Raw genomic sequence first — 1,153,433 nt, 5'->3', positions numbered from 1 at the left:
TCCTTTATATTTTTAGTGTTTCTTATAGGTAAAAATAAGAACTCAAGTCCTTAATTTTTATGTATTTTTCCAAATGACTTGTCAGAAAGGTCAAATATAACAAAATGAAATGATGCAAAGAGGATGCATGGAAGAATGAAAGGAGGCAGTGTGGGTATAATGGATAGAGAGCTGGCTTTAGAACCATGGTTCAAGTCCCACTTCTGACACATACTGGCAGTGCAACCTTGGGTAAATCACTTAACTTCTCTGCACTTCAGGCAATTCTCTAAGACTGTTATTGACTATTACAAGAATGTCTAAAATGAGAGTAAATGGACTCATTCTGGATATTTCTTCTGACATTCCCAAACTGAAAAAGCTCTTTAGCAAAAACATTCAGCTCTTCAAATGCTATTTTGAAGATGAGTGGCAAGCCAACAGTAGGAGTCATAACCCCTTATCATCCCAGATATCAGTCCATCTTATTATATCATCATTTATTTCAAAGTCATCCAGAAGGTAGCTTTCCTGAAGTTTGTGTACTTGAATCCTGCCCAGAACAATTATGAACTTGGCAAGCTCCACAAAATCAAGTGACCAGCAACCACAAAACAAGATAGAAAAGATGAACTACAGCTTGAGAAGCTATATCCTAAGATGATTTTAAACTTTACATTTATATTCTATTATTTATATTGTATTCACCTCTTCAGTGGGTTACGGGTACCTTAGTCTCTGTTTTGTCACAATGGCAACTTTAGTTATTTTAAAGGATTATGACTGTGAGGTTTTTTGGGGGGGGTTCTGTACCCCATAAACTGTTAAATCTTTTCTTCCCTACACAACACTGCAAAGAATGCAAATGGAACGGCTCATTTCAAATGAAGAGAAAAAGAATCACTATGCCACTGAAATCTTGTATAATTTTTTTCCACAAGGAAAAACCTCTTTTGACTATTATTGACCTATTTGAATTAATAACTAAAGATTATGGCACTACTCTATGCTGATATCCTTAGAAAAAAATTCAACAAGCCTCTCTGCCTCTGGAGCAGTGTGGTATAATGGATAGATAGCTGGCTTCAAGTCAAATCCAGCAGGACCGGATTCAAGTCCTTCTTCTGGGACTTAATGTCTGTATGACCCCAGGCAAGTCTCTTAATCTGTCAGTGTTCTATTCAACTCTTAAAGATTGTAAATTGCAGAGAAGGTGCTGACCTCCATTGGCAGAGGTTTCTTTATCTAGGAGTTCTCTATACCAGTGGAATTACAGATCTGGCACTTACCCCCTTTCTACCGTAGCCTTCTCCACAAATATCACTAGTAAACTTAACTTGCTAGGTAGGTTACCTTAAGTGCCTACAGCTTTTGGACCAAATGTATTATGTTCGCTGTGGGAGACACTCTCTATAATGTCTGTTTCTTGGTAGTAATTCACTATTCACACGGTTTGTCACCATCTTTTTCATAAAACTGTCTTCTGAATTATTTGTGATGAATGTGGAAGTTTTCTATCCTTGTTAATAAAAGAATAGCCTTCCTAGGAAATTAAAGTATGAAGCATCTGGAAGAAATTAAGTGTGCACTGGAAAACAATTTTTTAAAATAAATTTTAAGAATTAAAAGAAACTTTTTACAAAAAGAGTTTTTGTAAAGCATAATATTTTATCAGAGCAAAGTTTAAACAAGCAGGTTACTGTTTGTTTTTTACTTCCCTATCCTGTTTCCTCTGTTCTTCTTAGAAGTAGAATTCTGCAAATCAGTTCCTGATGTCAAATACGGTCTCAGACACTTGACACTTACTAGCTGTGTAACCCTGGGCAAGTCACTTAACCCCGATTGTCTCACCAAGAAAGCAAAAAAAAAAAAAGAAGAAGAAGAAGAAGAAAAAGAAATTAAATTATTTGCGCAGGGTTATACAACCAGGATATGTCAGAGATGGGATGTGGACCCAAGTTGTCCTAGGTTCTTTAGTAAGCCACGGCCACCTCTTCTTGACGTTATCATTTCCAATAGCAATAAATAGCTGATCTTCCTGATCAAAAGTGTCAAACTCATGGCCTGCTCCCTAGTGCTGCTGAACCAGATTAAAATCTGTTTGGGAAATCTTTAAATGAATACAAATTCAATAGAACCCAGATAACCTTAATATGTAGTTTCCAACATGTGGCCTACAGAGTGTGACACCGCTATTCTAGAGCTCTAATTTGAACTACTCCAGTATCTGTACCAAGAAACCCCCATATGGGGTCACAAAGAGTCAGACAATACACACACACACACACACACACACACACACACACACAGACACACACACGTAATATACCAATATATAATATAGCCTCTACTTGAAGATATTCAAGGATAGGGAAACTACCTCTTCTTGTGGAAGCCCATTCTGTTTTTGTATAGTTATAATTGCTAGGAAGTTTTTTCTTATGTTGACCTAAACTTGCATCTTTGCAACTCCCACCCATTGTTTGTAGATTTGCTTTCAGGAAGAAACAGAGTAAGTCTAAATCATCCTCCACATTGACAAACCTTTGGAAAGTTGAAGGGCTCTATCATATCCTATCATTGCCCCCCCCCAACCCTGAGTGTCCTTTTTTTCCAAACTAAATAAGTCCAGTTTCTTTAACTGATTCTCATACACCAATATCACTTGGGTTGGTTTGTCCTAGTAACGTGATTGTTTGTATTAAGGACATTTATTTTTAAATAAGATCATTTCAGAATAAATTATTTTAATTTAGTGGACATACATTTAGTGGAATAAGAAATATAACCATAAATGTGTTCATAAGAAGTTTAACCTTTTATCAAAGGTGTTTGGCTCCAGATAGACCACTGAACAAAAGTCATTTTTATTTTTTTCATCCTGTAATAATTTCAACGTGAAATAATTTTATTTGAGTAAAGTACATCGATAAGAAGTATTTGCCCTCTCTCTTACTAACATGTTTTTCAGAAGTAAATTGAAACCCTAAATATTAAATAAGGAATAATAATAGTGAGTTTGGCATATTAAGTAAGCAAATAGAACAGTTGTTTTGTTTAGTCACACACAACATCTTAATGCCTTTTCATCATTATTTCCCAGTAAGAAAAGGAAAAAGTGAATGCAAATTTTCCATTATGAAATTGCCTATTTTATTATTAAAAGTGGAAAATGTACAGGACTGTTCTTATGTTTTTTGTTGCAAATGAATAACCTCATAATTGGGAGATTTTCAAGGTTCCAAATTGCCCTTTCTCATACTAAAAATTTGTCCAGAGTTATAAATGTAAAGCTTTAAAAAGTGTCAAGGGAGACATTGTACTAAGAAAAGTTGCAGACTTGTTTTGGGGATTTTTTGGTATAGGGGGTTTTTTTTGGGGGGGGAAGGGCGCTATAAATCCAATATTATTTGAAACAAAAAGTATTAGATTCCCCAGGAAAACAAACATAATTTCTGTGTAATTATGTAGTGTTTACTAAGTCTTACATGGTCTATAATTCTAGCAGCAATGGCTAAATGCTAATCCTTTTTCAGACCTGCTAGTTATGCCCTGTAATAGAATGAGGCCATCTGCTTTCTAGCAGAAAGAGTGCTCACACTGGAGTCAGAGGACCACTGAGGTCCCTTCCAACTCGAGATCTGTGAACGTATCAACCAAAACTTATTCTCATTTATTAGGATCAGCTATAAAATAGCGAAGGCAGTAATCAAGTAATTATCAAATTATTTATCAGATGATAAATCATGGAATTCTGTAAGATTCCCTTTCCTCCCTCAAATTATAGAAAAAATTTCCCCCCAGTAATCCCATAAATCTGACCACATTCTTTTAACAGGTAGATGATGGCTTTGCCAACAAATAGATTTATGATAGCTTATATGCCTTGAATTGGAAAAGGCCTTAGAAAACTCACTAGAAAGAGAAAATTACAAGTTTACATGTAATGGCTCACCCTTCCACCTTTTGAGACCTTTTCTCCTTTGAAAACATCAGGAAAATTGGTTATACAGTGGTTTAAAGAATCTGAAGACTGAAAATAACAAATAGAGTTTGGTTTGAATGAAGATTTAGTAGTTCAAATATACATCTAAAATTTATCCAATTCTGTTTTTTTATTTGATGTCTTAGAATTGTCCCATTTAGGTCAGACCTAAGAATAAGCTTTCCTTATATGAGCTGATACTTTTTTTCTTAAAGTCATATTGGATTTACTACAAATAAGCCCCCCCCCCAAATGAACCTGCCTTGTTAAGAGAGCAGAAATAAGAATGATAAATAAAAATACTAAATAAATTAAATAGTTGGATTATATCTTACTTTTTTCAAATCAACCTTACTAAAACAAAGGCAAAACAAAGAGGTCTTTGACATCTTTTTTTTTATGATTTGGGCCAATTCAGAATCCCATAATTTCAGATTTGAAAGAGATTTCAGAGGCCCTTCACTGCAACCTGCATATCTACAATAACTCTGACAAGTGATCATCCTTCCTTTTCTTGAAGAACTCTCTTGAGGAAAAATGTATTTCCTTCTGAAATGCTTAATCCCAGTTTTAGATAGCTTTAATTATTAGAAAGTTTATCCTGATATCAAGTCTAAATCTGCCTCTATGCCCCATCCCATCCATTGCTTCCAGTTCTACCATCTGGGGGTCAAACACAGCAAGTGAAATCTCCCATTCTAAGACTTCTCGCTCAACAAAATTATCTAAAGCTTAAGAATAAAGAAGAGAAAAGAATTCAGGCAGTAAAAATAATAATATTCATAGCTAATATTTATACAGTACTTTACAGTTTGCAACGACTTTTACAAATGTCATTTGACCCTTACAATAACCATGGGAGGTATGTGCTGTTATTATTGTCATTTTACAGATGAGGAAACTGAGTAATATAGAGGTTTAAATGATTTGCCCAGGCTCATACAATAGCAAGTATCTGAAGCTGGATTTGAACTCAGCTCTTTCTTCCCAATTCCAGGTACAGCACTATCCACTACAGAAGAAATTTGCATTATGACCATTCATTAAACATGTTTGCCTCCCTTTAGGTGATTTAATCCAGGATCACAGTTTTCTTGGGTTGTGTTGTTTCGACTATAAACAGACATACCTTCATCATTTGCAATTATGTACTACTGATAAGTAGCAAAATATTTTTTGTCTATACCACTTAGGAAAACTGATAAAGTCCCACCTTCTCACATGGCCTGGTGAAGTTCCTCTCTAATTAAATATAGTCTATTTCTTCTTTTGAAACATGGGGTCATTTGTTAGGGCGGAAATAATGATGCTCTCATCTGCTTTTCTTACCCCAGGATCATCTGTTGTACCTAAATAGTCATACCTTAACTCTTTTTATGCCAATAAACAGAAAAAAATGAAGAAGAAGAACAGGAAGCAAAAATGGAACTGAAACGCAGACTCAGCAGAAAGGTGATGGACATGTCACAGTACATGCCTTTATGTCTTTGTGTGTTTACATCATGTCCCTCTGCACCACTTCACTCCCTTCTTTCTTATAGTAACATATGTCACTAAATGGATTCTATTTAAAAGTTCCCAATATTTATTTAGATGACATGCTAAGATCACTCTGTATGTTATATGAGTGTCCACACATACACACACATACACATACACATACACACACCCCTATGTATCCACAAAATAAAGGATTTTCAGTTATGTTTGTATTTAGTTACTTGGTATGCCTATGTAGGAAAATTTTTAAAATGGGCTCTAAAAATAAATTTGCTTTTTTCCATAGAACCAAAGTAGAATTTTAAGTAAATATTTGGGTTCTTGGAATTGTGGGTATATCGTGTGGTATATTACCATTGATAGAAGATGTGAGTGAATCATGGTATGGTGAATAGAGCACTAGATTTGGAGTCAGAAAAGCCTGGGTTCAAATCCTGCCTTCTTAGACATGTGGTGGCTGTGTAATCTGGACAAGTCACTTAACCACTTTGTGCCTCAGTAAAATGAGGGGTTGGACTTGATGGCCTCTAAGTTCCCAATTGATGGTCCTCTGATTGTTTCTACTGGATGATCTAGCTCAGGGGTGGGGAACCTGTGGCTTCAAGGCCACATGAGACCTTCTAAGTCCTCAAGTGCAGCCTTTTGACTGAGTCCAAGTTTTACAGAACAAATCTGTTTATTGAGGGGATTTGTTCTGTGAAGTTTGGATTCAAAGGCCGCACTTGAGGATCTAGAGAGCCATGTGTGGCCTCAAAGCCATAGGTTCCCCACCCCTGCTGTAGGTTCTAAGAGCGGCCTTTTGACTGAATCCAAACAACCCCTGATCTAGCTAATCTATTTTCCCTGGTTAAGAGTATTCCCAAAATAGCAAAAAAAAAAAAAATTAATCTCCTGTAGCTCAGGCGATTGTTATTTCTAATGCAGTAGTGCTCAGACTTCTTGATCTCAAGACCTCTTTATACTATAAAAAAATGATTAAGGACCCCTCAAAGTGCTTTTGTTTATGTGGGCTATATCTATCAATAGACTAGTTAGAAAGTTTGATCTCCATGTTAGAAGTTAAAATATCTTTGTTTTGTTATAAAAATAGTTTTTACCTCATAGACCTCCTAAAAGGAGGATCCCACCCCCAAGGGGTCACCGGACCACACCTTGAGAACCACTGCACTAATTTATAGAAATAGAAATCTGGTTAAAAGCAATTTCTCTATGAGCAGGAAAACAGAAATCTTTGTAAAATAACACATGAGTATTTTGTATGTATACTTTTAATATTTATATATTGCATTATAAATAAATTACTATTGTCATTAAAAACAATAACAGGAACCTATAGCATTTATATCACACCTTGAAGTTTACGTTGCACTTCACAGCTATTGTCCTATTTGATCTTCACGATAACCCTGTGAGGTAGGTAGTATTAATATCCCCATTTTACAGATGGGGAAACTGGGACCAACCGACTTGCCTGCAGTAGGATTGGAATCTAAGTATTCCCAATTCTAAACCCCTCGCTAAACAATTTATATTATAGTTGTGATAGCTATCTTCTGTAACTTTCTTTCATTGAGTGGGGCCCAAGGAACTTTCTCTTTCTTCATTAATTTTTCAGAGAAATCAATAAGCTTTTATTTATCACTGCAGGTCAAGTGACTCTGGAACAACATTTGGCCTCTGATCTCAGTAACTCGTGAAAAAGCAGTGTGAAAAAGGATGGGTAAAACGTTTCCTTCTGATGGAAACAATGCTGCAACTGCCTTTGAGATCATTTCATCGTTAAAAACCATATATTTAGCAAACACCTTCTCAATGCGCTAGAATTCAAAGAAAAAACAAGTTGAAATAGGGTTAGCACCTTGTATGAAAAAGGACTCTGCTAACTACCAGAGGCTCTAGAGATGCTCTTTAGGGACACTTTGGTGACTGATCCCTTTCTTTTGTCACTAGCTGGGCAGATAAGATGATGAGGAATAGATTATTGATGGGTTATTGATTATAAATATCATACCCATATTTGGTATGGTCACAGAGCCCTGCTGAAGGGCATGCATCACTACCTTCTGCCACAGAATGGATCTGATCCCTTAATTTTGCAGATGACTTAACCATGACTTAGCTAGGGAGGTTAAATCACTTACCTAAGGTTACATGGATAGTGCACTTAGTAACAGAAATCTGGTCTCCTAGCAGTGGTTTGTGCTTATACCGCAATACCTTCTTAGAGCAACATCAGTTCACCATAATAGAATCATAGAGTCAGAACTCAGAGGTCACCTAGTTCAGTGGTGTCAAGCTCCAATAGAAATGGAGGCTACTGAACGGTACCTAAGATCCCCATAGGGATATATTAACTTACAATAGAACCATTTTAATCTGCTTTGTTAAACATTTCCCAATTATGTTTTAATTTGGTTCTGCCATGCTCACAGGCCATATGTTTGACATCTCTGATCTAGTCCAATGCCCATAATTTTACAGATCAGGAGACCAAGTCCCAGGGAGGTTAAGTGATTTCCCTAAGGTCACATGAATAGAAAGTAAGAGAGATAGGATTTGACGTAATTTGGGCTTTCTTTTCACTACACCACACATCAAGAAGAATGTACTGCAGTAATCTTAGACTATTAGACACATCTTAGACACAGCCACTCTCTGACAAAGACATCAAGAAAATGAAGTGGCAGCAATATGCCTGGCTTTCCTGTATGAAATTAGTATTATGACTTTCAATTTAGAAGCACTCTTAGAATATATTAGAATATATTACCTTCATAGTAAAGTCCCTTCAAGACTTGAGCAAGCCAAGTTTCTCCCAATCTGTCGATGTCATTTCTATATTTCCCTCAAGCTTGGCAAGGTCTAGGGAAAATTAGCAATTTTTCTCATACTAGATACAGTATAATTCACATAATTTAAATTGTGCTACGATCATTTTGTTGAACCAGTGTCTCAAAGGAAAAGGCTGGTTGAGTAACTGTGTTCATAAAGGTCTGAGACTCCCTGTTCTTGTCTCTTAAACAAATCTGTAGCTTTTCTTTCCTCCTTTCTTGTGCCATTCTCCTAACTCTAATGCCACCTAATCAGCCCAAAGTTGCCAGTGTCCAGCTAACTGGCGGAGTAAGCATAGGTTATAGGTGAAGCCAGGGTGACCTTATCCTATAAAAAGTTTTGCACTGGGTAGTCACCTTGCTGGATATTTCTTTTTCCCAGGTTTGTGTGTATATTATGGATTTATAAAAAAGTTAACAATTTTACAGGTAGAGTAGAATCCGTCCATTTGGAACTGATGATATAGACAAAGAATTATAAAATGTTAATCCCAAAAGGGATCCTAGAGGTCATCTGTTTTAACCCCATTATTTTACAAATGAGGAAACTGAGGCTCAAAGGTTAAAAGATTTGCTCAGAGTCACATATCTAGTGTTTTCAGGCTCCCCACCTAGTACTCCTTCTGTTGTACCATACTTTTGGATCCTTATTTCCAAAATATTAGATGTCTTTAAAAATATTCATGTTTTGGGGGAAGCTAGGTGGTACAGTGGATAGAGCACTGACCCTGAAGTCAGGAGTACATGAGTTCAAATCCAGTCTCAGCCCAAACACTTGACACTTACTAGCTGTGTGACCCTGGGCAAGTCACTTAACCCCAGTTGCCTAAAAAATAAAAAAAAATAATTTTAAAAAATTCTTGTTTTCATTCCAATAGTTTAGTCCCCAAACTAACCTTCTTATTTCTGATCATTGTTATGTGTATTTTGTGTATTACTAATGACACTGAAGACAGCCTTCACAGAGCATAATAATTTAGAAAAAAATCATAATATATAGATAGTAAGGTTTTTGTAACCTGTCTTACAATGATGATTTTTATAGACTCAAAAACTAGGTCATGCTGCTTTCTGGTTCTTGTTAGAGAATCCCAAGGCACTGCCTTTTTTTTTTTCTTTCTTGATACCTGAAAGTGACCTTGTTTAACAATAACTCTGAAGTGCTCTCTGTAGACAACATTGTTGCCCTGTGGCCGTACATCGTGGGCTGAGCTTTCCTTATTCCTTCCTCTTTTATAGCTCAGTTTGAGACCAACAGTGGCAGAACTGCAAGCAAGAAGGATTCTTCGGTTTAATGAGTATGTCGAGGTCACTGATTCTCCTGACTATGACCGCCGAGCAGACAAGCCCTGGGCCAGACTAACACCTGCAGATAAGGCAAGAGTCACAGTAGATTTATCTCTGAATCTATTTTTCCTCTGAAAATATTAAACTATCCCTCCATATCCTCTTTAAATCTTTCCAAAAAAAGCTAAATGTCATCTGTTGTCCTGCCAATCAGTCTCATAAACATTTATGGTAGTTCTCCTCTTAATTCTGTACCAGCAGTTGCCAATACTATGGTGTCCACGGGATAAGGAGTGGACTTGAGAATTCACTGATCCAGGGAATTCTTCCATGAGCAAATTCTCTTTATCAGTGCAGGCATCCACCTTCCCTATGATCTAGGTCTTCCTGTATTCAAAGTTGGCTCTCTGTCCACTAGGTCAATCTGTTTCTCATACCATGCCCAAAATTTTGATAAAAATTTCTGTAGTATTATGGCTTTATCATCAAAATTTCCTATGAGTTGCATTCATCCAGTGTCTTAAATTAATCCATGACTGTAAAATTGATTTTTGGGGGGAGTCAGTATGTTTTGGCTTACTACAATTTCTGAAAGTAAATATTTTGCAAACAAAAATAGCTGAAGGCATTGGAACAGTATGAATAAGTGGGTTTTTCCCATATGTGCATAATCTTTAAACCTAGACATTCATCAATATGATATGGTCTCTTGGCCAATAGATCAACTTTGTAAGCTAAAGAGTCTACTGAATCACCTACAAAGGACCTCTAGATGTGTCTAAAGAAGTACAACTTTCCTTTATTATTTAACCTACCTTCATTTAAAGCTAAATGGCAAAGATTTGTACTAGAATTACCAACACATCATCCTATCCATACTACTGGGAAATAAAAATAAATTTGTCAACAGGAAAACCTGCTGATTAAATATTTTAGAACATATGCCACACATACAGGATTCATTGAGTAGCACCACTGATGCCAATTAATTACTGTGGCACTACACCAAAAGTGCTTCTTTTTGGCCATTTGTTTTCAGGGCCTCAATTTTTAGCATTTAAAGACATCTAAGACCAGTAAAGGACTTCAAATGATCCATGGGTTCCCTGGTATCACTGTTCCCTCTGTTGGTATGCATAGTAAAGCCTTCATCCCTTCTCATCTTGTCAGTGCTGTTCCATGAATCCTTCTCTGAGGTGCAGCTTCTTTCTTTAGTTCTTTATTTTGAGGGTGCTATGATCATAAGATAGATTTAGAACTTGAATGGAATTCAACTTCTGCTTTCTACAGGTGATGCAACTGATGCCTAGGTGAAGTGACTTCCCCAAGTAATGTAGGTAGCAAGCTGGAAAGCCAGTTTATCTCTTGACCCATCCATCAGTTATCCCACATGGTTACTATGTGACTGACCTTTCTTCTTTTATAGTGATGCAAGTTATTCTTGATATTGCTGTCCAGTGTTCCAGTGTAATCCAACCCGGAACGCAGTGGAGCCTGGGACTTCAAGCCAGAAGACCAGGATAAAATTCCTATTTCTGCTCCTTGCTACCTATGTAACGTGGTCATAGTATCTTACTTAGCTGAGTCTCATTTTCATCTGGAAAATGAAGAGATTGGGCAAACCCAAAGACATATCAGATTCAGTCTAAAAAAAAAGAAAGAAAGAAGAGATGCTAAGACTAAAAACATCAGAAGATACACTAAAGTGGTATCTATGAGTTGTGCCAGAAACAATACAGTAAATTCCTAATGGCAGAGTAGTTGGTTGATACAATCAGGAAATTTCAAGTCACATCAGTAAGCTTTTTTTAAGCATCTACTATGTCCTAGACACTGTGCTTAGAGCTAGATACACAAATAAAAGCAAAAAAAAATCCTTGCTCTCAAGAAGCTTACAATCTAATTGTAGAGACAACATGCAAAGAGCTATGTATAAACAAGATATAGACAGGGTAAGTTTGAGATCATCTCATAGGGAAGGCAAGAGGATTAATGTTGACTGGCAAAGACTTATTTCAAGAAAAAGGACTTTAACAGAGACTAGAAGGAAGCCAGGAGGTAGAGATGCTGAGGGAGACCATCCAGGTCTGGGGCGAACATCCAATGTTTGGAGTCTGGAGATAAGAGTGCAAGAAATAGCAAATAAGCCAGTGTCACTAGATCACAAGAGTATGTAGAGTGGAGGAAAGTGTAAGAAAACTGGAAAGGTCAGAAGGGACCAGGTTATGAAGGGTTTAAAAGCCAAACAGAGGGGTTTTGGGTTGTTTGTTTGCTTGTTTTGGTTCGGGTTTTGATCCTGGAGGCAATAGCAAGCTATTGGAATTGAATGAATGAAGCAGTGGGGAGGTGACATGGTGAGACTTGAGCTTTAAGGTCAGCTTGACAGATGAGTGGAAGAAGGACTCGAGCAGGGAGACAGTTAAGGCAGGAAAGCCAACCAGCAGACTTGTGTAGTCCAGTAGTAAGGTGATAAGGGCCTATACTAAGGTGGTGGCAGTGTCCAAGGAGAGAAGGGGGCATATGAGAGAGACATTATGAAAGTACAAACAGTAGGATTTGGCAACTGGCTGGATATGAGGGGTGAGAGAAATTGAGAAGTCAGGGATGACATCTTGGTTATGACCCAAGGTGAGTGGGAGGATAGTGGAAAAAGGAAGTTAGGAAGAGGGGAGAGTTTGAAAGGATAAGTAAAGAGTTGAGTTATGAACATGTTGAGTTTAAGATGACTACAAGACATCTAGTTCAAGATGTCCAGTAGGCATTTGGGAATGTGAGAATAGAATCAGGAGAAAAATTAGAACTAGTCAAATGGATGTGGGGATCTTCAGTAAAGAGATGATAATTGAATCCATGGGAGCTAATGAGATCACCAAGTGAAACAAAAGAGAGGGAGAAGAGGGCACAAGTCAGAGCATTGGTGGCTGCCCACAACTAATAAACTAAGCGTGGGTGAAGACCCATAGAAGTATCTAAGATGCAGCAGTCAAGACAGGTAGGCAGAGAGCTAGGAGTGAGTAGTGTCTCAAAAAATGTAGAGAGAAGAGACTATTAAGGGTACAAGAAATACGAAAATTAAGAAGAGGGAAGAGTTAGGGAAAAACTAATGAGCTCTGTTTTAGATACGTTGAACTTGAGATGCTAAGGGCCACCAAGATGGAGATTTTAAAGCAAACAGTGGGATGTGGGACCTGGAGCACAGAGGGCCAGGTATGGAGATTTGGGAGTTATCTGATGATCAATAGTGTCAAAGGGAGAAGAGGCATCAAGAAGGGTGAAGACTGAGAAAAGGCCATTAAATTGGGCAGTTAAGAGATCATTGATAACTTGGGGGAAACCAGTTTCAGTGGAATGATGAGGCCAGAAGCAATGAAGGAAGCATTGATTATACACCTATGTGCTAGGCTAGGTACTAAGGGCATTATAAACATATCACTTAATCCTTACAGCAACCCTGTGAGGTAAGTGTTATTATTACCCCCATTTTACAGTTAAGGAAACTGAGGCAACCAATAGTTAAGCAGCTTTCCAGCATTACACAGTTAATAAGAGTCTGAGGTCTGATTTGAATTCAGCTCTTCCTGACTACTGGCCCAGCACTCTATCCACTGGGCCACCTAGCTACCTCTAAGCTAGACCACAGAGAGTTAATACTGAACAAAGAAGTAATTAAGGCATCAATCACAGATGATCTTTCCAAGGAGGTTAGCCACAACATGATAGAGAGGTATAGGATGGTAGCTAGCAGGGTTGGATGGATCAAATGAGGGTTCTTTTGAAGATGGGGAATACATAAGTGTGGTTGTAGACATTAGGGAAGCACCCAGTAGATGGGTAAAAATTGAAGATTAGTGAAAGAGAAGGGATGCAATCCACTGGAGAAAATGAGATGGCATGATGTGTGTGTAGGTAGAGGGGTTTGCATTGGCAAGGCTGCCTCTTCAGGTGAGACAGGTAAAGGAGAAGTGAGGCAAGTATCTGAGCTATGTAAGATGAGGAAGAGGGATATATGCAAAATAAATACAAATATACAATACAAAATAAGGGAAGGACAGTTAAGAGAATCAGGAAAGGCCTGTTGAAGGAACTGGAATATGAAGAGAACCTTGAAGGGAGCTGTGGGGTTCCAGAGGAGAGGTGAGGAGAGAGAGCATTCCAAGCATGGGGAATAAATGCCTGTGCAAAATCACAGAGGTGACTGACGCTGTGTCCTGGGTGAATAGCACCAAAAGGACCAGTTTGGCTGGAGTGTAGAGTGCGTGGCAGGGAGTAATAGGTAACCATCCTGAAAAGCTGCTATGCAGCCAGATAGTAAAGGCGTTTGGATGCACAGTCAAAAACCCTCAGCCAGTAAATGCTCTCAACAGCAATAGGAAAATTAGGAAGAGGGAAGATTTGGGGCGAAACTAATGAGTTCTGCTTTAGACACATTGAATTTGAGATGCTAAGGGATGCCAAGATGGAAATTTTAAAGCAAGCAGTTGCAGATGTGGGACCTCGAGTACAGAGGGCCAGATATGTAGATTTGGGAGTTATCTGGGTGAAAAAAAGGAGCATCTGGACAATCTAATAATCCATATGATATTCTTCCTGTGTTTGGATTTCCTCCATAACACTGGCCAAAACTTGCAAGAAACATGTGTTTCTTCATTTTTATACCATGCTTTATATTGATACTTAGATCACTGAATAAACTTGTCTGTCATATCTTGCCCTTCCAGGCTTAGTTTTTGCTTCACCATGGAAAGTTTTTTGGTTACAAAAGACCGAAAAGTATATATGGTGTGTTGCACAAGACTGTCTGCAAAAGCCTGCCTATTTTCTTTTTTGCATGTTCATTAGTGATACCCTTGTATACATGGATTACAGCATTCTCACAAAGATTTTATAGAGATAAGGAAGTACACGAATGAATAGCTCATTGGTTCCTGTTGTCTTCTCTGTTGCATTTTGTACTAATACTGCCAATATTTTTTTCATTGTTGGAATCTTTACCTCTTGAGACACTTTGAAATTTGATCTGTGAATACCCTTAAAATTGTGTCACTTCCATCATGTTCTTCTAGTACATATGTTTGATCAGATTCAGCTGCTATGGTTACCATTTCCATTTCCTTACATAGCACATTAGGTACTTAAGGTTGTGGAATCCCATGGTGGTCATTCCAGTAACATCAGTGAACAAAATTGTTGGCTACAGAAATTCTTGCAGATGTGTTCCATTTCATGTCTATTTGTTGTCTGCCTCTCAGTTTCATCTATAAATATTTTTCAGATGACCTGGCTTAGCTGTTTCAAACCTAGCCTTCTCTCGGCTTGTTTTCCATTCCACTGCTTTGTACTTTCTGAAGTGTTTTATCCTGTAACCTTCCATTTTCCATAGTGTTTTGAAAATAAATTTGGATTCTACCCTTGCACTGTCCTTATTTGACACCTCCCTCCTTGGCAAGGAGATCAAGGGTTTATTGGCTAAGTCCATTTCTGAGTTCTTTGAACCCAAACATCAGTTTTATGTCAGTGAGTCTTCTCTAAGAAATGGTAATCATGAAATCTAATGCCTTTATTTTTATCCATTTCCCATTTTTAGCAGTCAACTGCTTTTTTAAATAGGCCAGTTGAGGGTTGCTGTGATTATATATAGCATCTTTGACCTTCATCCTCTCTTCTAATTTTGTATTTTTGGACCTTTGACCTTTGTAATAACCAATAAATGATGCACGAAGTCAGATGTTGCTGGAAGGGAGGGTTCCAGAGGGCCAGGTTGCTCCCTAACAATTAGCTAGCATTTATAGAGTGCATTTCAGTTTGCAAGCCTCTTTTATTTATCTCATTTGATCCTCATAGCAATATTCCTATGAAGTAGATGCTCTTATTATCCCCATATAATAAATGAGGAAACTGAGTCAGACAGAAGTAAAGTGATTTACCCAGGGTAATAGTGTCTGACAAAGGACTGGAACTCAGGTCTTCCTGATTCTATATGCAATACTTAACTAATATGCCACCTAGCTGATTTTTAAGATATATTGAATGGGCCATTAAGGCCAGTCCTCTCCTTTACAGTATTTGTGGGCTCACAGGCAGGCCCGCACGTGTGCACGTACACACACACCCTCCTTCCTCCTTCCCTCTCCCCCACACACATACCCTACCACCAGTGAGCACCCAATTATAAAGCTCTGGATGAGCGTCTATTATCAACACGGCCAGGATGAGGGCAAATATGTCAGCAGAAGGGGACAAGCAATAAGCAGAAAACATGTGGCAATGGGAAGGGTATAGCTCTAGGCATGGGATATATTCCAGTCAGATCCAACATGGGGTGGAGGGCTGGGTTCCGTCAAACTATAAACCTATTATGGTTTTTTACACATTTTCTGGATGTAGTTAAGATCTACCCTTGCCACATTCCCACCTCCCCCTGTCTGTCCCCTACTCTTAGTGATATCACCTGGGGCATCATGAGCCCGTATAATTTCTCTCCTTGACACCTAGAAGTCCCACTAACCAGAAAAGTTCTACATTGTTATTCATTATTATTCAGAGACATTCCAACCCTGTGTTCTATGGCTCCTAATGCTTCTGAGTGTCCAACTTATGTTATTTGGTCTCCTTAGCCTTTATAGCTTACAAAGCAATTATGTAAGAATTGATCTTGTGTTTTCTCGATTTCCCTGGTAATATCCCCAAAGTTCTTTCTTCTATTCATGACTGTAAGGCAAAGGAGATGGAGGAAATAAGTATAAGCTACATAATATCATTTAGAACTAAAGATGTGGCTCTGCTACTGTGATTGCAGTTGAAGCCCCAGAGTGCCATGGGATGCTCCTAAATTCATTTGAAGTATGTCATTTTCCTTGTCGTTCTTGGCAGAAGCTTATTTACCTTTGCCAGGGCCTTGGGATTTAGTCAGTGACTACAAAAAAAAAGAAGAAGAAGAAGAAAGTTTTGAGAAAACCCAAACCAGCCTTTATGGTTGTCTCACTGGGAAAGAGGGGGGAAGGGAGATTGTTATCTTTTCTTTACCAGAAGAGACCAGAACGTCCATTCAAAAGCACCTCTATATTCTGCCACTGCACAGTGCAGTTGGAAACCCAAGTCTTAAGGAGCAATCAGAAACAGCTTGTGGGAGGCTGACACCTTCAGTTGGCAAGAGGGTAAATCATGAGCTTTACTCATGTTTTTAAAGGATAGTAGCACTCATTCAAAACATATTTTCAGGAGTCATCAGCCACTTGTGTACAGAAAACTCATATCACCTTTCTCCTCTGGTGGCAGTTGACTGCAGATGCATCCATGCAGAACCAGAACAACTCTGAAGGGCTCTCATGAATTCAGCTTTTTCTACTACAGTTATCCTTTCCACATCATGACTTTCCCCATTCAAGGTTTTGATATATCACAGATCAGCATAAGAAATTAAATGGGAATTTGGGAGGAGTTTTGCAGAAGCCACAGACAACAGGCAAAGGCCAGCAGACAACATGGAAAAAGTTCACAAACTCAGAAATGCATAAAATATATAGCATTATATAATATCAACCCAAATTTTACAATAAGGTAAACACCCCATAAAAGAAAAATTTCAGACTTCTTCTCTGGTACAAAGGGAGAGCCAAAAAATTTTACACAGATTTTCCAGATTGCTGGGGCTCCATGCCCCTAACCCCTGTGGTGAGGAAGGGATAACTGTACTTATTTCTTAGAAATGCTGTATAAGGGGCAGCTGGGTGGTGCAGTGGATAGAGTTGTGGCCTTGGAGTCTGAAGGACCTGAGTTCAAATCCAGCCTCAGACACTTGATACTTACTAGCTGTGTGACCCTGGGCAAGTCACTTAACCCCAATTGCCTCACCAAAAAAAAAAATTGGTTCACATCTTAAAAAAGGAAAAAAAAAAAGAAATGCTGTATAGTCAAAAGATAAGAAGAAACTGTTTAAGCCTTTGCCAGCTGGGGCTTCACTAGCTAGGATCATCTACTGACTGGAAGAATTTAACACTTTGCCCGTGACACACCCCTTTGAGAACCCACAAAAGGGAAAAGAATCCGTTGGATTGTATGGAGCTGACTCTAGGTCAGCTAGCTACAAGCCTGCTCTTCCATTAAGGACAATGAGTTTGGCCTGTTTCTGTATCATTGCTTCAGTTTGTATCCCTCTGCTTACACAGAGATATCCTTGAAACAGCTGGTAGTTTAATTTGTATTCTCTGAAAGAAAAGACGAAAATTAATAGCAATGCAAAGAAGCTTAGTTAGTTAGTTGTTTGGGTTTTTTTTTTGAGGAGGGGCAGGGTAGAAAGGAGGTGGTTCTGTTGTTTATTTTTTTGAAGTAGTCCTACGCTGATAACAAAAGAGAGAAATGACCACCATGAGACTATAATACTTCCTTAGCACTAAAGATTTTTATGAAGCTATTGCTAAAAGGATTGAGAGATATTGTACATGAAGGATTCGCTACCAGATAGGGAGTGGCAGGCTATGCGATTAAATGAGACATTGCCTGAATCGCCAAGATAATACGCTGAGCTGTGTCTAATAATGTGAATATTTTATTTAAAAGATCTCTTTCCATATCCCAATTACTTAAACGTATAACTTTATTATTCATGTAATTTATTTTCTCTTTGTTTAACATTCTTTTAATTACCTGGGGGACAAGTGGCATTTGACATTAGGTGAAGGCTGATGCAAGAAAATGACCCCCCCCCAAAAAAAAAAGAAAGAAGTAATAATTAAAAAAACTACGCATGGAGTGAAGTCTCATTCCTTAATTCAGTAAAAATGACATTTAAAATTTTTAAATTCATATGAAAATGTTTTTCAGTTAAATTTATCATCAACATTTATTTACCAAGAGCCTATTGGAAAGAAAATATGGCACTTGGCACTGAAGGTAATACAAGGTTTAGCCAAGATGCCTTCATAGGGCTGATGATATGTACACAAACAACTCTGTTTATGCTCTTGATATTTTGGACTTGTGATTTTTAACAATGCAAAAGTTCTTTCTGCCAAGGCAGATCACAACACTTCGGTACCTTGTCATCACTTGTGATTCCTGTCTCTTTCTTCCCTAAACTCTCCATGGATGATCTATATATGTACTATGCCACTGGCCTTCCTCAAGTTATTTTAATATCTCAGAATTGCTAATGTAGCATTCAGACTGTCCTTCTTGTCTCTCATTCTCACCACATAATGAACCTACCTCCTTTTCCATTAAATTTTTCTTCAATATTACCTGCCCAGGAAGGAGCGTATTGTGGTGGGAAGATCATTGGACTAGAAGTAAAAAGACCCAGGTTTCAATTCCAGCTTCTAACGTGATTTTCTTCAAGGGACATCTATAAAGGGATATTATGAGTGAGGGGCCAAATTGTACAGAAAGCAGAGTAAACCCCAGAAGTGAATGCTACTGGTATGCAGGGCAGCCAAGTTGCCCTTCTCATCACCGTTGCTAAGCTATGTGTTACTTTAAAGCTTGCCAGGGCTTGGTGAAACTGAGGCATTTGTAATAGGTGTTAGAGGGAGGCTTTGTACTTTAAAGATGGAGTGACCAGAGTACCGCTAGCCCAAATACCCACTCAACAGATGAATCTCAGACAAATGGTAATCCGCTCTCTGCTTGAACACTTGCAGTGATAAGGAATGTGCTGTGAGGGTCTATGCCTGCTCTGAATCAAGAGCCCATTGTTTTAATAATGTGGATAGTTAAACCAATGCATATTTTTTGTCTTTCATTAATAAGGCTTTGTAGTGTTTGGGGGCTTGATGCAACTGATATAGTTATGTGGTGAGGTTATTTAAACCAGTAGCTTTGAAACTTTTTTTGATCATGCATTCTTCAGAAAAAGAGTGAGTATATACCCTTAATATGGGTATATATATTTTTAAATTATATGTAAGTCCATATTGTCCTAATGATTACGCATATTATAAAACTTACCCCAAAATTAAATTTTAAAGGGATGAGATAAAGATGGAATATTAGTTTATCAAAGAGTCAGTTGAAAGCCATTGGAACTTACTGAGTAGGGGAATGATATGGTCAGCCTTCTACTTTTAAGAAAGTCATTTGTGACTGTGTGGAGAATGGTTTGGACAGGGGAGAGACCACAGGCATAGGGACCAGTGAGGATGCTCTTGAATGGTACAGACAAAAGAACCAGGTTGATGGCTATGTGAGTAGAGATAAAGAAACAGATGCAAGAGATATGGTGGTAGGAGAAATTATTAGACTTGGCGACTGATTAGCTATGAAGGAGAAAGAGAAATTGAAGATAACACAGAAGTTTTGAACCTGGATGACTGGAAGGATATCTTCAGCAACAATAGGGAAGCTCAGGAGAGGGGTGGATTTGGGGTAAGAGATAATATAAAGAGGACTAAAATGCAGATCACAATTCATCTTGCCTGATGATCCTGTGTGACTAAATGTGTCCCATCCAAATGAAAAAGTGGAGAAAAGTGGTCAGGGCACTTCCTAGGCATTGCCCCAAAGATCAGAGCCTCCCTCTCTGAGGAATACTTGTTGCTAAGAAGCTTAAAGATTTGATGCCTAGGTTGTAAGGAAGTTAGAAGCTTCCTTAAGAGAAGGAAGGAGTATTGGGGAATAAAGAAAGCTGCAATTGTCCTGGAAACAAGCCTAGAATTGGCTATCATATGGAATGGTGGAATGTCATCCATCCTCCCACCCTCTGGTTGATCACATACCCCTTGGGTTCTTGCCTTCACCTTCACTTTGGAGACCGCTGCTCTGAACTAACATGAATGATAAATGCATCCAGCATAGACAAAAGGTAGTCACTATAAAAGAATGAACTAGTATTTCTTATTTTTATTAGAACCTAACACATTTTATTGGTGTTTGTCTCTTTACAAAGAACAAATAGTAGTTGATTTGATGAAAGTAAGTTATAGGAATTCTAATATAAAAATTACTTACAAAGATGGTTTTGTAAAGATACTGAAAAGTTCATTGAAATGAATACTTTGTCTAATAGAATACAAACCATCAAACGCCTTGTCCTCTCATGCAACTCTTCTCCATCTCCTTTTGTAAACCCTTCAAAGAATGGTCACCCAACAGGTTGACTGAGATCTTGTTCTTACAACATGACCGGTCTATCTTCTTTTCCAGTCATGCATTTATTTGATGGCATCCTTTATGCCCTTTCTCTGGTATAATTCTTCATTGGTACTATGGTGCAGCCTACTAATAGTCACCATGTACTTCTCCATTGCTCTTTGATTGATTCTCAACTTTAATTTAATAACTACCAACGAAGAAAATTGTTTCAGAAAGAAGGTTGGAATCATTAGAAGTACTACGTAGTTTCCCAGAATCAGTCCAGTTTGTTCTTCTCTTCCTGTTCAATTCTGGGTCTAGTTCACCATCCATATGTAGTATCTTTCTAAGATATATATATATATACTTAAGAATGCAATCTATGGTTTGTCCAACTAACTGCATGGTGTAGTATGGAGGGGCTACTAGGTGGCACAGTAGATAGAGCTCTGGCCTTGGAGTCAGGAGGACCTGAGTTCAAATCCAACCTCAGACACTTGACACTAACTAGCTATGTAACCTTGGGCAAGTCATTTAACCCCAATCGCCTAATCAAAAAAAGAAAAAAAAAGTTCTACCATATTGTAGTATGGATAATAGGCATTTTTCAGTCACTTTTTTTTTCTATGTAGATAGATCCAAGTGGCAGAAATACTTTGAGAGATTGTAGGTCTCCTTTGGGACTCAGCAGTGTTACAGTATTTGATATATGCCATACAATATCATCCACAAAGAGAACTGTCTTCAGGATCTTACTATCAGTAGGAAGTCAGTCTTCCATTTGAATTCTTTACTATATCCTCCATGTATGCTTTGTCAAGGATACATCTCCCTCATTTATGTCTCAATTGATATTAATAATCAGAGAATCATTGAATAAAGTTTTCTTTGCTGTTTGAAAAATACTTATTATTCACATAACAGACTAAAATTCAGTTTCTTAATGTGTCTTTTTTATATTTTCTATTTTTAAGAACTTACATGAGAATATCATTTTCTGATCTTGACTAAATTGAACAGAAACTTTAGTACTTCCTGCATTATTATTTTTAGCTTGCCACCCACAATACCATCATGCCAATATTTTAATGTACAGTTAGAGTTATAAAAAAAAATCCTCTAGAATAAGTAGGGGGAAAGGTTGGGAGGGGAGATATTGGTGAAAATAGTATGGGTATTATGTTTCTTGTTAATTTCATCTGTATGTATGTCAAAAATAAAATCCTCTTTGCTTAGGAATTTAATAATAAGAGTGTATATCATATGTCTCTAGGCTAGGGAAAACTTTCCTTTGTAGGCCAAAGCTAGGAATCAATGTGACTGCAAGTTATTGTTAGAGATGCCACTTGAAAATCACTAGTATTTTGATGCCAATTCCTGATGCCTGCGTGTTCATCTAAGAACTAGTATGGTAAGCAACCAGTCATGTCAAGCTCATGTCATTGCATGTGAGGCTTGCTGGGCATTGTATCACCATTTGTGATTTTAGCTGGAGCGAAGAGTACCTACCTATTAGAAACCTACTTAATTGCATAGGACCAGGGGCTATCTGAAATGGAAAGCTCAAAATCTTTGTATTTTTTTTAACATTTCCCACTGTACTTCCCACAATTCATTTTTTAAAAATTTCCCTGATCTTGCTATCTGTCCATCTCCACTGTTTATTATCCATGACATCAGCAATAACTAACATTTGTTGTGACTCCACAGGATGGATTGCAATGTGCTGGAGTAGGAAGTGGGGGAGAAGTGGAAGGGGAGATGTTGAGAAGGGATGGATTTGGGGCAGCAGAGAAGGAATCAATAGATTGGGAGAAAAGGAAAATGAGGAAATGTTTGAAGGTGCAGACCCCCAGAGGAGATGGAAGGGGGTGGAATCTGGGTAGGCTTGGGAAGGATAGAATCAGTTCTTCCTCAGAGACTAGTTCCAAGGGAGGAGAGGACAAGTGAAGATATGGAGGGGTTTTGAGGTGTGGCATTCAAGAGATAATGATAATAATAATAGCTATCATTTATATAGCACTTTAATGTTTGCAATTTACTTTTGTCATGTCATTTAATCCTTTCGATAATCATGCAACATAAATGTTACAGATATTGTTATCCCTGTTTTACATATGAGGAAACTGACTGAGGTTCACTAACTTTCCCAACATCACATAGCTAATGGGAGTCTGAGATAGCATTTGAATCTTGGAATTACTGACACTGAGTTTGGCTTTCTAACCACAATACCATACTGCTTCTTGAGATGAGAGATCCCATAACCAGCAAATTTGCTCAGCAAAATAAGAGGCAACCTTATCTACTAGCAGAAGAAAAGTACAAATGGTAGTGGGAACTTAAGGAATAGGAAGGGTCTGAACTGCCACCATCGTGGCAATGTGTTAGGGAGTCATTCAAGGAAGAATAAAAGCATTGAGGAGCTGGTTGAAATAATGCGAATCTGTAATGGATCCAGGTGGCAAAAGTACTGACTTCTTATAGTAGTATTGAGCCACTCTTCATAAGGACCAAAGCACATGGATCAGAGAGGTGATCCAGAATTTACAATTAGCACAGCACGAATTGTGATAGGAGAAGAATGCAAGGGAATCAAGAATGGATCATGATACTTAATTGAACTAATTAAACAGAGGGGCAAGAATGAAAGTAGAAGAATGAGGCCAGAGTAGGGACACTAGGTTTATAAGGTGGGATGGAAGGATTAAAGTTGAAGTGAGGATGAAGAATAAGTATAGTAGTACAAGACAGTGGTAGAGATGCAAGGACGAATTATGATGAGAGAAGGGAATTCTAGAGCTCAAGGTCATGTAGGTGGTTCCATTTGAAGTGATGGTGAGAGCTAAGGTGTGATCATCTCTTTGTGTAGCTGAGATAGAGAGAAGGTCATGGGAGTAAAAGAGGTTGATTTATTTGGAGGCCTGGTCATTGGAGGGAATATTAACATGAATATTTACATCCCCAAGTTTGAGGGCAAGGGTTGGGGTTGAGGAAGAATTGTGAGTCTGTTACTGAATTCCTTGAAAAAGGAAGGAGAGTGGCTTGGAGATGGTCAGATGACAGTGAGCAACAAGGAGCAGCAATAAGAGATAATGTTGGATGGAATGGGAAAAAAATCACAAACGACTGCATCACAGGGAGGGTCTGGAAGTAACAGTGAAAAACAAGGAATGCCGTAAACTCCTGTTCCTAACCTTGTATGCTTGAAGGGATGAGAGAAAGAACAACTAGCACTGAAAGAAGGCAGCTACAGAAAATGTGGAGAAAGCCATATTTCCATGAGTGCAAGGAATATGAGAGTCTGCAAGGAAAAGATTTAGGATGAAAAATCCATTAACTGTACAGCAAGTGGGACTATCTTTCTATAGAGCCTGGAACACAGTAAGTGCTTACTCAATGCGTGTTGTTGAATTTTACCTACCTCTGTTTTAGTAATACCTGCTTGCTAAGCCTTCCCTTGCATCATATCACACCTGCTTTTTTATTCCATCACATCAGGTGAGATAAATCATTTGGAGTAACTGTGCATTTAAGTTGTATAGATGAGGGAAAAGTTCATTTGCACACTCTCCTCTCCTCCCCTCCCCTCCACTTACTGAGGGTGTTCTGCCCGAAGGAAGGTAAATTTTGATGGCCAAAGGCTACCTGTCAACTTGGGGTTTACTGCTTAGATTCCTTGCTTAAACCCAGTTCACTCTGGATCTCATGGATCAGACAATACTAGGTCCCTGCCCAAGCACCGCTTAATAGTTATATTTTGGGCCCTCCTGGCTGAGTGAATGTAAATAGGAACTGTTTCTCTTCTGGCCAGTAACCCTAAGGGTCTTCCCTTCCTAATTTGATTTTTTTTTTAATTAAAGGGGCCATCCCTTGACTCACTTCCTAAAGAAGCCTACTCATTGAATGGGCTTTGCCTCACTCAAAGTGAGAACCTGAAAAGACCTTAGCTTAAAAGGGTCAGGGTCTCCCACTGTATCCTGGGCCATCTCCAGTCATCCTGGTGAATATCTGGCTACTGGACCCAAATGGCTCTGGAGGAGAAAGAGAGGCTGGTTACTTTGCACAGGTCTCCCTCCCTCAGATCGAAGTCAATTGCGAGTCATGTCATTATCTCCCTAATGTCATGGTCTTCTTTGAGGACAAACCACATAACCTTTGGAGGATACTATGAAGAATGAATTCTCACTCAGAAATGGTCCTTCCTAATTTCTCATAATTAAGTTTCAGTGGAAGTTAAGCTTCTTCATTTTCAGGATAACATTATGCAACAGTGAGCATAATTTTTTTTTTTAAGACTTGTTAGGCTATGTTGTACTGAACCAAATATAGGTTTCCTACTGTAGGGATATACTTTGTCATGTTAAATTTTTTAAAGTTAGCTTCTCTCAAAGAATGTTTTGGAAGGCCTGTCAGTAAGCTGGGCTTCTTCTGCCTACGATATCATGTTCTGTATTTCAAAACATGACCAGAACCATTCCCTACTAAAATTGGATACTGTCATTTGCAACATTAATCTTCTCCCACTGACTGTATGTGCCCATTGAAATGCAAATATTTGTACTGAGGTTCTTTAAAAAATAAAAGAGCTATTATTCATTGCAATGGATTAATTTTTTTTCCTAAAGGCATAATGAGAAAAAAATCTGATTTGGACAATAGCAACAATTCAAAATGCTATTTATTGGCGGGAAATTCGATTTAAAAAAACATTTCTGTTTCGAGTATCTGCTTTATAAGAAATGACTTTATGATATACCATAAAGGAAGTAAAATGATGAATTTTACCTGGTTAGTAAGATCTGAGCATGGTGAAAGCCTAACTTAATTTAGGCAGCTGTGGCAAATATTGAAGGTATTAGTTTAGATTTTCTAAGGTGAAAATAAGTTCTGAGACAATCTTCATTACTGGAATGCTTGTTGGGTTTCTGAAGCTTTTTAGACTGAGATACAGCTTATCCACCTCACTACAGGTCAGAGAATGATTATACTAGCATAGCTACTTTTATTTCAGTTGGTAAGCTATTTGATTTAGAAAATCTTCAGCTTCGATTATTATCCTTCAGTAAAGGTTATTCGTTTGCTACTTATACCTTATGCATATACACACATGCTCTTTAAAAAATAAGTCATTCAGTAAATCTTTATTAAAGTGTCTATGATGTTTTAGGCACTGTACTAGAAACAGTGATAAAGAGACAAAGTAAAATAGGTGTATACAAAACAGATACCAGATGATTGGGGCAGGAGGCTTAAGAGCTGGAAAGATTGGGGAAGGCTTTTTATAGATGCTTGAGATAAATCTAGAAAGAAACTAGAGAGTCTTAAGAGGTAGATGTGAGGAGGCATAAGAGCCTAGGCTAGGGTATGTTGTGGAGATAAGATTTGGTAAGTGATTGGCAATGTGGGGTAAGTGAGAGTGAGGAGTTGAGGGTAACTCATGTTGCAGGCCTGGGTGACTAGGATGGCATTGCCCTTAAGAGTAATAGGGCTGTTTGAGTGTTTTATTTCTTCTTCTGTTAATCTGGATAATTTATATTTTTTTAGATATTCATCCCTTTCATTTAGAGTTACAAATATTATATTGTCATGTAGAAATATAAGCAGTTTAACCTTATTGAACCTCTCGTGTTTTATCTTTCTTATTTCTTGATTACCCTTTTATGTTTTCCCTCAGTCTTGCATTTGGAGATAAAAATTTTTATTCAGCTCTGGTCTTTTAATTAGAAATGCTTGAAAATCCTCCATTTTGTTAAGTATCCATTTTTTCCCTTGAAGAATTATATTAAGCTTTGCTGGATAGGTGATTCTTCATCGTAATCCTAATTCCTTTGTCTTCTAGAATGTCATATTCTCAGGTCCTCCAGTTTTTTAATGTGGAAGCTGCCAGATCCCTGGGTAATCCTGACTGTAGCACCATGATATTTGAATTGTTTCTTTTTGGCTGCTTATAGTACTTTCTCCTTGATCTGTGAGCTCTGGAATATGGCTATGATGTTCCTGGGAGTTTTCATTTTGGGATCTCTTTCAGGTGGTGATTAGTGAATTCTTTCAATTTTTATTTTGCCCTTTTGTTCTAGTATATCAGGACAGTTTTCCTTGATAATTTCTTGAAAGATGTTGTCCAGGCCTTTAAAAAAAAAAGTAACAGCTTTCAGGTAATTTATTACTTCTTTTTTTTTTTTTGGTGAGGCAATCAGGGTTAAGTGACTTGCCCAGGGTCACATAGCTAGTAAGTGTCAAGCATCTAAGGTTGGATTTGAACTCAGGTCCTCCTGACTCCGAGGCTGGAGATCTATCCACTGCGCCACATAGCTGCCCCATAAGTCATTACTTCTTCAATGATCTCTTCTAGATCTACTTTCCAAGTCAGTTGTTTTTCTAATGAGAAATTTCACATTTTCTTCAGTTTTTTAATTTTTTTAATTTTGTTTTATTGTATTTTGATGTCTCATAGAGTCATTAGATTCCACTTGCCCAATTCTAAGTTTTAAGGAATTATTTTCTTCAGTGAATTTTTGTACTTCCTTTTCCATTTCACCAAATCTATTTTTTTAGGGAGTTATTTTCTTTGGTGAATTTTTGTATATTTTTTTCCATGCTGTTGACTCTTTTTCATGATTCTCTTGCATTACTCTCATTTCTTTTCCCAATTTTTCTTCTACTTCTCTAATTTGCTTTTCAAAATCCTCTCAAAACTCTTCCAGGAGTTCTTTTGGGGCCTGAGACCAAATTATATTTTGCTTTGATGCTTCACATGTAGCCATTTTAACATTACTGTCCTCTTTTAAGTTTGTGCCTTGATGTTCCGTGTCACCATAGTAACTTTCTGTAATCAAGTTCTTTCTTTTTTTGTTGTTTCTTTCTTTTTTTTTTTTTGCTCATTTTTTTCTGCCTATTTTGTGCCATGGTATTTTTATGTGAATGTTGGGCTCTAGTTCTGCAATGTCCCAAGCTTCTTGTGCTGGTGCTCAGGGTTTTGCTGCTGGCTTTCACTAGACTTCAGAGTCTAACTTCTGGTTTGCATTGGAAACAGGGCCTTTCTGCTGGCTGGCATGGGGGAGGGATCTTATTGCTGGTCTGCCCCAGGGGTAGGACCTCACTATTGGTCAGCAATGGAAGTGGGTTCTCACTGGTGGATTGCCCCTGGCTCAGAACCTAACTGCAGACCCCCTATGAAGCTGACCATTGCTGCTGAGACCTAGTTCTCCTACCACCTCAGTGAGATAGACTTGCTGTACTGGCAAGCTGCTTCCCTGCTCCTAGACCGGTTCTGAGTCAGTTTTCAAGTTGTTTAGAGGGGAATTTTGGGAGGTTACAAGGAGTTCCTTCCTCACTCTCTTATCTTGTCACACCAGAAGTCCAATTGAAGGATTTTTAAGGAAGTGGGAGACTTGGCCCTGTTTGTAGGCCACTGGGATAGGATAGGATGTAGATAGAAAGAGGTTGAAGATTATAGTTAAGATGAGAGATGATTGTGATCTTTTCTGCTGGAAAGTTTGGGGTATATGCAATAAAGTGAGGGGTTGGCCTTGGTGAAAAGAAGGAGCCACCTCACCAAAGACCAGAGTAAAGGAGAAGAGCACTGAGGAACTGCATGATTTAAAGAGGAGAAGAAAGGAGCACATAACAAAAGGCCTCTATTTTCCCAGTAAAAAAAAAAATTCCAATAAAAATTGCAAGATAGGTAACTTCTAGTTGAGTGTATGAGTGAAAGAGAACCTCTCTTTTTCTTGTTTGTTTATCAGGTTGTCCTATTGCCTGGTTTTCCAAATCCCATCTCATATACCCATTTATTTTTGCAATGAGTCCCAGGGAAAATTGGGGCTCTGCTACAGACTTGTGTTTCACTTCCTATTGCCTTGGCAGCGGTAGGTGAAGAAAATTGTAGATTGAATGGCAACCATATACTCACCCAATAAGATTAAACCTAGTGAAAGTTAGAATTACTGTTTCTTCCATTTTCTTTACAAGAGAAATAGGCAGCAGGATAGAGGGGTTTTCTCAACTCAGACTCAGACTCTGGGCTCAGGGTTAGCAGGACACTCCAAGTCTCTGCCATCAGAGGCCTCAAGAGCAATAATAAGAGAGCTGCTTGAGATAAGGGGCTCTCATTTGCCTTTCTTTGTATCCCCAGTACTTAACACAATGTCTGGCACACAATAGATGCTTAATAAATGTTTATTGACTGACTAACAACCTGGACCCTGCTTTCTTCCTCAGATGGTTAAACAGCAAACACCTTCAATGCAGCAGAGGGTGATTGAGTACTTCCTATGTGTAATGTACTATGCAAGTTGCTCCAGGAAATGCAGAAACCATCTAGTCCCTCCCTTCATGGAGGGACTAATCTAGTGTCACAATTTAAATACTGTTTCAATCATTTTTGTTTCTTCTGTTCCAGTTCTCATATTTTGGTTTTGCTGATATCATTTTTCTGTTTTTCTCCCAAGTATAACCAGTTTTAATTCCCTTGTTTCATATTCACATAGAGGTTTCAATCCCATTACCTTTACCTTTCTCAATCCTATCTCTCCTGCCAAAGTTACCTACAAGGACAGATTAGTTCTCCACAGTTGGGTTTCTGAGTTATATGAAAGTAATTAAGCCTATTTCATTTGGTTCCTTAACACAGTTTCCAAGGTCTTTCTTCATTCTATAATCTTCTAGGAAATTCTTTCTCTCTAAATAATTAGAAGCAGCATTTCTTTCTTTGTTGTAAATTCCCTTACCCTGCAAAAAATTTCACTAGTAACCATCTACAGGAAATATATGCACTCAGATTAAATATATAGCCCAAATAAAATTTTATTTATCTGTTTTCTCTTTCTAGGCAGCAATAAGGAAAGAGTTAAATGAATTTAAAAGCACAGAAATGGAAGTCCATGAAGAGAGTCGACAGTTTACAAGGTGGGTTGATCAAACACTTTTTATCTTCAAGCCAGCTATTAAAAGTTTTGAAACCCTTTTTGCTTTTTCCCCAAACTCCAAGTTGAAGTCCCAGAAGTATTATTATTTTAGTAATCATTATAAATGAATTAATATGGCAGTTTGGGAGAGAAACCTGGATAAGTTTTATTTTAAAATGTCTTGTTTTTAAGAACATTAAAATGACTGCAATACATGTATAGTAATACTAAGATGTCTTCTTTTAGAAGAAACATGAATTATTTTAAAATAACATGATTTTGTTCCTTTTCCTCAGCTACTCATCTTAACTTTTTTTTTCTTTTAGTATCATTTCATGGGCTCTAGCCAGGGATCATGGCACAGAGGATTATCGGATCAGATTTGAAGTCAGGAAGACCTGTTCAAATCCTACGTTAGACACTTACTAGCTCTATGATCCTAGGGAGACCACTTAACCTTTCTGAGCCTCACTTTATTCATCTGTATAGTGGAGATAATAAAATAATCTACCTCATAAAGTGTCTGTGAGGATCAAATGAGCACAATTATGTATGTAATTAATTATGTAATTATACAAGATGCTTTGAAAACTTTGAAGTGCTATGTAAATATGAACTGCTATTATTATCATTGATATCACTTACTCATTTGTTATCCTGGTTCAGCTATAACCTGTTACCCAGGAAAGAAACTCTTCCTTACGAATACTTTGAAAACTTTGGGGATTATGGAAGCAAGCCATTGGCTTCTGGCATAGTTCAGCCATAATGAGACTTCAATTTTAGTGGCTCCTCAAAGAATTATTATAATCCTGCTCTTTTTCTTTTGGGCATCCAATACTATATAATTCAAATTTATAGCATTATAAACACACACATACATTCTGAAGATAGACACTCAACCTGTGATTTCACTGATATAGGGAACTCTGGGATAAGGAAATTCCTTGTACCATCACAAGTTGGCACCTTCTCTGCAATTTAACAGTCTTAGAGAGTTGCATAGAGTACTAGCAGGTTAAGTGATTTGTCCAGAGTCATATAGCCATTGTGGATCAGAGTAGGGCTTGAACCCAGGTCTTCCTGACTTGAAGGCCCACTTGTTATCCGTTACATCATGCCGCATTTACAAAATACATATATGCTTAGTTTTATCTAGCAGATTTATTCCTTAAAATTTGCATGTGTAGATTAAATTTGTGAATTAAATTATCCAAAATGAGTTATAGCTTGCTATTTCAAGAAATTCTCCCTCGAACATTGCTTTTGCAAACAACAATTGTTTGTAATGCGAACAATATCAAAATGTATCCATTTGTAGGTAGATTCAGATTTTCCTATAATATGATTCCGTATTCATAGATTATTCAACCTGGAAAGGGACCTTAAGTATTATCTAGTGTAGCCTCATTTTATACGGAAGAACCTGGGACCTGAAGAAGTTAAGTGACTTGCTAATGCAGTTAGTTAGGAGCCCTTAGACTGGAGCACTGATTCGTGCATTGGTGAGTCCCTATGTATGTGGCTGTACTTGAAGCCATTGTAAAGGTTCCATGTTCAATGTGAAACAAAGCTATAATTCAAGTCATTCTGTTATTTCTAGTAATAAACCCAAGGGAACAAGTTTCAGAACAACCATTTTATAGCAAGTTCTGCTTCACAGCTAATATTCTAATACATAACTTTTTATATTATTATGTCCCCTGTTAGTTTCCCTGCTAGAAACCAAGTACTAGCTGGTTTTTCCATCTCCCATGCACTTAAGCTCTCCTTCATGAGTTGTCTTCCCTAGTTAGAATGTGAGCTTCTTCAGATCAGGGACCATCTGATTTTCCATTTATATCTCTATATATCTCTAGCTCTTAGCATGGTACTTGGCACATAGTAAGTGCTTAATAAATATTTTTCCATCCCATCTATCTATAGACAGATGTGCCATGGAAAAAAATAGGGCTTCTTTCTACTATTCGTAATCTCTGAAAAATTGTGAAGAATGAGAGAGCCTTCCCAGGATTGGAGATGGGCAAATACTATTTTAATTTTCAGAAAATGGAAGATGAATTCTTTTTCAATTAAAGAATGATTATCTTGACTGTGATTCCTCAATAAAAGTGTGGAAGTTATTAATTATTAAAGGAAATTATTTGTGAGCACTGAGAAATGAAAGTACTAATTATGTTAGAGACAGGATGGTTTTGTTAAAAACAACTCATTCTAGATCAATTTTATTCATGTTTTTGAAAGGGTTACTGTACTAATAGATAAAGAAATGACATAGATTTAGCCTTCCTACGTTTCAGCAAAGCAGCTGCCAATTTTTGGTGCTTTCATTGTGGACAAGATGGAGAGATTTAAACTAGATGACAGTACAGTTAAGTGGTTTCAGAATTGTTTGAATGGACTTTTGTAAGTTTGAAAGAGCAGTCATTAATGAGTTTATGTCAGTTGGGAGGCAGTCTGTAGTGGAATACCTTAGGGATCAGCTATTAGTCCTGTGTAGATTAGTATTTTTATTAATGACTTGGATGGACAGATATATGGCATTCATGTCAGATTTGCAACCGAGATAGTTAACATGTTAAGAAGTCAATACCCAAAAATATACTGACCAGTTAGAATGATAGGCTAAATCTAAGAAGAAATATAACGGGAATAAATATAAGATTTGGTCAAAATAAAACATTTTACATATATTATGTCATCTGATCATCACAACAATGCTCTGAGATAGTTATAATTATCCCCATTTTGTATATGGGGGAACTGAGGCTCAGAATGGTTAAGTGATTTGTTAACGTAACCCAATTAGGCTTGGCAAGAACCAATGACTGAAATAACAGAATAGTGGTCAAGTGAAGTTGAAGAAAGGTTGTGAGAGATTAATTAGAGATGACAGAGTTCATAACTGCTGGCTTCAATTTTTTCCATAAAGTGTAGCCGGTGAGGTCATCTAGAAGAGGCCAGGAGTGATACTGGGGGCTTAAAGTAAATGAAGGTTTGGAATATCTGTTGTTTTTATCCATTGTGAACAAAATAGATAATATTAGATTTGGAGGAAGAGAAACTCAGTTTTGGCTATGAGAAAATTATTTACAATGTGATTTTAGGAATCTAATATTAAAGGTTAGCATTTAAAGTTTTTTAAAAAGAATTAGCTGCATAAGCATTTCATAAAGAGGTGTAGCAAGATAATAACAGTTCATATGAACAAGATCTCAGATTATATCAAAGTATAAGTTCAGTGTGAATCAGTAGCATGACCAATTAAGCTACCTCAGTCTTAGGCAACCATAAGAAAGATGGGTTGAGAGAGAGAGATAGAGAAAGAGAGAACAGCTGTAGTTAGTGATGGTTAAACCATTTCTGGAATATTGACTTCTGGATTCCACATTTTAGGAAGGACAATAATAACAAACATAATGATGAGGGAGCTGGAGACCATGTTCTACAAAGTTCAGTGAAAACAACTAGAGATGTTTAGAGTCAGGATGTAAAGAGAAGATGGAAGAAGACCAAGGGAGAATGTGATAGCTGTCTTCAAATATTCTGAAGAGCAGTCATATAGAAGAGGGATTAGGTTTGTTCTACTTGCCTCAAAAGAGCAGAACTAAGAGCAATAGGTCAAAGTTATGGCATAGGTTTGGCATAAGGGAAAATTGCCCAAAGCTTTGAGCTGTCCAAAAATGGAATAAGATGGGAAAGTGATTTCCATTCATTAGATGTCTTTTAGTAGAAGCCAGATAACCTCTTCTAAGGAATGTTATAGTAGGGATTTCTGTGCAAGTACATTCTAATTCTGAGAAACTTTGGGTTTGAACTCTGGTTCTGTCACTCATGCCCTGTGGGTGTTTAGACAATTCAGTAACTTCACCTCAGTTTCCCCATTTATAATATCGATGATGTTGAAGCAGGATCTCTAATCTTCAATAACTTAAAACTGCTCTAAGACTTTTAGAATACCCTATATATAGAAATGTGTATATTTTCAGTATGCTATCTTATTTTTCACTGTAGGACATGTGTTAGGCCCTAATTTGAACCCATTTAGTACCAATTCCTGTTCCCTCCCCTCATTCTTCCCTTCCTCCTCCCCATTTAAGGCAGGATGTGTCAAAAGTGAAATCTGGTCATTGTATTCATATGTATTCTATCATATTTGGCGTTTCTTGTATGCATGTTATAAAAAGTAAAGTATAATTTTAATAAACAACTAAATAAACATGCATACTCAATGATAAGTTTTCATTTTAATTAAGACCAATACAATAAACATTAAGCACCTACTCTAGAGATACAAAAAACAATCTCTACCATTAAGGAGCTTATTGTTCATTTAGCGGCTATAACATGCTGAGTGTTAAGTAAATACAAAGTAATTTGGGGAGTTCAAGGGTGCTAAAGACTGGAGGAATCAGGGAAAGCTACACAAGGGATTGTGAGAGGCAGAGATGAGGAGGAAGCGTGTTCCAATCATGGATCACAGTTTGTGCAAATACACAGAAAAAGGAGACAGCATGTCAGTGAGTGTATCCATCAAGATTTCAGCACTGAGGGGGCAACTAAGTGGTGCAGTGGACAGAGCACTGGCCTTGAGGTCAGGAGGCCCTGAGTTCAAATCCAGCTTCAGACACATAATACTTCCTAGTTGTATGACCCTGGGCAAGTCACTTAACCCCAATTGCCTATAAAAAAAATTTTCAGCACTGAGAATGTGTTTGGGGGGGGTATGCGTGTGTTAGAGAGAGACAGGATAGGATAGGGTAGGGTAGGATAGGATGGAGTAGGAGCAGGGATACAAGTGGAGGTGTTAGCCTTGGTCAGGTGAGAGATGGAAAAGGAGATGAAGGCATTCAGTACTACTGGTTTCAATTTTCACCATAATGTAGGCAATGAGGCAATTTCAAAAAAGACAAGAAGACAAAGTGGTATTGGGAGATAAAAGAATGAAGGTTTGGAATATCTGCTCTTTTCATATACTGTGAAAAAATATATTTAGAGGAAGAGGAACAGAATTTTATCTATGAGAAAATGTTTTGCAGTCTGTTAAAAAATATCTAGGATAGAAAGCAAATTTGTAAAGATTCTTCCAAATATTTTTCACAGTAACCAAGTCTCATAAAATTTATTTCCAGATTAGAGGAAATTAAAATAGTCATCCCTAATAAAGCTATTCCTAAAAAAAAAAAAAGTTGTCAGGGAAAGAAATAATCACATTTAAAAGAAGAAATTTAGTTTTCTGATGTATGCCCTGAATGAGAATGAAAGGTCACTTTTTGAAACTAGAAAGGGAATAATGTACCAAGACATACATTTTGAGAATTTGAGAATACTTTGGCTAAAGACATTAGACCCTGTTGCTTGGCCTGGCCCTTTAGCTTTTCAGAGATTATGAATGGTAGAAAGAAGCCCTATTTTTCCATAGCACATCTGTCTATAGATAGATGGGATGGAAAAGGGCCCTATAGTCTAGAGAAACAGTATAGCTCTGTATCTTTCTTTGTCAGGATGACAGCACTACTTTACCCCAAGTATTCCCATTTAAAGTTATCTACTTGTAAATTCAATGCTCTTGGTTATGTGATAGTTGCTCTGACTTACTGACACTTGTGTGCACTTTAAGAAGTTTGCTCTTTGGGATAGTGTTTTGAAAATAATAATTCAACACCTTTTTTTTCTAGCATTTTAAACTAACTCCTTCTTTATATATAGCTCTTGATCCAATTCAGCAACCTTCCACCAAGATATGTATCAGTTGTCATTAAAGGCTCCATTTCCTAATTTATTATTTATGTAAGTTGAGAATTTCCATACAGTAGTTTGTTTTTTTTAATCAAGTTCTGGTAGCTGATAATATTGATGTTGTATTTTCTCCTTGAAGATAACAATTCTGAATCACTCTTTGGGTTGTGCCCTTTAAATTGTATTTCTGGTAGTGATAAAACACTTATAGTCGATATTCTGTTACCGATTTCTCTAAGTGACTAGTGGCATGCATTTGCAAGAGAGCTAGCTGGTATTAAGAATGCATTTATGGTCAGGAGATGGAATGTTAGGAGCATCCCATGAGAGAATCAGACCTGTCACTTAAGTTTTCATTAGAGCTATGCTGAAACTCATGGATTCTCAGACCATACATCTCAACACTTTTGTGCATGTAATTTCAACATTTTAGTTTGGGGTTTTCTTTTTTTTTTTTTAACCCTATAGTGACTATCCATCACAATTCCAGAAGAACAGAAATCACTTTGAAGAGTCATCAAGATCAAGAATGAAATTGTTTAGGCAAACATAATCCACTTCATTCCAAAACTTTAGAATATTCTCAAACATATAGAGGCAAACTATAAAAGATTAAATTTTAATTAAAAATTAAACTATATAGCAAAGTATAGTCAGACAACCACAGACTTTGTGTCTGGAAGGAAACTCTAGACTGTCTGGTGTAACCCCTAGCTTTCATGAAGGTATAAGGTACTCTCCTCCTGAGATATACAGATAAAATGAATTATTCTGTAATTCCTCAAAATGTATATGAAAATATGACAAGGAATTTTCTAGGGGGACCCACAAGGAACTGTTAATTTACCTAAAGAACAAGGAATTGTGAAAATTGAGAAAGCTATTATAGTGGTCTGTTGGCATGTGCTTCTTACCTGAGATGGTCACTAATTAAGTGTGCCATAAATGCAAGGAATGTGTACATGAATATTAGAGTATTAACTTTTTAGGCCCCTTGAATAGAGATGTTGTTATTCAGTCATGTCTGACTCTTCGTTACCATGTGGCCCATACTGTCTATGGGTTTTTTGTTTATTTGTTTGTTTTAGCAAAGATACTGGAGTGGTTTGCCATTTCCTTCTCCAGTGGAGTAAGGCAAAAAGAGGTTCAGTGATTTGCTCAGGGTCACTCTGCTACTAAGTGTGTGAGGCCAAATTTGAATTCAGGTCTTCCTGACTCCAGGAGCAACCATGGGGCCACCTAGCTACCTCCTCTGAATAGACGTAGTGATAACAGCTCACAGTTAAATAACACTTTAAGGTTTGCAAAGCACTTTATATTTCATTTGACCCTCACGATAAAAATGGAAGTTTAACATAGTCAATAGAGTAGCCTTGGAGCCCAAAAGACCCCAGCTCAACTCTCACACCTGATACATACTGGCTATGTCGCTTAGCCTCTCAGTGCTCTAGGCAGCTCTTTCAGACTACAGGTCACAGAGGAAATGCAATCCTTCACTGATAGTTGGAGTTGCCTCACTTGGGAGTTCCTTAAACTAATGAAATCACAGGTCTAGTTCCTATCCCTAGCCTTACAATACTGGGAAGTAGGTTGCTATTGTTATCCCCATTTTATAGATGAGGAAACTGAGGCTTATCAGATTTAAGTGATTTTCTGCTTACGGTCACACAGCAAATGTTTAGAGCAGTGCTCTATCTACCATACCATGTTCCTTCAAATAATAACAGCATACATAGATATATATAGCACTTTAAAGTTTTCAAAGCACTTTATATATCCTCATTTGTTCCTTGTAACAACTTTGTGAGGTAGATGTTTTTAATCCCCATTTTGCATATGAAGGAACTGAGGGATCAGAAAGATTATAACTTCTCTTTGGTCACATAAACTATTCAGTGACAGAGGCAGGATTTGAGCCCAGGTCTTCATAATTCCACACCCAGCATTCTATTCACTATCCTATGCTTACTTCTATCTTAAAACTAAGTTCTATGGTATCAAAGACTGGAATTAAAAACAACAACAACAACAACAACATGGGAAACACTGCTCTAATCACTTGCATAATGGCACAGATCTGTATGCTGAATTATTAAATGTTTACTATTAGAAATAGTCTCCTAAGCAGGAGGGCTCACAGCTTCTCAGGTTAGAATACACTATAATGAGCTAACCAGAAATATGAAATATGCATAGAACATGTGAGCTTACTCACAAGTACATATTATAACCAGAATGATTCTCTATAAACTTTCAACCAAGTGGAAATGAATTGGTCAGTATTTAGTTGAAACATAAGTAAAGGAAATGTGGAGAAAATAAACAAGACTATGATCTTGTGAATAATTTTAGATGGTCACTTGGAATGACTGCAGAAAATTGACAGTAATATCTATATTGCCATATAGAGGCAGCATAGCATAGTAGCTAAAGAACTAGCCTAAAATCCAGGAAGGCCTAATGTTCCAGTCCCATCTCTGATGCAGACTGGGTCTGTGACCCTGGGCAAAGTCACTTAAGCTGTCCATTCTCTAAGAAACTCTCAAAGACAATAAAGTGCAAAGAAGGTACAGATCTACATTGGTAGAGTGTGTTTACTCACCTGGGAATTCCCTGCAACAAAGAAATCATAGGCCCAGTCCCTATTCCTATGGTACATATTATAGATGATTCATCTATAGGAACTATAGTATTAGCCAAATTCCATAAAGATATAATAAATTTGTTCTTGCTTAAAAGTATATGATGGGAAGGATTTTTATTTTTATTATTATTACTTGAAATTTTAAGGAGCAGGGAAATTCTATAAAGAAAATTTCTGAAGACTTTCTTAGTAAATCTATTTATATCCCCATAAACTTGAAACCTAAAACCAAAATCGTTATTCTATCTGATAGGTATGCTTCTTAAAAGGAAAAATTGAATATTCATATTTTATAAATAACAATCATTAAGGAGCTAAACATAAGTAATTTGAGTTTTTAAATTATTTTTTTAACTTTCTTTTTTAAATTTTGAATTCTAAATTCTCTCTCTTCCCCAAGTCCCTCCCCAACCCATTGAGAAGGCAAGCAATATGACATCCATTATACAGCTGAAATCACACAAAACATTTCCACATTAGGCATGTTACCAAAAAAAAAAAGCATGAAAAATAAAGTAAAAAAATTTTATATGCTTTAATCTACACTCAGAGTTCATCAGATCTTTCTCTGAAGAAGGATAGCATTTTTCATCATGAGTCCTTTGGAACTATTGTGGATCAGAGTAGCTAAGTCTTTCATATCTGATCATCATTACAATATTGCTATTACTGTGTACAGTGTTCTGGTTCTGCTCACTTCAATTTGCATCAGTTCATATGATTCTTAGGTTCTTCTGAAACCATCCCCCTTCATCATTTCTTATAGCACAACAGTAACTTGCTTTAGTAGCACTTAAAATTATAGGACTTTAGACTATAACTAGAAGATAAGGGGTCTAACTGAATGAGCCTCTCAATCTCTTTTATTATTTAAATAACAAAAGAAAACTATCCCTAAAATATGTCCTACCTTTTTTTTAAAATTTACGTGCCTTTGCTTATATCATTCGCTCTCCCTGACATATCTCTGAACTTTGTCTCCTATGTACTTGCCATTTTCTTTTTTGTTTGTTTGTTTTTTGCTAGGCAATGGGGTTAAGTGACTTGCCCAGGGTCACCCAGCTAGTATCAAATGTCTAAGGCTAGATTTGAACTCAGGTCCTCCTGACTCCAGAGCTGGTGCTTTATCCACTGCACCATCTAGCTGCCCCTGTACTTGCCATTTCCATATTCTTATATTAGACATATCTTATCTTATATCTACCTAATTTTATATCTAGATTGTAACCTCCTGGGGGTAAAATTCCTTTTTTTGCATGTAGAATGGTCTCATTCATACAAAGCACTTAGTAAATGTTTGTTGAACCAACAGGCAAAAACCCCAACATGTAGAACATTTGACAGGTTAAGGTACTTGGTCTCTCACAGATACAAAATTGTAGCTCTGGGGCTGCAATCCTCAAATGAAACAATGCCTTTTCTTTTGATTGCCGGAAGCTTTGATCCTAGGAAACAGGTAACTGGTAATTTGATGGGATGTCTAAAATGACAGAATACAAAAGATGGTTATTTTCTAGACACCCAGTACTAAATCTCAAGTTGCAGGATTTCGTAGAAGCGGGAGCTAACGTATTTTTAAATTTTAGGTGTATCTCCTTAGTGTTTAATAATTATACCATGCTTTCCTACAAGGAATTGATGCTCCTGAATAACCAACAGGATATAAAACATGCTGCCTCTGTTGCCTTACCACCTACTCGTTCCTCTTTTCCTTAAAGTCTGGCTTCTGGCCTTAACATTCCACCAAACTTCCTGAAGGACCTCTTAGATTACAAATCCAATGGACTTTTTCCTCAGTCTTTCTCTTCCTTGACCTGTTTTCAATATTTAATACTACTAATTGATACTTTGTCCTCCTGGATGCTTTCTCTCCTCTTGCATTCTGTGACATCACTTTCTTCTGGAATCTACATGTTCAGCCCAAATTTCCTTTGCTGAGCACAGATGTTTTCTCCCTTTGCCTGCCTGATACGTTTCACCTAGTTCTGCAGCCACCCAGACTCATCCTCCACAGACAGACCCCAAAACTTCACCCTTTCCTAATTGACTCCTTGTTTCTCTTAAGAACATCACAGTCCTCTCCATCACCCAGACTTGGGTCCTTTGAGTCATTTTTTTTTTCACTCTTCCTCATCACATTCTAAGTCCTATTAATTCTTCTTCCAGAATCTCTCCTCTATTCATCCTCTCCACATAGGCTACTATAACTCAAATCCAGGCCCTCATCATGCCCTACCCAAACAATAATAATTGTAAAAGCCTCTTCACTTGTCTCCCCCATTCCAGTCTTCCTCTATCACCTATCCTTCATATACATTTCAAAATAATTCTCCTAAATGCATAACTCCAATTACCTCATTCTCTTTACTCATAAATCCTCAGCATTGCCTAGGATAAAATATAAACTTTTTATCATGACAGTTTAAGGTTTTATACAATCTAGCTCCAGTCTACGTATCTAGTCTTATTTCAGACCACTGCCTACAATACTTTAGGTCCTGGCCACTCTGGACTACGAGCTATTCCTCGATCTTATCTTGCCTTCTATTGCCTCTATGTGTTTGAGCATGCCATCCCCATCCCTTGCTATTGAATCCTTTTTCTTCAAGGCTAGTTCAGGTACCACTTCCAAGGAGTCTTTCCTGATCCTGCAAGCTCAGAAGGGATTTTTCTGCTCAAATTATACTAGAGAAAATTTTGCCTGCATCCCTCCTTTGACCTAAAATGATCACTTTCTACCTTATATTAAACTCATTCATGCACATGATTTATCCTCATGTGTAGACTCCTTGAGGGCAAGGATTGTATCATTGTTATCTTTGTATTCCCAATAACTTGTGCTCAAGGTAGGAACTTATTTTATTAAAGTTAGTTGAAAATCGAATTGAGTTAATTTTCTATTGGTGATTGGTTTATGCTAAAGCAGTCGTTTTCTTACCTGGTCATCCTTGTGCCAGGTCAACACATTTAACAGCTAGCAGGGGGTATGTTTGATATAATCTGGTCAGTGGAACCAAGCTTTTCTTTGGTCAAAGTAAATTGACTTATGGGATTGAAACCTATCACCTTGAACTAATTAGCATAGTCCTCTAACCAAATGAACTAATAACCTGAGGATACCCCAAAATGCATTTTGGTAATGATGAATTGGGGTATATTAGTTTTAATAAAATAACAAAAAATTCATTTAGTTTTCTAACAATATTATTAGCCTTTATTACAAATATTTTAAAGGTTTATGAGATTTGTCCGTTCAACATTTTAGTGTGAATTATGCACATGTGTGACATAACTATAAATTAGAACTTACACTAATATTATAGCTTAAAGTTCACAAAGTACTTTCCTCACAACAACTCAGTAGGTGGTGCATCAATTATCATTTTACAGATGAGGAAACTGAAGCTCCAAGAAATTAAGCAATTTGCTCAAGGTCACAGAGCTAATGAGTGTCAGGACTGGGATTCAAATCAGATCGTCTAACTGCAAGTCCGTTGCTTTCTACACTATACATACTGCCTTGTGGTCTCTGTCCCTCAGTGAGCTTACAGTTTAGTTAGAGAAATAAGACAGGTACCTACATAAGTATAATACATGGAAGAATCTAATAAATATAAGAAAAGGTGAAGATAATGTGGGAGTTTTCAAAAGGGAGGCATCATTCCTATAGCAGGGAAGGCTTCACTGTAAACATTTCATCTGAATGGGCCTTGAAGGATGGGTTCAATTTTGACCAGTTAGGATGAAGAAAACAGGGCCTTTCAATTTGAAGGAATATAGGATCATAGGTTTAGAATTGGATGGGACAATAGACATCCTCTAGTTCACCCCTTTTGTTTTACAGATAAGGAAACCCAGTCCCATAGAGGTTAAACATCTTGCCTGGGGTCACAGAGGTAGTAAAATGCCAGTCAGGATTTCAATACACGTTCTCTGAATCTAAATCTAGCATACCTTTCACCATACCACACTGCCTCTCATAAGTAAAAGAGCAGAAAGGGGAAGTATGGGGCACCGTTTGTAAAACCAGAAGTTGGAATCATAGGTCATTAGAGATAGAATATACCCTAGAGATATTTGTATGCATGGAAGGGAACTAAAGCCAAAAAGGTAGAATGATTTGCCCCAGCTAATTAGCAGTAAGATCTCTTGATTCGCAATGTGATGATCTTCAGCTGAACGTGGATCCCTGGGGCATTCCACTGGAGGAGACCTTCTTCCAAGTCGACATTGAGCCATTAATAACTACTCTTTTCCTGGGGTATTCAACCACTTCTGAGTGCATCCACTTGCACTATCACCTAGTGCACATAGTTCCTTTTCCACCCCTACAAGAATAACATAAGAAATTTTGTGGGAAGCTTTATTAAAATCTAGGCAATCTGGGTCTATAGCATTTCCCTAATCCAGCAGTTTTTAGTAACCTTGTCAAAAAAAGAAATGAGGCTAATCTGGAATAATCTTTATGAGTCCAGCTTGCTCTTTATGATCACCTCTTTTTTCCCTAGATGTCCATTGACCATCTCTTTAATGGTCCATTCTGGAATTTTTCTAGAAAGCAAAGTGAAATTCAAAGACCTCTAGAATTTTAAATGCCATTATCTTTTTTTTTTTTTACAATTGGGACATTTGCCCCTCTCCAGTTCTAAAATTCTCTCTCATTCACCCTAACATTTCATGACTTCCAGGTTTGTTTGTTTTTTTAAATCTTTACTATCCCCTTACTTATCTTACATATATTGTTAGAAAAATTCCTTTTAGTAATTTTTGTTTAGACCCCACTAGCTCCAAGATCATTTTCCATGACAGAAAAAAGCAAGACAAAAATTGAGACAGTTCTGCCTTCTCTCCATGGTCAGTATTATCACATCGACCAGAGCAGTAGTCCCACCCTTATATCTCAATATAGCTTTTTCAAAAAACACCCCTCAGGCTTTTTTAAACTTCAGTCATTATAAGTTATAGCATTTTAACTCCGTTCTTACAGGATTGTGTCATACTTTTATATTCATCTTCTGTTACTAATATATTTCCATCTTTTGTATATATAATTTAAGAATCTAATTTGGTTGGTGAGTTTCCTGTGCATCCACATTAGTGCCTTTAAACAACTCGCCTTTTTTCCTCTTTATTGGAATTTTTTTTGTCTTTTGAAATTGATTTTTGCGAGCTTTGCCTGGGTTAATTTCACCAGTACAATATTTATCCATGCCATCTACCTATTCTTCTTATGAGTCCATGGAAGTCTGTTCTCTCATTCTTATGAGCATGGTGAGAATAAATTGAAGCTGTCAAAGGAGAAGCCAAAGAAAAAAAGGGCTGTGGAGTCTTGGAAGAAGTCCCCACATTTAGAGGGGACTGGCTGAGGAGAAAGAAAAATATCAAGGCAAAGATAAATCTGTGAAGGTGCAATGTCAAATAGACCAAGAAGGGAGAGAGTGTCTATAAGAACAGGTTTCCAATATGTAAAATGCTTCAGAGATATTTGGTGATCAAGAACGATTGTCAAAAATGCAAGATTGTAAGAGAGAAAATAAGTAGATAAGGAAGTAGAGGTAATGAGTGTAGTCTTAGTTTTCCAGATGTTTGACAGTAAAAGGAACATTAGTTTCAGAGGTGGTGAGGGTGAGAGTTACAGGGTCAAGGAAAGGTAGTTTTTTGTTTTGTTTTTGTTTAGTATAGGGAAGAATCCTTAGAATATTTATGGGCAAAGGGATATTAGATAAATAATAGATAATAGAGCAGGATCCAGGAGGGGGCCTGAAGAGATGGTATCAGAGGCATAGGTGGAGGGATTAGCCTCCTTAAGGAGGAGGGCCACCTTTTCCTCTGAGATAGACAAAAAGTATGAAAGATAGAAGGATGGGTGAAGAGAAGGGTGTGAAAGATAGTAATTAAAGGATCTCAAAAAAAAAGTTATGGTCTTGTTTATCTCCAATATAAGCCTATTAATGGAACTCTACTATAGTTTAATGACAAGGTTTCTAAAATCCTTTTCTAAAAAAACTGAATTTCTATATTTCATTCAGTTCAACGATCCAGAGTTAGAACTTTTAAAATTAATATATGTTGGGAACTCAGACTTTATATTTATTGTTCCAGGTTTCATCGCCCCTAATGAAATGCAAGACTATTATGCATCAATCATTTGATAACCTTTGGGGAAAGCACTGTTTCCTGAAGACTTGAGATTGCACTGGAATTTGAATGTGTGTGTGTTGCAACTTAACCTGTGATAAAGTGGCCCTTGGTTTTATTGGAGAGCTCTGATACAGGGCAAAGGAAAAAGAGAAAGACACAGTGATGCTTTTTGTTCAGCAAGTGTTGATGGTAAGAGTTACTCTGCTTCAGCCATGAACAGCTCACATGGCTAAACAGATTTTTATTCATTAGAATTTTGACCAAGGAAGATGAGCAGAAGACAATCATGGGCTTCCTTTTTTCAGGAATACAGAGGTTTATGGTAATCAAGGAAAATATGGAGTGGGATTATGAGGCACTGGGAATCGAGGTGGAAAAGGAAAAAAAAATAAGTACTTCAACTTAGTAACAGAAATCAGACAAACTAAAGATAAAATGTATTTTTTTGATATAGGAATTTGTTGGGTAAGAATGATCATCCAAGAAGGATTTACAAGTATGACTACCTAATGATTCAGATCTGTACCAGGAAGACTATTCACACTTCATCATTACTTTAGTAAAAAAACAGTAGTTTTCATTTATTTGGTGCCAGTGAACCCAGTTGCCAGGAATGAGTCTGAGTGTTTTCATACATATTTTTCATAAATGCAAGAGGCTTGCACAGAGTCTAACAAGCATGCTTAAAAAAATAATGTTGCATGCTCAAGTAGCAAAACTAAACATGCTTTACATATTTTTATACTCTTACTCAATATACCTTCCATGATGTTAGAATTACAGGAGTGGGAGTAAAGTAGGAAATAATGTGATTCTATAGGACTGCAGCAAGTTTAGAAACAGATTGTATGACCTTTCTCTCAAGCTATTATCTCACAAGTGAAAGTACCCTAAATATGAAGAAAAATAATTGACAATCATGATACCATTTTAATTTTGAACCCAAAGTCAAAACTCAAGTGCATTACAGATGTCCTGCCTGTAATTAGTTTCAAACAGAAATTGTCAGGATTACAGTTTTTATTTATTTATTTTTATTAGTTTAAATGCTGCATTTTTTGGGATCTTTGAAATGCTGCTACAAAGAAAAATGTGTGGATTAATAAGTACTCAGCAAGAGACTTTAAAACTTCACATAAAATCTGTTACATTGTGTATAAAATACCTAGTCTCATTTAATAATTTGTAAAAATGTATCTCTGGGTATAGTATTAACTATTGAAGCAAAATGATCAGTAAGACTGGAGATTGGAGAAAAAATCTGATTTTCTTATGTTGGTCAAAGATAAGGTCAGTATTGTTTACACTAAGGTATTCTCTATTGTCTTACTTGCCAACACTTCCCATTGAGTGTGCGCATTATGTGACTTCTCTGCTCCCAAATACCTGTAACCATAAAGAGAGGTTTTAATTCTTTTGTTTAAAATCACTTTTAAATGTGTGTAAATACCGTAGTATGTTTAATAGTAACATGTATGCCCCTTTTATTTTTTTCTAATACATAAAACATATTGATGTAAGGCAAGGTCTGGGTGGGTTTTTTCTTCCTTCAGATCTTAAGCTAGATTTTCCTGAACGTCCTTGGTTCATAATATTGAAGATTATAATTTTACATTTCAGAAGCAAGCATGAAATCTGGTAGCTAAATTTAGATCCTACTATTTATTGATATTTCCAAGAACAGCTAACTAGAGTTTGGAGGTGATTTTTATAAAATATATTTAAGCATCAGCTAGCTCTCTTTATTTTAAGCTATACAGTCATTTGTTCACATTCTGTACAAAGCCTGCACAATCTGCAGCCAGCAGGCCACTTGCGGCACGACAAGGGATTTTGGGCGGCCTACCAAAAAAATGTAGAGGAAAACATCCTTTACATTTTTTGCAGGCCACCCAAAATCTTTTGGCATGGGACCCCGGGCCACAGGTTGTGCAGGCCTGGCTATTTCAGCTGACTGAAGAACTCAGGTTTGGTCAGAACTCCATAAAACATTCAGAACCTCTTAGTGCTATAGCAGGAACAACCAGTACTATTTTGTAGCCAATAAAAGTGAGCATCCCTGTTTCATCCCTTGATGTAATGAATTAATAACAAAATCAATCTAGATTCTGAAGTGCTATCATTTTATAAGTATTAAAAGACATGTTGCATTGAGGAAATGATGAAAATATGGTCCTTCTGCACATGCAAATGCTTTTGACTTCGTTTTGTCAATTTCTGTAGCAATTTCTTAACAGCCATAGAAATTAATTCTGGACTAAGATGTGGCAACATGATTTTCTTTCATATCATGTTTTTTCAACTTAAAAAATACCAAAGAATATATTGTTTAATATTTTTATATTTAAACTTTGCAACCTTTAAAAAAAATTATGATTACAATAATCAAGCCCCTATATAAATAATGAAAGACAGATGTTTATATCAACTTTTCACACAGGTCATAGAATGTTCACTGTTTGGCTGATTTAAAAAAAAAAAAAAGAAATCTTGTTAGTAAATATGGTGTGCTATCTAGTTTTTTTTCTGTTCTATACTGAAATGCACACAGATTAGGAAAAAAGCTAGTCATCTGAGTAAATTATATACTGTATATCACTATGGGCTTGGATTTATAAACTGCATATAATGTTTAATTGTAGTGACTATTGTGGAGGAAAGCCTAAAGGATTAAAAAGTTCACTAAGATAGGTCTTAATGTAGTACTAGAGTTTCTTCATGTTAAAAGTCAAAAAAGGAACCAGTTACAAGAGCCTGTGTGATCATCTAAAATCCTTAGAATATAGCTTTTCTATTTCAAATTGCTGTATGACTCTTGGATTTCCAGGAGATTTCTTTAGGATGACACAGTCTAAATAATTACTGAATGGACCTGGGGGCCAGGGCTGGGATGACAGGAGAGAATTGGCCATTTCTTTTAAATTGTATAAAAGCTAAACAAGGTATACAATTATCCTTTTTAGGTTAGTGCTCAGCCAAACCTGAATTTTTAACAAGCTTGATCAGCAATTGGAAAAAAAAACCCTTAAATTACATCAAATGGACCCAGTTTTAACCAACTAAAATTTTGAGGTTTTATCACTTAACATAAAACAGCCATTCTAGAACTGTTAGTTGTAGATGTTCAGTTGAACTATATGACAGCATAACCAATCTGATTCTTTCTGAAAAGTTCACAGATCAGTGTCACTTAATGTGTGATAATTTTCTTTAGTCAGAAATCCAAGATGATCACATCAGGAATACTGTTGTCCTTTTATTTCTTATATTTATATATGAACTAAATCTGGTCCTAACTTACAAAATTCTATGAAATGGCTGAAGATATAATTTGGATTTATTAGTTGTTTATTTACTTTCATGTGAAAGTAGAAACATTATTTATATGAAATATAAAATTCCCAATTAACTAGCAGAAATATTTTGGTTACTCAGATAATTCAAGTGAAAAACATTATAAAGTATCTAACTCTTTAACTATCAGGATTAAGTTTTTACTTTCACTGTCTCTTTCTTTGTTTGAATGAATGAATGAATGAAAAGCATTTAAGTACTTACCATGTGCCAAGCACAGTGCTAAGCATGCTAATAACACCCACTATAATAGGGAAAACACATAATCTCAGTATCAGTTTCAATTTGACTACAGATGAGTATATTGTAAGAAAATATCAGAAGCACTGAATATACAATAAGAATCACTAAATATTGTAAATAAGAGATTAAACTCCCTAAAGAGTTAAGGCTCATAAACTTCTAGTTAATTCTGTCCTGCATCAGCACTTTTTGTAATAGTGGCTTATAATTAAGATTATAATGAAGAGCATTAACACTGCATTTTCTAATGTATTGTCACAGTATCATATAAAGTGTTAATAGCCATTTTACTTGTCTTTTATGAAGTTAGCTTCATACATCTGCCAGAAATTAACATTATCCTATGCAGGATAGAAAAATAACATTGTTTCCCAGCTATAGAGACACATCTACACTTATTAAAACTGTGGTTCTCTTCCCACTTTTTTCATTCTTGAAAACCAATTCAAAAGCATGTGAAGTTATTATTCTTTAATTGATGGTAGCAAATTTTGCACAGTTCCAAATCTTGCGCCTAAGCAACATAATGGTTGTATCACACCCTGTGCAAAATGTATAGGTCTTTTCTGCTTTTATACAGCATGGTCTCAAATTCCCCAAATTTACATTCTGGGCATGATTATTACCACAATCAAAAAGTCATTAAATGGAGAGTCCTAATCCTACTGATTAAACTGCCTATTTTAGAAAATGAATTAATTCTTTTAGAACATTAGGGCACCCATTGGGTGCTAAGGAATAACTTATGTTGCAATGAATTTTCTAAGTTGTATCCTGGTGTCTGTTTCAAGACAAGGCATTCCACTATGACAATTCCTGATGAGAAGCTAAAAGATTTTATTTTAGTGTGGTATTTCCTCCTGCAAACCAACTCTTTTATTATTTTTTAAAATCATTTGGGGAGTAGGGTGAGAAATAATTTCAATTTACATGGGATTTAATGGATGGTAAGTCTCATTTTACTTGTTGTCTCTTCTGTAGGGTCAAAATTCTAGTCTGCCTATACATTATGATTTGAAGGAGTAGGAGACAGGCATCCTTTCTCCAAATAAACTAGCCACTGTCATTCCTTCCAGTCTTGTAGTGTCCCTTCTTTTAAGTCCTGAAGGGTTTCCATTCTTAAAGAGTTCTCTATCACCCCTTCCTTGCCAAGTAGAAATATCTCTGGTGAGAGACTATGTAAATGTAGCGTTGGGGAGTATTCTGTATTAAGAAAAACATTATCAGCTAACTCTTTAGTGTAGATCACTGGGCACTGAGGGGAAGGCCCTAAGAAATTATCAAAAGGTAGGCAGTAAGCTGAGTTTTAGTGCCAAACACTAACTTCAGCTACTTCAAACTTGGGTCTGAATTGGTCAGACTGCCTGTCAGTTTTGCTGGGGTTGTTGATTTAACAAAAACAAAAAGGGGATTGAGGTGGGGGGAAAGAGGATAGCATTCCACTTCTAGAGACAGAAATTGTGATCTATCTACTTATGTCATATTTGACCAAGCACACTCCAACCCATGAGCTCAAAACCTACCAATGAAGCTACTGGACAGGCCTTTGACCATTGTAAGAAAAGCCACATGGTTCAGTTTTCCTAATAAGATTTGTAAATATTGTATTGCATAGGAATTATGGATTAATCATGCACTGAACATACATTGTTAATTTATCTTAGGTGACAGATATACGTAAAAATTATGCCAAGTTTTACATAGGTAAGACAACCAATACTGAAACATGTCCATTCTATTTGCTGCTAATTTTTGTAGTAGCGATTTAATATTAACAGTGTTTCAAAACTGTGTTGAGAAACTTTAGTTTCATCAAAGAAAGAGATGAATTAGTAATGTAGCCATCCTTTATTTTTTGTCAAAATAAAAATGTTTTTTGTCCTGTTTGGACAGAGAGCTAGTTGGATTAAAGAGTGACTGTTGTGAACTTTTAGATGGTGCTTAAGAATTCTTATCTTTCCAAACAGAAAGTGGTGTTTTTGTTTGTTTTTTGGAGAAGAAAATAAAAGGAGTATGTAAGACAAAGTGCCACTCCATCCTCAGGTCATTTTTTATGGTATGTTTAAAGCCAATATTTGTGCCACTTGCCAGTTTTTTGGATTTTTTTTTTCCTGCAATACATGGTTGTTATGGTTAACAGTATATTTAAGATTATATCATTATTGCATTGCTTTAAGAAGCTTCACAACTAGAAGTGGCCCATGATGGGTTAGTTAGCATTAAGGAAATCTAATTCACCCAAGGTAAAATACATACAGGTCAACTAAAATCAAGGCACTAATTTTTGTTATAATTTTCCTTTTTCAGTATTTTATTCCATAACAGGATTCCCCATGCCTCCAAATTATTCTGCATGAATTTCACCAGGCTTAGTACTTGGTAAAGCCTAGAACTTGTCAGTTATTTATTTGCTTTTTCAGAATATATCAGATATAAAAGAAATGTTAAAAAAAAAAAAGAAATGTACACGTTTTTTATTATTGTAAACTTTGGCTACAGTGACAAGAATGGCGAGCTGTGATCAATATCCAATGGATCGATGCTAGATTTCCAGTGAGTGATCTGATGTTGTATATTACACAGGAGTGATACCTGTGAATGTAAATAACTGGTGAAAATGACAGGTTTTTTTTGGTTCTTGATATGTACTGTACTATAATATGTGTGTGAATATAGATATACACACACATACACACATGTATACGTATTCCACTGTTGTAATCTGGAAAAAAAGAATATGTATTATCTTTTTATACAGTACCTGTGTTTGTGTTTATTATTTAAAAAGCAAAAATGTTTATCTAGTTGTATAATATTTGAGGATATTTCGCTGTGCACAATTCCAAGTGCCTTAGAACACTGTGTAGCTTTCTTAATCGTGTATATATATATGTGTGTGTGTGTGTGTGTGTGTGTGTATATGTATATATATATATATATATATATGTATATGTATATGTATATGCATATACGTGTAAAAATGAGAAATTTTACCTCAATAAAACAGTTGGGAAAATCCCCACTGAGTTTCCACAGCGTTTAAGTTACCTGAGGTAAAAGCTCAGAAGGCTTATACTTATATTTTAAGGTAACACAGGAATGTTCCTTAAAAGACTTGGTTTATCATCTCCACCTAACTTTTTGAAAAATATGAGTACACATCTTTTGTAATGATTTTATTCTTAAAAATTATTGTCCAATGAATGACTATTAATGCTAATCAAGTAAAATTTTAAAATACTTTTAATTTAATAAGGTATTTAAATATTGATTTTAAATTCTTAGTTGCACTAGCCATTGTGCAAACATACATAAAAGCTCCCGTTCTCCAGAATTTGTAAGATACTGAAGCAAAAATAACAGTACAACCTCACCTTTATTGACTTTAAATAAAGTTTTACTTTGATATTTATTATAAATCATTAGTATGTATAGGAGGATGATTCTGGGTTTGTTTTGTCCAGTACAGGATTTGTTCTCAGTATATATCTCCAAAGGGCAATGTTTTTCAACAGTTGTTGATCAATGGCAACAGAAAATCACACCTTATATAAACAGTGACTTTGGCCCTTCGGCTTTTAGATGTTGCCTCTGCACTGGCTTCTTCCCAGCCAAAAATGTTTTTCTTTTTAGAAAAGTTTTTAGAAGGTTATATTTTCATAGTTGTTGGTAACGGATTGTTTTTGACAAACTGTATAATAGGATACAGCAAAATAAAAAAGTTTGTCCTCAACAATGATAGCTATTTTGTTAGCAAGAATTAGTGATTTATTTGCGATGAGCAAACACGTAATTTTTGAAAACTTTGTACCAAACCTAATCATTAAACATGTTTACCCAGTTCAGTAACCTAACTCTAGGATACAAGCTCATTGCCTTTCCATTTATCATTTTTTGATTTAAAGGTTGCTTTGGATATTGAGATTTAACTCCACCTCGAGTGACAGCCATTGCAGGTGACCACATGAAATGAGCTTCTCATTTTATATAATTTTTCATTTGCCTTAATGATAAATGACCAATTGTAATACAACAGTATTTTGCTGGATGCAGTTTCATATATGATAAAAGGATGCTCCTATAACAAATTCACCATAGTAATGGAGCAAATGGTTTAAAGATTTTTCTGCACAAACCAATTCCGTTTCAAGTTCCAAATAATAGCTAGCATTTAATATCTTCAAACACAATTATCTCTAAAGAGTGGTCATTGATAATGAAAGAATTCATTAATTAGAAAGCATTCATTAAGTTCTTACTCTGTGTAAAACACTGTGCTAAGCTCTGATATAAAGAGAAAAAAACAAGATAGGCCCTGTCCTCAAGTAGATCATAGTGCAGCTAATAGTAAAAGTTTGAAGATTCATTTTGTTACCTTTTAAATCAGTACCCCCTTTTTACAGACCCAGGAGGAGGAGTTATAGGTTAATTTCTATAATAATAAGAATGGGTCTATCTCCATTCAGAGAGACTGCTTTGGTTAGGGCAAGAAGGACTCAAGACTTATCAAGAGTACTGTGGTGAAGAAAGCACTGAGCCAGAAGGCAGGAAGGCTTCAAATCTTGCCGTAGATATTATCTGTTATCCTGGGCAAGTCATTCAACTTCTCTGCTTCAGTACTCATCTATAAGAGGGAGGAGGGCTGACTCAATGGGCTTAGAGGTCCCTTCCAGTTCTAAATCTATGATCCTATAATCCACATAAGAGTATTTCAAATGATACAAACTTCTGGTATTTAATAGATTTCAAACTCATCAAAGTTTCCATCTCTCCCTTCCAATCTATCTTGCACACTATTATATTGAGAAATTAATTTTACTAAAAAGTTTTGGTCATATCACTCCCCCAATCAAAAACTTTTACTGAGTTCCCACTCGCTACTGAATAAGGTTGCCATTTCTTAGTCTGGCATTCAAGGTGATACTCAACCTGTCCTTCAGTTTTATCTCCCTCTACTAGTAATCTCAACCTATACTCCACACCAACCAAACTGGGCTTACTCTCTATCCTCTGAACTCCTACAGCACTTTGTGACTCTTTTGGTACTTATAATAAATGCTGACTGACAGCATGATATAATGGAAAGAGAACTGGACTTGGAATCAGAAGAGCTAGTTCTGAATCCTGGTTCTATCATTTACTGACTAGAGCAAATCACTTCACTCTCTTGATAAAGCGGGATTAATCCTTGGCCTATCTATGAGAAAAAAACATTTATACTGTGCATTGTAAATGCTGAGTGTGATATATGAATATATGCTATTTTTGTTATTATATTTTTTTGTATATAGGTGTCATACACCTTCTACCATAATGTCCTGGACAGCAGGAACTAAATTTTAATCATTTCTGTATCTGCTATATCTAACACGATATTTTACACATATTGTTTTAAATACACATATCCAATAAATACTTACTGAATGACAGTGACTAAGTCCACAACAACAGAGCACCTGCTGTGTATAAGACCCTTGCTAGGCACTTGGGTAGAAGACTATAAAAAGAGCAGAAGAAATAGCCCCTGCCCTTGTGGAGTTTAATGTCTATTTGAATGTGAAAGTATATTTGCTTTCTTACTAACTTCCAAACCATCCTTTCCAACCATTCATATATACGATTGCCTTATTCCTATCCACAACCCCAATCTATTAGAGATACTGCCTTAGCTAAGGGATTTGGGGTGGGGGGAATGGAGGCAAGCTACCTTTTAGCACTGCTTTCATTAGCAGAAGAAAGGGAAAAGCAATGTGCCTGGCACACAGTAGATAGTTAATAAATGCTTATTGATTGGTTGAAACTATATATTTTAAAAAAGGTACAGATTAGATGAGCTAGCCCTCAAAGAGAATTTAAAGCAATACCTGTGTTCTCCCTCCACCCCTAACTAAAAAAGAAATGTAGAGACCTCTCTTATATGATGGCAGAAGAACAGGTGTTTTATAATTACAATAGATACAATCATGGTAAAAATTATTTAAGTAATACAATTTCCAAGTGCATTCACCAAATGAAAGTTGTATCCTATCAGAGATGTGCCTCTGGACAGGAAAACAGCCCAAGTGATGGAATAAGAGCATGTATTTATCAAAGGTCAGAAGTATTAGATAGGCTAGACAAAAGTTAAATTTACATGCAGTTCCTTAGATGCCAGGATCAGCAAAGGAGGTAAGGAATCAGTGACTACCAAAAGTAGGCAAGTATCAAAGGTCAAGGAAGGCAAGTGATCAGAAAGAGGCATCCATGCAAGCTGATGCTTCAACTGCAATCAAATCCCATTCATTAGTATAGATCTGATACATAGTTGTTTTCAGCCAAAAACTGTTTATATATTCCTGCCTTACATACAATGGCCTGGCTGAAACACACAGTTGGGGCTAAGCCTGCAGGTAAAATGGAAAGTGGCTCCATATACATGGGAGAAGGGAAAATAGTCACTGTTGAAGGTCAAAACACACAGCACTATAGTTATTTAATATGGGTTATGCAAGATTTTTCCAGTGTCTAACCAACTATCAGGTAGTGAATTAGGTACCTTCAGAAATCTAGACTACGAGGTCATGCATTACTTAGCTGTCTGAACTAAACGATTCCTCTTTTAGACAAAACTGATACTAATTCAGTCAGTCAAAGGAATTTATAAACACTAACTATGTGTCAGGCACTGTGCCTAATACTATGGATATAAAGAAAGGCAAAAATAGTCCCTTCAAAAAGTTTCCACTCTAATGTAAATAACTAGGTATATACAGAATAGAATGAAAATGATCTTAGAGGATAAGGCATTAGCATTTGCGGGGGAGAGGGGAATGGGAAAGACTTGTTGCAGAAGGTGGGATCTGAATTGTCTTAAAAATAAATCAGAAAAACTAAGAGCCAGAAGTGAGGGGCCAGAACATTTTAGGCATGGCAAATAGCCAGTGCAAATGCATGGAGACGGAACACAGAATTTCCTGTTGGATGATCTGCAAGCAGGCCAATGTTTCTGGATTGTAGAGTGCATGGAAGGGAAAAAACCAAAAAGACTAAAGGTAGGAAGGGGGCAGGTTATGAAGAATTTTAAATTCCAAACAAAAGACTTTAGATTTTATCCTGTAGATGAATGGACGCCACTGGGGTTTACTGAGTATGTATTGAGGGGTGTAGGGGTGGGGTGTAACAAAAATGCAGCTAAGATTGTGGGCTCAATATTCCTGTGGGCCAGCTAATTTCCCATAGGAAAAAAACTGCTATTCACAAAAGAAATTGCACAAGAGAATGTTGGCAATTCAAGACAAACCCATAACTCCATAACTAATCTAAAATAACTTAAAATGTGGCTTGCTAATGGCAGGTAAGTACTGTTATACTGATATATAAAATGAGCATCTTTTCTGTACTGTGTCAATGTACTCTTACTAGCCAAATGCTGTATGAATGTATGTACAAGTACTGATCTCTTCAGGAGCTCACCATATAAAGAAACAATACTCACACCTCACATAATGTTCATAAACCTTCAACCTATAAACTTACTCCAAAATTTATTAAAACTTCTTTTCTAGGAACTTGCTTTCAGATTCTGAGGAAAGCAAATCTCTCAGAAAACACTGGACACAATTTCCTGGGTCCATGCTTTTGCACAGAACATCCCATGTGCGCATAATGTACTTTCTCCTCACTTCTATCTCTTAGAGTCCCTGGCTCCCTGCTTAGCTCAAAAACTGCCCCCAGCATGAGGGCTTTCCTAAGGCAGGCGCCTCCCCCCCAAAAAAACCTTGTATTTGTTTTGTATATATTTATGTGTCCTTGATGTCTCACCTATTTTAACGTAAGTTCCTTGAAGACTGGGATTTGTTCATTTTTGCCTTTGTATTCTCAGTGCCTGGAAAATAACAGGTGCTTCAAAAATGTTTCGTTGACTGCTTAACTGACTGATGATTACTATATGTAACACATATAGTAATAGAAAAGATGTTATCAACAGCACTATTCCATTTAAAAAATTTGAAGGCTTCCACTCTAAAACTGAACTTCACAAAATTAAAATTTATTCTTGCATGAATTTAGTCCAAATTATCTGATTCCCATGATAACAAAGAATGATTTTTAAAAATTTTCTAAACATTGTAAAATATTTAAAACTATCAGGTGATTAAACAGAAAGAAGATAAAAATTCTGGGAAAAAAATTTTATCTGAGAGAAAAAAATTAACCAATAAAGCAAGAAGTATCTTACTGTAAGTTCATTTTCTATTCCATGTAATATAGGGTTATTAGGTTCCTGTGAGCCTATGGTCACATTATTTTCATAGACCAATCAGTATATAATCTTGTTTTATATGTATTTCTGTTTGAAGACACCTTATTTATTATTTATCTCTTTAGAAATAATTGTATACAGTATTTTCTTTCTAATAAAACAATGTCAATTACAGCATTTTTGTGTAGTGTACTTTACTGTGATTGTACTATTTTAACTGTCATACACATATACACAGTACATATATATGATACTCAGTAAAATTTACAGACAGTGCTGTGAACAATATTGTATACTGTGCAATACAGTAATGCAAATAAAGTCCTGGAAAAAATATTAAGCATTTAAAGTTTTATAAAAATATTAACTAAAATCTTGATTTTGATGGAGCTACAAGATGTGTGATGGGGCAGTGCATTGAACAGTTAAGTCTCTCCACCACAGCTTACCTCAGGAAAACCAAATGAAGAGGTTGGTAGAACTCATTCTGCAAAAGAGGAGGGCATTGACAAGGGAAGCTCGTCAACATCTGGCAGTTCTACCTCAGGAGTTTGGCTCTTACAACTTGTTGACGGCTTTGGCAATTTTCCCTCCTGAACTGGCGTAACAAATTGCATCAGCTTTTGTCTGCTTGGCTTTTCACCTCCTTTTAAGCATCTTGGGGTAAGAGGCGAACACAGTGGAGTTTAGGTGCTTAAATTTCAAGCTGTGTCCAAGCAGAGTCCCATTCTTAATACTGAAATGTTTTACTGATACAGAATTCTATTCTGATATTTTGGCCTCTGAGAGGGCCACAATTCTGAAGCTTAGGTTGACCTTCATCACCTTCCTCATCATTGCTGACTCTAATACCTTCATTGGTAGGTTCTACTGCCTTTTCTGCCAAAATTTGCTCCACATCTTCCTTCGTGTCATCAAAGCCTTCTTCACTTATTTGCCATGCAATATGCATACTGTTCTTTATATATTCTGCAACACCTTCTAGACCTACAAACTTTCACACAGTCTGGCTAAATACTTTTCCAACAGTTATTGATGGTAGCCTGCTTGATGCTGTCTCAGGCTACACCAATATAATCAATAATGTTGCTTGCAGTGACTGACTTCCAGTAATCTATCATGGTAGTTTCCTTGTTTTTGTCAAAAGCCTTACAAGCCTTGCTATAAAACTCCCTTGTGTAGTGCGCCTTGAAAGCTTTTATTATACCCTAATTGAGGGGTTGGATGAGAGATGTAGGGTTTAGAGGCATAAAAATCTTCTATGTTTGGGGGGGCATAAAAAGAACTTATATGTTTGGATGGGCATTTTTTGAGTTCTTCACAGCAATGGACTGGGGCATTATCCAAAATTAACAAAGCCTTGAAGGCAAGGTTTTTGCTCTGGAGATAGCATTCAACTTCTGCGATGAAGCAGTTGTGAAACCAATCCCAGAATATTTCGGGAGTCATCCATACTTTTTTGTTCCACCTCCAATGGACTAGCATATGGCTTATGTTTTTCCCTTTAACTGCTCATGGATTTTGGACTCCATACACCATTAGCGGTTTACTCTTAAAAGTCATCCTTGGCATTGGTGCACAACAGCAAGTTTCTACAATCTTTGATTTACAGCCAGGGGCTTTGGAGACCGATTGTGTTATATAGGTTCATTTGCCAACATCCTTGTAAAACAACCCATTCTCTTCAGCATTGAGAACCTGTCCTTCCACATAACCCTTTTCCTGTGTAACACTTAGCACATATTTTAAAAAATTCTTCCACAGCCCTTCTGATCTGCAGAACTTGTAAGCTGAACAGTTTTCACACAGTATTGCCTTTTGAAATGTGTGAGCCAGGCAGCACTGGCAGAGAAGGGTTTAACATTTTCCTGACCCTGGGTAACATGACTATAAATTTCTTTGGCTTTCTTCCCCACAACAGTGCTATCCTCTATGCCTTTTTATTGGCCACCTCACGAATCCATAAATTTAGCCACTTTTCCATAGCTTCATCACACACTATAGATGTTAACTTTCTGGAGCAGCCTCCCATACAGACCAGCAAATTGCCTCTTCCTTTTTCTGGATGCACCCTATCATTGATTCATTAATATTGAACTCACAGCCAACACCACTTCAACTCATGCCTGAATTAAGCTTATCTAACACATGTATTTTCTCCATGAGGCACATCACAACCTTCTTGCTTAAACAGCACTTCAACATTATGCTTGGAAGCCACTTTAAATAGTGAAATCATCAACGAAAGGCACAAGAATGTGAAAAAATGCAGCACTAAATAAACACAAAAGGGATGTTTGTTTACAGTATGAGAGCTGAAACAAGAAGGCAGAGAAATATCACTTTGTTTTGACCTCAGCCGGGATGCAGAGGTGACTCAATTTTTTTGCTACTCTGCACATGTCTGGGAATGACTGCAAAAGCACAGCAAGTATTAATTTGGGGCTTACAAATAAATTTTAGCAAGTAGGCAAATTTACATAGAATCCACAAGTAACAAGGATTGACTGTACCTGGTATTTACTTGAGCATATTTTAAAAACCTTAAGAATGGGCTGTACATTCATACCTTTCTTTGAAAGAGGTGAGATCATGATTTCAATTTTCAGCTACGTATACCAAAGATTTTGAATACATTTACCAGCTCAAATATCCTAGGAAATAAATTTACAGGGGTTTTGTAAGGAAACACAAAGTGCCTCAAACACAACTCGAAACTATTACAGCATTGAGGATATATGGTATTCCCCCTAAATAAACTGCTGCAGAATGGGGGAATGGGATAAACATTCCAGGTGTGCTGAAACCAGCTTGAACCTGAAAGCCAATTGTTAAATTTTCAGTGTAAACATTTAGCTCTTAGGAATCTAGGAAATCCAACTAATACTACAGATAAAAACTTGATTTACTGTTTTGTGGATTGTCCAAATTCAAAAAAGTGATGAGGAAAATAATAATATTGATTAAACTTAAAAGTGTGCCTAGTATACTTCTTTTCCTCTCAGAAAGACAGCTGTTTAACATTTGCCAGCATATTTTTGGATAAAATCAACCAAATTTGCAATAATGGGATCAGTCTTGGAGCTGGAAGGGGCCTCAAAGGTCATCTGGTTCAAAGGCGTCAATCACACTGACCCCCACAACACTACCAAATAATATTTAACAAAAACTACTTATGTTAAATGATGGTATTAACTACTACAAGAAACCCCATAACACTACAAAATAAGGTTAAATGCTGTTTAGTAATTGGATCAGATTTGGAGCTGGAAGGAGACTCAGTGGTCATCCAGTTCAGGAGCCTCAAACACAACCCCTCCCCAAAAACTACCAGATTAATATGTAATTGGAAAATGTATTTCATTAATTTAATACAAGGAATGACAGATAATATTAATGTGGTTTTCTAAGTCAATAGGCAGCTCACGGGGACCTTCCTGTTATAGTTTCTGAGATTGACTCCAAGATCTAGCTCTACCTAAATGGAGCCCGTACCATGTGAGGGCTGGCTGAAGGAGCAGGGGATGTTTAAAATGAAGATTCAGGGGGCAGCTAGTGGCGCAGTGGACAGACCACCAGCCCTGAAGTCAGGAGGACCTGAGTTCAAATACCGTCTCGGACCAGAGACTTGACACTAGCTGTGTGACCGTGGGCAAGTCATTTGACCCTAATTGCCAAAAAAAAAAAATAATAGTAATAAATAAAATGAAGATTCAGGAGATCCATGAGAGCTGTTCTGAAGTATCTGAAGGGCTGTTATGCGCAAGAGGGATTAGATTTGATCCGTTTGGCCCCAGAAGACGGAACCACGTGCAGTTGATGGAAATCACACAGGTTTCATCTCGACAAAACAAGAAAACACTATTACAGCCGTCCGCAAGGATAAGTCAGGATCAGGAGGTAATGGGTTCCTCCGTAAGCAAAGGCAGGATGGCCACTTGTAGGGGATGTTATGGAGAGATTCTCCACTTACGGTTTTTGCCTTCTTAGAGAGCGGATTAAAAACGCCTGAGAGCTGGTGAGGGATGGGAGATTAAGGCTAAATCCGTTCTCCGCGGAGGCCTGTAGAGGGAGCTGGAGAGAAAACAAGCTTTTTTTTTCTTTTGAAAACCACGCTCCTTCCCAGCTCAGCGGCCTCTACCGTCTCCCAGGCAACGACGCCTCCGACGTCCCGGGACGCCCCGCCCCAGGTTACAAACTGCATTTAGCCTCTTGGCCTCCAAAGGCACCTGGGCCACTGTCACCCCTCCTTCTGAAGAGGGTGGATGAGGTGCCGCTTGCCCTCTCTCCTGCACCCCTCCACATCTCCCCACAAAGCCATTCACCGAGAATCTACTCGGGGCAAAGAGAGAAAACCGCCCTTGTCAGCCCCTTCCCGAGCCCCGCGCGCAGCTTCCGGGAGGCGGGGCGGGTGACATTTCGTAAAAGGTCGCGAGGAGAGAGGAGGGCCTCGCGCCTGGCTCTCTCTTCAGGGATTGGTTTATCCTCTTCGCCGTGCGTGGTGACGTATTTGGAGCGAGCACCCAGAATAGACCCGGGGGGTTCCGGAGTTTCCCTTCCGCAAGTGACCTGGTAGGGCCCCATGGCCGCAGCGTGACGCGGGTACCGGCGCGCGAGCGAGTGAGCTAGGACGACCCAGCGTGGATTGCGCCAAGTAGAGCAAGGAGTACCGGGGAGCGTGTGGCGGCGGCCGACCCCCGCGGGCGTGATCCTGTCCTGGCCGCAGCATGGTGAGCAAGGCCGCCCTCCCTACCCGCAACAGGACTGACGAGGGTCTCCGAGGGCGGGGGTGGGGGAGGTATATGTCAGGGGATTGCCCCGCTGCTGGGCCGTAGTGGGCGTTGGTGCAAGTTTCCTTCTGACTTCTGTGGGGCAGTTCCCGGGGTTTGGGGGAGGCCGCTGGCCGGTGCTGGCACGTGCTTCTGGGGGCTCTGCTCCAGTGACATATCAGCAAACAACCCCCTGTCCAGCCCTAACTTTGTGCAACTAACTAGATCCTCTTCCTCCCTCTTCCTTCTGTAGTACATTAGAGTTTGTAAGTCCACATAGTTTACGCCTAGTAACCTAGCTGCCAGATTATTATTTCTAAAGCACAGGTCTAACTAATTCTCCTGCTCAAAAGGTTTCATGGGCTTCTTCTTCCCTCTAGGATAAAATACAAACTACTGTGCACTTAAAGCTCTTTAAAATCTGGTGCCAACTTTTTTTTCCTTAAATCTCCAGCTTTCTTGCTGCTCTTACATCCCAAGCAAATTAGCCCACTTGCACAACCTCGCCCCCCCAGCACCTCCTCTTTCGATATCTTTGCAAAGGCCAGGCATGCTCCTCCTTATCATCACCTCTTGAGATCCCTACGTCCTATCAAAGCCCGAGCTCTGAAGACCTACAGGGTCTTTTATGTAATCTTTCTTCATCTTAGTGCCTTTCTCTGAGACTATTTCCATGTATTTTGCTTGTGCATAATTGTACATAGTTGTTTGCATGTTGTCTTTAGACTGGGAGTTCCTTGAGAGCAAGGACTGTGTTTTTCTTTTTGGGTTTGTTTGGTATTTTTGCCTGCCTTTGTATTTCCAGTGCTTAGCACAATCCTGACACATAGTAAGGGGAGGGAAAGGAACAGCCATTTATTAAATGCCTACTTTTTGCCAGACGCTGTACGGAGTGCTTTACAAATATTCTGTCTTTTGAGCCTCACAACAACCCTGGGAGGTAGATGCTATTATTATCCTCATTTTACAGGTGAGGAAACTGAGGCAGCAAGCGGTTAAGTGACTTACCCACAGTCCTGTAGCTGTTATGTGTCTGAGGTTATATTTAAGCTCAGTTCTTCCTAACTCCAAGCAGGCATCTTTCCACTGTGCCACCTAGTTACTCGCACTCACTCAGTACGTGCCAAAGGAAGATTTCAAACTGAGGTTTCCAGTTCCCATATCCGGCGGGATGGGATGCCCAACACTCCCCCCTTCCCCCCCAGTACATCACACTACTTGTCAGTCTGTTAAATAATTCCGTTTAACATTTAGGTGTCTGTGATGTCTGCACTTTGCTTAAGTACAGTTCTTGTAATCTGATGAGAGAAAATGACATATATGAAAATAATGATGGAAAAGAAGATGGAAGAAATTTAGGCAAAGTATTATGAGAAATTTGAGTTGAAGAGTGTATTAACCTTGGGAAAGTGACGGGAAACCGCTGGGGAAGCTTCATGGATTGGTCGGGAATGTTGTATAGGGAATTTCTGTTTGGGTATAGTTTGGACTAGATAGCTCAGGGGTTGGCAAACTATGGTCTCATCACCTATTTTTTATGCAGCCCTCAAACTAAGAATGGTTTTTTACATTTTTTTTAAAAAGTAGTTTTCTGGCCCCTAGGCTGCATGATTAGGTTTCTTCCAAGTTTTGAAATTCTCTGAAGAGGCTGCACTTAAGTTAAGGCCTCACCAGAAATAGGTGAGATGGGAGCAGGGATGAGAATCCCTTCTGGTGATGAGAGATTCTATGAGGAAATGTTTGGGGATGGGAGAGAGCAAAATGAGAACAGGGCTTGGGAACTGACTTTTGGAACCTATAGTTATTCTAGTCTGTGAAGGGAATTTGTGTGAGGTAAGGCTGAAAAAAACTCAGTTGGAATTCAGTTAATCAGAGGCAGTGGGAAGCTATTGAAGTTTCTTAAGTAAAAAAGTAATATAATCTGAGGAGTGTGTTGGGAATATTACTTGGGCAGTGGTGTGAAGAGTGTTTAAAAAGACATTAGAGGCAGGACCACTGACTACCTGGGTGCCTGTTCTTTTAGTTTAGGCTGCAACAGTAATAGCCAACATAGCACTTTAAGGTTTATAGAACTCTATACAGTTATATCATTTGATCCTCACAGAAACCCTACGATGTAGGGGCTCTTATTATCCACCTTTTAGAGAAAGGTTCAATGACTTGTCCAGGGTCACACTGTGGTATCTCTAGAAGGATTCAAATTCTAGTCCTCCTTGCTCCTCCAGCACTCAGTCTACTCTTGTCTACTATAACACCTAGTTTGCCTGTAAAGAGTTTTGCAAACTTTATTTGCTGTTTATGATAGCTATTATTATAATAATATGTTACTTATTAAAGCTTAATTGAACTAAGACTTTGGGAACACCTTGTATTGTGGAAGTAAAATCAACAGAACATTGCAGTTTCTTGGAGGGGGAGAGGTACATGAGGGATAGGATTCGAAAATAACTGAAGTTTTGACCTGAAGAATTGTCTTGCTGTCAACAGAAATGGAAAATTTTAAATAAAATTTAAGTTTTGAAAGGAAAAAGATGAGTTTAATTTGGGACTTGTTGAAGTTGAAGTGTTGGCAGAATAAGGATTAGTAGGTGATAGGACTGGGATGAGTATGAGAGAAATAGTCACAGGATGAATCAGTATGTTGTGTCACTGTTCTAAATCACCTGTTCCAATGTTTCCTTTTTGAAGCCTCATAAAAAGAAGAAGCCCTTTATAGACAAAAAGAAAGCTGTATCTTTCCACCTAGTACACCGAAGCCAGAGGGATCCCTTAGCAGCAGATGATACTGCGCCACAGAGAGTTCTATTGCCTACACAGACAGTAAGTATACTGCATTTTTCTGTAATACTAGAGTGGTCTGTTGTTGAGATTTTTATGTTTTTTCTGGCATATCAGAATAATAATGACTAACATTTATATAGCACCATGAAATTTACAAAGTACTTTGCATACATTCATTCACTTGGTCTTGATTACGATCTTGTAGGTACTACAGATATTATTATCCATATTTTACTAATGAGGAAACTGAGGCTCAAAGAGGTTGAGTGATTTGCCCTGAGTCTCAAAGCTAGTAAATGTCATATGTGGAGTTTTCCTGACTCTGAAGTCAAACAGTCTGTTTATTATACCTTGTTTCTTCCATTAATGCTTTATTTATTTATTTGTTTGTTTGTTTGTTTTTGGCTAGGCAATGGGGTTAAATGATGTGTGTGGGTCTAGATTTGAACTCAGGGCCTCCTGACTCCAGGGCTGGTGCTCTATCCACTGTGCCACCTAGCTGCCCCCTCATTAATGTATTATTTATGTCTGATGTATAGGATTTTTTTCTTAAAGCATAACTAACCCTTAGTAGTAAAGGTGTCCTTTTCCGTATGGTGGAAATTTTGTTTTGATTTTGAGAGGCTAGCTGTCTTAAATAAACTTTGATTAAGATTGATAAACATCTCCTGGCCTGCAGGTGTGATGTTGCCTAGTATTATTCTTGTTAGTTCATTTAATTTTGGGTGATATTTAATTGGGATAGGCTCACAAGGTCTGTTCCTGCTTGACCTAATAGGTCCTCCTGTTTCATGGCCATAGATCACGTTTTTTAACTGCAGTCACCAGTCTCACAAAAACTTTTGTTGATGGGACTTTTAAAAATACATACAATTTCAATGCATAGGTGGTTACAGAGTTTAATTTTTAAAATATAGACCATATAGAAAGGGATGTTGATTGGACATGAGCCTTTGCAGCCATACGTGCATATAAATAATATATCCTGGGATTTTGTTGATATGTAAAAGTCCGTTTTTTGTATATCTGTTTTTGTATTTGCTGAGAAATGTTTTATAATTAAATACTACAAACTTTTCTACCACCTTTACTTGATAAAATGAAATTTGAATTTTCTTCATCTCTTAGTGCAAGTTATACATAAGTTGAGTAACTGGGTTTTTTTATTTCTAAAGAAATTACAGAGTCTTTTCTTCACAATTGCATGAGGTAGGTAATAAAGTGTCTTTGTTGTGCAGATAAAGAAAGTGAAGTTCAGAGGGGTCAAATAACTTGTCCAAGGTCATATAACTAATTAACTTTGAAGCCATCATACAAAACCAAGCCTTCTGAACTTAAAAAAAAAAAACAGTTTCCCCTGCTGTATCCTTCCTAAGCCAGCAGTGCGACTTTGGGTCCTTGTTACTCCTCTTGATATCCTTAATATTTCATGTCAGTGCAAGCTGTTATCACCCAGGTTAAGTGTGATGACTTATGAGAGCTTCATCCTCTTGTTCTTTTGGTTCTGCCATTTAATGATTGCTGCTATTCCCTCCAAGTTCGGGGAGGATCATGTGAGCTTGTTGGGGGTAAACAGGTTTATCTCAGGTATACAGACTAATGATTTGAAGGGCCTACTGCTATTGAAACTGAAAGCTGTGCTTATAGTCAATTTCTTGTGCCATCTTTTGAAAGGGTCCTTACTAGACTACAATATATATGACTGATTCCTCTTTGTTTATATCACAGAGAGAAGATGAGGAGAGGAGAGCTGAACAGAGGAAGTATGGAGTCTTCTTTGATGATGACTATGACTACCTGCAGCACCTGAAGGAACCATCTGGGCCCTCTGAGCTGATTCCCTCGTGCTCTCAGAGTGACGTACAAGAACAAACATTATGGATTCCAGTAAGAATATACTTCGTGATTTCTCTTGGTTTGAGGAAATATCAATTGATTTAAAAAAACAAACAGTCCTGTTGTTTTGAGGTTGGATCTTTTTTTATTTTATTTTTTTAATTGCTTTATTTTTATATCATGTTCATTAATGTAGTTTTACAGTTTCAAAACTTTTTGGGGAAAACAAAGACTTGACCTCTTACAGCAAGCAGCAGCTGAATGGTAGTAGTGACCAGATAGCAAAGTGGAAAAGAAACTCTTGATTGGAGAGAGAATATTATGGAAAAGACAAGGTATAGGCGTAACGTGGGACGTGGCAAGTGTGTCCCAAAGCAAGCCTAACAAAAGTATTTATCCAACCATGAAAGGACTTAATGGACTCTACATGTAAAGTGCAGGCATGGAGCCTAAGAGGGACTAAGACTTACAGGGCTTGCCTATAAAAGATTTGGAACACACTGGGTATCCATTTAGTTACTCAATGTAATTATTGATAATAATGGCTACTTGTATTTGTATAGCACTTTACAGTTTACAAAGGATTTTCATATCTGTCATCTTGTTTGATTCTATGATTTCTAATCTGAAATGCCACCATAAATCAGAAGGGAGGATCTGATAACAAATGTACTTAAATTTTCTAAAGTGTTGCAGGGTCTCAAACTACATACTCAGGCAAAAGATAACTTACAAAAATTAATTTTACTGCATTCCCTGTGACTGTCTTCTAATGTTGAACTTTAACCTCATACTTAGAAAAAAAATTTTTTAGTATAAACATTAACTGAAAGGGCATATTGAAATAATTGGAAGTAAATAGTCCTTTCCGTGCCCTGGGAAGTAGTTTATAGTGTAATGTTTGGGATTTGTTTGGTTTTTTTCTCAGAGACACTGGTTGTAAAGTTGTATGGCCACCTCTTGACATAATTATTTGGTTTGAGTTTCTGAATAGAGAATGTATATATTAGAAGTCTAAACAGTAAACATAGTAATATGGCAGATTACTGCTGGTATTTACTCACTCTCCATGTGATCATCTTAGAAGACATAAATAGCTTGACTACTGCAGCATTGCAGAACCTCTCAAAACACTGCAGCTAAAAGCCAACAAATCTTTCATTAGTACCTAGCACCATGCAAAGTGTGATGAAAAACTTGAGGAGTATAAGACACTCTCTACACCCTTTCAAGGAATCATAGCACTTTTAAACTGGAAAGGATTCTAGAGACCACCCAATCTAATTTTATGTTTATCTAGTTGGAAGATAATGTATGAAAGAATATTGAAAGAATACACATAGAGGCTATTAGGTCCTTTCCATGGTTGCATAAATGCTTTTGTTAGGCTTGCTTTGGGACATACTTGCCATGTCCCAACTTTATGCCTATACCTTGCCTTTCCCACAATATTCTCTCTCCAATCAAGAGTTTGTTTTCTATTTTGCAATCTGGTCGCTACTGCTCAATACAAACAACCAGGGAGTTATTGCATTTTCTTGAGCTGGAGAGCGTTATAATCAAATAAAATTGTGCTTAAGGGAGGGGACTAACTGGAATCAAGAAGACCCCTTTGAAAACTGTTGGCAGTAATACATGGCATGAGATGATGGATGGTCAGTGGCTTTAAAAATATAGTGGCAGTAGATATATGAAAGAATTTAAAAGAAGACTAGATGAGACTTAGTGACTAGATTTAGTTTGGTTAAGGGAGGGGGGAATCAGGCAAGATTGGTTGGGAGAGTGATCATCTGATCCATTGTTAAAAGACAGAAACGTTGGGAAGGCGCTGAAGTTTGGGAGAAAAGATGATGAGTCTAGTTTGGGGCAGTTTGAGGTATCAGTGAAACATTCAAGTAGAGCTATGGAAGTAAACTTCAAGTGACATACTGTGCAATGTAGATCAGAGTGGATATATACCTAAGTAAAATACTGGGTTTTTTTCCCCCCAAGACCCGTGGAATTAAGTTGCCGTCATCAGTATTTGCATCAGAGTTTGAAGAAGATGTAGGACTGTTAAATAAAGCAGCTCCTGTATCAGGTATGTTTACTATAAATTTGTGGTTTATAAATTGATAAATAACATCATATGTTACAGAAAGAAAAACTGATAGTGCCAAAACAGAATTTTCTCTGCTCTACATAAGATCAGTAATACTCTTAAGAATGTTCTAAAAGAATATTTTCCTGAAAATTCAAGTTAGACTTTATGTTATTATTTTGTACTTTTGTTTGTACATTTTTAGTCCTAAGACATTGATTTTTCAAATGAAAATCCTATTTTGGAAGGAGAAAAGAAAGTTATATTTTTATGGATTATTATGAAACCATCTCTATTTAAATCTAATTCTTTAAAAGAATACTACATAGGTCACATTTGAATGCTGCTGGTGCCTTTTTTTTTTTTTTTGGCTAGGCAGTGGGGTTAAGTGACTTGCCCAGGGTCACACAGCTAGTAAGTGTTCTGTGTCTAACATCAGATTTGAACTCAGGTCTTCCTGAGTCCATGGCTGGTGCTCTATTCACTGTGCCACCTAGCTGCCCCTGGTGCATTCTTGATACTACAAATTTGTTGTCATTCAAAATGTTCTTACAAGTGTTCATTATATTATTCACAAATCCATATTACCTTTTAATTAGCATTCATTGGAAAAAATGACAGCATTATTTTTATATATATTGTTCAGTTTTACTATTCCCATGTGATGGTATGAAATAAAGAAAGTGTTATGAAGACAAATCACTTGTGAAGTAGCCCTATTAATTTCTGTCCTCTCCCTCTAAATACTTGAATTGGTGACTTATCTTTGCATCATAAAATGAATAGCAGAATGGTTCATGTCGAAGTTTATTATGATAAACCCCAGGGTTAGGATTTTTTTTCGCTTTGGAATTCCATTCTGCTAGACAAGCAGTATAATACAGTGTATAGAACCTTGGAGTCAAAAAGAACTGGGCTTAAGTTTTACATCTTACACATACTGGCTGTGTGGTGCATGCAAGTCAGTTTACCTCCCAACATTCTAGGCAGCTCTCTAAGATTATAAGTTGCAGAAGTGTTACCAGTTTATGTGAGTGGGTGGAATTTCCATATTTGGAGGTCCCTGTACCAATGAAATTACAGTCCAGCCCATTAAAATTTTGTTAAACAAAATATTGATTGAAAGAATGGGTCATTTTTTTATATAAGGATTTCCTTAGCCATTGTGACCTGTAAGTGTTTTGTTTTTCCCTAAGGGAAAAACATAGCTCGTCAGGGAAAAGTTAGGAAGCCACATAATTTGGAGTAAAATTGGAGCTGGAAACTATAGGCTACCTTTGTACTTTTTCTTGCTTGAGTATTGTGTTGCTTCTAATTTAAATGAAGTTAAAGCTTAATTTTCCTTTTGGAATTTTAAAGCTATGAACTTATTGTGTGTTTTATAAACAAATACTAATCATTCTAGATTGTCACTTGGCAGTTGTTTTATCTATGGCTCTTTAGAAAGGACTGATTCAATCTATTGTCTTGGGAATTACCTTTCAGAATTTTTCTATGCATCTCTGTTTTTTAGGTCCTCGATTGGATTTTGACCCTGACATTGTTGCAGCTCTGGATGATGATTTTGACTTTGATAATCCAGATAATCTGCTTGAAGATGATTTCATTTTACAGGCCAGTGAGCCAGCTGGAGAAGATGAACAGATTGACATGGAGTATGTGTGTTTATTGACAGGATCATATGTATTGTTTCCCTTAGTGCAGTGGCTGTCATCGAATTTTAGAGGTAGCTTAGAATCATAGAAGATTAGAATTGTAAAGGATTGTAGTGGTCATCTAGTTTAACTCTCCCTCTTTGTAGTTGAAGAAATGGGGTCCCAGAGAGTAAATTATGCTGTTAGTCTAGCATTTAGTTTTCCTAATTCCTAGATCCAGGTGCTCTTTCTACCATGCTACTTTGGATAGCATCCTTCAATTTCTCCCCTCCAAGCACTGTCCAGAAATATGCTTCTTTATAAAGATTTCAGCTACATATGGCTGATGGTATGTCTTTATATAGTTTTAGAAGATATGAAATTGAAGGTGACAGTGATGGGAAATATGTGGATGATATGGAAAATGGCAGTGATGAAGACGATTATGACTCTGAAGGTCTTTTATCAGATGAAGAGTTAGGAGAAACTCAAAGGCACTTGTTTTTGGAAGAAGAAACTAAGAGTCGCTTCACAGATTATTCTATGACTTCCTCTGTCATGAGGAGAAATGAACAATTGACCTTGCTAGATGAAAGGTTTGAGAAGGTAAGAGTATAAATAAGCAAAATTTTGATAATTTGCTGTTCTCTATCAAATGGCACAAGTGCTTACCCTCAGGATTTGGTCCTGGTGTTCAAGAGCTAGAAATGGTTTTTACTTGAAATGATAGGAGAGTCTAACAATATTTGCAAATTATGGATTTCTTTAAATTCCTTTTTGACTTAGTATTTGGCATCCCTTTTCACCCTATTTCCCTCTCCCTAACTGAAGGGCATAGCTGTATTTCATTGCCCTAGTAAATGAGAACCGTTTTTCATCTGGTTTGTGACAGAGCGAAATTCTTAGTAATATGGCACAGATCCCATTTGTTATTTCACAGTGTTTTAGTGTTGAATACATTATTAATGACCCATGAGTATTTAGTAGTGGCAGTAATTAATAAGGAAATATTTTCAAATTATTCAGGAGAATAAAGAAAATTACTGTAACAATGATTAAAAATTTCAGCACAAAAAATTCTGTTAAGTAGAATGCTGTTTCATGATATATTTTGTTCTTTTTTTCCATTTTCAGTTCTTTGAGCAGTTTGATGATGATGAGATTGGAGCATTGGATAATGCAGAATTGGAAGGTTTTATTCATGCAGATAGCAACCGGTTACAAGAGGTTCTGAATGACTACTACAAAGAGAAAGCAAAGAAGTATGTCTTAATTTTTCCTTCTGCTTTTATGAAACTTGCTCAGAAAGTTAATTGGTTAATAGGACAGAAATAAATTTGTTGCTTTTGAAACATTTGCCTTTGTGGCATTTTTGACTTTAGAGAAACCATAGTGAATAACTTGTTTATATTAGTTGGGCACAGTATAATCAGCCTGAGTAAAGTGCCAGCTCCGCTTAATTCAGGTTAGAGATTGGTACCCTCTATTCTCTTCTCTGGCATCCTGTTTTCCAAAACCCAGATAATTTTTTTGACTGGAAACTTCAAGATAATTAGTCAAGAAATTATTCTGAATTCTGTTTATATAGACTCACTTCTCTTTTATTCCTTTCTGAAAAGCCATGTGTTCTTAGATATAAAAAGGCCTCAGACTGTAGACCTCTAACCTGCTTCCTCCCAAAATTGACCTCTCAGGTAGCTGACAAGACAGGCATTAATGTCAGGCTGAGTGACACTCGGGCTGTTCTAGAGTGGCCATCAATTCAAAGCGCAGAATTATTCTGTTACCACCTACTTGCTTTGTTGACCTTATGGTGGGTAACAACAATTTTATGTGAATTGATAAAGATACCACAGACTGGTGAGAAGAGTCTCAAAGAGGATAAAGTCCAGAATGAGCAAAGTCTTGTGAAAAATACTAAAAGACAATAGATATTACATAAAAGACAAAGAAAATTAAAGGGAAGCAGATTTCAGCTTTGCATAAAGGCCTTCCAACAAGTGAATGTGTCCCAAAATGGATTATGTTGTTTCAGGAATTTTCTATTAAGGGTTTAAGCATGCACTGGAATCAAAGGTGGGTAACCTTGTAGCCTTAAGGCCACATGTGGCCTTCTAGGTCCTGAAGTGCAGCCCTTGGAGTGAATCCAGACTTCATAGAATAAATCCCTGAATAAAAGGATTTGTTCTGTAAAATTCAGATTTAGTCAAAAGGACTTTTCTAAGCCTCAGTTTTCTCATCTTTAAATTGGCATAATAATGCCTACCTCACAGGATTGTTGTGATGATCAAACGAGATAACATGTGAAGTGCTTCGCAAACCCTGAAGCACTTTCTCAATAGTAGCTAGCTATTGTGGAGGTGACTCCCGGTTCCTGAAGGACTGTGCCAGTAGACTAAGCTGTGGCAAACTGGAAATGCTCCAAAATGGTGACCATTTCTCAGGGACCACTCGAGGCATATTTAGGGAAGGTCATCACCAAAGTGGTCTTGGGGTGCTGGATTTTTCAGCAATAGAAACTGGTAAAGACTTTCTGTTAAGATACAATAGGACTGTAATCTCTATGAATGAAAGGAGTTACCACACTGACAGAGTCACAGCTGTAGGATAGTTAAGTGTGCTGCTTCACAAAGCATTTTAGTTTTAACAACCTTGTAAAGTAGGTAATGCAAGTATTATCCCCATTTTCCAGATGAGGAAAGAGTCAGGTTTAAGTTTGACTTTCCCAAGAACTTCAGAGCTAAGGATTGAAATCTGACTCTTAGTCCAGTGTTATTTCTACTTTACTCCCTCTGCCCTGCCTTCCTCCCACTATGTAAACAAAATACCCAGCAGGGAGAAGGAGACATAGGAAAGCCTGAATGGAAGTGACTGGCATGGAATCCTCACAGACATTGTGAATGCTTATTTACATAACTGATACCTCTGTTTGTTTTAGAAATTGCATTTCCATAAACATGTTGCGGTAGTTTTTTTTCCTTCATTCTGACTTTTTAAAAAATTCAACCAAAAGCTGTATCAAATTGGATACTCTTGAACCGCTTGAAGATGAGAGCTTACTTATTAATGAAAAGGATGAGGATGAAGAAGAAGAAATTGTTACTGTAGTTATTGAAGAGCCCAAAGAGAAATGGGATTGTGAATCTATTTGTAGTAAGTATTTTTGTTGTTAATGTCAGTAATGTTATGATGTATTCACTATGTTATGTTTTCGTTACTTGGGTTGTTAAGATTTCATATTATGTAAAATGTTTAAAAGAACTCTTCGATATTATCTTTTGAGTACTGAAGAAATGGGGGTAGCAGCTTTTCTCATTTTTCATCTCAGTCCTTGATTTTTCTTAAGCAGAATGAAACAATGGTAGTTATAGTCTCCATCACCTATCATGTTAGGCTCTAGGTGAATGTAGTAAGAACCGCCTCCTTTAATTGAAAGTGTTTATTCATGGGTTATTATTACTGGTTTTTCTCTTTTTAGGTACATATTCAAATTTATACAACCATCCTCAGCTTATCAAGTGCCCACCAAAGGTAGGTATGCCCTGTGCCATTTTAAATTGCCAAAAAGGTATGCTTGGAAATAAGTCCATTTCTTGGGTAAAGAACAAGACACCATTAAGGAAAGCATAATGGTGCCATCAGCAAAGGGGACATGCATTTACAACACAGAGGTGGGCAAATGAAGAAAGAATGTTGTTAACCAATTCTCCAGCGAGATTTTTATTTCTTTCCCAGCCCAAACACATGCAGCTCTCCTCTAAAACAGGGATACCTCTGAACGTCTTGCCACAGAAAGGACCTACCGCAAAACAAATCGAACGACGGCAGATGATTAATGATAGTGATCTTCCTAGAGTATCAGTCCAGCCACGCTGTAAAAATGAAACCAAAGAAGACAGAAAAGCGAGAAAACAAGCTATAAAAGAAGAGCGTAAGGTAGGTAAAACACTTTTCCATATAGTTATGAAGAGAAAAGCTGTGGAAGAGAAGAGAATGAAAACTGAAGGGTCTTTGTATAAGTCTTTGTAATAATGTCAGTCACTGTAATCATATCCTTCTGCAGGAACGCAGAGTGGAGAAGAAAGCAAACAGATTAGCCTTCAAATTGGAGAAAAGAAGACAAGAAAGAGAGCTGCTCAACTTAAAGCAGAATGTTGCGGGTCTGAAGCTCTGATAATGGAACATTGAGACTGGCCTTTTATGGACTCGGCTGAGTATTCCTTTTTGGACTGAAATGTGGGAAAAGACAAATGACTCTCCTGCCAGTTACAGAAGGATGTACAAGGAAAAGAGGGTGTTTGGATTGTTTCATACCAGCACTTTTTTGAATGAACATTTTTTTGCAAATATTAAGTCAGATTGCTTTGATGTGCAGATTTTTATTTCCCATACAGCAAATAACTTCATGAGTATGTAGTATTTATAGGTATCTTTTCTAATAACATTTGATTAAATAAACTAAATTAAATGGCATTCTCAGTGATTTCTGGAGATCTCTGTACATTTGGCTGCATTCTTGACAGTATTTCCCTACACTGACAATTGGATTGATATGGTTGATATAGTGGGTTGATAAAGAAAAGTGACCTGATATAGTTTAGCTTTGCACTAATGTTCAGTGAACTTTTTCCTATGAGTCCCATCTGTAGGGAGACACAATTTATAACCAATTTAATAGCAGTTTGCTTTGATTTTAGATAGAAAACTTGATCTTTGGGCTCGTTTTTTTTTATGATTTAAGCTGAATGAAATTGAGCTAGTCAATATTAGATAAAAATACAGAAGTAGACTTTTGGAGCGCCTTTCTTGTTGGAGTTTTCTGGGTTTTGTTGTTCTCCCTTTAAATCCCATCACATTTTGTAAGATTCATGGGATTGTAGTCATAATTGTCAATTATTTGGTAGCCAGTGACTATTGGCTCACTTGGCTGCAAAACACTCGGTAATGATAATTTCTTCATGTGTCCATAATCAACATGTTAGCTATAACTGTTGTGTAAATCTGTGTTTAGCAAATCAATGGGAGTGATGAACGGAATGCTTGGGAAGGAACCATTTCCATCAGGTGAATAGCATTTGATGTCTAAAACTTTAACATTATGTTGCATAGCTAACTACTTCTACCCATGAGATTCTCATTTTGTTTTCCAAAGGAGGCATCGTAGAATAGTGGAAAGAATTTTGTATTTGGAGTCAAACCATAGTTCAAATCACAGCTTTGTTACTACTTGTATGACCATAGTCAAATCACTTTCACTTCTCTAGGCCTCAGTTTCCTCATCTGTAAAAGAAGGGGGTTAGACTAGATGATCTAAGGACCCTTCTAGCTCTAACAGTGATCTATTTAATGGAAATCTTTTATCCTTTTTCTCCACAGTTCTGATAGTTATTTAATTTGAACTGTGTATCAACACTATGATTAACTCATGCAGTCATTAGAATTCATTCAAGTGTTTGTGGAGAAAGCTACCAACATATTAGGTGCTATATAAACACCAAGGACATATATATGGGAGAAACTCAATAAAAGTTTGTTGAATAAATCTTAAGAGTCAAAGTAGGAAACCCATGTTTAAAACCCAATGTGAATGGAAGAAGGACTCAGAGAAATCATCTGATCTGATAGGGATTTTAAAGGTGAGGAAATGAAGGCTTAGGAAAGTGAAGTACTTGTCTCCAATTATGTAGCCAGGGGGCAGCAGAACTAAAATCTATCTCTTGATTTCTCAGCTAAGTTGTCTTTCCACTGGTAAAAGCCTCCTTAAAGGAGAGGTGTGTTAACTAAAAGAGCTGCCTAGTCAATTGAAAATAATTTTTCAAACCAGAAAAGGGCTTGTGGATATTTATTCTGGTTCCAGGTAAATTTATCTTGTGGGCTTCTAATTTCATCATATGTGAATTAAATAGTGTAAGAATATTAATAATAGAAATTTATGACCAGAGATCACAAATTTTAGCAAAGAGTACTTGTTTAACTTAAGCCAGATGTTTCTGCCTCCAGAACCTCATGCCCCAGAGAAGAGCAAGATAGTCTGATTTTGGTTCTGCAGAGCTACACAAAATTCTTCTGTGACATTTTGAAAAATAGAACTAATCTGTACTATGATTAAGGTGGTCTATAGACATGAATAAGTATTAGTATGTACTATGTTTAAGTCACTATGTTAGCATTGGAAATATAAAAAGTAAAAGGAAAGATAGGTCTCTACCATCAAGGGACTTGGCATCTCCTTTGGAATGATAGATGGATGGATGGATATGTATATATAGATATATACATACACATAGGTATATGTGTTATTTAAAGATATATATACTTGTGTCATTTGATAAATATATACACACATATACCCATTAAAAAGATAGCATATTCTGTAGTGTATTATTAATCAGGCACCAAGTGAGTGATATACCAAATGCCTGGGGAGCACAAATAAAGTGTTCTCAGATCTAATGTGCTGCAGAAGTTGGAGTTCAGTAGGGAAGATGAGCCTTGAGCTGGGTGGGTCTTGAAAGAAGGATAGAATCATCTTAGCAGACAGGCATTTCAGGTAAAAGGAATGGAAAACTGGAAAGAGGGAATGTTTGTGGCATATCTAAGTGATGGTGAATAGGACAAGTTAATGATCATTTCAGCAGCTTTTGTAATTTAGACAGCTAGGTGGCAAAGCGGATAGAGTGCCGGTCCAGGAATCAGGAACGCTCATCTTTGTGAGTTCAAATCTACCCTCAGATACTAGCTGTGTGACCCTGGGCAAGTAACTTAACCTTTGCCTCAGTTTCCTTACCTGTCAAATGAGCTGGAGAAGGAAATGACAAATCTCTTAGTATCTGCCAAGAAAACCCCAAATGGGGTTGCAAGAGTCTGACATGACTGAATGACAGTTTTTAACTTAATGTAATTTTTTTTCCAGACTTATTAATGCCTTTACTATTTTAGAAGTTAAATCCTTGGTGATAAGCAGCTGCTTATGACCTTTTTCGTTTGTCCTCTGTGGTGTACTATAGCTACACATCCACCATTGTGATGTCATTAGATAACTCCCTTCTTAAGTGAAAGACCTGATGAGGAAGGACCACTTCTTTATTGAAATGTTAAAATTCAGTCCTTTACATTGTTACTATGCTCGCAGTGTGTCTGATGAAACTTTCTGGCCTGATTGGCTGTTCCAATCAAATTCAGGTCAGTAATAGGTAAAAGAGAAAAACCTTTTAATGGTTAATGACCCTTGTGACCCTAAAGCTACTAGAGTTCCCTCCAGAGTAGGGAACAATTGACCCTGCTGGACTTTTTATCTTGAATTTGCTTGGCTTGTCCGCAATTGGATGAGAAAAACATCGTTCTTGCTTTGCCTCGTCCTCATAGGGATGATCTGTGTATAGCTCATACAACTGCCTCCAGAGACATGGGGATTTTTAGTAAGAAACTAGTTAGCTCTACTCCTAGTCTCAACCAGCCTTAGCCATCCTCCCCTGGTAATATGGGGCCAAATTACATACAGCTCTAGATCCTTTGGTTGCTGCAGTTCTGGCTCTAGATGTTTGCAGAGAGAGGGGGAAGACCCCTAAAGAGTTCGTTAAAATCTATCTTTAGAACCCCACTGTGTCTTACATATAATATATTTTAATATTTCAAGTCAAAATATTTGCTGAATGAATTAAAATTGAGTAAAGAATTTTCTCTTTTCAAAGGGCTTTTTCATATTTTTTTAGGTTATAATGCTTTCCATGTATCACTTTTGGTCTGTGATGTTATTGATATGGGAACACCCTCTAACAGTGCAAATCAAAATCCATCTATGCATTTTATATTCACAGTCTCTTAAGTTGATGCCTTCCCACAAATCCTATTAAGGGATGGAGTCTACCCTAAATGGATGTACTAAGGGTTTTCCTCTAGATCTCCTGACATGGTATCTTTTACTCCTGCCTTAGCCCACTTCCTTTTCTGGTCTAATATCTCTTTAACCTTATATTTTATCCCACTTTGTGTACTTCATTGGTTATATGCCACAACCTATTTATACTGATCACGTATCTCTCCATTGACCTGTAACTTTAGTTCTGTGAAGATTTGGGGTTCTGTAATTCACAGCTTTTTAACATCGCTAGGAGCATATTGGTGATTAAAGTAGGGTAAACTTTTATTTTAGGTATTCACTTACCATTTTAAAAAGCATTGCACAATTTCCCAACTGCAATCCAGCCTGTGTTCAAGTTGATATAGTGAATATAAGCATTGCATTTGAAGAAAGGAAGATGTGGATTCAAGGTCTGCCTCTGACTAGTCCCGGTATACCTGCTCTCTTCCTTTCCATTTAAGCAGAAACTTGGAAGTACTGTAGTAAACACTGTGGAAAACCCCAATTTTGAATCCTTGGATTCATTTTTGCCTCGTCTCATTCATCACCTATTTTTAATAAGTCGCTTAGTTCTGTTGATTTAATAATAATAATGCCCTTGTATCCCATTTCTGCTGGAACCATCTTAGTCCATTGTACTCAATCACCATCTCATACTTAGATTACTGCAACTCATGGCCTAACTGGTTTTCCTGACGATTTGTTGCGTTTCTAATCCATTCTGCAACCTAGTTTTCCATTTTCACCATGGCTCAAAAAGCTACAATAGCTCTATATGTCACCAAATCTAAGTTCTTCCTCCTGGCTTTCAAAGTCTTTGTCCCAATCTATTTGTTCAACCAAATTTCAGACTACTAACATGAGCTCTCTTTGCCAATCAGATCATATATGTGCCATAGTCCGTCCTACCTTTATGCCTTTGTACGGTTTCTCTGGATCTGGGGAGCACTGTCCTCTCTTTCAACTCTCCAGTCTCCCTCCCCTCCTTCAAGGCTAGCTCTAGTCACACTTCATGAAGCCTTCCCTCACTACTCCAGGCCTCAGTTTCCCTTTTCCCTGAACATTTCTAACTCTTGTTTGCCATTTATGTAGCACATTTGACTCTTTTCAGAGCTGGAAAGTGACTCTAATCATTCAGGTCATCATCCCCCTTATTTTACAGAGAAAACCAAGGCCCAAAGAGGTTAAATAAATAACTTGCAGCTGAGTGGCTCAGTATATAGAGTGCTGGGCCTGGAGTCAGGAAGACCTGAGTTCAAATCTGGCCTTAGACACTGGGTGACCCTAGGCAAGTCACTTTCCCTCTATTTGCCTTGCTCACTGGAGAAGGAAATGGCATATCTCTGCCAAGAAAACTCCACAGACAGTAATGTCCATGCAGTGATGAAGAGTCAGACACAACTGAACAGCAACGAAGTCATACAGGTATTCAGCAGCAGAGCCAGGCAGGAATCAAACCCATAAGTATTCAATGATTCTGAATCCAGTTTACTGTACCACACTGCAAAACGTTAACTTGCCAGTTTTTGAATTTTATGCTTTGCCTTTAATTTTGTGTGTATCCCCAAAGGTATTATTAGGCACTTAATTTTAAAATACCCTAAAAATGGAAAAGCAAATAATTATGCCAAGGCTGCCTGGGGGCTGTGGAATTTGCTTGCTCAGTGAGGTGAGAAGTTCACGATAGAAAAGAAAAACACAGGTGGATCTACAAAGGACTCTTCTGCAAGTGGGTGGTGGGATGGGAATAATATTAAGCACTCGTGGGCTGTTCTGTACATCAGTTTCTTTGTGGGCATGAAATTCCGTGTAACATTTTTGTGTTTTTTGAATTTGATACAGATGGCAATCTGAAGTTATATCGTTGTGATGTCTGTGGGAGAAGCTTTGCACCAGATGTTCTGGTAAAATTAAGACATTTTGTGGATGCGTTTCATTGAAATCAAATGAACTGTAATATCATTGTGGAGGAGGCAAAAAGATTAAATGCAGATGTGGAAAGGAAAGAAGTAGGATGGGAGAAGTATAGTCTGCCGCTGAAACGAAGGTGCCCTGATACAAATTGGTGTGACTTCTTTTAAAACAGCAGCTGAATCCTGTAAAATGTCTCTTGGGAGTTGTCATTTAAAAAAAAAATACCAGATGGAGGTGTTTTTTGAAAAAGTCCTAGATAAAAACACTGGCCAGTCCCTGGCAGTTCTTTTTGCTTTTCCAGCAAGAATTTGTGAATTTAGGTTTCAAAGCCAGCATACTACATAACAAAACGGACTGAGGACTCAACGTAGGGGTCATGAGACCTGGATTGTAGTCCCAACTTTATCATTAACTCTGGCTAGGCCAAAGTCAGAGAGGCAGAATATGAAAAATGCCTCTGAATTTGGAATCATAGAATGTAGGCTTAAGTCCAGTTCTGCCCTTACAACCTGTTTGATTTTGGGCAAATCACTTAAATTTCATGATCCTCAGTTTCCCCATCTAATGTATTTAATTGTATCTAATGAGGAAGTTGGCCAAGATGATCTGTAAGCCCCAATCCATGTGTAAAAGCTGTTTTTGGTTTTCCCATCCGTGAGTTTAAGTAAAAATCCCTATCCCTTCCTATCTCCAAGGGATATTATATAGTGTTTATACTAAATGATATACAGAAGAACTTGTCATTAGAGCCCATCATTAAGATGTAATGACTATAACTCAAGTTATATCTTTTGAAATGTAGTAACCACACTGTATAAAGAGTTTGATTTTAGTTATTTGGTCTAGTAGAGTAATACATAGGTCTAGTACCTTACCTGCATTCTAATGGGGCCCTGCTGATGATAAATAAACCCAAGATGGTGACATCTTTTTTAAGTTAGAAAGTTTCCCATGAAGGAAACTGGCTAGACTTAAGAGTTTGTTGTCCAAACATAATTGAAGCTTGGAACACAGGCTACAAAGGGAGTTGTGAGCTTAAGGTGCAAAGTATGAGGGCTGCTAGGTGGCACAGTGGATGAAGCTCCAGGCCTGGAGTTAGGAAGACCTGAGTTCAGTTCTGACCTCAGGCACTAGCTGTGTGACCCTGGGCAAGTCACTTAAACAAGACATTAAGTACGTCTCTCTTTTCCAGAGTAGTTAACCTAAAGTTGGGGGTTCTTAGAGAAAGTGGAGGCACTTGAACCCCTTAGATGTACTACAATATCTAACTTCTAGGGTACAAGTATCTTTTCTTTTAAATATACCAGGAAGTGTACCAGGAAGACTTGAACTTGACACGTTGGAAACTGTGATGAAGAGAAAGTTGTTGGATTTTAGGTGCAGCTGGATTGGAAGTCAGGAAGAGACCTGAGTTTTAATCCTACCTCAGATACTTGATAGCTGTGTAAACCCTGAGCAAGTCACTTAATTTCTCAGAGCCTTAGTTTCCTCATCTGTAAAAATAGGGTTATCAGGAGCATCTGTAATTCTCAGGGTTGTTGTGAGATTCAGATGAGATAGTGTTGTAAAGCATTTTGAAAATCTAAAGTGTTACATAAATGTGAGCTGTAATTATCATCTTCATCATCATCATCATCATCATCATCATCATCATTCCTGAAATCCAGTTCCTAGCCTTAATACAGCTGACTTTGGAGTCATTGATTAAATGACTTCCCAGCTTTGTTTTCATTTCTCCATTTTCCATTTTCTTCTTGGCTAGATGCATGAGCTAACCCAGCCAAGTGGTCAGTGATTTCTATTGGCTCTGTACGGCAGTACTGAGCTCTGATGATGGGTTATCCCTGACCACTTAGGTCATGTAAGTCCATTTGTGTCAACTTCTATTTTCATCTGTGATTTTTTTTTTTTTGGCCAGGGCACAATATTTCAACGTTGGGATAGAAACAAAGAGAAAAGTATATTAGAATAAACCTATAGAGATGTAATAACAAGAACTTATAAAAGCAATATAAATTTAAACTAAGATGAAATTTGTTTAATCGGGAGATGTGTAACGTCTTATAGCGAAGGTTTAAGGAGAGCAACTATCCAAGTGTAGAATGGGAAAGGTGGGTCTTTTTCAATATCACTGTACAATGGAGCTAGGAACTGGACCTGTGATTTCATTGGTTTAGAAAACTCCTTGGTAAGGAAACTCTCTCAGCCTATGGAGGGAGGTACCTTTTCTTCAACTTACAGTCTTAGAGAGTTGCCTAGAGCATAGAGAAGTTCAGTGACAGTCACTTGCTCAGGGTTCAACCATTGTGTATGAGAGGTAAAACTTCAAGATTGACTTTTTTTCTACTACACCACAATGGCAATATGTTACTGCCAAATAAGTATAATCTTGACCTGCAGTATAGAAGGATAATTTCTAAATCATAAAGTTTTCCCTGATACTCTCCGGTCCCACCATTACTGCCAAGCAGAAATTGCTCCTTCGAACTTTGGTTATGCCTTTATATTGGCACAGAGCTTTACACATAGTAAACACTTAATAATGCTTATTAATTTATCATATTCTATTTTGTATTTAATTATTTACATGGTTTATCTTACTCTACTCAATTGTAAGCTCTTTGAGAGATGCGACTATCTCTTATTTATTTGCTTATTTATTTTTCTCTTATTTATTTTTAATTTCTTTTCGTACCTGCCAGCAGTGCTCTGCACATAAGAGGCATTTAATAAATAATTTCTGATTGTATTGAATTGAGGAAAGTAGTAGTTCCATTGTACTTTGCCCAGTCAGATTACTTCTGGAATACTGTGTTGATTGCCAAGTGCCTTGACAAAATTGGGCTTTTCCAGAGGACAGTAACCACAATATATAGTGAGGTGATATGAAACTCCATCTTCTAAAGGAACTGAGTCAGTTTAGCTTGGAGAAGAAAAAATCTTGGAGGTAGGCAGGCTATGATCATTCTTTATATATTTGAAGAGCTTTCATTTGGAAATAGGTGTAGATTTTCTGTGTGTTACTCCAGAAAATAGAACTCTAGAATGAATGGATAGGAGTTAAGAGAAGGCAGATTAAAGCCCTATATGAGGAAGATCTTAATAATTAGAATCGTACAGCAATGGGATGGGCTGCCCATCACTAGAGTGTTCAGGGAGGTGATGGATGCATTCATTACTGCTCAGGGGTGTTGTTGACGGGGATTACTGCTTTTGGTAGGAGTTTGAATGACATAATCTCTAAGGTTCTTTCCAACTGGATTATGTTTCTGCTATTCTAGAACAGTTTGTTGTGTGTTACACTTTTGTTGGAAATTTATACATACCATGTTCTAATAAGAATATTGGATGGAATAGGCCAGTATCCAAATGACTGGGTTATGTATATAAAACCAAGGTTAATACTAGAACTTGAGAGTGTGAATAGGCATGAAGTATTGGGCTATGCAGGTAAGCTCCATGTAATGCAGTGAAAACAATCTTAGGCCTTAACATTTACAACATTGTGATCATTTTTTCTTTTTTCTATCTCCTAGGAAAGGCACGGGCCAATATGCGAAAGACTTTTCAACAAAAAACGTAAGCCTTTCAATTCCTTGAAGCAAAGATTACAGGGCACTGATATTCTCACGGTCAGAAGGTCTCCCCCAGCCAAGGTACCATTTAGTCTTCCCTGTTGTTTTCCAGTGACTGTCTTAGATGGGTTCTATACAGCATTCAGTTAAGATGACCATGAAAGGGCACACAAGTGAACTTAGGGTGGTTCTTCCTTAACTTAATGACATCAAGAGGCATGAATTCCCTTTCCAGATTTTCAATTGGATGTGGAGCCTGTTTAAGTTTAGTGTTGGGAATAGTTGTTCCTGGTAAGTGATGATATGCTTATGACACATTCGAAGGATGCTATCTAAAATAATGTTATAACATTTTCATTATTCTTTTGCAGATGGCATGAATAATGCCCTACCTACCCAAGGGATACTCCCAGTAGTTTAAAGGAAAATCACAAAACAGTGAACTGAATCTTTGGGTATACAGCCAAAGCCTTGCTATAAACTCATGTGTATTGCATTTACTCTAGATAAATAAAATCCAGGACAACTCTCTCAGTTATTCAAGTTGAAAACAAAAAAACAAAACTGTTTCTCCAGTTTCACATGGATTTTTGTATCCTCAAGTGGGTTATTTTATTTTAATCCTATTGTTATTTAGGGAAGTGTAGTCTACTTTGATGCTTATGGTCTTTTATAGATGCCACCCGTGAAGAAATCTAATTGGAGACAACAACATGAAGACTTTATTAACGCAATTCGATCAGCCAAGCAGTGTACCTTAGCCATTAAGGAAGGCCGTCCTCTTCCTCCTCCACCCCCTCCAACCATCAACCCAGGTTGGGGCCTTTTATGTTTCCAGTTGATCTTTGACATTTTAATTAAAGCTCCATTTTCATCTTGGCCTAATACTTAATCCATTCCAACAACCTATCCAAATTAAAATCAACAAAGAGTACTCTTTACTTTAAAAATTACATTCCAATGTCAGGCAGTGTGGGATAATAGATAAAGAGTAGGACTTGAAGTTGAGGCAATCTGGGTTCAGGTCTTACCTCTGACTCTTTTTGGCTGTGTGAATGAGCAATTCAACTAACCTCTTATCCCTCTCCTCCCTGACTTCACAACTCTCTGAGAGTTACAGAACAGATGTTTTGTCACTGGGGAGCTTCCTACACCAAGGTCCTAGACCTCAAATATTTGAAATATTATCCATTTCTTGTTTTTAACCACTTGAATATTATTTTTTTTCTATTTCAAATTCACAGTTGCAAAGTGAAAAGGCATTTCCCTCTTAAATGCTTAGAAATATTATTTCAGCTCCTTACTCTAGATAAATAAACTATGTGAAAGTAATGTCTTTCATAATGACAGTCATCTTTAATATCCATCACTTTCCTTCATGTCCTTGTTCACTCTTGAAATATTCATCCAATTGCATGCCCTCTGTAAACTTTCTAGAGATCAACAACAAGAAAAACTACCTGAGAAATATAGAATAAGGTCCCCTGAGTTGTAGGAGATGGAAAAATTAAGAACTCTCCTTGGAAGTTACATGCTTGCTAAATCCACTGATTTTTGCTGTTTTTATTTCCTTGAAGTCATCTTAATTCACTGGGCTGGATTTCCTCTGAGAAATTGTACAGTTTTTTAACTATCCCATTTCTCCCTGAGACAAAGTCCTATCTCAGAGATGTATGTAAAAGAAAAATAACTTGATTTACTTTTGAAGATTTGTATAAAATTCTGTCATCTAGGCCCAGGGCAATCCAAGAAGACTTATTTAAGTGCATGGAACTTGAGCTGGACTTGATAAGTCTTTCTTCTCTGGGTTAGGTGAGGGAGATATTGATAACAGCCCACAGTTCACAGTTTAAGTTTTGACGCTGAGCAAGACTGGTTAAAAATCAAGATGTTACTGTCAAGCCTCATATGACTGGAGTCCATCTCTAACTCCAGCTAATAGCCAGTGCCCTTGGATGGCTCAGGTTTGATCTGCTTATTACTAAACCATTCCATTAAAGTCTCATCTTGAACTTGTCAATGAAACCTGGTATTCTCTTTTCCCAAGAACTCAAGGCCCATCTCCTCCAGCCACTACTTGTTGGTCACATTGGTTTGGGGCACCTCAATATAGGAGCTTTTATAGATCCAGGTTAGGGCTCATTTCATTGATATGAGCAGGATCCAATTCACCTCTAGAAAAATAAGCAGCATGTGGTTTGGGTTATTTGGTTTTTAATCTTTCTGCTAATTGTTTTCCAGATATTGAACTATCCTTGCGTTCCTAGTATACATACAACCTGGCGATAGTGAATAACTTCTTGCATATATTTCTGTAGTCTTTTTGCAAGGTTTTTATTTAAATTTTTGGCATTAATATTTACTAGTTATGTTAGTCTATAGTTCTCATTCTTTGTTTAATTATTCTGTGATTTGGGTTGTTAGGCTACATTTATCTCAAAAAAGGTGCATTTAGTAAAGTGTTTTCTTAATTTTTGAGAATAACTTGAATAGCATTGGCATTAAATGCTCTTTAAACACTGGATGGAATTCAGAATGCTTCATGGTAAAGTTTTCATTGTTTCTTCATTACAAATAATATTAGCTATTGGTTTTATATAAATGCTTTTGTTTTGAACATCTTAAGGAAAGATCCTTTCCTTTGTATGCTTTTTTAGATTTTTTAAAATAAATAAGTTATATATTTTGTCAAAAGCCTTTTTTGCATCTACTAAGAGATTGGGTTTTTTAAGGATTTTATGTTTCAACATTAATTTTTTTTAATTTTGCATTCCAAATTCTCTTCCTCCTTCCAGACCCTGCCCCACCCATTGAAAAGGCAAGCAATACAGGGCAGCTAGATGACACAGTGGATAGAGCACTGGCCCTGGAGTCAGGAGGACCTGAGTTCAAATCCGGCCTTAGACGCTTAATCCTTACTAGCTGTGTGACCCTGGGCAAGTCATTTAACCCCATTGCCTATCCAAAAAAACAGAAAGAAAGGAAAAAAGAAAGAAAGAAAAGGCAAGCAATATAACTTATTGTTAATATTATTAATTATGTTAATAGATTTCCTAATGTTGAGCCATCCTGAAATTCCTGCTATGAATTATATTTAGTTATATTGAATATTTTTTACACATAGCTATCTCATATTGACTAACACCTTTTTTTGATATAAATATTAAGTGATTTTGGTTGGTTGTTCTATTTCACTAATTTATCCTTCCCTAATTTGAGTATCAATAACCCATCTATGTAATAGGAGCTGTTCGGTAGAGTACGTTTTTATTTTGTGAACAACTTATGTAGATAATGGTTGTTCTTTAGATGTTTAATAGAATTCACTTACAAATTGGTCTGGTCCAAGAATTTTTTTCTTTCTGAGATTGGGTTGTTTCAATTCTTTACTTCTTTTCTTAATCTAGTTATTTTATGTTTGTAGATATTCATTTCATCTATTTTCACTTTTGATGGATTTGGGGCTACAAATTATGGCATAATTTATATAACATATATTGTTTATATGTTATATACATACATATAATTATGTATAGGAAGCTACTATATTTTATCTCCTTTCCTATAAATTTTCCCTAAAGGTTTTTATATTTGTAATTTGGTTTTCCTTTCTCTCTTTCTGGATTAAATTAGCTAAAGGCTTGTTGGTTTTTAAAAAATTGGCTCTTTGTTTATTTTTCAGTTTCTCTTTGTTTTCTATTTTATCTTTTGATTTTCAAAATTTTATAAATACCTTTACTGTTAAAATCTCTGCTTTTCAAAATGTATTCTGTATGTGCTTTTCTTGAGCTAATTAATTTATTAGTTTTCTAGTTTTTAAAAAATCACATGCTTACTATAATATAAATTTTTAACATAAATTTCCAAAAATTATAAATTTTTTCTAAAGATGGCTTTGAGCTTCATCCTATTTCAGCATGCCATATCATTCTTATTAATAAGCTTACTGTAACTATTTGTTGTTTCTATGATTTTTTGATCATTTAAGATTTTGTTATTTAGTCTTCATCTTTTGTACATATTTTCCTTATCAGTCATAATAATTTTATTGTGTTATGGTCTGTAACAAATGTGTTCAATACTTCTGCCTTTCTAAATGTATTTATTAATTCTTTATACCTTTGTACTCAATCATTTCTGTAAAGATTCTGTCTGATAACTTTAAAAACGAAGTATACTTTTAGATACCATTCAATAATTTCTGTAGGTCTAAAGATCTAATTTTTCTAAAACCCCTTTAGATATATAATTTGTTTCTCTTTCTGTTAGATTTGTCAGTGTCTGAAAGAGATGTCAAAGTTACCTCTAAGTATTGCCTTATTGTGTCTTTTTGCATTTCAGTTAGCTTATATTGCTGTGCCATTTCAATTCAATATTCAATTCAGTAAACATTTATGGAGTGCCTACTATGTGTCAAATAAAACTGTGCTAAGCTCTAGGGATACCCAGAGCCCCTGCCCTCAAGGAACTTACAGTCTAATGAGGAAGACAACACGCCAAAGGAATTTTGAAAAGGGAGGGGCACCAAGGGATACATGGCAGTAGAGCATGATGGTCCTGTGGAGCCCAAATCCAGCAGACCTGCTGAGGGAAAGTGGAGAGTTATACACTTGATGCATGTGTTCAATACAGATACTGTTTACCCTATGGCACATTGATTGCTATCCAGCATTATCTTGAGCCTCTCATCCTTTCAGCGCTCCATATCCCCAGTTGTTAATTCTGATTATTGCATGAACAGAATGATGCTTCTGGCCCCTCCCTGTATAAGCCTTTCCTTTTCCCTTGTATTACAAGGCTTTTTAACTTTGCCATGAGAGCATCTTGGTCTTAGCTAACTCCTGTGCTGGGGGTACAGTGCATCAATGCCCTGTTGCCCTTTTTCTACAATACTGTGGCTACCAATATACCTATTTGAACTTCTCCACAATATTTTTCCTTACACTTGCTGCTTTGCCACAAATCCTCTTTCTGGTTCTAATACTGAGGTTTATTCTTCTACAGTGATTTGAAAGGCAAAATCCTAACTACAATTCTGATACCCCAAGGAAGAAGCATGAAAGAAGGCTTTGTTTTGCTGGTCTTGTACAAGACAGTCAATCTTTCAACTCAGTGCATTTTCAGTTGCTGCCTCCCCCTTGCTAGAATGCTTTCCTTCTCTATCTCTGTCTCCTGATTTTCCTGGATTCTTTCAAGTGGCCACTAAAATACCACCTTCGATAAGAAATCTCTTCTGATCCTCTTTAATGCTAATGCCTTTCCTACGTTGAATATCTCTTATTTATATTTTTTATTTGTATATATAGTTGATTGCATGTTATCTTCCCCATTAGATCAAACTTCTTGAAATCAGAGACCTTTTTTTTTTTTTTTGCTTTTCTTTGTATTCTTTGTATTTCCCACCCTTAGCACAGAGCCTGGCACATAGTGAACAGTTAATAAGTGCTTCTTGACTTGATTTAAATTCATAATCCTTTAAGCATAATGTAATTTCCCTGTTTGTCTCTCTTAAAAGTAACTTTTTTTTACAATTAGGCCTTATTTAAAATCATGATTGCAATTCTTGCTTTACTTTTAGCTGAAGCATATTACATTTTATTCCCACCCCACAGCTTAACTTTGTGTTTTTATGTTTTAAGTTTATTTCTTGTATGCAAGAAATTGTTGAGTTTTGTTTTCTAATCCATTCTGCTACTATTTCATTTTATTAAGTGAGTTCAGACCATTAATATTCATGGTTATAATTGTTGTTTGTTTTTTTCCTATATCAAATTTCCCTAAATTTCCTCTTAAAAAATCAGTACTGAAGGCCTGATGTTTATTTTGCTTAAAACTATCCAGTCAAGGGGCAGCTATGTGGCACAGTGGGTAGAGAACCGGCCCTAAAGTCTGGAGGACCTGAGTTCAAATCCAGCCTCAGACCAAACACTTGACACTTAATAGCTGTGTGACCCTGGGCAAGTCACTTAACCCCAGTTGCCTAACCAAAAAAAAAAAACTATCCAGTCATAATCTCCTTCATTCCCAGGCATGCCTCCTTTCCTGCCCAGACCCAGATCTCCTGATTTTACTTTAACTGATATAATTTTTTTTAGTACTTCCTTTGCCCAGTCCAAATAAAAGTGTGGTTCTCCCTTCTTTGTTTTAATTTTTATTTTTTACCATATGACACAACAATTCCAAGAAATGCTAATTCACTTATTTCTCCTCTTTTCTCTGACCTTCTTTTATAAGACTTTTGTGTGTATATGTATATATGCATATATACATATTATGCATATATACATATACATACATATATACATATACTATATTTCAGGCTGAAATATATTCCTCTTACATATTGCATAAAATATTTTGAATCAAAGATGCAATGTGAATATCATATGACATTAATTACAAATTATTTTGTTTTATCTGTAGCAGCCTGAACCATTGCTCTATATTTAGGCAATGGTCCTAACTCTTCCTTACTTCTCTAACTTCTTTGTTACCTCAATGCTGTCCTGCCATCATACTCTAATAATCATTGCAAGAAGCAAATTTTAGAGATAAGAAACTTCAAAATCAGATTTGCAAAACATCAAAATGGCAGCTCACCCAGAAAAACAGTGGAGAGCCGTGCAGAGGGTACAAATAAGTTTAAGCATATTACCAATGATGCATTGTACTCAGGAAGCCATGTAAAAAGATAATCATCAAAAAGATCTTTGCCCAGAAAAAGAAGTGGGCTGGGCCTCTGGCAACACTGATTGAGAATCCACCTCTGAGCTATCCTTGCAGATTTCTTCTACCTCACTTCCCTACATGCACTCTGTGTCCAGCCAAACTTGACTTCTTGCTTTTCCTCTCATGTCAAACTACAATCTCCTGTCTCTGTGTCTAACTGACCGAATGGCCTTCCTCCACCCTGCCCCAGGAATGCCTGCCACTTCTCATCTTTGCCTTTTAGAATCCCTAGTTTCCTTCAGTGCTCAGAGCAAGCACCATCTTCTATGTGAAGCTGACCACTGGCCCCCCAGCTACTAGTGTTACTCCACCCAAAAGAATCACCTTATAATTATTTATATATGTGTGTGTGTATAATGTGCATATGTATACTTGTGTGTGTAGTTTCCATTTTGAAATGTATAGATTATCCCTAAATAGAATGTAAGCTTCTTGAGGAAAGGGTCTGCTTCATTTCTATCATTTGTATCTGCAGTACTTAATAGGTACTTTATTAATTGAAAATAGATAGTGACAGCGAAAGCACTGCAATGGTACCCTCATAATTCTGAGAGCTAGGAAAATGCCCCAAGCATGTTGGGTAGAATCCCTTGTAGAGGATCACAAAATGTAGAATGAGAAGGAAGGAATAGGTTGTAACCTATACCACTGGTGAGTATACTCACACTGACAAGATCACACATAGTCATAATAGTTACTGTTTCTATAACACCTACTCTATGGCAGGCACTGTGCTAAGCACTTTACTAATATTATCTCATTTTATCCTCAACCACTCTGGGAAGTAAGTGCTCCATTAATATATTGAATACTTCGGTGCTGTGTGGCTGTGATGTTGTTGATTATGGACATTCCTGCCAAAATCATGGAATATCAGAGTGGGAAGGGATCTCAGAGACTATCTAGTCCAGAGGTGGGCAGCCTGTGTCCTCAAGGCCGCATGTGGCCTTCTAGGTCCTTGGGGGCGGCCTTTTGACTAAGTCTAAGTTTTACAGAACAAATCCTTTTTATTTGGGGGCTTTGTTCTGTGAAGTTAGACTAGATTCTGACCAAGCTCTTCCTCTGTCACATTTCCAACACGTGTTCATGCAGGTTCTATTTAAAAACCTCCAGTACTAGGGAAACTGATACCTCCCAAAGCAGTTTCTTCCTACTTTGGGTAGTGCATATTGTTAGAAATGTATTTATTTTTTTACACTGAATCCTAGTCTGCCTCTTCAACTTTCCCATTCTACTCCCTTTCATATGCCCTGCATTCCAGTTGGACTATCTCACCTAAGGCCTAGCATTGCCTGTGTCCGTACCTTAGATTGTGAAATTCCCTGGCCAGGGATAAACTCCAGTTGCCTGCACATAAAAATATTACCTCTCCTCAAACTTCTCATGTTTTTCCTAGACCTCCTTTGCCAGTCTCTGACTTTTCCTTGCATCATAGTTATCTTTTTCCATGTCTTTCCCCTACTTCTTCCTCCTCTCCCCCCCTACCCCACACTTTGCCCCTAGTTAAATTAATCTCTTAGAGAACAGGGAATGCATTGTATCTGTCCCTGTATCATCAGCATCCAGTGTAGTATCTTACATATGGGCAAGGTACTTTAGACCCTTAATAAATGCTTGTTGAATTTAATTTTTGAATTCCTGCCTTATAGGTCTCTGTGTACTTGGGAGTTTTGTTTCTCCTATACCCCCTTTATCTTTGTGCCAATTCCTCTCGAGTAGGCTATGTCCAACCAAAGTTTAGAACCTTATTCTTTCAGGCAAGGTCTTCTGGATTAGAATTCATACTCCTGTTTGTGCTGCTCAGAATAATCTGGTCTTCCCATGTGTTTGGGGTTGTTGATTCAATTGATAGCATTTCTTTGTCATGTTCAGATTATATTCAGTGTCCTGACTGCATGAGAAGGTTTAATGAAACTGCAGCAGCAAGACATATTAATTTCTGCAAGGATCAGGCCTCTCGCCGAGTTTTTAATCCAGCCGAGACAGCAGCCAAAATAGCATCCAGGGCTCAGGTAAATATACTTATCCATGGGTTGTCTGATTTATGTCGTTGAATGTCAGGGAAGCTTGGGCAGAGGGGAGAATCTTTTGATGCAATTCAGAATCAGCAAATATAGAGTCCCTAGCTAGATACTGAGAAACCTAAATTCCTTCTGCTCAGGAGTCTCACTGGAGCTGCTCAGTATCATCACAGTGATTAGAGCACAGGACCTGGAGTCAGTCAGTGATAAACATTTATTAAGCACCCACTTCATTAAGCAGGCACTGTGCTAAGCACTGGGGATACAAAGAAAGTCACAAGACAGCTCCTGCCCTTAAGGAGCACACAGTCTGATGGAAGAGACACCCTACAAACAACTATGTACAAACAAGCTGGATACAGGATAAACTGGAGATCGGCAGGCACTAATGGGGGAACGGGAAAGGCTTCCCGTAAAGAGGACTTGACAGAAGCCAGGGAATCCAGAAGGCCGAGAAGGGGAGAGAGAATTCAAGTCACCAGGCACAGCCAGTGAAAGTGGCTGGAGTCAAGAGATGAAGTGTCTTGTATGAGGAGAGGCGGGGAGGCCAGTGTCACTGGATGGCAGAGCTTGTGTGTGTTCAGGGGAGGTAGAAGGTGGAAGAAGACTGGAAAGGTGGGGCAGGGGACAGGTTAGGGAAGGCTTTGAACACCAAACAGTTTCTTATTTGATTCTGGAGGTGATAGAGAGCCACTGAAGTTTGACTAGGGGGTGACGTGATCGTGCCTGCATATTGAGAAGATCACTTCGGCAGCTGACTGAAGGATGCATTGGAGGGGGAAGACACTTGTTGCAGGGAGACTGAAGAGCAGGCTTTCACAACAGTCTAGGCTTAAGGTCATGAGGGTCTTTACAAGGGTGATGGCAGTGTCAGGAGAGAGGAAGCTTAAACAACACACGTTACAAAGGTTAAAATCTACTGAGAGAGAGTGTGGATGTGAGCCTGGGTGGCTAGGAGAGTGTGGTGAGCTAGGCAGTAAAAGGGAAGTTATAAGGAAGGAAGCATTTGTGGGGAAAGACAAATGATTTCAGTTTTTAAAATGATGAATTTAAGATTTCTTTGGGACATCCAGTTTGAGATGTCCAACAGGCAGTTGGAGATGTAAGACTGGAGTTCAGCAAAGAGGTTAGGGTTAGATAAATAGATCTGGGAATTATTTGCATAGAGATGATAATTGAATCTGTGGGAGCTGATGAGATGACCAAGAGAAATAGTATAAAGGGAGAAAAGAAGAAGGCCCAACACCCATGGTGAGTGGATATGGCCTGGATCCAGCAAAGAAGATTGAGGGAGTGACCAAATAGGTAGAAAGAGAACCAGGAAAGGGTAGTGTCCCAACAGCCTAAGGAGGAGAGAGCATCCAGGAGAAGAAGATAATGAGTAGTGTCAAGAGATAGAGATCAGGAGGGATTAGGATTAAGAAAAGGCTGCTAGAATTGGTAATTTAGAAGGGGTTGCTAAGTCTGGAGAGAACCCTTTCAATGATGAATGATGAAGTCAGAAACCAGACCACAGAGAATTAAGAACAGAAGTGAAGACATGTATTGTAGACATCCTTCTCAAGGAGTTTAGCTTAAAAAAAAAAGGAGAGACATGAGATGATAGCTAATGGGGATGGATGAGTCAAGTGAGGGTTTTTGAAGATGAAGGAGACATGGGCGTGTTTGTAAGGCAGAAGGGAAGCAGCCAGTAGCTAGTGAGAGACTGAAAATTCATGAACCTGAAAGTGGTGCATTTGTGGGTGAGGGCAAGATCAAGGGTATGACCCTCTTTGTGTGTGACTGAGGTGAGATGGAGGGGAGAGCAGATATGTGAAAAAAAAAAGTAAGTTGGGGAACTGTGAAGGTAGGGTGTTTGAGGGAATATCAGTACGTATGTTAAGTTCCCTAGTATGAGGGCAGAAGTTGAGGGAGTCTGTGAGTCAGGCCCTGAACTCATAGAGGAAAGAAGGGGAATGTTCAGAAGGCAGTAGACATTAGTTGCCATAATTTTGATTTGGTAAATATGAACTGAATCTCAAAGGAGGGGAGGTGACTCAGTGACAGTGGTAGAGGGAACTCTGGAAGTGGCAATGGGCAATTCCAGGGAGTATTCCAATATCCCTACCTCTACCAGTGGATAAGTAGTGAAAAAAGTTCAGTCAGTGATGAAAAGGGAGGCCAGGGAAACTGTGTCTCGTCAGGAGGTTGCCAAGTCTCAGTGAAAGCCAGAGGATGGAAGGAGTAGGAAAGGAAAAGATTTAAGATGAAAAGATTTAAGACACTTGACACTTATCATCTGTGTGATCCTGGGCAAGTAACTTAACCCTGATTGCCTTGCAAAAAAAAAAAATGAAAGCAAATTATTACCTATGGAGCAGGCGTTCCAGAGAGCACATTGGAAGGGGGTGGGTAACTTTAGAGTGGGACGTTGTGGGAGATGAGTCAAGGGGAATGGGAATAGGTGATCAGGCAATGGGGGGATGGAGAATGCAGTTTGAATGGTGATAGCCAGGGGTTCAGAATCACTGGAATGACCAAGGTAGCACTGTTAATTATTGAGAAATGAGTTCAGGTAGGTTTTGATAGATCACAGGGGTTTGGCCTCATGATGGAGTTCTCCTAAGGTAAGGGGACAGTTAAGGTAAGAGGACTGGTTGTCCGGTATATATTTTGGGTGCCTTGTGCATTTGCCAAGAACCTACTGGAGAGATTATCCTTTGGGATCTGTCTCAGATGAGATCCACTGGAGAAAAATGGGTACTTTTTTCTCCCATTATTTAAAAACTATAATTAGTTTTCTGACTACATTTCAATCAGACCAGTTGCTTTAAGATAACTTTTGCATGGAGGAATGGCTAAACATTGACATCTGTTGTATTATGGGAGGTGTTATGACCAATGTCAATGTAGATCTAGACTGCTAGCCCTTTTGGGGAATGAGTCAGACTAGATTGCCTGAAGTCTTTACAGATTATGGGTGTGTAGGATAAGGTTTGTTTTATGGCCTAGAAACTCAGAGTAATGAATTCAAGTGCTTAATCTCTTTTGAGGGGGGCCTACAGATTTTAAAGACTTTTCTGAATTTGCTTGATTTTTTTTAAAGCTGTTCAGCTTATCCTTTCATGGAGTGAGTTAGGACTTCCATTTGAAATATCCTTTGTATTGCAAAGATCCATTGGAAAAATGTTGGGAATCCTAAATGCTGCAAGGATTCATTGGCGAAATCTACGGGTGGCCTGTGCACTAAAAGAGATTTATTAGAAGAATTTTCACACAGGACAGTTTGGTTTCTCACTAGAAGGTGAGAATGTAAGTTCTAGTCAACCCCAGCTCTGCAATACCTCTCTGGAGAGCCATACATGCTCTAGGAGTTTATTTGGAACCAGGATTTCTATGTGAGAAGAAAAATGTTTTTTCCTTTCTCTTCTTTTATTGTTGTTGTTGTTTTCCCTTTTTATTTCTTTTTTTGTCTTTGGGTTGGGACAGGCCTTTACACACACCTAGATGGGGTATGATAATTGTTACAAAGTGTTATTTGTTTATTTTAATTTGTACAGTGATGTTTTGGGGAGAGGTAATAATCTCAAAGACCTGCTAGCCATAGTAGGTCTAGACCTCAGTGAACACTGCTAATTATCAAGTTATCTAAGAATTATGCCCCATGACCTCTGCTGGGACTCATTCGTAGCAGGTATTAGGAAGGCACTTAAAAGGACCCTGCTGAGCCTCCCCAAATCATTAGAGAACTATGCAGAATGAGGGAGAGATTGAAGGCCAGAATTGGAATATGGATAAATGGTTCATAGAACCCCAGATAATTTTTAGAGGATGACAAATATTAAAGGAGAAGTTTAAAGGAAATGACTCGATCTTTAATCAAATTAAGGAAATTTTCTATAACTCAGCAACAAAGTTTGAAAAAATTTCTCATTCAACCTGATGGAATTATAGAAGACACACAAGGGACACAAGTAATAATCTCTAGGGCTGAAGGATATGCCATGCCCCCTGGTGGCCTTTAAAAATTGACAATCAGCCTTGTGGAAAGAGAATGGAGAAGAGAACCTGGAATGGAGAATGGTTCAGCTGTGGAGATTTCACCTCTCACCTTTTTCCTTGCACCAAGGGGCTAGGGAGTTCTCTCTCCTTCCCTTCCCATGTCCAATTAGCAATGGTTTCTCTAGCAGGGCACGCAGCAAAGTCTGGCTGCAAAATTGAGAGAACAAAGACCCTGGGGCCAGGACTTTGCTCCTCAGGAGATGGTGACCCTCAGAGCCAAGACTCCAGGGGAGCAGAACTGGGGAGGTTCCTGCTGATTCCAGAGTGAGGGGTCCATCTCTTTCCATAAAGAAGCATAGGCCAGGATTTCAGCAGCACCAAAAGCTAGAGGGCAGTGGTAACTACACCCAAGCATCCAGTGGAGACTGAGAAGACGTCAGAGGTCCTGTAGCTTCAGAGACATGTCTTGCCTCTTCTAACATATACCTTGGTTGTGCCTCTCTACTTCTGAACTCTGGTACTGATACTATATATCTATATATCTATATATCTATATATCTATATCTATATCTATATATCTATATATCTATATCTATATCTATATATCTATATCTATATCTATATCTATCTATCTATCTATCTATCTATCTATCTATCTATCTATCTATCTATCTATATATATATGTAGGAAAGTATACCCCAGGTTTGTAGGGAAAATGTTTTGTGGCTATTCTTCTTTCTGTGCCATTTCAGTAAATGCCATTGCTTTGAGCTAACCGTGTCCTCCTCTAGGATCACTGGAGACCAGATAAACACACCAGTGGGGGCTCACAAGCTGTAGTTTTAGAAATGCAGGCCCACAAATACCTTGACTCCTAGAGGAGTGATCCCCTGGATGACCCAATCTATAAGTGTTCTTAGGGCCAAGAGTGGCGAGGGTGGGCTGGCTATATATGTATATGTTTGTCTTACTCAGTCATAATTACTAGCTGTATCCCAAAAGAGGTCAAATGAAGCTTTGGGTTTAGGTACATTTCAATTATTTAAGGACTGAACTCTTCTTTGTGCAGGGTTAACTCCTCTGCAGGGAATGTTATTTGACTTTGTATTGTACTTCATTTATCAAAAGACACAGCCAGTTTAATTAGAGGGTTCTGTGTCCCCCTTGTGACTGGCATCGTGTCTTTCTGTTTTCTGGATTTCTCTATTTCCAGTAAACCAGGGAATCTGAGTCACAGCATTTGTTTCCCATCTACAAAAGTTACTGATTACATCCTTGCTTCCTGAAGTAAAAAGCTCCTTTTCAAATGGAAAAGGAAAAAAAAATTACACCAGTTTAAAGGACTCTTAACACTGCATTAAGACAAATGAGCTTTTACTTTAAAAAATGAATTTTAAAATATACCTGCCTTAGCCTGAAGAGAGATCACCACGGGCTCCCAAAGCTCTTTCTTTCTTTGGCCAATATAGCTCTCTCCTGGTAGTTATCGGCTGTAGTCTGCAAATGAGAACTCTCACTTGTGGTTGCAGGTGACTTATCTGCTTTGGTTTCCATGGAAATCAAGGCTGGAGACAGTCACAAGGTAAAAAGGAGTCCTTATTTTAAATCAGTTGTGCTCGGGTTTTTTCAGTCTTTAAAAAAAAAAAAAGCTACAGCTGCCTGTCCCCCAGACAACAGATCATCTGCAGCCCTTTTTAGGGGGTAGAATTGGGACATCATATTTATTTACATCACTTACAAATTCCATTTTCCTTTTTTCTTTTTTTAATGTATAAACAAAGTCACCTGGATTTCAAGCAATGAAAAATAAAAGGAACTGCCATTATTGTCTTTAGATTTGTAGGTTACTGTTTTAATCCTTTTCTCAGATGTAACTTACCATCTCCCCCACTACTCACTGGGGCATGATCTCCTCCAAAACTCTGACTTATATTTGGATGTTTGAAAAGGGAACTGGAAATAGGTCATCTGTGGCCATAAAAGAGAGCTGTCTCTTTTTTTCTCCTTCCTATGTCCTCCAGTAGGAGAGGAACAAGTAATACCCTCTGATAAGCTCCTGGGGAACGTAGAGTGGGAACTCCTTGATTGTGGGGAATTTGGTGTTTGTCTCCCCAAGTGAGGCCTTATGGCATAGTGGATAGGGAGAGCTGGCCTTGGAGTTGTAAAGAACTGAGTTCAAATGTTGCTTCTGACACATTCTGCTTGTATGTGACCCTGGGCAAGTCCCTTAACCTCTTGGTGCTGTAGCCTACAATCTAACACCATATGGTAAAGAGAAGGTGGCGACTTGAGCTTTCTTACTTGGGAGTTCCCTAAACCAGGGAAATTATAGGTCTGATCACTATTCCCAAAGGCTAGAACAATTTCTAAACAGAGTGAGCACTTAAATGCTTGTTAAATTGAAGTCTAAAGGACCCACATGTACAAAAATATTTATAGCAATTCTTTCTGTGGTGGCAAAGAGTTGGAAATTGAGAGGGTGCCCATCAATTAGGGAATGGCTGAACAAGTTGTGGTATATGAATATAATGGAATACTATTGTGCTATAAGAAATGATGAGCAGGCAGACTTCAGAAAAACCTGGAAAGACTTGTATGGTCTGATGCTGAATGAAGTGAGCAGAACCAGGAGAACATCGTACACAGTGATAGCAACGTTGTGTGATGACTAATTTTGATAGACTTAGCCCTTCTTAGCAATGCAAGGATCTAGGACACCTCCAAAAGTCTCATGATTGAAAATGCTATCCACATCCAGGGAAGGAACTATGGAGTTTGAATGCAGATTGAAGAATACTATTTGCTCTTTTTTTTCTTCTGTTTTGTTTCTTCTTTCTTGTAGTTCCTCCTATTGGTTCTAATTCTTCTTTGCAACATGACTTATATGAAAATACGTTTAATAGGAATGTATATATAGAGCCTATATCAGATTGTATGCTGTCTTGGGGAAAGAGAGAGGGAAGGGGAGAAAATTTAAAACTCAAGTTTATGGAAGTCATTGTTGAAAACTAAAAATAAATTAATTAAAAAAACAAATTGAAGTCTAGAAGATTATCCCAAGTGCCATCCTCTCTCTCATGTAGCCTTTGTCCAGGAGCTTATAAAACATTACCAAGTACTGTGTGGACAATCCATTCTCTTCTTCTCTGTAGAACAAAGCTCAAATGATTCCCAAAAAAGAACCAACTGTAACAAGCGCTGTGGGAACATTGCTTCAGAACAGGGCAACAGAACCCTCAAGTGACCGCTCTACCAAAGCAGGTGAGGAAAAGCAGGTGGGGGAGGTGGGGAATGACAGCTGGATAGATGATTAATGTCAAAGGGAACCCTAAAGGTTTGATGATAGCAACTAAAGCTATAAGCATATCAAATGATACTCCTAGACACAGAGGCATATGGGCTAGATGTTATCTACCATATATTGTCCAGTTCAATATAAGCAAAGATATACTTCATCCTAACTGGTGGATAGGATGAACCATGGAGGCAAAGGTACTACTATGCTTTCATGGCTAAAGAGTAGATCCATTGATCAGGAACTAGATTTCTTGGAATATCACCATCATTTTAATTAAAGTGATCTTGCCAAAAATCTGAGACCCACAATATGAGGTATGGCCTGTTTAAAAAAAAAAGCATTTTAATTTTTTAAAACTATCTTAATGACTTAAATGAAGAAAGGTCACTAATTTTTTGCCATGGTTCTGTAAACCAAATAACTCCACTTTCTTCCTGGTTCATTATAACTCACTGTATGGTTCTTTTCACTTTTCATGATTTTCTCTTAAACAACAGTGATGGGCATTATTTAGAAAAGAACATTTCTTCCAAGTGTGTTGTTTTTAATGTACTTTTTCCAAAAGGTTGTTTTAGTTAAAATGACCTTGCTCTCCCTATCAGATAAATAAATGTCTGATTTATACAGAATTGGCTGCTTTGTGAAAGCAAAACCAATTCCCTTCTTCTCTCTCCCAAGAAAAGATTTCTGGTTTTTCTTCTGAAATGGATGGAGTTAAAAGGTTTCTTGCCTAGAGGCAATCTGCAGGCCTTTATCAGTATTAGGTGGTCATTAGCATTTTATCCTTATGGTCCATTCAGATATGGTAGGAGCTAACACCTGAAGTTGTTGCTTTCTTTCTCTAACGCTGTTAAGATTACTAAGTGATATAGGACCGAATACAGACAGAAAAATGGGAGAATAATACTGTTGTAGGAAGAGACTTGATGTTAACAGAAAAATACTAGATTTCTCTCTTAGAAGTGAACACATCCCCTCTTAAAAGTGAAAAACTTACGAGTTGGTTGATTTGCCTCCAAGAAGGAAGAATCTTCCTTCATCTCTACTGGGTTTAATAGGTACATTAGACTGTAAAGTGCTGCCAGGGAGGCAACATGATATAGTATAAAAATATTTGGAGTCAGAGGATGAGGGTTCAAATTCTGACTCAGCTACTTGACATTTGTGGGCTTCAGTTTGCTCCTTTGTAAAATGAGGGCGTTGAACTGGATGGGTCTCTAAGCTTGCCCCCTTTCCCCCAGCCTAGAAATCTTCAAGAAGTATACCAGTTAGGGGGACAAAATAGACAACCGTGTAATAGATAGGTAAACTTTTAAATGACTCACGTCAATAATTAAGCAATTTATTATGCACCTACTAGTTGGCAGACCCTGGTGATTCAAATTATGCTAACGATAGCTATCATTTACATAGTACTTTAAGGTTTGCCAAGGGCTTTAACCTAGAGAAGCTCATTTGAGCCTCACAATATCCCTGTGGAGAAGATGCTATTATTGTCCTCATTTTACAGAAGAGGAAACTAAGTAGGAGGGAAATTTAGTGACTTGTCTGGGTTCATGTAGCTAACCAATTGTCTGAGGCAAGATTTTAACTGAAGATTCTTCTCGACTCCAAGTCCAGCATCATTCACTGCATCTCCTAAGGTGCCCTTATAAATACAAAAGTGGGACAGTGCCTGGCCTCAAAGAGCTCATACAGCATACAATAGCTTGACTGCCAATGGCATAGTTTTTGCCCATTCTACTTTAATATAAGTGAGAGGAAGATTTTAACAATTCTAAATAATGTTTTCCATTTAAATACTTAAAGTATGAATAGCTTTGCCACAGTAATCTTGTTAAAATCACGTCTTTGTGAGTTGTATATGTCCCGCCTTAGGCTTACGATGCTTAATAAACTTGCCTTTGATTTTGGAGGGTGGCTTCACTCACCTACATATAAAAAATAAATTCACCAAGGTAAATATGTCAAAAAGTTGGATTTTACTCTGAGGCAGTCTGGGGATAAAGGGACTCTTAGGAAAGCAGCTAGCTAAATGCTGTAGAATGGCTGATCCTGAGAGATGCATCTTCCTGAAATAGGTTTGTGCATGTACCAAAAAGAGGTGTTTTAGTCTCAACAGTTTTTGTTCATGTCGGCATTAAAATCTATGAGTAATTTGAGGCTCCCTCATGTTTTTTTGTACTTTGAAAGCTCTGGAGAAAAAAAAATAAGACTGGACAACTTAGTGTCACTCTCATTCCAAGTGAGTCCTACTATGGACTTTTAATCAGACTGATAGGTAACTAAAGTACTGGCTCTCCCCTTATGTCCCTTCTGATTTCAGTATATTGAGTAAAAACGGCCTCCTCTGGAGCCTACACAAAACTAGCTGAATAGCTCTTTTCATTTAACATGTTTTGGGTTCTTACCATTTGCCAGACACTGTCTTAGGATATGGAAGATAGATATAAGAATGAACAAGACATAATCTCTGTCCTCAAAAAACTTACTGATATAGTAACAGACACATAAGCATGCTACAAGGCAGACTATGATGTGATAAGAGACACAAACTAGTGTTATGAGAATTCTGAAGAGGCGAGGAGATAATAATAATTGCAACAATAATAATAACTAGCATTTATGTAGTACCTACTGTGTGCCAGATGTTGTGCTAAGTACTTTATTCATTTGTTCCTCACCACAATCCTAGGTGGGAGGGGCTATGATCATTCCCATTTTACAGTTGAAGAAACTGAGAGTTAAATGACTTGTCCATGGTCACCCAGCCAGTAAGTGTCTGAGGCAGGACTGGAACTGAGGATTCCCTGATTCCAGGCCCAGCGCTCTGTTCACTCTATCATCAGCTGCTTGAGGAAGAAAAACCTCATAGAGAGAGTGGCACTTGAGTTACCTGTATAAAGAGGGGTAGAGAGAGATGATGGAAGTGTATAAACAGAGGGCTTGTAGCAAAAAAAAAAAAGTCAGTCAACAAGCATTTTTATTAAATGCTTCCTGTGTGCCAAGCACTGTCCTAAATGCTTTGTGAGGCTTTGAGAGTGATGAATGATCTATTTCAACTGGAGCGCAGAAGATACATTTGGGAAATAAGATCAGATCAGTAGTTGGGAACCAGATTGTAGAAGGCCTAGAATTTCAGACTGAGGAGCTTTTACTTTTACTTGGTAAAATGCCCCCATGTTTGTTCCTTAGGATTGACACAAACAAAAATTAGTACAGATTTTCCTTAACCTTTTTTTTTCTGTATTATGTGCAATTGTGTGTATGAGAAATACACACACAAATGACTGCTGTAAAAAAAGGTATCAAACTATTATTGTTTTTTTGTTTTTCTTCTGGCTAGGTAATGGGGTTAAGTGACTTGCCCAGGGTCATACAGCTAGTTAAGTGTTATGTGTCTGAGTTCAGATTTGAACTCAGGTCCTCCTGAATCCAGGGACAGTGCTCTATCCACTGCACCACCTAGCTGCCCCCAAACTATTATTCTTAAAGGTGTTATATTAGTCTCCTAAAGCAGAGTTATTAGCTACAAACATTTTGTTTGTTCTAGTGTACCAAGGTTGAAGAATTATTTCTAATATTTTGCTAGATGTCCATCTGCAGCTTGTCCTAGCACGCGCTGTGGCTAAGCAGTTACTGAGCTGACATCATCAAGACAGTATCAGTGGTTTTACATACTGGGAAGACACAAATGGACAGCTTTTCTTCCAATCTCATATTCAGAGGTCATGTGGAAGTTGTGAAAATTCAATTCTGAAAAATATAGACACACATAATACCCCCAAAAGTTGCTAACTGTATTACTACTGTTGTATTTTTATTGATCAGTGTTCCTGACCTTGTCTTTGGAGACAGTACACCTAATTGTCCCTCAGATATACCCTCCTCATCGACTAATCTCCCAATGGTAGGGACATACATCTTTATATTCTCCTTGGGGCCTAGCACAGAAGCTGGTACACAGTAGATGATGAATACCTGATTTAATGAATTAAAGAGCAATGATATAGACTTGCCTATAGGATTCTTTTGCTAAGGGGAAAGCCTTCATCCCAGAACAGGAAAAAACTAAGACACTAGAGCATTTTCCCCACTGTTTTACCCTTTGAAAGTTATTGTGCAAAAGGCACATTTATGCCTTTAAAGGTCACACATCTTTGGACATACAATTAGTGCTACAGAATGCTTTCTTTGATTAGTCTATCAGATGAAAAAATGTTTAGAATGCTAAAGATTAGGTATATCTCTTTCAAAACATACCTACAAATATATGAAAAACATAGAGCAATAGGTAATGGATTTGAGGGATCATAGCCAGGTTTCCTGTTCCCAAATTAATCCCACTCTGGCCTTCCCGGCCCCCAAAACTCTATTACTCTCTCGATTAAAGTAGTTTAAAGGTCTTCTGTAAAATGCTGTAGTCTTGGGAGAGGTTACATCACGTGATAAAATTATTAGATCCTTTTCAACATGTGATTTCACTGAGAAAGGGGGTAAAAATAGGGGATACAATTAAGTACTGACAAAAGAAAGCGGGAAGAGAGATCCAGAGATCCTTGGATGATTTGCCCATGTTAGGAGGGACCTAGGTACATGGTGTAGAAAGCTAATATGAGACGTAAATAAAGAAAAACATTTTGCCCACTTCATGACTTTTCCGGGGGCACGCAAAGTGGTAGGTGCAGCCCGGGGAAGGTCTACCTTATAAGTGAATTACTGTAGAAAAGACAGAATAAAACTTTCAATCTTGTAGGGAATTCACATGTCAATCAGTGTCCTTTCCGTTTCTTTCTTGTTAATGTTTTATTTACATAAGGATGATTGTTCTGTGTATGTTTTAAAAGGATCACCCTCAGAGGCAAGAACTGGATTAAAAGTCAAGAAGTCAATGATCTCCAAAAAAAATTAAGTCCTTTCATCAAGGTAAGAAATTAATTATGTCTGACCAAACTCTTGCAGATCATCTTGTGTTAAGGGTAATAATGTAATGTTGTTTATGACATTGTTTTGAAAATAACAACTCTAGATTTGATGAACCACAACAGGAAAAACCCAAGAAATTTGTATAAACCCTGGGCAGTGGTAACATCTTACACAAAAAGCTCATGTCATCTGTGTTGTGTTTCGTTTTGTTTGGTGGGAATACAGGAAAAATCTACATTATGTAATTTTAAGTTTTTAAAATCATGCTTAAATAGACTGTATTAATTTATTATTTATATGTTTTAATGATCAAAACAAGAATGTTATAATCGTTTACCATTCATCATGAGATCTCCATACTCCCCCCTCCCTGACCCCATCATAGAATATCAGAGTTGGAAGGAACCACCTTACCTCACTTATCTAATCCTGCCTGAAAAAGTATACTTTCTGCAGTAAGAGGGGCATGAGTCCACAGGGCAAATTCCATCTCCAGTAATTGCCCATTTCCTTCTGTTCCTGTGGTGCTTTCCAATGGACAAAGTTTGTTTTTTTTAAAATTACTTCCTATAATAAACTTCTGTTTTAGAGATTGCAAAGCATATATATATATCTACATTATCTCGAGGACAGAAAAATATTACTATCCCTATTTTATAGATGAAGATTTGAAGTCAGCTAGGTTAAATAAATGACTTGCCCATAGTCATACAATTTGGAAGTGAAGGAAGTGTGATACCAAGCCAGGTCTTCCTCACTCCAAGTATTATCTATTATGTCACGCTAGATACACTGTAAGACATATTGCTGATAAAATAAAAGCTTAAAAATAAAATGTCACTTTTCCTAATTTCAGACTGACCTGTACAAAAGATCACTGGCCCCTCAGCATCCTCCGTGGCTGCTTTCATTTTAAGCAAGTTATTACTTTAATTAAGGCCAAAGAACTACAGATTTCCATTTGCATTCCTATTATTCAATTTGGAATACCACTCAAAATGTGCATGTTTAGTTGTAATGATTAAAACAATGACTTCAAATTTTCTTTTTGTTCAATCTTGTAATTTTTCAAAATAAAATCAATGATGCATCAAACTAGTATCACTCCTTTTTAAAAAGTTTATACTATGTAATATTTTAAGGGGCATCAAATTGGATTTAATAACATTAGAAACCCAACTTAGAAAGTTCCAGTAACAGCCTGAATTTTTTTGATCAAGGCAAGAATTTGGAGGCAGCTAGACCCCTTTAACCATTATTAATTTACTGGAAGTTTCTGGACAAATCCAAAGTCCTGGATTATTTTCTTTGCCATTGACTTGCCATGCAGCTCCCCAACCCTTTATTCATTTGGAAAAGTGCTTGTCATTTATTCTTTATATCTGGTGATCTTGAGGATCAAAGAATTAAGTTCTTTTAAAGCATTAATTATACTTTTAAACCTAAGGTTTATGTTTCCTCCCATAATCTTGATAACATTTGCTTCCTCTTCCCTCACAGTGACCTCCTGAGTTCAGGCCCTCATTACCTCTTGCCTAGATTATAGCAATGGCCTTGTAACTGGTCTCCCTCATTCATGTCTTTTCCCATTCCAGATAAATCTACACATTGTGGTAAAAATAATTTTCATTAATTATAGATCTGGCCGGGTGATTTCCCAGCTTAATCAATGGCTTCCTATAGTATCTAAGATGAAGCAAAACTTAGTCAGCTTTTAAAAGCCTTACATAACCTGGCCAGACTTCGTAGCCTTATTGAGCATTCCCACCCACCCCCCTCCCACCTGCACTTTAGGATCCACCTTCTCTCTGATGCTTATTCATGACAGTCCATCACCCATCTCGGTATTATTGCACCGGTGGTCTCACATGCCAGGGATGCACTCCTTTCCTTACCTCCACCTCAAAATCTCTTCCTTTAAGCTCAGCCACCATCTTCTTAATGAACTTTCTCATCCTACCTCACCCCCTTGTATTTGGTTATTTTGTATATATTTTGATATGTACTTGTCTTTCCCATTTGGATTTAAGCTCTTGCAAATAGGGATTGTTTCATTCTTTGTAACTTGTATCCCCAGTGCCTACCACAGTTCCTGGTACATAGTAAACACTTCATAATTAATTCTTGTTGATGGAAAAATCAAACCATTTTGTTCCATCCATCCTAAATGATTCCACCTTCCAAGCCATAGTATTGAACAACTTCTTACTTTAAAGTAAAACAAACCTACTTTGTTTTGTGTAGATATCATAGGTACTAGCAGCATTAATTACATTTTGAAAAACCTTCCGGACTACTTTTGGGTAAAACCATTTGCCCCTTTCATAGATCATGTAAGTTAAATGGGTGATATTTTTAAGTGAACCAACAGAAGAATATTGAGCTAAGCCCAATAAAAAATAGCTATCCACTGTTCTTAAAAAGGAGGAAGTTGCTAATGAGAAAAAGAGTTGCATAAACTTAAACCACAGAAAATTTTATTTGTATGTGTGTGTATATGTATATATATAGTTTGTGTGTGTGTATATATATTATATATATATATATATATACACACACACACACACACACACTCACACACATATAGTATATATGTTCCTTTTAAAAACCTATTTTACCCCACCACCTTTAAAAAGTAGTTTTAAAAACCCCAACAAATGTGTAGCTGAAATATTCTTGGGTTTGCTGTGTTAACTGAGGGCATGCTTTCCATCTGATGATTCCTCGACCAGATCATACTTCTAACTCTGGCTTCCTGTTTTTCAAATGCATGTTTTCAGCCACAAGGGGGAGAAAGGCTCCCTATGATAACTCTGGTCATGGCAACCCACGCAACAAAAAATACAAGTCCATTTTTTTTAACTCAATGCATAGCCCAATGCATGTTTGATAGATCAATCTTATTATGCATACAGAGAATAATGTTATTACTATTACTGTAAACTGATAGTTCTAAAATGTTTTTGGTCAGCATATCATCTTCAGTACAAGCTAATAAATATACCAAGCACTGACTTTATAAAGGGACTTTCTGGGCAAAAGATTTTATGAACTCTTTGGTCCTCTTAATATGGTAAATAATAATGCTAAATCATGCCAGAATAATGGGAAATGGCACTTTTCAATAACATTCCAATTATGGATATCTGTAAATTACTAATTCATGCCAGAAACAAAATTTTAGACAATATTATAAATAGTATTTTAAAACTAATCTACACCTGTAAATCTCTTGTGGACTATGACACATTTTAAGACTACTGTGTCTTCAGAGAAGTAAATATATATGGCAAGAGAGAGAATGAATGAATATCAAATAGAAGGAATTATACTTTATAGTAAATGAGTAGTACTATATAATTTTAGAGCTGAAAAGACCTTAGAAATTATTTTATCCAACCCTGTCATTTTTCAGATGAAGAAAGTGAAACTTTGAACTCTATTTTCCTAACAGAAATAAATTTTTTTCCTAATTTAGTCGCATAGCAAGACCTTCACTCCTAAGATGGGGATCCTTTGCTACACCTCTATTTTTAAAGTATGTTTATGTACTTTTGATCTATCTAAAATTAAAGTGTAAAAATAACCATTTCAAAAACAAGAAGAACCTACTAAATTCAAATTAAACATAAACTCAATAATATATTCTCCTTCATATTAAATAACTTAATTCTTTTTTGGCAAAAGTAAAATTACTCTTTTATTTCTCTTATTTGGACATAAAGTTCAAAGAATGGGATTTTTAAAGGCCAAATTAGATTAGTAATTCATATTCAGAAAATATAAGTGTAAACGGAGGGATGAGTAAAGACCAGAACGTGACTTCAAATAAATGTATATTTTTTAAGAATTGAAAAATATTGCATTTATTATGTGTTGAAAAACAGCATTTAGAATCCTAAGTACAGTAATATTTAAAGCTCAACTTACCAAATAAAGATGTTGAACAAGGGGTTTTCTTTGAGACAAAGTAATCTCATATTCCTACTGAAATAATAATAATAATTCTTAAAATCAGCAAATGTCTTTCTTGACTGACCTGTGCATTACTTGCACACATCAGAAGTTCTAACCAAGAATCAATCCACAGGGACTTTTCCTGCTGAATTTGTCTAAATAATCATTTAGGTCTTTAAGAGAAACTAGGGGAGTCAACAAAACATCCTTGCCATTCTGTTGAAGATGGAAACTAAATAATTTTTTTTTAAACAAAGAACTTTCTATAAGAAGCTGTTTTGTTGGGTTTTTTTGTAAGACTTTCATTTTGCTATGGCAGTAGTAACTAAACTATTTCCAACCCTGAAGACAGAAAAATCCCTGAACTGCTGAAGCAGACTGAAGTCCACAGCCTAGTTAAATTTAATCCCCAAAAAGGTGTTTTATTTTTATTAAAAGAAAGAAAAAGAAACATTACATCTTCTGAACTTGAAGAAATCAGAAGCTTCCAAGGTTCATTTACTAGGTAGGGCCCTTGTTCATGTAGAGGTCCACCTAGAGGCCATATAAAAGTGGTCATTGTTTCCATATCATTTTTACTATAATGCATGGCTTGAAGTTAATCTCCCCTTGGCCCATACCTATATAGCAGCCCTTATTTTGTATGCCTGTCATGGCAGTATTTGCAGTTCCACTATAGAATACTCACTCACTATAAAATTTGGTACAAAGCATGAACACTCATGGCAGATTGGCACGATACATGCAATTGGTTGGTTTTGTGTGTCTTTTTCAGAATTTTATGACAAGAAGCCAGTTACCCTCATGCAGACAATCTCATTTTCCTAATCTTGCATTATAGCTGGCCTTTAAAACACGTGGCTTCACTGCTTGAAAAATTTTCTAGGACAGAAAAGTAACTCTTTTAAAACTGAAGTTATCTGAATGCATGGTGAAAATGAGGCAGGATGGCAGAGCTGGGGCTGGCGGGGAAAGTGTGAGGAATGTGAGGAAGATGTAACTGATTAAGAGTCACACTGCCCATGGCTAGCGGCGGTTCTTGTTGCTGCTGCCCAAGACAGCTTAGTCTATGGGGCAGCGATTCCCTGTGTCCCAGTGTCACAGTGCTGTTCCCATGGACATTTTGGGTGAGAGAGGGAGGCAGCTGCCAAAACCCCAGGACGTGGGAAATATCAAAAGAGGCAGGCGATGATGATGCCCTGTTCACAGCATCAGCAGGCATCGCTATTTCCTTGTTAACATTTAATCTGTCCACAACCCCCTTAGCCAGATCAAGGTCTGGGCTGATTCTGGGTGCTGAGTGAGGCTCTTGCAAAGACAGTTCCTCAAGGAGGTTCATATTGCAGAATCCCTTTGAACCTGTTTTGAGGGGCAGGTTTTTGGGGTGGGTGAGTGGTGAGTATGAGGTAGAGCTTGGGTCATATTCAGGGTGCTGAAGATTACAAGAAGGTGAGCCTGGAGATGCTGAAGGCTGGATGGCTGCTAGAGAATCTGGAAGTGGTTGTGAGTGCTGTAGGCTTTGTTCATAGGGACCGGGTGGGTTGTCTTGTACATCTCCCTGCAAGCTACTCCCAAACCCATTCTGTACACAGACACCTAAAGGAAAAGGTGATAATGCAGCAGCTCCTTCTTTGAGCTGAAATGGAGGAGAATGCGGATTAAGTGAGCCCAGCAGGTCTCCATTTTGCAGCTGGTCTTTCATCAGCTCCTGTGAATGCGTTTTCTTGGTATGTCGAGTAAGATGGTCTTTTCGCCCAAATCGCTGGGCACAGAACTGACACAAGAAGTCTTTGCAGCCTGTGTGGACCACCAGGTGGCGCCGAACATCCTTCCGAGTGTAGAAGCATCTCTCACAATGGTCGCACTGATGCTTCTTCTCCTTGGCTCCATTAGGGGGCTTTCCCCCAGTGTGGGCTTTGAGATGATCCAGTAATACCTCAGTGCTCCCCAGCTCTAGGGCACAAACCCGGCATGTGAGGTCTCCACTGCTGGCTGCATGTAGGGCCAAGTGCCGCTTATAGCCAAGCTTGGTATTATACTTCTTTCCACACTCATCACACCCAAAGGCCATTTTGTTGGGATCATGAGTCTGGAGATGATTCTTTAGGTGGTCCTTCCGGTGGAATGTCTTCTCACAGTGAACACACTGATGGGATTTCTGTGGTGAATGGGTGGCCATGTGTCTAGGATGAAAAAATAAATAAATTGACAACTGAGAATTTCAGAAGCTTTTGAGCTGATGAAGGTGCTACTGCTTCAAGAGAAAACCATGCAATCTCTGAAGGCAGAGCAAATATAATTTCATGTGTATAAGGTACATATTGAATATAGAGGTGTATATAAATAGTGAGTTTTACATTGGTCCGAGCTCGGTAATTATATACAAGTAAATGAAAGATGTCATCATAAAGAGGTCTCCAAATCTCATTTATTTGTGTGTTCTATAGGCAGGCGTGGGCTAGAGGTGTGAAATGCTAACTTGGACATTCCTCGTTTATCAATGTAGCCCAACTTGATCTCTACAGAGCACCACTAATCTAAAGATACCTAAGTGTTTTCTGCATAACAGCATCCTACTTGGGTGGTAATTCCATTATTCCTTCTTAATACAAAGATGCAGAGAAGAGATCTTAGTGATTTTTTTTCTGTCTTCCTCGGAATCTTAAACAAGAAAGAAAGAAAGAAAGAAAGAAAGAAAGAAAGAAAGAAAGAAAGAAAGAAAGAAAGAAAGAAAGAAAGAAAGAAAGAAAGAAAGAAGAAAGAAAGAAGAAAGAAAGAAAGAAAGAAAGAAAGAAAGAAAGAAAGAAAGAAAGAAAGAAAGAAAGAAAGAAAGAAAGAAAAATCTACTCTGTTAAGGTTTCCAGTTTTACTTTGAGCCTTAAGAATCCACCAACGAGATTTTTAGCCTTTTACTTTAATAATAATCTCCTATTCTTTCCCTGTCCAAAATATTCCTCTATGGCCTCTACACTCCAGTGTATCAGTCTCCTCCTATTAAAATAAATTTAAATTTCTTGTGGGCAAGGATTGCCTAGTTTGCTTGGGAACATTTGTATAAACAGATGAAGACTGACACAGAATTATTTTAAAAGAAATAAAACTTCCATTCCATCCTGATCCTGATCCTGCAGGATCCACTGATAGTAGCTGGGGGTGGGGTGGTGAGGCCAAAATGAAAGTCTGTGTTAAAGTTTGTTTCCTCAGGGAGTACACTGAAAATGATCAGGGAAGGACTTCTGGCAAGATGACAGAGAGGTTATGTATAAACTCAGCTCTCCTCTCTACTTGAAAACAAATTAAAATGCAACAAATAAATTAAAAGAACAACACCTAAAAGAAGGGAGGAAATGCTTACAGAGAAAGCCCCACGGGGGGGAAAAAGCTAGAAGAAAAACTAAAGAAATACGTAAGCAACTGGATCCCAGAAAATAAAATGGAATGACCACAGGAATCTGGAAAGCAGTTAGCAGGTCTAATTAAAAACAAAGACAAGAGATAACGCTAGTAGTAAACCTGGAATTCTTAATGAAACACTTAAACTTGGAAGAATGAAAGATATCCAAAATCAAAAGCAATTCTTGAAAAACAGAACTTGAAGAATCCAATGCTTTTTGGCCTCACCAAAAAACATGATAAACAAAGGAAATTCCATCCCATTATAGGAAAAAAAATAATAGAAAATTGCTTGGAAGCATTACAACCAAAGGGAAAAGTGTAGTTTGAAAGAATCCACAGGTTACAACTTTGTTGGATTGGAATTTGAGGTTTTATTCAAATAGATATGTGACTGCCACACTCTGGATCTCCAAAATCAAAGCAAATATTACAATCATCCAGGAAGAGACAGATCATACAGAAACTTCAGTCAGAATCACCTAGGACTACTCACCATTAATGAAAAATGAAAGAAAAGGTTCGGATGTAATGTATCAATAAATAGTGAGAAATGGTCAGCACCAAAAAATAACAATGTACAAAGCTGAACACAATTTTAAAAGGAAAAAAAAAGAATATCAGAATTGATGGCTTGGCAAACCTTCTTCTGAGAAAATATCAGAGTTGGACAGTATTTGAAATGCAAATACTGGGAACAAATTTAAGAAAGGTAAGCAAATATGGATGTCTCCAAAGGACTAGCTGATCATCCCAGTGCTCACATTTTGAAAAGGGAAAAACAAAAATAAAACAATTAGTGATCCCTGGGATTTTTTACTTTGTGTGAGGGTCACTGAAAAAACAAAGAGAAACAAGCTTTGGGTTTGGTATTCAAAAAGGACATTAGAAAAGAATCAAAAAGGAGACAGAAAGCGGGGAGAGGAAAGAGGAAGGAAGGTAGGAAGGAAAAAAAGAAGAAAATTTTAGGGGGTGGGGGAAAACCATAGGTGAAAATGATTCAAATACAGAGAAGAGGATGTAAGAAAGCCTCTCATGAACCAAGAAAAAAAAAATTACAGTAATATGGGCTGAATCAGGACAGGGATAGGAAGGAAGGCTATCTGAGCTGGGGGGTGGAGAGGCATTAGAGAAGGGACTGACTCAAAGAAAACAATTACTATGGAGAACCAATTTTTAAGACAGAAGGTACAAGAATCCATTTCTTGAGGAGGGGGAAGGGCAAAGACAGGACCAGGATATATCAAAACAAAACAATCAGTACCTAGGATGGATTTCTTCCCCCCTACCACACTACCCCCTTCAAAAAAGGAAAAAACGCACAATATTTGATTAAAAAAACAACTTAATAATTATAGCCTGAATATGAATGAGATGAGCTTTTCCATAAAAAGAACAAAGGTGACAGAATGGATTTGAAAACAAAACTCTACCAAAATACATATCCACACACATATATATTTATGAAAAATATTAAAACATAATGGTATAATACTGTTAAAATGAAGGGTTATAGTATATTTTGTCTCAGATGAATGCAAAAAAGCAGGTGCAGACAAAATCTCAAACAAGGCAAAATGTAAAAAAATGCAATCAACAGGCAAAAAACAGGGAAATTACATTGCTTTAAGGCAACACAGATGATAAAACAAAAACAAGTCCTACAACACCATGTTTTTAAAAATCATGGGGCACTGTCTTTAAGATAGTGGCGAAAGAGGTTTGAAGGTAGTCAGGTTCCTCATATGCCTATCAAAAACAGCAAAAAGAACAATTCGATATGTGAGGTCAATATGAGGGAAAGTACGGTATGCCGCCAAAAAGGCTATTTTGATCTTAAACTTCTTTTAGGGAGGTATAGTATCCAGCAGATGGAAGCAACAGTCCCACCGTACTGTCTTCTGGTCAGATCACACCTTCAGTAGAGTTCAGTGCTGGTCCATATATTTAAAAGAACGTCGACAGACTGAATATTTTATGTAGGAAAGTGACCAGGATGGCAAAGGGCATCAAAATCGTGCCTTGTGAGGATCCTGAGGTAGTGGATGTGTTTAGTCCAGAAAAGAGAAGATTCAGGGCTGACTTCAAGTATCTGAAGGACTGTCATATGGAAAAAGGATTCGATTTGTTACACTAGGCTCACGAGAAGAAAAGGAGCACTGGGTAGAAACTGCAAAGAGGCGAATTTAGGCTTAATACACAATTCCTAACAGTTAATTCCCCTTCACTGGAGATCTTCATGCAAAGGCTAGATCACCACTTTTCAGCTACGTGGTAGAGAGGATTCCTTGTTTGTGGATGGAGTTTGGATTAGATGGCCTCTGAGGTCTCTTCTAACTCTGTGATTCTGTGAAAAACAGCTTAAAGAAAGACCCCAAGAAAATTAAAATCAACCAAAATTAAAATTCTGCAGTGAGTGCTGACAATAAATTTTTTAAAATTTTTTGGTGAGGCAATTGGGGTTAAGTGACTTGCCCAAAGTCACACAGCTAGTGAGTGTTATGGGTCTGAGGCCAAACTTGAACTCAGGTTCTCCTGACTCCAGGGCCAGTGCTCTATTCACCGCACTACCTAGCTGTCTCCTGACAATTTAAAAAAAAATATTTTAGCACAATGGAGCCAGCTAACGCATCAGAAACAACAGAGATAGGGAAGGAAATGATGCAAAGTTTCCCAAAAGACGTTCCAAAATGACTAAAAGACACAGTCAAGAAATTAAACAAGAATTAAAGCTAGTAAGAAAATTACAACAGCAATTAAGAGTCTCAAAAAAGTTGTAATGCATGAGGAACTCTAACATGGGCACCTTACCCTCCCACCCCCAGGCACGCTACTCCAGGCTCAATGACCAATATGGAAAATATAATAGAAAATTGAAAGATCAGATTAAAAAATTTTAGAAGGTGAATGTAAGACCAAAATGAATTAAAGACCGAACAGGTACACATACTACTAGCTGTAATAGCTAATATGTATGTGCTTACTATGTGCTAAGTACTTTACAATTATTATCTCATTTGGTCCTCAGAATAATACCGGGAAGTAGGTGCTGTTATCATACCCATTTTTATAGATGAGGAAATAGAGGCAAACAGAGGTTAAGTGATTTGCTCAAGGACACACAGCTAGCAAGAGTTTAAGGCTGAATTTGAATTCAGGTCTTCTTTCCTGGCCCATTGCCCTATCCACTGCATCACCTAGTTGTACTCATATTGCCAGTGAGCAACACACTTGTTTATTCATTCTCCCTTTGAATCAGGTTTTAACATTGCCCTGACATTTCATTTCACAAAGTCGTCATAACCTCTTTAGTCTATCTAGTCAAGGGCTAGCAGCTAAAGATTAGGATTTTGGTCAGGGCTCAGGAATTATGGCACAGCCAGTGTTTCCTGTTCTTTTCTTTCTTCAGATGAATCTCACTGTAGGTCGGTCACCAAATACTGCCAAAGAGCCACGGTCTTGGTTTGGACCAAAGAGTTTTCCTGTTCTGCTTTGATCAGGGACAGTGGTACCAATTCAATGACAGAATTGTGGGCACAGGTGTAGAGGCAAGAACTCTTTTTTCCTGGTACAGAACACGTCAGCAAAGCCCTGGTACTGAAGCGGGAGGCAGCTCAAAAGTGTCCACTGGTGATAAGGCATAGTAGCTGTTTGTATGGTATCCTGGCAGTTTCCAGTAAAATACTGGGACATAGAACAGATCTGCCAGGTGTTCTATTTTATGAGCAGACCATGAATATATCCCCATATCCTGAAGATCACTAGAAAAAGAGTGAAGATGGTATGGCCTACAATCAAGGTTTCCCGGTGGCTGCTAACTGGTCTAGTGTCATGAGACAACTGACTAGATTAAAACAAGTATCTATCAAGTCTTAAACATCATGGAAGAAGCTTTGGGGAACTATTCCCTCCCAATGAGAGTCCCGTGACATTTCAGTACTTCAAAATACACTAGAACTTTGTGTCAGAGGATTCAGTGATCAGAAAATTCTGGCCTTTCTTTCCATGCTGGATGGGAGGAAGATCTAAGAGTTGGAAGCAGGCAGAAAGTTCACTTAAATCTACCTCCAGTTCTATACAGAAATCCTCTATAACATATAGGTAGGATCGCTGACTGAGACATCCTGCCTTTTAAAGATTTCTTGTCCCCAACTCTATGGCTGCTGGTAGGGTATCTCATCTGATAATGGCTGTATTGCTCACAGTATAGAAATAGAAATAGTCATAAAACGTATTTATAAAGGGAACCCAGCTGGAGTTTTTCAAGCTTTGTGGAATATGTTCACACTTCTGCCCCTGCTGCTCTCCTCTATCTACGTGACCACTATTTCTGTCTCCTTTGATGAAATCTCATCCAGATGATGCTCTCTTTCATTAGATGTCCCTCAGAGTTCTGTCCTGGGCACACTTCTCTTCTCCCTCTACATTAGTTCAGTTGGTGATCTCATCAGCTCCCCAGGATTTAATTACCCCCTTTATGCTGATCATTCTCGTATACCTATCCTGTCTCAATCTCTGCAGACTTCTAACCACACATCTGCAATGGCCATTCAGAAATCTCAAACTGGCTGTCTAATAGACACATGAAACTCCAACATGTCCAAAACTGAACTTATCATAGTAAGTGCTTTGTTCTTCAATAGTTTCAAGCGTGTCTTCTTGACCTTGTGAATCTCTGTCCAAGGTTTTCTTGGCAGAGATACTGAAACAGTTTGCCATTTCCTTCTCCAGTGGCAAAGACAGCTTAAGTGATTTGTCCAAGGTCACACAGCTCAGACGTTTCTGAGGCTGGATTTGAACTCAGGCCTTCCTGACTCCAAGCCTAGCACTCTATCCACTGTACTACCTACAGCTGCCCCAAGTGCATGCTGAATAAACGTTTATTGATCAATTGCTGTGTGAGGGTTAACAGAGATGAAGTCACTTCCACCTTAACGCATCTTGAAGAGCATCATGAAGTCCCTCTCTGAACTGGCCCATCAGGGCTGCTTCATTTCACTGAAGACTGTGTCTCAGGCTTCTGAAAGATCCTGAGTAATCCATGAACAGGTAAGCCTCTTCTCTCAAAGAGCAGCTTGCCAAGCATGCCAATTTCCAATTTCAGGTGACAGTAGGTCTTCAAATGCTGGCTGCAGTTCAACAATAAGCCACATGACCATCCCTATGTTTTTAGGTAGGAACTGTGTTATGAAGGTGTCATGAAATCCAAGAGGTACAAGGGCAGAATGCTAAGTTTCCCACAACCAGTGAGAAAGCCTCAGCAGCAGAGCTTCCTATAAAGCACAGTTTGGGCTCAGAAGCTTCCTAGCTTATTGGTGCATCTTGAAGAGATTCAGTGATCTGGGTGTGCTCAAAGGAGTCTGCCCACAAAGCTGAATGGTCTCTTTCCTGAAAACTACCAACTATCCGTGTAAAATGGTGCTCTCCAGCTGCACTCTCTCTAGCTAGCTTTTACTCATTCCTTCCCTACTGCCTGTACCTAAGTACTCTTCATCCTTCAAAAATCCTCTCTTGACTCTACCATACCCATAACCTAATGTTTTATAGCTCTCCTGCCTTTAATCATACTTCTGGGAAAAGCTGTGTATACTTTATTGCCCTTCCTTTCTCTGCCTTCATTCTCACCTCAACCCTTTGCAATCCAACCTCCAAATTCATCACTCAAATGAAATTGCTCTCTCCAAAGTTATCTCTGTTCTTTGCCAAATCTGATGGTCTTTTCTCAATCTTTACCTTTTTTTACTTCTCTACAGCATTTAACACTATTGCCCACCCTTTCTTTAATATTCTCTCCTCTCTGGATTTTCATTACAGTCCTCAGTTTGTCCTATTTCACCTGTCTGAGCACTCCAGTGTCCTTTGACGGGTCATAATCCATGTTACACATCGTAACTATGGGTACTCGTAAGGATCTGTCCTGGGCCCTCTACTCTTTTGCCTAAAAGACTATTTTACAGAGAACTAACACAAAGCAAGTGCTCACATGGTGGTCAGAAGAGATACAAAGACACTCTCCAGGTCTCTGTTAATGGGAGACAGTGGCACATGACTGCCCAGCATGGCATGCCCTCAACAAAGAAGGTGCTGTGCTCTATGAGAAAAGCAGAATTGAAGCTGCTCAAAAGAAACATGAGATGTGCAAATTTAGAGAATCAACTCCAAATGTTCACATGGACTATTTGTACCCGACCTGTGGTAGAGCATTCCAAGCTCGTATTGATCTGATCAGCCACAGTCAGACACACTGTAACTTGACCCTTAACACAGTGATGTCATTTTGGTTCTCTATGAGAACAAAGGACAACCACCAACTCTTTTCACTCTACATTCATAGAAACCATAAGTTTAATTATCACTTTCATTCTGATGAGTCTCAGATCTATATACTCAGCTCCAGTCTCTCTCGAGCCACAGCCATGCATCACAAATTAGTTCTTGGACATTTTGTTATTCTATAGGCACCTCACTCAACATGTCCAAAACAGAACTTATTAGCTTTCTCCCCCCAACCCTTTCCTCTTCCCAACTTCTCTATTACTGCCTAGGTCATCATCATTCTCTCAATCACCAGGTTCCAACATCAGTGACATCCTCAACTCTTTCTTGCACTTGTTCTTTATAAATTTACATTCACTTTTGATTTTTTTTTGGTGGTCCTTTCCATTTAAATGGTTGTAGTCATTGTGTATATTCTTTTCTTGGCTCTGCTTACTTCATTCTGCGTCAGTTCTCACGCTTCTCTGTATTCATCATACCATAATTTCTTATAGCACAGTAATGTTCTATTACATTCATGTGCCCTGACCTCTTTTTAAAATGTTTTATTGGTATTGTTTTTAACATTGCTAGCACTTCCCAATGATTTCCTCTTCCCATCCCAAGAGAATTCTCTCATAGCAAAAATGTATTGTTAAGCAAGACAAATCACCATATCAGCCAAGTCTGAAAATGCATGCCTAATTCTAAACCTTCCAGATCTTCACTACTATAAAAAGTGTAGTTCTTGTTCCCTCTCTCTCTCTCTCTCTCTCTCTCTGCCTTTAACCTTCTTTGGGCATGTACCTGTTATCAAGGGGTCAAAAGGCATGAAGAAAGTTGAGACCTGACTGTCATTCATTTTATTTATGAGAAAAATATTTTTGGAAGAATATACAAGTACTACTTAAAACATACTGAAGGTACAGCTTAATATATTTTCTTTCTCCATTTCCTTTAGTATAGTAAAATCTCCAGTACTTTCCCTATTCTAAAGACTCATTATAATCTTTTAACATATTTCTCTCTTCCTTATTCTTGCTACCACCACATCCTCTCTAGCATATTAACAAGTCCCAAGGCCAGGCACTTTTTTCTTAATGAAAAATATGATTGGTAAAGTGATCCAGAGCATCTTAATCCAGCGTTTACAACCTCACAGCTGGATCACTCTACCAATTTACTTATTTGCTCCTATATTTGCCATTCCAATCTATCTTGCACCCAACAGTTAAGAACCCCTTTTTTCAAGAATCATTTTTTACTTTATCATGTCACACACCTTGAAATGCTTCTGTGGATCCCAATGAGCTCTTTCATCAAGTTAAAATTCTTAACCATGGGCTTCAGGATTTTCTACCAACTATCTCAAATTCTCCTCTTCCCCTCACCACAAGTTGCTACAAACTCTTCAGGTTCTGGTCTGTTTGCATCTCTTGCTACATTTCAGACTGTATTCTCTTCTCTAGTTAGGCAAGTCTATTTATCGTTTCTCCTCTTACCTTTAAACCATCAAACACAGCTTATGTTACAGTGAAGACAAGGAAGGAGGTAGGATGACATTCCATCCTTTTGAAAGCCTGTAACCATACTGTCGCTGTTTTACAGAACATTTTCCCCTCACAATTTCTTTTGTTTTTCCCCTAACCTCTTTAGCACAGGATTTAGGGCATGGGACACTAAAGGAATTTGGGTAGTTGTGAGAGGAGACAGCAATTCTTGCTTAAACTATCCAGGTTCCTGTTTTTTTCCTTTCTCTACTTCAAGTACTAAATCGAACATGTCATTTCCCTTGGCCAGAACAGGCTTCCCACTCTTCTCCACCAAACCACATCCCTCTCCTCTTTCTAAATTCTGCTTAAGAAACCTCCTTCCATTAAGTCTTACTAGCATTCCGGTAACCTTACATCTCTACTCTCTTTCTCAAACATCCATCATTTGTGTATATCTTTAGAATTGCAGATGTCTACGTCTTTCTGTCACATAATTTATCCAAAATTTTATTTTCCATATTTGCATCTCATCTATGGCCAATACTGCTTTCAAGTAATATTAATATTTTAATTAAGTTCTCTGATACGACAATTTACCATTCTATTTACCCTAACCTTTTCTGGATAAGTAGGAGGCTTTTAAAACCTATACAGCACAGATGCTACAGGGTGCTGAGTAGACAGTTTAAGGTATTCTCAATAAGTAAGGGGTTAAATTAGAAGCATCTATATTGCAATATAAGTAAAAATACATTTTAATATAAAGTATTTATAGGTTACTGCCATTTTAAAACAATCTTATGTTCTCCAGTATAGACATAGGGAACCAAGAAAACATTTCATGAACAGTAAAGGATTATGAATGTAGCCCTGTTTTTCAGTCTCAAGAATTCCCAGAATGTAGACAAACTCTGGGAGGCTGTGGGTATAGGGGATGAGAATTGGTTTGTGAAGAGTTCTGGTAAGAAGAAGGTGGAAGATGAAAAGGAAAGGTGCAAAATGTGAAAGGGGCAGACACATTCTGCAACTTGAGGGACATGTAGGGGTAGCACTGCTATCCACAATTTATTTCCAACCCAGTGCTTGCCACCCAAAAGGCTCTAACAATCACTACTTGGGGAGGCATGGTGTGGACACTGTGCTATGAATTCAATCCAGTTTGAGTGAGATAGGCCCCTCAGACATGTTCTCCCTCTGCCACCATGGGGGAAGGCACTGATTAAAGGCCCCCTCAGCTAGGTGACACAGTAGTAGCACACTGGACCTACAGTCAGACCTCATTTCAAATCCTGCCTCAGATACTTATTAGCTGTGTGACCCTGGGCAAGTTACTTAATCTGTTCACCTCAGTTTCCCCAACTTTAAAATGGAGATTATAATAGCACTTACTTCCTAGGGTGTATGGTGAGGATCAAATGAGATGTTTATAAAGCACTTAGCACAGCGTCCGATGCGTGGCAGGGACTTAATAAATGTGTGTTCCCCTCCCTTCCCCAGCATCTAGGCAAGAAGCCTCTTTCCGCTCTCTGTAGTAAGAAATTCACTATCTGCTATATACATTTTCTGTCTGTGCTGATCAGTTTCTCCACCACCACCCCACACACACACACCTGCTCCTCCTTTTCTGTTCTAAATTGTTCTCCCTATTAACATAAAACTAATTTAGCATGCAAACCTAGGGTACATGACAATTTGGGGAGCATGCAGGAGGGAGAGAGCTAGAGGGGGACTGGAGCATTATAGAACTCTGTTCAAAGAGGAAGCCAGAATCAGGTGGAGGCACAGTAATCCAACCATGAATTTTCACAGACACCTCTCCCCCCAAAAAAGCAACTTACCAACCCATATTGCTGGCCATGACCAGTTTCTAAAGAGACCCAAAGTTAGCAGCAGGAGAAATAAAGACTAGAGAAAGAGACTTTAACCTGAATCTGAATTATTCTTAAACAATGTGTGGTGAGGAGTGGGGAGAGGTATGAATGGGGAGAGAAAGCAGAGACAGGTATTTTAGCAATCACTCTAGCCAAGGGCAAAAAGGGGATAGAGGAGAGGGATTACACTATATGGGCTTTCCTGGGTTCTCTATCCTTGGCACTAAACCCAGGGCTACATATATCATTATTATATCTTGCTTTCTGTCTTCACCATTAGATTTCAATATTATTGAGAAGACAAAATAGAATATTCTATTCTCTTTGTAGCTTTTCTATCCTGCTGGATCATTGATCACAGATTCTCAGAGTTGGGAGGGACCTTCACAGGCTTCAAATCCTGATCAGTATCTGAACATTAATTCTTGCCACAACATTCCCAGTCACTGGATATTTCCAGTGATGGGGAACTCGTATCTCTCTCCTAAGATAGCTAACTTACTTGTGGGCAGTTTTAAATGTTAATTAACTTTCCTTTATATCTGCCTCTCAGAAACTTCTACTTACCAGTCTTACTTTTATATCTGGCACAGTGGATAGAGTGCTGGGCTTAGAGTCAGGAAGACCTGTGTTCAAATCCAATTTCCAACCGTTATTATTTGTGTGGCCCTAGGCCTCTGCTAGCCTAAGTTTCCTCAACTGCAAAATGGGGATAATAATAGCATCTACCTCTCAGGATTGTTGTGAGGATCAAATGAGATAATATTTGTAAAGTACTTAACAGAGTGCCTGGCACATAGTAAGCCCTACATAAATGCTAGTTATTGTTGTTATTATTATTATTATTATTATTATTATTATTATTATCATCATTATTATTTTGGCCAAGCAGAATCAGTGTAATGCTTTTTTGACATGACAATCCTTGAGATACTTGAAGACAGCTACTATGTCCTCTACACCAAGACTTTCCTGCCCCAGGCTACACATCAAAAGGTCCTTCACCTAATCCCCATATAGCATGGTCACCAGTACTCCCATCACCCTAGCTTCCCTCTCCTGACATGCTGTGGTTTGTTTAAAAAAAAAAAAAAGAACTGATCCAGATCTGTGATTTTATTTGTAGGGGAAGCTCCCAGTTAGGAAAATCCCTTTACTAATAGTGATCAGTAACCGTTCTGCAACTTTTAATCTGTGAGAATCATTTGGGGAACTGAGAGGTTAGACTGGTCACACAGATGTATCAGACTCAGGATTTGAATCTAGGTCTTTTTGATTGTGAAGTAGTAGCTCTGTATGCACTACACCACACTGTACTCCTTCTAAAATGTTATGCTTAGAACTGATACAATGCTCCAAATGTTACCTGACCATGGCAAAATGCACACTACTGCCTTCCTATACTGACTCTGGGATTAGAAGACCTAGGTTCAAATCGCACCTCTAACATTTACAGCCTCAGTAACCTTGGGCAAGTCACTTAAGCTACCTTATACTTAAGCCACCTAAGGATTCAAGTTCCTTCATCTGTAAAACGGAGACAATAACAGGTTGTTGTGAAGATTAAATGAGAGAAGATACCTTTTTTCTTGCAGAACTTAAAATTCTATCTTCATGTTAATTATTATTAGCTTCAGAATCCAGATTATCCAAATTCATCTGTTGCAAATTCTGAATTAAATTAAGCATATCTTGATCATTTCAGGAACAATAACAAATGCCCTGAGAGATAATACTGTGCTGCTGTGAAAATTGTGGGCATCATAGGTGTTTCATATCTGTGCATTACAATGCTATGTAATATGAACATATTGGCTATGTCATTCATTATAGCATTCGCAGATTATCATATTCATCCAATTAATCAACATTTATTAAGTGCCTACTGTGTGCCAAAATGAGCAGCTAGGTGGCACAGTGGATAGAGCACCGGGACTAGAGTCAGGAAGATTCATCTTCCTGAATTCAACTCTGGCATGAGACACTTACTGGCTGTGTGATCCTGGGCAAGTCACTTAACTGTGTCTGCCCCAGCTTCCTCATCTATTAAATGAACTGGAGACTACTCCAGTATCTTTGCCAAGAAAACCCCCAATGGGGTCATGAAGAGTCAGATATGACTGAAAACAACTGAACACCAAAATGTGTGCCAGGTATTGTGCTAAGTGCTGGTGATACAAAGAAAAGACTTGTCTCAAGACTCTTACTCTTGAGAGCAAGAAGCTGCAAGAAGAACTGAAGAGGTGGGAGAGGGTCAAGTTATGAAGTGCTTTGACTATCAAACAGAGGATTTCCTAGTTGATCCTGGAGGTGACAAGGAGCCACTAGAATTAACTGAATGGAAGTAGGGGTAGAGATAAAATGGGTCTGACCTATGCTTAAGGAAGACTGATTTGACAGCTGGGTGGAAGTAATGGAACGGGGAGATCATTGAGGCAGTGAGACCAACCAAAAAGCTACAGCAACAGTTCAAGTTATGAGATGGTGATGACAGCCTATACCAGGTGGGTGGCAGTAGCACAGTCGAGAAGGTGGCATATATGAGAGATATTACAAAGATATTGGGTAGGAAGAGGATGAGACAGAGTGAGGAGTCATACATGGCATCCTAGGTGGTTAACCTGGATGACTGGGAGGATGGTGGTGACACAGACAGTAACAGGGAAATTCAGAAGCATGGAGGGACTGGGAGAAAGATAACGAGTTCAGTTTTGGACATGTTAAGATGTACCTTTAGCTACCATTAGTTTTATTGTGTATTATTTCTTTTCTCCCCAGTGACTTAAAGGCAGAAATCATGTGATACACTTTTGTGTTACCCATAGTCCTAAGCTTGTAGGAATACTCAATAAATACTTGCTAATTGGTTTATAGGGATGTGTGCCGCTTAGAAATTACTTTGTATTGATTTTATTCATTTTCTATGTACATGCTTTCTCCTTGAATAGAATATAAGCTCCTTGAGGGAAGGGACTATTTCATCTTTGTCTTTGTACCCACAGCATCTAGCACCTGGTATATAATAAACCCTTGCTGAATTGAACTGGAAAGCAGCACTTTCTGTAACAGAAAAAAACAGAAATGAAGTAGGACTCAACAACTGGATAATGGCTGAAGAAACTATAATATGTGAATATAATAGAATTTTATTGCACCATAAGAAATAACAAATATAAAGAATTCCAGAACCAAGAAAAGAGCTCAATGTCCTGCATGATTTTGCATGTATAATTGATATACTGCTTGCCTTCTCAATGGGTGGGGGAGAGAGTGGAAGGAGAAAGAGAATTTGGAACTCAAAAAAATGGTTTTTTTTTTAAAAAGAATGTTAAAAATAAATAACTTTTTAAGAAGACACCAGAATTCAGAATAAGTGCAATGGCCAATCTTGGTTCCAAAGTCCAATGACATAATACATTTCCTTATGTAAAGACATGAGGAACTCCATGTGTGGAATGTGGCATACACTGTCAGATGTGGACACTGTGTCAGATGATTTTGCATTACTGTTTTCCTTTGCTATAAAGAAGAGTTCTGTTGGGGAAGGGAGAAGATACTAAAAAGTGATAGTAGCTAAAAAAACCAAAAAGGCAGCAATGAAATAAATTTGAAAATTTATTATGAAGAGTAATGTCCCTCCATAAAGTTTATCTTCTAAGGTAACATGACATCACACACACATGAAATATGTGAATCAATCACCAGTGGAGTTGCTACAAACTGAAGAACCCACCAAAGCAAGCACTGCATACAAAATGCAGCAAGCTTCTCTTCTAACATGGCAGGAAAGGAAGATGAAAGCATGTCCTCACTGCCTTTTGGGACTGTCTTTTCCAAAAAGTCAGTCTCTTCTTCTGCATACTGACATATGCCAGTACATCAGAGATGCTATTGCCAATAACACTCTTAGAGGCTCTCCATCTTGACTGAACCCCCTCCCCTTGACATGTGGGGTCCTCAAAAGAAATCTCCTATGGATAATTTCGATTACATTAAATTTAAAAAGTTTTGCACAAACAAAAACAATGCAACCAAAATTAGGAGAAAAGCAGAAAGCTGGGAAACAATTTTTACAGCCAATATTTTTGATAAAAGCCTCATTTCTAAAATATATAGAGAACACTGAAATTTATAAGAATGCAAGTCATTTCTCAATTGGTAAATAGTCAAAGGATATGAACAGGCAGTTTTCAGATAAATTAAAGCTATAGTCATATGAAAAAAAATGTTCTAAATCACTACTGATTAGAGAAATACAAATTAAAACAACTCTGAGGTACCACCTCATGCCTATCAGATTGGCTGATAAGAAAGAAAAGGAAAATGACAAATGTTGGAGGAGATATGGGAAAATTGGAACACTAATGCATCGTTGGTGAAGTTGTAAACATCCAACCATTCTGGAGAGCAATTTGGAACTATGCCTAAAGGGCTATAAAACTGTGTATACCCTTTGACCCAGCAATACCATTTCTAGGTCTGCATCCCAAAAAGATCATAAAAAAAAAGGGAAAGGACCCACATGTACAAAAATATTTATAGCAGCTCTTTTCGTGGTGGCAAAGAACTGGAAATTAAGGAGATGCCCATCAACTGGGAAATGGCTGAACAAGTTGTGGTATATGAATGTAATGGAATACTATTGTTCTATAAGAGATGATGAGCAGATGGATTTCAGAAAAACCTGGAAAGACTTACATGAACTGATACTGAGTGAAGTAAGCAGAACCAGAAGAATATTGTATACAGTAACAGCAAAACTGGGTGATGATCAACTATGACAGACTTAGCTCTTCTCAGCAATAAGACAATAAGATCCAAGACAATTCCAAAAGACTTGTGATGGAAAATGCTAACCACATCTAGAGAAAGAACTATAGAGTCTGAATACAGATTGAAGCAAACTATTTTCATTTTTTTTGTTTTTTCTTTCTTGTGGTTTTTCCCTTTTGTTCTGATTCTTCTTTCACAACATGGCTAACATGGAAATACATTTAATATGATTGTACATGTCTAACCTACATCAGATTGCTTGCTGTCTTGTGGGGGGGAGGGGCGGGAAGGGAGGGAAGGAAGGAGAAAAATCTGGAAATCAGAATCTTACAAAAAAAGAATGCTGAAAACTATCTTTACATGTAACTGGGAAAAAGTACTATTAAGTGCAAAAAAAAAAAGAGCTCCTACACCAATGTCATTCACTTAAGGTTAGTTCAGCATTGCTGCCCCTGACCCCCTGACCCCCCAACCCCCAGTGATTTCTTACCTGATGAGCTTATATTTGGAAATGAATCCTTTTGCACAGCCTTGTTGCAAACACTTGTAAGGACGTTCCCCTGTGTGGGAGTAAGTGTGGATAGTGAATTTTTCCAGGGTAAGGAGTATCTTCCCACATAATTGGCAAGGATAAGTTGCCATGGACTTTGCTTCTCACCCCTTCGTCTTCAGTCTGGCTGCTGGGTTGTTGTCCCATTTAGGCACAAGTGGAAGGTATACACACTAACTAAACCGCAGAAGCTATACAAGCTTGAGGCCAAAAGAGATGGCACCAAGGTTCTAGGCAAATAATTTTTGCCTAGTTTTGTACCTCTATGATTCTTTTGCTTTGCTTTTTTAGTCTTCCAAGTCCCAGCTTCTTAGGCAATCTCTAGCTGGTAGCTGATAGTCTGTGTTTACTGAGGCACAGGTGAGATTCCCATGGTGCAAAATTGCTAAACTCATCACTACAGCTGGAGCATTTCCAAGTATCACCAGATTTTATCTGTAGAGAGAAGAGAAACAGTTCCTTTGCATTAGCTACTTCAAAAATATTTTTTTCTCCATCAGCTTATGATCAAATACCTAGAAAGAGAAGTGAAACCTCTAAGGGATGTAAAAATACTTTCCTATTTCCATTGAAGGATCATGCCATGGTCTGACTCTCACCAGAGAAGTCACAAGCATACTCACCAGGGTAAAGAGGGTGGCTAAGACAAAAAGCTCAGACTCCTTTTTAAAAACTACAGCTTTTCCTATAAATATGACCCTGTACACAAAGAACTCTGCTTTCGGTTCAGCATTCAGCTCAGCTGACTGGATTAAAGAGAGAAAACAGGCAAAAACACCACTACCACCATCCAGTGTACATGTGTATTTTTCTCATTCATAAGCAAAATCAGCCTTGCTTATTCAAAATTGGGATGTCCCTCTCCTTACATCGGGATTGCTATATAAACTGTTTAGCACACCTGTTTAAACTTCCAGGAGACATTGGGATAAGAGTACATTTGTATTCACCTCAACTTATTTGGTTACATGATTACTGGGCAGTAAGACTGGTGAGAGCAATATTTTAGCTGACTATAACTATTCTTTGTGTATTGGGTTGCAATGAATTGGTGTGAAGATGAGTTATTAATAGAATAGAAACAAAGGGCTTAGATATTAGCCAAGGCTGATTATAGGCTTGTAGGTATTCTCATAATGACAATTTACAATTGTATCATTGGAATTTATATAGGAGCATTAGAGTTAGCAAAGTACATATGTGATTCCATTTGAGCCTCATAACAATCTCTGAACTAGATTCTATAGGTATTATTACCTTGTTTTACAGATGAGAAAACAGGTCGGGAGATGTTAGGTGACACTTATGGTCACTCAAATAGGAAATGTCAATAGTGGAATTTGAACCTAAGTTTTCCTTACCCCTATCCACGAATGGCAGTCTCTCCCAACTCTAGTCCACTAGGCATACAACCACCAGATTAATCTTCTTGAAGCCCAGGTTTAGTTTAGGGCCTGGCTCACAGTCTTTCCTTCTTCCTCAATTCCTGTCTTTCATACTAGGGGCCTTCAACATACAAATTGATACTCCCTTAAACTGCCCTTACAGTTCCTCAATTTACTCATTTCACGTGACTTGCTCCTTACTCAACCTCAGCCATACCCAAAGATGGCCATGATCTTACCATCTTCTGCAAATACATTTCCTCCAGGATCATGAACTCTGAAATTCCTTTATCTGAGCACAATCTGTCTTTCTATCCTCTCCCTGTCCCTCACAATACCAAACCATGCTTTTTTATTCAGACATTTCTAACTGCCTTTCAGGTATCTCAAACTGGATGTCCAGTACTCATCTTAAATTCAACATGTCCAAAACCAAACTCATTACCTCTCCCCCTAAACCCTCCTCTCCACTACCTTCCCTATAACTATAGAGGACATCACCATCCTCCTAGTCCCTCAGGCTCTTTACCTCGGAGTCATCCTCAACTCCTCACTATCTCTTTCCCCTCATATCCAATCTGTTGCTATGGCCTGTCAATTCTACCTATGCAGCATCTCTCAAATATGCCTCCTCTACTCTGACACCATCACCACTCTCTTGCAGGCCCTCATCATCTCACACCTGAACGCTAGTTAGTGTGAGTAAAAGGAATTATTACTAGAATTCATTTCAAAAGGTAAAGTGGTGATCTAGAAAAAAAAAACTCTCAGCTTGCATCAGCAAGAAAAACAGTCCTTATTCAAAGAGAAGTAGTGTAAATGTCTGAAGGAGTTGGTGCTGCTAAGTAGCAAGCTTAGCTATATAGAATCCTTGCGCAATTGGTTGTTCTGGGCATCTAACAGCCAGAAGTTAACCCTTTCAAATGCCAAAACTTTTACATTTTAACATATGCTGAACCTTTTCTTGATGGCTTGAGATTGTCATCATTAGCATTAATCATTGTGATGCACACCTCAGTCATAACTGAAGATAAAATATTTTAGATCACAGATGCCCTCCTACCCCACAACTCTCCCCACCCTGACTGCTAACACCCTGGAGCACAAACAGTGTGGTATAGGGTTCTTAATCTTTTCTGTGCCATGAACACTTCCAGCAAACTGGTGAAAGCCTACAGAACCTTTCTTGGAATAATATTTTTAAATGAATAAGATGAATAACATAACATAGGATAACAAAGAAAACCCAATACACTGAAATACAGTTATCAAAATATAAAAAAAAAAGTTCATGCATCTCAAGTTAAGAATGACCTGGTATAGAGAGGAATGAGCATTGATTAGTCTAGTAATCAACAGATCTACATTTTGGTCTTAGCCCTGATATTCACTTGGTACTTCACAATGTCTTCCAAACATAGTTTCCTCATATGTAAATCTGAGATAATAATAACACCTACCTCACAATTAAATAATGTATTTAAAGCATTTTGTGAGCCTTAAAGTACTATATCGATGTAAGCTTTTATTATTGATAATAATTTCTTTATTAGCAAAATGGACAGGATATTTGCACTAGCAATCTCATGGGTTTGCTATGAGGAAATTGCACTGTTAACCAAAGGTGGTTTCATTGGTTAAAAGTGTTACACAAATGTAAATTGCTGTTATTACTTCGCTGGTATATCTTCAGTGTGACACGTAACACCTTCAAGGATTCTTTTGGGAAGCACAGTTACAGTATTTGTACATTTCCTGCCCTGCTTCATAACCTTTGTCCCCATAGATTGCAAAACTGCTCTGTCTTTTCACTCTTCATGAATGTCCCTATTGTCTGCTGCCAGAATGTTTACTTCTCACTGCTTTCTTCTTTCTTCCCTGCACTGTTCTTGCTTAGCTCTTCTGTCTCCTCTCGCTTCTTCATGGTTCGCAGCTTTCCCCTAAATGCTGGCCTTTAAGACAACATTGCTGGTACATCATAGTTCCTTTCCTTCTCCATAGCATGATGGCTATAATCTCTGGATCATCTGCTTTTCTCCAGCTTTTGTTGCTCAAGGACAACAGCCCTTCAAATCCAGCCTCAGACACTTACTAGCTGTGTGACTCTGGGCAAGTCACTTAACCATATTTGTTTCCATTTCCTCATCTGTAAAATGAGCTAGAGAAGGAAATGGCAAACCATTCCAGTATCTCTGCCAACAAAACCCCAAATGGGGTCACAAAGAGTTAGGCAATAACTGAAAAACAACTAAAAATTATTTATGCCAATGCATTAGCATATATAACCATGAAGACGATACAAATGTGCTTACATTTTTAAAAATATAGAAATGTATTATGGTAGTGAAGGAAGTCCCAGTCACATATCATATCCTAAAAGGCATAAAAAAGACAAAGTGTATGCTGATGATAGTGTCTGATGGTACAAACTGAGCGTTGTATGTTCTACATACAATAGAGTCACACAACGCAATTTTATGTATCACCCGCCTCCAAAACACACATTCACTTCTACATCATCATCTTTCTGGAAGAAAAAAGAAATATTATGGCAATCCATATTGCTGGTCTGCATCTCTTGGGACCTTGCTTGATACTTGCAAGAGCCTGGTCAAGATTGGGAAGGATACTAGGACAAGTGAGGAGACAATTAAGAATAATTATTTGATTATCAGTAATAAGGTGTCCTCAATCATATGGTGCTCCCCTAGAGGGTTTCTCTCTTATGTCTTCCTCTTATCCTGCACAGAACAGAGTAGAAACAAATAGACAGAAAGGGGCAGTCATGTAATTTTGTGACTTATGTACTTCCTAAGAAGTTAGAGACAGGTTTTCTGTTTCTTTTTTCCTCTATTCCACAAATCTCTTCTCTTCTTAATTTTTCCATTTCTCCCAGTGAGTCTGTCCTCCCCAAACTGCTTATATGAGACTGAGGTAGGCTCAGTCTAATCAGATTGTTGTAACTAGAGATAATAATGATATAAATAATAATGGCTGACATTTAGAGAGCACTTTAAGGTTTACAAAGTACTTGATAAGCATTCTCACCTTTGATCCTTATAATAATGCCATGAGGTAGGTACTTTAAGTATTATCCTCATTTATACATGAGAAAACAGGTTAAGAGCCTACCAATCAAATCAATGGAGCTTAAAGAACTACTGAACTCCAGAAAACACAATCACTCCTATCTATACCCAGAGATATGGGTGAGGGGAGTAAATGCCCTTCAGCTTTGAAAAATAGTCCCCGAGCTAGAGATGGGGAAAGATAACACTTAGCCCATTCATTGACTACTGGCCGTCCTAACTCTGAGGACAAAGTCTAGCAGCAGAGTAGACAATCAGACATAGGGAGGAGGAACTAAAGAAATGGCATAGCCTAATTCCCTAAAAGTATGCTTAGGTGGACTGAAAATATCACATGTAAATTTTGTAACTTTCCCCCTTGATTTGTTCCAGTGACACCACCCCTCCACCCTACCAAACTCTCTGCAGTGCCTAGTGATAATATTTCAATACTTCCAGAATCTATAATTCTGCTGACACAAATCACAACCCACCTATAATTGAAGAGGTTGTCTTCAAAAGTTGATGTAGCCAAAAAAATAATAAGCTGTATCACCAGAAATAGCATTAAAACCTTAAAAATCCCAAAAGAAAGGCACTGGGCTGTTTTCAAGAAGCCAGGAAGAGCAGGTGGTGGAGAGCCCAGGCAAGCCAAATAGGAGAAGTACTGTCAGTTAGCGACCAGTAGGGGACATCAGTGAGCTAAATTCTGGTGCTTGGGAGGGGAGAAAGAATAGCATCATGGGGACTGGTGGCCCATCATGTCTCAGGTGGGAACTGTGTCTTCTCTAAGCTCTATTTAAAGAGTGTGCTCCCAATATAGCATATTTTCTATAGTATCATGTATTTGATAGTATCACGTTCTATGTTTATTAATCATAATTTCCATGGTTTGGGTTTAAAACCTTTGGAATCAGGTGGGGAAGAGAGTTCCTTTGTCCTTAATACAGCACACTCTAACCTGCCTGAACTCTTCACACAAAAGAACATGTTTCCTTTCTAGTCTAATGACCAGTCTCGTATTAGCACCACTTCTAGCAATGAAATTCACTGTCAATTGTAATCAGCTGAATTGCATGTGTTCCTATTGTGCATGTATCCCCACCTGAAAAATGACGAAAGGTCACGACAGAATGCTGGCAGATGAATAATTCTGGTGCTGTGGGTCTGTTCTGTGAAATGACACACCACACATGCTTGTCTCTAACGAAGCAATATGTTAACACTTGTCACTCTGGCAGATAGCATGTTTTCCCTAAAATATCAACACATAGTTTTCAAACCCCTTGTTACTAAAAATAATGGGCAAGTGATGGAGGTCTGCCAGTAGACCACACAAGATGATTGTCATCTGCCTTATTTTGATCACACCAGATTCCTCTGGGGGACAAGAGGGAGGCGAATAGAGATAAGGAGATTATGGCAAGAACAAAACAAGTACCTGGAGCTGACTTTTATTTTTAAAGACAAGATCCAGGGATCTGAGTCAAGGCTGAGAAGGGGGAGGAGACAATGACCAGGTCATTTTTTTCCATAGCTACCAGTGGTGTAACTACAGTAGGTGGTTAGGGAGAGATACATCAGAGCAGAACTGCAGTTCTAGATTCTTTTAAGACCTCTTAGAATGCAAATCATCTACGATTAGGAGGAAGGTAGAAAATTGGAAAAGAATTTTTACAACCAGTCTCTCTGATAAGGGCCTCATTTCTAAATTATATAGAGAATTAAGTCAAATTGATAAGAATACAAGCCATTCCCCAATTGATAAACGGTCAAAGGATATGAACAGGCAATTCTCAGATGAAGAAATTAAAGCCATCTATGGTGATATTGATTAGAGAAATGCAAATCAAAACAACTCTGAGTTACCACATCACACCTATCAGATTGGCCAACATGACAAAACAAGAAAATGATCAATGTTGGAGAAGATGTGGGAAAATTGGAACACTAATGCATTGTTGGTGGAGTTGTGAAATGATTCAACCATTTTGGAGAACAATTTGGAACTATGCCCAAAGGGCTATAAAAACGTGCATACCCTTTCACCCAGCAATAGCACTTCTAGGGCTATATCCCAAAGAGATCATACAAATGGGAAAAGGACCCACATGTACAAAAATATAAATAGCAGCTCTTTCTGTGGTGGCAAAGAATTGGAAATTGAGAGGATGCCCGTCAACTGGGGAACAGCTGAGCAAGTTGTGGTACATGAATGTAATGGAATACTACTGTGCTATAAGAAATGATGAACAGGCTGACTTCAGAAAAACCTGGAAAGACTTATATGGTCTGATGCTGAGTGAAGTGACCAGAACCAAGAGAACTTTGTACACAATAACAGCCACGTTGTGCGATGACTAATATTGATAAACTTAACCCTTCCCAGCAATACAAGGATCTAAAACATCTCCAGATGCCTCATGATGGAAAATGCTATCCACATCCAAAGAAAGAATTATGGAAGTTGAACTGCTATTTTTTTTCTCTTCTATTGAGTTTTGTTTCCTCTTTCTGATGGTTCCTCCTATTGGTTTTAATTTTTTACTTACAACATCACTAATGTGCAAATAAGTTTAATAGGAATGTAAATGTATAGCCTATATCAGATTGTGTGCCGTCTTGGGGAGGGTGGTGGGGAAGAAGAGGGAGAAAAATTTTAAACTCAAAAGCATATGAAAGTGATTATTGATAAATCAAAATAAAATAATAAAAAATATATATTTAAAAAAAGAATGCAAATCATCTACTGGTGGTCGAGTGGCTTAATGGGACTGAATTAATTATAATTTCTTTTTCCACTATTACTAGTGACAGAGTGGGAGAGCTTTACTAAGAGGACACATTTCTACTTTTAGTTACCTATCAGAGCACTCTAAACCTCACTTTGGTCTCTTGAGCAATCATTTTAGGAGTGATGTTCCTGAAGCATATATCTAAATATATCATTCCACTCAATAAACTCCAGTAGCTCCCTATCACCTCTAGGGGTCATGAGACCTGAGTTCAAATGTCGCCTCAGACGTTTACTAGCTGTGTCACCTTGACAAGTCACTTAATCTCTAAATGCTTCATCTGCAAAATGGGGATAATAGTGGCTACCTTCCAAAGTTATTGTGAGGTTAAGATGAAATAATATTTTTAAGTGGGTTTTTGTTTTTTGGTGAGGTAATTGGGGTTAAGTGACTTGCCCAGAGTCACACAGCTAGCAAGTATTACATGTTTGAGGCCGGATTTGAAATTAGGTCCTCCTGATTCCAGGGCCAGTGCTCTGTCCACTACGCCACCTAGCTGTCCCTATTAGTGTTTTATAAACCTTATTTACAAAATAACGTTTTATTTTGTAAAACCTATCATTACCTAGGATCCAATATAAACTCTTCTTTATTGGCACATAAGGCGCTTCCTAACATGGCCACAATCCATCTTTCTCACCTTATTACACATTACTCCCCTTCATTCACTCTACTGTCTTCATTTCTCACATTCTCACCCCTTTTCTCCTACCTCCATACCTCTGCACATCCTACTCCACAAGACTGGAATAAGCTACTTCCTCACTTTTTCATCTTAGAACTGTAGCATCCTTCAAGACTCCAGCTCATGAGTTACCTCCTGCATAAAGCCCTTCTTGATCCCCCAACTACTAGCGTCTTCCTTCCACCACAAATTAACTTGTACTTGTTTTGTATATAATTATATATGTACACTTGTCTCCTTGGTTAGACTGTAGGCTCCTTGAGGGCGGGAACTACTTTACCTTTGTCTTTGTATACCAATTGCCTATCAACATGCCTGATACAGAGTAAGTGCTTAAATGCTTTTTGACTGAAAGAATGCTTAGAAGCTAGTTATACACACATGACTTATTAGTTATTGTCTGACCTTTGATTTTTTTTTCCCCTTGCTGGGAATTTTTAAAGGTTCTTAAAGGCCACAGTATGTAATCCTATCTATCATTCTTTTGCCCACAACATTTGTGGCAAATAATCTGCTTGGGAAATTAGGAAAGAATCCTTTGAAATTTGTTCCCAAGATAATATTGGAGAGAACATTTCTCCGGATTTGATTCACTTCAATAAACACAGAATTCACTGTGCCTTGAAAAATAAAATAGAGGCCTCCCATAAAAAGCCTGCCATTTGAGGGGCACTTTAGGGAGATTAAAGATGGCCAAAAGTAAATCTAAGACAGAAAATGATACAAAGGAGAGACATGGATAAAGTACTATAAGAAATCTAAGAACAAAGATTTCCCTTTCAGTCAGATTACATATATGATGAACCTTGGAGAAAAGAATGATTTTAACAGGTAGAGTTATGAAGAGGCCATACATAAATTCAAGGAAGAGTAGGATGAGACTGGGCAACATCTTGGATGGGGATTTGTGTTCACAGAGCATATGAAAGGAAGTAAAATGAAATATGATTCAAAAATTATGTTGTAGCCACTGTAAAGGATTTCAAACACATGGCTGGGGAATTTATATTTAATTCTATAGGCAATAGGGAGCAATTGATGGTTTCTGAGCAAGGGAACAACAGAGTCAGATCCATGTGACAGGAAGATTATTTTGGATAAGAAGTTAGAGAGTAGAGAGACAGGAGACAGAATCTATTTAGCAAGTTATTATAACTATCCAGACAAAAGTAATGAGGATCTGAACTGCACTGGTAGAAGTGTGAATGTTAAGGATTAGATGGATACAGGAGTTACTATGGAGGTAAAATCAACAGGATTCATCAACTAGAGGGATATAGGACTGATAGGGATAATAAAAGATTCAAGAAATGTTTCAAGGTATCCATTAATATATGCATTTACTAAGTGCCTACTATGTGCCAGGCACAGTACTAAGTACGGGGGACACAAAAAGAAGCAAAATATAAGAATGATAAGAAAAGATTCTTCTGCAGAAGGAACCTTTATTTAAGTCCTACTCTGTCTCCCCACTTGGTTTGCTTTGGGTCACATAAGGCCCAGTGAATGATGAGAAATCTCTGGAAGATTCCACCAAGTTAGAAAGGTTTCAAGCATGAGACTCTCAGTGGTCTATCTGTCATCTGAGGACCCATCTAGCTCAGTTCTGAAAGGCTCGTCCATCACCAGTCAGGTGGCCAGCAGGTGATAAGAGGATTATGTTTTTCAGCAATAGTATCAAATGAAGGAAAGACACTGATAAGCTACAGAGCATGCAGAGGAGGGGCAACCAGAATGATTACCGAATCCATGCCATAAGAAGATTAGAACTGGGGATGTTTAACCTGGAGAATATTCAGGTAGGACGTAAAGAGGTCTTCAAGTGTTTGAAGGGCTGTCATGTGGAAGAAGAATTAGCCTTTTTAGAGGAAGGAACTGGAGGCAATAGGTAGACGTGGCAAAGGGCAGACTTTAACTTGATATAAGGAAAATAGTCTTAACAATTAGAGTTTTCCAAAGGTAGAATAGGATGTGTGAGAAGGTAGTGACATCCCCAACATCCCTCATCTTATCAGGTACACTGACATGATATGACAACTTACCAGGCACACTGCTATAAGGATTTCTTTTCAACTTTAGAGTGGATTAGATGGCTGCTGAGAGCCTCTCCAACTTTAAAATTCTGTGATTCTGTGAAAACTGACTTAAAATTTTAAGATCATCTAGAGGGGCTGTGGTTTTCATTGGTGGAAAGAGGAAGTGAGGAGCTAAAAAGGAACTGTCAGGGAAAGGGATAGGACACTGACAATGAGTTTATAAGTTTTTCCTACTTTATGGTTTTGTCTTGGCTGTTTGAAAAGGAAAGTGAAATATCACTATGCGGCTCCATTATGTCTGTCAACCCAAAACAAGGCATTGACTAGCCACGCTTATTGCCCTAGCTTGTTTTGCTGTTAGTCTTGGGAATAGTTTGTCAACACAGGGATCCAACAGTCTTGTTTTCTCAGTGAAAAAATAATCCAAGTAATTCAGAGGACTGAAAAGCAAAACTGAAGCCATAAAGCATGATAAAATATAATCTATGACTATTCAGAGAGGAAAACAATAAGCAGACAGTCAAGATCCATTGCTTCAACATAGCATGAATTAGGAAATTTGTACAACAGATTGACATTTAGGTGAACTCTGTGATCATGAATTGTGTTCAACAGTTAATTAAGTGCAGTCTTTTTCTGTACGTGTGCTTACTTAAAATTTGAATATGTTTAATGGTTTTCTGGTTGTTTATGTGGTAAAAAGCCAAAAAACACAGATGATGAGGGTGGGAGGGAGAATGGGGGAGAAGAGGAGTCAGGGTGAAGGAGAAGGTGGAGAGGAGAAAAATAATGCTATTCATATAGGTCTTGGAAAAAATAAATCAAAAAGATTACTATGGCACACATTTTATTTTTGTTTTGTCACATGCTCTTGCCTCACCATCACATGGAAACATATTTCTACATTCTCTCCTAAGGAACTATTAGTGTGAGGCAGGACGGGTGGAGGATATAGAGCTGGTCTCAGAGGCAGACAGACTCGGGGTCCATGTGCCCTTTGCACAGACAGACTGGGTAACCCTAAGGAAGTCACTTCATCTTTAGTGATACAAGAAACTTATTAAGACTCTTAAGTTGCAGAACAAGTGGCTGATCTGCATTGGTCAAGTGAGTTTTCTCATTAGAAATTCCTTACTCCCATTAACTCCTAAGTCCAAACAAGAATATAAAAGAAACTCTAAGCATTAAGGATGAAGTTTGTTGATTTCTGGAAAGCACCTGATACAATGGTGATTTAAAGTTAGTAGTAAAATAATTAGTAGGGGCAGCTAGTTGGCAGTGGACAGACCACTGGCCCTGGAGTCAGGAGGACTTGAGTTCAAATGTGACCTCAGATACTTCACACTAGCTGTGTGACCCCTAGGCAAGTCACTTAACCCCAACAGCCTCAGCAAAAACAACAACAACAACAACAACAAAAAACAATTGGTACAGATCAGAAGTTATTTCTTGAGTGGGGGAAAGTCAACAGAGTTAAATTTATAAAAGCAGAAGTCCATCAATGGGGAAGTGACTAAACAAATCACATGGCATACCAATATAATGGACTATTATTGTGTTGTAAGAAAAAACATATGGTAAACATATGTATGAAGTATGGAGAGACTTACATGAACTGATTCAAACTGAAGTAAGCAGAGACAAAAAGTAATGTATACAGTGAATACAACAATGTACGGGGAAAGAGTAATAATGACAAAATAATCAAAAAATGAAGATTTCAAAATTACAAAGAATAAGCATGGCCTTAAAGAAGAACTATGAGAAGAAACTTTCCCTGAATCCTCGGAAAGGGTGTGAGGCCCCTCAGTCACAGCATATATTTTCAGAATTTTTTTTCATCAACTTATTAATGATTTGCTGATTTTTCCTCTTCTTCCTCTTTTTCTTTTAAAAAATTTGTTATGCAGGATGGCTCTTTGGAAGGGAAAAGGGATGAACACAGAGAAAAATTCAGGTAAAATAAGCAAAAAAAAATTAATAAAATCATTTCTTAAAAAAATCAATCCTCATCACCAGGAAAGACTTCCTGAACAAAGAACCGGAATAATGATTTCAGTGACATCAGTACTTATGTAATGATAATCATTCTATAGAGCCACTTCTTGGTGGCCATCCCATAACTTTTAAAGAATGACATACTAATAAATATTAGTACATTTCTCCAGTTTTCTAGGATTTACTCACTCTGTTGGTTCCCAATTTTCATTTCCATCCAGAAAGGAAGTGAGGTAGGTAAGATGAGACAGGCACAAGTAGTAAACTTGTATCTAGTTCAGCTCTGAGGTGGTCTGTAAAGTACGTATTTTCTGATAAGGCTTTAGCTGCAGTCCTCACTCTTTAAGAATAAAACATTAAATTACAAACATGGTGATTTAGTGCAGTATCACATTTCACCCCCCAAAGTAGCTAGCTTTACTAAAACAACAACATGTATTTAGTAAGTACCTACTAAGTACAAGGCACAATCTTTTTGTAATTACATATAGTGTATTCTTCTTCTATCCATAATAGGAAGAAATCATAGAATTGTGAAGCTTAGAGGAACATGTAATAGCATTAATTTTACAGACAGAACACTTCTGGCTAGTGAAGTATTTAGCCATTATCCTTGCTCAAATCAAGGTATACACTTGCTCACTACCAATAACGATGGTTTCTATGTACTAATTTAAACAAAAATTGTTAGTGTAATGCCTTGATCAAAAAAGTCAATGGTGCCATCTTTGAATATGATCATCAGTGATGTGGGAAGCTGCCCACAGAGTGCCAAGCCTGGAAGCAGGAAGATTCATCTTCACGAGTTCAAATTTGGCCCCAGACACTCACTAGATGTGTGACCCTGGGCAAGTCACTTAATCCTGTTTGCCTCAGCTTCCTCATCCGTAAAAAGAGACAGAGAAGGAAATGGCAAACCATTCCAGTAACTTTGCCAAGAAAACCCCTAATGGGGTAATGAAGAATTGGACATGACCGAAAAACAACTGAACAGCAACAAAATGATGTATACATGTTATATCAATGTAAAAATAAAGATGCTCAATCCACAAGTCTTGAAATTTAGCACCCAGTCATGATCACAGAAATGCAGGTATGTAGAAGTACACAAATAACAGTGGTAGCAGTAATAATAATAATAATAATAATGATAATGAGCATTTATATAGTGCTTACTATGTGCCAGACATTGTGTTAAGTGCTTTACAAATATTACCTTATTTTTATCCTCACAACAACCTTGGGAGGTAGATGCTATATTATTATCCCCATTTTATGGTTGAAGAAACCAAGGCAAGCAGAGGTTTAAGTGATTTGCCTAAAGTCATGAAGCTAGTAGGTATCTGAAGCTGGACTTGAACTCAGGTCTTCCTGATTCCAGGACCAGAGCTCTATTCACTATTCTACTTAGCTGCCTACTAGATAGACAGACAGACAGATAGATATCAGTCTGGATATGTGTGTGTGTATACACACTCATGTATATATTTTATATAAAAACACCATATTTATTCATATGCAGACAATCTTGAACTTGCAAAAGATATGGATGTGGGGGAAGGAAGTGGTAGAACAGATGGGACAGCAGCAGTCCATAATCTGCAGGTCATTTATAATTCTGATATTTGTAAATCTGGAACTTTCTATATATACATCCTTTGGTATTTCTCTTTCCCAAATATTGAAAAATCAAATGAAATATTTTTCCTCTCTAATGATCCCCTTACTTATTTCCAGATTTGTAAAAAAAGTAATTGATTATATTGGTAGAGACTTCTTTTACATGCTTTGTTTTTTGCCAGAAAGACTGAGTTGCCACTGGCTAGGCTAAGCACTATCCCACCACAGAGAGAGAGAGAGAGAGAGAGAGAGAGAGAGAGAGAGAGAGAGAGAGAGACACACACACACACACACACCCCCTAACTCCCTAATCTCACTACTCCACCTACCTCCTTATCTTTAGCTCCTTCTTACCTCCCCTGGGCTAGAAGTACAGGACAACCCGTACCCTCAATTTCCTTGTAACCCTGTGAGAAGTTTCAGGGATTCTCAAGCAATGATCTGGTGCTGTAGCAATTGTCTGGTCCTTCTGTCCTTGAACCAAAGACAAGTGACTCCTAAATCTAAAATTTGAAGAGAAAGAAAATCTTCATTATATGCTTCATTTATTCATTCAAATGCTTATTAAGCATCTACTTATGTGCTGATCACTGAATAGAATAAGCAAACAGAATAAGAAATGTGTATGACTGCTAATGTGAGCTGTGGTGAACAGGTCCCCAGAGGAAAAGGAGTGACTAGGTGTGAAAGCAGGAGAACCAAGGCGACAGACACAAGTGGCACGCAAAAAAAAAAATTGTGACAACCAAAGCAGGTTACTGAATTGAGCAAGACAGTAAAAAAAGGTAAGTCTAAATAGAAGACACCTGGGTCAAAACCATAAAGAAGCTGGACAAGAGTTTTACAAAGTTATTTCAGTCACTGTTGAAACAAGTTGTAGAATGACAGGTTGTGTCAGACTGTGGCTTCCTCTTAATGGAGCTCAAGGACATGGTAGCCACATACAACAACAGCCTCTTAAAAGAGTCACAGCATAGATACCAGAGATTCTGTTTTTTCTATGCCCAACGATAATAACTGACAATTACCCTAAAAATTTAGAAGACAACTGGGTGTGATACCTTTCATAGCTATTGTTAGGGTATGAAGTCTTAATCAAGCAAAGGACAGAAGTGATTATGAAAGAGAAAATGGGTAATTTCTATGACATTAAATCGAAAAGCTTATGCACAAGCAAAATTAATGCAACTAGGACAAAAAGGAAAGAGGTAGCAAAAAAAGTTTGTATCAAATATCTGATTAGGGTCTGATATCCCATATATAAAGGTGACTAAGTAAATTATGTGAGACTAAAAACCAATCACTAAAATATAAATGGTCAAGGGATATCAAGTTCTCAAGAGAACGGCAAAATATTAAAGAATGCTCCAAATCAGTAATAACAAGAAAAATGCACATCAAAACAACTCTGAGGTTTCATGAACACCCAACAAATTGGCAAAGGTGACAAAAGACTGGAAATCACTGTTGGCAGGGTTGTAGAATGACAGGTACCCGAATACTCTTGTTGGTTAAACTGTGAATCGGTTTAAACATTTTGGAAAGCACTTAGATTAATTCTAAGAAAGTGACTAAAACGTTCATACCCTTTAACCAGAGATTCTACTGCTGGAAATATATCCTAAGGAGGTTAGCAATTTTTTAAATGCCTTAAACAATAAAATACTTATAACAGCACTTTTTGTAGCAGCAATGAAATAGAAACAAAGTAAATTCCCATTTATTGCAAGGTAACTAAAGAAGTCGTGGTACTTAAATATAATGAAATATTATTGTCTGGAATCCAGAAAAGCTTGAGGTGACTATTATGAACTTGTGTAAAAAGAAGCAAGCAGAACCAGAAAAACAATATACAGAATGATTACAACACTGTAAATAGGAAGAATAACAACCACAAACTGTATGCTAAAAAATAATAATGACCAAGCTTGGAAAGAATAAAGAGATATGAAAAGGGATCTCCCTGAACTCCTTTGTAGATCTGGGAAACTATGAGTGTGGAAGACTGCATATAATACGTACTTTTTGAAAGTGTTGGTTAGTTTTACTGAAACTTTTTTGGGGGGTTCCTTTTTAGTCTTTGTTTTAAGGGATGATAGCTTTCTGGAAGGGATACATTGGGAAATGTAGGTGATATAAAAACAAAAAAAATCAAAACAAATTTATTCTAAAATAATGGCAGATATTTACACAGAACTTTACCTTTTATAAAGCCCTTTAAACAAACATTATTTTACTTGATCCATTCAACAATGCTGTAAGGTATAAACATTATCTTCATTTCACAGAAGGAGAGGTTAAGTGACATCATAGAGATAAGTGGCAAAGCCAGAACTCAAGCCAGTTGTTCTGAACATCAAATGGATAAGCTTTCCACAACCTCACGCTGCCCTTCCAAGAAAGCTCTTACTAAATTAGACATAAGACAGTCATAGAGAAAAGGCTTTTTTGTCACTGCTCATTTCCCTGATCAAATGAGCCTTCTTAGATTGTAGTGTTGGTATTTATAAAATTAATTTAGTTGACTTTTCCCCTGTTCTAAAAACAAACTTCAATCTAGAGTAATTAACTTAATCCTACATTATTAAATCTTTGGTGTATCTAATGCTTTCCAGGAACAGATTTTTCGTTTCAGTATTCAAACTGGTTTTCTACTCAACTATTTCCCCCACCAATTTGCTCTTTCATGCTTATAAAGTATCACATAAGGGGGAATGGAAATATATTTGCATATGATGAGTCTAGAGTGTTCCTGTATCTGATAAAATACAAATAATTTGTGAAACATGTATTTCCCAATTGGATACAGTTCACATACACTATAAGAATAAAAAAGCCAATTACAGAACTGAAGCAAAGTGATTTAGTAGCTATATCATATTTCTCCTTCCACTACCCCTCAAAAGCTAACTTCAGCAACAAACAGACATTTATTAAGCAACAATATCTTGCAAGTCTAAAATAATGAGATGTTGACTCATGGTTAGCTCCTAGGTATAAAAACAGAGTTCTATAAGGAATAGAACTGCCTCCAGAAGATCACAGAGGTAAAGCTGGAAGGAATCTAAAAAGTCATCTATAGTCCAAACTTCTCATTTTAAAAATAAAATGCCCAGTAAAGCAAAGTGTTTGCCCAAGGTCACAAGGGTGGTAAATGAGAAAGCCAGGATTGGAATCAAGGTTCTCCGATTAGTTGTTGTTCAATTGTTTTTCAGTCATGTCTGACTCTTCGTGACCCCATTTAGAGTTTTCATGACAAGGATACTGGAGTGGTTTGCCACTTCCTTCTCCAGCTAATTTTACAGATGAGGAAACTGAGGCACAGTTAAGTGACTTACCCAGAGTCACATAGCTAGTTAGAGTCTGCAGCCAGTTTTGAAATCAGGTCTTTCTGACTCTAGACCAATGCTCTATCCACTGTGCCACCTACCTGCCCTTTCTAACTCTAAATCCAGCGTATTTCCTACAGCCCTATCTTGCTTCTTGTATCCCAAAATGTGAAAGAAATGTCACTTGAGGAAGTGTTCAATAAAAGCATGAATATTAGAACTTGATTACAATTAATTTTGAAACTGTTTACTATGCAGTTCTAATTGGTTCACTGTACTTCACCAAAGGGAAGTTAGAATTTGAAAGTTCTATTTAAGTACAGAAGTAAAGTACGACCCAAAGTTAATCAACTTTCACTTTTCCTATACCTTCCTAACTGCAGTGAACCCAGGAGTGTGCTGGGGGATCGTTAAATTTTCAGTGTGACCATTTACACCTCAGAAAGAGGCAATCACTTTTATAAACCACTGTTTTGTCATTTTTCTAGATCAAAGAAAGTGTTCATGAGGATTAAACTTAAAAGTGTGTTTTGTCTACTTTTTTTTTTCTGGAAAGGCCCATTGTTAAACATTGATTAGCATACCTGTATCTGAGTGAAAATACATAAGGTTAAGAAAAGTAAGGAAAGTTTATGAATGAACATGGGGGGGGGGAGATGCCATGAGATGGATAAATATGGGATTTAAAGACTGATTTCTAAAATGTTGGCTAAGTTGATTTAAATCTGCTGGAGATTATAATCAGTGTCATGAGCAATTGCTGGAAAGACTTGTCCATTTGGGGAATTGAGACAAACAACGGCTGTTATTGGGGAGGATGTACCCAGAGCTGCTGACCTTATCACTGAAGGCTAAACTTCTTTAATTCATTAAAATCATAAATTCCTGAATAAATTTTTAAACAACCCTCAGATATTTTGCTCTGGCTCCTTTTAAGAATGTACTTCTAGAGTGGACATTGATCGCTTTTTCATGTGATACTCTGAGTAGGTAAAATATGGAAAAACTTCAACTTAGCCAGCAGCAGCCCAGACTACTGTGTGAACAGGGCTATGGTGGTGGGAATCAAAAAGTCTGGCTTCCTCACAGGAAATGTGTGAGGGTAAAAGCTGATATGGAGAAGAGAAAGGCGTACTTATCAAGTGGATCATATAAAACTTAGCAGTAACATGCGATCTCTGTGGTAAAGAAATTTGAAATAACCCAGAAAACTATTTGAAATATCTGGGAAGGGCAATCAAGACATGGGTGGATCTTTAAAAATTACTTTGATGTTAAAAATAATAACAACTCAACATAAACAGCTAGTTCTTAGAGTGTCACAAACGTAAAAATGTTGTAGAGTCATTTCAGTCATGACTGACTCTTTGTGACCCCGTCTGGGGTTTTCTTGGCAAAGGTACTGGAGTGGTTTGCCATTTATTTCTCCAGCTCATTTTACAGATGAGAAAACTGAGGCAAACAGGATTAAGTGAACTGCCCAGGATCACACAGCTAGTAACTATCTGTGGCTAGATTTAAACTTAGGTCTTCTGACTCCAGGCCTGGCACTCTATCCACCTAAAAATGACATCCTGAAACTTCAGAAAAGAGTAACTTTGAAGGCAAAAAGCTGTGGCCAGAATCTGATTTACTTCATGGTCAAAACAACAGGAGAGAAGGTGAATTGGCAACTTTATAGGACAAAATACATACTAATACATTAATAATAATAAAGTCACAACCTCTCTACACTCAGTTTCTTCATCCATAAAACGAGGATGATAATAACAGCATCTAATTCATACAGCTGTGGTGAGGATCACATGAGATGATCATATGTAAAGTACTTCGCAAATGTTGAAACACTGTTATGCATATTGGCATATACACACATTTAAACATACCTTTATGACAAACTCAAGTGTTCATATTTCAAAAGAAGTACACCATGATTACTTAATTGGAGGTTGGAATTCTTAGAATCAAAAAGAAATAGTTCCCACTGATAAGGCCTCTGATGATTTTTTTAAAGTATATATTCTTGGCATAAGATTACAGGATCATAGACTTTGACCCAAGAGTACTCTCAGAAACTGTCTGGTCCAATGCCTTAATTTTACAGATGAGGAAACTGAGGACCAGAAAAGTTAACTATCTTCCCCAAGGTCAGGATTTTAAATGAGATTACCTTACTCCATATTCAGTGTTCACTGTGCCAGTAAGTTCTATGTATCCACATGTAATTACCACATATCACAATGCAGTAGAAAGATCACCGTGCTGGGAAGTCAAAAGATCTGGATCTCAGTCTTGTCTTTTAAATTTGCTAGTTTGCTATAGGCAAATCACTTAAGCTCTCAGCTTAAACAAATCAATGTAACATGGGAATATCAATATACCTGCACTGCCTACCTAACAGGGCTATTGTGAAGGGAATACTTTGTAAATTTCAGAAACGAGAGAGAGAGAGAGAGAGAGTGTGTGTGTGTGTGTGTATAAAATAGACTATTACTGCTACTGAAATAAAAGCTTTTTCTAAAGCAAAACTTCATCTCCCTGACATACAATTCTGCCTGTCTCTAAGATATCGTGCATATTGTCAGGATTTGTTTTCCCAAGCAAAACTAATGCATGCAGGCAGGGAATATTTCCCTCATCTCTCCATGTCGATTTCAATTGTTTCAAACTCCACAAAGCACATTCCATACTGTGAAGTACTAACTTTAATTCAGAATACGATGTTTCTTTTGCACTGAAGCTCCCACATGATTTTTTTATTTGCTCTAAAATGATAAACATTTCTCCATATTTGATTAAGAGAAATAAATCAAATAACAGGAGGTGTAGGACACTATCTCTCATCTACTCTTATGATTTATCAAAGATAGGAGGAAAAGGGTAGGAAGGAAATAGAAAAAGGAAAACTTAAAATGAAGGAGAATCCTCCCAGATGGAGCACCTCTCCTCTTTCCTCTTATACCTTTCATCCCATTCACTGTATTAAGTAAATCCCCCTTTGTTTGTTCAACAAACCATTACAATTATAACCAGTTTAATGAGGAAGAACTTGAACTCTATATAGCTGTCCTTGCTATCCATGTGTGTGGTCCATTCCACAGCCTATTTACCGGACTGTTTTCAGTTGACTATTCCATCCTTATCTTAGGACCTCACAATTTGTCTTAAGAATAAGCTACTCCTTTTCTTACTGCTGTTATGTGTGCTGCTACTTCCCAGTCCACATTTATATTGGAAGTTGTGCCCCACTGCATGCTTGAGGGGTTTTTTATGCCCACTCTTGATTGTGATTTCTCTCCAATGCAGCTCCTTTACATAGAAGCTGCTTGGGCTTCCTGACACCAGCCTTCCTTTCTACATACCCTGCCAGCAGCATTCCAGTTCTGAAGGACACTTTGCATCCAACACATGAAACCTAAAGGGTAATGAAAGGGTTAGTCAAGAATAAGGGAAAACATTTAGGGGAGATATTTAACCTCTCTTCAAATACATTTAGTACTATACTGTGAAGGAAGAATTCTGTTAAGTTCCAAAGACCAGAACTAGGATATTTAGGTTCAAGTTCACAGGATTCTCCATCTGACTGCATTTTTTTTTCTGCACATGGCACCACTATTCACTTATTCTCCCATTGTCTCATGTTTGTATCTTTGATTCTTTCCTTTCCTTTATCTCTCATGTGCAATGAGTTACCAAGTCCCAACTCTTCTATATCCATAACATTTCTAATGTCTTCTTTTTACTTCTCGATTCACCCATGTTCAAATTAAATAATATATGTACAGCACTTGATAAAACCTATGTGCAGTATGAACAGTAATAGTAGTAATAATGATATCATCATCATCATCATCATCATCTCAAATCTTCATTATCACTAGCCTGGACTAATGTTAACATACTCCACGTAGGACTTCCTGCTTCCACTTTCTCCTTTCCCCTATTCATTTTTTATATCACTGTAAGAACACCCTTTTTTTTTTTTAAAGGAAACGGGTTAAGTGACTTGCCCAGGGTCACACAGCTAGTAAGTGTCAAATGTTTAGTCTGAAGCCGAATTTGAACTCAGGTCTTCTGACTACAGGGTTGATGCTCTATCCACTGAGCCACCTACCTGCCCCTTAGAATACCCTTTCTTATAATAACAAGATTCATTTGGAAGAACAAAAGGTCCAGAATATCAAAGGAACTAATGAAAAGAAATGCAGGGGAAGGTGGCCTAGCAACTCCAGATCTTAAATTGTATTATGGAGCAGCAATCATCAAAACTGCTTGGTACTGGCTAAGAAACAGAGTGGTGGATCAGTGGAATAGGTTAAATATGCAAGATACAGTAGTCAATGACTATAGCAATCTATTATTTGATAAACCCAAAGACCCCAGCTTCTGGGATAAGAACCCACTCTTTGAAAAAAACTGCTGGGAAAACTGGAAAACAGTATGGCAGAAACTAGGCACAGACTCAAATCTCACAGCATATACCAAAATAAAGTCAAAATGGGTTCATGACTTAGATATAAAGGCTGATACTATAAGCAAACTAGGAGAACAAAGAATAATTTACCAATCAGATCTATGGAGAATTCATGACCAAACAGAAGATAGAGAACATTATGAAAAGCAAAATGGATAATTCTGATTATATTAAATTGAAAAGTTTTTGCACAAACAAAGCCAATGCAACTAAGATTAGAAGGAAGGTAGAAAATTGAGAAAGAATTTTTACAACCAGTATCTCAGATAAGGGCCTTATTTCTAAAATACATAGAGAATTAAGACAAATTTATAAGAATGCAAGCCATTCTCCAATTGATAAATGGTCAAAGGATATGAACAGACAGCTCTCAGATGAAGAAATTAAAGCCATCTATAGTCATATGAAAAAATGCTCTAAATCATTATTGATTAGAAAAGTGCAAATCAAAACAACTCTGAGGTACCATATCATACCTAACAGACTGGCCAACATGACAAAACAGGAAAATGATAAATGTTGGAGAAGCTGTGGGAAAATTGGAACACTAATGCATTGTTGGTAGAATTGTGAAATGATCCAACCATTGTGGAGAACAATTTGGAACTATGCCCAAAGAGCTATAAAAATGTGCATAGCTTTTGATCCAGCAATAGCTATCACATGTACAAAAATATTCATAGCAGCTCTTTTTGTGGTGGCAAAGAATTGGAAATTGAAAGGATGCCCATGAATTGGGGAATGTCTGAGCAAGTTGTGATATATGAATGTAATGGAATACTATTGTCCTATAAGAAATGATGAACAGGTTGACTTCAGAAAAACCTGGAAAGACTTGTATGGTCTGATGCTGAGTGAAGTGACCAGAACCAAGAGAACATTGCACAATAACAGCCATGTTGTGCGATGAGTAATATTGATAAACTTAGCCCTTCTCAACATTACAAGGATCTAAGATATCTCCAAAAGCCTCGTGATGGAAAACGCTACCCCCATCCAAAGAAGGAACTATGGAAGCTGAATCACTCTCATTTTTTTCCTCTTCTATTGAGTTTTGTTTTCTCTTTCTGATGGTTCCTCCTATTGGTTTTAATTTTTACTTACAACTTCACTAATGTGAAAATATGTTTAATAGGAATGTAAATGTATAGCCTATAACAGATTGTGTGCCGTCTTGGGGAGAGTGGTAAGGAGGAAGGGGGAGAAAAATTTTGAACTCAAAAGCATATGGAAATGATTGTTGATAAATCAAAAAAATTAATAAATTTTTTTAAAATACACTTTCTTATACACTGATCTAGTCATGTCGTTCTTACACTCAAAAATACTCAATGGCTCCCCACTACTTCCTATAAAAAAAGTTCAAACTCCTTTTCTTGGCATTCAAGCTCCTCTACAGCTTGACACCAACTTGTATACAATCTTACCTTTCCAGCTTCATCTTATATTACTTATTTCCACATCCATGCTTCTACCAAACTGAAGAGCTAAGAATGCCAGAATCTCAGAGGTGGAATACACCTCAAAGGTCATCACAAACCTGGCAGAGAATTCCTTTCACATAAACATTCTCATTAAGTAAGCAGGAATCACTTCCCACTAAAACTGCCCATGACATTTTGAGATAGCTCTGCCCTCCCAAGCCTCCATGCCTTTACTCAATTGTTTCTTGTGGATGAAATGTCCTCCATCTCCCAGGTTTTCCTGTTGAACCCTGTTACTCATTCCTTTAAAGCCCAGTTCAAATATTGTCGTCCGTCGTCCCCCCGCCATGAAAGCTTTCTCTCATTCTCCTAATTGGTAACTAAGGTCTCCTTGGACCTCATCATGGCACTTTATTACCTGAGAGGTGATCCTAAATAAATTTCTTCCTTTCTACATCCCATTTTCCTCATCTTCAAAATAAGAGAATTTGAATAGGATCATAGATAAAGAACAAGAAAGGACTGAAGAGACCAGTTAGTCCAATCCCCTTATTTTGCAGATAAGGAAAGTGAAGTACAGGGTCACATCAGGTAGTACAGGTGCTAAGTATGAGAAGGAGGACTAGAAACCAGATCCTCTAATTCTAGCTCTAACACTCTTTCCACTGCACCACATCACCTCCCTAGATGACACCTGAGGTCCCTTCCAACATGTTACCATATTTCTACTAAACTGTAAGTTCACTGCAGAGAGGAGAGATCCCATATTATCTAAGCTTTGCATCTCTTCCAGCACCTAAAATATACTGCTTTGCACACAACAGGCACTGAATAAATGTTTATTTGACTTGCTGATGACCATGGGCAGGAAGCACAGAATCATAGGATTTAGAAATGGAATCTTACAGGTCATCTAGTTCAATCACCTCATTTTACAGATGAAGAAATGGGAAGTAACTTTTCAGGTTTCATGGCACTAGCCACTTAGTTTTTGTGAAGATGCCTTGTAAACTGTGAAGCAATATACAAACCTCACCTCATGCTTTACTAAGAAAATAAAGACATTTACATGAGATCCCTCTGTGTTATCCTACTCTACATTTCAAAACCCCTTGACATTCCCCTCCTCTGCTCTAGCCAACAGAGGGATGGAGGAGCTGGGAGCCTTCTCTTTCCTTGCCCTTGCCTTCCCATAAGAAACCGGAAGGCGAGATCAACACTACCTGTTGCCACTGAGGTGAACCACTGACCTTTCTCCCTCCTTAATCCACCCTCATTGGCCCATAGCCCAGTTCCCACCAGGCATCTCAAGCTCAACATGTCCAAGACAGCACTTATTATCTTTCCCAAACCAATCGCTCTTCTACACTTCTCCTTTTCTGTCAAGGGTGCAACAGTCCTTCCCAAAGTCACTCAGATTGATAAGCCTGGAGTCATCCTCAACTCTTCACTATCCCTCACTAACAAATCCAATCAGTTATGAGATCTGTTCACTACTTCCCTCACATCCATCCCCTTTCTTCCATTCATACAATCATCCTCACCTAAGGACTTATTGCCTAATGGTGTCCCTTCTTCAAGTCTCCCCTCTCTAATACAATGTACACTGCCACCATAGATTTTGCAAAGCGGAGCTCTGTCTACATCATTTCTCTTCTCAAAATTTTCAAATGGCTCCTTCTATCTTCTAGGACAAAACACCAACCCCTTCATTACTTAAAGTCCTTCATGGCTTTGCTTCAATGTCTTTTTCCAGACTTAATACACCATCACTCCTGTTCCATGCACTCTACAGTCCAGCCAAATTGTCTAACTTGCTGTTGCCTATACACAACATTCCTTCTCCTGTACTGTGCATTTGCACAGGCTGTCCCCTGTGCCTGGAATACAATGCATCTTTATTTCCATCTCATCAAATTCCTACTTTCTTTCAAAACTCTAGGGCCATCACATAGACTTTTTGTTACTCAAGGCCTTCCCTTTTGACATTATTTTTAAAATATCTTACACTCATTTATATATAATATATGATATGTAATATATTATATATAACATACATAATATATTACATATTATATATAATATATTATTTCCCCAGATAGGATTTAAACTCTTTGAGGATTGGTACTATTTTATTTTGGCCTTGTATCACCAGTACCTAGAATAGTATTTACTATATAAGGACTAGGATCAGGACTAGAGCCAGGGGTGGTGAACCTGCAGCCTGGAGGACACATATGGCCTGACAGATCTTTGGGTGCAGCCTTTTGACTGAGTCCAAGTTTTACAGAACAAATCCTTTTATTAAGGGGGATTTGTTCTGTGAAGTCTGGATTCAGTCAAAAGGCCACACTCAAGGACCTAGAAGGCCATATGTGGCCTTGAGGCCACAAGTTCCCCACCCCTGTATTAGACCAATCAGTTAATCAATACTTTAATAAGCTCTTGCTATGTGCCAGGCACTGTACTGTTCAGCATAAGATTCAATATTCAATAGAATGGAGAACTCCTGAGTGAGGAAACTCCCCCTTATCAATGCAGCTCAGCACCTTCTCTGAGAGCACTGAGAGGCTTAAGTGACTTGCCAAAGTGTCACACAGCCAGTATGGGTTAGAGAGGGGAAGCTTGCTCTCTACTATGCCACAGTAGCCTCTCCTGGTATGTAACAGGCGCTTAACAAATGCTTGCTGATTGTCTGGCAAACAATAAAGAACAGTAAAGTGCCCTGGTATTTGCTAAAGCTGGATTTTTTTTTTGGTCTTTTTGAAAAATGTATCTTTGACATTTTTCCATTATTTTGGTAGTCCCTTCACTCCCTGCTTAAGAGTCTGCAAAGAAATCACGCAACCAGGGTCTTCTTTACAGTACTCTTTTCTTGTAAAAGTTGGGGCAGCACTTATACTGTTTCAACTTAAAATGGTTCTCAATATTTAGTAAAGCCTTTTGCATTTTGTTTGACGGTATAATAATAGCAATTCACATTTAAAAGGGCTGTCAAGTCTACAAAGGGCTTTACTTATAACAACTCTGTATTGAAAAGTCACTTTACTTGTGTTATGTGTGAGATCTATATGCAAATCCAGTTGGACAGGCTAGAAAACTAAATTTGCTTTTAGCAAGTTCAAAGAGGCCACTGTTGAATTTTTAATGAAAGTTTAAATTTCATAGCAATATTCAGAAGAAATTAATATTTTTAATTCAATAGAATTCTGTATCCACAAGTGCAAACCAATGCAATAAAACAACCTAAAACAAATTAAAAAGAGAAAGACTAGGTTTAGTCAATAGCCAAAACATTATGGTCATTTAAACATTTAAAAACTTGAGATAGTGTTAAGATTTATGAAAACTAAGATTTCAAAAGATTTAAATTTCAAAACTTTATTACTCTGTATTATAAAAATTGGTTTTAATACTTGACTCCTTTTCTCAAAAGGAATTGCAGAGAATTTTCTTATTTTAGGAGAAGTCTTCTGAAAGTAATCTGCTAACAAATATGTTCCTTTAGAAGTTTAAAAAAGGCAAACATTCTAAAACAGAAACTAATTTATCACTTATATGATTATCTAATTCTACTCTATTTTAATTTCTTGACTTGACAGTAAAGTCTATATTCCCCTTTTTTCAAAACAGAAAAACACTTTCAATCTGAATTAAAAAGCATTAGATAATTCAGGCAAAAAAAACCCCTCACAATTTGGGGGTGTGCATTATCCAGATAAATGCCTCATTTCTTCAACTGACTTTACATGACACAGTGTTCAATAAAGCACCATTTTAAAGGTCTATCTTTCCTCTCAAACCACTCTCAGCATTTGCTGCAATGGTTTAATTGGGTGGTCCCAAAAGGTTGTGTTTTGTAGAGCTTTACATTAATAAAATGTCATGAAAAGACAACAAGAGTAAAATTATCCTGGACAATTCTTTTTGTTTTGTTTTGTCCCTATTAGCCATCGACGGGCTTTGTTCTCGACAGTCACCCATGAACAATAACCAATTTGTGTATCCAGAGACATGGAGGAGGTTCATTTTCTGCTTCACAAGGAAAGGATACATATAACGTGCAATATGCAAAAGAGGGAGAGGAGTAGCTTAGCTTTATTGTCAAAAGATTCAAATTATCACAAAAAAAGAAAGGGATTCTTTTCTGAACCCAACAATAAATACCCCCTTGGCCATGGAGGGTTCACACAGGAGCTTATTCTTAAGCTGATCAATGTAAGCAGCATGGCAGAAATAAAAAGAACCTGGCACCTTGGAGATAAAGTAGTTCAGACTTTCCCACCTGCCATTTCATTACCAAAGAAATGCAGCCATAGATAATAACAGAAAAAAGCCAAGTGGCTAAGAAAGTAACCTAAAAATATTAATTGCTCATTAAAGAAAAGATCACTTGCAGTGATTTAAGAGCAGTAATTTAATAAGCAAGGGAAAAGTAAAATTTAGCAAAAATAACATATTTACGTTTAACATTATCCTCTTCACAGACCAAAGGATAAGAATTTTACTTTTTATGTTATGATAGTAGATTACAAAAATGTTTCTATTAATAAAATATTTCAAATTATTAAAAAGAGGCAATAAAGACCATATTTTCTACTTTAAATGAAGTTCACCATTCTCCAGAATAGGTATTTAACAGAAAATATACATGTATATTCAGTGCTCTCTGATCCACTTCTTCCTGGGAGTAAATTTTTATACCTTCTGCATCTTTACAGCCATTTGTTTCTAGGAATCCCAACTCATCTTTTCCTCAACCTTTGAGGACCTCAGTTTCCTCATCTGTAGAATAAGATATGTAAAGTCTCTTCTATCTCTAATGTTCTAATTTTCAAAGTTCCTTTAACAATGTCAGGGTCATTTTGCTATTTAGAAGCTGACCCACTTGGTGACTCTGAAATAACTGGGACATTTCTCTTTGTTTTTTTTTAATGTCTTATTCACATCTAGTTACTTCTAATTTTAGTTAAACAAATTTCCCAAGTCAAATTATTTTTATTGTTTCAAACATGCCTGATGGCTGGTAAAAGAATTCACAAAGAAAAGATATTATATGGAATTTGTTTTTGAAAAGCCTCTCAAACAAGCACTCTATTTTTAAGAGCATCCGTTGCAAGAGGAAATGAACCCACCTTCCTTCTCTGATTAAGAAGAGATAATGGAATCTTAAATCAGTGTGGTATCTCAGAGCAAGCAAAGAACATCTATGATGTTCTAAGTCTGACATCTTGAGATTCACCCCCAAAACAAAAGTATACTTTCAAACCACAATGCAGAATTGCTTCTCAGCTCTAAGAGGATTTTCTTAATGACATGACCCTAAATTAACTTACTGAAAACTGTAAATACTGCACCAAAACTCTTCCAAAATTACATAATACACTCCAGGTGAGGCATATTGCAAAGGAAAGACCATGAAGACTTAATGACAACAGATAAGGAGGATTTAAAAAACTCAAAAATTTCTAGGTAGAGTGACTGGATGCCTCTTTGTTTAGGTGAAGAAGTGATATCTAAATGGAATGTGTAGCAGACAGTTGCAAAAATGGGACAAGAACTGAGGTGAAAAGGACTGGAGAGATTTAGGAGTCGTCATAATAGAAATGATAGCTGAAACCAGAAGAATGGACGCTCTCTCTACAGGAAAGTCTACAGACCGAGAAAGGAATGGAGTTAAGGACTGAGCTTTTGGGAAGTTGGAGAGACAATATTAGAAGGGAGTAAGAAGGAAAAAAAAGTCAACCAAAGGAAAAGAAGTAGTTAAGAACAAAGTCACAGGACTGTACAGGAAAAAATTTTGAAAAGGAAGGTCTGGATGATCCAAAATACTGTATGGAACAGAAAGAAGAGATAGAGAATTAGGAGAAAAAAATGTATCATATTTGGTAATAAGGAAGATAATATAGGCTTTGAGGGTCAAGTTTCAGGGGAGTGGTTGGACTTCAGAACCTAGACTATAAGGAATTAAGAATGGAGTAAGCAGTGAAGAAATGAAGACTACATGTTCAGAAAGTTTGACTGGGAAAAGAAAGAAGAGACATACATCAATAATAAGCAGTAGCAAAACCAAAAAAGTTATGGCAAAGACTTCAAAGATCTTATGTCACAACTTCTTTAGAAGAGAAAAAAAGTAGAGTTTACATGCATAACTATAGCAGATAGAATGCTGAACCTGAAGTCAGGAAGATCTGAATTCAAATCCAGCCTCTGACACTTCCTAGCTATATGATCTTGTGCAAGTCACTTAACTTCGTCTACTTCAATTTCTTCATTTGTAAAATATGGATAGTAATATCACCTACCTCCCAGGGTTGTTATGAGAATAAAATATATGTAAAGCTCTTGCAAACCTTAAAGTGTTATATAAATGCTAGCTATCATTATTATTCCTCAATTAGTTCAAAATAAATCTAATAATTCAGTTCCTAAAGATATCAAGTTTGCATAAAAATAGCTTCAGAACAACTAGTATGATGCATATGTTAGTAAGTTTTATCCAAAGATATTAAATTGACCTGCAAGTACTATCGTCAACTTCTTTCAGGAAGATTAAGGTTACTAATTCATCTACTAAGGATATAACTTAAAGGACATAACTCAAAAACATGGTCCCTTTCCCCATAACTCAGAGATAAACCATTATTATTACTTAATGAATGTTATTTACTAAGCACTCTCATACATGCTTCTAAGTGTTTTTTATATATTTATATATATATATATATGTGTACATATATATTTAAAACTTCCTACAGCAGCTTTTATTTCATGCTTAAACCACATATTCTTTCAAAATCTATGGCTTATATAGCAAAACTATAACACATATATGTTAAAAAAAAATAATTGCCCAAACTGGACACAGAGTTCCCTCTCCAAAAATAGTTTTAACTGAACACTTGGAAGTTCTTATAAAAAGAAGAGGAATTGATAAAGTAAACTCCAAATCATTGCTTCAAAAGCCTGTATGAAAAAGTAGGCACAACGAGGTTGAGTGTAGTGCCAATGAGAACCATTTAGAGGAAATACTGTGCAAAGTAACTGTGGCCAGAATATGGCTCCAATTTACGTACTGATCATTTATACTGGTTTTATGAGCTCCTTTTAACTCTGCTGCTCAAGCAAAAGGGGATAATTAACTCAGCAAATGCCACATAGCAGAGCAATTAAGTTATTTCTCAAATAAAGAACACTTTGTTATAGAAACTTGACATAAACATGTCATGTTATCTTCTGGTGTTTAGTTTTTTAAAGTGTTTGGGGGGGGGAAGTGTTTCAATAAACTGTTTCCTAATTTTAATGATAATGTGTTTCCTAGTCTTCCACCATTCTGAATTTTAATTCTTAATAGTTCTGGGAGGGGGAGGGAGGAGTAAGTGAAGAAAGGAAATTTTGGAGTATAATATTTTCCCTGGAAAAAGAGGCCCATTTTATTTCATTATTTTTGCCCCTTCCAGTAGTACCTAACTTACAAACAAGTTGTGTCCAATTGCTCACTTGTAAGAGGGGTTTGGGGTATAATGTATAAACAATGCCATGAGTGTCAGAAAGACCTGGGTTCTAATATCCATTCTGCTACCTTACTAGCTGTGCGCTCCTAAGTTATTCAACCTCCAAGCCTCTGTTTCTTCTCCTGCAGTGATAGTAACACTTTTTTAATGCCTTTTTTCAGGTCTGTAATGGACATCAAATTCAGTAAGATGAATTTGGAAAGCTGATAGAGTGAGTTGGTGTTCTAAGCTGCAGTTTAGAATTTGGAACACATTTCCCTCATACAATATGGCAATTTTCTAGGTCAGCCCATGAATACTTAATCCATGAATAGCTGAATTATCATGGAAGTATTAAGTTCTTGGTTCTAGAGATGGGGGTAAGGAGTAAAAAGAAAAGTGTTTCCCTTTCTTTTCCTGGGGGATAAAGTAAGCTTTAAGTTGGAAATAAAATTTGTCCTTTGTTCTTCCACCCCCAGAATGCCTTTCAACCCATGGGGACTGTTTGCTGTTCTTAGCCCCATACTGCATCAACTCTGCCTCCAAGCAGATCTGCCCAACTCTGGAAAGGGATGCATCCTCCAAACACTCCCATATACTTCCTCCCCCATCAAAATTCCCATCCATCTCAAAGCATATGTTTTCAGCTGAAGCTGAAAAGAAAAGCAATCTGATTTTAGTAATTCATAGGGCAGGTGGTCAGGAAGAGATTCCCTTCTAAAAGGTCAAGTGTGCTTCATTGCTTAGAACTTGGAATACATTTTCCTACAGAAACCATTTTCTACATGGTACCTTTCCCTCTCAGATTTCCTTCCAATTATTCTGTAAATATCTTCTATATTCCTTGTTTTTTACATGTTGTCTTCTGCATTAGAATGTTTACTATTTGAGAGAAGATACTGTGTATACCTTTCTTTATATTGGAGAAAATGAGAGAAAACCTTCTCACATCTCTGCATCTCATCTTTCCCAGTCTCTATTCCTCACCACCAGTACAAACATCAATGGGCAGAACTGGGGGTGAGAGTGTGGCAAGAAACAAACTTCCTACTGTTCCATTACAGCCTCTGACTTTCCTTCATCTGCTATCCTTTAGGGACTTCATGGGCTTTTGTGGACATATGTTGGCACTTCATTGTTAACCAGCTACTCAATCAACTAGCATTTATCAAATTCTTACTGTATGCTAGCGACTGTGCTAAGCAGCGGGAATACAAAGAAAAGTATTAACAATACCTGACCTCAATTGGTATATATTCTAATGGGGAAGACAACATGTAAATAACAAGGAATGGCTAAAAAAATTATGCTGTAAGGGAATATTACTGTGCCATGATAAATGACAAGAGATATGGTTTCAGAGAGACTTGACAAAACTAAGATGAACTGATACAGAGTGAAGTGAGAAGAACCAGAAGAATGATTTATACAATGACAACACCATAAAAACAACTTTGAAAGACCTCAAAACTCTGATTGATACAGTGATTAACCACCATTTTAGAGGACCAATGATGAAACATGCTATCCACCTCCTGACAGAGAGATGATAACAACAACAGCAGCAACATTAACTAGGGTTATTATGCACAGGCACTATGCTAAGTGCTTTACAAATATTATTTCATTTGATCCTTACAACAACCCTGGGAGGTAGGTGCTATGATTATCCCCATTTTACAGTTGAGGAAATTGAGTCATACAGAAACTAAGGGACTTGCCCAGGGTCACACAGCTACTAAGTGTCTGAGACTAGATTTGAACTCAGGCTCCCTAACTCCTGGGCACTAGGTGTTGAGGTAAATAGAGTGAATAGAGGTGAATACAGTGCCCTAAGTCAGGAAGACTCATCTTCCTAAGTTTAAATCTAGCCTCAGACATTTACTAGCTGTGTGACCCTGGGCAAGTCACTTGACCCTGTTTGCCTCAGTTTCCTCATCTATAAAATGAGCTAGAAAAGGAAACGGCAAATTACTCTAGTATCTTTGCCAAGGAAATCCCAAATTGGGGTCATGAAGATTTGGACACGACTGAAAAATTCCTGATCAACAACTCCCTAACTCCAGGCCCAGAGTTCTATCCACTGCACCACCTAGCTGCCTAATGACGAATACAATACATGGCTAACATAGGAATTGTTTGTCTATGAACATTTGTTACAAGATTTTTGTTTTTATTTTCCTAGTGCATGTGGGGAGATATTGGGGGGATGCGGGTACAAGGAGTGAGAGGAAATAAATGTTTCTGGTTATGACAGATAATGTAGCATAGTAAATAGTGTCTTGGACTTGCAGTTGAGAAGGTCTGAATTTGAGTCATTCCCAAATTGACAAATAGTCAAAGGATATGAACAGGCAGTTTTCAGAAGAAAAAATCAAAGCTATCTATAGTCATATGAAAAAATGCTCTAAGTCATTACTGATTACAGAAAAGCAAATTAAAACAACTCTGAGCTACCACCCCACACCTATCAGATTGGTTAATATGACAGAAAAAGGACATGACAAATGTTGGAGGCAATGTGGAAAAATTAAGACACTAATGCACTGTTGGTACAGTTGTGAAATGACCCAACCATTCTGGAGAACAATTTGGAACAATGCCCAAGGGGCTATAAAACCTTTGATCCAGCAATACCACTATTAGGTTTGTATCCCCAAAAGATTTTTTTAAAGGGAAAGGACCTATACGTACAAAAAAAATTTTACAGCAGTTCTTTTTGTGGTGGCAAAGAAATGGAAATAGAGGGCATGCCCATCAACTGCAGAATGGCCAAACAAGTTGTGGTATATGATTGTGATGAAATGCTATAAGAAATGACAAGCAGGAGGGTTTCAGAAAAAAACCTGCAAAGATTTATATGAACTGATACAAAGTGAAGTGAGCAGAACCAGAAGAACATTGTACACAGTAATAATACTGTATGTTGATCAACTGTGAATGACTCATTCTGGGCCATCAGCAGTCATTTTGACTTTTGTCTTCCCACTGGATTTCAATGACTCAGGAAGAAAGAATGAGGCTGACAACTTTGTGCAACTCTGCCTCATTTAAATCTAATTCACACTCAAGCCAAGACATCACTGGTGATGTTATTAGTCCTCTTCAAAAATGAAGGACAAACAATGGTAATATGAGATAATGTGCATGTTACTGCACGTGTTTTCTGAACACAGGTATTTTGGTAGGATAGGGTGTCATTTTAGGAAGGAGAATATAGACTCACCAATTTCTCTCTTTACTTTGCCCTAAGATAGTTTTGGACAGGCTGTGTAGAAGGTATTTAGAAAGATACAAATACAGAAATCACAGTGAATCCATGAAATTCAGATGATAGATCTCCTAAGAAAGGGAAAGGGTTCAATAAAGAGTCCAAGGAACTTTGCAAACAGGAAAGAATGTGTGGACTTCAGTCACATTCATAAGTTGCTCAAAGATGCACAGGACTGTATTTAGTTATGTGGTATGGCTGAAGAAGCACCAAGCTGGCTACCCTTATCTAAAATCTCTTCTACTTCTATGATAAGAGTAGCTGAAATTTTTCCACTGGAAATTTATTCCTTTTGATCTTTTAGATTTTCTTGTCAGGCACAACTTCCTATTAAAAGGCAAACCACCTGTATGTACCCTCATCAACTAATACATTAGTAAAGGTTTGTTTATTGGATGCTTTTCAGCCGTGAAAGAAGACAGCAATGTTATTTAAGAATTGGACCCAATCTCGAATCTCCAACTGCTTTTCAGATATCTCAAACTGAATGTCTAAAAGATAGCTTAAACTTAATATGTCCAAAATGGAATTCATTAACTTCTCCACTAAACACTCCCTTCCCCATCTACTATCTTCCTATTACTTTAGAGGGCAACACCATCCCCACAGTCTTCAGGCTCATAACCTAGGACTCATCCTGAACTCCTCACAGTCTCTCTCCCTTCAATCTGTTGCCAAAGCATATCAATTTCACCTCTGCAACATCTCTTGAATATGTCCTCTTCTCCCCCTGACACTGTCACCACTCTAGTGTGAGCCCGCATAACCTCACACCTTGATTACTACAAGAGCATGTCAGCATCGAGTCTCTCCCCACTCTGATCCATCCTCCATTCAGTCGCTAAAATGATTTTCCTAAAAGCACAGCTCCAAACTTGTTATCTCTCTACTCAATAAACTCCACTGACTTCCTATCATCACCAAAATGAAATACAAAATTCTGTTTGTCATTCAAAGCCCTTCATAACCTAGCTCCTCCTACCTTTTCAGTCTTAGACCTCACTCCCCACCACATGCTCTGCAATCCAGTAACACTGGCTACCTACCTAACCATTCCACAAACAATATCTCCATCTCTAGGCTCCAGGTACTTTCTGTGGCTGTCTCTCATGCCTGGAATGCTTTTCATCATCTTTGCCTACCGGCTTCCCTTTAAGACTCAACTAAGATTCCATCTTTTACAGAGAAGCCTTTCCCAACTGCTTTTAATTCTAGTGCCTCTTTCTCTCTTATTTATTTCCTACTTATCCTGTATATAGCTTCTTTGTACATATATGTTTGCTCAGTCTCCCCCATTAACTTGTGAGCTCCTTGAGGGCAGAGACTATCTTTTGCCTCTTTTTGTATCCTCAACCCTTAACGTAGGGCCTGGCACATGGTAAGTACTTAATAAATGTTTATTGACTATTGACTGATTAGTGATTTGGAGTATTTTTTTTAAATATGATAAGTGATAGTTTGGATTTCTTCCTCTGAAAAGTGCCTATTCATGTACTTTGGCTATTTATCAATTTGGGAATGGCACTCCATTTCCCTATTTTGCCCAAAGCTATAGCTATCCCTTGATGATTAGGAAGGTTTAAGAAAGAAACTGGAGAATAATAGTTGGCAATTGTAGATGTCCATTACTGACCTAAAGAAAATTTTAAAGATAAAGGGAAAAGAGGTATTGAACAACAGCTGAAAAGGAATGCAGTAAGCTATAGATCACTACTTTTGGTGGAGGGTGGTAGAGTTAAGGGAAGATTGGTAGGTTTCAAAGTGAAAATAATGGAGACAGAAGAAAGACATCAATCAATAACAGAAATTCAGTTCCTATCAGAGAATGCTTCATTATGATCAGTCCATACCTGAACAGGGGGTATCAGTGACATACTGGTTACTTATGTTGGAGGGGTTTTTATTATGCAGCAAAACGTCAATAATTTGGACACCACCTATAGCAAAGTTGCAATAATTCAAAGTACGGAATAAACTGAAATTTACCTTTGCCCCTGAGAGGAAGCATGATACAGTAGGAACAACAGAACTAGGTGCCAGAAGACATCATTAATTCTAGTTCCAACTATGCCACTAACTCACTTTGTAAATCACTTAACCTTTCCGGGCTTCATCTGCCTCGTTTGTAAAATGAGGAATATGAAATAGATGATTTCTAAGGTTTCTTCCATTTCCAAAAATCTATAATTCTATTAATTTTAAGGAAAAATATGAATACAAATAATATTTCGAGGAAATATTTAAACTCCCTGAACAGCCCTATACATGAACTGCTTGAACAGCAATATATAGAGGTTCTAATTATGAATAGTTCTCGTCCAATCATTAGCTCAGATCCAGAAGGAATTATAGCTAAGGCTCTCTCCTTGGTAACTAAAAAACTTGGTTATTATACTACTTGAAGGTAAAGTGTATTTTTAAAATAATATCCTATGACTCAGATTAACCTTCTACCCATTTAGTACAAACTGATACTTATTTTTAAATTTCTTACTGCCTAACTAATAACAATGACTGACATTCACACAGAGCTTTACATACATGATTTAATTTGATCTTAACAGCAACCCTACAAAGCAGATAACAGTTACTATTATCCCTATTTTATAGGTAAGAAGATGGAGGTTCAGAGACATTCATAATAGCTAATAATAACATAGTTAATATTCACATAGCACTTTAAGGTTTGCAAAACATCTCACCTACGTTATCTCATTGATCCTCCCAACTACCCTATAAGCAAAGTACTATTATTATCTCCATTTTACAAATGAGAAACTGAGGCTGAGAGGTTAAGTGGCTTACTCAGGATCTCATGCTTAATAAGTCCATGAAGCTGGATTTGAACTAAGATCTTCCTAACTCCAAGTACAGTACTCTAGACACTATTCCAACCTGCCTTTCTAAAACATCATGTGAGTTTTGCTATAATCAGTGAGAAATTCATAAGGAATTTATCTGGCATATCTTCAACTACAAAATTTTGCTATACAGATAAGTATTCAAAATTAGAAAATTGTTCTTTTACATATCTAACTTATTTTAAAATTATAAATATAACAGAATATAATACATCTTAATCTCTGCTAGTACCTCCAAAGCTGGAAAGGTTAGAGTCTAAATATATGAATGAAATGTGGGTGCCCCAAAGTTGGTTTTTGGTTTTGCAAAGGCTAAAAAACAGGAAATCATTCTTTTGTGGGTATTTCCCCACGTGTCATGATCTCCAAATAACTTCCTCACCTTTCTGTACGTTGCCACCAGAATCTGTAAACACAACAGGGAATACTTTATATCTTTAAATGAAGTCACTTCCTGTGGCTGGTATGCAGTGCTTTCTAATCAGGGTGGACAAAGACATACCTCACTCCTGAAAGTTGAGCCCATTTCAAACAATCCAACTGAAAAGAGCTATTTGATTTCCTACTTTCCCCTCCAGCCTTTTTGCCCCTCAGCCTCTCCCTGCTCTGGCATGAAGTCACATGAAATTAATTCCAGAATCTAGGAAGGATTTGGCAATCAAGTCATAAACCATAAGTGCTATACTTAATACTGTCTTATCTACAAACTAATTGCTATATATGTATGTGTATGTATATATGTGTGTATATGTGTGTATGTGTGTTAGTGGGGATATATGTGCGTTTATATATAATTTTACATAATTATATAATTTATAATCTATTTGTTACATATTTATATGTTATGTTATATAATATCTATTATTTTGTTGCTGTTGTTTACTCATGTCCAACTCTTCATGACCCCATTTTGGGTTTTCTTGGCAAAGATATTGGAGTTGTTTGCCATTTCTTTCTCTAGTTCATTTTACAGATAAGGAAACTGAGGCAAACAGGGTTAAGTGACTTGCCCAGTGTCCCACAGCTAGTAAGTGTCTCAGGAAGCTGATTTGAACTCAGGAAGATGAGTCTTCCTGATTCTAAGCCAGTGCCCTCTATTCACTGTGCCACCTAGCTGCCCATATTACATATAAATTATACATGTGTAAAGTATTATATAATTATATAAAGGTAATTTATATGATAATCATATATAAAATAATGTGTGCATGTTTTGTGCAATTTGATATAATCATAACTTATAATTTATTTGTATATTATAGGATATGATACATACTGTGAAAAGTATACATTTATAATATATAAGTATATAATTATATACAAATATAATTTTATAAATTATATACACATCACACATACAACACAACTCTACTTGTGATCAGAATCAAAGTAACTTTCTTCTTTCAGGTTCTGAACTCTCAAAAGATATCCAAAATAAAATACCTGATCTGGCTTATGTAACAGTCCAAACAAGTATTTTATAAATGAAGATAAAAAGCTCATTCCTCCAACACCAGAAGAAGTAATTGTACTGCTTATGTCTCAAGCTTTTATCCATAGTATAACTTGGAAAAAAACTAGAATGTTAAATGAATTTCTTTCAATATGCCCTTAATAGTAAGCTGTTAGGTGATGAAAAGAAGTTCAAATTTTAAATTACTGGTGTCTTGTTTCATATATATTCTCATATCAAGCTTTTCTTGCTCATCTTTCAGTTACTCTCTTACTGAAAATTTGCTAATGAAATTCAAATTTCCTTCAAAAAGGAAAGGTGGCCCAGAGTCTTGGAAGAGGAGTCAGAAGCCAAATCTTACTGTTCTGTAAAATCAGGGTTAATAATAACTATAATTTTCCTCTCTATCTCCATTTCTTCATTTATAAAGATCTATAAAGAGATTAGACTAAATGATCTCTAAAGTCCCTTTAGGCACTAACATTTTATGATTTTCCTTTTACTCAGATATTGTAAAGAATGATGCTTTGTGTCTTTTGAAGCAGAGGTCATAAAGCACAATAGTTCACATCTGGTTACACATATTGTTAAAATGGTTAAGTTTAACTTACTTAATATCAAATGCTAGCAACAAATCATGCAAAAGCAAAAGTCTGACCAAGTATGGTCTGAAAAACTGACGGAGCTGGCAAGTTTTCACATTCTATGCCATTTTCCCTCCCCTCGCAAATTATTTAATTTTTAATGTTTATTTGGTTTTTTTTTGAAATACTAGAATAGGGATAAGAAGGCCAGGCTAGAACACAGGAGCTATGCCAATCATTTTTTGGGGGGAGGGAAGGTGACAGTGTGGAAGAGATTTCCCATGGAGCCTAACACAATTTCAAGAGCCCAGCGCTCAATAAATACTTACTGAATTTAAGAACTAATAATTTTCCACAGAGCAAAGCTAAAGAAATAACAATAATGGAGTAGGAACAGTTTCACTGGTAGAATTCTGTTAAAGTATTGAAAAGTATTCCCTTCTGATTGCTATTTATGTATCAAAACAGATCTAGATAGCACAAAACTTTGATTTATGTGTAAATATAAATTTTATATTTATATATAAAATTCTGATTTTTTTTAGTTAGCATAGTAATTCGAAAATAACAATGTCTTTAGGTTATATACATAATGAAAATTGTTTTATATTTTAGTTTTCTCTATGTTAAAAACTGTGTAATTATAAAGCAACTTTTGCCTGTAGACTAGAAAGGAAAAGGGAGAATGAAGATGTAAGCATGGTATAATGGGGGAAAATGTTGATTTTGGAATCCAGGTATGTAGATCTGAATTTCAGTTCTGTGGCTTACTCATGCTTGAGGCCATGGGAAACAGTCTCTGGACCTCAGTTTCCTCATCTGTAAAATGAGGAAATTAAACTAGATAATCTCTGAGGACTCTAGCTTTTTGGTCCTATGAGCACTATGAGTTGAGCAGGTTAATCCATAGTAATCAGATGCTTACTATTTATGTAACCTAGAGAATGTCTCTCTAGAAGCCATAATGGGTTCTAATGGGATGTAATGGTTATCAGAAAGATCTGAACACACTATCAAAGGCATCGTTTCCCACTTGCTTTCCCTTGTGCCCCCTTATTTGGCCCTCCCAGAATCCAGTTGGGATAGCAAGGCTGGGGAAGACTTGGAGAGTGCAAAAGAAACAACGTTGGCTATCTTGCTTTCTTCTGGTCGTTGATGCCTAGGCAGCAAGAAAGCACATCCCTCCTTCCCCTTTCACCTTTGTGAGAACTGCTTGATGGGGCTATAGGGTTTGGATGAGATGGGAGCCAACTACTCATTCCTTCTGATAAGATAAAGGACCACCAGGCCTTACCAAATACCCTGCCACTATTCCTATAGTTCTTTAGGCTTTACCATTTACCCTGAACCTCTACCTTACAATCCCCTACCACTGACACCTGACCTACTTATATTACCTAAGGTCTGCTGGGCCTTCACATACACCCTATTACTATACCCTTGGGACTTCCAGGCACTTCCATCTATAGCTCAACCTTCTTTTATTTACTATCCCCTCCAATCAGAATATGAGTTCTTGGAGAACAGGGTCTATCTCTCTTTTTTCTATTTGTATCCCCTGGGTTTGGCATATAGTAATCACTCAATAATGCTTTTTCAATCATTCATTGATTCACTGGCCTCAGTTTCCTCATCTGTAAAATATGGGAGTTGGACTAAAAAGCCCCGAAAGTCCCTTCCAGATTTATGATCCTAATCACTCTGAGATTTAATGCAACTGCTAGATATCCTTTGTTTTAAGAGACTTCAACTTAAAATCTAGTTGTAATGTGATTTATAAAATAGGGCATTAATTTAGTGAACATTGCCTGATTCCCAGTTACAAAAGTTTCAGGTTCTCTCAAACCCCAGGTGTTATCTAGGCTTCCCACTAGTCTCATGTGACATACTTGGGACAAAGCTAAAAATATTAGTTGGAATACAGAGCTCCTAGCTGCCCAGGGAACCCTGAGGAAGAAAAATAGGAAAGTTAGGGGCAAGGACTAGCCATGGCATGAACAACCATGTTGGCCAATGAGGTCTACCAGACCCAAGAATGCAGATCACTTGAGATTTTTAGCAACCATCCGATAAATAAAATGTGATTAGTTAACACACAAAAACTAGGAGGACAGTAGAGTGAGGTTAGTCATTTTTTAGTTATATCATGTCCCAATTTGGGGTTTTCTTGGCAAAGATACTACAGTATCTTCTCCAGCTCATTTTACAGATGAGGAAACTGAGGCAACCAGGGTTAAGTGACTTGCCCAGAGTCATACAGCTAGTTAAGGGTCTGAGGCCAGAGTTGAACTCCGGCCTCAATTTCTTCATCTGTCTTCCTGACTCCAGGTCCAGCACTCTATCCTGTGCCACCTAGTTGCCCACAGTAAGGTATAACAATCTGAAACTTTTGGCTATGCGAACAAACTCTCATTCTGAAAAAGTACATTCTTTTTCATGAAATTACTAAAATCAAAGTTGAATGCCACCATCAGTGATAAAAATTTGGGTACAGAATTGAGGTGTGCCCTGACTTAGACCAACTATCCCCTACCATTCTCTCTGGAGTAATTTCGTCTGTACAACAACAGGCCAGGAATAGCATCAGGCGTAAAATGACTTTTGTACAAATTGACTTGATTCCTTTTGGGCAACTTTGGTATTACTGCTTTTTAAAATGCTCCATTTAAAAAAACCTATTATTATGCTTTCCTCCATTAAAAAAAAAAAACCGTTGTTATACCACTATCAATACAAACCTCATTCTGTCTCTACATAGAGAAAAACACATACACATATAAATGTATGTATGTATAAATGTTTATATATACATATGTGTGTATATACAAATATATATGTGTGTGTGTATATATATATATTTTGATCATGCAGTTCATTATTAAAAATAAACAAACCCAGGATTCCCTGAACTATTACATCCTGCTAAAGAAGCAGTAGGTTGTTCGTTTTTAATGGGAAAAAAAAAAGGCAAACCATTTTACTACAATATTGAAAAAATGCAATTATAGGAAGAGAAATACCAGGTGAATACATGATATTTATTTTTTTAAACTCAGATGTAAATCTTCCTTTACGTGGTTCTTGCTTCTCCTATTTATCTCACTATAACTAGCACTGTTATAGTATTAAGATGCCCCCAAATAAAAAAGACTTCCTCTTCTAAGCTTCCTAAGGTGCTTTTTCATTTGAGACTAAAGGTAGTAGCATGTGATAAAGTAGAAACAGCACTGATTCTGGGGATGGATGGATGGATGGATGGATGGACGGATGGATGGATAGATGGATGGAAGGATAATTGCTAGACAAATGACAGACGAACAGACAGATAAACAGACTATTTATTTATAACTTACTATGTACCAGACACTGTTTTAAGCAGTAGAGATACAAATACAAGCAAGTAAGGTAGTCCCTGTTTACATCTAATGCAAGAGACAACATAGAAAGGAGTGCTGGAAAGAGGAAGAAGGCACTCACAAAGGAACACAGTGAGATGGTAACAAGTTCCATAGAGGAATTGGCCCTGGCAAGATAGGGCAGAAAAGTCATATATTTGAGCCCAGGGAATCTGGAGAGGAGCCCAAGTTTTCAGCAGGGGGGAGACGGATAGTCAGAAAGTAGAGTCATGGGATGGAGTCAAGACCTAAATTCAAATCCCACTTCTGACACTATTTGTGTGATTTTTAGGTAAATCACTTAGCTTCCATGGGTCTCAGTTTCCTCAACTATAAAATGAATGATGAACTAGATGGCATCTGCAGTTCCTTCCACCTCTAGAGCTGTGGCCCTATGTAGTATGCCCATCTTACAGATACATTATTAAGCAATAACTGATTATTTTGGTTTTTTATGTGTTCCAACATAAAAGATGCAAATCTATGGGAAACATAATTCACTTTAAACCTACCACTTTATAGACAACTTTTCAGAAATGTCTACTTCACTCTTCACTAAAGTCCTAATCTGATGCTTCACTGTAGTATAGAGATGACAGCAGATTATTGGATAGGGCACTGAACTTGGAGTCCAGAAGTCCTGGGTTCAAATTCTGCCTCAGATAGCTGTGATCTTAGAAAAGTCACTTAACCTCTCTGTGCCTCAGTTTCCTCATTGTAAAGTAAGAAGGTGGACCTTAATGGCCTCTAAATTCCCTTCCAGCTCTAAATCTATGTTCCAACAATGGTGCACCTTATATTCTGGCAGGTCCCCTCAAACTGGAAAGGACTGGATCAAGGTGTCTTACCCTGGGGTCCATGAATTTACTTTTTTAAAAAGATATTTTGGTAACTATTTCAATATTGTTGGTTTCCTCTGTAATCTTATGTGGTTGTTGGGGTTTTTTGCATTTTAAAAAAAAAACATTATTTTGAGAAGAGGTTCATAAACTTCACCAGACTGCCAAAGGGGTCCATGACACAAAAAAAGTAAAGAATATCTGGACTGAAGTACCAACCCAAGAACTGGTTGTTTGCCTAGGACCAAACTAGCCAAGTGTGGCAAGGTTCATCACCACATATTTGACCACCATTTTGGCCACAGAAACTTATACAAGTATCTACTAAAGTATAGAGGAGGGGTTGTAACCTATTCAGTGAAAGAGTACCCACAATGATAAAAATCATGGCTTAGTTGAATTATCTTTCCTCTGTGGATCAGCACCTGTACTTGAACTAACTTTCTGATGGTTTATTGTTGGGTATTTTCCCCCAATTTAGTACCAGCTTAAAGATCAGGAACTAATTCTTTTGGCAGTGTTGTTTTCCTCAGGAAATAATTTTACATTTAAATGAAGTGAGGGCTTTTCTCTGCTTTTGACAATGACAGTCTAATTTAAAGCACAAGAATACTGATTAGCTTAGATGTTCACAGAGGGTAAAAGTGAAGCAAAAATGTGAAGTTTCAATATTTTCTCCATGTCAAATCTAAATTCAGGTGTGGTAAATGCAAAAAGTGAAGTAGAAGCAATTGGCCTTACACTCTGAACTAAAATAACTCTAAAAGGCAAAAGCACAATAATGGAAACTGTTCTCTTGATGAAGCAATACAATTACTACATATAAAGTGATGTAAAAATACTACAGTCTATTCTTGAAAAGATTTTGTTTTCCTAAGTATCTATCGGTGAAATAGCTTCACCAAACTTAGGTTGTACAAGGCCTGTATAGTCATGAACCCAATTTTTAATAATTATATAAAAATACATATACAGAATGTTGCAGAAGTCTCCATTCAATTTTAAGCTATTAGAGCTTAAAGATCAGGAACTAATTCTTCTGGCACTGTTGTTTTCCTCAAGAAATAATTTTACATTTAAGCTGTTAGGGCTTAAAACTCTACTAAGGCTTTGGGGATACCCCATATGGTCATAAATATGTAAATAAAAGATTCTTATATATGAATTATACATTCAATGTATTAAGAATGGCATGAGCATCATAAGATAAAGATAGGACTAAGCTTTAGAATAGGCTTGAAATTTCAATGTGAAGAAACCATTTGCTAATATGAATAACATTTTCTTAACACTACTCTTATTTCATTTAAATGTCATTTTTATTAGTTGTGTTGCTTTGGGTTTTTTTTTTTAATGGAGGTATTTTGGTTTCATTTCTGATCTTGGACGTCTCTGCTACATTTAGAAAAAATTGTGAGCCAATTTCCTTAAAAAAGAAAAAAAAAGACATGTTACATACCACATTCTCACATGTAACATAGTTATTACAAAAAATACCCTTGTTCGTTTTAAACTACTCACTTCTGTAATTCTAATGTAAGCATGAGAAACCACCGTTTTCTCTTTGGGGTGAATTTCCAAATACTTCTGTGTTAAATTGAAGTCTAATTTTCCCTGTCCCTTGTTTTCACAAGAAGGCCCATTCCACACCATGTGCTCCTTTTCAGCTGTCAATAAACAGAAGCAGTGAATTCCCCCATGGCTTTACAAAGCTAGTTAGGCATAGCCATTCATTCCTCCAGGAAAACAGGGCATTGATTTCAGAGAGTTCCCAGGGAGCAACTGCAACAAAGAGATCAAAGGCCCACCTCTCTTTCCTTCCATTGCTTTCATTAGGCCTGGCCCAGACGAACAGCGACAGGTTTCCTCAAGACAAGGAGAGGGCCTGGCAGACCACCTCATGGTTCAATTCAAATTCATCCGCTTCCTACATTCCAGTGACAGTCCAGAATGCTAACCATGACAAACCAGCACAATCACACGGCATAATATACTGCCCGCTAGTTCATCCAAGGTCACAGGGAGAAAACAAGCACCAAGGGAAGGCCTTTGCTACTGGGGCGTGCTGAGCTTCAATGGCTCTGTGACATTTCATAAATAAACTTCTACTTCTCACTTTCTCTTTCTTTCTTTCTTTCTTTCTTCTTCTTCTTCTTTTCTTTTTTTGCAAGTCGTTTCAACGCCAAAAGAGAAAAGGTCTCAACTTCACTATTTGCCATTTCATTAACGTCACCATACCAAAGCCACACAGGAAAACTTTATTTTTGCTTTTAGACTTCCATTGATTGTAAAAGTATTGATTGCTATACAACTGCACCCCTCATTAGCCCAACAACTGTGTTAAAGTTGTATAATTCAACCCAATAAGCCAGGTCTTTAGGACCAGTCTTTAGGATCTATAAAACTCACACTAAAGAAGGAAGGAGGAACCTCAACTTGTGGGTTTTGTTAAGGGTGCTCTCCAATTGCAGGGCATGGAATAAAGACTTTGAGGTCATGTTTACAAAACAGTAAGTGAAAGAGAAATCCACTTTGTGTAATCAGTTTATTAGCCAACTAGATGTACACTGAACAGATGAACCGAAGAACAGCAACATTTCTAGTTCAGCTGTTCTCCTATACATAGTGGGACCATCATACTATATGGACTAAAGTAATAAGATACACGAAATCTTTCATTTAAATGTTCAAATGTAGAAAAAAGTTAAGTTTAAAAATTCAAAACCAAAATATGCAAAACTGTACTAGATAGAGGCCTAGAAAATTCAATGCTTTAACATAGAATAACACTACTCAGCACCAGTAACACTAGCTTCCCACGCTGCCCATCCAATGTGCTTCAACCCTGACCTGAGGGGATCACCTCCAAAGACCTTCAGAGTCATCCATTCACTCATTGTTCGTTTGACTGCCAACAAAGATGCCATTTTGTATAGGGCCAGTGAACAGTCATCCAAGAGTAAAGACTTCCACTTATTTGCCCGTTGGGACATACATGAACTTATCAAATAGAAAACTATGGGAGAGGTAGTTTCAGTTAGTATGCAAAGCACAGAAGCTGAGATTAGGAACTTTAATTCTGTCTCAGACTTGCATTGCTTTTCGGCCTATAGAAAACATTTAACTTAACTGCTCCTTCTTACTCAGCAGGGACAAGAATACCCATCTTCTTCACCAGGGAATTGTGAAAATCAGGGTTCCTTATGCCTTGTGATCTACTCAAGAAAGATAACCTTGTGAATTGAATCAAATATCATTATGATACAGCAGAACTGTAATCAAATAATTTTAAATGTAATACAGGAACTTTCTACTTAAACAAGTGCTAAAGCAAATCCTCTTTCAAAACAAAGACTCTCTTTGTCAATTGAATACCCACTATTTGAGCTATTTCATGAATCCGGACTTTCATGTGTTGGGACTGCTTACAGGAAGGTGTACCTGTAGAAAAAAAGCTTAGCTAGCCAGGAGTCAAATCATGTCTCTTAAAACAAAGTAAAAATCTGGCTAACATGGCTGCCCTATAAACATAACTGTTTGTCCCATCCTTCCATATCTGTTTTTATAAAAAGTATTGAACCCTATTGTATATATACCATATTACATTACATAAGATCTTAGTAATATATGAAGTGAAACCAATCTATATATAAGAGACTAATCTGTCATGTTGGTACTAAATCCCCTTATGTGGGGCCAATCACTAAAGCCCTACTCTGGATCCTTAACGTTGGCACAACAGTGAACTTAGCTTCTCCGAAGACTATGTAAGCACAGCACAAGCTCTGGCACATTCTACCTTACTAGAAGAGGCTTCAAATATAGGCAGGACAACAGACTCCTGCTGTCTGAGAACCAGCCCAGATAAATACCATGTACATCGACCCCTAGGTGATAAATTCTTTGTCACAGCAATCCAACAAGCAGAGAAAAATACAGAATACCCATAGTCCTATGTGAATCCTTTTCACTTCTGCAATAAGAGTGGCAGAGAAGTAGAAAAGGAGGGGCAATAAATGCTAAGACTTAACACTGTTTTTAGACAATCTATAAACATTAACTTAACTGTTGGTACTCCAATGACCAACAAATTTACATACTCCTGAAATAACTAAATGGAAGAATGAGTCAGAGATTCTTCTCAGAGGAGAAAATAAAGATGTTAGCAGAGTTGGTTTCATTGCATACCCACAGGAAACATTTAACAAGATACTTGATTATCTTGTCAACATGATGAGCAAAAGTAAAAGAGACACCACAAAGATAATGTCAGCTTATGTAGCAACATGTGTTACAGAGGGTGAGAAGGCAGAGGAATTCTATCAAGTTCTTAATCAGATCCTCCAACGAAGCCAACAAATCATTTAATACTTTGCTATTTCAATGCAAAAGTGGGCAAAGTGGAGAATGGTATAAAAAAATTAAAAAGAGAATGTGGTTTAGGATTTAGAAATCAAGGAAAGCAATGGCTTAGTAACTGCAAAAATCTCACATCTATATATATCAAGACCTATCTCTTCAAGAAGAAGAGTCTAAAGGATCTGGACACAATAAGCATAAAAAAATCACATAAAAATGAAAATGACTAAAGATTACTAGCTAGAAAACAACTGGCTGCCAATGTGAAAATCATCTTTCAGAATGATCTGCAGTCGGACTATCAACTTATCACTGAAAAAAAAATAAAAATCAACTCCAACTTGAAGGATAAAGACAAAAGGAGTAAAGAATGACAAAAAGAAAGAGGAAAAGGCACTTCCATTACTATCATTCTTTCTTATGGAAATTTAAGTGATGTTTTAAAGAAACTGCCAAAATACAGCAGCTAAAATAGCCCAGAAACTATATCAGCCAGCAAGAGAGCTCTCTGCCAAGTAGAGACACATGACAGCCTAGGGTGACACATGTTTGGAACATAAACTCATTTGTAAAACCTTATGGAGGAGGGTGGAAGCTTATGAGCAGTATCACCTCGTAAAACAGTGAGAAACAGTAGGAAAACAAGTCTGCAGAAACCTTGGTGTGATGCCCAATTAAGCTAGCTCTCTCTTCCCAGGACCATTTAAAGAAGGTATACTTAAAAAGAAACTCAAGTTGGAGATGACACAATTTTGAAAAGATTTATGAGTATCCATTTTTAAGATACGTGAAACAATTGGGGGGGGGATCACATCATTATTACTGGAAAAAAAAAAGTGATCAAGATGACATCAGTAATCACGAGCCATAAATCTACTTTCTCATCTCTATGAAATCTTGAGAATAATTTAAACATTTTCACAGGTTCCCCTTAATAAAAATATAAGAGGGGAATCGGTAGGTTTTCGCAAACAATAGTTTACAATAGACCATATCTTCAACATCTCACAACTGAAGAAAGTCAGAGAATATAAGATATTATGTTTATTATTTAATTTTTTTTAAAAAGCATCTCATTTGATGGCACAAAATTCAGCCTACTGGTTCTCCTTCAAAAAATGTACTGCATATACTAAGATCAACATAAGTTTTTAATAGACTCAACAACAGAAAAAAATTCTGTTTATGGTCCTCTGTTTAACAATATCAAATAGAGGTATGCTCACCAAATATGTTTGTACTGTCATAAAACATTTCCAGTGCAGAGTCCAAATCAAAGAGAAATTCCTTATAGAGGGTAAGGTCTACCAGATACTTCTGTTGTTGCTGGCATTATGCTAATTTCATCAAGTTCTAACTTTAGCCTCTTAAAAGTGATCCACACTAACTCAAAACAGTTGAGCCTGACAACATACACAGAAAAGACTAAGTGGATCAAGAATACTTATTATCCAAAAAAAAATGCCTATTGTCTAGTCCAGATTATGAAATGCTACTGAATGGAAGGACAAATGAATTTGAACATCAATGCATATACCTTGAACAAAAAATACAGATGGACCACCAAGGGCTCAACCTGGAATTAAAGATAGTGACAAAAGCAGCCTAAAATTTGGGAAATTGAACAGTATTTTCAATGATCCCTGGGTTACAGACAACACAAAAACCTACCTTTTTTAACACATGATTTTCATCTAGTGATGCTAGATGTCTATGAATAGTGTAAAAAAAATAGTGGGAAATAAAAATTGTGAGTAACAGTGTGCAATGAAGCAATGTATGACAAACTTAAGTAAGCTATAGCATATGGCCAACAATGGATTGTATTAAAGAAATATTGTAAAGCAAATCATCCAGAAGATTTATGATAGGGGGAAAAAAGGTAGCGCAATCATGTAGCAAGAGTGAAGGATAATAGACTGACAGTTTGAGTGCTACACCAGTATCTATGTAATGGAAACCCTCCAGCATGTTGGGTAAATAGCCCTGTGAAAATTTATGGAACAAGAGTTTTATGTAAGGAAAAGGCCTAGATGGGTTGGGATCTTCATTGTTAGAGGGAATACTCACATTGATAAGATTATGAATTAGTGAAATAAAATATCCAAAATAAATCTACCTTATAACAAATCTTAATCTAAAGCAAAAAATGTTAGTATGAGATTCCAGTATATTATGAAAATCAGTGACACCCATGTCTTAAAGTAGCTTAAATATGAAGTTATTATTCAATTGTGGAAATAAAACCAGTTTTAAAACACTTAAAAGAGATAATACATACTTCTAATAAAACTAAATGAAATTAAATTTTAGGCCTGTGGGACTCTACTATCACTGGGCTGTGTGATCTTAGATAAAAATCCTCACCTTGAGAAGTAGTACAGTATAGCAGATAAAGGACTAGACCTGAAGTCATAAATTCAGAGTGTGAATCCCAACTCAAACATTAACTATGTGATCCTGGGCAAATCACTTAACCTCTTTAACTCTAAGTTTCTTTGTCTGTTTAATGAGGGAATTGGACTAGCTGACCTCAAAGGCCTCAATCAGCTTTAAAATTCCATCATCTCAAATCTCTATGATTTGAAGGAGACTTATTAAGTGAGTCAAGATACTGTGATGGAGAACACCAAAGCTGAGATAGGAAACTAAAATAGAAAATACTGGACACAGACCCCTCTCCTATGGGGAGGATGTCACCATATTATCCTCTTTGCTTCTGGCTATTAAGTTGCTTAATCTCAATAAGTCAGACAATAAGCCCTTATTGTTTATTACATGCTGGGCAATTTACTAAGTAATGGAGTACAAAAAAAGGGCAAAAACACAGTCCTTGCACTCAAAGAGCTCACATTTTAATAGGGTGAACAACACAAAACCAACTATATTGTAAATTTTATACACACACACACACACACACACACACACACACACACACATATGTTGTAAATGGGAAGTAATATCAGAGAGAAGGCACTAGCAAAAGGGAGGGAGTAAGGAGTAGAGGGACATCTGGGGGATGGACCAGGAAAGGCTACTTATAGGAGGTGAGGTTTGAGCTGAATCCTGAAGGAAGCCATGGCAGCCAGGAAGCAAAAGTGAGAGGAAAGCATTCCAGGGACAGGGGACAGCCAGTGAAATGGCATGGAGTCAGCAGATGATGTGTCATTAATAAGAACAATAAGACCAAGGTCACACAATCACAGAGTAATTCAGTGGCCACAAAAGTGTTCTTTCAAATTGTAGCTGATAAGAAGACATACTGGTATACAAAATTCCTATATTGGTGTACTAGTTATTACTAGTGAGAACCATAGCGTTCCCATTATTGATGTAATGGCATTCTGTAAGGGAATAGATGTAGCCATGGTTCCTGGGACTCGTGATCTGGAAATGAGAAAGTCACATTGCTATCTTATTAGGAAATACAAGCTGTCCAAATTGGAAGGGCCACTGGAAAAAAGCCTTCATGTTCTTGATATGGACATGCATTCTGAGAAGAGGACTACAGATTCTACTATAAGGAAAGTTAGCATAAAGAAAGCATTAAGCCAAAAAATTTCTGCAAAGAAATTTTCTGGCTCTACATGAGTGAGTAAATATATAAGGTGATTAAGAAAGTGATCAATATCATATACTGTGAATAATATGCCCTTGTTAAATGTTAGTTGATGAGGACGAAATTAACTGATTAAGAGTTTATGAATGCATGATTGTGACTAGGCAACGTCAGTATTCAAGTAACATGCTAAACTACTCAATCACAAGACCAAAGCTCTTATCATATTTTACTCTTCTAAAATTTTAATGATGTCCTTAGCTTATTTTTAAAAATCTTTTTGTTAGATTTGTCTAGGTCTGAAAAAGAGTACATTGAGGTTCCCAATGATTATATTTTTATTATCTATTTCTCGCTTCAAATTGATTCATTTTTCCTTAAAGTATTTAGATGCTACACCATTCAGTGCATTAAGTATTCACGTTAATTCACTGACAGGAACTGATATTAACAATAATGATTGATTTGTTACTTGATAGTAATTTATATTAATTCATGCTGAGGACTTCTGGGTCAAATGACCACTGAGATTGAGGACCAGATATTTTTTCCAATCATCACGACCTCTCTAATGTCTACAAAATTTTAATTATGTGCAAGAGATAAAGCAACTCCAGTTGTCTCCATAGTATAGGACACCAAGAACTAATAAGGTAAAATCTTAATGAACTAAAAGCAAAAAAGTTACTCCATAACTCTGAATATGCTTACTCAGCACCCCCACCCCACCACCTATTATACTCCATCAAGGCTGCACAAGCCAAATCAAAGGGCTTATAACAGAACTCAACACTTCTCATTCCTCCTGTTCGCAATGGTGTGGAAAACTAAAAGGCGAAAGCTTTTCTTGGTGGGGACTGTAGTATGGCAGCATTCTGTGCTACAACAGAGTTCAGCCAGAGAACTGAGAATAGATGGAACTAGGGCTGTAAGTGTGCAGCTATATGGCATTCTACTAAACCTGAAAGAGCCCAGAATCATGTTGGGGCCAGTTTCATCCCCTAGAAGTCACCTGTGGCAAATACTGACGTAATGAATATAAATTGCCCAATGTGGGAGGTGGTTTAATTTTTTTTTTTTTACGTAAACCACCATCAAAAGGGAAGGAGTCAAAAAGCGAACAATAGGGGAAAATAAAGGAGAAAAAATGTCTATTACCAAAGATCTTAGAAGAAAGAAAAATCAGTTAAAAATTGTGAGCATAAGTAGATAAGCTAACAGGAAAGCTATTAATAACAGAAGAAAATACAGCCTCTAGATCATGTAAAACAGTTCAGTCATCTATGAAGAAATATGGTAACACAAAGAAATGAACACTTGATGAGGCAGAAGAACATGAGGGCTCTCAGGAGAGAATGAAACATTAGCCAGATGTTACTGAGTGGTTTAGAAGAGAAATAAGAATTCTGAAAACAGAATTTATGGCCTGTACAGCAGAAAAAATTGGCAGAATAGTAAAATTTCAATACATGTTGGCAAGTGTCACCAAAGAAATATAAGAGGAAATAACTCATTTAGAATGCAAATACAGAATAGTAAATAACAGAACAGTAAATAACAATATGGAAGAAAAGAAGAAAAAAATCAATAACGTTAAAAGAAAATATGATATCCATATAAGAAACACATTAATCCCAAATATACAATGCATAAAGACAACTTAAGGTTTACAGGTATCCCAGAATAAGCCAAAAAATCTGAACAACACGGTACAAAAAATAATACAAGAAAACTACTCAGATCATCTGAATACAGATATAAAGTGCCATTGAAAGAATAATACACATTACCTTTAGAAAAGAAAAAAAAACCCTATGCTGAAAACTCTAAGGCATAGCAGTTTAATTTAACAACTCCCAGAACAAATGGTAAATTCTGGAAATGACTAGGAGAAAAACCTTCAAATATAAAGGGAAGCAAATTCAAATAACATAATACTATTTGACACCTTCCAGAAACAACAGAAGGGAATGAAATAATGTATTCATTCAAAAGAGCAAAGGTGACATACCCTGAAAATTTAAGCCTAACCATTAATGAAAAAAGACAGATGTTCAGTAAAAAGAGATATTCAAAGCATTTCAGGAAAGAAAACTACATTTGAACAAACCTTTGATTCTCAAACACCCCAGACAAAAGGAATAAAAAAAAAAGTTTAACAAATACAGCAACCAAGGCCATCAACCTAACAAGAGATACCACTAAGAGGATTCTTTCTAAAAGTACATAAAAAGAAAAGAATGAAAGCAGAAGACAAATAGAAAAAGGCCTGAAATTTTATGGACCAATCCTAACACCCCACCTAAGTAAATTAAGTAAATTAATGTTTTCATGGGACTAAACTACAAAAGGGGAAGATGCATGAAAGGGGAGAGAGGAGGAAGAAGATAAGAGAGTAATGTGTGATATACCCTAATTAAATCAAAGATTAATAATGAAGGGAAAAGATCTCCTGTTATTCCTTGAGAAGAAAAGAGCTCACAGGAGAATGAGCAAAAGTACAAAAGGAGGAAAGAAAGAGAGAAATCTTGCTTCAGTTGTGGGAGAGAGTACCCCTGAAAAATTGTCCTATGAGGGAAAAGAGACAATCTATAAAGGGAGATTGGAACTTTACAATGAATATAATTTGTGGGTATCTGCTTCTCAGATAGACCAGTCATCCTGACCCAGGAGAAGGGTAATCAGAACCCCTGGGTGAGTATGGGGAACTGACATCCAGAAAGGTGAGGGAGACTTGGACTCGGGGAAAAGACTGCATGGTAAATGGGTAAAAAAATGACCATGGGGAAGGCAAAGGTTAATAATGAACTACACAATGAGAGATACAGAAATTCGTACTATGGAATAATACCCTTTCTAAGCGCCTGAAAGAACTTGTCTTTCCAAGAGTAAGGCACAACAGAAAAAGGAAGCAACATTTGTTAAAACTGTAACATAAAAAGTATTTAGAAGAAGAAACCCAAAATAGATCCCTTAGAAGCTTTAATTCTATAAGGAATACAGAGACTAAAAAAATATAAAGGCCACGAATCCAAGCATAAAGTCTAGAACAGACAGAAAAGGCAGATAAATAATGAGAAAAATGAGACAAACCAGTCCTTTTTAGAAAAAGGCAGCAAAAATGAGACTTTTAAAACTGATAAAAGTTGAGGAGGAGGAGGATTTTATTTAACTACTTAGCTGAGAAGGGAGTAAAAATGAGAACTAAATAACTAGATAAAAAGAAGAAATAAAAAGGAAGTAACAAGCAAAACTCTAAAACTAGGGAAACTGATAACAAACCAGGGAGGGAGGAGCTTGATGACAGCAAATAGAGTCAATAGTAATAGGGCTGCCTTAATACATTAAGCTAAAATAACTGAAGAAGTAAAGTATGATGTGTATGGAGGGGGAGGGAAAAAATTCCTTTTCATAATTTTAAATATGAATGGATTAAACAATCCAATAAAATGAAAAACAGTGACAGATTACACAAGAAAACAAAACCTCTACAATCTGTTAACTACAAGAAACACACCTAAAAAAAAGACATACAAAGAATTAAAATAAGGGGCTAGAAAAGTTTACTACATATCAAATGAATGCAACAAAAGCAGAAGTTGCAATGACATTCTCAGATAAAGCAAAAACAACAAACCAATAATCAGTATTAAACATGTATGCCACAAAAGCCTTAGTATCCAAATTCATAAAGAAAAAAGTAAATGCATTACAAAACATTGATAGTAGTACAATACTGTCAAGAAACTTCAATATTCCTCTCTCAGTTCTGGATACTTTGTATTCATTTCACAGAAAAATAAACAAAAAGAAAATATAGAAAAGGACAAAGTGTTGAAGAAATTAGAGCTGAAAGACTTATGATATCTTCTAAATGGGACTGCTAAAGGACCAAGATAGAGATACATAAGAAATCCCCCAGCACCACACTGAATCTTTGTAAAAACTGATTAGTTATTAGAGCATTGGGATATTGGAGACAAATGTAAAAAAGGTTAAAATAATAAACACATCCTTACAGACTATAATGCAAAAAATACACAGTAATCAACTCCTAAAGTAAAAACAAGAGACACAGACCCAAATGAAGATTTAAAAATGAAATTCTAAATAGTGAGAGGGTCAAAGACAAAATCAGAGAAACACTTAATAATTATGTCCAAAAAAAGGTGATAATGATAAAACAACCTATCAAAATTTCTGGGATGAAGCAGCCCTCAGGGGAAAATTCCTCTGAATATATATTAACAAAATAAAAGAGAGAATTAATTAGCTGTATAGGCACTTAAAATAAGTCAACAATTAAATCTAAAATACATATAAAAGAGGAGATATTAAAATTAAAAATTAGAGGAAACAGATAAACTGGAAACAAAACATGGAAATGACAAAACTAAAAGCTAATTCTTTGAAAAAACTAATAAAATTGACAAACCTTTGGCCAATCTGTAATTAGTGACTGATTGGTGGTGCAGAAAATCTATCACCAAAATAGTAAATGAACAAGGTGACATCACAACAAAACCAGAAGAAATTAAAATAATTATTAGAACTCACCATACATAGCCATATGCTAACAAAACTGAGAACACAAAAGAAACAGAGAATACCTTTAAAACTATAAAATACTCAAACTAGAAGAAAATCAAAAAGAGATCTTAAATAATCCAATCTTATAAAAATGAAATAGAACTTGAATAAAGAAACTAAGAAAGAAAATAATTCCTGGTCCTGATGAATTCATGGGAAAATTTGATCAAATTATAAAATAACAATTAGTACCAGTACTGCACAAATTATTCTCAAAATCTGTGAAAGTACCCTGTTAGATTTCTCTTGTAAGATAAATACAGATCTACTCCCTAAGCCAGAGAAGTATAAATCACAGAAAGAGAATTACAAATCAATATCAGTTATGAGTATCAAAACTCAAAATTGTAACCTTAGAAAATTGTATGGAACACTGACAAGTTAAATCTCTTGCCCAAGATTGCACAACCAGTACATGTCAGAAGCAGTACTTGAACCCAGGTCTTCTGGCTTCAAAGGCTAGTTCTCCATCCACTATGCTGTGCTTCCTCATTTAATAAGATGAAGTATAAAAGGGATAAATATACAATCTTGCACTTGGATTTAATAAGACAACTTAACCAAAATAATGATAGTAATAACAATAGGAACAATAATAAGAATAATAACTTCTATGTTTGCAAGCACTTTACAAATAACTTATTTTATCCTCACAATAACCCTTGGAGGTAAGCGCTATTTTTATCTTCATTTTACAGATGAGGAAACTAAGGCAAGAAAAGATTAAGTGACTTGCCTAGGGTCACACAGCTAGTAAGTTGTCTGAGGCTAGATTTGAACTCTGATCTTGACTCCAGGTCCAGTGACCTATCCACTGTGCCTTCACAAGCACAATATAAAGAAGAAGTGACTAATTATCTAGGTTCATCTGAAAATGCTCTGGAGGTTTTAATACACAAAAGGCTAAGTATTAGTCAAATGTATACTATGATAGCCAAAAAACTTAACATGATCACAGCCTGCACTGAGAGGCACACCATCCAGTAAAAAAAGGAGGTGACAGAGAAATGTTATAACTATGTAAATATATATATATGTATATATATATATATATATATGTGTGTGTGTGTGTATGTGTGTATATCTATATTTATACCTATGTTTCTCCATATATAGATCTATAGGCATATACAGATCTAGACACATATATACTTTATATATATATATATATACACACACACACACACACATATATATACACACATACACACACACCACACCCCCAATAGATGTACACATATATATATATATATATATATATATATATATATATATATTTATAAATCTATAGATATCAACAGGTCTATAGATATATACAAATATTTCTATCCTATATACACATACATGTTCATAGATCTATAGAGACATGGAGATATAGACATAGAGTGATATATACACTCATATATAGCTAGGTATGTCCAAAATAGGATGACTAGAAAAGAGGATTGGAAGGAAGGAGATGCTATTTGTGTTCAATTATCTGAAAGGGTGTCATGTGAAAGAGGATTAGATTCATCTTACATGACCCCAAAAATTAAAACCAGAAGCAACAAGTAGAAGGCTCAGAGAAACAAATTAACATAAAGGAAAATTTCCTAACAATCAAAGATACCCAGAAATAGAACATGCTACCAAAGGCAGTAGTAGGCAACCCCTTGTTGGAAACCTTCAGACAGAGGTTAGATGATCAGCCTCTTCGTGGAGCAGATGACTGATGAAGGACAAGTTTAAAAAGAGGATCTTAAAAGTTAACTTCCAACTCTTGAAATTCTATGAGTGGTAGGGACCCAGAATCTGAAAGAGAATTCACAGGAGGAAAACCCTGAGGACATTAGTTGTCCACAAGCTCTATAAGCTAGACCATATGACATGACTCTAAAAGGCTAATTTGATTTTCAAGTAGACTAACCTAAGTACAGTGCCCAGATAAAGGAAGGCAACAGCACCAAATATTCAAACAGAGAATGGATAACCACTGGCAAGGATGCTGCAAAAGGGATTCCTGAACTTGATGACTTTTAAGGGCCCTTTTAAATTTTATGATTCTGATGGAAATTGAGAGGATGCCCCCTCAACTGGGGAATGACTGAGCAAGTTGTGGTATATGAATGTAATGGAATACTACTGTATTCCAGAAAAACCTGGAAAGACTTATATGGTCTGATGCTGAGTGAAGTGAGCAGATCCAAGAGAACTTTGTACACAATAACAGCCACGTTATACAATGACTAAGATTGTTAAACTGAACTCTTCTCAGCATTACGAGGATCTAAGACATCTGCAGAGGCCTTGGGATGGAAAATGCTGTCCACATCCAAAGAAAGAACTAAGGAAGTTGAATCGCTATCACTTATTTTTACCTTCTGTTGAGTTTTGTTTCATCTTTCTGATGGTTCCTCCTATTGGTTTTAATTTGGACTTACAACTTCACTGATGTGAAAATATGTTTAATGGGTATGTAAATGTAAAGTCTATATCAGATTGTGCGCTGTCTTGGGGAGGGTGGGGGGGAGGAAAAGGGAGAAAAATTTTCAACTCAAAAGCATATGGAAAAATAAATAAATAAATAAGTGAATAGATAAATAAAACTGAAAAAAAATTTATGATTCTGAGATTATAGTAATGTGAGATTTTTAAATAAGCACACTTATCTCCAACCTACTATACTTCAGATAAAGTATTTTGTTTTCAATATTACTTTAGGTATCTATTATTAGACAAATGACATTAAGAAAGAACACACTGAGTCCACCTACGAAATGGAGAAAATTTTAACCTTTTTTTCTTCCAGTAATGCATGTTCTAAATTTACTCCAGCAAGGAACTTTTCAACAAATGTTAAACTAAATAATACTTAAGATTGATAAAGAGATAAAAACCCCACAATGTTCAGCTATTTAAAACCTTTCAAGCTAAGCCTTTAGAAAGTCTATAGTGAGTCATACTAATTTATAAAGTTCTTATAAAACTGTAGTGTACTCAAGATTTGCAAAGCAACTTGACCACATATGGATGTAATAGCAACACTGTACATGCCACAAAAATACAAGTGTATTTTTTCAAGCTTTTCAAAACATTTAATTGGCCATTGGTCAATATTTCTTAATGAAATTTTCTATTCAAATGGATATTAAGTCTTTTAACTACTTCCAAAATGGAATCTGGAAAAATAAACTTTTACAGAAATATTTATTCTTTGCTATGATTTATTCTTCATTCTAATATGATGTATGATTTAGTTCTTATTTTTTAAAATCTGACACTGAATCTTTTCTACTTAAGTTTATCAAATAGCCAACATTTATTCAGTAGTATGGGGAGTTGAGGGTTAAGTTTTCTCAGGGTGAGTTATTCACTATCTCCATTTCTGACAGTTTAAACTGGGTTCTTGGAATTCAAGTAATGGATTAGTTGCTAAAGCTATAAAGTTTATATTTAAAGCACTGGATCAAGAAAAATTATTGCACAGGACCTGCAACACAATACAGCCAGCCCAATTCACCAAATGGAGATAATGGCAAAGCAGCTTTGTAAATAGCTACCAAAATCACACAGCTTACTGTCCCCAACAGAGGTAGAGTGGTAATCAGTATTCTTTTCATCTCACCTGACAAATCGTTTTCCTCCCCGGGAGAGTAGACCAGTGGCTATTTCCCAGGGTGTTAATGTCACTCATACCACATGCTACAAAGCTGTTTTGTGCCTGCCTGTAAAGTCCAACAGGATGTATGTGTGATTCAAACTTTCTGCTGCTAACACTTTCCCACTAATTGTAACTCTTACTGGAAATCACTGTATAGAAACAGATGTTCTTAGCTCAGAATGTGAAGCACATATAATTGCTCAAAAGAACTGTTTATTACCCAATAACACAAAAGAAAAATTAAAGTACAGAGCCTTTAAAAATTTGAGGAACTAGTCATACCAGACATTTTTGCACAATTGACTTGCTCCTGCTCCTCCAGCAAAACAAACAAACAAACACAAACATCTTAAGAGCAACAGGTGACTTCATGGTTCTAGCTACACCCTTCCAATAAATCCCTTACATCAGCTCTCCAAGAAGTGGTCTCTGGCCTCCACTTAAAGGTCTTCAGAAGATTATATTACCTCCAGAAGCAGCCTGCTGGATTTCTGAACAGCTTTGTTAGGAAGTTTTTCCTTTCACTGCCTGTGTTAATTTCCACCTTTTACTCTTAATTCCTCCTTCTGGGGGAAGCAGTAAAAGATCTAATCCCTCTCCTACTTCACAGCCCTTTAAATACAGCCCTTCAAATATCTGAACACAGCTTACACATCCTTGCTAGATCTTCTCTTTTCCAAACTAACAATCACTAGGTTTTGCATTTTTCTTTTCATCTGATCCTTGTCTGTCTTCTCTTTAGTCTTTCAGCATTCTAGCTGCCTTCTCCAGGACTCATTCTAACTTGTTTATAACTTTCCTAAAATGTGATGCTGGGAATACAATATGGTATTCTGAATATCTATCTCCTAACAAGGGCAGAGAACAGCAGAACTATTGCTTCACTATGGGTGGAATGGTCTCAATATTTTTAGCTCCCATGTCAAATTCATAACAAACTTGAAGCCCACTAAAACCTCCAGATATATTTCATTGCAACTATGGTCTACCATGTCTCCTCTATCCTTTACCTGTGAAGTACATTTGTTAAACGTAAGCTTAGAGCTTTACATTTATTCCTATCATATCAAACCTGACCTCAGAAACTTAATAACTGTGTGACTGGAAGAGTAAATTCTGTCTACCTCAGTTTCCTCAACTGTAAAATGGGATTTTACCTTGCAGTGCTTTTGTGAGGATGAAATGAGATATTCATAAAACACTTAGCACAGTACTTGGCACATACTAGGTGCTTAGTAAATGCTTGTTCCCTTCTCCCTTACATTTCATCTAGTCACATTAAATATATTTTCATGTTTTTGATACATTGGTCAGCTTTTTTTATCTTTTTCTCTTCTTCCTCTTGGCATCCAAAGCAGAATGGCTCTCTGGTAAGGGTGAAGGGAACAGATACTGGGAGAAATTCTTGTGATATAAAAAATAAAATATATCAGTCTTGATTTGACCCTTTATTTTAACTGTTGAGAACTTTGGGATCCAGAATCTGATTTCTTACATATTAGCTATCCCTTCCATCTTCATGGCATCTGCAAATATGAAAAGCATATCATTGATGCTTTCATCCAAATCAATGATAAAAATGCATAATGGCATAAGTAGGGCCAAGGACAGATCATTATAGAGATTATAGAGATGTTATCAGATTTTTATTGACTATACTTTGTACTAGGCTCAAAAAGAAGTAGAAAATCCACCTAATTGTACTGTCATCTATCCCATATCTCTCTATCTGACCCACAAGTAAGGCACAAAAGCTTTTGCCAAACGTTTTGCTGAAATCTAAATATGTCTAGTAGTATTCAACTGATCTACTAATCTAATAATCCTGTCAAAAAAAAAAAGAAAATGAAGTTAATCTGGCATGACTTGTTATCAATAACACTGTGCTTGCTTTTCAACATTTACTGATTTCCTTTCTTCTAAGCTCCCACAAATCATCCCTTTTAATGTGATCTAGAGTTTTTCAAGGAAATACAAGCTCACTCATTTGTAGTTTGTGTAATCCTCCCTCTTTCCTTTTTTAGAAAATTGAAGCATTTGCCCTTCTCAAGCCCCATTCATCCAGCACCACCCCCCTTCTAGGCCCAGAAATCACACCTAGCAGCTCTTTCAGAAATGTAGTTTGTCAGGTTTCGTAACTTGAACTCACTAAGGATTGTCAAGTCAAATTAAGCCAATAAGTATTTAGAGAGAGCAGATTCAGCTGAATGATGAGGTCAGAAGCCTGGATGCAGAGAGTTAAGAAAACAGTGAGAGGAGAGGAAGTGGAGACACTAATTGTAGACAGCTTTCACAAAAAAAATTTAATAACAAAAGGAAGGAGAGCAAAGGATGACAGCTGGAGGGAATAGACAGATCAAGCGAGAATTTTTTGAGATTGGGGACTGACTACATGAGCACATTTGAGGGCATCAGGGAAACAGCCAGCAGACAAGGGGATACTGAAGATATGTTTAGGAGATTAGAGATAGCAGATGAGGCAATCTGGTGGAGAAGACAGGATAAAATGGAATAAAGGATGTGTGTAGAAGCATTAACCTTGGCAAGAAAAGTCACTTTTTCATGTGAGATGGGGTAGAGGAGAAGACAGTGGGGGAAGACATCTGAGTGTTATGTTATATATTTCCAAATTATCTCATTTGTCTTCGTTTTTCAATCTCTACTATTCATTTTTGTCTTTTCTTTTCTAGTCTGAAGAGTATAGAATTAAAAGGGAGATCTTAGAAATCACTGTAGTACACCCCTCTCATTTTACTAAAACAGAGAGGAGAGGAGAGGAGAGGACAGGAAAAGGAGGGGAGGGGAGGGGAGGAGAAGACGGGGAGGGGAGGTGGAAAGGAAATGTAGAAGCTTTATTATCCCCATTTTACAGTTGAAGAAACTATGACAAACAGGGCTCGAGTGACTTACTGAAGGTCATACACCTAGTAAATGTCTTAGTCCTGATATGAATTAAGGTCTTCCTGATTCTAGGCCTAATACTCTATATACTGCACTACAGCTGCCCCAATTAAAGAGTTTTAAGGAAATGATCTCTAGAGTAACAGTTCTCAAACTTATTTCACACTCTTAAAAATGAATGAGAAGCCCAAAGACTTTTTATGTGGGCTATAGCTATCTGTATTTACCATATTAGAAACTGAAATGTCTTCATATTATTATGAAAATAATTTTAACCTCACAGACCTCCTGAAAGTCTTGGGGACCCCCAGGGGTCTACAGATCACACTCTAAGAATTACTATTCTAGTGTGTGCTAAGTTATTATTTTTCTGAGCCTTGCTAAACCTTGACTATGGAATTTTTTTCTACTGTTTGAGAAAACTGTACTTTCAAAATGGCTTGTGTTTAAAGAGATTTTCAAAGGCATAGGGTAACTCTGCTTGTCTTTGGCTCTCTCTAAGTGGAAATGTTTAGAATTAATTTAATCTAAATCACTTAAAACTGTTTGTGGCAGACTTGTGTCTAAAACAGCGTACAGTATTTTCTACATAGCTACTAAGTAATAAAGGAATGTGTGAATGCAAGTCTTCCCAACTCCAAGGCTAGTCTGTAACTCTTACAACACACTGGGTCTTTGTGTAAAAGAAATGATTGGGAAAGGAGTAGGCTCTTCATATATCAACAGTAAAAGTTACAAGACAGTTTGAGGGCTGCCTTGGTACTCAAAATCTGGAAAAGACCTACAGGAAGGCCTTCAGAGCACTGAAAAGCATCTCTATAGAAGAAATGGATAAGAGTTGCATAGGACAAAAGGTATGGACAGATTGTGATTGATACCAATAAGATCATAAGCCCATCCAAGTGGTTAAGTACATAAATCCATGCAGATAATGCAGATTTTTTATAATTTGTGTATTCTTCTTTACATGATCAGCTAGTTGAAAATCAGAAATACATAATTTCAGTTACTGATTTTTACTTTAGTTAGTACTGAACAGGAATGAAACCCGTGTATTTATCAACTTAAAAATCAAGTTTTTAAAATGAAAGAGGGATTTTCCCCTCTTATATGACCAGTCGTTTTTCATTGTTTCAATTTGCTCAGAACAGGACAGACTACTTCCTTCATGGAACCAAATCTCAAAGGTAAGAATTCATTTTCCAAATGTCCATCTAACAGGGTGAGAAAGCTGAGATTTCTGTGGGAACCAACTCACATGTGGATTCCACATTTTTTAACACTTCTCAAAATAAACAGATGATGACTGAATCAAACATTTCTAAAATTATGGTTCACCATTAAGATATACAACATTATTTCCATGACATACACATCAAACATATGTCCCTGAAATTCATTTCAAAATTCAAATAAAAAGCTTGATTCCCAGAAATGTATATGTATATGTATATGTATATGTATATGTATGTATATCTACACATACATACACGTATACACACACACATTTCTGGTTGTGTGTGTGTGTGTGTGTATAAATATATACACACATACATATATACATACATATATAACAATTTATTTTTTTTTTCCACTGAGAATCAGGTTGGAGAAAAAAACCACACTGATTATGTGATGAATCTACATGCCCTATAGGTTCAATGGAAAGAAAACTCAGTATGTATAACAGAATACAGAAAACAAAGAGAAAATTGTAACTGTTCTTCATAGACTACACCTCAATCCTGACCAGACTTCTTTCAATTCATGCTAGTGGTTATCAGGTACTGGCTCAGAGCCACTCCCAACCACTTATGGGAAAACAACTCAAATACAAGAAGACGAAAACTGCCCATCACAGATTAAAAAAAAAAGATTAAATTCTCTCAATAGCTAAAGAAGTGATATATAAATATAGGACAGACTTTAGCATGAAATAACAATTTAGCTGACATCTATTTCAACAAAAATTCTGGGGAAGGTTGTTATTGTTAAATGAATTTTTAAAAAATCCAAACCTGTGGTTTCATTAATGCCAGTAACTCCTAGTATGGAAACTCCATCCACCAATGCAGACCAGCAACTTATCTGTACTGTCTTAGAGAATTCACCTTGACATTGAGAGGCTAAGTGGAGTACCTAGAGTTGTACATCTAACAGGCATCAGAGGAAGGACTTTAACCTAGATCTTCTTGACTCCCATGCTAGCTCTCTCTACTTAAGCCATGCTGCCTCTCCTGGAGTTTTAGCAGAATCTCTTTGTTGTAAAGTTCCAAAGTATTCATGCATAGCTTTAGCCAAGGGAGAGCCAATATAGACTACAAGAAAGTAGAAATACTCCATTCTACCATTTCCCAAAGATGTCTGCCACAGGTCTTAAATGGTAGTGTGACTAAGATTTCTATAATATATCCAGAGTAAAGATGGAAAAATGTGAAAATACACTGTTGTTCTTAACAAAAATTGACCTGGATAGAAGAATTAGCAAAGTAAAGGTGGGAATTATTTTCTTTCAATACCCAATTCAACATATATTCTTCTGAGCTTGAAAGAGAAAACTGAGTCCTATATATCTTTTCTGAGTGGTTTTTCTACATTTAAATACATCTGAACACTTTGAAAATCTTATATTCTATAAAATTCTCAAAAATTACTATAAGAGATTTTATTTTTAAACATAAGACTCATTGTACTTCATTTCTTGTTTATTAAACCCATGACACTGCATATACGAATGCTTGAAGAAAGGAAAACACTGTATAACCAATGCTGGACTACCAGTTAATCTCCTGAATTTAACTAGAACAAAGCTAATGTAAAAATCCATTCATGGGAAATCAAGTGAAAGGAATTTTCTTGGACTATGTTCTCTTTCAGAGTACTGAACAAGCTTTTTTCAACCTTTAGGATTGTCATCTGAATATCCATTTTAGCCAAGAGGAAGCGAAAGAGATCATTTTATTTGACAACACAGAAGAAAATAACTGGTTCTCTCAGAGAATTGTTACACTTTGAGAAAATTCAGCGAGAAATACTGATAGAATTCGTAAAGCCAAAGAGGTTTTTTTTTGTTGTGTTTTTTTTTTTTATGAAAGACTTGGCCTCTACATTGTCTTCTTTCATTTTCTTACATGACTTACTACAAAGAAAGCAAATACCCTAGGCCAGCCAAATTTCTAATCACTACCACATGATGATTAGAATCACACTGGGGGCATACTGAACCAACAGCACAGGTTGAGGACAAAAAGAAATTGAGGTGTTTCTATGATAAGTATACACTAACAAGTACTTGCAATAAGTAATATTTTTTGATATTTTTTCTAGTTAATGAACAACAACTTAAGGGAGAAATTATCCTAAAATTTAAAAAATTAAAATAATGACCCTTTCTTTTTGTCATGTCACTTTATTAAACTAAATTAGTTTGAGAGCTTCAATAAATATAAGTTGACATTTTCAGTCTTCAACAAAAGAGTAAAAATTTGAATTATTACTTTCAGAATGGTTATACTTTACCCTAATCCTAGAATACATATGTTCATATCTACACAGTAATATCAAAGACAAATTATATTTTGCTATTCAAGTTTAAATTATTTACTGTGCATAATTCAGTGATCCATGATTTAGTCAATATGGGCATTATCTCCACTGACCTAGTGAATAACCCTGCTAAGACTCAGTACACAACTTTGAGAATTGCTGTGGCCAAAAAAGTTAATCACCTTTGCCAATCAGTTGATGAGCCTCTACTAACTTTGACAGACTGATCCCTAAATTATAAGCATATAACCCATAACTACACACGCATACTCAAAGCCTCTCCATCTTTGTTCCCAGCTCAATTCACTCTCTAGATTATTCTATCTCCCACCAGATGCCTTACCCATCTAGTGATAACTCTACCTTGAGGCTTGCTCACTGATTGCTGAATTCCTGCCCAGGAATGCTGTTTCTTGAGGCACCCCAGCCACCATGCTCATGTTACTACCCCCACCCCAACTCCCACTAGTTCAACTCATTCTCTGGACTACTCCATTTCCAACTAGATGCCTTGCCCTTGTTATGACATTCCCAACTCAACGTTATCTCCATCTGATTTCCAGCTCCCCCTTTATGATCAACCTAACCCTATTAGAATGTAAGCATCTTGAAAATAAGACCACCTTGTTTTCTTGTCCTTGTATCTCTAAAACTTAGCATAGTGCCTGGCACATAGCACTTTTTAAAAATGCTTGCTCTATCATCTATCATCTATTGATTGAACAATCTCTTCACCTTGATAGTAATTCCAGAGTTTCTGTCCCTTTGACATAACCTTCAAGAAACCATGGTCACTTCCACATAACATTCATATTTATTAAAATGTTACCAAAAGAATATTAGGAATCTTTTGCATGGGAGAAAAGACTCATCTCATTCACAGAACAAAATTACTTTTAAAGCCTATTATGCAAAACGTTCCTTTAATTAAGAAGGTGCTGTTCTTCTTATTAAAAAAGGAAGTGCCTTCCACCAAAGTCCTCACCTCAAGCCTCCTAGTGGTGTGGAAATAATCCCTGGGTTTGCAAAGGCTCTAACAGAAAAGCCAGCTCTGGCAGATCTTGTTATACTTTATAGAAGAGGTGTCAAAAATGCATGCAGCCCATAACATTCCTCAGTGTGGCAGGAAACAGATTAAAATGTAATGGGAAATATTTTTAAAAATAAAAACACATTAAAACATAGATAATGTTAATATGTGGTTTTCTAAGTCAGTGTGCAGCCCACAGGGATCCTTACATATGGTTTAATGGCCCCCATTTCTGTTTGAGTTTTACTCCACTGCTTTATAGACTGAATATGGGCCTGGTGATGGACTACTTTTCCGGCACTTGTAGATTATCTTTGTTAAGTTTGGAAAAACTCCTCTAAAATTCATCTGTACCATTCAGCATATATACTATCCTATTATGCCTTCTTACCTCAGATATAACAGAACTAGAAATTTGGGTGAAAAAAAAATTTCAAAACCCAAATCACAGTTACTCACATCTCTACATTCTATTCACTCATAAATCAGAATTTTCATAAGGCTGCTCAGAACATAGAAAAACTGTCGTGTCTTGTCTAGATAAAGATTTTTTATATTAAATTTTATTTTTTTAAATGACAAAAATCTACCTTTTCTTCCCCCACCCCCAATGAGAAGGAAAAACCAAAACCTCTATTATGAACATACGAAGTCAAGCAAAACAAATTTCTGCGTTAACCATGTACAACAATAAAACATTTCTCAAGTCGCAATCTGAATTCATCATCTCTCTATCAGGAAGAGGGTAACATGTTTCATTATGAGACATCTGGAACTGAAGTTGGTCACTGCACTGATCAGAGTACCTAAGAAAGTTGTTTGTTTTTACAATGTTGCTGCTAGTATATAAATTGTTCACCTGCAATTGTTCTGCTCACTTCACTCAACAACAATTCACAGAAGTCTTCCCAGGCTTTCCGAAATCATCCCCTTTATCACTTCCTAAAACACAATAATATTCCACCCCATCCACATACCATAATTTGTCCAGACATTCCCCAACTGATGCCATCCCCATAGCTTCCAATTATTTGCCACTATAAAACAGGCTACTATAAATATTTTTGTACAACCTTAGAGCTTGTTTGCTTTGGGAATAATCCCTTTCTTTAATCTATCATCCTTATTTCCCCTCTTTTCTGTTCTCCCCTTTCCCTACTGTTTCTCTATTTAATGAAATGTATTTTTGTACCGAACTATGCATTTACATTCTTTTGTCCCTTGACCAATTCAGGTGAGAGTAAAGTTCAAGTATCATCTGCTCCCACCATCTCTTCCTCCTTTTTTGTATAAACTTCTCCTTACCCACCCCAATTATGTGTGATAATTTTCCCCATCTCTCCTCTTTTTTCCCCTCCTAGAGTATTCTTCTTCCCTTCCCCTTCCATTCCTCTTTTAAGATCATCATAACAAACACTTTTGGGACTTCTGTCTAATTAGACTCCTTCTATGATCCCTGCCAATGACAGGATTTGCAGTGGACACAATGTCCCCATATTAGAATGTAAATTATTTATCCTTGTTTAATTCTTTCTCATCATTCATTTGTATTTTTTTTAATGTTTCTCTAACTCCTGTGCCTGAACTTCAAAGTTCCTACATAACTCTGGTCTTTTCATCAGGAATGCCTGGAAGTCCTCTATTTCATTAAAGGTCTATTTTCTTACCTGTAAGATAATAATACCCAGTTTTTGTTCTTTAAGTAATTCTTAGCTGTAACCCTATATTCTTTGCTTCCTAGAATTCCATATTCTAAGCTCTCAAGTACTTGATCACGGTGTATAATGTTGACTATGGCTCTTCAGGACTTGCATTCTCTCTTTCTAACTGCTAACAATACTTTTTTTTTCCTTTGACTTAGAAACTCTGGATTTTGGCTATAATGTTCCTGGTAGTGGTCATTCTGGGGTTTCCTTCAGGACGTGACTAGTGGATTCTATTTCCACTTTGCTCTTTGGTTCTAAGAGATTTGGGTAGTTTTCTTTCATGATTTCTTGAAATATGTCTGGACTAGGGGCAGCTTGGTGGCGCAGTGGATAGAGCACCGGCCCTGAAGTCAGGAGGACCTGAGTTCAAATTTGGCCTCACCAAACACTTGACACTTACTAGTTGTGTGACCCTGGGCAAGTCACTTAACCCCAATTGCCTAAAAATTAAAAAAAAAATAACTGAAATATGTCTGGACTCTTTTCTTTGCAGTCTTGTGACTTTGCTTTATTTCATCAATTCTAATTTTTAGAGAATTTACTGCTTGAGTAAGACTTTATAACTCTTATGCCAAGCTGTTAATTCCCTTTCCAAGGCTTTCTCTTGTTTCTTTTCCTACTTTTTCCTCTAACAGCCTCATTTAATTTATTTTAAAAATTCTTAATTTTATTTTCAAACTCTTGCTTCATGTTTTTCCAGGGATTCTAGCTGAATTTGTGCCCAAGTTGTATTTTTCTTTGAGCCTTTGCTTATAAATGTTTTGGAGTCATTCTTTTCTTCTAGTTTTGAGCATCCCTATCACCATAGTAATTTTTAATGGTGGGATCCTTTTCCTGTTTGCTCATCCTTCCAACCTATTTCCTGACTTCAGGCTAGGTCCTGTGTACTTCTGGAAGTAATATCTTGGCTGAACTTGGGTTTCCTCTTGCGGTACTTTTACTGCTGTCTTGGGGATACTGAGAACTGTGCTATGGGATCTCAGGGACAGATCAGGAACTGCAAGCTTTCAGAATTGTGGCCTGATTCAGGGCTAAATATGATCATCATCCTGTTCTGAGCCCTTTAAGTTCCTACCTGGGTTTAAGTCTTAAGCAACAAATCTGTGGATTCATCCTATTTGGACTCAGCCAACTTACTTCTGAAATGGCTCCTTGCTCAGTACACAGCCTAGGATTCACAACCACTCTTTATCCTGGAATGGTACCTGTAGGTGCAGACCTCTTCCTCAGTCTGCTCGAGAGATGTGACCTACAACTGGTTAGTCAGTTATGTACCAGTTGATACCTGTTCCTTTTCACAAGGTCAGACTGTTTGGATTTAGGACTTCTTACCCTAGTACACTGCTTCTCCCTGCTTTGGAATGTTCTGCATGGTTGTTCCTAGCTAGACCTTGTCCTCTATGTATATAGACCTCTCTGTATGTCTCCCTTTGCCAACCTGGACTAGGAAAAATAACTTATTGCAATTTTTTCCTGGATTTTTTCAATCAAGATTTGGTCTGGTGCGTTTTCCAGATCTGTGTAGAGGACATGTGTATACAGGCAGAGGTGGAGGTAGGGTACAGCTCAGTTCCACTTCTTCCTAGGTGAAGATTAAAGAACTGATAAACAATATTCACTCTGAGACTCACGATCTCTAAAAATAGGAAACAGAAGATTCTAATGAAAACTCAAGAAAATACAAAGGTAGATATTTCAAGTAGACAAAGGTGAAGGAGTATGCAGTTTGTACACACAGTTCATTGGAGTCTTCCTCAAAAAGGTTTCCAATGTGCTACAGCTACTAAAAATTAACTAACTGCTTCAATCCTTCTACTCATGCCTATGGTAGGCCAGTTAAGTATAAAGAAGGTACAGGGCTGGCATATTCTTTAGGCAATTATGCATAATATTCTGCAAACAATTATATATGAAAGTATAACAAGGGATCAGATAGGTAAGGACTCTAGGCAAAGCAGAGCAGCTTGGATGTGGTGGTGGGTATCCCTGGGTATATTCTTTCTTCTTTTATGAATTTATTTGCTGTCCTGATTGTCTTCTGGGGAGTTGTATTATCTGTCTCCTTGAGGCATCCTATATCAATTTATGTACTTGTGTTGTCTGATATCCAAGGGATAATAGGTAATAGGCATGCATATACACAAAATTATAAGACATAGTCTGAGAACACTCTCAGTCACAGGACTCATCATCATCAGAGGACTGGGGATCCCAATAATATATGCCCTATGAAAACTATCTGATTTCTTTTGTCATCTATTGGCTCAATTACCCCATCATTTTATTCCAAAGAACATGCTGTCAAGCTCTGATGATCTCTCACACAGGTACTCCCACAATGAAAATAAAACTTTGTTAAGGATCTAGCTGTCACTGACCTTATGTCAAAGTGGGTAGTACCAAACTCTTGGTTGTATTCTGTACCTAAAATTCCAGGCAAATGGCAATAGCCTAGCAAACTGGACTTCCTCAAGTTGTTGTTATTTAGTAATTTTCAGTCATGTCTGACTCTTCATGAACCCTTTTTGGGGATTTTCTTGGCAAAGATACTGGAGTGGTTTGCTATTTCCTTCTCCAGCTCATTTTATAGATAAGGAAACTGAGGTAAACAGGGTTAGGTGACTTGCCCAGGGTCATACAACTAGTAAGTGTATGAGGACAGATTTGAACTCAGGTCTTCCTCACTCCAGTTCCAACACTCTATCCACCGTGCCACTTAGCTGCCCGATGTCCTCCAGAGCATATACAATAAAAGGGAACAGAATAGCAGAGACACAAAGGGAAAATCACATGGGAACACAAATGCACAGATGCACAAAGAATATTACCCAGCAGCATTAAGCACCTACAAAAAATTTATACATAAGTCTTGTCACCTTTACTAGGCAAAGTCCTCTCAGAAAAAGCTGTTTTTTGCCATACATCAAGTAATCTATCTTCCTTATTATGGTAACACATAACATGTTCATTTTTAGCCTGTCATCTAATTTCCACAAATTACCTCATAGTATACACATAGTCTGCAATAACCTACCTCTTCTATTCAGTTCTTGAGATTTATCTCTACAATCAAGCAGGTCTGAAATCTCACAGCTTCTAGGAAATTTTCTCCCAACTTTTTGGAGTAGTATTAGTGATTTCTGGCAAAGTATTACTCCCGCTTTACTCACCTGCCTATTAAATTCATTTTCAATGGGCTTATTTAAAAAGTAAATGTATAAACTGTGTCTTTCTTCAATTTTCTCTCCTTTAAAAAACTTCAGAAAAATGATCAAATTTTTCTGTTTTCTGAAGCTATGAAAACATAGCAACAATATCACTGTCAGTGTCCTTATCTCTTTGCTTATAAAGTTTCTAGACACGGTAGTGGGGATACTGTATGTCTAACTAGATTTGAACAGGACCTAGCATAGAATCATAAACAAACAGTTATTCAACAAATGCTCTGAGAAGTGAAGATGATGAAAGAATGAACCCTTTTAATCCCAAATTAGATCTGCCTCAGCTGAGATCCTGGTTCCTAAGAGCCTGGGCCCTGCGCCCATGATAAGATGAGAGAGCTTAGTCTATGAATACTAGAAGGCAAGCACTCAGTTATCAGGTGTGAGAACAGACTCTCATGCATTCCCCCTCCTACAAAGACTGCCTCCATAGTGAACTATATCCAGAAGGCATAAAATTCTTGAGGAAAACTAACCATTCTGACTGTCAGAATAACACTCCTTAAAGAATTAATTGCTCTAACCATTCTACTTTTAGGAGAGGACTTTGAATCCCCCCATCTCTCTTCTTTCAATGTATAAAGTTAAAGATAAGTCAGAACAGGTTCTAAGCTTCATAGAACTTATAAAAATCTTATAGAAGTGATAAGACATATGTACAAATAGGATACTTTATAAAATTTTAATTTAATAAATATATGTATAAATATAATACTTTATAAAACAAAAATAACACTTTAGAATATAACTGAAGTGTACAAAGTGCTAAGAGATCATGGGGGAAAAGAGACAGAAAGAAGGAGAAAGGGAGGAAGAAAAGGAAGGAGAGAGACAGAAACAAAGAGGACTTTCATTTGAAGAGATCAGGGAAGGTTTCATGGAGGAGGTGGCATCTCAGCTGAACCCTGAAAGGTCAGTAGGTTGACAACAGGAAGAAATTAAGGGAAGAAAGAGGGCATTCCAGGTATAGGTATAGGGTTAACACAGCCAGAATAAAAGAGACATGCATAAGAACGGCATATATTCCAGTTTAGCTTGAGAGGAATCAGTATATGACAAAGCTAGAAAGGTAGGCTAGAATAAGAGAGACCTTTAAAACCAGTCTAAGGATTCTGGAGTTTATGGAACAGACAACAAGAAACCACTGAAGATTTCTGACCCAGGAAATGTCATGATCAGAAGATTAATTCGGATACCATGCACCAGACAGACTAGAAAGAAGGAAAGTCAAAGTAAGGAGACTGGTTAGGAGACCAGTTACAACAGTCTAGGCAAAAGGCAATGGGTACCTGAACTAGTATGGTAGTCATGGGCAAGGTAAAGAGAAGATGAATAGGAGAGCTCCTATGAGGAGTACGGTCCATTGGCCTTAGCTATAACATTGTGTGAAAGGACTGGGATTAGGAGAAACAGATCGGTAATATTAGAAAAAATGGGGGAAAAAACTAAACTCCAGCCAAAGTTTACTAGAGAAATGTTCGTGATAATCCAAATACTCAAAATACAGAATTCTTCAGATGATTATGTTTTGCCCCAAAGTAGTCCCACAGAACGTCAGGAGACCTACAAAATAGTTTCTATATACGTTACATTGGGATTTAGGAACTAAACAGATATATGACTATGCCATATTTTTACACTCTCTCCTCTTGAGGACCCTAGTACTCACTTGCCCTAAGCATTTTGTTCCCAGATGTTTAATAGCAATTTTCAAGCTAGCAGTTATAATCTCTTTGTACACTGCAAGGGAAAAGGTGTTATCACTAAAGTCTATAGCACTGACTTCACACACCACCAAAGCAGGAGCAGATTTCATAACACATCAGTCCTGTGTCACACAAATTATCAAAACTACCAGCGAGGGCTGAATCTACAGCAGTATAACTTCAAACTTTATTTTTCTTCCAAAAAGAAATTATAGTGAAATATATCCCTAAGAAACAGAAATTAATGAGGCCGTTTCTGCAGCAGAGTGAAAACTCAAAACAGATTATAGGCAACTCTCCCTTTTTTCCTGGAAACAAACCATTAAGTGATCAAACTTTCCCATAGGAACAAAGATAGCACTGGAGTTTTGTTCCTGATCGAGAACTCTGCTTCAAATAAGACTGCTGGTCTAGTACTAATAGACTGCCACTGTCTTCTATTGAAGGTCTAAAAGTTTTGGCTACATTTTATCAAATTAGAGCTAACGTTTTTCAGTCATTCCAACTATTAAAGCCTGTGTCACTGGAAATCTTAAAGCAGACGATAGACTTGTGAGGGATTCTCTAAAGGGGATTTCTATGTTGGATTGGACAAGATGACCAATATCCCGTTTATCTTTCAAATTCTATGTAACCATATAATCAATAAGACAGAAAAACAAAGATGTTAACTAGAAACTCTTTTGAGCATTTTCAATCATAAAAATGAAACTCCAAATCATAAAAAATAAGTATAAATGTAGTGTGTATATTGATTCCTCCACTAAAGTCCTATTCTGTCTCATCTTGATATAGAAGTGACTCTGATTTATCAAAGGGTATATTAACCTTTATATCCATTTTTTAATAAACATTTCATCTATTATTACAGTATAAGTGTTGAAAGGTCCTACTAAGCTGAAAAGATGTCACGTACAATCCAGGTAATACACTATGTCTACCGTCCAAGAACCAACCTAACTATGTGCTTCACTAAAGAGTCCAGCATGCAATGAATCCTTCAATCTCAGCACTCAAAACAGAGTTCACTAAGATGTAGGACTGTGATCTATGTAGTTGAGGAAGCACTCAAAATAATTAAAATTATGGATCCTTGAAGTATGTAGTGATTATATATAAGTTCCAATGCACTGTGCATACAGTATTTTTTTAAATGAACTCTACAGTATTATAAATTTCATAAAAAACTACTCTTAGTTTTGACAAATACCAAACATTTAATTAAACATAATTTTGGTTATTTCTTAGAATTAAAAGGGCTTGGGACCACTGGTCCCCCTTTTTTCACATAGCAGGGCTGTGGATGCTTGTGTTGAGCAAGGGCCCAGACAGCTCCATCTGACCCCTCCAGAAACTGAGGGGCAAGTGATGATCCAGAGCTAGGACTCTGCCAATTGTATTTTTAATGGAATCAAATCCATGTGGTTTATATATTTTTCCTTTAATCTTGGGCATTTTGTTTCTCTTTCTGAGAACATAACTTGAAAGCATTACAGAGCCAGTACTCATATAAAAATGTAAACCATAAATGCTATACAGTTTTTATATACATTAACAATGTACTTTTTCTGCCTTCTAGATAATTTATTTTGCAACACATTATCACACAGTTGTAAATAACTTATGTACATCACTTTCAGTTATGTGTAAAGAAATTAATTAATTTTTTTTTTAAAAAGGGCTCAGGAGGGTGGTGGAGAGATCATTTAAATAGTCCGGATGTGAGAGCACTTCACTCTTTCTCAGATATGGTACTGGTACTAATGGCATCTTTTGTCTCATTCTCACCACCCAATGGTAGCTCCTGGGTCTCCTCTGACTCAAACAAAGACACAATATCTTCACCTAAGAATTTTGCCACCTGGAGGATCTCCCAGATGATGCTTCTTCTGAAAATCAACTCAAGTAGAACAGGTTACTCAGGCATAGCATTAATTCCTATATAATTCTCCATTGCTGCAGTCTATTTATACCTACCATGTGCCCTCTATTACCCTTTGGATGACCTTCAACTTTGTTTTTAGACTGTAGTATTCCATGACTCACAGCCATACGGCATCACAGAATACTGATGTTAAAAAGATGGGCCTTTGTTTTAGAGAGAAAAGTGTGGTAATTAATAGCATTGCTCAATTTCCCAAATGCAATCCAACCCACTCTCCTATTTAACTTTCAGCTGAGGTCATCATCCACTCTTGGTGTTTATAGTCTGGGGTGTGTGTGTGTGTGTGTGTGTGTGTGTGTGTGTGTGTGTGTGTGGTGTGTGTGTGTGTGTGTGTTGTGTGTGTGTGTGTGTGTGTGTGTGTGTAAACACACATACATATATGTATACGCACATGCAACTACATGCGTACAATATACATACATACATATATATATATATACATATATATATATACATATATATATATACACATATATATATATATATATATATATATATATATGTATATATACATATACACACACATACACACAGCCATAAACATGTGTACCATGATAGACGAAGATAAAAATCTCATACACTTGGGTTCAAAAATCAAATTGACACTTACAAGATGGGGGGAAGGCATGGCTAGACAGTAGTTTATCTAGAAAAAAAAAACATGGGGATGGGGATGGGGTAAGTGAACAGCAAGCTTGATGAGTTAACAACGAAATTCAAAATACTCAAATGTGGCTGCTCCTTCCAGTGATTTAGGTGACAACTCTTAAACATCTGCCCATCCTGTGTAGCTCTTGCCCATGTCTTCCTCTAAGTCTTCCACAGAGAAGTCCACTGGTTATCCCTGCTTCTCACCATATAACCAGACCATCCACAGAACTATGTAGCACAGTGAATAGAATGCTGGGAGTCAAGAAGGCCTGAGTTCAAATCCACCCTTGGACACTTACTAGCTGTGGAATCTTAGACAAGTCAGTTAAGCTCTGCCTCAGTATCTTCATCTGTAAAGTAGGGATAACAAGAGCACATGCCTCTCAGGGTTATTTTAAGGATAAAATAAGAAATTTCTAAGCATTTTGCAAACCTTAAAGCACTATATAAGTGCGAGCTATCATCACCATTATTATTATTATTGGCAAACCTATCTTTGGTGACATACTTTATTTTGGTTCTTGTTCATAGTTTCTTATATGTTTTGTGTTGCAACCTGTTCACAAACACCATATAGCTCTCCACTGCCCTCTGGATGACATTAATTTTTAATTCTGCAGAGTTATGGCATTCCATAATTTGTAGCCATAGAACAATACAAATTTTTTTTAAAGATAGGACTTTGCTTCAAGGAGAAGTTTGGAGTAAACAAATTTCCAGACACAATCCAGTCTGTTCTCCTCTCATTTAAACTGGGCCCAATTTTTGTCCATTTGCAATGTCTTTAAATGGGCATACACAAACACACACATACATATAAATATGTGTTTGTGTATACTGATGAATGAGCTCAACAGGTTACCAATCTAAATGTATGCCATAATATAAACAAGAGATATTCTTCATCCGCTTGGTTTTTCTTACGTTTATGACTTCCTAGGTGATTTAAATCAAGGCTAAAACTCTTGTACAGTTATGGACCTTTTCCAAGAGACTCTGTAATATTCCAGGGCTTGATGAAGTTAGCACAACGTCATCCACAAACAGGAACATCTCAAGAACCACAATACCTGTAGTATATCCCTTTTTGACTTACCCTTTACATTAGATCTCCTCTGTGAAAGTGGTGAACATGTTTGGTTAGCAAGTATCTCCCTGTTTAATTTCTTGTCAGATATTAAAGATCAGAAGGTCAAATAAGTTTGTTTTGTTCTTGTATCTTTAAAGGAATCCTGAATATTTTAATGTATTCTTGAGACATACCTTGTTACAAGAGAGACTTTTAGGTGATGTTTTGCTCAACTAAATCAAACACTTAAAAAAACTACATCACTAATGTGAAAATATGTTTAATAGGAATGTAAATGTATAGCCTATATCAGATTGTGCGCTATCTTGGGGAGGGTGGTGGGGAGGAAAGGGAAGAAAAATTTTAAACTCAAAAGCATACGGAAGTGATTATTGATAAATCAAAATAAATTAATAAAATTTTTTTAAAACTAGCAATAATTACAATGTGAACTTACATTCTTTACATCTTTCAGTCAATCATATTATGATAAAGATGATTTCTTTTATACAATACTGCCTGTAAAAAAACCTGTCTCTTCCCCACTAATCTTCAACAAGAATGTATATATAGATTCTCTCTCTCCAAAAGGATATATATAGTATACATACATATCAGAAAGTTGTCATGTATGACAATAGTAATTGATATTCTCTCATTTACACTTTTTAAAATAATAAGGTTCAAATTTTCCCCATCCTTTTGGTGTCTACCCCTCCTTCAGATATCTTTTGAACTAAGTCCTCAACATCTTCATAATTGTGTCACCTCCAGTAAGAATCTCCTATATGTCTACTTGGTCTACTCTTGCTGCTTTTCCTTATTTTTGTTCCCTTTACTGTCTCGAGACTTGAAGGAAGCCAGGGAAGTCAAGAGGTGAAGACGAGAAGGAAGAGAGTTTCAGGCATGGGGAGCAGCTAGTGAAAATACTCAGATTTGGGAGGTGTAGTATCTTGTATAAGGAATAGCAGAGAGGCTAGTGGTGCTGAATCACAGAGTACGTGGAGAGGAAAATGCAGAAGATGAGAAAGGGAAGAAGGGGCTAGGTAAGGGAGAGCTCTAAAAGCAGAAGAGAGTATTTTTGTATTTGATCCTAGAGGCCATAGGGAACCACTGGAGTTTACTGACTATGGAGTAAAATGGTCATATCTGCACTTAAGGAAGATCACTCTGATAGTTAAATGGAGGATGAACTGCAGTAGAAAGACTTGAGACATGGAAATCAACCAAAAGATTATAGTCTAGGTGTGAGGTGATAAGGACCTGCACCAGGGTGGTGGCAATATTAGTAGAGAGGGGGCACATATGAGAAAAATTGTGAAGACAGAATCAATGGGACTTAGCAATAGATTGGATATGGGGATGGGGGGAAATGAAGAGTTCAAGGATGACACCTAATTTGTGAGCCTGCATTTCTGGGAAAATGGTGGTACCCTTGAAAGTAATAGGGAAGTAAGGGAGATAAGAGAGTTTAGAGGGAAAGATAATGAGCTCAGTTTTGGATATACTAAATTTAAGATGCCTACAGGGAATCCCATTCAAGAAGTCCAATCAGGGGCAGCTATATGGCGCAGTGCATAGAGTGCCGGCCCTGGAGTCAGGAGGCCTTGAGTTCAAATTCAGTCTCAGACCAGACACTTGACACGTACTAGCTGTGTGACCCTGGGCAAGTCACTTAACTCCAACTGCCTCGCCAAAAAAAAAAAAAGTCCAATAGAGTAGTTGTAGAAGTGAAACTGGCAGTCAGGAAAGAAACTAGGGATAAATAAATAGATCTGAGAATTATCTGCATAGAGATGATAACTGAATACATGGGAGCTTATGAGATCACCAAGAGAAACTGTACAGAGAGAGAAAAGAGAAGACCCTAGACAGAGTCTTCAGGTACAACCACAGTTATCAAGTACAACCTGAATTAAGATCCAGCAAAGGAATTTGAGAAGGAGCAGACAGGTAGGAGAAGAACCAAGAGAGCAGTGTTACTGACACCTAGAGAGAAGAATATCAAGGAGGAGAAGTTGCTCAACACGTTACAGAGAAGTCAAGAAGGATGAGGACTGTAAAAAGGTCAGAAGGCACTGGATATGTAACTAACATCAAGATTCTACTACAAAAGATAAAATTTGTTATATTTTGACAGAAAATGTCATTGGAATCATTTCAGAAACAATCGTATGCCTTTAGATCACTGTCTGGTCAAAGATCAAAATCAGTAACAAACAAAAATAAAGAAAAAAAAGTCTAAACATTGCAATTACAACAGCTACAACCCAATGCATTCAAACAAGTCATTGTCTCTGAAAAATCAGAAATGGATAAAAGTAAAGATATCAATTCTGATTATCACTGTTTATTAAAGTTTTACTGATATAAAACAGCTGCCACAAAGAGACCCAAAGAGCCAAAAAAAAAAATCACCTCAGTTGACAAATATATGATCAAAGGTATGACAGCCAATAGCCATATTGGTTTATGATGTAAATATAAAATTATTTGCAAAATATTCCAGATGAAGATAATAGGTAATCATGAGTACTAATTTTATGAATTATCAACTTTTTAAAAAAGCATAAAGCAATGGAGGGGAAAAAACAAGCCTAGACAAAGCTTGTGAAACCAACTAAAGCATATTATCCTGAAAACATTTAGAAGATAAAACTGGAAGACAATTAACTAGAGAGGAAACATGCACCAGTAGTGTTTTGTAGAGGTCTATCATCATCACTGATGGCAATGTACGTGGAACCACCATATCTCTGCTCAATAACTTAGTATGTGCTATATGAGGAAGTAAAAATGACACACAAGGAAATGAAATCAGGAAAAGTAGCTGTATTTGACTAAATACAAACAGTAGCAGTCTGTCCTGGGAGGTATCACAATTTTAAATGTGCTTAAGGATCCCTAAGACCCGTAAAATACCTAAAAGAGGGAAGTATTGCAAAAGAATGGAAAACACTATGGGTGTTTTTAACCCCCTCCCAAAAAAAAGTCAATGGGGCATACGCCAGAAATTACTGTCCTTCGTCCTACTTTCTTATTCTAATAAAAATCTTTGTAAAAATTATTTACACATACACTGAAGGTATCCTTGATGAGCCTGGTATAATAAAAGCAGCATTTGATTTTGAATCAAAGAACCCGGGCTAGAATCCTGGTTCTTGATATTTATTATCTATTTGACTTTGGCAAGTCTTTTAACCTTTCTGGTACCCAGCTACCTCATCTGTAAAGGCAGGAAACTAAGCTATATAACTGCCAGTGTGCTTTCTACCTCTAAGCTATGAACCTATGAAATACAAAAAGTCTAGCCTTCACAGATGATTTTATTTAGAAGACCATATCTTCACAATTACACAACTAACTAAACAGCATATAAAATACAAGCTCCTGTTGTTTGTTGCTTAATAATTACTAAAAGAAAGAATTATAAAAATCATTTGGCTCGGTAGAGCAAAATATATCCTGAAAACCTCTTTTCACACAAGTGTATCCCAGGCAAATATTAAGCTTACATAAAATTTCTTGATAGATGGAATCAGAGATAATTTTGTTCATGAATCATCTGGTTATTAATACAAGTGAGGCATAAAACAAGGGAGGCATATTCTCTCCAAAGATGGTTGCCAGCATAATGCAAGATGTCCTGGGTAAAGTCCAAACGGAAGCAAATTCCCCATAGATCGTGAGGTCTTTCAGATACTCTTGTTTGTAAATGATACTATGAATGCATCAAGCTCAAGCATACTACAATGCCTCCTCAATGAGCTCCACAGTCATTCAAGTAAAATTAATCAAGTGAATGAAAAATGCATATTGTTCAGATTACAATATTATATGGGCAGCCCAATGACTTCGTCTACCAGTACATATACCTTGGGCAGACTTGTACTGATTGTACTGTACTGGTGTAATGGCAGGGGTAAGGGGATTGATAAAATAAAACATTACCTAATTTAAAGTGACTAACAAGATACTCTAGCCCTTACACATTTATCAAACAACAATACCTCTACTAAATCAATCAACCAAAACCATTAATCTAATATAAACCCTGTCATGCCCTGTTGATCTTCTATAAAATAACAAGCCAGTTCAGAATTTACCATTATGCTATAAGTAAGAGGAGAAAGCAATTCTAGCCAAATCCCTATGAAGGAATCACTTGGGGGTGCGGGGTGGAGATGAGCCTTGGTCTTCTCACCCTTACCTTGATCACAGAATAACTCTGTGAATTATGGAGGATCAAAGATATAAACATCGTATCAATTCCCTAGCAGTATCCCAGGAAAAGCAGTGGCTGGTGATAGTTGTCTGCATCTTCTGACAAGGACTAAGCAGACTAGGAAATGCAGCTTTAGGACTCCAGAAAATATCCAGCACAAAAAAACTACACTACACCTACGGGGAACTTCATGAAAGCCCCATAAAAGGAAAAAAAGAATTTTGAGCAACCAAGAACTGTAACTAACACCTCTACCACATGTACTTTCTAAGCTTGATCCTATTTTCCCACAGACCCTGTACATACCTGTTACAGAATGAAGCTGGAGCCCCCAGGTTTGAGAATGTTTTGTACCAACTTACTATCTACTTGTTTCTAAAAGCTAAGTAAGTTTGACGGGCAAATTAATACTGATTGATAATCACTGAAGAAAGCGAAGAAAGCACACTGGTGGGGACTTGTAAGCTATTGCATTAGAATATACATCCCCTTTCTTCAACCCCTCAGGAATAGAATACTCTAGAACTCTGAGGAGAGAAGTACCAGCCACCATCTGGGAACTCCACCTGACAGCGTGAGTAGGGTTTGGAAGAGCAGCACCAGAATATCTGCTACACTGGTATCAGTGAAATTTTAAGACCTAGAAAAAGTCTTCTAGTGAAGCCTTCTAGGGAGAAATTATGAAAGGGCACGAACAAGGATTACAAAGTATGGATCAACTCTGACCTATCTTAGTAAGAAAAAACTGCTACCTACATAATGAGATTGTAGATCCACAGATAAATCAAAAAAGAAAAGAAAGCCTGAACTGAGGTGGCAGCAGCAGGAATAGAGAACAGGCAGATGGCCTGAACTATTTGTTTTTTCTAAGAGGTAAGTAAACGTTACTTGTTTTGAGGTAACATCCCCTTACTGGGATTTGTTCTGTAAAGTTTGGATTGAGTCAAAGGGCAGCACTTGAGGACCTACAGGGCCTCGAGGCTGCATGTTCCCCACCCCTGATTTAGTGGCTTCATTTGATAGTTTTTGCGGGGTTTTAAGGGCCTGGTGCAAATTATTTTAGAAGAACATTGAGAGTCTGGAAAGGCTCACTGTAATAAACTAAAAATAATGAAACTGATGAAAAAGGAAGAAGACAACTTCCATAAATTATTTTTGTTTCTGTTATCCCTGCAAAACTCAATGGAAAAGAATTAAGTACTAACTTGTATTTAACGTCATATTTAAAAGAAAATAAATAGAAAAGTATAACTCCAATTCCTGGGGTCTTTTTTTTAGTTCTTGAAGTAGGGATATGAGAGGAAATATAGGATCTTGAATGTACTCACTAAAAACCTAAGCAGTATTCGCTTCCAGCAAGTATTTTGGAAGTTGTCATAATTAAATTATAATCACTACACATCTGCAAAACTTTTCTCCTTAATTTGTACTAATTTACCATACTGTTTTCTTAATATAAACCTATTTTGTTCAGGATATTAGGGAAATTCAGTGTTTTCCTCTTTAAGAAAAAAATCTAAAACTTTTTTTAAGTCAGACAATGTGAACTATTCTGAGGTATCTAAATTATTTTTCTTAATCTGTAATTTGTTTTAAAGTATTGGTTTTGATAGGCTAAATTTAGAATAGCTTAGTTCAGCCATTCATATGACTTAATCCTGACAGAAAACTCAAAGCAAGTGAATGGCTACAAGAAGGTCTAGGATAACTTGCATAATCACTACAGCAAAAAAATGATGTAGAATTTTGGTAACAGAAGCAAAAAGTTTTACTACAGATGTTCTTTCTCCATGGTTTGTTTGATTTTTGAAAAGTGTTGACAAATATTAACTGTGCACCTGCTCAAGGTATGGCATTGCTTAAAATCATAGGCTGTACAAAGAGCAACAATCCCTGTTTCTCAATCAGCTTAGAATCTAATAGGGCAAAAAAATGTGCACATAAAAGACATAATGCAAGCTATTATGTCATAAGTGCTACAGACACAAATTATGTGCAGAGAAGAGAAGGATCATTTTTGGCTGGCGTAATGAATCAAGGCTCAAAAAGGAAATGGTTATTTGATGCATGTCTTAAAAGATGGATATGTTAAGGTTGAACTGTTTACATTCCTGTATGGAAAGATATTTGTAACTCATGAGACCTTTGTCAGTATTAAGGTAGTTGGAGGGAAAAAAAATTTTATGTATGTATATAAGTAGATAGATAGATAGAGGGTGCAGGGTGAGTTGAAGATGAAGGAGTGATATCGGGAGAATAAAATTAAGGGGTGAGAGAGGAATATACTGGGAGAAGGAGAAAGGGAGAGGTAGAATGGAGTAAATAAACTCACATAAAACAGACAAGAAAAGGCTTTTACAGTGGAAGAGAAACAGGGGAAGGTGAGAGGGAATGAGTGAATCTCATTCTCATAGGATTTGGCTTAAGGAGGGAATAACATACACATTCAATTGGGTATGGAAATCTATCTTACCTTACAGGAAAATAGGTGGGGAAGGGGACAAGAGAGTAGGGGGATGTTAGAGGGGAGGATAGATTTGGGGAGGGGGTAATAGAGGGGAGATCAGATTGGGGAGGGGGTAATCAGAAGCAAACACTTCTTTACAGGGACAGGGTCAAACGAGAGAATAGAATAAATGGGGGGTGGGACAGGATTAAGAGAAATATAGTTAGTTTTTCACAACATGACTACTATGGAAGTGCTTTGCATAACTACACATGTATAACCTGGATCGAGTTCCTTGCCTTTTCAACAAGGGTGGGTGGGGAGGGGAGGAAGGGAGAAAATTTGGAACCCAAAGTTTTAAAAACACATGTTAAAAAAAATTGTTTTCACATGCAACTGGGAAATACGAAATACAGGAAATGGGGTATAGAAATCTATCCTGCCCTACAGGAAAACAGAAGAGGAAGGGGATAAGAGAAGGGGGAAGAGATAGAAGAGAGGGCAGATTAGGGGAAGGGGCATTCAGAACGCATGCCATCTTGGGGTGGGGGGAGGGACGAGATGGGGAGAAAATTTGGAACTCAAAATCTTGTGGAAATGAATGTTGAATACTAAAAATAAATAATTTTTTAAAAGTAAGTGGATATATTGTATTTTTTATATTTGAAGACAGATGTAATGGCATTCTAAGAGAACATATCAGGCACAAAACTGAGTAAGCAGTGGGGTAAAATGGGCAGTAGAAGAACGTACAGTATTCCAAATTGGCTGGAACACAGATTTTTGCTGAGTAGTAGTGAGAAACAAAGCTGAAAAAGTAGGTTAGAGCCACAGTGGGGTAGACCTCAAATAACAAGCTAAGGGGGTTGAACTTTATTTGTAAGAAAAAAGAAGTCACCGGGGGTTTCTGAGCAGGGAAGTATCATAATCATTATCATAGTGGTGATTTATAACAATTAATAGGGTAATGGTCTAAAAGATGGAATAGCCTAAGACAGTTTAGAAGCAAGAAGTCAAAATTTTAGATATGAGAAGGCAAAAATGTGAACTCTTAGTGATGGGAATGGTAAACAAGCATTAAATAGGAAAAGGTATTTGAAATCCCCTTATTTATTTTAAATGAGAAACCAATTTATGCTTCCTGAATGACACAATTAAGGCTGCTTTCAACCACTGAAATAAGTTTCCAAATTGGTGTGGGAGGGACATCATGCATATCTTGCCACACTTAAAAGATAATATAATATTCATGATGAAATTATGGAGAAACTAAAATTCTATGGGCTTTTAAAAACCTATGGGCTGTGTGAACATGTTTTATCACCACTTACTTTGATCTTTCTTTTTGTTCATTTCCAAACGTGTCCTTTCTTCTGTCTCTTGCTCATTCAGCCTGCAATACTAAAAACTCTCCAAATAAAATTAAGTTTAAGGAGTTGAGAGTAGAACTGAATTTGTATGCCCTGTGCAACTTCCACTAATGTCCTCACTGATATCTCTTCTCAAGAAATAAACACATCCTTCTTTGTGTTCATTCTCTACCATAATAAGCCCTTGTGACTATTTATAACCTCATGAATCTAGAGAAGAGAGGCTAGCCATGAAGGTGCAAGGCACAAGAAGAGTATGTAAGAGAGAACGAAGAAAGGGTCAAAGATAAAAGTCAATAATACACTGATGTTTCAATTAAAATACAGAACAGCATTAAAGTTGTTACAGAGAAGTTGAGCAGAAAGCAATGTATATAATTAAATGGCTAAGAGGGAAAAAGAGTAATGAGAGCAACTATATACAGAAGAGTGATGGTATATGTAATATACTTCAAATATAACAAGTGTATCTTGCTTTAAATGATCTCTCTGTGAAAGTCGAGATCTATAAAGAGAAAAATTAGGACCTGATTTTTCAATATTGCAAAAAAAAATCTGTTAATTTCATCAGTGCAGGAAATCCCTACACCAATGCAGAACACAACACCCTTCCTACCCTCAGCAGATGATGAGAGACAAAGAGATTGACAGAGACAGAAGAAGAAGAAGAAGAAGAGGAGGAGGAGGGAGGGAAGGAAGGAGATGGATGGAGAAAGAGATATCAACTAGTGGCCAAGTCTGGTAGAGTATTTCTGAATTTAGTTAGGCTGCTCTTCAGATGACAGACACAATACAGTCTGTCACAGGCCTGTACTTCAAGCCTTTCAAGGTTGATAGGACCTGCCTGAGCTTATTATCTGCTGGCACAGACTTCAAGAACCTAGGGTTGACTCCATGCCATGAAAAGACATCAGGAAAGGACTTTAGTGTAAATAGGAAGTGATTATTCCCATTTGTAAAAAGTTAATCACTTTACAAAAGGTTTTACAATAAGGTTCTTTTAAATGGCACATAAGAATATGGTTTGATTCACACACCAAAAAAGTATCTGCACACAATTTTTCAGGAATACATTTGCTGCACAAAGGAGGTAAATATGCAAAGGGTTAGTCCCAAAAAAATGCTGATCAGCTGTTTTCTAGCTACATAGAAAACAGAACAGGAAGAAACAGGTGTTTATCAGGAGGAATTAAAGTAATAGTCACGAGAAACAGCTTTCTGATTATTGGAGCTATGAGATATTGAAATAAGATATTAATGAGAGCAATTAATTTCACTCTAGAGTGTGTGGGGAAGTATTATCTACTTAAGATACACTAGATGAGCTTTCACAGTATCTTCATCCCTTTGCTTCATAAATTATGAAATCATAAATTGAGAATCGGAAGTTCTATGCTTCATATAATTATAAAATCATAAATCTAGTACTAGAAAGGACCCCAGAGTTCAAGTAAACCAATCCTCTCATTTTATGGATTTTAAAAAAGGTTCATTTAAGGAAAGTAAAATATTTGCCCAAAGGCACAAAAAATAATAATGTCAGAGATTTGAACCTAGGACCTCAGACTACATAGCCAGTGCTTTTCCCACTGCACTATGCAAGCTTCCTAATGGGTGATAGATTGACAGGAATTTTAAATAGCAACACAAACGTGCAGACCACAATTGCAATGAATTGCAGTTTCCAGATACACTTAACCATGTCTACGTTTCAATTTTCCTACACTGAAAATGCTCACATTTCAAGTCTCAAATTTAAAGCTTCAGGGGCATCTAGGTGGCACAGTGGATAGATCACTGGCCCTGGAGTCAGGAGAACCTGAGTTCAAATCTGGTCTCAGACACTTGACAATTACTAGCTGTGCGACCCTGGGTAAGTGACTTAACCCCAACTGCCTTGCTAAAACAAAAACGAAATTGTTAAGCTTCAGCCAAAAAATAAAGTAGTTCTGGTAAGCTCTTAATTAATCTATTTCAACATATCTGAACTCAGATAATCCTGAATTTTTAAAGCTCAATTTGGTACTACAATTAGGTTTCAGCCACACCCATGAATTTTATATGTGTTATTGGGTTAAGATGGCCACAAATATCTACAACACTTTGGTCTTTCAGTAGGAAATTGTATTACTAGATTTTAAAATTTTAAGCTCTTTACTACAGACTTAAATTTGTAACATGAAATCAATAATTTTTAATTAATTAATTTAATTAATAATTTAATTAATCTTTAATTCTAGTAGAGGGGGGAAAGTTAAAATCTCAGACTTAGTTATTTGGGATTTTTTCTCAATATGATTGCAATTAATAGGGCCCCATCTATTCTCACAAGGAAAACTAAATATTTGTAAGTAATTTCAACAGTATCTCCTCTCAGGCACATCTCCTAATCTCACAATTAACATATGCTGCCAAAAAGCAGCAGTGTTTATTAAGCACGCATGTGTAGATGTTACTGAATGGAGAAAGTCACCACTTATAAGACCATACATAAAATTATCTAAGTGGGTTTAGATGTATGCATAACATTATAAAGGCCGGTTAAGAGTTACAACAATCTACTAAATAAGCACCTCAAATTCCTTTAAACAACCCAATTGTGCAACTATGAGCAAGTACCTTTACCTCTCTCAGCCTCAATTTCCCAATCTGTAAAATGGTTACAATAATATTTGTACTACCTAGTCCACAAGGTTGTTATAAGATATGAGTTTTACATGATGTAAAGCACTTTTTTTAAGTGATCTGGCATTATTATATTAATGAGGTGTCCAGATCCATCTGCATCAGATAGACAGATAGACAGACAGATAGAGAGAGAGAGAGACAGATAGATAGATAGATAGATAGATAGATAGACAGATAGATAGAAAGATAAACCTATATCTCCATTAGTCTCAGGAGAATGCGCTACCCCTAACTAGATACAACTCCCCAAATAATCCTCTTTTCACATACTCCTTGAAGCAGATGACATGTCATAAACACATACTTATACAAAACGCATTTATCACTATTAGTAGAAACTATGATGCTTGCAAATTATTATTGGAATATCTAATATTCTGGTGTGGTTTTTTTTAAGCCCAGAAGACCCAAAGTTTTTGAGATAGCATATGTGAATTAAATGGAGAAAAATCAAGGTCCTGGCAAAAATTCAAGTTCTTAGATCAGACTCCTCACTGAGGAAGGGAGTTTCCACATCTTACCTTGGAGTTCTTGTGTAAAGGTTCCATTTTGTTATCCTCCATTCTATGGCATGGCTGCCTCCTGGCTTAAAACACATAAGCCACAAATCACTGCAGGATGAACTCACAAATCCAGTTTCTCCCTGAAGTGTACAAGAATAAGAGTTTAAGATAGCAACCTGAACCTGGATTAAAATTTTTTGCTATCATTTTTTAGCATAAAATTAATTTCCTGGATTCCAAATCTTGTTAGTTTACATAGCTGAAATCTCTATATCTAATGATGATGAACTGTAGAACTATTTTGAATTTTAGATATATCATGCTCTCAGACATTAATTTGATTGCTCCTAAATGGATTACATTTCCTTCTTCCCCCAAATGTATTACTGTTCTCAGGACAGTTGAACCTGGTTAGTTATAGGAGATCCAAGCCAGCAGTAAAAGGAATGGATGAAGGCCAATATCTGACATAAGTACCACGGAGAGCTCCTGAACAGAATCTGCTACAAATGAGGTCTTTCTCTCCAGACAGACAATTCCAGTGTAGTAAGTAGTGTAATTAACAAGCCCCACAACCTTCCATGCAGATTCTTCTCCATTTAAAAAAAAAACAGGCCTCTTAAAATATATTTAGCTGCTTTGTTCTGTGCAAAGGAAAGAATACAAAGTCATAGTTTACGCCCTCATCCACCCAAGATCCCTCAATCATAGACTTTTATGAGTAATGCCATGTCTAGGTTTGGGGTCAACCTTGGATGGTCTCCTCCATTTCACTCTCCATTCCATGAAAGCCAATCAACAGAAAGGAAAAATAAAATAGGAAAATGGTAACTGGTTTGTAAAAAGGAGGACTCTCAAACACAGTATATCATGAATCTATGCTGAGTAATTTTGGGGGCTAGTCACCAGCTAGATATGCTTAGCCATGAGGATTCTATACAGGCTGAAGAAGGGGTCCACACAAGGAGGATACAGTGGAGAAAGAAACTGATCCCCAAACTTCCTTTTGCAATTGAATCTTACACACTTTATATCTCAACCAATTCTGTCTTGTTACTCTTCTATTACACCCTTAGCATTTCAGTCAGTTTATGAAGCTTCATTTCAGTAAACTAAAAGGTTTAGAAGTCCGTAGTGAACAAAAATTGGAACATCTAAGCTATGGAAAGTACCGGTCAAAATGGGGATATATGGAAATGGGAGTTAGCACAAAAGAGCATTAGGGTTTAGGCTCAATCTCCATGATAAGACTTGGAGGTGGATAAATCTAGAATTTCTGCTTTAGATCTCCATGCTATTACGTTTAAAGGAATATAAAATCTAAGGTGTACTCATTGATCTCTACTAATTTAATTAGTGGCAGTCATTCATCAAAAAAAAAAGATCATTTTTCTGTTAAAACTTTGAAACCAAAAAGGTTTATAAATGTCCTAATGGGGCAAAAGTACTTAAAAAACAAAGGAATAAGTGGCAAAAGCAGCAATGGCAGCAATCTAGTGTTCAGGAATGATTTCCAATGATAGTGTGAGCCTTGAGGTCATGGGGTGGGTGACAGGTACTAGAGATGTCAAAGTGTTCAAATCAAGGAAGCAGTTACAAGAGGAAAACAAATATGAACAAGGTTGACCAAGGCCAAGTGGTAAAAATTAAGCAAAGGAGGGACAGATGATTAGGATAAGGTTAGACTTTATGACCTTAGAGGTCAGAGAATGATAGAATTTCAGATTCAGAAAAGAGCCTCAGTGGTGACGTAGTCTTGAAAAAAGAATCCCTTCTACATCATGTCTGACAAGTCATCACCCAGCCTCTTCCTGAAACCTTACATGAGGCGGATTCCTCTACCACCTCTCAGCAGCCCTTTATTCTTTTACATAGTTGGAATGCCTAAAAAGTTTTTCTTTACATCAAGTTTAAATTTGTCATTTGCAACACTCACAAATTTTGCCCTGTGAGGCCAAGTAGAATAATTCTAATTCCTTTTGAACATAATTCTTCAGATATATGAAACCAACAATCATGTTTTCTGAAGTGTTCTCTTTTCCAAGTTAAACATCCCCTGGAGGTTATGTCCTTTCTAACTCTAAGTCTATGGATTATACAAAAACTGGAACTTGAGAAACCCGGGTTGAAACTAAAGGGAATACATAACACATAGCTGCTACAGCCAGTTCTGTATCTTAAAGTAGCCATAGTGAGGACTCCAAAAGTTCCTTAGAAATAACCATATTCTTAGGTGTTATTATTGCTTCAGGGCCAAATTTTTACCAAGAGAAACATTTCTAGTTTTATAATGAAGAACAATAATAGCTAACCCAATAGCACTTTAAGGTTTATAAAGCACCGTGTGTGTGTGTATACACACACACATATACATACACACACACACACACACACACACACACATATTTCATTTGTTCCTCACAACAATCTTCTGAGGTAAGTGCTATCATTAGTCTCTTTTTCCTAATAAGAAAACTGAACCTGACAGAAAGTTAGAATTTAGGATTAAGGTTAGACTTGGGGTGTCACACAGTGGCAGGTTTTAAACTCAGGGCTTCCTGACTCCAAGTCTAGCATTCTATCCACTATACCACCTAGCTGCCCCATTAACATAAAGTTAAGATATGTAATTTGCAAAAATATTCTTTAGTGACATAACTTTTCTATACATCCCCTAAAAAGATTTTCATTCTAATTTCTGGTAATATCAAAGTAATTGATTTGCAAGGTTAGTGGAGGACTGTTCCCTCATAACTGCCAAAAACTGAAATAAAATTGTAAAAATCAAGAAAAATGTAAATGATCATCAAATAAATCTAAATGATCATGTAATAAAAGCTATATTTTGTATAACCATGGAGATACCCTACTACCTATATCTTTACTGATTTCTGCAAGTGTATATATTTTTCTAAATCTCAGACTGACTCACAAACATTGCTTTTCCCACTGAGACAGTCATCTAACTAGTCAACTTTTTTAGTCATGCGTGATAGAATATGAGGGAGGGAAGCATTGACAAGAATGATGAAAAAAAGAGAAAGAAATCACTGTTCCTGCTCTTAGGATTAATGTGGGAAAGATGCCACCAGGAGCTTCCAAGATAGGCAGGGGCTGCTAGATATCATGATTCCCTGAAGTCCTGCAGAGTTCAGATTATGATGTCAAGAAACAGCTTCTAGACCATATATGGATAATCTACAATAAAGATCATCAACATGTAAACAACTGGAAGTTGATTATTCTTATAATGACAATTTGAAACTTCAAAGCCACTCACATTTTAAAGAAATTTTCATTATGTTTTAAAATAAAATTGTACTTAGAAATACAATTTACTTAAAATACAGTGATCCATCTCAGACACAAAACATTGCCTCATATTGAAAGTTTATAGATTCAGATGGTAAAGAAACCCAATTTAACAAGTAGCAGAAGGAAAGAGCTTGGAAAATCAATGCTAATCATGACCTTTCAAAAGAGATAGCTACTTACTTATTTCCTGTTTTAAATTCACATAGTCTGATAGCATCATTTGCCATTCAAAAAATTTTGAGAACAGCTTCTTGCACTAATTCTGGGTAATTCCAATACTATGATTCTGTGCAAAGTACTTTAAGATGAAGGCAAATGCTTTCTGACACATTCAAAGCGACATGATTTTTATCTATCATCTTTCAATTCTTTTTGTTTCAGTACTTGCTCATTAAGTTTCTATTTTTATTTGAAAGGTTGGGGGAGGGGAGATGTGGAGGGAATGAATTTTGGTTTTCTTTCTCTCTAAAGAAGAGCATTTTTAAATGGCCTTTATCTTCCTCTTTTACTTTGCTCATATTTTCCTGTACCCTCTCTTATCCCAACCATTTTTAACCTATTTCCTTTTCTCTTTTTCACTTTATTACTTTTTGTTCTGCTTTATTCTATATCCTTTCCTACCTATGCAAAAAAAAAAAACCATGTATATCATACTTCTCTTACAGCAGAGTGATAATTTTGGAAAGTGAGAACGATCAGGACAATATTTTTATCTTCCTGAGAACAGAAAAAAAAATTACACAACTTCTGATGGTGGCCCTTCAAACCTTAAGAACCAAATATATAGGATCAATATAAATCCAACCTCTGATTATTACAATTGATTTAATACACTAAAAATAACTTACAACCAGAATGCTCTTAAGTGCCATGACGATGAGGTAGGGGATTATGCAAAATTTGGTAGACTGCCTATGGCCTCACTAGGTTAACACATTTATAGGGACCCAAGAAGCACTAACTACTAGGCTGTCTGTTTTCTTCAGAATTCACAAAACTTTTATTTTACTGATGTAGTTACTACCTTCATCTATATATCAAAACCCCTAAGAAAATCTTCAGGAGTTGCTGTGACCCCAAACACTCCAAAAATCCCCTACTGGGTGGCTAATCTTCTAGTGATGAATCTCTATTCTAAGTTAGTGATGCTGATCCTTAGACAAGAATCTACTGCCAGATTAACAGCCAAAGCATTTACAGCTTAGTAAAATGTACAAGACTTAGCATTAAGGCAACCAATAGTGAAGGAGTTAGTATAATTTGGTCTGAAGGAGACTCACCATAGTTTAAAAAAAAACTATCTAATTCAACAAAATTACTAGGCTAGATGTAAAAAACAAAACAAAGCAAAAACAACAACACCACCTGAATATGTATACAATATTTTTAGGTGAATAAACCCCAATAAAATCTTTTTTTTTCCTCAGTGACACATATAAAACAAATATAAATTATCTAATGAGGGAAAGTCATGGAGAGAACAGTTCTTTCAAATATCCTTTTCTTGAACAAGTTTGAAGGATCATATTTCATGTGTTACTATAAAGGGGCTGGACACAGGCTAAGATATTAAAAAAAACCTGGGGTTAATTTTCTCTTAAAAAAAATCAAACAAGGAAAAATCTACGTGGAAATGTCAGTCAAACTTTTGTCTTTGGTCAAAAGAATCAAGGTGGCATAACAGAAACAAAGATTTTCCTCTAAAGCCTTCTAAGAATATTCAAACTAAGGCCTTACAAAAATTAAACATTTAAGGACTAAACACCAATTTAATAATTGCTTTTTCACATTCCTTTACAGTTGAATTTTGGGTTTTTTTTCTTCATTCTCCCTTACTTAGCAGTCTAGTAAGAGCATAGAAGTTTTCCTTTTTTAATATCAAAGGGTATATTCCCTTTTTCCCAACTCTATGCATTCCCCCTACTCCCGTCCTCCCATATCATACAATAATCTAAGGCTCTTCTATTAGGGGCAGGGATAGGGAAAGGAAAGTGATGGGGAAAGGCAGAGTAAAGAAAGTTGCCAGAAGTAATTTTTGCCAGATTAATTTCAGTGATATGCAATACAACAATTACCCCTTAAGAAACCAATAAAAGAAGGCTACATACTAGGAGTCAGGAGCCAATATGTACAAGATGGGTGACTTTAAACAAATCACCTCAACTCTCCAGACAACAATTGCCTTATATGTAAAAATAGAAATAGGCAGATGGCTGGACTAGATAATCACTTAAGAACCTTTCAGCTCTAAGGTTTGAACTTCTGTAACTACTGGACAAGATGCAAACTATGACAATTCCCAAAATTTCTGTTTTAACAAAGTAAAATAAAAAGTATGACAGACAACTTACCATTTTTTAATTTCTTCAAAGAATGTTACAATTGCTGCAGATTAAAGTTTAAATTTCAGAATGGCACGCCAAAGTCATATAATGTCAATACCATCAAAATTACAATTGAAAGGCAGATCCCAATATTCCGTAGCATTAGATCTGACAGAAACTATCTCTGGCCCTGGGCTGTGTTTACAGATGTTATACATTTATAGACAGGTTGAAGGATCTTTAGCCACTCAGAAATTTCACTAAATTCTCTCAGACGGCTTCAATCCAACTATACACTCATTTGAAATGGCACACACAGGTTACAATAAAAGTTAATTTTCCACACTAAAACAAAACAAAAATCCCTCCTACTTCTAGAAGTCAAAAAAGGCAAGCCACCACAAGTTATTAGAAGTTAAGATTCAACCATGCATAGTTCAAAGCTGCAATTGTTTTGGAAATACCAAGGTAATAATATAGTAGAAAGGAAAACTAACTGCCTTTTTTATTGGCTTTACAAACACTGTATGCATACGATCTTTACTAGTGAGACCTATTCTTTCAGTAGATTATAGGCTAAGATCACAAATCAGAAATGGAAAGAACCATGTACTTCCCTCATTTTTCAGATGAGGAAACTGAGAACATCATTATAAATGTATTTTGAAGAATAATAGGAAGAATTAAACCCTCATCCCCAACTGCCCACAGGCCATCTCCAACTGGAGTTTCAAAGTCACCTTAAACTGAACTTGTTTGAAACCGAATGCATAACCTTTTCTCCAAAACTGACTTCCTCCTAATTTCTCTGTTTTCACTGACTTAGTTTAGCAACCTCGGAGTCATTTTCAACATCTCACTCTCATTCACACACAATCCATCTTACAAGTTGCCAAGTCTTACTGATTCTATCTCCTTGACATAGGTAGTTTCCAATCCCTTTTTTCCATTCACACTACAACCATCCTACTTCAGGCCTAAATGCCTTTCACCAGAACTATTTCGGCAGCCTCGGACTGGTCTTCCTCAAGTCTCACTCCTCTCTAATCCATTGTTCACCCAGCTGCCAAATTGATATTCCTAAAACACAAGTATGGCCTACTTAAGAAGCCTTGAAGAATTCTCTATGGCCTCAAAGACAAAATACAAAATCCTCTGACATTTAAAGACCTTTACAATCACTCCAGTTTCTTTCCAGAATGACTGAATTTTATTTCTCCTTATACATTCTACCCTCCAGACCAAAGAAAAAAAAGGCACAAATAGGATGATCTATTGTAACCACTTCTACTTGACATCATTTTAAAAATATCAGCTATGACAATAATGCATGAAAAAAATGAATGACAAAAATTAGCAATAAATAGGTTAATATAATTAACCTGTTAATAACTATATCTAGAAAATACGACACACAAAAAAATAAGGTAACAAATTAGAAAGAGGGGATGGGTATAAGATAAGCCCCACAAATGACCAGCATTTTAATATATCCATAACAAAAACCAAGGAAAAAATGATAGATAAATACTATTTACAATAATAATAAAATGTATTCCATCTAAGATACAAATAAATAATATCTACAGAAAAACATATAGATAAATGGTCTAAAGACAGTAACAGGCAGTTCTCAAGGGAAGAAATCCTGATTAACTATAGCTATTCATATGTGCAACAATATTTATAGCCACTCTTTATAGGGTGGCAAAAACCTGGAAATTAAAGGGATTCTCATCAATTGGGAAATGGCTGAACAAACTGTGGTATAAGAAAATGATACAAAACTATTGTCCTGTAAAAAAATGAGGAAATAAATTATTTCAAAGAGACATGGAAAGAGACTAAACATTCACATGTTTACAAATAAAAAATACTGGAAGAAAATTACAGAGATTAAAAAGTTTTCTATAAAACAAAAGGAAAACATTTTATAAACAGCATATATAGTTAATAATATAAAAATTAAAACATGGCAACAATAAAGTCTCAGATGTCCTGTTCTGCTTATAAAAATGATAGAAGCGAACCCTATTAATAAATGCCACAAAAGAGAGATATTCCACAACATCACTTAAGAACGCCTTGTAGAAGGACATAGATAGGAAAGGAAGTAAATTATACCACATCGGAATTATATCAAGATGAAACAAGCTATAAGTAGCACGGAAAATGTCTTAGTTTTAAAAAAAAAACTTTTTAGTTTTATTTTTTTAAAAAAAGGTATTTAAAAAGAGGGTTAATCCTTAGGACAGCAATCAATAGGCCTGGATTTCCTGTCACATGAAACATGTCTCTTATTATTTCAACAGGGGCAGCTAGGTGGCACAATGGATAGGGCACCGGCCCTGAATTCAGGCGGACCTGAGTTCAAATGTGGCCTCAGAGACATAACACTTACTACCTGCGTGACCCTGGCCAGGTCACTTAATCCCATCGCCTAGACAGAAAAGCGAAAAACAAAAAGCAAAACAGGGGGTCCTTCCAACTAGATATAACAGAAGTTCATAATTTCATATGTAATCCCTATTTTTGCTGTCCTTTGTGTATTGAAATAGTCTTGTTTGTCAATGTTTATTAAGCTCATGATAACAAATCTGTTTAAAGAATGTCTTGTAGAGTTACAGGTTCATGAGCCAATAGCTTTTTTTTTTAGATTTTTTGTTTTTAAATTTTTAAGCAGTTAGGATTAAGTGACCTGCTCAGGGTCATACAGCTAGTAAATGTCAAGTGTTTGGTCTGAGGCCGAATTTGAACTCAGGTCCTCCTGAACCCAGGGCAGGTGCTCTATCTACTGCACCACCTAGCTGCCCCTGCCAACAGCTTTTAAAAGCTAGTATGTATTTAAGGTTTACAAAGTACCGTACGTGTATATCCTTAGATGTTATTATTATTCCCATCATATAGATGAAGAAACTAAGGCTAAGAAAAAGTAAATGACTTGCCCAGGACTACAAGGATAATAAGTGTCCTATCTTCCCCACAATCTTGCTTACTGTGAAAGCTAGCTACCTTCCAACTTTTAGAGCTTGAAAGGGATTTAGAAATTATCTAGTACCACCTCTTTATCATACAGATGAGGAAACTGAGGACCAAAGATGTGTTTTGCTCCAGGTTACACAAATAACCATCCAGAGTCAGAATCCAGCTATTTGCTCCAAACCTAGCTCTCCTTCTGCTATGCCTTCTTCCAACAGATATAACCTCGGCTTTTTGGTTATATGTACATGAATCCTGTTTTGCAACAAAATCCAATCTTTGTTGTTCCATTTGTCAGATACTCTAGAAATTTCTGAAGACCACAAAAAATATGAACTAATATGACAGCATGTAATAGAATTACTGCTATCAAAAGCCTTAAAAATACTTTTCAGCTCTAGGTTTCCAGATGGGTATGACTCACTTCAAAAGAAGTCAAATAGAAACTGAACATGTTAATATGCGCTTTACATTTGCCATGACTTTACCTAAAATACCATGACTGGCAAAATACTGAAGTTATTAGAAATCAAGAAAGGAATGGCAAGTACAGATTTTCTTAACCCTTCAAGAAGGAAGTTTGAGAGAGAAAAAAGGAAAGGAAAAAGTAGAGAGAAAAGAAGAAAGGAAAAAGGAAAGCCAGAGGAAAGGTAAGAGGAGCAAGCAGGAGGAACAGGCAGGAGTGACACCATATAGTTTGTCTGCACCTGCTCAGAAGTGGAGGAGTAGAATTAAAACTTCCAAAAGAACAGAAGCCCACTCCTTCTCCCTCCAGCCCACCTGAAGCACTGACTGTACTGTTCTGAAAAGAAGATATGCAGAAATTCTAAAAGCTAGTTGGTTGAATGGTTCATTTAAGCAAATACTCTCTTAATTAAATAGATGAAAGATTCTTTGAGGGTTCGTCTTGTGAAATGAGGTTATACGCTTAAAACATAATCCTTTCAACCTGCATAATACTGTTCTTTACCAGTGACCTCTTAGGTATATTTGCTTGGCTTAGTATTAATTTTTTTTTCTGCTCTCTAAAAATCTCAACACGTCCAGTTATGCTTTTGGTTTAAAAAAAAATAAAAGAAGCATTCAAAAATGGGTCAACCTTTAGGATAGCAATTAGTAGGCCTGTATTTCCTATCATATTAAGGATGTCTCCTTTTATCTCAAAGGGGGGAATTTTTAAAAAAAATAAACATATACCACACAACAAATACCTATGGGAGGAAACAAATTGGGGGAGATGATGAAATCACCCTTCAAAAAGCTCATTAACCAGGTGTTACAATTCAAAAACTTAGGAATGACTGTGCTAGGGCCTCTAAGAATTCAACTAAAGATCTTACTAAGTTTCCCATCTTGTCTACATATTATAGTTGTATCCTATTAACCAATGCCTGTTCCTTTTCTAAGTTAATCATTTATCTACCTGAGGCCTTCTATGCCAAAGGATGAGTGAAACAAACAGTTGATCCATAAACCATTAACCTCTCTTCTTTATAGTTTGTCTGGACCTAATTCTCTGGATGTCACTCTTTTAGAATTCAATCTGTAAAGTGTTGCAGGGAAAGAAAGACATGAGACAAAAATATGATGCAAAACTAAGGCTGTGACGTCTAAAAGATTTAGCTGCTCTTTAAAAGCATGAACTGCAAATAAGATAATAACAATTCATGGTGTTGTACAGATAGAGTATACTGAGAATCCTTAACTATCTTTGGAAGTTGAGTTGCATTTTATTTTACATGTTTAAAGATATTTTTTAAAAGAACATTCACTAGTATTCTGAGACCTGATTTTATGAAAGAGAAAGTAGATTTTTTTTTTCAGATATTTTGAAGTCAACAATTTTTTAAATAAAAATTTTCTTGGAGAGATTTGGCAACACATTTCCAAAAAGGTCTGTCATTTGATACATCGTGAAGATCTACCGGCAATCACAACAACTAAAAATACTACAGTATTTTCACAAGTGATGTTCAGATGATAGTATGCAATAGAGTCTAAAACTTCCTCTATGACTCCTGTCACCAACAAACCCTTCACATTAGGGGCAAGAGAAAAAAAAAAACACAAGACAACATGTGTAGTTTAAATTTAGGAATGATTCAATTAGCTATTGCAGCAGGCAAAAATCTTAATCAATGTTTTCATTGTTAATTTAAACTACACATGAAATAAAATTCTTAGCACAAATATCAAAATCATATTACATTCTCCCAGAATTCACTGTGCAAAGGATCCTCTTAACCAAACTTATTTATTTATATCTGACTTTCCATTCAGAAAGTGATTCTATACATGACAAATAATTATTTCATTATCTTGAAAAGGTTAAATTTCCCTCTAGTCTAATGTTAAAGTGTATCTTTTTTTTTTTTATCATATTGCATTACCCTTTAATATCCCAGAATTCTTAAGGGTTTTAGAGGAATTAGAAAAATCAGGTTCTAGTCCTAGCTCTGCTATGCTGTTCCCTTTTTTTTTTGGGGGGGGGGACAGGGAGGCAATTAGGGTTAAGTGACTTACCTAGGGTCACACAGGTAGTAATCGTCTGAAGCCACATTTGAACTCAGGTCCTCCTGACTCCAGAGCTGGTTGCTCTATGCGCTACACAACCTAGCTGCCCCTATGCTGTGTTATCTTAAGCAATTCCCAGCTCTACACACATTCAGTTTTCCTCCCTACAACATGAGAATAAAAATGCACAGTGAAGCAATCAACTACTTGACGAGGTTGTTTTAGCAAATAATCTGAAAGTGCTTGGAAAAGTATAAAGTATTATACAAATGGAACAATTAGTTATCTACAGAGTATAAAGTTCCTTTCCCAGCACTAAACAAGTTCTCCCTCTCCCCCCCAATTTCTACAAGTACTTTATCAGATTTCTCTTTTAACTGTGGTGATATGATTCTGTCTGCTTGGGAGAAGATCTCATGGGATAGGCACTGTTCTCAGTTTTATAGAGTATTTTGCCCTTTGTCAATTCTCCCGACTCTTTAAATGGTTCTTAAATCCTATGAGGAAATTCACAAAATTTACAGGTAGTATTATTACTATTACCATCTCTTCCTAAACATTTATGTCTATTCAATAAAACGTCATTAGTTCAGGTCATATGAGCAAAAAAAAAAGTTAGTATAACTATGACCTATGAAAATTTTTAAAATAAGCAAAATGCAATTCCTTTCAAATACTGGAGGGGCAGGATGGTACAGTAGAACGAGCAATGGCCTAAGAACTCGAACAGAGTTTTAGTTCCTGCTTGGCCCCTATGGAAGCCTCAGTTACCACATCTGTAGAATGAGTTAGCCTGTGATTTTTAAGGAATTTTCCAGCACCTTGATTACAGGGCTAATCCTGAACAAGATTAGCGAAGTGCAACCTAATAAAAGTTCTGCTTTAAAGAAGAATGATTTATATCACATCAAAGCACCTTACACATGGCAGAAGCCTTGACATTATAATTAAATGGTTATTTCTAACATGCTTTAAAATAGTTTCATTTCTTAATGAGGTAATCAATCCTTTGACATCTTATTTATACTACTAAGTATACACCTTCTTTAAAAAATAAATTTCTGCCCATCTCATTTGTCCAAATTATCCAGAATTCCATATTAGTAAGATTTTACTATAGTCATACACCAAAACTTCTGTTTAAGGTGCTATGTGATCCTCATACACTATTACTTATTAAATGTATGGACCAATCTGATGATACTTGGGCATTTAGAAATTTTAAGTATAGAAACTGAAATCTTAAGTCATTTTTAGATATTAAGCACAAACTTACATTGGCAATATATTTGAAGCCCAAGAGAAAAGTTATTGAGTGATTTAACATAAACAACTTGAAATAATGTATAAGAAACTGGATCTACGAATTTCTTGAACTTCTCACTGTGTGTACATATTATATATACACACACAGAATCATAGATTTTAGAGCTGGAAGGGACCTCTATGGGCATCTGATACATCTTCCATATAAGAAAACTTAAGCCTAGAACAGATGAATGACTTGTCCATAATCACACAAGTAGTAAGTAGCAAATTCAGGTCCTATTATTCTAAGGGCAGCTAAGTAGTACAGTGGATAAAGTACTGGGTCTGGAGTAAGCAAGACTCATCTTCCTGAGTTCAAATCTGGCTTCAGACACTTACTAGCTGTGTGATCCTGGGCAAATCATTTAATACTGTTTGTCTTGGTTTCCTCATCTGTAAAATGAACTGCAGAAAGAGATGGCAAACCATTCCAGTATCTTTGCCAAGAAAACCCCAAATGGGGTCACGAAGAGTTGGACACAATTGAACCACAACAAATTATTCCAAATTCAATGTTATTTCCACTATACCAGGACATAAGAACAATATTAGGTGAATATTGGTGAAAGTGGAAACTAGTAATTACTTTTTTAGGGAGCAATCTGGAAATGTATAAGAGTAATAAAATTGCTCACACACATTGACTCAATAATCTCTTTGCTAGAACTCTGTCCCAAAGATATTATAAAATGAATAACAATTATATACATTATATCTAACACAAAATACTAATATGAAAAGTGATTAGGGAATGCTAAACAGATATATTAATATAGTAAAATTTTGCATTCTTATAAAAAAGATGAATAAATGTTAAAAGGAAGTATGCAAAGATACATATGAAGTAATGCAGATCAAGAGAAACTGAACCAGAACACAATACATACTATCTATAACTCACTTTTTTTTAAAGCCAAATATAATGGTATTTCATAAGGCTTTATAAGGGAACCTTTTTAGTTGATATTTCTTATTTGATAAATTCAATTATATTAAATATATGTGTAACTCCTGTTTCATCTCTTCTACAAAGGCTTACAGAAACTGTTTCATTTTTTTTTAAGAGAAGAAAATTTAGGAATTACAGCTGTAACTGCCATGCTATGAGGTACTTTGCTCTAGGGAGTCAGGGAAAGTGTGCTTTTTAACATGGGTCTATGAGAGGTTTATGGAAAAGACAGAAAGAAGGCAGAAGAAATTCCTTTCTTCTTAGATTTACCTTAACTATTCTTTTATGAAGAAATTACATCATAAAGAGAATTTTACAAGTAGTAAGTCTGGGGGAAAAAACTTAAGAATAAGGGCTTGAGAGAAGCTAAAGAGATTTCTTTTTTCCTGTCAAAGCCGGAAATAAGCTAGAGAAGACAGAGAAAGAACACAGAGGGATCTTCTTTCTTTATCTTCAAAAAGATTTTGTTTTCCTGAATAAACTAAATAAAACAGGACTGTTCTCAAGAGTGAAGAAAAGTCATCTAAAGTTACAGTGAGGTGTTGAGGTGACTCTGGCTATGATTTTTCTCACAGCTAAATATTTGTATTTATACAATGTATCACTGTAAATATTTGTGTTTCTTATGATTGATTTTAGTATTAACTTGTATATTCAGTAACTATAATATCATATATTCATGACTACCGTTTAGAAAGTAATCTTCTCCAGTTGAGTAAATCAGTAATATCTGATGAAGCAATGACGCAATCAACAAGCACTTATTACTCCTTTACTATGTTCCAGGAATTGGGCAGAAGGGTGGGGGAGGGAAGAGAAAAGGGGCAGTACTAGAAAGGAAAAAACAGTTCCTGAAGGGAAGCAACATGTAAATAACAGGTATATACAATTTAAATAAAGAGTAGGTGAAAGTAATGTTAGAGGGGGAAGAATCTAGCAGCTGGGGGTCAGGGAACTGCAAAAAACCGGCAGGTTGGTGACACAGCGAATACAGCCATAGACCTGGAGTCACAAACACCTCCGTTTAAATCCTCCCTCAGACATTTACTAGCTGTGTAAACCTGGGCAAGTCACACAACCTCTGTATGCCTCAGTTTTCTCATCTGTAAAATGGGAATAAAATCATCTACCTCCCAGGATTATTGTAAGGACCAAATGAGTTAATATATTTGTAAAGCACTTTGCAAACTTTAAATCACTACAGAAACTCTGGCTATTGTCAAAGTTGTTATATTAGCTAAGTCTTGAAGGAAGCCAGGGATTCCAAGAAATAAGGGGATAGTATTACAGACATGGGGGGATAGACAGTGGGAAAACATGAAGATAGGGGATAAAGCATCATGTAAGGAGAACAGGAAATAGGCCAGTGTAACCGGTTCATGGAGTGCACAGAGCATAAAACTGGAAAGTAAGGAAGGGACCAAACTAAAAGAAGACTTTATATTTGATGCTCAAGGCAACAGGGAGCAACTAAACTTAACTGAGAGACAGTGAGGTGGCACAGTGGATAGAGTACCAGGCAATCTTCTGAGTTCAAATGTGGCCTCAGACATTTACTAGCTGTGTGACTGTGGCCAAGTCATTTAACCCTGTCTGTTTCAGTTTCCTCACCTATAAAATGAGCTGGAGAACGAAATGGCAAACCACTCCAGTACCTTTGCCAAGAAAACCCCAAATGGTGTCACTAACAGTCAGACATGACTGAAATGATTAAATGGCAACAACAAAAGTTAACTAAGGAGGTAACATGGCCATACCAGTTCTTTAGGAAAGTCACTTTGGGAGCTGAGAAGAGAGAATCTGTTGGTTTTGGAAGCCTTGACATAGAAAAACTAATTAGAAGGCAATTTTGAAAGCCCAGGCAAGAGGTGAAGAGGACCTGCACTAGGTTGATGGTTGTGGGACTAGAGCAAAGGGGAATTATATGTGATGTTGTAAAGGTAGAAACAACAAAATCTAATGACTGATTAGACGTGTGAGGTGAGAGTGAAGTCAAGGATGACGCTGAAATTTAGAGTCAGGGAAGATAGTGATACCCTCCGAAGTAACACAGAAGAGAGAAGGACTTGATGGGAAAGCCGAGTTTCATTTTGGACATGCTGAGCTGGAGACACCTAAGGGACAAACAATTCAAGACAGCCAACTGTCAGTGGGTGATTAGGGACTGGAGCTCAGGAGAGAAAACAGGGTTGGATATACAGGTCTGTGAATCATCTGCATAGAAATGACAACTGAACCCATAAGAACTAAGGAGATTACCAAGTGACAAGAGTATAGAAATAAAAAGAGAAAGGATAGGACAGAGTCTTGGGGGACACCCACAGTTAATGGCCATGAAACATATCAGATTCAGCAAAGGAGACTGAGAAGGAGGGGTCAGACAAGGAGCACCAAGCAGCACAGTGTCACAGAAACCAAGAGTAAAGAGTCGCTAAGAAGAGGTGATAAAGAGTGTGAAATGCTGCAGAAAGATCAAGAAAGATAAGAATTGAGAAAATGGCATTAGATTTGACATTTAAGAAATCACTAATAACTTTGGAGAGAGCACTTTCATTCGAACGAGGTCAGAAGCCATATGAAAGAGGGTTTAGGAACTGAGTGAGAAAAATGTGAGCAGTGAGTGTACATGGCTTTCTCAAGGAGTTTAGCCACTAAGTGGAGGAGAAATTTAGGATAGTAACTACCAGAGATAGTAGGAACAAGAGAGGAATTTTTTAAAGGATGGGAGAGAAATAGGTGTGTTTGCTGAAGGCAAAGAAAGAGCTAGTCGATAGGGAGAGAATGAAGATTAGAAAGAGGAAGTGATTGCAGGGGCAATCTATTGGGATGAAATGGATCAAATTTGCATGTAGAAGTGTTGACCTTGGCAAGAATAAGGGCCACTCAGTGTCAGGCCTCATTTCTAAAATATATAGAGAACTGAGCTGAATTTATAAGACTACAAGTCATTTCCCCAGTTGATAAATGGTCAAAGGATATGCATGGGTAGTTTTCAGAGGAAGAAATTAAAGCTGTCTATAGTCATATGATAAAATGCTCTAAATCGCTATTAGAAAAATGAAAATCAAAATGACTCTGAAGTACCACTTTATACCTATCAGATTGGCTAACGTGACAAAACAGGAAAATGATAAATGTTGGAGAAAACAGGGGAAAATTGGAACACTAAAGCATTGTTGGTGGAGTTGTGAACTGATGCAGCCATTCTAGAGAGCAATTTGGAACTATGCCCAAAGGGCTATAAAACTGTGCATACCCTTTGACCCAGCAACACCACTTCTAGGTCTGTATCCCAAAGAGATCATAAAAATGGGACAAGAACCCATATGTACAAAAAAATTTATAGCAGCTCTTTCTGTGGTGGCAAAGAATTGGAAATTGAGGGGATGCCTATCAATTGGGGAATGGCTGAACAAATTGTGATATATGAATGTAATGGAATACCATTGTGCTATAAGAAATGATGAGATGGAAGACTTCAGAAAAACCTGGAAAGACTTATATGAACTGATGCTGAGTGAAGTGAGCAGAACCAGGAGAACATTATACACAGTAACAGCCACACTGTGCAATGATTGACTTTTATAGACTTAGCTCTTCTCAGCAATGCAAGGATCTAAGACAATTTCAAAAGACTCATGATGGAAAATGCTACCAGAAAAAGAACCATGGAGTCTGAATGCAGATGGAAGCATACTATTTGCTTTCCTTTTCTTTTGTTGATTTGTTTTATTTCTTCTTTCTTGTGGTTCCTCTCATTAATTCTAATTCTTCTATATACCTCATGACTAATGTGAAAATATGCTTAATATGAATGTATAAGTAAAGCCTATATCAGATTATACACCGTCTTGGGGAGAGGGGAGGAAAGAGAGGAGGAAAAATTTTTAAATTCATAATCTTATGGAAGTGAATGTCGAAAATTAAAAATAAATAATTATTTTTAAAAAAGGACAGAAGCTTAAAATAAAAGAATATAGGCCACTTCCTCATCAGAGATTGGAGTGAAAAAGAAAATAATAAGGGAAATTTTGTGAAGTACAAGGCAAGGTCCTCTGCTAAGGGGGTGAGCTTGGAGGGTATCATAGAAGGCTTGAAGAGAGGCAATAAGGTTTGGAATTGGGCTGAAGACTTTGGATTTAGCTGAATAGGTGAGGTATGTTGAAATTTTATCAAAGGTATTATTAATTAATTGAGGAAGGTAAGTGGCACAATGAATGGAGTTCTGGGCCTGAAGTCAGGAAGACCTGAGTTCAAATCCAACCTGAGACACCTACTAGAGTTAGATGACTTTAGTTATTAACCTCTGCCTCTATTTCATCATCCATAAAACCAGAGATAATAATAGCATCTACCTCCCAGGGTTGTTGTGAGGATCAAATGAGATAATATTCATAAAGTGCTTAGCACACTGCCTGGCATATACTTGGTGCTACATAACTGCTTGCAGCTAGGTGGTACAGTAGATAGAGTGCTGGGCCTGAAATCAGTGAGACTCATCTTCCTGAGTTCAAATCTGGCTTCAGACACTTACTAGCTGTGTGACCCTGGCAAAGTCACAACCCTTTCTGCTTCAGTTTCCTCATCTGTAAAATGAGCTGGGAACGAAATGGCAAACCATTCCAGTATCTTTGTCAAGGAAACCCCAAACAGTGTCATGAAGGGTCAGACATGACTGAAACAACTGAACAACAACAACAATATAAATGCTAGCTACAATTATTATCATTATTAACTGATACCACTCTAGATCTTGGAATAATAAGATTAAAAATAGTAAAAAAAAAAGTTACGTAGTAGCTAAGGATGGACTTAGAAGTGAGTTTAGTGACCCATGAAACTCTATTACATTGTAGAGGTCATTCTCCTAACCTCGTTATTTCGTATAATCTTGCATGGCTGTGACTCATGGAACACTACAGTCTCTGAAGAATTAAAAACAAATATTACCCAGAGGGCAAAGGAGAAGCATGTGGTGAATGTGAGTAGGCTCTAATACATAACGAACAAGGAATTTCCCAGAAGAACTATAGTGTAAGATGTCATTAAGGAAATATAATATCACAAAACAAAATGGGCTGGTCATTGAGGGATAACTGACAAACACCCTAAAAACTCCACTGGTATCTTCACAATGGCAGAAGAAAATGAGGAAGGGTCCTAGCACATAGGCACATTAAGTGGACGTCCTGTGGCAAACTTGAGGAAAGAAGACGTAGACACAATAAACTAAAAGGGCAAGAATAGATGCACTGTGATTGGTACAATTAGAGAGACTATCCATCTATTAGTTCACAGACACACATAAGTATAATTTTTTTTAATTCTCTCTATATAATTAATACTTGAGGTTGTTAAGTTGGAGATTTGCTCCATTTGTTCAATTTTTGGTTAATGAGTATACAGACCAGAACTTTTGTGCTGGCCAGAACGCTATCGAGGACCAACAATTTTGTTGCCAGCAGGTACATGTAATAAAGGCAAGACTGTAGTACAAAGGTGAAGTCTTAGCTTGAGGAGCTTCATCCAGCCCTTTTGTTCTTGACTCTAGAATTATTTGCATGGCAGTCAGGAAGTACCATGAAAGTCAAGGGCAGCCTTGTAATTCCATCACCACACAACTCCAGTGGGGTTTTTATTGGCTAGAGAGTCCAAAATGGGTTTGAGGGATGTAGAATGACTGACAATTAGGATTTTGACAAAAATAAAAAGAAATTTTCTAATCCCAAATTAGAGTCAGCACCAGAGAAAAAAGCTTAATCTTTCCCTGGTAATCTGATGGCTTTTGCTTACTGCACCTGGCTGGGGGTATAGTAGTTCAGAGCCTCAGTTCATACACTAAAGGTCTTACCCTCCCTTGCCAGCAAATGGCTTACTAGACCCCATACCTCAGCAAATGGTAGCAGCGTTCAGTAAACTGCCCTTGAGGGGATGAATAGCAACCATATGTGTACTACAGCCACTGATAACAATAACTTGCAGGAGAATTTATCCTTTGTAGGAATGGAAAGGAGAGCAGATTTTTCTTTATCACTTAATTTGTTATGCTTCCTTATTAAATGTCTTTTGCTTTCAGCTAGTATGTTGCATGACCTTAAAATGATAAAGATATTGATATGGGCTCATGAATTATGGTTTTCAATGGGTATTGATTCACAAAGTATCTTGAACAAAGTTACTTTCTAAGGATCTTACTGTGTCATAGGCCCTGAGTGTCAAAGACATTTATTGTAAACACTGAGTTTATAATAAACATAATGAATTTAATTTTTTAAAAGATGGTCCTTGGCTCAAGGACCTCTTCTTATTAGGTAGAACACACATACACATGAATCAACTGATTATGTACAGCAGTGAATGATTAAATGTCAAAAATAAGTAGTATCTGTAATACACCAAAGTAGACAAACATAAATATTATCATCTTTATGTCCCATCTAAAATTGGTTCTGATTTGCCTAGATCATTTAAGTGTTTGAATAAAGTTTTATGGCCAGTAACAAATGATTCAGAGCATTGCCAAAGAAAATATTTCAAACAATTAAAAACATTTAATATATATTTACTGTCTCAAAAGTAACACTCTTTAACTCCAAAATTTAAAGACATTATTATGAATAATCATATCTTTCAGAGAATAATAGATTTAGAGCTAGAAGAGACCTAAGAAGTCATATAAACAACTCCTCTCCTCCTCTTACAGATGATAAAAACAGGCTCAGAAAAGTTAAGTGACTTGCCCATGGCTTCTAATTCCAAATCTAGTTTTCCTTCCATTGTACTTGCCTCCTTTCAGTCTACTAAAACTGTATATTCTATACTCCCTCAGCAAATCACAAACACATATAGTACAGGTTAGAATTCCCTCTTGCATGACATAATGAATTAATTTAAAATCAATTTAAGTTTACAAATTAAACAAAATTCCAAAAGAATCATCACTTAAAAATATTTGTGTTGCAAATGCATTTTACAAACACAGAACAATCTTAAGAAACTACAAAAATATACAACCTCCTTAACTATTATGATCCACATCTTCACTTATACTAGATTGATTTCATATTCCATCCCCACTTCACTCTACATTCCAGCAAACTAGTCTACCTGCTGTTCTCTGTGTATGATATTCTACCTCCTGACTCCAGATACATCACCATCACCACCACTCCTAACTAAAAATGACTTGTATTTTTTTTTATTTATTTAATGATGTATTATGTTGTTTCATCCCAGTAGACTATCAACTCCCTGCGGGCAGATGGTATTTTGTGTTAGTCTTTCTAGCCTCAACACCTTACAAGTAGTAGGCATTAAATAAATGCATGTTGAATTGAATTGAAAATGATACTATTATCACACCATTGTCACAGTGGTTTTATAAGATATATACATAAATGTTCTATCTAATCTATATCTGGAGGGAGGAGGGAAGGAGTTATTTCCATGACAAGAGATGTTAATATGTAATAGTATCCTCTACAGCACCTTCACAAGAATCTACTGAAAATGAAAAGGCTCAATCGATAGTCAAAGTCAAACAAACCCAAGGTCTTTACTCCCAAAATAATAAGTTCAGATGTCTTATCTTGATTTTATGGATGCTGCAAAAAATGCAGTTTCTGTAGGGTTCAAATATGATAATTTTTTTGGTATTTCTTTACATAATCTAAATGATTTACAAGTGGATTATGAATCATATAACGAATCTATCAATAGACTCTAGAATCTTTCTACCTAAGAATGAATCTGAAGCCCGTTATACAGATCTCTGGATCAAATTATTCAGAATGCCTAGAATTGTGTGAACCCTAGATTCCTTTCCCTATAACCTACAATTGAAAGTGCCTCCCCCAGAGCAAATTATATTAGGTATGTGGTCCTCTAGTCCTGGCCAACTTTTGTTGCCCAGAATCCTATAAGCATTTCCACGTTCATCAAACAAAGCCCTGAGACTCAGCGGCGGGGGGTGGGGGGGAATAACAGTATATAATCATTACTTCCAATGCTGGTATCACAAATACCATCCCAAGCATTATAAATCATAGGCAAATAGGAATTTCAAAAGTCCCAATTGTGCATTTATTATACTAAAAATAGTATGGGTTGTGGAAGTGAAGAAAAAATATTTGAATGCAACTCAAATGTGGATAAAGAAAAATCAGCATCTTACTCCTGTGTTTCATGGTAACCAAAGCACTGAATTTGGAGTCAGAAAAACCTGGGTTTGAATCCCACCTCACTTACCATGTGTGTGACCCTGTCTCAATCTCAGTTTCCTAATCTGTAAAATGGCGATAATAGCAAAACTTACCTCACAAGTGAAGATCAAGTGGCATAATGTATATAGAGCATTTTTCAAGCCTTAAAGTGTGATAAAAGTGTGAGGTATTATTAATATTAACAATCATTGCAGAATGATAATAAACCTGGACTTGCAATGCATATGCCAGCAGAACAGGAGCTGAAAGGCTTCAAGAATATACAAAGTAACAAAAAGTAGTTTTGAAAGAGCAAAATATCAGTTGGGCAGGGAGGTGTTTGGAAAGGCTTAGTGTAGAACCAAGGTTTCCAAACTTATTTGGCCTACCACCCCCTTTTCAAAAAAAAAATTACTCAGGAACCCCCTGGAAATCTACTTTCTTTAACCTGTTAACATCTTTTTAAAATTTGCATCATTTCAAAAAATATATAAATTTTTTAAATGATGCCTCTTAAATCTGATAATTTATTGTGAATTTGTGGGATTTTTCCTGCATCGAAATTTTGATGATATAATATTGCATCATGTAGTATAGTATTGTATTGTAAACAAGTCATTACACATATATTCCTGCCAATATATACTAGACTTCTCTACAACATGCAACACCCTCACCTACCAACACTTGCTTGTTAAGACCTGTCAGTGGTCTTGACCATTGATCAGTTACAACTTGCATTTTGTGTTTATTTGCAAAATATTGTTATCACTACAGCTCTAACTCTATCACACAACAGATGAAACATGTACAAATGGTTAAAATTTTTCTTATCTTCTCTTCTTTCCTTATGTTTCCACCATCCCTTTATTTTTATTCAACCCCCTCCCCTAACTGAACCCGAGGCTACTACTGCCTCCTCTGGATCATTTCAGAACCTGTACACTATAGAAGGTAGTAGCTGAACAATGCTTTGAAGGAAGCTGGGGAGCCCCTGAGGTAGAGGTAAAGGAGTAAATTCCAGAAATGGAGACCATCTGTGCAGAGGCACATGGGCAAAGATGGACTGTTGGGTTTGGAAGAGCATTATCAACTAAGGGAATAATGGAAGGTTTCATGAAAGAAGTGCCCTTTGAGTAGGGTTTTAAAAGATGAGTAATTCAATGTGTGTGTTGGGGGTGGGGGGAGGTGGAGAGAAAATGAAGTGAAGGCTGGAGAGAGAACATTCCAGACATAAGTAACAAACAGCATGAGAAAAATCATGGAGGCACAAACAGAAAGAACAAGGTATGTCCAAAAAGCAGAAAAAAGCCTAGTTTGATTAAAACACAATAATAATTATAGGTAAATAGTATGAGATAAAGCTGGAAAGGAAAGAGTTATCAGTCTATGGAGAGTCTTGAATGTCAAGCAAAGGAGCCTAAACCACACTTAGAGAACCTCTGAAGATGCCTGAGGAAATGAGTTACATAACCATATCTATGCAAAAAGAAGATTAGTCTAAAGGAAAGAAGAGAATGAAGGCTGGAAGATGTGTTAATAGGCCATCACAACTATCCAGTTAGCTAGTAACTGGGGCCTGTACCAGGGTAACGGCAGAGGGAATAGAATATCTCAGTATAGCCGTTCCCACTCTCATTTTATGTTCTATTTCTGCCTTGGCCCTCTGCATTGTCCCCCACCTCCACACCAACTCAACTTCTCTCTTTTTTGATGAAAAAACTACTGAAATTCAAAACTGTGCCACTTAAATATTCTACATCTGACAGGGCTCTGTCATTACTGTTCCCAGAACTAGAATTGTTTTATAAGGAGAACAGTAAGACCCACATGGTCTCACTGGCTTGATACACAGGCTAGAGGCACCATCTCCTCCACTCTTTCCCACATTCCCTATGTTGAAATTCACCCAAGGGAACCCTCCGGAGCCCTATGTCCAGAGATGCTCACAAAACTGCCAGACATCCACAACTGGACAAATAAACTACTGACATTGACTCATATTTTCTCATCTTCCATAGTCACATTAATCTCTTATATATGTGTGCGTGTGTGTATGATATTATATATTATACATAATATATATTCTCTCTATCTCATCACAGATTCATATCACTCTTCATTCCCCATGCAAGTATCCTATTCCCATTCTCTGTATATACTCAACGACTCTCTATGTTCTGTCATAACCACCCAGTAGCTTGCTTTCTAACCATGTCCATTCTACTGATTACCAATATTAGGAGAATTTCCTGGCTCCTCTTTCATAGCCCAGTAGCAGGGACCAAGAATAAATAACTACAAAAAGCTATGAGTCCTCTTAAATGACACCCACAAATACCTTCCACAGTTTATCACATATCCAATCAGTTGCCAGATCTAGTAGTTTCTACCCCTACAACATCTTTCATATCTGTCCTTCTAGTTTCACCCACATAGCTACCACCCTAGTCCAGATCTTCACCTCTCACCTGGACCATGACAAAAGCTTCCTAATCGATTTCCCATGTTCAAGTCTCTCTCCTCTACAGACAGTCCTTAACATAACTGCCAAACAATTGTATGTCATTTTCCTACTTAATAAACTCCAGTGGTTCCCTATTACCTCCAGGACCAAGTACAAATTCCTATGTATGACATTTAAAGCTCTTTACAGTAACCTGATCCAAAACTACTTTTCCATCCTTATTGTAAGTTACTTCCATCCAGGAAATGCAATCCACACACATTAGTTTTATTGTTGTTTGTCATACACCTAATCTCCCACCTCTGCACTGGCTGCCCACTATTGCTGGAATGCACTCCCTAGTCCCTTCAAGACTAAGTTCAAGTGCCACCTTCCACACAAGAATACATTTATATTCTCTCTCTCTCTCTCTCTCTCTCTCTCTCTCTCTCTCTCTCTCTCTCTCTCACACACACACACACACACGTATATACCCACATACATCTTCTCCTTTGGGAAGACTATAAACTCCCTAAGTCCTTAAAGGCTGGGACAATTTTCACTTCTACCTTCGTATCTTCAGCACCTCAAAGCATATCTGGCAATATTGTAGGCATTTAATAAATGCTTGTCAGTTGATCGATGGCAAAGAGGCTGCCATATCAATGTGGCCAATTAACTTCACTCTAAGTTTTATTTGGTTGAAAGAGTAATATGTGTGTGTGCATGCTTGATCATTATATGCTGTCTTGCATTATAGACCAAATCTTTTCTGTGTTAATATCTCTCCAACGTATAAGCTCTTTGAGGGCAGGTCCACGATAAATACTTTTTTCTTTTAATATTCCACAGTGGAATTTCACAATACAGGTAAGGAATGTATACTAATTAAAAACATGTTTGTTTGACCAACTGACTATGAAGTCAGAAAAAAACTGATTAATGGATATAGAAATAAGATAAAGTTTGATATTAAAATTGGAAGGAGGGTTATAAAAGTTATTCTAATGCCAAGGAAGATTTCTAGTAAGAAAAACCAGGTCAGTATCAGTCAAACAAAATTCTTCCCTACACATTTCTGTGTCCTTGTTCTACAATGAACAGAACCTTGGGTATACTTTATCCACTGCAGATTAGCAATCAACATTCTAATTAATACATGACCCACATCTATGGACTTTCAATCCATATTCAGGACCCTCAGGGACTGGAGAACACATAGAAAGGCATATAAGGACAAATATCAGAAACTGAGACACCAATGCTACCACCAGCACTAAACAGGTGGAAAGCAGAGAATATTTTTACATGGGAAATTATAACATCTCTGGACTTTGTTAGATGACTTAAATTTCTGTCCTCCCCCTTAAACATTTCACCATTCTTGCTTTCTAGTCTCTGTCTAGCTCAGGGATTGCTCTATAATGTCTAGATGGAAGTATTATTGAAGAAGCAAGCAAACAACTCATATTTGCCTAGTGGTGGCCAGAATAGAGGTATAGCAATTCAGACAGGCAATTACCACCCAACATTTAATATAGAATCAACTGATCAATCAATTTACATTACTACGTACCAGTCACTATGCAAAGCACTAGGGATACAAACTAAGACAAAAGACAGTCCCTGCCCTCAAGGAGGTTACAATCTAATGGTGGAAACAACAGGCAAATAAATATATACAAATATATACAAAGCAAACTATATACAGGATAAATAGGAAATAATTAACAGAGGGAAGGCAATGTCATTAAGATGGGTTGGAGGAGGTTTCTTGTAGATGGTAAGATTTTAGCCAGGGAGTTCAATAATCATTGGGAAAGAGTTCCAGGCTTATGAGATAGCCAGAGAAAATGCCAGGAGGTGAAAGATGGACCATCTTGTTCATGGAATAGCCCTGAGGCCAGCGTCACTAAATAGAATATCTGTTGGGAAGTAAAGTATAAGAAAGAGTGGAAAGGTAGGAGAGGACTAGATTATGAAGGGCTTTGATAGCAAACAAAGAATTTTATATTTGATCCTAGAGGCAACAGCAAGCCACTGTAGTGTACTGAGCAGGGGTTCATACGATCAGACCTACGCTTTAGGAAAATCACTTCAGTGATTTAAAATGAAGGGATGGATTGGAGTAGGGAGAGCCTTAAAACAGGCTATTTAAATAATCAAGGCATGCCGAGGTGATGAGAACCTGCACTAGAGTGGTGGCAGTGTCAGAGGAGAAAAGAGGGCATATTCAAGAGATGTTGCAAAGACAACAGCTTGGATATGGGGAGTGGGGTGAGATAGTGAGAAATCCAGGATGACTCCTAGTTTGAGAGCCGGCGGGACTATGAGAATGGTGTTGCCCTCTAAAGTAATAGGGAAAATATGGGGGAAGGGGATTTGGGGGGAAGATAATGAGTACCATCTTGAATATATTGAGCTTAAGAGATCTACTGTATATTCAGTTCAAGACGTCTGAAAGGCAGTTGCAGATGTGATACTGGAGGTCAGCAGAGAAAGTGGGGCAGGATAGGCAGATTTTAAAATCATCAGCATAAAGATGGTAATTAAATCCATGGGAGTTAATGAAATAATCAACTGAAGTTGTATAGAGGGAGAAGAGAAGATGGCCCAGGACAGAACCTATTATTAGAGGGTATGATCTAGCAAAGGAGTCAGAGAATGAACAATCATATAGGTAAGAGGAATACCAGGAGAGAGTAATGTCCTGAAAACCTAGAGAGAAGAGAGTATCAGGAGAAGAGAGTGATCAATATGTCAAAGACCACAGAGAGGTTAAAAAGAATAAAGACTGAGAAAAGACCATTAAATTTGGCAACTAAGAGAGCATTAGTAACTTTGGAGAGAGCAATTTCAGTGGAGTGATAAGGTCAGAAGCCAGACTGTAAGGAATTAAGAAGAGTGAGAGGAGAGAAAATTGAGGCACCTACTGTAGATAGATTCATCCAGGAGTTTAGCTACAAAGGGCCAAAAAGATATAGGACAATAGCAGGGATGAAAGAACCACGTGAGGGTTTTCTCAGAATACGGGAGAGAAGGACATGTTTGTAGCCTATAGGAATAAGCCAGTAGAAGGGGAAAAATTTAAAATAATATAAAGAGTAGGACTGACAGAGGCGACAATCTGTTGAATAGGGGGAGGAGAAGCCATGAGAGGTTTGAGGAGGGATGAAAAAGTTTGGAAGAGCTGCTTTGGAGAGGGAGATAGTGAATTGATAAGGGAAGTACAGTAGGATTGCCTAGCAGCAGTGAAGACCCAGTTGAGGTTACGTAACACAAATTTGTCATGGGCTCAGTCAGAATCGTTAGGTGATTTTCTCCAGCTTTGTTCAGCAACCAAGTATGTAGGAGTAAACTTGAGGCTTGGCTGGGTGAAAATTCAATATAATAAGGGGGCTAGGTATTCAAAAGCAGCAGACAGTGTAGAGTTGAACTGGTTCACCAGGATCAAGATAGGGAGAAGAGGAAAGAGTGGCTAGTGTAGGGGAGGAGACTTGGGACAGAATTGAGGGATTAAGGGATTGAAGGTCTCATGCAGTGTGGACAAAGAGCAGGGTTTTATAAAGGAAGGAAAAGGGAGAGGTGAAAAGCCAACAGAATATGGTTGGATAAGGGGATTTCAGAATTCTTTAACAAAGAGCTGGCACATTTGGGGGTGATAGCAAGATCAAGAGTATAACCACATTTGTTGTGGCTGAGGTGGGATAAAGATAGTTCATGGGAGGTCAGTAAGTTGAGGAATTGAATGCTTAGGGTTTTTGAGAAAGAATCAATGTGTCTGTTGAAATCCCTAAGTATGAAGGTAGGAGTTGAGGAGAGAAAAACTGTGAGCTTAGTATCAAATTCATTGAGGAAGGAAGGAGAGTGGTGGTGGAGGGAGGAGTATGTAAACAAGAGCTGCCAAGATTCTGACTGGGTAGTGGATATGAAGAGCATGAACCTTAAAGGAAGAGAGATTACAGGTGATGGAAGAAGGACCTGGAAGTGGCAAGGGGAGCAAGGAGTATTCCAACTCCCCTACCTCAACCAGTGAGCAGAGAAGAATGATTGAAGCTGTAGCTAATATTAGAAAGGGCGGCCAGGTAGGCTACGCTATCAGAGGAAGCCAGGTTTCAGTAAGAGTTAACAGATGGAAAGAGTGGGAGAGGAAAAGATTTAAGATGAAGCAAAGTTTGTTGCCTATGGAACAGGCATTTCAGAAGGCACAATGGAAAGGCTGGGTGGAAACTTTGGGATGTTGATGGGGGCGGTTGAAAGGGATGGGAATGAGGAATTGGGTAGTATGAGTAGGTGGAATATGGTTATAGGAGCTCAGAGTCACTGACTGAGAAGTGAAGGGTATGACGTGCTATGAGAATGTTCTTCTACCCTCAAAGTAGAAGATGGGAGACCTGAGGTTAAAGGGAAGGTTGCTCTTCTTTGCACTAGATTCTCCACATCCCAGTTGGGACATTGGGCAGGCAGTAAGAGGCAGAAGATGCTTGCGCTGATTCAGATGGAAGTGGTTGCTTTGGGGCATATGGAAGATGCCCTGTGTGGCCTCTATTAGCCTTTCCTCAGCAAACATGCTGCACTCAGCAAGCAATGTGGGCTCAAAGCAATACAGTATAATCTTAAGTTTTCTCACCTGAGGAGACTGGGTATGAGGTTGCAGTAGGAAGAATAATAGATTTGGAGATGGAAAGGATCTCAGAGATTATCTAGTCCAATGCCTTGATATTACATGTGAAGAAAGTGAGACTCATGGGGTTAAATGACTTCCCCAAGATCACATAAATAGTAGTAGTAGATATAGCCAAGTAGATACAAGACTAGTAGAAGAGGTGAACCTAAGTACACTGGATAATACAAGCACAACATTTTAACACTCTACTATGAACTCTGGTCAACAGCAGTAATACAAGGGCATCATGATCCAGTGGGAGAAGGACTAGCATCACTCCAAGGTACATGGCATCTATAGATCTAAGATCTCCAACTTTGATGCTTATTAGTTATATACCATTGGGTAGGTCAGCTAATAATGATAACAGCTAACATTTATACAGCACCTACTATGTACCAGCCACTGTGCCAATTGCTTTACAATTATCTCATTTGACCCTCACAACAACCCTGGGAGGAAGGTGCTATCATCATCCCCTTTTTACAGAGGAGGAAACTGAAGCAAACAGAGGTTAAATTTCTTGCCCAGGGTCACAGTCTGTCTAATCTTGTTTCCTCATCTGTAAATTGAAAATAACAATACTTGTCCTGCCTACCTCACAGGGTTGTGATGAGGTTTAAAATGTGAGATACCTGTGAAAATTCAACTATACAAATGTTTAAAAAGGTAAAAGTCCAAATTCTTTAGTCAAGGCACTTCACAAGATTCCAACCTACCTTTCTAGTCTTATATTACAATACTCCCTCTCTCATTTATTCTATACTGCAGCCAAGCTAAACTATTCATTCTCTTTTCCTGTAAAGGTCTATATATCTCCATTTCCTGCCTCCAAAACTTTGTTCACAGCATTTTCCATACATAGAATGAACTCTCCATCCTTTAAAGCTCAACTAAAATGCCAGTAGTGATCTTTTCCTCATCTAACCTCAAGATTCGGGGGGGGGGGTTGCAGGGAGCAAGGATAGATAAGGACAGAACTGTTACAACTCCATTCTTTGTGCTTTTCTTGTATATTTATATTATGATTTATATTCTAATTTATGTCTCTCTGTAGACATAATTCCCAGTTTCTTGAGGAGAGGGAATATCTATTTTCTTCTTTATATCTGGTGCTAATACAATATATCTGAACTACTCATTTAGCATTTATTTGAGTGAGATTCTAGTGTCAATTCTGAGCATTTTTTTCATCTTTAAGTTTTTTAACAAATTTATTTGACAGCCCCTAGCCCTTTGATAGTTCTGCATTTTTAATGGATAAGCTACCAGAAAATTCAGAAAGAAAAGACATAGTAATTACTCTTGTTAATAGGGTACCAAAGAAGTCATTTTGATTTCTAAACCATGAATGTTAGTGCTTGGCACATAGTAAATGCTTAATAAATAAACACTAAAGCTTTTGTCAAACTTTAAAAGCAACTGCTTTGACTATCAGTTGAATGATGGGTACTCAATGCTTTGACCTACATTTATATCTTCCTACTTAATTTTATAACAGATGTGTCAGGCAGTGGTGTTATCACTTAGATGTGTAAGCATATTACTTATAGTGATCCAAGGAGTCTTAAATTGAATAGGATATTGTGCTAGAAAAAGGGTTCAGTTTGGCTAAATGAAAATAATCTAGTAAATTAAGTACATAAAATAGTAACAGAAAAAGATATATACAATTGTATAATGCCGCTTCTCAAAATTTATCCTTTAACATAAAACATACAATGTGAAAAATTGGACTTTGCTTATTGTTTGGGTGATATGAATGTTCTAGATCATTTTCTATATCAGCACTGCTATTGATTCTTCTACCTACATCTTCCAACTAAACATTATAGATTTTATTAGTTCTATTCCTAACACCAATTACAATTTTTCTTTAAACAGAGCACCCATTTAAACTGTAAAGTATCTATGTACATATTCCACTTAATTCAATTTTATCTTGTACATGTGTTACATTTTCGTATCTATAATATTATTTTGCCTACAAAACACGATAGGACTATTGCACTGATGAAGAAAATTAGGCATGTCAAGGTTAAGTAAACTGTTCAAGGTCACAGTCTAGAACCCACTTCTCTTGAATCACAGACCAATTTCCTTCTACTGAATTATATTAATCCTAAAAATGAAATCCCTAATTATCCCCGAATCATCTGACTTACTTCTTATAGTCAAAATAATCAGACTCTCAAGCCTCCTGCCACAGCAAAACAGTGCATACAGCAATCTCTTAATAAATGTTTTTTCATTCATTTACTCAATAATTGTCATGATTTTGAAACATACTCACCTGGCTAGGACAATGTTTTACTTCACTATTGGCTATGTCTCATTTATCACAAATAAAAGCAAAGTAAGGAAGGAACTACAGATGTAAAAGCTAGAAAGACCTTAGATGTTATCTAAAGCAACCCTTAACTGTATAAATGAAGAAACTGAGGCCCGGAGAGATTAAAAATTATTTCCCCATACAAGCAATATTGGAAAGGCAGGGATTCAAACCCCGGTCCTTCGACTCCAAAACTATCACTAAGCTCATACCTACTCCCACTCACCCTCATCTACACAGACACTACTATTTATTTATTTCAGTTTTACATCCAGCTTACTTCCACAAAGTATTTAAGGCAGCTTAGCGACACTAATAGTTGCTGCCTAAAATGCACATCGTAATAAGGTGAAAGCAAAATCTGATTTAAAAGCTCCACATTAGGAAGCAGAACCGACGTGGAAACAAAGAGAGAGAAACATTTAACTACGACTTTTGTGTGGTCTGAATTCTTTTGGGACGACGGACCCGCCCTGGTCCTTTTCTATACGAATCAGTGGCGACTTTCCCAGAACTCTCCTATATCGCCTTTTCTAAACAATTACATCATAGGATTTAGAGCTAGAAGGGGTTTTAAAAGATTTATTCCCCTTCAATTTACAGATGAGAGAACTGAGATTAAATGACTTGCCCAAGGTCACCCAGGTAGTAATTGGTGATGACAAAAGTTGAATTCAGATCTTGACTCCAACTACAAAGCTCTTTACACTACATCATCTCCCTTACCAAAACGGAGACTACTGGAACTTTTTTTTTTCACATTTTTTCTCCTGTGTGAGCGCGCGTGTGCGTGTGCGTGTGCGCGCCCACAGATAGCATTACCTCCCAAGGAGCACAGATCCCCGAAGGCCCAGGTTCTTTTCACAAGTAACACATCACGGGTAGGAAAAGTTAGCAAAACATTTCTCCCCCATGTCTAGGGAGAAGGGAGGAGGAAAAAGGCTTTAGACCCGACCGAGCTGTTAAGTAGTAAGTACTTTAAGTCCTACTTCAGTCCTCCTCACTTCCCCCACCCCCCAAGGAGAGAAGAAACAGCCAGTATCGGAAACTCGAGAAAAAGAAAGCGACCCAGGAGTACAAAGGCTGACCTTCTCTCCTCAGCCCTGGAGCTCTGGACGCAACCCTACTCCCGCGGAACCTGCGAACTTCAGCTTCGGGGTGGCAAAACCCCAACCTTTTCCTTCCCCGGGCTGAGGCGTAAGCAATTTGCTAAACGGGTCAACGACTCGCTCAGCCCCAGGGAAAAGCCCAGCAGTAGCTTACACCTTCCAGCCCGCAAGCTGGGGCAACTACTGGAAGGGAGCTCTCTTCTGCTGCGGAGGAGAAAACAAAAACCAAAAGACAAAAACGTGTAGCTTGCAGTTTCGAGGTACCGGCTGCGCTGCCTCCTCGCCCCCCACTGCCCAACCAAGAGACGTTTTGCCCAAACCGTGAGCTACCTGGGCTTGAGCTTTCAGCGTCCCCCCGCCACTGGCCCCGCCGGAGAGGAAGCGAAGAAAGACACTTACCAGGCATGCACGCCCCCACCTGAGAGGGGCTTCTCGCTGCCGCAGCTCCTCGCGCAACCTCGCGCGCCGCCCGCCCCGGGGATGGGTGAGCAGCTCGCACCTCCCCCCGCCCGTCCGCCTTCCGGGCGGGGGAGGGGGGAGCGGCGGAGAGGGGGAAGCTGCGCCCGCACCTACTCAAGCGAAACAACCCAGCTGGGGCCGCCTCTCCCCAGCCCCACAGAACGTCCAGCTCGCCCGCCTGCCCCGCAGCATCCCCGGCCCCCCGGCACCCCCGCCGCGCCCTGCCCCACCCACGCCTGCCTATCTGCTTAGCTCTCCTTTCCCCGAGCCTCAACTTCTCTGCCCTTCGCCTGAGTTCTCCGAAATCCGGGGCCAAGTTTCTCCCACCTTGAAAAGTTCGCAGACGGGAGAGGGAAAGCCCTCCGACCAACTTCGGGCGCCCCCTGGCCCCCAGCTGTCTGAGGGCAGCTCCGCGGGGAAGCGCGACCTCTCCCGACTCTGCGACTCGCGACAGCGTCCTCCCCCTCCCCTCTCTGAGCCGCGCGGGCCAGCGAGGTTTGTCCGCTGCGCTCCTGTTCCAGCCAGGCACCGAAAAGGAGAAGAGGAGGAGGAACAGCAGCGGGCGGGGAAAGGGGTGGGTGGTGGGTGATGTAGATCCCCTCTCGACTACCGGCAGTGTGGTTGTGCAAATAAAACCACTTCTGGGGATTTCTGAGCTATTTATTTTCCTCTACACGTGAAACAAAGACTGTTTCTCCCCCACCAGTTTGAATGCGATAACTATATTCTGATGGATCTGGAGCCATCTAATTCTTTCTATGCGCCTTAGCCAAGTCCTGCCACACTCATTTCTTGTTACGATCAAAATCTTCGGTTGATAGGGACAGCAAACCTAAAAGTCCCTCTTTGTGACAATGAAAGAAACTTATATTTTTATAACACTTTCAGGTTTTCAAAATGCTTGATTCAGAATAGCTCTGTGAAGTAGGTACCACGTGTACCATAATCCCCATATAATAGAGGAGGAAATTGAAGCCCCGAGAAGTGACTTGCCCCAGGATCACGTGGCTATTTAAGTGTTACAACTAGAACCTAAATCTTTTGATCCCAAGACCAGTGCGCTTTTCACTCCACTACGGTCTTCTTCCTAGCTAAACTTTATACAGTTTAGTGCTTTAAGTTCATAAAGTACTTTACCTCAGTTATCTCATCTAATAATAATAATGATAGTAAAAGCCTACCTGTAAATAGCAAAGTTTGCAAGGCTCATATGCGTCCATTATCTCATTTGATTCTCAGAACACCTCCTGTAAGGCAAATTCTAGAATTACAATTATCCTCATAGTACGTATCTTTGTAAGATGCCCATGGGCTCTGGTAGGGGTGGGAAATGGACACAGGGATCTCGTGTTTAGACTTGGGGAGGCAAATTCATTATCTTTCTTTACTGATGGACGCCTTCATGGAGGAGGTACACATTTTGTAAAACTTGTGGAAGTGAGAGAGTGGTAACCTAGGTAAAGAGAGCTTTCAGGGAATACAATGAATCCTCAGAAGTGGGTTAGAGTGGATAATGGGACTAAAAAGACATTAAGAAATAGAATCTAATAGAAAAGGAAGGGACAATCTCTAGTACAGGAAACAAATGAAGTAAAGTGGTCCAATTTGGCTTCTGAAAAACTTTGAAGCAGAGATGAGGAAGCTCTTGAACCTGACTTGAAGTATAATGGAAAACCATAGTCTTGTTCTAAATTGGGAGTAGGAGCTATAACTAATCTTCATTTGTAAATTTAATGAGTGATATATTGTGAGGAAAGACAAATTTGGCAATTTAAAATAGAGATATAGTTTTCTTTAAACTCATCGAATTCTTGAAAAGTCATATGTGAATCAAATCTTATGCACTTAAAATATAAATGCATTGATAGCGCTCCTGGTTTAAATGCAAGTCCTTTTGTAATGGAAATAATCTTCCATATATTTTTAACTTTTTAAATTTCTGGGGTTTTTTAATTACTTTCTTTAAGTTAGCCAGATCTGTACTGTTACAGAATCAGAGACAGAGGGAAAGTCTCCTAGACCATGCTGTACCTGAACAGAAATTCCCCTCTCCCTTTCACATCTCTGCCAAGTGGTTATCCAGATTTCATTTGAAGACTTGTATGGAGAGGCAACTCATCCTGAGGTGACCCATTCCACTTCTGGATAGCTTGAGTATAATTTAAGAATCTTCCTTGCTTTACCTTTCACCCTTTCCTCCTAGTCCCACTGTCTGGGGCTATATAGGGCAACTCTAATCCCATTGATTAGAGTTATAAAATATTCTCTCCCCAGTTAGATGAGTGTGTGATTTCCCTTTCCTTTCTTTAGAAGTTTAAAGAAGCAGCCCTGAGTAATTTTAATAACTCCACCCAGACAACTCTAGGGGAATTGTGACTTTTTGGAAACAATGAAAAAGATGAAGTAGTGTTCTCAGAAGAGTGGAGCTGTGGGAGGTACTGATGTTCGTACTGATGGAGATACTGATACTGATGTAGAAAGTCACTGCTTGGGCACTAGAGGAGAAAAAAGTTACCCTGAGCTAAAAAGGAATTAAGATGAAAGATGTATTTATATGATACAAGGACAAGTGTATTTCTAACTCCTGGGACAATTCATGTGTGCTATCTGGGGCCACAGGAACCCCAATATAAGAGAAAGCTTCAGAATTTGTGTTTTATGGAGCTTCATTTTGGAGCTGTGATACAGAAGGCCAGGGGTTCAAGAGAAAGAAATTTCCTTAGGAAAAGGAATGCCTTCCATCTGCTGGGAGCCTGGAAGAACTGCAGGAGATGTGAATTGCTGGAAAACTAGCACTAAGCAGCCAGCCAGAGAAGTCATGAAGTGAAGCACTGATAAAGAGGAAGAACTCCCTTCCCTGTCATCTCCAACGGTACCCTACCCAAGGCAATAATGTAAGGAAGAGAATATAAAAGTTTCTGAGGAGGGTTGTCCACCAGTAGGCACTGTTTTCCCATGGATTCTCATGAGTTCTGTTGGTGCTTTGAGTCTTGTGAACCTATGGGCTTAAAAGTGAAGTTGGTGACTTACACTATAGATGCATGGAGGAGTGTCAGATACTATTGTAAGTAGCAACAATGAACCAAAGAAATGAGAAAAGCCCTAAAAGCCTCTGACACAAGGCTTGCATCCCTCTTCCATGTTAGTCTTTCAAATATTTAAAGACCATGATTATGCTTGTCACAAGTTTTTTCTTTAGACCTTCAATCACATTAGATTACCCAAAATTCAAATTCAGCTCAACACACATTTATTAAGAAGTAATGGAAAAAAGTGAAGTGACCAGAACCAGGAAAATGATTTCTACTGTAACATCAATATTGTAAAAGAGAAGGATGATTCTGAAAGACTTAAGAAATCAAATCAACCATAATTCCAGAAGATAGTGAAGAAGAAGGTTACATACCTCATGTTAGAAAGATGGTGGACTAATCTGCAGAATCAAAAACACTTTTTTTTTAACATGGCCAATATAGGCATTTGTTTCATTGATAATACTTATATGGTAAAAGAGTTTTATGGTTTTTTCTTTTCTTTCCTTTCTCCTTCTTTCCTTCTGCCCTGTCCCCATGCCCTTACCCATAGAGGGTAAGAGGGTAGAGGGGTAAGGCAAAAGGGAGGAAAAATACTTGATAATTGAAAAAAAAGAAAAATATGTATTTTTAAAAAAAGAAATGAGTGTAAGAGCATTGGTCTTTGGAGTCAGAAGACCTAGGTTTGAATCCTGATTTTATTCCTTATTTCTTTTATGACCCTGGGCAAATCATTTAACAATAATAACTGACATTTACACAGCACTATATATACATTATCTCATTTGATTCTAACAACAACCTTATAAGACAAGTGCTTCAGATATTAACTTTATTTTAAAGAAGAGGAAACTGAGACTGAAAGATATTAAGTGATTTCCCCTAGGAGTGCAGGATTTGAACCCAGGTCTTCCTGCCTTCAAGTAAATAGCTATAGCATCTATACTAATATGGATAATATATTTATGATACCTATTTCACAAGGTTACTGTGGGGAAAGCACTTTGTAAGCAGGGATGTACTGGAACCAGTTCTAACTGACTTTTAATAGCCTGTTAAATTTTCAGTGTGAGCAGTTACACCTCAGAAATAGCAGTTGCTTCAAATCAGAACTTATTGTTTTGTTGATCATCTACACTTAGAAAATGTTAATAATTCAAACTAAATTTAAAAGTATATGTACATACATTTTCTTCTCCACCCCCACCTCCCCAAAATAGATGTTAAACATTTACCATCACACCCCTTTTTACTCTATAAACATTGCTTGAGCTCAGCCAGAGGGCAGTAGAAAGCTCAGGGAATATCATCCCCTGGTGACTGAAGGCTAATTAATAATAATAATAATTAATAATAATAATAATAATGTAATTTGTATAGCATTCTAAAGTTTATGAAGTGTTTTTTATTCATTATCTTATTTGAGCCTCAGAACACCTCTGTTTGTAAGTTTAAAGGACTATTTATAAGTGAGTTATTATTTTGTGCAAGGCATGATGCTAAACACCCCAGGGGATTCAAAGACTATACAACATCCCTGCCCTGCCCACATGAAGTTTATAGTCTAGTGATTATTAACCATTTAAAAGTTTGTTTTATTTTTTGAGTCTTTTATGTAATATGTTTACTTCACTAAAATCCTGCCATTGACACCTTAAGGTGGAGGTGACTTTAATTTCTCAAAGGCTATGCCATTAGAAGGTAAGTTTTGGCAGACTCTAATAAGCTAGAAAATGTTCAGTACAAACTAGATGAAGATTAATGAGCAGAAGGTTAGCCACCAGTTGATAATTTTTTTTAACCATAGAAACTCATAAAACCAATTTATTAGGAGGTTTCAATCTTCATTAATAGAGCAAGCATTCCCTCAGATCAAATCACAAATTTTTTTAAATATTGAAAAAAATATTGTTATTGTTGTTGTTGTTGTTTTAGAAATGGCTACAGAAAAATATTTGAGTAATAATAAGTAGACACTTAAGCTTATGTCAATGCTGTGATTATACATCCCTCATTATAATTTTGTAGTACTTTGCTTAATTGCAAGCACATTGGGTTGAACAGAAAATAGGCTACCTTAATTGCTTAAATTTGACAGGCTGCAAATAGATACAGATTTATGGATTATTGTTTGGTGAGAATGGTTTTGTTTTGCCTGTTGGGGCCAGCTCATGTGGCTTTAAACTATATGCTAGTAAAATTTTTACAATTCCATGGATTTATCTATTGTGAGTCATTTAATTTTTTTATAAATTGATAAAAGTCATAGAAAGTTCAAACTGGAAGAACCTTAGAGAATATTTAGTACAACACAGCCCTTAAAAAAAAAAAACAGTAAATAACAATGAGACCCAGAGGGAACAAGTAACTTGTGCCTGTATTTCCTCAATGTCTTCATTTTCCCCTGGGGAGTTTATACTCAGATTCTGTTCCAGATCCCTGATGAAGTATTAATGCTGACGTCAAAATCACATCACATTCATTTTCCCAACAATAGACTGATGGGGAAAACACATCAGAAGAATCAAAGAAAACAGGTTAGAAAAAAATAAGAAAATAGTTGCAGAGGAAAAGCAGAAACTGGTTGACTGTTGCTGTTTATATCAAGAGACTTTAATACAATGTACTACATTATAAACATACTCTAAAGCCTGTTCAGTTAACAAGAAACAAGGTATCTCTCAACTCAAGAATTATCTTAGTCTTTAGAATCTAGGTATTGAAGTTTTACAGATCAGTACAAACAATTATTTACAAGAACTAGAAAAGTTTAAATATTATATAGACACATTATAATCAGTGGTATATCTCGGGAACCCAGAACCTGACACAAGATAGCCCAGTGGTACGTCTGAAGCTAATTGTTCAGGTTCCCTGGATAGTCACAGAGGAACAGTAGGAATCTTCAGATGCCAGCAACTACCGTGACACTAGACATTGGACTTTGGCCTCTTGTGTACCTTTGGCATGGTGAGGGCTATTATGTATTTCCCAGTCCTTATGAGGTGTCTTGACAGTTGTGAATCCATAGGGACAGAAGTGCTCTAAACTCAGCAATGAATATACACTCCAGTATGACTACTATGCACAAGAGGCTAGCATACTATATCTTTACTGTTTCCATTTACAATTGTACTTGTTACAGAAACTGATTATAGTTAAGTTTTTAAATGACTAAAGTTATTAGAGTCGCATGATGTGTTTTGAATATTTATAGCTCACTAGCAAAGTAATTAGACACTGACAAGAGATAAACATAGTATACCTTTCAAAAAGCAAAAATAGAATAAAATAGGAGGACAATAAAAATAGAGACACTGGAAATCCTAGACCAGAACTGTAAGTTATGGCAACTTTCAGCATACACATCAGAGCATCTCACAGTACATGCCTGCCCTATAAGTACCTTTCCTTTTTCTTAAATGACATCAAACTCTGCCTAGATTAGCACCATTATCTAATTCTTTGACAGGCAAGAACATATGAGTAGGTAGAGTAGCCAAGATTGAAGAGAGGATCCCTAAAACGGTATGGTGGATGGGTAAATAAGAAACCAAGATTAGAGTTGGAGATAAAAAAAATAGAGACTGGATCTGAGCTGTTGAAGAACAGAGCTGGAGGCTGAAGGAAATAATACTAATGGGGATAGTGAGGGGGAAACAAATTTCCTTCCTTGATTTTCTTCCATTCCCACTTCCTCTTTTCCTCTCCTCATCTGACAAATGAGGGCATTGTACTATATGATCTCTAAGGTCCTTTATACCTCATAATCCTGTATGACCCATTTTTTTTCCTTTCCTCATTCTCTCATATTTCCCTTTAGTACCATAAGCACTGGAGTGAGGTAAGAAGTGGAGCATTAAAAAGGTATTTTAATTGAAATATAGGATCATGAATTTGTATCCTCCTTTACAGATGAGGAAGCTGAGATCAGTAAATGTTAAGGTATTTGCTCAAGGTTGTAAAGGAAATATGTACTTGTGGTTTGAGGAGAAAGCAGGAAGGAGGAGAAAGAAATCCCTAGGGGGCAGGAGGGAGGGAAAGGGATTTCCTATATCAGACAACTGAGGATCCCCCTTTTTATGTAAGGTACATAAATTGGATTTCTGCTCATTATGTTTCTGCATATACACTGTTTCCTCTTCATTTAATACGTCTAAACTAATCCAGAGACTACTGTGAAGGAACAAACACACACAGAGAGAGCACCTGAAACACTGAAACACAGAGAGAGAGAGAGAGAGAGAGAGAGAGAGAGAGAGAGAGAGAGAGAGAGAGAGAGAGAGAGAGAGAGAGAGAGAGAGAGAGAGAGAGAGAGAGAGGAGAGAGAGAGAGAGAGAGAGAGAGAGAGAGAGAGAGAGAGAGAGAGAGAGAGAGAGAGAGAGGACCTCCCAGAAAAGACTAACTTGGCCCAGGTTCAAGGTACTCGATGGATCTATATCCACTCAAAACCATAGTTCATGAATCCAACCAACAAGTTTCCCTTTATTAGTTAGCCTGAGGACAAAATTAGTTCAAACCAAAGACATTTAATGAAATATCATAGGAACAAAAAAGAGCAATAAATCATTCCCTACCATAAATCTGAGGCATACTCTCCCCCCAAACATTATCATATGTAGGGAATATACGTGAAGAAGCATACATTAGAAGAGTATGTTTGGCTATGGGACCACTCCAACCCTTCAAAGCTACTTTTTTCTTCAATTGATGCAATCACATTGTACCTATCAAGCTTGTTCCTTGCTAACCTCTGCCAGATGAATATACCCAACTAGCAACTGGGTGCTACTCTGCTTAGATGCATCATCTGCTGAACATGTAATCTCTCCAGGCTGCCATCAGGCATAGTTTCATGGGGCAAGTGGTTGCCAAGCTTCACCCTACTTCCAGCTTCAATTGGAGTCCTTAGCTATAGTGCTTTCTTGTCATGGGAAGAGTAGGCTTTGCCAGGCCCTCTGCTATGGACTAACAAGAGGCTTCCTCAGAGGAAAACATCTTCCCAGATTTTTCCCCTCAAGTTGTGATCTAACTCGGCTAACAAATATTCATTTTTAGCAGACCTCTCCCCCATGAATCAAATGCTTTAGGACACATACCACAGCCACAAATGTCTTCAGGCTCAAGTCTATTTTTGAGCTCCACTTTCTCAGGGATTTAGCTTCTCCCCCTGACACCTCACAATGACTTAGGGGTAATATCCAATAGTTGTTTAAACTATACCTGGTCATCATCTATGTGAAAGTAACTCTCCCAAGGAACTGACAAGAGCTCCATGGTTCAGGATCCCCTAGTTTCTCAAATCTAAAACCTATACGAATAGATGAACAGACGGGTAGGGGTGGGAGGAGGAAGGTACGAGCAGAGGAAGTCACATTGACAAAACCAAATCTATCGAGTAAGGTCATTATCTTCCCCCTGCCTAGCCATATTCCTGATAATAATGATGATAATGACAATGATGATGATGACGATAATGATAATGATGGTGGTGTTGATGATGATAAATAGCTGGCATTTATATATAGTGCTTACTCTGTGCCAGGTACTATGCTAAGCATTTTACACTTATCTCATCTGGTCCTCACAACAACCCTACAAAATAGGTGCTATTATTATCCCCATTTTACAGATGAAGAAACAGAGTCAAACAGAGGTTTAAGTGACTTGCCCAGGGTCAAAAAACTAGTATCTAAGCCTGACTCAAGGCCCAGCACTCTATCCATTATATCACCTATCTTTCCATATATACATATATTACATGTCTGTGTGTATACATATACAGGTAAACAAAGCTTAAAGCCTTTTCAGGCTTTCAGCCCCATTACACATTATTTAATAATGTTGATGAACAATGATATTAATATTTAATAAAAGAGTTCTATAATTTTACAAAGGATTGATTTTTTTTTGTATTATAGAAAACTCATGAAAGGCAAACTTATGCCAAAGAAGCTATGGAGCTTAGGAGTGGGAGAAGAGCAAGGATCCTAACTGATCCTCAGGAAATAGCATCAAGTATCTCTCAGTGGTGCCAGACCCCACCCAAATATCAGTTGAAAGAACTCTCAGATGCCAGCAAGGAAGCAAGGAGCCCACACATCAAACACTCAATAGAGGATCTGTGGTTATAGTTGGAAAAAACCCCTGCACTGAGGGAGTCTTATATTCCTACTTCTCTTCCCCACCTCCCATTCTTGATGAATTAGCAAGAGCTTGGAATAAAGAAATGAAGCAGGAGGGTAAGTAAGCAAATGTGGGAGAATCTTGGGAAATTCAGGGTTATGAGGCGGGGCAGGCAAAAGGATGTTCATATGTTTGAGACTAATACAGATTGCTAAAATGTGTCAGGTTAAGATGATAACACAATCAAGCCTGAAGAAGCTGCCTCAAGTAAGGTACACTAAATTGTGCATACCTTTTCATCTACATTTCCATGGCAAATTTTTTCATTTCAGATCATCAAAGGATTAGTTAAGCAAAGATCAATTATTTTAAGAAACTTTTAAAGCTAGAAGTCTTTGTTCTTATTTAAAAAAAAAACAGCCCTGCTTATTTCAGAAAGTCTATGCTGAAAAGCCAATTTTCAAAAAGATCTTCACAGTTGTTTGAATTTATTTTTTTCTTCAGGTAATAGATTCATAGTGTTACTCCAACCTCACCCCAAAGGTAGGTACTTAAAAGATGGTTCTTGAATAGAATTGCATAGAATGTTAGAAATAAAGGCAGAGTAAGGGCAGCTAGGTGGCTCAGTGAATAAAGCTCTGGCCTTGGAGTAAGGAGGACCTGAGTTCAAATCCAGCCTCAGGTGACCCTGGGCAAGTCACTTAACCCCAATTGCCTCTCCAAAAAGCAAAAAAAAGAAAAGAAATAAAGGCAGAGTAGTTTAGGGGAAAAAACATAGAAGTTAGAGTCAGAGGACCTAGATTTGAATACTGATTCTGCTCTTCATAACCTGTGTGACCGTAGGTAGTACTTATCTCTTTTTTCAATTTTTTCAATTATTTATTTGTAACATTCATTTTTAAAAATTGAGTTTAGATTCTTTCCCTCCCACCCATTATGAATGCAAGAAATATGATGTCGCTTATACATGTGAAATCATGCAAAATGTTTCCCATATTAGCCATTTTGGGGAAAAAAAGGCAAGAAAAATAAAGTGAAAAAATTATGCTTCAATCTGCATTCACACTATCAGTTCTTTCTCTGGAGGTGAATGGCATTTTTCATCATAAGTCCTTCAGAATCATCTTGGACCATCATATTGATCAGAATAGCTAAGTTCTTCACAGTTGAGCATTGTACAATATTGCTGCTAATATGTACAGTGTTCTCCTGCTTCTACCACTTCACTTTGCATCAATTCATATAAGTGTTCCCAGGTTTTTCTGGAACCATTCTGCTCATCATTTCTTTTATCACAATAGTATTCTATCATAATAATATACCACAATTTGTTCCACCATTCCCCAATTGGTGGGCATCTCCTCTATTTCCAATTCTTTGCCACCACAAGAAGAGCTGCTATAAATATTTTTGTGCATATAAATCATTTTACTTTTCCTCTAATCATTTTGGGTATCTATTTGGGCCTTAGCTTTCTCATCTGTAAAACTGAGGCTTGTATTAAATGGTCTCTAAAGTCCCTTCCAGTTCTACTGACATCTATAATCAAAATGACATAGACAAGGACTATGTAATCAAACTTATTGTTTTATAAAGGAGCAAATTTCATCTGTAAACTAAACCAAGAGGGTTTAATCAATTTTACCTATAGTCATACAAAGCCAGATTTAGAACTGAATTCTCTTGAACGCAACTAGTATTCTTTCCACTACCTCTTCTATTTCCCATCTTAATTTACTTATCTACATCTTAATCCTTTTCTTTCTTATACTTCAGTGATTGAAATAATAAGATAAAACAAAACATCTTTCTTATATCCCAAATGATGTAATAATCATCATAGTCTGTCATCCACCCAAGAGGGCCATAATGGTTGCTTTCCCCAAATCATACTTGACTTAAATTTTTATTTACCTGGGCAGTATAGGATATACGATTTACATATTTTGTAGTTAGTTGCATAACGGGGACCTGGCCAATGAAGCTTCATCCCCAGAGCATGCAATGCATGCTTGCTGCCAACTCACCTAGAAGAATCTGGTGAGTCAGCTTCTGGAGAAGCATGATGATATGTAAGAAAAGAGCCCTGCTCACTGATTTGGAGCATGCAAAGACATTCTGTAACTAGTTCTGTTAAGATAATAACAGTGAAGAGATGAATTGTTGATTGTCTGCACAGATGGAACTAGGGTACATTCAACAAATACTAACCAGCCAAAGTGACTTCCTATTCTCTGTCCTTTTTTTTTCCCCCACTGGCTATGTGAGTACATGATCTTGATGTTATTTCTGTTTGTATTGTATTTATTCTTCCTGCTTTTAGCTGAAAGAGTATTGGAGGTGGCTACAATTTTATGATCTTTGAAAGGTCAAAACAGAAAGTGCCAAAGTCTTAAGAGCTAGAGCCCATGCCATGATTTATAGAAGGCTGAAAAAATGATGAGGCAGCAACTCAGATCCTGAAGAGCAACTGGCTTGACCCAGCCCAATGGAAGTAGAGACACAGACTTATCCATCCATCAACTATGCTGCCTTTGGAAGTGAACTTAGTGAGATGAACACTCTTTAGAAACTGTTTGCATTTGAGCCCACTTTTTTATTTTTACTAACCTCTAACTGAAATTTTGCATTTCCTTCGATCATGAATATTCTTTTAAAAAGCATTAATCTGAGTAGTCCATGACACACACACACAAAATTGAAGAACCTCTGCTCAAGGACCTTGAAGGGAAGATGTGTCTAGCTTAGAGAGAGTCAGAGTTTCATTACAGTAGTAAGATCCTTATCAGATATCAAGAAAGGGATAACCAATACACAATACACACGCTTCATTGATGTCTACATAATGTTTAAAAAAACCCAAAAGCTACATGAAGGCTCTCATCACATGAGGTGAGCCCCCATGATGAATTTATGGAAGTACTAAGATGAGAGATACACAGGATGAGAAGGGGTTGGGAAAGGCAGTGATCTGTACCATTGGAGGAAGTTCAAAGATCAATCAAAGATCAAAGAAGTAAAATTCTTGGTAATTCCTGAACTTTTGCATGTTAGTTTCCAGTAGTAAATAATTTTTAACAACAATATTTACAGAATTACTATTTAACATGTATTTCATTAAATTATATAATTCAACCAATGTTTCATGGGGACCCACTGTGGCAGTAAGTATTGTGCAGATACAAAGATCCATAAGATGAGATTCCTATACTCAAGGAGCTTACAGTCAACTAGGAGACAACAGGTACAAAAATAATGTTAATACATGATCGAAAGTGAAAAGTGTCAGAAGAGCAATGCACATAAAGTGCAATGGGCATTCAGAGGAGGGAGATTATTTCTAGCTTAAGGAGACCAAGTAAGGCTCCTTGGAGGAAGTAATACCTTAACACATTATACAGCACATAGTTGATTGATTGATTAGGAAATCTGATATAACTGCCACAGAAAGAAAAATTGCTAGGCAGAGATTTGTGGAGGTATAGGGAAGCTCTTCTACATTACTTGATTATAATCCTATGATTTAAAAATTATAATTTCAGATAACCTTTAAAAAGAGACTTCATATTTCTTCTAACAAGATCAAATTTGAACTTAAATCACTTTCAAATTTATGAACTCTAAGTTCTCTTTTATAACTGCAACTCACTGAGGATTGAAACAAAGCATGCAATCAATTCCAAGCACATTTTTTGGTATTATCTGTAACAAAATAAAACAAAACACCAAGACCAAAGAGGAGCCAGCAGTTCAGTCACCCTGGACCTGCAGAACCTCCTAGCAAGCTATTAGTGACTGAGTCCAGTAGCAGTCTACTGAAATTCAACCACACACAAGCCAACAGACCCAAATCTGGGTCAGTAATTTGTTGAGCTTAGACCAGGAGGGTAGTGAACAGACCTCTTCCTGGCTCACATCAATTTGGGAGCACTGAAAAGTTGCAGGCTTCCTGACCAAGCTGTGAAGACAGAAAAAGTGCATAAAAGGACAGAATCACAGGCCAGAGATCTGCCTCAAAAGTGAGCAGAGACCAATACTAATATAAAATCCAAATGCAAGAAATAAGATGGAAGAATGAGAAAAAAAAAGAATCTAACTGTAAAGACACAAACACAGAAAAAGAAAAATGACTTGAAAACATCTACAAGCAAAGAAGCAAAGCCTCAAGGAGAAAATAATGCAGAATGGACACAAGCCCAGCAAGAATTCCTAGACAAGTTAAAGAAAAAAAAGAGCAATAAAATTTTTAAAAATCCAAATAAGAGTGGTAGAGGAAAAAAAATGGGAAAAGAAATGAGAATTATGCAAGAAAGTTATGAAAAGAAAATTAACATTATATTTCAAGAAATTACAAAAGAAAACTGTCCAGATATTTTAGAACCAGAGGACAAAGTAGAAATTGAAAAAATCCACAGGTCACCTCTTGGAAGAAACTCAAAAATGAAAACTCCCAGGATTATTATATCTAAAATCCAGAGCTTCCAGGTCAAGGAGGAAGTACTGAAACTACTCAGAAAGAAAGATCCTATATTTTGAGATTTATCAGTCCCTCCTTGAAAGATACAGAGGACTTAGAATATGATATTCCAGATGGCAAAGGATCTAGTATTAGAACTAAGAATAACCAACCAGCAACCTAAAGGTTTGTAAAGTGCTTTACATACATAGTCTCACTCAATCCTCACAACAACCATAGGAGAACAAATCACCTAACTTTTAGTGCTACAGGCCATTCTGTCTGACTATAAGTTGCAGAGAAAGCATTGATCTCCATTGGTAGGTCATTAGGAGGTATATCTATCAAATCTCAGGTCCTGTAAAAAAAAATCCCACAATACTGTGATGTAGATGCTATTATTATTCCAGTTTTACAGAGTTGGAGAAACAGACAGAGAAATTAAGTAACTTGCCCAGGTCACACAACTAGTGTATACTCTGAGGTGAGATTCAAAACCACTTCTTTCTGACTCACAGTCTACCATGCTAGCCACTATTCCACAATACCCTTTAAGTTAAATAGTCTTTAAATTGGTTTTCTAGTAGTAGTTATCAGTTACATTGAGCCATCCAGATTTTCTCATCTGGTCAGTAGTGACCAGATGTTGTGACTGTGATAACACAAATTTTCAAAGAAGTTCTAAAGGTGTAGTTTTTAGGTACATCACAGACTTTTTCTCTGTACAAAGATAACTAGTTTTAATGTGGAATAATAGCCTTAGACTCACTTGCAACATACTTTAACCAACAAAACTATCTGGCCTTTGCATTCTTGTTCAAATGTTTGAGCATGAAGCATGTAGAGCAAGCATAAATCCATTTACTACATTAAAACATTCAGATTGTACTAATAAATATGAATAATCCTTAAATACTTTCACTGCTACTTTTCAGATTTAAATAATATAATTTACCTTTGGCAAATAATTTCTCATTTATTAATGCCTATTTTTATCAAACCAAGTTTGTCTGAAATATAAAATTATCAAGATCCTTGACCAAATCCCATTTCTGCCTTCCTCACCCATTTGCTAAATTGACATCTCTGCGACACCAACATCAGCAGTGAGAAAGTTAATTAGCACCACACATCTTAGTGTATCTTTTCCAAGAAAGTTCTAGGGCAGAGTAAAATGGGTTAACAATGTTTTGGCTTTCCTGTGTCTCTATCATTAGAAAAAAAAAAGCATTTTCTCTGAAGTCTAACACTAATTATCTGTTAAGTACCTTGCCTCAGAAGAACAAGAATCTGGAGGAGATAAATGAGAAGGGAGATAGACCCTGAACCCAGAGGGAATACTGAATACAAATAGAGAAGAGACTAACTTAACCTCAAGAAAATACATTTATTAACTTTACACAACTGGGACTCTAAATTATGGGTCAGTTTAAATTATCTGGGAAATTGTTTGGATTTTGTCAATCAGGGCTATAATGCTATTATGGTATCACTTACAAGGAGTATTAGCTAAAGTGTGTTCCTAGCAAAGTTCACTTTCTTTAACTCAGTGCTTGTTTTCTTCTGTTGGAGTTAATATTTAATGGGTACATACACTACTAAATAGGAGTTTTCCATTGCTGGTGGGACTGAATAAGGAGAAAGAGAGGGAGGAGCAGAATTGCTGCAGTGACCCCAATAGGAAGGCAGGATTAATAACCAGAGATTGACGATGAAAGATTGAAAATCATCTTTCAGAACAGGGGGTAGAAGGTGAAGACATTAAATGTATGTAACTGAAGATCTGTACGATTATGAGGGGTTTTTTTCCTTAAAAGTTTGGAAGCTGTTTCTTTTAATTTGTGGCACATCCTGGCCCTTGAGCATTGGTTTGGAAGTCACTTTTGACCTATAGTTTTTCTCAGATTGATTTATTCTTAGACCATAGCCTTGTTATCCTGCATCATTGCAGAAAAATGTCAGGAATCCACTCTAGTAAGGTTGGAAAACAGAGAATGTACCTTGGTTTGGATAAGATGTTCCACTCTAAAAAAAGGATGTAAGGGTTAGTGATTAGGAGTTCAATGGCTGGATAACACTAGGTCTGAAAAAGATCTGTGGAATATTATCACCACAATTATTTGAAATAGTTTTAGAAATGCTAGGTATAGCAATAAGACAAGAAAAATAAATTGAGGGATTAAGTAAAGAGTAAACAAAATTATCACTTTTTACAGATGATATGGTCTATGTAGATAACCCTAGAGATTCAACAGAAATTAATTGAAAAAATAACTTTTACACAGTAGCAGGATACAAAATAAACCCAAATAAATCATTAACTTTTTGAACATTACCAACAGAACCCATTAGGAATATATAAAAAGAGATATTCCATTTAAAAAAACTACAGCATGTAAACAATATTACCAAGACACAAAGGAACTATGTGTATACATGTATAAAATATTCTTTATAGAAATAAAGAAAAGCCTAAATAGTTGCAGAAATGTTGGTATCATGCTAATACAATTTTTAAAATGTCCATACTACTTATAATTTACTTATTTAGAACCATATTAATCAAACTACTAGAGGATTAGTGGTAATAGCTATCATTTATATGGCACTTCAATATTTACATAACACTTTACATATATTATCGGGGTACAGGGTGTGTTCAGGAAAGACTTGTACCTCTGGTGTGAGGTACAAGACCTTTTGGGGGCTGCTTTCCACTTTTGGTGTCCACATGATTCACCCAACTCTCACCTGTGGCTCCAAGAGGCTATGGCATGCACAATGGCCACACCCTGGTAAACTTTTGGCAGATGGGCTAAATAAGGTTGAGGGTAACCAAGAGGTCTCAAACCCTTTAGTGAGTTGGAGGGTTGTCTGCCGCAAGCATTCCCCTGGTGGAATGGGCAGACAAGAAAAATTTGTTTCAATGGCCATAAAGGCAGCTAAAGCAGGAACTGTGGAGCACTTAGACATTAGTTGGACATCAGATATGCCAAGATCATCCAGTGCATCCCGAGCCATCACCAGTCACCTTGACTTTGTTTTGCCATTGAATTTCAACAACTCTGGAAGAGAGAGTTAGGCCAATGACTTCATGCAACTCTGCCTCACTTAAATCCAATTTATGCATGAATCAAAAGACATTACCCATATCATTTTACCATTTTTACCTATCTCAAAGTCTTGTGGCTACAGGCAAGTGTTGAAACAGCAAGTGCGTATACATTGGGAGCTATAGTCACAACCCTGCACACAGGTGGCCAAAGTCAAAGGATCATCTTTTCACTGGACTGAAGCAGTAGTGGGATTCGGTAGCCCCTGGGATGTCTGAGCAACCTTTTTAAAGGACCACACTACTCATCTCTTGGTGTGAGGAAAGGGCAAGAAAGGATACCCTAAAAATTATCTGCTTCACCCAACCCTGGCCTGCTTACCACAGCAGCAGAGGATACCACCTTGTGGTCAAAACATACAAAAATATACAGACATTTTCGCAAAGATGATTCCACTCACCATCAGTACATGTAATGTGTGCATGCTTACGGACAGCACAAAATCTGGTAGACCTGAAAGATGAACAGCCCTTTGTGTGAGAGTACTTAGCAGGTATCATATCCAAATAACATCTCTGAGTGAAATATGGCTGGCAAGTGAAGGCAAGTTTACTGAAGTTAGAGCTGGATCCACGTTTTTCTGGAGTGGCCACAGTGAAGGGGAGCGCCATGAAACTGCCATAGGTTTTGCAAACAAAACTAATCTAGTCAACAAGCTTGTGTGCCTACCAAAAGGAGTGAATGACAGGCCCATTACAATGTGATTGCCACTTGCAGGAAAGCACCATGCCACCATCATCAGTGCATAAGCTCCCATCATGATGAACCCTGGATGAGGTCAAAGAAAAACTTTATGAAGACCTGGAAATTCTTATCATCAATGTGCCAAAAGAGGTCAACCTCATAATTCTGGGAGAAATGGAATAGGAAACAGCAATAGCAATGGTCACTTACTACTGACTTGGGCATCTCATGACCTCATTACCAATACTGCCTTCTCTTTACCTAAACACAAAAAACTTCTGGATGCACCATCGATGCAGACATCAGCATTTAATAGACTATGTCACTGTAAGGAGAAGAGATAGAATGTGAGAGTGACAATGAGAATGAAAATGGCATCAAGGTCAGCTACCACACTGATGATAAATTATTTAACTTGAAAAGGGTACAAGCCAAGACTGAAGTGGAAGGAGAGTTGGTGCATGTTTTTATTTGTTCAAAGATGATTGTGAACTCAATGCAGCCTCTGAGGCTGAGATGCAACAAAGTATGGATCAATTCTCTGCTCTTTGAGCTAATTTTGGCCTAATAATCAACACTGAGAAAACACAGGTTCTCCACCAGCCAGAAACATACTATCCATATGTGGAACCACTGGTTACAGAAAATGGAGAAATATTGAATGCTATGGATAAGTTCACTTACCTTGGCAGTATGCTTTCCAGGGAATTACACGTAGATGATGAGGTTGATGCACACATTGACAGAACTACTTCAGGGTTTGAGAGGGTCCAAAGGAAAGTGTGACAGAAGAGAGATATTAGACTGCCTACCAAACTGAAGGTCTACAGAGCTGCTGTGCTAACCTCATTGTTTTATGCCTGTGAAACATGGACAGCATAGCAGCACCAGGCCAGGAAACTGAATCTCTTCTATCTGAATTGTCTTAGCAAGGTTATAAAGATCACCTGGCTAGATTAGGTACTGGATCCCAAGGTCCTTTCTTGAGCAGAACTGCCAAGCATTCAAACTCTACTGTAGAAGGCACAACTCCTATAGGCTGGCCATGTTGTTCAAGGATACTAAGGTGCTTTCTTGAGCTGAACTGCCAAGCATTCAAACTCTACTGCAGAAAGCACAACTCCTATGGGCTGGCCAGGTTGTTCAAATATACATTTGCCTAAAAGATGATTTTACAGAGAACTCACACAAGGCAAGTGCTCACATGGGGTGAGAAGAAGAAATATAAGAACACCCTCAAGGTCTCTCTGAAGAACTTTGGAATGGACTGCATGACATAGGAGACACTGGCAAAGGACTCCCAACATGGCATGCCCACATCAAAGAAGGTGCAAAGCAGAACTGCAGTAACTCAAAATAAATGTGAGATGTGTAAATTTAGAGACATCTCCATTCCAAATGTTTATGTAGACTATTTGTGCCCAACCTGTAGTAGAGTTTTCCAAGCTCATATTGGTCTGGTCAGTCACAGCCTGACACACTGTACCTTGACTCCGATATAGTGACATCATTTTAGTCCTCTTCAAGAATGAAGAACAATCAACATATATTATCTCATTTGATGCTCACAACTCTGTGAGGTAGGTGCTATTATTATTCCCATTTTACATATGCAGAAATAGAGGCTGAGCAAAGTTGCATGCCTTGCCCAGACACTATTAAATATCTGAAGTAAGATTGGAACTCAAATCTTCTTGAATCTGACTAAAGAACTTTAACCACAGTGCTATTATCATCTGCTCTTAATTCTAAAGAGCTAGGAAAAAAAATTGTAACAAAATTGATCTGGAAGAACAAAATGTCAAAAATATCAAGAGAAATAATGAGAAAACTAGGAAGGAAGGGGGGGCCCTAGAAATTCCAGATATCATACCATACTACAAAGCTGTAATCATCAAAACAACTGGTATTGGAAATATAGTGGTGGATCAGATTAGGTACATAATACACAATAGTAAATGACCATAGTATCTAGTGTTTGACAAGCCCAAAGAGCCAAGCTTCTGAGAGAAGAACTCATTATTTAACAAAAATGGGAAAACTGGAAAACAATTTGGCAGAAGCTAGGTATAGACCATCTCATACCATATACCAATATAAGGTCAAAATGGGTACATGATTTAGACATAATGAGTGATACAATAAGCAAATTAGGAGAGCAAGGAATAGTTTACCTGTCAGATCTATGGATAAAGAGAAAAATTTATGACCAAACAAGGCTGGAGAGCATTACAAGATATAAAATGAATAATTTTGATTGTATTACATTTAAAAGGTTTTACACAAACTAAACCAATGCAACCAATATTAGAAGGAAAGCAGAAAACTGGGGGAAATTTTTACAGGAAGTGTCTCTGATAAAGGCTTCATTTCTTACATATATAGAGAACTGAGTAAAATTCATAAGAATACAAGTAATTCTCTAATTGATAAATGATCAAAGGATATGAACAGGCAGTTTTCGGATGAAGAAATTAAAGCTATCTATAGTTATGTGAAAAAATGTTCTAAATCACGATTTATTAGAGAAATTCAAATTAAAACGACTCTGAGGTACCACCTCACATAATATGTTAGATTGGCTAATATAACAGAAAAGGAAAGTATTAATGTTGCAGGGGATGTTGGAATATTGGGACACTAATGCATTGTTGATGGAGTTGTGAATTAATCCAACCATTCTGGAGAGCAATTGGGACTATGCCCCAAAGGTGACAAAACTATGCATATACCCTTTGACCTACCAATACCACTAGTAAATCTGTATCCCAAAGAAGTTTTTTAAAAGGATAAAAAGTCTATATGTACAAAAATATTTAAAGCAGCAATTCTTGTGGTGGCAAAGAATAGGAAATTGAGGGGATTCCATCAATTGGTGAATGGCTGAACAGGCTGAACAGTGCTATATGAATGAAATATTATTGTGCTATAAGAAATGATGAAAAGGATGGTTTCAGAAAAACCTGGAAAGATTTACACAAACTTATATACAGTGAAGTGAGCAGAACCAGGGGAATATTGTGCATGGTAACAGAAACCTTGTACAATGGTCAACTGTGAATTACTTAGCTATTCTCAGCAATACAATGATCCAAGACAATTTCAAAGTACTCTTGGAGAAAAATGCTATCCACATCCAGAGAAATAACTGATGGAGTCTGAATGCAGATGGAAGCATACTATTTTTCACTTTATTTTTGTGTAGTTTTTTTGTGTTTTCTTTCTCAACATAAATAATATGTAAATGTTTTACATGACTGCACACATATAGCCTATATCAATTGCTTATTATCTCAGGGAAGGGAGAGGGAAGAAAGAAACGGAAAGATTTTGGAACTCAAAATTTTTAAAAAATGAATGTTAATAGAAGTTTTATGTGCAATTGGAAAAAATAAAATATTAAAATTTTTACAAAACTATTTGGCATTCACTAAAGAAAAACAAACAGAAAAGTTGATCAATGCAATTGAGTCAGTATACAACATACAGAAGTAAAACAAACAAACAGTGATATAATGTTTGATAAACCCTAAGACCTGAAGATCTGGGGTGAACTCTCACCATTAGAACTGGGAATCAGTAGAAGAAATTAGGTTTTTGCAAACACTTCATACCATTATATTAAAATAAGTTCCAAATGGAAATATGACCTAGATATAAAAAGTTTACATCATACAAAAATTAGAAGAGCAAGGAAGAAATTACCTTTGGAGTCTATGGATAGGGAAATGTTCATGACCAAGCATTAGATAGAGAGGATCACAGGAAATAAAATGAGCAACTGACTATATAAAATTTTTTAAATTTTGCACAAATAAAACCAATGCAGTTTAAATGAGAAAGGAAGCAGTTAACTGGGAAAAAAAATCTTTGCAGCAAACTTCTATGATAAAGTTCTGGTATCCAAGTTATATAAGGAACCAATTCAAATGTCTAAGAAAAGAATCACTTCCCAATAGACCAATTCTCTCAAAGGAAGAAATTCAAGCTATCATCAGCCACAGGGGGGAAAATGCTGTAAATCACTAGTAATTAGAGAAATGCAAATTAAAACAACCCTGAGCTTCTACCTCATACCCATTAGATTGGCAAAGATGACAAAAGAGAAAAAAGATGATTGTTGGAGGTGCTGGGGGAAAACAGGCACACTAAGGCACTGGTGGCAGAGCTGTGAACTGGTCCATCCATTCTGGAAATCAATTTGGAAATATTCCCCAAAGGTGATTCAATTGCGCATATGCTTTGACCCAATAATACCATTAATAAGCCCATACCTCCAAAAAAGATCAAGGAAAAATGAAAAGGACTTATGTATACAAAAATATTTATAGCAACTCCTTTTTTTTTTTTTTAGAACAAAGAACTGGAAACAAGAGGGTGCTCATCCAATGGGGAATGACTAAACATGTTATGTATGTTAATGTAATTGAATATTATTGTGCCACAAGAAATGACAAAATGGACAGTTTCACAGAAATCTGGGAAGACTTGTATGAAATGTACAGAATGAAGAGAGCAGACTCTGGAGAATGAGGAAAAACAACTTGGAAAGACTTAAGAACCCCGATCAATGTTAATAACTAACAATTATTCTAAAGGACTAAAGATGCTACATATCTCCTTACGGAATAAGATACGTATTTTTGGACATGATTAATGTGAGAATTTGTTTTTCTTAACTATGTATATTTGTTATTGAGGTTTTTCTTTTTTTTTTTTCCAGTTGGGCAAGCGAGATTCGAGAGAGGAGGGTAGCTAGCCATAGGGTTTTCAAAAGAAAAGAAAAATAAAAGAAATATTTTTTCCACAGAAGAAAAAAAAAGAAGTCCATAAGGAGACATAAACAAGCAGAACAGTTTTAAAAGTAGCATGTTGAATTTGTTTAAAGAGAAAAGCAAGCTATATGGAATAGAGATTCATAGTTTTGCATAAAATCTTTTTCTGTTCTACTTTGCATATGGAGATGTTTGTTTACTTAGCATTTGTCAAGTTCAGAATAAAATCAATTGCAATTAATTTTTTAAAGAATATTGGCTGTAGAGTCAGACAACCTAGGTTCGAATGCCACCTCTGACACTACCTGTGTGACCTTGGGCAAGTTATTTACTCTCTGAGCCTCAATTTGCTCATTTGTAAAATGAGAGTACCGGGCTAGCTGGCCTCTGAGGTCCCTTCCAGCTCAAAATCAATGGACTTGACTTGTAATTTTATGGGTTTAGGCAGCTCAAGATAAATAATTTTCTCTAAATGGAGATTAATACCTTCTCTGAATAGTATACCTTTAGAGAGTTGCCTGGCACACCAAGAAGGCAATTGACTTGCCCAAGGTCATATAACCTGTATGCTTCATGAGTGGGATTTGAACCCAAATCTTCCTGACACCAGACCAGCTCTCTATCCCATGGTGCTATGACTCCATGAAAGCCTGTGCACATATCAGTTTCAGGAAGGCACTTGGGCTTGATGCATAAGGGCATATATGGTACAACTCATTGGAGCTGTACTACTATTCAGCTTCCCACTTATATGCCTTCTTTGCTACATTTAGGGTTTATTGCAAGTAGTCCAGGACAGCCTCTAGAATTCTTCCCTTATAGAATATGAGGTGAGTGGAAGGAAGAACTAGAGGTAGAAACCATAATTTGTATTTTAAAAGTGTTGCTTTTAGTGTAGCGGTTGAGTAAACTATTTCTTCGGTCTAAATGTAACTTTTTATTTTGAACTTAAACATCAAAACATGGCATTTCCATGTACACAGCAAGTAACTCAAAATTATATATGAAAGTATGGATTTCTATTTCATACCACTTGTTTTGACCATTTACCTATTGGGTAATGGCATTTGGTTTTTATTTATTTGTGTTAATTTCCTATTAATTTTTTTGCTCTTAATTTTTTATCAGAGGTATTTGTTGGGAAGACTCCCCCCCCCCCGCAACTTAATACTTTTTCTTCATTTTCTAACTACCAAATTTCTTCATATCAAAGAGTTTTAATTTTATATAATCAGAATTGTCTTTTTGTCTTTTGTGTCCAGCACTACACTTTGGTTAAGAATTCTCTCCTCTAAACATAGATCTGAAAGATGCCTCCTTCTATTTTCCTTTCATTTTGTTTTATGTTGCGACCTCACATTTACATCATATATCCATTCAGAAATGTATGCAAGAACTACATAATAGAGATTTGCAGTTTGATATACAATCTCCTCCTTTTGGTTCTACAACATATGAAAATGCTTATTTTATTTGGTGCTTGTTAAAGCTCAGAATAAAAAAAAATAATGCATAAGAGAAAAGGACCAGCCATGTTTCAAACTGAAGAATAACTGAAAAATAGCCTGTACATTCCACTGACATACTCACTACGTCAAGAGAAATCAGGGAAGGCTCCCAGCATATTAAGGGAACCTTCTGTGGTGAACTTATGGGAGTACATAGGCAAGAGTCACATAGGATAGACAGGCATAGATAGTTGATAATTATTTCACTTGCATGCTTTAATAAACCACATGAGTGGCACTTCAGCTCCAAGTCATAATTGCAACACATTAGTGGACCTGATCTAGAACAGTAGTATTATCATTTTTTTCATTATATTACTGCAGCCCAACCATAGGCAACAAATATCTCTCAGTTATTGGTCTTTATTTCTGAAAGGGGTATTTTGTATTTGTATTTTTATGTAGCCTTTGTCCCAAAGCCCATTAGTATGTGACTCCCTCCTTATCAGTGGAGATGAAAATCCTGCCCTATGTGAGGGGCAGGGCAGAGTTGGTGAGAGGCAAGAGAGCTCCAACCTTCACTAGTCCCATTTGGGACTCTCCAAGGAGAGAGTACCCTTTGAGTCCCACCTTAGGACTCTTCAGGACCAATCCTCTTTGAGGACTCTTCAAAAGGGCATCCCCCTTCAAGACTCTTCAGGGCCAGTCCCCTTTGGGACTGGTTAAGCTTCAAGTCTTCTTCAAGCTTCAGGTGCTTCTGGCTTCCAGCTTCAAGAGAGAAGAAGGAAGCAGCCAACTCCACTTCAGGTTACTGAAGGAAAAGACTGTAGGAAGAAATGAGAAGAGTCAAAAGTCTCCATCATGTCCTTATTTCCAGTTTGGTACACTAGAGACTTCAGGGAGTTTTTTGTTGGGTGAGATCCAAGACCTTCTTTCTTGGTTGAGCTGAGTTATCCTGCTCCCAATGGGAAAGCTCCTTCATTCTGTATTATCTGGTATCTATTCTCCTATGTATATCTTTTATGATTTCTGTTTTGCTTTGATTTGTATAAATGGGTCTTTTAGCTATTTGCCCTGTGTATTCATTGCGGAACTGGTATTAGGTGGGAAATGGGTCAAGCCTTAGACATAGAGCTTGGAGTCCCCTTTCTCCCCCAAATGACAAAGTGATCAGAAGTTATATGGAAACTAATCATATCTTCTAGGCAAAATTTATTTAAGGGGGAAGACTGATATACTTCTAGTTTGGTACCCTTCTCTCTAAGGAGAGCAGAATGGCCTCTAGCTTGAACTTCCTGCTTTACATTCTGGCAGGAATGAAAGTCTCCCTTGCAGAAGGGTGGGTAGAGGAGAGCTGGAGATGTCTATTCTGCCTTCCTTAGAATCACACACAAGGAAAACTCCCTTCCTTATATATCTTGTGTGTGTGTGTGTGTGTGTTTGTAGGTTAACATGCAAATATTTTTAAATATTTTGTAGTTTTTAAAAGACATTTTTCTTATTCTCCTCTGAGTTTTACTAATAAAACAAGTTCTATGATTTTATTTTGTATTTTGCTATTAATTGTTCAAATAATTTTTTAATTGAATCTTTGGGATTCTCTAAGTAAATAATCATACTCTCTGTGTAACCTTGCTTCACCATGAAAATGAGAGACTCTCAAGCATATGCCATCCCAGAGTCCACTAGTTAGTAACATTTAGGAATTAAGACTTCTGAGACTATTTTGAGAGGGTTTCTGAGAGATGAACACTGTAGACTTGGAGTTCAGTGTTTGAGTTGGAGAGCTCATCTTACATATTAAGGCAATGTGAACATGCCAGGATCAAGCACTGAGACAGGTTCCTGGACATGTTCTCCCCCACTCTTTTACAGAAATGTTGATAGGCCATTGATGCTATGGCCGCCAGTGAGGTTGTTATTTTACTAAGAGACTGACTCAAACTGAAATTGATGGTCAGTGAGGCATTGTTCTTATTTCCCTGCCTCTGTGTGTGTGTGTGGCAGGGTTGGGGGGGGAGGATAAATACTGGGAGCATAACTCCCACTGACTGCTCCACTCCTCTGAAATTTTGTATCTTCCTTATTCCCACAAGGGAGAAGGAGTTAAAAGCAGAAGCCAAATTCTGCTTTGGCAAGTATCCAGTGAATTTTACCTCCTCTTTTGCTCTCTGCCTATTCATTGCTATTGTTTCACTTCCTCTTTGTACATGAAAGAAAATTGATGACTATCAATTTTTGTTGCATTATCAATTCTAGCAACATGAGTATCGTTTTAGTGAAATCCTTCTAGATAGAAACATACTGCTTCGGCATGAGGTATATGGGGATAATGGAGAAGGTGGTCCTCTCCATAAGTCTCAAATACATTGAAGGGACATTGAGATAGTACTCTTAAAACAGTTCATATTTTAAGCAGCAAAATGTTTTAAGCAGAAACAGATATTAATAACCTAAGGTGAATTAAAACCCCTAGTTATAAGAGAGAGAACCACTGAGGCAAAAACTAACTAAAGGCACTAGAAGGGAAGATTTTTTTTTATTAATCACTTACATGTGGATTTCCTTTGATTCTTTTACCAATATTTATACGTGGTTATTACTAGCTTTGAATAGCCCTCCCCAACTCTTACCTGAAAGTGGAGTTTTACCTGAATAGGTCACCTTGACCTATGATAATATTTACCTGAGCCAGGTCTTATGGGCTAATCCCAAGGACAGTTCTGGTCAAATACATTAATTATATGTGGGAACTCTGTCCTCTGTGACCATTGGGACAATCCTATATAAAATGACATGAGAATGCCTTCTTATCTAATGTCTGCAAATTGAGAAAATTTTACCTCATGAGTGGAGATAGCCTAGAAGTGTGGAAGAAGCCTGGAAGGCAAGATAAGGCCAAGGTTGGCTTATCAGAGAACAAGGGTTTTGGTCATATGAGTGGTAGAAGGGAATAGAAAAGAGAGATGTTGTAGAGGAAGAATAAAAAAGATTTTGAGACTAGTTGGAGAGGGAGTGGTGGTGGTGAGGAAGAATAGAGTTAAGGATGACTTACCAGTTGTTCACCTGTATGACTGAAAGGATGGTAGTGCCTTCTACCATGACATTTATTTTGTAATTATATACATTCCTTCTATAAAAATCACCAAACAGATGCTTTCTTTTTTTGTTCTTGATAACACTTTCAGTGCATATTCCCAACAATGGAATTATTATGTCAAAGGGTATGATTATTTTTATAACTATTACATTACTATTATTGTAACTATTACATTACAAACAATAATATTACTGTTATGTTGCTCTCCAGAAATATTCTACCAGCTTACAATTCAAGCAGCAATGAATAAGTTTCTTCACAATTGTAGTTTGTTCTTCTTATCAACATCTCTTCTTCTGATTTATTTATGCTGGTGCATACTAACCATGCTGCTTCTTGCTTACAGTAGTGCCATGAGCCTAAACATAACGAAGGAACTCAAATGTTCAGAAATCTCATTTAGTAGTTAATCCTTTTGCTACCTAATCAAAAATATCTTATGACAGTGACCATAACCTATATAATAGCTCATATAAATAGCAAAATATTGCAAATCAGTCACAAATATTTATCTATAATATGCTTGATGTTAAGCTACGTGATGCCTCAAACACAGAAGAAAAGGATAATCCTTGTCTACTGAAAGCTTGTAGTCTCAAGTTAGAATAAATACAAATGGAATAGATATGTGATGAGCTCTGTAAACACATACATCTATCTGAACATATATATGATATATGCAATATATATGTGTGTATGTATTTAATTTACCCATGTAACTTTTAAACATTTTTAGAATGTTTTAGTCTGTGGTTTATATTTTGTTGGAAGGCAGGAAGGAAATAAAGATAAGAGTCTGTTGAAAGAGTAGGGTAGTGTGATAGGAGGGAAAGCTGGAGGACTAGATAATAACTAGGAAGAGTGGGAAGGAGATAAGGGAAGTGAGGAAAAGGAAGAGGTGACAACAGGAAGGAATTGGTGTAGGTCCAAATGACAAGTGAGAAAAACTGGCTGGAGTAGCTTTAGGAAGATAGATGGCTCTTAAATTTTGCTCTAGGGTCTAGCTGAGAATAAAAATGCCAATGATGATGACAATTTTTATAGTACTATATGCTGTTTCATCTTTCTCAATACTTTCAGTGATTATATCATTTGACTCCAATGGTCTTGTGAGGTAGGTAGAGAAAATCTTCATCTTACAGAGTTGTAAATGATAACACAGTAATTAAGAGATTGGTTCAAATTTTTCCAAATGAATCAATGATAGAGCTGGGACTAGAAACTAAGTACCACAACCCTAGTTCAGTGCTCTGAGACAGACAGAAGCTAGGCATGAAAAATGACACCATTGTTGTTTGCATGAGTATTCTATATAAAGCAGTGTATTTCTTCCTGGGGTTTCTGAGGTTATGTATCACCAAATAGACTTCCAAAGATCTAATGGTCATGGTGGTAAACTTTGGGGTATATGAATGGAGGTCCCCTACGCCTTCCATGTTTTGTGCTTTCTCTGGGGACTTGCTCCTTCACTGTCTTCAGCTTTCCAATATCAAGAGTCAGTTATTTTGTTTTGTTTCGTTTCTCTGGAATTCTAACGCATTGCATGTGGAGCCACAGGAATATGTTAGCAGGAATGCAATGAGGATAGAAAACTAATAAATAATATACCAAAATAAGCTCCAAATGGACAAGTAAGCTTCATTTAAAAATCCATGCCATTAAAAAAAAAGAAAAAAACTAGAGGAGGAGTTAGCTTTCAGATCTTTGGTTTGGTAGAAAATTCATAACTAAAGAAGGAAACAGAAGATATTCCAAAAGACAAAAGAGGCAATTTATAAAATTAAAAAACATTTTGCATAAACAAAATGAATGTAACTAGAATAAGATTTGTTTGTTGTTCTTGTGACTCTCTGTGACCCCATTTGGGGTTTTCTTGGCAGAGATACTGTAGTGGTTTGCCCTTTTCTTCTCCAGTTCATTTTACAGATGAGGAATTGAGGGTTAGTGATTTGCCCAGAGTCACACAGCTAGAAAGTATCTGAGACTAGATTTGAACACAGAAGATGAGCCTTCTTGACTCCAGGCCCAGCACTCAATCCACTGCGCCACCTAGCTGCCCAACTAGAATAATGGATGGCCTAATTAATCTTCACATTATTTCTGATAAGCATCTGATATGCAATATACATAGAGAATTTATACTTAAGCATAAAACCAAGAGCTATTCTCTAAGACAAATGGATGTAGGGAGACCAATTATGAAACTACTGAAGTTGTCCCAGGTGAGAGATTATGAAGGTTTTAACTAAGGTAATGGGCCATGTGAGTGGAGAGAAGGGAAACAGATGGGTGACTTCATTTATTCAAACATCTACTGGAGCTCTCTCTTGCCAAAAGAAGAGTAGCAAATAATTTTATTTGCCTCAGTTATAATTTCATTCTTCAAAAGGTAGAGAAATCTACAAGGGGAAATTCTATGCTGGATATGATTCTCACTAACAGGGAAGAAACTGGTTACTGAGGTGGAAGTAATGGCAATACTGGGAGTATGTGACGACTCTCTTCTAGAGTTTGTGATAGAGAGAAAATTCAAGCATAGCTTGATATGCACCCTCAATTTTGGGAAAGCAGATTTCAAAGAGTTCAGAAGAAATATAGGTAGGACTGAATGGAGTAAAAAACTTCAGAACAGGCAGAACAAGAAGAGAGTAATGCTCAAGGACAACATTTTGAAAACAAAAAGGGAACCAATAAATTCGAATGAGGAGGGCAATGGGATTTGTCTGAAGGCACTAATATGAATGCACAGGGAACTCACTAATCAACTCAGATTTAAAAGAAATGTACAGAAGATGGAAACATGACGGAGAACAAAGCAGAAGGAATTTGGCTTAACTAAATCAACTTAAGATGTTCTCAAATCCTTGAATATACTTCTTCTGCTTAACGGTTAAGTAAATCTTTTGTTAATGATTGAATGACCTACAAGACTCTCATTTAGTTCCAATATATAACATTAACCACTAGGGTAACATCTCATCTTATTCTTGTGGAGAAAATGAGATGTAGGTTAAAAAATAATACAATTAGATGGATTTAAAATTGATTGGACATACTCAAAGAACAGATATTCAATGTCACTATGGCAGGGGGTCTCCAGTGGAGTACCCAAGGGATCTTTGATTGGCCTTGTGCCGTTTAGCAATTTTATCAACGATGTGAATAAAGGCTTAAATGGCATGTACGCTCATTAGCTTTTCAGATGACATAAAGTTGGGATAACTAACACACTGAATGATAGGGTCATGACTCTAAAAACCTTGACAGTCTAGATCACAGGTGTCATACTCATGGTCCATGGGCCACATTTATGACTTTTTAAGTCAAGATGCTTCCTGTAGGGATCTGTTTCTATTTGAGTTAGATATCACTTGTCTATATCATTGGGCTAAAACTAATAAGATGAAATTCAGTAGGGATAAATGTAAAGTTTTATATGTGGATACAAAAAATCAACTTCACAAGTATGGGATGGGGGAGGTAAAGTTAGGTAGATGTTTTTCTGAAAAAGAGCTGGAGGTTTTAGTGGACTATAAGCTCAATATAAATTAGCAGTTTGATGAGGCAATAAGAAAGCTAATGAGATCTGGGGGTGGTTCATACCATCTCAAGAGATCCAGTTGTTAAAATTTCAGCAAGAGGATTTATACCTTGAAAAGTGGCAAATGCTATAACTCAGGGTTTGAGTTATTCTTTTGTTAATTGTCTAAGCTTAAGAAAGTGATAGAGAAAATATTAATAATGCAAATAAATTTTAAGGTGCATTATACACACATTTATTTTCTTGAGAGATAGTTTTTAAAACATTTACCACCAAATTTCTGCCTATAAGGTTCAATTGAAGGAGCTGGGATTGTTTAACACAGAGAAGAGAAAATTCAGGGAGAATATTAATGGTAGTTATCTTCAACTCTGTGAGGGGCTATCATATGTCATATTCTGCTTGGCTCCAGAGAGCAAAACCAGGAGCATTGGATAAAAGTTAGAGACAAATGAGGCTTGGTGTTAGGAAAAAAATCCTAACAATTCAAGCTCTTCAAAAGTGGAATGGAATGCCTCACAAGGCATTGAGTTCTTAATCTCTGAACAGCTTCAAGCATAGGCTGGTTTACTAGAAGGATAATGACACCCTTTACAGAAATACAGAAGTTAGGAAGATGAGTGGGTTTGGGAGAAAAGATAATGAGTTCTCTTTTGGACATGTTGAGTTTAAGTTGCTTAACTAAGTTCCACCAGCTCAAAAGGCCCAACAGCCAACTGGTGATTTGGGACTGGACCTTGAGTCAGAGACTAGGGATGGATATATAAATACATATACATATATATGTATATAGAAACACATACACACACACATACATCTCTGTTTCTAACCCTAACTCCATTTCTAACCCTAACTCTAACCCTTAGTAAGATTAGACAATGCAACTTTAATTGAATGATGAGATTAGAAACTAAATTGTAAAGTGAGTGAGAGGAAAGGAAAAAGCAAAGCAAAATTGGACAGTTTTTTCTTGGAGTTTATCTAGGAGAGATCTAGGATAATCTGGATAAAGTTTTTAGAAGAAATATAAATGATAAACAGCCATATTAAGAAAATGCTTAAATCTCCAATAACAATTGTAAATTGAAACAATTCTGAGGTTTCACTTTACATTCATCAAATCATCAAAGATATAAAAAGCCAGAACTAGCTAATGTTGGAGGGGCTATTGAAAGACAGACACACTAATACTAACATACTAACACTAATAACACGCTAATGTTGGTGGAGCTGTGAACTGCTCTAACTGTTCTAGAAAACAATTTGGAACTATGCTAGAAAAGCGACTAGATTATTCACCTTTGACCTCATGTTATTTATGGACTTACAGGAACTGGACCTGGGATTTAATTGACATAGAAATCTCTTGATGATTATCTACCAATGTAAGTGATCACCTTTTCTGCAGCTTAAGTCTTAGAAATTTGCTTAAAACCCTGGGAAGTTAAGTGACTCACCCACCAGTCATCTAACAAGTGTGTGTTAAAGACTGGACTTGAAGGCAACTGTCCTGATGCCAGCTCTTCCTCCACAAGCCAGACTGCTTCTCATCCTAGATATATAAATATGTGTGTGTGTATACATATCTATATCTACATAAGGTCCATATATATGTATATATGTGTGTGTGTGTGTGTGTGTGTATATATATATATATACATGTATGTATAAAAGATCTGACACATGCCAAAAACATTTCTAGCAGCACTTTATGTGTTGGCAAAAAAACAGAAACAAAGTGAGTACCTGTTCATGGGAAAGTGGCTGAATAAATTGTATTATATGGGAGTAATGGAATATTATTGTGCAATATGAAACAGTGAATAAAATTTAGTTAATTGGGAAGACTGATATGAACTGACTCAAGATGAAGTAAACAAGACCAAGAGAAACACACACACACACGTGTGTAAGTTCCTATATGTATAATCATGACAAATACATGAAAAATGTTAAATAATTTAACATGAGATATCAAAACTCTGATATGATCATGGTCAATATGTCATTTTTTTTGTTTGATGAAGATTCAATGCTTGTGGCACTGGTGGTGGGGAATTACTGGGAAACAAGTTTATAAAAAGCAACCATAAAATTTAACAGAAGAAATTAAGAGTTTTATACAAGTGTTGCATAAGAATGGTATAAAAATCCAGACAGTCATTTCTCCCAAGTTGGCAACAATCTATATTTAAAATGTTAATGGAGTATTTCTACTCTAGCGTCATTTGCTGACCTCCTGTTTGAAGAGAATAATGCTAACCTACACCAGTCAAAAAATTACTGACTCAAAGGATCTACTTATATTTTAATATTCATTTTCACATATTTGATATGAATTTTTAAAGGGCAACTTTTCCCCTCCCTTCAACTGTCTTTTAATCCAATATTAAAAGTAAATGTAAAACTGAAATGAAACATGCAGCATATTTCCTCCATTAGTTCCAATTCATCACTTTTATCCCAACTGCGCTTGAAGACCCTATGTCCAGGAACCTTCCTGACCCCCATAACATCCAGGAACTAGGTATTTTCAAATTCCTTGGCCCCAGAACCTTCCCTCTTCTTACAACCTTTGTGAAACTAAAGACAACTAAAGATAAAGGTGTGAACTTCCCAAGGCCTTGCTCAGCCACTCACCTTCCTTGATTTGCAATCTTTCCTCCTACCTCCAAAGTATATCTGCACCACTAATTTCGAATTAAGCATGTTATTTTGTATTACCTTTTTATGTATACATTTTCACTCTTAACTATGCCCCTTGAGGTCAGAGCCAACAGCTTTTACCTCTTTAAATTCCCTCTGGGTGCCATATATAGAACAGCAGAAATTTGCTGTCAATGATTTGTAAACAAATTCCCTTTAAGATAAAGCGGAAATGTGGGACTTGTGATCACTTCGCTGTTTATGTTCATTTGTGTCATCTAATTTGTCAAGATATACATCAGCTCTCTTGTAGACAGAAAGCCAACATTTCAAGGAAAGCAGATGACCAGAGGAAATGCCTCAGAAAGAGAAGAGGAGCAGCTGAAGAAATATGTGACAGAGAAAGGTGTTCTGTAGCAACCAATGACTTCATACTGTTGTTTGGACAACACTGGAGGCAGAATTCAATGCCAACAACAGTCACACTCCCAAGCTAGAAGATAAAATAAAGGAAATGGAAAGGTAAAACGTTGTAATGACACAGGACAACCTCCTTAAGAGGCCCTCCTGTCTTACTGGCCTCCAGAGGAAGCAGGACCATGTAGTGGTAAAAAGGCATGGGATTTAAAGTAATAAGACTTGGGTTCAAATTATGGTCTCAGTGTTCTCATATGTAAATGTGGGAGTGGGACTAGATGACCTCTAAGAAGCCTTTTCAAGTTTAAATCCCAGTAACTTCTGCTTTGGGGAAGTGCAAACCACTATGTGAGTCACCCATTTCCCATAGTCTCCCTCATTCCCACCAAACACACACTCTCTTACACCTTGGGTTTGCTCAGAAGATTTTAACTTTATGGGGAGGAAGTGAAAAACAAACACCAAAACCCAAACACAAGTTTCCAAGTTAATGTCCCTCTCCAGAGTCGCTGCCTGGGCATTCGCCGTCGCTGAGGACATCCCAAATTCACAGTCAGTGGGCCCTTCTTAAGGGAAGGACCGGCCCAGCAGAGGCACCGCGGCAGCAGTAGGATGACGCTGACCTTCCTCGGAGGTCAGAGACCGGCGCAGGCCGGGAAGGGCCCTAGGAGCGGGAAATCAGAGCGCACGTCTGCGTCGGGGGGCATGGCCGGAGGGCGCCGGGGACGGGCAGGCCCCGGGGCTCAGTTCTCCTCGGGCTTGTCGGCCGGGGGCCCGCAGGGCTGCAGCATCTTCTCCATCAGGTTGAAGCGCACGCGCGCCTTGCTCTCGTTCTCGGCGATGGCGAAGTAGTTGAGGAGGTCGAAGTGGCCCATGTAGGAGCAGTACGAGTCGCGGTGCTGGTTCACCAGCCATTCCCACTTGGTGGTGTCGGCGTGGCCCGTGCCGATGTATTTGGACTGCAGATGCTCCAGCTGGCTGTGGATGGTGTAGCGGTCCGTCATGGTGCCGAGGGCGCGCCCTGCGCTGCTCGCTAGTCCAGGCGGCGGCCGTCACACCTGTGGCGTTTCCCGGGTAGAGCTAGCTCCCGGAAGCCCGAAAGAGAGCGAAAGAGAAGTGGAAAGTACGCTAGAGAACCTCGGGCGTCGCAGGCGTTAGACGTCACAGATCTGATCGCTTTCCTAATTGGTCTTCCCGAAAACCGGATGCAGAAGCGGCGAGTTGTCTTTACTCATGGGAAATCTGCGGCATTAAAATCCTCTTCCAAACTACAAATCCCATCATGCTTGGTTGCGGGCGTGTAGCATTCTCTACTTCAATCATCCCTCCTCATTGCCCGTCTAAGGAGCGCAGCATGCTGGGACTTGTAGTCTGCGTAAGATCCGGGTTTAAAAAGCGGTGAATCTCAGCTGGCAAGATGTTTCTTGGGAGGGAGAAGGTTGGAGTTTAAACTTTGTACTTGTAGACCTGGGTAGGCGGTGGCTCAGTTACTGTGAGGTGAGCCCACAGTACCTGTACTTTTATTGAGTGACACCTCACATCTGACTCAGAGAAAGCAAAGGCGGGAACCTGAGCCATAAAATCCAATGTGAGACTCGAAAGGGACTTCGGACTTAAAGTCCGTAAACTTTTCTTTAAAAAATTCTGATAAGCTTTTAGAATGTAATGTTTCCTTCGTATTTTTATAGATTTTATATATATTTTACATATTTATTTATATATTTTAAAACATTTTTTGAAAGGGTCCATAGACGTTACCAGATCAACGGAGTGAATGACACAGAAAAAGTTAAGAAAATTTTTTTACAAAGCACTCAAGGTATCATTCAGCGTTTACTTGGAGAGCTTTGGTGAAGGAGAACCCTTTCCTGCCTTAGTTTTAAGGCGCTGTTAAGAACTTTTGATGATGTCATCAATACTTAGATTGTGGTAATTGGTAATTTACACCCAATATTCTTATTCTGGCCTCTGGAGCCCAGCAGAATAAAACTAATTCCTGTTTCTAGTAATGTCCTTTCTAAAAATCAGCATCTAATCAAGTACTGCTTAAATCTGATTTAGGCTAAATTTCTCTCCTTCCTTCAACCATCCCTCAGTGAATTTAAGGCTTTCACCACTCTTAATTTTTCCTCTGTATCAAAGGATTATAAATTAGTGCTGAAAGGGATTTTAGAGGTCCCCACTGCCTTATTTCACAAATGAAGAAACTGAGGCCCAGAGAGAGGTGTTAAATTTACACAGGTAGTAGGTAGCAAAGCCAAGATTCAAACCGAGGTCCTATAATTCTAAGATCAGCACTTTCTCTACTGCATTACAGTGGGACCTATACTCTCCAGCTTCTAGATGCTTATGATCACTCTTACAGTGAGAACATGCCTGCCCTTACAGATGTTCTAGTTTTTGTGTGACAGGGACAGAGGAGATAGCAATCATCTCACCTCCTTATTTCAGAAGTACACTGCCTGTCAATGCGGTGGAGCATTGTATATGTGTTTTTGGCTGCCATATCACAGTATTGATTCCTGTTGAACTTTCAGACAACTACATTCTCCAGCTTTTTCAGACAAGCTATTGGCTAGTCAGCTTGTCAGCATCTTCAGCTTGTCCTTGAGAAATCAAAATTTTTTAGGTTAAATGTAAGACTTTACATTTATCCCTATCAACTTAGTCCAGCTTGATACTCTGTCTTGATCTTCCTTTTCTAGTCCTGATTCTGCCATCCAGTGTATTAGTGTGTGTCTGAAAACCCACTCTTAGATGAGAACAAACCTGCCTTTTTTCCTTAGTTTCTTCCTCATTTGATTCTTCTATTGTCCTGGCACAAAAGTCAGACTTTTCTGGATCCCCTCCTGAGTGTGAGGAATCAGTACTCTTGATAGATGGACTGTGTTCCCACTTGCTGTTCCCTTCTTATATTTCAGTGAATTAACTAAATGCAAAAAAAAACCAAACCCAAGCCAACAAACTATTTATTACTTGCCTACTATGTACCAGGCACTTTGCTTGGTGCTGGGGATATACATGAAAAGTAAGATAATGTCTGCTCTCAAATTGCTTTAAGACAAGAGAGGAGCCAAGATGGCAGAGAGAAGCCAGGAAGCTGCCTGAGCTCTCTCCAGTTTCTCTCAGAAACAACTTTAAATCAAGCCTCTAAAAGAATTCTGGAGCAACAGAATCCACAAAAAAAGCAGAGTGAAACAATTTTCCAGGCCAAGATAACTTAGAAGGACTTCAAAAAATGTCTGTCTCACTCGGGTAAAAGGGAGTGGAGCCCAGCGTAGGCAGTGTCTAGAAAGCTCTTAGCCACAGCACAGATCAGCAACCAAAGCCCCACGGTGCTGACACAGCAGGCCAGCTATGACGCCCCGAGCCCCAAAGCAGCAGGCAAACTACCAGCCCCAGAACACAGGGCACAGCAGACATGAATTTTTGGGCCTCTCTAGTACAGTGGACAAGCTGCCAACCTCAGAGGTCCCGGCACAGAAAGCCAGGGCCCAGAACCCTGGCCCCCAATGTAAAAAGCTTGGAACAGTGCCCTCTATAACCCAGGAGCAGAGCTCAACTTTTAAAAATGAGCAAAAAAACAAAAAAGAGCCCTGACCATAGAAAACTACTATGGCGACAGGGAAGATCAAAACACAAACTCAGAAAAGGACAACAATGTCAAAATGCCTACATGCAAAACCTCAAAGGGGAATATTAATTGGTCTCAAGCCCAAGAAGTCCTCTTGGGGGAGCTTAAGAAGGATTTAAAAAATCAAGTAGGAGAGGTAGAAGAAAAATTGGGAAAAGAAGTAAGAGTGATGCAAGAGAATTGTGAAAAAAAAAGAGTCAATAGCTTGAAAAAGGAAGCACAAAAATTGACTGAAGAAAACAACTCCTTAAAAAATAGAACAGGCCAAATAGAAAAAACAAATCCACTGAAGAAAACAACTCCTTTAAAAGTAGAACTGGCTAAATGGAAAAAGAGGCACAAAAGCTAACTGAGGAAAATAATGCGTTAAAATTTAGAACTGGGCAAGTGGACGCTAATGACTTTATGACATCAAGAATTAGTTAAAATGAAAAGAATGAAAAAGTAGAAGAAAATGTAAAATACTTTGCTGGAAAAACAGCTGACCTGAGAAATAGATCCAGGAGAGATAATTTAAGAATTTCTGGACTACCTGAAAGCCATGATTAAAAAAAAAAAAAGCCTGGACAGCATCTTGAAGAAGTTACCAAGGCTGCTCTGATATCCTAAAACCAGAGGGTAAAATAGTCATTGAAAGAATCCAACAATTACCTCCTGAAAGAGATCTATAATGAAAACTTCAAGGAATATTATAGCAAATTCCAGAACTATCAGCTTAAGGAGAAAATCCTGCAAGCAGACAGAAAAATTCTGATGTCAAGGAGCCAAAGTCAGGATTACACAGGATTTAGTAGCTTCTCTATTAAAGGATTAGAGGGCTTGCAATATGATATTCTGGAAGGCAAAGGACCTTGAATTACAACCAAGAAACAACTACCCAGCAAAACTGAGCAAAATCTTTCAGGAGAAAAGATGGCCATTCAATGAAATTTGGGACTTTCAAACTTTTCTGATGAAAAGACCAGCGCTGAATAGAAAATTCCGTCTTCAAATATAAGACTCAAGCATAAAAAGGCAAATAGGAAAGAAAAAAACAAACATGGTATTCAATATGGTTAAACTGTTTACATCTCTACTAGGGCAGTTAGAAGGAGGATATTTAGAGGGCTGTGGGTATGAGTCGACTTTGATGTGATGATAAAAAAAAATTAAGGAGTTAAAAAAAAGAATTGTACTGGAAGAAGAGGAAAGTGGAAGGCAGAGTGGGGTAAATTATATCACATGAGTCATGAAAGAAGGGAGGGTGTGAGCATTGTTTGAACCATATGCTCATTGGATTTGTCTCAAAGAGGGAATAACACACATTAAGTTGGGTAAAGAAATCTATCTTACTGTATAGGGAAGTAGGAGGGGAAGGGGAAAAGAAAAGGGGAGGGCTGATAGAAGGGAGGGCAGATTGAGGGAGGCAGTGGTCAGATGCGAAACACTGGTGAAGAAGGACAGGGTAAAAGGAGAGAGAAAAATATAAATGGGGAAAATAGGGTGGAAGGAAATACATAGTAATCATAACTGTGAATGGGATAAACTCTCCCGTAAAACAGAAGTAGATAGCAAAGTGGATTAAAAACCAGAACCCTACAATATGTTGTTTACAAGAAACATTTGAAGCACACACACACACACACACACACAGAGTAAAGGTAAAAGGTTGGAGCAGAATATATTATGCTTCAGCTGAAGTAAAAAAAAAAAAGCAGGGGTGGCAATTTTGATCCCAGACAAAGCAAAAATCAATTTAATTAAAAGAGACAAGGAAGGAAAGTACATCTTGCTAAAAAGGTACCATAGACAATGAAATAATATCAATACTAAACATATGCACCAAGTGGTATGGCATCCACATTCTTAGAGGAGAAGTTAAGTGAGTTACAGGAAGAAATGGACAGCAAAATCTATACTAGTGGGGGAATTCAACCTCCCCCTATCAGGACTAGGTAAATCTAACCACAAAATAAACAAGAAAGAAGTTAAGGAGATAAATAGAATTTTAGAAAAGTTAGATATGATTGACCTCTAGAGAAAATGGGAATAGAAAGGAATATACCTTTTTCTCAGCAGTACAAGGAACCTACACAAAAACTGACCACATATTAGGATATAAAAATCTCACAGATTTTCTGCAGAAAGACGGAAATATTAAATGCATCTTTTTCAGATTGTGATGCAATAAAAATTACATATAACAAAGGGCCATGGAAGGATAGACTAAAAATATTTGGGAACTAAATCTAATCCTAAAGAATGAATGGGTCAAACAACAAATCATAGAAACAATAACTTCATCCAAGAGAATGACAATAATGAGACAACATACCAAAACTTATGGGATGCAGCAAAAGCAGTTCTTAGGGGAAGTTTTTTTTTAATCTCTAAATGCTTACATGAATAAAATAGAGAAAGAAAAGATCAATAAATTGGGCATGCAACTAAAAAAAGCTAGAAAGAGAACAAATTAAAGATCCCCAACTAAATACCAAATTCGAAATTCTGAAAATCAAAGGAGAGATTAATAAAATCAAAAGTAAGAAAATAATTGAATAAAAAAGGCTAAGAGCTGGTTTTATAAAAAAAACAATAAAATAGATAAACCTTTGGTTAATTTGATTTTTAAAAAGAAAGAAAACCAAATTATCAGTATCAAAAATAAAAAGGGTGAATTCACCACCAATGAAGAGGTAATTAAAGCAATAATTAGGAGCTATTTTGCCCAACAGTTATGCCAATAAATCTCACAATTTAAGTGAAATGGATGAATATTTACAAAAATGTAAATTGCCCAGATTAACAGAAGAGGAAATAAAATATTTAAATAACCCCATTTTAAAAAAGAAATTGAATAAGCCATCAATGAACTCCCAAAGAAAAAATCTCCAGGGCCACTTGGATTTGCAAGTGAATTCTATCAAACATTTAAAGAATAATTAATTCCAATACCATATTAACTATTTGGAAAAATAGGTGAAGAAGGAGTCCTACAAAATTCCTTTTATGACACAAATATGGTGCTGATACCTAAACCAGGAAGAGCCAAAACAGAGAAAAAAAATTGTAGACCAATTTCCCTAATGAATATTGATGCAAAAAAACCTAAATAAAATATTAGGAAAGAGATCACAGCAATCTATCACCAAGATAATACACTATGACCAGGAGGGATTTATACCAGGAATGCAGGGCTGGTTCAGTATTAGGAAAACTATTAGCATAATTGACCATATCAATAACAAAACCAACAGAAATTATATGATGATCTCAATAGATACAGAAAAAAACTTTTGACAAAATACAGCACCCATTCCTATTAAAAATACTAGAGAATATAGGAATAAATGGAACTTTCTTTAAATTGATAAGTAGTTTCTATCTAAAACCATCAGCAAGCATTGTCTGTAATGGGGATGTTAGAAGCCTTCCCAGTGAGATCAGGGATGAAACAAGGATGTCCATTATCACTACTATTATTCAGTATTGTACTAGAAATGTTAGCTTTAGCAGTAAGAGAAGAAAAAGAAATTGAAGGAATTAGAATAGGCAGTGAGGAAACAAATCTATCAATCTTTGCAGATGATATGATGGTATACATAGAGAATCATAGGGAATTAACCAAAAAGCTGATTGAAATAGCACAGTTGCAGGATATAAAATAAATCCACATAAATCATCAGCATTTCTACATTTTATCAACAAAGCTCAGCAGCAAGAGAGAGAAAGAGAAATTCTATTTAAAAAAACTATAGACAATATAGACTATTTGGAAGTCTACTTGCCAAGATAAACTCAAGAACTATATGAACACAATCACAAAACACTTTTTCACACAAATAAAGTCAGATCTAAACAATTGGAAAAATATAAATTGCTTATTGTTAGGCTGAGCTAACATAAAAATGATTACCTAAATTAATTTACTTATTCAGTGCCATGCCAATCAAACTATCAAAAATTATTTTATAGAACTAGAAAAAATAATAAAATTCATCTTGAAAAACAAAAGGTCAAGAATATCAAGGGAATTAATGAAAACAATGCAAAGGAAGGTGGCCTAGCCATACCAGATCTAAAACTATATTATAAAGGGGCAATCATCAAAACTATTTGGTGCTGGCTAAGAAATTGAGTGGTGGATCAGTAAAATAGATTAGGTATACAAGACACAGTAGTATATGACTATACAGACTTACTGTTTGATAAGCCCAAAGACTCCAACCTCAGGGATAAGAACTCACTATTTGACAAAAACTGCTGGGAAAACTGGAAGATAGTATGGCAGAAACTAGGCACAGACCTACATCTCGCACCATATACCAAGATAAGGTCAAAATGAGTACATGATTTAGACAAAAAGGGTGATACAATAAGCAAATTGGGAGAGCAAGGAATAGTTTACCTGTCAGATCTATGGAGAAGGGAAGAAGTTATGATCAGACAGGAGATAGAGAACATTATGAAATGCAAAATGGATAATTTTGATTAAATTAAAAAGGTTTTGCACAAACAAAAACAATGCAACCAAGATTAGAAGGAAAGCAGAAAGCTGGGAAACAATCTTTACAGCAGGTGTCTCTGATAAAAGCCTTATTTCTCAAACATATAGAGAACTGAGTCAAATTTACAAGAATACAAGTCATTCCCCAATTGATAAATGACCAAATGATATGAACAGTCACTTTTCAGATGAAAAAATTAAAGCTATCTAGAGTCATATGAAAAAAATGTTCTAACTCACTATTGATTAGAGGAATGCAAATTAAAACAACTCTGAGGTACCACATCACACCTATCAGATTGGCTAATATGACAGAAAAGGAAAATGGTAAATGCTAAGAGATGTGGGAAAATTGGGACACTAATGCATTGTTGGTAGAATTGTGAACTGATCTAACCATTCTGGAGAGCAACTGTGCCCAAAGGGCAATCAAACTGTGCATGACCTTTGATCTAGTAACACCACTACTAGGTCTGTATCCCAAAGAGATCATAAAAAAAGGGAAAAGGCCCTCCATGTACAAAAATATTTATAGCAGCTCTTTTTGTGGTGGCTAAGAATTGGAAATTGAGGGAATGCCTATCAGTTGGGAAGTGGCTGAACAAGCTGTGGTATTTGAATGTAATAGAATATTATTGTGCTATGAGAAATGATGAGCAGGCAGATTTCAGAAAAACCTGGAAAGACTTACATGAATTGATACTGAGGGAAGTAGCAGAACCAGGAGACCATTGTACATAGTAACAGGAACATTGTATGATGATTGACTATGATTGACTTAGCTCTTTTCAGCAATACAGTGGTCCAAGACAATTCAAAATAACTCATGAACAAAAATGCTATCCACATCCAGAGAATGTGAAGTCTGAATGCAGATTGAAACACTATTTTCACTTTTTTTTGGTGACTTTTCCCTTTTGTTCTGTTTCTTCTTTCACAATATGACTAATGTGGAAATATGTTTACATGATGGCACATGTATAGCCTTGCTGTTTTGGGGAGGGGAAATGGGAAGGAGGGATTGAGAAAAAATCTGGAACTCAAAATCTTATAAAAATTAATTGTTAAAAACTATCTTTACATGTAATTGGAAAAAATAGAATACTATTTACAAAAAGAAGAGTGCACTAAGACTTTGGGGAGACTATATACACACATGCATACATGCAGAATATCCATATATACACAGTATACATATATGTATATATAAATACATAGATGTGTGTGTACACATTTTACATACATTCCAAAGTCATAGAGAGAGAGAGCAATTGATTTTCTAACCCTTTCTGAGAGTAATAGTAATTTTGATTTAATTGCTGTTCCCTGAGCAAGAGGTGGGAAATGATTGAGAGGGGGCAGGGTAGAGTATGACAACAGGATATATGGCAACATGCCTGGGAAGAGTGGTTGTAAGCATGTTCTGGGGTTACTAAGTTTCTCAATATCATTCAGTGAGAAAGTGAAAAATCTACCTGTGTCCTGAGTGGTGAGTGTATTAAAGAAAGTGATAGTAAAAGTAGCAATAAAATCCAAGGAAGCAAACAAGGTTAGACTGGAACAAGTGATGAGAGGTATCATAGGCCAAAAGCATGTATAGATGCACTGGGTTAGTCTTGAAGAAGGGAGATAGATTACTTCTTAGAAATTGCTAGACAGAGAAAGAAAGGAAGCCCAATTGCTATAGAATCAGAAGAGGAGGATGAATGTTCAGATTCCAGAGGCATAAGGATTTTCTCCTTTGCCAAAATCCTGCTGGAGGTCAAGAATCTAGGAGGTGATTCTCTGTTTCCTTTCTTCTTCCTCATTTCTGAGAGGGTATATACTTGATTTGGGAGAAAGAAGGTGCAAAATATATTGGTTTCTTAAATTTGTTTACCTCTATGTTTACTTTGTCTCTTAATTTGGTAATCATGATAAACACTGATAAGCACATAATGTCAAGTAGAGATACTAACAATGAACACTACTTTAGGCAATAACATAGTGACAATCACATTACAGAGTGAATTTGGAATTCCATGGGACTCTCAGGTTTGGTCAAAAGAGAAAATCCCAAAAGGGAAAAAATACTAGACTAAAAATAAAAGAATTTCAATGAAGAAAAAATAAAGCAATCTTAAAATTTCAAAATGAAAATTTTAAAATAATTTTAATAAAATAAGAAGGATGAGAATTCTAGAGGGAAAACACATTAAATCTTTAACTTTTAAGAAGATAATTCCAGTAAAGGCAGAAAAAATGTTAATCAAAATTCATAAATTTAAACTTAAAAAGTATTTTTAAGTGAAATAAAGAAAGAATGTGAAGGGAAATATCTTTGAAACTCACAGAACTTAAAAAAAATTCCCATGAATGAGCCCCCATATGTTTGGTATAGGACCTCTTCACTCCAAAGGAACAGCTTCCTTATATGAGCATTAAGGGTAAAAGTAGATAGGTGGTCAGGAAGCTAATCAGAATGCAATCTCTGGATAAACCATTAGGTGATCTGAGGTTGAGTTACTAGTCCCAGGGCCTCTTCAGTCACACTCACATTCAAGAATTAAACATGATGGCAGTTCTCCATGGATCCCAACAGCAAACATCCTTCTGATGCCTTGTCTCAGGTTCTATCTTGCTTTACTTAATTTAGGGTGTAAAAGGATGAAGGTTATTGCAAAATACCTTAAAACTTCTAAATACACCTCATGCCTCTACCCCTATTAAGATCCTACCTCTTTCCTAACTTTACATGAAGCCCCCAAAATGACTACAGACTCATATTATGAATGAAAAAAAATAGAAATTACAACATTAAAACTCTTGAGTGGTTGAAAGCTACTGCCATGAAGGAGAGAAAATTCAACTTCTTCACAACCTAGTCTTTGGCTAGATATTCTCAAGCGCTCTCAGATGATTTTCTAAGGAAGCATTTTCAAGAATTTCACCTCCAAAGTCTATCAGGGAAAGGAAATTAATTGTTTTATCAGCATCTATTTCTGCTCCCAATACTAAAGTCATGTTACCAGAGGATGCAAACTGAACCTGTCTTGGTTTTCACCTATGGGGCTGGCACCATTCATTGTCCCACTTTAGTCTCTACTCAACACACAATCATGCAGTTATTTTGCTGCACTATGGCAGGTCTTTGGTGTACCCAATATACAGGGAGCTATGGCCTCACTAACAGCTCTGATGCTCCTGGACCTGACATCTGGATGTCCAGGAGTCACAGAAAGCAAAAAGAAATACAAAGCACTGTTACCTCTTTGTAAATTTCCACTAGAGTTTCATAACTGGCAAGGCAGCTCTGTCACTTAGCTATGTGAATTTGGGTAAGTCACCTACCATTTGCCTCAGTTTCCTTGTCTATAACAACAATGGGGTTGGACTAGATGGGCTCTAAGGTCCCTTCTAGTTCCAAGTTTATGATTTGGTCCTTTATGACATCAAGTCATTCCATCCCTACCCCTTATACACACACACACACACACACACACACACACACACACACACACACACTGTCCTTTAATGAAAATGAAGAAAAACATGGACAGACTTGCTAGAAATAATGAAAAACAAAATGAGCAGAACCAAGAGAATGTTGTATACAGTAATAGTAAGTGTTTTAAGAACAGCTTTGGGCAATTAATTCATTTTGACTATTATAAATAACTGAATTGGCTACAAGGACATATAAAGGAAGATGCATCTACATCCAGAGAAAGAACTGATAAATAGAAGTATATATAGAATGATTTTACACACAAACACACAATACACATATGTATATATGTATGTGTGCATGTGTATATACATATATATACATATATATATATGTATATATACATATATATATACATATATATATATATATATATATATATATATATATGTATATTTGTGTCTCGTAGTAGCCATGTCTAGGGCATGGGGAGGAGCGAAGGAAAAAAAGGGAAAAAAATTTACACAATAACTTTATTACATATTTAAAAGGAATAGCAAGCTGTACATAATAGATGTGTAGTTTCATATGCAATTTTTTTATTCTACTATGTTATGGAAACGCTTGTTTTATTTCATAAATTAAAAATAAAATGAATAAAAATTTTTAAAAGATAAGAAAATAAATGAGGAAATACTATTTTGCCACAACCAGGTGTTACATCTGAGCACCATACCAGTCTGATTTCCTTCTCTGTCTTGACAGTTGTGGGAATAATATTTCTATTTTTAGATATAATAATACTTCCTGGTATTATCTGTTCTTCCCTGAGTTGAGGAGAGTGCTTCTTAGTTCCAGAACATTTCTCAAAAATTTGGCCTCAGTACTTTAGTCAAAGACCCTGCATTAACACGTAGTCTCCAAAGGGAGAATTGTGGGATCAAGTAATAAGACAGAGGAGGTTGCTGATTTTGAATATATAGAAAGTGTAATGGCATATCTCCATTCACTACTCTTTCTCTCCTCTTCTCCTTTGACCCCCCTCATCATCCCCACCATCTTTTCATGGATCAGGCATTTGGGATTTTCTTTGCTTCCCACCTTCAGGTTGCTTAGGGATATAAATGGGTATAAGTTACTTGTTATATAATCAACCACACAGCTTTTTTGAAAATATATTGTTCACAATACAATTGGAAATAGAGTAGATGTCCATTGATTGAAGGATGGCTAAACAAATTGTGGTGAATTAATGTAATGGAATATTAGTAGGGCATAAGAAACAATGAATATAGAGGCAGCTAGGTGGCGCAGTGGATAGAGCACTGGCTCTGGAGTCAGGAGGACCTGAGTTCAAATGCGGCCTTAGACCAGACCTTTGATATGTACTAGCTATATGATCCTAGGCAAGTCACTTAACCCCAACTGCCTCACTTAAAAAAAAAAAGAAAAGAAAAAAGAAACAATGAATATGAATTCTTCAGAGAGCTCTGGGAAGACACATGAACTGATGCAGAGTAAAGGAGAAGCAGGAAAAGAATCTATACAGTAACTACAAAAATGGAAATAGAAATACTATGACAACAAAACTAAAACTGAACATTGCGTAATTTTAGAAAATCAAGCTTCGTATTGCATGATTTGAGAAAATGCGCCTTTAATCTTTTCTTGTGAAGGTAGAGGACTATGGATATAGACACTGTATATTTGTGTATGCTATTCAGTTGATGTATTGAATAGTTTTGTTAAATTGCTTTTTTTCTTTCTTTTTTCCATTCTTTATGGATTGGAGATGAGGAAGGGGCATTTTCAGAAAAGAAAATTATTAAAAAAAAAACAGGAGATGGTAATTATTTTTTTAAAAAAAGGGAAATATGTCTTACATTAAATTGAGTAGTATTACAGAATGCCTTAAGTGAATATGGAAATTAGAGTAAGATGAATGTGACTACAAGGATTTTGAGCATATTGGGCAGCTAGGTGACATAAATGAATGGAACTTTGGACTTAGAGTCAGGAAGATGAGTTCAAAGCCTGCCTTAGATAATTACTGGTTATGTAGCCATGGGAGAGTTACAGACTCTCAGTCTGTTTCCTCATCTGTAAAATGAGGGTAATTATAACACCTACCTTACAGGGTTATTGTGAGAATCAAATAAGAAATATTTACAAAGCATTTTGCAAACTATAAATGCTAGATGCTATTACTGCAAAAATATAATGAGTTAGGTTTGGTTTTTTTCCATTGGGGTAGCATTTCACTTGGATCTAATATGCAGGTTTGAAATTCAGTTTGTAAATCTTTAAGGAAAGACTACTCACAAACACCAAGATATCCAATAGTATACTTTGATTAGCAATTTGGCTTCAACTAAGGCACTACCTCAAAACACTGGGGATGAAATATCCAAAAAGCTTATAATGAACCCAGAAATAAGAGATGCTGTGGGACCATATGTACTTTCTATGGTCCCAGCAAGTCTTTCATAGTGAAGGCACATTCCATTTTCTCTAAAGAATTCAACTTCATAGTAACAGACCTTGTAATGAGAGTTTGCATTACAAACATGTTCAGAAGTTTTAATTGGATTAGCATAGCTTCTGTGAGTTATTAACCAAAAAGAACCCATGGGAAATAACTAGGACAATCTTTCATTGCTGAGCTAAAGCTCAGCTGAGCTCCCAGAACAGCCATAATTTTTAATATGGGCAGAGACTCCAAGGGGAAAAGAAAGGATAGAACTGATCTCCCTCCACCCCCAACTGGTATTTAATTAAATAGGTTGTTGCATTCAAAGTCTACTTGGAATAAAGCTTGACATTTACAGCTGATCTCACAAGAAAGGAGCAACTGCTTCACAGCTCGGTTCTACTTTTTAATTGGATTCCAGTAGATACAAAATTTCTCTAACTCCTATAGAAACTTAATCTGTCATATCATTTTTATACAACACATACAACATTAGCAAGGAATCTATTTTTTATTTATATCTTTCATTTTAACATTGACTTCATTTCTAAGTATATTCCCTTTCCCTCCCCTACCAGGGAAGTCATCCCTTGTAATAGAGAGCTAGCTACCCAGAAAAACTAACCAACACATGAACTGAGTCTCATAAGTACATTCAACATTTCACACCCATAGTTCCTCACCTCTATAAGGAAAGAAGAGAGGTTTCTTTTCTCATTTCTTCTTCAAAACTAAGCGTGGTCCTTGTAATTACACAATGTTCAGTTCTAGTTTTTGTTATTTCCATTTCCACTGTTGTGGTTGCTGTGTATAGTTTTCCTGTTGCTGCTTACTTCTTTCTGCACCAGTTCATATGTCTTCCTATACCTCTCTGAATTCTTCATGTTCATTGTTTCTTATGGTCCAATAATATTCTATTACATTCATCACCACAACTTGTTTAACCATCCCCCAGTGGAGGGACCCTGCTGTTTCTGGTTCTTCGCTACCACCAAAAAAATGCTGCTATTATTATTTTGGTCTATATGAGACTTTTCTGTCTTCACTTTCTTTGGTGCATATGTTCAGTAGTTTGATCTCTCAGTCATAGATTATGGGCATTTTAGTCATGGTTCATTGAGGGATGTAGCACAACTAACTAAATCTTGGAAGGACAGTGACTACAAGGAACATGGTTGCTGAAGGGCCTCCTGGGCCCGAATATTTCTAAATAAAAAGTTCTTAGTCCCTTTGTAAATGCCAACATGTTGTCAATGCTTTTTCATTCCATGTAATAATTAATATCTGTATGAAGTTTTGGGATAAAGCAGCAATACAACCTGGGTCATCTCAAGTCTACTTTTATAGAGAAAATGCTTTGCCTCTAATGTATCTCTTGATATGATGCCCTACTTTTAGATCTATACGTGGTATCCCAGTTGGACTAGATACCTGAAGTCTCAACTCTCAAATTATGTAATTCTGTGACTTGAAAGTGAATGAAAAAGTTATAGCCATTTTCATTCAATTCAACAAACATTTTTCAACACCTACCATGTGATGGATAAAGTACCAGTTACTCAGGATACAAAGATGTCACAATCCCTAGTCTCAAGGATTTTGTAATTTACTAAATACAACTTAAGATGTCGTACATGCACAGGAAGAATACAAAAGAGAGATGGGAGATTTGGGGACAGAAAGATTATGTTAATGTGACAGCAAGAGAAAAGTTTAATAGAGGAGCAGCTATGTGGCACAGTGTATAGAGCTCCAGCCTTGGAGTCAGGAGGACCTGAGTTCAAACTCATGTCTCAGACACTTGACACTTACTAGCTGTGTGACCCTGGGCAAGTCACTTAACCCCAATTGCCTCACGAATTTTAAAAAAAAAGTTTCAGAGAGGAATGGTACCTGGGTTAAGACTTGAAGAATTTCAACAGAGATATGAAGGGAGTCCATTTCAGGTATGGAGGTCACAGCAACATGTGTTAAGTGTACCCAGAGCACAAAGGTAGAAGAAGTCAAGGCATGACTAGGCAATAGCTATGAGGTGTTTGGTTAGTACAGACCTTATATAAAGTGAAGTAGAGGCAAGGTAGAAAATATAGATAGAAAACAGATTGTGCAGGTCCTTAAATGTCAAATTTTGTATTTTACCATATTGACAAAAGGTAGTTATTGATACTCTGACAAGAAGGTGGAATGTTCAGAACTGCACATTAGGAAGATGGTTTCATGTGAAGGTGGTACTGCTCAGGGCAAGAGACTAGGGGACAGAAACCAATTAGGAGGCTATTACAAAAGTCAAGTTAAGACATAATAAGGGCTTGAACCAAAGTGGTAGCATTGGGAAGTTAGGGATTTAGTGGCGAAATTGAGAAAGGTACAATTCATAAGACTTGGCTGTTCAGATATAAAAGTCGAGGAGAGGGAAGAACAAAATACGTCTTTAAATTATTGAGCTTGGGAAGCTATGAAGATGGAAATAGTGTGGTACAGTGGAGTGTGGTGACTGGGACTCAGAAAATACTTGGGTTTCAATCCTCCCTGACACTTCTGTGTGACTTTGGGCAGTAACATGAACATTAATAGAGCTTTTTGAAAATGATCCCATTTGAACTTTCCTTATCTGTAGAAAGGAGAGAATACCTGTACTATTTGCCTCAGAGGAGGCAGCATGGCATAGCGAGACTAGTTTAAAGTTGGAAAGACTTGAGTTCAAGTCCAATCTCTGTAACATTGGCAGTGTAACTTTGGGCAAGTACCTCTCAGTGATCCAGACAACTCTGTAACACTACAAATTGTCAGACATGTTTTCTGTGGGAATGATTGAGAGTAAAACTCTCCTTAAGTCAAGATGGGGGGGGGAGAAAATGAGCCCCATTATTGCACTACTATCCAAATATTATATATGTGCATGTGTGCATATATACACATTTGTCAGGATCTGTGAATTCATTTGTACAGAGAATTCCCAATGAATAAACTTTCTCTAACAATGCAGATCAGCAATGGGTCTGCAACTTGGAGTCTTAGAGTGGTACTCCAACCACTTGGGTAGAACTGCTACTCACATTGATAAAAATCACAGCCCCCGTTTAATTTGTTTCACAGGGTTGTTGTGAGGCTCAAAAGCACTTCATAAACCTTTAAGCCCTATATAAATTTCAGCTGCTATTATTAGGGAAGTTAGAAAGGGCAAATTTTAAAGAAGCATATTTTGTAACAAGTTCTGCTCAACACAAGGAGCTTCCTTTCCTTTTGTTACCATCTGAGAATGATGATCGAGGTTAGGAACAGAGAGGAAAAAAAGTCTCCCCTAGATACTTTTGGCTGAAGTAATTGTGACAGAAATGATGGGCAGTTATATAGCCAGAGTAAGGATTAACAGTTAGAGAGCCCATATGTTGCATCGGTAGACTCGTCTAGCAACTCTGAGGAAGTCACCCAGCATGGTGAGTGGATCCCATTTTGAGGATTGGCTAGTTTTTAATCTGAACTGTTGGAGGGAATACTCATTTCAATGGGATCACTCATCCAATGAGATACTGAAATAAAAATTTCAACACAAATAGGAATGAAAAAATTACTTGGCCACGAGTTGCTAGGTCTCCCACTATGTAGTCTAAGTGAGACAGACAACAAAGGTAATATTTTGTTGTTGTTGTTGTTTCAGTTGTGTCTGACTCGACAACACCCGATTCCGGGTTTTCTTGGCAAAGATACTGTAGTGTTTTGTCATTTCCTTCTCCAGTTCATTTTACAAATGAGGAACTGAGGCAAACAGGATTAAGTAACTTGCCCAGGGTCACACAACTTTTAACTGTCTGAGACCCAATTTGAATTCAAATCCTCCTGACTCCAGGGCCAGAGCTCTATCCACTGTACCACCTAGCAGCCAAAGGTCGTATATGTACATAATTTTTAATCTTGTGGCAATCCATTTTTCCATGATGTCAGGGATGGATTTTTAGAATGCATCCCAATAGAGTATTACTATTGGAAGATCATATTTCTTTCAGGTATTTGAGAGAATAAAGGGTGTGTAAGAACTTCTACTTATGCAAAATTAGCAAATCCTTTTATGATTCACCAATTTAAAGAAAAGCCCAAGACACTAAGAGATTATATAACTTGCTCTTGATCACATAGTCAGGATGTCAGGGGCAGAACTTAAATCCAAGTAGTCCCTGCTCCAAGGCCTTCCCTCTATCTTCCATGACTAGAAGCTTCTAAAAGCTATCTTATACTAACCAAAAAACCCACTGATCCAACTGAGTAATTTACATTTCAATTTCTATTCACTTTTCCAAGCTTAAATAAGATTCAGTTGTAAACATTTTTTGCTTGTTTTAATCCAATAAAGAATTTTTTTCCTGTAAAAGCAAAGCTATAACTGAATCCACTTAAAAGACACGCTCATTCTCATTCCTCCTTAGTTTCTTGTACAAAAAACCTTGAGTGCTGATTATGCTCTTTTGTGAGAGGTTGCTTTCTAATTTACTTGTATTCTGAAAATTCCACAATTGTTTTCCAATTTTTACTACCACCCCACCCCTTTTCTCCTTCTTGGGGCTTAAAATGCTAAAGACAGGCTATGAACCTGCCAGAGTCCAGTCCAAAACTCACTCCCCATGACTTGATCACTTTCTCCCGAGTTCCAACAAGATCACTGTCACTCATTTTAAAAAATTTATCTTTGCCTAACATATAAGGTAACCAGATTTTAAGCCCCTTTAGGTCAGGGCCCAAGAGTTTGGATCTACTAAGTACAGGTATTTAATGTTTGCTGAGATGATTTATAGCCAAACTCTTCCAGTGGGACCTCTGCTATTGCACTGCTATACATACTCATTTCTGTAGGTTACACCCATTAAAGAATCTTCTACTAATACAGATCATCAAGAGTCTTAAAGAGTAGCCTAAGCCACTAACAGAGTGGCCATAAGATATTAAATGACATTACTTGGGTTGAGTCCTGTCTCAGCTCATAATGGCTTTTTTGACGGCCACCATGAGCCGAAGCAGGATTCAAACCCTAGTTTTTCTTACCGAGGTTGGCTATTTACTATTCCATTCGCCTCCATTATCATCATCTAACATGTGCCAAGTTATATGCCAACTATCCTGTAAACACTGAGACAGAAAGCCAGCACCCCAAGGAGAGCAGCAAGTAAGATTCAGAGTAGGTTAAATAAAAAGTAGCAGGAAGACTTAAGGGTAATGAGATATAATTAGGAATTTAAAACTGCTGCTTGAAAGCGGCATAGGGCAGTAAAAAAAAGCAACGAATTGGAGTAAGATCTTGATTGAAATGGTGGTTCTACCTTGGCCATGTGACTTCTTCTCTAAGACTGAGTTTCTCAAACTAAAATGAGTCCGATGGATTAATGAGGAGTTCTTGACCGTTTCGGAGACAGGGACCACTTTGGCAGCCCAGGTGAAGTTTATGGACCCATTCTCAGTGTTTTCAAATGCACAAAATACATTAAGATGACAAAGGAAACCAATTATATTTAAATACAGATATCAAATTTACTTTAAACACAAAGTTCACAGACTCCAGGTTAAACAACACCAAACAACCTGGATTACGTGAGATCGAAAGTCTCTTCAAGCTCTAAATCCTTAAGTTTCCTAGGGGCTTTTTGGTCGTTAAAGGTCTCCTCCCCGCTTTTATCCATTACAGCTGTTCTGCCAAGGCACTGTACGATGGGTTAAACTTCAGTATGGGACTGGGGGGGAAGGGGGACGACACAAAACTCTTGTATGTCTTCTCAGTTCCTCCTCCCCCGCTCCAGAGCCGTTGCATCGGCACTGGTAGGGACCCACAGTCCCAGACCCTCGGCAAGAGTATGAGACTTCGGCTCCAATGGCCAGCCTGAGGTGCGGGGGCCATGAGTCTCTTCCCCTCGCGGGAAAAAACAGGCTCGAGTCCGGCGGGGCTCAGTGCTCGCGGTGCCCCCAGTTACCGACCACAGAACCGTTCATTCTCAGGAGGGAGGGCGGTGACTGCAGCCGAGGATGGGAGGGGGTCGGGCAGGCCCCGGGGCTCAGTTCTCCTCGGGCTTGTCGGCCGGGGGCCCGCAGGGCTGCAGCATCTTCTCCATCAGGTTGAAGCGCACGCGCGCCTTGCTCTCGTTCTCGGCGATGGCGAAGTAGTTGAGGAGGTCGAAGTGGCCCATGTAGGAGCAGTACGAGTCGCGGTGCTGGTTCACCAGCCATTCCCACTTGGTGGTGTCGGCGTGGCCCGTGCCGATGTATTTGGACTGCAGATGCTCCAGCTGGCTGTGGATGGTGTAGCGGTCCGTCATGGTGCCGAGGACGCGCCCTGTGCTGCTCGCTAGTCCAGGCGGCGGCCGTCACACCTGTAGCGTTTCCCGGGCAGAGCTCCGTTCCAAACACCAGAGAGAGCGTACCGAGATGCACGACGGGACTTCGGGGGTCGCACTCATTAGACGTCACGAGTAGGCAGCCTCCGCTTTTCCTTCCGGAAACCGGAAGCAGAAAAGGCTTCAGAGACTACGGTTCCCCCCGTACTTAGTGGGAGATGAGAAGCGGGGAGAGCAGGCGCATTGCATTCTGGGTTCCTTTACGGGATCTGGGCGGGAGCGCTGAATGCTGGGACTGTAGTCGACGTGAGATCCGGGTTTAAGGAGGGTCGCGTCTACGATGTCACAAGATTTGTTTCTTAATCCCGGATTGTAAAGTGCGTAAAGTGCGTTTTTTGTTTTTGTTTTGTTTTATGTGGGCTTTTGCACCTTTCGGTTAAAGTAAAAATTAGGGAACAAGAAACTTAAGGCTACTTACCCTGGACTGTTGTTTGGTGACACTTATGAGGTAGAGAAAGGAAAGAAAGGAAAAAGAAAAATTTGGAACCAGAAGTGCAGAATTGAAGGGACCTTGGAGGCTATTGGGACCATCTCCATTAAGACACATTTATTAAGCACCTACTGTGTGCTTGGCACTGTATTAAGGGCTGAATCTCCACCTTAGGGTACCCCCCTCTGTAACAATCCCCACAAATGGTCAGAACGAATGTGCTTGAATATCGCCAGTGAGGAAGAACCCCCGACCTGAGGAGGCAGCCCATTCATTCCACTCCAGGATAACTCTCATTTTCAGTCTCCTCTGCACCTCCCCTCCTGGCTTCTGAGAATGAATTCAACACACAAGGCAGCCCTTCCAGTACTCTCCAGTCCAAATGTTCACAGTTCTTCAACTGATCCTTGTGTATATATAGCATGAATTTAAGGCCATGGCTTCTCCATGAGCTTTCTAAAATGTGCTGGGAACGGAATTAGAATACTTGTGTTCTCATAGGGCAAAGGACAGTCCATCTTAAGCATCGTCTAGCTCACATCTTTTGCACAAGATTAGCGTGAGACACGTCAAATGCCTAGTTAAAATCCAGATAAATTGTATCTGCAGAATTTTCTAGGTCTGTGAGTTTATTAATCCTGTAAAAACATACTATGTAAGAGCTAGAAGGAATCTAAGAGATCTAGAACAGGGGACTCGAGGCCACATGTGGCCCTCTAGGTCCTCAAGTGCAGCCCTTTGACTGAATCCAAACTTCACAGAACAAATCCCGTTAATAAAAGGATTTGTTCTGTAAAACTTGGACTCAGTCAAAAGGCCACACCCAAGGACCTAGTGGCCTTCAGGGTGTAGGTTCCCTGCCCCTGATCTAAAATAACTCCCTCGTAGGTGTGGAAACAGGAGTCCAAAGATGTAAAGTAACCTGTCTAGGGTTGTATAGCTTACTAGTAGCAATGACAGAAATAGAAAATAAATCTGATACCCAGTGCAATTTTCACAGGACATGATAGAGCTGGAAGAAAGCTTATTGATTATCTGGTCATAGGATCATAGATTTTGAGTGAAAGGGACATAGAAAGGTCTTCCATTCTAACCCTCTCATTTTACAGAGAAGGAAAATGAGTCCCAGAGAGTTTAAACGATTTGTTTTAGGTCACACAGTAAGTAGTAGAGCATAGATCTGAACCCAGGTCCTTTGACTACAAATCCAGCACTCTTTATACTATACCACATTGCTACCCAACTCATTTGTTTCACAGAGGAAACAGGCTCAAAGTTGTAAATGTCATTGGCTGAGCTCATTTTGGGACCCAAACAAATTTGAAAAAAATAAATCATGAATGTAATATAATAATCAATTGTGTCTGACTCTTCGTGAACTCATTTGGGGTTTTCTTGACAAAGATACTAGAGTGGTTTGCCATTTCCTTCTGTAGCTCATTTTATAGATGAGGAAACTGAGGCAGGCAGAGTTAAATGATTTGCCCAGGGTCACACAACTAGTGTCTGAGGCCAGATTTGAACTCAAGTCTTCCTGATTCCAGGCCCAGTGCCGTATCCACTGTGTCACCTAGCTGCCCCATAATAATAGTTTACATTTGTGTGGCATTTTAAAGTTTATAAATTAAGTCCTTTACACACCAAACACACACGCACACAATACCTTGTGAAGTAAAATTTTCTCCATATTGCAGTTGAGGAAATTTGCCCAAAGTCATACAACTAGTGTCAAAGTATTCTATAAATAGGTTATTACTGTTATTAGCTAATCCAATCCATACCTCAAGCACGAATCCCCAAAACAGTCCTTACAAGTGACTATCCTTCTGGGAACCCACTGCCTATTAAGTCAGCCCATTATACTTTCGTACAGTTCTAATTGTTAGGAACTTTCCCCTTTTATTGATCTGAAATCTGCCTCTCACTAATTTCGCCCAAATGGTCCTGGGAATGTGTTCTGAGGCCAAGCAGCACAAATCTAATTCTTACACAACAACCCTTCTGATATTGGAGGACAGTTATCTTGTGCCTCCTGTCTTTTCCAGGCTAAAAATTCCCAGTTCCTTCAACTAATTCTAATATGGTATGGTTTTCTGACTACCCTACTTTGGATATGCTACAGCTTGTCAATGTGCTTCTAAAAATGTCTTCACTAGACTGGAACATAATACTTTAAATGTGGTTTGGCCAGAGCAAGATCTAGTGAGACTATCATTCTTTTCATTCTGGAAACTATGCATTTATTCTATTTATTAATTTATTATTTTAAAATTTATTATGATTTATGTAAAATAAATATATTTATTATAATTTATTATATTTATTCATATAGGCTAAGATGACATTATCCCCTTTGACTGCTATATAATACTATTGATTCATTTTGACCTTGGGTGTCAATAAAATTCCAAGATCTTTTTCAAATGAAATGTTGTCTAGTCACATTTTCCCTATTCTACACTTATGCAGTTGCCTCCAATATACGTTTTCTTTGTCTGGTTCAACCAGTCTTTTGAGGAGGGTAGGATCCAAATGAGGTGGTTTCATTGTCATTAATAGTGAAATAAGACCATTACAAAATTGCTGACTCATCGGCCCCATTTTAGATCTACTTGTTGTCCTCCTGTCAGTTTCCTCTATAAATATACTTAGGAATATGTGACTTAGATGGTACATCAATCTTTTACAAACTTGACCTCTGTTGCTTTTTATTATTTTATAAGAATGTTAGCCACCATGATGGAGAAGACCTAGCACAAATTCCAAGTTGAAAAAAGATTCTCTGTTGATAGTAAGGTCCTTCAGAGGCTCCTATTTATGGATCATATCTTTCTGGTTGTATTATACACATATTTACATATATGTATATAAATATATTGTTTTATATATATATATGTATGTATTATATGTGTGTATCCTAAATTTCTCCCAGAACAAAGATCCATCTTTTTATTACCAACATCCTTTCTTTGAACTTTTAAAATAAAGTTCATAGAACTGAATTCATAACTCTCCCCATCTTGCTTAGTTATTTACCTCTTGACCATCACAAACTCCACAATGTTCATGTCCTTGTAACTTCCACTTCACCCACCAGTTCCTCTTTTTTTTTTTCTTCCAGAATTGGGTCCAAAAAATATCTCACTTATCATCTCCTCTAAACTTCTGATAGATTAAATTATAAGAAGGATAAATCAAGAATTTATCAGATACTCTATTATTCAGATACTCTATTATTAACAGAGATAGATCTCTAGTAGATAGATCTCCAGAGAGTTTAAATTTCCCTTGCACCTCTATTCTGCTTCTATGAAGCTTTGTCATCTGCATTCAGGAACTCATGATTCATTTCTTCCTTCTGGTCAGGTAGTCTGTAGCATACTGACACTACATTATTACTTTAGTTTCTCCAACCTTCAATCCTTAACCAAAAGCTTTTCATCATATTTGCCTCTTCAAGTCCATGGACTTCTCCACAGGTATATGTTCTGTGTCACTTATCTAATCTATTCCTTTTGAAAATGGTACGTTGGCTTGGCCATATTCTAGTCATGAATAACATCTCACAAAGTTTCTGGTATACCCAATTTATATTGGGTATACCCAATGTATACCTCCTAACATTAGGATATCTAGTTCACTTTATTACTTATACTATGTCCATTTACATAAATATCTGAGATCACGAATATGATTACTGACAGTCTTCTCAGATTTTTGTTACCTGTGAATTACTGGGTATGCCCAGTGCTATTCTTTCTTTGTCATAACTATTACTCTGTATAACATTTGGCTTAGCAAATGTGGGAGGGTGAGCTTTCTTCTTCCAATTCCATTTTGAATGATAGAGTGTAAAAAAACAATCAAAGCTGTTGGCCACCCAAAGGGCATTAGCAAAAGGCTTGGTGGGCCTGAATATGCTACGGTATATTGATAACAAAAGAACTGTGCAGAAGTGGTGTAAAGGATGTCACTAGGGAGAGACATGAATAGAAAAGGAAGTGAACTGATTTTACAATGTGAATAAGCAATGACCGATGGCCGGTTTATGTGCTCCACCCCACTCTAGCTACTGCCAGATCTCCCTGAGTATATATTTTTTACTCTCCAACTGAATAAGGGTTCAGACAATGAAGATTTCCCTCTGTTATTATATGTGTCTACATACATAGATACATATACATTTTTTTTCAGGGAAAAACTCATCATTATAAGTGTTGCATAATATCCTAAAGGCAATCCAGACTCTTTTTCTCCTCCCATTCAATTTTGATTTTAGTTAATTGGGGGATAATAGGGACAGCATCTGCCCAAGATATGTGTACTAATAGATCAGCCTTTTATGTTGTACATCTAATTGTTTAACATAATCTGAACAATAAACAAGTCTTCATACACTTTGGATAGTTAGTATAGTCACTCTTTACAGTATAACTTCTTGGATAGTGGTAAACACCTTTGTTGACCATATATCTCTGTATTTCATGCTTCAGTTGATAATGATAACCAGAGGGTAATTATTAATTAGAAATTTTCCATTCAGACTTGTAATTTCAGTTGTATAGAAAACTCCTGGTGAGTAAACTCCCTCTTGACCAGTGAAGGTTGATACTTGTTCTGCAATTTTATATTCATAGAGTTGCCTTGGGAATTCTAAGTGACTTAAGTGACTTGCCTAGAGTTCCTTCACCAGTATATATCAGAGGCAGGTCTTGAATCCAGGTCTTCCTGACTCTGAAGCCAGCTCTTTGTGCACTATTCCATGCTGCCTCTCAATCAATTATTGACAATAATAATTATTATTAATCAGAGTTAAGTATGAAAAAGAAAAAAGTAATATGAAAATAGGTTCCAGTGGGTCAAAAGGATACAATCTATAATACAGTATACAAAGAAAACAGTTGATTTCAAATCATGATGCTGATATCTTTATTTTTTAAATATTTAGCAATCCAAAGCAAGTAGACCTAAAAAGAAAAGAAAAACAAACCACTGTAAACATTACTTTTATTGCAGCCTTGTCAAATCTTGATGAATTTAATCACTGATTATTTCCAAATGATGGCCAGTGTTTTATGCATTCAGAAACAAAATTTAATTATATAATTATTTCAATGATAGGTAATACAAATGGCAGAAATTAACAAAAAAAAAAGCTTTAGAGACAATGTTAAAGGGTAGGTATTATTAGAGGAAATTCTTAAGTTCCAGACCAATCTAAAAAACATTACTTTTATACCCATTTAGTGGATAGATGGGTATAAAAGAAATTTGTCACTAGGGGACGCTAAAACATTAACTACAAGAAACTCATTTGCTACATAATCCCTCTAAAAAACAATTTGTATAAACTTCATGTAAACCTCTATACTGTTGATAAAAGTAAAGCTACATGGCCATCTTTACATTAATTAAGAATATCTGAAATTATCAATTTTCTTTATCTAATATCTATCAAAAGTATATCTAAGTTCAGGTTAAATGAAGGAGGTGATATCAAACGATTAGCAAAAGAATGATCTGAGGTCCAGGACAGAATCTGTGCTGATAAGCTTTGGTAGTTTTCATTTTATGTGGTGATTCATTTTCCCATTTTCTCATTACCCCAGGCCTTTTTGAATAGGAACTCTGTGACAATCCTTCTTTGTGAAATGGTGAAATAGTTTCATATACAAATAGGAAAAGAATACATAGATCATCTTCCTAATGATGAGTGTAAATTCTAGGCCCCATGCAAAACATTCCCCTCATGGCTCACTGGTAGTGGAAACATTAAGGTCAGATATGCTGGTTTGTCACTCATTACGGGGCATCCAATTATAGAATGGCAGTAGTCTATTAAACAAAGGTGGTATCCTTTCCACGTGACTTATTTTGTGGTCTTACCTAGTTTAAATGGCTATTCACTGGCTGAAAATCACAGAATCAAAATATTTGATAATTGGAAAGAACTTCACTGGCCATCTAGTTCAACCTATATATTAAAGGAATTGCCACTATAACATATAACCCTACAAGTGAACATCCAGGGTCTGCTTAAAAACTTCCAGGTATAAGGAACCAGCAATGTGCTGATAAATGTTTAACAATTGGCTCCATAGGGGGAGAAAAAAGTACATATGCCACTCTTTTAAGTTTAATCTGCATTATCAACATTTTCTTCATCACTTTTTTAAGTTTAGAGAAACAACAAAACAATAATTTATAGTATTTGTTGATTTTGAACGTGTACATGCTCACTGAATATTTAACAGTAGTCTCTTGTAAGCCAATATGAGCTGGGCCCAGCTCATCCCTGGAAAAGGGAACCCACTGACTAAGTAGCCCATAATTAAGCAACATTTTTTTTAGTAATAAAAAGCAAAAAAAAAAAAACCAGACATTTGATGGTTAAGGGTTCCTAAAAGTATTTTCATTTAAATAAACCTATTCACTCCCAGCTCCAGGCAGCATTGACTACAAATGAACAATTGGCTAGAGATTGAAATGAAGGAGGGTCTAGATATAGAAAAGCCTAATGCATGCTCTTTTTTTTTTAATATAAACATTTCTCCAATAGCTTATTCATGCACTCTTTCTTTTATTTTGTAATATAAATAGAAAAAAATGACTGAGAGGAGTATTACGGTTTTTTAGCTGGTACTAAAAGCTAGCTTAATCATGTTATATATCCCAGAAGATGAACTTCCTGGTCATCTGAGTATAAAACAAATGCTCTCTGATGGTGGAACACAGTGGGCAACTCAGGCAAGGGTGTTTCACTCAGCTGAATCAACTCAGGAAATCTTCAGTGCATGTACTTGTTGAAAATCCTTCTCCGGTAGATAAATGAAAGTCCTTTTGTTAATAGCTGAATGACCTACAAGCATCTCATTTCATTCTAAAATTGAATATAAATTTCCAGGGGACAGGACTACTTCAGGCCCACACTAGAACATCAAGAAATAGCCAATAATTAAATTTATGGCATCAGATAAATATATACATATGTCCAAATTATAAGTAGCAAATGCCACGAGCTAGAGATTGTAATGGAAGGAGGCAGATTTGACCTCATTGGCATAATTGATACTCAGTAGGATGGTAACTATGAATATAGTATGGCTTCTGAAAGGGTATATATTATTCAAAAAGAACAGAATTAATCAAAGGAGACATGAAGTAGCAAGTAGCCTTATATTTTAACAAGATACATTCATAGGACAGAATATAGGGACCAGAAAGGAAGGGGGTAGGGGAAGGGAATTTTACTTACAAAGCACCTACTATGTGCCAGGCACTGTGCTCAGTGCTTTGCAGATATTGGCTCATTTGATACTGGCAGACATGATGGGGAGAGTTTGAGTAAGGATCAATGGAAGGAGAAAAAGAAGTGATATTGCTGTGGGAGTGTGCTACAAACCATCTGAATAAGAGGAAATTATCAAGAAGTTCAGGAATGCTATTAAAAACTTGGGCCAGAGGCGTGATACAGTTGTTGACAGAGGGACTTCGATTATCCATACATCTGGTGGAATGCTGTCTGCCAAAAGCAGAAAAGTGAACACATTCTTGCTTTGCCCTCATGATAATTTCATACTCAAAAGGTAAAGGAAATATCAAAAGGAACTGTTATGATCTATGTAATTCTGCCCAACAAAGAGAAACTGTCTGCTGAACTAAAAATGATGGGAAGCTTAGGAGGAAGCATGTAATAATACAATTAGTCATACAGAAAGAGAGGTAACCTTGGTATAGTCTGAAATGTACCCTAGAATTTGAAAAAGTAGATTTAGAAGAGTTCAAGGGAATATTGTGTATGATTTTGTTCAGTTATTTTAGTCATGTCTGACTCTTACTGACCCCATTTGGGGTTTTCTTGGCAAAGATACTGGAGTGGTTTGCCTTTTCCTTCTCCAGCTCATTTTACAGATGAGGAAACTGAGGCCAACAGGGTGAAGTGATTTACCCAGGGTCACAGAGCTAGTTAAGTATCTGAGGCTGGATCTGAAGTCTTCCTGACTTTAGGCCTGGCACTCTCTCCACTGCACCACCTAGCTGCCGCATTGCATATGTTACCCTGGACTAAAATTTAAAAAATGAAATTCTACAAGGGAAATTATCCAAGGAGGAATGGGGAAGCTCTTAAGAATGAAATTCTGAAGAGAAAATGGAAACAATTGGGAAGCACCTAAACTCTGAAGACATTATAGAGATCCATATACATCTTGAGGACCAAACAAGTTCCATAATCCAAAAGTATTTAAAACAATTCATTTTTTGTTTTTTAGGCAATTGGAATTAAGTGACTTGCCCACGGTCACACATCTAGTAAGTGTCAACTGTTTGGTCTGAGGCCAGATTTGAACCCAGGTCCTCCTGACTTCAGGGCCGGCACTCTAACCACTGTGCCACCTAGCTGCCCCCAACAATTCATATTTCTCAAAAAGACAAACCAGTTGTTTAATAGTAGAATCCCCTATAATATTGTCATAGCAGCATGGGGAAAGGGCAAAGGCAGGTGAAGCCCAAAGTGAAGCTCTTATCATAGAGGGGGAGTCTAAGCTAAAAGAAACCTACATACCTATTAATATGTCAGGGAATTTAGAGGGGTTTTTTGTTATGGGTTAACAATAGGAAAATTTGTATTCTCTTTCAAGAGAATGACTGAAGGGAAGAAAAACCTAATGACTGTAATAGTGAATGTAAATGGACTAAACTCTACAATAAAATGAAAAAATTAAAAAACTAGATTTTTTAAAAAGCTGACCCTTAACAGCATTCTATTTACAATAAACATTCAATCTAGAAATAATTAAGGAGATCTAAAATTAAAAAGTAGTCTAAAGTTTATCGCACTAGTACTAAATCACAAAAAGCTGAAATGATACTAATTTTATCAGAAAAAAAGTTGAATTCAAACCAGAAAACAATAAAAATAATTAATGGACTTTAAAAAAATCATTATAAGGGTTCTGTACAAAGCGAGACTGTTTCTATTTTAAATATATAGAATTATATATTAGTAGAATTATAAAGGAAATCCTCAGTTATGCAAGAAGATATAGTTAAAGAGAGGCAGCATGGTATGGTAGATAAGGCACTAGACGTGGGATTCAGGAAGACCTAGGTTCAAATCCCACTTCATATATTTACTAGTTTTGTGATCCTGGACAATTCTTACATGTAACCTCTCTGTGCCTCAATTTTCTCATCTCTAAAGTCATAGTGCTTTCTTGAAGGCCTCTGAGGTCCCTTTGAACTCTAAAATCTATGATCTAGAATGATAAATACAATAAAAAGGAAGATATAAAAACATTACATAACTTGAGTGTTAGTCAAATTAGATCTAATAAGTATATGAAGATAGTTTAATAAAAAAAAAAGAACATCAGTACTTGTTCAGCATTTGTGGGAAGTACAAAAAATTCATCATATGTTAGACCACAGAGAAGATAGATAAATATGAAAACAAAAATTTAATATGCCATATTTATGAATCATAATGAAGTCAAATTAGCAAATAAGACAATGAAACGTTTTAGGTCCACATGAAAACTAAAACAATGATTTTATTAAATAATGCCTGGGTCAAAGGGAAAATTATTTTTAAAATTTCATATCAAATATGTAAATGTATATACTACATATCAAATCTATGGAATGCTGCCAGAGCAATAATGAAGCAAAGTTGTAGCTTATAGCTAGGCTTATTTAAATTTCTATGCCCATAATTTTTTTTTTTTGGTGGAGGAAACAATTGGGGTTAAGTGACTGCCCAGGGTTACACAGCTAGTTAAGTGTCTGAGGCCAGATTGAACAGACTCCAGAGCCGGTGCTCTATCTACTACCCACAATTTTTTTGAGAGCAACTTTGAAGGAACAGTTTTTTTTCAGACTGATTTTTGTTTTTGTGATGGTGAATTCTGATGATATCTCCTATGTCTCCATTCCTTACCTATCCTTTTGCACTTTAATGAGTATTTTTGCCTCAGGTTAGCAAACGGAATAGTAGGAAACTTCTTTGTCTTTAAAATTTCAGGCATTACTTCTGTGGTCGTTTTTTGTCTCAGAAGAGGAGTTCATCTTCCTATTCTAGAAAATACATTTTGTTTGTGTTTTTTATCTTCTTTTTTCTTCATCAGAAGCAGATTCTCTTTATAGGTACAGATGATTGTGTTTATTTCTGGTTGTGTCCTGGTATTTTTTTTTAATGTCATTTTTATTTTTGTTTTATTGGGTTTTTTGGAGGAGTAATGGGCTTATCTAAACTGGCTTGGCTTTATCTTAACCTGATGCTAGAATGAAAATATTGTTAGGCAATTGCTAAATTTATTGATATGTATATTTCTTACAAGTCTGAATGCCACTGTATTTATAATTAATTGCCTGATATAGTTACAAGAAAAAGTAATTGACATTGTTTTCATGATTTGGCTGCATGTCCTTTGCCGTGTTATTATATTGTTTAAGTAAAGATATTAATCTAATAAACTATGATTGCTGCACTGTTGCATATTTATTCCTTGCATTAATATGGGCACATGTGAAACAATCTCCAGAAAAGATAGGAACAAAGGGAGTTGAGTTATACCATCTTACTTTTGCAGTTGGAAAATATAAGGTCTCTTAATATTAGGAATAGACCTAGGCCTTAAGAATGAGGTCATTTAAGGCAGGATAAAAGGATTTGAAAAATGTACACTTAAGGCCACTAGTGTTAGGTGAGGTGAGGCAGGAGAGATAGTCGTGCCTGAGAAATTTGACCATCAGAATTAAAATTCCTTGGAGTTTTATACTATCCCAACCTCTAAGGATAAAGAATGGCTTAAAGGGGTAATCTGATCAAAGGAGGCATTCTGATATAGAAACTGAATGTCATAAATAAATTCAGCAATTCCACTTCATCTGTGAGTAAGGCTAAGACTATACTATAGTCTTAGTATATATACTATATACATAGTATATATATACTAAGCATATACTTAGTGTATATACTAAGACTATAAGAGCCTAGTATTAATGGTAGATCAATACCATAAACCTCAAGCCTGACATTTTCTCTGTATAAGAACCATTTCCTCCAATAGAGCAATACTGGGAAATGTGGACTGGACAGACAAGAATAGGCCTGAAACATTGGAAGGTCCCTAAGTCAGATAAAGTGATGAGACTGACAGAGAGCCTAAGGAGATCACAGCTGCAGTAGTTAGTAGCTGCAGTAGCAGTGAATAACTTCACTGATGTATGGCCAGGTGACTGTCCTCAGGGATCACCTTCTCCCCCTAACCTTGCCCTGGTTTTCTGAAGCTGTATCTGAGAAGATTTTAGCTTCTGCACAACAGTGCTTCATTCTTTTTGCTAGTGTATCCATCATAAATATAGACAATTAATCAATAATAACAAAAGAAGATGGGTGTATTACTCTACTGATTACCAGTGGAAGTGTTCTTATGTCAGGTTTTCATGCCCTCCATTTACTTGATCCTCTACCTTGCCAAGCACAATACAAGTGTGGACTGCACCATTTCTCATCTGATTATCTCCAGGTCTGTGCATGCAGCTTAGCACTGGTGGTACTGTTGCCCTGCTGTACTTTTGGGAAGGCTTGGGGCCTGCTGAAAATGAGCCTTTTGTATTAGGAGTTCCTGTCTCATCTCAGACATTGTGGGCAGCAGTTTCTGTATCTACATAGTTATGATGACATCTGATAAACGAAGGTCATATATACCATGCCCTGGATCAATCTCCACAGGCCAATTTTACCTACATTCTCAGGATCCACAGTGCCTATCTCTATCAATATCTGCACACATTGCTCCAAAATGATGAGGAATTGAACATGGTTTTCTCCTTTGTCCCGTGCAGTATTAGAGAAAAAATGAGGATAGGCTTCTGATCTGCTCTATGGAAAAATGGACACTATGGCTCTCATATGCCTGGACCCTCCAATACTCACTGGAGTGTTAGCATGGTTCAGAACTAATTCTAGTCTTCAAAATTCTAGCAGGATATTTCAAGCAGCAAGGAGGTAAGAGTTCTGCTGAGAAACTCTGGAATTTAAGTGACTCTGAAGTTAGCCCCTGAGAATGGAAGGGGCCCCGTCAGGACTATTCAGCACAGCTACTTCTTGACCATGAGAGGATTGGTAGTATTTGGGTGGAGAGCAGATGGAGAGAACTGATGGACATTCCCCTTAGGGAAGGCTGAAAGAAAAAAAGAGAACATTCACCAGTTGTACAAGGACTTTTTGGCTCAGATATAAGCGTAGAAAGTCATGTGTCTAGAGAAGAAGACTGTGTTTTGTTACAGTGCAGGAGAACCGAATCAGAGGCAACTCCCTTCCTGCCCAAAACTGCTAAGAGACTCTGATGGTACAGACTAAACCCATAGGGCATGAACATACTGATAACCAACCTGCCACTGTTGCCATCTCAGATATAGATAAATAGGTCTATAAGGATACTGATAAGAGAACCAGACTCCTGAGACCAATCACAAGGCTGAATTAAGATGTGAGAGGTAAGCCTGAAAATATGGTTATACATGTATTGAGGCAGCAATACTAGAGATTGCCCACATGAAATTTGCCTTGTGCATAATTGCATTGTTTATTATCGTCCATGTAAATTTCATATTTGAGTATGCTTATTTCTTATTTTGCTGCTCAGTTCATTTAATGATGCTTTTCTTATGTTCCTGCTATATAGCAAGGTCTGTGTATTCATTGTTTTGTGTATAAACTAATGCTTATGGTCAAGCTGTATTTCACATGTGGGCCTGATGTTAGTGTTATTATTGCTACTAGCTACCTTTGCCTTATTAGTCAGCCATGCTTTGTTTATAATTGATTGATACGTACTATGGATATTCACATATGTTTGAAATGTACATGTGTTATGTCATGTATGTAGTTAGGTATGTTGTTACTTCAGTACCCTCCAAAGTGGTACTCTGTATAGAGCCGTGTCTATTGCATATACTATTAATGTTCATTTGTTTTATTTTGGTTTCAGTGGTACTATAGATTGGTTATCTGAGATGCCAGGAAAAATCACCTTTGTTGTTTTAAAGTATTGTTGATTGTGTTTATACTGTAAAGTTACAGGTTTCAAGCTTGCTTCAGGTAATTTTTGAAGAGACTTCAAAAAGTTTTGGTCTGGGGAAGGAATGTCATTAGCTGCTAAAGCCCATTTGTATTAGACTATCTTCAGTGATGGAGACTGGTCATCTAAGCTCTGTGCCTACTTACTATACTAGAAACTTCAGTGAATTTCCTCTTCAGTGAAATTTGGCACTCTCTCTTGGTTAAACTGAGATATCTTATTCCCAGTGAAGCAGCTCATTCACTCTAGATATTGTCTGCTATATTCTCATCTGTGTAGCTTTTCTGATTTCTGTTTACTAGTGGCTTGGATAAAAGGGTTTATTTTCTAATGGTTATGTGTAGTTTTTGTGTACCCAGCATGTGGCCTTGGATATATAGTTTGAGGCACAAGGGATAGCAATGAGAAGTGTAGCTTGAACCTAAAATTTTTTTTTCCTAGACTAACAGGAAAATAGATATAATCCTAACCCAGGCCCCTTTTTCTGATGAGAGGCCAGCCTCATGGCCCCAATTTCATGTTCCCCTCCAGGCAGGAATCAAACTCTCTTGTAGAAAGGTGAATGAAGGAGACTTTCCAGTCCCCAACACCCACTGAGAAAGAAAGAAAAACAAACCTCTTGTTACAAACATAGTCAAAAAAAATTCTTCCATTGGTCGTGTCAAAATATTTTTTTTTCAATCTACATTCTGAGTCTATAACCTCTCTGTCAGGAGGTGGTTAACATGGTTTATCACAAGTCCTCTGGAATCAAAGTTGGTCATTGTATTGATCAGAATTCTCAAGTCTTTCAAAGTTGTTTCTCTTTATAATAGTGTTGTTATTGTATAAATTGTTCTCCTGGATGTGCTTACTTCATTCTGCATCAATTCATCCAAGTCTTCCCAGGTTTCTCTAAAACTGTCTCCTTCATTATTTCTTAAAACACAACAGTATTTCATCATGTTTATATACCAAAATTTATTTAGCTATTCCCTAGTTGATTGACACTCCCTCAGTTTCATATTCTTTGTCATAGCAAAAGCTGCTATAAATATTTTTATGCATTTTAGTTGTTTTGCTTAGGAATAATTCCTTCCTTAATATACCCTCTTTCACTTAGCCTGAGGCCTACCCTTAAATTTAAACCCTTATTTCTCTTTTTCCTAATTTTGTGGCCCTAGCAAGACACAACTTCCCTGAGCTTAATTTTTCCTATCTGTGAGATGAGGATAATATACTTACATTACCTACTTCCCCATGTTGTTGTGAGAATTCAATGAGATAGTGTATAAACAGGGATTTGTGAGCCTTAAAATCTCTGTGAGTGTTATCCATTATTATTATAAATATCATCTACTACACCCAGACAACTTTCCAGAGAGAAATGTCCATGACATTCCTACCTGGCAGATAGAGTGCTGAACTTGGAAGCAGGAAGACCTGAGTTCAAATCCTGCCTCAAATGCTTTATTAATTATGTCCCTGAGTAGATCACTTAATTATTAGCTTCAGTTTCCTCCTCTGGAAAATATAGATAATAAAGCATCTACCTCACAGGGTTGCTGTGAGGATAAAATGAAATGCAGTCGAAGCAGTTCTTAGGGGAAAATCCACATTTCTAGATACTTTCATCAAGAAAAGAGTTTTGAATAATAGATCCATGAATTGGGTCTGCAAAAATAATAACAAAAAATCAGAAAATAAAAAATTTTAAATGCTAATTAAATACCAAAATAGGAATTTGAAAATGAGAGATTAACAAAATTGAAAGCAAAGGATAAAATAAGAAAACATGTAAAGTTCTTTGCAAATCTTAAAGCCCCTATATTATTATAGAATAACTTTATTATCATTATATAACTAGCTATTATTGTTTTACTGCATTATAAAATAGACATTTCAAAAGTTGTCATTTCATAATAGCCAATATCCTCAGGATCCCCCATTTGGAGAAATCTGGGAGATGGATATTCTCTGAATAGAGAAGAGATTAAAGAATTAATGTAGCCCTGAATAAGAGAAATGTCAGCTTGGCTCCAAGTTCACTCATGGGCCAGTGCCCATTAGGTCATCCTAACCTCCTAAGATGCTCAGAGTTCACCCAGAGTAACTTTCCTAGAGTTGGCCAGGATCTAACCATAAAACATTCTTTGAGCTGAATCAGTTATCTTAGAGCATCATTTAATAAACTATTGAACAGTAAACTCTCAAGGGTCCTAAACTTCATCCAGGTCCTTTTCTTTTACTAAGGAATTAGGCCCTTGCTAAAAATGAATGTGTTGAATTCATAGAATCTCTTAAAATTCAGTGACATTTGAACAAAGCAAAAAAAGGGGAGGGGAGGGGAAGAACATTTCACAGTGATCTACTAGGTACTTAATAAATGTTACTGGATGGAATTTGTTGAACTGAAATTATCAAGAAAGGTGGGGAGGTTTAATGCCTTGGTTCAGAATGAAATAGGAGAAGGGCCATCGGAATTAGTGGCCTTCAGTCCTTTGACCATTGCTCAGTGTTCTGACCAGCTCTGGTGGCTACCAGTCAAGGTTAGAACCAAGCCCTGGAGTCAGGTGGATCCCACTGGGACTCTGTGGAGAACTACCTGTTGGCAAAATGATTTGATTCATGTTCATTGAGAAGAGTGCATGAAAACAGGTCAGCTATTATGGAAAAACAACACTGAGTTGGGGACACTGATTTGATGCCATAGCCTAGATGACCATTGTTTTCCTCACAAATTAATATGTCTAAAATGCATGCATACATGAATGAATGAAAAACATTTACTAAGGATTTACTATGTGCCAAGCAGTATGTGACACAAAGGGGGAATGGAGACAGGGTCAGATCTAAAAGGACAACAACATAGAGATTGGTTAGAAGAGAGATATCAGAAGCTTAGTTTAACTCATGAAGGAAACAAAGACATATAAAGAAGGAAAATTTGAGGCATGAGGACATAGTGAATGCATCATAAAATAAAATTCATAGACTAGATTAGGAGGGAAGATAAATAATAAGGCCAAAATGCAGGCAAACTTCTTAGAAAGGAGTAGAGTAAAAGAAAATTACTAAAATTAAGAGGCCAAATGAGAGGGGGAGAGAGATTTTTAACTAATTGCATAACTGAATAGAGAAGAGAAAGAACAAAAGAGGGGGAGAAATAATGAATGACAGAGAAGATAAATAATTTAAGCACAATCAAAAACTTGGGAAAGAATAGACAAATAGGAGTGGAGGAGAGAGTCTATGGGAATAGATTAGCATTAAAGTAAAACTAATCATAGGGACAGAGTAGGAAGTTTAAAAAAAAGATTTTTAAGAGCAACATTAAGGAAGTAAATGAGGAAAACATAAGTCTAACAATCACAACTTCAAATATGAATGGATTAAATGATACTAAAATTAAAAAGAATGGCAAAATGGATAAGAAAACACAAACCAACAATTTCTTGTATATGAGAAATACATCTAAAAAGTAAAGACATGTGCAAAATGAAAATGAGAAACTTGAACAAAATTTACCAAGCATTAGCTAAGTCCAAAATAACCTGAAAACTTGCAACATATCAGGAAAAAAAATTCACATCATTGACAAAAATAACTAAGGAAGTTATATTTAAAGGACCCATAGATAACATACCAATATTAGTATTAAATACATATTCACCACATGGAATAGCATTGAGATTCAAAACATAGAAGCTAAATGAAAAACATATAGATAATAATACAATAATATCAAGAAACTTTACATTTCTTTTTGCAGACCTAGACAAATCTACCAAAAGGAAAATTAGAGAAGTGAATAGTGTATTGGAGAATTTAAAGCTAAAAGATTTCTGAGTTGGACATATATGTATTTTTTCAGCACAATTCTCTGTTGATAAAACTAGACAATGCACAAAGGCACAGAGAAATTATAAATAAATGTAAAATAAAGCATAAATACTAACCTCATACCTTATAGATCAAAATACAACAAAAATATCAATTAATGCTAGGAACATAAGCAAAAAGATACAGACCTACATAGGAATTTTATCATAACATCTGAATCTATTAGTGGGTAAAGGAACAAATTATAGAATCAATACTTATATGAAGAGAATAATAATGATGAGATAACATAGCAAAATTTCTGTGATACAGCTAAAGCAATCCTCATAGGAAAAAATATATATCCCTGAGAATATATATCAACAGAATAGAAAAATAAATAATAAACTAAACATTTTTTTAAATTAGAAAATGAACTCCAAATAAGCAAACAAAAAGAAATCTTTTTTAAAGAAACAGAGGAGAAATAGATAAATTGGGAGATGAATCACATCCCTTTCTACAGTAGCCAATCACGGGACTTGTCTTCTGTAAAACCATACCTACCCCTACTCTGCCTCTTCCATCTACTGTGCAGTCTTCCCCTTTCTAACCCTAGCCTTAGTCCCTCAAGGTGGTAGAACACAACCACACGTGAGCCTCTATAACAGCAGCTGCACAGGTACCAGTGAGAAAATACCCCCTTCCCCCACACACCAATCTGCCATCCTCTCCTCCCACCCCCCCCATCCTCCTCCAGATCATCTCATGGCCTCAGCCCACACCTCTTAGAGGAAAGGCTTTGCTTTGAGGAAGTGAGCACTGATTAAGAGCTCCACCTCCTTACTTTCATTATGGATGGGAGAGTGACTCACACAAGATGACTAAGCATGAATGGATTGCAACATGTCAGAAATTTCTTTATAATATTTTCCCCCAAAAAAAATATTTTTTTCCCTCCCAGACTCACCTGTCTTCCAAACTTCACCATTACTGTTGAGGGTACCACCATCCTTCTGGACATCCAGGTGTCAACCTTGGGATCATTTTGGATTCCTCATCCTCCCTTACCCCACATATCTAATAAGTTGCCAAATCCTATCTCTAACCCTACCTCTCTTTCATCTGTTCCCTTGTCTCTACTCACACAGCCACCCCGATGGTTCAAGCCCTCATTACCTCTCACTTGAACTATTGCAATCTGTCCGCCTGTATCAATCTGCCCCATCACTAAGATCCATCCTCTACACAGCTGTCAAAGTAATTTTCTTAAAGCTCAGGTTTGACCATCTCACTCCCCTACTCAATAAACTCTGGTTGATCTCTATTGGCTTTAGGATCTACTATTATTTCATATTTATTTCATTTTTTAAAAATTTCTGATTTTTTATGTTTTGAATTGCACATAATCATTAGTATAATATACTATACAGACTATGAATTCCTTGAGAGCAGACTATTTTTAGCCTTCCTTTCTATGCCCAGAGCTTAGCACAGTTCCTGACACAAGCACTTAACAAATGTTCATTGATTAATGTGAAATTTATAAATAATTATACCCATATTAGGGATGCCACTCAAAAATTTTTACTGATGATATGCACTAATAAAAAAATTTGGACAACACCAATCTAGTCCAACCTTTTCATTTTGAAGATAAGAAATTTAGTCTCCTGGAGGTTTAGTGGCCTACCCAAGGTCATAGAAAAGGTTTGAAAGCCAAATTCTCTAAGTCCAGTACTGTTTCCACTGTACTTTGCTGCTGCTTCCACCTCATGCTATCTAAACATGAAATTCTCAGAATTCCCTTTTCCTTTTTTGCCTCACAGTTGCATTTACTCTTGGCTTGCAAACATCGTTTCTTACCTACTTAGCTATCTTCCAGCATACATTTGTAGAGGCTTAGAGACAGACCTCTACAGCAAGGGTGAAGTGTTTGGAACCTGGCTGCAGGGCTTTCTGGGAGATGTAGTCTTAGTTCTACTTCAGTGTCCAGTACAGGTTTCCTCTACATATTTATCCATACAAAGGTTTCTTATTAAGAATGTTAACTGCCAGTGGGACAGTGTCTCTCACTGTGTTGGGATGTGGCATAAACTTAATAAATGCTCTGGATACTGATGATAACTGTTCTATGATTTTATTTGATATGTTAATGGAAAAGGATGACTGAGAGGATGCTGAGAAAATCATGGATCTAAAACAAAAAAAAATTTTTTTTGAATATTCAGTACTTTAAAAATCCATGAAAAATTCAAAGGAATTTTAGAGAGGCACAGTTTGGGGAAGACACATTTTGGTTTAATATAAAAATGGGACTACCATGATAATGTGTTTTAGTGTAACAAATGGTCTGAATAACTGATATCTGCTAAGACGGGAAGTTATTTCCAGCCAAAACCTTGGTATGGGGACACTTAAAAAGTTATTAAAACTGGTAGAACTGTGTATATCAGTCTGGCTCTTCTCCTTTTTCCTTTTGTATTATTATTATTATTATTATTATTATTGGTGAGGCAGTTGGGGTTAAGTGACTTGCCCAGAGTCACACAGCTAGTGAGTGTTATGTGTCTGAGGCCAGATTTGAACTCAGGTCCTCCTGACTCCAGCGCCGGTGCTCTATCTACTGTGCCACCGCGCTGCCCTTCATTATTCTTCAGTAGGGCTTCCAGATAGGTTTGACTTAATAGCCTGGACTAAAGAAAAAAAAATCTGTAACTGATTTTGGTTTAAATGACTTTTTTTTTTCTATTTTGAACTGTTCATAGAGTGAGACCATCATTGAAGCATGAAAGCACAGAAGAAGATAACATGACAACATTCTTAGCAAATGACTTAATCATAGAACTAGAAAAGACCTTAGATATCATCTAGTCCAGTCTTTTCATTTTACGGATGAAGAAACTGAGTCCCAGAGAAGTGAGATAACTTGCTCAAGGTAACTGAGCTAGTTAGTGGAAGAAGCAAGAATATAGCCCAGATATTCTGATTACTGGTCTAATAATACATATGTGAGATAATCTGAGGCTGAAACAAGGATTTAGCTATTGGATACTCAAAGCTAACGAGAGCTGGCCCTTCTTAAAATGTGTGTACATGCTTCCTTTTCAATATTGCTCCCCTTCCACACTCCACAGCTAAACATTGTCTTTCTCCTAGGTCTTTAGCCCAACTTGAGCAAGCTATTAAGTGAAGAGAATGGAGAGGAAATAAGCTTTTACATAGTATCTAGTATGTGTCAGGCACTGTGATAAGTGCTTAATAAATAATATGTAATTCAATCTAGGCTAAGTGACTGGCTCAGGGTTACACAGTAAGTGTCTGGATTTGAACTTAGGTCTTCCTGACTCCAGGCCCAGCACTTCATCTACTGTGCTACCTACCTACCTATTACCAAGCTCATAGTTATTGTCCTTCTATGATTGAGTACAGTAAAACTTAACTGTTCCATTTCTTATCCCTTTGGAGCCAGGCTCTCAATGCCTTCTGGGAGAACATGGACAAGACTTAGTCAGGATGTGAGTGTGAATGGGTTGCATTGTCACCACTGAAAGGAGTATCTTACATTGATGGAGAGATCCATTCACTCATTAATTTATGAAAGTCAATGTAAAGTCCTATACTTGGTTTAAAAAACAGTATTAATGTACTCATGGAAGAGGGCTAGGGAAGCTCCAACCTCTCTTACCTTCCAGATAGTATAAAGCATTTGGATAGGGGCTTTCTTGAGACGATTCCTTAGCAAAAGAGTGATTCATCATCTGAGCTTCAGGCCAGGTAGGAAAGGAGAGTGGTTGTACAGCAGGTCAGAGTGGGAGATCTTTGGAGTTAAGAGAGGTCCTTGCAGTGCCAAATCTCACTCTATAGGTAATGTCAACCAGACCAAACCAGTCTCTAACCTGAGGATGGCAGGAGCAGAACACAGCAGGCTAGAGACAGGAGAGTCAGGAATCAAACAGAAGTTTAATTTCATAGTGAGGGAAACGGTTCCCAAGCAAGGAGGGAAATCTAGACCCATGTGCCAGGGCCATGCCCCTAGTTGGGGGAGACCCGAAGCAGTATGAGGAGATCTCAATACTTACCCCAATAGTTGCATAGTGAGCTGTAGCCCTTGACAATGAGGGGTAACAGCAACAGTGTGACGAGTTTGATTCACAGCAGGGCTTCATGACCGGAACATGGGTACTTGTCCGAGCTTGTCTGAGCTCAGAGAACACCTGGTGTTGGTCCAAGCAGTACAAAAATTATGTGATTTTGCTAGAGGGTGAGATCACCCAGAGGGTAAGCTCAAAGGACTGTTGTTATGCCAAGCTCAGGGCACAGCCTGCTTGTTGGGCCTTAGCTCTGGAAAACAAGGTGTCTCCTAATGGCTTGACAGTAACTACCTTTTTGTCTTAGACTTATGATTTGTTTGTTTGTTTCTGGAAAATTAACTTCATTACAGTTAGTCTAGAAGAGAAAACTTTTCCCATTGTACACTGATTTAGACTTTTCAGTAAAAGATATCCACTCTATATGTTGGTTTATATTCCTCACCACATTCATCGCAGATCTCTCTAAATGGTGCTTTTCAGCAGGTTTGATAGGTATTGTTAACAGAAAATAGAGTCTTGCACAGACTTTGAATTATGTTGTCATTAAAAAGCGCACAAAGAGACTATCCAGTGACTCAGTAGGCAGGATATTACCACATGAAAGTGGTGAAGTGAGAAGAATGCTAGACCTTAACTTAGGTCTTTGTAACAGAGTTGCTGAAGTAAAAATTATTTTTCTCCAGATGTATTCTAGGCTGTGCACATACATATATGAAAAGTTGAATTCAAGGAATAACAACAATGATTTGAAATTATATAAGCCTTGATGATTACAAAGCACTTTAGACTCATGAAATATAGCTCATTTGAGCCTCAACAACAATCATGGGAAATATATAGTGTTAAGTATTATATCCCTGTTCAACAACGTAGGAAACTGACACTTAGAAAGGTTAAAAGTCTTGTCCACGACACGATCACAAGGCTAGTAAGTGGGAGAGCTGAAATCCAAACCCACATCTTATTTCAAGTTTTTGTATACTTTCCAGTAGAGCATGGTGCAAGAGTCTTCTTGGCTTGTAGAAAATGACTATTTGTAACAAAAAGGATTCTTTCATTTTCTAGAATGATTCATCAAGAAATCCTGTTGATTAGTCATAGGTCATAGGATTAATTAACTAGTCCAGTGATTGTCAAAGTGTGGTCCAACTCTGTCTTTTTGCTTGTATTTCTATCTGTAGTGCTCAGCAAAGTGCCTGGTACCTAGTAAGCCCTTAATAAATGCTTGTTGCCTGCCTATTTAAAAGAAAGCAAACAAAATGGTGAAAGGTCTTGAGTCCATGCCATAGAATGATTTGTTGAATGAAGTAAAGATATTTAGCCTGGAGAAGAGAAGACTCCAAAAATGTGATGACTGTCTTCAAGTATTTGAAGGTCTGTCATATGGAGGATCAATTAGATTTATTCTGTTTGATCTCAGAGGGCAGACCTAGAAGCAATTGGTAGAAGTTATAGGAGAAAATTTAGGCTTGATGTGAGGAAAAACTTCCTAAAAATTAGACCTTTTCTCCAAAAGTGAAACATTGGGAGGTAGTGCATTCCCTATTATTGGAGGTCTTCAAGGAAAGATTAGATAATGACTTGCCAGGTATATTGTAGTAGAGATTCTTTTTATTGTTTGGGTTGGAGTAAATGGCCATTGAAATCCCTGACTAATCTGAAATTCTCTGATTATGAGTCTATAAAGGGTCACTGTCATCCTATCTAGTACCACTTGGTTCTGCTGTTGGGGATCCTTTCTTCTTTCAGGTTTGGTGGCACTCAGCAAAAATGTCATCCAGGGCATGTGTTGGCACACTCTGACATTCAAGTAAATCATACTCTAGGTGACTTTTGTTCAATTCCAAATGGGTAGCCATTAATTTTAAGGGGGTAGAAGTGATAATCTGAAAAATGCCATTTACAAAAGACTGCTCTTCCTAAATACATCATAAATTCCCTGAAGAGCATTGCCTAAATTATGTGTTTGGTGTGTTTTTCCTCTCCTCCAAAAAGGCTTAGTACATTTCTTTATACTACAGAAAAATACAAATTCTGTTAGTAGCAGAACTCATGTTATCTCATCTTCTTCTCAAAACAGTATATGACAGCTCAGTTGCAGTGATATGATGCAGTATATCCCATATTATCAGTAGTGCTCCAGTACCTCTGATATAAGCAGGGTAGGTTCATAGTTTCACAAGATAGCCTTATGTGATCACCCAAAAAAGGGGAAGAACTACACTGCATAACTAGAAGTGGCACTGGATGGTGGGAGGGCTTTGCTAAGCAAGTGAGCAGGAATTGTCAATCCTCTTATTTGCTCCCATGCTTGTTTGTAAGGGCTAGATCTGTCTTTCCCAGCCTTGCCCTAGCCTCCTCCCCACTGTCATTGCTTTTTCTTCCAGCTTCTGCCTCTGGAAGAATGATTTTCCTTTCAAAATGGCTGAGGGAAGACAATAAGGAAAATGGCTGAGTCCCAGTGTACCATGGCCTCTTCCCATTGAAACTGCTGACTCATTTTGCCGAGAAATATCTAGTACTAGATTTCCTTTCTTTGCTCTGGGTATTTGTAAAATGGAATCAATAATTTTCTTATTTATAACTTGAAGACCCCCAAAATAGCCCAGATGAATATATGTTGCAATTTAAAAAAATTTTTTTTTCTGTCTTCCAGGCATTCTCCTTCTCTTTTCTTTGCTACATTTCAGTAATGAAACACAAGTCAGAAAACAGAGAGGTTAGCCTTATTTATCTTAGGGGGAAAAAAACCGTAAAAGAAAAATAAAGAAAACAAGTTCTTAAGAAATGGAGATGCGCAAACAAGCATAGCATGGTCTTAAATAGATGCATATGACTATATATGTGTATATATGTGTATGATTATAGATATATATGTATATGTATGTATATGTAAGTATGTATATTATGTCTATATATATTTGTGTGTGTAGGTATATATGTGTATATATATATATGTGTGTGTGTGTATATATGTATGTATATGTGTGTGTGTGTGTGTATATATGTATGTATATGTGTGTGTGTGTGTGTGTGTGTGTGTGTGTGTGTGTGTGTGTGTGTCTACACTTAACTATAGCCTGGGGTGGGGTGAGGAAGGGGGAAAAAAAGAACAAAGTAAAAAGTGCACAGCAGAGAACAAAATAAAACCCTACAGGGAAGTAAAGAAAAGATGGACATCTATGAACACAATGTAGAATATTTATTATATAGGCTTTCTTGAAATGGAAATTTATTGCTTCATATTCTGAATCTTCTCTTATGTTTGCTGTGCACATGGCAATTTTTTTTTCTTATTTTGTATTTAAGTTTGTTTCTTTTTCTTATTTTTTATTTAATTTAACAATTTTTTAAATTTACCCCCCCAAAAATGGAAATTTGGGAATCAAACACACTTTTCCCAAAAGAGAGGACAGCATGAGGAAATTACCTGTGTTGGTCTCAGTAATTCGTACAGTTTCAAAAAACCCAGAATATGCTTCATGTCTATGATCAATAGCTTAACCAGATAGTCTTTTTCCTGTATCAGCCAGTAGTGGTAGGTGTCCTGCCTCTCAATCCAGCCCACCTCATGTGCTGGAAGGTGTATTTCCCAGTCTACTTCTCTTCCTCTCATTTCTTCTCTTCCCTCTCCCCAGTGATGGGAAGGACTGGCTTGTTGTCAGATTTTGGCTTGGTCAGTCCAAGGTCAGAAGTAATTCCCTAAGTGTCAAAGAAAGGAACCGTGGGGGATTTCTGTCCTAATCAGCAGACCTCTGATTGAAGCATCCTCATTTCTTTGGCAGCCCCAAGGGACACTACACATAAAGTCCTGAAAAAGGAACACAGGAGATAGATAAAAACGGGAAGTAAATAAGACAAAATTGCAAAAGAATAGTTAAGAGTCCTATATTGCAGGCCCAGCTGTCTTTTTCTTCCATTTCTTACAAAGAAAATTATTAATGTCTTTTATTTTTACTACCATTATTTCTAAATATTTTTGCTCCTTGTTCCTCTGCCTGGAAAGCTATTCCTGGACGTAACAAAGAATAAAGAAAGAAGGATGAAGAATGTCACTTCAGTAAAACCAAAGAACATTTCAGCTGTGTCAGACAGTATAAATGCAATATTCCATACCTATCATGTCTGTAAAGATAGCAGGGAAGCTCATTTTCATATCTTTCACAGGTCCAAGTTTCTTGGTCTTTTATTCTTTTATTCTTTACATTTACATTGTTGTAATCATTAAATATGTTGTTTTCCTGCTTCCGCTTAATTTACTCTTCATTATTTCATATGTCTTCCCATGCTTCTTTGTCTTCATGTTCATTGTTTCTTATGTCTCAATAATGTTCCATTACCTTTATTTGGCACTCTTTGTTTAGCCATTCCCCAATCCACGAGCATCTACTTTGTCTCCAGTTCTTTGCAACCACCAAATATACTGCTTTGAACATTTTGGCTTATATGAGACCTTTCTTTTTGCCTTTGACTTCTTTGGAATTTATGCATAGTAGTGGAATATCTGAGTTGAAGGCCATTGACATTTTTGTCACCTTTTTTTAGCATAATAAAAAATTATTTTTCAGAATGATTGGACAACATCATAGCTCCACTAATGGCAGTGGGTCTTTTTGCAGCCCCTCCCACATTGACTATTTACATCAGCTGTTATTCTATTGGGCTTATTAAACTCAAAAGAGGGTTTGTTGTGTCTTCAAAATTCCATTATTCTCTGTTTTCTTTTTCTCAATGTAAAGTACAAAAGCTAATATAAAATATTGCTTCCTGCTGCTATTTCAAACACTTATGCAATTCAGCATTGAACACTATTCTATTTTCCCCCTAAAAAAAAAAGTAGCTATAAATCAAACCTTTTCTTTATTTTTCTTTTTAATCTCTCTACAAGTCTTGAGATAAAATTAAAAGTTAACTAGCAAATTTACTGGAAAGGGTTTGACCAAGAGTTATAACACTTCTGCTGAAAATTGAAAAACTGTTATTTCATTGTTAAAACCAAAAATAATTTCTGCATACATGCTTTACTGATCCAAATCCATATTAAGTATGGTGACATTAATATAAATGGCACAAAATAAATATAATTTATACTTTAGCTATGGGTATTAAAGACACCAAGAATGATATTGCTTCTTTTTCTCCTCCCCTTCCCCTCAGTAAACTACTAAGAATACATGGGAAAATGTTTTAATTCAAATAAAGAAGTAGATAACCATTGGATTTTAGAGAGGGAATCTACTGAAAATGGATCACATTAAGAGTCAAATTTGAGCCAGAGCAAAGGGTTAAATAACAATGAGCTAGCATTTTATAGCATTTTAAGTTTTACAAAGTGCTTTACAAATATTATCAAATTTATCCTAGAAGGTAGGTGCTATTTATTATCCCTATTTTACAGTTGAGGAACCTGAGGCAGACAGGTTAAGTGACTTGCCTAGGGTCACACAGCTAGGAAGTATGTGAGTCTAAATTTGAATTCAGATCTTCCTGACTGATGGTCCAGTCCTCTATCTCCTGCACCATATGGCAGCCTTAAAAAAAAATTGGTAGATTTGGACAGGGTAGACATGTAATTTGGATAATTCAGAAAACCATATCCATACTTTAAAACAAAGTACCTAGGAAATTTTATTGTTGTTTTTCTGTCTTGTCAGACTCTTTGTGACCCCATTTAGGGTTTTCTTGACAAAGATACTAGAGTGATTTACTATTTCCTTCTCCAGCTCATTTTGCAGATGAGGAAACTGAGGCTAACTTGCCTAGGGTCACATGCTCTATCCACTTCACCACCTAGCTGCCCCTAGGAAATTTTAGATTAATTTAATTACCAGAATTATTTGTTAACCCTTCTTTAGCCACCCAAATTCACTAAACAATTACCTAGCAAGTCAGGGGTGGGGAATACTTTTATCTGTCAAGATTCAGAGACGTTGGGAAATAACCTTCAATACAATTGTAAAGGAGAACTTTTCAAAATAGAGATAAGACTAATAATGGACTATTTTTCAAGCCTATTTCAGTCTCATTTTAGTAATGTTCTAATGTGATGGGCACTGATAGCACTAGTCACATCTACAGGCTTGATCAGTTGAGTTCCTTGGGTTACTTGGAGATTAAGGGGACTTGCCCAGGGTCACCCATTAGTAGCTCCTGGGGAGATGGTTACATCTCCCCAGGAGCTACTAATGGGTGCCTTGAGGAAGAGGTACAGTGTAATTACACACCCAACAAAAGAATTCCTGGGCTCCAAGTTCTAGAATCTAGCCTTATAGAGAGGGAAGGGGGAGCACATGGCCCTGTACCTGAAAGAGAAAAATAAGACAGAGCCATAACAGGGTAGCAAAAGATCTGGACTTTGGGGGCAGCTAGGTGGCACAGTGGATAGAGCACTGGCCCTGGATTCAGGAGGATCTGAGTTCAAATCTGGCCTCAGAAACATAACACTTACTAGCTGTGTGACCCTGGGCAAGTCACTTAACCCCATTGCCTAGGCAAAAAAAGAGAGAGAGATTGAGAGAGAGAGAGAGAGAGAGAGAGAGAGAGAGAGAGAGAGAGAGAGAGAGAGAGAGAGATCTGGACTTTGCTGTCTACTGTCACCATGAGTTATTTGAACAAGGAAGGTCACATGGGAAGTGACCAATAGCAAGCCCAGAGGCATTTCCCTCCAACTTCACAACAGTCACTTTGCCTGCCTATGAAGGCTTCCCAGTTTCTCTAATTAGCCATTTTATTGCATTACAGGCACCCTCTATGGATTCCCTACACCACAATAGTTGCCTTGCTGTTGTGCCAGGAACCTTCCTTTAACTTCCTTTTCCAGCTACACCCAGCTATCTGACACCCTGGGACAACTCCACCCCACCCTGGCCTAACTCCTACAGACAATGATAATCCACCTGAATTCAGTCCTCAGTGATGAACATAACTTCCACCCTGTCATTCCCTGCCTATCCCAATGATTCTGAGCCCCTGCTGCCCTTGTTCAAACACCTTTCTCCATCTACCACACGACCTACAGTAACTTACCCCTCTCTTTCACAGCCCATATTCAATCAGTTCTCAAATCCTGTTGTTTTTACCTTTGTAACATCTTTTCTATATTCATCACCTCATGTCTGGTCTATTGGAATAGCTTTTTGGTTGGTCTTCTTGCCTCAACTTTTCTCCTAGCTCAAATTGATGTTCCTAAAGTGAAAATCCGATTAGGTCAACCCCATTGGCTCCCTATTACTTCCAGCAACAAATATAAAATTATCTGTTTGGCTTTTAAAGCTCCTCACAACCTAACCTCTTCCTAGCTTTCCAGTCTTTTTATACTTTTGTCCCACCCATATACACTGTGATCCAGCAATATTGTCCCCTTGGAATTCTTCACACAAGACACTTCATCTCCTGACTTCAGGTATTTTTACTACCTGTGCCCCTTGCCTAGAATTCTCATGTCCATCTCCTGCCTTCCTTTAAGTCATCACCAAAGTCCAAAGGGGTGGCTAGGGAGAGCAGTGGATAGAGTTCCAGGCTTGGAGTCAGGAAGACTCATCTTTCTGAGTTCAAATCTGGCCTCAGACACTTACTAGCTGCATGACCCTGAGCAAATCACTTAACCGTGCCTCAATTCCTCATCTGTCAAATGAGCTGGAGAAGGAAACAGCAAACCACTCTAGTATCTTTGCCAAGAAAATCCCGAATGGGGTCAAAAAGAGCTGGGCATAACTGAAAAGACAATAAAAACAACAAAGCCCTAGCTCTGCAAGAAGCCTTTCCCAGTGCTCCTTAATCTTAGTGCCTTTGTTCTGAAATCATTTCCACTTAATCCTGTATATATCAAATAGTTATTTGCATGTTGTCCCCCCTGTTTTTGCCTTTCTTGCATCTTCAATACTGGTACATAGTAGGTGCTTAATAAATGCTTGTTGACTTCACTTCTGTAAGCCCTCAGGGTAGCATCATTAGGAAGGATATGCTTATATAGAAAGGGAAGAGAATTGTATTGATTGCTTGCTGTTTTTCTATTGGGTGAATTAAAAGCAGGTCTGTACTCCATATGCATCATTACCTTCAATATATAAGTAACAGGTTTTCTCCTTAAACATGAGCTGGGGATCCTTTCACCCACATCAATGGAGACCTAGTTGTGAGCTACAAAAACTATGTTCTGAGATTTTCCAGAGGAAAGTCTGGATGGGAGAAAAATGAACCAAAAAGTGAAAGGATTGGAGAAACACCCAAGACTGAAATGGGTCCCTGAAAGTCCAGAGCTTGAGATACTGGTCCATTGATTACACATAAATGATTCAGAAAAAAATATATATATTTGCTATGTTTGGATAAAGCTTACTCTGGAGTCAATGTGGCAACAGCTACATCCTCCAGCCATATAATCTCAAAGAGTAAAGGCAAATATCAACTTTTCTTTATGGACAGTACTATCAATATGGCTTTTTAACATGTCATTGAAATAAAACTGAAACAATCATAATGGTAAACAATCCATTGCTAGGTTTACAATCTTCCATGCAAAGTGATTCTTTCCATTAGTCTTAAAACTTATTCAACAAATATCCCCATTCTTGATATGTACCATTAATTTTTATTTTTCTTCAAATGGAATATTACCCTATAAATTATTTGCATGGATAAAAGTGACTTGATTTTCATTAAAAGTGATATATGGATATTTGTTATATTCTTATCATGCTACCCATAAATTAACTATAGGAAGCTCAATTCTCCATTCTTTATGAACTCTTCATAATAATAAGTTATGGGCAGGCAGTGAAATCTAATTTAAATATATTCTAAAGGTGAAAGTGTACATCACTTAGTATGCAACTTGAAAAATCAAGAGTCAAATGCAAAAAAAACCCAGAGTTGCATAACAAAATTAATATATTTTGATATTTTGGCATTTTTAATAATTCATGAGCTCATCCATGTGGGTACTGCTTTCTTCAATAGAGATCATAATCCATCTATACCTTCTTATCCCATATGACTCTTGTCAATATCTTTTATTTTTAAAAAATTATTGATGCTCTTTCATTTTTAAAAAATATCTTTGGTATTTCCCAATGACTGTGCCCTGATCCCAAAGTATCCCAACTTATAACAAATAAAAATAGTCAAGCAAAACAAATCAACACATTGGTCATGTCTGAAATGTGAGTCTTATTCCATACCTAATGTTCACCATACCTCTTTGCCAATAAGTGGAATGCTTATTTCATTTTCAAGTCCTCTGAAGTCAGGATTAGTTCATGCATTTCAGAATTCTGAAGTCTTTAAGTGTTGTGATCCTTTAAATTATTGTCAATGTGTAAAATTTTTCACGCGACCTTGCTTACTTCACCCTGCATAAGGGTAGACAAGTCTTCCCAGGTTTCTCTGAAGTCTTCATATTTGTTATTTATGTCACAATAACATCCCATTAAATTCATTTGCCACAATTTTTGTCAGCCACTCCTCAAATGACAGGATTGTATTCCTTTTAGAACTTCGATTTTTTAAAAATTTTAAATTAATTAATTTATTTTTAGTTTTCAACATTCACTTCCATAAGATTTTGAGTTTTAAATTTTCTCCTCCCTTCCCTCTCCCCTCCCCAAGATGGCATGCAATCTGATATAGGCTCTACATATACATTCTTATTAAATACATTATCATATTAGTCATGTTGTAAAGAAGAATTAGAATGGATGGGGGGAATCACGAGAAAGAAGAAACAAAACAAAAAAGAGAGAGTGAGAGAGAGTAAATAGTATGTTTCGATCTGCATTCAGGCTCCATAGTTCTTTCTTTGGATGTGGATAGCATTTTCCATCATGAATCTTTTGGAGTTGTCTTAGATTCTTGTATTGCTGGGAAGAGCTCAGTCTATCAAAGTCAGTCATCACACAACGTGGCTGTTACTACTGTGTACAATGTTCTCTTGGTTCTGTTCACTTCACTCAACATCAGTTCATATAAGTTCTTCCAGGTTTTTCTGAAGTCTGCCTGCTCATCATTTCTTATAGCACAACAGTATTCCATTACATTCATATACCACAACTTGTTCAGCCATTCCCCAATTGATGGGCATCCCCTCAATTTCCAATTCTTTGCCACCACAAAAAGAGCTGCTATAAATATTTTCGTACATGTGGGTCTTTCCCCATTTTTATGATCTCTTTGGGATACAGCCCTAGAAGCAGTATTGCTGGGTCAAAGAGTATGCACATTTTTATAGCCCTTAGGGCATAGAAGAACTTTGATTTATAGAAAGGGTACAGCTGGGTGGCGCACTGGATGGAATGCTGACCCTGGAGTCAGGGGGATCTGAGTTCAAATGTGACCTCAAACACAGTAGCTGTGTGACCCTGGGCTAGTTGTTTAATCCCATTTGCCTCAGTTCCTCATCTGTAAAATGAATTAGAGAAGGAAATGGCAAACCACTGCAGCGCTCTTGAAAAGAAAACCTCGAATGGGGTCACAAAGAGTCAGATATGACTGAAAAACAACTGAACACATTATAAAAAAAAAGGTTGTTATATTTTAGATATATGACACCTTTCCCTGAGCCTTTGACCTCCTTGTAGTAGTATCACTGGGTCAAAAAGCATTTACAATTTAGAGACCTTTTTTAGTATAATTCCATTTTTTTCTCCAGAAATGGCCGGATCAGGTTATAAGTCCATCAGTAGTTCATTAATGTATATGTCTTCTCATGGTCTCTTGGACATTTTGTCAATTTTTTTTTTTGCCATTTGTCATCTTTGCCAGTTTGAAGGATGTGAAGTGAAGTTTCAGCATTTCTTTAATATGCATTTCTCTTATGATAAGTGATTTTGAATTCTTTCACATAGTTGTTGATATGCATTTACTCTTATGAAAACTGTCTTTTTATATCCTTTGAGCACTTATTCATTGGGGGTGGTTTTTATTCTATATTTGTATCAATTCTCATCATAATTTATCAGAGAGATTTGCTGCAGAGACTTTCACCAACTAATTACTTCTCTTCAAATTCGAGTTGTATTGATTTTGTTTGTGCAAAAGGTATTCAATTGTATGTAATCAAAATTATCTATTTTACATTCTGTGATTCAGTGGCTTTCCATGAATTCTCCAGAGAGCATGTGGCCAATGAGCTATGTGTTTGCCTCTTGTTGTTTTCTCATATCTTGATTACTAATGTAGCATTCAAGTATTCTATCCTTCACTCTTGCTACAAGATTGCCCCACTTACTTTTCTAGTCATACATGTCTTTTATGATGCCTTTTCTGCCATTTAAGAATAAAAATGATAGGATAATTAATTTAGTGTTGGAAGGGACCTTAGAGATCATTTAGTCTAATTTCCTATTTTGTGTATGAAGAAATTGAGGCCCACAGAGGGAAAGTAATTTGCCCAAGGTTATATAGGGAGTGAGTGGCAGATGGGATTTGAACCCAAACCCTCTGAGTCCAGGTCAGTGCTCTTTCTGCTACACTACAGAGTTGTCTGGGCATAAAAACCGTACATCTTTACATTATTCTTTGAGTTAACCCTACCTGTAAATCTTCTGAAATAGTAATAGTCCAAGATTTGCATTATCATAACATAGAGATCAACCCTTGGAGTCAGAAGACCAGGATTCAAGTGCTGCCTCTGAAATATATGAGCTGTATAATCATGGGCAAATTGATTCTCTAAGACTAGGAGTTACAGATCAGTTGCCAAGCTGCATCAGTGTAGGGAGTGTCTAATTTGTGTAATTAGGTGACACAAGGGATAGAGTGTTGAACCTGGAAGACCTGAGTTCAAAGCCAGTTTCAGACATGTACTAGCTGTATGCCCCTGGACCAGTCACTTAAACTTTTATCTGTCTCGGTGCCCTTATCTATAAAATGAGGATAATGATGGTACCTACCTCCTAGGGATGTTGTGAGGATAAAATGTGGTGATATTTATAATGCACTTTACAAACTTTAAGGTGTTATATAAAAACTAGCTAGTAGTAGTAACCTATAAAATAATTTGTACTTTTTCCACTTTTCTGTTAAAAAGAAAACCAGGAAAACAATTTACACTATGCCTCCCACAATGTAAAGGAAATCAACATTATAAGAACATTTGCAGAAGATTGCAGAACTCCAATCAATTCAGTCACCAGTCATAACTTCAGCAGAGACGTGGTACATTGTCTATAGATACAAAATGAGACGTAAATGTTCAGATATGGCCTGTGTGTTGATTCATTTTGCTTTATGACTTTGTCACAAGGGAGAGAGGGGTCACCTAGTTTGGAAAGAGGGAAGTTGGAGGAGGTCATGATAGCATTCATGATAGCATTATTTTTTAAAATATCAATAAAGAAGAAAGAGAGAAGTCAGTCAACTTGGAATACTGCCTAAGTAGCTTGTCTCTGGAATTCCCCAGCCTCCTGAGTGATTAAGTAGTGATTAAGAATTCATGAAGCTGTAATGAAATTTAAAAGTAACTCTTCAAGTCATGAGGGATTCGAAAGTACTGAATGGACAACATGATTAAATATTGTTAAAATCATGCAAAATCAACTCTTAAACATGAGATTGAAGGAAACTCTTTAGCAGCTAGTCTTTTAACTTTTCCTTGCAAATGGTTAGAAAGTCAATTATGGAGTGGAATATTCTCAAATATTTTTAGAAGAAACTAATCTTTGATTCTTTGATCGTGTTTGTGTCTGCATGTGAGGGGATGGTTTGATCAGTGGGATGGAGCTAAGCCAAACCCTAGAATGCTACCAGCCTCTTATCTTTCCTGTCTTTAACCCATCCTGCACATATTTCGAATACTTCAAAAAAAGTCAGATTTCATAGACATGTGATCTCCCTTCACAAACACAAATCAAAATCCCTCCAGTGTTTAATATGAACGTGTATGTATAGCCTGTATCAGATTGCATGCCATCTTGGGGAAGGGGAGAAAATTTAGAACTCAAAATCTTATGGAAGTGAATGTTGAAAACTAAAGATAAATAAATTAATTTTTAAAAAAACCTCCAGCAATAGATTCACTTCAATGTAATTCAGCAAATATTTGTGCCTACTGTGTATAAGGAGAGCACTATGCTACGTGCAAGGGATACAAAGATATTTTTCCTAAAAACCAGTCCTTGTCTTGAGAATTACTGCATTGTAGTATAATTTCAGATCTGGTACTGCTAGACCCACTCTCTTCCCACTTTTTTTCATTATTTCCCTTGAGCTTCTGAACCTTTTTTGCCTCCAGATAAATGTCATTATTTTTTCTAATTCTATAAACTAATACTTTGGTAGTTTGAGTACTATAGCACTGAATAAGTAAATTAACTTAAGCAGGAGTCATTTTCATTATACTGGCTCCATCTACCCATGAACAATTCATGTTTCTTCAATTATTCAAGTTTGTCTTTATTTCTACAAACAGTGCTTTGTAGCTGTATTCATATAGATCTTATGTATATCTTGGCAGGTAGACTCCCAAATATTTTCTACATTCTGTAGTTACTTTAAATGGAACTTCTCTTTCTATCTTTTCCTGCTAGATTCCCTTCCTTCGAAGAAAGCATTCAATTGTATGATATTTTTGTGTTGGTGGGGCCAAAAAACGTATAACCCCCCCGTCAAGCTTCTGGCTGAGTTCCTATGTGCTTTCTTGGGCTAGTCCTCATACAAAAGAATAACTCAACATATTCTGCCAGAACTTGTACTTCATTAGCATAATGGGTATTAAAAAAATGCTTGTTGACTAATTGGTAGCCTTTAAGAACCCAAGATCATTTCTATAACACAATGCCTTTAGGGACAAAGCAATCTTTTTTTTTTTACCAAAATTTTTGTAATGTGAATTTTCTTTTTTGTTAAGGATTGACAAAAATAAATATTTCAATATATAAAGAACAACATAAGATAGTATTATATTTGAATTGATGAACTTCAGTCATGTAGTTTTAATAAATGTATCTTTGAGAAGGGAGTTATGTCGCTTGGAGGAGACTATGGAAGGATTCATGGAGGAGGTAATGTCTGAGCTGAGCTTTGGTGGGGAGAAAAACATAAGGAGTGCATGCAATCCCAGGTCAGTCTAGGTAAACACATGTAGGGTGGAAATGAAAACAAAATTGAGGAAGGGCAACAATTGAGTTTGACCGGAATGTAAAGTTGTAGTGTTTAAAAAGTTTGAAAGACATAGTTTCTGGGTAATCGAATCATTTTATTAATAAGGTTAGCATTTTTATTAATAAAAAGAGATCAGTGGCACTCTTGAATGCCAGAGACCCCTCATGGTGGTGGGCTCACAGTTTACATACCTTTGGAAGAATGGGGGTTCTTGAGGGTGGCAATCAACTCTGATTGGTTAACAATGAGAGAAATGAGTGCTACAGTGGGAGATGGGCTATATTACAATGAGGCTCTTGAGGTATATGACTTGGATCTCTCAAGTCTTGATCAAAGAGACTTATAAATTCCCATATCACCTGTCTGACAAAAGGGAGACTCCACATTTTCCTAGAGCTGTCTGAGAAAGTACAATGAGCAGGAATTCTCCTATTAGTCCAAACTTAGAATTTCTTTTACTGTCTGATTAGATCTTGGCCTGGCTAAGTCTTTGTATAAGATTTCCTACAGTGGTTGATTTCTGGATGAGGAAGTAGAAAAGAGGAAAAATCTTGGTCTCAATACAATAATTAATTATTAATAGAAGAGAGAAATTATCATTTCTCTCAAAGTGAATGAAGGCCAATAATGTGAAACAAACTTGGACAACTAAATTAGAGTCAGATCATGAAGGGCTTTAAATTCCAGGCTAAGAAATTTGTATTTTATCTTATAGATAATCGGAAGTGACAGAAAGTATCTGAGAAGGAGAATTTTGTGATTGGATCTATGCCTTAGAAACATTATTTTGTGTTTTCACATGCAACTGGGAAATAAGAAATACAGGAAATGGGGTACAGAAGTCTATCCTGCTCTACAGGAAAATAGAAGGGGAAGGGGATAAGAGAAGGGAGGGGGGAGAGATAGAAGAGAAGGCAGACCAGGGGAAGGGGTATTCAGAATGTATGCCATCTTGGGGTGGGGGGAGGGCGGAGAAATTTGGAACTCAAAAACTTGTGGAAGTGAATATTGAAAACTAAAAATAAATAAATTTAAAAAATAAAAAGAAACATTATTTTGGCATCTGTGTGAAGAAAAATGACAATGGGAAAAGAAAAAAAAAATCATTCTGGTTTCTTGGGCCTAGTCTTTCCTGCAGCCCTAGACTATCCCTGTTGTAGACTTCCTGATACCTCCCCACCTTTTAGGGGAAATTTCTTTGCTGGAAACCTTAATGTCCTATGTTTCCTGGAGGAGGGGAGGGGGTTGTGGCTTCCGTAGATGTGGGCAGAACTTCTTTTGTCCAGTCCTTGGCATCTGCCTTCCTGTGACATCAGAAATTTCAGCCTAAGTGCAACTCTGCCCTTCCCCCATAAAACCTATGGCCCTGGGCTTTACCACTGAGTATTCCATCCCACATATTCCTTCTCTGGCCCTAAAGTAAAGGTATAGGCTTGCTTTGTGTTTGGGCTGCCCTAGCATGTCAGGAGTGGGAAGGGAACAAGCATTTATTAAGCATCTACTATATGCCAACCACTGTGCTAAGTGATTTACAAATATTTCATTTGATCCTCACAATAGCTTTAAGAGGTAGGTGATACTATTATCCTCATTTTATAATTGAATAAACAGAGCAGCCAGAGTTAAGTGACTTACCTAGGGTCACACAGTTAGTAAGTGTCTGAGGCTGAATTTGAACTTAGGTTTTCCTGACTCGACCCTCGTGTGGAAAGGTAGGCTTCCCTAGTGTATTTGCTGCTCTAGTGCATAAAGGGGATGACTGCTGCCCTGCTGTTGTCCTCTATGCCTTAACTGTATTCACTCCTAACCTCTTCACCTCTTAAGAAGAATCGTTATGGTCCTTCAAAGTTCAGTTCAAATGCAATTTCAGGTATGGAGACTTTCCTGACCCACCAGGTCGTTAGCTCTCTCTCCCTTTTCAAATTATTTTAGGTTTAGAAACATAACCAGGCCCCAAAGCTCATTGCTATGGGACTCTTTCCTCATTGGTTGTAGATCAGTTCCCTGCAGGGAAAAAGAAGGGGGAAGGGCAGTTTGGAGTTGGTGAGAGCAAGAGAGTCCCAGATCTCATATACTCTAATAAAATATATGCTCTTTCAGAACAGGAATTATTTTGTTTTTGTCTTTGTATTCACAATGTCTGGTACTATACTTTGCACATAGTGGGCACATAATATCTTTTGAGTTGAGTTGAGGATATAACACACACACACATATACACATAAATTTAAAAGTCTTAAAACCCCATTAGAGAATAGTACATTATCAGCACTTTCAGTGGTGTGAAGAATGTGCCCTAATGGAGCTCAGGCAAAATCTAGAATACTTGGGCAAAGTTTTATGGAAAAGGCTTTACGGAGTTTATCCCTGGAGGATTGGCATTATATTACCTGGAAAGGCAAGGGGGAAAGTTGGGTAGGGAATGTTAGATAGGAGAAGCAACCTTGGAAATGTGCTTGGCACGTTCCAGGAACAATAAGATAATCAGACTGATCATGTGATCGTGTAAACATCTAAACACCCATGGCTCAGAACCAAAGCTCTGGTTTAACATACACTAAATTCAAACTTGGCAACTTCTTGATAAAATCTTTTTGGCTGATGCCTCTATTTAAAGTTTTGCCTGAGAAAAATAATGATTTGGCTCATTTTGCCCCAGCCAGGGTTTCTCTCTGAAACATCGGAATTTAGCTTATCTAAGTCTCTGCATAAAAGAAAAAAAAAAAACAAAAAACCTCCCATGCCTGTACTCAGGCTAACAAGAGGTCTAATATAGGACAGAATTTATTTAACCCAATAAAATATACAAAGGACTAGCAACTATATTCACAAATAGTCAAAACAATCCCACTTTTCCTCTTCAAAGAGACCTCTGCCTCCTAGGAACATATAAAATACATCAGACTTGTACTACAGTGGGTGGGACTCCCCTTAAAGAGCAAAGCATTTGAGGCAGAATCAACCCATTTTTCTCTGGAAATTCAATGTCTTTATAATTCACAGTACCAATGAGGGTCAAAGTTCAAATTTGTTACTCTACTCTATACCTTATGGCTGCCCTTGGTTTAGGAACTTGGCATGGTCTATAAACTCCTTTACTTGGTCCAGGAATCATTAAAAATCAATTTGTCAATCAATCATCATCAATAAATGATGAGGGACACTCAGGGAAAAGGCAGGTCTACACCCTATCAAGAAGACATCTGGGGCAGCTAGATGGTGCAGTGGATAGAGCACCGGCCCTGAAGTCAGGAGCACGTGAGTTTAAATGCAGCCTCAGACCAAACATTTGACACTAACTAGCTGTGTGACTTTGGGCAAGTCACTTTGCCCCAATTGCCAAAAAAATATATAAATAAATTTAAAAAGAAAAAGAAGACATCATTAGAATGAAATGAGATGTTCATAGACCATCTAATATTTAATAAAAGGAGATCAACTCAACAATAGCATGGAAAGAATATTTGCCAAGGATACAGCATTGATTTACTTAGGTGTAACTCCCTTGCTTTTACATTTATAGCGCTTGATCTGAAGCATGTGTCAAGTCTGAGGATCTCTGACTCTTCATGTGCTGTGCTTTTAACCTTAAGCTAATAGGAAACCATTAATGGTTCAAGCCTTAGGCCTTTAGACTAGCTAAGCCTCAAGAAAGCTTTTATTACTTGTCATTTAGGGTAAAACAAACCTAACCTATACTGAGGTAGGCAGATCTGTAGCGCAGTGCATTGAGTACTAGACTAGAATCAGGAGAATCTGAGTTCAAACCCAGCATCAGATACATAGTAGCAGCATGATCCTGAGCTTCAGTTTTGTCATCTGTAAAACCAGGATAACAATAGCGCCTACCTCCTGGGGTTGTTGTGACGATCAAATGGTAAATTTTTGTAAAGCACTTTGCAAACCTTAAAACACTCTATAAGTGCTGTCTACCTACCTACCTATTATTATTATTATTATTAATTAGATGTTGCTCTTACCACACATCATCAGTGAACAAAGGGCTATGTCAATGGGGAAACAAGGAGCCTGGGCAATGCTTGAACATGCTCACTGTATCAGTGTGGTCTTTGGAACTGATGCCAGTGGATAATATATACATGCATTCATTCATTCATACATGTTTGAGGAACATTGTGCTAAATGCTGAGGGGAAAACACATACACACAAAAAAGATAAATACTCTAGGTGCTTATATGAAGCCCTGGAAAATTTTGCTTTGCTTTCGCTATCTGAATTTCTCCATAGGCCCAGGATGATTCAGAGAGGACTAGACAGAACAAACATAAATGCCTTCCTACTAGAAATGAGATTGCCCCTTAATTCATGCTAACTCCTCGATGACAGACAGGATTAATGGGGCAGTGGTTATAAATGATAACCTCTTCTCAAGGTGATGTAATGGATGGAGTGTTAAACTTAGAGACAAGAAGACCAGAGTGTGAATCCTGCCTCAGACACCTACTAGCTACATGACCCTTGACAAGTCATTTAACTGCCCTCAGTCTCAGTATCCTCATTTGCAAAATGGGAATAATAATACCACCTACCTCACAGGGTTGGGAGGTTCAAATGAGATACATACGTAAAATGCTCCATAAATCTTAAAGTGCTATATAAACGCTAGCTATTGTCATTATCATCATTATTGTTAGGACTTCCAGGGACAAGAAGCAGCACTAAGGAAAACCAGGCACTGCTGATGAACTATGTACTGAGAAGACTTCATGCTCATCATTACCAGAGTCTGCTGAGAACTGTGAGTTACTGTGCTTCATGCCAACTGTGGAATTGGTGAGGTAGCGAACGTTGGCTCTCTTCACATTTCAGTATTTCTGAATTAAAAGTTCTCTTTCCCTCCCTCCCCATCTCCTTCTACACAAGGATATATCCCCATCTATGAATGATGACTATCTCCATAAAAAGATGTTATATATTTTCTTTTTTTTTTTCATTTTAAATCTCTGTACATAAGTTTTTAAATGCAGAAGACAGAGAACTGTGAGAATGAACTATTCCAAGGGGTGGAGGCCGGAGACAGATAATTGTAGTAACTTCCATTTAAAAATATATATATCATTCCAATTTTAAAAATTGATCACATAGACTTGGACTTGGGAAGGAAATTATTTAATGCTGCATTGCCAGAAAAGAAAGGACAAAATTTGTCCTCATCTTTGCTGTACTTTTATGTGTATATTTATTTCTATTTCTCTGACATACACACATACATCTTAGTCCTTTTTCTTTCATCTACTTTGGAAACTAGCGCATAACAAGTACTTAATAAATACTCGTTAACTGACTGAAAGAAAGTTTCAGTATCTTATTTTTATCAAGCATACACATTCCACTAGAATGTGAAGTTCTTGAGATCAGAACTGTTTTAGTTTACTGACTGTAATGAAATTCCTAAAGCTCAGGTATGACCATGTAATACCCCAATTCAATCAATTCCAGTGGTGCCCTATTACATTCAAGTTCAAATATAAAATCTTCTCTTTGGCTTTTTAAGCCTTTCATAACTTGACCCCTTTCTACCTTTTTATTCCTTGCACCTTACTCCCCTCCATGTACTCTGTAAAAATGCTTGTCCATTATCTACTCTGTCCTATATTACAGTTTTTAATATGAACTGTGAACTTTTCCAGGCTAGTTAGTAGAAGAGTAAAATCTGAGAACATTCTAGTTTATGAAGATATAGAGTTTATAGTAGGGAAAATATCAGTTTTATTTTAAAGGATGATTCTTTGCTTTTTTATTTTAAAAAAAAATTTTTTTAATCAAATAAATCCTTATTTTTTCCCTCTCACCTCTCCAATAAGGAAGAAAAACAAAACTCCTATTACAAACATGGATAGTCAAATAAAACAAATTCCCCTAATGACCATATAAAAAAAAAGTTTCAGTCTGCACTCTGAATCCAGAATGGAAGGAATTAAGCATTTATATGACACCTACGATGTGCCAAGCACTGAGCTAAGCACATTAGAAAAAAGCAATGAGCAGGGCCCAGAATTGAACAAAAGGAAGACTGAAAACTGGATCAAAATGATGCAATACTTTTAATAATAACCTAATTTTTAAGGGGCAGCTAGGTGGTGCAATGGACAGAGCTCTGGCCTTGGAGTCAGGAGGACTTGAATTCAAATCTAGTCTCAGATATATAACACTTACTAGCTGTGTGACCCTGGGCAAGTCACTTAACCCTGATTGCCTCACCAAAAAGGGGAAAAAAAAATAACCTAATTTTTAACACTAATGAAAAGCCAACAAAAGATATATAAGCTGATGAGTGCTTCTGGTTAACCCTTGCTTTAGTGAGCCATAAAAGCTAGTCTAATTGCCACCAGAATTTCATTAAGATTGTTGGTGGGTGAAAGCTGTGATACAAACCTATTGAAAATGGATGAAACAAAGTTGTTTCAATTCGTTTTGATGTAATGCTGACAAATAAGGTGTATATAATTCAGAAAGTTCAGAAAACAGTTAAACAAATGAAAATTGTTTGTCCAAAGTTCAAAAACAGGCTGTATTTGAATTACTTTTATCCCCATCAACCTGGGTGGGGCCAGGATGAAGGAAACTGGCAGTGGTCTTATCTTATTTGGCAAGAGTTCACAGAGTAATAGTAAATCCAGCTGTAATACAGATCATTGTTCTGGCAATAGTGGCTTAAGTCTCTCTGGGACCTCTACTCTAAGGTTTAAAATTTTAGGGTCCTTGCCTTTTCCTTTGTAATGTTTAAAAAGAAAAAAAAATCATTGCATTGTACTGAAAAAACTTTTTAAAAAAAGAATTTACTCTACCTTTGCAATGAAAAAAAACCTTATCCTACTAATTTACATACAAATTGTTTTTAGTATTTTAATGGCTTTAATATTTAAAGATATTAGATATTTAATTAATTAATATTAGTTAATTAATTGGATATTAATATTTAAAGATTTGGATTTGCTATGTCATACCAAAATACAAAAAAGAGTGGCAGCATGCTATAGCACATAAAGAGCTTGCCTCAAAGTTAGGAAGCTGGGTTCAAGATTCTATTCTGACTTATCTAGGCTATGTGACATTAATTAGGCAAATCACTTAACCTGATAAATTTGCTTTGTTTTTTGGATAGGCAATTGGGTAAAGTGACTTAGCCAGGGTCATACAAGTGTTAAGTGTCTGAGACCAGATTCAAACTCAGGTCTTCCTGAATCCAGGGCCAGCGCTCTATCCACTTCACCATATAGCTGCCCCTCCTAGTAATGTTTTAAGGTAATTCTCTAAGACTATTAGCTGAAAAGAAGGTGCTGGCCTGCACTAGTGGAGGGAGTTTCCTCTCTTGGGAGTATCAGTGAAACCACAGGTCCAATTCCTGTCCCTAAGATTTAAAATGACCAGAAGAGTCTTGTAGGAGACAAAGAAACGGCATGTTATCTGAACATCCATGTCATTTCCTGAAGTGCTCTTGAGAGCACTGCAGGGCATTCCTCCTAAAACTATATCATTAGCTCTCCATGGTCCATCATCCACCCCACCATACTTTGGTGAGTGGATCCAGGCCTACCACTTTATTTCCTCTAAAAAGGGTGTTTTAAAGTGTCAGAGAAAGACTCCTAGGCAGAAGGTGTATCTAGTAGTACGACTTTTGGATAATCTGGCACTGGAATCAAGTGTAACAGTCTATTTTCACCTCATTCATTTCAAGTGACTGCAATTAATTTGCACCAAAATAATTTTCCCTGTTTATTGACTCATCTTTCCTAAATCTCACTTCATTTTTCTTCAATGAACATTTTCATCAGTGTGACATTTCTCCAAGTTAGTGTGTGGTTTCACAATTGCTGCCTATTAACTGAATGGGACACAAACAGCAGGACCATCAGACTTAGATGGAGAAAAACAAGGATGTCAGGGAATCATTCCATCAAAATGATGGTCAAGGTTAGGTTTCATTTTTTTTTCTGGCCCACATAGAATGGCAGAGCTGAAAGGCATCTGAGAGAACATTCATTCCAATCCTCTTATATAGCAAATAAGGAAACTGAGGCTCAGACAGCTGAAGCACCTGATGAAGGTCACATAGTTGTAGAACCACCAGTAGGACACAGGTCTACATTCATCCATTCATCTTATTAAGTGCTTACTGTGAACTGTGCTCACAGTGCCAAGGGAATTGTGACATCTGTGCCCTCAATTTTCTAGCTCTTTTGTGTCCTTCTCAGGAACTAACATATCTACATTGGGGGGAGGTGACAGTGGCAGCAACAATGACAAGAAATAACCTGGTTCAGTGCATGCTTCTTCTCTAAGGACACTGTCTCCCTGCAAGTCTTCTGCCCTAGAAGCGTGCCTGTCTTGGGTTGTATACTGGTCCCTTTTAAGGGTCAAATACTCTAACACAAGGTTTTACTTAAGCTTTTCTCCATGGTAACTGTCACTTCCTGATGGACTTTCTGCCTGCCAGATGATTAAGCCACCCTTTCTTTCTCGTAGGGACAGTGGTTACTCTCGAATGGTTTTTGCTTATGTCACCATATCGACAAGACATATACCTCTACCCTGCAGCAAACCCCTTAGCACATACACAGAGACTGACCCTACTAGGCATGCCAGTTGAACTCTCAGCCATTGGGAACAGAAGCAAAAAATGGCACAGGAGTTCAAAAGAGGGCACTCCAAGTTTGGAAGGCTCTTTTTCATTTACCACCTTCAGATCAGATTTAATTTCTCCACTAGTAACATAGGCATATATACAGGATGTACTCAAGATCTCAAAAATTGACTTTGTATTTTAATTTAATTGCATTATGTACTCTTTTAGTTTTAACAATGAATTGTTGTATTATATAATGAGGACTATAATGTATAATTTAAGAGTTGTAGAAATGTAGGAAAAAGCCAAGTTGGCTTGCAGCGTAAGTCCCCACTACTGCATTGTCATTGTTTTCCTCTTCCCCTCTGACTGTTAGTCTAGAAAAATCATGAATAGGGGAGCAGAGGGGCAAACTTGCTGGGACTCTGTGGGAAGAATAGTAGAGGAACATTGATGGAAATGGATCCAGGAACAGAGAGCGGGGCAAGAGGAGTTTATAGGCAAAATGAGGTATTTAGCTAGGGATGGGGGCAGGAAGTCTGGTGTACCTCCAAACACACAGCTAGATCTCCAAAACACAGAGTTCATAGATGGCCAACATAATAGGTAGCTTCTGGACATAGTCCAGAAGGAGGCAGAAAGGGGTATCAGATGAAAGTGGGGAGCCAGGGGCCTAGGGCTATGGAGGATAGAGGAAGGGAGCAAGGAAGTCTCATGACTGCAGTCTTTACTTGTTCATATGAAAAAACTTCTTTGAAACACCCACATGAAAATCAGAAGGGGATAATGAATCATCAACATTTTGATTCACTCATGATTTTATACATTAAACAAGAATTGGGTTGAGTTAATCACAATGAGAGTATTAAAGAATTTAAGTCTTGGTGAATAAAATCTCTTTCTCTAGGTGAAGAAAACTTAATCTGTTTTGTTCAATTTGGGTTAGCTTATTAAAATGTTAAAGATAAAAATCATGACAGCTGATGTCTTTGAATATGCCTAGTTATCATTACAGCAAAAATTTGGTATTCTGAGTCTTATTTTTTTAAGTTGCTACAGGAGCCGACCTTATGCAGTGAAGGTGCCAAACTGTCAAGAAAGTGAGCAAAAGGTACTAAGAATCACATATTTTGTAGGTTGTTCATAAAACTTTATTTTGACTTGGTATTCTAAATGTGATGAGGAGCTGAATTATATTAATCTTGACATTCTATCTATAACCCAAACAGAAGAGAGATGAAAGTTGTTGTGAAATGGAGAATTGGCTTATAGGTGCTCCTTGGAGAGGCAAAGAAAAGAGTTGATGGGATAGAGTTTTATAATATGTTCAAAGGCAAAAAGAAACATGATTCCATGGGATATTTGGTCACTATGTACTGAAGTACTCATGATAAGTACTTGCAAAAAGACCACCATGAAAATATTTGCATCTTAAATACCAACGTTGATTGCTGAGGGTGAAGTGGTATAGAAACTCCAGAAGAACTTGGTACGGCCCTCCAAATTATACCACACACTCTGATACTTGGTGACTTCAGGTGGAAGAAGGTGAGTATGGGAGAAATATATGGGAAAACATGGTTCAGGAAGAAGAAAAGAGAAAGGTCAAAGGCTTATAGATTACACAGATGCTTTATGCCTCTCTCTCATTCATTTTTTCTTGATAATTAATTTGTTTTTAGTTTTCAACATTCACTTCCATAAGATTTTGAGTCTTAAATTTTCTTCCCCTCCCACTCTTTCCCCCCAGATGGCATGCAGTCTGACATAGGCTCTACCTATACATTCATATTAAGCATATTTTCCCATTAGTCATAATGTAAAGAACAATTAGAACTAATGGGAGGAACCACCAGAATGAAATGATAAAACAAAAGGGAAAGGAGAGCAAATAGTATGCTTCCATCTGCATTCAGACTCCTAGTTCTTTCTCTGGATATGGATAGTGATTTCCATCGTTGAGTCTTTTGGAGTTGTCTTAGATTCTTGCATTGCTGTGAAGACCAAGTCTATCAAACTCAGTCATTGCACAATGTAGGTGTTACTGTGTACTATGTTCTCTTGGTTCTGCTCATTTCACTCTGCATCAGTTCATGTAAGTCTTTCCAGGTTTTTTTTTTTTGAAGTCTGCCTGCTCATCATTTCTTATAGCACAATAGTATTCTATTACATTCATATACCACAACTTGCTCAGTTATTCCCCAATTGATGGGCATCCCCTCAATTTCCAATTATTTGCCACCACAAAAAGAGCTGCTACAAGTACTTTTGTACATGTACATGTGGGTCCTTTTCCCATTTTTATTATCTCTTTGGGATACAGACCTAGAAGTGGTATGGCTGGGTCAATCATACATTTTCTTTAAGAAAAGAATTTTTTTTTAAAAAAGAAAAGAATTAGTAGGTGTTGAAAATGGTGAACATATGTAACATCAAAAATAGATTATATTTTACCAATCATGAAAACTGGTGATGTGTAAATTTTCTCTGATTTGGCTATCTTTGTATCAACTCAAGAGAGATAAGATTGGAAATAGTAAAATAATAATAATAATAATAATAATAATAATAATAATAATAATAATAATGAGATAAAGATACAGCATAAAGTTAAAAAAATTCTTAACTTTTTAAACAAGGAACTGAAGACAAAAAATGGGAAATGGACAAGAGAAATGATATCAACATCACTATAATATTTTTATTGAAAGGCTAAACCAATGGAAATTAATTGCTACAAGGAGACCAAAAAAGCCCATAAACCACCTTAGACAGCAAATATTTAATTTACTGCCAGATGGAGACAACTGCCAAAGATAATACTGGGTTAGAATATATGTAAAAAAATCTTGATAAGAATGGTGGACAATTATGAACATTATCATTTCACAGAAAAGATAGAAATGGAAAGTATAACCAATTTAAAGAAACCTCAACAAAATATCCAGTTAAGTCAAGCTATCACAGGATCATTAAAGGATAAAAATGGAAGGAGGCTTACAAGCAGAAAATGAAAAAGATTTGCAAAAATCATTATGATTAATTGTTTTGTTTACTGGGGACCATGGAACCAACATACTTGTACCTTAACATCATAGTTGCAGATGTGCTTGTAGAAGAGATGGAAATGGACTAAAGAGAACAAACATAGGGGAGAGAGCTGTATTAACAAAATGTGTATCTAAGGAAATGCTTGAGTATGCACAATTGTGAGGGCATTGAGGGACTGCTATACAAGGTATCTGAAAGAGGGAAAGATACCAAAGGTGTGCGGAAAAAAATCTTGTACTAAAAAACAGTGACCAAGAGAACATAAATAACAACTGACCTATATTCCATCTCTCCTTTAATTTACACAAAATCTTTATGAGTCACTTATAGTATCCTTGATGAGGGTGTTAGCAGGGAATAAGCAGGTTTTTACAAGCTGTATTCAACAACAGATTACATTCTTACCATTTCACAATCAACTGAACAATGTAGAAAATATAAGATCAGATTGTTCTAATTATTATTATAATGCTAAAAAGTATTTAATATATGAGGATAAAAATAACCACTTAATTGGCTCCTTTACAACAAGGTCTCTCCCATCCATCAAAATCAGTTAAGATTCTTTGAAAGATATAACAGAAATATTATTGTCCAATAACCCTCAGTTAATTAACTTCAAATGAGACTTAAAACAGGGATGTGTATGCTCAACAAAGGTATTTATCACTATTATGGAAGATCACAGAGGTGATCAAGTCTGACCCCCACCTCCCCATTTTACATATGAGTAAACTGAGGCCCAGAAAAATAAATGACTTGCATAAGGTCATAGAACTATTAACCCAGGTCTTCCTGACTTTGTCAACCTCTTTTTTGAAGAGATCCAACATAGAATCCAGTTTGTAGATGGATTTCCTATGGATAGTCCTTCAGATATTCCTCTCTGTATATAATATTGTGCTGATTACACAAAGCTGTGGAACATTGTAGAACCTCCTTGAAGAGCATTATAATCCCTCAAAAGAGTTTGGCCATTTACACAGGAAAGGCCAAGTGGATGAAGCATATCTACAGCCTACATGTCAACATGCATTTATATGAACAACCTATAGAGCTCGTCCAACTCTGTGTGTGTGTGTGTGTGTGTGTGTGTGTGTGTGTGCGGGGGTGTGTGACAATGAGGGAAGCCCAGAGTCGAACTGAAAAATGAGCTAGATTTCCTTCAGGAAACTGCAATGCTCCTTTAATAGCCACAAGCTTCTCATGAAAGCATGCAGGTCCATACAGAAGGCAATGGGGAGATAGATATATGGCAGCTGTGAACAGACTGCAATACGTATTCTGTGAAGAACTCTGAAGAAGAGGAGTAAAAGATGTCATTGATAAATTGCGTGATAGGAAAAGGGATGAGTTGGTCACATGGTGAGAGTAAAGGATAATAGGCAGCTAGCCAGAGTGCTCCACTGGTATCTTTTAGATGTTAGAAGAAAGTAAATAAGATCTCCAGCATATTGGGTGGACCACCTATGTCAAACATATGGGAAGGCACCAGTAAGAGTCACATTGGAGGAGCAGGCTTGAATGTGTTGTTACCTGCATTGTAGAGAATTTACAAGTCAATGAGTCTGCAGATATATTTGGGGTATTTTAAAGTAAAGTTTAAATAATTTTTTTTAAAAGTCTTAGTTTCTTTAGTTTGATCAGGATTCAATAAATGCTCACCTTTTAAAGAAATGAAATTCCCTAGGTAAGCATTTTAATGATATGTGCTATGCCTACTTTGGACTACTACCAACACAACTGCATTTCCCAGAGGTCCAATCTGCTAATTATAATTGGTGCTTTTAGCTGATCTAGCGTAAGGTTATCAAGGACAAGTCCAGGTAATGATAGCCATCAGGGATCTATATTCATGATAAAGTTTTAACTAACTGTTCTTCATAACAAGAAAAAATAGGGATCTGATCATTCAGGTGAGAGGAAAATACATGTCTTCTGTCAGTCTTTTTTCCCCTAAATTCCTGCTGAGCCATAATATCTGGCCTGGCCAATGTATAGATTTTTCCTTATCTCAATCTGCCAAGCTCAATTTCAATTTTATTTTTATTGGCCAACAAGCTTTATCACAGACTAACAATTTAAGATTAAAAACAAATGTTTAGGAAAATAACAATGTACTGCTGACGGAGCTATGAATTTGTCTAGCCCTTCTATGTGAACCCCCCAAAATCACTAAACTGTGCATTTGACCCAAGTGATGTCATTGCCAGGCTCATATCCTAAAGTAATCAAAGAAAGATGACCCATTTTGTACAAAGATATTTAAGGCAATGCCCCACCCCCTGCTCTCCAATGGTAATAAACCCGTTTTTTTTCACCAGGCATTACCACCTCCCTCAGCCTCTTGCTGGACTGGTACAGAGTTAAGTCCCTATAACCCTGGCCTTCATTCCTCGCTCCTTAATAGGCAATTTAGAACATCTACTCATTTCACTGGTCTCAATTCTCTTCCATTTTAGACGACAGGAAGGTCTCCTATTGGTTCCACTTGACTCTTTGTCTAAAACTGCATATAATTTTGAGGCCTAAGGAGCTCTGAGACTTTGATCAGAGTAGGAAAGCCATTGCATAGTGATACGTCTGGAAGCCACCTAGAGTATGCTGCAATACAGGTCTTAAACCAAAACTATTTCCATTGGCATCTATTTTCCTCTTCCTCTTGTGAGTAGTAATAAAGTTCTGTTCATTGCTATACCTATGTGGCTCTACTGCTCTTCCTTTGAACTATCTTGCACTATAAATTACCGTACCATAAAAAATAATAAAAAGAACACTTTGAGGAATCCTGGGAAGACTTAAAATGAATTCATAAAGAGGGAAGGGAATAGAACCAGGAGAACAATTTACACAATAACAACACTGTAAACAAAACAATTTTTTGAAAGCCTTATGAACTCTCTTCAATGCAGTGGTCAACCACAGCTCCAGAAGTCTGATGTTGAACCAAATTACCTGCTTCCTGACTGAGAAGGGATAGACTCAAAGTAAAGAATGAGACATATATTCTTGGACATGGCCACTGTATGGATTTGTTTTGCTTGACGAAGTTTATTCAGTATCATGGCTTTATGTTTTTTTCTGTTCAATTGAAAGGAGAGAGGAGGGCAAAGGATAGTGTTTCAAAAAAGAGAGAGAAAGAAAGAAAAAATGAACAGAAAAGCACAGATGTTCAGGAGGAATAGCTTTAAAATAGAATAGCAGAATAGCTTTAAAAGTAACAGGTTGAATTTATATACTTTTTTAAAAAGCAAGATGCATATAATAGAAATTCACAGTTTCATGTACTTTATATATTATTTTTCTATTCTACTTGGTATATAGAAATGCTCCTGTATATATTATATACATACATATGTATGCACACATATATCCATATATAAAAAGAATAACGCTCCCCAACCCTACCACTACTCAAAACACCCTGAAAAGGAACATTGGAAGCAGGAAGAGAATGATTTGGACGATAAATGGGAATCTTCCCTTCCCCAGCCTCCACCTCATCATGCACACATGCATACACATATGTATATGCATACGTGTGTGTGCACGTGTGCATGTGTGTGTGTGTGTGTATACACATGCCACACAGTAGGAAGGAAAGTGAGGCATTGTGGTTTGGGGGGTTTTTTGTGTGCCTTATTGGCCCTATGACTTGCCCTTGAGCCTGCTTGCTGGCAGTGTCCTCTGTTCATAGCAATTTCCATTGGTCTGCCTTGATTGTTCTCTTCTGATTCTCAATAAACAGTTCCAGAGAGTAATCTGTCCCGATCCCCCTTCTAGGTCAGTATGTTTCTATTATAGTCAACCATAATAGCTTTCTGGCATCCTCTGACACCTTAGATGACATCCTGTAACTCTCTTTTTCTCGTAAGACCATTCTAGTTCGAAGTCAAGAAGCCAGTCAGTCTACAAGCAAATGTTTACTTAGCACTTACTATGTGCCAGGAAATTCTGGGTAAACTTTCCTCACAGTCCTGTGAGTCATTGCTGTGGCCAGAGCCAAAATGTATGCTATGCTCTCAATAAAAGCTTTTTGAATGAATGAATAAGCAGTCATAATTTAGGTCACAACTGAAGAAAAAATTTGGATTAAAGACACAATTAATGACTCACCACCAGATAAGAATAGTCAGGTTGGCATCTATATCCACCCAGATTAATTGATGGTAAAGAATGCCAGAAGATTGAGACATAGTGGGACAGGTGAAGCTGTTTGCCTTGAAAAATTCTCTCCCCAACTCTTGATATTATAGGGGAACTCTGAAAGAGAAGCAACTGGTGCAATCTCTGCTAGGGTAATTTAGGGAAACCAGGAAGTAGTCCAGTGACATGCATGTGGCAAACATGTTTAGAAGTCAGACTGCAGGGTGTGAGGGCCAAACCATGGGAGAATAGCCAGTGATAATAGGACCTGTTTCAAGTCTGCATTTCAGCATGAAAATGGAAAGTAATTGTGGGAGAATATGGAGGCTAGGAGCCTTATCTTAGATCTCCTTCCCCACTACGATAGTCATGGTGCATGAGGAATATGTATGCACCTATCTGTGCACAAGTACAGGACTTAGTGGCCCTGTAGCTAGTATCTCCCCAGAAGATGTTACAGACCTGCTCAAATTAATGTTCTAAGATCTAGATCTACTTGTGTACTCCGGGACTCTCTCCATAGAAACTATAGAGATTACAGAAGATGTTCGTTCAGAGAGAATACAAATTTGATTAATGGCCAATCACCATTACTCCCTAAAACTAATGTCTGCATGGAAGAATGCTAGAATTCGGAGTACATGTCCTTACCTAGCATTCATTCTCTCCATGCTCCTTCAACTCAAATTTCTCTCCTACATAGTCAATGCCCTTACTCTGGTAGACACTTCTGATTTACTCCTCCCAACTTTGTACTCAAACTGCTCTATGCACTGACTTAACAAAACCAGAGGTCAGTTTCTCTTACCATATCTCTAATACCACTAGTAAGAGTAAGTCATTATTCTCTTAAATAAAACTAGAACATAATCATCAAACATAGGCAGCGTTGTGCCTTCCTATATATTGTTCCCCCTTGAGATTTTATCTATATATACCAATCTAACCTTCAGGAACCATTGCTGGGCCCACAGAAGCTGAGATACTCTTCCTATTACCTGGTCTGTGTGCCCAGTCACTTGATCTGGACTGGGTTCAGTCCTGGGGAGCTTGGTCTCTAGTAGAAAAGGGTAGGTTTCCTGTTTTCATAAGCTTTAGCTCATAAGACCACTACTTTGATATACCAGCGGTAATTTTTGTTATTGGATCACATATAGGATTTCCTTGAAAAGAAGGGAGTGAAAAAGGTCTTCAATATATACACAAATCAGGTATGGTGCAAGTAATTTATTCCTACACACAAAAAGCATGCTAAATGCAGTACATTCATCAGTATACATTTGACAAAGCAAGCTTAAAATAGGATTCATTAACAACTCATGGCTACAATCTGCGAAAACAACTCATAATAAAAAAGATTGGTGACCATATGTCCCAGATTTGGGAAAACAGTTCTAATTTTAAGAAAAGACAGTATGCTTTTATTGAGCCTTTGCAAAAACCTCCTTTACCAGATTGGGTACTCTAAGTTTTGGTATGGAAAAAATTGTCATTAAACATATGGTATGCTATAAGAACATAGGATTCCGAGCTGAAGAGACCTTACCAATCAAACTAGTCCAGCTCCATCATTTTACAGTTAAGGAAATTGAGTGGCCAAGAAGTAAAGAAACTTCCACAAGGTAAGAGTAAGTGGTAGAGCCCAAAATTCAAACCTAGCTCAAACAATCTCAGAAATGGAAGGCACCTCAGAAGCAATCTAGTCCAACATGTGGCTGCATAAGAACCCCCTCTCTGACATTCCTGAATAGTGGCCACCCAAATTGTGCTTGAAGATCTCTAGGAAAGGGAGAAACTATCTCCCAAGGCACTCTATTTTGGGAAAGTTCTAATTTTTAGGAATTTCCAAACCCTACATCAAGCTTAAATCTGCCTTTCTGCAACTTGTACACACTGTTCCTAACTTCACACTGTTTTCTGACTCTAAATTCAAAGACTCTTTACTCTGTTTTCAAGAGGCATGGTGTAATAATAATATAGCAAAGAGCTATACAAATATAATTTTCTTTTATCCTCACAACTCTGAGAGGTAAGTGCTATTATTATCCCCATTTTGCCAGTAAGGAAACTAGGGCAGACAGGCTAATTGATTTGCCCAGAGTCACATAGCTAGTAAGTATCTGAGGCAGGACTCAGGTTTTCCTTATTGCAGGTGCATCACTCTATCAACTTTGCTACATATAATAGATAGTGTGATGAACTTGTCAGGACACACCTGGGTTTGAATTCTGCCTCTGACATTTAATGAGCCATGTGATCATGGACCAGTCACATCTCTGAACCTCAGTTTCCTAATCAGCAAAATGGGGGTAATAATTCTATACAACGTACTTCACTGGGCTGTTGTAAGGATCAAAAGAAACAACACACACACATTTAAAATCCATTTGCAAATTTAAAGTGCTAATCAGCTATTACTGCACTAACATAAGTAAGCCCTAAAGGTCGTTTAAGACCATATTTTGGAGAGTTATAAATACCACGTTCCCTCTATATTCAACTTCTTAGTTGCAATCAATTAGCAATAACAATAACTGACATTAATATGACACTTTAAGATTTGCAAAGCACTTTACATATGTCATCTAATTCTACTTATTATTACTCCTGCTATTGTTAATCACATAAGGCAAATGTGAATTTCTATTAGGAGATTTCTTTTGACTTTTTTTTTCTTTGTAGGAAATGGCATATAGTGGCAAACAAGATTTCCTTTATTTCACAACATGCCTTTTTCCTCATTACAAAATTATAGAAAATAAGGTTTAAAGTGAAGGAACCAGCAGGCACTGCCCATTTTCAACACTCAGAATATATGATGCAATATCATGTCAACACCTAAAAAAAATATTGTTAAGAATTCTTGGATCATTGGCAAGACAAGGCAGAGCAGAACAGCTGTCAAGTTCTCCCCACTATCCTTGACAGTATTTATCTGTGACAGGAGGCAGATGTTCTTATAGAAATACTTTGTCATTTGGATCAGTTGGGTCCCTGGGCACAGCACTGCCAAGTCTGCTTTTCCTACACAAACTCTTATAGTAAGATTGCCCTCTTTGAAACATTTACTTTGAAGCTATCCCCTTAGAGTCTAATGGAACTCATCTATACTTTATTTTCTTCAGGGGGCAGAGAAGGAATTTGGTACCTGAGGAAGAGAAATATTGCAAACAACCTTATGAAGACATAATCATCCCAATTGAGGAATGACATAAAAGAAAGGATTAAAAAGAGCTAGATTACCTGCAAGTGAAAGAAATGGAAGAGGAGGATGAAGAAGAGAAAGAGAAGGAAAGAATTTTACTTCTCCAAAGTAAGGATTTTGAGTGTGGGTGAAGATTTTATAAATATATACATATATGTGTATGACAACATGCATTTGCACATACATATATATATATATACATGTATACACACAAGTTGTCCCAAAAGTCTTAATGCAGTTTTAAGTCATTAAAGCTGAAACCTGAACTAAGACTATTGGGACAACCCATATATAACATGTACGTATATGTGTGTGTGAACCATGTGTTGTGACAACCTATGTACATATTTACATATTTATATGTGTATGTACACAGACAGAGAGAGAGAGAGAGAGAGAGAGAGAGAGAGAGAGAGAGAGAGAGAGAGGACTGAGGGAGGGAGAGGGAGAGGGAAAAGGAGAGGGAGAAAGAGAGGAAGAGGGAGAGAGAGAAAGAGACAGACTCTAAACAACTCTTGCAGGCTATAAGTTGCCAATCTGTATGGGTAGAGGGAGTTTCTTCATCTGAGAGTTCCCTGTATCAGAGATATCATAATTTCATTCTTCATATATATACGTCTGTGTCTAATACATGTGTAAGTTTATATGCTTACATATTTAATTAATTACAATGGTTCATCCAGAAAAGCAGAATAGAGGTTTAAGAATTGTCTATTTATGAAAATGATGCTGATCAAAAAAAAAATTAATCACTGAAGTTGTAATCTGTTTTCTAAAGCAAGTCTCTAAAGTTAAGTCCCAAAAAAACCAGAGTAGGTCAATTTCAGAAATAAAGCATAGGATTAGTGATGTACCTTCTGCTTAAGATGTACAGTTTCATTCTTTTATGAGTTCCTTTAAGACTGTGAAATGGTGCAAAGGGGTTTCCGAGAACAAAGCATTGAGTAACACCTGCGTATTATGCAAAAAACTCTAATGCAAAAGAAGTCAGCTTTCACAAGTTGCTTTTGAGCAGGCCAAAGAAGAGTTCAAGGCTAGATTTTTCTCTAAAGGACCTTTCTTGGCCAAATTTCTTTGAACCATCTTTGAGAGAATAAATCAGATGGTTCATGTTAAATTGCATGGCACACTCTATAGGTGTCTCCAAGTACAGTTTTCATTGAGATGCATTTGAAGTTAAGGTATTTTTTAAAAAAAATGTTTCCAGTATAGTGATAGAGAACATTTGACTATGGGATAATGAAACTTCTACCCCTTCACCTTCCCATTTAAGTAACTTTACTAAACTACCAGAAATATATGTTTTTCTGTATGATTTATTGGTTCTATTTCTTTCAAGTTTCTCTCAGGATTAGTTTTTATTCAATATACTTCAACAAACATTTACCAAAGGCCTACTATATGCAGAGCACTGTACTAGGTGCTAGAAAACACAGGCATGATGCATTACAGTTGCTACCCCCATGGAACCTATACCATTCCTAAGGACTCATCATCATTGTTGTTATATTATAACTGTTATTAATACTAACACTAATAACAAGTGACATTTGTACTCCAGTATTCCAGTGTGTCTGCAGTGTCAGCATGGGTATTCTCTCCAACAATGCTGATTCCAACCCATCCATCTTTTTGTCCTCATTTTCCCACATATTCACTGCAAGGGTTCCAATATAGCCTTTTAGAGCCTGCAAAGCACTTCACCTACATTACTTCTTCTGTGGCTCACAACAATCTTGTGAGGTAGGTCTACAGGTTTGATTATCCGCATTTTATGGGTGAAGGCTCTAAAAGAATAAATGATTTGTCCACATACTCAGTCACATAGAAAGCAAGAATGCTGGAGATGAAGTCTGGCACAGGTGTTTCTGACTCCAAGTCCAGCGCTCTATCGTATACCGTGCCACCTGGGGGCAATATTAGATTATTATACTTTTTTGCTTGATCATTGGTTTGAAAAGTACACTTGTTTCCTTCTCTTTCTCTTCTTCCTCCTCTTCCATTTCTTTCGGTTGCCAGTAATCTGTTCTGTTTTAATCATCTCCTTTATACTACTCTGAAAAAAGGAGTGATACTTCTTTATAGGATGGTCTGCAATATTTCTCTTTCTCAAGTAACCAGATAAAAGAAAATACCAGCATTACAACTTCTCTCCTTAATTCTTGAGAAGGAAAATGGATTTTGTCATTTTCTGTTCTCTGGTGGATTATTTTGTTACTAGGTTTTTACAAATGTGTTTTTCCTCATGAAAAGTCCTCAAAGGTCGGTAACAATTGTACTTGAAGTTCTTAAGCATAGACAAACAAAACAAAATATATCTTATATGAAAATGACATGTTTTTGTCTAGTAAAATAGAGCCAGCCACAGAGAACCAACAAGTGTTCTTAGAACTCACAGAATGTTAAAGCTTGAAAGAGGATAGACTTAGAGCTGAAAGGGACATTAGAGGCCATGGAGTTCAGTGCCCTCATTTTACAGCTGGAGAAACTGAGGCTGAGAGAGGTTAAGTAAGTTGCCCAAGCATCACAAAACTAGTACATCTCCGAGGCAAGATTTGCACTCAGGTCTTCCTACGTCCATGCCCAGCACTCTATCTATTGTGTCACTTAATTTTAAATCCTTAAGAGTTACAGGAATAATTGATACTCAATTTCTTCTTAAATTCTCTTTTTTAAATTCCTACACATAACAATTTTGATAGAGATAGTATGTAAAGAGATGAATTTATCTCTGACACCAACAATTTTTTTTCTGAATTGAAGCAAAAGTTGTAAAAAGCATGTTCAGTAGATAAAGTCTTGCAGAAACATGTATTTAATACCTGTAACTCTATACTAGGTTCTGGGAGTCAGTGCCAAATTAGCACAAGATAACAGGTATTACTTCTCCAGTGACAGTGTGGGGAGGACTATGGTTTCTGGTCTGTCCCTCCCCTTGTGGAGTGCCTGCTTCCATATTGGTCCCACCCTGTTGTTGGCCCAGTCTGCTTTCTACTATGGGATTTCACACCCCTTTCCTGGGGCTGCCTTCCAGAAGCTTCATGTCATATACTTGCTTCAGCACCAACTCTCTTAGGATTAGGGTACAGAGGGACAACCTCAAGGGCAAAGATAAGTCAAAGGGAATCAGCCAACTAGGGAATCATCAGAAGTCTACTATAAAGACGGAACAATAAACCCTTACACATCTGTGAAATGGGGACAATCATATTCGACACTTATCTTAGAGGACAATTGGGACTAAACTGTTTGCAAAGCAACGTCTTGTCTGATGCTTCATGACCCCATTTGGGGTTTTCTTGGTAAAAGTGGTTTTCAAAAAAAAAAGGAAAGCAGAAAAATGGGAGGAAATTATATCAAATTTCTCTGATAAAAGTCTCATTTCTTAATTATATCAGGAACTGAGTCAAATTCATGAAAAATAAGAGCCATTCCCCAACTGAAAAATGGTAATATTTCAAGGATATGACAAGGCAGTTTTCAGAAGAAGAAATTAAAACTGTCAATAATCACATGAAAAATGCTCTAAATCACTATTTTTATGTGATTTCATATGTATAATGTGTATCATATTGCTTGTCTTTTCAATGGATGGGTTAAGGAACAGGACACGGGGAGCGAATTTGGAATTCAGAATAAATGAATATCTAAATTTAAAAAAAAAAGAATAGAGTGGCTTGCCATTTCCTTCTCCAGCTCATTTATAGATGAGGAAATTGAGGCAAACAGGGTTGAGTGAATTGCCCAGGGTCACACAGCTAATAAGTGTCTGAGGCCAGTTTTGAACTCAGGAAATTGAGTCTTCCTAATTCCAGACCCACTGCTCTATTTTCTGTGCTACCTAGAGGCCTGTATTACACACCTAGTTAGGACATCAGATTTAGACTCAAGACACCTGGGTGCTGATCCTGGCGTTGACACTTTTAATGATACTAACCTCAAATTAATGATCCCATGAGATCACAGGCTGTCAGGTCCTCTGTTTTTTGTCTGAATTGTAAGCAGAAGCGACCTCACATATCTTGAGTGCTCAATAAGTATTTGTTCAATGAATTAAAATGGATGATCAAATAATTGTGCAGCCAAATAGTTACTTCTTACAATATTAGGAAAAAGTTGAAATCAAGGATGCCATCCATCTGTTACCAGGAGAGAATCTAAAGTTGATAGAGGAATAAGTCCCAACTGTTCATTGTGATAGACCACAGAATGGGCCTAGTGACTTCTTACTAGGTCTTTTGTACAAATCAGAAGAAAACATTCAATCAAAAAGGAGGGAGAATACTTTAGGCTTAGAGCATCCTCTCACTTTACTCCATTGTTTCCTTATTTTTCATTATTTTAACATGCTTAAAATCATGTTTGTTCTTAAAGCACTGGGGCTTGAGAACAGAAAAACATCAAAATTAGGGATGGAGACTAAACTTTCAATTTCATTGATACAGGGAACTCCCTATCCCTAGGCAGGATGACACCCTCTCCCTGCAAATTATAGTCTTAGAAAGTTGTCTAGAGCCCTGAGAAGGTTAAGTGATCTGTTCAAGGTCAAATAGCCAGAATTTATCAGTGATGTGAGAGAGTGTGACATAGTGGCTAGAGCACTTAAATTCAGGAAGACCTGGGTTTTAGTCCAACATCCAATAGGATAATAACAATAATAGCATAGCACTTCATGATTTGCAAAGCATTTTACACTTGTTATCTGGTTTGATCTTCCCAACAGTCCTGTGAAGTGAAGGCTACTATTATCCCTGTTTTACAGATGAGGAAACTGAGGCTGAGAAAAGTTAAGTGACTTGCTCAAGACCGCACAATTAGTAAGCATCTGAGACAGGATTCAAACGTAGGTCTTCCTGACTCCAAGTTTAACAGCTAGCTGCTTCCTTAGTATTACAATAATAATGGTTGGCATTCATATAGTTTTAAGATTTTCAATACATTTTACATACATCTTTTTGATCCTTGTAACAATCCTATGCCACCTATGTTAATGAATAGCAGGAAATGGTCATAAAACAATTTAGTGCTCTGTGATTTAATTGAGGACAGTTGTTCCTTCTACAAATTCTCCACAACTTTAACAGTTATTGTGGCCAAAGGATTCATCAACCTGTGAATAATCTGATTAAATCCCTACACAACTTAATTATGCTGGTCCTCAGACAACAGCTGTGAAGTCCTACTCTGATTCCTCATCAAAGTGAAAATGTGACTCTGGGCTCTTGAGATTGTTATCAGTGAAGTGTAAGCTCCAGAAGGTTTTACTCTACTGGAAAGGTTTCAGGTATGGGTCTAGCGGTGATGATACTTCAAGGATGGGCTCAGTGATGATTAGAAGGAATAGGAAATTAATAGCTCTAAGATGCCTAGTGTATATCGTTGTTTTTGTTGTTTCACTCCTGCCTGACTCTTTATGACACAATTTGTGGTTTTCTTGGCAAAAGTACTAGAGTGGTTTGCCATTTCCTTCTCTAGTTCATTTTACAGATGAGGAAACTGAGGCAAACAGGGTGAAGTGACTTGCCCAGGGTCACATAGTTAAGAAGTATCTGAGGCAAGATTTGAACTCAGGTCTTCCTAACTCCAGGCCTGATGCTCTGTAAGACCACCATAATTCATTGTGTCTAGATACAACATGGTGTTCTGAAGGAGAGCCCACCACAAAGTCAAGGAGACCTGGATTCAAGTCATGCATCTGACACATACTGGCTTGTATGTCCTTGGAAAAGTCACTTAACTTCTAAGTACTCTAGGCAACTCTGTGAGATTACAACCTGAAGACAATGTGGCTACCTGCACAGATAGAAGGAGTTTCCTCAAACAGGGAGTTCCCCCTAACACATGCAATCACAGGACCAGTCTATTCCATACCTTCTTGCCTCAAAATAGGCCTAAATTTAAACTGTCCCATTCACAAAGCTATCTTTCATCTTTAAAGCTCTCCAGGGAAAAGTATTCCACAGTCTATTTTAGCAACCAATTCCCATTGCTTACACAATAGACTACAGTTCAAGGCAGTATGTGATAACATTATAAGAATGGTGGAAAGTTATAGTGTCATTATAGCAAAGGGAAGGACAAAACTTATGGGAGAAAGAAAATGTAGAAGAGAGGAAGAAAGAGAAATGTACACCCGAGGGAAGAAGGCTGCTGAGTGATAGTAACACTCATTCCATCCTGCCCATATCCTTGTTACTGCCAGCTATGGAGCAGGTCACTCTTCTTCCTCAATATAGTTAGTAACTGTCTTCTCCACCTCAGTCCACACTCTTTTCAAAAACCTTGACCTCCCAGTTCTGCAACATCCCAAACTCTCAAGACTGCTTTCTTTAGGACACTTTAAACCATACACAGGAATGGGTGTGGTCATACCAAATACCTCCTTCCTTCTTCCACACCCTGACTCAACTGAATCTGCTCTAGACGGCAGAATTCCTAGCTCTGATGGGAGAGTAAAAAGTAGGAATTAGTCATAGGTAATAACAATAGTTTACATTTATATGGTGCTTTAATGTTTACAAAGCACTTTCCATTGATTTTATTTGCTCTTCCTAACAGCCCTTTAAGTTAGGTATTATTATCATTCCCATTTTCAGATTTGGAAGCTGCAGATTAGGGAGGCTGAGTCACTTAGCCAGGTCCACATAGCCAGTAAGTCTTCCTAATTTCAGGTCCAGCATTCTTTCTAGCAGCCTGGTGGTACTTTGTTAGCCTTCAGCACCTAACACACTGCTCCGTACACAGTAGGCACTTAATAAAAGTTTATTCCATGGACAAGCAAATGAGTGCTATTACTAAAAATCAATGGAATTGATGTCTCATTATGAATCAGTGAACATACATTTATTAAGCACCTACTATTTTGCCAGGCTCTGTGCTAAGTGCAAGAAATACAAAGAAAGGGCAAAAGACAGTCCTTGCTCTCCAAGAGTTCACAGTCTAATGCAGGAGACAAGAAGCAAATTATGTACCGACAAGTTACATACAAGATAAATAGAAATTAATCAACAGAGGGAAGGCACTGGAATTAAGGGGAAAGGCTTCCTGCAGAAGGTGGGATTTAACTGGGACTTGAAGGAAGCTAGGGAAGTCAGGAAGCAGAGATGAAGAAGGAGGTCATTTTAGCCATTGGGAGATAGCCAGCAAAAACGCCCAGAGCTAGATGGTGAAATGTCTTATGCTAGGAACACCAAGGATACCAGTGTCACTGGCTGGCAAAGTACATGGTGTGATGTAAGATGTAAGAAGACTGGAAAGGATGGGGGTGGGGGACAAGTTATAAAGACCTTTGAACGCCAAGCAGAAGATTTTGTCTTTGATCCTGGAAGTGAACGAAAGGCCCTAGAGTTGACTGAGTATGTTTGTTGATCAGTAAGTGTTTTTAAGACCTACATGAATATTATGAGATAAGTTAGTCATAAGCAAAACTCACAAACTTGCATCTAGCTCTGAAGAAGCCAGCAGACTCCTTACTTGCCCATGTCCCACTTCTCCAATCAGTTGCCAAGTCTTATGGCTTATACCTCCACATCTTTTGCATCTGTCCCCTTCTCTCCTCTCACATGACTACCCCCTAGTCATCATTTGCCTGGATTATTTTTGTAACAGCCTCCTAATTGGTCTTTCTGCCTCAAGACTCTCCCCTCTCTAATCCGTCCAGCTCCACACAGCTCCAAAATGATGTTCCTAAGCACAGATCTGACCGATCATATAAATCCTACTGTGGCTCCCTATTCTATGTAGGATCAAACTAAAACCCTTCAGCCTGGCTCTGACCTGCATTTCCAGGGTTATTATAAATTGCTCCCCTTCACACACTTCTTGGTCCAGCCAAATTGGCTGTGCTGTGCCTCACACAAGAAAGTCCACCTCTCATTTCTTTGCCTTTGCACAAGCTGTCCCCGTGCCTGGAATGGGCTCCCTTTTTACCTCCGCTTTTTGGAATTTTCCTTTAAAGCTTCCTCAAGGGCCGCCTTTTACATGAAGACTTTGTTGACAAAGACTTCATGTCTCCTCCCCTGAAATTACTTTGTATAGGGTATTGTCTATGTTTTCACATGTGTAACTGTTATTTCCCTTGATAGAATTTCAGTTTCCTAAGGGCTGAAAGGGTTTCGTTTTTGTCTTTTTAATCCTCAGAGCCTAGTACAGTGGCTGGCACATATTGTAGTAAGTGCTTAAGGCAGGGAGGAGGCACAGTATATGGAGCACTACACGAGTTCAAATCAGGCCTCAGACACATACTAGCTCTATGACCCTGGGACTTAACCTTTCTCTGCTTCAGTTTCCTCAGCTATAGAAAGGGGATAATAATAGCACTTACCTTCTCAGAGTTGTTGTGAGGTTCAAAGGATTATATTTGAAAAGCTTTTTTAGTACAGTGCCTGGCATATAGTAAGCACTTAATAAACGTTTGTTTCCTTCTTTAATTAAATGCTTGTTGATTGACTAATTGATTAATATCTCCAAAGATGAGAGAAGGAGAGCTTTACACAAAAAGGATATCCCATAAAAAGATTTAAGGGTGGCAGATTTTAAGTGAAGGATAAGTGGGATATTTCCAATCCAATCCAACAAACATTTATTAAGCACCAACTATGTGTCAGGCACTGTGCTAAGTTTGCTGGGAATATAATAAATAAACAGTCCCTGCCCTCAAGGAATTTACAATCTAATCAGATTTGCTTGATTAGAGTTGAGGATGTAGGAAGATGTGTATCTGCAAATAAGCAGTTAGGTAGGATAAAGTCCCATGAAGTTAGCCAGGAATTTTGTGTCCAGAGGGTCAAACGGAACCAATGTGAAATACTGAGAAGATAAATATTTTTAAATTAACTTTTTTAATTTTTAAAAGTTAAAAAGCATCTTTTTGTGTTAAAATTGATCAAATCATACAATATTAAGAGTTGAAAAGGGACCTTAGATATATAGGTATAGAGTCCCCATTTTGTAGATGAGGAAATTGGGCTCCAGAGAAATATATTGATCTTGTTTTATTTTGCTGATTGTCAGTAGCCTAGTGAGAGAATTGTTGTTCTCTCAATATATGGTGTGGGCCAAATATATTTTAGTGTGGATGGAAAAGAAGGGCTTAAACAAGCGATTTTATACCAAAATAAAATGCATTGCATTTAGTGGGGAAATAAAGTGATTTCACCTTTCTTTTGCTATTATACAACAATATAAATCATTTAGGCAGTTGGCTGTGTAATAGACAGAACATTTGGCTGTGTAATAGACAGAACATTGGACTTTTAGTCTGGGGAACCTGAGTTTGTATTCCTCTTAAGACACTTATTAGCTGTGTGACCTAGAGCAAGTCATTTAACTTGTCTCAGTTTCAGCTCCCTCATCTGTGAGATAATGAAGTATTTACCTCACAGGGTTGTTCTGAGGTGCAAATGAAATCATATGTAAGTCACTTTGCATTTCTTAAAATGCGATGTAAACATTATCTATTACTATTTTTAGCTATTAGAAATTGCCCATTGCTTCTGGAATGGATTTTAGACTCTTCTTGAGTCATTTTCTCTTGTCTTTATTTTACCTGGATATACCAGGACAAGGGAATGTCTGCTCTGTCGGTCTGTATGCTAAGCATATAGCTTAATAATCAAGCTCAGAGGTAGAGGAGGACTTAGGGATAGTTAGCCTTTCAGTTAGACTCTTATGTAGGGATGGACAAGGAGGGCAAACCACCTTGGATACAACATACATTAGGACAAAATGAGGAGCTTGTTTTGAATTAATTGAATGCTAATAGAGAAATTAAAAGTTCTAAAGAGCAAAAGGGTGCATATGAAAAGGCCACATTTTGCTAGAGGGTAGAGGTCTAAGTATATCTCTCCTCTCCTCACCTCCCTTCTGTTCTTCTCCTCCCTTTCTTCCTCTCCCTTCCCTAATAACAGTAATAGAGTTCAAATCCAGCCTCACTTACTAGCTTGGGGAAATCACTTAACCTCTCTTTGCCTAAGTTTCCTCAGTTGTAAAATGGGGATAATAACAGCACCTGCTTCCCAGGGTGGTTGTAAGAATCACATAAGCTAATAATTATAAAGCACTTAGCACAGTATTTGCAAATAATTACAATAATAACTATAAAGTGCTATATACATGGCAGCAATTATCATCACCATTATCATCATCACCACCACCACCACCATCACCACCACTATCATCATCATCATCATTGTTAAAGGTAAGTACACTGGTTGTGGCTTGAAAGCAAGATTTAGGAATAGGGAAGAACCCTTTAATCCTAGGGTAGTAACTACTCTATGGGGTACCCAACCCAGAGTATGAGTCTGAGTTGGAAGGTAGCTCATGGGGTACTACACTTAGAAGTAGCTAGCAATCAAATATGACTATGTATGTCAAAAATACATACACAGCTGACAAATATATAGGGCTTTAAGAGTTACATAGTATTTTAAATTCACTATCTCTATTATGAGATGTCAGGAAACTCCTACAGATATTACTAAATCAATTTTTATTAAGGAAGAACCTGAGGTCTAGAGTTGTTAAGTGATTTGCTTATAGTCATACAATTATTAGTCTCAGAGGAAAGTCTCTCTTGATCCCAGATCTATTTGTTTTCACTATACCCATATCTCTCATACCAACTATCAATCCCATTTCCTGCTGGATGTCTCTTCTCACCTACCTCCTCCTCCCCCCAATAACATTAGTTTTCATCTTTCCAGGTGTTTTCAATGGGGGAGGGGGGCGGAGAGGGAAAAAACTGTACGGCCCCTATCAACAGTAACAAGACATAGTGGAAAGTTCACTGTATTTGGACTCATGAGACCCGACTGGTTTCAGGTTCAGACTGTGCTATTTACTAGTTTGCCTCTAGGTAAATTGCTTAATTTCTCTAGATCCCACTTTTTTTTTATCTGTAAAATAAAGGATGTTGGACTAGATCAAAGGATCCTACAGATAGAGCTGGAAGATACTTTATAATCTCAAGCAGGGTTGCCGTGGGGACTCTTCGGGGCTCCAAGAGCCAATTGTTAAATTTTCATTGTGAGCGTTTACACTTCAGAAATCAGCAAACGCTAGATTTAAGAAAGTGATGGAAATGTTAATAATACGTGTTAAACTTAAAAGTGTGTCTTGCGAACGTTTCCCCCCAGACATCCAGTTGTTAAATATTTACCAGCCCACGTCTCTGCGCCTATGAAATTAACATGTCTTTTGGTGAAGTGACCAACATTGTAGAGGCTGGAGAAGTATAAAGACCAGATAATTTCGTGGGCCAGGAGATGCAGGGACAGCCGGGAGCAAGAAAGCACGCTTCTTAAAGGTTAGGCTGCTGTTCGGTATTCTTGAGTACATGGCTGGACAACTCACCTAAGACCCCAGCCAGGCTTAGCCTGGAGCAAACGTCAAACTCACGGTGCCTTCTGCAGGACCCTGCTAGGGGTTAGCTCTTTGCTGTCACCACCCATTCGGCGGCTACTCACACTTCTGCGGCTTTTTCAGCTGCCAGGAAATGAGCCGGACGCCCAACACTCACTCCGCGCCGCGGAGAGACCACGAGGCCTGGGAAACTCCACTGTGCCTTCACCAACCCCTAGTGGAGCTGGGGCGTGCTGGAAGGAAACCATCGCTCAGATACCCACAGAAACACGCCCCCTCCACGGCTCTCGTCACACTCGGTCCTCCTCCCGACCTGTCTAGTCTCCCATCCTCTCTCCTCTCACCTAGTTGGAGAGGACTCAGTGGGAATAGGGTCATTGTGGGGTCTTTCTCTTTTCCTCCTCTTCAACCGGGGGCTAAGCTGCTGATCGGGGGGGGGGCGGGAGGCGAGTGGGAACAAAAGAAAGAAAGAAAGAAAAAAGAAAGGAAGGAAGGAAGGGGAGGACAAACTAGCCCGGGATCGGCTCCTTGTCATTAGTGGGGCTGTAGAGACGCCACCTTTCTTCCCATTCTATCAAGCACGCTCCACCTAGTCCTCTCCAGCTGTGACCCGCAGGACAGGGTCGCCTGGGAAGCTGTGGCACCTCGCGTGGAGCCAGTCACCAGTCCGGCAGGGGGCCTAACGAGCCCAGCCGAGCCCAGAAGTGCCAAGGGTACCAAGAGCGCAGCCGGAGGAGCAATTTTTAGACAACAGGTTTCCCTGTCGTCCACTGCGTCCAACTTGGAGCGGCGCCTGAGAAGACAGAGCGAAAAGGGCACCGATTTCAGTTCTCGGTTAGTTTCTCTCCCCACTCCCATACTGCTATATCTCCCTGATAATACGTACCCCACAGGACAAGAGAGCGAAAGCTCTCGAAACAGGTGGGTTTCTGGAGAGAGGTGATCACTGGGAGTCACTTAGGAATCTGGGAGGAGGGAAGATGTCAGTCCATTGGATGACTTGGACTGCAAGAGAAAAAGCACTTTTAGCAACCCGATCTCTTTTCTTGTAAAATATAGTATTCTTCCGACTTGACTTTATTCTATGCAGAAGGAACCTTTTTGGGATTTCAGGATGCGTTAATTTCAACAGACTCTTCTCAGGTAACAGAGAAGGGAGCTTGTGCTGCTCTTGTCTTTATTAAAAAGCCATATAAAATGACTCAGTCTAGACTTAACTTCTTAATAGGCTATTCTAATAACATCCCACTTCTGTGCTTCATTAACAAAGTTATTTCAAATTTGCTTGAGCACATTGGGGAGACTAAGCTTTCTGAGAATTTATGTAAAGGTTCCATTCCATTGATTATTTCTTGAACTTCCTATCAGGCTATCTTTCCCATGACTTGCTCTGTCTCGACAGAGAGTGACAGTGGGACAGGAAGTTAACAGGAAACTGTTGTGGCCTTGAAGCAGCTCCTTCACAAGGCTTTTAGAGGAATGGGGGAGAGAAGTTTGTGGTGCCAGGGTTGAAAGAAATGCATACTTTCTGGAGTACCCACCCACACACACGCATACAGACATACACACTAACTCTTCCAAACTCTCCTGGAATAAGTAAATATCTGCTTTACTTCCTGTGATTCTTAAGCATTTGTGTAGTTGGTTTGCTGTTTCTCAGCCCTGGGAGGAGTTGTTACTTCACATTGGCTTCTTAAAATGAGTCACTGTGCTGTTTAATTATATAGGTTTATGCTAATGAACTTTTGAAAAATTAGACTTGCTTTGTATGTGTGTTTCGAAATAAGATACAGGTATGTTACCTGTTTTTTAAATGTGGGATGAGTCCTGTATAGAGAGTGACAATTCAGGCTTTCATTTGCTTTGGAAAGTGTCTGTTGGTACTTTCAGATTGAACTAAGATGCCTATTAAATAATTGTAAGCTCTGTCACACACATACCCAAAAGAAAATCCATATTTCATTATTTTATTTTCTTTTGGACAATGCTAATATATCCTTTCAGATGGGGCTAATCTTCAGGAAGTAGTTTGTAAAGTGTCTCTCTATTTGTTCCTCCACAGTACTGTGGGCCTTCACTACCACTGTACATAACTGGTACCTGAGCCAAGGGGCAATTTCAAGAGCAGGAACTTTGCATTGAAATCCTTAAATCCACAGCCTTTACATTTTAGCACCCCGAAACCCTCATTGCAGTTGAATAGTAAAATTCTGGAAGAAAACTACAGGCAGACACTTATCACCAAAAGTGGGAAAAGGAAAGAAAGAGTATTTCTGAAAGAAGGAAGCTGAAGTCAGTGGAGGAACTATGGTGATATGACTCAATTTACCACAGAACTGGCAGACGGAATGGTCTAGGTCAGAGGTGGGGAACTTGCAGCCTCAAGGCTACACCTGGCCCTCTAGGTCCTCAAGTGTGGCCCTTCGACTGAATCCAAACTTCATAAAACAAATCCCCTTCATAAAAGGATTTGTTCTGTAAAACGGGGACTCAGTCAAAAGGCCTCACCCAAGGACCTAGAAGGCCACATGTGGCCTTGAGGCCCCAGGTTCCCCACCCCTGGTCTAGGTCAATGCTCAGATATATAGAAAGGTGGTTAGGGTGGAAATATCTTTGACAACGGTAGTAAAGTCACACAGACTTTTCTTTTAAGGAAGCCTCATTTTCATGACAGCTAAGACTTTCAGCTGAAGAGTAAGGGCCTTTAAAGATTTATAATTATCCAGATTATATTATTCTTTATTTTAAAATCAATTCCCTAAGGAGACTAGGGAATAATACTTACTCCAAATTACATTGCTATTTTAAGAAAGTAATAATACATGAATTGCATAGTGGTTTTTATACCACACTATGCTGAGGTGGCTTCCTGAAAGTCAGGGATAGAACATACTTATCTTTGTATCTTCCTCAGTACCTAGTATAGAAATGTAAACATAATAGGAAATTTATGATTGTTAAATTTATGAATGAATGAATCCATTCATTCATTCATCTGGTCCTAACTTATTTTTAATGTATGTTCTAATTGGCTAACATTACAATTTGTTGTTGGAATAGAAAATACTAAAATGCTTAGAAGTACAAACATTCAAATTAATACTAAAGGATGATAGATTTCTCCACATTCTCCATTGCCTCCAGGATCAAACATAAAACCTTCTTTGGCTTTGAAAACCTTTCACAACCTATCTTTCCAGCCTCAACATATATTATTCTCCTTCCTGCCCTTTATGATCTTGCTGACCTGGCCTTCTCTCTGTTTCTCACACCTAACATTCTAACTCTTATTCCTCTGCCTTTGTGCCAGCCAGCCCTCATGCCTGGAATGTACTTCCTCCTCATCTCTACTTCATAGAATTCCTCGTGTCCTTCAAGAGGCTGCTTAATGATTATTTTATATGAGAAGCCTTTCTTGATTCCCCTTCCCCCAACAGCTAGTCCATTCTCTCCCAAACTGCCCTGTATTTAACTCTTCTTGTATTTATTCTGTGTATCCTGAGATATAGAAAGAAAGAAAGAAAGAAAGAAAGAAAGAAAGAAAGAAAGAAAGAAAGAAAGAAAGAAAGAAAGAAAGAAAGAAAGAAAGAAAGACATTTCTCTGATAGAATGTAAGCTCCTCAAGAGGTGGGACTATTTCATTTTTTTTTTTTGTATTTTTATCCCCATTATATAAGATTGTCCCTGTGGCATAGTAGGCATTTAATAAATGCTTACTGATTAATTGCATTAGCCAACACACTGTTGATTTGCTAGTTGTCTTGTTATATGTACTTGCTAACTGAATTTTCCATCATTATATGCTTTTAGCAGTTGCCAGTGGCAAGCATCCTGTCTTTCTTGATGATCTCAAAAAAAATCCTCCAACTTCACTTCCATTATGAATCAAACATAGTTTTATGTAGTCTTTGTTTTATATATATACTCAAACACATTCCATTATTCACTTTTCCCCTTCTCCTCCCCTTCCCTGCCAATGGCAAAATCATGGATGTACCTTCACAAAAACACTTTCTCTATAGCATATCTCCACCCTATGCAACTAATTCCCCTTTCCCCTTCCTGAACATATACATGCAGTTGGTACCCTCAGAATGTTGCTTCTGCTATACATCTATCCTGTGACTAAAATAGAGTATACAGCCTCCTAGTTGTTGAAGCATCATTTCATTCCTTTTGATTGGTGGTTGGAGTATATGGGGAAGGAGACAGAGAAAACTTTGACCTAGTTTTTATGTAATTAATCTTGGTTAAGTTATTTTGGTCAAATTGTTAGGCAACTCAGCTTCTTGATTTAAACTTGATCTTGATTTATTGGTAGACTTTTTCATCTGGGTTGGTTATCCTCAATCTTCCCAAGTTTTTGTGGAATGAAGTGATACTCTTCTTTCCTGGCCCATCTATGTAGGTTGCCATATAACCTACTATAGAAGTAACCCCTTAGATTTTATTACAAATCTTTTACCTTCTCTGTGTGGTAGTCATATACTTGGACTCCTATGTTTTGTTGCTAATCTGTTGTGTATAACTGTCAAGAGCCTTTGGGCAGGAAGCAGGAAGGCAGAGGAATTCAAAAAGATAAAATGATAGAACATAGAATCTCAGAGTTGGAACAGACTTGAAATATCATCTAATCCAGGGGTTCTTCAGTTTTTTGGTGTGTCATGGTCCCTTTTGGCAGTCTTGATGGAGCCTGCAGACCCCCTTCTCAGACTGTCTTCTTGTTTTGTCATTCAGTTATTTCAGTTGTGTCTGATTCTTCACGATCCCATTTGGAATTTTCTTGGCAAAGATACTGGAGTGGTTTGTCTTCCTTCTCCAGCTCATTTTACAGATGAGGAAACTGAGGCAAATAGGGTGAAGTGACTTGCCTAAGTTTGCCTAAGGCCACATTTGAATTCAGGTCTTCCTGACTCCAGGTCTAGCACTCTATCTACTGTGCCGCCTAGCTAATGTCTTTAAATACACAAAATATACCTAAGATTAAGGAAAGTAAATATGTGTGTGTGTGTGTGTGTGTGTGTGTGTATTCCCAGACAGTTCACAGACCCCTGAAATCTATCCCAGATTAAGAACCCTTGATCTTTCTAACCACTCTCTGATGTATGAGTCCTTTCTACATCATCTCCAATAAGTGACTGCCAAGTTGTTATACCATTTTTAGACCATGCTAGTTGTTAGAAAGCTCATCCTTACATTGAGCCAAAATCTGCCTCCCTACAACTTCTACCTGTTGGTCTCTTTTCACATGGCACCTTCTGAATATTTGAAACAGCTATATCATGTCTCCCCTCAGTCTTCTCTTTTCCAAGCCAAATAGCCCTACTTTCTTCTAATCATTTTTCATATGACATGGTTTTCTGTTCTCTTACCATCTTGATCTCCCTCCTCTAGATATATTTCAATTTGTTGACATCCATCATAAAATGTGGCAGCTGCAACTCACTTGTGCATCACTCTCCTGTTGCAAAAAATTCCAGTGGCTCCCTATTTTGTTAGGGACCTGTGTTTAGCATTTAAAGCCCTTCACAAGTTGGCTGTTGCTTACTTCTCCAGCTTCATTACACATTCTTCCCCTTCACAAAAGCACTCCACAATCCATTAGCTATTATAATTTCAGCTGTTAGTCTCTCTCCCAACTCAGTAATCACTTTTTTTTTTTTGCTTTCTCTATATTTTGTCAGGGAGTTGCCTAGAGTACCAAGAGGTTAAGTGATTTGCTCTATATATTTTATATTTGCTTATCTAATAATTAATAGCTATTGTTAGGTCCTTGAACTGGGGTGCTACACCATCTCCCTGTCCTCTCAAAAGCCTTTCTTAGTAGATCTTTACATGCAGTAACTAGGTTCAGTCTTGGAAAAGCCTGGCCTCTAGTGAGAGGGGCTAACCTCTTTTTCTCACACTTTTTGGCTTATAACACCTCCACACTGGCAACCCAGGAGAAAATTACTTAAAGTTTAGGTTTGGCTCCTGTTTAGAATCTCCCCAAAGTGAGGAGTAGAATATTCAATGTACACGGAAAACAGGTATGAGACAGGTATTTGTTTTCTTCCACAAAAGAAATATTTAATGTAAAATGCTTTCACCCACACAAATTGACAGAAAAGCTTAAACAGAAAAGCTTACTGTTAAACTCAGTTCAAAAGCTGTTGTATACTCTGGTGGAAAGTTGAGAAACATAAAAGAACACGAGGCAGTTTGCAGGCCTGCTGAATCAGCATTTTATATTTCCCTTCACCCTGAGCTATCCCCTTCAGAATATTGTGTCAAAGCAAGCCAGGGTTTGAGCTCTGTCCTCTGGTATGTGGTAGACAATCAATCTACATTTGTGGAATTGGATTGAATTGTCTAAATATGAAGAGGGAATGGTTATTGAGGCTGTTTCTAGTTTCAGACCTTCTATTTTTTTATATGGAAGAATTATGAAGGCTAGATTACCTAAGGGAAGGAAGTTTCTTATCCTGGTAATTATAAATCCTTCTAGGAAAAAAGAGAGGAAAGTCTTCTGTGGCCTGACATGACTGTGAGATGCTGACTTACTGCCTTCTATAGGGGTACAAAGGAGAGAAAGAGAAAGAAATAGAGAAGAGAGAAGAGGAAAGCCATAACTAGTGATTTCTGTGCCAAGAAAGGGGCTGCATGGGTTGGGGAGTGCCCTTCAAGCATTTGGAAATATAGTGGTGAGGGAATGCTGAAAGGAGGAAGTAATGCTGGGATAAAACCACCACCACTGCTGCCTTGGCAGTGCAACAGGAAGGAGAGGAAGTACTCTCTTTGTTAGGACCCTCTGAATTCATTGTACTGGGTCAAATCTCCATTGACCCTACCCTAGTTTTGACTGATAGAAGTGAATTATTTATATTTAATTCAACTTTAAGAAGTTGACGTAGGTAGCTTCATTTGTAAACAAGACCAGACATTCAGAAGTAGAAAGAATATATGCAATCTTCTTAGGTAGAATAGATGGTAAGTTTTTCTTAGAAAGGAATTGTAGTTTGGGGAAGGGCAGGGTTTGATGGACTTAGAATGCTATCACAGTTCAGAATCAAGAATTTCTCAATGAATAGTCATATGTAAATCATCTTGAAGCACAAGATAGTAGATAAGGTACTAAACTGGAAGTCAAATGAGATGATTTAAAATCCTAGCTCTGCTACTTACTAACTTTATTTCCTTGGGCACATAACTTTTCAAAGCCTCTTTTTTACTCATCTACAAAATGAGAGGTTTGAGTTAAATTATCTCTAAGGTTCTTCCAGCTCTAGACCCTATGATCTAGCCTTCTATCTGTAGCATTGATAATTTTGGGTTTTTTTAAGTTCTTAGGGGAAGGAGATTCATTCATCAATAAAATTAAGTCCCTGATATGTGTGGGAAAATGTATTTGCATTTCAGATGATACAGAGTTTAGACAAGATATGGTCCACACCCTCCAGGGAGATGATACAAATATAGCTAACTATAAGATATAATATTTCATGATTACTACATTACAGAAATATAAAGCAAAGTAGAGGTTTCAGGGCCATTCCATTATTAGATAGGCAATAGGAAAAGTTTCTATGTTTGAGATATGTATATATATATATATACATACATATATATATATACTTATATATACACACATATAAACACACACACACATATATATATTATATATATATATATTATATATATATGTATGTATAAGCATACATGTGTGTCCATCCAGACTCAAAAACTTACTAGCTGTGTGATGCTAGGCAAGTGACAACCTTTTTCTGTTTCAGTTTCCTCACCTATAAAATAAAGATAATAATAGCACCTACTTCCCAGGATTATTGTAAGGTTCAGATGAGATACAATTAGTAAAGCACTGTGTGAATCTGAAAGCATTCTACATATGCTAGCTACTGCTAGCTGTTATGATGCCACAATTTATTGAAATTTTCTGTTTTCAGAAGGAAGAATTAAGAATGATTACCATGCTTTATATATATAGGCTAATTAGTCTATAAAATTGTCCTTCAGCCTTCTTTTATGACTAGCTAACATATGAAAAGGAATATCTACATGCAGATATATGTATACATATACAGGCATATGCCTAAAAAGGAATGTATGTGTACCTATATACGTGTCCAAAAATTCCATTGAAATTTTCCTATTAATTCTCCAAGTTGGATTTTTATTTTCTTGATGATTTTTTTTTCAGAATCAATTTACATGATTCATTCAATGGACCCTTTACTACAATCACATTCTTTCTCTATGTTTACTGTTACTATGTATGTTATAATGCACAAATACTTTGAATATATAAAATGATATAACAAGAATATATATATCTGACAAGTATCCATATATACATTTGATATATGTATGCATATATATGATAAGTGTATTTACTTATTTACAAATCATGGAAAATCGTGGTTTATAAATGCTGAATATATTACCGTAAGAGTATGCTTATTTAGAGAGGCATCTAGGTGGCACTGGGCCTGGAGTCAGGAACAGCTGAGTTCAAATGTAGCCTCAGACACTTACTAGCTGTGTGACCCTGGGCAAGTCACTTTACTCTGCCTCAATTTTCTCATCTGTAAAATGAGCTGGAGAAGGAAATGGCAAACTGCTCCAGCATCGTTGTCTAGAAAAACCTAAATGGAATCACCAGGAGTTGGCTTATTTAGACATCTGATTAGTAGATACACACACACACACACACACACACACACACACACACACACACACACACACATACACAGATGTATATATGTTTATACACATTTATATAACTATATCATATATTTGTATAATGATATATGCATATACACATGTATATTTTAATCATAAGGGATCAACTTGCTTCCTTTTTTTCCATACTTTCGTAGATTAAAATTTTAAATGAGCTTATCACTCTTTCTTAGTTTTGTTTAGTAGTTAAATAAACAAAGCTGCTCAGGAATTAGGCTTCTGAATCAAGGCTGACCTTAGAGAAAATTTCCAATTAGGCAAAATCCTCCTACTACCCTTTGATTGTCAAAAGTCTCTTAGTGAAGTTATCATGCCCAGGCCTGCCCTCCCTGCTCAGTGTTCCAATCTCTAAATTTGTCTCTCCAGTTTCTCCTATTAAAAATTGTTTCTGTATAATTCCCTCAGAGTCTTGTTCTCTACTTTCTAAAGCGACAGCTAGTGATAAACTAATCCCTGATTAGGCTTGTGGCTAATTGTGTAAACTGTCTCAAGCATTTCCACTTTAACCTGGAGTTCCTGAAGACTGCAAATCCATTAATCCAAACACTGAATCAATAAGGATAGAATGTCGAGCTTGGTAGTAGACAAGTGTAGCAGTGGCTTTGGAGGTGGTGGCTGGGAAGGTTTGAGGGTGATATCTGTCAAATTATATACCGATTATATAGATGCCATTATTATGACTGCCAATTCTTGCCTACCTGCGAGAAGATAAATGGACAGTTAGGTTGATTAAGGTAAATCATCTCTTTTCACCTGAGCAATCTAGACTTTATCTAGGCTATTATAATTTTTGGAACTGCTCCTTCTCCTTCTTCACTGAATCCTTATTTTCCTAGCAGCTTAAAGTGAGAGTTCCTCAAGGTTCTATCCTTGGTTTTGTCTTCTTGGGCTATAATCTCTTCTTCAGCAATCTCATTCATTCCCGTTTCTTCAATTACAGACACAGACCTGACTAATGTCATTCCTATTAAAAAGTCTTCAGTGATTCCGAATATTTCCTAGGATAAAATACAAAATCCTTCACCTGGCATTTAAAGTCTTCCACAGTAGAGCTTCTGCCTACCTTTCAGTCTTATTTTCATTTTATCCACTTCACATATTTTCCATTATGGCCAAACAGTTCTGCTAGCTAGCTGTTCCCTGGACATATTGTTCCCCCTGCCAATTGTCTGCCTTGACCTGGGCTGACTCCATGCCTGGAATGTACTCTGTCCTCACCTCCACCTCTTGGAATCCCTAGCTTCCTTCAAAGCACAGTTTAACTGTTACCTCCTATGCAAGGCCTTTCCAGATCCATCCACAGTTCATAGAATTCTTTCTTTCTGTTGAAATTACTTTGTCTAACTTTGGTTTTGCTCTCCTGTGAATAGTTTGTATCCTCCTAGTAGAATGTAAGCACCTGTAGGGCAGGGGCTGGGGTGTGTGTGTCTTTTCTCTAGTGCCTAGCACTGGGCCCTGCATACAGTAGCTACTTAATAAATATATGTTTGAATGAGCTCTGTGGAAGACTCTGGCAATGTGAGCCTGGTCATGATAGATTGATTGCACTTGAGTCCATATTATCCCTGTCCCAGAAAACTGTTTGAGGTTTAGCATGAAATAGAAGCCTGATCACCAGAGGAGAAGTGGAAGAAACCAGTGGGTGCCTGTAGCAGGCAGCATCTACATTATTTTAAAATCTGAAAATTTTAATATCTTCTGCTTGTTTGATTATAAAGTTACCAAGTGAGGGGATTATCTCCACCCATGTCTTTTTCAAGACCAGTGGAATGTATTTTTTCAAATAGATTGCATGAGAAATGGCCGATTAGAGCCCCGATCTAGCCAGGTGAGAGCAGGTTCTAATATAAACACAGTGAATATATATATGTATAGATTAACCATAAGACTATCTTCAGTTCCATGCCATGAGACTGCTATAGAATTAAATTCATTTGGAATGTCTGTAATTCAACCCCATTTCAAGGGGTCCAAGATGGCCCTTAGGCAAGCTAGATGGTATAGAGGATAGAATGCTAGACCTGGAGTGAGGAAGACCTGAGTTCAAATCAGGCCTCAGACATTTATTAACTGTGTGACCCTGGGCATTTAACCCTGTTTACCTCAGTTTCCTCACCTGTAAAATGAGCTGGAGAAGGAAATGGCAAACCACTGCAGTTTCTTTGCCAAGAAAACCTCAAATGGGGTCATGAAGAGTTGGACATGACTGAAACAAACGAACAATAACAAACAACGATAAGATGGATCAAGCCTATACTAAATTCACCTTTAAGGATAGCATATTATATGGTATTGAAGTTTTTGCATGTATGTATATGCACCTATATAGTCAAGGAGAGGATAAGAAAAGAACTCTTTCAGCAAAGGACAGTAGAATAGCAATGGCATGGGAAAAGGAAAGAAGCCATTTTGTTTTGCTTTTAATGTATTGGTAGAGTTAATTTTGCTATATATTCAATTATTCAAAGCAGGAAGTACGAAGTATTGCTTTGCAAATATCTCCCAGGTCTGAAAAGCTTGTGTAAATGTACTTATTTTACTAATTGAAAAAAAAACAATCTGACAAAAGATTCAGAGCCACAGCATTGTTAGTTGGCATTTGAATTTAAATATAGGGAAGGGGAGCTGAAGGCATATTTGCCCAGATAGAAGTGGCAGCCTCAGTTTTCACCTATCCTTACACACACATTTTCAGTTTCCCCTTCACTGTTCTGTTTGTAGAAGTGAACTTCCTTCTACAAAATGTTTAAGTGTAGAAGCGGTTCTAATCTTAAGTAAGTCAGAGTGATTCATCGAGAGCCCTTACCTTTACCTTAGGTCAAAAAGCAAATATACCAAGTAAAAACCAGGTTTTTTTTTCATCAACGGAAGCATTTTAATTATTAAGAAGATTAAGTTGAGAGTGGAGTCAGTTAGACTACAATGTTATTTTAACAATGTTCAACACTTTTTAAGCATCTGCTATGAATATGGCCATGTGTTGAGTACTGGAGATCAAAAAAGACACACATAAGTTTAGAAATCCAGTTCGCCTATTAATCACTGTTCTATTCTTGTGCCAAGGAAATCTGTTGCCCTCGAGGGATGCAGGTGGACACCAGGGAGTCTGGCCTAGTATCTTTAAACCACCAAGCTATCTTTCAAGGATGTCTGGTTTGTTATCCAAAGAGGTCTGGCTTGCTATCACTGTTCTTGAAGATTACAGCTGGACTCAAACAATGACCATTTCTTAGTCACAGGAGGGAAGGAGGGGGTTGATGCTAGCCCTCATTCCCAATTTCCATCCAATCATATTTTCTTCCATCTATGATGCTAGCCTTCCTTTTGTGCTATTAACCCCATAACTGGATCTTAGCTTTGATGGGGAAGCTGGGATCCCATTTATTGGTAAATTCCAACTTTAGTATTAAATTGATCATTCTTGGGGGGAAAAAAAGACACACAAACCCTGCTGCTGGGGAGTTTATGGCAGCATGGGGTCCTAGGATGGATGGAGATGTACACAACTGTGATTAAGGGAGAATATGATAAGTGTGAATGTCCAGCAAAGTACTATGCAAAATCTGAAGAGGGAAAGATCATTTTTGCTAGAAGGGTCAGAAGGTGAGCATGTGATTATAGACAAAAACTAGCCATTTTCTTTGCAATGAACACAAATCACATGGCAAAAGATGCCCTACTGAGACAGTAGGCTGAGAAGGCTATGTGGAGTGGACGATGTAAGGTAAGTTAGTGGTGAGCTCGCTTGTGTGGCCTACCACAGACAGAGGCGAGGGAAGAGGAAATTCTTTTCTAGTTTCATATTTTAAATCATTATTCTTGCCAACTAGGGGCTAAGCTCTGTTGTTTCTAAGCTATGGCAAGTGCTGTCAACTTCGTCAGACTTTGGTCCTCTGGTACAGAGTGACAGGCCTGATCTAGCCCTACCCTCTCATTTGACAGATGAGAAAACTGAACTTTCTATATACCCAGACTCAAAACATGAACATTATGACTCTAAGAGACATTCATTTAAGAACAGTGAACCTGGGAGTCACAATAAACTAAACCATTGTGGAGATTTTGTTTGTTTTCCTATCACTGTGGTTTTAGATAGTATAATTGCCTCCAGTTCATTTTTGCCTGAGTCATTGTAGGGAGTAGCTAGGCTTTCTGGTGTAGAGACTTCTTCAAAATCCTGGGTAGTAGTTCTTAGCCCATAAGCAGAGAAATACCTGTCCCAATTGATTCAGGCTTTTTACGACACCAGAAGGGATTTATATATTCATGCATTCAACAAACATTTTTTGATTGGCTACCATATGTAAGACATTATTCTAGACACAAACGGGGTTTACATAGATCCTGATCCAGCTTAAAGCAATGGAATGATGTCTTCTTTGATGCTAGATGACTATTTGTTCTACTTGACTCAGGAGGGCAAAACTAGTAGCAATGGAAGGAAGTTAAAGAAACAGATATAGGCATCATATAAAAGAAAATTTCTTACCGTCAATCTAAAAGGGGAATGGGCAGCTTTTGGAGACAGTAGGTCATTCCCCACAGGAAGACCTGAAACCAAGGCTAGATATCTACTTGTTGGGCATGTTAAAGAAGGGATTTTTGTTCAGGTGAAAGTTGGGCTACATACTGTGTGAAGTCCCTTCAGCCTCTGAGGTTCTCTGTGATGATAGGGTGTGGAAGTAGGGACCATTATTCCATTCGTTGCCAGACAGAGTTATTTTAGTATTTGAGGAATGTATGGCAAGGGTGAAACTGGAATGTGATCTGCTGATATGCCTAGGCTTGGGCATATAAAGCTGACATAGCAAATGCCATCTCCTTCATGAAGCCTTCCTTCATCCTTCTAGTCATAAATTATCTCAGTCTTGAAACTCTTCCTGGGCTGCTCATCCACCTTTGGTGTCCACCTCTCACCCAATTCTCACTTGTGGCTCTAAGAAGCTATAGCATGCACAGTGGCCACACCCCAAAAAAACTGCCTTAGCAGACCTGCTAAACCAGGTGGAGAGTAACTGATAGGCCTCAAACCCGATGGTGAGTTGGGGGATGTCTACCCCAATTATGTGAAGACTTTCCCCCCAGTGGAATGGGAAAGGAGAATAATTCATTCCAATGCCCATGAAGGTGGCTGAAGTAGACACTATGGAGCACTTAGAGCTTGGTCAGACATCAAAGATGCCAAGATCATCCACTGCATCCCTGGGCCATTACCAGTTGTCTTGATTTTTGTCCTGCCACTGAATTTCAGTAACACTGGAAGAAAGAGGGAGGCTGACCACTGTACAGATCTGCCTCACATAAATCCAGTTCATGTGCAAGTTAAGACTTAACACTTGATGTCATTAGTCCTCTTCAAAAATGAAGGAAAAACAACAACATCTTATCATCCTTGAAACTTATAGAGCTTTGTTCTTCCAGTTGAGGATTTTAATTCTATTTGGCACTGGGCCTTGAACATAACAGATAGGGATTTCATTATTGTAATGGACTTCAGGATGAAGAAACTCTCTCTTACCAACGCAGGGTTAAACCTCTGCAACTTGTAGTCTTACATGAGTTATCTAGAGCACATGATTTGCCTGGGGTCATCCAGCCAATATGTCTCAGAGGTGAGACTTGAATTCAGGTCTTCCTAGATTTGAGGCTGCCTCAATATCCATTAAATCACTGCCTCTACACTTATATGCCTTGCACATAATAGACTTTTTAATAAAACTTGGTTGAATTCAGTGGAGATATAGATTCAGTTAAAGGTCCCTTCAGGTCCTTTCAATGCCTTTCAACTCTGGCATTCTGTGATTCTATCAACTATGTTTTTAAAAAGGACGTTAGGAAAATGTTTTAAAGGAAATCTTGGTTTCTGGTCTAGTTCTTTGGTTTCTTTCTTTTACCTAAATATAACAAATAATTTAACATCCAAATATTTTTTACAGAGCCCCCTTTCTCATAAATTTCTTGGTGAATTTATATTTTATGCACAAGGAATGTTATGATGAAATAATTCTGTTGACTTAATCTGGCCATCTCAGGCAGGGTGTTTTCTCATTTGGGCATTTGTCTTTGAAACTTCCTACTAATTGTGGTTTGAACCCTTACTGTTCATTAGGCTACTGTTCTACTTTTCATTTTCAAACCATTTCTTTTCAATTCAGTTGAGAAGTCCAGCTGAATATTAATTTAAATGTATATAATTACTCTGTATGTCTATCAAGAAATAAGGGTATAAGGGCAGCTAGGTGGCATAGTGGATAGAGTACTGCCCAGGAGTACCTGAGTTCAAATCCGGCCTCCGGCACATAATACTCACTGGCTGTGTGATTCTGGGGAAGTCACTTAACCCCAACTGCCTTGCTTGGAAAAAAAAAATATTTAAGGGTATATAAATATCAGAGTGACAAATTTTAAAAGAATTATTTTATTTTAGTGCAAAATATTTTTGGTAAATAATTTCTTAGACAATCATAGCTCTAGCAGTAGGCAAATCAAGGAAATTGTTATTTGAGGGTAAATGCTTTTCATGTTTAGTTAGTGTTTGTTTTTATGTTTTAGAGAAATACTCTCATATCAGTTTTTAAAGTTTGAAGGGACTTTAGAGGTATCCAAGCCAACAATCTCATCTGATAGATGAGGAAACAGAACTAGAGAGGTAAAGAACTCACTCTAGTTGGCATCACTAGTTAGTGACAGTGCTAAGCCTCAAGTCCAGGTCTCCCAAATCCTTCTTCAGTGCTTATCACTAAACCTAGCTGTTTCAAAAGATTTTATCTGCCTTGTGGTGATGTTAGGAGCATTAAAGTCACGTTTTCTCTCTATTTCAATCTTGCTGCCTGCTATGAAGCACATGGTAATAACAATAATATAAATAAACACATAACCAAACCATCAATTATTTATTAAGCATGCAGGGCACTGTGCTAGAGATACTAAGATAAAGCAGGCCCTGCCCTCAAGGCAGGTAACATTCTATCATAATCATACAGTCCCACTCCCCACCTTTTCCTGGTTATATTTGTATCAGATTTAATTTCTCAGATATAGCCAAACATTCATCCTGAAGGGATTCCAGGGAAGCTGGTGGTGCAATGTATAGAATACTGAACCTGGAATCAGGAAGACCTGAGTTCAGATCTGACCTCAGACTCTTACTACCTCAGTTTTCTTATCTGTAAAATGGTATTATGATAGTAGGATCTACCTCTCAGGTATATTATGAGGATCAAATGAGATAATAATTGTAAAGCATAGGGCCTGGAAGAATGGAAGAACTATATAATATTATACATTAATAAAATTGTAAAAATTGATATTAATAACATCGATTATCATTATATATGATATAATAAGCACTATATAAATGTTAGCCATTATTATTATTAAGAGAAATCTGCTTAAAGAGTACATTCATGAAATGAGTTTGCAAAAAAAATTTAAGTAACTCATTGAATATTAGATTCTGGAAACATCAGAAGTACGTCATTCCATGGGAAAGAATTTTTCATGTTTTCAAGTAGGTAAAACCATGTAATTATGTTATTGGTAACAACATTAAAAGAGATAGGTGCTTTACCATAATTGCTAATTACCTCTATCTCATTTATTAGGCATATCTTGCTTTGAGATTATCTTCTTTTTTGATTCAGATTCTTTTTATTATTTAGTTTCTCGTTAATTTTTCACTTTTTTTTTGCACCCATGTAAGCATTATCTTTTACCCTAAGCATGCGCCTTCATCCCCCATGACTACTTTGATTTACGGTGCCTCAATTACCTTGTCTCCCATATCAAAACCTTAAGGGTATCCTTAATTTTTCCTCTCTTATACCTCTCACAATGAATTAGTTATGAAATCTTATCAATTTTTTTCTGCAGCCTTCGTCATAGCCATCCCCTCCTCATCACCACGCCAATGAAGGCCCTCATTACCACTCACCTGAACCCCTAAAATGGCATTCTAAAAAGTCTTTTCCCCTTCACTCTCTTGCCCTTTAAATTGTCCCTCATACTATTGCCAGACTAATCTTCCTTCATAATTCTGGTTACATTATGCCTCTGCCCACAAATCTTCATTTATTCCCTGCTATCCCTGGCAATAACACTATTGACAATTGATACCTACAAGGTATGTAACATTCTATCATAATCATACAGTTCAATCTCCACCTTTTTCTGGTCTACATGAAAGGAAACTCCAAACCCAATAGGTCTATCTTGGCATAAGGACCAGGTATGTGGAATCTGCTAGAAAATGTTGAACCTCCAGACCAGGGGCAGCACTCGGCAGACAACCAGTACAGCTCCTGGGTAGGCTGGGGACAAGCACTAGGCCAGTAGTCAGACCCCAATCATGATTCACCTATCAGGAGAAGGCAGTTGCAGAGACTTCTGGAACACCTTCTATATGTCTGCTGAATAGAATTTAACTATAATATTCTCCCAAATATTATGTTCGTATTTTATCAAGGGCTCTCTGAGAGGAAGTGTAGTATAGGGCAAAGAGGACTGAATTTGGAGGCTGGGTTTGAATCTGAGTTCTGCCTTGTAAACTCTCTATGTGGTCTTGGGCAAGACATTTTACCCTCTTGGGGTTAGCTTCCTTGTTTATAAAATGAAAGGGTTGAACTGAAGGGTGGCTAAAGTATCTTTCAGCTCTAAATTCTGCAGCTAAATCAGAGTTTGCTAGGTGGTATGGTGGATAGAGCACTGGGCCAATAGACCTAGGTTCAAATTCAGCCTCAGATACTTACTTTGGGGACATTCCATATTAAGCATATGCTATGTACAAGATAATGGTCTAAGTACTTGGAAGATATAAAGACAAAAATGAAAAACTGACCTTTCCCCAAAGGACCTCACTTTCTACTGGGAAATGCAACATGTGAACTGATGAATAAATAAGAGATTATTTGAGCAGGGAGAGAGTAATAACAACTAGGAGGCTTAGGAAAGACTTCTTATAAGAGGTGACACCGACCTGAGCCTTAAAGGAAGCTAAGTATTTTAAGAGTTGGAGGTGAAGAGAGATCGTGTGAGGCTTTAAATACAAAACTGAAGGGATTGTATTTTATCCTGTAGACAATATGGAACTACTAAAGGTACTGGGGGGAGAAGAGAGAGGGCATGAAGTAAGTGATGTGGTCAACCCCAATGGCTGGTGTTGAGAAAACCATGAAGTGTCTGAGAAATGACTGGGATGTGAGCTTCCCCCATCCCCACCCTTAAATTCTGTTGCCCAGATGAGCATTCTCATACTTCCCCCATTTATTGTAGTTACTACTGAGAAATAGATAACAGTGGGGAAATTTCACAGATACCATTTTAGTTTCAGTTTTGTTTCTAAAAAAGTTAGCATTTTTTAAAGATCCTTTATGTATTTCAGATTTTAGTCATTTTTCTCTTTTAAAATCTGTATGTGTGCATATACATGCAAAACATTGTTAAACCCAAGAAGTACTTTAAACAAATAAGTTGATATTTAGTTTGTAAGCTTACTGTAACCTCCATCACAGGCTCTCATGCCAAAACCCAGGACCAAAGGATCAAAAGTTTAGAGCTGAAAGGAACCTTAGAGGTCATTGAGTCCAGTCCCCTTCTTTTTACAGATGAGGAAACTGAGGTCCAGGAAGGTTAACTTGCCCTGGTCACATAAGAGCAAGTATCTAAGGCAGCAGTTGAATATAGATCTTCTTGACTTCAAAATGAAAATCTATTACTTAAAATACTTTGGAGATCTTCTTAAAAGAAAGCTAAGTGAGGGGGCAGCCAGGTGGTGCAATGGATAGAGCACCGGCCCTGGAGTCAAGAAGACCTGAGTTCAAATTTGGCCTCAGACGCATAACACTTACTAGCTGTGTGACCCTGAGCAAGTCACTTAACTCCATTGCCTAGCAAAAAAGAAAAAAAAAGAAAGCTATGTGGTGTTGTTGTTCAGTTGTTTCTGAATCATCATGACCCCCTTTGGGATTTTCTTGGCAAAGATACTGGAGTAGTTTGCCATTTCCTTCTCCAGCTTATTTTACAGATGAGGAAACTAAGGCCAACAGGGTTAAGTGACTCTCCCAGGGTCACAAAGCAAATAAGTGTCTGAGGCCAGATTCAATTCAGGAAGATGAGTCTTCCTGACTCTAGGCCCAGTGCTCTATCCACTTCGCCACCCAGTTACCAAATAGTTTGAAAAATAACTCAATAGACAATTGAGAAATGCTTAATGACTAGCTTGTTGTCCAATATGATGATCCCAACTCTGCCATTCTCTAAATATGTGACGTTGTGACTCTCATTTCCCTGGACTTCTGTTTTCTTCTCTGTGAAATTAGAATTGGATATGATCTCCAAGGTTCCTTCCTGCTTTAAATCTAATAATTCTACAATTCTGTATAATAGATGGAATAGGCGGTTCAGAATCAAGGGATTTGAGTTCTACTCCTGGCCCTGAGTTTATGTAATTTTGGATAACATTTAACATATACAGATATGGATATAGATATATACACATTGTACATATATGTGTGTATGTATATGCATATATACATATGCCTCAGTTTCCTCTCCTATAAAATGAATGGACTTCTGAGGTCTCTTCCAGACATTGTACATATATGTGTGTATGTATATGCATATATACATATGCCTCAGTTTCCTCTCCTATAAAATGAATGGACTTCTGAGGTCTCTTCCAGCTCTAAAACTCTGATTGCCTAATTTCATGTTTGTATTAGCCATAATAAGCATTCCATAGCAAATAATGATACTACCAGTTTTGAAACTAACAAACCTTAGTCTCTAAATGAATTTTTGGTATTAGTTTCCTCTTAATTTGGGTATTAATTTATTAATTCAGGTATTAATTTCTAAAGTAGAAACAGATAAAATAGTCCTGAGTTCTTCACAGTAAGTTATTTAGCAACAAAGTACTTAGGGCTGCTATACATTATATCTGTGTGTGTGTGTGTGTGTGTGTGTGTGTGTACATGTATTTATCCATACGTGCTTCAAGGAAACACGAGAGTGAAAGTATCTCATTGAAAAATCACACATTGTGAAATCTGCATGAAGAAATAAGCTGTATTTTAAAAATCACTTCTTAAATTCCACATTTTCCAAATACTGGTCATACTTCCTGACATGTGATGCACCACAGGGCTGCTTACCACAGCCACGGATATTTAAAATACAATACGTGTTGCAATAACCTGTTTGGGGTGGCAGTAGTTTAAAATGCCCTTCAATGCTTTTATAAGAAATCTGAACCTAGTAGCAAAAGGAACCTCTGGTATTTGGAGTCATCCTAGGTCAGTGGTTCATAAATATTTTCAGTCCTCAGATCACTGAGGTGAGAGTCTTTCTTCCCCCCTCAACAGCCTTACTCCTACCCAACATGCCACTACAAAAACAATACTAAAATAACTTAGCAAAACAGATGGGAAGAATAGTATTTGATATTTCACGTGAAGCTAAATAGACCCCTAGAGCAATTACAAAGCATCCTCAATGAAACCCATAGTAATTGAAACAACAATGATCTTCACATCTACAACTGAAAAAAAAAAGTGAATTAAAAATACCTCTTGCCCCTACTGTGACACTCAACTGAATGCATGGCCTGAATGCATGTCAATGTGTGTATCATGGGCAAGCATTATAGATGAACTAGAAGATGGATCCAAAATTGAGTTGGAAGAGAAGATTTTTTTAAAAAATTACGTACCATAACATCATATTAATATAATTATGCATTGTATAATTATATTGTATTACAAATTAAATGTTACAGTATAGCATTTTTCAGCTCATAAAGTGCTGTTCTCCCAACAACCCTTCAAAATGGGTAGTACAAAATGACCAAGGTCTAATTTTGGACACATACTGGGTGTGTGACCATGGACAAGTTACTTAACCTCTCAGTGCCCCCAGGGAACTCTCTGAGACTATAAATTCTGGACTAGTTGCTTATCTGCGTTGGCAGAGGAAAATTCCTCTCTGAGAGTTCCCTACACCAATGATATCACAGACTCAGGCAAAAATATGTACAAGGAGTCCCCAAAAGTCTTAAGTGTGGCTTGAAGCTATTAAAACTAAAGACTTTGGGGACACGTCATATATGTGTGTATGTGTGTACAGTGTGTGTTGTATACACACATGCATATGTATACATGCACTGTATACATGTGCACATATATGTACATGTATATGTGTACTGTTATTGTATATACATTATATGCATATATATGATACAGATGGGGGCATACATATATGTATATATGACACATAGTTGGTTCAGAGGGTAGAGTGCTGGGCCTAGAGTCAGGAAGACTCATCTTCCTGAGTCAAATCCAGCGTCAGACACTAGCTATGTGACCCTGGGCAAGTCACTTAACCCTGTTTGCCTCAGTCTTCCTCATCTGTAAAAAGAGCTGGAGAAGGAAATGGCAAATCACTCCAGTATCTTTGCCAAGAAAACTCCAAATGAGGTCAGGAAGAGTCCCACACAACTGAAAAACAACTGAACTCCAAGAAGTGGCAGAACTGGGTTTCAAACACAGTTCTTCCAGTTCTAAAGCCAGAGCCTTCCCCCGACATACTGTGCTGCTTCCCATCTGAAAATGGATGTTCAATCACCCATGCTTGGGGAAGGATCAGGGAGCTGAGGTCAGAGGCCCAGGCTTGAGTTCGCCCACTTAAATGTGCCCCCTCCCCCCTTGCCAAACTGCCAAGGATGAGGGCAGGGCAGCCCTTCCCCTAACCCTTCACAGAATAGACTCACATAGTTTTGAGATAATCTACAGTGGATAAGAGAAGAGAAATACCAATAAATAACCCAGCTTTCCATCTATTATGCCTTGCAAGGGCAAATTATTATATGGAGGGAAGTGGGGAAACAGGAATAAGAGGGTCCAGACCTGTGATTTCATCAGTCTTAGGGAGTTGCTGGAGGCATTAAGAAGTTAAGTGCTTAGGGGCATCTAGGTGGCACAGTGGATAGAGCACTCACTGACCCTGGAGTTAGGAGGACCTGAGTTCGAATCTGGATTCAGACACTTATCTGTGTGACCCTGGGCAAGTCACTTAACTCTGATTTTCTCCCCCTCCTCCCCTGCCAAAAAAAAGCTAAAAGTGACTTACCTAGGGTAGCACACTAGTATTTGTCAGAGACAGGACTTGAACCTAGCTCTTCTCAACTTTAAGGTCTATCCCCAACTACTATGAAACTCGGTTACATACTTACAAGAATGAATAACATGTACTATATGCATTTTAATGTATTGTATACTTATATATTTTTTGGCTTCTTGAATCTTATTTCATCTTTTATGACAATCAAAACAGTTCTTTTGTACAATTTATATTTTCAACATTTTTTTAAGAATAAAATATAAGGTAGATGAGGCAGATAGGTGGTACAGTGGATACAGTACGGGGCCTGGAGTCATCTTCCTGAGTTCAAATCTGGCCTCAGACACTAGCTGTGTGACCCCGGGCAAGTTGCTTAACCTTGTTTGCCTCCGTGTCTTCATCAGTAAAATGAGCTGGAGAAGGCAATGGCAAATCACTCCAGGGTCTCTGCCAAGAAAACCCCAAATGGGGTCACAAAGAGTCAGACACAACTGAAAAAAGACTGAACAAAGCAAAAAGGCATAAACTAAATATCTTTTTTGTGTGTGCAAATTAAAAAATTTTATTCAAGTTTACTTATTCTGTGCAATTATTTTTCCAATGGTCTGTGCTTATGGCATATGTGAGCAAAGCAAGGCAAGATGACCCAGCCTTCTGTGAAATGATGTTTCTTATTAACTTGTATACCGCATTCACTATACTAAGTATTTGTTGTGAAATCACCTAATCCAATAATAGAGTTAGGAGAGATTTAAAGTTTATTTAGTCCCCTCGTTTTGGAAATAATAATATCATTATTATAATTTTATAGATAAACTGCAGTTCAAAGAAGTTTTTGCTTTAAAGGATAGTAATTTGGCAAGTAATAAATGTTATTTTAATGTACTTCGTAGAAATTGCACTTTAAAATGAATAGACCAACACAATAGAATTGTAATGGTCTCTAGAATTTTGTGCATATCAGTTTTTCCCTTTCTAAGTGTAAGAATATCAAGTTATTTTAAGTCCTGAGTAGAGTATTAATCACCTACATGTATTACTTTGCATTTATGACCTTGTCCTTAAAGGAGACGGGAAATCCGTCTCCTCTTCAAGAACCATTAGCAGAAGATTAATACATGCATTGTATTATACATATATTCATTCGACAGCATAACTGAACTGATATTAGTTGTGTGGCTAGGTTAAAATCACACAAAGAGATTCTGATGCCAAGCCAAATCATTGGACCTAATTTGAAAGTCAGTGTCTTTATGTGAGAAGTAGAAGTGGTGAATCTAGAGGCAAAAGACCTGGGTTCAAATTCCAGCTCTATGACTTAATATCTGTGTAACAACCTTGCGGGATATCTGTTTCCTCAACTGCAACATAAGGCAGTTAGGCTATATGATCGCTAAAGTTCCTTCCCAATTCTTTGTAGGCTTTGTCCTTGAGCATCTGTCTCTTTAAGGGAAAGGTACCAAAGTAATTAACTACATTCTAATTCTGTATACCATTGGTGTTGGATTTTTTTTTTAAGCACCCAAGGAAGTTTTATTTATGTTTGGGAATGTTCGGAATGCTGTGGTAGAGTCACTGAGTAGTTTGAGAAGCGAAACTTTTTTTCTCCCATGTATTTTATTTTTCAAACTTTGGCAGCCTAAATATCAGACACTTAGTATAAGTGTTTAGCTAGCAACTTGTTTTTCAAAACTGGCTCTGCTGGTTCTCAAAAGTTTTTTTTTTTTTAAATCAGAAAGAGACTTAGTCTCAAAGCAGCCAAATAGCTCAAGTGCTGACCTGACTTGTTGCAGAAGCAAAAGGACTTTCACTATCTCGTCTGAGTTACAAAACAGCTGTTGCTTTGCCTTTCCTGTGGGTGGTTGGGAGTGTGTAAAACATGTCCCCTTCTGAGCATCACAGAAAGTTATTCCCTCCCCTGTGCGGTGAGCACAGTCCTTAATAGGAAATAAAAGAAGGGCTACACTCAAATGTGTGGAATTGTCAGGAGTACCACAATAGTTTTTTCTGTGTGTATTTCATTTTTATTAGGGTATGCATTCATTTATTTTATTAAAATGGTCACCACTCAATAATTTACTCTAGGTCCTTTGCTACATATAATATTATATATAATTATAATTACATATAATTATACTTACATTATATTACACACTTATATTATTATATATTATATTATTATAATTATATATTATATAATTATATATTATAAAAATTATATGATACATATTATATTAGTGTTCTAATTATATAATTATTGTTATAATTCTATATTATATGATTATAAAATATATTATATACAATTATAATATATTACATATAATGAAGGACCTAGAGAAAGGACATAAATTATTGTGTATACACATGTATATACATATATGTGCACATGTATATGTATACATGCATGTATTAATTTTCCCTCCTCATCTCTACCTTCTGAAATCCCTGGCTTCCTTTAAGATTCAACTCAAAATAATTCCTGCATGAAGCCTTTATTGGTCCCTACCCACTTAAGCCCTCAATTCTAAGATTCTTTCTTTTATTTTGCATTTATTTCATATATATGCACACATATACATATATATGTATATATCTTTACATATTATCCCCCCCAAAGTATGTAAACTTCTTGAGGGCAAGGACTGTTTTTGTGTTTTTGCTTTTTTGTTCTAGCACTTAGCACAGTGAATATATGCAAACCCACATGGACACTTGTGTTCGTGTGTGTGTGTGTGTGTGTGTGTGTGTGCGTGCGTGTGTGTGTAAACAGAAGTGTATGTATAGAGAATCTAGGGCTGAGGGGTAGCAGTGTAAAGAAGGTGGGGTGCTATAATGATAACCATTACATTTCAGAAACTACTGGCCACATTAGTTTGGGAATGATATAACAAGTTCACAGTTTCTTATCTCTGTGCAGATGGCCCTAGAACCAAAGATCCAATGCTTACCTCTCTTCTGAGGTCCAGTCCCACATCTCGGACTCTTGACCATTGTAGAATGCATATCCCATCGACATCTCAAACTCAATACACTCAAAACAAAATTCATCTTTCCCTGAAAATCTTCCTCTCTTTCAGATGACCCTATTACTCGCCATCCTCCCCATCACCCAGGTTCACAGCCTTGCAGTTATCCTGGACTCCTCATATGTACTCACCCCATATATATCCAATTAGTTACCAGATCTTGTCATTTGTATTTTCACAACAGCTTTCATGTACATCCCCTTCTCTCTACTCAACCAACCACCATCTTAGTTCAAACTCTCATTACGTGACTCTCACTTAGACCATTGCAGGAACCTACTGATTGGCATGCCTGCCTCAAACCTCTCCTCCTTCCAATCTATTAGTTGCCAAAGTAATCACCATCCTCCTGGTCCCTCAGTTTGACAGCCTAGGTGTCAGTCTTAACTCATCACTATCTCTCACCCCTCCTCCCGTATCCGATCTGCTGCCAAGACCTGTTGATGTCATCTTTGCAACATCTCTTGAATAAATCTCTCTTCTGATAGGACCACTACTCTAGTACAAGCCCTCATCATCTCACACCTGGACTACTGCGATAGCCTGCTGTTAGATCTGCCTGCCTCAAGTCTTTCCCCACTCCAATCCATCTTCTATTCAGCCACCGAAGTGATTTCCCTAAAGCACAAATCTAACCAAGTCACTCTGCTGCTCTCACTCAATAAACTCCACTGGTTCCCTATTGCCTCCACAATCAAACGCAAAATCCTCTGCTTGGTGTTCAAGGCCCTTAATAACCTCATTCCCACTTACCTTGCAGTCTTTTTACACCTCATTCCCTATCACATATTATTCAATCCAAAGACACTGACTTCTTTGCTGTTCCACAAAAAGATACTTATCTCTCAGCTCAGGGCATTTTCTCTGGCTGTCCCTCATGCCTGGAATGCTCTCCCTCCTCATCTGCACTTCTAGCTTTCCTGGCTTCCTTCAGGTGTCAACTAAAATCCCACTTTCTACAGGAAGTCTTTCCTGATCCCCCTTTAAAGAGTGCTTTTCCTCTCTTATTTATTTCCTATTTATTCTATATATAGCGTATTTGTACACATTTACTCGTGGTCTCCCCTGTTAGATTGTGAGCGCCTTGAAGACAGGAACTATCTCTTGCCTCTTTTTGTATCCCCAGTGCACAGGACCAGGCACATAGTACACACTTAATAACTGTTTCTTAACTGACTGATACTCTGATTTTCCTAAAGCATAGTCCTGACCATATTAACCTACTGGTCACCAAACTTCAATGGTTCTCTTTACCCCTAAGATAAAACATGAAGTCTCCTGGTGTTTAAAACTCTCGCAATGGGTCCCTTCCTACCTTTCCAGTCTTCTCACACTTAACCCCCGTCTACGGACTGTCCAGTTCAGCCATGGTGGCCTGCTTGTTGTTCATGACACTTGATACACTAATCTCCTCTCTCTATGTGTTTTCACTGGCTGTCCCCCAGGCCTGGAATGCTCTCCTTTATCTCAGACTTTAGTAGGGAAACTTCTTGAGGTGATTTACTGTTTTGTATTTTTGCCTTTTTTGTCCCCACTACTTAGCCCAGTGCCTGGTACAGAACAGTTAAGTGTTTGACAAATATTTCTTGATGGATTGATCATATATCAAATATTATATATTTTGATATTTACATGTTACATTACTAATATATCAATTATTAACATATTTTTATATTAAATGTCAATGAAAAAAATTTAAACTCCCTGTTGCACATATACACAAAAATAAGATAATTGAAGATTCTTGAAGATAAAAGTTATTTAAAATATATCTTGCAAGTCTTAGTTGTTTTTTTCTTTCCTTTTCCATGAATTAGCACTCTGACTTTGGGCAGGTCATTGAGCATCAGTCCCCTCATCTGTAAAATGAGGAAGGTGAATTGGATAACCTCTAAAGTCCCTTCCAGCTCTGAAGCCGTGATCCTACGATCCATTTTTCTTCAGTGAAGTATTCCTTCATTGTATTTGTCGCTTTTTTCTGTTATTCATATCTTCACTCCCAGTTTCTGGATTGGGGCTTTGTGCCTGGATCACAAGTGATCTTTTTTATATTTGTACCCACAATGCACATAACAGATACTTAACAAATGCTTATTAGATTGAATTGAATCAAACTGGGTTTCGTCTAAAGTTCCTGTGAACTTTAAGATTCTATTCTGATTAATGGTCAAATGCCTGACAACTTCCATTCTCTAGGGCTTCTAACAAGATCTAAGTGACCAAGGTCTCTGAACTCTAAAATAACGGGCATGAAGAACTAGTCCCACAGCTATGCTTTTTGCTCCTTAGAGTTTATTGACACAGTTGAAACACAATAACAAACAAGCTTAATTTTCTTGTTTCCTAGCTCCTAGCTGGGCTGGGTAGAAATAGCCAACTAGAAGTGAAAGGAGATTTTCACACAAATTAAGTCCGATCTAAATAACTGGAAAAATATCAGTTGCTCATGGGTAAGCTAAGCTAATATAATAAAAATAATTCTAACTAAATTAATTTACTTATTCAGTGCCATACCAATCAAACTACCAAAAAAATATTTTATAGAGCTAGAAAAAACAATAACAAAATTCATCTGAAAGAACAAAAGGTCCAGAATATCAAGGGAACAAATGAAAAGAAATGCAAGGGGAAGGTGGCCTAACTGTACCAAATCTTAAAGTGTGTTATAAAGCAACAATCACCAAAACTACTTGGTACTAGCTAAGAAATAGAGTGGTGGATCAGTGGAATAGATTAAGTATGCAAGACATAACAGTCAATGACTATAGTAATCTACTGTTTGATAAATCCAAAGACTCCAGCTTTTGGGATAAGAACTCACTACTTAATGAAAACTGCTGGGAAAACTGGAAAATAGTATGGCAGAAACTGGGCATAGACCAACAGTTTACACCCTATATACCAAGATAAAAGTCAAAATGGGTACATGATTTAGATATAAAGACTGATACTGTAAGCACATCAGGAGAGCAAGGAATAGTTTACCTATCAGATCTATGGAGAAGGGAGGAATTTATGACCAAACAAGAGATAGAGAACATTATGAAGTGCAAAATGGATGACTTTGGTTACATTAAAAGCTGGGAAACAATTTTTACAGCCAGTGCCTCATTTCTAGAATATAGGAAGAACTGAGTTGAATTTATAATAATGCAAATCATTCCCCAGTTGATAAATTATCAAAAGATATGAATAGGCAGTTTTCAGAAGAAGAAATTAAAGCTCTATATAGTCATATGAAAAAATTCTCTAACTCACTATTGATTAGAGAAATGCAAATCAAAATGACTCTGAGGTACCACATCACATCTATCAGATTGGCTAACATGGCAAAACAAGAAAATGATAAATGTTGGAGAAGATGTGGGAAAATTGGAGCACTAGTACATTGTTGGTGGAGTTGTGAACTGATCCAGCCATTCTGGAGAGCAATTTTGAACTATGCCCAAAGGGCTACAAAATTGTGCATACCCTTTGACCCAGCAACACCACTTCTAAGACTGTATCCCAAAGAGATCATAAAAAAACTGGAAAAGGACCCACATGTACAAAAATATTTATAGTGGCTCTTCGTGTGGTGGAAAAGAATTGGAAATTGAGGGGATGCCCATCAATTGGGGAGTGTCTAAATAAGTTGTGGTATATGAATGTAATGGAATGCTATTATGCTATAAGAAATGATGAGCAGGCAGACTTCAAAAAAACCTGGAAGAACTTATATGAACTGATGCTGAGTGAAATGAGCAGAACCAGGAGAACATTGTACACAGTAACAGCCACATTGTGTGATGACTAACTTTGATAGACTTAGCTCTTCTCAGCAATGCAAGGATCTAAGACAACTCCAAAAGACTCATGATAGAAATGCTATCCACATCCAGAAAAAGAACCATGGAGTCTGAATGCAGATGGAAGCATACTATTTGTTCTCCTTATCTTTTGTTGTTTTGTTTTATTTCTTCTTTCTTGTGGTTCCTCTCATTAATCCTAATTTTAGCTTCTATACATCATGACTAATGTGAAAATATGCTTAATATGAATGTATAAGTAGAGCCTATATCAGATTACACGCCGTCTTGGGCAGAGGGGAGGAGAGAGAGGTGGAGAAAATTTAAAACTCAAAATCTTATGGAAGTGAATGTTGAAAATTAAAAATAAATAAATATTTTTTTAAAAAAAGAAGTGAAAGGGGAGAGCTATTAGAGGTAGGCACTACTACAACCTTCATATCATGAGATGAGGCAGACAAAGTTTGAAAGACACAGAACTGTATTATTGCATAGTACAGTGATGGACATAGCACAGTTCATGACAATGAAGCTGAGACATCCAGAAAATATTAAATTATTTTTAGTATATTCTGTTAGAGAAAGCAGGGAAGCCTTCAATATAGTTTAGAAAGATTCTATCAAAATAGTTCAAATTTTGAAAGGTAAGCTTTCAATTGAGAAACAGTATAGAATAGTGGAAAAGATCAGTAGACTTGCAATTAAGAGAGACCTGAGTTCAAATCCTGCCTGACGTGTGTGTAAGCTATGTAACTATGGCTTACTTAAATTGTGTGAGCCTCATTTTCCTTCCCTGTAAAATTGAGACAGTAATACCTACTTTGTAAGGGTCTTTAGTAACCTTAAAGAGTTTTTTAAAATATCAAGTGTTGCTACTATCACTATGAAAAAAATTAGCCAAAAATAATCCTCTAAGATACACTGAATAGCTATAACATTATTTAAATGTAATGGCCCACTGACTACAATAACATCAGTGACATAAGATTTCTTTAGAAAGTGCAGTTTCTTCTAACTCTTGTTATTTGTATAGAAATAGAAATCTTTTAGGACAGCTAGTGGATAGAGCTCTGGGCCTGGAGTCAGGAAGACTTGAGTTCAAATCCAGCCTTAGACACTTACTAGCTATATGACTCTGGGCTAACCACTTAACCCTGTTTGCCTCAGTTTCTTCATCTATAAAATGAGCTGGAGAAGGAAATGGCAAACTACTCCAGAATGTTTGCCAAGAAAACCCCAAATGGGGTCACGAAGAGTTGGACATAACTAGACAACAAAAAAGTCATTGGATGATTCTAGAAATTACAATGATTTCTCTTGATTAAAAACATCGCATATCTTGTATTAATTATAAACTTGAAAGAAAGGTCAATGAATGTTGCTTTTGGACTCAGTGATTCAATTGCCATCCTTCTTCAGTCCATAGAGATTTGGCTTCTTAAGATGTATGAATTATCCAATCAGAATGTTGCTTGACATACTTTGCTAGATCCAAATCAGATATAGATGCAGCAATACCTGTTTTTGGTTTGTGAAAGTTCAGTACGTTTCAGAAGTGGAAGAACCTGAAGAGATGTCCTGAGCCTTGGCCCTCTGCTCTTCTACCCCCTCAGAGATATTATTCGCTCTCCTGACTTCAACCCCACCCAGTCTCCCCACATACACATGCATATTCATACATACTTAATACCTGTGTGACTTTGGGCAAGTCATTTTTTTTAACTTCTGTCATCTTCTATTCCCTCATCTGTACAATGATCATGGTTTTAGGTGATGAACTGAATGTTAGATTTTCTCCCCTTGACTTGTTTTCAAGGTCAGCTGTTTTTGACAGTATTTGCCTTAAATTTTCTTCTGGTTTTCTTTTTCAATCCCTTTATCTTATTTTGACATTTCTTATCTTGTGGAATCATTACTTTCTATCTGGCCTACCCTAATTTTCAGGGAATCTGGTTCTCCTTGACATTCTTTCTTTGTTAGCTGTTATTCAATTTGTATCTTTGTATATCTTGTTTCATTTCTTCCATTTCTTGAGGCTAGGACACTTTTTTCTCTGTTGTTCTATTTGGGCTCATGGAGTTACTCTCTTCTAGGTTTACCTCTTTAGCTCCTCTTAATATATAGTGTTTCTTCATTGTATTGGTCACTTTCTTTTGTTATTCTATCTTCAGTCTCAGTTTCTGGATAGGGGCTTTTGTGCTTGGGTCAGACTCTCCTCACTCCAATACTTTTGGAAAGTGTAATCTTTTCTTGCTCCTGAACGTAGTGGCTGAGACTAGGCTCACCTCCTACAAAGAATTCTTGGGTTTTGGCTCATTCTCCTGGGACCTCAACTTGGGTTTTGGCCTTGGCCCCTTCTCTGCATAGTACCAAACTTGGAATTGGTTACTTTGAATGTGACAGGCCCCAACAAGATGTTGTTTGTGTTGGTAATGCCTTCCAGAGGTGCTCTGGTCCTTATTTCTGCTCTGGTGCTTGCATGGTCTGTCTGGGCATTAATTATAACCCTGTCTCCTACTGTGATTCAGTTGTGAGCTACCAGGATGCTAGGTTGGGCTGGGTTGCCTGGGAAAATGCTCGTCTGGCCCTGTCTCTTTGTTGGGCTCAGGTTTGGCTTCCTGGGCATTGTGCTGCTTGAGTGCTAATCTGGCCCTGTTTCCAGGCTCCTAGAATGCTACCTTCCTAGTGTGTCTAGCTTGCCTTCACATAGAGCCTCTACTGGATTCTGGCAGTCTTTATATGAATTTTTGGACTGGATAGAGGATTTTATAGTTTGTTCTCTTTGGTTTCCCCTATGTTCTTTCTAGTACATTTTTAGCACTTTCCTGAGCTGTTTGTGAGGACTCTTGGCTTCCTTAGGTCGTTACACTCCCCCCCCCCTTCCTTTAATCACCCTCCCAATTCTTTCATCTGTAAGATGAAGGGATTGGGCTAAACGGACTCGGAAGTTCTTTCTCACTCTGAATCTATGATCTTTCTATGCATAATTCCCAAATCTACACTCAGTTCTAAACTTCTTCCCTGAGCCCAAGTCCCACACTCTAACTTTATGCTGATTACTTCCACTTGGATGTGGGCCCCTATCCTACCCCAACACTCCAAACTAAACATATCTAAAACCCAACGTGTAATCATCTTTCCCCAGAAGATAGTTCACTTCCTAGACTTCCTGTCAAACTCAACATATCTAAACTTTAACATGTAATCATCTTTTCCTGGAAGACAACTCCCCCTTTAGACTTTTCTGTTTTTGAAAATGGTACCATCATTCCCCAAGTCATCCAGCTCAAAGTCTTGGAGTCAAGGACTTCCCATCTCCCCTTATATTTGGTTAGTCATGAAGGACCTGCAGATTCATCCTTCATAAGGTCACCCATATCCAGACTTCATTGGACCAAAAGCTACACTTGTAACTGAGCACTCTATTGCATTTAGAATGTGGTGGTTGGTTAGGTGCTTTCTACTAGTCAACTACTTGGACGTTTACTACTTAACACTATGGATATTTACTGTTTAAAATAAACTTGATGTGTGGCATCTTTTATTTCTGTCATTGGTCAAATAAGGGACTAGTTGTACAAAACTGGAAGCTTTAAATTTAAGGAATTTTGCAGGTAGCATATATAATGTTTTGTTGGGACATCTTTGATTGAAATGGGATGTTACAGTCCTATTTTATTTGATTTATTAAAATGATAGCTCCACAAAGGAACAAGGTTTAAGTCGCATCTCTGACTTACTGGCTTCCTGATTGATCTATTAGGGCTCCAACACTCTCTAAAACAATAAATTGCAGAGCAAATTCTAATCTACATTGATTGAGGGAGTGCTATCATTATTAATTCCCTATACCAATAAAATAACAGGTCCTATCCATTCTAGTACATGGAATGTTGACTTGCTTTAAAAATGTATAAAGGAAGAAAGGAAAGGATGGGAAGGAAGGAAGGAAGGAAGGAAGGAAGGAAGGAAGGAAGGAAGGAAGGAAGGAAGGAAGGAAGGAAGGAAGGAGGAAGGAAGGGAATATTTATTTGTTAAATAATTGTGTATTAAGAATACATGAAGAAATGACAAATATGAAGAATTCAAAGAACCTTGGGAAAACTAGTATGACCTGAAAGTAACCAGAACCAGGGGAACAATTTGCACAATCACTATAATAATGTAAAGGAAAACAACAACTAAAAAGTTCAGAACTCTAAATCAATGCAATGATTAGTCTTGCCTTCAGAGGACTGATATTAAAGCATGTCTCATTCCTCTCTCAGCAAAGACATAGCGTATTATAAGTCTGAAATGAGGCATACCATTTTCAGACATGGTCAGCATGATAAAGTGTTTTACTTGATAGTATTTATTTGTTACAAGGGAGGGTTCTATTAGAGAACAAGGAAGTCATTGGGAAGTAGCAGTAATGTAAAAAAAAAAGCACTAATCAAATATTTTAAAAGAACTAGAAGGACCAGAAGTCTAGTTTGTAGTTTATTAACTTTTTATACCAACTGATAGAGTCATACAAATTATTAATCAAAGGAAAAAAACCAGCTCTAAGCATTGCCCTTTGTAGCACTATGGTTAAGGAGGCAAATTTTGTATGGCATGTAAGCAACCAGAGTAAAATCAGGATAATAAAAGCACCTACCTTCCAAGATTATTGTCAGGATCAAAAGAGATAATTGTAAAGTGCTTAGCACAGGGCCTGGCACATAGTAAGTACTATATAAATGTTAATTGTTGCTATTAATGATAGTGATTATTAATATTAATTAATATTATTATGAATAGTATTCATTATTAAAAGCAGAACCAAAAGACAATGTAGATATAGATTATGACTAAGTAAATGAACCATACCCTGAGTAGCCCAATTTGGCCTGAGCAAGTGGAAGAAATAGGGTAAGGTCAGGACGTGGATAATTAGGGTCCCTGCCTTTTCCATAAATAAGTCAACTGGCCTTTTTTTTCAAATGGTCTTGACAAACACAAACATTTTAAAGATGTTTTGTATGATTCAAAAACACACAAAAAACAGAAAAAAAGATTACACGTGAAGGGGAATCTATTATGTGAGCATTTTAGAAAACATATATTAAATTTAACATCATAGCACGGGCACTGCTCTGCTTTTCTGAAGTCAACTATAATGTTCCAAGGATCTTCCTACTACTATAGATTGTAATCTGTCATCATCTTATTAGATAGTTTAATAAGTTGCTGTTATCTAAATGATTCACTAGCTGATGGCCAGCCCTCTGGAAAAGAGACTCTGAAACTAGTCTTGAGACAACAGATACATAGTCCAACATCGACCCATACTCAAAGCCTTTCCAATATGGTAGAACCTGCCAGACTTTGCACTGCTGGTACTGTCTTTGACAATCTAGGGCCCATCTCCGTACCATGACAAAGAACCAGAGGAACACTTTCATAGAGGATGTCAAGTAAATAATTGCTTAACTCTATCTTGCTATAATTTACCATGATCATCTTTGGTCACTAATAGGTAACCATAATGAATCTTTGTCTCCAGAGATTATTCAATGAGTGTTGTAAAACTGCAACTTAGTGCCAGAATTGAATGTTATCATAATATTTTTCCATGTGCTTTTGTAGAAATAACAATATGAAAAGATTTGGAAGGGAGGGAGAAGGAAAGTATTTCTATTAGTGAATACCTATTTATTTGAAAATCATTGGTTTAATTTATGAGACTAACAATCTGAATATTTGGGGTCTTAATTAGGGAGCAAGGAATCTCATAGAATCACAGATCATGGTGATACCAGGTACATTTGGGAAGAAGGTGATAGGATTAAGGAATTTACTGCAAGCAGTCACTGCATTAGGGTTCCCAGAAGCCTCCTTTTAAAGCAGATAGGCCTTTAAGTGGAATCCTGGCTGAACATCACTCTGTATCCTAATTCCAAATTGCCTTTTAGGCAAATTAGCAGAAGGAGCAGCGGCAGGGTTTTTGCTACTGTCTATACCTGCAGTGCTCTTCCTTATCTTTCTACTATTTAAAATTCTGTCTTCAAAATCTTGTTCAAGTGCTATGTCTTTCCTAGAAAATTGTACCCAATGCCTTGTTTTGAGGTTAAGGTGATCCTGGATCAGAGGTTCTTAACTTTTGTGTATATGTCATGGACCTCTTTGGTGATCTAGGGAAAACTATGGACTTCTCAGAATAATGTTTCTAAGTGTATAAAATGAAATTCCTAGGATTACAAAGGAAAACAATTATATTGAAATAGTTGTAAAAATGTTTTTAAAAAGTAAGTTCATGGACCCCAGTAAGAACCCCTCCCTAGATGCTCAAAGGCTATTTGGAGGATTGAACACAAACTATAGCAGATGCAACCAAATAGAAAGGCTTTGAAAGCAGAGGCCAAGGGGACATGTGATGTCTACTCCCTGCAGAATAGACTGTGATGAGAATTAACTATAGATCTGCAACAGGAAGTATTCAGTGAGCGAAGCAATGAAACAGGAAAGTGAAAAGGAGGAACTTTCTGCACCTTTTTGAATTAGTCCTAAAATAGCATCCCCCAAAAATCTTGTGAAAGAGTGCTGACCTATTTAAACTTGTTTACTGGAGGAGAAAAGAAGAGGTTGGTAGATTTGTGGTGATGGTGATGAGAAAAACATCTGCAATTCCATGCCATCCAGTCTTAAAATTTTGTTGTAATAATTCTTCTATATCAATAGTCAATGAGCTCTAAAACCATAATGGTTATTTAGTGAAACATCTGACTAGCCATTGTCTCAACAGTGGGGCGTGATACAATGTGATGGACAAAACACAAAATTTCTGACTTCATGGATCTATATGAGGATTTGATTCGTGAAGCAAAGTATAACCTTAAGGGAATTTTAGAATAAAGCCAATAACTAAGTGAGCAGCCAAATCTAATTCAACGAATACATTAAGTCCCTACTATGTACAAGGCACTTTGTGTACTATGAGAAGGTGATGCAAGATGAAAAAAAATATATATTCCCTACCATCAAGATTACTGGCTAGCATCTATTTCAGGCAAAGGGAGACAAAATGTATGTAACACTATGGTAGAAGAGGGGAGCATGTGCTGTGTCTGGTACAAATAGGAAGGAGAATTCCATAAAGTCATTCTAGATAAGGTAGGTTGGAGTTAGTTTGTGGAGAACTTTGAATGTGAGGCTAAAGAGTTTGTATTTTATATTCTAGGCATTGGGAGCCATTGAAAGTTTTGAATAGAGAATGATGAGCTCAGTCTTGCAAGTTAGAAAGATGTCATTAGCAGCAGTGTGAAGGAAGATTGGTGAGAGAGGAGACTAATAACATCTGCACTGCACCCCAAACGGGATCACGAAGAGCCAGAAATGACTGAAATGACTGAACAAAAAACCAATGCATTCTCTTTTCCTCAGGGAGCCTGCTGCAAATGTTCATAGGTTTATTAGCACAAGGGAGATTAGTTTTATTTAGCTGAGTGAAATTATTTCCTTTATGAATCAGCATAATTAATAAGTATGGAATTTCTGTCTTCTATGAAAGGGCTCATTGTTATAGTAGAAACCTGAACCAGAAAGTTTTTGCTAAATCACCTGTGAAGTCATTGACTGCCCTGATTCTACCAAATGTCTTTGTAGATACAGTTAACTGAAAATTTAACATCATGGACTTTTATAGCTAAAAAAAAAAACCAAGATTATATAATCCAATTCCCTCATATAAATACATATTGGTTTGCAAAAAAGAAAAACATTTTCTCTTAGATATCTTTTAAATGAGCCTAAGACCAAGCTGTGTGGGCAATTCAATGGGAGACCCCTAATGTTAGGGGGAAAGTGCTGGACTTTCAGGCACCAGGTCTCAGTTTGAATGACAGCCCTGTTACTAGTACCTGTGTTACTTTGGGCAAGTCACTTCACTTCTCCGGGACTCGGTTTCTTCACCTATAAAATGATAAGTTGGACTAGATGGACTATTTCCGTTCTACAGCTATGATCCTCAGAATCGAGTCATATTGAAAATATGACTCCTAATCATCACCCTGGTACATTTTGGGGCCTTGTCCTATTTGGAAATCTCCCCACATTCCCCAGGTTACCTGAGAGGTGAAGACACAAAAGCTATATTTATTTAGAAAGTTTATGTTCATTGAGAAGGCCTATGTGTAAAGCAGTAGATGACATCAAAGATACAAAAAGTGGAACAGGCTGCCTCAGAGGTAGTGAGGTCCCCATCATTAATAACAGTATTAACACGCACTTATAAACAAACTGAAACTGAATGCACATTTGTCAGGGATATTGTAGAAGCTATTCCTGTTCAGGTATGTTCAGAAGGGGAAGAGAAAGGAATAAGCATTTATTAAGTGACTGCTATTTTCCAGGCACTCTCCTAAGTGCTTTCCAGTTATTATCTAATTTGATCCTCCCAACTACCCTAGGAGGTAATTGCTACTATTATTCCCATTTTACAGATGAGGAAACTGAGGCAGATAGCAGGTAAGTGCCTTTCGTGGGGGAGGTCACAGAGTATCTGAGGCCAGATTTGAACTTAGGTCTTCCTGATTCCAGGACCAGTGCTTTATCCACCGCATCTCCTAGCTGCCTCAATTTGAACTGAACAAAATCTTAGGTTGGACTTTAAAATTATTATGAATCTATCAAAGAAGTAATTGATGGAAGCTTTGCCCTCAAGAGGCTTATAACTATTTAATAGCATCGTTAAAGTACTTGTGCTACATAGTTCGAATGACCTGTGGAGAGTGTTTCTTTAAGACTCTTAGGAAAGCATAGCAAGGCCCTGTGTCTTTGAGATTTTAAGAGAATGAAATCTCCTAAGAGTCGTATCTGTGCTACTAAACAAGTAGCTTGAGGATATGAGTATTTTACAAGATTTCTAATTAATTTGTATTGTTAAATTATTTTATTTGAATTACCAGTTGCAAATATAATAATCACTTTTCCTTTCTAGGTATTCCCATAAATGGTTTTAATCAGCAAATTAAAAAAACACACCACCACTGTCATGGGTCATTAACTATAGAATCCATTTGTGGCTTAGATTGAGGTTTTCTTGAGCTTTTTATTTCATTTTAACAATTTAGTGTTGGCAAAATTGAATAATGTTTTGAGTGTTGAAGATAAATGTAAGAAAAATATTTACACATCTTTATAGAAAGCATGAACACTATTTTGGAAGTGTTAAAAAAAAAGTCAGATGTGTTAAAATCTCATGACTTATGCTTTTGTCGTTCTTAAAGAAATTGTTTCCCAAAAGCCTCGGATTTTCTTCCTTTCTTTTTTCCCCCTTTTCTCTACTTCTCTACATCTTTAAATTCTCAGGGCCTCATGACATGACATGGGCTTATGTGTAAAGAAACTTGCATTTTAATCCTAGCTCTGCCACATCCTAGTTTTTTTATTTGGAACAAGTTAATTCACCTGTTTCTGAGCCTCAGTCACAAAAATCTGTGAAATCTGGGGTTGAACCAATTCAGAGATTCTTATGATTTCTGTGTCAATGGACCCCTTTTGGCAATCTGGTAAAATCTATGGGTCCCATCTTGGAATAATATATGTACGTTTTTAAATAATTAAAGTAATGTTAAATTTCAGTTAGAGGCAAATGAAAATAAAGATGGCATTTTTTCCCACCCAGGTTCACAGACCCCCTGAAATCTATTCTTGGAGGTTCATGGACTGCAGATTAAGTACCCTCAGGCTAGATTCTCTCTTCTAGGCCCTTGTAACTCTAACAACCCATACTTGATTCTTTTATGTGCTTCATATGAGACATGAAGAGAAAGATTCTCTAATAAAAGAGAAAAACAAATATTTTAAATTAGCAGTTCTGGAAGATTCAAGAGAAAAATTAACATATTTAAGTACTGTTAATAGAAGCAAAATTCATACTAATTCTGATTTTGAGGACCCCCAAATAATAGTATATTTTGTCATATATTAGTGAGCAAAAATTTATGAGAAAGGATAATTATTGGCTAAAGAGCTATCCAGGATCTTTAGGTGCAGTGTGGAATGGAGAAGAGGAAAACAATGAGAGAATAACTTTGAAAGGAGGGAGAAATAGCAAAAGTCATTAATTTTTGTCAATATATAAGGGCCTACTACATAGCATTGTGCTATCACAGCTTCCAAGTATTAAGGAACTGTATCACAAGTCCCTTTAAAAACTTTATGCTCTAGGGGCAGCTAGGTGGAGCAGTGGATGGAGCACCAGCCCTGAATTCAGAAGGACCTGAGTTCAAATGTGACCTCAGACACATAACACTTACTAGCTGTGTGACCCTGGGCGAATCACTTTAACCCCATTGCCTAGCCAAGAAAACAAACAAAAAAACTTTATGCTCTAGTCTAGGGGTTCTTAACCTGGAGTCCACAGGTCCCCAAGGAGGCCATGGAATGACTTTAGGGGGAATCCATGAACTTGAATCAGAAAAAAAAAACCATCTTTATTTCAATATAATTGGTTTCATTGGTAATCTTACATATTTCATTTTATGTATTTAAATACATTATTCTGAGAAGTGGTTCATAGGCTTCACCAGACCACCATAAGAGCCCATGACAGAATAAAAGGCTAGGAATTCTAGCTCTAGACAAAAGAGTGAGGCATGCAGTTATTGTCACCTAGGCTGCCTTCCGTTGTGGGCCCCTTGAAACTATCATTTGTTCTTGGCACACTTTGGGTTAACATCTACTCAAAGCCATGCCTGAAATGCAGAGTACTAAGATTAATGGAGAGGAGCAGGGAGAGATTCTAGCCAAGGAAAATGGTGTGAACAAATGAATTAGAGAATCTCAGAGTGGAATCTCAGAAGGACTTCAGGAGGCCATCTTGTTCAACCCACACCTGAACAGGGATTCCCTCTACCACATCACTGTCATGTGTTCTTTCCTCCTTTCCTTAAAGACCTTCTGTGGGAAGGAATCCATGATCAGTCAGATCACAACCATGGAAGTGTAGGAGTTCTGTTCGGGGTGGGTTGGAGGGATATGGAGCTCTTTTAAGAAGCTATAACAGAAAAAAAAAAAAAAACCTCGATGTGAAATGCTGACTGGTAGCAGTGGGAATGGAAAAGAAGAAATGAGGCGCAGCTAGGTGGCGCAGTGGATAGAGCACTGGCCCTGAGGTCAGGAGTACTTGAGTTCAAATCCGGCCTCAGACCAAACACTTGGCACACTTACTAGCTGTGTGACCCTGGGCAAGTCACTTAACCCCAATTGCCTAAAAAAAAAAAAAAAAGAAGAAATGGATACAGATGATGTTTCCAAGGAATAATCCAAAGATGTTAGTAACTGAAAATGAAGAATAAAGGAAAGTGAAGAGTTAGAGATGACTCTAAGGTTTGGAACCTGGATGATTGGGAGAATGATGGTACCACTGACAGAAACAGGGAAACAGAGAGCAGGACCCAGAGGGAATAAAATACAAGACTGGTGAGTTTTGATGAGATAGAAAAATTAGGGGATAAAAGAATGAGATTTATCTCAGTATCAGTGGGGCTCTATTGTACCTGTACTCCTGTGTGCCCTGTAGAGAGGCAATGACCTTACTTCTTAGTCTTCTATAACTTTCTAAAATGGTGCCCCATTAATCATAGAGCATGCCACAGGCTCCCATTCCCTAATTTTCCCACTCCTATCAGAACTTTTCAACCTTTTATTTCCCTAGTACTTTGTTCTATATGAGGAGGGAATGTCAAAGTGTTAATCAGATAAACTAATCCTTGTTAATGTGTCAGCTAGTTAATTATAATTGTGACTTAGGTCAATATATCAATGATTTTAGATTTTGTCCTCTGGATGGTAAACCTTTTATATAGAACAGCAATTCTCTGGGGAGCTGTGGGGCGGGGGTGGTGTCCCTAAGACCGTTTCAGATCATCTGCGAGGTTAAAGCTGTTTTCATAATAATCTAAGACATTTTAGTTTCTAATGTGGTCGAAACTGACATATGTAACCAGCAAAAGTTCTTTGGGGGAGAGGGAGAGAGAATCTTAATAATTTTTAAGAGTGTGAAGTAGCCTTAAGACCAAAAAGTTTAATGATGCCTTACCAGATGGTCTTTAAGAGTTGTAGCTGAAAAAATTCATCAACTTGCGGCCAACCTGGTGATGGACCTTTCCAAATTCAACCAGATTGGTCTTTGGGAAGCAGATATATAGCCTGTCTCCACTAGTACTTGAAGGCTCTTCAGTTTGGTGAGATCTGCTAGACCTTATGTCCTGTACTGGCCCAGCCTTCAAGAACATAGGGCCATTATCACAGCACAATGAGGTATCAGGGCATCAGAAGAGAACCACAGTGGAGGACCCCAGCCTTTACCTGTTTAAAACTATAGTTCAAGAGTAGTGCTAACAGTAAGCATTTCAGACCCAAAAAGCAGGACAATTTGGGTCTGACAGTTTTGGTATCAGAACTTTTCATTGCCCCTCCCCCTTGCCTCATAACAGAAAGGCAGTCTCCTATTATGTCTATGAGTAGGGCTATGGTTAAAAGCCAAAGCTACATTTGTGATCAATATAACTAGTGATGTTGAAAATCAGATTCACAGGGCAAGACATTTCAAGTCAATTTCTATAAATAGTGACCATGATGGTAGAAGGGTATGGGAGATATCTTTTCTTCTGTTCTGTTTCTCATTGAATAGAGCTATCCAGCACCTCATTAATGTTGGTAAGAAATAATTTAACTACAGCTGAGGCCTTTAAACTGTGAGATCAGCAGATTGAGGTCTCCCACCTGGAATAATTATCTGCAAAGTACTACCACTTCCTTCCCCAATTAACTGGAAGCCAGGGTCCAAATTACATAAGAGCAAGCATACACCTGAGGCTATGAAAATCCCTGCAGGAACCCTGTCGTCAGAATTTTAGCAAATGGCACCACTAGTCAAAGAAAAACTTTAGGAGCTTTCTATCTCGCTTGGGAACAAAAACAGATGTAGGGCACACTCTCTGGCCTTGTTAAGCAAGAATAACATTAGGATCACTGATGCAAAGAAATAGGAATCTACCAAGTAGGGGTCCCATTCCATCGAAGAATGTTATTAAATGGACCCTCTAGGAAGACGCTGCAAGTGACCTCTAAGATAACAGAGATTCGACCATTTTAAGGCAAGTTTAATTATTTATTACTTTAAATTCTCAGATCTGTAGAGACAACATCATAGGTTGTCACTTACTGGTGCTCAGCAAGAGTATTCTAGCGTTTTTACATTGTTCCTTTGTTGTTGTTTAGTCATTTTTCATTCCCATTTGACTCTTCATGACCCTTTTTGGAGTTTTTCTTGGCATAGACATAGACATAGAGTGGTGTGCCATTTTCTTCTCCAGCTCATTTTACAGATGAAGAAACTGAGGCAAACAAGACTAAATGACTTGCCCAGGGCCACACAATAAGTGTCTGAGGCTGGATTTGAACTCAGGATTTCCTATCTCCACCTAGTTGCCCACATTATTCCTTATACTGTATGCGGAAGTCAGGTTAGACATTCCCATATTATAGATATGCATGCTTTCCTACCTCTGTACTTTTGCTGGGTTTTTTTTAATATCTGAGACACTCCATTCCTCCTCTCCTACCCAACCCCTAACTTTGTTAATTAACATCCTATCCATTCTATCACTTTCACCATGAAGCTTGCCCTGATGTCACCCATTTTGAGGTTCTCACTCCTTATTTAAAAGCATTTTGCACTCCTCTTCTTCTGTTCAATGCAACAGCACTTAGAGATATAAAGATAACAAATGACTGTCCCTGTCCTCAAGGAGCTCACAATGTAGTGGAGAAATATGTTATCTGTAAAATGAGGCATTTGGACAAGGGGATCTCTATGGGTCCTTCTGGCACCAGATCTTAGGATTCTATGACTGACACAGAAGTGAGTGTGAATGTGAGGGGAGCAAAACAGACATGCAGTCAAAGTACCACAAGAAAATTTTAGGGGGCGTGGCTAGCACATTTTCAGCTAGTAGATGAAGGAAATTTTCATCGAGGAAGAAGAACATGAGTTAGATCTTAAAGGGAGAGAAGGATTTCAGTGAGCCAGTGAGGAGGCAGAGTTCGGTTTCAGGCGTGATACATGGTCTGAATGGTATGAATTCACAGACCATGTAGAGGGGAGGATAAAATGAGGTAATAATCATCACTTGGTTGAAATGTGGAGCATGTGATTTGTCACATTTTACTTTGCATTAAAGGATCACACATTTAGAGCTGGAAGACACATTAGAGACTGATTCCAAATTCCTTATTGTACAGTTGAGGAAATGAGGTCCAGAGAAGTTGTGACTTGTCTAAAATCACACAGGTAGTAAGTAGCAGAATTGAGATGCAGTACTCTGTCTCCAGGTCCAGTATGCCTTCCCCTTATACCTTCACTGCCTCCTCGTTTGTATGTGTGTATGTATGTATGTACATATGTATATTTAAAAAAAACTCTTTCTAGAATGTGCACTACTTGGAATGCAGGAAACATGCCTTATTCATTCTTTAATCACTCTCAGATCTAGTAACAGTTCCCTGCATATAGTTGGTACTTAATAAATGTTGGGTGATTGAAGGCTTGTGATTTGCTCAAGAGCTTCTTCGGGTCATCCTGCTTGTTCAAAAAGCCTGTACTCCTTTTCATTTTCTTGATTTGGGCAATTTGTTTTCATTTGTTATTATGGGAAAATGTGAAGAGAATAATTCAAGCAATTTCCCAGTGAAATCTGAACTTTTAAATTGTTGATTAAGTACTGCTTGTGTGTAAATGCAGCATTGAACTCATCGCACAGAGAAGCCTAGGCCACATCTGTCTTTGGGTGTTGTTGACAGCAATATTCATGTTTGCTTCAATATTCCACAAAACAAAACATCTCCAAAGCCAGCAGCTGTTGTCAGTATGCTGATTACCACCCCTAAGAGATAAAATGTTGGAGAATTGAGAGGGTCTTTTCTTCTAACAAATCATTAAGAACTCTGGACTCTCTGTCTCTCTCTGTGTCTTTTCTCTCCACCCCCCCCTACACACACACACACACACACACACACACACACACACACACACATTTTCTGCTTTAAAGTTTTCAAAGTTCTTTCACATGATATCATCTCATTTGTTTCCTCACAATAATTTTATGTAGGGCAAATATTATTATCCACGTTTGCAGAGGAGAAAACAAGTTTTCCAAGACAAATGGTAAGTAGTAAAACTAGGAATAGAACATTGGTAATTAATCATGATATTATTATATAGAATAATATTATGTGAGTGTGAATGTGAGGGGAGCAAAGGAGTGATGTAGTAAAAGTGCCATAAGAAAATTTTTTGCGGGGTGAGCTAGCACACTTTCAACTAGGAGATGAGGGAAATTATAGTATAATATATATTATCATTATTTTTATTATAGCTAGCATGTATATTGCACTTTAAGGTTTGCAAAGTGCTTTGTAAATGTTATTTAATTCTTACAATAGCCCTGAGATTTAGGTGTTATTAGCATCCCAATTTCACAGAGGAGGAATCTGAGGCTCAGAAAGGTTATGTGATTTGCCCAGGATCACATAGCTGTTAAGTGTGTGAGACAGGATTCAAACTCCAATTTCCCCGACTACCTTGTCCAGCACTCTGTCCACTATGCCACCTAACTGCTTGGAAACTGTCCTCCGGAGTCAGGACACCTATGTTCTTTTGCTGTCTCAAACACTAGCTGTGTGATCATGAATAAGTCATCTTTCCAAGCCTCACTTTCCTCATATTAAAAATGGGATTAATAATACAGGTGCTACTACCTCATCAGGTTGTTATGAAGAAAGTGTCTTGGAAACTTCCGAGCACTTTATGGGTATGAGTTAAAACAATAATATTTATTACAATATAATATATAATAATATATTACATTATTATGATGATACATCGTTACATCTCGTCAAGCATTTTACGATCACTGGCAGAACCCTTCAAAATATGAAAATGTTGCTGAACTCATCTCATTCTGCATTCCATTTGCAGGCAAGATGAAAGACCGGCTCCCAGAGTTGCTGGAATTATCCAGGCAGCATGACCAACAGTTTCCTGATGGAGAGGATGAAGTGGACTTGGCCCCGGAGAATATTATATTTGAGACAGACTACATCCTGGAATCTTTGTACAGAGACATCCGAGACATCCAGACAGAGAATCACCTGCTGACCGTGGACGTCAAGCGTCTGGGCAAGCAGAACGCCCGCTTCCTCACCTCCATGCGCCGCCTCAGCAGCATTAAGCGAGACACCAACTCCATTGCTAAGGACATCAAAACTCGGGGAGAAGCCATCCATAAGAAGCTCCAGGGCATGAAAACTTTCAGCGAGGTAGCAGAGCAGAAGCATGGTGCCAATTCCGCCATGGCCCGAATCTCCAAGGCCCAGTACAACGCGCTCACTCGGGCTTTCCAGGAGGCCATGCACGACTACAACCAAGCCGAGATGAACCAGAGGGAGAACTGCAAGATCCGTATTCAGCGGCAGCTGGAGATCATGGGCAAAGAGGTCTCCGGGGCTCAGATAGAAGAGATGTGCGAGCAAGGCAAGTGGGATGTTTTCTCCGAGAACCTCCTGGCCGACGTGAAAGGGGCCCGGTCCGCCCTGAACGAGATTGAGAGCCGGCACAAGGAGCTAGTGAAATTGGAGAGCCGGATCCGGGAGGTGCATGAACTTTTCCTCCAGATGGCTTTGCTTGTGGAAGAGCAGGGGGACACGCTGGATGTCATAGAGCTGAACGTGGAAAAGATCCAGAACTACATTGGGGAGGCAAAAGCTCATGTGAAGAAAGCGGTGGAGTACAAAAAGAAGAACCCTTGTCGGACACTGTGCTGCTGCTGCTGCCGGTGCCTCGAGTGAGACGGGTGTGACTGGAACCCCTGGACCCCCATCACCACCAACTGACTGTGACTAGAATATGCTGAATGAACACTTCGATGAAGACTTGTACAGTCTCGGAACAAAAATGAGTTAGACCTTCCTCAAGGGCCTCAGGAACGATTGCAGATCATTTTTGTATCTCTCAAAGGGAAGCAGCAGCAGCAGCAGCAGCAGCAGCAGCAGCAGCAGAAGAAGAAGAAGAAGAAAAGAAGAAGAAGAAGAAAAGCTGGACTAAGAAGTTGGGTTACACCTCCTCTCTAAAAGATAATTGATGCTGCCAAAGTTTTCATCAGTAAAAAACAAGATTTGCTATAGTACTAATTCTCATTAGCTCTGTGTATAGTGTATCAAAATGCTTTCACTCTTTTTATGGAAAATAGAGACAGGAACAATATTCTTATCCTTGGAAAGTTAGTGTTATAAGCATTTTTCTCAGCAGGGGGAAGTCCAATTATGGGTCCACCAAAATTATGAGGTTTCTTAGTCATTTGATCATGGTCAAATAGGCTGGTTCCAATAGAACCAGAAAAGTAAATTACTTCCTCACATAACTAGATGCTGGAATCCTCCTAGGACCTGGTCCTTAAGAATTTAATTTACTTGGAAACTGAGAGAAAATATAAAATTGCTTGTTTTTCTCCCTTGCTAAATTGGTTTTTTTTTGTTTTATTTTGTTTTTTTAAAGTCACAACCCAGACAACTTCTCAGCCTAATCTTTATTATTGTATTAAACATTCATAGTTCCTTGTTTCCATTCTGTTGGAAAATATTTTGGGGACAGTTTTCAAATATGTTTAAGCACTTGGATTACAGCACCCATGTTTTTAGATCTGTACATATTAACATCTGTATATATTAAAATAACACAAAGTTTACTTTTTAACTTGTCAATTTTATGCACACATGAATATCCTGGTACATGCAAGGGTAGAACATTAGTCTTCACTGTTGTTTGTAGATAAGTGCTAAGCCAACTGATTTTCCTTCAGATTTATGAATACCCCTGGTTAAAAATAAATACTAGGTAGATCCCAGTACTTTAAGAAAGCCTCTCATTCCCAAACCTCTTTTTTTTTTTAATCCCTCTTTTGTCCTGTAAAACCTACAAAAAAATTAATTTGGAAACTCTTTGTACTGATTCTGTTTGGCAAAAATAGGAGAAAGGGACCAGAAAGACATACAGAACAAAACACACCAGCACTAATTCAAGTATGTCTTAGGACAGATGACAAGCAATTAGCCACAGCTAATTCTTCCTTTTAGCCCCATGGTAGGCTGGAAAGAACCCTTGCCTGGAAGTAAGGACACTTGAGGGCTTAAATATTGCTCTACCACTTCAGTATCTGTGTTAACATCGGCCCAGTCACTTTACCTCCAGTATCCTTCATCTGTAAAATAATGGGTTCTATAATATTTGAAAATCATAGCTATAAAAGGCAAAATATTATCTATTTTAAGGAATTAATGAGGATAATAAAGACCTAACTGATCTCTTGAGTACTTGCCATCTGCCAGATTTTATTAATTTAACTTATTCTATTTCATATGGGCCATTCCTTCTCTCTCTCATGGAATTTAGAACTATCTGTGAAATGCAAACATTTAGGAACAGGGTATTTTAAAGTAGAACTATTTACTAACCTTTTGTCACAAGTCTTTTAAAGTACTAATTATAGTTTTCACTATGTTTTTGTGTCATATCCTTTTAAACCTCAACCCCATATAATTTTATCTATTATTATAAACTAAAATTTACTGAGTTAGATTCTGTGTCTTAAGAGGAAGCTGTCAGGGAAAGCTCATGTTGAAAATTGAAAGTATTTCATATGAGAATATCTTGTCTCTTCCCAGCCTTGAGATTAGTTGAAGTATAAAACTTTTACCAGTGACCAAAATCACCAGGTAATGGAAATTGTACTCCATTAACACTGATCCTTCCCACATTAACCATCTGCCTCCATAGTCATTACAGTTTCCCTGGTTTCAAATGCCAGATCTGCTACTTTCTGCTTGTGTGACACTGGGCAAGGCTCTTACCCTCTCTTAGGCCCCAGTTTCCTTATATGTAAAATAAGGGAGTAGGACTAGATGAGGTTCTTCTAGCTCTAAACCTAAGATCCCTTCTCAGTAACTGGACTACTACAAACTTAAGACTATAATTTGAGATAGTTATTAAATTTTCTCTTCTCTTTTTTTTGTACATATGTATTTTTATGAACAATTTGTATGAAAACCTATTGAAAAGTAAATTCTATTTATACCACTCCATATTCTATTCCAAACTTTGTTTATGTCACTACATGTAGTTTTATATAGTTGTAATTAGTGTTTGCAATTCTGCTTTCTTTACTTAACATTATTTTATCTCTTTCTGTATATTGAACATTGTTTATATACTTGTCATTTTAATAGCTACCTAATATTCCATAGTATTAATATACTATCATTTGCATGTCTGTTGTCTTAATATAAAATATATAGGTTGTTTTTGATTTTTTACTCTTACAAATAGAATTGCTATATACATCTTTGTGTAAATCATGTTTGTTTTCTTTAGGATTATTTCCTTTATTAAAGTAGTACTTTGATGTCTTCTGAAGCTATAATAGCATAGAATTAACTGTGTCAGGTTATAACAAATTGGAAAGAATTGGGGGATGGGCTAGGCAATGGATTGTATTTGATGTCCAGGGTAAGAGCCAAGACGTCCATAACTAGTAGACCACTGGCTGATCAATTTTGTTTGTCCAGGGTTCAGTATCTATAGGTGGAAAGAGTAGCTATATCAGATCCTTAAAGAGTTGAAGTATTTGTTGAATTACAAGGTCAAAGAATGTGAGGTATTCTGTGACTCTATCAAATAATGCCCTGTTGTTCTCTAGAAACATTGGGACAATTTACATGACACCAGGCTCTTTGAACCCATTTTGAGTCAAAGTGCTTTAATCTATTTCCTTTGTTGTTAATGAGTCTGTTCTTTCTTTAGTATGAAGATCCTCATTCACAAGTTAGAAAAAGAAATTCTTTATCATTTACAACGAGATATTTTGTACGGCACAAGAGTAGTTATTCCATCTAAAGAGTTTCAGCTAATGTCCATGCAGGGAAGAACTATTCATATGGTTCATTTAAGGTTATACTTACCCACTCTGTGGTACTTTTGTGACTCCGGGCAAGGAATTCAACCTCTTTGGATCTCAGTCTCCTTGTCTATAAAATGAAAAATGTAGACTAGAATCAAAAGTTCTTAATCTGGGGGCAGATAGTTATTTTAATAACTATTTCAATATGTGTTTCCTTTGTAATCCTATGTATTTTGTTTTATGGAGCTAAAAATATTGTTCTAAGAAGGGTGTCCATAGGCTTCAGCACACTGCCAAAGGGGTCCTTTACAGAAAAAAAGTTAAGAGTCCTTAACCTAAAAACTTATGAGTGTGGAGGCATGTGGGTGGGGCTATATCCATGGGTAAAGTGATCAGCACCAGAGTTGCTGTGGTTAACAGCAGGGGAAGCTTCTACATTGGGGAGTTCAGCCACTACCAGGAGAAAGGCCACAAGAAAAAGATGGAGCTTGGCTGTTTGATCAGATAATGCCTAGGGCCAAGGTGAAATAGGAGGTGCCTAATTAGCAGTATTATACTTTATGTTCTGATGAGGCTTCTTAAAAAAAGAAAACACCAACTAGCCTTTCAACCTAGGTGTATGCTGAGTTATAGAATGCTATTCTAATCATCCTGTTAATGCCCAATTTATTCTTTCTGTGACTTAGAATTCCTTTCTGTGAGTAGAAATAAACCACTTATCTCATATTTCCTAGCCACTCAAAAAAAAAAAGATGAAAAAGAAGAAGAAGAAGAAGGAGAACTAGACTAGATAATCTCTAACATTGGGTTCAGTTCTGAATGCAATGATCACATAATTGCCTAGGAAAAAGCTTTGGTCAGATTAACAGGTTTGTAGAAAAGGAAAATGCACTTGCACCTTACAAGTATGCCTGAATTTCACACATCTCAAATGGATAGACAGAAAAAAATTTGTGAATTAATAGTTTTAAATTAATATGACAATTACATTTAGAAAGTGTAAAACTTTTTTGCCCTGGGTTTCCAGTTTCTGCAGCTCAGGTAGCAGCTCCATTGTGGATCTTTTTCCCTGAGAGCCCAAAATTAACCCAAGAAAGATTATTAGCTATTAAATATTTTGGAAAGATAAAAGAGCAGACAACTCAACTGATGATCTTTAATAAAATGACAACAGTAAGTCTAGCAAGAATAGAGTGCAACTAATTTGTGTATAGGGAACTTTTTTTTTTGCCACGATAAGGCTGTTTGTTTGCTTTTATTATTGCATTTGTGGTTCTGTGTACAAGCTGATCTGGAAAAGCAGGACAGTATCCAACTCCAGAAGAAAAATTAAAGGTGAACAGGAATTATTTACTAAATTAAACTCAATAAATTCATATGTGGTTTACTCGAGCATTCCTCCTACTAGAGGTCGGGATCTGTGGAGAATTGGAGAAGGGAGGATTGAAATTGTAGCAACGAACAACAGACCTCAGTTAGCTGTAAATTAAATGAAAGGAGTGAATTGGCTTTCTCCACATTCTAGCTTATCCCCATAGGTCTTCTCTTCTCCCTGAACTTAAAAATGTACTATAGAACAAAATTGTTGATAAGCAGTTTTTTTTTCATTTTGATATAAGAGGAATCTCACTGCCAATAGCTGGCCACTAAGTAATGAAGTCATTGGCTATGGCAATGAAAAGAAAATATAGATATAGATATAGACACATGTATATGCATATATGAGTCAATATATCTATAGCTATAGCCACATATATACAATTCTCTATTTCTGTAAATTCGGATTATGCAAATTCTACTGCCCTATGAAAGGGCAGCAAGATCCTTGCCCCCCACACACACACACACTTAGGGCTTGGGGTAGAAGGGGTGGCAGAACCCTAGGCACTGAAAATCTTGGGCTGTGGGGAGCATAGAACCCCAGAGAGGGCAGGGCCATGTGGAACTCCCCAGGGGAGGAGAAGATCTGCAGAACGGGTCTACTTAAGGTGAGAACTATCTATATGTGTATATACACATACATATATGTGTATGTACACACATACTCAATGGCCTCCAATTCTGTGCATTCCCCATCTGCTTCTGCAGTGACAGTGGTAGAATGGCAGAGAGGTGCATAAGATGCTAAAAATCACAATTTTTAGAAACTTTTGAACATTTTACAAGTTTTAAGACAGTTTTAATCATTTATTTGACTGGTAACCCAGCTCACAAATGCAAGATACCTTCTGCAACAACCAATGAATTGACTACTGGAGGAAGTTGTTTCTCAATTGAAGGATGTCTTGCAGGCTCTCCTTAGATAAAGGAATTGTGATTCTGTAATTCTTTGTGAATTGTCAACATTGGTTTTATCATTCATCAAAAATGTATAAAAAAGAAATGGCATTTCATGCAACATTTGTCATTTAATGGAACATTACAGGACTTCATGATAATCATAAGCAAAAAAACCCAACACCTTGAAATTAGTTGTGGCTAATAAATGTTGGTTCATTCACTGCAGAAGATGAACAAAGAAATCAGTTCTACAAAAAAATTCAATAAGATTCTTCAAATAGTATCAAGGTATACTTTAATACTTGGTACACTTAGGAGAAAACAAAAATACACTGGAAAATAAGCCTCAGGAAAATAGGAAAACAAAAAAGTCTTATAGACTATACTATACTAGAATATATAAAAGTGTCACACTTATGCAGAGTATCCCAAAGGTTTTACTACAGCTTTAAGTGTTAATACATAATTTAATGTGCTAAAACTTTGAGGTCATCCTGTATATTGTGAATATTTTCTTCAGAAAATGAAAGATGCTGGACATTGAAAGCATTGAATAGTTTGATACTTCAATGGATCTTAAATCTCATCCATGTGGGTATTCCTCCTGTGCTCCTGCAATGTAGATTTCACCTTATCCATGCCTGGAAATCCTTTTCTAGTTTTGCCCATGTTGTCCCATAAACCTTCCATAAGGGACCCACCAAAATACTGAGGGGGTGTATTAGGGGGTGTCTTTTTCTACATCTCTTAATATCATATCAGTACTAGAGTTGTAAATGAGCTGTCCCTCTCAATGCATGGCCAGCCCATCTTTTTTCAAAGTCATACACCAATCTGATATCATCCTTTATGCTGCTTCCTACTATGTCTGCATTATGTTGTAGGTTACCCACATTTACCACGTGCCCCTCTTTTGCTGAATGACTTGCATCTTTAACTGGATTCAATTAAATTAGGCAAATATATAGTCTCCTGAGACTATGGTATTCCATGACTCGCAGACATACAATATCCACTGAAAGAATATTTGTATTAGGAAAGGAGGACTTTTGTTTTAGGGGTCGTTGAAAACACTGCACAATTCCTCACAATTTCCCACTAGTCTACTCTTGTTGAGCTTTGGACCCAGCTTATTGTCCATGTATGGCATCTGTCCCAGACAAATGTACTGATAGATCAGTTTTGGAAGAATTTGTCCATCCAATTGTAGATCATAGTTGGGACAACAGATATTCTTCATCCACATGGTTTTTCCCGTGGGGACAGTTAAGCTGAACTCTTTTGAATTATTGTGGATATTATTTGGGAGGCTGTACAATGAAAAAAATGACACCCTGAATAACATTACCAAAAAATGAAATGAATTATGTCTCAACAGACAGGAAATGACTAGTTATTGATGTGGTAGACTTTTCTGATTCAGCTGTCTGTGCAGAGTCAGATCATTGACTTGTTGGCTCAAAGAGATAAAAGTCAACACCAAAATTGGGGAAAAAAAGGGTAAAGGGTATGCAATTAAAGTAAGCTCAAATCTGATTTATTTGAATAAGATATTAACATAAGAAATTGGGAAATGAATCATGAGAGATATCACCATTTCCTATGGAAATTTAACAGAAATAATGCAACTGCCAAAACGAGAAGTCCAAAAGAGCCTAGGAACATCTTTAGGCAGCAAACACTTAAGTTTCTTGCTAAATGGTAAGACAGAGTAGCAAAGAGTAACACCGTGTAAATTATAAACTCATTTAGAGAGTATTACTGAGGAGTATGATGGGAGATTTATGAGTAACATTCCCTCATAAAACAGTGAGGCACTAGAAGGTGAAATTGTTTGGCTGTTTAGGAGGAATATAGTTGGGGGCAGTATTTGGGATATGTCTGTTTTATCAAAACAAAATGTATAAATGCATTTTTAATAGGAGCAATGGAAAGTAAAACAAATGTGCAGAAGTTTTGGCTTAAGACTCAGTTACACCAAATTAGTCAGAGAGCATTTAAAGATGAAACAGGAAGGAGGAAGCATGCAAAAAATAGAAAAGATCTGGCGACATGTAACATGAGATTCTTGTGTCCCCTCCTCCCCCCAGCCCAGGCTAAAGCCTAGGTGGCCTGTGTTTTCACCCCTCCCTCAAGGTTCTTTGCTACTGTCCTAAGAAAGTTGGGAAGAGTGTCTCTTGTTCCTGCCGGTGGCTCAAGCCCTCACTGATCTTTTCCCCCAATTTTAGGAGTCCAATCACCACAATCACCACAATTCTATTTAGCCACTTAACAGTCAAATTAACTTTTACAAAGGAATTTACTTCAAAGGTATAGGAAGAACAAACACAGCTGTGACATGCCACTCCTCCTTACCCAAAACTGTCTTTTTCTTATGTACTCTCAAATATTCAAATGAACCTATTATCTCATCAATGTGGTCATTCCCTCCAATGCTACAGATCACAGCTCATCTCTTCCAGCCTATTTTGTGCTACTTTTATCCATTTCCTCCCTGAAATTTGATAGCTGCCAAAGCCATTTTTAGAAAGTTTAGGTCTGTCCACGTCACCATTCTTACTCAGTAAACTACAGTGGCTCTCTCTTACCTCTAAGTTCAAATATAAAATGCTACATTTGCCATTTAAAGCTCTTTACTGCCTGGCCCTCCCTACCTTTCGAGTCTTCTCAGACTTTACTCCCCTTCTTCAAGTCTATAAGCTAGCCAAATGACCTGCTTGCTATTCTTCACCCATGACTCTCCTGCTCCCATCTGTAAGCTTTTCCATTGTCTATTTCCCATGCTTCAAATCTCTCCCATCTTTGGAATGCCTGGCTTCCTTTAAAGCTCAACTCAATTGTATGACAGAGATTCTCAATTTTACATATGGAATCCCACCCCTAAACAAGTTTGGTGTACCCTTCCGAAGACATTACATATGTGTGGGGGGATGTAAGGAAGAGAAGCAGAGGAGAGAAGGCAAGAGAGAAAAGTTAGGGACTTTGAATGGCAAATGGAAGGCCCCTGGGTATATGGAATGAAGCTGACACTCCAAAATGACAACAAATTCCTAGTACCTGCAACCCCAAAGACTGCTAAGAATGGATTCATAGCATGTGATCTTTCTCTCCCCAGTTGAGCTGCGATTTCATCTTACTCCAGGCTTCAGATTCTGAGTCTTGTGTGTTTTATCACCTAAACTAATCTATATCACTTCCCTGATTATAATTTTATTTCTTGCTTTGATCAATGTTTGCTCACTCTCTGTGATTGTCTTTTGTATCATAAGGACATGGTGGGAAGAAAAGTTAAGCATGTTAAGATTAAGTAAACTGTTAAACTCCTGGTCTGAGCATAACTGCTACCTACCCCAAATAACCAGAAAAAATACTTTTATTTTGAATCCCTCCAAAAAAAATTATACCCTAGAAATATCTGAAGTTCATTAGATAGATATAATTCTAGCCCCAAAGCCCTCTGATGGGGGGAAAAGGAGTGATTTCCCAACTATAGTCATTGTCTTACTCTTTACAGTGGTAGAACCACAAATCTACCCGAGGTGTAAGGATTCAGGATCTATAAATCTTGGTTAGACAGAACCAACCTATCACTGTTATACATATAATCCTCATTTTCTGTCCTATTTTGTATATGGAAATGTTTGTTCTCTATCTCTGTCTTTCTCTCTCTCTCTCTCTCTCTCTCTCTCTCTCTCTCTCTCTCTCTCTCTCTCTCTCTCCCCCCTTTGTCTTTCTTTCTCTGTGTCTCACTGTCTCTGCCTCTCTCTTCCTCCCCCTACCCAGAGTGAATCTTTTCTGATCCACCCAGATGTTAGTGCCATTCCCTTTAAGGTCTGTTTTTAATCTCGAGTATTCTGATTTATATATATCTTATCTCTCCCATAAGAAAGTAAGCTCCTTGAAGTCAGGAACTGACTAATTTCTTTGGTATTCCTAGAGCTGATCATAGACCTGGTATATAGTAAGTGCTTAATGCATGCTTGTTGATTGAGTGAAATGAGAATACTGTAGTAAATGAAATCACGTGGGAAAAAGTTGGACTTTAACTTTCTATCTTGACAATGTGCCTCTTATTTTGTTTTTCAGTCATTTTAGCTGTGTCCAACCCTTCATGACCCCATTTGGGGTTTTCTTGGCAGAGATACTGGAATGGTTTGTCATTTCCTCCTCCAGTTCATTTTACAGATGAGGAAAGTGAGGCAAATAGGGTTAAGTGACTTGCCCAGGGTCACACAGCTACTAAGTGTCTGAGGCCAGATTTGACCTCAGGTCTTCCTGACTCTAGACCTGGCACTCTATCCACTGCACCACCTAGCTGCCCCTTTCTTCTATGTTACATAATACTAACAGCTAATCTTTGTATAGCCCTTTAAGATGTGTAAAGTGCTTTATCTCACTTGATTCACAATCCTGTGAGGTCATTGCTATTATTATCCCCATTTTATAGATGGGAAAATCGAGTCCCATAGAGATTAAGTAAATTGTCCAGGGCCACATAATTAGTTGATTACTGAGGCAGGCTTTGAACAAATCTTGACTGCAAGTCCAAAACTCTATCCTTTGAACCACTTAGCTGCCCATACAAGGTTTCCTAGTCAAATGTTCTATCAATTTAAAAGATGATTGATGTTTTTAAAAGACCTCTTCCAAAAATAGAAAGTAGATTCCTATTTCTGTGAAATCCAAACCAAGAAAAGAAAAAAAGAAAATCTTTTTAATGTAAGGTCATCATATTATCCCATTCCATCTACTTTTAATCACCCAAGACTCTTTCCTTTAAGCATTCTATATCAATTCTCTTAGTGGAGAATGTGAAGTGTTCTCAGTGGTGTGCTCTAAATTCAAGAGATGTTCCATGTTAATTTTCTATCATAGCTATAATTCTTTATACTAAAAAGTATATATTTTATATCAGAGAATTCAAGAATTTATAAAAACTATGTTCCATCTGAAAAGTTTTTTAAAATTATATTTTAGTCACAAAGGAATTCTGAAAAAATTGTTTTCTCAGGTTTCATGCAATTATATCACTAGCAGAAAAACCTTAGAACCATTCCTGGGCACAGAAGCTAGGCAAAGGCCAGCTCCACCCTATATTCTCTCTGGTGGCCAAGTGCCTCCTCATTGGCTTATTGAAGCTTTATGGTGATTTGTTCAGCCCTGGTGAGGTCTGCTAAAGATGTGGAAGGAGTTTAAAGCAACTGACCCATACTATCCTAACTATCAGGGGAGCTTAAAGGACTTTCCACTGAAAGGGTGGCATTTGAGTTTGAAGGGAAAAAAACCCCATTAATATGAAGAGCCCTTTTGTGGCCCATCAGGCCTGTGGCTGTGCACTTGATGGAGCTGGAAATGTGTTGATTAATCCTCAGCATACTGTCCAGACAGTCTCATAAAGAGTGATAATAGTCTCTTTGGCGAAGAAGCCCAAGCAGCATAAGACAACCCCCAAAAGATGGCAATGAGACAAAACTGGGGACCACACCTGGAGGCTGGAGAGTTGCTTCAGTTTGGGCACACTTCTAAGATCATAACTTGCCAAGAAATCATTCCCTCTCCCATCAGCAGCAGGTGAATCTGTGAAAGACTCCAACCTTTCTCACCAGCTGCCATGTAGATAGGGCCAGAAACCCTGCCCTGAAGATTTAACCTTTTAACATGGATGCCCTGGGGCCCCACCGGTCTGATTAAGAAGCTCCTCCAGGGATCCACTGTTTCAGGCAGGCTCCAGCCATACTTTACTGGAATCCCTCTGCCATCTTTTTGCCAACTGCCTTTCCCCTATTCCCCAGCAGCAGTTTTCTAGCTCTGGAACCAAAATCAAATCAACATTGCGATTCCTTCTGGAAAGAATGTATTGATCTACTTTCCTATGACTCCACTCACCAATTCAATTCAATTCAATAAACATTTATTAAATGCCTACTATGTGCTAGTCACTGTGCTGAGTGCTGAGAAGACAAATAAGAAAAAGAAAGGCAACCTTTACTTTCAAGGAGCTCACAATCTGATGGAGAGGGGGACAGGGGGTGGAAGGACACCAGGAGAAAGGCCAACTCAGCAACTTTCCAAACCAAAATTTCCTTTCACCATTACCATTTCTATAAGCACTGTCTCCCCTTATTAGAATGTAAGCTTCTTAAAGGTAAAGACTATCATTGCTTCTCTTTTAGTATTCCAGTGCTTAGTGAAGCCATTGATGCAGAGTAAGAATGATTTTTCATTCATTCTTACACCATTTACTTGTTTATTCTGTCCTAATTAAAGTTTGCTCTCTGAGATAGAGAGGTGGATTTTTTCTGACTGAAATTTTTTTTAAACTCTCCTATTTGATTTATGGTTTCTGGTCCTAGATGATTGGAATTCAATCCATATTTTAAAAACTATGTGTAAGGGGCAGGGGATGTTAGTCCTCAGGGGCCTCAAAATCACTATTGCGAATATGAATTGAGATTAGTGGTCCCAGAGGAAATGCTCCTGTGATTTACCCCCCAAAATGCTACCATACCAAACTTAGAGCATTAAAGGATTCCAGAGTCATGTGTAGTAGACAGCTCTGTGCTCCAGGACTAGTCTATTCTCAAAGCTAAAAGAATAGTTAGTTCTTTGAAAGAACTGCATTTAGATAGGTCAGGCCACCCCTTCATGCAAATTTCATTCATACATTGTGTAATTTTTATTCAACCTAATTATAAAAGAGATCCAATTCAAATCTTATTATGGGGGGAGGAGGAGAAGTAACTTCACAATAGGCACATTCCTTTACCTATTGTGTTTTATTGAGTGTCTTATTTCCTGTGGTAACTGTCCCAAAACCTTATGCTTTCTCCCCAAATCCTCTCTGCTTTAAACACATAGAACACAGTTTGACCTACTACTTTAGTGATAAGATTGAAACCATCTGACATGAACTTCCCTCTCTCTACTCCTTCAAATTTCTCAACTTCATCACCTGCTCTCTCATCCTTTTTTACTGCCTCAGAGGAAGAAATGTCCCTACTCCTTGCTAAGGCTATTTCCTTTAACTGCCTATACTATTTCAATTACTTCCACTCTCTTCTTCACTCATACTCCAAGTCATCCTTCATAATATGACTAGAAATCATCTTCATACATAGATGTTACTCCTCAGATCAAAACCCTTTAATGGCTCCCTATGGTCAATCAAACAAATATATTACACCCTCTGTTACATTATAAGCTCCAAGGATCATGTCATATTAATTTTGTCTCTTACATACTGCTAAGCACAGCACTGCATATAGTAGCCAATTGACAAATGGTTATTAAATTGAATAGATTGTATGGAGAAGAGTAAACTATTATAAGGGTACCCTTGATGATAAAATGTCTCCCTACACTTCTCCCACCAGCATAACTAAACACAGAGAGGATATGTTTGGCAATTCCATGTTACTGGAACTTCTCTGAGTTGCCAGCAACGAATACTCCAGTGTTCCCTCAGGCAACTTCTATACAAGTATGACATGGGTCCCCACATGAAACCCTTTGTTTGTGGCTAGCATACTTCCTCAAGCCTGCAAGAAAGTAGCGTGTCACTTGTGTTAATTACCCAGCAAGAAAATTGATTATGAAGTTAGCTAAGTGTGATATTTTATCCACCAAGTGGTACCCTACTTGAGATACCAGCCCTGATTTCCCAGCAGCCAGAATGGTCAGGGAAGCAATATTTTGTGAAGTTGAATGAACAAATGAATGAAAGGCATTTATTAAGCTAAAGCAGCAGATATATAAAAAAAAAAAAACAGAGGGGCAGCTAGGTGGTGCAGCAGATAGAGTACTGGCCCTGGAGTCAGGAGGACATGAGTTCAAATCTGCCCTCAGACACTTGATACTTACTAGCTGTGTGACCCTGGGCAAGTCACTTAACCCCATTGCCCAACCAAAAAAAAAAGAAAAGAAAAACAGGGCAATCTCTCTTCTCAAGGAGCTCATATTATAAGGGGAGAGTTGGCATCTGAATTAGGCTTTAAAGGAAGAGAAATTTTTTTTTTGGTTAGGCAATGGAGTTAAGTGACTTGCCCAAGATCACACAGCTAGTAAGTATTATGTGTCTGAGGCCCCATTTGAACTCGGGTCCTCCTGAATCCAGGGCTGGTGCTCTATCCACCGAGACACCTAGATGCCCCAAAGAGAAACGTTTTAGCAGGTGAAGGTAAACAGGAAGACTATTCCAGGCATAGGGGAGAGCCTACACAAATACATAGAAGCAGGGTGAGATCAGCAAACAGGTAGCAATCCAGTCTAGCTGAAACATAGAAGGCATTATTTTGTCAGGTTTTGAAGGAATAGATTAGATAGGAACAGACAAGAGCAGAGAAACCAGTTAGGGGACTATTGCAATAGTCCAGGTGAAGTAGTAATAAAGACCCAACTAAGGTGATACTAGTAGGGGTGTAAAGAAGGAGATGGATGCCAGAGCAATTGTGCAGATAAAATCAACAGGACTTGGTAAGTGACTGGACAAGCAAGTCAAGAAACAAATCTGGGAAATGCACAGCAGGCAGGTACTAATAATGCCCCTTTCTAGCACCAAAAAATAACAGTTCTTCGCATTTCTGTAGTGATTGACAGTTTACAGAGAACTTTCCTATAAGTTCTAGTAATTAAAATAGGAAATGCCCTTAAAGGTAGGAGTATATACTTTTGTCTGTTTTTCTTTCATTAGTTTTCCAGTATCCTGTGGTTTACCCTGATCCAAACACACCCTTAAAAAAGCATCGATGAGGGGACATTCTTTCTCTTTGCAATCTCCAGCTTCATTTTGTAATCTTGTTTCTGGAATGAACCTGTCTAACAAGAAATGTTTCTAGGTAGAGCATTGTTACAACATGCACTTTGACAAAGGAGCTTGAAGTAGGCAGAAGTAAATAGCTTTACAGAACTGAGTACTTTTATTTTTTAAATGTTATCACTGATATTCAGTATATCCCATTGTTCGGTGTCTGCTCCTTTGGGTAATTATCAATAAGTTCAATGACTTTTCAGTAGTTTCTCATTTCCTTAAGGAAACCACAGTTTGACTAGGAAATGTTTCATCATAAGTCATTCCTACTCCTCGTATTGATAGAATTTAAAAGCTCTCATTTTCAAAATACATTAGAAACAGATAAACAAAACACCCTGTAGTTCAGGAATAATGTAAAAGGAAAGTGAATATTTTAAAAACTTTATTGATTCTTTTAAAATATTATTGATATTTCTCACTAACCCTCCATTAAATCTTCCCTTCAAACAAAGTACAGTTAGGCAAAGCAAACTAACACATTGATCAACTTTTATTATATGCCTCATTTTGTACCCTTAGTCCACCAAATCTCTACCACAAGCATGGAGATATGTTTCTGCACCAGTGCTCTGGAGTCGAGATTGGACATTGCACTGATATGAATTTATTATCTTTAAATCAAATATTCTTTTTTAAATTAATTTTTAAACAAAAATCCCCCCTCGTTTTTTCCATCTCCCTATAACTTCCACCCTTGAAATTTAAAAAATCCCCCAAAACAAAATCACCAAAACATATTCTCCCAATGATTACATCCAAAAAATATAGCCTCTGAATCTACCACTTTTCTATCAGGAGGTGGGTAGCATGTTTCATCATTAGTTTTCGTCATTCAACATTGTGGTTGACCACTATGTTGATCAGTATTCCTAAATATTTCAGTGTTGTTTGTCTTTACAATATAGTTGTTATATAAATTGTTCTACAGGTTCTACTTATTTCACTCCGCATCAGTTCATAAAAATCTTTCCAGGTTTCTCTGAAACCATTCCTTTCATTACTACAGAATAGTTCATCACATTCGTGTACTATAACTTGTTCAACCATTCCTCATCTGATGAGCATCCCCTCAATTTCTAATTCTTTCATACCACTAAAAAGAACTGTTATAAATATTTTTACTCATTTTTTCTTTCTTTGATCTCTTTGGGATATAATCCTAGTAATGGTATTGCTGGGTTAAAAGATATTCAGTTTAATAGCTTTTTAGGCAAAGTTCCAAATTGCTTTCCAGAATGGCTGGACCAATTCAAAGCTCCACCAACAGTACCTCATGTAACTGTTTCCCCAACAACCCCTCCAGGACTTGTCATTTTCCATTTTTGCTAACTTTGCCAGTCTGATGGGTGTGAGGTGGAAACTCAAGAGTTGCTTTAATTTTAATTTATCTAATGATTAGTAATTTAAATAATTTCTTTCATATGGTTATTGATAGCTTGGATTTCTTCCTCTGAAAATTGCCTGTTCTTATTCTTTGATCATTTATCAATTGGAGAATGGCTCTTATTCTTAAAAATTCGAATCAGCTAAATGTGTGTGTGTGTGTGTATATAGATATATATTCACATATATATGTGTGTGTATATATATACATATTATACATGTATACATGTATGTATACATATATATATATATATAAAATAAGTAAGAACTTCATCAGAGGAACTTGTTTCAGAGATTTTCCCACACACACACCATTTACCTGTTTCTCTGCTCATTTTAGTTACATTGGTTTTGTTTCTGCAAAAAACTTTTATTTTTACATAATCAAAATTGTCCATTTCCCCCTTCTCTATCTGTTATTTGGTCATGAATTTTTCCCCCATCTATTGATTTGACAGGTAATTTCTTGCTCCTCTAATTTATTTATGATGTCTCCTTTATGTCTAAGTCATGCATCCATTTGGAGTTAGTATATGGTGTGAAAGTTGGTCTTCACCTAATTTCTGCCAGACTGCTTTACAGTTTTCCCAACAGTTTTTGCCATAGTAAGTTCTTGCCCCAGTAGCTTGGATCTTTGGGTTTATCAAACACTAGGCTTTTGTGCTCATTTGCTTTTATATATTGCTTACCTAATCTGTTTCACATGTCAACCTCTCTATGTCTTAATCAGGACCAAATTGTTTAACGATTACTGTTTTGTAGTATACTTGCAGATCTGATACATACTGGTAGGCACCCTTCCTTTCCATGTTTTTTTTCATTATTTCCTTTGAGATTTGTTTTTACCTTTTTTTCTTCCAAGCAAACTTTGTTGTTATTTTTCTAGCTCTATAAAGCAATCCTTTGGTAGTTTGATGAATAAGTAAATTAATTTAGGTAGTATTGTCATTTTCATTATATTGGCTCAACCTACCCATGAGCAATTAATATTTTTCCAATTACTTCAGAGGCTTTTATTATGTGTAAAGAGTGTTTTGTTATCATCTTCATCTACTTCCTCAGTGTAACTTGGCAAATTAAACATTCATTTTTGGGGGGGGGTAGGCAATGGGGTTAAGTGACTTGCCCAGGGTCACACATCTAGTAAGTGTTATGTGTCTGAGGCTGGATTTGAACTCAGGTTCTCCTAAATTCACAGCTGGTGCTATATCCACTGCATTACCTAACTGCCCTCATTTTTGATTAAGCATATTTCATTTAATAATATTGAGCTGTTTTGTGATTATTCTCAGGGACTAAGGCCCTTTTTTTCTCTCTCTAAGCATAACACATATAAGTTGCTATATAATCTTTGATTCCAAAGTAAAATATTTGAAAAGTGAAAAAATTCCAGTTGGTCAGCCTATACAGTTACAGAAAAAGGATAGCCATCCTGAGCTATTATAACCCAACAAGTCATCAAAAATTCTAGGAGATATTCTAATTTTAGAAGGAAAAAAAATCATGGGAGCAGAGGATTTAGAGAAGGATCCGAGTTCAAATCCACCCTGATACATTCTGTTCTAGGCAAATCACATAACCCCTGTTGGCTTTAGTTTAAGTAGGAACCTTAGAGATCAACCTAGTCAAAGCTTTTCATTTCCTAGAGGAGGATGCAAAAATCCAGTGGGAAGTATCAAGGTCAAACAAGTAGTAAATAGCAGAGTTGGGATTCAAAACCAGTTTCTCTGACCCCAAATCCAGTAATTTGTAGCAAGATCAAGAGACCCCAACACTTGTTTTCAGTTGTAGGTCATGTAAATTTTTTCCTCCTTTGTCCAGATGCAGACTCTAGGAGGTATGGGGAAAGTGGGGAAAGTTTTGGTCTAGGAATCGGAAGACCTAAGTTCCTCTTTAAGCTTTGCTACCTACTTGCTATATGACTTTTAGAGATTTTAGTTGCCGGGGTGGAGGAGGAGAGGAGAGATTTAAAGAGCTTCTGATGCAATCCTTTCACTTTACAGAGGAGGCCCCACCCAAAGAGGTACAGTAAATTTCCCAAGGGCACATGGGTAATAAGTAGAAAAAGTAGATTTCAAACCCAGGTCTTCTGCTTACAAACCATGAGCTCTTTCCATCTCACTATGCTTCTCTAAGGTACCTTTTTGCTCTAAAATTCTGTGCCTCATATATGATTATTATAACTCTGCTATTCTCTCATAAAGTATTTTTTTGAACACTTGACTTTTGAAAATCATCTTTTTTAGGTCCTTTCTATCACTAAACCTATGTTAATCCTAAGGTAGTTATGTTCATTTTACAGGTGAGGAAACTAAAATGGGAAGCAAGGGAAGGGAGAAAATACTTATTAAATGCTTACTATGTGCCACATGCTTTACAAATATTATCTCATTTGATTCTTAAAACAATCCTGGGATGATAGGTGCCATTTTAATTCCTCATTTTATAGTTGGGGAAACTAAAGCAAACAGAGGTTACAGGATTTGCCCAGGCCAGAATGTGTCTGAGGGTGGATTTGAACTCAGATCCTTCTCTGACTCCAGACCCAGAGTTCTAGCCACTGTACCACCTAGTTGCCACAAAAGAGGCATATGCAGTATGAGAGGTTAAATAACCTTCCCATGTTCACACAACCACAGGATTTGAACCCAGATTCCAAAAATGGGGAGATAAATATATTCTCTATGCTGCTATTGTTATTGCTGTTGTTGTCGTTGTTGTTTGTGCATTCCAGGCCGCCTCCTATGCTGCAGAGTGGGGCAAAGACTCAGGCCCAGCTGGAACAGGTGCATGGAAAGGGGAAGCCCCAGTGAAAGTGGCCTTGGGTTCCCTGATGTTTGGAAGTTGCACCACAGGGAGAGAGATAAAGGATGAGAACTGAGCAATGTGCTGGCAGTGAGGAGATCTGCCGCTCAGTGACTTCCAAACTAGAGGGAAGCTCATTTCCAGGAGGAACTTTAGGCAGCAGTGTCATCTGAGCAGGGGCATCAAGAAGGGACTCTGGCATTCTGGTCTTGATTCTTGAATAAAGAACTGCAGAGTGAAATGGGAATCACAGGTGTGTGGGCAGAAAGTTACCATGTCATCTTAGAACAGAACTGTTAGAATCCAGCACGTCTCTTAGACTTTAGGGAAACGGATTTCAAAAATAGGGATGAATCCATGGCCAGAAACTCAAAAGGTGTGGGAGCTTTACCATTATGACATTTTAATGTCTCAATTTTGAGCGATCTTGAAGAGAAAGAAAAAAGAGAAGCATGTAAAAAGACCCTAGAACTTTAGAGAAACTTTTCCTGATCCCCAAAGCTGCTAATGCCTTCCCTCAAAATTATCTCATGATTATTTTGCATATACTTATGTGTGTACATACTATCTCTCCTGATAGAACATATACCCGGAACTTAGCACAGTGCTTGGCACATAGTAGCTGCTTAATAAATGCTTGTGGATGGGCAGATTGAATGACTGATTGCTCTAAACTAACCTGTACCTGAACAGAAATCCTACCTACAACTTCCCCAAGAAATACTTTTCATCATTGTTCAGTAGAAAAAGCACTGTATTTGGAAACAAAGAACTTGGGTTTGAATCCTGTCTCTGCATTTTCTATGTGGGTGACCTTGGGCAGGTTGCTTAACCTCTCTGGGTCACAGTTTTTTCATATGTGAAATAAGGAATTGAGTTCAAATCCAGCCTCGGATATTTATTAACTGTGTAACACTAAACAGCAACCTGCTTACCTCAGTTTCCTCATCTGTAAAATGGTCTGGAGAAGGAAATGGCAAACCACTCCAGTATCTTTGCCAAGAAAACCCCAAATGAGGTCACAAAGAGTTGGATATGACTGAAACAACTGAAGAACAACAAAATAGGGAGATTCAAATATATAGGCACTAAATCCCTTTCTCTAAATCTATGATCTTATGACCATACAGCCTTTTCCTTAAAACTTTGAGTAAAGACAAACACATTATCAACAAATATACTCCATTCTCCTTTTTGAAAACTCTAGTTGTTAATTTTTTCCTTACGTCAAGCCTAAATTTGCTGCTTTGCACTTTCCAGGCATTGCTCCTAGCCTGAGGCTTCTCATTTTAGAGATGGAAAACCAAGGACCAAAGAGATTAAGCGAATTTCCAAGTTCATATAGGTAACAGGACTAGAATTTTAGCTCAGTTTCTCCTAACTTTAGAACCAGTCCTCTTTTCATTACACTACAATATGAAATACATCTTTTCCCCTTAGTTAAAATAGTATGTGCTGGAATTATACAAGAGTTGCAAACATATACATATCCTTTGACTCATTACTGGGATTAAACCCTAAGAAAGTTATTAATAGGACAATAAAGATGCATCTATACAAAAATATCTCTAGCGGCACCATTTGTTATACTGAAAAAGAAAGCAAAACAAAGAAGTAAATAAGGTGTCCAATGACTGGGGAATGGCAGAATAAATTCTTGTATAGGATGTGATGAACCATTATTGTGCCATAAAATGATGATTATAAAGAATTCAAAGAAATGTGGGAAGATTTATATGAAGTAGCACAGTAAGAAAGCAGAACCAAAATATTATACATGCTGAGACTGCTATGTAAGGAACGACAAAGATAACGAACATTAATCCATGCTAAATAGACTAGAGAAGTTGAAAGAAAGGATCACAAAACAAGGCCAATGTGAGGCTAATGTGTTTTAAAAAATCAATATACATATTTTGGGAACTGGGATTAATAACCAGTAAACACTAGGTTTCTAGACACACATATAATCACTTTACTATCTCATTTATCTGTTTCATTTTTAAAATTTTTCTTCTTTTCTTTTCTTTTTCATTATATATTTCTTTAAGTGATTTAATCTAGTGAGTTTGATGAGTTTAAAGGAAGGTGAACTTTTGTTTGAGACCTTATATATCCATTGACATTTTATTGAGAAGACTGAGGCTATGTCCTTAAATTTCCACGGATTAGGGATGATTTGGGTGGCTCCCATCTCTATGAGTTGCAATTAGGATTAAAAAGGATCATTTGGGTATCCACCAGAAATAAAGACTACCAAAGCAGCAACAGCAAGGGTCTTTAACCGAGGCAAGGGAATCGTAATTTGGAACACCGAACATTCTTTTCACTGCATCAAGCTGCTTCTCTAATAGAGAAATAAGAAATAAATCCATTCTCTTGAGGATCCTACACTGAGAGAAGGGTGAAGGGGGAAAAGGGTGTAAGAGGTACACAGAAATAAATAATATAAAATAAATGTAAGTGGCTAAGAGGTGTGGATCTGGGATGTTCTGATGGAGTTATATTTGAGGTGTATTTTGAAGGATGAGTAGGTTTTAGGCCTGGGGAGATGTTAGAAAAGAGGAAAGGCATTCATTCTGTAAGTAGCAATAGGCACAGAATAAATGCAAACAAAGTGACATTTTACTCCTAATACAGAAAGCAGAAAATACATATTTTGGCTACATAGATATTCAGGGGGTGGGTGGCGTCAGTCAGTGTTAAACTAAGACAGAAAAGAGATTCACTTTCCCAATAAGTACCATCCTTACACCCTGATTTATCAGTAGCTAGAACAGAAAGGTAAGAATGCACAAAATTTTTACTCTTTAAATAGAATAGTTGTGTCCAATGAGCAAAATAATTTTCAATTATCTGTCTAATCCAGAATCGCACATAGAAAATTAAATTATCCAACCTATGAGTCCATGTGCACACATACACACACATACACACATACCCCCCAAAAAAACCCCCAAAAACCAAAAACCTTGCTATTGATGGAAAATACAACCTTTTCCAGTGGGAACTTTCCACTACCAACTTTCCACAATCCACTCACTTTTCAAGATTGCCCTTTAGAACTTTACTGCTTCAATAAGTAGATACAGCTCTGTATCCTAAATGTGCTTTTGAAAAGTACTGAGGTTTTTGAAATGATGAGGCTGCATCATTGAGAGGAAGTGAAGCCTCAGAGAACACAACACTTCATTGGTCTGGAGGAAAAGAATCTATGTGAACAAAAATACAGCAGCTCTTTTTGTAGTGGCAAGGACTTGGAAAATGATGGGGTGTCCTTGTTTTGTTGTTGTTGTTCATCCTTCATTCTCAAGGAGGACCCATGACATCAGGAGGGTGACGTGTTGACTTGTGACTGAACTGAATTTAAGTGCGGCAGAGCTGTGCAATGTCATCAGCCTCACTCTCCTTCAGAGTCATCGAAGTCCAGTGGTAAGACATAAGTCAAGACTGACAATGGCCCTGATAGGGTGTCTAGCAGTTGGGGGAATGGCTGAACAAGTTATGCATATGAATTTAGTAGAATACTATTATATTGTTAGAAATTATGAAGTGTATGATTTCAGGGAAATGTGGAAAGACTTGTATGAACTGATGAAAAATGAAGTGAGCAGAACTAGAACAATTTGTACAATAACAATAATAGTATAAAGACCTATTTGAAAATATTTGATAACATTTTGATAAGAAAATTTTATAAAGACCTAAACTTTGAAAGACTTATGAACTCTGATCAACATAATGACCATCAATTCCAGAGGGCTCATGATGAAACATGTAATCCATCTCCAGATAAAGGGGTGATAGGACTCAGAGTACAGATTGAGGCATTTTAAAAATTTCAATATTGTATTTCAAATAATTGACAATTATTACAACTGGCAATCATTTATCGTATTTTATTGATAATTATATTTCAGTAATGAATGAATGAAAGAATAAACGAATTAATGAGTGAATGAACGAAAAGCTAGTGTGAAAACCACAGTGCTTAGTCCTAGGGATACAAATAGAAAATAGGTTTCTGCTCTCTAGGAACTCACATTCTAATGGTTTGTGTAAGCAATATAATTTGTTTCCTTATCAATCCGATGTCTTTTAAGCATTTAAAAGACTCATTATGAGAAAGAAAGAAAAAAAAAGCTGAAGAGGCCCCGCTTTTGACCAAGTGAGAAAAGACCTTTGGCTGAAAAAGATTGGGAAAAGCCATTGGATGAAGTGACATGACGCCACGCAGGAAGTGTGCTTGGATTGGTTGAAGAGATCGGCTCCCGCCCCGCGGATTTTGTATAAAAAATATCGGGGACGTTCAGCGTTAGGAGTCTGAGGGGAGATGGTGGTTGCTCTTCAGGTGTCTTTTTTCACACAAAACACTTGTCCAAACAACACCCGAACGCTCCTATAATAAAGCCGGCGACCGTGGCGCGGTTCTGTTCCAAGCCTCGCTATCCCTAACGGCAGAGTGAGACAAGCCCCTCCTCGTTTCGCCGCCTCCCGTCTGGTTCAGGGCTCGGTCCCACGCTGTGCCGGGCTCGCGACGCGCTTTCCTAGGGGCCGGGGGTTGCGAGGAAGCGGGCGGGGGGAGGGGGGAGCCGGGAGCCACGTTGTTTGGTTGGTGTTTGTTTGTGGCGCCCGGCCGCACCGGGGTTCGAGGGGTTCTGAGTCGATCCCGAGAGCGGGGCGCGGAGCGTAGCCCCAACCCGAGCCGGAAACGCCGGGGCTGTTGTTGTCTCCACTTCGCCGCCGCCGCCTCCGTGACGCGGGGGAGCCAGGAAGGATCGGCGGCGGCGGCGAGAGAGAGGGAGGCCGGGAGAAAGAGGAAGTGACTGCGGAATAAATAAACAGGGTGGCATATGGCGGAGCCGCTCTAGTATTCGGGAGAGAAAGGGCTTGGCGATGGAGAAAACGGCGCACACAGAAAAGAAAGAACAAGTAGTCATGGCCGTCCGCCCTTCAAGCCTTGTAGGGCGGGCGGAGAGCAGCTCCATACCTGCACCAGGATGGCCGAGTGGTTAAGGCGTTGGACTTAAGATCCAATGGACATATGTCCGCGTGGGTTCGAACCCCACTCCTGGTACAAAGGTTTTTTTTGTCTTACAAATAATAATAAAAAAACCATCCCTACAAAACCCCAACGAAGATTGGAGGCAGGTCCCCGTCCCTCCGCGTGGGCTGGGGCGGGGAAACGGCTCCCGCGGACACCCGGCCCCGTTTTACCAGGGCCTGGCAGCCAGCCCTGTGCGAGGGCGGGGCAGGGAGAGAGACTCGTTAAGAGGCGCCCACACCCAAGTCTAGCTGAGCCGCCGCTCTGGTCTGCCGGCGCAGCGGGGTTCCAGCCCGGCGAGCCCCCGGGGCAGCGGCGGCGAAGGCCGCGGTTTGGGGCTCGGTGCCGAGGCAGAGGAGCCCCGGAGGCGAGCCGGGCTTCCGCAGCTGATGCGTTCGGCTTAGCGTCAGGGGCACATCCTTATGGTGGGGATCACCCTAAAGGGGCTCAGCTGCAAGGGTTCACGCAGCCTTACAACAGGCGACATAACCAGGTTGCATAAGGCTGAACATCACGATAGCGCATCGGCGAAATAACAGCATTCTCAGCCAATTCATGAGCCCTTATTTTCTTTAGACGTTGAGTGAGCACTTCGGCGGAGAAAAAAAAAAGTTGTCATTAGATGTTAAAGCACCTAGGATGTAGGATGTGCAAATAGGATTCAAGAGACCTCTGAAATTATCTACACGGGAGAGTGAGCTCCAAAGGAGTGAAGGGATGCAATCCAGATTTTTTTTTTTTTTGACTGCTAATGTAGGATTCCTTTTTACTAAACCCCAGGCATCCAACTTGGAGGGAAGGGGGAGCACTAAATAATAACTAATGATACTAACAACCGACATTTATAGAAGCACTTTATTTTTTATTTGAATTTAACAAACACCAAAGAAAATAAGCATTTCTATATACAACGTAGAGCAGATAGAATTTTACAGGAAACCAAAAATACTTTATTAGTACAGCTTGCTTTTCCTTTTGAGTATATAATAAATTCAATATGTTACTTTCAAATTTATTCTGGTCCTCTGTTTCCTTCTGAACTTCTTTTTAGAAATTTTAAAATGCTGAAGTGACCCACTTCTGTTTTTTAAATAATATTATTCGCCCCTCCTCTCCCCTAAACCCCACCTCTCCGAAAATGGGGAAGGAAGCAGGAAGAATGGAAAAACTCTTGTAAAAAAATGTGCATAGTCGAATAAGATATATCCACATATCGATCGTGTCTGAAAATGTATATCTCTGCACCTTGAGACCTCAATCACTTCTGTCAGGTGATAGGTAGCATATTTCATCAGTGGTCCTCTGGAGTCATTTAAAGATCAGATTTCTTAAGTTTTTCAAAGTTGTTTTTCTTTACAACATTGTTTTTATTGTAGAAATATTTACCTTGGTTCTGCTTACTATACTTTGCATCAGTTCACACAGGTCTTCAATAATTTCCTAACCATCTCCTCCATCCTTTCTTCGTATGCTTTAATTTGTTGAGCCATTCCTCAATTGTTGGGTTTGCTAACGCATAAATATTTTTCTCTCTTTCTTTGATCTCTTTGGGGTATTGCTCTAGCAATGATATTGTTGTAAAATCTATGCACAGACTTTGGGGCCCCTATTTCTATACAGTTCCCATCCCTTTTCAAACTACTTTCCAGAAAGGCTAGCTTAATTAATAGCTGCATTTCTGTGCCTGCCTTCCCATAGCCCCTCCAATAATTAATATTTTCCTTTTTTTTTCCATTTTGCCAATCTGATGGGCATGAGATAAAACTTAAGAGCTGCTTTAATTTGCATTTCTCTATTAGTGATTTGGAGCACTTGTTTTTATATGTCTGTCAGTAGCTTGAATATCTTTCTTTGAAAACTGCTTATTTGCATTTTTTTGACCATTTATGTATTAGGGAATGGCTCTTGTTCTTATATATTTGAATTAGCTTCTTATGTATCTTAGATATGAGTGCATTATCAGAGAAATCTTTGCTGTAAATGTTTCCCGCCTACTTAACTGCTTCTCTTCTCATTTCAACTGCATTGATTTTGTTTTGTTTAAAAAAAAACAACTTTCAATTTTATGTAATCAAAGATGTCCATTTTATTTCTTTGGTCTTGAATTTCCGTAATCTATAGTTTATGAAAGGCATTTTCTTTCCTGCTTTTCTAATTTTTTTATGCTATCCAGACATGTGCTAGAACCAGGTCATACTGTAGTATGAAAGCTGATGATTGTTAAATTTTCAGTGAGCATTTAAAACTTGGAAATCACCAAAGATTCAGATCAAGTTTTGATATTTTGTTTTGTTGATCATCTAGACTCACTCTAGATTTAGGAAAGTGATAGGGAAAGTGTTAAAAATTCATCCCTGTCCCTCTCCTACACCCCCAGACAGGTGGCTGTTACACATTTACCAGCACACTCTTGGATGTAACCTTCTATCACTTGGTGTCTGGTATGAGATGTTGGTTCTGAACCTAGTTTCTACCAGAATGGTTTTCAGTTTTCCCAGCAGTTTTTGTCAAATAGTAGTTGATGTCTTCATGAACACTCTGATAACACGTGTTTACCTATAAGTGTGCTGCATATCTGGTTTGTCCCACTGAGCTTATTTTTATTTTTTAACCAGTACTAAGTAGTTTTTATTATTATTGGGTTTTTTATGGTTTGAGATCTGGTGTCACTAGGCCCTCCTCCTCATCTTTTTAAAATTATTTCCCTTGAAATCCTTTATCTTTTACCTCAAGATTAATGTCATCATCATTTTTTTCTAGCTCTATAAAGTAATCTTTTGGGAGTTTGGTTGGTATTGAATAATTAAATTAATTTAGTTAATATTGTCATTTTAAAAATATTAGCATGGCCTAACAATGAACACTTGTATTTCTCCATTTATTTTGTTTGTCTTTATTTCTGGAAAGAGTATTTTGATTCTGCATATTTATGTAGTTCCTATGCATATGTTGGTAGGTAGACTCTCAAATATTTTATATATTCTGTAGTATTTTGAATGGAATTTCTCTATCTTTATCTCTTACCTCCTGGGTTTTGTTGGCAATATAGAGAAAAGCTAATGTTTTATGTAGGTAGATTTAATTTAAAAATTAAAAATTAGCAAAGTTAGCTACTTTGATAATGTTATTATTTTAATTGCTTTTAGTCAAATCTTTAGGATTATCTAAATAGGATATCATATTATCTGTACAAAGTTATAATTTGATTTTCCTTTTGCCTGTGTTTATTCCCTCAATTCCTTTTTCTTGTCTTATTGCTCATTTGCAATTCTAGTACTATTGCAAATAATAGTGATATTAATGGACATTCATATTTACCACTGCTCTTATTATAATTGTTTCCAGCATTTCTCTATTACACATAATGTTGGCCTGAGGTTTTAGATAGATACTATTTACCACATCAGCAAAGTTCCATTTATTACAATGCTTTGTGTGTGTGCATTAATAATAGAAATATAGCTATTGTATTTTATAAAAAGCTGCTGTAATATCCATTGTTATATGATTTTTGTTAATGTAGTTTATTTTACTAATAATGTTTATTAGTAAATGATGATGTTTTATTAATACTTACTAATAAATAGATCATAATTTATTGGTAATATTTATTAGATACTTGTTAATGTGGTTTTTTATTAAAATGCTCTTTTAAAAATATTTTTATGTTGAATCAACTTTATATTCCTGTTATAAATCCAAAATAGTCAGAAAGTATAGCCTTTTCAATATGTTTTTGCATCCTCTGTGCTAATATTTTATTTAATTTTTGCATCAGTATTCATTTGGGATTAATAGTCTATAAATTTCTTTCTCTGCTTTGTCTCTCTTTGATGAGTATCAAGATCATATTTTAATTAAAGGCGTTGTATATCCTATTTTCCTATTTTTGCAAACAGTTCATGTAATATTGAAATAATTGTTCTTTGACAGAATTCATTTGTAAAATTATCTAGTCCTAGGGCTTTTTTCTTTGGAAGTTTATTTATGACTTGTTCAATTAAATTTTTTTCTGAAATTTATTATTTAAATTCTCTATTTCTTATTCAATTTATCTGGACTGTATACAAATAATTATCCATTTCATATGAGCTATCCTTTTTGACATAATTAGGTAAAATCATTTCTAGCAATTTTCCATATTTCATCTTCAGTTGTAAATTCTTCTTTTTCAATTTTTATACTGACAAATTTGGATTTACTTTTTAAAAAATCAAATTAGCTACCTTTTAATTTAATTTATTGTTTTTTTAAGCTCCTGATTCATTTATCAATTTAAGTGTGTTTTCACTTTTAATTTGTTAATTTTTTCATTGATTTTTAAATTTTTGGTGTGGTGTTTATTTTGGGATATATGTGTCTCTTTTTTCTTTAGTTGCATGTTCAATTCATTAATCTGCTTTGTTGATGAAGGGGTTTAGTAATATAAAATTTTCCTTAAGTGCTGCATTGTCTGCATCCTCAAATTTTGGCATGTTTTCTCATTATTTTCCTTTTCTTTGCAAAACTGATCTATTTATTCTTTGACCCCCTAATTCTTCATAATTAAATTGTTCAGTCTCTAATTATTCTTTAATCCTTTCTTTAAGGGGTCCTTTATTTTATTGCATCATCATCAGTAAAAGATTTGTTTAATATTTTTGCTTTTATGTACTTGTTCGTGAGGCTTTTATATATTAATACACGCTCAATTTCTATAAAGGTTACATGCACAGCTGAGAAGTATGATCACACTCCTTTCTATTCCCATTCAATAATCACTAGAGAGCTATCATATCTAACTTTTCTAAAATCATATTTTAACTTAATTTCTTTATAAAAGTAGGATAAATACTCTGTTAGCTGTTCAAAATATTATTTTTTTTAGCAGTAGTGCAAAAGCAGTCCCAAAACACACTTTAATAAGCTTTGTTTGTATAGAAGTACAGGGGCAGGTACAGTGCTAGTCACTGGTCAATTTTAATCATGCTCATGAGACTGTCTGGCATTTAACAGGATGAAGTTATTCCCTAGAACTGTGAAATGTAGTCAGGGAACATATCAGTTTCAATTTGCAGCACTAACTGTGGCTCTCAGCTCTGATTTCTACAGTTTTCTCAAAGAGAATATAGTCCCAAAAAGCCAGATGGACCCCCAAATTGCCCAGAATTTGTCCACAGAGCCATAGCTTTCAGGGGGTTGGGCACTACTGACTTGGAGTATATTGAGTTCAAATCCAACCTTGGATACTAGCTGTGAGACTTTGAGCAAACCACCTAATCTTTCTGAACCTCAGTATTCTTATCTATAAAATGGGGATGACAAGCCCTGTAGTACTTACCCTGACATGGTTGTTATGAGCCTCAAATGAGATATTACTCTTTAAAGTCCTATATGAAAGGCACCCAGAAGCCTGCTGGCACTAAGGAGGGGTCTCAGCAGAGGTTCTGGACTGAGGTGAGCCCAGTCGTTCAGACAACAGTTCAGACAACCTTGCAATGCCCTATCTAGAAATCCTCTGTATGATCAAGCGTACCCTAGGCTAGAGACCCAGAACATCAGAGTGCTACAGTGAAGAAGCCCCAGGGAGTACTAAACTGGGAGGTGAGGATTGGGCTGGGGAATGGGGCAAGGAGGCTTAAATAAGCAAAGCTCCTCCTGAGACAGAAAGAAGGCAGTGATAAATAAGTAATCACTCATGAAGGTATCCAGAGAGACTTTGAAAAACAAAAGTTTAGCACAGTCAAAGAGGTTAGGCACTATTGACTTAGAGTATAGTTATTGGGTTCATATGGCACCTTGGATACCAGCTGTGAGACTTGGAGTAAGCCACTAACCTCTCAGCCTTAGTTTCCTTATGTATAGAATAGGGATAATAAGACTGTAGTACCTACTTCACAGAGGTGTTACGAGGCTCAAATAAGATAATGTTCTTTAAAGTCCTATATAAAATGCACTCAGAAGCCTGCCCCAGCCAGAGGTAAGACTTCTCTATACCAACAAAATCACAGTTCTGGCCCCAAATCCAAAATCTTATCCACTTAACACATTTTTATTTTGATTTCATTTTGGATTTTTGGAGTTCTTGTGCCCCTGTGTTTTTTCCCCTAATGGACTGTGATGTCCTTGAGAAAAAAGGAGGTATAAGTAAGGTGGTACTTTTCATGTAGTAGAGGATAAACAAATGTTTATTGAACTGAATAATTTCATGTCTGGAAGCATATTTAAAATATTGCCTGCTCTTGAGCAACCTAAAGGACTTGCTTTGCTTTTGCTTTCCCTCCCACTTTTCCTTATCCCCACCCAATAAAGTCTACTGAGGCAGATTCTAGCAGAATCTACAAAAAGGATCCAGTTGTGGAGGTGGGGGAAGGAAGGGAGGTTGAATTAGGTCACCTCTCCATTTTGCGCCTGACTTAACTGAATTGATTGACTTTATAGTTCAAATTCACTGGATTGTTGCTAGGTTTCCACTCTAGTCTGTGCTCAATAAATCTGGTCTCTAATGTCATCTCATATCATCAAAATCATCATCATCATCATTATCATTACCCAGTCATCCAACAAGCATTTATTAAGCCAGGGCACAGGAATACAAACTCAAAAATGAAATAATCACTACTTTCCAAGAACTCACATGGAGAAGGGGGAAGGAAGAGAGAAAGCACATTTACAGAGAAAGGTAAATAAAATGTGACACTAATATAGGCTACATGGGATACCTTGTGGGTATCATATGATAACTGAGATGCTACAGAAATAATAGCAACCAATATCTCTTGTGTGCTGCCTAATTTAAACATATATGATGTCACTTCACTAATTATCCTGCAAGGGACTGTAATGGTTTCTTTTTTTCTACCTAGTGGTGCTACACTCAAGTCAAGAGGTTTCTATATTCTCCAAATAGGAACAATCCTCTCTACTATGCATATGTGAACTCCCTGCTACCAGGCAGCTTCAAATGTTGTTCTGGTCTCAGTTCTCTAGTCATTGCTCCTAGTTTAGAACATAGCAGGCAGTCGTCTAAATCTATTGCTGGCACAGTCCTTTTAGATGTCCTCACTCTCAAGGATTAAAAAAAAAAAAGGCAAAAGGGACAGAGGCAACCTGCAAACACCCTGCTGTTCCAAATCTCACCACATCTCATCTTCCTCTTCCCTAGGCTTCATCCTGTCTTGAGCAAGCATTTGGTGTAGTCTTATGTTTTCCCAGTGACAGAAAGGAAAAGAGCAGAACAAACATCTGAAAAGCTTTATCATTCCTCTTTCTGTTTCCCAAACTGTCATCACCCTAGGCTTCGGGACAAATAATAATTTGAGGGAGATAATATGGTGTAGCATGAGCACCAGTTACCTAAAAATACACGAAGTAGACACATAGTAATTTCCATTGGGGTGGGTATTAGTAACTGAGGGGATAGATCTCCTATAGGAGGTGGCTTTTGAGCAGAGCTTTGGTAAAATCTAGGGATTTTTCTTTTATTTTTTTCAATTAAGAAAAATCTATTTTCTTTCCTCTTATCTTCCCTTTTGTCACCCAGTAAAACTTACTGAGGCAAATTCCATCAGAGTCTATATAAAGGATCCAGTTGTGGGGGTGGGAATGGGAGAGGAAAGAGGCTGAAAGAGTAGAGAGGGAGTTATTTTGGAAAAAATGCTAATTTACTTAAGTCAAAGAAACAATTTTTACAAATATAAACACGTAATCAGTAAAATTATGTTATTGTGGTAACTGTTTTTGTAACTTTGCAGGGTGGGGTTGAGTTAGTAATAATGTATTAACAACATTATTGTGACATTGATATGTTTCATTGTCTAGAGGACTAAAGAAACACTCTTCCACATACCTGTGAGGAGCACAGATTAGAGTCTGAGAGTTTTGAACTGCAGCCCTGGAAGAACATCGACGATCAATGAGATAACAGATCTATTAGAATATTGGAGTGGTACACAGCAGCTTTGCTTGGGGCAACCTTTTGTGGGGTCTATCTGTATTGAAATTTCTTAAAATAAGACATGCCTATACCATATGCTAAACCACTTCCCATTTTGACTATGTTAAACTTTTCTTTTTTGACTAGTCTCTCTGAGTACCTCCAAGTGTAAAGTACCAGCAGATCATTTCCTTTCAGGCTTTAACCTCACAGTTTTATTAAATATGTTCAGCAATATCCCAAAACTTACTAAGATATTTCAGAAAGGAGTGAGTTCCTAGAATTACGCCCAAGGTCCCAGGAATTCTTCCTTGCAATCCTAAAATGATTAATCTTCAAATCCCTTAATCTACTAAAATATTTTTAGTAGTTCCACAAACTTTTATTATCTGACTTTATTTCTGTAATTCCAATATAGCCAAAGCTGAAATGACAGGGGGGAAAAAGTGTCTTGCAGGGTTTTTTTCCCCCTCTTTTTCTCTTTTCTTCTAACCTAATCTCCCTCAGAAAGCCTAGAGAGGGAGTTAGTCCTGCTTACTAGGACAATTGCTTCAAGTATGAAAGTTCATTAATCTTTCACAATGCTCTAAACTCTTTGGCTACAGCCCTTAGAACTTTTTTCTAGCTGGCTGCATTTTAAATCTTTCAAGGTAGCAGAATCTACCTCACAACAAAAGCATAACACACACATTTGACATTTTACAAAGACACAACCACAGACGAAACAACAAGACAGATACAAACAGACAGAGATAGTTTTAACAAAGCATGCAGTTGCACTGCATACAGAGGCACACAGTTACCAAGGCATACAGTTTCAACTTTACAGAGGGATGCAGTTTAAAAAACAGGAGAGGCACAGCAGATACAATTTTGCAGAGGCATCCAGTAAAACAAACAAACAAAAAAACCCAGCTGAGGCATGCAGAGAGGCCAATTAGAGAGACGTGCAATTTAAGAAAGGATATCATAGCTGTGTGACCCTGGGCAAGTCACTTAACCCTAACTGCCTTAAAAAAAAAAAAAGAAAAAAGAAAGAAAGGATATCCTTACCAGAGTGATTCCAGATGAACCAGGTCACCAGAGGGGCCCTGGAGTTCTCCTCACGAAGAATGGTGAGCTCAATCAAGGCAGGAGTTCAGAGGATGAGAGCAGGACAAGTACAGAAAATTCCCCAGATGAGGAGGGGTCAGACTCCAGAGAAATAAATCTCTGGTGGTGTCTAGTCTGTTTCCATGGGCACCGGAGAGTCCAATAGCCTGGTTCTGTGTCCAATTCCATTTCTGACTCCAATTAATGTCACCCAGACTAAACTGGCCTCAGTGTGTAGGTGGCCAGAGCCAAACAGAGCAGGCTAGTGACAGGAAAGTCAGAAATCAAACAAGAGTTTCATTTCAAAGTCAGGGAAAGGGCTTGCAGGCAAGCACACATGTGCTAGGACCCCGCCCCTGGTGGTAGTGGAGAGGCAAGGCAGTATGGGGAGATCTCAATACTTAATACCGATGGCTACACAGTGAGCTGTAGCCTTGACAATGTGGGGTAACAGCAACAATGAGAGACAGGGCTTCGTGACCAGAACATGGGTACTTCTCCGAGCTTCACACCTAGTGCTCGTCAAAGCAGTACAATAATTATGTGGAATTTTGATGGAGGGTGAGATCATCCAGAGGGTGAGCACAAAGGATTATTGTTATGCCAAGCTCAGGGCACAGCTTGCTTGCTGGGCCTTAGCTCTGGAAAACAGGGTGTCTCCTAATATCTTGGCATTAGCTACAAGGACAGAGTAATACTTTGGAAGCCATAAAAATATAGGTAAACTATTATTGATTTTGCAAGTGTTTTGTTATTTCATTTTGCTTAGTGCTTTACAGTAAAACTGACTTCCTCAGAAAAGGTTGTTTTAGTAGGTACCAAAGGGTTGGCTCTCAGGCTAACTCATGATGCCACTGTAATTCAGTTTTAATATCTATAAAATAAGAAGCAGGTATAACTAGGAAGCTAATGATAGAATTCTAAATGTTTTTCATTTTCTTTTTTCCCCTTTTTTGGGGCATTTTTGATGTATTTATTTGTTTTTATAAGCATTTCTTTTCTCTCCCCTCCACTGCCACTCCCAATTAAACACTAAATAAAGAAAGAGGAAAAAAACTCTCATGAGACACATGCATAGTCCAGGAAAACTAATTCCCACATTGGCCATGTCCAAAAACTCATTTGTCTCTCTACATCACAAGAGGTGGGTGGCATGTTTCATCTTCAGTCCTCTGGACTCACGGTTTATCATTGCCTTGATTAGAGTTCTAAAAGTTTTTCAAAGTTGTTTTTCATTGTAATGTCATCATATAAATTGTTTTCCTAGTTTTGTTCACAATGTTGTTGTTCTTCAGTTGTGTTAGTCATGTCCAAATCTTCATGACCCCATTTGAGGTTTTCTTAGCAAAGATACTGAAGTGGTTTGCCATTTGCTTCTCCCGCTCATTTTATAGATGAGGAAACTGAAGCAAACAGGGTTACCTGGTTGACTTGCCCAGGGTCACACAGCTAGTAAGTATCTAAAGCTAGATTTGAACTCAAGTCTTCCTGACTCCAGGTCCAGAGCTCTATCCACTGTACTACCTACCTTCCTTTCCTCACATTAATCTGCACCAGTTCATAGTTGTCTTCCCAGTTTCCTCTGAAACTATCCATTTTCTTATAGCATGTCTTATAGTATAATAATATTCAATTACATACCACAATTTAGCTGTTCTCAAGCTTTTAGGCATTTCTTTGCTTCAAAAATTTCCTCCTTAGCTTCAAAATAGAAGTTTGGGGCTTTTTATTGAAAAAGCTTCTATAAGTATATAAACGTACAAATATACATACATTTATATACATACATGAGTATGCACATATATATCCTTTTCCTCTTTCTTTGACATCTTTGAGACATAAGCCTAGTAATGATATGTTAATAGTTCTGGATGAATTTGAATTTTAAAATGTAACACAGTAGACAGGTTATGCACAAGTATACTTAATATTACAATTTAATACACTCAAAAGAGCAGCATGTGCATCTTCTTCCACTCAAAAGTACTCCAGCAAGGCTTTTAGTACATGGGTAGTTCTAAAACAATGAAGGTCTATCCTAAAAAAGAATGTGATATAAGCTGTGTTACCTTCTGGTGGATGCTGCATATTGGGATGCTGCAGTAACACTGTACTATTTACAATCTTTTCAAAGTGCATCAAAAGAAGCTATTAACCTACAAGAAAATGAAATAAATTACTTGACCACCAGGTGGTGCCAGACACAAGCAACCATCCCAATAATCTTTTCAAGGTCTTTTTTTCATATGCACATGGAGAAGGAAATGGTAAACCACTCTAGCATCTTTGCCAAGAACCCCCCCCCCAAAAAAAAGGGGTCATGAAGAGTTGGCCACAACTGAAAAATGACTAAACAACAACAACACATGCATAAGGGAACCCCTTGGGTACAAATGCACAAATTTCCTGCTGTGGCCAAGTCACACAACTTTAAACCACCAAACAAGAAACCCTTTCTGACTGTGTTCTAAATTGTATCCTAGAGGTTGATATTAAATATGGATCAAAGAAATTAGAGCAATCTCTTTGGCTCCACCCCTACCACATATCTTGTACATTTCCTCAGTCAGTCTATAAACCCTCTATATCACACAATCAACTTTCTATAGCCAGTTTACTTGAGGAAGAACAAAAAAAGAAGTGGAAAAGGAATGTCAAACATCTTTATGTGAAGAAAAGTGGACCCATCCTCCTGCTCCTGTGGAAAGGGGAATGTTGTTTAATATTGGCATCCAAGGCTCAACTTTAGGTCCTGGACTGAAACAGTGAAAGCAAAGGAGAAACCATGGAATGTATCAAGGGGTGGATTGGTTGTCTAGCCTTCTCACTCTCAAATGATGTTTTCATAAACCATCTCAGCTTGCCACTAAGTTCAGACTCACTGCTGTGCACCCTGACACCTCAGCTAGATGCTCTGGTTTCCAGTTCTGTTTCAACCCTGTTTCCTTGGCTCCCCACGTGGCCTCTAGCAACAACCACAGTCAAAAGCCTCTTTCTGGTTGGCCGCTTCGAAGTCTGAGTTTTAAGGGAAACTCAGAAAAGCCAGGAACATATTTCTGCCCCTAAGCCCAAAGCAATGGATGAGAGGAAGTCTCTCTTAAGGGTAAAGGAAGAGTAAAAGAGGATCTCTAAAAAAGTGCCTGCCCATGGCTAGTTTTACTACTTCCCTAGTCTTATTGATCTCTCCCCCCTCATCAGGGGGGAGTAAACATGATGAGAAGGAGTAAACATGGTCTTCAAAACCTGAGTTAATATTACCTCCCTTTAAATTAAATTATCATTATCACTAGATGGAAAATAGGATAGGGACTTGACCTGTAATTTCATTAGTGTAGAGAATTCCCAGGTGAGAAAATTTCCTCTACTAATGGACCTATACACTTTCTTTGCAATTCAGAGAGTTACATAAAGCACTGAGAAATTTTCTTGAAAAAAGTAAACCCAGTCTGTTAGGCCTGACATAATGGGCTACATCTATTTATTAAAGGCAGTACTTAAAATATAAGATTTGCAGGGATCCTTTTGGATGAGGGAACAGTGATTTTCATATCATTATTTTAATAATAGCCTTGGAAAATACTAGTCAACATCATGCAGCAATAAGGTATCTGAGAACATTCTGGGGTGGGGGTAGCTCACTATCTGGCATAGGGACACTTAAGTCAAGAAACCCGGAAAATAAAGACTAAAACATCTATAAGCAAAGCCTCAAAGAAAGCACAGCTTGGGCACAAGTTTAACCAGAATTCCTAGAAGAAATGAAGCAATAGTGTTTTAAAAAAAAAATTTAAATTTTTTTTTTTTATAAATGAATTGAGAGGGGGCAGCTAAATGGCATAGTGGATAGAGCATCAGCTCTGGAGTCAGGAGGACCTGAGTTCAAATCCAGCCTCAGACACTTGACACTTACTAGTTATGTGACTGGGCAAGTCACTTAACCCCGTTGCCTAGCCAAAAAAAAAATGAACTAAGAGCATTAGATTAAAAAAACAACAACCTGGAAATAAATGAGAGCTATGAAAGAAAATTGGAAAGAGAATTAACAGTTTAGTACAAGAGATACAAAACCTTGCCCAAGCAACAAACTCCCTAAAAATTAAATTGAATTAAATAGAAAGTAATGATTCTGTGAGATAACAAAAAAATAGCAAAACAAAATCAAAAGACTAAAATAAATAGAAGGAAATGTAAGGTATCTCATAAGAAAAATATAGACCTAGAAAATGGATCAAGGAGACAAAATTTAACAATCATCAGACTATTCAAAAGTCATAACAAAAAAGTTAAGAGCTTAGATATCATGTTTCAAGGAATCATAAAATAAAATTGCCTAGAACTCTTAGAATCAGAGGACAAAGTGGAAATAGAAAGAATTTATCAGGCACCTCCTGAAACCCCAGAATGAAAACTCCCAGAAATCTTGCAGCCAAAATCTAGAACTTCTAGGTCAGAAAAAAATTGCTGCAAGCAGCCAGAAAGAAAGGATAAAGTACTGATGAGTCACAGGTCCTGACCCACTAAATAGGTCAGATTTAGTGGCCACCACAATAACAGAGGGAAGAGCTTGGAATACAATATTCCAGAAGGCAAAGGTATAGGTATAGAGCAAAGAATAACTTACCCAACAAAACTGAATGTAATTCTAGAGGGCAAAAGCAAGTGGACCTTTAATGAAGTAAAGAATTCCCAAGGATTTCTAATGAAAATAACAGCTAGAAACTTTGAAGTACAAACACAGGAATACATGCAAACATAGAACACAAAATAAAACAATAAAGCAAGCCAGCTTTATTGATGGAATTTCTTACAATATGAAAAACAATCAAGGAAGACAGTAGAAAAAGATCACATCTTCTGAAACTCTACGTGGAATTGGGTACACCCCAGAGGTAATGGGAGTACCCTCTTAAACCAGTAAGTTCTAATGGAATTATATAGGATTCTTATGTAGGCAGATCAGCAGAGTTTGGAGATAAATTGAAGGGTCTGGATTTGGAGACAGTACTAATCAATGTTGGAGGATAGAGAAGAAGGTGGAGAAGAAAACTCCTGGGGAATTTGATACTAGTTAATATTCAAACTTCCATAGTAAAGGAACTTTGGGCTGTCACTATTGGTCTTTCTCTGACAGGGTGACTCAGGCATTTTTGAGTTTTCTTGTGGCTTCTTTGTTTAGACAGTCAAAGGAATCCCTTACAATTTGTACAGAATTTGCATTCCTTACAAATGCCAAGATAGGATTGGGTAAGTGTGTAAGTGAAATAAGAAAACATTAAAGAATTTTCCAAATTGCCCAAATGTGTAATGTAATTAATTACCTTGCACTTCACTTTACCTATATTACAGTATCAGATAACTACAATGGTATGAGGAGGACATTATCCAGATAATGGGGGAAGGACCAAGGTTAAGATAGGGATAAACCTACTTTAGAACCAAAAGAAGAATTGCATAATGTGGTGGAAAATACACTGGATTTGGAATTATTGGACCTGGGTCCTGGGTTCATATCCCTCCTCTGTCACCTACTACCTATTTTTGAGTGAGTCATTTAACTTCTCTGAGGCCCTGTTTGTTGTTGTTGTTGAGTTATATCAGTCTGGTACAATTGTTTGTAACCCCATTTGAGGTTTTCCTGGCAGAGATACCAGATTGGCTTGCCATTTCTTTCTCTAGCTCATTTTACAAATAAGGAAACTGAGGTAAACAGAGTTAAGTGACGTGCCCAGAGTCACACAGCTAGTAAGTGAGTGAGGCCAGATTTTACCTCAGCTCTTCATGACTCCAGTTCTGGAACTCTTGCTGCCCCAGTTTCCTCATGTGTAAAAGAAGGATGGACTGGCTGCTCACTGAGAGCTGTTTCAGCTCTAAAAAGCTATGATCCTTTGAACATACACAATAATTACAATAATGGAGTTGAAAACAACACTGAAAGGCAAGTGGATGTGAAACAGTTTTGGTCCTGGATAAGAAAGGATAAAACACATATCTCTCCTCTCTCCACATATCTTACCTCAAGAGGTAAGAGACTATATGTTATCAGATATGGCTGTATTATTAGGGGTTTTTACTTAACTTTTTCTCTTTGTTACAAGGGAAGGTTCAATGTGATATAGTGGCATAGGTGGATACTGCTGTGACTTTAAAAAAATCTTTAAAAAGAAAAAAAAGTTAGAAAGTTAATTGCCTAGGCTCTCTAAGATCTAACTTAAGATAGCTCTATATCATTTGACTAAACTGACAAGACAGGGACTTTAAAACCAAAGCCAGAGGGCTTTAGTAAAGACGCAGGCCTAGGAACAAGAGTGGAGATGTGTTCAGACTTGTGTTCTTTGTCTCCAGCCTAACTTGGCACTTACACCTTGATTTCAGAACACATTTCAAACATCAATGAAATGTTGCTGGATGATATAACCTTCTGGTTGGGTTAAAAGTCATACTACTTTGGAAGCTAGTGACTTTATGAGAAATCAAGATGCTGTAAAACAAATCCAAAAGAATGAAAAAATGCAAAACAACGTGAAATATCTCATTGGAAAAACAGCTGACCTGGAAAATAGATCCAGGAGAGATAATTTTAAAATTATTGGACTATCTGAAAGCCATGATCAAAAAAAGAGCCTAGACATCATCTTTCAAGAAATTATCAAGGAAAACCGCCTTAATATTTTAGAACCAGAGGGCAAAATAGAAATTGAAACAATTCACCAATTCCTCATGAAGGAGATCCCCAAAGGAAAACTCCTAGGAATATTGTAGCCAAATTCCAGAGTTCCCAGGTCAAGGAGAAAATATTGCAAGCAGCCAGAAAGAAACAATTCAAATATTGTGGAAACACAATCAGGATAACACAAGATTTAACAGCTTCTACATTAAGGGACTGGAAGGCGTGGAATATAATATTCCAGAGGGCAAAGGAGATAGGATTACAACCCAGAATCACCTACCTAGCAAAACTGAGTATAATCCTTCAGGGGGTAAAATGGACATTCAGTGAAACAGAGAACTTTCAAGCATTCTTGATGAAAAGACCAGAGCTGAATAGAAAATTTGACTTTCAAATACAAGACTCAAGAGAAGCATGAAAAGGAACCATCCCTTGTCACAAAGATTAAAAAAGAAAGTGGAAAAAAGTTAAGCATAAAAAAAAAAGTCAGACAACTCCTGGAAGTTCATTAGTCTATATGTGGGAAAGCTTTCCATAAGAAAACCCTCTTCATTATAGCATAGATTCCATTATCCTTTAATGGATCTGGGATCTTATAATGCAGCCACTTCTTGCAAGTGGGCAGATTATTACCCATTCAATGTCCTCTCCTTCTGTATGGCCTCTTGTCCACATCCTTCTTTATGTCCTCCAAATCCAATGTGCTTGGAATCTTCTTCTAATTTTCTTAATATTGCGTGGATACCAATGGAGAACATGGGCAACCCAATTTAGAGGAGGAGGTCAATGAGACATGATTGAAAAGTCACAGGAAACCATCAGTGTTGAAGGGGCTGCAGAAAAATATACACACTAATAAACTGTTGGAAGAGCTATGAATTGTCCAATCGTTCTAGAAAGCAGTTTGAAATTATGCTAAAAAAAGTGACTAAAGTATCCAAACTTTTTGGCCCAGAGATCCCATTGCTAGGAGATATAAAGTAACATCCCTTCAAGACACTTTTCATATGAACAATTTAGTACTAAAAAGGGCAAAAAAAGTATTTTTGTGTAAAGAATACAAGGAACCTGAGTAGAGATGTGCTCAGACTTGTGCACTTTGTCTCCAGTTTAACTTAGCACTTCCTAAAATCAATTTATGGGGCACCTAGGTGGTGCAGTGGATAGAGCACTGGCCCTGGATTCAGGAGGACCTGAGTTTAAATCCAGCCTCAGGCACATAAGACATACACTATGTGACCCTGGGCAAGTCACTTAACCCCATTGCCTAGCCAAAAACAGAAAAATCAATTTATTAAGGATATAAGACACTGACATTGTCTTACATGAACATTGTGATACCAAAAAGGAGCAGGAAAAGAACTTTGACTCAGTATAACCTTCTAAGATACATGTACGAAGAAACTGTTTTCAGATGAGACTTCACTACTTTGGGACAGGAATGTAATTGTGACATAAATATAAAGACTTAAATCACCTTGCAAAATATGTAGGATCGTGCCTCATTTTTATGTGATCAGGTTGATATATTTTAAAGGGGTAGAAAAAGCCTTGTATTTATTAAAAACTGGAAAAATAGGGATTCAAAAAAGCATATTTGCAAGAACAAAAAATGTGATGGTAGACTGTATTAAGAACTTAAATACTATAGGTCATTATGGTTCTTTATGTCATTTGCATGTGGCTATTTTAAGACTTGAGAGGGTAAAACTGAAAAAAAATCATTTAAATATTTGGAGAGTGAGGTATGATTTTAAGATTATTGATTTCATAGGGGAAATTAGCCACTAACTGTGAGAAGGTTTTGATTTAAGCTGTTAAAAGAGACCGGAAAGTGAGGCTGAGGCAAGTAAACACTGAAGAAACAGCAAAGGGTCAGAAAGGCAGTTTTGTCTGAGATGTTTGAAGAGACCAGCAGTGGGAGCTGCTAGTTCCTTACTGGCTGAATAAAGACTGTATTTCTGGCTACTGCCCTTCAGTTCCATGTAAAACTTATGAGAGATGAAGCCTCTCAAAACTTCCTGTTGCTCTTTTCTGCCTCACTCTGGCTTGAGAGGGAAAAATAGAAAGGGAAAGGTAGTATTTGTATGTGCTTTACTGATAATGGAATTTAATTGGATGGCATAGAATCCTGGTTAGTAAAGCAAGCTAGTACATGAGAATCTATTTGAACTGTTTTCTTTGAGCCCTGCAATTCAGCATCCTAACTGGTCTAGTCTATAGAGTTCAGAAATAGTCAACTTACAGAGTTTTGTAGCTCTTGGTTTTGAAGGAACTGCTATTCAAATTAAGAGGTAATATTTTCTGAATGCTCTTTTAAGTGACTTTAAGATGAAAGAACTTGTAAATGCTTTGTCAGTTTGAGTATGGAAGAAAAGAGGATTTACCCAGCTGGAATGTGGTGAGGACCAGCAGACAAACAGTGTCATGAGGAAAACTATTCCTGAATGGACCATTGACATCAAAACCTGTAGTCTAGACTGAGTTGCACTGAGCAGAAGAGTTTCCCTCCTTTAAGTATTTCTGTGCCAGGTGTGTATAACTATCTGCTCACTCTTTCCCCACAGACACTGAATACATTGATAGGAGAGTGATGTAGAATGTATGTAAATTGAGGTGTTCATGTGCTGGTTTATCTATAAGAGTATCTATGATATGATCATTTCTTTTGCCTAATTGTTAAGTTACTTGTTACGTTTAATATATTGGGGGGAGGAGATACCCAACTTGAGGTGGAAAAATTAATGAGAGAAGGCCCAAAATAGTGCAGCCAGGTGAAAAATGGAGAGACGTATGAGCTGAATTCTCTCCTTAAATGGAGGTTTGGAGTTCATGGCCCCACTCTCCAATCAGAGAGACAGAGGTGGAGTACCAAGCCTGAGGAGATCTTACAGGATAAAGTACAAACAGCTCTGCTATAATGTGAGATACAAGTTTCTAAAAAGCACAGCACTAGGCAAAATTGCATAATAAAAACCACAAAGCTTTTGAAGAAGATGGGTTTAGGGGCATAACACTCAAAACTTTGTCAGCCACTCATTAAAAAAAAAAGGACATAAAAACCTAATTAAATGGTAGCATGGTTTTATGCATATTAATTGATTAAGAAATACATAAGTACTACAATAAAGAATGGACTCCTCTGCTATTCTGTACCCCAGGCTGCTATAAGCATATTAGGCAGTCCAGTGATGTAGGGGTGAAGCTGGGGACAATGCCAACCAGCCTCTGTCTTCTAATGGCTCCCACTGCACCAGAAGATAAACAATAAACAAGGTGCCTTACCTTTGACAAAGACCTAAAGTGTGCTTGTGGCATCAGAAGGGTTGCAGCTTGTGAGGTACTGTAAAAGGATGTAGTTTTCTGCATTCTCACTATTTCTTGAGGAAGAAATCTTGCAAAAGCAAACTCAAAATTTCTTTTATGCCCCAAAATTTCCCTAATAATCAATCAAGTTGGGCAAATTTATGTTTTCAAAACACAAGTTATAACAGACTATATAACCATGTGATAGTATTTCTTCTCAGAGTAATCTGCAGGTTGGAGTAAGCAAGCCAACCCAGAGAGTAAGTATGTATCCACATGCCTGTGTGAGAGGTATGAGGCCCTATGCCTCCATATACTCAACCATTACATAGGCATATATCCCAAGAAGGTCAATGACAAAAGAAAGGTCCCATATATACCAAAATACTATAGTAGCGCTTTTTTGTAGTAGTAGCAAATAACTTGCAACAAAGTAAATGTTTATAGAAATCAACCAAATTGTAGTATATGAAAACTGCAATAATACTATGCTATAAGGCATGATGAATATAAAGAATTCAGAGAAGCATGGGAACTAGAGGTATAGAACGAAATATCCATTTCCACAAATGGCCAATGTGTGAATTTATTTTGTATGACTATACTTATTTGTTACAGTAGATTTTTTGAGTGGGAGAAGAAAGAAAGGAGGAGGAATAGGGGATGGTGATACCAAAAAAAGGAAGAAAAGAACATTGATGAATCACTTTACAAATAACTAGGAGAGCAGAAGGAACTTCAGAAGGGGATACAGACATACGAGGCAATGTTGGAACTACCATGTTAATTTTTAATTATAAGAAAAAACAAGCCTTATGTAGTAAAGATACAAGATTTCCCATGCAATCCTCTTTTTCTTTTCTTTGTATGTGGAAGTGTTCTGTTTGGTGATGTTTATCAAGGTCACAATGGTTTTGTTTCTTTTTTGTTGTTTATTTCAGTCGAGTCCAACTCTTTGTGACTCCATTTAGGATTTTCTTTTTTTTTTAATGGAAAGATTTTTGTTAATTAATACATAACAAAGTAAGGAGAAATAATTGAAAGAATATACATGATTATAAGAATGTAAATGAAAATAGTATTAAAAGGTTTGTAATGTTATGAGGCTTAGTGAAATCAGCACCAGTCTATTTAAACAGCTCTGTCTTTTCTTCATTATCAGAATAATTTGAGCTCTGTGTCAAAGTTTTATTCTTGCCACTATCCCTCATGAGCTGACTTATACTTTTTTATTTTTATTTTCAAATTTATTTATTTTTAGTTTTCAACATTCACTTCCATAAGCTTTTGAGTTTTAAATTTTTCTCCCTCCCTCCCCATTTCCCTCCCCAAGACAGTATGCAATCTAATATAGGCTCTACATATACTTTCCTATTAGACATATTTTCACATTAGTCATGTTGTAAAGAAGTATTAGAACCAATAAGAGGAACCACAAGAAAGAAGAAACAAAACAAAACGGAAGAAAAAAAAAGAGCAAATAGTATGCTTCAATCTATATTCAGACTCCATAGTTCTTTCTCTGGATATGGATAGCATTTTCTTTTCTTTTTTTTAAAATTAATTTATTTTGATTTATCAACAATCACTTCCATAAGCTTTAGAGTTTTAAATTTTTCTCTCCCTCCCTTTTCTCTTCCCTCCCCAAGATGGCACATATGTGTGTGTGTGTGTGTGTGTGTGTATACATATATATATATATATATGTATATGTATAGGCTATACATATACATACCTATTAAACAGATTTTTACATTAGTGAGGTTGTAAGGAAGAGTTAGAACCAGTAGGAGGAACTACCAGAAAGAGGAAACAAAACAAAACAGAATTAAAAAATAGAAAATAATATGCTTTGATCTGCATTCAAACGCTGTAGTTCTTTCTTTGGATGTGGATAGCATTTTCCATCATGAGACTTTTGGAGATGTCTTAGATCCTTGCATTGCTGAGAAGAGCTAAGTCTATTAAAATTAGTCATTGAATAATGTGGCTGTTTCTGTGTACAATGTTCTCCTGGTTCTTCTCATTTCACTCAGCATCAGTTCATACAAGTCTTTCCAGGTTTTTCTGAAGTCCACTTGCTTATTTGGGGTTTTCTAAGCAAAGATACTAGCATGGTTTGTCATTTCCTTCTCCAGCTCATTTCACAGATGAGGATACTGAAGCAAACAGGGTTAAGTGACTTGCCCACGGTCACACAGCTAGTAAGAGTCTCAGGCCAGATTTGAACTCAGGAAGATGAATCTTCCTGATTCCAGGCCTGCTACTCTATTCACTGTACCGCTTAATTGCCCCTCAAGGTCATAGTAATAATTTTAAAAGAGGAGCATAGGAAGGCTTATACAAACTGATGCAAATTGGAGTAAGCAGAACTAAAAAAACAGCATATGATGATGGCAACAATGTAAACAGAATGAACCAAAAAAAAGATATTGAATGTTGTATAATTATAATGACATGTTGAGAAAATGCATCTCTCTCCTCTCCTTGGAGAAGTGGGACACAATGAATATGGAATATTGTGTACGCTTCAAACTAAAACTTATATGTTGTTTGATTGTGATGAACTGCTTTTTTCTTTTTCTTTGAAAATCTTTGTTACAAGAAATGGCTCTCTGGGCAGAGCTAGGGACAGAGTTATATTTGGAGATGGAGATGATATAAAAACAAAAGATATCCACAAAAATTAGACAAAGAAAAGAAATATGAAACAACAAAAAGGCCAGAGGGTTTTTATATTCAGAGATTACGTTAGTCTACTTTGTTCAGTAGGCTTCATAAAGAAGTGGTAGGAGTTATTTTGCTTTAAGGCTCATTTGTGGTTGACATACTATCATCACCAACTCCTTCCTAATGAAAATGTTGGGGTTTTTTTAATTCCTTGAGTAATCCTTAGGTTCAAAGATAAAATAGGGTTCCAAATTTTAAGTTTTCAAAATGCGTGGTAAGTAAATTTATTGTTTTCTCCTGAGTATTACACCCACTGGGTTAGTCACAAATAGCTATATTAAGGATGTTGTTCACATTTTTTCAATACTAGCAAGTCATTGGCCCCACCCAGTTCAACCTCAGTATTCAGTACAATTCAACTGCAAACTTTGATATTACATAAACATGTCAGAAGTTTTCCCAATAGCTTGAAAACCATGTAAAAATAAGATTGGACTGGAAATATTCAAACAGATCTGTGATCTCATCCTTCTGTAGGTCTCATCTAATGATGCAACTCACAACCCACCCATGTCTACCCATTCTATGGAACTTTTGTCTATATCTTCCCATTAGTTCAACGCAGGATGTCTATCCAGAGGACAGGAGGCTTTCCTCAATTTTTCTTGACATCTTAAGGATAGTAGTGGAGGACTTGAACTGTCCACCTGGCCTCCTCCTGGCCAAAGACCAGTCTTTCTTTTCTTCTTAATATATATTTAACATTTTGCGTGGGAATAAGCATTTACATGTCAGCTGCTATGTTCTATGTACTGTGCTAAGCACTTTTTTTTAAAGAAATATTATCTCATTTGATCCTCACAACAACCCTATAAGGCAGGTGCTAGTATTATGCCCATTTTACAATTGATAAGATTGAGGCAGAGATTAAGTGACTTGCTCAAGGTCACACAGCTAACAAGTATTTGAGGTAAAATTTGAACTGAGATCTTGCTGACACCAGGCACAGCATTCGATCCAGGTGAGATGCTAATTCAAGTCCTTTAATCCCAGAGCCCATGCTTTTTCCATGACCATACCACCACTTAAAAGGGCCCATGAACTCAAAATGAAATTTTAAGTGGTCTAATTAGATGAAAAATGTTCAATGATAATCAGTTAGTCAATTCCATTCATGCTAATTTTAGTTCCTCATAAGCTGGGCACTCAGTCACAAGGGAGATGGAAGTGCATAAATGTATTCATTCATTCATTCATTCATTAAATCAATATTTATTGAAGGCCCAGTATAAGCAAAGTGGTATAGTTAAATGCTGTTAGAGATACAGTCATTCGGTTAACAAGAATTTATTAAGTGCCTATTATGTGCCAGGCTCTATGTTTAGTGCTGGGGATACAAAGAAAGGCCAAAAAAACCACCACCAACAACAACAACAGAAAGAAAGGCAAAAAAATAGTCCCTGCTCTGAAGGAATTCATAGTCTAAGGTTTATTATAGATATTGCTGGTTCCCAACATTTTTTGTTCCCAAACCCCCTTTCAACAACAATAAAATATGTCATGAAACCTCAGGGTAGGAATATACGCACGTATACCTATATGTATATGTGTGCATGTATTGAATGTGTATATATGTATACATGTGTGTGATTCAATTCAACAAATAGGTTAAACACCTACTCCATGCCAGATACTGTACTGTGTGCTGGAGAGATGAGACAAAAAAATTCTGACATCATTCGTGGTCTCTAATGCCCTCATGGCACAAAAAAAGCAAAGTAAATGTAAAATCAATAACTCACATTTGCAAAGCTCTTTAATGTTTATGAAATAACATAACCCTATGAGTTAATAGCTAAAGTGATTTGGGGAGAAGCCTCCACAAATTGTAACTGGGCTCATTGTAATGAAGCATGACACTCAGGCACTCTCCTCACTTCTCCAGGTTCTCTCTTTCTTCTGAAAGCCACAGAGAGAAGTACCAAAGCCAAAAGCTGAGAAACCTCCACCTAGGAGCTTAATAAGTGAACAATTCTTACAAAATATGTGGCTTTTAAATGGAATTGAATTCTCTCTTTAAATTGTATGTGATGGTTCAGAGTTGGGAAGAGGAGAAGAAGAGATTCCATCTTCTCTCTCCCACACACAAAATTCAGAGAAAGAGCATTAAGAAAAGAACGGAGACTTCAACGACACAGACACTTCGTAAGGTTTGTCTCTAATAAGTAATGGGACCGAAGCAAAAATACTGTAACATGCTCTCTTTCTCAGGGCCAGGCCTGCTACACTCAGCATTCTCAAGTATTACGAGGTGTTGGTGGGTGTTTCTTTTCTTTGCCATAGGCTGTAGCTCCCAGTTTCTCCCACTGTTAGGTTTTACATAAGACCATTTCAAAGACATAGCCAGAACAAACATAAACTTTCCCCCCAGCGTTTTGGGGTATACAATACTCTCCTTTGTACTACCTCTCTTTCTGAGAGGGAGGAGATTAAATTTAGTTCAATTTCTCTATAGCATTTGTCCTACTAATTTCACATGCAAAGACCGAATCTCAGCTTCCACTGGGCCAGGATCGCAAAGGTCCATCCAAAAATTGCTTCTTACTCCTCAGAACACCAGTGCTAGACTGGATGTAACACTCAGCTTGGGCTTTGACTCTTGGATTCCTGTGGTTCATTTTCCTGTCCTTTAAATACTCCCCAGATATACTTTTGCTTCTTCACCAGACACCATGAGCAAAAAAGGCACTGAGATCGAGAAATGAATTAGACAAAGAGAGGGTAGCTGACAGTCCTGTTTAATGCCTCCCTTGCTAATCAAAGAGCCTCCTCCTCAACATATGGTTAGCCAAATGGAACCAGTTAGTGAATGTTTACCCACCCTCCAAAGCCTATCCCTTCAAAGCATTTCCCTTACACATCAACAATTCTCCCAAAACCAAGCTTCCCAAGTCCTTTTTAAGGAGAGACATTGTTCCAGGCATTTCAGAGCAATACAATACAATGAAAGCACCTTAGCTATTGGTATTTGATTTTGAGCTTATACACATAGAATCTCCTCTCTGAGCCCTGCACTGTCTCATCAACATGTGGAGGTGACTCTGGCAAATCAAAGTGTATATCTAGAGGTACAAGGTCCTGAATGTGGTAGACTTTTAATGAATATTGTTGAATTGAATCGAAATTGTAAATATTAAAATATAGCCATGTTTGGGGAGGGCAGGTGGAGGTGATTGCTTATATGAGTATATAACTACACAAAAGCCCAATGAGCTAGGAAGATTTTGACTATAGACCCACCAATGAACTATCTATCTGTAATTCAAGGACCGACTTAGCTAAGTTTTGTGAGACTCGTTATCAGAGGGTTGGTTACAAGATGTGGGTTTTTTGTTTGTTTGTTTGTTTTGTTATGGGAGGTTTCTGTTGCTGTTGTAGTTGTTCAGTTTTTTTGATCACGACAACTAATGAAGAAGATCATTTTCTAAGGCAAGAGTTCTTAATATTTTGTGTGTGTGTGTGTTGTGGACCTTTATGACAGTCAGGTGAAGCCTATGGACCCCTCAGAAAAATGTTTTTAAATGTACAAAATAAAATACATAGTATTACAAAGAATACCAGTTATATTAAAATACAATTATTGAAATATTTTTTTAAAAAACAAGCTGACGGACCTCAAGTTAAGAATCCCTGTTTAAGGCAAGGAAGCATTGTGGCCTACATAGGCAAAGGCCTATCTACATAGGCCTACATGTTCTATGTGGTCTACATAGGCAAAGGCATGTCCACACAGTGAGATGATTTATCCTAGAAGTCTTCAAGTATGTATACAGAAACAAAAAAACTTTTGAAAAAAAATATTTCTTCATACAGACTGGATAGACGGTGACTTTATACAGACAAATAATAGAAATTATTAGAGAACCCTCTGAGGTCACCGTCTCCTACTTCCCATCAAATGCAAGGATTCTCTCAACACCATTACAAACAGAAGACTACCCACCCTGTGCTTGAGCTCTTCAAATGATAGGGAGTTGTCCAATTTGCAAGGAAGCCTTTTCTATCTATGGGCAGCTTTGTTTAGTAGAATGTTCTCCCTTACATTGAGCCAAAGTCTGCCTTTCTATAACTTTGAACTCAGCCCTATCTCTACCCTCTGAAATTATACAGCACAAATCAAATATTTCTTCCATCTGATAATCTAATCAGATTTTGGAAGTCAGTGCTCATGTTCTAGTTCTGTCTTCTCTTCTCCAGTCTAACCATCTCCAACTTCTTCAACTGTTTCTTATATTAAATGGTTTCCAAGGCTTTCACCATTCTGGTTGCCTAGAAACCTTTCTTTTTTTCATATCTTTTTTTTAAAAAGACTGAATTAAATAGATACTCTAGATATGAGCCAATCAACACAGAATGTAGTGAGATAATTACCTCCCTTGTTCTGAAAAAAGTTCTATACTTTTCAAAATGTTTTCTAATACTATGCTAGGTGTGTTTTTTGGTTCTAATATGATATTTTTTGATGCAGTCTAAAATTACATTAGCTAGCACAAAAATTATTTTAATCATCCAGACTTCAATTATCCAGACATATGCTATAGCATTTGCCCTGCCAAAAGCAGAACAGCTAATAACTTCTTGATTTTCCTTAATGATTATTTCATCCTTCAAACAATGGAGGCAAACGGAAATTATATTATGTTTTATTTTCTCACTGAGAGGAATTGCTTACCAGGGTTGAAATGTTGGAAATCCTCTGCATGTCTTTTTTTTGGTAGGCAATTGGGGTTAAGTGACTTGCCCAGGGTCACACAGCTAGTAAGTGTCAAGCGTTTGGTCTGAGGTCATATTTGAACTCAGGTCCTCCTGACTTCAGGGCTGGTGCCCTATCCACTGCACCACCTAGCTGCCCTTGTATGTCTTTCAAAACCCTTCATAATGTGTCTCCTTCCTGCCTTTTCAGTCTTACACATTACTCCCCTGTGCTAATCTGGGATCCACTAACACTGACTTCCTTGCCTCTCCTCTCATAAAATGCTCCTACACCAAACATTTTCATTGGCTGTCCCCAATGCCTGGAACACTCTCCCTCCTCACCTTTGCCTCCTACTTTCCCTGACTACCTTAAAGTCCCAGCTAAAATTCTACCTTCTGTAAGAAGTTTTTCTAGTCCTCTTCAATCTTAGTGCCTTCTTTCTGAGACTACCACCAATTTATCCTGTATATATCTTTTTTGTATATAGTTTTTCTTGCATGTCATCTCCCCCATTAGACCGTGAGCTCCTTGAGATCAGGGAATGTCTTCTGCCTTTCTTGGTATTCCCAGTGCCTAGAACATTGTAGGTACTTAATAAATGATAGTCGACTGACTAGTGGAAAGTGACCACTCTATCCTAGAGTTTGTGATAGAAGAGGAGAGGAAATCTGTTCATACTCTGGCATACATATTATATGATATGATCCTTTGATCTCTATGCTCTTGTGTTTTTTTCCCATATATGGAGTGGTAAAATGTGGGGGTACAGAGGTGGAGGTCTAGGAGAATTGGAGAACTTGGAGAACTGACCAAGGGTAGGACAGGAAAAGCATTATCTGTGTTCATAACCTACTATACTTTAGAACCTATCATGTTACACCCTGTCCCGAGAGTTTAATTTACCAACCTACCAAATATTTATTCAGCACCTACCATGTACAAGGAGCTGTAGCAGAAGGTGGAGAAAAACAGTCTTTGGGAAGCTTATATTCTGCTAGAAGATATGACATGTATGTAGTTATGTGTATACAAGACCCAGAATAATGGGGACAAAGAAGAGATCCAGACAAAGCAATCCAGGGAAATTTGAGGAAGAAATAATAGTTCAGGGCCACATTTGAACTCTGATCTTCCTGGCTCCAGGCCTAGTTGCTCTATCTACTGCACTACGTAGTTGCCCAATAAGTAACTTAAGGAAGGTTAAGGTACTATTCAGAAAAGGCAAACATATACATGTGTATATATGCATAAAATGCAAATCTTTCTAAACTCTGTGTATTGGTTATCAAACACTACTTTTCTGGATAGGGCAGAATTTAGTGTTCAAAGTTCACGTTCTTGAACTATTATCATGCTGAAGGGAGTAAATAACAAAATGAGAGAGGAAAGATACTGAAACAAAAAAAAAAGCTCCAAGTTGTGTAACAAGAGAAAAAATCCTAACAGTTCCAACTATAGTGCTATTGAATAAGCAGCTAGAGAAAGTGGTGGGTGAGTGTTCTAGTTTGAACAAATTTTGCAATGAATTGGACAAAATAACAGAGACTCTGCTGCGGAGAATAGAGCAGTCGAATGCTGGCAGCAGCAGTGCAGAAAAAAATGACCTACAAGGGTTTGGCCCACTATGGTTGAATGGTTCTATGAATTTGCTGGAAGAGAGAGGGCTACTTCCTTGTGGACCACCAGGTGCTCATCATCCCAGCTGCCATGGAAAGAAATTCTGTGCTTGATACAGGGTGTATCCAAAAGCTTACGTGTTATGGACGTGGAGTTATTTCACTTTGTAAAGTGAAGAGATAGTTCTTATTGGGATGAGTAGTGGCACAATGGATAGAGTGTCAGCCCTGTGGTCAATAGGACCTGAGTTCAAATCCAGCCTAAGACACTTACTTAGCTGTATGACCCTGAATAAGTCACTTAGTCATGTTTGCCTCAGTTCCTCATCTGTAAAATGAGCTGGAGAAGGAAATCACAGACCACTCCAGCATCTTTGCCAAGAAAATCTCAAATGGGGTCAAGAGAGTCAGACAGAACACCACTAAAATGACTCAAGGACGACAAAACTTCTTATCTATGCATACTCTTTGACCCAGCAATAGCACTTCTAGGGCTATATCCCAAAGAGATCATACAAATGGGAAAAGGACCCACATGTACAAAAATATTCATAGCAGCTCTTTTTGTGGTGGCAAAGAATGGGCAATTGAGAAGACGTCCATCAATTGGGGAATGGCTGAACAAGTTGCGGTATATGAATGTAATGGAATGCTATTATGCTATAAGAAATAATGAACAGGCTGACTTCAGAAAAACCCGGAAAGATGTGTATGGTCTGATGCTAAGTGAAGTGAGCAGAACCAAGAGAATGTTGTACACAATAACAGCCACATTGTGTGATGAATAATATAGATAAACTTAACCCTTACCGGAAATACAAGGATCTAAGGCATCTCCAAAGGCCTCGTGATGGAAAATGTTATCCACATCCAAAGAAAGAACCATGGAATTTGAATGCAGATTGAAGCATACTATTTGCTTTTTTTTTTCTCTTCTGTTGAGTTTAATTTCCTCTTTCCGGTGGTTCCTCCTATTGGTTCTAATTCTTACTTACAATATCACTAATGTGAAAATATGTTTAATAGGAACGTATATGTATAGCCTATATCAGATTGTGTGCTGTCTTGGGGAGGGTGGTGGGGAGGAAGGGAGAGAAAAATTTTAAACTCAGAAGCATATGGAAGTGACTGTTGATAAATCAAGATGAATTAATAAAAAAATTTTTAAAAAAACTTCTCATCTACCAACATGTCATGTTAAAGGAATCTTTCAAAGTTTTTGTCATCCAAATAAATCTTTGGTCTTTTGTATTCTGACTTACTGTTACTGCCCAACTAAAACCTCACATAAACCTCACATTCAGAGGCTGTGACTCTTCTAATAAATGCTGCATATTTGATTTGACACCAGAAAGGGGGTTAAAAAACTTTATATGCTTTTTTTCCTTCTTAAACAGTATGCCAAGGGATGGAAATCCAAGCAGGAAAACAAAAATCCAACTGCTGGGCAAAATAAAATCCTTGAAAGCAGTTTTTGTATACTTTTAACCAGACTACTCTATGCTGATATCTCACCAACTGTTTAAATTCAACATGTCCTAAAGAGAATTTCTTATCTTTTCCTCAAAAAGGACCCCTTTTGTTCAGTGTTATTGCTACTCTTCCCACCTCTAAAGCTAAAAACCTTGGTTCTGTTTTCTTTTTCATGTGGTGAAATCAAAGGATCACAAATTTAGAGCCGGAAGGAACTTTAGAGGTCATCGAGTCCAAGCCCCTCATTTTACAGAGTAAGAAACTGAGGTCCAGAGAGTTAGCCTAACATCATACAGCTAGCAAGTCTGTAAGGCAGAATGTGAAGCTAGCTCTTTTTTACTTAAAACCCAGTGCTAAAGGTACTGAGCTAGATGACCTCTAAGGTTCCTGCAGCTCTAAATCTCTGATTTGGGTTCTAGGTCCTATGTCTAATTTGCCATCAAATCCTCCCATTTCTTCTTTTGAAAGATTTTCTCTTTGTTCCCCTTCCCACTGTGAGCACTGAGGGCTGGGACAAAGCAAGGTATAGAAATTGATCCCACTGTGTGTTGTTGTTCACTAGAGACTTTGAACTTTTGCTGTAACAACCCTGATTTAACTTGAGGCAGTGTCGTCTATTGCTGGGTATTCTGGATTTGGAACTTTGAAGACCTGGGTTCAAGTCCTACTTTTAACACTATTGGCTATGTGACCCTGGCCAAGTCACATAACTTCTCATTGCCCCTAGGCAACTTTCTAAAATAAGATGCAGAACAATTGCTGATCTATGTTAGTAGAGAGATATTCTTCCCTGGAAGTTCCCTCTACCAATGAAGTCACTGGTCCAGTCAATTCCCCTCTTTAAAAAAAAAAAAGAGTGCCACATAATGCACGGCTTAAGTGTTTCATACATACTAGTTTTGACTTGTTTAGATGGTAAGCTCTTTGAGGTTAAGGACAGTTTCTTAAACTTCCTTTGTATTACTCAGCGCTTAATGAAGTATTAGACACTTTAGTACTCTGCAAATATCAGGATGATTTTTATTGCAGCACATCTCATAATCAATTTAATTTTTCAAAGACATTCTCCTAAATTGTCTAGCCTTATTCATGCTTCTAAGTATGTAGATACTGCCATACATAGGAGACCTCTGCACGTCATTTTCTCTAAATTGAACAGGGCAAAGTTCTCCTTTTTCTGTAGGATCTGCTCCTAATCAATGTTTAGCTTATCAGTATGTCATTAGGAACACACTTGGGAGACAGAACAAAAAAATCATTTGAAGTGGTTAAGCCTGACTCTCTGACCAGGGTTTGAGGAATACTCACATTAAGGAATCAAGAAGAGGAACCTACGAAGGAGACCAAAAAAAGAAAAAAAGAAAGAAAAATTCAGTTAGGAAGGAGTTGTCCACATTATCCAGTGCTTCAGAGAGGTCAAGGAAGATGAAAACTGAGAAAAATTCCTTGGCTTTGGCAATTAGAAGACTATGGGTCTCCTTCAAAAGGGCAGTTTCTATGGAATAATGCATGTGGAAGCCAAACTGCAAGGGGTTAAGGGGAGTGGGTGTGGAGGAAGTGAAAGTACCTGGTGTAGGATCTACCTTAAAACTTGGTAGTAAAATGGAGGAGAAAGCACAATATTGTGAAGAATAGAATTTTATAAGTATAACGGGGGCCTGGTGCATGAAACTCCATGCCCAGATTATATAAGAATAAGAGGAAACTGAATATTTTTTGGAAGTGGATGGGGAGGAGCCACAAGGAAGAAAAAGAATGAAGTGAGATCCCTAAGGAAACTAGAAGAGATTGGATCAAGGGCATATAGGTGGGAATTTGCCTAAACTAGAAAGAATAGTTGAGTGCAAAAACTATTGTGTTGTACAATGAGCACAGGATTTGGGAACTGGAAGGCTGAGATCTAAGTTTTAGCTCTGATGTTTGGTTTCCACTTTTTGAGCCTCAGTTCTTTCATCTGTAAAATGGAAGAGTTAGGCAAGAGAACTCTATGGCCTGCTCAGTTCTAAATCATTATGATCCTAAGGTGAGGGGTGGGAGAAAAGCATCGCCTTTTGCTCTGAAACAAGAGGGAAGGAAAAGATAAGTGAAAACATGGAAAAGTTCTAAGAAGATACTTGTTCAGTTGTTTTTCAGTCATCCCTAACTCTTTATGACACCACTTGAGGTTTTCTTGGCAGAGATACTGGAGTGGTTTTGCATTTACTTCTCTAACTCATTTTATAGATGAGAAAACTGAGGCAAACAGAGTTAAGTGACTTGCTCAGGGTCACACAGCTAGTAAGTATCTGAGGCCAAATTTGAGCTCAGGAAGATGAGTTCTACCTGTCCTCTGAGAAGATAACAAAGGCACTAAAAGGAGCTAATGACAGGGGGCTTCATTCTTTTCCCTAAATTAGAAGACAAGACTCTTAACAATTCCATCAAAACAGTCAAACCCATTTGTGTGTAGAGATATCACCCATATTATAAGGAGTGGGATATAAAGCAGCTCTGAAGCAAATAGTTCAATTGAAATAAAGGCAGGTGTTGCTGAGTCTTATTTCTTGATACCTGTTGTATCTCCAGACTGGCCATGTGTCTCTTATGGATTTGTCTAATGGGGAGGATTAAAAAAAGACTAGTGATATTGCTACAGGCAGGTATACATAAAAAAAGCAGGTTTTGATTTAAAACACAGAAGCAAAAAATAACAAAAGAATCTAAAGTGAACAGCCCCTTCATTGTGAACTATTTTTTTTCCTTTATCTCAAGTTGATTTGCATGGCCATCAGGTGTTTGACATGTGCAGAGAGGTGATTTAACCACCCTTGTCTAGGGGCTTTGTAGTTTTGCTGGAAAGAATCTCCAAAATGGTTTGAAGAGATGCAGACTGATGATCAAGCATTTGACAGGAAGTAAAAAAAGGAATTTTCTAACTCCAAGTTACATAGTTTGCAGGGGCCAAAGATTTTGAGCCATAGTGGGAGAAGAATGAAAAAGCTGATCCACTAAATGTAGCTACCCTAGCCCCTCCACTGTGCCTTGGACCATGTAGACTAAAAGAGCTTAATCTTTCCTTGCAGGGGAGGAACTTATCAGGAACTCGACCCTAGCCGATATTTATAAAGCAGTTTAAAAATACAGCAGTTGGAGACCAGCAAATACTGCCAGTGTGGAGTGGACATGATGCCCATAGAAGGTCAGCAGAGAGTAGCTCAAAGACCTCACTGGAGGACTTTGGCAGCCCTACAACATTGAAGGTATGAGTTGTCTCTGCTATGCCTGTGCCAGTTGTGTCCCATGCATGTGCCCTCCCATGACACCCATGTTCCATGTATTTATGCCCTTTTCATCTGTGTTCATTGATCATGTGTATTTCTATATATTTCCCTCCACATATTCCCTAATAATGTTTTTTCTCTATACTCCTCTAATTGGTTGTATGATAATCTGCAGAAAAGTATATTCTTGGGAGTATAGGGGAATCTTTTCTAGTCTTTGATTTGTTATACTATTTAAGTGTCAGCTTTAAGTTAATATATACTTTCTGGTTAGCTTTGCAAAAGTAAACGCATCAATTGGGGCTCATAAGCTATGTTTTTGAGTGGATGCTGACCCCACAGAATGCATCAAAGATAGGACAGCTTTCAGGGATCCTACATCTCAGTGCACTCCTGGGTACTACAAAAAGTAACACCTTGAGTATTGATGAACCTTCTATCTTGGTACCTTTCATAGTTCCCAAATGGTTATGGGTCTCATTGCTTTCATCTTCAAAACTGATGTTATTTCTATTCCTCTGAATAGAAGTGAATTTGCCTGAAAAGGCTCCTAGGCTGCTTAATGTTCTCTTCATACTGAAGTGAAAAAGTCATTAATTTGTCCTGGGGGTTAACAGCTGTGCCTATCATTTGCCCATCCTTTTGCTATGGCAGCTATTCCCTATTGCATCATAACTTTGTAATATGTTTTTGCCAGCTAAGTCACCTCCCCACTGATGCACATCTTCAAATTTTCACTTTCTCTATCATTGTCTAATATGGTATGTTGCTTCTGTACATCTACGTAAGACTTTGTTACCCCTGATTTGTGTCTGTCCCTCTTGAGATATAATTTGAGATATAACAGATACAAGTGTTACTTAGGCATTTAATTGCTACGTATACCCCTCAAAGAGCAAAATAAAGATGAGTTGCAAAAAAGGCAGCTTTAATGCTGCTGTCAATAGTAACATGTGTATTACTTTAAGTCAGTCAGTCAATAAGTATTTATTAAGTACCAGCTATGTGCCAGGCAGAGTGCTAAGCACTGAGGAATACAAAGAAAGGCTTTTAAAAAATGTTTAAAGGGGGCAGCTAGGCGGTGCAGTGAATACAGCTCTGGCCTTGGAATCAGGAGGACCTGAGCTCAAATCCAGCCTCAGACACTTAACACGTATTAGCTGTGTGTGACCCTGGGCAAGTCACTTAACTCCAATCTCCTCACCAAAAAGCAAAAAAAAAAAGTTTGAATTCACAAAATACAAAAGCCCAGTAAGTAATATAGCAACTGGGAGCATCCCTCCTCCCTGACTGACCCTGACCCTGACCCTGAGTGGGTCCACCAGACAAAGCTATATCAAATTCAAGATGTCCTATGGGCCCATATCTACTTTAAAGCCACAGCCTCAATGTGTTTAATAGAAAGCCAAAGGACACAATTATTTCAAAGAAAAGGCATTTGAGAAAAATAGCAATAAAACATGTTTCTGTAAATCTGAGGCACACATAATCCAAAGCACCAATACCATTAATTAATTATCATTAATGGGAAAAGTGTACACATATAGGGCAAGTGTTTAATGTTTACACACACATGGAGGAACATACACATAGAGAATACGTGTGACCAGGGTACATGAATGGAGGGAAGATTCATGCCTTGAATACTGCAAGGTCACTAAAGTCTTCTGGTGAAGTCTTTGTACTGCTCTCGTTGGATATGCTACAACTCATCTCTGCCTGCTTGTAAAGTATAAGAGAAGGTTGTTCCACTAGACCTGGGAGATCCCCTTTTGTTAGGGGAGCCTGAGGTTAGGGAACCATAGTATAAGAGAAGGCTCCTGAAATTAAGCCCTGCAACTATGTTTCTAAGCTCAGACACAGAGAAGCCAAGAATCTGGAGATTTAGAACTGGTACCTTGGGAGCAAGGCAGAGTATCTTTACACAGAATGGGCGAAGTCTTGTCATATGCATTCACTATATAGGACAATATTGGTGGGACTGTCTTTGGGTGGAAAGGAAGTGAAAGGAAGGGCAACAAGCATTTATTAAATACCTACTATGTGTCAGGCACTAGTCTCCATCAGATATATTGTCTCTACCAGATACCGCTTCATTGGACATTTATTCTCTGCTGTATGCTTCCAGGAAAATCTTCAATGGCTACTTCTCTCTGCTTGTAGCTTCTGACATCAGCTAGAGTCTTTGGCTATAGTGATATCACTCCTTCATGAAAAAGTAGACTCTTTCATGCTCTTTTTAACTTGAAGCCCTAAGGTTTTCCATAACTCATTCAGATTAGTCCCCCTTACACTAGTCATTTGATTTGAGTCGGGGAGAAATATCTTCCGATATTTTTTTCCTTAAGAAAAGGTCTGTCAGTTTCTCAAATCCTTCATTAGAAGGAACTTTTCATCTCCAGCAAGAGATTCTTTGCCCCACATTCTTGAGAACACCCAAAGCTAAACACCTAGTGCCCTCTGACCCTTTTGTTGTTGTTGTCCAGGTGTGTCCGACTGTTCATGACCCAATCTGGGGCTTTCTTGGCAAAGACACTGGAGTGGTTTGTCATTTCCTTCTCCAGATCAGTTTACTGATGAGGAAACTGAGGCAAACAGGATTAAGTGATTTGCCCAGGGTCACACAGCTAGTAAGTGTCTCAGACCAGATTTGAACTAAGTCTTCTTGAATCCAGGCTGTATCTGCTGTACCAAGACTCCAATCTTTCTCTTAAATTTTCTTCCTGATCACTTGGCTTGGGGCTCTCAGTGAGAAACTTAAGCTTTGAGTGGGCACTCCACAGGCTTTCCTGTTAAGCCTACTCAAACTCTCTTACCTAAGCTGCTCTCTCAACAAACTACCAGGACCTTTGTGTCTGAACTTCACAGTTCCTTGGCTCCAAAATTCCTTTTGCCTCTAATGAGTGGTTATGAGTGAGAGTGGAAGAGGGCCAAGAGACAAACCCAAGCCCGGGGGTAAGGTGTTTATTTTCTTCTAGCCTAGCCACACTCCTGCCTTTGATTACATATATGTAGACAACAATGCCTAAAGCTTTTTGAGGCTTTCAGCTTCTTTGAAGTAGATCCTAGTAGTACCCTGATTTTATGACTTTGCACCCAGTCTCATTTAAACTACTGGGGTTCTCAACCTGGGGTCCATGAACATATTTTATTTAAGATATTTGATAAATGCATTTCAATATAATTGGTTTCCTTTTTAATCCTATGTATCTTATTTTCTCCATTAAAAAACATTTTTCTGAGAAGAGGTCCAGAGGCTTAACCAGACTGCCAAGGGGGTCCAGGACACACACAAAATGATTAAGACCCCCTGATTTAAGAAGTTTCTGCTAAAAATTGGTGGGAACATGAATCTTATCTCCAAAACAAATCCAGACCACATAAGGATCCACAAAACTAGTTGGACAGGCTCACTGATAGATGCTTCAGTGATACCAAACAATGCTTGCTAGATTCTACAACCTAAAGATTACCATCTTTACTCCATTTCTCTTGTCCTTGTTTCTGTAGTCAATAGTTGATGGAGGCCAGTTGAGGTAAATAGCAAGCAGATTTCAGTGAACCTTAAATTTCTAATGAATAGTTGTGGTTATAATTAGATTAAGTAGGACAAAATGTTTTCTGTTCTTTAGGGAGAGGCTGAGGGGTTGGGAGAAGAAGGGGACTCTGCATTCTAGTAGAGAGTCAACATGACTTAGTTGACGAAGGACTAGCTTTTGAGTTAGAAAGTTTGAGTCCTGGAAACTACCCTTACTGACTTTATGACCACAGGGCAAATTACTTAACCTCTTAGTGCCTCAGGCAGCTCACTAAAACTGTGTTCCCATGAGTTATTGATGTGTACATACACCAGGAGATCCCTGCAGCTCCCCAAGCTGATGAAATCACAGGTCTTGACCAAAATAAACTGAAGCAAAACCCCAAATCCGAAGCACTGCAGTGTTTTTTCAAAGATACTGATTTATTTTCATGTCCTTTTTCATAATCCTCTTCCTGATTCTCAAATGGTTAGCTCAAGGATTTGGACAGAAGCTCTTGATTTCTTGAGGTAAACAACACTTCAGAAGATCTGTGCACCTCATGTTGTAGCCTATACAAAAGGAAGAGTGTGAACGACCCCTAACACCATTTGTTCCCCGGTTTTTCCTCTTCAATAGCTCCTTAGATTACAGAGAACTTCTTATTCTCATTTCTGGTTTTAGTGCCTTGTATTATGGTTTGCTAAATATATTGCCGCCACTTTATTTACCTCAATTGGAGCCTTTGCCACCATCATGTAGCTTCTTCACAACCTGCTCCAAGCTGCACATTTCACAGATAATTCACTGTAATTATTTATACTCTTGAAAGGGAACAGGAGGTGCAGAAGCCAAATTAATGTGCACCTTCAGCCCATCCTGATTGACACTTTGGAGACCTATTGCTATGAACCCTTAGCTCCAGCTCTACAGTTTCAGACTCCTTAATAGCCTGACATAGTTAAGACTTATATTGGGTAAGCTTATGTTGGGTGATTTTCTTTTTCAAAAAGTATAAGCTACAACTATATGTTTTATAAGAATTTTTCAATTGATTGCAGGGCATTCATTGTAAGTTTAGCAATATTTTAAATTAAGAAATAGAATGGGCAGTAAGACCAAAAAAAATGAGAAGGAAAAGTAGGAAAAGGAGTGCAGAGTAAAATTGAGCAGTATAAATTTAGAGATCTAGATGTTCATTTGTAGTTTATTTGTGTCTCTGGGCACAGGCTTCCCAACTTGGCATTCCCAAACTACAGTTTAGGAGCCCTGGGGACAACTATTACCCTCAGATCCATACTCCTAAAATTCAAGCTTGTAAGCCTCCACTGGTGTGCTTGCCTTTAATAGATAGCCAGTAAATACAGTTAGGACTATTCAAAATTATTTGCTTAGATGACATATGATGATGTCATGATGATAAGAACAACATCTCTAAAACTCCCCCCCCAAAACCTGGAGTACATTTTCCCTCAAATACACAGTCTCAATGGGAAGCATGGGCATATTCATACAGTATAAGGGTAGTGAGAGAAACATGCGTGGGATACATGTGTCCAAGGCAACTCACACATCTGGCATCATAGGTCTTGATTTCCCTTTTTTCTTACAGTATCTTTACATAGTTCACCCTGGGGACAATGCCTGTGCTGGGCAAATTGTTTAGCTGGGTTCTTTGTGTCTACTTCTCTCTGTAGTCCAATTAATGAATGCTAGTTCTCCTCTCTGCTTCCAAGGGTCATACTCTTTGAAGTTAACAACTGTTGACTGGATCTATTTCCTGCTAGGTACAATGTGTTCTTATTAGACACATAGTTGTGTTTTAAGACTTAATAAGGGATTGGGAAGGATGAGAAAAATCCTCTTCCCTCCAAAGAAGGGAGGAGTGACTCCCTCTTTAAGCTGGATCTGTATTCCACAGGTGGCTCTCCTTTAGACTGTCAGGGGTCATAGTCTTTGAAGTTACTTCTTCCCCCCTAGAGAATATGTCTTACTTTTTTTTTGGTGAGGCAATCGGGGTTAAGTGACTTGCCCAGGGTCACACAGCTAATAAGTGTTATGTGTCTGAGGTCACATTTGAACTCAGGTCCTCCTGACTCCAAGGCCAGAGCTCCATCCACTGTGCCATCTAGCTGCCCCTAAATATATCTTACTTTTTAATGGCCAGCGGAAGTATGGGCTATCTTTGGCCAGCCAAGAGTTAACCGTTCTCTTATTCTATCAAAGAGAACTTCACATTTCATAAAAGTGTATAGACATACAGGCACATCTTTGCACTTTGTTCAACACATTAACACCTTGTTGGCTCTATTACCTGCCTCTTTGGTGATTTTATCAACCATGCCAGGTTAAAAGTCATTTGATCAAGATTGTCCTCACTAATTTATATGCCCTACATATTTTCTCCCAGAAGCTAAATTTATTTTATATCAAGTAATTGTTTATCTCTTTTACCCCAGAGCCCCCAGAATATGTTTTTATATTCTTCTCTCCAATGGAAAGGTAGAAAAAAATAAGTTCCTAAAAATCAGTTTACAAGGTAGAAGAAAAATTGCTCTCCAGTAATGGAGTCACTCATACAGATTGAGAACAGTCCCAGTGGGAATCTTGGATTGATTTAGCAAGGATATAAGGAGTGGCAAGCAAAGAATCAGAAAGGAAAACATACTTAATTCCATGGAGTAGGAAACAGCAATAACACCATTTCCTACCTTTCCCCAGACCCTTCTCCAAACATGCACCACTATTTCCAGATTTGGTTCATAAACTGTTCATTTTTCTGCTGTCAAAGTCTCTTGATTCACTGTCAATTGCTCACTGTCTGGGCCACAAACAAAAGCCTACTGACTGGCTTGCCCATGATTCATCAGAATCACATTAAGTGACATTTACATAGTACTTAAAAGTTTGCAAGGCTCTTTACAAACCATAGATCATTTGAAACTCACAACCAACTTGCTAGGTAGATACCATAGCTATTATTATCCCATTTTACAGATTTAAAAAACCCCTAAGGCTCAGAGAGATTAACTGCCTTGCCCACTTAATGGGCAGCTAGTGTCAGAGGCAGGATTTGGACATAGATTTTTTTAGCTTGTAGGGCAACAGTCCATACACTAGGCTACACTGCCTCTGAAATCAGAAAAGAAAGCTCTTCTTGAACACCTTTGTCACCCTTCAGAATAAACCTATGAAGTACCTAAATGTATCATCATCACCATCTTCATTATCATCATTATTGCTAGCGTTAATATAGGACTTTAAGGTTTGCAAAACACCATATGTGTGTGTATGTATGTGTATACGCACACACAATTTTATCCTTACAACAATCCATCTTACAGTTGAGGAAACTGAGCCAGATTGAAGTTAAGTGACATGTTAGTAAGTACCTGCAGCCATATTTCAACTTAGGTCTTCTTGATTCCTGGTCCAGCAATCTGTCCAGTCACTTAACATCATTATGGCAGACCCTTCAAAGAAAAAAAAAACAGAAACTCTTTAACTTTTCATGCATCATAGAAATGGATTATCTTATATGTGCCTTTTCCAGATAACTGAAACCAGAGCTAAACCAAGACATTTGTGTGCCCTATGCAAGGTTTGAAAATTAACTGTGCCTTTTGAGCCTTTCACTCTGACATTTTTCCATTTGTCTATCACTAATGCCATAGGGATTGAAATTTTCTGACATTAAAATATATGCATTAGTGAAAAGTAATACGAAAAAGTGTCACCTGTTATAAGCATACTCTCCATATTCTGTGCCCTGGGCAACTGTCTCGCTTGCCTAATGCCTATGCTTAATTAAATTCAACACTGAAGTTCAACAATTTTAGACAATCAAACTTTTTTTAAACAGATCATTTGTGTTGGAAGTTCTTCCAAAAAATGTATTATGTACTTCCCCATCTTTTAAAAAGGTACTTCCTTTGTTTTATTTTTATCATTTCAACTTTATTTCCATATATATTCTTCCCTCCTGTTTTACCCAGCAAGGGAGCCCTTATGACAGACTTTTTTGCCTTCTTACACAAAAGATACTTTGATAATTCAATGGACCTGTGCCCTCATGGATGTGGGTATTCCCTCCCAAACTGCAGAATACAACCCACCCAGGCCTTCTCATCCTGTGGGACTTTTGTCGATGTTCTCCATAAATCTCCTCTAGGAGTTAGTTCTACACAACGTCCTGAGAATCTCCCTCCAGATCTCTTGACATTTCATAGGCATCAAAAGAAGACAGGCTGTCCACCAATTACGCTTTATTCTTAGTGCATGATGAAAAGATGTACAATATCCTTTAAAAGCTTGTCCTTCACAATTATATTTAAGTGTTTTATTGATTCTCTTTTTTGTTCACGTTACTGTCTTTTTTTTTTTTTTAGTGAGGCAGTTGGGGTTAAGTGACTTGGCCAGAGTCACACAGCTAGGAAGTATTATGTGTCTGAGGCTGGATTTGAACTCAGGTCCTCCTGAATCCAGGGCTGGTGCTCAATCCACTGTGCCACCCAGCTGCCCCTCACATTACTGTCATCTTGCAGTGACTTACTCCTCATGGTAGAATAGCATTTTTCTAATGCAGCTTCCCTTACCCCAACACAACTTCTTTCCTCTATAACCAGATTGACCCCAGTTTCCCTGGGGGCATAAAAGGTCCCACCTGGTGTAATCTCAAACTCTCAGATTTGGCAGGTATCCAAGACCACACAAGTCGCTATAACCTGATGATTGACTAACAAAACACATTTCCAATTTGGGATGAGAAGGGCCACTTCCAGAGAAGCTAAGTGCCACTTTATCTTTATTACCCAGTTAGGACAAAATAATCTTCCTTTGTTAAATGTTCAGTGACTTGCAAGTCCTTCATTTTGTCCCAACACTGAGCCTGAACTAAGAAAGTGCTGGCTTTAGAGCCATGCCTGCAACAACCCTCAGTAAGAAATAATTATAGTCAAGCAAAACATATTGACCATGTCTCATATATATGGCATATAGAATATATGCCATATTCTATTCTTTCAAATCACCACCTCTTTGCTGGAGAGGTAAGAGGCATTCTTTGTAGTTCTTCACTGGTAATGTGCACCAAGTATTTCTCCATTGCCCTTTGGGTATACATGTTTAATTCTTGAGAGACTGTAGTATTCTATGATTCATAGCCCTTCAGTATCACTTTAAGAAAAGATAGGCTTTCATTTCAAGGACAAAACTGGAGCCATTAAAAGTACTGGATGATTTCCCAAAGACAACCCAGCCTATTCTGCTCTATTTTATACCAGCTTATTTTCCAGTTCCATATCTGGCAAAGCTATAAGTACTGATGGAGTAGTTCTGTGGGTTATCCATCTGACTCTATATAACATTCTAGACATTAGACATTCTCTATCCAACTAGTTTTCCTTGTGTTGCTAATTAGGCCAAATTGCTTTGATTGATTAGAGTCAATGTGGGACAGTGCAAAATGGGCTGGCTCTGGAATCAGAAGTCCTGAGTTCAAATCCCGCCTCTAATGCTTACCAGATAGATGACTTTGGATAAATCATTTACCCTCTCTGGACCTTGGTTTCTTCATAAATAAAATGAGGGAGGTAGAGTAGATGGCCTCTGAGGTCTCTTCTAAGTCTAGATCAATGGCTCTCAAAGTACAGAAAAGTAGAAATATTAAGTGCACATTTTTCTACTAAAATGCAATAAAAATTACATTCAGTAAAGGGCCTTTAAAGCATAGATTAAAATTAATATGAAACTAAATAACTTAATCCTGAAGAATAGGTAAGTCAAAGAACAAAACATAGAACCAAACAATTTCATTAAAAGATAATAACAATGAGACAACATACCAAAATTTGTGGGATGCAGCCAAAGCAGTAGTTAGGGGGAAATGTATATCTCTAAAGGCTTTCACCAATAAAAAGGAAAAAAAGTAGATCAATGAACTGGGTATGCAAATAAGAAAACCAACAAGATAAAAAAAAAACAATTAAAGACCAAAATAGAAATCCTGAAAATCAAAGGTACGATTAACAAAATTTAAAAATTTTTAAAAAATCATTAAATTAATAAATAAAACTTAGAGCTGGTTTTGCGGGAAAACAATGAAATAAACCATTAGATAATTTAATTTTTAAAAATTACTGATACAAAGTAGAAGAAAGGTGAATTCACGACCAATGAGGAAAAAGTAAAAGTAATTATTAGGAGCTATTTTGCCCAACTATATGCCCCCCCCAAAAAAACCCTCTGACAATCCAAGGTGAATATTTACAAGAACAAAAATTGCCCAGATTAACAGAACAGTAAATAAAATATTTAACTCAGTCTTAGAAATAGAACAAGCCATAAATGAACTCTCCCTCCCCCCTCAAAAAAAATCGAGGACCATATGGCTAGATAAGCAAAGTTGACCAAACATATAAAGAACAATTAATTCCAACATTATGTAAAGTGTTTCAAAAAATAAGTAAAGAAGGGATCAAAAAAAAAAGGGGGGGATCCTACCAAATACCTTCTATGACACAAATATGGTCTTGATATTTAAACAAAGGAGAGTCAAAAGAGAGAAGGAAAACTCCAGGCCAATTTTCCTAATGAATATTGATGTAAAAGTTTTAAATAAAATATTAGAAAGGAGACTACAGCAATATATCACAAAGATAATATAATGTGACCAAGCTGGATTTATTCTAGGAATATAGGACTGATTCAGTATTAGAAAACTATAAATAGAATTGGTCATATTAGTAATGAAAACAATAAAAATCACACGATTATTTCAATAAATGCCCAAAAAAGCTTTTGACGAAATACAGTACCCATTCCTGTTAAACACACACACACACACACACACACACACACACACACACACACACGAAAACAGAAATAAATGTAGCTTCCTTCAAAATGATAAGTAGCCTCTGTCTTAAACCAAGAGCAAGCATTATCTGTAATATGGATAAACTAGAAGCTTTTCTATCAAGATTGGAGTGAAGCAAGGATGTCCATTCTCACCTCTACTATTTAAGGTTGTATTAGAAATGCTAGCTATAACAATAAGACAAGACAAAGAAATTTGGGGCAGCTAAGTGATGCAGTGGATAGAGCAGTGGCCCTGAAGTCAGGAAGACCTGGGTTCTAATCTGGCCTCAGACACTTGACACTTACTAGCTATGTAACCCTGGGGCAAGTCACTTAACCCCGATTGCCTCACCAAAAAAAGAAAGTAAATGAAGGCAAAGAGGAAATGAAACTATAATTTTTTGCAGATAATATAATGGTTTACTTAAAGATCCCTAGTGAGTCAATTAAAAAGCTAATCAAAACAATTAACAACTTCAGCAAGTCTCGGGATGTAAAAGAAGTCTGCACAAATCACCAGCATTTTTGCTTATTACCAACAAAATTTAGCAGGAAGAGATAGAAAGAGAAATTACATTAAAATAACTATGGAAAGTCTAGCTGCCAAGACACACACCTAGCTGCCAAGACACACACACAAGAACCATATGAACACAATTACAAAATACTCTTCACACAAATAAAGTCACATCTAAGTATTAACTGCTCATGAGTAGGCCAAGCCGATATAATAAAAATGACAATGCTACCTAAGTTAATTTACTTATTCAATTTCATACCAATAAAACTTCTAAAAATTATTTTATAGAACTAGAAAAAAATGAAATTCATGAATATGAAGGGAATCAATTAAGAGAGAGAGAGAGAGAAGAAAGGGGACCTTGAATTACCAGATCTCAAACTATGCTACAAAGCTATAATCATCAAAACATTTTGGTACAGGGTAAGAAATAGAGGTTGTTTGGTGGAAGAGATTAGATATACAATATAGACATAGTAATGAGCTCAATAAATGTTGAGCATAGTGATTTGATGTCTGATAAGCCCAAAGGTCCTAGCAGTTGGGATGAGAACTCACTATTCAACAAAAACCATTGCAAAAATGGAAAGTGTTGTAACAGAAACTGTAGACCAATATCTCATACTGTATACTGGATAAGTTCAAAATGGATATTTGATCTGGGCATAAAGGGTGACATTATAAGCAAATTAGTGAAGCATGGAACAAATTACCTGTCCGATCTATGAAGAGGGGAAGAGTTCATCACCAAATAAGAGAGAAAGGGGTTCACAGGAGGTAAGACAGGCAATTTTGATTACATAAAATTTAAAACAAACAAAATTAATACAGCTAAAATTAGAAGAAAAGCAGGAAAAATGGGGGAAATCTTTGATATAGGTCTAATTTCTAAAATATATGTAGGGACCTGAAAAAGAGCCATTTCCCAAAATAAATGGTCAAAGGATATGAATACGCAGTTTTCAGAGAAAGCATCCAACCTATTAATAGCCGTATTTTTAAAATGCCCTAAATCACTAATAATTAGAGAAATGCAAATTAAAACAGCTCTGAGGTACTACCTCATATCCATCGGATTGGCTAAGACGACAAAAAGGGAAAATGACAGCTTCAGGGACTATGAGAAAACAGGAACACTAATTCATTGTTGAACCATTCTGGAAAACAGTTTGTAACTATGTCAGAAAAGCTATTAAACTGTACCTTTACCCCAGCAATTCTCCTACTAGGATTATATCCCAAATAAATAAAGGAGAAAAAGAAAGAACTTACATATACAAAAACATTTATAGCAGCTCTTTATGTAGTGGAAAAGAATTGGAAACTGAGGGGGTGCCCATCAATTAGGGAATGGCTGAACCAGTTATAGTATATTAATGTGATGGGATAATATTATGCTGTAAGAAGTAATGAAAGAGATGGTTTCTGAAAAAAATCTGAGAAGACTTGTATAAACTAATGCAAAACGAAGTGACCAGAACCAGGAAAACAATTTATACGATAACAATATTGTAAAGACAATTTTCAAAGGCTTAAAACTCTGAACAAAGCAATGATCAACTATAGTTTCAAAGGATTTCGGATGAAACATGCTACCCACCTCCAGATAGAGAGCTGATATATTCAGAGTACAAATTGAAGCATATTTTCTTCTTTTTATTTTATTTTTTTTGATATAGCTAATATGGAAGTTTCAAAACCAAAAATAAAATTGAATTTGGAAAGAAAAAACATATAAAGTACTTTGCAAGCCTTAAAGAACCATGCAAATACCCATCATCATGATCATGATCATGATCATTATCATCATCATCATCATTATCATAGCCTTTGTAACTTCTTAAAGCATCCTCCTACCAAATCCTACTCTTCTGGATGAGTCAAGTCCCTGAGGAAGGTACATCTTCTCTTAGTATGCTAGGGGTATCTATAAAAGGTTAGGGAAAGATTCTCCTCTAATGCTCTCAGCTCAAGCCCCTATCCTGTTGAGGGTAAATAAATATAAATCTCCAACGATTAATGTGCCAGTATCCTTTAATCAATTAGCCTTTACAAAGGGAAATTTATTGCAAAGAACATGTGCTTGCTATATCTTTGCAATAAATACCTTATACCACCTCAGTCCTTGGGCAGAGTGGGCTTAAACTTAATGCAGTTTTCTGCATAGCATTTGCTCCCACCAAGTTCATCTCTGAATTTGGCATAATGTCTGTAGCTCTCTCTTGGTTGCCTTTGATCCATGCTGGGTTAAACAGTCCTCAACTTCTGTCCTTACCATCAAATTTCCAGTAAATCCTGGCCTGCACTCCAGCTCCCAGAAGCTCATACAGTTGTGGGCATCCTTATCACTCCTTCACCTAAAACAGGAAAGAGCAAATAACAGAGTTTCATGTTCACAGGCTACATGTCTGGCCCAGGAAGGGGTACAGTCTGAGGCCTCTCCCCATCCAGAGGCTTAGAGTATGTCTATCTGTCTACCTGTCTGTCTGTATCTCTCTCTCTCTCTCTCTCCCCATCACCCCCAATGCAATCAGACAGAAATCAGCCCTGATTTGGTCAGTTAGTGCCACTTGAATGCATTAAACAGTTCTGCCTCAGTAATCAATTAGCAGTCAACAGACTTCACTGTGGTCTCCAAAGTGGTGTATGTGGGATGCGGGGGTGGGGAGGGAAGGCCTAGAGGGGTTTGTAAGCAACCAATTGAAAGGTGTGAAGATGGGTTTTGTTCTCCCCAATGAATGACAGCCAATTGTGGGATTTGTCTCAGATAAAAATGACTGGCCAAATCTCTGCCTAGAGTGCTCTTACGGTCCTATACAGAGGCTGGCTCTTTTCTTTGGGGATCAGAAGAATGCTCCCCCCTGACTAATCTGTCTAATTTATACTGGTTTGTTTGGAGGTGCTTGAGATGAGCATTTCTAGATATTTAGCCTAAACTTCATTCATTCAACAAAGTCCTACTACCAATTTTCTTCTCACGTTCCACTCTTACACTAGGTTCCTAGACTAGAATCATTAAATTGAATTGTGTGTTCTTCTGTTTGCACCATTAGAAGCTTTGAAGAAAAGACCACTCCCTGGAGAATTCTATGGAGCCATGTTAAGCATCTCTGTAACATGCATGGAATAGTGTACTGTATGTATAATCATGTGCTGAGTGGCTGGGTTACCATGTGGTAAAATGAATTCTCCTTCCTCCGTGTATGAAAACAAAGAGGGCTCTCTTGGTGGATTTAGGCTACCTCATTCTCCAACCATTAAACTGGAAAATCTGACTCAGTAAACAATAAACCCTGATGACGACTTCACCATAATCCCTCTCATCCACAGAGATTAATGAACTTCAGTTCTAAAATAAATCTATTCCTTCCATACTTGAAAAATAATCAGTACAACATGAAGCTTTTGTTCTTTTTTTGATTTTTTAAAAATTCATTTTGATTGTTCAACAATCATTTCCATAAGCTTTTGAGTTTTAAATTTTTCTCTGCCTCCCTCCCCAAGATGGGAAATTTTTGTTCTTGTAGAACAGTATCTTCCACAAGGACAGTCGTGCTAGTAAAAGCCTTGGTGGAATGCTATTTCATTTTTCTTCAAACACAGTGGCCCACAACATCTGATACCAGTTTATGGATTCCATTGATTCATTAAGTATTTTTGGTCTGTTCTTACCCTTCTCCTCCTCTTTCTTCTCCCTGAATGGGCAGATTGTTTCCTCTGATTTTTTTCTGTGTTTGTTCTGTGTGGTCTCCTTTCTAATTCCACTGATTTATTGCGGGTGGTGTAGGTCTTAAGTTCCTTTCTGGGGTGGAATATCATTTTTGGCTTCAGATTGGAATGTCCCAGAATAACTGATATTCAAAAGAGCCCTTGTCTGTTGTAATTTCAAATAATTCCCATGACTGAGACTGAAATCTATCTATAGGCACCAATTAGAGTAGAAATATTTATATCCTCCATTTCTGACTAAAGGACTTCCATTATTTCCAAGCTAATTGAGTCTAGTTCTCCTCTCAGGCCTGAAAGGAATAGGTCATCTTAAGAGTATATAAGTAATAATTCAAGAGTGGGGAAGATTTCACTCCCACGCATGGGCAATAATTATATATGTATGTATGTATATATATATATATATATGTATATATATATGTACATATAAAATGCCTAACACATAGCGAGCACTTAAATGCTTTTTAAAATCTACCTACCTCCTTATCTGTCTATCCATTTGTATATATGTATGTGTGTGTGTGCGTATATGTCTCTGTGTGTATATTTACAGATATAGATATATATGTATATCTATCTATCTATCTATCTATCTATCTACATGCTTGTTGGTAGCAAAGAACTGGAAATTGAGGGGATGCCCATCAACTGGAGAATTGTTAAACAAGTTGTAATGTATGATTATAATGGAATACTACTGTGCAGTAAGAAATGATGAACTGGTTGACTTTAGAAAAAGATGGGAAGACTTGCATGAAATAATATAGATTAAAAAGAGCAGAGCCAAGAGAACAATGAATGCAGTAATAGCAATATTGTTCAAAGAACAACTGTGAACAACCAAGTTATTCAGAGTATTATAAATACTCAAATAAACTACAGACAACTTATGAAGGAAGATACTATCTACCTCCAGAGAAAGAACTGATAAATAGAAGTATGCATAGTATGGTTTTACATGTATTTATGTATCTATGTCAAATGGTGGCCTTCTCTACTTCAGGGTGGGGAGAGGAGGTAGTTCAGAACTTAAAATGTAAGCAAATTTTTAAAAATTAAAATAAATAAATGCTTGTGTCACAATCTTCCTCCTAACAAAAAGGAAACAGGTATACAGACTTGTCTCCACTAAGATAATCTGGGAATTTTAGTTTCTGGCAGTCCCTACCCTCTCCAGGTGTCATCACCAGCTCTCCTTACAAGCACAAAGCTCAGAACAAGAACAGGTCTTTCTAGAAGTTAAAGGAAGGAAGAAAGGAAGAAAACAAGCGTATAAGTACCTACTATGTACCAGGCACTATGCCAAGCCGTTTATGAATATTATTTCATAGTATTGTTTCCCTTCCCTTCCTTTCCTCCCAAGATTTTCCCACCAATATTGACCTATATAGTGAATCCACATGATGAGACTTTGCCCACTCTTTATGTAAAGATACCCTGCCTTGCTCTTTCCTCTTTCTTTGTTACTTCTTGTTTGCTTGAAAATACAAATCAAGTTCTCCTTTCAATTTGTAGTTGTGATATTATTGTAATTATTTTATATGTACAGGTAGATTAAACTTTCAAGAGGTTTGGTCAACAGAGAATTTAACCACTGTGTCTCAGATAACTCCCTAAGTGTTATCTACTAAGAAATGAATAATTTGTGATTGGTGAAGGAAATTTCCATGCAGGAAGTTTCCCACTGAGGGAATGACAAATGATTCAACCAAGAATAGAATTGACAATTAAGGTACACTATCACCAGAGGGCAGTAAAATGTCTTGGTTGTGTGGTTTGTGCATCAGGCTTGAGCTATGGGGCAAGTTTGAGAGATCAAAATGTTTTTCTACTCATTCTGTTTAAGAATACTAAATGTGATCAACTTAAGGCAAGTTTTCTAAGAACACAACACCTATGCATAGATTGCCACTTTTCTCACTGACCTTGAACTAATGTATTCCCTACTCCTTTCCTCTGTCTAGTTTCAAAGAAACCCTTAGTTCCTTCTCCCAGTCGTACTTGTTTTGATTTGAAACTGCCGGCTTATACACAGCCCTCCAATTCAGTGGTTATGTCAGTTCCAAGAGGTCTCAGCTTCTCCTCTCAGTTTCTGAAGTAAGATCTACTAGGGCCAAAGACAAAGGGAGTCTCTCCTCTCCCTTCAGCTTCTATCTGCTTTCAAAGTATAGTCACACACACACACACACACACACACACACACACACACACACACACACTCTCTGCAACCCCCACCCCCAACTTCCGACTGGCCTTTCAAGGTTAGTTGCTTAGCAAGGAGTCCAGTCCAGGAGTGATGAAGGTAAAAGAGCTGGCCAATTTGGTTGGGAATAACAGAGTTTAGCTCCTCAAGAAAAATCCGTTAAATGTTGAGGGAAAAGGCAAGAAGCCTCAGCGGCACCAAAACTCTAAGCCCAGAGAATCACATCAATTTTGTACAGGGAGAACAATTTAAGCCACCCCTAGAGCATATTGCCTTTCTACTCTGGCCATCATCTTCACCTCTCCATATGAAATCTAGAATCTGGTCCTGAACTACCCTAGGCTTTGATAGGAAGACTTTCTTCTTATCTTGCTCAGGTCCAGGCCTTCACCTCACTTCTATCCATTTCCAGACCACACCTCTGTGAGTGTTTTCTCCTTCACTACTTCTCTTTCCAGCAGCAACCTTTTATGGGTTGCATTCACCTATTAGAAAATATTGGTAGGCAGAGATTGTCTTGCTTGTTTCTATTTGTATCTGCAGTACTTAGACATATAATAAGCACTTAAATGCTTTTTAAAATCAATCTACCTACCTACTTATATGGCTGTCTAACCATTCATCTATCTATCTGTCTATGTATCTATCTATCATCTATCATCTATCTATCCAGTTAACTAGCTGGTTAGAGGTTGACCAAAACTTACCTAAATACTATTGTTTCCTTACAGTTTAATTCTAACTTTTCCAGATTGTTTCTTGCCACAGACATCCTTAGGAACTACTCTCAAAGAGAGTGTTCACCATCTGACTTAGGAACGTGTGAACGAGTTTTTAAAACAGTTTTTAAGTGATTTCTTGACATCGCTAAAGAGATTTGCTCTCCAGATTCTTTAGGAAACATCTGGAAACTATGTTAACATGGGCCCTGCTGACCTATGGCTGGGTATTCACGCCAGCAGGGCAGATGAGTTGGAAACTTCTCCATTTTCACTCTAAACATCTCTTTGATATATCTCTAGGTCCAGCCAAGAATTCAGCAGAGTATGTGAGCACCTTCACTAACTTCTGAGGATGGCAGAGTCCAAATTCAGCCCTAATGTCAACAAAAGAACAAAGGACTGAGAAAAGACTTCCCTGCTGATTCAAAAAGAGAGAGGAGATAAGAAGCTTTTCAGAAAGATAAACACTGGGAGGCTATCCACTAGGGGAAAAGGAGATCTGATTAGGGAGACAGCTAGCTGTAGCTGGGTAGAGAGGTCTGGTCTGACCATTTGCTCCAAGACAATGATTCATTGTCTTATTTGAGAGCAATTTTATTTTACTGGTCAGAAAAGCAAATTTTATATATTTAGATCCACTTGATGCCCCTCCCCTTCCCACCTGGGTTTTGATAATATGTGCATGTATATGCACCTGAACCTTGCAAGACTCATTGAAGGAGAGTGAAAGGAATTTTCCCTTCCTGAAAGTTCCTGGCATATTACTGATGTTGACCTAGGAGATAGAGAGGCCTTGAGTATTCATAGACTCTGGCAGCCTCTCCTTCTCCTAAGTCTTGGCAGGACTCACAATCCAGATAAAAATCCTGTAACCCAAGGACTAGATTACTGGGGCTAGAACTGCATTCTTCCCAAGTGAAGGCTTTTTCTAATTTAATTTAGAATTATTTTTGGTGCTGACCTGTGATTTTATCAGCGTAGAGATTGTCCAGCATGAAAAGTCTTTCTTCAGACACAGGTAAGCAAGCTCATCTGCAGGTTATGGTCAATGATAAAAGAAAACTCCAAGAGACAGAGTTTCTGGATAATTAATAATCAATTTATTAATTAGGCTATCCAGCAATCAATAAATTGATGGTCAGTGGTTTCTCTTAGTAACCAAAGATGCCAAAGAAGACTCTGAAAGTCTTAAATGCCTTCTGAAAGGGAGCTCCCCTGACAAGTTGAGGACCTAATTGGGGACATCTAATGAGGAGATGGGCCAAAAGTCCAGTTCCTTCTACTAAGAACTTGGCTTGATCATGAGACTCAGCAGCTTCAAGGTATGTGGGCAAGGGAAGCCATTTCCATCGGACCTCTCTGGCTAGTTTTCTCCTTCTGAGTTGAGTTGTCCTAAATTCTAATGGAAAGGATCTAGGACAGAGGGTTCTTTCCCTAAGCAAGGGCTGGTCCAGAGTAGATTCTGTTTATACTTTAAACAGAAATTAGGTCTCTCAATTGGGGGCTAGATGCAAATCTTATCACTCAGCCATGCCCTTCAGAGATTGATTGACCTTTTTAGGAGCTAGGTTTTAAAAGAAATAAAAGGAAAAGAGTAGATCACAAATTAATAATTAGTTATTAGCATAATGGTATAATGTTAACTTATCTCTGGTCTTAGATAGATATGTGATCTAAACAAATGCATTAAATAAATAAGTGATTTGCCTGGGTTACTGTAGCTAGTATGTGTTAGGTGCAGGACTTGAACCCAGGTCTTCCTAACTAAGGCCAGCCCTCTGTCCTCTAGGCCATGCTACCTTTCATTTTTCACTGTATCTGACTTAATCAACCAGCTATTTCATTGTATAGACACAGATTAAATGATACAATACATTAAACTTATCATGCTTTGCCTTAGGGGAAAGAAAGAGATAACCAAAGAGAACCAGGCAGAATGGGGATGGTGGAAAAGGCAGGACTGGGCATTTGACTAGACAAGGGAAAGCTGATAGTTACTACTGAGTACAGAGCAAATAAAAAGTCCAGGAAACTGTGCAATAAAGTGTTAGGGATATAGTTAGAGATCTTAGGCAGGGGAACAGGTAACCTCTGCTAGACACTGGAAAACACAAGGTCAAACATTAGAGCAAGAATGTTTCCCTCCCTTGTGCCCAGTTTACCTGTATAAAGGTAATACTAATTAAAGTCATGACTATGAACTGCTCATCATTTATGCCTAGTTCCCATATAAGCCCTTTCACGAAAGATCTATGTTATTGTCTTTGACAGGCACTGATGTGACCCCAGGTTCTTGAAGGTTATGTGAACAAAGAACAAACTCTGGCAAGGGTTAAAGGCATTTGACTTGAGCCATAAGATGCATTGTTTCTGTGGTCCAAGACTAGCAGAGTTAAGCAATAGAGAGCATAGGTTCCCAAAGTGGGCAATACTGCCCCCTGGAAGACACTGGAACAATGGGTTGGGGGGGGCAGTAGAAGCCTTGCATGCAATTGGGGGGTGTTAAATAAAAATCAGTGGGAGTGAAAGCATAAAGAAAGAAGAGAAGAAAATTTTGAAAAACCGTTCATACGTTTCATCTGTTGCATAATAGAGTTAAAATCATAGTGATTATATTATTTTCCAAATATATACACAAAATGCAAGTTAAAACCAATCAGTGGTCAAGTCTGCCAACAGGTCTTAACAAGCAAGTGTTGGCAGGTAGGCATGTTGCACATTGTCGGGAAGTTCAGCATGCATCAGTAGGAATATGTGAGTATAATGACTTGTTTATAATATGATATTATACAGTTATGTGATATAATATTGCATCATCAAAATTTCAATGTAGGAAAAACCCCACAAATTAAAAATAAATTATTAAATTTGATGCATCATTTAAAAAATATATATTTTATATTTTTTTGAAATGACACAAATTTCAAAAAACCATTAAAGGGTTAGAGGAAGCAGATTTCCTGGGGGATACTGGGTAATTTTTTTAAAAGGGGGCAGTAGGCCAAATAAGTTTGGGAACCTCTGATGGAGAGGCTCAAAGTTGCTAGAAGGTTGGTATCACTTATGTAAGCACTCTAACCTTGCCAGTGCTTCCTGTGAATGCTTGCTTATCATCATGCTATGTAAATAGGTTTTGATCCAAGAGTATTTTGAAGTATGGGTGCAAAAAATGTTTTGAAAAAACTTATGTTCATCTTTGTAAAAATAACATATTAACTTTCAATATGATTGGTTATTATGTTCAAATGATATAACTTAGAAAATAGCATAAAGATCAAAGAGGTTGGCTGTCCCAAATGCAGCTTGGTATGCCTTGACCAATTCATCCTTGAGGTGCTATGAAATGTTCCATTCCACAAGCTGACAGAAACCTTCAGGTCTGACATCCAGACCCACTACTACTCCAGACCAACTTCCAAAATTACCTCTTCCATAGCAATCCTCTTCCTGTATTACTAGGGTCAGGTTGTAGGCTTGCTTTCCTGCAATAAATCTTTCCACTGAAACCTCTCTTCTTGCCAATAATTTACATTTTATGTCAGATTCACAAAAATAAAATATAGCACATTTGCTCAATGTCATGAGTTTTTTGGCAATGACTGCCCAAAATACAAAGAGAGTCTTCATTCTTCTATCTGTTCTGCTTCACAGGGATGACTGGTGGGGTAGCTGGGAAGGGGATGCTACAATTCACACAGTCTTAGGCCATCTACAAAGACTAATTTAATTTTTTATAATCTCAATACTATATGTAAACTTTGGTCAATTTACTGTATATAAACTTTTGGGGAAGCCTTCTGGTAAAAGATGGAATTTTATTTGGGACTGAAAGGAAGCCAGGGAAGTTAGTGGGTGGAGTGGAAGAGAGAGAGTTCCAGGCATAGGGGATAGCCAGAGAGAATGACCAGGGCTGAGAAATGGAGTGTCTTGTTCTCAGAAAGTAAGGTATAGGAAGACTGGAAAGGTAAGAGGGAGCTACATTATGAAGGACTTTAAATGCCATGCAGAACATTTTGTATTTGCTGTATTTCCTGAAGCAATGAGTAGTTACTGGAGTTTATTAAGTGGTTGAGGAGTAGTTCGGAAAAGAGGAGACATATGACCTAAGCTTTAGGAAAATCACTTTAGTTAATGAGCCAAAGATAGATTGGATTGGGGAGAAACTTGAAGCAGACCTACCAGCAAGCTATTATAATAGTCCAGATGTGGGATGATTAGGGTCTGCACTAGAGTGGTGGGAGTGTCAGAGGAGAGAAGGGGGCAAATTTGAGAGATGTTGCAAAGGTAAAATCAACAGGTCTTGGCAACAGCTTGGATATGAGGGTGAGTGAGAGACAGTGAGGAATCAGGATGATTCTTTGGTCGTGAGCCTAAGGGATTGGAGGATGGCGTTGCCCTCTACTAGGGAAGGTAGGAGGTGGCAAGATTTACGGGGAAAGATAATAATTACACTTATTAAATTGGCAATGATGACAAAAAAGCAGAAATTGTCAATATTCAAGGGAAAACAGGGACACCAGTGAACTGCTGGTGGAATTATGAATTGGTCCAACCCATCTGGAAAGTAATTTAAATTTATGCATGAAAAATCACCAACATATTCATCATATACTTTTGCCCAGGAATGCTACTGTTGGGCATATCATTCCCAAAAAAGTCAAGGTCTGAAAGAAAGGTTCAGAATGTAATCTGGGTTTCAAAACAGGAACATTTTTGTGTGCTGTTGCATGGATGTGAATCTACATTGGCAGAAAAAAAAATTGTTGGCTGTGTGCCTACGTGAAGATTAAAGTTGCCAGCCCTTAGCATTCCTTCTTTGAGAGAGACACCTGAGGTTCCAGACTCTACAGGAGAAGGAGAAAGAGAGGAAGAGAGAGAGAGAGAGAGAGAGAGAGAGAGAGAGAGAGAGAGAGAGAGAGAGAGAGAGAGAGAGAGAGAGAGTGACTCTGGGAAGTCAATCAGTCAATGTCAATAAGCAGTCATATGCAGGCATTATGCCAAGTGCTAAAGATAGCAAGAAAGGCAGTCCTTGCTCTCAAGGAGCTCAAAGAAGTTCTCAATATATTCCTGATTTCCAGCTTGCCTCCCTAGAGACTTTGGGGAATCTCCCCTTGAATGATACCAGGGCTTTATTCTGTTTTGATTACTCTATTTTCTGGTATATTCTAAACTATACAGCTTTTCCTATTTCCTTTAGCTGTCTGCTTGTATAAGTGATTTTACTTGCTCTTCATTATTTGTGATGGTCTTTTGTGTAACTAGCTTTTAATCAAGAAGGAGTTCAGCCTGTATGTGTAAGCTTGGGCTATCCCTTCTACTTTAAGTTTGAGTAACCAAAAGAAAAGCTGCTTGAACTTAAAAAACCCTTTTCCCTAGACCAGCAATATTTAGAGAGGCAAGTAGGTATAATTATAATCTAGTATAACCCTCTCCCAGAGGAGAACAGAGCAGCCAATCTCTTAGCCCTCTCTTCTCTTCCCCTCCAGGTAAAAAAAAAAAGGTGTACCCTTGACTTTTCAAGGGTATATGTAAGATTCCAGAGATATCTTTCAATGTCTCTTTGCAAATATTAAAGTGCTGTATAAGTGTGCGAGATATTATGGAAGGTTAGAGATTCCTCTATACATAAGAAGCCCAAAATAATTTCCTTCTCCATCTCTAAGGGTACATCCTTCCCACCTTTCAAAAATTTCCTTTTTGGGGACCAGCCCTGTCTGAATGAGACACTAGACAACATTTTCACAATGAAGCTGCCTGAGACAAGTACCACCCCTTCTCCCCAGTTGCACAGTTCTTAACACCCTCCCTTAAATTGCCAGTGCTTCCTGGAGCCCACCTCCCAAATGACTGTTTACCTAATGCATATATATATATATATATATATATATATATATAAAAATAATGCACATATATACACATATGTACATATACCTATATGTATACATACGTACATATGTATATATGCAGGTAAGATTTGAGAGGCAGAGCAGAATTTGAACTCAGGTCCTCTGACTTTACTATTGTCTCACACCATTATCAATCTACTCTCAATTATGTATCATTAGAGAAAAAGTAAAAGCTGTGTTATCTTGAACTTATCAGCTGCAATAAAACCTGGATCTTCCTCCTAACTGCTTCCATCAGCCCTTCCATCTGATAAACCAGACAATCAACTTAAAATAGCCCAATGAAAATATGAATTTAAGTTCATCTCCAATTACAAGGTGAGGAATAACAGAAATGGAAAAATAAAATCTTTATCCCAAATTTCACAAAACTGAAAAACAGAACATTTAGCAGTCCCTGAGATATTTTTAAATAAAGTTTAGCTTAAAGCTTAAAAATATAAAAGCACTTTTGAAAGATGTGCTGAAGACTTTTTAATTCATAACACATTTTTTGAATATGTGAAAGACTTTTGGGATTACAACACATTCTCCACTTTAACTAGTTTGTAAAATAAAAAGATACAAAATGAGTTCATTCAATCAATGTGCTGCTTAAATAAATAGCCATTTTTAAAAAATCATTTTTAAACTGATTTTTTTCCTCCACAACATAAAGGATAGAGAGCCAAGAACACTAGATTTCTAGTCTGGCACTGGCATACACTGGCTATGTAACCTTGGGCAAGCAATTTAATCTCCAGGGCTCCAAGCAACTCTCTACAATTATAAATTGCAGAGAAAGTGCCACCCTGCATTGGTAGATGAAGTTTCCCCCTTTTGGAGTTTCCTCTACTGGTAAAATCACAAGTGTAGCCTCTATCCCTACTGTGTTTTTTCTTCAAGTATTGATACCCAAGATGACAGATTTGGAGTAGTAGAAGTATACTACGTAACTATTCTTTTCTTCCTTCTCAGAGTTGTTATTCAATCTCCTCGGGCTGCTGTTTGTTTGTTTTTTGACTCCAAATAGAATTCTAAATTCTTTGTGGCAGAAATGTAGCAGAAGCAAGAGCCTCTTAAAAAAAATCAGCAAGAATACTGATTATAACCACAGAATATCTAGTAAGAACAGAACTTTTGGCATGCCCTCAGTAACCACTGAAGAGTCTGGAGAGCAAGTATACATAGGCTCCATGGCTAAACCACACTCTCCTGGGGATAGCAAACTGGAGACAACTGATAGTGAAGACATAAGAATGAACAGCTTGAATTACCCCTGGAGTTTAAAGAATTGGCCTCTGGGAATGCTGAGGGATTTGGGATCTATTAATGTGGTGACAGATCAAGTTAATACAGGTCAAAAAGCATCCATCTTTCTTTTGATTACCTTATCATTAGCTAGTCAAGAAGATAAAAGAAGAACACAAGGCTGCAATACACCATCATTGTGCCATTTAATAGAATAAGTCTTTGTATGCTCCAGTAGCAACAAGGAAAAGAGCCAAGTGTTTGCACTGGTTATAGGAGGATTAAGAGTGTTACAGTATAGAATGACTACTTACCCAAATTAGTTGAGTATATTGTGATGTCAAGCCAAATTTATTTTGGCTTTACCTTTTGTTCACATCTGTTCGCAAGTAGTGGCACCAAGAAATCTACTCTTAGCATGGCAGATCTCTGTCCTTACAGGTCTTCATATTTTAAAGCTATGCCTTTGGGGCTTTAAAATACCATACCTTCCTTTAAAGACTAACAAACCTTGTATTTGCTAGCCTCTTTCACAATCCATCCATTGTGCATCTGGGTTGACAAGTACAGCTTCTGTAATTGCAGTAAAAGATGTGTAAAGACAGGAACTAGAGATTCATTGTTACTCTAGAAAAATATCAGAACTAACTGTAGAATGACCGTTCTTCAGAGACATGGACTTTCTCAAAAGTAGATTTTTTTTTTTGGCAAGGCAATTGGGGTTAAGTGACTTGCCTAGGGTCACACAGCTAGTAAAATTGTCTAGTCTGAGACCAGATTTGAACTCAGGTCCTCCTGACTCCATGGCCAGAGCTCTATCCACTGTGCCACCTAGCTGCCCCCAAAAGTAGATTTCTGAAGTGAAACTGATGAACATTACTATAAAAGTTCAGTTAAAATGCAGAAAGAGAATAAGTGTTGGAGAACTGAAAAGTATAATGGAGAGTATTAGAAATGAAACATAAAGGGATGGGTTTAGATGTCTGTCAGTTCCTAGCTATGTGACCATGGGCAAGTCACTTAACTCAGTTTCTGCAGCTGTAAAATAATGAGAACTTGTAAAGTCCCCTTCTAACTAAAATTCCATTCTAAACTTGCAAATGGAAATAATTCTGTTCCCTACCACTATCCTTACCCCTTGGAGGATAAAGAAAATGTGCTGTATTCACACTAGAGGAGAGAGAGAGGCAACCCTGGATTTGAGAGTTCTTCTCTGGGCTCTGCTGTTTACTAGCTTTGGGATTCAGGAGAAGTCACCTTACTTCTCTTTCCTCACCTGTAAAATGAAAAGTTTGGACTGGCTGATCTCAAAGTCCCCTTCCAAATCTAAAATCCCATGATTCTACAGGAGGCTTGCCCCCTCTTGTCATGGTTGGGTGCAATGCTGTTCTATCAGAATGCTACCTGAATGGGGGCAGCTAGGTGGTGCAGTGGATAGGACACCAGCCCTAGAGTCAGGAGGACTTGAGTTCAAATGTGGCCTCAGACACATAACACTTACTAGCTGTGTGACCCTGGGCAAGTCACTTAACCCTATTGCCTAACCACCACCCCCCAAAAAAAATCTACTACAGAATGCTACCTGAATGCAAATTTTGTCCTCCAAAGAGACTTAGCTGAGGTGGAGAAGGAGTCAATTTCCTAAATCAGCAGCTGCCACACCAGTTTCTTGAGATGTTTTTAGACTGATGGGGAGAAACCAAAGCAAAGCAAAACAAAACTTGCCTACCAAATGCTACAGAAAATGAACTTAATCCAAGGAGAGAATTTGGGAAAGGAGCCAGATAGGTTTCTTCCACAGTTCCAGAGATGATGTGTTGATGTGTTTTCTTATGGGGTGAAATAGAAGCAATAGAATGTTAGAGCTGGAAAGGATGTTAGGAATTATAAATAATTTTTATATTATTATAAATAACTTTTCATTTGAAAGATGAGGAAACTGAGGCCCTGACATGAGGTCATACATCTAGTTAGTGGCAGAGCTGGAGGACTTAAACCCAGTTCTTTTCTTAGGAAAAAATTATTTTTACATGAATTTATAATCTGTCCCTCTCACTGCCTACCACCCAATTGAACAAAACAAAACCAAAAAAATGAAACTATTGTCATAAATATACTTAGTCCTTCAAAACATTGGCCACATTGGCCCAACAACATATGTCTCTCTCTGCATTTTAAGTTCCTTGCCTCTGACAGGAGGAAAGCATCTTGTTCCATCACCAGTCTTTTGGACTCATGGTTTATCACTGGGCTGATCAGAGTTCTAAAGTCTTTCAAAGGGGTTTTCTGTTATAATGTTGCCATTGTATAAATTGTTCTCCTAGCTCTGCTCATTTCACTCTGCATCAGTTCATAGAGTTCTTCCCAATTTCCCCTAAAGCTGTCTATTTTGTCATTTCTTCTAACACAATAATATTCCATTATATTCACATAACATAATTTATTTAGCAGTTCCTCAATAGGTAGACACCCCCTTAGTTTCCAGTTTTGGCTACCATGAAAAGAGGTGCTAAAAATATTTTTATACTCATACGTCCTTTTCCTCTTTTTTTGATCTTTCTGGATTATTTGCTTAGTTGTGGTATAGCTTGGTTACAGGGTATGCACAATTTAGTAAATTTGGGGGCATAGTTTCAAATTGCTTTACAGATTGGCTGGACCAATTTGCTGCTCACTCCTGGTGCACTAATGTGCCTATTTTCTTACAACGTCACTCCCAAATTTGTCATTTTACTCTTTGGCCATCTTTGAAAGTCTGATCCCAGTTTTTTTCTCTTTCCATCATAGGTCATAGAGTCATAGATTTAGAGCTGGAAAGGATATTGAAATTCTGCTCACATGCTCCTCTTCCTCTGAGACTGGAGCAATAGAGGAGAGAATGGTGATGATATTAAGGTGATTTGAAATTTGAAATTAGGGAGAAGGAACTCAAAATAGTGACCTCAATATCTTCTTGGCATCCTCTGCTAAGAGGGAGAGAAGAAGAGGTAGGTCTACACCTACCAAGAGAAATGCCAAGAGAAATGAAGGGAAGGTAAGTGACAGGAAGGGGTGGATAAGTTAGAGAAAGGGTGGGAAGGAGAGGGGAGAGGAAGAGAGAGTAAGGGTAGAGAAAGGGAGAGGAAGGAAGAAAAAAGAAAAGGAAGGAAAGGGAAATAAAAAAGGAGTGGAGAGGGGTAGAGAAAGGGAAAGGAAGGAGAAAGAAAAAGAAGAGAAAGGAGATGGAAAGGGAGGGGGAAAGAATGGGAGGAATGGGAAGGAAGGGTAGAAGGGAAGGTCTGGAATAAAATATGATAGAGGTCAAATAAGGAAAAGTAAAATAATTGCTGTGCAAAAGTGAGGGCCCAGGTGAAAATGGATTCCAAATTTGTAGTGGACACAGTCAGCAAAGCTTTGTAACTTCCTCTAGCACCATTCAGTAGCATGAGAGCAGAAGCAGAGAAGGTAAATGCTAATACAGGGTTGGGATTTGAAAAAAGATAAGTGGTGGTAGAACAATGGGGCAAGGGATTTAAGGGCAAGGGACAGTGTAAAGTTGAACTGATTAACTAAAAGGTCATGGTTTTAAAGGAAGGAACATGAGGCTAGGTCAGGGGTCTGAGAAAGCAGGGAGGGAAAGAGATTAGAGATTGTGTTAGAGATTGTGGTGAGGACTGAGGCACAGGAAGTGGGAGAAGGACAGGCAACATGGTCAGATAGAGGAATTTCAGAGTTATGGATTGTGGAAGTGGAAGGCTTGTGGGTGATGACAAGATCAAGGGTGTGGCCATTCCTGTGCCTATGGTGCAGGGAAGGTATGGAAGTGGATGTTGAAAAGGTCAATGAATTGCGAAGAGAATGTATGTGGACATCAATATGTAAACTGAAGTCCCAAAGTGTAAAAGCAAGGGTTGGATTGGAGAAGACTGTGAACTAACTACTCAAAGAGCTTGAGAAGAGAAGGAGAATGACTTGGGAGCCCATTGAGAAAAGCCACCTTGATTTTAATGGAACATATTTGGATGTGTCCAAGGAAATGAACCTCTTTGTTTTAGAGACAAACTTAATAGCTATGTGACCCTGGGCAGGTCACTCCAACTTTCTAGAAATCAGTCTCCTCTGTAAAATGAAGGGATTGGATTTAATGGCTTCTAAAGACCTATGATCTTCTCTGGTACTCCTGTTCTTCCTCCCTGTCTCTGCTGAAGAAACCATAATCCTTAGATCACTCCTCATCACAGTTATAGAATCATTCTTTTCTCTTCCCTTTCCTGTACCTCTGCTTCCCAAGTCATGTGAATTCTACTTCCAGATCATTTCTTGCATCCATTTCCTTCTCACAACTGCCAACAGTCTCATTCAGGAGCTTATCACCTCTCATCTGTTCCATTGCACTAATCTCCTAATTGGTCTCCCTGCTGCCAGTCTCTCCCTTTTTGAATTTATCCTCTGCAGTTTCTAAAACAATTTCCCTAAAGAACAAGTGTGACAATTCAGTTTCATATACAATTCTCTTTTCTATACTTTGCATGTTGGAACATCCATGTTGATTTTTGTTCAGTTTGCAATAAAAATGGGATTAAAAAAAAAGAAGAACCTGATTGACCGTATGAGTCCCCTGCTCAGAAATTCTAACATTCCCAAATTGCCCCAAAGTTAAAATAGACACTCTTCAACTTGACATTTGAGGCCTTCCACAGTCCAACTCCAAACCTCAGCCTCATTCCATATTATTCCCTTCACACACTATTTGCCAGCTAAAGTGGCTACCTGGAATCTTCCCATCTTCCAGCTCTGTGCTGTAATTCTAGGAAAGCGCTGCCTTCTCATGTTGGACTTTTAAAACCCATTAAGACTCATCTCAGGTGGGTTTTGCCCCAAGAAACCTTCCCCATCTGTAAGTACTCTCTTCTTCCTCTCGAATTACTATCTATTTACTTAACTGTGTACATATTGCATTCCCCTTCCCCCCTCTTTAAGACTGTCAATTTTGTCTCTGTATCCCTAAGGCCTAGAACAGTATCCTGAACATTACAGACCCTTAATAAATATGTGTTGAAATGAGACCCTTAGGATGTGACCTTAGTAGTGAAACCTCTGGATCAAAAGGTATGATTAGTTTTGTCACTCATTGTTAGATGGCTCTCCAAAAAAGTTTCTATAATTTTCAGTTCCTCCAAAAATGTAATAAAATATTTCCCTGTGGCCTCAGAAAACATCATTTTGTTGATTTTAATTATTTGCCTATCCTACATATGTAAAGAGAAATCTCAAAGTTATTTTGATTAATGTTTTTCTGATTGATAAATTTTCAATTAATTAACAGCACATGATTCTTGTTTCTAAACTTGTTCATGCGATTTATCCACTGGGTTTTGACTATTAAACTCAGAAATTTATAACCTGCTTTAGAGATATGTGATAAGAGATTTCATCATATATATTTACCATAAGGATTTTTTCCCGATTTATTTCTCTTCTTTCTGTTTTGATACATTACTTATTGTGCAAAAAAAAAAACCCTTAGTATTTTTATATAACCTAATCCACCTGTTTGTTGACAATAATTTAGTCCATGTGTTCAATGGATAAAATTTTCTTCTTTCCACAAGACAATCATTCTCCAGTTTTTAAAAATTAATTAATTAAATTGAAATTTATACAGTGTGAAATATACCCATAAATTCATTTATTTTTATTTTTTGGGGGTGAGGCAATCAAGCAGGGTTAAGTGACTTGCCCAGGGTCACACAGCTAGTAAGTGTCAAGTGTCTGAAGTCTGATTTGAACTCAGGTCCTCCTGACTCCAGGGCTGGTGCTCTGCAACACCTAGCTGCCCCCATAAATTCATTTCCCCCCATATTCTATGCAATTTTCCCAATAATTTTTTCTGAATGTTTCCTTTCCCTTGGTGTTGTACAATTTGAAACTACCAACACAAATTTCTGCTAGGTTTTATTTTGAAATCTTGTAAGTTGTCACCCTTTATTAATTTTTCTTAGTCCCCCATGACCATTGTTTTTATGCATTTGTTTTTCCTTATACATTTTATTATTTAGTTAATTATGAGATAACCCACTGGTATTTTGATTGATATCGCATTAAATCTAAAAATAAATTTGGGAAGTATTAACATTTTTGCTATATTACTTCTATGCAGTCATATCCAGGGAATAGCTTTCCAAATGTTCATTTCTTCCATTATTTCTAACAAAATTATTTTAAAGTTATCTTTATTTTTTTCTCTAGCTTTTTAAAAATTAATTTGCTTTGGTTAATCAACAATCAACAATCCATAAGCTCTTGAGTTTTAAATTTTTCTCCCCTTCCCTCCCCACCTCCCTCCCCAGGACGGCATAGGCTATACATATACATTCCTATTAAACATCTTTTCACATTAGTGATGTTGTAAGTAAGAATTAGAACCAATAGGAAGGACCACCAGAAAGATGAAACAAGACACAACAGAAGAAAAAAAATAGCAAATAGTATGCTTTGATCTGCATTCAAACTCCATAGTTCTTTCTTTGGATGTGGATAGCATTTTCCATCATGAGGTCTTTGGAGGTGTCTTAGATCCTCGTATTGCAGAAAAGTGCTAAGTCTATAAAAGTTAGTCATAGAGAAACATGGCTGTTACTGTGTACAACATTCTCCTGGTTCTGCTCTCTTCTCTCAGCATCAGACCATACAAGTCTTTCCAGGTTTTTCTGAAGTCTGCCTGCTCATCATTTCTCATAGCACAATAATACCCCATTACATTCATATACCACAACTTGTTCAGCCATTCCCCAGTTGATGGTCATCTTCTCAATTTCCCATTCTTTGCCACCACAAAAAGAGCTGTCATAAATATTTTTGTACATATGAGTCCTTTTCCCATTTGTATGATCTCTTTGGGATACAGCCCTAGAAGTGGTATAGCTGGGTCAAAGGGTATGCACATTTTTATAGCCCTTTGGGCATAGTTCCAAATTGCTCTCCAAATAAAGTTTTCTTTATATAATGTCTTTGTACATCATAGTAGGTGAATGTTCAAATATTTAATACATATTGTCATTTTAAACAGTACTTCTCTACTGAGTAGGCAACTATTTCTTATTGGGTGTCAAGCATCTTTGACACAGGCAGGCCTCATTGACACCAATCATGAGACCAGTCTGGCTGCCAGTCTCTGGCTGTGCTTGCCCTTTTGCAAGGGGCAAGAGTATGTAGGTCACCAGAAGTGACCAAAGCACAAAAACTCATTGGAATAGTCCAGGCTCAATTCCATTACATCTGCAAATAAATATATTTAAGCCTCTTCTCTGAGCTTTTTCCACGTCTTACTTCTATAGCATTTCTAAAATTATGTAATATAGAAATAATCACTTTAATCCTATTTTAGGGGAAAGACCTCTAGTTTTTCTCCATGGTTGCTTTTGGTTACTGCTAGTCAACAGGGTCTAATGTAGAGAAATTGCCAAGATTGCAGTTAACAGCTAGTTTCAAATTCTGCCTCCAGTGCTTATTAGCTATAGGACTCTGGAAAAGTCACTTAACTTCTGCCTCAAATAACTCAGCTGGGCTTCTATACTAACATGCATATTTTTATCATTGGAGGGAGCTCCCTGATAGCATATTAATTCCTATTGGGCAAACATTGGTTCATTTTTGTTTTTATACATCTGTCAATTGATCGATTAATCAATTAAGAAGCATTTAAGTACCCACTCTGTGTCAGGCACAGTACATAGAACTCAGGAAGATGAAACAATCCCTACCCACAACGAGCTTACATTCTAATGGGAGAGACAAGTACACATAAGGATATATACAACTTAAATTGAAAGTTAATAAGTAGCTACATGTTTATACACACATACATATTAAATACGGACAACTAGGTGGCTTAATGGATATAGTGCCAGGCCTGGAGCCAGGAAGACTCATCTTCCTGAATTAAAATCTGCCCTCAGACACTTACTAGTTGTGTGAGTCATTTAGCCCTGTTGGCCTCAGTTTCCTCGTCTGTCAACTGAGCTGGAGAAGGAAATGGCAAACCTCTCCAAAATCTTTGCCAAGAAAACCCCAAATGGCATCATGAAAAGTTAGACACAACTGAAACCACTAAACAACAACAAAACATTAAATAGTTAAATCCAAGGGAATTTAGAGGGAGAGTACTAGAAGGATCAGGAAAAGCTTCATGAAAAAAATAGTGCCTGAGATGCATTTTAAAGAAAGAGAGGTACAAGGACTGTATGAGGTCATGTAAGGAGAAAGTATATTCCAGGTATGGGGATCGTTGTTGTTGTTTTGTTATTTGTCTTTTGTTCTTGAAGAGGACCATTACATCAGGAAGGTGATCCCATGACATGTGAATGAATTGGATTTAAGTGAGGGAGGGCTGTGCAAAGTCGCCAACCTCACTTTCTCCTCCAGAGCCATCTGGGTCCAGTGGCCATCAGGATGATTGGAGATGGCCCCAGATGCAGTGAGGGACCTTGGCCTTTTCAAGCTTAGGTTTGTAACAGGTCTCAGACTGATTGAGCCAACTCCCATTCAGTGATTAAGGCTTAATAGGAAATGAGGCAGAGAATGACCTCTTTACCTCATTTAAAAAAAAAATCCAGTAAAAAGTACAAAGGCAATATAAAGGCACAGAGATAGGAGATGGTGCGTCATGAATGAGGAACTGAGAGCAGGGCCATTTGGCCGAAAAGGTGATTGGCACACAGAAGATTCACAAATCGCTCTGGATTGATCAATTGCCTACATATATGAAGTCATAGATTATTCTCTTAAGTTGAATCCGATTCAATAAACAAACAATACAGGGCAAGTACTGAGAAGCTGTTGACTTCCATGTGATCTGTTCAGAGTGTCCTGAAGGCTGTGGGATTTCAGTGAAGTATGATTGATAGGAGAAAGATACTTTGATGGAAAGTTTTATGACAAAAAACTCTTGCTCATATTCATACTGGCAAAGGGAAGTGGAGCATTGGGCTATTATCAAATAAATTCAATGAACATTGACAGTTGCTCCGGATAATTTAGGCCAAAGGAACAGGTTTTCATCAGTAGGTTTTTATGTGAATCAGCTCCATTTCATCTTCCTTGTAAAGATATGGCCTTAATGTCTAAGCCAACTGCATGTTTGCTAAGTTAACATCACAAGCCAAAACTTGGTTGTGGAGGAAATGTATTCTTTTCTTGAACTTGGGAATCCTTTGAGAGCAGAACCACATAAATCAGGAAATGGTGATGCTACCCACATTTTAGTAGCTCTTAACCAAATGGACTTCACTACCTACTGGAAAAATAGAGGGGCAAGCAAGGCTTTGCCTAAATTTTGCCTCACCTGCCAAAATTTAGAGAATGTCACTTTTTTTTGGCAATTGGAGTTAAATGACTTGCCTAGGGTCACACAGCTAGTAAGTGTTAAGTGTTTGGTCTGAGGCTGGATTTGACCTCAGGTCCTCCTGACTTCAGGGCTGGTACTCTATCCATGGCACCACCTAGCTACCCCAAGAATGTAACTTGTTAATAGGACTGATATCTACCTTCTTTTCCCTACCATGTGGATTAGGCATGCCCTTCTTCCTTCCCTCCTTTGACATGAAATTGCTTTGTTCAGTCATTTCAGTCACGTCCAACTCATTTGAAGTTTTCTTGGCAAAGATATTGGAGTTGTTTGCCTTTTTCATCTCCCATTCATTTACAGATGAGGAAATAGAGGCAAACAGGGTTAAGTGACTTAGCCAGGGTCACACAGCTAGTAAGTATCTAAGGCCAAATTTGAACTCAGATGAGTCTTCCTGACTTCAGTCTCAGTGCTTCATCCACGGCACCACCTAGCTACCCTTCAAAAGGAAACAAAGAGATCCCAGGCCCCTGTTTCCCTGACCCAGCTTCTTTCCTCCTATCCCTGCCCTGGCACAACCTGAGGTAAACTCAGTCTCCTCCTCTTTCTCTCCTACAACCTGATTGGCTGTCGCTAAAAGGAGATAAGGCTGCCCTGGGGCCTGATTAGCTCTGGCTTTCCTGACACAACTTCCTAGTGATCTAAAAACATAAAAAGTCCAACCACAGTAGAACTGGGGCCCCTCTGACTATAAATGGATTTCTAACGACCACTAGAATCACCATGTCTTTCACCATATCCTGCCCTCATGACCATAGTCATTTCCATATGGAGATGAAAGGAGCCTGCTCCAGAGAAAGTAAATGCCACTCTATTCTTGTTGCAAAGACTTTGCTGTGTTATGGTAAAGTAAACCTCCTTTTGCTAACTTTTCAGACTTTGAAAATGCCTCATTTCATCTCAACATTTCGAATGCACTAGAGCCACCACCAACATACTTCTTCTTCCAGTAGGTGGTAACATTTTTCAGCTATTCACATCAGTTGTTAAAAAGAACCAGAAAACAAAGGGCATTGTCCTTCTGTCTCCCAAATCTCTCGTCTAATATGGGCAGTAAATACTTCGTCCTGTTCCGTGACCAAGACATTCCATCTCTTGGCTTTGGCTCCAGGAAATTTTTTCTGGCTGTCTACTATGCCTAGAATGTTCTCTCTCCTCCACCCCCACTACTGACTTCCCTGACTTCCTTTTAAGTCCCAATTAAAATTATACCTTTTACTGGGAGCCTTCCCAAACCCCTCTTAATTCCAGTGCCTTCCCTCTTTAATTATTTCCTATTTATCCTGTATATAGCATACTCTGTATATGTTTCTTTACATGTTGTCTCCCCCATTAGATTGTGAGCTCCATGAAAGCAAGGACCGTCTTTTTGCCTATTTTTGTATTCCCAAAACTTAGCACAGTGCCTGGTACGTAGTAGGTGCTTAATAACAGTTTGTTGATTGATTAACTCTAAAGTCTTCCCCTACGAAGACTCTTAAGACTATTTCTTCAACCTCTCTGAACACAAATCTCACAGCAAAGGTTTTTGAGGGCTAAGCCTCACAAACTTAAGCTGCAATGTTGATTCACATTGACATTGGAGATAACTAGCTAAAAAGTAATTACATCCACATTCGTTTCTCAGTTAAAGCTTTGCCAATGAATGAGTCTGGAGAGGGAGGAGCCTCTAAGGTATGAAGACCACTATCTATCACAGTTCTTTGCCTTCTTTCCTAGTAAGTCCTCCACGAATCACAGTTTTCTGTGGGAAAAAAACTATTCTTTTCATTGACTCACCCCCCAGAATCCAAGGTAAGTGAGGGAAAACTTTCCAGAATAGCTTCAAAAGCTTCATTATCAAGCACTTACCCAAGATACCTGAGCTAGAGGGGAGTCACCATAGAAACCTGGAGAAGAGAGTCAAAGGAAGATGAATTACAAGGAAATGTTGCTGAGGGGAGATACACCTTGGGATACAAATTGAGGGACCCATCATCCTCCCAGCAGCTGCAGTCTGGGAACCACCCAAACCTATCCCTTATTTGCAGCAACTGTTCTGACTTCCTTTGCCCGGTCCTGGTCACTACTGATTCCGATTGTGCCTTTTTCCTTTGAATGGTCATCCATCACCCTCTGCAACTGGTCAACATTCACACGGTATCACAGGATTGAAGGAGATGTCTGTTATGTTTTCTCCCCCACATCCAGTGCTTTGAAGGGAGCAGTAAGAGAGTCATGGGTCTACAACTGCATTGCTGGATAGACTTAGATGTGATGGGGAGGATGGTACATGAAAGCCCCTCCCCTGGCATGAAAGCATTCACTCATGAGAGGCTCACTAAAAATACTTGTGGCTCAATGAAGGGGACCTGCACTCTGAGACCTTACATTCTCCTGGGGGAAGAGGTAGGACAATATTATAAAAGTTCAGAAAAAGAAGATCAAAATGCACTATGATGTTCACGGTTAAGTGTTTCCCCCTCTCCTTTCCTCCACTTCTTATCTTCTTCCTTTTGTCTGGCAAGGCAATTATTTCTTGGAAGAGGTTGCAAGAACTAAGATGTTGCAAGAACTCCCCACCAAAAAAGGAAAAAAAAAACCCTCCTTTAAACAGATCTGGAAAGTGCATTAGACCAATACCTGATTGTGATTTACAAGAAAAAAAAATCATAAGTCATTTTTTTCTAGCCTGAGATGGCATAGGAAAAGAAACAGAAAGGTCTGTAGCTACCAGGGACTAGGTTTGGCCAGGTGCCTTGAGGAGTACTCCAGCACAGGAAGAGACTGCGCACCAGGGCAAGAGGAGGTCACAGATCTGGCATATGGTAGCTTATAATTGTGCATAGTTCAGGAACAGGTGCCAACTGGCAGCTCTGTCACTTATTACCTACTTCTAGGCCACTGATGCAGGAAGGCTGAGCTGAGAAAGTGCCTGGAGGTGGAATTCCAAGGTAAGGAGAAGTTGCTGGCCCTAGGCTATGTATCCAGACACAAGTAAATTCAGAAGCAATCGGGCATTGGTGTGTCTCAGACCCCAGGAGTAGAGTGGGGTCTCAGTTCCAGCTTACAGCCCAGTGTGAAGCCTGCAGAGGAGTAACAAAGGTAGGAATCCCAGACCAAAGAGGAATCAGCAGTTCCATTCCCTTTGAACCAGCAGAGATTTCCAGTTGTCTGATAGTAGCTGAGTCCAGCAGCAGTCAACTTAAAATCCAAACAGATTGAGCCCACCTGCCTTTTGCCCACATCTAAATCCAGGTCAGGAGCTTACAGAACTCAGAGCAGGGGCCCTGGCTCAGATCACTTTGGAAGCATGGAAAGCTTTCAGGTCCCCCGTCTGTGCTGCCTTCAGATTCTGGAATAACACAACATTCAATACCAGAAGAAAAAAGCAACAGAACCAGTTCAGACATTCTCTCCAGAAATATTAAGAGTCTGACCCTAACATAAAATCTAAAGTTAGAAGGTAGGCTGGAAAAACAAGCAAATTAAAAAAAGAATCTCACCATAAAAGCTATTATGGTGACAAAGATCCTCAAGACAAACTCAGAGGAAGAGAATGACTCCAAAACACCTCCAAGCAGAGCTTCAAAATAAAGCACAACTTGAGCACAAATTCTATTAGATTTCCTAGAAGGTGCAAAGCCAAAGTTGTGTGTTTTTTTTTAACAGAGTTAAAATTGTCTTTTGCAGATGAAATGAGAGTATTGGAAGAAAAACTTAGAAAAGAAATGAGAGCTATGGAAGAAAGAGTTGGAAAGGAAACTAACAGCTTGGCACAAGAGATACAAAACATTGGTCAATAACAACTCATGAAAATTAGAATGGACCAAAAAGAAGCTAATGACTCTATGAGACAACCACAAATATTAAAACGAAGTCCAAAACTGAAAAAAATAAAATAAAATAGAATATAAAATATCGAATAGCAAAAACAACTGACCTGGAAAAGAGATCAAGGAAATCTTTCAATAGCTACTGACACTAGAATCTCACTCTCATATGAACTGCTCAAAAGATGGAAGAATTCACATATATATATATATATATATATATATATATATATATATATATATATATATGTATATATATATACACACACACACACATGCAGAGTTGGGCACAGAAATATATTTCAATAAGAGAGGGGAAAGGGAGGAACAGAAAATGAGAAATAAGAGGAAGTATAGATTAAGAGAGAATTTAGACCAGTTCTTGAGTATGATTTCCAGCAATCAGCAAAACAAGTTCTTTCAGTCATGTCTGATTCTTTTTCTTATTTTTTTAATTTAATTTTTAATTTATGGAATGAAACAAGCATTTTCACAACATAGTACAATAAAAAAGATGATTTCATATGAAACTACAAATCTACTATGCAAAATTTGCTATTTCTTTCACAACAAAGCTATCATGTAAATTTCTTTTTCTTCTACTTTTTTCCCCTTCCTTTCTCTTCCCCCTGCCCTAGAAATGGCTACCATTAGACACAAATAGGTATATACATAAAATTATTCTATACATACTTCCATTTATCAGTTCTTTCTCTGATGCAGATAGCATCTTTCTTCATATGTCCTTCATAGTTAATTTGGGTATTTGTGGTAGACAAAATAACTTATTCACTAAAAGTTGTTCTTAAAACAATATTGCTGTTATTGTATACAATATTCTCTTGGTTCTGTTCATTTCACTCTTCATTATTTCATGCAAGTCTTTCCCTGTTTTTCTAAAAATCCTATTATTGTTCAGTAAGAAATGATGAAGAGGATGATTTCAGAGAAATCTGAGATTTGAATGAATTGCTATAGAGCAAAATGCATAGAACAGAGAGAAGAATTTTTACGATGACAACAATATTATAAAGACAAATTACTGTAAAAGAACTTAGGAACTCTGTTCAGTGTAATGATCAACCATGTTTCCAGAGAAGTAATGATGTAATTTGTTACCTGACTCCTAATTGAGAGGTCAAGGACTCAGAGTGTAGACAGATTTTTTTTTTTGACGTGGCCAGTGAGGAAATTTGTTTTGCTTGAGTATACATGTTTATAACAGGAGTTTAGTTTTCCTTTCTTTTTCAATGAAGGAAGGGGGGAGGGGTAGAAGGCAGATTTTTGCTGATTGAAAAAAAAATTTAAGAAAGAAAAAATTTGCAAAACAATGGCCTCTATAGCAAACATTTGAAAAGTTTGCTGTTTAAAATGCTGTCAATCAGCTAGTGCTGCAGTGGATAGACTACTCCATGGGAAGATGAGAAGGCCTCAGTTCAAATCCTGCCTCAGACACTTTCTGTGACATCTTTAGGACCCTTCAGGCTTAGTTTCCTCAACTGTAAAAAGAGAGGATTGAACTTACTGGCTTACAAGAATCCTTTCAGCTCTGTGTCTGTATCCTATGATCATCCTGTGTGTGAGATACTAAGAAAGATATCTAATTCTTTTGTTGAGTTGATTAATTGCTACAAAAATAGTCTTAATGAAGTATCAAATCAAAATAAAGGACTGAATCCTAATTGACTAATTCATTTTATAACTATAAAGAGTTGGTCTTTTGATCAGAATACCAAAAAACTCTGATGTGGAAAACAAACTGTATTTCCCACATGAAAGTTTCACACAATTTTCACAATGAGTTTTAATAAAAGGCTACTACTGTTTTAATACTATTTTAATGTAAATGAAGATTTTTTAGGTTGTTTTTTTTAACTTCTGAGTAATTTGGGCCATTCTTCCCATAAGTCTTGTCAGTTTGTAGAAAAGTTTTTACTGTGTTAAGTCACAACCTTTCTGGTTCTTTGAACCAAAGGAACTCTAAAGTTTTTTGTAGCAATAAAATGTTATAATTAAATAATTTAGATTAAAAGCCATAATAAATTTAAAATGTTGCACTTGTTTTTCAAAGACATTTTCTTATCTTAAGGCAAACTTGTGAAGTGGGGGACTCCATTGTTCTTCCATCTTCCCTTTGGTCCCTCTCTCCCTTTTTGACATTTCTGTTACCCTCAATCCCCAGGTGTCTACACTCTCATGTTTCCCCTTAGCTACCCAAGATAAGCTCCACTACAGCTGTCATGCTTCTAACCTTTCCCTACCCTAATCAAAACATAAGTTATTCTATAGATTTCCTTAGAGCCCTGGTTTCCTCTGTTCTCTCTTCAAACATTGTCCATTCAGTAAGTGAATTCTCACCAAGGCTTTAATAACTGTTAATGACTTCATATGTTATCCTTTCCAGAGAGGATATTTGCATTTTAAGAGACTTTCTGGAAATGACACGAGGAAAAAGCTTGGTGGGAATTTCAGGCTCTGTGATAAGCTTGAGTGGGGTAGTGCAGCAAGGAGTAGGAGCAGCTTTTGAACTCATTCAGTAATCTAAAAAAAAGTTAGGCATACAGGAAGATTAAATGATTCTGTGAATTTTTGCTACGCAGAGTGTTGTAGAGATATACTAACTTTACTCCATACACTGGTCTTCCATCCATTTCAGGGCTAAGGAGACCCAAGATCCAGGCTATGGAAATCTGCTGGGGCAGCAACGGCCAGCTAGTTCTGGGCAGCTTCTGTGCTGCAAAAGATTTCTACAGGAAAGGAGAGGAACAGAGGGAAAGGCACAGGACATGTTTGGGCTTTGGCTTTGTCAACCCAAATTCCAAACGACAGAAATAACCACTCACTGCCATAGAAATAGGAATAGAGTAAATAGAACAGAATATCAAGGGTGGGGGAGTATGCAGGGTGCTGGTGTGGTACTCCACTAAACCTGAGGGACAAAGCCCACATCCAGATGGGCCAGTTTTGTCCCCCCAAAAGTCAGTTGGGGCAGAGACTAGTCTGATGAACCATGATTTGCCTAGCATGCGAGAGGCCTGAGATGCTTTGAGATCTAGACCCCAAGAAAACCACTTTCAGAGAGAAAGGAGTGAGAAAATGAGCAGTGGGGGAAAATAAGGGGAAAGAAGATTGAAATTAGGAAAGGTCTCAGGAAGAAGAACACTCAGAGACTTTGAGCATAAGCAGATAAATCAACAGGGAAAACATTAACAGAAAGAAATATGGCCTCCAGTTCTAGTAAATGAGTTCAGGCATCTATGAATAAATATTGCAAAACAAAGGCAAATTATCTAACCTAACACTTGATGAGACAGAGGACTCTGCGGAATTTGAGGAGAACATGGAACTACCACATAGCATTCCAGAGAAATGAGAATTGTGAGAGCAGAATTTATCACCCACACAGCAAAAATAATGGGTAGAATAGAAAAATTTGAATCTGCTATGGCAAGTCTCACCAAAGAAACAAGAGAGGACAATAGAATTGGGATGTATGGAAGTGAAGGACAATCTAGAAGTAAAGCAAAAAACAATAATATTTTTAAAAAATACTCTTTATTTAAACAAAATGTTCTGATCTCCAAAGCAGGATAGAGACAACATAAAGCTTACAGGTCTACCTAAAAACCTGAACTCCCATAATGCCAAAAATAATGCAAGAGAATTGCCTAGAACTTCTGAACAGAGAAAATGAAATACCAATGGAAATAATTCATAAATTGCCTGTAGGGAAGAAAAACAAAAACCAAGGCTGTAAACTCCGAGACATATAGTGGTCAAACAACAAATTTTATAAATGACCAGGAGAAAGACCTTAAAATGTAAAGACAAGGAAATTCTAGTAAGACTATTCTACAACCACCAGGAAACACAGAAGGGAATGTGATAAGGTGTTCCAAAGAGCAATGGAACTCAGGATGCAGCCCATGGTGACCTACCCTACAAATATGAGCTTAACCATAAAGGAAAAAAGATAATAATAGGTTCAATAATGAGGAGGCATTTGAAACATTCTTAGAAAGAAAACCAAACATGAAGAGAATATTTGCTTTTCAAATATCCCAAATAACAGAAATGTAGGCAGAATGAGCAAAAGCACCTATCAGGCACTGTATTAAATGTTGGGGATACAAAGAAAGGCAAAAGATAGTCCCTGCTCTTTAAGGAGCTCACAGTCTAATGGCAGAGACAATATGCGAACAACTATGTACAAACTACATACAAGATAAATTGGTGATAATCAATAGGGGGAAGGCACTATGTTATGAGAGATTTGGAAAAGCTTTTTGGAGCAGCTAGGTGGCACAGTGGATAGAGGACTAGTATTGAAGTCAAGAAGACCAGAGTTCACAATCCAGCCTCAGACTAGCTGCATGACCCTGGGCAAGTCACTGACTTCTGTTTGCCTGTTTCCTTATCTATAAAATGGGGATAATAATAGCACCTACTTTATAGTGTTATTGTAAGGATCAAATGAGATAATTGTAAGGCACTTAGCATAGCTACTGATATATAATAAGCACTATATATACATTAGTTTTTATTATTCTTGTAGAAAATGGCATTTTAGTTGAGACTTCAGGGAATCCAGGTAGGGTAGGAGGCAGAGACGATGAGGGAGTGTTGGGCCTGCACTTTGCTATGAAAGGAAGAAAAGGCTATAGAATTTAAGGTCTGGTGAACAAAAGCCCATCCTTTTAAATTTTTTAAAGTGCTAAGTAATATTTATTGTTTAAAAATTTTTTAAACATTTTTACATAAAGTTTTAAGTTCCAAATTCTATCCCTTCTTTCCCTCCCCCTTCCCTTAGACAGTAAGCAATCAGGTATAAGTTATACATGTGCAATTATGTACAACATTTCCATATTAGTCATTTTATACAAGAATACTCAAAAGAAAAAAAGAAAGTGAAAAATAGCATACTTCAGTCTGTATTCGGTCAATATCAAAATCAGTTCTTACTCTGGAGGTGGACAGTGTACTTTGGGATTGTGTTGAATCATTGTATTGCTGAGAATAGTAAGTCATTCACAGTTCTTCATCAAACAATATTGCTGTCACTGAGTACAACATTCTCCTGGTTCTGTCCACTTTACTATGCATCAGTTCATGTAAGTCTTTCCAGGTTTTTTTTAAACCATTCTGCTCAGCATTTCTTACAGCACAATAGTATCCCATTACATTCATATATCACAACTTGTTCAGCCATTCTCCAATTGATGGGCATTCCCTTCAATTTCCACTTCTTTGCCACTACAAAAAGAGCTGCTATAAATATTGGTGTACATACAGGTCCTTTTAAATTGAATATCTTTTGAAAATATAAACCCAGCCAATCGTAATGTGTCCAGTGCTGGCATTGCATCAAACCTGGCTTAGGTTAAAAGAATAATAATAACACTAGTGATTGAAATCAAGGAAAAGCAATCCTAACTTCAAGGTCTCTTCAATCCTGAAGATTCCTAACCTGCTGAGCCCGAGATGTGCTCTTCCCCCTTCCTCCCACTACCCTTTGTACTCACTGATTCTCTGCATCAGTGGGAGAATAGAAAGAAACCAAAAGGCCATGTTTCCACAAATAAGATAGTAAATACCAGAGAATTCCAGGGGGAAAAAAGCCAGTTTCTTTAAGAAGCTCTTATTTTTATCATTCTTCTGCCAATGGCTTCAGGTACTTGTAGACCCTGTAACAGCCTAGAGGTCCAGAGAAGAAAAGAGTCTCCAAAGATTAATCTAACCTCTCTTGTAATCTCTTACCTAATTAAAAGTTCTATCAAATCAATAAAGGATATTTACTTAGGTGGTGCAGTGAAAAGAGCACTCAGCTTGAAATTAAGACTCAACTTCATGAGTTCAAATTCGACCTCAGACACTTACTAGCTGTGTCACCCTGGGCAAGTCATTTAACCCAGTTTGCTTCAGTTTCTTCTGTAAAATGAACTGGAGAAGGAAATGGCAAACCACTCCAAAATCTCTGCCAAGAAAACCCCAAATGGGGTCATGAAGAGTCAGACTTGACTGAAAAACTGAACAACACCACCACCCCTCGGTATGAGGGGGTGCCTTTGGGGTGATCAGAGACATGAAAGAATCCATGAAACACTGCATTTGTACTTTAGCTAATCCCTCCAATTACTCAAGTTCACAGAATGTTAGATCCAGTAGGGAACTGAGAGATCAAATTTTATAGACAAGGGAACCAAGACCTAGAAGAGTGAAGTGACCTGGGTGGGTATCTCACAGACTAAGTCATAGAACCAGGGCTTGAATGTTGATCTTCTGACTGCAGGTCCTGGCCTCTTTCCTCTAGACCACACTCAGTTATTCAGGGTCTCTGCCCATGGGGCTCTGGTCTTCATGAGGAAAACAACAGCAGCAACAACATAATGAACAATAAGCTGGAGTGGCGGTTAGGCAAACTGCCTGTTTGCTGCTTTTTCTTTTGCCTACAGCTGGCTTTACCACTCGAGTGGTCTATGAATTACTAGGGACTGGAGATCTGTTTATTTTGTAGCTGACAGAAGAGAATGATGTTCTTTGTGAAATTTTTCCTTTAAGCCCCTCAAATTCCCTGCCATCACATCATCCTTTCTTTTTCCCCTGACCAGAGCCTGGAAGCCCAACTACCTCAATGAAGGAACAAACCACACCTGGTGAAGACACTTTATGGAGGTAAACCAAGGCACCCATGTTCCAAATAATATTTGCAACTCTGGGGTCCTGAATTTCCATTTGAATGAGACCAGCACCCCATTCATTATGCAGATCTTTCTTTGCTGATATATCTCATACCAATATGCTTTCCATTTTATTGCCTCCTGGTCTTGGTCATCTGGTTTCACCATCTTGGGTGATAAGCAGCATTCTCACTCCATCTCTACCTAAACCTTAAATCCTATTTTTCTCAGTCCTACCCTTTCCTAGGACTGATCCAATCCAGTTCACAATCTCCTAACCCGTTCTAGGTATCCTAAGGAACCTCCACTTAATACAAAGCAAACTCCTGACCGCCTTTATTTTATAGTTAATGGTTTATCAGTTCTTTTTTTACTTATATCATCAGAACTTCCCAGTAACTTGACTCAATCCAATAAAACTCTCCCCTGTAACAAATAAGTGTATTTAAGAAAAACAAACTGATGTATCATCTCTGTCTAACAACATGTGACTCATTCATCACTTATAGTCCAGTAGTCCAGCATAGGGAGGTATATTTCATGATTAGTCCTCTCTCTCCCTCCCTCTCTGTCTGTCTCTCTTTCTCCCTCTCTCTCCCTCTTTCTCCCTCTCTCTCCCTCTTTCTCCCTCTCTCTCCCCCTCTTTCTTTCTCTCCAAGTCAAAAACGTTACTTCAATTTAAACAGCATTTTTGCTCTTTCTGGAGGATAGCATATTGTGGTTATTACTCCTTCTCCCATGCATCCATAACTACTACAAGGCCAGGAAAAAGGGTTAACATATTTAGTTCCAAATAATGCTTCTAAAGCATTCTTCAGCTACTATCCCTCAATGACCTTTCCTCTTTTGAGAAGTGGTGAAATGAGTAAATTGAAGTTATAGTGTTTGAGGGAGTATCATTATGTAAGCTGAAGTTCTCTAGTAGGAGTTGAGGAGAAGAAAAAGACTGTGAGGCTTTGAATTTGTTGAGGAGAGAATATTCTGGAAGGTTGGTAAACAACTGCTATTAGAATTTTGAATGTTTGGTATATGTGGATTGATTGAATTTTAAAGATGGGATGCAAGGAGTATTCCAACTCCCTCATCTTTATCTGTGAGGGGGAGGAGGTACAAAATGAATGAAAATTCAGCCTTCAGTCACATAATCTTTGAGATTTGCTGCCAAGCATGGGTGCAAATGCCTGTGGAGTTTTTGGGGTTTTTTTTAACTCTACCTTTGGGAGGGCTGCTAAGTGGCATAGTGGATTGAGTTCTAGGCTTGAAGTCTGGAAGATCTGAGTTCAAATCCATCCTCAGACACTGTCTATGTGACCCTCGGCAAATAATTTAACCCTGTTGGCCTCAGTTTCCTCATCTGTAAAATGAGCTGGAGAAGGAAATGGCAAACCACTCCAATATCTTTGCCAAGAAAACCCCAAATGTGGTCACAAACAACTGAACAACCACCACTTTCTGACTTCAGCTTAAGTTCTTGGTTATTTCTTCCACATGCACATTTATTTCAAATCAGAGACTTTCAAAAATAGCTCTTTTATAAAAGGGACAGCCTCAGCGATGGACCAGCAAGTAGCTTTAGGTAAACACCCTTCCCTTTCAGAGTCCTCAGTCTTGTATACTCTTTCTAGAATTGCCTGTCAGGCCTCTTACATCTCAAGCAGGAAATTCTCAGTTCCTGGCATGGAGCTCTTTAGAACAGAGTGGAGACACTCTCAGCTAAGTATCTACTGTCCTCTGGCTCAACTCTATTTTTTTTTAGTGTTCCTTTAGCTCTAGGAAAACTGTCTATAAATTTCCCGATTTTAATCTCTGAAAGTTCTGGTGTTCCAAGTTCCCCAGTTTTTCACCTCTAAGACACTTTGTTCTACTATGTAGATGAGATGAAGAAAAGGGTGCAAAGGACACAGTTAAACCTAGGGGGGTCAGGTCCTAGACTTTTCTACCTGCCCAGCCACATTCCTGGCTTTTCTTATGTAGATATAGCCAGTAATGCCTGAAAAAGCTCATCCTTACATTTGCATTAAAAAGATTAGAAATGGAAGGAAGGACTAGGGGAGCAAGAGTAAAAGTCTCTAAAACTGTTAGGAAGCTATTGAAATAGTCTAGGTAAATGAGGACCCTTAAAAGGGTAAGAATAGGGAGGAGAGATCAAATTCCAGAGATGTGGAGATGGAATTGACAGAATCAGATATGAGGGGTAAGTACAGCAAACAGTCTCAGATAACACCTAGGTTATCAACTTGGAAGACTCCATTGATGCCTCCCTCAAGAAATATGAACATTTTAATCACTTTATAGCATTATTCCAAATTACTTTCCAAGATGATTGTATCAATTCGTAGCTTTACCTCTACAATGCATTAGAACAGCGTTCTCCAAACGTTTTTGATTATATACCCCATTAGTAATTTTTTTCCCCTCTTTGTGCATGCATTCTGGTGGGTAGAAAGAGTCAGGGATAGATTTTCCCTATGGTAAAATACTCCATCCCCAGATTTCAGCCTTTTTTACTGGCTGTTGTCCTTACCTTCCTCATCTCTGATCAAATGAGACAGTATTTGTAAGACATTAAGTACAGTACCTTGTATATTATTGTTCAGTTCTGTCTGACTCTCTGTGACTAGAGCCTTGCCGTTTCTTGGCAAAAATACTGATGTGGTTTGCCATTTCTTTCTCCAATGTGTCCCCATTTTACAGATGAGGAACTGAGGGAAATAGGGGTTAAGTGACTTGCCCAGGGTCATATAACTAGTAAGTGTCTGAAGCTGGATTTGAACTCAGATATTCCCGACTTCCCACCTGGTGTTCTATGCACTACACCACCAAACTGCCCCAGAGGGGCACATAGTAGGAGGTTTATAAATGCTTATGCCTTTCCCCTATGCCTCCTGCTTTCCCTGGCTTCTTTCAAGAGCCAGTAAACTTATATCTTCTATAAAAAGCCTTTGCTCATCCCCTTTAATGCGGTGCTTTTCCTTTATCGATTATCTCCAATTTATCCTGCGTGTACCTTGTTTGCACATAGTTGTTTGCATGTTGCCTCCTCTATTAGGAACTTTCTAAATGCTTACTGACGGGCCAACTGGTACCTGACCAGCTGGTATTGTGGCTGCTGGAAAAGGTTGTGTTATAATTGTCCTGTCACTGTGCCAAATGAGATTAAGAGTCATAAGGGTAAACTAGAAAGACTGTTGAGTACGAGTAAAGACCTAGCACAGATTTATATATGATGAATCTCAACTACATGAAATCAGTTGGGTTTCAGAACATTCATCATGGAAAGTTCTGGAGTGAAACTAAGGCACCTAGGTGGTGAAGTGGATAAATTACTGGGCTTGGAATCCTGAGTTCAATTCTAACTTCAGATACTCACTAGTTATGTGACCCTGGGCAAGTCACTTAATCCTGTTTGCCTCATTTTCCTTATCTGTAAAATAAACTGGAGGAAAGCACTTCACTATCTTTTGCCAAGAGAACCCCTAAAGGGGCTCCGGAAGAGTTGAAAGCGACTGAAAAACAACTGAACAATAACAAAATAGTGAGGGCTACTCAGGGATAGAAATTCAAAGGTCAGCAGCTTTGGAAGGCCATTGAGACAAGGGATTGAATCTCTGTCCCAGAAGTCTCCTCCCTCTCATTGCTAAACTTCTTGAATTAATTGGACTCTCCTTAATCCCTAGTAATCTGTCTTCTGCATCTCTATCTACACAACTTTCAAAGGTTGCTAATAATAATCTTCTAGACAGCAAATAAAATACAAAGGGTGCTAGCTGGTATAGTGGGTAGAGTAGAATCCCTAAGATCTGAGTTCAAATCCAGCTTCAGACACATAACAGTTGTATGTCTTTGAGTAAGTCACTTAACTTCTACTTGCCTCAGTGTCCTCGACTGTAAAATGAAGATAACAATATCTCCTATCTCACAGGGTTGTTGTGAGGATCAAATACGATAATATCTGTAAAGCATTTAGTATAATACTTGGCACATAGTAGGCATTATATAAATATTAGCTATTAGGATTACAAAGGCCTTTTTGACTTTCTTCTTGGCTTCTCTGCAGCTTTTGACACTTCCCTTCCTTTTTCCTTTCTTTTCTTTTGGCTTCAAGAGACATATCAAAAACAAACAAACAAACAAACAAACAAATAAATGAATAAGTTCGTAAATAAATAAATAAATTTTAAAAAATTAAAAAATTAAAAAAGAGACATATCATATCCCCAACTTGATAAGTACCCCTTCGTTCCTTCCTCTTTTTCTTTCCCATGCCCTAATCTATGAATTCCCCCATGGATCTGTCTTTATCCTATTTCTCTTTTCTCCCTACCCTTTTCTTGTCCATCTCAATGGATCATAGATATTGAACTAGAAGGGAACACAGAGGTCATCTAGTCCAACCTTCTCATTTTTCCAATGAGGAAGCTGAGGCTCAGGGAGATTAAATACCTTGGCTAGGGTTATATAGGTAGCAATACTTCAAGGCCAGATGTTACCACAGATCCTCTGACTCTATAACCATTGCTTTTCCCACTATAATGAACTGACTCACTTATTCACTGTAAAGAACTTCAGGTACCATGCTAATAATAATAATAATAATAAACAATAATAGCTAAAAATTTATATAACTCTTTTGATTGCTAAGCACTTTATGATTACTGCTTCATTTGAACCCTTTGGGAGGTATGTGCTATTATTATCTTCATTTTACAGATGAGGAAACTGAGGCAGGGAACGGTTAAGTGACTTGCCCAGGATCACACAGTCATTAAGTATTTGAAGCTGGATTTGAACTCAGGTCTTTTTAATTCTACTCTACCCACTGCATGGCCTAGCTGAGAAAGGTTAAATGACTTGCCCAGAATCACTTAGCTAGTAAGTGTCTGAGGCTGGATTGGAACTCAGGTCTGGTGCTTTGTCTGCTGTGCCACCTAGATCCATACCTCCAGTTCATACCTCTCTTCTGAGTTCCAGACCTACATACCTAATTACCTAATAGGATGCCTCCACCTTGATGTCACACTATTATTTCACAATATCCCAACAGAACCTGCTTCCTCTTCAGATTTCAGTCTGTCAGCAGGCAGGCATTAAGCACTAATTAAGCACTGACTGTGAGTGGGAGAAGGAAATGGAAAATCACTCCAGTATCTCTGCCAAGAAAACCCCAAAGGGCGTCAGGAAGAGTTGGCCATAACTGAAAGGACTAAATGATGACTACGACAATGACAATAACAACAACAATGTGCCAGGAAGCATGAATTCATCTGGTTTGCCATAGCCCTAGATTTCCTTTGACTCTTTTCCCTTCTTCTCATAGCCAGTCAGTTGCCATATTTCTTGTATCAGTCCCTTTCTTTCTACTCCCACTGTCATCACCATAATATAGACCCTCATTTCCACTCACCTAAAGTATTTCAAAAGTCTCCTGACAAGTCTTTCTGACTTTACTTCCCCTTCCAAATGCTTCCTTCATATGCTGCCAGAATAATCTTTCTCATGCACAGATCTGGTCTTAATTCTCCTCACATATCTTGAAAAGCTTCCTATTACCTACTAAGTTAAGATAAAATTCCTTACCCTCCCATTTAAGACCCCCTTTAATATAATACCACATTTCCTCTTCAGCTGGTTTAATTTTTTTCTTTTCACCCAGTTATATGAAAAGACAATTTTTAACATTCATTAAAAAAATTTAGGTTCCAAATTTTGTCTCTCACCTCCCCTCTCCCTGAGACAGTAAGCAATTTGATATACGTTATAGATGTTCAATCGTGCAACATATTATCATATTAGTCATGTTGTGAAAGAAGACACATACCCAAAGGGAAATACACACACACACACACACACACACACACACACACACACACAGTGAAAAATAATATGCTTTGATCTATGTTCAGACTCCATCAGTTCTTTCTCTGGAGGTGGATAGCATTTTTCATCATGATTCCTTTGGAATTGTCTTGGATTATTGTATTTCCAGGAACAGATATGTAATTCACAGTTGATCATTGTATAGTATTGCTATTACTGTGTATAATGTTCTTGGTTCTGCTCACTTCACTTTGCATCAGTTCATACAAGTCTTTCCAAGTTTTTCTGAAATCAGCCTGCTCATCATTTCTTATAACACAGTAACATTACATTACAATCATACATCACAATTTGTTCAGCCATTCCCCAACTGATAGGGGGTATCCCCTCAATTTCTTCAGCTATGTTTTATATCACACAATCAATTAACATTTATTAAGTGCCAACTTTGTGCCAGGCACTGTACTAAGAACTAGGGATAAAAAGGAGGAAAAAACTGTTCCTGCCCTCAATGACCCAACAATCTAATGGGGGAGACAACATGCAAATGCATATATACAAAGCAACCTATATACAAGATAAGTAGGAAAGGATGGAATTAAGAGGGGCTGTTGAAGGCTTCCTGTAGAAGGTGGGACTATATTTGGGACTTAAAAGGAAATCCATAGTGGGAGGAGAGGAGTGAGAGGTTCCAGGCAGGAGGGCAACCAGAGAGAATCCTTGGAATCAAGAGAAGATCTATCTGTTCATGGAACCACAAGGAATCACTAGATTGAGGAGTATGTATAGGAAAGTAAGGTATAAGAATATTGGAAAGGTAGAAGAGGGTTATGTTCTTAAGAGTTTTGAATGCAATAAAGCATTTGTATTTGACTCTGGAGGTAATAGAGAGCCACTGCAGATTATCAAGTGGAGGAGGGACATAATTAGACTTGTTCTTTAGGACAATCACTTTAGTGGCTGAACTCCCCGGGGCTCAATTCATGCTCCAGGCAAATGAGACTTCTCTCTGAATAGGTGGTACCACTCTCAGGTTTCTGTGCTTTTGCTCATATTTTCTATGTCTGAATTATCCTCCCTTTTCTTTTTTACCTTTTGAATTCTTCCCCATCTAACTCAAAATTTATATTCCCTGATCTCTGACATTTCTTTGTGACTGTACTGAACTAATAAATGTTGATTGACTGTGTTACTGATACATTGCATTTTATTTTGCATCTCTATAATGCAATTGGCATGTAATATAATAAATTATAACTATTAATATTGAGGTGTTATTCCCTACTAGATTGCAAGATCCACGAAAGGAGTCATTTCTTATCATTTGTATCTTCCTTAGTATCTAGTACAATTTTTTGCATCTTGTATATACTGAAATTTTTGTTACATTTTTACCTATATTCCTGCTTCTCTCTTAGGCTTTTTTTCTTTTTCATTTTTCAATTTTTATCTTCATTTAATATGAAAATATTTTTGGGAAAAAAGTATGATTTTTGGCCTATGACACCTACTTTAATAACTGTTAACATTCATATAGTGCTTATAATGTGTCAGGCACTGTGTTAAGTGTATCATATAATCTTCACACCAACTTTGTGGGGTAGGTGCTGTTATTATTTCCATTTTACAAATGGAGAAACTGAGGTAAAGAAAGGCCTTTTCCAGGATCAAACAGCTAGGAAGTGTCTGAAGCTGGATTTGAACTCAGGTCTTATTGATTTCAAGATAGCACTCTATTCTCCTAGCCACCTAGCTGCCCCTCAAAACATACAACTGGAAGTGGAAGGCTAAAAGATTCTATTTCAAATAAATTGTTAGCAGTGGACAAATAATAATGATAGCATTTATATACAGCTTTAAGATTTATAAAGCACTTTGCATTTATTATCTTATTTGATCCTCACAAGAACTCTGTGAGGTAGGTGCTATTATTATACAAATGAGGAAACAGATTGAGAGAGATTAAGTGACTTGGGGGTACAGCTCAGTGGCACAGAGGATAGAGCACAAGGAGTCAGGAAGACTTGAGTTCAAATTCTGCCTCAGATACTTGCTAGCTATGTAACCCTGGGCAAATCATTTAACCCTATTTGCCTCAGTTCTTTATCTGTAAAATGAGCTAAAGAAGGAAATGGCAAACCACTCCAGTATCTCTGCCAAGAAAATTCCAAATGAAGAATCTGACATGACTGAACAACAATAAAAAAAAATGACAAGAGTCACACAGCTAGTAAGTTCCTGGGTGAGATTTGAACTTGGGTCTTAAACCCAGCACTCTGTCCACTGTATTACTTAGCTATGTGTTCATTCAATATTGTCACTGTTTATTTTTTATACAGCTCTGTTAGAATCAGCTAGCAATTTAATTTGAAGTTTCTTTATTGGTCCTAACCCCACCCCCCAACCCCTTTACTCAGTTAAAAAAATCCTGTTCAACTGGTATATAGTTGAGTTTGGGTTTTTGAAATCTATGCCAAATGAAGTGGAAGCTCTGACAGGGTCTATCAGATTGGACAGACTTGGATAGTACTCTCCAGAGGGACTCTCACCCAGAGCTAGCTTTCATAAAACTGGAGAAGCTAGTGGAAGTGGGGGCTGGGTTGAACACAGTGGATGGAAAGCAAATTATGGTTTGTTGTTGTTCCAGCAGCTTATGAAGATTAAGGCATAAAGTAACGCAATCCTTATGGTCGTTTGGAGTCCCTTAACATGATCTTTTATAGTACTGAAATATTGCTCTTTTTTATTATGTAATTTTAAAGGTAAATTTCTTTTTTTTTTGGGCGATTGGGGTTAAGTGACTTGCCCAGGGTCACACAGCTAGTGGCAAGTGTTTGGTCTGAGGTCACATTTGAACTCAAGTTCTCTTGTATACAGGACCAGTGCTTTATCCACTGCGCCACCTAGCTGCCCCCTAAAAGTAAATTTCATTTGTACTTTATTGGTTTTTTTTTTTTACGATCATCAGAAACTCTCTCAATATTCATCTGAAATTAAGTGAGCCGTAGTGGTAATGAACACTATGTAAAAGGTTTCAAAGGAGCAACCTGAGAGTTAAATAAATCAATTCCAAAAAATAGGTCCATTCCAGCTCTGTCTCTAGGATCACATGAAATATACTTAGCATACACATTCTTTTACCTCTATTTTGACCAATAATAGCTAATAGTTAACATTCATGTAGCAATTTCTATGTGCCTTTTACAATTATTAGATCATTTGATCCTCACACTAACCCTGGGAGGTAGGTGCTGTTATAATCTCTATTTTACAGATGAGGATACTGAGGCAAACAGAGGTTAAGTGACATGTCCGGGATCACACAGCTAGTGAATGTCTGAGGCTGGATTTGAACTGAGATCTTCCTGACCCCAAGCCAGTGCTGTAATCTTTTCTTTTCTTTTTAAAGTACAAATATTCTTAGCACTTTGAGAACACTTAAGGGACAAAGTATTTACACCTGTGCAATTTTCAGCGCAGAAGCGGATTTCAGTTGTGATGTTAAGAACTATATGATAAATATGTTATCTTGGAATTACCTAGGGGAAAAAATCTTGTTGCAATCTTGGAGAAGTGAAGACTGGGGAGCAGAAACAGAAAGATTTCTTCCCTTAAAGAAAGGGGGAAAATCACTAGTAACTAGAGGCCAAATTGCTGGAGGGGCGGGTCTCATATTTTAAAATAATCTGAATAAATGAGATCCTGTTTCGAGGGTCCCTTCAACGCACACATACCCAGACCAAAGCACCAAAAGGTTAATTCCCCCGTGTGTGTGTGTGGGAGCTTCCTCCTAACATCAAGCCTGTGTTGGGGCAACCGAAGCACGTCGGTGAGCTCCGGGCAGTCCGGGAGGGCGCAGGGGAGGGGAGGGGAGCTCCCGGGTTCCAGCCTGGATGATTGACTGAGCGCGCGGTCAGGTGACTCAGTCGCGCCACGTTCCCGGCGCTGGAGCCCCAGCAGCCGCAGGCGGCGGGGACTGTGCGGAATCTTAAGCCGGGGACTTCGGAGGGACTGAGGCTGAGCTTTGGGAACAAAGTTCAGAGGCGGGCGGAGGAGCTAGAGCAAAGCGGAGGGCTGGCACTTGCGCTGAGCAGCGGACTGGGCACTGCTGCCCTTATTCGTTTCTCTTTCACGCTAACCGTCTGAGGTGGTTGCCCAGACCGCAGCCTCAGCTGCCCAGCGGGTGCAGAGGGACTTCTCGTCCTGCTGCCTCACCCCTTTTCAGTCCGCTCCAACAAAGGGGGAAACCTAGGGGAGAGGAGGAAAAGCAGGAGGAGCCGGGAAGAACTGGGGCGGCTTTTGTACACAAAGTTCTGGAGTCCGCCTTTCCTAGGAGGAAGGGGGCAGCTGCAGCCTCTGGAGAAGCTTCATTCCACTAAAAAGGAGGAGCAACTAACAAGCAATCGGTAGCCGATTGGGGGAATTGCAAGGAGAGGTTCCCTCCTCCAACCCCCCACCCCTTTTTTGGTCTTTTCTGCAGAAGGAAAACAATTTAGCATTTGGCAAACTTGGTGCGTGAGCGTCTGTTCCAGGTTTGCTATTGGATTTTTTAAAAAAATGTTTTTGGCGGAACTAGAGAGCAGGAAGATTGCATAAGTCCGGGGCGTTGTTTTCTTTTCTTTCTTTCTTTCTTTCTTTTTTTTTTTGTCTTAAGGCTTATTTATTTTGTTTCTCAATCTTAAAAAAAAAAGGAAGATAAAAAGGAAATAAATCCTGCATAAATCCAGCAAAAACTTGGAACTGAGCCGGAACCCGGTCGGGGAGAGAAGTGGGTCGGAGGGTCATGGGAGCAGGTAAGCAGTTGCATTATTGATGGCCCCGGGACAGTAATGTGACTACCACACCTGAGCTGGAAAAGGAGGGGGGGGGTTAGGTAGAAGGCTGGGCTCGTTGGCTGCCAGGCAGGACTTTTGCGCTCACTGGGTTACCCAGACAGGATCCCAAGTTTTGTGCACACAACTTGTGTCCAAGAAGTTGAGACCGCTTGAATCTTGCGGGGAGAGAGACAAGAGGTCGTCGGAGATGGGGGAAAAGGCGGCTAAGGGAGGGACCCTTAAAATGCCTCCTTGCTGATGGGACAGCTTCAGTGTTCTCTCCTCCCATCATCCTTTTTTTGCGCTTTCAGCCAGACAGATGTGAGTCAGCGCCCAAGGATCCTTAAGGTGCCTGCAAGCTGGATTAGTTTTCTGTTCTCTGGGCGGAGGGTGGGAGGATTTCGGGTCAGGGAAGAGACCACCAACAAGCTGCTGGGTCATTTTGACCTGCAGGTGCGTAGCGCGACCCCTGGGGCCTGTAAAGGCTGGGACTTAGGAGGACCGGTGAGAGAGAGGAAGGGAGGGAATTGTGGTTTGCCAAGCAAGAAGGAAAAGAAGAGGAGGAGGGCGTTTCAGCCCGGTGGCTTGCGAGAAAGCGTGCTGACTTCAGAGCTGTAACATCTAGAGGGTGGGGCGTTGGAGAGAGTATTATTTTGGCCCTGAGCCATTGGTAACTCCTTCATTAGGCGATTGGGACGGGGTTGGCCCTTTACGTGGGCGAGGAATTCCGGATTTGTGCGCTAGTGACGCTCTGATGTAAGTATCACCATCCAGAGGAACTTGTCGGGTAACTGACTATGTTATGGTTTCATTTGTGCGTGTGTGTGTGTTTCTGTGTGTATTTTTATTTATATGTGTGTATACAAACCGTCAGCGGCGTGTGTGTATTTGTATTTGTGTATACAAACCCCCAGCAGCGTGTGTGTGTGTGTGTGTGTGTGTGTGTGTGTGTGTGTACACAAAACCCTAGCAGGACATTTAGGGATACTTTCCCAGTGCTTGGCATATAATAGATGCTTATTAACGGATAGATTGGCATCTCTTTTTGCAGTCCTTTAGAAGTGACTGTTCCAGCTGTTTTCCAAACCTGAACTTTACATTAAACCCACTGCGCACAGGCTAATTCCTCTCCCTCCCCACCAAGTAACTTTACAGTCTTCTCTGTAGTAGAAGCTTTAGCTAAAAGGAATTCTTTTTTCCACCTTACAGGTGGCTATCGGAGGTGGAATCCTCGAGATTTTATTTATTTTGGCGAGTCTGCCCCTTATCTTCATTGGTGAATGGAGGGGAGGAAGGGGAGAAAGAGGATACTAACAAAATCACAAGGCTTCTAAAGACTTCCTTAAAAAATGGTACTGAGCTGCATTGGGTTCTAGAAGAAAATCGCTCGGAGTTGACGGGTCCCTGGAAGCCCCGGAATCCTCGGCATCTTCCTCGTGCCTTCCCAGGCAGTCGGACTGCCTGTAGGCACAGCTGCTTTGTAACTTACACTCGCTGGGAGGAAGTTCGCCTGGCCCCTCCTAGTTGGTTTCTGTTTGATGGGCGCGGAAAGCAATGGCACCAAAACATTGGGGACTTAGGCCAGGCTGAAGGTTAGTGCCGGAGCTTGGCAAAACCTGCCTGTGCCGAGGTTTCCGAGTACCGGGTAGCCTAGAGCTGAAGTTTAAGTGGAGCAGTCCTCCCTCCCCCTCTCCCCTTTCCCCCTCCCATTTAGGAGCGTTTTATGTGGCTGATGAGACAGTTTTAATTGTCCTGGAGTGTTTACATAAAAGTTATTGCCTGAGTTGTTAGAGCAATGATGACTGGTATAAACTTTCCCTAGAGGCTGCACTGTGTGCATGTAATTTTCTTGGTTACGAGTGGACATTTAGGAGTTTCCTAAGCTTTTTTAAAAATTGCCATTACTATTTGTAAGTATGATTTTCCCCACTTCACCCTTCCTCTTTCAGTATCTCTATTAATTTAAGGTAGTGGTCTTCATTGGGAATGAATTGACTTTTTCTCAGGGGCTAGGGTGTATTCTCATTTGTTTATACTAATTTATGTATTCCTAGGTAACTGCAGTTTATTCCTGGAGGAATTTTATATGAAATATTTCTTTCCCCACTCCCACCCTGTCATTTTTTTCTCTTCCCTTTCTTTTCTGTTAGTCCTAGATGCACAATGCATTGACACTAAATACAGAGAATTTAGAACTGTACTTTGGGGGCAGCATGACCTGGTGGTGGATTTGGAGGTGGAAAGACCTGTATTTAAATCCTCCTTTTGATTCTAGCTTTGTGACTATGGATGGCTAGACCATTTAACCTCTTAAGTTTCAGGTTACTATTTGTACAGTGAAAGGGTTGTATTAGATGACGTCAGGTTCCTTCCAGTTCTAAATAGCTCTGAATTTAGGGTCCCTGTGATCTGAGGTAATTTAATGCAGCCCTGTCATTTTATAATAAAGAGGCTTAGATGTTAGGTGACTTGACTAAGGTGAGGAAATTAAAAAGTATCAGAGTTAGTATTCTTACTGGAGAGCTCTGACTCCAAATCCAGTTTATGAAAGAAAGGGTGAAGTAAGGAGCCAGCTGAGTAGATTCATGATAGTGAAACCTTTGCTAGGCCAAATTTGAAGAACAAAAATGTCAGAATGAACCTAAAGATAATAATTTTGGTAATATGGACTTAACTCCTGCAAGGTTGAGGAGGTGGCCCTTTGCCATTATTCTCTCCAAGTACAGGCAGTATGGTAGGTATCTTGGAAATGTCAAGCTGGGCTTAGAGTCAGGAGACCTGCCTGGGTTCCAGGCTTTAACCCTTCTGAGCTCTGGGACCTTGGGGGAAAAAAACCGATCTCCCAGAGCCTCAGTTTTCTCATCTAGAAAAAAGGATTAATAATATTTGGTAATACTTAATTTTGCCCATCTTACAGTGTTGTTGTGAGGAAAGTGTTTTGGAAGCCTTAAAACCATATATTATATGTAGACAAGTATGCATTTGTTACACACACACACACACACACACACACACACACACGCAAAATCTGGAACATCTTGCTCAGTAGAGCTATTACACCAATCACTATTCTTTACCTTCCCTCTCAAAAAAAACCAAAAACAAACAGAAAAACCTCTCTTCTTTATCCACCACTCCCTTTATATGTTGTCCTTCCCACCCCCATTAGTATGTAAACTTCTTGAGGGCAGGGATTATTTTACTCATATTTATATTCCTGGTCGAGCCCTGTGCCTAGCTAGTGACTAGTCTTTAACAAATGGTTTTTTTCCCCCATTAGTTTTGTCTCTTACGATGCATAGTATTCCTTGTGAATAGTTTCATGAAGCCTATCATAGGTCTTCCTTTTGATGAGATAGACTCAAGAATTTCTATTAAGTAGAACTATATTGCACTGTTGAAAAAAAAAGGGGGGGAGATCTCTCCATGTAACAGAATCACACTTAAACATGCAGTAAACTTTTTGAGATCACTCTTTTGTAGAAAAAATTTTCTGATAAAAGAGTACAAAATGTTAACAGTAATGGTTGCCATATTGAAAATAAGTTACAAAGTTGAAACTCTAGGGAACTCTTACAGTAGGATCACTTTTGTCTCTGCTGTCTTCTGGACAGGTAGTAATGTAAAAAGCCAGTCTCCAAGTATTTTATATCTAAGGAATTTTTTAAACCACTTTTATAATTTCCCATCACTGGAGCTTGTAGTTCTCTTTTTAGACATCTTCACCTAGTGACATATGTCTAGTTAATCACAATATCACAAGATAATGGGAGATAAGCAAAGGGCTAAAATATCCAGTCTTTGCCCACCAGTGGTGAATAATCTTGATGTCTCATCTAAAGTCCAGCAAAAGCAAATTAGTAAATCACTTGTGAATTGACAATTATATTTTCAAACTAATGGTTGATTAATTTAACCAAAAGTTGGTGTCTTCTTTCAGGGTATTGTTGAGCCTAGAAAAAAACACTGATGCTCTTTGGGTGCTGGGATGGCATGCCCCAAGCCCATTGTAATACATTAGGGTAAGCTAGGCACTGCAGTTATTGACTGGTCGTAGATTTAAAGGCTAGTGGGTGAAAGATAAAACCGTGAATTCCGCAGACTCTAGAAATGCTTTTCTTTTTTTAAGTTTCCATTCAGTACACATCTTTATTTTTAATTAACTTATTTTGATTTGTCAACAATCACTTCCCCAAGCTTTTGAGTTTTCTTCCCCCTCCCTTTTCCCCTCTCTCCCTAAGGTGGTGTGCAGTCTGATATAGGCTATACATATACATAGAAATGCTTTTCTTATGAATACATTTGAGACAATTCATGACTTTCTTCTGGTGCTTAGCACAGCCTCTGGCATGTAGTAAGTGCTTGATAAAAATGCTTGTGGACTGAGTTCTGTTAACTGAACACTAATATGCTCCTAACATAAGGTTGTCTCTTGGAATGTGTTTATTTTATCTGTCTGTGTGAATGTTTTTGAGTACAAATAAAGACATTTTATCTAATTTGCTACTTTCCCTTTTGTTTTCAGATACTGATGCCAAATCAAGTGTGTAAAGAAAGGCACAATCCTTAAGAGTATTTGGCAGAATTTTTATACTGAGTTGAATCTCTGCAAAGATGGCCAAATATGGAGAGCAAGAGAACAGACCAAATGAGGGACAGAGTGAATTCACTGACATCATTAAGTCCAGATCAGGTAGGTGATGGACAACTGGGTTCCTTTCCCTTTTCCTTCTCTTCCAGTTCTCTTTTGCCAAGACAGTCGTGAATTAACATCTTTACAAGGGGAATTTAATTTTGGTGCTTGGTTTTGTTCTGCTCTGGTGAAGTGAATGAAATGATCTTTTCACATCTGTTTTCGGCAAATTTGTTATGTTATTGAAAGAGAGAGGATGTATTATATCTTCAAGTTTTCTATCCTAATTCCCCAGCCAAATTTAATTACCTTTCTCTATTTTGAACTGAATTGCTTAGTAAAACAGTTGCCTATGTTTGGTTGGTTTTCTTTTGTAACAATGTTTTGTGTTATACTCAGATATAAAGATGTTCAATTTGTAGGATGATGTCTCAATTGGAAAAAACTGTATACAGAATTTAGGTACTTGAAATGCCACATGCTGTGGTTATTCATCTTCAGTCCTCAGATTTGTTGCCAATTTTCCCCATCCTTTAGCCCAGGGGTTCTTATTCCAGATCTATGTATAGATTTCTGTGGATTAGAGAGTTTGGATGGGAAAAATGTTACACCTTTATTTTCATAATTTATAAAACAAATTATAAAGTTATAAATTATATGAAGTAAATATAAAAAAATTTCATATAAAATAAATTTCAGCTTAACCTCTAAATGAAATTTAGCATAATTTAGCAATTACGAATATAGGCAACCAACATCATCCTGAAAAAGGAGCCCAAAGGCTTCAGCGGACAACCACAAGGTACCAGGGGGAAACAAAAAGGTTAAGAACCTTGGTTCTAGGTCCACAGTTGCCATATTCCATTGCCTCTCTTACCCTAACTTTGAACCTTGCCTGTTTTATATCTTTCCTCAGCAGTGTGCAACTGTCAACTAGCTAATCTGATAAATTAATAATGATCAGTAATTTAAATGCAAGTATTTTGACTGGGACTTTCTGAAGACAGTATTTTCTTCTTTCTTTTCTAATCCATTTGCAGTTCTAATGATAGTAATTTCAGGTATTGGAAATCCTTATCAAAAGTTCCTGCTTGGCTTAAAATATTTCTTCCCTGCTTCCCTTCCCTCCATTCTTCCCCTGCCCTAACCCCCCGAGCATACTCTATGACGTATGTGTTAGTAAATTTAAAAGACAGATTTGGGGGAGGCAGTCAGGACTTTTGAAAACTCATATAGTCATTCAGGGCCTCATTCTGGCCTGTTAGTACTATACTAAATATTGAGAGTTCTTGAAAGGTATAAATATGTATTCCAGTTTCATTTTTTTAAAAAACAAACACTATATTCCTTACCTTCATGTGACTTGAGAAATTTTATTATGAGTTTGGAAATGAACAACTTGGTCCCAAGCCATATAGGGACCCTTTCCCCCCCTTTCAGACCTGTGATCACAGGTATAAGGGAACTCCTTTCCTAGAAGTTCCCTTTTCTGATAACTGACAATAAATTATTTAAGCTTTAAAGCTTGCACAGTATTTTATATACATTGGAACTTCATAACAGCCTTGTGATGTTAAGTAGTAAAGGTATTAGTATTCTAATTTTATGGAAGAAGAATCAGAGTTAGGAAGGTTTAGTGATTTGTCCAGGGTTATAATATGTATTAGAAAGAGAACTTGAGGCCTTTCTAAGCCAGCTTCCTCACCATTTCTTCCCCTATTACTCCGCAACATGCTTTATTTAAATATATTTACTTAAATACACAAATCTCTCCTGGGTTAGTGAAGATGTTTAGTAGGATATAGCCTTAAATAAATAGTACTTAGTATTTAATATCAATGTCATTTTACTGAATATAAGAATCTTTTGGAAAGGTAAAGCTTAATACTATAATACTCCTAAAATTAAGTGTGCCATGAATATATTTTAATTCCTTGAAATTCATGGTATGACTTTAAATGTTTGAATACCCCATATAAGTGTAGGGTGTTATCATTGTCTTTATCCTCAATGAATATCCAAGCGAAGCGTTAACACAGTGGAAAATCAAGTCAGAGAAAGTATGTACTCTCAACTTTCTGTGCTTTGGGAGACCGAAGAACCCTGTTCTTAATGGTTTTCTGACTCAGTTTCCATTGAGTTAAGAACTTTTGATATTTATAATATGTACTTGGCTATAAAAAATAATCATATAACTTTTGTAAGTATTATAAACAACACATCAGCATTGTATAACTTTCAGACTGATCTTTAATTTATCAATTAAAGGCCCCTAAATAGCTTAGAAACTTTAATACTAAAGTTATGGCTTTATTCTTGTTTCACTAGCACCCACTCCAGAGCACGTTGAAAATATAACCATTGTGCATCTGAGAGATGAATCACACTGCTGAGCAGCTGCCTAATGCCTGTGGTCTAGTACATGAAGTCAGTTAGGATAAATATAGGTCTGAATGGAGGCGAGAAAGGCAGGCTCTTCATATTTTCATTTAGAACCTCATTTTGTCTACTGCTAACTGATTCCTTGTTCTTTGGCTTTCACGATGGTAGAGTATAAAACAGGGATGTCATATTGCACCCAAAAAGTCTTTCCCCTAAAAGGGACCTAAGGGTAATGTTGAAAAATAAGATATGATTTTAAAGATTGCTCTTGGATATGGCGACCGTAGGAAATAATTTTAGATAGCATATGTTATTCTTATTCTAGTCAAGAATGCTTTTATTTTGGGAAAGAACTGTGTGCTTAGACTGGATAGTATCTTAATAAATTTGATTTTCTTTTGGTTTATAAGGAGATTCTTATGAGGAGATTTCTTTAATGTAAGTGACATCAGTTTTCATAGAGTAGGAGTTTGGTGTCTCTGGCTGACCCTGAGAGAATATGCCTGTTGTCCTTTGCTCTGAGGGAAAGGGGGAAAGGCCAAAGGAAATGTTTTCTCGGGGTGTGCAGGTGTTATTCTAACTCCTTTTCCTTCTCAACAAGTGAGAATGCCTTTTAGGTCTGTGTCTATATTGGGCAAATAGAGGATTTTATGTGTACATTTTGTTTTAAATTTATGAGATTGATTACTTTGCCCTAGTTTTTTTTTAATTATTAATTTGGCGCTGTGGTTGACTGGTACCATCATTTTAAGGAGAAAGATTAATTTGGTGTTAATTGTTCAGTAAAATGTGACACAAAGGTAGATATGTATGAATTAAATTCTTAAAATGGAAAGACCTGTGTTCTATAGGGAGGCAGGTGTGGTACGCTGGAAATAGTACTGGGCATGGAATCAGAATACCTGGGTACTGGTTTGAGAGCTGGCAGATAATAGCTGTGTTACCTTGGGCAAGTCACTTAATTTTGATGAGTTTGTAGAATGTGAATATAATAATACTTACACTCCCTATCTCGTTGGGTTATTGTCAGGGTCAAATGAGATAATGAATATAAAACAGTTTTTCGCCTTAAAGCTCTATAGAAATGTCCACCACCTTTCTTTTTTTGGGGGTGGGGTAGGGTCCAGTTCAGACCTGTTATTAAATCAGTGTAGGAAACTCTATTTCCATTGATAAAGTTAGGTAATATGTGTGAAATATATTGTCTTAGAGAATTACTTGGGGGCGCCAAGAGGTTCTGTGAGTCATCTGTGGTCACAGAGCTAGGAGTGTGTGTGTCAGAGGTAGGACTTGAATCCAGGTCTGTCTATTTCCAAGACTGATTTTCTCTCTTTTTTCTCTTTTGGGAAGGTACTTGGGGTTAAGCAACTTGCTCGGGGTCACAGTCACACAGCTAGTAAGTCTCTAAGTTTGGATTTGAACTCAGGTACTCTTGACTCCAGAATGGGTGGGTGCTGTATCCACTTTGCCACCTAGTGCCCCTTCCAAGATTGATTCTTCTCAGATAATTATTACTGCTCTACAATTAAATAAACATATTGTCTTTGTACAAAGCGCCTTATGTGCTAGGCCTCAGCAATACGAAGATGAGAAAGGATTCTGTCCTTGCTGTTAAGAAGTTTACAGTGTAATATGAGAGGAAGAAGGAGATAAAGCTATGCACATAAATAAGTATTATGTGAAATGGAATGTTACAATGAAGGAGAGATCTATACAAAGCAATGTAAAAATTTCAGGAGCAAGAGGTCACTTTAAGCTGTGTTTGGTGGCAAGGAATCAGAGAAACTTCATGCAACTGAACTGAGCTGAGTCTTGAGTCACTTTTTTATGATGCTGAAAATAAAACTGAATTTATGTATTTTTTAAAACGTGCATATGCGGAGATTACTAATTCTTCCAATAATTATATCACAATTTATATTCTTGTTGGTATAAATATGGAATCATAACATTTTAGATATGGAAGAGACTTAAGAAATAAAGCCTAGTCATTTAAGAGATTGAAGAAGCTGAGACTTCAGTTGCTTAAGGTCACACAGCTAGTTAGTAGCAAAGATGAGACTAGAACCTAGGTGCAACACTCTCTGCCCTCTGCCATGATAGTTACTTAAATTAGCCTGATTTTTCTTAGTCATTTTGTCTAAAATTTGCATTCATGTTATCCACATCTGGTTGCTCTGAGGAAAATATTTTTTCACCTTCTGCTAGGCCTGAAATTAGGGAATAAAAAAACCTCAGTTCAAATCCAACCTCAGATACTTTCAGTTAACCTACTTTGGTTTCCTTATCTGTAAAATGGGGGATGATAATAACAACACCTATCTCCTAAGTTAGTCATGAGGATAAAATTAGATAATATTTGTAGACCTCTTAGCACAGTTCCTAGCATATGTAGGTGCTGTGCCTAGCTATTATTATTAATTACCACTAAAAAATATTTAATAAGTGTTTACTCTGTGTCAGACACTGTGCTAAGTATTGAGTACACAAAGGCAAAAAAAGTTCCTGCCCTCAAGGATCTCACATTCTAACATGCAAATAACTATTCGTATGAGATCTAGACAGTGAAAACAGAGTTAATCTCAGGAAAGGCACTAGCAATGAGAGAAGAGAGGATCTCAAAAGGCCTCTTGCAAAAATTGGGAGATGAGCTTAGTCTTGAAGAAGGTTATGGTAAGGGGGATTGAAGAATAAAAAAAAGTTAAAATATTTAGGTGGGATTATACTTTCCCCTGCTCCTTTGAAGACCTCAGTGTCTTCTGGAGAGTTCTGGTAGAGGGCAGGTTCATTATTCATCCACACCTCCAACTCCAGGCCTAGTTGAACCATAGGAAAGAAAACTTGATTGGGTGTTGGAGGACTTGTTTTTGAATCCCGTCTCTTCCCCTTAGTTCCCATGTGTGCTCTTGGGCAAGTCACTTCAAATCTCTGGGCCTTAGTCTCTTCATCGGTAAAATGAATGAATCTGTCTAACTAGGTGGGGTTTTTTCTGGCTCTAGAACTGTGATTCTCTGTCCTTGGAGTGGTGAATCTCAGAGTCATCTCCATTCTTGACCAGCTATGGTGCTCAAAGATTCCTGATTAATTACGACACATTAGATTTTTTTCATGTAGTAGTTAAAAATGTCTGTGATATTTAGATGGATTTATAAAACCCTGGCACGCACACATCATATATACTTGCTGTAAATAGAGCTTCAATATGGAGGAATTAGATTCCCAAGAACATCCTCAGTTATACTTGGATCCATATTTTTTTTTTGTAATTCTCTTCCTTCATCTCCTTTAAGGGTATAAAAGGCTGATTTAGAACAGACTTGTGCTGGGGTCTGTGGGGTAAGGGAGGGTAGCATGAGGCAGAGAGGATTACGTTTTTGCCTTCCTCCACTTCTGGTCCTGATTGTATACAAGTTCACTTGTACTATGCTAGGTACATAGTAATAGGTGTTCAATAATTCCTTTTTAGATGAATGACTCTCAGATGATCTTCAAATTAGTAGTTTTCCAGTATGGAGGCAGCGTGGGCTAATCGATAGAGATCTTCCAGGGAGTTATGAAGACCTGGCACATAATTAGCTGTGTAATTCTGAGCAAATTGCTTAGCCTCTCAATGCCCCAGGAAATTTTCTAAGATTATTAATTGTAGAGCAGGTGCCAATCTCTATTGGCACTTTTATTGAGTTGCCACCCCAGAAGTTTCTTATACCAGTGAAGTCACAGGATCACCCTAAAATAAAAAAAAAAATCCAATGTGACAATGAAAATGTAAAGGGATGATAAGCCTGAATGGTAAGACTCCTTTGTTGTCCTCTTTACACTTATCCTTTTTATTCCCCTTAATTAGTTAGAGGGTACAATAGAGATTAATTAGACCAAGCTCTGACCCAGGGTAGCCTCACATCCCTTTTCTGTGTCCCTAATAGGTGCTTGAATCCTTGGTAGAGCGGTATAATGGAAAGACAATTAACTGTGGAGTCAGAAGACCTGAATTTGAAAGTTGGCTGTGTTGCTTATGACTTGTGTGACCTTTAGCAAATCATTTTTCCCTTTTTTGGGCTTTGGTCATTCATTTATTAAATGAAGGAGTGGAATTAATCAGGGCTTTTTAACCTGGCATCTCTCAACTGTATATATAAAATTTGTAACTATTTCAGTGTAATGGGTTTCCTGTGGATTTTGTTTTATGCATTTAAAAAACATTGTTCTGAAAAGGCATCCATAGGTTTCACCAGACTGCCAAAGGGGTCCATGACACAGAAAAGAGTTAAGAATTAGATGATCTCTAACATCTTTTTGGCTCTAAATCCTTTGATCTTTCCAGTGATGGGGAACTCAAGACTTCATGGGCTTAGAGGATCATAGATTTAGAGCTGGAAGGGACTTTGGAGGCCAATGAGTCTAACCCCTTCCTTTTACAGATGAGGAAACTGAGGCACAGAGAGGTTAAATGACTTGTCCAGGAAAATACAGTAAGTGTCTGAGGCAGAATTTGAACTTCCTCCTTCTGCTCCTAGTTCTCTCCACTGTACTCCCTAGCAGCAGCCTGTTACATTTTTTTTTGGCAATCTTTCTTTGTCTAGTGTCACCTGTGCTTCCTTACTCACCTATGGTTTGCCTGCTTTCCTCTTTCTATCACAGGGGTTATTGGATTTAGCAGAAAAAAGTCTGAGGTACTTGCTCTTAGAGGCAGCAGCTCTAAAAGACCACTTCTGAAATTATTTTACAAGGGAATGGAACTCTGTTCGAGAGATTTAACGTCTTGCTTGTATTCCCAGCTGTTCAAAGCTCCTTCCTTGCCCTTGGCTCTTATCTCTTCTCTGATAATTAGCCAAGAGACCTGACGTTTGCACAGGATGGAGAGTATTAGAATCTCTTCCGGAAATGGTCACCTTCTCCCCACCCCATCCCTATTCCCCCATTCCTTCCTGTGACCATCTTCACCGCTCCTCTTCTTTCTCTTGAACAGATAGATTTCAGATTTCATGCTTTGAAACTTGGCACCATGTAAACCCTGGTCCAGAACTTACATATAGTTCTCTCTGGAACTGAGAAATCAAAAGAATGATGGCATGGAAGAGAGGGTGTGTGTGTGTGTGTGTGTGTGTGTGTGTGTGTGTGTGTGTGTAAAAAGGAGAGAGAGGGAAAATAAAGTTAACCAGCTAATGTGGAAAATTATACTTGGTTCCATTTATAGCAAGACTCCTAAAAAAAGACATGCAGTGCTGTGCTTAGAATGAAGTACATCAACTTAACAAGATTTATACTGTTATGAAAATGATCAACAATGCTGTCAGTTTATCTTTCTCCTGTATTCTGTTTGGGAAAGGAAGACAGTGGCTATTTAAATTTTATTTTAGGTAGCTGCCTGTCTTCGCCCAGCTTCTCCACTCAAAGCAAATTCTATGAGGTGATTTTTTAAAAAGCGCTTGAGGGGCTATAAATTGTTCCAACTGCTTTAGTTAGTAGTCATGCATCTGTACTTCGGGGGCATAGTCCCTGAGTAGATTTGGCTTTTTCCACGTGCGAGATAGATTTGTTGTAATGGACAGCATGGAAATTTAGCTAGAGTAGAGAAAATCAGCAATTCTTGCCACCTGTATGAAAACAGTTCCAGTTTTATTTCTTCATTACCCTGAACAAATTCCATCACACACATGTTAGTGTGGTTCCATTGAGCTGCTACTATTCCAGAGCTTTCAGAGATCTGTTAAGAGATGTAAAATTTGAATAAAAATTGCTGAAAATTTATCAAGCAAAGGAATTCATTATTCAGAGAGAGGCTTGGGAAGTTACTTTTACTACATTTTATTTCAACATAGAAATTGAAACTGCTATTTGTAACTGTGAGGTTTTTCTTGCAAAGGAGGAAATATAGTGAAAACACATGAAATTGTAGAATCAGTACAAACCTTTATGTTTAAGAAATAATGTCTTGCTTAAACACAGTGCTTAAGACATAGGCTTTCGCAGATATTTGGTGAATAAAGGAATGAAACTAATTTGGACTCAAATTATTCTTCTGCTTCCCAGTGCCTCCAGAATGTAGGAATCATTGCTCCTTGGGGGAAAGTTAAAATTTCCATTTCCCCTGTGGTTCTCTCATCTTCTCACTTTTACTTTTGAATGACCAAATGTCTGAGACTTCAGCCCTCGGGGCTTCCCTATCAGAAGCCTATTTTGCTGGCTTAGTTAATAGTGTTAAGAGGGAGACTGTTGGTATGGAATTTTTGGCAGCCAAGATTAAGATCTGGTGCCATTCCATAGTGTTGGAGAACTCAGTTTTTTAAAAAGTCAGCTAAATCTCCTGAAGCAATTGCTGCTGTGTTGGATAAAACGAGTCTTGTAGTTGTCTGTGTTTAAATTACTTGAAAAATAATTGTTATGTGTTAATTTTAATGATAATTCTTGAATAGAGCTACCTAGTAGTAATGTTTTTCAAATAGGAACAGAAAGACCCATTGATTTCTTAATGATATTTTCTCATGAGATTAAAAAATAAAAGCAAGAAATGTGCCAGTAGATTTTGTCTTTTAGCATTAACACTTTCAATTTAATTTATCCATTAATTGTTAATGCCTTTTTTCTTTACAGCATAGTTATTGGGGGTGGGAGGTAGGAACAAACAAAACCATTTCCTTACTCCAGATGGAATCTTTATCTTGTGACAAAGAAAAACAATCTAGTAAGAACATTTGATACAGTGATATAAGTATTATGTACAACGACTTATGCAGTGCTCTGAACTATCTGTCCTCTGGAACCTTTATTGATGTTTATTGCTTTTCCTATAACTCAGAGTTGGAATTTCTTTTAGTGATCTCTTTATCTGTTTTGTAGTAGTCCAATTACACATGTTGTTCTTTTGCTCTGACTTATTTTGCTCTCCCAGGATTTCAAACAGATCTTTCCATGTTTTTTCAAATTGCTTGTATTTGTCATTTTGTACTGTATGCTAATTTTTTACGATATTCTCATGGTTGTTTGATTTTTTTTTCTTCCAACCATTCCTTAATTGTAGGGACCCATTATCTTTTCAGTTCTTAGCAACCACAAAGAGTCTTACTATGAATATTATGGTATGTATTCTTTCGTTTACTGTGAGATATGCATGATTATATGTGTGTGTGTGTGTGTGTGTGTGTGTACGTACAGACATACACACACAGTTGAGGCCACTGGGTATACACAGGTGGTTGTTTTTTTTTTTTTAACTTTTCTACTAAGAAAAGTGATTGGACCACTTAGTAGATCTGTCTTCCTCTAACCTCTCTCTGCTCTGTTTCTTGATCTTTTTTTTAATTGCCTTTGCTAATTTGCTCAACACAAGTTGACATGGCTGAGTTTTAATTTGCATTTATTTTACTATTAACCATTGGTGAGTCTTCTATAAGAAATGTTTTTATCTGATCATTTATAGTTTAATTTTTAAAAATTTCTTTTGTCCATTTATTTATTGAGAAGGAGCTCTTGGCATTATATTTTCAGTTTAATTTGATACCAATAGCTAGCATTTATGCCATGCTTTATGGTTTGCAGTTCACTTTATAGTCATTATCTCACTTGGATCTGCACAACTACCCTACATAGGTCCTGTTATTTTCTCCATTTTATGCATTAAGAAACTGAGGTGAATAGAGGTTAAATGGCTTGCCCCCAGGGTTACACAACTAGGAAGTGACTGAGGCAGGATTCAAACTCAGGTCTTTTTGACTTCCAAGTCCAGTGCTTTAAGGGCATAGTGTGTGCAAAACATTATGCTGTTTGCTGGGGATAATAGGACAAAGTCTTTGCCCTCTAGGAGCTTATTGTAAGACTGTGATGAAAGATTACTTTGTTTAATGTCCCATTTTGGTGGAAATTCCTTTTCATCTAGTGTCATAATTCAAAGCAGTTTGTTAATCACTTAAGCATTTATTATGCAGCTTGTTAGCTTTTTTCCTTTCTTCAAATGTATATTTTTGAGGGCATAATATGTGTGTGAGTGAAGAGATGGAGAAAGTAATGTTTGATGTTGGCATTGATAAATTCTCTTGCTTCACTGAACTGGTCATTAATTATAACATGAATGAATATATTACAACTTTACTATTTTCACCTTGAAACTGATTTCTTTAAGCTTACCATATGTAATGATAGCATTTATATACTATTTTAAAGTTTGTAAAGTGCTTCAACTATGTTAATTTATTTGAACCTCACAATAATCCAGTGAGGGTAGGTCCTATTATTTTCTCTTTTTTAAAGATCAAGAAACTGAGGCTGAGAGCTGTTAAATGATTTTTGAAGGGTCACATAGCTAGTAAGTATCTGAGGCTGAATTTGAACTCAGAGCACTCTACTACACCACCTCGATGCCTCTCGTATTTGTCTGTGTAGATAAGGAAGTCAGGTTTCAGGACATGGATGCTAAAGTGAAAATGTATGATTGCCACATGTAGTATCAAATACATTAATAACAAATCACAGAGTGGTTGAGAGAATCACACAAGTCCTTTGCCAAACCTTGACGTGCTAAAGAAATGGCAGCTATGATGATTAGGTTTTTTTCCCTGATTGATTATGATCATATCCCCCAAATCAATGATTTTTTTCCATCTTTGACTTTTCTGTATGTAATGTGTGAAAGTAGTTTTTTTGATCTCTCTCTCTCTCTCTCCTTATCTATATCTAATCTTTCTTTCTTTCTTTCTTTCTTTCTTTCGTTCTTTCTTTCTTTCTTTCTTTCTTTCTTTCTTTCTTCTTTCTTTCTTTCTTTCTTTCTTCCTTCCTTCCTTCCTTCCTTCCTTCCTTCCTTCCTTCCTTCCTTCCTTCCTTCCTTCCTTCCTTCCTTCCTTCCTTCCTTCCTTCCTTCCTTTCTGTCTTACAGATAATTGCTAAAATGGCAGCTTAAAGTCACAACTGTTTTTGTGTGACTGGAAAGAACCCACATGCATTCTTTTTCATTTTTTACTTTTCTCCCTTCATAAAGTCCAGGGAAGAGGCATCGAATCAACCTAGTTCAACCAGCACATTTACTAAGTGCCTAATTGTGAAGATCTCATTGTTTTATTGTACATCTAAATAGATGACTTCAATATAGTAGATGCTTATGTTTAATTTCACTACCATCTTTTTGAAATGAAATTATTTTGGTTTGATATAGTTCTTTTGAGATCTTGAATGAGACGGGAATCAGGGGAAGGGTTGGAAAAGGAGGGAAGTGACCTACCATTCCACAAAGAAAGAATAATGTTTTTCCTGTGGAAGCAGAACTAAGAGGTTAAATAACTAATGAAGGCAAGTCATCCATAGAGCTATAATTACAACTTAGAGGTCTTGCTGAGTTGTCTCTCCCATTAGTAAAACAAATATATTATCCTTTTGAGAATCCTTAGATCTTTTGGTAATGTTTTTGAGACCAAGTCTTTAAACTTTAGGAAGATAAAAGGAAAAGATCTTCTTTGCCCTTATCTACTTGAAAGCTGCCAAGATAGTTTATGATCCATAATTGTCTCTCCATATGGTATTGTGTGGAATTTGAGACAACCTCTCAGACTTTAGCAAAAGGTTCATCTTTCAATTCTGAGATTGGAGAATAAAGATTTGGCACATTAAGACTTAGTTGTTGCCAAATATTTATATTTTAACAAAGTATAAAAAGAGTAGTTTAAAGCTAAGGGGGTAATGGTTAAAACTGTAGTTAGCAATTGACAGTTGTAGTACTATGTACAAAATTAACATGAAAGCATTGAAGTAAAGCAGGAAGTAGCAGTAAAACAATGTCTGTTTTGTACTGAGGCTCTTTCCCTCATGTTATTTCTTCTGGATCTCAGAGCCTCCCTTCTCAGGAGCTCTGAAAGCTGGTAAAATTAAATTTATGCAATTATTTTTATCATCCTTTTTAATTGATTTATTATATATTAATGAAATAATTTACATATATTATTATTTTGTTTTATATTCACATATATATGCAGAATGGTGTATAAGGTATATCATTTATAGTTGACCAAATGTGGTATTTATGGCCGTAGCACTGTGAAATGATGGGCATCACACCCATGGACAGGACTATAACCCTTTCTTATCACATTGTTTCTATGAAGCCTCTAAATGTACAGGGTGTTCTCCAGACATGCATCCCAATGTAAGTTAGAATATTGAACATATTTAAATGAGAGACTGATCCCCTTGTCCCTTCAAGCCTATCCACTTCAGTCTAGTCCTGTGTAGCACTCTGTCTGCAAAACATCTTAATCCGGATGACAATGTAAGTTATACATGATGTTTGCTCAGAAATTATATACTAAACTTTCAGATTTGCTTAAATTAAACATTAAAGTAAGTCAGTCCCAACCTATTTGTCTAGTCTAGTCTAGTTCTCCTGTACATGTCTTCTGCTTTGGAACCAAACTGTACTTCTCCAGGCCCCTGTATCTATTTTTTGCTCTGTTACTTGTCATCTTTCAGTGCTTGTTTTAGAGAGATGACCATCTCCAAAAAGTCTTTTCTTTTCATCTTAGCTCAAGGAGTCATAGGATTTGAGGATTGAAAAAGACCTTGGAGTTTACTTTATTCAGCTTTTCATCCAATGTATGAATTTCTCCTGTATTATCACCAACAGACCCTTGAACACTTTCAGTGATGGAAAACTCACTACCTCACAAGGCAGCTCATTGCAGTTTTTTACACGGTTGTAATTGGTAAAACATTATCCTTCCTTACATTAAAGCAAAATCTGTCTCTCTAACCTTCAAACTTGACTCTTAGTTCTTTCCTGTTTGCTAGATACAGTAAGGCCAACTTCCGTTCCACATAGCCTTTCAAATATTTATATTTGAGTGATGTCATCTCTTCTAAATCTTATCTTCATTATAATGTTGTAGTTCAGTCGTTTTTTAGTTGTGTTCAACTCTCCGTGACCCCATTTGGGATTTTCTTGGCAGAGATACTGGAGTGGTTTGCCATTTCCTTTGCCAGCTTGTTTTACAGATGAGGAACTGAGGCAAAGAGAATCAAGTGACTTGTCCAGGGCCATGTAGCTAATAAGTATCTTAGGCCAGATTTGAACTCAGGAAGATGAGTTTTCCTGACTCCAGGCCTAGCATCCTATCCACTGGATCACCTAGCTGCCCTCACTATAATAGCTAGCATTTATAGAGCTTTAAGATTTGCAAAGCTCTTCGTGTATATTATTTCATTTAATTCTCACACAAATCCTGGGAGGTAGATGCTGTTATTATTCCAATTTTACAGATAAGGAAATTGAGGCATAAAAAAGGTTAAATTATTTGTCCAGAGTCTCCCAGATAGTTATGTGGCTGAGGCATCTTCAGGTCCTTCAGCCAGCCTTCCTGCACCCCTACTTTGCTGATCACCCTTTTCTGGATGTATTCTAGTTGGTCATTGCCTCTCTCAAAATGTCATTCACAAAATTGAACAGGAAGACTTCTGGGTTTTAAGTGGTCAGCACAAAGCACTGTGGGGATTTTATTTCCCTTGTATCGAATGCTGTATTTCTACTGTTGCCTTGGCTTTTTGGGAAGCTGTGTCGTGCTGTTGTTGATTCATACTGAACTTCAGTCAGCTAAAACTTTTTTTGTCTTTTTCACTTTGGCTGCTGTTAAATATAAATCACCTCATGCTTTCCAAAGACAAACCATTGGATTGTAGTACAGTCACTATTTTAAATTATCGTTATCTATTCCTACCATTAGCACAGACAGGCCTATTCTCATTTTTTCTTGATAGGTACATGTATCTCTGTTCAATTAGATTGCAAGTATTTCCTGTAGGGGACCATACCATACATGCAGTGGGAACTCAACAAATGTTTGTTTATATCAGCTTATGCTTTTTAGAGTGGTTTTAAACACCTCTCTCCAATTTGTAAAAATGCAGAATGCGCTTCATGGGGATGGTTTTCTCTTTGGAAGAGGGAGATGGTCTAGCCTAGGAATGGGGAACCTGTGGTCTCGAGGCCACATGTGGCCCTCTGGGTCCTCAAGTGCAAACAGATTTGTTCTGTGAAGTTTGGATTCAGACAAAGGGCTGCCACACTTGAGAACCTAGAGGGCCACATGTGGCCTTGAGGCCACAGGTTCTTCATTCCTGGTCTAGAGTGTAGACAGGTAAAGTAATGGTCATTGGTTCAGCACTGGCACTGAAATTTATTCTTGATTGATTTGCTAAAAAGGCGTACATGTTTAGGTTACTTTTACCACTTATCTAGTTTGACTGTTAATGTTTTGAGAGAATCATAAAATGTCAGAGGCAGATGGTGTTGAGGTTTAGGGGTGCTGGGACCCCAAAATCAAAACACATGGGTTCTGCTCAAGTGAATTCAACCCAAGCCTTCTTTTAGCCAAAAACAAGTTTTATTAGAACATCTGCCATATTGGCCAGACTCTTAAGGAGTCTAAGCATTTGTATCACTAATGCAAGTGGGCCAGATCTTAAGAATCTGACCTTATGGACGCCAGATGGACCTTTTATACAGAAAGACTGTGGGAGGGATCTAGGAGTGGCCAAGTAGTTTGGAGTGACTGGAGGAGGGAGTCTAAGGAGGATCTGGATAGGAGTGGTCAGTAAACTGGGGGGACTGGACCTTGTAAGCCAAGGGAGAATGAAGTCTAGATAGAATTAAGGGTGGGAAGTGGCCAGGGGCAATCAGGAGGTTACAGAACAGAATTGGGAGATTGGGTATAGCCACTATGGAAGGCCAGTTGAATGGATTACAGCCTCAGGCAAACACCAGAGATTTGGGAAAAGATTTTCTTTTTTGGGGTCCAGATGCCAAAGACGTGGTCTTTTCTTTTTAGGGATTCAGATCCCATCCCCATCAATAGGACCTTGGAAATCATTACCCTTCCATTTGATAGAACAGGAAACTGAGTCTTACAGCTAAAAGAACTTTTTCAGGGTCTTTGGCAGAAATGGTCCTTGAATCCCAGACTCCCAATTTCCAGGGCAGTGTTTTTTTTTTTCCTACTGTGGAAGCTGCCTGTTATTGTTATTTTTGCTTTGTTTTATTTAGGCGATTTAAAAATAGGTTTGATTTCAAAAGCACCTTTTTGCATAAAGGCGACTGGAAGTCAAGGTAATGTTTTAAGGAAATAAAAATGCATGAGTTAAAATGAAGAAAAACTAAAGTGTTGCAATGCTTAAAATACAAAACACACTTTGAAAAGTTAAAAGAGAAAGGTAATATGAATTGCAGAACTAAATGTGAAATTAAGCAGTTTGGACAGGCCAGCAAAATCTGTATTTGAACAGAGACTGGAAAAAAACATTGCAGAGTATACTCTAATTGAAATATAGAATTCTTAATGTGACATAGGGAAGATAATGTCAGCCTACATTACTTATTTCAGCTTCGTAGAGGTAAGCAGAATAAATGGAAATTAAAAGCAAATTAAGAACAGATGTTGAGCAACACTGCTCACTTGGGGAATAATTAAATAGTAGAAAGGCCAATCAGGTTTAGACAGTGAAGTTAGGATTCTCAGATATCATAAATATTCAGGCAACAGATGCTTTCTAAATGTGAAGTTCTCTTGTGTGGAGGAGAAAAAAAATAGAGTATTGTCTTTCTCTTTTTGTTTTCCATTAAAAATGCAATTTTACAAATTAACTCTTATCCTGGCAGTTAAGGGTGGATTCCTAGCCCTTAGTAAAAAATTTCCACTAGGCAGTTTTCCTTACTGTTTGTAAAGCGATTTCAGTCACTTGCCCCCTTTGCAATGTAAAGTTGAGTATTTATTTATACCCATATGTTTGCCCCTTTCAATTCAAGGAAAATTGGCTATAAACTTAGTTTTCTTTAAAACTTCATTCTGTCTTGTGATGTAAAGTTGTGGTTGGGAAATTTGGGACCTAAATGTTAAATCTTAATGTAACTGGTTGCTCTTTGTTCCTCTGACTGTCATATATATTTTTACAGTATATTATTAAATTGTCATAAAGTATTTCATATTACCTATATTACTTAGAATTGGATTTTCGGAGATTTTGATACATTTGAAGATTTTGACCAGTCATTTGAACAACGGCCAATCAGAGAAGTATTTATTAAGTGCATACCAGTGCAAGGCGCTATACTAGGTTTTGGCCATATAAAGACAAAAATGAGATAGTTTCTGTCTTCAAGGAGTTTATAGTCTACTAGGGGAATAAGGATCCATGCAGAACAAATATTTAGTGATTGCTTCGGGGAAGCAGGAGAGGTTTGTTGAAGGAGGTAGCATTTGAATTAAGCTTTGAAGGGTTCCAGGAAGTTCTGAGAGTTGGAAGGGAATAAAACAAACATTTATATAGCACCTACTATGTCCCAGGCACTGTAGTAGGCACTTTTTATAAATACTATCTCATTTGATCCTCCCAACAACCTGAGGATGTAGGTGCTATTGTTATCTTCGTTTTACAGTTGAGGAAAGTGAGGCAAATAGAGAGGTTAAATGCCTTCCTTGCAGTCACCCAGCCAGTAAGTGTCAGGCCTAATTCAAACTCAAGTCTTCCTTTTTCCAGGCCCCAAACTCTTGTCCACTCAGTCACGGGCTGTCTCTGTTGGAGACCCAGAAGGAGAGCGTTCCAGACTTAGGAGAATAAACTTTACAAGGGCATTGAGGTGGGGATGGAAGCCCAGGGACAACAAATAGTCTGTTTTGGCTGAAGGGCATGCAGCTTGGAAAGCCAGGTTAGCAGCAGATTGTGATGGCCTTTAAAACGAGTTGTATTTTATTCTGTGGACAGGGAGTCACTACTGATGCTTCCTGAACAGACATGTTTAGTGATGTGGTTAGACCTGCACTTTAGGAGTGTCAATTTGGCAGCTATTTGTGAAGGATGGATGGAGAGGAAGAGATTAGATGTATGTAGGGAGACAGTGAGGGTCTTGAACTAGTCTGATGACCACTGATAGTAGTTTGTAAAGTTACAGAAAGAAGTATGGTCATCATTTCTCATGAAATGGGTCAAGAAACAGCCTACACAGAATCAGTAATAAGGGCTGGAGACCTGATAGAGTGAGATGAGGGCTAAGGAGTGCATTTGTTTGTATTCAGAGCCACTGTTTGCACTAACGTTATTGGTTGGGTAGAATTTGTGAGTTTATTGCTCTAAATTTTTATCAGTGACAAGCTGGTGGGGCTTCTGAATTTCTTTTCTTTGTTCTCCTGTTCTTGTTAAATAAGTTTTTTTTAAAAAAAGTGTTTTTGTTGCCTTTTGTTTTTATGCTGTTCCCCTTCCCCTTCCGCCATCCCTAACCGTCCTTGAAAGGCAGAGACAGGATTTAAACACACTGAAAACATTCCTGCATCTCTCTATTGGGGGGAGGAACTCATCCTGAGGGGTTTTTTCTTATCTAGTCTCCCGACTGGAGGCTCCTTTGAGTGAGTCTGTCTGCCTGTTTTATTGTGTCTTTTACTTTTGGGTAGATGGTGTGTGGACTGTTGTGGTTCTGTTTAACTTCACTCTGTACCCCTTTATACATACATAGCTTGCTGTGTTTCTCTGAATTTCTAATAGTCGCTCTTGCTTGTAGCACAGTAATATTCCGTTATGTTCATATTTGGAAATAAACTTTTGCTGTGAAATAATTACACTTATGTTTTGGGTACATTTTGGTCCATGTCTGTGATTTCTTTGGGATACTACACTCAGGGGGAGGAAACTGCTGCCAAAGTAGATTAGCAGTTTGCAGTTTGTGAATTGCCTGGGGCACAGAGAGACTGGGAATTTTCATGAGTCACATAGCCAGTATGTATCAAAGGAGAGACTTGAACTTAGGTCTTCTGGCTCTGAGGATAGCTCTCTGTCAGTAATTATATTAGCTATCATTTATATAGCAGTATATGCCAGGCATTCTGCTAGACACTTTACAATTAGTATCTCATTTGATTTTCACAAACATACTTGGGTGGTCGGTGCTATCATTATCATCATTTTACAGATGAGGAAACTGAGACAAACAGTGGTTAAGTGACGTGACCAGATCGCACAGCTAGCTAGTAAGTGTCTGAAGATGTTTTTGAACTCAGGTCTTCCTAATTCCACTATGCTCTATATACTGTGCCATGATGATGGCTCTCTTTGGGTATTATGTATTAAAAGATATATTCTGGAAAAAAAATATAAAAAAGGCTTTATAAATGTCTTTATAAACCCATAGAATATTAGCATTGTGGAGGATTTAGTCCAGCCCCCTCATTTTTCTGAGGAGCTAATTGAGGGCCTTGGAGGATGTAACTTGTATTTCAAGGTCTCCCATGTAAACTAAGCCAGCAAGGACAAGGGCTTTCGCCCCTGTTTCCTAATGTTCCTTTTGGTTATAAAGTTGTGGTAAATACAGTGGGTAGGTAGTTTCCCTCTGATGAGAATGAAAATAAATGCTGGTATTACTGGTATTAACCAGCTTTAGGAGAGTCCCACAAAGTTTGAAGGGCAAAATTTCTTCTGATAATGTTTGACCTAGTTTTTGCATATGATGAATTTTTATTTGTTGATGAATCTTTCCATTTTGTTGCCAAAAGTAGAAAATAATCATACATAAATTACTCATTAACAGAGAAGCTTGTTCTGGTGTTTTGTTTTTTTTTTAAATGGAGCTTCTGCTTGATGCAGCCTAGGTGGAGTGAGTAGTATAAAAAGATTTTACTTTTCCTTGTATAAAGACTCTTGTTCTTAATTGAAAGTTTCTGATTTATTTGTCTTCTGAAGAGCTGGCCAATGAAAGTTTCTCATACCAGCTCATTTCTTGAAATTATATATTAATGATATTTTGGTGGAATGTGAGTTATCATTTTTTGTGCTTGTCTTGATCCTTTCTAGAAAAAGGATTACAAGGAGCGTGCCTATATTTATTTGATGAGAACACCAGTACTTTTATTTTTTTTCTTGAGGGAGAAAAATAGCTACAAGAGAGTTTAGTGATCTTAGGCCATCCGCTCATTGCACTGAGAGGTAGGGGAGCATAGTAGAGAAAGCTGGTCTCAAAGACCTGGTTTCAAGTTTTACCAATGACACATACTGACTGTGTGACCCTAGGCAAGTCATTTAACCTCTAGGCCATTGGTTTTTCAAAGTGTGGCCTGGTGGGGAACTCAGGGGTTTCTAAGACCCCTTCAGGGGGGTTCTTGAGGTCAAAGCTATTTTAATAATAATACTAAGATATTTAAATTTTTAATGTAGTAATGGATAAATATAACTCATAAAGAAAAGCTCTTTTGGGTGCTTTTTAAAGAGTGTAAATAGGTCCTGAGAACCCTACAATTTGAGAACTGCTGCTCTAGGCCTTACGACTCTGAGTTGCAAAGATAGTGGCTACCTGCATTGGTGAAGTTTCTTCTCTAGGGAGTTCCTTAGACCAATGAGGTCATATGTCTACACTTTTCCTCCATCTATTCACAGAAGAAGTAGCAGAATCAGGAGTCCTAGGTTAATAATGTCTCCCTGACAAAGTTTTGTTTAAGAAAATATGTCGGGGTAGAGATTAAGAATAGGGTCCCTAGATGTTCTCGTTCTGTATGTAATAGATATCAACTTCGAGAACATTGAACCCTAGGGAAGAGTAGAAAGACTTGTACTCCAGAGATCTACTCCTGGCTTTCCTTCTAACTAGCTATATGACTTCGGGAAATTTGGACCTAAATTTTCTAATTGTTAGACTGGGTTGACTAGATTAGTTGATCTCCGTAGTTCCTTAAACTTCAACATTCTGAGTCAAAGATTCATTAATGGCTGCTCATGCAAAGTGGTTATGGCGGCCTGCTTCCCCACACCCCACCCCCATTCTTTGCCCTCAGTCATAATTAACCCTGGGTAAGTAGATGTGGATCAATTATTATAGAGAAGACCAGGAAGCAGATCAAGCCTTGACAATGCATTGGCCATGAGTAAAAATGTCACTGAAAAAGCCCCTCACAGCGTTAATTCATTTTGTACTTGAGCTTCTGATTGCACAGGTACAAAGTAATTTGCTCTTAGCTGACTTCAGAGACCCCCAAAAGAGATGTAAATAAAATAAGTTGCTAGTGACCTTTAAGAAAAAATTTGTGTTAAAGTTAAATCACAGAATGAGGTAATAATTTAAAAAACTGGTTGGGTATGGAAGGTGTATGCTGCCTATGTAAGTAGTGTATATTCATACAGACTGTCTAAACAAATCCAGGCTGCTGGCAGAAAGCCTTGATAGTGTACCCATCCCTCTCCAAGGGAGACTGTGTGATCCTTGCCCTCAAGTGAGCTGGTCTGCCTGTGGCTGACTTCTCTGCTCCCCTCTTGAGAAAGAAGGGTACAGGACTAGAATTATATCCACTTGTCCCCCTGAATACTGCTGATCTAGGGATTTTTTTTTTTTTAGGTTCAAAAGCAACAAAGCCCCTGGTTTCTCTAGCACCTATTTGTTCAGGGGGAAGGATGTGTTGGAGGCTTTACTCCTTCCCATCAAATGTTGGTTATAACAAAAGAGCATCACATATAATGAATAATGAGTAAACATTTATTCAAGCAACTATTTTCAAACAGATCTTTCTCAAATTTTCAAATCTGAGAACTTCTACAAATTAGAAAGTACTAGAAAATATACAAGATCTGTTTAGATGGGAGGGAACTGAATTCTCAACCAAGAGAGAGACAAACTTGATCTCACTCTAGGGGAAATTCTCTGAATTCTCTAGGAAGGCAAGTTGGAAATTGTGGATATCTTGAGGCATTGGCTCTTCCTATATGTTTAATGCTTCCAGAGTTTCCCCCCCCATTCTCTTCTCCCTGAAGTTGTCTTGTAGAGAATCTAGAAGCTCCTATGCCCTCTTTTAAATTAGGAATAAAGAATGTTTCTCCTTCCCAAAGGTGTCATACCAATTTCAACTGTTGTGCTGAGAAAAGCGTCATAGACTCCACCATCTTTCTCTCTACTAATTAGGAGTCTCAGGCAAAATGCTGTAGGCTTGAAACCTGGGGTTACCAATATAACAGGATGAAGATCCTAGTAGAATATAAGCTTCTTGAGGCCAGGGACTGTTTTAAGTTTTGTCCTAGCACATAGGCCTTACTAAATGCTTGTTGGATTAGTATTTGACCAAAAGAAAAATAATACTAGGAATAAAAACAGAGTGTTTAAATTTGTTGTTGAACAAGGATACAGTTGAATATATCCAGATGCCTGATTTTTCAGTGTTTCTTCTCTGAAAAATCTTGTGATCCTTCCCTAAAACTATAATAAGACGAGTTGAATGGGGGTGAGTGGAGAAGATTTATGTGCCTGATATTTGCTAGGTAGGAGAAAATTTTCCTTTTGAAATATAGAATACTTAACCAGAAACTTTTAACAAAGAAGAGTTAGGGCTAGACTTTTCTAGAAAGGCAGTTAAATGCCATTTTCAGACAGTTCTTCATTTTAAACCTCAAGAATGGCAATAGGGTAGGTATCTGTCAGCACATCACATATTCCTAGAGATATACAAATGTAAGGGAAATTGAACTGATAGGTTTTCATTACTGTGATTTCCACACCTCCCCCCCCCCCATCTCTAGTTAGTAAGTGACTTCTGGCCCGAAATACCTTACCTATTTTGCCTGCCTTAGGTATCATTGACAGTGGATTTATGTTAAAAGAATTATGTGGTTGTACAATTTTGGAAGACCATTTATCAGCATGTTGTCATTAAAACAATCTAAATCAATGACACAAGAAGAGATATTGAGGATGGGGGGTGGGGAATTACATGATAGAGGAAGAATTTAGATTCCTCATTTTGTTTCAAAATTCCTGTCATAGGAGATGGCTATCACCAATCAATTCATTCTGTGAGCTTTTGATTCTTGTTAGTGGATTCAGTTGCCAGCCAGCCTCAATGTGGGGTTGTCGCTATTTTTTAAATATTTGAATACCACCCAAGTGTAATCTTCTTAGCCTTCCTTCTGCCATTTTTATGCCTGCTTAATTATACCTTTCTAGCAGCGTTTTTTTTTGAAGTAAAGCAATTCTGTTTTGTTTTGTTTTTTAACATGGTAGTTTTTGCAAAAAAACAAAATGGTTTTTCCACCCATGGAAACATAGATCAGAATAAATTTTCTACCTTCATAGTGCTTGAAAGTTTAGAACTATGTCACTTTTTGGTCATTCACCAAGTCATTTTTGAGGATATTTGTTATTTTAATGTTCAAGTGAACACAAAGCTTTGAAGGAGTCTCCAAAGAGTCTGTTTTATGCCTAGTTTATCCAGTGACAGTATTTAACTCATTATGCCCTCAATGCCATGTTGAGAAAAGAATATTGGACTAGAAGATAAGAAACCTGGGATACTGCCACTCCCCTACTGCAGGCTGTCATCAACTCACACCTGGACTATTGCAGTAACTTTATGGATGGCCTCTTGGTCTCAAGTATCTCCTTACTTCAGTGTGTCTTCTAGCTCAGCTGTCACAGAAATCTTGCTAAAGTGCAGGTCTGACCATGCCACCTTACCCCCAACTCCCCATTCAGTTAACTCCAGTGGTTCCCTATTACCTCCAAGATCAAATATAAAATGTATATGTGTAGATGTGCACATATATTGTATTACATATCTTGTTTGTGTGCAATTGTTTGCATATTATCTCCCCCATTAGATGGTGGGTTTCTTGAGGGTAGCGACTATTTTCACATTTCTTTGTATCTCCATAGCTAAGCACAGTGCCTATATATAGGGCTCTTAATAAATGCTTGTTGACTTAGTAATAGCTCTGCCACTGATTAGCTGTGTGACCTTGAACAAAACTACTTAATCTTTTTGGGTTTTCATTTCTTCATCTGCAAAATAGTAATAACATTAGTATCATTTAAAAAATATCACTGTCTTTTGCTTTTATGTTTCTGAGTTTCCTTGTAAGTTTGCAACATCCATCCATCCATCATTTTTATTTGTGTATGTATGTACATGTGTGTTTTTTTTGTTCTTTTCATTGACATTGTTGAAGTCAATTGTATATATTGTTTACTTTGCTTAACTTTGTATCAGTTCATGTAAGTCTTTTCATGCTTTTCTGCATATATCATATTTATCCTTTAAAAAAAAAACACAACAGCACAGTAATATTCCATTGGGTGGATAGGTGGTAGAGTAGATAGAGTGCTGGGCCTGATGTTAGGAAGACTCATTTTCCTGAATTCAAATCTGGCCTCATACACTAACTAGCTATGTGAACGTGGGCAAGTCACTTAACTCTGTTTACCTCAGTTTCCTCATCTGTAAAATGAACTGGAGAAGGAAATGGCAGAGCACTCCAGTATCTGCCAAGAAAACCCCAAATGGAGTCGGGAACAGTTGAACATGACTGAAAAAAAATGACTGATTTAATATTCCATTACAGTCATGGACCACAATTTCTTTAGCTATACCTCCAATCAGTGGACACCTATTTTGTGTCTAGTTCTTTACTACCGCAAAAAATGCTCCTATAAATATTTTGGTATATATGGCACGTCTCCTTTAATCAGTGTTCTCCTGAGAGTATGTGCTTAGCAGTGGAATCTTTGGCTTGAAGGGTATGGATAATTTAGACCCTTTATTCACATAATTCTAAATTCCTCTCCAGAATGGTTATATAAATTCATAGCTCTACTAGCCATGTATTAGTGTTCCTGTCTTTCCAAAACCCTCTGATACTATTTCTATCTTTTTTCATCCTTGTTAATTTTCTGGGTGTGAGGTGAGCACCTCAGGTTTTTTTTTTTGAGGGAGGTAATTATACATTTCTTCTAATATTTGTGATTTGGAAGATTCTTTCATCTGGCTGTTATTAGTTTGCAATTCTTTCAATTATTGTTCATATCCTTTAACTATTTATAATAGCCTAGCCTTTATATAGTATTTTAAGGTTTGTAAAGCACCTTACTTATTTTACCTCATTTGATCTTAATAACACTGTGAAGTAAGACAAATGAGTCCTGAAAGCAGTTAAATGACTTGCCCAGGGTCACACAGGTAGGTGATTGAGTTAGAATTTGAACTCAGTTTTTGCTAACTACAAGTCTGGCACTCCGTCCTCCTCTAAGCCACTTAGGTGTCAAAATGAAAGGTTTCTAGGAGGTGGTCTTTTAAAGAACCCCTCCCCCATCCCATTTAGAGATCTAAATTCTGAGTCTTCTATGACTGTTAGTTTCCTTAAAACATCAGTTCAAGTGTTGTCATCAACTTTAAGATGCCTTTTCTGATTCTCACCAGTTGTTGGAGCCCAGCCCATATTACTTTGTATTTGTATTGTATGTCTCCTGTATTTGCTTATCTGTGAACATACTGTATTTCCTTTTCCCAAATCTTTTTTTCTGTTTAGACAGTGGGGTTAAGTGACTTGCTTAGGTTCACACAAGTAGTAAGTGTCAAGTGTCTGAGGTCACATTTGAACTCAGGTCTTCCTGACTCCTGGACTAGTACTCTATCCACTGCGCCACCTAACTGCCGCATCCCCAGAGCTTCTTGATGGCAGGTATTGTCTCAGTTTTCCCAATCCTGTAGCATAGTGCCTTGTTCATAGTAGGTGTCTGATAAATGTTTATTAATTGAATGACAAACTGCTGGTTGAAATGTGTCTTTTGAGTCTTTAGTTGGTTACAGTAAAATTTTATAGCAAGAGAGAGCAAAAGAAACATCTGATTCCAAAATGACTACTTGAATTTGTTAATGGAGGGTACTGTAGTGAAACAAGGCAAAGAAGTTTTTATTTTTACAATAATTTAACTATGCCTGATCCTGTAATTATAGATTACTCTTGATATACCAGCAACATAACAACTTTAAAAAGTCCTTTCAGCTTAACATAATCACTCATGGCTCTGTTTCATGTTTACTGTTGATCCCTGTATTTAGGCATCAATGATGATTTAGTCAGTCAGTCAGTAAACATTTATTAAGCACCTACTACATGCCAGACGCTGGGCTAAGCCCTAAGGAAAGAAAGGCCCAAAACAGTTCCTGCCCTCTGAGAGCTTGCTGTCTAATCCAATTTACATAATATTCGTGTGAACTTAATAAAGATATTTACTTTATCCCCTGGAAAAAGCACTTATGAACTATGTGAAAAATTTAGAAACTTCACAGAAGGGAATAAATGTTGAACATAAATCATTAACATGTAAAACATTTTAAATTTGATTTCTATCTTTATATACAAATATACTGAGAATGTAACTTTCACTCAATTATAAATTTATAGTTTGATACAAGGTCTTTTTTAAAAAATAGAGGATAGATTTAGATATGGAAGAGATCTTAGAGATCCCCTAGTACAATGGACTCATTTTATAGATGATAAGAAAACTGAGACACAGGAGAAGAGGTAAAATGATTTGTTCAAGATTGGACAGGTAGAACTTGGAAGATCCAAAATTTGAACCCAGGTCTTCTCACTCCCAGTACAGTAATTTAGCTAGGTTTGATCCTGTAATTATTAACTCTTGATATACCAGCAGCGTAGCAACTTTGAAAAGTCCTTTTAACTTAATATAATTACTGATGTCTCTATTTCGTATTGTTGATGTCCTGTTTCTTTTATTTTTTTCTCCTTTTTTTGGTGAGGCAGTCGGGGTTAAGTGAGTTGCTCAGTCACACAGCTAGTAAGTGTCATGTATCATGGATTTGAACTCAGGTCCTCCTGACTCCGAGGCTGGAGCTTTATCCACTGTGCCACCTAGGTGCCCCTCATGTCTCTATTTCATGTTTACTGTTGATCACTGTGTCAGTCAGTAAGCATTTTCCAGTGTCCTACATAATCTTTTCCATTCTTTCCACTGTCCTATTCCCCTACCAACCTATGAAGGAGCTGCAAGAGTGACTCCCTCAGCTCTACTATCTTTCAGCAAAGGATGCCTAGACATGATGCTTGAAGTGAGGAAGTGAGTGGGTCTGGGACTTCTCTATGGTAATTAAATTTTGGCTGCTAGGTTGGTACTAAGGGAGTGGGGTTTTTCTTAGGTCATCTTCTATATCTATGGGGCTTTTTGAATTTGAAAGTGTGAGACATAGAGAAAAAACAGGGCAGAAACAGGTCAGATGTGATCTTGTCATTTTATTTGGAGGAGTGGGGATTAAAGGGGGTGTATATGTAATAATTAAATGGGAAAGAGATATAGTATCGCATTTATATGAATACCTTTCTTACCCCCAAGATGGTGACCCCATGCAGTGGATTGGGGCTATTTTCCTAAAAAGAAAAAGGAGGAATAAAAGGAAGGAAGGAAGAAAGGAAGAAAGAAAAGAGCATTTACTAATTGTTTACTGTGTGCCGAGTATGGTGCTAAGTCCTGGGAATACATATAGAAAGATCAATATGGTCCCCCCTCTAGAGGCGCTGACATTTTTTTTTAAAGTGAGGCAGTTGGGATTAAGTGACTTGTCCAGAATCACACAGTTAGGAAGTATTATGTGTCTGAGGCTGGATTTGAACTCAGGTCCTCCTGACTCCAGGGCCGGTGCTCTATCCACTGTGCCACCTAGCTGCCTCGAGTCACTTACATTCTATTGGTGGAAAAAAATGTGTAAAAAAAAAAAAGTCATGCTACCTAAAAGTCCCAAAGGTCAGCGGCAAGGTGGATAGCAAGCTCAGAGCAGTAATGATATGTCCTTGATCTCTAAATTGAAAATATTATTCACTTAGCATGGAAGTGAGTGCTGTTATTGAAGATTTGGCTTGTATTATGGACTGTTTGGTGGTTAACCCTCCCCACCCCCAACTCCCCAATATACATTGGAGGCCATCCTGGCTGAATGGAACCTTCACAAGCAATTTTCCCATAAAACAGAAGACTTTAAGAATGAAAGGTTGGGACACAGTGATGGTTCTTAGGCATGTCAGTAAGGACAACGTTTTTTGAATGGAAGATGCAGTACTTAGAAATATCTTCCATCTTTTTTAATCATTTCTATAAACATTGATTATTGAGATACAGAGATCAAATGGAACCTAGTCCCTAACCTCCAGGAGGTTATATAGTCCCTAAAAATTATATTAAACATATGTTTCCTTTAAGACCTTTGTCAGCTCTATACACAGCTGTGATGTTATAGCCTTTTCAGTGTTTAAAATAAGCTGAAGTTAAAACCTGGTTAGTCACAGAAACATTTTTATTTTTCCCAGTTAATTATTATACCTATGGGACTAATTGGGTGATTTTATTTTTATCAGCCAAGAGAGCTAATGAGGAACTTATTTACATATTCAGTTTTCATCTGCGTTTACATCTTCCTCTTTGTATAATTCAGGTAGAGTTGATCGTGTGCATATCATGCCAGAAACTAGGAATGCTTTTCTTGCCTTCATTATTTGCAAAGCAAAATAGCTGTGATTTAACCCTTAGATCCCAAAGTAGGAGGCAATACTCTTTATTGTTCCTAGCTATTTGCTACCCAGTTACCTATGAAGATAATACATTAGAAAAATCTAGACTGATGCCACAGAATATTTTGATTAAAGAACTAATTATCATATCATTAACAGAATGTTGTATTAGTCAAAGAATTTCAGGACTGGACTACTATATTCCATGACTTTTTTTAGGTTGTGCTTTTTATTCTGATTGTATTGCTGTGTTTCTTTAGGGAAAATTATTTCATTCTCAGATAGGAAAATTTGGAGAACCTCACCATCAATAGGAAATCCTTTCCTTTAGCTGAAGGATTCTCAACCTTTTTTTGTATCATAAGCCCTTTTAGTAGTCTCGTGAAGCTTCTGGTTGTCCTCTGAGAATAGTGCCTTTAAATGCATAAGATAAAATAGAATTATACAGGAAACTAGTGATATTTAAATATAGTCATCAAAATATTCAATGAAACAAGTTCACAGATCCCAGGTTAAGAACTCCTGCTTTAGATTTTAACAGTCCACTTTCCATGACTGTGGTGAACACTTTTGACAAATACAGAACACCATCTCTCTTGATGTCAATATTAAAAGGTCATTGAACAAAATAAACTTATGAAAAAAATTTATTAAGCATTTATTGTATGCCAAGCTCTGTGCTAAGCACTGGGGATACAAATGCTAGCAGGCTAGATGGTCCTTGCCCTCAAGGAGTTTCCTGGAGTCTAATGGGAGACCCCACATAAAGGGAAGCTGGAATAGGGGCTGTGTGATTTGGAAATGGCAAGGAAGTGATTTGGTGGTCTTGTTCAGGGCAAGATGAGTTGAAAGCTCCCCTGTCAGAGCCTGTATTCCCAGAGACAAAAGCCAGAATCCAGAGGGATGGGGAGGAAGAGGATGACCTGAATCTAGGCGACTTGGTTTGGAAATGGCTGGGAAGTGGATGTAGAGGTATGGTTAGATAAAGCCAAACCCCATCTGAGTTTTTAGGACAAATAGTTAGAGACCTTGTCTGAGAGAGCCTTTGAGCTGCATCTTGTTCTGCTTTATTTTACTTTATAGGCCATTGATTTAGAGCTGGAAGAGACCTTAGAGTCCATCTACTCTTAACATCATATGGGCAGTGAAGTGACTTCAAATCCAGTACTTTCTCCACTCTGTCAGGATGCCCCTATTGAGTTGAATACTTTGGTCAAATCTATAAATACAGTGGAAGTTTTTATTTTCTTTGTCTCTGTTAACTGTGACAACAAAGGGACAATTTTGACCATAGAAAGTATCTAGTAAAAGCTTGCCTGTTGTAACTCAGTGCCCTTGATGTACACATTGATGGTTTTCCAGAAAAGATTTTGTTAAGTTGAGAAAGCATCATGATGTCCACACAGAATAGCTAGCAACATTGGAGTCAGGAAAATCTGGGTTCAAATCTTTCCTCAGACCCATGTTGGCTTTGTGGTTCTGGGCAAGTCAGGTGACTCAAAGGCTAAAAAGTTATGGATGACTTGTAGATTTGCATGGGGGATGGTTTTCCTGTAGATGAAATCACAGGTCTAGACCAAGAGAGAAAGGACTTTTTAAATGAAGCTGATACTGCTCTGTGATCTTGTTATTTTCCTCCACAATATTTTGCGCACAAAGTTACACTTGGCCTAATTTGGAGTAACCTAATCATCAAAATGTTGAGTAATGAGATAGAAATCAGTCTAACCATCCACAGTGGAACAACTGTTTTATACAGGTGGGAGATTTTGAAATGACTTGTATATATACATGGTTATTTCTTGTCTGTTTAGGATATAGCTATTTAATTTTTCATTGTATTCATTTGCCTTTTGTGACATCCAGTACCGTCTCACTTTTTAAAGGTGTAAGCCTTTTGAGAGTTGACATGACTGGCTTCTTTCATTTCTTGAGCCCAAACATATTTTCCAACAACAATTTTTACTGTTTTCCAGTGTTCCCGTTTTCAAGTAGAAGTTGATGAGAGTCAAAGTATATGTTGACTTAAATTGGAATTGACTCATTACAAAGTATGTTGTCGTGCAAAAGAGATTAGTCTTCCATCCATCATGAAAAAGCAAAGTAGATGAAAAATGTATATAACCCAGATTATAATATGCAGCTGAATGAGTAGCTTGTCAAATCAGTCTGTTGATGTGTGCAACTTGGGCAATTGTGGCAGATGGATAATGAGCTGGGTACGGAATTTAGTAGTACTAGGAGGAGATAGGGGCCATATTGGATTTGGGAAAGTGCTCAGTGCTTTCAGTGAACACAAAGTGCTCACATTTACAAAAACCCATCTTTCCCCAAGGATGCTGTAGGGCTGCACATGATGGGTCACAATGATTTCAATTCGATTCATACATTTATTAATTGTCTTCTTTGGGCAAGGCACTATGCTAGTTACAAAGAACAAAGACAGACATGAACCAGTCCCTGTAACTCAAGGGAAATAGATGCACGGTGGGTATAAGGATGAGTCCTGGATTGCCTGCCAGAAATGGAGTAAAAGACATCATTGAGGTTACATGATTGCAAAAGGAGATGAGCTGGTCATGTATTGAGAAGTAGAGAACATCTGGATAACCTGAGTATAACACCGGTCCCCAAGAGGACAAGTGGATGCCCTTTAGTTTGTTCAAAAACTCTTCTGTGTGAGGTTTAGGGTACAGCAGCAGTAGCTTTAAGCCGAAAAGTATCACAGAGGGAAGAGATTGCCAATGTGTGTCCATCAAACCGGATTCCACAGGCAGTAGCTACAATGTAGGGAGAAGTGACTCCCAAGGATTCACAGGTAACAAAATCTAGGAAAGAAGGCAGCAAAACAGAACAAAACAAAAAAACCCCAACACTGACCTCATATTTTTACAAACAAGTTAAAATATGGATTACACACCAGAAAGGTGAAACTGATATCACTACTTACAGAGGCAAGTTTCTCCTCAGATATCACGTGAGTCTTGGTGGGAGCCACAAAGGAACTCAGCTATTTGAAAGGTATAACTTATTTAAGTGGTCACAACATATGTAAAAGTGCGTAAGTGTAGGGGTGGAAGTGAGAGGAGTACCATTGTATTATTAAGATAATTTTGAGGAAACCCAAGACCCAAAGGGGGAAGGAAAGCATGATGGAGAACATTTAGGTGAAGATAAATGCCGAAGGGAGAAACAGAGGTAATATTATCATCAGTTTACCACAGACAACTCATAGTTAGTTCAATATGGAAAACTAACCTTGTCTAATAAGGACCTGTCAGACTTTGAGAAACCAGGAAAGGGCAACTCCTAGTACAAGGGTGGGGTCCTTGGATGCAGCCTTTTGACTGAGTCCAAGTTTTACAGAACAAATCCTAGAGGGCCACATAGCCTTCATCTATATTTGGGTGGCAGGAACACACTGTACTCTTACCAGTTCTGCTCATCATATGTCAGGAAAAAGTTACCAATATCTTCAGTTTTTCTTTTGAAGAAATAAAGTATTTTGTTCACTACAGGTCTTTAAGTAAATACTGAACGACAGCTTCTTGGGGTTGTTGTAAAAGAGGTTTCTTCTTTAGGTGTAGGCTGGGCTAGGTGACCTCTGAGATTCCATAACCTGTTTAACATTACATTTGAGAACCTAGGGTCACCCCTAAATCACATTGAAACTTTGGATTATGGCCTTAGTGGTAGGAAGATGTGTATATTTGTATATGCACTTTCATTGGAAGTGGCCAGAATGCTGTACTGGTTTTGGAGAAGGGGGTGGGAGGAGAGACTAGAGATGGAAAGAGTAATATGGGAATTATCCACATAAAGATACATCTCTACACACAGTCTCTGTGTGGAAAAATACTTTCAGCATTGCAATAGGGAATGCCATTGTAATTGCTGAGGTGGTAGCACAATGAGGAATATTCATTTAATCTTTTCAAGTTGACACAATGAGGAATATTCATTTAATCTTTTCAAGTTGACGTTTTACTTAGTGTATCCCTTGTGATTCAGTGGCGACTTGCCTAGACTGAAGGGAGCCAGGGGTTTGGTACTAAGAACTGCATTCATTTTGAAGAATGTTTGAGAAATCTAAAAGAGCAGTACCTGTAGTAGTTGGGAGAATGCAATTACTGGCTTGAGTACTTTGATAACCAGTGTCATTTTGTAGGTTTTGGGGTGTTTGGTTTCTGCATTCCCTCTCTCTACATGTTCCTGGATTTCAGTTGCATCACAGGACACAGTAGGATACTGATCCTGAATCCTAGAGCTCAGAGATGAAGGAATCATGACAGTTTATGTTGAAGCTCAGCACCCAGGCTACTGTTCACATTGATTGAGGTTGATTTGACTCTAAATGTGGTGCAGAGAGGTTGTAACTTGTTTATGTTCACACAGATCAGAGAGTCTGGGAGTCTACCAGTAGTGGAGATAAATTGAATATATCTAACTTGTCTGGAGAAGCTATGTATCTTGCCTTAGGTCAGCTATAGCAAAAATTACAAGACTCTAACTTTGGTATGTTGAAGTCAAGTCTAGGGGATTTCTATTGCATGCTGCTTTACTTGAGACAATCAGGCTATAACTTAGCCTTTTTAGTGATCTGGGAACGCATCTTACCTCTGGTCTTTTTGGAGTTTCCATCCATTTTCAACTCTTTTATCTATGTTCTTAATTCAGAAGCAAATGGGCTAGCTAGTATTGGCTTTTACTTAGGTATGTGCGTGACAGCCTTCCTTACCTACCTTACCTGCAAAGTGGAGTTGGCTCACCAGTCCTCAATATTTAAAATATGAAATCACTCCATCAGTGACTGTAAATGCTGAATTGCTAGTGTGTCCTCAGATTTGTTTAGGAAAATGTAGTTCTGTTCAAAATGTAACCCTGGGGAATTAGAAATTCCTGGTTATGTGTATTTAGGACACCAAGGCCTTTGTCAGCATTTTCATTATTAACCAAGAGTAGATTAAATTTCAACATGATTTGTTAAATTTGTACTTCACATAATGTATGGTTACCAAGAGCCTCTTAATAATAAGCCTTGGTAGAGGTCAGGGTGTTTTATGGGAAGTTTCCTGATATACATTAACTTTTTGTTGTAGTTTTTTTTTGGTATACATTAACTTTTTTAAGCTGCATCCAGTTAGTTATTCCATAAGGGCTAGCAATGTATGAACTCATTTATTGTATAGTAAATTTAGAGCAAGAGGGAAATTGACTTGGGATTGAGCAAGTGCTCCCTAAAACCACTTGATAGTTGGGCAAGTTTCTTGACAAGTTCCCAAGTGAAACCAGCATTAGATGATACTCTGTATGATTACATTTCTTTTCATTGACCATTTGTGTAGTGGTTCTCAAACTTTTTTTTTTTTTTACAGGAAGCACATTGGCATCTCAGTAAACTTCATTGATATTCTTTTCAGTGTTATATCTAAATTACTATTTACATCATATCTCATAGCTAGCAATCCTGTTTCTGAACATTTCTTTAGGGCTTTATTCTCCTGTTTCTTTTTACAAATTAAAATGGGGATGGGAAGATGTGATTAGTTTCTTTTTTTCCTCTTCACAATTCAAGTCCTTATTTCTTGCCATCTTTTGAACTTCTCTCATCATTCCAGGCTTTATTTTTGGCATAGGTGCTGATACTTAGGTGAAACGCTTAAACTTATTATTTATTTATATATATTTTTTAGACTAGTGTTTTCCCTTTTTGTAATATGGAACTCAAAAATACTTAGTATCCATCCAGGTATAAAAATGAAAAAGTGGTTCTGCTAATAATTGTAATATCTCCCATTTAGTAATTTGCAGTTTACTAAGTTTCTTGACAATAGTCCCATGACTGGAGGTAGTGGAAATGTTATTATCCTCATTTTATAGATGAGGAGCCTGATCCTCTGGGAGGCAGCTAAGTGATTTTGCCCAGAGACGCAAAGACTAGTTAAAACCAGGTTTTGATTTTAGACTTCTGGTTCTAAATCTGATGCTTTCTCTATTATACCAGCTTGAAGTGTTCTGAATGTTTCATTATTATAGTTTCTACTTTGATAGTTCTTTTAAAATTTAATTCATTAATTCATTATTATATTTTATCCATCCATCCACATCCATTTATTTATTCACTTATTTATCTACCTCTTTAGGAAAGTTTTTCTCTGAATGTTCCTCCCACATTCTAAATCTTTTGATTTCTGAGTGGTTGGAAGGAAAGGAGGTATAAATTAGCCTAATTTTTTTCATCTTTTCTATGAAAAAGAATCTGCTTTTTGAAGTTCTAACAGAATGGTCCATTTATTCATGTGTAGTTGCACTTGGTTTCAATAATTTCTTACAATTTTGAAAATTATGCCATTTTCAATTTCTTTAAGCAGCTGCTTAATGCTACTTTGACTTCCATTTGGATGACTAAGATGTGCTGGTAGTTATTTTCGTGGGTGACCTTTTTTTGGAATGCCAAAGCTTTTCTAATTTCACCAAAGATCTTGACACTTTGCAATTTGCTGACTAAATGCATTTGAAAGTATTTATTTCCTAACAATTTCACTAGTCGCTTTTGATTTAGGTGTATTTTTAAAGAATAATTTGATTGACTATTCAGTTTTTTTTTCTGCCTTTCAGTTTTGCATGGTTACCTTTGTAAATGAGAGGTACCAATTGCAAAGGGTTTCATTTTTATAACATTTATTTGAGCCATTCTATTCATGTGTCTTCGTGTCTAGTTCCCAGGATGACTTAGTGAGGATTTGAAAATATATTCTAAGCTTGGGGCAGTAGATGGGGAGAAGAAAGGAACTGTTGTAATTCCTTCATGCTCCTTGCCATGACTTTCCTTCCTTTCCCTTCCACTTTCTTTCATTTCCTGGAGGATTACTTCCAGTTTTGTGACAGACACTAGTTATTTAGGACTCCATTGAGCTACTCTTGGAAACATGATCCTTATTCCTGAGTCCTGACCTTAACTCTAGCTGCTTATGGCTCCAGACCTGGCAGGTTTTTCTACCTGCCTATTTTGATCACCAGATCTAGCTCAGATCTCAAACTTTGGCTTTAGTCCTTTGTTAGTGGGCCAGGTACAGAGCCCTCCTGTAATTAGACTGTACTCATTATGGGCTGGTGGAAGGATATGCTTATGTGGCTAACCATAGGGTGTAGGAGAAAAAGGGGGGAAGGTATGCTGTTGCAGTGGGGAAAAAACAAAAATGAACGAAAAATAGATTTGGGGTCAGAGAAACTGGTTTTGAATTCCAATTCTTCCATCTCTGACAGGATAGAGTGCTATACTTTGAGTCTGGAAGATCTGGGTTCAAATCTTAACTCTCACACCATCTAGCTGAGGGATCATGGGCAAGCCATTTAACCTCTGAGCCTCAATTTTCCTTTCTGTAAAACAAGGTTAATAATACCTATAGTATTCACCTCATAAGGTTGTTGTGAGGCTTAACTTACACAAATGTATGTATATGTGTGTACATATATGTATGCCTGTATGGGCATGTGTGTATGCGTGTGACATGCATACACACACATATGCTGTCTGACAGTTTCTGTTGTGTCCTTGAATAATCTACATCAGTCACTAAGTCTGGGCCTTTTAAGGATGATGGACTTCTCAATTTTTGGTGGCAATGATCTTGTACAGATGTCAGAGTGTTTTGTAGAGTGTCTAGATGGAGTTAGGAAGACCTCCAGAGTGGTTAGACCAGTTCACAACTCCACCAACAATGCATCAGTGTACTTGTTTTTCTATACCCCCTCCAGCATTTGTCATTTTCCTTTTCTGTTATGTTAGTTAATCTGATGGGTATGAGGTGGTACCTCTGAGTTGTTTTAATTTGCATTTTCCCAATTATTAGTGAAGGGCAGCTAGGTGGTACAGTGGATAGAGTGCCAGGCCTGGAGTTCAAATCTGACCTCAGAGTCTTACTAGCTGGGTGACCCTGGGCAAGTCACTTAACCCTGTTACCTCAGTTTCCTCATCTGTAAAATGAGCTGGAGAAAGAAATGACAAACCACTCCAGTATCTTTACCAAGAAAACCCCAAATGGGGTCACAAAGAAGTTGGACATGACTGAAGTGACTGAACGACAGTTATTAGTGATTTGGAGCGTATTGTCATGTCACTATTGATAGCTTTGATTTCTTCTTCTCAGAATTGTCTGTTGATATCCTTTGACCATTTATCAGTTGGGGAATGGCTTATACTTGGTCTTTATAATTTTGTAACATTTGCTTTTGATTGTATGTGTGTGGGGTGTGTGTGTGTGTGTGTGTGTGTGGTGTGTGTGCGCGCACATGGTGGCTCTCTCCATTTACATTGTTGTAGTCATTGTACAGATTGTTTTCTTAGCTCTGCTTACTTTACTGCAACATTTTATGTAGATCTTTCAGTGCTTTTCTGTAGTCATCACATAAATCATCTCTTACAGCACAGTAATATTCCATTACATTCATGTTCTGCAATTTATTTAACCATTCCCCAATTCATGGGCATCTACTTTGTTTCCAGTTTTTTGCTATCACAAAAAGTGCTTCTGTGAATATTTTGGTGAATATGAGGACCTTCTTCTTCTTCTTTTAATCAACAACCTCCTTAGGGTATATGCCCAGTAGTAGAATCTCTGGGTCAAAGGATATCCCATGTGATTTTGATCTCCTGACTAGGTTAAAAAAATAATTATTGCTATAGTTATCTCATTTTTGATATTAAAAAATGAAATCCTTGTATTTAATCTTCCTAATTTTTCTCATCTGTAAAATTAGAAGGTTAGACAATATGACCTTAACATTCTTTCCAGCTTTGAATCTATGATCCTTTGAAACTTGGCAGGGAAGGCAGGAGAAGTATCCTTAGAGGGGTTGGCACTTTTTCAGAAGGAGGTGAACACATTTAAATGCCACCAAAAAGAAAATCATTCTCCCTCTCTCTGCTCCATACTTCAGTATATAAGTAAGCTAAGTAAGCTATTATTCAGACTAATGATGGAATAGCATAGACCTAATTTTAATACTTGAATAATTTAGGCACTGTTTCCTGATACAGAATTTCTGAAATTTTAAACGTATTTTCTAAGGATTGTGATCCAGACAGGCCTTTTCTTAGATTTGCTTCTTGAATTCTTTGCTCTGATGATAGATGCGTTAGTTAATGCTTCAGTGACTCTGATCTCATTGATGTGCATACTCTCTCTAATAGTGTAAATCTCAATTCACCTGTGCCTTCTTGTACTACGGGACTTATCTTTTTACTGATTATCTTTTATGATATTTTTTATGCTACTTGCATGCAGTTCATCTTTGATAATGAATGACAGCCTATTTACACTCACCATGCTTCTCCATTGCCCTGTGGATATCTTAAAATGTTGTTCCTGGTTTGCAGCCACATAGCACCACTGGAAAAATATTGATGTTAAAAAAAAGATAGATTTTAGTTTTAGAAAGAAGCTTGGGGTCCCTGGAAACATTCACAATTTTCCAGATGTAATTCAGGCTGCTTCCTTCCTTTTAAATTCTGAGCCCAGTTAATTCTCCTTCTAAATATCCATTCAAGATATCTATTAATGGATTAATTCTATGGGTTGTCCATCAATGTGTGTGTCATTGTTTGAATAGGACAGTCTTAGGGTGATAGATTCAGAATGAGAAGGAGGACCTTAAGGTTCATTCCTCTCATTTTATGGATGAGGAAACCGAGGTACAAAGAGGTTAAGTTACTTGTCCTAGGTCTAATTTACAGTAAGACACTAAGGTGAGATTTGAATATAGGTCTTCCTGACTACAAGGCCATTACATTGCTCTATCCACTACACCATATTGCCTCTCTTCATCCTCTTGGTTTTTCCTGTGTGGATTGCTAGGATGGACTCTCTTTAATGATGGTGAATTTTGTTTAGGAGGCTCTGCAGTATTTTCGTGTTTGATGCAGTGATTACCTTTTTGTGTGTAAACAGATGCATCTGGAGGACTTCTATATTTGTAGAGAAAAGCTCTTTAATTTGGGTTCTGCCCAGACATCCTCCATGGTCGTTATGCAGTTACCTCTGTTGCTGCATCTTGTATTATGTGATCTTAAAGTAGGCATAGGTGACACCTTATTAGAAGCTGCCTTTTCCTCTGGCAAATCAAATGCTTTTTTATAGCCCACATATAATAAGTTCAGGAGGTCCCAAAAAGTCTTAATGTAGTTTTAAGCTTCAATGGCCCTAACAATTTTTTGGATACTCTGTATTACAGGATTTTTTTCTTCTCTGTACCTCACAGTCAGCTGTATGACTATAAAGATATGGTCTGCTGTAGCATATTTTTTCCAAATAGCTTGCCTGTTCTCTTTTCATGTTTTCATCAAGAAAACTGCCAATGCCTCTTGTGTATAGATTATTTTTATAAAGTTCTTATAGAGAGATGAAAGTAATACTACCTCACTTAACTATCTCATGTGCTTTTCTGTTGGGCTCAAATGAGAAAATAAACCTAAAGTACCATGTGGATGTCAAAGTGCTAATATATATATGTGTGTGCATGTATACATATGTATATGTGCAGGTATAAGCACATATACACATATGTATACATGTACATATACACACATCAGTTATTCTGTGTTGGGATTAGTTGTTAATGGATATCTTTTTGATTGAATTTTATTGGTACTAGTAAAAAAAAGTCTGATCTTTTCTATCCACTTATTATCTTCCTCTCCAGAATCCTAAAGAAACCAATTCGTCAATGCCTTCCAAATTTTGTCCCCTTCCATATGGACTATTCTAGTATACTTTTTAAAAATTCTCTTTTTATCTTTGCTTTCCTTTAGTTCCATTTCTTCATCTCCTGGCTTCCCTGGCTTCCTACAAGTTTCGCTGTCTATGAGAAGCCTTTCTGATTCTCTCTTAAGCCTAGTCTTTTCCACAGTTGACTATCTCCACTTTATCCTGTCTGTATCTTATTTGTACATAATTGTTTGCATATTGTTTCCTCCATTAGAGTGTATGGTCCTTGAGAGCATGAACTCTCTTTTGCCTTTCCTTGTATTCTTTGTACCATGCCTGGCACATATTGGGCAATTAATAAATGCTTATTATCTGACTATGCAGCACATTGGGTGATAAGTCAAGAGTCCAAATAGAGGGTTCTACTGTCTTTGAGTTGATATTTGTAAAAATTGCTTAGCACAATGCCTAGCGTATATCAGGTGCTTATCTAAATGCTTATTTCCTTCCTTTCCCCTCACTGATGGAGAAAAGAGTTTGTTATAAACCTCTTGATATTTTCCTTTTTGGGGAAATATTCTCTTTTTGCCAATTAGATTTATTTATTATAGTTTTTTTTGCTTTTTTTAGTGAGACAGGTTAAGTGACTTGCCCAGGGTCACACATCTAGTAAGTGTTAAGTGTCTGTTTGGAACTCAGTTCCTCCTGACTCCAAGGCTGGAGCTCTATCTACTTCACTGCTCAAATTAGATTCTTAATTTCACTTAAGGTGATCTAGCTTAATTAGGTCTTGCTTTATTCAAACTTATTTTTCCTTTTACTGCTTCTTGTTTTTTTTTTTAATGAGGTGTTAGTGCTTATAATCTACTATCCTCTAATAAATTTTGCAAGTGTGTTTATATTGTAAACTGATATTACACTTGACTTTTATATCTCCTTTCGACAAAGAGATCAAATGTTTATTGACTGAAGCAGTTTCTAGGTTCTTCTGACATCTTTGTTGAAGTGATTGCCCTTTTGTATTTAGCTACTCAGGTCCTCACATAGCAGAAGCTTTCTGTTGCCAGGATTTTTCTCAAAGCCTTTCTGGCATAGTAGAATGTCTGGATATTGTGTTCCATTGGCATAGGCTTTGAGATCTTAGAGTTAGCTCTACACTGCAATGAAGTATTGGATTTGGAATTTGTGGAGAAATTTAACACCTGTTTTGTTTATATATTTTACCATCATTATGTTTTGTGAGACATTAAGTAAGCACTTGTAATGATAAAGGCATTGGGCTCGATTTTGGGGTGTTATGCTAGACACAGTGATGAAAAATGATTTAATTCCCCCATGTCAAGGAACCTACAGTTAGGGAGGATGGGCTATATACATAAAAAAAAACATAATATAAGCTAGATCATGTTAGGATCTAAGAAGAGATCTAAGCAAAGTGTGGTAAGAAAACTTGAGGAGGGCACTAGATGCATCAAAAACAGCTTCGTAAAGAAGAGGTCACCTGAAATATCTCTTGAAAGAAGAAGATTTCAATAGACCAGAGACGAGGAAGGATTTCATTCCATTCCTTCTGATAACCTCTGTCTGTATGCAGAGATGAAAAAGGGCAGGAAAAGATAGAGGGAACAGTTGCTAGTCTGGTTTTAGTTGAAACAAATTGTGTGAAGGTGAATATTGGGGCAGAGAAGGCTGAGGAAAGGTTGGTTTGAATTAGATTTTGAAGAGCTTTATACTGTATTCTAAATCATAGAGTATTTTAGCTCCTAGGCTTCAGGGAGCTACTGAAGTTTTCTGAGTGACTTAGACTTGAGTATTAAGATCATTTTGGCAGCTGTGTGAGGATAGATTGGAGAGTGAGAGTAGTTAGGGGGCCTAATACAATACCAGGAAAGATGGCTTGAATGAAGCTATCTGGCATCCCTGTGAAGAGGAAGGCATAGATATAAGGAGATTTCACAGCTGATTGGCTGTCTTAGTAAGAAGAAAGACCAGAGGATGATTCTGAGATTTTGAGGCTGATAATTTTTGTGGGAGAAAGGTGGGGAATTTAATGGTGCTTCTCTCATATAATCAACTTTGAATGTGAGTAACCTTATTTGACCCAACTCAGCGAAGATATGTTAAAATACTGTCAAACTTAGACTTCAAATAAGTGGTAGCTTGAGCTTGAATTAGCCCACTATTATCCTATATTAAAGGAGGCTTTCTTATATTATTAGCCTGTTTAATTTTTTAAAAAGACCTCATAAATGACAATGGCCTTAATATTTAACACTTGGTTTATATTTTGAGCTCTCAAATTTTGTGCTCTGTGGAACTTGTTTTGTGCAAGTTAGTCCCATTTTAAAGGACCCTCAAATTCTCTTACCTTACTAGAATTTTGTAATCAATATTGAATGTGGCTTGTGATAAGTAGGCTTTGTGGAATTTGAAACTAGTTTTGTCCTATGAAGATTTTTTTTTTGCTTTGATGCTGGTGGTTTTCTAAACAGGTTGTGGAATCTTTGCAGCTTTTTGCTGTTTGCAAGGAGGAACTCATTGAATGTTATTGACCAACTCAAAGATAATCTCTGGTCTCCGAATCATTGAGGCATACATAAAGTAGTTAAACTGTGACTGGCAAATGGTATTGCTATGTCTGGCCTCTATGGAAAAAAAAATGGCTTGATGTGTTTATTTAGGCGATAAGTAATTTATTCTCATCACAAAATTCACCTCATTGACTCATCACTCATAGATCTGCTTGTTAGTAGAGAGTAGGAATCACATGAACTTTGAGACTAAAATGCCGTTTATGCCTGGCAGCCTATTCAGGTTAAGTTGAAGGCATGTAGGGCTTGGCAATGAGTAGAGAAGATGACAAAGCTGTTTCTGTCACAGAAATGCTCAAGGAGTAATAAGAGAATGCCTTTAATTTTCTTGGAGAATGTCTGGTTTAAATAAAGAACAGTGGTAGCATTTTATGCAGCCTTATACTGACTTTCCTGGCAAATTAAAATATGGGGTTTAGCTTTAACAAATTCGTATGTTGTGCTGTTGAAAAGGAAAACCTCAGTGTTTGTTATTAGCAAAAATCAGTGATTACATTAATCTGAAATTGTGATAATATTTTATGTAAAATGTCAGAAATTGTCAGTTCCAGGAAGTAAGTGGCGGCTTAAAATCAGGAAACATTCTTAGCATCTTCCATGTCTTACTTAATTTTTGCTGTACTTGCCATTCTCTGTACATTTTTAGTGTAGCCAAAGCAGTTTTTTCTTTGTCCTTGAGTTATTACCACATGACCCTGAATGCTTCATTCTCCTATAAGAATTAATGAGGCACATATAAAGAATAAACACTTTTGAGTTACAGAATTATTAATACTTGACAGAGTAAGATTATTACTGGGCCATAATATTTATCTTTCTCTGAAAGAAAGGCAGGTAACTTAGTGTATAGAGAAGTAGCCTCGAAGCTAGGAAGATCTCAGTTAAAGTTCTTTTGCTGTCACATATTGGCTGTGTGACCATGGGTAAGTCACTTAGCTGTTCAGTGCTCTAAGCAATTGTATAAGTTGCAGAGAAGGTGCCAGTCTACATTAGTAGAGGAAGTTACCTCACCTGAGAAGTCCTATGCCAATGAAGTCAAAAGTCTGTTCCCTATCCCTTTCTCCAGAATGTTTTGAGACATTTATTAAGTTCCCACTTTTTATTTTCCACATTACTTCAGAACATTCAAGATCTAAAGTGTTAAATATAATGACACTGTTATAAGGATCTTGGGTTGGACCCGATGTTTTTTGCCTTTTCTCCTTCTCAGTCACTTAACCAATTGAGGCATAATGCAGTAGAAAGACTCCTGAACATGGAGTCACAGGTTTTGAGGTCAAATATGAGCTCTGCCACTCACTAAATTGTGTGACTTTGGAAAAGTCACTTCATCTCTAGGCCTTAGTTTCCTCATCTAAAATGAGGAGATTGGACTAGAAGATCCTTTCTAGAGCTACAATCCTATTAACTGGTTTTGTTTTCCTTAAAAATCTTTTGCTGTGAAATCTTATCTGAGTTATAAAAATGATTTTCTTTGTATAATTTTGGTATCCAATTGGCTAATGAAATTAGCTGTGTGTGCTTCTTAATTGAATAATTGGTGCAAAGTGTGCAATTTTGTGAATGTACTGGAAAATCTTACATTTGTGTATTAATATGAAAAGTCTCCACCCCACTGGGAAACCACAAACAGGCTCCCTGGGTTTTGTGGGGTGAACTGGCACACAACTGTGAGGTTCCTTGAGTTAGAAGAGAGAGGATTGAAAAAAGAAGCAAGGAGATGAGATGGCCCATTTGGGGCACTTTTGGGATGTTATTTGATTTTGTTCATTTGCACATTTACATCTTGCAAATATATATTACATTGATGAAATTATAGATTCTTAATATATTAAGGTAATGCAGAAATATTGGAATAAGAAACACTTTGATACATTTGTGATTCTTTTAATGTGGATACTGTCACAATGTCACAAGTCTCTGGTGTTACAGAAAGAAATTCATGTATGACTTCTTCTGGGAGATTCATAGCCATATCCTCCCATAACTCCTTCATAGGTGGTCCACCCATTGTGCCAAGGGCTTTCCTCCCTTCAAAACTCTAATACATTGCATGAGTACCAATGGGGCAGAAAGACTGTCCATTCCTCACCCTCACCAGATGACCAACTCAGTTCATTTTCTGGTCATATATTTCTTTAATAATATATTTCACTCCACTTTGGTGCCCAATTCTTCTTCATTAGTAACATGTGGCAGCCTGTTTATGCCTACCATGCATCTCTGCATTACCCTTGGATTAACCTACAACTTTAATTCTGAAGAATCTGTTGTATTCTATGATTTGCAGCCATGCAGTATCAGAAGAATATTAATTTGAAAAAGATAGGCTTTTGTTTCAGGAATAATAAGCTTGGGGTTAATGAAAGCACTGCAAAATTTTCCACATGCACTTCGGTCTGTTCTTTTTATACTGTTTCATCCTTGACCCACTTCATTATCTATTGGCAGTATCTGAGATACAAGTTTTAGAGATGTAAGGGACTTTAAAGGTAGTCTAGTCCAATCCTCTGTCTCTTTTTTTTTTAACAGATGAAGAAACAAGAAGATAAATAGTAAATGAATTGACTTCATGATACCTTGGATAAATGGAGTCAGGACTTGAACTCAGGTTTTCTGACCCCAAATCTCCTCTTTTTTTCCCACTGCACCATGCTCCTATCCTTATGATTGTCTAGGCAAGTGATAATCTTTTTTTTTTCTAGCTTGAGATTTTTTTATTTTGACTACAACTGTCATAATGGGAAAACTGCTATCAAACAAAAATATCATTTTTACATTTGAGAAATTGAAAAATATTATCAACAGACATTAATACAAGGAGAAAGCAAGCAATATTGTGTCAATTATACATGTGAAACCATATGAAACATATTTCCGTATTAGCAATATTTTTAAAATAGCAGGGAAAATAAAGTGGGATTGCACTTCAGTTTGCACTCAGAGTTCATCACTTCCCTCTTTGGAGGTGAATAGCATTTTTTCATCATGAGTACTTTGGAATTGTCTTGGATCATTATGTTGATCAGACTAGCCAAATCTATCACAGTTGCTCATCATTACAACACTGCTGTTACTGTGCACAATGATCTCCTGGTTCTTCTCACTTCATTTTGCATCAGTTCGTACACATCTTGCTGTGTTTTTCTGAAAGAACACCCCCTTTGTCATTTCTTGTGGCACAGTAGTATTCCATCACCATCATATGCCACAACTTTTCCAGCCATTCACCAACTGATGAGCATCCCCACAACTTCCAATTCTTTGCCACCACAAAAAGAGCTGCTATAAATATTTTCTGTACATATGGTTGCTTTCATTTTTTCTTTCATCTCTTTGGGATACAGACCTCTTAGTGGTATTGCTAGGTCAAAGAGTATGCAAGTTTTATAGCCCTTTGGGTGTAGTTGCAAATTGTTCTCCAGAAAGATTGGACCAGTTCACTACTCCACCAACAGTTCAATAGTGTGTCTGTTTCTCCCTCGTCATCTCTAGCATTCGTCATTTCTGATAGATGTGAGGTAGTACCTTAGAGTTAGTTGAACTTGCCTTTCTCTGATCAGTAGTGATTTAGAGCACTTTCTTATGTGACTATATAGATAGCTTTGACTTCTGAAAACTGTCCATTTTCAGATTATCCTTTGGCCATTCACCAATTGAGGAGTGGCTCTTATTTTTATAAATTTGACTCAGTTCTATGCTTATTTGAAAAATAAGGCCTTTATCAGAGAAACTTGCTGTAAAAATTTTTTATGATACTTCATTGTCTATGGGACCTTTTAGTAAAATGTACTTAGGTCTATTTTTGCTCTTTCTTTGTCTGAGATCATGATTGCTACCTCTGCCTTTTCTTTTTTTTTTAGTTTAGCAGAAGCTCAAGCCCTTTAACTGTGTTTATGTCTTTTTGTTTCAAGCATGTCTCTTGTAAACAGCATTTTGTTGGATTCTGGTTTCTAATTCATTTTGCTATCCACTCCAGTTTTGTGGGTGAGCTTATCCCATTCTCATTCAGTGTCACAGACTTCAACCTCTTATGTTTTCTTAGGTCAGAAAAAAATGTCTCACTGTGACCTTTTGTTGGCTCTGCAGCTCCGAAATTTGATTTGAGGCGTTATTTTAAAGTTGTTTGCAGGGGAATGTTCAACAAGAGATGTTGTTTTTCTTGTGAGAATAATTTGGAAGAACTCTTAAGTCATTATGGATTTAATTTAGGAGGCTCCTTATTATTCCAGGGCTTGATACAATTAGCACAATGTCATTCACAATCTAGAGCATTTGTAGAACCTCACTCATTATAAGAAATCTCTCTTCCATTTAGATTCATCATGCAGGAGAGGAGTAAACACTTCTGGTTTTGTGCTTCTTTGTTTTATGCCTTACTTGATTCTAATAATCAAAGGGTCATCAAAGAAAGTTATCTATGTCCTTGAATCATTCAAGTATAAAGTGGAAAACACTATTTCAGAGGAGAGACTTTAATAAAGGTTATATTTTGCTTCACTAAACCAAAAGCTCTTTTATATTCAACAAACAGTAAGGGTAGTTGGATCTTGTATTATTCTCTGAGCGCATCATTCAGTTGTGTGACTGTATATACTAGAGAATACCACTTTTGGAAAGCCTGCCAATTCCTTTTTCATATGTTACTCCAGAGTCCCCTTGATACTTATGTGGATTATTATCATAGGGGCTTTGTAAAGATAAAAAGTAATAGCATCTGAGTCAGTAGATATTGGTAATTTTTTAAAAAAGATATTGCTTTTTTTTTCCTGTAATAATAACATCTGATTATTTTGTATCCTTTCATTCAGATATCTTGAGAACCAATTCTTCAACACACTACAAACTACATGGTCTTGATCATAGATCTCTTTGCATATTTGAGAACAGCTGAACTAGACCTCTGTTGGTTTCTTTGGTGCCACTTCTACTTCCTCAAACCACATTGATAATTTAGAGTCCAAATACGGTGGCCCTACCACAGAGATAGTAATTTGTCATAGAAATGTTAAAAGATCTTTTCCATCTTTTTTGTTTGTTTGTTGCCCTGTTTCCAGTTTCATGTCCAAATATTCTCTAGATGATGTGGCTCAATACAGTTTTTTTTGTCAAGTTTTCTTAAACTTTTTTCCCCTCTACCGTATCTCATTGCTTTAAGAAGGGATACTTCTCATGATCTTCCTCTGTAAGATTCAATTCTACAAGCATTCATTAAGTGTAATTAAGTACTAAGTGTATAGGCAGTCTTCTAGGAGCTGGGGAGTCAAAGACAGAAGTGAAAGTTTCTGATCTCAAGCAGCTTATATTTTTAGTGGAGGAAGACAATGTGTACATTGATAAGTTGCCGTAAAATATATACAACATTTTATTTGAGGGGGACTAACAACTAGGTGAATTAGAGGGAAAAAAAGACCTCTTGGAAGAACTTGAATTTCAGCTGAGCCTTGAAGGAAGCTAGGAATTCCAAGAGGCAAGAGGTGTGGAAAGGGAGCGTTTTGGGCAGGGAGGGCAGCCTGTGCAAAGATAGGGAGGGAGGAGATGGAGTGTTTGGAGAGCAGCAGGTAAACCAGTTTGACTAGAACTTGGGAGTGTAAGATAGAGTCATATATAATATGGCTGTAAAGATTTTAGACCAAAGCCTTATGCCGCCTGGCCTTAATAGCAGAAGGACTTTTAAAAACAGGATTTTAAAAATGATTTTATATTTTGGAACCATATTACTACTACTAGTGCTGCTACATATATACACACATCTTGTATATGCATACGTACATATGTGTAGATATATATATGTATCTATGAATGTGTGTATGTGTATATGCATATATATTGAACCTCACCATAACCCTGTGAAGAAGGTGCTGTCATTTCCTACATTATAGAGGAAATCACTAGGACTGAGAGAGATTCAGTGACTTACCCAGGATCACTCAGTTTTGCAGGAAAGATTTGAACTCTTGGCTATCATATATGTTTTAGGGGAGGTTGAACACTTTTTTTTTCTGGCTGAGGTGATTTCAAGGTTCTTTTGTCCTCCTTGTTGTGACTATTGCTTTGCCTCAGTGAAACTTTCTTCAGAAATGATGCTGGGGTTGTGTTATTGAATGTTCTTTTCTTCTCATGGATAAATGGAATTATGTATAGATATGCTGACATTAAGTTTTTGTGGAAATAATTTTGCCCTGCGAAGAATAAAAGTTATTTGAAATTCTAGTCAAAGTAGTACTTTATGGAACTTTTATGGAAATTTTTTATTTGCTATTTCTGCACTATAGTCCAAAAATTACACATACATTTTTCTATAATCTAAGACTTTTTAGTTTGTAAATGGAAAGAGAATTCCCAAGTTCTAAAATGAAGTAATGTAATTTCATGCCAAATTCAGTTTCAATATTTGTTTTTTCAATAGTTTTCATTGAATTAACAGTGAATACTATAATCACTTGTATAACATTTTCCAAATAATAAAATCAGTTTGTAACAAGGTGTAAAATAACCAATTAATATTTGTTAAATTTGGTTAGTAATTTATAGATTTCTGATTTATATAATAAAGCGTTAAAGTAAGAGATTCACTTGTGATTTAAGTTTTACTAACCTTATTTACTTAGGAATAATCTTACAGATTGGATCAAATTTCTTCACTTAAATGAGTTTAAATCTTTGTTCCAAGATTGTAACTGGATGTGGTTTAGTGAAGTACTAATGTAATGAGAGAACTTTAATCTGATAGAACCATTTTAGTGAAAGTTAAGAAAATCAACAAACCAACTCAAACATCCTAAATCTAGGCCACGAAAGACGTCAAAATGTTTTCTGTGTCTTGATTTCATCAGGATTCTTTTTGGGGCTGCATTTCCTTTAATTTCCAATAGTATAGGTATTTTCTTTTTGGAAACCAGATTAAAAAGAAATTCCTGAGTGATTCTTTTGCCAGCTTTTCACTTTTTCAAGATTCTTGCATCTTTTCTTTCAAGTCATCCATTTCTTGCTGCTATTAAGGCTAGGCAGCAAAATAATGTCTCACTTTTGCTACCTTGAATAAGCTGCCTGACTTTGGAAGTCACCTCATTGTGCATGTGAATTGTAAATATACAAGCTATTTTAAGACAATTTTCTTCCCCCTCACATTATAAGCAAACATTTTCCATATTGCCAATGTTTATGTGAATGTTTTTTGTTAGATGTTTTGAAATGTGGATTATATTTAGCACATGAGTAATGAACCACAAATGCAAAGAACTAAGAATTCTCTGGGGGAACTGACTTAAGAATGAATAGGTGGTCAAACTGAATACTAAAATCTCTAGAGGTTGACCAAAAATCCTAAATATCCAGTGTATAAACCACCCATTTGCTGGGTACAAACTATTGATTGCTTGTTTTTATTTTATTTAAAAAACACACCCACACCCACACCCACGTACATACATGTATACATACATATGTATAATTTTTATACATACACACATATATTCATATAATTTTATATTGCCCTCACCACCCCTTTTCTAAAACTGGAAGTTTCAGAGAACGTGTGGGTTCAGAATTGGAAAAGAGAATCTGGGAAGACAAACCTAATGGGAACAGCTTAGGAAAGTCAGTTGTGTTGGCATTCTGCTCCCCCAACATCACCCTTTCCCCAGTGTTTTAATTTCACTCTGCCAACAGTGCCAGAAATAGTACCAATTAAAGGTTTATGTGGATTAACAATTGGCTTTCTAAAAATGTGAATATCATAGGTTTTTAGTAGGATCAATTAGTTCAACACTAATTACTGTCTTGTCCACACATAATTGAGTTTATCTTCATAGTGTTTTCTTTTCGAGAAGAAACAGTAGGCAGTTTTTAGCTTGGAACCCACTGAAGGTTGGGCAGGCTTGAGTGGGGTGTTGTATTTTATGTAAAAATCATCAAGAACTCCACATGTTCTGGGGAAGAAAGTCAGTTTGAGAAAAATCATCTTGAAGGGTGTATCCAAAGAAGGTGTCTAAGAACACTCAGAATTTCTGAGGGGGACTGGAGGGAATTAGTGAGCTGCTTGGTCAAAGTAAAACCAGGTGGTCCAGAGAAAAGGGAATTGCTAGTGAGGATGTTCTGGTCACACACACCTTTTTATCTTCTGCTTTATGAAGGAAGGGCAGCTGTCGTGTTCAGTGGCTTTGATGTAATGGAGCTTAGAATGATACAGAGGGTGTGTGTGTGGGTGTGTGTGTGTGTGTGTGTGTGTGTGTTTCTCTAGAGAGAGGCATGAGGAAATGCAGAAAGGGATATGGAAGGAAAAAATGTATGTATTCATTTCAAAATCCTGTATAATTTAAAAATAGAAGTAGAAACTGTACTAATAACCCTGTGCTGTTCCCCCTCCCCTGCCCCAGTGCCCTGAAGGGGAGAATGGTTTTAGGTTCAGCTTTATAGTTCCAGCATGTAATTCATGCTTTGTTTCCTAGAACTGAGTAGAACTTGACATTACTCCTCAGAAATTTTTAGCAAGTGAGATAAAGGAACCATGTGAGGCAGCGCAGTAAAGAGCTGGCCTCTGAGTTCATGGGGATGTGGATTCAGGTTTTGCCTCTGACACATGGCTGTATGTATGACCCTGGCAAGTCACTTGATTTTCAGTGTCCCAGGCAACTCTAAGACTATTGAATTCCAAAGCAGATCTCTTCTACATTGGTAGAAGGAATTTCCACATTGTTCTTTGTACACTGAAGTTACTGGTCACCAAAAAGAATCCTCCCAAACTTTAGAGTGTACTAGTCTAAGCTTATTGCTTTTTGGATAGGTGTGTCAGTTACTAGGTTGATTAGGAAAATGATATATAAATTGTATGCTTGAATCTTAGTAAAGAATTTGACAAAGTTTTTCATAACCCTATGGATAAAGCAGAAGAATGTGGGGAGGAATAATGGTACACTTAGGCAGATTTTTAATTGATTCATTGACCGAAGGAGTGTTAATTAGTGGAAAGATATCAACCTTGACAGAGTCTTTTAGTGGAGTGTTGTAAGGTTTTGTTCTGAGCCTTGTTTTGCTCAATATTTTTATCAACAAATCAGATATGAGTATCAATGGAATAATTATTAGATTCCAAATGGCAAGGAGCTGTGAGAGATAGCTTAATAAGTAGGATGACCAAATTAGGATCCAAAAAAGCATTTCGGGAAGTATTTAGTCTAACAATGATAGTAAGTAGGGATAAATGTAAATCCCTGTACTTAAAAATATCAGTTACAAATATAGCATAGAAGAACTGTGGTTGTACAGCATTTTATGCGAAAAAGAATTGGGAATTTAATGTGATATAAAGTGTGTATGTATCCATTGGTGAATTGTGTCTTTCAAGAAATAAAAAATAAAAACTGTTACTTGATCTTGGATTGGTTAAAAAAAAGGAGCTAATTCTGCAATGTATGATCAGTATACTTTGCTTTGGTTTAACTATAACTGTGGTATTTTGTTCAGTTTGGGGTACCATAGTTTTAGTGGGCTATAACTCAGTCTTAGCACCCACCTTAAGAGGGGTGTGCCCAGGATGGTGAGGGGACCTACAATCTTGTCATACACGGATCAGCTTAAGGAATTGGGGCTATCCAACCTGGAGAAGATGTATAAGGAATATGATAGCTATCTTTAAATACTTGTAAAATTGCCATATAGAAAAGGGATTAGATTTGGGTTATTTGGATCTAGAGGGCAGAAAGAACCAATTATGAGGAGACAGATTCTTATATCAGTACCAAGAACAACTTCTTAACATAGAGCTATCTAAAAATGACCTGAGCCATCTTTTGAGATAATTAATTTTCTCATTATAAGAAATATTCAAGCACAGGCTTGATAGTCATCTGTCCACAGTGTGGTAGCTGGGATCCATTCATTTGGCCAGGGCTTGAAATAACCTTTAGGCTTATGAGTCTGTTCATATAATTTTGGCTAGTACTGTTAGTTACTATAATTAAGTTATATTATGGCTTAACTAGCCTTTCGTCGACTAGCCTTGGAAATCTAAGCATGTATAACATTTATTTCTTTGTTCTGAATTCCGAATGACAAATTTAATAGCAAACATTTGTATGTGCTTTTTCTTATGGAGGCAGGTAGGTGACACACCAGGTAGAACACTGGGCCATTATGTAATCAGGAAGAACTGAGGTCAAATCCAGCCTCAGATAACCTCCTAGCTGTGTGACCCTAAGCAAGTCACTTAACTTCTGTCTCCCTGAGTTTCCTCAACTGTAAACGGGGACGATAATAATAGTATCTACCTCCCAGGATTGTTGTGAGGATCAAATGAGATAATATTTATAAATCACTTAGCACAGTGCCTGGCACATAGTGCTGTTGTTAAATCATCTCAGACCCTTTGTGACACCATTTGGTGTTTTCTTGGCAAAGATATTGGAGTAGTTTGCCATTTCCTTCTCCAGCTCATTTTACAGATGAAGAAGTGGAGGCAAACAGGGTTAAGTGACTTGCCCAAGGTCACACAGCTAATAAATGTCTGAGGCCAGATTAGAACTTGGGAAGATGAGTTTTCCTGACTCCAGGCCCAATACTAGATGCCTAATAAATGTTTCTTTTCTTTCATTCCATCTCTTCTCCCCCCTTTTAGAAGATGAATCTGATTAGTTTCTTAAGATGATATAGAAATACTTAGTACCATAGGATTAGAGTTGGTGGGAATTTAAGAAATTATCTAGACCAGCATCTTCACTTTACAGAAGAATAAATCTGTGTATATAGAAATCACTTGACTTACCCAAGTTCACCCAAGTAGTAAGTAGCAAAGTGTAGACTCAAGGACAGTTCTCCTCATTCCAAAATCTGGTGCTGTTCCTACTAAAACAGTTCTGGAGAGTGGCATTAGTAGTATCATTGAATTTCATAGAATTTCACATCTGGGATCTAGTTCAGCTCCTCAGTTTCCATGAGGAGGAAGCTGAAGCCCAGAGAGGCTCTGATTTACATTTCCAAAAGAGATGGCTCTGTTTACTTTTCTAGTACAGTATTCTTGCTCCTAGTATTCTGGAGGTCCTCTCATGGAATACAATGGATAGGTTCTAAAGTCTGCAGAAGGTAAAAATTACATTTAGTCAAAATTATTCTTGAAAATCTCTTAAGTCAGTCATGGAGTACAGAATTGCGTCTTTATTTTTCTTTTCTTTTCTTTTCTTTTTTTTGTGAGGCAGTTGGGGTTAAGTGACTTGCCCAGAGTCACACAGCCAGTGACTGTTATGTGTCTGAGGCTGGATTTGAACTCAGGTCCTCCTGACTCCAGGGCCTGTACTGTATCCACTGTACCACCTAGCTGCCCCCTATTTTTCATTTTTAAAACTGGTTTTTTTTTTTCTTAAAGAAAAATCTCCCATCTCATAGAGACAGACTTCTACAAAACTTGTTTTTGACTCATTGCCTCCTACTCACTTTTCAACTTCTTGTGATTTGGCTTCTGATACCACTGGAATGAAGCTTCTTTCTCTGAGATTTTTTAACATCTTATTGCTAAATCCAGTAGCCTTTTATTAGCCTTCATCTTTACTGACCTCTCTCTGCAACACCTGACCAAGGTGACTGTTCTCCTTTCCCCTCCTCTTTTCTAGATACTTTCTCTTCCCTGACTTTTTGGTAAAACTGCTCTTTTCCTGATTCCTTTACATGTTTAATGATCCTTTCTCACTCTCCTTTATAAGAAATATACATTTATGTCTTTCAAAGATCTCCTTCGCTAGATCTTCATTGTTTCCCTCTACAGATGGGACTACCTTATGTCTCCGTTTTAACCACTCTCTTCTTTCTCTCAGTCTCTTGGGCTCTCATCAGCTTCCATTGATTCAGCTATGATCTCTGGATAAATGTCTCTCAAACATACATATCTAGTCCTCATGTTTCTTTTGAGCTCCAGTTTTGCATCACCAACTTCCTTCTTAATATTTCTACTTAGATGTACCATGAGCATTTTAAACTCGACATACCTGAAACATCATTTACTAAGTTTCTCCTTAAACCCATCTTTCTTCCTGACTTCCCTATTTCTGTGGAGGGCACCATCATCCTTTCATTCTCCCAGGTTTGTGACCTTGGAGCCATGTTAACTTTTCCTTCTTCTTTTTCCCTCCCCATATCTCATCATTTTCTAAGTCTTACCACTTTTACCTCTAAAACATCTCCTGCATTCTATGTCCTCTCTACTTTCATGGGCTGATATCTAATTTAGGCTGTTATCACCTCTTGTCTTTATTACTGCAGTAATTGCATTCCTTGTAATCACTCTCTAGACCACACAGCTGCCATATTGATATTCCCAGGGCTCAAGTCTGACCAAATAATTCCCCTGTGCAAGATGCTTTAATAACTCCCTATTCTTTCTAAGATAAAGTACAAATTCCTTTGTTATGGCTTAAAGGCCTTTCCAATCTGGCTTCACCCAATCTGTTCAGATAGATGACTCATTGCTCCCTGTCATTCACTCTTGTGTTCTTGTCAAACTAGCTTCCTTGTTCTTTGTTCGTAATATTCCATCTCCCATATCCACACCTCTGCATGAGTTATTCCTTGCTTAGAATTCCCTTCTTCTGACCTCTACTTTTGGTAATTGCTTTCTTCTAAGTTCACCTCTATTGCCGCTTCCTGCAAGATACTTCTCCTGATTTCCCCCAGTTGTTAGTGCCTACATCCATTGGTATTTAGTTTGTATATGTTTGCATTTACTTTTCTGTGTCAGTGTTGTTTTCCCCAGTAGAATAAAATCTCTTGGTGGGCAGGGTTCACTTGTTTCTTGTTTTTATATCCCCTGAAGTTTTAGCAAAATGCCTGGTGTATGTAGTATGGGCTTAATACATCCTTGTCAAATTGAATTCTTTGTTTTTCCTCATTCCTTCCACCCTTACTAGTGGGCAGTGGATGAGTTGGATAAAATTGAGGTTAGCAGCTAACTAGTCTAGATATCCTCATTTATTATCAGGCCTTAAATAAAACTGAAGTTTGTTTTCGTACCCTTCTACCTCCTTTTCTAGGTCCCTTTGCCCTACCCCTGTTGCCTTCTGGGTTCCCAGTATTCCTCCACCCCACTCACCTGTCCTTTCTGTAAAAGCTTGTTTCTTGTGGTGTTACTCAGCCAAGATAGGTTTGGATTGTCTGATTAAAGTAATTCATACTAAGGTTTGAATGGCCAGGAGTTTTAACCCTTCCAGGGGCATTTAGATTTGAAAAGAATGAAAAGAATTATAGGCTCATAGAAGTGGACTAGATGAGGATTTGAGAGGCCATCTAACCTACCTTCTTCCTCCTCATAATCACAGATGAAGAAGCTGAGGCCTAGGAAGTTTAAGTGAAGTGACTTGCCCGAGGTCACATAGATAGTAAATTTCAGATTTGAATCTAAATCCAACTCTAGAGTCATTGTTCTTTCTAGAGGAGAACAGTAGGAGGCAGCTAGGTAGATAGTGAATAGAGTGTTAACTCTGGACTCAGGAAGACCTGAGTTCAAATATAGCTTCATATACTTACTAGCCAGGTAACCATGGTAAAATCACTTAACTTCTGTTTGCTTCAATTTCCTTATCTGTAAAATGTTGATAATAAGAGCACCTATCACCCAGATAGGTTCTTGTGAGGATCAAATGAGATAATATTTGTAAAGCACTCATTAATATAGTGCCTGGCATATATAGTAGATGCTTAATAAGTACTTTTTTTTTCTTCCTGTAAGACAAGAGAATCTGTAATTGATGGGATGGAGATAGAGACAGGGACTGAGCTTATCATTTCACTGGTGAAGAGGATTCTGGTGAGGAAACTCTCTCTACTAATGAGGTTGGTACTTTCTATGCAATTTATAGCCTTAGAGAATTGCCTAGAGAATGAATGGTTCAGTGACTCAGTGACTTTTGTCCAGGGTCAGACAGCCATTCTTTGTCGGAGGTACTTGAACCCATGTCTTGGCCAGGTCTGTATTTACAATGTCATATTGTCATGATGGAATGCTTGGGGAAAATATTTCCCCTACACTTTGTTGAGTGCAGGGTATATATACAGTGATTGGAATTAGCCTTAAAGCTGAATTCTGTTACTTGTATTAGTTCTCCTTCTTCCCAGCAAAGAGTCAGCTTTGGGGAGAGAAAAAAGGTTGTTAACACAGCAGCACTAGGAATATTGTGAATTGGGAGGCCTTCAGTAGTTGAACTGGTAAAATGGTGGTGACAGTAGCCTGGCAGGTTTTCTTGAGAGATTTGATGGAAAGAGGAGTGTTTTGGTCTCGGGTTAAAATAAATGAGAAAATAGAGATTTGTGACATATTTTAATTGTGACAGAGACATCTTGATACTTTCAGTTATTTAATTTAAATGATAATAGAACCCCTCCAGTAGAATCCTACTCTGATTCCTTATTGTGGCATTTCAGAGATTTTGTTTTTGCTAGCATAGCACAAGCTCTGGCAAGTTTTATGATTCCAACCTGGAAATGCTTTAAATATGTTGGAGTGGTAGACTCCTTGAAAAATAATTGATGCCTTTTTTTTTAAAGTAATGTAGTCATTTTCCAGTATACAACCCTTACCTCCAAAGAAAGAGGTAAGCAAAGATATGTGTTACAGTATGTATAACATAGTGTGCTCATAGTCTCCTATCTGTCTTCTGCAAAGAGGAAGGTTCATCTCATCTGACATATACTTTTGGGAGAGAATATGGGTTGTTAACACAGCTGCACCAGGAATATTGTTGTGAATGGGGAGGCCATCCTGTAGTTGAACTGGTAAAATGGTGGTTATAATACAGCCTGATAAGTTTTCTTGAGAGATTTGGTGGGGAGAGGAATGTTTTGGTGTGAGACTTAAATAAATGATCAATCTTGGCAAGATCGGTGATTATGTTAAATCTAAGTTCAGCTGTTTTACGGTGTTTATGTTTAAAGCGCCCCCCCCCCCCCCCTTTTTGGCTATTACTCTGGAAGACTATTGACTGTAGACCATTGACTATGGACACCTGTAGGAAGGTGTTTGCAATCTATGTACCAGCTGTAATCCCAGGTCCTCCTTAAAGAGTGTAGTATGAGAAAATCCATGCAAGATTTTACTACTCTTGGGGCAGCTAGGTGGCGCAGTGGATAGAGCACCGGCCCTGGATTCAGGAGGCCCTGAGTTCAAATGTGACCTCAGACATATAACACTTACTAGTTGTGTGACCCTGGGCAAGTCACTTAATCCCCATTGCCTAGCCCTCCCTCCCCCAAGAAAAGATTTCAGTACTTACTCCCTTTCTTAAAATGTGTGTAGAATTCTTTTGTATCTAGAAAATCTTGGTTTAATTCTCTCTAAAGTATCCTCTTTTTATATCACAGGATGAAAATACCAAAGCATTGTTTTTATTTCAGAATGAGTATTTAATGACACATTGTTAATAATTTAAAAGAAGGATGAGATAAATAGCCCCATATAATCTATATTCCCACATACATATTATCATGCTGGTTGAAGAAACAGAGATTTTCTTTACATTTAAAGACTTTTAGCATCATATAGATGTATAATATTTCAGTGTTTAATTTGAAGAGCCTGTATTGGGGGAAAAAGATGTCGAAAATTCATGAGTTTCAGCTCTTTTCTTGAGATTAAAAAAAAAATTAAAAGACCTGATTGCCTTCTTAATTTTAAATTAAAAAGAGCTGATGTAGAAAGTAGAATTTCAAAGCAAAACAAAAATTCCACATGTTCTTTTAGCATTTCGAACCTTTTACCCAGAATTTTCTTTGATTTGGTTGTTTACAAAACTAGATTTTAAAATAGGAAGTGAACATGTAGTAATGGTTAGGGGGGTTTGATTTGAAAGTCAAGTCAGGGAAATGTGGAAAGTTCAAGTTTTATCCCTGCCACAAATTTACTGTGACCCTAGGCAAATCACTGAACCTTCACTGGTCACAGGCTGAATGTTTAAGACTCTTGAGGTATGCCTTGATGGAGGGAGTGACTTCGAGGGAGTTACTTGACCACAAGTTAGTTACTTATACAGATGAAATCACAATTCCTGATCCTCTCCATTCCATATCCCAAAAAAAAGACAGGAGAGAGAGGAGAGGGAGAGAGGGAGAAAGATGTATTAGGGAATTTAGGAGGTAATTGTTTTTTCAGTATATAAGGAACTTGAATGTTACTAGTAGAATTACATCTCCCCACCCCCACCACACCTCTAGGCCAAGTAAGTACTTTGTCACTAGTCCAGTTTTTAAAGTGAGAGGTTTAGTGTCTGGCAGCCACTTTGACATGAGAGTACAGTGTGAGGCTGTGTACTGAGGAGAGAAAGAATGTAATCCTTCTGGTCAGGGAAGTTTTGGGGATAGACTCATCTATGCACTTTCCCCTTAGCACAGGAACCCAGTTTTCCACTCAGTTTATTTAGTAAAAGCACATTCTTCTAACCAAGAAGTCAGGAATCTGTTTTTGCAATTTCAGTTAAGACTGGCCAGTTTTAAATTCATTTGAAAAAGAAGTTGGTTAGTAGGGAAAAATGCAGTTCACATTAGAATTTCCTAAGAGGATATCTGTTTTTTAGAGGCTGTATTAAGAATCTCCTATGGGGATTGAGACATTGCTTGATATCTTGTGTTTTATACAATTGTGCCCAACCCTTCCTTCTTGGCTGTGAGCTAAAAGAAGTATGAATCAGGGGTCATAGTGCATGGATGAGATCTAGGTTGGAACTGCAGAGAAGCAGCTTGACTTCAGGAACGAAATTTAAGGAAAAAAACCCATTTTGCAATGGCGTGATAACCAGAGGACTACAAATGAGGTAGTGCAGTGACCAGAGCACTGGGTTTTGGAAGTCAGGAAGACCCGGCATTCAGATTCTGCTACAGACACTTCCTAATTTGATCACCTTGGACAAGTTGCTTAACCTCTCACAGTCTCAGTTTCTTCATCTGTGAAATGAGTGGGTTAAGCTGAATGGCCCCTTCCTGCTCTACATCTTAAGACCCTCATCCAACTCTTTTTAAACTGTTTCTTGGGAGTAAAAATTCTCATTAATATCATAGGTATGTTAAACAGATTAAATGTATGAAAATCAACTTTTCTGTGTGGAAGATCTTTCCAAAAGATTGTGTCTGTTTTTTGAAATTAAAGCTAGGGTGACAATCATCCTTGCCAGGAAGTCTAGACAGCTGACATTCATATAGCACTTGAAATATGCTCTCATTGAATCCTTACAGCAACTTCTGAGACAAAAACTGCAGGTATCCGTATCCCCATTTTGTTGTTCAGTCATGTCCAACTCTTTGCGATCCCATGGTACTGGAAAGGGGTTGCCATTTCCTTCTCCAACTCATTTAACAGATGAGAAAACTTAGGCAAACAGGGTGAAGTGATTTGTCTAGGGTCATACAGTAGTAAGTGTCTGAGGCTTAATTTAAACTCAGGTCTTCCTGACTCCAGGCCTAGCTCTCTATATCCATTGTGCTGCTTAGCTGTCCATTTTACAGATGAAACTGAGGATAACGTTCAGTGTTAGAAGGAGAAACTCTGGGTTTATACTGATTCCTGGTCTACTTTTTCTACATTGTAGCATGGGATCATAGAAGATAATATGTGGCAGAGATACGATTTGAACCCGGTCTTCTGATTTCAAATCTAGCAGTTTTTCCATTGTAGCACATTGCTTCCCTATCCTGCTATTTTGTATTTAGTAGGAAATTGAGCGATGACTTCATTTTTATAATGGTGATCTCACACTTCCAAGCTAGAAGCCTTAATGGGCTTTTTGTAATATCATGTAGTGTTTTTTTTCCTAATTTAAAAAAAAATTTTAGGCAGTTGGGGTTAAGTGACTTGCCCAGGGTCACATAGCTAGTGAGTGTCAAATATTTGCTCTGAGGCTAGATTTGAACTCAGGCCCTCCTGACTTCAGGGCCAGTGCTCTACCCACTGTGCCACCCGGCTGCCCCTGATACCATGTAGTTTTATTTGGATGACTTTTATATGATGATTTCAACTTGATTTTATAGTTAGTGAAGTTAATTCAAGTGTTTTCTCAGCATAATGTGGATTATAACTTTAATAATTAATTGTCAGAGATGGGTTCTGAGACTGTAGTGGTCATGCAAACCTGCAGGGACATGGAGAAGCTTCCCTTTTTAAAACAAGCAAAACCAAACCAAACCCAGAAAAACAACAAAACCTAGATTATGCTTTTGTGTTATTTTTTATCACCTCCTCATACTGCTTGAAACTTGAAAGAATTTTTAAAGAGCCATTTACATTCCAGTTAAGAATTTTTTCTGTGGCTTTAGGTTACTCCTTTCAAGTAGTTTTGGATTTACAGTCTAATACCTTCCAGGATTCTATAAAGTACAGAGATAGAACATATATCAGACTCTGAATGGCATTATCTCATATATTGAAAAGAAACTACTTACCAATGAACATAACTTCCCAGGGAATGTTTGTTCATTAATAAAAAGGAGGCAGTGGACTGAAGTCCTTTTTGTTCCACATGTCTAGAATTCTTTGAAATAAATGAAACCAATTATCAATATTAAATAAAAAAGAGACAATGTAGAGTGGTGGTATAATATATAAAGAGAGCTGGTCTCAAATCTAAGATATATGTTCAAGTCCTATCTCTGATACATACTGGGTTTATGACCCTGGGCAAGTTGGTTAACCCCTGAGTTCTCTAGGTAACTTTCTAGAGGTAACTCTTGTTAACCAAATTTTGCAGAAAACACATCTACTTCTATTGGGAGGGGGAGTTTCCTCACCAGGGTGTTCCTATTCTGATGAAATCATAGATCTAGTCCCTATCCAGTTCCTAAATTAAAAAAAAAAGATTAGTGTTAGAAGCAAATTATAAATAAATTTGTAAAAATAGTGATTTGACTGATTTCCATTTATCTAAACCCATTAGTTAATAATGATGTTTTGCTAGCCTTTACATGTAACTATTTGCTATGATTATGAACATTTTTAATATATTTTTTTAATTTTCAGAACTAAAGCCTCATTCATATAACTGATCACAGATATTGTAGCTCTGTTATCAACCAGCCTATTCACCTCTATCTTTACTTTTCTTGTAAGGGATTTTTTTTTAATTTTCCCTTTAAAGCTGGAGTTTACTTCCATTTCTTGGCAGACTGTTCTCTAGACGCAACAAAATGGCTTCATGTGATAAACTTCTCTGTGCACTTATTTTGCGCTTTGTGTAAATTAGTCACCACACAATTTATCACTTTAGACTATTACAATAAAATTAAATAAGCTGCCTTTATCATACAGCTATCATAATAAAATTACTTTTTATGAAAGACTCTAGAAATCAGAGTTGGGCAGTTTAAGTCAGTGATTATCAGACTCTTCCTTTCCCCCATCCTGTGCAGCACATCCCACTCCTTCCCAGCATAATGTTCTTTAGTGTGAGGTATTGTGGCACACGGAATGTGTAAGTTATCTACAAAGAAAGATTCCCTGGAGAAGGTGCTTGTGGACCCATTACTCAGTCCTTGGGATTTCTCCTTTTTCCTTCCCACACTCTTTTCTTTAATTCGCCAGGACTTTTAGTGGAAGATGTGACTTTGTGCCTTGGACAGCATTGCTGTGCTATTGTTACCTACCTGATGTCAAGACAGGAAGAGTGTAGCAAATAGCAGATAGGGGCAGGGTTTGGACAATGTGGATATCTTAGACTTTAGAGAGAAACCTGCTGTGATATGCCATGGCACACTCACAAGTGGAGCAAGTTAAATGCTGAATTTTTTTCTGAGCCTTATATTCTCCACAGTAAAACACACACACACACACATACACACACACACGCACATATGTGCGTGTGTGTGTGTGTGTAGATATATTTATATATATGTATATATAACCAAATATGAAGGAAGCAATAGAATGAGGAAACCCTTCTGCAGTCAGCACATGGGCCTTTTTCAACCATCAATGAATTTATGATGTAATAGAGACATATTTGCCTGTTTATATTTTCCATAATGCTTTAGCACTGAGAGTAACTGTATTAGAAGATGCTACCAAGATTTTACTTTTTCCCACAGGACTGAGGACCTGGATATAGTATGATTACATTAGGAGGCATAGATAGATTGTAGAATGAGAGATTTCTGGGAAGGGGAGAGTTATGGAGCAGCCAGCTTCATTCTGATTAGTGTGAGAAGTCACCTGAAGTGGCCAAATTATTTGAATTTGTACTGCATATTTCCATTGGGCTGAAATCAGTTGTTCTCTTTTACATGATACATGTAGCCACTGTAACATTTGCACTTGGAACCTAGCTGTATTCATGGCACCCCAAGTTTCAGGATGAGGGAGCATTCATCCATGAAGTCTGTTTTCTGGCTGTTGAGGATAAACTGAGGGATGTGAAAGATATATAGGACCCCCTGTTTTGACTAGTGGAACTTATTCCTCATGGACTTAAATTTAAATTTCCCCCATTATTTATTTGGGGAGGAGACTTGTATCCCATGAGTATCTGCAGAGAGTATTCTATTCCTTTGTTGATTGTCTTATTCCCAGTGAAATTTTTATTTGTAAACTATATGGTCTTGATAGAATTAATATTATCTTATTATATTAATAATTAATTATTGTGATTCATCTTTTTCACCATCATTTTCTGTAAAGGCCCAACTCTTGTTAAGTTAGTCAGTCTCTGAAGGGCTTGGTTGATTGATGAGATAGCTCCTGGCCCTCAAGGAACATTGGGACCCCACCCAACTAGGAGACCTGATTTCTGTTTAGATTATAAACAGAATTCAGTCTGGGTGAGCCCTTACCCTGGGGAAAGGAACTCCTTTCCTTGGTCTCCTCCATTAGAATTTAGGGTGACCTAGCTCTTGAACAAGAAGACCAGCCAGAGAGGTTTCTGGAGGCTGCCGAGTCTCGTGATCAAGCCAAGTTCTCAGCATGAGGAGCTGAAGACTTGTAGCCTGCCTCCTCAATAAATGTCCACCTATCAAAGCTGATTTTCACTTGTCAGAGGAAATTCTTTTTCAGAAGCTATTTAAGGCATCTTAGGGTCTCCTTTGGCATCTTTGGTTACTGAGAAAAACCACTCACCATCAAGCTTAATTAATAAATTGGTTATTATTTACCCAGATACTGTCCCTTGAGGTTTTCCTTCATCTCAGTCTGTAAGCTTGGTATCAGTGGAGTTGAGGTGATTTTAGAGGTTTCTAGTTGATTTTAAGATGAGGACTTGAGCTAATTGATAGACACTTATTTCCAAAATACCCTATATGAAATTGAATGATCAGCAAACTCCTGAAAGAAATGAAAAGTGGGTTATGCTGTGAAACTTACTTATCTAGTTTAGATTTTGTACCTTTGTTCTCCTGTAGAAGAAATTAAAGAAAAAAATGATATAATTTAGGCTCTTTTACAGAAGTTTTATTCTAGTGTGTCTTTGTGACATGGAGATGGCTATGGGTTCTTAAAGGTTTTTCTAGTGGAGTATTAGCTTTTACAAGTCTATCAAGGCTTCCATAGCAGGCTCCCTGGGACAGCTTAAATGTTTGCTCTCTTGAGTATTAGCCTAGGTTATTTTAGAGAGATGTATCACCCAATATTGGTTGTCAATAAATAATGCTTTGTTTTAATTTTTATTTTTATGGGAAGTAGGTAAAAAATTTAAAAGGTTGTTCCACAGTAGTCATTGTAGATACTATTCTCTTGGTTCTCTTTTTTATTCTGAATTCAATAAACAAAAGAACAGAAAAGAGATTGTATGTGAAACTGCACATCTCCATGAATGCCTTTTGCTTTTAAAAACAAGTGTTATCACTTTTTAAAAACATGCTGCTTTCAATGTTTTTTGTCTTGTCTTTGTTTTCATTTGAAATTCTTGCTCCTTTTTTCTGTGTGTACAGTTTAAAAAAATCTCTTAACCTTATTTTATTTTACCAATTTCCCACCAAATTTCCCCACTCCTCCAAAGAAAGAAAAACAAACACAATACGTGTCACAAATAAGCATAATCAATGAAAAAAATATACAGAGATGTCATGCCCAAAAATCTATGTCTCATTTTGCGTTTGAGGCCATCACCTCTCGGTCAGGAGAGTGGAGAGCATGGAAAGGACACGTTATCAAAAAAAATCAAGTGTGTCCATTATTTCAGTTATCTTAAGCTTTTTACTCCTATTTTGGGAGTGGAATATGGAAAAGAAGCTTTATGAATCCAGTGACATTTTGTTAAATGTTTTGGAAAACCATATGAAGCTGCTGCTGGTGAAGAGTGTAATAATACCAGCCAGCTCTTGCATCATTGTCTAATGATGTCTGGCTCCCTATTTCTTTGTGTGCTGAGGCTTAATGTTAATGACTTTATTTTGAGAGTCTTAATTTCATTTGAATGCTGCACCTGTTGTGGGCTGTTCTTGCTGTATGAATTCATAGCCCAAGTAACTCTCATTCACTTCCTTTTCCTCCCCCATACTTCTACTCTTTCCGGTATAGAGGATGAGCAGATTAATAACTCAAATGAAAGGGCAACTTCATTGAAGGTCATGATTTTAGAGGTTTGAGAGATCAAGCCAGTACTAGATCCCTTAACGTGCTGTTGCTGGGAAACTGGAGACTGAGTTCATTTAAGAGGCCAAGCCTTGAATTGGCAGTTTGATTCTATGTCTCTGCCAGAAGGGGGGGAGGGATGGGTGGGAGTCAACAGCTGTTGCTACCTGATATCTGAAACATTATTGCTATTGAGGAACATGCATTTCCTCTCTTTTGTATTTGGACATTGTGAGAGAAAGAGAGGGGGCAGAGGGAGGGAGAAAATGTTACATAATATAGTTTACTTTTAGAAAAATGGTCTTAATTTCTTGGGACTTCTTTTAGTCCAAGTAATTTAACATTACAACTTGGGATGGTGCATCTGACTTAGGGCTCTGCAAAACTGGTTTTGTGCCTCGATTTCTTGAATCAGGCAGGGTAGCAATAGGAAGGCAGTGTAGGACAGTGGCATGAACATTGAACTTGGACTCATGGGACCTGAATTTGAATCCTAGCTCTATTATTTTTACTGCCTGAATGACTTTGGGCAAGTCATTCAAACCTTAACCTCTGAGCCTCAGTTTCTTATCTGTAAAAATAGAGGGGTTGGACTTGATCATAAAACCACCTTCCAGCTCTAGAGGTCTTCAAACAAAAGTTAGATGAGCACTTGTTGACTGTGTTGTAAGGGGAGGTTGGGGAGGAAGTCTTGTTCAGATATAGTTTTGACGATAGAGCCTCCTAGGGTTGACTCTTTTAACTCTTTTACTTCTTGAGGTCCAGTTATTCTGAACTCAGGGAGAGGAAATCCTACTCAGAGAAGCACCAGCTGGTGACTGGTTTTTGGAAGAATTCCTTCTCGCTCAATGGAAGGAGAGGCTGTGTAAGCCCTCTGTATTTTAGGCTTTAGTAGTATTACTAATTTGTTTGTTATTAATCTTACCTTTTCTATGAATTTATGGTCTATGACTCTATTGATGCATTAAGAATTTTCAAGGTATTCTAATGAATAATACATAAAACAGCCAGTGTTGTGCAATGGAAGCAACACCAGGCTGGGTTGGGGAGGAGGAGGTCGGAAGAACTGTCATGCCTCCTTTGGCTTCTAATTGCTACCCTGTCAAATAAAGCCTGTAATAACTATTCTGCTCACTTACGGGGATATTCCAAGGATCAAATGAGATAATAAATGTGAAAGAACCGTAAGTAGTATAAAGGATTTTTCCAGTATCAGGCAGTATTAACTATTTTTTTAAAAAAGCTATTACTGTACTTCTTGTAGCTATTGTAATGTGGAGATCAGTTATGTACTTTGGAAGCTGGCTTAACAGTTTTCATCTGTCAGTACATTGTCTGCAGTGGTATATATTCAGGGGTATGTTAATAAATGTTCAGTAACCAGCTTTCTAGAAATACATACATACATACCTATGTACCTATATACCTACATACATATACACACATACACATACACACATATACACACATATACACACAGACACTTTTCACTTTTAAGTTTAATCTTCATTATTAATATTTTCTCTATCCTTTCTTAAGTCTAAACAATCAACAAAACAATAAAACAATCCCTAATTTGTAGTGTTTGCTAAATTCTGAGCTATAAATAACTGAAACTTCAGCAATTTGATAGCTGATACCTGGTTACAAGACCCTACTGTATTTTTGTGGCCTGAAAGAACCAGCTGAGCCCTGAGGGCTGCCCTTATAGAATTTTAGATTTAGATGGGGGTCTAGACGTTTAGTCCATTCACATAACTTGAAGCATGAGTCCCTTCTGTAATGTCCTTGACATGTGTGCCCTTCAGGCAAACTCATTTATCATCAGGAAGAAAACTCAGCACTTTGCATAGACTCAGAATGTTAGGGCTGGAAGATAGCTTAGGGAACATCTAGTCCAGTTTCTTCATTTTTGGGGTGAAGAAGTAAGATCCTGAAACTTGAGCTGACATGCCCATGGTGAGGGAATGAGCCGCAAAGCTAGGATTGGAAAACCACTCCTGATAGCTTTACTCCCAGTTTTATGTTCTTTTACCATGCTGCCTTATGACTCAGACTTGGTTTTTCTTTCCTTTTCCTTTTTCTTCCACATCTGGATCTTCTTAATGGCCTCTGAACCCAAGTTTCCAGAGCAGAAGCCTTACATTTCCTCTCATATTTCTGTGTCCTCCTAGGATATATTTCAAAAATGGATTGTTAACCCACCTCCTCCAGGCTCTCTCCAATCTTCTTCATATTTACATGGTAATCTGGATAATGTCAGTTGCAATTTATGTTTAAGTGGCACAAATGCATCTACTTTATACAGAACTTTACTCTTTAGCTATGTAGCATTAAGACCTATGTCAGTTTAATTATCCTAGGTTCTGGGAATAAAAAGGCAAAAAGAGTTTGCCTTCAAGGAATTGAATGAACATTTTACCTAGGAGTGTGTGTGTATGTATGTATGGGGATTTTCTGTGTACACAGGTTGTGTGCTTTTCTGATCCTTACTTTGCAATTGTATTTATTTTGTATGTATTTACATATGTGCATGCTGTTTCCTTTGGTAGAATATGTTACTTAAGTTGCTTCATCTTTGTCTTTGTATCCAGAGAGTCTAACATAATGCTTGGCAAATAGGAGACACTTGTTAAATACTTGATTGATTGATAGGGATTGAAGGTGGCAAAGGGGAGGTTAAGTAGAGTGGTGTAGAAATACTTGAGAAATGAAAGACAGTATCAACAGCATTTGGGATATGGGGGCAGGGAGTCAGAAGCTTTCTTAGAAGAGGTGGCATCTGGAGCCTAGGAAGTGTGCATTGGAGAGCTGAACATGGAATCACTTAATGAAGTCCCCTTGTTCTGTGTGCAGAGGGCCATCTGGTGATCCCACCAGGTAGGCTGCCCTTGCCTCTTGGACCATGATGGCAAATCTTGGAAGTTCAGGCTCATGCAAATTAGAGTCCTTTGTTGCTCCTTTTCTTCATGCTTATAGCATTGAATATGTGTGAATGTATTCTTAAATTAAATTAAGGTCTAAGGTGGAGTAGGAAAGAGACTGAATTTCTACAAATAGCTCCTATTGAGCCCCTGGAAGAAATTTACTGGCACATGGCAAATGTTTAACACACGCTTGTTGCCTGACCAAGTGAACTTTTCCATTTCTCCCCCATAAAGAGTCTTACTGGTAAGTTAGTAGTGATAGGGGGATCTGGCTCAAGGAGCATCCCAGCTGCTGTTGCAGATCTTCTCTTGTGAATTCCACTTAGATCAGATCCTAGATTCCTTGCCAGTAGTACTCCTTCCTGCCAATGACTGGCACCCATATGCAGCTAGCTTCTTTTGGCAGAGAGATGTCATTAATCAACATAGGCTTTGAGACATTGCTGCCATTTCTCGATTGATAAAAGAGACTCCTTGGAAGACTCTTGACTTTTTCTGCCTAGGGAAAGCCATGATGCACATGCCTGAATTTTTTGGGTTTTTTTTGGGGGGGTAAGGATGTTGGAGTATCATTTTTCTATTATTGTTTCTGGGAAACTAGAGATCAGAGCAAAAAGCAACTAAAAGCATTAACTTAGTCCTTGAAGTCCTATAATTAAGCTAGGAACTGGCACCTGCAAGTCTATTTGTACCAGAAGAGAGGAATATATGGCAGTATTAATTAAGGCATTGCCTTCATCTTCATTTGGATGGAAGGAATACTGCCTCATGCTCCTACCAGTTCTGTGTATCATAGGGGAAAATTTACCGTCTCCAGATTTTTGACAAATATTCTGTTGTCTACAGGTCTTTAGTAAAAATTTGGATAACTACTCATTGAGTATGACGTAGATGAGAGTCTCATCAAATAGAGGTTGAACTTGATGGCCACAGAGGTCCTTTTCCTCTTGAAAATTCTGTACTGCTGGCCTCAGGATGAGAAAATCCTGAGGGAAGAAATACCAGCTGATAGCTGGCGATCCTCCTTTCTCAGAAGGAGAGGCTCTGCAAGCACCTGTGTGTTTAGGTTTTTGTGGTGTAATTGTTTGCTATTAATCTTATTCCTTATGAAGCTTTCTCTATTTAACTGGAAGAAAGCTTGTAATTTATCCCTGGTGTGCAACTCCCAAGATTCCTTCTCTATTAATTCATCACACCCACTAGATACCCCTGACTTTCTGCACATGATTAAGTGCCTGTTCATTTAAATTATGAATTGGTTCATTTGTCTTTGCTTTTATTATTATTAAGTCTGTACTATTTGTGTTAGATTTTAAACTCCTGTGTAAGAAATCTGTAAGAAAGGTGATTAATACAATCACCATTCATAATTTCAGAAGACTGATGGTCAAATAAACATTCTGTCCATGACAGGAAGGTGATGGATTTAGGGTCATTTAGCAAAATACATGACTCTGAATATTTGTTAGAATGAATTTTTTTTTTGCCTTTTTTTCCCCAATGGTGAGAGTGCGTGAGGGAGAAAAAATAGATTAAAATTTTTTTTTTTAAATAAAGAGTTGGAGGAGGTGTGCTACAGTGATAGAATGTTGCATGTCCTTCCAGATGAGGTCATTTTATTATTAGCTTTTTTTTGTTATGAGAGACCTTTCACAGACTGGAGGGAGGTCTTAACTGTACATGTTTATAATGCAAAACCAAAATACATCAATAAAACTTTTTAAAAAGGCAAATAAAGGTCTATAGGTAGAAGGGTTGTAATGTTCAGCCCAGAATGTTGTGCCAACCTCATATTCCTTTCTTCCAAAGGCATTTAATAAACATAGCAACAACAATGTTGATCATTTTCTTCTGTATACTACAATGAGAACAATAAACTTGACCTCAGGTTTTATTTATATTTTGTGCACAGGACAAATAATCTCATGAGAAGTAGTTTAGTCAGTTAAATAACTCAAGGTTTTGTTTTTACTTTAAGGACTTTATTTTAGTTACTTTAACTTGAACCATAATATAATGACGGATCACTTTGTATGTTTGATTTTAAAAGTTTGTGAAGTGGTACAGGATGTTTTGTTGGCAACAGTTTAATGTGATCCAAAAACCAGGATAATAATTAAATCTAGAAGATATTGGTGGAATAAAAGAGTCCTGATATGGGTATCATTTGTTTGCTGTGAAGGATGTGTTCCTATAAAATTTACTGTCATGGAAATTTCTAAATGAATCTCATTTTTTGTATTCATTTTGTTATAGAATCAGAGAGCTATTGTTTGGGGGGAAATGTTGCCTTCCCAATATGGTAAGCTCTCATTTCAATAAATCTGTGAAAATAACCTAATTTCAAAATAAAATTATATATTTCTAATGAAACACAAATAGTGATACTAAACATTTTTGTATCAAAATGATGCTGAAATGCAAGAACTTGACAAATTGGAATCCTGAAGAGAAATGAGCATCTGCTTTGCGTCACAGAATTTTCATAGCTGGAAGGGACCTCAGATGTCACCTAACTAAAGCAATATTTGATTGGAAACACCCTGAATAAAATCTCTGACAAATGGTCATCTAACCTCTATTTGAGGACCTCTTGTGATGATGAACTAATTAGGTAACTGAGGTAGCACATTCCATTTTTAGATGACTTTAATTGTTTGGGAAGTTTTTCATTGTGTTGAGCCTAAGCTTGCCTTTATGCCCTTTGGGGCCATGTAGAACCAGTCTACTCTTTCCTCTGTAAAATAATGAATGACTTTAAGGCAGCTGTGATTTCCCCATCACCCCCAAGTTTTGTCTCCTCTAAGGTAAACATCTACAGTTCCTTTGATTGATCGTTACCATCCTGGTATAATGTATGTAAAATAATGTATTTGAATGTATGTAGCAGTATTTTTGAATCATCTTTTTTTCCTTAAAGAAGAATAACCTCTCTCACCATTTAGCAAAGTTTCCCATCTCCCAAATTTCAGATTGCCTTAACACTTGAAATTACCCCTCAGTGATTATTTCAATTTTATATTTGCATGTTGCTCATCACTTGAAACTGCTGACCTCTTTCTGGTATCTTTGCAGCAGTAACACCTGTGGAATTTGTCAGAGCATTCTATAGAAGGAAATAATGGCCCATAAAGGCATTGAAATTGTTCAGTTTTTGCTCAGAAATAGAAACTCATTTCATTGTCTTTTGGGATATGAAGCTGTTGAATGAGTGGCTGCTGTGATCTGAGAAAGAATTGCCCATCTGAGAAAGAAAGATTGTCCATGTGTTGACCATTCTGTTCCCAGCTTAATGGTTTGCTTGTTTAAGAGTAAACCAGGACAACTAGGTGGTGTGGTGGATAGAGCACTGGCCCTGGAGTCAGGAGGACCTGAGTTCAAATGCAACCTCAGACATGTGACACTTACTAGCTGTGTGACCCCGGGCAAGTGCCTTAACCCCAATCGCCTCACCAAAAAATAAAGCAAAAAAAAAAAAAAGAGTAAACCGCTGGTGGCTGGTGCCTTTACTGTTGTTGTTCACTCATTTCAGTCATGCCCTGATTCTTTGTAACCCCTTTTGGAGTGTTCTTGGCAAAGATGCTAGAGTATCTTTTGTCATCTCCTTCATCTCATTTTTGCAGATGAGGGAGCTGAGGCAGACAGGGTTAAGTGACTTGTCCAGGGTCACACAGCTAGTAAATGTCTGAGGCCACATTTGAATTCAGGAAGATGAGTCTTCCTGACTCCAGGCCTGGTGTCCTATCCACTGTGCCACTTAGCTGCCCCTCATACCCTCATTAAAGAGTATTTAACATGTTGGGCTATTAGGTGGACAAAATGCTGATCATTGTTGGACATTAGCAGCTTTCCAGTTATAAATGGGTGATTTCTTTCATCCTTCTCTCCTCCACCCCTTACAAAGTATTGGAAGACAAATTGTATGCTGTAGCTTGTAGGAATCTCTGAAGTTCAGTTTTCTGTGAATTGAATTTCTTTTAAGGGAGGAATACCTGTGCCTCTGGTGACCAGAGGGACTAAAGTTTTGGGCTGGTATGAAATTCCTTTCTTCCCCTCCTAACTTTAATATTGAAGACAGCTATACTTTTTGTTAAGTAGTAGGGAAAGTTTTCTAATCTATGAAAATGAAGTAATTTATTGAAAAGGATCCTTGTTTTATAAAATGAAAAAAGACTCACATTTGTTCACTTAGTATACTGAATCTTCAATCCTGCTAGTTTTGAAAGTCTAGGAAGAGCTTAGGTTTATGAAAGTACTTTTGAATTAAAAAAAAATCCATAGTGGGAACTTTTTTTTCCCTAACTGAATTCATAGATTTTTTTCTTTTTGGGAGACAGTCGGGGTTAAGTGACTTGCCATGGGTCACATAGCTATTAAGTGTTAAGTGTCTGAGGTAAAATTTGAACTCAGGTCCTCCTGACTCCAGGGCCAGTGCTTTGTCAAACACTGCACCACCTAGCTGCCCCTGAAGACATAGATTTTTTAAAATATTAATTTATTTTTAGTTTTCAACATTTACTTCCCTGAGATTTTGAGTTCCAAATTTTCTCTCCCTCCCCCTCCCCCTCCCCTCCCCTCCCCCTCCTGCCCCCACTCCCAAGATGGCATGCAGTCTGATATAGGCTCTACATATACATTCATATTAGATATTTTTTTTTTTTAGGCAATTGGGGTTAAGTGACTTGCCCAGGGTCACACAGCTAGTAAGTGTTAAGTGTTTGGTCTGAGGTCGGATTTTGAACTCAGGTCCTCCTGACTTCAGGGCCAGTGCTCTATCCACTGTGCCACCTAGCTGCCCTGACATATTTTCACATTAGTAATGTAAAGAATTAGAACCAATGGGAGGATCCATGAGAAAGAAGAAACAAGGAAAAAAGAGAGAGCAAATAGTATTCTTAGATCTGTATTCACACTCCATAGTTTTTTTCTTCTGGATGTGGATAGAATTTGAGTTGTCTTAGATCCTGAAGGCATAGATTTCTAAGGTGAGATTTCCTCACCAGTTTATTTTTCATGCGCTGAAAAATAATCTGATATGATTTTGGATTATCTTCTGACCATGTGTTTGTGGCTATAAGATTGACTTAACTTTTTTTTTTTAATGACCTATGTAAATGACTCAACTTCAACTTATTTATTCACAGAAGTGAATTTATTAGTGAATCCAAAGGCTGGTGTTTAAAACTTTTCAAGAAGCGCAATAAATCCTATATTTTATTGTGTTTAGTGCCCTTGATGTGTGTGTGTGTGTGTGTGTGTGTGTGTGTGTGTGTGTGTGTGTGTGTGTGTGTGTGTGTGTGCAGAGGGGCAGGGAGAGAAAGCAGTGGATTCTTCTCATGTTGCTTTGGTGTTGCTCTACATAGAGTCAGGTTTTGTGTTTACTACTTTGGATTGACAGATAAAGGTAAGAGTTGCAAGCTGTGTGTTTGTAGATGATGGAAAGATTGAAGAAAATGTGAACTTAATGGCCAGGGTCTGCTCTGTTGGGCTTAGCTTTATGCAAAAGCTACTGTGCATGGCACACACCAGCAGGAAGATTTGTTTCAGACAGTGATGCTTCATTCTTTCTTTTCTACGTCACCTCCTGTAATTTCAGATGGTTTGTTTTATAAGTCCCTCCCTCTTCCCCACTGGTTTTTTTTTTCTTTCCTGATAAGAGAACTAGGCAGGCAGCCAGTAGCTATTGAGCTATAATAGAGTCAGTGGTATGTACAAAATTTGATTACTGCTGTCAACACCAGATTGAATAAAAAAAAAAGCATGTCCCAGACAGATACTTGTAAAATAAATGGTCTGTTGAATTCAGGAATAGTAGGAATGAGGCCATCATATTCTCTAATGAATGAAGTGGTCTATGGATAGAGGGTGAGTATATGACAAGAAAGAGGAGTTTTAAAAAAATTATGGTGATATTAGGTTACCTTTCAGGAATCTGGCATCTTTTGATAACCAGTTCTCACTTGACATCTGCTTTCTGCACAAACATTAGTGAAGTGTTTGGACTTGTTTCTGAAAAAATTATTTCTTGTTTGCCCCTTAATGTTAAGCTGTGACTTTCATTCGTATTAAATTATACTTTTAAAATTGTTCACCTACCTTCTCTACACAGTGTCAATTTAGAGAAGACTTACTGGGCTATATAGATAACATTTAATGTTGGTGGAGGATGGTATTTACATTAATATGAATGATATTTTCAAAACTTCTTACAGTGGAAAATTCTAGTCACCATCTGTAAACTCAGTGGTCACTTCCATATTCTATTCTGTTGTGCCAAGAAATGTGACAACATTGGATTACACAGTTATTTCATAAAAATAGGCACTTGATTCTTTGAATTAAATATTACAAGTGATAGTGTCTAAACCATTATGGTGAAAGGAAATGATTTGAAAGAGTAAAAAGAAGCTTTCTTGGGGACCGTTTATGGTGAGGGAATCTCTCTGTGTGCTCTCATAGAATTTGATGCATAAGAAAACATCTTACACTTAACATATTTTATTCTTGTCATTTGTATCCTTGCCTTGTCTTTCCTACTAGATTATAAGTGCTTTGAAGGCATCTTGTAACCCCATGGAACTTTGAAGACAGGAGGAGCCCAATGAGCATTTGTTGAATTGAGTTGAAATGAATCTAGGATTCAAAGGAGGAGAGATTTTTCTTTTGAGTTAACAGTATTTGTGTATTTCCTTAAATGTTGTGCTTCCTATAGATTTTTTTGTTCTTTATTGAGTTTTACGATTCATATTTCATTTTGAAATGGTAATATGAGAAATGATAAAGAAGAGGCATTTTAAAAATCATTTTATAATTTCACAGTATCAGACAGAACTAAATGTAGAGATTTCGTGTGGAATCCTATAATTTCTGGGAAAGAGACAATTTTGGTGCCTTTGGACCTGTGTATTATACTTACTTGCATAATCATCTGTCTTCTGAGTTTTTAAATTCTGAAATTGAGGGAGGAATAAATGAGCATCTGGTTCCTGATCTAGATATGTCCTTGACAACTTTCATAATAAATCTTTTAGATTCTTACTCCCATTTAACAAAGAACAGTGACTCACTCAGAATTACATAGCAATCAGTGGTAAAGTTGATTGGACTCTACGCCACTTAATATTTCTTTCTTTAGCAAAAAGAGTGCTCTAATTAAGCCTGCTTATATTTGTCATATAGATGGGCAGGTAAAAAGAGGGAACTGATTTCAGATGATTGGAAAGCAGTATTTACATTTATCATTTAATGCTTTTTTTTTTAAAGGCAGTTGGGGTTAAGTGACTTGCCTAGGGTCACGCTGCTAGTAAGTGTCAAGTGTTTGGTCTGAGGCCGAGTTTGAACTCAGGTCCTCCTGACTTCAGGGCCAGTGCTGTATCCACTGCGCCACCTAGCTGCCACGATTTCTTTAAAACTTTTAAAAAGCATTTTTAGAACTGGACTGGACAAAGGATTAGGTAACTGCTGCAGGCCCACTTTCTTGATGGCACCTCCTCTTAAATTGTTAGGGGTATTGGGAGACTGATAGCCTTGGACCACCAGCCTAGGAGATACTCATAGGTAAAGGATAAAAGATAGATAAATGTGGGGTCAGATTAGCTTTCCCCTCCCCTTCTTCCAGGCAGTGGGAAGTAATTGGACATTCCTTTACTTTAAACCTTTATTTTTATTGACAAAGACGAAATCTATTATAAAACTTCAGGTGTTTAAGTTGTTCCAAAGTAGGGAAGTATTTCATTCCTTTCCTCCCATTGTATTTTCAATCCCACAATTTCCATTGGTTCTTTTGCTTACAAATATCTTCCTAATCCTATGAGGGACATCTCTAGTTGTCCTAATGTAGATCTTGCCAGTGGACCCTGATGGCTCTGGGGGAGAAAGTGAGGCTGATGGCTTTGTACCAGCCTCTCTTAAATCCAATTCACTTGCACATCATGGCATCACCTTACTGTTGTCGTGGTCCTCTTCAACAAAGGACAGCAGAAGGATAAATAAGAGTCTTAACAAGCAAATAGGGGAAGAAGAGAGCATTTGGGGCAGAGAGGATAGGTACAAGGACAAGCATGGAAAACATGGAAGCATATTTGGTGAACTGAGATTATGGAGGGAAATGTTTTATTCTGCTTTTATTCCCCAAGTTCATTTGTATGATAAAAGAAAAAAAGAGTATTTATAGAGAGTAAATACAAAGAGTAATCTAGCTACTTAAAACAGATACTTTCTGCTTACTACCAAATCTTAAGGCCTGTTATTATAAAAGCCATTTGATTTTTTCCCCTTAGTCTCTGTGCTTGTAAAATTAAAAATGGAATTAATTTTTGAAATGTAGTTAATTTATAAAAGATTTTCATGCTCACAGGATAACCCATTTTATGTGAGGAGCTGGGCATAGATTTACCCATTGATAATAATAAAGTATAAATATAAACAATAAAATAAATAATAATATAACAATAGCTAGCATTTATATAGCATTTTAATGTTTATAAAGTGCTTTACAAATATCTCATTTCTCAGCAACCAAAAAAATGTTTGATAGCCACTTAAAAAAAGGAAGTAAAGTTGTAAGTTGTAATTCTTCATTACCAATCTGTTAGCTACATTTTAGATACATGTAATTAGGTAGACAAATTAAAAAAAAATGGAGAACGAAAAAACCTGCCTGAAGAGATGGCTTTAACTGTGATGCGTAACTTCCTGTCTGGTTTGTGAGAAGGGTGGGTTAAGTCTAGTCGGATCCTCTCATGGGAAAAATAAATGTCACACATACAAAAAAAAACCAACCACCAAACCCTTAGCAAAACACAGGACATCCCAGTATGCAATTCGAATGCTGCTTTTGTTATCTGCTTCCTCTGCATCTTTTATGTTCTCTACTTAAACATATCTTAGGTGATGAGTGTGCAGGCAGCTATTGCATTTCGATGGAAAAAGTATAATTTTGCTTTGCTGAATGATTCTGCTACCCAGACTTGTGATCGTTCACCAGGTAAGTGCATGACTGCTGGCCAGTATGGTATTCTATCTACGTAATGCCAGTGATCATTGACTCCCAATCATGTGGCCATTTTTGTAAGCTTAGGAAGCCAATTTTGCATTTCATTACCTTCTAAAGCCACTTCAGGGCTTCATGTTACAGCTTCTGTTATAGGATAAACACCTCAAATGGTCATAGATCAAAGGCTGTAATACAGTTTTCTCTCAGAAAGGGTTCCTAACAGCCGTACAATAAGTCTAAAAAGTCTTCCTATCTTTCCATGTTGATTTACTGTATATAAACTATTTGCTTGCTTTCTCGGTGGGAATAACTTTTCTTATGTCAGAGGAATACAGTAGTGAGTGTTTTGATAATAGACTTTCCCACCCACCACATTTAAATTTCTACTTGATGGCTTAAAAAAAACATTTTCCTTTTCAATCATAGTTTAGTACTGACGAGGGAGAGTACTGGATTTTGGAAATGTGTGTAATGAATAATGCAGCTTTTTTTTTAAATCATTAAAAACTTGTTGAGTTCACTGACAGCCATCCTTTCATGTATGTATGGGTGCTCTTATATTTTTATGTTACCCAAACTTTTTATATCTTGGTGATTTGTAGTACAGTTAATTTATGGAAAAATTGAAAAATATATTTCATTTGCTTTCATGCATTCTAGTCCTTGTAATTAGCTTTGTAAAAGTTAAAATAGAAACTAAGTAGTATGTGTTCAAAACCAGTCATGTAGACTGATGATCTGGAAATGGTAACCTTAGAATTCATAGCAAGTTCTTACTTGTTATTTAGTTTACTGATTATGAAAAATTCTAGGCTTGTTAGGATTGTAGGATTTTCTTTAGAATTTTTTTTGCTAGCTTTTCTTCTTTTGCCTCTTTCTTGAGAATATCTCCAGTTTATCCTGTATATATCTCATTTGTGCATAGTTGTATGCATATAATCTCTACCATTAGATTGAGCTTCTTGAGGGCCCATTTTGTCTTTCTTTGCATCCCTAGAGGTTACCTCACTGCTTAGCACATAGTAGGTGCTTAATATTGTGAATTCTTGCTGATTTGACTTGGCTGGCTGCATGGATTGAAAGAATATAAGTATAGAGATTACATAAGTCTAAACTGAATGTGATTGTACCTTTGTAATTCTTAATACAATTGTACCTTTCTCAGCAAAGTTACTGTAGCTTCTTTTATTCCTCTAAGATCCCCCTGCCTCTCTTTTTCTTTCTCATAGTTTCTGATAGAGAATTAAAGTACTGTTCACAGTTAAGAACCCATGTACCAGGACATCATTCTCCGAACTGTGACCTGTCAGAGTTTTCTGTGTGATTTCTTTTGGTCTTCTCTCTTCCTACTCTCTTCCCATTCCTTCCTTGGGTTCTAATTGTCTCCCTGTTCTTTGTCGCTCCTAGTTTGAAGGGATCAATGTGGTTATTATGGTTGGTTTAATTAAGAAACACAGAGAGAAAAGTAATATATAAAAGCAACTTCTAAGTGTAGGAGTAGCAACACTTTAATGATCTGTCAGGATTTACAGATTCATCTCTCTGAACCTTACTTGATAAATAACTTTAGTGTAGCCTCAGCATCCTCATCTATAAAATGAAGAGTTTCCAGCTAATAAATTCAGATTTCCAAGCTGGTTCCTGCCACCATGTCCTTGACTCTGCTCTTTCTCGTGATTCTCAGCAGAGACATGGGATTGCTGCTGACAGTGTGCCTCTTCCTTTCTTCTTTTGCCTGAGGCTGTTGAGAGTGACCAAGTTCTTCTTTCCTTTAAAGGAAATGAAAAGTAGGTCTTTCTTAGAAAAAATTTTGGACCATACACCAGCTGTAAAAAGTTTGAAGAATACAAAGGGTGCTATTTTATTAAAAAGAAAAAGGCCAAGGAGAATGCAAATGCTTTTAGAGGTGACTTTGGTTAAACAGTACAGCAGGTCAAGCATATGATTTTTTTAAAAGCCAAATATTTACCTATATAAGCAGGATAAAACTTTATGTTTAGGGGAGAGGAGAAACTTATTACCTGTTGGAAATAAGAATGCCGTGAAGGAAGTTAGCTATATATTCAGTAAGCTTTGTCTGAATGTAGTTTCCTTTTCTCATTTCCTCTAAAGGAAGTGGCTCATTTATTTAGCATTGTCAATGTTTGAGGCTATTCACCAAGAGCTCCTTCTTTTCCCCTCCTTTCCTCACACCCATCTGAAATCATCCCTCTCTTCTCTGGAGAAGACCCTTCTCCATACTAAAGCCAAACCTTCTTTTCTCTTCTTCTTGCTTTTTTTTTTTTTGGGTGAGGCAGTTGGGGTTAAGTGACTTGCCCAGGGTCACACAGCTGGTAAGTATCAAGTCTCTGATCTGAGACTGAATTTGAACTCAGGTCCTTCTGACTTCAGGGCTGGTGCTCTATCTACTTGGCCACTTATCTGCCCCCAACCCTTCTTTTCTTCTCTGAGTATAGCACTCCATTATCATCTCTACTTTTCTGTCTAAGATAAAAATCATTTCTGGTGCCTTGCTTGCTGTAAACAAACATGTCTAAGACTTCCCTTATCCTCAAAAAATCCTCACTAGATCCCCCCATGATTGCCAGCTATTATCCTATATATCTTTTTTCCTCTTCTCATCTAAACTCCTTGTAAAAAAGCCATCTGTCTTAGGTGTCTCTGCTTCTCATCTCATACCCAATATGTACAAAGTAATTTTTAGAGGGAGGACTCAGGTATAATATGAAGGACTATATGTTCATAGTAGATCCAGGTTTTCAGAGAGGGCACGATGAAATAATAGGGGTGAATGGGACAGGGGAATACAGGCAGGATAATGTCTGACATAGATGAGTATGAAGAGGTGGGAAATAGTGGTGTTAGGGGTGGGCCTGAATCAGGCGGGCATTCTTAGGTCATTTAACAGTTAATTAAAAAAAAGTTTACTTAGCTATAGCATAAAAAGATATTTAATAAGAGTACTTTAATATTTAGCATGGGTATGCCTCTACATAATAATAACAGCAGCAGCAGTAATTAACATTTATAGTGCTAAGTGCTTTATAAATATTATCTCATTTGATTCTCACAACAACCATGAAAGGTAGATGTTATTCTTATCCCTATTTTGCAGTGAAGAAACTGAGGCAGATAGAGGTCAAGTGACTTGCCCAGGGTCACACAGCTAATAAGTATCTCAAGGCCAGATATGAACTCAGTTTTCTTGACTGCAGTCCCATCATTCTATCCACTGAATCACATAGCTGCCTGATACTAATTTAGTCAATAGTCAACAGTTAGTAAATGCTTATTAAATACCTCATATTTGCTAGGCACTGTGCTAAATATTGGTAGTACAAATATGAAAAGAACAGTTACTGCCCTCAAGTATCTTACTTACTGTCTAACTGGGGGAAGAGAATATGCAAAAGAAAGCTGAAAAGGGTAGGGAAGATAGCCAAACAGGGCTTGATGGAGAAGTCAGAGAAGCCTAAAATGAATGTAGCCATGGGAAATATCTTAGAGAACTAGGTCGAAGTTAATGATACCAGGGCAGTATGGGTCCTGCCTGATCTTTACAGAAAGTTTTTTCTGGAATCCTGAAGCAAAACTAGATTTTACGAAAGCCTTGTCCTTGATTACTACCCAGGGTCACTGTCAGGATGGGTCATTGGAATAAGATTTTTGTGTGTGTACTGTGGTTCTTACTGTCAAAATAGGAACCATTTTCCAGGGCCATTATTCTTCATTTCTGCTTTGATGTTAACTCCACACTCCTCTATTCTATTTAACATTTGTATGGTCAGTTTGTGTAATTAATTATACATAATGTATAAAATAATTTTTTTCTTCAAAAACTTTTCAAGCTTTATCTGATTAGAGTTCCACTTCCTTTCATTTTCTTAACATTTTGTCCATGTCTATTTACAATTGAATTGGCAGAGAAATAGCTTGGAAATAATTCTTATCCTTCTTCCTCCCATCGTATATGTTTGTGTGTGTGTGTGTGTGTGTGTGTGTGTGTGTGTGTGTGTGTGCATGCGCGTGTGCAATAATTATAAAGTAGCAAGTCTGGTTTAGAAAATTATAAATACCATACACGGTCCTTGATTTATACATACCTAACATTAAAAAAAACCACTAATTATAATGTATATGCCTTTTCTTTTTGTTGGGGACTTGAGATGTGGGCAGTCTTTCAGATTTGCAAAACAGCCCCCCTGCCCCATCATTTGAAAACTTTATTAGTATTTACTCTTTATTTTTGTGGGTTTATACAAAATTCTGTCATTATAGAATGTAAGGGAAAGTGAATGGGATTGAAATGAAAAGGAAAGGCAACCTCAAAGTTTAGTGAAGGTTTAGCTGCTGCTTCTTTAAGGATATGATGCTTATTGGTGCCTGAGAGGTTATTTCAGATGGGATGAGTGGAATTAAGGATAGAAAAAATTTAAAATTAAAAGAAGGATTAATTAAAAGAAGGATTTAATGAACTGGGAGTGTGGGATGGCAAGTTGGCTGGAGTTCAGGGGCTTGAAAGGAGTAAGATTGAAGAGTGGAGAGGTACTATCTTGATGGTTGATAAAAGCAGATAAAAATTACATTTAATAGTGCAGTGGTTCTCAAATCTTTTGATCTCAGACTTCCATTACACCTTAAAAATTACTGAGGACCCCCCAAAAGCTTTTGTTTATGTGCGCTATACATAACATTTTTTTACCGTATTACAAATTAAAGTGTTTTGGTACTATTATTATTAAAATAGTTTTTACTTTGCAGATACTCTGAAATGTTCTCAGAGATACCAAAAGGTTCCTGGACCACACTTTGAGAACCACTAGTATGGCAGCTAGGGCTTTAGACTTAGAGAACAGGAAGATCTGGATTCAAATGATGCCTGAGATACTTACTAGTTGTACGACCTTATTAACTCTGTAACTTGATTTCCTTGTCTGTTAAATTGGGGCGTTGGCCTTGATGACCTCTAAGGCCCTTGCAACTCTAAATCTCTGATCCTGTTATCCTATAAGGAATCAGAAATCAATTGTTACCCTGCTACTTAATTTCTCTCCAAAGAAATTAAAGTTGCAACTTAATATGTCTCCCTCTCTTACTTCCTTTTAACCTTCATTGGAAGTGCATAACAAGCTTTGACGTATTCAGTGCTGGATTAGGTTCATGCTTTCACTTGAATTCTCTGACCCTGTGGTAGGGCACCAGGTGCTTCCTATCCTCACCACTTTCAAGTACGGGATCTGGCTCAAGTACAGTTCAAGTGACGCTGCGTCCTTTTGGATTTGCTCTGAATGGAATCATCTTACAAAACTACCTAAGTGATTTGAATAGCTAACAATAATAATAGCTACTTGTTCATATGAGCAATTTAAGGTTTGCAGAAAGCCACTTTTCTCTCATTTTATCCTCACAAGAGGTGAGTACTATTTTTTCCTTCATTTTACAGTTGAGGAGTCTGAGGCAGAACAAAGGTCGAGTGACTTTTAAGAGTCACATAGTTAAGTGTCTGAGACTGGATTTGAACTTAGATCTTCCTGACTCCACACCCAGCACTCTATCCACTTGGCTGCCTAGCTGCTGGTAGAGTTCACTGCACGTTTTAACTTGATTACTGGAAGTTTTCTTGTAATGAAAGAGAAGATGAATCAGATCTCAGTGCTTTGTGATGTGCTAAAAGAACATGAACCTTCCCCCATCTCCCCCACCAGAAATCTGTATAAAACAAAGGGGCAGCTAGGTGGCACAGTGGATAGAACTCTGGGTCTGTAGTCAGGGAGACACATCTTCCTGAGTTCAAACCTGGCCTCAGATACTTACTAGCTCTGTGACCGGGTCAAGTCACTTAACCCTGTTGGCCTCAGTTTCCTTATCTGTAAAATGAGCTGGGGAAGGAAATGGCAGAGCACTCTAGTGCCTTTCCCAAGAAACCCCAAATGGGCTCATGAAGAGTCAGACATGACTGAACGACATAGAAGATGTTAGAAATGTGACTTGAGGTTTCTGCGTAAGTGAAGAATAATGGAGTAGTTATCCGGAGATCGCTGCAGACTTGATTTTTGTGGTGTACTTATCAAATTAAATTATTTAATTCTTATATAATCTTAGACACAGAACTATGAATTTTAGATAATCAGTATTTTAAAATATGGCTCTAACTAAATGTTGGGATTTATGTATAAATGTATTACTCCTCAGAGTTTTCAGTGGGTTAATTTTTGTCTTATCATGTAATTCTTATTTCTTTCTGGAGTTTGGGGAGACTATTTTGATGAATTCTTTTGAAATGGATCATAAATTGCATTTCAGTTTTGCTGTGTTGCAAGCTGAGACTCCTGGGACTGTGTTGAGATTTGGATTATTCAGAACTCCCGACAGTATTTTTTTTTAAGTCATTTACCTACAATTTGCCTAGAGATGGGAGCTCTTAGTGTTTTGGGGCAAAAGTCTGTGTCAGTGAAGAGTCAGGTCATTGCCTGAAACTGAGCAGGTGCTTTTTTGGAGGCAAGGAATATTGAGGGAAAGAAGGGAAAGCCAGAGGCAGAGGGCCGACTTATTCCCATGAGAGAGATGGAGGAAGCGATACTGGGGAACTGGAGCCAAAGAGTCAAACAGAGTCTGGGAACAGCTTTGATTATTTCAGGCAACATTTGTATACTGGGAGGTTGAGAGGGTGGCGCTGTTCTCTTGCAGGGCCCCTATGAAAGGTATTTGAGAGCGACTTCTAAGGATTTGGAATCAGAAGGCTGGGTTCAAATGTTGACTCTGCTACTGTGTATCTGTGTGAGATGGGGCAAACCCTTTCAGCCTCTGTTTTTGTATCTGTAAAAGGAGGGGGTGAACTAGGTGGATTTCTAAAGTTCCTACCCTTAGTACCAGTCATACAATCTGGTGATCCTTCTTTGTTTCTAGAACGTAGTAGTTATTAAGGCAGTTTAAAAAGAAGTAAGTACATTTTTGAGAGGCTGAGATAATTTCCTTTGGATGAAAACTCATTATGTTTATAAAAAACCTCATGGCAGCGGATTGGTTGTACAGTTGGTTAGTTTTAGCCTCAGACTTGGGTTTGTTGAACAGTGTGATTTTTCACATCAAATTATTAAGCCCATGATTCTGTGCAGAGCCCATTTAGTTTCGTTGCCAGTAACTGGCAGGAAGCATAGTGTTATTTAGGATAAAAAAATAGCTTGCTGTTGCTGGGAGTATATCTTTGCGGCAAGATGCCGACATGTTTGGCTGGCTTTGGAGTTCATTTTCATTGTTCACTTGTAGTCATCAAGTAAAGCAAGCAGAGGCAAAAGTTACATTAGCCTTTCATGTCCTTTGTTGTGTGGCATTTGTACTGTTTCTTTGGTTATGTTCATAGAAACCTCTCCCCATCCTGCTTTGTGTTAAAAGATTGGAATTCCCTTTGAACCCAAGTGATCTTAGATAAGTCATTTACCTTCCTTCCTCATCCATCCATCCATCCTGTCATCCATCTAGAGTACCAGATTTCCTCTGAGGTCCTGTAATCTTGTCATTTTATTTTTCTCTTTCCCCTTACCCCATGTCTTTCTATGTTGTTGAACCGGTATCTGGTGCCTAAATTGCTTTGGGGTTGTAAATTAGACATCTGTATGTACTTCCCATTCACTTATCTTTGGGCTTAGAGAAAGAAGGGATCCTAGTGGTCGTCTACTCCAACCCCTCCCCCCCTTATTTTAATGATGAGAAAACTGCTAAGTCTTAGAGAGGTGGAGTGACTTGCCTATGGTTACACAGCAAATAGCAGAGCAGGAATTTGAACCTAGGTCCTTTACCTCCATGTCTGGTCCTCTTTCGGCTATTCCATGCTGTTTCCATAGTGCGTACTAGCAAAATTCTTAGAATCTTGTTCCCTTTCAGCTATAAGCCCATGAAACTGTGATTTCATCAGAATAGAGAGTTCCTAGTATATACTCTCCCTGCCTTTTTCCTTTCCTCTCTCTCCATATCAGCTATTCGTAGTCTTAAAAAAGTGGCCACTAAGAGATTAAGTGACTTTCCTATGGTCACACAGCTGGTGAGTAAGGGTCAGAGTGGGAATTGAACCCCAGGCTTCTTGACTCTGAGCCTGGCACTCTACCCCCTACTCCTGTGTTGCCTCTTAATATTTTATTATGCCTAGCTTTTACTTGCAACATTTATTTCCATCTCTTCTAATTAAAACTTTTGATTTGCACAAATCGCACTACTATTTAAATTATGCAAATAAAAATTAAAATTTTGTTTAGAGGAACGAAAGGCGCTCCTATTTCTGTTTGTGGGGTGGAAAAGTAAAGAGAAAATCAGTAGCATTGCCTGGAGTATCTAAATTATATACAAAATATCTTAATTAAGTAGCTATTTTCCTGATTGGAAGCTCCAGTTGTGAAAAGTAAAGAGGATAGGTTTTTAACAGCATTAAGTATGAGAATAAAGGGGAACAATGTGAAAAGGGCCTATTTAAGTCTAGGGTTAGATCAAAAAGAGGATGGGAATCAATCAGGTTCCCATTCCAGTAACAGGGAAGTACTCATCATCAAGTGATTTGTTTTGAGGCCAGGACTAAATGCAGTTGATAACTCAGATTTAAGGGGTGGTGGTTGTTATTGTGTCTGACTCTTCATGACTCTGTTTACATTTTTCTTGGCAAAGATGCAAGATATTGGAATGGTTTCCCATTTCCTTCTTCAGCTCATTTTACAGATGACGAAACTGAGGCAAACAGGATTAAGTGACTGCCCAGGGTCACACAACTAGAAAGTATTTGAGGTTGGATTTGAACTCAGGAAGATGAGTCTTCTTGACTCAAGGCCTGACACTCGATCCACTTTAGCACCTTGCTGCCCTAATTTAAAGGATTGCTAATGCCAACTTGTAAAGAGGTCTTCAGTGGTGTATCCAGGGAACTATGTTAGGCCCTGTATGGTTTTAACATTTTCATCAGTGATTTGAATGAAAGCATGTCCATCAAATTTACATAATGATGAAAGTGTAGACACAGGCACTAAAAAAAGATGACATTCTTGGGCCTTTTACTGTAGGGGCAAACACCATTACTTTCTTGAATAGCTGGCAAAGACAGGACTTGAATGTCCTTGGTAATCATAGTAATTACCCTGAGTTGTCAAATAGAGGTTAGATTATCTTCAGTGGATTTGGAGTTGGCCTCATGGTAGGAAGACTTGAGTTAAAGTCCCATTTTTTTTTAAGGCAATTGAGGTTAAGTGACTTGCCCAAGTAAGTGTTTGGGTCTGAGGTCGGATTTGAACTCAGGTCCTCCTGACTCCAAGGCCAGACAGAGCTCTATTCACTGTGCCATTTATCTGCCCCTTAAAGTCCCATTTTTGCCCCATACTGTTTGTGTGACCTTAGGCAGTTCACTTAAGCTCTCAAGTGCCCAAGGCAACTTTTTATGAGAAAAGTGCTCCTCTGAATTAGAGTTCCTCACCCAAAATTCTCTTCACTGATGAAACTACAAGTCCTTTTTTTTTAAAAAAAATGCTATTTAAGAAGGCAAGGAAGGTGTGTAATATATTTTAGCAAGATTTCAATCAAAAATGTCTTATTCAAGTTTTGTTGTTTGAGGTAAACCACTTATTTGATAAGGTGTGACTTATGTGGACTTCACCATTTCTTAGTGATGCTGATATGTGTGTGCACGCACAGGTGCTCACATACATGTGATGTTGAATAACTCCCTAGTGAGAACAAATTTCATTTGCAGGATTTGCTGTTCATGAAACAGGAAGAGATTCTTTTCCCCCCGGGATGAGGGGAGCAGTGGGCAGATGGAGAGAATTAAGTACAAACCTATATAATGAGTTTCAAGATATAATTTTCTTTAAGAAATGAAAATGCTTAGAAAAAAATCTTGCGAACTCTTTGAGTATTAATAAACTAGATGTTTTTGTTTTAACATCTTATTGGTTTTATTTGTCAGTATCTTTGATCTTAATTTTACTGGTGAAGGGAGACCTAGTATTAATAATAATAACGGTATCACTGCTTTTAAATAAATTCATTTTAAAGCAGGATCTATGCATTTCTATTTTTTAAAGTACTATTTGATTTACAAAAAAAATTAAGTTTAGGAGACAGTCAGGAAGACAGCTATTATTAAAATGAAAATGCAATAATTTTACAGGTGTCCTAGGACAGGAAGAGAATATAGAAGTTATCTGAAGAAGTGAAGCTCATCTGCAGTGTGCCTAACAATGGATTGTCCTATCTTTACTTGCTCACCTATAGTTACAGGAAAATTGTTAATCTTCTAGTTCCGTTTTTGGACATCTCTCTCTAATTTTTAGGATATTTTCCCTCATATGGAGTTGAAACCCATTTCCCCATAATATTCATCCATGGGCTTAGTATTGTGCTTTAGGCCCAAGGAGAAGAAGACTTAATTCCTTTTCCAGGGATCAGAAATTCAAAGATTTGAAGACCAGCCAAATGACTTCATCTAAGTTCCTTGAGCACAGAAACTGTTCTATTGAAATATTTGTATTCATTTAAAAAAAGTTTTATTAATTACTTTTTTAAAACATCATAGACATTTCTAGATACACACACGCCTTCTCATCACTCCTTAGAAATATGAATCTACTCCTGTAACAAATAGAAACTGTTAAGCAAAAACAATTGATGCAGAGTCCTACCTCTGACATTGTATGCAACATTTCTATTGAGGTAAACAGTCTCCTCTTTCTTAGTCAGTAGAAAGGAGGGATGTCTCCTTGTATGATTGCTGTCACCAAGATTATTACAGTTATTCAGGTTTTGACTTTATTTTTTAAAAATTTTCCATTCAAAATTATTTTTTTAACATTCTTAAAAAAATTTTTTTGAGTTCCAAATTCTCTCCCTCCCTCTAGCCCTTTCCCCTCCCACTGAGATGGCAAGCAATATGGTACTAATAATACATGTGAAATCAAGACATTTCCGTGTTAGCCATGTTGTCCCCCCCCAAAAAAAAAACAAAACGAGAAAAATAAAATGAGAAAATTATACTTCAGTTTGCAATTAGTTCTTTCATTCTGGAGATGAATTATATTTTTCATCATGAGTCTTTAGGAATTATCTTGGATCATTGTATTGATCATAGCTAAGTTTTTCACAGTTGATCATCATTATAATACTGTTAGTGTGTATAATGATCTCCTGGTTATGCTCACTTCACTTTTCATCAGTTCATGTAGATTTTCCCAAGTTTTTCTGAAATCATCCTGCTTGCTCTCTCTCTCTCTCTCTCTCTCTCTCTCTCTCTCTCTCTCTCTCTCTCTCTCTCTCTCTCTCTCTCTTTCTCTTTCTCTTTCTTTCTTGTGAGGCAGTTGGGGTTAAGTGACTTGCTCCAGGTCATACAGCTACTAAGTCAAGCATCTAAGGCCAGATTTGAACTCAAGTCCTTCTGACTCCAAGGCCGGAGATCAATCCAGTATGCCACTGAGCTGCCCCCTGCTCATTCTTGCTTATAGAACAATAGTATTCCATCATAATCGTATACCACAACTTGTTCAGCTATTCCCCAATTGATGGGCATCTCTTCAATTTCCAATTCTTTGCTATTACAAAAAGAGCGGCTATAAATATTTTTGTACATACAGATCCTTTTCCTTTTTCTTTGATTTCTTTGGAATATAGACCTAATCATGCTATTGTTGTTTTTGCCATTATTTTAGAGTTATGAAAACATTTTTTGTAGCTAATTGAATAGACTTGGATCAGAATGGGGCTCTTGTCATGTATCACAGGTTTTAGAGCATGAAGGAACCATTGAGATGTGTAATCTAATTCCTTAATTTTATAGACGAAGAAAATGAAGCACTTAGATGTGAAGGGGCTTGACCATGGTCTCATAGCTAAGTAGGTTTCAAGACCTAATTTTGACTTCAAATCCAGTATACTCTATTTAACATGGGAAAGAATCCAGGGAGAACTGTTTGTATTAGGCATAAGAGTAGGAACAGGGAGCTCCCAGGTGAGGATGTTTCTTCTACCAATGAAAGTTATCATCTTCTTTGTGCCTTATAGTCTTAGAAATTTGCTGAGCACATTGAAAGGTTAAGTGATTTGCCCAGGGATTACACACCTAATTTTAGTCAGAAGGAAGACTTGAAAAACCTAGGGCTTCCTGGTTTCTAGCTGAGCTCTCTATCCATTACACCACACCATCTCAAATTTGCACCAACTGACTGTTTTTTTTTTTTTGGCTAGACAGTGGAGTTAAGTGGCTTGCCCAGGATCACACAGCTAGGAAATGTCAAGTATCTGAGGTTGGATTTGAACTCAGGTGCTTCTGACTTCAGGGCCAGAGCTGTATCCAGTGAACCACCTAGCTGCCCCATTACCAATATCTTTTTGCAATAATATTAGTTCATTATGGCCACATCCCATTATGACGGGCTCCCAACATCTTCCCCATCCTTCACACACCCTGCTTTCCCTTAGCTTAAGAGTTCTTGCCTTAGGAGTTTCCACTTCATCTAAGCTCCTTGGAGCAAACTGTCCTCATAATATGTGTTTATCAAAGCAGTTAATGACATTGGGTGGGTCATGGATGTATATTTTAAGCTAACAACCTAAAATTTTTCAGAGGGTGCACTTTTTTCTTCTTTGACCTCTTTTATTTTAAAAGATTTTTATTGATATCTTTTATCTTTATCTCACTTAGATTTACCCTTGTATTCCCCTTCCCCCTCCCAGAGAACTATATGGGAGTCCCTCTTCTTACTTCTACAAAGGAGTAGAAGGAGGTGTCCTCTTATATCTCTGCTTTGGGGCCAGGCTTGATCTGAGTGATTTTGCAGCATACATTTTCAGTTGCTTTATGGTTGTATTCTCCATTACATTGTTGTAGTTTTTATGTATATTGTTTTCTTGCCTCAGATTACTTAACTTTCCTCAGTTCTTTGTAGTCTTTACATGCTTTTCTCTATTCATGGTTTGTTATAGTATAGTATTGTTCCATAACATTCACGTACTGTTTGTTTAGCCTTTACCCAATTGATGGGCATCTACTTTGTTACTAGTTTTGTGTTGCCACAGAAAGTGCTGCTACAAATATCTGATCCTTTCTGTCAGTGACCTGTCAGTGGAATCCCATAGTCAAAGAATATGGACGTTTTGGCTACTTTATTTGCATGATTCCGACTTGGTTTCTAGAATAGCTTTAGTAATTCATAGCTTTAGCAGCAGTGTCTTAATGTGCCTGCCTTCTCACAGTCCCTCCAGCACTGACTATCCTTATCTTAGTTAAATTAATGACATTTTAGATAAAATTGTAGTAGGTGACAGTCCCTGAGATTCTAGAGGATCAGAGAGTAAACCAGAAGGGTTAATATTTTTTTAGAATCAAGTTTTCTTATTCTGAATTTAACGAACTGCAAAATGTTTCCACATCCAAAGTAAAACATAAAAAGAGGACTATATGTGAAAACATGAGTCTATTACACATAGCTTGCTTTTCTAAAAAAAATGTGTAAGTCCAACATGCTACTTATAAAGCTGTCCTGCTTGTCTGTATTTCTTTCTGAACTTGTTTTCTTCTGTGAATTTGAAAAGATGCTTCATTGATTCTCTTTTTTTTCTTTTCTTTTTATTGGGTACAACCTCATCACCAGCATCTTTCACCTCTCCAAATCTTGCCCTCCCCCTAACAAAACAGAAAAGTACAATTATTGTAACAGTAAGCATACTCAAGCAAAAGAAATCCACAGATTTGCCATTTCCAAAGACGTATGCCAATTCTGTACCAGGAGTCCATCCCCCTATCTGTCAGAAGATGGGTACCATACTACTTCATCAGTCCAATGGTCATTGCATTGTTCATAGTTAAGTCTTTCACAGTGGTTTAAGAAAAAAAATATATTAATAACTCACATTTATGTAGTGCTTTAAGGTTTGCAAAACACTTTATATAAACTGTTCCACCTCTAATACTTGTGTTAACTTAAAACAATCATTTAATCTACTGGGGGCCTCAGTTCTGTCATCTGTAAAATGAAAGAGTTGGAATCTGGGAGAAACACCATATATTGTTCACCTCATTAAACTGTATTCCTGAAAAAAAAATTTTTTTTCTATTTCAAAATAGTTTCATGCATTCTGAAGGTTTGGTTTTTAGAAGCTAGCAAATATCTAACATCTGATCATGGGAACTGAAAAACTTGGCCTCGTCTTTACTGTTTTGCTCAGGATAATAGAATAGAATGCAGTAGAATGTAAGCTCCCCAAAGAACACTTTTGTTTTTTTCCCTGCATCCCTAACACATAGCAAGAGCTTAATTAAAAAGTGCTTTTTGAATTGAATGAATATTATCAGTTTACTAGAGAACGTGGGCTTTCCAAGGATAAAAATGGAAAGAAATACTAGAGATTTACCAGTTTTATACAAGTCTCAGTGATTAATGGAAGTGCCATGGCAGAAAAGTGTGCATTTGACATAGACGCTAGGAAATCTCCACCATTCTCATTACTCATGAATTATTTTCTTCCAAACAACCAATAGCACCTGATAATGAAATGCATTTACTTTGGCATGTTAACTTTAGAAAGGTACATTTGCGTAAATGATTATAGCTTTCAGGCTAAATGGTACCTTAGAAGTCATTGAGTCTAATACCTTCATTTTAGATAGGAAGAAAACTGACACCCAGAGAGATCAAATGAATGCACAAGGTCACTTAAGTAGTAAATACCATTGCCAAGATTTGAACCTCAGTTATATGGTCATATAATTAGTACAGTAAAGGATTTTATATGTCATCTGGTCTAACCCTCTCCCCCCCGTTTTTTTTTCTATAACTGAGAAATCTGAGGTCCAGCCAGGTTAAGTCACATGGGTTGGCAGTAAGTGGTATAGTGGGACTCTGAATCTTCCATTCATTCTACTGAACCACATTCATTCTGTAAGTTTATTTAAAAAGTACCAGTTTTCCTTTGTTTTCTTAGAGAAAAAAAATTTCTTGTGTTAATCTTATTATGGCATTGATACTTCTGTCATCCAGCTCACTTGTGACATTCCCCTCTCCTCATTTTCTCCCTGCTTCTACTGTTTAAATTTAGGGTATTGCTTTCTTCATATCTTATTGCTTATATTTGGAGGATCACATGGTGATGGTAAACTCAGGGGTCTGGAAGTAATCCTGAGGTTATGAATACAAAGGCCCCCTTTTTTTTTTTTGCAATCACATTTCTGGAGCATTCAGTACTCTGATATTCCCTTAGTGTATTCTTTAGTTTGGGTAATATTTGTAAAATGAAAACAAGATTTATTTTGGAGGTACTCATGGAAGTTACTTGAAAGTCCATTAATGATGGAACCAGTATAGTACCTTTGGGGTTCCAAACCTAAACTCTATTTTGATAATGCGTAATAGATAGTATAGATCAATGAATAAAAGTAGATTAATTCACTTTTTACTCCTTGAGATCAGAATCAAAAGATTTTAATCAGTTGATTTAAATGCTTGAGAAATAAGGCAGCTATAATTAAGGAATACATTTGGGCTAATACATTCTAGTTATTAATTCTGTTAAACTTGCTGTTCAGTTGTTTTTCAGTTGTGTGTGACTCTTCATGATCCCATTTGGGGTTTTCTTGGCAGAGATACTGGACTGGTTCTCTATTTCCTTCTCTAGTTCATTTTATAGATGAGGAAACTGAGGCAAACAGGTTTTAAGTAACTTTTGCAGGGTCACACAGACAGTGTCTGAGGCTGGGTTAGAACTCAGGTATTTCTGACTTCACGCCTGCTTTAGTTACTGTGCCACCTAGCTGTCCTATATTAAAGTATCATATGGTCATTATTAGTTAAATTAAACTGTGATATAGTTTAGTCTACAGTATCTTTTCTATGTGATATTGTGGTGGAGAGGCAAACATGGCTTGAGCCCCTGTCCTATTACTAGTTATATGCCCTTTGGCATTTTGCTTAACCTTGAATAGCCACTCCCTAAAATGATTATAATTATAATTAGATCTACTCCTCTGAGGTTCTTGTTAGTACCAAATGAAATTATATATGTAAAAGAACATTGAAAATTGTAAAGCCCTATGTAAGTGTTAGATATTATCTTTAGTCTACTTAATTGCTTTGTATTTTAAAATTTTATTGGCAACTTTATTTTTCCATTTATTGTTTTGCTTGTTTTAAAATATTTTAGCTATTTTCCCACTCTTTAGTAATTCTTTTTGCTGTTCTTTTTGAGACGTGTAGAGGGCTTGGCTTTCCTTGATCTTTTTATACCTGGGGAGGCAGCATGGTATAGTATAGAGGTCTCAAACATGAGACTTGCAGGAATGCACCCAAACATGCTTGAACCAGATTAAAATGTAATTGAGAAATATTTAACAAAACAAAAGTGCACTAGGACATAGATAATATTTACATGATTTTTATAATTCAGTATGTGGCTACAAAAATACTCATATATGGTTTAGTGGCCCCATTTCTTTTTGAGTTTGACACCACTGATGTAGTAAGTAATCCTGGATTTGCAATTAGGAAATTTAGGTTTGTTGAATTCCATTTCTGTCACTTAGTAACTGTTTTATCTTGGACAAGTCTCCAAATATTAGACAATTATTTTGGAGTTTAGATAGGTCCAAATAGTTCCAAATGACTAAATAGTCACTTAGTACAGCCTCCATATTTTACATGCCCTTACTCCCAACCTGGAATTCATAGGTGGCAGGTGAGTCCTTAAGGGGTAACTACTACTCCAGGTTTGAAGTCCTTTATGGGTCTCTGTTCTTAAAACTGCAGCTGATAGCTTCTATTGGTGTATTTACTACCACTACAATTACTGTGACTACTATAATTACTACTACTGCTATTATGAGCATCTATCATTTGTTAGTTTAAGGTTCACAAAGCACTTTGCCTATATTCTTTTATGTAATCTGAATGGCCAGTTCCTCTATACAAAGGCATTTACTAAGATGGAATAGTAAGAACTCCAGTTATAAAACACTCTTTCACAGATATTCAGCACATTAGTGAGAGGACTACATCCATAGAGGACGCTGGTAGTGAGGCACAAATGTGAGTGACCAAGGCAACTTATTCATGCCTTGCACTGCAGAATCCCAAGGTCCTCTTTCTATGGGTTCCTCTTGTTCTTGTGATCCAGTACTGGAGAAGAATAGGATTATCATTATTCATAGCCCATATACTTGGAACTCAACTAAGGAGAGATGTTTTCTTTACTTCCCAGATTGGGTCTTGAAATGACTTTTCACACAGAAGCACTAACTACCTTGTGAGTTAAATGGTCTTTAACCATTGTCTCCATTTTTTCCCCCTGTGTTTTGTGTACACATGGAGCCAGGGTTTACTTCTTACTTAAGTTTCTGCTTATATTTTTTCTGGCAGCCAAGGGTCTACAGATTAAATTCTTTCAATGGGTCCTTTAATAGGCAGTCTTAGTGCATGAATTATGGTCACTCATTGTAGCACTTTGAATGAGGGGTATTTGGCTAAATTCTAGGCATTTTAAAATGAAGAGACTTGACTAGTTTCAACAGATCAACTCCTACATTTGGAAACAAAGGTCCCTCTAAGTGAATGATTTCTATGATCAACTAATATCTGTATAAGAAAGGAGGTAAACAAGCCTTAATGTACCCAAATAAGATGGACTGAAGGATATTCTTTACAATTTGGCAGGAGATGGTAGAAGATGCCTCAGTCCTCCAAATGTGTGTGTAGATTGGGATGGTGGGTTTGGCTGCTCAAAAGATAGTGACTCAGCTTTTCTTTTGTATGTGAAAGACCTCATCTTTGACTCATGTTAAGCATACCATCACTTTTCAGGAGCAGTTCAGTGGCACAGTGGATAGAGTACTGAGTCTGGTGTTAAGAAGCTAAATTCAAATTCTGCCTTAGACATTTACTAGCTGTGTATGTACTAACTGGGAATGCCACTTAACCTCTGTCTACCTCAGGTTTCTTAACTGTAAAATGGGGATAATAAGAACACCTACCTCACAGGGTTGTGAGAATCAAATGAGACAATATAAAGCTCTCAGCACAGAACTTGGTATATAGTTGGTGCTTAATAATACTTGTTGTCCAGGATGGTGATTAGTGTAGAAAGAAAGATGTTATCTGTTTCCCATCTCAGTGACTTTGTACTGGCTGTTCCCATCCTAGAATCCGTTCCTTCTTAACTTCCACCTCTTAAAATCCCTAATTTCTTTTAGTATTTAGCTCAAATACTTTCATTTTCATGAAGCATTTTCTGATTCTTCTAGTTCAAATGACATCTCTCCTGTTACTTTGTGTCTTTTGTATATAGCTAGATGTAGACATGTCGCCTCCCCCATAGAATATACGCGTCTTGAGCACAAGAACTGTTACACTTTGGTTTTTGTATAATCAGCGCCTAGCAAAATTCCTGGAATATAAGGAAGTTCTTAATAAATATTTGTGATTGATTTATTTTCTCTTTTCTTAAATCTGTGCTTTGAGATTGTAATGGGTTGAGGGGAATAGGGAGTTTTTTTTTTTCTTGATGAGAGACAGATTTTATCTATGATCCTGTGTGTCATGAGTCTGGATGGACACTTAGGTATAAAGATATAATTGCAGAGACAGAAGGAGTTTTATTAAATGGATGAAAGAAAAAAAAAGACAATTAAAACTACATAGTTTTGCAGGACAGTAAGCTATTAATATGGGCAGGGAGCTCTATTGCTAATTGCTTAGCCATTGCTAGGAAGGTGGCCTTGAACTGGACCTCTGGGAAACTCCCCTTCGCAGGTGGTCATGAGCTCATACTAAGAAGAAAGGTGCCAAAGTTTCTGGTGATCTGAATTTCTAATCTAACTCTTAATTCTCCTGAACTAGTCTGCAGCTGCTATGTAGTCAATGTACATTGAGGGACTTCAGTATGTCATGTACTCTGATGTCTTACATCTATGAGACGCTTCAGTAGGCAGTTGCCTGGGTCTGGAACAGGTAGTCTCTAATACAGCATAGAGAAGAAGTACAAACCACAGGCTCTGGCTCTGGCTAGTGGACTTCCAGCTTTTTTTTTTTGTTGTTTATAATTAATAAAAATGTATTCAATTATAATGAAATTAATTAGCACCATGTAATTAATGTTATGGCTTTGCGTCTTTCATCAGTTTTTACTTATGCCCTTTATGTAGGTAATTGCATATGTTTAATCTTTTGAATTCAGCAGGCAAATTTTTGGACATGGAATGACGGCAGAGATTCATCTCTTCAGACGTCCTTCTTTGCATTGCTCAGGAAACCATTTCATTTATTGCTTATTTAAATAAATTCTAATCTTGTAATCTGGACAGGACAATCTGTATAAAATGGGCTTAGCATATGACATTTGAACAGTAGTCAAGAGTTTTCAGCGGTGGCTGGCTGTCTATTGTTTTTAAAGTGTTTTTTTTTCTTTTAAAGTTGTATTTACTTCCATGGGCCAGTTAGCATATGCCTTCTGTGATAGTCCAACTTTCCTGAAAAATAATTATTTACTAGCAGGTTGGCTTCTATTAGATCTTATGACTCATTACAACTCCGGAATTACTTTTTATAGTGCTGCTTACACTCCACTCTGTAAGCAAACCTGACATATGAAAATCTAGACAGGAAAAAAAGGATAAGTTTAATGGGATATTTGTTCTTCCTGTGAAGGAATTCCTCACATGTTTTATATAAGTATCATGATCTTTGAATCCTTTAAAAATTATTATTTTAAGAGGGCCAGGAATTCATTTATTCAACAGATATTTATTGAATACTTATCTTGTCTGTGTCAAATTGTCATAGTGAACAGAAAGCTGGCTTTGGAGTCTGAAAGAACTGTGTTCAGGTTTTCCTCTGACACATACTTGGCTATGTGAACCTGAGTTGAGCAAGGCATTTAGCCTGTTACTTAGCCAGGAACTCTCTAACACTTTTAGTTACAGAACAGGTGTGAGTTGGAAAAGGAGTTTCTGTAGTGAGAATTTTTCTGTATCAGTGAAACAATAGGTCTGATTCAATTATTCTCTTTCCTCCCCAACAAAAAACAAAACCAATCCAAACTTGAGGGGAGAAGACATTTTCACATAGTATAATGCTAGGATAGTTGGTGCTATTAGCTAAAGTTAGAGTAAGCCAGATGGAGGAATAGGCTTTGGATAGAAGACATTGAGTTGAATTTCATGTGCTGGCAACATTTCCAGATGGAGATGTTCAGCAGTCAAGATGGATCTGTGATCTTATCATTGTGGATTTTCCTTTCTAGCTTGTTACACTGATTAGATCATTTTAAGCCTAGGGGTTGGGCTCTTTGCCTAAACATATTTATATCTATCTGTAATTAACCTCTGGCCTCTTTTTGATTGAGGCGAAAGTCAGGGTACTAGAAATGTTTGGGTAATAAAGCAATAGCCTATATTTATAGTGCCTGTATTTAGACATGTGGGGGGAGGAGAAGGTGGGGAAACAGTTTTCTCTCAGTCCTTGAGTAGGTGAGTACATTGGCAGTGTCAGTCCTGGGCTTATGCTTTGAGGTGCCTGTAGAGGTCATGTCCCTCCATACCACCTTTTCTGTTATCGCTCAGTCTTACCATGTCTTTCCTCTTTTGTTGGTTGTCCATGGGCTGCTGGTTCTTGGCTCAACTGTATCTAACACTGATCCATTCTGTCTGCTTCAGTCCTTCAGAATGCCTTTTTGGTTCTGTGATCCCATTGGTATTGAATCATATTTGGCATTCGGTGTACCTTTACCTATGAGGTAATTACCTCTGAGGTATCTCTAATCCTCCACAAAATAAATGGAAACATTATTGATATTTTAGACCAAGAAACCAGTGAACTGAAATGATGTAATCCTCTCCACGAAATAAATGGAAACGTTATTGACATTTCAGACCAAGAAACGAATGGATTGAAATGATTTATCCACAATGGGGAGAGAATTTACATTTTGTCTTTTACTATCTGGCAAATCATGGAAATATCTCACCTCTTATTGATAATTGAACTTTGGTTGCATGACTGATAAAGGTACTGTCTTTAAAGTTAATATACCTAACTATTCTTATTGGTTGTTATGCTTATTAACAGTGGAAAGAGTGTTGGAAGTATTATTTAACTCTTCAGGACATCTCCTGAATATATGCCATTCTTATCACTTGTTAGAGCCACCAGCGTCGGTTAGGGCCTCTTCAGGTCTCCTTTGGACTATGGCAGGTGTCTCCTTTTTGGTCTCCATACCTCGAACCTCTGCTCATGCCATTCCATCTCACCACCCCATAGGTGCCAAATTGATTTTCTCAAAATACAGGACTGAACATGTCTCCTCTCTACTCAACAAACTTCACTGACTCCTAATTGCCTTTAGCATCGAACGTAAATTCCTCTGTTTGGCATTCAGAGCTCTTGACAAAACTGGCCCTCTCCTACCTTTCCAGTCTTCTCATGTTTTACACCTCTCCCTCTTATTCTGTGCTCTCTCTAACCATGCTGGCCTAGATGTTGCTCTTCACATAGACATTCCACCTCCTGTCCCTCTGCCCTGATTGTCTTTTATGCTTGTGATTCTCTCCCTGCATGCCTGCTTCCTCCAAGACTCCTTTTCATGGAGCCTTTCTAGTTCCCTCTCTGCTAGCACTTCCCTTCCATTCCTCCTTCTCAAGCTACCTGGTATTCAGTTTGCATAAATTCTGTATATACAGCGAGGTGAGAGACAGGGTGGAATAGTGGATAGTGTTAAGGTAGAAAAGTAATCTACCAACGATGAATTTGGCTCAGAAATAAGTTCGGTTTCAGGGAAGAAGTCCACAGGAGACATTTCTCCCTTGACAAATAAGTTTCACGCAGGTTTTTTTTGTACATCCACACAGATGTGGAAAGTGTTACCAGTTTAGACCAGTTTGTAGCTTGTTGAAAGGGCTAGGGACTGGGTGTCTTCAAAGGAAGGGAACATCAAAGAAGGCACAGCTGCCCTTACCTGCTGGAACTACTCATATTCTTGTTGCCAGCCAGGCCTGCCGTAGTCAGGACAAAGAGCGTCTGTAAACAGGTGTAAGACAACACCTGCTGCCTCCTCAGAGTAAGCTTACTGCTCAGTTAAGAATGAGAGCTTTTTACATCTCTATCCGTGGAAAGACTCTGACTTGCTTTCTTCTGGGTTACAATATGAGCTTCTTGAGGGCAGAGGCTATATTTTTGCCTTTTGTTTTTTGTAATCACAGGTCTCTGCACAGTGCATGGCACATAATAAGCCATAAATATTTGTTGTTGGGCTTGCTGTTGAGGCCAGTAAGGCCTGGGTTCAAGTCTAGCACATAATAACCAAGTATTGTTGTTGTTGTTGTTGTTGTTGTTGTTGTTGTTGTTGTTGTTGGTTTTGCTGTTGAAGCCAGCAAGGAAGGGCTGGGTTCAAATCTTACTTTGGTCATATGCTAGCTGTGTGACCCTGGGCAAGTCACTTAACTTCTTACTGTTCCAGTCAGTTCTGTAAGACTGTAAATTGCAGGGATCCATGTTGCTGTTATTTCATCTGATAGTTTTACAAGGTATATATTTATCTGACTTTGTGAATTGTGAAATGACACACCCAGTACCTTTCTATATCCCCCCCCCCCACGCACACACACATATACATGTACATGCTGTTTTCCTATTAGAAGGTAAATTCATTGAGGATAAGGGACTGTGTGCCTTGTACATGGTAAGCCTTTAATAATTGTTTGTTGATTGATTGATTTTGGCTCAGAGGCTCTGGGTTCAAATTCTGGCTTTTGCTATTTACTAGCTATGTGTCATTTAACCAAATCATTTAGCTTTTTTGGTCCTCAGTTTCCTTATCTGTGAAATGACTAGGTGACTTCCAAGGTTCCTTCCAGCTCTCAATGTATTCTATAATCCTATGATCCTGTCCTATTTTAGGCTGTGCTCTATTGAGAGTATATACTTTGGACCTGTGTCCACATCCAGAACTACACAGTTTCTGTGGATGGGTTGGGACTGTTTTTTTCCTTTTCCTGTTGGCATGTCATTGTTTATTTGACTGTATTTTATGAGACCATTTCTGTGAAAACTAGAATCTCAGTGTTTTGCTTTCCAGAAGAAGTTACAACCAAGAATTTTAGAGCTGGAAGGAAACATTAGAAGTCATTTAGTTAAGTCTCTTCATTTTGACATAACAGGAAACTGAAGACTGTAGGAGCTACATAATTTGTTTCAAGGTAATACAACTAGCTGATGACACAATTGGGACTGGAATTTGGGTCTCTTACCTCTTGGTTTTCCATTTCAGCATTTCAACAGCTGCTGTATTTTATTACTTGACAATGTTAGTTCCTTTAGATTATATTGAGTGCAAATCCACATTCCCTTAGATGGTTAAATAGATATATGTAAGTCACTTGTTTCTGATGAATTATACAATAGTAACAATCCATGTTGTATTCATCCATAGCATGAATTCAAGTAACTTTTTAAAGTGTTGGAATAAGTCACCAATTATTAGAGAAATGCAATACAAAACAACTCTGAAGTTGTGTACCTTACATGTATCAGGTATGGCAAAAGAAAATGACTATGGGAAAAGGGGCTATGGGAAAACAGGCACAGTGGTAATCTGTTGGTAGAACAAAAAACTGGTAGAGCCGTTCTGGAAAGCAGTTTGGAAATAGACCCAGAAAATCCAACTGTATCAGTAGTAGGCATATATCCCAAAGAGATGAAAGAAAGAGGAAAAGGACCCCACATACCAGATATTTATAGCTGCTCTTTTCATACTGGCAAAGAACTGGAAATGAAGGGAATGCCCACCTATTGGGAAATAGCTGACAAAATATAGCATATGAATGTAATGGAATCCTATTTTGCCATAAGAAACATCAAAATGGACAGTTTTAGAGCTAACTGGAAAGGCCTGTAAAACAATTTAGAATAAAGTGAGCAGAAAAAGGAGAACAGTTTATATGACAGCAACATTATGAAGAACAATAACTATAAAATGCTGATCCGAGTCACTGCAATGATAAATCGTAAGTCCAGGGGACTGAGGAGGAAACACAATATCTACCTCCTCCAGACAAGTGATGAACTTAAAATTCAGAATGAGATATACATTTTTGGACATGACCAGTGTGCAAGTTTGTTTTTGCTGGACTATGATTATTTGTTATGATTTTTAAAAAATTGTTCAGTTGTAGTAGTGGTAGAGAGAATAGGAAAGATGATAAATAATTGTAAAAATAAATGATTTAAAAAATGTTTGGGGCTAGGTCAGGATGTATAGATCTCTTAATTTCTCCATTTATTTACTTGGAAACTTCAAGTTTCTGTTCTCTCTCTCATTGACCTTCATGCTAGTCATTAATCAGTTGCTTGATGAAGCAAGTGTGACCTCTTGAACTCTTAACTTATTTAGAGACTTAATAATGTTCAGAATAGAATGAAGTTACCCAACTGAATCACAGACTTAGCAAGTATTCTAGCTTCTTGTCTTTGGTCCTGCAAAATCAGCGACTCCTAACTACTTGTATATATTCAAAAATTTACTTATGATTATTTACTTAGAAATTTGATGTTTATAAAATATATGCTTAAAAAATACAGAAACTGGCACTTTGAAAATTCCATACAAATGTAATACATTATTTATTTTTATTTTTGGAAACATACAGTGGATAGTTTCTTGAAGTCCTACTCTGATGTTTCATTGTGGGGAGTTGGAAACCCTGGTTTCTGAAGGCCAATAGCTGAGGTGAGATTTGAACTCAACTCTTAAGAGTCCAGGTCCAGTGCTCTGTCTGTTGTACCAGCTGTTGTTGAGTCATTTCACTCATGTCTGACTCTTTATGACCCCATTTGGGATTTTCTTGGCAAAGATACCAGAGTGGTTTGATATTTCTTTCTCCATCTCATTTTACAGATGAGGAAACTGAGGCAAACAAGGTTAAGTGACTTGACCAAGGTCACACAGCTGGTGATTATCTGAGGCCACATTTGAACTCAGGAAGTGCCAGGTCTGGCACTCTAGCTAGTTGCCTTAAGCTCAGGCTAGCGATACCACCTTGGAGTACGTAGCTTTGAGCGTGGGCTCATACTGTCTTCATTTGAGGACCAGCCTAGCTAAATTGAGAGGAACTCAGCGCTGTGTCGTAAGGAGATAGATCTTTGAGTCACAGAAATTTTCAGAGAATTTATTAAGTCACAGAGGGGTATAATTATTACACAGTTATTGCACTGGAAGTCAGGGCCAGTGGGGACAGCACGAACAGCTGCCGGTTCTCCTGCAAGTCAGTCCGGCCCACTGGTTGACTCAGCTTTTCCTCTTTTGATTGGTCATGCTCAGACATGTCAGGAGGCAGCTATCTTGGGGAGCTAAGTCCTGAGTCAGTCCTTACCACCCCAGCTGGAGTAACATTTTCAACATTGTCACCTACTGTCTTTTTCTGTTTTTAGGAACTGTGCCCCCTGTCTGATTTAAAAGATGTTTTCCCATCTTTATCCAGGCAAATGTGCAATACCAAAATGTCTTCCAATACAGGTGGTGCCTTAAGCACCACTAAAAGGAGGTTTTATTCAATCTTGGCCAGTTTATTAAGTAAAAACAATTATATGATAAAAAGCAATAGCACATTGTCTTGTTCAGATGACCTTCTTAGAGATCTGTTTGGGGTACCAGCTTCTCTGTGAAAGAGCATAGGAGATTATATGCAGTGATGTCTAGAAACTTGATAGCACTTAGTCAACAAGAATTTGCTAGTTGAAATCTACAAATGAAACCAGGTGTCAGCTTGAAATCGGAAGTGGTCAAAAGGAGTCTATGCAAGAATTGCAGTAAGAGAAACCATAACCAAATTTGAATTCTAGAACAACTACCTCATCTAGAAGGCGAACACATATTGAAACAGAAGAAAATTCAGATGAGTTGCGTGGTGAAAGACACAGAAAATGGTATAAGTGAAATAGTATTTTCTTTACATTTGATGAAAGCTGTGCCCTATGTGTCATAAGTGAGATATGCTCTGAATGAAACAGTAGCAGTGACTCAATAGAAGTGGATTTTGATACTGGTGTATGAAGTGAAAATTCAGATGATTCCCTTTCAGACGAGTTCAGTGTTGAATTTGAAGTTGAGGCTGTTGATTCGGATATTATAGTCACAACAAAGAAGGACAAGAACTCACAAAGATGATGAGATACCAGGTAACTGGATATCAGGCAGAGGAGAGTGACACTAACTCATTTGATGAAGACCCTGAAATATCCTTAGCTGACCATTAGAAGTGTACTTCCTTTGATTAAAATGAACCCTCCACTTCTACCACATTGCCACAGATGCTGGGTTTTGTGAGAGATTTGGCTTCCTGAGGAGAAGAGTGGTGTCAGATAAAGGCAAAGTAGAAAGCCCCACACGAGGAGGAAGAGGGCTTTGACATTCCAGATGGGAAGCAAAATAAAATGAATGACCCTCAAGATTCACACGTTGAGGACAGTGATGAAAAAATAGTACAGACATTAGACTCCCAAGAAAGTGAGGATTATTTCCAGTCATTGACAACTAAAAGTATCATCTGTAGTAGTCAGAAAGATGCTGGAGAATTTGAGAGAGAAATTGAAGACAAATAAAAAAGTATAGAATCTATTCCTCTTCCTAGCACTGTAGATCCCTGTGTTATCTCTCTGAGCTGATGTATAAATGGTTGCATTGTCTGTGGAAGGACAGGACATCTTCTGACATGTTTTACATGTGCTAAGAAACTGAAAAAGAGAAATAACCTGTGTCTTGTCCAGTGTGCAGGTAGCCAATTCAAATGATTGTGTTAACTTATTTTCTCTAAATGTGATTTACTAAAAATGGAACCATGGAACTCTACATATGAAATGCTTAAGAATGTTCATATGTGGCTTGTGAAATATATTAAAATTTTTTTGTACTTTTTTCTGAGAAAATGAATATTTTAATCCATTTTAGTTATCTCTAATGCAGTTTGTTTTTTGGAAGGAATTTTTAAAATTCTCTTTCTTTGGGGAAAAAAGCATTTTGGTTACTATTCCATTTTTGCATTTTTTTAAAAATTAGTTTTCCTTTGTATTACTTATAAAGGCAGCAGGGTATAATGGATAGAATACTAGTCTGGAAAGATCTAGATACAGCTACCACATTGGGAACTGTAAACTTAATTGATCCTGGATAAATCATTCAACCTCTGTGTGCCTAAGTCAGTTCCTAAGACTTATCAGCCAGGTCAGATAGTTTGGAAGTGAGTCATAGACACTTATATTGGATATGTTGAAACTATATTACTGTTATTACTCCCATTTTACAGATGAGAAAACTGAGGTAGACAAAGGTTTAGGTGACTTGCCTGAGATCACATGGCTAGTAAGTGCCTGGGGTTGGTTGTTGAATTTAGGTCTTTACTGTGCCACCTATGTGCCTGCCTGGTGAGAGAATCTTCTGAGAGGTGAGAATTTTATAAACCAGAAAGATTACTTTGACTGGGTAGGAGAGAGGAAGACCTTATGAGGCTGTGGTTAGCACAAGTAAAACTTTTATGGTACCTGCGAAGCCAGGATTCCCAACAGACTGCTGCTGATTCTAAAGGAAGAAGCCCCTATGAATGGAAAGGCTTCTGTAGACTCTCATGTCAGCTGCTAAGTGGAGAGGTAAATGAATCCATGAGGACTCAGACCAGAGCTTTCCAGCTGTGATTCAAGGATGACTTTGTTGTAAACCCATCTTCTTCAGTATATGAGCCTGTAGAGCATTCAGCTAATTTGTGTATATAAGTGGGAATACTCCGTATTTACAGTTCAGTCTTGAGTCAATATTGTGCTGTTTGATTTATGTTTCTTAACTTGGTCTGTTAGAGGAGCTTTTATTCGATATTAAAGCTGAGCTCAGCTTCAGAGGTTCCTGGTATGTTCCAGGGTGGGGGTCAAATATGAACTTAAGATTATCCCAAATATCCCATGTTAACCCAAGTAATATATAATTCCAGAGGTGATGTGGCATATGTCTTGTATGTGGATTTCTTACGTAAAAAGATATTGTTTGCCTTGCATTTGCTTATATTAAAACAGTTTTTCTTTCCTTGAATATATAGTATGCATGATTTTTTTTTCTGGTGGGAGTAGAAGAGGGTATATAAATACTTGGGGTGATAGGGCCATGCCACACAGAAGCCCCTACTTAATAATTTAGTCTGAAACAGAATGCTTCAGTGACATCTGTTTCAGTTAATAAAATGTTTTAATTTAGTTAAATGGTTTAATGTAACATTCTCCAATATATATTGGCCTCAGAATACTTTTAGATTTGAAATCCATTGAGGGAACACATAAATAGTGGTCTAGGAGGTTGAAGGGCATTCTTTACTGCTGGAATGAAGGGAAGTGGAGCCTGAGGACATTTTGCAAAAAAGCAGAAGTACTAAATTTATTTTCATAGGAAAAAAATTGCCACAAGGACATTTTTTTTGATATACAGTTTTATATTTAACATGCGAGAGGAGAAAATATTGATAGTGTTTAAAATCACACGCAAAACGTCTGTTCGTATCACATAGACTACTTTGAGAAACACTCATTTAATCATATTCTATCAGTATGTCATTTGGTGGGATGCTGTTAAGGAAACAATTCCAACATGGCTTTCTATGTAGTTTGTGGAATATCACTGTCAACTTAAATTAAATCTGAAATATAACTGACTCAGGCTTTATAAAGAGAATGCTCAAAGTTCAGTTATGAAAGTGAGTCACAGTGCTTTAGTTCTAGCGGTTGAATTGACTGCAGGCTTTCATTGCGGGCTTTTAACATTTTGATGCTTGATAAAACTTAGTTTTCATGATGGGGGAGCTGTTATAAATTGGATATGTATTGTTCATTATTACTGATTTAATAACTTGGTTAGTGTCATCACCACTTTAGGGGAGAAATATTGTAGAGGTAGAAAAATTCATGCATTTGTAGACATTGTCTCCTTTAAACCTCACAACACAGTGAGGGAGATACCAGTGATGTTCCCATTTTACAGATTAGCACACTGAGACTAGATAAGTGAGCCACTTGCCAAGGTTCACAGTAACAAGGATCAGAGGAAGCATTCGAAACAGGACTTCCTGATTCCAAGTCTAGCACTAGCTTACTGCTTCCTTAGTGAAAGAAAATTCTTTACAGAAAATAATAAGTTGTCATTTCTTTCCTTGTGTTAATTCCATAATGTTATCTTTTTTTTATACTAATCTTTTGTTCTTCCTATATATAATTTAACTTCTCCTGCAGAGTGATTTTTAGAAAATCAAGATTCTTTCATCAGTAGGACATAGAAAAGAATAATCTTCAAATAAGCCAAACTTTTATTTAACTAACACAGAAAATTCATGGGAGGTTTCGGTACATATGCAGATGATTTATTATCTCCTTTCTTTCTCTGAATCAGCGTTAGTCAGTGATCGTCCTAAAGAGTTTGGAATTTTGGTCTCCCTGGGATGACAGATTCTTGGTTCTTTTGCGCTTTGGAAGATATTATCAGGTCTTCTGGAATGGAAAATTTATTATTATAGACTGTTGCTTCCAGGAAGGAATGATTTATTTGGTTAATTCTCTTATGTTGTTTTTCCTTGCCTTGTTAATTTATTTACTTTCTTCTTTGGCATAACGTGGCCTAGTGGAAAGAGTGTTGGAATCAGGGGAGACCCGAGTCTGGATCCTGTTTCTGATACTTATTGGATATTTAACTAGCCATGTGACCATAGGCGAGTAATTTATCTTCTCTGAGCCTCAATTTGCTCATATGCAAGATGGGAATAACAGATTTATTACCTGCATTCTAGTATTGTTTTGAGGATTAAATGAGGTAATATAGTTCGAACACTTTGTAAGTCTTAGATTGGCATATCAACATCCGCCATTAATGTTATTTAGGCCCTGGTTTTACAGTTTTTCTGTAAATGACTTAGGGAATAAAAGGCTTATATATATGATACTTTATTTTGTGGTATAAGTTAAAATTATCCTTTATTAATCAAAAATAAATAGATTTCTGGAGGATGTGGGTCTTCCTGTTTCCCAGACCCATGTGCAGTGCAGAGATTGTTTGGATAAGGTAACAATCATGCTTCCTTTGCTAGCCAAATACAAATTGTTCAAAGAAACAGAGGAAGGTAGTTCGTAATGTGAGGGGGGAAAAGAGGGGAGGACATCCCTCTTGTCTTGATCTTAAGTTTTCTCAGTGGTAAAATCAGAGGGTCCTTTCCAACCACAACTTTCAGGGACTTTGTGCATCTCCTTTAAGCCTTACTGAATCCAATTCATAACTTTTTGTTTTTATTCCAAATAGCATTCTCAGCACATAAGTGAGTGAAGTGAAACAAGGTATTTGTGGAGCTGTTTTTCACAGCACTACCATATTTCATCCCTCAGGTATCCTAGTTGTTGGATTCATAAAATATTTTCAACTCTACAGAATGATGTGGGGTCTGTCTTTCTACTTTATAAACACAAGAAGTAGAAGATTCTTCATTTTGCTATTATTTCTTCCATGTTGAAGCCTATACTTGATTCCCAGAGAAAGAAAACTGAAATTATTCCTGGAGTGGTGAGGATTTTGTTTTCTGGCTTCTAAGCAGCTTTAGCACGGGAGTGAGCATATTTGGATAAGCCAACGCCAGCCTCTGTCAGAAGCAGAGTGTGGCCAATGATTCTTTCTTGCTATTACAGCTATATCTACATTGACAGTTGCAGTGAGAAACTGCCCACCTGCTACTCTTCCTTGCCATTATGGGCCTAGACATTGTGAAAAATAATCCCTCAACAGCTCTGAAGTTAATGTACTACTTAATACTACCTGCAGCATTTTGAGGTGATAATTTTTCAAGCTGCCTGCCATGATTAGTAACTAGCAAGGTTTATAGGTAGGATAGATGTAGATGAGAAATGGGCAGCAGCTTAATCCTATCTATTTTCCTGTAAAGCAAAGATAATTCTTCTTTCCAGGATCTAGAGGCCAATGGGCCTGTTAGGATGAGCCAGGCTCTGTGAGAGTTTCCTTTATCAGGTCATCCCTTTAATTTCTTGTTTCGTAGCATGGGGATGAAATACTGACAAAACTTAGCATAGTATATGGACGGGAATGACATGAACTAATTGATTAGAAAAATCTATGTTGCTGATTGGGGATATCAGTAATGTTTAGGGAGTATCATTGACTTAGTTGTTTTGCTTTATTCCTCTTCTACCTTAGGAATTAAAAAACAAAGCCCTTGACCAAAAAGGGTGTAAATTATGAAACTGATAACAACACTGGATGAATATTATAGCAGGGTGGGGTGTTTGCATGCAAATACATGCAGAAATTCCAAAGTTGAATTTGTTGATTGTTAAATTTACTTTTTTTTGGGGGGGGGTGGAAGGTCTCAGTCTTCTTTATGTGATTTGGTGGAGGTAAATTAATCTTCCAGTTCCATCAGTTTGCAAGGTGATACAGTAGATAGTATGTTGGACTAGGAGTCAGGAAGACCTGAGTTGGAATCTTACCTCGGACACTTACTAGCTATATGATCCTGGGCAAAACATTTAATCTTTCTCAGGCTCAGTTGCTTCATCTGCAAAATAGGGATAGTAATATCCCCTACTTCCCAGGGTGGTTGTGAGGATCAAATGAAATAACACTTGCAGAAAGCTTTGCAAACTTTAAAGTGTTATATTAGTGCCAGCTATATATGTGTGTGTGTGTGTATGATATATAATAATACATATAATTTTTTAGTATCCACTGTTACTAAAAGGGGCAACTAGATATTGCAGTGGATAGAGCGCTGGGCCTGGAGTCAGGAAAATTCCTCTTCTTGAGTTCAAATCTATCCTCAGACACTTACTAGCTCTGTGATCCTGGACAAATCACTTAACCCTGTTTGCCTCAGTTTACTGTAAAATGAACTGGAGAAGGAAATGGCAAAACACTCCAGTATTTTGCCAAGAAAACTCCCAATGGGAGCATAAAGAGTCAGACAGCTGAAAATTGACTAAACAACAACAAAAGTATCCACTACCTTTTGGGGTGAAGTATCCTATGACCTTTTTGGTTGTAAGTGAAAAGTGTAATGCTAATCTTCATTTTGCATGTGGACAAATAACAATGATCCATTGTAGCACAAGAAAACTTCTAAAGGCTTCACTTCAAAAAATAACTGGTTAGTCTGGCTATTTTTCAAAACTATGTGGAATAATGGGAGAAAAGTCATTAAATTGCTTATGCTTTGTCCCAGAGACTTCACTGCTGGGCATACACCTTTAAGCAGAAGGATCCTTTGTATACTGAAATATTGGTAACAGCACTTGGGCTGTAACAAAAAACCACAAGCAAAGTGAGTATACACTAATTGTGTGGTACAGCTGAATAAATCCCCCCTTCCCACTTAATAGTATTTTATTTTTTTCAATTACACGTAAAGATAATTTTCAGCATTCGTGTTTATAAGATTTTGAGTTACAGAATTTTTTCTCCTTTCCCTTCCCCCTCCCCAAGATGGCAAGCCATCTGATATAGGCTATACATGTACAATCACATTAAACATACTTTCACATAATAGTCATGTTGTGAAAGAAGAATCAGAACAACAGGGAAAACCCACGAGAAAGAAAAAACAAAACAAAACAAGAGAATAGTATGTTTTGATCTGCATTCATACTCCATAGTTATTTCTCTGGATGTGGATAGCATTTTCTGTTATGAATGTTTTTGGAATCGTCTTAGATCATTGTAGTCCTGAAAAGAGTTGTCTGTCAAAGTTGGTTATTGCACAGTATTGCTGTTACTGTGTGCAATGTTCTTCTCACCTCATTCAGCATCAATTCACGTAAGTCCTTCCAGGTTTTTTTCTGAAATCCTCCTGCTCATCATTTCTTATAGCACAATAGTATCCCATTACATTCACATACTGCAGCTTGTTCAGCCATTCCCCAGGTGATGGGCATCCCCTCAATTTCTGATTCTTTGTCACCACAATAAGAGCTGTATAGCTGAACAATCTGTTATCTGAATGTAGTAGAATATTATGATGTTATAAAAAATGTTGCATTTGAGGAATTTAGAGAAACATGGGGAATCTTGTATGAACTGATGCAGAATGAATTAAGGAGAAACAGTAGTATAATATGTACAGTAACTACAACAATACAATTAAAAAGACCCCTAAAATGAAGGCTTCTTGAAAATGGTGTCCCAGTCTTGGCTCTGGAGGAGAAGTATGGAGAGGTATAAAAATGTATCTTCCTTTTTTTTTTTTTTGGGAGAGGTGAATGACTATGATTGTGAACTGTTGCATATACTATTAAACATGGCCTCTGTTGGAATGATCTTACTTAAACGGTTGTTTTCTTTGTGATAAGGTAAGGATCTTTGGATGAGTTGTTAGGCTCACTGGTTGGGGAGGCCTTCCTGGGAAAATCCATCCTGTGGCATACCCAGAAAAGAACCAGTAAAATATTTTAAAAAGTAGCTTTTCTTGCCTGAGGAAGCTTAATAAATATGACTTTAGGGTTATAAAACAATCAGGCGCTTGAAATGCTCTCTCCAAATATGGACTTGTTCTTCTGTAATGGAAATGACACATCATTTGTTTCCGCTGTCTAGGAGGTCAGTAGAATCAGTGCAGTAGCAGCCTTCACTTCTATTTTAGCACAATTCTAAAAATGAACATCAGCCTGTGCAGTCCGTTGAGTTTGGTGCTTGTCAATTCTACTGTGTTTGGACTTGTGATGCTTCCGTATAGTTGTGTACTAGTTCAGCCAAGTTGTTGCTAGCATTTTAGAAAGCAGTTGCAAATATGGTGTCTTTAGCTAGCATGGAGCCAAAAGCTTAGTATCATCGATAGGTTCAGAGCTCTAGAGCTGGAGAGGATCTCTGAAGCCATGTAGTTTGTAGATGAGGAAACTGGGGTCCAGGGAACCCCAGAGTAGTAAGTGTCAGGGTGAGGATTCTTTCTTTCCACTATCCCAGAAGGATAACTGTCATTCCTCATCAAAGCTTTCATGATTTTGGACCATCATTACTAAGTATTATACTATTTTTCACATATGCAACTTAATTTTATATAGATGATAATTAATATAGAATGTGGCAGCAATTTAAAAGTGGGGAGAGGGGAGGTAAATGGTGCACCGGGGAATAGATAATGGATTTGGAGTCAGAGGACCTGTGTTAGAATCTCAACCCATGATACTTTTTGAAGGGTCTCAGCTTCCTCATCTTTAAAATGGAGGGGGTGGGGAAAAGTATTAAATAACCTTTGAGGTTTCTTCAAAGTTAGTAAACATTTATTAAGCACCTACTTTGTGTCAGGCACTTGGGATGCAAAGAAAGGCTAGAAACAAAACAACAAAACAAACGGTTCCTACTCTCAAGGAGCTCACAGCCTAATGTGGGGAGACAATATGTGAACAACTATGTACAAATGGGACAGACAGACAGACAGACACACACACACACACACACACACACACACACACACACACACACGGTAAATTGGAGCTAATCAGCAGAGGGAAGGCACTAGCTTTAAGAGGAATCAGGAAGGGCTTTTCCTAGAAGGTAGGATTGAAGAAAGCCAGGAGACAGAGATGAAGAGAGACCATTCTAGGCACAGGGAATAATACCCAAGAGTTAGGAAATGGGGTGTCTTATCTTGTTAGAGGAAAAGCAAGGAATCCAGTGTCACTGAATGGTTGTAGGTTGTGAAGAAGACCAGAAAAATGGGGGAGAGGGGCAGGTTATGAATGATTTTAAATGCCAAATGGATGATTTTATATTTGATTCTAGAGGTAACAGGGAATGGGAGCATTGTCAACAGGCGAACACGACATCGCAAGACTTACGAAAACCAGTTTTATTACAAGAGAAATGAACATGCATGTGGAACCCAGAGGGTTCCCAGTCTTTACAAAAGTTTACATTTTTGTAATAACAGGAGAAAGGGAGGAGGGGATACCAGGAAGGAGCATGACAGGGGAGGGGAAATGGTGTAGGAAAGGTGGGGAAAAAAAGACAAGACCACTCCCCACAGGGAGGAGCAAAGTAATGGCAAAATTCTCTTGGGAATTGCTAGACTTTGAAGATAGGAGGGTCTGCTTATCTTCGAAAGACCCTAGCTCCGGAAGCATTATCCCAGCCTGCCGCAGACTGGCTGGCACCTGTCTTGCCGCCGAACGACACACAGGGAATCCAGCTTGGGGTGCAGTAGCAAATTATGTCAGTTCCAGAGGAGCTTTGTCCTTGACACATTCAGGGCCTCCTGCATGCTCAGGGTTCAGTGTTTCTGGAAAATATGACAACTCGAAAAACCCCCAAAAAACCAAGCTCAGAGGACCCCTTAACAATTGTTAACTCTGTGTGATAAGGTAAGATCTGTGCTTTAGTAAGGTCACTTTGGCAGCTGAGTAAAGGATGGACAGGAGTGGGACTTTTGACTTTTGAGGCAGGCTGTTGCAATAGTACAGCTGTAAAGTCATCTACATCTATGTAGGAGCAACTTCCCAGTTAGTGCTCTTCCCTATCTCATTCCCTGAAAGCCCCAGCTGTCTAGGGTTTTGGGGAGGCCAAAAGGGGGTGAGGACTAGGGAACAGGTGAGGATCATATGAGAGAAGTTGGTGGCAGTGTCTTGAGGGGTGATTGCCCACTTGGTTACAACCCGTTGTGATCATTCACATTGCTTGAATCCTAACCAAAATTACATTTTTATTCAGTATTCCTTTACTTTGCTAAAGAAGAACTTCGGTTTTCTGCTATCAAAAAGGGCAGATTCTTTGTAGAGATGAAGTTTTGCCTTTTAAGGCCATGTGTGTTTTATATTTTAAGTTACTTTCCCTTAAGTACATAAACAGAGTTAGGCAGACTGGTCTAAAAGCGACCAGGGACTCTAAGCGTACATTTCTGTTTCCCCTTTTAGTATCATTGTTATGAGCTGGTGAGTTTTAAAACTCTGCTTTGTTATTTATTTACTTCTTTTCCTGCTATTTCTATAGTACCTAACTTGGTTGTGGTTTCAGGCAGATAAAAGGATCGACCACAGCATGTGAAATTAGGGTTTTAGTTTTGCTTGTGAAATTATACCTATCACAGCAACTTCTTAGCGTTTTGAAAACATTTTAAGGTCTACATCCCCAGATGTGTACAGTGATATAAGGCCTTCCAAGTGTTTTATTTTCCCCTTTTTGCTTCCTTTGCCTATTCTGCAACATGAAATATATTGTTTCTTGGCAGGCCTTGGGGCATTTATAGATTTTTTCCCTTTTAACTCTCCATCTTTGATTTATATCTTTTCCATAAATACTTCTATGCATTTTAGTCACTTATTTAATATCAGAATATTTTCCATAAGTGCAGCTTAATTATTTATAGATATAAGCTTTAATGGTTGATGTTAAACATTAAATAGAAACAAAAAAGGAGTAATGAGGGTAAATAATAGTATTCTCTTATCTGAAACTGTGCTCTATGTCCTGTATCATTTTGCTCTTTCAATCCATGACACAGTAGCTCCCTATAACCCCTCTGCCTACCCCAGGTAAATCTCATTAATAATGTCGAAATCCGCTTTAGTCCCCCCATTAAAGTTTTTTTTGTTTTGTCTTTCCTATTATTTGTTTTCCTTTTACTCTGCAGTTGAACAATTGAAATGATTTGAATGCCATTTAGAAATTGTTTATAAGATTTATTAGTGGTTCAATTTAAAGTTTACACACTGGTTCAGAAAATTTGGTTAGAGTCATAAAACTGTGCCTTGAAATCGTGAATTTCTCTACATCATACCTTTTAGCTAGAGACATTCCCTTTTTACATGTATACAAAATACATTTTTAAAAAATCATTCTCAACGGATTGTTATTATATTGGGAAGGAAGCATGGTGTGTTAGTAGGAGTATTAACTGTAGTATCAAAGGACCTGGGTTTCAGTCCTAGTTTTGCTATTTATTATTCTCATGACCTTGGAAAAGCTGTTTAACCTTATTGAGTTTCTTCCTGATCAATAAAATGGGCACAGAAACAATTATACTATCTATCCCATGGGGTTATGATAAAAGTATTTTGTAAACCTTAAAGTATCATATAAACTTTTATTGTTGATATTATTCCTGATCCTCTTTGCTGAGGTTCTCATTTACTTTACTGGATTTTTTGTTTGCTTTTGCTTTTTTTTTAACCTGGATCCTTGAATATGCTATGCCTTGATTTCCAGAAATTATATAGCTCTTAACCCCTGTCTTATTTGCCTGGTTCCTTAATCTGTTTCACGTTGACTCCTGACAACTATGTTCTTTGCTCCTGTTTGTCTGTATTGATCCTCAGTAAACATTTGGCCTGTACGTTATTCTCTTGGCTCTCCATTAGGCCCTGATATTCTGGGATTTAGCTGCTTACTTGGTTACAAACCCCTGCTTGCCTTGACTTCTGATATCCTAAGTCCTTTTCAATGTCACATTATTTCCCAGGGTAACTTAGTGTCCTGATCCTTGTTGTTTCCAGGCTGGTACCCATTCTCTACCATGACTGATAATCTAGAGAACACTGTGCCAGAGTAGAGATCTACAATTCATATAACTCGGGTTTAGACAGTTGCCTGAGGCACTGAGAGGTTTATATGACTTGCCCCTTGTCACACAACTAGTTTATGTCAGAAGAAGGACTCAAACACCAGGTCTTCCTGACACCAAGGCCAGGCTGACCCTCCAGCATCTGCTACTACACTCTGCTGCCTTGTAATAATATATACACAGAATAAATTGTGTATGGTTAATATTTTTATGTCTTACTAGTATACCTTAATCATCTGAAATCTTTGTGCTCTATAAAATTTTTATCACTGCTGTTTTTTAATGAAGGTCTCTATAATTAGAGCTGCAAGGCAGGGTAGCGGAAAGAGAATCGGCCTTCAAGTCAGGACAGCCTCTAAGTCCTACAGGCAGTTTTCTGAGGTCATACATTTTGGGGCAGGTGGTATGCATGTTGGTAGAGGGGATTTCTATTGGCCTGTGCCAATGAAGTCACAGATCTGATTGAAAAATGTTTTTTTTAAAGCAATTATTCAATAATTTAACAATGCCTATAATACATGTTTTATGTGTAATTTAACAAGATGGTACTGGTACTGTTTTCTTTTAATTCCTTTGTGTGCAACCACATGAGATACATATGTACACATATGCACATCAGGCATGCTGAGTACAATTAAAATATGTTTGTTTGGATTTGATTTTAAGTCTGTTAGTACTTAGAATCCCAATAGTCTACTAAATGTTTGCATTGCTTTGATGCTGTGATTTCACCAAATTAACCAAGCACCATAGCTCTTGATCACCACAAACTGCCAGTATTATATGAATTGTTGGTATTGTGGTTAGAGAGTCAGCCTAAAAGGGAGACCTGGGTTCAGAACTTTTTCTGACACTTATTAGTTTTGTGATTCTGGGCAAAAGAATCATTTAATTTCTTGGCAATTCATGCTATAAGTTGTAGAACTGTTTTTCATTTCTTCAGAAGAAAATCCCTACTCCATTGAAATGTAAGCCATAGTGCTTGACCACCAAAAAGAAAAAATGCACATATTTTGTGTACTGCAATACAATAAGCATACTGTGTCATAATACTTGTTTTATGTATAACTTAATGTATTACATGGAAATTATATAAACATTAAAATTTGTACACTCTTAGGCCATGTTATTTAATATGTGTATATATTCCTCTACACCCCCCCATTTGTGATTTTCTGTGTGTGTGTGTGTGTGTGTGTGTGTGTGTGTGTGTGTGTGTGTGTAAAATTTTTTCTTGAAAATGCTGCTGTGGGCCAATTTATTATCTGTGTGGTTGGAAATATTGATGTGTAATCAGCATTTCTTTCCATATTGAATGTGTATCCAGTTTCTCGTTTGGTCAGGAGCTGCAGGCATTATCATGGGTCTGTTAGTGGGTGTTGCTTTGCCTCTTAACCTCAGTCTCTGATCCACCCAATCTTTGGTTTTATGCCAATGTGTTGTTTCCCAGAACTGAGGAGCTATTCGTTGTAGCTTGGAGTTATGCTTCAGAATGTCCTTATAAGTATTTCTAGTGGTGGTTTTTCCCAACAGTGGATTTGTTTGATTTCTGCATCAACTAAAAAGACAACAATACAACTGTGTGGAATTTCTAAATCACCCAGGATTATGTGGAAAGAAAAACAATTATTCATAAAAACTCTAAATACTGTGATTATATGTTCCTAACTTAAATCGATGAGCATTTTAGCTTATTAACTGTAGAATTTTAAATTTAACTAGAATTTTATATTTAACTTTTCTTTTAAGATAAAAGTGCTTATCTTATTCTTTTCATTTTTTCCCCCTAGTAGTAAGAGGCTTTTGAATAGGAAGAAAGCCAGGTTGAGAGTCAGTGGGACAATTTGAGGATCATGGTGTAAAAGGTTTGCTGAAGAATGAAAAGATTAAATGATTTTTTTGGCCTTTAGAAGATTCTCAGTCTGAAATTGTGTTTTGAAGGAGACAGCTATTAGAGATAATGGGGAGACTGAGTTTCCAATACATGGTCAAGGCCCCAGAGGTAGCAAATGACAACCAGAATTTGAACCCAAGCCCCCATTCTTCAAGTTGAGCACTTTCTCTGTTTGGACTACACCATTTCCCCTATTAGAGAGATGACTTAGCTCAAATGATGATAAATGTACCCGATGTGCCAGGGCTAATCAACAAACTGTATATAGATAAATGACTTGGAGCCACTGGAGGGTTTGGAGGAAACTCAAGGATGAAATTGCAGAATGACTGTAGCCACAGTTCTAAAGGATGGACAGATTGGCCATGGGGTACTCTCTATTAGAATGGTTCCCAGGGGACCGTGAAAACACTACAGATTTCTGAGTTAGATTTGTAAAAGCAGTTAAATTTTTAATAAAGGACGATATGACAGAGCACTTAATCCAGCATGACATTTTGGGAGAAAGGCAGCATAGTTTGTGTAATGGTAAATAATGCCTGATTAATATAGTATAGTTCTGTGACTAAGTAATTTATTTCAATTGAATGAATGTTTATTGAGATCTGCCTTGTGCAAAGGATAGGTGGTGTATGATAGAGAGTAAAGTTTGCTAGTGTGTGGTCTTGCCAGTGCCAGGTGATGTCAAAGGCAAGTTGTGGTCATTGCGGTAAGTGAATGTCATGGTGGTTAAAGTTATTGGAATTGAGGTGGTCAAGAAACTGTGAAGTGCAAGGGTATTGGACAGGTTGACCTCTTCTAGCAATCAGAGTCACTGAGGATATTTGTAGGCCATAGGGTAGGGAGGAGAATTGTGAATTGTGTTAACATTTAGCATTAAAGGTGTAAGAGTCTTCTGGAAGTCAGGATAGGGTAGGGCACATATAGGGAGGGGATGATATATCTGGAAGGTATGGCCTTCAGCCTTGAAAAGATTCTTAAATAAATAGTCATGATTTAGAAGTGTCACTGAATAGGAAGGAAGGAAAAGAAGGAAACAAGCATTTATTAAGTGCCTACCATGTGCTAAGCACTGTACAAATATCATTTCATTTGATCCTCACAGCTATCCTGGGAAATAAGTCGAGTGACTTGCTCAGAGTTATGCAGCTGGTTAAATGTCTGTGGGGCTGGATTTGAACACATGGAGGCATTGTGGGGAATCAGAATGATGCTGGCTTCCAATACTGGCTCTGTGACTTAGGCCAATCACTTCTCTTCTCTGGGTCTTAGTTTTATCATCTGTAAAATAAGGTGATTAGATTAGACTAGATGTCTCTAAGAACTGTAAGATGAGATGGTTGGACTAGATGATCTCTCTGAGGAAGACTGTGTTGTTGGAGTCATTGAGTGGATTTATAAGAGTAGATGGGGCCAGGATTAAAGGGTCAAAAGGAGAGATTCCTATCTATCACTTCCTCATCCTGCAGATAAACTATCTAATGATAGATATATCTAGTGTCGCTTTCCAGTTGGGCACCTTTCTGTCATATGATCTGAAATTTCTGCTGCTCTGCATCACATTCTTTGGAAAAACACCTCAGAAAAATAAATGTTAGTTTAATTTTCTTTTATTAAGAAACTGTATGATACAGTGGAAAGAGCGTTAATGTTAGAGTCAGAGCATCTGGTTTTAAATATTTCCTCTGTAATTTACTACTTGTGTGATTTTTGGGAAAAGTTCTTTACATCTCTGAGACTCAAGTTTCCTTATTTGTGAAATGAGAAGATTAGACTAGATGACCTTGTCTGGCCCTTCTACCTCCAAATCCATGATCCTTTAAAAGACCTTTTTCCCTTCCTTTAAGAAGGCTCATGCACATGTGAAACACTTTGAGATAATCTTATCTTCTCTTTGAAATCCCCTTAGAGGGCAGCTAGGTGACACAATAGATAGAGTGCTGGGAGTAGAGTCAGGAAGACTCATCTTTGCGAGTTTAAATCCAGCCTCAGATACTTGCTGGCTGTGTGACCCTGGACAAGTCACTTGACCCTGTTTGCCTTATTTCCTCATCTGTGAAATGAACTGGAGAAGGAAATGGCAAACCACTCCAGCATTAAAGAAGGAAAGAAATCCTGTAACAAAGTTGGAGAAATGTGACTGAAATGATGAAAATTTTGTTGTATGAAAAAAATCCCCAAAGAATTAGATTTCGTGTGTGTGTGTGTGTGTGTGGTGTGTGTGTGTGTGTGTGTGTGTGTGAAAATGAAGGTCCAGGAAGGATATAATCAAAGTCTTTATAGTTGTAAAAAGTTTGGATAGGAAGATTCTGTGTTTGTTCATCAAATCCCACTATCCTAAATTAAGGAAGAGTTCTGTGTCTGAGACTCCTTTATGAAGCAGAAGTCATTAAAACTATTTGGTACTGTCTTTTAGAAAATAGATGTAGAGATTGGTGGAACAGACTAGATAAGAAATAACCACAAATAGTTTATCTCAGTAGCCCCTTGTTTGAGGATCCCAAGAATGTAATCTACTTGAGGAAGGACTCCCTCTTCAAAAAGAATTGCTTGGAAAACTGGAAAGCAGTTTGACAAAACAAAACAAAACAAACAAAAAAAAAACATGACTCTAGGTGCAGTGTTCTATTTACTATGCCACAGCCAAAGTTAGTTGAAAGGGAAACTGTTACCTCAGGGAAAATTTTTTTTCATCAAGTGTCTCTGCTAAGGATATGATATCCAAATATATTGAGAATTAACACAAAAATGTAGGAGGGAGAGGCATTCTTTCCTAGGGGATCAGTAGTCAAAGGATAGGGAGAAACGGTTCTCAAAAGAACACTTACAGGCAAAACAACTTGAAAGGTTTCACTTTATATACAGCAAACCAGCAAAGTCGACAGAAGGAAATAGTAATTTTTTAAAAGGGGCTTCGGGAAGATGTACACGCAGATACAGGGTTGGTAGATCTGTGAATTGGTTCAACCATTCTGGAAGCAATTTGGAGTTATATGAAAAAAAAAGTGATCAAAACTAGCTATTTCCTTTGACCAAGAGGCATATAACCCAAAGACAGATAACCCATATAACCCAAAGGCCAAAGACAGAAAGGTCTCGTATTATAACAAAATGTTTGTAGCAGAAACATTTTTTTTTTGGGGGGGGAGCAAAAAAATAAAGTAGTTGCCTATCAATTGAAAAATGAGTAAATGAATTGTGGTATGTGAATGTAATTGAATATTATTGTGGTGTAAGAAATGAAAAAAATGAAGAATTGAGAGAAACAAAAAAACTTTCATGAATAAGTGCTTTTTGAGATGATTAGAAATTGGAAAATAGTAAGCACAGCTCCAGCTACTGAAAGAAAAGACTGAATGCTGTGTGCTTATAATAATGACCAATTCTGGCCTCATTGAAGAGATGAGAAAATGTACTTTCTTCCTTTTGTTGGCAGTGTGGGAATTTTGAATTTGCTAAGTTCATAAAATGCAGTAGATATATTGATTATCATTGCTTTAACTGTTTTTTTTTAACTTAATGGGAAAGATGGGAGCAGGGTGAGTAAAAAGGGTATATTTGGAAATGATTGTGGTATAAAAACAAAAGACATCAATCACATTTAAAAATAACTGTTTTTACAAACTCAGAGGTCATCTCCCCTGTATTTTTGATGCTCTGATGAGACAAGATGAGGACAAATAGAACAAAGGTATCATTTCACTGAATCAGTAGTTAATGGAATTTGCTGCCCCCCAAAATAATATTGCCTGAAAATGTAATTAGGTAGAAGAAGGGTGTCAGGGGATTTCATTGCCAACCATAATAGACTGCTATGACATGTCATCATTATGATGTGAAATATTATTATTAATGTAGTTAGTGATCTTTTAGGTTGCTTCCCAAAATTTAAAGTTTGACGTCACTGAGGGCAACCACTTATCTCTTGCTGTCACTTTGAGAGATATTTGAGTTAAAGGGGCAAAAAGGATCAAACAGGATGGAAAGTCTATTTACATTGATTATTATATTTTATCTCTTGTGTAGATATCAAAGGAGCTATCCTAAGACAAAATAACATACCCATCTATGATGACAGTAGCTAGTAATTTTAGAAAAATTTTGTTGGTGGTTCATGATAATTTCTGTTACATGTAATTTGTGGCCTAAAACCAAAGCTCTGTGTTTGCATGGATTCAAACCCAGCCTTAGGGGGCTTCTTTCTTTCAGTTCATGTTTCTTTCCAGGGTTTTCCCTGGTAATATCAAAATACTAGAACTTCTGAATAGTTAATAATTATGATAATGATGATGATGTTAATAACAACAACTCGCATTTATATAGTGCTTTCTCTGTGCTGGGCACTGTGCTAAGCACTTTACAATTATTGTCTCATTTGATCCTAACAATCATCCTGAGATTATTATTAATAATCCCATTTTACAGATGAGGAAACTGAGGCAAACAGAGGCTAAGTGTCACATAGCTAGTAAGTGTCTAAGGCTGTATATGAACATAGGTCTTCCTGATTCCTAGCACAGCCTTCTAACCACTGTGCCTAGCTGCCCCTAGTTAAGACATTTCCCCTTTTCTCTGCTTTCCTCTTGAATTCAAACAGTCTAGATTCATAATACTAAAAGTGAGGAAGTGTTTTATTTCAAATAGGACACTCAATAAGTATTTCAGTTTCTTGCTAAAACTTTTGAAGGCCACACATGAAATACCATTTAACATATGGTCTGTATGAACATAAGCAAAATTGTATGTCTTAGAACATCATTACCTCTGAGTTTCTAGGTCCCTGTGAAGAAATTTTTACCCCTGTATTTTACAGAGAAGACAGGATGTTCTTTTCCATTCTGTTATTCTTGCTCAGCATGAATATTTATCTTGGACAAAAAGGTTAAATTTTAATGGACTTGACTTTTTGGTATTTTAATTATTAAATATTGCCTCTTCTTTCCTTCTTCCCTTTCACAGTCTCGTTGGTAGTTGTCTCAGGGGTTTCAGTTTGGTTTTGACCTGTCATGGCCCAACGTTAAAAACAAAAACAAAACTAAAGATTAAAAAACCCCAAACTTTCCATGCTGTCTTTGGAAATGTTATATTTATGTTTTATTCAGAATGTTAAGGGATGGAAAGGAAGACATCTATATATCTGTTCTTCTTTTGTTTCCCTAACCTCCCCCCCCACCTTTTTCTTTTATACCTGAAAAAGAGAAATTCTTCTTGGGTAATTTTAGATAACATTTTATAACATTTTTTGTTCTTATAGTCCACATTTATGAGAGACATAAAAATAGATGTTTGATTTGTAATCAAGAGATAGTGTGATATAATGTATATAGAACCAGCTTTGAAGACGGGAAACCATGGGTTCAGGCCCTGCCTTGGGCACATATTTCTGTATGATCATGAGAAAATTACTTAACCTTTTAGTGCTCTAGACAGCTCACCAAGACTGTAGGAGGCAGGAAAAGCTGCTGATATACATTGTTAGAGGAGTTTCTTCACCCAGAAGCGTACTCTACCAGTGAAATCACCGGTACAGTCTCTCCCTTGTCTCTTTTTTTTCCATTAGCAAAAGAAATAGTAAATAATAATAATAATGATGATGATGATAACAATAGCTAACCTTTATATAGCACTTACTGTGTACCAGACACTTGGTTAATCGCTTTACAAATGTTATCTGATCTTACCCGAAACAGTAACCCTGGGAGGTAGGTGTTATTATTTTTCCTCTTTTATGGGTGAGGAAACTGAGGCACACCATGGTTAAGTAACTTGTCCAAGGTCAGACAGCTCTGAGGCCAGATTTGAATTCAGGTCTTCATTGAATCTAGGACCAGTAAAAATGTCCATTGTACCACCAGCTACCCCAACTTCTGAGTTCAGAAATTGGAGAATAACTCAATGAATTATGGTATATTAATATAATGGAATATTAAGATACTGTTAAAATAAAGACTACATATGCTACAAGAGCCAGCCTGGCTTGGGGTGTTATCTGTAGGGCCATCCATAGCCATCCAGCATGGACCCAAGATTGTCCTACCTAGACTATAAGTGGGTTTCCTTGCTTTGTCATGACTTGATGAACATTGGACCCAAAGTTTCATGGTGAAATCCAGGGTTGTATCCCTTTCTTGCACTTTCCTACTCTTGCTTTGGAGGTGTTAATCTTGGTCCTCACGTGCGGGAAATTGGCAGGTTACTACATTTTGAAAGGGTTGGTTTCATTTCCCAATGTGAAAGAGTTGATTTCCTGCTCTAGATTGGAGATGTCTATCTTGGATCCTGTGTAGAAAACTCATTGGGCATCCCTGGTTCCTTTCTGGGACAACTATTTGACACAGTGGATAGAGTGGTGGGCCTGAAATCATCTTCCTGACTTCAAATCTGGCCTCAGACACCAGCTGTGTGACTCTGGGTAAGTCACTTAACTCTGTCTCAGTTCCTCATCTGTAAAATGAGTTGGAGAAAGAAAAGGCAAACCACTCCAGTATCTTTGCCAAGAAAACTCTAAATGGAGTCAAGAATAGTTTGACATGACTAATTGACTAAACGAGAAGTTTCTTTTCCTCATTTTCACTGACCTTCTTTCTTGGGTGTCTCTTTGAGATTTTTTCATATTCTATGATTTTTTATAACGAGTAAAATGAATTTTAATAGAGTCACAAGTGAAGACTTCTACTTTGTCTTAAGAAAATCAGCTACGAAAGTACAAGATGTGGGAGACAAGGATAGATAACACTTCCTAAGAAACAGAATAAGATGTTTTAGGGGACTGTAGGTATATGTCAGGGTTATGATGTGACAAACAAAAAAAAGATAATTTAATATTGGGTTCCATTAATTGAATTATAGAGTGGGAATGGGGGTGATTTTAGTCCTCCGTTACCTAACTTCCTGAATTTTCACTGGCTCTCTCCCATGCCTGAAATTCTCACCCTTCTCATTTCAGTCTCCTGGCTTTCCTGGCTTTTTTGAAGCCCCAGCTGAAATCCTACCAATTATTACAAGAAGCCTTTTGTGATCTCCACTAATGCTAGTGCCTTCTCTATATTGATTATTTCCAATTTATCTTTTCATATCATATCATATCATATCATATCATATCATATCATATCATATCATATCATATCATATCAATCTGTCTGCCTATCCATCCATCTATCCACCTGTCCATCTGTCCGTCTCTCTGTCCGTCCATCCATCCATCCATCCATCCATCCATCCATCCATCCATCCATCCATCCATCCATCCATCTATCTATCTATCTATATCTATCTATCTATCTATCTATCTATCTATCTAGTTTACATGCTGTCTCCCTCTTTAGATTAAGAGCCCATCGAGAGCGGTGACTGTGATGATGATGATGATGATGATGATGATGATGATGATGATGATGATGATATCTTTCCCTAGTGCTTAGCACAAGTGCCTGGCACAAATACTTGTTGACTTACCATTTGCGGTAAGCATAGCCAGAATATTGTGTATAGTTAGGGCTGACATGTTCTGGAAGGGATATTGAAAAAACCATTGGTTTAGAAGCCAGGAGGGACCTTAAAGACCCCTGGTTGACCTCTTCATTTTACAGATTAGGATTGTGGCACAGAGAGTTTAAATGACTTGCCTGTTGTAAAACAGGTAGTGAAGGACAGAGCTGATAATCATATGTGGTCAGTAAGACTTCAAACCTGCTGTTCTTTCCAAATACATCACATTGCCCTTCACTATGTATAGCATATTGACAGATGAAGGAACTGGAAGTGTTTAGTCTGGAGAAGAAAATACTTAAGGAGAAGTTGAGAAGGACATGGTGATACTATATGACGGGCTATCGCATGGGAAAAGTATTAAAATTGATCTGCCTGGCCCCTGAAGGACGGTGGATGGAAATTACTAGGAGACAGAATTTGACTCCATGTAAGGAAAAAAGTTCACCAGTTAGAAGTACCCAGAAATGGGATGGGTTGCTTGAGGTAATATTGAATTTCTCATCCCTAGATACTTGTTAGGGACCTCCTTTTTACTTTACTGAGAAAATTAAGGCCATTCCTCTTCTCCTCATCCCAGTCCTCCTTGACATCCTTCCTCACTCTTATTTTGCCCCAGTCTCTGACAATGAGATAGCTCTTTTCTTTATGAAAGTTAGCCCCCTCTGACTTGTGGACTTGATCATCCTCTCCCCTCCTGTCATCAGCATTTTGTCGTTCAGTCAGTTAGTCGTGTCCCACTCTTAGTGACCCCATTTGAGGTTTTCTTGGCAAAGATACTGGAGTGGTTTGCCACTTCCTTCTCCAGCTCATTTTACAGATGAGGAAACTGAGGCAAACAGGGTTAAGTGATTTATTTGCCCATCGTCACACAGCTAGTAAGTGCCTGAGGCCAGATTTGAACTCAGTCATCCTTCCCGACTGTAGGGCCTGCATTCTATCTACTGTACCATCTAACTTAAGTGTGACCTTAACCATCCCTCTTCTGATCAACTTCAAGATACAGCTCAAGCTCAGTCTTCTCCCAAAGCCTTTTCTGTTATCATTGACTGCCAGTGCCCTTCCCCTGCTCTAAGCCATTTTGTATTTAACTATTTTGTGTTTCTTTGCGAATTATTCTTTATATATTTATTCTGTGTATAGGTACTTGATGTCGTTCCTGTTAGAATGTAAGCTTCTTGTGTATAAAGATTGTTTCATTCATGGTATTCCTACTCAAAGAACCCAATTCAGTGCTTGGCACAAAATAGGAGCTTAATAAAACACTTGTTGACTAATTGATGACAGTGTCTGAGTGTCCTTCAGATTCTAATTTTGTGATTTAAAAAAATAATGTATTAAATACATTATTTTTAAAATTGCCTTTTCTCAATGTTTGATGTTATTTAAAGCACTCAAACTAATTAAGACATTTAAACTAGCAGATAATTATTAAAAATTTCGCATTATTTGTAATTGTTCTCTCTCCCTTCTTTGTCTCTCTTTTTCCTCTCTTTCTCAAGAAATAGATTGTTATTGGGTTGTGGGAGATAGACTAGTCTGAAAGGGAGGAAGGAGCATGATAATATTATCTGTTTTTTACTTTTTATTGTATTTTTAGCCATATGTGTATTAGCAATTTGTTCTTAATTTCAAATGTCTAAACTTGGGGCAGCTAGATGGCGCAGTGGATAGAGCACCGGCCCTGGATTCAGGACGACTTGAGTTCAAATCCGGCCTTAGACACATTACACTTACTAGCTGTGTGACCCTGGGCAAGTCACTTAACCCCATTGCCTAGCCAAAAAAACCAAACCAAAACAAAAAAAAACCCCAACAAATCAAATGTCTAAACTTTACTAGCCTTGTATAAAAATTGATATAGAAGACTGTTGCCACTTTAAAAATATGAATGTTTTGCAGACGTTCTTTAGGTAAAGTTTAGTATCATTTCCTCCCCATTAGGTATGTGGTCTTAGAACCACTGGCTTACCTTTACTAATCCTTCTCTTATTGACCAAGTTAAAGTAGGAGTTTTTTATTCCTGCCAGGTCTACAGGAGAAGCTTTTCAGGAGAATTCTAGTTTGTGCGTGATGATTTACAATGCTCTGTTTTATTTTTTGTGAGGTGAGTAGGTGTTTTGTTGATTAAGATCTTACACTCTTGTCTCTACTCAGTTTGTTCTGGAAAAAAAAAGATTATGTTAGCAAAAAATTCTTTGTTTGCTACTTTTGATTTCTGAAGAATCCATATTATCTTAAAAGGAAGTGCATGGTATTGTTTCAATACTTTTTTCTTTTGGGTGTGAAAAGAAAACAACTTTTCTTCACCCATATTAAGTCATAAAAAAACTACATTCCTCAAAATCAAAATTTCTTAACATCTCTGCCCTCAAGTTACAGATAGGTTCCAGTGAATGTGTTGTGCTGCAAATGCACAATTACATATTATGAAATATTCATTCTTTTTTAGATCAGGTGTGGAGTTTGAACTTGTATTCTAATGTGTCACTGGAATGAAGGGGCAGAAAAAGAGTTCCATTGTTATAGAGGAGTTTTATTGAAAGGTGACCTTGTCATTCATTTAGAGACCAGCAGATAGGGGAGAAGCAAGGGAGACAAAAGCTGCCAAGAGTAAGTCATGGTTGTTTGTACTAGTTTTATTTTGGGGCAACTTAAACGTAGTTTCCAAAACATGAATAATTGAGTGTGGTCTGAATTGCCTTCTGGGTTTCTAAAATGATCTCTCTTGCTAAGAAGATGTCTGCTTTCTAGGGGTGGATCAAATTTTGTATTTGTGGTTCAGTCTATAATCGACCCAACACTGCTTTTAAATCATCCAAGAAGGCATGTGTCCTTGGCTTTTAAAGTATAGGAACTTCTGTCCAGGACATCTGCATTTTATGGAACCCATATTAACCTAGCGCCAGTTGGGTGCTTTCAAATTGCTATGCAGAGATATATTAGAGAATTGTTTCCAAGCATGTCTAATGATATAACAGTTTTTAATAGTGGTGAATGTGTCTCATACATCTACATTTATCTGGGTTAAACACACACACACACACACACACACACACACACACACACACACACACACACTTTTCAAACTGCCTCTCTCTCCTTCCACCCCCAATTTCTCTGCCAAGCTTCAAATTTTGGATTTAAACAAAAATTTGCCGTGCCAAAAGTATTGTTGGCTTGTATTGAAGCAAGGATTTGGGAACATTTTCAAACTAGTTTTCTTAAAAGTTTTAGCCAATGGTTTTGTTGTTTCTTCCTGCCTTACAAAAAATACTTGTTCTAGAACTAAAATTCAAAGTTATGCAACAGTATGAAACACCTGGCTTTGTGTGAACGTGTCAAAGAAGGACAAGATATTTTGAGGAAGGATTTCTTTAAAAAAAATCAACCCTTAAGAAACTGAACACATTTCCCCCCTTTTTATGTTTGTCTCTTTTGTTGTCTTTGATTATAAGAATTGTCTGATCAACAACCTTTACTAAACTTACACACTTTCAGAAATCTGAAGTCTAAAGAAATAGAATAAATTTCGTGTTTAAGTGTTATACTAGGCATTTTAGTGATTTCTCATTGTAGAATTTAATATACTGATTTGTAAGGTATGCATTTATTGCCAAATTGTGTATATGTATGTATATATAGCATTTTACAGTTATACATATAGAAATAAACATACATAGTAAACCTATGGATGTTTGTTCTTTGTGTGAATGCACATTAATATAGAGAAATTGAGCAGTCTTGTCAGTTGACCTTTGAAATAATTTTTAAAAGTAATTTTAACTCTGTTAAAGCTGGTACAGTGGAAGAATAGTAGTGTTGGAATAAAGTGGATTGGTGTTCTAATCTTGTCTCTGCTGCTTACTGTATATGTAACTTTTGACCAGTAATTTACTCTTTCTGGGCCTCCATTTCCTCATATTTAAATTGAGGAGTTTCCAAGATGATGTTGATCCTTGCAGTTCTAAATCCAGAAAACTCTGAAGTTCTATATAGATTTTTTTTCCGATTATGGGAGTCCTTTAGCTCCAAAATAGCAAGATTTGGATTTGTGGCGTTCTTAATACAGTACTTCACTGCCAACAGATTGTCACCTCTCAGATACAGTATTTCTGAGGTAGATATATCTATAGCTATATCTCTCTATATAAATATAGATATAGATATATGTCTATATCTATATAAATATAGATATATGTCTATATCTATATAAATATAGATATAGATATATATACACACACACATATATTAAAAATAGGTAATTTCTAATATATTGGCAGGCATTCTGAAATTTGTTGCTTTCTTAATCTTATAATTGAAAAGCTTTAGGCTAATTCTGTTGTTCTTTACTCTTGAATTCTTATACTGTTGAAAATTAGTAATATTTACAAAAATTAACAGAGTCTCCCCACAGAAGACTTAGTAAAACAACCTCAGTCTCTTCTTTAGTATATTAGGACCTTTAATGCAAGAAAGAATTGGGAAATTTGAGGGCATATTTGAAGTACTCTCTCCCTTTTTGATGTCAGAAAGATGACTTTTTTTGGGCGTAGGAATGTAGGAAATTTTTATTTAAAAAAATTTTAAATTAAATTTTATTTTTTCAGAAAATGAAAATTTGCCTTTGTTCCAGCTCATCTCTCCCTCTATTGAGAAAGAAATAAAAACAAAACCTTGGTTACAAACACAGATAGGTATGCAAAATAAATTTTCACATTGGCCATAACCCTCCACTCCCCAATTTGTACTTGAGTCCATCATCTCTTTGCCAGCATATATGAAGCATGTTTCATCCTGAGTCCTCTGGAATCTTAATTGATCATTGTGTTAATGAGAATTCTTAAGTCTTCCAAAATTATTCGTCTTTACAATATTGCTGTTATTGTATAAATTGTCCTTCTGTTTCTGTCCACTTTACTTTGCATCAGTTCATATACCATAATTTCATATATTATGCATTCCTCACTTGGTGGACACATTTCAGTTTCTAGTTCTTTGCTACCACGAGAGAGATTGCTTCTTTATCAGGAGACTGATAATTCTATTTTAAGTTACTTTGAAACATTACTATTGAGACCTTAATTGAGTTCATTTGTATATTAAAAAAACTTATGCAAACATTATTAATATTTAACAACATTTCTGCATTCTCAGTGTTATCATATATATGAGACCCAGTGACGCTTGGGCCGGGACCTATTTGTTGGCTAATCCATTTGCAGGTCATGACATCATCTTCCTGATGTCATGGTCCTCTTCAAGAATGAAGGACAAACAACAACAGTATGTATGAGAATACTATAGTATAGTGGTTATATTTTCTGACAGCTTAGAATGCTATCTGTCTCCAGGGGAGTTCATTCTGACAATATAAGTTAGTTTTCAAGCTAAATTGGCCTACTTTCTCTTCCTTGTACATTCCATTCCATTCCATTGCATTTCATTCCATGTCTCCCTCTTCCTTACCTGTACCTCTTAGAATTCCTAGCTTTTTTCCAGGGCTTAAATCTTGTGATTTGTTAGTATCTGTTCCCATCAACTCAGAATTTCTCCGCATTTACCACACACACACACACACACACACACACACACACACAGAGGTATACATATGTATGTGTGTATATATGTATATATTTGTATTTTCTTATTTTATCTACATACATTTTATTTTTTTGTGAGGCAGTTGGGTTTAAGTGACTTGCCTAGAGTCACACAGCTAGTGAGTGTTATGTTTCTCAGGTGGGATTTGAACTCAGGTCCTCCTGACTCCAGGGCCAGTGCTCTATCTACTATGTCACCTCACTGCTATCTATGTGCATCTTTCCCCCGCGGGTAGAATACAAGCTTATTTAGGGCAAGGTGGTGCTAGGATCTTGCCCTCATAGTAGTACTCTGATAAATGCTTGTTGAATGGATGAATTATTGTAGCAATTTTTGGAAAAGGAGAGTTAGTTCAACATATACAGCCCCAATAAAGAGATAAAATAAGGATTACTCTAAGTGGACTTTAGAGCCTCAGATAACATCAGAAGCTGTGAGTCACTAGCTTCCTTTATTGCTACAAGCAGTCTTCTATTTGTTGACTTTTGTAAAATATGGGAAAGTAAAAATATTTAGCAAATTGGAACTTGACAAGAACTACTTCCGACCCTATACATGTCTGGAAGTTAAATTTTTCAATAATGTTCTGTGTGAGTCAAGAGTAATAGGTCATAATTAATGTCCAGACCCCAATACTTTTAAAGGTAATAGAACAACAGTGCTTTGGGGCTTCCGTGTGCTCTGAATCCTTGACATTATAGAGTTGGAAAGAGTATTTTGTGTGACTAGGAGCTGCCTTACACTAGGAGAGTGTCAGCTGGTAAAGATACCTACTTTAGGATCCACCTGCCAAAATGATTAAGAAATATAATGTGCGGCATGCAAGAGGTCATGGTTGATAAACTGCATACTTCTTGTATTGAGCACTTGTAGGATATCTGAAACCTGAACGGATGCTTTTAGCAGTGTCCTCCTGGCCCAGGAAGGTCAGCTTCTTAGCATCATTAATATTAAGGAGGTTCTTAGAGGGCACTTTTGTTTTTGGTACCAGTTACTTCCTTTGTATCTTGGAGGAGTCAGTTTCCAATTACCTTTATAGATTTGTAAAAAACCCGATTCAATGAAGTTGCTATATTTATACCATGACCTTTTAATTCTCCTTCCAGAAGGTGGAAAAAGGAGTAAGAATGAAACAGATTTTGTGAAATCATAGGTGGCCTGCTGAATATGTCATTAGAGGTTTCTAAGTAAATATGAGTCTGAATTTGTACAGAGGGTTTCTGTAAAAATGGAAGCCTCCTTGAGATTTATGCAGAGGAGGGAGGGAGTTCTTTTGCTGGCCTGTTAAATTGCTAAGCCAGTGTAATATGGCAAGGCAAAACATGGATTATAGGCTCTGTTCTTGGACCTTTTCATCCTCCTTGACTTCAGGGGCCTCATGGAACTCTGCTCTGTGGTGCTCGCTCCTTTGTTGACTTCAACGAGGCTTTATTCCCATGGGTTTATCTCTTTGACCCTACGTTTTCTGTCTCCTTTGTTGGGTCCTCACTCTCCTGCCTTTCAGATGTTACTTTCCATTCAGTTTCCTTCAACAAACTAACCTATGTGCCAGGTACTTTACAAGCCTTTGGGAGTGTTCATTCAGATACTCAAATGGATGGGCGATCTCATTGTTTTGGAATTTATTCCTGATGATATAGATTGAGTCCTATCCATGGTTGTCTAACCAACCCAATAATCCAATAATCATTTATTATTATGTTCCTCCTATGTGCCAGGAAGGCACTGTGCTAAGCATTGGGGGTACAATTAATAAAAAGGAAGTTCCTGCCCTTAAGAAGTTTACAATCTAGTGAAGGAAAGGAGGCAAGAAAGGGAGGAGGGGGACACCACGTCATACCTAGTTCAGGGGGCCTCTGTTCCTTGGAGTTGAAACCAGGCAGAGCATCAGATGCAAAGTGGAGTGGTCTGACAGTTCAGTTTCTGACCTCTAAAAAGGAAGCCATGGAGAGAAGTTTGGCAGGAAGAAGAAGCTCCTGGAGGTGTGATGTCAAGCACGGCTTGAGTGAGTTGCTAGGTGATGAGATTAGAAGAGATGAGTTTATCCTGGGAGGGGCATCTTGTTTTCTGGGAGTTGAAACCAGTCAAAGCAGCAGATGCTGCTCTTCCTGTTGCCTTCCTAAAAACGGGTTTTTTATTTTTTGCCTTATTTTGGGGGGAGGAGGGGGGAGGGGGAGAAAGGGAAGAAAGTGGTCTGCTCAGTCCTTTCTCATTTTTCCAGTACTGTGAGAATGCCAGTGGAGCACTCTGGACATTTACCTTTCTATTTCTCTCTGAATAATACTCTGCTTTAATTCTTTGGAGATAGTGGTATTCCACGGTCTCACTGACATAGCAACAGCAGTAAAATATTTTTATTGAAAAGATCTCTTGCTATCGTGGAAGCTTGATCAGTGAAGATATTTTGTAATTTCTTGAGAGCAGTCCAACCCAAGTTCTTCCTTCTTTTCAGGGTGTCCATTCAGAATCCATGTTGAAATCTCATTTACAGATATTTTTATTCATTTGCTCTTTCCTATCTGAATGGGCAGGACAGTTTCTTTTGAGTGATTACAGATCTCTTTCAGGAAGTTTGGAATGAATGCTTGGGGCTTGACAACACAATGTCATTTGTAAACAGGAACATCTAGAGCAGTGATATCAAATTCAAATAGAAAAAGCGCCATTAAATCATATATAAGGTACATAAGGATCCCCGCTGGATGCATATTGATTTAGAAAACCATATATTAGCATTATCCATGCTTTATTATATTTTTATTTATTTTGTTAAGTTTGTCTTAATTACATTTTGATCTAGTGCAGGTCCCACTCTGTACTGGATTGCAGTGTTTGACACCTCTATGTAGAGGACCTCATCATCCATAGGGAATTCCTTCTTGACCTAGATTTGCAGATCCTTCTCCGTCATATTTTTAGCAAGGCTTACAATGTTTTATGTCTTTTCTGATGTTTATTATCAGTGGGTTATTGAATAAGATTATTTCTGTTGTTAAATCATCAAGGAATCCTTAATGATCTTGACATCTGGATGGAAGATACCTTGTAAAAAAATCTCTAAGCTAGCATTTTGTCTTAAGTTGAATGCTTTTTTTTTTGTAATCAACAAACAATAAGCACAACAGGATCTTATATTCTCTATATTTTTTCATTCAGTTTTGAAATGGTAATGTCTGATTCATTGTTGAATATCTTACAAAATCCTGCTTGTTCCTTACTAACACCCTTCTCAAGTGTTCCTTCAGTACATGTATAGATAGCCATTGGGGTATGTGTCATGTTCTAGGAGGACTAGCACGCATCTGGTGTCAGGGCTTACAGAGCCCTTTTCAGTGTTGCTTATCCACCTTTGATGTCCACCTTTACTCAACTCTCATCTGTGGCTCCAGGCAACTGTAGTATGTGCAGTGACCAAACCCTGGTGTATTGATTCAGCAGCCTGGCCAAACTAGGTTGAGGGCAACTGACTGGCCTCAGACCCATGGGTGAGTAAGGGGGATATCTATGCCAAGCATGTGAACACTTCTCCCCGCAGAATGGGTCGATGAGAACAGTTTGTTCCAACAGCTATGAAAGTGGCTGGAGCAGGCACTGTGGAGCAATTAGATCTTGGTCAGACAGCAAAGACACAAGATCATCCACTGTATCCCCGGTCAGTTGCTTAACTGTTGTCTTGACACTGGACTCCAATGATTCTGGAAGAGATAGTGAGACTGATGACTGACTGTACAGCTCTGCCTCACTTAAATACAATTCACAAATCCAATTCATGTGCAAGTCAAAACATCACCTATTATGTCATTGGTCTTCTAAGCAACAACAGATGGTCTGTGTAAAGATCTTGTATAGTTAGGAGAGTTTTTATATTGGTTTGGAGTTCTCTTGGTCACTTTTTTAAAAATCAAGGTCCAAGATTTTTCCCCATATTTTTGGTATTTTTCCCACTTTAGACACCTTGTAAATCAGCCTCTCATAATTATATCATCTCCAGCAGGAATCTTCTCTGTATATACTTGATCTATTCCAGGCCTTTTTTTTATTACTATTATCATTTTATTTGGTGCCATTTCTACTTCCTCTGAAACCACCTTGGGGACTGTTTTGTTAGGATCCAAATTTGGTGGTTCCATTGCTCTTCTTGATACAAAATCCAAAAACCGTAAAGCAAAACCAAACCGAAACCAAAAAACCAAGCCCCACTGAACCTATTGTATTTAGTTTTTATAAGTCATCTATTTTTCTTCTGTTTATAAGTTATAATGAACAAGCATTATACAGGGTAGACTGTGATAAAGGCAAAAGAGGGAGATCTAGACAAAGCAATATAAAAACATATGAGGAGAGGGTAGGTAGGTAGTGTAGTGGATAGAGTACCAGGCCTGGAGTCAGGAAGACCTGAGTTCACACTTACTGGCTGTGTGACCCTGTGCACGTCACTTAATCCTGATTGTCTCAAAGAAAATATGAAGAGAAAACACTCTTAGCTTCTTTGAGGATGTAGCAACTGAGGTAGACTTTGAAGGAAATGAAGGATTTTAACAGGGAGAAATGTGGAAGGAGTGTATTCTAGGCAGGGATAATGGACAAATCCCACTGTGATTCTACTTCCACAATAAGTATTGAAGGATTTTATAGAGATTAGATTGAGGAATAGTCTGGTCTAGAATTATAGGGGGAGTTATCAGTAAATCAGTGTGCATTTATTAAGTACCTACTATGTCCTAGTTACACTGGCAATATAAATACAAAAGTGAAACATTTCCTTTAACTCAAGAAGCTTGCATTCTGTCAGAGGAGACAGGGTCTAGATAGAGAGGGTGTGTGTGTGTGTGTGTGTGTGTGTGTGTGTGTGTGTGTGTGTGTGAGAATGTGTGTAGATGTGATAGTATATACAGAATTGATAATGGCTGATTTTGCAGGGAAGACTAGGAGCAGCTGAGGGGTCAGGAAAGACCTCTTGCAGAAGGTGACTCTTGAGTTTAGTCCTGAAGCAAACTAGGAATTCTGAGAGGGGCAAGTAAGCAGGGAGTGCAAAGTGACAAGATGGAGGATTGTTTAAGGGAAAACAGCAAGAAGGCTGGTTTGACTGGGCCATAGAGTATGTGAAAGGGAGTATTGTGTAATAAGGCAGCTGGAAAGGTAGGTTGGAGCCAGGTTGTGAAAGTCTTTGAATTCATGATAAGAGGACTTTATATTTGTTCCTGTTGTTATTGTTTGTCCTTCCTTCTGGAAGAGGACCGTGACATCAGGGAGGTGATGCCACGACTTGCAAGTGGATGGGATTTAAGTGAGGGAGGGCTGTGCAAAGTCACCAGCTTCACTTTCTCCTCCAGAGCTATCTGGGTCCAGTGGCCAGGTATCAATCAGGACTACTGGAGATGACCCTGAATGCAGTGGGAGACCTTGGCCTTTTTAAGCCAAGGTCCTTAGCAGGTCTCAGTTTGATTGACGCAATGCCCTTTCAGTGATTTAAGGCTACATAAGAAATGAGGAGAGAATGGCCCTTTTTAATTTAGTAAAAAAAAAAAATCAATCTGTGAGAGGAAGACCCTCATGATTTCTGACCAAAATAGAAACAATTGCTATTTACATTCACTCTGAGCCAATCTGGGCCAAAACAATGACCAGGTGAGCTTTGTTCTGGAACCTATTGTTGGCCAGTCAGTGAGAGCCTGAGTGGTTTGGAGTTAAGGTGTGGTCCTTAAGAAAGAAATCTAGCCTGTAAGCCTCGAGATATCTTATGAGGTTTCACGAATCAAAATTTACATTTCTCTGGGCAGAGCACCCAGTGGTATGGGTGTGATACCCTATGTGGACACAGGGAAGGGAAAGAAAGGAAGGAAGGAACGAAATGAAACAAAACTAGCTGTGTTGTCCAACTGGCCAGTTCCAGTCCTCACAAAGGTTGTTGTTGTTTGTCAACTGTATTTGTTCATGGAGTTGAGAGAGCCTCTGGAGTTCATGGAATGGGGGAATGACATGGTCAGACATTCCCTTGAGGCAGTGGAGGCAGATGAATTATAATGAGGTAATACTTGAGACTGGGGGCCTATTAAGATGAGATTAAAATTGTCTAGGCCAGAAGTAATGAGGCCCTGAAGGGCTATGTTGGTGGAAAGAAGGGGTTGGATATGACACATATTGTGAAGGTAGAAACCATCATCTTTGGCAATAGATTGGATATGTAGAGTGAGGAGAAATCCAAAGTAGGAGAAAGTTGGAGATAACTTTTAAGTTACTATTTCTGTTGATACCACCACCATCTTCCTAATCTTCCCTTAGAATTTTATTTATCTCTTCTGTCTCCTTTACTTCACAAATTGTCAGTTGCTTCATCTTGTCCACTTTACCTTCATAATATGTCTTGCATCTGCTTCCTTGTATCCAATGCAGCTAACCTAGTACAAGTATTAGTCACTTCGTGCCTAAACTAGCGTAGTATTCTCCTAGCTAGTATTCCTCTCTCCAGTTTTCCATATCTTCAGTTCATCCCTCACACCATTGTCCCAGTCATCTGGCAGTAATGCACAACTTTGATGATATAATTACCATACTTGGAAGTCTTCAGCTACTCTGTTTTGTTAATTCTTTGTTTTAGCATTTAACACCTTTATCAGCCTATTTTATTTGCACTCATCCTCTTCTCTGTCCTTAGTCACATTATGGATTAGTCATTGTTTCCCATATCCCCAGGGCTTTTTCACCATATCTTTGCTCATATCACACTGACAAAGTCATCTTCACCTACTTTCTTCTCAATGAAATCTTTCCATTTGCTCATCTCTTATCTTCTAACTCCATAGCCATAGGATTGTTGAAGATCAAATGAAATAATGGCTGTTTGAAAGATTATGTGTATAAGTCTTGTAACTAAGGTGCTACTTTATAAGGATAATGATAATATGGTATTGCTTTTCTTCAGTACTTAACTTCAGTGATCTGTGATCTTACCCATAGTGGTATTTTCTGCACTGATAATATAGCAACTATTTTTTTTTTCTTTAACAATCTTTTTAAAGCTTTTCCAAGTTTAGGTAGGCTGGTTCTCAAACAACAGAGATACAGTTTGTCAGTGGAAAAGCTGGCATCAGATTTTGGAGGTCCTTAAATGTTAGACTAAGGAGTTTGTGTTTTATCCTAGAAGAATTAGAAAACCTTTGAAGGTTTTTGAACAGTGAGACCTCAAAGGGGAGTGTCATGGTCAGAGCATCACCCTTGACCACCATCTTCCTCCCAGATCCTCCTGGATCCCAGAACTCAGAACTGAGGATGCTTGAAAATAACCATCCTTCCAACACAGAGCCCACAACCAGCATCCTCAGAAGCAGCACTTGGGGAGATGCAGCCTAGAAACTATTCCTGCAGATACTTTAGCCACCCCTGCTGAAGACTCAGAAAAGAAAGTTCTTCCCACCAAAGTCCTTGGCAGTGTCAGGGTTCACATCAGAAACTGATATGATTTTATCAATGGAAATGACAGTAAAGAAATGGCCTCACTATCTGCTATCTAATTTGTTACTGAAACCTTCTATATGTTGTATATCTCTCATTAGAAAGTCAACTAAATGAGAGCAGGGGCTGTATTACTTTACCATTTGCATTATAGTACTTTGCAGATAATAAGTGCTCAGTAAAGGGTTTATTCATTCATGCATTTGGTAATACCTGCCAGAACTTTTACTCTCTTAATATTGCCCAGGGGTCAATATGGCCAGGGCCTACCTGCTGTTTTTGTTTTTGTTTTAGAGGCTTGCTATCTAAAAGTGGTTTCTACATTTAAAAATGTAATTTGATTGTATTTGAAAATGTGAAAAATATTCTTAGCTCAAAGTATGAAAACAAAACAGGGAGGTGTAGAGTCAGACAGGCAGGCAGTGGGATTTGGCCTTTGAGCCATTGATTGCTTTGAAAACCTAGTAGTACCTCCGCACTAGGAGATATTGTCTCCTTCTCCCTCTTCTGATAATGATAGAGCTATGATCTCACTGATTGTGGGTGTACTCTCTGACATTACAGGCCATCTATACATGTTAGCCACATATTATGGCTATATGTGTTAGTCTGTACCATCATATAGGACTCTTGTTTATGTATTCATTATATCTTTTATAAGGAGTTGACTTAATAGACTGATGGGCCTTCCCCTAGATTTCTTGACCTGCTCATGGATATCTATCTGTCTATCTGTCTATCTATCTATCTATCTATCTATCTATCTATCTATCTGTCTGTCTGTCTGTCTGTCTGTCTGTCTGTCTATCTATCTATCTATCTGTCTATCTGCACACACACACACACACACACACACAGATTATGCCTTGGTTGCACTATATCAGTGATGTCAAACAGAAATGGTAGGCATTGATCTGTACATAATGATCTCTGCTGGCTGCATGTGAACTTAATTTTAAAATGTAATGCTAACTAGGCGCGGCTAGGTGGCGCAGTCATCTAGAACACTTGTTGGAAGAGCCTTGGAATCAGGAGGACCTGAGTTCAAATCCAGCCTCAAGACACTTAACACTTAGTAGCTGTGTGACCCTGGACAAGTCACTTAACCAATCGCCTCACCAAAAAGCGCAAAAAAAAAAAGTAATGTTAACTGCATTTTATTATATTTTTATTCATTTTGTTAAATATTTTGTAGTTATATTTTAATCTGGTTCTAGGCACGAGGGATTATGTTTGGCAGCATGGTTGACCTCTCTGTTATATGACTGATTCATGTCCTTTTGGATTGTTGATTTTTTTTGAGGCTAGTGAATGTCTTATTTTTGTTTCTTCCTCTGAATTTAATAGTGCTTTGCTTAGTATGTTGAATCTTGGATAAATAAATGAATGAATCTCAAGTATAAGTGGTAATAGATATGATATCATACATACTCTGTGGTTATTCTCTACAATTTTGCTGAGATGGCCTTTGGTCATTACTATGTCCTGGATAACTTTTAGAGCCCCTTAGGAATTGTTTGCAACTGGGCTGACTTTAACGGATAAGCAGTTATCTTACCAGGTTTGAGCAAACAGCTGGGGAAAGAGTAGTGTCCAGAGTTTTATTCCCAATGTGTTCCTGGGTGGTGAGTTGTTGTTCCATCTCCTAAAGAAACGTGAAGAACAAATGAGGCATATTTAAAACGTGGCACACATTTCGCCATGTAAAATGAGGGCATTGGACTAGACTATCTTTAAAAACGTTCTTCTATTGTTAAATTATATGATCTCTAAGGGTACTTTATCACTTGGTATTTTAAAAGTAAAATTGTTAGAAATATGTACATACCATCTTTTAAAGTTCATTAGGAGTAGCAAATAGCTAAATGATTTGTTCAAGGCCACTTAGATAGGGGGTAGCAGAATTAAGATGAGAACTGAAGTTTTCCATGTAAACAGTTTAGTGCTCAGCCCATTAAATCCTGTTTCCTCACCAGGACACAGAGATGTTCATATCTTTGAGTTGAAAGAATGCCAAAGTCAATAAGAGGACCCACGGGGTTTAGAACAAACATTTCTGCATTTAACTTAGAAAATAGTTACTTTTCAAAAAAGATCTGTTGTTCATTGATTTTTTTTTCCTACTCAACTTCCTCTTCCTGTAAAATGCTATAAATTATTTTGATCAACACGGTGTGATTCTTTTTCCTTCTTCCACACTGTAGAAAAAAATGTGCTGTAGAATTTGTAAATTCTGTATTGCTTTTTTTCTTTTTGAGATGGAACCCCTGATGGAGGAAGGCAAACATTTCTATCAAAATCAACTTTTAAAACTTACTTATGGAATAGTGGGGCAAAAGAAAATCCTTTATTATATTGAAACTCTGTGTCCTGTACATAGTTTTGTTTACCAACACAGAGAGCCAGATTGTTTTCATTTTCAGTCATTCACCGAGAATACCCACATTAAAGGCCACAGTTCCTAGGTCTAGTTACAGGCTTAAGACTGATCTCTGAAGGAGAGGTGAATGTAACTCTATGAGATATCTTAGTGAAATTGGCCTCCATAAATGATTAACTTTTCAGCGATCACACTGTTCATTAGATTTGGATCATTATGCTTCATGAGCTTTGCTAATAGGACAATTTAAATCTCCCCAGGATAGAGATATAATCTTGTTTGGTACACTTAACCAGAGGTACAAGTTCTCATCCTTTTCTTCTTTTTTTTTTTTCCTTCTCCAGATGAGCACAATGATGTTCAGAAGAAAACCTTTACCAAATGGATAAATTCTCGATTTTCAAAGGTAACAACAATCATTTTTGAGAAATTCTCTGGTGGCAGGAAGGGGCAGTATTAAACATGAAATTATGTCACACCAAAGCACTTTATAAACATGCTTTATTTAGTGGAATAGGTCATCATAGTAGAATGTATATGTGTAACCCATCAGGAAATGTTAAAGATATAGTTTAGGCAAAAGTTGGTAGTTTATAATCTTTGTTTATATCTTCCAAAAGAGAAATGCTAAATGGAAATTCAAGAGCTGTCCGTTGGCATGATTTTATTTCAGTGTTTTCTGCATATCTGAATGTAATCAGCTAATTGTTGTTTGCTCTTTTTGACTGTGAACCCTCAGGGTATTTATGAAACATCCTGCAATTGGAAAATTACTCTTCGAGCACTTAGCTAGAATAGCATTGTTTCAGCTTTGCCCATTTAAAACGATAGAACCATCATGAGGGTGCTATTTCTGTCCTGTCCAGCCATAATTAATGGATTGGATTCTAGCTCTGGGTATAAGGAAAATAATTAATGTGCTGTGTGGCTTTTTTCTTTGTATTTTTTCCCCCTTCAGTTCTGGCATTTTCCAGTACCTCTCATTGCCCACAACATTCGTTACAATCCAATAAACATTTATTAAGCACTTACTATGTGCCAGGCACTGTGCTAAGTGCTGAGGATGCAGTTAATATAAAAGAAAGACAGGCCCTGCCTTTAAATACCTTTCAGTATGACTGTGAGAGACAACACACAAAAGGAGACAGGAAGAGGGGATGGGGGACATTTAGAGGTATGCGATGTGGGGGCATCCTGTTGTGTGAAACTGAAGCCAAGGCAAAGCAGCAGATGCAGTGTGAAATGACCCCAGAAGTCCAGTTTCTGTCCTCTATGAAGGAAGGCATGGGGAGGAGTTTGGTACTCTACCCTTCAATCAGAGAGGAGAGTATGTAATGAGTCTTTTAGCCAGAGTTTTTTGTTTTATTTTTAAAAAATGATAGCAGACTAAAAAATGGGTTTTAAAAAAACCAAACCTGTTCAAAAACTCTCCTAATTTTACTTTTTGCTGGGACTAGAGTTTTGTTGCATCAACAATCTCCTCATTGATTATCTAAAGAATACAGAATACCAAATTGCAAAATCTAGCTTTCAATTCAATTCAACAAAGATTAATTAATTGCTACTACGTGCCAGCCACTGTGCTAGGTGGTAGAGATGTAAAGACAAAACTAAAAAAATCTGTTTCCAGGTACTTACATTCTTTTGGGGATGGGTGGGAGAACAAGATATAAGTATAAAACTAAATATATGTACAAGGTGATGTAAAAATATCAGGGATTTTTTTGATAAGTACTGCTGCCAATCATAATTGGCAACTTCAGAGATTTTTTATTACTGGTTTAATATATGTTTGGAGTACAGACCCTTGGTACATAAAAAACAATGGACTACTAATAGCCTTTTCAAACATTTTAGATAGGGCAAGAGCAGGTGAATACAATTGGAATTTTTACTGTGGGCCAAGGGGAAAGTAAAGATCTACATATCAAAGACAGCAGAAGGGGAAGATCTACATATCAGTAAATACTTCAGCCTGGAATTTTGCAGAGAGACAGCTAGAACTGACCAGATAACAACAGATCTGAAGTTAGTTGTGTCAGGTAAATTCAAGTAGCTTCAGCCAATTTTGTGAAGTGTTCTCTCAGGCGTAATGGTGGCTGTACTAAGATTCTCTTATGACAAAGGTTATTGCAGGGAGTTAGGGTTGGCCAGAGGACATAGATCTAAATATGAAGGGCAGCTGTTAACAAGAGAATGGGAATTTTAGAGGGCATCATGGAAGGAGAATAGGAATATTGGAAGGCTAGGAATGACAATAATGAGTATGAAGGGAGTAGGGAGAGGTGGCTTAGTTCTTTTTTATTCATTCATTCATTCATTCATTCATTCATTCATTCATTCATTTTTTGATAAGTTCTTAGTTATAAGTCTGGCAGCTTAAATTTCAGAATCTTTGCAGTTGTTAATGGGGCCCTAGGACAGTTACATCATCTTGTCCTTTGCTGTAGCAAATTTAATATTGATTTGCTCATCGTTCCTTGATCAAGGGGAAAGTGGGGTGGGTAGGTACTGTGTTACAGATGCACAGTTCCAGTTCCAGTTCCTGCATGGTGGTGAAGGCTGGGATCTATAGATTCCTGGGGCCTGCCATTGGGCTGACTCTGCTGTAGGTCTGACTCTAGTGTCAAGTAGATTCTCACCCTAACGTGGGGGAGTTAGGGTTTCTCGGAGATCTTGAAAAAACTCTTACAGAAAGAAAATGTGGTGGTCTGTATAAATAGTGAGGGAATAATTTAAATGGAAAGTTGCCTTTCTGGCTTCTGTTTAAGACAGTAAGAGGTAGAGTGATTTGTATCCTGAGGTAGTGGATAGAAAATTTGGCTTCTGAGGCAGCAAGATCTCGTTAGGTCCTGACTTTGACCTATGCTGGCATTGTGACCTTAGATAATTTATTTAACTTCAGTGCCCCAGGTAACTCTAAGACTACAGCAATTGCCTGCCTGCTTTGGAAGAGGGAGTTTCCTAACTGGGGGCTCCCCATATTCAGAAAATCACTCATCCCATTGCCCCTCCCCACTCCACCCCCATACAAAAAGATAGGATAATAAATTAAAGAAAGTTATCATGGTGTCTTCTTTGTACTTTTAGGAAAAATTGGTCTGTATTAGAATTTTCTTCATAATAGTTGAATACAATATTTGGAATTGATTCATGATCAGTGCAGTTCAGAGCTAATGTTTGGGTTTTAATAAATTTAGCAGGGTATAGGTGTTTTTGTCTTATCTTTAGTGTAGAGGCATGTGAAAACAAGCTTTGACCAAAGGATCAAGAATGTAGGTGATATTTACTTAAGTGGGCTGTTGTTAAAAGGATTATGGCAAGGAAAAGTTAATTTTTGTGGGAGTTTTTTTGTGTTGGATCCTCTAGGGCTAGCTATTAGCTATTGTTTTTTTTACTTACTCATGATAAAAAAAAAAAGTAAAAAAAATGTAACTGTCCATATGCACAGGAGATTGGCTCAGGTATGATTGCTCCTCTGTTTGGAAGAAGTTAGGTAAAGAGGTTTTTTTTAGGGAATTAATTTAATCATTGAAAAGAACTTCCCTAGTTTTGAAGATAAGTGTGAAAGAACAGACCTTCATTACATAGCAGATATGTTGTGAATTAGGTAAAATGTCGTTATCTTGAACTGGATATTTTGTAGCCATCTTAAACTCAGTATGTCCCAAACTGAACTAATCATCTTTCCCTGCAAATATTCCTCCTTCCAAAATTCTCCATTATTGTTAAGAGTACCACCATCTTCCCAGTCCCAGTTCCCTAACTTCTGAGGTCCTGTTGCTTGAGCTTCTTGAAAGGAGGGACTATCTCTTGCCTTCCTTTGTATCCCCAGAGCTTAGCACAGTGTTTTGCAGGAATTACTTAACAAATGTTTATTGACTGAATTATCACAGAATCTGTGAGGTGGAAAGTCTTGTAAGGGCATCTAGTCCAACTAGAACCTGACCAACAATTTCCTTTGGCAGCATCCCCAGTAAGTAATCATCTAGCCTTGGGTTGAAAATTCCAAGGGGAGAAACAGTATAGACTGGATCCCCTACCTTCAAGAGCATCTTCTCCCACTTATTTCAACTCTAATTGTTAGGAAGTTTTATCTTCCATTATGCCTAATTCTACCTTTTTGGTAAATTATACCCCTTGGTCCCAATTCTGGTCTCTTGGGCAAAGAATGACAAGTCTTATGTCTTTTCATAGACCTGGAAACCATTTATCTTATGTCCTCTAAATCCTTTTTGTTCCCTAGTATAAACTTTCCCCATTCCTTCAGCCTATTACCTCATTTTCCAGTCCTTGCACCAGAGCCATAACTAGGACAGGACAACTGGGGTTTTGGTCCTGGGCAGGAAATTTAGAGGTTGTAAACAGCACTGTCCCCTAGGATGTGCTTCCTTGTTACCTTGCTGCTGTCTTATGATGATTGATGATCCTTATTTTCAGGGCATTTGTAGTTAAGAAAGTTTATGATGTCTGGGGGTGAGAGGATGATTTCAACCCATTCCCCAAGAGCAGAAATTGACTGTTATGGCTCTGCTTCACTCACCATCTTGATCTGGGAAGTCACTGCTTTTTCAGTCTGCTTCAGCATATCTGCGCCACTATTCCAAAAATTTGATGCTCACAACTGAATACAACATTCTAGTTGTTGTTAGAGCAAATTATAACAGAAATATTATTTCCCTTGTTCTGGGCATTATTCCTTCTAACACAATTTAGGATAGCATTAGTTTTTAAGAAATAGATATGGAAAATTAAAGGGAACATGTATGGTACAAAAGGAAGGAGAAAGTATAATATAAGAAAATATAAAGTAAAATATAATATAATGTAACAAAAGAGATGAGTATGAATTAGAAACTTAAAAATTGTATTACAGAGAGATGAAGCATGTGTTATGTGCTAGGTGCTGTGCTGTATTATGGTGTATATTATACCACTAACACTGTGCTCTTTTCTCTTAGGCAAAGAACATTATCCCAACTATTCGATTACTTTTTCCCCTTAGGTACCTTTATTTTCCTCTAGCAAGGAAAAGAAATTCTTGAGCATTTTGTTAATGGGTTTCAGTGCTGAGTTTGTAGAACTGTGAGAAATGAAATATTTTAAAAGTCTTATTTCACTTTTAATTCTTTTCCTTCTAACAGAGCCCAGGATTTGTTGACCATATGGGCAGCATGCCTGAGTCTTGGCATAGTATTTTCCTTTAGGTTTGATTAGTCACTGTCAAGTCATTTCTTTAAAACAAAACAAAAATACAATCTCCCGAACACCCAAAAGCCAAGCAAACAAAACGCCATCCAAAAGTACAAAAAAAAATTCACTTAGTAAAATACTGAAATGAATAACAGATAACCTATTAACAAAAGGAAGAAGACATTACTTCATGAACCATGTGAAATTCTTTGCTTCAAAAGAATGAAAATTTATGGAAAAAGACTAGAGAAAGGACCAGGTCATTTTCTGTTTCGTTTTTTTTTTTTTTTTTAAATCAGTTTGCATCCATCCTTTTTTTTTTTAATACAATATCAGCCTTGCTTTAGCAAAGGAGTATGACCCTAGAAAAAGTTTTCTCTTAATGTTGCACAATGAGCTCCATTAGCCATTTAGAGTATTACTCTGAGTAGAGACGGAGGGGAGAGCTTAGAAAAAATTTGACTGATTCTATACCAACAGGGGCTTTTCCCCTTTTTTTCCTCATGGATTCCTTTGGCAGTCTGGTAAAGCTTGTGGATGCCCTTTTCAGAATAATATATTTAAATGTGTAAAACAAAATACATAAGATTTCAAAGGAAAGCAGTTATATTGAAATAATTATCAAATATAAAAAACCGCAAAGCCATAGGTCATACATTAAGAACTTTTGGACTTTAGAATAAGCCAAATTCAGAATTTTAATAACACAGAATAATACACAAGACAGTGTATATTAGATTTCCTTTATTCATTAACATCTATGTTGCTCCAGTGCTGGTAATTGAAGGGAAGGGTCACTGAAAACTTTTCAGATGGGTATAATTATTTACACAGTGACAAAAGTAGCCATTTCTAGGCATCAACTTTTCTTTTCTCTATGAGAAATGTGAGTTTCGTTTTGCTGCTACACTGGGTATTTTAAGGGATAAAGTAAGAATTCCTACATTCTCTGTCTGCCAAAATGGGATCTCCCTGTCTTCCTTAAGACAATGATATTTATTTATATTATATTTTTTCTGAGAGAAAATAACAAACTGAATTTGTCTTCTTATTAGCCAGGCCATGGAATTTGATAAATTTTTATCAAATTTCTATTGATAATGATTAAAGCACTATGTGTCCATAGTACTGTCCTAATCTCTATATAAACTAATTAAAAAAACCCTCAATGACATTTAGGATCTTCTGTTTTAAATTGGCTGGCCTGACACAAATATGCACATTAAAAAAAAGTAATGAAATGATGGCATCTTAAAAGAAATATTTTTGATGATATGTAAGTTTAGTGTTTCTTGGAGAAAACTGAAGTGTCTACAGTTATTTAAGGAGAGAAAATTCATTATCTTTTTCCTAAAAAAGTTTTATGGAAGACTTGGTCTTTTTGAATAAATGGAGGGTAATTTCATGATAGATTGCATGTAGATAGATAACTATAGTTACATGATAGATAGTAATTACAAATTACTATGTGGTAGGGAACAGAACTTAGCAGTTGAACAAGGAGTGAATATTAGCTTTAAATGGTTTGCATTTGGCCCTTGAGCATATCTTGTCCTTAGGTAGGATTATACAGTTTTGCCTTCCGTTACAGAAATTTTTTTGAAGTCACAAAAAATCCTATTGGTTGATTTTTACTAGGATGCCTATTATATTCTATTTGACTGGAAAGACTATATGAAACTCTGGATTATTCTGCTACTTATTAACCTACATTTTTGCCATTTGCCACTTGATAATTACATCAGAGAGTTAGGAAAAAGGTAAAGAATTCATTATCTTTTCCTCTCAATTCTCCCATCTTCCTATTTTCTTATTCCTTTTGAAGAGACCATGATTCTCCTAGTCATTTAGGCTTCCAACCTCATCCTCAACTCCTCAATCTTCGTCCCCCTGCATTTGTAACTCATTGCAAGATATCTTCATTTTTACCTTCACAACATCTCTTGTATATATCACCTTCTCTCTAGTCATACAACTACAAGTGTAGTTCAGGCACCACTTACCTGGGCTATGACAGTAGCTTCCTTAATCCTCACCTCAAGTCTGTCTTGACTCACATGCAAGAGTGATTTTCCTAAAGCCTAGCCCTGCTTAATGACCTCCAGTGGTTCCTTGTTCCATATAGGATCAAGTAGAAAACACTTTGTCTGGCATTTAAAGCCCTTTACTACCTGGTCTCTTCCTGCCTTTCCAGTCTTGTTATAATTTTTCTCTCTCTACATACTGTGTGAACCTGTAATACTGACCTGTTTGTTCTTCTTTGTATCTAATGCTCCATTTTCTTTTCTGTTGTACTGGCAATATACTATACTATACTATACTATACTATACTATACTATACTATACTATACTATACTATACTATACTATACTATACTATACTATAACATAATATGACATGATAAATCTTTATTGACTGGCTGCCCTCCATCCCTGGAAAGCTCCTTCCTCACCTTTGACTCCTAGATTCCCTGGTTTCCTTCAAGCCTTGCTCAAATCCCACCTATTTTAGGAGATCTTTCTTTGCCTCTCTTACTGTTAGTGCCTTGTCTTAGAGTTAACCTTCTATTTACACTGTATCTATCTTGTTTGTATACTTTTTTGCATACTATCTCTCTCATCGGAATAAGGGCTTCTTGAGATCTGGTACTATATTTTTGCCTTTCTTTGCACCTCCTACATTTAGCATTTCTGGCACATAGTAAGTACTTAAAGGATATTTGTTAACTGAAGAAAGTGAAGATAAAAGTGACAGTCCAGCTTTTTATTAGCAGCACTAATAAATAAGGTAGAAAAATGTAAAATTATTGGATAAAGTGTGGTTTTTCATTTCATTACTGGATTTTTAGCAATTTGTGTTCCCGTTGTCTCTTATTACCACAAATGATCGTGTGTGAGCTATGATTCAAATGAGCATTTAACAGAAGGGTAATTGTATGTCTGCACTATATTTTGTAGCTTGGTCACCTTAAAAGAATTTTGAGAATATGTGTGGGGGCAGCAAGGTTGCACAGTGGGCTAGAGCACTGGCTCTGGAGTCAGTAAGACCTGAGTTCAAATGTGACCTCAGATACTTAACTAGCTGTGTGACCCTGCACAAGCCATTCCTGATTGCTCCCCCCCCAAAAAAAGAATACACCATGTGACAACATATGGTTTGGACCTTTCCAAAATTGTCAGAACCCTAGAATAAATCATGTAGCCTAGGGGATTAGATCTCCAGACCTGTTTCCTCATCTGTAAACTGAGGAGGATAACAATAGCTGATAGTTATCTAATACTATAATACATACAGTACCGGCCTCAAAGCGTTGTTTTGAAGTTAAATGAGATAATGTATGTAAAGTGTCTTTAAAACTTAAATTGTAACGTGAATGACAGCTACTGTTATTCCAAGGCATTTGGGCACTATCTATGGTTATAAAATAAATTTAGCTCCTCTTACTCTATTTTAAGGAAATAGCTAAATAATATTGTGAAGCATTTCCCCAACTATAATGGGTCTTATCAATGCCAAAATTAATGTACCTCAAAATTGTGGTATCATTGAACTGTTTATCATTTAAATTCATTTTGTGCATGTGTGTGTGTGTATGTATGTTTTTTATAGGCAATTGGGGTTAAGTGACTTGCCCAGGATCGCACAGCTAATAAGTGTCAGGTTTAGTCTGAGGCCAGATTTGAACTCAGATCCTCCTGACTTCAGGGCTGGTGCTCTATGCACTGCACCACCTAGCTGCCCGTGTGTGTGTGTGTGTGTGTGTGTGTGTGTGTGTGTGTGTGTGTGTGTGTGTGTGTGTATGTGTATGTGTATGTATGTATGTGTATGTGTGTATGTGTATATGTGCATGTGCGCGCACGCGCGTGTGTGCTTGTGTTTGTTTTAGGCATATCATATAAATTCTAAAACTTGAAATGGAAATTTTTTTTTTTGCTTCATCAGTCCCACTTTATTCCAGCCCAGGATTTGCTTGAATATTCTTGAATGTTTTGTCTATTCTAATTTAAACATGGGTTTAGTTTGTTAGCAGACTTGTCTCCCAAGGGATGCAGTGAAGATTCCATTGCTTGCCTGTTAAGAAATCTCTTTTGATTTTCAGCCTGCATTTTCCTTGGCATATTTTCAGCACTCTTCATTTGGCATAGTTAGACGATCCAAATGGCAGGGTCCCTCTTAGGAATTTTTGAAGTTATCCTTGAAAAAGGAGACGGCAAAAGAGAAGGAAGTGAATGGAGAGAAGATGCACATTGTCACAAGTGGTTAATTTTAGTTGGGATTAATTTGTTGAGTCACCCACTTATATGGAACCATTATTTATTAAACATCCACTATACTTAATGGGTTGGGCTTGTCACTGGGATACATCCAAGCAGAAAATGAAACATTTATGTTTTAAGAATCTTAGTACTCAAATGAATCTGTGATCCTGTCGACATAGTTATTCCTTTTTATGATGCAGATCTTAATCAATTCATGCCTTCTGATTTTGTGCAACTCTTTTTTGCGTTCTCCTGTAAATTTGCTTTGGCGGTTTCAGCGAATGTGCTGGGGACCTTCTTGGATACCAATTCTTTTGACCTCACGAGGATACCAGGCGAGTACAAGGGGTGTCCACTGATTATCTTCCGTTCTCACAACATGACCTGCCCACTTCCTTTTTCACTCATACATTAAAAAAAAACTGATATCTTTTATTCTAGTTTTTTTTTGTAGTTACTTATTATGTGCTAGCATGCACCATTGACTCATTGGTGGTTCTCAGTCCTTTGGAGACATAGTGCTGTTTATCTATCTGTTCGGTGAGGACCACAATTCCAGATCCTGGTACTTAGATTAATAATTGTACAAGTTTTAAAACATATGAAGTGGGTAGAATAATTTAAAATGCTGACTAGAAATAAAAATATTGAACATTAGCAGAGAAAATGGGACTCTGTAGGAGCAAGACCGATGGTAACTTTGAAAGTTTGTGGTGATAATATATGTGGATTGAGATATATTGGGTCATCTATAGAATGATTAGACCCAAAGTACTCATGAAGTCTTTTCTTGTCAGTGTGCCATTTCTGTTACAAAGATAGTGAAAGGAAAATTTCCTATTCAATATTATAGGCTGACTCACTGTAATATTTATATTGTAGTGTAGAGCTTTCAGAGTTCTATTGGGTCTGTTAATGATTTCTTGTCTGTGTTTAACTTTAAACAGATTAACTAATTGCTTTAGGCAATCGTAATCCATTCAATGGCACATTTCTTTAAGCTTCAGAGTGATTTATAATTGCCAGGAACTTTTAAAAGCAAGGAAACTGCTCAATAATCATTGAAAAATAGGCATTTTCCTTTTCTCTATTGAGGATAATTGGTCAACTAGGTGGTGTAGTGGATAGAGTAGATAGAGTCCAGCAGGGCATAGAGTCAGAAAGACCAGAGTTCAAATGTGGCCTCAGATATTTTCTAGCTATGTAACCCTGAGCAAGTCACTTAACCCTGTTTGCCTCAGTTTCCTAATATGTAAAATAAACTGGAGAAGTAAATGGCAAACCACTTCAGTATCATTGCCAAGAAAATGTCAAATGGGGTCAGAAAGAGTCATACACAACTGAAAAATAACCCAACAACAGCAAATCCAGGCTAACAATTTTCCATCATTACTTCAAGATGGTAACTGGCATGTTTTTGTTTGTTTGTTTGTTTTGAGGCAGTCAAGGTTAAGTGACTTGCCCAGGGTCACATAAGCTAGTAAATGTCAGAGGCCAGATTTGAACTCAGGTCCTCTTGACTCCAGGGCTGGTGTTCTATCCACTGAGCCACCTAGCTGCCTCAATTGGTATGTTTTGAAAGAAATTTTGTTCATGTCCACAAAAGTTTGGGAAGTTCTCCTTTTCCTCCTCCTCCTCTTCTTACTCTACCTGCCCTTCTTCCTCCTCCTCCTTTTCCTCCTGCTCCTTCTCCTCTTTTTCCATCATGATATCCATGCAGTTAAAAATATTGATGAAGACTATATGTTGCCTGGGTTTTAGCATGCAGTTAGACAGCCAATTTACTCCTTTAGCACATGTGTCTTGAAAACACACTGGACGGGGACAGTGAATTTGTCCAAGAATTGGCAGGAATAATAGAACAAGCTGTTCACATTTTGGAAACGACGTCATCCTTTTAGTGATTCCAAGGTGTTTCCTGCCATCAGAGCATGTTTTTTTCCCCCCAAAAAACACTGTTATTCTCTCTGTGATGCTCTATAGCTGTGACTCATGGGACACCACACTCTCAAAAGAGTCACAATTTCAGGTGACCCCAAGTCATTGGAAATTTACCTAGTCGTAGGTAGGTCGTAGGTAGGTCGTAGCACGGTCTTCCCAATGATTGCTGGTGAGAAGTAGGTGATGTAGAAGACATCACGTAAGACCCAGGTGTCAGACTCAAGGCTGTAAACCTCCAGATTGGCTGAGCCAGAGTAAAATGTAATTGGGAAATGTTTAACAAAAGAAATAAAAACACAATACAACATAAAAAAGTTAATCTGTGGTATTATGTGGGCTCTGGAATCTTTGTCTATTTGAGTTTGGTAGGACGCCTGAGACCAAAAGGAAAGTGGAGGTTTTGTTTTGTCACAGTGAAGACTCCATGATGACTGCACTGATATCCATAAAAGGAACAGAGGAAGGACTCTGCTGTGTTGGGTAGATTTTTATGGAAGCTTTATGGAAAAAACATAGACAGATAATCACTCAGTATAATAAATTCTGGATAGGTTATGATCTTTACTGTGGAAAGGAGTTTGTATGCTAATGAGGTCCATTGATAGTTTTCCAGCTAGATACTTGATAATTAATATAAATTTTCTTTTTTCTTCAAGGTCACAGACAGTAGTATGCCATTTTAATTAGGCAAAAACACCCAATACCAGGGGACATTATATTTACCAAGCTGTCAGATTCTTGTTCAGGATTCTAGGACAGTTTGGTTGACAGTTAACCTTAACTCCTATTATCATTTTACTCTGAGTATAAGGGATGTATTTGTGCATGCATGCATGTACCTACCAATCAAATCATTCAGCACAGGTGCCAGTTTATTAGGCTTTCCCATTCCTGTCTTCCAGCCATGCCAACAGCAAGTCCACAAACATTTATTACAGATTTAATATGTTCCAGGCACTGTGCTAAAAGCTGGGAATATAAAGAAAGACAAAAACAACCCTTGCCCTCCATGAGCTTAGTCTAATGAGCAATTGAATGTCTTATTGAATCATCACTGCCAAGGTCTTTAATTTAGAAAGGTAGTTAATCATTGGTAAAGCAACTTAACATATAATCAGAACATTAGCCATGTTTCACAAGTAGTAGCTTTTCATTTGGTCTGTACTCCAATCTCTGAGCAGAAAAAGAATCCAAAACAGGGTTTTCTTCCCTGCCCCTAGCTATGGTTCCTTAGTGTGAAGATCTTATTCATAGTATTGCTAAAAATCAATGTCTGGTTATAAATGGCCAGCTTCCCAGTAAAACTGGAGCTGATACATGCATTTCATTTGTGTCTTATTTAAAAGGATGTGTTTCTCCTTTTCCCACTTGTGTCGGCAAACAGAACAGCAATATTCTGGCTGTGACACTTCAGGAGTGCTGTGGCAGGATCTGAAACTTCTTTGTGCTCCAGGCTGTCCCTTGCAGCCTCAGCTCTGAAACAAGATATCTGATAAAGTATTCCATAGACCAGATCCATGTGGTGTATAGTCTGACTATTGTACCAGCAATCCTGACAGTATCAAGGGGCAGGTGTGATCCCACATGACATTGATTCCCTTTCTTGTGCAGTTCATCTGGTGTCCTTACCCTTTTTCTTCCATTGTTCCAACAGCTAAGAAATTCAGAATGCAAATCAGGTGAAGCTTTATCAGAACATCTGTGTACTGCCAGGTGTCAGACTTATCTCTTTACATCTATTCAGTTGAGTTTTATAAGGAATCTAAAAGTCTTGACTAAGTCTAGACTAAAAAAAAAGTCTAGACTAAAAGTTTAGACTCTCACCTCTAAGGAGGTGAATGCCTAAAATACCAAAGAAAAGATGTCTCTCTCTTAAGAGATCTTTCATGATGGAAAATCTATGACCTCATTTGGTAATCTGTTCACATTTACATTTTCTCGTATGTCAACTGAACTCTCTTGGTGAAATTTATATCAATTTTTTTCTAATTCATTACTCTGTGGATGGGAGCTACTTAGCATCATACTCAAAATAATCCTTTATATACTTTATTCATACCGTCAAATAGGTTTATGATCTCTACTAATTTTGACGTTCTCTCCAAGATTGCAGCTTGTCCATGTCTGCTAATCCTTTGTTGGAGAAAACTATTGTCACTCATCCATTCATTGTTTAAACCAGCATTTATTCAGCATCTACTCTGTGTAAACGGACTGTGTTTCACAGGGTGCTGTGGGGCATAGAAAGATTCACTGGGGGAATGTGGAACTTAAAAAGTGAGGGACTTAATATTAGGAAAGTTGGAGATCCATCTGTGGAGTTTTAGGTGTGTGATCTAAGTCATTTATCCTCTCTGAGCTCCAATTTTCTCATTTATGATATTCTGATAATAATACTTTGGTCACTTGAGAAAACTCTTTTGTAAACTTTAAAGCTCTGAGCTCTCATTGTTATGCATTAGGCTAAGAGCTTACATTCCAAGTGGAGGGTTAACTTTATTTCCTAAAAAGCCTTTATTTTCTGCATATCTGTTATGTAATTCTGAAAATATAAGTAGATTAATTTATCTAAGACCCTGACAAATTTGGAGGGCATTAATATGGAAGAGGGATTAGATCCTTCTCACTTGAGTTCTTCAAGCTAAGACTGGATTGGGTAGGGGAAATCCTTAGAATTTTCTGACCTTGCCACCTTCTCAGTGCAGGCCCTCACCCCAAATCTGGACTGTTGTAATAGAGTTCTGGTTATTACCCCTGCCTCAAGCCTCTCCTTACTCTAGGCCATCCTTCACTCCACTGTCAAAGTGATCTTCCTAAAGTGCAGGTGTGATCATATCCCTTCCTTATTTATTAGCACAAATGTCTCCCCATTGGTTGTTGGCCTTCCTTCGTGAAGAGGATGAAAATGACATCACTGTGTTAGAATCAAGTTACAGGGTGTCTGACTGTGGCTGATCAGACCAATGTGAGCTCAGAATGCCCTACCACAGGTTGGGCACAAATAGTCCAGGTGAACCTTTGGAGTGGAGATGTCTCTAAATTTGTGCATCTCAAGTTTCTTTTGAGCTTCTGTAATTCTGCTTCACTAATAGAGCCCAGCACATTCCTTGATATGGGCATGCCATGCTGGGCGATCTTGAGAGTGTCCTTGTATCTCCAGGATCAAGTATGCAATCCCCTGTTCGGCTTTTAAAGGCCTTTAAAACTTGGCCAACCCTATCTTACCTTTCTAGGCTTTTTACAGGTTCTCCCCTCCCCATACTCTGTGATCCATTGCCGTTGGCCTTCTTGCACAATACGAGACACTCCATTTCCTGACTCTGTGCCTGGGATTCTCTCCCTCTTCATCTCTGCTTCCTGACTTCTTTTCCCTTCAAGTCTGTTAAAATTCTAACTTCCTCAAGAAGCCTTCCCTATCCCCCTTAATGCTAAGGCCTATACTCTGTGATTATCTTCCGTTTATCATTTATAGATCTTGTGTGTACATCTACATAGTAGTTAGTGCATTGTTTTCCTCATTAGGCTGTAAATTCCTCAAGAGCAGGGTCTATGTTTGGGAGAGAGTAAGGTGGAGGAGTCTTTTTTTTCCCTGCCCCTCCCCCCCACTTAGCACAATACCTGCCACATAGTAAGTATCTAATAAATGCACAAAGAATAAGTGTTTAATACATGCTTGTTCATTGTCTAGATATTTTCCGAGGTCCCTTCCACTTCTGAGATTCTATGGTGTTGTGATTCCTTCCCTGACTGCTCTCAGTTTCAAAGATCGTCAGTTTTCAATTCAGGATATATTAGCACTCATGGTTCCCAGATGAGCTTTATTGCTGACCTTAATTCAGTTTGTGTTCTGCCCTTCAGAACGTAGGCATTCTTTGTGCTGTATTGGTACCAGCCATTTTCCTCTGTTCTGTAGTCATGGTCTTTGGTTTTCTCCTCCCTCCCTTTTAAATTATATTTGTCACAACTGAATTTCATATACCTAGTGGTCACTCCCAAATGTAGATGGTAATAATGGTAATGACAATAAATACACCCCCGCCCCAGTCTTGCCATTTATATAATATCTTAAGGTTACAAAGTGCTTTTCTCAGAATTACTCTGTGGCATAGGTTTTAAAAGTATTATAATCTTCATTTTATAGATGAGCAAACTGAGAGACGCTAGTCCCTCCTATTGCCCAAAGTATTAAATGATATTTAAGACAATATACCTTTCATGCAGGAAATGACTTAGTTAAGTTTTATTGATTGATTGATGCCATTCTAGGTAGCTAAGCAGTTTGGTAGAGCAGGAGATAGAGCTGGAGTCAGGAAAACCTGAGTTCAAATCCGGCCTCAGACACTTGCTGTGTGATCCTAGCAAGCCACTTAACCTCTGTTTGCCTCAGCTTCCACATCTGTTAAATGAGGATAGCAGTAGCACTTAACTCTCAGGGGTGTTGTGAGGATTAAATGAGATAATAATTGTAAAGCACTTAGCACAGTGCCTGGCACATTTTTGTTGTTCAGTCGTTTTCAGTCCTGTCTGACTCTTCATGACCCCATTTGGAGTTTTCTTGGCAAAGATACCAGACTGGTTTGCCATTTCCTTCTCCTGCTCATTTTACAGATGAGGAAACTGAAGCATACTGGCATGAAGTGACTTGCCCAGGGTCACACAGCAAGGAATTGTTTGAGGTGGGGTTGGAACTTTAGAAGATGAGTCTTCCTGTCTCCAGGCCCAGCACTCTATTCGTTATGCCCCTTTGCTGCTCAAGTGTGGCACGTAGCACTATATAAATGGTAGCTGCTATTTACTACTACTGCTACCCCCATGACCACCACCTTTCTTAGTGTGCTCAAATTTGATGTTGCACCACTAATAAACATCCTTTGGAGTGACTGGCAAATCAAATAGTCATTTACCATTTTAACAGCTGAATCTTAAACTTTCTGGGAATATGTAAACCTTGTATTGTTTTTGCATTCTCTAGAGTCCCAGCTTCTGATGCTGGGTTAGGGCAGGCAAAAATTAGACATATCTTTTGTGATCCTTAGAGATACCAATGGAACCTGTGATTTCAAGGAATAAAAATGGAAATCATTGGGCTAACTGGAGTCTTTGAGCAGCACTATGTGGGACGAAATGAAAAGCTAACGGGGATTTTGGACCTCTGCCCTATCTCCTTCTCTGAATAGCTAGTCCCTTTAAGGCATAAAGGAGGTAATTTGATTGGCATGATTTACTTTTCACCAGGTGACCCTCATTTATTACTTTTCTGGTGTTTTGTCCTTTTCTAGGTGGTTATAAATTGATATTTTGTGTCCTAGGATTGACACTACCTTCTTTTTGTCATTGTTAGGGTTCTGATCATTTGCATCACTAATTAATCAGTATTGTGCCATCCTTTTTTGCTTTTCTAGATACCATCACTGCACTTACCTTGTTTTTAGTGGCAAGGAAGGTAGTGTGCTACAGTGCACAGAGCATTAAACTTGGAGCCAGAAGAACTGACTCTGCCACATAGAACTTGGGTGATCATGAGCAAATGACCCAAGGCCCTGGGCCTCAATTTCCTCATCTGTAAAATTAGTATCTTGATCTGGAGTGGCCTATTAAGCTTCCTTTCAACTGTAGAGGTAGATTCTTTCACGCTATTGCTCTAGTATCTTTTTTTTAATTGTCAGTAATATTGTTGGGTAGCTCTTCAGGTATTTTGCTGTTATAATTTGGCTAAGTCCCTTCACACCATAGGCAGATAAGAGTTTATATTAAATGCCTACAAAAGTGGAAACCTTGCTCCTCCCCACCAGCAAATAGCTTTGTTTTTACAGTTCCTTTATGCAGTAAAACCCAGTTATAACTTGACCACTCATAACTAGGCTTTATATAGCTCATGTGAAATTATAGCCTTCTAAAAATACTGCCCAGTATAAACTTCATAAAACAAGGCTAGTCTGCATTGTGTATGTTAGTTTCTTTCTTGCCATCAGCTTTCAAGGCATCACTGTTTATAATTTTTTACCCTCTGATGGAATTCTTGAGTTTCATTTTCCTTTGGACTTAGTTTCTTCATTACCTGAAAGTAAAGGTGACTTTGCAACTTCCAAAGGAGCTTAGCTTACGTTAGAGTAAATTACTTGATAGAACAAAATAGGTCATTTGGAAAATTGCCTAATTGGCTTTGAATATTGGGAAATGTCCTCCTAGACAACAAACACATCTTACACAGTTGGACCCTCACCATTTCTAATTTGTGGTTTTAAATATTTATGATATTTACTGCATCAAAGGGCAAAGAGCTCCATTTCCTCCATACTTTATTGTAATGCTTTGTTTCTCAGTGATTGTCAAAGAAAATTTTCCCCATTCCATCCAAGATTCCTAAAAATACATAGCTGCAGGTCTTTCTAATGGAAAGATAGGTAGTGTGGGAAGAAGGACTTAGCTTAAGGAGGAGATGGTATTGATTATGGGGACAAGTTTCATATTGGGTTGAAAGGCAGGCATGCAACTTAAGAAGTGAGAGAACAAGGCAGAGAGAAGGAAAATCTCGTTCATTATAGAATTGTAGTTTTCCTATTGAAGTGTTACATTATTTTGTTTGGTGGAAGGCCCTGTCCTTCCTGCTTTCATTTATGATTAACAATTTTATGAAGTTATGTGTTAGTGGGAAACACCAGAACCTCTCCCCGAGGAGTAGAGAGGGCAAACTCTCTTTTATTATCTATAGTGCCAAGCACATAGGAAAGCTCTTTAAATATTAGTTGAATTGAAAATTATGACTTCTGACATCTCTGAGCTTTTTGCCAGATCAAATTCCCATGCATTGAGCTTGTATTGTGAAAACAGTAGACATGTGCTTGAATAAATAGATTATATTTACTTTCACGTGCTGTGCTTATTATTAAATTGATCTACATATGGAATTTGTCCTATTAAGCTTTTTGAGAAATAATTACTCCCATCCTAAAGTTTTATTTCAGCGAGCATGTATTACATGAGTACTATGTGCTGGTACTGTTAGGTGCTAGGCTTTTTTTTTTTGGTGGAGGGAGATGAGGGGTGAAGGAGGAAAATTTGAAGGGTCTCCATTTCTCTGGGGAACTTTCCAGCTCCAAGTGAAGAAACTCCTCTTACTTGTGCAGACCTGCCACTGACTGCCTTGAATCTCTGGAAGGTATTATCTTATAAAGTTGCCTGAAGGCATTGAGAGGTTAACCACAAGGATGTATGAAGCACCTACGGTTGTCCTTGCCAGTATAACATCAACAAAAACAAAAATGGCATTTCTATAGAGCTTTGCAGAAACACTTTACATATGTTATATCATCTGATCCTTACAACAATCCTGTGAAGTAGGTAATATTTTTACCCCAATTTTATCAAGATTTTCTCTGTTAACATTTTATCCAGAATTTCTGAGAGGCAAGTAGATGGTCCGGTGGGTAGAATATCAGGTCTGGAAGACCTGAGTTCAAATCCAGCCTCAGACACTTAGTAACTGTGGTCATGGGCAAGTTACTTAATCACTGTTTGCCTCAGTTTCCTCATCTGTAAAATGGGGATTGTAATAACACTTACCTGCCAGGGTTGTTGTAACAATCCTTAGATAATAAATGTGAAGTGCTTAGCACAGTTCATGGCACATAGTAAGCACTGTGTATATGTTAGCTGTCATTAAATCCAGCCTCAAGACATTTACTAGCTGTGTTACCCTGGGTAAGTAACTTAACCTCTGTTTGTCTCAGCTTTCTCACCTGTGGGGAAAAATGGGGATTATAATAGCATCTACTTCCCAAGGTTTTTATGAGATCAAATGAGATAATAATTGAGAACACTTAGCATAATGCCTGACATATAGTAAGTACTATATAAATGTTAGTTAATATTGTTAGGTATTATTACTATACCACAGAAACCTCCTTATCCTAGAAGTTCACTCCACTCGTTGACTAGAAGTATGGCACTCCTAGCCATTTCAGCCCCTTCCTCTTTTTCCACTGTTTTCTCCTAGAACTCCTATTTCAAGGAAAATGCTCAGGCTGGTCATGTATTCATTCCTTTCCAGGCTCTATTTCTGACTCTCAGAATTTTTTTTCTAGTATGTCTCCAGTGGGCATCTCTCTCTCTCTCTCTCTCTCTCTCTCTCTCTCTCTCTCTCTCTCTCTCTCTCTCTCTCTCTCTCTCTCCCACTCTGTGTCTCTGTCTCTCTATCTCTCTCTCCCACACACCCATTCACACACATACCTACTTTTAGCTTTCTTCTTTTTACAGGTTATCTTTCTCATGACAATGTAACCTCTGTGGTGTGAGGGATTGACTTTGTTCTTACATTTGTACACAGTGCCTGGCATATATACGTAGTAAGTGCTTAATAAATGCTTGTTGATTTAACATTTTGCACATGAGAAAACTGAGGCAGAGAGGTTAGGTGACTTCCCCAGGGTCACACAGCTATTAAGTGTTAGGCTAGATTTAAACTGAGATATTGTTGACTCCAAGTTCACCCTTCTATTTGGAGGAAACATTCTACAAATAGATGAACCAAAAAAAAAAACCCCAAACTAAAGGAAGTAATTGGGGATAGAGGAGAGAAGAAACACCTGGGATGATGAGAAAAGGCTATGGGAGATGGCACTTGAACTGTGACCCATCGTGGGAAGCATCAGAATGCTTTCTCCAAACCCTTTAATGAATATGAACTTTACATGTGCCGTTTGATGAAAACCAGGTAGATGAAAATACAAACTGAAAAACCAGATGCATTTACAGTAATTTTCTCCTCATAAGAGGAGTTTTCATTTCACATAAAGATTAAGCATAGAATCTTTTAGGAGGGGAATTTCCACCCCCCATTATCATCGTCATCATCATCATCATCATCGTCGTCATCATCACAGCCTATATTTAATACTATTGTATTTAATAATAATAGCTAGCGCGTGCGCGCGCGCGTGTGTGTGTGTGTGTGTGTGTATGTATGTATGTGAGTATGTATCACTTTAAAGTTTGCAAAGCACTTTGCAAATATTGGCTTACATCATCCTTATAAAGAGCCTGGGAATTAGGTGTTATTCTTTACTCCTGTTTTACAGATGAAGCAATTGAAGTAGAGTTTTAAGTGACTTCCCCAGGATGACACACTTAATTAGTGTCTGAATCATGATTTGAACTTGGGTTTGCCAGTTCAGGTCCAGTATTCACCCAGAGTGTGGGCCACTCAGCTGCCTGCAAAGCATTTTTCTCAGTATAACTTGTTATGTAGGTAATAGAAGTATTGTTATTTTCACTTTATAGTTAAAGAAACTGAGGCATAGACAGAAGTTAAGTGACCTCTGTCAAAAACTGAGACACTGGGACCCAGATTAATAAGAGGTAGAATTAAGCAGCAAACCCAGGACTTCTGAAATTAGTCTTTTCACTATTTCAGGCTGCCTTGGTTGGTATTCTAGTTGTATTGTATGTGTTGTGTATCCCCTCCCAGGTTACAAGTCCTATGAAGCTAGGGAACGTGACAGTAAGTATTAATTAAGTCCTTAAGCATTTATTAAATGCTTAGTATGTGCCAGGAACTGAACTAAGCCCTAGGAACGCAAGTATAAGCAAAAAGAAAGACATTTTCTCCCCTTAAGGAGCTTACATTCTAATTAGAATGAGTTTTATTTAATTTTTGTATCTTTCTCAGTGTCTAAGTGAATTATTCAGCTTATAACATCTAATCTATAGATATTTGTTGAATTTGAAATACATAAACTCTTCTGCTTTACCTGGAACTGCTTTCTTTTAGATTAAAAAAAATTGTGAACAAACACAAAATTTGCAATATGCAAAGAACAAAAGAGGATTGCATATGAACTTGTGAACTTCAGTACATACTTGTTTTTTTATAGAATCATTCATAGAACAGAAACATGTTAGAGACGGAGAGGAACATTTGCTTCCAGTAATGTTTAGACTTCATGACTTCTAAGATTCATATTTGAAATAAATCTGGAGACACCTAATTGTGGCCTTTTTGACTTAGCATATTATACTGGACAAGTCACTTTATTATGAGGCATAGATTTCTCATCTGTAAAATAATTGCATACTAGATCAACCTTAAAGGGGCTTCACAGAAGAATTAGGTCACAAGCTGAAATTTATACACCTTGTATTTGATTGTTCTTCCCCGTCTCCCCCAAGGGAAAGCTTTTAATAAGAGGTAGAGGGAAGATGGGGCCAGGGAAGTGATAGGGAGGCAAGGAAATTGGAAGGATAGTATAGGTAGAGAAGCATACAGCCAGGTATGTTGCCAGGCAGTAAGTGGTTTTCAGGCTGTGGCAGGAGAAGGTGGTGCACTGTGGTCTCTCAGGAGGCTGGCACATTGTGAGACCAAGGTCTCTCTGTTTGTCCTGGTTACAGTGGGTTGGGACTCCTGGGTTCATTGTGATTCTAAGGTTGGGGGGGGGAGAGAGAGAGAGAGAGAGATATTGATTGATTGATTCTTGTTATATGTGGGAATAAAAGGTGAAAAGTAGTACCAGAGAAAGATGTTGGGAATCTGAGCCTGACGAAGTTATTTTTTTTTGAACTATAAATTTAAGGTAATAGTTTTCCTTTTTGAGAAGAGGACAATTGCTTATTGTAGTTATAGATCATGTTAAAAAACATCAACAGTGATTTAATTTGGAGGGAGAGGGTGGTTAATAGGCTTCACACTTTTGAAAGGAATTCCAGTCATTTTAGGAATCTTTTTTTTTCCCCGTCACAGATAATGAACTTTTCTTTGGGGAAGCAAATTCTTTTTTGTTTTCCACAGGGAAAAAAGTAACCAGTAAGGTCAGTCTGTCCTCTTTGAGTGTACTGAATTACCTAGGAAGATTATCTGACAAAAACTAGTAAATTTTCAATGGAATGTAATTGCATTCTTTATAATTTAGAGTTTTGTTTATTTGGAGGTTTTATAATTCTCTTTGGTTGGCATTTCTTCTAAAAAATGAGTGTCTGAATTTATATGCTTGAGTCTAAACCATTCTAAGACTTCTTGTGCGCTTCAGTTCATTCCTATTCCACTAATAGTCAGAAGAGAATGATCTGATTAAAAATAGTAACTATAACAACTCTACTACCAATGTCGACTTATTTTTCTAAAGTACATTACAGTTTTCAAGATACATTCATATGTTATTTCATTTTTTTTCCCTTTAGTAAGCTAGTGAGTTAGATAGGTAGTGCTATTTACTCCCTACCCCTTCTTTCACAGATGAATTAAGCGAAACTCTAGGACGGTGGTTGGGAAGATGTGGCCTTAAGGCCATGTGTGGTTCTAAGGTGAGAGAAAGTGAGAGAAAGAGAGAGAGCTAGAGAGAGCGTGCAAGTCTGTTGTTATATGTGGGAATACAAGATGAAAAGCAGTACCAGAGAAAGATATTGGGAATCCAAGACTGAAGAATTAATTTTTTTATAACTACAAATTTAGGCCATGTGTTGCCTCAAGGTCACAGGTTCTCCACTCCTGCTCTAGGATGTTATGGCTCATGTCGTAGATTGCATGACTAGTAGGACTTTTAATGATCATTTTAATAGTAGACACATTTTGTAAGGGATGAATATGTATATAAAATATATATACATGCATACATAAATATACATATACACACATGTACATGAATATACACATAACAAAGACTTACACACAGATATAGCTGTACTTATAAACATGCATATTTACATGTATTGTACACAATGTATGCATATACATACATATAGCTAAGTTTATTTGCTAGTTATATTAGGAATTGTCAGCTTCTAACTAAGCTCTTATTTTATTTTTATATTTTATAGAGTGGAAAACCACCAATCAAGGATATGTTTACAGATCTCAAAGATGGAAGAAAGCTTTTGGATCTTTTAGAGGGACTCACAGGAACTTCACTGGTAAGAAAAGTTACATTTTAAGAATAAAGCAATGGATTGTTTCAAGCACTATTCATATGAGGGGGGTGACTATAGGTAATTGCCAAATTATTTTAGACATAAATGTAAATGTATTTTTAGTGATTTTTTTTTCCCCCAAATTATTTGATAGAGCAGCATTCATTCTGTTATCTTGAGGATTTTGCTTTTGCCATTGATAAGTGATTGTCAAGATATTAATAGTGTATTATCCCGGTATAGAGAAAGTAGTCATGGTACTATAACTGCTTAGAGAGAGACCTAAGACTTAAATAAGGTCATGAAAACAGTTAAGATTTAGAATTACAGAGGATAGATGAGATAGGATGGTTTCAGTATAAGTAGAATGATATATGTGAGCATATTTTAAATACACTTTAAAAAATATGTACACAATTCTGTGACTAACCATCTGTGTCTGTTTCAAAATACTTATTTTTTTCCTGAGAGTTATGAACTTAATGTTTTATTAAAATATTAATAAACTTCCTTTATGTCAGTCATTCCATACTTACACAATACTACTTCTTACAAGTAATGGGTTTATGTTCCACAGGCACGCTTGATTGTCTGAAATTTTGTTATAAGGTTTGAAAAAAATGTAATATGCATCGTTAGAAATCCATGATGTGGATTCCTTTTCCCTGTGTCTTAACACTCTCTTCTCTGCTTCCTTTCTTCCTTTTTTCTTCCTAGACCACATGGTCTGTGACTTCTGGTTCCTTGCTGTAGGCATGGGGGAACAGAGAAAGAACTTCTCTCTATAAGGAAGGGTCCCCCTCACCCACCAACTCAGAGCTTGTACAGAACTATGTAGCTAGCCTTTTGTGAACTTCACCATTTAGAACTTTCTTTAGTATTTAAATCCTAAGATTGTGGTTATACTGGCAGCCAGATTTGGTCATGGATCCTGGCCTTCTGTCAAGAGGCCTTTCTACACGAATCAGTGTCACTGTGTCCTTTTTAGAGCCAGAAAGAGTACAGGGCATTTGGGTTTTTAACCCAGTGTGCTGAATTTAAAGTTTCTTGAATTTAAGCAGGGGTGGGGGGGGTGAGGGGAAGGGATGGAGGTGGGGGAGGGAGAGAAAGGCCTGGTAAAGTCTTGCATCCCCTTCAGCAGCAAAGAAACAGCAGCATTTAGCATTTAGTTCACACAATTTTGCAGTAAGAAGAGACTTTAGAAGTCATCTAGTCTAAGTGATTCCAGGAAAAGGGTCCTATATACAACATTCCTAACAAGGTGTCAATTAGCCTTTAGGTTGACATTTTCAATAAGGGGAACTCCATACTTCCTGAGAAACTTCATTTCATTTTTTGATGACTGTAATTGTTAGGATTTAAAATTTTATTTGAATTATTTATCATTAATGATTATATTATTATATAGCAAGTAATTATTTTAATTATTTTGATATCAGATGGCAAATTGGAGTGAGCTTCCACCCTGTGCGCGGCCCCCCCCCCCCATAGTAGGTACCTCAGATGGGGGCCTTTTAAGTGTCTCAAGGCCTCTCTTCCCTTTCCAGTAGGCCAATGTTCTCTTTTCCTTGTCCTTCATTTTAACTGAGAGCTCGTTTCATGTCCTGGGTGCTGGTTTTCCTGCTTGCCTTAGGCACAAGGATTCCTAGTTTGGCCCTGATCATTCTCTTTATTTTGTTTCCTTCTCAAATACTGTTCCCAGGTACTTAGCCCTGAGAAGACCAGAATTTCCTCCTATTCATATTGTGTGCAGGTCCACCTTTACTGAAAAGTTGCTGAAAAGGAACTTTCTTCCCAAAGGATTTATTGAATAATATTATAGTTTAAGTATGTGCCCTGAATAATGACCTATATATTTAGATTAATACCTAACAAATTACTGTAATAGAAGTGTCTTTCTAAAATTGTATTTCTTTCTTTTTTTATTCCTTTTATGAGAAGAAAACCCACCATAATTTTTGTTTCTGTTTTTATTTTCTAGCCTAAGGAACGTGGTTCCACAAGGGTACATGCTTTAAATAATGTCAACAGAGTTCTACAGGTTTTACATCAGAACAATGTAAGTGTGGAATAGTACTTTATAATTATTCCATTTGTATGTGACTTGTTCTGTATCAGACCTGTGTCCCGTGGGCTGCTGCTTATGGCTCCCAGGTGGCTTGCTTCATGCCAGAGGATTTCAGGTGGCCCGTAAAAAATGTAGAAGGAAATGTAGAGGAATGTAGAAGGATGTAGATGTAGAAAAATGTAGAAGGAAATGTAGAGGAAATCCTTTGGCTTGCTGCAAGTGGCCCTTGGGCTATAAGTGGCCCATGGACAGCAGGTTGTGCAGGCCTGTTCTATATGTTAAATGTATAGATGGTATATCAGAGGTTCTACATTACAGGAGCTGTGGTCTTTATTATAATCTATTGTATTTTATAAGTTTGGTAAGATAAATCTATCCTATATCTCATATATCACATAAAGACAATGTACTAAAAATGTTTTAAAAGTATATTTTAAGAGGAAAATATCTGATATACAAAAGTATCAATATTTAAATAAATATACATAAACTAGTAACATTTGTTAATTCAACTCCTTAGGAGATACTTTATATGTGTATATATGAGCATGTGCATACACTTTTAAAATGTACACATACGTATATATGTATGTATGCATGCATGTATGTATACATTTAAAAAATTCAAATGAGAATGTCCAGGAAAATGAAGGTGATTATTAAACAATTTGGGGGATTCTAAAAGGAAATAAATATAAAATTTCTTAATTGAATTCTTATTAGACCTTCATCGCTCTTAGACAATGTTGTTGGCTTTTTTTATGTAATAGCATATGCAGTGAATCACCATTATTCTTAAATAACTGTAGTGCTAGCCAAGACTTGTAGGCGTTTAGGACTCTTCATGCCCACTGACATGTAAGAAAGCATCCTTTAGTTTTGTGAAATCAAAAATTTGCTGTACCTCTGCAAGTATGATTATCATGTTTTGTTTGTTTTACAAAAGCACATTATCCTGTCTGTAAGCTATGAGAAAAATTAAGCTCATTTTGTATGACTCCTTATTACAGTAAGTAGAAAGTTGCTCTATTGTTGGTGAACTATTTCAAAAGCTATATTATTTGATTGCTAATGGTAGTAAAAATAGTGATAATTCCTTTTGGTGGGCACTGCTGCCATGGATGCAGATGTAGCTGCTCTGGGCCTCTCATAAACAGTTTAATGAATTTCTTTAGCCATAACACTTCAATATCTGGTGGTTAACTCTCTGGTGATGGGGCTTTTTAGATTTTTTCCCCTAGATTAGTGCTTAGATGAGAGGCACAAAGTCCACCAGTGGGCTATATTTTTAGTCTTTACAACTTGGAAAAGAGGGAAGGACATATCCTGAGCTGATAGAGTCTTTGAGAACTAAGAGTCAACTGTGCATTAAAGTTAAGTATCTCATAGTACCTTAGTGGAGGCTCTAGTATTAATATGTTTCAATAATAACATTACTGACTTATAGTTTTTCTCATCTTACTCAGTCAAACCATTGGATCTTTGTTCATGAAAAAGTCAAGGCATGTCTGATGCGTTGATTATTTTGTTTAAATGTGCGTCTTTGGTACAAGAGGGTGTTTTGTTGAGTGTGAGGAGGAATGGATAAAATCATTGAGAAGTGCCACCATCGTTTTTAAAAAATGAATAAGATATTTAAAAAAGAGAGAAATACTCAAGAAAGTAAAATATTTTACTGACATAATTGACTTAAGGCCATTTATTTTTTTTTTCACAGGTAGAACTAGTAAACATAGGAGGAACTGATATTGTGGATGGAAATCACAAATTGACACTGGGCTTACTGTGGAGTATCATCTTGCACTGGCAGGTGGAGAAATTTTGGTCCCATTTCCCCCCCTAAAAATAGTTATCTATAGGAATATAAAAGCTCTCCAAGTCTATGTTTTCTTTTTTCCTGCCTTATTTTTAAAAAGCATCTAAGTTTTGAATAATAGAAGAAAGTTTGTCATATTTTAGATTAGAAGTTCTTAACCTTTTTTGTAATTTGGTGAAGCCTAAGGACCCCTAATAAAAAATATTCTAAAATGTATAAAATAGAATATGTAATATTAAAAAGGAAACCAATCATATTGACATACCATTAATATTAAATAAATTTAAAGTTTATTTTTGTTAAATAAAAAAATTAAAATATTTAAAAAATAAGTGTTGGGACCCCAGTTAAGAACTTCTGTTTTATATTTTAATTTGTTTTGCTTTTGCATGCATAGGTTTTTTTCTTTGACCTCAGATTTTTTTTTTAATCAGGGATTAACTACCCTCCCTCCATTCTTTTTTCTTTCTTCTTTCTTTCCTCCCTCCCTTTCTCCCTCCCTTTCTGAAGCCTTCCCTCACCTCCTATTTACCCCCTCCTTCTTACTGAAAACCAACTATTATGTTTTTTTAAAAAAATGACTATTTTGTTATACCTGTGGTTTAAAAAAACAAAAACCTGTTGCCATATGATACACATGAGTTGCGGATATAACATGTTTCAAGGAATTTTTCTAAATGAATAGGCAACTGTGCTTTTCTAATTAAATAGGTAAAAGATGTCATGAAAGATATCATGTCAGATCTACAGCAGACAAACAGTGAGAAGATTCTTCTGAGCTGGGTTCGGCAGTCAACAAGGCCTTACAGTCAGGTCAACGTTCTCAATTTCACCACAAGTTGGGCTGATGGCTTGGCCTTTAATGCCGTCCTCCATCGACACAAGTGAGAAATCTTACACAGTTTTAGATCACAAAAACATAAGGTCATAGATGAAGAACTGGAGGGGGACTTAAGAGATCTTATAGGCCAAATCTATGTGAAAGCATATATTTTTCTTGGATAATTATAGCCCCCTACTCTCAGTTTGACCACTTTGCCAAATAATACATTGTTTTGTTGAAATAATTGTGATTAAGAAAACTACTAATGGAGATTTTTCTTGCATGAGAAAATGTCAAGGCCACAATATAGCTTCCATGATTTCTTCCACCTACTTTCTAATTTAAACAAAAAAGGTTGAAATGCTTGGCATGCTTTAATCCCACTCTTTAAACATCAGCCAGTCTTATGTGTAAACAATAGTTCTTGTTAGTTTCAAATATTCTTATTGCCAAAAGTTTTTTTTTAAAGCCGTTTGAGGGGAATAAAAGGATTTCAGTGTCCTTGAAATTTTTCTTTTTCTTTTTTTTTTCTTCATAGATGATCAAGTAGCTTTAGGCTTAGACATTTGTTTTCAATTACATGACATTGTCTAAGTATACATTTCCTCCTAAAATACTGTAAGTAGTTTTTAGTGTATATTTAAGGTTTTTTTAAAGTCAACAAATTTTAGTGCTTTAGACTAATAGAAATAATCAGTGGTTTCAAGGTTGTGATTCTTGTGAGTAACAGTAAAAATGAACCATTGTTTGTGTGTATATGTATATACAAACACATATATACACATACCCATCAAATATGCCTTCTGTTGATTAGAGGGAAAAAGAGTTTATGCAGAATATATAAAGAAAGTAGACTTTTATTGTTGTTGTATAAATATTATAACTTTGAACTATTTTGTCTGTTTCTATCGTATATCATGTACTTAGTTACAGCAGATTTAATTGCATATTTAGAAAGAACCCTGATTTTAATCTTTTTCCTAAGTGACCTATTTTAGTCTTATAGTAAATAATGAAAATACAGTTTTTAAGGCAGAATGGGCTTCAGTTATCTTGTGATGTTAATGATCACAAAGAAGGCAAAAATATGAGAAAAAATAGTGATAAAATATTTGATGTTTCCCTTAACAAGTTCTGATGTGGACTTTGTTGTTGATAGGAAGGCTTCTTGGTAAGAACTGAAAAATAAAAATAAAGCATAAACTATATCACAACTTTATAGTTAGCACTTTCAGCTAACATTTAAGACCCATGTAAGTGTCCATTTAAGTTTAAGATTCATTACAAGAATAATTATCCCTGTTTCATTTATGGGACAAATGTCAAAATCAGTGGTAGCTAATAAGTTCTTGTTTCATATTGGCATCAAAAATAATGTACTCAGTGATTTCCAGATTTTCTCACTCCCAGTGCCTTGATTTCAATTTCAGCAATTGCTGTTTCTTTTCTTTCCTCTTCCTCCTCCTAACCTGTTTTTTGCAGTTCTTTTGTGCTATTGTTTGTTCTGTGTGTATGTATATACACATGTATACATAAACGTGTGTATATGTGAATGTGTGTGTGTGTGTATATGTGTGTGTGTGTATATATATATACGTATATATATGTGTGTGTATATATATATATATATACACATATATATCCATACATTTACAGATTTGCTAATGCTTCTTATGAAGAAACTTCAAGACAGGTTTAGAACATGTACTTGTGGGTAGAAAAAAAAGGCATACAAGCAAAATCACTTCACCTCTCTGTATAGTGTGCTCTGCTAGGTGCTGGGTGTGAGATAAAAGTTCAGAAAAGATATGGCCCCACAATAAAAATTATAGATTAGGAAGGAGATATAATATGTTATTTTCACAGATAACCATAACAAGAAATTGAATGCATGAGAAACATAAAAACAAAGTGCATTGTTGGCTCCAGTAAGGGAATAGTCATTGCCCATTAACAACTCAAAGATGTTTTTTGTTGTTGTTGTTGTTGTTTTGGAGGGGGGTAATATTTTAAGTTGGTCTTCAAAATATGAATAGGCATTGAGCAAGTGGGGGAATGTTTTGTTAAAGGAAGCCTATTCCAGGCATAGGGTACAGCATCATCAAAAGAATGGATGTGAGAAAGTATGGTGCCCTTTATGGGTTATGGTTAGCTAGATATAGAGATGGGAAGATATAATAGTGGTAAGTGGTGGGTAGTCTTGTATGTCAGGCAAAGATAACTGAATTTTATATAGTAGACAGTAAGGCCAACAAAGAGAATTGTTCTCAAGAATGACATGACTAGATTGATGAAGTCTAGTATGACCACTGTATGATGCATTAATCAGAGGTGGAGACTGGAGCTGGGAAGGCACGTTAATATGTTATTGTAATAGTCCAAATAAATGGTGTTGGAATTCAGTATGAATGCCACGGTGGTGGTAATGGAGAGGAAGGGATAGATAGCCAGGAAGAAAATTATGAAAGTCAATTCCATAGAGCTTGGCCACTGATTGGATGTGAGAAATGATGTAGAAGAATTAAAGTTGTCACTAAGGTTTTGAACATGGTGTACAAGAGAATAGTGATATAGTGAACAGAAGTTAGCAGGAGGAACAGTTGATTATTGTAGAAAATTATCCCATTAAGACAAATGAAGACTCATAATTGGGCAGCTAAGGAAAATGGTAATTCACTCAATAGGGATATAATCAGACTTTTTCCCTTATGGTCTGGATGCTCTGTAAATGTTGAGTGAATTAATTTTTCTGATATATTTGTTTTTGAGAATTATGTTTAAATATTGGTTATATACATAGCTCATTCAAGATTTGTAATATGTTTTATGATATTTTGATTATAGACAATAGTGATATAGAAAGAAAATTATTATTATTTTTATTTTTAAGACCCCAAACAAACTATATACCAGACTATAATAATAATTACATTGTCTTATGTGTTGACCTTATTTATTTTGTTTTTTTCAGACCTGATCTCTTTAACTGGGATAGAGTTACTAAAATGTCCCCAGTTGAGAGACTGGAACATGCTTTTAACAAGGCTCAAAAGCATTTGGGTATTGAAAAGCTGTTAGATCCTGAAGGTACTGTGTAAGATTTTTATTTCTAATGTTTAAGCATTTTAAGGCATTTTACAGTTTGGAAAATTGGGCACAATTGCGATTCCTTTGAGAGGCATCTTATTTTTGAGTATATTAAAATTTTTGTCTTCACTTTGGCAGTAACATACTCATGGGCCCTTAAATTTGAAAAGGAATGCTCTAAAATATTTCTTCTTAACTAATGTAAGGACAGTTAAAAAGGTTGAAGTATCCACTATAGTATTGTGTCATTTATTTCTTATTTGTAATTATTCTCCTCCTGGGGAATAACCTTAACCTTTTGGAAAATGTGGTGATTAAACAGCTTTCTTCATATAATTTGGATAGCTGAGTTACATTTGTTTAATTTAATATGTAAGACCATGTGTTCCCACAGAAATTTTTTACCTAAAATATTTTTCAGCTATTCCTGCCATTTACTGAAATGACATACAGATTTCAAACAAAATGCTTTTTTCAACTTCTTTATCATAAATGAAGATGTTATTCACTCTCTGTTTCTTTTCAATTACAATATTGAGGTGAGGGGTGTGTGTGTGTGTGTGTGTGTGTGTGTGTGTGTGTTGTGTATGTATAAAATGTACCATGTGTAAATAACAGAATACGAAATTTAAAAGTATAATTTTTTTTGAAATTTCATAATTCACTACTTTTCTGACTGTATGACATATAGTGACAAAAATTTATTTAATTTTGTTTACTACTGCCAAAAAATTTTGTTGAAAGAGCCAACATTCAACAGCTACTGTGAATGTGGCCACATCTGCACACATGAATTAGGGATATTTTTGCATAATTTTCTGGATAGGGAATAAATAAAATTAAATATTTTTTATTTATTGTATGTCCCACAGAAGGAAAATTTAGTGAATTCTAAATATTTCAAAGAAATAATTTATTAACTTCATACATTATTGGCTAGGTACAATTCATGTGCAAGCTGGTGGATTACTGTTTCTAACTTTGAGTGATTACTCCAGTATGTTCCTTTCACACATTTTACATGAGAAGTCTAAGGTATTTCTTATTTCCTTCTATTTATAGATGTTGCTGTTCAGCTTCCTGACAAGAAATCCATAATTATGTATTTAACATCTTTGTTTGAGGTGCTTCCTCAGCAAGTCACCATGGAAGACATTCGGAAGTTGAAACTCTTCCGAGGAGATATAAAAAAGAATGTGAAGAAGGAGAATTTACTGTGCAAGTAAGTGTGTGAGAATTCATAGATCTGGAGGGTGCTTTAAAGGTCAGTGTGGTCCAACTCTCCTTGTTATATATATGAGAATATTGAGTCTTGGAGTTGTCAAATGACAATGTTTTCTCCATTCAAGACAGCTAGGTGGCACAGTGGATACAGCACTTCAGGAAGACCTGAATTCAAATTTAGCCTCAGGCATTTACTAGTCATATGACCCTGAACAAATCATTTAACCTTTTTCTCAGTTTCCTCAAATGTAAAATAGGCAAAATAATACTATTTATCTACCAGAGTTATTTTAAAGGTCAAATGAGTTAATAGTAAAGCCTTTAGCACAATGGCTGGCACCTTGTAGGCGCTGTAACAATGTAACCATTATCATCATCACCATCATCCTTATTATTATTAAATATTACCCACATACGTAGTAAGTGTCAGAGTTATTTACTAAAGATGAATATCTTTGCATACTACTGTACTAGGTCTTCAGTCTTCCACTTCTTTCTTGGTGTCCCAGTTTCCTCCCCAAAAATAATAGAATTAAAAACAAAACAACATAAAGTATGCCATAAAAACTGATACAGACTCTTTTGCTTTTAACATAGTATATTCTGTTACTGTAATACATGGTTGTATTTTTTTTAGTACTGGAATGCCAGCTACCTAGATCTCTACGTCCACAGCTACCATTTTTGTTCAGACCCTCATTATCCTTCCTTTCTATTGTTGCAGTAGTCTCTCAGCTGGTCTCTTTGCCTCCAGTCTCGCCACTCCAGTGCATTCTACACACTGCTGCTAAAGTAATTTGCTTTAAGTGCAATTCTGCCCATGTGACTTTTCTACTCAACCAATTCCACTGGCTTCCTGTTAACCTCTAGGGTAAAATATAAACTGCTCTTGTCAGCTTTTAAAGCCCTATACAGTCTTGTTCCAGTCTACCTTTCCAGACTCCTGACCTCTGCTATCCAACCAAAATGGCCTTTTCTATGTATTTCTCATGACACTCCACCTTCCATCTCTTTCCTTGGAAGATCACTGCACTTTCTTAACCTCCTAGAGAGTCCCCCTCTTTAAGATTCAGCTTTAACTGAATCTTTCTTTCTTGGAAGCCATTTCTGATCTCCCTCCTCCTCCCCCCAATTGGCAATGATCTCTCCCAAACTATATTAAAGTCAATTAATTTGCATATTTGTATTACTGACTTGAAAATTACGCTCTATATTTCTATATGCACTTGTCTCCTCCATTAGATTATAAACTCATTGCAAATAGGGATTGTTTCATTCTTTGTATGTCTGTCCCTACTGCCCAACACAACTGCATAGTAGGCTATTAATAAGTACTTTTTGGTTGATTTTTCTCTAGAATTACTATGGCTTCGTGACCTCTATTTGGAAAGGAATGCAGTAAAACTGTGTATTTTAAAATAGAGGACTGCATCTGATGTCAGGAAGACTATGTCTCATACCTAGTAGATAATTTCTAGCTGTGTGATCTAGCACAATTTCGGTTTAACAGTATTTGTTACGATGAAAAGTTACTTCTTTGAACTTCAATCTGTTTATTTGCCAAATGGGATAATAATACCTGTAGCCCAGTAGTAAGGCTAAAATGAAATAATAAATGTCAAATGCTTTGAAAATCTTAAGGCAGGATATAAAAGTCAGCTGCTGATACTGTGGCTATTATGCCACCAGCTGCCATCACTGTTACCACTACAACCTCCTATCATTTAGCATCAGTTTACTCAGAGGGAATTGTTCAACTTCCAAGCATTTTCAAATGAGTTCAATAAAATATCCACAATATTTTGGTTGTTCTGACATGTTGTTATTTTTTTCCTCCCAAAAAACTCAGTTTATGTTACAGGTTCCTCTGTAGTGAGGGAGGACATTTTAGAGAGGCAATAATACAAATGATGTAGTAGGACACTGAATAATTTATATGAAATTGCATAAGGGAAGATGCAAGCCTCAAACCCAAGTCTCTTGATTCCCAGTCCAGTACAGTTTTCACTGTCCTACGTCTTCTCCGTTCTATCTGGCTTCTTGTTTTAAAGTGGCTAAGCAGCTTCCTTGCCTGCACTGCCAAAAAAGGCTAGTGTTTATTGTCTGACGTGTGATGCTCATTTTCAGGTATTGAATTTCCTTTTACCATTGAGCTTTTAAGTAGAGTGGTGTGATCTGGTTCTTTTCCTTTAATTTTCATTCGAACAAAGGAGTCTAGGAGTAGAGAAAATACAGGAACCAGTCGGTGCTCACTTTGGTAATATTGCACTTTGATAATATCAGGGCTTCTCCCTCCCCCCCCCCGTAGCCATGTGCCAGGGTTATTTGGGTTCTTAGTCCGGCAGGGCCCAAGTTTACAGATGCCAATTAAAAAATGAGTCAAAATATTCAAACAACTTAAAATGCTTTCATCTTGTTTAGGATTATAACTTTTTATTTTATGGCAAAGATCCAGTCTCTCATCTTGATTTACTCTTGCTCTTCTTCCCCAGCCAAATAATAGTTTTCTCTCCAATCTTGCAAGGATTTGAAGTCAAAAGGCATTTTTTGAAGCCTTTTGAAGGATTAGAAACTTCTTTTCTTCCATTGGAAGGAATAAATCTATATATTGCTGTTATTCCCCACTTCTTCCCCAGTTTTACTTACTTATTTCAATTGAGTATTTTTTTTAATGAGGATTAAGCAGAATTTATGAAGATCTTTTCCTTTCTTAGTTATCTTACTGTGAATTTATCCATGTAGAAATTTATCCTGTTTTTTTGACTGATCAGTTCTTTAATTCATAGAATCTTGTTTGGAAAGATCACCTAGGCAACCCATTGCAGAAATTTTGGCAGATTGTCATTCATCTTTTTTTTTTAAATAATTCGAGTTTTGAGAACTCATAAGAGTCCCATTTATTTGTCAAATATTTTCAATCATTGGAATTTCTTCCATATAGTAAACTAAGGTCTCCTTCCCTATAACTTTTTTTCTTTTGCACCTATTTTTTCCCCTAGTGGATTGATTAAATCTGTTTCCTTTTCTTCATGACAGCCTTTCCAATACTTATCAAGATAACTCATCGTATTCGTTCAAATCTTCTCCTTTCTAGGTTAATCCTTAACAATCTCTTTAAATCTTCTTTTATTGACATAATTTTCAGATCCTTCATGATTTTGTTGATTCTTCCTTCTACACGTCTTATGATGTGGTTTCAAGCCATTGTATAATGTTGGCTTAAGGTTATCTTGAAGTCACTTAATGTTCCTTATTTATGAGTTTTTAAAAAAATAAATGGAATTTTGGAGGTACTGCCCATCATGTATTTTTCCAGTAGATTTTTTAAAAAACCTAAGTATAAGACTTTATCTTTAATAAATTATGCCAGGTTAAGTTTCAGCCCATCCCACCTTGTCAGAACCTTTAAAAGGTCTGAATTTGTTTTAAATGGTATTTACTATTACTTTCAACTTTATTTTACCTGTCAATTTGAATGGCATACTTTTTCTGTATTCTTCAGAGACTTGGATAACAGTGTCAGACTGGAATGAGCCAAGTACAAGAGTCTTGTGGCTTGCTGTTGAGTTCTCTGTGATGTCAACCAATCAATCAATACTCCTTGAATTTGGTTGAGCAGCCAGTTATGAATAATTTTCATTATAACTAATGTCAGATACTTATTTATTTAATACTTATTTGTCCATGGTGTTTTGAGCCTTTTTTTCCCCAAATACTTTGAATATATTAAAGCTAATGTATCTGCTGTATTGTATGGATATCTGTGAGTCTAGGAACAGTAACAGAAATGTAAATGAGGTGCAAATCAGTTTTATCTGTACTTAGTGAACCCATTCTGGCTCCTGATCATCACTCTCTTCTGTTTGGAGTTCTCACAAACTATTCCGCCCCCCCAAAAAAAATCTATACCTTAGTTTTTTCATAGGATACTAGGATTTAGAGGTGCAGATGAGCTGAAAGGTCATTTAGTTACCACCTCCTCATTTTATAGGTGAGGAGATTGAAGCCCAGAGAGGTAAATAACTGCATTAAGGAAAAAAGCCCAGTTAATGGCAGAACTAGAGCTCCTAATTCCAAGTTGAATCTTTTGTGCTTGTATCTGCTCCTAAGCACAGTGGTTGGCATATAGTAAGGGCTTAATCAACACTTTTGTTTCCTTTCTCCACAATTTGTTTCTTTTGTTGATATTTTTCTGGTCAAGTTTCAGTTAATTCTGGAATTTAGCTTTTCCTTCATTCTCCAAAGTTTATGCTGCTTTTTCAGATTTGTCTTTGGTTTTGTGCCTTTTCGTCTTTTCAAGCTTTAGTTTCATCTGCCTGCTCCTTGGGTACTCCCATTTATTGTAATCAAGGAACATTTTATTGAGTGTCTTCTTGTTGCCTGAATAGAACAACAAAAAGGAAGTAGTCCCTAGTCTCAAGAAGCCCACCGTCAAGCTAGGGAGACAACACGTACTTACGTAGACATATACCAAATAGGTATAAGGTAATTTTGATGTCAGGGCACTAGTGCTTTGGGAGATGTGGAAAGGCTTTATGTTGATGGTGTCTGTTGAGCTTTGTGCTGAAGGGAACTGGTTTCTAAGAGGCACAAGTTACAAGATAAGGGGAAAAGCATTTTAGGCGTAGGGATAGCAAGTGCCAAAGCAAAGAGATGGGAAATGGAGTTCTGAGCATAAGAAACAGAAGGCCAGTTTGTTGGACTGTACATTGTATGAAGAGGAATAGTTTAAGTAGGCTGGGTCAGGTTTTAAAGGACTTTAAAATGACGTCCAGAAGGGTTTGTATTTGATCTTAGGGATTAAAAAGGGAGTCAGTGGAATTAGCTGATTAAGGGAGAATTTGGAGGATTGTTTGGATTACAGAGAGGCATGAGGCAAGGAGATCATTTGGGGATCTAGGCAATAGAAATTGAGGGTCTGAATTTAGTTGGTGGCTGTCTGAAATAGAGAGAAATTGTTGCATGCGAGAGGTCTTTTCAAAGGTAGAAACAAGATTTGACATTTGAGGTGAGTGAGAGTTAGCAATCTTGAATGATGTCCCAGTAATGTATTTGGATGACAAGATGGTTGTTGGTATTTTTGACAGAATAAGGGAAATTTGGAAAAGGGGTAGGTTTCATGCTAGCATAATAATAATAGATAGCAGTGGGCAGGGAGGTCATACCTAAGCTTGTTTATTTCTTTCCTACACCGTAATGCCTGGAACTGAACTCAGTGATCCAGCATTGACCAAGGAAGAATCCAGTGGGATCACTACCTCCCTCCTTCTGGACACTGCTTCTTTACTGCAGTGTTAGGATAACATTACTATCCTAGGATAATATTTCTCTTTGACTGTTTGACAGTCACTTTAAAGCAAACATATCTTTGTTACTAGGTAAATAAGGGGATAAACATTTATACAGTGTCTAGGCATTGTGCTGAGTGCTTTACAAATATTATCTAATTTGATCCTCACAAAAGCCCTGAGAGGTAAGTGCTGTTATTACTCCCCATTTTACAGTTGCAGAGACCAGGGCAAACAGAGGTTGTGATTGTCCAGAGTCACATAGCTAGTTAGTATCTGAGGTTGAATTTGAATTCAGGTCTTCCTAACTACAGGCTTAGTGCTCTATCCACTGCATCCCAACAAGCTGCTTCATAATTGACCTTTAACACATTACTCACTATTTCTAGACTTCAGTTTCCTCTTTGAAGTGAGGTGCATTTTACTATGTGCTCCCTATGCCCTTTTATTTGGAACGATCCAGCTTCCCAGTACTTGTTCGTAGCAGCACTGTTCTTTTAGTAGTTATCCAAGCTTGAATCCTTGGAGTCATCTTTGATTCATCAGTCTCCTTTCTGTCTTAGATCCAGTACATCAGTTCTTTAGTTTTCTTGCAAAAACATTTCTCATGTATGTGTGTGTGTGTGTGTGTGCGCATGCATGTGTGTTCTGTTCCCATTGTTGCTTCATTAGCCTCATTGAGCCCCTTATCACTTTATTGCTGGATTCAGTTTCTTTTTGTTCTCTCTGATTTCATTCTCTCTTTACTTTTGTCAATCCTGCATATTGCATCCAGAGTAATCTTTTTAAACAGAATTTGATTTACTGTACCCTTTTGTCGACCAAACTTCTAGTGTTTTTCTGTGACCTATTACATGATATTTAAATTTCTTTGCTTGGTTTTCAAGGCATTCTATAATCTGGTCCCATACTCCCTATCCAGCTTTAATTCAGTTCTATCAGAAATTAAGCATATGGAGTGTTAAAGCATTATGCTATGCAACATCTAATTTTGATTTCCACAACACACCAACCAATTGCATTTCATTCTGTGTTAGGCCTGTCTCTTGCTGATCCTTCAGAATGTACACTTTCTACATCTTTGGTTCTCCAGTTCCTGTATTTCCAGTCACACCTCGTTTATGAATGTTTTTCTGGCTATTCTCAGCCTTACTTATCTCCTCTGTTTTTTATACTCTAGTAGCATCTGTATTCTGTAACATACAGCCCCTTAATTATTTCTTGTCTTGAATGTTTCTTGAGTGTTGATCATTTCTCCCTAACTAGATCAGGAGACAGACTATGGGGCTCCACATTTAATCGGTGTTTCATAAGTACTGGTTGGTTGATTGAAGGGCTTCATCTATAGTGATGGGAAGCCTTTTCTATTCACTGCAAAGATGTCATTTTCCCTTTTGTGTTTATAGGCTGCAGCACCAGAAGAGGAAGAACATGAAGGTTCTAGAGCTGAGACCCCCAGTACAGTTACAGAAATGGATATGGACCTGGATAGTTACCAAGTAGCTTTGGAAGAAGTTCTAACATGGCTACTTTCAGCTGAAGACACATTTCAAGAGCAAGATGACATTTCTGATGATGTCGAGGAAGTCAAAGAACAGTTTGCTACTCATGAAGTAAATACCTATATTTTACTATGAGGAATCACCAAGCAAAATTTTCATTACTTTATTACAGAGGCTTTTCAGTAGTGTTTGTTTTCTTTCCTAAATTATGCTCTTTGGAAAGGTCATGGCGTATTTTCAGTCTTGTGATATTTAAACTGTACTTTGTTATGAAATTCTAGGCAGATGATTAGCTGAGGATTGGAAATGGATTTAGGATTTTAATCTTATTATAAATTGTATAGGTTGTAGTAAGACTCTTTGAAGTTAAGGCACAACTTTCTCAGTCTTAAAGTATGTTCTTTAAAAAAAAGAAGCCTCAAAGCACTTTTTTTTTGTTCTTTGATGCGATTCCTTATTTGTTTATGCTGTAGGAAGTACCAAATTCAGTTTTGTCTTAAATCTTAATTTTGCTCATCTAACAGTTGTTTTGTGATAGGAATATGTTTAATAAACGCTGAATTTAGTTGAACGTAATTAAACAAAATTTAATCCAGCAAATATTTATTAAGTGCCCACTTTACAGGGCACTTAACTGAGTGCTGGGAATACAAAGACAAAAGCAAAAAAGTTCTGCCCTCAAAGAGTTTGTTTCCATTCTATTATTGTAATAATCATTTTACGTGTGTGTGTGTGTGTTATAAACTTTTTAATGATTGCATAGTTTTTCTGTATGGTGAATTTTTGACAATTAATTTCATCAATTGTCCTTTGGATATGAAAGTAACTGAAAAAAGTCCACTTTAATGAATTATTTCTCATGTTATGAATTCATTTGATGTAACATGGTAAAGGAGTCCAGGACTTGTATTCACAAAAACTGGATTCATTTGTTTGCTCTACCATTTCAAAGCAGTATAACTTAAGGCACATGATTTTTACCTCATATTGCCGCAGTTTCCTGATTTGTGAAACTGGGGATGGTTATATTTATACTATCAACTTCATAGAATCATTGTACGTTCTTGGTTAACCTCAAATACAGAGCTGTTTCTTATTGTTCCTTAACATTATCATTGAAAAATACCCATTTATATTCTTTTTCTTAAGAAATGCTTTAATATGAGAGGATTCTGGGAACATGGCAGAGTAGGTCAGAAAGTTCCAAGCTCTTCAGATTTCATCTACAAATAAGACAAAATAGTGCCTCAGGAAGACTATAGAGTGGTAAAAATAAACAACAGTTAGGGCAGAATAGTGGTCCTCCTGGGACAATCTGAGAAGATCTGAGGTTTGGTCCCTGTGAAGTGTAAACACTTCCAGGATAGTTTCCACTGAAACAAAAAACAGAGTGCCCTGGGACTAGCTGGGTTGGGAGGTAGTTTTGGCCCCAGCAAAAAGAATTTTAACCTCCCAGACAGTGTGGGGAGTTGAGACATCTGAACAGGGGAAGATTGAGGGAACCTCTGCTGATAAGGGGCGCCAGACCCAGTTGTGCTGCTGAGACATAGCCCCTGGGCAAGAAGGAATTGGCACACACCTGGTGAGTTCAGAAGCAGTGGAGCCTGGAGGCTGCTGGCTGTGGGCACCTATATGAGGGTGGAATTCTTGGTTTTAGTTCCAGGCCAGAGGGGAGAACTGAAGAGGCATCTGAGGCCAGAGACACCATCCTCCATACCCCAGGACCAGAGGTGATTACAATAACTAAAGCTGTTATAAACAAAATGATCAGGCAAAGGAGAAAGAACCCAACCATAGGAAGTTACTATGGGAATAGAGAAGACTGGAGTTCATCTTCAGAGGAGGATCTTGAAGCAAAAAAAGTCTTTCCTATCCCAAAGAGTAATATCAAATGGTCACCTGTTCAAAAAGAATTCATAGAAGAACTGAAAAAGACTTAAAAAATCAAATGAGAGAGATTGAGGAAAATTAAAAAAAAATCCAAGAAAAACAAGATTATGAAAAGAAAGCCAACCAACTAGGAAAGGAGATCCAGATTATTATTTTTTTTTTTTAGTGAGGCAGTTGGGGTTAAATGACTTGCCCAGAGTCACACATCTAGGAATTATTATGTATCTGAGGCTGCATTTGAACTTGGGTCCTCCTGACTCCAGGGCTGGTGCCTTATCCACTATGCCACTTAGCACCAAGATCCAGAATCTTAAGGACGAAAATGATTTCTTGAAAATTAGGATTGGACAAAGGGAAGTAAGCAAAATTACAAGAGACCAAGAAATAACAAAACAAAATATAAAGAATGAACATATAGAAGAGAAAGTGAGTGAAACATAACAAAACCAATTGATTTGGAGAACAGATCAAGAAGAGAAAACACAAGAATAATTGGACTACTGGAAGCTACCATCAAAAAAAGGATCTTTATACAATAGTACAAAAAAAAATTAAAGAAAATTGTCCTTAGAATAAAAGGGGAAAGTAGAAATAGCAAAAATCCACCAATTACCACCTGAAAGAGATTTTATGAAGTAAATCTACAGAAATATCATATCTAGATCCCAAACCCCCAGCTCAAGGAGAAAATGTTACAAGCAACAAGAAAAAAAGCAATTCAAATATGGTAGAGCCATAATTGGAATTACACAAGACCTAGCAGTGGCTGCAGTAAAAGACCATGGGTCTTGGAACACTATATATTGTAGAGCAAAATAATTGGGTTTGTGGCCAAAAATATCATACTCAGCAAGGTTAAGCATAATCCTGAATGAAAATAAAGGACATTCTATGATTTGCCAGACTTTCCAGATTTCAGGATTGTAAAAAGACCTGAAATCAATAGAAAATTTGACATACATGATCCAAGAGAAATATAAGGTAAACATTGCTGTGGTATAGAAATGATGAGTTGGTAGACTTAGAAAAATGTGGAAAGACTTGGACCTATGAAGGAGAACGTTATCCACCCTCAGAGAAATAGAGGACAAACAAATACAATATGGTCTTACGTAGATGTATAAATGTATATGTCTCTATATAAGTATGATTATAGATATCTAAGTATATGTATGTGTAAGTACAAGTATGTGTATATATATATATGTGTGTGTGTGTGTATATATACATTTCTTTTTCTTTTCTTATTGTATGTTTAAGTTTTAGTATTTAAGTTTAAAATTAGTTTAAAAACAAGAAATGTTTTAATATCTATTTTCAGGGACTTAATATCTAGAAATAAACAAGATCAAACCTGCTGCATTTGAGGACACTGTATTCTGTAGCATTAACATCTAAACATTAGCAGTTTATTAAGATTCTTCAGAAAGAACAACCCACAAAGCATAGTAATGTTGTGTCTTTCTAGGAATTTATGATGGAGTTGACTGCACATCAGAGCAGTGTGGGTAGTGTCCTGCAGGCTGGAAACCAACTGATAACGCAGGGCACTTTATCGGATGAAGAAGAATTTGAGATTCAGGAACAAATGACTCTACTGAACTCTCGGTGGGAAGCTCTCCGAGTAGAAAGTATGGATAGGCAGTCCCGGTAAGTTACAGCCAGGATACCTCTGATTTTTATTCCTTGGACTAACTTGAGTTAAGTAGTCTACATGACATGTAAAAAAAAGTACAGTGATTTAAAAATAAATCTGTCACCAAATATGTATTAAATGTTCTCTGTTGAAAAGCATAATTAAATTTCGTTTGGTGTTCATTTTTTTCCTAACCCATTAATAAAATCTGAGTTAAAATATGTAACGTAGAAACTAATTTGGAGTGAAATAAATTACTGGTAGCTACTAAATTATTCCCTATGATAGTATTTGCATATTTTGTTGTCAAATTGATAATATTCAAATTGTTCTGAAGCATTTTTTGGGTGTATTTCATTTTAGGCCACGTATTGTGCAGTAAGGTACAAACTTCATTTCGTAGCAACTTCCACCTATTTACTAAACAGGAATTCCTGATTTATGAAACAATCATTTTGTTATGAATTATGGGTGGTGTTCATTTCAGCTCTTTGCCTGTATTTCATTGACTTGGATTTATGGAGAGAACAAAGGTTTAATCCTCAATGCTGCTTTACATGGTTAGAGTTAGGTGTGTTATTTTGTACTTTTCTGGTGCCTGGATTTTACTTTTCCTCTGACAATGAAAGAGCCAGCGGGAGTAAATCTGTGTTATGTTCTTCTGTGGGCAGGCTACATGATGTACTCATGGAGTTGCAGAAGAAGCAGTTGCAACAACTCTCTGATTGGCTGACTCTCACAGAAGAGCGCATTCAGAAAATGGAAACTTGCCCCTTGGACGATGATTTACAGTCCTTAAAGAAGCAGCTGGAAGAACATAAAGTAAATCTGTCTAATATTTCTTGTGTACCATATCAAATATGAGAAGCAGCATTTAGCCTTCTAAAAATCCACTGGCTGCTTCCATCATAAGTGCAGAAAGGGGAAAGTCCTTAAAGCGCCCTCTATTTGTTTCAAAACTGAGGAAAGTCTCTACCCTGTTTCCTTAGTCTTTTCTCGTGTGTGCAGAGGAAGGAATGGACTGTGAGGAAGAAAAGAACAATACTCAATTGTAGCCTTAGTATTTTTAAAGGAGATTAGTATTTTATCTCTTCTGCAGGAAAAGTCAGGCATTAAGGTCACTAAGATCAGAAACCATGAACTTGCTTGTGATTGGCAGGGATAATGCTGAAGAGATAATGGGCTATATTCATGGAATGGAACATTTTGTCACATAAATATATACTATTCTTATGAAACGTTGATTCACATTAATTTTATTCATTGGATTATTGATTCTGGTCTTTATTTGTTGGTCATTTAGTTTTTATTGAAAAAGGAAAATTTAAGATATCTGCTGTACATTGCTTTGTAGGAGGTATTTCATTGTCTCATGATCTCGTATGCAATTCCATATCCTTTTCTCTTTTATTTTCCAAGAATATCTGCAAGGTAAGGAAGCTAAAGCAGAGAAGTTTTATCTTTCACTCATATAAATACATCCTGTGAATTGGGGAAATAATGCAGTATAATTTTTCCTTACCTCTGTGTTTTGGAGGTGGTGATGGTGAAAGAACCTGAAAGAAATTAAATGATTTATTTAGGTTCTTTCCAATTCTATCTCTTTCTACTTTGCTCCTGATTCTCTAAACTTACTAGAAACTCCACTGTCTCTGTAGCCTCCCATTTAGGATACAGCTTTGGACTTTTCTGTGGTTACTCATTTGTAATTTCACTAAATTGTAAGGATGCTAATTCTATTTACTTCTGTAATCAAGCTCAGTACTTCTTAGATTCCCCAGTTACTTTATCAGTCAGTTCATCAAATGTCTACTACCTGTGAGGCATTGTGCTAGGCATGGAGAATGAAATAACAAAAAATGAAATGGTCCCTACCCCTAAAGAACTTAGATTTTACTTTGGAAGAACATGTACACAGATAGGAAAGTATTACACTATTACAACTTAGATACAAATTAATTTTCTCGGGGGGGGGATGGGCAACAAAAACTGAGGAGATCAGGAAATGGCTCTTGTCAGAGGCTGTACTTCTGTCGGGTTTTGACTAGTGAATAAGAGGCAGAGGTAAGGAAAGGAGAGCATTCCAGTTGTGGGGAACACCCTGTACAATGGTGTGGAGGTGGAAGATGGAATGTCATAGGGAACAGCAAGCAGGATATTTGGATTGTAATTTTTAGTGGGTTAGGGGAATTAATGTGAAATTAATCTTTAAAGTTTTTTTGGTAACAGACTGTGAAGGGCTTTAAATGCCAAAGAAAAAAGTTTGTATTTTATCCTTGAGGCAGTAGGGAGCATTGAGCAGGTGAGTGTAACATGATCTGTATTTTAGGATATATTTTATTTAATTATTTTAGTTCAGTAACTGCAGAAATTGTATTAGATAGAGGAGAAGTGGGAAAGTCTCAAACTATGATGTTGGCTGTATGTGTGGAAAGTTACAGATGTGAGAAATATTTTAGGTTTAGAATTAGCAAAATTTGGTGATTATTGTACGGGAGGTGAAGAATCAAGGATGGCTCCAGTTTTGGAAATTTGGGTGACTAGAAACATCGTGGTATCCTTGGTAGAAATAGGAAAGTTAGGAAGACATTTGTACTCTGCTTATATCTCGTGTACCACTCACCGTTGTACTGGGCCTCTTCTCTTCAGTTTTTAGTTAGGTCCTAGAAAAATAGTGTTGACTTTTTTGTGGAAATGTGCATGACATTTATTAGATTTTCAGATTGTCTTGATTTGCCTTGGAATTTAAAGATGTGTAGAGTATTGGCTCCATTAGTAAAACCATTAAGTTAATGGTTGGAAATTTAAATACATTGCCCCATTAAGTGTTTTTAATTACTAATGAAAACTTAGTGGATTTTTAAATGGGAAAATATGCAAGAGTGGGTATAATAGTTGGTCTTTTTTTTTTCTTCCCCCAGGAATTACAAAATGATCTTGAGACAGAGCAGGTGAAAGTAAATTCATTAACTCACATGGTTGTGATTGTTGATGAGAACAGTGGAGAAAGTGCTACAGCTGTCTTGGAAGATCAGCTGCAGGTAAATAGTTGAGCCCATAAAACATCTGGTCTGTGACTTAGTACTTGTTTGAGCCTCTGTCATCTTTCCCCCTGCTTCTTAACCGCCTCAAGGTTTTGCACGCCTGTTCTTGTGTTGGGCCATAGACAAGCTCCAACAACTGTTCTTTGAATGTGATGTTTCCTGCATTTCAAAAGCCACGGCATAGATGACTTTTAGAGAAATTGAAGGGTTTGTTTTGGTGAACTGTGAATTTTCTGATAGATATTACATTGCCCATGTGATATTATTTCACAGACTCTTAGAGTTGGAAAGGACCACCCTCCACCCCCTGAACGTTTAGGTAGATGTGTATTTGAATAGGAACTCCTACGATGTTCCTGTCAAATATTTTTCTGTTGATGATCTCCATTAGATGAGACCTCATTCCTTCAAGGAGCAGCCCGTTTTGCTTTCATACATGTCTAATTATTGGATGTTTTTACTTACATCAACAGTCAGTCAGTGAGCATTTATAAAACACCTACTCTGTGCCATGCCCTGCTTGCCTTTCTGAAACATTTGATTTATTGATTGAAATGTCTACCCACTTCTCTATGTTTAGCATACCATGAATTCAACTTTTGGAATCCTTTTTTTGGGTATGAATTAAGTGGGCCAGCTCTGCCAAGCATATGCTTCACTGCCCTAATTCTCAATGTGTATGACAATAAAAAAGCCTTTCTTCTCCTCACGTAGATAAAACTGTCGAAATCTCTTTTTAATAAATATAGTTAAGTGAGTTTCCCAGTATTAAGCTCTTTTAGAAAATCACATTGATCCTTATTACTTAACTAAACAAATATAATTGAAAAATGGTTGAATTATTGAAGATATTATTTGAAGCAATATAAAAACAAATAGAAATATTAACCTTTGTTGAATACTGATTTAAAATGGGAGAAAATATCTTCTGACAAAGGTGGTTTTCTTCCTCATGTTGCAATGTGAGGATACATTTAGTACTGTTGTTATCATAAATGACTGTAGTAGAAAAGCACTCTATTTGGAGCCAGAAGACCTAAATTTAAATTTGGCCTCTGCTACTTAAAATCTTTGCTTGTGTGACTTTGGAGGGGAACCACATTCTGTGGGCCTCAGTTTACCAAATGTTGGACTAGATCAGGGGTTTTTTAGCCTATAGTCCATGAACTTGGGTTTATAAAAATTTAAAACAATTTGATAACTATTTCAAAATTTACTATCATTTTTTGTAATCCTATGTATTTCATTTTTCTACATTTTAAAAGATTATTTTGAAATGTGCTTCATAGGCTTTGTCAAAGTGCCAAACGGGTCTGTGACACACAAAAAAGGTGAAGATGTCCTGGGTCAGATGCTCTCATTTTGTCTTTTTAGCTCGCTTATGCTTATATGATCCTGAATAATCTTTTAGTAAACTTGGGCTGGCAATTTTTTGTACAATTTTATGCTGTTGCCTATACATCCAAATGTAGGCATATGTCACCACCATGTCTTGGTTTGTACAAGAGAAAAGGTAATTAAAAATGGAGAAATTAGCAAGTTTTTCAAGACATTTTAATATCCCAGCAGTCCTGTGAGGATAGTCTTGGGTATTTTTATGCACAGGTGCTAGAAGAAGAAATTGAGCTTGAGAGAAATTTACTAAATTCCCCATGGGCACAAAGTATGTGTTAGAAGTTGAAACAGACCCCGCACGCGTTAAATCCAGCATTTTTTTCTACATTGCTATATGGCCTCAAACTATACCCCAAGGGGCCAAAATTTAAAAAAAGTGTAATATATACACCATAATATTTATAACACCATTCTCTATAATAGTGAAGAGTTGGCAATAAATTAGATGCCCACTGATTTGGGAATGTCGAAACAAATTATGATGCATTAATGTGGTTAACCATCCTTGTGCTGTTAGAAATGATGACTATGAAGCGCGTAAGGATGGCGTGGTTCAGGACAATCTAAAGTGAAGTGAATACAACTAGTTAAACAACATACTCAACTACCATAGCAGTGCATGTAGACAGAACAACAGCACAGGAAGAAGCAAATGCTATATAGTACAGTGACAACATTTTCCCTGAACAAACCTGAGAATGTACTGTACTCTCCCATCTTTTCAGATGTAGAAGACACGATGGGTATGGACACTGAATATATGTCCGATTTTATTTTTATGTTGCTGACTTCTACTGAATTTCTTTCTTTTCTGTTCCTTTTGTTCCTTTTTTTAGAATTTGAGACGTAGAGGAGGAACAATTAGAAAATAAACATGAGGTTAAAAAAAGATATCAATATAACCAATTTAAAAGAAACAACGTTATGAACAATTATGAACATTTCAGTAACGTTTTTTGTAATTAGATTATAGATAGAATTCTTTGAAACTTCCATTATGAAAATATGTCAAAATTTCAAAACTCCACGAGGATATAAGATTATTTATAAATTAAATAGTCATGAATTTAGTTGCTTCCTACATAAAAACAATAGAAGGTTTCTTGAAGAGCCATACACTGTTTTTGAGAAGATATCACTACATCTTCAGGTTTAGGTTTAGTGAAGAAAAATTTAATCTCTTTTTCAGAAACTTGGTGAACGTTGGACAGCTGTTTGCCGTTGGACTGAGGAACGCTGGAACAGGTTGCACGAGATTAATGTACTATGGCAAGAACTGTTGGAAGAACAGGTAAGAAACAATTACCTTAAGTATTCAAAGTACAATTTTTAAAAAAATGAAAACTTTAGTTATGACTAATTTCAAAAAGTTTAACTACATCAATCTTTCCTTTATTATTGCAAATATGTCACCAAATGGGGAAATATTTTCAAAAACTTTTAAAACATTACAGATATGTTAAGAGATAAAACTTAATTTACATTTTAAAGACTTATTCTCTTTTTAAGATGTGCTTTCAAGGCTTTACAGTTTTAGCTCTGTAACAAATTAGTGGCAGTTCCTTATGGTGTTCTTCAAAATTCTTTCCCTTCTTCATTTTATCATGGAAGGTCAGAGGATATATCTAGTACCCCATGGCTTTATTGTAATAACAGTTTTTTATTTCATCCACAGTTTAATGACTAGGGTATAGAACACTAACACTTGGGTCATTATTTATCTTAAAAATGTAGAAATTCTAAATGATCATTTGTTAAACTTCATAGAGTTTTCTTGGTTTAATTTATGACAGATAGTTAATTAATAACCATAAGCTTTATAATCAATAAATAACTAAATTAATTGGTAATTATAATTTTTTCTCCCTCTTCTGAATTAAGATAGTTCATTGCGATATAGTATATATTATTCCTTGTATTGTGGTTGGGTATACTTTACCTTACTTATTACACTGTATGCTACATTAAAGTAAGGATACTGTCATCTTTTTTAGTACATAGGAAAAGTTGTGTTAGAACACACATAGGGATGGCCACGGATTCAGGAATACCTGAGTATAATACACTTCCCCCTAAGCTATGAGTTATTGTGAAGTTGCCAGTCTGCATTGGTGGACAATGAATCTGTAGGAGACCATTCCCTAGTGGATGAAATCACGCATTTGTAACTCTCCTACCTCCCAAAAAAATAAAAAAGGAATTCCTTCTCACATGTAGCATGATAATTTCATTTTTGAATAAATTCTTCATTATTAGAGGCTAATGAAATAAACTATTACTGAATCCAAGTTGGACTATTCCTTACGTGGATATCTATTGAATGAAATATTTTTTGGATTAAACCAAATAATTTGGCCTGGTCATTGGTTTAATAATGGATTCTTCCAGTATGCCTAAATATTATTTTAGTATATGAGTTACTTTTATTTTTCTTTCACATTGCTGTATTTGGAAATAACAAATTAAATACATGGTCCAGCTTTGTTTCCAGAATACTTATTCAAATGTTCAATTTAATATTTTCAAATGTATTCAGTTATTTCCACAAACATCAGTGCTGTTGTTTTTAAAGAGAAACACCTATATATTGTAAATAATTTAATAAAAATGCACATGTGTAGTGTTTGAGAGCAGCTAGGTGAAAATAATTCAGAACAAACCAGCAGGTATATTTTGTTGATTTCTTTGGTTATCATTAGTCATTATTAGACATTTACCAGATATTTGCTGAGTACCTTCTGGATGCGATGCATTGTGTGCTAAGTCCAGAAGTAGTTGCAAAGATTAATAAGATATTATTTTTGTCCTCAAGTTGCTTGAAATGTAGCCTTGAGGATTATGTAAGTAGATGAATAACTACAATTCATGACAGAATGTTTTCAAAGCAGTTTAAGAAAGACATCTGGTTGGCTGGCTGTTGTCTTTTGTTTTTGAAGAGGAGCAGAATGACATCATTATGTTGGGGTCAGGGTACAGTGTGTCTGACTGTGGCCGATGACCGATGACCGATAATTGACTGATAAATGGCCAGTAAGAGCTTTGAAGGGTCTACCACATGTCGGGCACAAATAGTTTATGTAAACATTTGGAGTAGAGATGTCTCTAAATTTGCACATCTCACATTTATAGATGTCTCATGAAAGATGTCTGTGGGGTAGTAAACAGTTGATAGTCTCTTGTCTTTGCCCACATTCATCATTAACACCAGGTTGTGTGCGTGGTTCGTCCTTCATTTGAGAAGAGGACTGTGGCATCAGGGAGATGATGACAAGACTTGCAATTGAATTTGATTTCAGTGAGTGAGGGCTGTGCAGTCACCAGCCTCACTTTTTCCTCCAGAGCCATCTGGCTCCAGTGGCTAGATATTGATCAGGACAACTAGAGATGACCCTGCACGCAATGGGAGACCTTGGCCCTTTTAAGCTAAGGTCTTTTCAAGTTCTCACTTTGAGTGAGGCAACGCCCATGCATTGAATAAGCCTTTTTAAGAAGTGGGTCAAGGCATGGCCCATTTAATTAAAAAAAAAATCAAACTGGGAGGGTAAGACCCTCCGGGTTGCTGGTCAAAAGAGAAACAGTTACTATTTACATTCACTCTGAGCCTGGAAGGCCCAAAAAATGACCATCAAGTGATGCTTGGGCAGAGACCTGTTGTTGTTCAATCTATGGGATTGAGAATGAATTGGGTTTAAGGCATGGTCTTTGGGAAAGAAATCTAGCTAGTAAATCCCATGTTAACTAGGTAGGTTTCAGCCATCAAAATTTACCTTCCTTTGGGCAGAACACCCTTTGGTAAGAGCATGATACTCCATGAGAGGACAGGAGAGGAGGGGGCAGGGAAAAGGAAGAGTGGAGAGGGGAGGAAAGAGAGCTTCAAAGGTGACTAGCTTCATTGACTAAGAGAATGCCATTTATGTTAAAATGAATCAGGAAGTCAAGAGCAGGAGCAGGAATGCCAAATTCAATTTTCAACATTAATTACTGGGAATGATTCTGACTGCTTAAGTATTTTGGCTTTTATTGAAAATGGGATATATAGCAAGTCATTTCTCTGTTGATAGAGGAAGAAATTAAAGTTAGCCGTAGTCATATAAAAAAAATTTCAAATCACTATTGATTAGAGAAATGCAAATTAAAACAACTCTGAGGTACCACATCATACCTGTGAGATTGGCTAATATGACAGAAAAGGAAAATGATAAATATTGGAGAAGATGTGGGAAAGTTGGAACACTAATACATTATTGGTAGATTTGTGAACTGATCCAACCATTCTGGAGAGCAATTTGGAACTATGCCCAAAGGGCTATAAAACTGTGCATACCCATGGATCCAGCAATACCACTACTAGGTCTGTATTCCAAAGAGGTCATAAAAAAGGGGAAAGGAGCACGTGTATAAAAATATTTATAGCAGCTCTTTTTGCAGTGGCAAAGAATTGGAAATTGAGGGGATGCCCATAAATTAGGGAATAGCTGAACAACTTGTGGTATATAACTGTAATAGAATACTGTGGTATTATAAGAAATGATGAGCAGGTGGATTTCAGGAAAACCTGGAAAGATTTACTTGAATCGTTGCTGAGTGAAGTGAGCAGAACCAGGAGAACACTGTACACAGTAACAGCTGCATTGTGCGATGATTAACTATGATAGACTTAGCTCTTCTCAGCAATACAATGATCCAAGAGAATTCCAGAAGACTTGTGATAGAAAGTTCTATCCACATCTAGAGAAAGAACTATGGAATCTGAATGCAGATTGAAGCACACTATTTTCATTTTTTTTTCATGGTTCTTCCCTTTTGTTCTGATTCTTTTGCAACATGACTAATGTGGAAATATATTTAACACAATTGTATGTGTATAGCCTATATCAGATTATTTGCTGGCTTGGGGAGGGGGGGAGAGGAGGAAGTGAGAAAAATTTGGAACTCAAAATTTTACAAAAATCAGTGTTGAAAACTTTTCACATATAATTGAAAGAAAATAAAATACTATCAAGGAGAAAAAAAGAAAATGGGATAGATAATAACCACATATCAAAATCTAAAATTTGCATTCTATCCTCATGATAAGAAGAAACAGATGATTATCAGACTGTGCCTTTAAGTTGCTCCAAACTATGTTCCTGAGTAATGTAACGTAAACTGTGTAAGTTGTGTTGTTACATAAAGAAGAAACAATCTCTTGACAAAACCAAGCAGCTAAGCCTTCTATTTCTTTTAAGATGTTGTAACAGAACCTAATGACTTTAGCTGACTGCTACTAGGTAAGGTAGAAAGAGGTTAGTCTTGTTCAGATGTGACAGAAATGCTCTAGTAATGAAACTCTCTTGGAAAAATTGAAGCCATCATTTTAACTTGATATATTGATCTCTTGTAGATGCATGAGCTAAATCCAAGTGCCGTACTGTATTCGATTAAATAATCTGTTAGGGGATTATTGTTCACCCATGTGCAGAAGTTTCAAGATAATTGGAACTAGGTTCTGGGAATTAGTTCCAACTTCAGCAAAATATTTTTAGGAAACTGCAAAATATTTTAACTCTATCTGCTGTAATTTCCTTCCAATACACCAATCAAATGCTAAAGGAAAGGTAAATCTCTCGAACCTCTCTGGCTGCCTGATAAATGACAGCATAAATAGATACTTGTGAATAATTCTCTTAAAGAAAAAAGAAGAAATCTTTCATTTTTTGTTAAGGAAGTAGGTATAGTCCAGAAAGAACAAAAATAATTGGTGTACTCTTCCCTCTTCCCCACCTAACTCCTCCATCTTTTCACAATTACATGGTCTGATGAGTAATATTGATATGGGTCCAGTTCTAATTCTTTCTGTTAGATGATTTTTTTTCCCCGAGGAAAGACCTTAAATGTAAATGATTGTATAAAGACCAGATCAATATCTCTGACTGTACAAGAAGGTCTAGACAAGTGTTCTTAGGGTTCTACATCTCTCATATGTTTTTATCTCATTGAATCAAATCATAAAAGGATCATAAAAGATTTCCTTGTCTTATTCTTCCTTAAGTCATGAATATCTACATTGCTCAACATCAACTGATTTGAAAGAGATGAAAGCCATAGAAGTTTATGGTTAATGATTTGGACTTGTCTTTGTGTGATTCTGAAGCTACCTACTGATTTATTGACCTGGTAACTTTGACATTGAATTTGTAAGTTCTAATTTCTCAGTCTTGCTTAAAGATGAGCTTCACCTTTGTGTCTCAGAAATATGTCTCAGAAATATCCTGCCTACCTGGGAATGATTTTTATTTACTCAAGCACTTATTTAATTCTGGGTAAATTGTTGCAAATGCAAAGAGCATAACATTTCAAAGGTAGGATTTAATTGTATTAAATGTCTTCCTTCTTCTTTGGTTGAATATTCATTATCATTGTCTTGTCTGATTCATTAGTACCCTTGGCATGTTATTTTAATTTTAATTTTTTTTTATGTATATCTTAAACTTTCGTGTTTGAAGTCTCTTTGTTTTAAAAGGGGCTTCTAGTGAAATAAGACTTGCTAGTTTTAAACACCTGGTGATTTTGATTTAAGAATTACTCCTGAATTATATCATCCACTTGGTATTATCCTCTTCATCTACAGTGTTTGCTGAAAGCTTGGCTGACTGAGAAAGAAGAGGCTTTAAATAAAGTGCAAACAAGCAACTTCAAAGACCAAAAGGAGCTGAGTGTCAGTGTTCGGCGACTGGCTGTGAGTACCCTCTTTGCCAGTGTTCCCTTTTATGCAGCTGCCTTGGCTGGCCTGTGATTTTTAGTAATTTTTAGCTTATGCTGATTGTGTATCTAGAATCTTGCTAGTACTAGAAGTCTTATTTCTTTTTACCTTATGCTATCATATCATTTGCTATTTATTGTCCTGTCTTTATGTCAATGACTCTAAATTAGGGGAATAGGGAGACAAATTCCTGTTAGGACAGAATCATCTAACAAATATCTTAAATGTTAGATTTTAAAGGAAGACATGGAAATGAAACGTCAGACCCTAGACCAACTAAGTGAGATTGGCCAAGATGTGAGTCAACTCCTTGACAATCCTAGGATTTCTAAGAAGATCAATAGTGATTCAGAAGAACTGACTCAGAGGTGGGATAGCTTGGTTCAGAGGTTAGAAGACTACTCTAACCAGGTAATGCTTTGTTTAAAATATGTTTCTTAATCTCTTTTTGAAGTAAAGAATTTTAAGATAAACTTGAAAGGTGATTATTTTTGATTATTGATATTTAGTTTATCATAAAGTAGGGCCAAATTGTTTTTAAAGTTTCTGACTTTTAAAACTTTTCTATTCCAGTATGAAAAGAAAAAATTTAGAAACATATTTATACCTCATCATTTAATCACATCTGAATTGTTTACATATGTCTAAATACCAGTAACTTTAAAACAATAAAAGATTCAGTTGTGTTTACAGTCAGATCAAGGTCTTGGTTTATTTGTTGTGTTTTTTTTTTTTAAACAGGTGACTCAGGCAGTAGCAAAGCTAGGGATGTCCCAGGTTCCTCAGAAGCTTCTTTTGGAAACTGTTGGCATTAGAGACAAAGTCACTGCTAAGAAATCCAAACAAGAATTACCTCCCCCTCCTCCACCAAAGAAGAGACAAGTACATGTGGACCTTGAAGCTAAGAAAAAGTAAGGATGAATATATTGATTTTCTGAACAAAATTTCTACACATTATATATTTTTACATTTTGGATAAATTGAAATTCTTTTGCACATTATTAGAAGGCAGCTAGGCTGTACAGGAGATGCAGTGTTAGGCCTGCACCCAGGAAGACCTGAGTTCAAATTCCACTATGAGCGCTTACCCCATGTTTGACCCCAGGCAAGTCACTTAACCTCTGTTTGCCTCAGTTTCCTCATCTGTAAAATGAGAATGATAATAATAGCTCTTAATTCCCAAGGTTGTTGTAAGGATCAAATGAAATAATAATTTTAAAGTGCTTTATAAATGTTCACTATTATTATTATAAAAGGAAAACCCTTCTTTAGTGATGAACATTTAACTTAGGAAACATCCTTAAATAGAGCTGCTTGCCTTTCCCATGTACCCAGACTAAGACCATTTCCTATGTGGTTCGTGCTAGTTGAGCAGTAAAGCCGTCATGGACCTAGTGCCTGGGACATAGTAGGTGCATATCAAATTGACTTAGTGAGTGATTGACTACAGTCCTATCTATCATACTTCACTTTATCTAAGCATATGATAATTGCTCTGTAATATCCAAACAGTATTGAAGCCCTGCAGCAAGAGTTTCTTTAATTCTCCTTCCTATCTCAAAAATCTTAGTTTTCTGTCCCATTTTATCCTCTTCTTTCTGTCTTGAAGGAAGAGGTAATTATTGTTTCTTGTGGAGCCTGGTTCTAGGCTACCTTTGACTTATAATCACATTCCTTATTGCTTCCTCCAGAAATATGCTCTACTTTTAGTATCCTCTTTTTTATATATTCTGTCTGTTTCCACTGACTCTTACTCCACTGCTTTCTTCCCTTCTCTGCCAGGCTTCTAGGATGGGTAGTTTTTTCCATGTCTTCTCTTCCTCCCTTTCCTCTCATTACAGAATGCTTTGTAATAATGCTTCTGTTTCCACTACTCTGCTGACACTATGCTCCCTAATGTGAGTTGCTTCTTAATTGGTAAAATCATTCCTTTACCTCCTGCTTTCTTTGCAATATTTGGCCCCATTTTCCAATGCTTCCTTCCCTCTTCACTTAGCTAATATTGAATTCTCTTGGTTCTTTTTCTGTCTCCTCGGCCCTTCCTTCTTTATCTTCCCCCAATTGTATTTCTTTCTCCTCTTATTCTTTTAATCTCAAGCATTGCTTTGTCTTCAGCCTATTTGCTTTCTCTTTGTGCTCTTGTTGAGGTTATACCCTTGGCTTCAACTATTGCTTCTCTGTAGGTTACTTCCACATTATTATTTTTAGTCTGTATTTTTTTGAAATTCAGAATCAATTTTCAGCTTCCTCATAGGTATTTTCACTTGGATGCATGTCATCATGTCAAATTCAACATACATAAAACCACACTATTTGCATTTCTCCCCAAATCTGTGCCTTTCCTTACTCCTCTCTTTCTGTTCGGGGTAAAATGATTTTTCTAGTCTGCCAGGCATGTCATCTCAATCATCTTTGACACTTCTTTCTCTGCTTTGTTTCCTTATGTCAAGTCACTTGCCAAATACCCAAAATATCTCTTTTATATCTAGAATCTCACCTTTCCACTATCACTGTCATCATCCTAGTTGTGGTTCTCACAATCTCTTGCCTGCACTTTGTTCAGTAGGTTGGTCTGCCTGCCTCCAGTGTCTTTCTTTTCCTATTTTTCCTATTTTTCATCTATTGCCAAAATAATTTTCCTACTGCATAATGTGATCATGTCACTCTTTGCTCAAAAAATTTAGTGGTTCCTAATTGTTCAACAAATATAATCCAGATTCTTTTGACTGATACAAAGTCTAACCAATCATTGTAGTTTTATTCCACGTATCTCTGCCCCACTCTCGCCACTAAAATGAACTTCTCATTGTCTTCTGTACATGTTTCATTTCACCACATCTATGCTTTTGCTCATGTAATTTCTTTTTTTCTGGAATGCCTCCTTTATAATCTTTGCCTGCTGAAATCCTGCTTATCCGTCAAAATAAACTGTATGTGCCATCTTAAAACCTTTCTGATACCTCCCTCATATGAATGTTCTCCTCTTCCCCTGAACTCTCATACCTTACTTTTTACTTCTCGCTTTCTATTGTGTATTTCTGTCATTTTTATATGTTATTTTTCTCCCCTCTGCTAAAGTATAAAGTCATTGAGGGCAGGAGAAATGTCATACTTCATACATGTATCATCATTAGATCTTAGCACTCTACCTTTCATGTGAAACAAGTGTTTCAAAGAATCAAAATGAAATTGTAGAGGTTTTGAAGTATTTGTTTCATGTAACAGGTTTAAACCTAGGGTAAACTTACATAATGTTAAATTGAGTGGGGATAGTAGTAGCACTGATTAAAAAGAGGAGCCAGTAATTTTCTTGAGAAATTTCCTGCTATAATTAAGGAGACAATCTATAGTGTTCATTTAGCATTTTATGTTGATGAAATGGGGCCCTTTCGGAAAGATGTGTGTGAGGGAGACTCCATCTGCAAGGAAGAGAAATGGTGCTTGGCTTTAAATCTATGAAAGACTATTTAATTCTGTTACTTGGAGAGAATTGCAGCTGGGAATTTTTAGAACAAAGAGATCCTGGCTGTCCTCTCTTAAGAACCCTGAAAATTTCTCTGCCTCATAAGCCAAAGTTGAATGACAAGATTTGTATAACTTTGTGGCAGTTTTTGAAGAATGTTGTGTCACTGTTTTCAGCCTCAGATTTAAAACATTCTTTTAACAAGAAAACATTCCCTTCAAAATGTTTCTTCTGATTGGTATTTGACCAGGCCACTCAGTTTTTCTCTCTTTTTCCACAAGCTCTCCCTTGAGATGTATGGTTGAAAGGTTATAAATGATTTTTTTTTTTTGGTTTTACTATATCTTCTCCTCCAGTATTTTCTGGAGTGGTTGGTTATCTTTATACCACAGGTACATGAAAGGAAATAGCAGGCAATTTTGGCATGTAATCATTTTAACCAATATGTATTCTTCTTTCTGTTCTGTTTTATTTGTTCTCCTTCACTTCATAGATGTCTCTCTGCATTTCTTTGAATTCTTCATATTCATAATTTCCTGTGGTATACATTCACATACTATGATTTTTTGGAAATTCTTAATTTGTGTGTTTGTGTGATTCTGTGTAGTTAGCACACATTAAAATAATTTGTAACAGGCTTGACTAATGTTAAAATGCTAAGTAATTTTGATTAATTGAGCATTGTGTGAGTTTATTTTCTTCTTTTTTTTTTGCTGAGGCAATTGGGATTAAGTGACTTGCCCAGGGTCACACAGCTAGTAAGTGTCAAGTGTTTGAGGCCAGATTTAAACTCAGGTCCTCCTAACTTCAAGGCTGGAGTTCTATCCACTGCACCACCTAGCTGCCCCGAGTTTATTTTCTTTATAGACGTTGGGGAAATGTCCCATAGCCCATGAACAATTTGTGTTTTTAATGCCTCTATCCTCCCGAAGGGAGGAAAGAATGGAAGAAAACTAATGACATCTGAACTCTTAAAACTAGGTTTGATGCTGTAAGTGCTGAACTATTGAACTGGATTTCAAAATCAAATAGTACCATTCACACCATAGATATCAAAGAGTATAAGAAGAAGAGAGACACCTTGGACATGAAGAAGAAACTGGAGGTAAAGTAAATAGTTTCTCATGAACAAAATATTTTGTCATGTTAGGCCTGTTGTCAGCATGGAAGGAGATGATGGGAACTGAAAGCTTACCATAGCATAATGGACTAATGAGGATGTTTTAAAATGTTGTATTTAAATCTCAGATTGGATATTGTTATATTTGACTTCAAATCCACGGTAGGAGAACTAGGATTCTTTTTCTCCCCTTTCCATTTTATAGTAACATATGAGCTGGGCAAAAAGGTAATTTATGAGATGATTAAAAGCCACGATTAGTTTTGTACTCATCATTTATGAAGGGAATGCTTTCAGATCAGATTCTCTTTTTTGTTAACAAAATTCTCAGTGCCTCAAATTTTCTTTGAAATTATCATGAAATTAAGGAAATTGTCATGGTTGGAAATTGTAGATTCTGTGAGATTTTAGCTCATAACTTGCAGCTTTAATAAGGAGCCTTTGAGTTAGTGTCCAAAAGTATGGTAGAACTCAGAGGTCATTTAGTCAACCCCTATATTGCAAGATGAGGAAACTGAGACCCTGGTAGGTTGTTAACTCGTCCAAGGCTAAACATATAATAAACCTGGCTAGAATATGTACTTGCACCATGGTGTTTCATACCCTGACTAGGCATGTTGAAACCTACTTAGTCTCTGAGTTGCTTTAACTCTCTGTGCTGCTCTCACACTGGTGGATGTAAGTTCCCAGAGAAGGACCACCACCACACAGCTACATGAAAATTCTCTTGAGTCCTCAGGATAACCCTGTTGAGGGAATATATAGTTTCCCTACTCAGCTGTTTAGTTCTTGATCCCTCGTTGATGCCTTTCTTGTTAATTCAAACCAGACACTATATATGTTTAGCTCCATTTTTAGATCTTATGTTTCTACATTACATTTTTAGAACTAAACATAACCATTTACTTAGTAATTAGGTGAAAGTAATAATATCATCATTGGTATGCATATATTATCCAATGGATGAGTAACAAAATATATTTGCAATGCACACAGAAACATGAGTCACCCTTTTCTACTGGTGTACAAGTGGAGGAGAGTGAGGTACACACATGATGAGATTTTGATAGAGAAACATCTGAGGAAAGAAAACTCTTGGTCTTTGGGTAACTCATAATTCAGGACTGTAGGCATTGGTACAATTGGTCTGTTCAGGAATATCTGTACCACATGAAGACTGATCTCTTCTAATTGCTTTTTTGCTTATCCTCATTGCTCTGCAGAGGAGCAAATCTTCTTGTCTCCTATATTCAAACCAATGTAACCCTTAAGAGGGCCTTTAACTTTCAGTCACCCTTAAAAGAATATTGGAAAAGTGTTAATCTCTTAATTTGAATATCAGTTACATTTAAAGGAGTGAGAGTTGGCCAACTGCCTCAAAGACAGCTCACTGCAAACAACTCTGAGCAAGGAGAAAAATCCCCCCAAATTGTCATTTCTTCAATCATGAGGATTCTGCTTTGTACAGTAAAAGCTCAGCATTAGTAGAGCTGCTGCAAAAGCTTTCTTCTTCCTTCTTTAATCTCTTAAACCAGAGGAGGCTGGAGAGGACAGTTGGTACTCTTAAGGGGCTTACACTCCCAAGTTCTAGGTAGCCCTAATGGGCAATAGCTTGGTACTGCCATCTTTATTCAGCCAATCAGGAACTGGCTGTCAGAGCCTTCTTGTCAGTTACCCCTTCTTGTTGGCTAATTTCTTCAGTTAGTGTCAACAATGTTGGATTTCCAGCGTTCTTTCTTCAGTCATCACTTGTCACATTCTCTCAGTCAGTGCCATTTAAGTTCCTACTGTGTATCAGACAGTGTTCTAAGCATTGGGGATATAAAGAAAGGCAAAAGAGGCTGTGTCAGCTCACAAGAAGCGCACAGCCTAAAAAGGAGAAGACAACATAGGGGTTGAAAATGATTCCTGACTTGTGAGGGTGAGTGATGAGGAGGATAGTGATGCCCTTGTTAAGAAGGGTTTCGTGGGAAAGATAATGAGTTCTTCTTTCTGAGTGTTGAGTTTCAGATGCCTATGGGATATCCACTGGAAATATCTAATAGTATCTGGTGATGGTAGACTGCATCTCAGGAGAGAGACGAAAGGGTGAGCAAATAGATTTAGGTCTCAATCTACATAGAGATAATAATTGAATCATAAATTTGGGAGGAACTATATATAGGAGCATTTGAAACATAGAATGTTATAGTGGATAAAGCACTGTGCTTCTTGGTTCAAATATCTCTTCATACTTAATAACTAAATGACCCTTAGAGAACCTTTCTTATCCCCAGTTTCCTTATCTGTGAAGTAGGAACAACACCAACAGCAGCAACGATAATACCTGTTATTTTTACCTCATAAGGATGGATCAAATAACACAATTTAAAGTATTTTAAAGCACTGTATGTATGTCATTTGTTTTTACTTTGTAAATTCCAATAGTCCTTAAAATCATTTTGAAAAGACTGTATATATTATTCTTTTCTTGTGATTGCATTTTCAGGTCCTACAAAAAGAGCAAATTGAAAAAAGCCCCAAATTAAATGAATTAAACCACAGTGGGCAAAATCTTTTGGAGCAAATGGGAAAAGGTGAGGTCTATTCTCTTTGTTTCTGTTCCTTAGATGGCTTTGGCGGTGTTAAACAATCTGATAACATGACTATAAAAAGAGGCACACACACGTATATGTATATGCATGTACAGATACACACACATACACACATACATACATACACACACACATATTTAAGTCTAGAAAGGTGTTTTTTTTTTCAGCATCTGCCTTCTGTCCCTTGAGGTTATGCATTCAAAAAATATTTAAACACATGTACAAAATAACTTTCTACTGATAAATCCTTGAAAATGAAACAGGTTTGTAAGAAGCTCATAAAGTCACTTTTTTGCCTGATTTTCTTTCAGTTAGTAACTGAAAAGCAGGGTCATGTTCACATTGGTTTGCAATGGTTTGGAGGCAATAGATGTTCACATTTAACAAGGTATTTTGACATTCTACAAAATGTATTCACATTTAAATATTTATGTTTAAAATAGCCTCTGCTACTGACTTACAGTAACTGAATAGACAGAAACAGGTTACCTTAATGAAAAGACTGAAGACTTTTACCTTAAAGATAAAACATTTATTAGGCACTTACTGTGTGCTATCTAAGTTCTCTGTATGGTCAAAACTATGATACCACTTCCATCTGAATGCACCTCATCCTGGAGGTATCCCTTTTCTGGTCTAAGCTTGTTTGTAATGAACCGAATGTTTTGAATTAACCTGCTTACTTTACCAGTTTTGGTTGTTTCCTAAAGGCATAGGGGGATTCTGCTTGATTAGCCCCACTCTTAGCACTCTGTCAAGCAATTCCCCTTCCCCTTGATCCAAATCAGTAGAGGGGGTGGGCACCAACCTAGGCATCTGCCAAGTTTGACAGTATATTCTGTGCTCCATGCCGAAAGTCTCTCACTTCCAAAAAGAGAAGGCACAGAGGTTCATTTTCTTAGCTCACCTCTGTGGCCAAGCTTGTCATTAAAATTATACCATGTTGATTTTTAATTTTCTTCTTGTTCTTTCCCTTGACGTTATTGTTATTGTGCATATTGTTTACTTGGTTCTGCTCACCTTGCCTCAGTTTGTATTAAGACTTTCCATGCTTTTCCAGAATCTTTATAGTTGATAACTTTTTATGGCACAATAATCTGTTATATTCACGTACCACATTTTTTAAAGTTATTTCCCAGTTGGTGGACGTCTAATTTTTTTGTTGCCACAAAAAAGTACTGCAATGGACATTTTGATAATGTGGGAACTTTCTTTTTTGAGTGTATGTCTTGCATAGCTGTATTCTTGCCAAGGGGATCAAAGGGTGTGGACATTTCTGTCACCTTTTTTAAAAAAAAAACAACTTGTATTTCTAGTGGGTATAGAGGATTTTGTAATACGGATGAATATTATGAATGGCAAATAATACAAATATCCTTTGCTTTGGAAAAAAAATTTTCCCTAAATAATGGGACACTTTGGAAACACCCATGTTAACTGAACAAAAATAATGCTACTTTAAGCACAAACATCCTCCTCTTCAATGTGTATTTGGAGATAGGAAGACGGTATTTGGTTTTTTAAAAAATATGACCTCATATTAAGGCCTGGTCACCTAACTGTAAACAATGTAGATAGTTCTAATACTAGCTATAGCAAATCCTTGGTGTCTCCTTGTGTTTTGAAAGCTATGGAACACATACCTTCACTCACCCTCCTGGAAGGGCTGTTGCATCACAGTCTAAGTTGAATTCTGGGCGGGCAGGACCAAAGAAGAATGTCAAACAAGTTTTACAAACGATGTAGAGTGAATTGCCGGTGTTCCCTTTAAATACATTAAGAAACAAGCAACAATAGAAGTCACTTTTTGCCTGATTTTCTTTCAGTTAGTAATTGAAAAGCAGGCTCACATTCACATTGGTTTGCAATGGTTTGGAGGCAGTAGATGTTCACATAACTTAGAAATTATTCTTCTTGCTTTGGTGAAAATCTTTTTTGTTTTAATTTATGATTTATGCACTTTTCTGATTCCTACAGTTACAGTACAACCTCTAGTAACCTGCCACAAAGCATTAAAACACAACGTACCTACTATTCCTTAGGCATCTGCATTTTTCAAGATTTAATAATTATTCTTTTATATCTAGACTAATTTATATATATGCATATATATATGTATATGTATGTGTGTGTGTGTGTGTGTGTGTGTGTGTGTGTATGTATATGTATGTATGTATGTATGGGGTAACTATATTATAAAAATTCAGATGCCTGTAACAAGCATACTGCTAGGGGGAAGGAATTTTCAGAAAAGGAAGAAAACAACCAAAATTCACTTGGAGGGAATGTGGCTCAAATCTTTGGATTAAAAAGTAAACGATACAACCCTGCCCCCTCCCACCAGTTTTCCCCAGAGAAGCTGGCCATTATGGAGTTTCCAGAAAACTCCCCTTTTCTAACAAAGGGACCTTAAAAACCCAATTCCAAATATTTAAAAATCTATAGCTACCAGAATGCCATTAAGTGGCAATCAGCAATCAGAGGAGAAAAGATGTCTGTGGATATAGCTTGCAGCATAGTCTCTTTACCTATTAGTTGATCAGTAAAAACCACTGGTGTACAAGAAGTGCTATTAAGGGGAAGGTTGGGAAAGTATTGAAAACATCACTTGCCTGTTTGTGAGAGGGCGATCATGGCTAGGAAATTTTCTGTCTGGTATATAAATTCTAGGACATAGCTCTTTCTCTTTCTTTTTTCAGTGTTGCAAATTTCTGAATTAAAAAAAAATCCTACAAGTAGACACAGTAACAATGGGAAGTTACATGGTAATAGGATGTTACATAAACCCACAAAAAAACTCATCAAGGCAATGCTATTGTCTATCAGTAGTATTCCAACAGGTTAGAAAACCTCTTAACTTTAAAAGCCCTAGCAAAACAACACACTTGTTTATAAACCACCTACATATAAGACCATACTTTGAATCTTTTTTCCCCTTTCCTGTCCTGTCCTCTCCTCCTCCTTTTTTTAAAAATTTTTTTGCATGTTATAATTGGAGAATTTCACCTCCAGAATTAATGTTCTTATACTGGAATACTGGAACATTACTGTAGTCTTACTTATTTTAAGTATCAGCTGCCTACTAGTCAGTTTTCTTTTTTTCTCCTAGTACAACGTTTATTCTCCTTCATAGAGAAAACAGAAGGAAACTATGAATTAAATTACTCTGACTTTTTTCTGTTGTCAATTTTTACTGTCTTACCTGCCTTATAATGTAGTATTGTCCCTTCTCTTTTCCTTCTCTTTCCCCAATATAGTAAAAACAATACAAAAATCCAATTCACCCTTTTGTTGTTCTGAGTTATTCTTAAGAGTCATAGCTCATTCTAGGTTTTAACACTCCTGAAACTATTCTTATAAACTCAGACACACTTTAATATCAATCGTCTGTCACATCCCTTTGTTTTCATCTTCTGTCCATATACTTTTAAAAATCCAAGTTGATCCATGAGTTCTCCATGCATTCACATTGGACTTTTCAGATAATGCTGATATTTTTTCCTTATTAGAATTATCTTCTTTTGTGTCTTCAGAAATTCATTCTTTTTAAAAAATTAATTTATTTATTTTTAGTTTTCAACATTCACTCTATAAGCTTTTGAGTTTTAAGTTTTCTCCTCTTCCCTTCCTTTCTCCCTCCCTCCCCAAGACTGAGCCATTTATCATCCTGAGGGTCCGGATTATATAGGGAAAGCTAACAGTCATTCCCCAGGCGTTCTCACCATTCTTATGTGACTAACACCAGCCCTTATGTGCATCCTTAATTGTTCACACCTGCTTACCATCAAAGTCTAAGGGTGAGAGTATTCTAACCTTTTAGGCACTAGAAAGTTGGTGAGCCAAATGGTCTGAATAATTAAGCCTTTACAGGTAGGAAAAGGGAAGAGGCAAGCTCTAACCTAAATTCCTAATCCCATAGTTAGACTTTTCCAGCTTTGGCCCTCAATAAAGAAACAAAACAAAAGAAAAGAAAAAGCTGATAATATGCTTCAATCTTCATTCAGACTCCATAGTTCTTTTTCTGGATGTGGACGGCATTTTCCATCGTGAGTCTTTTGGAGTTGTCTTAGATCCTTGCATTTGCTGAGAAGAACTAACTAAGTTTATCAAAGTCAGTTATCACACAGTGTGACTGTTACTGCATATAACTTTCTTCTGGTTCTGCTCTTTTCGCTCTGCATTCTTATAAGTCTTTCCAGGTTTTCAAACAACATATTGTAGAATGGTGATGTCTTGATGGCCCCCTGCTTGCCTTTACTCCTTAACTTTAACTGCTTTTCAGTCTTGGGAATCAAAGAAACTTTTACTGTGAACTTTCCCCACAGTGTCCTCGCTACTGTTAGTTTGATACACTGCAACCTCGTCATTTGGAAAGGGTGCTGGGGATGGAATTAGAGGATCTGCGTTAGCATCCCAGATTGCTACTTACTTACTACCCATGTGACCTTAAAAAAGTCACTTTTCCTCTATGGGCTTCACTTTCCTCAACTGTAAAATGAGGACGATTGGTTTAGATGAGACATGTTAAACATGTGGTCTGACCCATTTGGCCCATAACATTCTTGATGAGCTGAACCAGATTAAAATGTTATTGGAAAATATTTAACAAAATAAAAGTACACTGGAACATAGATTATGTTGATATGTGGTTTCTTAAATCAGTATGTGGCCTGCAGGTATCCTTATGTACTATATAGTATGATGGCTTCTGTTCCTAATTGAGTTTGAAACCGCTGGTGTAGATTGCTTTGGCAGTCTAGTGAAACGATTCTCAGAATGTCTTTAAATGAATAAAATATAATACATAGGACTGCAAAGGAAATCAATTGTGTCAAAACAGTTATAACATTTTTTTTGAAAGTTCTTGGACCCCAGATTAAGAACTCCTGGATTAGATGAATTCTAAACTCCCTTCCAGCTTTACATCTATGGTCTTTTCATCCTAATTCTCAGCAGGAGTGGGCATATTACTAATTCTGGTGTAAAGCTAAAAAATAGAACCTAAATAAAGTTATCATTATGGTGAATGGTTTTTGTATAAATATGTACTTCTGGAACATTGGTAATTAATGTAGTTGGAGATAAAAATTAGCTTCAGTTTGGTCAAAGTCATGTTAGCTAATGATGCAGATGAGAATGATGAAAATCAGTTGGAAAAGTATATCAAATTTTTAATAAAACATGGTCAAATTATCTAGTATTCTTCTTCAACTAGTTCCATCTTAAATGTTACCGTAGCTGAGAGTGGGAGGGATTTTCTGCTTAATGTATTTGAGTCATTAAGAACTTAGTGGTCTCATGCTTCTTTGTTCATACAGAAGTATTGGAGAAGACTTGGTTTGGTTGATGGCATTTTTTCCTCCAAGAGACCTCTAGCTGTTACCAAATCATGGATATGTCTCCTGCGAATAGAAGTTAAACAGCCACACAATTTTGCTTTAAAAATTGAAGCTCATTATATCTGGCAAATGTCAGGAGTTTTATATGGCCTCTGTGGGGATATTTTTATTATGCTATGAAATTTGATAGTACTATATTTAAAAAAATATTTTCTATATATCTCATAAGGACATCATACCAATGAAAAGGTCATTCTGTATTGGGGTGTTTGTGTTTTATATAGGCATATCCTATAATACAGGTAATTATTTGAATAATTAATGATTTTATTTTTTGTATAATTAATGATTTTAGTTTTTACTGATAACCTTTACAAAGTGAGTTGTATATGGAACAAAGAAAATTCTTACATGGCACTCATGACTTCTGAGAACATAATGTTGAAATTAAAAAATAATTAAAAATCTCCTGACCTAATAACAAAGAGCCATGTATAATTTTGAAGGTCATTTATATCATATGTTGGTGTGTATGGGAAGAGTGAGTGAGGGGAGATAAGGCTATTGAAAATAGTAAAACTTTCTAAAATGAAGGTTAATTTGCCCCCTTAGAATTTATGAGTACTTTGGAGAAAATGCGAGTTTAGTCACGTTAGTGTATTATAGTGTCCCTTTTGCTAAATTTTCAATTCATTTCAGCAAACACGTAAGTAATGGTCAGATATGGGTAAAAGACAAAGTGCTAGGTTCTGGGGGATACAAAATCTGAAACAAAACAACCCTTACCTTCAGAGAACTTACTTTCTCCTAGGGGATGTAACATGTACAGAGATTAATTAGTACAAAATTGATAAAAAGTAATAAAAAGTGACCTCATGGGTGAGAGAGCATTTACACCTGAAGGTGATCAGGGAAGTTCTTGGATAAAAGGTTTTATCTGAACTGTGCTTGGAACTTAGTGATTCTATAATATAGAGGTGAGGTGTGTGGAGTGGGAGAATTTTAGACATGGTAAATCACCTATGGAAAGACAAAAACATGATAACTAACATTTATATAGTAGTAATGATATGCCAGCTAGATGCACCATGGACAGAGCCTCTGGAATCCGGAAGATTTATCTTAGTATAATAAAGTGAGTATGGTATTCATGTGAGACCTCCAACTGAAAGAGTTTCTAACTTTTCTTGGCAGCTGGATGGCTCAGAGACTAGAGGGCTAGGCCTAAAGTCAGGAAGTCCTGGGTTCAAAATTGGCCACAACTACTTCCTAGCTGTGTGACCCTAAGCAAATCACTTAACCCTGATTGCCTCCATTTCCTCAAGTGAGCTGGAGAAGGAAATGGCAAACCACTCCAGTATCTTTGCCAAGAAAACCCCAAATCAGGTCACAAAGAGTTGGATGGAACTGAAAAATGACTGAACAACAACAAAACTATATGCCAGGCACTGTATTAAGCATTTTACAATTATTATCGCATGTAGTCTTCATCACTAACTCTGGGATATTTTACAGGTGGGGAAATCTAGGCACACAGAGTAAGTGACTTGCCCAGTGTCACATATTAAATAAATATCTAGGGCCAGATTGGTACTTGGTCTTCCTGACTGCAGGGCTAATGCTCTATCCATTGTCCTGTGTAGTTGCCCCTAGTTGAGGTGAGTTGTGATTTGCATTGTTGAATGGAATATTCACGTCGATGAGATTACATATGTTATTGGTTCAGTTTATATTTGTGAGTATGCCTGAAAAAGAAGTGATATGCCTATAAAGATGTAACTGATGTTATCTTTATCCGTAACTTAAATGGAGATGAAACTGCCAACAATGTTTATTTTCACATTTCTTACTGATCTGATAAAATGTTGGATGTGGAAGTTTGGTGAAATTTATTCACAAAGGCTGTAGGTTATTTGATTTTGTAAATCTTTGCTTTTTTTGATCACCTTATTACAGATAAATGAACTTCAATAGTAGCTACTTGAAATGTAAGATCATGATTTTCCTGAGTCATGTATATATGTGTGTGTGTGTGTGTGTGTGTGTGTGTGCGCGTGCGTGCGCATGCATGTATATATGTATATATACACATACATGCACACACACATATACATATGTATATAATATACACATATATACTTGTGGGGCACAAGACATAAAATATGACATGTTAAATCCATAGTATCTTCAAATTACCTGCCTTTATGTTTATGTTATTTCAGTTATTCAGTGGGTACAGTTATATAGAAAGGAAAGTGCACATCCTAAATGGTGTCAAGTAACTTTTTGTTGGCCATGTTACTTTTTTTCTTCTTTTTGAAACAACTCTGATTTTCCTCCCTGGTATTTATTCATGAGTGTACAATGCAGAATTGTTCATACGCCCACTTAGCCGAACAGTCCACACTTCATACCACTCCTCTAAAAATGCTTTATGTCCTTAAAGCACAGTGATTTCTTTTTAATTCAGCGTATGTACTTTTTGCAATAATTTTCAAAATGATCTCAGCCTTCAAAGCCATAATGAAAAAGATTTTCATGTTCAGTGCTTGATTTTTTTTTTTGAGATACATAATATGTGAAGTAATATTTCCAGTTCGCCTATAAATTTGGTATATCTTTTCTTAATGGGCAGTCTTAAATGATACTGATGATTATGCTGATTACTCAATCAATAAACCTTTATTAAGCACCTATTATATGCCAGATGCTGTGCTAAGCACCAGGGATACTAAGCTATATACAAAATAGATAGGAAATAATTAATATAGGGAAGGCACTAAAATAAGAAATCCAGTTGGACTTGCAGTTAGGACCCGAGTTTCAATCCTTGTTTAGCTACTAGAGAGTCAGCGTGGTAAAAATGGGTCGACTTCTGCATTTGGGGTCAAGCTAACCCAGCTTCAGACGTTTCCTATGATACTCACTTTGTATGTGGTCCTAGGCAAGTCACTTTGTTATCTCTGAGCATTAGTTTGTAAAATGAAGATAGAAATAACACTTACCTCTCTAGCCTACGTTGAGGAGCAAATTTAGATGACATAACCAAAATGTTTTATAGACCTTATTTGCTATTACTGATTAGCTCTATCACCTTGAGGGCAGCTAGGTGACACAGTAGATGGAGCACTGGGCCCCACTAAGGAAGACCTGAGTTCAAATATAGCCTCTGACACTTACTAGCTTACTAGCTGTGTAACCCTGGGCAAGTCACTTAACCTCTGTTTGTCTTTATTTCCTTATCTGTAAAATGGGAGAATAATAGTTCTTACCTCGAAGGGTAGTTGAGTGCATTAAATGAGATATTATTGAAGTTCTTAGCACAGTATCTGGTACATAATAAGTGCTATGTAAATTCTAACCGCTGCTATTACTACTATTACTGCTACTGCTACTGCTGTTACTACTGTTACTGCTCCTCCTCCTCCTCCTCTTCCTCTTCCTACTTCACAAAACCACTTCTCTGTAAAATGAATGGCCTTGACTGGATGTCCTCTGTGATCCCTTCTAACTCTGAGATTCCTTGATCATATGATGAATGAATGAGTGACAAGGAGTTTATTGAATTCTTACGGACAGGATGCCAACACTGAGGTTACAAATATCAAAAGCAAGAAGCTTCCTTGCCAACAAGGAGCTTACAGACTAATAGGGAAAGAAAAGTAATTTAAGGATGTGGTAGCCAAGGAGAGGTGGTTGGTTTGTTTTTTTGTTTGTTTTTTGTTTTGTTTTGTTTTGGTTGGGAAAGTCACAGGGATGGTTAGCATCACAGTGGAACTCACTGACATCTGTTTTCAGGAATAGTGGTATTAATTTAATTACTTTGTGATGGAGGAAGAAAGTGAAGGGGAGATAATTGTGTGGATAATTTAAAATTTAATAGTATATTATATTACTATTTGGTCATGTTTCACCTGAATCTAATTTATATATTTGTGGAACCTTGAAGCTTTTAGCACCCAATTCAGTAGATAGCCAGAACATTGTATAATTTTGTCTTTTTATGACATGAGATTTTTTTTCTTGAAACATTTTACTTTGGTAAGAGGTTTACAAATGTTCTTCAAACAGTCTAACTTACAGTGTTTTTAAAAAAACAAAAACCTATCCATTTATACCATTGGTGTTAAGATCAGCTTTTCACCTTGATTTTCATTTTATCAAAGTTTGTAAAAACATTTTAAGACAAGTTTGATGATGAATTAAGACTATGCTTGCTTGTTTTCTAAATTGTTCTAGAAGGACTTTCTGCTGATGATGTAAAAAATGTCTTGGAGAAGGTCCTATCAGAATGGAAAAATGTGGCATGGAATTTGGAAGATGTTTCAAGAAAAATTCAACTTCAAGATGATATAAATGCATACTTTAAAGATTTGGATGAGCTTGAAAAGGCTATCAAAGAAAAGGAAGAATGGGTGAAAAACTCTCCCTTTTCAGATACTACTCAGCAGTTTGGTCCAGGTCTGAAGGATTCGTGCCAGGTAGGTAGATGACCTCCTTGCCTCATAGATGCATTCTGAAGTCAGTACACGTTTTCACTGAGCTTTTACTTTTACAGTTAATATTGGTGCAAGTCATATTTTTTTGTGTAGGTTCTTTTACCTCTTTTCCCATTATATGTGTATATTTCCATTCCGTAGTGGGAACTAACACATCTGCTTAGTCTTGGCCCTCAAATCGAAATGATGAGTTCCAGCTGTATGGATCTTATGTCTCAGCCTTCTGCTCCAAGCTTCATTCGGAAGAGTCTGGAGAGCTTTATAGATCACTACAAATCTGTGCAACAGAATTTGGAGGAATGTCAGCAACAGTTGGAGAAAGGTAAATCATTTCACATTCTGTCCTTTTTCATTTTTTATCTACAGTTTGCTTTCATGGTTTAGCAGTCTTTGGCCTTGTTCTTATTATTAATCATACTTTAGGGCCTCCTTCCATGTATAAGACAGAATATTTCCTGGAAATCTTCCCCTTCCCCAATTCCCTCAGAATGTGTTTCTTTGTGCTAATATTTGCTGTTGATCTTAATATCTGATTTAGGAATTAGGGTAATTCACTTAATTTTAAGTGAAAATAAAATTATGGTAATGGGTGGTTTTTAAGGAGTTACTTAAGAAATCTTTTATCTTTGTTGGCAAAGAATCTTGGGTTTGATTACATTGCTGAAATAATTACTAGGGAATTTTGATCTTTTGCTCTCATCCACCCGACTCTTTTTGGTAATGATGGAGTGTTTTTTACTAGTGATGTGTTTGTATATCAGCATGAGTCCTCTTTTAGTTTCTTAAAACTTTAAAAGGTAAACAAATATCAGTCCTTGCTATCAAGGAGCTCTCATTCTAATGACTGAGACATGTTACATGCTACGTATAAACGAGTTACATACTGGATAAACTGGAGATAATCAACAGAAGCAAGGTGCTAGAATTGAGTATTGGTAAAGGCTTCTTTTAGAAGGTAGAATTTTAGTTGGAACTTGAAGGAAGCCAGGGAAACCTGGAGGCTTAGATGACTAGTCTGACAAGACTCATTGCCCACAAGAACCTATATGTTTTCTCTATACTTCATTTGGTGTTGAAATTGCTTCAGCGCTGAAAGCCAGTCTGTCTCCTCATGTTGCTCTAGTTCTGTCTCTCTCTTCCTCTCTCTGTCTTTCTCCCAATCCTGGATGGAGCACAGAACCTGAAGTTAGGAAGATCTGAGTTCAAATACGGCCTCAGACACCCAGTAGCTATGTGATCTTGGGCTAGTCACTTAACCTCTGTGAAATGGAGATGATAATAGCTCTTACCTCTCAAGGCTTTTGTGGGGGGAAAATGAGGTAATATTTATAAAACACTTAGCAGTGCCTGGAACATAGTAGGTTCTACAAAAATGGTTGCTATTGTTTATTATTACTAATTTATTGGGTGTCTGGAGTCCTGGAATTGGGTCCTGGTTGATCTGACACTGGAGAGGCCACTGGAGCAATAATGATGCCTTTAACTTTGGGGAGCCTCCGAGAGGTCTTGTACCCAGGATAGCTCTTTTCACTCCATGGTAAGTTTAGGGGCATCTAACTGGCATTAGTGCACTCTTTTCTCACAGTCACCTTCCGACAGAGGGGTATTTGCCATTTCTCCATGTGGCTTTATCCTCCAACAAGAGTAGACTGAGGCTGGTCATGGGGTGTGTGTGTGTGTGTGTGTGTGTGTATTAGATGAAGGAAAGTCAAAAACCCATTCTCAAAGTTTAAAACCCATATAGTGGTTTGCTATACAAAGTTTGCTAATGCCATGCTACTTTTCTGTTGCTTCCAGCTATTGTGGTCGTTTGCTGTGTTAGTCTCCCTTTTGTTGAGTTTGATTTGAATTTTGTTTTCATTGAAAAAAAGTGGATGTATTTATATTTGAGGTATACTAAGAATATCCAGGAATGTTTCTTTAAGACTTCCTTGCATTTCCGCCTTTCTTCCGCCCCCCCAATCACTAATGTTGACTTTTAGGGGATTAATTTTGCTTGGATGGAAGGAATACTTTTGTTGATGAGGTCAAAAATCCATTGAAGTGCACAAGTTGTAGAAAAATATACTCGAGGGGTGATGTACTTCTCCCTAGTTGTTTTCAATACAAACATATAGGCATTTCATAAGCTCTTCCAGCTCTTACAAGTCTTACTTGGCCTGTGTGTTGGCAACATGGTGCTAGTTTGATAATTCCTTTTGCTTGTGGTGATGATGGATCCTGTGATGAAATGAAGGATTTAGTTTGTGTCTGGCAAAGGGATTACCTTTCCTTTCTTGGGGACAAGGTTTTGTAGCTGTAGGCCAGGTTTCTTTGTTCATTGAACTTCAGGGGGTGAGCATGGGATCTGCAGATAGCTCTTTTTTCCTCTGCTCACTCTTGCAAAGTAGACTTTGGGCCTGTGGGAAAGATTCAGTATTTAATTTCTCAACCTGTACTTCCTATTGACTGCTGCTTCTTATGCTTTAAAAGGAAGTTCATCTTTTTAAAATAACGTAATGAAGTGCATGCCTCAGACAATTTTGAGGCTAACATTAGATAGATATCATTATACATTATTCTACATACGTCTCAGAATCGACTAGTAGCAACCAGGAGTAAGGAATTTGAGAATGGTTCATGCTACTTTGTAGGTGACAGTTTGTCCACATGACTGAGATCAGTGACTATTTTGGTAGATATTTATACTTTTTTTGTGTGTGTGCTTTAAAGGTTGTAGCTTTATTATGAAAGGGAGGGAAGAAGAAAGGGAAGTCTTAGGCTACAAGAAAAGAAATCAGTACAAATTTATCATAGTTGAGATCTTTCATAACAATGAATGCAGAAGAGAAAGGTGAATTAATATTGGGTGCCTCAACCATAAGAGTATTGAAATTGTGATGTCAGGCTTAAAGCAGTATGCATTTATTTAATTTACATGCTGTCCTAGTTTTAATTAGAACATTTCACACAGATAGTGAATATCTGCCTAGTCAACACAAAATGATTGACATATGTGAAAGAAAACTGACTTTCTAATATTTGCTTCAATTAATATTTTCTAAAATACACAGATCTGAAGAGCCAACCTGGAGACGACTACTTACAGACATTGAAGACAGTGAAGAATGTGTTAGATGAATCAGAAAATAAGGCTCAGATTTCTCTGAATACCCTGAGTGACCTTTCAAAAGTTGAGAAGGCCCTGCAGGAGAAAATGGTAAGACTGTGTTAGGTCTTGAAAATCTGAGTCAAGTAGCAAATGCAACAGCAGGTGTGGGGTGTTTTGCAGACCTTCCTTAAATTGCTAGATTAATGTTAACCTTTATATGAGTATCTCCAAAGTCCTAGTGTAGCTTAAGCTTTAATAATTTCAGAAGTATAAATTCTGTGCATACTTACAGAAAAGATTGGGAAGTTTACTGATGTGATTTCTTTCACACTTGTCTTGCTTTGTGAATTTCAAATAACACCTTTTACATTTTAATTTAATTTTCTGGGTGATGCTTTCTCAGACTGGTGGTTCAAGGGAGGAGGTCCTCTTGCTAGGCCAACTTCGGTCAACTCACATGTCTCCATTAGATTTTTTCTGCTGTGTGTGCATCAGAAGCTTGTTCTTTGGATGATTTTTAAGGCTGCAATCAATTACAAATATAATCCTTTCAATTACTGAACAGCAGCTAATGACATTTCTTACAAAGTTTAAAATTCTCTTGTGATGTGCGGATGCACGCGTGTGCGCACGCGTGCACACACACACACACACACACACACACACACAGAGCACAGTGAGGCAGCTAGGTGGTGGAGTGGATAGACCAGAGTTTAAATTTGACCTCAGACACTTACTATCTGTGACCCCAGGAAAGTCACTTAACCTTTGCCGGCATAAAACTGGAGAAAAAAATGGCAAACCACTCCAGTATCTTTGCCAAGAAAACACCATGGACATTTAGTCCATGGAGTTATAATGAGTCAGACATGACTGAATAATAACAACAACATGGTATAAGACAGTGGTTATATTGTATTTTAATTTAAAATGCCAATATTTTAAAAACTTAAATATTCTTTCATTTAGTTTTTTAAAAATCAGTTTGCAGTATTTACACTTCTCAAATTTGTGAAGCTTAAAAGTACATGAAGACTCTTGGGATACTCCTCACATCCCACTCACTTTTTCCCCCATTTTTGATTCCAGCCACATCACTCAGTTGCAACTGTCCTCTCTAAGATTGCCAGCGATCTTAAAACTTCTCACTCCAGGGACTTTTTCTTTACTCTAAATTTAATTGTCTTCCTGGTGACCATTTCCTTCTCCCAAGATATGTTTTCCTCCATGATGTCCCTAGAACAGAGACTGAGAACTGAAAGGGACCCAAGAAGTCATCTAGCCCAACCTTTTATGTTACAAATGAATAAACTGAGGTCAAGAAGTTAAGTAACTTGTTTAAAGTCATATGGATGATTAATTGGAAGAACTGGGATTTGAATCCTGGGATTTTGATTCAAAATATGGCCCTCTTTCTCTTGCCCACTGCTGCATTGGCTCCTACCTTGTCATTGTTTTTCTACCAGTATGACTACTCCTTCCTATTTTTTGGATAATTATCTCCCTCCTACCTGTTAAATGTGGTGATTCCCCAAGGCTCGGCCTTTCCTCTCACCTCTCCCCCTTCTGTATAGTGATTTTGTTAGCTTCCACAAATTCTATTATCATCTCCATGCAGATAATTCCCAAATCCATATAACCCACCCTAATTTGTCTCCTGAAGTCTAGTACCATGATGCCTACTGCCTGAAACATAATGAATCGTCTTTTCTACTAGACCAGGGGTGGGGAACCTGTGGCCTTAAGGCCACAGGGGGGCCTCCAGTATTAGACCATGCTGAGGGTTTCACAGTCCTTAATATTGCCATCATTTATAATCAAAGAGTTCTCTCTGAATCCCCTTTCTCTCTTGCTTAGCCAATATGTTCTTTTATCATAACTTATCCATTTACCCTCCCCAACATTCTTGCATTTCTCTCAACCCTCAGAGCCTCTTCTCTGCTTTCCTGGAAAATTTCAGTGTCTTCCTTTTTGGTCTCACTCCTTCTAACTCTTCACCTGTCCACTCTTTTTTTCATACAGCCACCAAATTGATATTCCTAAAACACAGGTTTGACCATGTCGCTCCTCTTTGTGAAAAATATTCAGTGGCTCCCTGTTGCTTTTTAGAGAAAACAAAAACTTAGCTTGGGATTTCAAGCCGTCTATTGCATGCCATTTCCAGTTGAATGCCTTACCAGTGACTCTCCTTCATCACTTTAATGTATTATCTTATAATCAATAGTCTTCTTCAAGGTCCAGCTTTGATGTCTCTTCTTATGCCTGTCGGTTCTCTTTCCCTTTTAAAATTCCTTATCTATGTCCCCTTCAATCGAAGATAATCGTGGGGACTATTATTATTTTTGTCTTTGGATACTTAGCACCTAGCACTGCACTTTGGGCACAGAATTTTGTTTTGGTACTTTTTTTTTCATTAGTGTACCAATTTTTGGTTTTCTTTTTTGACCAAACATCTAGAGAAAACCTGCATTTTTGTTACATATCAATACATGTAGAAACAGAGTGCTACAAATAATCAGAATCTTTTAATTCTCTTCTTAGGCTCTTGCAGAAATAATGGAGGATCAGAAGCCTTCACTGGATAAACTGGCAGAAGAAACAAAGACTCTGGAGCAGTGTTCACCCTATGATATAAAAAATAAATACCAGCAAGAATTTGAGAATGTTCAAGGAAAGTGGAACAGGCTTAAGGCTAGGATCTCCAAAGATATTCATCTGCTACAAGAAATTATTCCACAACTGAGAGTGTTTGAGGTAAATAAAAACTTCGTTAGGCATTTAAGCTCAGTCATATTGTAAAATAGCAATTAAAATGTAGAAAGCTTTTACTTCTCAGTACTTGGCATTAGTTCCTGTCACCATCATAGTTATGTGCTTAAAACTGGATTCACAACTTGCTTGCAAAATATATGTCATATGCTCAGCAAAAAGCGCTGCATTATTCTTTTGCATTCTTGGAAAGATTCTATAGAGAAGGTGAGCTTTGAGATGCTCATTAGAGATTATGAGCAAGACTAAATAAAGGCTGGTTATATTGTGATGAGGGGTTATGTGCAAGAGCTCAAGATCAGCTAAGTAGTGAATGTAGAGAACTAGAACAGTTTAATTTGACTAGAATAAGAGAAGTAGTAGCTTAGTTGAATAGTGAAGGTTTCCATGGTGTTATCAGTATGAGAAGTGAGCAGTCTGTCAAGAAGCATTATGAAATGCCTACATGTGATACAGGCAGGCACTAGGCATTTTTGAAGGTAAAATGAGACAGGTCTCTTGGATGAATTGTGTATGTGCATGACAATTGAGTTAGAAGTCCAAATCTTGGAAAAAAGGGAACCAATGTTGTCATGGAAAGGACAACAATATAATTACATTGATGACTTTAGGAAAGTGAGTTTAAGATACAGGCAGTGAGGCCAGATTATAATTTTGAGAACTTTGTGGGGCATTGGAGACATGAGGAAACTGAACCTTGAGAGATGGAGTGATTTACCCAGAGTCACACGAGGAGTACCAGAGTTGACATTTGAAAACAAGTTCTTGGACTCCTGAATCTGTGTTCTTTTCTCTGTACCATGTTGATCAGGTCTCAGATGATCAGGAAGTAGATGAGACAAGCAGCATGGTTTCAGGAATAATGGGACAGATATGAGAAAGGATAAAATTATCATTATTTAGTGACTAATGGGGTATGTGTAATGCAAAGTCTTGCTGATGGTCATAAGGTGTTTGTATTTGATTCAGTGGGTTCTGGAGGAATAATTAAGTGCTTTCTTCTTGGCTCTGCAAATTTTAAAGTAGAAGGGCAAGGCAAACAATAGTGTGGAAATGAGGTCAGAAATGGATAGGTAGATTTATCAGACAGCCTCAAGTATGGTAGGAAAATGGCAAGACTGCTTTCATAACTAGGATTTGATCCCCAAAGGAATCTGTATAAAAGCAAGGTGAACATTTCGGAGTATTGTGGAAGGGCTTGAGACAGTATTTATCAGAGTGTTGCCTTATTTTAATACTGAAGTGAGAGTACTTGGTGAAATTAAGGGTTGCAGCTGTTTTTAGGTCCAGTGGGAAAACTTGAGAAAGATGAGAAAAGAAATGACCATTAGGTTCAGAAAAGCCTTGGAGATCTTTGAGCTTATACTTTCTTTTGAGAGTCTAAAATGAAAGCCAGATTGCAAGAATATGCCCTAAATGGGATGACATAAACCTTAGTTTTTGGGTGAAATCTCATTTAAAGTGTCATTCCTATAGAGACCAGCTCTGTGCATCTCTTGGCAGTGCTGACCTACTACCTTTGTGTGAAATTTTTCTGTCAAGCATTATGCCATCAGTCGAACTTCTTTTCAGCTTAAAAAACTCATTACTTCTCTTTAGCTTCTAAAACTGCTCATTTGGAACCAAGTATAGCATTATGTGTTTACCTCATTTAAATAACGACATTCATGTTTGTTTCTAAATTTGGGTTCCAACTTGGTCAGTGTTTTCTGATGGTTACCTTTGTTAAAGTTGAGGTCTGGTTAGTTCAAGAAAGAGAAATCTGTAGGGCACTGGATAAATGTAACATACCCAGAGGGCACATTTGAGTGTTAGAGAGATATTCAGTTCAGATCAGCATCATAAGTAATGGTGTTAAAGACAACTCTGCACAAATCTCAAATGAGTATTCGAGAAGTCAGTGATGTTGAGCTAGATCATTGGTGTGGATTGTTTCTAATCTAGTGAATCCAGTAGCCATTCTAAGTAGATAATAATAATAATAATAATAACAACAATAACAATAACAATAATGATAATGGTAATAATAATAATAATAAGTAACATTTACATAGCACTGACTGTGCACCAGTTACTGTGCTAAACTTATAATTATTATCTAATTTGATCCATTTCATAATGACCCTGGAGAAAGTTGCTATTGTCACCCCCATTTTACAGATGAGGAAACTGAGGCAAATGGAGGTTGAGTGACTCAACCAGGGTCACATAGCTAAGAAATGTCTGAGGCTGGATTTGAACTCAGGCCTTCCTGACTCCAGGCGCAGAGTTCTATCCATGGCGCCACTTCAGTGCCAGATACTAGTATTATTTCAGCTTTTTAGAATAACCTTTAGTCAACATGTGATTGGACATTTAGGTCCACTAATCATATTATACATTTACATATTTAGGATGGAGAGGCATAGCCTTTGCCTCCTTGTCCTGAATAACTATATATATTTTTAATGATGTCAGCTTATGTAACTGCTTCTGAATTATAAAATCACACCTTTTCATTTTAAGCAGAGCCTTGTCCTAGATTTTTCTAATGGCGTTGTGTTTCCTCTACTCTCCTTTTTACTTTTAAAAGTTTTGTTCCTATTCTAGTATCTAGTACTTTTCTTTGAATTTTTAAAAAAACTGTCAGTAGAAATCCTGTCTTATTCCACTGTTAACAAATATTCAGTTGTGGATTTGGCTTTTTTATTGACCCTGGATCACCTTTCCCCAAATTACTTAAGGTCTGTTTGGTATTTGAATTGTGTAGTGTAGCATAATTTAGATTTGATACTGTTGTATGGTATTTAATTTCTTAAATGAAGAAACTTAGCCATGAGCATTACCACCATCTAAGCAGGAATCATGTTGAAGAGTCAATAGATTTTTAAGGCCAAATCAATATATCACTTGCTGTTACATGCTTGTATGTACTAGTTTTCATGCATTTTTTAAAGGTAATGAACATGTTTTATTGGAATGCAGGTATGCATTCCAGGTAAGTATGCAGGTAAGTATATTTTAAAGAATTGATGCTGACATAGCATGATGAGAATGTTTACTGTCAGTGACTCTCCTTTGTTCATTTGGACATTTCTTTTCAACACAGTCTTTTTGCAGTCAATGAATACTATAAAACAGTGCAGGAAAAAATAACCATTTCCATCACCACTCTAAGAACTCCTGACTGTAGTTTCACTTGTCAAATCCGCCAACGGCCTGGTTTAGCAATTGGCTGCACAGACCAGAATCAAAAGTTATAGGAATTCCAACAGATGGAGGAGGAGCTAAAGAAATGCCAGGAATTTAGCCTCAAATTATCCCAGGGAGGGAGTCAGTTCAAAATAAATACTACTTTATTTGGACTTCTGAATGAGATTCTGTGTAGATGACAAAAATTGGTTTGACAATGCAATGTTGGATCTCTCTGCTGAATCTTTGAAGGGCTCATTAGAGTTCTCAAAGGGACAAAGAGTACCTACCCCATGAAATCCCTTGTCTGTATTGGCATCATTTATTACCTTAAGTACTGAGCTCCAAGATTTTCCCTATTTTGCCTTTAAAAGGATTTCTTTTGCTCAAATTGCTGTAGGTTTTAGGTATAGTGTTTTTTAAAAAAGATTATTGTTATATTTTGGTTTTATATCATCTGCTATCTGCTATCCACTATAACAAAGATTAAAGAGGAGGGGAAAAAACATAGTTGAACAAAGTCAGTCCACACACTAATCATGGCTAGTGGTTTTGTAGTGTTTCACATCTTTAGTACCCCACCTCTGCAAAGATGGGAGGTAGGTACATTTTTCTCAGTTCTTTTGCCTGACCTTGTTTGTTTGTTTGTTTTTTGTTTCTTTACTATACTTATTTTATTGAAGGTTTTTTCTGATTCTTTTTTTTCACTTTTCATCAGTTTATATAGATTATCTCATGCTTCTCTGAATTTTTTGTATTCATTATTTCTTCTGGTACAATTATATTCCAGCTTATTTATATTGAAGTTTGTTTAGTCATTCTGAGGACGTTGTTTAAAAAAAAGGGCCCAAGTCCCTTTTTCATAAACAAGATCAATGGGTCTACTAGCTCAAAAAAGTTTAGAAACTATTATATAGGATCAGTGATGTCTTTTTAGAACTTTGACTTTTTTTTATTTGCTAACCTAGCATACCTCACTGCTACCTCCATAAGAAAAGTTCCTTTTTGAATTTATTTATTTTTAAATTAAATTGTATGTATTTTTCAATTAACAAAGATTTAGTTTCTTTCCCCTCTCCCACTTCCATGGTGGAGTGGGGGTGGTTTGGAAGAACAAAACTGTTGTAGAAATTGTTCATAGTAAAGCAAAAGAAATGTCCATGTTGGCCACGTGCAGTAATTATACGGCTTCAGTGTGCAATCTGATACTCTCACCTCTATAGTAGGATGTAGGTAGCATTCTTCGTTATTGGTACTCTGGATTCATGATTGATCTATCAGAGATCTTTAGTCCTTAAACGTTTTTTTGCCTTTACAATGTTGTCATATAGATTGTTTTCCTGATTCTTCTCATTTTACTGTGTCTCAGTACATGCAGGTCTTCCTAGGTTCTCTGAAACTGTCTTTTTCATGATTTCTTTAAATACAATGTATTCTTATCACATTCATATCCCATAATATGTTTACCTAATATCCAGTTGAGGGCCACTCCTGTAGTTTCTAGTTTTTCCTCTATCCTTAGTTCTGAAAGGTAGTTTTATCTTTGTTTCTCTAGCATAAATTTGTGACTTAAGTCCATTTGGTTCTGAGTATATGTTAATTTAAAACAGCATTAGTAATGACAGCTCTAGACATTAATTACCTAGAGGCAGTTAGGTTGTGTAGAAGATAGACCATTGGGCTGGGGAGGTCAGGAAAACCTGAATTGAAATTGAGCAGCAACCACTTATTAGCTGTGTGACCCTGGGCAAATCCTGTAATCTTTGTCTGCCTCAGTTTCCTCAGCTGTTAAATAGGAATAGCTTGTTGAGATATTTGTAAAGTGCTTAGCAAGTCCCGACACATAGTAGGCACTTAAAAAATCCTTCCTTCAGGCCTTTCCTTTTTTCCTTATAGAATTTCTTATGAAACTGTGATCTAAGTCATTTTCAACACTAAATTATTTCTTTTTTGCAGTAATTTAATACTCTTTTTTTTTGGAGAGGATTAAAATATAATTGAAGTAGTAAATGGAAGAAGTAAAATGCTGTCAGGTGGCCACGATGGTGGTTTCTATTTACATGAGTATTAAAAAAAAATTTAAAAATCACACAACATTTACTTGGTCCTTTTCATGTTCCCTGCTCAATTCCTTTGTCCTAGAAAGTTACTCAGATTTACCTTAATTTTGAATTCCCTTTTAAAGGATTGACCAGCAGCAGGCTAAAAGAGATACCGGCTTTTACTTCTGGGTTAACTAAAGAACAGATATGCTAGGGAACAGTAGAAAGTTTAAAAATACCAGTTCTATGTGATTCTAGAGGAGTAAACCTTTCTGTTCTTCAGGTTTATAGACAGGTTGTTGGGGAGCATGAGGAAATATAAAAATCTTCATGATATTATTTCTGGCTATGCCTTAACTGTGACTGAGGCTCTTGAGGCTCTACCTGCTGAAGCCAGAAACAAAGAAAAACCTCACAACTCAGAGCATTGTTTTCATTTTAAGATGGGAGCCTGTGAGAAAGACCATCTATTTATGTGACCAGAAAAAAGATTTGCTGTTGGTTCAATTTAGCCAAATATCTGCATAACATTTTCTCTTCTATATAGATATGTAAGCATTATTAAAGGGGGAAAAAAGAGTACTGTTAGTGGGTTTCCATATTCAGGAACAGCAGTGCTGAATGGACACTGACTTTGGACACAGCTTCAAACCAGGCTCATTTTTCCAGTAACATGTCACAGGTCTCTCTCCTAGTCTCACTTGTTTGCTGTTGTAAATAATGAGTTGAATGAAGACAAAGAATCCTTTTAAAATATGCAAACGATACCAAACTGGGAAGAAAGAAAGGAATTAGGATCTAAAATGAGCTTGACCACTTGTAATGCTAAGCCAAAACCAGCAAGATGAAAATCATAATCATTTTCACTAAATCAGTTGTATGACTAAAGGATGAGAAGAGTCGTTCTCATATCAGGAATCTGTGACTTTAAAAAAAATAAGGGGAAGAGGGGAAGGTCCTTGCCTTCAGGCTTAGTAGGAGCGTGTATTTTTAAGGAGATAGTAAACAAGCTAATGCTGGTTTGATTTGTATAAATATTATTTCTATATCCTAAGGAATAATAGTTCCAACGTTCTTTTTTCCTGGCAGGCTGGAATATCGGGTTAATTTTTTTGGCATCACATTTTAAGAGGGCTAGTGACAAAAATGAAGTATGTAATCCAATTTATTAATGCCTATATAAAAAAAATACCTCAAATCACTTATTGTTATAGAAGTGCAAATTAAAGTTGAGTAGAACCAGAGTAACAATTTATACAATAACATCAACCTTAAAATAAAGACAAACAACTTCAAAAGACTTAAGAACTCTGATTAATACTATGACCAATCATTATAATATTTATAGCAGAAATTAAATTAAAATTCAAAATGCTTTGGAAACCTACTATACACTGTACATTTCCTGACAGAGAAGTAATGCATTCCAGATGTTAAGTTGAGAGAGATATTTTTTTAGATATGACTATTGCAGGGATTTGTTTTTCTTGACTCCATATTTGTTACATGGTCTTTATTTTTCTTTTTTTTTCCTGTGTTGGAGACAGTTTGTGGCGGGAGAAAATAAATTTTTGTTAATTGAAAACAACGTAAAAAAATCCAGAAATTAACCATGATTGTGAACAACTTGGAAATCATATCATATGAAGAATAGTGGAAGGAATTGGGAACAGTTAGATTTGAGAAGAGAAGCCCGAGGAATTCATAATTGTTCTTGAAAGGGCTTTTCTCTAGAGATATTTATAAACTCCTTTTCTTTTACATTCCCCAAATCATAAATTGCATGAGTATATGAACAAACAGTTCTCATGGGAAGAGTCCTCAACTCATCTATAGCCATATAAAAAAAAAAACAAACCTCCAAATCACTACTAATTAGAAAAATGCAAATTAAAGCAATGTTGAGATTTTATCTTATAATCATCAAAGTAACAAATATGACAAAAAAGGAAATGATAAATGACAGTGGGACTGTGGGAAAACAGGCACACTGATGCATCTGTGAGTGGGTACAACCATTCTGGAAAACAATTTAGAATTATACACAAAAGTTACTAAGTGGTTTGTGCCCTTTGACTCAGCTATGCAGCTATTAGACTTATAACCAAAAGAGAAGGAAAAAAAGAGGAAACGTTCCTTTATGTACAAGAATATTTAAAACTGCCATTTTTAGGTCAAAAAAGCTAGAAACTAAAAATTGAGGAATGATAACATGAGTTTTTTGTGCCATATGAATGTGATGGATTATTGTTATGTTGTAAGAAATGAGGAAACAGATGGTTTTAAAAAGACAAGGAAAGGTTTCATGTACTAATGTGAATCAAGTGAAATGAACAGAACCAGAAAAAAAATTTGTATCATAATATCAGTATTTTAAAGATGGGCAATTTTGTAGACTTTTGTAAACTGATGAAGAATGAAATGAGCAGAGCCAGGAGAATAATTTATATAGCAACACTATAAAAAACAAACAATTTTGAAAGCTCTAAGAACTGTGATCAATATAATAACCATTCATTATTTCAGATGATCAGTGATGAAATGTGCTATCCATTACAGAAAGATGATGGATTCAAGGTGTGGTATTAGACATATATATTTTGTATATGACCATTGAGGGAATTTGTTTTACTTGACTATGCATATTTGTTACAAGAAATTTGTTTTTCTCTTCTTCTTCTTCTTCTTTTTTTTTTGTAATGTTGAGGGTAGGAGAGAAAATAGATTTTTCTTAAAATGTAGAGTTTAGGGGTTCTGTGGATGTGAAATACTGCATTCATTTTCACATGAGGTCATTCTATTATTCGTTTTACTTAACTGTTTTACTTTGTTACAAGATGCCTCATAAAATGGTAATAATGCGTAAATGTATATAATGTAAAAATAATACATCAGTAGTGCTCAAAACATGTGTGTGTGTGTGTGTGTGTGTGTGTGTGTGTGTGTGTGTATATATATATTAATGAGCAGAAATTAAGGAAATACATTACAGATCAGTGTAAGGAAAATATTTCTAAGCATTAGATTTGTCCAACAATGGAATGAGCTATATTGTGACATATTAAACTACCTGTCATTGGAAATATTTGAGTAAAAACTTTATGATCATATATCAGGGATGGTATGGAAAGGATTTATGGTATTGTAGTAGAGGTTGGGCTAATCTCTTCCAGGGTCTTCCTTCTTTGTCTTTGTGTGTGGCTGGCTGTGTGTTTTAAATTCATTATTCTTCCACAACCAAAAAACATTCTGTTTAAGTTGTTGACCCTGCATATTTAAATTCTGGGAGCATCTTCTGGAAGAGAGTCTGGGGTTATGGTTGTTAAAGATGCTGGGAATTGAAATACCAAAATTTAAATTAAAATTCAAAATGTCGTGACATTATCGGTTTGACTGGTTTATTTTCTGAGAGAAACTGTCTCCTTTGGGAGCATCTTAGAGTATTTACTAACTTTAAATTTATGCTGCATATATATTGATATGTACTTGTTTTCTTCCCCATCAGAATGTAGGCTCCTTGGGAGATGGGATTGTTTCTGTCCTTGTTTTTGTATCCCAAGTGTTTGATACTTCTTAAATATTTGTTAATTGCTTGATTTATTAATAAATTGATGCTTTTTTTTTTTTGGTAATCTGAGAGTTGCTTATTCAATGCCATTCTTCTACCAACAACCAAAAAAAGGTGCCAAACAGTATTTATTTATTATTTATTCCAGCCCTTGGTAGACAGTTTGTGGAAAGGTAAAGATATCTCAATAATAATTTGACTCAAATTAAATATCAGAATAAAAACTTTAGCTGACATTAACCAAGGATATATTTTTTTAAATTGAGACTTTCCTAGGTATTATAAGTACCTAGGTACTTACATTTATAATGTAAGTTTTTAATAATGTAGCTTTTAATTTTACTAATGCATATTCAGCTGGTAGTAGTTTGTAACTTGGGGAATAAAATATGTTATTTCTGTGGAGTATTTATTTGGACATGAGAAGTGCTTGTTCGTGAATGGAGAAAATTGTTTTGTGAAGGATAATTTATAAAAGGAAGCAAGAAAAGATGGAAGTGATACTATTAAAGTTTTCTGAAGTTGCTCTGTTCAATAGCAGTTGGTCTGGGGATGTAGGACTTTATTTGCCACTGATGGATATCCTCTTTTCATTACTGTGTTCAATTTAGGCTGATTCTAAAGTCATTGAGAAGTGGGTGGATGGTGTGAAAGACTTCTTAATGACAGAGCAGGCCGTCCAAGGAGATGCTGAAGGGCTTCAAAGGCAGCTCGACCAATGCAATGTGAGTTTTGTTGATCTTACAAGCCTAGTATAATAAATGATAACATTATGCTTTATCTTCCCTTATTATTTGCTTCTACTATCAAAACTCGAGATGTATAAGGTGATGAGCTGTAGGTAAAGTATTTTTCCTTGTGAAAGTATTTTGACTTTACAATTCAAAATAGACTTGAACGATTTTCATATTTTCATTTTAATCATAATATTTCTGTTGAGAGACGGCCTGGCATTTTGGATGGAGAATTACGTTTCAAATCAGGATTACCTGGTTTCAAGTTGTCTCCATGAGCCGTACTGTCTTTGTGACTGCATGTCATTTACCCCTCAGTATTTCAGACAACTCTCTTAAAAATATAAATTGCAGATTTGTGTCATTAAGAGGGCATTTGCAAACCAGTTATTCTCCATCCTGATGAAATTATGAATTCAAGTCCCCTTTATCAGGCAGAAAGAATATTGCATTGAAAGCATCTGCACAGATATACTTAAATTTTGTTTCAGCTTTTGTGACTAAGATAACAGTTTATAAGGATTATAGTTTTAAAGGAATTTATACACTACCCTTTGCTACCCTTTCATATTATAGATTAGGTAGCTCGGTGGCTTGTTAGATAGACTTGGAATGCTAGACTTAGAGTGGGGAAGATTGGAGGTTGAATCTTGCCTCATTTATCAGCTTTGTGATTCTGGCAAACCAGTTATATTTTCCTTAGTTTTCACATCTGTAAAGTGGGGATGACAATAGCACCTACTTCACTGGCTTGTCACGATGACAACATTATAATTATAATTACAAGATAACTTTGCAAACTGTAAAGATGTTAGCTTTTATCTTAATAAATTTTTTTCTTTTAAGGAATATTTTTAGTACATTAATGAGACTTTTTTGTATGAGTTATGTTCATTTTATCTTTTAAGAGCAACACGTAAATGTGAACATTTTCTTAAATTGCTGTATTTATTGTTTCCAGAAAATGTAAATCTTAGTGCTTAGTAAGGGAGGATTATTCACATCCCATTTAGATAGCTATACATACTGAAGCACTCAGGCAAAATAAATTACTTGAAGGTTAATAGCAAGTCAGTTGCTGGGAATCCTCATGCATGGCCCTTGCTCATCAAGCCTTCAGAGTTATAAAAGTAATAGCAGTCGTTGTTAGCACAGTAACTTACCTCTGTGTCTCTGTGTCTGCCATCCATCAACTTACTGATGGTGTTCATATTCACGAGAGATAACGCCATGGGAGAGCTACCGACCTCAGAGTCAGGCAGAACTGGGTTCACGTAGAGTCTCTGACACAGGGTTAACTTTGTGGCCCTGCCCAAGCAAAGCCCCATCAGTGCCCCAGACTATCTATTGTGGGGAAGGTGCCAGTCTGCACTGCTAGATATAGTTCTTCACCAGAAACTCCTTACACAACTAAAATCACAAGTCTCATTTAAAAAAAATGTTTACATGTAAAGAGAGAGAGAGAGACACATGGGTTAGATAAGAATGTGAGATAGAAGACTCCCTTCTGCCTCCTGGTTTCTCTGGCTTCCCTCAAGTCCCGTCTGAAATCCGACGTTCTATCAGAAGCGTTTCCCTTTTGTTGTTCTTCCATCAAGTATGACTCTTTATGACCTTATTTGGAGTTTTCTGGGCAGAGGTACTACAGTGGTTTGTCATTTCCTTCTCCAGCTCATTTGTGGATGAGGAAACTGAGGCAAACACAGTGAAGTGACTTGCCTAAGGTCACACACCTAGTCGACATCTGAGGTCAGATTTGAACTCTGGTTTTCCTGACTTTAGGCCAGTGCTCTGTCCTGTAGCACCTAGCTGCCCAAGCCTTTCCCAATTGCCCTTTGATTCCAGTTCCTTCCCACTGTTGATCACATGCATTTTATCCTGTATATGTCTTATTTGTACATTGTTGCTTTCATGTTGTGTCCCACATTAGACTGAGTTTTTTAATGGATTTTTAAAAAAAAAATTTTGGTGAGGCAATCAGGGTTAAGTGACTTGCCCAGGGTCGCACAGCTAGTAAGTGTCAAGTGTCTGAGGTCGAATTTGAACTCGGGTCCTCCTGACTCCAAGGCCAGAGCTCTATCCACTGCACCACCTAGCTGCCCCTAGACTGAGCTTTTTAGAGCAGAGACTTTCTTTTCCTTTTTTTGTATTCCCAGCACTTAAGCACAATGCCTGAAATATTGCAGGTGCTTACTATGTATTGAAAGACTAAGCAGGCAGCTAGGTGGGCCAGTGGGTAGAGCCCTGGCCATGGAATCAGGACCTGAGTTCAAATGTGGCCTCAGACATTTACTAGCTTTGTGACCCTGGCCAAGTCAATTAACCCCAGTTGCCTCCCCCACCCCCTACACCTCCCAAAAAATGAATGAAAGACTAACCTTTGAAACAGGACAACCTTGCTTCAAGTTCCATCTTGACTGCAAACTGTCTGCTCCTGGGACAAGTCTCTTAACCTCTAAGTGTTCTAGGCAGCTCTTAGGACAATATTGTGCAGGTAGCTTGATGATCTATACTTTTGGAGGGAGTTTCCACATGAGGAATTCTTCATACCCAGGAAATCGTTTGTCCATCCCACTGTTCCCCCCAGTAATGTATAATTTTACCTGTCTTTATGAGGAGTATGGCTGATTATAGAAGTTCATGGAACTTTAAAGTTAGATGAAAGTTCAGTTGGTAATTATTCCAAGCTGTATATGACAGATATGCCAAAGAAGTAATTATACAGCAGCTTCTATTTCAGGCCCGTTGAGAGGGGACCCACTATTTCCTAATGCATCTGGTTGTTCTTTTAGACTGTTCTGATTATGATGATCTTCCTAATATCAAGCCTAAATTTGCTACTTTGCAGTTTTAACCCATTTGACCTAGTTCTGACTTCTGGTGCTAAAAGAGTATGGTGTCTAATCTCTCTTCTACATAACAACCATTCAGATACTTGTTGATAATTATCATGTGTCACGTGGGTTTTAATGATAATAACAACAACAATGATGATGATGATTATACCTAGTATTTATATCATGATTTAAAGGTTTTCAAAGTACTTTACCTATATGGTCTCATGTGATCCTCACCACAACCCTATGAAATAGGTGCTATCGTTATTATCATCCCCATCTTATAGATAAGGAAATCAAGAGAAGTTAAGTGATTTGCTAAGAGTCATCCATCTAGTGTCTAAGGTAGGATTTGAACTCACATCTCCCTAATTACAAATTCAGTATTTTATGCAATAAAAAAATCTAGCTACCACCCAGTGTTCTCTTCTTCAGGATAACCATCTCCTTCCTTTAGCTGATCTTCTTATGAAATTTATTCAGGGCGCTTTATTATTCTGGTTTCTCTGCTCTCGATATCCTCTAATCTTTCCTGACTATGTTGGTAAGAACTGAACACTATATTTCATGTGAGGTTTGACTAGGTGGGGCAGAACACAGAGGAGCTATCACCTCCTTCTTTTTAAAAAGCTGTGTTTCTTTTAATGCAGTCCATGATTGAGATTATCTCATTTAACCCCTTCATTTTATATATGGACAAACTAGGTCCCAGAAAAGCAAAGTGATTTGTCTAACGTTATATCACCAATAAGTCCATAGTCCGAGAAGACAAGAGTTTGCTTGACTCCTATTCCAGTATTCTTTCTACCAGAAGCCTATAGTTTTTTTAAGATTGTTATAAACTTTGCTGTGAATTGAAATAATCATGCCTGCAAAATGAGGAATAAAATCTTACAGAGCACTCTTAATATTTAAAAAAGTAGAAACAAATGAATTGACGTAAAATAAAAAGACCAGCCTCTTTGTACTCTGTGTCCCCTTCCAAGTTTTCATAGATGTTTCTTTACTTTTGTCTTTATTTTCATAACCAAGTGTTTTTATTTTGTGTATAGATATTTGTCAATGAAATGGAAACAATTGATTCATCCCTCAAAGAAATGAAGGACATAGAGTCGGCTCTGAGAAGCCATCCAGTTGCTGGAATTAAAACTTGGGTGCAGGCATTGCTTGTGGGCTATCAGACACAGTGGGAGAAACTCAGCAAGCAAGTGAGTTTTGTAATAATTGTCTGTGTATTGTTTACTTAGCAATTGACAGAACTTTAGCATGCTTCATTGTTTTTAACATTTTTAATTTTTTCAATCAATAAGCATTTATTATCTCTTCTTCTTTCCTCTTCCCTACCCCTCCACTGGAAAAAAAAAATCAAACCCTTTCCCCTTTCCTCTCCTTCTTACTTTTTGTCAAAATTTACCTTTAGATTCTTGGCTTTTTCTTCTTTCAGATGAATTTTGTTATTTTTTCTATTTCTTTAAAGTAACCCTAGGTAGTTTGAGTGATATGACACTGCATAAATAAATTAATTTAGGTAGTATTGTTATAGTTTATTGGCCCACCCTGATGATAAGCAATTAATATCTTACAAAATATCTTTTTTATTACAAAGTAAAGAGTAGTAAAGAGCATTTTATGATTGTAGTCATAATTCCTGTGTATCTAAGAATACTAGATGCTTTTATAGATTTTGTAGTTAACTTTGAATGGATAATTTGTTCTGTCTCTTCTACCTTTTTTTCATAATACAATGAAAGTTTGATTGTTATTTGAGGTTTCACTTTCTCTTATGGTTGCCTTTATAGAGATGATTCTCAAATCTGTGTACCCAGTTTCACCTACTACTTTTCATATCTACTTTGATGTTTTGTTGATACCTCAAACTCACAAGGTCTCATATTCATTATCTTTCCTATTACATCTACCCCTTATTTTATGTTATTTTTTTCAGTTGATGACAACACCATTCTAGTTATAAGTGCTCAAATCTTCAGTCATCTTTTATTCATCCATTTCCCTTATTCTCTATTCTCACATGTAGTCATTTGTAAAAACCTAGGAATCTGCCTCTTGAAAAATAAAAACAAAAACCAAACACTTTCCCCTCCTTTCCACTTCTACTTTTGTTATTTTAGTTTAGACCTTTATTACTTTTTATCCTGGACTATTATAATATGCTTCTAAACTAATCTTTCCTCAAGTTGTTCCCCTTCATAATGTGTGAACATGTGCCGAAGTAACCTTTGCAATGAACAAATCTCATCATATATAAGTCTGCTTAAAAAAAATCAATGTTTTTTACTCATTCTATACCCCAACAAATCAGGAAAACACATGAACAATTTCTCTTTACCTTTTGAAGACCACTTTCATTTTTGGGGGGGGAGGTGGAGTCGGGGCAATTGGGGTTAAGTGACTTGTCCAGGGTCACATAGCTAGTGTCTGATGCCAGATTTGAACTTGGGTCCTCCTGACTCCAGGGCTGGTTGCTATAGCCACTTCATCATCTAGCTCTGTAAATTTTTCCCCGATTCTACCAGTTAAGAATTCTTCCATCTTTGTTCCTCTCTGGCCCCTCAATTTCTTCTTTGTTATGTACTTAATCATTTTGCAAATTGTAATATAATTAATTTTTTCTTATCATCCCAGCACCTAGGGCAGAATAAGTACATAATACATATTTGTTTCATTGAGGTGAATTCTTACTACCTCATGTTTTCCACAGGACTTAGGACAAAGCGAGGCATTCATTCATGTATTTGTTGCTTAATTTTATACTATTTAAATTGTTGCTGGGGAAGGAGAGAGAAACTGGGATAAATAAGAATTTAGATAGATTTCATTTTGTTCTTTTCCCTTCCTGCACCAAACATTCTAGCAATTCCCTGCATAAAAAATACAATTAAAAAAATCGATAATACATACTTGAACATCCCATCTAAGTCATACCCAATCATGAAAAAAATGCTAGGAGGAGAAAGATTGTTCATGTTATCCCTACTTTTCCCCCTACTGTCTTCAGGATATTTTTGACTTCCTAATAATTTACTACAGTATTAAAGTTGCCAACTGCCAACACTGGATTTTTATCACTAGCCTCTGTCCTTTGGGAATATAATGCTTAGCATCGTATTCTTGATGAAATTATACCTTTCCTTGCTACAAAATTGTGGATAGTCTATGCATTTTTTGTAGTGTGATTTTTAAAGCAAAGTTTCAAATTAATTAAAAAAAAATCAAAAAAAATTTTTTTGGTAACAACTTTTCCCTAGATTGCCATTCAAAAGAACAAGTTATCTGAAAGTCAGGAAAAAGCTATGAATCTGAAGAAGGACTTGGCAGAGATGCAGGAATGGATGACTCAGGCTGAAGAAGAGTATTTGGAAAAGGATTTTGAATATAAATCACCAGAAGAACTACAGAGTGCTGTTGAAGGAATGAAGGTAGGAAATTAATCATATAAAAATTGGATTTAGGCCATTTACTTCAGTTTTTGGATGAGAATAATTTGTTTCCAGGAACAAGAATGTTTGTCTTCTAGAAGCCAGCTCTGGCCTCGTGGCTCATGGTCCTTTCTTCTTTACTTTATATGTGAAACAACTTGCTTTTTTTGGGGGGGCGGTGTTTGTTTGTTTTCTTTTTTTAAATGCTTGGCCCACTCCAATTGCTAGCCAGTCCAACTGATCCCTCTCTTTCACTTAGTAAGGCAACAGAACCCTTTACCACTACTTTGATATCCAGTCAGCCCAAAGTATTTATTTCCCTCAAGTTTGTACTATGTACATTGTTCAGTGCACTTAAAAAAAAATACTCTGGGCATGGGGCCCAGCTTTCAAGTATTGCTTCAGTTGTCCTTGAGTGTTTGAGCTGACACAGAAACTATTACTTTAAAGGGCATTTTGATGCACTTGAGAACAAGTAGTGACTCTTTTTAGCCAAAATTTAATCTGCTTGAATGTGCAAGGTGAAGCAAACATCAGTCCAGTACCTTTGCTGAAAATAGCATTGTATGTGGAATTAGTTTTGTTGCTTAGAGTCTTAGTGTTTCTGTTGGAACAAGTGCTTATTGATATAAGTGCCCTTGGGAAGCAGTTACTGTTTATAAAAGGCATGTGAGGAATTTTGAATCACCAAGAATACTGAAGTTAGCCTAAAATTTTAAGAAGAGTCTTACTTGCTATTCTTCCATTGGGTGACTGGCATTGCACTGATACCATTTAATTGAGATTAATTGACTGGATAAGGGAATATCATTTAATTTCTTGTTCATTTATATTCTACATATATTCTAGTGGTCACATTTAATTCTTCTCAGACAAACTGGGAAAGTATAATATAGAGAAATTATAGAAATTTAAAAATAGATATAATTTTAGAATACTGAGATGTCATGAGGTACTGTACTTTCTTTTCCAGAATAGGGGAAGAATTTTGGGTAGAGAGATTAAAAAAAAAAGCTGTAAAAGCTTTTAATTCTAGTGTTAGTTCTTTATTGTATGCCTTTTATGGTTTTATGAGAAATGTTAGAAGTTCTTATAATGTACCATCAACCTATATTCAAATGTAAATAGAAAGAAGGAAATGATAAACCAGGTATAATAATTTGGGGGATTATCTGATATTTTGTATCATCCCTAGTTGATCTGTCCCATTAATGAGAAAATTTTGTGTGAAGGCCTTGTGGTCATTTAAGATTAATTAAATTTTGGTTCTTCTACCTTAAGTTGCAGCATGGTCCAGTGGAAAGTTAGAAGATGTGGGTGAAGACCTGGCTCTGGCTCATACCTTGTGACCTTTGGGACCTTGAACAAGTCCTTTCAACTCCCTTAGCTTCACTTTCCTTATATGTCAAACGATGGGGTTGGACTAAATGAACTCTAAGATGATTCTGGCAGAATATGACTTAGGTGTTCAGCACTTCTGCCGATAGTTTTACTGTTATCCTTAGGGGACTAACTGATTGAATCATACTTAGTTCTTGTAAAGAAAATTGTACATTGTCTCTACTTCGTTAAAAATTTATTATTTAAACTATTTTAGGGGGTGTTTTTGAAATGTAAAAGTCCATTGAATGAGGAAAAATATTATGTTAACAACTCCTGAAGTCGCCTGTATTATGCTACTATAGTATTAAGTCGAATATATACAGTTGTTGTACAGAATTGTACTTATTATTTGGATACATAATGAGATTTGTATTTGCTCATGCCTGCAGTAGCACATACCCTTTGAATACCAGATTTAACAATCCTTTATTTACTGTTTTATTTTTGTGTAAAAAAAAGCCTTGAAATCTAGTCAGTTATAACAGATTTAGATATTAGTATTCTAATTAAAAGTTAGAAAGAAAACAAAATAAAAACATTTATAAAGCAGTTTGTAGAAGGGAGAAGCGTTTTAAAGTTTTTTTTCCTTAATGTTTAACCTCTCTTTACACAGAGGGCAAAAGAGGACGTGTTGCAGAAGGAGGTGCGAGTGAAGATTTTGAAAGACAGCATCAAGTTGTTAGCTGCAAAAGTGCCATCTGGTGGTGAAGAGTTAACATCTGAGTTGAATATTGTATTGGAAAACTATCAACTTCTCTGTAATCGAATTCGAGGGAAGTGCCATACACTAGAGGTTTGTTTCTTCCCTCCCTTTCCCCCCTTTCATAAAAATGCACTTTGAATTTGTAGTCATTTATGCAAGTTTAGGAATGAAATTGTCTAATGGTCTACTTATCTTTACTGACTATATTTAATATGATACTTAAGTGGATCCATGATTATACTGATATGAATCCTGTTTCCAGAGGTGCAGGTCATAAGCCAGCTACTTCTCCTGAACCCTTGGTGTTATTGTCCATGTCCTCCTGTAATCCTCTGTAGGAGGTCCTCCCAGGATGCTCTTGGTATTGCATGGATACTAATGTAGCATATAGGCTAGCTACTCGTTATGTGATTGTCATCTTTTTCCAGTTGTACATTTTTCTTTGTACAAATTTTTTTTCTTTTTTCTTTTTTGACTTGACCTTCATTTTTGATTAAATCCCTTTTCATCTCTGTACAGAGTGAGCTATCCCTTCTAATAAATAATAAACAAAGAAAGAGGGAAAGGAGAGCATTCCAGTAAAACCAAGCCGCACATTGGGGAGGGAAGAAAAAAAAAAAGAAAAAAATTTCCATGATAATTTTTATTATATATTTAAAAAGAAAAGCAAGTTGTACATAATAGGTTTGTAGTTTTATGTACAATCATTTTCAGAATTATACTATGTATTGGAAATGCTTGTTTTTTTCCCCCACAAATTAAAAATAAATAAGAATTAAGGAAAAAACCACCAAGCTACAGATTCAAAGAATAACATGTTAGTTATGCTACTTTCCCATTGGTAATGTCAGATATTTTACTCATGCCCCTCATGTGTTTCCCTTTTGCCTTCTGTGTGATCTTCAACCTTACTTCTTCAGAGACTGTTATGTTTTCTGCTTTGCAGCCATATAATTCCTGGCAGCAGATAATTTAGTGTTAATTTCATTATTACCCTGATAATTCAGAGGCTGAAAATGAAATCCACAATCACCTAATAATTCTGCCTAACTATTCATGTAGTAGAAACCAAATGGATAAAGACTGCCTGTTATCCAGATTTTGATATACAATTGGGTGCACAACATAAAGAGCCAATGCATCATTTTTTATGGCTTTAGCAAATACTTCACACATGCATTGGAACTGAAATTGAAGAGGAGGAGAGTGGCCTAGTTTGCTTTGGAGAAATTAAGGAAAACTTTTAATAATCCCAAACTTCTCTCTAGAACTATTTCATGTTTGTACTCATTGACAATAGGGATTGTTTCATTGTGTTTATATTTGTATCTTCTGTGTCTAATATAGTGCCTAGCACATTATAGGCTCTTCATGGATTAATTGATTAGCACCAATATTTTGTATAGTTTACCTTAAAGGAAAGAAGGCTAAACTAGTGGTCAGTTGCTCTGGATTCTGATCTAAGTTCTACAAGTAACAATCAGTGTGACCCCTGGCAAGTTTTTGTTTTCTGGCTTTCAGATTTTTTCATCTGTAAAGTTGGGTGTCTTGGATTAGATGTTTTCAATTATATCTTCTATCTTTGCTGCTATAATTAAGTAAAGGAAAAATGGAGAAAAAAATGAATGACGCAATATTTTAAAAGGAATTTAATGTTGGTGCTCTAAATTATTCAACACAACATGCTTTGCGATTGTGGGGAGAGTGCTGTTTTTAAAGCCAGAAGAGAATTATTTTTAAATCTTACTACTCATCAGACTCTCTCCAAGACCATGTTCAAATCCCTTAAATCTCTGAGCCTCAGATTCATCACCTGTAAAATGCAGATAGGAAAATCTGTGCTGACAACTGAAGAACATATGTAAGAAACTTTGAAATCTTTACTAATGCTGCATAAATGACAACTATTATTGTTATAAATCGGAATCAATAAGAGATATTAACTAAACATCATTAGGACTACATTATATAACAGTATAGTAATTGCAACCCTTTTTGTCTCGTATTTTTATGTTTTAACTAGATCAGGATCACATATTGTATCTGCATGATCACAACTTTCTGGTATATAAATGTAATGATCCTGTAATTTTATTCAGTATTTTTTCTTGAAGATCACTCTGTTTTGTTCATTTTCTTAAAAATTGTCATTGAGATTGCACAACACAGGGTTATAGGGTGCTAGGTGTGGAAGACATCTGTGATCAACACTAACATTTAACTCATTTCCTAAAACATTGTTATCATTTAATACTGTAAACTAGTGAATGTCTTCCTTAAGTTGGTTTTTACTAGTCCTAGTATCAGCTATGTTTTATATGAAAATTTCTTTAAATCAAAAAATACTCTGTGGTTAGACCTCAAAGACTGGAATAGATAGAATGTGTAAACAATGAAAGAAATATCTTAGTGGGGGTGGAAACTAAGGTTTCTTGAGAAAAAGAAGAACAGAGATTGGGAGCAAGAGGAGAAGGAGGCATATAATACAGCTTCCTTTTTTGCCTCTCATTCAGACAGAAGAATTTAGCGATTTTATGAAGGCAAATTGGCTATAGGAATATCTTGAAGGGAAGATAAACTAGACATAGAAGATTGCCAAAATTTAAGCAGTTGTCAGAAGTAGCCTTTGGCAAAGAAGAGTTCCAGACTGTAAAACACTATGGAACTACTTCCAAGAAAAGGGAGTTTGGTGTTGGTACCTTCAGAAGCAAAAAACAATAACATTAAAAGAAAGTATGTTCTCCATACAAGGCAATACACATGCACTGAGAACTGAAGGATTATAGCCTTACCAGAAGTATATGACAGGTCAAAATACCTGGATATCATAATGTAATAAAAAACAAATACAAGAAAATTGCCTAGAGCTTCTGAACACAGAAAGCAATGATTAAAAAAAAAATACAGAGATTGCCTTCCAAAGAAAACTCAAGGTTGCAAACTCAGAGGCACATAGTGGTTATGTTAACAACTTAATTGGGAAGTAACAAAATTCTGCAAGCAATGAGGAGAAAGACCTTCAATAAAAGAAAGAAAACTTAAATGACTAATCTGTACTCATCTGAAAATGCAGGAGGGAATGGAATAATGTTTTCTAAAAAGCGGTAGAGCTCAAGATGTATGTAACCCATGACTTGCCCTACAAACCTCAGCTTCATCATAAGTGAAAAAAGATTAACATTCAACAACAGAGACCCTTACAACATTCTTAGTAACCCAGATCTGAAGAGATTATTTGCTTCTTGAGTATGCCCACGCAATGGAAAAGTAAGAGGAGCAAATGAACGCAGCCACCAAGGACACCTACAATAGTGATGGAAGAGAAACCAGCAAGAGTCTTCTTTCTAAATGTACTGAAGGAGAAGGGGTGAAGTATATATAAACAGCCAGAAGTAACTTCCAGTTGAATTTATCTACTCAGTTCTGGCCTTTTCACTGATGGAGGGTTATTGAAGGTGGGGGGAAGGAATGGGAGACAGTAAAGGGTAGTATAGCTAGATAGCAAAAAAGAAAAAAAAAAGGAAGTAAAGCCATGGTCATTAAAGCATCTTTTAAAAAAATTGCCTAAAAGAGAGATCAGAAAGAAGCACAGTTAAGCAGGATAGCTTTGAAAGCTACAAGTGAAATGTTATTTATATTTAAAAAGAAAACTTTTTGTATAAACAGTGATCATCATTTTCATGGATAATTATCTTCTTCTGTTTTTGTATATATATACATATATATATACACACACACACACACATATATATACACATGCATATATATATATATATATTTGTGTGTATAATCGCTTCATTTATTATAAAATAATATACTTTTTAAAAAAAGTCTTCCAGTCTAAGCTGTGTCCTTTGCCTTCCTCCAAAATCAGAATTTCTTAACCTTTTTTGTTTCAGGGCCCTTTTAGCAATCTGCTGAAATCTCTGGATTCTTTCTCAGAATAATGTTTTTAAATGCATAAAATAACCCAGTGGATAACCAAGGAAATCAACTATATTGAAATACAATTATTAAAATATATTTTTAAAAAATTCCTGGATCCTAGCTAAATTGCTCTTGTCTGTAAACTTAGACTTCTCTGCTATGGTCTTTTCAATCTCCTAACTTTTCTTTTGATGCCCATTTCACTTCTAAAGATTGAAGATGAAATGACAGAGAAATATCTTATCAGCTTACTAATAAAATGATTTGGTATTTAGTAAATGCTGTGAATGAAAGTTCACAATGTGAATGAAAATTTGCTGGATATTTATGAATGCTTCCTCCTGTGTTTTATTTCTGCTTCTGATCTGCCTAAATTTTTGCCGCCTCCTGATCAGATATTAGATTACTTTCTAAATTTTTTTTTTACACATTGTGGTAGATGTCGTTATAACTAGTTCTTGGAACTGTGCTTGTGGAATGAAATTAGCCTTGATTAAGCAGAACATGTAGATATATGGAGATATTATTATGTATTCATTGCCCTCCAGACTAATTCGATTTGTCCTCCTTTTAGGAGGTATGGTCTTGCTGGATTGAACTGCTTCATTATTTAGAGCTGGAGACAATCTGGCTAAACACTTTGGAAGAGAGAGTACAAAGCACTGAATCCCTGCCTGAGAAAGCAGATGCTCTCAATGAAGCCCTTGAGGTACTTAAGAGCCATCTTTTTTTATGTGTGATAATTTCCTCTTGCCACTCTCAGATTCATCCTCGGCTAAAATAAAGAAGACATTTTCTTACAGGGTTATTGTGTTCCTTGGAATGTTGCGATTTTAATTAGCATAATAATCGGCTTTTACTGTTGCTGAAGGATGTAGCAATTCCAGCACGTGTGTGAAAAGAGCTCTTGGCCCACTAATCATCTCAGGATCCCTGTGTGAGAGGGAGGTAGCAATTCATATAATCACATTTGAGAGGTTGTGAATCAAAGGCCAAGAAATAACTTGTCAGAAGCTACCAAGCAAATGAAAAAGTCTGGAGTAAAACTGAATTGTCTGAATGCTGCCTTCTTTTTGTTCTACAATTTTTATTATTGCTAATAGAACTGTGAGAGACTGTGTAGGATGGTGGTTAGACAGCTGGCCTTCTACTCATGAAGACCTGGTTTCAAGTCCTGCCTATAACACATACTAATACTAATACTAATTAATACTAATTTTTCCGTGCTCCTTTCAGCTCTCTGAAACTATAAGTGGCCAGAAAGGTGCCGATCCAAATTGGTACAGGAGGATTTTCACTAGGAGTTCTTTGTATTGATGGAATTTGGGCTGGTGCAAAAACCAAGCATACTCAAATCTAATACAATGATTGTTCCTTAGAGTAGTTATTATACTGGAAACAAACATGTGTAGTTCAAGACTCCCAAATGAGTGAGATTATCTAGCAGTTGTACTAAAAAAAACCATAGCATAATGTAGTTTATCTCTAATGTGACCTGATTGGAAAAAAAATGTATTACAAGGCTGCAACCAACCAATCAATCAATTTATTTATTTTATTCTTTAAGTATTTGAGGATGGGGTGGTCAGTGCTGTTGGCAAGAGTGTGTAGTGAGGAGACAGTTGTAATGCAGGCACTTGATGAAAATTAGATTGGAATAGTGGTGTGGGGCAGTGAGGAAGTCAGAGATTAGTTGAAGAGAACTTCCCCAAATCGGTAGTAGTTTGTAAGACAGATTGGCCATCAGCAATAAAGTGAAATGTGACAAAATGCAGCATAATAACTAGAATGTTTAAGACTGAATTTTGCAGCCTTGACATGAAGTAACTCCTCAGATCATAAGTTTGTTTTGTTTTGTTTTTCCTATTCAGTCTTTGGAATCAGTTTTACGGCACCCAGCGGATAATCGCACTCAGATCCGTGAACTTGGTCAGACTCTAATTGATGGTGGGATTCTTGATGACATAATCAGTGAGAAGTTAGAGAACTTCAATAGCCGATATGAAGAATTGAGCCACTTGGTAAGAATCATAACTAATAAATGATGATAATTAATTATTGTCTCAGTTTAAAGGAAGGGCAACTAAGGAAAAGTAATGGTCGGGCTAAAGTCAAGCAAAATCATAAAGTAAACCTGACTGGGTCTTTCTTGCATTAACCAAAATGCCTTTGATATTATTTCTGGTCACAAATTCTCTTCCTTTCCTTATGGGTATAGAACTTTATATTCTTAATCAGACAAAATGCATTTTTATAGTTAACTTTTGAGGTTAAATAATGTTCAGTCCTATAAAAACAATAAAGAGTTCATACCATCTTGATCAGTGATATATCTGCATATGCCAGTGAGTGTCTTACTTGTCAACAATATAGATATATTTCATTATATACTTCTAAGACTTGTATGGTAACAGGAAGATACATTTCACTGTAAAGTGGTAGGAGTATTTAAACTTTCACATGAATGTTAGTAATAATGTGCAAAATGCAATGAAAAAAGCAGGATGTGAATTTCATTGATCTAAAACAAATGTTGCACATAGCAGGTCTACACGGCAGTGTTTTCATGTATAAATATGAGATATTAGAATTACATATGCTTACTTGCAACATGTTGAAAAACTACATAGAATTATGTTATGTAGTTTTTTTTTGCCTCTTAACCATTTTGTAAACCATGATAATTTGTATTTATATTTATAAAATTATTCCTTTTGGAAAACATGTATCTAAAACCAAAAATAATCCTAATATGTATTAGTGACACCATAGAAATTATCTCTGACAAACACAAGAATAAAACAAGGTTGTACACTTTCCCCACTGTTTTTCAGTACAGTTCTAGAAATGTTAGCAATGGCAGTAAGACAGGAGAAAGAAATTAAATTCATAAAGTGAGGGAAAGAAGAGGCAAGACTATCCTTAGTTGTTAGTGATATGATGATTTATTTATAATATTCTAGGGAATTAGCAAAGAAACTAATTGAGACACTAAACAGCTTCAACAAATTTCCAGGCTTCACAATAAACCCACAACATCAACAATATTTCTATATAATAAAAAAAAATCCAGAAGGTGAAATAGAAAGAAAATGTCAAAATAACTCCAAAATATAAAATATTTTGGAGTTATTTTACCAAAACACAGCTAATATTTGTACAACTTTGAATAAAAATGTTCTTCAAGAAGTAACAGACAACTTATATAATTGGACTAGTCAGTGCTTATTGCTGGGCTGTGCTAATACAATACAAATGATAATATTACCAGAGTTCATTTGATGATTTAATAATGTAGAATTAGCAATGGCATACTTTATCACATCTAATTAAAGTTGTAACAATTTGCCTTGGAGAACAAATGACCAAAGATATCAAGGTAAATAATGGAAAAATTTTTGGGGGAGGGAATAATACTTCCAGACTTCAAATTACATGATAAAGCATCAGTCATTAAAATTATTTGTTACTGTTTAAAAATAGAAAAATAGATGTCAATGCAGCTGACTTGAGAAGGTCTAATCAGAAATAATGGGAGCTTATTTACCCTATATATAGTAAAGGTGACAACATCAGGAAAGCAACACTGATTTGCTATGACCTACCAGGAAAAATGGAAAGCAGTTTGGTAGAAATTAGGCTTAGACCAATATGTTATACCATAATATAGAATAAATTAAGAATGGATACATGACCTGAACACAAAAGATAATACCAGCAAAATGTTACAAAATAAGGAGGGCATATGTACTTTTCGTAGTTATAGGTAGCAGATGAATTCTTAACACTAGGAATAGATGGAACTAAACATGATAAAATGCATAATTTTGATTACATGAAATTGAAAATCTTTTGCACAAATTTAATGCATCCAAGATAAGAATTGGAAGCAGTCAACTGGGATCTTTTTTATTTTAATCAAATATGTCTGACAAGGGTTTGAGATCCAAGAAGTGTAAATAATAGAAATATGTAACACCAAAAGCCATCCCTAATTGTTAAAAATATGATAAATAAGTATTTTAAGAAAAATTATAAACTATTAATAAGGAAAAATTATAAACTATTAATAACTAATATTGTTAACTTTTTTAAAATCACTATATCAAAGAATGCCACACTATTTAATAATAAGAAAAATGAAAGTCAAAATAACTCTGAAATTTCATCTCACACAACACCTGGAAAAAAGTGACAAAAATTATGAAAAATAAGAAATATCCATGTTGGAAGGCTCTTGAAAAGATATACCCAATTACGCATTGTTGTTGGAGATGTAAATTAGTACAATCATCCTGAAAAGCAATTTACTATAATGCAAATAAAGTGGCTAAAATGTCGTTACCCTTTGACTCAGAAATTACAGTGTTAGTGATATATCCCTAAGAGGCAAAAAGAAAGACTCGGTATGTATGAAAATATTTTTAGCAACATTTGTGTGTGTAGTGGTAGTGGTAGTGGTGGTGGTGGTAGTAGTAGTAGTAGTAGTAGTAGTAGTAGTAGTAGTAGTAGTAGTAGTAGTAGTAGTAGTAGTAGTATAGTAGTCTCATAGTAGTAGTGGTGGTGGTGGTAGTGGTAGTAGTAGCAGTAGTAGTAGAAGAGAATTATGAACAAAGTAGGTGCTTATTTATTTAAGGAAAGGCCTAAATAAATTTTGCTGTGTGAATGCAATGGAATAGTACTCTGCTGTAAGAAATGATTACCGTGATGAGTGAAGAGAAACATGCAGAGACTTATATGTACTGATGTAAATAGAGCCAAGAAAATAAAAGTATATAATGAATACATAAAAATAAATGGAAAGAACAGTAATTACAAAACAATGATGCATTTTGCAAAATTATAAAGAACAAATCTGTCCCAATCGAAGAGAAATGGAGGAACCCATGAGTTTGGAATATTTTCTGTGTCATCACATTTTTAAAAATGTACTAATTGGTTTTGCAAAATTATTGTTCCTCTTCTTTTTCTTTAAAACAACAACTCATTCTTTGTTACAAGAGATAACAATGGAAGAGGGAAGGAGGAAGCATATGGAGAGACATCTAAGTGATATAAAAACAAATGCCATTAAAAATCTGTTAAAACATAAGTAAAATTATTCCTGAGGCCCAATTCCATCTTTCTTTCTCAGTATTTTCAAATGACAAACAGATATGCAAACAGTAATTAATATTTGTGTTGCCTTTTAAGTCCATTTGAAGCACAGAAAAGTAAAAATAACTTCCCAAAGTTATTCTGTTTGCCTTAACAGGACCAGGATTTGAAGCCAGTTCTTTTGACTCCATGTTTTGTGATCTTTGTTCTTCCACTTTGTTGTTGTTTAATGTTGTTTATGTAAGAAATCTAGGTTTGTGAGGTGTGGTGTGTTATGGTTTGCTAAAAAAAAAGTATAAGTTACTCTTTTTGTTACAACTGAATAACATCTTCTCAATAAGTGTTCTTAGATGTTCATTACTTATCTAAATCAGGTCATAGTTTCCTAAATGGTGGTGTTTTGCCATCTGTTTCTTCTTTTTGTGAGTTGGAATGTATGGATGCTCTTATATTCCAATAGCTATACCTAACTGAGTATATGCTGAACTTCTGAATACTAACTTTTCTCCTCTGTAGGCAGAGTCCAGACAGATTTCTTTGGAAAAGCAACTACAGACCATGAGGGAAACTGATCATATGCTGCAGGTCTTACAGGAAAGCCTAACAGAGCTGGATAAACAGCTCACCACATACTTGACAGATAGAATAGATGCCTTCCAGGTTCCCCAGGAGGCTCAGGTAATGCCTTAGTTATAGAAACTTTTCTCAGTTTTTAACATGATAGTATAACAAATGGTTCCTGCCGCTTCCTGGAGACAACACATTTTATGCAGATGCAGCAATTTCATAATGTGCATCTTTGATTTTAATTTTAATTTTTTTCTTTGCAGTTTGTCATGGTCCAAGAGGTTTTATACATACGATGTGGACAGTTCTTTGGAGCTAGTTTTAGCTCCTCCTCCCATTAAGAACATGTGGAAAATAATAATTATGATCTCTTACATTTATAGGGCACTTTAAGATTTACAAAGCACAAATAAGGAACATGGAGTTTTGAGCTATAAGAGACTTTCAGGTCGTTTAGTCCAACTTCCTCATTTTACATATGAGAAAACTGAAGACCAAATAAGGGTGTAGTACTTTGCTTCAGGTAGCATCTGTCAGACTTGAGATTTGAACTGAGATCCTCTGACTTCACATCTACCTCGGTTTTTACTCTTTTTTTTTTTTTGGCGAGGCATTTGGAGTTAAGTGACTTGCCTGGGTCACACAGCTAGTAAGTGTCAAGTGTCTGGTCTGAGGTTGGATTTGAACTCAGATCCTCCTGACTTCAGGCCTGGTGCTCTGTTCACTGAGCCACCTAGCTTCCCCTCAGTTTTTACTCTTGATATAGTGTCAACGACCCTGCCAAATTTGGAGAGTCTCCTATAATGTTTTATGTTATTTCTCACTATACAATTTCTTTCCATGGCCTGTTTTAAAAGTCGTTTCTCCCTTTATCCTTTTTCACTATTTTCCTTTGACAGAAAATTCATGCTGAAATCTCAGCCCATGAATTAACATTGGAAGAGCTGAGAAGAAATACACGGTCTCAGCCACCCTCTTCTCCAGAAGGCAGGACCCCTCGAGGAGGAAGTCAGATGGATATGCTGCAGGTAAAGGAGCAAAAGATTGTTTTTCCACCTTTCAAGACTGGTGTACACACAGAATTAAAGGATAAATTGTTGATTATTAATGAGTTTAATCATAGGCGGATAGAACTGGAAGACATTTGAGAAATCAACTAGTCTAACTCCTTTGTTATACAATTGAGGAAATTGATGTCCTAAGAGATTAAAGGGCTGAGCCAAAGTTGCATAGTTAGATAGTGATAAATCTGGGAGTTCGGTCCATTTTTGAGTCCCCTTCCAATGTACTGGATTGTAAAGCAACCTCAAAGAAGGAGCTTTGAGAAGGAGAAGCAGGTTCCAGGAAAGATTTTGAAATCCTTAGATGTTACTGATTTTATGAGACGTTGGATGGGAATATTTTACTCGAACAAATCACTATTTGTGTACTCGGTAACATTATGTATTCATATTTCATTTTGTTCATGGATAAAAAAAAATCTGATTTTATAGAGGCATTCAAAGTAAAAGGGGTCACCAGATTTGATACTATTCGTCCTGTTAACTGGAGTTCTAGAAGAACATCATGCTGGAGTAAATGATGCCTTTAAAACTGATTACTAAGAATGATAAAGTTTGAATTTCTCTGAAATCAGTTTTATTCTTCATTTTTCCAAGATGAATAAACAATTTGTCAAGATAATGCTTGGTTTTAGTTATCTCAAGAAATTATTTGATCATGTAGATTCTTAAGCATTGATTAATTATGGGTTTATACTTGGTTCACTGAAGCATTTTAATTTATTCTGGAATACTCAATTTTTACATTATTAAGAATGATTGATCTTCAGCAGTTAAATTGATGGTAATATCATTAGGTGTGGAAAATGTCTGATATGAAACATTTATTTTTATTATAATCATCCTCATTATTATCGTCGTCATCATCATCATCAGCGGAAACTTCGTGAAGTGTCCACAAAATACCAACTCTTCCAGAAGCCTGCTAATTTTGAGCAGCGTATGCTTGATTGCAAGCGGGTTCTAGATAGTGTAAAGGCTGATCTTCATGTTTTGGATGTGAAAGATGTAGATCCAGATGTAATTCAGAGTCATTTGGACAAATGCATGGTAAGGCAATGTCACTGTTGGATTGTGTGTGTGTGTGTGTGTGTGTGTGCGCGCGCGCGTGTGTGCGTGTGTGTATCATTGTTAGCTTTTTTTTTTTTTAAAGATAATGCACTACTTTAAATTTCAATTTATTTGTTATGTGTGTCTTGGTAGTAGGGCTACATAATCTAGAATTTTTCCAGGCATCAAAGTCAGTCCCACTGGCTTATTATCTGCACATTCTTTCCCAACCTCCACCATTGGAGGAACATTTCCCTTTCTCCAGTCTTTTTTGCTTTTACGTATTTCATTTTCCATGATCTTTTGGATATTATTGACAGTGGCTTAGTAATCCTTTTTGCCATTTCTTTTTTTATGTTTTTTTTTATTAATTTATTTTGATTTATCAACAATCACTTCCATAAGCTTTTGAGTTTTAAATTTTTCTCCCCTTCCCTCCCTACCTCCCTCCTTAAGATGGTGTTCAATCTGATATAGGCTATACATATACATTCCTATTAAACAAATTTTCACATTAGTGTTGTGGTAAGGAAGAATTAGAACCAGTAGGAGGAACCACCAGAAAGAGGAAACAAAACACAACAGAAGAAAAAAGATAGCAAATATTATGCTTCAATCTGCATTTAAACTTTCTTTGGATGTGGTTAGCATTTTCCATCATGAGGCCTTTGGAGATGTCTTAGATCCTTACATTGCTGAGAAGGGCTAAGTCTATCAATATTAGTCATTATACAACGTGGCTGTTACCGTGTACAACGTTCTCCGTGTTCTGCTCACTTCACTCTGCATCAGACCATACAAGTCTCCCAGGTTTTTCTTAAGTCAGCCGTTGTTCATCATTTCTTATATCACAATAGTGTTCTATTACATTAATATACCACAACTTGTTCAGCTCTTCCCCAGTTGATGGACATCCTCTTAATTTCCAATTCTTGGCCAACACAAAAGAATATATTGTGGAAATGTTCCCTAAAGTCTTTGATATAAAATGTTAATTATTTGTAAAACCATTTTTAGATAGTATGATATTTGATATCTTTTCAATTTTATTTTTTATTGTAAAGTCATTTGATTTTTCACCAAGGTTTACTTATCACTTTGATTTGATTTTTCTCCTGGTTAAAATTTAAGAAATGAAAGAGAAAAAGCTAGTTTAAAATATTTTGTTCTTAAACATATATATGCTGTTGACCAAAATTACCAGAGAGGTAATTTTTCCTGAAATGTGTAATTTTCATTCTTTTTTTTTAAATAAAGAAACTCTATAAAACTTTGAGTGAAGTAAAACTTGAAGTAGAGACCGTAATCAAAACTGGAAGGCAGATTGTACAAAAACAGCAAACAGACAACCCAAAAGGAATGGATGAACAACTGACTTCTTTGAAGTTCCTCTATAATGATTTGGGTGCACAGGTAAGAAGATTGAACTATTTTGTTAAGGAAAATATGTCTAAAAAAAAATTGATCACTCCTACTAGGCCTGATTTGTTGCATATATCGAATTTCATTTGAAATAACTTTTTTCCTCGATTTTACTGTGCCATTTATTATACTTTGAAATTTTGAGTGATAGATTTGAAAATTTTAATATTTTCTATAGTATTTACACAGACCTTCTTTTCTGTATTCTATTTTTTGATTTAATACGAGCTTTATTAGTTTTGTCATTGCTAGTTGATCTTTTAATCTTTCTACTGCCTATATGGGAAAACCATAAGTTATCTTTTTTTTTTTTTTGGTGAGGCAGTCAGGGTTAACTGACTTGCCCAGAGTCACACAGCTATCACGTGTCAAGTGTCTGAGGCCGGATTTGAACTTAGGTCTTTCTGCCTGTAAGGCCGGAGCTTTATTCACTGTGCCATCTAGATGCCCCATAAGTTAGCTTTTTAAAAAATGTTTTGTTGTTGTTGTTCAGTTGTTTCAGTTCTGTCTGACTTTTCGTGACCCCATTTGGTGTTTTCTTGGCAAACATACTAGAGTGGTTTCAATTTCCTTCTCCAGCTCATTTTATAGATAAGGAAATGGAGGCAGATAGGGTTAAATGACTTGCCCAGGGTCATACAGCTATTAAGCATCTGAGGCTGGATCTGAACTCAGGTCTTCCTGACTCCAGGCCCAGCATTCTGTTCACTTTGCTACCTGGCTGTCTTTTTTTCCACTTAACTGTTGGTCCTTAAAAATCCTAATCCTCGTATTTGGCTCTTCTACTTCTCTTCTTTCCCCTCTTCCCTGTCTTTTCCACTTAGACAGGAGGAAAAAAAACCTCTACCAATGCAATTTAGCAGCTATTGTGCAATTTAAAAAACTCATAGGGGGCACTGAGATTTTGCCTTATTTGCCCAAGGTCATAATGAACTTAAGCCTAAGTCTTCTGATTCCCAGGTCCAGTCTTTTATTTTGTGCTGCCTTTCCCAAACTCCATATCTCCAACTCATTGCTTAAAGCCATGGTATAACTGAAACATGAAGTCATAGGTAATTCACATTAATATGCCAGTAGTTTTAAATCCTTCTAAAATACATTCATAATTTGATTATTTTGGAGGAACCACAGGGAGAGAAGCTGTTAGGATCTTTTACATTGAGGCATTCGCAAAATCTATTTGCTTAATGATTTGAATTATTTTAGAATCTCTGCCTTGAAGCCAAGAAAGAAAAAAAAACTGTGAAGTTGAAATGTGGCTTAGTTATAGATTCTGAATCATGCTGCAGTTATTGAATATTAAATACATCCAGATGAAATATGATGGAAATCTTTCTGTTAGCCCAGAGGAAAGTGGTTGGAATGGTGTTTTCACTCTCATTTTGCTTTAGTTTAACAATTAGACTCCATAGCATTGAATTTTTAGTCAATTACAGCCTCACTGTGCTGAGAACTTCTGAAGTGTGAAGCCAAGTAACTTTAATGGCATTGTAGTTATTTAATGGCATTGTAATTAGAAATGTGTGATGTGGAGGATCTTCTCTTCTTTATACAGTTGCAGTTACATATAAAAATCCACTATGCCCATTCATTTTGTGCACATTTTTTAGATGACTGTGTCACCAGACCAAAAACTTTTATTGTGACCATGGCTCTCAGAGTTTTTTAACGAAATGATTTAAAAGTAGAGGTTACCTAATCCCACCTTACACACTTTAAAAAAATGTTTTGATTTTAATAAAACTTGGCTACCCAAGTACAGTTTATTGCAGGGTATGTTGCAAATTGTTTTTATTGTGGTTCTTAACTTTTTTTGGCAAAATAAATCTTATTATGATGACGTTACTTCCTGGGTATCTGATTAGTCAAATAGATATAATTTATGTATTTGATGTCTTACTAGTATTTCAGATATTTTTCCCTGAATTTGCCAAAAGCTTAGATTCATTGGAGCACTTGACCTGATTCTTCTATATAGAAATAATTAGCTTTCTTTTAGATGATACTTTAACTCTTTTATTCTACAGAAGTAATTTTCATTAAATTGTCTTGTATTGGCCAGATTTCTTTATTCATTCATTCATTTATTTATTAATTGATTGATTGATGGAGAGGCAGTTGGGGTTAAGTGACTTGCCCAGAGTCACATAGCTAGTGAGTGTTATGTGTCTGCAGCTGGATTTGAACTGAGGTCCTCCTGACTCTAGGGCCAGTGCTCTTCCCATTTCTACTGTGTCACCAAGCTTCCCCTGGCCAGATGTATTTAATGCAACTCACATAGTAGGTGCTTAATCAATGTTTATTGATTATATCCTTTCAGATTTTTGTCTATACCATTTATAATATTCATATTTTATGTATTTTTACAATACATATACATACAAATACCAAATAGATAATATGTATCCATATACATGAAGACATAAACATTTTTATTTAAATGTTATATATCTCATTTCTTTTAAGTTATCCCAGAATTACATTTGAAGATAATCTGTTTTACATGAAAAGTGTATTTATGTAAATGCTTTTACTTCTCCTATAAGTTTATCTCCGCTTTGGTTAACTCATTGATACACACATGGACTTATTTATATAATGCCTTTCTCCCAAGAATTTCAAAAGACTTTTTGCATGGTTAGCCACGTTCTCTCAATGATTGTCTAATAAATCAGTCCCTCTGCTATTTTATGCAGTAGGAGAATCCATTTTATTATACCTAAGTAAACTGAAGACCTGAGCAATTACAGGTTCTGTATGTGTATTGTATATGTATAGCTGTATGATGCAGCTAATCCCATTTTGTGCTTGAATAACTTGAAGAACCCAGCTGTTACATGTCACCTAAGGCAACTGTACAGAAAAAGTAGCATATTGGAGGCATGACTGTGAAGCAGTTTGAAAAATGGCGGAAACACTCTTGATTTTGCCTCTTTTCTGCAGGTTACTGAGGGAAAGCAGGATCTGGAAAGAGCTTCCCAGCTGGCTCGCAAAATGAGGAAGGAGACAGCTTTGCTTTCGGAATGGCTTACTGTTACTGAAGCTGAGTTAGTTCAGAAGTCAACTTCAGAAGGTTTGCTTTCTGACCTGGATACCGAGATAGCCTGGGCCAAAGTAAGTTATAATTCAATTTAATTGCTACTGTTAACATTACTGGCAATAGTGGCAGTTGCACTGGAGACCTTTCCCACCCCTTTATGTTAAATTATGCCTATCTAAGCATTCATCATGCTCAGTGGTTTTTCCACTTGGTTGTGTCTTTCTAAGCAATACAAAGAATCCCTTACATTTTCCATTTTCATGAGGCATGTTTGCTATATTGATTATGAAAATGATGAATTTTGTATACTTATCAAAAGCCTTTAGGAATTTTTAAAAAGTGGATAAATAAGGAGTATACTTCCATTTTGTTAGAAATCTTTATTTTGTTATTTTTAATAAAAATGAGATTTTTGTCAGCACCACTGTTTTGGCAATCACTGTCAGTTAGTGAGATGTGACAATTCTGGTTTTCTGATGAACAGTTTGATGATTTATGAAAGAAGACCCGTATGTCTCTGAAAGATGAATAAAATCACAGATAAAAAACCTGAAATTGATTTCCAGATCTTTTTTTTTTTACATAAACAGATAGTTAAATGGACAACATGCTTTATTTTAGACTCATATAATCCTTAGTCCTCAAATTAACAAATACGTTTATTAGAAAAGACATTTTGTTGTTGTTCAGTCATTTCAGTCATGTCCAATTCTTTGTGACCTTATTTGGGATTTTCTTGGCAAAAATACCAGGTTGATTTGCCATTTCCTTCTCCAGATCATTTTACAAATGAGGTAACTGTGGCAAACAGGGTTAGGTGACTTGCCCAGGGTCACACAGCTAGTAAGTGTCTGAAGCTGTATTTGAACTCAGGTCTTCCAGGCCTGTTGTTCTATCCATTGTATTACCTAGCTGCCAGAGAAGACAGAGAACTTTTTTTGTGTGAGGCAATTGGAGTTAAGTGACTTCCCCAGGGTCACACAGCTAGTAAATGTTAAGTGTGTGATCTGAGACCACATTTGAACTCAGGTCCTCCTGACTCCAGGGCCGGTGCTCTATCCACTGTGCCATCTAGCTGCCCCAAAGACAGAGAACTTTTTAAAAATTTGAAAATTAAGTATGCTAACTTTTATAGAATTTTTTTGGGAGGTGTTGGAATGTGATAGAGTGTGGTGCAGAGGAGAGTTAAGACTGCTGGTATCTGGACTGGTGATTTCTTTGTTTTGGGGAACTCCTGAACTGGAAACCTATGGCAACTCCTTGCAGCTTACTGTCTTTACTGTCTTTGAGAGTTGCCTGAGGTCCTTTGAGCTTAAAAGCTTTCCCAGGTTCATACATCTAAATTTAAATGCAAGTGTTTCTGACTTAAAGGTTTTTGTCTCTCTATTTTAACTTGTCAGCATAAACATTTAGATTAAAGTTTGAGTTATTATTGTCTTTGTCAAAAGAACCACGTTATGTGTAGGATTTGTAGTCACATCTTTATCACAATGCATCTAAACAGGACTATTGAAATGGAGATATTTAAGGCAGTTTTCAAAGAGTAGAAGAAAATCATAAAAGAATCTTAAACAGATCTTACACACTCTGGAGGCTTGTGTGTGGTGGAGGATTTATTGAAGTGAAAAGGGGCTAGAATAGGTGGAAGAGAGAGAGCATGGAAACCGAAAGAATTTCAAATCATTTTTGACATAGCTTATAATGCATGGAAATATACAGTATTCTTTAGGGAGTACATATTAGCATGTAGTTTTAATCAAGTACTATATAGTTTATTTTGTTCTCATATCCTTTCACATCTGGTTTATTAGAATATTCTGGACCATTATTTCCAATGCAGAAATTTCTTTCCAGGGAATTTTTTTGTGTGTGTCATTTAGTCCAGCCCTGTGTTGTGTATTCTCTTGTATTCTTTTGCTTAAATATAATGACTAGTTATTTAGTGATTGTGGTAAATACTTGCTGCATGCAATCAATAAATAATCACTTAGGAGAATGCAGGAATCTCAAGCGCACAAAATATGGTTGTGGGTTCCATCACTCCCCCGTTACTGGCATTTGGGCTGTGGTGTGATATTTAGAAGAAATGCTTGAATGTTCATGGAAGAGTAATGAAGCAATGTTAAATGACCAGATGTTAGGTAGACCGTGTTTATATTCATATGAACTGCACTACTTTTATGTTCTCCAAAGTGCAATGTAATATTTATAAGCAATTAACCTAAACTTTTTTAAATGCTTGGACATATTGTGATGGAAAAATGTACATAATTGACACAGTTAAATGTATTCATGTATGTTTAAAAGGCATGTTGATATTTTTTGAAGGTTTATTGTTTTAGTATAAAAATGTGTATGGTTTCTGGTAATTTTAGAACTTTGAGCTTTCTGTGAGCAATTGTGTATAATATAGAGTTTTAAAATCCTATAGCATAGTTCTAAAAATCCCACCCAATTAATCATTTCAAGTATTTAATTGAATTGTTAAGTAATATAAGATAGAGTAACCTGAACTATTAACTTGATGTGAAAGTTGTATGCAAACTTCCTTATGATTGAAAAGATCACACAATTTTGCATACTTTTATTTTAGAATGTGCTAAAGCAGCTGGAAAAGAGAAAATTTGATTTAAATAATATCACTGACATTAGAGCAGCCCTTCAGAGTTTGGTAGAGGGTAGTGAGGCAACTTTGGAGGAAAAAGTCTCTGTACTGAATGCTGGTTGGAGTAGAGTTCGCACATGGACTGAAGATTGGTGCAACACATTATTGGTGAGTTTCACTGAAAATGAATTCTAAGTATGGGAATTTGTTTCAATTAACAATGCATTTTTTTATAAGAGTAATTTTTTGTTGTTGTTGTTGAAAGGAGGGAGAACACAGTTTTTTTGTTGTTGTTTTTTTTGGTGAGGCAACTGGGGTTAAGTGGCTTGCCCAGAGTCACACAGCTAGTGAGTATTATGTGTCTGAGGCCGGATTTGAACTCAGGTCCTCCTGACTCAAGGGTCTGTGCTCTATACACTGCACCACCTAACTTCCCCTATAGATTTTTCTTTATCAGTAATAATATAACAATTAATTACATGCAATAAAATTTAAAGAAAGTATAGCAATCTTAGTTTTTTTGTTCAGTTTAAAAAGATCTCAGAATTAGTGATTCCCAGTGCATTAAAAGGTCTTCTTATTGGCTGTTCATCAGATTATAAATAAAATAGCATAAATAGCAAATTCTGCTTGTCAGAAAAGGTTAGAGAGGACTTTTCTTAAAACATTGTTTTATTAAAGATTAAAAAACTTATAACTTATGTACCAAAAATATAATTCACTCATTTGTATTGCAAATGTAATTTGATTTAAATTTTGTATTATAGTATTTTATTTAAAATTTTATCTTTCTAATTTGAGTCATAATTTAGAACCTTTCATTATTATATATTTCCTGAAAAGCATGATTGTTGTGTTGACTTTGAGGAGTTTGCCAGTCTGCTCTGTTGTTAGTCTGATCTGTTATATGATCCCTTTCAAAAAACCAATATATTCTTTATGGAATTATCTTTGTATGACATTTTCAAAGAGGGAACTTTCATAGGATTCCTTGATGTTTGCCTCAAAAGTAAAAATTGCCACGGTTGTTGGAGTTAGATGGTTGAGGGTGTGTTTGATCAGTTATTCTATCTAATAGACTTAGAGCCTGAATAATCCTAGGCTTTTCTTAAAACAAATCAAAACAGAACATTATGGAATTAATTCAGTATATCTTCACTCATTCCTGCAAGAAACATTAAATGAAGAGTTCCTCAAGGCAAGGAATTAGTGAAGGTGCTGGATGGATTTAGAAGCAACAACAATGACCTTTGCCCTGGCAGAACTTACTGTCTCCTAAGGGAAATTAGACATTCATAAAGAAATGTGTTATCAGGTAAAGTATGGTAAGAGTGAAGGAGACAAGTCTAGACAGAATTCTTATATAAACTACGTATAGGGAGAAGTAATGTTCTGCTAGGGAATCAGGGAACGTTTCTTAACGAAGCTAGTTACTGAGTTAGATCTTGAGCTAAAATGAAAGATTTCAATAGGTAATTATATGGAAATAGTGACGGTATATTCTTGATTTCAATAAAGGTCAACCTGGATTTACAGAGGTAAAGAGTCAGCCAGGAACTCAAGAAATAATTAGTTCTTTGACCCAGAAAAGAAAGTTCTTGACATTGAAATCCTTGGTAATGTCAAATGGTTAGACACCAGAAATGGATGATTTTAGCAGGGTAAATAACAGAGAAGGTGCATTACCATCTGTTTTGTTATCTACTTTACTATCTGTATTATAGGGACTGTGAGGTTTTTCCATCTGCCTTGCAGCTCCAACCTTCCATATGTATTGTCTCCTCCATTAGAATGAGATCTACTTGAGAGCAGGGGACATCATACTTTTCTATTTGTATCCTCAGTTTCTATCACAGTGCTCTGCACATATTTAGTGCTTAATAAATGCTTTTTCTTTTAAATTAAATTAAAATTTTTTTGCATTGCATTTTAAGTTCCAAACTGTTTTCCTCCCCTACCTCCCTACTCCACAGTAGAGAAGGCCACTATTTGACACAGATTTGTAACAACATGTAAAACCGTACTAGGTGTACTTCTGTTTATCAGTTCTTTCTTTGGAGGTGAATAGCATCTTCCTTCATAGGTACTTTATAGTTGATTTGAGTATTTATAGTATTCAGAACAATTTTGTTGTCACAATCATTCTTACAGTATTGCTGTTACTATATACAACATCCTCTTGGTTCTGCTTATTTACTTTTCATTATTTCATGCAAGTCTTTCCTTGTTCTTCTAAAATGAACCAGCCCATCATTTCTTACAGCACAATAGTATTCCATTACAACTGTATACCACAGCTTATTTAGCCATTCCCCAAATGATGGGCATCTCCTCAATTTCCAGTTCTTTGCCACCAAAAAGAGAGCTGATGTGTAGAACATATAGGTGATTTTCCTTTTTCTCTGACGACTTGGGACCAGACCCAAGTGTTGAGTCATAGAGTAAACACAGTTGTATAACTCTTTGGGCATAATTCCGGATTGCTCTCCAAAATATTTGGATCAGCTCACAGTTCCACCAACAGTGTATTAATATCCCAATTTTTCCACATGCCCTCCAACATTTGTCATTTTCCCTTTCTATCATTTTAGCCAATCTGATAAGTATGAGATGATATTCATTTGTATTTTTTCTAATCAGTAATGCTTTAGAGCATTTTTATATGAATTCATACATATTTTTGATTTCTTAATTGAAAATCTGCCTGTTCATATCCTTTGACCATTTCTCAATTGGGGAATGACTCATATTCATAAAAATTTGACAGAGTTCTCTATATATTTGAGATATAGGACCTTTATCTGAGATACTGTCTATAAAATTCCCCCTCTATTTTCTGCTTTACTTCTGATCTTGACTACTTTGGTTTTATTTGTACAAACCCCTTTTAATTAATGTAATCAAAGTTATCCATTTCACTATCTCTTGTTTATTCATAGATTCTTCCCTATCACTAAGTCTTTCATATATAAGTCTGTAATAGGGTCCCCCTTTCTAGGTCATATATCTGTTTTGACCTTACCTTGGTAAATCAAGTAATACATGCTTCTTCAATCGTTCATGTGAACAAGGTTAGTGACAGTGTAACTAGACGATAGTGGATATATGATATATTATGAGTAAAAGTCCCAGAATGTGACAAATTATTGGATGTTGTAGTGAGGGAGAAACGAGTCAAAAATGTCCCTTGATTTTGAGTGACCCCAGGTGGCTTAGAGGATGGATTTTGCTACTAGCGAAAGAAATAGGAAAATTGGAATGGAGGGCAAGTATTGGAAAAAACAGATAATAAATTTAGTTTAGGACATTCTTAATTTGAGGTGCCAGTGGAATATCCTGATAGAGATGTTAAGCATGAAATTAAAAAGTTTGGAATTATAACAGTGAAAAAACTGGGTATATTTACATATATCTGTATATGTTTGTGTGTACACACATTTTATTATTATCTTTATTTTACTTGATGCCAACATTATTTTCTTTTGCTTCTGCTACTTTACTTTTTTCCTTTTAAACAAAACTCCTTTCCTTTTCTGAGAATTTGGTATTAGAGTTTGAGAGCACTTTAGAGGCCATGTATTTAAACATATTTATGTATAGAATTCTTTTTTATAACATTCCCTACAAATGGTCATAGAGACATTTCTTTAACAACATCTAGAAGAGGGAACCACACTACCCTTTGGAATAATTCAAATTTTTAGGAGCATTCTTACCTAGAGCCTTAAATTCTCCTAACTACATACAGCTTCTTATTGGGCTCAGTTCTGTCTATTGTTTCATGGTTATTTAAATATTTTTCAAAGTGCATCTCATAGAACACTTAGCATGGTTGTTTAAAAAAATTTTTTTCAGAACCATCAGAGCCAGCTAGAGATATTTGATGGAAATGTTGCTCATATAAGTACTTGGCTTTACCAAGCTGAAGCTCTGCTGGATGAGATTGAAAAGAAGCCTGTAAATAAGAGTGAAGAAATTGTGAAAGTAAGTATGCCTAAGATCATCAGTGACATTTCTAATATGTACTTTATATTTTGGGCTCAGAATCTTGCTGTTTGTAAACATTGTATTATCCCATCTTTTGTTTTTTAATTTTAATTTTAGTGAGAGATGCAAAGATGGTACAATTTGGGAAGGATTTGAAAAACCCCAACCTCATAACCCAATTCTCTCCTCCTCCCTCTTCCCCATCCCAACCCCTCTATCTAGATTCATTAATCAAATTAACTGTAGTGCCAGTATTTTATTTTAGATAGGCATTTAACGTATCTTACCTTTGAATAGGGTCAGATCTACATTTTGATTGGGTTATGCTTCATTATTTCTTGTACTTGTGGTAATTTTGTGTTTTTACATGCTTAGCGATTAACATCTGAACTGGATGATGTTAATCTACAAGTTGAAAATGTTCGTGACCAAGCCATTATACTGATGGGTGCCCGTGGCTTGGCAAGCAGTGAGCTGGTGGAGCCAAAGTTAGCTGAATTAAATAGAAACTTTGAAAAAGTGTCTCAACACATCAAAAGTGCTAAAGTGAGTACTTAGTGTAAACAGAGGTATACTACCTCCCTAACCCTTCTTTTCTGTTTTATTATCTCTCCTTTGCATGCCTAGGTTTGGTTGCCATATTTTCTTTACATTCAGCTCTTTGTAATCTCATCACTTTTTATAACTTCAGGTATGATGTCTACATAGAGAGATTTCAAATTGGTAGCACTTAAGAATTCTTTGCATGCTCCTCTGCTGAGATTTACTTTTTTTAAACTTCTACTTGGATAGCTCTAACTGAATGTATCATGGGTACCTCAAGATCATTGTTTCTAAAATTGCATGTATTGTCTTTCATTTTGACCAGCTCCCTTCTTGACTTCCTCATTTCTGTCTGTGACATCCCTGTTCTTACAAATAACCACCCTCATTACTATTCATTTTTGTTGAAACTCCATCACATATCTCCATGTAGCCAATAAACTATCAACTCACATCAATTGTCGTATATAACAAGTCATGTCATATTTTATTATCCAAATAGAATCTTTTAACTGAATTCCTTATTTACCATTTCTACTACCTTCACCACCTTAGTTTTTATTTTTTTTACCTTTTACCCTCAGTTGACTCTTGCATTATCATGTGGCAGAGTCTCTCATTCTCTAGTCTCTACTCTCTCTAGTTTAACTGAACATCTATATTCGATTAACCTTACTAGTACGAAGATCTGATCACGTAACTCCTTTCTCAAAAAATATTCAGTGATTGCTTTTCCCCTTCTGGACAAATTCAGAGTCATTGAACCTGATGTTTAAGGCTCTTCCCCACTGGATTAAAACTTACCTGTCTAGCCTTGTTTCATTCTATTCGTTCTCCATTACTACATACCCGACCCAGGCTAAACTGCTGGCTGTTCTTTCTCTAAATCTAGAGTTCTTAGCCTGAGTCCTTAAACTTGTTTTGTTAGCATCTTGATAACTTAATCAGTAAAACTGGTTTCTCTCTTATTCCTTTGTATTTTATTTTATGCATGAAAGTGTTATTTAGAAAAGGGGTCCCTTGCACAAAAATAGTTAAGAACCCCCAATCTGGATGTAACCTGTACCTTTCTTCCTCTGTGTGTTTGATTATGCTTGTAACTACTCTGGGAATACCTTCCTCCAGTTCTTGAAGCATTGCAAGATACTGGTTCTCAAGCCTCAAGGAAGAACTAATCTTGTGATGTTGGCTTCATACACTCTGTGTGTATAGAGACACATTCATTTTTTTTCCTGTTTGTTTTAACTTAAGAGCATTTATTTAATTTACGTGAACCTAATAGTGTAGGTAGGCCTAAAGCAAAAATGTACATTTTGTTTTTATTTTTTTTTAAATGGAGCAAATGGGATCATTTTATTATTTAAAGGACCTTGACCCAAAAAGGCAGAGACAGCTAGAAGGGGACAATGAAAAAAGTGTGTGGTATGCCCATAGTTTCATTATTAAATTTATTTTCTTCTTACCAGTAGAAGCAAAAGGTTTAGTTTGGAGAAATATGTAGGAAAAGTATGTTGCCTATCACATAATTATTCAGTGAAGAAATAGTTAGTGCTCACTTCTTGTATGATACTTTAGCCATCGATTGGACATAAATATAATTTTAACAATTTTATGAGACATAAAAACTTCAACTGAAGCAACAGCTTCATGGAGATTTTAAGTAAATGCCAATTTCAGGCAGTCTTCTCTCTTTCTTCAAGAATCCTGTAGCTTTATTACATAATCAGTAAAGTCTCAAGTTAGTGTTTTGGGGCAGTAATTCAGTCCCATTTTTAAGAAGACTAAAAGGCATTTTTGCAACTATTAAAGATGTTGTACAAGGCATTAAAATACAGTATTACAGAGATTTAGTTTTTAATATCTGACATGTGAGTATGTTATGCTAAGGAGTTAGTGTCTTTTCTAGATTGTCATCTAATATGTGGCTTTGTATCACCTCTACCCTTATTCCCATGAAACATGAATGAAGTTGAAATCACCATATCTTTAAAAGGATTTCCAAATGTGTAAAACCACAATGAAATCATGAGCAATGTCTGCTTGAACTGATTGGTTGATTATCGAAATCTGGTTTTGCCTTATTTGCTTATTCCATCTAGCTGTGGTCATTTGACTTACTTTAATTAATGTTCTGTTTTTGGTTTTCCTGTCTTTAACTATACTTTCTTTTTTGTTTTCTTCTCTAGATGTTAATCGATCAAGAACTTTTCTCAAAAAAAATTTTTGTCAAATCACAACCTGTTGAGGCTGGTGTGCATTCAGTGGACATAGACAAACTAGAACATGATTTACAAAATATGTTGAAGATGGTAGAAAAGCACAGTGATGAAGATGAAAAGGTATAATACACCTCATTTTTTCTGTGAATATTTGCCTTAAATACCCTGCCTTGGGGCAGCTAGGTGGCGCAGTGGATAGAGGCATTGACCCTAGAGTTAGGAGGACCTGAGTTCAAATGTGGCCTCAAACACTTGACACTTACTAGCTGTGTGACCTGAGCAAGTCACTTAACTCTAATTGCCTGCCCCCCCCCAAAAAAATACCCTGCCACTGGTGGAGAATTTTAAGATAAGAGTTTTTGATGTTGAGTTTAGATGTAGCAATTGCCAAATTATTTATATAATGCTTCTAAGAGAGTTAAATTTTTAAGGAGAATTAACTAAGGATTAGCATGGTTTAAATTTTAAGCTATTTTAACATATAATTTAGAGAGACAGTGTGATAGACTGCTGATGCAGCTGAACTAAGAAGACCTAGGTTCTGGTCCTGCCTCTGATATATACTTAGATTTTTATCTTGTTTCAGATGGCTTTTGCAGAGTAGGTGCTGACCTGAATTGGTAGAGGTAATTTCTTCATTGGAGATTCCCTATTGAAATTGCAGGAATGATTTTAAAAAGATCCCATAGGATTTAAAACATTTTAGGGAATAATATAATTAAAAAAAATTTTTTTGCAATTACATGTAAAGATAGTTTTCAACATTTACTTCTATAAAATTTTAGTTCCAATTTTTTTTCTCCCTTCTCCCCAAGACAGAAAGCAATCTAATATAGGCTATACGTTTACAGTCATATTAAACTTAAACAATGTAAGTTTTTAAAATAAAAAAGCTGTTTTAATTTTAGTGGATTATTGCTTCATTTATAGAAATTCACATGATGGACATGTTCCTTCTAGTTAAGAAATATACATTGCTGAAGAGATATCTAAGTGAATTATTGACATTTTCTTCTGTTTATATTTTCAGTTGGATGAGGAAAAGGCCCAGATTGAGGAAGTTCTGCAGAGAGGAGAACGGATATTACAGCACCCTATGGAGGAAAACAGGAGAGAAGAGATACGTTTACAGTTACTACTTCTGAGGACAAGACATAATGATGTCAAGGTATAATCACTGGAAAATTTGTGTCATGTTTATAGAACTTGGTTGCAGAAAAAGGAAACATCTGCTATGATCTAAGAAAATTCAAAGAAGCAGAGTATTTTCATTATCAGAAATTGCTTCATAGGGGGTAGTACTTGATTTCATCCATGAAGGATTTCATAAGCTAAGGTGTCCTATGTGAATGAATAAATGGTAGGATGGAATTGATTATCTGGTTGTCTAGTTTGGTTTGAATATAGAGTGTGTGAAGGAGAAGCACTATGGGAAAAAAGTTGGGAAAATCTGGGATAGAAAACCTTAAGTGCTTTCAAGGCAAGCTATGGACTATGAAAGGTTTACATTTCTGGAGCTGGTTATAGATCAGACTTTGGGTAGTTAGCTAAGATTTTGTTATTATTTGGGTTGCAGTTGCTATCATACATAATTTTTAATGCTATTTTGACACCTTTGTTGTGTATGTAAACATAGTATTGAAGGAATGAATCATATCTAGTTTTACATTCTTAATATAATTGACATCCAAGGATACATGGAAGTTGTCCATAAATGAAAGAATGGCTCACAGGTTTTCTGAGTTAAGGCAGATAGCAGTTTTATGAGGTTGATTTTATTACGTACAAAAAGGAAGAAGAAACATTTTTTGGGACCACTTGTGAATTGCCATGCTCATGGTGAGCATAAGCAAAGGACTTCTATGAAGGTAATTGTACCTTATGCTCTGCTATCGGTTGAAGAAGAGAAAATTCTCCAGATACCTCAAGAAGACCTACTAAATTAAATTATGATTTACTTTTATACATATGTATGTATGTATGTATGTATTATAGTCACACATTCGCCCACATACATAAACACATACTTAATACATAACTGGGACATTGCTGGGCCTTTGGGAGAGAATGGTGAAAATTTCACTTGAAATTGTCTTCAAGTGTCAGGGATAACAATTTCTTTTCTCCCAGTTTACTTTGCTTTGTGCATCATGCCGAAAGGGAAGGGTATGATATCCTATGCGGACAGAGAGAGAGGAAGGGAAGGGAAGGGAAGAAAGGGAAAAGGGAAAGGAGAACAAAAGGAAAGGAAAAGGAGAAGAAGGAAAGAGCTGCTTTCTCCATCTGTAAGTGGCCAGTTACAGATATCTGTATATAGACACAGTTGCTATCTATATCCATTCTGAGTTGTTGTCAGGGCCCAACCAACCAGTGACAGGTAGGGCCCCATTGTTGGTTCGTTGATGTGGGTATAAAGCCTGGTTCTTAAGAAAGAAATCTACTCCATGAACCCTTTTCAGGTGTCAGGGATACCAATTTCTTTTGCTTTTGGCATTGTACCCAAAGGTGAGGATATGATACCCTGTGTGGACAGGGGGAGAGGAAGGGAAAAGGAAGGGAAGGGAAGGAAAAGAAAGGAAAAATGGGAAAGGAGGAGAGGAAAGGAAAGAAAAGGAAAAAGGGAAAAGAGAAAGGAGAAGGAAGTTTTTTCTTCTACTTCTCTAGTTTGTTTTTTAAGATTCTTTTTAAGCTCTTCCAGGAGTTCTTTTTGGACCTGAGACCCAATTACATTTTTCTTTCAAGGTTTCACATGGAGCCATCTTTACATTATTGTCCTCTTCTAAATTTGTGCCTTGATCTTCCCTGTCACCATAATAACTTTCTATAGTTAAGTTTCCCCCCCCCGGCCCCCCCTTTTTTCTCATTTTTTTCTGCCTATTTTTGTGACTTGATGTTTTTATGTGAAAGTTGGGCTCTGGTCCTGCACTGTCCCAATAGAGCAATTTCTAGCTATTAGGGGATTAGGGAAGAGTTCATGAAAAGATGGTATTTGAGCATAGCTTTAATGTAAGGTAAGGGTTTCAGCAGGTAAAGGTGTTGGTTAAGACTTTCTAGGCATTGGGATTCTTTGCTAATGCATAGAAGTGAAGAAGGGTCAGAAGACGACTTTGAATGGTGTTCTGGCAGAATATTTACCAGGATTGGGTAAACTATTGCCTGAAGGCCAAATCCAGACTGTTTGTTTGTTTGTTTTTACAGCCTGCTCTCTAACAATGGTTTCCTTGCAGGCCATATAAAAACAAGTGCTAGATTGAATTTGGTCTAGAGACCATAGTTTGCTAACTCCTGAGAGACTGTTTAGGAGAGGAGTAGGTACAGATGGAAAGATGATATGGAATTGATTTCACCTTCTATTTTTGTCTTGCTACTGCACTTCATTTAGAGCCAATATAAATCCATACGTTTTCAATTTAAACTAAACCAATATTCAGTTGATGACAGTTTTCTTTTAATCTTTAAAATTTAAGTTGTAAATCGCTGGAGGCAAGAAAAAGGAAAGGCAGTTGTCGGAATCCATTAGGAAGTCAAATTTGACATTCTTTGTATTAGAGACCTTATCAGATCCATATACTAAATGGAATTGAACCTCAGAGTTTCTTGATGAACCAGAGAAACACATAGGGGAGCTTTCCATTAGTTGAAAAGCATTGTTTTTTTAAAGAAGAAACACCAACCCAGTAGTCTCTTCATCCAGATTTTATTTGTATGATGCTGACATCAAATGAGAGGTTGTTTGAGGGGAAAACTGTAACTAGAAAAGTAAAAAATATAATTTACCATTTTTGCCTTCTCTTTTATAGTAATTTCTAAAGAACTGTATTTAAGAATTTATCTAAAAACATACTAAAGCTCTTTATAGTTTTGCCAAGTATTAGTGGAGGAATTGAGAAGTGTTACAGCTTAGGTTAAAGATGGAAAATAAGGAAGCAAATGTTCCTTTCCAAATGTACTTCATTGATTGATCATTATAATAATGTTTAGATTCTGTTTTGTAGTCTATTTCAAATGAATACTAAAATGAGATTGCTAGAAGTTTGCAACAGTGCAAATTTTTAATACTATATTAGGGTATTTGTGTACAGTTTAGCTTTATCAATAGGACTATATTTCTAACATTTGCTTTTGGTAAATATAGTGTTTTAAAAATTCTTAATGTTTTTTGCAACAGTACTTTGGTTTGATAGAATGTACGCTTCTTGAGAACATTGTTTTTTTTATTTTGTGCACTTTGCACAATGCCTACCACATAGTAGTAACTTAAAAGTGCTTTTTTTGTTGCTTGATTGAAGCATACTATTTATGCAGTGTTGTCCCTTTAGATTAGTATGAATTTAATGTATTTCTTTTGTTTCTGCAGGTAACCCCCATTCAGCAGAGCATAACAGTTGATCGTCAATATCCATCTGGAATTACATCAACATTTCTCCCTGCTGATTACCTTGTTGAAATTAACAAAGTTTTACTCTCCCTGGAAGATGTAGAACTATTACTCAATTCTTCAAACCTCAACAGTGGTATCTATGAACATTTCTCTGTGCAGGAAGATTCACTGAAGGTAAATATCAACATTATATTTAAAGAGGAGTTTGTTTAAATAACCATGTATTATTTGATCTGTGACATAGTAAAATAGCACCAAAAAATCAATGGTATAACAAACCTGTCTTTTTCATATCTGTTCTGGGTAAATATCATTATGCTTCTTAAAGTTTCATAGGTAAAATTGATATTGTTTATCTATACAAACTTTGCAAAGCTTTGCAAATTTATGGACATATTATGGAACTGTCACAGTGTTTCAAGGTGTGTTGTGGGCTAGTCTCGAAAGAATTCACAGACTCATACCATCTCCAACCCAAGCAAAGGCATTTATTGAGGATTACGCTCTCAACAAGCAGGCCAGGCTTTTAGAGGAACCACCAGCTTAGCAAAGCAAGACAGGGATTTTCATAGAGCAAAAAAATGCAATTATATTATTACAGAATATATGAATATTAAAATATAGAATGGGTTTATTGATATGGGCAGGGGTCCTAGCCTTGCTGGAATTGCATATGTAGTTACCCAGAATGCATACAAAAAAGCCCCACTGGGATGGTATTAATGCATTATAATGCTATTATAATAAGCCTCTCTATGTCATAAGTCTAAGGGCAGTTCTTTGCTGTTACTACTCAGGCAGCCATTTAGGCTATGGATTTAGTCATCAAAAACATCCTGTTCAGTGTCCTGTAGGTGCTGCTTTATTATTGGCTGGCTATTGTGATCCTATCTGAGACTAGATAGCTGTGGTATGTGGTTGAGATAATGGACACACCTACTGTTCTAGTGAGGTTGTGAGGCATATGAGGAAGTTGGGATATTGGGGCTGGGGGCAGTGGCTAGATTCCATCATTCTGCTCCCAAAGAGCTGGGACTCAAATTTGTTTGGGAAAAGGGGCAAAGGTCTCAGCTTCTGTAGCTTCTCCAGGCTGAAAAGGGGTATAGATGTGTTCCTGCCTCAATGGGTCCAGAGGAGAGGTTGACCAAAACTGAGCATAGTCCACATTCGGGGAACATGGATGGGTATGGGTTGGTATCCATTGTTTGCCTAACTGTAGGTGAGTGGCCTGTCATTTGGAAAATACAAATCCAACTAGCAAATTCAATATGCAGGGTCCAAATATAAAGAGAAACTAAAAGCCCCATTAGAATCATTTACATTTGACATATAGGATTATCTAATTTTGTTACTTTCTCAAAAGTTTCCACTCTGATCCAATTCCTTTAGGAGGATAAGATACTGTAAAGGATCCAACCCTATACATGAAAATATAAATAACAACACTCTTGCAGGTGGAAGTTTTTCACCCCTGGGTTCAGTAATTATACAAATGATTTTACCTTTAAAAGGCTAAATTTAATCCAGTTATAATAAATAAACTTGAGAGGATACTTAAATAATTCCAAAACAGTGCATGTCAATAAGTTGTTTTTAATAGAACATGTTTGTAATAAAATTGACTTTTCCATTAATGTAACACAAAATATTAAAAGAATATTCAATAGGTTACCTCCCTATAGGAAAATTGATTTTGCTGAAATTCTCTTTCCCAAACCAAAGTAAAGATGTTTCTGATTTAGTTTCAGTAATTAATAGCTCCTTCAATCAATTGTACCAATACCCAGTTATTCTTACATAATTTTGAAACATTTAAGGACCTTATTTTATCTTTAGGTCTTCTGAAAATCCTATTCCTTAAACAAAAACAATGGAGGTTCCTGATTTTAACCTCACAAGTCTTGCTTAGGCCATGGAATGACTGTAAATTCGGATCAAAACATATATGCTCAAATCTTTTACTGATCACTTGCTCTGATTATAGAAATTTGCTAGAAAAAGAAAAAGTATGGAAATGATTATACCAGATACCACAGGAAAAAGTCACAGTTTATCAACCATGCAGTAATAATTCAACCTCATAGCCAGACTTGGAAATAATCAGTTTGGGAAGCATTCCTTTTCAAAGGAACGCAGTGGGGAAACTGAGCCAGAAGGATCGCAGCCTAGGCCTATGCCAGGGTTGTCCTCTTAGCTTTTCCTAGAAGCAAACCTCCATGTGTAATACACTATCACATTCCCTCTGAGTAGCTTGTGGCATTTCTCTCAAATGGTGGATTACTGATTTAATGCAGACAACTATACCTAAATTCAAACTTAAAACAAAATCAGTTACAGGCCCAAGAGCTTTTACCTTAAATAAGAAAGCTTTTACTTAAATAAAAAACTTTCATCAATCACAGCTTGGTGCTGGGTGCAATTATTTTATACTCTTACGGAGTTGCAATAAGCAATAAAAATTTACCATAACTTTCATACATAAAAAATTTCACTTAATATGTTTCATTTGTTTTTCTTTCCTTCTTAAATTTAAATTTATCCTGGTATAAAGACCAATCATTAGAAATCATTTCTGTACTGTACATAAACTTGGAAATTCTCAGCAAGGAACTGTAGGAACTATAGGAACTCTACAGCCCAAACAAGCTCTTTTCCATGGGTGATGACCTTCCCCACCCAGGTAGTTTCCAGGAATCTGGCAAGTTTACAAAATAAGGATAATGGACAAGGACCACAGAGAAGGGGCTACCTGTCTGTCCACCCCATGATAATTCTTCCTCTAGACTGGTGAAAACCACATACTTTCTGTAGGAAATACAAAAGCTTACCAGTTTGAAATAATATAATGTATTTGAAACTTGAAACAAAGCCGTTACTGATTAGGTGACTTCAGAATTATTGAATGCAATTCTAAATTGCCCTAAACAGAAAATTGGATATCATCATCGCTATTGGCATTGTATACTGGTGACATCTAATCAAAGAGCTAATAATAATAGTTAACATTTATACTGTCTGCCCTCTCCCAGGCATTGTGTTATGTATGCTCTTTACACTCATGTGAAATAAACTGATGTAATTGTTAAAGATCACCCATTTAACAAATTTCAGATCTATGCATTTTCCCAAATTTATCTTAGTGCCAAATAGTATAATAAATTCTGACTTATCTTAAACATCAAATTAGGAAAAACAATATTTCTCTTAAAATATGACCAGGATGAATTTAATTACCTGGATCTATGTTCCAAATGGTATGACACAAAAATCTGAGGTTATGATTTTAACGCTGACTGTAATATTATATTTTACACAAATGCTACTTATTCCAAATGTTTCACATTTTATGAGATCCACTATTTCCAGCCAATCCACTCAGATGTTAAGATTTAATCTACCCAATTATCACACTTAAGTTCAAATTTAGTTCAAATCTGAGTTCTGCAATCTTGGAAGGAACCCATAGTTTATTAATTTACCCAAAGCTCTCTGTGATTTCTTAAAAATTCTCATATTATTTGGTCAAGTTTCCAATTTTAACAGACATACAGATTTTAAAAGTAATTTAAAAATTAACCAATACTTAACTTTTGTTCATAAGACTTCCTAAATTCTAGGTAGACATTCCAATAAAACTCAATTACCTTTTGGTTTTGTCCTGATTCACACAAACCTTTTATCTTTTTGTGAGTCAGGAAAGGGTTAAGTAACTGTTCTGTTCCAAAGTGCAGTCTTGAAACTTTCGCTGGTACTGCCCCAAACCTTCCTCTCTTTAATCCGTGAAATGACCTTCTTCTCTTAGATGTGAGGATAAGAGGTTCCTCATTCGTTTTTTCTTGTCTGTCCCTCCACATCCCAGAACCTGACTACAGTTCAGCAATGTAGAAGGAAAGAAAAAAAAAACAGATCTGAGGGGAAATGGTTCCCCCTTCCTTTTTTCTTGTCTGTCACTCCATACCCCAGTATCTTCTCACAGTTCAGTGATATAAAGGGACAGAAAGAAAATTTTTAGTAAAAACTTTAGAGGGGAAAGGGTTCCCCCTTCTTTTTTTCTTATCTATCTCTCCATACCCCACAACTTGGCCACCGTTCAGGAATGTAGAAAGAGAGGAAGAAAATTTTTACCAATAGCTTTTTCTTTCCAACAGTTTCCAAGCTGTTTCCTCTCAAACCCTCTGTTCACACTTTCAGCCCTTAGAGGTTGTTTTTTTTTTTCCTGACTGGCTGCATTTTAAATCTTATAAGGTAGCGGACTAAGACATTCATACCATACAGAGATTCAAACACAGCAGATTAACATAAAAAATACAAATAGAATGCAGAGATAATGACAGTAAGAGGGAGAGAAGTACAAAAACTCACAGAGGCTCGTTAGAAATTCCCTTCACAAATCACTTTTCTTGGTCCCTTAGATTGTATTGAGGCCGGGGTCTATTACAGAAAAATAGGAAATGTCTTTTTTTTTTTAAGCTCTTCTAAATTGAATTTGTTCCAGTTTTGCAGCAGACTACCTAGTGGGGAGTCCTGTGGGATTGGGCAGTGGTTGGGGTGGGGTGGGGGAACTGATGTGATAAGCCTAAAGAAATCCTCTCTATAGCCATCACTGACCTAGGCATATGGCATCCCTCAGAGATGGATAAAAATAAGGTTAGAGAGTGGACTGTAAAGTTCCCAAATAGAGTGTCCTCTATGTAGAGGGAAATTGCTCATGTTCCCAAGAGGGAATTTGCCCATGGGCACTAGGAAGTAACTGTCCATTCAAGCCTTCCTAAGTATTTGAGAGACCCCAGATACGACAGAGAAAGGGAAAGGCTTATCTTTGATTGGAGGGGACCAGAATCAGAGACTCCATCTTATATTGGGCACCAAAAACATTGTGGCATTTCAAGTTGTGTTGTGGGGTTGTCTTGAAAGAATTCACAGACTCAGACTATTTCTAACCCAAGCAAAAGATTTATTGAGGATTATGCTCTCAACAAGTAGGCTAGACTCTGTAGAGGAACCAGCAGCTTAGCAAAGCAAGACAGGGATTTTTATAGAGCAAAAGATGCAATGACATCATTGCATTAATATATGAATATTAAAATATAGGATGGGTTGATTGATATGGGCAGGAGTCTTTGCCTTGGAACTGTACATGTGGCTACCCAGAATGCATATAGAAAAGCCTACTGTGGGGTATTAATGTATTATAATGGTATTATAATAAGCATAATAATATGTCATAAGTTCACCTAAGGACAGTTGTTTGCTGTTACTGCTCAGGCATCCACTTAGGCTGTGATCTAGTGGTCAAACATACTGCTCAGTATCCTGTTGGTGCTCATTTCTTATTGGCTTGCTATTGTGGTCCTGTCTGAGGCTAGATAGATGTGGTATATGGTGGAGGTAATGGACACACTTGCTGTTCTAGTGAGGCATATGAGGAGAGTAGGATATTGGGGCTGGAGGCAATGGCTATATTCCATCAAAACTATTTCTCTGATAAATGCATTTGGTGTAGTCAGTTGATAGATCATGTCATATATATAATATTAACTACCATAATTTCAGGTTTGATGGTTATTTGGATAACACCTAGGGATATTTTTGTATGGATAATTTAGAAGCATTTTAAGGTTTTTTACTTTTCATAAAAAATAGAGAAAATAATTCTTTAAGAATTTTTATGTTTCTTTAATGAATTTATGGTATCTTGAAATTACTGTTCTGTTTTTCATGTATTGACAAAAGCAGCAGTAATTGTGGATAATGATTATAGCTAAAATTTTTAGGACACTTTAAGATCTATAAAACATTTTACATATATAATCTACTTGGATTACTATAATAGTCTTATGAGGTATCCTGTCCCTATTTTGTAGATGAGGAAACTGAAACCAAGAGAGATGAATTGAAGGCCAAATAGCTACCATGAAGTATTCAGAGCTATAATGATGGAAGGCATTTATAAAACACTTATTATGTTCTAGGCTGTTGCGTGTTAAGTGCTGGGGAGGCATAAAAATAAGTGAGGCAATCCCTGCCCTCAAGCAACTTAAAGACTAATAAGAGAAGACAACCTATGAAGAGGAAGAGAAAAAATTATGTGTATATTGGGTGAGGGGCACGCAGTAGCCTTTTGAGGAGATGTTTCGAAATCTGTGTGGAGACCTTATTCTGGGGAAATTCATACAAAAACTTTGCCCATCTGAACTGGGGTTTCTGGGGATGGAATCCAAGTTTCTCATGGAGTGTTTACAGGGGAGAAATGAAAACAGTGGTCATAGCCCAAACTGCATGGTGAAGAAATGACTAGGGAATGCATTTATAAGAGCAGGAACTGGAGTGAAATGTATTAGTTTTTATACTGTTAGCCTTCAGTAGCACATCATGTGGAAAACTATAATTTCAAAGCCAAATCTTCACAGGTTTTTTAGTCATGGAGTTATAGGCATGGAAGAAAACTTACGAGTTTATTTAACCCATACGAGGTCTGGAATCCATGCCTCCCAATTTCCAATCTAGTATTTACTGCAGTGTGGTATGCTAGAGATGATTACATTAATATTTACACAAATTATAAGCATTCTTCCATCACAAAGATTTCTTAATCTAATCTCCAAAATTCAGTGTATTAAAGTACTGAGCAAAGGTTGGATATATGAACCATCCCATTGATGAGGTAAGATAGCATGTTAACTATTGCCTCAGTCATTTTTATATGTATGTATATATAGCATATACTATGTTCATATATAGCATAAATGTATATGGGCATATAGCTTAATTCCTTTGAGTATTATTCTTAACCAATAATTGATCATTTACTCTGTTTCCTTTATTTATGATTTTGTTGTATTTTTTATTTTATTCAGTTTTTAAATAGTATGTACTATGCTTCCCTCCTAGCCCCATGAATGGTAATGTTATCTATGTTTTAAAGACAACATTAATGATTTTATATGGCTGAATATGTAAAAGTGTAATTCCACATTAATCAATCATTTGATTCCTTCCTAATCCTCCCTCCCATTTATTCATTCCTATTATGCTTTGTAGATATTATTACCTCCTTAAGAATGATAGTGCTTCCCAGTAGTGCCTTTCACTGGGGCCCTTAAGGTTAATGACCACAGCTGCTTCTTTCAGAATTCTTCTACCTGCTACTGTTTCTGTTAGTATCTGTACTGTTTTTAGGGGAGTTGGGGGAGGGGAGGGAAGAATAATGATTTTATCGGCATGGGGAACTTTGAGTAAAGAAACTGACTCTGCAATGCAAATCAATACCAGCTTTGAAACTTTAAGTCTTTGGGAGTTTCCAGAGAATATGAGAGCTTTTAAGTGACTTTTCCAACTTTGTGGATCTGATGTGTATCCACAGTGAGACTTGAACCCAAGTCTTCCTAACACTCAGTAAGGCTGTCTATCCACTATGCCATATGGCTTCTCTTTGTCGTATCAGAACTAACTATGCTGTAATTCCTGTTTTTTGGAATGCTTTCTGCTTTTTTGTATTAGACTAGAACACTGTTGTGATTAGATACTGTTGGATTTAATCTAAGAAATCATCTTTGGCCTAGTTAAGGTTTTTTTTTTTTAATTGAAACTGCCTCTTTTCTAACTCTGTTGCACAGTTACTCGATATAACATGATCCAAAAGCATAACTTTGAGGACAGCATTGTCATAAGGCTCAGGCTGCTGACTCTATAGCTTTACTTATTCATTTTTTGGAAGAAGAATCAAATGTAACATAGATTGTAACACCAAAATGAATGAATTGCTAAGCCAAAGACATAACCCAAAACCCTCTGAAACTTAGGCCACAAGTCTCATATTGCCCCTGTATATTTTATTAGTCGTTCTTGGGTTTTTTGAGATATTATAATAGAAAACTGATTTCAGAGAACCATCAAGAAGAGAGAGTGGTTGGTTACCTGATTTTCTCCCCGTTGGAAGCAGTGTGTTGATTGCTTTGATTTTGTTGGTGGATTTGGCACAGTTTTCTGTTTAGTGCAGTGGGACTCAGAGGTAACCTCAAATGACTGTGCCATGCCTCTTGATGTATCCCTACATGCATGCTGAATCATAGATCTGTGACTCAGCCTCAGTCCTGTATCTAACTTTTCCATTTGAAAGTGGTTATTTTTAAACCCCGTTCATTTTGATAGCTGTCTATGATTTTCTGAAACTCTGTTTAGCCAGATAGTATTGTTACTCATTGGCTATACCCTAATTCAAGAAGCAGTTTAATTTTACGTAGCTCTAATGCGATATGTTCAATTTTGTATGTTCCAGTAGAGCAATGCTGATACCTTTCTGGTATTGTGAGGTATTGTGCTGGTTGAGTTGGTATTGAAGGTTGGTTGTACCCCAGTGGTTGATATCTAGGCTACTGAAGTGAAAACCCCAGACAGGACAGCCGTGGATTATGCTTAGACAGTTAAACTTTGGAGTGTCCTATCTGATATTTTCTTTGTGTTTACAATTTAAGTTAGTTCCATCAGCTATGGGTATAATGGTCCCTTTCCCCTTGTGCTTCTGCCAGCTGTCCTAACATGACCTCTGGTGACACTCTAAATTCTGCCAGGTTTCTTGACCTAGATGTGGCAAATCCTTTTTCTCCTCAGTTGACCTAAGCAGCAGGTTTTGTTTCTAAATAAAGTATTTTACCAGCACCTGGGGGACAGAGGGGAAAGGAAAAAAAAATTTTTTAGAGAACTTATCATTCACAGAACAAAAAACCAATGAACTGGCAGAGCTTGGAAGATTTATTCTCAGGCAGCCTGCATCCACATATAAGTAGCCTTTATAACTTGTATTGGTTAACATTGTCCCCATTTCAAACTGAATAGTGCTACTATAGTTCATCAAATGCCTTGATTCTTCTGGAAAGAGTCTGGCTTAATATGTGTCTTCTGGCAGTGTCTGAAACCAATGTACTCTCTTTTATGCCTTTAGAAGTGACCTCTCGTCTTGCATTTTCGGTCAGGTTGTGCTTTCAGACACTTGACCTGGATCAACTTATGGTTCTCCCCCCCACCCCCTTTTATTTTATAGAAATTGTGTTGTTTGCCACCACACCTCTCAAAGGAAATGCCTAACCAAAGCCCACCTAATAATGTATGAAGTCTCACAAAGCCTTAACATAAACACTAATAATAACATGCAATTTTCGCTAAGAATAAAGGAAAACAGTCACTTTACACAATGGCCATACTATTTTCCAGTTGCTGCCATCTTATTGAAACTATACTTTGGAGTTGATATGATCATTCCTTTGTTCTGCTACTGTGTTTTTAATTTCTCCACCTGTTTTGAATTCTAGCTTATCCATTTGAGTTATACTAAAATTAAGATGAAAATGAAAACCTTATTAGGTAATAATTTGATCCTGATAGTACCCCAAAGAACTGCAAAATTATTTATGAGAAATTATGAGAAATTAATATGATCCAGCAGTCAGCATCATTAATACCTTCTGTGTGCCCAGCATTTACTTAATTCTGAGAACATAAAGAAAGATAAAAAACAGCCACTGTTCTCAATGGTAGATAACATGCAAACAATTTTGTGCAGATGGGATATATAAAGCATAAATTGGGGGGTATATTCAGAATATAGATATAAGATATATATATAGGACAATTTCTTGGAGACTTTTAAGTGGCTCACCATAATGGGAAATGCTGTTCAACATTTATTATGAATGTACAATATTAGGTCCTGAAGATACAAAGATGGAAAATAATGTAGTTACTAAGGAGCTTAATGGTTAATAAGTCTATATGATATCTATATATATAAAGAGAAAGCTATTGTAATATACTATGATAGTCAACACTTCTGTAGTACTTTAAAACTTGCAATGCAGTTTATGTACATTATTTTATGTGATCTTCAAGGAGTCCTGTAAAGTAATTGCTACAGTTATTATTCTGATTTCATAGTTGAGGATACTGAGGCTTGAGAGGTTAAGTGACTTGTTCATGGAAGATACAGCCAATATAATAATTGTTAGAGGTGGTATTCAAACCCAGGTCTCTTTTGAACATTTTTTTAATAGAACATCATTGATCTCCTGGACAAAGTCGGTGAACAGATTGCAGCTCTTCATGAGAAGCAGCCCGATGTTGTACTTGATGTCTCTAGTCCTGAAGCTATTCAGATTGAGGATGGACTGACCCAGTTGAAAGAAAAGTGGGACAGTCTGAATAGAAGGTACAATGATCATAAAAGGTAAGTCTAATTTAGCTTGTATTTAGTCTTAAGGACTTTTAAAAAATATGAGTAGGCTCAACGATCTTGAAAAGGAGTAAAAACACATACCTCCCACATTAGTCAAATGATTAAATATCTTGCCTTTTTCCTAAATCCACCTTATAGAAAATTTGAGTGTTATCTATAATTGGTATTAATTTTCAGAATATAATTGTGTGTGTACGTATAAGATTTGATGGCCAGTATTTTTTGAAAGACCATAATAAGATCAATATGGTAACAAAACAAAGAGAATGAAAGTTAGTATTTCAAATGGTTAATTGAAAAAAAAAAGGTTTTTCTGAATTTTTGTTTTTATTTTCTACGTTTTAAAAATTTCTATGTATTTTTTTGGGAGGAACTTATTATTTCATTTGTACAGGAAACTCCTTTATGTGGAAGCTCTCTGTACCAGTACAGTTTTGCATCTGTTTTGTAATTTATAATCTTAGATAGATTTCTGGGGTACTTTCAGGGTAAGTGATTTCTCCATGGACACATTACTGGTATGTAGTAGAGATGAACCTGGGTCTTCTTGACTCTAAATCCATCTGTATATCCACTACGCTATGGCTGCCTATCGTTAATGTCTGCATCACAGTTTGGTGCTCATTGCATTTCATAATAATAATATGCCTGGTGTTTTTTATAGAAGGTACTGTAGATAGCATGGTGGACCTTGAGTCAGGAAGACCTTAGTTCAAATCTGTTCTTGGACATTGAGTAGGTATGTGATGTTAGGCAAGTCACTTAACAAAGTGTTGTCTACCTCAGTTTTTTCATTTGTAAAATGAGGATAATAATAGAATCAACCTCCCAGGCTTGTTGTGTAGTTACAGTGATATTGGTAAAACATTTTGCAAACCTTGTAGAGCTATGTAAATATGAGATGTCTCTCTCTCTCTCTCTCTCACACACACACACATACACACACACACGTTTGTGTGTGTGGTAATGGTTAAAATGCTATTTATTAATGGGTTAAAAATTAAAAAAATTAACAGTCTAGAGCTATTTTTCTTGACATGTGCGATTTGCTTTTTTTGATCTGATCTTTGGCCAAAAAAAAAAAAAAAGGATGAGATACCATGAAAAATGAACTTCATTTGTAGTCAGAAAACTTTTTTAGCCAGTGCTTTTAACTTTCTCTGTACCAAACTGAAGTTATTATTAAAGAGAGATGCTTTGATTTTCCCTTATTATTACATACTAACTGGAATGGTTAAGTTGTGAGAGAATCCAGTGATGTGCAGCAAATGACAGGAAGAGGAAAACAATAGACAAAATAATCCACATATCAAACAATTTCAGATACTTGCTAATCAGCATATGACAGGAGAATGAAATACAACTTTGAAGAAACAATACTTTAGCCTTTTTTTTCCCTGAGTAATTAATTTTTTTTTTAATCAGTCATTCATGGTGTGCTTACTGTGTTCCAGCCAGTGTGCTAAAGGCTGGGCAGTCAAAGAAAGATAAAAACCCTGTCCTTGCCCTTGAGTAGCTCACAGTCTAATGTGGTTGTAAGCATGGAAAGGAATATATGATAAGTACAGAATTAATGGAAGGCAATCTGATAGAGTAGGCAGCTAGGTGACACAGTGGATAGAGTGCTTAGTCTGGAATTAGGAGGACCTATGTTCAGATCCAGTCTCAGACACTTACTAGATGTGTAGCCCTGGATAAGTCTCATAACCCTGTTTGTCTCAGTTTCTTTATCTGTAAAATGACTTGGAGAAAAAAATGGCAAAGCACTCCAGTATCTTTAAGAAGAAAACCCCAGATGGGGTCATGGAGAATTGGACACTACTGAAATGACTCAGCAAAAACAAAAAAATTTAAGAGAGTAAGACATTAGCAGCTAAGGGGATTTTGAAAGGCCTCCTGTAGAGTGTAGGATTTGACTTAATCCTTGAAGGAAGCCAGGGAGACCAGGATGTAAAGGAAAGGTGACAGAGCATTCCAGGCGTGACGGGTGGACATTGCAAAGAAAGAGATTTGAGAGATGGAGTATCATATTCTAGCAACTACAAGAAAGATGTATGCTGGGCAAATAAAGTATAAGAAAGCTAGAAAGTAGTCACATTATGAAGAGTTTTAAATGTCAGTTTATATTTGATCATGGAGCCAATAGGGAGCTATTATATCATAACTGAGTCTCAGAGACATAACACAGCATGATATGCACTTTGGGAAAATCACTGAATTAGCTTAGTATAGGGTGAAATGTGGGGAATGATTTGAGGAAAGGAGTTACTGCAGTAGTTTAGGTGAGAGGGACATGAACTACGGTGGCTACATAAGAGAAGTTGTAAAGGTAGAAGTGATAAAATATGGCAATGGATTAGATATGTGAGATGATTGATAGTTTCAGGAGTGAAGATGAAAATGAGATTGAGTACCTAGGTAATTAAGAGGATGGTGGTACACAAAAAAAAAAGGGGGGGAGTTTTGGAAGAAGGGAAGATTTGGAGAGAAAAGTAATGAGTTCTGTTTGGGACATTTTGAATTTGAGATCTAGCCATCCAGTTTGAGATGTCCATATAACAAGTGATGATGCATCTCCAACTGCCTTTCAGAAATCTTGAACTGGATGTTCATTAGATGTCCTAAACTCAGTAAGTCCAAAATACAACTCATTATTTTTCCTCCTAAACCCTCTCCCCCAGGGTAACACGATCCTCCCAGTCTCTCTAGCTCATAACTTAGGAGTCATCCTGGATTCTTTGCCATCTCTCACCCTCACATTTAAGCTTTTGGCAAGGCCTATCATCTCTCTAATATGCCTCCATTTTGCTTCTGACACTACCAGTATTCTAATGTAGGCTTCCATTACAGTATGCCTGGATTATTGCAGTAGCCTGCTGGTAGGTCTGCCTGACTCAGGTCTTTCCTCAGTCCATTACATCCTCTGGTCAGTCACTAGAGTGATATTTCTAAAGCGCAGGTTTGATTATGTCCATCCCCTCTCCTCAATAAATTCTGATGGCTTCTTATTGCTTCTAGAAGCTGATACAGAATGCTTTGTTTGGCATCCAAAGTCTTTCATAACCTAGCCCCCCTGCTACCTTTCCAGCTTTATGTTACCTTGCTCCCTGACACATACTCTTTGATCCCATGACACTGGCATTCTGGCTGTTCCACAAACAAGAATCTGTCTCTCAGCTCTGGACATTCTCTAGCTGTCCCTCATGCCAGGAACTCTCTTCTTCCTCTGCTGTGACTACTGACCTCCGTGATTTTTTTAAGTCCCAACTAAAATTCCATCATTTTCAGGAAGCCTTCCTCAACTCTCTTAATTCCAGTGCCTTCTCTCTGTTAATTATTTCCTATTTATCCTGTATATATCTTGCTTTGCATATATTTGTTTACATGGTGTCTTCCACCATTAGATTATAAACTGCTTGAGGGCAGGGACTATCTTTTGCCTCTTTTTGTATCCCCAGCATTTAGCATAGTGCCTGGCACATAGTAGGCACTTAATAAATGCTTTTGATTGATTGATGTGTGATGGTAGCTCTGGAAAGAGGCTAGAACTAGATATATAGATTTGGGAATCATCTGTTTCTTGTATTGACTTCTGTAATCTTTCCCCTTTCAGTTATTTAAATCATAAAATGGGATAATTGTATAATAATATTGAAGTCAGCTTTATAATTCATTGCACAGATTGTTACTTAAGCACTTATTTCAAAACTAATAATTCGTATCTGTGTAGCATGAGAGGAGGACTCTGGAGTAAGAGGTCCTAGATTTTAATTCTGACTCTTAATACTTACCTTTGTGACCATGGGCAAATCAATTCCATCTCCCTAGGCTTCAGTTTTCCTATCTATAAAATGATTGGGTTGAATTATGACCTAAGAGAAGTTGAAGTAAATTATAAACTGGGATTATTCTTAAAGATTTTGAAGGGTTCTCTCAGTATTTTATTAGAGCAGTTAGGTGGCACAGTGAATAGGCTTAGAGTCAAGAAGACCTGAGTTCAAATTTAACCTCCGACATTTACTAGCTTTGTGACCCTGGGCAAATCACTTAACCCTATTTGCTGCCTCATTTTATCCATGTGTAAAATGAACTGGAGAAGGAAATGGCCAACCAATCTAGAATCTTTGCCAAGAAACCCCAACGATGGTCATAAAGAGTCAGACATGACTAAAAGGACGGAACAATAGCGGTATCTTATTCTCCACCCCCATCCCTCCCCAAAAAAAACCTTAATTAGGCATCTTGTTAGAATTTCATGTGAACATAGTCACATAGAACAATTCAATAAATGAATCTTGCCTAAGAAGTATTTATTTATATGAGCTGTGTGCTAGCTAAATACCATCTGTTTATTACAGAAAGGTCTGTCTATAGTAAATCCCTTTAGAATGTCAAATACCACTGGTAACTAAGGACTTTGAGAAGACTTGAAAGTCTGAGGCCTTTTGAATTTTTGAAGCCCATAACCTTTTAAAGAACTACCTTTTTTCAACTAATAAACATTCATTTTTCCCTTCAAATTGAAAAACAAGAGAAAAAAAGAAAAAAAATTCCTAATAAATACTCAAAAGTCATGCAAAACAAATTCCTATTTTGGCCTATATTATACCTAAGTCTGAATCTTGAGTTCAGAGAAGAAAGGTCTCAAAACTGGTTTTGTTCTGTTTAGATAATTTTTCAGAAGAAGAAAATGGAAGAGATCAGGGACTATATTATGGGAGCACTGGAGGATGAAAGGGAAGGAACTCTGTATTTCACAAAATGGATCAAATGAGAGGAGGGGTTATTCATACATGGAGGAGGGAGTCAAGGTTATGGGCACCCCATGAACTTTACTTTCATCTGAACTGAAGTTATTACACAGGAATTTTGATGACACATACAGAGAACGTCATTGTAGCTAGTATTTCATTTAACTCAAAAGGGAAATAGCTGATGACATTCAAAGAGGAGATGGGTGGGTTAAGAGGATAGGTAAGGGAACTGTCATAAGCAAGACATAATTCAGTGTTGGAGAGGCAAATGTGAAAGGGAGAGTAAAAGGAAAGAAAAAATCCTAAAAACTTGTGATTGAGTATGGCAAGTAGAAGAATAGGATGGCAAAGAGATTTGAAACAAATCTTTTCAGTTATAGATCACAGATACTAGGCAAACTGCTTTGCTTTTGCAGTCTTTTTTGTAAATCGGGGAGGGTAGGGCAAAAGAGAGGAAAAAGGTTCAAGAAGACAGGATGGAAATTAAATTTTTAGCAGTCATAATGATTACCATGAGTAGGATGACTAATTTCCCAGTTATTGTTTTCATCTGGTTTGGGTTGCATTTGGGAGTGTTATTGGCTGCATGCAGCTATGTGTTCAACACCTCTGGTCTACATGCTTCTTCTCTATCCATGTTTTTATTAGGTGTATCCTTTATGTACAAAGATTTTTTTTATAGAAGATAAAATCAGTCTGTGAATTAGTGCTTGTTCTCATTCTTCTTAGTTATTTCCCCCCCTTGTTAATAGTACTGTGGGTGATTGTTTCCACTCCTTTGAAATTTTCCCTTTTTGATTTATTGAAAAATAAATTCCTTGTCTGCCTTTAAAATTCTTTCTGAATGAACACCGTCTATTTGTATTTATTCATTCCTTTTCTCTGTCAAGATACATCTTATACAGATAAATAGAGGAAAAAACAAGAATACCATAAAAGAGACATTCTATTTTTCATTTTCATAATGTTAACATTTTATTTTAACATAATTTTTATATTTAACATAAGCTTTGTAAGTCTCTTTCTGGGCAAAACTAATTATTGAGGGGAAAAATAACTTTAACACGGTAATATCCTAGCTAACTTTTAGCATACAAAAATATTGAAATACCATGCCCTATAGTTGAACAGGATTACTTCTTTATGTGCTAATTTTGAGCTCCATTCAGTCTTCCCATCAAGTTACCTGCCCACATTTGAAGCTTGGAAGTATAGACTCAAGCTTCTTGACCCTTCTTTGGTCTTAACTGATAACTTATATGCACTATCTGTCTTATTTATCATCATAAATTTTCTTCTTCTGCCATTCTTTTCAACTCATTTATCCCAAATGCCTTCTACCACTGTCTCCACCTTCTCTCTATCTAACAAGAAGAGGTGGCCCTTATTTTCTCAAGGCAAACTGTCCTACATGTATAAGTAATTCCATTCTGTCTCATCTTCTCCAACATCCTCTATTATCTTTACTCATTTTTTCTTCAAGCCCTCCCTGTGTACTGACTGTTTTCCTGCTCCTTACCAACATTCACATGTCTCCATCATCCTCTGAAAATCCTTCCTTGATCCATCTATCCCTTCTAATCATTTCCCCATTTCTTCCCTCCCTTTTGTGTCTATTCTTTTTGAGAAAGTTGTCCACGTTAGCTGCCCCACTTCCCTTCTTCTCTCTCTCTTCTTAACTCTGCAGTCTGACTTCTGACCTTGACATTCACTAAAATCAGCTACTTCCAGAGTTACTATATCTTAATTGCCAAATCTGATTGCCTTTTCTTAGTCTGCATCCTTTTTGACCTCTCTGCTGCTTTGATACTATCTCTGTCTTGTCCTTGATGTCCTCTTCTCTGTTTACATGATGCTGTTCTCTTCTAGTTTTCCTCCTTCCTGTCTTATCACTCTTTAACAGTCTCATTTGTGAGATCTTGATCTAGCTCATACTCTTAGCTGTGGGTTTTCTACAGGTCTCTGCCGTGGGCCTCCTTCTATTATCTTTCTTTACTGTTTCACTTGATGATCTCATCAGCTCCCATATAGTCTGTGATCATATCTATACTTATTTTTCTCAAATCTCTCATCTCCAGCTGCTTATTGGACATATGGAACTAAATATCCCATAGATATCTTATAATCAACATGTGTAAAACTTGAACTAGTTATCTTCTCCCCTGTCCTTACCTTTATTATTGTTGAGGGCACTACCATTCTCTCATTCCTCCAGGTTTGAAATGTAGGCTCCTTCTTTGACCCCTCACTTTCTCCTACCCTCCTTCCATTATAATCAATCTCTTGCCAAGGCCTATTGATTTTTACTTATGTGACATCTCTTGTGTATACCCCCTTCTCTGCTAACATTTCCCTTACTCTGTTGAAACACGTACCTCATTGAAATACCATTCCAGTTGGTCTCCCAGCCACAAGTATTACTCTATTTCAGTCTATCCTGCACTCATCTGATAGAATTAGTCTTCTTTAATGACAGATCTGATCATGTCACCACCTCCCTTCTCATCAAACTCAGTGACTCTTTATTACTTCTGGGATCAATTATAAAATCCTCTGTTAGGCATTCAAACCTTTCATAACCGGTCCCACTTTTCCAGTCTTCTTACATTTTTGTAATCCTCTCCCACCATGTGACCTGTTATTCCAGTGACACTGGCCTCCTTGATGCTCCTTGAGCAAGAAACTCTTTATCTCACAACTTTGAGCTTTTCACAGACTGTCCCCCATGCTTGAAATTTGCTCCTTCCTCATTGCAGAGGCCCCCTGACTTCTCTGGTTTCCTTTATGTCCCACATAAAACCCTAACCTCCACAGGATTCCTTTCCTGGTCCATCTTAATTCTAATGACTTCACTCTCTTCATTATCAATTTAACTTGCCTGTCTCTTTTTGTACATGGTTGTGTGCATGTTTTGTCCCCTGTTAGACTGTGAATTCCTTGAGATCTAGGATTGCCTTTTGCCTTTTTTGTATCCACAACACTTATCATAGCATCTGGCACATAGTAGGCCCATAATTAAGGTTTACTAATTGACTGAAATCATTAGGCATGAGATCTTTGCCTAAATTAACCTCTTCATGACTAGTTGAGACTTAAATCAAAACTACAGTTTCCAATTTTATTTTCTTTCCTATGGAAAAGGAAAAAAACTACCCAAGTCTTTTTGTTTGATAGCAAGAACACAAAGCTATTTCCAGTTGCTTCCTCTAAGAGTGTTACCTTGAGGTCATGGTCAGTAGTCCATCAGTCCTTCAGAAATTTGAGATTGGCACCTGTCAGAGAGAGGGAAAAATGGTTTTTCTCAGAATATTTTTTAAAGGGAAATGTTCAAATTTTATATTCCTTTATATAATCATCTTTTGAGACTGTTATTGTGTTAGACCAAGGTTCAAGCTTCATCTCTGATTGATACTGATTGTGAAACAACTACAGAATATTTCAATTACAGAACATCTCAGTGTTTTAGACTACTTTCTAAGATTGCAAAACAGTTACTAATCTTCATTGTTAGAATTTCTTTACTGGAAATACCTGACACCAATGAAACCAGAAATTGCCAAACAATTAAAAGACAAGCCCACTCTCCCTACTCCCCAACCAAAGCTCCCTGCCTACCTTTTATGGTTTCCTGTGTTTGTAATTCCATGTCTTTTAATGTGTTATAAACAGCTATAAGTCTGACACATAATACAATTTTTCAATAAATATGTATATATTTTTTACTTAAGGATAGAATAGAAGAAAATTATAGAATCATCAAACACCTTCATTAAAGACTTTGCCACTTAACAGCTGTGTGACCATTGAACGAGTTACGTCAACTCTCTGAGCCTCATTACCCTCATAGGTACATAGGGTTGTACTAAATGACCTCTAATGTGCCGTCTTTGTCTTGAGTCTGTAATCTCATTTGTACTTTCCTCCTGTTTTCCATGTAATTGGATGATTTTGCAATTCACAAATTTTTACAGTTTCTTTCAGGAGTTGAATCTAATAGGATGAATCAATTTCCAAAAAGCAACTCTCAGTATACAGGATAGGGAAGCCATGGCTAGAGAGTACTAGTAGATTGAATTCAGAAAATAGGGATTTAACTGGACTTTTAGATTATTATTATTTAGCATTGTGGTTTGACAGGCAAAAAAAAATTCTTAGGTGATTTTAGACCACATTTATGGAAGCAGAACATTGAATATGAAGGGAAACTATTGCTAGTTTTCCCTTGGTCAGGCCACATTCTTTATATTATGTTCATTTCTGGCTGTTAACTCCAGCTCTAGGAGTTATCTAGAGGATGTTGAACAATGATAGAAGCAATGCCATATGAGAAATTGGTTCGAACGTCTGCTGATGTTTTTAGCCTGTAGTAAGGAGAGTTTAATGAGTATGTGCTTGGGTTTAGATATTTAGATTTATCATATGAAGTGCATTTTCTTTTTCTGCTTTGTATCCTCTTATGTCAGAAGTAGAACCAGTGGGTAGAAGTTATAGGGTGATAGATTAAGGAAATGCTTTATCAGAAGTGAACTGTCCAAAACTAAAATTTGATTTTATTACCGGAATTGTTCAGACAGAGGTTACCTTGACATGTTTGGGGTTATTCAGGTATGTATTGGACTAGATTACTTCAAAAGGCCCTTCTAAAATTAAGATTCCTGAATTCCTCTTTCATCTAGAAAACCTTTTTAAAATTGACCATAGAAAATCATAGGCAATGGTTTTAGGAATCCTTTTTTTTTTTTTTAAATCTATTCCACCACTTAAAGACTTAGACTTCCCGTTTAATTTGAATTTGGGTAGCCTGCCAATGCTTCATTAAGTATTTGCAGGTTGCCTAGCTTAATTAATATTTTTATTCTGAAAACTTATTTTCACAATCATATACATTGGATTATAGGTTCATAGATATAGAATTAGGAGAGACCTTACAGACCATATGATCCAGGACACCCCTCTCCCAGGGGAGGTAAGGTAACTTGTTTAAGGTCACACAGATAAGAATGTCAGATACTTGATTACAACCCACATCTTTGGATTTCAGAGATAGGGTTGTTGGCTTTTTCCCTTGTGCCTTACTGCCTCATATCAAGGCCTTGCTTTGAAGAGTCCAGTTTTCTAGAATTCATTATTTTAGACATCTTTTTCTTGATGATTGTGATGGTACAGGTGCCCTCAATTCCTTTTCATCATTGCTTCTTGACCAGTTCTGTATATTGTTGCCATTTTATAGTGGCTACTATAGTCCTAGCTGCTCTGGGCTACCTAGTGACAATTTGCATATATTAGAAACCTTTTATTGAGAAAGAAAAGATCATTTACACATCTTTTGGCCTTGGTGGTGGAATGTTTTAATAGGACTGGTTAATAATGTGTTAAACTAACTCAATACAATTTTATAATCCTAGTCCATTAAAGCTTTTTGCATTGTGTGTGTATATCTAAGGCTCTCTGAATATGTCAAAGTACTAGCGTTTTTACTAATTTCTCTTTTATAGTACAGAGTAATTAAGGCTAAATATGCCTTTCTTTGTGTAATGACCTAAATAACATTCCTATTATTGCCGTGTTATGAACCTTAACAGATTCATGATCGTAGTTATAACTTTTTACCTATGGGAACAGTTGATATTTTTATGTAGTGTAGAATTTGGGTATTTGAGAATTTTAGTCATGCAAGTCACTGAACAAAAAAGGATTTCATTTTTTTTTCAATTATAAAAGAAATATTTTAAAAGACTCAGTAGACAACTACAGGGTACATAAATGTTGATTTCACCAGGAAAGATTTCAGAAACAGAAATCACTGTATTTATTTCTATTATTGCTGCCAGATGGGCCCATTAACATTTTCATATATTTTGGTGAATGTTTCCACAAGGTCGCCATTACCTATGCTTGCTCTTTGTTTCATGAACCATTCTTTTTTTTTCCATTTTAGCACCTGGTGGAATTTTTTGTAAAAATAAATGAAGAAATAAAATGGGGAGGGAACATGGTTAGGGTTCACAAGAAGTATTTCCCTGTGATATTTTGCTTGCTAACATAGATTAAGCTTTGTTCTTGTTTATTTTTGTAACTAAGTAATTTGATTTTTCAAAATGTGCCTGATATTACACAATTTTAAGGGTTAACAAAGTCATTGGTTCCCATAAAAAGTGGTCCCATTTCTAAAATTTGAAGTGTTTGAAAGTCAGTAGATAAATTTAACTAAAATTGATCAACCTTGCTCTCCTGAGCTAGAGACAGTTTGGAAAATTAACATCATCAAGTACTGATGAGCTATTTCCAATTTAGAAGTTGTGTTGAGGATATTATGTGAAAATAATAGCTTTAGATCACGTTTTCTGAAGAAACTGTCAGTTGTGATAATTTGAAACATTTTGGTTAATAGAACAAATTGTTACAAATTGTTCCTTTTTTTTTTTACTAGAAGCTTTAAAAGTGTCTGAATCCCCTAATTAGCAATAAAAGAACTAATCAACATTGTGGAATATTTATCCTCAATTATGAGAAGTTCTTTCCAGAATGGAATATTTATCCAGATTCCTGAGAAATTCTTTCATTTCTAATTAGGGAATTCATATACTTTTAAAGCTTCTAGTCAAAAAAAAAATTCATGCCAACTTAACAAACCGAAATGTTCCAATGCATTGCAATGCATTTTTAAAAAAAATTATTTCCTAAAAGTCGTTTTGATAGAGCTGTGGAAGAATGGAGACACTTCCATCATGACCTGAATGACTTCAATCAGTGGCTTACAGAAGCTGAACAGTTACTGCCTGATGCCTATACTGCAGATGGTGGCCTGGATCTAGAGAAGGCTAAGATACATCAGCAGGTAGGGGCTGTTTTGTCAAAATAGGATTTGCTGGTCAGATACTTGCCTTGCTACTAGTGGCTTTTGGTGCAATAACTTAAAAATGAGGTTTTGGCTGCATGCAAGTTGTTTTGATCTTTTATTCATTAAAAACGTTCCTCAACATGTATCAATAATAATTTGCAATTACTTTGTCAGTTACAATATAAACTCAGAATTTTTTTTTTTATGTAGTAGGGGTGATGAGGAAGGAATGGCATTTTAATCAGGGTTTTCTCTGCATAGTGATATTAACAAAAGTGGGAGCTTTTATGGTAGCTACAAGAGTCATTTTTGTTTAATATATTTTTGCTTACCAAATTAAGTCACTAACTCTTTTAAATTTTTGCCTGTAAAGTTATTTTATTTAATAATATAAAAAGTTTCACTTCCTTGTATTTTATAGACTTAAATATTTAAGGGCTTCACTTGTAAGTTTGTTAGCCTTTTTACTAACATTCTTGTATGTGGCACTCTAATTTAAAAAGTAACATCAGCAAAATCATTCTTGTTGAGGCAATCTTGTATAATAATGGTAACAAATTAAATTTTAATTCAGACTATTGGTAAAAGTAAAATTTAATTTCTTAAAAGTTTGGCACATGTTTTTAAATCTAAAGATAGTGAGAGAAAGTAAAGGAAATGTTTTTGTTTTGAGGTTATCTTTGCCTGCATTTTTGCTTAGTTATACACATTTATTTATGTTCTCTTATTACCCTGCCTACTCTCTCCCTTCCCCTAAGAATTTTTTTTTGAATAAAAAATTTGAATCTGGAATTAAAAAAAAACAGTTTCCTATGTCTTTGCATTGTGATATTTACAGTTCATTGATACTGTGTCAAAATAAGTAAAGCATTAAAGGTTATGAGTGTGATTATAAGGCAATTAATAAAAAAGTCTCATGAAAAATGGACATGTTTGGAGAGATAGAAGCAGTTTTTTTTTAACTAAATGTGATTGAGTCTCTCATGTAACCCTCTTTAAATGCTGCCTTTTATATTGGAACATTTTCCTGCCTAGCTTTATTTTTAATCTAGTAAAATGAATAAATTTGAATTAGCTCTAAAAGTGCATTTATTCTTTCTTTTGGAATTCCCTTGACTTGCTCTAAAAGAGCTAACTAATGAGGATGTGTTTTCTACGTTAATCTTCCCATTTATAGGCTTCTGCAGTATTTTAATTAATACCATGCTACTAGATGTGTTGAGAGTTTCAAAACAGTTTAATCTAACATTAGAATTTATCTTGGCTTCTGCATCTGTGGCAGGAACTTGAAGAGGGAGTCAGCAGCCGCCTGCCTAGTTTTTCACCACTAGTCCAAACTGGAAAAGATATCATCCACAAACTCACCAGTACAGTTGATGCATGTCTCTTGGATGAGAAGCTGACAAAGCTCTGTGAACGTTGGAACGCAGTTGCCACAGAAGTGTTGGAGAGAAAGCTTAGGTATCTTAGTCATAACTTCAGGTTCTTCCAAATTACCTGTGGAAAATCTTTTAGAAAACAAGATGAAGGGGTTTGATTCTTTTGTCCTCCGTTTTTAGAAATTTTTCTGACATTTATTTTATGTATACCTATGCTGCATTTCCCCCTGAATTTCATGATCTATTCATTTTTTTACCTTAATGAATATCCATCCTCCCTTTCAGTTGTACCTGGTTAAAGGTAGATTGTAGAAGGAAGTCCAGTTATTCCCAGGTCCAGTTTTTACTATGCAAGTGTCATAAATGTGATGCTTTCCTCAAAGTATGTGAAGTTGAAAATACTAATTATAAGTGGCCTGTTAGTACTTATTTTTATGAATGTGATATTCTGTAGTTGATTGAGAGATGAGATACATATTAATTTCTTATAAAGTTTGTTAAGACTCATAGGATCATCCTTCAGACTAGGCAAGACCCTTAAGAGGTCATCTAGTTCAGACTCTTCATTTTGTAGATGATGGAACTAAGACTCATATTCTTCGGATCCAAAATTAGTGAAGGACATAGTCATTCTGGATAAATTATGGATTCCTCAAATACCTAAAAGTGAAACTGGTGACTTTGAATAGCCCACCCTCGCTTAAATCCAGTTCACTTGCATGTCATGGCATCACCTTACTGACAGTGTCATGGTCCTCTTCAAGAACGAAAGATGAACAATGAGCAATTTGAAATAAAATGCAGAGTGAATTTCTGCAAATAACTGTTAATAATCCTGGCAGGAGGAAAACAGTTTTTTGTATCGGTGACAGAGGGGTGGAAGCTATTAATATTTCAATGGCCTATCAAGTTGGGAAGACTTCTAGGATGGGCTCCACTTTTCTTTTCTAAGAAGTAACTAGCTAATTCAAAGAAGTTCATTAGAAGAAGGTTAGCCATCAAATGATCTTGGTGGGGCAGGGGGAATTAAAATTCATTAAGCCATTTGCTAAGGCTTGAAATCCATCCTCACTTTAACCTCCGGAGCCCTAGGGGTCCAGTGGCCAGATATAAATGAGGACAATTGGAGATAGTCCAGGAATTTCAAAGGAATTTCAAATTGATAAATCTTTGTAGAGTGGATATTACTGAAGTAACACTACTCATTCTTCTGCATGTCAAAATGATAATGCATGCAATGAATTAAATATCCTTTTCTGTTTTCACAAATGAAACATTTGATTTGCTAAGTTTATTTTTAATTTTATATCAAGATGTCATGATGTCAGCTCATCTTAGGTTGATATTACTGCCAAAAATATATGGACTTTATTGATCAATAATAATTTTTAATTCAACAATTAACTATTGTTGAGGACTAATAGTCAAATGCTCATACAGTTAAATACCACTTTGTTTCTTCTGCATGATTCTAAATCATCTAGATGCTATATCTAAATAAACTCTGTATGCTGAGTGTAATTAGGTAACATGCATAGTTTATGAATAAATACCCAATGACTAGTTAGCCTATAACTATTTATGCCTATCTAATAATATCACTGAGGAATATTATACTAGCATGTTAACTAGAATTTCATCGACAATTTGAAGTCTTATATAAATCTAAATATATTAAAAATTAGTGATAAAATGGCCAAAAAAAATTCCCTAGGTAATATTGTGTTTCTTTGAAGTTCTTTGGGAATTCAAGTATTTTGTGTCAGCTTATGTATGTAAACTTTATAAAAGTTCAAGTACTTTAATTATATCAATATAATTAATTTCCTACTGTTAAAGGGATTATTTGTGGACACACACACACACACACACACACACACACGTGTGCTGTGTGTGTGTGTGTGTGTGTGTGGCATATAAACTCACACCAGACAGACAATACACACAGTGGTTAGAAAATCATCCATAGAACCATATCTTGGTTCAAAGTCCTTCCTCTAGCAAAATACTGACTGTATGACTATCACAGGCAAATCTCTTCCTCCTTGTGCCTTAGGTACTTTTTCTTCTTTAATTTAATTTTAAAAAAATCCATTCATTATTATTGTGTACATCATTACTCTGTTTTTTAAAATTAATTTGTGTATAGCGAGGATATTTATTATGTAATGATTAAATACTAAGTTATACCTTTGATTTCACTCTGTATTTAAAAAAAAGCAAAATTTTCTTTTGCATAGTTCATTTAGCTTTTTATAGCTTTGAGAGAGAAAAAAATGAAAATAAACAAGGGCAAGATTGTGTTATACAGTATGATACAGTATTTTAGGATGCTAATTCACTACTTTTAAACCCACTTGACAGATGTTCTATCATTATTGTTAATAAGAATGAACTGACACTTTTGACTTGTTCTGCGTATAGTATTCTATCAAACTAGTTGGTTTGCTCAATATTTTTCAATACTGATTTTTCTAGCCTAGAAACAAAAAATGAACTGCTACTGAAATTCAGAAAAAGGCTGGCTGAAATTAATTGCTGGGTATCAAAGGCTGAAAGTGCCTTGGAAAAGACACCATCATCCGAGATGGAAGATAGTGTCCAAGAACTAAAGGCAAGTTATAGAATACACTTTTATTTTTTAACCTCTTTGAAGTTTAAATACCAGAATGGAAATAATGTAGCAGGATAATAGGGAGGGAAAAAATCTTCAACTTGAGGTTAAATAAAAAACATTAAAATATGTTTATAAAGGAACATTATATACCATTAATAAGTTTAGCTCTGAAGGGGCACTAAGGTAAACTTGAAGTCATACTTTCAGATTGTTAGCATAAGAGTTATTAGTCAGATGCTACCATTTCATTATTTGAAACAGACTCCTGGTATTTTTATATCATGTGATGATTTGTGTCTCAGGCACAGTCTTTCTGTGTTAAGATCCAGCTCCCTAGAGCAAGGTATGCATTGAGTTGTGGAAACTTATAAATGATTGAGTTATATGACTTGTAACTCTTGGTAGTCTTTAGCCTTAATATCATGGTCACATTAATTATCCATACATTATTACACTTTGATTCTTAATTGCTGCTTTGTATTTCTATTCTTTAAAATATTTTCATCTGGATTGGTCCAAATCAATCCTATAATAAGTACAGATAAAACTAGAGACATTTTTTCTGTATTCTATTTGGTAAGTATATTTTTATGTAAATTTAAGTACATGTATTGTTTTTTTGTTAGAGATTATTTCCTACGTAAAGAACTTCATTCCACACGAAATTATTTTCAGAGATTGTTACTATTATTTCCTCTCAGAGTGTAGTATGTTTATGCACGAACATTTTAAATGCCAAATCCATGATTTAAAGATGAGTTTTTTCTGTTACTCTACTAATACTTGTGCAGCTGAGTTTTAACCAAAGCTCTCTTCTGCCCCCTTTAGGACTTAACCCAGCAGATAGAAGTACAAAAGGAAAATCTTAAGTGGTTGAACAAAAGACTACCTGAGCTGCTTACAATTAACGACTTGAGTATGAAAGAAAGATATTACATTTCGGGAAATATGAAAACTCTTAATATAAAGTGGAATAAGGTATGCCTGAAATGCTTTACATGTTGTAGGTCCCCAATAAATATTTGTTGATGTGATTTGATTGTTAGAAGGAGGATGACCTGTGATACTATATTTTACCTTTTTTTAAGGTACCCTCCCCCATTTTTCTTTTTGGAGTACATGTGATATTAATGAAATATAGTGAAATATTTATTTGATTATCTTAAAAATAGGATAACTATTAAAACAAAAATGTTCATGTATTGGGTGTTTTGTTTTGCTTAATAGATTTCGATGTTGTGAAGTAGATGAAATAGTGAGTATTTAATGTTGCTTGAGACAACCATAAATAATTGGCTTGAAAGAATTCTTTTGTACTCAGAATAGCATAACTTCTTGCAAAAAACTATTTGAATATTATTTAAGAAATAAAAAATCATAAAATATAAAAGCCAATCCCTCTACAAAGTCTCTAGCAAGTGTCTTTTTTTTTAAATTTTTATTATCTTCTAGTTGGAGAACTCTAGTGCCACCATCCTTCAGGACAGCCCCCTCCAATTTTGGCTACTGAAATTTTTACAGAGTTTTTCTTTATTCTTAGTCAGTCTTTCCTTCTTTAGCTTCTAACCATTGACCCTAGTTCTGTACTCTTAATGGAAGCAAAACATATTTGATCCATCTTCTGTGTGATATCCTGCTTAAGATCACTGTCATGTGGTCATTAAGAGATAGCTAGTTGGTGCATTGGAGTTCTGGTCTGTGAGACCTGTGTTCAAATCTGGTCTCAGACACTTAGTAACTGAGTGACCATAGGCAAATCACTTAAACTCTGCTTCATTTTTCTCCACTATAAAATGGAGATAGTAATAACACCTACTTCCAGGGGTGGTGTGAAGCTCAAATGAGACAATATTTGTGAAAAACTTGGCAAAGTGCTTCGCTCATATTAAGCACTTAAATGCTTATTTCTTCTCTTCTCTTCCCTCTTCCCCTTCATTTCCCCCTTCTTTTTCAACTCTCCTTTCTCATCTTCCTCATCCCTACTTTCCCTTCCCTTTTTCTTTCCCTGTTCTCTTTCCTCTTTCCCTTCCTTCTCTTCCCCTTCTCCTTTCCTTTCTTCCCCTTCCTTCCTTCCTTCCTTCCTTCCTTCCTTCCTTCCTTCCTTCCTTCCTTCCTTCCTTCCTTCCTTCCTTCCTTCCTTCCTTCCTTCCTTCCTTCCTTCCTTCCTTCCTTCCTTCCTTCCTTCCTTCCTTCCTTCCTTCCTTCCTTCCTTCCTTCCTTCCTTCCTGTCCCTATCCCCTGCTAAAAGTGTTTTGTTATCCAAGTGAAATATTGCTGCTCATTCACTTGGTTCTTATGGGATCTAGTTTCATGTTCTCTCACTATCTTTCTTGCCTTCCTGTGAATGAATTTGTGAAAGTTACTTTGATTTTTCAGGTTAAAGTTTTTTCATCTATAACATGGGGAGTCTTTAAATCAATGACTTTTAAGATATCTACTAGCTCTAATTTTATGATTCTCCACTCCAGTTTATCAATATAGTATCTAAAGTGTAGCCTCTAGAACTAAATTTAATACTTTCTGTGTAGTCTCTATGGTGGGACTGTTGTTCTCTTTATTATGGACACTGTCCTGTTAGTGTCTCTATTAGCATTTATTTCTGCATTTCACACCATGCTTCTAACTTGTTGTAATCTGATCTGTTTATCTCACTTTTTTCTTTCTTAGACACTTTTTCTTCATCATAAGCATTCTTTTTGCCTTTGCTTCGATTACCCAATTAAAAAATGGGGTGGAGGCAGAGAAGCCAAAATGTGCAGTTAATTATAGTCATATTAGTAATGATAACAGTTATGACTTGTTTTCAATACTATGTTACATATATTATTTTATTTGAACTGCAGAGTAGCAGTGGTAGGTACCATCTCCAAATTGAAGGGACAGTTGAAGGTACATAAAACAAATCACTCAGAACAAAACCGTACACTAAAATGTCAAGAAGCCCAACCTTTCCCATCCTTCGTCCCTTTATGTTACTATGTTTAGAAGAATCTAGTATCTTATCACTCTTATTCCTGTGTAGTGATTTTTATTTTGGTTATGCACAGATGTCTCTTAGCTATTGATAATAAAGTTAAATGAAAATGATGTATTTTTTTGGAAACAGGATTTGATGTTATTTTGAATTATTTTAATTTACAAGATATTTTTAAAATGTGTGATCTTCCCTTTCTATTTAGCTAATTGAGTGAGTTAGAATATAGATGTAATAGAGAATGAAAAAGGATTTCTGTACTAAAGGAGAGAAGAACCCACTTCAATAAAGTCACAGCTCAATTTGATTTTTAAATGTCTACTGATGGCTATGAATAATAAACATAATTTTTGATATACTAGTTAGAATAATAGAAAAATGTTCAGCTTGAATATAATTTGAACTTTAAAATATTCTTCATTGTGTGGGAAATAATATTTTCTCCTACCTTTCTTTTTCTCTGTGTGCATGAAATTACAGCTGTTCAGAGATGTCCCTAGCACCTTGAGAAAGAGAGAATTGGATGTTTCAGAGCCCCATCCTTCAATGCTCTCTGGTGAGTAAGGGAAAACTTACCAGTTTAGCTTTGTTTAATTCTATATAGAACGTTGTCTTTCTAATTATTTCTTTATAAAGCCATTCTTCTAAGAGAGTTTTAAGAGTAATTTTTCCTATTCATTCACTCAAGAGGTAAGATTGTTTTTAAAGAGATTCTGAAAAATCTCTTTAAAAACAATCTTACCTCTTGAGTGAATAAAAAGTATTAAGAGTAGAATAGTTAATACTAGCATTATGATTATGTGAATTAGACTGGGATGATAGCTTCTCATGTTGAATATTGATTGGCATTTCCATGTTGTTGTTACCCCAAACAACATAGTCATAATTCATTGTAAGTGACTCTCATGGGAAAGTTATGATGCCTGAAATGAGAGTGTGAGAGTCTGTAGGCTTGTACTTTGGCCCCAGCACTTCCCCTCTTGTGAATATCAGCCTGTATGTCATCACTTTTATGCAGTTGTTTCCCTGTAATGTTTTAGATAACTATGTATTTCATTCAGCTAGTGAATATGTTAAGTACAAGTAGGGGGAATGTGCGTAAATGTGAACTAATAGTGGTAGTAATGGCTGACATTTATAAAACACCTTAACATTTGAAAAATACATAGATAACCTCATCTGAATCTTATAAAATCTTTGTAATGTAGGTACTACACATGTTATCATCCCCATTTTACAGTTGAATCAACTGAGACCAGCTAGTTAATGTTAGACTTCAGATTTGAACCTGGATCTTTCAATTCCAAATCCAACACTTTTACTCTTAGCCAGGGTACTTCTCAAACTGTTTTCTGCCTTAGCCTCAGAATGTTCTAGCTAGAAGGACACATAGTAATCATTTAGTAAATAACCCTTTCATTTTTTGGTTGTATAAACTGTCTCCCAAGGAAGCTCAGTCATTTGCTGAAAATTACATAGCTAATTACATCAGTATTTAACCTAGGTAAAAGTATTTTACTTTTCCACCCCAACTACTACCTCACACAAACCACATTGCTTCTCATTAGTAGGATACTTTTGAGGGTTGTTGGAGATACAAAAGAATTAAAAGACATATTTACTCCTCTCAAAGAGATTACCTTTTTTTCCCCAGAACACCCACAATGCCTCTATGAATGACTTGAAATTAGGCAGTTTTTGTATTGTCAGTCATGCTTTGTATATTCCTTCAATTATTAATATTTTCAGTAGACATGCCTTTTCTGGTTTTTTTTAACATCACAAAATGTATATGTTCTTATTGTCAAAGTGTAGCTTGTATTTAAGATCTGCATCTATGATTTTGTCACTTTGGGAGTTTTCCTCCACCATTTTGGAGCCAGAAGGGTCCAGTGGAAGGAAGACTTTTTCTGAAGTGAGGACACCTGGATTCGGTTTCCTTCTCTGACGCTTAACTACCTAGATGACCTTTCTGTCACTTAACTATCCTTCATATTCCTTTTCTTTGTTTGTAAAATGGGGACGTTGGATTAAATTTCTACTGAGGTCACTTCTAAGTAGATCTATGATCCTATGAGTAAGATGGGCTACTCACCTGTAAGTTAGAGTCTTTGCTGTCTTGGTCACTGAGATGTTAAACAATTTGTCCATTTTCACTAGTAAGTGTCAGTGGCAACCCTTGAACCTAGGTCATTCTGACTCCAAGCCTGGCCCCTTAACCCACTATATATTAGATCTCCAATGTGTTATTTTTTAATCTCCATTTTAATTTCAAAGAATCACAGGTGGAATCTGGTAAAGAGTTTAACTGATAACATTTTTAATCAATGGGTAAAGGATTACACTTTAATTAAGCACATACTATGTGCTAGATGCTTTGATAATTGCTTCACACATGTTTCAGTTTGATGTCATTTGATTTTCATAGCAGCCCTGGGAATAGATCTGTTATCATCATTTTGTAGTTAAGGCAACTGAGGCAGACAGATGTTAGTTGACTTGTTCAGCATCATATGGATATTAAGTGAATGAGGCTGGATTTTAACTCAAGTCTTTCCAGTACCCTTCCCAGTGCTCCATCCACTCAAGTCACCAAATGCTGTGGCTGTTCAACTAGTATCAAATCAGTTTGTAATTCTGGTATGAGAATAGCATAATTTTATATATATGCCCACACATATGTACTTGTATGAATGTGTGGGTGGCTTTTCATACACAAGAAAATATCTACATTATTACAGGTGTATCCCACTCTAAATATTACCTTCGTATATAAACATATGGACTTGAGATGGATAAATTAGAGGTGATTGCCCTTATTTTAGATAGGTTCTTGATTATATAGGATTCATATCTATCCTGTTATACTTTAAAGGTTTTCTTGGAAATACACATGACTTTACTTGAACACATCTCTGAATGACCTATAACAGCATGAACTTGGGACATATGAGGTGATTCACTCCATAACTGCATCTGTTATATTCCAGTAAATAGGCTGTGTGGGAGAAAAATTTTTCCCCAGGTTCACAGATGGTAGGTAGTTGAAAGAAATCTCTGTGAAAGCAGTAATTAAATGACATTTGCCCTTGTAGAGTGAAACACAGAATTCTAATAACATTCTTGTGGTCTTTCACCCTCAGTGATTTTAGCCAGTTATATATTTTACACTATGCCCTAACTTAAAATATTAATGCAAGGTACATTTAAAAATTTTCATTGGAAAACTAACTTATATTTACATAGTGTTTTGACAGTAATAAAATGCTTTCCTTAAAAATTGCCTGCTAGCTATGTAGAATTTCTATTATTAAACCAGTTTTGCAGAAGAAAAAACTTAAGTCTCCCAAATGTTATATATATATTTATATGCAACTTTATTACTCACCATCATATGAACTGCAAGAATGTAAACTGATAAAAATCTAAATGAGTAGAACCAAGAGAAGTGATATAATAAAAACAACACTGTAAAGATAAACATCTTTGAAAGCTGTAGAACTATGATCAATATAGTGATTATTCATGATTCCAGTTTACTAGTGATGTACCATCATCTGAAAGAGAGGGTAATGGATTTAGGGTAAAGAATAAGACATTAACATTTTTGTATACATCCAATACTTGATTATGCATAATTTTACAAGGATTTGTTTTGTTTCCCTTTTTGTTAATGACATGGAAGGTGGGAGGGAGAAAAAAATAGACCTTTATTAAAAAATATTAAAAATAGCTGCATGGGGGAGTGCTTTTACAGATGTGGAATGCTGTGTTCTCTTTCAAATGATGTCATCATAATGTTAGTTTTACTTAATTTTTTTATAAGAACTCTTGGAGTGGGAGTAATTTGTAAATGTTTATGACATTAAAACAAAATATATCAATAGGATTAAAAAAATTTTGGAGCTGAGAATCCAACTCAGACCTTCTGATTTTCCCACCAGCACTAATTCCAATCAGTCATATTGTTCCTCAAAACTAGCTTATGTTTCCATTAAAATTTATGTATTTTACAAAATGCTTTCCTTCCAAAATCCTACCTCACTAGAAAGTTCAAGTATCCTTATTTTATAGATGAGTAAATATAATATTTGCCCCAAGTCACAGCAGTAATAGGTAGGAGTTAGAACTTGAACTCAGTTCTAGAGAAGCCTTGTCTCTCCCGTTCTTCTAACGTGTATTGCAAGATGAAATAAATTTAATTGTTGACATATATAAAATGGAGATTTGCTTATTAAAATTCTCAGCATTTCATTTGAAAGATAAAAAAGTAGTAGCAAAATCCCCTCCTGATGTATTTGTATTTCCTTTTAGCTTATCCTTCCACCTCAGAAATTACTGTTCAGACACAGCCATCTTTAGAACCTTCATTACCTCCTGATCTGGATAAAACTACCACTGAACTAGCTGACTGGCTGGTGTTGATTGAACAAATGCTGAAGTCCAACATTGTCACTGTTGGGAATGCAGAAGAGATCAAACAGACAATTGAACGTATGAAAGTAAGTATGTGGTGTAAAGTTGAATCCCAGAATCATAAAAGCAGATAAGACTGACCTTAAAAAAATCTTCTTTTCATTTGTGGTGTTAACTGTGGGAATGTGGAGTTGAGAAAGCTTTTAGTACGAGGAAGTAGAAACCTTCCTACTTAAAACAATTGGGTTTCATAAAACCCGCTTTTGCCCAATTAGGTTTCAGATGTACCTGTTGATTAATCTGCTAATATGTTAATGAATAAAATCAGCATACATCTCTTAGGCACTTATTTGCTAGGTACTACATATTTTGTAGATATAAACATAAATATGACATGTTCCCTACTCTTGATATTAAAAATTAGTGTTTAGTGTCTAGTTCACCAGACACTATTTAGTATGGAGTGTTTTTCTCTCTGCAACACAAAATAGAATATAAATGCATTGAATGTAGTCATACAAGGTCATTCTATTTGTAGGATTTCTTGAAGCTTTGTCTGAATTTTCAAGATTAAATTACTTTTTACATCCTAAATCAGAGGAACTTGTTTTACTTAAGTATAAGACTTTTGTAGGTAGGCTGATATTTGAAAAATGAGAGTTTTTTCTTTGGGACTGAGTTAGTAGTCTGTGTTGTAGTATATCTTATTCCTCCAGCACTGCCTCAATTCCTTTGCTAGCTATTGGTAAAACCTTACACTCCATCTACTCTGGTCCATATTTTTTTTATGATCATCATTCTTTAAACACAAATTATTCACTGATTTCATCATCTTTTCTTTAAGTATTGATCAGTTTTATGTGATAAAAAATCAGGACACTTAATCAGTATTAAATGGTACAAATGCTTCTGAGGCATCAGTTTATCATTAATGTAATTAGTCTATAGTTCAGAACCTCACTGATATACTTGCACTCTTTAATCACCTTTATAATGCTTAGTCAAGCTTGTTTTTCATGTTATTTCATTGGCAATACTGGGAAAGTCATCTTAAACACACATCTGGATCTAGATAAGTCGATGTATTGTCTTTCTGGGAAAAAAAATCATTAGATTCATTAGAACTGTTTTTCGTTAAACTAACATTTGTGTTTTATTATAATACATAGGAAAAGAGATGATGGACTGTTTTAGAGAGAGTTTTATCACCTAGGAGTTTCCTGTACTAAGGAAACCACAGGTCCAGGCTTTTAGCACCTTCTAGGTTGGCCCTAGAGACTTGTCCAGAGCACTGAGTGCCTAACTGACTTCCCTAGGATCAAACAGCCAGAATGGAATGAGTCAGAGACGACTTGAACTTCTGTCTTGCTGACTTTTGAGGTCAGACCTCTCTCAATTGTACCTTAATACCTATTGGTGCTAAATATAATATAAACATTTTTTCATTAGATTACAAAGGCTGACCTAGAACAACGTCACTCTCAACTGGATTATGTTTTTACTTTGGCTCAGAATTTGAAGAATAAAACTACTAGTACAGATATAAAAACAGCAATCACAGAAAGATGTAAGTCTTATAAACATTATCTCTTATTGTCTTCCTCCTTTTGCAAATCGTGATCCTACTAATATGTATATATGCATATATATGTGTGTGTGTCATATATACAGATATGTATATGTACCTACATATATATGGGTGCATTTTATATATTTTTATACACACATATCAAACAATGTTTGGGTATGCACATTTGTATATGTAGTACATTTCTTGAATTTGTATTTTGGGTTTGTACTTAGAATTGCCACTGCAGAATATTCTTTTTATGCCTATATATTTCCCTCTGTGCCAAATGTCAGATCACTCTTGCTTTTGTGAACTATTAGTGTCTTTATTTTGGGTTGTGTACAGATATCTCTCCCCAAGTCTCACTTGGATGGTTCATCGAGTCGTGGAGGTGAACCAGTGTCCTTGAAGGAGGACAGGAGGATTGCAAGCTCTTAGAGTTCTGTTGAACTTTTTATGTTTGGCAAAGCGATCTTCACAACATGAAGAAAAAAAAATTAAAGCCATCCAAATCCTTTGGCACACAGAAGCATAAGAATCTTTATTTTTTCAAATTTATAAATTTAATATTGGAGGCTGGTGGCACTTAGAGCATGGCCCTGTTGATAGAATACATGTGTGTTAATCAAGCTGTAACCCAGCTTTTTTGAAGAGACTCATCACCACATTGCCTGCAACATAATGAATTCTTTTTCTTTAGCAACTCTCTTGTCTACTCTGCATTGAATGATTGTGAGCTGGATCAGTCCAGAAACAATACTCAGGTCATGTCATTATAAATCTTTCAGTATCAAAATGTACTAATTTAAAGCAGGCAGTGATTTTTCACTTAATGAAAATTAACTTGGCTTACTAGAGATTACAATTACTTACACTTTGGGTTTATTTTATTCACATTTGTTTTTAAGCAACCAAGAAAATAAATGCAAGGACACAAGAAAGTGCTACTGTCACTTAAGTATTACTATTGAGTCTCATTTCACTGATGGGATTCAAGTAAATTGTTTTAAAAGGTATAAGATTAAGGTAGCAATAAGTTAATTGGAAAAGTTAATTTAGGAAATAGATCCTTGTGGCCTTAAAGAATCTTTGTGTCTCTAGGAGTAGTTTTATCACTTATCATGTGGTAGGATTAAGCCCATTTTCTTTTTGTTTTGTATTCCTTGGGGTATAGAATGCTAGAATAATATAATTTTTTTTGAACAATGTAATTTTTGACTGCTCCCCTGCTTTATTCTGACTGGATGTGCCTTTCTGTTTCCTGTCTCTACTGTTGTGCTTTGTACTTTTGTCTATCTTGTGAATCCTCCTGAAACCTCCCCCTTAATAGTCTCATCTCATGCATTGTCATCACTTCTTTCAAGAGCCCAAGAGTGGCCTGCTTTTCTATTTCGTCAGTGCTTCATTTATGAAATTCATAGGCCCTGCCATCCCCCATTAAGTGTAAAACCAGGTAGGGGTGTTGTTTTAATAGGGATCTATCAACTTTAATATCCCTTGATTTTTGGTTTAGTTTAGTTTGGAGTTGATTATTACATTTTTGGGGATTACCTGGATGTGTACTATTACCCTCTAATTTTAGATTTGTACTTTTGACAGTTAAGAGGCTATCCTGTCCTGTCTCTTTAGGGACATTTCTTACAATTTAGGTATATGGGCACATTGGTTCCTTCTCTTAGAGCAAAGCATAAATCTTTTTGTTTCATCAAACATCCAGACTGCAAACATAAATCAGTCTGTCAGCGATTCTCAATTCATATTCACTTTGAGGCCTAACTTTCTGCGTTGTTTCCCTTATAGTAAATAAAGTAAAAATCCAGTGGGCCAGTACTGAATTTGGAGTGGACACACGGCAAGGGCAACTCCAAAACATGCTTGCTGACAGCGAACACTGGAAGGATGTAACCAGACAAGCTGAAGAGCTTATTAGACAGCATGAAGCCAAAGTCCATAGTGTCTCAGAGGTCTCAAAGGAACCACTGATCAAACAGCTTTCTGAGAACAAAGTAGGAGTCACCAGATTGTTTGCATTTCTTTTTCTTCAGTGAAGTTTCATTTTATTAATTTTCTATGAGGTCTTTCAGTATTTAGAGTTCTGATACATATATTTTTAAAATTGTGCACTGAATTTTTTTTTTTACATCAGAAAGATAGGCCCACAACATGAAAATTTATTTTGTACACACATCATTTTAAGGCTGCTTTGGTGAGTTAATGCCAAAGATGTTTAAAGTTTAAATAAAAAACTAACCCCAAAACCTTTTTGTCACCATTTTATGGAATTTGTCATTGTGGAAAAGAGTACTAGACTTGAAAACCATAGAGACCTGTATACTACACTTGTCTGTCACGCTTAATTGGTTTTTGTATAATTATGGACTTAACCATTCTGATCATCACATGTAAAAAATTGAGCATAATGCGACTTTTTAAGTTATATTTTGACATTTAGTTTATTTTTTCCCATTATGGCAAAAGACGGAGAAGGAATTCCATCCACATTTTTTGTATTTCCCAAACCTATAGTAAACACCTACCATCACTCTTGACATACTGAATTATTTTACTTTTGTGACCCTTCTTTTTCCCCATTCTCTGTAAAAGTCTCCAAAAGAATATAGTGCCTGGATACTTCAATTGTAAAATGTGATTAAATATTAAGACATTGGATAATAGGTATAATTAATGCAATTTAGGGCAGAGAATTCTAATCATCATTACATTGCTTTGATTTGATATATGGATTACAGTTGTGAAGAGTGGAATCTTTGATTGTAAAATATTTTGCTTTTTTTTGTATTCCCAATGCTTTAGCCCATTGCCTGGCACATAGTGGGTGCTTAATTAGTGTTTGTTGGTTGATTGATTTAAAATAGAAGAACAAGAGTCCCCTTATAGTCAGTGCCCTGTAGTTTATCGTTAGTGTTTTTACCAAATCTCAGAGTCTGTTTGATAACCACCTGTTTGGTAACTCTAGTTACAGAAGCAGGTCTATAGTGGGCTCTGAATACATTTAGTGTTGAATGGTATATTCTCCCACGCATTTATTTTGGAAGAGTATTTTTTTCTTTTTTATCTATAACTTGCGAATTGAGGGACTAGTAGATGGAGAAGATAAATCATTCAAAGAAACAAAATATCTTCAGATGGCCTTGTTTGGGTTTCATGTAATTGTTAAGGCATGAAGAATATAATCTTTTAATGATTTTTATATTATATGGCTGGTCACCTCAAACGTTTTTCCTTTGAGCAGTATTTTATTTACTCTTTGTAGAGTTCATATTTGTTTAGGGGTTATCATCCTGATGTTATCTCAGGCACCTCTTATAAGAAAATAACTTTTTTTTTTTTGGCTCAGCAGTGGGGTTAAGTGACTTGCCCAGGGTCACACAGCTAGTAAGTGTTATGTGTCTGAGGTCGGATTTGAACTCAGGTCCTACTGAATCCAGGGTCAGTGCTCTATCCATTGCGCCACCTAGCTGCCCAGGAAAATAATTTTTAAAAATTTATTTGCTAGACACTGCAGGTAGACTGCAGTGTCTAATGACAATATTTAATTTTCTCATGTAAACTTCACTTTATTGTACCAATATGAACTATTGGCTACCACTTTTTAATGATCTGTTGGAGAAAAATAGAATTGAATTATTGAACTTTTAGGATATTCTAGGGAGATTTTAAATTGCTATTGTTATTACTTTATATGTGTACTTTGTTTATATCTTAAAGGGAATTTTCTACAGAAGCAGTTAAAGGACTTTTGGAAGTCTGGTTGAATATTTAGAGCAGTGGTATTCTGGTAAATGTTTAACAATTGACTCCTTGCAAACTCCTTGCAAAAGGGATGTATACCCCATACACTATAGTATTAAATTTTTCTCCCTAACTTTCCCCATTCTAAACAATTAGCAAAACAATAAACTATGACCTGATTTCTAGCATTTGCTAACTTCTTACATATAAATGCTCACACAGAAAATTTAACAGTTGGCTCCCCAGTATGAGTTTGAGCTGCCTCCAGCACACCTGCTTTAGGGTGGTCCAAACTCTCTTGTGCTGTAGTACAATATGACAGTATTCAAAGTGCAGTCTGGGTCTCCCAAGGAGACCCAAAACCTTTTGAGAATGCATCTGTGAAGTCAAGGCAGTTTTCATAATAATAGTAAGAAATTTTAATTTCAAATATGGTTAACATTTACATATGTAACCCCCTTAAACAAAAGCCTGTATGTGTGTGATGCTTTTAAAAGAGTCCTGGAACCACTGGTATAGTATAGAGACAAAATGACTGAAAATTCCTGGGTTTGAATTGGCCACTCATAAACCATGTGATCTTGAACAAGTAGATTATTCTCTCTTGGTCCCAGTTTCTGTATCTGTGTAGTTCCTGCCATTCCTATCTTGAAAGGTCTGTAGTAAGGACCAAATGACAGAATAAATGTAAAATGTGTTTATGCCACAAAGTGTTAAATACCAGCTTCTAGGTGATATAGCTCTACTACAGCCTCTTTATTTGGTTTGTCTTTTGCCCAATAGTTTCATGTTGTATAAAGATTAAGAATAGATATGCTGAATTAATTAATAGTTATTCTTAATATTTTTTCTGGTAGAAAGCAAGAAGATTGCTTTTGTTGCTTTTATTCTCAGTGAACCTTTTTATAGTACTCTATGTACTATCTATTATGGTATTCTATGTACATGTACTATATCTATTTGTTCTGTATGCCTTTGCCTCAGAATATACTTTTCTCTTTCTAGATACTTCTATTTTTCCCTTCAGTTAAAAAAAAATAAAACCTTATATTTGAAGATACTTTGAGTCCATTTTAAAAGTGTATGCTTATGCAAACTAGATTATAAATAACTATTTAGATTATTTTTTCAATGCATTCAGGGTATGAGAAAATTGGTGTAAAATATTTGAATGGTTTTTTATTTTGTTGTGGTGTACCTTACATCTTTGATTCCATTAATGTTATTTTTTCCCCTGAAATTGCACTTTAGATGCTAATTGAGGAGCTGAATAAAAGTGAAGCTACAATGAAAATCTGTGACAATCTGTGGAAGAACTTGCTCCAGACCTACAGCAGTGATGACACAAGGAAAGTGAAAGAAAGTGGTGATGACTTGAATGCGTCCTGGGTTAACCTCAATCAAAGGTAATTTAAAGACTTTACTGGTTAATAGTGCACAGTCAATCTGGAATATAATTTCTTAGTATTTCTTAAGTAAATGATCTAAAGATTTAAGCTATGATTCTCAGAGATACATGCAATAATTTTATTGTTGTTGAGTCTTTCAGCCGTGTCTGACTCTCCATGACCCTATCTGAGGTTTTCTTGGCTATGATACGGTAGTAGTTTGCCATTTCCTTCTTCAGTGGATTAAGGCAAACAGAGATTGAGTGACTTGGAATCAGTGTATGAGGCTAGTTTTGAACTCAGGTCTTCCTGACTCCAAGCCCAGCACTCTATCCACCGAGCCATCTAGCTTGCCTCCATGCAACCATTTATCTATGACTTATTCATTCAGTACATCTTTGCATTAATAAGTAAATCAGTCAGCATCTATTGAAGACCTACTTTTCCCCAGACAATGTGCTGGAGTTACTGATGATAAAATGTAGAAGGGAAATAGCCACTGTCGTCCTGGCAATGCTTATCCTATCAAGTGCTTATCATTTATACATTATTGTTCTAGCTACTAGGCAAGATTAAAACAGAAGGTATTGTACCTGCCCTCATTGAGTTTACCATTTTTTTTGTTCCTTTTGATAGTAAACTGAATTAATATTATTAGGTTAATATCATATTTCTAGGGTGGTTTTTGCCTTATCTATGGCAAATTAGCATTCACCATGGAATTTCTCCCTAAATAATTGTTGAAGTTTGTTATTCATTCTATTTTTGTTAGCTTTGTTTTCATATTTCTGTCTGTATGCTTTGCTCCAAACATTATCCTACTGCTTTGATGCTGTTAAATGGTACATATGAGTAAATACGTATTGTTGATCTTTGTTGGGAGAGCTTCCTTAGCAGCAGTTCTCTTTATCAATGAGGTCAGAGATCAGCACCTCCTTCAACCCCACCAAAATCAGTAATCACATCCTAGCATGGAAAGCTAGCTAAAAGGAAAGTTTGATCACTGTTGTGTTACTTATTATCTGTACTTTTGTGGACATGCCATTTTTTACTGTGTCTAAATTAAATTACTTCATATGTAAAGAAAATGCTTTATAATATAATGCACTTTTCAAATAAAGCTAAGTCATTCTTGTCTTTCAGTCCTGGTACGTCAATTTTAGGTGCATCTTATCTGTGTGAGAAAGCTTTTTCTTCAACCTAGGGTTTGAAGAACCACAAACAGTCTTAAGCTTCTGCTTAAAATTTCTTACTTATATTTGTCATTGCTTGAAAGTATTTACTTATTTCCTGGTTTGGAGAATGATCCCAAATGTCTTTAAATGAAATTAGAATCTCCTCCTCCCAGACCTTTAGATACATGATATGATTTACTTCCAAGTAATTTGATTTCAGAATTAATATTCTGCATTGGACTAAGGTAGATAATATTAGACTCATTTGTAATTCATAAAGCATAGCCAGAAATTTGGAAATGATCGATATAGTAAGTTTTTCTTTTACTTTTATTTTTGTAACAATCTATAAAACAAATTTCTGTAGAGTTTCTGCAGATGGAGTTGTTATTCAGTCATGTGTGACTCTTCTTGACCCCTTGGACCATACTGTCCATGGAGTTTTCGTACCAAAGATAATGAAGTGGTTTGCCTTTCCCTTCTCCAGTGGATTAAGGCAGACAGTTTAAATGCCTTGCCCACTGGGTCAACACAACTAGTAAGTGTCTGAGACCAGATTTGAACTCAGGTCTTCCTAACTCCAGGCCCAGCACTCTATCCATTGAGCCATCTAGCTACCTCCTAGAATAGAGTTCTAAGGCAAATTAAAAGAATGTGAATGTGGGTTGATATTCTGTCTTGGAAAGAGATTAGACTTTAGAAGAAAGAAATTTAGTGCAAATGCTATGTTTCATAAGAGACTTTTAGAAGAAAAAGTATATAATATTAAGTTTTCTGTGGCTCACTGGAGGAAAGTTCTATTTTGATATTACACCTGTTGGATATAACAGTGGGTTTGGATACATGAGCTGTAACCCATGACTGAGAGGAAAAGAACAGCAGGATTCCCTCCTTAGCAAAGAAAGATGATTCTTAAATATAGCTTTCCTACATAATGGCACCATTTGAGGTGTAATCCAAACAGTAAAGACTTTTTGCAGAAAACAAAACTTTCCAGAAAAATTGATCACTTAGGAATATAGATCTGCTTTATTTAGTACCTCTGATTCTTTTTTCCTTTGCTTTGTAAATATTTTAAGACCGTCTACAGCAATAGTTGGGTGAGATAGAGTAGGCAATTAAAAATGGATTATACTCAAAGGTAATCTTTCATCTATCATAACAGACAGAATGCAACACTCATGTTTTCATTCAGTTGCAGATAATGCTAAAGACAACTACCTTTTCATCAACAGTGTTTTAAAAACTTGAACTTATTTTTAAATAGACGTATGGTGGCTTATTAGAACATCATACTTTCTGAAGACACATGTGAGAGCTCTGTAGTCACATCGGTTGAAGTCTTTCAAGTGGATATGATCTTCCTCCCTCCCTCCCTCTCTCCTCCCTCCCTCTCTCCTTCCTTCCTTCCTTCCTTCCTTCCTTCCTTCCTTCCTTCCTTCCTTCCTTCCTTCCTTCCTTCCTTCCTTCCTTCCTTCCTTCCTTCCTTCCTTCCTTCCTTCCTTCCTTCCTTCCTTCCTTCTTTTTTCTTCCTTACCCACCTTTTCCCCTCCCCCCATCTCCTTTCCTAAGTTTGAAAAAAATGTACATAAAGTACTATAAAATCCTCAGCTATCCCAACTGCTTGTGGAGAATAATTTATGGTTATATGAGATTTCTAGATAGTTGAGCATTTACCCATTTAAGTACTAAAACATTTAAAACTCTTTGGCATTGATTTTTTTCTTAAATGCATTCTACCCTCCTATCTTCTTAAACAGTATATTTACTTGGTAATTGGAATGATCCACAGTTTTATTTGTGAAATGGCTTTGCAATTAGGTTCCCCCAACCCCCACCTTGGCTCTTCTTTTCCTTGGGAGTATTCTCCTCCATATTTTATCATAAATCTTGAGATTCTCAGAAGTGGAAACGATCTTGAGTAAAAGAATGTCACAATATTGCTTCAGAATAATTACATCCGAACAGTTGTGTAAACAAATTTGTCTTCAGTCCTCCCCTTTTCCCCCTGCCCTCCTGGGTTGTAGGTACCATTTCTATATAGTTAACAGAGTTCTAAGTAGGTGAGATATTACATGGAAACAGACAACCATAAGCAATATCCAGTGGTCTCTCATACATGAAAGTGATTAAGAAGTATATTAGGAAGTCAGTAAATTGTTGTTTGCTAGTTTCAGTCATGTTTGAATCTTTATGAACCCATTTGGGGTTTTCTTGGCATAGATATTAGAGTGGCTTGTCATACTTTCTCCAACTCATTTTACAGATGAGGAAACTGAGGAAAACAGGGTTAAATGATTCCAGTGTCACTGTGCTAGTAAGCTTTTGAGGCTGGATTTGAACTTGGTTTTCCCCAACTTCAGGCCTAGCACTCTATCCACTGTGCCACCTAACTGCCTTCATTAGGGTAATATACAGTTGCATACCATTAAATTGTCTAGTGTTACTAGTCTGTTTCTCTTTTCATGAACTCTTAATTTAGTACTCCAGTAGAGGCCTCCTCTGATGGCTTAGAGTGGTATACAGGCGACCTTGGGTTCTTAAATTCTTTGCTAATGGAGTATCCATTCAGACAGTGTTTGACAAGTCAGAAAGACTCAGAAAATGAGTAGGCAGTGGATCGTATGTTGTACTGTTGTTGTTCATTCGTTTCAGTTGTGCCCGATACTTCTTGACCCCATTTGAGGTTTTCTTGGCAAAGATACTGGAGTAGTTTGCCATTTCTTTCTCTAGCTCATTTGATAGATGAGGAAACTGAGGCAGACTTGAGGCAAACTAAGTGACTTGCCCATGGTCACACAGCTAATAAGTGTATATAAGGCCAGATTTGAACTCAGGAAGAGAAGTCTTCCTGACTCCAGCTCTGGCACTTTATCTGCTGTATTAGGACCAGATTAACAAAATTTGGAGAGTCATCACCAGATTGGGCAGTGGATTTTTTGACCATAGTAGTTCTCAGGGAGAGGCTACGTGATATAGTAGATAAAGAGTTGCTCAGTTGAGGTTCTACCTCAGATATACATTGGCTGTGGGCATGTCACTGAACATTTCAGTGTACTGTTCTTCTCTTTATAACAATTGCTAATATGCACAACTTTCTTCTCTTGGAGTTCTTCACAAATTACAAGTTTAGGCCAAAGCAAATACAGTGAAAAACTCTCCAGCATAATTTATGAAGTAGTACATAGCTCGTTATCCTCTGCTGTATTGTAGTGGAAATATTGGCAAAATCACAGATTGATGAAATATTGAGTATTTATTCCTTAACTTTTATAAAGAATAAGACAAGATGGGCCAAAAAGACCTCCAGCACTGGTGTATGCCAGGCTAACCCTGCTCTAGTTCCTGAAATCTGATGAAATGGGGTCAGATCAGGTCTTCAGGGCCATACATACACGTGTGTGTGTGTGTGTGTGTGTGTGTGTGTGTGTGTGTGTGTGTATCTTTACTAAATCCCAGTTCTAATGATTCATCCAGGCCAGTTAGCAACTCAGTTCTCAAAGTCTACATCAGCTGAGATTGTCTGTCAAACCTATAGTACTGAAGCTTCTGAGTATACATTTGACATCAGACTGTTTGAATTTTCCAAGGACCAGCCTATCTGAATGAAGATGGATCATTGAGTAATGGAACTATTTACTAAGTTACAGAGGTTCATAATCTGCCTTAGCACGGTTAATATCTACACTCATCATCAAAGATGATTTGGATTACTGAAGTAACTTTATCCCACTACCCAGTCAAAATAGTTATAGAACTACTATTATCTGTTACTCATTCCAGGAGTTAGGGGCACAGTGCCCCCATGATCTGAAAAATCCGCATAAAATTTTTTGGCCCTGCCTTCACCAGAGAAGAAGTCTGAATTATTGTGGTGTTAAAAGATAAAATATGTTTATATTATATAATACTATACATATATTTTATGCATTTCTCAGTTTCAAAACTCAGTTTTTCTGTGTTGTCTGCTGGTCTTTGCATGTTGTCTGTGGATTCTGCAAAACTCCTCAAAAATTCTCATTTAATTTCTTAAACTGACTCACGATATATCCAAACCACCATGGGAAGAGTTATGACGTGAAAGGGATAACTGTACTGGAAATTCCTCATTGAATGAAGTCAATTATTTGGTCATTTTTGAGGATGGTTGTTCATTTTCAAAAATTGTTTCAATTAATTTTTTTTTTCTTTTCCAAATTAGTTTTTCTATTTAAGTATATACATACATGTTGAAATTCTTCCTATATGTTGTTCTATTTGATTCCTGTTCTAATAATTAACATCCCTACAGAATAGAATACATAAAATACATCTCTTCAGTAATTAGGCATTTTTCAATTTTATTTCTTCCTTAAAAAATGATCTGTAAAGTTTATCCTGTATTGGGATTTCCTTCTCTGATTTGACATTGAAATCAAGCTTGATGTTAGATCTTTAAAAATCAGCAGGACAATAATAACCATTCTTAAATCAATGAATATTAGGATCATAGCAGACTAGAAGGGATTTCAGAGACCATCTAATCCTCATTTTACAGCTGGGGAGACTGAGGTCCAGAGAGAAGGCAAATGGCTTACTCAGGGTCACAGTTAGTCAATGTGTGAGACAAGATTGGAAGGCAGGTCTTCCTGCACTCTATTCCATGTTGCTACCTGGATTAAGTTGAAAGGTAAATTTTATCCATCCTGCTTGTGGTCCTGTGCTGAGGTTTAGCTATCTGGGTCAGTTTTATTGGTTCATCCTGTCCAAGGCTTTTTCTCTTGCAAGTCTTGTTTGTTTTCAGACCATTCCTTCTATTTTTTGTGTGTTCTCCTTCATCTTTTTTAGATTTGAGGAGGGAAACATGTGAAACATACAAAGAAATAAATTTCTAAATCTTTCTGTTTTCATTAGTTCTATCATGCTATAAGTTAGAAAATTTGTTTTTATTGTTTCTTGTATAGTCTTACAGTGTGCCTTGAAAATACTAGTCTTTATGCTTTAAAGGTACTGATATTAAGTATTCAGGTACCCTTCCCATGTATCTAGACATTGTTAGCCATTTGTAGAGTCAGTGATAGTCTTCCTTTTCTGTAGTTTTGGAGTACTTTGGTAGTAAACACATGCCTGTATCACTAGAACCCATCTTGGGTATCAAAAAGGTAAGCAGTATCAAATCGGACAAAATACTTGTGCTCACTACTGCCCTCTCCCCAAAGTATGTTTGAAATATATATATTCCAGAACTCATGACTTTATCATTGACAGTTTTCTGCTTGTTACCTATAATCCAACCTTGCTGTATTTCCTCCTCTGTATTAAAGTAGTTGGGGAATCAGCATGGTTTCATGGAAAGAGACACATATTCAGAGTTAGTATGGCAAGACTTCAAGTCCCACATCTGACATGTACTATCTAGGTGACCCTGGTCAAATCTTTTAACCTCTTAATGTAAGGCACTTAGTTGTGGAGCAATTAATTGATGATATGATATGTATTAATAGAGGGGGCTTCCTCACTAGTAATTTTCTATACTAGTGAAATCACTGGCAATTGAGATATATCTGTATCTATTGATATGTGTATATATGCACATATGTATACACACACACCTATATGTTAAAGCAGTTAGTGTAAATTAAGCATATTCAAGTCTTTGGTCATCTCCTAAGTAACATATCCACCTACTCCTCACCCCACTTGCGCAAAAAAAGAAAAAACGAAAGAAGGAAGGAGGGAATAAAACTCTATATCTGTTTGGATCCGTCACATCATAGTAATAGATCTCAAAGGTAGTTCACAGATGACTTAGCCCAACCCATCATTTGCACAGGTGAGAAAACTTGGTCCAAGAATGGTTTAGTGATTTGCCCAAGGTGGGAAGTGTCAGGAACAGTATTCAAACCTAGGACCTATGACTCCAGAGCCTGTCTTTTTTTCAGTGTGTCACAGTTTAGACAAAGTCAGTATTTTACCCATCTTCCCTGTTTTATCCATGTTTCCTCATGTCTGAGGCAGCATACCTGGGTTTTTTCAAAGTAGTCCTCATACTGATTAGAAACAAACACACATAAAATTAAACTGTATTCATGATATTCATGCAATACAAATAAGATTTTTTTTTATTATTTGCAATGATTATATAAGAATGTTAAGTTTTTAGTGAGGTGGAGGGGGCCGAAAATACTATGTTTGTACAGTGCCTGCTGAGAATTATAGACCACACCTCCCATTTTTTATCTTCTTTGGATGAACTTGCTTGGAATTTGTGTTTCTTCTTTCCTCTTTTATTTCGTTTCCTAGATCCTATTGATAGAAGTCCACCAATTTCAATGTCAACTTTTCCTTTTGTTATCTTGGGTCTACCAAGTTTAATAATATTAACCTGGAATTCTATACTTTGATGGTAGCAGCACTGCTTATTTTGTTATGAGGTCTTAACATTTGTGTCTTATAGCCTTTATGTTCTATTCTTAATATGATTATCCAGAATGTTGAACGCATAAGTTCATAAATAAATGTGATATATAAGAAAAGAAAGAAATGACCATCTAAATACAAGAATTTCTACTCTATTCAGCAACTTCAGTGAGGTATTACTTACATTACTTACATACTTACATACTTACCCCTCTCTCCAATAGTTTATTAACAGTGTAAAAGTTAGAATAATACACTGACAAGAATATAAGCAATTGCATAAAGTAGTGAGTATATGATCCAAACAAGGACAGTGGATCAGTGCTACAATTTCATGGAGAAAGATGTGATTTTTTATGTTAGAATGTTGCATGAGAACTTCATGAAAGAGGTTGGCATGGAGCTTAGCTTTAATTGACAAGGAGTATTTTTTTAAAATGCTTGTTTGATTAGCTATTGTTTTTAATGTTCTAGCCGTTTCTAGATATACTCTCCCTCCATTACCGACCACTGTGAAATCTTCTCTTATAAAATAAATTTAATAGTTGTGTAAAAATAATCAGTAGGTCAGCTGTGTCTGAGAGATGAAATAGCATTCCATATTGATGACCTCCCAGCTCTCCATGAAAAGGAAGGGAGGTTCATTTCTTAATCCCTCTCAGACCTCACTTGGCTATAATAACTACAGTGTACAATTTATAAAAATTGTTCTTTCCATTTCTACAACATTGTAGTCATCATGTACATTAATTTTTGGAACTCTTTGTTTCATCAATTCATACAACTCTTGGTATTTTTCTCTAAATTCCTTATATTTCGCATTTTTTGTGCTGCAGTTATGTTCTATTACATTCACATAACCACAATTCATTTAGCCATTCACCAATCAGTGGACACCCCTTTTGTTTCCATTTATTTGTTCCCACTGACTAAGATGTATGTAACCAAATGTGATGAATATATATATGTCTGTCATGTCTGTGAGAAATGAGGTATGCTCTAGGCAGGAGGTAACCATGTGAACAAAAACAGAGAGACAGTTGAATAAAAGATTTATTCTGGTAACAACCAACAGTTTGGTAGGGCAAAAGACTTAATATGCGACAATATTGGGCAATAAAGGTTGGATCAGGCTTTGATTTTTTCCAGGCTAAAGATCCTGGACATTTTCATTTATGTATTGGGAAACTATTGGCCGTTTTAGAGCAGAGGACGGGACATGATGAAATTTGCATTTTTAGGAGATTAAATTTCATCATGTTGTGTGGCATAGCTTCAGTGGGGATAAGCTTCATCCAGGGAATGCAATTTGCAAGCTATTATAACCTGATTTAAAGAAATAAAGGCTTGATCTGAGGTAATGTGAGTGGTATTGTAATGAAACATATATGGGATAGATATCTTTAGACTCAGGTAAAAAGCATTTATTAAATGCCAACTATATGTACTGGATCTTGTGCTAGTTGCTGGTGAAGAAATAAAAATTCATATGTACTACAGCTTCACAAGTAGGTTCTTCTTGAAATATCTAACATGTAATTCTGTGTCTAAAATAACTAATTTGCATGCATCTTTAATGATTAGTTTGCAGAAATTTGAGCTGACAACTAAATTTATTATTTAACCAATTTGTGATGAATTTTATTTATCTGAAAAGATAAGAAAACGTACAGTGGGCACTTGAAATCATTTAATTTTATTTGGATATAGGGAGAGAGAATAATGCTTACTAAATGAATAAATTAAATGCCCCCTTTCCAGTTTTCCATACAATGAGTCCCTTTCTGGAATATGCACGAACAGGAAATGTTATCTCCAAATTAAAATGATAACCCAAATTTTCATAGAAGCGATTCTATAATTTGTATTTTTGTGGGTTTAAAAATTAATATTCATAAATGGAAAATTCTTATTGTCCTTGTTTAAAGGGGTAGAAAGGGAATAAACATTTATATAGTGCCTACTATGTGCCAGGCCCTTTACTAAGTGGTATATAAATGTCCCATTTTATCCTCAAAACAGTCCTGTGAAGTATAGTACTATACTGTTATCTCCATTTTATGATTGAGGAAAGTGAGGCAAACAAAAGTTAAGTGACTTGATCGAAGTCACATAGTTTTTAAGCATCTGAAGTAGGATTTGAACTCTACTCTTCCTGACTCCAGGCCAAGTGTGCTCTATCCGCTGTACTACTTAACTCCCTCTGTCAGAAGTGCATAAAGCATACAAAGGAATAGATTTCTCAGCTACTTTTGGTCGTTGATACAAATGAACTTTGATTTTTAGGTTATCTGCTCATTTTTTATTTATCATCTACGCAACATAGGATGCCATAAGGACAGTTATTTCAGGTCTGCTTGTCTCTTGTTGCTTCCAGCATTCGTGACCGACAGATTGCCTTAGAGGCTGAACTGAGGATGGTGCAGGCCTCTTTCCAGGATCTGGAGAACTTCCTAAAGTGGATGCCAGAGGCAGAAACCACAGCTAATGTGCTTGAAAACGCAGCCCAGCAGGAGAATGCTCTCCAGGACACTGGTTTGGCCAAGCAACTCAAAAAGCAGATTCAGGTGAGTGATTGTAAAATCAGCACATTGATTCATAGCTACACCTTACATTGTAATGGATCTACATATTGTTGTTCTTTCTTCTTCCACTTAATAGTATTGATTTTTTTCCAATTACATGTAAAGATAGTTTTCAGCATTCACTTTTATAAGATTTTGAGTTCCAAATGTTTTTTCTCCCTTCTTCCCTCTCTCCACTCCCCAAGACGACAAGCAATCTGATATTGGCTATACGTGTACAATAATATTATTAAACATATTTCCACATTAGTCATGTTGTGAAAGAAGCATTAGAACAAAGGTAAAACCTCTAAGAAAGAAAAAAAAAAGAGAGAAAATAGTAAGCCTCGTTCTGTATTCAGACTCCATAGCTCTTTCTCTGAATGTGGATATCGTTTTCCTTCATGAATCATTTGAAATTGTCTTAGATCATTGTATTGCTGAGGAGAACTAAGTCTATCAGTGATTGTCACAGAATGTTGCTGTACAGTGTACAGGGTTCTCCTGGTTTTGCTCAGTACTTTTCTTCTTGTTAGGAAATGGAAAGACCAGTAGGGAAAGTGGTAAATCTTGTTCTGTTATGAACCTGGGGGTGCTTCAAATAGAGGCCTGATTTTTGTAAGCATAGTGATCAAGATGCTCATGCACGTCTAAGTTTTTCTCTCATTTCATTACTGTGACGTGCATCTCTTTTGTGGTTATCCTCATTTGATCCAAAGTTTTTTCTTCTGTTTAACTTCTTTATTTAGACTTCAAAATGTCCTTAGAAAACTTTCTAAAATTCTTTACCTGTGACCTATGGACCTGTTTTTTTTTTCTCTTTTTAATATTTTGATTTATAATTGGTTTCCTTCATATTTTCTTTCTCTGTATTTTATGCCTTTAAAAACATTATTCTGGGAAGGTTATCCTTGGGCTTTACCAGACTGCTACAGGAGGAGGTCCAGGATAAGAAAAGTTTGAGAATTCTTGATCTAGTCCAACTCTTCATTTTAACAATAAGGATCACACCCATTAGTAAGTGCCTGAAGCCAGATCTGAACTCAGAAAGATGAGTCTTCCTGACTCTGTGACTGATACTCTCCCTTTTCTGATTTTCAGCCGAGAGCAAGTGAAGGCCCACCCTAGAGAAATAAAGTATCTTTCCCAAGTTTACACTGTGAATTATGGGGTGGTTTTTTTTTTATTTTTTGCTTTTTGGTGAGGTTGGGGTTAAATGACTTGCCCAGGGTCACATAGCTAGTAAATGTCAAGTGTCTGAGGCTGGATTTGAATTCAGGTCCTCCTAACTCCAAGGCCAGAGCTCTATCCACTGTACCACCTCGCTGCCCCCACACTGTGAATTATGAACCAAATAAATAGAGACTATAAAAGACCTGCCATATTCACTATGCAGTGTCTAGTACTGGGTTTGAAAGTTTCTTAAATATTTAACTTTGGTTAGTGTTCAGTTGACTGCCACGTTGATGCTTTTATAAGTAGAGGTGTTCAGTGCATTTTGTTTTTCTTCCAACATGGTGCTACATTTTGGGATAGAGAAATTTTGTGATAAATTTGTTAAGCCCAGTGTCAAACATGACTGTTGCAAAATCTTTGCTTGTGCCATTTCTTTACCTTCCTCTTACTTACTTAATAATTCATAGATCTTCCCTTCAAAACTCAGACTACTTCAGGAATTCTCCTTGTCCAAATTCAGTGGCCTCAGATGACCTATGCATTTTTTGTCTTATGAAATCAGTTTGTGCAGTATTATATTAGACTTGTTATATATTTTTTTGTCTTTTTAGTGATTTAATTAGTTTTAGTAAAATTAAATTTAGTCATTATTCTCTCTTCCCCCAAAAAAAGTTCCTTGTAGGTAGGGATAGACTTTTATTTTCTTTTTTTAAATAAAAGTTTTATTACTTTGTCCATACTGTGGTCTGTACAAAAGTATTAAATAAATACTCATTACACTGAAACCTCACTACATGATTTTTTTTTTTGGGAGAGTCATTTGGGGTTAAGTGACTTGCCCAGGGTCGCATAGCTAGTAAGTGTTAAGTTGTTGAGGTCACATTTGAACTCAGATCCTCATGACTCCAGGGCCAGTGCTCTATCCACTGTGCCATCTAGCTGTCCCAACATAACTTTTGTGTGTGTAATTAATATAAACTATATCCATCTTGAAATATTTCTTAATACTCTTTCCTACCTCATATCAATCAATAAGCATTAATTAATCACTAGCCACTGTCATAACCACTGATGATACAAAGATTAAAAAAAAGGAACTGTCACTGCCTTCATGGACCTTATATCAGGAAAGACAATGTGTACATAATTTTTTTTTCTAAATGTGTAGAGTCCCATAGAATCCCTCCCCTATACTTTTATTGATAGAGTTAAATAATGCAGACTAATTATCTGTGATAGTTTATGTCTCACCCTCACCCATTATCCATCATCTCTATCAAAAGAAGGCAACATTCACCATCATTAATACTCTGAATTAAAAATTGATCATTGTATTGATTTAAGTGCTGACTTTTTAGTATTATTTACTTTTACCTTGTTTTGTTTATTATATATCTTAATTCAGCATTAGTTTGTTTTCATCAGTTTTTTCCTTAATTCTTCATCTCCTTTTCATATGATACAATAATATTCCATTACATTTGTATTTCACATTTTGTTCAGCTATTCTCTAGTAAGTGGAAATCTCTTTTGTTTCTGGTCATTTGCTTACCCTCAAAATTGCTAATGGAATATATAAGACTTTTGCCTTTGTCTGTGACATTCTTGGGATTTATATGATACTTCTCTTTAAAGCTTAGGAACAATTTTGTTTTCTAGGTTAGTTTCCCAATGCTTTGTTGGGTAGTTGGATCAGTTTTCAGCTCTATCAACAGTATTATTCATGTGCTTGTCTTCCCACTATCCCTCCAGTATTTAGTATTTTCATTCTTTATCGTCTTTGCCAGTTTTTTTAATATATGAGATGAAACTTCAAAGTTGTCTAGTTTTACAATTTCTCTTATTCTGAGTGATTTAGAGGATTTTTGATGGTTGTTGATGTTTTGGTTTTCATTTCTTCTTTTTAAAACTCTTTGTATGTTTAATAGGAATGTATATGTATAGCCTATATCAGATTGCGTGCCGTCTTGGGGAAGGAGGTGAGGAGGGAGGGGGAAACATATAAAACTCAAAAGCTTATAAAAGTGATTGTTGATAAATCGAAATAAATTAATGAAACTCTTTGTATCCCTTGACTACCTCTCTCTTGGGAAATAGCTATCCTAGAACATCTTCAAAGGACTCAATTACTTTTATTCATCAGATAGGACCTCTAAGTATCAGAAACCATGACAAATGTTACATTGTTGATTCCTTATGACGTGTAAAGATGGTCCAGTTTACTTTACTCTTAACCTTAAGTAGTTGTGTAGACTGTGAGTAGTTGTCTAGATTGCTCTTATATGTAAGTAATATTTCCTCATTTCTTTAAACAATATGGTATGTTTTTAAACAAATGGTCATATATATGTCAATATAGGTCCAGGCTAGACATCCAAGGGCATTCATATAAACATATTGTATGTAGGTATATATGTATGCATGTATGACACCATCTCTTTATCCCATTTCCCCCATAAGATCAGTAGTTTAACACCATGTAATTGATAATTTTTGTATGTATATGCAATGTAAAGGAATTGAGATTTGGCCATTTTGTACTGTTTAAAAGCATCTCTTATACAACTTGTCATTTTAATATTTAGATGCACAATCTATACTTTATCATCCATGTTCAGGTAACATACCTTTATTATTTTTTACTGTGCTGAGGATATCCTTGTATTTATGTAATTTTATGAAAATCTTTAAGATTCATAGCAGATTAGCCTTTATAAACATTGATTACTACTTAATAGTTAATCTTATATTCATGATCAAAGAGAGATTTGGAAGAGTATATTTGAAGCAGTAATAATTTATGGGTAAAAACCAAAAAACTCTTTAAGAAGAATGTAAGAAAATGGTAATGTTTTATATCTATGAAGAGTTTAACCGTTCCTCCTTATGTTATTATTTTCTTAAAATGACACACATAGTCATTCAAAATATTTAAAGAACATTCCTAATTATGTAGGGAGAGATGAGAGGAGAGTGCTAAATGTCATTTTTTTTCTAGTAAGAAAAAATGGAGGACTAGCATGCTAATGCCAGGATTTTTTCAAAAAGTGAACTAAAATGTAGGTTTTAGACTAATATTTTGAAATAAAACAATTATCATTAGGTATAAATTTATAGAAATACTTCATTTCTATTTTTGTTAGTAACCTATAAAAGCCAATTAAGCACAATGTTTATTTTAAAGTCTTTAAAAAATATTTTTAGTCACTGAAAGAGAAAGAAAATGTATGTCAGAAATTTTTACATTGCACATTTCAAGCATATATTGTATTTTTCTTCTTTATCATGTGATTTATTATAAATATTTCTCCTCTGGCTTTACTTTAAAGATTATCTTTACCTCTGTGCACCACGGTTAGTGAAGTAGAGCTTTCTTTTCACTCATTTCCAAGGCTAGTGAGAACTTTTATTTCCTTTGGGTTTTTGAATAATCTAATTTTCCTATTAAATAAACATTTGAAATTGAAACTTTGGGAGGTTTACCTTAAAAGGGAAGTAATTTGAAAGCAAACTTAACATAAAAGCAATTTTTAGAGTTTGATTTTATGTACGCAGTTTGAATTAAGGCATAAGGGAACCCAGGGTATTTTGTGTTTAGTGCACAGAACAAACCTGATTACATACCTTGTATACTGGTTACAATGTTCTAGGTCTTAGGATATATCGCCTGATTCATGGCCATGATAGAACTGTGTAAAGAACAAGGAGACATTTTCCCTGTGTTCAGATGAATCTTGGGTGCAGTGGAGTGAAGGAGGGTGTGCTTTTGTTAATTTAATTTCTGGAAGGATGCTACATTTTTATGTAGGCCATGTCTTTAATGGAAAAAAGCATCATTTTGAGCAACATTGGTTTCATTGTCTCACTGCAGGGCTGTCTTCTCAGGTAGCTTATAACTCAAGTAATCACTCCTCTTAGTGATAGACTAGTAGCAGAAGTATGTCCTCTTCAAATGGATATGTTTGACTTTGATTTTTAGTGGTTAGGAGTAGGTGGATAAAGAAATAAGAACTGAATAAGTACACAAATTAGAAACTAACTTTTTATTAGGCTATTTCCCCTAATATTTTAAAACATTGCCATATTTCACATTAAAATAATTCTTAGTATTTCCCAAACTAATCAGTTAATAAAGAATATTTATTTTGAGCCCTTATTGTGCTCATAATATATTTTGCTTTTTAAATGTTTTGACACATATTTTAAAATGTCTAACTCTCTAGTTTCTCACCCTTTGTTCAATAGAACCCTACCTTATAGCAACTAAATACATTTAAGTAATACAAATTAATTGTAATTCTAATCCGTGTCTTAAAATGAATGTCTCATTCTGCACTGGTGGTCCACTACCTCTCTGTCAAAGAGAGGTGCGAAGCATTTGTCCATTCTTCCTAGCTGTCCCGAAACTGATTGGACGCTACTTTAATCAGAGTTCTGGTCTTTCAAAATTGTATTCCTTTATGTTATTATGGTAAATTCTTCAGATTCTGCTTACTTTCATTGTGGAATGTAAAGTATTGAAGGGTACAGAGATATATGAGTAGATTAAAAGACATTAGTCAGTCAATCTTAAAACCTTGGAGATATCTAGTCCAATCTTTAAATTTATTACATTGTATCAAGTTGAAGCCCAGAGAGCCCTTTTTTGCCAGATATTAAAAGCAAATAAATAGAGAACCAGAACCATGCTCTGTTGATTCCTGGGTCAGTGCTTTTTTTCCTTCTACCCCCCCTTGTCCCAGTTTTCCTGGAGAGATAAGATACAAACATGAAGATACTGAAAACAATTAGACAACAAAATACTCATGAAAAGTTCAGTAGTGAGGGGCAGCTAGTTGGCGCAGTGGATAGATAGTGCTCTGGCCTTGAAGTTAGGAAGACCTGAGTTCAAATGTGGCCTCAGACACTTGACACTTACTAGCCGTGTGACGCTAGGCAAGTCACTTAACCCCAATTGCCTCACCAAAAAGCAAAAAGAAATAGAAAAAGGAAAAAAGAAAAAAAATTCAGTAATGTAACATTATATAATTAAAAGCTACGTGACTGGTAGAGTCAGTGTGACCACAGTTCAGAAAGAGGCCTCGTAGGTAGAGAGCATGGGCTGATATGATTAAGGAAGGGTTCTTGTGGGAGTTGGGATGAGAGGTGAAACTCAAAGATAGTACATGATTTGAACAGATGAAGAAAGTAGGCTGTTCAAATGGGAATAATAGGGCAGTTAGGTGGCATGGTAGATAGAGTGCCAGGCCTAGCGTTACGAATGCTTATCTTCATGAGTTCAAATATGGCCTCAGACACTTACTAGCTGTGTGACCCTGCCCAAGTCACTCAACCCTTTTGACTCAATTTCCTCATCTGTAGAATGAGCTGGAGAAGGAAATGACAAACCATTCCAGTATCTTTGTCAAGAAAACCTTAAATGAGGTCATGAAGAGTTAGTCACTACTAAAAATGGCTGAATAAGAATGAGTAGTACTGCAGAGACGCTGGCTATGATTTCATATATAGTTCTATTTGTAAAGAATGTTTTATGAAGTTCTGCCTAATTTAGTCCTTCTTTGAGACTGTTTTTTTTTAAACTGAATGTTGATGTTACCTTGGCTTATTGAACCAAAACATGGCATTGATTGCCTGACCAAGCATTTCAAGTGTTTGGCAAGGCCATGCCCTAGACAAGATGTTGCCATTGTTCAGTTGTTTAGTGTCTGACTCTTTGTGACTTCATTTGGGATTTTCTTGGCAAAGATACGGCAGTGGTTTTCTGTTTCCTTCTTCCACTTATTTAACATATGAGGAAACTGAGGTAAACAGGATTAAAGTGACTTTTATAGGGTCAAACAGCTAGCAAGTGTCCATGGCTGGATTTGAACTTAGGTCTTCCAGACTCCAGGCTGGTGCTGCATCCACTGTGTCACCCAGCCTGCGCCAGAGATAAGGTTTTTATATATATATATATATATTTTTTTTATATACTGTATACATGCAACAATCTATTGATATAATGTCTGTCATTAAATATGTTGATCATCAGTTTCCTGCTATTTAATATTAATATCTAAAGAATCTCATTGATAAAGTTGTCTGTGACATTTTATCTTTTATTATTGCAAAAATCATGCGAGGTTCTTAACAGCATACTTTTAGTTCTGGTGTCCAGTTGTTTTTCCTTTCTTTTGGTGATTGAAGTCTAAGGGGGTAAAGGCTTAGATTTTACTAAAGTCATTAGCAAGCATTTATTGAGTGCCTCTTGTGTGCCGTATACTTTGAGGAGAATAAGCAACTTTACTAAAGTATCTCTACATAATGATTCTCTGGTGTGCACTCTCATATCATTTGCTGTTTAGTTGTGTTATTGACATTCCATCCTGGCAGTTCTGTAGTCAATATCTTGGCATATTCATTCTAAACAGAGGGAGGCACTATAAGCTCAGGATGTGTTCTAATGGTGGAATGCAAAAAACAAACGACTGATACACAACTGGCTGGTAACTGAGGAGAAAAAAATACTCTATTAGAGAAACATTTTAATATTTGAAGTGATTTTGAAATAAAGGCAAAGGAGACCTGAGGAAATAGGGAGAAATTTTCTAAAATTTATGAAGATGAGGTGTTTGGGTGCCCTTAGTACTGCACAAGAAGACTCCAACCCTTTTTGAATGACTCCTTTTCTGATTTACTTTTTTAAGGAATAATATGACAATTACACAGTGTCCTGGAACTGTAATATTACACAGGTTATTAATTTGAGCAAGGCAGTGATAATGAGTAACATCTGGATTCTATTTCTGGCTGTGATCTTTGACCAAGACATTAAATTATTCTATGTCATTTTCATCATCTTTCAATGAGAATTAAATCTCAACATATTTGCTTCAGTTTTGACTTGTGACAGTGACTTTAAGATAGTTTAAAAGGTCCTAGAAGGTCTAATCATGTAGTCTGGCTTGTTTTTGTGACAAAGTTATCTTATTCCTGTTTTGGAAAAAAAAAAAACACAGTTCTGTGGAAATAAACTGGAGAACGTAAAATAGCTTTCTGAAAAGGGAATTGTAATATTCTGGAATGACCCATGATAGCCTTTTATTAATGTTACTTTCTGATAGGTAGGTTCTGACATATTCTATTTAGTAATGGCTTTACCCAGGTGTGGAAATGTATGTCTTTGATAGCTCATTGGGCAGATCTGCTTCAATTTTAAGCAAAGACATTTGTACCCCTGCAGTCATTCATCCATTCATTTAGCTTTTTTTCTTTTAAGATAATCTAGCTTTGAGACCTATCCTTTTGTGATTGATTAGCCCCTGACGTATGGTTTGATATCATTAAAGCCAGGTATCCCTCTGTTCTTCTCTCAAGATTTATAACAGAGCCTATTATTCACTCACTCCACAGTGCTCTGCCAGAGCTGCATTTAGTCTGGGAGTGAACACATCCTTCTCCAGAGTGAGGGAGTGAATGCCTTTCTGTCTCCTAATATAAACCAGCTCCGAAGGATGAACTATTATTATCTGTTGGAGCTGTCTTCCCAAGGGGCTTCTGCTTTGTGTCGGCAGCGTTAATGTTTCACTTAATGTCCTTCTTGGCTACCAAACTGCGCTCCTCTACGGCAACAGACAGCACTTGGCTCAACAACTTGCTTCCTTTTCCACCCGTGCTGAGCTGAGCAAACACTGGCTTGGGAGCATCTGTCAGGGGCTTTCTGTTTGGCGTTTATGCGTGCTTTTTAGATTGAGAAGAACTTGAAGGTGTATAATCCTTCTTCTCCTTGGGAAGCTACAGCTTATACCTCTCCAATGTATTCCTGGAAACGAGCATGCTCAGAAAACTGGCAAATCCTTGTCCAGTGACCAGGAGGAAATGAGCATTGCTCTTCATTTATAATGCAAATTCTGAGGTGTCTTCAGAAGTGTGGCAAACTTAAAATGATGGCTGTGGTGAGAACATCTCTTCAGAAAGTTGTGGTTTTGTTGCATCGTTTACAAAGGATGGCAGTTTCTTCTCCTCGGTACCAGAAGCTCTGTAAGGTAATTGTAGATTGAAAATGAACATCTCAGGATTCTGATTATCTGACCCCCTTTTCAAGCTTTAAAAACTGTCATCAGAGTGATGGCATTGAAGCACTTTGCAAATGTCAGATAATGAAATTTATTTGGCTGAATACATTTGGGCTAAGATTTTAAAATAATACTACAACTTTAATGAAGGCTTTATTTTGTAATAGATGAGAGGTTGTCTTGTTTATGGTGTTCTGCTGAAGTGTTTGCAGAGAATATAATTAATTGACATTTATTAAAATATACTTTGTTATTCTTCTGAAAAGCAGTATCTTACTAGTGTAAGTATTCTACTGGTGTAAGTTTCAGGAAAATTAAAAGTAGATCCTATAAAATATTACTTTTACTCTATTTATATAAAATCAATCCCCCTCCCAGCATATCTTTCATTCTATCATCTCACTGATATTTTTCTTTTTCTTTTTTAAATGAGGAGTGCATTTAAAGAACCATGGAAAACTGTTCTCCTTCAAGCTTTTAGAGCTTGTTGTCTCAATTTCAGAATTGTTGCTTTTTTTATTTAGGAAGATTCCTTCGTCAGTAGTTATATTAAATATCATAATATTTAAGTGTTAGAAGAGAATCTCAGAGGTTTTCTAGTCCCATCTCTTGCCCCACATTCGACCTTTCTCTCTCTCTGCCTTGACAGGTGGTCCTCTCTCCAAGTTTGAACACTTCCACAGAGTGGGAAGAACTTACAGTAAAACAAGTGTTATCTTCTAAGAAAAGTTAAGCAGGAAAATGGAAATTATTTAAAAGTTTCAAATTTCAGTTTGTCACTCTCTAAATTTGAAAACTCTTTCAACCATAAATTTGAATTTCTGCATCTCATTTGAAGTTAGCACTGTCACACTTTTATTTCTTGTGAAGCTATTATTTACAAGTTAGAGATTCCTGTTCTTACGGCTTTTTGCAGTTACTTGCTGCAGAATGCCATTTTAACATTATTATCAAACCTGTTTTCCACTCATCAATATTAGTGTCACTGTGTTTAAATTCCTTTCAAACATCATATTCTCAAAAACTTGCATTGGAACCCTTGTCAGACACACCTGTGAGCAGAATGAAAATTGGGGCTTTTGCATTTTTTCTTCATGTAGGTAATATAGAAAGAACACAAAAATATTGAACTTCATTTGCATGGCAAGTTTATATAGTGCTTGAGGGTGAGATGAAAAACCAAATAAAGTATAAACTTATTGTTTTTTGGTTACTTTGTTTTCTTCGAACTTTGGCTAAAGCAATTTCTCCTTATGTAAAGTTTTCCTTGGGAGATATGTAGCAGGTTATGATTGATTGAAATATTGACCCATTCTTTGCAAGAACGTTTAAAAATACTTCTCACTCACATTATTATCTAAGGAAGGCTTCATGGATAGGATTTATTAACAATGTCAGCTGAGAGAATCTGTATCTTTCATTAATTCTAAATGTTTGATTCCGTGTGGTGTGTTTCAGTGCATTTCAAAGAATAAATTTGATCTGCTAAAAGCATTTTTTCATGTAAGGCAGTTTTGTTAATAGAGAAGAAAAGCTCATTCACTCATGCTTTTTTTTTTTAAAGAAATTGCAAGCATGAATACATAAAGCATCCTTTTTTTGTTTGGAGCTGGGTTGTTTTGCTGATACATTTGTACAGACTTGCACAATTGTTCATTTGTCTCCCCTCTCAGACTGCCAAGTGACTCCAATAGGTGTAGCATGAAAGTTGGCGAGCCAAGCATTGTTCAGAAGCAAAATCAATAAAGTAAAAGCAATGCTTTAATCAGTTTAGCTAATAGATCCCAAATAAAGGATACCAAAAATTGTGATAAAATTTTGTTTACCTTGATCTGTCACTGAGGTTTAGTGGGAACAGAGCAGCTATTTAGGGGAAGGATCCTCTTTGAGCAGATTTCTTGAGAGTGTCATTTAATTATAATATGAATATGTTTATAATAAATGTGCTATCTTAAGATAGTTTGGAAGTGGTACTTACATAACTTTGTGCAGGAATTTATCCTGCCATGTACTTTTTGTACTACTGCTAAATCAGCTTCTGATGCAGCTGACAGAATGAGAAATTTACAGTCCCAATATTTTCCAGCAGGTGTCAACATAAGGCAGTGCTATCAAAGCTCTGGTTTATGGAACCAAGAAACTAAAAAGGAAACTGGCATGAATATTGTAAATTAAAATGACCTAGTGGGAGATGGATGCATAACATTCATTTTGGTGAACTGAGCACATTTATTTTAGACATTGACATATTGAAATATGTATGATGTCAGTGGGGTACAATTAGATGGTTAACAGTTGCTAGCCTTAATAGTTGCTTAGTCATTGTTACTCCTCTGAAAGATGTTTGTTAGTGGTGACAGAAAAAAATTCTGCAGCATAGGAATATTTTTTACATTCTGTCATCTGTTAGCATGTAATTGAATTTCATTTGTTATCAGTCTTCATGTATGCAAGGGGATAAATATCTTAATTACCTCTATATACGTTTTTCTTCAGAAAGCTTTATTTATGACTACAGTTCTGCTATGAATTAATCTAACCCCCTTCTTCTCTACCCTTTAAATTTAGTTTCTCAGTAAGGTTATACTATAACTCAAAAAGTAAAAACTTTCAGTCTTTTCCTGATGAAAAATGTAGAAACAATCTATCTTTTCTAAATGCATTTTACAGAATAACATAAGTAGGAAAAGTGGTTGAGGAATTGAATGTGAAAGTTAGCTATTTATAACGCATTTCCATCATAGAGTGGTGTTTGCCAGTCTTTGTCATCTCATTCCATCTTCATATTTAATGTCTTTACTCCCTCTTTTAAGAGGCTGAACTTCAGTCTTTTTCATATCTCTTCATTAGATACTTCAGCATTTTGTTTACTTGTTATAAAAGCTCCAATAAGGACATAATGGATACATTCCACATCATGTTAGTTGTCCATTTTAACTTGGATATGCCATTTAAAGATTTTAATCTTGTAGTTTGTGTGTGTATGTGTGTGTGTGTGTGTGTGTGTGTGTGTGTGTGTGTGTGTGTGCGTGTGTGCTAGTGGCATCAGCAAAGGAAGTTGTGGTGGTTAGGAAATATGCTTGTTCCTAATCACAACTTAATTTCTGTATTTTGCCCTTTATGAACAGAGGAAAAAAGTTTTTTAGAGGTTCATTACCACATGAGGCAATGTGGTATAGCAAATAGAGCTCTGCTTAACTAGACAGAAAGACCAGTATTCCAATCCTTATTCTGACACAGGGTAGTTTTGTGGCCGTGGGCAAGTCACTTGTCTATCACCTGATACTCAGGCATCTTTCTAAGATTGTAAATTTATGCATAGGTTGCAATCTGTTTTGGTGGAAGGAGTTGTCCACACCAAGGGCATCGTATTTCTTTGAATAGTTGCCATAATGAATGAAAAAGGACTTGGGTAGAAGTGTGGAACATAAGTATCTACTTCTCTGGAGAGATGATTAAACAACGTTCAAACATCTTTAATAATTATGTGTTGTTAAAATAACCCCACATTGACTGTTTCATTTTAGACCTTTTTTGGAAGGTGAGCTGGGGTACATATGTGATGGTTTATTGCTTAAGTTATTTTAATAGTATTAAGGTTTTTTTCTGTTGGAATTGTGTAGGTATGAATTTAACTAAAAACTAAAATTTAACTTTAAAAACTATGGATTTTGAACACCAACACACTGATTTTATAATATGTACAGTTAGGTCTTCATATATGTAGATATTTTGCTTATGTAAATATTTTGCTACTAAAATATTTCACCTGTGCTATACCTGAGTTGAAACCTCATTGTAACTCATCTGTAGGTTATTTAGAAAAAAATACCACATTTTCATTTTGTGGTTAGTAAGTCAAAGGAAATAATATTTTTTTTGGGGAAAAAAGCTACTTAGCACAGCGCCTGGCAAATGGTAGGTGCTATATATATGCTTATTCCCTCCCTTTCCTCCTTCTTCCTTCTCCTTCCCTTCTCCTAGTTGCACCAGAAATTAATACAATAGTAGACAGTATGGGAAGACTTGCTTCTACAAAATATCTATAAAAACAGACCAAGAAAATTCATGATTTCAGGCAAAAGAAGAAAATGCTAGAAGTGTTGTCCAAATTAAATACCTGGTTCCTTCAATTAAGTGTTATTTTTAGCCATCACTTGAGGAATATAAGTTTATTTAACTGCTTATGTATATGAAATCCCTTTGGCCTTAGAGGTTTAAACTTTCATTAAAATCCTGACTCCCTGGAGATGAACTTCTTCAGACATTCAAGATTTGATAATGTCTCTGCATCTTTAAGAGAGTTGATAACTCGAGAAAGGGAAAGTTTTCCTGTGAGTGAGAATGCTCTGAGTCCCTCTGAGTCCTCATGTCAAAAATGAACCTAACCGAGAAGTGCTGAAGGCCAGGAGTATACATGTACACACAATACCCTGTGTTGGAGGCTTCATGGAAGGAAAGAAATACACTGTTTGATTTGCAGGGACTTTAAAAAAGCGAGCCCTTTTGTGTGAAAGCCAAGAAGTTTGAGGGAAGAGGTGAGGGAAAAGGGAAAAGAAACTTGAGAGATCTGAGGCCACTATGGGCATGACTGTGATTAGAAGCAACAAGGTTGGGGGTGAGGGAGATCAGCCAACACTTTTAATAGGAGAAAAAGAAAGGGGTAGTAATGAAGAAAAATGGCTCTTTAGTTTATCAGGTACAAATAGCCATTTAGGCTTAATTATCGGCTTAGGGCATCACCAGAATCATGCTGAAGTGGTGATGGACTGCAATGAAGTGTAAGGAGCAGTGAGGAATAAAGAATCATACAGACCTTGTATGCAATGACAATTAATAGATTATATTTGTTTAACACTTCATAGTGCTTTACAAAGTGTTCAAACATACCTCCTCTTGTTTGGTCCTCAGGAGAGCTCTGAGAGATAGGTATGGGCAGGTTTCATTATTCCATTAGAATTTAAGTTCTTTTAAGGAAGTGGTTCCAAATGTGATTCAAAACTGGCACCAATAAACTGTACGTATGGATCTCTATGGGCCCCATATTGACTTTGAAAACCATATATTAACACTTTCTGTGTTCTCTTGTGTTTTTTTTTTAAGTTTCAGTAAATATTTCCTAATTGCATTTTAATCTGATTTGGTTACACTCAGAAGTGTTGCTGGTCCCAGGCCCTTGATGCCTCTGTCTTAAAAGAGCGTCTTGTTCTTCGGCTTTTGTACCTTCATCTCTTACCATGTCACACATAAAAATACTTGATTAATGACACTTTGCATATGAGGGAGTTGAGGCCCCAGAAGTTAAATGACTTGCCCAGTGTTTCACGTTTAGGAAATAGGGGAACAAAACACAGTCCCAGGTATTTGGATTCTTTTCATTCTCTAAGTGTCACAGTTTGCCATGTTGATGACATTTTATTTCTAAGACAACTTTGAAGATGAGGATTTAAATATTTGTTAAGTAACTGCTATAGGCACATTGTGATAGTTACTGTGAAAAGTATATAGAGATAAACAAGAAGTTTGTAATCCATTCACTAAGTGTTTGTTAAATGATGTCAGGTTCTATTGCTAGGAATGTAAGACTTTTCAGATAAATTAGAAAAGTCAGGACTATAAAGAATAATTTCTTGTATTGGTTTGTTCAAGGGAATGCCCCAAAGGGAATACCATGTGGCTTGATTGGAGATACTTAAGGAAGTGTCAGGAATGATGAGAATGTATACTAGGCAAGCCTGCTCTCCCCCAGCTCCTACTCCCTACCCCTGCAGTCTCACTGAAGCCAGGACTGATACTTTTAGAGGAGAATGAGAAATGTCTTAGAATGTAGGTATGAAATCTGAAATGTTGCCAGGGAGGTTTGGGCGTGATGCTCATCAGACTGTGGCGGGAAGTGGGAGTCCATGGTATTTTAGGTGCTTCTAGTACTTGGTGCATTATTATTCCCAAACTCCCTCTGGGAATTAGTAATTGAGATCAGCTTGCTCATCTTGGGGTTCATGGAAAGTAGCTTAGCTTGGGGGTTATAATAGCTTCAAGAATAAGAGCTGCTTAGTTATTTTATGGGGAATTCTGGGACCTTAGTTGGTTGGTAATTCGTGACATTAGATGCCTGAAGTCATACCAGTCAGCTAGAAAACTGGAAAATTCTAAATAAAATTCTAAAATTCTTTAAAAAATTCTAAATAAAACAGATCTTAACCTGGACCCCATGAAGTTGTTAAAAACTTTTTTTTATAGCTATTGCAGTATATTGGTCTTAATTTGTAATGCCATGTATTTTATTTTATGCATTTAAATACATTATTCTGTGAAACATATCTATAGACTTTATTAGACTGCCAAGAGGGGTCTGTTATACAAGAAAAGTTAGGAGTCTCTTCTGTAATACATTCTGGATATAAAGAGTACCAGAGAAAAGGAAAGGCAGAAAGGAAGTCTACTGGGTAGGAAGAAGGAACATAGCAAGGAGATATAGGCAGTGTGGTGTACATATTGGTGAGAGTAGGTTCAGTAGGACTAGTAAGAGAGGCCAGAGTGGTGAGAAAGCCCAGAAGAGAAGCAGAAGGGGCTAGTGGTGAGAAAGTAGGGACGGGAAATGTGGACTGCTCTTTCTTGCATGTGGATCATAAAAGGAAAGAGAAGAGAGTTCAATAATAGAATGAGAAAGGCAAGGGAAGGATTTTGTTTTTAGTGTGGGAAGAACAGATATTACTGATAGATAAATAGAGAAGTTATACTTGATAGATTTGAAAAGTAAAATTCAAGTGGGTGGAGGCATGAAAAAAGTAGAAGGATTATTGGCATTGGCAAGGAAGAAGACCGTTTCTTTTGGAAAGAAGTAAAGAAGAGGATGGACGAGGTTGCAGTCTGTTAAATGATCACTTAAAAACTTATGTGCAAAAAAATAGGCCAATTGTCAGATGATATGTTTAGTTTCTTCCTGCTTGCCTCTACCTCTGCATCATTCGTTTAACCTATGAACCACAATATTATTCAGAAAATGAAATCTTATTATCAGAGAGCTCATATGAATAAATTAAATAATCGTTCAGGACTTCCAAAGTCACTATAGTATTATTAAAGATGCATTTTTAAATGTCTGTGCACCTGTATCAGTTAAAAGTGAAATATTAAGGAAAACTTGGAGAAAAATGGAGGTGTTTGTCATTTTTAAGAAGCTTTTCCTTATGATGATGAATTCTTAGGCTTTGGAGTTTTGGTATAGGGCAAAATAACGCTGGATAAATAAGTATTATGAAAACCTTGGTTCTAGTCTGGATATTAGTAACTAGTTACTTAATTTTGATTAAAACACTCCTTTTCTTTGGGTCTCAGTCTTCTTATCTGTAAAATGAAGGAGTCAAAATTCTTTAAACTCTAAAGCTCAAAGCTCCAAATGTTTATTATTTGGTTCAGTTCAGTTCAGTAAGTTTTTGCTGTTTGTAGACACTATGCCAGGAATTGAGGATGTAAAGACAAACTAAAACATTCCCCTGTTCTTAAGGAGTTTACTTATACTGGTGATACAACATGCAAATAGTTAAGTAAATAGAAGATAATTGAAGACAGGAGAGGATAATAATTAGGGGATTAGGAAAGCTTGTCATAGGAACTGAATTTAAACTAAACCTGGAAGGAAACTGTTGATTCTTCTGAGGGAGAAGGAAGAAAGAAGTGAGAAGAGAATGCATTCCAGGCATGAGAGAAGTCTGTACAAAGACTCAGTAGTGGGAGATGGGATGCCAATTTCAGGAAACAGCAACTTGGCTAATTTGGCTGGTAGGTAGACTGTGTGAAGGGGGTTAATGGGCAGTAAACGTGGAAATGTAGGCAGGAAGCCAGATTGTGCAGGTCTTTAAATGCCAAGCTCTAGATGATTTGTGTATTATCTCAGGTGCAATAGGAAGCTGCTGAAGCCTTCTTGGGCTGTGGAGTGATATGTCAGAATTTTGTTTTAGGAATACAAATTGGGCTGCTGTGTGGATTGTTGAGGGAAGAGCCTGGGAGAACAATTAGGAGGCAGTTAAGTTAACCTAAGTAACAGGTGATGAGGTCCTGAACTAGGTTGGTGGCTACCTGAGTAGAGAGATGAAGACGGATATGAGATATTGAGGGTCCCAGAAGTCTGTGCTATTTTAAACTGCACAAAGCCTTTGAGGACATCCTGTATTGTGGAGGTAGATCTTTTAAGACATATCAACTTGAAAGACTTACTGCCTGCTGATAGGTGAGGGAGAGAGAAGAGTCAAAGATGTCTCCAAGATTGCAAACCTTAGTAATGAGAAGGATGACAGGTCTCCTGAACAGAAACAGGAATGTTTGTAGAAGTGATTTTCAGGATGGAGGATTGAATATAATGAGTTAAGAGGCCCAGTAGTGAATTGGTGAAGCTGAACTGTACCTCGAGATAGAATTGAGGGCTAGATAAATAGACCTGGGAGTTAGCCCGTGGGTGTGATGGAGCCAGCTTGAGCTGGCTTGAGCCTGTGGTTGAAATTTGAATGTAAGTAAGCATTTACATCTCAGAAATTGACAAACGTTATAAATCAGGCATTGATTTTTATTGCTTTGTTCATTGTCTAGACTTAAGTGATTAAGAAAATGTCAGTAATGCAGGTTAAGCTCAAAGGTATATCGTGTGTGTGTGTGTGTGTGTGTGTGTGTGTATGTGTGTGTATTTCCTTTTCGGTGAGCATTTATTAAACATTTACCAGCATACCACTGGAGTTGCCTACATAGAGATTACAATTGATCCCTTGAGAAACGTTGAAATATCCAGATGGAGGTGCTAACTTTTCCATATATATTAAAGTAATGGAGATATTACCTATTAGGTACCAGTTGATTGCTAGGTGTATAATTCTGATACGGTGTGAAATTATCAACATGTTTGCTGTAGTTTACTACTGTAGTACAACCATAAATGGTGCTTTGGTCTCTCCTTGCCTCATTAGAACTCTTTGAGACATTATTTGCTGCAGAATCCACATAAATTGGCCAGTTTTGTAATTTTGTATGGTATATTTTGATGGGGGTAATATGGGCCCTATGATTTAATTGATGTGGTAGAACTCTATAGAGAGGAATGAGGGAATGCCCTCTGGTGGTATTGATCAGCAATTCATCTGTTTAGTACATTCTTACCAATTTGTCTTGGACACCAAGAAGATAGGTAGCTTGCTCCATTGGACTCACTGCTAGAAGATGTTAGAGGCAGGACTTGAACTCAGGTTTTGCTGGTTCTCTATCCACTATGTTATTAGGTTTTTACCCTTAGAATCAACCAAATTGTGAACTATTCACAGTATGTTATCATTTATATGGAGTAGGATACAACTACTTTTTGGGAAAATGCAAAACATGTGGTTAACAGAACATTAAAATAAGAAGCTTTGCCATGAGAAAAGCTGTGATAGGTTTGGAAGCTGAGTTGAAAGTAATTAGCTATAGAAAGAATTATTGTTCAGTTGTGTCTGACTCTTCCAACTCACATTTTAATCCACTGTAATCTGAGTTCCGTCTTCATCAATAACTTCTATAAGGTTACCAATAATCTCTTGTTAAATGTTAGCCTTTCATATCTTAACTAGAAAAAGTTAACTAGACTTATTGGGTCTACTTTTCCAGTTCCAATTCATTTTAACCCATTGTAATCTGGCTTCTATCTTTATAAAAACATTTTTAAAAAAAATTTCTGGTCTAGCTACCTAACTAGCTGCATGACCCTGGGCAAGTCACTTAATCCTGGTTGCCTCAGTTTCCTCATATGTAAAATGAGCTGGAGAAGGAAATGGCAAACCATTTTAGTATTTTTGCCAAGAAAACCCCAAATGGGGTTGCAAAGAGTCAGACACTACTGAAAATAACTGAACAATGACTAGATAAACTCTTCTCAGCCCTTATCTGTCTTAACTTCTCATTAGCATTTTATACAGTTGATTACTCCCTATTCCTAAGTTTTCATGAAACTGTTTTCTTCTTTTTCTTTCTCCTCCTACCCACTTAACTACTTCTTCTAGATCTCCTTTGTGGGTTAATTATTCATGTCTTGCCCCAATAGTAATGGTTGACATACCTTGCTGTTCCCGTAACTTGGCATTCTGTATCCTGTGTGAAGTCCCCCTTTATATAGTTTTTCCTCTGTGTCTAGAATATATTATTACCTTCTCATCTCCGCCTCTTAGAATTCCTAGTTTTAAGGGGCAGCTAGGTGGTACGGTGGATAGAGCAACAGCCTTGGAGTCTGGAGGACCTGAGTTCAAATGTGGCGTCAGATACATTACACTCACTAGCTGTGTGACCTTGGGCAAGTCATTTAACCCCAGTTGCCTCACCAAAAAACAAAAACAAACAAGAATTCCTAGTTTAATTCAGAACTCAGTTGAGGTTAACCTGAAATGAGTTTACCTCTAGTGGTCAGCCATTGCTGATCCCCCTAGTTATTAGTGCCTTCCTCAATTTATTAGATATGTGGTTATCTCTTTACATATTGAAGCCCCACAGTAGATTCAACTCCTTGAGATTGAAGTCTGTGTTTCAAGCAGTTTTTGTACTCTCAGTAACTTGCATATGAGTACTTAACATTTGTTGCATTGGACTGAATTAGAATTCAGAAGTGCTGGGCTTTGAAGAAATTCCTTGTTTTTGTTTTAAACATTAGATTATTTGAAAAAAGGTGGCATCATTATGAGGAGAAGATCAAAATAGCTGGATAAGTTCAAAAAGATCATGCTAATTGGTGATCATGAAACTATTGCCTTTATCTAGTTAGAATAATAAATTACTAGAATAATAAATTACTATTATTACTAGAATAATAAATTACTATAATTTTTCATTTTAAATGAATGATTGGAAAATGCTTAACCTCCTTAATAATTAAAGAAATGCAAATTAAAGACAACTGTGAAATGCTAACTCTCAATGATTAAGTAGGAAAAATAAAGAAAAACAAAAAAAATCCTAATGACTTTTAAGCTTTGTGGTAACAAGTGAACTTAAAAATTGCTTCTGGCAATGCAAATTGTTACAGTTCTTCTCCTAAATATGCTTGACATTATGCAGTAAAAGTTTTCAAACTGAATTTGCCATTTGAACCTGGTAATCCTACTTAAGTATATATAGCCCAAAGATAAAACAAAAAAGAAAAAAAAGACCATCGCTAAGATGTTTATAGCTGTGGCATTTACAATATCAAAATTGGAAATAAACTAACCACATAGTGATTAAATAGTGACCAAATTGACTGGGACACATCAATAGAATGCCATAATGATGCTAAATTAGAATAATATTCAGACTATAGAAAAGCCTAATGCAAAAGAGAAAAGAGTGAATATGGAGTGCTGTATGCACACTGATAAAATTATGTTAAATTCAGACTGTATAATCATAAGAATCAGAAGTGTTTAGGTATTTATAAGTTTCTGCTGCTGATTTATCTGTATGTTTCTTTTTATTATAATGTTGATTAAGCATATTTGAAAAACAATTTATAACATTGAAATTAAAGTATTAGATAGTAGATATAGTTTTAAGACTCAGTGATTTTTGTAACCTTTTCTCAGATTTCTAAAACATTTTTATCATTATGTTTCATCATGCTTCACTGCTAAAATAATCTTTTAGCATAGTGATGATGTAACTGACCCTCTGAAAGCTTCTATTTCTCTCATCTTATTGTGGAAAATGCCAAACACTGCATCTCATCTGTTTCTGCAATGCAGGATAATTGTCTTTTTTCTTTTTCTTCAGGCACATAGCCAGTTTCCTTATTTAGGCTTATTCCCTCTCAGTAAAGTCATCATAGTGTTATCATCTTAGAGATTTGGATGTTCCCTTTAACAATTTAGCTTGTAACCAATCCATGGTTGTCCATCTCATTTGGTTCCTGTCCCATTCCTCCCGTAAGTTTGTCCCTGCAAATCAACTGGACATGCTAGAGGCTTTCTCCTGACATTGTAAAGAGACTGGTGGAGCCCTTAGTCTTTCTCCCTATTATTCCTCATACATGTTGTATGGCCAGCCATCTTCTCTTTCTATTGTACATTTCCCCGATGACATAATTTACTCCTGCTTTTTGAAGTTCCGTTTTGTTCATGTTATAGCTTGCCTACATCCACTAAGCACTTCTCCATTGCTCTCCATGAGATTACTCGTTTAAAATGTTTTCGTGATTATTGTTTTCCGTATCTCAAACAGTATAGAATATTTAAAATTTTTTTTGTCCTTTTTGGAGTAGGGGGTGGAAGGTATTGATATTAAAAGATTAGATTTTGTTTCTGGGAAAGGTATAAAGTCATGAAAGGAGACTTGTCATTTCTCTATGTCAATCCATTTCTGTTCCTGTTTGATTCTAGGCTCAATTTGTCCATTTGTACTGTCTAGTGACATTGTTAAATTCTGGTAGTGACCCAAGTAATTTTAGTTCTATCCTTCATCTGAAAGTGAGGATTTTGCACATCTAAACAGTGGGTTTGTCTACCCTGAATTAATGACTAATTTGTGGACGCTATTGTACATTAATTATTAGCTGAAGACTCATTAGGTATTGTCATTGTGAAGGAACTGTATGTATTGTGTGATAGTGCAGAAGGGAAAACATTTGCTCATTTTGAACTAATTGCTGCTAATGGAACCTTAACAATAGCTTATTCTGTGTGTATCTAAGTGCCTAGAAGCACAGTTGATACGTAGATTGCAAGCAAGAGTTCTTGAGAAATTATAAAGTGAACCCTAAAGTAAGAAAGTAGCTCTGTGGTTGAGAATCAATACCTCATTAGACAATTGAATAATTGAATAATTAACATGTGTACCAAATAGGCCAACATTACTTTAAAAACTGGAATGATTCCTAGGAAGATAGGGTGGCACAGTAGAATAGTTCATTTTCTCCTGAGGGTGTCACATTTGAACCAACAAGATAGGAAACAGGCCTTAGAGGAATATTGTACTAAAGAGGGCCACAACTTAAAATGTCCTATAGTTTCCTAGAGTGACTTCCAATATAAACTGAAGAAGAGATGGAATAGAGTCCAATAGGAGAGAGAGTGGGGTTGTCATAGTCTTAGAAGACCCCTTAGATAGAGATCATCTAATCAACCTTCTCATTGTACAGATGAGCTAGATAGACCCAAGGTCATGTAGCTAGTTAAGGGCAGAGAATTACAGGAGCAGGAGATTCTCAGTCTGAAAGAGCTGTGGCTTTATCCTTTGTAGCTGTATAAATACAGAAACTCTCAGGGGGATTGACCTTTGTAGTTAGTTGTTGCTTATTCCTGTTCTTGAGCTATACCCACTGCTAATGCTTGGAGACTCCTTTATCCATTGACACTTTGTTTTTGTTCAGTCTTGTCTGACTCTTCCTGACCCCGTTTGGGGTTTTCTTGGCAGATACTGGAGTGGTTTGCCATTTCCTTCTCCGGCTCGTTTTACAGATGAGGAACTGAGGCAAACGGGGTTAAGTGACTTGCCCAAGGTCACATAGCTAGTAAGTGTCTGAGGTCAGATTTGAACTCACCTGGTTTCAGGCCTGGCACTCTAGCCATTGCACCAGCTAGCTACTCCCAGAGGCAGGAAGATATCAGTTCAAATCCTGTCTCTGTCCCTCAATTACATGTATGACCATAGGCAAGTCATTTAACCTCTCTTAGCCTCAAATCCCCTTTGTCTCTGTTTTCTTGTATGTAAATCAAAGATAATAATAGCACCTACCCACAGTGTTGTTGTGAGGATCCAATGAGCTTTTATATATATATATATATATATATATATATATACACATAAAATATATAAAAAGTGCTTTGCAAACTTTAAAATGCTGTATAAATGCTATTCCTATTATAGAAATCACTCACCCTCATCTCTAAGGAACAGTGGGGCATTGGAGTAGAATTTCAGTGAGCGTTTATTATGGGCTCTTACTATAGGCCCTGCACTGTGATAACACTGAGGATACAATGAGATCCTCCACATTATATTATCATATACTTTAATTACTCATAGAACCCTTGAACTTGATTTCAAGGAAAATTTTATAGGGCCAATGGCCTTTGCAGTAGAACCGTTGGTTTCAGATAGATAAAAAGCTTTAAAAATTGAATTCCTTCTAAAATTAGGGTAATCTTGTGTTAAAAGAAAACAAACAACACAGGCTTGCTGACTTTAGGTTCTGGTACGTATAAATAAAGCAAAGGAGAAAAAAGAATTTCTATTACAATAATTAGATTCACAATCATAGAGTTGGCAGGCATGCCTTGATCTTGGGTGATTGTACAAATGCTCACAAATTAAGGTTTGGTAGAGTTAAGTTCAGATAATTCTACTTTCAAATAAAAATCAAATGCCCATGTATAGAACTACCTAACTCTGTGAAAGAGCAAGAAAAGATCTGGGTTTGTGAGTAAGACACATAGTGATGAACAAGAGTTTCCATAATGTAAAAATGACAAATAGAAAAATAATCTGGGAAGCACATATTAATTATCCTATAATCCTCCGAATTGACTCTACTATAATCTGTTCTAGAATTTAACTTGAGAGATAAGAAGCATTTTGAGGGAAATATTAAAAGATGTAAAAATAGTCTCTGTGGGGAAATGTTAAAAAAACAAAAAGAACAGAAGACTGATCAGCTTGGACAAGTACCCTGATAATTGTATTTAATATTAGAAAAGTCATTATATACAAAGTATGCTTATTAGTAGAACTCTGTTTCCTAGCAGTATGATTTAGGTTAGTTAGATTGGCCCGATGGTGGTGTTGTGTACTAAAACTGATTGCTCAGGTGCAAAGCCTCCAAGAATGTAATCCTTGCATAATTGGTTGATTTATATGATGTCCTCTCCTAAAGGTAAGGGAAATGGATTAAATAACTCCTGAGTATTTTTTCCCCCAATAAAAATCCTTCTTCTAATTGTTTCTTTTCAGGAATTGTATGTGAACCAAGGTCATAAGCACTGTTAAGCATTCTAATATAATCACATGCTTAAAGTTAAGCTTCTTGAGCTGTCCATCCATGCCAAAGGTACCAAAGTAAAGTATGGTTAGAAGTGAAATATACTTAAAAAAACCTTAAATGATACCTTTTTACTAATACATATATGTATATATATGTAAATAGTATTAGTAAAAAGGTATATATACATACATACATACATACATAGACACATATCCATATATTTGTACACATTAAAATGAATTTATTGAACTGTATTTGGACTTGGGAATTCAATGTTCTTAGAGAAAAAAATTTTGTACATGTATATTTTAATTTCTTTTAAGTAGGAAAATACTGTAAACTTATATTTAGTATAGTTAAGTAGAAATTCAGTGACTAAGCTATGCTTTTTAAAAAAATTTAAACTTGACCTACAGTCAAGTTAAAATGTTTACATGTCGTTTCTTTTGTCTAGGGTTTCATACTACTTCATTTTATCTTTTTCAAATGATTTCTCCAGCTTCCTTCTCTGATACATGATTTATTGTGATGCCTGCTAACATTAGACCAAACAATGCACATATTTGGTCCCATATGTAAAACATATGCATGCTTTTGTTTATGGGAGGGCTTAGAATAAAGAATTCATTTTTCTTCAATTACTTATGATTTTATGAAGGGAATGCTATTTTTAAAAAAAGGGAAGGGAGGACAGTAATATTTCTTATGAATTATAGGGCATCCTCTTAAAATAATCAAGAGAGTTTTTAGGTTTAAATTATTCCTCATTGGAAATTGGAATTGGAAAAATTGGAAAAATAATCTTATGGTCTTTTTGCCACAATCTAGTAATTTGTGGCCTTGTAGCTTTCATGGTTAGAGGATATTATAAAGATCATACTTCCTTCAACTAGAATACTAATATCATCATATACATTTATTTTCCCAACATGGTAATTTGGATTATTGAAGGAGTTACTCACTTTGCTATAGAATGTGTAATGGCTTAACCATGATAACTAGTGAAGAATGAAAATATTGATGTAGCAATGTATTTCTGGTAAAAATGGTTATGGAAGTTTAGTTTTTTTCCTTTAATGCTTGGCCAGAGGTGGTTATGATAATAAAGAATTATTAATCATTCATATATACTTTGTTTCAGTTTGCCTTTAACAATGCAGCAGATATAGATTGAGGAGCAATATCCCTTAATCTACCTGTGGCAAAGCCACACTTGTTATGCAACTTGTGATGACTAAGAGGAAGTTATCTGCTTAGAATCACACAGACCTGTGTCAGAGACAGGACTTGACCAAGTTTTCCTGACTTGGAGATCTGCTATTTACTATATTTTACTGCCTCTCTCTCCCTCCTTCCCCCCATTAATTAATTGAAGTAAAATTTCCAGAAAAAAGTCATTAATTGTGAAAATATTCAGATCACAATCACAGCAGTGTAAACGACGAATTCCCAAATCCAGGTCAGAAGTGAAGACTTTCATTTGTGATGTAAACCCAGTATTGTGGCCTCATTAACTTCAGGAGAATTCATCAAGGTGCACTTTGGAGCTGAAACTATGGGGGATGCCCATGTCACAACAGGGCGGCTTTTATTTAACAGAGCTAAATAAGCCTTGACACTTGAGACATTATTTGCACATGAATGAAATATAGTAATTGCTGCAAAAGCTAAAGAGATTCTGTCCCTTTTGTAACATTTTTCTGACTTCTGCCAGGGGGTGACTTGGAGCTGCTGTTTCTTAATTTAGTATTTGTCACATTTTGGATAGTTAAAGGTCATTTAAAAATTATTTCAGCAGATGGTGCTCTTAAATATCAGCTCAAATTATTTATTTTTAAGGAGTATGCCTCATACTGTACAGTTCTTCACAAACTGCCATAGTCAGTATTTTCTTTTCCTCTTCAGAGAAAAGATGCCACAAGTTCTGCTTCTTGAGGGTAGGGAGAAATGTTTCCCCCCTTATCCTTAAAGTGAAAGTCGATCACATATTTTATTACCCTTTCAGAGAAACAGAGTTTGAATGTAATATGGAAGCATTAGAATTTGAAGTAAAGTTAATGATAAGCATCAGTGATTGGGACATTTTTCTTTTACATAAAGTGTGTTGTTTTGCCCTTGATTATCTGCTCTTGAATTATCCTTTTTTCCCCTGTTTATGTCAGTGGATGTGTATTAAGTGCTTACTATGCACAAGGGACTGGCCACGGGCCTTTCTAATCGTCTCTCATGCCAGCAGTGTTGGAGCTGTGGTCCTGTTGGCAGGGGAAATGGAGTTATGCCTGTGAACCCACTTGGGTGCCTGGGAATTTTGCCATAAGATGCATTTTGCCAGCAGAGTTCCTTGGTGGGCATTTGCCATGCTGTATTGGAGACCGAACCAGGCTAGGGCGGATAGGGCTTTTGGACCCTGCACATGGAAGCAAAAAGTGCATCTTTAACAAATCAAAGGTCTTAGAGCTGGAATGGACTTAAAAAGTCTTTTAGTCCAATTCCCTAAGACCCAGAGAGGTTAATTATCCTGTCCAGTGTCCCATAGGTAATGAGGAGCAGTGCTGGGTTTTGAACCCAGGTCATTGACTCCAAATCCAGTGTGCATTCTGCCTTAGTACTTTTAGAATCAGCCTGCAAATAGTGGTTGTAGGAGGCATGGCAACAAGCTGCTATCTGGTAGGAGAGGACAGAACCAGGGATTAGGAGGAGATATTGTAGGAGTTGAATGAGCACAGTAGACAAGGTAAGCTGAAAAGCACTTTAAAGTTCCTAAAGGAGAGAAAATAAAGTGTTATGCATAGATGCAAGATCTTGTTTATGGGAAGGCTTAGAATAAAGGTTTCATTTTTAAAAATATATGATTTTATGAAGGAGGTGTTATTTAAAAAAGTAAAGGGGAAAAGTACTATTTCTTATAAATTATTGAACATCCTCTTAGAATGATCAGAAGTTCTTACGTTAGAACTATACCCATTTAATAATTTATGGGTGACCCTATTTAATAATAATAAATAGGATCCTTGTTCATGATCATATTTAATAATAATAAATAACCTTAATACAGCAGTTTGAAGTTTACAAAGCTTTTAGAAATGTATCTTATTTTATCCTTACAACATCCCTGGGAAGTAGGTGCTATTGTTTACCTCATTTTACAGATGAGGAAACTGATGCAGATTCGCTCAGGGATCACATAGCTAATAAGTGTCTGGTGTGGGATGTGAACTCAGGTCTCTCCTGACTCCAAGGCTAGTGCTTTCTCTCCTGTGCCACCTAGATATTTTAGGTTAGCGAAATCACTCTTTATCAATATAGGTAGTTTGCGTACTTCTGAGACGGTATGACATAGAAGGAAAAATACTAGAGTGCTAAGTTTTGCCATTAAATACCAATGTGTACTTGTATGAGTCACTCAGCTTTTCTTACATGTATGTTCTCTCTCTGACATTACAATTTGAGCTCCTTGAAGGCAGGGCTTTTTTTTTTTACCGTCATCATTTTAGCAGAGCACTTAGCAATGTCAATTTATTAATAAATGCTTATTGGTTGATAATGTTAACTGGACTAGACCCTATGAACTAATGGGGTTCTTTCAAAACCGCATTTTGGGATGCATGCAGGTTTTTTTTTGTGTGATTTTTTTTTTCATTTTGGGGGGGTTAGGGGTACAAGGAGGAAGCCGTATTTTAAAAAATTTTCTTTCACTTAATAAACTTGTTCAAGGCTAATCTATATTATACTTTCTACATTATCACTTTGTACTCAGACAATGCAAACTATTTTAATAGCTTACGTTAATCATAAATGTAGTAAGTCCCTCTGATATTAAAAAACCCACATGTAACACATTCCATGAATGACTGGTGAAAGGGGTATCCACACCACTTCTCAACTCCATTAGCTTGTCAGAAGTTGAGTATATGTCGAAATTGATATATCTGATTCTTTATATGCTTCATAAGTTGTAGGAATGTCTTGAATTGTTTTTGCCCTAGGGGTCAAAGATTTTTGCTTTTAAGGACTTAGGTCAAATCACATTTGGTCTTCACTGGCCAGAGAAACATTAGTGTTACTCAGCTCAGAATCAGCTGTGTGTAAAAGCACAAAATTGATTTCATTGGTGTTAGTTACATAATTTCCCAATAAATGTCTTCTTTCTTCTTTGGCTTAAAAATATTTTATTAATCTCCAGAATCACCAAGTGGGTCCTTTAATCATAAGTTTCAGAATAGTAAGTATCTTTTTGGGGAGATGTGACACATGAATTCTTCACATTCTTTTGTGGATTACTAACTTGGTTTAGAGGTGGGGTGGCAAGAGTTAGGATCTAGAATCTAGACCCTAGCTCTGGTAGAAGGGGAGGAGAAGCATTGTCAAAGCATGGAATGATAAGTTCATTTGAGAATTGGTCTTAGGAAATCTTTATTTGAATTTCTTGCTTATAACCTAATACATATGTAGCTTTATTCCCCACTGATTGTTATCTATTCAAAAGCAATTTTAACCATATATCCATGTGTACTTAAACACTGGACAGCCAGCATGGAAAAATGACTGTTTAGCAAGTAATAATGTTGGTGTATATTATTCCCATTTTTATAAAGAATCTGTTTAGAAAGGTTATTAGAGGAGAGGAGAGGAGAGGAGAGAGAGAGAGAGAGAGAGAGAGAGAGAGAGAGAGAGAGAGAGAGGGAGATGGAGATGGATAGCTAGATAGAGATGGGTAGCTAGATGGAGCATTTATTAACTGTGCCAGGCATCATGTAAAGTTGTGAGTTTACAAACAAACAAGGAAGATAGTCATTGTCTTCGTGGAGCTTTATTTGGGGAAGATAACACATAGAATGGACTGTGGGGATAGAGTTGTGCCTGGCAATTGTGGAGGCCAAGCTCTGGAAAAGATGAGCTAAAAGCTCATATGTCAGAGTTTCTGAATGATTCCCAGGTAGAGTCCAAGTTTCTGGTAGGGATAAAGGATAATTTTTTTTTAAAAAAGGCTTAGTTTAGAGGGGATTTATTTATTTGGAGACCTTATTCTTTCTGATATGATGGAGGATAATACTATGAGGTCAGTTCTGTTGAACAAGTATGTATTAAATGCCTAGTATGTGCAAGACATACTAGATACCTAGCATAAAAACCAAAAGTAAAACATGAGTCCTCCTGCCCAAAAAGGAAGAGAAGGAAATAAGCATTTATATAGTGCCTATGATGTGCCAAGCACCATGCTGGCTTTTTAAAAAAATCAATATTATTTAATTTGATTCTTAAAACAATTCTGAAAGTTGTCACTTTTTATTATCCCCATTTTGCATTTGAAGACATTGAAGCAAACAGAGGTTGAATGACTTGCCCAGCATCACACAGCTAGTAAATGTCTCAGGCTAGATTTGAAATCAGGTCTTCTCAGCTCCAAGCTCAGAACTCTAACCACTGCACCACCTAGATGCCTAAAAGGAACTTCATTTCTCTTCTGCCTTTTCCTGGCCAATCCAATTGCAAGTTCTAGAGTTTGAAATAGACTAGTGTTTTGTTTTTTTTAAACCTTCAGAGCATAAACATATTTTACATTAAATGGGTAGAAATATGTGGCAGAAATATTTCTCTATTCTGTGTGTAGTTTTGTCACATTTTATTAGTTTGTATGGGGTTTGTCAGACCTGAAAAAAATGACCAAAGAGCCACAAAAGTTATGCAAAAACCGTTAACTCTGAAAATACCAAAGAACTCACAGCAGTTGTACATCAACTGTTAACTCTAAAAAATAAAATTAAAACCAAAATGCTACAAACATTATTATACCAACTCTTAACTGACCAAAGAACACAGACGTTATGCAAAAACCATTAACTCTGAAAATACCAAAGAACTCACAGTGGTTGTCACCAGCTGTTAACTCTGAAAAATAAAATAAAATAAAACTAAAGAGCTCACAGAAGTTACAGACAAAAAAACCTTCTTTATTGAATTTGAGGAGGGAAACTAGACATACATGCCAGAGTCTCTTCTAGGAGGAGACCCAAAGCATTGAGGCTAACCCTCGATACTTATAGTAGTGGCTAGGCACTACACAAAGAACTAGGCATAGCTGTGGCAATGAGAGGTAACAGCAACAATGAGGCAAGCTTTCCTAGTGACAAAGAATGTATTCATAGTAGGGTTTCATGACCAGAATATAGTGCCTGCTGGTGCTTGTCTGAGATCAGGGACCCAAGTAATTATAGCCCTCCAATAGTCCTTCTTAACGTGTTTGTGTTGGGCTATTTATGGATATGATTTATGCTATTTGTGACAAAATGACCCAGGATTGTGGATGGATGTGGCAAAATAATAGGAGAACATGAAGTCTCATAGGATGAGCAGGTATATATAGACTGTGTGTGGGGGGGTAGAGTGAGGGGAAGTATATTCTCAAGGGCTATCTCCTTCCCCCTAATTAGCTATGTAGCTAATGATTTTCTCCAGGCTTTTCTTGATTAGTGATTGGATAAGTTATCTCCAGTCCATCTATGGTTCTATAGAAGAAGCCCTTTCATCTTGATAGGAACTACTAGCACTTATAACCCAATGAAACTTTTGAGTGAGGCTTCAGTGGAGTCCCCTCTTCAGGTCACTTTGAGCTCTCATATGTATGTGTGTGTGTGTATGTGTGTGTGTGTGTCTACATATTACATGGACTGCTGCCTGGAGTCTGTATAGAGGCAAGAAAAGAAGGACAGAGGACAGTTTGGAACTGAATTATCGAGCTCTTTGAGTGACAGTGACAATTACTACAATTTCTGTTAATGCAATAACAGAAAATAATCATTAAAATATTCCAATTCAATTTTTAAATGCATTTCAGTGTTTACTGAAATATTGAGCATTCTCTCTAAGATTTGCCTCTTCTGTCCCAACAGATATGTAAGATATACAGTGTAGCTTCCAAAATATGTTCTGGTTATTTTCCCCTGAAACTGAAATGGTGATAAATATTAGGAGATGAGATTGAAAATTAGTTTCTAAGCACCACCAGTAAATCTGGAGGGAAAATGCTGATGTCACTTAGTTATTTTGTTTCCATTCTTTTCCTTAGACCTGTTTTTTCTTGCTTTTTAAAAAAATCTTAGATCCTAGATTTATTAGTTATAGTTTAAATATATGAGATGACACAAGCTAAGTTAATTATGATATCAACTAATAATGCAATTTTAAAATTGTTTTAAAGGCTAAATCTGTCAGTGGGATTAATATTTGTATTATGTGCTAAAATAAAGGATAATGTAGTTTTTATCTTTAGTTGCTCAACATAAATGTTGAAGTAGAAAACTAGATGTTTTTGAGTCAATGATATATTTTGATCAACTGAGGATTTCTGCTTCCTGCCTTATGTTTTGACTTTAAAGATATACTCAAAGTTTATAACAATGAAAATGTTATGACTTCTCATTTCCATATAGATTTATATGATATTGAATAAATCATATTACTAGGTAATATAACTATAGAATTCTAGTGCCAGGAGAGACCTCAAGGTCATTTTTCTTTCTTTTAGGTACATTCATTATCACCTAATTAGGCATTATTTTCTTTTTTGTTCTGGTTGGTTTTAAACTGTTTCCAGGAAGATGAATATAACTTTATTGTAAAGAATTATTTTTACTCTTTCTTTCCAAACTTTTTTTATTGAAATTAATTGTGTTATCTTTTGTGTATTCCTATTGCAATGCAGCACATGGGCAGAATTAAGCACCTACCTCTCTGCTTATTCTGTACGGCTAATAGATGATCATCAAGATATTTTTAGAGTGAATTTCATAAGCATAGGGAATAATTCTCTTTTGTAAAGAGTGAATTTTGAATACTTAATTCACTCATAGACCTTCAATAAGGGACAATCATTTTATGACGGCTAGAATTTCTCTAAACATTCAGAATACTAGGTCTTTTCTTGGATTGCTTATACATCTAATCATAACTGATCAAAGCTTAAATAATAATTTCTTTTCAAATCAGCTTCCTTATTTTACTGTTTCAATTAGGAGGCAGTGATCATGGTCAGATTTTTCAGCTCAGTGAATTATAGAGTTATACTTTTTCATTTTTTCTATAGTCTTCATTTTAAAAACTATGATTATTAAAATGTGACTTGAATGGATTGAAAGAAAACCTTTAAAAATTTAAATGTAGTTCTGTAATATTAGATGTTGATTAAGGGAATCATGAAGACAAATTCTTTTCAAAAGTGTATTAAAATAAGGGAGGCTGATTCTCTTGTCAAGCTATCTTTTCCTGTTATTTTAGAGACTCTTTTCTGGTAAACGATTGAGAGGAGTTTGTTTTTCTGAGTAGAGTAGGGACTCTTCTATAGTTTCTTTTTAACTGGACAAAGTACTTCATAAATGGCTCTTATGGCTACCCCTCATAGTAAGTTGCCCTGTCATGAGAAAATTCTACACGAAGACTTTGAACCAACTGAACATCTGTTTTTTTAGTTTAAAAATTATTTATGTAGTTGTAAAATGAATAATTGAGATAATTACCTTTCACTTAGACTAAAGTCACATTGAAATAAATTTTTCTTTTAGCTAATAAAGTAATGTCACCCTTGTTATTGATAAATACCAATAAAGATACCAGTTCTATTAAGATAAAGTAACACAGTGTGTGTATGTGTGTGTATATATATATGTGTGTGTGTATACACACACACACACATATATATATATATATATATATATATATACACATATATATATATATATATACACACACACATACACACACACATACACACACACACATATGCACATGCCATGGCCCTTCCTCACATGCTGGTTCCATTACTTTATTGGTTAGCTTCTAGTCAAAATTAGCATCCACAAACTCTACTAATATGCTCATTTTAGTAGGCCAGTGAGAGGAAATCACTTTTCTTAATGTTCCAGATTACCTTCTCCCTGTTCTCCACAAACACTACTCTGTCTCTGTGCCTTTGTCCTGTTCATCTGCTTTTGCTGAGGTATACTTCTTCATCACTTCCATGTCATACACTTTCTTTAAGATACAATTCAAGCATCACTTGATACTAAGTCACTTGATATTTATTTGTACTTATTCTTTTATTGATTCTGTATGAAATTATATATATATATTAGAATGTCAGCTCTTCTTGAATAAGAATTTTTTCATTCTGGTAGCTAGTAGGAATTTAATAAAAATGTTCCTTGATAGATTGATTACATCAAAGCAAAAAGACACATCAATCAGCTTAAGAAAACAAATGATAAGAAAGACTGTCTCTGCCCTCTTCACCTGGATATGGAGTATGCATTTCCATAGGTTGTCACATCAACAGATGGAAAGGGCCACTTGTAGAGAATATGCATGACCACATGACATGCACATAGAAGTATACATGTAGAGAACACTGATACTGCTACTGTCTACTACAAGTCTTTGCTGTAATCAGCTGGTCCTTAGGGCTGTGTTGCTTCTGCCATCGCAGGGGTAGATTGGCTCTTTAGTTTATAGCCCAGTGGTTATCCTTACCTCTTTTGTCCTAAGAAATGGTACTCAGCTAGTTATACCTAGTGATTTTTTTTCCTTCTCATTTTTCTCTGTTACCCCTTGAGTTTCTCAGTCTTATGGTCAGACAGTTCCCTTTATTTACTAAAGAGACTATTTAGTACAGTAGGAAGATCACTGGTGTTTGGAATCAAAGGTTCTGAATCATGGTTCAGATTTCAGGCTTTGCCATATTTGTGATATAGGGAAAGTTTTTTTTTTTTCTCTTTTTTAAATACCTCTGGGCCCTCAGCTTCCTAATCTGTAAATGAGATAGTTGGACAGAGTTGTGTGTGTGGTTTTTTTTTTTGGTCATTGTGCAGTTGTTTCAGTTGTGTCCAATTCTTTGTGACCCTATTTGGGGTTTTCTTGGCAAAGAAATACTGGATACTGGAGTGATTTGCCATTTGCTTCTCCATTTGAGTCTTCCTGACTTATGTTTTGACTTTAAAGATATACTCAAAGTTTATAACAGTGACTTCATGCCTGATACTCTATCCACTGAGCCACCTAGCTATCCAAAAAGCGAGAGAGTGGATTGGAAAGATGCTGTATTTGGAGGTCAAATTCCATGTTTCCTGCTTACTCACTGGGTGAACTTGGGCACGTCATTTTATCTGAAAAATGAATGGGCTGTAAAGTGACCTTGAGGGCCAGTCTAGCCTAAATCCTGGATCACAATCTGATTGCTTTATTTTTTTCTGTAGTCTTCTAGGTATATAGAATGGTTCTGGGATTACTGTATGCCTTTGATGTAGTCAGAAGGCCCAAGTTTCAGTGTGAGCTCAGTTACTTGCTACTTTTATGAATGAACAAATAATCTTACTATTTTTAGTTTCATCTATAAAAGAAAGTGTTTGGATTAGATGATCTTTAACATCTCTTATGGCACTAGAACTCCTCTGTTCCTTGAGTAAGCAATACTTTTATAACTGAAGAGGCTGTATTCATGTGTAAAATGTATGTCTACCAAAGTTGTAAATATTCTAACATGTGTAAGATGTGTTTCAGAATGTTGCTAGATATGCAGAAGGATAGAGTTTGAAAATATTAAAATACTGACAAAAATTAGAATCAGATATGTTAGAGACCATAAAATATGCTTCAGGGAGACATAAAGAAGGAGTATCTTATAAGGTTCAGTCTAGATAAAGTGAAGAAATATGCAGCTTGTTTTTAAGCATGCAAGGGAGGTGAAGATTGGAAATAGGTTTGTGTGATAGGAAAGTATGTTCTCCAGTTACCAAAAGAGACTGGTATGAATAGGACATAGTCTTGTGTCTTCTTTTTGTGCTCAGAAATCACACATTTAGTTTTCATAGGAATAAGAACCTGTCTGGGGTTCTGATGCCCAGTCTCCTTCAGTGGGAAGAGCAATGGATTTGCATCTTGCCCTTGCTACTTAGGTCTGTGTTCACATAAGTATTCTGCTGTTAATTTTCTCTGTTTTTAAAGTGAGGCGTTTTGGCTAGCTGATTGTTCTCTGAGCTGTTGTATAATATTTTGGTTGAAACTCATCTGCACTCAAAGTAATGAAGCAGTACATACAAGTGACCAAAGGAAATTCTCTCTTTTCTTGATAGGAAAAATGTATGTGCTACAAGGAGGAATTTAGCACCAAGGGGAGGGAAAAGGAATAGCTTGTAACTTCACAACTTTTTCAATGGATGTCATGTAATGTACATCTGCAGCTGAGTGCTGGAAAATAAAAGCAGCGCCCAGTGGCATTTTTGTCGTGTCCAGCTGTGCAGGTAGGAAGATCAGCAGAAACCTTCCTGTTGAGTCCAATGATGTGTATGCTTTGCCTGATTAATGAATTTTTGAGAATTTTCCTGCAAACTTCACTGTAGCTTCCCAGCATCACTACAGAAGAACCAGGGACAGATGGAGCCAGCAAAGTTATGTGTGAAGGCAGACAGAATGGAAGGTTTTCCCCAAGGGAAGCTCCAGAGAGTTGTGCTGAAATGCTCAGACTGGGATACTCTAGATGTTGGGGATATGAGTTTCCTAATGCTACAATGAAAAGCCCAGATAGAACCTCAGAGATATGGGGAAGCATGACGTTAAGAAATGGAGGTTCAATGCTAGTACCTAGTTGACCCAACTTGAGAAAAAGAAGAGCTGAAGACTTAACCCAAGAACACATCAGCGGGCAGAGCCTGGTCATAGCACAAAGCCCTAATTTAAGAAATAATGCTAGAGAAGTGAGTAAATTAAAGAAAATTCTGAACAGTATCAACAAATCTTTGTGGAGCTAGAGATACCCCCAAAGAAGGAACAAATAATTCCAAACCAACTACAAGCAGAGACTGAATTGAAAAAAAAAAAACACATGGCAGTGGGATAACACACCACTTCTGATACTAAAGCCCGTTTCTCTTTCATGCCAGTTTTTAAAACCTTCAGATGTATGGGTACCTTCTTTGGTTTGTCCGCCCTGATTCTTCTGTCTTGACCCAGTCAAAGAGGTTGGAAAATATTTAAAACTTCATTGTATGTGACTGTATTCTGAGATTACATTAGCTGAGTTGGGAGTATGGTTGGGGAGAAATGACGTTCTTTCCATATCCCTTCACCTTCATGCAAGGATGTGTGGTAGAAATGGATTACTACCATTCAGCACTGAATTTGGCTTTAAGTTTTCTGGCAGCTAAGCAAAATGGGAAAGAGTTGATCAAAGAAAATATAGATTTGCCTATAGAGAGTAGTTCTTCCTGCAACTAAACTCAAGCAATAATTCATCATGTAGGGCATTGTGTCAAGGACATTGAGAAATAAAGTGTACAGTGTTTTCAACTATAGCTTTGGAAAAGATGCAAACAGCTTTCAAATGCTCTGTTCTTGTATGAACCCTTTGTAAGTGGCTGAGAGCATAACAGTAAATCATAATCACAAAAAGGCATTTTTGTGTGGAGCTGAAATGATGTAGTCTAGGAACTTTGCATTCGGTTGATCCAATAAATATGTAGTTTGGGAGGCTTTAGGAGAATGTGTAATTAAAATATCCATTAGGCTGGCTTTCAAATATTAGATATCGTAACTGATTCTTTGGCTGATTCCACATAATTATTAATTCTTGATTGAATTTTCTAATAATGCCTATAGATGTTCAGTGATGTTAGATATTTAAAGTTAGAAAACAGCAAAACTATTATAAAAATTTAATGTATGTATTTGTATTATTTCTGCATGATATACATCCATGGTGACCTTTGGGGGCACTTCACTATTATGGGAAATATGTATATTCTCTTCCATTCTAAATAGCACAGAATTTATAGGTATCAGATCTGGGGAAGACAAGTTCTTTTCTAATATATGTTATAGAAATATAGAATTATATATATAGTAGAATATATACATATATATACACACACACACACATATATATATATAAAGAGAGAGAGAGATTATATATAGTAGAAAAAGTTTCTTCTCAAGATCTGATATTTATAATGTTTTGTATTGTTTAGAATGGAAGAGATATTTTTAGACAGGAAAAAAAGAAATTAGGATAGGTATGATCAAGTGAACATCTTATTTAAATGAAAACTCTAGCATGGTCCCTCTGAAATGTCTGGATTTTAAAATGTATGTTTGAGGAGTTCCTTCAACATGAATTAGCTGCAAGTTGTATTCCTAATTATCTGGAGAAATTGATCTGTTGGATTAGTCATTTATGTGGTTGAATTACCAAAATATAAGTTCTTAAAGGACAGTAACTTCTTTTTAAAATTTTACTTGTATAATATCTGAGCCTGTGGGTGCATTTTTGTAGCATTTACTACTAGATTTCTTGGGATATTTAGCAAGTAGCACTTACTAGTTTTAATGAAGGTCATATTTCTAGAATTACCATGAACAAGGCATTATATTTTTCATAGCTATTAATATACACACACACACACTCTCTCTCTCTCTCTCTCTCTCTCTCTCTCTCTCTCTCTCTCTCTCTCTCTCTTTCTCTTAGGCATGTTTGATCTTCATGTATCTGATGACCAGTGAAATCTGTTAATGACACTTACTAGCAGTGTGACCCTGGGCAAGTCACTTAACCCTAATTGCCTAAAAATTAAAAAAAAAAAAGAAATCTGTTAATGAACATTCAGTTCTATAACTTAGATTAAGAGGAAATCTTGAGGAATTCAGTGAAATAATTGCTTGTCAGTATTATTACTTCATCTCATTTAAATTTTGTCACCTCCCCTGCTAAGCAGCCTAGTCATTTTACCGAACAGTAAAAAATAGTTTTTAATCATAAAACTGAAAAATACCTCAGAGGACTAAGCTGTGTTAATTTACAGTGCATTTTACAATACAAATAAAATGATAATAGGATGAAAATGGTTATTTCAAAGTAAAATTACAATATTTTTGCCTCAGTTCATGAACCTAGTCCTTCTAGTGTTACAAAGGCAGTTTAGCATAACCAGCCAAAATATCAACAAAGTCTCACAATCTGTGCAGGCCCCAAATTCTGCAGAGATTTGAAGGGAGGTATATTTTCTTCACATGGGGCCAGTAGTGATCATTGTAATTGCTGAGCATTCAATTTTTCTTTTGTCCATTCTTTGTTATTATAATAAATATATGTATTCTTTTCCTGGTTCTGCTATTTTACTCTACTTCAGTTAATTTAAATTTTCCAATGTTTCTCTTAATTTTTCAAACCCATTATTTCATATGGAGCAAAAATATTCCATTGGAGTCTTCTACCACAGTTTTTTAGTTTTCTCCATTTGATAGGCAAAAACTTTGTTTTCAATTCTTTGCTAATACATAAAAGACCACTACAAATATTTTTGTTGAATGTATCACCATTCTTTTTGACTTTGACATCCTTCATTTGTATGGCTAGCCGTGGGATTTCTAGGTTTAGTGGTTATGGATATTTTTATTACTTTTAAAGCATAATTTCAAATTCCTTTGCAAAATGATTAGACCAGTACATAGCTCTACCTACTGAATATTAGAGCGCTTGTCATTTATAGCCTCTCCGTCGTTGTCTGTTTTTGTCTTTTATCATCTTTGCTACTTTGCTGAGTTTTCACTTCTGTTATTAATAGTGTTAGTAGTTTGCATTTTTCCTTTGTGAATAATTTATTCATATCGTTTCACCATTATTCATTGGGGGAATAGCTCTTTATCTTATGTGTATTAATTCCTTATATATTATGGATATCAGACCTATATTAGAGATATTGATACAAAGGGTTTTTTTTTGCAATCAACATTTTCTTTCCTTTTACTAATTACATTCTGTATAAGTAAGAAATTATTAGTTTGATAACTTCAATAATTTGTTTTGCTTAGAGGTCAGGTAACTGGAATAGTGACCAAACAGTCAGTTTCACAGTCACGAAGCCCTAGCTTGAAGTCTTGCCTCTGATACATACTAGCCCTGGGGTTGTGGGAAAGTCATTTAACCTCCTAATAGCCAAGCAATTCTTTATACTTTAATTTTCAGAGTAGTTGTAGAATTGTATTAGAAGAGTCTCCTAAGCATATGTTTCTTATACCATTGAAATCATAGTTCTAGATCAATATAAGCAATATTGTTATATTCATATTAATATGGTACATTTCATGTTAATGAATAAAAACCATTTAATTTTGAGTTGATATTTTTAGAACTCATAAGTGACTTTCTGTATATCATTGTTAGTTAATCCCTTCCATTTTAGTTTACAGGCTCTGCAAACAATGTGTTTTCATAACCTTCTAAGACTTATTATTTTTGTATTCCATGCCATTACTTCTTACCAAGTATCTTGCTTCAGTGCAACTTTGTAAATTTCCTGTTTTATCTGAGTGGTGTTAGCATTTTATCTTTTGTTTTTGATTACCTCATTAACTTTTGACATAAGCAACATATTCTCTGAGACTGCTTTAACTTCTCTCATTTCCACTGATGAGCGGGATCCCACCAATAGAGGGCTGTTAGTGCTTCTTCCTTATAGTTTTAGGAATAACTGAGAGTTTGTAGTATTCTTGCTTACAAGTCTCCACTGGTATGCTTCACACTGATCATTAGCTATTCAAATTGGACATCATGTAATGGTAAGAGCAATTGAATCTACCTTCTCCAGTCTCTCAGCAAACACAGCCAGTGCGAATACTGTCACACAAGTATACACAGATCCATGAGATCAGGGGGCTGAAGCTTAGAGTACAGTAGTGTTGGGGCAGCTAGGTGGCACAGTAGATAGAGTACCAGCCCTGGAGTCAGGAGGACCTGAGTTCAAATGTGGCCTCATGCACATAATACTTCCTAGCTGTGTGACCCTGGATGAGTCACTTAACCCCAATTGCCAAGGCGGGGGTGGGGGGGGAGGGAAGAGTGCAGTAGTGCTGATTGTCCTGAGTTCCATGGGGCTTCTAGGTCCTGGGTCCTATTTACAGAAAGTCCTTTTCTCCCTTATGGGAGTGCTCATGAAGTTCCCTTAGATGTTGGCCTTATTCCAAAGGCAAGGGTCCTGCACCTATCTTAGCTTGGTCTTTTTAAATTTGGCCTTATTTTGTCTTTCAGTTTCCGGTTGGATACATTGTCTCCCACTCCTTCCTTCTCTCTGATATGGTCATTGATAGGGATAGTTGGTGAGGTTCAGTAACACTCTCCCTAGAATCCCTCCTCCTTGCTTCCCTTTAGGACTAGTCAGGGGACTGCCTTCTCTAGGTATTCCTGAGTCTTGAATCTCCTGAAATGTGACAGATTTGCTAAAGGAATTTGCATGTCTCCTCTTTGTTTCTGTGTTATACACAATCCTATAGGGAATGGCTGATTTTCTTCCAAACAGTCAAAAAATATTTCCTGCATGAGCTGTCCTCTGCTTTAATCCAGTGATCAAAGCAGAGTTCTTCTCCCAAATTGATTAAAGAATTGTTCAAACCTAGATGATACCTTTGATTGATGGATTAATTCAGTGGAGAAGTCTGGACCTTTTGGGTTTACATATAAAAAAAAGTACCCCTCCTGCAAGGATTATTTAGAATTTTGTGATCAAGACATTTCACGTACTTTATCATCAACATATTTGCATTAGACTTGTGATTTTTACTATACCACTTAAAAATATGTATATGAACAGCTTCTTACAAAGCACAATTTTAAAAAAATCTATACCTAATAGCTTAAAATTCAATGTCCTGTTAGAATATTTAGTACATTTCTTGCTGTCTCACATCATTGCTATTTTTTTTTCAAAAGAAAACTTTTTATTAGAAAGATAGAGGATTGGATTGACCAAGCACAATACACCATTTATGTAAAACTCTTGCTTCTTTAAAAAAAAATAGAGCTATTTAATTTTCTTGACACTTGGAAAATATCCCATTGCATTGGAATATAATTGCTTCGTGATCGTGGTCAGCAAGTTTAAAAGTAGAAATGCCTTCTGCAAGGTCACAGTAGTATACTTAAATATTTACAATTTATCTAGTAAAATATGTTTGACACATTCAAAATGAATCAGTTGTTCTGAATATTCTGTTACTGTATTGACTCCCTGTAGAACTTTAGGGATATTTTTTCATTATTAGAAAAATCATTGCATTAACTCCTATTCACTTATAAACACGACTGCTTTCTGAACTATTGCAGTTATATTTCTTGCTAATCTGTCATTTTACATTTTGAAAGATTCTATTGTATATTGATAATTACATAGAATAGTGCATTTGGACACTTTTGAAATGCATCCTCTTTTAGATTGGACTATTGCGTATGTCTAATGACACATAGCAAAATTTTACAGTAGCTTAAAGCCAGAATATGGAGAAACACAGTTTCTGTTGAAACTTTTCCAAATTTGGCAAAGAAGCTGTTAAATGTCCCTCCTTATATTACCTTAGGAAGGAAAGATAAATGTATTAATGCACTATGTGTTATACTTCATATATTCCCAGAGCTGCTCTGTACTCTGTGCTCATACTAGGAAAACAGAAGTTGGGAATTTTTAGAGAATTGAAGCATATCTTCTAAACTTAACTACCAGCCCTTCCTCTGAGGTCTTCTGGGAAAAATGTCAGGAGGGGAGCCTGAAATGAGACAGCCATCATCAACATCAAGAGCATAATCACCATTTTTTCCTTCCCTTTGAGAAAAATTTTTATTTACAGAAAGAATTCGATATAATAACATACTTTCTGCCCATGAGTGATTCAAGAATGAATAAGTCCACTAGCATTTGAGAATCATTTCTTATGGTTAGTTTAGAGCCAGCATGATGGATCTGATCACCAATCCTTCTCTCTTCCTCCCTCCATCATATGCACAGAAAGAACAGTATGTCTGTTTGGTTCTCCTTTGTGTATTTGCTTTACATCAAAGGCCCTGTGCAGAAGTTCTGGCTTGACATTGTTTGGTCTAGCTTGTGAATTTAATGAGACCATAACACATTGTGATGGCTGTGATTGCAGGATGGAAAATGTCATAGCTGTGTGCCAGTTTTTTAAAATTATTTTCAAGTTGGCACCTGTGCTGTAAAATTCTCCATTTGAATTTTATTGGTCCTAATATGTTTGTTCTCCAATTTCAATACCTTTCTCCCTTTTCATACCTGTGTAAATGAATCAGTGTCTACATCTCCACCCTCCAAGCTTGAATTGCTAGTCTGTGATAAAGGCACCATCTGTTTAATTGTTAGGAATTTAGGCCCCTCTTTTTTAAATCAGTCCCAGAATGTGTTGCTCAGAAAGCCTGCAAGAAGAACGAACCCTGTTCTGGTTTAACTTTTAAAAATGATTGGCCAATTTAGTTACCTTTTTCTGTACCAAAAGACAAAAACAAAGGAAAAACTACCCCAGAGTCAGATTAGTTTGTGTATAATCAGGAATCCAGTGTGATATACTCTAGTTACTTTTGCCTCTGGTTTCCTGACTATAATTTCTTTGGTGGAGCCACTTCAGTGGCTTTCTGATTTTATTAATTCCCTACGTTGTTTTTGGCTATCACCTCTCCATGACTTTTCGTACACGGTGATTCTTATCTATTTCCCCCTATACATTCTGTCATATATTGAGTGTTAACCCAGTGTGTTAAAGGATGTGTTATGGTCTTCATTATTATCTAGGAGAGGACCAGAATATTGCTTGAGCTATCCTTGTCATTTCTTGTGCTAGCTACTTCACTTGCCCACCTTCTTTTCTGATAATTTGTGTTCTAGAATATTGTCTTTTATAACCATAAGCCATGTTCAAGTCATTTTTTCTAATAGATTGTAACAGCCACTGTGCGCTTTTCGAGTGTCCTTTGAGTTACTGGTAATTTTGATTAATGTTAGGTCTTGTTCTGTGATTTGTAGCTATGATCCAACCTACTGGGAAAGTATAGTGTTACAGAAGAGTGAAAAATTTGGGATCATAGAAAGTAGCCTGATCATCTCCTAAATAGGTCATTGTCCATCTGTAGCACTTATCCAAGATAAGTCTGTCTATTGATAGCTGAGTAGAAAGACTGCCAGATCAAGTGTAAGCCACATTTTGGGCGATATATGTTTTATTTTGCCCCATCTATTTTATTTTTCCTGTATAACTAGTTTGAGCAGTCCTTTCCCAAGGTGCTGTTGTTTTCACTAAGGAAACTGGGTATCATTTTAAGACATCACACAATGAGTTATCATTGATAATGAATTCTTCTCTTTCCAAACCTGAAACATAAGGCATCTTTTATGACACCAAAGGCATCATCACATCTTATGTAATGGTAATACTTAGATTGCCCTTGAACCATAGGATGCTTTATAATGTTGACAGAGATAGGTAGGTAAGAAGATACCTTTTTAGGGAGAATCTAAAAAGCTGTTTGACTGTGTCAAACATATGTATGTTTGTTTTTTAAAAAGTAGCAAACAAAAATCCAGCAGTCTGTGTTTATATATTATTTAGCTGTGATACTTATTAAAGTTTCTACTTTAAAATTTATTTTAAAATTCCAGAAATGAAAATCTTAGATTTTTTTCATAAGCTTTTGTACATGACTATGTATTTATTAGAGCTTTTTTCTTTCTTTAAAAAATCTTATTTAATATTTTATTTTTTATCAGTTACATGTAAAATTAATTTTAAAATTCTTTTTTTGTCCTTTTAATTTTAAGACCCAAATTCTCTCTCTCCCATTGAGAAGGCAAGCAGTTTGATATAGGTTATACATATGTAATCATGCAAAACACATTTCCGTTTAAGTCATTCTGTGAAAGAAAACACAGGACACCCCCCCCTAATGAAAAATAAAGTGAAAAAAACACATCTTTGATCTGCATTCAGGCTCTGCTAGTTCTTTCTCTGGAGTTTTCATCATAAGTCCTACAGAATTGCTTTGGATCATTGTATTGCTGAGAATAGCTAAATTATTCATAGTTGCTCATCATAAAATATTGCTGTTACTGTGTACAGTGTTCTGCTGTTTCTGCTCATTTCACTTTGCATCAGTTCTTGTAATTCTTTACATGTTTTTCTGAGAGCATCTTGCTCATCATTTCTTAAAGAACAATAGTATTCCATCACAATCATATACAACAACTTGTTCAGTCATTCCCCAATTGATGGATATCCCATCAATTTCCAATTCTTTACCACCACTAAAAGAGCTGCTATAAATATTTTTGTACACATAGGTCCTTTTCCTTTTTGTTTTTTATCCCTTTGAGATACAGACCTAGTAGTGGTATTGCTTGGTCAAAGAGTATGCATGATTTTATATTCTTTCGGGCATAGTTCCAAATTGCTCTTCAGAATGATTGAATATACAATATTCAATATACAACTTCACCAATAGTCCATTAGTGTTTTAATTTTCCCATATTCCCTCCAACATTTGTTATTTTCCCTTTCTGTCATATTAGCCAATCTGACAGGTGTGAGGTATTAGCTCAGAGTTGTTTTAATTTGCATTTCTCTCATCAATGGTGATTCAGAGCATTTTTTTATGTGACTATAGATAGCTTGGATTACTTTGAAAATTGCTGTTCATATCCTTTGACCATTAATCAATTGAGGAATGTCTCTTATTTCTATCAATTTGCCTCAATATCTGTTTCCCCCTTCCCCCCCCCAAGGTCTATGATAATGGCCATCACCTCTGTTTATTTGTACAAAGTTTTAGAATTTTCATGAAAGAGACTAAATGCATGCATTTTATTGCTTAAGTAACAAGTATTATGAGGTGATATGTATGATTCTAAGTGAGTCATAGATCAAAATTTTGGGAAAAGGGGCTGTTTTTCTTTTGGGGCTTTTGATATTTTTTGAACCTGAAAAATGTTACTGTCATAAGGCTCATTTTACATAGTTTTCATTATATTCTTTGCTTTCATGATTCTTTTTTTAAAGAACAATAATTTTTTAGGCGAATTATCAGTTTTATAGTAGAAAATGAAAAGGGATGTTGGGGACAACATAGTATAGAGTAGTAAAAAGAACACTGAGCCTTGAAATGAGAGGGAATTTGGTTTGATTCCTAGCTTATAATGGGCAGGTCATTTAGCTATCATCTCTAACATGAGGACAATAATATTTATACTCTCTCAAAGGGTTTTTATGAAGAAAGTATTTTATAAGCCTTAAAGAGATATATTAGTGGGATTTGTTTGTCACTATTTATGAAGGTCTCATGAAATTTTTAGAAACTTGCCAAATTTGGTATCCTAGCAATTGTAACTTATTTATACTATGATAAATTATTAAGATTTTCCCTTAGTTGACCCTAAACTAATAGTTCCTTATAGTTAGACTTGGGGCTTATTTTTTTCTTACCAAAAGTGATGCTTTTTATTAGTCACTGGCTGTTCTTTACCTTCTCACTAAACTTAGCAGAATGAAATTCATCCATATTAACAAAGGGAAAAAAATTAACAAATAAGCCAACTCACACAAACCTATACATAAAACCCTTCTTTCCTCCACCGAAAAACATACAAAATTTGAATAATATTTCCATGAATATAATCTTTTGTGATTGGTTAATGATATACTTTTACATTCACTGAAATCTTAGTGCTCAAGAACCTTGATATCTAGAATGCAGGTGTTAATCTACATGAATATGAAATTAGAAACTATATTTAATGCTAATTAAAATTATGCACTACGAAAAGACTTGTTTGTCTTTTCCTAAAACTTAAGCCAATCTTAATGTGATATCAAAGGAAGTTTGAGAGACTCATTTCTGCCTTTTTCTCCCTCTCAAAATTTGATTTTATTTATTAGTATAGGGAAGTTTAAATTTGTTTTGGTAAAAATTTTATATATGTATATATATAAATATTTTAATATATTAGTGATGTACCTTCCCCTCCCCTAAATCTATAGGATCATAAATTTAGAGCTGAAGATCTTAGAAGTCATCTAGTCCTTAGCCACTTTTAGAAATTAAACAATTTACCTAAGGTAATACAGGTAGTGATCCTACTACTTGTTAAAAATTCAATTCAGTAAACTTTTTTTATGCACCTCTCAAAGCATTATGCTAGGTGTTAGGAATACAGAAATGAAAAGCAATATAATCCCTGTCTTCAAGGATCTTGAAGTGTGATAGCAAGGATACATCATGTTTCTAACTGAGGACAGCTGGCAAAGATAGAATGTGGAAGAGGTAAAAGAGACAGAGCCAATGTGCTCTATGAAAATTTAAAGAGGTTATGATCGTGTTCTTTTGAGAGGGATCAGGGAAAATTCATGGAGGTGGTGACACTTGAGGTAGGCTTTGTAGGAAGAAAAAGATTTCAAGAACTAAAGATGAAGAAGGAGAACATTTTTATCATGGGTTATCACTCATCGCTTGGACATGCATGGAGATAAAGTAAAAATTGATATTGGGGGCCAGCTTCACTGGAATAAATGAAATAATGTTATAAAGGGAGAATGCAGTTAGATCATGAAAAGTTTTTAAGTATCAGGTTTTGGAATTTTGTTTTGTTTTGTTAATTTTATATGTAGTGGGGAACTATTGAAGAACTTGGAGGAAGGTTATAATGTAGTATCTTCCACCTCAAAGCCATGATCTCATAATCCTATTTTATTCTGGTTGCTGTTAGGTCCAGAAAAGTGAGTGAGAAACCTGTTATGGTTACCCAGATGAGAGAAAATGTCCTTGAGTTAGGGTGGTAGGATGGTGAGTTGAGAGGAGGGGATAGAGTAGTGGAGATAGAATTGACAACACCTAGCAACTGATGGGATCTGGGATGTGATTGGGAGAAGAGAGACAGAGATGGTTCTGAAACTTCAAATACCCTCAACAGAAATAGAAAATTTGTGGGGATATGGTAGGATGATGGGTTCTAATTCCGATAGGTGAAGTTTGAGTTTCTGTTAAGACATCCATATAAAGGTATCCAGCAGGTAATTGGACATGTAGAATTAGAAATCAGGATAGAGAATGGGGTTAGATAGATTTCAAAACCACCCATATAGAAGTGGTACTTGAAGCTATGGCCTGGTAAGATTACCTTTGATAGGGGCAGCTAGGTGGCACACTGGATAGAGCACCGCCCTGACATCGGGAGGACCTGAGTTCAGATCCAGCCTCCGACCAAACACTTGACACTTACTAGCTGTGTTACCTTGGGCAAGTCACTTAACCCCAATTGCCTAAAAAAAGATAAAAACAAACAAAATAAAACAAAAAAAAAGATTACCTTTGATGGAGGGAAGAGAGGACTAATGATGGAACCTTGGGGGACAGCTGTACTTAGGAGGTGGGAAAGTAGAACTGTAAGCCAGAGAAGTAGACAGACAGGAAGGAATAAAATTATGTTGTTTGTGAGAGAGAAGTTCGTGGAGGTAGAGTTTGAGACCTGTGGAGGATTGAAATAGCTACTATTATGTTATGGCTTAATGACTCACGACATTTTGTTAATGTTTATTTTGGATTTGATATGTAGCAGTGTTCGATATCTCATCTTTATTTTAGTTGTCTCAATTATATTTAGCACAATTTGATGATTTTAAAGATAATTCCAGGCCCCGACAATTATTTATTCTAGTTTAGTATAACTAAATTGTGATTGACACTGTTATCTTCCATTTGTATATGTTTGTGATGTTCTGTTCCCAGAGAGCCAGATGTATTTTGTGACCTTCAGAATGTTCTTTAATTCCCAAGTTAGATTTTCTAACCTGTATCAAAGCGAATTGTAATACAGACATATTTCCTAAAATTATTGTAAATATTAATGATTATAAAACAGGTCTAGAAATAAGAAGTGATAATACCCCTTTTGCTTTTTCCCAAATAAAACCAGCACTTCTTTTCATTATCTTGATAATATCTCTGTAATTACTTCCCTACCTTTTTTTGTTATAAATGAGGGTCATGATAGATGACCTAAGGAGGATGGCATTTCTAGTCAAGGTAATGATTTTATTCTACTGAAGAAATTAGAAATTATCTATTGTACAAGAAATGGTATCATTAGTGGGTGTACATTGGCTTTTTAGATTGTATTCCACAGACCATGAGTGTGTGTACTTTAAGGAACTCTATCTTGGCAGGGCTGGGTCAGCCCTTGAGCCCAGCCTAATGGTATTTTCTTCCTCTTGTGTCCACAGTGAGGTAAGTTTAGCACATTTTCCCCCTGATCATGGTATATAATTCCATTGAATTATTCTTTTTCTTCATATCCTTCGCCATCATTTAGCCTCCCTTGGTACACTTTTTATTCATCCTTCTGGGTATCTCTTCAACTTGACACTAACATTCAGGTTTGGGCTTTAGAGGGAGTACTGTACTCCACTGTGGGAGCTTCATCTGAGATATATTTGGTGCTCTATGATTTGCAGGCACCCACTGGAGAGCTTCTCCATCTGGGACTTTGTATCCAACTGAACCCAGAGCAGAGTGGTCTTAGTAGAAAAAGGAGTAACCAAGAATCTCATCCCCAAACTTGGGCCTATCTGGTCTATGTGATTATTTGAACTTAAGAACAATGTGGTTTCATTTCTCACCTAAAGGAAGAGGATTTGACTTCAGTTGGGCCAGATATCCATAATCTCTGTGTATGCTAACTTTTATGCAGTAAAAATTATACAGGCATATTTTGTTTTGTTGCATTTCACTTTATGGCACTTCACAGATAATTGAGGGGTTTTGTTGTTTTGTTGTGTTTGTTTTGTTTTGTTTTACAAATTGAAGTTTTGTGACAACCCTGTGTTGGCCAAGTCTATCAGCCCCATTTTTCAATAGCATGTGCTCACATTGTGTTTCTGTGTCACATTTTGGCAATTCTTGCAAAATTTCAAACTTTTTCCTCATTATTTTATCTGTTATGGTGATCTGTGATCAGTGAGCTTTGAGGTTACTATTGGGGCACCATGAGTTGTGTCCATATAAGAAGGCAAACTTAATCGAAAAATGTTGTGTGTATCCTGACTGCTCCACTGACCAGCAGTAACCCGTTTCTCTCTATCTCTCCTCAGGTCTCCCTATTCCCTGAGACACAACAATATTGAAATTAGGCCAGGTAATAACCCTACTCGCAATATCTCTAAGATATGCCTGAATTCCAGTCCTGGCAAGGGCCTTGCAGTAGGATCTCTTTGACTAAAGCAGAGAGGTTTTGATTGGTTAGTTGTTAGGAAGAAGTTTGGGTAGGTAGGGTGAGAGTAGTTGATAGAAAGAACCTTGATCATCAGAGTAAGGAATTTACATTTGATTTTAGTACAAGATAGGGAGTCATAGCAAATGTTCATTCACTTTGTATTATATGTTTGGCAGATTTAAAACAACAACAACAAAAACCACCAGTCCAATTTAACCTTTACATTTTCTGAGTTAAATGTTTTTTAAAAATCCTCACTAAAAGAATGGGCATTGCAGTTGGAGCAACTTTAGCTAAATATTTTCCTATTTGTAGTTGCTTGATTATTTTTATTAGCTTGAAAGAGGGCAAAAATGCATGAAGACTTTTGTGTTATTATATGCTGTGCATGACACATTTATTTCTGTAAGGGCATAAATCCAACATAAGTAGCAAAATTCTCCTGCAAATTAAGCAGTACAAATGAAAACAAACACATGCCCAGATATTTTTAAACACTCTGGGTAAATTGGAAACTGGTCAATATTTTTCTCCACTGAGACTGCAGAACTGATGTTATTTTGAAAACCATGTATTGTTTAGAAACAATATCTTTTTTCTCATTAAACCAACCGTAAAACAAACAATGCATAACTGCATCCCCTGTCCTCTGTGAAATTCTTTGGTGATCATTACCCCAAATCTTTCTAGATGTCACATAAGGTATGAGATTTTTGAAGTGTGGTACAAGGCATTCTGAGACTTCAGTTATGTTCTCATTGAACATAATTTACATAATAACACAAGTATCTGACTTGGATGCCCTGATTGGTAAATGTTTTTATATTTTGTGTAGTAAAGTGAATAATGAACATAGGTAGTGTTTTTCAAAACTTTTACAAATGATTATTATTTGCTTTAACATATATGATATAATAATATATAACAAAATATACATTATATTATATAATACATAATTATCATATAATAGGATATAGAATTATAATTATTTATTATGATAGTGTGATATAAATGGAAGATAAATAATCATTTGAATCTTTGGGGTATCTGAGTAGGTAAAAACAAAGGATGGTGTTCTTGGCTCCAGGAGGAGACAGCATGACTCCTTGCCCATATATAGCCAAATGGATAGCAGAAGGGGAGAGCGAGAGATTTGCTTTGGCCTGTTAGTGTCTTCTGAATGTACCCTTCTTCTGACTCATCAGTTAATCAATAGTCTGTCTCTGGTTAGCACACCTAAACCAGTTACGGGATGTGCAGGCTCTAAATTAGGGAATAGAACTTTTCCAATCACATAGTATTTAAAGGAGCTAGAGGAGACCAACTTCATTGTGTTTCTGGGCCCCTGTGTTGAACTGAGAGACAGTTATGTAGAAGTGATGAACAAGAGGGGCCTTGAATATCAGCTAGTGGTCAAAGCGTGCTTTGGAATAGCATAGTATCCAGGGCTGGGGAACCTGTGGGCCTCGAGGCCACATGTGGCCCTTTAGGTCCTCAAGTGCTGCATTTTGACTGAATCTAACTTCACAGAACTAATCTCTTTACTAAAAGAATTTGTTTTGTAAAACTTGTGCTCAGTCAACAGGCCCCACCCGAGGACCTAGAAGGCCACATGTAGTTCCCCATCCCTGGATAGGAGATAGCCAAAAACCTAAAATTGGAGTCTCTGCCCACCCTTACACCCCCAAAAGAAGGGATCTCTTGATAATCTTTTTTTTTCAGTTTGTCTTCCAGCTTCATAACTCAACAGAAAACTATTTACCAGTACCCAAATTTCTTAAACCTGAACTTTCTTGACCTCTCTGCAGCATTTAAAGCCATTGGCTAACCTCTCCTCCTTTGTACTTTCTCCTCTCTGGCTTTTTTGTGATAAAGCCTTCTATTGGTTTCCCTTCCTCTCTGACTTAATCCCCTTTACTGTTTCATCATCCATATCACATTAGCTAACAATGATTGTATCCCATGGCTTTAATGTAGACTCTCTCTCAACACTTTCTCACCTTGATGACCTTATCAGCTCCCATGGATTTAATTATTATTGCTATGCAAATAATTACCAGAACTCTTTATCTACAGTCTTTTTCCTTAGGTGTCCAGTCTTGCATTGCAAGCTGCCCATTGGGCGTTTCAGTTAGATGTCCTTTAGGCATCTTGAACCTCTCATTTTCTTTTTTTATTCAAGTCATAACAATATTTTATTTTTTCCAATGGCATGTAAAGACAATTTTTAACATGTTTTTCAGAAATCTGAGTTCTGAATTCTCTCCTTCCCTCCGTTCCTGAGACAGTAAGCAATTTGATATGTTATGAATGTGCAATCATGCAAAACATATTTCCGCATTAGTCATGTTGTTAAAGAAAACAGACCAAACCCCCCCCCCCAAATAAAATGAAAATTAGTATACTTTTATCTGCATTCAGACTCTGTCAGTTCTTTTTCTGGAGGTGCATGGCATTTTTCATTATAAGTCCTTCAGAATTGTCCTGGATCATTGCATTGCTGGGGAATAAGTAAGTCATTCACAGTTGATCATCATATAATATTGCTGTTACTGTGTACAATGTTCTGGTTCTGCTCAGTTCACTTTGTATCAGTTCATGTAAGTCTTTCTAGGTTTTTCTAAAATCATCCTGCTGGTCATTTCTTTCTCTTCCTCCTTCTCCTCTTCCTTCCCTTCCCCCTCCCTTCTCCCCCCTCCTCCCTCTTCTTTCCTGCTTCTCCCCTGCCTCGGGTCACACAGCCACTAAGTGTCAGGTGTTTGGTCTGAGGCTGAATTTGAACTCAGGTTCAACCTAGTTGTTCCCACAATAGTATTCTATCACAATCATATACCACAGTTTGTTTAATCATTCCCTAATAGATGAGCATCCCCTTAATTTCCAATTCTTTGCCTCCACAAAAGGAGCTGTTATAAATATTTTTTTTACAGATAGGTTGTCCCCTCCCCCCATTTTATCTCTTTGGGGGGTACAGACCTAATGTGGTAATCTTAGATCAAAGGGCATGCACAGTTTACTAACCCTTTGGGCATAATTCCAAAGTGCTCTCCAGAATGGTTAGGTGAGTTCACAACTCCACCAATAATGCATTAGTGTCCCAATTTTTCAGTGTGCCATATTAGCCAATCTGATAGGTATGAGGCATTATCTCAGAGATACTTTAATTTGCATTTTTCTAATCAATAGTGATTTAGAGCATTTTTTCGTATGACTATAGCTTTGATTTCTTTTTCTGAAATCTGCTTGTTTGTATCCTTTGACCATTTATCGATTAGGGAATGACTTGTTTTCTTTTAAAAACTGACTCACTTCTATGGAGCAGGTAGGTTGCACAGTGGTTAGAGCACTGGCCCTAAGTCAGGAGAACCTAAGTTCAAATCTGGCCTCAGACCAAACACTTCACACTTACTAGCTGTGTGACCCCGGGCAAGTCACTTAACCCCAATTGCCTAAAAAAAAAAAAAACCAAAAATTGACTCAGTTCTCTATATATTTGAGAAATTAGGCCTTTATCAGAGAAACTTTCTGTAAAAAAGTTTTCCCCAACTTTCTGCTTTTCTTCTAATCTTGACTTCATTGGATTTTTTGTGTAAAATCTTTTTAATTAAATGTAATCAAAATTATCCATTCTGCATTCCATAATGCTCTCTATCTCTTGTTTGGTCATATTTTTTCCTTATCCAGAACTCCACATTTCCTAATCAGAACTCATTATCTTTTCTCCTAAACCCCTGCTCTCCTTCTGAATTTTCCTTTTTATGTTGAAGGCACCACCCTTCCAGACAATCCAACTTCACAATATTGGCCTATCCTTGTCTCCTCTTATACTCCCTACTCCACATAAATTATTTGTTGCCAAATCTGTTTTAACAGTATCTTTTATATTTGTCTCTTCTCTTTACTTACATGACCTGTTTGTGGCTGTCATCTCTTCTCACCTGGACTGTTGCCTCTTCAAACAACTTCCTGCCCCAAGTATGTCTTCGTGGCATTGTATTCCCTGATAATTTTCCTTCCTTCCTTTTTTTTTGGGGGGAAGGGGTTAGGCAGTGGGGTTAAGTGACTTGCTCAGGGTCACACAGCTGGTAAGTGTTATGTGTCTGAGGTCACATTTGAACTCAGGTCCTCCTGAATCCAGGGCTGGTGCTCTATCCACTGTGCCACCTAGCTGCCTGCCCCCTTCCTTGCTTTTTTTAACATTCGTTTTTAAAACTTTAGGTTCCAGATTTTCTCCCTTCCACCCTCCCTACCCACCCTTAATGAGAAGGCAAGCAACTCGGTACAGGTTATACATGTGTAGTCATGCAAAACTCTTCCATAGTAGTCATGTTTTCTTTTCTTACTTAACAAATATGCCAGTGACTGGTCTAAGGTCAGATATAATCTCCTTTGTTTCACTTTTCCAACTCTTCACAACATGCTCCCCAGTGTTCCTTTCCAACCTTGTTATGCATTAATTTTCTTCTTTATTCCTCCTCCCTCCCATTGGACTATCTTTTTTTCCTCTCAGGAAGGTAAGTAGTGGTGCTCTAGTGTTGGAGTGGCCTGTTTTTCACAAATAGCCAAGAGGTCTGAATTCATGGCACAGGAGAGAGGAAGGAGTCCCATGATTTGAGTCTCACATTTGGTACTTCAGACTGGCAGGTGCTGTAAACTTGACAGGCTCCCAGAGACTCAGGTTTGAAGTCGAGGTCGACTTTTCTTTAAAAGCCATGATTGAGATATTATCAAAGCCACTTTAGCAGTTGTTGCCAAGCCAGGCTGGAGAGAAGGGCCTGAGGGCTAGTCCAGGAGCCCCTTGCCTGAGGCCAGTAGTCCTGTCCCTAGGAGCCCTAGGAGCAAGTCTGCCCTCACATCTATTTCAATTGGCTTTCTTTCTGTTCGTTATTATGTACGGCACTCTTATCTCCTGCCTCCATACCTTAGCACTGGTTGCCTGTCTCCCATGCTTGAAATGTATTTCTTTCTCATCCCTACTTCTTGGAATTCCTTGTTTTCTTCAAATCTCAGCTTAAGTGCCACTTCCCACAAGAAGTCCTTTTTGATTCCTTCCTCTTACCCCCCATCTATTTGAGTTTTCTTCCCAACCCCATTACCTTGCCTGTATTTTATACATTTTTTGCATATACTTAAAAATGCTGATTTCTTCTCTAGAATGTAAGTTCTGCCAGAGAAGAGACTATTTAAATTTTGTCCTTGAATCCCCAGTGCTTGGTACATATTTGACAGGTAATAAAGGAGTATCAATTAATTAAGGCTAAGAAAAATTGAATGTCTTGTTTACAGACACGCAAAATATAGAATGTCATATGTGGAATAAGGAGACATGGGTTAGCTTAGACCTTTCAGGCTTAGACTTCAGTTTCCTTATATAGAAGAAGCTAATAATTACATGATCTATCTCACAGGATAGTGACAGAAGTACTTTGTGAACTTCAAAGTGCTATGGAAAGATGAACTGTTATTACAGAAGAAAAAAAAATGGTAGGACATCCCAAAGTGTGTCTCAGCATGAATCATTTGAATTCAGTTCTCTTCTCAACTGTAATCATTTGACTGGAAATATTTTTTCTTATTTGAATTTAAAATGGGTCACTGAATAGTTGCTGTTCACGATTAAATACCCTGTAACAAGGGATGGATATACTTCCTCTTGCAGCATTACACTGTATTGTACTATTCTGCACTGCCAATTGAATTTGGGATTGTTCCACATGCGATAGAAGGTTGAGATTGTTTTAAAATTAATTAGTGCACTGTAATCTAAACTAATCTTGTTTAAAAAGATGGGATGTGAGGTGAGGTGTTTTTTTCCCTTCTTTTTTTCTCCTTCATTCAGTAGTCTCAGTCATTCCCTCAAGTGTCTGATGAATCTTTATTTTACTTGCCTAAATCCAGTAAAGACCAGAGCATTTTTAAATTTCAAATGTTTTAGATTGGGCATATGTTAATTTTCTTTTCTTACCATTTAATTAGAGACTTTTCCCCCCAATTCAATCAGGAAAGTGTCACTCTCTGCCTCTGAAGCTTTTGAAGTAGTTTATCAGAGAAGCAGCCACTTGAATGAATGGAATAGTAAGTTTGTCTTGGTTAAATTTGTACGTGTTAAAAAGCAAAAGATGAATGGGGAAGGCATGGCAAAAAATCCAGGTGAGTTTAACCAAACCTAAAGCCAGTCTTTAAAATTTTGTTTTGAAAACTTAAGGCCTTATCTTGTTTCTTTCTACTTAATATCCTGTTAACAATCTTGAAACCATCCAGTCTAATAAAACTCCTATATTAAAGAAACGCTAGTTTACCAAACAAATAAATCTGGAGACAGTTATTGACATTACAAAAGGTTTCTTTGTCTTACAAAGAGATGCATCTGTAGGGTTCCTTTAGGTTTCTAGTCCACAGCATCTACAGAATTACTTGATTATCACAAAACTCATCTCTTCTGTGGCTACCTTCTATGTATAGATGGTCCACATGTAAGTAACAGAATAGTGGATTGAGAAATCTCTGTTTCACCAAAAAAAACCAACTGTGCATACCTTTTGACCTAACAATACCATTACTAGGTCTGTATCCCAAAAGAGATTTTAAAAAATCAAAACAAAAAGGAAAAGGACTAATAGGTAAAAAAATATTTATAGTAGGTCTTTTTTGGTGGCAAAAAATTAGAAATTGAGTGGATGCCCATCAATTGGATAATGGCTGAACAAATTATGGCATGTGATTATGATGGAATATTGTTGTGCTATTAAAAAAAATGATGAAGAGGATGCTCTCAGAAAAACCTGGAAAGACTTGCATGAGCTGATGCAAAGTGAAATGTACTACGTACAAAGTAACAGCAATATTGTAAGATGATCAACTGTGAATGACTTAGCTATTCTCAGCAATACAATGATCCAATTCAACTCTGAAGTACTTAAGATGAAAAATGCTATCAATTCCCAGAGAAAGAACTGATTGGGTCTGAATATAGAATGAAGTATACTTTTTCACTTTATTTTTCTTGAGTTTTTTTTGGGGGGGTTATGTTTTCTTTTACATCACTAATATGGAAATGTTTTGCATGACTACACATGTATAACCTATATCAAACTGTTTGCTTTCTTAATTGGGGGGGTGGGGAGGGAGGAAGGAAAAGAATTTGGAATTCAAACTTTTAAAAACAAATGTTAAAATTGTTTTTACATAAAATTGGGGGAAAATAAAAAACTAATTTTTTTAAAAGAAAAAAAAAGAAATCTCTGTTTCATCTCTAGGGTATTTAGGGGCTTGTTTTCCAGTTTCAACTTTGTGTCAGTGAGACCTTCCTACCTCATTATCATTCTCTTGTCTCTCTCTTTCCTATACCAATGCACCGCCCATTTATTCTGTTGCCAGAAAAATGTAGCTGGGAAGAGGACTTAAGAGGAATCTGAAACTCATTTAGGTTTTTCTACTTGTAACAACCCTAAGAAAAGATTTGTGTAATGGTGTGGTGGCAGAGTGTAGGAAGAGAGAGCCAATAACCTGCATAATTGAGAGTCCCCCTTATCTACATTCAGTAGTTTGACTTGGGGTAGAATTAGAGGTAACTGGAACATCTTAGAGAGCACAAGGATTTGTTATTGAACCAGTTTTGCTTGTAAACTACAAATCATGAGATTTGTGGTAGGTATACTATATTTCTTTCTATTCAGAGGCACCTGGCTGGGTAGAATGAAAAGTGCTTCCTTAAGGAGCTGGTTTTCCTATATTTCCTGTCCATAATACTAATTCAAACTATGAACATAGTAGGTGCTTATTTACTGAGTGATTGACAATGATTAAAACTTTATGAACTGGCAATTTTTAGCAAACTTCTTATCTTTATTTTGTGTTTTCTCCTATTAGATTATAAGCTTCTTGAGGGCAGAGACTGTCTTTTGCCTCTTTTTGTACCCCTGGCACTTAAAACAAACAATACCTGCCACATAGTATATGCTAAATAAATGTCTGTTTATTTATCTCCCTGAATTGATTGGATTTTGGGGTGAGTGAAATGTGAAGGAGGAGAAAAAGTCAAAGATAGGAATGAGCTTGGTTGACTTTAAATATAATTGTACAGAAATTGGGAGAAAGTGGTAGCATAATAGAGCCTAATCCTTGATTTACTAGAGCAAAGTAGTTTAAATGAAAGACAATTTGATGGAACTATACTACAGTTATCTGCCTCCCATGTGGAGTGTACAGACCATTTAAAGGTGTCTTAAAATGTGGAATGTGGATTTAAATCATCCTACTTTCTATAAATGCTTTTAAAGGTATAGTATGCACAACCCAACTTTATGGTATTTTGCTATAGGTGTGATGGAGCTAGTGATTGTTATGGTGGTAATTATGGGCCCAGGAGATTTTTCTTAAGTATGAAAAAGAAAATGAATATATAACCTTTCTGTGGTCACATGGAGGATTAGAGCTCGTGCTGGCTGAGTTGTAAGTAATGCGAGTTGACACAAAATCCTTGTGCTATGGGAATTAGTAAAATTTTCTTCTGTAAGTTATTTTTATAGTTTCTCTTTTAAACACTTTAAATATACTAGTATTTTTAGAATATGGTGAAAATTTTCTTAAAACTCTAAGATTTTGTAATTATAGATGTTGAAGTAAAAACGTTTTTTTGTTGTCACAGAAGAAAAAATACCTCATTTTCAGTGTCATGCAGTAAAAGAAATGTACTTAAGAAAATTTAACAGTTTCCTAGAGAAAACATTTAAATGTATGCGTTTTCATATACATATGAAAAACATGTGTGTATACCCACATTTATGTGTGAATATGCAGTTGTCACCATAATAATAGCACCTCACTTCAAAGCTGCAGGCTCCAAGGAACACTGCACTCCAACCCTTTCCTAGTTTCCCTCTGTGTATGGTCTTCCTCCTTAAAGTATAAGCTTCCTTCTATTTGTGTGTGCATTGCTTAGCACAGTACCTGATACATAGTAAGAGCTTCATAAATGCTCTCTCTGTCCATCCATCCTGTGGTATCATTCTTTTAAAAATGAGGAAAATGAGGCTAAGAGAAGTTAAAGGCTCTTCAAGGTCAAGTATGTACCTGTAAATAGAGAAGCCAGGAATCACTGCACCATTGGTTCCATGTGATAAAGTAATATAACCCTTCCATTAATGGCTCATTTTTAGACAGTACCTTTTACTTTAAAATGTGCTTCCATTATAACAGTGGAGAGAAGTAGGTAGAAGAGGCTTTCATGTCCTAACTTCATTTAGAAAATCAGGGAAAATATTATTTGGATAGGAATTTGTTTATTATGCTTACAACTTTGATGGTTTCCCATGACCCCAGATCAGGGGTGGGGAACCTGAGGCCTCATGCCACATGTGGTCTTCTAGGTCCTTGGGTGTGGCTTTTTGACTGAATCCAAACTTCACAGAACAAATCCTTTTATTAAGGAGCTTTGTTCTGTGAAGTTTGGATTCAGTGAGAGGTCCTGCCTAAGGACATAGAGGGCTACATGTGGCCTGGAGGTTACAGGTTCCGCACCCCTGCCCCAAGATAATTCTCTGATAATCCTGGTTGGAATTGAACACTCCTGTGCAAGTGCATTAGGCCTTCAGTACATAACACTGTTTTTAGATACTGCGAACTTCAGTTATAATAAGAGAAGTTTAAAAAAATGATCATTTTAAAACTTCGTTGCACTCTTTCTTACTGCTTCCCAAAGGAGTAGTTAAATTACCTTTTGCCTCTCAGTTCAATTTAATTCAGCAACATTAGTTGAGCGTTTACTATGGTAAAGTACTATGCTAAGCACTAGGGATTTTTTTTTAAAGGAAGAAAAAATAGAATTGCCTTGGCCTTCAAGGAGTTTATATTCTGCTGGCTATATATATCTAATAAGAAATTAATAATAAGATCCAATAAGAGATAATTTCAGTAGTGACTTCTTGAAAGGAATACTATTCCTTAAAAGCCTAATGCAACTCTTTAAGATTATATGTTAAGCTACCAGACATAGTTTGTAAACTAAAATATTGACCAATCCTTACAAACAGTTTGCTTATAACAAAACTAGCATGTGAGCAAAAGAAATAACCATGAGTGCTGAGACTATCATGAAACCAAGTGTTATTTGACAATTTGGTTTAATGGGCATTAAGCATTCCCTGTTGTTAATATCAGGTTATTTGTACCCAAAACAGAAGTAATTGCTTTGTTCTCTGCAAAATTTTCTTATGTAGTAAAAACCACAGAATTTGTAATTATTGGTTCCTCTGAAAAGTATCAATCAATCAAGCATTTATTAAGCACTTACCATGTGCCAGGCACTGGCATGTATTGGGGGGAGGGGTATACAAAGACCCCATTCCTGAAGGGGAAAGAGTCTGAGATCTCAATTGGAACAGAATGGATAAACACTTACTGAGAGCTTGCTGTGTGCCAAACACTGTGCTGAGGGCTGAAGATACAAATAGAAAATTGAGATAGTACTTACTTTTCTGCTTGCATTCTAACTGAGGGAGACAACCCATGGAAGGGGTTGACAGGGGAGGAACACTGTTGTTAGAAAGTTTGAGGGATGGTGAGCTTATGAGTAAATGAAGCACCTCTTCCAAGAAAAATGGCAGAGTGATTTGTTCATGGTTCTAGATCTAGCGTGTGAATGTCTGCCTGAAATAGCAGTCCAGGTGATGCAGTCACCAATTAAGACACTGGTCTTCCAGGGCAGAAGTTTCAGTGATGAAAGAATTAAAATCTTCAAAGTATAATCTCTGTTCCAAGCCACAAAACACTTTTTTGAGGTTGTTGAGAAGATGGTCTGAGAGGAGGCAGTGTATTTTAGGCATTGGAGGTGCCTAGTGCTGGGTGTGAAAGAAAGAGAGAATGGGGGTTGAGTCTAGTAGTGTCAAGGTTTGGAAACTAATGGAGACTTGATGGTTTAGAGGCAGTACAAGATGCCTTCACAAGTGCCCTCTTAAGCTGTGCTTCTGGATTTTTCTGAAGATGTATTGCTCTTTTTTCTTTTGCTCTTTATTTATGAGGCTAGGAGAAATAACATGAACTTAGTAGTCTATGTTCAAATGGGAAAGGAAATGGGCTGATCATGTAGTAAGAATGAGAGACAACAGCAGTGTTGAGTGGCAGACCATACCATACCATGCCAGACCACATCTAGGTCACAAATAGTGACAGATGCATTCCTGACAAGACCTTCTGAATTATTTCATTCTTTGCTTGGCCAATTTTAATGTAGCACTGTTGTTGTTCAGTCATTTCAGTTGTGTCTGACTCTTCGTGACCCCATTTGGGTCTTTCTTGGCAAAGATATTCTAGAGTGGTTTGCCATTCTCTTCTCCAGCTTATTTTACAGAGGAGGAAACTAAGGCGAATAGGATTAAGTGACTTGCCGAGATGCAATTATTATCCCTATTTTACTGATAGGGTAAAGATTTTGAGGTTAAGTGACTTCCCCAGGATCACATAGCTCATAAGTGTCTGATTGAGGCAGGATTTAAACTCAGTTCTTCCAGTGTCCTAAGTCCAGCACTTGCCTTTGGAATACTCTTTCATTAGAATATAAGCTTCTTGAGGGCCAGGACTGCTTTGACTTTTCTGTTTATTCCTAGCACTTCAGCACAGTGACTTGCACATAGTGCTTTATAAACTCATGTGGATTATTGATTGATTGAAAGGAATGAATGTGTCTTTTATTTCTGGAGAGGAATATACTTATAGACATCTTTTGTAAGAACTGCTAGAATTAAAAATTGATACAAAGTGAGGCACAGAGGAATTAGATGCATAATGGGAGAGCCACACTAAATTTTCTGACATCCAATTCAAGATATGCCCCTCCACACCATGCTGCTTTGAGTGATATAGAGCGCATGCATTTAATTATTCTATGTGACCTCTACAGAGTTAGTTAAATAGAGAATAAAGCTATATTTTCTTGCATACGGAGAGCCTGTTTTGAGAGAACTTCAGGCATGGTAACACCTTTAACCAATAGAGATCATCAACTCTTCTCTTTATATTATCTTCAAGAGTTGTCTGGGCCCCCCACTGAGAAATCAGCTGATCTGCCCTTGATCTCACACACACAGCCAAAATTTATCAGAGGCACAACTTGAACCTAGTTCTTCCTAGGTAAGTCACTTAACCTCTAAGTGCCCTATTTGGGCTCTCTAAGACTAAATCAATCAATCAATCAATCAATCAATCAAATGTATTAAGCCCTTAATCTGTGCCAGGAATAGCAATTTGTGCAAATCAGCTAAAACTTTCTATAAATAATTTTCCAAGGTGTATAAATAGGAATCCCAAATTAGTAGGCTCTGTGTCATTCTTTTGTTCTAAATTGTGGCATAAAAATATTCAAATGTTTCCTTCAAGTGGAGAAATTAAATCTTATTGCAGGTGAAAGACTTATTTGCTGTTGGTTTGAGGCTTTTTAAGGAAAGCATGTTAATTCATTTTGTCGCTTTCTAATTTGGTCAACAAAACTTGAGATGGATGTTAATTTTGATGTAAAAAATTAATTCTAAAAGTTTTTAGCCAAAACAAACAGCTGTTAATAAGGGGAACTGGCTTTCAAATGCAGATGTAGTCTCTATATTGTCACTTAAAAATTAATTTAACAGGGCCTATTTTAGGATGACAGCATGGTAGTGCTAAAGCTGAGAGGGCTATCTGGGCCAACCCCCTTTCTTTAAATGAGGAACCTGAGAGCTTGGGGAAGTTGTGACTTTCCCCTGGTCGTAGACGCATTTAGGATCTGGCATATCTTTTGTTTCACATTTCCTTGCTTCCACAGAAAGGGCTGCTACCAGTCTTACTGATGGGTCCTTTTCTCTGTGCCCTTGACCTCCCTGGAACATATAGCTCGATCTATTTCATCAACCTTCAGTTTAATATCTAGATTGTTTAACATGGCACTTCAGTTCAATCCAAGAAGTAAATTAAGCTATTGGTCACAAAGATAAATGAATATCTGCAGGGCACACCTCGATCATAACACTTTCCCCCCCCTACTCAGCATGACAGAAAGGCTAGAGATACTTGTATTTTCCTGGGCCCCTGGGTAGGTCGGGGCATTTTGGCCTCAGACATTTTAAGAGGCCTGTGAGACTATCAGATAACTATTTCTCCTTAAGTTCAGTGATGTTAGAAGAGATCATCATTATGAACATAAATGTGCAAGGAATATAAAGATGTACACACAAACATCTACATCTTCATACACACACACACACACACACACACACACACACACACACACACACATATTATGGCTCTTGAGGACAAGTTAATGGGATACTACCAGCAGGAATTTTAACTTCTAAAGTTTACCTGGGCATCTTGAATGTTGGTGTATTGACTCTGCTCAACATCGACTGCCTTTTCCATATAAAACAAGGCCCATACAGCCAGGAGAGTGTTTGAAGGAGGACAGGTAGAGATTCAAAAGTCCAAATAAATTGAAAAACTATATAGGTCAGTGTTCATGCTGCTGGGTACTCTATAGAAGATTTTAGCTGATTTCATTGTGTCAGCTTCCCCTAGGCTGACCTAATGACCCAGCTCTCTGATTCACATTCGGATTTTAGTCAGTGTTTATCAAATCAAAGTTCAAATTTTGACTCAAATGCAATGAACTTTAATAACGGCAACTCCCAGTTATATAATCTTTTAAGACTTACAAAGCACTTTGCTCCCAACTCTGTGAGGGTGCAGGGGTGGGGAACTTGTGGCCTATAGACCACATGTGGCCCTCTAGGTCCTCAAATGGGGCCCTTTCCCTGAATCCAAACATCGATGAACAAATCTCCTTTATAAAAGCATTTGTTCTGTAAAACTTGGACTCGGTCAAAAGGCTGCACCCAAGGACCTAGAAGGCCATTTGTAGCCTCAAGGCCAGAGGTTCCCCACCCCTGGATAGGGCAAGCATTGTTTTCTTTATCGTACAAATGAGAAAATTGGGGTTGAGATAGACGTGACCTATACCCAGCCAGCAAGGATTCAACCTTAGAGAATATAGTAATAATTGATATTTGCTAACCAGTTGAAATATGGAAATAATTTTAGGCATCTTATTGACTCTAACAAAAGTACTATAACTCCATGTTGTAGATAAGGAAACTGAGGCACAGTGACTTGCTCATGGTCATCGAGCTAGTGTCAGAGGCACTAGTATTTTTACCAAATCCTGAATTCCAGACTCCTGTGTGATGCACCAAAACATGGAAGTACTTCCACTTCATTCTGCCTTTTAAAATGTGATTTATGAACCAATTCCCTCCTGGAAACTCTTTATACTTTTTACTTCTGTGCATGAAGGAATTCTAGGTTTTGATAGATACTGAATTTTTGCTACTCCTGATGAACATAGTATTTCAAAATAATATTTCACTTGAATACTGGGCAACATAAAAGCAAAAAAAAATTTAAAAATCTAAAACATCTCTACCAGCATTGTGTGATTTTGTTGTGTTCTCCAATAGCTTGAACCTTAAGTAGACCTCTGGAATTCTGACACATTGGATGCCCAAGACTTTTTCACTGTTGTCTGATGATGCATATTTTTACCGAAGTATATGGTTTTGAAACATTAAATTGTCTTGGCATTATCTGTAGTCACCTAATAAAGGACTCTCTGAATCATTAAATATTTTAAGGGTTGATGAGTTCTGACCTTTGCACCTGGTTGACCAATTGAGAAACATATCAGTTGGTATATTAGGTGTGGGCAGTGGAAAGGAAGTTACATGTGCTCTTTCTTTCTTCCATGTGCTTTTTCTTTCTTTCATTCTCCCCCTCTCTCTCTACCCCTCCCCCCCCCGTCTCCCTCTCCTTTCTTTCTTTCCTAGTTTACTGAAATTTTTTGGCTATATTCTTTGGAAAACTTTAAAAACACACGTAATAAGAAAAAAAACACTGAAGCTGCTTCTTATAATTCATGGTTTCTTTCTCTCTTCTTCCTCCCCACCCAACTCTGCTCCATTTCTACTGCCGTCATCAAAATTATTTAAAGTGTTATTATTAAGGTATCAGAATTAAAATTAATTCATTATGTTTTCAAGTATGTGGCCTGAATTTCCTGTGATAAAAAGGCCATTCTCCCCCCCTCCCCCATGCTCCCCACCAGGGGGCTAAAGCCTCCAAATTTTTGTTGCAGTTTTTTTCTCCTTTGGGGCTGTATATTACTTTAAACAACTACCAGCTGACAGACTTGGCTGCTAGCTGGAAAGCTGTAATATAGTGAATGGGAGAAAAGCCCCTTAATGGAACTATGATGTTATAGTTAATAGACAATGAATTGAAATTTCATATAATAATCAAGACATACTTGGACCTATGTTATTTTTGAATTTGAAGCCTTGAGTTAGAAAGTAGTGAGATTGTGCATGTTTCCTTTTTCAAGTTGAGGGGAAGTACCAGCTCCAAAGTCACAAAATCAGTGACTTTGCAGCAAGTGAATTTTCCTATCCATGCCTGGAGGTATACATCCTGAGTGAAACCATGATGTACCGATTTGCTGTAACACCCTATTGACCTCTCCATATGCTTTACTTTAGAGTCTCCCAAGAAATCTCTGTTCCCCCGGCCTTTTTTTGTTCTTTGTTTTAAACCCTTTAAATAGGAACTTACTGGCCCTTGTGTGGAATCTGACTCTTCGGTTTCAAAGTTTTTTTACTTGAATTCTCCCCTACTCCCCAATAAGAGAGATGGTTTACGAGCCAGGCAGTGTGGTTAGGTTTTATTAATTGTTTGAAGAAAAAAAAATCAACCACTGCATAGGATCTACTCATTTTGCTTAAACCTCTCAGTATTATTGTAAGCATCAAATGAGATAATAGTTTCAAAGTGCTTTGTAAACCTTAAAAGTACTTTATAAATGCTAGGTATTAATACTGTTTGCCAATATTGAATAAACCAAAAATCATTGTATTACACAGGAGGATTTATTTAATTACTGATGGGAATCTGCTATAAATTGTGTAAAAATATGTTTAAAAACTGAAGATAGTTTGTTTTTAATTTACTTGATATTGAAAAGTCCTACCAAAAGCCTCTAGCCTTTCAGACTCTTTGTGACTATAGAGTATGGTTTTTATTAAGTAATTTGGGCTTTATTGATCCCACTGGTTTATTTTCATCTGCCTCTGTGTAGTTGTCTGACCTAGAGTTGTTCATGGCAGATGTATGCTTTTAGTGTGATAAATTGGCTTCTTTTTTGGGTTGTGAATTGTTCAATTCTGTTGTTTCCATCAGGTGTTCTGTGTCACATTTTGCCATGTTTAATGTATTGGTCTGTGTTTTATTTAGAAGACACCGATCACACTATCTTCTCACTTTCTAAATCTGCTAGTGAATGTTAGGTTCTGATGTCTTTAATTGTGCTGACATGTTGTAATTCATACAGTTGATAAGATGCACACAATACATTACATGAGTAATGTGGTAAATGCATTAGTATGTCACCTACTATGTTGCGAATTTATTAGTAAGTTTTCTTTTGAGAAAATGACTGAAAGCAGGATCTCTTCTAGTAAGGATGGTTTTCAGTTTGATTCATCCTTGGAAGATTAGCATAGAGGTATTTACATGAAAGTTTAAACTGGCAGAATGTCAACTGTTTCAATTACGGCATTTAGTTCTTTTAAGCTTTTGGTGATGTTTTAACTCTTAAAACCAATTTCTTTTCTGTTTTTTTTTCTTCATTTTTTTTTCCTTTGGAGTACGAAAGCTTGGGAGTAAGTGTTCTTACTTATGGAAATAATAGAAAATTCCATAGTGCTGTATGCTTATAAAATTTAGTGCAGAATTCACCATTTGTCTTGTCTCAATCTAATGTGGCATTCCTTTTCACAAAGATGCTTTACTTGTAGAAAATATATAAACTATTTCATTATTTAAATTCCACTGAAAAGCTGTGGGTTTTTATGAATAAATGATCTAGTGATATGCACAAAATGGTTTTAAAAATTATGCCACGAGGCAGTGTGGCATTTTTTTTCCTCATTCTCAGTAACTTAACATGAAGAGAATTGTTACACTATTGTTAAAGGTAGTTAATAGTTATTTTTGCCATAATCTTCTGAATAGTTCTATATAATTCTACTACTTTCTCCTAAAAAAGGATACAATAATATCATTTAGAATTGCCGGATAGTAATATTTCTAGTTACTGTGTGAGTTTTGTCCATTATTTGGGGAGATCAATTTAATTAAGACTATCATAAAATTTAGAGTTGGAAAGGATTTAAGAGATCATCTCAGCCAAGATCTCTTCTCAACCATTTTTTAAATGAATAACATAAAATACATAGGGCAACAAAGGAAAAAGATAGAAATAATATATTGTTTTAAAATTTTCCTGTCCAAGTTTACAAACTCTTTTTTTTTTTTGTCCAGCCCCACTATTTCTGAAGGGGCTAATGAGGCCCAGAGAATTTTGAAGTCCAATCTAAACTCCCTGAGGGCAGAAATGACCTTACACTTTGATGAGGCCGAGCCTCCCCCACCCCTGGTTGCTGGTACAAATCAAAATGATTGAAATGACTGAGCAAGATCACTCAAGTAGAAGATGTCGGAGACAAGATATAAACCCAAATTCTAATTCCGAATTTGGTGTCCTCTTCACCATAGCACACTACCTCTCTTGTCTTTGTACCCAGAGTGGGGCTCAAAACCAAAGATCGTGAGATCTGTGCCCTTGCTCCCAGCTGTCTTGGTGTAGGTGATCCTCTTTAATGAGGTCAGAGTGAGGTTTTTTTTAGACACGGTTTTTTACTTATACATTGTTATTATCCTTTCTGCATAGTTCATCACAGTTCTTTCTGAACAGGCAGGTTAAAATTCCTTAATCTTCCTTGTTTAACAACATTTTATTTAATTCATCCCTTTGATAACTGTGTAGGGCCTTGCAGGTAAGCACATGTCATTGATCAGACTTTAATCCAGCACTGTGGGTGGTAGCTAGCTGGAAGTTTGCCCATATGGATGTCTTTCCCCCCCAACCCTCTTTATGTGTGTATATTTGAAGGGGATGTTTATTTACTGCTGTTCAAAGATCAGACTGTGGGTCTTTATGGAATTAGGTACAGAATGGAAAACAGCAAAAAGTTTTATCTCATTTTTTTCATTTGTGAGCCCACTCACTGCTGTTGGTGGATTTTGTGATATTTGGAAATGCCCTCAACTTCTGAACTGAAACCATTTTCATATGAGTTTCTAGGTAACCAATAGATTATAACTCCCTTTTCCCCCTTCTGTTTCTAGACCAGGGGTTCTTTAGTCTTTTTTTGTGCATTTGGCCCCTTTGGACCATCTCATGAGCTCTTTGGTCTAATTCTTGGAATGTTTAACTTATATTGCATATTACTGCCCCATATACAGTGTTAAGTGTATTACGCCTCCTTGCTAGGACAGAATTATCCCATACTGTTAAAGGGATTAGTTTTTGGTAGACAGAATGCATCTTAATGTTAGTATTTAAGAAGAGTTGAATATTTTATTTCATAGATATCTCTCATAATTTCAGATTTTTCCTCCATACCATGAAACTAAACATGAATGTAGTTACATGGCTTACATTAAGGTTAAACTTATTCCATTCTTGTGACTTTTTCACCTTAAAAGCATCATAAATGTTGAATGAAATTCTGCACACTGCTGAAGAAGAAAACTAAACTCCATGGTATTCCTGTCAGATTAATACAAAAGCAAAATTATGCAATGGCTTAGTTGAATGGTGTGAGTACTTGTGACAATAAATAATAAAAGTAATAATAATTTGAAATTTAGGAGTGAGCTTTTAGGGGAAAAGGGTGACATTTTAGAATTTTAGGGAAAATGTTTTCTAAAGAATAAGGGAGAAATGCTTATAATTTAAGTAGGAGACAGCTCAGAAAAATCATGGTAGAAATACTAATTTTTTTGGCATTAGATTTCCTATTGCATATAAGGAAAATTCCCAAATGACAACTTAGTTGCACCCACAGTAATGGCATCTATATTATACTATATAATATACTATTATGTAGTTCAATTTATTTTAAACAGTAAAATTAAGTGGAAAAATATGCTATCAAAAGAGTTCTTCCCTCTTCTGCCAGCTCACTCACATGCTTTTGTTGTTGTTGTTTGGTTTTATTTTAGTGATGGGGAGAAAGGGATTATTTGCTGTGTAGTCTTCAAAACCACCTAGGTTTGGAACAAGAATTTCTGTTTTCTTTTTGAGAGATACTACTAAATGTACAGCAGGGGAGGCCTCCAGGAAGTGGGAGTATGCCGAACTTCAGAGCAGTGTTAGGGCTGGTGGAAGGGAGGATGCTGATTAAAATAATAAACAACTGTTGGAAAGAGAAGTAGATTGCCACACTGCTGTCAGATCAGCAGAGAGAACTGCTGAAGGCAGAGAAGGGCCTCTCCCACCCTCAGGCTTACAGAGGTGACCAAATGATATTGGACTGGGACTGAAGCTTTCTCTGAACAGATGAAACAACTTTTAATGGGCCATAGTTCTGTTACACTACAGCATCCCTTAGGCTAGGCAGACCCAGGGAAATGGACTGAAACTAGCTTGGAGGTTACCATAGCAACTCGGGCTGCTGGTGTCTGGGAGAGTGAGAGTGAGAAGGGGTGGCCTCCTGTCCAGCATTTTGGTGTTTCTTCAGATGAGTACACGCTGCTGTTCTAACTCAACAAGTAATACTCTTTCAAAACTGGCTCCTTACCCAGGAACTGTGGGGGGTTTTTTTCTTCTTTTTTTTCCCTTCCCTTTTACTTTTACTTTTTTTTTTAGTTGGGTGGAAAATAGTCTGAAAGGAGGAAGTTTGTAATACGTGTTCCCCCCTGCACCCCCCTCTCTTGAAAGTTTCCAGGATATAGCTTCTTTTGCTGTGTGTAATTGAGACCAAACTTTTAAGCTTGGGGCCCAGGAGAAACAGTTGGGGCCTGCAGGTCATTAGTGAGGTGAGCAGAAGGGAATCCTGGGCTTCCTAGAGAAAAAGGAGAATATGCCAGACTCGTGGAATGTATTTAACAGAAATCTTAGAACAGGGTCTACCCATTGTGAACTGCTATAGTCCATGAAAACAAGGGCATATAGTAGGGTCACTAAAATGTCTCAGTCCATGCTGCAGCTGAGGGACTATAGCCCAAGGGAGATGCTTGTTCAGAATTTTACAAAGGGTTTAGAAGTATAGCCAGAAAAGATACACTTCTTAGAAGTTTTAGGCTGTTGGCTGCTGGAAATTTACCAGAAAGATGTAGGCTTCAAGGGATACTGGACGATGATTGGCCTGAACTTCGGCTTACGGGAGTTGCTGACAAAATTTGAAAAGGTATGGAGAAAGTAGACTTCATAAATGTACTATCCTCCCTTCTTTCTTATCTCCCTCCCTTCTTATTGAACTTTTCAGGTTGTGTAATTTTTTAATGGTCTAATTGTTATTCTTGAACAATTTGTAAAAATTGATTACCTTTTTAACTTATTCTGCTCTTTATTTGCTCTTAGAAGATAAATAGCAAATTTAGCAAATGCTGCCCTCCTGTGATGGAGGGCTCTTTGTTATCCCTGTCACTTTTAAGATTCCACCGGCAAGAGATTTTTTTTTGCTGTAAATCTTGTTGCTAATTTAGCTGAAAGTTATTTGGAAAGAGTGGTGATATTTCAGGCCATAGGATGACTTCATCAGGTGGGGGCACTGTTTACCACACCCCCTGAACTTCACTTCTTTACAACTTCAGTTAGAGGTGCCCTTCTCAGAAACCTTTCTTGATGATATTTCAAAGAGGTAGAATGCTTGGCCTTGCTGTCATTATGCAAATCTGCTCCAAACTATTTCAGTTTTATCTGAGTGTCTTTGCTTTAGGCTTAGAGTGCTTGCTAATGCTGCTGGGCTTTTAAATTTGGTTTATTAAATTTGCATTTAGTTCTTTTTTCCACAGGAAGGCTCTTGGCACTCCTTTGGACTGAGGCAGGGCTTAGAGGCTACTGCCAAACACCACCTAATTTTTATAATGCTTGAAAAAATACTTAGCATCTCTAGACATCTTAAGGCTAGCGAGAACTGGGGCCACCTCTTAATCTTCTCTCATCTTTTAGTATTCCAGAAATAATGTATGCTAATTGCTATTTAGCCCTGTATGTAAATCAATTGTTTATCTGTTATTTAAAGTGTGTCCATTGACTTTGGACTTAGAAAGACAGTGTTTCTCATTATAGGAACCTATATGGTCATAAGAATATATGGACTCATAAAAAATAATGTACTTTTTCTCACTAACTACAATTGCCAGAGGAACAAGATGTAAACATTCCTTACTCCAGAAATCTGAAGGCTTTGCCAAACTAATTGCACCTCTTATTAATATTTAGAACAGAAGAACATTGTGGAATTGGGAAATATGGCTAGGGATAGAGATCATAGGTGTCACACCTCCCATATACTTTTCTCTCTAAATATTGTACAGTAGAAGGGATTATGTTTGAAGTAGTATGTGGTCTTTGTCCTTTCTTTAATATGTTGTTAAGCACTGAAATTCCAGGGAGTGAAAGATGGGTCCTGTACAACATGTTCATCGTTTAGAAGGAGGGGGGTGGGATGGAGGAGTTGTCGGGGTGGTGCAAATGCCTTCTTCATGGCAGCTGGTAACAGCAGGTGACAAACTATGACAACAAAGGGGTTTATTAGCTTGTCTGTGTGTCTTTTTCTGCCTTAATAGGTGTTCTTGCATGTGTTTCATGAATAATTCATTATACTCAGTCCCCCAGAGAGTCAATAATGGGGGGCAGTAGCTGGACTTTTGTACTGTAATTGCTGCTATTAGTATTAAGAGCCTAGGTCAGATACCAGAGATTTGTAAGCTTTACCACTCTCACTATCTTGGCCTTCAGGCCGTGAATCCACAGTTTAAAAGTGATATTAGTATGTTTTTACTCTTTGTAACTCACAGGATCCTTGCATTTTTCATTTTTTTCCCTTTTCCTTCTAAATAAAATCCTAAAAGAAAATCCACTGTCTTATGCTTTTTCAGAGTATTTTTTTTTTTAATTTAAGCACAAGAGCCAAAGGAGATGTCGCTTCAGTTCCTAGCGCGTCGAATTTGCCTATATCTTTGTGTCTCTTGTATCGGGCTCCTTTATAGAATGTAGGTGAATATTAGAACCACCTTTGCTGACTTGCACTTGTGAATGCAGTTATAGTTACCCCCAAACCAACTCTTTTTTAAAAAATCATCCATTTTTAAAAAGTTGCCCACCTCGTGCTTTATTGATGCATTGCCAGGAAGACTGGTGTTATGGAAAGGGTTTCTGCCTTATGAATATCACCCTTCTCCCACCTCACAAAAGAAGCACCTCCCCCAGCTCTAACTCCGGAAACACTAATGCCATTTGGAAGAAAAGACTGAGGGCTATGGTTATAATGCAGAAGCCAGATGGTAACCCCAGAAGCTGAATGACAGCTTTTGCATATGCAAAAATAGAATCACATTACACTTAAGTGGGTTTGTCTGTGTTGGCTTTTTTTTTTTCCAGTTTCAGTAATCTAGCTGCTAGAAAGATAACTCTTAGCTACTTTAATTTTCATACCTGCTTCAGAAGTTTTCGCCTTATCACACCCCATACCGTAAGCATTTGATAAACATTTGTTGGTTTGAATTAAATCTACCCCCAAAAAAGTTTAAATGAAGAGTGCAGTAGATAGAGTGTTGGACTTGGGGTCAGAAAGACATGAGTTCAGATCTTGTCTCAGATGCCTTGGCAAGACACCTCATTTCATCTCTCTGTGCCTCAGTTTTCTCATTTGTAAATTTTGGCTAATAACAGGATCCAACCTTACATGGGCATTGTGAGGATCAAATGAGGCAGTATATATAAAGGGCTTTGCATATTTTAAATTGTGATAGAAATGCTAGCTATTAAAGAGAGGATAACATAAAATATGTGGGTATGGCCAAATGTTCCAGGCCATTTTCCAGTCCCTTAGGCCATTGCTAGTATTTTAATAAAAATTTAAAATGGGATTTGGCTCTTGGCAGAATTTTGCACCAAAGCATCTCTTCTGAATCCAACTGATGAGTCAATTTTATTGCCCACTCCGACTTGAAGTAATTAAATTCCCCTTGAAAATACTTTGGAAAGAAGGAATCTGAGGACTTTAATGATAATTAATGTACTGTCACCCTTGAGCTGCTTGGGTTTGTGTACGTCTTGATCCATTTACATAGTAATCATAGTAGGTGTGATGATAGGCAGTTCCATCTGAATGACATTTTCAAGTAACTTAATGTCTTAATATCTGCAGTTCCACCACTAGTTGATTTATGGTAATTGCCATTCTCTTTAAGGGCTTCTTTGCCTAAGTAGCAGTATTCTCTTGGAGAATCCTTTTGAAATCTCCTAAAGTGACAACAGCAGGACCCCAGCCTTGTAGATAAGGAAACCATAAAAAGTTCAGATTTATTTGGGGAAAAGACAGAACTCAGCTAATTGAATGAATGAACACCCTGTCCCATCCTGGTTTAAAGAAATCAGTTGAAATTATCCTGATAATTCAACTAAATATAATCCTTTAAGAGGAAAAATATAGTATGTGTTCTTTTCATCAATGGAATGGACTCCTTTCCAGATAGAATGAGTAGTTTATAGAAGAAGCCAAATGTTTCCCGTAGCAGTACTGGTTCAAATTTAATGGGAATTGAATGTGTTAAGCTTGTGGTTGGAAGTTTTAATACCTCATTTGAAATCTAATGGGATTATGAAGTATATATGAAAAGAAGTTCCTTAAGAATAATACCCACTAGATAGGCGTGATGAAACATACCTTTATTCCCTTATGCTTGAGTGGCTGAGACTGGGGGATTGCCTGAACTCAGGAATTTTGAGTTGTAGTAGGACTAAAGCCAGCGTGTCCACAAGGAAGGCTGGCTCCAATGTGGTGAGCCCCCAGGAGTGGAGGACCACCAGACTGTCTGAAGGGGGACAAAAACTGGCTCAGGCTAGAAAAACAGAGTATGTTAAAACTTTCAAGCTGCAAGAGGTCCTACTGGATTTCTAACCTGTATAAGATAGGCAAACTTGTGTCTTCCTCCCTAGGCCACCCCCCCCCCCAAAGCTTTATAGTTGTTTTATGAGCTTAATTTGTTGTCTCACCCTAATGCTTAAAATTTGATAAATATAAGGACTATTTTAAAAACTTAAATATGAAGTACGTGAAATATGTTTTTACTATACTAAAATAAGGTCAAATCTACTTAGTCTACTAAGTAGTTTGGTGTTGCAGTGAATATAGTGGTAAACTTGGAGTCAGAAAGATGAGTTTCAAATTTATCCTTATATACTTAGTGGCTGTGTGACCTTGGACAAATTATTTAACCTGTCTGTCTTGGTTTCCTCATTTGTGTTATTATAGGGATAAAAACTACATCTACCTCTCAGGATAGTTGGAAAGATAAAATATGCTATTATTTATAAACCTTAAAGTGCTTTATAAATGTTAACTATTATTATATTTTTTATTAACAGTAGTACTTTAAAAGGACATTTCAAATTTTTTCTTATACTAGATTTTATTGAATTGAAATGCCAAATAACTGGGCTACTCTTTGGAGTTTGGAAATTTATTTTGCTTTTATTTTTGTTACCACAAGACCTCTGCTGGATTGGTTATTTTTATAATGTGATTTGACCTGTGTTTTTTTTTTTTTTGGCTTATTCTTAACAGATTCAATTTTTTTTTTATAATCAGATTATGTAGTTTTAAATTAATTGGGAGGTAGAATAGACATACTCTGATCTTATTCACTGTTTTGTTTACTGTATTGGGACAGAGATGAGCATTAATTAGACTAACAGGAAAGAAAAAAAACCTCTTAGTAAAGAAGTTCAGCTTTAAGCTTTTGTGGCTCAAGTGGTAATGGTTGCTATAGTCTGCCAAGAATTGTTGGCCATAGTTGTGAAAAGTGAGGTTAAAACCTGTATAATAGTGATGGAAATAAGTCAACTAATGTGTCTATTCATTTTCATTGTCACCGAGTTGACCAAATAATCTTACACAACCCCCAAAATCAGCACTGAGAACTGTCCCATAAGCATATTTACTTTGGAAACCATGTTGTGTCTCATATTAAGCCAAATGATTTTTTATGTGTTTTTCATATGGGTAACATTTAGATGTTCTAAGGTCTTCTATATTCCTTTATAAGAATATATCTTCCTATATTCAAAACTAGAGAACTCTGGGGAATGAGTAACAAATGAGTGATCCCTTGAGTTTACATAATCACTCTTACACTGTGAATTCCTGTTTGCTTTTTGCAAAGGAATGGTAAATTTATTTTCCTCTAATAGCTAATTTTGTTTGTTTGGTCTGAGCTTTGGGATGTAGCAAGGAAGTTGTTTCTAAGGAATGACCACTTCTTCACCTTCAGGAAAAAGGTCAGGACCCCATCAGAAGAAAACATTATTAATGACATGTAGGGTTGAGTAAACGTACCATACAAAAATAAACAAAATCTAAACAAAGAGGAAAAGAATGAATTAATCCTACCCGAGATCTATCTTTGTGCGGATTGCTTCTAAGTTGTGTTTTTTTTTTAATTCTAAATCTTTGTATCTAAATAGGAATTATCAAACCGTTCCCACATTACATAGTTTAAATAGCATAACTGGTTCTTTCTTAAAAAGCACTTTGCCCTCATTGCCAAATTTTAAATTCACTCTATGATCATCATGTATTATAAAACATAATTATATTGTATAGTACACAGTTTGTATGTACAATTCTCTTTCTTTAAGCTAAATTTAAAAAGATAAAATGGAATATTTTAAAACTCAATTAAGAAAGCTTAAAATGTTTTCCTTTTGTTTGACAATAAGACTACTGATTGAGATTTTGATTATGTGATTATGCATTCAGGGTTGTCATTGAAATGATAAAGCTAGTGGAAATAATCTTTTATACCTTAAGATGTTGAAAAATTTGTCCTATCATTAACATCACCAGCCATTTTCTGAAAGGGCCATTGGCTTTTTGACCATGCCATAGAACCATGGTCAGCCGAAATTTTTTACTGGAATAACTATATTTCATGCTGTTCAATCCTGTGTTATAAGTTCTTGATTATATTATTATGGTCCCTTCAGTAAATCTCTAGACTATCTCTTTGGCTTTCTTTGTCTCTTTGATTAGATACATTATGTCATCACAAATATATATGTATAAATTAAGTAGAAATCTCACCATTCAGCCAGTCTTTGATTTTGATTTGGCAATCAGTGTAATACTGATGGCATACTCTTTCAGTCTCCCAAAAAGATACAGTAGTCTTCATGATTCCTTATTTTTTGATCTATCAGTGGATAGCAGTGGATGGTATCTTGCCTAAGTAAAAGTAACAAAAAGTAAAAAATAACAAAATTCAGCATGTTCTTGCAGTGCTCAATTTCTAAGGAAAATGTGAGGTTGTATGTGGTGTTACTGTGATTTAGTGGTTCTTGAGGGCCATTTTAAACAAGTACTCTTTTTTTTATGATTAATAGTATTTTATTTTTCCCCCAATTACATGTCCGGGCAATTTTTAGCATTCATTTTTGCAAGATTTTGAGTTCCAAATTTTTCTCTTTCCCTTCATCCCCTCCTGTCTTCCTAAAATGGTAGGGAATTTGATATAGGTTATGCATGTGGTAGCATGTAAAACATTATTTCCATATTAGTCACAGTTGGAAAGAAGAAACAGATCAAAAGAGGAAAAAAAAACTGTGAAAAATTAAAAAAAATATGCTTCAGTTTGCATTCAGAGTCCATCATTTCTTTATCTGGATGTGGATAGCATTTTCTTTCATGAGTCTTTTGTACTTGTCTTGTATCATTGTGTGTCTGAGAAGAACTGAGTCATTCATAGTTGATCATCACACAATATTGCTGTTACTGTGTATAACGTTTTCCTGGTTCTGCTCATTTCACTTTGTATCAGTTCATACAAGTCTTTCCAGGTTTTTTTTTTACCCAAATGAGACTTTCTTGCCAATCTTCCAAGTTTCTTAGGCTAAAAGATTGTTTCATCCTGTGGTTTTGCTGTTCCAGGGTTTGTTTTGGGGTGCTATTTTGTGGTTGTTTGGAGGTGAATATGGGAAAATTCTGGCGATTTATTGCTTACTCTGCCATCTTGGCTCCCAAAGTTGTTCTTAGAGAAGTGCTGTTAAAAAAAAATGAATTAAAGAAAGTTTATGTAATGATCTTCTTTGAACAACCTTAATAATGTTTTTCAGTCGAAGAAGCATTGGATTTGGGGTCAAAGGATGTGAGTTCAAATCCTAGCTTTGACACTACCTGTATGGCCTTGGGCAAGCTATTGAATTCCCTTGGGGCCTGTTTTCTCATCTGAAAATGAATAATTTATACTAATTGACTTCTGAGATTCTTTCAATTTGAAATGTCATCCTACATCTTGCTCTCTTTAAGAAGCCTAATGTTAAAAGGAATCAGCTTAAATCCAAAATGTCGCATTTCCAGTCAGCTTGTTATATTTCATTTAGAAAGAAAAATTAGTATCCAGCTATCATTGGAGGCAATTAAGTTAGTATTCCCTTAATAGAGAAAGGAGATAAGTGAAAAGTTTTCTTGCTCTTTCTTAGGGCTTTTTACATATTATATAGAGTCTAAACAAAAGACTTTTAGGTATGTCTTTAATTCTTGCTTTGCAGCACTATAAAATTATGCAATTTTATAGTGTCTATTAGAAGACCTTAACACACTTAAAAGAATGTGTGTAAAGGACAGAATGAGTAGCTATTTCTTTTTTATGAGAATTAGTGGTTTAACTTTTGTAACAAAATAAAGCTAAATGATTTGGGGTCGTCGTTAAAATTAGAAATTATGAAGAGTACAACATTAAAAACAACAGGAACAAATCCCCAACTTCACATAGAACCTGAAAGGCTCTGTCTTTGAAATAATTTAAACAAGTAAAAATCAGAAATCCATTGTTTATTTTTGAAATCCTGCTGAAACAGGTAGGTGTTGAATTCTGTAATTTTCCAAGGAAGAACCTTTTAAAAAAAAAGTCAGTCATTGAATTTAGTATGTTATAAAGGGAAATACTTTGATAAGAAACCAGTAAAAATTTAGTTATGCGCGCACGCACACAGACACACGCGCGCACACACATGCACACGCAACTGTGTTTATTGGTCACAGGTAACATTAACACACTAGTATTTAACATTTGTATTTTTATTTTCTTATTTTCATAGGACATACAGGCTGAAATTGATGCCCACAATGACATCTTTAAAAATATTGATGGAAATAGGCAGAATATGGTAAAAGCTTTGGGAAATTCAGATGAGGCTGCTATGCTCCAACATCGACTAGATGATATGAACCAGAGATGGAATGATTTGAAAGCGAAGTCTGCTAGCATCAGGTCAGTATAAGAAATATTAAAGTATGAATTTAGAGAAAAAATTCTTTGTTAATATGGTGTTATGAGAAGAGAGTCATATCACCTGGAACTGAAAATGGCTCCTACAGCAAAATTTCGAGACTTTAAGGCCAAATATATTTAAGAATCACAATTTAGAGTTGCAAATAAATTTACCAAAATGTAATCTGACTATTCTCTCTCTCTCTCTCTCTCTCTCTCTCTCTCTCTCTCTCTCTCTCTCTCTCTCTCTCTCTCTCTCTCTCTCTCTCCTTAAGTGACTTGCCCAGGGTCACACAGCTAGTAAGTGTCAGGTGTCTAAAGCTGGATTTAAACTCAGGTCCTCCTGATTCCAAGGCTGGAGCGCTGTCCACTGCACCACCCAGCTGCCCCTAGTCTGACTATTCTTAAAATTTGCATTGAAAGTGAAGTTGCAAACTGCTTATTAACAGTGAATACTAGGTTTAAAGTAGAGGCCAGTATTGACATCCAAATCTCAGTGTAACCTTTAAAATTGGGTAGTAGTATCATTAGTAGAGTAGGTAGCCTGGCCTTGGAGTTAGGATAGCCTGAATTCATGCTTCATATTACTGTGACTGGGTGGTTTTTTATACACACACACACACACACACACACACACACAGCACTTTGGTTTTTCATACCACAGGCAATTCTCTTAAGACTTTTATGTTACAGATGTCATGTTGACCTGCATTAATGGAGGTAGTTTATATACCAAGGAACTTCCTAAACTGAAGAAATAATTGTTCTAATGTGCATCAATGGCGGGTGTTAACAAACCAAAGAGTTTCCTTGAAGTGAGGAAATTATAGGTCTGGTCCTATAGAGAATATTGTTAGTATTTGTCTTACTAATATTTCTCCTTTTGCTTTTCTCACCTAATAAGATCTGTGATTTTATCAAAATTGGTAGTCCATTTACCAGCATAGATTAAAGTACTGCTAATTGTAGTGAATGAATTTCATAAGGTACTGTGGCCAAGGCAGTTTGATCACTTTATGGCTAACCTTCTGGTAATTAGACAAAAGACATAGTCTACTAGCCTCTATCCCATGCCTTTTCTTTCTTTGGCTGGACTTTCCGGAGCTTATTCTTAATTGACAACTTTTAAGAAATCAGGTTCATAAGCACATCACCCAGGACTTTGGCAGAATATTATCATCATGGTGATTGTTAGTATCTGTGGGTAGAAGGATTGACATTAGATGCATTTTAAATGGATGATTAGAGTCAGTCCATCATTCAGCCAGCATTTATTAAGTGCCTACTATGTGTTAGGCACTGTGCTAAGCATTGGAGATAAAAAGAAATGCAAAAACAAACCCTTGCCTCAAGGCATTCATAATGTAATAGGGGAAGATAACATGCAAATAACTATATACAAATGAAATATATTTGGGATCAGTTAGGGGTAATGTTGGAGTAAGGCTTCATATTAAGGAAAACTGGAAAAGGCTTCTTAAATAAGGTTGGACATTAATTGAGATTTGAAGGAATCCAGGGAAACTAGAAGATGGAGATGGGGAAGGAAACCATTTCACATATTGGGGGTGGTTATTGAAAATGTTTAGTCATAGATGGAGTGTTGTGTTCAAATAAAAGAAAAGAAGACAGTAGCATTATATTGCAGTTTATGTGGAGGGGAGAGTAAGGTATAAAACTGGAAAGGTTGGAAGGGACCAGGTTATGAAGGACTTAAAAAAAACAAACAGAAGGTTTTCTATTTGATCCTGGAAGCAATATAGAGAGCCACTGGAGTTTGTTGAATAGGGAAATCAAATGGTCAGACCTACGTTTTAGGAAAATCAGTTCTACAGCTGAACAGAGATGAATTGGAGTAGGGAGAGCCATCAGTTGGTAAGGAGCTCCTGTGTGTAAGACAGGATGACACAGAGGTTTACAGATACTGTGATCAGTATGATATCATGTTAGATGACTTCACAAATGATGAGTCCTGAATGAAGGATAAGTGTAAGATTGGTTTAGCAGGATGGGCTATTAAGCTAAGTTTCATTCACTGGAATTTAAAGCATTATGATATAACTGTTCCCTGTTATGTATCACTCTAAGGCACATAGTAGAGAGATATGGGTTTAGTAATTTTTAAATAATATTCTACTTGAGTAGGTAAATAATATTGTGAAGTTTCCTTTGGAGATGATTCCTTGTCTACTTTCCTCATAGTTTTCAAAATGAGCTCCTTGGAAGGTTGTACAAATTAGATATCATTGTATTTTATTCTCTTTACACTTAATTCTTTAATGGCTTCATGTAAGGAATGTAGATGGAGGAAAGCTACATTGTTCTAGGATCTCTCTTGAATGATCTTATGGGTTTTTTTTATTGTAAAGAAACGTAAACCATATCTGTAAGTGTATCTCTCAGTCATCCACCAAATGCAGTCAATGGGCTTGTGGATGCCTGAAGAAGTTATAGAGGTGAAAATGCATCTGCTTCCCCTTGCTTTGTGTGCTGACATCCTAATGAACGACTTCCATTGTGTTGCTGCTTAATGTTTCCTATAAGAATAAATGAATAAATGGTATTTTTTGAAAGCTAGAGTAATAAAATTCATATACAACAAAAATGTACTTACTGAGGGCTATATCTTACTTTAAGCCTTGTTATTGTAAAATTTTAAATTAGGAATCCTACAAAGCAGTTTATTAATGTGAGTTTCATAGCTAACAGTTTCATGTAAAATTTGTTTTAATTCATTATTAACAACTGTATACTTATGTATTAGATGAATACTGTTTGAATATAGATTTTTGAAAAATATATATAGGTCACAGGAGCACAGATGTTGAAAGGGACCACTCCACTCATTCACAAATCACTGGAAAATCAATTCAATTCAACAAGCATTTATTAAGTACCTACTATGCCCAAAGATAGGGAATACAAAAGCAAAATGAAAACTATTTTTTGCCCTCAAGGAACTTACATTTCACTAGGCAATATGGTCATTTATACAACTACCAAGAGAGGGCTTTACAACTAGGGGGATAGAAAAGGCTTCTCAGTTGAGCCTTGAAGGAAGCTAAGAATTTTAAGAGTTAGTGGTGAGGAGGGTGTGCATTCTGGGCATGGAGACAGCAGAGGGAATATTGTTTGAAGAACACCTTAGTGAGACAGTGTGGCCTGGAATGTAGAATGTGTGAAAGGGAACAATGTGAAATAAGTCTGGAAAAGGTAGACTGGAGCCAGACTATGAAGAGCATTAAATGTCAATTTTAATGAAAAGCCAGTTCAAAGATAAAATGCCTTTCCCCATTCTTTTATGTGAGTCTTTTAAAAATACAGGGCATCCTTTTAAAAGTCCTTAATGTAGAATAAGGTTTAATAACACTTGCATTTACATCTGCTTTTACTAGCTTTTAAAATGTCATTAAACTATATGTAAACTTAGCCTGATGACTTGGAAAAGAACATATAAACCCACTGGAATGAATACACACACAGACACACAGACACAGACACACAGACACACACACGCACAACATTAGCAAGGAATGCTTTTTTTTTTTAATGGAATTGAGATCACTGGTGTAATGAAGTTGAATTGTCCCTATGCATGAATGGCATATGTGATCACTTACATGGTATTAGTTGAGAAATATTATGAAATACTAAACCTCAAAGAAATAAACAAGATAAAATTTTCTTCTACTTGGATTCTATAATATTTGAAATTCCATTAAGTAAAGATTTAGATTTTTAAAAAAAATGTTCCATGTATTCTCTTTTGAAATGCTTACAGAAACGCAAACAGTAAGGGTTTCCTGATAAATTATTATCAGTTGTTAATAATCAGTTTAGGCTCCTTTCCTCTAGGGTGGAGGGAGAGGAGCCATTGAGAGACCTAAACACATTGGCCCTGTCTTACAATCCACGCTCCATCGTGCATCTGTCGTTCACCAGTCCTTTGTGATAAATGCTGGGCACTTCACAAATTCTCTGAAGTCAGATTTGTCTCTATGACTCCCAAATTATTTCTGTATCATTTTGCTTTCCATTGTATTAGGTGAAAATTGTTCAGCTGGGTCTGCTTATTCTGCATCAATTTATTAAAGTCTTGGCCAAGTTTCTCTAAATTCTTCATATTTGTCATTTCTTATGATGTGGTAATATTCCATTACTTGCACATACTACATTCTTCAAGTGACAGGTACCCAATTTTCCTCTAGTACTTTACTATTACAAAAAGTCCTGCTATAAATATTTTTGTAATCATGAAACTTTATCCTCTACATTGACCTCTTTGGAATATGCTGATGTTGTCAGCCGTGATATCTTCCATTGTGTAAAAAATTATGTGCTAATCATTTACATGTTTAACGTCTCCAGCTACTAGAGACTCAATGTTTTTGTGCTTTCCCCCCTTAGTTACTGTGTTCCTGCTATATACCAAGTACTGTGATAAACAACACTGGGATGTAATAAGGTCTTGTTCACAGAGAATTTATGATCTAAATTTTAAAAAATAAAGTAAAAAACAGACATATATGATAGTACATCTATTCTTATACAGTCGAATAATATCACATTCTTCTTTCATGCAGTCTTTATATAACCTCTTGGTATCTTATTTGGTCATGATCTCTAGTGCAGTCTCTGTAGTGAATCTAGGCATAGTAGCAGAGTATTCCTGGCTTACTCCCTATAAGAGTGTTGTTGTACTTGACTCATGAGACAGAGTAGAAGTTTCTGTGTGGGAACTCCCTTCTGTGCTACAAGAACTTTTGTTCTATTAGAGAGTTCAGGAGGCAGTAGGATGGCCAAAATCTGCCCTAGCCTGTTGTTTCTGATATGTTTGTCAGCATTCACCCAAGCTAGAATTGAGCAGCAATGGACATTGTAATATTTAGCATTATTTCCTTTTTGAAAGATATACCATTTTGTTATGAAGTTGAAGATGTCTGATAAGAGGCTAGTTAAGTACAAATGACAACAGTAGTAGCTATTATGTAAGCTGAATCTCTGTTGATGTATTAATATATGTGTCAAAGTTATTTTGGTGGAAAATGTCATGGTGTAATGGAGCCTGCCTCAGAGTTAGGAAGACCTGAGTTCAAGTTCTGCCTGTTATACCTACAATCAGAAATCCTGAGCAAAGCATTTAATCTCTCAATACCACAGAATAACTGACTTGTGGAAGCATCAATATGCTTTTCTGTAGAGAGTTTCCAGAAGGGTTTTTTTTACACCGTTTCCATAGGTTATGATCCACAAATGAGTTAATTGTGATATTTGAAATATAAAATTCAAAACCTTAAGGTATGGAAAGCTAATGAAAATTTTAGGTAAATATCAGAAAAATTAGTTTATTACTTCTATGTCCAGAAGACTTATAGTAGAAAGAAGCAAAAGACCTTAATTCAAGTCCTACCTTAGATATATTCTAGCAATATGACTCTGTGCAAGTCCTTAACCTCTTTGACCAAGCCTTAGTTTGCTTATTATTATTTTTTTTTGGTTCAAGTTTTATTCAAGATCATATACGAAACGTTTCCAGACCCAAGAGGGTTTAATCCTCCTCTTCTGGAAGTACCGTAATTCATAACTCTCCTTGCTTTTGGCCACCACCCACAGCCAATCCCGAAGATTGTTCTTCTTTAAACATTTCTTTGTCAGGTACTTCAAATACCTTTTAGAAAATGGCACCTCTGACATTATGGTTATCTTACTCTTGCTTCTCTCACTGGTTATGACAGCCACTGAGGTTTCACTTTCTGTTTACTTTGATTCATTGTTGTAAAAACTGCTCAAAATTACTTGCATCCATAATCCCATCTTCCCCCAATGGGTACAATCCAGGGTAAACTTAAGGACTTGCTTTTTTTTTTTTGCCACCCTTCATGGGTTCCCTGATGATTGCAGAGCCAGAAAAGACTAGTTTCCTTATTTTAAAATCATCTATTTTAAAGGGCTGTTGGGATAAAGGTATTTTTTAGATGTTAAAGCACTAAGTACATGTACATAGTTATGATTTTTATGAATAACACTTTTATGATCTCCTCCATCGCTTGTTATTCAACTTCTCTCCAGAGATTTAATTGGTCATTTTTTTTGTTTGTTTCCCTAGATTGATGATGTGACCATTTATATCTAGCTAATATTAGCTAATGTGCCCCTTTGGAACTTATTGTGATATTGGTCTTATGCTAGATCTCAAAACAATTTGGTACATAGTATTTCTTTTTCCTAATGATTATAATTAATGCTACGTTAGGAGATAGGCAACTGACCCATGAAAATATTCTTCAGAATCCTGCTCACAATACTGGTGTGACTAACTGCATTTGGTAGAAAAGTGAAGTCCTTAATGAGGACCTGTACCCAATAGAAATGTTTTAAAGAGACTTTTACAACAAAGCTAGGAAGAAGTTTGGTACAGTAAGCATTGTCAGAGGAAGAAACTGAAAGTACAGAATATCTCCTATATACTGTCCAACTCCTATATCATTAGTTCATATTTTTGGGTATATAGTGGCGTTCAAGTAATAGAGCAGTGATTAAACACAGAGCTCTTTTTTCAGTTAGTTTTAATTTTTGATGACATACAGTTTTAAAGTTTTTGCACAAATCTTAAACAAAGGGAAACAACTCAATAAAAATCTCTGCATTAGGTCTCATTTCTGTGGTCTAATTTCCAAGGTACGTAAGGAATTCATCCAAATTTATAAGAATAAAGAACCATTCCCAACTGATAAATGGTCTAAGGATATGAAGAGGCAATACTGAGGGAAGAAACCCAGGCGATTTATAGTCATATGAAAACATGTTCCAAATCATCACTAAATGGAGAAATGAAAGTTAAAGCAAATCTTTCCACCTCACACCCACCAAATTGGCAAAGATGACAAAAATGACAAATGTTGGAGGGGCTATGGGAAAACAGATGTCTTGATGCATTGAATGGGTATAACCATTCTGGAAAGTAATTTGCAATTTTGACCTAGATAGAATACTTTTAGCCTTATGCTCAAAAGAAATCTAAGAAATAGGAAAAGGTCCCATAGGTGCAAAAATATTTATAGGAACCCTTTCTTTAGTAGCACAAAAACTGGAAGGTAAAGGAATATCCATCAGTTGAGGAATGGCTGAATAAGCTGCAGTATATGAATGTGGTAGAATCCTGTTGTGTTGTAGAAAATGGCTAGTAGTGTAGTTTAATAAAAAACCAGGAAAGATTTATATATGAACTGATGAAAAGTGAAGTAAGCAAAACAAGCAGAGTAATTTATGCTATAACATAAATATTATATAAAAAATTTTTCGAGGACTTTTATAATGAAATCAGCTGAATCAGGAGAAAAAATTTGTATGATACAATACTCTAAAGACAAAAAATTTTTGAAATTAGTGAGTACTCTGATCAAGACTGTGAATACCATCCATGATTCTAGAGGACTGATGATGACTCGTATCATTGACCTCTTGACCAAAAGGTGATAGATGATTAGGAAGCAGAATGAGACATAGGTAGATATATAGGTGTGTGGGTATGGGTGTCTTTGAATTTGTATACAGTTAGTAATGGAATTTGTTTTGCTTTATTTGTTACCAGGAATTTTTTTTTTGGGGGGGAGACATTCATTGGGATGGGGGAGAAAATAGATTTCTGTTAATTAAAAAATTTAAAAATGGGGAGCACTTTAACAGATATGGAATGTTTCATGCAAGTTAAACTGAGGTTACTCTATTGTTAGTTAAGCTTCATTGTTATATATTGTTTGAAAAGAACTCTCAGAGAGTGGAAATAATCTCTAAATGTTTGTAATATAAAAGCAATAAAATCAATTAAGCTTTTAAGAAAACCACATAGATAATTTCTGTCTATGTACTGATATCTATTTCAAAGGATTATAAGGCAGAGAAACTTCTTTGAACACTCAGTTAAGCTCCCTAACGGTAATCGATATATACTTTAATAATTTAATTGTAGAAGTGGACATAGGCACATAGAACAGGTAGGTGGCTCATTGGATAGAACATTGGGTCTGGAGTCAGGAAGACCTGAGTTCACATATGGCCTCAGATGCTTACTAATTATGACCCTGGGCAAGTCACTTAACCCTGTTTGTCTTAGTTTCCTCATCTGTAGAGTAAGCTGGAGAAGGAAATGGCGAACCACTCTAGTGTCTTTGCCAAGAAAACCTCAAATGGGGTCATGAATAGTCAGACATGACTGAAACGACTGAATAACAACAAAAAGATTGTGGAAAAACATGTTGGAAAACACGGTTCAAAAGAAAGATTTATGGCTTGCAAACCATATAAAAGAAGCCTTATGCATATATGTCATGAAAAGTTTCAGAAAAAGATAGGAAGTGCTAGAAATCATGAACACCAACTAATATAGATAATAAAATTGATGTATATGAAATGCTTGACTACTGATATATCATTTTGAATTAGCTATCTGTGTAATGGTTAGATCATCAACTTAGATAAATAATTCGCAGCAGTAACAAATTAGAAGAAAAATAAAAATGAAAAGACTATAAGGTCTGCAGTTGAGTAATCTCCAACCTGACCTATTTAAATTAGCTATTGATGCTGAAAAATGGAACATCATTAAGTTAACAGATACCTGTATAACATATCTCAATAAACCATCACCATTTCCTAATCAAGTTTAATTGATGTAAACAAATCCCTTCAATGAGACAAAAATTGCTCCAGTTCCCTCAGGTAGCAAGCATTTGATCTTCTTCCCAAACAGAGAACTATTGCCCCCAAGATCCAGGGAGAAACAGTGGAAAAACAAACGAACTCACAGAAACCTTGGTGAGAGACAAGTTAATTCAAATTATTCTGAGGTTATTTCAGAACCAAAACAATAATTTAGTTGAAAATGGAAAAGAAATATCAAAATTCCTGTGACAAATTATTTTCTGTATCAATGGCAACCTCCACTTTTGGGCTTTACCGTCACAGCCCCCAAGGTGAGGTTGGAGGAAGTCAAAAAAGCACAAGAGAAACTTCCATTTTAATGGCCACTGAGGCGAGTAGTGTTCCTCCTTCATTCCTCTCTGGCCTCCCCTCTTGACTCTCTGGACTTCTGTTTCCTCTGTGCTAGTTCATGGGAGGGTCTTTTGTTGTTGTTGTTGTTGTTGTTGTTATTGTTATTTTGGCTTCTATTTTTATTTCCAGTGCTTAGCACGTTGCCTGACACAGAATAAGCATTTAATACATGCTTGTTGACTTGTTAACAGAAGAAAACAAAACATGGGAAGAGCAGTTGCATTAGACCATGTGTATACACACACACACACACACACACACACACACACACACTCACTCACTCTCTCTCTCTCTCTCTCTCTCTCTCTCTCTCTCTCTCTCTCTCTCTCTCTCTCTCTCTCTGTGTCTCTCTCTCTCTCTCTCTTCATGCAGTATAATTTTCTGAACGTCCAGGCATCAGTCCTCAAATTCCTTGAAAGAACAGATGACACTGAATGATTGGGGGGGGGGAAGCAATCATAGAACTTAACTAGCTCTAAAAATTGATCAAGAACATTAATCATTTTTCTAATTTTCCATTTTTCCAATAGTTTATGAGAATAGATTTATACACAGCTTCCTTGAGGAAAGTATGAGAAGGGAGTAGGAAGGCTTTTGCAAAAAATATCATATGACATTTAAATTGACTAAAAGGTGCAGAGAATACAAAATCTTACTGTGCTTGTTATTTATTTAAAAAAAAAATTAGTTCCAGCAAAACACTGCCTTAATGAGTCTCCTATAATTAAGTAACTCTTTGATATGTCAGTCATACAGTATTCCTTGAAATAGCACAAATATTTTTCCCCCAAGATTATGGTTATTATAACAAGTGAGACATAAGAAAGTGATTGCCAAAAATATTTACAATTGTCATGATGTCAATCTTGAAGACTTAATCAAAGAGGGATTCCCTGAAAATGGTGATGTTTTCCAAGCACTCTTATTTATGAATGATACTTCACATTAAGTCTTAGAATATTTGAAGAACTTCTTAAATGATGAGACTGTCCTACAGGAGTTTAGCATAGCTATCCACATAGGAAAAACCAAATGATGACTGCTATTGTGTAGGCTTTCACCACTTTGGGTAGACAGCCTATAGAGTTGGTCATGAATCTTCAACATACACTGTACATGTATAGTGAACTTCAATGTAATTGAATAAGATAAGGAGACCAAACTAGATTGCATATAATATATATGTTGTCAGAATTCCTATAATTAAATGTCTCCATCAGTTAGAATGGAATCATTTTCCTCATTTGGCTAGAAAATAGAACATCAGAGGCAGCTAGATAGCACAGTGAATAGAGCACCGGCCCTGGATTCATGAGGACCTGAGTGCAAATGTGACCTCTTATATAACACTTATTAGCTGTGTGACCCTGGGTAAGTCACTTAACCCCGTTGCCTAGCCAGAAGAAAAAAAAAAAGAAAATAGAACATCAAAGCCACCACCATGAAATTGGAAGAATTTGAAAGGGCCATGCTAGTTCCTTCCTTCTTTTCTAGGCTCAAGACTTCCCTCCTTACTCTCAGGATTTCTCCCTGAAACAAAGGACTATCTTTTTATAATCAGTATTCTGGTAATTCTGTATAGCTATGAGTCTGAATATTATTTGATGAATTAGCATTGCATATCACTCGAAGGGCAATGTTGACCACAAATAGGCTATAGAATATTCCTCTTTGCAGTAGGTGAAATGGCATAAAGGATTTCATCAATGAGATATGACTGAAAAAGCAGATGTTCTATTTATGTAGCAAGAAAGCAATTAATAATGAGCAGCTCACGTAGGTCATGTAATTTCAAGAAGTGTCTCTAGTGTTCTTTTTATGTACTTACCCAGCTGGAGACAATATGGCTTCTTGCATAGACTCTCATTGTTCCTTTATTTCCTACCAGTTGGGAGAGTTGTTAGCTTCCTCATTAGATTGTGAACTCCTTGAGAGCAGGGCCTATTTTTTGTCTTTCTTTGTATCCCCAGCACTTAGCACAGTGGACACATAGTGGCACATAGTGGATACTTAATAAATCCTTGCTGACTGACCAACCCAGTTCTGCTTCTCTATTACAGAACCTCACTTTTCTTAAGGATGCCTAGACTTGCCTTCAAACAGTCTTTTGTGAGTTTCTTGTAGCTCCTCTACTACCATCACCATGCATATTACAAATTATAAATTAATACGAACATTAGATATATTTTGGGACAGTACATTGAATGGGTCCTAGTATAGATTCCTAAACATTTTATTTTTATTGCTTTAAAATTTTATATATATACATATATATGTATGTGTGTGTGTCTGTATATATGTATATAGACACACACATGTGTGTTTAATTCCCTCTTAATCCTGTAAAAATGTTTATAGATGGCCTTTATGAAAATTTTGAAAGAAGTTCCTCCCCTTCCCCCCTTTTTTGGAAATAGAATAAAATTTAAGCAGGAAACAGGTAAAAGGATGAATTTCATAGTTGTGCATATGCGTATGAGGCATTGTGATATATCAAGATCAGTGATGTGTTTGACAAAAGGAACATTGTACAACAGATGTTTAGTTCTGGATTGACTGGTTATCAGTTTGAAATAAAAGTGCAGAAAGATAGCCAACTCCTTACTGTTACATGTATATTCAAAAATGAGACAAAAGTAGCATATTCAGTGATGAGACATTTAGAAATGAAGATAGTAAGAGCATGATTTGAGAAGCAGTCATTCACCATATCCTTAGTTGACTTTAATGTTAATAATACTGACATGGAAAATAGAAAAAAATGAAAATACAGAATTATCTAAAATTAAAGGTTCTTCTTGTGAAATAGTCAACTCCCAAACCATCTTTAATCTTGAAAGATAAAAGGACAAGGTTTAAACTAGAACATTGTAGGCTACCATGGAAGCAAGGATTTGACATATGGTAGTAATAATCCATTAGACATAAAGTTGTAATCAAGTAGAGAATAACCAGAATAGATCCTGTGAGCCAAAGTTCCTGCCAAGCCGAAGTGTTTCCCCTTATAGACAGGAAAGAATCAAAGCATGGTATTTAAGAATTACCATAATTTTAAGGTTGTTGTTTTTTTAAGGATACACCTTGTAAAATTTTGTCTTATTATTGCTTATTGAATTTTTAAAATCATTTTGTTCTTTATACTTAAATTTAAAAAGACTATGTTAAAATTGCTCTGTAAAGACTAAATTGCACAGTCCTATAGATAATACTCTAAAAGGTATCTAACATTTAGCCAGTTCCCTAGAGGACAATGAAGTATAGTCTTTAAATGTTAATATATGAGAGGGTTTGAATTTAAAGATTTAAATGGTAGTTGCTCCAGAAATAGTGGCTATTAAAAATATAACATATTGTGAAATACAGTGAAGCAGGGTATGTAATTAAGTGTTTTGTACATGTTGACATTCAAATATATTTTTATTTTGCCTAAAGAGCTCTCAGTTTCAGCTGACTTTTAAGACCTAGGAAAGAGATTAACATAATTTGATTTTGCTTATTCTATCAAACTAGTATAATAGCAAAAACAGAATATGCAACAGGATTAATAGAAAAGTATTTGGTTCTCCTCTGTGACAAGTGAAATTAATGTATACAATAGAAAAGCAATTACACATTTGGCTTGGGATTAATCTATATGAACACAGAAAAACTGAAATGTAAATAGGATCAGAACCTTATGAAACCTTCCTTTTTCAAAGTCTAATCCAATGCAAGTACCTGTCAAACCAACAGAAAAGGCTCAGAGGTAGAACACCATGAAATAAATTACTTTAATTACAATTTTCTCATAATGATTATGATAGCAAAATTAATATTTCTATAATATCATCTATTCACGATTATGTCTGCACCCTACCCATTGTTTTTATCTTTATGTCACAGTGAAAGAAACAGATATTTAGAGCATTTAAGTAGTTTACTGAGTATCAGTGAGTAATAAGTAGAGCGTCCAGTTAGAAAGCTAAAATTAAGCATCATGGGTGTGTCTGATGATTTATCTTTTCTCACTATATGAACAGACATCCAACCTCACGTTTTAGCCGAAGCATATATTCTTATTGATGTCTATCTTATTGATGTCCCCTCAGTGTATCTGTCTCCTAAATCCTGATGACTACCATTTCCATTCTCCTTTATCCACCAACCAGTACGTGGCAGTGATTCCCTCAAACTGTTTTATCTCGATGATTGTACTGTGATACTCCCCTGAGATAAACATCTCTAACTTTATGCCGCCTCTGTCACCCTACCTAAATCTGTTCTGTATACTCTCTATAATCTCTAAATTCTCCATCCTCATCTGTTCCTCTGGTGTAGTGCAGTGGTGGGGAACCTGCAGCCTCAAAGCCACGTGTGGCCTGTTAGGTCCTTGGATGCAAACTTTTGACTGAGTCCAAGTTTTACAGCATGGATCCTTTTATTAAGGGGATTTGTTCTGTGAAGTTTGGATTCAGTAAAAAGGCTGCTCTTGGACCTAGAAGGCCATATGTGGCCTCGGGGACGTAGGTTCCCCTGGAGTGGTTTTCAAATTTTTTAGTTGCAGGCCCCTTTTATACTCTTAAATGATTGAGTACACCAAAGAGCTTGTGTTTAAGATTGTTATATCCAGTGGTGTGCTGGCAAGTGCTTAACAACTAGTTCTCTGAAAAAATAATGGGTACACTATATGTTTAAGTTTAATTTGCATTATTAACATTTTCTCCCTCACTATCTTAAGTGTAGACAAGCAACAAAAAAATACATCAAGCCCTGTTTTGTAGAATTTCCAAAGTATAAATGCTCATGCTGAAGATTTAATAATAGCAGGCTCCAGTCAATCCTGGTTCTATCAATGTGTACCATATTAGACACTAAAATGGATGACTTTTTAAACTGTTAATTTATTAGTATTTTAAGTATTAATTTTAAATAATTTATAAAGTATTAATACTTTATGAACAAATCCATTAAATGTTAACACAAATAACATCATGAGAAAAACCTATATTTCCCCACCAAAACAATTAGTGAGAAATGTGGCATGATTTATGTATTTTTCCATGGATAGATTTTTGAGGGGTCTCTGAACTTGGATTGAAAACTATTATACCTTTATTAACTTCTAATTGAAATCAAACATTTCTTCCCATTGTGAATATGGGCAACAGAACACAGTGGTACTTGGCTCTACCAGATTGCCAGCATGGTCCATGACACCCATCCCAACCCATCCAGTTTTAAAGCTGATCCTATGGATTGGGTCAAGAACATCCTGTCCTTTTTTCAAAGCATGGGTTCTTATCCCAGAAGCTGGGGTCTTTGGGTTTATCAAACAATAGATTACTATAGTCATTGACTGCTGTGTCTTGCATATTTAACCTATTCCACTGATCCACCTTCCTGTTTCTTGGCCAGTGCCAAGCAGTTTTGATGATTGCTGTTTTATAATACAATTTAAGATCTGGAATTGCTATGCCACCTTCCCCTGCATTTCTTTTCATTAGTTCCTTTGATATTCTGGACTTTTGTTTTTCCAAATGAATCTTGTTATTATTTTTTCTAACTCTATAAAATAATTTTTTGGTAGTTTGATTGGTATGGCACTGAATAAGTAAATTAGCTTAGGTAGGATTGTCATTTTTATTATATTAGCTCAGCCTACCCATGAGCAACTGATGTTTTTCCAGTTATTTAGATCTGATTTTATTTGTGTGAAAAGTGTTTTGTAATTGTGTTCATAGAGTTCCTGGGTTTGTTTCAGGAGGTAGACTTCTAAATATTTTATAATGTCTACAGTAAGTTTAAATGGGATTTCTCTTTCTATCTCTTGCTGTTGGGCTTTGTTGGTAATATATAGAAATGCTGATGATTTATGTGGGTTTATTTTATAGCCTGCAACTTTGCTAAAGTTGTTTATTATTTCAAGTAGTTTTTTACTTGATTCTCTAGGATTCTCTAAGTATATCATCATGTCATCTGCAAAGAGTGATAGCTTTGTTTCTTCTTTGCCTATTCTAATGCCTTCAATTTCTTTTTCTTCTCTTATTGCTAAAGCTAAGGTTTCCAGTACAATATTGAATAACAGTGGTGATAATGGACATCCTTGTTTCACCCCTGATCTTATTGGAAATGCTTCTAGCCTGTCCCCATTACATATAATGCTTGCTGAAGGTTTTAGATATATGCTATCTATTATTTTAAGGAAGACTCCATTTATACCTATGCTTTCTAGTGTTTTTAATAGGAATGGGTGTTGTATTTTATCAAAAGCTTTTTCTGCATCTATTGAGATGATCATGTGGTTTCTGTTGGTTTTGTTGTTGATATGCTCAATGATGCTGATAGTTTTCCTAATATTGAACCAACCCTGCATTCCTGGTATAAATCCTACCTGGTCATAGTGTATTATTCTTGTGATAAGTTGCTGCAATCTATTTGCTAGTATTTTGTTTAAAATTTTTGCATCTATATTTTAGAGAAATTGGTCTATAATTTTCTTTCTCTATTTTGACTCTTCCTGGTTTAGCTATCAACACCATATTTGTATCACAAAAAGAATTTGGTAAGACTCCTTCTTCACCTGTTTTCCCAAATAGTCTATAGTATTGGAATTAATTGTTCTTTAAATGTTTGATAGAATTTGCATGTAAATCCATCTGGCCCTGGAGATTTTTTCCTAGGGAGTTCATCAATGGCTTGTTCAATTTCTTTTTCTGAGATGGGGTTATTTAAGTATTTTACTTCCTCTTCAGTTAATCTGGGCAATTTATATTTTTGTAAATATGTATCCATTTCACTAAGATTGTCAAATTTGTTGGCATATAGTTGGGCAAAATAATTCCTAATTGTTGTTTTAATTTCCTCTTCCTTGGTGATAGCTTCTCCCTTTTCATTCTTGATATTAGTAATTTGGTTTTCTTCTTCTTTTTTTAAATTAAATTAACCAAAGGTTTATCTATTTTATTGTTTTTTTCATAAAACCAGCTCTTAGTTTTATTTATTAGTTCAATAGTTTTCTTAATTTCAATTTTCTTAATTTTTCCTTTGGTTTTCAATATTTCTAATTTGGTGTTTAATTGAGGATTTTTAATTTGTTTCTTTTTCTGGTTTTTTTAGTTGTATGCCTAATTCATTAATCTCCTCTTTTTCTATTTTATTTATGTAAGCATTTAGAGATATAAAACTTCCCCTAAGAACTGCTTTCACTGCATCCCACAAGTTTTGGTATGTTGTCTCATTATTGTCATTCTCTTGAATGAAATTATTGATTTTTACTATGATTTGTTGTTTGACAACTGCTGGGAAAACTGGAAAAGAGTATGGCAGAAACTAGGCATAGACCCATATCTCACACCATAAAGTCAAAATGGGTTCATCATGACTTAGATATAAAGGCTGATACCATAAGTAAACTTGGGAGAATAAGGAATAGTTTACCTATCAGATCTATGGAGAACAGAAGAATTCATGACCAAACAGGAGATAGAGAACATTATGAAAAGCAAAATGGATAATTTTGATTACATTAAATTGAAAAGTTTTTGCACAAACAAAGCCAATGCAACTAAGATTAGAAGAAGGTAGAAAATTGGGAAAGAATTTTTACAACCACTCTCTCTGATCAGGGCCTCATTTCTAAAATATATAGAGAATTAAGACAGATTTATAAGAACACAAGCCATTCCCCAATTGATAAATGGTCAAAGGATATGAACAGACAGTTCTCAGATGACGAAATTAAAGCCATCTACAGTCATATGAAAAAATGCTCTAAATCCTTCTTGATTAGAGAAACACAAATCAAAACAACTCTGAGGGTACCACATCATACCTATCAGATTGGCCAACATGACAAAACAGGAAAACGATAAAGGTTGGAGAAGATGGGGGAAAATTGGAACACTAATGCATTGTTGGTGGAGTTGTGAAATGATCTAACCATTTTGGAGAACAATTTGGAACTATGCACCAAAATGTGCATACCCTTTGACCCAGCAATAGCACTTCTAGGGCTATATCCCAAAGAGATCAAACAAATGGGAAAAGACCCACATGCACAAAAATATTCATAGCAGCTCTTTTTGTGGTGGCAAAGAATTGTAAATTGAGAGGATGCCCGTCAATTGGGGAATGGCTGAGCAAGTTGTGGTATATGAATGTAATGGAATACTATTGTGCTCTAAGAAATGATGAACAGGATGACTTCAGAACAACCTGGAAAGACTTATATGTTGTGATGCTGAGTGAAGTGAGCAGAACCAAGAGGACTTTGTACGCAATAACAGCCACGTTATGTGATGACTAATATTGTTAGACTGAACCCTTCTCAGCATTACTAGGATCTAGGATATCTCCAGAGGCCTCGGGATGGAAAATGCTGTCCACATCCAAAGAAAGAACTATGGAAGTCAAATCGCTATCACTTATTTTTACCTTCCATTGAGTTTTGTTTCATCTTTCTGATGGTTCCTCCTATTGGTTTTAATTTTTACTTACAACTTCACTAATGTGAAAATATGTTCAACAGGAATGTAAATATAAAGCCTATATCAGATTGTGTGCCTTCTTGGGGAGGGGGAGGAAGGGGGAGAGAAAAATCTTCAACTCAAAAGCATATGGAAGTGATTGTAGATACATCAAAATAAATTAATAAAATTTAAAAAAAAAGAAAAAGAATATCCTGTCCTTCACCCTTGGCTCCATTTCTCATTTGTCCTATACTGTTCATGGTCCAGCAGTAATTATCCTTGGGCCATTTTTACCATCCAGCTTTTTAGCTCCTAATCATAAGCTATGTAATGCTTCTAGAGAAAGTCATAAACCTCAGCTAATTGGATCCTCTTCAATCCATGTTATTTGACTACAAGTGCTATATGGCTATCTTTTTATACATTAGTCATGGACTCTCTAACTATGTTTCCCACAACAGTTGTTAGAGATCTTTTCTTCTTTCCTCAAGTCTCCATTACTTTTTCTAACACACTTTCAACAAATGACCTTGCTTCCTACTTTACTGAGAAAATTGAGAACTTTGATAGTTCTGTTATTTCTCCTATTCCACTTCAGAATTTCTTTATATGAAATACTAATTTTCTATGTTTAAAGTTTAAATAGAGCTAATGGTTCCCTGCATTTTACAGATGAGGCAGTGAAGTCCAGAGAAACTTGCCCAAAGTCATACACATACTAAATAGATCTGGGAATCAAATTCAGGACCTCTTGCTTCAAAATTCAAAATTTGCTTCTGAAAATTCAAAAAACAGTATATTCTCACTGTTCACCTTCACTTACCTTTTCTTCCTCTGCTCCCAGTTTCGAAGGATGAAGTGGTTCTTATTTTCAAGGCTAAATGTTTTTGTGTCCTTTTACTTTTAGTAACTTTCCTGGTCAGTCTTTAGCTCCTTTTACCTTCATTGTCTTCCTAATGTACTGGCTCCTTGCCTATGCCCTAGAGACATTCTCAGATTTACCCATCCTTAAAAAGCCTTGATCTGATCCTGCTTTTCCCTTAAGCTGTTTTACATCTCCTTCATGCTAAGCAACTAAAATCAGTTATCTTACCATTTCCATCACTACTTACTCCTTAGCTCCTTGTAATCTTACGTCTTACTGTACCAAAAGTGCTTTCTCAAAGATCACCAGTGTTGTAAAAGGCTGTTTGATTCATTTGTTTTCACATGTCATTTCCCACACTCATACCTTTCAGCCCTAGAATTGAATCCTTCCCTGTAACAAACGACGGCTATCCCTCCCTTCCACATTGCAACTTTCCCTATCATGGTTTTGGTATATCACTGGTTGATATAAGAAATTAAATGAGAATTGAGGGGGAGTTTTGTGGAAGCCACATACAACCTGGTAAGGGCAGCAGATGACACAGAAAAAGTTTAGAAACTCAGAAATGTATAAAATATATGTATAGTATTGTATAATATCAACACATTTTATCATTTAATGCCATAATAATTCAGTCTTCTTTGGTGTGAAGGGAGGGCCAAAAATTTTACACAGATTTTCCAGATTGTGGGTTGCTGTACCCCTAACCACTGTGATGTGGAAGGGATAACTATTTTAAGCATAACAACTAGACTACATCTGATAGCTAGATCACATTTTACCCCCATAGTGCCTTACCTCTCTGCCTAGGTGGAGGGACATGTTTTGTTATGGTTTTCAGTTCCTCAGAACTCAGCTTCCTTTCCTTTGCATTTTTGTAATCATTATATATACATAACAATACTTATGCATATGGCCTCTTGTTAGTGCTTATCATCTCTAACCTTTCTGCCACATATTTTATATTATTGAGGACCATTTTTCCTGGATTCCTAGATAAGTCTCAGTCTCCTCCTGAGATAATGATACCTGTAGTACTTAGGTTACAGGGGTATTAAGAAGTTAAAGTGAGGTTATATAGTCAAAGAAATCTGTAATCTTTCAAGCATTATAAATGTTGGTATCATCATTATTAATGATGATACTGCCTTTTCCCTTGCTTTCATCAATACTGCTTTTTCCTAGTTATCCTAGCTGACTTATCACTCTTTTTGTGTCATTTACTCCTTCATTATCCACCACCCACATCCTAATTATGTGTGACACTTTCTTTCCTTCCTTCTTCCCTCAATCTCTTCCCCTTCACACATCCTCCCCAATCCCTGAGCCTCTATCCTGGGTCTTTTTAATTCTTCTCTCTATAGTTTCTCTTGTTAATCTTAAGTGTTCCAAGAGATTTGATTATCACCTCTTTACAGACAGCTACCCAAATCTGTCCCAAACTCTTGTTCCCCCTTCATTGCATCTTTATTCAGACTGTGCATTTCCAAATCTGAATTCATCTTCTTCCCCATTCCCCACTTCTTTCTTTAAACTTTCTTCTTTTTGAGGACAACACTATCACCTTCACAGCCACCCCAGGTTTAAAACCTCAGACCCACCTTCGATTCTTCCCCCTCCTCACTTCCCCATAATGTCTCTGCAACATTTCTTACAACTGCCCCCTGCTTTCCACCGACACTAGCCGTTACACTGTTCAGCCTCTTTTCACTCACCTGTAATATGTTCATAATTGGCTCCTCTGCCTGTAATTTCACTCCTCTCTAGTTCTTCCTTCACATAGCTATCAAAATAATCTTCCTGAGGCACCGAAATGTCCATTTCCTCCTGCTGTTTAAAAACCTTCCCATGGTCCCCTTTGCATCTAGAATAAAATGCAAACTTCTTACCCTGACATTTAAGGCCTATAATATAGCTCCACTGTACCTGCCTAGCCTTACTAGACATTAGTTTCTGCCCTGAGCACTCTAGCAATTACTAGTTGTTCTGTGAACTTGAAATTCTTTCTCCTTCTTCCTCTGTAAATTTTGTACAGGCTTTCTTCCCATACCTTGAATGTCTACCTTCCTCATCTCCATCTCTGCCAGGCAAAAATTCCCTTCTCTATGAAAAGACCAAATTAATGTGTCATCTCTCCCCACAGCTGAAAGTGATTCTTCCCTGATCAAATTTTTACGAACAGTTCCATTGCCCCACTTCGTTATTTCTGTAGATATTATAATCTTTGAGGAGAATCCAAGCCCCTTGAGAGCAGGGACTGTTTCATTTTTGTCTTTATATCTCTACCACATGCATAACAGATACTTAATCAGTGTTTGTTGTGTTGGATGGATGGAATTGAATTAAATTTGTTTCAGATTCCTGGTCATTTCTATATGAGTTATAACTATAGATTGTGTCCATTGAAATACTTATTTTTTTTCTTTACAGTAAATCACTGTCCTTTGTAGCAAATTCACCCTGATTTTCAGAGCCACTAGGCTAACAGAAAATTTAACTTGTTTGCAAAAGCAGTTGAAACATCTAAAGGTGTTGTGCCTTCTGTCTCTTCAGGGCTCATTTGGAGGCCAGTGCTGAAAAGTGGAATAGTTTCCTGACTTCTTTAGAAGAGCTGATCCAGTGGCTAAACATGAAAGATGATGAGCTTAAAAAACAAATGCACATTGGAGGAGATGAAACTGCCTTAAAGCTCCAGCAAAGCCATTGTAAAGTAAGTCAGCTCTACTGTATTGGAAATCTTTCCTCTGTAATGTAATGGTATTATAATTGTCTTTAGTACCTTAGAGTAGGAGGGAAAAGTCTACAGTTAATCGTGGAAGTGAAAATAAATTTATAAGTACAATTTATATGAACACATGTACTGTCTTTCCTCCCCACCCTCCACAAAATTAAAACATACTTATTAATTTATTTAGCTCTCAGCCACTGACTTGAATTTATTCAGATAAATGTTTGTTTTATTCATTATCCTGAAATATTTTCAGAACTTTTAAATTATCATTAACATAATGTTTCTAAATTATCTGTCTTTTTGGTATATTTTTAAAATTTTTTAATTCATTTTGAACTTAAATACATAAAGACAAAAAAAGAATATTTCCAGGTACACAGCACAGCATAAAAAGAGGATTCAATATAAAACCATAAATTTCTGTTTCACACAGTTTACTTTTTTTTTTAACTGTAAGTACTATACATTGTTTTCAAAGCTATTGTGTTTTTTTGGGCTTCCTTCTGAGTTTTCTTTTGTTCTCTGCTGTGTACTTTTTTTCCTCCTCCCTTCCCTACTCTGCCCTAGGGAAGGCTACCATTAGACACAAGTGCGTGCGTGTGCGTGTGTGTGTGTGTGTATGTATGTATGTACACACACATATGTACAATCATATAATTATGTACTTTATCAGTTCTTTCTCTGGAGATGGATAGCATCTTCCCATGTAAGTCTTTTATAATTGATTTGAATATTTCCAATACTCAAAAAGACTTAATCATTCAAAGCTGTTCATAGAACAACATTGCTGTTACTGTGTACAACGTTCTCTTGGTTCTCCTCATTTCAGACTTCATTACTTCATGCCAGTCTTTTTATGTTTTTCTAAAATCAACTAGCTCATCATTTCTTATAGCACAGGTAGCATTCCATCACTATCACATACTACTACTTGTTTAGCCATCGCCTTTAATTTCCTGTTCTTTGCCACCAGAAAGAGAGTTACTAATAAATATTTTAGAACGTATGAGTTCTTTTCCTTTTTCCCTAATCGTCTTGAGAAATAGACTCATTGCTGATATATTTAACTAACTTATCTTAATATTTTGAAATGACCATATAATGATTTTCTTTTTAATAACAAAATTTTTGTGATATGTTAGTTCAAAGCCTGGTCTAAAATAAAAGTGAGGCAACTAGTCATTGTGGTAGAAAATAGGCCCAGTTTAAATCTTGGTGCGAGCGCTTGAGCATGCGCGCGCGCACACACACACACACACACACACACACACACACACACACACACACACACGTAAGAAACCTGCAGGCCTTTCCAACTGTATCCTTATTTTTAAAAAATATGTTTTTGTTCCTTTCTCTTTTCATTGTCAAACTCTCTATCTCCCTTTCTTTCACTCCCACTCTTCCCCCTCACCAAAAACAAACAAAAAAACCCCAACCCTACAGTAAGCAAATGAGCACTTCTATTCTCTGAATGTCATATAATCTTGAAAAATGAGGTATATTATCAGTAAGATTGAATTATCTCATTTTTTTTAGATATTTAAGTTTTGTGTCATGCCTATTTCTAAGGCATTTATTTGAACCCCTCCCAGCAAGTTTCTAAACCATTTGAGTTTTCTTTTTAACGTTTGTGAGTGGCCTTCTTCTGTTAACTGTGAAAGGAGATCCATACATGCATCATTATCTTGAAGGAGGGTGCTTCCTATGTTTTTTTAAAAAAGTACGAAAGAACAATATATAGGTTATTGTTGTTTTTCCTTTTTTTGGAGGGGGGAATCTCATAATGAATATCTACACAATTCATACTGCTGAATATTGTTTTGGTTGAAAAAAAGCCTCTAATGTAAGGGAAGAGTTTGGGTAAAGGACATTTATATCATTTTTTATGGTTTCAAATGCCTTTGCCTTAGAATAATATAGAAGGGTGAAGGGAAGGTTTTGTGGATGTGTGGTAAAAACAGCAATGGAGCTTCATGGCCTGTGGCCTCATTTGTTATTAATTGATTATTGCATCATGCTTCACAAGTAGAGATAATGCCTCCCAAAATTACATCAACTCTTTGCCTTAGACTCCTCATCAATTATAGATAATTATCTACATAAAGCCCAAAGGAAAATCTGGTACATTTGTACACTTTCATTTTGTTAGTAGTTTGTGTGTCCTTCCTGCTGGACAGTATATAGCATGTACTGGTCAAAAAATACTATCACTCGAGTCAGTTGTATTTACCTCAAGATATAGACATAATATTGTCAGTGGTGGAACAGACCACTCATTTGTCAAGTCACTGAGCCAGTCTTCTGTCAGCAGTGACCTCATTGCCTATAGAAGGCCTATTCTATGGCTTGACAGTTCTGTGATCTGTTCCAGAGATGCATATAGGAAAAGCAGAACCTTCTGTTTCTGTAACTGGTAACTTGCCAGTAGTATATCTGGAGAGGGGTGTGTTGCTTCTGACCCATGTAAATTGATTCACTCAAGCAGAATTCATGAGTGTTTACTTCTTGTATAGCCTGTGTTAGGGACTGGAAAACTTAGTAGTAAGAGCAATGGGATGAAACAAACCATATGCATTTTCCTGCTCATTCACAGAGTGCCAGAGGGTAAGGCAGGAGGAGGATAGAAAGAGCCCTAAGATATTTTTTTTTCCTAAACTAGGGAAGCTGAGGCTTAGGAAAATTCAGTAACCCATTTGATCACAGCTATAAGTAACAGAGCCAATTAAAAGTGAGCTTTGAAAATGTAAAGGTTCTCATTCTGGCATTATATATTAAGAGAGTTGTAAGATTGCATATGTTGTTATGGGTAAAGTCACACTGCTGATTTGGCTCGTTTAGGTAAGAGAGTGAATAGTAATCTCTTAAGTGATAGTTTATAATTTTGGGTGCTAGGGAATTAGATGAAGTCATTGATACACTATTTTCATTTGTGATGATTGACAAGGTGTATTAGGGTGATTTAAAACTGGAGAATAAGTAATTTAATTTATAACATATCAAATAAGATGATAATTGTAAATTACTTAGCATGGTGCCTGGAACATAGTAAATATTATATAAATGTTAACTTATTATTAGCTATTATTAATTCCTGTTTCAAGAGGAAACAAATGTAAGGGAAGTAAGTACAAATCAAATAATTATTTCATTAAACTGATCTAAGGTTTGAGCAAAATGATTACTCAAGTATTAAACAACTACTCATGGTTATCCAAACACTCACTGGACAGAATTTGCTATAATTTCATAAGTTAATGAATACATTTAATATACATGACCTTAAATTCTGATTTATACAGGATGTGCCACCTGGAGGTGGATTTGGCATGACTTGTCAAAAGGCCTACCAGGCATGCTTCTCAGATTTGCAGATGACAGGAGGTTGGAATGGATGGCTTCCAGGGTGAAAGACAGGATCTCAGGCAGACTAGGATTATGGCCAGTTAAATAAAAACAAGTCTATAGAGGTGAACATAAAGGCCTATATTTGAGTTTAAAAATTTAACTTATTAAATGGTTGAGAGAGAGGTATGGCTAGACAAGAATTCAAGGGGATAGGAGATAATGATGTTTATCTAAAATTTAGAGTAAGTAAAAGTATGATATTATTCAGAAAAGGTAGGTTAGATTCTGATTATGTAGGACCTTGATTATAAGAAAAATAAGTTTATGTAAGTAAATATGCTACATTAGGAAGCTTACTCCAGCAGTGTTGTGAAAGATGGAGTAGAACAGATTTGGACAGAAAGAAAGACTTAAGTAGGAAGCCATGAGAGTCATCTAGGGGAAAGGAAGAAAGTGTTTTAAATGAGGGGGGTAGTGAGATTGCAAAGAAGGGAATGGATTCATTAGATATTTCAAAGGAGGAAGTAGAAGTTCAGGCAAATGGTTGACTTCCTTTTCCCTTACTTCTCAATTTACTCTTTCATTTAACAAACGTATATTAAGGGACTTGATATATGCCAGACACTGTGCTTTCTGCTGGTGATACAAAATAAAAATAAAAATCTTTAATCTAAAGGAGCTTATGTTTTATCAGGGTGCACATATAATAGAGAGTGTACTGAAAGTCTTGGTGCAGTTTTTAGCTTTTGAATAGTATATGCAAAATAAGTAGCTAAAGCAGAGTACTGGCACCTGGAGTTGGGGGAGGACAGAGAAGGCTTCACGTTGATGTTGGCATTAAAACAGTATCTTGAAGGAACTGAGAGACTCCTCTGTGAGTTGGAGATATGGAGAGACAGCATTCCAGACATGGCTGATAGGCAGGGAATAGGCACCAAGATGGGAGATGGAGTTCTGTGTGAGGAGCATAGGAAAGACCAGTTTAGCTGAAACATAGTGTGTAAGAAGGAAAGGAAGCAAAGTTTAATCAGGGTAGAAAGATACGTTGGGCTATCCTGGAGGTGAAGAACCTGCAGCCTGGAGGCCACGTGTGGCTCTGTAGGTCCTCAAGTGGGGCCCTTTGACTGAATCCAAACTTCACAGAACAAATCCCCTTAATAAAAGGGTTTGTTCTGTAAAACTTGAACTCCGTCAAAAGGCTGCACCCAAGGACCTAGAAGGCCACCTGTGCCTCGAGACTGCAGGTCCCCCACCCCTGGGCTAGCTTGTGGAAAACTTTAAAAACCAAACATTTGTGTGTTATCCATGAAGATATAAAGAACGATTGCAATTAATTGAGCAGGGAGGAACACGGTTAGATCTACATTCAAGGAAAATCACTTCCAGTGCTGTCAAACACATGGCCCACAACACTCCCAGTGCCAACTGAAACAGATTAAAATGTAATTGGGAAATATCCAACAAAATTAATAAAAAAATGTAGTGAAGCATAGATGATGTTAGTATGGGGTTTTCTAAGTTAACATACAGGCTATAGGGATCTCTATGTATAGTTTAGTGACCACTGCTTCTATTTGTATTTGATGCCAGAAATATAGAGGATTGATCTCTACACTAGGGAGTGGGGAGGGGGGAACAAAAAATTTGAGACAGGGAAAATAAAGAAATCATTGGAGTAGTCCAGCTGACCCACAGATCTAGGGCAAGATACATAGGGTTGTGAGTCATCTGCTGGTAATGAGGGCATAAACAAAGGTAGTAGCCAGGTGTATATGGAGAAATTTTGGGTTCAAGAGATGTGGTAGATGTAGAAACAGCAAGATTCATGTGAAAATGAGGCATCTGAGTAATTCTGAGGTAATAAGCCAAGGAGAATGGAAGAATTTTAGTTTAGAAATAAGGAAGTTTGATAGAGAGTTGGATTTGGAGGTTAAAGAATAGTGAGTTTTAAACATGTTAAAGTTATGATGTCCTTGGAATATCCAGTTTGGAATGTTAGTAAGTGATGTGGGGACTGGATCACTTGAGAAAGCCTTGGACTGGATATATGTATCTGCTAGTCATCTGCAGAGATGCTAAATGAGCCTGAAGAGTTGAGTTCACCAAGAGATAGAGTATATAGAAAGAACCTTTCTTGATAAAGGTTCTCTGTCTCTCCAAAACAAGACCTAGGACAGCACCCTCTGCTATGAATGATGATCCAGAAAAGGAGACAGTCAGTCAACAAGCATTTATTAAGAAGCTAATATGTGTCAGGCATTGTGCTAAGTGATGGAAATACAAAGAAAGGCTAAAAAAATAGCCCCTGCCTGCAAGAAGAGATAACATGTCAACAGCTACATACAAACAAGATTTATAGAATAAATTGGAAATACTTAAAAGAGGGAAGGTACTAGCATTAAGGGGCACCTAATTAGTGCAGTGGATAAAGTGTTGGGCTTGGCTCATCTTTCTGAATTCAAATCTATCCTCAGACACTTACTAGCTGTGTGCAGTCACTTGGGCAAATGACTTAACCCTATTTGCCTCAGTTTCCTCATCTGTAGACTGAGCTGGAGAAGGAAAGGGGAAACCACTGCACTATCTTTGTCAAGAAAACCCCAAATAGAGTCACAAAGAGTCAGGCATGACTGAAAAAATGACTAAACAATTAACATTAAAGGGTATGAGGTAAGGCTCTCTGTAGGTGGTAAGATTTTAGCTGGGACTTGAAGGAAATCAAGGATGTCAGGAAACAACTTTGAGTTCCAAGTATTGGGAGAAGACAGTGAAAATGGCAGACGTAAGTTTGGAAATAAAAATATCTTGGTTAAGGGAAAAAGGAGAAGAAGCCAGTGTCACTGGACCAGAAGAGTTTGTTGGTGAGAATTAAAGTGTAAGAAGACTGAAAAGGCAGGAAACTGAGAAGCAGTGGTCAGACTGCTAGGAGCAGAACTAAGAGAGAACAGTTTCAGAAAACCCATTCAGAAAAGAGTTAGCAGGAATTGATTGTAGTCTGTAGTTCAAGCTGTTCAAAGATGGTGGCTTCAGCAATAGAACTAGGAAAATAGGAAAAAGGAATGTTTTGAGGAGGGAGGTGATTTTATCAATCAATTGTTATCAATTAATAAACATGTATTAAGTTCCTACTATGTGCCAGGCACTGTGCTAAATACGAGGTGCTTTTGGTGCTATACATATCCTATTTGATGTGCTGGCACTGTATTCAAATGGATCTATTCAAAAGATATTTGGAAATATTTAACTGAAATCATTGAGAGGAAAAGTTTGAGTTTTGGAGACATTAGTGAAGAAGTGTCAACTGAAGCTATGGGAGTAGATGACAGTATTTTCCTTCCTCTTCTATTTCTATATTTTATCTCATTCTTTGTCAGTCTTTTTTGATGCCCACATTTGGGGGCTCAAAAGAGCTATTAATGAAGAAAGGGAAGGAAAAAAGCCAAGGAAGGAGACAGTATCAGCAGTTGAAAATGCTGTTGAAATGGCAAGAGAATAATGACTGAAAAGACACCAATGAAATTAAAAATTAGCAGATGATTTTCAGTGCCTTGGAGCAATCAATTTCAGTAGAGTGGGAACCTAACTAGATTGCTGGCCTTGAGGATACATAAAGTAGCGCAGTAACTGTATTAAATATGTGTTGATGAGGAGATACAGAATCATGTCTGTGAAAATACCGAATATTCATGAGAACAGTCGTTACTGAAATGTTCAGAGCCACTCTTCTAGATTCAACCAATTCTTAGATATATTTTGCTTGTAATTAAGCTACGTGAGTTGCTATGTTAGTATGTGCCAAGACCACCATTAAGCAGACTATCCCACTTGAAGCATGTCAAGAAAATTCAAGACTGGGCAGAGGAGAGATTTTCCACATGGCCCTTTGCTGCTTAAACAACAACCAAAAAAATCTAAACATTCACTCATTTTTCTTTAGCCCCTCCTTCACAGCATAAGAAAAGATGACCGATGAGCATTCTAAGGTTACAAAAAGGGTTAGCCAAGGTAAGGTAATGGAGATTCTGTACTGATCTCAGTACAGCTTCATAAAGATTCAACTTTTGTCCAAAAAATTACATATGCTATCCCCAAGCCCTTGGCTCCCCTAGAGCTTTTATTTAAAACTTCAGTTTTCCTTTATACACTAACCTATTCCTACATTTCCCTTTCAGTGTAGAAACTGATATAGGAAAATTTGATCTCACTTTTTTTTTCCATCAGTAATTCTTTAAAAGGTTTTTGATTAGCTCATTGCTCCTTATAGCCATTTAAGTTTGCTTTTTCTTAAGTGTGCTGAAGCCAGCTTAGTCATTTATATCTACTCGATGATTTTAGGCTGCATCATATTTCTTTTACAATGCCCTTGCCAACTGACGGTATCCTTTGTTCATTGCAAGCTGTCTTCTTATTTGACTTGGAAACTTAGTCCTCAGTGGCAGAAATATAACATTCATAGAGTAACTTCAGTATTACCAGGTCCCAAGTTAGAGAAAAAAAGGGTCCCTCTCTGCCTCATAAAATGCCTTGTCTTCCCTATATTGTTTTTGTCATATAACTTTTTTCTTCATTTAAAAATATACCTTACTAATGAATCTTCCATTAGGCAGGCATATATCTTAAGCATAATATTGTTATAGCATAGAATATCAATTTGCTTTGTTCTTAGATTATTTATAGTGTATAAATGGATTTTCTGTACATGTTCTATATCCTACCATACTGCAGTTCATGATTTGAAATGCCAGCCTCCCACGTTTCCTAAGCTTCTAAACAGTTTTTACAAATGGGGAAATTATTGACTCTAATTTTTTTTTTTATTCATTTCATTCTTTGCTTTGAAGTTGCTGGTTTTTGAACTAACCTTGAGGGAGAAAATCTTTTTAGAAAGTTATGGTTTCCTAACTTTTAGAGCTATGATTTGCTGTTTAAAATGTTAAACTTAGAGTTTCATCTCTAGTAAATTGAATTTGTCACATATCTCATGTGGACATTTTCAACATGAGTTTTTGTTCAAAAACTTGACAATGTTAAACATGTAGGTATAACAGACTTTTTGATAAAATTTTCTATAGATTTATTAATGAACAGTTATAATACTATAACTCAATTCTGTTGTTAATCCATCATATTCTGAAAGTAAAATAATTTTTTCTCACTATAAGGGCATTTGATGAATATTTCACATTTAACAGTTAGGTTTCCCTCAGATTAATGTATGACTCAATTGAAATTACAGGTTGAGGATAATCTTGATGAATAGAATTAATTATACTAAAGAGAATGTTAGTTTCCCAGTTATCCATAGCCTAAAAGTTGTTCCTTATCAGTTTTAGGCTCTTTTTCTTTTCTGTTCTGTGATAGCAAGAATTTTATCTCTCTTCCCTCAAGTTCATTTGTGTGTGTGTGTGTGTGTGTGTGTGTGTGTGTGTGTGTGTGTGTGTGGGTGGGTGGGTGTGTGTTGATGATGATGATTTTAATTCACAATATTTTCTTTATTCAAGTAATCCATTTTCAGAATAACTTGCCTCTTAAGTGATTTAGAATTGGACAGCTGTTCCGACTGTTCATTATAAATATTTTCATTAGATTCATATTTAAATGCTTGTATATTTGACTATTCTATACCAAACTTTTGTTTAGTGGCTACTATGTACAGATAACTCCACTAGGTATTAGGCTATTGAAAATGGCCTATGCCCTGCTCTCAAGAAGTGGTATCCTCTTGTATTTACACAGATAAATGTAATACAAGGTTCTGATGGGTAGTGAAAAGATTCAGACAGTTATGCTTTAGGAAAATCTGAGGAGGGATGTAATGTGTTCGAGTTGGGGCGGGGGAGGGTTGATCCGAGAAGACTTCCCAGAAGCAACAGCATTTGGAGGGTTTTTTCTTGTGAATATGAAGAAGAAGAAATGCATGTCAGGCCTGGGGGATAGTTTGCATGACTACCCAATGAAGTGGAGGGGGAGGAGATGGCATGTCACATGTAAGAAGAAGATAAGAATGGAGTTTTATCTGATCATAAAGTGTATTGAAGGGAGTGTAAAATTGGGCTAGAAAGGTAGATTGAAGCTAGTATTTTATCCTACAGGCAATTTGGGAATCACTGAAGGCTTGTGAGCAGGGAAGCAATATGGCTAGACTTGCAATTCCGGATTATATTGTGAAGGGTAAGTTGGGTGGGACTAGGAGAGATTAGAGACAGGAATATGTCAGGATGCTCTAAGTAGTCCGGATGAGATGTTTTAGGGGCCTAAATGAAGGTGAGGCAGTCAAGAGAAGGATAGTGATGAAAGAGATGTGACAGAGATGAATTTGCCAAGATTCCACAGTTGCTTAGATATAGGGGGTAAAGGAAGAGAGAAGGGGCATATGTATGGAGTGGAAGGGATTGATCAAGAACTTCTTGATGAATTGGTTTGCCAGTTATAATTTGAAGAAGATGAAGCAGGATTTTTAAGGACTTTAGGAGAATTATTTTGTTAATACTCCTTTACAGGTTTGACAAATCCCCTCATTTCATGCTTGGTGGACTTAGAAGGCAGCTAACCAGTTGTCTAGATGAGGATCAGCCATGCCCCTTAATAATTTAATAAGTAAAAGCAAAATGTCCTCTATAGGGAGTCATTTGAGGTAGAAGACAGCTCTGAGGAGTGTGAACTTTGAGAGTGGAGGATAGAGCCAGCTAGAGAAGGAGAATCTGTTCTTTTAGAGGTAATTGTTCTTGACTCTTGGGAGAAGGGAGGAGGGGAGTTCTTCCCCCATAGGCCATGGTATGTTGTATCAGAGTTACTACCCCTCTAGGACAGGGGTGGGGGACCTGCAGGCTTGAGGCCACATGTAGCCCTCTAGGTCCTCAAGTGTGGTCCTTTGACTCAATCCAAACTTCACAGAACAAATATTTTTTTTTTCTGTGAAGTTTGGATTTAGTCAAAGGGCCACACTTGAGAACTTAGAGGGCTACATGTGGCCTCCAGGCTGCAGGTTCCCCACTCCTGCTGTAGGAGATACTTTATCCAGCAAGAAGCAGGCCCAGTCAGTCAGGTTATGAGATGCAAGAAGCTTTGTGATTAAAGAGAGTTAGTCTTGGCCATCAGTATTTGGCATGGTACCTTAGGCTTATGAGGAGAATGTTTTGTAGCTTTTGTTCTTACAGTGACATCTCAGTACATGTCTTAACTTTGAACTAAATGTTTTCTTTGACTGACTGTTACAGGTAAGGTACCAGTAGGGGCTTGGAGACATAGTGAAGACCCACTGAATATCTTGAGTCCAAGGTCATCCTTCCCTGGGGGACTGACTAATCTCAGCAGAGGAGTCAATAAGAGATGATTCTGTGTTTAAATCTTGGCTTATTATGAGGATGGTGGTGACATTAACAGAAATAGGAAAAATATGAAGCAGAGAAGAGCTTAGGAGGATAACATGAATTTAGTTTTAGATGATTTGGGATATCTAGCTAGATCTGTCTAGCAAGCAGAAGGAATTTCTAGGACTGGAGCTCAGGAGTGGATAGATAGAGTTGGGAGGCTTCTATATAGAGATGATAAAGAAATCACCAAAGGAAACAAGAGAAAAGAAAGGCTAGGGTAGAGTCTTGTGGGATGTCACCTCTTAGCAGACAAGAGAATGATGTTGAAACACTGAAGAATACTGTAAAGGAACAGATAGAATTGTAGGAGAATCTGGAGAGGCAATCACAGGTTAACAGGTGGGGGCAGCTCCCACCCACTCGCCATTCCTTACAAGCCAATGCTTAATGTCAAGAAAGTCAGGGGAGGCGAAATAATCATGGTAGTAATGAAGTCAATTCTGAGTAAACTTTTAGGGGGGTGAGGCCTGAAGTTATTCTATCACATTTAGCAATTAGCATTTAAAAGGTTATTGGTGACTTTGGAGAAAACAGCTTTTCTGTGGTAGAATATAAGGAAGATAAGGAATGAATAGATGTTTGTTAGGTGTGGACTCTTAATTCTGCAGGGAATCCTTTTTTTCTCTGATTGACCCTTTTCCAACTTTCTATTGGCACATTTCCAATCTTTCTTTCTTCTGTCTCCTCAAACATCTACTCCTTACCTGCATCCAGCTTCTCTCTCAAGAGATGATCTCTCTTAATTTGACTGGAATCACATTGCAGTCATTCAATTTATAAGCTAGGCCAATCCCTGGCACTCGATTCAAACCTAACAGCAAGTAAGAGAATATTAATTTTAATAATTCAGGTAACAGTTGGCCACAATGGTAGAAAAGTAAATCTGCTATTCATTTGGTCTTGCTATTCTCTTAGTGTTCCCAGGCACTTCTCATTAGTGTGAGTGAATGACTTTCTCCTATGACTGATTCACATACACACACACAACACACACACACACACACACACACACAGACACACAGAGTTGTGTAGTCATATCTGACTCTTCTTGACTCTATTTGAGGTTTTTGGCAAAAAAGCTGAACTGGTTTGCCGTTTCCTTCTCCAGCTCATTTTACTGATGAGGAAACTGAGGCAAATAGGGTTCAGTGACTTGCCCAGGGTCCCACAGCTGGTAATTGTCTGAGGCTAGATTTGAACTCAGGAAGATGAGTCTTCCTGACTCCAAGCCCAGTGTTCTATCCACTGTGCCACCTAGCTGATATATATAGCTCCTAAACACATGCCAGCTACTTTATCTGGTGCTCAACTGAAGAAAGTTGGAAGGAGAATCATTTTGGAATTGTTTAGAAACAATATTGTATCTAACAACCTCTTGATAGCATTATGCCTGCATATAATTATTTACGATTCTAATATCCATAATCAGGGATCCATACCAAAAAGCATGAGCTCTGTAAACCACATTTTCTGTGCCCTATGGTGAGTCTGGCCACAATGCCCCTTCCATATATAAGGGTCAGTGTGCTTCTGCCTCTGGCCCCAAAGTTATACCTGTGCCTCAGCAGATGTGTATACATAGAGCTCCCCTTTTATGCCCCAGGGGAAGAGCAGCATTGCTGGGTTAGTGGGTGGGATACCCCCCTCTTAGAGACTAATACTAATATTGAAGTTTAAAAAAAATTGGCATGCCAACTTCTCTAACTTGCAAGATTTCAACATGCTGCAGACTGTGTACCTTGGGACCCCTGCTGTGAATATGAATATGAATATGAATAGCTCTCAGAGAGAGAATTATACCTTCTCTCTGGATTTTTGATCAGCCATCAAAACTCACCTAATTTCTCTACTGGGCAAGCCCATTCCTGGCTTCCTACCCTTTACAAAGAAAAAAGAGCATATTAATGAAAGGGGAGCTTATTCATACCTGTGTGAAAATCATAGCTCTAGGCTGACCTAGACTTAGACTCAGACTCCTGCTCTGACTGCTGAATGCAGCACTATATGCTTTGTCAGCATTTTGCCTTATGAGTGCAAGTGTCAGACTACTGCACTCCTATTACAAAAAGAATAATAGCTGACATTTACATAGCACTTAAGAGTTTGCAACAAATTTCACTCCCATTGCATCCTCACATCAAGATCTGTATATCTGTGTTGTTGACAAGTGTCCAGAATATAAAAGCACAGTTTAATTAAATAAAACAATGTCTGTACTTTTTTAGTGATATTTATATCCATAGTGACAGTTTGAGAAAAAGGTGTATGTCCCATATACCTATTGATGATTAAATTAACATGTTGGGCGACTACAAGTACAGTGAACATAAAAGAATCCCTTCTCCCTAAGATATTTTGTTCAAATGGGGAAGACACCCAATACATAAAAAAAAGAATAAAAACAAAATAATCTGTTTGACTGGGATTTCTTCAGCAATTAGAGGATCTGAAAATGCTACTTTAGGGTGGGAGGGATGTGCATTTATATAGTGCCACCTGTGTACTAAGCACTTTTTACAGGTATTATTTTATACTTTTGCTGAATTCTGGTAGGAGAGATTTATTGAGCCTCAGGCCCAGGTAATGGGGGGAATGTATTTCAAGCTTCAAGTATAGCTAGTACAAAGGCAGGAAGATAAGGCAATGGAGTGTTATGTGAGAGTAACAGACTTACCTTAGTGTGCCCTGCATTAAGTAGGCTTTATGTTGAAAATGGAGTATCTTTTATATGTGGGTGAGACCTGGGTTTGAGCAACAACTCTATACCTATGTTGTAATAATGAAAGTTCTATTCTGTAATTTAATATATTTCTTCTGATTATTATCTCAAGTATATTGACCTATCATACCTCAATTTATTAATAAATTTGTTGCTTAAAATTAAGCTTTAAATAGTTTTAGATAACACCTGTATAACTAGCTGGACTCTTAATGGTTTTCAGGATCCATGGCATAACGTGTGAGTTTTTGTTCTCTTGTTTGTTTTTCTGAATAGCAGTTTATTTACTCCTGAAACATTCTTCAACGTGTCTCAAAAGTCTAAAACGTCATGAACACTTTTGGGACACAGTATGATGTTGAATTTTATCACAATTCTTTTTGAGGATGATGAGACTTTCTCTTTTATGAATAGTCTGAAATATGGGATAAAGAGGAATTTTCAAAATAAAGAGATCTGTTTGGAGGAACCAGATACAGTGGAACTTCAATTAAAAGATTTCCTGGAAATGAATGAAGCTCTTTTATAAAAAGTCAGTTATAGTATTAAAAAGAAAATACAAAATATCTGTAAGTCATGGGAAAGCAGAACTGTCTGCACTTATAACTACATGCCAAAAATAGCTCCTTCTTTGTTTCTGTTTATCCTGGCTCAGCTGAAGATATACAGGCTGACCCTCAGGCAGTATTGTGGAGTCTGGGAAGTTTGTCTTCTGCCACCCAGCTTCTGTTCTATAACACTTTTCTCCTAGGTGGTAAATTACCCTGGCTTCAAACTAGATATTCTTTCTCCCTTCCCTTCCCTTCCCTTCCCTTCCCTTCCCTTCCCTTCCCTTCCCTTCCCTTCCCTTCCCTTCCCTTCCCTTCCCTTCCCTTCCCTTCCCTTCCCTTCCCTTCCCTTCCCTTCCCTTCCCTTCCCTTCCCTTCCCTTCCCTTCCCAAGTTAAGGAAATCACCAATCTCAATTTGCCTCAAAAAATGGAAATGGTATTATGCTTTTTATGGAATCTACTTGGAAAATACGTGAGATGTGTTAATAAGCTTTAGGGGTGGAGAGAAGGTGTTCTGATCAGTAGTATGAGTTAATATTTGCTGATCTTCCACATTGTCCTGTATGAGCCATTGATACCATATTAAGGGACTAGTGATAGTCGAATGAGTTACAGGACAATTTACTAGTCAATAAGACTTTTTTGTGCTAAAATACTAAAGTATAGAAAAATGGACATCCCTAAGGAAGGGACTATGGTGCATCGAAAAGAGTTAGAGGACCCGGATTCAAATCTTGCCCCTGATGTCTTCTAAAACCTGTGCAGCCGTGACAAGTCACTAATGTACTTGAGCCTCAGTTTCATCTGGAGACTGAAGTTGCTTCTGGCTCTGGATCCATGATCCCTTTATAAAAGTAAAGGCTTGTGTGTAAAAGAGAATTTCACTTAAGCTTACTATAATATACAACTGAGTATAAGTAAAAACATTCAATATGAACATTTATAAGATTATTCGTTTGAATATAACTTCACAATTTTATCTTTGAGATCAAGACAAAAATGAAAGGTACTGTATTTACTCATTTCTTTTCTGGGGCTAGAAGTGAGAACAAGCACAAATCTTCACAAGGTGTGTTAATTTCTGTTTTCAAAATCTGTGTGAGATGTGCTTTACTACTACAGAGATGCTAGAGAGGGAGAGGTTCGACAGTCTGACTCACACATCATTTTTGCTGTCAGAGAGGTAGAACCAAAATGAATTTATACATTAACAATTCATTTAGCAATGTTAACCAGATGATTTTCTTTTAAAGCACTATGAAGAAGATACTTTATTGCCTTTACATGCCATTGCAAAGTAAGCTCATGTTCTTTTTTGATGAAGCTTTATTAGTGCTATCAAATTGAATGATTCTTCTTCCTCCTTTTTCTCCCCGGTCATAGAATAATAACTTTAGACTCATATGCTGATTTAGTTTTGAAAGCAAAGAGAAAAAACAGTGGATTATTTTCCAACTAATTATCCTTGTACACTTATATTAATTTGTTTCTTTCTGCTTGCTCTCTATAAGGATCTTTTTAAACTAATTCCAAATAAAGCCTGCTGCACCAAGAACTGTCTTGAATTAGTGAATAGAGGTACCCATGTTTATATTCTACATATTTAACTTCATACTTAGAAATTTTAAAGTAAGAATTGTATCTTAAATATATCTCATGGTGTTAGAGCTTCTGTTTGACTATGAGACAAAAAATGCAAAGAAAATTCTGATATAAAGATACGCAATAAAAGTAGTAGAATCAATAATTTACATTGATTAAGTGGCTCTAGATCTGACTTACCTTCCAAAATTAATGTTATTTTAAAATCCAGTTGTTTGATGTTCTCTGTTTGCTGGACTTTTGCTCTTGACAAAGTGATTTTTGGACTTTGAAATGGAAGTGATAATCTGATGTCTTTGCCAGTGTGATATTCCATAGAATGTAGTGGAAAGAGCCTTTCTATAGGTGTCCTACCATATGGATTCTAGTCCCTACTTGGTTACAGTTTTTATGTGCAACCTTCACCAAGTTATTTTACCTTCTTACATTTCATTTTCAGTACTTCTAAAATGAGAGGATTAGACTAGATAATCTCTAAATTCCTTGCCATTTGTAACATTCTTTCTCTAAGTTTCAAATTCTCAATATACGATCTATCTACCAAGCTATTGCTCTTGACCTGTTATCAGGAGGGCATTTAATTTGCCTTATCCTTTAGTAGTAGCAAAGCACATATACATTGCGTACAGTATATTTGATGTAGTGGGCTAGGATTGGGACTGTATCTAGGAGTTCTGGACCAAAGCCAAATTTGGGACTAGTCAAAAAGATTCCATGAACTTGGATTCCTTTAGTATATTGCTCTAAATGAGTGAAGTTACTAGCTCTAGATTATGCAGAATGTCAATTAACCCATTAAGAGAATGAAGAAATTTGTGTATCAAAGAAATAGAGGTAGATTGAAAAATTACTTAGGTCAACCCACTGCCTTTAGAACATACTGCATCTGGACCTCTCCTCTCTAATGGCTAAAAATCTATTATGTCATTAAGAAACGTCTAAAGTAGGATTTCTTAGATTGCAGACTAGAGAGAGAGGGCATAATAGTGTATATGATCTTCTGGAGCAGATAGGAAGTAGCGAATTTAAGGGATAAGAGGAGTTGGCCTTGGCAAGGAGAAAGGCCACGTCTTTAAAAGATACAGAAGTCAGTTAGCGCAAGTGATAATCAGAGGTATGTGAGACAAAACTAAAGGAAAAAGAGGAAGCTCAGGCGGGGCAAATGGCCTCTTTTTTGTGTGTATTTGAAGGAAGAGATGAAGTCCTTAGCTAAGGATTAGTGGAAGTGATGTTGTCAGAGACCTGAAGATAAAAAACAAGGTTTGAAACAGTTATTTTGGTGTGTAACATAGAGAATTGATTGGGGAGGATGTAGAAGGATTGTTTTGTTACAGTGGGGGCCTGATTGAGATTAGAATTCCTTATAATAATAGCAGGCTTCTACAGGACTTTATAAGCACTTTTAGGGCACCTAGGTGGCATGGTGCCTTGAGTGTTGGGCCTGCAGTCAGGAAAACTCATTTGAAGACAAATTTGACTTCAGACACTTCCTAGCTGTGTGGCCCTGGGCAAGTCATTTACCCTTGTTTGCCCCAGTTTCCTCCTCTGTAAAATGAGCTGGAGAAGCAAATGACAAACCACTCCAGTCTTTGCCAAGAAAACCCCAAATGGGGGGTCATGAAGAGTTGGACATGAATGAAAAGATCGAACAGCAGCATGTATCACTTTGTTGTTTAAAACACCCTTTCCTCAAAACAAGACAGTGCTTTGCTATTCTCCTTAAGGAATTCGATCTTACTCTTGAAGGTATGCGGGCTTTCTCCATTTCAGTGCATGGAAACAGGCTTTCTGAGAATGGATGTGTTGGAAGGAAAAGGACGGTATTTGGAAGGAATGCACCTTAAGAAGGAAGAGATTCAAATTGGGCTACATTGTACTGCTCAGCTGAAAGAACAAACATGAAAACCAATTGTTTTTCTGAACTCAAAGATGTGTGCTACTCTGTAGCTCTTTGTACTAAACCGCTCTGCTGGAGTGTAATTATCTTGTCATTAATTCTTCATCAGGTGTTAGGGAAATTCAAATTTTTTTATGGCACAGGTAGTAAATTTTTTTGTTTTGTGGGTGAGTTGTATAATATTTAAATGTTCTATAAAAACCAACTGTTTGTAGTATCCCTAATATGAATTAAAATTAATGGAAATATAAAACTTAAGTAGGAAAAATTTCATTGGAAAAATTCAGAAATGAGACAGTTATTTCGTATTGATGTGCTATGATTTCTCTTCTATGGAAAACTTAAGTATATGATTAGAGAGTCGGCATATTTCTGCCTAAAAGAAAGCCAAATTAATTATCTGTAGGGGAAGCAGTGTGGTATAGTTTCAAGCACGCTAGAGTTAAAGTCAGGAAGACCTGCATTCAAATCCTGCCTCAGAAACTTACTACTGGTAACTCTGGCATCCATCTCAGAGAGTTGTTATGAAGATAAAATGAGATAGTGAATGTAATTTCCTTTGAAAACATTAAGTACTGTGAACTATTATTCTAAGAGTAAGGTACCATAAATCTTTAATGATTAAAAAAATATTCCTGGATGATAACATTTCTAACAAATTTTTAGTATCATAAAAATAGCACTTGTTCTTGAAAAGACAAGTATCATTGGTTAGATCTTTATTTTGCATAGTTGTTCCAATATGTTGAACTTCTAAAATTATTGACATTTGATGTAGAGTATAATATAAGGGCATGAGCAGCATAAGATTATTCACAGATTATTCTACCCTTCTAATGGTTCATTTGGATTTATGTTTCATGGTTCTTAAAAAAGAAAGAAGGTTAGTGATTACTTCACGATGTATTTCAAGATAAGAAACAGAATTTTGGATTTCTAACTTAAACACCATAACAGTATAGAATGATGACATATGTGTAAGTAGCACAATCTGCCATAATTATTAACACCTAGCAGTTTAGCTGAAGTTAGCTAAAGGGGTAAAGGGGAGACCAGATTAGCTTAAAGATAGTATTCCCAGAAGCCTCCTATGTCATCCGGAACCCATCAGAGTTTAAAATAAAAAGATGATAGGAAGGAAGAGATTTCAAAATATTGTCATCAGGGGTATTTGTACATATATTACTAGGTTGTCTGAATAGTCTGGCATTGACTTATAGTTGGTGCAAATTAATAGGTATTAAAACCTAACCAATTAGCAGCAAAAGAAAAGAGTGGCCAGTTAGCCTCCTGCTAAAGTTCTAGCTATGTGACCCTGTCTGTCTCAGTTTCCTCATCTATAAAATGGAAATAATAGTAATAGCACCTACCTCCCAGGCTTGTTGTGAGGATCATATGAGATATTTGTGAAGTATTTTACAAACCTTAAAATATTATATAAATGATAGGTGGTGGTGGCATTGTTTAGTTGAACTCATACCTGATCAAGAATTTCTTTTTTTTTTTTAAGGCAGTTGGGGTTAAGTGACTTGCCCAGGGTGTCACACAGCTAGTAAGTGACAAAAGAATTTCTCAGGAAACATCTCTGACACATTGTCATCTAGCCTTTACCTAAAACCTTCATTAAAAGGGAGCCCACTGCTTTCTGATGCATCTCCTTTCACCTTTGGATCTTAACATATATAAAGCACTTTGCAAAGCTTAAAACATTGTAAAAGGCTAGTTATTATGGTCATCATTATCATCAACCCTATTGGAGAGCTTTAATCGTTAGGAAGCTTTTTCTTACAATAAGCCTATATTTGTCTCTCCATAAAAGAAGTGTCAAGAGGATGTCAAGGAGAATTAGGTGACAGAAAAAAAAAGCTTTCTAGTATTTGAGCTGTGCAGTTACTATGAGTCTTGTTCCACAGAGGAGAAATCTAGAGCTTGAAGAAGTTGTGTTAACTTTGTCCTCTAGAGGACAGTAAGGGGGAGTATTCCTAGATATTAGCAGATGTAAGGAATCTTATTACTGACTCCAGGCTGAAAAGATTCGTAGCATTGATTATTACTTAATGAGGAGTATGGAGGTTGGCAGATATAGATGCAATATCATGAATAAGATCTTACCCTGCAAGCCTTTTCTTTTATTCCTGAAATGTTATTCCTTTGGATTGAAGACGAGGAGCCTCAGAAACACATTTTCAGAAGAGTAGAATCAACTTATTTTAGGCCATTTCCCATTGGCTCATGCCACTAACAACTACCCACAGATAATTGCTCTTTTGAAACAAGGTAAGACTGTATTTTACCTCTTCTGAAGCGGATTACCCAAAGGGAAAACAACACATCCTTCTCCAGGCTGTACTTTTGACTTTCCCTACCATTCATGCCACAGAAATTTCTTCACCGCAGACACTCACTTAACCCCTGGACATCACACGCTTAAAGTACCCTCTGCCCCTGTGACCACTCACTCCCTTAGATTGGCTGGTTCCTCCTACAACTTCTTTTAAGGAGTATACTCAGGCCAACCATATCTTCATTCCTTTCCGACTTGTACTCCCAGCTCTCCAGAGTTTCTCTGCCATATTATATTCCCAGGTCCCAGTTACTTTTATCTCTCCCTCCCTCTCTCCTCATACTTTTCAGCTTTCATTAATTTATTGCCTTTCCCCATTGGAATCCTTTAGGCAGGGGCAGTCTTTCTTTCTCCTTGTATTGGTATTATAAGCAGTTAGCACAGTTCCAGGCAGGAGGTAAGTCCTTAATAAATGCTTGTTTTGATATGACACATATTAAACAAATTAGGAGTGAAATCCTAGACGTTGAATGCAGAGAATTCTATGGTTCTGTGGTCCTTTGTTAGTGTCCTAGTCATCCAATCACATAATTGTTTTTTTTTTAAGTAACCTACCTCAGATTATTTGACCCAAGTGACTAAATTCTCAACCTAAGAGATATCCCTGATGCTGATTCTTATAAGCAAATACCTGATTGCCTCTGATGAGAGGTAGCTTGAGATGAGGCTACAGCTTGACTATGTTGTTAACTTTTCTTTGATTCAATTTACTTGCCTATAAAATGGTTATGATTATAATATTTGTACTAATGTTTCAGACAAGAAAGAAAGAACTTTGTAACCTTAAAGTGAAGCATAAAGTGATATATAAGACATGAATTATCATGATTATGTAGATGAGCTCATTGAATCTAAATTATTAACTTTGTTTTAATCTTGCAGCAAATTATATTTCTACTTTAAAAAAAATGACAAAAATCTTCTGTTTGGCTTTTAAAACCTGTCACAACCTGGTCTCTTCCTATCTTTTTATTTTTCTTATACTTTATTCCCTCAGTATACTCCATGATCCAGTAACACTGGCCTACTTGCTCACACATGATATTCCTCCTCCTGACTCCTTACCTTTTCACTGGCTGTCCCCCATGCCTGGAATTCTCTCCCTTTTTACAACTGATTCGTGCATTCCCTGGCTTTCTGCAAGATTCAACTTAAATCCCACTTCAGCAAGAGGCCTGCTCTAGTTACTGTATTCCTCACCTTCCCCCTCTGCATTACTAGTGCCTTTGATTTACAATTACTTTCCATTTACACTCTATACCTTTTTTTTTTTTGCATGTTGCTCCATAAAAATATAAGTTCCTTGGGGGCAGGGAATGTCCTTTTTTTATTTTTTGTCTTCAGTGCTTAGCACAGTGCATACCACGTAAGTGATTCTTATTATTGATAAGGAGACACTAAATAATTAAATTAACAAAATTACATTTTTTGGCTATAAAGCACATTTTTCATTAAACATTCAGAAACATACTATCAAAAGTAGCTGTCTCTGTGTACATTGTGTCCAGAGAAATTTTACTCATGTGGAATTGTTGAGAAAGTAGTTCCTGGATTTATAGTTCCAAGGTTCAAATACTGACTTTTCTGCCTACCAACTCTGTAATTACTTAGGTCATTTATGCTTCCTTGGCCTCTAGTATTTCATTGGTAAAATGAGAGAGTTGGACTACATGTAGATTTCTGTGGTCCATTCTAATTCTTAAATCCTAATTAAGAGCATGTACTCTTTAGAATTTTAGATAGCCTCTGGGGTGGTTCAAATAGGGACTTACTTGGAAGAGTCAGCCTCATTCAGTAATACCAATGTCATGTTGTTTGTTCATTTCAAACAGTAAAATTTTGGCATATTTTACTGACATTTGGAGATACAGAGTATGAAAACTTAATTGTGTTTTATGTACAAATGACCATATTTAGTGTTCTGTGACTCCTTTACCGAATTCACTTTAAGCATGTTCCCCAGTTGTCTGTCTTGGGGAAAAAATATCTGAGATGTGGGTTACAACCAGATAATCAATTTTAACTCCAGTTTTTTCTATTTAGAGACAACTTGCATCTATAGAGATGGTGGTAATTTGTGTAAACTTATTACCCATAACCTTGCATTCACATTTATTGCTTGTGATTCTCTAGGAGGTAATCCCTGCAGCTTTAATGTTATCAGTTTAAGTCACTTTTTTTTTTATTTTCACAGAGGCTATGTCAATATTCATAGTTTGCAGTTTGAGAGTGTAACTAGAAAAAAAATACCCATGTTATATTTCCATAAAGCTATCTGAGTGCCTTTTCAGAAGATTTTCTCAATGTTCATTTAGATAAGAATTTATTATTTTGTTTTCCTCTTTCATCTTCTAATATTGAAACAAATTATCCTTAATAGAGAAAATTTCCATTATAAGTCTACTGTGGAGTCTCAGCATATGTGAGAAGTGACCCTAGGTCTTCAGTCTCTGCTTATGCTCTAGTAGGCCCTATGAAGCTATAGTTCATTTCAGTTCAAGATAGATTTATAAAGTATTCTCTGAATATAGGGTATTTTGCTAGGCTTTAAGTGAGTTACAAAGTGCAGAGAAGACAGTTTCCACCCTTATGGAATTTATAGCCTAGTAAGGGGTTGAAATCATCATAGATAATTAACAAATACACTAAGTGCATTAGAGAAATACAAAACAAAAAGCTATATGTGAGCTTTGAAAGAGGATTTACTCTTCGGGAAATTAAAAAAAAAAGGCTTTCTTTAGGAGGTGACATCAGAGATGGTTGTGTAATCAACAAGTAAAGATGAAGAAAGAGGGCATTCTGGGCAAGTGGAATACAGAGTCATAGAGGAAGGAAAATACAGAGATATATAAGGAGATCAAAGAGTTTTTTCCAGTTTGGCCATATATCAAATAGTACATACTGCAAAGGTGGGATGGTAAGAGATTATGGAGGGCCTTGAATGTTGGGCAAAAACATTTGAACTGTACTCAGTAGATAATAGGCAGACTCTAAAACATTTTTGAGTAAGTGAATGTTCTGACCAGAGCTAGATGTAAGGAAATGCATTTAGTGTACTGCTGTGTGAATGTCACGGTGAAGGAAGGGGAATGGTCATGAACAGGGATGTCAAACACAGAAATGAATGGATCCCTATTGGTTGCATATTGACTTAGAAAACTTTAAATTAACATTATATATTTTTATTTATTTTGTTAAACATTTCCCAATTACATTTTAAACCGTTTTGGCTCTACTGAAAAGTTTTGGTGGAAGGCTGCAAGTTTGACCCCTCTGGTCTTGAGGACCTTTTGTACTAGAGTTGTAGGTGGGAGGGAGAGAAAGGCAAGAGATTTTTCAGAGGTGGAATCAGCCAGTCTTAGGGTTATGAGAAATGAAGGAGAAGGAAAATGCAATTCAACTTTTGAGCATTGGAAACAAAATCTAAAGTGCTATCATTTTTTTTGGTGAACTTTTTCAGAATTTGTGAAGTCAGAAGGAACTATGCTTTTAATACTGTTGAACATCTTGAGTAACAGACAGAAATAGCTTATTAGCAGTTGGAAATGTGGGTCTGGAACTCAGAAGAGACATCTGTACTGGAGGTATACATGTAGGAGCCATCTACCTGTGGCAGTTAGAGCCAGAGGAGTGAAGGGGATTGCCAAGGGCTCAGAGCAGGGAGACAAAAGGGAAAAGGGTCAAAAACAGTATGTGGGGGGGGAACAGCTTTAGGGGCCGAGTATTAAACAAAGAGACTAGGGAGTTGTGTGTATTTAGAGAGGAAGGATAACCAGAGGAATGTTATACCTCTGAAGATGAAGGAGAGGATGATACTCAGTATGAGGCAGTACCAGATGACATAAAGAAGCTGAGGGGAGTGAGAACTGAAAATAGACTCTAAGATTTAACAAGTAGTATAGCTAGTATTTCTATAGCACTTTAGTGTTTGTAAAGTAATTTACAAGTATTATCTCATTTGATCCTCACAACAATTCTGGGAGGTTGGAGCTATTATTATCATCCTCATTTTTAGAATGGAATAACTGAGAGGTTAAATGACTTGCTCAGGGTCACACAAGTAGTAACTGAAGTCAAATTTGACCTAAAGTGATTCTGGGTCCAGTTCTCTGTCGAGTATGCCACCTATCCTTGGTGACTATAGAGCTTTGTCATCTGCACTGATGGAGGAAGTACTTACTCAGACTTCTAATCTTATTTATTCAAATATTATTCATACAAATGGCTTCTATAATTTTACACTTAGGAATGGTCTCTTACTTTTGGTTAAAGATTTTGTGGGAGAGGGGGAAAGAATGACATCAGGAAGATGATGACATGACTTGCAAATGAACTGGATTTGAGTGAGGGAGGGCTGAGCAAAGTTACTAGTCTCACTTCCTCCTCCAGAGCCATCTGGGTCCAGTGGTCAGATATGGATCAAGATGACTGGAGATGGCCCAGGATGCAGTGGAAAACCTCGGCCTTTTTAAGCTAAGGTCTATTCCCAGTTCTCACTTTGAGTGGGACAATGCTCATTCATTGAATAAGCCAGTCACTGAATCTCAGAGGTGGAAAGAAACTAATAAGTCAATCTGGTCCAACCCAAATCTTAACAGAAATATTTTCTGCAACATCCTGCCATGGGATTATGCAACCTCTGCCTGAAGACCTTCAGTAAAGGATATGACCACCACCTCCCAGAACAGTTCATTTCACTTTTAGGCAACAACAGTTTTTCTTTTATTAAGCCAAGATTTGCCTTACAAATTGTACCCGCTGCTGCCTGATGTTCCTAGGAGAATTAAATTTAATCCCTCCCAGGTGACTTTACCTCTTGGCCGCCACTTCCTAATATATAAAATGGTAATAATAAAAGCTGTATGCCTGCTTTGTATATGATTGACTGAGACCATATTTATAAAAGGCTTTGTAAGCCTTAAAGCAGTATGTAAATGCCAGTGGTTTATTCCTTAGACTTCCTTTTTATTGGTCTATCAATAACTTTATTTTTTGTATAAAGTTCTTGCTTACACTTCTTAGCATAGCTTCTCATAATGACAGTGTTGAAGTTTGATAAAATAATACTCTGAGTATCTCTTTTTACATTATTGTAACATGTCATGGATAACATGATTTGAGCTCTTGTATATTAGAGAAATCTATAACATAAATGAGCACTTTAACTGCATCTGGCTTTTGAATGTGTATTCATATTAATATTTAAATAGATTTATCTTATGTGTTGTGAATTCAAAATACCAGAGATAAAATACTGAAGCCCCACACTAGGAGTATCTGAGCCAGAGGAGTAGAAAAGTGAAACTGCATATCTGGTCTCCTGAGCTCAGACATCTTTCCTGTTTCCATTCTGAGTGTTGGAGATGCAGTCCCACTTTTCAGACTCTGTCCATGTCTGCTTCGTCATCTCACTTTACTTCTTATTCTAACCCTCTGATCTTACTTCCTCATAGACTAAGAGACCATGGAGAGAGAAATGTGCTCATTCTTAGCTGCCATCTACACTTACCTCATCCATGCTTCCAGACAAAAATTTTTTATTGTGAGGTGTCAACAGGACAGGCAATCACAACTTCACAAAACTTAGGTGAAAACTAGGTTTATTACAGCAGAAATGAACATGCATGTGGAACCCAGAGAGTTCACAATCTGTATAAAAAAGTTTGCATTTTCATAATACCAGGAAAAAGGAAGGAGGAGATACCAGAAATCTCCACCTAAGAGAGAGGGGGAAAGGTGCAATAAAAGTGGGAAAAAGACAAAAACCCTTCCTGAAGGGAGGGGCAAGGTGATGGCAAAAGCCACATTCTTTTCCTTGGGAACTGCTGGACTATGCAGATAGGATGGTCTGCTTATCTAAAGGGGTCCCAACTGCATAAGCAGTTTTTTAGCCTATGGCAACCTGTCTTGACTCCCAAGGACACAGAGGGAGTCCCATTTGGAGAACAAATTATGTCAGGGGATTGGGTGGTGCATTCAGGGCCTCCTGCATGCTCTGGATTCTGAGTTTCTAGAAAATCTGGCAACTCAAAAAGACAAGTTCAGGGACCACCTTAACAGTCCTTAGCACAGGAGATGAACAGTATCAGATCCAGTGAGTTCTTTTCTGGTAAGCTGAAGGTTTCTTTGATTATAATTTAATTAATGTTCCCCCAGCTCACTCTTACCTTGACTGTATACTGATTTGCAGTTCTCCTTTACTTCTTTAGCCTCACAATCCCAGTTCCTGACTCTTTCTCTAAACTTCCTATATCTCTGCTGTTTTAGGGAGCTATTTAGACATTTAGGTTTAAAAAGCCTCCTGCTGAGGTTTTAGTGTATCCTTTCCTGTAGTATCCATCTTGTTAAGACTTAATGTCAAGGAAAGCAATTAGGATACTCCAAAAGCAGAACATGTTGAGAGGTGGTTGGCTCTTTTAACTTACTGAAGGCTGGATGAGTACTTGTTGGGTATGCTATGGTTAGGGTTCTTTTGAACTAGATGGCCAAAGAGGTCCTTTCCAATTCAGAAATTTAGCAGTTTTATAATAACATCAACACGGATCTACTAATTTGCTTCATTAAAAAATAAAAGGAGGCAAGCTTAGTATATATAGTATAAAGAAAATGAGACTAGATCATCTGGAGACATGGATTCATTCTAGTGTGGACTCTTTCCCCCTATCTTGTTCTGTGATTTTGAATAGCTTAACATTACTGAGACAAATCAGTGTGGTGTGGAGAAAAAATGACTGGATTTGAAATTAAAAAAACAAAACAACAAAACAAAACTTAGGCTTGAATCCCACTTAAGCCACTAATTACCTGTATGAAGCCAGGTAAATAACTTAAGGTCTTAGAATCCCAGATTCCCCATCTTTAAAATGAGGCTGAGAGTGGGCATGTGCATTATTTCTAATGCCCCTTTCAGCTGTAAATATAAACTTCTTTGGACCTTGGTATACTAATATGTAAATTGAGAACATTGGGCTTGAATTCTAGAGTTCCTGCCAACTCTGAATTCCTTGATTTTTTTGTATATTCCTAGTAATTTTGCTACTTGACTTTGCTTTTCTGAATTGAACATTAAGGTCTTATGACAGTCCTTAATTTCTAATCCCCCCCCACCTTTTTTTCAGTCACTCATAAAGGTGTCAGTGTTTTGACACTAATTTCTGATGTTAAATTAAGATGTTTGGTATATGATATATTTAAGATCCTGAGAAATGTTTCAGAAAGGTAAATTCTGGGGCACTTAATGTTTTTACAATTCATTATTTTGAGGATTTTAAGTGACAGAAATTATAATTTTAAATGCTACGTGCATATAATTTTGTTGCTGAAATATCTGACATGAATTATCCCTAAACAGACCATTAAGCTATAAAGGCCTTTTATCTTTGAAAGGTTTTTCTTTATATTTGCACAGAGTTTCGGATTTTTCCTTTGTCTTAAGTGTCAAAAGAAAATGGGCTCTGATGAAATGGAGCATTTATTTAAAGGATAACCCAAATTAGTAATATCAGTACTGTGAGATCCTGTCTATTACCTCCATTTTTGCTTTTCATTTGTTGCATTATTTTTCATATGTCATGTCAAGAAAAAAAAAAGATTCCTTTTCTTGGACCCTGAAGGAGTTTTAAGTCATTCCAAACTTGGAGACTTTCTACCAGGGCTTCAGTATGAAAGGCTCTTTTGGCTTCCTGTTATTTATCTTAATGAATTGAGGAGACCATTTACTAAAGTCCTAAAGAAGCCATGACCCAACTCTGGAAGGGGGTACCCACACCAGTGAAGTTAGTATAACTTTGGTACATAGACCAAGGAAATCTAGAAATCATCCTTCTCTCTCATTTTATTGATGGGGAAACTGAGGGCCTTAGACAATGTTGTGTGAATTCTAGGAGATTAAGCATCTTGTCCAAGATCACAGAGGCTGTAAATGGAAAAGCTGGAGATTGAACCCAGGTCCTCTTACTTCAAATCCAACACTCTTTTCACTACACTGTGCATTGCTTTTTTTTTTTTAATTGAATTATTTTCTGTTGTAGTGACATTTTTCTTAACAAGCAGACTTTTTTGAACGTCCAAGTATGCTAAAGCTGAAGACCATTTGTGCCATTTTCCTGTTGTATTTTAAGGGTAAACATAACTGGTTAAAATTGGTACCTGATGCCAGATGTGCTCACTTTCACTGATGTCATTGAAGCTCATTCTATGTAAACTTTATAACAGCTATCAGATTCAGTTTTGCTGGAGATGGAGCATTTCTTTGTGAGGAGTTTTATGGGAAAATATACTCTTAAATCTTCCTTTCAAATAAAAAAGTCCTTTATTTCAAATTCATGGAAACTAAAGATAACACTACCCCATAGGGTTATGAGATTTACACAAGATTAATATGTGTGCAATGTGATTTCATTGAGTGATGACTAATTTTGTGACATTTAAACATTTTATTTTTAAAAATGAGTTTTATTTCATGTTTTTTTTCCTTTTATATCCTTAATATATGAATATAACCTACTCGCATCTCCTACTATTATGACCCTTTCTTGATTTTGTTAAGCAAAATCAGTCCACATAGGGACCATCTAACAAGTTTTACACAACATCTGACAACCATGGTCCTCTACTTTTCTACAGAAATGAGGGAAGCATACTTTTCTTTTTCCTCTGGGGCCACAATTCATCATTACAGTCACTCTTATCAGTCAATTAATTAGCATTTGGTTACTCTACTATGTGTCAGATTTTGGTTTTTGTGTTCATTTTGTTTGCATTATTGTAGGCATTATATATAGTTCTTCCAGTTCTGCTTATTTCATTGTGAAATTCTCTATGTCTTCCTCAAGGTGTACCCACAGACCTATAAAGCTCAAATAAAATGAGGATAGTTTATACCAGTTAACGATGCAAGCAGACCTTCCCTTTAGATTTTGGCCCAACCTGAGTTGCTTCCAATTTCTCCTAGCTCTACGTAGAGAGGTATACAAATGACCCCTGTTCCCTGAAAGCCATTCTCTCAAGATTTGGGCTCTGCAACACTAGACATACTCATACTTTGTGTGTGTGTGTGTGTGTGTGTGTGTGTGTGAGAGAGAGAGAGAGAGAGAGAGAGAGAGAGGAGAGAAGAGAGAGAGAGAGAGAGAGAGAGAGAGAGAGAGCGCGCGCAAGGAATGGCAGGCAGTGAGTGAGGGGTCGGGGAGAGACAAAACAAAAACAGAGATGGAGAGAGAATGCTCTTACCTGTAAGCATCACAAGAGAATACCTGAAGAATACAAACCTCAAGTTTTTTTTTCTTTTCCCCCAGTGAAAAAAAGGCGTTTGGAACCTTCTGTATATAGATCCAACTGTTTAGGGTAGCTTCTTTAATCAGTCACAGTTAGAACTCTATCTTTCTTATTCAAAGACAGGTGATTAAAGGAGGTAGACAATATCTTTCCACTAAGATGACAGAAACTGGTAACTGCCATCCATCTTCTACTTCTACAGTTTTCCTGTAACACTTAGCTGGAGAACTTAATTTTTTTTTTTTTTAGTGAATCATTTTTGGAACTGTGGCATATCATAATACATAATATTTTCTCAATTTTCTGTAGTTTTGAAATAAAATCACTTCTACTCCTACCTTTTAAATTATTAAAATTAGAAATCCATAAAATACGAAATTTTCTTTTGCATTTTTTAACTTAAAAAAATCAATATCTCTCCATCTCTTTCCTTTTTTCCATAGTATGCAAATAAGTAAAATAAGGATTTCAGATCACCAGGTAATGTGAAGTTAGGACATTTTCTTCCTATCATATTTAGTACTTCTGTCTGTGAGCTAGACTTCTGTTGGAATAATTAAAAAAGTAACTTCAGAGGTAGAACTGTATTTTTATCTTAATACAGTACAGGTGAGAGTTCAGCACTGAAGTCCTTTCTCCGTATCTCCTAGTGATATGAGACTCACCCCATGTTTTGTGAGTTTATGAGAACAGAACTCAAGCTCTATCAAGCCCTACCTATCTGGAAAAGTTATGAATAGAACGTTGGGATGAAGTGTATGTCCTTTGAAGACCAGCTTACTACTTAAGTTTGGAGAGAGTCATCAACAGAGGATTATGGAGTGGTTCGAGTCTTCATTGGACTACAGAGGGAGCATCTATATATGAATGAGACTAGAAATTCTTTGTGTATAGACTCTAACCTAACTTAGGCAAATTAAAAGAGAGTGTACTTGCAAATGGTAGCACTTTCAAATATGGTATAATTTGTTGGGCCATGTGGAGAATGTTAATAATTATTTATCCATCAAAACTAAACTTTGAGGGTTTTCTTACCAATTTATAGAAATGTTCTCGGGAATGTTATGGGTTTCTTGGTTAAAAGAATGATCATTCAAAACGAAATCTTCATCTTTGCTTTCAGTTGTGCAAAAATATGTTACACTGTATCACAGAATTTTCTCAGTTTTGTGAGTCAAATCTTTTCCTTTGTTTCCATGTTCTCTGATATAAATCAGTTTGATTTCTTCCAATTTCTTCCAAAATCTTCCAGATTTCTTCTTCGAATGTTCTGTGTTCTCTCAGCACTTGATAAGCTTACTTCATGTATGCAAAGCACTGTGCCAGCTATGGAAAACACAGATAACACATGAGATATTGTGTTATATAATGTAAGATAATATATAGATAAGGCATAGCGCCTATTTGCATGGAACTTTACAATCTAGGAAAAAGATAAAATACAAACAAAATAGCTGCAATACAAAATATTAAATGCATTAGGGGGTTGTGAAATTAAATTCAACAGATATTTTTAAAGTAACCTGCTATGTTTAAAGATCTCGTGATACAAAGATTTTTAAAAATTGTCGTTTCTGTCTGTCCTTTAGCTTATATCCTACTGAGATGATATGGCATGATACAAGATCTTGGATGGTGGGGGAAAAGGATTGATTCTTTGTAAAAATGTGAATAAATAGAGAACATTTTCAGCTTGGAGATAAAATAATAAATAAACATCCTGGCATGGTTTTTGTTCCCCACTGGCCATTTTTTACTCCTAAAATAGCTTGAGTTGGAGAGTGGTTATTCTCATTCCTTTGATTTCTTCTGTAGATAACTGATATAATTGATTCACAGACTCCTTCAACCAGTACATATTGCAGCATAGATAGATAGATAGATAGATAGATAGATAGATAGATAGATAGATAGATAGATAGATATCATTATAATGGTCTTTCTGTGATCTTATTACTGTGTTTTAGGAACCAGTACAAAACTAGGTGTCCATCTTTTTAATCCCTTATTTTCTACATGACCTACACACACCATTTTCCTATCCTATATGAACTCAAGGGTATGTTTTTCATACACAAGGTATCATTGGTAAGATGTGACAGCCTATTCTCTTGTTGCTCTCTGATTCTTCATGGTTATGGTGTTCTATGAATCTCAGCAATATGGCATCATCAGAATTATACTGGTGTTGAAAAGATGAGTTATTTTGTATATACCATTTGATCCAGCAATATACCACTACTAGGTCTATATCCCAAAGAAATTTTTTTAAAAAAGGGAAAACCTATTTGAACAAAAATAATTTTAGCAGCTCTTTTTGTGGTGGCTAAAAATTGGAAATTGAAGGGATGTCCATTAATCAGGGAATGGCTAAACAAGTTGTGGTATATAATTGTAATGAAATACTGTTGTGTTACAAGAAATGAGGAGGAGGATTTCAGAAAAACCTGAAAGGAGTTACATGAACTAATACAGATTGAAGTGAGCATAACCAGGAGAACATTATCTACAATAATAGCAATATTGTATGTTGAACAATTCTGAATGATAACTTAGCTGTTCTAAGTAGATCCAAGACAATCCCAAAAGACTTATGATGAAAAATGCTATCTACCTCCAGAGAAAGAACTGATGGTATCTGAATGCAGACTGAAGCATACTATTTCTTCCTTTTTAAATTTTTTCCTTCCTTCCTTCCTTTGTTTCTCTCTCTTTTTCTTTCTTTCTTTCTTCTTTCCTTTCTCTCTCTCTTTTCTTTCTTCTTCCTTTCTTCTTTTCCTTCTTTCTTTCTTCTTCTCTTTCTTTCTTTCTTCTCTTTCTTTCTTTCTTTTCTTTCTTTCTTTCTTTCTCTTCTTTCTTTCTTTCTTTCTTTCTTTCTTCTTTTCTTTCTTTCTTTCTTTCTTTCTTTCTTTCTTTCTTTCTTTCTTTCTTTCTTTCTTTCTTTCTTTCTTTCTTTCTTTCTTTCTTTCTTTCCCACGAAAATGACTAATATGGAAATGTTTTACAAGATTATACATGTATAACCTATATCAGATTGCATAGAATTTGGAACTCAAAGCTTATAATGAATGTTAAAATTAGTTTTTGCATATAATTGGAGGAAAATAAAATATTTAAATATATACATACAAAAACTTAAAAAAAAGATTACACAGCTAATACATTTCTGAGGCCTAAGTGTAATTTTGGTTTCTCTGAAAAGAAGAAAGAAAGAAAAGAAAAGATGGGTTTTTGCATCCACAAGCAGTTTGGCATCATTGAAATCACTGAGGCTTCCACATGCTGTCTAGCCTCATTTCTTCCTATTCAGTTTTGTGACCATCTCTGGTCCATCTGCAGTGCCCACTTAAGATTGATATGCTTACTCCTGGGCTAATTCAGCCAGCTATCCAACCAACTGTATATCATAATCTGGGCAATGCATTTTCTTGTACACTTCTTTCTTGTGTCAGTTTCTTGGCTCATTTCTTCTGAGTGATTGTAGATATCACTGAGAAGGCCATACCAGAAGTGTTGCAGGGTCTGATGCAGTAATGATAGTATTTGCTCACATTCTAATGAAAAGAGTCAAGAATGTGGAAGCTATCTTTCCTCAGATCAACACCAGTATTTCATGAGACCGTCAGCTTCATGAGGCCATTTGAACTTTATTTCTCTCCCAGTTTTTAACATAGTGCGCCTCACAGAGAAAAACTTAAATGTTTGTTGTTGTGAAGTTAGCACTTTTGATGGGGAGAAGTAGCATTTGGTTGGTACCTTGTATTTCACCATTATAGAGGAATGTACCAGAGTCAAAAGTTAGGATTAAGTGGTAACTCGTCAATTGCAGGAGAAGCTGTAGTTTTCTCCTTGTTCACAGTGGTCTGGCCTAAGCAGTCATCTTTTCTGGAGACATAGCTTAGAGCCCTTGAATTACATTTAGTAACAGATGTGTCTGTCATAAGAAGAAAGCCCACCCTTTTTACATTTCACTCACTTCTGAATTGAAGGCCAAGGAGACACATCTAATCCTAAATATTTCCAAAATGATGCTTTATATGATTTACCATTTTTATCTTCCTTATGCCTTCCTAAGGTAGGCACTTATTGAATAGACTCTCACAACAAATATCAGTGCAGCAATAATAGCTTTCATATAGCTGTTAGAATGAGAAAAAGTCTGTATTGACTTCATAAAATCATTGAATTTTAGATTTGGAAAAAACCCTAAAGACAATATAGGTCAAAAACTTCCTTTTTTTAAATTAATTTTTAAAAGTTTATCTCATTTTTATTGATGCCCTTTGTTTTTTAGAACATGTTGATTTCTGAATATATATACCTTCCTCTCTTGCCCAGTGAGCCTTCCTCTAACAAATATAAAAATAACGTTCAATGGGAACCCAAATATGTTTTCAGTTATTTGATTCCCTAGAACTGCCCAGCCTAATTTTATTTTATTTTTATTTTGTTTCATATTCAATTTTATTTTTATTTTTAGTTCCAAATTCTCTTTCTCCTTCTACCCCTCTACCATCCATTGAGAAGGCAAGAAATACAATACTCATTATAAATATGACATCATGCAAAACATATTACTGCATTAGCCATGTTTGGAATTGGGGAGGTGGCAAAGAAAGTGGAAAAAAATATACTTCGTTCTTCACTCTCAAGTCTATCATTTCTCTATCTGGAGATAGATAACATTTTTCATCATTAGTTCTTTGAAATTGTGATGAATCATTGTTATTAACTTATTAAGTCTTTCATAGTTGATTATTATTACAATTTTACTGCTACTGTGTAAAGTATTCTTCTGGTTCTGCTCATTTCATTTTGTATTAGTTCACCTAAGTCTTCCCAGATTTTTATGAAACCCTAGCCACCCTCACTTTTTTTTTTCAGCCAAAGACAAAGTTTATTAGAACATCCGTCATATTGGCCAAACTCTTAAGGAGTCTGAACATTAGTGAGCTGTTGGCTAGTTTTAAAAATCTGAGCACCTTAATGGACTCAAGATGGACCTTATTTTCAGAAAGCAATGGAGGAATCTAGGAGTAGCCAAGCAGTCTGAGGGAACTGTGAGGTAGTAGAACACCAGTTACCTAGACCAGTGGCCAAGGGAGAATGGAGCCTAGATAGGATTAAGGGTGGGAGGTGGCCATAGGGAGGTAAGAGAATGGCGGGCTAGGCTAGTTAAGGGTACAGGAGAATTGGGAGATTGGGTGTAGCCACAATGAAAGGCCAGTTGATGGGATTATAGCCTCAGGGTAATGCCAAGGATTTGGCCATGTGGGAAATTCCAGAGTTTTTCCTTTTTGGGGTCTAGATCCCATCCTTGTCATTCTCCCCTGAAACAAACGAGACCCAAATTCTTTTGGGATAAGGGGCTAAGGTCTTAGCTTCTGAAACTACTTCCTTCTGGCAAGGGGTGTACAGCTCTCTCTGCCTCAGAGGAGTCTCAGAGAGGAGGTTGATTGGAACCGAGCACAGGCTGCATCCAGGGGACTGATGGGGGGACATTGACTAGTACCGTCTGTTTGCTACCAACTGTAGGTGAATGGCCTGTAGTCTGGAAGACACACATCTACAGAAAAGACTACAAGATCCAGATATAACAGGATAAAACATCCTTACCTCTGTTTGGATTCAGATAACTCAGTTTTCCAACCATGCAGTATCAAATCTACCTCATAGCCAGTCTCCGGAATAGCCGGGTGGGCAACATTCCTTTTGCCACTCTCATTTTTAAAAGGAAAGAGCAGAAAAGCCCAGGGAGGTTCAAAGATTCTCCATTAACAAGTACAACCAACTAAGAGTATAATAAAAGATTACCAAAATGATACTAGATATTATGTAATCTTTGTGTCAGAGGTGCCCTTCAAGTGTGGAAGGCCCACGGACCCTTTGAGAACATCTCAGTACTGTGGCTCACTGACCTCACCCAAGGAGAACCTGGAAAAATTGGAGCATATTCAGTAGTCACTCAAGGGTAGCTATTAGATTATTTTAAAGATAGATAGTCTTCACAAGGCTTCAAAACATAGAACATATTTATTTGCACTTGAACCCATGATTCTACTGCCTGATTTATCTCCTCAGGCTCCCATCATATGGGCCGTATGTCTTCAATTTGAAGGAATAAATAAGTGAATGAAAAAGAATTTCTTATGCTTTATTGTGCTTACTATGTACCAGGTACTCTGCTAGATGCTATGCAGACATATATAAGTAAGCAATATAATCCCTGCTCTCAAGGAGCTTACAGTCTAAATTGGTTTGGAAATGTGTTCTCTCAGAGAACACGGACTGTTTTTTGGCCATTCTTTGTCAGTGCTTCTCACAGTGCTTGAAACATAGTAAGCACTTCATAGAGGTCAGCTGCCTGACAAGCGCTTCGTTGGCCTATTTCTGGGCACGATGAGGTGCGATCTCACTTATCAGAGCCCTGCTTCCCTGGCTCAGAGTCAGAGTCCTGGTGGGAGAAGGAGGAGAATGAGAACATGTAGGTGGTTGGTTGCATTTTGGAAATGGTGAGGACAGCTTGGTCTCTAATTTGTGCCAGCTTCTTTCATTCAGTCTTTTTAGGTTGCAGAGTCACCTCCATGCTTCTTCCATTTATTTTTCCATCTCATGTCTACTTAGTCCTTGGATAGGTGATCAGTATGGTTGCTGAATTGACATAAAAGGTTCCACCTCTTTTCACTTCCCTGGAACTATTTGACTTTACTTAGCTCCAATAATATTAAGCTACATAAAAGTTTAGTCCATGTTCTTTAAACTCCTATATTTTACTTATTCAGGAAGATGTAGGTAGTTACATATCTACATGAACTATCTGAGTTTTGAAATGTAGAAAATAAAATTTTTCCTGTACTTAAGCCTGTGGAATTTAAGCTACGTTTCTTAGGCAAATAGTAATGTTTCTTTTCTTCATCATGATTGAACAGTCAACCCTTTTTTTTTAAACTGCTATACTTGGTGTTAGGAGTTTTGCCATTTGTTTTTGTTGCACAAAATATTAAAGTGTGATCACCTTCAATCAGTAAACATTTATTAAGCACCTACTGTATGCTAGGCTGTGTGCCAGGCTCCTTGAGGTCAGGGACTGTCTTTTGTCCTTCTTTCATCCCTAGCGCTTAGTAAGTACTCATTTGTTTATTGACTGACAATCAGATCTTTACTTGTTTTGGTGATGTCATATCACCACAATCACAAAAGATTCATTAATTCTACTTCACACGTGTAATCAATATCATATTTCTTCTCAAGGGATGTGGGAGGAGTGAGAGTGAGAGAGAATTTGGAACTCAGAATTTTAAAGAAGAAATATTAAGAAAATTTTACATGTAATTGGGGAACTAGTTAATGAAATAAATAAAAATATTTTTAAAAGTTCCATTAATTTAGACAATAATTTTTTCCCAATTAAATTTTTTTAAATCAATGAAAATTTGTCTTCTCTGCATCCCACCATCACTCCCTGCTACTGCATATCCCACCCCCAATTTTAAAAGAAAGACCAACAAAACTTCTATTATAAGCATGTATGTTCAAACAAAACAAATTCTTCCATAGGCCATATTCCCCCCCCACACACACACACACACACACACACACACACACACACACACAGAGCCCCAGTTTGTACTTTGAGTGCATCACATTTCTATACAGAGGTAGGTAGCATGTTCCATTTTAGTCCTCTAGAATCATGGTGGTGGTTGTTCATTGTGTTGATCAGAATTTCGAAGTTTTTCTAAGCTGTCAAACCTAATTTTTTAACCCTCACCTCTCACTAAAATTCTTTCCAGAGATAACAAAATATACCAGTAAAATGGAATTCTTAACATTTTACGGATTGGTGGTTTTGTTGTTGTTGTTTTGTTTTTTTAGGAGCCCACAAGGCAAACAGTCAAATGACCAAAAAGCTAAGAGAAGAATAAGGGACTTAGGGAATCTGCTTTGTGGCAATTGTCTCAAAGTGATCAAGAGTAAGACATATAGACAATGAGTGTTATTGTCTAAAACAGTTAAAATTTCAGAAGGAATCCTATAGACTAGGTGGTGCAGTGGATGGAACGCTGGCCCTGGAGTCAGGAGGACATGAGTTCAAATGCGGCCTCGGACCAGACACTTGACACTTACAAGCTGTGTGACCCTGGGCAAGTCACTTAACCCCAACTGCCTAAAAATTAAAAAAAAAATTTTAATAATAAAATTAATAAAATTTTAAAAAGAATCTTATATATTCTCAACTGCTATGTAAAGTATCTAAAAGGTCTCTCTGAACCCTCCCCCCCAATTTTTCAAAAAATACATTCCATAATATTATTATAAGGAAAGCATTATAACAAAGTATTTCAACTCAACTTTAAAAGGAATGTGGTAAAAAACTTTAAGTGATTCTTTTTTAAAGGTCTTTTTCAATCTTTTTATTCCACAGAGAACTGTTTTCTGCATTACAAGAGTGCATGAAAAATTTTAAGAGGGCGTCAGAGCCTCAAAAACCATTTCCAGTTAGTTGATGAAAACATTCTTATTTAGATCTTTTGCTATGGTCATTAGATAGAGCTTTTAAAATTACTTACAGATAACTGTGTGAGCTCAGTAAAGTAGCCAGCTTGATTTGCGGTAGTTTAGTATCTTAATCACCAACCATTTTTATAGGTGTAGGGGTTAAAGTTTAACCCTACTTTAAAGAACAAATGTGTTAAAGACTAATGGTGCTGAGAATCATAAATTTGCATTGAAAAAGTTTGGCTGGAAAAATTGCATTTGTCTCAGTGTGAGATGAGACATATTTTAAAATAATTGGAGGCCGTGTTTTTTATGTATTCTCTTTAGTTTAGATTTTGTGTAGTTTAATTTGTTTCTACCTCTTAATTTCTTTCTTTTTTACTTAATATATTCTAAAGAATGTAAAATACTTCTGGAGATGTCATTACCATTTGTGAAATTGCCTTCTTCTGTTCCATTGGATGTAATTTTTTTTGTCACTTTGTATGACCAAAAAAAAAGTATGTTAAAATATGCTATTATATTTTTTTTGCAGTCTCACAGTTAGAAATGAAGACTCTAAAAGTACATTTTATGTAAGTTCACTTACAGTATAGTAATTCCTGTTAGGTGAATATTTTAAACACGTCATCATTTTTTTTATGTTTGCACATTTACATCCTGTAGGAATCATCTTTGTAACCCAAGTTCATTTTTTTTTCATTTCTCTGATTTGTAAAATTTACATTTTTCACTTATAAACTGGATTAAAGTCTAGCTGTTAGTCACTCTGCCGGCAGGTATGGGTAGAGGTGGTAAAAATGAAGAGGATGCTCCATTTTCTTCTGTACGCAACATTAAGTTCTAACAAGATTGTTGTTTTACTTTGTAAAGGCATTGAGACGTGAATTGAAAGAGAAAGAAGACTCTATATTGAATGCTGTAGACCAAGCTCGAGTCTTCCTTGCTGACCTGCCAATTGAGGCCCCTGAAGAACCAAAACATGACCTGCAGTCTAAAATAGGTGAGTTGGGATTTTTTTTTTTAGTGCTTTCTACCAAAGAGATGTTGGAAATGACTAAAATTAGTGGAATAAACTAAAGGGATAAAATCTAGTAACTGAGTTCCTAAAACATTTCCTTTTCTATTTTTTTTGAAATTAGTTTTTAATCAGATATTAATCATTCTTAAACATCTAAATTTTAAATGAATGAATGAATAAATAAATAAATAAATACATTAACATACAAATGGCTGAATAAATAAATAAATAAAGCGAGGCAATGAAATCTGAATTGAGCCTTCAGGGAGGGACAAGATATTTCTATAGACAGAGGAGAAGGAAGGTAGAACATTAGGTGCGGTGCAAATAGATAGAATGCTGGACTTGGAATCAGGAAGACCTGAGTTCATGGTCTCCTTCAGATACTCATGTTGTGGCCCTTTTGTTGCTTTTCCTCTGTCTGCCTCAGTTTCTTCATCTTTAAAATAGGGATAATAATGGTACCTACCTTACAGAGTAGTTTTGAGGATCAAGTGAGATAATACACATTAAGTGCTTTGCTGTTCTTAAAGTGGTATATAAATGGGATGATGATGATGATGATGATGACATTTCTCAAACAATAAGAAGATTGATCTGACTAGGTGAGAGAAGTGATGGGGTGTAGTGACAAAGAAGATTGGACAGACAGAATGGGGCCAGAAATATGTAGAGACTTGAAAAATAAGTAGAGGAGTCAGTCTTTGTTATTTATATTATTATCTTGTGTCATGAAATTTAATGCCTACTTCAGGTTTACCTCTATCATCATCATACCACCCTATCGAGAAATATGACCATCATTTTTTATAGTCGCTGTGTATGTAAAACTTGATGTTTTCATGGAGCTTAATAATATTTGCCACTGCTGACAATAATTACAGTTTCCAAAATAATTATTAGAATACATATACATATATATGCGTTTTACTAGGCTGTGTTTATGACATTTCTAGGTTCTGTGTTTACATTGCTTGATAAACTAGTCATATTAATTTAGCATTCTGAAGTTGTGAATTTTCTTTAGCTTTATTTTCCTACTTTTTCTTCCCCAATATAATTTTCTGTCATTCTGCTTATTTGCTGTTTAAAAGGAAAATTATAACCCTCTTTTTTAATATGTTGATTACTTATTTTCCATTTGTTTTTATAAGTAAAGAATGTTATACTTTCATTACATTGTGTGATGCTGTATAGGAATCTTGAGGGTTTAAAAAGAGGAAAGCACTAGGAGAAATAGCGTTTTAGTTCCTTGTCTCTGACTAATTCCCTTTCTCTACTCCTCAGTGGGTATGAATCACTCAGGATGTGTATGTGTGCTGCTAAGGAGTTTGGGCAAAGTCTCTATTGCTGATGATTCACAACTAGTCATCTGGGAATGGGAAGCCATTGGAGTTGGTTGTGTAATGGAGTCAAATGATCTGATTTGAAACTAAGGAGAATGACTTCGGCAGCCATATATAGATAGAGTGGACTGGACTGGTGACAAACTTGAGGCAGGCAAACCAGTTAGGTGGTTGTTGCAATAATTTAGGCTAGAGGTAATTCAGGCTTACAGTAAAGCATTAAGTGTGTGAATGAAGAGAGGGAGGGGGTTGGAGGAGAGAAATGTGAAAATAAAAATGTTAAGATTTGACAATTGATTGCATGTGTGGAGAAAGGGAGAACGAGGAGTCAGGAATAATGCTGAGATTACAAATTTGACAGACCAGAAGGCTGTCAGTACTTTTGACAGAAATAAAGAAGTTTGGATGAGGAGAGGGCTTTAAAAAGATAAGCTGTTCAATTTTAGGTATGTTGAGTTTAAGATAACTATAGGACATTGGACTAGATTTGTAGATTTAAGAGTTAGTTGCATAAAGGTGGTAGTTAAATCTTTGACAGATTATGAGGTGACCAAGAAAGTAGGTAGAGGAAAAAGAAGGCCCATGAGGGAACACCCATATGTAGAGGGGGTTAGGTGCATGCTGAGCATAGGGCATTTCCACTTCGATGTCCTGTTATAGCCATAAGCTCATTATACCCAAAATTGAACTATTGAATTTCCTTTCCTAGACCTTTCTTCCTTTAAAGCTTCCTAAAATGTGACAACACCATTATCCAAGTCACTCACTGGCATCACCAACTTGCTCTAATTATGTGTCGTGTTTCCTTATCACTGTAATTTTGTTCATAATACTTCTATCACCTGAATTGCCTCATCAGTTTCCTTGCCCCATTTCTGCCTACTGAAACCCTTACCCAACCCCAGAGACCAGATGAAATTCTGGCTTCTCCATGAAGTCTTACCTACTCCCTCTAGGTGGAAAATATGTACATACGCCACGTTCTATTCTATATTTGTGTGGCTTTCTTATATTCATCATTAGAGCATAAACTCCTTGCAGACATAGCCCCTATTTTATTCATCCTTTCATCACACCCAACCCTAGGCACTCAGTCTAGTACATGATTATACACTTGTCTAGTACATGAACAGTTGAATTAAAATGTGAAATTATTATATGGTTCAATAGATGTAATCATTATGATGATGTCTTAGATAATTCAGTATTGGGACATATATCTCGGTATCAAATAACATAACACAATATGTCAAGTATTTTTCATAGACGTGGTTCTCTTTTTCAGTGCTTTTGCTAATTGCTCTCATAAATATTCCTTGTTGCAGAGTACAGGTGGACCTTTTTTCATTTGCCCTACTGTTTATTGTCTTCATTTCTTTGAAAGATGAGGAGTAGCTACAAAGTAGATGCCTTGCTTTCTTGGCTATCTTCTCCCTACTGAAAGTACAAATTTCAGTGTATAATAAGTTTGTACTCCAGCATGACAATTGATGACCTGTTTTAGTTGCACTCTGGATGAAGGCTTTTTGGCTGTGATATTATTTGAGGTTTTAGTATATATGGAACTTAGAAACTAATTATCTCCCTTCAAACCCATAAGGTATAAGTACAGTGAATTGCTCTTGTGAGAGGAAAATTACAGTGCATGAAAAGCACAGTAAAGTAAAAAGCTATTTTCTTTCCCATGAGTTCTACCTACAGACCAATAGTATGTCCTTCCTGAAATAAAGAAGCCTCTTGTTGACATAATGTAATTATCTTGTCTACAGCTCTCATGAAATCTAAAATAAGTCTTCTTAGAAAGCCGTTTGATTGAGTGAAACTTTCTAGAACATTTTTTGGTCATTTTATGAATCATGTAGTATAGGTCTGTTTAAATAAGTAGATCAGCTGCCTTGATGAGCAATTATGTGTTAGCAAAGGTTAGTTTAATGGACACATCACTTTAAATTAATTGTTCACCATCTGTTGTGTCTTCTAATTACTATAACAACTCCAGCCCCATAAATCACATTTGTCTCATAAAAAAGATGGCAGTAATTTACATGTATGTTTCTTATTGTAGTCAACATCTGGTATGTTAACTTTCTGATTCAGGCATAACAAATAAAAGGATAATGTGCTCTCTTAATGGGATGGCATGAACTTCTGAGTAATTGTATTTTTCTTCTGCACAAAGCCTGAATTTATAATAGTAAACTCTGAGGGTTTTGCCATTATTTTTAAATGCTCTTTTAGAATTCTAAATTCTTCTTTTCACTTAGAGTCTTCTTTTAGCTACCTCACACAGCATAAATCCTAAAACTGACCAAAGTCTAAGAATAGCTTAGTTTGTGTAGAGGTCAAATGAATGTTGCTATTTGAGCAACCACTTTCCCTGTTAAGGCAGGGATGGGGAACTTAACTCAGTCTGTCAAAGGGCTGTACTTGAGGACCTAAAGGGCCCAGGGTTACCTAGAGGCAGAAGGTTTCCCACCCCCTGCCCTAAGGCTTAGTGGAATTAAATTTGAGGATCTGATGATCAAAACAGAGTAGAAAAGTTCCCCAAACATTCCAATGGGTAGATTTCTCTTTGTTTTCATAGACTCTGGGTGTACCTCTTGAATCTACTAGCACACTGTTAAAATGGTGATGGTTTCCCTGAGTCACAACCATTCCCAGATTTGGAATGAAAAAATCCTCCCTCAAAGCTGTACTCCAATGCCTTATCATAGTGTTAGGGTAACATGGGTTTTTAAAGGCAATGCCAGCATTGCACAAGCGTTTTTCCAGTTCTAGTAAGCTAGGAGCACTTTGAATATGGTTCTCAAAAACAAACTTGTCTGTTTTCTCTAAGCATTGTGAGCTGTATCTCTGAATGTGTCACTGGTGATGAATCTTTTTGATATGATAACTCATGGAAAAAAGAATATAAAGTGACTCTCAGCCTTCTATTCTCTCTTTTGCTTATAATAGGCAGTGTATATATAGCCCATAGATAGCCCAGAATTGAAAAGGAAATAAGAGAAGTCTAGATTGTCTTTGGGAAATTGCAGAGTGCTTTTAATGACTAAAATCTTCTCCCTAAAGCAAAAGTCCATCTGTGCTTATGCCCAAGAGTCATGGAACACTATTTTCTCAGCACAGATAAAGTTGGGGGTCATCCAAAGGTCAGTGAAAAAGTGCTATATTTTATCAACCAGAAATTATATAGGAGAAGCTATGTAGAGGATGTAACCAGAGAAATATATGACCAGAAAAAAAAAAGTCACATGGGTAGTGCAAAGAACCATTAAATGACCTTCACACTCCTTGTGTCTCCAAGCAACATCCAAAGAACTAGAGTAGAGTAAAAGAAAGGCAGTAATGGGAAGGAGGTCTGGAAATCTAGGTTGGTGCTGGGTTGTTGAAGGGCTCAGTGCAAAGTGGAAGAGCTTATACTGTGTATTTAATCCTAGAGACAGTAAGAAGCCACTAGAATTTATTGACCAGAGGAGTGACATCATTAGACACATATAGTTCTCACTAATCTTGACAGAGTGTTAAAAGTTTTAAGTAGTTCCAGGTGCTCCTTCTTGTCATTTTCTTTTTTAATCCCCAAGTCCTTGTCTTTGATCTTGACCTTAAAGGTTAAAATTTATAAATATCTAGCTTACTTCCACTCTCCAGGCCAAATAAAGAGTGGTTCCTCTTTAACTCCCTTTTGGTCTCTGGAGCAGCAAGATTTGTGATCTGTCTAGGGCTTTGGTCTATTTTTGTTGACCTTTGGTAAAACAAAACAAAACAAAACTTTTCTGAGGAACAGATCTTCCTCACCATCTTCTCATATATTGGGTTTTTCTATCTCTTTTCTCTTATATTTAGTGTCAGCATTTGGCTCTTCCTGTAGCCTCTCAATTTCCCTGTTCTGTATTTTCTTTGTCACAGTGTCTCCCCCTCAAAAATTTTTTATAACAGTTCCTTTACTCTCTCCCCTCCTTCACATTGTCCCTGAGGTCCCCTTCTGCCCATAAGTCATGAATTATTATATCCCTGACCATATTTATGAATTCTCAGCACTTTTGAGTACTATGCCCTGTGTAATCCTATTATCTTCCTTACATACACATTTTAAAAGACTTCAAGATTACATTTTAAAATGTCAAACTGTAGTCACTCATTTGAGGAAACTTATCTCAGTCAACAATTTTTTTTAGGGGGAAGAGGTTTTTTTGTTTGTTTTTTGTTTGTGGGGTTTTTGTTTATTTTGTTTGTTTTTTGTTTTGCACAATCACTGAGGCAGCAGGGATTACATAGGGCAGATAGCTTTTTTCCTGAGTCTTTTTCAGCCTATGTCTGGAAGTCTCATTTCTGAAATGAAAAGTAGCATTTTTGAATTTTAAAAATATATAGATAAGCCAGTTCAGTTGCTCAAAAGGCATTTATTAAGTGTCTGTTCCGTGCCAGGTACCATAATTTGTAACTGGGGATACAAAAAGGAAAAGAAAATGAAACAGTCTCTGTTCTTGCTTGGTTCCTGTGTTCTATGGGGGGTAGGTGGGTGGGACATGAATACCAATAAATACAAGACAACTGCAAAGTAAATTCTAGGTTATTTTGGGTAAGCTGTCCTGATACCTGTTCCCGTCTGAATTCTTATTACTCCTGAGGAACTTGAACCTACTTAAAATTAAATATACAACTTGCAAGATATTAACCTTTAAAGAGAATATACAGATTAACTACACAAGTTGGTTCTTCCTCTTGCTATGAACCATAGGAGAAGAATGTAATATAGAAGAATGCCATATGTTTTCTCAACAATAAATAGATACATAAAAAGTGTCATTTATTTATTTGAATAGCAACTTGACACTGGCTATGGTGTTGGAATAATAGATCTGGATTCATATCCTGTCGTTCCTATAGCAGCTACTACCCTGGGCAAACTACTTAACTTCTTAGAACCCTAATTTGATAATACATATCTCAAGAGTGTTGCTGGACTCATATGTGATAATATATACAAAGCAATTTGCAAGCCTTAGATAGCTACATACATGTTAGTTATTAATACATAAAGATGCATTCACTGTTGGCAGAAAAAAATGGAAATACTGAAGTGACAATTTTATCTTCTGAAAGGAAGTGCAATGGAGCTGAACTGAGAGTCAAGAAAAGTATGTTATGGTCCAAAATCTGTGGCTAACTAGCTCTGTGGTGTTGAGAAATCTGTTTAACCTTCATGAGTTTTAGTTTTCTCAACTATAAAATGAGAGGTTGGACAAAGTAAATTGATTCAACGAGAATTTCTTATGTACTTAATAAATTTAGGTGCTATGCTAAGCACTGGGAATACAGAAACAAAATGAAAAAAAAAAGTAACCATTGTTCTTAAGCAGTTTAGATCCCTCAATTCAGAGGAAACAGCATAAAACATGCAAGATAATTTGAGGAGGGAGAAAACACTAGCAGCTAAAGGGATAAGGAAAAGCTTCTCTGAGGAAATGATACCTAAGTTGAGAAGGCAGACATATTAGAGAATAGCTTTATGGTAATTTTGGAACCCATAGAGTGAGTACATGAGAATAATGTGAAATAAGTCAGAATTAGCTTGAAGAACTTTAAATTCCAAACAGAGGGTTGGGTGGTTTTTTGTTTGTTTGTTTGTTTGTTTTGGTGGTAATCTTCCAGACCATAGAGTGCCACTGAATAATTTTGAGTAGGAAAATGACCTGTTTTAGAAAGGTTATTTTGTCATCTTCTTGGAACTCTTATTAGAGAGGAAAGAAACCAAGAACATGGAGTCCAATTGGGAAGCTCCTGTAATAGTCCAGTTGAAAGGTAATACAAGTCTGAACTTGGGTGGTAATGGAGAGAAGGTAAGGAGTGGGACAATGTTTTTGGAAAAATAATTGACCAGCCAAGTTAGGGAAAGTGTTTTTGATGAACTCTTGCTGCAACTGATTATACATGGGGTGTGGGGGAGGGTTGAAGGAGACCAAAAAGTCAAGAATGACTAAGCTTGATAAATCTGAGTAATTAGAAAGATAGATGGTGATTCCCACAATAGAAACTGGGAAGTTTGGAAGAGGGGTAGGTTAAGGGGGAAGATACCATGTTTCACTGAGGACGTGATTAATACCTGTGAGACCGCCAGTCAGAGATTTGGATCCCCTAAAGCTGGCAGTGATCATAATTTGCTGTTCACCCTAGGCTTCATTGTTATCACCCATGAAATGTCAGTTACTTCTTCAGCTGCTCTTACAGCTCCTTAGACTCAAACCTGGGAAGATTATTATATTCTGAATTAGTTTGCCACAGGATCTCAGTAAAGGGGACCTAATTTGGACTCTGGGTAGGGGCAACTGAAGAGAAATCCAGCCAAGAGTCATGAATTGAAGGATTCTCATCCTTGCTGAAAGGACTTAGAAATAATCTAGGAATATGTTTACAGAAGATTTAGTTTGAGTTGTATCATTTGGAAAGATAATAATTACTTTTCCCTTAAGTTTCAGATATGGAGTTCTTTTATCTTTTACCTTTGTTTCTTTCATAATTTAATTTTTTTTCCATTTGTTTTTATTACCTAACTGTAAAGTGATGGTGTTAGACTATCAGGGGTGGGGAACCTGGGACCTCCAGGCCACATGTTTCCTTGAGGCAGCAGGTTCCCCACCCCTGGTCACTAGTTGATCTTTTAAGGCCTTCCTAGCCCTCAATTTATAATCCTGTTGATCAGTCTTTATAAGTTTATATTTAATGAGTTATTTCTTATTATAAATTTCAAAAAGCATTAAAAAGCATTTTACCTAATTTTTTGTGTTCTTGACCAAAGTTCCTTATCTTGATGAAGCTATAACAGCAATTCTAGTTGCATCTGTCTGTCACTTTCTCTAAATCCATGATTAGTTTTCCTTTTGTGTAAACAGATGGTTTAGTTGAATGTAGGTTCTCTTCCCCCTTTCGAAATAGCTGCTGGAGTGGAGATAATGCAATAAACTGTATAAAAAAGAACCTTTTGAACAACAGCAACAAAAATCATATCAAGCAAAGACAAAAAGAGTAATGGCCAGTGTAGGATGTTTTGTCACATTACAAAGAAGCTATGTGTTTTGATGCCAGATTACTTAATGACCAATTCAGGAAAGGAGTTTTTAATCTGAGAAAGACCATCATAATTAAGCACAGAAGTTTTACATTAGTCAAAAAAAAATTAGTATGTAAAATATCTCTTAAAGAATAAGATGAATTATAAACATATACAAGTGTCAGAAATGTAAAAGTTATCTCCATATCTCAGGGGTCTATTAAAACAGTTTTATAGCTCATCTAAAAGGATTTTCATCTGATAAATATCTTATAAGGAAGATAATAGGGTTTGCATTTTAGCAACATGACTTTTAACCTAAAATTGACTCTCAGAGATTGAGATCTTGAAAGAAATAGATTTTATTTTCTTCAATATACCTGGTTCTCTCTACCTTGACCTTGACTTCTCCCACTGGTCAGAATTTCTCCAGCATATTTATTTTCTTTTTAGTTATATATGTATATTTATATCTCCATCACGGTATTTTTCATTTAATTATTCAGTACCTTTTTAGGGACTATGGTTAAGACTCAGGCCCAGCAGAATAGCATGGTGGGCAACCCTGTTGTATTTAAGGTCAAGAAGCTCTGGATTCAAGACCTGCTTCTGACAACTAATAGTTCTGTGACTATGAGCAAGGTGTTCAAACCCTCTGAGCCTGAGTTCCCTTTTCTCTAAAATAAAAGCAATGATACCTACCTTACTAGATTACTATAAGACTCAAATAAGATGATCTATGTAAAATGCTCTGTGTTATTATCAATTATTATTATTATAGTCACATTGTATATGCCTTGAACAAGAATTAAGTATGGCATAATAGAAAGCTCAGTAACCTTGGAATCACAAGACTTGAGTTAGAGTTCCACTCTACCGTCTACTACTAATTGTGTGACCTAACTCAAGGTACCTAATCTTTCTAAGCCTCATTGTCCTTGCATGTAAAATGGGAACAGTAACATTTGGAGAATCTGTATTTGAAAATTGATGTGATAATAAAATGAAATTGTATATATACAGCCTTTTATAATTATGAAGCACAATATAAATGTAAGCAATTATTATCATTAGTTCTGTTGAAGAGATAGAGACTGCTTTTCAAAACACATGCCCATCAGTTTGTAATTTCTTACTTGGTGCCTAATGTACCACTTTTGCTGCTGGCTGTGCCTTAGGCAAGAAACATGCCTAACATCCATATGTTTATATCTACAATTTTCTGCAGAGTCCAGAATGAAACAAGTTTTGGTTTTCCTCAAAATATTGCAATTGTAGTAAGGATCTGACTTTAGATAGATGCTAAGGGTGTTAAAATGCCTTTAAAGCACTATGAATCCCATTGTGGAAGAGGCTAGGAACTATGTTAAGTAATCATTTAGTACTAGTAATAATAGCAATTATATAATACATTAAAGTTTTCGAAGTGCTTTGCATATGGTATCTCATTTGATTCTCACAGTTTCCCTAGCAGGTAGGTGATATTATCCTTATTTTACAGATTAATAAAAATAACAAATAAAATAACCTGAAATAGGATATTGAATTCATTTTAAGCATCTAAATATTTTTACTCAAATGTATTAAACCTCTGAGGTCATCATAGACCATCCAAACTTAATGAGTTCAGATTAGAAGAAGAAGTATCAAGGAGATTCTTTTTGCTCTTGCCATTTGCTCCTGCCCCTCTAAGAAAGTCATTCTTGGAAGTCATTTCTATTTCAGCAGCTACTTAGAGATCATCTAATCCTCTCCCCTCATGCTCACATGAGAGATCAGACTTGTTCTTGGCCATAAAAAGGCCAGTCGGTACAAGGGGCAGAAAGGTAAATTTCCACTTGATAGAAGGGAAACTTTTGTGAATTGTTAAAGGTGTTCGGAGATGAACTAGAATCCTTCAAGAGGTTGTGAATTCTTTCTCACTTCACGTGAAACAAAAGCTGAATTACGCTTATTGTTCCAGAGGGATTTTGTTTTTTAAGATTCATTTTAAGCTAGATGATTTCTGTTTCTCATTTGAACTCTGAAGTCCTGATTCTCAGACTTAAGGTATTGAAGTAAGTCATTCCAACCATCAGCAATATCTCTCCCAATATAATGCACAACTAATCTTTCTTATTTTAGAATCAACTCCTGAAGAGAAAGCTCAGAAGATTGCTAAAGCCATGCGCAAGCAGTCTTCAGAAGTGAAAGAGAAGTGGGAGAACCTCAATGCAGCCACTAAAGATTGGCAAAAACAAGTTAACAAAGCCCTCGAGAAACTAAGCGATCTGCAAGGAGCCATGGATGACTTAGATGCTGACCTAAAAGAAGCTGAGGGTGTACGGAATCACTGGAAACCTATACGGGAATTACTTATTGACTTTTTGCTGGATGACATAGAAAACGTCACAGTAAGTGCCTTAGTTGTACCATAGTAATCTAGATGTTATTGTCTTTTCTCATTTTTACTTCCAGTCTATGTGGCTATTTGACTTTGTTAGAAAATCAGTTAAAAATTTAGATCTCTCCTTGAAAGCTTGATGTTTTGATTTGGAGATAATGGAAATTTCCTGTTGCTCCTGGCCTGTTGGGCAGCTAAATGGCTCAGTGAATAGATCAGAAATCGGGAAGACTCATCTTCGTGAATTCAAATCCAGTCTCAGACACTTACTAGCTGTGAGACCTTGAGCAAGTCACTTAACCCTGTTTGCCTCAGTTCCTCATAGGTTAAATGAGCTAGAGAAGGAAATGGTAAACCACTCTAGATTCTCTGCCAAGAAAACCCCAAATGGGGTTCAGACACAACCGAAATAACTGAAGAGCAACGACAATAATACAATTTCCTAGACTTTTTCCTTCTTAGAACATGCCCAGAAAATGTTAAGTGTAATCAAAAAGCAAACAGTATACAAAAGTGAATGAGAATTCTGCCTTCATTTCCTGGCAGAATAATGTCATTAGGGAATGAGGTAGACTCCAAAATTCTTAGGAGAATTGTACAAATGCCAAGTAGCAATGATTTGAACTTTAATGATTTAAGACAAACATTAGAAATTCCAAGAAAATCCATAAAATAACCAATAAAAAAGAATGACATTTGCAGCAGTACAGTACAAATAGTATGAAAGGGTTAGAATTTAGAATGTATATGACTTTATTTTGTAGTAAGATCTCTACAATTAGTCTTTTTCCATCTCTACCTTCTTACTTTCATTATGCTGAATGCTTGAATGGAAAAAAGAAGAGAGAAGGTCTAATGACCTTGAATGTATTTCTTCACTGGGGAGAAAAAGGTATATGTAAGGCAGTTACTTAGGGTAGTGGTCTCTAAACTTTTTTGATCACGCACTTCTCATTAAAGCAATTCAAATCATGTAATCACAATATGTGTATGTTTTTACGTTTATAGTATGTAATATATGTATATGAAACATTTGTACTATTTATAAATTATATACATAACTACTATATTATGTATATTGTAAAGCTTACTCAAAAATAGACATTAAAAATAAATGTGAAAAACAAAAATGAAATAATATTTGATCCCAGAGTTGAGCCATTAGGTAAGCATGAGTAGGGGTATAACACAGTCAAATCTACCTTTAGTAAAATCCCTTTGACAGCCATGATGAGGATGGATTGGAGTGGGGAGAGACTTGAGACAGGAATACTAATTAGGAGGCTATTGCAGTGGTCTAGGTCAGAGGTAATGCAGACCTAAACTAGAGTAGTGGCTAAATGGGTGGGGGCAGTTGTGAGAAATAATTATAATAGCTAGCATTTATATAGTGATTTAAGGTTTGCAAAATGCTTTGCAAGTATTATTTCAGTTGAATCTCACAACAACCCTGGGAAATAGGTGCTATTATTATCCCCATTTTACAGATAAGGAATCCTCATTTTACAGCTAAGACTACAACTACAGCAGATGGAGGTTAAGTGGCTTGCCCAGCTAGTAAATGTCTGCAGCTGGATTTGAACTCAGGTCTTCCTGGCTCTGGGTCCAGAACTCTGTCTACTATGTGAACTAGGAGGGAGAACTGATTAGATTTTGATGTGAGATGAAATAAATCAAGGAGTGAAAGATGACAGTGAGTTTGAAGAAATCTGAGAAACCAGAAGGTTGGTGGTTACCTCAACAGTAATAGGAAAGTTTAGAAGAAGAGTAGGTTTTGAAGAAAATGTAGATCGTTATCATTGTGATGGTATAATGAGACATCTTTTGTCTCAACTCTTACTTAGCCCTTAGTCATTGAATGGGCATGACCTCAGACAAACTGAGACCTGGGCAAGACCTAATTTAGAAAGGTAAGGTCACCTGCTGCATACTGGACCATTGCCAGTTGTCTTGACCTTTGTCATGCCATTGGATATCAATGACTCTGGAGGAGAGGGTGACTCGGTACAGCTCTGCCTCACTTATGTTCATGTGAAAGTCAAGACATCAACCTCATGATGTCATTGGTCCTCTTAGAAAGCAAAAGATGAACAACAAAAATACAATTATGTTTCTGAACAAGACTATAAGCCATCCATTCCTATATATCCTGCCCCACCCCCCCAAATGAAAAGAAGGGAGGCACTTATTAGTGTAGCACAGAACGCCATTTCTGAAGGGTGCCAAGAGGTGACAAGGAAGGGGCAGGTAGTTAGGTTGGAATTTTCCTAATGGCACCTGCAAAACTGCTTTGAGTAGTAGCTGGTGATTAGTATAGGTTGTAATTTCCCAGAGGCTGACACCTGGCCCAGAGGGAAAGGTTGGAAAGATAAGTAGCTTGCCTCCCAGTGGGAGTAGACTGAGTGAGAATGTTGAATGGAAAAGACGGGTGTAGTTATGTTTGAAATAAGCCCTCCGCTGGCTATGTCCGTGAAGATAGGAATGCTGCCTGTCCTGCAGACCTGTAATTGGCTGATCATCCTGAGGTAACAGAACAACTTTCCAAGGGGCCAACCCCTCTCTTTTTGAGTTTGCTGTTTTAAGGCATGCAAACTTTACCTAAAAATTCTACTAAAGACTCTCTTTATAGACTGAGTAGACAGTTGTGGTGTGGGGTAAGTGATAGTGGTATGATTTAGGAGCCACTAGAAAAGGCTTCTCTGTCCCAATATATATGTTTCACTCTGACCCTCTAAATGGTGCTTGGAATTCCTGCATTGCCTGCAGATTTGGTTTGTAGTATTAAGTTTACTATTAAAAACATAGAATGTTTCTTGGGAGTGAGAATGCATACATAATTAGTCATCAATAATTTATGTCATATTAGGTTACTAGATTTGCTAACCAGGGAATGAAACAAAGGTTATCCAAGTTTTAATTAAGTTGAAAGAAGTCAGGAAAGGTCCAGAAGGTGAATTGACAGGCATGGAGAGATAAAACCTAGTCAGTTAGGGCATAGGAGTGGTTAATCTTCTGGTCATGAGCATATCCAAACTTATGCTAGATTGGTCTTGGATGACAAAAACTTGGTTCATTACTGGGCCCTAAGTTAATGCCTCATTAACTTGTTAGAACCTTCTTGAGTTTTGTTCCCTTGGCAGTCTCTGAGAACTGAGGGTTGCTTCCACTCAAAAATGAGACACATCGAATACAAATTTAGTGTAGGAAATGTAGACTTCTACTGTTTTGCTTTTTCATATTACCATCCCTGTATGATTAGGAGTGTGAGCTAAGTTTATTTGGAAACCCTGATTCACTTTCAGAATAGTCCCACTTTTATGGCTCAAAACACTTTCTTTGGTTGTTTTTTGAATTAGTCCTATTCTCTCTGGACATTTTTAAATGTCCAAGAATTAAACCAGATTTAGAATTTTGGCATTTTTGTAGAATTTCAGTAGATTCTTAGCTTTAAAAAAAATTACAACTAACAGCTAGTTATACTTGGGGAAATGTATTTTAAGTTTATGAGGTTATTGTTGCAGGAGATGGCTGTTCCACTTTTTTCTAAAGTAAATAAAATCCTCTTAAGATTTTTTTCCCCCTATAAATATGAACCTTTGTTAATACAAGCTGTTATATGTGTACATCTATTTTACAAAGACCTTTTAAGATTTCTTCCTTCATATGCTGTCAGAAATGCTGTGCTGGGAAAGGGGACATTGAGGAAAGAGGAATGTTACTTGTTATGTGGAAAAGGGAATCTTCATCCCCTTTTCAAGAGTTTTATGGTTGCTTTTGTATACCTACCTCGAAGAGCTTCTTTTTAGTGTTTGACATTTAAGCAAGTTCTAAACAAGCTGTCAGGAACAGCTCTTTTTTATGGTATTAAGAAGTCATTTGTTATATCTTGATGGCATTTTCGTATAGGAGAATTAAAGTCTATTAACTTTTCCTTGCTAATGAACACACGGCACACACGTGTGCACACATGCATGTATATACAGCTGGCATCCCAGGAAGTGATTGGCAGTCTATAGGCAGACATGAAAGCCAAAATGCACCTCTTACCAGAAATAGTCTATTCTTCTAATGCTACTGATCACAGAGAATTTCAGGAGAAACTGGGGTAACTGAATTCCACAGAAAGAATCCATTTTTTTCCAATCACTTTTGACTTGTTTTAATAATATTTAGCAACAGTCTGTGTCACAACAAGCAGTTGCTTTATCTGCCTACAAATACAGAATGGTTTGGTGCATCTTTTCAGTTACAAATAAGACGATTTTAATTTTTGAAGTAATGTTTTACTGGGTTTAATCGAAATTAGATTTCTTTAAAAATTTTAATTGAATAATTGTAATCCATATCATGTTGCTTTCCCTTGAAAATTATTTATGGCATATCCTTACTTCCAGAAAGAAATGTTGAAAGTTTTCTTTAAGCTAAAATTTTAACCAAAATAGTTTAGGGATAAAGAAGTCATTTTTATTTAATGACCCATGACTGACTCCTATAGGCATCAATGATCCTTAAATATATTTTTTGTTTTTTTCCCCCAGCATCATTCTGCCTGCAATGTACGTCAATTGCCATGAAACTATCAGAGCCATTATATAATTATATAATATTATATAGTACCATATACTATATAATATTATATAATTATATGATTCTCTTAACAATCAATTAGCTACTCATGTATGCTCCAGTAAGAATTTTGGAGTATCTACTTTGAACTGTATTTCTGGTGGCATCTAGTCAGGGCTATTGAAGTTGAAAGTGATGCTCTTCTCCCTTCTACACATAGTTTTGATACTTCTGTATTTAAAGGGGAAAATCTCTATTCATGTGAAGATTTTTGTGCGACTTATAGAATCCTGCTAGTAATCAACTAGATAAATATAAGACTCTTGTTAGTTATAAAGTATCATATATAATATGGGATGTTCCCTACTTGAAAATGGGTTATACTCTAGATACTTAATTATGTTATTTCTTTGGAATTTAGAACATATTTTCCTATAATAACAATGGCATAAATAATAATTGGTTTTCCATATTAACCCATAAAAATTTATTTTAGCTTACCGCCTAACTGAACTACTATTTGTTATCACTTCAAGTATAGAAAACGATGCAGTTAGAGTAATATAAATTTTGTACTTTCTTCATTGAAGTATATCCTATCCACCAGGTAGAAAAAATTTCTCATCTTTCTATTATCCAATAGCTCTTATCACAATTCTCCCTTAGAATTATTTTTGTACTTCTCTCTTATTAGTTTGTAAACCTTTTGAAGATATCAGAAGTTCATCTTTATTCAGTCACTCAGTAAGCATTTGTTAAGCCCCTACTATGTGCATGGCACTTTGCTAATTGCTAGTATATAAAAAGAGGCAAAAGATAGTTCCCTGCCCTCAAGGAGCTCAAAATATAATACTTCATAGTGCCCTGCATAGTACTTTGTTCATAGTTGGTGTTCAAAAGTATTTGGTGCATTAAATTAAGGATAATTAGATCTAGTTAAGAAAACAGTATAGATGTAAATAGAAACTCCAGTGAAGTAGAACTCTTGTGAAATAGACTCTTGTGAAGACTATAAAGAAAAAAAGGGAGATTAATGAAACCAAGAGTAGATATGATAGTGATATTCAAGGTGTAGAATCTGATCAAAGTTTTATTTTAAATATGTATTATATAGCTCCTTTCATTGAATTAGCAGCCCCATTGACTACAGAGATATATTTCTAAGGTTTTTTTTTTAAAGTTTATCACGGTCACATTTTTTCTCTCCTAACTATTCTTGCTGTTTTTCGGGGTAATAGAGATGGGACATTACTTTCCAGATAGTCTTAATCATTTTTCTTTTATTCCAGACATTTAAAGAAGAGATTGCACCAATTAGCCTAAAAGTTAAAACAATGAATGATTTATCCAGTCAGCTGTCTTCTCTTGACTTGCATCCATCTGTAAAGATGTCTCAGGAGCTAGATGATCTTAATAAGCGATGGAAACATTTACGGGTATGACTTCATTCTTTTTCCTTTTGGAGAAATATTCCTTAGATTTTCCCCCTTTCTCCTTTTCTGCCCCAAATACTTTTTTTCCTTTTTCCATTATTTTACCAATTATCCTGGTTAATAATTTCACCATGAAATATGAAATGAAGTATCTGTCTAGTCAACAAATGTTTATGAAGCCTCTGCTGTGTGCCAGATGCTGTGTTAGGTGGAAACGATGCAAAGAAAGGTAAAAAACAGTTCCATACATACCTCTCTCCCCCCCCCATCTACTTGATAAACTGTAGATAATTTCAGAGGAAAAGTGTTAGCCTTATGGGGTCTGGTAAAGGCTTCTTTAGGAAGATGGGATTTTATCTGAGATTTGAGGGAAGCCAAAAAAGTCAAACAGAGAATTCTAGGCATGGGAGCCAGTTGTGAAAATGCCTAGATTTAGGGGATTGAGAACCCTATGCAAGGAACAGCCAGGGAATGTGTGTTACTGGCTTGTAGAGTATATGGAAAGGAGTAAGTACAGAAGACTGGAAAGACAGGCTGGGCTAAGTTATGAAGTGCTTTTTAGTGTCTTGAGCAATAACTTCATGTAGATACTTAACTTGTCTCTGTTAATAGGGCTTTATTTTTGATGCTAAATTCTTATGATATTTAAGTAAATTACAAAAAAAGTCAGATGACAATAATTGAAACATTTGAAAGCTGAAACATTTCTTATTATAATAGCTCATGAAGAAATTTTTCCTACATTCTATTTTTTTTTTCAGAAATAGAAATTTTACTTTCTTCATCTTGTTTTATTTCTGCCTCACCATTCATACATTTTGACCAGAGAATCCATTTTTGCCTAACTACCCTGAGTCCACTCTTGCTCCTGGCTCTGGCCTTTCTCATTCCTTTCTTTTTGATACTTCTCTCAATTCTACCTTGTTCTACCTTAGTAAATATTGAGGGAAAAAAGACTTTCGGGTTGTCACCATGTTACCTATTTAAAAAAATTCAGTGTGTGTACCACAAAGTTAAAGAATGTTGCGTGTGGGGCAGCTAGGTGGTGCAGTGGATAGAGTTCTGGCCTTGAAGTCAGGAGGACCTGAGTACAAACCCAGCCTCAGACACTTGGCACTTACTAGCTGTATGACCCTGCGCAAGTCACTTAACCCCATTGTCTCACCAAAAAGCAAAAAAAAAAATGTTGGCACCTAGTATTCATTTGTGTGCTGACTACTTCATTTCCAGTGGGTCATAGGTAGCAGAAATAAACGTGTATTTTTCAAAACCTTGCATGAAGGCCAAGTGGAGTACTGAGGGGAAGGTGGTATTATTTGTGTGTCACACTGTGTTTTAAGGCTCAGAATTGTAACTAAATGAAATTTAAAAATTGATGTTTCCTAAGAAACATTTTTGATTAAAAAATTTTCTTATATTTGGATTTATTTTATTTTATTTGATGATATTGACAAAGCTAGGATGAATATGTGCAGATATTCTTACCTACTTGACAATTTCTTGCAGCATATGACACTCAATTTGTTCTGAAATGATTTGAGTAGTAAGACACAAATATGTAAGTTGCCACCTATGCTTTCTTTGTGAATAAATACAGAAAACAAAATTTGTCTTTATTTCTAATTCTTATTTGTTTTCATCGGATAGACATTCTTACAGTCCAATTTGATTTACTTCCCATTCTGTTTCTTTTGCCTTTCATCTTCAAAGATAAGGAATCAGAGAATATGTAATTTTTGGAAGAGAATACATATTCTGTCTTCCTTGTCTCTAATATTGGTAAGCTACAGAACTCAGGTGTTAACTGCTGGGTGGATAGTGGAGAGAAATCTGACCTGGGAAGCAAAATTGTTAACACTACAGAAACAGCTCTTTTAAAAAAATTTTGTTTCTCTGAATATAATGAATAATGTGTAGATGGTGTCCAGCTATGATGTCATTTAATTAGCCATGGAGGATCAAGCCTGACCTGTCAAAAGTCAGAGAAACACATGTTCTCAAATGTTTCCCTCTTAGAAAAGCAGCTGTGAAGCTGACGATGTAAATGGAACCAGCTGAGTATAGATATGTAGACAAAGACAAGAAATTCTTTTGAAGAGAGAATTGTTTATCTCTGCCATTTCACTTGCTCCCAGGAGCTATGGTGAGGTGGACAGTACAGTTGATAAAAAGGCAGGAGACTTGGCTTTTAGTCTCAACTCTGTCAGTAACTAGCAGTCTTTCTGCTGGTGAGTTACTTCGTATCTCTAGGCTCCAGCTTCTTCATCTGTAAAATGAGGGAGCTGAACCACATACCCTGTAAAGTCCTTTGCTGCTCCAGCTTTCACTAACTTCCTCATTTCCTTCTTTAAAGGTCAGCTGTCCATCGCAGTACCCATGTAAAGTCATAGAGGCAGTGTGTAGAACCATCAGGTTGTCTTCTATTGTCATTATAGTTTTCATGTGATTGTGATTATAGTTTTCATTCATTTTCTTTGGAATAAAGAGAATTCTGTGTGAAAACTCAATTTATTTTGTTTTTCTTGCATGGATCCATATAGGTTTCAGTAGAAAACCGCCTTAAGAAGCTTCAGGAGGCCCAAAGAAATCTTGTACGATATTCTCAGCGATTTCTTGCCAGTAAGTAATAATAAAGATCCTTGAACTCATAGTTTGAACTCATAGTTTTTATTATTAAATTCTTCTTTTGTTTTCTTTCACTCAGAAATTCTTCTTTTTCTGTACATACTTAAATCCTTAATAAAAAAAAGTTTATGTTTAAGGGATCCAGTATAGAACAAAACAATTAACTTGCTATGCTTTAAACTTTCTTTTAAGCAAGGTACCCTTCTCCTCCCCACCTCCTCCCCCACTTACTCCCAAATCCCTTTATAGAGCCTGGAAAGTCCAAGAAGGATATTTGGCTCTTAGCAGGGCCATATTTTTCCCTACCTAGAGACTGACCTTGTGTCCTCATCCTTGCTAGAAGGAATCCATAATCCTTGCTCTATTCCAATATTTAGGTCTACTTCATCCCTTCCTGAGATTGGTCTTTTAACCAGTATCCCTGACCTCTGGGATAGACACTCTAATGAAACTTAAGGATTTCTGGGCCTTGCCACTTCTACGCCTTCCATCCTTGCTGCCCCTGAATCCTCCGGTATTGTTTTCCTCATTTATACTGTGAAGTCTTTGAGTGTAGGAATGAAAATAGGGGCAGTGTTCTTTTTCTGTTTGTTTCCACGGTGCTTAGGGCATGGTAAGCTCTTAAGAAATGCTCATTCATTTTGTGTCTCTGCTATATTAGCTCACAGTACTCACTGAACATTTTTTTTTCATCTAGTAGTTTATACATAGAGACCAAAACTCACCAATATGAACTTTGCCACGTAAAAATAATTTTCCTGTTCTATCTTTTCTTCTCAGCTATTATTAGTTATCATATAATCAGTCATATGATTTCAAAGTTACATCTTATCGTGATTTCCAAAGTATAATTGAAACCTGTACAAATCTCTGTGTAAAAAAAAAACAAACCAACAAAACTTTCCTATCAAGAATGGAGTAATTGGGCATATTCAGCTAAGAGAAGAGAAAATTTAGAGATCAATATCTGTGATAGCTTTCTTCTGATTCAATTCAACAGTCACTTATTGTTGTTCGTTATGTACTAGGCATTGTACAAGGCATATACTGGGAATAGGGGTATAAAAAACTGAACCTCCCATACCTTTAAAAAGCCTGCACATTACTATCAATATACTTAGGAAAATGGCAAACTGACAAACACCTTAGAAATAATCTGTGTAATTCAGGTCTCATTAAGGGAAGTGTCAAACTTTTGGCATGGCCGCTTGCGGTGTTATGAAAATCTCTTGGAATAAATAACTGTAGTTGTGACTTCATTTGTTTCTTGGCTTTTCATGATTTTTAAAACAAATTTAGACTAAAATAGGTTATATTCTACATGACATCAATATTTATTTCTGAGCTTTTATCATTAATTAGAATTCAGTATTTTTCACTTATAGCCTGGGTTCAACCCTTTTTTATAGCTTAAATAGTTCTCATCATTATGACTTTCTTTATTTGAATTTTCCCTAGTTTGTTGATCTAGCATGGTCATTAATAAATTACATTATAATATATTATTGTTAATAGTTTTCTGCCTGTGCTCTTTTACTGTAACCTTCTGTCATCTACAGTTGGAGCTGAGCTAGCTTATACAAGAATTATGACATGTATTGTTTGCCTGAGCACCAAGATAATTTTCTAAATTTACTCTCGTTAATCTTGGTGGAGAAAATCACATGCTAATTTTTGTTGTAATTAGTTTAAATTTTTAGTGAGTATTTCCATAATCTCAAAGTACTCTAATATTTAAATAAAATTTAATAATATTCCAAAATTGAATGTATTTTATAATTAAAAACTAAATTAAGCAGAAAATAATAGACTAACATGTATCAGGGTGAGGGTTATGGTTCTATTTAAGGAAATTATTTATTAGCTTGAATGAGACCCTAAACTTTGATCCAGCTATCATTTACAAAAACAAAAAGCAAACCTAGATTTCAGGGGTAATAGGGGGAATGAGATTATGAAATTCACATTTCCTTGTGAAAATTCATCTCATCATGACCTTTTACTGCCTGAAACTAGTGATACTAATGGAAGCTAAGGAGGTTAGTTCATTCAAACAAATAATTGAAGTTGAAAAAGGAGTATAAATCCTTAATTAATTTACTAATTGATTTCCCCTGCTGATTCCAATCTTTAGTTGCCTTATCATTTGGACTTGAGCCATGGATTATGTAAAAGGCTCATTTGGTTAGGCTTTAGAATTAACACTGACCCATTAGTTTTGTGCCAAAAAGAAATCAGTTGACTGGCCCTATGAGTAATTTTATATGCTATACTCTTGCTTTCTGTTTCCTTTTTGGTTTATTTTTCACAGTAAGATTAATTGCTGAAGAAGGGAATTGTCACTGCTTATTGTAGACAAATGTTTATAATGTGGAAATCAGAAAAAATTTTGTGGACGTAATAAGGGTATCATTGGTAAGAGCTTTTTTTCAAGTATTAGATGGAATTTTAATGAAATAGTGTTTTCAAGACAATATTTAGCTATCACTTGTATTCTCTTTCCTCCTTAATACAAAGATACACAACATGTTGTCAAAAACCAGGCTAAGTAAAGCAATAATCAATTCTATACTTTAACAAAAACGGCAGACTAAAGACTACGATTGTTGTCCATTTATTCACTCTGTGTTTGACTCTCACTCCGTAGACTATTTGTTTCTGTGGGGTTTTCTTGGCAAAGATATGGGAGTGGTTTGCCATTTCCTTCTCCAGTGGTTCACTTTTTTTGGGGGGGGGTGTCAGAGCTCTACACTATGATCTGGTTGGCATAGCTCAGAATTTCATTGAGCTATGTAGGCTCCTCTGCCACAGCAAAACAGTGATCCAGGAGGGGCTTTTTTAGGCAGATGGGTTGAGTGACTTGCCCAGGGTCACACAGGTAGTAAGTGTCTGAGGCTAGATTTGAACTCAAGTCTTCCTATCCCTAGGCCACACTCTATGTACTTTGCCACCTTGCTGCCCCTCAGATAAATAAACCATAATGTAAGTTATGAGGTTATAATTTCTTGATATTTCATTTAAAAGGGTTTTGAGATTTTATAGAGCTAATTAATTGCTTTAGTTTTCACCGAGTGATCACACAGTTAATTTCTGTTTATTTTAATTTTTACTTTTCAGTTTCCTATTTTAACATTTTTAAGATCTGTAATTTCATAGGTATGAGTACTTTAATGCAGACAATATACCCTGCTAGAACTCATTAAATGGTTTTTGAGAGTTTTGTGGCCAAAACAACTCCCTTTGCCTACCAGCTAATGATCTTCCTTGCACCTAACTAGGCTAGTCCTCTGATGATAGACAGAGGGCTGGCACATCAGCAGGGGAATAGTCAAAGCTTTTTCAATTTGAGGTCAGAGCTTACAGGCATAGCCTTGAAGAACCCAGAGTCACCTCTCCACCATGATGGGGCATTAGAATAGGACCTTAGTGATTTTTAATTCCCCACATTATAGAGTTTGTCAAATGCCCCCTATTGCCAAATTATTCCTGATCTCCTTAAGCTCACATATAGTCAAATAAATAATATAGACAGCCTGAAAAATTAGAGCACAAAAATCTGCTTTTTACTCCCTGGATATTTCTCACTAAGACATAGTTGGTTTTAATTTCCTCATTACCTTGCATATGCTGGGGAAAACATGTTTCATCATAATTTCTAAAAACATATACCACCACTCATTTTTTAATGATGGAAACCATAAATTTTTTCTCAGTCTTCTTTCAGCTAGTTGTATCATGTGTACCCTTCTTGGGATAACAAAGAATGAATATTTTGTTGTTTTTTGCTTTGCCTCAAATAAATCTTTGACATCGTAACATTGTATCATGGTTTAATCTAGCTGATTTTTACAATTAGAGAAACCTGGCAAGTAAATTGGAGGCCTTCATATTTGATATAAAAATCATATTCAGTTGCTTTGAGTGATGTGCAGAGTTTTTAGCTTGAATGTTTATATTGTCTTCCTTTTGTTTCCTCAGTTTCTGTCCGGCTTCCATGGCAGAGGTCTGTAGCACAAACTACAGCACCGTACTATGTCAAGTAAGTTGCCTCACTTTAACGAACAGAATTTATTGTTCTGTCTTAAGGAAAGCAGATTTCTAAAAAGGTGAAAGAATAAGTGTAAACATCACGATGAGCAGTCTCTTTCATTGTGTCAAAGATCTTTTTTTTTTTTTAGTGAGTAAAATTCCACATCTCCCAGGGAAAAAAAAGATATGATTTCAGATTTTCCCTGTATGTTATGTAGAGGCCATCTTGCTATCACAACAATCGTAGGCATGCTAATAATTATAGTAAAATGTATAGTATTTTGAAGATTGCCAAGTGCTTCGTATACATTATTTCTTTGGGCATATGTAAAAAATTACAAATTTTAACACTTTAAAGTTTCTTAGAAACCTTAGTTCTTATTCTCCCTTATGGCTATTTCATAAGGAACCATTCTCCCCCACCCCACCCCCTTCTCTTCCCACCCCCACTTAACTCACTCTCTGGACTGCTGCATCTCTTCATCAGCAGACTAGCCCCTTAGAGCCAGCACCTCTTCATTTGGTCTTCCCCTTAATAGAATATAAGCTCTTTTCAAGTACCAGCTGTCTTGTTTTCTTGTAGTTGTATCCTCATTGCCTAGCACAGAGCCTAATACATGGTAAGGGTTTGTCTGTCTCTCTTTTATAGCGAAAAAGGTGCTACTGGAAAAAAAAGAAATGCAAATATTTGAGTCAGGAGAATTTTTTTTAATGCTTTTATTTCTGGGAGATTGGTAAAACAGCAGTATTTACAGGACAGTCAGAAAAATTAACTTTTCCTTGAAAATTCAGAGACAACATGATTGTACTACTTTTATTTTCACATCCACAAATTTTTTATCATGGCATATTTTAGTAGTATAATCATGTTCTCTACAGGTGTCCTTTATCTTATCTGATAAATAAGATAAATTTAAGCATTTTTGTCTGTAGATTGCCAAAACTTTTTAAAAGAAGTTTCCCTTCTTCTATAAACTTCTAAAATCCCAGAATTCCTAGTGGTGAATATCTCTTGAGAGATTAATTTGAGAAATCACATGAGTTAGAATTCAGGTCCTCACTCTGCCAAGTATTGCTTGTAATACCATGGTCAAGTCACTTAAAATCTCAATGTCCCTAGGCAACTCTCTAAAAGTACTGCACATTACAGTTTAGTGGGTAGAAATTATTGGTCCGAATAATAAAAATGATTTTTCCTCTTAAGCCTGAGTAATAGAAAATGAGATGAAAATGAGATAAAATTGATATCAAGCATTCTGCCAACAAAGTTGTTATTTTTTACGAAAACACTGACCACCTGTGACAGTGATTCTCTACATGACTCCTGACTCCAAATCCAGCCTTGTTTTCATTTCCCTATTCCTCATCTGTAAAATGGAGATAATACTAGCTTTACTACCTCCTTACCAAGTCTATTGAGAGGATCAGATGTGATAATTGTCACATTATGCCTCCAGACAACTGAGAGGCATAATGTATGTAAAGAGCTTTGTAGTATAAATGCGAGCTTTAAAAAATGAATTTTCATAATATATCTAACTCACTTTTTAACTGTAAAATCTTACAGAAATGTGAGCATTTTTAAATTGATTACGTACTAGGAGAAAGGGTGAGACTTTTATCTTAATTTTATTAATCAAACAGATTGGATCTCAAGGTCTTTTAGTTGTCTGCATTGTATTTAACATCTCAACGCAGTTAAGTTTTCGTCTAAAACCTGAAGAGTAAATAATCACTAATAATTAAATAGTTGATCCTTACAGGTTCCTTCTACTTCAAAATTCCATTAATTTCTATGAAATTTTAAAGAAGTTGGTTTAAGTGTTGGATAGTCATTAGATTTGTTTCTTGTTTGTTTTTTAATTACCTTACATGGTAATAAAAAAAATCTGATTGGGAAAGTTTGAATAAGTAGTACCCACATTGTTAATACAATTTTAATTATAATGCCGCTAATTGAGTTGTGGCACTTTGAATAGGCTGGGTTTGAGGAGTCTCCTTGTGATTTTTCAGTGTATAAAATAATATAAAAGCCACCTTATTCTATATAAAAGTACTCAGAACTTTAGGTTTCCCTCTATAATCTTCCTCTCCTTTTTCTTTATTTATGGAACCATAGAATTACATGTGTGGTGGGTTATCTTATACATGATTTATCACTGTATCAGAGGAATTCTAGAGTCGGTGTTTCATAGTCACTTAGAGCTAAAATAGGTCCTGTGGAACAAAGGACAATTTGGGGATTCTGAGTAGGGTTCAAGAGGTTATGGGTGATGCTGACAAGATCCTAGCTTGGGGAAGCCAGCAAAAGGAGTCTGAGAGAGTGCCTGGCAGCTTACCCTTCCTCACCACTGCTAGTCATACCCTTACTGAGCTTATCCTAAACAGACTTCAGGGAAAGAGTTTTTAACTAGCATTCAGTAAACTTGGTTTTAAAAATATTTTGATAACTATATTTCTGTATAATTGAATCCTTTGTAATTCTGTGCATTTTTTAAAAGTTATAGGTTTTTTAAAAAAATTAATCTATTTTCTCTCCTTCTTACCCCCTAGCTCATTGGAAAAAGAGAAAAACAAATTCCTTGTTACAAACATGCATAGTTGAAGAAAAACAAAGTCCTTTATTGACAATGTTAAAAAAAAATACATCTCATTCTGCACCCTGAATCCATCATCTCTCATCTCTGCCAAGATGGATTTCATTTTACAATTTAAAACATGCCTATAGCCTTTACCAGTTTGCCAGTGTATCTGTATATTTGGGGGGTGTGTTGGGGGGTGGGTAGGAATGGAGGAAGAGTTGTCAATGACACAAAAAAATTAAAAATCCCTGCTCTAGTATAAAATGAGAATTAAGAGACAGAGTGGGAGATTGAGCCCAGGCAGCAGGTAGCAGAAGGAAGGAAGAGGAAAGTCTCGCTATGTGACCCTGAGCAAGGCAATTACTTTCTGTGTGCTCTAGGAAATTATAAGACTATGTAACTTCAGAAAAGGTGGCAGCCTTCATAGGTAGAAAGTTTCCTCCTCCTGGGGGTTCTCTGTACCAATTAAATCACAGGACCTGTCTGCCCCTATATATCTCTGTTTCATTATGTATGCATGATAAGCTAAAAATTTCTTGTGTGCTTGGTTACATAAAATCAAGTATTGCAATGGAATTTTTAAAAAGAATATTTCTGTATTTAGTATAGGGAATTTCTTTGAGACCTTTATAATACATTATGTAAACAGAAATTGATACCAGCCTCAGGTTATACCAGATTTCTCTCCCTAGGAAAGTAAATATTATATACTTGGAGATTATGAGGAGGAAAAGAAAAAAAGATTAGAAGCATCCAATCTTTCTAATCTGGTAGACAAATCTATCCTGTATGAGCTCTCTCTTTTCTTTATTACTTTGCATTGATTTTCCTTCCTATTAATTTTTTTTTACTCTTAATATGATCCCATCCATGTTCATGTACATGAATTAACGCATGTGCGTGAAAAAGTCACCACTCCTACCCTCATTCTGTACCTACTCACACTTCGAATTGAGGTCAACACTTTTATATGGTTTCCTTTGGAAATGGGTCAGCTAGTTGAAAAGGGGTCAAGGGTTAGGAGTTGGCTGGTCTTGGTATTCACTTATAAGTTCTTTTTTTTTCTTCTAAAAATTCATTTATATTTTTGGTGCCTTTTGTGTCTTACACCATAGTCATTTCCTGATATAGATTTTTACTAGACAAAATCATTGAAAGTAATAGAAATTTGTTTATTATAAAATATTCTGCCAATTTAGATAGGTTTTATCCTCAGTTGATGAAGATGCAAAGGCAGTAAATCCATTTTTATGTCACAAAAGAGACATAGTGAAAGCAAAACTGATCAGAATTGAAGGCAAAAGAAACGTTCTCACCCATCGCCTCCCACCCCACTTCTCTACCAAAAGGACAGAAGTATATTTCATCATTTTTGCTCTAGGACCAAGATAGTTGTTGCATTTCATCTAAAGATTTGCTTTTCTTGAAATTCAAGTCAGCCTAACGGCCTATCGCACTTGCTGATAATGTTGCTGCTTTTCCTCCCATCATTCCTTTATAGTATCCTATACCATTACAATGTGGGACAGTAGTGGAGCTAAGTAAAGAGTTAACCTGGACTATGCAATTCATCTAACTTCATTCTATAGGTGGGATCATCCTAAGAGTGGATAGGATAATAAAATTTAAATGACAGATAAATTAATTAGCAATTGACAAGCTAGAGTATTTTTAATAGAAATTCTCTTATGAATAACTGCAAAAGAAAGTAGGTCCTGTTACAACATGCAAACAATCAGAAAGCCTTTCCCAATCCCCCTTAATTCTAGAATTCCCTGTGTTTGTTATTTCCTGTTTATCCTGTATATAGTTTGTTTGGGCATAGATGTTTGTATTTTGTCTCCCCCATTAGACATTGTAGCACTTTGAGAGCAGGGATGGGTTGGTTTTGGGGATCCTTACCACTTAGCAGTGTCTGGCACATACTAGGAACCCCAGGCCAGCTAGGTAAGTTCCTAAGTTACAGAAAAGTGTTAATCTATGTTTATAGACTAAGTTCACACACCAGGGGTTGCCTATGCCAGTGAAATCACATTTGGACCATGAATGTGCAGAGAAATGGACCAGTGATGACATATGAGAGTCAGCATGACCAAAGGACTTGCCTTCAAATCAAGCAGAATTGCATTGTGTCATGCTTCTGATTCATACTGGCTAGCCACTTGAATGTGAGGGCAGGGGCTCTTTGATATTTTGTATTTTTATTCCCTGGCACCTGGGACAGAGCTTTCACCCTTAATAAAGACTTGATGATTGGTTTATTGGGTGATACTTTATCTTTCAGTGGCTCAGGCATCTCTCTAAATCTGTTGAGTTAGAGATAAGATGTTGATTTCTGTTACTGCAGAGAATTCTCCTGCACTGATGAAATCATGTATCTTACCTCTCTAGCCTCCCCCAAAACAACTTCACACTCTTGCCCCCCCCATTTCTTCCCCTAAGTTGTGTTAGGTGCTAGGAGTACAAATATAAGCATTATCACAGACTCAGCCCTCAAGGCAGAAAGAATTGAGGGGAAAGTAATGTGGATCCAAATAAGTAGAATGCATTAGGCCTATCCCAGATGCTTTCTTCCCCCACCCTTCTCTCTTAGGTTACCTTCAATCTACTCTGAATATATATTGTATGTATATTGTTTTGCCTTCCCATGAGAATATAAGATCCTTCAGGGCAACAGCCATGTTTTTGCCCCTTTTTCGTATCCCTAGTGCTTAGCACAATTCCTGGCACAGACTGACTGTTTAGAATGTGACAGGAGCAAAGTAGAAATTTGAGGTAGAGAGTACGTGCACAAATGTTTTTCTTCTTCAGTCCAAGATTGAGTCTTCTGAGGAATTTTATGAAGAATGAGAAAGTAGAATGCTTTGGCTCTAATTGTCCAAATCCTGTTTATTGATCAGCCAGTCAGTAAATGTTTATTGAAGGCTAACTATGTACTAAGCATTATGCTAAATCCCAGAAATACCAGAAAAAAAGTGTGGGGGGGAATGATATCCCTGTCCTGGAGGAGTTTACATTCTAAGGGGAAATGATGAAAATAGCTAGATAAATAGGCTATTCATATGGAGTAGATATGAGGTAGTCTTAGAGGAGAAGACACAAGGAGTGGTGATGGTGTTATTCAGTCATTAGAGTCATGACTCATTCTTTGTGACTCCATTTGGGGTTTTCCTTGGTAAATATACTGGAGTGTTTTGCCATTTCCTTCTCTAGCGCATTTTATAGATGAGGAAATGGAGACAAGCAGGGTTAAGTGACTTGCCCAGGGTCACATAGCTAGTAAGTGTCCGAGACTGGCTTTGAACTCTTATCTTCCTGACGTCAGCCCCTGTGCTCTATCCACTGTGCCACTAAGCTACCTGAGGCACAGTGAGGGGAGTGCTATTCATCCTTGTTTAGATCCACTACCTTTGACACCATTGGTAGAAAGATCTGGTGACTAGGTTTCATTGGTGGTGTGTGTTAGAATTGTGTATATAAATAGGGAGTCAGACAAATAAGATAGAAAAAGTCAATTTATGGAAACTGTAAATTTTCCAAAATCGAATTAATGTTAGCTAATGAATTCAGGACCCTGGAAGTTCCTTTTTTGTACATATTATATACTGGTAAAGTATGCTTATTCTTTGATAATAACCATATGGCTTATTTACCTGTATTACCAGTACTGTTAATATTTGTGAGAAATACCCACTTGACATAAGCAGAACTCTTAGGTTAGCCGAGATTGTTAAAGGGAGACTTACTTTTTTAGTTCATGTTCTTATTTTCCTAATGAGAGTGATCCTAGTAACTTAATGTCTTCCATATATCCCTATAAGGAGTAGCTGTAGGTATAAAATACCTGGTTTTATATAAAGGAAGCTAGCAATGGCTTACACATGGTAGGTCAGAATGCAAGTTGTCAATGTAAGGCCATTATAAATCGTATTCAGGCTCTAAAATGTATGGAAATCCAATGTCAGAACATAATATCCATAACAAAATGTCATGGTACAGTGGTATGAGCACTAGTTCTGAAGTTGGAAGACCTAGGTTCAGCTCCCACCTTTGACACTTGCTAGCTACATGACCTTGAGTAAATTATTCAACTTTTCTGGGCCTCAGTACCTTCATCTGTAATGAGAAATTGGAACTGTGTGACCTCAGAGAACCCTACTGTCTTTAAGGCTATGATCCCATGTAGTGATCAGTGAAGGACAAAGTTAATTGGCTCCAGAAGGGTATTTGAGAGGCTCTTCAACATCTTCCCCCCTCCCCTCCCCAGTGGAGTTCCTGAATAGAATCTTTATGATTGCTTTAGCTCAGTAGTGGGGAGTTCCTGCCCTATGAAATTATCTCCATTCATCTCATACATATCTGTACATAGTTGTTCATACATTGTCTCTCTCATTAGAGTGCAAATTCCTTAAAGGCTAGGACCATCTTTGTGTTTCTTTCTATCCCCAGTACTTAGCCCCGTGCTTGGTGCTTGGTACACAGTAGATGCTTAATAAATGCTTGTTGACTTTATAAATAGAGAATGCAGAGGGTTTAAGTAAAAGGTTTTGGGATAGATGAAAGCTATACACATGAAAGCTTACAAGGATTTGGTCTTAGAACTTTGATGTTGCTTTTCTGTGAAGAGGTCTGTAAATCTTTATCTTTATTGAAAGTATTTAAAAGAGTGAGCCTGACTATACTGATGGGCAGGTAAAAACATAATTGGCTTTTGAAAGAATGTCAGCACTTTGGGGGGCCACTATGGTAATATTTGAGTGTAGCACAGCTTCTGACAGTGAGCAGTAGCTTAGACAGCAGCTGGACCAGCCTGGTTTGTGGGAGGCTGGGATAAGGGAACCCTTTCCAGTACAGTTTCTATTCTTGAGGAATGTTAAAGAGAGAAGGACTTTAGAACTCATCTTACCAGTGAGTTGAGACTCCCAAGAGTTATGTGACATGCCCAAGGTTATTGCAAGTGCCAAGTGGCAGGGCCAGAAATCAAAGCCAGATTTTCTGATTCAATAATCTATTTTCTTCTCCACTACTTCATACTGCTATGGATACACTGATGCCCAAAACAGTTTAAAACTCTTTGAATGCAAATTGCTTACTTTCTTTTAAGTTAGTAGCATCAGATGTATTACATCACAACTATCTCTGCTTTCGCTTTCGGTTGAATTTAAGAAACCTCTATTATGTACTTATTTTCTATAAGCCAGTATGCTGGGCCCTAAGGATATAAAGAAGGACAGGTGTGACCTAAAGACCCTCTTCTCAAAGAACTTGAAATTTAATAGGTGTAAAATGGCATGTAAACAAACAATGGTACATGCAAGTGTGATGAGTCGGGGGAAGAATAGCACCAACCAGACTAGTATAAGAAATTAGAGGTGAGAGAGATCACTTTTTGCTAGAGTGGTAAGAGAATGTTTTCTGGCACAGAGGTCACCCAATTTGGACTTTGAAGGAAGACAAGGATTTTATGAGACTAGAGGTCAGAGGGTTTATTGTAGGAATAAGGGCTGTGAGCAAAACACAGCTACAATATGTCTTTGAGCAGGTTTAACAATAATAATAACACAGCATTTGTGTAGCGCTTACTGTCAGCCTGGCATTGTAAATAATAGTACTTCTCACAAACGTGGAAGATTCTGTCACAGGAGGGGAGATTAAATAGTTTTTCACCTGAAATTTGTTTAGAGGAAAAGACAGACATTTTCAAGAGAAAAACTGTTGTATTCCAGTTTATGTTCAGATGCTTTATTTACTCCAGCAATATACTGACATTTAAAAAAACTATTTGCAAGGTATCCTTTTCTTGTTCAGTAAGCATATATTTAAGAGTTTTCTCCCTTGACAAATGTTTGCTAATCACAATGTACCCACTAGTTATTTTGGCGACTTCTGGTTCTTTGCATGTTCTATTTGTTAATCTGTTTATGAGAGGCAGTCAGGGATCACGAATGAGTCATGTGGAGATTGAAGGAGGAGGGAAGACAAAGGCCCTGAGACCTCGGCTCAGCAGTGAAAATGACCTCTTTGTTATATAGGGCTGCTTTTAATAACCTAACTCCGAAAAAGTCAATTCTCAGCAGGTATTGGGAGGTAATGAGATTGAGATGCTTAATAAACAGAATTTATGCTTCTAAATGAGTGGTGTCTCTGTCAACTAGCCTGTTGTCATTATAATCATATTCATATGGTACATTTGATAATATTTTGCAGCTTAATGTTTTCACAAATACGATCTCATCCTATTCTCACAGCAACCCTGTAAGGAAAGCGTGGGCGATTATCATTGCCCCCATTGGCAGCTAAGTGTTGCAGTGGATGGAGCCCTGGGCCTGGAGTCTGGAAGACTCATCTTCCTGGGTTCAAATATAGCCTCAGACACTTACTAGCTGTGTGACCCTGGGCAAGTCACTTAACCTATGTTTGCTTCAGTTTCGTGAACTTTAAAATGGAAATAATAACAGCACCTACCTCAAGGTTTTTTTGTGAGGATTGAATAAGGTATTATTTAAGTATTTAGTTAGCACAATGTCTGACACAAAATAGCCATAATAAATACTGACTCCCCTTCCATTTGAAGATGAGGAAACTGAGGCTCAGAGAAGTCTAACAACATACCTAAGCTTACCCAGCTTTAACCTTGTGGAGCTTGTACTCACACTTTTATGTGCCTTTGACATATTTTTGTAAATGTTCCCAGTGGTAACAATTGTCCTTTGAGGGTAACTTAGATTTTTTTTTAATAGTTAAAAGTCATTCAGAATGAAGAAGTTGATTTAGATTCCTGAGCAAACTGAATATTACTATCCAGGGTCATAGACAAGGTTGACTTTAAAGCAATGAGACCTTCTTAAATGACTTGTAATTTTTAATCTGCTTCTGAAAGGAAATTCTTATGAGGGATTCCAAAAATATTTTGAGCAAAAGATATTATCATTGATGTGAATATGTATGTATGTGTACTCCCAATCTACTGTGAAGGAGAAAAACTCATCTAGAAGATAGGCAGATTCTAGTGTCTTCGATGAAAGCTAGTCTTGTAGTTTTACCTCAGATTTCAGAATTTTGCCAAACTAATTCTCTTTTCTCCATTGAGATGAAGGTTATGTGTAGCGAGTATTCTTGACCTTCCAAGTATGACATTCTGTGATTCTTTAAGAGGACCAGTAGCTGGCCTTTTTATTGTACTTTAAGGTTTACAAGGCACTACATGATCTCTCTTGATCTCATTCTATTACTGAACTCATAGGGTTGTTAAAATGTGAAGCATTTATATCAACATATGGAATGTTGGCTTTGAAGTTTATTTGTAGTAACCTGAAGCCTTATTTTCAGTTGGCACCTGGCCAACACGTAGAACTAGATGTGTGGTGGTTTGTTTCTGCCTGATAATGTTGCTTGCTGACGATCCAAAATATTTTTTGTCTGTATTTCAAAATCAACCCAAAATGTTTTGGCATTATTTGTTGGTTCTTCATGTGGTGTTCTGTCTTTCCCTCAGCACAGAGAGTTGACTGCATTTATTGGTTTAGAATGTTTCTACTCTATGTCCTCTAATCTCAGGAGGTTTAATTTGACTTTTGATTAAAAATAACAATTTTTGTTGTAATGTTTGTGTAAATGTAAGACCTTTTTGATTTTTGCTATAAATGTAGACTAGCAAAAAAAAAAAGTATGTGGCAGTTTAAGGGTCTCTAGAAAGAATATCCTTAAGTGATTTCCCTGAGCTAAAAGTGACTCCTGTGAATTTTCCAGGCCACTCTGGTGTCTCCTATGCACATAATCACTTTTCAACTTATTATTTATTTGTATTTGTTGTTTGTATACACATCTAGTCCCATTATTCGACTGTGTATCTTTGTAGACCTAGGACCTAACGTGGAGCCTTGAACAAAGGAGATGTTTAGTAAATATTCTTTTTTAGTTGTTGTTGCTTTAGCAGAAAATTTTGCTGTGATTAAAAAAAGACTCAACTAGGAGACTTACAGAAATTCAGGTAAATGACAACCTGAAGTAGAGAGGCCATGTGTTTGGAGAGAAGAAGCTCTTGTGAAGGTAGAATCAACAAGACTTAGTAACTGATATGTTGACTGAGAGAGATGAAAGCATTATGGATGAAGTGGCTTGTGAACCCAAGTGATTGGAGGGATGGTGGTGTCCATAACAGAAACAGGAAAGTTTGGACAATAGGTGGAATTAAATTAACATTCAATAATAATTAATACCTTTTTGGACATAGTGAGTCTGAGATGCCTAAGGTGCATTGAATTGGAGATCCGTGTGTCCTTCAGTAAGTAACCTCTTTTGTTAAAGTAAAATAAAGGGATTGAACTATTACGTCTTCAGGGTCCTTTCTATTTCTAAATCTATGATACTATATTCAGCACGCATGGATGATTAGAATTCAGGAGAGATACTAGGGCTGAATGAATGATCTGGAAGTCATCTGCAAAGAAATGATTGAAAACATGAGAGCTTAATGAGATCTTTAGAGAGGAAGAAAACACTGGGAATAGAGTATTAGGGGTGTGGGTGGAAAATCACTACATTTAGGGGGTGGTAAATCAATGACATTCCTCAAAAGGATTCTTTGGAAAGGATCATTTCGATGGGAAGTAGAACCAGGAGAGTACAATGTCACAAAAGCAATTATAGACCAGAATATCCAGGAGCTCGCTCCTTGAAAGAGGTTAAAAGAACAGGAACTGTCCTCATTCCCATTCTATGTTCATTTATACCCTTGGCTTATGTGGGAGGACTCTTGAGTGCTGGGGCTCTGACAGCTTGAAAGAAGAAAACATACATGTCTCTGATACTGGTCAAGGAGTAGTGGTATATGAGGTCACTAGAGGCCTGGAACATTGGTGATTCTGCCCCTCCAATGTCACCCTTCTGTGCTTGGATCAGTATCTGATTTCCCTCATACTTCAGTCCCCATTTGGAAGTGTCTTTGGGCTTACCTTGGACTAGTTTGCAACTTTAATGCTATTTATAGTTATCTGTGTATTTGTCATCCTCTCTAATAGAGTATAACCTTCTTGAAAGTAAGGCTGTTTCATTCTCTGGAATAAATTATAAACTCACACACTGGAACCATGTTTTAGTTATAGGATTATTGTGAATATCAAATCAGGTAACATGTAAAGCACTTTCCAGACAGGTAGCACAGCAAATAGAGGGTTGCACTTGGACACCGGAAGACCTGAATTCACATGCTTCCTCACACTAACTCTATGACCCATGGCATATCACTTTACAATTTAGGTTCAGTTTCCTCAGCTGTAGGACATATTAATAGGTCCTTCCTCACTGGGTGGTTGTGCTTTGTAAACCTTAAAATACGTTACAAATGCTGGGTATTATTATTCATCATTGTATCCTATTGTAGGCCACTACAGCCTACTGACACTTCAGGCTACCTACTCTTCACCCCACAAACCCCGCAAGCTCTAGACATACCATATCTGCTACTTTGGCTTTAGAGAAATGCTATTTTCTTTGTTAAATTTAATAGGGATAGTTGCTAGAAGTGCCCTAAGATGACATTGCCAAGTGGAATAGCATGGAGATGTTTGGTACGCTTGCCTCACTTTGTTTTTTTCTTGGTTTTCTAATAAAAAATATACTTATCGCCACCTGGCTAGAGTTAAATAGGTGTGAGTTCCAAACTGCTGAGTTTAACTGTTATTAAAGCAGTTCTAAAAGGTGTCAAGAGGCCTGTTGAAGGCGTTTGGGCTAAAAGCTTTCTGGGTGTAGTTTGGCTCCCCTGGAAACTTCTGGAAAGAAGGTTTTTGGTGTGGCATGAAAAAAAAATTTGGTGGTAATTCCCAGAGTTGAGTGGTATCTCTAAATCATTGTCTTTGGTAGTTCTTAATGTGAAAATATAACATTTTTGGTCTCCAAAATGACATCACACAAAGAACTTCAGCTCTCCCCCCCTTTCTTTCTAGTAAATATAAAAGTATTGAGATCAGACAATATTCAGTCTATTTATGAATAGATTGTTACAGCTGGCTGCCTATTAGAGCAAATAATGGAACCCTTGAAGTGGTCAAAATATTTAAAATCATACTATATCTTTCCATTGGCTGGAACCAATTACGATATATTACATAATCATAACATTGTATAGTGGGATTTTAAATGCATATGACTCAGGTGGATTCAATATTTGCACTAATTGAGACCTGGCAGTGTATAATTTCAGATGACAGACTTCTTAACTCTTTGAGGCAGGAATAGTTTCTTAGGATTCCTTCTTATCTCTCATACCAAAGTGCTCAGTCAAGACAAAGTTGATTGTCATGCACTTACTAAGTACTCATTAAATGTAGGTTGAAGTGAAAGTTTTTTTATTTACCCCCACCTACCCCAACCCCAAGCACCTTTCTCTCCAAGATTACCTTTCATTTCTTCATATGTATCTTACCTATACATACATACATATGAACAAAGTTATATGTATATATAAATATGCATTTACATGTATATATAAATATACATATGCTTTATATACAGATTTTCTCCACCTTTAGAATGTAAGTTCATTGAGGGCAAGAGCTAGTTTTGCTTTTCTCTATATCATCATTTAGTACATAATAAGCAGTTAATAAATGCCTGTTGATTCATCGTGTCTAATTTATAGTTTTATTATAGTTTTTTAAAATGTATGAAAATAGGAGCTGTTTTTCTTTTAGACTCCGAACATAACAGTATCTTCAGATAAGCCAGAAGTGCAAACTGTAAGGAGCACCACAAATATTAATGAATAATAATGATAATTAAAATATATGGGTATGTAATTATGTGAATGATAATCAGATAGATTACTTTTATATAATTAAAACATGCTATTTAATTAAAGAAAATTAATGTAAAATTGCTGTGCTTAATTAGATGTTTAGGGAAGAGTGAAAAGAAATTGGGCAAAGGGTAGAAAAGAATTAAATCATCAAATTAAACTTAAGGTCAGATATTTTTCTCAGGACATCATTGCTTCCTTACATATACCAAGAAAATGTACTGAACAAGCCCCAGATATCTGTTGGAAGGACATAATTTGGTCAAGCACCATTTTAAAAAACCTCTCATCTGCCTCTCTACTATATAACTTTACCTTGCAAAGAATACACATCTGTTCTTCTGTGACATCTAAGTCTTACCCGAGGGGCATCAATCTGCTTTTCTAAAGTCTATAGTCATCTTTGAAAAATTAACCCACTGACCTGCAAAATTTTTTCCTCCTGTCTTTTCATATTCACATCTTGAATAAAAGGAGAAAATAACCGTGTGCTATAAAATAGGTTTCAAATGTGAAACTGTGGCCACATAGTGATTATTGCTCGCTTGGTTGTTGTCCATTGGTGTAGTGATTATTACTACTACTAAGTAAAACATGAAATGAGAAACTGAGTTTAAGAGATAAGCTCCAAACATAAGTATTTGGCACAGTTTCCACTATAAGCATATTGGGTATTTTCTGATAGATCTGTGAGGTCCCTTAGGGAATAGGGAGGAAATCATTAATAAACAAAATTGTTTAAAATAATAAAAACTTCCATAAAGAATTCTTTTGCACAGAAGTTATGTAATGTTTGTTTTAAACAAATATTGTGAAATTGAGAATCGACATTGTTTCCCAAGCCTGGCAAAGGTGTGGCCTCACACTATGCAAAACAATTGCTGCTATAGAGAAGAGCAAATGGGGATTTTGAGTGTTTCCTGCATTATTTCGCACCTGATTCACTTAACTACCCACCTGCTACCTTTAGGTACTTCCTTTAGGGTGTGTGTAAATGTTAGTTCAGTGATATAGCCTAGGCATGTCTTGATTATTATCATTTCCATTGTTTAATATTTGTGGATTGCCTGCCATATGTTAGGTGCTCTAAAGTGTTGTTTGTGTGCTTAACGAGTTTGTGTTTAGTGTTAATTGCTGCTCGGCTGGAATTATGTATTTATTTATTTATTTTCACGTCTCATTCCTGTTACTGTTTTCCTTCTTAAAACCTAGCATTAGTTTCACTTTAAAAGGATTTCATTTCAATTATTTTTTAAAAGCTTATCAAGTTGAATAATCCTATGTATTTCAATTTAAGATCTGAGAAGCTGAACCTGATTATCCCTGTTCTGAAGGAAGGGGAATCGTCTTGGCCAACTGGAAAAATGGTCCACAGCTGCTCCTATAAGGCTGATGATTGGATTGATATTTTTCATTACTCCCGCCACCCCACCCCCCAAAAAAGAAAGAAATCAGCTACAGCCAAGAGCCTTCATTACTTTTTAAATGTTCTGTATGAAATTGCAGTTGCACTTTTCTAACTAGAGACTGTGTTTATTTTCAGCACTGGCAGTTCTGCCTAATGAATCAACTGGTGTTGAATTCATAAAGGGAAATGCACTTTTCCCTCTTCCATCTGGTTGTCAATGAGTATGTTCTCTCTGAGTTTGTGAGTAGTGTCCTGGCTTTCAAGGACCAACTGCATGGTAGTGCCTGGGCCATGACTAGAATGCTTGACTTGTGGCATTCTCCTTGGTCCTCTGCTTGCCTGAATTTTGTTCTTTCTTTGTGGTAGAATGCATGTAGTGGATCACCAAGAATGGAGAAACTCCGGGAGAGGCTGCTTTTTCAAGGTGTTTTGTACTTTGCTAAAAAGAAAATTGGCCTGGCATTACGTTTTAAATTTGTGTCCTTGCTAATTAGTGGATGTTAATGGATAAGTATGGTGTCTGTGCACTGTTATACTGTATGTAGCTTAGGGGTTATGATTATGGGGAAAAAAAGATTGCCTGCTCCTAGTTGTAGGGGTTATAGTGAGAGGCAGTATACTAGAATACACTGTTAATCTGTGCATGGATAATTGAGAAATCATTATTGAAGATTTATTTACAGTTCCATACCACCACTCTTACTTAGCCTGGCTCTTTGGCCCCCTAGTATATGACATAATATGAATCTTCTTTTCTGCCTTTCATATTCTTTTTTTCCCCCCCTTCTTCCAAGCTGCCTTTCCTCTCTCTTTCATTCACCCCTGCTTTGCAATTTCTTCTATGATCCTTTGGCCCACAGCATTCTGAGAAAACTTTTTTTTTTTTTCAAATGCCAGGAGGTAATATGGTACAGTGCTGGAGCCAGACTCAGGAAAACCTTAGTATAAATTCTGGCCCACATACTTATTAGCTGTGGTATCCTGAGCAAATCATTAACTCTTTCTCAGCTTCAGTTTCCTAATCTATAAAATGGGGATAAAAATAGCACCTAGTTTGCAGGGTAATTGTGAAGGATCAAATGAGGTAATGCAAGTAAGCACTTTGTAAACCATAAGGTGTTACATAAATGTTGGCTTTTATTATTATTAATGATGCTAATACTATTGATTACACTAGTACTATGGCTACTATAGCGCCTGCTTTCCACCTACTACCAACTACCACCACTTAGAAAACAGCCAGAGAAGGAGAAAAGAAGAAAAGGATTAGATATCTCTTGGGTTTTGTATATGTTTGCTACTTTCTGCTTTAAGGTTTACAAAGTTTTAGTCATACATGCCGCACATGATCCTTCCAATAACCCTGTTAAGTAGACATAATGATCCCCAATTTTACTGATGAGATAACTGAGGTACAGAGATGTGTCCATATAATAAATTATTTGGCCATATAATAAAGTAAATATCAGAGGTAAATATCAGAGGCAGGATTCAGGCCCAGGGCTCTCTGGACTCCAAGTCCAACACTGTCTTCCAGAATATCACATTGCATTTATAGAGAGAGAAGAGGATAGATACAACAGGTAATTGTGGAGGTAAAATGTGTGGGATTTGCAGCTGATTTGGCTATGATGGGGTGAGATAGAGGGAAGGTTCAAAAAGGCCTTGGAGGTTTCAAGGCTAGATGACTTTGAGGATGACAGTACTGTCAATAAAACATAAGCATGTTAAGAAGAGAGGGACAGATTTGGAGGAAAAATGAGTTTGGTTTTAGATATATTAACTTTGACGTATCAGTAGAACATCTATCAGAGAGTCCCAAACTTATTTGGCCTATGCCCCCTTTTCAAAAAAGAAATTACTCAGCATCCCCCTGCAAATTTATCCCTTTAACATTTAATTTAACCTTTTAATGTTTGTTTTTAAAATTTGGGTGGTTTCAAAAAAAGACTGGCGCGCCCCCCCCCCCCATCATCCCAGTGCCCCTCTGGGCAGTATCGTCTACTTTGGGAACCTATGATTTCTAGGTAGAGCTATCTAGCAAGCAGTTGAAGTTGTTGGGCTAACACTCAGGAGAAAGCTTAAGAATGGATATGACTGGACATGTAACGTTAGAAGCTACTTACATTAAGACAGTAATTGTTGATGAACATTGATGGAGACATGAAGAGAAGATCACTGAGGATAGAACCTTGGAGGGAATACTTATTAGAGGACAGGAGGAGAAGAATGAGCAAGTGAAGGCAGAGGATTCCAGAGATAGGTTGAACTAGGAAAAGTTAGTGTTTAGAGGTCTAAAGAGAACTAAGAAAAGGCCTTCCAAGATGGCACTTAAGTCATTTGTGACCTTGAAAAGAACATTGGTAGTATCTTACAGTGGTGGATATTAAAAGCCAAATTCAGACTGAGAAGGTTCAGAGAAGCTGCTGTGGAATGTGTGATAGAGGGAGGCAACCAGAGATTAATTAAAAAAAAAAAGATTTCCATAGAGCAGTCACCTGGTTGAAATTTGGCAACATGAATTTGTAATGGACTCAGCCTGTTTTCATTACTGTGAAAAGCAAATGGTGAGGATTGAAGGTGGCTGAGTGATATAATGGGCAAAGTAAAGATAGTGACATTTTGATATGTCTTACTGTAGGTTCAAGGAAAGGAAGTAATACCGGTACAGGGAGGGATCTAGGACTTGAAGTTTATAATGAGAGTTAAGAACAGGCTCAGTAAGAGTGAGATAGTGGGAAAAGTTCAAGTACAGAAGATTATGATCAGAAAGAATTTCAAAATCCTGGAGTTGGATCAATTTTGGATGATGGTGCTTTTAAAAAAAAATTCAATAATGTGGGCAGATGGGAAACTAACTCTGTGTGAGCATCATCTCCACAATACTCCATTTATAGATAGAGCTAAACAGACAAACACAAAGCCACCATCATAATTAGAAGTTCCCCGAACAGATGGAAGGAATTGAGGCTTGAAGGGGGAGAAAAGAGAGGTTGGAAGAAAATCATCCTTTAGAAAAAATAGTCTTCTCCCTGTTGGAAGTTTCAGGGTAGAATAGAGGTAGAGACAGCTTGGTGTTCTTCAGCCAAGAGAAATCAGAACATAGAATTTGGGAATGTCGGAAGCTTTGCAGAAACATTGGGGAGGTAGGTAAAGTTGGAGGAGGATGCGGCTTATCCAAAAGTTCCCCAATTTCTCCTTTAATCTATGGGTACTTAAGGTAGTAGAAAGATCGTGTTCATAAGTTGAAGTAGTTAATTAATTGGAAAACTAGTGTGTCAAAAGAGTCATTAAGGTAAGCCCTTTGAGGGCAATGACTATTTTGTTCATCCTGCTGCTTAGCACATTGCCTTGCACGTAGTATATGCTTAATAAATCTTTATTAAATTGAACTAGGATGATGGCAGGGATTAAACTAAAGAGATGAAGCTTGTTAGCCAGGTTCTTGAGACATTGAAGAAAAGGAGGGAATGGCCTGGAAGGTAGATAAATGATAACAATGAGCATCTACATTTGGTGATGTAATTGGAGGCAGGCACTTCAGAGGAAGTAGAGGATGTGAGAGCCCAGAAGTGGCAATGTGGAGTCAAGGGTATTTGGATTTCTCCAGGCACTATGTATGGCAATGAAGTAAGGAGAATATGAGAGAAGTAACTTCCAACATTTAAAGAGAGTGGTGCAGGCAATTGTGAAAAGAAACCAGGAAAAGTGACCATGCTTTAGCGTTCTTTACTTGTCAAGAAACTTCATTGAATCATCTAAGGAGAGTTTTTCAGTTTGCGGGATTAACTATGACTTTTGTTTCCCCTTCCCTTGGGTAAAGTAGGCCTTTATAGTAAGTTTATTTGAATGGAATTGAATTAGAAAGCTTATGATTGAAGAGGTCTTTTTTATTGCCATGATTTCCCACAATATACATGAAGCTACAGAGACTTTCTGACCTATTTCCCAGGAGGCAGTGTGATTTAGAAGTGAGAATTCTAGCCTGGGGCTCAGAATTAACCAGTCAACAAGAATTTACTAAGCTACTACTATGTGCAGCTCTCTGGGGATACCAGTACAAAAAGGAATACTCCCTACTTACCAGAAGACTTAGACTCTATCCTCAGCTCTACAATTAGCTAAGTTGGGGCAAATCAGTTAACTTCCTTGGGCCTCAGTTTCCTCATCTCTAAAAAGTGGGTGAGGGATAAGGGTGAACTAGATAATTGCTGAGGGCTTTTACAACTCTTAAGTGTTCTACAGTTTTTATTGTCTTGGGCCTCCTGTAGGGTCATTCCCAATTTTAAAAGGTTAAATGTTGCTTTCCAGAAAATTCCTTTTTCTTGAGTTCTTGCCTCAGTAGTAGTCTGGTTACTTCTAGTTAAATCAGCTATGGGTTCTTAGCAGATTCTAACCTGTTAAGCTTTACCAGCTCATATTTTTGGGTCTTGTCCACAGCATTCCTTGGCCTGTACTCTTTTAGCAATCTGGCTTCCTGTCCCTATAGTAGTCATCAAAGTTGTTTTCTCCATAGTAAAGTTGCTGCTGCTCCACGTTTTCCTTTGAATGGGGCATTTCAGGATTGTCTAGTATTGATAGCTGCCCTGCTGCCAACTCATGGTTAACTTTCCTTCCTGTAGCCCATTTTCCTTCTTCCCATCTAACCTAAACACAGTTTTAAACAACCCTGTAACGCTCAACACGATGAAGTGCTCATTTATTATGTCATAAACAAGCTATAACAGAACCAACTTACCCAAATTTCATTTAATGAGCATTCCTCAGTGATGGAAAAGTAATTACACTTCCTTGGAAACTCTGAATTCCTTTATTGTTCTATAGGTCCTTGATGCTGAGTGAGGCATTTCTTTGCCAAAGTATATTTTTATATGTTTTTTTTTTGGGGGGGGAGGGTAGGAGTACCAGGGAACTGCCAGAGACACCCTTCTCCCTTTTTGAATTAGTAGACTTACTTAGGAGGTCTTTGTTTATTTAACTTCCCTTGTAGCCAATATCTTAAAAATCTATATCTGGGAAAATAAAAATGCTTTTAGTATCTTTTCTGATCTCCTAAAAAAGATTTTTGGATAGTATAAAATGGAGAAGTAATTTCACCCCCAATCATTGCTCTATTTCTTAAAAGTTTATAGTCAGCCAGCAATAATTTGAATTGTAATTTGTCTATATAGCAACATCGTGCTTTGCTTAACCACAGATGATAAAGTTCTTCATTAACAAAATTCATTATCTCTTTTTGACTTTTATTTTTCCCACAGAAGTATTTTAGGCCCAAGCCCTTAATTTTTTTCCCCTCCTTCTTGCAAAATGAGAGTCGGGGCTGTGAGTGGTAGGGTTGTTCATCAGTTTCTAACTGAGAGTGGGAGGAAGCAGGGGATCCGAGTGAAGAGTCTGGATAACTGTTCAGTTCTGCTGTAGTTGGATTTTGACAATGCAGTTGATTGATTGATTTACCCAGTCATTCCTTCATTCATTTGTTTATCTTACTTGTTTTTGTTCAGAGCGCTAGGAGCTTACAGAACATTTCACATAGCAGTATTCAGATGTAAGCGCAGAAAGAGAGCACCTCTTGGTTTGTAGTCCCACTTCTTCATTAACTATGAGATCTTGGGGAACTCTCTTTAATCCCACCCCCAAAAGGGATGTTATAAAATGGAGAAGCGATTCCACTGTGAAAAACCACTCTCCTGGCAACAGTGGAGTGAGGAAGCTAGGGAACTCCCTTTGCCTTTGTCAGATAGGCAGTTGCTCTGTACCAGGTGATCTTAGGGACTTGCTTGGATCGCTGAGAGGTAAGGCCTGAGATCACAAAGCTTTCATGTGTCAGAAGTGAGACTTGAACCCAGTTCTTCCTAACTCTAGAGTTGACTGTCCATTAAACCTGACTGCCTTTCATTGTAAATATACATGTATACATGTACCTGCACATATGCACATGCCATGTTCCAAAAGTCTTAGAGTTGTTTTAAGCTACGGAAATTTAAATAATATCTTTTTTTTTTTGTGGGAGGGACATCCTGTATATGTAAATATGTTTATATAATATCAAATTATTTTGGTAACTGACACTTTCTTCTGGTGGCTACTAGCAAATTTACCTTCTTTGAAACTATTTCTAAATCATACTTAAATATTTCCTACATGTAGCCAAATAAACCTTAATTTGCAATCTAATTCCAGTTTCCAAGATTAACGAAGTTGCATTCTTTTTTTTTCTTTTTTAAAAAAATGTTATTAATTTATTTCGATTTATTCAACTTTTGAGTTGAAAATGTTTCTCCCCCTTCCCTCCCCCCTCCCCAAGACGGCACACAATCTGGTATAGGCTTTACATTTACATACCCATTAAACATATTTTCACATTAGTGAAGTTGTAAGTAAAAATTAAAACTAATAGGAGGAACCATCAGAAAGATGAAACAAAACTCAACAGAAGGTAAAAATAAGTGTGATTCGACTTCCATAGTTCTTTCTTTGGATGTGGACAGCATTTTCCATCCCGAGGCCTCTGGAAATGTCTTAAATCCTTGTAATGCTGAGGAGGGTTCAGTTTAACAATATTAGTCATTGCATAACGTGGCTGTTATTGTGTACAAAGTCCTCTTGTTTTTGCTCACTTCACTCAGCGTCAGACCATACAGGTCTTTCCAGGCTTTTCTGAAGTCAGCCTGTTCATTATTTCTTATAGCACAATAGTATTCCATTACATTCATATACCACAACTTGCTCAGCCATTCCCCAATTGATGGGCATCCTCGCAATTTCCAATTCTTTGCCACCACAAAAAGTTGCATTCTTAATTAAATTCCATGCACTTTTCTATGTAAACTCTGGAAAAGCTGTAGTTTAGATGTGCCAATTGTATCAAGAGCTGAAATGAAACCCTGCATCCTAAGTGTATCATTCAAAAGAGTTTGGCCAAACTATTGAATAAAATAAATAGATGAAGAATCATTATTGTCCAGAGTATGATAGGCAGTGGGATACATGACTTACTGTGTTCATTCGTTAGAATATATTTTGCAACTATATGATGCTGCAAGGTATGAATTCTGTAGGTTCACAAGACTTGAGTTTAAGGATCCGTCAGAGGGCAGTGGAAGGGGGGTAGTACGTGGTGAACATAAGCAGGCAGCAGCTTAAGCAAGGAATTAGACAGGAGAAGCAGTGGGAAGTATAGTCACCAGAAAACAGGTAGAACTGGTAGAAAAAATTAACTGGTTACTTAGTGAAAGCTAGGATAAGATGAGGATGAGATATCATTGATAGCCTGTGTGCTTCATTGATATTCATGCACATGCCATGAAGATGAGTGGAAGTTCCTTAGCATTGTAGGTAAATCTCCTTTGGCAGATTTATGGTAGGATATGGATAAGAGTTGTACAGGTCATTCAGTCTTGGGTAGCCTTACATCTGCATTGTTGGCAAGAATACCCAAATTTGATGAGAACATAGATCACTGGCTCCTTGGAGTACCAGGTAACCTTGGTTAGAGGTGGAAAACTCTTGTCTTAGAGACACAGATCCATCTAAGTAATCATATGCTAAATGCAAGCAAATGAGAGATTTAAATGGGAGGCAAAATGGAGGGGTTGAAGTTTAATGTTCTGTTTAGAATAAAGAAAATACGAAACATTTACCTTTTATGTAAAAGCAAGGAAATGGAAAACATTTCAATAAATATAATACTTAATACTATCAAAATTATTATCATAAGGACAGGGAAGAAATGGAAGGAAAAGGAGAGACAAGATCAGGCAAAGCTACAGAGAAAGATAAAAACATGAAGGATATAAGATAGAGAGGGAAAGACATATGGGCTGAGGGCAGAAAAAAGGCTGCGAATATTCTGTTCTGGCACCCTGACCCAGATAGTTATAACTGTAATAAAATTCAAAGACCCAAAGTTTAGGTTTACATATTTTGTGCTTATCCTAGGAAACTGGAGTTTTCTGAAGTGAATAAAATTAAATTCTTCCATCCAGAGTTTCTTTCAAATGAGTCATCAAAGTCCCAGATACTCAGTAGTAGTTGGAGCATCAGTTTCCTTAATGACAGTGCAGTTTTGTCCAGTTTCTTAATGCCATATTTAATGAATTAGAAATAATAGTGAAATATCAAGCTAGGAGAAAATAAAACTGAATATTTTTTCTTTTAAATTGTATGTCCATATTGAGAGGTTTTTACTATTTGGGAACTTGATTCAAAGCCGGTTTGGAAATAAATTTATCTTGCAACTTAATTTTGTGTAATTTTGGTGTATTTTTAAAAATGTACCCATTTCTTTCAGTCACCAAACAGAGTCAACATGTTGGAATCATCCTAAAATGACAGAACTCTTAGAGTCCCTTGGTGAGTATTGTTTCGTTAAGCAATAATTAACTCATGGAATTTGTCAAAACTACTGAGCTCTGTGTACTCTTCATTGAGTGAAACTCTTTGCTGGCATACCAGGTATCATGTGGTGTGGTTAAAAGGAGCATACCCTACTTTCCCACAAAGGGTTCTACGTCAGGAAATAAATAGAAGCTGTATATTCAAGATGTGTTCATTCTGAAGAACAACTTAACATCAAAAGGATCTAGAATATATAGGGTTGACCTCTTCTCTTAAGTGACAGGCATAGCTCAGAATTGTGAGTCAAAAATGAAATTTCAAGACATTTGACTCCTCTCATTTCCCTTCTACAAAGATTTTGTTTTGTTAATCTAATTGTGGTACAAGGCTCATCCTTCTCTTCTATTGAGTCTACCTGTGTTAAACATAAAGGACTTTTATGTTGTGTATCCTTACTCTTATCTTTAGCCAACACCTACCAGGAAGAGTACTGGCCTTGAAGTCAAGAGAGGCCTGGATTCAAATTCTTCTTATACTTTGTGTAACCTTGGGCAAGATACTCTTGGAGTATCATATCCTTATGTGTAAACAGGTTAAAACACTATTTGTAGACTACCTCAGAGGGTCTTTGTGAGGACATAATAATCATACTTATCATTACCTGCCATTTATAATGAACATGTTAAGGTTTATGAAACATCCCTCACCTTGTTGCATCTTAACCCCTGTGAGCTCCATAAGGGCAAGGAATGTAGCACACATACGGTAGGTACTTAATAAATATTTGTTGACTTCACTTGACTCTGTCAGGTTAGGTAGGAGAAGCATAAATGTCTCCATTTTACAGATGAGAAAACAGAGACTGAAAAAGATATAGCTACTTGCTCAATGGTTATACAACTATTAAGTGCCAGAAAAAAATTCAGACTCAGCATTTTTGGGCTCCAAGTTCAGCCTTCTTTTGCCTTTACTAATGTTACATCAGCTATGCATAAGAGTATAACTAAGGGTAAGAATTAAGGGTATACTCCATGAAAAGGCTGACCTTTGAGATAATTTAGGAATGGCAGTTATTACCCTAGAACTCTAAATAGATGTCAGTTCTTATTATTTCATATCATTCATTCATTCTTTAAATAAAAATGTATTTCTTTGAAAATTCACTGAGAAAATTTAGAAGATGAGTTCTGCTCCCAGATGACTTGATAATAAAATGTGACCTTGTCTTTCAGTTTAGATAGCTGTAAAGATAGTCAATAACCTTGAGGGCTTACTACAAGCCAAGCACGATATTAAGCACTGGGGATACAAAGAAAGGTTTAAAAACAGCCTACTTGCACTCAAGAAACTCGAGTTCTAATGGGAAGGACAACATGTCCTGGGTGGGTACAAAATATACAGAGAATAGACATGCCCATGTCCCCTCCCTCCTGAAAAATTCCTCACATGATTCATCCAGCCCCACTATCATTCTATATCTCTTCTTCCCTTTGTGGCTAAACTTCTTGAAAGCCCATCTATAATAGGTGCCTCAGCTCTCCTTTCAGCTCACTCTCTTCTTAACCCCTTACAATCTGGCTTCTGACTTTTTCATTCCACTGAAACTGCTCTCTCCAAAGTTTTTAATGATCTCTTAGTTGCCAAGTCCAGTGGCCTTTTCCCAATCCTCATTCTCCTTGACCTCTCTGAAGCTTTTGATGCTCTTCCTCGATTGTCTCTTTTTTGTAGGTTTTCAGGACGCCACTCTGTCCTGGTTCTCCTACTTATTAGAATGCTTCTTCTCAGTCTTCTTCACTAAATCCTCATCCAGGTTACTCCGTCTAAGCATAGTGTCCCACAGAGTTCTATCCTGGGCCCTCTTCTTTTTTCCCGTCTATATTCCTTCACTTGATGATCTCATCAACTGCCACAGATTTAATTATCATCTGTATGCCAAAGATTCTCAAGTCTATCTATCCTGCCAAACCATTTCTTCTGACCTTTAATCTCACATCTCCACCATTCTTTCAGACATCCCTAACTAGATGTCCAGTAGACATTTTAAGCTAAACCTGTCCAAAATAAAACTCATCTTTCCTCCAAACCTTTTCCATCTCCTACCTTCCATATTACAGTATAGGACTAGAGCATCCTCCCAGTCCCTCAGGCTCCCAATCTAGGAGTCATCCTCCACTCCTCACTATCTCTTACCCCTCCCTCTCCCACATCCAACCTGTTGCCAAAGCTTACTGATTTCCCTTTGCAACATCTCTGGAATACTCTTCCTTCTTTCCTCTGCCATTGCCTCTTCTCTAATACAGGCACTCATCACCTTGCTTCTAGACTATTGCAGTAGCCTGCAGCTTGGTCTGCCTTACTCAGGGTTTTTCCCATGCTAGTACATCCTGCATTCGGCAACTAGAATGAGTTTCCTAAAGCGCAAATTGAGCTGTGCAATCCTCCCTCCACCTCCCACCCAAATAAACTCTAGGAGTTCCCTATCACCTCCAGGTTCAAATTAAAAACTCTCAGCTTGGTATTAAAAGCCCTTTATAACTTAACCCTCTCCTATGTTTTTAGTCTTCTTACACCTTAATATCCCTGCCATGTACTCTTCAATCCAGTGACACTGCCTCATTGCTGTTCCATGAACAAAATACTCTTATCCTGGCTCTGGCTGTCCCTCATGCCTGGAATATTCTCCCTCCCTGTTATAATTATTCACCTCCCTGGCTTTCTGTAAGTCCCAACTAAAATCCCACCTCCAATAGGAAACCTTTCCCCATTCTTCTAAATTCTAGTGCCTTGCCTCTATTAATTATTTCTTCTTTATTCTGTATATATCTGTGTGTTGTCCTCCTTGTCTGTCTTTCGCCTCTTTTTGTATCCTCAACACTTAGCACAGTGCCTGGCACATAGTAGGAACTTAGTAAATGTTTATTACTTGATTAGATGCAAAGTAATCTTAGAGAGGAAAGCACTAGTAGCTGGGACACTAGGCAAAATCCTCTTGAAGGTGGGATTCGAATTGAGTTTTTTGAAGCCAGGAAAGTAAAGAAGGAGAAAGGAAGAGCATGGAAGACAGCAAGTGCAGAGGATTTTAAATTTGATTTTAGAGATAATAAGGAACTACTGGGGCTTATTGAATTGGATATGGGCAGAGTACTTCTTTAGGAAAATCACTTTGTCAACTGAGTGGAAGATGGATTGGAGTGAGAAGAAACTTTAGGCAAGAGACCTTTTAACAGGCTGTTATAGTAATCCAGGATAGAAGTGATGAAGGCATCTACTAAGGTGTGTACACACACAAACACACACACACACACACACACACACACACACACACACACACCTTTTTATAAAAAGAGGTGATGAAGGTAGAAATTACAAGATTTGACAACAAACTGAAATATGTGGAACAAGTGAAAGTAAAGAATTGAGGGTGATAATCAGATTTACTGACTAGCACAGTAGTAGTTAAGATGGGCAGAAGGGAAGGTTTTTAAACAATCCAGTGAAATGAAAAAGAGTAGCATTGGAAGAGAAAAACACAACACACAGTCTGTTGCCTTGAAGAAAAGAAAATGTAGCTGGACTAAAAAGAAGAGTCTAGAAAAAAATTAATAAACATCAAGTGAAAAAAAAACCCACCAAAAAACATGCACCAGGAATTGTAATCATACTGTCAGACAAAGCTGTACCAAATACTGAAAAATTACAAGGGATAAACAAGAAAATTATGTTATGCCAAAAAGATCCATAGACAACAAACCAATATCAGCATTAAAATCATATGATCCAAATGCTAAGGCATTTAAATTCATAAAAGATACATTAAGTGAACTACGGGGTGACATTACAGTAACACCATGGTGACGGGAGATTTCATTTTTCCTTTTCTCAATTTTGGACAAGTCTAATAGATAAATCAGAAAATATTGAATGGACAAATTTTGGGGGAAATAGAGCTGAAAGACTAATGGCATCTTTAAAATGAAACTGAAAAAGAACATATGATTTCTCAGCACTGCATGGAACTTTTACAAAATTTGACCTCATAATAAGGAACAGAGATTTTGCAAACAAATATAAAAGGCAGAAATAGTAAGCACATTGTTTATAGATGATAATGCAATAAAAATAGTAATCATTTCAGGGAGCACAAGCAAAAAACATAGATCCAAATGGAGACTTAAGAGTGAAATCTTAACTATTGAATGGGTCAGATGGTCATGAAGCAGTTATTAAGTGACGACTGCTACCAGACTCTGCTAAGTATTGGGGATACAAAGAAAGGCAAAAGACAGTCCTTTCCATTAAGGACTTTAGAATCTGATAGGTCAAACAAAAAGTCATAGAAATATAGAAATTAACAATTTTGTAAAAGAAAATTGTAATGATGAAACAATATCCCAAAATTTCTAGGATGTAGAAAAAGAGTCCCTAGGGGAAAAATAATATCCCTACAGATATACATTAGTAAAATAGAAAAAAAAAGAGGATTAATGACCTGAATATGCATTTTAAAAATTAGTAAGCCAACAAGTAAACCTAAGTAAGCATAAAGGAGGGTATGTTAAAAATTAGAGAAATACACTAAACTAGAAACCTGAAAACCTACAAAAAATGACAAGTAAAATGTAAAAGCTGTATCTCTGAGAGAAAACAAACTAGTGAAATTGATAAACCTTGAACCAACCTAATTAAAAAGAAGGCAAAAATCAGAGCAACCAAATAGCAAATGAGCAAGGTGAAGTCACAACAAAACCGTAATAAACAAAATAATCAGAAGATATGCACCATTATATGCCAATAAAACTGAGAACACAAAAGGAATTGAAGGATACCTTCAAAAATATAAAATACCCCAAATAACTAATAACCAATGAGAAATCTTTAAAGCACTTTGTCTCAGAAAAGGAAATAAAACTAATTAAACTTAAAAAAAAAACTAGAACCCATACTATAAAAATTATTCCCCCAAATCAAAAAAGTAAGCTCCCTACTAAATCCTTTTTATGTCACAAATATGTTCTTAATAACTGAAGCAAGGAGGGATAAAACACAAAAGGAAACAGAAAAATATCGTTAATGAATATCAATTCAAAAATTTTAAATAAAATCCTGTCAGACTTTACTATACCAATTTATCCAAAAACTCATCCATTATGACCAAGTTGTATTTGTATCAGGTGTGCAGTGATTATTCAATTTTTGGAAAAGTCAACATAATCATATTAAAAGCCAAAACTTCCAAAACCATATAATTGTTTCAGTAGATGTGAAAAAAAAATTATTTGACAAAGTTTAAAACACACTTATGCTAAAACCTCTACAAAGCATAGGCATAGAGGGACCTCTTTATATTATAAAATCTATGTAGAAACTGTAATATGTGACAGTGCACTATATAAGAAAAAGGAATGACTCTAAAGAAATGATGATGACAGGTTACAGGACTGAATGTCTAGGAAGATATGTGTATCCTCTGTGTTAATAGGAAATCTGGGAAGGGAATGGGTTAGGGGGATTCTGATTTGGATATATTTAGCTTGAAATGCCAAAGGGAAATCCAGTTTGAGGTGTACCTCCCCCCTAAAAAAATCACCAGCTGGTGATTTGAGAAAATTAACTATCTAAAACAAAGAACCAAGTATCATACACAGTGAAGATACAACAGAATAGTTTCCAGTAAATATGGATCTAAAAGAAGACCCACTCCTGCTGCTATTATTTAATGTAGTTCTGGAAATGTTGGCTGTGACACTAAGATAACAGAAAATAATGAAGTTCTAAAGAGAAGAGAAAAGGAGATAACATTATCCCTTTTGTTGATGATATGATAGTTTACTTGGAAAATCCTAGGGAATCAGCAAAGATACTAATCAAGACAATTAGCTTGAACAATGTTACAGGCTACAAAATAAACCATCAAAATTTAACCATATTTCTCTATAATAATAATAAAACCCAAGAAGCCACAATAGAAAGGGAAATGCCATTCCACATAACTACAAAATGCATACAGCATCTGGGAGTCAATTGACTGAAGCATACAAAAGACTTGTAGAGAATCAATTACAAAGTTCTCTTTAATGAAATAAAGGACAACTTAAAAGCTGTATAGAAAGAACCCCAGGAGGATGTGTTGCTGGGTGATCATGGTAAAAACAAAGTATGTAAGTTACATTGGGAAACAAGGACTGTTCAAAGGCTAGAAAGTGAGTCACAGAGTATGAGTATGAAAGTACAGCCGATACTAGAATGAGTGGCCAGGGAGGTACTTTTTAGGAGAGGGCCAGACCTTTGGTGATTGCTACATGTTGGATGGAAGTAGAGAAATGAAAAGATTGTGGATGAAAGGAAGTTGTCTATTATGGTGGCATACATTGCAGAAGTCTCAGTGGAAGGGGTAGGGAAATCTGGAGTGGGACATTATAGGGGTAGAGTTGAAGTGAATGGGATTAAGGGAGTAAAAAAGAAAGAAAGAAATAGGAGTCCCAGTCATTCAGCAGTTATTTTTTCCATGTTTGTTTTGTTCAGAAACATTTTTCCCTAAGTGCTACAGTAGATATTAAGATAATATATGTGCATTTCCTACCCTTAAGTATCTCACTATCTTAAGAGGGACGTAAGACAAACATATAAAGCAATATAATACAACCCCATTAAAAAAAATGACCAAGTTCAACACATGCTAATAATAACTCACATTTACATGCCCCTTTAACATTTACAAACCTTGTAAGGTTGTTGTCTGCATCCAACTTTAGAGGTCTTTCTACTCTACAGAGTTTGGGGTGATTGAGAGGAGATACTATATAACTTGGAAGGCTCAGGAACATCTTTATGGAGAAGGTAGCTTTCAAAGAAAGATTGAAAGAATGGGTAAAATTTACGGAGATGATGATGAAAGAGTATTCCACTTGGTGGGGATATTATGAACTGAATGCAGAGGTAAGGAATTTTGTCTAGGAAATATGACTAGTTTTCCTGAAACAGAAGAGTAGTTATAGAACAGATGAGAATTATGACTGAGAAGACAATGAGTATCCAGGGAGTAGGGTGCTTTGATTGCTACTCTGAGAAGCCTGTTATGCCCTGATATGTCTTCCAAACTATAGTCTGAAAACATCAACTGATTTTTTGGACACCTCAAAATGGATTTCCCTTTGGCATCTCAATCTCAGTATATCCAAATCAGAATTTACCATCTTTCCCTGCAACCCATCGTCTCTTCCCATGATGCAGTGAATAGAATGCCAGGCCTGGAGTCAGGAAGACCTGAGTTCAAACATGACCTCTGAAACTTACTAGGTGTGTTACCATGGACAAGTCACTTAAACTTGTTTGCCTCAGTTCCAATATCTTTGCCAAGAAAACCCCAAATAGGATCACAAAGAGACATGACTAAAAAATATAGTCATCCAGTTCTGTATGTAATCTGTCATCATCATTTCTTTATTGTCACTCATCTTTCCCATACAGTAAAGTGACACATATGTTGTCATTTCCACCTTCAGATAATCTCTTGTATTTGTCCCTTTCTCTATACTCACAGCTGCCACCATAGTTTAGACCCTGGTCACCCTTGGTCACCCTTGGACTATTTCAGTAGCTTCCTAATTGATTTACTTGCCTCAAGTTTTTCCTAACTCTAATCCATCCTTTGCTCAGGTGCCAAGAACAGGCTGTTCATGTGACTAATCTCTAGTCCCCTCAGCTCTCCCCTTCATCTCACTAAATTCCAGTGGCTTCTTCCTATTATGTCTAGAATCAAATGTAAAGTCTTTTGAATTTAAAGGTCTTCATAACCTAGATCATCCTGGCCTTTCCAGTCTTCTTATACTTCATCATCTTCCACATGTCATACAATCCACTGACACTTGACTTCATGTTCTTCCTTTCTTTTGCCTGTCTTTGTATCTCCTGTATCTGGTACAATAACTAGTGCATTGCAAGTGCTTAATAAATACTTGTCTGATCCGTGCACTGATGTTGTTCAATAGGAAATTAAAAAAAATTGTTTTGAACAAGGTAACGACATCATTAGAGAAAGGTTTTAGGAAGTTTAATATAGCAGTGTTTTACAGAATGGCCTAGAAAGGGGAGTGATAGTAGTGGATGATAATTAGACCACTCTTGGAGAGCTTCAGAAAAGGTGTAGCAAGGTTCAAAACTAAGTTAATAGCTGGCAAGCTAAAGAACAAAAGCAGAAAATTTTCCATCGTCTAGGTGAGTGAACAAGGTGATTGATAATAGATTTGACTGTACTTTGGAAAGCCATCGCTGGAGCAGGAAGAATGTCTCTGGGACCCAGCTGTGAACAGCAGGAAGTGAAGCTTCAAATCTGACTCCAGGTTCACTCGTCTTTCCACATATTTTCATCTAATCAAGAATACAAAGTACTGCATTCTTTCTCTCTCAACCTTTCTTTTTTTTGGCTGAATGAAAATGATATAATAATAATTATTGATAAAGAAGGTCACATGGAATAGTGACTAGATAGCTGGCCTTGGAATCAGGATGATCTCAGTTCAAGTGCCACCTCTGATACATACGAACTTTATGACCCACCCTCCCTTCCAGCAAGTACAGAACCATTCAGTATCCCAGCTGAAGAGTGTAAGTTGTAGGAATGTGCCTATCTGTACTGTTTTTCCTCACCTATACCCATGAAATTCAGGTCTAAAATAATAATAATGATAATAATAGCTGAATTTATAAGATACTTTAAGGCTTCCAAAGCACTTTATGTAATTATGGTAATACTAAAATGTGTATTGTACTTCCATGTTTTACAAAGTTCTTCCCATTATTTCATTTGATTCTCATAATAACCTTGGAAGGTAGGTGCTGTTTTTACCCACATTTTACATACAAGAAAACTGTGGCTCATGCATCTGACTAATTAATGTCTGAGATAGAATTTGAACTCAGGTTCTGCTGAACCCGGAGTTAGCTTTTTATCTACTTTGGTCATCTTTGAAGCTTTTGTGTGTATTTCTGAATATATACTTTATTTAAAAATACATTATTTCATGGCTATTTTGAATAATTGTTTAAAATATTGTTAATGTGGGTCATATTTTTATTTTTTTTTGCTTTTTGTTTTCTCAATACCAGATGCATGTTACTTACTGGAAAGTTAGGGGGTCGTGTACAGTGTTTAACTTTTTCTTGAAAAGAGTCAACTATTCAAACATATTCTTGGTATTTTCCACCTAACATTTTTTCAAAAACATTTTCTGTTTTTTGTTTTTACCATTTCAGGTGACTTCAACAATATACGCTTCTCTGCCTACCGTACTGGCTTTAAAATCCGAAGATTACAGAAAGCCTTATGCTGTAAGTTATTCTTCAAAAGTTTATCACTCTTGTTTATTAGCTTTTTTTTTTTAATATTGGGCTAAATATCTAAAGAAGTGAATCCACAGACTTAGTCTGATATTTACATCTCCCTACACATCCAAGTTTGCTTACGTCCCTGCAGTTTGTATCATTTGCCTCATTAATTATGATGGGAATTGCTTATGAAACATGTCAGCATACGAAGTAGCTATACTTCTCATTCTCATTTGTTGAACAAGCAAGCCATAACACAGAGAAGCAATATAAAAACTTTCTTTCAATATTATGCTTCAGTACAGCTTAAAAGGATTCCATTAAAGAATAAGAGCATGGTGGGCCATTGCCTTTTTAGTACTTAGTAATCATTACAAAGTCTGAGGAACAATGTAAAATTAGGACGCTTTTACATATTTGAACTAAATTGAGATACCCTTTTCATTGAACCGCAGGCACTGAATAACACCAGATAATAGAAACTTTAGCAACCACTTCCAATGCCTGTAAATAGAAATGATGGCTTGGAAAAGAATGTTTGCAAAAGCACCAGGCTAGTCCTCAGAAACACTAGCAGGTTGAGATAAGAGGGGGCTTTTATACCCAAGTTTGGTACTTAGCTATGGGTGGGGATTATGCTCCTACCTGGGCGGTTAACCACAGAGAAGAATGTCAGGAAAGGAGAAGCAGGTGTGTTGGGTACCATACAAAACAGTTCAGGGATGTGGTCACAAAACAGGGAACTTAACTTGCAACATTCAAGGATATGGCCACAAACCATAGGGGTTAGTTAAAAAAAAAAAGCACAGAAAATAACAAGGTTTTCTTGTCAACAGGTTACTGGGCAGATTTAAATTTAGGAAAGGCTCTCATTGTTGCTAGGCAGAAGTCATCCACATAAGAAATATTTCTTGAGATGTCTAAAAAAATGATTCTTACTAATACTTGGCCAGCACAGGATTTATTGTGATAGTTATTTTATCCAAAACACAGATTCTCCTTCTGAAACAGTTGGGAGTTTTTCTTTGTATTCCCTGATATTTAGCACAGTAACTGGCATATAGTAAGCACTTAATAAATGCATGTTGATTATTCATTCGGTGTCTGACTAAATGTAGAGTGTATCGTATTTACTCTATGTTTCCAATTTTTGTCATCCTGTTTACAGAAAGAATTTGTAAGATCGGCCAAATAGGTTAATAGGAAACAATGTCTGGTTGTATGCTCAAAAAAAGGGCAGTGCTTGAAGAACTTCCAAAGTGCTCTTGCTTTCTTCTTTCCACACAAGTTATGGTTGCTATAAATAAAGGCAATTCAAATAAAAATGGCCTCGGAAATAATATGATGAGCAGGAAAAAATGATTCTTAGACTCTAAGAGAAATTAAAAACAGTAAGAAAGGAAGAATATTGTTAAAGAGCTTGAGAGAACAATGTAGAAGAGTTTGAAGGAAGCAATGCGAGAAGGCTTTGGGAAAATGTAAAAGCTTAATTCTTATGTAGAAAGGAATGTTTTTAAAAATACAGACTTTAACAGAAAAATAAAGAATGAGGTGATTATCCCTTCTACCACATTTTCAGTGGCAAATAAAAGATAATTTTCAGGTTATGATAGTTGAGGAATTTGGATTATTCCCCTAGGCCCTACTTGTAACGGCTGTGACTGAGCAGGGCCCATTGTGCTGATTGAATTACCTTCTCCACTCACTACCCTCCAGTTAGAAAAAGGGGCCAGCCGAGAAGTTACTGTGTAGGCGAAGGTCGGGAACTTAGTGTATGGAAAACAAGATCAAGAATTGGGCAGACTATGAAAAAGCTGGCTCTCCAGTGTTAGGAAGTGATGTCTAAAGCACATGCATTGTCAAAACTGGTGATTGCAAGGTCTCTGAGTCTGAGGAGGCCTAGCAGTATTCTAGCTCTGGCTATTCTTATGAATTTGATGCAGGATGAGAGAAGTAAGGGTTCAAGCTAGATAAAAAAAATGATTTCAGCTGGTTTCACTGTCTGACTTCATGTGTCCATGAGCTATACTCCCTTTAATTTCCTTCATTTGGACAGCTGCCATCAACATACCTCTTACATTAAATGAACTTCCTTGGAAGCTCAATGCCAATGGACAACAAAAACATCACAAACTCATGAATTGCTAGCATTAAAAAAAGCTAGTGCTTAGGAATGTTGAACCACAAGAGAAAAGGAAATGGATTGCGATGTTATGTATGGAAGGAATCTTCAGGCTCTGTGCTTTGGGTTAGTAGTGACAGCCATTTTTTTTCGAGAGGCTCAGCTGCCTGTCCAGCACACAGCTGGCAAGTTCGTAACAGTCTCCTAAGATTTTATGAGCTATAAAATGAGAACAAATGACTCAGCCACCAAGTCTGTTTTGGCAGCAACTGCTTCACATGGTCTAAATTCATAGTCCAAGTTTCCAGTGAGGCCTCAAAATGGATGGATGTAAATATTAAAAGTCTATCTTTTTCTGTATTCTAATAACCATTCATGACAAAGCTTATTCCTTCAAGTCACCTCTTTTAAAAATAAGATTTTTAAAAAATGCCTCTTGTCAGGGAAGTGAAATGAATATAATTTTACCAACGTATTTTATTTTATTTTATTTTATTTTTTGCTTTTTTGGTGAGTCAATCAGGTTTAAGTGACTTGCCCAGGGTCACACAGCTAGTAAGTGTCAAGTGTCTGAGGACGGATTTGAACTCAGGTCCTCCTGATTTTCCAAGGCCAGAGCTGTATCTACTGTGCTGCCTAGCTGCCCCCAACACATATATTTTAGAAAAAAATATCGGGATGTGTCTGTCTGGCCTGTCTGTGAGAGCACATGAAGCTTTAAGTTTGTCATCCGGCTTCCCTCTTTTCCCTTTCCCAGTTATCCCCTGTATCTCTTTACATTCCAGCTTTGCTCCATGCATTGGTCAAATAACCATTTATCCGGGTGAACTTCCAAGCTTTTGTATTCGTTGTGGAATGTCATCTCCCTTTTTCTCCAAGAGCCCATATTCCATCCTTAAATTAAATCGTCTTCCTTTTTCTTTCTTAATCATCTTTCATCATCTACGTAGCATTTGATGCTATTAACTATCTTATCTCTCTTTCTGAGTTCATTTTCCATCCTCGCTAGCTGCATCCTAGCCCTTTTCTGGTTTCCCTCCTTCCTCTCTGATTGTTCCACCTCTGTCTTCTTTGTTGATTCTTTGTGTTCTTTGTGCTCTCCCAAGAGTGGGTATTTCCCAAGGTTCTCTGTTCCTTTTCTCTCTCAATCTTCTGTACTTTGGAAACCTATTGAATATTGGATTCAACTATCACATCTGTGCAAATCACTCTCAGAACTGTAGTTCACATTCTGACCTCTTTTCTGAGCTCTAGATCCACCCTTCCGACTGGCTTCTCTTGAATGTAGCACCTTATCTCCACTCATACACCTAAGACTCTTAAGAAAGACCCTTATCTATTCTTTCCTGGGCTACCGCCATAGTCTCTCCTAACTAGTCTTTCTGCTTCAAGTCTTATCCTATGGCAATCCAATCCTCCACACAGCTAACCAATTGCTATTCTTATTTATTTTTAATTTTTTTTTTAGATAATTGGGGTTAAGTGACTTGCCCAGGGTCACACAGCTAGTAAGTGTCAAGTGTTTGGTCTGAGGCCGGATTTGAACTCAGGTCCTCTTGACTTCAGGGCTGGTGCTCTATCCACTGCACCACCTAGCTGCCCTACCAGTTGCTGTTCTTAAAACAGAGGTCTGATCATAGTTTTCTCCTATGCAGAAATATTCAGTGGCTTTCAGCCTGACATAATAGACATGCTAAATAAAGACATAATAACAAATCCTCTGCAGTCTTGATTCTCCCTTCCTTTCTTGACTTCTTTATTATTGCACTGCTTCCACTGTAGACAGGCTGACCTACTGCTAGTTGTACCCTATGTGCAAAATTCCTCCTTCTGTCTTGCAGAAGAAGGTATCTTTCTGTCTGGAATGCACTTGCTTGTCATTTTTATGTCCCAGAATCTCCAGCTTCATTTAAAAGCACTCAGATTACCATGATAGCTTTTCTTCTCTACCACCCAGTCCATCTTTCATACAACTGCTAGATTAATCTTTTTGCATAGGTCTTGTTATGTCACTTTTTTACTAAGAAGTCTTCAATACCTCACTATTGACCATTGAGTAGAATTCAAACTCTTTTGCTTTGCATCCCCCCCCCGCCCACACACACAATCTGGCAGCACTTTCCCTCTCTGTAAGCTTACTGATCCATTCAAACTGGCCCATGTCCTTTGAGGATGCCTTGTGCTTGCCTCCTTGCATGCTTTTCACTCATTCTGTTCCCTGTGCATCAGATGTCTTTCTTTTCCCTCTTTGTCTGTTGAATTTCTATACATTCTTTAAAGTCTAACTGAAAATTATAAACCCTTCCACAAAACCTTCTTTGATTATCCCTAATCAGTAACAGCTGTTTCCCACTCCTGTAACAAAAACTACTTTGTTTCACACCTCTTTGGTGCAGTTATGGATTATTTGTAGCATTTGAGTTGTGGTAGAATTATCTGTGCATGTCATATCCCCTACTAAGCTTATGTAATCATAAATTCCTTAAGGGTAGAGACAGTATTTCGTATCTAAACTTTTTGTATCCTACAATACGGCTCAATACTTTGTAAACAATAGTTACTTAATAAGTGCTTAAGCAAATTGTATTTATAAAACAGAAACTCATTTTCTCGTAGAAGCTTCCCCAAGTCAAGCTCACTTTGCTCCAGTTATTGCACAAATCCCTTTGCTAAGTGACATTTATTTGTAACTCTTCCTAATTTTGTCCAGTCTTTATATGTAAATCAGATTTGTTAATATAATTTTATTGGAGGTTAGTTAGGTATTCGTTATAAGTTACGTTGGGGCCAGGGCTACTCTTGCTTAATGTGTAAATCTCCAAAGCACCTAGAATGGTGCCCCAGGATACACTTAAAGTGCTGATGATGTGGAATCCTGAGTTGACCAAATGCTTTCTAAATATACTTCCAGAATTTCTTCATTAAAGCTTGAAGATGTAATAGTTTCTTATATTTGGTTGCTAAAATACAGAGTGACTCTACTATTTTTAAACACTTCGGTTCAGTTGAGCCTGCATTTATTTCTGCAACTACTATATGCCAGACGTTGTGCCTCATGTTGGGGATACAGTGAGAAAAATAAGAGAGTGTCTAATAAGACCTTGTACTTATATAGCCTTATAAGGTTTGCAAAGTGCTAGGCATTTATTATGCTAGGGAGCCTCTATACTACTTAAAAGATAAAATATGTACACAAATAAGTACAAGATACTTCAGCAATTAAATTTAAGGTAAATTCACTGCAAGGATATACTGCAGCTGGAAAAGTGTCTTATACAAGGTAGCACTTGAACCAAGTCTTAAACTGAACTGTGGGTTTCTGAAGACAGAGGTGAGAAGCGAGAGTGTTTCAGGCAGAGGGGATAGCCTCAGAAAAGGCACACAGGTGGAATATGTTGAATGTCAAATATAGGGCAGAATAATAGGTAGCCCAGCTTGGCTGAAACATAGGAGCTAATCTGCAATCCAGGCCAGAGACTGGAAAGAGATGATTAAGGGCTGTAAAGGCCAAACAGAGGAAGTTGTATTATATTCTCTTGGCAACAGGACCATAAATCTAGAGTTAGAAAGCACCTGAGACACCAACTGTTATAACTCCCTCATTTTATACATGAGGAAACTGAGGCAAACAGAGGTGAAATGATTTTCTCAGGGTCATTTAGGTGGTAAGTTAAGCCAGGATTTTGACCCTGCCTTGACACTCTCTCCGTATTATTAACATTTTGCTTGAGTAGGGATAATAGTGAAGTCAAACTTGCACTTTTATTAAAATCACTTTGGCAGCCAAGTATAGGAGAGTCTGAATAGGTTGGTAGCCATGTAAGTAGGCAGATCTGAGAGATAATGTGGAGGTAGAATTGACCAGACTTTGCAAGAAATGAAGAGTTGAGTATAACTCTATGTGCTCGATGGTCAGAGACAAACTTTCTTTTGATTCTTTGAATAAATGAATAGCATTTATTAAATGTCTACTACATGCTAAGCATTATATCCCACTAACTCTATACAAGTACCAAATGATAGTCCCTGCTCTTACATTTTAATAGGAGACAATATATGTAGGAGAGTAGTGCCCAGGGAAGTAAGTTGTTAATGGCTCCTGGTTCACGTGTCCTTTCCAGAAGCAATGGTAGTAATGATTTAATTGTGGTTGTCCATAACAGGAAATGGGGTTGGGGGGAAAGGTTGGTCCAGTATAGTGTCAAGGAAGAAAAATGGCAGTGAAGCAAGTTTGGGTGCCTAGAACTGACCAAATATGGTGAATCACTACCACTCAGCATAGCACAGTGCCAAATCTAAGTGGCTTTAGATTTCTTCATCTTAGATAAGAGAAATAGATTTTTCATGAAAATAAAAGGTTGATGATAAATTCAGCCAGCAGGATGGTGCTCCTTATGAGTCTTCCCAAACTTTTGCTATGGGGACTTCTTCTGCTTTCTCTTCCCTTAGACAGAAACTGCACTGGTCTGCCACCACCTTGTATCTTCTGAAATCCCAGTGATTAGTGATACCAGCTTTTAGAACCTTGTATCCTAGACCTTTGAAGCATAACAGCTTGTTAATACTCCACTATGTATATGTATATTGAAAAAAATATATATCAGTTTTAAAGAAGTTGGTGAGAGAAACTGATTCTTCTATTTGTTTCTTTTACCATGAGGCCAAGTTGTCATTTTTGTCTCTTTGAAAAAAGAAATCACGTTTTTCAATGATTCAAATATGGTCAGTTTCTAAAGGTCTGTAAATGTGATTTACTGCAGAAAGACTTATATCTGCTTGGGCACTAAGGCAAAGAAAGTGGCAAAGTGAATCCCTAGAAATTGAAGTCATCCTGAACTCTTAGATGTGGCAAATTTACTGTCACTGCTGTGTAGCTGAGAAGGCCTTTTCTGGAAGAAATGCGAACACGACCTGATCCAGGAAACTTAGGACTTGCTGGCACTGGATAAAGCTTTGGGCCATGTAGTCAGAATGTACTTTACTCTTAAAAGTAGCTCTGTGTCACTGGATTAATTAACTTAATTAACTTAAGAATTCAAATGGCTTCTAGCATTTTGTCTGTTTTTATATGGCTGGTCCTTCATAATTATGGGGATATGTCATGTGGATATCATTTCTTTAAATAGAGCACTTTGGGTGGCACAGTGGATAGAGTGCCAGCCCCAGAGTCAGGAATACTTGGCTTCAAATCCAGCCTCATACACTTACTAGTTATGTGACTCTGGGCAAGTCACTTAATTCTGTTTGCCTCCGTTTCCTCATCTGTACAATGAGCTGAGGAAGGAGATGGCAAACCCTTCCAGTATCTTTGCCAAGGAATCCCCACATGGGGTCACAAAAAGTCAGGTGTAACTGCCCAAAAGAAAATTTCTTTAAGTGTTTATCTGCATGTACTGCTGTACAGAAGCAAAGTCCCTGCCTTTTAGAAGCTCCTATTAAAGACGGGTTATGGTAATAGGAGTAGAAGTTAGGGATAATGCAGACTCCTGCTTTCCTCTGATTAAACAAATTTCAATTTTCCCCATCATTTCTAACACATTGGGTAATTCGAATCTATCAGCCTCAGTTTCCCCACAGATAAATTGTACATCTCTGGGAAGTACTATATGGAGTCATTAATTGGCTACAGAGTGCTCTGTGGTTATTTCATTAAACTTTTCTTTTTTAAAAAAGTCGTATCTTCTGAATGTTTTATGATCACTTAAAGGTTCTCTCATTCTTATGTGAGCAGTGTAAATATTTTTGTATTACCAGTGTGAAAACTAAGACTCAAAGTACTCAAATCCCATACCCGCTACTCTTTAGTGGAAAAGCCAGGACTCAGTCTTTGTGAAGTTCAGCAGTCTTTCAACAATGCCATACTTCCTGGGCCTGAAGTAAAGGAAATCACTAAAACAAGTCTTAGCGAAAAAATAAAATAAAATAAAATAAAGAGTATGAACTAGGCAAGCGTAACACAAAAATTTGGGAGGGTTGGTACTTTGTTTTAAACAACGTGCCTTGCATCTAATTTGTTAAGTCGATTTCTTTCTCTTCTTTTCCTTCTGATTAGTGGATCTGTTAGAATTGGAGACAACAAATGACATCTTAAACCACCAAAAACTAAGACAGAATGATAAATTCCTCTACGTCCCTGATGTCATCAAGTATCTGACAAAGACTTATGATATGCTGGAACAGTCACATAAGGACCTGGTCAACGTTCCACTCTGTGTAGATATGTGCCTAAATTGGTTGCTCAACGTCTATGATGCGTAAGTTTACATGTCTTTGCAGTCTGTTCAAATGAGCTACGTTGATTAAAAAAAAAGTTACAAATATTTTTTAAAAAAAAAATACTGTGTTTAGAACGGACTCTTTTTTGAATGTCTGAACTATTTTCCTCACTAGGATTATTGAAATGCCACTTGAATTGCATTTAAAAATTAGCATTTGGAAGGAGTAAATTTGTCTTTGCCATTTATTTTAGGTGTTGTAATGGTGACATATATGTGCATAATGGTTTGGTATTAGAAGCATTCATAACTTTACCAGGGATTTAATGTAGCTGCTACTGGTTACCATTAAAATCTTCTTCCTAGGTCACAATAACACTCCTCTATAGATATTTTTATTCATTTTTTAAAAGTAAGACAATGCATTAGTAGAACAATCAATACCAAAGAAATCTTGCTGTGGGCTGACATTTTTGACATGTTAGGAATTATTCATTTTTCTGGTAGAGGGTTAAAGTACACAAAGATGAAATTTGGTTCTTTTGGCTGTTACTTTTCCTCTAAAGCCTGCCAAAATTCCTTCTGTTGATTAGCTATATGTTTATCAACCTTTTTCCCCCCTTAATTCTATGAGACAGATAATTAAGAAATACTCAAGTTTAGAAAATAAAATTTAGATACAATAGTATTTCAAGAAAGTAAGAGTGGTGATGCTATTTGCTCTGTCTGCAAGTGAACTGAAAACTTTGTCATTTTAAAGAAAAGTTTTAATTTTTAGAGCAACATATCTGAATTGAATTTATAATAATTTGGTAAATAAGCAGTAGGTGTTATCTTAAAATGCTTTTAGTCATTGAAGTGCTTATAACAAGTTGCATTATCAATTACCATTATGAATAATAAATTTGCTCTTTTTCCACCAAATACCTTTAAATTATTTTTAAATTTAGTTTCAATTTCTCTTATATAATTTGGATTCTCTTGGTGTTGACAAAGGTGCTTTTAGTGTCCTCCTAAAATTATCTTCATTTTGCTTTGGAAGCTCAGTTATTTTTTGAAACGAAAATCCATGCTTTCAAGTTTTAAATCTCAGTGGATTAGGTACTTTGGCATTCTCCATGAGTATCATGTTTATGTAGCTGGGAGAGAAAGAATCATTACCTTGGGATCTGTGGCTCTTAATACCTGTAGGGAATGGAGAAGAGGCAGAGCAGGAGAGTGTACATGCTTTTTTCTCTGGAAATTACCCTTTGTGCTTCTCTTCTTACAAGTGTATGCTTGGGGAAAGTCTTATTCAGATATTGTTTTATATCCCAAATGATATTTTTTAAAATAATCAGCCCATTAGCCAGGGCAGACAGAAGTTATGTGACTGTCCTATTACCTTAAGAACCTAAGAAAAGCATAATGAACCTATCCAGTCTAATATTCTATCCCTGATCCTGTACCAAAGGAGTATTTTGAGAGATCATAAGTTTACTTTTGACAGCAGCCTTCCATGTCTTCCTAATACCCTTTCCTTTGAAAAAACAATACATTATGAATCTATGTAATATTTTATGAAACTTAACTAAGCGTGTCTCCACCTCTGTGGGCCTCATTATCTTCCTCTTTATAAAATGAGTATTGTATTAAATGATCTCTGAGGTTTCTTCCTGCTGGGATAGTAAGATTGCAAACCCTTCCAGAACTTATTTGTATTTTGATATGGTATCGCCTTTTAGCATAATTTGTTTCATACATTTATAGATCATATAATTTTAGAAATTAAAAGAAGCTCTTCTCTTTAGATGGGGAAATCAAATCTTGAAATAGTAAATAAGTCATTTTGACTATTACAAATACCGAAATTAACGATGAAGAACATATGAAGATGCTATGTGCATCCAGAGAAAGAATTGATAAATTGAACCATGTGTAGAATATGTGTGTGTGTGTGTGTGTGTGTGTAAATGTATATATAAATTTTTAAAAATGAGATGGTATATGCAAAGTGCTTTCCAAACCCTAAAGCACTACATAATTAAATGCTATTTATCAGAAACCAAAGACACATAAGTTAGAGGCAGAGTTGGATCTAGTCTTTGGTTTCTTAGCCCTCATCTCAGTTCATTGCTATTTTACCCTGACGTTATTCTGCCTTTATTAACCTCTATATGAAGCAGTTCCTCCTTTGATATATTTTCAAGCCTTAAAGGATGCCTCTGAATTCTATTAATAACATATCTAATGAATAGCCCATTTTCTCATTAAATTTCTATCCTAAGTCTGTCTTCTCTAACTGAAAGTTGCTTTTTGTTTTTAAAATATATTCCTTGGGAGAATAATCAACTGAAATTAGAACTGTTTAAATCATTATTTAAGTGCTAGTCTATTATTATTAGTCTGTTATTTTAACATGTAATCTTCACAACCTAAGGGAAGATAAGTTTTAATTATAGGAAGTACATACTTCTTAAATTATTTAAGACTAATAGATAATTGTAAAATAATATTTAAACTAATAAATACTTGTAAAGTTATCTAGGTAGTCAATAGAAAGAATTTAAAATATTGCATTTTGATATTTCCTTAACCATGTTTTCTATATCTTTTAAAATCACTGCAGTGCTTAGAATAATCTCAAGCACACAGTAAACTTTTAACAAGTGTTTGTTGTTTGAATGAATTAAGATTTCCATGTCCTTTGGGTGGTATTGGGTAGCTTTCTCCTTCTTTGGTGACATGTTAAACCAAAATCTTTAGGAAATGCTTCACAATTATTTTTAGATTCTTTCTTGAGAAGTCATCAGTTGGTCACAGTTTTGTTTTGAAAATTTTCCTGCTTGAATTACCTTGCTGTTGATGCTGTCACATTCTCCTCATTGATAGTTTTCCTGGAGGAGAAGTGAGAATCAGTACTTTAAATAAGAGTTCAGACAGCTTTAATAGTAATACAATTACTAATACCCAACTTTTGGGAGCTAGTTAGAAACAAATATTTCAGTATAGTCCCAGCACTTAGAGTATTTGGCTTATACTTCAAAATCAAGTAGAGATTGCAACTGCATTATTTGGGCTGATGATAGTAATCAAATTTCAATGCTAGAAGCACAACAGGTGCTCAGTAGTTTTGATTTGTAGTGACTTGAGGTTTGAAAGCTTTTTAGCCCATTTTCATAGAATGCTTTATGAAACTTTCTTAGACCTTTTCATTTCATAAATTCCCAAACAGGTTTATTTTAGATGCATAGTTCTATTTCTTCACAAATATCTATTCGAGACATTAAGAGTGAGGACTAATGTCTCTCTCACTGAATTCAGCTTAACAAGCATTAATCTTTTACTGTGTGCAGAACATGGCAGCTCTAGAGACTATGGAGTCAGCCAGTGTCACTCACCTCCCTCTCCTCTCCCAATCACCCTTATTCAACTCCCCTGGACACCTGTCACTCTACGATCAAAAAGAAAATCTCTTTGGCAAAAGCCCTTCAGAACCTGGCCCCTTCTTTCCTTTCCAGATTTCTCATACCTTACATCTGCGTCTGTACAGGATCCCCTAACCTCAGTTTTAAAAGGAATGTTGAAAACTGTTTTTACATGGAATTGGGGAAAAATAAAATACTAAAAAAAATTTTAAAAAGACAATCATAAAGTAGTAGTAAAGGCAAAAAATCCCCAAACTCCCCCGCCAGCACTCTTCCTAGCATATTCTGTGATCCAGTGGCACTGTTTTACTTCCTGTTCGTCATAAAAGACACTCTTTCCTGACTATTTCCACTGGCTGTCTTCTGTGTTGAAGGACTCTCCCTCCTTTCTGCCTCCTGGCTTTTCTGGCTTCTTTTAAGTCTCAACTAACATCCTGTCTTCTACAAGAAGCCTTCATCTTGGTGCCTTGAACCTTTATATGTATACTGTCACTTGCATGCTCTCTCTCGTGTGTCCCTATACTATGAGTTCCTTGAGAGCAGTGACTAGTTTTTGCCTTTGTAACCTCAGCATTCAGCCCATTGTGGCTCATAGTACATTCTTTGTGTACTGACTGATATAAAGATGAATAAGACACAGTCCCTGCCCTCGTAGAGATGAGTTTTATTGGTACAAGTGCCTTAGACATAGTAAGTGATGTTGAAGGCAAATGATTTTGTGTCTACCATACTGCCATGCAAGGAGTGGTCCCTCAGCATTGATTGAATGGAAAAACTCACATGAGTATACATAACTTTGAAAGAAAAGAATCTTATTTTTTACTAATAGTGAATATAAATTCCCATGTTTTGAGTTTGATTTGCCAGTTAGAATACTCAAAATTTAAGGCACTGGGAAAAATACATATTACATCTTCAAACAGTTTATGTAATTAAATTACATTTATGTTCAAATAACACGTTTAACATTGTTTATTAGAGAGAGGAATAAATGTTATTTCCAAAAATTATCTCAATTAAGACTTAAATGTAAATGTTATCATGTCCAACTATTTAAGTGTATTTGGAATGGTGTGTCATCTGCATGGTGTGAAACCATTTCTCGCTGTGGATTGAGAAATGTTTTTTATATCCAAATTTTGACAGATATCCCCTCAATAGGAATTCCATACCTGATTATCTGACATCCAGATTATATTGCAATAGTAGCCTAAATAGATGCATTGGCAGTAACAAAAAGTGAAGTCATTATGTGGCTTAAGTGTTTAGAAGGCTTTTGACCTTTCTTTGGGGGAATTCCTTCCCTGGTCAGTGTTTTTAAAACTGAACTCAGTAAGTGATAAATAATTAACCAATAAGTAATTAGTCTTTCTGGGCATTTTAAGTGAAAATATTAACAGTCTACAAAGGCGCTTCTTTAACACTAAATATTACAAGGATCTGTAATTTCCTTGTATTAACGTACTTTTCATCCACCAATATATCTTGGTACACCTTTGTAAATTGTTGGATGGTCTTTGAGAATTGCTACGAGCAGAACTTGATGATTTTCAGCTGCACATAATCTGGGGTTCAGCTCCAAATTTAATTAGGCCAGGTATATCTGTCTGCCGATGACAAATATATCATCGCCCTTAGCGATGGTTTGGGACCGATTTTTCACAAATCTACAGTCCCCTCTACACCACCATGGGCCACTGCCATAGGGTCTTAGTACTGGGTCTTTTCAGCATGGGAACAACTGTCACAACTTTCCCTGATACTTTCATAAAAGATAAATCCCTTTAACTTTTCTCATTTGAATGTTTATATTCCTGAGTTCATAAACATTAAAGTATTTTAGCTTAAGGGGAAAGAGAAGTGAAAATTTGTTTCTATTTCATGCTTCCTGCCTAATTCTATGTAATGTGGTTTGTGTGTTCTTGTGGACCTGGTGAATAAATCACATTACCAAAATCTAACATGAAGGCACACATTTAATTCCAGCTTTCAGGGGTGATGAAATATAAAGAATCTGTTGAAGTGAGTAAAAGAGGATTTGTCCTTATTGCTGATTCTTACAAATAATTATTTTCAAGAAAATGGATGCTTAGAGAAAAATGGGTCTGCTGTTCACTGATTTATTTATTTATATTTAGCATATTGTAAATCTTATGATTTTAGAGGCCGGACTGGAAAAATCAGAGTACAATCCCTAAAGATTGGATTAATGACTCTCTCCAAAGGTGCCATTGAGGACAAATACAGCTGTAAGTAAGATCTTGTCCTATGTATATTTAAGTAGTTTCCTGTTAGAAGACAGTCTTTTATTGATATTATGGCCAATTATTTTTTATAGTGAAAATTTTGGGGAGAAAGGGTATAAAATATTTTTTAAAAAAGAAGTAAATGTACCTTAAGTATGATCATTTTGAGATATATGTATGTATTTGAAACATTCTAAGTTCATTTGATTTTATATTTTGGGTTTAAAGGAAAGGGATTACTTTCTTGGATAGCTTGACAGCCAGGAGGGGCAGTGAAATGGAATTGGGAATTTGTGTGAAATGAAAAACTGATAGCAGGATCAAAAGGTCAGGTACCCTTGATAGAGAGAGGTGAACTAAGCAATTCAGGGGGAAAAAAAGCTTTCCACAAGGCTTTTGTTTTGTGGAGCATTTTTTACAAGTAAAAATTGTTTTTGGGAGCAGAATTGCAAAGAGCTATCATTACTGAAGCCAAAGAATGCAAGTTATTATGTATGTAGTGGGAAAGACAAATAATAAAATAAATGTCATCCCCTCATGCGTGAACTATATCAGTAGCCTGCTAGTCAATCTGCTGGCCCAAAGTAAATTCCTGCTCAGTAAATTCTTGTGTCCTCCTGTCATCTTCAGAATCAAATAGAATAGCCTCTGTTTGGCAATCATAGCCCTTGGTAACCTGACCCTTCCTACCTTTCTAGTCTTCTTACATTTTACCCTCCTCACTCCCACCCACATTCCCAAGTATTCTATGGTACAGTGACACTGAATTCCTTGTTTTCTTCATATAAGATACTCCCAACTCCCAATCATTGCCACTGGCCATCTCCCATGCTTGAAATGTTTTCCCTCCTCCATTGTATTTCTTCCTTCAAGTTGAAGCTAAAACCTCACCTTCTCCAGGAAAACTTTTCTTATTCTTCTGAATTATAGGGCCTTCTCTCTGTTGAGTATTTCCAATATTTCCTTTATCTGGTTTGTACGTAATTGTTTACATGTAGTTTCCCCCATTAGACTGTGAGCTCCTTGAAAGCAAGGACTGTCTTTTGCCTTTCATTGTATCCCCAGAACTTAGCACAAAGCCTGGCACCTAGGAGGTGCTTAATTGATGTCTATTCCCTCCTCCTCTAATCTCTGTCATTCAGAGTCATTCCTTGCCAGGGTGAAAATCTTTTTTTCATACTCTGCACCCTATCTACCCCATCTGCCTCTGCACTTGCCTCTTTTCAAGTCTTGAGGCTTCTTTTCCTGCCTTTTTAACTATGCCCTCTAGCAACCCTTCTGTTTTTAAATAGTAAACAAAACAAAATTCCATTTCATCCTTTCCTCCTTCATGTATTTCAATCAATTTAAAGCATTATTTGAATGCCTTCGTCATGCCAGGCACTGTGCTGAAACCTTATTTTGTTTTGTTTTGTTTTCTCCCTGAAAACTCTATCTCCTTCACCATCCTTTCCAGGACAGCCTCACATTTTCCTTTCACATTCTCCTGAATCTCCTGAATGCCAGGCAGGCATATCACCATTCTTGTTCTCCATTGTTCCTTCCAGATCCCTGCTGTGCCACATCATTCACCAGCCCCTCCTCTTTAGAAGTTTTTTATGGCATCTGATATAATCAGCCTGTATCAATCCTCATTGCTGCTTTCTTCCAGCTCTCCCATCAGCCTACCACATTTCTCAATGACTTTAGGACTGACTTACTGTTTTTCTCTGAGTTCAGATCCTGCCTTGGATACTAGTTGTATGACTTATAAATAAGTCACTTAACCTCTCTGATCCTCAGTTTTCCCATCAGCACCTAGACACAATAATACCTGTAATACTTATCTCAAAAGTTGTTGTGATGCTCAAATCGGAAAGAGCAAGCTTTGTAGGACCATATACATGTCAGCTATTATAGCATGAAATAAAGTCTACTGAGTTTGACATTTTATGCCCAACACATTCCAGCTTCTGTCTACCTGTGTAGCCGTTATTTCCCATGCCCTTTGCTCCAACCATACTATAGAACTAGTCGTTTCTCCAGCTCATCCTTCCCTCTCTCACTTCGCTTCATTTGTGTAGTCAGCCCTTCTAATTATAATGTCCTCCAACCATATCTCTATATGTTAAAATTTTTTTTCAGTATCTAGTTTAGATGCCCTTTCATCTGCAAATCCTTCTGTGATTCCCAGCAGATGAAACTGATTTCTCTTTTCTCAAATTTCTACTCTAAATTTTTTGTATGTATTTTTTTCTTTGTCCTTATAACATTTAATTTCATATTATACTTCTTTGTGTTTTGTGTCTTATGCTCTCTATTAAATTATAAGGTCCTTGAGGGGGCAGTGATGATGTTTTTAATCTTTGGACAGGGTTATGCTAATATTTAATCTTTAGGTTAATTTAATTTTTTATTTAATATTTATTTTTAAAAATTTTTGATTAATATTTAACAAGTAGCTCTCCAGGGTGGAAATATACACACATTTAAAAAAAAATTTTAATCTGCATTACTACCATTTTCTCCATCCCTTCCTTCCATCCCTTCCTTAAGTCTAAATAATTGACAGAACATTCAATCAAGCCCCGATTTGTAGTGTTTGCCACTTACTAAGGTTTAAGATGCTCACACTGAAACTTCGCAGTTTGAGTTGGCTCTGATGCTCTACTTTGTATCTCTAGTACCTAACATGGCACCTTGACTATAATAAACACTTTCTTCTTTTTGAACTGCAGTGATTTGAATTGAAAATATGGCTGTTCCAAAGGGGAAGATATGAAATGTAGAAGCTTTTGTTTGTGGTAAATTCAGTTGCATTCCTGGGTAAAGATATGCAAATTATTTATTGAATGCTTATTGTGTGCCTAGCACTTATGAAGAAATCAGCTTTGGACTCTCAAATTCTGTGATTCTTTGGGTCCAAATATTGGTATGGCATCCTATTTCTTTTTTGTTCTTTGTTCAGGAAGTGAGATTTTTTTTTACTTTGAACAGATGAGACCTAAAGTGGTGAATCACATGTGGTTTTTTTATGTTTTGTTTTTTCTAAGGTCCTTTAGAAGTTTTACATGCTATTTGACTTTATCATGTAGATATAAATACTATGACACTTTTTTTTCCAATAAGGTCTCTTTTGTTAGCATTAATATTCAAGTCATCCTACTTCTTAAATTCACTGACAGAGCTTCAATTCAGTCAGGGTCAATTGATATCAACCTTGGCATTGATTTCTCTAGGGTCCAATTCCATTGTCTTCACCTCTTATGAAATTTCCATTGGATTTCTTGACTCAGGCCTCTTTATATCTTTCATAAAAACCTAATTATGGAGGTTTTGCCTTTTACAAAAACATGAAGAATTATCTACGTATGTTCTGTGCATCAAAAGTGATGTAACTAACTACAAGTGACATATATATATCCTAAGCCACACCCAGGGCTTACATTAATGATTATGAATTTTATGAAGTATGATGAAACAATAGATCAGCATGTTTATGGAAAATGTACCATTTCCTTTCCTTATAATATATAAATGTTTTATCCATTTCCCATTTTATACACCCCCCACAGTCTTCGTAGTATCTTTCTGTTCTTTTTTCTGTCAGCTTGTTTCATTTACAAAAGGGAAGATGAAACCTGCTGTATAAATATTTGCAACTAATAATTTTTTTTACATCTTTTTTACTTTATCCATTTTTTTCAAGTGACATCACATTTATAAGGTACTTAGTACAGGTCCTAGCACAGAGTTAACGCTATATTTATTCCCCTTCTTAGAATGTAAATATTTCAGTCAAAATTTAAGAATTTCATAAAACTTTGGTTTTTTCCTCTTTTAAAAATCACCACTTTGTGTTACTATACAAAGTTAGCTACAGTAATATAGAAGTATTTTCTCATGAACTCTTTGAAAATGACATATTTTTTTCTTTTGCTTTTTTTACAAACCAGTTGTAGATCATGGAAAATAGTCTGGAAATAATAACAATAATAATAATAATAATAATGTTGCATTTGTAAAATGTTCTAAACTTTGTAAAGTGTTTTACATATGTCATCTCATTTGATCTTCCTAATAACATTCGGTTAGGTAGGAGCTGTTATTATCTTTATTTTATATATGAGGAAACTGAACTTGAAAGAAATTAAGTGACTTCTCCAGGGTCATACACCTAGTAAGTATCTGGGGCAGGATTGGTACTTTCTACTCCCAGTGCAGCCTTCTGTCCATTGTACCACTAAGCTCTGTATTTCTTGCTCCTTTTTTCCCATGCATCTTCCATGACCATATTTAACTCCAAATTGAATAGGTATCCATGGTTTCTGATTGTTTAGCAGAGTTCCCCAACCAGTTAATCTCAATGTATGCTTTTTTGAATGCTCTCAATTAGATTCATGGAAGTTGATGCCTTCATTAATTTTGACCTTCTATGTAAGATGAATATTTTTCTTCAGAAGAAAGTTTCCCCTAATGTAAACATATTTTAGATTCCTAAAAGGGAAAAAAAAAGCCAGTGAGTTAAAGCAAAACTTGCAACCTCATCTTCCGGTCTTTCCCCAAATTACCAGTAATCAACCAAATGCAAAAATTCCTTGTTTTTCAGTATTTTGTCACTGTGAGTACTGTTGTCTGCCCATGTGTCTCACAGCCCCTTCCTAACTTGACAAATGGTCCTCAAGCGTTGCTGTAATTGAAGAATTCACTTCCCTTTAGTCAATCTGGTGCTGAACTTCTCTAAACTAAGCCTTGTCTTCAGAATATAAAAAATGTAGTGTATTCCTCAGCCCATATTCAAGGACTTTCAAGGTCTAGAGAGGTAGTAACAGCATTTGTTTTCTGCTGAGATTCCTTCTAAGAAACTGAGGTCAGTTCCATTCCTTGTGGAACAGGACTTTTTTCAAGACCCTACTTATAGTGATTGAAATGTATCAAAATGCTTAGAAAAATTAGGAAGATAAGAGAATTTTTAAAATTTTGTTTTCTGCTTTGTAAGCAATTTCCTTTTCTCAATGGCATGGCAAAATGTCTGTCTTATCAACACAGACTAATTCTTAGTTCTGGGAAAGTCAGATCTAATTGATAATTGGTATTTTGTAATAATATGGTACATTTATATGGTAATAAAGTTTGATCTTATATGGCAAACTCACTCATTTGGGGGGGGGAATTGCTTTGCAGGCCTAATGTTGAGTTCCTAGTAACATAAATATTGAAAAGGATCAGTGTTTTCATCAGTGTAGATCTTCCCTACAAAATGCAGGTTGCAGTCCCTCCTCATCTACCCATCCATGCAACTCTTATCCATCTCTTCCCAATATTTTTGGCACAGTTAGTATACCTAAAGCTTTGGGAAGCCTTCTCTTCTTTTATCTTTGTAAGGATAGCAGTGGAGTGTATAGGCTATACACTGGTTCTCCCCAATTCATGATCACTTGACATCTTTTTCAATCAGGTATTTCCCTGATGATATTCTTTGCTTCAGTTCTCCTTCAAAGTTCTTGATTTTATGTTGTAGCTTGTTCACACTATGCAACTGTCCAGTAAACTCTGTGATACTCTTAATTTTTCACTGTTATATTCCATGACTCCACTAGTTGAATACTGCTATTAAAAAGGTGGGTCTTTTTTTGTTTAAGAAGTAGTAACATAAAATATTTACAAAACATATCAGTATCAAAATGATATGGAAAACTTTTTTTTATTATAGTAGTCTTTAAATAAAAAAAATGTTCTAATCAAATACATTTGAACAAATGATGATGAAAATTAAATTTATCTTAATTGAATTTCTTTTCCCCATGTATCCTTATAATTAAAGCCATATTTCATTGTAATTACTATGTCAATATCCCTGTACTTGGCTTAGTTACTTTGAGAGTAGAATTTTGGCAATATTAGATCATCATTAGCATACTTTTCATCAAGACTGATACATGTTAGACTGGTATTCAGATGTAAGATAAAATAAGATTTCTCCTAGCACTATTTGGGGATATCTTAATATTATATAAGTAAATGGACACTATCATTTTGTCCACTAAAGCTTCACATGGAGAACATTTATATTTGTGTTCTCCCTATGTTTAAAAATTTGTTTCTAGAAATAATTTGTTTCCTTCATTAATGAAATTTTTTTGGAATTCCTCCCCACTCAGTAAACTAATTTGTTTGACTGATTTTGCTTTACTTATTGGAAATATGGCAAACATTTTTACATCTGAAATGTTGCATTATAGTGAAAAGAAATTATTCTGCCAAAAACCAGAAAGAAGAGGGCTCATTAATTGTTTTTGAGCCAAGGTAATTAAAAAGCTGTTAGCTTATGATTTTTTTTTCTATGATTAGAAAGGACTTAGAATTAAGGATTTACACAAATTGGTAGCAGTTTGTCTTTGAGATCTGTACAAATGTGTTTCCTTCAATAGAAAGAACGATAGTAGTTTCTAAAACAATGCAAGACCAGAAAAGCTTAGAAAGTTAACTCAGGAAGCAAAAATGTTTAATTATAGTTCTTATAGGGTTTATAATAAAGTACATGTGGTATGTTTCCAAGTGATGTGTTTGGCATCTGGAATGAAAACAGGTCTGTCAAAATTTAAATGTTTACTGTTCAGAATATCTCTCTCTGACAGGCTGCAGAAGAAAATTTGTTTTGACACACTGTCTCTGAATAGGAAGGTAAACCCATATTGCGTTCATAAAACTAGGTCACAGACTCATAGTGTGTCACTTTGAAAGAATATTTTTTATTTAGTGATAAGCTTGTAATTACGATTGGCATACAGAGTCTGATTTTCTGCAAATTAGGTGCAGTTTAGCCAATTAGCTGATGGTCAGATAGCTTTCAGTATTTATGGACTATGCTTTATTGAAGGACTTTAGAGCTTATGAGTTGACTTCCCTAATTCTTTCCCCTTTGAAAAGTTTTGGTTTCTAGAGTTGAACTATGACAATAAAGTACAGTAAACTTTTGTATTTTCATATGCTTGTGTGTGTATATTTACACATATCATATATGTAATTTCTGTGTTCCAGATCTCTTTAAGGTGGTAGCAGGGCCTACAGAAATGTGTGACCAAAGGCAGCTTGGCCTTTTACTTCATGATATCATCCAGATCCCTCGGCAGCTTGGGGAAGTGGCAGCTTTTGGTGGCAGCAATATTGAACCTAGCGTTCGAAGCTGCTTCCAGCAGGTAAAAACAACTAAAGGAATGTCTTCATACTGAACCATTTCTGTTGCTTATCTATCCCCTCCATCTATAATTCTATCTCATTTCTTCACTCACCAAACTTCTGGAGAGATTAGTCTTCACTCATTGCCTGTATTTCCTCATCACCTACTTCCCAGCTCCTTCTGTTCTGGCTTCTTCCCCATAGAACTGAAACTGACATGCAGTTCCCCATTCTGGGTTCTGTTCCCAAGGGTTCACTCTGATGCGGTATATGCTTCTTTAGTGGATGATATAATGGACTCATAGGGATGTTTTGAGAATAACAATGGTCTGCTTGAATGTAACATGCCCTGAGCTTTTCAAGACAAAAACATTTTATAAATAAAAAGTAGAATCATCATAAAGTATCATTTTGCCTTGACATATATTTATTTCAAAAAGCCTTCTAAATAACAGAGAGAGGATCATAGATATAGAGCCACAAGAGACCCTAGAGGTTATCTGGTCCAACCCCCTCAGTCCACTGAGACCCATAGAAGTAAAATGAGTTTGTCCCAGGGTCTCACAACTGACACATAGACAGCCAAGAAATCACTGAGCTAGTAAGTAGTGCAACTGGGATTTGAACCCAGATCCAGTACTGTGGTGACTTAAGAATACTATTATGAAACTTTATACTGCAAAAACATAGCTCAAAATTAAGAGAGCCCTTTCTGTTATATGTAGTACTTACCATGGATAATTAGTATATTTAAATTGTTACTATTGTACATATATTAGTGTCCAAACACTATATACAAGGCCAATATTTTACCAAAGGATATAAAAATGTCTGACTTATTCACCTGGGGGTGGGGGTGGGAGTAGGGGGGATTTTGCATAGACTTTCTCTTAGGGCTAAAAATTATTATAGTTTAATGACAACCCTTGTTCAAATTTTTTTTTTTACCAAAACAGACTTATTTCCTTTAAGAAAGAAAAAAATTGCAAATTTGCAAATACTTGCAATTTCCAGCTTTACAGATTGTTCAAGTATAATTTGTTTTCACACACAGGAACATGGATTGCTCTCAGCAACAAGAGAATAAATTAATCAAAATTTAATGTTGTACATTTGCAAATAATTTTGTATTGGAGGCAGAGATCTGGCAAGTTTTGTCATTTTGTCCTCTAGAAGTTTTTATAAAATAAATTCACAGAAGCAGAAGTTTGTGCATCCTCTAGTCCAACCTCATACAGGCTTTAAGCATTTGATGAAATAAAGAGCAAGAATACTTTAGTTTAGAAAACATATAAATTTCAAATTTCAGTTGAAAAGAAGATAACCAAATCTAACTTAAATATTGACCTCCAAAATTTGTTGATAATGTTGGATATTTTGGTCATTTTAATATAGATATTTAATGATCTTTGAAAGATCGTTCAAGTTGTGTATGAATCAAGATACTATGAAAAGCAAAAATCAGTCAGTTAATAACATTTATTAAGTTATTGTTATACATCATCGTGCTAAGTGCTGAGGATACAAACAATGGCAGTAGACATTTCCTGGCCTTGATAGTGCTGGAGGTGGAAATGACAAGCAAATACATATGTACAAACAAGCTAAATACAAGGTAAATTCAAAATAATTTAAAGAGGGATGGCAGTACAATTAAAAGGGATTAGGAAAGGTTTCCTGTACAAGGTGAGATTTAAACTGAGACATTGGGAAAGCCATGGAGTCTAGAAAGCAGAGATTAGAAATTAGAGCATTTCAAGGGTGGGGGGTTTAGAAGGAAGGGAGCAGCCAGAGAAAGTGCCCTTACTGGATAGATGGAGTGTTTTTCTTAGAATAGCAAGGAGGCCAGTGTCACTGTGTCAAAGAGTATATGAGGTCGTGGGAGGTGGGTGTGAGAAGGGAGGAAATGTGTAAGAAGACTCCAGAATTGGAGATTGGGGGTAGGTTATAAGGGCTTTGAATGCCAAACAGTATTTTTTATTTGATCCTGGACATAATACAAAGCCACTGGAGCTTCTTGAATACTGGGGTTGGACCAGTGCTTTAGCAATAATTTTTGGTACTTTTGAAAGGTATTAAAAATTAATCCTGGATGAAATATATTTTCTTCTTATTCTGTGTGACTGTTTCTACTCTGACTAGTTACATAAATGTAAAATTTTAGCAGAAGAAAAAAACCTTAGTGATCATGAAACCCAGCCCTTCTATCTCACCCATTAGGAAATTGAGATTAAGAAAAATTAAGTGATTTTGTCCAGGGTCACTAATCTTCCCTTTGTTATCAGCCTCAAGATCTGCAAAATTCCAAGGAAGGCCTATGAAATTGTGAAGATTTTATATAATTGTTAAATGTTTATCTCCACTTCCATTCAAATTATTTATTTTTTAAAAAAAAACAACTTTTTTTTTTTAACAGAGTCACAATAAGCCAGAGATAAGTGTAAACGATTTTATAGAATGGATGCGTTTGGAGCCACAGTCCATGGTATGGCTGCCACTTTTACATCGTGTAGCATCCTCAGAGACTGCAAAACATCAGGCAAAGTGCAACATCTGTAAAGAATATCCCATCGTTGGGTTCAGGTAAGAGAAGTTTTAGGGTCAGATTTTGGGTTTCATCCATGGTGTGCCCTTCCTTATTGTGATGGCACTTGCCCTTCTATCTCACTTTGGCACCCATTCCTTAGTCATCCCCAGACTTACAAGTTCAAAGTATTTCTGCAGAACTGCTGTGTTGTGGTATCAGTTTGCATTCCATGACCTTTCCACAGGTTACAAAAGCATTCATGCATGATTCCTCCATAACTGAAAGGAAAATAAAATTAACAGAATAACAACAACAACCTTTGTTGGGATTCAGTAGGCTGTCCGAAGTACTTCTAAGACCCTTAGGCTTATTCCCAGAGAACAAGAAGTAACTTATAAATGCAAACTGAGAAGTACTAAAGTTATACTTAGCTTCTCTTTAAATTTTCCTTTAAAGCAATGAATGACCCTGCTATTTAATTTCTTGTCTTGTACACTATTAAACAGTATCATTGTTTTCTGACCAGCTCCCACTGTTGTGCCGCGCGCCCCCCCCCAAGCTAGGAGTGTCCTGGAGCCAGCTTTAACTAGGGAGTGCTGATTGCTAAGTTTTCAGTATGAATATTTACACCTCATAAATTGGCAATTTAAAACCATGGCTTGATTTATTATTTTGTTGACTGTCTAGCCTTAAGAAAGTATTAATAATGTAAACTTAAAAAGTATGCATGCATATGTATTTCCCCCCAAGAGCTAGGTAATTAAACATTTACCAGTATACACTCCGTGCAGCAGAGGGGCAGGGAATGAAGTCATCATCAGAGGGGAGACTTTGTGACTATTGTTTTGTTTAGTCTTTTCTTCAGTTGTGTGTGACTCTTTGTGATCCCATTTGGGGTTATCTTGGCAAAGATACTAGACCAGTTTGACAATTCCTTCCTTAGCTCATTTTAAAGGTGAAAAACTGAGCAAATGGGGTTAAGTGACTTGCCCATGGTCACACAGCTAGTAAGTATCAGGGGCTAAATTTGAACTCTGGTCCTCCTGATTCCTGGTCTGGCAATCTCTCACTGAACCACCTAGCTGCCCTAGTGAAGATAAGCTGCTAATAATGATAATAGTTATTATATAATATTGTTTTATTATCTTATTATACATTATCATATTATGTTAATAATATTATATTAATAAAGTTATAGAATAATAACTGGCATTTATATGGAACTTTGATGTTTGAAAAGTGCTTTACATCATCTTGTTTGAGCCTCCCAACACTCTCGCCTAAAGCAAATTTATCTTCATTTGTCCTTGATTTGACCCTGGTATGTATTGCTGGCTGCAGTGACCTTTTCACAAGTCTTCTTCCAAGATAAACATTCATCAAAGATATCATTGTCCAGAGAGATTATTCTAAGAAGCTTATTCAGGTTTTTCTACATGCCATTCAAGGAAGTTAACAGTAAAACATTTGCAAATTTAATTTGGAAATATAAAAATTGCAATCTCAGATTTTTTAATAGTGCCACTCAAAATTTCATGCACACATTTTCAAGCACCCAGGTTAGTAATCAGAAATAACACACATATTTATAGATATATAAAATAAATACAAATAAATATAAGTTTTCCTTTCAGGTAACCAATCTTTGTCTTTTCCAAATAGGATTACTTTAGGGTTTCCCAATTGCTTTCTCTAATCTTTTTCTAAAATACTAGGTAATGGACCAGTATTACTCTCATTCAGCTTTTTTTCTATTTTTATGGTGTTTATCTTGTTTCTATTCTTCATTAAAACAGAATGGTACTGAAGATGTGGCCAAAACTATGGTAGTCATTTAAACTAAACTCACAAAAGACTCTTAGAAGTAAATTTCCTTTCAGAACAATAAAAATTTAAGTTATGGCATCTTTGGCTGATTGAAAGAGTAAGCATTGAGTGTCATTTACATGCCAAGATTTCAAAGCATTCTTTTTCTGCAAATATATTTTGGAATTAAGCCTTCCTTTAGACTTTTCTTCACATGTATTTTTTTCTCCTTTTCACAGAATTCATTCCAGTTATTTTAATTTCCAATTATCATAAATTTTGAAAAAAGGAAAAAACTATTCCAAATAACTGTTTTAATTTAAATATCCATATCATAGATAATACTATAGATCTGGAGCTTCAGTGGACCTTGAAGGCTATCTTACGAAATCCCTCCTGTTTATAGATGTACTAATTTAGGCCTAAGGGATGAATTGAATTGTTCAAGATCACAAAAGTACTATCAGAGTCAGAATTTGAACAACCCCAGGGAGTCTGACAGGAACTCTTTTCCCCTAAAATCTAGGGGAATTTTACTGTTCTAGGGCCTAGAACATGTCTACCAAGAGCAGCCTTCATTGAGTCTATGAGAAGTGTTCTTACCAGAAGTACAATTTATTCTTCTACAAGTTCTGAATATAAAGTTAATTATAAATCTGTCTTTTGCCCAGACATTTTGTCTTCCTATTCAGAATCCTACAAAATGTTAATAGCATGCAGACATTGGCTCCCTGAATGTTATATTTGAACATATGGAAACTGGTATACTATCTTGAACTTAAGTATTTTCAACCTTTATATCCAACCATTTTCAGGAAATAGTTTCATTAATTGCCCTTGAAATATTCAGTGTTCACTTTTTTCTAATGAATATTTAGGTCAGTGCAAGGGTCCTACTCTTGTCGGAAATTGCCTCTGGTATCTGCCATGGTGATTTTGAGAAGTGACATTTCTTGGGGTAAATTATCATACTGTGCTGAAACATGTTGCCCATAAAAGGGTACAAATTAAAGGTATGTCCACCAATGACTTTAATTCTTCTTTTCGTATCCAGGTATAGAAGTCTAAGACATTTCAACTATGATATCTGCCAGAGTTGCTTCTTTGTGGGTCGAACGACGAAGGGTCACAAATTACCCTTCCCGATGGTGGAGTACTGCATACCTGTAAGTCCTGATTCCCTGGAGCTTTCAGATGAGTTGTTCTAGAATTACCCAGTCTTAAGTCTCTCTTACTTCAGACTTGATAAGTCAGATTGCTTTCCTCCTTTTTGGAAAAGTAAATCAAAGTTTGTTTACCTGGGTTTATCCAACTAAATGCACATACACACATATCTGTCTGTCGGTCGGTCTGTCTATCTATCTATCTGTCTATCTATCTATCTATCTAATCTATCTAATCTATCTATCTATCTACATGTTTAGCACTCTTTAGTTTACAGACTAATTGTTGCTCAGTCACTAATCAGAATTAATATATTGAGCTCTATTATTCATATTTGGGTTTTGCTTTCACAATTGTTCTCTGTAGCAGCCCAAACCTAATTTGTTTTAAAAAGGTGATTTCATTAGAAATTATCTTTCTCTTTGATTCTTAAATGTAAAGTAATTTTCTCTGAAATTAGATGGATTCAAAGAGATCTTATTTTCTGGTGACATCTGTTTCTTAGTTCTGCTTCTAATTGTGAATAAAAATGATTCACAGAGATATATAATTCCTTTGATTCAGGATTCAAGGTGCTCTTTCAGGCTATATAAAGTTGAGCTTCCTCTGAAACGTTTGTGCTTCCCATAAAACATAAATACACAAAATGCATATTTTTCCAAAAAAAAAACTGTCATAAAAAATCAGGGAAGGCAGATGTAGAGGATGTTTCCTTAAATTAACATTTATTAAATGTCTACAAAAGGAAGTAACTTTTTACTAGGGAAAAGAAATCGCTTTCTTTTTCTCTACCTTTTTAGCAGTGCACATATAGCTACTTTTTTCATATTCCTGGAGGGAGAATTTAGGTACATGGTCTATATAATATCTTAAATTTCAACCTAGAGATTATAAAAATATAATTAAAAAAAGAAAAATAAAGCTTATAAATTAAAATCTATAAACATGCTTTACTTTTTATAGCAAATATACCTTAACATAGAAAAAAGTGTGCTAAATATATGTTAAAAGGTAGTTTCAGATTATTTTTAAAGACATCATAATAATGTGCTTTTTCATTCTCTTTATTAGATACCTTTTTGTCCTCTTTCCAGTGTCCCTATTATTTCTTCATAAGGAATGAAGGAAGAGTAGGACTCATCTCTTCTGGAAAAAAACACACACAGAAAAGCTCTCTGTCTGTGTCTCTGTCTGTCTGTCTCTGTGTCTCTCTTTTCCCTTTCCCCCTCCCCCCATTTTTCTTCTCTCTCTATCCCCCCTTTTAGTATGAGGCCTGGCACAAATGAGGTGCTTCTTAATAAATATTAATTGATTGATAGGTGCACATATACATACACAATGGGAAGAGAAGCCCACACTATACAACATGAACTCTTTGGACTATCCATCTCATTCAGAGAAGGTTCTTTGCAGAGAACTCCCCAGTGAGGCTGGGCAGCACCAGCTAAGGTAGAAGCCCAAGAAGGCTTCACAGGCTGGATTTTACAGCTGCTACTTTACTGTCATGTTTAGATGGCAGGTGCTGCCCTCCTCCAGGCATGATTTCACCCATGAGGTGTGGGGTTGTAAGTGATGTGGATATGCTACACAGTGGAGACTAGCAGGGAATAAGAATACTAAAAGTCATTGTCACCTACTGGACTGGGGCTGCTATAGAAAATTGAGGAGACCTCAAGTCAAAAAAATAAGTTGAATTTGAAAAGTTGCCCGTAAATTAAGAAGCAAGTCTCTAATTTATGAATTAGCTAACCTTTATTCCTTTTGAAAAAAGAGGCATGGCATTTTTTAGATAAAAATATTGTTGTCCCTAAAAATAGGTCATATAAAGGTCCTGAGTTTTTATTTAATATAGATTTTTAAATAAATTTTATAAAAACATAAACATTTTTGTAGTTTTGTTTGATTTTTTCAGTGTCTGAAAAACTATTTTTTCCTTTCTTCCTACATTCTTAGAAACACTTTGAATTTTTGCTATTTTCCTTTTAAGTAAAATATATTTAAGGTTCATTCATCTTTTACCCAACAGTTCAATAAACTGATTTAACATCCGTCTAAGAAAATGAACACCAATATACGGTTTTTCAGGTGTGGTGGTAATAAGTGCTGAATTAGATTAGACTGCCAACCTTCATTCCAGTCTGGCTATGTTATACAACACAACTTCATTTGTAGTTAGGAAAATGCTTCTTTCCTCTCACAGGCCTGAATTTAATTTCAGTATTGCCTTTAATGTCTTCTAATTGCTAAACCTGTCTACTAAATCTGAATGTTTATGTTCTTCCATAGTTTTGCTATTTAACATTATCTTTAAATCAACTTCAGATTTAAAAAAAAATTGTAGGTAAAGAGGTTGGGGCCAAATTTGGGGAGGTATTTTTTTTCCCATTAAAATGTTTTTTGTTATATTGCACAAGGCAGCATGGTACAGTGCAGAGAGAGCAGGTCTCCTGTCTCTAACACCTACTGTCTCTGTGACCTTGGCCAAGTTATTTAACCTCTTAATGTTCTAAGCAACTCTCTAACACTCTAAGTTACAGAGAAGATGCTACCCTGCATTGGTTGAGGGAGTTTCCTCATATCAGAAAAATCTCAGTTATTTGATTAATTTACAATTTCATTTTAAGAGTATTTGTCCATGTGAGCAAAATGAAGCCGAATTACAGAATTAATCAGACTCCTCAAGAAATAAATAGCAGTAATTGTTATATTCTACCTTGGTGAGACCACACCTACAGAAGTGGGATCGGTTCTGATACCACATTTTAAGAAGGACATCACAAGCTGGGAAGCATCCAGAGAAAAGAAGTGAGGATGTTAAAGTTGATCCCATATGAGGATGGCTTGAAAAGGAGCTGGGAACGTTTAACCTGAAGAAGAAAAGAATCCAGGGACACAACACTTGTGTTCCAGTATTTGAAAGATTGTCATGTGGAAGAGAGGTCATATTTGTTCTGATTGGTCCCCGGGGCAGAAGTAGGTACAATGGTTAGGAGTTACAAAACATAAAATGTAATCTGTTGGGAAGAGTAACTTCCTAACAGAACTCATAGGTCATAGATTTTGAGCTAAAGCTAACCAATAGTGAAATTGACCATCTTGGGAGTGGTAGTGGGTTTAATCTTCAAGCTGGATCCATACTCCTCCAGTTGGACTAGATCTCCATTCTGATTTTAAGATTATGTAAAAATTCAGACATTTACATGATTTATATGACTTAGGATTAGATAGTGATCCTGAAGAACCTTATTCTTGAAGCTCATTTCTCCCTTCCTGATAGTTCTTTTAGCACATGGCATGCCACCTGTCACCTTTAAACAGATTAAAAATTCAGGCACCTGTAAAATTCTATGATTCTATAATGTGGTGGTTTATAATTATTGTATGTGAACTTTGTTCCCTGCAAACTTAAATTTAAAATATCACCTTTGACAAGTCTATAGTGGTTATGTATTTCCAAACTGAAAATGACCCTAAGTGTTCTAGTTTTTTTTTTATAAGTGCTGTTAATATTTAATGTGCAGAGCAGTTAACTAAAATTATCTGTCTCCACAGATATGCATAACAGGATGGGCAAAGCATAAGAAAATATTAATATGACCGAAGGTTTAACTCCCAGGCAGAATGTGTATATACATATGAGAAGCAATGAAATTTTCCACGTTGGCTATTTTAACTGCTTTAGAGCAAGTTGTGTCCTAAAAGTTCATTTTTACTGGCATTTTGAGCTTGGGAATAATTTTCCCAAGTGTTCCACTCTGTTTTTCCATAATTATTTCTAAACAAAAAGAGTTCGTGTATAGGTGGTCCTGAGGATATTTTCATCAGTTACTATTTATTGATTCTCACAAAGCAGATTCTTTTTTTTTAAATAAGCTTTGTTTTTTACCTTAATAAAAGAGGGGGAAGGACCAAACAATGAAGAAAAAAAGAGATTTAACCTGAGAGATCAAATTTTGTATTTCATACTTTAGAGTGATTAATTTCTCCTCTAAAAGCCAGTCAGAAACAACTACAAATCCATAGAGTTATCAAAGTTCTTTCTTCTCTCTACCATTATGTGTAATCAATGCAGTGTGTGTTATGCTTTTATCTTTTTGTTTTAAAAAAATGACTGCATGTTATATTAAAGTTACGGTTTTGAGGCATTTGATTGGAATACATGCCAAATATACAAATTTTCTCAAATTATTTGCAGTGATTTTATCTTCTTTAAATTACTTTCTTTTCTCTATCTCTTCAGGTAAACAGAAATTAGCGCAAATAAGAAACTAACCTAAGATTAGCTCCTTTAAGGACATTCTTCCTCTTATAAACATGATATCTATTGCTTTAGCAGCTTAATAATATCTAAGCGTCAGAATCATATTTGTCTCCTGGAAGGTGTTTGGCATCTCTTTTTTCTGAGAACATTGTGTAGTACGATTCCCATTTTTGATTACATCCTCCACTCATGCTCTCAGGTTGGATCTCAAGAGGGCAATGACCCTATGTTCTTTCTATCCTCTTGGTATGCCATGCTTAACTTTAGTATCAGCCAGAGGACACAATTTGCTCAGAGCAGTGGTATTTACTGAGATTGTAATCCCCCCAACTATGTGGGCACACATAAAATACAGTAGTAGAGAAGCATACTCTTAGGGAATGGAAGGCAGCACATACCTCTGGCTCTCAACAGCCTGAATGTCCTTTCCTTTCTGTTCTCATACTGATATCCCTGGTAAAGCTCACATCCCTTAGAGCTGTGTCGGACCTTGGAGAGCATCTTATTTTTTCAGAGATCACAGGGAAGTATGGCAGATACTGTGATTAGCCACTGACTAGCTGCCATCTAAGTCCATCAAGCTTGACTGAAGAACTTCTCACTGTAAAGGAGTAACAATGTACAAATACCTCTTTGCATTTTGTTGTTCCTTAACGCCTCTTTGTCTCTGTTATGTTCCCCTCTTTGGCTTTAATTTATTTTTAAAATTATTTTTATTGATATTTTCTGTTTCTTATGTAACCATAGTTATCTTAAGTATCCCTCCCCCTAACTCTTCCTAGGGAGCCATTCCATATGATAAATAGTATTTTTAGAGGGAAAAAAAAGTCAATACAGCTGATCAATTAATTGAAAAAGTCCAAAAACATATTCAATGTATAATACTTGTGGGCCTCCTACCTCCATGAAAGGGTAGGTTGAGGATATCTTCTCATATCTCTTTATATGAGTGCTTCTTGACCTTTATAATTTTGTTGCATTTACTTTGGTTTATTTTGGTGTATTGATATTCTTTCCATTTACATTGTTGTAGTTACTGTGTGTGTTTTTTTTCAGCACTGCTTACTTCACTCCACATTTGTTCATATAGATCTTTCTATGCTTTATAAATTCACCTCACACATCATTTCTTACAGCACAGTAATAGTTCATTATATTCATATACCGCAATTTGTTTAAGTTTAGTCATTCTCCAATCGATGGGCATCTACTTTGTTTTTCTGGCTTTAATTTCAGGGGTCTCCTGATCAATTTCTCACCACAGCAATTTGCATATTATTTGTGCTAAAAAAAAATTTTGTTGGCATGGAATGGTAAAGCCAGCTGAACTGGGAGTTTTTACTTTAGGAGTGCCATATTTTGAGGGGGTATGTGTTGAGGAGAGTGAAGGTATAGTCATTGCTGGAAAAAATGCCCAATGAAGCCAGGTTTCAGTAAGGGTTATTGGAAGGAAAGAGTAAAAGAGAAAAAGGTACAGAATGAAAGGACATTTGTTTCCCATGGAATAGGAATTACAGACAAAATAGGGTTGAAGTGGGAAATGGGTACAGAGTTTAGGAGGATGAGGATGAGTGAATGGGAGGTGGACTTTGGACATAGTTTGCTTCTCTGTGACCAGCAATTGAGTAACACAGATCTATAGGCAGGAGAGTGTGAGCCGTAGGGTTAGCAATGAATGGTCTTTTAATAATAAATATTAATACTGAATAATAATATTAACCGGTGTTGATACCTCAGTATCCATCTTGATGCTTCCTCAAACTCCCTAACCTTCCAATTTCTCTGTCTCCTTAAATCCCAGGACCTTTACTCTACCTCAGCCATACATTCTGATGGTAATACCCTAGACCTCACCATTGTTCCATAATGAAAAACTGTACCACTTCCTTAATTAACAACCCTGACATTCCTCTTTCTGAATATAACCTACTGCCATTGCATGTCTCCCTATGCTTCATTCCTCCCCAAAATGTTCTATCATCACATATTTATTAAGCACCTACTCTGCTAGGTATGAGGAAGAAAAATTCATCAAATGATATGATACCTTCTCTAAAGGCTGTTACGTTCAAATAAAGAAATTGGAATATATGCGTGTGTGTATGTATATGTAAGATTATATTATATATTAAAAGGTAGTTTGAGAGGTCAGGCACCAGTCTTTAAGGAGAATTCATGTAGAAGGCAAGGCTTGAGCTTTGTCCTGTAAGAAAAAAGGGATTTTATAATATGGGGGTTAGGGTTTGCAGGTATGGGGAAAGAGAGCAGTGTAAAGATGCCAAAACTGGAGATGAAACATCGAATGTAAAGAACAGAGAGGCCAATTTGATTGTACTGAAGAGGGTGGGGAAGGGAAGTCAAGTATAATGACACTTGAAATATAGACTGGGGCCAAGTTGCAAAGGGTGTTAAAAGAAAAACAGAAACATTTTCATTTAATCTTAGATGTTAAAGGAGCCACTGAAGATTGTTTAGTAGGGGAGTGACATAGATCTATTTGTAGACCTACCTACATACGTACATACATACATACATGCATACCTATGTACATGCATACATACATGTGTGTGTATATGTCTTCCATTTCAGTCCATATTTTTTATTCATATCTACCTGACGCTTTATATTCTATAAGGTCCACCTTTCTGTATTTATGGGTTCTTTGTAAGTGCCAATGCGATCAATTTATGTAACAGTGTTGTATAAACTATATGCTTAGATTTCTATTAAGTAATTTCTTCAAATCTATTTCTTTCAATAATAAAAAATTATGGCTTCCAGAGCCATAATTTGCTGATTTATCTTTCTCTTAAATTTGTCACTGTCTAAATAAACAATTTTGAAAATCACCAAAAATTGTTGCCTTACTGTAAAAATCTTCTTGAATGTCAGTTTTTTTCTTGTAGTACTTAGATGTTATGTCATTCAGCAATATATATTTAATATTTATATTGTTTCATTACATATTGTGTAACTTCTTAGTATATTTTTCCAGAGAGTATATGTGTTTTGTAGGTACCTTATCCAAAATCATAAATGGAATTTCTGTTTTAGGGGTTGCCAAGAATCACAATACATTTTATTCTAGTCTCTTATTTTATATATGTTTTTGATTTTTTTTGTTTACTTCTCATCTTTTGGTTTGATTTTTTTTTTAGCATCTACTAAAACCCATGGTAAAAATCAGCCCATTAACATTTGGCGTTACAATTATTTTTTACTCTCTGATATCCTGTTATATTATCCATGTTTTTATAAACAAAACAATACTAAATGTCCAAATCTTGTTTTGCACAAAGCAATCTTATCCCAGTTTTCTTTCTTCATTATCGGCACCCCATAATCCCTTTCTTCTATTGAACCTAAATTCCTGGGTCTTGACTTTTATTATTTTATATTCTTAATTGACTGGTTAACTGAAGCCTGTTTTATTTGAAGCAATCTTATCCAAATCTTCATCCTTACTCACAGACACATTCTTTCTCATAGACCCCCTGGAGGCCAGGCCTTAATTTCTTGATTCTGTTTTGACTAGGATAATCTTTTCCCCACCACTTCTCCTGATCAACCTATATAGGAACCATATTGGGTCAGGAGTTCTTTTCTCCTTAATCTATGCATCCTTTTGTTTAAGTGACCCTTACCTATCTTTTACTTCCTCTACATTGGATAGTTTCTATCTTATCACCCTTTTATCAGGTTATGCTGTAGCTGTTCTCTTTTCTTTTTTTTTAACATCAGTGACCCACAGTGGGACTTCTAAAAAATTTTGTCTTCTCCTTGCAGCACGGAAGCAGAGTCAACACTCTTTTCATGTGATAGAGGATTGTTTACCATTATTACATTTTAAAGTGTATTTGCATTTTTGGTAGAGTTTGCTTATATCTGGTTTTCTGGGAAGGTCTGTCACCCAATTAAAGGCCCGTCATCTCTTTTCATAAATCTTTTTTCCAATTTTAATATCTTTTAGTTATGCTGTCTGGCTTTTTGTTCTTCCTGCATTTTTGTGTTCCATCTTGCCATTTTCTTTTTCATTGTTTCTGACTTCTTGGTTCTAAGCTGTCAGTTATGTTTCAGTTTCTAATTCTTCTTTAAGAACTTAATTTCTCTCCTTTTATAAAGCTTTCCAAAATATTTTATAAATATTTGTTATTACTAATAATATCAAACTTCTCCAAAGTCAACATTCCCTTTTCCCTACCTACCACTTCTTTTGTCCCCTTCAGTTGTGGTGAAGGTGTGGACCTTCACAAACTTTGCTCCTCAGGGCTTGAGCTATAGATGAATAATTTTTTGGCAGAATTTAGGCACAGACAGAATCCTTTCATATAGAAAAAGTATTTAAGTTAATCTGTATAATAGACTCAATCTTGAAAATATTTTGAATTTGAAATATTAATAATAACAGCAACAATATAGGTTACACTTACATATGACCTTGCATACATTATCTCATTGGAGAGTCACGACAAATCTTTGAGGTAGATATTTGAAATAGCAAGTTTGTTCAGGGACAATGACTTACCTGAACTAAATATTTTTAATGTTCATTAGTAAGTGGAAAAATGAACCCCAGATTCATGTTTTGGTGAGCCTTTAGGAGCACTGAAACAAAATGCATGTAACTGATTTAAAGATAGAACAAGTTTTATAATCCCCGTTTTACAGATTTTGAATTTCAGAAGTTAAATTCTTGCCCAGAGTTACACTTGTAATGATCAGAGCCAGGATTCAAATGCAGATCTGTTACCTCTAAGTATAATGCTATATTCTACTGAAAAAAGATGCATTTTAAAAAAGGGGAGGGGGACAATTTTTAGACCATCTTTTTCTATAGAGGCTTTATATTTGTGGTTATAAGATACACACAACAAACAATTACCCACCCTTGGCTCTCAATATCAGTAATTTCTGTTGCTATCGAAATAGAGCATAAGAAAGTGCTTATTCATTTTTTTTGAGAACCCTAGATTGAATTAGTGTAGTTTCTTGCTGGCAGTTGTGATTCTCCTGATGAGACATCGGATGACTGCCAGCGTGCTAAAAATGCAGCATCATTACTATTTTCTTTGACCTCAGTGTACTGAGGCAGTTTTTCAGTTGTTGCTGGCCTTAACACTGTTCTTTCAATAAATTTAGTGCATTTTAAGGTGCCATATGGACCTTTGAGATGCCATGTCTACCAGATCCATTTTATGTTAGATGACTTACTGCTCAACTTGTTCAACTTGCTGAAATCTGCTGATACTGGCCTTTCCGTTTTGCATTTTCCCAGTAAGACTAATGGTTTGAGATTTCTGACTGAATTCTTCTCATCCATAGAGCTTTGTTCTCTGAACTTCATCATGTTAGAACCAGTGATAAAACTTTGAAATTGTATTTACAACCATTTTAACTATAAATAACTTGAAAGGGAAGGCCAATTAAGGTCAGCGTTCAGAGGTATGCATACATATTGATGTCTTTATTAAATGAGCCTTATTAGTGAATTCATATTCAAAAATTATTTTCATATTCCAGATGAGGATGATGATTGTTTCATCGGCCCAAATGGCTGAGTTTTATATAAAGTTTATAATCCCTTTAGTTTAATGGATGTGTTTCAACCTGCTGAGAAAAGTTTCCTCTCTCTCTGTGACACATTCATAGTTTAACATAAAAACTTCAGATCTTTTTTTTTTTAAATTTAAAGGAATTATGTAAGGTACCAAGAATATAGCACCCCAGAGAAGCTGTTTGGAAGATTACAAATTATTTTGTTTTTGTAGAGTTAAAGAAGGAGAAGTTGAAGTTTTGGTCCTATGACAAAATCCATCTGTTTAGATTATTTTGCATTATTTCAAGTTACCCACTTGGTTAGTAATTATCAAGGTCATCAACAAATCTCTGTCTGAGGCTTCTTGAGCTATTCTAGGAGAGCTCTCCCTAGAGTCTACTTGCTTATAGTAACATGGATTCTAGAGCTTCCATTTCTCTTTGTTACTGCTACTCTTATTTCAAACTATGGGGAAGACTTCTCAGCCATATCCAGGAAATCATGAAATTTTTAAAAAGGGTTGATAGTTAATTATTGACAGCCATTGACATTGAAGGATAAAATATGCATTTTTATAATGTATTTTAACACAGAACTAAATGAAAACTAATTGCCTTATGTAGAGAATTCTTTTTTATGTGTGAGTGAGTAACTGAGGTCCCTTGCAGTTATGAAATTCTGTGATTCTATAATGTGTTTTATGTAGTGAATATGCACATATGCATTATGAATAACTTATTAATATAAGCCATGACTTAAATCTTGGAGATTTTTATTTTAAATCAGAAAATATAATTGAATAAATTGATTTTTCTTCCTACTTCATCTTGAAAAGCATAAAAAATTTCTTGGGGATAATAATAATAATGATAATAATAATACAACTAGAATTTATGTGGAACTTTGATGTTTACAAAGCACTTTACAATTATTATCTCCTTTAATCCTCACAATAACCCTGGTTAAATAGGTGCGATTACTATCTCCATTTGATAGTTGAAGAAATTGAGGCAGACAGAGGTTAAATGATCTGTCCAGGATCACATAGCTAGGAAATGTCTGAGGCTGAATTTAAATTCAGGTCTTCCCAAGTCCAGGTCTAACACTAATCACCGTGCCACCTAGATGTAATGAAAAATCTTTCCTTCTTGGATCTTTATTGGCTTTACTAGGGACTTATTTTGATAGTTTTTTTCCTCAAGGTACCTTGATTATAATTAATTATAATTCATTGACACTTTCACATGGTGCTTAATTTATTGACATTAGTGTCTGTGATGGTAGTTGAGACTCAAAGGTAGTCACTTAGTGTGTTTTTGTACAGGTTTTCTTAGTCTTTGTTGCTCTCTTGGTGCTGTTAATATCCATTGTGAGTCCACAATGTGTGTTTGCTAATCTTTTCCTGGTATATAAAAAATAAAGCTTCAGTTGATTCTTCTGAAATATTGAAAAAAAAACCCAAGAGGAAATCTTTCAGTAAATTAGGTAGATTTGTGCCTTTTTTGAGGGAAAACATGAGCAAAAAATATTCAGGATGAGAAGGAACACATGGAGAACTTCTCTTTCAGTGAAAGGGTACTTACAGTAATGAAATCATGGGTCCACCAAAATACCAATATTAAGAGAAATTCTGGTATCTTTTTAGAACCATTGGAAGAAAAGTACAACATTGCAGCTTTCTACTCAGTCAACAAGCAATTATTAAGCACTTACTAGGTACCAAGCCCTTTGTTAAGCACGGAGGATATAAAGAAAGGCAGTGACACTGTCCCTGCCCTCTAGAAGCTCACATTCTAATAAGAAAGACAACAGGTAAATACTTGTATACATATAACATATATACAGAGTAAATGGAAGGTAATCACAAGGGGAAGGGACTGTCACTGGGAAAGGCCTCCAGCAAAACATGGAATTTGAATTGAGGCTTGAAGGAAGCCAGGGAAGGTACTCAGGGAGAGGGGAGGGGAGAAGAGCATTCCAAGTAGAAGGGACAGCCAATGCAAAGAAAGACATAGAGTCAGGAGATGGAGCACTATGGGAAAAGAATGGCAAGCAAGCCAGTGTGGCTGGATTGTAGAATGAGAGAATTTAAGTGTACAAAGAATGGAAATGTAGGAAGGGGTCAGGTTTGTTCTAAAGGACTTCGAATGCCAAGCAGAGGACTTTCTATTTAACTTGGGAAAGACTAGGGAGCACTGGAGTTTATTGAGCAATGTGATGACATGGGCAGACTCACACTTTAGAAGGTAATTTTGGCAGCTGAATGGAAGATGTCTTGGAGTGAGGAGACACTTGAGGCAAGGACACTAATTAGGAAGCTTCTGCAATAATACTATTGAGACTTGATGGGTGGGAGGCAGTACCAGGTTGGATGCTGTGTGAGTAGAGAGAAGGGAATATGTAAGAGAGATGTTGTGAAAGCAGAAATGACAAGACTTGACAACACATTAGATCTGTGGGGTGAATCCAAGGTTTTTTTAAAATACAGTTTTCTATGTATTTGTATACAAATCACATACACACACAGACACACAGAGCGTGTTCACGAGTATCCACATATCGTTTTCAAGTATTTATTTCTGTATTTACAAAATGAACCGTTTTCATAATGGAGATATTATTTGAAAATTATTTTACTTTTGGGACATATTCCGGATGAAGATGATAATCCTTCATAGGCCCTAAAAGACTGAGTTTTATTATTTACAACTTTGATTTTCTCCTTTTTATTAAGTCTTTTTTTTTTGTACTTGCTAGACCTCAGCAAACTGTATCTGTCTTGCCTATTTATCATCACTTAGCTATTATCTGTCTCTATGCATATATACATTTATATATGTATGTTACATATATAATATGTAATCTGGCATGGTTCTTTGAAAAATACTTTTTAATCAAATCTCATACAAACTTGAGAAAAAAGCACAAATATTGTTATTCAAAATAATTCATGTTTTGTCATTTTCTTTCTCTTTTAAAAATCAAAATAGTTTATTATTTGGGGAGGGTAGCTTAGTGGTGCAGTGGATAGAGTACCCAGCCTGAAGTAAGGAAGACTTGTTTCTGTGAATTCAAATCTGGCCTTAGACACTTACTAATTATGTGTACCTGAACAACTCATTTGAACCTGTTTACCTCAGTTTCCTCATCTTTAAAATAAGCTGGAGAAGGAAATAGCAAACCACTCCAGTATCTTTGCCTTGAAAATCCCAAATGGGGTCATGAAGAGTCAAACACAACTGAAATGACTGAACAATAACTATCTGGGACAGAAATATTGTAAAATCTATCAAACCCTTCTGCCTTCTTCTGCCTAATATGTTGATAACTGTGTTTTAACAATGGTTATTCAGGTTATGTATAGTCCTTATCATAGTCTCAAATGCAGTTTGGTAAAAAAGAATGAAGATGAAGTATATCAACCATGAGGTCATTTTAAATTCTCTTCTTCCTTACAATTCCAAATCTTGTCAGCCTTTTGCCAGAAGACTTTTAATATTACTCACTACTATTACTGGGCAAGGTGGCATAGAAAATAGATCATTTTCATCTTTATTACCATGCTAAACCAGTTCCCAGCTTTTATGCAGAAATTTAGAAGTTTTTATTTTTTTATTTAAAAAAAATCTTAGCCTCACTGTGTCTTATGATTCTTTCTGCTACAATATGGCTGTATCCCAATGGAATTAATTGTATGCTGCCAATGTAAATGTTATCCATGGTTTTTGTGGGATGAATTACTTTTCACTTTTCCTTCTAAACTGTGTGACATTCCTAGTGTAGTGAATTTAGTGATTCTAAGAATTATAACTTGGTTTGATGGCTTCTCCGTTGAAAGGAAGATGACCAGGGAGCAGTGATTAAAATGTATGATTAAATGTCCTCCAAAATGTCAAGGTTACACATAAAAATACACTGAAATTTTGCAAATTTCAAATCAGAACCTTAGGAGGCATCTGGATTTAGAAAGCTATTTTGTACACCCTTTTATAACTTTTAGGGAAGCAAACAACAAATTAATTATATACAAGTTACCTGCGTTTAGATAATGGACAAAAAGCAAAGGTGTTCTTTTTATCAGAACACATAAATTACATGCTCACTTCTGAATGACAAATTATGATGGTATCATACATAAAGATATGAATTAGAGCAGTAGTCACTTAATGTTTTAGAATGTGAGAATAATGGATTTCTTTAATTGTAGTTATAAAATTAACATCCATTCGTGGAGATAATATATAACAAAAGGCTACTTTGACATCTGTAATAGTTTCAAATGAGTTTTTATTTTATTAATCACAGTTATATCTAGTGATATCTATGTACATTTGAAAAATAAATAAAAATAAAGGCTATTACTCATTCTCTAGAAGGTGGGTTTACTTAAACTTACGTATTCACATGTAAATGGGGAGAACGTTTGCAATAACTATGTAGTGCATAGCTTAATAATCTCTGGGTTAGATGAACAGAAATTTTAAAATTTCCCATCACTTAAATGTTTCCTTCCTACTTTCCTTAGTTTCCTTCAGGTCCCAACTAAAATCCCTTCTTCTAAAGGAAACCTTCCCCAATCCCACTTAATTCTAATGCCTTCTTTCTGTTAATTATTTCCTATTTATGCCGTGTATAGATTGTGGGCTCCTTGAGGGCGAGGACTTAGCAAAATGCTGGCACTTACCCTTGCTTAATAGATATACATTTACTAACTGTCGGGGCTGTCTAGAAAGCCTCATTTAGTTAAGCATTTTTAGATACATTAAGTACCTAATTAATGATTGCCCTAAGAGTGATTTTGAGACTACTCACATGACATGTGCATATGCCATTGTCATTTTGGAACACCAAAAACTTTGTGTTCCTGTCCTCCCACCAGTCTCAGCCTACAAAACCCCTGGGCCTTCCTTAGTAGATGGTTTTGTGGATTGCTGTACCCAAAGAAACTAGATCTAAACATCAAAGTGGCTCCCCACACAACAGCCCATGGGGACTTTTCAGCCTGCTAGAATTTGCCAAGTCTTATGTTTTCTTGGCTCAGTCTTAGCACCCATGGGTACCACCATGCCACAATGAGACACACGCTGGAATGGAATTTTAATGGAGAAATATAATTTTTGGTGTTGTCATTGAATGTGATTCTTAATTATTGTTTTCTGTTGGTAACCAAGACTCAACTTAAAATGAAGAAAAAAATTCCCCTGATTCTGATTTTGTATTACTTTAGTTTGTAATTTTTTTTGGCATTAAATTTTTTAAAAGCAAATAACCTGCTTGTTTTACTAAAAATTTGGCTCTAGTTCTTCCCATACTTGTTCTCTGCCTCCCTGCAGCATTTTACAATGCTGCCAACCCTTTTCTTCTGGAGATGTTCTTCTTGGTGTCTGTTTTATTGCATTCTCTTGCTCTTCTTATTTATCTGAAAGCATTCTCTTTTCCTCTTAATGTCTTCCAAATGTGAGTGTGTCCCTCAATGTTATCTCACAGAATCATAAAATCATGGAATTTCAGAGTTGGAAGGAGCCTTAGCAGCTCCTAGTCTAGGTAGGTTCAACAAAAGGGAGAAAGCCAATACAAAAATCCTAGAGCCTAAGGCCAGTCTATGCTGCATTTTTTTTTTCTCGGTGGTATTATTTCTCGGTTTTTTATATCATTGTAAAATTGAAGCATTTCAAAAGACAAATAATTGTGTACAAAATTCTGTCAGTTATTGGTTAATATAGACCAAAGTCAAGCAAAGAACTACTAATTATTAAGAAAAGAATATATACTTTAGGGAAATGCTTGCTGTGTATATATGCCTTGCAGATTTGTGCCATAAAAGAAGAATTTCTGAATATTTCTTACTGTATGCAAACATTCAGTTCTGTACTTTGACAGTATGAGTTTATTTTTCTCTTAAGCAAAGTAAAGAGTGCTGAATAAATTATTTTTTAAATGTAGCCTTTTGTGTGGGGCAGCTAGATGGTGCAGTGGATAAAGCTGTGGCCTTGGAGTCAGGAAGATCTAAATTCAAATAGGGCCTCAGACATTTGACACTTACTAGCTGTGTGATCCTGGGCAAGTCATGTAACCCCAATTGCCTCAACAAAACAAAACAAAATTGTGGCTTTTGTGAAGTAAGTTTCAGTTTGTGACTTTGAGATGCAATTTGAATTTGTTGTGACAAAAGTACATATTTTAAAAATTTTAATAATTATCAATTTACAAAAGGTTAAATGATCCACATACATATATATTACAAAAATACAATTTATTTTTAAAGTATTTCTATTTTCTCTTAGTTGTCAAGTAAATAAGACCTCATGTTAAAAGTTTACAACTTTAAAAGTTCAGCATTCTAGTGAAAAACCAAAAGCTGTTGCCTTCTGCAAGTAATTAATTTTAGATATGTTTCATTCCATGAGTGTTACAATTTAAAAAGCTGTGATTTGGGAGGGTGCATTTTGTGAGTATTTCTTGCAATATGAATTAAAGTAATGTGATGTGATTTTTATTTTTATATGGTCTTAACATTTTATATGTTCTTTATGAATAAATGTTTTCCCCCATGCCATATTTCATTTTATAAGGGGCAGGGCATATTTGTTTCTGGTTTTGTTTTTTTCAAAGATCGTTATCAAGTTCACCACAGACCCCTTTTTTTTCACTTGGTCCTAAACTACTCTCTGCAACTTTGAATCTCACCTATAACTGGAAGTGTATGCCAATTACAATATAATCAACAAGTGGTGATCCAGCCTCTGCTTAAAAATCTCCAGTGAGGAGGAAACCATCACTTCCTGGGGCAGCTTATTCCACTTTTGGACAGCTCTTATTGTTAAGAAGCTTGGGTTTATTTGTTTGTTTAACATTGGAGCCAAAATTTGCTTCTCTGAAGCTTCCATCCATTGCTCTTAGATCTGCCCTTTGGGGCTAAGTAGCAAGACTTACTAAGATGCCTGTCATATGCACCCTTGTCTTCTGTTCTCTGAGTTAATTATCTCCATTTCCGTCAAGTGACCTTTATATGGCATGGACTCACCATTCTGTTTGCCCTACTTTGGACATTTGCCATTTTATCAGTGTTCTTCCTAAACTGCCCATACCTGAATGTAACCATCTATAGGTGGTCTGATCACAGAAGAGCACAACGGGACAGTCATCTCCCTTTTTCGGGAAGTTATGCCCATCTTAAGGGACATAAATTAGCTCTCTTTCTCCTGATTCCTTTGAAATCTGTTCTCCCAGACTGCATTGTGGATATCATTCTATGGCTAGCTTTTTACCCCTCTATCAAAACTCTTAAGAGGGAATGGTCATTTCCCTCCAAGGTGGATACTATTTCCTCCCTAGCTACCAGCAGTCCTATTAGTGAGATTTAGCTCTATAAGAAAATTTATCTTTGTTGATACTTCTGCCTTTTGAAAGGTCAAGTTATTTTTAAGACAATTAAAGGAATTATTAACTATTCTGCTTTTGACAAAGAGAGTTCCGAAAGATGTCTGCATGTAGACAGTTCTTGCTTTATGTAAGTGGACCATTCTGTAAACCTCTACATAAAGCTATTTTTACATAGTGTGAATTTGTCCCTACCCACCCAGTTTGCCTATATAACAAAGGCATACATAAAATAACACCTTTACACAAGTCATAAAAAGTATTAAAATGCACACATTAAATAATGAACTATGATAATAAACAGAATTGTGAAATGAAAGATAAAGTTAATGATGAAGTAGGCACAACACCATATAGCAAAGTTAACATAGGTGTGCAGTGTGTTGCCCCTTCCCTGCCTACTGCACCTAACCTTTATCGCTGGTAATTGACTATGGAACTTTTTTAATGGACTATCGAGAAATGGTTGAATAATGGCTCTTTTTTTTCTCATATATCTGATGATAGCAAGCAACATTATCCTCAACTAGTCTTTGAACTTTTCAAATCTTGAAGAATTTGGATCTGTCTTTTCAAAATAAGAAAAAAATTCACTCAAATGATGAAATACTTGTGGCAGCTGTTTCCTTGTGAACCTTTTTTGTTCAGCCTAGGGTTCCAAAGCTTCCCTTTCTTCTTTTGCAATCTTTGCATTTACCAGCTCAGTCAGATACTACTTTGACAGTTCTCCCTGAGACTCAATCAACTCCTCCACATCATTCTTAGTCACGTCTAGCTTCAATTCTTGTGCTAATTTTACAGTCTTGTTACTCACTTCTTGGAACATGTCATCTTTGTCAAATTTTTTGGAATGCAGATTTCTTTCAGAATTCTTTACATAAAGGCGAATTTGAGTAATACAAATTTATGTAAAGCAAGAACTGTCTGTATTGAAGTATACCATCTCTATTACATCATGCTTCTTGTTTACTGTGATCTGTTTCCTAATTCTTCATCTATTTTCCTTTTCTCATGAAGTGACCTGTGTCTTTCTTCCCTGGCAAAATTAGCTCCTATTCTGCCTCCATTGATCTTTGCCTAAGTGTTCATCACCATGTACCTCACCCTAGATTTCTAGATTTCCACTCATGAGCCTGTCTTTTCAACATATAATGCCACCTCAGTTATCCTCCTATTTTATTTTACCTGTTCATTTTGAAAAAGATAGAGCCATATTCCAGTCATAGATATCATTCCACCATGTCTCAGGATATGCCAGAGGTCAAATTTGTCTCTTTATATTAGGTGTCTTTGGATCTCCCTGCTCTTCTTTGTATATTACCTCAGTTGTAATTTCATCCATTCCTATGGCTTCAGTTAGCATGTCTGTAAAATGACTCCCAAATCAGTATCCTAATCTTGATACCTCCCCCAAATGGCAGCCTCATATTTCCATACACACACACACACAACACACACACACACACAGAGACACACATACACACACACACACACACATATAAATGTGTTATATCCTTCCCTGAATGTGCTGCCAGCTCTTCAAACCCGTGTCTAAAGTAAAACTATCATCTTCCTTTCTAAACCCATCCTACCTTCTAACTATCCTTTTAATAATCAACGCTCAAAATCCTAGTCAATTTTGACTCTTACCTCTCACCTTCAAAATCCAATCAGTTCCCAAGACCTGTTAAATCTATTTACACAATATCTCTTATTTATTCTCCTTTCTTCCTGTACTAGCTCAAGCCTTCATTATTCCTCCTTTTGACTATGAGACTAACTGCCTAACTATTCTCCTTGTTCTCCATTTTCTCCCCTTTCCCACTTGTCTTTTATAGTATTACTTCAGAAATTTTTCTTTGTATGTAGGTCAGACCACATCATACCTCTGCTCCTCATTGCTTGCTAACTAAAATAAAGAACTTTTAGTTGGACATTCAAAGCTATCCACAATTTGGTTCCGACTTATATTTCCAGCTTTATCATATATTCTTCTTGATGCACACCGAAATTTAGCCAAGCTAGAAAATTCACCGTTCCCTGATCTTTTCTTGCCCTTTGTCTCCTCTTTGGCTTTGCGTATATTGTCTTCCATGTTTGGAATGGTAGCTGTCTGTATCTCTACTTGTTGAAATTTCTCCTTTGCTTAAAGATCTCTAGCATGTTCCATGAAGCCTTCCCTCATCTTCCTACCTGTAAATTATCTCTTCTCAAATCTCAGTCACTGGATTTGAAGAATATATTTATGTGTGTTTGTCTTATCCTTCCTTTAAAATGAAGGTTCTTTAAAGGCAAGACTTGTTTCCTATTTGCAGCCCCCAGTAATTACCTGATTCAAGTACATTGCATATTAAAGTGCTTAATAAGTTTGCTGAAATGACTCAGATACGGGACAAGGAATCAGGAGGTGTGAGTTTTCTAGAAGAGGCTCTGTCACCGACTTTGTGAGTGCCTTAGTCTCGAGCTTTTTAAAAGGCCATAGTTGATAAGTGTGCTGATGGAGAGAATAATATTTTACCTGCTCAGAGGCAGTGTGCTAATCCCAGGGCCAGGAAAATCATGGCTCAAGTCCTGTCTCAGATGCATGTTGATTGTGTGACTCTGGACAAGTCATTTATCCTCTAATTGGTCTTGGCAAGTCTGTCATACTGTAAGTTGTAGAGAAGCCTTACATTGCTAGGGGAAGTTTCCTGACATAGAAGTTCCCTTTATCAGTGAAATCACTGGCCCAGTCCCTGACCTTAAGAGCCCCAATTTGATCTAGTATGAAAAACTAACCAGATTTGTTAAGAATTTCAAACTCTCAGAAGAGATAAAAGTTTGAAAAGAAAAGGGTAGGAGGTTGGGGGGACATTGGTGAGAAAAAAAGGAATGACTAATGGGATTTCCAAACCTTTTAAAATACTAAGTGACTAATTAAATTTAGCACAGTGAACTTTCTTGCTAAACATCTTGCAGTATCATCATCTCACGGGATAGTTGGAAAAGCAAAAGACTAAATTCATTCATCACAAAATGATTACACCCTGGATCTCAACCCCCTTACCAGACTAATCATTATGTTCTCCTCTATCACTGTGCAAGCATACAGAAGTGTCACAAGTTCCTCATTATCTTGAGAGTGGCAACACAGAGGAGAACATAGAGTTAGCCTGGAGTCAGTAAGACTGGGGTTCAGAACCTGTGTCTAACTCTGGCTGTTTTTCCATCTGTTAAAAAAAAAAAAAAAAGGAATACCTTTACTAGGTAGTATGGCAATTATAGATGCTACATGTGAAGTGCTTTGAAAACTTTAGGCAGTCAATGAACATTTTTAATGCCTTCTATGTCCCTGGCATTGTGCTAAGTGCTGGGGATATAAAAAGGAAAAAGCTGGTCCTCCCCTCAAAGAGCCTACAGTCTAATGGGAAAGACAATACACAAAAGAAAGCTGAAAAAGGGGGTAAGGGAGAAACGACAGAGGGATATGGAGCTTGAGAGCATGAAGAAGTACAGTCTGAATGAGTACAGCCATGTAGAAAATGAAGAGAGGTTGGCCTGGGAGCTCCTCTTTAAATGGAGGCTTGGAGAAAAGCTCTTTGCTCTTACCTCCAGGCCTCTAATCAGAGAAGCATAGGATACTGAGAATACCGATGATGTGTGAGTTCCAGGGTTGATGCACTCTCACAGGATGATGAGTGAGTTTCCTGATGAGGAGGATCCTGGGGGCATGATGGAATTCAGTCCAAAGGAGTTCAGCCAGGTGGAAAATTAATAAAACACAATATCAGTGTCAGTTATTATTATTATTATCATCATTATTTTATTATTCATTATCATTACATTATCTAATAGGCTTATGAATTATCAGAGGGCCCTATGATTCAGCCTGTCACACAGTCATTGTCAAGTTTTATCTTAGGGATTTTTTTTTTTTAGTGTGTCTGGAATCAGCAGCAAGTATTTCCAAAATCCACCAGTTTTTATTGTTTTGATTTTGGTGTTTCTGGATCTGTTACCAGAGCTTTAGGGAAAGTTCCAGTTGATCATTTATTTCTGAACAGAAAGAAGGAACCCATCAATTACCTAGCATATGTAATAGTCCCTGAGACCTTCGAGCTTTGTGCTTTGAGAACTTAAATTATATCATGTTTCAGAACTGCATAACTGCAAACTGATCTGCCTTAAAAAGTGTCCCCTTCTCAGTCTTCCTTCCCTCTGGTGTTACTGTAAATAATTGTCTTTTACAAGTCTAACTAGAGATGTTTGATTTGCTTACTCTCATAGGCAACATCGGGAGAAGATGTACGAGACTTCACAAAGGTGTTAAGGAATAAGTTCAGGTCGAAGAAGCACTTTGCTAAACCCCAGCTTGGCTATTTGCCTGTGCAGACAGTTCTTGAAGGTGCCAACTTAGAAACGTAAGTTTCCATTTTTTTCTAGAACCTTGACTTAAATTTTTATTTAGTATTTTTCTTTACAGTAGGAATACAAAAAAAAATAAGTACAAAGAACTTTAATGAGAAATATTTTTTCCAGTAAAACTTACAAAACCATTATTTGTAGAAAGATTTTTAAAAACCATTTGCTTTTGGAAATAACAGCACAAAATTTAGATTTAGTATGGTATGTTTGCCTCAGACTTGTAAAATTTATGTTTATTTTTCCATCTTTTCCTGGCTGGTCTTCTGTTTTTCCAGTTACAAGTGAATTTTGACTTTAAATCACTGTGCATACTTTTCATGTGTTTTTCCATTTATGTTGATAATTTATAGCTCCCGTTGCATGTTTTGCATCTTATTAACTACGTACCTTTTATGATTTCAGCTGTAAAATTTACTAACGGTCACAGAATTCCAGTTATCTCTAAAATTTTTGGTCTTCTTGAGTCTATAACCATTGAAAGTATAAAGGAGTGGAACATTATGTGAGAATAGAGTAACAGACAGAATTAATCCTTTTTCCAAAAATTATGATTGGGGACCAGAAAGAAAAAATGTTCAAAATAGTAAAATGAATTTTGGATTATATAACCTAAAGTAAAGAAATACTGCTTCAAGTTAACATTATCCTAAAGGACAAAACTCTTTACAAAATAAAAATGCAAAAGATAATTTGGAAAATAAGTGACCAGAGTTTGAATTTAGAAAATTACTGAGAAGAAATACCTAGGATTAAAGTTATGTTCCCAAAAATGTGTGTGTGTGTGTGTGTGTGTGTGTGTGTGTGTAATTTCATTACAGAACTAAAGGGAATAACTAATTTATCCTATAGAGAATAGAATGAATAACTCTTAGACAGAAATCAAGGTAAATCTTGACGTATGGAGGCACCTATACCTCTGCTTTGAATATTTGGAAAACATTCTTCTTTGTTAAAAGGAGTCATCAGAGTTCATGACAGGGTAGAAGGAAACAGTTCTAGTGGGAGAAAGAAAAGTCTGTCAAATGGCTATGGCAAAGCATTTCTACATTTTGCTGTTTCATTTAAAATGAATGAAAGTATCTCTTTTCTGTCATTTCCCATGGAAAAAAGCGATAGTAAGAAATAATTGGAATGGCTTGAATGTGAAGTCAAGTTCTTGGCTTTCAAAAACTTACAGCTAAGTAAAACATCTAGTACAAATGCTAGATTCCAGTGTACCTTATGGATAATTTCTCAGCAATGTTGAAATCAGTTTGGAAAATCACTGGGCCTACAACCAGGATGCATCGCATGGAAAAAAAAAATGGGGCCAAGTGTTCTATCATTTCACTTCAAGTAGAATCATAGAATGTTTTTGTTTGATTTATTTTCATGTGATGCATGCAGGCATGGTGATTTTCTAAATAATGAATTTATTTCACTTTAGGTAATAACAAGAAATTAAACAAAAAGGATCTGCTATCAATAGAGTATTTGGACTTGAAGTCAGGAGAGAAAAGAAGGAAACAAGCATTTATTAAGCACCTGCTGTGTGCTGGGCACTGTTCTCAATGCTTTATATGGTATCCCATTTGATCCTCGAAACAGCCCTGTGAGGTAGATGGTGTTAGTCCCTTTCTTACAATTTACTGATGCAGAAAAAGGTTAAGTGACTTGCCCAGGGTCACACAGTAAGTATCTGAGGCCAGATTTGAATTTTGGTCTTCCTGACTCCAGGCCCAGCTTTCTATTCGCTGTACCATCTAGGCGCCTCTAGAGGAGATGAAGTTAAAGCCAGCCTTTTGACACTTGGCTTTGTGAAGTCACTCTGCAGATCATTTAAACTCTCTCATCCTCAGCTTCCTCATCTGTAAAATAGGGACAGTAAGGTTTGTAGTACCTACCTCATAGGGTTGTTACGAGGGTCAAATGAGAGATGTTATATCTAAAGCACTTTGCAAACCCTTGAAGTACTATCTAAATCTCAGTTATTATTACTTTATTTACCTGTCTCACTAGCTAGAGAACTACTTACATAATGTAAAATATCTCTTTGTTTTAAAATATATAAATATTTGTGTATTTACTAATAGCCATACTTAAAAATAGTCTAAATCAGAGGTCCTTCAACTTTTTTTGCTTTTGTGTCATGGACCCCTTTAGCAATCTGAAACCTATGGGCCCCTTCTCAGAGTATTCTTTTTAAATGCAAGGAATAAAATATATAGGAATACACACACACACACACTCTCTCTCTCTCTCTCTCTCTCTCTGTCTGTCTCTCTCTCTCTCTCTCTCTCTCTCTCTCTCTCTCTCTCTCTCTCTCTCTCTCTCTCTCTCTCTCTCTCTCTCAGTTATATCAGATATTTTAAAACAAGTTCATGGACCCCAGGTTAAGAACTTCTGCCTTAAATGAAACAGAACTACCTAATTGCCTTCCTGAATAATCTTGTATGTTGCTTTGTTTTTGAAACTGAGTCTCTCTTATGTTGCCCTGTCCACTCACAGGTCTGCTCCTACTTAAAGGCACGAGAGCTTTTATCTCCTCTGTTATCAACCAGGGCCAATTTGCCTCTCCTTAGGCAATCTGGTAGCCCCTCACCATATTAATGCTGAAGTTAGCTTGGAAGCCCATCTGCGTAGGGCACTGCTACTTAACACCTGGGCTCATGAGATCTTTCAGTCTCAGCCTACACAGTAGCTGGGGTGACCCCAGCATGGGGTACAGACATACACCACTACGCTTAGCTTGTTGCCTTGTTTTCAATAAGCCAATTTCAGTGAATTAAGAGTTTGTCTACAACTGAAAGTTACTCAAGGAAATTACTTTTTAAAAAAAAATCACAAGTAAAAGAAGGGCACTGCCACACCCTATTTTTTCTTGTTATGCTTTACATTTTAGACATCTATATAGCTGTATCTGTCTGCCTCTCACATCTATGATGTCACTTGTTTGTTTTAATGTCTGATGCATCATTCTCTCTCTGTTATGTGTAAGTGATTTTTCCTCAGTTAATATCATAATTCATTTGTCTTTTTAAATGATAGAGCACTGGATTGAGAATCAGAGGACCTTGCTCAGAAACAGCTTTTTTTTTTTTTTTACTACCTAGAGGCCTTTTGAAATCCATGAAACTAATCAGGACATTAGTTTCTTCATCTGTGAAATGAGGAGGTCAGACTACATGACCTGAGGTCCCTTCTTACTCTAAATCTATGATCCGTGAAACATTATCCCAGAAAGCTGCCATTTAAAGGGATAATTTGATAGGTCTGAGCTTGACGCAGCGTCACTTTGAAAAAGTTGTTAGCGTTTGTGCCGCCAATACCAACATTCTTCACATAATTCGTCAGGATAGATTTGATTATTTTGGGCATTTGTATCACCATTTGCTTTCTTGTGTCAAATTTAATGTTGTTATTAGTTCTATCATTCCTTATTAACTTGCTATCCCAGAAGTTACCAAAGAAGCAAACAGGATGGCAAAGATCATCTTTGCTGCTCTGAGTAATTTATATTGTGTGTTTTTTTGGGTGATGGTGAATATGCCTCACATCGTTCACACATTGACCAGCTGACATTTATACAAGGAAAAATAATAGAGCTAGCCTGGGTTCTGTAAAACCTAATTAGAAACAAAAGATAGAATACTAACTTCAGTAAGGTAGTATATTTTAGTGCCTAGAATAAACTCATCATCCTAATATAAGCCATATTGCTAATGCTCATAAGGTCTAGCAGCTGCTTTTTTACTCTCAGAGAGTGAATCACCATTTGTGGGTGGGTAGTATCTCATTTATTTTACTCTTTGCCAAGGTGGAGTGACTGGGAAGCAGCAGGGGTTTTGTGAACTGCTGACTTGTTTTGTAGTTATTTATACAGTAGATTAGACATTCTAATAGGTCTTATTGTGCCTTTTCCTATTTGTACTATGTGACAGCCTATCACTTAGTGGCCAGTAATTATACGTGATTATGTTGGAAAGTGTAATTGGTTACTGAGATTTTTTTTTAAAAAGAACAGTTGCCAAAATAAGGAAAGGGAAACCCATGCTAAGATTTACTTATTGAATTTCATAGCGGTTTAGGCATACTTTGTCTTTCTAAATAAATGAAAATGGATAAGCAGAAGTGGTTAAAGAATGCTGTCCAGTTGTTTTCCATTTCCCCCAAAGTTAAATCAAGGGAAATTGAGCTCCAAAAGTTATACAGGGTAAACAAGAAATTTTTGTTTACTTTAGAAAGACATTTACTGACTCCTGAGAAAGTACAATTGATTTCCCTAAATACCTTCAACAATAACATATACTTTCCCTTCCAATCTCAGGGTGGCCAGGAGACTGTGGCATGTAATACATAAATTCCTTTGTAGACCATGATTCTTTATGGTATTTTCATCTAGAAAAATAATGATTTGTCTTTGTCCAGTTATAGGGGGAAAAAAACAACAGTAAGAAAACAATGTGCACAATGACTACAATAATATAAAAAGGAAAGAACAACCACACACACACACACACACACACAGTCACACATCAAATTAGTTTTGTAAAATTAAAAAGAACAAGCATGGCCTAAAAGAAGAGCTATGTGAAGTGACCCCAATCCCACGACCCTTTGGTGGATATGGGAAGATCACTAGTGTTGTTCATGCTACTTATTTTCAGAGTTTTGGGGTATGTTAATTAATTATACTGACTTTTTTTTTCTCTTCCTTTTTTATTTTTTTGGCTTTAAAACATACACTTTATCATGTGAAATAGTTCAGTCTGGGAGTGGGAGAGGCAAGATATTGAGGAAGATTATGGTGATGTAAAAAATAAAGACATCAACAAAAACTTTTTTTTAAGGACATTGATGATGTGATTAAGTCCTGACTGACCTGTTCTACTGGTAGTTGAAGTTCTATATTAGAATGAAATGAAATTCTTTTAGTTAACAAACATTTATTAAGGTAAGTTCCAGAGCCTGTATAAATGCCAGGGATACAAATAACAACTAAAAGAAGGGACATTCCTGACTTCAGGTACCTTATATACTGAGAGAGGGAGACAGGAGGCAAACAACTTTGTTCATATGAGATTTTAAGCAGAGTAAATTGGAGGTAATCCTAGAGGGAAAATACTAGGATCTTATGGGACCAAGAAAGTCTCCTTGAAAGGATGGTGTTTCATCTGAGACTTGAAGGAAGTTAGGAAAGATATAACAGTTAACAAAAAGAGATTTAATCAGCCACAGCAGAGGAAGGGTATTAAAATAACAAAGATATTGTCAAGATGCTCAAGTTAATACAAAATGTGGCGATCAGTCAGAAGGGAGAAACTTCTGATTTTGTCCTCAGCTGATCAGGAATTGAAGCTGAGGGTCTTAGCCTTAGGTTTCCTAAGCCAATTTAGTCTTAAAGTTGGTTTCAGTATCTTTTAAGGAAAATAACTAGCCTAGACCACTTGGTGAGGTACTTAAGTAGATAGATATTCTTAATACCACAGCTGGCCTAGGTGTTGGGAAACAGGGGTTCTAGAAAGACTGTCACTTACCAACTTGGATTTGGTTAATTACTTAACTGCCTCACTTGCCTCCCCAGCAAGTTGGCTTAATAATAATCCATGCCCTTTCTATTTCTTTGACAGGTATGTGCAAAAGAAGCAAATCACTTTATAATGTCAGTGGGCCTTGAAAAAGTAAAATGAAGCAGTAGTACAAAAGATAATCATTATTATTTTAACTATCATTAATCAGTATTTATAATAACAAATCAGTATAGTAAACTCATTTATCTTGGGTCTGAATAGGTACAGAGCTCAAATAAATGGAATTTTTTGTATAGCTTGTACATCACTTTAATGAAATAGAGGTAAAAGGAAACTTAAAAATCTGGCAAAGATTTATTAAAAACAAAACAACTTACAGTGAATTGTTTGGGGTCAGTAGAGAGTCAACCCTATTTTCCATGCAGTCTGCATTGTGACATGAAGAGAATCAGTGTTTATAATGAATACCCCAAGGACTTCTAGTAACCAAAGTTTATTTTATGAATTATCCAAAAATTAAATTATTCAGAATAATTGTATTAAGTGTATTTTATTATATTTGAATTCTTTGAAAATTAGTAGTTTATGTATGACAATTGGAATATTCCATTAGTGAGAACACTTCTTTCGCTAGCTGCCCAGGATGCATGGTAACGTGTTTTATTGTTTAATTTGTCCTAATGAATACATAAGCCATACTTTCTTAAAATGTAGCTCCTGATTACACAAGAAGCATTTAACCTTGGTTTATTTTTTTTTTCTTTCTTCCCCTGAACCAAATGCCAATTATATTATGATGCTGTTGACATCTTTAACCTCTGGCCTCTTCGATTTAATTTTTTTTCCAGTGGCACTTAAAGGTTGGGTGAAAATGTTTTAAAACCTTATTTCCTTTTTTTTTTCTGATTTGCCCAAATATGTGAAGAGTTGTAAACATTTTTCCATTCAGCTGCCTATCTCTGCAATTCCTAACTTAGTGCAGGGAGTTGCTCTTTGTACCAGCTGAATTAACTTCACAAGAACCAGTCAAGCAGCCTCACAAAGCCTTTCCCATTTCCATTCAGATCAAAAATACACTCTTTTAATCATAAAAACTTAGGAGAAATGCCCTAGTGCACTTGGAATTTGAGACATATTTTCTCATGCAATTTCTATTTATGGAAAGTTTATAGCAAATGAAATCACAGAGCCCCAAAGCATTATGCAGAGGAAATCTTTCGCACACTGACTTGCTACCTATATACCCAGGTTTTTAATAGTTAAAAAAAAAGATTGCAGACAATTGTTGTTTAACATTAAGCAGCTTATATTATGTGTTGCTATACTGATTTTATGAATAGACAAATGTCTTGAAAATATTAAGAAGATGTACCAATAAACAGCATATGAAAATATCTTTTTTGAAAATAGATCCAAAGAGAATTAAGTTACAGTTCCTAATTTGAATTAGAAAGTCTCTGTTCCTTTTAACTTCTTGCTATACAGAGCCCAATTCTAGTTCCATAATAATACGAAATAATTTTCTTTTGTAGCTGAATGCGTAATAGAAATGGGAATGTTAGGTGTTGGTGAAGTAATTCAAAGACTTCTTTCTCTTGATTTTTTTTCAAGCCATAGGAACTTTTGTTGACATGTTTTAAATTTAGTTCAGCAAACAGTTAATTTTTTACATGTTTTATAGTTGCATTTACATGTAAAACTAGAGTTTGATTTTGGTTAAATGGTATTCAACTCTAAATGATTTTCAAATATTTTGAGGCTGTGGAATCTTGTTTCTGTTTGTTGTTATTTGTTTCTGGTTTTGTTTTTTCATTGTTTTTATTGTGTTCTCATCACTGTCATTTGTGAGTTCTGTTCCCCTCTGCCAATCCACCATCCCCCACAGTGCTCTCTTGTAGCAAAGTGGATAGATAAATAGATAGAGATAGATAGGTAGATTTCTAAAGCCTTTACTATGTACAAGGCATTGTACAGAAGTGGGAATACAAATACAAGCAAAACAAACTGAAGTCAGCCCCTACCCTCGAACAACTTACATTCTATGGAGGAGAGGCAGAAGACAACATGTGAAAGGGAGCTGAAAAGAGGGAAAGGACAAGGTACAGATGTAGTCTGGGGAGTCAGGAGCTGAGCCAGGTTAGGAGTGAGTGTGGCTGAGGTGGGTTCTTCCTTAAATGGAGGTCCTAAGGAGGAATGTCAAGCAAAGCTAACCCCGACACATTGATCTTGTCCCGAAATTCACTTTAATTCTGCTACCCCTTTGCAGAGATGAACGAGATGTGTTTAATTGTGGGCGCTCTGGAATCAAGATTGGTCATTCCATTGACTTGAGCCACGTTTGTGTTGCTGAGCATTATGGACACTATTGGGTACTTTGTTTTAGCGTGGTCCTGCTTACTTCGTACAAGTCTCCTCCAGTTTCTCTCAGCACTGTTTTCTTGTCTTGATATCTAAATCTCTGTCAAGGTGTTGGCCTAGAGCTGAACAGAAAGACAAATACTTCAATGACTTTTAAAATGTTTTAACCGCCAGAGATTCCTTAGAAACCCCCAGTAAATGACAGCTGAGTTGAGACAATTTGAAGAAATATAAGGTTTTATGGAGTGTAGTTTAGAAAATGTAGAAATTAGAAATGAGTAGGTGTTTAGTCCTATTCATATGCTGCATTAAGCTTGGGCATAATGAGTCAACAAGCGTTCATTAAGCCAGGCACTGTGCTAAATGCCATGGATACAAAGAAATTCAAAAAATAGGCCCTGCTTTCACCTTCTGACAGGGAGCCAACATACAAATAACTGTGTGTTTACAAACAACGGGATAAATCTGAAATAATCAGCAGAAGGAAGTTGCTAGCATTAAGGGAGATTGATAAAGGCTTCTTGTGGAAGGTGGGACTTCTGCTGACCAGGAGGCAGAGATGCATTTCAGGCATGGAGGATGGTCTTTGAAAATGCCTGGAGTAGGGAACTAGATTGTCTTGTTCACAGAAGAGCAAGTATACTGGTGTTATTGGATTATAAAGTCCATGGAAGGAGTGAAGAATAAGAAGCCCAGAAAGATATGACAAGGCCAGGTTCTGAAGGAGTTTAAAAGCCAGAATATTTTAATATTTGATCCTGGAGGTAGTAGAGAGCCACTGGAATTTATTGAGTAGAGGGGAGACTCTGCAGTTAGACCTGCTGTTTAGGAAGATCTTTTTTTTTTTAATCCCAGAAGAAAGCACCCAGCCTCTTGTTTCTAAGTCTTAATCCAGCATTTCCAGTATTCTTTCCTGACCTCTACTCCATAGCCTTCAGCTTTTTAAATTTACTCTTCTGTTTAAAAAAAAAACCAAACAGAAAAATTAATAGTAATGACCATCTCATCCCAGCATATATTATACAACTTTTTTTAGTTTATTTAAAAATTTCTTTCTCAGTAATAAGTTGTAAGACATTTTATTTCCTTTAAATAAGAATGTTTTAACATGTTTCCTTCTTCTGTAGCTGTGTTCTGCCTTCTGTTTATTTTGATTTTCTTATTTTGGGCCTGACTGATCCAGGTGTATGGGTGGGGCACGATTAAGAAGTGTTTCTTTTATCCCTAGTTGTTTTGAATTACATTAAAGTATTTGTTCTGTGGTTTTTTTCCCCTTTCCCCTCCTTACAGTCCTATCACACTCATCAGTATGTGGCCAGTGCAATATGAGTGAGTATATATAGACCTTATATGCAGAAGGCTAATGCTCAGATTATTTTATTAGCATGCGGTAATTACTAAACTCTTGGCAATGAATAATACTACATCCCTGGATAACAATCCTAGTGGTCTCTTTGATTGGCAAATTTATTACTTTAGTTGATCTAACATTTCTGTTAATCTAATGTGCCTATATTTGAACATGTAACATGATATCATTTTTTTCTTTGCAGACCCTCTGAGGCCTCACAACAAGGTCAGGATGATACACATTCCCAAATAGAGCAGTGTGCCTCCAGGTAAGGGACTTTAACGAGAATGCTTCCCTGAATTTTTTTTTGTATTAATGCTATATAAATGGAACATTTTGCTCTACAAAAAAAATATGATTCCAAAAGAAAAAAATATAGAAAATATTTCCTAAAACATTTTAGAAACTTAAAAAATATAATTTTGTATACATATAATATAATTGCTTATACTCATAATATTTGTCTTACATAATTTTATTTGTATATTTGTAAAATAATAAATACATTATAGTGCAAATTGACCCACCATATTCTCTGTTGAATTCTTGTACTTGTACCAAGCCAATAGAATGATTTTCTCTATTCGTACAAATTATCTGGTTATAGCTGTATAAGGTTCAGTTGAGGAAACCAGGAAGTTATTAATTCTTAATTTCCATGAAGAAATTTGCTCTGTGAGGTAGAAAATTGAATAAAATTTATGTTTGTGCTTTGTCTAAGCCTTTCATGGAAGACATATCTGAAATAATAAACAGAAGGAAGTTGCTAGCATTAAGGGAGATTGATAAAGGCTTCTTGTGGAAGGTGGGACTTCTGCTGACCAGGAGGCAGAGATGTATTTCAGGCATGGAGGATGGTCTTTAAAAAGGCCCAGAGTAGGGAACTGGATTGTCTTGTTCACAGAAGAACAAGGAGACCAGTGTTATTGGATTATAGAGTCCATGGAGAGGAGTGAGGAATAAGAAGCCCAGAAAGATATGACAAGGCCAGGTTATGAAAGAGTTTAAAAGCTAGAACATTTTAATATTTGATCCTGGAGGTAGTTGGGAGCCACTGGAATTTATTGAGTAGAGGGGAGATGCTGTTAGACCTGCTGTTTAGGAAGATTTTTCTGCCCCACCCCAACCCCAGAAGAAAGTACCCAGCCTCTTATTTCCCAGTCTTAATCCAACATTTCCAGTATTCTTCCCTGACCTCAACTCCATAGTCTTCAGCTTTCTAAATTCACTCTTCTGTTTTAAAAAACTGAGAAAGGAGCAGTGATGACCATCTCATCCCAGCATGTATTATAAAATTTTATTTCAGTTTATTTAAAAATTTCTTTCTCAGTGATAGATTGCAAGACTTTATTTCCTTTAAATAAGAATATTTTAATATGTTTCTTTCTTCTGTAGCTATGTTTTGGCTTCCGTTTATTTTGATTTTCTTATTTTGGGCCTGACTGAATCTAGGTGTATGGGTGGGGCACAATTAAGAAGGATTTCTTTTATCCCTAATTATTTTGAATTACACTAAAGTATTCGTTCTGTGGTTTTTTCCCCCTTTCCCCTCCTTACAGTCCTATCACACTCATCAGTATGTGGCCAGAGCAATATGAGTGAGTACATATAGACCTTGTATGCAGAAGGCTAATGCTCAGAATATTTTATTAGCATGCAGTAATTACTAAACTCTTGGCAATAAATAATACCACATCCCTGGATAATAATCCTAGTGGTCTCTTTGCATGGCAAATTTATTGCTTTAATTGATCTAACATTTCTGTTGATGTAATGTGCCTATTTTATGAAACATGATGTCATTTTTTTTTCTTTGTAGATTCTCTGAAGCCTCACAAATTCAGGATGATACACATTCCCAAATAGAGCAGTGTGCCTCCAGGTAAGGGATTGTAACAAGAATGCTTCCCTGAATTTCTTTTTGTATTAATGTTGTATAAATGGCACATTTTACTCCACAGAAAATATGATTCCAAAAAGGAAAAGAAATATTTCCCAAAACATTTTAGAAATTTAGAAAATATAATTTGGTATACATATAATATAATTGCTTATACTCATATCCGTATTTATATTATCATATAATTATATTTGTGTATTTGTAAAATAATGAATACATTATAGTACAAATCGACCTATCGTATTCCCTGTTAAGTTCTTGTACCAACCCAGTGGAGTAATTTTCTCTATTTGTACAAATTATCTGATTCTCTATTTGTACAAATTATCTGATTATAACTATATAAGGTTCAGTTGAGGGAACCAGGAAGTTATGAGTTCTTAATTTCCATGAAGTAGAGAATTGAGTAAATTTTATGTTTGTGCTTTGCCTAAGCCTTTCATGGAAGACATGTATTACTAACCACTCCCTTCCAATATCTGCCATTATGTGAGTGAAAATAGCAACTGAAAATTTGATCAGAACAGTTCCAGACCTTATAATAGGGGGCTTCAACTTACATATTTATAGTCCTCATATAAATATTACATATTTATAGTCCTCATATAAATATTACATATTTATAGTCCTCATATAAATATTACATATTTATAGTTTCTCAACCACCATGTCCCATTCATTCATTCCACCTCAGCTACCTACATACAGGGATGGTCATACCTTGATCTTGCCTTTGCCCATACATGTAACATTTTGAAGGAAAAGGGTTCTAAAATTCCTTTATCTAATAAAATCTCTTTTAATTCCATCTCTCCCAACACCTTTTAACCTCCTATTCTTTGTTATTTATCATGATTTCTAATTCTCCTACATCTTAGTATTTCCTCAGGCCCTCACCCCTGCCCAGGCTGCACTCTCTTCCCAGTCTGAACCCCTTAGTGAATTAATTCAACACTACATTATCCTCTGTTCTTGAATCCTTTACTCCCTTGTCCCATTGCCACTTACCCCATTCCAAACTCCACTGGATTACTCTCATCATCCATCTCCTGCATTCCCACTCACCTGCTGCTGAAAAGAACTAAAGAAAGTTACCCAGCCAGGCTGACTGTACCTGTTAGAAATTTGATATCTAATCTTAACTGGGCTTTCACTCGAACAAAGTAAATCTTTTACTCTTCCAGGATTAATCGTCTTTTCTACTAACCACAAACTTTTGTCTTCAGGATGTTTAGGACCTTGCTTTGTAATTTACTGTGAAAATTAAAACTGTTTGTTGTGAGCTTCCTAGTCTCCCTCTTCTCCCAAATTTGCAGTCCTTTGTCATCACCCCTACTATCTTCCCCTTGACTCCATTCTCTGTTGAAGAGGTCACCCTTCTGCCAAAGCCATCTGCCTGTACATTTCTACTTAATCTTATCCCTGCCTGTGTTTTCTGGCAGATTGCCCTTACTATCATATTCATTCCTTCTCTCCCTCTGTCTCTCTGTCTCTCTTTCTCTTCCTCTTCTCCCTCCCCTCTTACTTACCTCCCTTTCCTTCTGCCCTCCTTGATCCTTCCCTCCTGTTTGCAAACACACTCAAATCTTCCCTCTCATTAAAAAAACACCTGCACAAGATCCTCCCTTACCTGCTAGTTGCCATCCTTTTATCTCTTCTTTTCTCAGCCAAATTCCTTTAAAAATTTGTTGCAACTCAATGCCCTTCTTCTCTTTTCACTCTTTTCTAGGTCTGGCTTTGCAGTCTGGCTTCTAATGATTTCTTGTTACATGTAATGGCATTTTTTCCAGTCATCACCCTTTTTGTCCCCTCTGTAGTATTTGATACTGCTAACCAACATTCCTCTCAGATACTGTCTTTCTCTGGGTTTTTGTAACACTGGTCACTCTTAACTAGGTGGCACAGGGTATAGAACCCTGCCTCTGGAGTCAGAAAGACTTGAGTTCACATTTGACCTCAGATACTTACTAACTGAGTGCTCTGGACAAGCCACTTAACCTTTGACTGCCTCAGTTTCTTCAATTGTGAAATGGGGATAATAACAGCGTCTACCTTACAGGGTTGTTATGAGGATCAAATGAGATATTTGTAAAGCACCTAGCACAGTGCTTGACACAGAGTTGGTATTACATAAATGCTTATTTCCTTTTCTTCCCTCTTAATCTCTCCTTAGTCTCCTTTGCTTATCACTAATGGTGGATATGCCCCAAGGCACTGTTGTGGGTCTTCTTCCCTTACCTATGTACATCCATTCACTTGGTGACCATCATCTCCTAGGAATTAATTTTCATCTCTATGAAGATGACTCCCAGGTCCATATTCTAGCAGCTGGCTCTCTCCTTAGTTCTAGTCCCAAATTGCCCACTACCTTTTGGACATTTCAAACTGAATGTCTTTCAGACATCTCAAAGCTAAGCCATCTAAAACAACTCATGATTCCATTGCTTGTTCTGAACATTTTTGTATCTACAAATGGTACCACTTTCAGGCTTCCCAGTTCACAGCCTTGACTATATACACTCTCATTACCCCCATGTCCATCAATTCTCTTATCTTGTTTCTGTCTCTATCACACCTCTTCCATATGTCTCCTCCATGCCACTCGCACATATTCTGACTACCCCATGATCTCTTGCCAGATGTATTGTTCTCCCTGCCTCAAGTCTCTTTCCACTTCAGTCCATCAACTTCCATAGCTATATTTTTTAAAGTGTAGGTCTGACCATGTCACCCCTCTGCTCAAACTCTAGTGGTTCTCTTTTGCCTCTAGGATCAAATAGAAACTTGTCTGTTTGGTATTTAAAGCTTTTCACAACCTGGTGGAAATATTGCTTTTCCAGTCTTATTACTCATTACTCCCCTCCACACACTCTGTGGTCTGGCTTTGGTGGCCATTAAGCCGTTTTGCACACATTACACTCCATTCCTACCTCTGCCTTTGCATTGGCTGTCCCTCATGTCCAGAATTCTATTTCCTGCCCTTTGCATCTTGGAATGTCCACTAATTTTTGTGACTCAAGTGCCACATTCTGCATAAGACCTTTCCCTGTTCCCCAGCTCCCTCACAAGATTGCCCTAAATCTGCCTCAGTTGTGTTGTGTATATATTGTCTCCCTATTGGAATGTGGATTCCTTCAGGGCATGGACTGTCATTTTCATCTTTGCATTCCCAGTGCCTAGCATAGTACCTGGCATGTGGCAGGTGCCTAATAAATGCTTCTCAATTAATTGGTGAATTATCAAATAGTGAGCTAAAATCTAGGCCAATTTTATGGTATTACGTTGAACCACCATTCAAGAAACCCTGTCAGAAATGAAAATGAGGTTAGTCTGGCATGACCTATTCTTGATGAAGTGACTTGGCTCTTCGTTGTAATCTGTAATTGAAGTCAAGCTCAGTGCTCTGTAATTTACAGACTTTACTCTCTTCCTTTTCTTTTTTTTTTTTTTAATGGGAACATTTGCCCTCTTCTAGTCCTATAGTACCTCTCCTATTTTCCTTGGTCTTTTGAAAATAACTGACAATCCAGCAATTACATCTGCCTATTCTTTCAGTCCTCTGTGAAATCATACGTCTGATCCTAATTACTTGACCTTGTTCTTATCATACCATCAAGGATGAATAACATTCTTCTCTGTTCTTTTGACCCGTTATAGCTATAAATGTCCTTCTTGTCCTTAACATTCATATCCAGCCTCAATTAAACTGGGTTTTAGCATAACTTACAGAACATTGTCCTTCTATTGCTGTGGCTTTACTCTCAGCAGAGCCATATATTCAGGGGAGAGGGAGAGAGGATGCCCAGGGTGGCTCAATTCACATCTTCTAAACTTCCCAAATAATAGGATTTGACAGCCTCACTATAGAGCTACTGCATGTCCCAGAAGTCTCTGGACTAGGGGTTTACTACATGCTTTAAGGTAACCAGTAATGAAAATAAGGTTAAAGCTGTTGTCATCAAGAATTTCTAAGGCTTCCTTATTTATGTGTTGTTTCGTCCTTTCAGGAGTGACTGACCCTTTATGACCCCATTTGGGGTTTTCTTGGCAAAGATACTGGAGTGATTTGCCATTTCCTTCTCTAGCTCGTTTTACAAATGAGAAAACTGAGGCAAACAGGGTTAAGTGGCTTACATAGGGTCACACAGCTAATAAGTGTCTGAGGCCAGATTTGAACTTGGGTCTTCCTGACTGTAAGTCCAGTGCTTTATCCACTGTGCCACCTCATGACCCCCTTACTTAATTACCTCGAATAATATCTAGCATAGCATAACTGTATTGTTTTAGTTATTATTCAAGTAAGTTAGACCATTTTTCTTTTCTCCGATAATGATTTCTTCATTTGATACAATTCATTCTGCTCCAAGAGGTAGCACAAATGGAAAATTTAAATATCTTCAAGAAGAGTTAAATACTAGGTTGCAAGATATCATCATAATCCACAGTTTTAGGGAGGGAGACCTGACATCCCAACTTAACTTAGCCATGTAAGTGTTGATGGAATATTAGGATCCATAACAGGGTTCTAAAGGAAGTTGGGGGTGTCAGGTCTCCCTCCCTAAAACTGTGGATTATGATGATACCTTCCTACAAAACATTTCACGGGAATATAACTGGATGAAAAAGCATTTACTTAGTGCTTACCAAATGCCAACTGCTGTGCCAAGTACTTGGGAAACAAAAGCAAAAAGAGAGGTAGGCCTTGCCCTCAAGATGCTTACATGTTTATGTGTGTGTGCGTGTGTATGAGGCAGTTGGGATTAAGTGACTTGCCCAGAGTCACACAACTAGTAAGTGTTATGTGTCTGAGGCTAGATTTGAACTCAGGTCTTTCTGACTTCAGGGCTGGCACTCTATCCACTGCCCCAACTAGCTGCCCTTAAGGTGCTTACATTCTAACAGAAATGGAAAAGACAACATGGGTAGAGGAGTTGGGGCCAGGGAAGGATGTGCTGGTCTGGCAAGTTGGGGGATAGTGAATTGATGTATCAGGCACACATTTGACATACCTCTTCCAGAAGCAGTGGTCCTTTTGCTTTAATTACTGTGCCCAGAGAAAGAGGTGGGGGAGGATTGAGGAGGAGAAGAATTTGCACTTCCTCTATCAGCTGGGCTAGGTTCCAAAAATTCCCGGGATTAGGAGTATGCATCTGTGGTAGACTGAATCTGAGACTGTGCATTTTGTCTGTGCTCAAATAGTTCATAAACCCAGAGCTCCAGAAAGTTGTGCTGCACTAGATTTCATGGTCAGTGCTAGGCTCTGAGAAGACCTGGATTTTGGGCCTTACCATTAATTGCATTTCACTTAGGCAAGTCACTTGACTTCTGGGTCTCTGTTTCCTAGTTGTGAAATGAAAGAGCTGCTCTGATGAGCTGCAGGATCCCTTTCATCTCTTGACATTTTATGATCCAGTAGTTTTTCTTATGCAAAGTAATATGATATATAAGATACTTATGATTTCACCTTAAACTCAAAATCATTTGACAAAAACCTGCATGTTATCCATGGGCAGCTAGGTGGCTCAGTGGATCAAGAGCTGGACTTCGAACCAGCCTCAGACACCTACTAGCTGTGTGACCCTGGGCAAGTCACTTCACCCTGTTTACTTCAGTTTCCTCATCTGTAAAATGAGCTGGAGAAGAAAATGGCAAACCACTCCAGTGTCTTTGCCAAGAAAACCCCAAAATAGGTTCACGAAGAGTCAGACATGACTGATATGACTCAATAACAACATGTATGATTCATCTGGAAGGCTTCAAGGAAATAGGTTTGAGTTAAATCTTAAACAAAGTGTAATATTTGGCTGGATTGGGTGAAGGAAGATGGATTTTTTTTTAATTTAAAGGAAAAATAATAAGTGAATCTTTTCATACTTATTTTTCTTTCACGATTATTCAATAAGGAAATGTCAGTAATAAGAACAGTTCATCATTGTTGGACAAACTTGATTCTCTGTTTGAGAATCCTTGATTCTTTAGTGTATAAGTTCTTAACTTAGGGTCTGTATACTTGGCTCTTCTTATATATATTTTGATAATATTTCAGTATAATTGGTTTCCTTTATAATCCTATGCATTTTATTTCATATGTTTGAAAGCATTGTTCTGAGTAGTAGTCTACAGGCTTTACCAGATTACCAAAGGGTAACAGAAAACAGAAAAGATGAAAAACTCCTGCTCAGTTCATGATAAATTTTTTTTGAAGTATGTGTTCTATGTAGTTCACTTCATAGGACCATAGATATAAAGCTGGAAGAATCCTCAGAAACCATACGTCTAATACAATCATCTAGTTCTTTTATAGATGGTAATATTAAGGATCAGTGAAATTAAGCGACTTGCCCAGTCACTGAGATTGTAAAGTGTCAGAGAAAGTATTTGAACCCAGAACCTCCAACTCCAGAGCCAGTGCTCTTTCCACTGTACTGAGCAAGCTTGCTCCCTCAATTTTTGGTAAGTCATTGAATCATTACATTTCCAATTTGTAAGGGGACTTAGAAGTCACCTAGTCTAACACACCACTCAGTGCAAAAATCTCCTCTCTAGTGTCTCTGATGGGTGATCAGCCTGTTTTGGCTTACGCCCTTTCAATGATAAGAAATTCAATATAAAGCAACCCATTCCACTTTTTGAAAGAAAACTCACATGGTTACAAAATCCATCCTTATACTATATTCAAATATACCTATCCCTAATTAATTTACCCTAATTCTGTTCCCTGGAGCTTCACAAAGTAAAGCTACTATTTCCAAATATTTAGACACAGCTACCATTACCTTCATCCCCCCAAAAACAAACAAACAAACAAACAAACAAAAAACTTCTCTTCTTCAGACTGAATATCCCCAAGTCGTTTGGTCATTGTTTATCTGCTACAGTGTCCTCATCCTGAACATCCTGGTCACTTATCCCCAGACGCACTACAGTCTCTCAGATTCCTTGCTTTAAAATATTCTTCCCTGAACTGAACTCATGGAAATACTTCAGATGAAGTCCAATAAAAGTACAGTCTTGTATATACTAACCCTTTTTTGTTAAATTACATCTTTTAGTGAAGTGTTCCTTTATCTGTTCAGCTAGGATTTCATAAATATCTACTTTGTAGGAGGTTCTGAGCCAAATATCAGAATAGCTACAGACATATCAGATAAGACACTGTCTCTGCTTTTACAGAGATTATGGTCTAGTGGTGAGAGATGATACCTATATAAATAATGATAATACAGAAATATTTCATAAGTCCAGTGCTTGGTGAGGCCTCAAGAGAAGAAAATACCATTACTGATTGTGGAAACTGATGAACTTTTGTGGAAGGACATCTTGTATCTGAATTTTAAAGGTCTGGTCTGAACCTGTGCTTTTATTGGAGTAAGGAATTCCCTCTTCCCCAGTAAATCAAAGCCTGCTTTGAAATTTAAATCTTAGGAGAGTTGCCTGAGGCACTAGGAGGTTAAGAGGCTTGCCATGGCACAGCCAGAATGTGTTAGACGTGAGACTTCAACCCAGGTCTTTCTGACCAGAGGTCGATTGCTCTGCTGCTTCTCTTTAGGGGGAAAGAGAGGATATAAAAGAGTGAAAAGGGGATCCTTACCACAGAGAACAAAGTCACACAGGTGGAAAAGTATAGAGCTTGAATGGGAGGAAGGAGAAGGTCATAAGCATTTATTAAGCATCTCCTATGTGCCAAGCACTCTGCTAAATGCTTTATAAATATTATTCATTTGATTCTCACATTAATATAATGGATGGACCTACCTGGGAGGCAGGTGCTATCACGATCTCCATTTTACATTTGAAGTAACTGAGGGAAACAAATCAAATGACTTTGCAAGGTAGTTCAATTTGGCTAAATGTGAAGGAGAATAAAATATGAAGTAAGACCCAGAATAGTTGGTAGGAAAAACTCCTTTTTTTGGGGGGGGGGAGAAGCTATGTCACACTGTTGCTACAGTCAACTTCTTACTCCACTGTTTGTTTGTTTTTTCAGTTGAATCACTGTTAGGCTTTCCCCTCCAGCATTTGTATAATTGGCCCTTTTAACCTACTTTGGTGTTTTACATTTAATTCTAGTCACTTGTATCTTGTTGGTTTCATACCATCATTCTAAGCAGGACATTCTTTGAGTCCTGATTCTGTTGTTCAGTGTAACCAGAAGAAGTTCAGAGATAATATTTCTTCATATTTCTCAGAAAAATAAAATCCACTCTTCACCTTTCACAGATGTGGTCACATAGGTATTTGACATCAGCCCTTTGTGGTCAAATGGTGTCTGTGTTTTTTCATACAGTCTCTAATGAATATTCAAATTTTAGACCTGTAATGCACACTGAACACCTATTTGGCTAGAGTAGCAACTCAGATCATCTCCAACTTAATTCTTGTTAAAATGTAATTCTGTAGATTGTTGTCAAGTCAAACTTGACTTGAACTCCATAACATGGTCCAGTTAAATGTCGAGAATTCCAGTTTCTTTAAGGGGTAATAACTTTCAGTGTGAGTAAGTTCTGTACTAGCCAATGCAAAAGCTTTTGGCGAACATTGCTTTCTTGGTATAAAACCAATCCTGGTCCCTCTATGATCTATGATAATAAGGTTATCTGGTCTAACTCCCCCATTTTATAATTGAGGAAATTCAAGTCCAGAGAATTGAGTGACTTGTCCAAAGTCACATTGAACTGTGAGAAACAGTAGACTTAGATCTACAGAAGGCAATGCTCTCCAAATGGTGCCAAATTCAAGCCAGGTTGTCCTTTTTTATACTTCTCCTACAGGTGAGATCATTGGGAGGCTTGATAGCATAATTCTTTTTAAAATATCCAGTTATAGCACCAGATCTTAAAAACAATCTTTTCACTATAAAAAATTCTTCAAAATATGGCCTAGTGGTAAACTCCCATCTTTTGGGGTCTGTGTGCTCCCTCTCTACTCAGGCCCTATATCAGCCACATACTTAAGTAGGTGCCCTGAAGCACTGTCTTCTGTTGACTGATAGTTCACACCAGCATCTTCCACCTCATCTGTTACTATCAGTAGTATTTCGTTTTGGTCTTTCTGTGTTTTTCCAAGTACAATGAAATATCTAGGTACATCAACATTTGCAAGTATTTCATATCACCAGATACTTTTTGCATTTTCTGTTGAAATAGCTGGCATTTATATAGGGTTGTAAGATTTGTAGAGCACTTCACAAATTTCATCTCAATTTATCCTCATAGCTACTCTGGCAGGTAGGTGCTGTTATTATCACCATTTTACAGGTAAAAGTGTTGGATGCCTTACTAATCCCCTGGGTTGTTCAGTTATACTGGCAACATCTTATTGGGAAGATGATGACCTTCTTATTCTTTTCTTCTGTCATGGGTATTTTAAAGTGGCTGCTGTGCAGTTCCAAGGTTGAAACCCATTGGCTGCTGAGCAGACAATCCAAGGCCTCTTGAACTCATGGTATACTAACCACATGTTCAAAGTCAGATAATCCAAACAGTCCTCATCTTTCTAGTCATCTTCCATACCCATACCACTAGACTTTCAGGCCACAGCTATCCTGCCATCATACAGGTCCACATGGGTTGCCTAGACTTAGGAGGTTACTACCATTTTCCTCTCATCACACCCCAGCTCATACCTATAATTATCCAATTCTGTTTCTCATCCTTCACAAAACTTTCCCTAGAACTTGAGTCAGCTTTTTCATATGCTTCAACTCCTTTACAATTTTCTGGGAATTTAACTCCAAAAAAGAAAAAGAAATATGTATGTGGTTATGATCCTTTATGAAAGAGTATTAACTGACATTTACGTAGAGCTTCTAGGGTTAAAAAGCACTTTACATGCATTATCTCTCTTGATTCAATACAACTCTGAGAATCGGTAAGCATTTTAAAAATGTGTTACAGTCTTGCCATTTTAACAGCCAAGTATTAGAAATTTATTTTATGTGAATTACAAGTAATTTTGAAGTCTTGCCTTTTATTGTGGGTAATAAGAATCACTCTAATCAGTGAATGTGTCCAAGTAAAATGAGCATAATTTCTTAACCCTATTTTTAATGTCCTCATTCTCATTTTTCAGACTGGCACAGTTGGAAAGGACTGTTGGTTCCATCCTCACAGAAGGCACTTCTACCATAGGAATTGCGTAAGTAAATCATGTAATTAGAGCTGATGGGAAAGGCTATTTCATTTGATTATGGCTGTCTGAAGCAATCTTCAATGATTGTGGCTCTGAATTTTGATCCCAATCAAAGCAGATAAGTGAGGTTGCTAAAAAAAAAAAAGTCTGCATAAATTTTATGCTTTTGAGCCATAATGGGATAAATTGCCTACATTTATTTATTTGATATGCCATTTATGCTAAATAAATTACCTTACATTTATCAACATTTCTACCTAAAGAAATTAGGTTACTTCAGTTAGAGTAAAAGGTGGACTCATTCCACTTGTCTACTCTTTCTCATTTGGCCCAGTTAATTTAAGAAATGTCATCAAGTGATTGTATGTGCATTCCTGTAACAACTCAGACTCGTATTTTCTCCAAATTTCCTGACCTTTAATAACTCATGTCCCACAAAAATAGTTTACGTGAACATACCTCTTCTATACTGCAAGCTTCTCTTACCCACTAAGAACTGGAAAAGCTGCATTATATTAGAATGGAGGTTATTTATATGACAAAGATAAATTTTAAAATATTTCTCCTACTTTCCCTATTACTTGATTTTAGACTTTTTTGATTTGCAGGGGTTTTTTGGGGGCGGGGGGTCTTCATTCCTCCATCCCACCCACTCCCAAAAAATCACTTTCGTTTATTAAAACTCTTGAGCATGAGAGATGCCCATAAATGATTTGAATTGCAGTTCTATAGTTTCTCTTCATTTGCTTGGAAGAACTTGCAACTTCAGTCTTCTTTGAGGTTGGAACTTATAAAGAAGTCATAAAGCTGACATCTATTCCTAAAATCTTTTTTTTACTGGAAGTGAAATGTTTGAGAGCAATATAATTTGATAGATACTCTGAGCTTTGAACATAACATTCTACCCAGTAACTGTTTAAATTTTTTAGAATCCCAGTGACATGACATGAAATGTGTAGGAACTCCCCATTAACTTTTAGTCACAAGACTAATTTAAAATAATATAGCATCAATTTATACTGTATAACCAATAAAAGATCTTCTCCTCTGTGTGAAACTATAATAATTCATTTTTATTATGTTATTTGTTGCTTACCATATCCAAAACCTATCTATTTTTTTCTTTGAAAAAAATATCTATGGTGTAAAGAAAGCCTTGAGGTTTCTCTGTAGTGTACAAGGTTCTGAATTTTTTCATTCCTTTATCCTGATTCATCTACCTGTACATAATCAGTCTCTACCAGCATCTCAGAACAAGCATCAGATTTAATAAGAAGCTAGAAGAAAGAATAAAAGTAAGGAAAAAGATGTGGCACACAATTGAAACAGTTCAATCTTGAATCGATTAAAGAATATTGATAATGAAAAATGGGAAATTCATAGCAGAAATTGTATCAATCACCAGCTATAATAATTTTATACAGAAATTTAACCCATCTAAGTCAGTTGCCTTAACAAGGAGACCTAAAAAGCACCTTAGTCAGCAAGCATTTCATGTTGTTGCCAGAAAAGAAAGGTGGCAGCCAATGATTTAGAACATGAACTTACCTTTCACATCTCATTAAGAAGAATGATGGATGAGTGTTGAGCAACATCATCTTGTGAAGCAGAGAACATCCATGGAAGGTAAAACCAGCGTTTAATAGGTTTGACTGGAAAGCGAATCATCCTGAGAGCATTTAAGGATGCAGAGAGGAGTGCAGCAAAGAAAAAGATAAATGGAAGAGATTTGCAAACATTTTTATAGCAAATTGTTTTCATCATAAATGACAGTAAAGCTACTTCGTTTGGACTCTGAAGTCAAAGTCTCAGATGTGCTTTTAGGGGAGGCAGAGATGGCACTAAAAGAACAAAGACTGGAAAAACCACCTTACTGGATCAAGTACATAGAAGAAATCCATGAGAGATGACACAATTATAAGATCATTAAAGGACTGATTCACATGGTATCTGAAGGAAAACATGCCAAATGTGTGGCAAAATTATCAGACCTTATTAATACCTAAAAAAGATGATCAAAAGAACATCAAAAACTTCCAGGCTATTTTCCCATCTGTACAAAATCTTTAAGAGACTCTTCTGTAATTCACAAATCAAGGGCATCCTCAATGAGAGTATTAGTTAAGCAGATTTTCACAACTGACTAAAAGATTTAAAGAATTTGAGATTTCACAGTACTTGTTTGTTGGTTATGAAGAAGCATTTTATTCATTTGAGCAAAATATTCCTTAAAGTCTTTCTTCCAACCAGTGTCTCTCAATGCATCATAGGAGCATTCAACATTCCTTGAAACATATAACAACAGAAATAATCCAATTGAACAACCATCTGACCATAAACATTAGCTAAGACATGCCTAAAACAGGAAGATGCATGCTTACCAAAGGAATTTGTCACTGAAATGGAGTTCCAGTACAGCATCCACTCCCCAAAAAAAGATTCCCTATGAACAGTGAGGTCTTCTAGATATACTTATTTGCATGTAACATTATGCTAGTTGCATCAGGTCTTGAAAATATCTTGCAGAAATGGCCATATCCATGTTCATGACCAATATCCATACCAATTCTAGGGTCAACCCTGATCATCCACATAGGATAAACCAAGTAGATGAAGAATATTTATTTCCCGGATTGGCACGCAGGTGTAAGAACATCCTATAGAGCAGGGCTTCTTAAACTTTCTCTCCTTGCGACCCCTTTTTTGTGTCTCAGCAGCATTTGTTGGCAGGTATGCCATCAGTGCAAAGTTTGCGTGTTTTGTGTTCAGAACCAAGTTGTACAATGCAACACGGGGAAGCATTGTGAAAAACACCTCGGATTCATTATGCATTTGATTTTTAATTAATTTTTCATCATTGCGTGTTCAGAAACAGATTGTTGTCAGATTTTTCACCAACCCACTGTCACAGCTCACAGTTTAAGAAGCGCTGCAACAGAGCTTGTCCATCAGCATGTATACTTAGGACAAGGTAATGAATTCAGTCCAGAATTTAACATGGGCTGATTGCCTTCAGGAAATTACAAAACTCCTTTAATGACCACAAGCTTCTTGTAGAAATGAAGACCACTTTTTAAATTCCAGTATTCTCTTGATAAAGGTGTATGACTCTGAGATATAGAACATAAGTCTTCAAAGAACTGAAAATGAGTATCACAGAGAGGTCAGTGGAAAGGTATTTGATGAGCATGTTGCAACATAATATCAGTGAGAAACTTCAGACAACAGGAGTAATAAAAGATATCAGTAGAGAAATATGTGACAGGAAAAGAAGATGGGCCAATCATGTAGTGAGTCAGGGATGATAATTAGTCAGACCTACTGCTCTTCTAGTTAGTCTTCTCCTGAGATTGGGAAAAAGCAAGAAAGGTCTTCAGCATTTTGTGTAAACCCTACTATGGTGACCTAATAGGAAGACGTGGGTGAGAGTTGCTCAGAATTAGTCAATGAGTAGGTTCAAGGAAACATATAGAATCCATAAATAAAATCCCTTATCCTTTTAAATATTCACATACTTATGCGTTGGGATATAATGACTTCTAAGTCAATATAAACTTATAACACAGACTCTTTGGGATTTTCAAAAATACACATTAACATTAGCATCATTATGTGTCCAAAGAACTCCATATTCTTAAATATATTGCTATCCTCTGACGTTATCTCTAGCCCCACTGATTTGGGTGCTACCTTGAACAATACAAATGGGAACATGTTTATGTTTGCCCATTACTCATGTCTTCCTATAAATGCTGCACAGATGATCCACTTAACATCTTGAGGTTCTTCTGCCTATTTTGACAGAAGGGATATTAATAAAGCATGATCTAGCAAGCTGTATCTCATAGCAGACATTCTGATAAATATGCACCTATTTTCCACTATTTTTGTTTCATTCTATAAATTACAAATGTTGCTCAAATTTAGTATTTCATGTAATAAAATTCATAAAATTTACATGTATGTTGACAAAGAAAGGGCTTGTTGTGCAAACTTCTAAACAAGAATGTACTGTTTTAGAATAACTTTATCGACATCCATTTGTATGTAATGAATATACTAATTACTAATACACTGTTATATTTATTATATGACCCTGAAGATTCTCTGCTTATCAGTCTTTTCCTTAATAGTTTGGATTAGGTGTGCACTTTCAAGGAATAGTTATATCTCCTTTTAAAATTCTCTTAAATCATTGTTTTCATTTCTTTCGGTTGTCCTGCCTCTAATTTGTCTGAATTAGTGAAGTTTTACTGTATAGAAATATGTGGCCATTTTTCTTCTGAACTTTTTGAGGGTGTCAGAGCAGCAAATGATTTTCTACAGTACAATAGCTACAATTTTCAGGCACCATTTGATCTTAAATTCCTACCTTCATCTCCTCACCTGGGACCCAGGGGCAAAATCCTTTATCTTCTTTAAAAAAAAAAGATTTAAAAATTAATTCAGTCACTTTTATTGGCTTGACAGAGATGTGTACAAGTATTAAAGCCAAAACAAATATATTAAATGATTCTGTTGGAATTTCAGCTACTCACCCCTGTTGCTTTTTATTTTTTTAATTTATAAGTAATAGCACACTGTGCTATTAAAGTTTCATTGGTGTTTTTTATTTTAAACCAAGGTCATTTTCCAATCTACTACTACTCCCACTGAACCCTCCTTTTAATAAGGAAAAAACCCTCCTTTTAATAATAAAATATCTTTGCTTTTTTTTTCAATGTAAAGTGATGAAAATTTGCTCAGATCCCTTCAAGAAGAATCTCTTTGCTCTAGCTATTCAAAGAAAGTATTGGGAGAGGGTGGGTGGGGCAGTATTTGACTTTTATTTCAGAGCAGAATTAAGTATTATTACTTTGTACTTTGCACATTTTTGTCTAGGTTTAATCAGTCCTCTTTACTTCCACTGAGTTGTGGTTCAGCCCTTCTTGGCCTCCTTCTTTCTTGCCATCTTTTCCTTCCTCACTGGCAGTATGATAATGTACTAGACCTGATATCAAGTAAGCTGGGTTCCATGACACTGCCCAAGCCACTGTGGCTAGAGACAAGTTGCTTAACCTCACAAAGCCTTCATTTCTTCTTCTGTAATACTTGGAACAACTCCTCAAGGACTACATCAACATTACCATCATGATAGTCATTTCCCTCCTTCTCTTAAGTCATCATCTTCCTGACCAGTTGATCCACTAAGGAACATACAGACTTGTGGGGAGAGGACATAGCATATATAGCAATTGCTGCCCCTAATAAAGGTACTTAAGCCTTCAACTGGAAATTGGAAAAGAAAAAGAACTTGAAATGATTAGTAAGAAAGATAAATTAAAATTATTAACTTCCAAAGTAGCTGCCAAAATAACTTTCCAAAAGTATAGGTCTGACCATGTCATTCTTCCATTCAATAATATTCGGAAGCTCCCTATGGCTTCCAAGTAATTTTAACCTCTTAAGTAAAACCTTGCTTAATTGAGGTCTTCTCGTAGTGAATTGAACAGTATAATTTTTAAATTCAAATTAAAAATGTGAACACATGAGATTGATAGGTAGGATTATTTTTCCTCGCTTTTATTTGTGTTTTATTACTTTTAATGGGAGATAGTTAATTAAAATCAAAATTCCCAATCTTTAAAAAAAAACCTGCAAAGATATCATCCTCTAAGTTTTGAAATAAAAATCCTATTTCAAAACCAGCCTTTTCTCAGTCCACCATATTTTTATCCTCTTTTCAAAAATCATCTTTTTATTCTCTTTAAGTATAACAGCGTCCATTATCTTATTTTAATTGTTTAGAACTTCATGCCCTGAAAGATTTTTTTCCTCATGTGTATATAAAACAGGATCATCTGTTCATTTTTGAGTTTGTAAGACGTATCTACTAGAACCAAATGAGCCAGAAAACGTGGATATGTTTAGTACATGTACACTTCCTGCTTTGTGAATTTGTGCTTAGCTCTTCAAAGGAGAATTATAGAGGAGGTTAGACTTCAAGGCAGACTTGGCCAAGCTGTCAGACTGATCATCTCTGTGTAATCTTTACAGCCAACACACTTACATGAGCTTCTGCTTTTGTTGCTTTTGTTACCCTAGAGGGGATGAACATTCACTCATCCTCCGGTATTGTCAGGCACTGGGAGGAGAGCCCCCTGTGAGTCAACTTCAGAGTCCAACGCAGATCTTGAAATCAGTGGAAAGAAAGGAAAGGGCAGAACTGGAGCAGACCATTGCCAACTTGGAGGAAGAACAAAGGTAGGTATGCCTTGCCAAGGCTAAATCTTCCCGGTGGAAAGGAGTTTAAAGAAAAAAAAAGACCTTTCAATACCTCGGACTTCATTTATGAACCTGATGCCCATTTTCTGTTCTTATTCACTAAACAAGAAATTAGTATCAGGCAGTGAAACTGGTTTTGTAGGGAAGAGTCATACTGGGAAGCTGACTGCTGTTTATGGTGCCATTTGTAGGTGAAATTATAAAGTTGATTACAGAACAAGGTGGTTTGCTCAGAGCAGCACTTTTAGTTCCATGGTTCTTATTCAATTCAAATGTCTAAGGCCGTCTTGGCATGAGCTCCTTGGGACCCATAGGCATATTTAATCGAAAAGATTTGTAGAATTAGGAGGCGGGCGATAAGACAACTTATGTACACTGATATCAAATGAAATTCCTTTTCATCTTTCTCTGTGTCGGTGTTAGGATCCTACAATCAGAATATGACAGGTTAAAGGAACAACACCTTCAATCGACACTGAGCCCCCCCAGTTCACCTCCAGATTCCACCATAGCTCCTCATCACACTGCTGAAGACTCAGAGCTCATAGCAGAAGCAAAGCTCCTTAGGGAGCACAAAGGTCGCCTGGAGGCCAGAATGCAGATTTTGGAAGATCACAATAAACAGCTGGAGTCTCAGCTTCAGCGACTCCGACAGCTGCTTGAACAGGTATAGCATGCAGCCTCCCAGCCCCCAAAAGATACAGAGCCCTTGTCCGTATAAAACAATTTGACTTTGACTTTCAAAAATGTATTTAAAATGCTTTTGAGATCTCTTTCACTAAATGAACTCATGCATACTGTATTCAACAGAGGAAACACTATTTCTATATTTTTTCTGAAAGAATAATGATGAGAAGGGAGTTTGTATGGATCATTTATTTGCTGCTGGCAAATGAGGAAATTTTGTTAATCTAGGAGGGAATTTGGAAATTCTTCAGGCAGCTAGGTGGTGCGGTGGTTAGAGGACTGGACCAGGAGTGAGCAAGAACTGAGTTCAAATTCCACCTCAGACACTTACTAGCTGTGTGACCCTGCCTCAGTTTCCTTATCTGTAAAATAGGGAAAGCACCTACCTTCCAGGGTTGTTGTAAGGATCAAATGAAATAATAATTGTAAAACACTTAGCGCAACACCTGTGCTACATAAATGTTAGCAGCTGTTGTTATTCTTACTATCATATGCTTAAGTGTAAAGTGGAGGTAATATTAACACCTGTGTCCAAGGGTTATTGTAAAGATTGAATGGGATAATATAGGCAAAGCTCTTAGCACAGTTTCTGGAATATTTTGTTGTTGTTGAGTCATTTCAGTTGTATCCAATTCTTTGTGACCCCCATTTGGGTTTTTTTGTCAAAGATAGTGGTGTAGTTTGCCATTTCCTTCTCCAGCTCATTTTATAGATGAAGAAACTGAGGCAAACAAGGTCAAGTGACTTGCCCAGGGTCACAGAGTCAGTAAGTGTTTGAAGCCCAGATTTGATCTCAAGATGAGTCTTACTGACTATAGGCCTGGCACTCTATCCGCTGTGCCACCTAACTGCCCAAGGCAGGCATATAGTAGGTGCTATTTGAATGGTAGCTGCAGTAATAATAATAATGGTGATGGTATAGCACAAAAAGGCTTTCCAGTCCTAGATTGAAACCTTGACCTAAGCATGCTCTGTAACTCGCACACCCAACCTCACACCCCATTTTATAGATAAAGCAACCAAAGCCCCAGAAGTGAATTGATGTACTCTAGGCCAAGCAGTAAGTATTAGAACCAGAATTTCAATCCACATTCTCTGATTGCAAATCCCCTTCAGATTCCTAGTCTATAAAATAATGCTTGAAGTACCTGTCTCACAGCTGTGAGGAAAGTGCTTTGTGAAAAAGAGAAGGGCTATCTAAATGTGAGTTACTATTAGAAGACTTTTATACACTAGAGACACATGGGATACAAAAGAACTGTATGGTCCTTCTCTACCCCTATGGTGCATATTTGGTGAACAAGATAGTATTGTGTGCACCATTGAGACTAAGGAAGGCTGCGATGGACTGATATAAAAAAGGCACAAAAAGATGATTCTATGATCCTATGTATTAAGTTGTTGCAGGTGAGTTTAGCACTGTAAAAATGAGTTTCAAAAATCAGGGCTGAGGTTTATAGCCATTTATTTTAAAATTTTTAAATGATAACTTTTTTTAATTATATTGCTTTATTCTCTGAATCATGGTGGTGTTTTGGATTCTGTTGTAGCCTGAATCGAATGCTAAGATCAATGGAGTCACCCCTTCGTCATCGTCACAGCATTCAACACTGGACCAAGATAACAGCTCTCAATTGCAAACAACAGGTTAGTGTTATCACAGCTCCTGCAAAAGGGGCACACCAATTGATGAGTATGGATATGGATAATGATGATTTTAACATAGTAGGCATCTGTTGGAGACTTCAGGTAAGAGAAGTTTTGTATATGCTACAGTAAACATAAAGCTCATGTAACAGTACAGAAAAGTAGGATGTTGTTTAACAGGCTGTTGGCTTGCTTTGTAGCATGTAGCCAGTTTCCTCTGGGCATCTATCCTGAATTTATGTCTTTATTTCAAGGTCTGTTCCCTTAATCTATGGGGACAAAATAAGTCACTTATTTTGTTGTTTAACTCTTTAATATTCTGAAAGAAGGGACTTTTTTGCCTTAAGCAATAGCTTGAGGGCAAAAAATAACATGGATGTCTAAGATTGATTCTTACTTGCTGTGTGTTCCTGAGCTAGTAATTTATTGGCTAGGTAGTATGGTGGATAGAGTGCCAGCCAAGAATAAGAAAAATCTGAATTCAAATCTGGCCTCAGATACTTACTAGCTGTATGACACTGGGCAAGTCATTTAACCTCTGTTTTCCTCAGGTTCTCAACCTCCCTCCCAGGGTTGTTGTGAGGATCAAATTAGATAATATTTGTAAAGCACTTAGCCCCAGTAGCTGGCACATAGTAGCTACTATATAAGTGCTAGCTATCACCATCATGGTGGGTTTTGTTGTTATATTACTATTTATGGGTCCCAGATTCTTAATCTGTAAAATGAGGTGGTTGTACTAGGGGGCCCCTCCTGCTCTAGATGTGATGCTTTGATTTATTGCTCTATGAGAAGTAAATATCTATTGATTTTCCTTCTAAAATATAATTTTCCCACACATTCATAGATGCATAATAAATAGTATGGGAAAAATAGAGATGCCTCTGTGACTGCCTCTCATACTCTGTAGCTGATATACTCACTAGGCCTTTTCCTCCAGTCTGCCTGCAGCCAGTTAGTTGGTGAAAGTATAGTCAAAATACTGGCCAGGTTGTAGGTTTGTTCCCTTGACAGGCCAGTTAGAATTTCCCAAAGAGTCAACCCTGAGCCATCCTAGGCCGCTATGTCAGTAATATGTACAATTGGTCTTGGGTCAGGGTAAGGAAGGAAGTCGGGATGACCTATTCCCAGCTTCGGAATAAAATTGTAAATCATGACTATTTGTGTGTGCTTAGGAATGTCATCTTTGTATAGAAAAAGGAAGTCTCTCCCTCCCAAAAGGTATCACATTTAAAGGCTAGTAGAATTTAAGATTTATCAATATTCAGAGCATTAAAAATAGCAGTACAATGTAGTATGAAAGACACTAACTAGTACTTAAAATTACTTACTTATTTTATTGGGGGTTTTTTACATTAAAAGAAGAGCTAATGAAATAACTTTATTATTTTACATACTTATTTTAAAAAAATACTAAATGCCTCATAGAGTGGGCTTAAGCTATATGGAAAATACAAGCTAGGGATAAAAGAAGTTAGAAAATGCAAGAAAAGAGAAGAAGAGGTAGAATGTATCTTCCCACATTAGAAAGTATTTCAAAATAAGTAAAATAGTCCATTTGAAACTGCTGAATGAAATTAATAAAATTAATAATGTGCTTGTTTTTTCTCCTCTGTTTAATTTTCATTTTCTCCTGATACATAGTTCCATGTAGTAAAATTTCTGCATTTGCTTAACATTCACCCCAAATTTCTTTTTTACCAGATTTCTCTTTGAAATCTGTAAATTCTTGTTTTATCTCCAAAGACTGCCAGTTCTCAGTAAGAAGTGTCTTAACAGTAAACCCTCACAGAGATCTAGTGTTTTCTACCCAAATTAGGTCTAACTGCAAGGTTGACTAGAGATTGGTTTCAGAATGTGTGCTATCTCTTTTTCTCCTGTATTAAATTCACTGCTCACCTGGTTGTCACAGGTGCCGATGATTTGTTGGTGCCACCTCAAAATACCAGCACAGATCTGACCGATGTCATGGAACAAATCCACAGTACCTTTCCATCATGCTCCTGTAAGTGTTGAGTATCATTGAACCTTCTTTATTTTTCCTTTCTTTATTCCCCACGTCGCCACCCCCAACCCCCGTTCCCATCTTTAGTAAGATAACAAAAGCAATATTGAAAACAAGACTGAATAGTATTTGCAAATAAGTCACAAACACATTATATTGATGTAGAAAGCTAGAGCTTTAACCTCGATAAGATCACACCACCAAGGTGGAATGATGATATAATCCTATACTCCTTGAGATTGTTTGTACACTTTGTAAATAGCAAAATGAAGCCAGATAGAATTGTAGACAGGTTTTTAGGAAGAAAATTATCTTCCTTAATGTATGCTCTATCAAAGAAACTCCACTCCTTTCAAGAGGAGCAGTTAGTAATATGGCAAAGAAGAAAACAAGATTCTAATGGAATTTTCTTTACTATTCAGAAATTCCTCCCTTTAAGTGTCCCAGGTATAACCATCAGATGCAGCTGCAGAAAGTTGTGTTTTTTAGGACCTGTCTTGCCTTTTTTTTCCCTCAAATTTTTGTTTCTATTCCTTTCTTTCCTGTTGCACTGAAATGGGACCATTTTGGTGTGAGGGGCTGATATTGAGTATCACAAGTTGAGATGTTGGGTATTTTGGGTCTTACCAGGAAAAAAGACAGCAGTTGGGCAAAGAGAGTGACAAGAGGGAATCCAAGGGGAAATTTTTCAGTGTTTCTTATTCATTGTATTTGAAAAATCTAGAAAGTCACTAATCAGTGATTAATTCAAATATTTTATGAATAGGATTCCTACCCACCAGGTCTAACTGGAAGGCTGAATAGAGATTGGTTCCAAAATGTGTGTTATCCCTTTTTCTCCTGTTTTAAATTCACTGCTTACCTGGTTGTCACAGGTGCCGATGATTTGTTGATACCACCTCAAAATACCAGCACAGATCTGACAGATGTCATGGAACAAATCCACAGTACCTTTCCATCGTGCTCCTGTAAGTGTTGAGTATCATTGAACCTTCTCCTTTATTTTTCCTTTCTTTGTTCCCCACATCCTCCCCCCTCTCTCTCCTATCTTTAGTAAGATAACAAAAAGCAGTATTGAAAACAAGACTGAATGTTATTTGCGAATAAGTCACAAACACATTATATTGATGTAGAAAGCTAGAGCTTTAACCTCGATAAGATCACATCACCAAGATGGAATGATGATATAATCCTATACTTCTTGAGATTGTTTGGTATACTCTGCAAATGGCAAAATGAAGCCAGATAGAATCATAGATAGGTTTTTAAGAAGAAAATTGTCTTCCTTAGTGTATGCCATATTAAGGAAACCACACTCCTTCAAAGAGGAGCTTTAATAATATAGCAAAGAAGAGAACAAGATTCTAATGAAAATTTCTTTACTATTCAGAAATTCCTGCCTTTTAGCATCCCAGGTGTAATCATCAGATGCAGCTACAACAAGTGGTTGTGTTTTGTTTTATTTTTTAGGACCTGTCCTGTCTTTTTTTTTTCTATTTCTATTCCTTTCTCTCCTGTTGCATTGAAATGGGACCATTTTGGTGTGAAGGGCTGATATTGAGCATCACAGGTTGAGATTTTGGGTCTTAACAGGAAAAAAGACAACAGTTGAGCAAAGAGAGTAACAAGAGAGAATCCAAGGGGAAAGTTTTCAGTGTTTCTTACTAATTGTATTTGAAAAATCTAGAAAGTTACTAATCAGTGATTAATTCAAATATTTGATGAATTTGATTTCTTTGAAACCAGTCCCAGTTTTTTGTCTTACTCTGGACAAGTCACTTAATCTCTGCTTGCCTCAGTTTCCTCATCTGTAAATTGAGGGCAGTAATAGCACCTACCTTGCAAGGTTGTCATGAGGATCAGTTAAGATAATATTTGTAAAGCACTAAACACACCGTCTGGTACATAGTAAGCACTACATAACTGTTAGCTATTGCCGTCTCATCTGGACTAAGCCAGTATGAGAAGGTCAGAAGAGTAGTGACCTTGGAGTCAGAAGAAGACAAGGGTTCCGAACTCTTTCTTTCTTCTTTACTTTCTTGGACATTTTCTGAAACTTAAGTTTCCTCACCATTAAAATGGGGAAAATAATACATCTTTTCAAAAGAGGCCTAAGCCTCAGTTTCCACCTCAAAATTTCCCCTAAGCACAATTCCTGAAATTCCAGCTAAATATATTTACTGACCCTCCTCAAAAGCAATATGTCAGAAACTGATCTGACAAAACCTTTACCTCTCCTAATTCCTCTGCCAGAACCATAGAATTGGAGAATTGGAAGGGCCCTCAACTGTCATCTAGTCCAACGCTTTATGAAAGGCATTCCACAAAACCTGATGAACAGTTGACCAGCCACTGCTTGGGTGTTTCCAAGACAGGGGAATCTACCACCTGTCAAGCCAGCCTATTCTACTTCTGAACCATTCTGTTTGTTGGGAAGTTTTTCTGGACTTCAAAACTAAATTGACCTTCCATTAGCCACTTCCACGTGCTTTCTTGGTTCTACCCTTTGGAGTCAAACAAAATAATTCAAATCTTTACTTCATGTGACAGCTCTTCAGATACTTGAAAATAGCTTTTGTGTCTCCTTTCAGTCTTCTCCATGCTAAACATGCCTAGTTCTTTTATCCAATCAAGTTTCAATGAATAAGGATGTAGGTATCATCATCTCTATTGATGGCATCACAGCCCTTCCTGTCACCAGGCTCAGTGCCTCAGAAATCTCTGACACTTTCCTTTTTTTTCCACCCACTAGGACATGTTTTGTCATTTTTTTGTACCTTGGTGACATGTGTTCCATCCATCCATTACGTTTGTCACTATCCTGATTCAGGTATTTTTACCTCTTACCTGGGCTACTCTAATAGCTTACTAACTGGTCTCTGTACTTCACCCTTCTTCTCCAATTCATTTTTTTACAATGCTGCCAAAACAGTCTTTTTAATATACAATGTCACTCCCCTGGTCAGAGAGCTTCTGTGACTCTTTATTGTCTCTAAGATATTTTCTCAGTATTTAAGACTCTCTGCATTCTGACTTTAGACTAACTTTCAAGCTGTGTTTTATCCAACTCACCTTTGAACACTCTATGTTGCACCCATTCTCTTGCCCCTTTGTACATGTTGTACCCCATAGCTGCAGTTGGAGTTGCTCCCCATTTTTGCCTGTGGTATTCCCACTCTTCCTTCAAGATCCACATCCTTGATAGCAAAGATTATGTCATATTTTATCTTTGTATCTCTAGGACCTAGATTTGTATCCTATGTATCAATTGTCAGTTGAACCATAGACCTCATGGGGTTATTGTGAGGAAAACACTGTAAATTGTAAAAGTATAGAAACCTGAATTATTATATAAGACAAAAATATCTTGTTTCTTCCTTTTCTGTCTAGTAAACATCATCCTAAATTAGACAAAATACATCATTAGACATGCAAAATCTGTCATTTCTTAGAAAAAGACAAGATAGAATAGCAGAAACTTAATTTTGAAAGGTAAACTCACCTGGTATCTAGTCATAAATGTCAAAGATTTCTTTTGTAGTACCGCAAGTACAGGAAAAATATGGCAATCAAAAAAGATATGTGATCTATTTCAAGGTAGGTAGATGTAATCCTGTGATTCAGCTTTTCATGCTCTACTGAGCCCTATTAAAATATTCTCTTTATCTCCAACATACCCTTTCTTTGGCTTTGAAGAAGCATATAAAAGAAAGCATATATTTTCTAAATTAGTTTCCTAAGGGGGAAACATACACACACACACACACACACACACACACAAAACATAGACACAGCATTTTATTTGATTGTTCTCTAAAGGACTCAAGTTCAAGATCATCAGCCACAACTAATTTACACTGATTTTAAAGGATGTGTGGGGTTTTATAGTCATTATATCAATTACAATAGAAAGCAAACCAGATTTGTTACACTAATATATTTAGTGCTTATGCCTTAAAAATTTGAATTATTTAATGACTGGTTGAAAGTACAACCAGTCTACTAAATGACACGATTATTTGCATAAATTCATATCTATTAATTATGATAGATTTCGTTTATGTAGTGCTTAATGTTTATATGCATGATCTCAGTGAATATTTACAACCATGTGAGTTAAGAAATCTAAGTGTTACTATTACCATGTTTCAGATGAAGAAACTATAGTTTCAGAGTTGGAGAAGGGACTTGCCCTAGGTCACAGAGCTAAGACTCAAACTTCAAAGGCTACAAACCACAGCTGAAGGCTCCTTTGTACAGTACTAAACTAATATCTACTATACCAAACTACATTCATAAATCAAATCCTTATAGAATATATAAGTGCCATGGTGAGAAACTTCACTTCCATAAGTTGGCAGTATGCATTTAATGGGAAGTTTGAGAGTATCTAGCTTTTATATGAATAAAAACACATAATTAAGATTTCCAGCATCATGGTAAATCAGCCCTCATTCTCTGGAAGTTCATCTGTAGAAAATAATAGCTAAACAATATACTTTGATTTCTGAGTATTTTAGCTTCATGGACTTGTAACCTTATAAAGAAGAGAGATTTTAATTAAAATCCAAAATGGAATATAACCATATAATTATTAACCTAGAAAAGATCCTGAAGGTTAAATCTGTTCATTGCTTATAGAATGGAATCTTGACAGTACCATAGCCCATATTCTCAGATTAAAAAAAAAAAAGCAATTACCAGGAGCCTTACGTTGTTCAAGTTCCACTTGGACTTGACTCAGTATCCTGTTGACCTATAGCAGATCTTCAGAATGCCTGCAATGTATTAATGGATTTCAGTTTCTGGGGCTCCTCAATATGAGGTGAGACTCATTCCTTTATACTGGCAATATGTGGAGGCATTACAGCTGCAAAATTGCAACCCTTCAGGATTATTCCAGTACTCTCTATGGGTGAAGTTAATCACAGACATTTCCTGGTGTAAAGAGCTGAAATACATTCTTTAAGATATGAGTTGCATATTCTGCAAATGTTGAAAAGTGGACACTATTAAATGTAGTTACCGAACTTCTTTTGGAGTTTATTTTTACTGTCTTGGTATATGCTTTCCTTATGTTACATAAGTTAATTGACCCTTGGGAAGAAACAGTTCTTTAGTTTTTAAAAATGGACTTGGTTGAGGCTTTTTTACAGTTATTTGGAAAATGGAAAAAAAATTCATAAGTAGTAAAAATAAAATTCCCCTTGGAAGAAATTAAATCAAACTCTAAAAATGTTCATTGATTGAGTTTTCTGATACTATATTTCTTAATCAGAAAAGCACAGAGGAGACCTAAAAAGCTAAAATAGACAATTTTAAGTACTTTAAAATTAGTTTTGCACAAAATTTTGCAGCTAGTATATAAAAAGGGAAACCATCAATTGTGGGGAAAAAAATCTTTGCATCAAATATCTATGCTAAGATTTTGATAAGCCAGATATAAAGGGAATTGATACAAATATATAACACTCTGTAGATCTGGTAAAAAGGATATGAAGCAGCAGTTCTAAAAAGCATTGTAAACTATTAACAACCTTGAGGATGTTTATAGGCCACTGGGAAGGAACCAGTAAATAAGATTACATAAGAAAACAGAGAAAGAAAGAGAGAAAACACACATGGAAAATTCAACAGGCACATTGCTGTTCTCTCAAATATACAAGTCTCCCAGTTCCTCAATCTGTTCACCTCTGTGACTTAACTCCTCCACTCAACCTCATCTCCACACCAGGATAGTCACAGCCTTGATCTTGCCATCATGGACAAGTCTTCCATTTCAAAGTTGAAGAACTCTGATATCCCTTGATTTAGTAGGAATAGGGCAGAGGAAAAGAAGACATTTTCAGGGATTGTGATCAGATCAAGGGATATCAGAGTTCCTTCCCCTCAGTGTTTTCCCAGGCTTCCTCTGCTCTGGCTGTACTCTCCTCCCTCTCCAGTCTTGAACTTTCAGTTGACCAGTTCAACTCTACACTGTCTACAATTATTGAATACTTTGTTCCCTCATCCTCTTGCTACTCAGACCTAGTCAATCCGCAGTCCTGGATGATTCCCATCATCCTTATGTTCTGCTCCTATATAGACGCTGGAGAGTCATGTAATTGTACCAACTGGATCCACTACAAATTTATATTTCCTAATCTCAACTGGGACCTCACTGCATCAGGGCAATTTCTTTATTCCTTCCTAATTGATTTTTCTATTCCATTCCCCACTGCAGTTTTTCCAAACCTCTCCTGTAGCCTTTCACAGTACTCCCTCTTCCTGTGCTTCACTAAGAAGATAAAGACCATTTGCTATAAACTCTCTCTTTTCCCCTGCTCCCATTTTTACACTCCCTTGACATTATTCCCATTAACTGTCTTCTCTTTTATTCTGTTGACCAAGTGGCCCTTTCTGATAGAGCCAACCCTCTTTTGTGAATCCTTGATCCCATCTTCACCTGTATTTTCCAGCAGATTGTCCCCACTCTCATCCTCTCTATATATCTAATTTCCAGTCTCTCCCTACTGACTCTTTCCTTCCCAGCTATCTAGAAAGACACCGGGGGCAGCTAGGTGGCATAGTGGATAGAGCACTGGCTTTGGATTCAGGAGGACCTGAGTTCAAATCCAGCCTCAGACACATAACACTTACTAGCTGTGTGACCCTGGGCAAGTGACTTAACCCCATTACCTAGCCAAAACAAATAAATAAATAAATAAATAAATAAATAATAATAGTAATAGAAAGACACCCAAATCTTCTCCATCCTTTACTAGATCCTCACTAAATACTATCATCACCATCATCCTATCTTGCTCTTCCCTTCCCAGAAAGGGCAGTCTGCACTCATTTTTCCTTCTACTTCTTCATCCTTGACTGTCCTAAATCCTCTACAATCAAGGTTCTTCATTATTAATTTGTCATTAAACTAAAAGTACTCTCTCCAGAATTAGCAATTATGTCTTAGTTGCTAAATTTGATGTGGTTTTTTTTCTCAATCCTTACCCTGCTTCATTCCTTTTTAGCATTTTTGATACTGTTAATCACCTTATGTCCTGGATACTACCTCCTCGCAGGGTTGTCATGACCCTGTTCTCTGTCTTGGTTCTCCTCCTGCCTGTGTGATGACTGCTTCAAAATTTCTTTTGCTGGCTCATCATCCATGTCGCTCTCCCTAACTATGGGTATAGCCCAAGGTTCTGTCTTGCTTCCACTCCTATATTCTCTGTTATGCTCCCTTAGTGATTTTATTGGCCATTCCAGCCTTATTCCACTTCACTCCCCTCCATACACCCTGTAATCCAGCACGCCTGCCGCCTTGCTGTTCCACACACACAAAACTCCATCTCTTATCTGCATGTCTTTGTACTGGCTCTCCTCCTTATCTCACTCTTGAAGTCTCTAGTTTTCTTCAAGTCTCAACTCAAGCACCATCTTCTGCATGAGGCCTTTCCCATTGCTTTCAGGTACTAGTGTCCCTCTCTCCCTTGACCCCTTCCACTTTGTACTTATTTGGCATATGCATGATTGATTCCCCTATCATGATATAAACTCCTTTAATCAGAAATTTTGCTTTTGTCTTTGTATCTTTAGCCCCTAACACAGTACCTGACACATAGTAGGTGTATAATAAATGCTTGTTGATTTCATATGTTTAAAGATGATTCTGTGACAGTGCTCATATCAGTGTCATCAACAATAAATATTTATTGCTTATCCAGTCTGAATAAAGCAAGGGTTTGTTTTCTAATGTCATTTAAAGGAATTACATATTCCTTGAATAAGCATTTTATAAAGCCATAATGACCTCTGGAAGATTTTTCCAAACAAGCAAAACTGACACTCTTCTGAAATAAGACCAGGCCCTACAGCAACTATAACTAACAAGAGCTTGAAAATGGTATGTGACTAGTTCAGCTTGGATGCATCTTCATACTAATCTTGAACCTTCATCCCTTTTGTGAATTAAAAGTTAACACTAACACATGTCAGTTACTACTCTGAAATGAATTGGAAATCTTTATTTTAAAACAGTTTTCTGCTTTTATAAGTTCTGATTACATGAATGACTACTTTGACACAAAATGTTTTTGAACAGGATGCATCTACATCTGGGTACATTTACCTGTCACTTGAGCATTCTTATCTTTTGAAAAGCTAACTCCACAAATCCTGAATTTATCCCTTATCTATTGCCTTCATAGGACTTGTATTTTTGGTCTTTACCATTGAATTTTGGAGTGGGAGAGATGGCAACTATGATTTCTTCTTAGAGATGCTGGTTTATTCACCTGTAAATTTGCTTAATTTGTTTTAACAAATGGATTTTTGGGATTAAAAACTCAGTTCTTGGGGCAGCTAGATGGCGCAGTGGATAGAGCACCAGCCCTGAAGTCAAGAGGACCTGAGTTCAAATCTGGCCTCAGACCAAACACTTAATACTTACTAGCTGTGTGACCCTGGGCAAGTCACTTAACTCCAATTGCCTAACAAATAAAAATTTAAATTTAAAAATTTAAAATTAAAAAAAAATTTGTTCTTGTTTTCCTCTCCCCTACCATTTTAATGAAGTAGACACTGGGCATTGAATGAAACATGCCAAGTATTTTTCTGGTGGATTGACAAAAAAATGCCTTTTTATTATTGTGCCCTGCTGACTTGTTCTGACTGTGACTGGATATGTTTATATGTTTGTGACAGTCATACAAAACTAAAACCCTAGGAAATTCATTAATTTCCTTCCTTTTTAAAAATATATTTCTGTAAGCTATGTATAGGCAAAGCAACCAATATATCCTGCTAATTGAGAAATGATGATATGGAGCAAAGATAATAGATTTGGTTAATTAACATGTTTCTTTGTCACTTGTAACAAAAACATAACTATATTCCCCCAAGAAACTGTGTACATGACAATCCATTATTATGCTTCAGCAAATATGTTACTCCCTAAGGTATAGAAGAATCTGAGAACTGGTCTCAGTCAGTATAACCTGGCTTTAAGTTTTGCCTCAGACATACACTGATCATGTGATGTCAATATATCACATCATACTATGTGTGACTTGGGCAAATCACTTAATCTCTCAGTGCCCCCAGGTAACTCTCTTAAGACTTTAAGGAGCAAAGTACTCATTTGAATTAGTAGAAGGATCCAAAGTTAAAGTCAGTCACAGATCTAGTCCATTCTCCTCCATCAAAAACCTTCATACCCTGTCCCCAAGGTGTAGTTGAGGCTTATTTGAAAGTCTACTCATTTGGGGGGGGGGGGGAAGTGCAGAGAGAGACCACCAGAAACTAGGGTGATGGTCATTTTATTGATATGATAACACTTAAATTAACTTCCTGGACCTGGTAGAGTTAAACTCATTTTAGCCTAAGAAGAGAATGGAATAAAATGTAGAGAAATTTCAAAACATGTAAACTGCCTCAATCTTCTCAGTAAAAGTAGAAAGAAAAATTATCTGTTGGTAAGTGGGAAAGGGTGGAATAGCTGTAGTTGGGGGCTCAGGAAGAGAAGAGAAGGCTATGCTGCCTACCATATGAACAAATGGTAAGTTAGAAATTTGTTGTTGGAAAGAGATGTCAAAAATAGAAGACTCACTCTTCCAAAATAGTATGCTCTGAATTTGCCCATTAAGCACATTATTTGAAGTCAGCTCTATTTTGATGTACAAGCTATTTAACGTGGCAGAAAGTGTTGCAACTAAGAGTTTAGCGGTTTTTTTGCAAAGCTTAGTGCTCATTGGATGTTTTGTTATTTTTCTTATTTGAAAAGACTAGCATATGTTTTGCATAGTTTGATGGGAAATTTGCCTCTTAAAGCATATGGGGAAAGTAACTTGAAAAAAACTTTGGATTCATTAAATCATTTAAACAAACAAAAAAAATCCCTATTTCTTATTATCTTCAGCCTAACAGTTGGGCAATTATCTTACACACAGTGGTAAATGCTGTACATCTGCATGTCTCAAATCATGTTGTCAGCAAACCAGATGCATATTAGACAGCCCTGATGACTCAGTATTTATTGACATTTCTCTAATTGATTTCTTTTGTTTTCATTTTTAGCAAACCTTTCTGGCAGCACCCAGGTAAGAAATAAGCTTCGTCAGTTGATTGTTTTAGTTTTACTGAGAGAAGAGGTAGATTAGCTCCATTTGCTTTTTCAGGGACACTTTTGATCGTGTCCTATGCCATGCTGCTCACATAAATGAGGAAATCTGTTTGACATTTAAATGCTGCTCAACTCATTATGGTAGTTTGTCAAAGATGGGGAAAAAAACCATCAAGTCAGTGCCTCAAGATGCCTTTTCATTGTAGAGCAACCCAAAAGTAGCATGTGTTCAGTGCTCTGTGTTGTGTTAGAGAACTTATTCATGGTATTATGTGCATGGGGTGCGATTGCCCAGAACAAAAATGCAGGACTATTGTTCTTCTGAGTCTTCTGGAGATGTCAATCCAATACAGCTGTCACAGTAGCTGACTTTAAAAAAAAATTAATCGAATGCCACAAAAGCACTTTTGTTCCTTGGAATAACCAGCTTTAATTTTAAATCTTGCTTGGATATAACCCTTCACTGGTTTCACCTTATGGCTTTTCAGTATGTTCCATAAAATGGTAATATAATAACTGCACTACCTATAACAGATCAGGGTTACAATTTTTTTTAATGTTAGAGTTTAAATAGAAAAGTGCCACACAAAAGTGATAAGCTCTTAGAAAAATATTTTACTACATGAACCTGTCTATTGCTCTCACTGAAGAAGTAAAAAAAACAAAATTTGAGTTGCCTTCTGCTAATATTATTTGAACCCTTGAAAACTTCAGACCTAGTGTCAGGAAGTTAGTTAGAATGACAAGAGGAACCTTAGAGGTCATTGTGTTCAACTCCGCTCATTTTATGTTTAGACACAAGGCCCAGAGAGGGTGGCAGATCCCTAAGCTTCTCTGTCTAATTGCTGGCAAAACTGAGAACCGAACCTGTTTCCCCGACTCCTGATTGTGTTCTTTTCATTACATATTGCTGCCTCTGGCTCTCACTTGTCAATCAGTCAATCAATATACTTTTATTAAGGGGTGATTGGGCACTATGCTAAAACACTGGGGATATGAAAAGAGGCTAAAGATAGTCCATGCCTTCAAGGAGCTTGTAGTCTAATGAAGGAGACAATGTGTAAAAAATGTATAAAATGCAAGCTATATATAGGATAAAAAGGAAATAAATAACAAAACAAATAAACTCATCAGGTATTTCCCTTGGTGAAAATTCAAGAAATCAGTACTTTATCACATAATTGGCCTACTCCTAACTTTTCAGTTTCACAAATTCTTGTAATTATAAATTATTAAGGTTTTTAGGCCTTTACAGATAGACCTAACTCCCAAAATATATAGTTATTAAGGATAACAATTGGCATAGATTATTGCCCTTGTAATAATGACTTATTCACATAAGTGCTTTAAGGTTTATAACATACTTTATTATTATTAACAACAGTAATAGTAGCTGTCACTTGTATAGTACTTTAAGATGTTCAAACCACTTTACCTATCTTCACAAAAGGTGAATTAGGTATTATTATTGTCCCATTTCACAGATATTAAAGTGTCTTTTGTACATAGTCACATATCTAGCAAGTTCCAGAGCCCAGATTTGAACTCAGATCTTCCCAACCTCAAGTTAAGCACTCTTTCAGCTCTACCACCTGGATACCTTATTTTTATATATGTGCTCAATTTATCCTTATAATATCATTGTAAGTGCAAGTATTTTTGTTCCTATTAATGAGGAAACTGAGTCTCTTGCTCCTGGCTACACAGTTAATAAGTTTTAGGGAGATTCATAGTCAAACTTCCCCTGATTCGAAGTCTAACATTCTTTCCATTATACATCATTGCCCCCCATGTCTGCAAAAATAATTCAGAAATTCTTTTAACCCCACACTATTGCCAGCACTGATAACAAGTAGCAAAATTGGAAACTAATTGTTTCTCTGAGCAGTAAAATATGGGGAACAAATAAGGGGGTGATGAGGAAATGTTCTTCATAATCCAGATCTAGGTAATCACTTTCTGAGTAAATTGTTTATACTTCATTTCAAACTATAAAATATAAACAGGACAAAATGTCTCTCTTGACTTGTGCCCGGTTGCGGGGAGTATGGACTTGCAAAATTCCTCCTCTGATTTTATGTGTGGTGTAGAATAGCTAGCTGTCCGTGAATAGACATGGGACCCTATAAGGAGCATGTGTGTGGAACGTGGAAAGTCATGTTGGAGAGGAAGGAAAGGCTCTACCTTGTGTAATTAATAGAACCAGTCCAGGGGTAGGGAACCTGTGGCCTGAAGGCCACATGTGGCCTTCTAGGTCCTCGGGTATGGCCTTTTGACTGAGTCCAAGTGTTATAGAACAAATCCTTTTATTAAAGTGATGTGTTCTGTGAAGTTTGGATTCAGTCAAAGGCTGCACTTGAGGACCTAGAGGGCTGCGTGTGGCCTCAAGGCTGCAGGTTCCCCACCCTTGTGCTAGATAGTGCATAGAGAGCAACATGGCTCCAGGAGAAAGACCAGGGTTCTGCAGAGAGCTGCTTTCTGCCTTGTCCTGGAAGAGCCCTCATGATTTGGGAAACAACCAAATCACTTTTTTTTTCTTTTTTTTAAACCACTACTACTGTGTGCTCTGGAAAAACTGGCGCTCTATCCTTTATTCTTATTCTGACTTGTCATCTCTCCTAAACTTTCAAAATGACACTAGTCCTTCATCTCTTCAACTTTAATCACTTGTTAATTTAGTCCCAGGTCTCTAGTCCTCTCTGGACCCTCATCACTCCCCACCTCGTGCTGTACTCACAGGAATTAGGATTAGTTAGGATTACAGTGTCATGTTCCATATTTTCCAGAGGTAACTTTCACCACCCCACATTGGAAACTGAAGATGGTTGTTCCTACTCTTCCATCAGGCCAATTCAGTATGGGCCATTAGGGTTTCCAGCAGGAAGGAACAGAATCTTTCGGGGAGGTGGCATAGTGTTCTCGAGTGCTGGGGTTGGAGACCTGAAAATTGGAATTCAAATCCTGCCTCAGACATTGACTAGCTGTGGGACACTGACAAGTCGCTAATCCCTCACAAGCTCTATTTGTTTATCTATAAAATGAGGATAAATGCTATGATTGTGTGTTCTACCACAGAGTATTGTTGTTGTGAGGATCAAATGAGATATAATATATGCAAAGTGCTTTGTAAACCTTAAAGTGCACTATAAATGCTACCTATTATTACTGTCAGTTCTCATGATCTTGTTTTAATCCCAGGGCAGTTGTATTCATAGAAAAATAATTTCCCCTCCCTAAAAGGAAAGGATAGTTCCAAATGTTACAGTGACCAGAAGATGACTAGGTGACAATAAGGTGACAAGGCTGGTGGAAAGGAAGCTGGGCACAGAGGAAACAAAAGTCAAACAGTCCTAACGGGTCTGTTTTGGTTATAGGAAAATAACGCCTGACCTACTTAAAAGAGGAAGGGGCTACGCCATTTTTTTTTCCTTTGAAGAGTTGACAGATCTGTTTTTGTTTGTAGTGTTTTTGTTTGGAAATACCATCTTGACAGTGCTGTTTTTCATTCCCACAGGCAATCTAAAGCATTCATCTGGCTGGCCAACACTTCGTAATATATAGTAAATTCTCAACATATAGTAAATTTTTAGTAAGTTCCGATTCCAAATCCCCTTGAATAAGGCTCTGCATGACACCTTTGACACCTTGAAGACCACATTGTTTCACTCTGACTATGTCTTCTACTGAAGGAGTAAAACACGGAAGATCCAAAGATGGGGATGTCATGTTTTTAATTAAAAAAAAAGTTTTTTTTCTCCTTCCATTTCTATGCAACTGTAAATTAATGGAGGTATTTGGAAATGGTTATACATTTGTCCTTGATTTGTATAAATATACAGCATTGGGAAAATGGGTGGGGGCTTTATAAATTGTACCTTCTTTTTTGATAACCAGGAAGAGAACTGCATAAAGTAATTAGAAGCAAAATGTTACATTTATACATTCCTTTCTGCTCCTCACATTTACTTTTGACAGTGACTTCATTTATCTACTGACATTTTGGCCATGCTGTTGAGATTATTGACACACATCAGCCATTTGACCAAGTAGGTGTCTGAAGAGCCTGGAGTTGTTTTCCATGACTGGCCACATTAACAGGTTCAGTTAATTTACTCAGATGTTATTTATTAAGAATTAGGATCTCACCACAGCTATGTGCAAACTGTTAAGCTTCACTAACAATGGCACACTCACCTCCAAAACTTTCACTACATGGAACACCATTTCTTTTGGAATATATTTTTTTTCCCTTCATTTGATTTCCCAACCATATGAGAAAGTGTTTGTTCTTGGAGATTGTCAAATTCTACTCGAGAGAAAAATAAGATTTAATTGTATAAGTGCAATCTTAAAGAACTTTTTAATGGAAATTTTCCCAAGCAGCATTTTTTTTTACCCAGAAACAAAGTTTTGAACATCTTTCCCAGCTTTCCAAGGTCTAGATTTTCAGCCATGAAGTACAAACCAGTCCCATACCTAACTGTAATGTTAAAGCAAAAGAATGTCCTCTATTCCCTCTGAGGGTGTTTTTTTAACAAAAAAAAAAAGAAAGAAAAGGAAAGAAAAAAAGCCCTTTCTAGTACTTGATTTTTTTCTGAATGCAATGTTCAACCATAGAGTTTGAGTCTATGCAGACGTAGATCACATGACTTCTTTAGAAGTACTTTTTAAAGGCTAATTAATGGAAGACCTTTTGATTTCCCTTCATTGATTATCACATTTGGGGAAGAGCATTTTGTAGAAGACCACATGAAAATTAAATTGACACTTGGAGGATGGGTTCTACCACACTGAGTGCATTTAGGCCTTGGGTTCAGCATCAAGTTAATATCTGATTCAGTAAACATATTATATGGTTACCAAACACAGAGAAAGCAAAAGCCTGTCCAAGAGTATGCTCATAGATACATAAGAAAGCCCCCAAATGGACTGAGACTCTTATCCCCCAAAACTAGAATACTTGGATTGTAGAATGTGTGCGTATGAATTATCAGGACATGTTAACTTTTGCTTCTCTTCACTTGGGATGTGGCCAGGAGGAGATTTCAAAGTTAGCAAAATTTGTTCTTTTCAAAGGGGTTGGGTGGGGGGGTTGGGTTGGGGTCTATTTGCAGCATAGATATTTTGAAAAGAAAAATTGTTTTATATGAGAGGAAAGCCATGACCGCCTTTCTACCTCAAACCCATCTTCATTCATAGTATTGGAAATAGCTTTATGCTACCGTATTCTGCAAAGTCTATAGCTTTTACCAGACCATACCATAGCCAAGGAAAAGAAAAGCACCCCTTTTTAATTAAGGAAAAAGAAATATCCCTAAACACTGAAGTTCACAGTTGTAGATTTGGTATCTTTCTTGTAATTCTTTGAGAGGTTATGTATTAAATTGGTTTTCTGCCTGTATTTGTATGCAAAGTATGTCCTCTACTCTGCTGCTGAGTAAAAGCTACTTAAAACACTACATTGTAACATTCTTCCTCTGAGTAATAATAAATAAAAAAGGAATATATTGCAGCAATTATGAGAAAAAATTACATAGTTCTTTTGAGGTATGTGGGAAAGAATGGATTATGCACCACCATCTGATCTGGTTACATACTCTGTTTTTCATCCAGAATAAAAGTAATTTTTAACACAAGATTGCTCTGATATTACTCAGCTAAGAAATAAATTACATTTAAAAGGCTATTGTTCAGTGATAGAACTAGAGGCTTGAAAATACATTTATGAAAATAAAACTATATAGAGAGAATGTTTCTCAATAAATCTACATATTTTCTGTGATTTCTCTTTCCCTTCTCTCTCTCACATATAAGACACACACATTTGTTCTTTCACTCACATACCAATTTGCAATTACTTTGCAAATTTAAATTAAATAACCAACTTGGGGGAGGGGGTGGAATTACAGTGATGTTGATATTGCTGAGAGTATACATATCCTTTTGGCTAGTGAATAATTTTATAGAGACATCACCACATTGATATATGATTGCCATTTCAACTTTGTTTCTTCACATTATGTTTGTAGAATGCATATTTTTATATGATCAAACTCATGTGTATTACATAGGATAAATATTAAGAATTGGCCACATACCTTTTCATAGAACTTTTCCAAAAGGGAAGTCATATTCCTTGGATCTACCTGGGATGAGGAATTTTTCTCCATGACAAGTGTTAAAAGACTAATAAAATAAAGAAAAACATAAAGATAAATTCGAATTAATCAGCATTCTAGAGTCACTTTACTACAAAGCAGACTGAGAGGAAAAATAACTGGTTTTCAGTAGCTGGTTGGGTTAGTATTTGAATGTGAAAAGAAATGAGAACATTACTACAATGAACCTTAAAACTATTTCTTTGTCGTACCTTGATAATGTGTATTTTTAAAAATAGTTTTCGAAAATTACCCCTCAGCAAGTTGCTTAGCTCATTATGGTGTAAATGCCAAAATCTTGGTTCTCCTGTTGCTTGTTGAAATTTACTGCGGATAAACTCCCAGCTGGAAGAATCCTTACCTATAGATCAAAGGGCTAGTTAAGTCCCCAGGTGTGCCTCTTAGAGCAAACTGCCTAATGAATAATGAGCACTCTAAGGGATTGTAAAGTCTAGAAGGCTCTGGGCTCCTCGGGAAAATCTGGAGTAGCTGAATTTGGGCAGCTTCACACCCATTTGGAGAACAAAGAACTGGACACTGCCATTGGAAGGTTGAATGAAAAATAAAAGGAAGAGCTATGATTATAATCTACTTAAGAGGGGAGTCCTCCACTCAGCCTTAAATTTCATACTTGGCTGTGGAGTAGCAAAGAAATGGGAAAGAAGATTTTGACCAGGTTACTTCAGGCTACCAAAGTAAGTCTTTCGCTTTAGAAAGAATATGAGCATTGATTATTTGCATAATCCTTGCACATGCCCTTCATTTTTAATGCCTCAAGAATTCCACTTGTCACTTTGAAGAAAATATACAGGAATTTCAATTATATAATGCTTTTAAAATTCATTCACTATTTCCCTCAAACCTCTTAAGGGACTGGTATATCCCAATGTTATCCCCATTTTACAAATAAAAAAATTGAGACTTTGAGAGATTCAGTGTTCATGGACACAGAGCTAATTGTCTTAGGAGAGATTAAGGAAGGTTCAGAATGTCAGTCTCCCACAAGGAAACAGAGCTCAGAAAAAATGATGGGAAAAGGTCCACAGAGACCATAGGTGAATTTTGCCCCAACTGAGGGTGAGGTCCTGTCCCCCACCAGTAAAGTCCGGTGGGTTTTAATTGGATTCTTATCTGTGTCTAGCAGTAACAAGCATTGAGGATAGAGAGAAGGGCGGACCTGGGAACTAGTGCTGATGCATGGTAGTGGGGTGGGGGGAAGGTAGGGGAATGGGCTTTTATTAAGCACCTACTATTAACTAGACATTTGAGCAGCTAGGTGTTGAAGTGGGTAGTGTACCAGCCATGGAGTCAGGAAGACATTTCTCCAAGTTCAAATCTAGCCTCAAACACTCTGGGCAAGTCATTTAACCCTTTTGCCTCAGTTTCCTCATCTGTAAAATGAGCTGGAAAAGGAAATGACAAACCATCCCAGTATCTTTGCCAAGAAAACCCCAAATGGGGTCATGAAGAGTCAGACATCATTGAACAACAAAAATTAGCTAAGCAATGTGCTTTACAAATATTCATTTGTTTTTTGTTTTTGTTTTTGTTTTTGGTGAGGCGATGGAGTTACATGATTTGCACTGGGTTAGAGCTCTATGCACTGGGCCACCTAGCTGCCCCTTCATTTGATCTTCAAAATAGCCCTGGAAGTAAGTGCCATTGTTGTCCCCATTTTACAGTTGAGGAAACTGAGGCAGAGTTTTAGTGACATGACCACTGTCACAGGAAGTGTCTGAGACAGTGTTTGAACTTAGGCCTTCCTGACTGTAGGCCCATCTGTCTGTCCATGGTGGCTGACAGCAGGAAGAGGGGTTTGGGGCTCTTACTGCTGATTTTACTCTGACAAGGTGACATCTCTGTGGTCTCTGGAGTATCCCTGTGGTTTTCTTTGTTTAGTAGTTCGAGAATGCTACTATATTTCTTACATTAGGCAGCATCAGAGCTGATATTCAAACCCAAGTGTCTCCTACCTCCAAATCCACTGCTCTTTCCACTTATGCCAGTGGATGAGATGGGCGCAGGTCCCATTCAGTTTTCACAAATTATGGTGCCTCAGTTTGGCAGCATTTTCTGACCAAGCAAGTAGATAATTAGAAGAAAATAAATAGGAATTATTAAATCATAAATGTCGAATCCCCAGGGCAGGCCACAGACTGTAATTTGAAATAGCACTCATTTTTTAATGCTGCATTTTAAAAGACTTTGAAATTTTGGGATTTGTTAAAGGGACAATGGATAATTGCCAGTCCCATCATTTTTTAGCATTCCCTACCCCTTTTTTAATTATGAAAAAAATAAACTTTTAATATTTGTATGTGGCATAACAGTCATGGACTGCAACAAATGGTGAACTACATGTTGACCTAAGCAAACTAGGAAAGTAAGGAATAGTTTACCTGTCAGATCTATGGAGAAGGGAAGAATTTATGGTCAAACAAGAGATAGAGAACATTATGAAGTGCAAAATGGATGATTTTGATTGCATTAAGTTGAAAAGTTTTTGCACAAAGCCAATGCAACCAAGATTAGAATGGAAGCAGAAAGCTGGAAGACAATTTTTAAAGCCAGTGTCTCTGATAAAGGCCTCATTTCTAAAATATGTAGAGAATTGAGTTGAATTCATACTAATACAAGTCATTTCTCAATTGATAAATGGGCAAAGAATGTGAACAGGAGGCAGTTTTCAGAAGACGAAATTAAAGCCATCTATAGTTTTTATATACATATATATATAGTTATATATATATATATATATATATATAGTTAATTTATAGTATATGAAAAAATGCTCTAAATCACTGTGGATTAGAGAAATGAAAATCAAAATAACTCTGAGGTATCGCATCACACCTATCAGATTGCCTAACATGACAAAACAGGAAAATGATAAATGTGGGAAAACTGAAACACTAAGGTATTGTTGGTGGAGCTGTGAACTGATCCGACTGTTCTGGAGAGCAATTTTGAACTATGCCCCAGCAATACCACTTCTAGGTCTATATCCCAAAGAGATAAATAAAGGGGGAAAGGACCTATTTGTACAAAAATATTTATAGCAGCTCTTTTTGTGGTGGCCAAGAATTGGAAATTGAGGGGATGCCCACCAATTGGGCAATGGCTGGACAAATTGTGGTATATGAATGTAATGGAATAATATTGTGTTATAAGAAATAGTGAGCAGGCATACTTCAGAAAAACCTGGAAAGACTCCAAATGAACTGATGCTGAGTGAAATGAGCAGAACCAGGAGAACATTGTACACAGTAACAGCCACATTTTGTGGTGATTGACTTTGACAGACTTGGCTCTTAGCAATGCAAGTGTTTAAGACAACTCCAAAAGACTCGTGTTGGAAAATGCTATCCACATCCAGAGAAAGAACTTTGGAGCCTGAGTGCAGCTGGAAGCATACTATTTGCTCTCCTTTTCTTTTGTTGTTTTGTTTTGTTTCTTCTTTCTAGTGGTTCCTCCTGTTCTAATTCTTCTTTACATCAAGACTAATGTGAAAATATGTTTAATATGAATGTATAATTAAAGCTGTATCAGATTGCATACCATCTTAGGGAGGGGAAGAAAATTTAAAACTCAAAATCTTGTGGAAGTGAATGTTGAAAACTAAAAATAAATTAATTAAATGAAAAACAAATAAATGAGACCTCAAGAAACAAAACCTGAGAACAAGAAGAAGACAGTCTAGTCACATGGTGCTTCCTGGCTTCTGTTCTCTCACATCAACAGTTGAAAACCATATTGCAAGCTCCCTGAGGGCAGGGGCTTCCTTTTGTCTCTTTTTGTATCCCTAGCGCTTAGCACTGTGCCTGGCACATAGTAGGTACTTAATAAATATTTATTAAATGAATGATTGATTGAATAGCTTTGGAGGTTGGAGGAGTTGGGTGCTGTGTAGGAGTGTGCTGGAACCTGCTCCAACAGATTTGCAAGATCTCAATGTTAAATTTTCAGTGTGAGCATTTATACCTTGGAAATTCACAAATCCTACTAGTCAGGTCTTTATTTATTGATTTGTTGATTGTCTACATTTAAGACCATGATGGAGAAAATGTAAATAATGAAGATTAAACTGAAGTGTGTCCCCTTCCTGCCCCCTACAACCCAGTTGTTGTTCAGTCATTTTTCAGTTGTGTCCTATTCTTCATGACCCCATTTGGAGTTTTCTTGGCAAAGATGCTGGAGTAGTTTGCTATTACCTTCTCCAGTTTATTTTACAGATGAGGAAACTGAGGCAAACAGGGTTAAGTGACTTGCCCAGGATCACACAGCTACTAAGTGTCTGAGGCTAGATTTGAACTTGGGAAGATGAATCTTCCCAACACCATGCCTGGCACTCTATCCACTTTGCCAGTTAGCTGCCCGATTCCCCTCAAAAAGCCAGTTATTAAACATTTACTAGTACACTCATGCCTATGGCTTTGCTCACCACTCCTTTAACTATGCTACTTGCTATCTGTATGACCTTATGCATGTCCCTTAACCTCTCTGTCCCTCTTACTACTCAGTTGTAAAATGAGAGGGTTGGAGTTAATTATTCTTAGAATCTCTTCTGGGTCTAAGGCCTACAATTTTCCCCTTTTTCTGGTTTCTCCCAACACCTTTGAGTCTGCTTTTCCTATTAATGATGAATATAATGTGCTACCTAACATCAAAAAGGATGTCATGGATGTAGGAGAAAGAACACTTTCAAATCAGGAGATTTGGATTTCAATTCCAGCTCTGGAACTTACTAAGGTGACCAGTGCTTAGGTGCATGACTTCTTGGTACCTCTGTTTCCTCATTTGTAAAATTAGGATAATAACTGTAGTACTTATCTCACAAAGGGGGGAGGCAGAATGAGGTAAAGTATGTAAAATGCTACTTTGTTATCAGTTATTGTTAAAATCAGTTAAACTCCCAAACCTCAGTCTTTACATCTGTAAAATGGGAAAAATAATACACGTACAATTTACCTCAAAGGGTCATGAGGGAAGTGTTTTGTAAGACTTAAAGTAAAATATAAATGTGAGTACATGTTCTATTTTATGTTACTGTTCCGTATGTGACATTTAAATGTTTTTTTAAAAAATTAAAGATAGAAGTGTGAAGTCTCAAAGATAACTTGAGATCATTATTTGTGGATCAAAAAATTTGCATTTTGTGGTACTTTGAGGTGTATATGCCAACTTTAGGAAATGGATAAAGGCTTATTGGCCCCCTGAAGTAAAATTTATCTTCAAAATATAGAGTTAAGTAGCATAACCACCATCACAACGTGGTGGGATGAACCATTTGCCAGGATCATTCCAGAAATGATAAGTACGTTCTACATTGTAGTTTGGAGATAGTTTACTAATAAGATTGCTCTGCCAGGAAGCTACTATTCTAAAATGTTAAGCTAAGTTTATAGGCTCCTTGTGTTTATTGCTAAACAGCATTAGAGATCATCTGATGCATACCTTTGCCTTAAAAAAAAAAAAGACCAAGACCTGAGAAGTGACATGGATGGTAAAGCGTGGTATAGATCTTCCATTAACCCTGTTTGTTGAGTGGTTTCAGTCATGTTTAACTCTTCATAACCACACTGAGGGTTTTCTTGGCAAAGATACTAGAGTGGTTTGCCATTTCCTTCTCCAGCTCACTTGACAGATGAGGAAACTGAGGCAAACAGGATTAAGTGACTTGCCCCGGGTCACACAGCTACTAAATGTCTGAGGTCGCATTTGAAGTCAGAAAGATGAGTCTTTCTGACTCAATGGCTGGCGCTCTATCCACTGTGCCATCTAGCAGCCCATTAACATTACTCGAGTATATTTTAATACATTAATAGCACATAAAAATGGCAGTGGTTTCCAAGAATCCAGAAAAAAGTTGGTAGGAAATCAGCCTTATTTATCTATTTGTCCATGGAAAAGGATGATTGTCTGACAGATACAACTTATTGTAGTAACTTAAAAGGTTCACCCTAAAGTGGGATAGGGACTTGATCACAGTCTGAGATGAACTACTCAAGAAAAACATCTAATCCCTTTTTATGGTGAACATTGAATCAGAGCAACCTTCTGACTACTAATTCAGTTTCCTACATGTCTTGATAACAAAGTGGACTAGTAGTAACTAACATTGCATTCCCAGAAAAAGGATATGGCCCATTGCAAATGAATACATATTCTGATTTATAAATGTTTAATAAATTTGCTTTTAGTGACAGCTCATCATAATTTAGTAGCTCTTAAGATTTTTGAACATGAAAACTTGAGGGCCAAGTCCTGCAAGATACAGACATGCAGGAGTCCTGAAAAATAGCCATTTGAACTGCCCATGTGTTACGTAACATTAATAATATAGACATCTGGTTATTATTAAATTCTGAAATAAAAAAAAGAATACTCTAGTGAGCATTGGTGCTATCTTGTTCAATGAGTTGAATTATTTCTGATTTTTTAGGTGTGATGAGAACAGCATTTCCTTTATCTACTTTATTGCCTTTCCTTTGGTTTAAGGGGAAGAGAAATTGGATAATAAGTATGGTAAAACACCAAAATACTACAATTCCATTAGGAAGCCCCTTGATGGGTTGAGATTGATCCTGTGATGGTAAGATAGGCAAAGAATCCACATCCAGTGTACCCTACCCAGATAAGATGAATTCTGAAATGGTTTAGGCAATGGATCAGAAGTCGTGAGGAAGAAGAACTAGCCAAGAAGTAATTATTGATGACTTGAGCTAGTCATGGACAACTGTAGCTAAATAAGGTAGCTTATGAAGTTTAAGACCCACTTAGCCCTATAAAATTCAAAACAAAACAAAAAAACACTTTACATTAATCCTTTAATTTGATCCACACAACAAGCCTCTGAGATTGGTACCATGCATATTGTGCCCAGAATACAGATGAGTAAACTGAGGCTCAGAGTTAAAGTAGGTTGCCCAAAATCACAACACTGATCAAGATCAGAGTGAGGATTTGAAGTTACTATATCTAAGTCTAGAGTTCTGTGCTCTACACCATAGCTGGTGTCCTTTGAGGCTTATACTGATAAGGAAGGCCTAAGCCCCAGAACTAGAATTGGAAGAAAAATTTACAAGATTGTAACTAATAGGATTGAAAATTAACAATTATTGAAACTTAAAAGATGTGTAAAATACTTCTTTAGAATCATTGAAACAATCCATTTCTACTTTTAAAAATCATAATATAACAGTAGTTGGAATTTAGACATTAGGGGTTTGCAGGATGACAATTTCAGCAATTTTAAAAGGAAATTATACCGCTTGGAATTCAAACCTATAGAAAATCTAAACCTGCTATTTGTGTTCCAGAATGAATACTAAAGTCACATCTTTTCTGACCAGGCCATTGTTAAATGCTAGTATGATACAATAAACAGACCATTTTCCCTAAGTTCATTCGACCCAGGTCTCAGGAAGTAGCTCATTTTGGTTGCAAAACGTGTGCTTACAGCTGTCATAATTGTGAATTGAAAACAGGATATACAAACAGCTGTTTGCCTGAGCCAGTGCCTGGACAGCAATCAGTGTTTACATTTCCAATTCCACAGAATGGCCTGGGAATATAATTGCATATCATTGTATTAAAATTGAGTAACTTGAGTGGGAAAAGCAATGAACTTTGAAACAGTGAGTTTAAAAGAACATCCCTTTTGACCCCATGCATACCATAAAAGGTAATTTTCAAATGAATTCTCTTTTTCTCTTAACACTTAAACTCTGGGTGCTGAAATTGTTTATGGTCAGGAGATTGACCATAAAGTTCATTTTGGATGATGGTTGTGGTGTTTGTAATACTTAAAGGGCAAAACAAGACAGTCTTAAATATGAATCTTTTTGCTTATGTGAGTTCTTTGGTTTGTATTGGTAGGTGGGCTAGGTAGTGGTATCTTCTGTTCTTCAAATCTTATGAGAAGTCCTAGTTATCTGGGAAGTAATGGGCAAGCTAATGGTTTGGAATAAGGTAACCTTTATGATGGGCAGCTAGGTGGCTCAGTGGATACAGTGGAGTCAGAAAGACTCCAGTTCAAATCCATTCTCAGACACTTAGTAGGTGTGTGACCCTGGGCAAGTCACTTAACCCTGTTTGCCTCAGTTTCCTCATCTGTTAAATGAGCTGGAGAAGGAAATGGCAAACCACTCTAGTACCTTTGCAAAGAAAACCCCAAATGGTGATGATCAAAGATTCAGACACAACTGAACGATAACAAAAACCTTTATGATATAGCTTTACCTTAAAGGTAAAAATCAGATAATCCTTTTAAAAGCAAAACCTTCACATTCTTTTTTTTTAATTAAGTTTTTATTGATGTCTTTTGTTTTTTACATTACCATAGTTTTCCCATGATATCTCTCTTCCTTCCACTCCCAGAGTCATCCCATATAACAAACAGTATTTTTAAGACCAGAAAAAGAGAGAGGAAAAAAGTCAACACAATCAATACCTTAAAAAAGTCTGAAAATATGTGCAGTATGTGACACCTGTGTACCCCTTACCTCTGCAAAGGGATTGGTTGGGAGTGTCCTTATATCTCTTCTTTTGAGCAATGTTTGTTATTTATAATTTTGCAACATTCACTTTTGATTTCTTTGTGCATGTTTCTTTCCATCCACATCACTGTGGTAACTGTGTATGTGTATTGTTTTCTTTGCTCTGCTTACTTTATTCTGCATCAGTTCCAGTACATTTTTCCATGCCCTGTATTCATCACATTCATTATTTCTGATATCACAATAATATTCTATTACATTAACATATCACAATTTGTTTTGGCCAATCCCCAATAGCAAACACTTCTCAAAAGAATTAAAAAAATATTAACAACTACATAAAAGAATGCTTCTAACTTTTTTATAAAATGATCTTTAATATTGCCACATATTCATTTAGAATGTATTGTGTGGACCATGGTATAAGAGGTTAGTCTAAATTTAATTTCTGCCAGACTCCTTTCCATTTTTCCCAGCAGTTTTTTTTTAATCAAAAGAGGAGTTCTTGTCTAAGGATTTTTTTTACTTATTAAATACTGGATTATTGAGTGCCATTGTTTCTGATTGTCCTTTATCTAATCTTCCATTGGTCCATCTTTCTGTTTTTTAGCCAATTACCGATGCCAATTCATATTCTTAAGAGGTCTAGACAATATCTACTGGCTTTAAGCCACCTGGTTAGGGTAGAATGATAGTCTGTCAGTACCAGAGGCTTAAATGTGAATCTTTTTGCTTATGTGAATTTTGGGGTTTGTTTTGAGTAGGTGGAGTAGGCAGTGGTATCTTTTGTTCTTCAGCTCTTGTGAGAAGTCCTAGTTATCTCAGAAGTTAATGTGCTAATAATGGGCAAGCTAATGGTTTGGAATAAGGAAATCTTTATGATGGGCAGCTGGGTGGCTCAGTGGATAGAGATTTCAAACATCCAATCAGTAAAACACAGAGTGAGAATTTCAGCAGTTGTGCTATTACTTCATCAGGATACCTTTACAAAATATCAGGGACTTTTAAGGATCCATAGCATCAGAACAGTCTCTTTGAATGCAGTAATCACTTTGGCCAAATTTTAAACCCAGAGATATTCATTTCTTCAAGTTGGATATCTATTGAACACATATTTGATCTGGATTGCTAAAAGTAGAGTGGGGAAGAAAGATTTAAGACTTAGTTTTTACTCTCCAGTCGAAGAGCTTACTGTCTGGTTGGGAAGGTAAAACATATACTTAAAAAGATAACTAACAGCCATGGAAAATCATGATCTTTAAAGAATCAAAGTAGTGAGTAACTCAAAGGACGACAAAGAGATGCACAGTGGACATAAGTAGGTTCTAGCATTGTACCAACAATGACTAGAGCATATGATCATGATGACAATATTAGTGTGGATTTGTGTGACCAATATGGGATGTTGGCCAGTAATGTAGCAAGGGGAATAGCAAGAACAAATGGGATAATAGGTGGACAACTCGAGTGATGACCACTCATGAAATACTAAAAGATCTAGAGGAAGATGTTCAGTACTTTGGTGTGTTAGTCCCAATTAGGAATTCAAAGAACATTAACACAACCTTCAAATTCAGGGGCTCTTAACCAGGGGTTGACAAATTTGTTTTGTTTTGTTTTAAAGATACAATTTATTTCCTTTGTAGTCATAGACATTTTATTTTGACCATTTAAAGACATCATTTTAAGAAGGGATGCTAAGATTTCACTGACTAGACTGCCAAAGGTGTCCACAATCACACACACACACACACACACACACACACACACACACACACACGGTTAAAAAAAAGTCCGTAATTAGAGTGTTAATTAGTAGTAAGCAAACTGGCGTGAATACTCAATTGGAGAATATATTCACAAGCAGAAAAGGATGTTGTTAAGAAGGGCTTTAAAAAGCCATGTACTACAATATACTTTACTGCCTTACTTAACATTTAGTGTCCTAGTCTTGTTCGAGACTTACAAAGCAAAACAGTGCTTTTAACCACAATGAAGAAAACCAGTATTGTCCAGAGCTGCAGAATGATTGGACTAGTTAGGGCCAGCATTCTTTTATAAGCAGGAGAGCAGAACAACTTCAGTGGTTTTCAAATGAACTAATTTAGAGGACATAGGCTCCAGGGACTTTTCAATGCACCAATCATGAGTAGGCCAGATAAGGCTAAGTACAAGAGCTGGTAGAATTTCTTTGGGGTCGTTACTAAACTCATGCATTTGTCAGTCATTCTAGCTGTTTCTTTCTGCATGTCAACCTTGTCTACGGAGGAAAAGGGCCTAGTCTAACCAACTGTATCAGTTGGATAGATAATCTATAGAAGGTTCACAAAATCTTGGACTAAAGAAGCACAAAGTAAGAAGGCATGGATGGCTTTTGATCTGCGTTGTTGAGGGAGTACTCACACAGATGGGATCAAGGTTTCCTAGATACATTAAAGCAAAGACACAAGGTAATACGTGGTGTCCCAGAAGTTTTGTTTAATCTTTTTTTCTTTTAATCATGTCTGACTCTTTGTGACCCCATTTGGCGCATGGCAGAGATACTGGAGTAGTTTGCCTTTTCCTTTTCCAGCTCATTTTACAGATGAGGAAACTGAGGTAAACAGGGTTAAATGATTTGCCTAAGGTCACACAGTGAGTGTCTGAGACCACATTTGGACTTAGGAAGATGAGTGTTCCTGATTCCAAGCCCAGTGCTGTATCCACTGCACCAGCTGTCCAAAAGTCTTAGTATAGTCTTAAACTGCAGTAGCTTAAAACTTTTGGAACCGCCTGTATATGGTATACCAAATGCCATATGAGTTCATAAGAGAGAAGTCATTATACCCTAGAATAGTGGAGGAAAGCATCGTGGAGAAGGAGCTAGAACTTAAACTGGGTCTTAAAGAACTGGTACAACTCTCACCAGCATTTTATAGGTTTGAGTTGCACATTTGACAGCCACTGGGTGGCGCAGTGAAGGGAATGATGGACTTTGGACTTTGACTCAGGAAGTCCTGAGTTCAAATCCTACCCCAGATACTTAGTAGTAACTGAGCCAATCTAGACCCAAACAAAGACCACATTGATTGGCCAAAAATAGGTCCTAGAGGGCAGGAATGTCTCAATTTCATATTAATGTCCTGGGTCTTCCTTAGTGTTTGACAGTGCTTAACAAATGCTTTTTTCATTCATTCAGCTTTATCAGTGAAAGGGAACAGAGAGATAGCATAGTAATCGATTGTAAGCTCCTCATTGGATTCTAAACTCCCTGAGGCAGAGACTGAGACAGTCTCTTGCCACTTTTTGTGTCCCCAGAGCTTAACACAGTAGGTAGTATAGTTGGTACTTAATTATTATTCATTGATTAATAGAATTGAGGAAAGTTTTGTTGTTGTTTTTTGCTTGTTTTGTTCTAGGATTAGAGAGATCTGTGCGGACAGGAGAGAAAGAATCATTGGGGAAATGTAACAAATATTTAAAAATACCTGTTAGAGGTCCCATACTTTGGTAGGCACTGGACATACAAAGACAGAAATGAAAATTTTCCTGCCCCTAAGTACCTTAAATTCTATTGAGAGAAGGAGAGACTTCTGCTTCCGGGAGCCAAGATGGCAGAGTGAAAAGTTAGTTGCTCTCACTCTCCCCTATTAACCTCTGAAAACCCAGAAAATATCACCCCAGAAAAAAACCCCTGGAACAGCTGAACTAGAAGAAAGACGGGGAACAGCAGTGCAGCAGCCCAGCAAACGGGTCTCCCAGTGCCTTAGCAAAAATAAGGGAGGCAGAACTACAAGGGGCCCCAGGCAGATAAGTACCCTGCGGCATTCATCTGAAAAGAGGTGAAGAAAACAAGCTAAAGGCTTACTAAAGCCTGGGCCTTGCTGGTTCCGACCCAACACCAGATGAGCTGTTGGAGCCCTGCAGCCTCCAATTGTGAAGAAATCCTGAAGCCCAGGTGGTAGAACAGGCAAACACCAACACCTGGACCTCCGAGTGCCTCAATGAGGGCAGGGGGAACCGGTGGAAACCAGCTCATAAAACGACCAGGTACCTCAGCACTCTCACAAAGGAATCTCCGTGCATTAGCAGAAAGAGGGAGACAACACTGCAGGGGCCCCAGGCAGATAAACACCCTGCAGCACCCATCTAAAGGGAAAGGAAAACCAGGCAACCTAGAATTGCGTGAAAGTTCCAGCCTTGCTGATTCCAGCCCAACACGAGGTAAGCTGCCAGAAACCTACAGCCTCCAATTGCCAACATAAGAGGCCCCAGCACACAAAGCCAGTGACCAAGACCTAGGCTCCCAACACAAGAAGCTTGGGTCAGTGCCCTCTGTTCCCCAGCAGGAGAGCTCAATCTCTTTAAAGGCCAGGGAATAAAGAAACACCATGAGTAAAAAGAAACGTACCATAGATTCATATTATGAGAAGAGTGAAGATCAAGACAGAAATTCTGAAGAGGACAACATTGTCAACAAACCCACATCTGCAACAACAAAAGGGAATATGAACTGGTCTGAAGCCCAAAAAGCCTTCTTAGAAGAGCTCAAGAAGGATTTTAATAGTCAAATGAGAGAGGTAGAAGAGTCCTTCAAAAATACAATTGGCCAATTGGAAAAAAATACACTGAAGAAAACAAGTCCCTAAAAAACACAATTGGCCAATTGAAGAAGGAAGTACAAAAACTAACAGAAGAAAACAATCTGTTAAAAACTAGAATTGGACAAATGGAAACTAATGTCTCTATGAGAGAGCAAGAATCAGTCAAACAGAAACAAAAAAATGAAAAAATAGATGAAAATATAAAATACCTCATCAGTAAAACAACCGACCTGGAAAATCAATTCAGGAGAGACAATTTAAAAATTATTGGACTACCTGAAAATCATGATGAAAAAAAGAGCCTGGACAGTATCTTTCAGGAAATCATAAAGGAAAACTGCCAGGAAGTCCTAGAACCAGAAGGGAAAATAACCATAGAAAGAATCCACCGATCACCACCTGAAAGAGATCCCAAATTGACAATGCCAAGGAATATAATAGCAAAATTCCAAAATTACCAGATGAAAGAGAAGGTGCTGCAAGCAGCCAGAAAGAAACAATTTAAATATCATGGAACCACAGTCAGGATTACACAGGACCTTGCAGCTTCTACATTAAAAGACTGCAGGGCATGGAACATGATATTCTGTAAGGCAAAGGAGCTTGGAATGCAGCCAAGGATCAATTACCCAGCAAAAATGAGCATCATTTTTCAAGGGAGGAGATGGATATTCAAAAGGAGACTTCCAAACTTTCCTGATAAAAAGACCAGAGCTCAACAAAAAATTTGATCTTCAAGTACAGGACTCAAGAAGGACTTAAAAAGGTAAATGGGACAGAAAATACAATATGTTGTTAATAAGGGGGGGCTGTTTAAACCCTACAAGGGAATATGACACTTGCAACCCTTGAGAACTGTATTGTTATTACACCATGTTAAAGGAGTATACATAAAGAGGGTGGATATTAGTTGACTTTGATGTAATGACATAAAAAAAATCTAATCAAGTGGGTTAAATGGATCCAAATAAGTGGATCAATCTGATCTTAGAAAATGTACTGAGAAAGGAGGAGGCAGACAAGGGTAAATTACATTACAGGAAAAGACACAAAATCCTATTACAGCAGAGGGAAAGAAGGGGGGGGAGCATTGTTTGAACCTTACTCTCATCAGATTTGGCTCAAGAAGGGCATAATAATCAGTTAGGTATAGAAATCTAACTTGCCCTATAGGCAGTAGGAGGGAAAAGGGGAAAGAAAAGGGAGGGGGAAAAAAGGGAGGGGAAAGAAGGGAGGAAGAAGCAGTAAGTAAAGGGGAAGAAAAGGGAAAGGGATAATAAAAGGGAGGAGGGACTGAAGGAGGCGTGGTCAAAAGCAAAACACTAGTGAAGGGGGAAAGGAAAAAGGAGAAAGAAAAGCATAAATGGGGGGAAAGGATGGAGAAAACACAGATAGTAATCATAACTGTGAATGTGAATGGGATGAACTCTCCCATAAAAGAAACGGATTGCAGAATGGATTAAAAACCATAATCCTACAATATGTTGTTTACAGGAAACACATTTGAAAAAGAGTGACACATACAGGGTAAAGGTAAAAGGCTGGAGCAGAATATGTGAAGTAAAAAAGCAGGGGTAGCAATCCTGATCTCAGACAAAGCAAAAGCAAAAATAGATCTAAGGAAGTACATCCTGCTAAAAGGCACCATAGACAATGAAGTAATATCATTACTAAACATATATGCACCAAATGGTATAGCATCCAAATTCTTAGAGGAGAAGTTCAGGGAGTTACAGGAAGAAATAGACAGCAAAACTATACTAGTGGGGACCTGAACCTCCCCTCTCTGCACTAGATAAATCTAACCACAAAATAAACAAGAAAGAAGTTAAGGAGGTGAATAGAATATTAGAAAAGTTAGGTATAATAGACCTCTGGAGAAAACTGAATGGGGATAGGAAGGAATATACATTTTTCTCAGCAGTACATGGCACATACACAAAAATTGACCATGTACTAGGGCATAAAAACCTCACAATCCAATGCAGAAAGGCAGAAATATTAAATGCATCCTTTTCAGATCATGATGCAATAAAAATTATATGTAATAAAGGGCCATGGAAAGATAGACTAAAAAATAATTGGAAACTAAATAAATCTAATCCTAAAAAATGATTGGGTCAAACAATAAATCATAGAAACCATCAATAATTTCATTCAAGAGAATGACAATAATGAGACAACATACCAAAACTATGGGATGCAGAAAGCAGTTCTTAGGGGAAGTTTTATATCTCTAAATGATTACATAAATAAAATAGAAAAAGAGGAGATTAATGAATTGGGCATACAATTAAAAAAAACTAGAAAAAGAACTTAAAAATCCTCAACTAAACACCAAATTAGAAATATTGAAAACCAAAGGAAAAATTAATAAAATTGAAATTAAGAAAACTATTGAATTAATAAATAAAACTAAGAGCTGGTTTTATGAAAAAACCAATAAAATAGATAAACCTTTGGTTAATTTAATTAAAAAAAGAAAGAAGAAAACCAATTACTAGTATCAAGAATGAAAAGGGTGAAACTACTACCAAGGAAGAGGAAATTAAAACAATAATTAGGAATTATTTTGCCCAACTATATGCCAACAAATTTGACAATCTTAGTGAAATGGATACATATTTACAAAAATATAAATTGCCCAGATTAACAAAGAGGAAGTAAAATACTTAAATAACCCCATCTCAGAAAAAGAAATTGAACAAGCCATTGATGAACTCCCTAGGAAAAAATCTCCAGGGCCAGATGGATTTACATGCAATTCTATCAAACATTTAAAGAACAATTAATTCCAATACTATATAGACTATTTGGGAAAATAGGTGAAGAAGGAGTCTTACCAAATTCTTTTTATGATACAAATATGGTGTTGATACCTAAACCAGGAAGAGTCAAAATAGAGAAAGAAAATTATAGACCAATTTCTCTAATGAATATAGATGCAAAAATTTTAAACAAAATACTAGCAAGTAGATTGCAGCAACTTATCACAAGAATAATACACTATGACCAGGTAGGATTTATACCAGGAATGCAGGGTTGGTTCAATATTAGGAAAACTATCAGCATCATTGAGCATATCAACACAAAACCAACAGAAACCACATGATCATCTCAATAGATGCAGAAAAAGCTTTTGATAAAATACAACACCCATTCCTATTAAAAACACTAGAAAGCATAGGTATAAATGGAGTCTTCCTTAAAATAATAAATAGCATTATCTAAAACCTTCAGCAAGCATTATATGTAATGGGGACAGGCTAGAAGCATTTCCAATAAGATGGGGTGAAACAAGGATGTCCATTATCACCACTGTTATTCAATATTGTACTGGAAACTTAGCTTTAGCAATAAGAGAAGAAAAAGAAATTGAAGGCATTAGAATAGGCAAAGAAGAAACAAAGCTATCACTCTTTGCAGATGACATGATGATATACTTAGAGAATCCTAGAGAATCAAGTAAAAAACTACTTGAAATAATAAACAACTTTAGCAAAGTTGCAGGCTATAAAATAAACCCACATAAATCATCAGCATTTCTATATATTACCAACAAAGCCCAACAGCAAGAGATAGAAAGAGAAATCCCATTTAAACTTACTGTAGACATTATAAAATATTTAGGAGTCTACCTCCGAAACAAACCCAGGAACTCTATGAACACAATTACAAAACACTTTTCACACAAATAAAATCAGATCTAAATAATTGGAAAAACATCAGTTGCTCATGGGTAGGCCGAGCTAATATAATAAAAATGACAATCCTACCTAAGCTAATTTACTTATTCAGTGCCATACCAATCAAACTACCAAAAATTATTTTATAGAGTTAGAAAAAATAATAACAAGATTCATTTGGAAAAACAAAAGGTCCAGAATATCAAAGGAACTAATGAAAAGAAATGCAGGGGAGGTGGCTAGCAATTCCAGATCTTAAATTGTATTATAAAGCAGCAATCATCAAAACTGCTTGGTACTGGCTAAGAAATAGGGAGGTGGATCAGTGGAATAGGTTAAATATGCAAGACACAGTAGTCAATGACTATAGTAATCTATTATTTGATAAACCCAAAGACCCCAGCTTCTGGGATAAGAACCCACTCTTTGAAAAAAACTGCTGGGAAAACTGGAAAAGAGTATGGCAGAAACTAGGCATAGACCCAAATCTCACACCATATACCAAAATAAAGTCAAAATGGGTTCATGACTTAGATATAAAGGCTGATACCATAAGTAAACTGGGAGAACAAGGAATAGTTTACCTATCAGATCTATGGAGAACAGAAGAATTCATGACCAAACAGGAGATAGAGAACATTATGAAAAGCAAAATGGATAATTTTGATTACATTAAATTGAAAAGTTTTTGCACAAACAAAGCCAATGCAACTAAGATTAGAAGGAAGGTAGAAAATTGGGAAAGAATTTTTACAACCAGTCTCTCTGATAAAGGCCTCATTTCTAAAATATATAGAGAATTAAGACAAATTTATAAGAACACAAGCCATTCCCCAATTGATAAATGGTCAAAGGATATGAACAGACAGTTCTCAGATGAAGAAATTAAAGCCATCTATAGTCATATGAAAAAATGCTCTAAATCTTATTGATTAGAGAAATGCAAATCAAAACAACTCTGAGGTACCACATCACACCTATCAGATTGGCCAACATGACAAAACAGGAAAATGATAAATGTTGGAGAAGATGTGGGAAAATTGGAACACTAATACATTGTTGGTGGAGTTGTGAAATGATCTAACCATTTTGGAGAACAATTTGGAACTCTGCCCAAAGGGCTACAAAAATGCGCATACCCTTTGATCCAGCAATAGCACTTCTAGGGCTATATCCCAAAGAGATCAAACAAATGGGAAAAGGACCCACATGTACAAAAATATTCATAGCAGCTCTTTTTGTGGTGGCAAAGAATTGGAAGTTGAGAGGATGCCCATCAATTGGGGAATGGCTGAGCAAGTTGTGGTATATGAATGTAATGGAATACTATTGTGCTATAAGAAATGATGAACAGGCTGACTTCAGAAAAACCTGGAAAGACTTATATGGTCTGATGCTGAGTGAAGTGAGCAAAACCAAGAGGACTTTGTGCACAATAACAGCCACGTTATGCAATGACCAATATTGTTAAACTGAACCCTTCTCAGCATTACAAGGATCTAAGACATCTCCAGAGGCCTCAGGATGGAAAATGCTGTCCACATCCAAAGAAAAACTATGGAAGTCGAATCGCTATCATTTTTTTTCCCTTCTGTTGAGTTTTGTTTCGTCTTTCTGATGGTTCCTCTTATTGGTTTTAATTTTTACTTACAACTTCAGTAATGTGAAAATGTGTTTAATAGGAATGTAAATGTAAAGCCTATATCAGATTGTGAGCCATCTTGGGGAGGGTGTAGGGGAGGAAGGGGGAGAAAAATTTTCAACTCAAAAGCATATGGAATTGATTGTTGATAAAATAGATAAAATAAAAAAAAACTTAATTCCATCAAAAATGGAAAAAAAAAAGAGAAAAGGGGAAAGGATGAAGAAAAATTGAGGAGGCAAGAAAAAGGTATAATCAATGTTAGGGAGATGGGAAGAAGTAAGACCATGAGATCGTGTGCACCTGTGGAAGACCTAGCCTTGGCCTTAAGGAGGGCCACCTTTATATTCCAGTCAGGTAAGAGAGGAAAGATTTTAAGGGAGGATCTAAGGGAACTTTCCAGGAAGGCAGTATCGTGCAAGTGGATGTTATCTGTTCTTGATTGCCACCTCCAATACTTAACTAGGTGTGTGGCTGTGAGCAAGCATTTGTCCTCTTGGCCTCAGTTCCAACATCTGCAAAATGGTAGTAATAATAGCCCCCACCTCACAGAGTTGTTGATGGAAGGATAAAAACAATGCATGCAAAATGCTTTGAAAGCCACAAAGTCTATAGAAATGTCAACTGTTATTTAAAAAGGTATTGTCATGTCATGATTAGTGTGGAGGGTGAGGGTTTAGTTCGGGGCTTAAGGAGAAAGTTGGATTAGACCTGTGAGCCATTAAGTCATGTGTGATATATAAAAAGGAATTCTCAGTAGCAGCAAGGGCCCAGTAGTATAAATCTGTAATAAATGAATTGTATGTAGTCCCAGTGACTGTCTCCAAATTCTTTTATTGAAACCACCCTAAGTAGTAGACATTTGGATCAGAAGGAGAGAGATTGGAAACTTGTGTAACACTTCCATTTGGTAGTAAGGGGGTTAGATTATAATGGATGAAGAGTACCTGCTGGCACAAAGTAGGGGCCTAATAAATGTTTATTGCTTGATTGATTGAAGAGCATATCTGAGACATGCCCAGAAATTGGATATTGCAGAAAGGATAAATGTGACCCATTGTCCAATTGACTGGTCCCTGGACCCTGTGGATCGATCATCTTGAACATCACCGAGGGTACTATCAACCTTCCAGAGTTCTGTCTAAGAAAGACAAACAAAATTAGGGTGTGTGTGTGCATGTTTATTTCTCTCAATGGGAAGACATGCATATGAATGCAAGGGAGCTCAATTAAAATTAGCTCAAAGAAAAATTAGTTGAAAGAGATTATATTTCCAGAGAATAAGGAAGGGTTCCCTCCTCCTCCCAGAATCAGGATGCCTGTGTCAGCCAAAATTAAAGTTTCCATAGAACAAGAGAGTGCCCTCAGGATATTAAGTTTCTGTTAGCCATAAACAAGGGAATGTCATAAAACAAGATAACAAGAGAAATGCCATTAATCAAGATAGTGTCCTGTTCAAGGGGATTGGTCTTTATCAGTCATAATAAGAGAATGCTCTCAGTCAGCTTCATCCAGTGTTGGGGTAGTTGGCACAACAAGAAAACTTTGGTATCACAAGGCATTATGGTATGTTAACTAAGAGAGAGCCAAAATGTCCTTTTCTGATTGGCCAGTCCAGGTTTTTGGCCTCTTTTGGGTGATGAAGGGTTCAATTGAGTCTTAGAGTAGACCCACCCCACTTTGGAGATCAGTGCTGTAGCAGAGCTAGAGAGAAGGAATGAAGTGGTCAAAGTGGTCGCCTAGAGCTAAGGATTCAATACTTCAAGGATTTCATTGGTACAGGTACTGCCTCTTACAACCTTTCATTATCTAAATAAATGGTCTTTGCGAGTTGCAGTAGAAAAACTCATCACTTTGACCAATTTGATGAAGGGCTAGTGATTAAAAGGATAGAGGAAGAAGGTCAACTTAAGCCCATAACTAGGACAGAGTTCCTGGGGCTGTGTTCCAGGACACTGAAATGTAGAGGGCAGTGATAGCATTTATACTCTTTCAGTAGATACAAACAACTAAATTTAGTATACCTTGTTAGCAAGAATAGTTAAAATAGAAGAGTTACCAAGAAGTTATAATTCTTCTCTTTACTACAGTACCGCAGGTGATGGCCTCTCTAACCTAGCCACCCCACCAGTGCTTTGTCTCTCCCCATCAATAGGATGCTACTTCAAATTTTTCTTCGTATAAGGCCTTGTGTCTCAAAATCCATTGTCTCTTCTTGGTCATAAAAATTCCACTTGAGAGTACATTTTGCTCTGTTTGTCCAGGGCACCAGAGTTGCTAGTTAAATATGATTCTGGGTGAAAGAGTGATAGCCTATAGGGTTGTGGTGAGCATATAATTGAAATATTTCGCTATGAGTGGCCGTGCCAGGGAGAGAGGAAGGAGAAACCAGAGTGGGCTAATCAAGAACTGGCTACATCCGGTTTGGGGTTCCTGCTAGCATTAGGTTCAAAGCTAGCCCATGAGTCATGTATTCTGCCTGTGGTCACAGCAAGCAAAGAGTCTTGGTTTTTGTTGGGTTTTTTTTTTTTAGCTAGCCACCTGCATTTTCAGAAATGTAAAGAGCTACAACAGCAGATGGGCCATTTGTATTAGTAGAGCTGATGTGTTGCTTTTCTGGAAGTGCCAATCTTCCCTCCTTTATTAGCTGGTGATTTTTTTTCCTGGGAATTAAGCTCAGATTCTTTCTTCAGGAATGGGGCATGAACAGTGACGGACATCACTTTGGGTTGGAGGTAATGGAATCAGGAACAGTAGGGTGGGTAGAGAGATAGGATTGTGGTGCTGTTGATGAGGACAATTTCTCATTGTTTATCTGTTGTTTCTTCTGGAAGGGAAACCTAGAGGTGCAAAAGGCTAGACCTAGGTCTCTGGTATTCTCAATGATGGTACCTTGTTATGTGAGGCTGATAAACTTCGAATGGACAGAATGAAAGAAAACTCAGCAAAAAGTATCTCTGTCCATGCGTTTATCCCTTGACTCGACTCCCTGTAGCCCTCTCTTTAATTGAGCAAGTGGTTCTGGCCTACATCCTTCCAACAGGCTATAATTACAGTTCCAATCAATTTTCCATAAAAAAGACAGATATGAGGGAGAAAAGGGAGAAAGAAAACTTCACCAAGTAAGATAGGGGGTTGAATAAAAATGTCACTTCCTCTCTCTTGTTTCCCATTCTCTTAACTGTAATGAACACAATTCCCTCAGAGGCAAAGAACCCAAGCCTAGTTGTGATAGAAATGGATATCAAGCAATACAAGTGTATGTCCCTATGAAGTGTGATGATTCAGTTTTAGTAGACAAGAGGTATCCAGGGACCTCTCTAGTTTTGCTATCTCTTCTCACCTCCACACTTCACTAAATTCACTTGATTGAAAATTAGAATTTACATATTGAATATGAGGAGGCCTTCCCCCTCCTTCTGTGGAGAGAATTCCATCATTCTTTTACTGACTGAGACAGCTTCTGATAACATTCCTGTTTGCTGTACCTTTCAGCCCTCTGTGAGGAGGTATGAATAAGGGAGCACTTTAACCATTCTGCCTGAAATCCTGCAAATGGTGGAGGAAGTACTTTCACTTTGAACAAATCCCTGATGTATTTCTACCCTAATACAGCAACCATTTAGCACATCTATCTATCTATCTGTCTGTCTGTCTGTCTGTCTGTCTGTCTGTCTGTCTGTCTCTGTCTGTCTGTCTGTCTATCTATCTATCTATCTATCTATCTATCTATCTATCTATCTATCTGTATGTCTATCTGCCTATCTAGGCCACCATATATAGGTAAATAGATATGGATATATTACATATCTGTATATCACTGTATACACCCCTATATTTAGGGATGTTTTGTTCTAGGGAATCATAGGGCAGTTGATATGTCACTTTCCATTCAGGAATGGTAGTGCTGATTTGATTAGTGTCCCTGGAACTCTAGAAAGAAAAGGTTTGGGGAGAGGAGGGAAAGAAGGGCACATGTATGGTGCCATATTATGAAAATGGCCAGGGAGCAGCATGGTGGGTTTCTTTTGGATTAAAAACGGTGATCTTCCCAATCTGGAAGGAATGTAGGATGCTTACGTGACACAAAGACAAAGATTCAAATGACAGAGGGATATCCTGACAACATGCCACTTATCTGCTTGGATAAGTGGGGAGGAAAATAGCATTGAAGAGTCCTTAAGATAAAAATGTGGATGACGCTCGAGTGGAATGAGCATCCAATTAAAGCTCTCTACTGCTGCTGCTCACTTGGAGTGCTTTGCCTGGTACTGCGTGTGGTGACCTAGGTGGATACTTTGCAAGGAATCCAAACCAGCGTAGCTCTCACTGGCTGGGGACTTAGGGGAGGAGAAGATGTTTGCAAATGTGCTAAATCATTTAAACCTGTCTCTAAAATTAGTAGGTGCATCTGTAGCTCTGATTTAAGAACATGAATTTGCAATAACCAAAGTGGATTGGGCACTGAGGCATCCTAAGCTGCCATCTGTAGAGGATGTGACAGAAGAAGGGTGCATCATGTCTACTGAAGCATATTGGAATCATAAACATCTTGCAAAGGGCTTCTGTTTAAAGGTTTGCATAGTGAATGTCAACTGGACATGCTCCAAAGCACAACAAAAGAAATACGGATGGGATGTCAGAAGCGGCCCAGGAGACAGAGAATTGTGAACTGCTGGAGAGAATGGGGAAAGGGAAAAATAAGGACAGGGCCCTTTAAGCATGGACCATTAGAGCCTTTCATGACAGAGAGTGGCTGAAGGGGGTCCTAGGCCTGTGTGTGGACTGCTATGGAGGAATATGGAGGGATAGCCTGCTGACTTCCTCAGGGAGCATACCAACTACAGAGGGGAATGCCCTAATTTTGTAGTGCATGAGGAGTCTTTAGGTGCAGGACTGGAATTGAACAGGGCTGCCACAAGGTAATGTTGCATGAAGGAAGCCTTCCTCATTCCTCTGAAACCACACATTTAGGTTGGCCCTGGAACCAAGGTCTCCTAGTAGGGCTACCTCAGCAGTCTGGGGATGGAGCTAGGAATTTCCTGAACTGAGATAATGGGTGAGATCTAACTATAGGCCTGGGTTTATAATGCCAGGCCACAGAAGGTCTAGGGCAATGAAAGAAGGAAATCTGTTCATTTTATTCTTGTTAACATGATATTGGACCTGAAGTTAGGATAGCCTGAGTTCAAATCCAGAATTAGACAGTTATTAGTGTGATCCTGGGCAAGTTATATTACCTCTATCTAGCTCAATTTTCTCTTCTGTAAAACAGGAATAATAATGACACCTATCTCCTAGGATTGTTGTGAGGACAAAATGAGATATACTATTTTAAAGTGTTTTGCAAATCTTAAAGCCTTAGATAAATGTTATTGTTATTATTATTATTATTACTACTACTACATCTCTTGAAAGAACTCACGTCCCATATCACATTGTTTAGGCTGTGCAAGGTCACCAGCCTCACTTTCTCCTCCAGAGCCATCTGGGTCCAGCAGCCAGATATTTATCAGGACAACTGGAGATGGCCCAGGATGTAATGGGAAACCCCAGCCCTTTTAAGCTAAGGTTGAAAAGACCTCATTTTGAGTGAGGTAATGCCCATTCAGTGAATAGGCCTCCTTAAGAAGTGAGTCAAAGGATGACCCCTTTAATAAAAAAAAAAAATCAAACTGGGAGGGGAAGACCCTCAGGGTGGAGACACTTTCATACTAGATGTCCCTCAATTTGTCCAAAATGGAACTCTTTTTCCTCTTGCTTCCCCATCCCCAACACCCTCACTTTCCTAATTTCCCTATTTAGTTTGAGGACACCACCATTTTTAGATTCACCCAGGTCTGCAATCTGGAAACCTCTATTCTTTGTTCT

The 1,153,433-nt window shown here is 36.8% G+C and overlaps 8 protein-coding genes, 1 long non-coding RNA gene, 1 other non-coding gene and 1 pseudogene across 26 annotated transcripts in view; 7 read left to right on the top strand and 4 right to left on the bottom strand.

The window, feature by feature from the left end:
- Positions 1-50,433, top strand: part of PHACTR2 (phosphatase and actin regulator 2) — a 353,184-nt gene extending 302,751 nt beyond the window's left edge. For all 4 annotated transcript variants that reach the window (XM_078155095.1, XM_078155097.1, XM_078155096.1 and 1 more), the window contains 4 exons: positions 5,355-5,416; positions 9,535-9,672; positions 29,480-29,556; positions 44,041-50,433. In XM_078155095.1, the coding sequence (XP_078011221.1) occupies positions 5,355-5,416; positions 9,535-9,672; positions 29,480-29,556; positions 44,041-44,056 (293 nt within the window). In that variant the 3' untranslated portion in view covers positions 44,057-50,433. The remainder of the gene's footprint in view (positions 1-5,354; positions 5,417-9,534; positions 9,673-29,479; positions 29,557-44,040) is intronic.
- Positions 50,434-60,412: 9,979 nt separating this feature from the next.
- Positions 60,413-73,491, top strand: LTV1 (LTV1 ribosome biogenesis factor). Its single transcript, XM_020972494.2, has 11 exons — positions 60,413-60,648; positions 63,376-63,507; positions 65,197-65,355; positions 67,297-67,384; positions 68,898-69,039; positions 69,384-69,624; positions 70,153-70,280; positions 72,032-72,171; positions 72,497-72,549; positions 72,754-72,954; positions 73,082-73,491. The coding sequence occupies exons 1-11, from the start codon at positions 60,646-60,648 to the stop codon at positions 73,190-73,192; spliced, it is 1,398 nt and encodes a 465-aa protein (XP_020828153.1). The 5' UTR covers positions 60,413-60,645; the 3' UTR covers positions 73,193-73,491.
- Positions 73,492-73,878: 387 nt separating this feature from the next.
- On the top strand, positions 73,879-101,631 carry ZC2HC1B (zinc finger C2HC-type containing 1B). The gene is made up of 7 exons (XM_078155533.1): positions 73,879-74,082; positions 78,722-78,783; positions 82,330-82,449; positions 83,045-83,183; positions 90,970-91,109; positions 98,253-98,361; positions 101,594-101,631. Exons 1-7 carry the CDS (start codon positions 74,037-74,039, stop codon positions 101,629-101,631), a joined length of 654 nt encoding a protein of 217 aa, XP_078011659.1. The 5' UTR covers positions 73,879-74,036.
- Positions 101,632-107,677: 6,046 nt separating this feature from the next.
- On the bottom strand, positions 107,678-246,502 carry PLAGL1 (PLAG1 like zinc finger 1). Of its 11 annotated transcripts, none has more exons than XM_078155088.1 (7): positions 246,414-246,502; positions 213,503-213,624; positions 210,255-210,324; positions 139,558-139,706; positions 137,773-137,923; positions 125,557-126,051; positions 107,678-109,464 (listed from the first exon to the last, which is right to left on the bottom strand). In XM_078155088.1, the coding sequence occupies exons 6-7, from the start codon at positions 125,706-125,708 to the stop codon at positions 108,198-108,200; spliced, it is 1,419 nt and encodes a 472-aa protein (XP_078011214.1). In that variant the 5' UTR covers positions 125,709-126,051; positions 137,773-137,923; positions 139,558-139,706; positions 210,255-210,324; positions 213,503-213,624; positions 246,414-246,502; the 3' UTR covers positions 107,678-108,197. The 11 variants fall into 11 exon arrangements, with proteins under 11 accessions (XP_078011214.1, XP_078011215.1, XP_078011219.1 ...); XM_078155089.1 differs by lacking the exon at positions 210,255-210,324 and adding an exon at positions 145,895-145,947; XM_078155093.1 differs by lacking the exon at positions 210,255-210,324 and having other exon boundaries at positions 125,557-125,626; positions 125,725-126,051.
- A 33,335-nt stretch (positions 246,503-279,837) lies between these two features.
- LOC110198269 (splicing factor 3B subunit 5) lies at positions 279,838-280,582 on the bottom strand. Its single transcript, XM_020972463.2, has one exon. The coding sequence runs from the start codon at positions 280,426-280,428 to the stop codon at positions 280,168-280,170; it is 261 nt and encodes an 86-aa protein (XP_020828122.1). The 5' UTR covers positions 280,429-280,582; the 3' UTR covers positions 279,838-280,167.
- Positions 280,583-299,380: 18,798 nt separating this feature from the next.
- On the bottom strand, positions 299,381-299,832 carry LOC110198270 (splicing factor 3B subunit 5). Its single transcript, XM_020972464.2, has one exon. The coding sequence runs from the start codon at positions 299,735-299,737 to the stop codon at positions 299,477-299,479; it is 261 nt and encodes an 86-aa protein (XP_020828123.1). The 5' UTR covers positions 299,738-299,832; the 3' UTR covers positions 299,381-299,476.
- Positions 299,833-324,408: 24,576 nt separating this feature from the next.
- On the bottom strand, positions 324,409-365,968 carry LOC144457542 (uncharacterized). Its single transcript, XR_013486926.1, has 2 exons — positions 365,668-365,968; positions 324,409-325,036 (listed from the first exon to the last, which is right to left on the bottom strand). It is a non-coding gene; the product is annotated as an uncharacterized LOC144457542 (long non-coding RNA).
- On the top strand, positions 353,977-413,523 carry STX11 (syntaxin 11). 4 transcript variants are annotated; one of them, XM_078155083.1, is made up of 3 exons: positions 353,977-354,148; positions 354,233-354,420; positions 410,352-413,523. In XM_078155083.1, exons 2-3 carry the CDS (start codon positions 354,366-354,368, stop codon positions 411,218-411,220), a joined length of 924 nt encoding a protein of 307 aa, XP_078011209.1. In that variant the 5' UTR covers positions 353,977-354,148; positions 354,233-354,365; the 3' UTR covers positions 411,221-413,523. The 4 variants fall into 4 exon arrangements, with proteins under 4 accessions (XP_078011209.1, XP_020828118.1, XP_020828119.1 ...); XM_020972459.2 differs by lacking the exons at positions 353,977-354,148; positions 354,233-354,420 and adding an exon at positions 366,000-366,510; XM_020972460.2 differs by lacking the exons at positions 353,977-354,148; positions 354,233-354,420 and adding an exon at positions 406,668-407,469.
- Positions 413,524-434,595: 21,072 nt separating this feature from the next.
- TRNAL-UAA (transfer RNA leucine (anticodon UAA)) lies at positions 434,596-434,678 on the top strand. The gene has a single exon. It is a non-coding gene; the product is annotated as a tRNA-Leu (tRNA).
- Positions 434,679-602,506: 167,828 nt separating this feature from the next.
- UTRN (utrophin) lies at positions 602,507-1,128,777 on the top strand. Its single transcript, XM_020972489.2, is given in 78 exon segments — positions 602,507-602,625; positions 665,367-665,428; positions 688,224-688,316; positions 690,295-690,372; positions 692,099-692,191; positions 692,909-693,081; positions 695,992-696,107; positions 697,170-697,262; positions 697,265-697,329; positions 704,026-704,232; positions 707,480-707,661; positions 708,319-708,469; positions 710,569-710,688; positions 713,276-713,377; positions 718,697-718,804; positions 719,060-719,239; positions 719,570-719,739; positions 723,273-723,396; positions 725,900-725,987; positions 735,584-735,825; positions 735,985-736,165; positions 738,897-739,042; positions 741,476-741,688; positions 751,096-751,209; positions 755,108-755,263; positions 757,322-757,492; positions 759,489-759,668; positions 764,080-764,214; positions 765,377-765,526; positions 769,119-769,280; positions 770,069-770,197; positions 771,107-771,280; positions 772,538-772,693; positions 775,646-775,816; positions 778,336-778,515; positions 782,203-782,331; positions 782,710-782,880; positions 785,064-785,216; positions 786,127-786,264; positions 789,454-789,651; positions 799,524-799,696; positions 811,147-811,297; positions 812,583-812,761; positions 815,158-815,293; positions 816,125-816,274; positions 818,751-818,826; positions 822,585-822,772; positions 824,136-824,253; positions 826,057-826,262; positions 829,261-829,415; positions 839,349-839,538; positions 917,041-917,213; positions 938,133-938,289; positions 976,788-976,917; positions 987,454-987,722; positions 993,568-993,714; positions 996,252-996,330; positions 1,000,315-1,000,375; positions 1,023,441-1,023,502; positions 1,032,740-1,032,814; positions 1,040,986-1,041,187; positions 1,046,719-1,046,804; positions 1,053,822-1,053,979; positions 1,056,376-1,056,542; positions 1,059,347-1,059,458; positions 1,080,900-1,081,033; positions 1,090,196-1,090,234; positions 1,090,459-1,090,524; positions 1,091,816-1,091,854; positions 1,092,076-1,092,138; positions 1,102,228-1,102,293; positions 1,108,372-1,108,530; positions 1,108,975-1,109,218; positions 1,110,789-1,110,885; positions 1,112,798-1,112,890; positions 1,113,766-1,113,858; positions 1,122,950-1,122,972; positions 1,126,510-1,128,777. Coding segments are annotated over 78 exon segments (10,473 nt in total). The 5' UTR covers positions 602,507-602,531; the 3' UTR covers positions 1,126,519-1,128,777.
- On the top strand, positions 628,119-629,446 carry LOC110198280 (E3 ubiquitin-protein ligase Mdm2 pseudogene; annotated as a pseudogene).
- Positions 1,128,778-1,153,433: the final 24,656 nt, after the last annotated feature.

This window comes from Phascolarctos cinereus, unplaced genomic scaffold (assembly GCF_003287225.1).
Source record: "Phascolarctos cinereus isolate Bilbo 61053 unplaced genomic scaffold, phaCin_HiC Scaffold_5;HRSCAF=322, whole genome shotgun sequence".
NCBI classification, from domain to species: Eukaryota; Metazoa; Chordata; class Mammalia; order Diprotodontia; family Phascolarctidae; genus Phascolarctos; species Phascolarctos cinereus.
The sequence above is the reverse complement of the archived record's forward strand: the minus strand, read 5'-3'. Positions and strand labels throughout refer to the sequence as shown.

Excerpts from the sequence above, each read along its gene's own strand:
- LOC110198270 (XM_020972464.2), bottom strand. The coding sequence starts at position 299,737 with ATGACGGACCGCTACACCATCCACAGCCAGCTGGAGCATCTGCAGTCC.
- LTV1 (XM_020972494.2), top strand. Across the intron at positions 72,172-72,496 it reads GGATTGTGAATCTATTTGTA|GTACATATTCAAATTTATAC; the intron begins GTAAGTATTTTT and ends TTCTCTTTTTAG. Across the intron at positions 72,955-73,081 it reads CTATAAAAGAAGAGCGTAAG|GAACGCAGAGTGGAGAAGAA; the intron begins GTAGGTAAAACA and ends ATCCTTCTGCAG.
- ZC2HC1B (XM_078155533.1), top strand. The coding sequence starts at position 74,037 with ATGGGAGTGATGAACGGAATGCTTGGGAAGGAACCATTTCCATCAG. Across the intron at positions 74,083-78,721 it reads GAAGGAACCATTTCCATCAG|ATGGCAATCTGAAGTTATAT; the intron begins GTGAATAGCATT and ends AATTTGATACAG. Across the intron at positions 98,362-101,593 it reads TGACCGCTCTACCAAAGCAG|GATTGACACAAACAAAAATT; the intron begins GTGAGGAAAAGC and ends TTTGTTCCTTAG.
- STX11 (XM_078155083.1), top strand. The coding sequence starts at position 354,366 with ATGGAAGAGGAGGATGAAGAAGAGAAAGAGAAGGAAAGAATTTTACTT. Across the intron at positions 354,421-410,351 it reads AAGAATTTTACTTCTCCAAA|GCAAGATGAAAGACCGGCTC; the intron begins GTAAGGATTTTG and ends TTCCATTTGCAG.
- LOC110198269 (XM_020972463.2), bottom strand. The coding sequence starts at position 280,428 with ATGACGGACCGCTACACCATCCACAGCCAGCTGGAGCATCTGCAGTCC.
- PLAGL1 (XM_078155088.1), bottom strand. The coding sequence starts at position 125,708 with ATGGCAACTTATCCTTGCCAATTATGTGGGAAGATACTCCTTACCCTG. Across the intron at positions 109,465-125,556 it reads TCCAAATATAAGCTCATCAG|ACACATGGCCACCCATTCAC; the intron begins GTAAGAAATCAC and ends TTTTCATCCTAG.